The sequence below is a fragment of the Leptidea sinapis genome, chromosome 11 (assembly GCF_905404315.1).
Source record: "Leptidea sinapis chromosome 11, ilLepSina1.1, whole genome shotgun sequence".
NCBI lineage: Eukaryota > Metazoa > Arthropoda > Insecta > Lepidoptera > Pieridae > Leptidea > Leptidea sinapis.
In genome coordinates this window covers 5967619-7121051 of record NC_066275.1, presented here as the reverse complement: position 1 = coordinate 7121051, position 1153433 = coordinate 5967619, and the positions used below count along the sequence as shown (strand labels likewise).

Genomic DNA, 1153433 nt, shown 5'->3' with positions numbered 1-1153433 from the left:
AGGACACGTGACCTGATTTAAAATTCGTAAGACAGTCTATAAAATTATTGATAAAAGTTGATTTTTCTGAGAGATAATCTTTTTGATGTAAAATAATTGTAATAGTTTTGAAATGCTAAGTTTTTTATGTTATAAAGAGCTATTAACGAATATTGTGTTTAACCACATAAATGCTAGTAATTTCATACTGATAAATAAAGCATCTCGTGCGAAATTATGCCCTTACTATTCCAATATATTAAAAAAAATACACAACAAGTGAAAACTTTAACATTAACGATGATTCATCTGATGCTGAAGTTATAACCGCCTCCCATCTTACCAAGAAAAAAGCAATGTTATGATGTTTATCGGCCGTTCCCAATATTCAGTCTATCTCTTACTTGAGATAAAAAAGGATTGTGTGGTTTTATAAAACCACGGTAAAAGTGAAACTTTTTTTTCACATTATAGACATTTAACTGAAAATTTTTGGAATAATATTCCATTAAGGGTATAAAAATCGCTTTATCAATCTTAATTTTATACTTAGAAAATTGTAATGATAATGGGAAATAATAAAAGTAGACTAAGTCTCCAACTAATATTTTTATTTTACGCTGTGTCTTAGCCCTGGTTAAAAATATTGATTGAAAAGGATTATAAATGATGAAATTTGAATTACTTTTGAATACTTTCAATTCTTTTTCATGTGTATATAAATATACAGTTTACATGGGGTGACTGATTCCCAATACTTTTCAATAAATATTTTTAATCAGGGAGAGTACGACATACATAATACTTAACAATTATTTAGATTATATACACATATTAAAAAAACAAACAAAATAGCGTGGAGCACTGGCACAAATGAGTAATAGTCTATACACTACACGGTCGGCTGCTGCGAAATATAGGCGCCGCCCGACCGTCACGCGACATGCAACACACAGACGAAAAAGTTAGAGACGATGTAATAAAAGTTACACTTTAAAATCGTAACTATCGTTGACTTTTATGTTCCGATAAACTTATCGACGGTAACTGGCACCTTATTCGTACACGCTATCTGTCAATGGGACGACGTATAGCTACAGTAGACATATGTATTGTCTACTGTGGTATAGCTTACCAGCGATAGAAGTTTGTAAGGAAATTGCAATTCACGCGTCCCAATATACAGCGATAAGAATGACTTATCGGGTATATTGGGACAGCTTCATATTGTTGACAGCTAATTACTGACTGTAGAATATAGTAATTTATCTCTTTCTGTAGATAGTATATTGGGAACGGCCGTAAGTGTACGAGCTAATAAGTTCCTTGATTATCTTCACAGAACAACAAATCCAAACGGATTGAACTCATGACATAATATTATACTAAATTTTCATTATAAATTGGCCTTATAAATTTCTCCGCAACTTTCCTCAGTTTGAAAATATCTGTTTGAGAAGAATTTGTATAGAAACTTCCTACAGCTTGTTGGTTTTATCCTTTATCACAAAAGTTTGGAGCGGGCTTGTGTTCGAATAATTAGTCTGTGATCTGTACACGATAAAAGCGAATTTTTTTTTTTACGGTCAACTACGAAGTTAGCCATTTATTCAATTTCAAATGAAATTTGAAACGCATGTCTCTCAATACATTTGAAATTTGATTTTTAATGTATTTCAATGTTAATAATGCAAAGTTACGAATTAAAATAGCATTAGCACTTGGAAACAATACAAAATACATAAAAAATTATTGAAAACATTCCGTCTTTCCTAATCTGTTATAAAAAGGCAAAAGAGGCATTTAATTTCTCAAAATTTATTCCTTTAGAATTACTTTTGATGACATTTCTAATATACTAGTTACTACTACCGCTTCGGAAACAAATGGCTCTCTGACAGAGAAGAAGCGGCGCTAGAAACTCTCCCAGAATTGTTTTAACGCGTTCTTTTTAATAATATTATTTTAATTTTAAATATGTTTTTGTAATATGTTATATAAATAGATTATATATTATTATTTGATTTTTAGCTACTAACCAACGTTAATAAAATATACACTGGCTGTTAGCTTGGCTTCTCATTTACCAGTCTAACCATATTCGTTGGTGTAGTAATGCTGCCAAACACTCATAATATATTGTATCTCTCATCGTTAAGGCAGCATTTTTTAGTCGTCTTACTTAGTAAATCCGACTACGACGAAAAAGTCTTTTCATTTGTAATAGAATTTACAAAATCAGTTCAGTAGATCCAGAGATTACCCCGCAAACCTCACAATTTCTTTATAATATTATAATTGATATAGTATTTTAAATATAGAACTACAAGGCAGGAATTGAATTACAAATACTAATTACTGTTTGCATTCCATATGTTTACGAATGTGCGACGAGAGATAACACCTAAAGCCCGGGATTATAAGCATGATTGGTTGCTATATACCTCGTAGCTACTAACATAGCACGGCACGTTCATATTGATATAAGCAACTTGTATCTGTAGTACTTTCGCTAGCATTAAACCGAACTCTTCTCACCATATTACTCATTTATAACACACTTTTTATTAGCTTCACCTGTATGTATGTTTGTAACCGACTCCTTCGGGCTCGAATTTGACCCACTTTAAACGGCCAGATTTCGTTGAAACTTCGTAGATTTATCGAGGACCGATGACAATACATTAATTTTTTATTTTATTTATTTATTCTTTTCATCTATCATCTATAAGGCAGGAATTTCAATTTTAAATTTCAACCATAATGGTTTAAAATTTTTTCTAATATTAGGAAATTTTTGGTTACAAAAGAGAATTTTTAATTTATAAATGCAAATTATAGTTTAAAAAAACCAAAAAAACACGCTTTTATAAATAAACCAAACTAAAAATTAGAAAGTATTTTCTATTTTTTCGTTCGGTTTTCTATAAAAAGCATTGTATAGTTCTTTTAACTACCATTTATTAAATATAAAAATCAATTGGGACCACGACAAACTCAAAATCAAAAGTTATTTGTTCATGAAGGTCTAATTATAACACTAATTAATGTCAAAATTAGATATACAATAATACCATTTCCTATCACCGCTATAAGGTTAAGCTGTGTATGAGAAACAGACCGATGATTATACATTAATTTGATAAAATTATTCCATTTTTCAATTTGCAAAGAAAACAAAATAAGATTTTTGTTAAGTTATGTAAGTTTCGTTTATATAATCGTTGATAAGGCAGGATTGATGTTAATTTTTAATTTTAACCATTATCTTTAACCGAGTTATCTAATATAGTGTAGTTTTTTTTAAACTGTTATGAAAAGTGATGCAACATAAGTACTAAAACGTAACCACTTACCAGAGTAAGTAAAATAAAACGAAGTTATTATAATAAGCACTAATCAAGTTATACACAGACATAATGAAGACGAAAAGTCGGGTGAAATATAACGTTAATACATATTACATGTTGTTATCTATATATTATATAATTATCGGATTTCTTCTACAACTTGATGTATTAATTAAACTTCTTATTAATTATTATTTCCTTATACAAATGATTTGAGGTTTCTTTAGTGTTAATTCCGCCAATATTTGGCTTTAAACAATACGACACGTGTTTCGCCTCTACACGAGGCATCCTCAGGACGTGTTGTCTCGCCAAAATCTGGCACGAGTCTCGGCGGAATTAACACCAAAGAAAACTTAAATCATTTGTATAATTATGGATTTCCGCAAATTGATGCCTACTTCAATAAATTTTATTATTTCAGGTTAAGAGCAAAGTATCCTATTTATTGATTTTCATTTAACTGTGAAGTAATTCGGCCCATTGTATTAAGAATATACGTAACGTACAGACGGCTTGGTAGCCCGATAATTTGTGACCAATTTTGATTTGACAATATTCAAAATACTATGGAGCTAATGTCAATTGTGGCTGACTGTTTACGACTTCGCAATCAAAATCGGTTACAATAACGAAAATTCGCTTTCGTTTTGCTCTATCTTGCTGTACCTTCATTACATTAATTCTCTGGTAAGCTATTATATTGAATATCTGTCTATCTGTAAGTCTAGCCAGGCGGACAAAATGATAGACGTCAATGAACTTAACCCTAAAAATATAAAAAAATAAGTTTCCTGCTATCTCTCATTTTATCATTTCAGGATATTAAAGTAAATTAGAACTGAATTACACAACAGTTAGCAAGACCACATCTAGTTCACTCCTTAAAAGCCTTTTCTTGTTACTCAAACCGATGCTCTATAAAATTATTTTTATGTCGCTGCATTGTACTGAAGCGCTTTTAGAACTAATTGACATACTGAATATTTGAGACCGAATGATATTTTAATTTGTGATCATAAAGCGACGAATTAAATAAAGGTCATTGATCGATTGCAATCATATTGCAATGATAATAAAATATTAAAAGAGCAAAGTATAGTTAAACATAAATATGTAATTGACAGTTAAAACTGAATTAAAGTCAAAGTAAACGCAGCCTCCCATACGCTCCAGAGCACAAGCGTTGGTACACTGCAAGCATTTCTATGGTATAGGACCATACAGCCTAGCGAAACTCTCTAAGAAAAAATCGTATCACTAGATTGTATGAAACGTGCATTCATTGATAGATTGACAGATGACGGCTATAATCTTGTTTAAAACGAAGATAGCCGAAATCCATTGCGTTTTAAGCAACTGTTCGCTTTCAAACTTAGGTGGATTATACTTCGTCGCCAATCGCCTTAATGTAATTACAACTATTTCACACTTTTGTCAAATCACTGCACGTTTCATACTAAATTTCAATTTCAATTTGCATAGGTAGGCCCGCCTCTTCTTACGTAGTATTAACATCCTCTTTGTGCTACCGTGTCCCTGTGGACACGGCAAGACAGCCGTCAAAAACTACCAATATCTACCTATAACTATACAAAAACACCAGAGATAATTTTTACCGGATGTATTATTAATTGCTTTTGATTCTAAGAGCCATAAAACAAAGCGCAACGCTTTTGAAGACAAAATATCATGTGAGTATATATTTTGCTTTAGCTGGCGGCGGCCATTTTTGTTTAACAAAAAACTTTTAAATATTATATTATAACGTATTATGACGTATTATATATTATAATATAAATATACTAGCTGACCCGACAGACGTTGTTCTGTTCATAATAAAAAAAACTCTTGCGGATGGAATTTTGAAAAATCTGTTCTTAGCTGACTTCTACTCGGTGAAAAGAATATTCCTACCAAATTTCAAGTATTTAGCTCTAATGGTTCCAGAGATATCGTGATGAGTGACTATATACGTGGAAATCTCTTATATATATATATATATGTATATATATATATATATAATATGTGTATAAATATATAATACGTCATTATGGAGTTTATTTCATTGAGAGTGCAGTAATTATAATAACAATAGTAGTATAGTGACGCACAGCGAATTATTAGTGGGTTAATACAGTCCCAATTAGTTCCCTTTCGGTATGGTACCCTAATAAGAATCAAATAACTTGTTACTCTTGAGTGATTTCCCTCATTTCTGACATACCAAGATTAATAGACGGTCAGTTTCGGTTTTCGAATTGATATGTACGTTTAATCGATGCTTGATAAGATGAGAAACGCTCCTGTGATCCCTGTGGGTTGTAGAATAGTATGGGCACTCGTTTGTTCTCCACTTTCATAATTAAAAATAGTTTCCTACTGGTTAGTATTCAACTCCTACATTCTTGCTAATACATTCCTCTTTCAAGATTTCATGTTCTGCACATATATGTATATTATGACTTATTTCTCGGTTATCCTGATATTTTTAAAACAATATTATACAGAAGAATTTTAAATAACGGTAGCTTACAACGGAATAATTTGTATGAAGTGAATTGAAAATGTAAAACACGAGACCATACTACCAGTGTAGCTTCTCATAAATTTAACGACGCAATTCTAGAATCTTAAGTATGACTTATGTGAAGATTTATTATAACTTTTAAAAAATGGTGTGAAAAGTATAAGATGATTGGGATATACTATGTTATTAACTATTTAAACTGATCTGCAGAACGTGTCAGGAAAGATGTTAAAATATTGGCCAAAATACGAATGACTACATAATATAATCAGAGAACAAATCGTTATAACTCAACATTATTATATTATATAAGACGTCTTTTTTTTACAACAGCTTAAAAAAATTCGGAAGTGTAGTACCCCGCCCTTGAGTATAAGTTAGAGTACCACACGGTTGATCGCAACCAAAGCCAGAACTTCCAGTTACTCCAACGCGACCGCCCCGGAGATATATGCAGATACACTAAGAAGTACTAACATAGCCTTCGCTCAATAAATATCTGCTCCGATACACTCAACAAACACCAGCAGTCTTTCAGATGTAGCACCACTCAGCACACCGAGCAGCAGCAGAGATTCTGGCAGGAGCAAATCTCAGACCAAATAGTCTCACAAACTTAAATATTAATGAAAAAAAACCGAAACAAAAAACTTTGAACGTAGCGAGAAGGATCTAACTGGGGGCTCTGTGGTAAGAGTCAAGGTCACCATTGACACAGACGATTTTAAATTTTTTTCAGCTGTCTATGGATATATGTACGTCTACCTCAGACAAACAATCGAGGAGAGGTTTCTCGCCAAATCCAACTCGGATGGACAGCGTTCGGGAAGCTCCGTAAAATCTTCTCATCCCAAATACCACAGTGTCTGAAAACGAAGGTTTTAACCAGTGTGTGTAGCGAATGATGACTCACGGTACGCAGACGTGGTTGCTAACTAAGAGCCTGATGTGAAAGATCATGGTCGCTCAGAGGGCAATAGAGAGGGCTATGCTCGGAGTTTCCTACGAGATTGAATCAGAAATGAGGAGATCCGTAGGAGAAGCAAAGTCACCATAGCCTAAATTATTGCGAAACAGAAGTGGCAGGGGGCAGGACACATAGTTCGATGGACAGATGGCCGTTGGGGCAGTAAAGTCCTCGAATGGCGACCACGTACTGGAAGACGCAGTGTTGGTAGGCCCCCGCAAGAGGGACCGACGATCTGGTAAAGATCGCTGGAATATGTTGGATTATTACCACTTTGGAAGTGTATCTAGCGCAATCTATTCAGTTTAGAAAAAAATGATATTAGAAACCTCATTATTGTATGCTTTGTTTTGAACAATTATAAATGAAAAATAAAATTAACTACCTTGGTATTCTTTGCCATGCTAACTTTTATAATTAGATGTGAATACTCAGAAAAAGCTATCCTATCTAGGCAAAAAGTCATTTTGTTGGCAGAGAGTTTAATGAGAAATCTGTCATCTCTGCGTTCTGGTTCTAATTGAAATATCTTTCCAATTTGTCTATTGTGTCCTCACAATAGATGATAATGAGGCAAATCTCCGCATCAACAATGGAAAAATATAATCTCTGCATGGAATATCTACTGCAATTCGATTTATTATTATTTGCATGTTTGACATAATCAGAATAGAGCTAATAGTAAGCATTCACCTCAGTTTTTGTTGTGAGTTTATTATTGACGTACTCCATATTCAAATTCAAATATTTTTATTCAAAATAGGATGTGACATCACTTATTGAAAGTCAAGAACTACCACCCATTCCAAAAAGAATGCCTCAGACCTGAGAAGAAGGGGCGCAACAAACTCAGTGGGCTTATTTTTCATAAAAAAAATTATTTACAAAGTAATATTGTACAATTTACCTTATTATTAATTAGCCTGAGGGCGGTCGCTCCATTCCCAATCTTTGGAATCATTAAGAAAGTCATCTTTGTTATAGTAACCTTTACCACACATTTTTTTGAATACCGTAATACTTTTTTTTTGAGCATTTTCTGGGATCTTGTTGTTTAAGCATATACATCGCCCCACAAAAGGCTTGCTAACTCGACTGCTGAGTAGTAAGCATAACAAGTTTATGTTTGTTCCTCGTGTTAACATTATGATTATCACAATTTCTAGCAAATTCCTCAGTGTGCTTATAAATCAAAGAGGCTGTAAATACTACGTAATAAGAGGCAGGGCTGTATAAGTAACGATTGAAATATAGTTTAGTATGAAAAAAGCCCACATTTGACATAAATTTGAAATAGTAGAAATTACTGTATGGCGATAGGCGACGAAGTATAATCCGGCTAAGTTTCAAAGCGAACAGTTCCATAAAACGTAGTGGATTTCGGCTATCTCCGTTTTTTGCAAGATTATCATATCAAGCCGTCAATCTATCAATGACTGCACACGTTTTATACAATCGAGTGAATTGCTTTTTACTTACAGACTTTCGCTAGGCTGATATATACGACCAGACTCCCAATTGCCTATTAAATGTCAACACATTATAATTATTCACATGATAACATTAATACATTCATTCAAATTAACACTTTATCTCGTGACAGTAGTGTTCGAAATCTATTGTATTTGAGTCAGAGTTGTCTCTGCCTATTAGACACAGAGGCAGAGTTTTGCTTCAGATAAGTTTTGAGCAGAATTGTGAGTCATGTTTATTGTACGCCAATGGTGCTAATAGAAATTTTGCAAACATAGTCTGAAAAATAAATATACAGCTGGCTTGATGAAATTAGTGGATCTTAAAGAAAATCTAATCATATGACTACTTATATGTCTTCAAAATATTATTATTAATTAAGGAAACATATTGAATTAGACTTTTTTTTGAGGAAACTCCTTCGGTGAGTCAACAACTCCTTAGGATACCTCACCTGTTTTTAATGTTACAAGTTATACTTCTTTAGGCACGTAATGAAAAAATGATGAGAGTGAAATTTTAAGATACGCGCCCATCACTGTAACACAAAAGTAACAGGTTGAAGTTGGTTCCTAAATTTTTTTTTACGTCATTCGTTATTTTTTTTTTTGGTTTCTTCGTCCATTATTAGGACAGGCAAAGGGTTCAAAAGCCCATTCAGCCGTATTCATTATCTAATAATTAATTGTCAAAGCCGTCTTTGCAAGATTTTTACAAAATTGTTCTTTCTAAAAACGTAGAATAGCACGCGGAATAAATCATTTTTTTTAGCGGATTTTAGCTTTATAAGGTCAAAGAAGTGTAGCTTCTTGCGTGCATACATAAGTACATACACACTTTTTTTACTTCATAAATGTTGTCAGTAATGGAAACTGATATTTAAAGTAATCAATTCTGACTCAATATAAGAAAATTGGTCATGTTGGTATACCTATATCAAATCATGGAAAACCAATATCGTTTTCGATACAGTAGCCACAGAAGCTAAATGAGTATTATCAAGCAGAGTAGGTCACGTGCCCTTAATCAATTTGTGGGAACGTGAGGGAGGTGACAAGTAACGGAACGGGCCTCAAATAAGATCCTTATTATTATATTCCATCTTGATGAACACATAAAAACGAGCTAAGTGAAAATAATTCATATATTAGTTTTAATATCAAACTTCATAATATTATGTTATCTAGGTAGCTTATTTAAACTAAATTGGATGATTTTTATAGTTTGATGCAGTGCATCATCTGATGTGTTATTAATTATAATTACTTGTAATGTTTTGGTAATAATGGGAAATGTATGCGTAGAGACGTCGCTTCATTGTGTGTCTTCTACCGCATTTTACGGGGAATGTTCCGAAGAGCTGTTTCCTGCCCCCGAATTTCACCTTCGACCGACAAGCCACAAGTTAGGATATCATCACCACCATCTGGATGTGTGGCGGTCCTCCACAGTGCGGTTTTTTGCACGTACTACAAAGCTATGGAAAGAGCTTCCTTGTGCGGTGTTTCCGGGACAATACAAAATAGGTACCTTCAAAAAAAGCGCATACACCTTCCTTAAAGAGCCGGCAATGTTTCCGTGATTCCTATGTTGTTGCAAGAGAATGAGGGCGGCTGTGTAGATTGCGGTATATTTCCAAACCAAATGAAACAGAGCAAGATCAATCCTCTATTTAAGTCGGGAGATAAAGCTGACCCCACCAATTTCAGACCCATATCAGTACTACCAACCTTTAGCAAGATTTTCGAAAAAAATATGTTAACGCAATTAATTAAACATTTTTACAATAATAGCCTCATGCATAATAAACAATATGGTTTTACTCAAGGTCTTTCAACCACAGATGCTAGTATCGAGTTAATAAGAAATATTTTGGATGCTTGGGAGGATTCATGTGATGCGTTAGGAGTGTTTTGTGATTTATCCAAGGCATTCGACTGCGTTCATCATGAAACCTTACTTCAAAAATTTCACCACTATGGTGTTAGAGATGTTTCACTAGATTTAATAAAATCATACTTGTGTAAAAGGATTCAAAGAGTAGACGTTAATGGAAAAAGATCAACTGGCTCTATCATATCGATGGGTGTACCGCAGGGCTCAATCTTGGGTCCTTTTTTGTTCCTGGTTTACGTCAATGATTTACCATACCTTATTCAAAATAAATATGATATTATACTGTTTGCTGACATGATACATCTTTGTTATTTAAAATAAAACGCCAGCAAAAAACTTTCTGTCAGGTTGACGACGACATTGCTGAAGTAGTAAATTGGTTTAATGTTAATAACTTACTTTTAAACGAAAGGAAAACAAAATGTGTAAGGTTTACACTTCCAAATATAAAGCACCAACCAACACCTATAAAAATTAATAATGAAAAACTTGATGTACATTCCTAGGCATTACATTAGACTTTAAGCTACAATGGCGTGCTCACATAAAAAACTTATGTAATCGACTTACCTCTGCAGTATTTGCGATAAAAAAAATTAGGCAGCTGACAGATGTTGAAACGGCTAGACTTGTATATTTCAGCTACTTTCATAGTGTCATGTCTTACGGAATTATATTGTGGGGTAGGGCTGCAGATATTGAAAACATATTTGTGCTGCAGAAAAGAGCAATTCGAGCAGTCTATAAAATGCGTTCAAGGGATTCATTGAGAGAAAAGTTTTATGAAATAAATATTATGACAGTACACTGCCAGTACATATACGAGAACCTCCTATACGCCCATAAAAATATTAGCCAATTTAAAAAAAATGTGTCACAGTGTCAATACTCGAAACAAACATAAACTCGCAATTCCATCTACTAGGCTCCGTAAAATTGCTAAATCTTTTAAAGTGGATTGTGTTGTTTTTTATAATAAACTCCCAAATGAAATTAAAATGTTACCTATTAAAAAATTTAAATGTATCGTAAAAAATAAATTAACATCTAAGGCCTATTATATCGTGAAAGATTATTTGAATGATAAAGATAGTTGGAATTAATGTTCTAAATTTTGTTAATGAATATTGTTATACTCATTTGAATGCTATTGTAACTTTTGTACTTCATCCTGACTTGCACTAAATAACTTATAAAGTTTTACAGTGAATAAAGATTTTTTGACTTTGACTTTGACTTAACACCAGGTGACCCGTACGCTCGTTTGTCCTCCTTTTCCATACAAAAATATAAATGTTCGTCCTTGACTTAAGTTGTCTATTATGTAACATGTAATGAATTCAAATTGTTCCTAATCTTACGAAACTTTATTCATATAATAGTTGCGTTCTTCATTGATTATTATTAAATACTGTTGCATTGTGTTTAGCAACCTATTTAGTATATCAGACTATTTTTGTGCTTCAAATTTTTATTAATAGTATTAAATCAGAAATATCAAATAAATTTCTGATGTTGAAATGATATTTAGGTTGACATGTGGATTTTTAGGGCTATTATTCACTGGGACACCACGGTGTCGCAACCAGTCACCGCTACTAGCAAAATGTATACAGCTCTGCAGAGAGTAGCTCACCTGGTGTCAGTTTGGTTGCGAAGCCAATTTGGTGATGCTCCGATGCTCAGCTCCGACCAGCTCAGACGCGTCATTACTCTGGTGTCTGTATGGTGTTTAGTTTGGCAGCTTACGTATTACGCACCGTGGTGTCTCGGTGAAATATAGCCCTTAATGTTACGAACGAATTTAAGACCACTTTCATAATTTCAATGGAATAATATTTAAATATTAGGTATAACTTCCAGCTTTTTACTGCGAAGCTTAATAATAGGGAACTTTTAATTCGGTCGTGTAATAATCTTGGAATGCTTAGATAAATTCGAATTACTTTATTTTATTTTTGCTTCAATATTCAGGCGTAAAGGTTTTAAACCTCTTTGTATGATTCATATTTGTATTGAGCATTACTCAAGGGAGCCAAAAAATGCCATAATTTACAATCTTATGTAATATTAAATGGTAAACAAATTCTAGATGAAGAATTAGTCAAAATGAATAGTATTATATTAATAATATTTTTTACTTTTTAGTGTCAGTTAATAATAATAATATATAACATACAAATGAAAATTCCTAAACAAGCCGTAAACAAAAAACAATCATATCATCCACCCCGACAAAAATTTTGATAAAATTAAAACTAGTGGGCCAAACTATGTAATTTTTTATAGGATCAAATGGCATCTATTCCGCATCGAAAATTACGTAAGTCAGATCATAAATCTCAGCGAAATGGGTGTACATACATAAAAAAGTACCGATCAAATTGAGAACCTTCTCCTTTTTGAAGTCGGTTAAAAATAAACAAACGTTTGCATTTTTATCAAGAATACGAACTGCTGATTTATCCATTGTCAACAAGTCTTGTTGAGAAGATGATACAAAACTTCTATAGATATTTACTCGAACAACACAAGCTTCAAACATTTCATCTTATGTCTCGAATTTGAATGACGTCATTACCACGCTGCAGTTGTAAGATGATAAAGCTTACGTCTTGACGTTCAATATTATACTTCAACAAGAATATAAGTATTAAATTCATCCATTCTATTGGGACCTTTGAATAATATGAGAACTATGCTGAAAATACGTTATTTATATTTATTTATGAATAACAAAAAGATTATGGCTCATCCGATGTTTGTCATAACTTCACATAAATATTAATTAATATAATTGAAATTACGATACGTCTTGTATTATTATTTTGCATACATTTCAAAAATACTTTTCAGTAAGTTTTTAAATCCGAAAAGGCAAGAAGATTATAAAAACCTAACAATTTACATATTTTGTTGTCTATTATACTTTCAATTTTCAAAGTCAAGTCTAATCTTTAATGCAAAATTCTATGCTATTGCGAAAAGAGCTGAGAAGAAACCAAAATAAACTCTTTGAAGAATAACATAATTCTATCAAAAACAGATTCAATATTGATAATTAAAGATATCAAATACTCATTTTTTGTTATAATTGATATAGTAAAAACTTTTGTTAAAGATTTGATATAATCGAAGAAATTGTTTGCAAAAGAAGCGAAAATATTTTGCGAGAATCGTTAAAGTCTTCATAAAAAGTCTTGTCAAAAAAATCTTGCCGTCTGAAAGTAGAAAAAAGAAAAATAAAGGTAGGTAAGGTATAATACACTTTGAGTATAGAAAGCGTTCCAATTAGCAATGTTATTGACGAAAATTGATTAACCGCACCCAACTTGATGAATAAAACAACTTTTAATTAACCTGATCTTCGTTAGATTATTCGTTTCCAGGTGTATTTATTGGGCTTAAATTTAATTATTTATTTTAGTTTTAATAATCTATAAAAATAAATGGAGAGCCGGTATTTTCCTTCCGTTATACTGCGAAATCTGCTGGACCGATCGGAATTATACTTATACCATGAGATGCAGCGTGTTTCGGAAAAGGTTTTAGTATACAATGATAAATAAGTTTGTGATTACTTATCCGGAACTTTTATTTTTCGACTCAGATCTTTTTAATATATCTATAAATCCAGTGTCCTGATGTTTATTTCCAGTGAACTCCTAAACTTATAAACGGATTTTAATGGGCATTATACTTCATGGAGTGCAGTTTAGTCCAACTAGAGAGATAGGATAGTTTTTATTTCGATTTGCGACCCATAACTATTTTTCTTTTCAATATTTGTTTTGAATGTAAATAATATTTTTTATGAGAGCATTTATTGACGCACGGTTTGACAGTTCTGCTGTGAAACAATTTCATTATAACAACAGGAAGTATATTATACGAAAAAATTCTTGATGTTATGAATTATTAGTGACAAGTTCATAAAAAACAGTATTTTGTTCATTATGTCCAGAAAAACGTCTGTCGGGTCAGCCTCAATATTTGCAGAATAAATAATTTAGTCAATGATATTTCATTACTGTATAATATGACAATTCATACGATGAGCTGGCACGGGGTAAAACTTTGTTGTAAAAAAAAAGTTTGTCGGGTTAGCTATTGTTAAAGATTATTATTGTTATTATTCTTGACATTTGAATATATCTTCCTATTTACATGCATGATACTCGCTACATATTTAGTCCATCTTGATTATTAATTAGATTATAATTGAGTATATATTCGAGCAATTTAAAACCTTGGTTCTAATGAATCATTAAGAGAAAATTTAAAAAAAATAAACATTTTGACTATTGCTTCTCAATACATTCTTGATAATGTTCTATGTATTCATAAGCACATTGAGGAATTTGCTAGAAACTATGACAATCGTAATGTTAAGACGAGGAACAAACATAAACTTGCTATGCCTACTACTCGGTTAAGTTGCCTTTGTAAGAGGCCTTTGTCCAGCAGTGGACGTCTTCCGGCATTCCTCCACAGTGTGATTTAAGAAACTTTCTTCACCGTACAACCAAGCTGATAAATGAGAATCCTTATGCGGTGTTACCAAGATGAAACGACATGGGTTCCTTCAAAAAAAGTACCTCAGATTCCTCTGGTGTTACAAGACATCGTGGGCAGCGGTGATCACTTAACATCAAGCGACCAATCCGCTCGTTTGTCCTCCTCCACCATAGAAATAAAATGTAGAGACTGTAAAATATCACAATATATATAATACTAGCTGACCCGACAGACGTTGTTCTGTACATAATAAATAAAATACTGTTTTTATGAATTTAACAATAAAATATCATAACATAAAGAATTATTTCGTAACATATGCTCCTTGTTTTTTATAATGAAATTGTTTTTATAATGAAATTGTTTCACAGCAAGACTGGCAAACCGTGCGTCAATAAATTCTCTCACAGAAAATATGTCCATACAAAACAAATATTGGAAATAAAAATAATAATGGGTCTCAAATCGAAATAAAAACTATCCTATCTCTCAAGTTGGACTAAACTGCACTCCATGAAGTAATCCCAATTAAAATCCGTTCACTAGTTTAGGAGTCCATCGCGGACAAACAACGTGACACGTAATTTATATATATTAAGATAATTTATTGAATTAGGCGTTACTTTGCGGAAATCCATAATTATACAAATTATTTAAGTTTTCTTTAGTGTTAATTCCGCCAATATATTGGCGGAATTAACACTAAAGAAAACTTAAATAATTTGTATATATTAAGATATTATAATATAATATGTATTTATATCATGTAGTAATATGTCGGGCTCTAATCAACACTGACGTTATTCTCAGTGCATTTTTCAAGTACATAAGTTAGAGTGACGTGCCCTAAGTCGCTTCAATTACGCTAAGTCCCAGCTCTGTTATAATATTCTTTCACTTCGCATTTTCTTGCATATTCTTATCATAATATAATTGAATTTACATCTTGTGATCAAGACGTTCCGTAGATATAGAGATTTGTACGTTAAGTCACAATCAGCAAGTATAATTTGTGTGACAATATTATATAACTACAGCAGGTATATAGTAGTGATTCAGGGTACCAATTTAATAGAAGATATCGCTAATTAATAAATTAACATTATAAAACCTACTAAAGTGCAAACAAACTAACAATATCAATTAAAAAATTATTAATACCAACACGCCTACACAAAACGTCTAATTTGCTTGATACCAGAATATTTGCATTTTAAATCATGTCTTGCTCAAAAAATTATCAACACAAATAAATTAGTAATTAGTTATAAAACTAAAGAAATAAATATAATAACTTGATATATTTAACCCATACCTAAATGTTTGTAACATACTTTACCGGCCTTACAAATAAACTTGGTATAAAGCTATACGTAATAAACCAAGAAAATGCAAAATTTTTGCTAATGATCGGTTTATTCGGACGTATATCGTTTAACGCGTTTCTTTATAAGGCTGCTACACATTCGGAAAACTTCAGAATTATCATTGTATTGACAGTGTTGTCAACGTTTTGCAGATTCTTGGATTATTCTCAAGTGTAACTTTACACAAAGATAAGGCCATAAGTGCAAAACGATACACTACGACTCGAGTTATATTCCACTGTTAAGGCTGATGCCTAAACAGTGGAATATAACACAGTTTCATCATCATCAGCTAGGTAAAGTTGCTTAACATCAGACAGCTTATTAACACGGCCGATTTATCGTGATTCCCATTAACTAAAAACAAAAACAATAATGATAATTAATAAAAAAGGTTTTTTATCAGATAACATGCTCGCATATCCAACTCCAGATAGGAATGGGGGTGTTCTAGACTTATATTTATATATTAAAAAAGATTTATATTTTGGTACAATTGATGAGAGAGTATAGGAAGCGACGATCAGTTACCTTCAAGACATCCATTTTTTGTCTTCCAATAAAGCAATGATAGTCGTATTTCAGATAATATTTAAAGAAAACAGGCTACGCTATTAAAAATTAAATGCAATATTCACAAAAAAAGGGCAAGATATTGTAAGTTTTTAATACTGACGTTTTCGATATAAATATAAGTGGAGTCCTTGTTTGTGGAAAAGTGTTAAGTTAAGAAATAATGATTGAATAAAATAAATTAAAGAAATAACATCAAGTTAGTTTTTGTTGGGGATCACTAACGCTACGCTGGAGTAAGATTTTTTTTCTTCCATTGAAAATTGTTTCGCTCGCCACACTCACTCAAATCTACCAGGATTATAATATATTACCATTCGCTTTAGTAAATCTCAAAATCCTCTCATGAGCTCCCTTGTTAAAAACAATAAAGGTAATGTGTAAAGAAGTAGTATGATTTATGAACTTTATAGTAAAGGCGATGAATGCGATAGGAACACTGCCAGCGCCGCAGCAAAATCTGAACCCGTGTCACGTGGCAACTGCGCTTAGCTCGCGAGGTAACAGAATAGAATTTGTAAAGAAATATTCACTTTACTGCATCTATTGAATTTGAATTGCTTTAGTTCTAGCTCATGATATTCTATACAAATACTTGTTACTTCCTTAGACTATCTTCATTCTAACCTGTAGTGGATAATAATAAGTATTGATTATTAATTCTGAAAACTGAAAACTTAAGGCAAATTGCGCACAATTGGCAGGAAATTAATGACATTTATTCGTTTCTAATTTTGATTGGCAAAAGCCTATTCTAATAGTTTTTGTAACAGACCTCAGGGGCACCTTTGTGGGAAGGGCCAATAGGAAAAAGGAGAAGGAAAAGGTGGATAGAAGACATTAAAGCGACATCAGGAAACTTATGGAAAAAGATAGCAATGGGAAAAGAGGCATGGAACAAGGTGAGGAGGCCTATACCCAAGAAGGGGTTCCAATCAAAAACTGTACATAACAACTAATTATGTAAGATGTAAATAATAATATATACTTATGTAAATCATAAATCGTAAAAATATTAATAAGTAGTATTTACTATAATGGATGTTATTATAGATGATTATTGATAATTGTAATATATATATATATATATATATAAATATAGGGTGACTCGAGCGAGGTATCTGCTTACCAAGATAATTGCACGATTGAAAATATTTAAACCAAATATGTGCTACCTACTCTTTCTGATACAACATTAGGTTCAAAAACTTCACAATATTTTCACGGCTTGCATTGTATCAATTTTACCAGTTCCGACTACTTTGCACAGAATGCCGGCTTGATTATGGGTACCACAACGGCGCCTATTTCTGCCGTGAAGCAGTAATATCCTTACAGCATTAGCATTACAGTGTTTTAGTCCAAAGGACGCCGTAGCTGGTGATATTACTGGGCAAATGAGACTTAACATCTTATGTCTCAAGGTGACAAGCGCAATTGTCGTTCCGCTCAGAATTTTTGGGCTTTTCAAGAATTCGGAGCGGCACTGCATTGTAATGGGCAGGGCGTATCAATCACCATCAGCTGAACGTCCTGCTCGTCTCAAACCTTATTTACATACAAAACATCTTCTTTTCTTTTGTGATAAAATTTTAAATTGTATCAAATTAGTTATGAAAATTTATCATTTTGTCAAAAAAAAAAGTTTGTACGTACAAGTTACATAGTTTGTAATTTATTATGCGAAAAGACTTTACCACGGCCTAATATTCATTTAAAGAAATCGTCGGTAAATAATAATATTTCAATCAGTAGTCAGTACATGTATTTGCCATTAATATCAAAACTAAATTGCTTGTTTTGTTGAAAACAGCGCGGGTGGTGTTTAAATTAAAACCACAGACTCAAGCTGGATTTGTGTACAATATGCAATTTGATCAAATAATTACTTTGAACTATAATTTACCCACATTCAAATTAATTTTGATATTTCAAGAGAAACATTAGTTTCTTTAACATATTTATGCAGTAAAAATCTGTTATTTTCTTACTAAATAACATTCTAATCTTATGTTAAAGGCCGGCAACGCTCTTGTGATTCCTCTGGTGTTGCAAGAGAATGTGGGCGGCGGTAATCACTTAACACCAGGTGACCCGTACGCTCGTTTGTCCTCCTATTACACAAAAAAAATGTATTTAAAGTTATGTATAATATGGATAAGACTAACAATATTATGCGATTGAAATACCGGTGCATATCGCATCGCTAGCTGCTACCAATCATGCTCATAATCCTGGGCTTAAGGTATTATCTCTCGTCGCAGACCCGTACACAGTTTCGTCACATGACTCGTATGCTTCCTGGTTCAACAGATTAACTGTGCACTACAAAGTTAGTTGCGCTAGTTTGTAACAAGCGTAAAATTTATTGATATGAAAACTTATAAGCTGTGACAACAACAAAAAAGAAACTTTTATTTTGCTATATTCGTCTTTGAAAGTGGAAACGTTTTTGTTAAATAATATGCATAAGTTAGTGATGATGGTGATTGGTGATTTTAAATGGCAGATTTTTGACGATGCTATATAGGTATATATCGCTTATTATTATATCATTGTATATTATAATAATGATACTAGGTAGATAAAAACGCCTTAGTAAATAATTCTTATTTTAAGTTTTACTTTCTTTTACTTATGTGTAGTGTAATTTAGAAATATAACTGACATCAAAAAGGAGTTGATGTTTTATTAGTTTGTAATTTTACTATCGTAACTTAGACTGTGACTATGTTTCCGTGTTTGATAAAAAAAAATTTGAATACATCTCTTATGCAAATCTTTACCTTTATATTAATAAAATACTAATATTTATATGTACTACCTCTTGATAGGTTTTAATTCTAAACTTTATATTATAAACAGCTTATTTACTGTAATTATTAAGGTTATCTGGCGACGGCTGTCTGTCAGCTTGGGTTGTTTTGTCTTAGACGAAGCTATCCCGCTCAAAGTCACGCGTGGCGAGTGTAGGTACCTACTATTTCATTTGGTTTGGCACAGACTTCAAAGTTATCAATATGTAGCACATACAAATAATTTTTTATGGGACCAAATGGCATCTATTCCGCATCGAACTAAAGAAGAATTACGTAAATCTCAGAGTAATCCATGTACATACATAAAAAAAATACCGATCGAATTGAGAACCTCCTCCTTTTTAAGGTCAGTTAAAAATCAGAACCAACCGATTCCAGAGTAACTTAATGAAATACTAAAGTGTGGTGATTCCTTTATCGTACACTCAGGTATGTTAAGCATCTCACATTGTTTCACATAATTGTACTTCTCTGTGTAACAAACTTGGAACACGTTGCTCACATGTGAATTGTAGAACACTTTACTTCGGTATGTGAAGAGAACGTTTCAAACATAAATGCCATTCATACTGAGTCTCGACTTTAACTTCACTGTACGGTGGGGTATTTGTACGTCAGCTCATTTGAATTTTAATAAAAATATATTGGTGTTTGTTAGTTTCAAAATTAAACAATTTTAGACGTTTTAGATGGTGGTGTTTGTGCCATCTTGACACTCAATGGCATCTTTGAAATTTTGTAACATACGCTTCATTTTAATTTACATTGAAATTATTAAAATACAAAATACTTACTGATGATATGAACCCATTGTCTTTCTTGTTTCTTGTAGTATTTTTTTTAAGAATGTTTTACTACTAAAACCCGTCATTTTAGTTTCAATTATAAGCAAGGTTTAACAGAATATGTGTTCCGTCAACGTCACACATTGTTCTAAACTGGTTCTAGTACGCCCACTTGGATGTAGAATTAGTTGCTGCACTTTGCGACTACGCCTAGCGCAGCGGAGGCCAATCCTTATAATTTAAATTTCAAGTTTAGAATGTCTTTAAACATACAAATACTGCAAATGCAGAAACATCTCAAAAGTAATTTACCTGTATGTTCTAAGTCTCAACACTCAAGTGAATTTACTTCACTCACAATTAAGTTTTAACACTCTTTAACACTGTTCATCTTCAATCCTGCTTCATTGTAACTCCTTATCTAGACTGTATATTATCTACGTAAATTTGAAAATAAAAACCTTATATAACAAAGCGGACAATACTTGACCTCAATTCAAAGATCACTTGGATATACTTGAAGGGAGAAGTTATTTAACTTGGGATTGAAGCTGCATTGTCAACGGAGCCTACTTGATTGTCCGCTATCTCACTTGACTCTTGATGTTTGACCCGAGGGAATAATTTGTATGCAAAGCTATCGATAAAGTCTTTCAGTTGAATTACTTTCAACTTGAATTGCTTGAGACTTACTCGCCTTAATATAAAAAAACAAGGTTGTTCTTAAAACGACTGTATTTTTTTTATGTTGCTGGAAAATCTTATGGGTTAGCGTCACCGTCATGCTCATGACTGGTGAACGCGTTAGTTAAATAATTCAAAAAATAAATATATATTATATATTTAGACACTCATCGGATGTGTGAAATCTCGTGAGTTTGCGTAACCAAAATCGTTAAATCAGTATATCTGTAGCTATACAGCTGACGTATTGTGCGACAATAGTGCTGTGTATGTGTGTGTGCAGAGGAATAATAATAATAATTATCTTATGAGTGAAATTGAATGGATTTAGTGAAAAGTTCAATGTGTTTATTATACTGTGCATTGTGGAAATAATTTTTTTGTTTGATTAATATATATGATTGATAATATGTTTTAATACTAAAAAGTTTATACTTTTATCAGCAGTCTCTAGAATTGCCATTTTTTTTTCAATCCGATGAGACTTGCGTGTGGCTGTACGTTGTGTTGAGTTTTGGAACAAATCACAAATTGGGAAGGATAACAGTAGTACTAAATTTAATCAATTTTTTTTGTATCGACATCACTTAACTGCGACTTTATCCTAGAGGATTTCTATACAAATAGAATATCAACCATCTTATATTGAATGAAGTCTTAGTAAACATTCTTGAGGATCTTATCACATTGGACCGGAACCTTGCTACGAAATTTCAGAACTCACTTCAGTGATTATGTTTCAGTAAGCACACAAAAGCTATTTTAAACAGATAGGTTTATTAGTTTAGAAGAATAATAACATTAATAAAGCCTTTTTATTTCATATCCTTCATATACTTGTAGGTACATTTCAGATATTGTTATTTAGTGTTAGTATTTTTCATAATATCTAAATGTTAGTACGTGTTTATCTGTATGGGTTATTTTTGGATATGAACTCCTCCTCGGGTGAAAGCCTCCTCCAGCTTTTTCCACGCGTCTCTGTCTTTGCCCATTATTTGCCAGTCTTTCCCAGCTATTTCTATTACTTCATCAGGCCACCTTCTTTTCGGTCTACCCTCTCATCTACTCGTTGTTTTCCTGTAGGTCCCTTCCACTGCGTTGTTCTTAGAGTCCACCTATCTTCCCATCTTTATAGCGAGTTACGTGACCAGCCCAGACCTAGGATTCTTGTCTAATTTCTTCACTTCTTTGTGTAGTTAGTTTAGAGTATATCAAAGTAAATATATATAAACATTATGTTCTATTTAATAAAATTCAATATTTTTTTCTTCAATATTTCTACTTTTTTTAAAGACAGAACCGTGTCCATCTACGGCTACTGTCAACAGGTCGACTTGGTAGGTACCTACTGAAGATCAGTATAAGAATTGGGATTATCCTAATTCCAATTCCAAAAATGCTGAGTGGGTGTCCTTTTCACGACATAATATTTTTATTTATTTTATTCTGTACTAGCTGACCCAGCAAACGTTGTATTGCCATCATAGTTAACAACTGTAGTTAATCTACTATCTATAGGTAGCTAAAATTTTGTATGTTTTTTACCTCCTGAGAATGCAAGAAAGATACAAAGATTCTAATTAGTTATTAATTTTAAACTATTCTTTCAATTTGACTTGATTTCTGAACGACGGGGGACACATTGACAAAATTGTTGTTTTTATTTAATCCCGAAAATTTTCATATTTATTCACTTTTTAAACCTTCTCTGGACTTCCACAAATAATCCAAGACCAAAATCAGCCAAATCGGTCCAGCCGTTCTCGAGTTTTAGCGAGACTAACGAACAGCATTTAATTTTTATATATGTATATAGATAATAAGTGTTGTGTCATAAGTAAATTCTACCTTTACTTTACTTTCTAAATAAAAGTGTATATTTAATTTTGAAAGCAATATATTGCCTATAATTGGCAAATTAATCACATTTGAATAAATAAGATAATATGTTAGCTGGCTTCGTAGTCTTAATTAATATAAGACTATTGGAGCGAAAGATTCAAGATCATTAATATGTCTAGACACATAATATGTGATTTGTATTAAATTTAAGTATCTATTCTACATGACACTTATGTAAATTATTAAACAGTACACAATATTTTATTTGGTAAGTAAGTTAAGCAAATAACTTACAAATGTAAGTTATTTGGAAAAATGTTCAGTTTAATTTGAAATATTACAATTCAATTTTGATCAAGATAAACAGCCAGCCATATCAGCCAGTTGAACCAATGAAGTAGAGATAAGTTTAAACTAACTAAAAAAACTATGTTTAAAAAAACCGAAAAACATAAAAATATTAAATAATTTAATAAAAAATAAATTTAATACATCTCTTATACAAATCTTTTATACCTTTACTATTATTAAAATGTGCCAAATGGCAACTATTCCGCATCAAACAAAAGAAGAATTACCTAAATCGGATTATTTTTGATCCGATTTAAATAATTTGTTATGTGTTAAAGTGATAACACTCAATTCTGGGATTAATTACACAAATAAAATTTGAAACTGGATTCCGCGACCTCTCGCGTGAGAGCGCTCTTACCAATTGAACCAACCGTTCGAGTAACGAATAACGAATAAAAATTATTAAGCAATATTATGTATTTCGACATAAATTACCCTCAACAATCATATTATTCTCCCGAGACACGAAAAACTTTACAGTGCTGAGTATTTCCTCTTAAAACTTTTTGGCCAAGTTTGCGAAATTGGTTCGCGTACGTTGCACGAACATGTCGAATAAGATATTGTACTCGAAATGATTGTGAAGACGAAATTTTCAGGAACAAATCAAAATTAAATCTTAACTTTCACGATACATTTCAACAATAGAAACAGCTTAATTGTATTTCTGTCTAATAAAAAAGTACTTACTTGAATATTATTAAATTTCTTGTGTAAATGCTTATCCCTATTTGATCTCGATAAATTATTATTGATAGCACATTAAACCGTAAAGATGCTTCGTGAAATCCCTTTAAAAAACTATATGCAGTAATAAATTTATTCAACCCACTTGTATGCTGCAAATCTTATATGCTGATCCGTTGTCCAGAAAAGCTGCCAGTGGTTGGGTTGCCAGTGGTTGGGTTGCCAGTGGTTAGGTTGCTAGTGATTGGGTTGCCAGTGGTTGGGTTGCCAGTGGTTGGGTTGCCAGTGGTTGGGTTGCCAGTGGTTGGGTTGCCAGTGGTTGGGTTGCCAGTGGTTGGGTTGCCAGTGGTTGGGTTGCCAGTGGTTGAGTTGCCAGTGGTTGGGTTGCCAGTAGCCCTATTGAGGCGCATAGATAGTACTTTGTACAATGTATTTTCTATCAGGACGCTTGCCATCGCGGCGGGTAATAAATACATAAGATAAAATTATTGTAAGCGCAAAACTCAAATTTATATTATTATATTATTCAATTTTTACAGTCGTTTATTATTGACTGCTGTAAATAATATAATTATGATGTTAAAATAAAAAAAAATATATTTCATTCGTATTCGTATATCAACAAAAATAATTTTGTAGAAAGCGATAACTTCTTAAAATTCATCGTACCGCAATTATCACGGAGAGTACCGCCACCGGATTTCGCAACACACGCCGCAAACTAAGATATCTTATTAAAAGGCTGGCAACACTCAAGTAATTCTAATTACTTTACGTAAATGAGACGGCAGACTCTTAGTATTTGGAAACATATTCTTTAGTCAGATTATGGGTACGGTGCGGCTTTTGCCTGAAATTTCATTCCATTTACGGCAAGCTGCTGCCTTTCATAATGCTGTAATGTTGCACTCATAAACGAAACATAAATTTAATCTTGCAGCGGGCAACATCGTGCTATATGCGACTGAATATGTTATATAATAATAATTTGCATTTTTGTAGTAAACTTATTTACCCTTGTGTTTTCGCATAGCCAAAAATAGAGAATTAGTTGATGGAAGAAGACTTTGCCAGTGAGATTGAGGATAATTTAAATAATTTAAAAGAAGAGTATGATTCCAATGTCCGCGTTGACAAAACCTGGGACGAAATGTCATACAAAAACGGAAATAGGATTGCCACTCTTGCCCTGAAAAATATACGCATGATATATTATTGTGTGAAATGCGACAAACCAGCTGATAGTTCAGATAATTGCTTCTCTTGTGAAAAGAAATAATAAGACTAATTTTAATGTTATGTGCTTTAAAAATTTTGATGCAAGTTATTAGTTTTTTATAGTGATCTCAACAGTCTGTTCATGTGCTTTTAGATAATGTATTTTTTTTAATGTTTAAAGAAAAAAATAAAATACTCTTAAGATATCTCTGTTTTAGTAAAATTATGTATTGCCAGTCTCGTGCCAGATTTTGGCGAGACAACACATCCTGAGGATGCCTCGTATAGAGGCGAAACACGCGTCGAATTGTTTTGGAAACAAATATTGGCGGAATTAACATAAAAGAAAACTTAAATCATTTGTATAATTATGTATTGCGTTAAGTTTATAGAACCATACAAGGCAGTATTAATTTAAAAAAAATATCTGTTGTTCATTCATATAAAAAGGTAGGTTGGACTTGTATATAAATTTAACAATTTTAATAGTTTAATTTAAGTAATTTAAATTGTTAAGTAACATTAATTAATTAATTTAATTAATTATTTAGATTTGCGAGAGTGACATCTCAAGTCAATTTCCTAATATGCAAATATTGGGGATGAGCAGGTTATCAACTGTAAAGTAGATCCTGTAGACAAAGCCACAACCTGAGAGTTGAACAAAGCAAACATAATTAATTATTAACGATACGTCACTTAAACGGTTGGCTCAGTTGTAAGAGTGCTCGCGCTGAGCGAGAGATGTCGCGGGTTCGAGTCCCGCATCGTTCATAAATTTTGTTTTCAAATTTTATTAGTGTAATTGCGCCTATTAATAAGACAGTATAAAGTGGGACCAACACAAGTCTAACTCTGTCACACGTGTATGATTTGATATCTTTAAATAAATATAACAACAAGCAAAACTGCATGGCATTGGTGTCTTTAATAAAAAAATAAGATAATATGAAATTATTAAAATATTGCCAATAAATGTATAGCGCAAGCTATTAATAAAATAAATAAGTACATAATAAAACAGTATTGTTTCTGCAAATGAAAATGAACTTTATAATATATTAGTGTTGTTCTCGCTAAAAGCGCTCTCAACTAAAGTAGTGCAAACAAATCAACCACGTGTTCAGTGTTGCCTGGAAAACGTGTTGAGAACATTTTCCAACAATATTTTACTAAACTAAACACTTGGTATATTAATTATATATAAAAACATATGTTTTTTACAGATTTGTTAGTCTAAATAGTTATTAATCATCGCAATAGACACCATAACAGTGGTTTTATTGTAATTGTAATTTGGTTATGGTAATTTATAGTGCCAACGGGTTTCCTGTGGATAGAAAAAATATCATAGAGAACAGACGTGCTGTCATCTGAGAGGCGAATCTAATGACAGTTGTCTCTTGCACCGCATAATAATATAACCAAATTGTCACCGAGCAACACAGTTCGCATGCAAATCGCAACATACGCATAAATATAAGCTTAACATAATAAGCAAATTCTTCAGTAGACTTCATCAGTGATCAACGACCTAATCGTTAAGTTCTCGGTGTAACGCCAAGCAAAATCCTTTCCTTAACACGCGAGGAAGGAAGTAACACGCACCTTAGTATCAGGAGTTCCTAGAGGATTAGCGGGGGCCCCCAGCTGCAGACCATCGCGCCCCGGACTCTCAGGTACGTCGGCTTATTATTTAGCCATAACTGATTACAATTTTAATAATATATTATAAGCAGACCCCTCCATTATTGTACCGAGTAAGGACTGGCTCGTTTTCTTGCTTGGACGCGTGGTCAGGACAGTTCGGATTACTCGGTACACGTGAGTCATTTTCATTTAAATATCTTTCAATTGTATTTGTGAATTACTTGTTTGTTGAATACTTTATTAAATAATAACTATTTGTAATACTAATTGCTCCGTTTGATAAATTATACTTTGATTCCATAATATGTGTGTCAATATATATATATAATATAAGGTTTTATTGTTACCCTTGTTTTTTTTTTTAAGTTATTTCTATTGTTTGCACTAAAAATTTGTATATTTTCCTACGCACGCGCAAATACATAATATATAGTCTTTTGTTCTTTGTATTTGTTCCCGATAATATCAGAAACGGCCTTACTGATTTGGGTAAGCTTTATACGATTTAACTATCTATTAATATTGAGATGATTGTACATTAGAGTACATCTACACTAATGCTTATAATAGTATAACCAATGGAATACCTAATTATATTATAAAGATGAATTATATATTTCTATGTATATATTTCGTTTGTAATGAACAAACTCTAAAATTAGTTATCGGCTCTTAAGAATTATTTAACAAGTCGAATTACAAATAGATAGAGTATATTTACGAGTATATTTTAGAAAAGAATAAAGTAAATAAGATTTGTATAAATTTGTATATAGATTGAAATTGTGATATTGAAAATTATGTAGGGGACCTGTTGTACCTAGGACAGTTTCTTAGATATATATATTTAATTTTTATTTGACGAACGGTACTCAAACGATTTTTGCATAAAAAAATAAAATTTTAACAAAAAAACAACCGACTTCAAAAACACTATTTCAAGACAATAGATATAATATGCTCTAAAAAGTATAAAAATAATGGCATATTATTATACAATCTACTGAATTAATCTACTTCTAATAACGATTTTTTTATTTTACACACAAAAAAAAGTATTTTAAAATTTACTTTAATTTAAGTACAAATATATTTTCCATTCCATCTATTCGGATTTTACCATGTACTACACTCGTCGCATGTTATAAATAACTAAGAGAAAACAAAGAATATACTATATGACATAATATCAGTACATCAAACTAATTACAATATGACTTCAAAGCATTTATTACAATTAATAACATATTGTTATTTTTGGAATCAGTTTCCTCCCGCCGCGGCCCTGCTCTCGCCTCTCGCCTCCTCACGTCGCGAGTGCGACTCAAGCACATCGCAACTATAACAGCTGTGTATGTAGTTACAAACCTACCTTGGTGACTCCGATTCCAAAAATAACAATAATCGTTACTAGAAGTAGATTAATTAATTAGGTTTTATAAAAATACGTATTTATTTTTAACCGACTTCAAAAAAAGAGGTCTCAATTCGTCGTTTTTTTTTTCTTTATAATTGTTACCTCAAAACTTTCGACTGGTTGAACCGATTTTGATAATTCTTTTTTTTAAAGCTGCGTATTTTTATACAATCTAATTAATAAATCTAATTGTAGTAACGATTATTGTAATTTTTGGAGTCGGATAAAAATACGCAATAATTTTATTACTTTTTAGTGCATATTATATCTATTGCTTTGGAATAGTGTTTTTGAAGTCGGTTGTTTTTTTGTAACAAAAATTTTTCATACGTTTAGTGCATATTATATCTATGTTTGTGGAATACCTAGTGTTTTCGAAGTCGGTTGTTTTTTTGTTAAAATTTTATTTTATTTTTAAATTATTTGTGAATCTGAAGTACACTAACTAATAATTTGTCTAAATTTGTGTAGATCTACTAATTCTTATAATGCAGCAATTAACGTAAGCGCATTGCAATTTTATTACAGACGAAGACGAAGAAATTCTGACACAGATCGCTCCGTTACTGTAAGTCGTTAAGTAGTTCCATTGATCATCATATTTGACTACGACAATTACTTGACCTTAACAATGTTACGGTAGGTGACCCAAATATCCAGATAGCATAAAAAAGATTTGGCCTAGTATCGTTAATTTGCTCTTAAGAATTGAAGAGTTCCGTTACTTTGTCATGGATCTTATAATCAGAACCTACCCAAACTCTTACCAAACTTCCTTTAAAGTATATGCTTTCCATTAAAAAAAGGATTATCGGAATCGGTTGGCACGATAGTTAGTTATTCGTTAATTTGTCGCTGATGTCGTTGTTGATGTTAAAACTTTGGGATAATATTAGAAACACAATTATAAGAAATAAAACTAGCCATCGATATACTCGCATCAATCATCAGAAATGGGAGTGATTGAGATATGAGTGGGAGCGTCCTTTGAACAGGATGCCGGCTTGATTATGGGTACGACAACGGCGTCTATTTCTGCCGTGAAGCAGTAATGTGTAAGCATTACTGCGTTTTATTCTGAAGGGCGCCGTCGCTAGTGAAATTGCTTGGCAAATGAGACAACATATTCTTATGACTCAAGGTGACGAGCCCAATTGCAGTGCCGCTCAGAATTATTGGTTTCTTCTAGAATCCTGAGCAGCACTGCATTGAAATGAGCAGGGCGTATCAATTACCATCAGCTGAACTTCCTGTCGTCTCGTCGCTAACTGTCATAAAAAAATGCTTCGTAGCACAAATGGAGCAAGAGAGTTTCGATTTGGTATCCTAAAGATGACAACAGAAGTCAGGCACGACTAAAGATAAGATGTGGACGATAAAATTACGACGATTGACTTTGGGGCCATTGAACAAGGGTTGCGAAAGATAGAAAGAACTAAACAAGACTGTAGAAGGCGATTCCTAAAAGGAGACTTTTTAAATTCAGATTAATTATTGTTCCTCATCGTGGAAATAAAAAGGCGTTTTAATTTACTTTACTTATTACAACTGTTAACAAAATACAGATAACGACAAACTACTTAACCTAAATTCCAAAGATCGCTTGAATAGATCCTTATAACGAGATTTAACTTGGGATTGAGGCTGTATTGTCAACGGAGCCTACTTGATTGTCCGCCATCTCACTTGACTCTAGAGATGTTTGATACGAGGCAACAATTTGTATGCAAACTTATCACTTTTTTTCAATTTGAATTATGTATGTGTCGTAAAAAATAAATTAACATCTAAGGCCTATTATAATGTGAAATATTATTTGAATGATAAAGATAGTTGGAATTAATGTTCTAAATTTTGTTAATGAATATTGTTATACTCATTTGAATGCTATTGTTACTTTTGTACTTCATTCTGCACTATATAACTTATAAAGTTTTACAGTGAATAAAGATTTTTTTGACTTTGACTTTGACTTGTAATCACTATCTAATAATTAAATAGTATCAAACAAAGTAGCTTGTCGCTGTCTGTGTTTTAGTAGATAGAGTGATCCAAGTGGAAGGTTTATATATGTATAATAATATAGTAGAATAAATTATAATTTTAGAGGTTTCTAATACGATTTCATCAATAAACACATTTTTCGCGCTTATATTGCAAACTCTGGCTAAACCCTATGAGATAAATAATGCTATACATAATTATTTTATACGTGTAGATCAAGCCACTTTGCTGCTAGGACAGGTTTATTACTTTAGTGTGCGTGACAAACTACGTCTTACACTGCCGATTTGGATATCACTTTGTGTGAGTGTGCGAGAATTGCTCAAAGTAGAGGCTAATTACTGTCAACCTTCATTTTTTTCGACGTATTCACGGCAGTCACTGTCTATGACGTTTAATGATCTACGGCTGTTTTCAATAACCTATCTATCCTTCGTTTAACTTACTAGAGGTAGACAAATCTATACTTTTACGCTTAACTACATTTCAATTATGTTTTTTTTTCGAATTAATTAAACGATGATATCAATGTATCCGTAACTAGAGATACGTTATTGAAAACGGCCGTTAATATATTACAGTATTGTACATCTTAAAAAGGTTTATGTCTATCTCTCAAGGATAACCCAGAATTACTATTACTTATCCTTTACTTTTTACTAGAAATAATGGATTATTTCCGAAGCGATTTTAAGCAATGTAGCATTAACCTTATGCAAGGAAGTACATTAAATACATTATACATTTTGTATAGATTCATAGTGTGTTATTTAAATGAATATTAGTGAAGCTATTACAGATTTAAAATGCAGGGCCAAAGCACTGGCCAGGAAAACATTAGAATGAGTATCAACAAGTTTATAAAGTATTTATTGCTTTCTACGAAACTTATTTTTGTTTGTTAATGTCGTTTATTGTTGAGATATAAAGAACGGGAACTACATTATATTTTTTAAATTCTTATTATTAACTTTTGACAGAACGAATTCTGTCCAGGTAGTAATATAATAATATTAGTGGTGCCGTAAATGAAAAATATTCAAGAAGGAACATTCGTATAAATAACTATCTGACCCGACAGACATTGTTCTGTACATAATAAATAAAATACTGTTTTTTTTTATTAAACTGTAAATAATATTTTATAACATCAAGAATGATATGTTATATTGAAATTATTTCACAGCAGAACTGTTAAGCCGTGCGTCAATAAATAATTCTCTCATTGAAAATATGTCCATACAAAACAAATATTGGAAATAAAAATAATTATGGGTCCCGAATCGAAATAACAATCAAATCTCTCAAGTTGGACTAAACTGCACTTCATGAAGTTATTCCCCATTTAAATCCGTTCATTAGTTTAGGAATCCATCGCGGACAAACAACGTGACATGTAATTTATATATATTAAGATGAGATAAGACTAGCTAACTCGGCAAAGTTCATCCGCCTAACAGTCGATTCTTTAACTAAAGGTAAAGTTAAACGTAAACCTAAGTAACTCCTTATTAGATCAGCTATCTGCCAATAAAAGTCCCGTCAAAATCAGTCTAGCCATTTCAAAGATTAGCCGAAACAAACAGACAGACAGACAAAAATTGTAAAAAAAAAATGTTTTGGTGTATGTGCCGTATATATATTCATATACAATTTGTTATGTTTTTAAAGTGATAACTTTCACTTCTAGGATTAATACACAAATAAAATTTGAACTTTAAAATTAAAAAAAAATTAGGACGGTTAGAGCACCGGCACGGAACGCCGGAGGTGGTGGGTTCGAGTCCCGCATCGTTCATAAAATTTTGTTTTTCAATTTTTTTTTGTGTATTCATATACATGTAATAAAAAATGGTTAATTCAATATTACAAACAGATACTCCAATTAAATTTATATGTATAGATTAAGATATCGAGAAGTAAAGGTCAGATAACATAATGGGATGAAATGTATTACAAATAATTATCTTTTGGTTAAATCAGACTTATCTTTGATGTCTCTCTACATGCAGCATCAAAATTGTAAACCTTTGTTATCCAGCCATTAATCATTTCTCTTTATTTGTTATAACTTTCATTAATTCTGTTCAGCTTTATTTTCCTTTGTTCACTTGTTTGGTATTTTCATTTTGTTGAAATATGAAATAGGTTAATAAAGCTTAATTTGTTGGTTTTATAATGAATAGATATTATATTTGCATTCAGATTGTATTGTTTTCAATCCATTTTTATAATACTTGTTTTTTTTTTAATATTTTCAGCAAGGCAAAGTTTCTGCTCCGGCTTTGATCGAGACAATAGTGTTAATTGAACAATATTGTATATTTTAAAGTAATTATCCTCCCTTTTAGGATTAATTACACAAATAAAACTGAATGTTATAAGCGATGCGGGACACGAACCCTCCCCACTCGCGTTCCGTGCGAGCGCTCTTTCCAACTGAGCCAGCCGTTCAAGTGACGTTCGTTTATAAAATCTTCTATGCTTTATTCAATTCTCATGTTGTGGCTTCATCTACAGGATCTACTTTACAGTTGATAACCTACTCAACCCCAATATTTGCATATTAGGAAATTGACTTGAGATGTCGCTCTTGCAAATCTAAACAATTTGATATGTTTTTAAAGTAATAACCCTCACTTGTGGGATTAATTGCACAAATAAAACTGAAAACAAAATTTTATGAACGATGTGGGACTCGAACCCGCGTTTTTTCGCGCACCGTTGGAGCGCTCTTTCCAACTGAGCTAGCCGTTCGAATGACGCATCGTTTATAAGATCTTGTATGCTTTGTTCAACTCTCAGGTTGTGGCTTCATCAAATCATAATTTTGTTTTCAGTTTTATTTGTGTTAATTAAGCCGCGACGAAAAAACGTCAAATAAAACAATTATTCTTGATGTAACTTAGTAACTCTTAAGAGCTTTAGTAACCCTTTACATAATATCTTATTAATAAATAAATAAACACCTTGCAAAAAACGAATAACTAAATAACTTTATTTAGGTCATTTTCAACCGACTTCAAAAAAGGAGGAGGTCCTCAATTCGACTGTCTTTTTTATGTTTGTTACCTCAGAACTTTCGACTGGGTGAACCGATTTTGATAACTTTTTTATTTGAAATCTGGTGCTTCCCGTGTGGTCAATTTCAAATCCCAATTTCAATTTCAGTTCTGACATCACGCCCACCGATTTCGATTTTTCTTTTTTATTGGAAAGGATGTACTTCAAGGGTTTGGAGTCGATGTCAACCATAGGTGAGATGTGCTTGTGTCGCACGCGCGACGTGATGAGGCGAGAGGCAAGAGCGGGGCCGCTGGGGGAGGAGAGCACTCATGGTTAGCACTTTTGAGTTAATTAACTATAATAATTTTGTATTTTTATTTTTATTATTTTTCGCGTTAAGATATAAGTTTAAATAAGAGAAGCAAGAAATGAGCAAACAAACCTATCAAAGATTTTTTCGTAGATCTGAATTCGAAATCCCTACACGCTTATTACGTCAAATATTGCAGACCATTTAAATAAATTTTTGTTTTTATAAAGTCCTTAAAATCTCCATGGTTAAAGTCGATTAAATGCCACCTGTAAAACACTTATCATAGAGAGGCTTGGTTACAGTTTGTATTCTTCATCAGTGCCTTTTCATAAAATAAATCTTTCATAAACCCTCTTTCGTGTTGCTTAAAAGTTGATACTTTTCGTCGGCCTCTGAGTTCTCATAATAAGTAATTTTTTTCATTTCAAAATACTTTATTAATAAATGCTAATACAACAGAAATTTCAGCGATTTACGTTTGAACATTAAACATGAGAATGGCTACACAACTTTGAGGCAAGAAAAAGAAGGAACGCCTATTAAAGTTTTTACAAACATAACAACATAAATCTCGTTAAGACAATGTATAACGGCTACAATTACTTAAATAAATTGCGACAGTAACATCCAATGAGTATTATTTGAAAATAATTACGCTTGTTACAATATAATTAATCACTAACTGTCTTATTCATAATGACTTAGCGGGGATTTAAAACATCTCTAATATACGCTTGTTAAAAAATGGTATTCATAATCGCATATTAGAGCTAAAACGCTCATTATCTCTTCGATAAAGCTGACGTGACTCCATAGTAGCTAGGATCCTTCTATAAACCTATTTTAAGCACTCGCATTCAAAAAAACATGGCTGACATCGATCAGCTGTTCGTTAAATAATGTGATAAATAGTTTCCCGCTCAAAGTTGTTGGATATCCGTCATAGATTGACAGCCGACAGACTTCAAAACTTTGATTTTTGTAGTTTGAAATTATTTTGACATCGACTTTTGACAACTGACAAACCATTGACATTGAAAAGACGTCTGTTTCCATTGACAGTTCCTCATTAAATTAGTTAAAATCATGTTTTTTTGTATGAAATGGCAAGATTGCGTACTATAGAGACGTAAGAATAAGGAATTTTATCGAACGTTCGATAAAATTCCTTATTCTTACGTCTCTCTTATAATATAGTTAGTAAATAGCTTGTTACAATGTTGTTAATATATCTCACAATAAGTAATTTTTACAAGGATGTTACAAAAATACATCCATAAAATATAGCTAACATGCATGAGACGCGGTTATTTTTATTATCAAACCTTACCCGGAGCATTGTAAGCGAATACCCTCTATACATCAATCACCATCCGACGTTTGAGAGGACACCTTAACGACCTCACTCCACCGTTATTCCTATAGACTACAAAATATCTTGTCCATTATTCTGTTCATACAAATACCCCTGTCAGTGAAATCAGAACTCTCTGAAGATTAAAAGGGCCTTGCTCCATTTTTTTACCTTGTAATATATTATGTTTCTTATAAGTTATGTAAAAGAAAAAAAAAACTTTTTTTATGGAAGAGGAGGATAAACGAACGTACGGGTTACCTGGTTAAGTGATCCGCCGCCTAAATTTTCTTGCAACACCAGAGGAATCACAGGCGCCTTGCCGGCATTTAAGGAATGTGTACGGAAACACCACACAAGGAATATGACTGTGATTTACAATGATTAAATCAGAGTAAACAGTTTGTTGAGGCTTAAAGCATTTGATAATATTACTGGTACATTTATGAAGTGTTGAATGAAAAAGTTTGTTCCAAATTCAAATTAAAGACATAGTCGGACTTAAACAAAAATTGCAGTTAATTGCGTATCGTCACGGGAGTCGTTGATAGTTCGTATTAACTCTAAATCATTTTTATGTTATAATAATAATTATTGTTGGATTGTCCTATTTATTTGATATTTTTAAGTCTTGATACCATTATTTAGCGTTCTTTAAAATGGTGGAAAGACCGATAACAGCGAGCAAAATTATAGCGCTACTCAAGGAAGGTCAATGGGGGCTAAATGTAAGTCATTTGACTGTCCAGAAATCTAGGCAACGATATCAAGAGACTGGCTCCGTCAGTAGAAGGCCTGTGTCTGGATGAAGACCATACACAGAACCTTGAGATTATCATTTCCTGGTAAACCAGGCATTGAGAAATCGCAAATCTTCTTATGTCAACCTTAAAAAGACTCTAGAGAAAGTAAGGGGTGTGTAAACCAGCTTATGGACTATCAGGAGGAGGCTTCTTGTTGCCAATATATGTAATCGCCGTCCAGACCGTGGCCCTAAATTAATCCGCGAGCACAGAGTTGGTAAATTTAGCTTTGTTTGAAATTGTGCGACGTGGACTCAAGAGGGCTGGGGTAGAGTATTATTCTCGGATGGAAACAGAATATCACTATATGGTGAGGACCGACGGCTATCAGCGAGTAGTGCAAATGCAAGTGGAACGTTTTACAGAAGTTTGCTTTGAAGAAATAGCCCCTTATGGTGGTGGCTCAGTTATGTTTTGGGCAACGATTAATGTATTGGATCGTACGGAGCTAGTCTTCAGAAAACGGCACTTTGAATGAACACCTGTACATATCAGAAGTGCTAATACAACCCGCATCAACGGTTCTTGGAGAAAATTTGATTTTTATGGCAGTAACGCTCGTGCTCACCGTTCAGGTGATGTGGAAGCGTATATTCAAGGGGTAGGGATCCGTTGTTTACATTTGCCAGCACGAATATCGTCCCGACCTCAATCTCATAGAGCACATTTGGAATGTTCTTAAACGAAGAGTAAGATCGGTGCAGCCCGCTCCGAAAAACATCAGGGAACTAAGCTGCGCAGTGGGAGCGTGTTTCACAAGAAACAAATAAGAATAGCATTGATAGCATCCAGAACCTCGGACTGCCACACTTGATGTTAAACTTGGCTTTTTATTTTTATGTTAAAAGAAAGTTTAGTTTATAGCCTGCTTTTTTATTTAATTAACAGGTACACAACTAATACTATACCCATTCTAGCTATACATAATATTAAATGAATATAAACATTGCAAAATAGAACATTTACTACTAAAGTGCTGTTAATAAAAAAAAACAATCATATATTACGCCATTGATTCTATTGCATTTGTTATTGCATTGTATTCTATTGCAAAAAATAATAAATTCTGAAATTGAGTTAAGATTAAGTCGCGAATGTAGTAATTATGCAAATTTGTATAGTAATTAAATCAACACGCGACCGCGCCACGCTAAGAGTGACACCGTATTTGTTTGTTCCGTTAATTTTTAATACAATTCCGTTAAATAACTTACAAAACTACATATATTATACATTGTCAGAAAGCTTATAAAGTGCTATTTCAAATAGTGCAAGTGTGAAATCTGAACTCCATAAGACGAGTGAGTAATCATTAAATACATTTTTAAAATATTGCAACGACGCGACGTAATATCACTGACCTGCGCAACTCGCAGCCGGCCGCCGACGCGCGCGGCGCATTCCAGGCACGCCACTAACACGGCTACATTAGACAGTCACAGATTACTATACCTACAAGGCCTCACTGCACGTACCGCTTTCCGCTGAATATCGTTCATTTTTTTTCCGCTTTGAACTGCATGAATCATGTCTAATTCAATTTATGGTGGATGCCGCAGTAAAATTAATATCAAAGATCACCTTACTTGTGCTTTTTGCAAACTAAAATATGATCTCCCTTGCGCTAATATTTCCGGAAAACGATTCGGTATAATGAACACCGAACAAAAAAATAAATGGAAGTGTCAAGGATGCCGCGCTAAACAGCCGAAGTCAGACAACAGTGACACTCCATTACGTCCTAGTGACCGCTACCTAACTGATACCGATTCGCCGAACCAAATAAAAGAATCACAGTATTTTTCGCCTACAGATGATAATAATATCACGCAACGGAAAAGATGCTAGGTACACAGGGATATAGTGAAGACTTAAATTTAAAACCACTGTTGCCTCCCACCAAGGATGATATTCGCGGAATAATTAGAGAGGAACTTAACCTTATGCGAACATCGCTTGCTCAGGAGTTGAAGGAAATGTTGAAACAAATGGTGAAAAATGAACTTCACTCTATCAAGAGTGAAGTTTCTTCCTTAGAAAGTAGCGTGAGGTTCCTAAACGATAGCTACGAAACCACGAAAACGATTATTAACACATCTGAAGAAACTGTTAGAAAACTCGAAAAGGAAAATGCGATCCTAAATAATAATGTTCAAGATTTTCAAATCAGACTACAGGTCATGGAGCAGCACAACCGCTCCAACAATCTTGAGATACAATGTGTTCCAGAACATAGACAGGAAAATTTAATATCTACTGTATCGGAACTGGCAAAGGTGGTAGCAATGGATTTGAAACAAGATGCCATACATCACTGCACTCGTGTTGCAAAGAACTCTAAGGATAACAAGAGACTAGCAATGGATTTGAAACAAGATGCCATACATCACTGCACTCGTGTTGCAAAGAACTCTAAGGATAACAAGAGACCACGTTCCATTATTAACAATAATGATTGGTCACTCCAAAACTTAGAGACGAGTTTTTAGCAAAAGCTATTAATTTCAACAAGGCCAACCCCAGCGATAAAATTAACTCAAGCCACATAGGTATTGGAGGTAATAAAACCCCCATCTACATTGTCGAGCATCTCTCACCAATGAACAAAATGCTACACGCTGCTGCCAGACAAATCGCGAAGGATAAGGGATTCAAATTTGTCTGGATCAAGCAAGGACGAGTTTTTATGAGGAAGAATGAAAACGAGGATTCCATCTACATACGAAACTATGAGGCATTAGATAAACTTAAAAAACTATAATTTCCTTATGTTATTGCTGTGCTATCTTAATACGGATAATTTTAAAATTCAATAGTTTAAGTGTATATTACCAAAATGTAAGAGGCCTACGCACTAAAACACATGATTTTTTATGCTCAGTTACATGTGCAACCTATGACATTATAATTTTAAGTGAAACTTGGCTTAATGATCGAATACATATTGCAGAATTGTTTGACAGTCGTTACACGATATACAGGAGAGATAGGCAAAGCTCTGGTTTTAATGCAGGCAAGGATGGTGGTGGAGTACTGATCGCAGTATCAAATAAATTTAATTCAAATCACTATAAGGAAGGGGATAGCCAATGTGAGGATATATTTGTTAGCATTGATATCAGTAAAAGTAAAACTATTTATTTATGTGCTGTATACCTCCCACCTCCCTTAAGTAAAAATATGCTTAAGCACTTTATAGATAATTTTAATCGAGTTTCTGAGAAAATAGATAACATCCACATAGTAGGTGACTTCAACATGAACTTTATTTCATGGCCATTTTCTTCCATTAACAACAATTCATCTCCAATAATTAATAACGGTTCCTTATTAGGTCAAATGTTTGTGGATTTCTTGGCGCTTAATAATCTCGTACAGTTTAACAATGTTACTAACAACACACAGAAGGTATTAGATTTGGTTCTGAGCAATACATCTGGCACAGTTGTCAGAGCTTGTGATGACGCCCTAATCAACATTGACACACACCCTCCTTTAGAAATAACAATACATTATTTCAATGGTACTTGTCTAAAAACCAATAATATTTTGCGCTACAACTTTTACAGAGCTGACTATGATAATATTAATATAGAACTAAATAAAATAGAATGGAATAAGAAATTTTCTCAGTGTCAAAGTGTAAATGAAATGTCATTGCATTTTTACACTTCATTACACAGTCTAATAGAAAAATTTGTACCTAAAACTAGAGTCGCTAAAGACAAGTATCCACCGTGGTTCAATAAGCAATTAACTAAGTTAACAAAAGAGAAAAATAAACTTTTACATAAATACAGGGTCTATCAAAACCCGTTAGATAAAATTTCGCTTCAAATCTTAAATAAGAGATGTAAGCAACTAGCTACATCATGCTATAATAATAATATACAAAGGGCTGAAGATAGTATTCGAATTAATCCCAAATATTTTTATTCGTACCTAAAATATAAACGCAGTAATTTAGTTCAGATACCTCAAAATATGACTCTCAATGATGCAACTGCATCCGATGGGCAGAGCATATGTAACTTGTTTGCCAACTACTTTTCTTCAACGTTTGATAATACTTCAGCTCATTCAACCACACAAATTAGTAGAACTGTTCATAATACTAACTTTATTGGCAAAATTAATATTGGTCGAAAAAGCATCCTAAAACAGTTAAATGAACTTGATGTTCACAAAGGGGCTGGACCAGATGGCATTCCACCGTATTTCGTGTCTAGGTGCAGCCTAGCTTTGAGTTTTTCACTTTTTCTTATAATAAATAGGTCTCTTTCTACTGGTATATTCCTTGATATATGGAAAACTGCCAAAGTAGCTCCTATCCATAAAAACGGAGATAAAGACATTATTTCGAATTATAGGCCCATCTCAATTCTGTCCGTATTTGCGAAGTTATTCGAAGTATTGCTCTATCCGTATTTAAAGAGCCATACAAAACAACTTCTCGTACATGAGCAACATGGATTCACTCAATCCCGTTCAACGAGCACTAACATGGTTGTATACCATAATGAAATAGTAAATGCAGTTGATGCTGGTGTACAAGTAAGCGCTATTTACATGGACTTTGCAAAAGCCTTCGATAGAGTTAGCCATATTATTTTATTGCAAAAAATAAAGTTATATGGAATAGGCGGGACGCTTTTGGAATGGTTTAATTCCTAGTTACCGAACAGAACTTAATACGTAGCGGTGAAGGGCTTCAAATCCGACAATTACGCAGTGATCTCAGGAGTACCTCAGGGTTCTCATTTGGGGCCATGGCTGTTCAATTTATTTATTAATGATATTGTATCTCACATCCAACACAGTAGCACTTATCTCTTTGCAGATGACCTGAAGTTATGCAGAACTATAACAAGCCCTTTAGATTGCGATTTATTACAAGAAGATCTTAATGCAATATACAAATGGTGTACTAGTAATAAAATGACATTGAACACAAGTAAATGTTACTCTATCACATTCACTCGCAACCGCGATATACTCAGAACTCAATATAGCATTAATGGTATAATTCTAGAGGATAAAACTGATATTAGAGACTTAGGGGTTTTTTTTGATAACAAATTAACGTTTCTGCCTCATATTGATAATGTTATTAATAAATCTTCAAAAATGCTAGGCTTCATCATCCGTAACTGTAAAAAATTCCGCAATCCAACAACTAAAATAACCCTGTATAATACTTATGTACGCAGTAATCTAGAATACTGTAGCATCGTTTGGTCTCCTCAATACAACATTCACCAATTAAGAGTTGAACGCATTCAAAAACGGTTCTTATGGCACCTTGCTTTTTCTTGTGGGGTACATAAGCAATTGCCATCGTACTGCGATAAGTTGAGACACTTTAACTTGAAAAGACTTTCTGTTCGACGACAAATGCTAGATCTAATATTTTTATACAAAATAATTAGAAATCAGTTCGACAGTCCATCACTCGTGCACTCCATCAGCTTACGAGTTCCCCGCCGAGTACCAAGGCGTGCGCAGGTCGGAGCTGGCCTGTTCCATCAGCCATTTGCCAAAACTAACCTTAAGCAATTTTCTCCCATACCACGTCTATCAAGAACTTATAACTCCATCTGTGGTGAAGTAGATATTTTTAATGATTCTTTACCTGCTTTTAAAAAAAATATTACGAGATTGTTAGGCGCCAAAATATGATTAATATTCTTCTTCTTCTTTTTTTTCCTTCTTTTCAAATTCGTATCTTGATTTTATAATTTTTGCTTCATTTTATATAATTGTTTTCTTGGTGTCACGGAAGCAAAGACTGTGCATGTTGTGACACCTTAATTTGTTGTACATTCAACTCATTATTTGTTAATATTTGATATATTTTAAGCATATTAGAATGTAACAACTACTGGTTGTCCTATAAATAAATAAATAAATAAACATTTACAAGTGGGAGGCTCTTTTGCACAGAATGTCGGCTAGATTATGTACCACAACGGTGCCTATTTCTGCCGTGAAGCAGTAATATGTAAACATTACTGTGTTTCGATCTGAAGGGCGCCGTAGCTGGTGAATTTACTGGGCAAATGAGACTTAACATCTTATGTCTCAATGTGACGAGCGCAATTGTAGTGCTATTCAGAATTTTTGGGCTTTTCTAGAAATCTGAGCGGCACTGGGGCGAATCAATTACCATCAGCTGAACGTCTTGCTCGTCTCGTCCCTTATTTTCATAAAAAAAAACTCATATGATGTTGTGTTCACGGTGTTTTAATTACCCTTAATAAGCAACAGTTGCGTTAAACTAAATTTGTAGCACGATATCTACGACTTTGATCTTAACGTTTCATTTGTTGTAAATGGCTTATAATTTATACTCTATCTAGCCAAACCAAACTTCATCATTTCCTTTCCGTGATTAGCTCACACGTTATTAATATTGAAGCCTCACAAACTACTGTTAATTAACTAGTCGTACGTAATTAGGGTCCCGTAATGAAACACAAATATATTATGAGTACCTAGGTCATTCGTGGTTTCAAATATTCTGTTTCAATTAAATATGCTATCTTGCTGCGTGGTGCAGTGAATAAATTTTGATTTATTTTGATTTATGGTTAGACTAACTTGAGAGTAAAATTGCTTATATTTCGATTCATTATCTTTTGGTAGAAAATTTTATTTTGAAATGTTATCTCGATAAAATTAATTGTATCGAACATAATATAAAATTATTGTTCGCTGTGTCACTACATCAATAACTTTTTGAATTAGGAATAGGATTTTTTTCATTTTATGAACACGAGAGAGAAAGTTGAGCAATAAAAATAAGTTTTGGAGTGTAATTAATCCGAAGATATTTTATGTCAAATAAAAGTGGTGCATTTTGTACTTTTGCAATTGTAAACTAAAGTAATGAATGAATTTATTCATGACAACACAAAACATATATACATAGTAAAATTAACAAATTAAAAAATACGACGTCATGAAAACTTACCCACTCAGCATTTTTGGAATTGATTTCCAACACTGATTTTCAGTTTTCATTACATGTCGACTTGGTAGGTTAGATACCTACCAAGTCGACATGTTTACATTAACCATAGACAACACGGTTCCTTTTCTTAAAGGTCTTAAAAGTGACCGTCTAAAAATAGTAGAAAAAGAGAAGAAACTAAAGAGATTGAATTCAAAAGCTAGTTTTAAAAGTTTTTTTTTTATTTATTTATTCTGCTTATTTTCTGATTTTGTAATTTCTTTTAATTGTTATTGTACGAGCCGGCCTCACTGTCATAGAGATCAAAACTGCATATTTACAAGCACACGTAGACATAGCGACAAGATGATAATGAAAAGAATGAAAATGTTCAAAACAAAAGTATTACGATATTCAAAAGAATTGTTAAAAATCGTTTGTGTGGTAAAGGTTACTATAACATAAATGACTTTCTTAATGATTCCACAGATTGGGAATGGAGCGACCATCCTCAGTCTATTAAATTATTATTTGAATTGTACAATATTACTTCGAAACATATTTTTTGATGAAAGAAAAAAAGCCCGCTGAGTTTGATGCGCTCATTCTTCTCAGGACTGAGGCATTCTTTTTGGAATGGAAATTTTGACTTTTATTGAGTGAAGTCACATAAAATTATTTTAAATAATTTGAATAAATCTGAATTTGATATCTTGAAGAATCTGTAAAGGGTTTTTTTAGAACACGCTTAATAACACATTTATTGAGCTTATCGTTGCAAATCAATGACTTTGTTACAGAGTTTGACATTCCAAATATCAATACGCTTACTCGTACAGAAATTTCAGAAAAGTTATATGAGATATTATTTAAAGTATGTATCGTTTATTTCTATATAAATTGAAAAGATAAAATGCGAAGACCTAGAGGTCTCCTTGTTATCTTGCTAGCTCTATCTCCCTAAAAAAACTCCTAATCTATAAAATTTTATTGCTTCTTCTTCATTTTTTTATTCTGGTTAAAATGGGAGATTAACATAAAAATATTTTAGAAGTATTTAGACTGCGTCTATTTATACTGAAGTATTTACATGTTCGAAGACGATACTCTTTAAAACGTATTTTATTGAAATTTGTAAAACTCTCATAAAATAAAGTATTTGTTAGTTTCAGCCGTAAACTACCTAAGTTCACTTATTATTTCATAAATATAATATGTAATGTTGCAATTTTATATATTCTTGTATAATTCGCAAAATGTAATGGACTCGAAATATAAGAAGATTAACTAACTAAATGATTCAAACTGAATAAAATAAATAAAGCTATCAAAAAATAAATTAAATCAAATCAAATCAAAATCAGTTTATTCAAGTAGGTCACGAAAATGACACTTATGAATGTCAAAAGAAATAAAATATTTTTCTTATTGAATCTACCGCTACTTCGTAAAGGGTTGAGCTAATGAGAAGAAGTAGCAAGAAACTCATTGCCACTCTTTTATATCAAGATTTACAGATCATTTCAATTACAATTATAATATGTAAAATGTAAAATGATGCAACAAATACACTCAAACGTCAAATAGTCAATGTCTTACACGAGTAAGTCAAAAAAAAAAAATGTAAATTAATACAAAAGTTATTGAGTACAGTACCTGCATCATCCACATATAATAAATAAAGCGGTAAACATGTTAAATTATTGCGTGCCCGTTTGTATAATCTGCCAAACAGAATTCGAAGCATAGATAACGAAAATGAATTTATTAAAATACTAAATAACTTTTTCTTACAAATGTGCTACTTTGCCCTAAATGATTTCCTAAACGACTCAAACGAAAATAAATAAAAATATGGGTCTCCCTACTACGGTCTGCTGTTCAGACCAAATTGCAACACCCAAACAACAAACAAACAAACCATAATACTGCCTTGTACAATTATAATAGTATTTACTCCAAACGTTATATTCAAGGATTGTATTTATGGAATGGCAATAAAATGAAATTGAAATTGGCATAATCTCGGTGTACAATAGAATTTTCCTTGTATATTCTATAATAAAACAATAACAACTTGCAAATCACTAATTAAAGTCGGCAAACAATATGTCTTTTGACATAAATTAACCGGAACAATCATAATATTTCCTGGAGATACGAAAAACTTTACGGTGTTGAGTATTTCATTATAAAACTTTTTGACGAAGTTTACGAAATTCATTCGCGTACGTTGCGTGAACATGCTAAATAAGATATACCCGCGCTCCAAATTATTGCAAAGACAAGATTTCGAGAAACACAATAAAATTAAATCTGAACTTGATGTATTATAATAATTGAAACAGCAGCTTAATTGTAACTCTGTGAAATAAAAAAGTATTCGTGAATGGTTCAAAATATTAACTTAATGGTTGGAAATATATATTTTGAAACGCTCTTCCTTAAGACGTAATTTTATGCTATATATATAAAGTGACTATATCTTTTAATGGGATTAAATTACGAATATTTTTAAATTTAACAGTTGCATTCACGTTACTGTTATGTTCAAGTATATATAATAACGATAGTTAACAGCGGTTAGATACGGTCTAGCGTTGGTACCAAATGAGCAACAGAATAATATATTCTACACCAGAGGAATATCAGGAGCATATAAGGAAGGTGTACGTGCTTCTTTTGGAAAATGTAAATTCCACCTATCTGTTAGTATGATTTAATAAAAATTGCGTGCATACAAAGTACACAATATGTCACAAATGATACTTGCTGTGTGCATGAACCTCTAAGCTACATATGAAGTCCTGGTACATTTTGCTAGTATTACACATGATTTGAACCGTAATTAAAGCTTTTACTATCACCGCTACCATATTTATGTTCTCCTGTTGTCTATAATGTATTTCAAGGTATACTCGCGTCATGCATAATCATAAGACATTATCTTCTTCAACTATGATCGCCTGGTACCAACACTATAAATTTCTATTTCTGTCACTTTTTACTGTCACATTTTTTCGTATCATCGACCGCAAAACCACAACGATGCTAAAAAAGTGTTCGAAAATAAAAGAGCTCTGCAGAAGAAGAAGAAAAGAAACTTGTTGTTACAAAATACCATATCTAAACAAAAATCACAAGCACTTTCTAAGTTTTACAGATTACAATGAAATGAGCTCGTAAACAGAGGCTCTCCTGCGGTCAATCTTTTACGAATACAAATTGTGTCTATGTTTTACTACTTGTTTTATTGGTAAATAAACGGAGGGATCATTTCGGTTTCAAAGTGGTTGAGAAATAAATGCTTGGAATTATATGAGACATAAAAAACAAAATGATTGACATTATAGTTACATTAAAGAAGTACGTCAAGTTAGCATATTCAAGAAAAAGTTGAAAACAATCTTTGACTAACTTAAAATACCTACAAACCTTGTGTTACAATTTAATCGTGGCACCATATAATAAGATTGATATCGAAAAAGAAAATTTCTTGAATGTAAGAAAATCGTCTTTTATTTGACTATACTATTAAAATTTTTATATTAAAAGAGTCCTTTAACAATGGGACAAATTTATCAAAAATGTAAATACTTATATATAAGAATCAAGATCAATTATTTTTTGCAATGAAAAACATCAAAGATCTTTGAATATAAAGAGATTAAGAAAGATAAGATTTCACGATAAGATAAGCTCTCACTGGCTAGCGAGGTTTTGTTAAAAGAATTAAGTGTCAACCTGACGATACTTAATTTGAGATTTATATTTTAAAGTCTATTAATTTTTGAAAATATATTCCTTTTGTCTCTTTTCTGGGAAGGTCCAACGGCTTTTCCCTGTTATTTCATTCCATTTACAGCAAGCTGCTGCCTTTAATAATGCTGTAATTTAGCAAACATAAACGAGACATAAATTTAAACTTGCACGGAGCAAAATCGTGCTACATGCGACTGAATGTAATATTATAATAATTTGCTTTTTTGAAATGACACCTACTTCTTTAGACACTGAGCTGTTTATTTTAGTGGCTGTTGAATAAGACTGAGCTATCACGCTTTCTTTTTATCGCTCGTTAAGGTCAGTCTTGTGTCGACTTTGGAAGAATCGTTCTGTGAGTTGTATTTCGTATTGACTTGAAGTTTAAATTTAAATCACACACTGTTTTTTTCATAGAAGAGAATGTGTGTGTGAATTTATTTTTAAGTGGACAATGCTGAAGATGTGACTTCAATATTCACAGCTTCTTACGATACTGACATTGCCACTTTTTCTTATTGAAGCTCAAATTTTCCAATGTGTTTAAATAATAATATTATAAGCCTACTTTGATGTAAATGATTTTTTTTTATTCGTTTATTTAATTTTAAGCAAAAGCAAATACATGAATCTTCTCTAGTTTTGTAACGATCTTTCGAAGACAATATTGATTCGATAAACAATAAACGCGTAAAATACCGGTGGATACCTATTGCTACCAATCATGTTCCTAATCCTAAGCTTAAGGTCTTTTCTCTTGTCGCAAACCCGTAAACAGTTCTGTCAGATAGCGTGTAGGCTTCTAAGCAAAAAAGATTATTATTGATGCAGGCCCAGTCCTCGCACTATTGTTAAACGTTATGGTAACTGCAGCATTTTTGGAATAATTAAAGCATTTTTAGTAAAATTTGATGAAAATCTAGCAATTTTTTCGTCGTAAACAAAGCTACTTTGAATAAAAAGTGGGCTGTATTTTAATGATTTACAAGGTGTGCGGTTCGTGGTAATAAATAAAAAGGCGAAAGAAAGGAATCACGCCTAACTTGCTCTGTGAATACTGCCACGATACACTAGATACTCTGGCGGCGATCCCAAATTAATTTTTGTTACGAAACTTGGCTAGCCAATTATTTTAAAAACATAACCGTTTTTTTAGCTCTCCTAAAACTCGGAACTAATTTTAAAAAAACTGAAAAAAAAATGATAACAAAAGAAGCAGCAGGAAATCCGTATTTCACTTGAACTTAAGGTGGTTCTTTAAAATTTTCATAAGATTAATTAAAAACAATATCCAATATAAATTAAAAAAAAAATACGTGTGTGTGTGTGCAAGTCACATACGGTACAAGTGAAACTTCTGAAAAGTTTCTAATTAAAAATACTAATTGAAAAGTATTGAAATAAACAGGCGCTTGTAATTTAAACTGAATATTTATGAATACATAAAAAAAAATAGGATTGTTGAAAATATTCAAATTTCATCATTTTCAATACTTTTCAATGAGGATTTTTAATCAGGGACTTTTCAGAAGTTTCACTATGCTACGACAGATTGAGATGGTTATAACGTATCAGGTTAAATGTAAGGCTTGCTATAATTCACCAAGCTTAAAAAATATTTAATATTTTAAAGTAAACAATTATATTACATATATTACAAATTCTGCAGCTTTACAGACCTCATTTATGTCGCTTGAGGCATATATTATTCCACCTCCATCTCGTGAGCTTACAAATTTATGGTACTGAAACTTACCATTCACAGTTAACAATTCGATGCAACATATGAATTTAAAAAGGTGACATAGAGATCTCACCACAAAACCAGCTATATATCCAACTATTTGCTATATATATTCACAAGCTTGGTTACGAGATATTGCAACACCAGAGGAATCACAGGAGCCAGCCTTTAAGGAAGGTATACGTGTTTTTTTTGAAGGTACCCATGTCGTATCGTCGCGGAAACCGCACAAGGAAGTTCATTCTATGGCTTTGTGGTACGTGGAAGAAAGCTTTCAAGCGTTCACGGGCTTCGGGTTCGAGGAATAACCGTCGACAACGACCTGTATGCTGCGCCCAGTGCGGAAGCTGGGGGTCCACTTGCATAATCTCTCAGAAAGCCCAAAAGATGAATGTTTTGAGAGGAGCGCCTTGTGCCTTCGCTATATCCAGACTAACTGCCAGGCCTTCCCCCTACATTCAATAGCCGCCGCCCATGTATGTGTTAGGTATACCAGAAGATCGCCTGCCAACCGACCATGGCAAAAGCCGTACTGTCAGTCGTTGATCAACTGGTGACCTTCTAGGTATACCAAGACCTGGCGGTTAATTATGCTCTCCATGATTTTGGAGAGCAGGGAAGTAATAGTAATAGGCTTGTAGTATGCCGGATCCAAACTGTCTCCTTTTTTTTGGATGGGATGGACGAGGGCTGACTTCCATGAGTCAGAGACTACGCCTTTTGATTAATATTGCCGGAATAAACGCGTTAGCACCGGCGTCAACTCACGGGCACACGTTCTAAGCGCGATTGGAGAAATGCCACTCAACCCGCCTGACTTCCAACGAAAACAGAGCTCGCCGAACAGTTTTCTTTCTGAACTGTACTTCAGGCATAGAGCTCTGACATCGCCGGATGGTGTGCAGTGTTCGTCAAGAGTCGAGTTGGAGGTATTGTTTCGAGTTCTTCGCGGATGACATAGGCGAGACATCGTAAACTAGGGACTTCATGTAACCCCAGACATAGAAATCAACCGAGGTTAATTCCAAACTCCAAGCAGGCCACGCAGTGGGTCCTCCTCGCCCTATCCATTTAGCCATCGCCTAACACTGACAATACAATGTGCAGGACATCAGTGTTGCTGGTATTTGCCTTGTGGCCAAAAGCACCTTGTCACCAAATATGGTATATACGTAACTCTTTCGCAAATGTCTTGTTCCAGCAGCAATATTAGTAAATACAAAATACAGATATAGAGATACTACTAAGCCCAAATTTCAACGATCACTAATTGCTGATTTCACTATTGAAGTAGAACACAATTAGAATACTTTGAACAAAACTTACGACTGTAAATGAGTTAACAGATCTAAACGCGTTAAAATGTTAAACGTCCACGTTTAACATTTTAAATTGCGTTTAAGAGCTGTCATTCACGTTTTCCTAACAGAAAAGAAAAAATATAAAAATTTTCAATTTCTTTACTTATCGATCACAGTTTTGATAGATATTCGGTACATTCTATTGTTTATGGTACGTAAATTCAGTTTACCGTGAACGCGCTCAAAATGTATTTAAGAGAGCGTTAGTAAAATTCTGTTTAAGGTATCATTGGTAAAATTGGGTCTAAGATGTATTCTTAAAACGAGATGCTATTTAGCATGGGATTCAGGCTGCATTGAGAAGGAGCCTATTTGATTGTACTCTCTCTCTCTCTCTCTCTCGGACTCTTGATATTTGATCTGACGAAACAATTTGTATGCAATGCTATCACTTGAATTACTTTCAAATTGAATTATGTTATAATGAAGCTGTATTGTTGAATTAATATGACCGAGACGGGATATTGGTTTAAAAAATAATATTGTGATGTACGGTTCAGCTAACAAAATTGGATGAAATGTATGACAAATAAGTATCCTTTCGTTAATTCATAATTTCCTTTGATGACACATACATATAATTTTGTTATGTCATGTTAATTCCACCAATATATTTTGTTTGCAGGAGATGTTGACTCACCAAACTCTGGCACGAGACTGAAAGTCTCAGTTATTATGGATTTACGCAAAGTAACACTTACTTCAATAAATTTTCATACATGTAATATAAAAATTGCCTTTGTTAACCTTCTATTAATGATTTCTCTTTATTTGTTATAACTTACATTAATTTTGCTCCGTGTTATATTCCTTTGTTCGCTCGTTTGTTATTTTTATTCATTGAAATATAAAAATCTGTTTATTATGTTTAATTTGTAGGTCTTACTATAATGAATAGGTTTTTCATAATAATTGTGTTTTATTTTTTTATAAAAGACAAAGTTTCTGCTCCCGTTTACGAAACTTAACAAACTATAATCAAATGAAACGGAAATCTAGCAGGAAAAAAGAATAATTCTGGTTAAGTCAACAAAAATAATCAAATAGTCTTAGTCCTTAATTGCCCTTAAAAGGTTATCATTTTTTACCTTGTATATAATAAAATAAAATAAAAACAAAATGCTTTTATCGTCATTTTTTGTTAGTGACAAAATATTTTTTTATTATGTCTATTTTAATTTGATTAACCCAACAATCGCATAGCACATATAAATATATATTTAAGTGCAAATGACAAAGTTAGAAATCAAATATTGGCGGAATTAACACTAAAGAAAACTTAAATCATTTGTTAACTTATTTAACAATTATGGATTTCCGCAAAGTAACGCCTACTTCAATAAATAAGTTAGAAATCATTCATTACATGTTTACCTTTCTTACTACATATTATAATATGGATTACATAAGACTTACATTAGTTAATTATTATTAAAACTACAATATAACAAATGTTATGATAATTTTAAATTAATTAAATCATTTATATATATTTAATAATAAAAATCCAATGAAAATAAATAAACTTTGGTTTTAAACTTTCACAAAATATATCATGTCAGTCGAAAAATAAAAGAAAAAACTTGGGAAGTGAAGTTTCTACAAGCCTTGTTTCATTTCCGCACTTCAGCGATAAAATTGAGAGCTGGTTTAATATCGTGCTACGATCGACTAAGCTATCGATTTATTTTGTACGACAAAAATAACTAAAAATATAGAAACTTATACATTTGTTGTTTTAATTAACTGTTAGGTTTCCCTGTATAGTAAATATAAATAAAATGGGTTGCAATCCGGGAGTGCCGGCAGAAATGAAAACTTGAACATTAATGGTGTGAATTTTTGAATATTTTGGAATGGTTGGAGAATAATTTTGCACTTATTGCTTTATTTATCAGTACAAAAGTATAAAGTATTCTAGAATTCGAATTAGAATAGAAAAATAGAAGTATATTCTAGAATTTATGTGGTTAAATACAATATTCATTTATTGCGCTATTGTACACAAAAAAGACAATTAATATTTCATAAAAAAATTAACACTAGAACTATTACAATTATTTTACATTAAAAGTTTATGCCTCAGAAAAATCAACTTTCATCTATAATTTCAATTAGTGTCTTACGAATTTTCGTTCAGGCCACGTGTCCTGACGCGAGTTTTACATTTTATACTCAACGACGCTAAAGAAGATTGCACTTACAAAGGTAATAATATTTTGTATTACTCATGCGGGAAAAGTATATAGTAGTATATTGGCACTCGCTGTTGCAGTTGAAAAAACCCCTTTGCTCATTTTAAAATCACGCGTGAGTTTTTTCGTAAATGAAACTGTTGTTTGAGTGCGAAAAGTTTACTTGTCGCTCGCAAATTATGCTTGGCACATGCAAATTTAGATAAGATTGCTAAAATAAATAAAACAATAACAAAAAAAAACACATTCGAAATATCATAACTGAATTGAGGCTGACAGTTTCATTTTATAAATCGTCGAATTTGTAATACAAAATAGTATGTACAACTCGTGCGACGTTGTCGATTACCCACTCGAGCGAATGACCGCACTCGCTTCGCTTGTGCGTTCAACTTCGCTTTCGTTCGTGCTCACACGAGTTGCATAATATACTATTGATCTATTCATTGCCTGTCAATTTGCTCAGATCAGTTTTGTACGAAGGCTGCACTAAAAGTATCAGGAATCAAGGAAGTGACACAACATTACTATTTAAAAATGTATTTATTGCTTTTCGAAGTATTCTCCGCGAAATTTGACACATTTTTCCATACGATGGAACCAATCATTGAAGCAACCGTTCCATTCGGAAGTTGGGGTCTCCAAAATGGCCGTTTTGTAGGCGTCCACAGCTTCTTCAGGTATTGAAAATCTCTGACCACGCAATTTATTCTTTACTTTAGGTAAAGTATGGAAATCATTAGGGCTTAGGTTGGGGCTGTACGGCGGATGGTCTAATAATTCTTTGTTTTCTTGCTCTAAAAACTCGTTTGTTCTGTGCCCGGTATGAGAACTCGCAATGTCGTGATGGAGGATGATGCGGCGGTTGCAGTTCTCTTTACGGAGTTCAGAATAGACCTGTGGCAAACAAATGCTAGCATACCATTCTGCATTAACCGTTCTTTGTCCCTCAAGAGGAATAGTCGCAACATTGCCGGTTTTGGAGACAAATGTGGCCACCTTTTTTTTGCACTCCGTGATCGAACAATTTTTATTGGCTTTAACTCATTTTCGAACACCCAAACTCGTGACTGGTTTTTTGTTTCGGGTTCTTTCGAGTATATCCAGGATTCGTCACCTGATACGATGTTGTATACAGCATTTGCGGATCCTGCGTGGAATCTTTCGAGAGTTTTGACGCACCAAGTAACGCGAGCCGCTCTTCACAGAGCAAATGCGGTATCCATCGGGATAACAACATTTTTACACCTAATTTTTCATGCAAGATTATTTGTATTTGACTCATGCCAATTACCGAGCTTGACACGTCCTCGTTGAAATTCAGCAAACCAGCGATAAATTGTGGTTTTGGAAGGGGCTTCATCACCAAATGCAGAAATCATCCGGTCAACACATTGTTTTTGTGTTAAACCACTTCGAAAGTCATAATAAATCATCGCACTAGAATTTTCTCGAGTCCATTCCATTTTCTCAACGACTAAACAAGTTTGAAAAGACCTTGTGACGAGACCGAGAATCTTTTTTTAAATAAATTTTAATATGATAAGAACAGTGAAAATATTCCATTCCCGATACTTTTAGTGCAGCCCTCGTAAGACAATCTGCAAGGCTTCTCTACTTTAAGTTGACGTTTGACATGAACAAAACAAAGGCAAATTCTTTGTTGCATGTGCTATTTCTTCATGGTTGAGTTGTCTTTTTTTTTGAAATATCCCTGAACTGTTAAGCGCTGAAAATAAAGCAGATTTGGACGTAAATGTTTTAGTTTTAGATCCTTTTCGAAGTGAACCTACGACTTTTGGCTCAGGCGTTAGAAACTTTAAGCCTTTATTTATTTTAATAAAAAGAATTCAAATGATTAGTAGGAACTATTTGTTAAATAACATTGTTAAGACACTGATAGATATTGTTGCACTTGAACTAGATAGCAAACTATAAAAAAATCCTGGGCTTAAATAGCCCTAAACAATATGTAACATCCTTATTATTTGCATAGGTACTGATTTAAAAGATTGACAATGAGTTTCTTGCACTTTCATCTCATTAAATCTTTATTTTTTCGAAGAACTGGTAAATTTAAAAATATATTATTCTTCAATCATTAGTGTAGTTTTTTGACCTACATGAAAAAAAGAAGAAATTCTATAGAAACAAAAAAGTAAAAACCAAATCCTTTCTCACTATAAAAATTTGATTTATTTTATAAACAAGCAAAGTATTCCTTTCTGAAAGGCCGGCAATGCTCCTGTAATTCCTCTGGTATTGCAAACAAATTTAGGCGGCGTTTATCACTAAATATCAGTACCCTCGTTTGTCCGCCTCTTTCATAAAAAAATGTAAGGGATGAAAGATTAAAAACTCTGTTACAATTATTTACTATTTTAGGGCACAATTCTAACATTTTTAAATTTTTGTGTATTTTTCAATTATTTTAGACGGCGTTCAAGACCGGAGCAGTGCCATAAAAAGGCTTGATATAATTCTATAGAGCTTTGCTTCAAGTAACAAGAAAATGCTTTTAGTCGTGAACGCCGTACTAAATGTTATCCTGCTTTCAGTTCTCTGGAACAATACTTAAATAAACTCACTGTATTTGAACACACGCAAAACGAACTCTTGAATTAATAACGGGAGAAATAGTCAAAAAATCCAAATTTAACACATACGGTGTGTGTGGGAGGTAGCGGTGTAGATACCGACTTTCTACAACTCAATTAAAGCTGTTTCAAATATATTATAGTTGATAATGTCTCACGAAAGTTTTCGTTTAATAATATAATAGATTTTATTAAAACCAATAGCTCTATTATTAAAAATGATTATTTCTTATATTTTAAGTAATATTTTGGAAGGGTTTGATGACGAAAAGGAAAAAAGTGTGAAATTGATTTTTTCTCGTAGTCATTCGATAACATCGATCGTTCAAAAATTCGCAAAAACCTACCAGTTACTCACTTGTATGTTAAGGGATATTCGGCGTTATTAATTTTTTTTGCTTTGTCAGTTTTAATTTTCGTCATAGATATAGCTTTAAAAGAACCAATCTGGATGTATGTATGTTAATATAAAAAAGAACATTTATGAATATACTATGAAAGAGTAGGACAAACGAGCGTACGGACTCGATGTTAACTGTTACCGTTGCTCTTGAAACGCCAGAGGACTCATAAGAGTGTGGTTAGCATTATAAGAAGGTGAACGCAGTTTTTACAAAGTACCCAATACACAATATGTCGTACCGTCCTGATAACACAATGCAAGGAAATTCATTCCATTGTTTGGTTGAAAATGGCAGAAGCTTTCTTGAAAGACTCAAATTCAAATATATCTATTCAATAGTAATTAAAATCACTTATTTAACGTCAATAACCAATAACTACAATACTTTCGAAAATGTATGTCTCAGACCTAAGAAGGAATGACGCAAGAAACTCAGCGATTTTTTTTTAAATAAAATTTCGTCACAATATAATTTCGTACAGTAAAATTCAGTGCCATTCTCAATCTACCACTGATTTTTAAGAAAGACATTTATGTTAATTTGATTAGTTATATTTAAATTGTTGATGCATCGTGCGAAGGATATTCCTTTACAGAACTGAGGTCAAACTGTTCATCAGAACCGTCCACGAGAAAAATGCGTTAGAAGATATAATCAAGCAATGTATTTAAGCACCGCCAAGTAATCGAAACGTTCGGAAACTAACTAACAAACTTCCTACTTTATAAAAAGTCTGTTAAAAATACTCAGTAACATACAATGTGCTAGATATTATTTTATTCGCTATAATTACAGTAAAAATACTGAACAAAGTCCAGCTTAAAAGTTCCCAAGCTCCTATTCATTGTAACAATAAAATAGTTTTATACCGCAATAACTTTCTTAGAAGAACAAACGAGAAAACTACAACATAGCTCATAGCTTGCTCATGTTAAAGTAACTTGAAGTTTATAAAGTTGATTAAAGAAGACAAGGATGAAAAAAAAAAGTTATTTAATCTTTTTATTTATATCATTGTCAATATATACAGAGATAAACAGTCACGAGACTAAAATGCATTTATTTTCTTAAAATTGATTCCTTTAAAATTCTTTTTGATGTCATTTTTAATATACTAGACACTACAACCGCTTCGCAAACAAATTGCGCTCTGAGAGAAGAAGCGGCGCAAGAAACTCTCCCAGCATTTTTTTGGGCCATTTTTATTCAAAAGATGTACAAAATTGTATTGTCATTGCTATTGCTATAAAATAATCATAATCTAGTCCCAGGCTGTCGGATCACTTAGATATTCAGCTGTGGAGTAGTAGGATTTACGATAGAGCTATTTTTTTTTATAAAATATTTAATTATATATATATATATATATAATGCCTGAACAGTGGCTGGGACTTTATTATAAAAGTGCATACATTTACCCTTAAAGCTATAATGAATCTTATGAAGCCTATTAGAATTAGTTACAAGCAATCCCTTTTTTCTAGTGTTATATAAAATGTTTAATTTTATCTTTTATAAATAAGAGTAAATGTTATCTGAGTATAACTTTGCACTCATCTAGTATTCCTTTAAGCTTAAAGGAAATTTCGCGGAAAATTTTATTAGATGCCGAGATTATACAAACGGGCACGGCAGAGTAATAATTTGACTCGTTTCCCGTTTTATATACTTTATTGTTTTGATGGCTCATAAATTCAGCTTTCTGTTGGTTAATCTTTACGTATTTCGTGGCCATTATTTACGAAATATGCGAGACAATATAAAATTGGAACATTGGATATTATATTTATGAAACACTAACTAAATAAAGTGAGGTAGTTTAGGGTTTCTGGTAACTAGTCGACTTAAATACTTTACATGACTGGCTAACTTGTCTTGCGTATGATATAGTGGAAAATCTTCTTATCAAACTGACATGACAAGCACGCAGTCTTAGATGGAACCCAATTATTAAACTCAAACCCTCACACACTCACACACACATACACAGTTTTCAGACCAGGAGATGTTGACTCACCAAACTCTGGCACGAGACTGAAAGTCTCAGTTTTTATGGATTTACGCAAAGTAACACTTACTTCAATAAATTTTCATACATGTAATATAAAAATTGCCTTTGTTAACCTTCTATTAATGATTTCTCTTTATTTGTTATAACTTACATTAATTTTGCTCTGTGTTATATTCCTTTGTTCGCTCGTTTGTTATTTTTATTCATTGAAATATAAAAATCTGATTATTATGTTTAATTTGTAGGTCTTACTATAATGAATAGGTTTTTCATAATAATTGTGTTTTATTTTTTTTTTATAAAAGACAAAGTTTCTGCTCCCGTTTACGCCCAATAATCGCATAGCACATATAAATATATTTAAGTGTAAATGACAAAGTTAGAAATCAAATATTGGCGGAATTAACACTAAAGAAAACTTAAATCATTTGTTAACTTATTTAACAATTATGGATTTCCGCAAAGTAACGCCTACTTCAATAAATAAGTTAGAAATCATTCATTACATGTTTACCTTTCTTACTACATATTATAATATGGATTACATAAGACTTACATTAGTTAATTATTATTAAAACTACAATATAACAAATGTTATGATAATTTTAAATTAATTAAATCATTTATATATTTAATAATAAAAATCCAATGAAAATAAATAAACTTTGGTTTTAAACTTTCACAAAATATATCGTGTCAGTCGAAAAATAAAAGAAAAAACTTGGGAAGTGAAGTTTCTACAAGCCTTGTTTCATTTCCGCACTTCAGCGATAAAATTGAGAGATGGTTTAATATCGTGCTACGATCGACTAAGCTGTCGATTTATTTTTCACGACAAAAATAACTAAAAATATAGAAACTTATACATTTGTTGTTTTAATTAACTGTTAGGTTTCCCTGTATAGTAAATATAAATAAAATGGGTTGCAATCCGGGAGTGCCGGCAGAAATTAAAACTTGAATATTAATGGTGTTAATTTTTGAATATTTTGGAATGGTTGGAGAATAATTTTGCACTTATTGCTTTATTTATCAGTACAAAAGTACTAGAATTTATGTGGTTAAATACAATATTCATTTATTGCGCTATTGTACACAAAAGAGACAATTTATATTTCATAAAAAAATTAACACTAGAACTATTACAATTATTTTACATTAAAAGTTTATGCCTCAGAAAAATCAACTTTCATCTATAATTTCAATTAGTGTCTTACGAATTTTCGATCAGGCCACGTGTCCTGACGCGAGTTTTACATTTTATACTCAACGACGCTAAAGAAGATTTCACTTACAAAGGAAATAATATTTTGTATTACTCATGCGGGAAAAGTATATAGTAGTATATTGGCACTCGCCGTTGCGGTTGAAGAAACCCCTTTGCTCATTTTAAAGTCACGCGTGAGTTTTTTCGTAAATGAAACTGTTGTTTGAGTGCGAAAAGTTTACTTGTCGCTCGCAAATTATGCTTGGCACATGCAAATTTAGATAAGATTGCTAAAATAAATAAAATAATAACAAAAAAAAACACATTCGAAATATCATAACTGAATTGAGGCTGACAGTTTCATTTGTAATACAAAATAGTATGTACAACTCGTGCGACGTTGTCGATTACCCACTCGAGGGAATGACCGCACTCGCTTCGCTTGTGCGTTCAACTTCGCTTTCGTTCGTGCTCACACGAGTTGCATAATATACTATTGATCTATTCATTGCCTGTCAATTTGCTCAGATCAGTTTTGTACAAAGGCTGCACTAAAAGTATCAGGAATCAAGGAAGTGACACAACATTACTATTTAAAAATGTATTTATTGCTTTTCGAAGTATTCTCCGCGAAATTTGACACATTTTTCCATACGATGGAACCAATCATTGAAGCAACTGTTCCATTTGGAAGTTGGGGTCTCCAAAATGGCCGTTTTGTAGGCGTCCACAGCTTCTTCAGATATTGAAAATCTCTGACCACGCAATTTATTCTCTACTTTAGGTAAAGTATGGAAATCATTAGGGCTTAGGTTGGGGCTGTACGGCGGATGGTCTAATAATTCTTTGTTTTCTTGCTCTAAAAACTCGTTTGTTCTGTGCCCGGTATGAGAACTCGCAATGTCGTGATGGAGGATGATGCGGCGGTTGCAGTTCTCTTTACGGAGTTCAGAAACGACCTGTGGCAAACAAATGCTAGCATACCATTCTGCATTAACCGTTTGTCCCTCAAGAGGAATAGTAGCAACATTGCCGGTTTTGGAGACAAATGTGGCCACCTTTTTTTTTGCAACACTGATCGAACAATTTTTGTTGGCTTTAACTCATTTTCGAACACCCAAACTCGTGACTGGTTTTTTGTTTCGGGTTCGTACACGTATATCCAGGATTCGTCACCTGATACGATGTTGTATACAAAATTTGAGGATCCTGCGTGGAATCTTTCGAGAGTTTTGACGCACCAAGTAACGCGAGCCGCTCTTCACAGAGCAAATGCGGTATCCATCGGGATAACAACATTTTTACACCTAAATTTTCATGCAAGATTATTTGTATTTGACTCATGCCAATTACTGAGCTTGACACGTCCTCGTTGAAATTCAGCAAACCAGCGATAAATTGTGGTTTTGGATGGGGCTTCATCACCAAATGCAGAAATCATCCGGTCAACACATAGTTTTTGTGTTAAACCACTTCGAAAGTCATAATAAATCATCGCACTAGAATTTTCTCGAGTCCATTCCATTTTCTCAACGACTAAACAAGTTTGAAAAGACCTTGTGATGAGACCGAGAATCTTTTTTTAAATAAATTTTAATATGACAAGAACAGTGGAAATATTCCATTCCCGATACTTTTAGTGCAGCCCTCGTAAGACAATCTGCAAGGCTTCTCTACTTTAAGTTGACGTTTGACATGAACAAAACAAAGGCAAATTCTTTGTTGCATGTGCTATTTCTTCATAGTTGCGTTGTCTTTTTTTTTGAAATATCCCTGAACTGTAAAGCGCTGAAAATAAAGCAGATTTGGACGTAAATGTTTTAGTTTTAGATCCTTTTCGAAGTGAACCTACGACTTTTGGCTCAGGCGTTAGAAACTTTAAGCCTTTATTTATTTTAATAAGAAGAATTCAAATGATTAGTAGGAACTATTTGTTAAATAACATTGTTAAGACACTGATAGATATTGTTGCACTTGAACTAGATAACAAACTATTAAAAAATCCTGGGCTTAAATAGCCCTAAACAATATGTAACATCCTTATTATTTGCATAGGTACTGATTTAAAAGATTGACAATGAGTTTCTTGCACTTTCATCTCATTAAATCTTTATTTTTTCGAAGAACTGGTAAATTTAAAAATATATTATTCTTCAATCATATGTGTAGTTTTTTGACCTACGTGAAAAAAAGAAGAAATTCTATAGAAACAAAAAAGTAAAAACCAAATCCTTTCTCACTATAAAAATTTGATTTATTTTATAAACAAGCAAAGTATTCCTTTCTGAAAGGCCGGCAATGCTTCTGTAATTCCTCTGGTATTGCAAACAAATTTAGGCGGCGTTTATCACTAAATATCAGTACCCTCGTTTGTCCGCCTCTTTCATAAAAAAATGTAAGGGATGAAAGATTAAAAACTCTGTTACAATTATTTACTATTTTAGGGCACAATTCTAACATTTTTAAATTTTTGTGTATTTTTCAATTATTTTAGACGGCGTTCAAGACCGGAGCAGTGCCATAAAAAGGCTTGATATAATTCTATAGAGCTTTGCTTCAAGTAACAAGAAAATGCTTTTAGTCGTGAACGCCGTACTAAATGTTATCCTGCTTTCAGTTCTCTGGAACAATACTTAAATAAACTCACTGTATTTGAACACACGCAAAACGAACTCTTGAATTAATAACGGGAGAAATAGTCAAAAAATCCAAATTTAACACATACGGTGTGTGTGGGAGGTAGCGGTGTAGATACCGACTTGCTACAACTCAATTAAAGCTGTTTCAAATATATTATAGTTGATAATGTCTCACGAAAGTTTTCGTTTAATAATATAATAGATTTTATTAAAACCAATAGCTCTATTATTAAAAATGATTATTTCTTATATTTTAAGTAATATTTTGGAAGGGTTTGATGACGAAAAGGAAAAAAGTGTGAAATTGATTTTTTCTCGTAGTCATTCGATAACATCGATCGTTCAAAAATTCGCAAAAACCTACCAGTTACTCACTTGTATGTTAAGGGATATTCGGCGTTATTAATTTTTTTTGCTTTGTCAGTTTTAATTTTCGTCATAGATATAGCTTTAAAAGAACCAATCTGGATGTATGTATGTTAATATAAAAAAGAACATTTATGAATATACTATGAAAGAGTAGGACAAACGAGCGTACGGACTCGATGTTAACTGTTACCGTTGCTCTTGAAACGCCAGAGGACTCATAAGAGTGTGGTTAGCATTATAAGAAGGTGAACGCAGTTTTTACAAAGTACCCAATACACAATATGTCGTACCGTCCTGATAACACAATGCAAGGAAATTCATTCCATTGTTTGGTTGAAAATGGCAGAAGCTTTCTTGAAAGACTCAAATTCAAACATATCTATTCAATAGTAATTAAAATCACTTATTTAACGTCAATAACCAATAACTACAATACTTTCGAAAATGTATGTCTCAGACCTAAGAAGGAATGACGCAAGAAACTCAGCGATTTTTTTTTAAATAAAATTTCGTCACAATATAATTTCGTACAGTAAAATTCAGTGCCATTCTCAATCTACCACTGATTTTTAAGAAAGACATTTATGTTAATTTGATTAGTTATATTTAAATTGTTGATGCATCGTGCGAAGGATATTCCTTTACAGAACTGAGGTCAAACTGTTCATCAGAACCGTCCACGAGAAAAATGCGTTAGAAGATATAATCAAGCAATGTATTTAAGCACCGCCAAGTAATCGAAACGTTCGGAAACTAACTAACAAACTTCCTACTTTATAAAAAGTCTGTTAAAAATACTCAGTAACATACAATGTGCTAGATATTATTTTATTCGCTATAATTACAGTAAAAATACTGAACAAAGTCCAGCTTAAAAGTTCCCAAGCTCCTATTCATTGTAACAATAAAATAGTTTTATACCGCAATAACTTTCTTAGAAGAACAAACGAGAAAACTACAACATAGCTCATAGCTTGCTCATGTTAAAGTAACTTGAAGTTTATAAAGTTGATTAAAGAAGACAAGGATGAAAAAAAAAAGTTATTTAATCTTTTTATTTATATCATTGTCAATATATACAGAGATAAACAGTCACGAGACTAAAATGCATTTATTTTCTTAAAATTGATTCCTTTAAAATTCTTTTTGATGTCATTTTTAATATACTAGACACTACAACCGCTTCGCAAACAAATTGCGCTCTGAGAGAAGAAGCGGCGCAAGAAACTCTCCCAGCATTTTTTTGGGCCATTTTTATTCAAAAGATGTACAAAATTGTATTGTCATTGCTATTGCTATAAAATAATCATAATCTAGTCCCAGGCTGTCGGATCACTTAGATATTGAGCTGTGGAGTAGTAGGATTTACGATAGAGCTATTTTTTTTTATAAAATATTTAATTATATATATATATATATATAATGCCTGAACAGTGGCTGGGACTTTATTATAAAAGTGCATACATTTACCCTTAAAGCTATAATGAATCTTATGAAGCCTATTAGAATTAGTTACAAGCAATCCCTTTTTTCTAGTGTTATATAAAATGTTTAATTTTATCTTTTATAAATAAGAGTAAATGTTATCTGAGTATAACTTTGCACTCATCTAGTATTCCTTTAAGCTTAAAGGAAATTTCGCGGAAAATTTTATTAGATGCCGAGATTATACAAACGGGCACGGCAGAGTAATAATTTGACTCGTTTCCCGTTTTATATACTTTATTGTTTTGATGGCTCATAAATTCAGCTTTCTGTTGGTTAATCTTTACGTATTTCGTGGCCATTATTTACGAAATATGCGAGACAATATAAAATTGGAACATTGGATATTATATTTATGAAACACTAACTAAATAAAGTGAGGTAGTTTAGGGTTTCTGGTAACTAGTCGACTTAAATACTTTACATGACTGGCTAACTTGTCTTGCGTATGATATAGTGGAAAATCTTCTTATCAAACTGACATGACAAGCACGCAGTCTTAGATGGAACCCAATTATTAAACTCAAACCCTCACACACTCACACACACATACACAGTTTTCAGACCAGGAGATGTTGACTCACCAAACTCTGGCACGAGACTGAAAGTCTCAGTTTTTATGGATTTACGCAAAGTAACACTTACTTCAATAAATTTTCATACATGTAATATAAAAATTGCCTTTGTTAACCTTCTATTAATGATTTCTCTTTATTTGTTATAACTTACATTAATTTTGCTCTGTGTTATATTCCTTTGTTCGCTCGTTTGTTATTTTTATTCATTGAAATATAAAAATCTGATTATTATGTTTAATTTGTAGGTCTTACTATAATGAATAGGTTTTTCATAATAATTGTGTTTTATTTTTTTTTTATAAAAGACAAAGTTTCTGCTCCCGTTTACGCCCAATAATCGCATAGCACATATAAATATATTTAAGTGTAAATGACAAAGTTAGAAATCAAATATTGGCGGAATTAACACTAAAGAAAACTTAAATCATTTGTTAACTTATTTAACAATTATGGATTTCCGCAAAGTAACGCCTACTTCAATAAATAAGTTAGAAATCATTCATTACATGTTTACCTTTCTTACTACATATTATAATATGGATTACATAAGACTTACATTAGTTAATTATTATTAAAACTACAATATAACAAATGTTATGATAATTTTAAATTAATTAAATCATTTATATATTTAATAATAAAAATCCAATGAAAATAAATAAACTTTGGTTTTAAACTTTCACAAAATATATCGTGTCAGTCGAAAAATAAAAGAAAAAACTTGGGAAGTGAAGTTTCTACAAGCCTTGTTTCATTTCCGCACTTCAGCGATAAAATTGAGAGATGGTTTAATATCGTGCTACGATCGACTAAGCTGTCGATTTATTTTTCACGACAAAAATAACTAAAAATATAGAAACTTATACATTTGTTGTTTTAATTAACTGTTAGGTTTCCCTGTATAGTAAATATAAATAAAATGGGTTGCAATCCGGGAGTGCCGGCAGAAATTAAAACTTGAATATTAATGGTGTTAATTTTTGAATATTTTGGAATGGTTGGAGAATAATTTTGCACTTATTGCTTTATTTATCAGTACAAAAGTACTAGAATTTATGTGGTTAAATACAATATTCATTTATTGCGCTATTGTACACAAAAGAGACAATTTATATTTCATAAAAAAATTAACACTAGAACTATTACAATTATTTTACATTAAAAGTTTATGCCTCAGAAAAATCAACTTTCATCTATAATTTCAATTAGTGTCTTACGAATTTTCGATCAGGCCACGTGTCCTGACGCGAGTTTTACATTTTATACTCAACGACGCTAAAGAAGATTTCACTTACAAAGGAAATAATATTTTGTATTACTCATGCGGGAAAAGTATATAGTAGTATATTGGCACTCGCCGTTGCGGTTGAAGAAACCCCTTTGCTCATTTTAAAGTCACGCGTGAGTTTTTTCGTAAATGAAACTGTTGTTTGAGTGCGAAAAGTTTACTTGTCGCTCGCAAATTATGCTTGGCACATGCAAATTTAGATAAGATTGCTAAAATAAATAAAATAATAACAAAAAAAAACACATTCGAAATATCATAACTGAATTGAGGCTGACAGTTTCATTTGTAATACAAAATAGTATGTACAACTCGTGCGACGTTGTCGATTACCCACTCGAGGAAATGACCGCACTCGCTTCGCTTGTGCGTTCAACTTCGCTTTCGTTCGTGCTCACACGAGTTGCATAATATACTATTGATCTATTCATTGCCTGTCAATTTGCTCAGATCAGTTTTGTACAAAGGCTGCACTAAAAGTATCAGGAATCAAGGAAGTGACACAACATTACTATTTAAAAATGTATTTATTGCTTTTCGAAGTATTCTCCGCGAAATTTGACACATTTTTCCATACGATGGAACCAATCATTGAAGCAACTGTTCCATTTGGAAGTTGGGGTCTCCAAAATGGCCGTTTTGTAGGCGTCCACAGCTTCTTCAGATATTGAAAATCTCTGACCACGCAATTTATTCTCTACTTTAGGTAAAGTATGGAAATCATTAGGGCTTAGGTTGGGGCTGTACGGCGGATGGTCTAATAATTCTTTGTTTTCTTGCTCTAAAAACTCGTTTGTTCTGTGCCCGGTATGAGAACTCGCAATGTCGTGATGGAGGATGATGCGGCGGTTGCAGTTCTCTTTACGGAGTTCAGAAACGACCTGTGGCAAACAAATGCTAGCATACCATTCTGCATTAACCGTTTGTCCCTCAAGAGGAATAGTAGCAACATTGCCGGTTTTGGAGACAAATGTGGCCACCTTTTTTTTTGCAACACTGATCGAACAATTTTTGTTGGCTTTAACTCATTTTCGAACACCCAAACTCGTGACTGGTTTTTTGTTTTGGGTTCGTACACGTATATCCAGGATTCGTCACCTGATACGATGTTGTATACAAAATTTGAGGATCCTGCGTGGAATCTTTCGAGATTTTTGACGCACCAAGTAACGCGAGCCGCTCTTCACAGAGCAAATGCGGTATCCATCGGGATAACAACATTTTTACACCTAAATTTTCATGCAAGATTATTTGTATTTGACTCATGCCAATTACTGAGCTTGACACGTCCTCGTTGAAATTCAGCAAACCAGCGATAAATTGTGGTTTTGGATGGGGCTTCATCACCAAATGCAGAAATCATCCGGTCAACACATAGTTTTTGTGTTAAACCACTTCGAAAGTCATAATAAATCATCGCACTAGAATTTTCTCGAGTCCATTCCATTTTCTCAACGACTAAACAAGTTTGAAAAGACCTTGTGATGAGACCGAGAATCTTTTTTTAAATAAATTTTAATATGACAAGAACAGTGGAAATATTCCATTCCCGATACTTTTAGTGCAGCCCTCGTAAGACAATCTGCAAGGCTTCTCTACTTTAAGTTGACGTTTGACATGAACAAAACAAAGGCAAATTCTTTGTTGCATGTGCTATTTCTTCATAGTTGCGTTGTCTTTTTTTTTGAAATATCCCTGAACTGTAAAGCGCTGAAAATAAAGCAGATTTGGACGTAAATGTTTTAGTTTTAGATCCTTTTCGAAGTGAACCTACGACTTTTGGCTCAGGCGTTAGAAACTTTAAGCCTTTATTTATTTTAATAAGAAGAATTCAAATGATTAGTAGGAACTATTTGTTAAATAACATTGTTAAGACACTGATAGATATTGTTGCACTTGAACTAGATAACAAACTATTAAAAAATCCTGGGCTTAAATAGCCCTAAACAATATGTAACATCCTTATTATTTGCATAGGTACTGATTTAAAAGATTGACAATGAGTTTCTTGCACTTTCATCTCATTAAATCTTTATTTTTTCGAAGAACTGGTAAATTTAAAAATATATTATTCTTCAATCATATGTGTAGTTTTTTGACCTACGTGAAAAAAAGAAGAAATTCTATAGAAACAAAAAAGTAAAAACCAAATCCTTTCTCACTATAAAAATTTGATTTATTTTATAAACAAGCAAAGTATTCCTTTCTGAAAGGCCGGCAATGCTTCTGTAATTCCTCTGGTATTGCAAACAAATTTAGGCGGCGTTTATCACTAAATATCAGTACCCTCGTTTGTCCGCCTCTTTCATAAAAAAATGTAAGGGATGAAAGATTAAAAACTCTGTTACAATTATTTACTATTTTAGGGCACAATTCTAACATTTTTAAATTTTTGTGTATTTTTCAATTATTTTAGACGGCGTTCAAGACCGGAGCAGTGCCATAAAAAGGCTTGATATAATTCTATAGAGCTTTGCTTCAAGTAACAAGAAAATGCTTTTAGTCGTGAACGCCGTACTAAATGTTATCCTGCTTTCAGTTCTCTGGAACAATACTTAAATAAACTCACTGTATTTGAACACACGCAAAACGAACTCTTGAATTAATAACGGGAGAAATAGTCAAAAAATCCAAATTTAACACATACGGTGTGTGTGGGAGGTAGCGGTGTAGATACCGACTTGCTACAACTCAATTAAAGCTGTTTCAAATATATTATAGTTGATAATGTCTCACGAAAGTTTTCGTTTAATAATATAATAGATTTTATTAAAACCAATAGCTCTATTATTAAAAATGATTATTTCTTATATTTTAAGTAATATTTTGGAAGGGTTTGATGACGAAAAGGAAAAAAGTGTGAAATTGATTTTTTCTCGTAGTCATTCGATAACATCGATCGTTCAAAAATTCGCAAAAACCTACCAGTTACTCACTTGTATGTTAAGGGATATTCGGCGTTATTAATTTTTTTTGCTTTGTCAGTTTTAATTTTCGTCATAGATATAGCTTTAAAAGAACCAATCTGGATGTATGTATGTTAATATAAAAAAGAACATTTATGAATATACTATGAAAGAGTAGGACAAACGAGCGTACGGACTCGATGTTAACTGTTACCGTTGCTCTTGAAACGCCAGAGGACTCATAAGAGTGTGGTTAGCATTATAAGAAGGTGAACGCAGTTTTTACAAAGTACCCAATACACAATATGTCGTACCGTCCTGATAACACAATGCAAGGAAATTCATTCCATTGTTTGGTTGAAAATGGCAGAAGCTTTCTTGAAAGACTCAAATTCAAACATATCTATTCAATAGTAATTAAAATCACTTATTTAACGTCAATAACCAATAACTACAATACTTTCGAAAATGTATGTCTCAGACCTAAGAAGGAATGACGCAAGAAACTCAGCGATTTTTTTTTAAATAAAATTTCGTCACAATATAATTTCGTACAGTAAAATTCAGTGCCATTCTCAATCTACCACTGATTTTTAAGAAAGACATTTATGTTAATTTGATTAGTTATATTTAAATTGTTGATGCATCGTGCGAAGGATATTCCTTTACAGAACTGAGGTCAAACTGTTCATCAGAACCGTCCACGAGAAAAATGCGTTAGAAGATATAATCAAGCAATGTATTTAAGCACCGCCAAGTAATCGAAACGTTCGGAAACTAACTAACAAACTTCCTACTTTATAAAAAGTCTGTTAAAAATACTCAGTAACATACAATGTGCTAGATATTATTTTATTCGCTATAATTACAGTAAAAATACTGAACAAAGTCCAGCTTAAAAGTTCCCAAGCTCCTATTCATTGTAACAATAAAATAGTTTTATACCGCAATAACTTTCTTAGAAGAACAAACGAGAAAACTACAACATAGCTCATAGCTTGCTCATGTTAAAGTAACTTGAAGTTTATAAAGTTGATTAAAGAAGACAAGGATGAAAAAAAAAAGTTATTTAATCTTTTTATTTATATCATTGTCAATATATACAGAGATAAACAGTCACGAGACTAAAATGCATTTATTTTCTTAAAATTGATTCCTTTAAAATTCTTTTTGATGTCATTTTTAATATACTAGACACTACAACCGCTTCGCAAACAAATTGCGCTCTGAGAGAAGAAGCGGCGCAAGAAACTCTCCCAGCATTTTTTTGGGCCATTTTTATTCAAAAGATGTACAAAATTGTATTGTCATTGCTATTGCTATAAAATAATCATAATCTAGTCCCAGGCTGTCGGATCACTTAGATATTGAGCTGTGGAGTAGTAGGATTTACGATAGAGCTATTTTTTTTTATAAAATATTTAATTATATATATATATATATATAATGCCTGAACAGTGGCTGGGACTTTATTATAAAAGTGCATACATTTACCCTTAAAGCTATAATGAATCTTATGAAGCCTATTAGAATTAGTTACAAGCAATCCCTTTTTTCTAGTGTTATATAAAATGTTTAATTTTATCTTTTATAAATAAGAGTAAATGTTATCTGAGTATAACTTTGCACTCATCTAGTATTCCTTTAAGCTTAAAGGAAATTTCGCGGAAAATTTTATTAGATGCCGAGATTATACAAACGGGCACGGCAGAGTAATAATTTGACTCGTTTCCCGTTTTATATACTTTATTGTTTTGATGGCTCATAAATTCAGCTTTCTGTTGGTTAATCTTTACGTATTTCGTGGCCATTATTTACGAAATATGCGAGACAATATAAAATTGGAACATTGGATATTATATTTATGAAACACTAACTAAATAAAGTGAGGTAGTTTAGGGTTTCTGGTAACTAGTCGACTTAAATACTTTACATGACTGGCTAACTTGTCTTGCGTATGATATAGTGGAAAATCTTCTTATCAAACTGACATGACAAGCACGCAGTCTTAGATGGAACCCAATTATTAAACTCAAACCCTCACACACTCACACACACATTATCAGTACAAAAGTACTAGAATTTATGTGGTTAAATACAATATTCATTTATTGCGCTATTGTACACAAAAGAGACAATTTATATTTCATAAAAAAATTAACACTAGAACTATTACAATTATTTTACATTAAAAGTTTATGCCTCAGAAAAATCAACTTTCATCTATAATTTCAATTAGTGTCTTACGAATTTTCGATCAGGCCACGTGTCCTGACGCGAGTTTTACATTTTATACTCAACGACGCTAAAGAAGATTTCACTTACAAAGGAAATAATATTTTGTATTACTCATGCGGGAAAAGTATATAGTAGTATATTGGCACTCGCCGTTGCGGTTGAAGAAACCCCTTTGCTCATTTTAAAGTCACGCGTGAGTTTTTTCGTAAATGAAACTGTTGTTTGAGTGCGAAAAGTTTACTTGTCGCTCGCAAATTATGCTTGGCACATGCAAATTTAGATAAGATTGCTAAAATAAATAAAATAATAACAAAAAAAAACACATTCGAAATATCATAACTGAATTGAGGCTGACAGTTTCATTTGTAATACAAAATAGTATGTACAACTCGTGCGACGTTGTCGATTACCCACTCGAGGGAATGACCGCACTCGCTTCGCTTGTGCGTTCAACTTCGCTTTCGTTCGTGCTCACACGAGTTGCATAATATACTATTGATCTATTCATTGCCTGTCAATTTGCTCAGATCAGTTTTGTACAAAGGCTGCACTAAAAGTATCAGGAATCAAGGAAGTGACACAACATTACTATTTAAAAATGTATTTATTGCTTTTCGAAGTATTCTCCGCGAAATTTGACACATTTTTCCATACGATGGAACCAATCATTGAAGCAACTGTTCCATTTGGAAGTTGGGGTCTCCAAAATGGCCGTTTTGTAGGCGTCCACAGCTTCTTCAGATATTGAAAATCTCTGACCACGCAATTTATTCTCTACTTTAGGTAAAGTATGGAAATCATTAGGGCTTAGGTTGGGGCTGTACGGCGGATGGTCTAATAATTCTTTGTTTTCTTGCTCTAAAAACTCGTTTGTTCTGTGCCCGGTATGAGAACTCGCAATGTCGTGATGGAGGATGATGCGGCGGTTGCAGTTCTCTTTACGGAGTTCAGAAACGACCTGTGGCAAACAAATGCTAGCATACCATTCTGCATTAACCGTTTGTCCCTCAAGAGGAATAGTAGCAACATTGCCGGTTTTGGAGACAAATGTGGCCACCTTTTTTTTTGCAACACTGATCGAACAATTTTTGTTGGCTTTAACTCATTTTCGAACACCCAAACTCGTGACTGGTTTTTTGTTTCGGGTTCGTACACGTATATCCAGGATTCGTCACCTGATACGATGTTGTATACAAAATTTGAGGATCCTGCGTGGAATCTTTCGAGATTTTTGACGCACCAAGTAACGCGAGCCGCTCTTCACAGAGCAAATGCGGTATCCATCGGGATAACAACATTTTTACACCTAAATTTTCATGCAAGATTATTTGTATTTGACTCATGCCAATTACTGAGCTTGACACGTCCTCGTTGAAATTCAGCAAACCAGCGATAAATTGTGGTTTTGGATGGGGCTTCATCACCAAATGCAGAAATCATCCGGTCAACACATAGTTTTTGTGTTAAACCACTTCGAAAGTCATAATAAATCATCGCACTAGAATTTTCTCGAGTCCATTCCATTTTCTCAACGACTAAACAAGTTTGAAAAGACCTTGTGATGAGACCGAGAATCTTTTTTTAAATAAATTTTAATATGACAAGAACAGTGGAAATATTCCATTCCCGATACTTTTAGTGCAGCCCTCGTAAGACAATCTGCAAGGCTTCTCTACTTTAAGTTGACGTTTGACATGAACAAAACAAAGGCAAATTCTTTGTTGCATGTGCTATTTCTTCATAGTTGCGTTGTCTTTTTTTTTGAAATATCCCTGAACTGTAAAGCGCTGAAAATAAAGCAGATTTGGACGTAAATGTTTTAGTTTTAGATCCTTTTCGAAGTGAACCTACGACTTTTGGCTCAGGCGTTAGAAACTTTAAGCCTTTATTTATTTTAATAAGAAGAATTCAAATGATTAGTAGGAACTATTTGTTAAATAACATTGTTAAGACACTGATAGATATTGTTGCACTTGAACTAGATAACAAACTATTAAAAAATCCTGGGCTTAAATAGCCCTAAACAATATGTAACATCCTTATTATTTGCATAGGTACTGATTTAAAAGATTGACAATGAGTTTCTTGCACTTTCATCTCATTAAATCTTTATTTTTTCGAAGAACTGGTAAATTTAAAAATATATTATTCTTCAATCATATGTGTAGTTTTTTGACCTACGTGAAAAAAAGAAGAAATTCTATAGAAACAAAAAAGTAAAAACCAAATCCTTTCTCACTATAAAAATTTGATTTATTTTATAAACAAGCAAAGTATTCCTTTCTGAAAGGCCGGCAATGCTTCTGTAATTCCTCTGGTATTGCAAACAAATTTAGGCGGCGTTTATCACTAAATATCAGTACCCTCGTTTGTCCGCCTCTTTCATAAAAAAATGTAAGGGATGAAAGATTAAAAACTCTGTTACAATTATTTACTATTTTAGGGCACAATTCTAACATTTTTAAATTTTTGTGTATTTTTCAATTATTTTAGACGGCGTTCAAGACCGGAGCAGTGCCATAAAAAGGCTTGATATAATTCTATAGAGCTTTGCTTCAAGTAACAAGAAAATGCTTTTAGTCGTGAACGCCGTACTAAATGTTATCCTGCTTTCAGTTCTCTGGAACAATACTTAAATAAACTCACTGTATTTGAACACACGCAAAACGAACTCTTGAATTAATAACGGGAGAAATAGTCAAAAAATCCAAATTTAACACATACGGTGTGTGTGGGAGGTAGCGGTGTAGATACCGACTTGCTACAACTCAATTAAAGCTGTTTCAAATATATTATAGTTGATAATGTCTCACGAAAGTTTTCGTTTAATAATATAATAGATTTTATTAAAACCAATAGCTCTATTATTAAAAATGATTATTTCTTATATTTTAAGTAATATTTTGGAAGGGTTTGATGACGAAAAGGAAAAAAGTGTGAAATTGATTTTTTCTCGTAGTCATTCGATAACATCGATCGTTCAAAAATTCGCAAAAACCTACCAGTTACTCACTTGTATGTTAAGGGATATTCGGCGTTATTAATTTTTTTTGCTTTGTCAGTTTTAATTTTCGTCATAGATATAGCTTTAAAAGAACCAATCTGGATGTATGTATGTTAATATAAAAAAGAACATTTATGAATATACTATGAAAGAGTAGGACAAACGAGCGTACGGACTCGATGTTAACTGTTACCGTTGCTCTTGAAACGCCAGAGGACTCATAAGAGTGTGGTTAGCATTATAAGAAGGTGAACGCAGTTTTTACAAAGTACCCAATACACAATATGTCGTACCGTCCTGATAACACAATGCAAGGAAATTCATTCCATTGTTTGGTTGAAAATGGCAGAAGCTTTCTTGAAAGACTCAAATTCAAACATATCTATTCAATAGTAATTAAAATCACTTATTTAACGTCAATAACCAATAACTACAATACTTTCGAAAATGTATGTCTCAGACCTAAGAAGGAATGACGCAAGAAACTCAGCGATTTTTTTTTAAATAAAATTTCGTCACAATATAATTTCGTACAGTAAAATTCAGTGCCATTCTCAATCTACCACTGATTTTTAAGAAAGACATTTATGTTAATTTGATTAGTTATATTTAAATTGTTGATGCATCGTGCGAAGGATATTCCTTTACAGAACTGAGGTCAAACTGTTCATCAGAACCGTCCACGAGAAAAATGCGTTAGAAGATATAATCAAGCAATGTATTTAAGCACCGCCAAGTAATCGAAACGTTCGGAAACTAACTAACAAACTTCCTACTTTATAAAAAGTCTGTTAAAAATACTCAGTAACATACAATGTGCTAGATATTATTTTATTCGCTATAATTACAGTAAAAATACTGAACAAAGTCCAGCTTAAAAGTTCCCAAGCTCCTATTCATTGTAACAATAAAATAGTTTTATACCGCAATAACTTTCTTAGAAGAACAAACGAGAAAACTACAACATAGCTCATAGCTTGCTCATGTTAAAGTAACTTGAAGTTTATAAAGTTGATTAAAGAAGACAAGGATGAAAAAAAAAAGTTATTTAATCTTTTTATTTATATCATTGTCAATATATACAGAGATAAACAGTCACGAGACTAAAATGCATTTATTTTCTTAAAATTGATTCCTTTAAAATTCTTTTTGATGTCATTTTTAATATACTAGACACTACAACCGCTTCGCAAACAAATTGCGCTCTGAGAGAAGAAGCGGCGCAAGAAACTCTCCCAGCATTTTTTTGGGCCATTTTTATTCAAAAGATGTACAAAATTGTATTGTCATTGCTATTGCTATAAAATAATCATAATCTAGTCCCAGGCTGTCGGATCACTTAGATATTGAGCTGTGGAGTAGTAGGATTTACGATAGAGCTATTTTTTTTTATAAAATATTTAATTATATATATATATATATATATATATATATATAATGCCTGAACAGTGGCTGGGACTTTATTATAAAAGTGCATACATTTACCCTTAAAGCTATAATGAATCTTATGAAGCCTATTAGAATTAGTTACAAGCAATCCCTTTTTTCTAGTGTTATATAAAATGTTTAATTTTATCTTTTATAAATAAGAGTAAATGTTATCTGAGTATAACTTTGCACTCATCTAGTATTCCTTTAAGCTTAAAGGAAATTTCGCGGAAAATTTTATTAGATGCCGAGATTATACAAACGGGCACGGCAGAGTAATAATTTGACTCGTTTCCCGTTTTATATACTTTATTGTTTTGATGGCTCATAAATTCAGCTTTCTGTTGGTTAATCTTTACGTATTTCGTGGCCATTATTTACGAAATATGCGAGACAATATAAAATTGGAACATTGGATATTATATTTATGAAACACTAACTAAATAAAGTGAGGTAGTTTAGGGTTTCTGGTAACTAGTCGACTTAAATACTTTACATGACTGGCTAACTTGTCTTGCGTATGATATAGTGGAAAATCTTCTTATCAAACTGACATGACAAGCACGCAGTCTTAGATGGAACCCAATTATTAAACTCAAACCCTCACACACTCACACACACATACACAGTTTTCAGACCAGGAGATGTTGACTCACCAAACTCTGGCACGAGACTGAAAGTCTCAGTTTTTATGGATTTACGCAAAGTAACACTTACTTCAATAAATTTTCATACATGTAATATAAAAATTGCCTTTGTTAACCTTCTATTAATGATTTCTCTTTATTTGTTATAACTTACATTAATTTTGCTCTGTGTTATATTCCTTTGTTCGCTCGTTTGTTATTTTTATTCATTGAAATATAAAAATCTGATTATTATGTTTAATTTGTAGGTCTTACTATAATGAATAGGTTTTTCATAATAATTGTGTTTTATTTTTTTTTTATAAAAGACAAAGTTTCTGCTCCCGTTTACGCCCAATAATCGCATAGCACATATAAATATATTTAAGTGTAAATGACAAAGTTAGAAATCAAATATTGGCGGAATTAACACTAAAGAAAACTTAAATCATTTGTTAACTTATTTAACAATTATGGATTTCCGCAAAGTAACGCCTACTTCAATAAATAAGTTAGAAATCATTCATTACATGTTTACCTTTCTTACTACATATTATAATATGGATTACATAAGACTTACATTAGTTAATTATTATTAAAACTACAATATAACAAATGTTATGATAATTTTAAATTAATTAAATCATTTATATATTTAATAATAAAAATCCAATGAAAATAAATAAACTTTGGTTTTAAACTTTCACAAAATATATCGTGTCAGTCGAAAAATAAAAGAAAAAACTTGGGAAGTGAAGTTTCTACAAGCCTTGTTTCATTTCCGCACTTCAGCGATAAAATTGAGAGATGGTTTAATATCGTGCTACGATCGACTAAGCTGTCGATTTATTTTTCACGACAAAAATAACTAAAAATATAGAAACTTATACATTTGTTGTTTTAATTAACTGTTAGGTTTCCCTGTATAGTAAATATAAATAAAATGGGTTGCAATCCGGGAGTGCCGGCAGAAATTAAAACTTGAATATTAATGGTGTTAATTTTTGAATATTTTGGAATGGTTGGAGAATAATTTTGCACTTATTGCTTTATTTATCAGTACAAAAGTACTAGAATTTATGTGGTTAAATACAATATTCATTTATTGCGCTATTGTACACAAAAGAGACAATTTATATTTCATAAAAAAATTAACACTAGAACTATTACAATTATTTTACATTAAAAGTTTATGCCTCAGAAAAATCAACTTTCATCTATAATTTCAATTAGTGTCTTACGAATTTTCGATCAGGCCACGTGTCCTGACGCGAGTTTTACATTTTATACTCAACGACGCTAAAGAAGATTTCACTTACAAAGGAAATAATATTTTGTATTACTCATGCGGGAAAAGTATATAGTAGTATATTGGCACTCGCCGTTGCGGTTGAAGAAACCCCTTTGCTCATTTTAAAGTCACGCGTGAGTTTTTTCGTAAATGAAACTGTTGTTTGAGTGCGAAAAGTTTACTTGTCGCTCGCAAATTATGCTTGGCACATGCAAATTTAGATAAGATTGCTAAAATAAATAAAATAATAACAAAAAAAAACACATTCGAAATATCATAACTGAATTGAGGCTGACAGTTTCATTTGTAATACAAAATAGTATGTACAACTCGTGCGACGTTGTCGATTACCCACTCGAGGGAATGACCGCACTCGCTTCGCTTGTGCGTTCAACTTCGCTTTCGTTCGTGCTCACACGAGTTGCATAATATACTATTGATCTATTCATTGCCTGTCAATTTGCTCAGATCAGTTTTGTACAAAGGCTGCACTAAAAGTATCAGGAATCAAGGAAGTGACACAACATTACTATTTAAAAATGTATTTATTGCTTTTCGAAGTATTCTCCGCGAAATTTGACACATTTTTCCATACGATGGAACCAATCATTGAAGCAACTGTTCCATTTGGAAGTTGGGGTCTCCAAAATGGCCGTTTTGTAGGCGTCCACAGCTTCTTCAGATATTGAAAATCTCTGACCACGCAATTTATTCTCTACTTTAGGTAAAGTATGGAAATCATTAGGGCTTAGGTTGGGGCTGTACGGCGGATGGTCTAATAATTCTTTGTTTTCTTGCTCTAAAAACTCGTTTGTTCTGTGCCCGGTATGAGAACTCGCAATGTCGTGATGGAGGATGATGCGGCGGTTGCAGTTCTCTTTACGGAGTTCAGAAACGACCTGTGGCAAACAAATGCTAGCATACCATTCTGCATTAACCGTTTGTCCCTCAAGAGGAATAGTAGCAACATTGCCGGTTTTGGAGACAAATGTGGCCACCTTTTTTTTTGCAACACTGATCGAACAATTTTTGTTGGCTTTAACTCATTTTCGAACACCCAAACTCGTGACTGGTTTTTTGTTTCGGGTTCGTACACGTATATCCAGGATTCGTCACCTGATACGATGTTGTATACAAAATTTGAGGATCCTGCGTGGAATCTTTCGAGATTTTTGACGCACCAAGTAACGCGAGCCGCTCTTCACAGAGCAAATGCGGTATCCATCGGGATAACAACATTTTTACACCTAAATTTTCATGCAAGATTATTTGTATTTGACTCATGCCAATTACTGAGCTTGACACGTCCTCGTTGAAATTCAGCAAACCAGCGATAAATTGTGGTTTTGGATGGGGCTTCATCACCAAATGCAGAAATCATCCGGTCAACACATAGTTTTTGTGTTAAACCACTTCGAAAGTCATAATAAATCATCGCACTAGAATTTTCTCGAGTCCATTCCATTTTCTCAACGACTAAACAAGTTTGAAAAGACCTTGTGATGAGACCGAGAATCTTTTTTTAAATAAATTTTAATATGACAAGAACAGTGGAAATATTCCATTCCCGATACTTTTAGTGCAGCCCTCGTAAGACAATCTGCAAGGCTTCTCTACTTTAAGTTGACGTTTGACATGAACAAAACAAAGGCAAATTCTTTGTTGCATGTGCTATTTCTTCATAGTTGCGTTGTCTTTTTTTTTGAAATATCCCTGAACTGTAAAGCGCTGAAAATAAAGCAGATTTGGACGTAAATGTTTTAGTTTTAGATCCTTTTCGAAGTGAACCTACGACTTTTGGCTCAGGCGTTAGAAACTTTAAGCCTTTATTTATTTTAATAAGAAGAATTCAAATGATTAGTAGGAACTATTTGTTAAATAACATTGTTAAGACACTGATAGATATTGTTGCACTTGAACTAGATAACAAACTATTAAAAAATCCTGGGCTTAAATAGCCCTAAACAATATGTAACATCCTTATTATTTGCATAGGTACTGATTTAAAAGATTGACAATGAGTTTCTTGCACTTTCATCTCATTAAATCTTTATTTTTTCGAAGAACTGGTAAATTTAAAAATATATTATTCTTCAATCATATGTGTAGTTTTTTGACCTACGTGAAAAAAAGAAGAAATTCTATAGAAACAAAAAAGTAAAAACCAAATCCTTTCTCACTATAAAAATTTGATTTATTTTATAAACAAGCAAAGTATTCCTTTCTGAAAGGCCGGCAATGCTTCTGTAATTCCTCTGGTATTGCAAACAAATTTAGGCGGCGTTTATCACTAAATATCAGTACCCTCGTTTGTCCGCCTCTTTCATAAAAAAATGTAAGGGATGAAAGATTAAAAACTCTGTTACAATTATTTACTATTTTAGGGCACAATTCTAACATTTTTAAATTTTTGTGTATTTTTCAATTATTTTAGACGGCGTTCAAGACCGGAGCAGTGCCATAAAAAGGCTTGATATAATTCTATAGAGCTTTGCTTCAAGTAACAAGAAAATGCTTTTAGTCGTGAACGCCGTACTAAATGTTATCCTGCTTTCAGTTCTCTGGAACAATACTTAAATAAACTCACTGTATTTGAACACACGCAAAACGAACTCTTGAATTAATAACGGGAGAAATAGTCAAAAAATCCAAATTTAACACATACGGTGTGTGTGGGAGGTAGCGGTGTAGATACCGACTTGCTACAACTCAATTAAAGCTGTTTCAAATATATTATAGTTGATAATGTCTCACGAAAGTTTTCGTTTAATAATATAATAGATTTTATTAAAACCAATAGCTCTATTATTAAAAATGATTATTTCTTATATTTTAAGTAATATTTTGGAAGGGTTTGATGACGAAAAGGAAAAAAGTGTGAAATTGATTTTTTCTCGTAGTCATTCGATAACATCGATCGTTCAAAAATTCGCAAAAACCTACCAGTTACTCACTTGTATGTTAAGGGATATTCGGCGTTATTAATTTTTTTTGCTTTGTCAGTTTTAATTTTCGTCATAGATATAGCTTTAAAAGAACCAATCTGGATGTATGTATGTTAATATAAAAAAGAACATTTATGAATATACTATGAAAGAGTAGGACAAACGAGCGTACGGACTCGATGTTAACTGTTACCGTTGCTCTTGAAACGCCAGAGGACTCATAAGAGTGTGGTTAGCATTATAAGAAGGTGAACGCAGTTTTTACAAAGTACCCAATACACAATATGTCGTACCGTCCTGATAACACAATGCAAGGAAATTCATTCCATTGTTTGGTTGAAAATGGCAGAAGCTTTCTTGAAAGACTCAAATTCAAACATATCTATTCAATAGTAATTAAAATCACTTATTTAACGTCAATAACCAATAACTACAATACTTTCGAAAATGTATGTCTCAGACCTAAGAAGGAATGACGCAAGAAACTCAGCGATTTTTTTTTAAATAAAATTTCGTCACAATATAATTTCGTACAGTAAAATTCAGTGCCATTCTCAATCTACCACTGATTTTTAAGAAAGACATTTATGTTAATTTGATTAGTTATATTTAAATTGTTGATGCATCGTGCGAAGGATATTCCTTTACAGAACTGAGGTCAAACTGTTCATCAGAACCGTCCACGAGAAAAATGCGTTAGAAGATATAATCAAGCAATGTATTTAAGCACCGCCAAGTAATCGAAACGTTCGGAAACTAACTAACAAACTTCCTACTTTATAAAAAGTCTGTTAAAAATACTCAGTAACATACAATGTGCTAGATATTATTTTATTCGCTATAATTACAGTAAAAATACTGAACAAAGTCCAGCTTAAAAGTTCCCAAGCTCCTATTCATTGTAACAATAAAATAGTTTTATACCGCAATAACTTTCTTAGAAGAACAAACGAGAAAACTACAACATAGCTCATAGCTTGCTCATGTTAAAGTAACTTGAAGTTTATAAAGTTGATTAAAGAAGACAAGGATGAAAAAAAAAAGTTATTTAATCTTTTTATTTATATCATTGTCAATATATACAGAGATAAACAGTCACGAGACTAAAATGCATTTATTTTCTTAAAATTGATTCCTTTAAAATTCTTTTTGATGTCATTTTTAATATACTAGACACTACAACCGCTTCGCAAACAAATTGCGCTCTGAGAGAAGAAGCGGCGCAAGAAACTCTCCCAGCATTTTTTTGGGCCATTTTTATTCAAAAGATGTACAAAATTGTATTGTCATTGCTATTGCTATAAAATAATCATAATCTAGTCCCAGGCTGTCGGATCACTTAGATATTGAGCTGTGGAGTAGTAGGATTTACGATAGAGCTATTTTTTTTTATAAAATATTTAATTATATATATATATATATATATATATAATGCCTGAACAGTGGCTGGGACTTTATTATAAAAGTGCATACATTTACCCTTAAAGCTATAATGAATCTTATGAAGCCTATTAGAATTAGTTACAAGCAATCCCTTTTTTCTAGTGTTATATAAAATGTTTAATTTTATCTTTTATAAATAAGAGTAAATGTTATCTGAGTATAACTTTGCACTCATCTAGTATTCCTTTAAGCTTAAAGGAAATTTCGCGGAAAATTTTATTAGATGCCGAGATTATACAAACGGGCACGGCAGAGTAATAATTTGACTCGTTTCCCGTTTTATATACTTTATTGTTTTGATGGCTCATAAATTCAGCTTTCTGTTGGTTAATCTTTACGTATTTCGTGGCCATTATTTACGAAATATGCGAGACAATATAAAATTGGAACATTGGATATTATATTTATGAAACACTAACTAAATAAAGTGAGGTAGTTTAGGGTTTCTGGTAACTAGTCGACTTAAATACTTTACATGACTGGCTAACTTGTCTTGCGTATGATATAGTGGAAAATCTTCTTATCAAACTGACATGACAAGCACGCAGTCTTAGATGGAACCCAATTATTAAACTCAAACCCTCACACACTCACACACACATTATCAGTACAAAAGTACTAGAATTTATGTGGTTAAATACAATATTCATTTATTGCGCTATTGTACACAAAAGAGACAATTTATATTTCATAAAAAAATTAACACTAGAACTATTACAATTATTTTACATTAAAAGTTTATGCCTCAGAAAAATCAACTTTCATCTATAATTTCAATTAGTGTCTTACGAATTTTCGATCAGGCCACGTGTCCTGACGCGAGTTTTACATTTTATACTCAACGACGCTAAAGAAGATTTCACTTACAAAGGAAATAATATTTTGTATTACTCATGCGGGAAAAGTATATAGTAGTATATTGGCACTCGCCGTTGCGGTTGAAGAAACCCCTTTGCTCATTTTAAAGTCACGCGTGAGTTTTTTCGTAAATGAAACTGTTGTTTGAGTGCGAAAAGTTTACTTGTCGCTCGCAAATTATGCTTGGCACATGCAAATTTAGATAAGATTGCTAAAATAAATAAAATAATAACAAAAAAAAACACATTCGAAATATCATAACTGAATTGAGGCTGACAGTTTCATTTGTAATACAAAATAGTATGTACAACTCGTGCGACGTTGTCGATTACCCACTCGAGGGAATGACCGCACTCGCTTCGCTTGTGCGTTCAACTTCGCTTTCGTTCGTGCTCACACGAGTTGCATAATATACTATTGATCTATTCATTGCCTGTCAATTTGCTCAGATCAGTTTTGTACAAAGGCTGCACTAAAAGTATCAGGAATCAAGGAAGTGACACAACATTACTATTTAAAAATGTATTTATTGCTTTTCGAAGTATTCTCCGCGAAATTTGACACATTTTTCCATACGATGGAACCAATCATTGAAGCAACTGTTCCATTTGGAAGTTGGGGTCTCCAAAATGGCCGTTTTGTAGGCGTCCACAGCTTCTTCAGATATTGAAAATCTCTGACCACGCAATTTATTCTCTACTTTAGGTAAAGTATGGAAATCATTAGGGCTTAGGTTGGGGCTGTACGGCGGATGGTCTAATAATTCTTTGTTTTCTTGCTCTAAAAACTCGTTTGTTCTGTGCCCGGTATGAGAACTCGCAATGTCGTGATGGAGGATGATGCGGCGGTTGCAGTTCTCTTTACGGAGTTCAGAAACGACCTGTGGCAAACAAATGCTAGCATACCATTCTGCATTAACCGTTTGTCCCTCAAGAGGAATAGTAGCAACATTGCCGGTTTTGGAGACAAATGTGGCCACCTTTTTTTTTGCAACACTGATCGAACAATTTTTGTTGGCTTTAACTCATTTTCGAACACCCAAACTCGTGACTGGTTTTTTGTTTCGGGTTCGTACACGTATATCCAGGATTCGTCACCTGATACGATGTTGTATACAAAATTTGAGGATCCTGCGTGGAATCTTTCGAGAGTTTTGACGCACCAAGTAACGCGAGCCGCTCTTCACAGAGCAAATGCGGTATCCATCGGGATAACAACATTTTTACACCTAAATTTTCATGCAAGATTATTTGTATTTGACTCATGCCAATTACTGAGCTTGACACGTCCTCGTTGAAATTCAGCAAACCAGCGATAAATTGTGGTTTTGGATGGGGCTTCATCACCAAATGCAGAAATCATCCGGTCAACACATAGTTTTTGTGTTAAACCACTTCGAAAGTCATAATAAATCATCGCACTAGAATTTTCTCGAGTCCATTCCATTTTCTCAACGACTAAACAAGTTTGAAAAGACCTTGTGATGAGACCGAGAATCTTTTTTTAAATAAATTTTAATATGACAAGAACAGTGGAAATATTCCATTCCCGATACTTTTAGTGCAGCCCTCGTAAGACAATCTGCAAGGCTTCTCTACTTTAAGTTGACGTTTGACATGAACAAAACAAAGGCAAATTCTTTGTTGCATGTGCTATTTCTTCATAGTTGCGTTGTCTTTTTTTTTGAAATATCCCTGAACTGTAAAGCGCTGAAAATAAAGCAGATTTGGACGTAAATGTTTTAGTTTTAGATCCTTTTCGAAGTGAACCTACGACTTTTGGCTCAGGCGTTAGAAACTTTAAGCCTTTATTTATTTTAATAAGAAGAATTCAAATGATTAGTAGGAACTATTTGTTAAATAACATTGTTAAGACACTGATAGATATTGTTGCACTTGAACTAGATAACAAACTATTAAAAAATCCTGGGCTTAAATAGCCCTAAACAATATGTAACATCCTTATTATTTGCATAGGTACTGATTTAAAAGATTGACAATGAGTTTCTTGCACTTTCATCTCATTAAATCTTTATTTTTTCGAAGAACTGGTAAATTTAAAAATATATTATTCTTCAATCATATGTGTAGTTTTTTGACCTACGTGAAAAAAAGAAGAAATTCTATAGAAACAAAAAAGTAAAAACCAAATCCTTTCTCACTATAAAAATTTGATTTATTTTATAAACAAGCAAAGTATTCCTTTCTGAAAGGCCGGCAATGCTCCTGTAATTATTGTACAATATTGTACAGTCGCTATAAAATAATCACAATCTAGTCCCAGGCTGTCCGATCATTTAGATATTCAGCAGTGGAGTAATATGGATTTACGACAGAGCCATTTTTTTATAAAACCTTTAAATTTATTTATAGATAATGCCTGAACAGTGGCTGGGACGTTATTGTAGAAGTGTATACATTTACCCTTAAAGCTATTATGTATTTTATGAAGCCTACTAGAATTAGTTACAAGCAATCCCTTATTTCTAGTGTTATAATAATGAAAATCACTATTAAGAGCAAAAAGGTGACGATTTTTGTGAACATATATTAAATTTTCATAAATGTACTGACAATGAACAGTCATAATATTTATTTCTTTAAATTTTTCTTTGAGAGACTGTCTATAACCAAGCTTATATATAGCACGAACAGTTCTCTTTTGCAGTGCAAACACTATATCAATGTCAGCAGCATGACCCCATAGTAATATACCGTACGTCATGATGCTGTGAAAATAACTAAAGTACACTTATCTGGCGGTCGCAACATTCATGTACTCTCTAATCTTTCTAACTGCATATGCCGCAGAGCTGAGTCTATCTGCTATATGGGTAATATGTGGACCCCACTGAAGCTTTTTATCCAACGTGATACCCAAGAAGACCGTAGTGTCCACAAGTTCCAATCTCTGGTCATTTATAAGTACGTTGGTTTGTACCTCCGCTGTTTGGTGTAATGAACCGTAAACACTTTGTTTTTTTACTGTTTAAGTGCAGATTATTCGTCTCAAACCAACGCACTATCTTTGAGAGTGCATTGCTTACCTTGTCATCAATATCCGCACGTCGCTTCACTTTAAAAATAAGTGAAGCGACGTCACACCCTCATCTATGCATTCATTAAAAATTATTGCTAATTCAGGTGCTATAATGTCAAGTATGTATTTTACAATATTAGTCGAATGGCCCCATAGGTCTTTTGTATTTTTTAGGTTAATTAATTTTAAGATTTTTATTATATCGCTACCTGTGATTTACTTAAATTTCAAATCAGTGGAAGATACTGGTACCTGTAATTTAAGCATATCCTATGCTGCTTTTGGCGAAGAGTTAAGGTCTTTGGTCGTGACAATCGGGATTTCGGAGAAGTATTTATCAAATTCATTTGCAATTTCTATTTCCGAATTTATAACGCGATTATTAATATTTAAACAGATAGAGGTGTTACGGCAATTCGATCTACCAGTTTCATTGTTAATTACACTCCAAGTCGCTTTTGCTTTATTATTACTGTTTTTAATTTTATCTGCAATGAAACGTGTTTTCGCTTCATGACAAACTACTTTAAAGAGCTTGGAGTATTTTTTGACATATATTTTAAATTCTTCACTATTATTGTAATGTTTCTCATAATAAAGGTCATATAAGCGTTTACGACTTTTGTGGATACCCATTGTTGCCCAATCATTAAAACTATGTTTGTTATTTACCGTCACCGTTACTGGAGTAAAAATCCTGTCAAATTCATCACAGAAGGAATTGAAGACTAAATTATAGTGAAAATTAGCAGTTTCACTACAGTGTAAAAATGGTATCGTATTTACCAAATTATTTCTAAACCTCTCAAGACGGCTACCCGTAACTGGTATATTCGTCACCTTTTTTGGTCTGACATTATCGAATCTTGTATTTACTTTTATAAGTTGCCCACTATGGTCGGACTGAAGATTATTAATTATGAGTTTACTAGTAATAGTAACATCTGTAAAAATATTATCTAAACAGGTTGCTGTTGTAGAAGTGATTCTAGTACCCCCAATTTACATTGAACAAATTAAAACTTTGAAATAAATTTTTAAGGCTAGTACAATTGGCCGAAGGTTCAAGCAAGTTTATATTAAAATCTCCACACACTATAATTGACTTGCTAGTTTTGCTATATAGGTTGAATAGCAAAAAACATATCACCTCAAAATTTTCAGCCTGTTTCGATGGTGACATTTTAATTAATGAAAATAACGCTTGTCATTTTTCTCTCAACTATATAGGTACTTATAGAGAAGCAGTTGAAATCTCTGTGCCTAACATTAAATTAAACCAAATTAAAACAAACAAAAAAATAATAACAAAATTCCAATAGGGAAACAAACCTCTGGACAAACTATCCGCTCTCTCAATCTAGTCAAAACACTCCATCCATTCGAATTTTCGTTAACACCGAAACACTTTTGTAAATTAAAATAAATAGTTATTTATTCATTGCACCGCAAAGCAAGTTAATATTAATAACGTGAACAGAATATTTGAAACCACGAGTGACCTACTTATGGGCTTGTATTTCATTATGATAACCTTATTACGTACGACTAGTTAATTAACAGCGGTATGTTAAGATTCAACATTAATAACTTGACAGTCTTAAATCATTTATACGTCTAGAAAGACTATAACAGCTGTGAAAACGTCGAGAAAAATTGAGTTTAGAATACACCTCTTAATTTGAGTAGTACACGCACACAAACACAAAGTGTCAAAAAATCGCAAGTGTAAGACACACCATGTCAGGCATACTAACCTTATATTCCCGGCATGTTTTTTATCAGATGGCTAATAGGACGAGACTATCTAGACGCATAATTTATCTAAGGTCAACTCATCACGGAAAGGAAACTATGAAATGAGATTTGACTAATAATTGGAGTATCTCATTTATATCTCATTGATATATGAATAAATGAATAGTTTATGTCAAAGTCGTGGTATAATATATCTAATTTATAACTATTGTTAATGCAACTGTTGCATATTGATCATATTACCACATTTTGAGTGTTTAATAGTTTTTATTTTTTTTTATCTGCCCGTTAAACTATGTGCCCCATGCCCACTGCTACTTCAGTTTCGCAATCATTTGTAAATTAATTACTAATTGAAAGCAGGGATATAAAATTTCCCACGTTCTGTTATTTTAAAATTGATGAACCTCCATACAACCTTCCACCTTTCCTTTATCTCCTTAAAGCTGACAGTTTTATCACGTAAATATTGTTTTGGTTTAACTTTGGCTCTGTGATGAATCAGTAAATCAGGGCATGTAATTAAAGACGTCTATAAAAATGGCAAGGTTAAAATTTGCTTGAGCAAGTATATTTACACAAATAAAATTTGAAAATTAAAATTTTATGAACGATGCGGGACTCGAACCCACGACCTCTGGCGTTCCGTGCCAGTGCTCTAACCAAATGAACTAACAGTTCGAGTGACGTATCGTCTTAAAATCTTGTCTGCTTTGTTCAACTCTCAGTATACTTAGAGCGCTCAAATCACACATATATATGTAATCATTATCATCAAGCTACGAAGTTGGTAGACGGAGAATTCCAATTAAAATGGACAATCGAGTAATTACAGACTGTGTCTCACTCAGTTTACTATTGTCGTGAATGTATTCATCGTATGTGGGTCAATAATGTTGAGTCACAATCAACTGAATCAAGTATTTAATCCTGAATATGATCTCTGAATAAATCAAATAGCCGATTTCGCCTGCCGGGCAGTGCAGCGGAAGTAAATAATATATTCATACTTCAAAATTGAGCTGTACGATATACCAAATGAGCCCACGAGAATCTCTAAGGGAAAAATTCAAAGATATTCATCTTATGCCCATGTACAGCCATTATATTTATAGCAATCTCATGCACGTACATAAACATTAAAATTGTACAGTAAAATAAGCGACAAACATAATTTAAACACTAGATATGACTACAAACTTATAGTGCCACCTACTAGGCTCTGTATAATAAACAATTCTTTTGCATGCAACGGTATTAAATTTTACAATAAATTACCAAAAAGTGTATCTGAATTATCGATAAATAAATTTAAATCTTTTATTAAACAGTCTGCGTTTAATAAAAGATTTAAATTATGTGGAAGGCTTATTACAGTATTGAAGATTACGTAATAGTTATTTATGCAACTGTTGTGTAATAAGGGGTATTAAAACACGAATGTGGATTTATCTCACGAGGCGAAACCGAGTGTCACATGAGTGTTTTAATACCTAATTATCAGTCTCGATCCGAACTCGATGTGACAAAGACGTGTTCGTCAAACAATATTTTACTTTTGTATATAATAATAGTATTAGTAGGTTTTTTATGGTATTTCTGGTATTCCTCACAACATGTGCTACGGAAGTAGTTTACCTACGAATGGACATGATATCTGCAATGCATTTAATGAATACTTTCAAAGTGTATTCCAACCTAGTGACCTAAATGATGAGACCCTGAACGAGGAATCAAATATTTCCGAAAATCTTCACACAATTGAGATCGATGAAAGAATACTTAGGAGGTTGTTTAGTAAATTGGATATCCGAAAGGGCGCCGGTACTGACGGTATACCAGCTATTTTTATAAAGAAATGTGAATCGGGCCTATTACCTCCGCTACTAACACTCTTTAAGCGCTCCATTAATGAAGGGACCTTCCCTAGATGTTGGAAGGAAGCCCGAATAGTACCAATACATAAAAAGGAATCAAAAACAAATATTAGTAACTATAGAGGTATCTCCATTTTGAATATATTTGGTAAAATGTTAGAAAAAATTGTATATGATCATATTTATAGAAATTGCCTACAATGCATCCCTATCAACCAACACGGTTTTATTAAATCTCGTAGTGTCCTTACTAACTTGCTTGAGTTCACTCATACCGTTAAGTGCGACATGAATGATAGATCACAAATAGATGTAATATACACAGATTTAGAAAAGGCTTTTGATAGAGTCAACCACAGTTTACTATTAAAGAAGCTTTACGCAGTTGGAATCAGAGGGAACCTTCTTAGATGGACAGAATCGTATATAAGAAATCGCTGTCAGGCCGTCGTCCTCGGTGGTTTTAGATCAGACTTTGTTGAGGTGACTTCTGGTGTACCTCAGGGATCGCACCTGGGTCCTTTGTTATACAATATATATTTATATGACATCAGTAATTGTTTTGCTAGTTCAAACTTCTTGCTGTATGCTGACGACAAAAAGATTTATAAAAAGATTTCACAAATAGACGATTGCTTTATGTTACAAGATGACTTAAATAGACTGTCACAATATTATAAAATAAATAAAATAACAGTTAATATTGCTAAATGTCAAATAATTACATTTTCACGAAAGCATAATAACATAAAATTTGATTATACTTTAAATAACGAAATTATTCCAAAAATTACTCAAATAAGGGATTTAGGTGTGATCCATGATAGCAAACTAACCCATAATAACCACATCGAAATAATAACACAGAAGGCTTATAAAAATCTAGGGTTTATTCTTCGCACTTGCGAACCTTTCAATGACATCTTGTGCCTAAAAGTGCTATATTATGCTTACGTGCGAAGCATCCTTGAATTCGCAAGTCCTATCTGGAGACCTACATATCAATGTTATATTGACCACCTTGAAAAAATACAAAATATATTTATAAAAAAATTGAATTTTAAATCTCAATTCATTCCTATAGACTACAAAGAAGCCTGTAATTATCATAAAATCGATACCTTGGAAGATAAAAGAGATGTAATTGATATGTTACTCCTTTATGATATATTACATAATAAATTTGACTGTCCAGATATCTTAAATAAAATATCATTCCAGGTACCAACATTACGTACTAGGCATACTAATTTATTTAACATTCCCTTTGCTTCTACTAAGTATCTTAAATATTCACCTCTATTTCGAATTCCTGACATATATAATAAGAAATTTTCTTCCGTCGACATTTTCAACTTATCACGTCTGAGGTTCAAAAAACTAATATTAAACTGTTTAAATTGCAGGAGTTAATCATCAGTATATTCAGGATAAATTATTAGTCTCACATCGTAATTTAAACATTATATTCGAACACTCACATTCACTCACACCACTCACATTCACTCACATCACTCACATTCACTCACACTACTCACATTCACTCACACTACTCACACCACACAACCTACTCACCGTTTCAGTTACTGAATATGGATACGATTTCTTCTTTTCTTTCTATTTAATTTTTTCTTGTAAGTTTTTCTAGTATTTTTCGTTTTTGTCTTAAACTACTTTGTCACATACTTATTGTACTGTTAATAGTATTCCTTTTAATTGGCGTATCTATTCTGTATAATTTTTAATATACTCTTTTCATTTTGTTAGCTGTAAGGAATCATAAATAAATAAAAAAAATAAAAATAAATTAACAGTTGCATACAAGACTTTATCTACACCCAGAATATGAATCCTCTAAAAGGTTCTGGAACAGTTAGCTTACTGCTAACATTAAAACACCAGTCCTAGTAGTAACCTAATATCATTCGTTACTGATTATATACAAATAAAATAAGTATTAATGAAACAATTATTTACTTTAGTAGTGATTCACATTTTGTATAGTGCAATAATTAAAATTCACTCGAATACAATGTTCTTTTGCAGCGTTTAAAGTGAATCGCTCATTTTTTGTAAAAAAAAACAATAAAAATATCGAAGAAAAATGGCGGGGATTCGAATAACCTACTTTTTTTTTACGGGGCGCGACGTTCTGGGAGTGTGGAGCGCGCGTAAACGAAATTGTTCTTTTTTTGAAATTCATACAGATACCACGCATCGAGCAATAAGAATGTGTCTGTATGTTGAAACTCTTTGAAGGGATAAAAAAAAAATTGTTGTTTGTTGTTATGAAATTCAGTACAACATTACAACACCCTTTTGGGTGATGTAATGGTTATTAGAACATTGGGTGTTTTAATGTTGGCAATAAGCTAACTGTTTCTGAATCTTTAATAGAGGATTTAAAGCATGGGTGTAGATAAACGATATTACAATGTGGAATTGAATATGTATTATAGTTGTTTTTTTTAATGGATTTTATGGTTCAGCCTTGTATTGTTTTACTGGATTGCATTATTTTAAAAATATGTATATATTTAAATTTTTATGTAATTAATATGTATGAAGTGTTTATTTAGTGATTGACTTTGACGAGCAATCTTTTGATTTTTATGTCAATAAAATATTTTTGACTTTTACTTTATTATTATTATCATTTGCCTTGATGGCGTAGTAGTAAGCATATATATTACCTATTATCTGGCTGCACGTAGATGTTGAAAGCGTCCGCATCTGTAGGGGTGCCTGCAGGTGCCGTAGTGGTAACAGATCATCTTATAGGCTGTCTTCAATCGGCAATTGATGACAAGCATGCACAGATTTCTTCTGCTGAAATTGTAGACTCGAGTGACTTCTACAGGCTTCAAAGGCTTTGGTCACGCACCACAGATTATTCAGGGCGATCTGTGCATTATTTTGGATTTTCACGTTTGCAACTATAAGTCAGTAGATACAATACAACAAGGCATGGATTACCTGGTTCGATGCGCCCTCTAAATAAGACTTCAAAAAACAGACGTATCAAACCTAGACTGAGGCGCTCGATACAAAGGATCAAAAAGGAAACACATTTGTACAAAACTAAACATAATAACAAAATCGACGAGTAGTTTTCAAGTAACCCATCTGGAAGACGTAAGTTCTAGTAACATCGGTACTTTGTCGAAAACTGCATATTGTAAATTTAGCCAGCTGGCAAAAGAAGCTAATCTTCGGGGTACTCTTTTTGCTTTCAAAATGACGCAAATGATAGCAAGATGTCGAGCTCTGTTTTCTTTGTACGTTAAGAATTCGAGTGGGATGGATTGATTTGTCCCATCGTACTCAGAACACGCCCCTTGGTTGACGTTTACTACCTCGTTTTCGGCACGTAGTTCTGGACTCATTAGCCCTTGCTCATCCAATCCTAAAAAGGTGATAGCTCAGATTTGGCTTCTGTTTTCAATAATCTAATTAAGATACAATAGTACAGAAGTTCTGTTTTTTAAATATAAGACAAAAAGCCTTGTATATAGATATTGTAGCTAAGTTTGGAGAAAGTTAAATTTTAAATGGGAAGATAAAAATGCAGTTTCTATTTATAAGCAATGCATGTAAATGAAGGAGAACTTTATTAAAGTTGGTAGCGGGTGCTCTGTGGGCTTTCAACTAATTTTCGTACTGCGAACATTGCTTTCAAGTTGAAATTCACTAATTATATGTTTTCTATAAATTCACAAAGGTTTGTTTAATTAAACTAACGTTTAAATTAGTATGTATTTAAAGTTGAAATTAGAATGAACATTTATATCGTTATAACATATTAGGGAAATCAAAATCTTAAACTGCATATTTATTCAGAAATAGTCGAACTATGTGGCCTGCCCTCTGCCACTTCAGTTTCGCAAACATTTGGGCTCTGCCAGTGACTTTGGTTCTCCTACGGATCTCCTCATTTCTGATTCGATCTCGCAGGGAAACTCCGAGCATAGCCCTCTCCATTGCCCTCTGAGTGACAGTGAGCTTCCTCATAAGGCCCATAGTTAGCGACCACGTCAGAAATATTTAGTTCAGAAAAATTTAATTCATTATTGTCAATGTTATGGAAAGTTTGTTTTTATGAGCAGGTGTGGTAACTCATCCTCCCTCTTTTAATTTAACATTTACAGCTTCAGCATTGTTTAATGGCTTTAACATGTACTGTGATGAAACTTATGCCTACCTTTGAGTTTTCTTATTGTAAACAAATATAAATGTATTGCATCATCCCCGTCACGAGTACTATATATTTCTTACAATCATTATTAAGCTAGTTAGCAGCGGCCTACTCGAATCGAGTTAAAAAAAGGAAAATTGTGAGTACAGTAGTTGCATCTACCTTCAGATACTGTCAATAAAAGAAAATAAAAAAATAAAATCACTGTGTATAAAATTAGTTGTTGTATGTATTAGATAAAATGTTGGCACATAAGTAAGCGTAACGGAAATTATTATTATTATTATGTCTCGCACAATAAGGTCGAGTATGACATAACTTTCTGTTACATAAACATCCTGTTTACTTGTTATTCTTTTTTCTTGATTGTTTATTATTCACTACGTTGTATGTTATTTAAGTATTACATTAAGAGACGCAATTGATTTATTTATGCAGTCATTGACATCTAATATATATAAATTACGTGACACGTTGTGTGTCCTCGATGGACTCCTAAACTAATCAACGGATTTAATGGCGATTACTGCATGGAGTTCAGTTTAGTCCAACTTGAGAGATAGGATAGTTTTTATTTCGATTTGGGACCCATAATTATATTTATTTCCAATATTTGTTTTGTATGGACATATTTTTTGTGAGAGAATTTATTGATGCACGGTGTGACAGTTCTGCTGTGAATCAATTTCATTATAATAACAGGGAGAATTTTTTACGAAATAATTCTTGATGTTTTGAAATATTATTATTGGCAAATTCCTAAAAAACAGTATTTTTTATTATTTACAGAACAACGTCTGTCGTATAGCTAGCTAGTATAATATATTATATTATAACAAGCGATGCAACAACGAGTGTGCTCTTGGTTACCTGTATTAGTATCTAGCAAGTAATTATAACCTAGTTTGTCGTGTTTGATGATTAATTTACATTGCAATAAAGCAAGTGATGTTTCTTATTCAGAAATGTCTTGCAACGTTTGCCATCCAATTCCGCAACCTTACCAAACAGTTTAAAGAGGAAATATCAACGCTGTAAACTTTTGCATGCATTTGGATCTCGAGACTTTAAGGCGACACTAAATGCCGGCGACCTTGAGCGATATGAGTTCACGGTTCCTATGTGACAAAGCCTTGAATTGAAGAAAAAAAATTTTCAAAATTCTTGCATCGAAAATTTAACATTTTAACAGGCGCAAACTTTTTAATTGCTTACAATCCTCATTATTTATTACTAATCTTAATAAATGTACCAACACAAAAAAGTGAAAGCTATAAGAACAACTTTTATGAGAGCAGTATACTAAACAAATGCATCATGCCGAGAAAAAACTTGTTTAACTGCAAACAAAACTGGTAGTTCATAATAGCTCTGCAGTGTTAAGTTTAACTAACAGCAAGCATTAGCAACCTACAAGTAAGACTTAAGGGTATGTGTAATAGGATAAAGTAGTGTTTATAGCTCCAAATGCTATATTTTCACCACAAAACTTGTCTAAAAATACCTTGTTTGCGTGTTTTCTGCTTACTCTTCGCCTTAACATGTTCGTTGGTTAATTTTAATAACAAATTAATTTTAATAACAAAAGATGTAATGTTACAGTATTGCTCGTGTTATTAAGATATTATTCTAAATATATGCATAAAAATCTCGTGTCACTTTATCTGTTTGGGATAGATTCCAAAACTATTAAACGGATTTTAATGAAAATTACTTTGCTGAGTGTAGTTTGATCCACAATGCGAGTTTTTATTTCAATTTCTGATCCAATCCGATATCCTAATCAAGGTTTGTAGAACTGGTCCAAAATAAGTTAGGTATTTACTCCAATTGAACGTGAGATAAGCTATTTCAAATATATTGTAAATGTGTTAAATATTGTAGATAAATATCTTAATAGTGCGAAAATTTATTAATTCAAAAGTTACTTATACTCTAATAAAAAAAGTTTATTTTAGTGTTGTTGTACGGCGTTCACGGCTGAAAGCATTTTCTTGTTAAGTCAAGCAAAACTCTATAGTATTATATCAAGACTTTTTATGGCTCTGCTATGCTCTTGAAGTTATCACAAATTAATGAAAAAATAAACGAAAATTAAAAAATTGTATCAATAATCTCAAAACAAATAATTATTGTAACCGACAATTTTATCATTAGTCCCTTAACGTTATAACTGAATTAAAGAAATGCTACAAAATATAAAACTGTTGTCTTTATATCAGCTTGCCACTTGAAAGCTAAATTACTTGGCAAATAAGACTTAACATCTTGTGCCGCAAGGTGACAGGCGCTATCGTAGTGCCGCTGAGATTTTTGGGGTTTTTTCAAGAATTCCTGAGCGGCACTGTATTGTAATGGACAGGGCGTATCAACTACCATCATCTGAACGATCTGCTCATCTAGTGCCTTATTTTCATAAAAAAAGCTTGTCTGATATCAACTTTTTGCCTTATTAATTAAAACAAAATATTTGGAAATAATTTTATGTTATTACTATTAATGTGTTCGTTGATTATTCATTGTTAAGGTTAAAGATATTTAATAAAGTATGTGCTAAAACTGAATTAAGCAAATATGATATTCTTTAATGTTTGATTATTTACGATCAAGATAAAATATCATCCATTGGTCTTTCATACAAAATACCAAAATAAATTAAAAATACGTAATCTCACAGATAGATAGAAATGCCAAAGCAGGAAGTTAACCAAAACATTTCAATGGCTCAGCATTTAAAGATTGAATATAAAAATTGTTTGATAATTTTTAATTTTGTTTTATTTTATTTAATTAAGAAAACCAACAGCATATTACAGATTGGATAAATAACTAATACTATTTTACAATAATAATGCCAATAACAGGTTTCCCTTATAGTATATTACTAGCGGACCCGACAGACGTTGTTCTGTTAAAAAATAACTCTCGCCGATGGAATTTCGTAAAATCTGTTCTTAGCTGACCTCTACTCGACGAAATGAATATTCCTACCAAATTTTAAGTCTCTACGCCTTATGGTTCCAGAGATATCGTGATGTGTGACTATATACGTGGAAATCTCTTATATATATATAGATTGACCATGAGAAATGGATTTTCTAGATTCAGACCACAAACTATCAAGAATTGGCCTTGAGATTTGTTAATGCTCATGGCGAATGCAAGACGGATCGGAAATTAAGGAAAAAAAATGAGATTTATTTTCAGATTATATAGGTCGTTTCGTTACATAAATAAAAATTGTAACTAAATATATACATAATAGGTAATACATAAATATCTATACTATATGTATGGGTCATTGAAAGTAGCTATGAGTTCTGATTTGAATTTAGATTTATTTATGGTGAAAATTAAGTAGAGAGAGGAAACGCTAATGTTATAAAGTGTTGACCGGTTAAAATATTCAACAGTTTCAACTTATTTTACCCAAGTGAAAAATAAAAATTTTTAGTAAACCATAAAAACAATACAAGTCATATTTATAAGTTTTTAACGGACTTCAAAAAAGGAGGATTCCAAAAATAACAATAATCGTAACTAAAATAAAATTAATTAATTAGATTGTATAAAAATACGCAATTATTTTCATACTTTTTAGTGCACATTATATCTGTTGTTTTGGAATAGTGTTTTTGAAGGCGGTTGTTTTTTTGTTAACATTTACTTAGTTCTATTTACTCGTTTTTATGTCTTTAAAAATATTTTCAATGTTGTTAATTTAATTTATAGCTAAGGTTGTGACGTATTATTAAGTGTTATTAGTATTAGTTGTTAACCTTTGTGGTTTTTTAGATGCTAAGTTGACCTAGTTTTTTATATCAGTATATATAATATGATAAAAAAAAGTAATCTTTAGTTTTCTTATGGATTTAAAGTAATAGTCTTGTGTATGTCAGACTGTTTCAAGCTAAGTTTCGTCCATAGTTATAAATTGAGCTAAGAAATATTTAAGATCTTGTTTAGCTTCATTATTTATGCGATTATTTTTTATCCCCAAGTGTCTTCAAACAACTTTTAATTAAATCTTAGTTTCTTTGGCTATAAAACGTACTACTCCATGATGTTTTTGTTGACAAATTAATTGTAAATAAAACTAGTGAAATTTTAATTAATATTTATTTCTTTTGCATTTCTCTTAAAAAATTGACTTGCCTTTTTTCACACATTACCTCTTACGTATTACAATTTGAGACTTTTATTATTACGTAGAAATACTAACATTAATTAGTTTTTTATGCTCCAATTTTTATTAATTATGGTTAAATTTTATATTATATATTAAAATTTCGTTAGCCTCATTTAATAACTGATTCTCAGAATATATATTGTTCTTTTTAGTGCTTTGTTAACACATTCTACAATATAAAATTCATCTGGGCAAACTAATACAAGTATATATGAGCACCAGACGACGATAAAGTTAGCACAATATACAATACTCAAAAATAGATAGTATATATAAATATCTACGAATAACAATTCATTTTCCATGCTTTCACACTACATTTTCAGGGTTATTAATAATTACTTCAATACCTTTTCACAAACATTATCAAAATCGTCAAACAGTAAAGAGAAATACGGCTAATAATAAATAATATAGATAATGGGTACTACAACGGCGCCTATTTCTGCCGTGAAGCACTAATGTGTAAGCATTACTGTGTTTCGGTCTGAAAATTTCTGGGCAAATGAGACTTAAAATCTTATGTCTCAAGGTGACGAGCGCAGTTGTAATGCCGCTCCGAAGTTTTTGGTTTTTTCAAGAATCCTAAGCACTGCATTGTAATCGATCAGCTGAACGTTCTGCTCGTCTCGTCCCTTATTTTCACTACTAAACTAAAAACTAAACTAACATTGAATTAACTGTAGTGTTCAAGCAGTTTACTTTTACTATAAGAATTAAACTAATAATAAGTAAGGAATAAGCGATCGCTCGTATAAAAGTAAAGTCTGTATTAACACAAACTTTTCTTATTTAACACAACCCGAGGCAAGCTTGAAACTTCAAGCATTTGCTCAGTTATAAGGTGTGATGCTCGAAACTGCATTTGAAAATGTTCAAACTTAAATTGGCATCGTATTTGTTAAAAACTTTTAAATTTGTTATTTTAATATACGATTATGAATAAGAACGTTCAATATGTTGTGAGAATTAGGTGTAAATTGTTTGGAACCAAAATAGGTAAATTGCCAGCTGATAAAAGCTGGAATAATGATTAAATAGAAAAAAACGAATAATCTACTGTTTGAAAATCTTTTGTTTTCAGACGTGTATCGGAGCGTTTTGTTGAAAATGGATACAATTTAATTTTGTACGGTTATTAAGGAATCTGTTATACTTAAGGTGTTATTGATACTTAATAAGTATAAATATTCCACCGTATCCTATGGTTACTCGTTGGTGCACTGAATTAAAAAGTAGAAGAACGTTCATCAAATATAACCGGGTAAAATCGTTTCGGTCACCCAACAATGGTAGTGAACAAGTTGTTAAAAAGTTGATAAAATTGTTTTAGGAGGTCATCATCTCATAGTAGGGTGTATAGCCGAAGAAACAAAGATTTCGAATGAAGTGTGCATAACATTTAATACGAACACATAGCAATGAATAATGTTACCGCAGTCTGGGTTCTCAGATGCACAAAAACAAAATGAGACTGGACATTTCTCGAGCTTCATTGGAACTGTTACAAGATTCTGAAATATTCTAAGCTGAATTGAAAACCATGAATGAAACATGACCTCACCATTATAATACCGAAACAAAATAACAGTCTTATGACTTAGATGAGACCACCAACATCAAACCATAAGAAATTTAATGCGAGTTATTCGGTCGAAAAGATCAGTGGCTCTCTTTACTTAGATAGTTATTTATTAATTGGGTCTACCAGCGATTTTACATAATTAATATTTCTAAAACTATTTACATTAGGTACATGCACAGGGTATACAAATTCATAAAAAGGTAAACATTATAATATGCTAATTTCACTTATCATTACTTTGTTAATCTAAAAATGAGTTAAAAACAGGAATCATCTTAAACCAGAGAAAAACAAAAAATATGCAAAAGTTTGCAATACCTTATCAATTGAGAGATTGAATATCTCGTCACAGAAGCCATGAGAAAATGCTAGGTGAACTAGAAATATTGTTTTGTTCCATCAATGTCCTGGTTCAAAGATGCATCGTTAAAATTGAAGATAAGGACGTTGAAATAATATATGAGCATCCACCATGTTCACCCGAAAGAGTTTCTTGTGATTTCAATCTATTTCAAAGGTTTGAAAGGACAGATATTCGAAGATGATGAAGCTATAGTCGCTTACTGTACAGGATTTTTTGCAGGAAAGGTAAAGATTTTTCATGTGTATGATGATTTTGATTTTTCAACCCAATATCGATATAAAAGATAGTTAATAAAGAGTTATAAAATGGAAATTGTTTACCCTGATTGTCATAATATGTATGTGGGCTAAGCAAACTATTTTCTGTGACAAAACTGGGTTCGCAGCGAAAATCGACTTTAATATGTTTTAGAAAAATGTACTCTGTACACCAAGAAGAGGATTCCTAACGAGGGTGCAATTTATAGGAACGAGTCGAAGTTGAGCGCCTGAATCCCGAGTACGAAAATTGCAATTATTTCCGAGTGTGACTAAGATCATGTCAAATGTCCATGTCGCACTAACTCTCAAAACAATTGGGAACTGTACTCTCGATATTCTAGACGAGTATGTCTACCTCGGACAAACAATCTAGTTAGGCAGGTCCAATTTCGCGAAAGAGGTCACTCGTCGAATCCAACTCTGATGAGTCACGTCCGGGAAGCTCCGTAAAATACCACCAGTGTCAAGGTAAGTATTTCAACCGACTGTAAGGTAAGGATTTCAACCGATTACGATAGGCAGACTTGGTCGCCAACTACGGACTTGATGAGAAAGCTCATGGTCGCTCAGAGGGCAATGGAGAGGGCTATGCTCATAGTTTCCCTGCGAGATCGAATCAGAAATGAGGAGATCCGTAGGAGAACCAAAGTCACCGACATAGCTCAAATAATTACAAAACTGAAGTGGCAGTGGGTAGGGTAAATATTTCGACGAACAGGTGGCCGCTGGGGCAGTAAAGTCTTCGAATTGCGACCACATACCGGTAGACGCAGTGTTGGTAGGCTCCGCACAAGATGGACCGACGATCTGCTCAAGATCGCCGCAAGGCCCAGTGGTCAGCGACAAATAAAAAGGCACATTCCGAAAAGCTGTAGTATAAAATATTTTTCGTATTGAGCATGTTTCAGATTTCCTTTTTGAATTGTAAAAGAACTTTTTATTTTTTTAAATTATATAAAAAAACAAATGAAGACAAGAAAATCCAAATCAGGCAACTATCAGTCAAATCTTTATAAACTTAAGCTCCAAAGTTGGTCATAGATATTATTAGTCATAATATTTGAATTTGAATATAATTTGATACGCAAGAAAGACGAAGGACAATTGTAAATGTCTACAATATAACTAAGATGATATTTATTTTTTGTTTACAATTTATGGAATCAATATTGTCAGCAGCCTTGACAGAATATGATTTATTTGCTGTGATTCATTTAGATTTTGTGAATGATTTATTGTTTCCATTTCTTATTTACACAAATATAGAACGAAATTTATATAATTTGTACAATATTTTTTGTAGATTTTGTGATTGATTAATATATTAAAATAGGAAGAATAAATAAAGAAATACAAAAACTTACAATGAAGCTTTTAGTATTGTTCCGAAATGAATATTTTTATTTTATATAAGAGGGGGCAATCGGGCAAGATGCTCACGGATGGAGAGAGTGAGGAGTGAGGCAACCGCCCATGAACATCCGCAACAACATGTGTTAAGAAATGTGTTGCCAGCCTTTAAGGTATGCTCTTTTCTTGGAGATCCCTAAGTCGTATAGGTTTGGTAAAACCACAGCCGATTCCTGTGCGAGGCAAGAAATTTCTTGAAAAATGCGCGGTTGCGTAATGCTAGACGTCAACGTGATTCGGGTGGTACTTTGCACGTAATGTCCGGTGTTGAAATTCGGCCACTCGAGTCAACCCGAACAGCTCCTCTGAGCACTCCCCATGATAAATGCGGCAGAAGATGCAGAAAGAACCAACATCTCTACGCAATGCCAAAGAATCAAGCCAATCGGAGGTGACTTGATCGTCGATGATTCGAGCCGCTCTTCGTTGTATGCGGTCAAATGGAAGAAGCTGGTACTGGGGAGCACACGCCCAGAGGTGAGAACAGTACTCCATGTGAGGCTGAACTTTCGCCTCCATATAGTTGCAGGCGGTGGCTTATAGTGAAGTACTGTCTCGCCTTACTAAGTACACCAAGTCTGTACCCTGTCTCATCTTCAAAGTGACCACGGAACTGAACTTTGCTCGATATATCGAGGCCAATTTGTAGTTGAACTTAATACATTTCTTAATACTTAATAGTTCCGAAGAGCTGTTTAACCTGATTCCTGCCGCCGAATTCCACCTTCGCACGCCTCGCCCCAAGTTAAAATATCACCATCTGGATGTGTGGCGGTCCTCCACAGTGCGGTTTTCAAGGAGCTTTCTTCCGCGTACTACAGTGCTGTGAAATGAGCTACCTTGTGCGGTGTTTCCGGGATGATACGACATGGGTACCTTCAAAAAAAGCGCGTAAACCTTCCGTAAAGGTCGGCAACGCTCTTGTGATTCCTCTGGTGTTGCAAGAGAATGTGGGCGGCGGTCATCACTTAACACCAGGTGACCCGTACGCTCGTTTGTCCTCCTATTCCATAAAAAAAATATATATACATTGATTTTAAAATAGCACTACCTTCTAGCACACACATATCTATATATACACATTAAATACTGGTGGATAATTAAACTTACAAAATAATCAAAACTAAAACTATTAATTACTTTCAATATTCCTATTCTAGAAAATTAAAGTATGTCTAATTCAGAACAGTTAATTACATCGTATTAATTAAATTTAAAGAGTATTTGAACGTACGAAATTAATATAACTTACTTTCAACGATAACTTATAAATTTTAGATTGATATCAAACTCTAATTACTAATTAATACCTGTAACTTTGAAACTTAATTTTATATAGTACTAGCTGACCCGGCAAACGTTGTTTTGACATATAAATAATTTTTAGAGTTAGACCGTTTCTTGGACTTTTTCTTTTCTCTTTTTTTTTCTAAAGTAAAAGAATTTTTCCAAAATAAACGTAGCCTTAGTACTCCTTATTACATCAGCTACCTGCCCGTCCGTCCCGTCAAAATCGGTCCAGCCATTTCAGAGATTAGCCGTAATAAATAGACAGACAAATAAAAATTTTACAAAATGTTATTTTGGTGTATGTATCGTATATATATATATATATATATTCATAAACATGTAGTAAGGAACAGTTATTTCAATATTACAAACAGACACTCCAATTTTATTTATATGTATAGATGACGTCATTGCTAACAAATTTATTATAACTTTAAATAAAAAACATGAGAATGACATTTCGTATACTATTCCACCCCCTGGTCAACTAATCTATCAGCAATTTGTAATTCATAAGTTGCAATACTTATTCCCGGTTTGCGAAAGGCTATACAACGCAAAATCAACGAATCAAGTTCAAATCTGCTGTACAGTATGAATTGGTTTTCTGAATGGATTTATTGAAAGGATGAACAGTTCTGAGAGAATCTAAAAGGGCTGTCAAATTTACTGCGACATCGTATGTTAAATACTATTTTGGGTTCCTGGATTTCTGATTAGGCCATGATCATAGATCAAACTGATGTCAAAAAATTTGTCAAGTAATTGGTGATGTATGGCTAATTAGATTTTAATAAATTTAACTTCATCATCATTTTCATCATTTCAGCCGATAGACGTCCACTTCTGGCCAAAGGCCTCCCCCAAGGATCACCACGATTATCGGTCCGTGCTGGCCATATCCAGTGTATTCTGGCGATCTTGACCAGATCATCGCTCCATCTTGTGGGAGGCCTGCCATGACTGCATGTTCCGGTACGGGGTTGCTATTTAAAGATCATCTGTCTGTAGAGCTGTGTGCCCTGCCCACTGCCACTTCAGTTTTGCAACCATCTGGGATATGCTGCTGACTTTAGTTCTCGTACGGATCTCTCGATTCGATATCGTAGGGAAACTCCAAGCATTGCCAGTCTTGACAATCTCCATTGCCTTCCAACGCAGCGATGAACTGCTTTAGCGATATGACATCGCCTGACTCCCCGCTGCAGTCGGATAGGCTTCGAGAACTGATGCTGGAGACGGACTGACATGTTGACGTTTTCATACAAACTGTTCCTTCTTTTTCTATTCTAGAGTGGTCTGTAAATAAAACTTCAATTTGTTTCTACAATTTGTACGACGAGGCTGTGGACTATGAGCAGCGCAAGCGATCAGCGATTCAACACGATACGTCCGTCCTCCGTGGTCGATCTCTTGAAAGCCCCCCGCGATTCTTCTTCAAACCGGTCAACTAAACTACCTATCGCTTGAGCCGCGCACCGTCCACGTCCACTCGATTCAAATGCTTTGATATTCGATATATAACTTTACAAAATTTATGATTGGTGTGCACACAAACACTTCAACGCTTCGATATATTGATAATCAATTTCTGAACAGAACGAAGCACCGCCCCGTTCTCGATTAAATCAAAGACTTTTTCATTGTCCACGAACGCCAAGCATAGTCGCTTGTTATACTCCTCTGTCTTCTGTATTACCTGCCGCAGCGTGTGTATGTGGTCTATGGTGCTAAAGCATTTTCGGAATCCAGCTTGTTCGAGTGGCTGGAAGTCGTCCCGACCGAACGTCATGGCGATCTTTAGAGCATATTTGATTCTTGAGACTTAGAATTATGAAAATTGTTTCCATTTCACCATATCGGTGTAGAATAATTTGATTTCAGGAAACCATAATATTGCAAATGAAAACCCTCTGTATTAAAACATGAAAGCGATGTTTTTTGCAGTGAAACAAACTTGAAAATATAATGGTGTTGTTCTCGCAACAGCGCTCTCAACTAAAGTAGTGCACACAAATCAACCGTGTGTTGAACGTAACTGGGAAACATGTTAAGCTCAGTTTCAAACAATATTTTGTTAAGCGGGACGTTTCTAATAACTCAAATAACGGATCTACTCGTATTTGTTCAAGCGACTTCAAAAACAGGCGGATGTTTCAATTTATTGTTTATATTTTTGAAGTGAAAAATTATTTAGCCGCGTTCAGCATTTTTTGGTAGGCGAAAATCTTATATATCTTATGAATATAACCTTAAATATATACATATATATATATATATATATATAGAAGGACATATTCTGGATGGTTGGTCGCGTTAACGAAATGCTTATGGTAATATCTGTAGCTATACTGACGTATTAAGCAACATTAGTGCTGTGTATATCTTATAAGTTAAATTGAATGAATATACTGTGCACTGTTTTCGTTTGTTTTTTTTTATGAATTGAATAGTATTAACATTTGAAATTATGAAATTTCAAATGTTAATACTAAAAGTTCTGAGTTTTCACTTTTATCTATGCAGATACTTCAACAACTGCCAATTTTTTTATATGTTTGTCAACTTTTTTGCTCTTAATCTTCGCAGTTTATGGACCAATAAAAAAATAAGTTTTGTAATCTATGTGAATATTAAGAACTAAAAAAATAATTTAAAAATTAATCAGCAACAACACAGGCATAGACTGCAAAGTACCCGAGAACTTTAAAAGTTAAGTATTTCACACGTGGTGACAATATAGGAAAGCTTTTATAAACAACAAAATTAAAAAAAAAATCATAATAGTACCATTGAGCTGATATGGTGATGAAGACGTCAGGTTTGGAACCTACATAATAGAATCATATAATCTAGACGTCTTTTTAAAGTTTAATTAAGAATTAGTAAAACGGTTGACCCTAAAGGCCATCCCTGTAACTTCCTGCTTATTCCATATCTAGCCGATTAAAATTACACCTATGATGTTTTTAAGCTCCTCGAGCTCAAAGATATGGCTTTTCTATGCTTTTGAGTTTTTCGAGCTCAAAACTCGATAGAAGTTTCATAGAAAACTATTTTTTGTATTTTCAAACCACAAAAACATTTGAATTTATGAACTGATTTTAGACTAATCATTTCAGAGTAATTCCGAAGACACTTTTTTCGGTTTTCTTTCGTTCACGATATCTATCGAACGAATCAACCACCAATTTTGACCGGCTTGGCGGCGATCGACTTTTTTTTTTATCTTATCATTTATCATAACCGATCAGTTTTGGAACCGATCGGTAAAGCAGTTTAATAGTTATTCAAAACAAAAACATATTCAATAAAATATTGTAGTTTTTTTTACATATCTCAAAATTTAAGTATGCAAATTCTAAGTTTGGCCAAGCCATTTCAAATGGCGCCTACGTTGAATTCGGTCAAACCGTTCACAAGTTATAGGAGGCGATGAGCGCAGTTGAAACTAAAACACAGAGTATCAATTAGCATTTAATTTGAATATTTATGAACCAAAGCCCTTACTCACCCTGAAGATTGATAAAAAATTAAACTTTAATCTCGAGGGATCGCTAGAAAGGTTCTCGAGGTAGTTAAATAGTCCCCTTGTCATTCATTTGTCCAAAACAGAAGGTCTAACTTTAGGGAAAGGTCAAGAAGATTTGACTATAAAATTAATGCTACGTTGCTTTATTGAATATTATTAAAGAATAATTAATTTATTTAGTTTGCGGACGACACTTCACTGATTTTCAAAGTGAAAAGAAACCAAATTATGTATGACAAAGTGAACCATATTCTATCTGACATCGTGTACTGATTTAGCGCTAATAACCTATTGTTAAATAGCAAGAAAACGAAATATATAAAATTTACTGTACCAAATGTCAAAAATGTTGATGCAAGTGTTTTGGTAAACGGAGAGGTGATAAAACCGGTGGAATCTGCTTTATTTCTTGGCATTTCTCTGTTTCCAAATTACAATGGGGCCTCCATATTAAAGGATTGCCGAACAGACTTAGTTCTGCAGCATACGCGTTTAAAAAGATTAGACAATTAACTGACATAGATACGGCGCGACTAGTATACTTTAGTTATTTCCATAGTATTATGTCCTATGGTATATTGCTATGGGGCAACGCTGCCGATATTAATAGAATATTTGTGCTGCAGAAAAGGGCTATTCGCGCTATTTATAACATAGGTCCTAAAGAATAATTGAGAGCAAAATTCAAAGACATTAACATCTTGACTGTTGCTTCTCAATATATTCTTGAAAATGTAATGTATGTTCATAGACACATAAGTGAATTTGCTAGAAACTGTCATAACCATTATATTAACACCAGGAACAGACATAAGCTTATAATACCTACTACTCGGCTAAATCGAGTTAGTAAGTCTTTTGTGGGGCGATGTATATGCTTTTACAACAAGATCCCAGAAAATGTTCAAAACAAAGGTATAACGTTATTCAAAATAATTGTTAAAAAACGTTTGTGTGGTAAAGGTTACTATAACATAAATTACTTTCTTAATGATACCACAGATTGGGAATGGAGCCACCGCCCTCTGGCTGTTAAATAATAAGTTTAATTGTACAATATTACTTTGTAAACATATTTTTTGATGAAAAAAAAAGCCCGCTGAGTTTGTTGCGCCCATTCTGCTCAGGCCTGAGGCATTCATTTTGGAATGGGTGGTAGTTTTTTTGACTTTCAATAAGTGATGTCACATCCTTTTTTGAATAAAAATATTTGAATTTATGAAATACGTAATATTTTTTTCAAATGTCTCCACAGTATTGTAATTTTATATAACGTCAAACCTCTAAGTAAATAGGGTACCAAAAGTTAAAATACCTTTATTAAGATAATATTTAAATAAATAATTTTAAAGAAAAATTGTACAATGATCTATATGCATCGTATGGTCTGTCTCTATGAAGTTTTATAACTACTATTAACAAAACATTAAAATAGCTAATTGATATTGCAACACCAGGTCATGTCATTGTACATATTTATCGTCCGTATAAGGGTAAGGGATTGGTCTCCTCTGCGCTCCAACTAGATACCGTACTACATAAGAACAATAGCTTTTTATCACAACTTTATATTGTAGTGTCTATTGGCTATTTGTAAAAATGCTTGTATGCACTTGCTCTTAACATGCAATTTCGAATTTTGTAATTGATATATTATGCTTTGTATTATTTTACATTAAAATTTAATAAAATACAAAATACTTACTGATGATATGTGATCCCAGTGTCTTTCTTATTTCTTGTAGTGTTATTTTTACAATGTTTTACTACGCCTTTTAGTTTCAATTATAAGCAAAGCTTATTAGAACATGTGGCAGGTCAACGTCACACATTATTCGAGACTGGCTCGACTACGCCCACTTGGGCGTAGTATTAGTTACCGCACTTTGCGACTGCGCCTGCGGAAACTAGTTGTAGCGCAGCGGGGACCAATCCTTAAGGGTAAGGGTAATTTTATATAAGGACAACATTTATAGTTTTATACTTTACTATGAAATTTGCTTAGAAATCAATAATTGAATGCAACAGACGAAATATCTCATTCCACTTTAATTAATAAATTAAGTTATTTAATATGGAAAGCCAAAAGTAGACGTAGAAAATAGATTTTTTATTTATTATTTCTTTAACGAATGCAATAACATTAAAAACAGTCAAAAACTATTTTTTTTATCATTCAACGCCGTAAAATATGTGACTTATGATAATAACATTTATTTTTTAAATTAATAATAATTTCTTTTTAACTTGACTTGTGTGCAGATGATAATGTTGTAACATTCAGCCGCATACATAATCACGCTACTAAAATACAACAATGATTTGTAATTTTTTTGTAATTATTAACATCGGGAAATGCATTTTTGCTATTAATAGTCATTTTTATTATTATAACACTAGAAATAAGGGATTAGGATGTAACAAATTCTAAAAGGAATCATAAGATACATATTAGCTTTAAAGGGTATATGTATACACATTAAAATAGTCCCAGCCACTGTTCAGACGTTCTCTATAAATAAATTTAAATGTTTTATTAAAAAATGGCTCTGACGGGAATGATGGGACAGCCTGGGGCTAGATTATGATTATTTTATAGCAATAACAATGACAGTACAATATTGTATATTTTATTAAAAAAAGAATGCTGGGAGAGTTTCATGCTATGCCACTTCTCTCTCAGAGAACCATTTGTTTCCGAAGCGGTAGTAGTGTCTAGTATATAGGAAATGACATCAAAAACAATTCCAAAGGAATCAATTTTGAGAAAATAAATGCCTTTTATCTACCTAAGTAATTTTCAATTTTCTTATATGTTTTATAGTTTCTGAGAAGCGTGTTATATATACTGTTGGATACTACCACCCGGCCCAGGAACGTGGGGGGGCGCGCTCATTATAAAACTACTGCCGACGGCGGGTCGGGTCACTTTTACTTTGTACGGCGTTGCGTGCGGACACGTTGCGCGACGACGGATCGGTGTAATCTGCTATCATCTGGTATCTCAGTATTCTTTTATTAATTATTTTGGTTATGATTTTGTTCCTCTGATTGTTAGTTTGCTAAAGTTTGTTTAATTATTTTATAAGAATACAGAATATTCACTTCTGAACTTATATCAGAAGTGGGATAACAATCCAAACCCAATATAGGCCCCTTGACTAGTTCGATTTTATAGACAGAGGAACATTGACTACTCACTTGTGTAATTTTTTTTTGTGGTTTACCCTTTATTTATTTTTTTTATTCTGTGCATGTTAAACTTGTCTGGACGGTTAAACATGCCTAACACGCATGATTCACGGAGCAAATCGCACCGACGGCATCGTAGGCGCGATGAGTACTCGAATAACTAACTCGATAAGAACTCGAAATAAGTCACGTAGTCATCGCGAACGGACTCCCTCTCGAGTACGATCGCGCGGAACGCCATCGCAGGCGTCCTACGTTAGGCAGACACCGCGGTCTACCCCTGTAGAATCAGGAACGCTAGACACAATTTTATCCCGTTTAGAAATGATCGAAAACAAATTTTCGTCTACCCCCGTTTCGCAACCGGATTCAGCGGTGCCGTCCGTGGCCCAAGCTATAGTAGACGCAATCAACTTCATGAAACTGGGGCGTTCCCACTACTTTGTGTCAAACTTTGACCCGTCTATTTACGACATAGATTCCTGGTGTGATGAGGTGGACCGCGCACAAATAGCCAATCGCTGGGGCGACAGAGAGTGCCTTTCACGCGTATCTGGTTGTTTAAAAGGCGACGCGGGAACTTGGCTAAACGAATGGGTAACCTCTGATAGATCGTGGGGCAGCTTTAAACACGAATTCAAACCACTTTGCCCCCGAAAATTAGATTATGCCACGATACTTTTTGACACGATGAATACAACGTCTGACAAATTTACTTCTTATGCTGAGTACGCGAAGCGTACCCTGCTCCGCTTGCGCATTGTCAAAGGCCTCAGTGAAGAATTAATGACGCAAATAGTTATCCGTGGCAAAAGCGATGCACAAGTGCGGGCAGCGGCGGCAAATGCAGAACTCTCTCCAGAAAATCTTGTATACTTCTTATCTATATATGCGAAGCCAGATCAGATGAAGGGTAGTACAGCAAAAACTGCGGCTTATCCTCCGTCACGAAAACGCGGCGCAGAACATGCAGATTGGAAGCAACGTAAGACCTATTTTAACTGTTTTAACAAAGGACCACCAATGCCTCACACGTACGTCTGATTATCGGGACGCATCTCAAGTATTCACGGTCACATTGGCTATGACAAAACCTTAGATTTAATTTTAAAGCACTTTTGGTTCCCAGGCCTTAGGCAATTCGTTAAAAAGTACCTCGAACATTGTTTGATTTGCATCTCCAAGAAACGTGTGCGTAGAGCTCCACAACAAATCATAACTTCTTGGGAAAAGCCCGATCAACCTTTTTCAGTAGTACACTCGGATGTGCTAGGTCCACTTCCCGAGTCGAACGGCTTCAAGTTTGTTCTCCTTATCGTGGATGCGTTCACTAAATACTCGCTCTTTTATCCCATTTATAAACAGGACGTAGAAGAACTTTGAAGAGTGTTTACTAACGCGGTTTCACTTTTTGGTGTACCAAAGATGATTGTAACCGACAGAGGCAGAACGTTTCAGTCCGCTAGGTTCTTAGATTTTGTTAAAGAAATGGGATCGGAGATACATTCGATTACTGCAAAGATGCACCAATCGAACGGCCAGGTTGAGAGGTATGCCCGTACCGTTTTGAACCTTCTTCGTATTGAGACCAACCACAACGGAGCAGCCTGGTCCGAGACGCTGTAGAAACTCCAACTGACCCTCAACGTGACCAAGCAGAAGACGACTCAGGCGTCGCCATTAAATCTAGACCCCCATGATCGGGTAACTGGTCCGAGACGTCACTTTAGAAGGCGTGCAGACGAATCGAGAAGCACAAAGGGAGTTACGTCGAGCCCGCGTGACTGAGCTGCTGAAACAAAACCAGTCGCGACAGCACAACTATGTAAATCGAAACCGACGTACCCCAAAAGTTTTTAATGTGAACGATTTGGTTTTCGTTATTTTATTAAATTTTTCGCAGGCAACTGGAAAGATGGATCACGGAATGGTTGACCGTACAGGGTCACACGCGAACTGCCGAGTGGACGGTATGAGCTGCGCTTGTTGACCGGCTCCTACGGCAAGACGACGCAAGCGGCTGCTCAGTACATGGTGCTCTGGAAAGGGGAGTGGTGTCCTGAGACTTGCGCTGCATTCTTTGAGCATGAGTGTACTTGCGTCCTATAAAGTCTGCATCGCCATAAAGGGTAAAATTCATGTGTTGCGTGACGTATGCATAGTGATGTTTCTGTGTGATGAATGGAACTCTATGGAATACTAAGATAACGTCTTGGTATCCCATAGACTGCTGAGCTAGTCAACGTGTGTCTGATGAATGAAAGAAAAGGCCACATAAGACGAGTTGCGTGCGAGAAAAAGTGTAGGCAAATGTGTTAGCTCCCCGAGAAACGTTAAACGTCCTTGTTGGTTCCACAGAAGACGATCTGACTGAAGACACCAATTCCACTCATCATGATGCGGAGCCAGTCGCTGGGCCTTCTCGTCCAGCTGGTGAAAACCATGAAGCGGCCGTGCACAGCCTGCCGGATCTTTCTGATGCCGTCGAGGATGACGCATAATCAGGATGGCCGTGTTGGATACTACCACCCGGCCCAGGAACGTGGGGGGGCGCGCTCATTATAAAACTACTGCCGACGGCAGGTCGGGTCACTTCTACTTTGTACGGCGTTGCGTGCGGACACGCTGCGCGACGACCGATCGGTGTAATCTGCTATCATCTGGTATCTCTGTATCTCAGTATTCTTTTATCAATTATTTTGGTTATGATTTTGTTCCTCTGATTGTTAGTTTGCTAAAGTTTTTTTAATTATTTTTATAAGAATTCATGTGATTAGTTTTTAGATTAATAAATAAGTTTTTTTTAATTGTAATTTCACTTCTGACCTTATAATACATTTATTTTTTTTGTCAGTGGATAAAGTAATGTACTTAAACTTATTAAAAATATAAGGAAAAATAATATTTTAGATCTTTATCTATATTATTATTTAGATTAAAAAAAAATACAAAAGACCTATGAGGCCATTCGACTAATATTGTAAAATACATACTTGACATTATAGCACCTGAATTAGCAATAATATTTAATGAATGCATAGATGAGGGTGTGTTCCCTGACCTCATGAAATACAGCAAAGTTATACCTTTGTTTAAATCGGGCAGTTCTTTTGACCCTGCTAATTTCAGACCTATTTCAGTGCTGCCTGTTTTTAGTAAAAATTTTGAAAAACTTTTGCTTCAACAGCTACAAATACATTTTTGTAAATTAATGAACAAAAATCAGTTTGGTTTCACTAGGGGCTTATCAACAATTAATGCGGGTACTAGACTCAATGAGCACATCTTTGACGCCTGGGAAGAGTCACAGGATGCATTGGGCATTTTTTGTGATTTGTCAAAAGCATTTGACTGCGTCCACCATGAAACTTTACTCCTAAAACTAAAGCAATATGGAGTGAAAAATAGAGCCCTAAATCTGTTAAAATCATATTTAAGCGAAAGAGTTCAGATAGTCGATGTAAATGGCAAACGGTCTTCGGGTAAACCTGTGGGAATAGGTGTTCCACAGGGTTCTATTCTCGGTCCTTTCTTGTTTCTTATATATATTAACGATCTACCTCTTGTGGGAGATGATAGCCATTAGATTGTATTGTTTTCTGATGATACTTCACTTATTTTTAAAGTGAAGCGACGTGCAGATATTGATGACGAGGTAAGCAATGCACTCTCAAAGATAGTGCGTTGGTTTGAGACGAATAATCTGCACTTAAACAGTAAAAAAACAAAGTGTTGACGGTTCATTACACCAAACACAGCGGAGGTACAAACCAAGGTACTTATAAATGACCAGATATTGGAACTTGTGGACACAACGGTCTTCATGGGTATCACGTTAGATAAAAAGCTTCAGTGGGGTCCACATATTACCCATCTAGCAGATAGACTCAGCTCTGCGGCATATGCAGTTAGAAAGATTAGAGAGTACACGAATGTTGCGACCGCTAGATTAGTGTACTTTAGTTATTTTCACAGCATCATGACGTACGGTATATTACTATGGGGTCATGCTGCTGACATTGATATAGTGTTTGCACTGCAAAAGAGAGCTGTTCGTGCTATATATCAGCTTGGTTATAGACAGTCTCTCAAAGAAAAATTTAAAGAAATAAATATTATGACTGTTCATTGTCAGTACATTTATGAAAATTTAATATATGTTCACAAAAATCGTCACCTTTTTGCTCTTAATAGTGATTTTCATTATTATAACACTAGATATAAGGGATTGCTTGTAACTAATTCTAGTAGGCTTCATAAGATACATAATAGCTTTAAGGGTAAATGTATACACTTCTACAATAAAGTCCCAGCCACTGTTCAGGCATTATCTATAAATAAATTTAAATGTTTTATAAAAAAATGGCTCTGTCGTAAATCCTATTACTCCACTGCTGAATATCTAAATGATCGGACAGCCTGGGACTAGATTGTGATTATTTTATAGCGACTGTACAATATTGTATATTTTTATTGAAAAGAGCGCAAAAAAAAGGAATGCTGGGAGAGTTTCTTGCGCCGCTTCTTCTCTCTCAGAGCGCCATTTGTTTCCGAAGCGGTAGTAGTATCTAGTAGTATAAGAAATGACATCAAAAAGAATTCTAAAGGAATCAATTTTGAGAAAATAAATGCCTTTTTATGCCTTTTATCATATTTATACTTAAATTATTTAAAGTGAGAAAAATATTATTATTTATATTATAATAGATTCTTAGGATGTTTTAAAGGTCACAAAAACTGTTATCTCAAATAATTAGAATTATCATCCAAGCTTTAAAGTTTTGAGCAAATACACGTCTGACAGCATTTTAATTGGCTTTAAACATGGTGAAACTGTAACATTTTAGTCAAGATTAAAGAGAGAAGCCATAAGATTAGCACGTCGCTGCAATTTGTGTCGCCTAATCCTTTGCATTCCGTTTAATTAATTTAAAGGGTCCTCGTAATGTGGCTCGTGCCCTGTCGTCCTGAACTAACGAGCGAGCGTTTCACATAATATCTTGTAAGAGTTTGTGAAGAGGACCGTTTTCAACAAGGTAAATTAAATGATATAAATTGTAGTTAAAATTATAAAATGTTTATTAAATATGGAAAGCTTGTTTAATAGCGATGTAAAGCTCACTCAGCAATTTTTAAATTATAATTAGGTGTTGGAAATCCAATCCAAACTACCATCGTTGCTTCTTATATTTAACTGGCATGATTTCATATACAATATGTAGTTGTGTGTGTCGATATTTTTGAGTAATTATATTCAATATGTCCCAGTTCGTATACATTTTCAAAATAATGAACACTACAAAATATTTATAAAAAGGATTGAAACTCTCACACACTATCACTGACACACACACTCACACACATACACTCACACACACAAATACACACACACACACACACACACGCACACTCACACACACACACACACACACACACACACACACACACGCACACTTTATCGTTTGTTAAGAAGTTTTTATTGTTATTTTCATTAATTTTACTTATTTACTATTATTTTTCTACCATTTCCATGCTATGTTCCGCGAGTCAAATAGAAGTAACATTCTTTAGTAACTGTGTTTCCCGGCTTCTGTGTCACAAGCACTTTGCTAAGTGCAGAACCAACACTCAGTACATATAACGTACAAGGTACTCAAATATCCACAATTATGTTAAAGTTTTTTGTGTTAACTTTAATTACTTTGTAAGTTTCTTAATTCTGGTAATAAATTTATTATTATTATTATTATTACTATAATCAGTGCTATATTACACTGATTTCACAATAAAACCGGTATTGAAATTAGTTGTGGCGTTTTGTATTTAAGTAACCTTCGTTTTAATTTTGTCAAATTGTCTTTGGGAAGAATGAGCATTATACGGGACACCCAATTAACGCGAATTTTTTTTTATGGAATAGGAGGACAAACGAGCGTACGGGTCACCTGGTGTTAAGTGATCACCGCCGCCCACATTCTCTTGCAACACCAGAGGAATCACAAGAGCGTTGCCGGCCTTTAAGGAAGGTGTACGCGCTTTTTTTGAAGGTACCCATGTCGTATTATCCCGGAAACACCGCACAAGGAAGCTCATTCCACAGCTTTGTAGTACGAGGGAGAAAGCTCCTTGTAAACCGCACTGTGGAGGACCGCCACACTTCCAGATGGTGGGGATGATATTCTTATTTGTGGCGTGTCGTGCGAAGGTGGAATTCGGCGGCAGGAATCAGGTAAAACAGCTCTTCGGATTGTTAGAAGCATAGTGAGGAGACGTCATCGTGGAAAGGATGACAACCAGTGGTGGTATCGGCTAGTACATATAAGGCTGTGCACGCTTCAAGTATTATAAGGTCAAGTACAATAACTATCCAGACTGACCTATGTAGCAGCAGGTTGGTACCCGTTACTTGCAATGACGAACCGGGATCACCTGTAAGCTCAAGAAAACGTTGCGTGCCCTAGTGGGGGTACCACCTTACGAAAGAAACGCTACGATCGGAAAGGACCTGAAAATAGAAAATATTGACGCCTACGAAGGTTTTCCCCGGATGAAGAGGGTAGAAGAAAAATGAAAGTCTATTCTAGAGACGACATACACGATGAGAAGGGCATTAATCCATCAAGAGGCCGAAAGCGATAAAGGACTGACTGACAAAGCTACTAGGAAAGACGCAACGCAAAAAAAAAAAAAAAAAAAAAACAATGTTGTAATTCAATCGAATAGCGAAGACATCCTTATTACTCAAAAACTCTCCCAACGTCTTGCGTGAAGAAGTACCAGAGTATAGGGATAAGCCCTGATATATATGTTTCTCAGTGATCGAATTGAATTGTTAGATGGAAAAAAAACTAATTTATAATTTTTTTCGTTGGAGATAATAAATGCCTTGCGGCGATTCCATGGGGACTAGGGAGATAGAAGAAGAGGCGGTTTTTTAGTCAGAATTGGTCTTCAAACCAATTCTCACATACGAGATCAATACGACCACAATTTTATGATACTTAAAAGTATTATTCCCCTCAGAAAAAAAACACACACATACAGACACACGCGGTACCACTCTGTCGTGTTCGTGCGTGAGTCCTAAGTTGAGTTCAATAATTCAAAACTTAATACTCAAAATAAAAAAGAGGCCATTCATTGGATCATAATTAAAATGAACTTTCATACTAAGTATATAAAAATTTATAGAAAAATTTGCTAGAAACATGACAAATAGTTATCGACAGAATTCGGTTTGACAGCTGTCAAATGTTAAGTCAACATCGAACACTCAGTTGTATAGTAGTCGAATATCGGTTGACCTAGTAACGGTAATTACCTTTACTTTTAAACCACCCCATAAACAACTCATAGAACAAGTGAGGACTTCTTACATAGGTGTGTGCTCAATACACAGGGAAGAATATAACGTGATGCCCTGTGCTTCCAAAAGAATAGGGAAGTCCTAGGCCAAAGGATGTCGTAGGAGGCGACTAAGGGCGTTTACCATTGGGAGGCTTTTAGCACAGGATGCCTAGATTATGGGTACCACAACAGCGCCTTTTTCTGCCGTGAAGCAGTAATATATAAGCATTATTTTGTTTCGGTCTGAAGGACGCCGTAGCTAGTGAAATTACTGGTCAAATGAGACAAATTAATATCTTATGTGACGAGCGAAATTTGCTTCTAAAAAATTTTTATTATTATAAATTGTAGTACCGCTCAGAATTTTTGGATTTTTGAAGAATGCTCAGTGGCACTCGAATTGTATCATCAGCTGAACGTCCTGCTGGTCTCGTCCATTATTATCATAAAAAAAAATTTATAAAGCGAATGCACGTTAGCAGATGTAGCTGCCTTAATAGATTTTCATAACAGTGTGTGACACGTCAAGAAACCTATAAATGTATAAGATTAATTGATGTAATAAGTATTTTATTCGTGACGACAGAATAATGAATCTATTTCGAGTGTGTGTGTATGTTACTCGTATATAGATGACGGTGGAAAGTCTAGCATTAATTAATCATAACAGCAAAACGACTACACATCATAATATATTCAAGAACACGTGATAGCCTACACAATTGGACCACATAATAACAGTATGACGATGATTTTCATAACACAATATATTATTAATAACATGTCATAATCATGTATCATATGAAAAGATTATGAATATGACTAGTAAGATTTCTCTGACTTTGTACCATAACCTCGTAATTTTTTTTTAAAAGAATACATATTTTGATACTATAAACTTTTGATAACTAGATAATTTTCAGTTCCAATTTCATATTCCTTGGTGGTTTTGCAAATAAATCATTATTAATTAAGACACACGATGAAACGACGTATCTACGCAACATCACCCGTTCACAGAGGACTAGGTCACCGACAATTCGAGCTGCTCTGCGTTGCGCTCATCAAATGGATCGAGCTGATACTGGGTGCGCCAGACCAGAGATGACAGCAATAATCCATATGTGGCCGGACCTGGGTTTTGTAGAGCGCTCTAGCCGGCCCACATTCTAATGTGGGCCGGCTTGAAGTACTGCCGTGCTCTAATTTATGATGCCCAGCTCGAAGCCACTTTGGCTTTGCCCTCCAGATGGCCCCGGAATTGGCAATCGCTCGAGATTTCCAGACTCAGTACTCCGATACTTGGCGAGGCGTTAAGAGAAGTATTGTGGAAGAGCGGTGATACAACAAATGGGGAGTTTATTGTGGTAAACGGGCAAACTTTTGTCTTCTGGGGGTTAAATTTAACAAGGTTCAATTTCGAAAATTTGGTGAATAGAAAATTTTTTGTTAGTTGAAATAAATATAAATATTAAATAAATGTTATTTTTAGAAGTAAAATAAACATACTAACTACATTAATATAATATTATAAGAAAATCCTAAACTTATAATTAAGTACTATCATATTTTATCTACATTAATCATCAAACAGATTCAGCGTCAGTAATTGTACTGAAGAAACTGATTTTTCAGAACGTACGATTAAATCTCGTAACCATTGAAACTAGAAAGGTTCTTAGTATCAATTTTGCGAGAATATCCCGACGAAGCCCAAATAGCGCAGTTTCCAATATATCTCAACGAGTAGATAAGGTACGCAATAACATTGTTTTGTTTATGTTGACGACGGTCTGAGCCCCGAGGGGAGGGATCGAAAGCACTGGCTTACAAGAAGCATTTGGTAAAAGATCGACCAGTTTCACATGATCTACTTCACCGCCTTGTAAACGCAATAAGAAAAGGAATAAGGGAACTGCTACTTATGCTGATGGTTTCATTTAGAACTGGTCGTATATATAATGTGTGAAGCGGTATTATTCTCATGGGAGGAGTCCCAACTTAAGTAGCCATAGTTTTATATCAGACCGATGTACTGATTCATACTTATGTGTTGAAGATTAGTTATACTTATTTAAGTTACTTTTTATTTTTAATAATGGCAAAAATAATATTTATTTTTGCCATTATTAAAAACCTTTTTACTCTTCACTTATTTTGAGTACACTTTTTGTGTACGTAAAACTTTAATGGGAATATATATTCGAAAACATTTATACTTATATATTATTTATATAATGCACACACTAAATAAACAAAAAAAGATTTCTGGGAGATTTTCTTGCGCCACTTCTTCTCTTTCAGAGCGCCATTTGTTTCCGAAACGGTAGTTGTGTCTAATATACTATATTAGAATTGAAATCAAAAAGAATTTTAAGGCAATCAATTTTGAGAAAATAAATGCCCTTGGCCTTTTTACTAGTACATAAATATAATTGTATGTATATAGGTTATAAATAGTTCCAAAATGGATAATAGGCTTTCAAAGCAAAGTGAATTTAATGTTTTATTGAAAGATCAGTGGATCGATAGAAACTTGCAAGATATATTTTTAGAAGTATAATTCAAGAAATATAATTATAAGATTTAGGCTCTTCTTAATAATAGATAGTTCATTTCATAGTAAAATCTTAGTCATTATTATTAGTTGGTTAAGTTAAGCTGTAGATTTTGGTATTACGTTAGAATATGCGCCCTTTATTTAATAATGAGATAAAGATATTTATTAAGATACTCAGATTTAACATAAATTCACTTACATGAGAACCTTATGAGAATATGAATACAAATAAAGGGTTTGCATTAGATTTAATGTTCTGTATCTGCAACAAATCATACCTGATAAATATTGTTTCCAAAGTTTATGTAAGCTGTGTACAATTCAAGCCACTGTTCGATATAATATTTCAATTGCTGTCATACCCGTAGCATCGTAGCATCACGTAGCGAACGTTGCCTACGATTTAGCTACGGTCCTATAATATAGAACGGGATTAGCAAAGTTTACTCTCTAAAATTCTCGCGATTTATGCAAAAAAAAATGTATATAATAGGTGATAAATGTAAATAAAGCTACCAGGGCTTGATACCAGCAGCCGAATTAAGTATAATAGTATAAAATTTTATTTTATTCGAAATTGAACCTAACCTAAGTATGGCATTCTGCAACCGTGCAATTTGCGAGAAGTTTTTTGCCTCGCTCAGATACTTTGTGCAATTAATTAAGATGTATTAGTCGCACCGTGAGTGGCCAGAACGCAGAAGTTCCCGAGAGAAGGCGTTCAAGTCAAGGCTTCGATTCTGTCACAGCAATAACCCATAAAGACCTGGAGGTAAATATATACTAATGTTTTTTTAAGTTCACTGGTATGTTCATTCTTAGATACCACCGCATTGAGCTAAGCTTGATAGCACTCCTTTTTTTTATGAAAATAAGAGACGAGATGAATAGGACGTTCAACTGATGGTTATTGATACGCCCTGTGCATTACAATGCCGTGCCGCTTAGGATTCTTGAAAAACCCAAAAATTCTGAGCAGCACTACAATTGCACTTGTCACCTTGAGGCATAAGATGTTAAGTTTGCCCAGTAATTTTACTTGCTACGGCAACCTTCAGACCGAAACACTTAACACTATATAATGCGCTCACATTACTGCTTCACGGCCGAAATAAGCGCCGCTGTGGAACCCAAAATCTAGCCAGCATCCTGTGCAATGGAGCCACCCACTTGCTTTCGGTGAGAGGCCATTTTGCAGGAGTGGACAAACCAAGGTTAGGACCTGCCACCGATAACAATTGCATGTGAGATAATATTATAAAAATCACTCTCGTGTGGCCATCTCTTATAAAGAAGAAGTTGTTTTATTTATATTTATTAATTTTAATTTTATTTCATAAATGAAGAATATTTAAAAATGCATCAATCGTACCGTTCATTTCACGACGGTACGCTAAATAAAATATCAAAGTTAAAATGCTTAAAAAACCTAATTTTTCATTCAATCTTCATCGATCAACTCCCGCCTATTCCTTAATAAAGTAACCACAGAAGACCGATTGCCCAAACCATTTTTTTCCAATCTCATTATTCATTTCATTTACCCTCAATATTCCCTCGCCGAGTGTCCGAGCATATAACCGTTTATAATCTTTGCAGCTTAACTTATCTCAAAAATAGCACCCCTCTGTAATTAATATAAGAAATACTTCTTGGCATTTATAATTGTGTTTCTGTGAGTATTGCAAGGGTCATAACATCTAGATTAATCAAAGCTGAGAGTTGTGTTTTATTTTTAGTAATTACAATTCATGAATATCTGAACTGAACGACTTGAGTATATGAATATTACACAAATAAAATTTGAAAACAAAATTTTATTAACGATGCGGGACTCGAACCCACGACCTCTGGCGTTCCGTGCGAGTGTTCTTCCAACTGAGCTTACCGTTCGAGTGACGTATTGTCATAAAATCTTGCATGTTTTGTTCAACTCTCAGGTTGTGGCTTCATCTATAGGATCTCTTTACAGTTGATAACCTGCTCAACCTCAATATTTGCATACTAGGACAAATTTTATTTGTGTATTTATCCTAGAAGTGAGGGTTATCACTTTCAAAACATGACAAATTGTTTATATTATGTATATTGCTAATTTTCAGAATAATAGCTGTTTTAAAAGCAGCTTATTTCAAAGACAGGGCATTCAATATAAATATATATGTAAATGAAATATGTTGATATCGTCGCAAATATGTTGGTCTTGTGAGTCATACATCTTTGTGCCGTTTGGTGTCGAGACACTTGGTCCGTGGGGCCCAGAGGCGCGGAGAATGTTCAAAATACTATCTTCGCTCCTCAATAAGGCTACTGGAAGCCCGCTTGGGCTTCCAGGCAGCTATTTCGGTCAACGGATCAGCCTTGCTATCCAACGCGGTAATGCTGCCAGTATTCTTGGTACGCTTCCACGTAATGATACTTTTAATTTTATGTAATCGTAATATCGTATATATAGTTATAAGATTTGTTTTGTTTGAATAATAAATATGCTATTCATTATAAATGAAACTTGTAAATCGAATCACTTATTTTTTACGTTATTTGCTACATACCATAACATTTTAATGTTAATCAGCTAATAGAGTTTAATATATTTTCAAACTGAGTTTGATTGTTAAGTGTTTCAATCAAAACACTTCTAGAACATTACAAGTATACTGACGTAATTAAAATTCATTTTAATGAGTATTGAACAAGAAATACAGATTTCTTAGATACTATTATACCCGTTAGGTTAGTAAATATATACAACAATATTTGAATATCATGTCTACGCCACATCCTCAATATCCAAGCAACCTGCATTTCGCAAGATATATATTCCGCACTCCGAGTTTTGTGTATAATAAAGCGAGTAAATGACAATTTGAATTTCAGGAGGTAAGTTGGAGTGACTTGCGCATTTCCCGCATCCTCGTTGAGCACTGTCTGTCTGTGATGTGAATCGTACGGCAGCGACACAACAGTAGTCAGTATCTCACAGTCCACAGTGGGAGTCGGTTGTGTTGATCGGAAATTATTTCGAAATCGTAACACGTGTAAATCAAAAAGTGTTTTTGTTTTGTGAACTCGATGTGATGTAGTATTTAAGCTAAGGTAAAGGATAACATTGTCATGAGTGTTTTTATTATTTTTAAACTCTTAGTAATATTTCTTTATTATAATCATTAATTGCATCTTCCAGATATTCTTAAATTCTTATAAAGATGGAAGAAGAATCTCTAAGCTAAACTTATGTAATGAATATTTTTTTCAGTAACATTTAAATTTAAACTAATAGTAAATTGTTCTTACTAACATTATATTCATTAATTCAAAACTAACAATAATTTTATTTAGTCCCAATTTAAAAAGTGGCAAGAAACTAATTGCCTCCCTTTTCGCTACATATCACAGCTTCATCATTTTACAAATGATTTTAATTATAATCTAAGCTATGCAAGAACAATACTCACACATTACGACTAATTTAAGTGAGTCAAAAATAAAAACATGTAAATTTATTGATAAATCTATAACATCTATAGATTAGAAATAGTAAATCCATCATCTCATCACTTACACATAATTCATATCATCACTTAATCTTACTTACCTTCATCTTATTTCAATATTAATTAGATTTATATAATACGATTTCAAAGAGTATAAATAATTATTTACAAATAAATTGAATAATACATAAGACGTTCAAACTCGATTTTAGAGATTTAAATATCGCAACTTCACGATAAATAAATTGTGTTGTTGCAAATATTCATATTTGGTGCAATAATTTGAGTTAATATCAAATCATCGCAATTTCGTAACATAACTACGAATACTAAACATTTATTACCAATAATTATTTACATAATATTAATATTATAAAACATTATTATCTTTGAATAAAAATACATTATATTCTATTCCCATTCAAATTATCTTATGAATAATTTCAAGGTCCTACTATGATAATGTACTCTATGATTTGTATCTACTCAGTATGATAATGTATGTATGAAAATGTAGTATATGCTACAAAGTAATTATTTTTCTCAACTAGAGTTTGTCAAATATCCGCATTATGTTAAAAGTAGGTCTTATAAATGCTCAATGCAGTTAATACGTACATAGTGTTCCGTAAGAAAATTCGGTATTCTTGCCAAGTAAAAATTTTGTTAAGCCTTGTGGGAGAGGCAAGCGTAGTCTAAGTTATAATTTCATTGTTATTTATTCCATGATTTCTAAAAAAAAATACATCCTGCGGCGATATAATAAACCTGATCTGACACAAAATACATATTTGCTTAAAATTTCCGTATTTAAAAATATTATCTCCTTAGAAAATTTATTCGTCTAGATATTCTTTTACTGTTAGACAACCGATAAAAACAGGACATGAATATTATTTTAGTGTGTCTTACACTCGCGATTACTTCTAAACTCAATTTTTTCGACGTTTTCACAGCTGTAGAATGGATATAAATGGGCGATGTTCAAAATTCGCATAAGATATCGTAACACATTCCTAGCTAACATAGTATTTTTGTAAACTAATTTGTATTCTGATAACGGACATAAACCATTTAATAAAGTGATATTTTTAAATAAGCCTGAATACAAAATAACCGCTTTAATATTGAGTGCATTTACATGTCGGCTTGTGGATTGAGGCACATGGTAATGCTGTGATTTCCATATTTTAATATTAACACAGGTTGGCATAACACGTCGTATCCGAATTACGTATTTTGCCCAAGTGAAATATTAATAGGGTTGTAGCGAGTGGTTCGGCACGCTTTTTGGTAAATAAGAATTTAGCTTTGTTTATATGCAAATTGCTTTTGAGATTTTGTCGCTCTTCTAAATATAAACTTTGATTACTTTTGTGGTAGAAGCTGAATACTTTATGTCAACTCTGTTTTGAAATTTATTTTGATAAACTATTTAAATTTTTTTAATTTCTAATGAATATTTTATTAAAAGTTACAGTAACATGCATAATATATTAGTAATTATAATATAACAACTCATTAAAAATATTGGTGTCATTGCAGTTTATTTATGTTTTTCTGTGCCCGAACTTTAGGTGAAGTAACGATCTAAGTGATTCAAACAAGTCATAAAAGCATAGTATATTAATCAAAATTAGATATAAATAAACTTTAACCCCCTTATTCATAATAGTCTGCTAACTTAAGGCATTGGTAATTCTCACTCTGTCTTCTTCTATTGACCTAAGTCAGAATGAGAAAAAACACTCCTTAGAGGCTGTTTAAAGGTAGCGGACTATTATGAATGAGGGGGTAACAATATATATTATTATGATACATTAAGTACTTATTGGGTACCATTTATTTTGTTTTGAAAACAATATATAATATTTATGACTGATACAGAAAGTTAAGATTTGATGTTTAAATATCTTAAAACAACTCAAAGTAAGAAATATGTCTCTTTAACAGACTCTACAACTCTTGTCAGTGTAAAAGTCGTTGGCTTATACCACACTTGAAATACTTAATAATAATAAGAAGTTTGCATTAATTATAGTCTCCATCATAAATTCTACTTACCGAATGAGACTTTTTGTCTATACATTTTGAGGCATTCTCTCAATTACTTAGACATTTCATCAAGACAATTTCATAATAATGTTAAAAATTATTTGAAAGGGAAAAGGTAAAATTTTAAACTTCTCACACAATTTCTTAAGCATTCAAATGTTGTGAGTCTTTTTGAGAGTAAATTGTGCTAAGATTCGTCTTCAATCAGTTCAACACGTGTTTCGCCGCTACACGAGGCATCCTCAGAAGATGTTAACTCGCTAAATTCTGGCACAAGACTCAACACACTCACAAAAACATTTGAATAATTATGGATTTCGGCAGAATAACGCCTAATTAAAAAAATATTACTTAAACCGATGACGATGTAGTAACAAATACAAAATTACAATAAAATTTAGAACTTCCTCATGTTATATCAAGTTGGTTGAAAACATAAAAACTACTTTATTTTCTTCTCTTTTTATAATTTAATACTTCACTACTTAAAGGAAAGCAAAAATAAAGTATAACTCATTATATTAAAGTATACTACCATCAAAAAAAAATTATTACGAGGGCGGCACTGAAAATTTCGGGAAACAAGGAAGTGACACAACATTACTATTTAAAAATGTATTTATTTATTGATTTTCGAAGTATTCTCCGCGAAATTTGACACATTTTTCCATACGATGGAACCAATCATTGAAGCATCCATTCCATTCGGAAGTTGGGGTCTCCACAATGGCCGTTTTGTAGGCGTCCACAGCTTCTTCAGGTGATGAAAATCTCTGACCACGCAATTTATTCTTTATTTGAGGGTAAGTATAGAAATCATTAAGGCTTAGGTTGGGGCTGTACGGTGGATGGTCTAATAATTCTATGTTTTCTTGCTCTAAAAACTCTTTTGTTCTATGCGCGGTGTGAGTACTCGCATTGTCGTGATGTAGGATGATGCGGCGGTTGCAGTTCTCTTTACGGAGTTCAGAAATGACCTATGGCAAACAAATACTAGCATACCATTCAGCATTAACCGTTCTTTGTTGTTGTGTGAGGAATAGTCGCAACATGGCCGGTTTTGGAGACAAACGTGGCCACCATTTTTTTTTCAACACTCCGTGAACGAACTATTTTTGTTGGCTTTAACTCATTTTCGAACACCCAAACTCGTGACTGGTTTTTTGTTTCGGGTTCGAACGCGTATATCCAGGATTCGTCACCTGATACGATGTTGTATACAGCATTTGAGGACTCTGTGAGTTCTGACGCACTAAGTAAAGCGAGCCGCTTTTTGCTCTTCAAAGAGCAAATGCGGTATCCATCGGGAAAACACCTTATTGTTCATGCAAGATTATTTTTATTTGACTCATGCCAATGTCTAAAGTTGCTTGAATTTCGCGGTATGTCACATGTCGATCTTCCTCAATCAGCTTACGCACAGCATCAACGTTTTCTTTGGTAAATGCAGTTTTTGGACGACCTCTACGGGGATCATCACTGAGCTTGACACGTCCACGTTGAAATTCAGCTAACCAGCGATAAATTGTGGTTTTAGATGGTGCTTCATCACAAAATGCAGATATCATCCGGTCAACACATGTTTTTGTGTTAAACCACTTCAAAACTCATAATAAATCATCGCTCTAGAATTTTCTCGAGTCAATTCCATTTTCTCAGCGACTAAACAAGTTTGAAAAGACCTTGTGACAAGACCGAGAATCTTTTTTTAAATAAATAAATGGTATTCGATTTTTAAAACCAAGGAGTTTTCAAGTAAAAAGATTTTAATATGACAGGAACAGTGGAAATATTCCATTCCCGATACTTTTAGTGCAGCCCTCGTAATGCGGAAATAAAATATAAACAAACATATTATAAAATATTTTACTTTCCCAATAAAACGGTCATAATTAATTACCCCTATCTTATTTTAGCTACTGAATTTTAAATGCATGAATCTTTTGTTATTAACTCTGTTAATATATTGTAATACAATTGTATAAATAACGTATCTGAATTGTTTAAATATCAGACATCAATGATTAATTTAGTTGGTATCATAAACACCATCGTATAACTTTATAGAACCTCATAAGTTTCGATTATTTATTATATAATTTACTGCCTATTTGCGCATTCTCAAGTACAAACCGTGTGTTGCTTTACTAGAACATCTCATCTAAAAGTTTAAAATAAATGTCAAATTAGTGCTATCAAGCTGTAAAACAAATATTGATTGAAGCAATTTAAGTGACCTGAAGTATACAGACCGAATTTACCATTAATATATCTTTATATTTTTTTAATCAATTATTAATCACGTAGAAGTTTCCTTGTAAAATATTAATTATGTTAACACAGAAACAGTGAATACCTTGATAAAATGTTGATAGAAGCTGAAGAAACTTTTCCATCGCAGCTTAACTGCCCACACGATTTAAGCCGATTTATTATTAACCATTCCTCCGTGACCTTTACATCAAATGCCTACATTAGCGTTTGCCATTAACATGAGCTCGGCCCTTTCGTCCTCGACCTCCGTTCTAGATTATTAAACGAGCATAACTTACTTTGATGTTTCACTGTTGTACTTAAGCGTATGCTAGCCTTAACAAACCATTACAAAGTAGGTTTCGTGTTATATTTTTTTTCTATATTTTGTGAGGTGCTTCTGAACAACCTTTACAGAACGCGTAGATCATATTACTACATAAGCGAGCACACAATTTGAACTTACTTTATTAATTATCAAAATTCTCAGGTTAAAGCACTGGGAGGCTTGTTTGCACAGATAGCCATCCAGGTGGGTCCTATGGTGAGGCTATATCCTGCCGAAAAGCTATATTGTGCAAGCATTCTCTCTCTTAAAAACTCTGGAAGTAGTTCGATCATCGGTGTTTCATTGCGCATTATGCGCATATTTTCGCATCTATCCCGGGAATGAAACTTGGTTCCACTACTTCCTCCTCTATCTCAATCAATCACGGAATTTTCTTCGCACGATAAAACTTTTGTAAGAATATCCCGCCGCTGTTCGCCGTCATCAATTAATTTTAAAAAGATTCTGTTCAACCTCCTCAAATACATTTGCTATGTTATAATTTAATCCTTTAGAGTTTAGTGTTGCCAAAGAACAGGGGTTTGAAAACTGGTTCTGTACCGATTAAATAACAAAATAAATACTTTTAGCTGTCTTTGCTGCCTGTATTGTAATATATAATAATAATAATTAATAATAATAAATATTTATATAATATTAGTTCTATAAACTTATAATTAATTTCTTATTATTTAATTTAAGCGACACGGAATATATCTTAGAGAAAAATTGTTAAGAGCGAAATGGAATCAAACAAGAAAGATTTCATACCATCGTACAAGATATAATACAATTGTTTTATACTTAAAATAGAAAAATATTTTACACATTCAAAATGGCCGACTTACTTATGGACTGTATCTAATGTCGTTCTATGCTTATAGACAAATCACGTCGTATAAAAACTATGCCGAGAAATGGAAAATGCCACAAATGACACCATCAGGGAGCGTACATGTCATGCCGATGACAGGTGTATGATGCCAAGCTACATACAGGATTTATTGGGATGGAAACAAAATGCTTTATTGTGTAATATGATATTGAGTAGGTACTATCTCTCAGTTTCGTCTTCTCCGTAGTCAACAAGTTAGAAATATAAAACGCAATATCGGTGCAATTCAAAGCACACTATGCCATAAAATTTAAATGAAGGGAACACCATATCGTCACCATCCACATCGACATCATCGTCGATTGAAATACGTAATTCGTACCTATTATATGTTTACATTGTATATTTTGTATGCAAATTATGTTCCTGTCTTTCTTGTACCAAATAGCACATCTGATTAATCTTTTCAATTTCTCGTTTAACAATCAAACGTTGATAGACTATCTGTCACTACGTTTTTTGAAACATCCTGTGTGTTTATATCAATACGTCACTATGACGAAACGGGCATGAAATGTACGCTCCCTGGACACCATAATAAGCTTCAACTGCCATATCTATACATTGACGCATTTACTCCAACTGCTTAAAATATTTTTGGTCAATATAACAAATTTAAACAATAATTCGGTTCAGATTTGATTTGGACAGTGACAGATGGCACATGACTAAGGAGGAAACTGTGCTTTTTTATATCAAAGGGGGCAAACGGGCAAGAGGCTCACGAGATGGGGAGAGGTGAGGCAACCACCCATGCATAACTTCCCGTGTAAATGCGGTAGAAGATGCAGAGAGAACCCTCATCACTAAGAAATGCCAAAGGATCAAGGCAATCAGAGATGACTTGATAGTCGATGATTCGAGGCACTCTTCGTTGTATGCGGTCAAATGGAAGAAGCTGGTACTGGGGAGCACCCACCCAGAGGCCTTTACCCAACAGTACTCCATGTAAGGCCGAAGATGGCCGCTTATATTGAAGTACTATCTCTAACTGAGTACATCAAGCTTTTTAAAGGCCAGTTTGGCCTTCTCTTCCAAGTGACCACGGAACTGAACGACATTGTCTTTGAGCACACTTTTGCCGTCCCGACCGTGGCGATTCCAAGTCAAACCAGATCATTGTGTTATAGATAATGTGGATTTATTCCTCTTATATGAAAATGAATACAAAATATGGTCATTATTTAACATATCGTGCTTTAAAAACTAAAACATAATTTAACGATCTAATTAATTCTATAGTAAACTTCAGAAAAGTAGCAGTGTGCAAAATAACCACAATTTTACTTAATTTTAATTAGGCCTCACATCATAAAGTACTTAACATAATTTCAGTTCAATTAATTAGTAACTGATTAAAACTTTATTAATTGTACATTTATTATAAACTTTCAAATAAGGTTTAATTATCCCGCGTATACCTCAGGGAGTGTGTGGTAAATTAAATTATATGAACACTGTAGCAAGCTTAATTACTGGGCTAATAAGGCAAATATGACCGTGGGTCTAACGAGGGCTGTTGCGATGTTATCGAAAACATTAAACGTCAAATTAATAACTCTCTGACATCACTTTACTATTTTAATCAATATAATAAAAAAGTAAACATGTTATTAATAAACGCGAAGTAAAGTTATTCGAAGTTTAAAACTTTTTCGGCCCTTCAAATAAAATTGGCATAAAATTATAACTAAGCATAAACCAAGAATATGTAAAATGTTTACAAATAGACATAACACGAATGGTTTGTTCGGACGTATAACGTTTCCCGCGTTTTTTGCAAGGCAGCTTGTAATTTGGAAAACTTCAGAATAATCATTGTATTGAGAGTGTTGTCAACGATATTGTAAGCATTTTCTTTGTTTATCATCAGTTATAACTTTATATCAAGTTTATTTGTAAGGCGGTTAGTCTTTACCTTACCTTTGTCACTTCAGAATTGTAAGACAGGAAAAAGTAATTTTAAACTAGGAGTATCTTTTCAGTGCGATCATTAATGAGACAGTTACGGCCTTATAAACTTGGTATAAAGTTATACCTGAGAATAAACCAAGAATATTTATAATGCTTACAAATAGATATATTGCTTATTCGGATAATAGATAATCAAAAGATTTCTATAATTCGGACATATAACGTTTCCCGCGTTTATTTATAAGGCTGCTTGATATTCGGAAAACTTCAGAATTTTCATTGTTATTGACAATGTCTTCCAGGCTAGCGAAACTCTCTAACAAAAAAGGGATTCACTTAATTGTATGAAACGTGCAGTTATAGACAGATTGACAGATGACGGCTATAATCTTGTAAAAAAAGGAGATCCACTGCGTTATAAGAAACTTTTCGCTTTCAAACTTATCCGGATAATACTTCGTGGCCAATTCGCGATACTGTAATTACTACTACTATTTCAAATCACTGCACGTTTCATACTAAACTATATTTCATTTTTTAATTAGGTAGTCCCGCCTCTTATTACGTAGTATTTAATCCTCTTTGGTGTTGTCAGTGGTAAGCCGTGTGTTTTATTACAATCGGCTCAAAAAAAAAACCATACCCAAATCTTAAGAAGAACTTATCAAATATAAACTCATACATGCCTTAATTATAATATTATTACTGTCATGTTTTCTTTTGAACTATGCTATTTATGGGAGTAATTAACAGACCAAGCGCAATTGATCCACCTGATAAGCTGCGTCAATTTAAATTAAAGATCTGAATCATAACGCAATATTAAATGACCCGAGGTGTAGCGTAATGCTATAAGATTCTGATCATAATATAACAGTACGCTGAGTTTTATGATGGAATGAGTCAAGCTGTGTTCAAATATTATATCAAACAGCGGCGAAAGAATTGAGATCTAAGCAATTTAATAAAAAAAGTATTTTTTTTTATTTGATGTAAAGAAATAAATTCCTTGAAGATGTATGAAAACTTAGTATGGACTTTCTTCAAAGGAAGAAAGTCCATACTAAGTTTTATGTCCTATTTTACAACCCTTTTGAGCAAAACTTCGTAACCCTTTTGAAACATGCAAATATTTGTTTCGAGGAAACCTAATTTCATATATCTTTCTTCTAACTTTTGTAACCTTCCTTAGATAAAATTTATGGATATTTTTTTCGTAATGTAATAATTGTGTAATAACGATTTATTCCAAGTATCTATAATACCTACAAGTAAGTGGGATTACCCCATTAGACTATCGACATCCGCAACACCAGGAGTCAAGAGTCCATGAAAGAAATTTTTCTCGTAAAACGTGCGATTGGAGAACGCCAGACGTCAACATCACGCCGGTGGAATTTTGCTGATGTGTCCGGCGGTGTAATCCGGCTGTTGGTATCCACCCAAACAACTCCTCTGAAAGCTTCTCATGATCAGATAAGTGCGGTAGAAGATGCAGAAATAGCCCACTTCTCTACGCAACGCCAAAGAATCAAGCTGATCGGAAATTATTAGATCATTGATGAATTGAGCGACTCTTTGGTGTATGCGGTCAAATGGAAGTAGCTGGTACTAGGGAGCGCTTCCCAGAGGTGAGAACAGTGTCTACTAAGTGAGGTCAAATTTGCGCCTTATATAGGCCTAAGCGGGGGCTTGTAGTGAAGTACTATCTCGCCTTGCTGAGTACAGTAAGCTTTGTAGACGCAAATTTGATATTATCTTCCAAACGACCACGTAACTAAACGTTGCTTAATATATCGACGCCGATATTCAAATTAAAATTCAAATATTTTTATTCAAAATAGGATTCAAAATCACTCATTGAACGTCAAAAACCACCACCCATTCAAAATAGACTGCCTCACCAGAGACGAACGGGCACAAGAAACTCAGCGCGTTTTTTTTAATAAAAATATGGAATACAATGTAATATCGAAGAATAAACATTTATAGTTTATGAGCTTGAGGGTATTCGTTTCATTCCCAGTCTGTTTAAAGAATCGTCTATGGTATAGTAACCTTTCCCACACATACGTATTGTAACAATTCTTTTAAATGTCGTAACACATTTGTTTTGTACATTTTCTGGGATCATATTGTAGAAGCATATACATCGCCGAATAAAAGACTTACTAACTCGACTTAACCGAGTAGTAGGCATAACAAGTTTATATTTCTTGTTCTTGAGTTGTTAGAACAAGAATGTTAACATTATGATTGTCACAGTTTCTAGCATGATAATAAATATAGCCTGAATAATCGTAAGAACCTTATCTTATAGTTGTTACGTTGAATGTTGGCAAATAGCCAAGCATGGAAATACACACAAATTAAATATGTACTAAAATTTATGGCCGATGCGGGATCCGAACCCGCGCCTCTCAAATGACGTCCCAGCGTTCTACCAAATAAGAGATACCGTAAATCTTGGTATATTTTTGTTTAACAATAACCCAAGAGGTTGTGGCTCAATCTACAGCCTATACTCAATAATTGCATATTAGGAAATTGACTTGAGATGTAGCTCCTTCAAATCTAAATAGTTTGTTATTTTTTTAAGTGATATCCCTCACCTCTGGTATTTAATATACAAATTCAATTTGAACCAATTTTTTTTACGGATGATGTGGGATTCGAACCCGAGAGGCGTGGGTATTTTTCTGACAAGTAAATAACCAATCAATTCAATGAGAACCTTTTATTTAATGCGGTTATGCTCTCAGCATTCAGAAAAAGACGATTCGAAAGTTTGAGCCCAAAAAATCTGAAACATATTATCTATCATGGTTCAATTTAAATCTATACTAATATTATAAGCATGAGAGTTTGCACGTTTGGTACTCAATCACGCCAAAACGGCTGAATGAATCTAAATATAGTTCGATTATTTTTCACTAGATTAACACACAGAATATTATTTATTAAGGCGATACTTAATGCCAGCGACCTTGAGCGATATGAGTTCATGGCTACCTGCCCACCATCTATGTAAACGAAGCAAGTTTCAAAATTCTTGCATGGATAACGTAACATTTTAACAGGTGCCAACAGTTTACGTGCTTATAATCCTCGTTATTCATTACTAATCTGAATGAAAATGTAAGTACACAAAAAAGTACAAGCTATAAGAATAACATTTCTGAGAGTAGTGCTAAACAAATGTGTTATGCCATGCCAAAAAACTTGTTTAACTGCAAAGAAAAGTGGTTGTTCAAAAAGGCTCTGGAGTGCTAACTATAATCAACAGCAAGCATTAGCAACCTACAAATAAGACTTAAGAGTATGTGTAACAGGGTTAAGTAGTGTTCACAGCTCCAAATGCTATATTTTCACCACTAAACTTGTCTAAAAACACCTTGTTTGCGAGTTTTCTGCTTACCCTTTGCCTTAAATGTGATGTTAGCCCGGGCAAAGTTACGATTAGCAGCTGGTAAGTAGTATTGATTACTTATTGTTAATAGTGACTCTTTAGTAATTAATAGTAACTCTTTAGTAACACCACTATTATGTAAAACAAAATAATTATAATGGTTGCGATTTATATCTGGTGTATTTAGGTCAAAGTCAATGCTTGCCCATTCTAACAGATTACGCCTATTAGTTAGCAAATTTCTCTATCAGCAATTTGCCAAAGCCATTACTCGGATTATAGAATTAATTCAAAGTAAATAACAATATATTGAGTTGTCTAACTTCAGAACTAGAATAATTTTCATCTCGTACGTGAGGGTTCCTTCTGGGTTCAACTAAAGCAATTACACAGATATCATAATTTGTTGGCTTTGGAGAAGGAATGATTTATTTAATCCAAAACTTGTTTACGTTAGTAAATGCCGAGCGTTTTATTATTGTGTACGTACAATTTGAATTTATAAAATGTATCAGTAATTAATTAATTACTTGAACACTAATAGTATCATATTGGTTAGAATCACTTGATTTAACAACACAGTAACACTTTTAATTAGTGATATAAAACTTAATTGGATCATCATCACAAAACTCAATCAACGAAATCGCTATATCCGATGTAAAATTTAACATTGAACCTCTTAACTGCATATGAAGTCCTAGTACATGTTGCTAGCATGATACTTGACATTACTATGACCGCTACCATATTGTAGTCTATGTAGTAAGTATTACGTCTAATGCATGACGTCAGAATATGTTAGGTATACTCGCGTCATTTATAAGACAATCTCTTCTTCAACGCTTTCTTCAATGCTTTCTGTCTTATTCTCTCGCCGGCTGAATGCTATACATTTACCAGTTTGTGTCTCCATCGGTTTTTTTTCGTTGCATCGAGTTTCTTATGACAATCATTCCAAAGAAGTTTCACTTCAAAATGTAACTTTTCCGCGTCTAATAATAAATTATAATAATAATAAAACTGTTAAATAAAAATTTATTTTTTATAGTTTATAAATTGCGTTTACATAGTGTTGTAGATCATACAGATTAAGCTGTGAGTGAATGATGGTCATACTGTTTCAGGAAGTGATCTCTTTACTACATCACTTTTAGAAAATAACAGTGACGTGTGGGAACGCGCGAAGGAAGCGATGCTTTATAGTATCAGGCGGAGGAGCTCTAAATTTTAATATATCGGTAAATAGTGTGATCGGTCTCTCTTAACGAATAAGACAACTTTATACGATAGTGCGAGAATTTGCAGTTACAGACAATAAAAACAGTATGCAACAGCACGGTACAAAACTTGGTATTTTTAGCAAATCTGTTTTATTTTTTAGTATCCGACCTAGGAACCTTCAAGATTAGAGTATATGTACTCTTGCTTAAATACCGTCAACATATCATTTAAACCTTGGTTTTGCCTTTGTCCATATTAATATTTCTTGAATGCTTTTCAAAAATACCAGTTACTATTAGAAAATTAATCACAATGTCATAATGTCTTGTCCTGCACGATGAAAACAAGGGGAAATTCTCAACACATTTTGCATAGCCTTGTTTCATAACATTAAACTCTACCAACTTCAACGCAAACTTGGCATTGCAAGTTATTTCACTAATAAGTTAACTATTAACTACTAACGCAATCAGCTAACTAATAAATCAAATCAAATAAGCATCGTTACAAGCTGGAATATTTATGTTAGATTTTGTCGAAAATATTCAGTAGAAATATTATAAATACTTATAAATGTACTAAACTAAAAAATAATAATTTCAAAGCTATCAATTTTCTTTTCTTACTTAGCACACACACAAACATACATACACACACATCCATACACATACGTACTTACGTACACACACACACACACACACACACACACACACACACACACGCGAATTTCTTTTATTTTTATTTTGTATTAATATAGGGTAAGTGACTGGACCTCACGACACAGGCAATCCTAGTGTGAGGCCAGAATACTTGTAAAATTAAAGTTACTTACTTTGTACCAACGTATACTTTGTCACAGATATTTTCTAACAACTATGTAACTAATATGGTACCCCAAATGATTCTATTCTGTTTCATAATGGTAGACTTCATCTTTTTTGTAATTTTTAGAAATTATACGAATACTATTTCTTACTAACAAAGACGTACACGATAATTAAAGCTGATGATTTGTTTAAAAAAAATATTTATGCATACATAGGTAAGGTTTTCAGTTAATTAACCATTTGCGAAGCCCTACTCCAATTTATTTTCTACTATACGGAGAGTGCTTGAAATATCATCAAACCTTCCGCCATATTGTTGAAATGAGTAAATATAATTTTATCTGTAATAACTGATAAAGTATTCTTACTTATTCATCAAAAAATCATCGAATCTCATGCCGAAAAAGTTTCATTGCACGGATATTCGTTAATAATCGTTTCAAATAAAATTCAATTATTTATAAGCCGTCTATGAACATCAGCAGTACCAGATATTGTTAATGTCCATGGCGGCTGCTATTTTTACTTTCCATAATGTGAGCCACTTTGCCCTCACTGCTTACAACTAGTCAATAAAAATTGGGTACAGTAACAATAGATTCGTTTTTGTAGAGAAGATATAAAAGAAGTTTGTAAGAGATGTTTATCTTTCGCATGCTTTGTTTGTGCACGCTAGTATATTATAAGTATATACCATTTTTTATGACAATAAGGGACGAGACAAACAGGACTTTCAGCTGATGGTAATTAAAACGCCCTGTCCATTACAATGCAGTTCCGCTCAGAATTCTTGAAAAACCCAAAAATTCTGAGTGGCAGTACAAATGCGCTAGTCTCCTTGAGACATAAGATGTTGAGTCTCATTTGCCCTGCGTAACTTCACTAACTACAGCGCCCTTCAGATCGAAAAACAGTAATGCTTACACATTACCTGTGGTATTGTGGTACCCATAATCTAGCCGGCATCCTGTGCAAAGGAGCCTTCCTCTGGTAAAATGAGTGTTTCCATAAACCTTAGAAATTTTACGGCATCCATAATTATTCAAATGTTGTGTATTCCAAGTATTATTCTTACTATTGTTAGTCTAAAATTTGTAAAAAGTTTATATATAAACTATGATACGAAATAATTCGTTAATAGAAATAAACCATCAACCAAGATAATAGCTATTCGATATAATCCGTAAACGAGGGATATAATAGTCTTGATCTGCTGGCTCAGTTAATTAATATCAGCAATATGCCCTATTACGTATTAGATCCGACGAAGCTATAACTACAATGATACCAATAATAATAATATATTATGAATCTCTATGATTAACGCTCTCACGTTTTGATTTATTATTAACGTATCGAAGATTAGGTGAATAAGTCATTTTATCATATTATCTGTGATGAATATGATTTAATACACTTACGGCTTTACACTTAAACTTGATTATAGTTATACCTGAGAATAAACCAAGAATATGCAAAAAGTATACAAACAGATATTTTGCTTTTGATTGGATTATTCGGAGGTTTCCCGGGCTTATTTGCTAGGCTGCCTGACATTCGGAAAACTTTAGAATTATCAGCAATATAGTCAACATTTTGCATATTATTTTTTTTTATTCTCGGGTATAACTTTATACCTAGTTTATTTTTAAGGCCATAAAAATTTATGATGTGAATTGTAAAAATATGAAATTCTGTATGAATATATTATGTTAAAATGACCCCAATACTGTATGCAGGTTTTGTATATTGGATTCTTATATTTTTGAGTGCTACAGTTGACTGAAGTTTTTCAATTTGTAAATTGTAGCAAAAATAACCTGACATCCAGTATAACGGTAGTATTAGTAGCAAAGTTAAATGTTTTTTATACTATTCAATATAATATTATGTAAATTCTCATTAAATATAATTTTTAAATTACAATTTCATGTATCTCCTGAAGTATAAAAACAAAATTCAATTTATTTTATCGAAATAAAACTTTAATCAAAATAATTAAGAGTATTTCGTATGATGCCTTCACGCAAAATATTGCTAGTTTAATTTATTACCACAACATTCCAAATTACTAAATTTTCATCTATTTTATTACAAAACATTATATATGAGAATGTCTATTTTGTTCCAGGCATGAAATAAAAAGTGAAACGTTATGTGATGACAGTATGACCGGTAGGTTATTTGTGATGATGGTACTTTTGGCAATGGTGAGTGCGGTGAGGAGTATCAATTGCATCTGCAATCCAAGAGAATGCGAAGAGTTGGGGCCCAGCGGATGTCCAGGTTTGGGCATTATGGTTTGGGATCTATGCAGGTAATACTTATTATATTCTCAGCACATGATTTTAAATTATTGGTCGCTTTATGTAAATAATATATCATATAATTTAAAATGAAATCAGATTAAGGATTTTGATTGCGTATATTGTGGCTGAATAATAAAATTCTGTCTCAGTGTACGGGTCACCTGGTGATAAATGATCACCGCCGCCCACATTCTCTTGCAACACCAGAAGAATCACAGCAGAATTTCAAGCCTTTAAGGTAGGTGTACGCGCTTTTTTGAAGGTATCCATGTCGTATCGTCCCGGAAACACCACACAAGGGAGCTCATGCCACAGCTTTGTGGTATGTAGAAGAAAGTTCCTTGACATCCGAACACACTGGAGGACCGCCACACATTCAGATGGTGGGGATGATATCCTAGTTTGTGGCGTGTCGTGGGAAGGTGGAATTCAGCGGCAGGAATCAGGTGAAACACCTCTTCGGAACACTCTCCGTGATAAATACCGTAGAAGACACACAATGAAGCGACGTCTGTACATAACGCCAAGTGATCCAGCCATTCACAGAGCACTGGGTCTCTGACAATTCGAGCTGCTCTACATTGCACGCGGTAGAATGGTGCGCCAGACCAGAGATGACAGCAATAGTACATGTGTGGCTGGACCTGCGCTTTGTAGAGCGCTAGAATGTGGGGCTGGCTTGAAGTATTGATTTGACATTAAAGAATCAACAATGAAAAAAAGTTTTAATTGCATTTGTCATACAAATAACAATGCTTAGGTGACCTCTTATAGCTATTATTTAAAGGTTAATGAGGACTCTCCTTTATTTTGCAGAAATAGACCGACCCATTCTATTTCAAAAGCAATATTTCTTAAAGGCATGCATATTGAGTTTCGTACTAGTGATTCTTGGTTTGTATTATATTTTAATATTATTCGAATAAAATTGGTATCCATTTATTGACTTGGTATGTTCAAACCTAAAGAGTCACCCCAAAATCTACATAAAAACTTATATCATGTTTTAATTAATTCGATAGGTACAAATACAAAACACTTTCTCCATAATGAGTTTAGCAACTTAAATTTTTGGAGGAGATAGTGTGCTGGGCTAAAAAATTATACTAACGAGGACTTTACAGCCCCAAAAATATCTAATTATATTCTTATATTTTACTGCCTGATTTTATCTTACATTACAATTTGTTTGATATTGTTGCCTAGCAAAGGTTCGTCGTATATGACGAGAGTTGTCATACTTCAGCTCAGTGGAAAAGTGTTTACCTTAGGCGCTGTATACCCGGGTTCGATACACCTACCAGTATATTGAATTTTTTGGGTTTTGTAAGGTTAATGGAAATTTCTAGTAAGTTCAAGATCAAATCGAACAGAGTAAGGAGGATGGAAAATGTGTAAGCAGGATAACAATAGTTAAAAGAAATTTCTAGTACAATTTAAATTTAAAGATGGAATGGGAGAGTCATTTTGAAAATAGAACAGATCCGGGGGTATATAAGCCGTACTAAGCGCGGTCTACGGCAGTTCTAGTTCTGACTCGAAAGTGAAATGGAAGAAGAAGAAGAAAAGGAGAAGTAGTGAAAAGTAGAAAGTGATCCAGGTGAAGAAGAAGATAGAAGAGACTTAGTTTTCGGTGCGGTGTGACGTGTTGAAGGTACCGCCGCCCACAAAAGGAACAGCGGCAGACCAACGAAGTGCAAGTTCAGAAAAAGTGAACCCAAATAAAGACTCGTTCCTATAAGTGGAGTATTATTTCCAGTACCTGACCCACTCTCGTGTCAATATATATCTCAAAAAACAGATTTTCAATACACATCTATGCATCTACGCAACCAGATACAAGCGTCGTCATAAGCAACCTACTAATTGGGTTTCTTTTTAAATGTCTTATATTAAAATTGTGAAATAAAATGCAATATTTAAATGCGGCATTATTTTATCATATTATTATTCACATTTCATTTGAATATTTTAGCTCTAGGAATGTTTTTAATTTATTAAAATATTCAGGGAAACAGGCTTTATAATTTTATTTACAAGCTATTCAAAGCTGTTTAAAATTATCTACGAAATTTCTTAGGCATGAGTCACAGTAGATACAAAATATCTGATAAATGTTTGTTTTTTTGATTGATAGAATCGACTTTAATAATTATGAAAACCATCTTTCAACCTCTTGCAGTATTATTGCAGTTCAGCAAGGGAATAAATGAGGACTTCAGCCATAAATGGGGCTTATTTTGTTGTAAAATACCAATGCTAAACAATACAATGAATACTTACTCCGTTTCCTTAAAATAATAAAAAGCGACAAATCACAACTGATTTATTTTAATAGCCAGTAATTTTTGCCATCCATCCATCTAAAGCCATCTGCGAGGTAATAATTTCTTATTCACGACAATGTCAGTTACTTCCTCGACCCCTGTCAACCACAGTTTCATTGAAATCGTTGATCTAGAAAAGTTTAGAAAACATTGGTTATATGAAAAAATATTTACTATTAGTAAACGGTTTAACGAAAAATACAGTAAATACTTTTTCTATCTTTATATATATTTAATTGGTCTGTTTTTGAGGCTCTTTCACGCCTACACCACTGATTGTATCGACATGAAACTACCACCATTCGATGCGAAATTTTTCCTAGATCGTTTATAGCTTATTTTTCGAATTCCGAAAGCGGGCGGGAACGGCTACTTACATTATATACTTGACTTGACTTGTAAAAAATGCGATGTAAATTAATATTCCAACTCATTTCAGATGCTGCAAGCTCTGCGCACGAACACTTGGTGAAGATTGCGGAGGCTTCAAAGGAACCTGCGAACCAGGACTTAGATGTAAGCGTGGTGTTTGTAAGTCGAGGAAATTAAAAAAGAAAAAAGTCACCTGAACTTCTTTCAATATGTACAGTGATGTTAAGTATGTAAAACATATCTTTAATCATACAGTTATGGACCAGTTGTTCATTACATCTGTTGCGCCTGCAAACCTTAAACTGTGGTAATTTTGTTGCGTGTTCTCTTTTACGACAATACATTACTCGTTTTGAATAGATATTGTTTCGAAAATATAATATAACCTGTAATGTACTGTAAATTGTTGCTGCTTTAGTAATAATAGTATTGATAAGTAACATATTATTATGGAAATAAATGTACGTATATAGCATTATGGTATTACAAAAGACTTCAATCAAATTCCATTTAGGCTTATTTTTTGTTATTGAATTAACTCAATTTTTAATCAATTTAATTTCAAATAGGATTGATTAAACACATGAAGGCATAAAGGGCAATTAATTACCTGAGATAGATTCCTTTGTAATTTTTTTTTGAGGTTAATAAAAGAACTGCTAGCGTTTCGGCAAAAAATGGCTCTGAGAGAGAAGAAACAGCATAAGAACCCAATAATATTTATTGCACTCTTTTATAATAATATAATATTGTACTTATTTTCTTGCTGTTGCTGTTCACTAATAAAATTTTTTCCCAAGCTGTCTGACCGTTTAGATATTGTGCGTTTGAGTAAAGAGGCTTACAGTGAAGCTTAATTAATAAAAAATATCGGGTTGCACTCCGGGAGTGCTGGCAGAAGTGAAAAATTGAACATTAACGTTGCGCATTTTTAAATATTTTGGAATGGTTGGGGAATGATTTCGCAGGAATTACTTTATTTATCACTATAAATGTACTAGCATTAATGTGGGTAAAGACAATATTCATTTATTGCGCTATCCTACACAAAAATGACAATTTATATTACATAATTTAACTTACAAATTATATTTTTGTTATTATAAAAAGTTTATAATTGTCACAAAAGGCTCAAGTCCTTCCATCTTGCGAATTTTCGATCAGGTCACGTGTACTGACGCGAGTTTAAAATTTTATACCCATCCCAAGAAAAGTCCTCAACGCCACTAAGGAAGTTTTCACTTCAAATACTTTTAATTTTTTTATTGACAACATCGGAACAGCGTTTGTAACTTTATTACAAAAGTTTCAATATTTACAACCTAAAAGCTATTGGAACAGTCTAGGACACAAATGGTTTAAAAAATATAAGGTATGAATTTCAAACATGATAACTCCTTCCAAAATCTATCAAGCCTCGAATACAAATGCCATTGCGAGTTTTTTAAGCCCTCACAGCGATTTAGCTTTCACGCCACTCAACTAATCCGATTGGATTTCAGAGTGACACTTAACCTCTACGTACTTGAAATTTTGCAGTTTTTGTAAAATAATTTTGTTCAATTTTTAAATGCATTTCAAAATGTGATGAAATCTAGTGTAGCCGCATAAACGCTATAAATAAAGTAAATGATCATTACGTAGTTACACTTATTAACTTTACTTAAAAATATTAAAGTGCTAATGAGCACCTTAATCCTAATAATCTTTTCGATACGAAACATTTTATTCTCTCGTTTTCTTCAGTTATTTCACTTAGATATATATATTATTTATCATGATTACATATAAGCAATGACTACATATAAGCTTAAGATAACTGCGAACGTTGATAAAAGACATATACATAACTTTCTTCATGGGTATAATATATATTTGTATATTCACTACAAAATAAGTGTATCAGAATAAAGTTGATTAATTACTCTAACACCAACAGCGGTTCACTTAATACTTCTGTATTTGAAGTATTAATAGAATTTGATTGATATTATCTACCTTGTCGTTTAATTTACGGCTTTTTCCAATATTCAGTCTATCTACTGGAGATAAAAATCGTAACTATAGTTGACTTTTCTGTCCTAATAAACTTATCAACGGCAACTCACCTTAACCGTACACGCTGTCTGTCAATGGAAAGACGTATTGCTTACCAGCAATAGAAGTTTTTTATGGAAATTGCAATTCACGCGTCCCAATAAAAGGCGATAAGAAGACATATCGGGTATATTCGGACAGCCTCAGATTATTGACAGCTAATTACTGACAGAAGGTTGTAATTTATCTCCATCTGTAGATAGTATATTGGGAACGGCCGTTAAATGATATGTTTGGTTTATCGTTGACATTAAATATTTATATTCCATATTATTCATCAAATTCGAACATGAATGTTTAAATAATATGTATTGTAAAAAGTATATGAATGATTGTGCAAACGCATTGTTTCTATGTGCTTCCAGAAAAATGTTTAACAGTAGATATAATTATCTTAATGTAAATAGACGATCCCTGTGTATATATTCCTTAGCGTTTTTAACTCTGTAATAAAATATTAACAATATTATTGTAGAACTGTCTGAATTAATATTTTTGGAGACACGAATACTAAAATCTCTGACCTATATGTGTTGGATTTATAAATGCAATTTCATATTTTATTGTCCTGTTCAATAAATCTTAATTGCTTTTTCAATACTGCGAAATATCCTACTCTATCATTTAACATCACTGGAATAAACGGACAAACTTTCAATAATTATTATATCTAAATATTTGTTTTATGTTTTTTGACATTTAGGGACGAGACGAGCAGGACGTTCAGCTGATGACTGATACGATCTGCCCATTACAATGCAGTGCCACTCAAAATACTAGAAAAACCCAAAAACTATGAGCGGCACTACAATTGCGCTCGTCACCTTGATACAGAACATGTAAAGTCTCATTTGCACAGATTTTTACTAGTTACGGCGCCCTTCAGACCCAATAATGTTTACACATTTCTGCTTCGTGGCGCCTTTTTCTCGCTCTGGCTGGGTTGGTACCCATACTGTAGCCGGCTTTATATTCAAAGGAGCCTGCCACTGTATTGTTACATTATTGTTTTACCTCTTTTTCTTTGTCAACCAAACCAACAAAGATTCAAAATAAGTCCTATATATTTCGACTCCTATAAAATATAAGGTTAACCATTTATTTTTGAAAAGACAATTGATTGTATCTTGAAAAAAATTGTACTTTTCTAGACGTTTTTCAAGCTATCGGAAAACGAAAACCTAGAGCTACATTTTTGTACGTATTACTATTAGAATAATGTATCTATCTTAATATTTTAATATCGTCTAGCATTATATTATAATTGTATCATAAATTGACGCTACTTGTTAAATGTGCACATATTTACATATGAAAGTAATTTGAGCCTGAAATCTTAGTTTTATTTACTTAATTACCATAAAGTCTCAAGAATTTGTTGAGAGCTGTATTCATATTTTATGGAAAACAAGAATGAGTCCGGCGATATTTACGACCAGACCACCAGCTGGTCAAGTTCGCCAAAATACGTTGGATGAGGGCAGTGCACGACCGATCGTCATGGAGATTTGTCGGGGAGGTCCAGCAGTGGACTGCTATGGTGATGATGAAGACTCAGTCAGCTTTCTAGGTGTAAGTTCTCAGCATCTTCTAATTCCTTTGCTACAAGATCCGACCCACTGTTAGGAATGGTTAGTGTCAATTTTTTTAAAGAAAACACGTCATATGCAGAATATGCGCACTGAATATGCAGAGTTTCTTCCAAATAATAAAATAATATGTGGAAGTTAGTTCCTAAGTCGTTATGTTCTCTGCATTTCTGATTCAGGTTAAAAAAATAATATGATATGTATAGATAGATTTAGTAAATTTGTTGTCCATTATCCTACGAGTAAATCATCCTACGAATGTTATAAAAATGTCACCTAAGTCACAAATGAAATCTACGAAAGCGAAATAGTTAGATTTTGTATTACGTGTAAGAATTAATCTCCTTGAAAACCGCACTGTGGAGGAACGCCACTCACCCAGATAGTGGGGATGATATCCTAATTAAATTGCATCAGTGATATTTTAAATAAATTCAATTTCATATCTATTTGAATTAGATGATGTAGCCGCCGATTATCAAGCATTTAAAATTTACTACAATGCATAATATTAATACCCTCTTGGTATTAAATTTATACAAACAGCAATACAATTACTGATGAATTTATTTATTAATTGAAATCGTTTCCAAAAATCACTATTATCATATATATGAAATATTTCAATACCATAAGTTAGTTTTTTTTATCTATTTGCCCAACATTGTATTGCAACGAACCTTATTGCTACCAAAATCATTGTTTGTAAGTTCCTTAATTGCTAAATTATAATGTAAGTGACAGTAGGTTTTAATAAAAGAGCGGTTACCGGCTCATTCAATTTGGTCTCGTGCCAGAACATATTACCACAGAGAAGAGATGGATATTTACGTATTAATTAATATAACTAACTAAGTTTGATAAGGCCACAGAGTAATTGCGTCACTTCTCAGAGTCAGTCAGGTTACTTTAGCGCTTAAAATTCGTGGAATTGTCGTGAAAATTGCCATGAAATCTTTATATCATTATTGCAGTAGGTCAAAACTTGTAGATTGCGTAGAGAAGTCGCTTCATTGTGTGTCTTCTTCCGCATTTATCACGGGGAGTGTTCAAAAGAGCTGTTTGACCTGATGCCTGCTGCCGAGTTCCACCTTCGCACGACACGCCGAAAATCAGAATATCATCCCCACCATCTGGTGTGGTTTTCAAGGCACTTTCTCCACGTACAATCAAGTTGTGGAATGAGCTTCCTTGTGCAGTGTTTCCAGGACGATACGACTTGGGTTCCTTAGCGCAAACACCTATTTAAAAGGCCGGTAAAGCTCCTATAATTCCTCTGGAGTTGATATTCAATGTGGGCGGTGGTGATCACATAACCCAGGTCACCCTTACGCTCGTTTGTCCTCCTTTTCCATAAAAAAAGTATATCACGCACACTACAGTAAGAAACCTGGCCTGTTTTCATCGGTAGTCTAACAGCAAGAGGATATTATATCTAGATGTATAAATTATATAATTGTGTGCGATTTGTAATGACGGTACGGGAGTGCTAATACGAAGGGATATTTCATTTTAGTGACCCCTGACGGCAGCTGGATAGTGATCCGATCTCTCGATTTGATCGTAAGCCATCGTTATCAGTGACTCGTACTTAATACTAATGTACTCCTTTGTTAACAATTGATGTTTTTGCTTTAATTTTAAGCGTCTTTAAAGCTTTTATGAAAAATGCTTGCCTTTAGATAAGAAATAAATTTGAGCTTTAGAACCTTTTTAATAAATATCGTAAGCCTGGATTTCATGTTTATATGAATAAAATTAAAATTACGTTAGATTAATTAATTACGAAGTACCTAATTACCATATATTTCATATTATATCTTAATATAATATGACTATAATAATAATATACAGGGTTATTAGTAATTCGTTGTATTCCCATTAGGACCTCCTAACATATCACCTGATAGGGGTAACTATTTGTAATAATTTTAAGCGTGCAAATTTTAATGCATATGGGATGCATCATGCAACAAAAGTGGACCGTTTTTGAGGTATCATGTTTTTTAGCTTTTCTCAAAATAAGTCAAAAATGCTGAAAAATTGATTCAAAATATATCAATAAAAGTATTGATTTAAATCTAAATATTTCTTTTTATAGTAATGGTACGTGGTAGTTTCTCATGGTAATTATCACCAACTTGTCACAAAGGAGAAAGGTGTATACTTTTTAGGTTGTTAAACTAGGCACTTGAAATAAAATCAAACAGAAACAAAACTACAACTGTAATGTGATTTGCTAAACGTTAAAGTTTGTTCGCGATAACACGAATGTAAGATCGCGTGCATAATTGCACGTGAGTTTTAACAGATGATAATTACACTGGTTGTGCCAAGTGGGGTCATGTTCTTCTTAATTTCTTATAAATATCATTTTTGATCAAGTTTTGCTTCATGGTGTTTGTCAAAACCACAATGTCATTGGTGGTAATTTGTAGGAATATATTTATATCCTTTGATTGCAGGATTGGTCTCCGCTGCGCTACAACTAAATACCGCACTACATAAGAACAATTAGATGTATGAAGTAGCTTTTTCTACTACGGCAACTATTAGATGCTTATGTGCGTGGTATCTTGACATTCAATGGCATCTTTAAAATTTTGTAACATACGCTTCGTGTTATTTTATATTGAAATTAATAAAATACAAATACTTACTGATGATATGTGATCCCAGTGTCTTTTTTATTTCTTGTAGTATACTTTTATCAAAATTGTACTATGAAGCCCGGCATTTAAGTTTCAATTATTAGTAAAGTTTAACAGAACATGTGCCACGTCAACGTCACACATTATTCGAGACTGGCTCGAGTACGCTCACTTGGGCGTACTATCAGCTGCCGCATTTTGCGACTACGCCTGCGGCATCTAGTTGGAGCGCAGCGGAGACCAATCCTTAATCTAAGCTTATGTCATATACATTTAAAATCCATTATATCATTTCATATTGCCAAAATATCACATCGATTTTTTTGTACTTTTAAGTTACTGAAAATTGGCATTTTTGTTTTGTTTTTGAAAGGCTTATTTGAAGGATGAATGTTAGTAACTTTGTCGCTTTATTTTATGGATATTCAATGAAACTGAACCACCACGCTCAGCTATGCAACGCTTTGATAATAAATCTAAATGAATAATCTCATTGGTAATATTAATTACATAGTATGTAGTTTTTACTTCTGCCGTGTAGACTGATGCACACTTTCTAGCGTACCATATCATAATTAATAGGTAAAGATATAACTAAAAAGTAACTATCATAGTCATGTACTCCAGTGCACAAATTTACACGGCAAGCATTTCTATAGTACTATGCTACCGTGTCTCCGTGGACATGGCAAGACGGCCGTCAAAAAACTGCCAATATCTAAGTATCCCTAGACAAAATCAACAGAGGGATTTTTTTTACCAGGTGTATTATTAATTTAATTAATTTCTCTTGGTTCTAAAAGCCATAAAACAAAGCGCAACGCTTTTGAGGACAAAATATATTAGTATTTATTTGGATTTAGCTGACGGCAGCCATTTTGTTTACCATGCAACGGGAAAATTATTTTGTGATTTGTTTTCGAAAGAAATCATAAGATCATATTATAAAGTGTATATATTATAAGTACACCTCCAGCTTCCTCACTGGGCGCAGCATACAGGTCGTTGTCGAAGGATATTGCTCGAACCCGAAGCCCGAGAATGTTGGAGTGCCCCAAGGCTGTGTGCTATCTCCCACGCTGTTTCTTCTGCATATCAATGATATGTTGGACACCTCCAACATTCATTGCTATGCAGACGACAGCACTGGTGATGCCGTATACACGGGCCATGCAGGTCTCTCTCGGGAAATCGTCGAACAGTGCCGGGAGGAACTTGTATCATCTATCGAGCCCTCTCTCGAGAAGGTCGCGGAATGGGGTAGATTGAACCTTTTCCAATTTAACCCCCAGAAGACTCAAGTTTGTGCGTTTACAACTAATAAAACCCCATTTGCCGTATCACCGCTCTCCGACAACACTTCCCCTAAAGCCTCGCCTAGTATCGGAATACTGGGTGTCGAAATCTCGAGCGATTGCCAATTTCGTGGCCATCTGCAGGGCAAAGCCAAATTGGCTTCGAAGAAACTAGGCGTCATTACTATTAATGCTCTATAGCAAATTCTAGCGCTCTACAAAGCGCAGGTCCGGCCACACATGCAGTATTGCTGTCATCTCTATTGTCGAATTGTCGGGGACCCAGTGCTCTATGAACGGCTGGATCACTTGGCGTTGCGTAGAGATGTCTCTTCATTGTGTGTCTTCTACCGTATTTATCACGGGTAGTGTTCCGAAGAGCTGTTTAACCTGATTCCTGCCGCTGAATTCCACCTTCGCACGACAAGCCACAAGTTGGGATATCAACACCACCATCTGGATGTGTGGCGGTCCTCCACAGTGCGGTTTTGAAGGAGCTTTCTTCCACGTACTACAAAGCTGTGGAATGAACTTCCTTATGCGGTGTTTCGGGGACGATACGACATGGGTACCTTCAAAAAAAGCGCGTACACCTTACTTCAAGGCTGGTAACGCTTCTGTGATTTTTCTGGTGTTGCAAGAGATTGTGGGCGGCGGTGAACACTTAACAACAGGTGACCCGTACGCGCGTTTGTCCTCCTATCCCATAAGAAATATATATACCGCATAATGATACCTCGAGTATTATAAACACAAGTGGGTATCACGTTTCAAGTAGCCTCGCCGGGTTTGGCGCTAAAATAGAGCAGCAGGCGGCTTCTTATTATTCATAACATATAACTATATCTTATGTACATAAAAAAAAAACACATCGACGAAAAAACTTGCCGACCCATATAGCCGAATAGTGACCCTGACTACTAAGCTAGCTTTGCTGGGTTCGAATCCCGGTAGGTGCAATCATTTATATGATGAATATGGATGTTTGTGTCCGAGTCATGGGTGTTTATATATATTTATGTATGTTTAAGTATATTGTATTTAATACATCGTTGTCTTGTACCCATAGCACAGGCTATGCCTAGTTTGGGGCAAGATACACTGGCCTTCAAAAGTAAGTATCACACTTTTAAAATTGGGATAACGTTTCAAGTTCACAAGATATACTTTCGAAATAAAAAGGACTCCAAAGAGAATTTAATTTTGTACATAAAAACTTTATAGTCAGTCCTTCTTTTAAGAATTGGCTGAAAAAAAACTTCAAAAACAAAACCATTCCTTTTTCAAAGTGGACGTTTCCGAATTACAATTTTACCATTCACATTTTACTTTCTGTTTTTAATTTTTTTCAAGATCGATGGGTCTTGTTTTAAAAATTTATGCTAAAAAGCACATAACATTTATTTATCATGCCTCTTTCAGTTGAAGAATGTGCTAGGATCATGGCTTTTCTGGAACTAGGCATCAGTATGCGTCGCACTGCAAGAATGGTGGGTGTGACGGTACGAACGGTCCAGAAGGTAAAGCGAAGGTTCGAAGAGACTGGACACCATCTGAGGAGACCTTGTAATGGCAGACCCAGGTGTACCAGTGCCCGAGAAGATCGTTATATTATTTCCACTGTGTTAAGAAATCGCCACCAAAATGCAGTTGAAGTCCAGCAACAGCTACTTCAGACCCGGAGGGACTACATTAGTGACAGTACAGTGAGAAGAAGACTTGCTGAAGTAAATTTGAAACCCTGAAGACCAGCGAGTGGCCCAAAACTCGAGAGACAGCATCGAGTAGCGAGACTGCGATACGCCCATGAACACATGCAGTGGGATGAAGAAGAATGGTCAAGAATTTTGTTTGCAGATGTATCTCGATTCTCCCTTTACACTTCTGATGGAAGGCGAAGTGTTTACAGGCGACCTGGTGAGCGATACCCTCAAGCCAGCATCTCAGAAAGAGTCCAATACGGTGGAGGCAGTGTACACATATGGGCTGGCATATCTAAAGAAGGTCGCACAGAGCTAGTAGCCATAGAAAATGGCACCCTCACTGGGCAAAGATATGCTCAAGAGATTCTCAATGAGTATACAGGGTCATATTTAGCAAATATGGGTGATGGATCGATGCTGATGCATGATAATGCCCGGCCACACAAGGCTCATATCGTACAAGAGTATATTCAGGAGGTCGGTATCAGTGTGATGGCTTGGCCATCAAGAAGTCCTGATCTCAACCCGATTGAACACGCCTGGGATAAGCTTAGGAGGCTAGTCAGAAATCGCAGACCACCACCACTACCCTCAGGGCACTAAAGCAGGCCCTGGTAGAAGAATGGGAGAATATTCCCCAACATCGGCTCCGAAACCTAGTGTTCAGTATGCCAAACCGGCTCGAAGCTGTAATCAGAGCTCGAGGAGGCAATACCAGTTATTAAAAATTAAATAACATTTAATACATTTTAGTTGAATTTTTTACACTAAACTAAAAATGTCTATTTTTATTGTTTTATCTTTTTTAAGTTAAAAATGTTACTAATGTTTAATTTTAGTTTATAAGAATTAAAGCCTATAAAATTTGCAACAAAACGTTTTTAATCTTAAATCTCTACCTTCTATAGTTAAAAAAAATAATAATTTGAAAATTGTGATACTTTTGCAGGCCAGTGTATTTTGTGTAAGCTTATCTTATCTTAGCGCGTCAAAACTAATTAAAATTAACATCGCAAAAAGAAACCCACTCAGCATAATACATATTTTAGAATTGTGATTTGGATAACCCCAAATTGCAACATTGATTTTCAGTGGGGACTTTCCGAGTCGACTTGTTGGCAGATGGCATTTTAACATTTTATTACACTAAAGAGATTCGTTTTTTTATCCCTGAAATAGTTTCTTATTTACGGATATGACCGTCAGACAACCCATTCTCAGCCAGAATCGATTGAGGTCTTTGAAATTGAAAGGGAGAGAAATGAAGGTAACCCTGTGTTAGAAGATCGATAGAGGCTCTACAGTCGAGACAAATTGCGGCGTAAATCTTCCCAAACTATATAGCATGTATATTTTATACTATGTATAGCAATTACTTGAATTCGTTATTTAGTTTCGTATGCTACAAATAGGTTTTTAGCCGCCTAAATTAATTTTGAATGAATCAGTAGCCTTGCTAGCAATTTCGATTTGAAGAATAAATAAATAGTATCGGTGAAGATATTGTGTGTATTAAATTTATCTTTATACGCTTTTTATTAGCTTCACCTGTATGTATGTTTTTTGTAACCGACTCGCTTGGGCGCGATTTTGACCTACTATAAACAGCCAGATTTCGTTCAAACTTCGTAGATTTACCGGTTTTACGATGACAATACATTAATTTAATAAAATTGTTCCATTTTTCAATTTGCTTAAAAAGATGTTTTTGTTATTTTTTTATAATTTTCATCTATCGTCGATAAGGCATATTAACACAATTAAATTATTGATGTTAACTTTAAATTTCAACCATTTTTTTCTATATTTTATTCCGGTTTTCTATAAAAATCGTGTTTTTTGTTTTTTTTTTAACTACCTATTAGTTATTGTAAATAAGACAATAATATGAACGATATGTCAAAAAAACTAAAAGTAAAAAACGAAAAGTATCAAAACCGTTACGTTTTCTTATTTCATATTAGAAATATTGACTCAGAAGGCTCTTCAAAATATGTCCAATGAAGATACAAAAAAAATACTAACGAAATAGTGTTAAAACGAACATTATCTATATTTTATTAAATCTAGTTAATAGTCATGACATTGTAGACATTGCTTAACTATACATAAACTATAGATTAGTTTATACCTTTTTATGTTATTAAGTTTTTTTTTCTTTTATTTTCTATGTCAGTTCTGAACGCCTGAAACACAGGATTACCTAGCTCACAGTGTTCAATATCTGTTAAGTAAGACTTCTGTCTTTATTATTTTATTTTGTATTTTAATAACTTTTGAATAAATAAATTGAATTGAATCGAAATTTTATTAATGCAAAAGAATCAAGAAGTAATTAAAGTAAAGTACACGAGAAAATATTTCTATCAATATAACAGTATATTAATTAATAGTTTAGCTGAGAATGTTACAGAGTCTATAAAATAATGTAAATAGTATTTTACGTTTGAACCATATTTCCCATTGAGGTCGATCCTAAAGTTGCCCTTGCAGATTGCGCATACATACTGGTTCCTATATAGTTCGCTTGTGGTGACCACGAAAATGGCCCTTTTGAGGTCATGTATGGTTGAATTGGTTTGAGCCAGTTTTATTCAAATCAAATTACTAGTTCTTACACTAAATGATCCTCGGATTTGGAAGGCTCAAAGTTTTTGTGTTTTTCAACGTAGTCTTCCACTTTTCCCAATTGAAGAGCACTGCGACAGATTTTATAGTGCTAAAGACTGGCCGTTGATACTTCTCACACTTCTTCTACACTACTCTTAACGACAACTTGACGTCATGAAGCACTTCAAAATATGTCTTCATAAAGATGAAAATGAAGATTAAAGTTTTAAAATAAACATTATCTATATTTTTATTTGTATTATTTAATACTCATTACATTGAACACATTGTTTACTTATAAACTTAACCTGTATATTTATTTATACCTTTTTAATTTATTAAGTTTATCTTTTTTGTGATTATCTAGTCTTAATATAAACTCTTTACGCCTAAAATACAGGTTTACCTAGTTCAGGCACAGTGCTAACTAGCTTTTAAGTAAGACTTGTATTATTCTTCTTATTTTGTAATTTAATAATCTCATAATAAATAAATTGAACTAATATACTATAATATTGACACATTTTACACAAATTATCTTGCCCCAAATAAAGCCTAAGCCTGTGTAGTTTAGTAGTAGGTTGCAACACAACGATATATTTAATACAATATACTTACTTAAACATACACAACTACATATAAACATACATAAATACATATAAACATCCATGACTCGGAAACAAACATAAATATTCATCACATAAATGCTTGCACCTACCGGGATTCGAACCCGGGACCTCTAGGTCAGCGTAGGATCGCTAACCACTCGGCTATACAGGTCACAAATTGAATCAAAATTCACATGAAAACTGTGCGTAAATCCATTGATTTGACGCCAGACAGATCAAACGCCTGCATTAAAACCAGAGGAAGTTAATTATGAATATAATTATTTTTTATTAGTTATATCAAGATTTAACTATGTCAAAAAAATAATTTTATCTGTAACAGGACTTATATCCAGACTAGGAATTTATTCTATATATTTTAAAGTGTATATTTTTGAAGTTCTATAAGTTATTTTAAATCCTATGTGGAACTAAATTTCTATATAGATAAATTATTTGTACTGAATTAGAAAAACCTGTATTTGCACTAAAGATAAATATTGTTTTTCTCATAATACTCTATGTACATAATAATGAAGTTTTTGTACAATCTTTTGATATAAAAACAAGAATAAGACCAATTTAAGAGCTGGAATTCTTACGTTTGTAGTCGAGTAACACGAGTCTTGAACTATGAAGAGGTATTGAAGTTACAATTATTAATCTTCGTCTGTTTCATTTACAAGGGACTTGACATTTTGAAAAGTCTATAATAATAAGAGTATAATGTACGTTATTTTAAGACCAATTCAAATAATTTAATACTTGACTAATGGTTGAAAATTCAAGAAATTGTCGCACAAAATCGCATAAAAATCGCACGTGTGATTTGAATAGGCGAGAGGCAAGTGCGGGGCCGCGGGGGGCCCCGTTATTGCCTCTCAATAATTGTAACTAGAATTAGATTAATTAATTAGGTTGTATCAAACTACGAAATAAATATATTTACTTAGCTTTATTCATATCAGTTGTTCTTCTGTTATTTTTTTTTGTATCATCTTAAGTCTTTTAATCTGTTTGATATGAATTATAAGAAGAAAAATTGATTAAATCTTACAGGCGTTATACTAAAAATCATATTCCAGTAAGTGTAAGAATAGTAAACAAATTTATACTTAAAAATTGAAAATAAATGAAATTACAGCTGCGAGGAAGGAGGCGTCGATACAGCCTGCACAGGGTGTTGTTGTGAAATGAGATTTAAAATATATATTTATAAATATACTGTAATAGGATAAAAAAATTGTCTTGGAAGAACTGAGGCAAATCTTTTTTATTACTGAGAATAATTCTATTTTAAATTTAGATCACAGCCATTGACCACCAAGTAGATAAATTAAGATACCGCAGATACGTAAATTATTAATTTATTAGAAGAATCGCAAGAAAATTTCCAATAGAATAAGTTGAATACATTTTTTTTGCGACTAATTAATAAATCATAATTTATAAATAATTTATTGGTAACCTAATGTATTCAATAATTTAAGCCTGTATTTCAGAAGGTTTCCAATACTTTGACCGTGTTCCGTACTTTAGTTTTTACTATCCGAAACATAAATAAAAAACATGTCGACAACTTTTGGCCAAATTGTGATAAATTACAATCGAAACAAAGAGAATTAATATGAGAACTGTGTGAATACAGAATATAGTATCCAACATTGAACTGAAACAAAAAGTTTACGTAACAGGTTTTGGAGCTTTACTCATAAACCGCAAAGAGAAACAATTTCGCTTATATCTACAAAACAATTTCAACAGAGATGTAATACATCTATTGGCATTAAGATTTAAATATATCGAACAATATTTTTTTCTTAAAAGCAAAGTGAAGACTGTTGTGCAGAAGTACATAAGCCTAAACACCAGCTAACGATAACGATATTCTGAACACAAATTGAACAAGATCGTATCACTATCCGCTAGCTCCGGTTTGGGGTCATTAAAATGAAATTTGCCTTTGTGTCAGCACACCCATTCCGTGTTTGTAGGAAGGTTCATGATATGCTTTCACAAAGATTATAATATCGTTTACTAAATTTCAAAAGATCGTTTACTAAATTTCAAAAGACAATGATAGCCAACAACTAAATAAAAAACATTCTGAACTTTATAACGATTATATGAACCGATGTTACCACCAGTTTAAAAATATCTGTTTAATAGTGAAATTTATATTTCATTACTCTTGCTTGGTAAAAGACTATTATATTTCTCACTAAGAATACATACTGATAATAATAATAATAATAATATTAACACACTTATTACACTAATTATCTTGCCCCAAGTTAAGCATATATAGCCTATGTTATGGGTTACAAGACAATGATATATTTAATACAATATACTTACGTAAACATACATAAATTCATATAAACATACAAAAATACCTTTACATCCATGACTCGGAAACAAACATCCATATTCATCATATAAATGCTTGCACCTACCGGGATTCGAACCCGGGACCTCTAGCATAGTAGGTAGGATCGCTAACCTCTCGGCTATACTGATGTATGTATTCTTAGTGAGAATACATACTAATGTATGTATTCTTAGTGAGAATAATAATAATGGTATCACAAAGCTTAATACAATATCTCCAAAGACCATTTAATGTTCACAGTTATATAAGTTTGAGATGTGGGTTTCCTAGCATTCAATTCAACGATTTGAAAGTAACTTGGCTACGGTCAGAAACACACTTAGATTGTCTTCAATAATTCATCTGTTGTCATTGAACTAGACTCCCAATCGCCTATTAAATGGTCGTCAAAAAATATCCGAGCCGTGTTATATATGCGTAAAAATTGAAAATTCTATCGCTGCCATGCATTTATACATTTATGAGATAAGCCTATTTGTTCAAAAACATATGTGTGATTTTTATACAAAAAAAAAGCCAGAAGGTTTTAAACACAAGGTATCCACATAAACTCATAATGCCCTTCTGTAGAACTGCATCTTTTAGTAGAAATTGTTACAGCATGTCTGTGAAAATATATAATAAATTGCCCAATGAATTGAAAGATTTACCTTTCAAAGTTTTTAAAAGAAGACTGCAACAGTGGTTAATAAATAAGTGATTCTATAGATTTAATGAATTTTTCAATACAAAATGAATTAGTCTATTTGATAATAATATATGTAAATTAATATACTTTTATGACATTGAATTTGTTAACATTAGACATAGGTACTAAATGAAGTATTAAGTTACTAGCTGACCCGGCAAACGTTGTTTTGCCATATAAATTGTTTTGATCTTTTGCTTGCTAGTTAATAAGAGATGGCACTAGTTGTATTCATTAGTAACAATCACACTTCTTTTATATTTTGTATAATTCACACTATAGTTTTATAAATTATAGCATATATGTTATTCTGGTGTGTAAGCTGTATTATTGTAAAGTTTCATCAAAATCTATTCAGTAGATTTTGCGTTAAAGAAGTTCAAACATACATCCAGACATACAAACTTTCACATTTATAATATTAGTAGGATTTACGTCTAAACATTAATAATAGCATTGTGAAATCCGTCATGTTTCGGTATAACAGTGGTGTTTAGACAATTTTATAACATATTTTGCTTGTCAATTGACGAAACATATTGGATTATCAATAATATTAACATCTTAAGTACAATATTTCCTGCAAATAAAATTTCATTTCATATTCCCATCCCCCCCATTTACTTGGAATTATTATGATCGTAACTACAACTTCGCTTTATATGGGCATGTCTATGGTTCCGATACGAAATCCGTCCGCACTATTCGGATAGGAAGTACTTTGGTAATTAATATATATATACATTAGTAAAGATATATATACGTTAATAAATATATGTTAATATAAATAATGTCTAAATTTAAGTCTCTTGTTTAATGTCTAATTCTAAGTCTTTGGTATTCGTTTTTCAGATGTTGCAATAAAGTCGCAGGCGTGGGTCCTGAATCTGAAATTATAACAGAATACATATTAACAGAAGTTAGTTAACCCTAATTTTAGGCTTTAAATATTTTTTCTTTCACATCATAACCACAATATAATATAATAAAAAGTATTTTAACGGTTAATAAACTTATAAACTATTTTAGGTTCAATAAACTTATTAATCAAAAATATAGATACCATAACAATGAAATAAATAAACATAAATTTAATAATATTTCAAAATAAAATATCGACAATCGATAAAAAAGTGTGAAACACTACAGATAAATTATAATATTATAATTTTTACTCTAGATGAATTAAATCAATACTCTATCACTTTTAATCACTTTAAACATTAGTTTATCTCGCTTCGCTCAAATATAACGCCGCAGCGAAGCGGTACGACGAGCGATTGCGGCATCCTAGTATATAAAGATGATAAACTGGTAAAATACTTAATTGATTTGCGTTAAATTTATCAAATATGAACACCTTTATGTTTTTGGTGAAAATTAATACAGCTCAGAGGTTAAGTAAATTTGATTTTCAATTAACATCGTTACAGTTTAATATCTAACGAAGCCAACTTCTCTCGTTACATATTTGGATTAGTATATTACTCTAAGTTTGAGAATATTATATCTTTGCACTTACTACTTACTTATATAAAACTTTATATAATTACTAAACAAGCGGGTGACAGTAAATGTGTTTGTATAGATTTCGTTGATTATTTCATCATAAGATTCATAACATCATACTAAAAGACATTAGAAAAGAAGAAAGAACACAAAGATTTTGACATTAATTTGCTTATGAAGCATCGTAGAAAATTTATTTTACGGTTGATGAAAAAATAGTTATGAAGTAATACGATAATTGGAATGTAGTCACAATTTTTATAAAAGTTTTACCCCAGAAAAACATCACTAGGAAAATCACAGTGACAATAAATATTTATTGATAAATCCTGGCAAAAAATACCTAATATACTAATAAAATGGCGATGAACATTTTGAAAAAAACCTATGACCCACTTTGTGACTCCTGTCACACCTATGACATATTTGGCATCATTGATACAAACTCAAACAGCATCCTCAACATAAGTGTGTGATTCAATGCACATCCGTACTTTAGTTTTGAATAAACTTTTTTCATCAGACAAGAGTAATATTATAGAACAGTATAATGAAGATGTGTTTCGCGTCAATCCTAAGATCAATACATTTTTACTTTAAAAAACAATCGATTAGCAGAAATACGAACTTGATTAATTTAGTATTATTTAATTTTACAAAGTGTTTTTTCATTAAAGATATTGTCCTATTTTTACAAGAATGATAAGCCTATGAAAAAGTAGATGGTAAAGCTAAAAACCAACATTTTTATAAAAATCGTTCCGAATTTCTGTTTATCGCTGCAGTAAACAACACACTTATGTGTCAGTACTACGCGCGGTGATATTTTGATTGCATTACCTTTCCCGAAACATACGCAACTACGTGATCTAACCTCAGTGGTAATAAACAATATTGCTACGCTTACTTCCTGTTTAACTATTCTCGTAAAACAAACAACAACAGAATCCTATATACGAATGTTTGCTTGTAAAAAAGTTGTGGGAAAGCGCTTTGCTGAATGGAATTTATGTAATATTTTCTGTATATAAAACCTTGTATTTTAATATATTATTTTAAATCATCCAGTTTTATTAATAGTATCTCTACAGCTGATATTGTTGTTACATAAATGTTAGTTTCGAGTTATTTGGTTTTCTATATTTTTATGTTTAACAAAATTATCTACGATTAATTAAAAAGGTATACACAGCACGGCATGAGTTTAACTTGAATCTACAGGCAACGAATTTCCTCTAAAAGAGGCGTTCGTAAAAGGATATCCTACATCACCGAAATATTTTCAGTAGTACTGGAGATGATCTTCTGGAATCTAAACTGCACCAAAAATGGCCTCAAAATAAGTAGTGGTCTACGCTTTATGGGGGCTTAGATTTTGTTCTTAGAGGACGCAGAAACTCTGGGACAAATGTTGCAGCAGCTATCCGATAAATGTGCTAAGATCCACCTGACAGTGAATTTAAACAATTTATTTCATTTAATTTAAACAATTGAAGCCACAACCTGAGAGTTGAACAAAGCATACAAGATTTTATGAGGATACGTCTCTCGAACGGTTAGCTCAGTTGGCAGAGCTCTGGTACGGAACGCCAGAGGTCTTGGGTTCGAGTCCCGCATCGTTAATAAAATTTTGTTTTCAAATTTTATTTGTGCATTGAATTTAACTAAAACTAAAATAATGACGAATTCTCAACAAACAGTAACCCAATGAACAGTTAACAGTAAATAACGAACAATTAGATTATTTAAGGGAATATAATATTTTAAACTTTCATATTTCTTTACGGAATTATGAATATTTTAACTTAAGCAATACATACAGCAATAATATACTCAAATAAAACATCAAAGGAACTCATACTCGTTTGTAACTCAGAACCTCGGTCAACGATCTAAGGGACCGACCCTCTTAGTCACATGAATGCCAAGTTAAACTTACTTGGGCTTCTTTTATAACGAAATAAGAAGTTGAATTTCTAAATTAATCACCATTTCTAATTTCATCAAAAGCTATGATTAATGCTACATAATTGTTATTAGTAATAAAAAGGCTTGATTAAATTGTGATTAATAAAGGTTATAAATAATATATTAATATATGAGTATATACGTAAGTATCCCTACTCTGTGGTGTTATATAACATTATCAAATTAATAACTTACAAATAAAATTTGAATACAAAATCTTATGAACGATGCGGGACTCGAACCCACGACCTCTGGCGTTCCGTGCCAGTGCTCTGCCAACTGAGCTAAACGTTCGAGTGACGTATATTCATAAAATCTTGTACGCTTTGTTCAACTCTCAGGTTGTGGCTTCATCTACATATCTTTAGTTGATAACCTGCTCAACCCCAATATTTTCAAATTAGGAAATTGACTTGAGATTTCGCTCTTAAATGAATAAAAATTTCAAATTTTATTTGTCTATTAATCCTAGAAGTGAGGGTTATCACTTTAAAAACATAACAAATTGTTTAAATTAATAACTTATTTTAACTTAACTAACTAGAAAAACACTATTCACTAATTACAGAATTATAATAAATAATGGTGGCAGTAAAAAGACAACAACTAGTTGTTTTTAATCTAATATTAAAACTGAATTCAATATTTAAGGTCACGACATAATATAGTTGTTACTTTATTATTGTCTTCCCAAGCTTCGCTGCTTTATTAAATAAACACATACATACATTAATTGGGTGGCAGAGACTATGGACGTCCATCTGCCATGGTCCTGACATACTTGCCTGCGTTCTTCCATAAGCCCACCATAATTAGCGGGGAATTCACTACACGGACATGCCTACGGGCAGTTGGGCTGGTCATGTCTGTCGCCATAACACACTACACAGACTCATCTTATTGTGTTAAAGCGGCTAAAGGATCAGTTGAAATGATTGTTACGTCAAACAATTACGGGGTGAGCTTATGATTAATGTTAGAGCTCGAGCTTCCTCTTGATCAGAAGTGAACTGGACCAGTTAAAATAAAATAAGCTACACACATTATACGTTGCTGTACCCGTTCTAAATAACTGGCATACTTTACGTAGCTCAATTTTGTTTTAAATGTTGGTAGGCAGTAATTCTTTCCATTTTATTTTCTATTAACATGGATAATTTCCGTACTCCGCTACGAATTCTACCCAGAATGCTTTATTTTTATTAAAAATCAATATAATGTATGTATTCTATTGTTCGATAGATAAAATCATAAAGGGACGTCTGCACTAGTCGCTGCCACTCTCGGGTCTGTGAGCAGACAGCCCGCGGCGACCACACGTGTAACAGACAGGTCTGTGCCCCCACAGACAATATGAGATCCCGAGGACGTGCAACAGACATGTCTGCCAGACTGACTGCAACAGTCCTACATTAGCAAACATTACACAGAATTATAGTAGCCAGGCCCGGCGGCCATCTCTGCAGACTTACCCGTGAGCATGTCCGTATAGTGATTAGTGAGAGTTTACATAAGCCTTTATAGATAATTGTTTTTGTAAACTAGATATTTGTTACTATTCTTCACTGGGTAGTCGATCGTTTTTCAACATACATAAGGGTGATGTGGAAGAACGTAAGAATTGCGTTTCCTTATCCCGCTTACCATTTTTGTTAAGTAGGTGCTGAAATAAGTCACAAACGCCCTTAAATTTAAGGTTATTATTAAATAACAATGGGTTATTTCCACAATATTTTAAGGCTTTTAATGTAACGTTCTCAACTTGAGCCGCACTCTCTCTTTTATCGTTAAGTACATGACAAACTCCACCAATGTTATCATAAATGAACTGCTGTTGTTCGAGTTTATTACGCCTATACGCCCAAGTGAATCACCATGGCCAACCATGATGAAGGCACCTTTCCGCCTTTATAATATTTTGAACTCGTCTTAATTTATAATATAAAAATTCTTATCATACAGTTAAAACTTATGTCCTTAATCAATTCTGCTTAACTCACAATTATTATCACTCACGTAGTAGTCAAGTAATAACGTTTGGATTAATTTATTTAAGTTGTAAGCACTTAACGTTAAAAAGGTTAATAGTTTGCAGAGGGTAAACAACAAAATTGAAATTTGAAAAAAGAAACTAAAAATTCTGGCTTCACATCAAGTACTTGACATAAGTCGAAACGGAGTAGTAAAACTATCGTTTTTTGTTAGCTTAAGTAAGTAGAGTTTGTTGGATATCGAAGCAGACTCTTTTAGGGCTGTAAGTTTACTCAACTTATCACTTTATATCAAGTCTGCTTTAAGTTTTAGAGTGAATGCAGATGATGCTTATAATTTTATTCATTTATATTTTTATGAAGATTGATGTAGTTTAGTTCCTCTTACGTAGGAAATATATATAAAATCACAATAAGCTCTCATTTGTCCATTAATTTCAATAGCTACGGCGCCCTTCAGACCGAAACACAATAAAGCCTACACATTACTGCTTCACGGCAGAAAAATGCGCTGTTGTGGTACCCAGTACCATAATCTTACCGGCATCCTGTGCAAAGAAGCCACCCATTGATCTTTTCACCTCACTGGTCCTATCACCCTTAGTCGCCTCTTACGACACCCTTGGGCCTGGGACTTCCCTTTTCTTTTCCCCTTTTCCTCCGAGGAAGCACAGGACCCAAACTATTAATTCTTTTGTTGTTATAATTCTGAACAATAATTTAAGTTTGTATATAATGGTACATACCTCGGTGGTTTATATTGCTTTGAAACCATTATATAAAATATGTATTTTATAAATAAAATATTAAAAAAATATGTGTGTGTCTACTTGCGTAGGTACGTCCGTAAAAAAATATTCCTTGTGCTATTTTAAGTTTGTAGAAAAAAAAACAATATTGCAATAAACAAGGTATTAATACAACCATTAAACATATTATTATACCGCATGATTTAGTTAAATAACGTGTAATAAAATATTATTAAATTATTTTTTATTTTAAAACATGTACATAAATTGAAGTTATATATTGAAATTTATTTAATTCTCGTCCATCGTAGCTGAATTTGATACAATTAATGGTCTAGTTGTACAGCTAACGTCAGCGTGTTGAATTTGCGTGACGGTGAGCGTGCACATCGTAAAAATTCACTCTTTTATATTTTCCCTTCCTAAGATAATTCAACAATATGCAAGGACTGTAATACACATCTTAATCAAAGTCCTCAGTATTAAAGAAGTATATATAATTATGGTTAAATTGACCACTTATTAAATGCAACATTGGATTATTGCTTATTCGTAAGTTATATTTTAGTTTCATAAGTTTTCTCAGCATTAAAGTATTCGTAACAGGACTGTGTAATTTGGAGTCGGGCCAGATATTATGTTGGATCTTATTGTCTTATTTCTATATAATAACAGTCTCTCGAACCTTGCGATGCTTTATTGAAACACTTCAGCCTGTGCAGACGGAAATGTTCACAAAAATATATTTTTTTTATATTTACGATAATATTTTATATTATTATGATAAATAGTATAGATAATTTATACGACTAGATAGTCTCTTGCCGCTAGACGAACGATGAAAACAGGCCAGTTTTAATAATTTAGTGTACGTGACTAGCGTCTTACACTCGCGATTTGTATGTCACTTATTGTTAGTGTGCGTCCATTGCTCAAAATAAAGGCTAACTATCAACTTCATTTTTTTCGACGTTTTCACAGCTGTCGCGGTCTATCTAGACGTATAAATGATCTAAGATAAATAAATGCCATTAAATTTCTCTAAATACCTCCATAGTCTGATAGAAACAAATAATTTATGTATGTCCGTATTAAATTACTAGCTTTTACCCGCAACATCGTGCGCGTTGCTTTTAGCAGCATTATTATTTTTTAATATACTCACTTTGTAAATAATACACAACAAACTGCTGTGGTTAATACATTTTTATAAGCTACCATCTAAAGGTCTTTCATCCCCCTTTGTCACCCCACACAGGTCTAAATTTTAATAATGCTAGAACAAATATTTTAAAGTTTTATGGTGTTATCTTCGATATTGAACTTTCCACCCCCTATTTCCACCCCACCAAGCCTTTTATATGCCATAAAAGGTAGCCAATGTAAAGATATTGGGAAAGGTCCCAAGCTCTTGTCTATCTCTGTAATAAATTTCATCAAACACGGTTCAGTGGTTTAGGCGTGAAAGCGTAACAAATAAACTTACATTCACATTTATAATATTAGTAGGGATTGCTATTTAACCGACTTCAAAAAAGGAGGAGGTTCTCAATTCGTCGGTTTTTTTTATGTTTGTTACCTCAAAACTTTCGACTGTGTGAACTGATTTTGATAATTCTTTTTTTATTTGAAAGCTGGTGCTTCCCGAATGGTCCCATAATAATTAGGTCCAGATCTGACAGTGGAATCCATGAGATAACCATAAAAGTCTTAAATTTTGCTATACATACGTATAGCAAAGTGGATGATAAATTTACGAATAACTCAATATCGCGCCAACTGATTTTTATTGGAAAGCATAAAATTCAAAGATAGTTTAGTGAGAGTTTGGTTAGGTTCTGTAAACGGGATCCATGACAAAGTAACGGAACACTGCCTGTAATCAAATTGCAAAGTACTTACGTTCATCGCTGCATTGAAAAATTTAGTATATTTACACATATTTAGACAAATTGTTAGTTAGTGTACTTCAAATTCACTAAAAATAAAAAAAATTTAACAAAATAACAACCGCCTTCAAAAACACTATTCCAAAACAATAGATATAATGTGCACTAAAAAGTATAAAAATAATTGCGTTTTTTTATACAATCTAAATTATTAATTTTATTCTAATTACGATTATTTCACCGATCCCAAAAATTTCAACCCCGCCAAGCCTTTCATTGATTCCATTAAGAAAGCCAATGTAAGGACATTGGGAAAGGTCCCAAGCTCTTGTCTATCTCTGTCATAAATTTCATCAAAATCGGTTCAGTGGTTTAGGCGTGAAAGCGTAATAAACATACTTACAATCACATTTATAATATTAGTAGGGATTGATTTAAATTGTCAAATAGCTAAGATTTTAAGGTAATGTATTATATTAAATAAAGAGTGACAAAAAGTGTTTTAAAGTAAAAGGTACCTGAAAAAAATGCAATAAAGAAGTATGTATGCTGCGGATGGATGTTTGGGACATACGAATTTCACATTAATTAAATGTATTGAAACCATTATTACTTCTGAACGAATGACAATTAAATGGAAAATGTGTTAAACTGCCTGTAGCATTTGTTTCTACGACGTGGTTTCATTATGCTTGGATTTAAATAGTTATTTTCAAAGCGATTTCACAAATAATTATAACATACTTATATATTATTGTGTAGATAGCATATCTATTGTATTTAGATGTAAATGTACATTTTAATATATACCTAAATATAAACGTTCTAATTAATCAATACGTATAAAATTGCTCAAACAACTAAAATAATACCTAAGGATTATAATAATTATATTTTTGGTTACACCGAAAATTCAAAAATTAACAATCAAGGCACAGGTGAAAAATAAATAAATAAATGTTTACATTCAACTCACTTCAATCTCTTTTAATACTCCAGTATCGACGCTATTTTGTTTTTCAATTTATTCGATGATGTCTCTGTATTATTTTGTGGCCGGTCATAATAATTTAAACCTTAAGTAACAAGTAGAGTGCTACTTTGAAGTATGTTCCTTTGTTTTGAATAAATAATAACATAAATCAAAAATCGCCTATTTATTTTATGTTGGAACAGCCAAGTTCCAGACGATTGGACGAACGCAGTGACTGTCCCAATTTATAAAGGCAAAGGTTCGCAGCAGGAATGTCAAAATTATCGCAGGATCAGCCTTCTTACGGCCGTTCTCAATATACTATCTACAGATAGAAATAAGTTACTACCTTCTACTATCAGTAATTTACTGTCAATAATCTGAAGCTTTCCCAATATACCCGATAAGTCATTCTTATCGCCTTATATTGGGACGCGTGAATTGCAATTTACATACAAACTTCTATAGCTGGTAAGCTATACGTCGTCCCATTGACAGACAGCGTGTGCGGATAAGTTGAGATACCGTCGATAAGTTTATTGGGACAGAAAAGTCAACGATAATTACGATTTTTATCTCAAGTATCTCTGATATATATATATTATATCTGAATATAGGGAATGGCCGTTAGTGTTGTTCGAAAAGTGTATGCCAGAATATTGATTGAAAGAGTAATGAATGTGACGAATGACAGGGTATGGGATGTGCAAGCGGGATTTCGAAAGGGAATGGGATGTACGGATCAAGTCTTTTCCTTACGCTGCATCACTGAAAAATGTCTGGCAATAAACCAGAAATTATATTGCGCGTTCATAGACTTGAAAAAGGCATATGATAGGGTGAATAGAAAGGAATTATGTAAGTGTTATATGTATGGGGTGGACAATTTTCTGATAAGGGCTCTGAAATCTCTGCACAGGGATTCTCGAGCCTGTGTTCGGATTAATGGTATACCGGCTAGTATGTTATCTCCAAAAGTGTCAGACAAGGTTGTGTAGCCTCAAAATCAAATCAAATCAAAATCAGTTTATTCACGTAGGTGACGGAAATGACACTTAAGAATGTCAAAAAAAAATTCTTATTGAATGTACCGCTACTTCGTAAAGGGATGAACTAATGAGAAGAAGTAGCAAGAAACTCATTGCCACTCTTTTATATCAAGATTTACATTTAAGAAAATCGTTTTACAAATCATTTCAAATTACAATATAATATGTAAAATTTTACTCGCCTTGGTTGTTCCACCTATTCATGGATAGATGCATGCATGATGTGAGAGAAATGCGATGTGGATTAAATATGGAAGGGCTGTTTGTTAAGTGGCTCTTGTAAGCCGATGATCAAGTCATTTTTGCATCATCGGCGAATGATGATGATTGATGGACTGCTTGAATAGGAGCGAGCTTTAAAGCGAGAGGTTTGAAAGCTTGCATTCAAGAAAGACGAAACTGTGGTATTTGAGAAGGATTAATGGTTGACTGAGTGTAATATTACGATTGAAGATGAAAGGGTAGAACAAGTTACAGAGTTTGTACATTTGGGTAGCAAGTTTACAAGAGACGAAAGATGTGAAGGAGATATTCAAAGGAGAGTGACTGCGGGAAACTGGAGTGAATGGAGCCCTGCATGCCTTTATGAACGGCCAGTCTGTGCCAAAAGAAGCGCGAATGAATGGAGTGCTTGTCGCCACGTTACTGTACGGAAGGGAGAGTAGAATACCCAAGTATGGCAGAAGAAGCATAGAATCAGAATTAACGCAGTTGACATTTGTGGGGTCAGACTGATTGATAGAATTTGGTAATACGAGCGCGCTGTGGTCTAAAAGAAGATGTTGTGATAAGGACTGAGAAATGAATACTGAAAATGGTTTGGACACATGGAGCGAGTCGGTCGCGGGAGACCTCGTAGAACATTCGTCGACCAAATTGGGGACGTTTTGAGAAAAGGAAAGGTTCGAAGCAACCGGCGAGCATGTACGAATACAGTAATGAATATAGAGGAAGCGCGTGAGGTTTGTAAGGATAGAAGCAAGTGGCATTCTATTGTCTCTGCCGACGGGAATAAGGCGTGTAGAAATAAAAGAGCACTTTCTAAACCGTACTCGTATACTGCTGGGATATGATATTCTGTTTTTCTCATTTTAAGAGAGAAGATATTTAAACTTTCGAGCAATGGACGATTAGCAGTTACAACTTTCTACTACTAACTATACAATAAGATTATAAGATATTACAGCTTTGCTCGTGTGTTTATTTTGAATATAACTTGTAGCAAAATAAAATTGCTGATATTATTATTTGTAACCGGGAACCAATAACATATTTCTGTTTGTACAAACTCGTTCGATACAGCTTCGCACGACCTGAAAGTTCGATCTTATTATGAAATAATACAGTAAGTTGACCCAACATAGCGCCTGGCTCATCGCCAACCAGCAACCATCTATCATCACCACTAATAATACTTAAATACTGATATAATTTATTAAAAATAAATTAACACTTACTTGCATTTTTTTTTTAAATAATGCAGTGGCCGCTCAGGATTCTTGAAAAACCCAAAATTTTCTAAGCGGCACTACAACTGTGCTCATCACCTTGAGACATAAGATGCTAAGTCTATTTGCCCAGTAATTTCACTAGCTATCGCGCCCTTCAGACAGAAACACAGTAATGCTTGCATATACTGCTTCACGGCAGAAATAGGCGCCGTTGTGGTACCCACAATCTAGCCGGCATCTTGTGCAAAGAGCCTCCCTCTGGTAAAACCGTCACTTCTTATATACTACAGAACTACATGTAAATGATAGTTATAGGACATCCATTTGAAAGCTGTTCTGTTAATGTGTCGGTTCTGTGTTCGCAGAATACCTTCAAATTATGTTTACATGTAGTACAAACGATCACTATGGATAAGTGTACTAGATATACTGGTAGCATTTCTGCTTTGAATAGCTAGGCTGACCCGACATAACAGCCAGCGCCTAAGCACTGAAATCCAAGTTTCCAGCTCTATTAAGACGACTAGTTTGTACATTGTACATTCGTGACTGTGGCGAAAAAGGACTAAGACGTAACGGTAAGGCTCACTGAGATCGACTAATTTGTAACGTTTGCTTCCTTCGGCAGTCAGAGTAACAGACCCAGCACAAACTAAAGTATCTTGGACATGAGAAGTAGCCCATCATCTTAAATTCGCATCACACACTAGTGCCCTTCCCGTGCCCAATCCACTAGGGTCATGCCATCAGGACTTTTACCTTCACGACGAGCAATAACACACACATACACTCACGCCTTATAGGTCACGTCGGTGTAGGCAGAGACAATAGAATTCTATTTGCTTCTATCCTTACAAATCTCACGCGCTTTCTCTACATTCATTACTTTTTCCATACATGCTCGCCGGTTTCGGGTGCTTCGGACCTTTCCTTTTCTCAAAACGTCGCCAATTTGGTCGACGAATGTTCTACGACGTCCCCGCGACCGACTTCCCCACACACACTTACCTTATATATTATATCTACGAGCACTAACTTTGGCTCTAAAAGTATTTGCATATGTATGTGAACGGCATGTGGCTTATGTCTCTGGGAATCGAGTCCATATCAACAAATTATCAGAGCATACGCCATTTGCATAATTATACAAAGAATACAAATACATAGTGCACTGTGGTGCGTAACAAAGTCAACCAATTTAAAATGGCTTGTAAGACTTTCCCTGTGGTTATCCACTATGGGATCTGTAAAGATCTGTCGTAGAATTCGACCTACAACTTCTTCAGAAATGCTGATATGGGGCAGTATAAAAATATATCCTCAAATCAAACAAATATTTATTAATTCGCTGTGTAAGGTAATGTAAGTAATTTTACTACAAAGTTTTCAATTTTATATTTCATTCTCATAAAATACCCTGCAAGTTTATCAAATCAAACTATTGAATATAACTAGAACACGACAAACGAGCCGTTATCAACTTCGATACGCCAAGCAAACTGCATTCATATTGAAATGAATTGTATTTTTATCATTCATTAGATTTTTCACTGCTAAAATTTCACAGTAGAACTTTTATTATTTTATGTATTCGGAATATCTTCTGAAGGCACGTTATAATAACAGAATCATTAATGGGTTACCATTGCGTGTTTGGCATGAGTTAGTTATATTTTCATAGATATTTTAAACAGGTTATAATAGATTTAGACATCCGGCTCAGGATATTTAATTATAAATTTTATTGTACAATACTACATATTATAATATTCTAACTAAATTAAGGAAAAAAAAGTGTACTTAATTAATACTTGTGTATGCACGCAAGAAGTTATACTTCTTTGGCCTAACTTCCAAAAATCCTTAAAAAATTTATTCCTCGTGATATTCTACGTTTGTAGAAAGAACAATATTGTAAAACTCTTGCAACGATGGCTTTGACAATTAATTATTAAATAACGAATACGGCTGTAAGGGCTTGAATCCTTTGCCTATCCTTATAATGGACGAAGGAACCAAAAAAATTGAATGTCGCAAACGAACTTCAAAAAAGCTGCTGAGTTTCCTGCGCCAGTTCTCCTCAGGTCTGAGGCATACTATTTCGCATAGGTGGTACTTCGTTTAATAAATAATTTTAAATCCTGTGTTGAATAAAAATATTTGAATTTCAATATCTTAACATTGATATAAAATCAGTGTTTGTCATGTTAAAATAACCGTATTTTACCATGTAAGTAATATTTGCGATAAAAAGAAATAATAGTTAGTACTTTATTATTTATTACCTTTCGTCTCTTTATTGGTATCTAAAATTATTTTAAATTCATATTTCCTTCGCGTGTTAGTAAAAATAAGTATAATATGCGTGATTTTTAAAAACTCTTGAATTCGATTATTTACATCCTAAAAGCTATCAAACTCATCAAATTATTTATAAAAACATTCTTATTGAATTTAAGAATAAATTTTGTTTTCGGCCTTTCTATTTAAACGCGCCGTTTTATGATCTAGCCTAGCCTATATGTCGCCGATATAAATGTAAGACAGTATTCTTACATAAACATACATAAATACATAGTATAAACAACAATGACTCGGAAACAAGTAATCATATTCATCATATAAAGGTTTTCACCTACTAACCACTAAATGGGTCGTCAGACTTCTTTTACTTTCAACTAATCACCCAAGTATGAGCTTTGGTTTCACATTGTATCATGATGTGCCTTCATGAAACTAACCGAAATAATAGAATATAATATAAAATATAGATCCTCAAATTAATTAAATCTGTAGGTCACTGAATTTGCGAAAAATAGGTTAAAAATAAAATACATAAATAATATGTTTTAATGTATTTTTAGCTTCTTCTTTATCCTCGCACTCAGTCAATCAACTAAAATGGATTTCTACAAACGTAGAATAGCACGAGGAATACATACTTATAAGGATTTTTGGAAGTCAGACCAAAGAAACATAAATTCATGCATGCAAACATAAGTATACACACACTTTAGAAAAGTGCCGCGGATTTTTTTTATGACACTAAGGGATGAGACGAGCAGGACGTTCAGGATGTGCTCATTCCCCACTTTGTCCAAGCAAGTGACGCCACCAGACCATCTGAGCATTTTCATCTCGGCGACATGAATCCTGTGTTCCTGCTGCTTTTTGAGCGGCCAGCATTCCGAGCCGTACATCAGTGCTGCCGTACTATTTAAATCTAGTTTTAACTAAATTGAAATAATATTAGCTGATTGAACCAATTCAAATTCAAATTCGAATTCAAATTAATATATTTTGCTTATCGGGTTTTTATCAGAGTAGAAATAATATTATATTGTTATTACTTTCAAGAAAAATAAAATACCTCGGTTATACCTACTCGGTAAGTAATGAACTAAAGCCAAAATTATTGAAGAGAAGATTAATAAGAGCTATTATTGATTTTTTTTATAATTTATTCAATTAATCAAACTGTATATTGTGTATGATGTAAATCTATATAATGTAAAGAAACTTACAATATAAAATTTTCATGTGGTGAAACCAAAATACAAAATTTCTGCATGACAAAATAATAAAATGTATAAAGCATTCCGAACTTTAAAAAAGTGTATCGCTATCGTCGCAAAAATTAAAACTCAAATACAAATTCAGCAATGTTCCGAATAAAAAATCTGAATTACTATTTTTTCAATCGTAAAACAACAATTCTACATTTTTCGTCACAAAATTGATATGAGATATTTTCTGCTTTCGCAGAAACCCGCATTTAACATCTCAAAAATCATGACGCATTTTAACATAATATGACAAATTTCCTGTACTTATTTAAATTTTCATAATTTTTATAGAAGAGCACACTAACATACGGTTAATTTGATGGTATGAAATCACCACCGACGACCCTTTTAATAAAGCGTCAATTTTTTTTTATATAAGAGCGGGCAAACGGGCAAGAGGTTCACGGGATGGAGAGAGGTGAGGCAACCGTCCATGGACATCCGTAGCATGAACGAAATGCGTTGCCGGCCTTTAAGGTGAGAGTATGCTCTTTTCTTGAAGGTCTCTAAGTTGTATCGGTTCGGGGAAACCGCAGCCGGTAATTGATTGCACAAAGTGCCTGTGCGGGGCAAGAAATTTCTTGCAAAACGCGCGGTTGTGGAATGCCAGACGTAAACTATATATTTGCAGGCGGTAGCTTATAGTGAAGTACTGTCTTGCCTTACTGGGTACACCAAGATTTTTAAAGGCCAGTTTGGCCTTCTTCCAAGTATGCCAATACAGGCTGTGGCAGTTAGAGGAGTGATCTCGAATCGGGGGGATACGACGAAAGATGACTTTTCAGTAGTGAACGTACAAACTTGTGTCTTCTTGGGGCTGAATTGGACCAAATTTATATTCATTAACAGACATTTGAAAATCGAAGACACATTGGTACGTGACGAGCGAGGATAAAACCGGGCCCTCTTTTCTATTGTGTCCATAGTGAGAGTTCACAGTTTTACACTTTCTTATAAATTTTATTTAAATGATTTTTTTTCTCATTTATTTATGAAATACTTGTCAAATGAGTAAATACCATGATGTGAAATGTTCTTGTGGTTCAGAGAAACAGATTTGATGAGACCAGAACAAAGCTTTTACATTTTCAATGTTATTATAGAAAACAATATAAAAAAATATATAATATTGTAGTAAGTATCATTGAAATTAAATATATAAACGATTTTACTGTCAAACATGACAACAATCGCAAATCTAAAAGTTCTTAACTGACGATAACGATAATACTTCGTTCCATTTTTCAGAAAATTCGATATTAACAAGAATTTTCAACGCATCTTATGGACTTTACTTTAGCTTACTCGAACTGAGGAGGTAAAAATTTGCTAAAATATTTTAAACTTTGTAGGAAATTATGCGCAAGGGAAATTTAAACATAATATTTTATTTTGTATTATGAGCTTTTCATTTTATTTAATGTTACAAAATATCTATTATCATCATCATCATCATCAGCCGGAAGAAATCCACTGCTGGACTCCCTCAAATATTTCCACGACGATCAGTCCTGCGCTGCCCTTGTCCAACGTATTCCAGTGATCTTGACCAGATCGTCAATCCATCTTGTTTGGACTTTGGGGGCTGCCAACACTGAGTCTTCCGGTACGTGGTTGCCATTTGAGAACTTTTCTGTTCCACCGGCCATCTGTCCATCGAAGTATGTGCCCTGCCCACTGCCAGTTCAGTTTCGCAATTATTTGGCTATATCGGTGACTTTGCTAAAAATACAAAATATCTATACTACGTTAAAAATCACAGGCTTTATCACATACGATTTTTTGCCAAATTATATGCTAATTATTCACTTTACCCCGCAGTGTTACCAATTATGCGACTTTTAAAATAATTGTCTGGCTATATATATGTCCTTTTATTACGCTAAAATAGTTAGTCCGATCGTTATTAAAAATAGGTGTGTAGTAAGAATTTTTTTTTGTATAAGAGGGGGCAATCGTACAAGAGGCTCACGGGATGTGGATACTACAAAGTGGCTGTACGAGGTTGTGGAATGCCAGACGTCAACGTGATGCGAGATGTGAGTTGACAAGTGAATATGATGTTTATATGATGCATAGTCAGCTTCATTTAATATTAAAGATGTAAATCCACGTTCACGAAGTTGTATATAATTGTTTTTTTATTTTCGACTTAGTAGAAACAACTAAAATATTTCATATTTTATGATTCTTTTCAACCAAATAAATCTGCTTAGTACCTAAAAATTACGCTAGTTAAAGTAACATTTTCATACACATGCGATATCGCACTTCAAGGTCGATCAAGGTCAAGGTATTCTTCTCAGTCTTTCGGAATGAATATCTCAAATTATTACAATGAAAGCATGTATATTTTAGCTTTGTTTTAGAAAGAACATATAAAGTTGATTATAAAATGCAAGTTTTGCATCAAAAATACTCTATTATTCTAAAATATAACAGTTTAAAATACTTTTCATTTTTCAACTTTGTGTCGTGTATTAACCGTAATATAGTGCTCCAGGCTTGGTCTTCATTGACTGACATTTAAATTTCATAAATTACGTACATAACAAAACTTATCAATGAATTTCAGTAATTTGCAATTATGTGGAATAATTTGCAAAACAATTCAATGCTAGTCACCTTTTAGGTGGGTTCGCTACGTAAAATATCACACAAACAACAAACCAGGCTTGATGAAACCACATTATCGAAACAATGCAAAAGGCAATTAAAACCGCCTGCCCATTTTATTGCTTTACATTTTGGAGTAATTACAAAGGTTTGAATACGTTTAATAGAAGTGGAATTTGGTATCCCGAGGAAATTAATTATCGAAACCATTATTTTTAGTTAGTAGAGGAGCATTGATGTTGAATAAATTTAGAAACTGCTTTGTAAACAAGGCCTTCAGAATAGAACAACAGGTGTCATGTTTGTTCAGACTAATAAAAATAATTTTATGTAGTCATTTTGTTTATTGTTGTTGAATTTTGTAGCATAATTCTAATCTCAACAGTATTCTAAATTTATTCGCAAACTGATTGTACTGTCAGTAAATGTTATCTCTCAGCAACTACAATAATAATTTACATATTATTATTACATTATATATATAATTATATTATAGGGTATGCCCATATATATGATTGTATATATTATGTATGTCTCTATAACATATCGTTAGAAAGGTCTTGATGAGAAAAGCTTAAAATCGTTGAGTTGGGTTTCTAGGCAGTCGGCACCAAAAGCTTTCAAAGGAAGAAAGAAAATATATTTATTTAGTTTGAATAAAAATAAGACAACTGAATATAATCGTAATATTAGGTAAATGATATTTAAAATCCAACAAAACTTCTGCTTAGAAAGTATGTTTTTGCGTTTGTTAGATTATAAAGCTTTTTAAGCTTATATGTTATTATTTAATAATAAAGTACTAAGTAACACTGAATAAAACCTAATGTAATTAATTCAAAGTTAAAAGAGTAATGTTGTGACATCTTAAAACTAAAAAGTAGCTTATTTGTATTTTAAAGTCAATACAGCCACTAGGAGCTTGCTCCTGATGGACTGTTCAAACTAGGATTGCCAACCTAAGTCAACTAAGGTTACGTTGGTGCAGCGCAGTAGTGCTTAGACACATTTGGCTCGTAGCTGCCGCACCGAACGGATACGTTAGAGTTAAGTACATACAGAGACTCTAGGGAGGAGCGAGTCGTCACTATTAATATAATTCTAATTCATTCTAAGAAACTATTAAATTCTTAAAACTTTCGTGAGACATTATTGATTAGGGATAGACATCCATGTGAGAATTGACTCTATTTTTAATAGAATGAGTAATTATTTTCAATTATAGTAACAGCGTATTTATTAATACGGCTTTACTCATGTTTGATCGTTGTTCGGAGGTCCTTCATCGGGGTGAGTGTAGTGGGTTCGCGATAACGTCCCGTCTCTTACTGCGGACTTGGGATGACGAGTACGGTGTCACTGACACTATGTCACTATTGGTGTCCACGGGTGCACAAAATGTACTCTCAATGTCTACTACGTGATCAACGGCACTGTGGGTCTTATTGCGTGATATAACACGGGTTTCCAAATAGGTGGCAGAGCCCAAACCTTGACTCTATTAAAATTAGGTCTTGCAAGCTGCTGGAAGCCCGATTTCTGTGGCTTCCAGCAGCTTGCGAGACACAAAGTTTTTTTTTTTCGTGAGCCAATACTTGCACCCTATCGAACCTAATATAATGTGACGTGTGGCAGTTTAGGGAATGCTCTGCCACTGCCAAGGTGTTGCTGTCGCTTTCGTACACTGCGGATGTGATCGGTGAGTGTAGCTTTTGCGGCAAAATTAACGTCCGAATCTAGTCGGTACCCACACCGATAAATCGGGAGTAAAGCCGTAATAAAAATCTGTTACTATAATTGAAAATAATTACTCATTATATTAAAAATAGAGTCAATTCCCACATGGATGTGTCCCTAATCACAAGCATGCCATGATATTGGCTCACACAAAATAGGCCCGTCGAGTTGATGAATAACTCGTGACGTATACATGAGATTGGATATTCTCTCAAATTTAATTGCTTATAATATTCTATTTCCAGCTTTCTACGATCAATGAATAATGATAAAATAGAAATTTCGTCAGCTTTTGGTTATGCGTCTTTGTATATTAATTTAAGATAATAATATTAAATAGTTATAAACTTGCACTCCAAGGAAATAACGCCAACCTTATTCCCTGTACTTGCCGGTCTGGCTTTAAACTCAATATTAACATTTTTAAATAGTATTGTACTAGCGCGTGTGTAGGAAAACATATATTTTATTAAAATTGAAAATCAATCAAAGACGAGGCGATTAGATCGTTGATCACTCATGAAGTCTCAGTTTACTTTTTATATCAAGCATATTTTATGCGTATTACAATTTGCGTGCGAGCTGTGTTGCCCGGTAACATTTTTTTGCACAAGAGACAACTATCATTAGATTCGCCTCTCAGATGACAATGCGTCTATTGTCTATGGTATCTACCTAATTACACAGGGAACACAGGAAACAGTCTGCACTATAATTTGCCATTACCAAATTACAAGAAATGAGAATAGATAATTGCGGTGCATCCAAGTATAATATCCCGATGTTTCGTTGACTTTGCAAGCACCGTGTATTTGGGCGATTATGCTGTTGAACTGCTGATTCCATTAGGAAAAGGATGATTTTATCCTTGTGGACAATTGCGATTTTTACCTGAAATAAAAATATTATTTTCATATTCCTAACGGCCTATAATTCAATACTATAATATATTATCTCTAACGGAGTTACAGAAAGATAGAAGAAGTAGTAAATGAATATATTATTGTTACTGTAACCGATTTTTATTGACATGTCGGAAAAATTCAGTCACGCTTGATATTAGCTCGTTAGTATTTTAAATATTAAACTACTAGCTAACACACACACTGACAAATTAGTTACAAATAATCGGGCTGTCAGTTCATCTATACGTTAGTATATCCTAAGTCTATAGTTAAATGTCTGATTAGAAACTAATGACCGATACTTTGAGAAAGAAGGCACAAATCAGTATTTACTTTACTAATTCTTAGGATGCCACTAGAGTTAACGGCTTTAGTTATTAAATAGCTTTTAATTAATTGTGCCTGTGTCTCTCTGGCTTATTGAAGTTACCCTTTGGATATTTGTTGTATGTAAATGATATGATTTGTATTTACTCAAATTAAATACCATTATTAGCATTGATCCGTTGAACTAACAACTAGATTGATGCCACTTCGTAGAATCAACAGTTTGTAGGTTTATGTACCGTGAACTTACCTGTGAACAGTTTGTTTAGCATTATATGCTTATGTCTGTTCCTGGTGTTAAAATTATAACTACACACACACACACACATATATATATATATATATATATATATATATATATATATATATATATATAACAACAAACCATTTATATATAGAATGTATTATTTAGTGAAGGGTAAATAATAAAGCCGCCTATAGATGGGCGCTGGAATCTCTTTTAAGGGAAGTATTTCTCGAGTAACAAGGTAGTCAAGCAACTAATCTTAATTTATTTGAATGGTACCAACGACCGACCTGAGCTGGTGGTGAAGTTCGTGAGTAGACATCGGAACTTCTTAGTAAAACAACATCGCTAGAATATATTTCAAGTAATTTTGGGTTTATGAGCTTATGAGGCTATTGAGTTGATATTCTTCTTTAAAAGTATAAAAAAATTTATAACATTTTGAAATTGCTACGTACAACTTACAAAATTCTAATTGAGAGCTAAAGTTATATTTAGAATTATAATAATAACTAGCTGCCCGGGCAGACGTTGTTCTGTAGATAATAAAAAGAATACTGTTTTATAGAAATTTATCAATTATATTTCAAAACATCAAGAATTACTTCGTAAAATCAGCTCCCTGTTGTTATAATGAAATTATTTCACAGCGAAACTGTCAAACCGTGCGTCACTAAATTCTCTCATAGAAGTCCATACAAAATAAATATTAAAAATAAAAATAGTTTTGGGTCCCAAATCGAAATAAAAACTATCCTATTTCTTAAGTTGGACCAAATTGCACTCCATGAAGTAATCCCCATTAAAATCCGTTCATTAGTTTAGGAGTCCATCGCGGACAAACAACGTGTCACGTAATTTATAGATATTAAGATAATGTAATCTCTATGTTCAATTTGTCACCTACTTCAAAAATTGTAATTGTTTTACTTTTAAGTTTTTTTTTAATGAAAGAGGAGGACAAACAAGCGTACGGGTTACCTGATGTTAAGTGATCACCGCCGCCGACATTCTCTTGCAACACCAGAGGAACACAGGAGCGTTGCCGGCCTTTGTTCGTTGAGAAAGTGAGGTTTTTTAAGTATACAGTCAGTATTGATAAATTAGGTACGCAAAGTAATATTTGAGTAAGTTTTTAAAATATACTATAGGTAAGTGACCTAACAAATATTGGCTACTGTAATATTATGCAGCTTAAAAAAGTAGGCTCGCATACAGGTATGAGGATTTTATTAGTCATAGAGATTTATTCTATACCATTTTATTCGGTTATATGGAAAGCACTACCAGGATTTTATACAATAAAAAGTGTTAAAAAGTAATTTTTGTAGGCTGCTGCAGAATTACTTTTGTATTTAATTGAGTACTTTAGGTATGATAGTATGATCGTAGAACAGATTTATCTTGCTTAGTTGAGACGGTACTAAGCTTTAAGAACAATGTGTCTGAGTCAGATCTGTGTCACGTACAATTCACGTCTTCTATCGAGTCCTCTCTCGAAAAGGTCGCGGAATGGGGTAAGTTGAACCTTGTCCAATTTAACCCCCAGAAGACTCAAGTTTGCGCGTTTACCACTAAAAAAACCCCATTTGCCGTATCACCGCTCTTCGAGAACACTTCCCTTAAAGCCTCGCCTAGTATCGGAATACTGGGTCTCGAAATCTCGAGCAATTGCCAATTCCGTGGCCATCTGGAGGGCAAAGCCAAACTGGCTTCAAAGAAACTGGGCGTCATAAATAGAGCACGGCAATACTTCAAGCCGGCCCACATTCTAGCGCTCTACAAAGCGCAGGTCCGGCCTCACATGGAGTATTGCTGTCATCTCTGGTCTGGCGCACCCCAGTATCAGCTCGATCCATTTGACCGCGTGCAACGCAGAGCAGCTCGAATTGTCGGGAACCCAGTACTCTGTGAACGGCTGGATCATTTGGCGTTGCGTAGAGACGTCGCTTCTTTGTGTGTTTTCTACCGCATCTATCACGGGGAGTATTCCGAAGAGCTGTTCAACCTGATTCCTGCCGCCGAATTCCACCTTCGCACGACACGCCACAAGTTAGGATTTCATCCCCACCATCTGGATGTGTGGCGGTCCTCCACAGTGCGGTTTTCAAGGAGCTTTCTTCCTCGTACCACGAAGCTGTGGAATGAGCTTCCGTGTGCGGTGTTTCCGGGACGATACGACATGGGTACCTTCAAGAAAAGCGCGTACACCTTCCTTAAAGGCCGGCAACGCTCTTGTGATTCCTCTGGTGTTGCAGGAGAGTGTGGGCGGCGGTGATCACTTAACACCAGGTGACCCGTACGCTCATTTGTCCTCCTATTCCATAAAAAAAAAAAAAAAAAATGCACTTTAGCAACTTCACAATTTCCATTTTTATCATAAATGGAGCCACATTTCAAGAAATGCGACAATTCCGGGAAGTCATACGATGTAACTGCGTATTTAATAAAACATGCCTAGAACTGAACAAGTTCTCTATGTTGAATAAAATAAAATAAGTTTTAACTGAATTGAAATTGTTATTGAAGATTTGAATACATTTATTTTAAAACTATTAAGTTATTTATTTGTTTAAATATACAATTGCAACGCATAATCTTTACTTATTCACAGTGTATGCGAATTCTTAATATACTGGAATCGTTACTTTTTTGAGTTTTTAATTATAATATATCACATCTTTTTCTTTTTTTTAAGCTTACACGAGTAAGTTAATACGTTCCAGTGACTTCGGTGCACAACTTTACATACATTGTAATCTATAGAATATAATGTAACATGCTGAAACATTAAATAGATTAAATAGTGGGACAGTGACTTTCTTGCCACTTCTTCTCATTAAAGCTCAACCTTTCCGATGTGGTCGTAAAATCTTTCACATAAATAAGTGTCATTTTGACCTTATTGAACAACTGAAAGTCGACCAAAGCATACAAGATTTTATCAACGATACGTCTCTCGAACGGTTAGCTCGCACGGAACGCGAGAGGTCGCGGGTTCGAGTCCCACAACGTTCATAAAAGTGTGTTTTCAAATTTTATTTGTGTAATTAATCCCAGAAGTGAGGGTTATCACTTTAAAAACATAACAAAATATTGAATAAATTATTTTATTATAATTTCTTTCAATTATTTAATTACAATTATATACTAACAGTGAGTATTACAAGTATCATTAGTGATACACAACGTGACTTATGGTGGGCGAGCGAAAATGAAATGTTTTCCCCCTAATTTGTTTGAGTTTATGAGATTACTTTAACTCTTAAGATGAGTTTACGACGAATTTGTACGAGGTTGAGTTTGTTTCTCGATTTTTGAAAAGTTTGAGCTTTGCAAACGTTGCGTCATCATCAAATCAACAATTATGAAGAGTTTATACTCGTATTGTCTGAAGTTTAGGTAAAATAAAATAATTATGTATTTTAATAACATAAAGGTGCTTTTTTATACTGTTTTTTATTTGCAATACTCGTTTAGCATTAAAGGAAAATAACACATCAAGCAATTTCAATTCATCTGAAATATTTTGGAGGATCAAAGTTAAAAACCACTAAACCCACTCATTAAGATTATTCTGTAAAGTAACGACACACTGATCCGAAAAAATATGCCTTCAGTTTCACAACACACGTCACTCAAGCGGTATCAATTTCAAATATTGTTATGTCGCTCGCGGTTAACTCGGTTAACTCTCAAGTCCATCTAAATAGGTATAAAAATCTAAATTTTTATGCCTATTGTATACCCCGGAAAAGTTTTCTAAAAGAATTATTATAAATACCCGATCAGATTTCTAGTTCGACTTTGGATTTTGAAAGTGCTAGTAGGTAATATCGAAAGGTCAATAATCCATTGATTTGTTTATTAATTTCCTTCTGAAGTATGAAATATGGGTATATAATATAAGTAATAATTGAACTATATTTTTACATGTTATAATAAAATGATATATATAATATATATATAACGATTATAAAATAAATTAAGTAACTAATATGTATTTATAATTGTTTCAAGAATTTACAATGAATGTGATAAGAACTTGATTGTATCTAATAAATTAACATTAATTCAATTCTATTTTTCTTTTATGTTTAACAACATTGGCGTACTTCCTAAAGATCATAAAGTACTTATAATCAAAGCCTATACAGCTTTGTCTCTCATCATGCAGGGTCAGGCGTAAAGGGCTCCCGGCATAAAATAGTTGACAAGGGGCCACCCACGCTCCTGTGATTCCTCTGGTGTTGCAAGAGACCGTAGGCACGTTTTATCCTCCTCTTCCATAAAAAAAATCTGGAGCTAAATTTTATAATTTTATATTTATAATTTATTTGTTATGTTTTTAAAGTGATAACCCTAACTTCAAGGATTTATACACAAATAGAATTTGAAAGACAAATTTATGAACGGCGTTCCGTGCCGGTGCTGTAACAAACTGATCTAACCGAGGTCGTGGGTTCGAGTCCCGCATCGTTCATAAAATTTCGTTTTTCAAATTTTATTTATAAATATCTGCAGGTATCACACTATGATAACAAGACAACATTTGTAAAAATGATTCCAAAAATGAATGTATCGTCCCATTTCCAATGATAATAAAACAATACTTACATGTGAAAGTTTTCGTGTCGTCATTTATAATAATTATTAGATAAGTTTTAATACTCTCAGTCAGTATAATAGACTTTTCTGGAACTTTGTTTTAAAGAATAGTTAATCAAGCTCTGGACCGCAAGAGTCAGTAATAGCAAAATCTCATTTGCGGTAACAAAATAAAGTAAGAAAAGTGGAAAAACTTCACTTCTCATTTATACAGTCTGGGAATTGAACTAATTTTAAGAAAGAGAAGTAAAAATAAAGGAGTTAATCTCGACTGAAACCCCGGCGCAATTAAGCCGAACATAAAATAAAAATAAGATTTTTCTGCCCCAAGATAGCAGAGGTTTGTTTTTGAATCTTCGAATGTCATTCCGAATAAATAAATTAAATATTATTACCTATACTATAGTTATCTCATGATGTATTTGAAACTTATATACATCTATTTACTAAAGTTTAAACTAAGATATCTTTATATAATATAAAAATTTCATGTCATGTTGTTAGTCCGCGATGGCGAAAAACTACTGAACCGATTTTAATCCACTTTTGCACATAAAACATCAATAATGTGTTGCGTCTTGAAAAGAGTGACCGTTGAGTTTCTTTTATGTTCTTCTCACGAGCTCTATTTTATCCCAACATATCATAGATTCAGTTATTTAAAAGAAATATATATATATATATATATATAATAAAGATTCGATTTACGCCTAATTGAATACAGTTTATTTTACTTTGACTTTGAATGCCGAATTGGTCCACAAATTGAGATCTATATCCTATATTTAACTTAGGTATATTATAAGTATGAGTGACTATACATATCTAACAAACACGTGTTTTGCCTTTTGCCTCGTGTAGAGGACACGAGGCATCCTCAGGACATGATGACTCGCAAAACTCTCGCACGAGAGTCAAATCAGTCTAATAATTATGGATTTCCGCATATTATTTACAATTGATATTTTAGACGCTGGTGCAAACAAACATATTTTGTTTGACCTATATTCACATTAATTCAGCCGTTACAAAACGCAATGTTTGTTGACCAACGATGGCAATTTACTGGGTGGCCGAGAGGTTGACGTCCAAAGCTAAAATTTGAATTTGGCTCTTAACTAAGTGTTTAAAAAAAATTAGAAAAAAGTCCTAGACTACAATTACGTTAAAAAATCGGATAAAAGGGGAAAAAATTATTATCTCCTAAACTACGCAAAATCGTAGAATAGGGGTGATTCGGATACTCATCACCATGAGGCTTTCAAATTTTTGCTTTGGACGTTAACTTCTCGGCCACCCTGTATATTTCACATTGTAATAAACACGTAAAATTGAATTCCGTACATATTCATTGTTCACAACTTTTCCTTCCAATTGCCTTTTTATGACGCAATTTTTCAAGAAGCCTTGTTTCATGCTTACAGATGCCTTCGTTTAATATTCTCATTTTAACAGCGGAATAATTTATTGAAATCGAGCAGTATTGTCACGGAAAACATACTTTCTATTTTATATTGACACACCTTCACAAATTATCTTGCACCAAACTAGGCATAGCCTGAACTATGGGCACAAGACAAGAATATATTTAATACAATATACTTACTTAAACATACATAAATACATATAAACATGAATGACTCGGAAACAAACATCCATATTCATCATATAAATGATTGCACTTACCGGGATTCGAACCCGAGACGTCTAGCTTGGTAGTCAGGGTCACTAACCATTTGGCTATATGGGTGGTCTTTATGAAATGACATCATTATAAAACCGTAATGTATTTTAATATTATTTCACATATGGACCAGATTTAATATATTTTTTATTTATTTATCAAATAGGAAGCCAACGTTGCAAACAATAATAATCCTTATTCTAAAGAACACTCACACATGCATATTGAACTCAAACACAATACATTTTTAGAAACTTGCATTACTAAAAAAAATATTTAAAAAAACACAAAAATTAAAACAATTAAATAGTCATACAATTAAGGATTGAAGTAATACATCGAAGGGATTGCTTGTAACTAATTCTAGTGGGCTTCATAATAGCTTTAAGGGTAAATTTATACACTTTTCTAGTAATATTAAATATAAGTGATCGGACAGCCTTAGACTAGATTATGATTATTTTATAGCTATTGCAATGACAGTACAATATTGTATATTTTACTAAAAAAGAGCGCAAAAAAAGAATGCTGGGAGAGATGCTTGCACCACTTCTCTCTCAGAGCGCCATTTGTTTCCGAAGCGGTAGTACTATCTAGTATATTAGAAATGATATCATTGAGAATTCTAAAGAAATCAATTTTGAGATAATAAATGTCTTTTATTAAAATATAATAATATCAAGTATTAAATTATATCAATGTGAGAGTAAAAATTAAATAAATCAAGAAGAAAAAAGCAAATAATTCGACACAATATTTTTTAGTAAAAAAAGATGAAATATTAAAAATATTTTTACCCAACGTGTTGTAAATTCCATTTTAAAAGTATTTTATCCTATTCGTGTTTGCTGCCCGCGTTGTCCGACTATTTTTTGCGTTCGCTGAATATTCTTCAAAGAGATTCCTATAGGTGTAGATTGCCATTGGATTTCGTTTTTGAATTTAAAATGGTTTGGAATTTAGTAGATCTAAAAAAAATCTGGCAGTATACGACTAATATGGCGTATAGTTGTGGGCAAATGAGGCTCCCATTCGTTGGACAGGAGAGATCCAAACCACTCCCGACCTCATTAGCATTGCTTTTGTCTTATGCTTACAACTAAAAGCAGGAACGGATATTGCTATACTATTACAGAGAAGAATCAAAAGAATCAAACAAACTAAGATTTCCTTATTATTAGTGACGGAATGAACAAGGTGTTTATTGATTGATTGTGATGTTTATTGTGCGCTCTTAAATGGTTCCTTAAAGACCTAATATTTTCTGCGAAACGACGCCGTGATTGTGGTCACTTTAAGAGACTAATAATTCTCATTTTGACTCATCAAAACTAAACACAAATAGTGCTTACACACTTTTTCTAGGCGGGAGGGTAATATTTTTTTTTTATTATAATTATTTGAAAAAATGTGAACTAATAAAATACATTGTAAAAACCATAGAGGTTTGACCTTAATGCACTATCTTAGTTTACGCCTTATTTCAGTTTTACAAAATAAATATAATCTTAACAATAATTTCTATACCTATATACAATTATTAATATATATAGAATGTATATCGTACGTATATAATCGTCTACAAGTACATTACTTACATACTAATACCTACAAGAAATCAATAAACATTATAAACCGGAATCTTGTACACAGGAACCTGATACTGCTGTATTTCGCAAAATATTTTTACAATCTTAGCAAGGTAATCTAAATACTCGAATGGTTCGACTTAATTTAGTAGGTAAGAGAGAAAATATATCAGACGTCAAGTGAGTAATTAATACAGTAAGCACCAACCCATAAGTAATGTTTTTCTTAGCAGTGGGAGGCTGCTTTGCACAGGATACCAATGTATCCTGTGCAAAGCAGCCTCCCGCAGAAAAGAATGCCAATGCATTCTTTTCTCTGCCACGCGATAATCAGAAAATAGGGCTTTTATTTCTGTTTCGAATTTATAATAGATACCCATCTAGTGCAATTACTGCGGAAATGAGACTTAACATCTTTAATCTCAAAATGTAAAGCGCAATCGCAGTGCCACCCCGATTTTCATGAATCCTTCGAAGGCTTCTGGCCTTTTTGTGAGTCTTATGCAAAGAGGCACGGTCTATTATACAATGTGAAGAAGAGTGAACTGCTAGTGTTTCAGGCGAACTCACAAAAACCAGCTCATGTTCCGCAAGTGACACTGGAAGGAGTGGAACTAAAAAGAGTGTCTCAATTCAAATACCATGGCCATATTGTTACCGAGGATTTGAAGGACGACCTAGACAACAGAAAGGAGAGCCATTGCGGTCCGATGTAATATGTTGGCTCGCAGGTTCGCACGATGTACATTAAACGTTAAAGTCACCGTTTTAAAGCGTTTTGTCAAACGCTATACACGTGCAGCCTGTGGGTTAGATATACGCAGAACACGTACAATGCTCTCCGAATCCAATACAATAACGCATTCAGGGTGATGTTGGGGCTCCCCGTCATTGTAGCGCATCAGCGATGATTGCGAACGCACATACAGACGACTTTTATGCAGTCATACGGAAACGAGTAGCATCGCTCATGCGCAGGGTGCGAGGGAGCACCAACACCATGTTGAGTGTTGTTGTTGATAAGCCTGACTGTCCAATATTGAGGCATTGGATACACACACATGTACACATAGCTAGTGCCTCACTATGTCGTGGCAAGTAATTAAATTAAACTAAATTAAAGAAATATAATTAAATTAAATCAAATCAAAATTAATGTGAATTAAATTTTATTATATTAATTAAATTGGATTAAATTAAATTAAATTATGCAATGTTAAATATTATGTACTAACATAGTTTCTAAGAAATACTAACACTTAACAACTGTCTGAAATAAACAGATTTTATTTTTATTTTGTTTTATCTTTTTATATAAAAAAAAAACTTCTTTTAAACAAAAGAGCAGAGTTTGATGACGACGAGAACTGCTTGGGGTGAGTGATGATGACAGGATCGACACACACTCGCACCACACAGTACTCGTTAGAAGCAAATGGCATTTAAACATGTATAATGAAACCTGCTACAGAAACTGACCAATGATAATAAAATGATACAACATGATATTATGTACTTATTAAGTTTACAAAATAAAATAGTATATTGGGAGAAACTAATTATTTATTGATACATCTACAAAAACAACAACTACAAACACTTTAAATAGAATCCAAAAAGCCTTACAGATTCTGTTATGAGTGCTATATTCTGGATTTAATAAATAATACTGAATAAGCATGAATGCCAGAACTACATATTGGATTCTTATCGACACGATGATTACACGGCTCCAAGTTAATGTCGGGGCATCAGACGCTTTGAACGGAAATTGCACTGCGATATCCAACAGCTTCTACTTCTGATTATAGATATACTAGCTCTTATCTGCGGTTTCGTCCGCGTTGAATGGTTACTTTAAGCAATTTTTATTATCTATAAGGATACTTTTCAAATGATACACTTAGTATTATTAAACACTTTTAAAGCATTAAAACGCGTTAAAATACACTATAATGCCGAATTTCTCCACAAACTGCTATCCCCTATTTCAACCCCTCAATTTATTTTTTTACAGGCCACAGTCACAGTCCAGTTGACAGACACGCGCATCTTGCATGTTCAATAAACGGAAGCTATTGCATAGTTAGCTCATGAATTACTGACATGTTTTTTGGAAGTATTATAATATGTTAGCTCTGAGATTATAATAATAATCTATATATATAAAACAAAGTCGTGTTAGTTACAACATTTATAACTCAAGAACGGCTAGACCAAATTTCTGTTGTTTGCTTTTTTGGCTTTCTCTTAGCGCGGAATAGGATAATAAGTAATAAAATATCGAAAAAATCACAAAAAAATCCTATTATTATTATAAATGTGAAAGTTTGTATGTCTGGATGTATGTTTGTACTTCTTTAACGCAAAAACTACTGAATGGATTTTGATGAAACTTTACAATAATATAGCCTTTCTTTCCTTCTTTCTCATACATTTTGTAAGGATTGACATTTTCATGACATCTCGAGAATAGAAAGAATTCAATGAAGTTTTTTGTTAGTTTCACGCTATATGAGTAATAAAATAGAACTGACAGTGCACGTCATGTTATTCAAGTTGACTGGTTGGTGTGTTTGTTTCGAGTGTGTGAGTGACTATTAGCTTATTGTGCCGATATTATCATTAACAATGCCACGACTAAGACGATCAAATTATTCCTGACAAAGACGTAATGCAACTAGGATTCAAAACATTGCGAATGAAAGGACTGAAAAAAAGAACCGCCTTAGTATGGATTGACGTGGTGCTATGAATCACAAGAGCAAAGCGTAGCAGCCCGTAAAACGGATCGGCTGGCAATACGAAATCGTCCAGTAAAACCTCAAAGATCAACAACTTTCGAAGCACAAGAAGAAATTTATGAAGTACTGATTTGAATCGATAGCAGCGTTTCGATACGATTGCAGTACTTACACTGTACTGCAGTCTTGCTTGCATACTAGCTTTCGCATTGGGCCGATGGACGTCCGCAGAATACTCGCAAACAACGTCCATCGGCTTTCTACGCAAGAATTGTGCTGCCATTGCGTTTCTACGCAAGAATTGTGCTGCCATGTTCTAGAAAACACTCAAAAATACAATGATTGTTTCCAAATGACCTCATTAGGGGCAAACATCTAAGAACGAGGATTTAATCCGACTTTCAAGGTATTTATTTATTTACATACTTACACACAATACAGTAGAAGAATAACATACGTACTATACTTAATCCTATGTATTATGTGTGCTAATTCTAAAAAAAGTGTTTATAAATCAGTAATACGGGTTTTGCTTTTGATATTGTAGATATAAGGACAGATTCACCATCGTATTGGATCACTGCAACCTCTCAAAGATGCACAAGCTGCAAAAGCTTAAATTTTTACAATTATACTTCATGGGCAACATGGACAAATAACTTGATCGATGTCAAGAGATCAATTCAGCAATGATAATAGCAATTCTTCAGATCTGCAACAACTACTTAATGAACATTTTGCATGTCGAGTTAGCCCGCAAATCTTTAATATCCGATCCGTCTCGCATTCGCCCTGACCATTCAAATCTTAAGGCCAATCCTTGAAAGTTTGTGGTATGAATCAAGACAATCCATTTCTGAAGTTCAATCTATATATATGTAAGTGACTTCCACGTATAAAGTCACTCATCACGATATACACGATATCTCTGGAACCACTAGAGCTAAAGACTTGAAATTCGTTAGAAATATTCTTTTCACCGAGTAGAGGTCAGCTAAGAATTTCCAAAATTCCATCCGCAAGAGTTTTTTTTTATATTATGAACAGAACAACGTCTGTCAGGTCAGCTAGTTAATAATAAAGCCTCATTTATTCCATAACTCTTTTCACAGAAAGCGAAATATTAGTAGTATTAGTTAGTAGGTAAGATAAAATTCTAATTGTTTGGTGTTAGTAAGTTTAGATGCTTATGCTTATATTTATTTGAGTTGTGGATCTCGTTAGAGTAAAGGCCTCCTCTAGTTTTTTTCAAAGTGTTCGATTTTTGCTTTTATGCATCCAGTCTTTTCCTGCTTTCTCTATTATACCGCCAGTCCACCGTTTATTTTGTCTGCCGAATCTTCGTTTGCCTAATGTTGGTCCATTCCATCTCGTGGTTAAGATTGTCCATCGATTATCAGTGTATCGTAAAGCTCTGAGATTATTGATGAAATATTCTCTGTATTAAATACGTGACTTCAAGTAAGCCGAAGACTCACATATTATTAAAGTATTATCGGCAAGATCAATATGTAACTCGGAGTTAATGTAAAATGCAAGTGACGCTTTGTAGCGGATATTGCACGACACAGTGTAGCAATTGATGTCTTTTATATAAATCATTATATCCATTGGTGTTTATTATATGTGCTTAAATTGTTTCTATTGATGAATACGTCATCTGGTCAAACTGTATTATCAGCATTTGTTTTCTGGGTGACGCTTATGTTCTAGTAATGTCACGAACTACTATGAATACATGGGAGTGGAAACGAGTACTTGACAACTGACGTTGACGCTGACAGTTACAAGTTCGTTCCCGAATAAGTAAAGGAAATATGGCGCCAACAAAATACTTATTGTATTTTTATCTTAATATTTAACATCTTAACATATAACCAACAGATTGGTTAAGAGAAAAGTAAACGCGTTTGAGTACTACGTAATTCGACTTTTACTATTTCCTGTGAAAATCCTGTTACATGGAACTAAGAAAATTAACTTTGAAACATAGAAAGAACCGTTGGTATAAATATTCTGACAAGGAAACATTAATGTTAAAATATAGAGATTAGTTGGAGTTAAGTACAATGTTTTAACTCTATTCAATAAATTAGTGTTTTTTTGTTATAACCACTGATCTTAAAGATGTCCAGTCTTATTTATGCTTCGTGTCATTCATAAGAATAAATATATACATCTTATAAGCAATCTGGTATTTCACAAATATTTCTATTTTTAGGGTAATTGACAATAATTATTAAGCTAAATAAAAAAAAAATTATAAGCTAGTCGCGAGTCCCTGTACTAGGTGTTGACCCGTATTACTGGGTGCCCCGATCATCCACTAAGACTAAAACGGAAAAAGTTAACGTAGTGGGAATAAAATTAAATTACATGTGTTTGCATGTGTGTGTGTGTGTGAGGACAATGTTCAACGCCGCGACCACAATTCATGCAATTGGATCGAAATATCGGCATCAAATTAATAAAATATATGTATGAGTACCCGTCATAATAATTACATTGTTACAAGATGTACTGCGTGTATCACATAATGTACCCTACAATGTTCAATACTTCGCTTCTGATTTTAAGTAGCGAAAACTGCGTTAAAAGGCTATAGCGCGTTTTCCTTCTGAAAATTAACCTGAGTTACTTTCAAGTAACGCCTAAAAAAGTTTTACATTAAAAATTATAGAAAAACCAAGCTAGATCAAATTTAATGAGATAAGTTGTTAAAGTTTCAGCTTTGGTCTAGAACTGTTCTCAAGGCAGCGCTCCAAAGTTACGCTTGTTGAGAGATTACATTGTGATCACAGAAAATTAGATTTGTCAACTGATTCTATCCATTACAGAAAGTTGTTCGTTCCTGGAGTTTAATATTGGTTGTCTTATCTTTATTTTATTGAATTATTGGACTTCATCCCTGCATCCATATAACGCCATACGCCTTAAACTGAAACATCATTCAGACCATGTGGATGTTCCCCATAGTGAGATTTTCAAGCATCTTTTTTAATAAAAACGTATGCAGAACTAAAAAGGCTGGCAGCTCTTTTGTGATTGCTGTGATGTTGTAAGAGAATATATAATACTCTACCATATTTAAAATGTCTGAAATATGTTATACTTCCTGGACATCAATAAAATAAAATTAGATTCTTTATCGCCGTGAAAATAAATGCGATTTTATTATGTGTGCTAGCAAGAAGGACATTTAAGTGCACGTCTGTTGAATACTATCAGTGTTTTAAGAAAACTTTTAACTAACATATTGCCATAAAGTGTTCGTTATTATAAAAAGCTCGCCATTTTCGGCTGATCTATTTTAATTAAATTCTTAAGAAAATGTTACATTATATTTTATTTTCTCTAAAACATGTTCTGAAAAATAAAATTATATATTACTGAATGCTAGGAGACGTTAAATAAATGACACGCTTTATATAACTACATATATACCTACCTTAAAAAGTCATAAATGTAAATGAAGCAGAACTTTATCCAGATTTATTTATTGAGGTGAACAAAGTTATTTGGCTGCGAGCGCTGTGTAGCCGCTTTTGAACTCATTTTCATGCAACTAAGTTACGGACATTGCTTCAAAGTTGGTACAACACACTAATTAGTTGTATTTTTAGCGGATTTCCAAAGTTACACCACTCGAGAGCTTATATTGAAATGAGGACACACATCACTAACGTTTTATATTGAAAACGCTATATTTTTCAGAAAAAGCAAAATCGGAAGTGCCGTACGGCACACAAACGTACGCCCTGACCAAGTTCTTACCCTCATTTGGTTTATAAGATGGTTTATTTTGCATGGCCTTACAGCTTGTTTTAATAGTTTTCTTATACATTCACTCAAATAATACGCATTGACAGAACGCTGCGCACGCGCCAATATCACACTGATCTAAGGCAGAAAGCGGCGCGGGGGTAACGGGCAGACTGATGATCAGGTCAAGATCTCCGGCATAGATTGGATAAGGACAGCGCAGGACAGATGCCATGACCATCTTGAGATCTTTGGAGGAGGCCTTTGTCCAGCAGTGGACGTCATTCGGCAGAAATGATGAATGGGTGAAGGGCCTGTTTGATCAGGGCCATGTCATATTACGCCATAGTTCATTTATAATGTGTAAAGTATTACATCATAGTATTGTCATGTTGGTATCGGCAAGTTTGTCACCGCATTAAAGACTCCCTTCATAGTATCCTCTCATTTTGAGGTCGCTCCTCTAACTGCCACAGATTGTGTCGGCATAGTCGGTGTCGATATATCGAGCGACGTTCAGGTCGGTGAAAATGCCAATTTGGTACTCAGTAAGGGGTACAGTAGATCAAATTAAGACACCTCATAGATCTATATAAGGCACAAATATGGCCTCACATGGGTAACTGTTCTCACTTCAGGGTGGGCAATTTCTAGTACCACAGCTTCTTCCATTTGACGCATGCAGGAAAGACCCGAATCATTTCATCACCGATTGCCTTTGTTCTTTGGCATTGCCTAGACCTGTGTATTCCCTCTGTATCATCTACCCAATATATTATCACGGGGAGTGCTCAGGGTACTTGTTCAGATTAATATTACCAGCCGAGTTTTTTTCACCGGACATTAGGTTTAAATGCGAAATACCACTCGCATCATATTTATGTCTCGCATGCTACAACCAAGGGTTTTGAGTGAAACCTTTTGCATTGCACAGCTAGTCCATTTAACTTACCACTAGTTAATTCAAAAATCGAACCGGTTGTATTGTCCCCGTGACACAAAGCTGCGTTGCTTCAAATAAGTACGTATAGCAAAGAATCGTGGAATATTCTACTAAGATTATATTTTAAAAGTGCAATCCATGGTGGTGCAATTTCTAGAATGACGCCATAATTACAAGAAAAAAAAGAGTCGCAGTTTCAAATGTAGTTATATAATTGTTTTAATAATAAATATAGTTGTTTTTAAATATTGTTTTATGTATGCGGCTAGTTTCGGGAACTCGGTATTGAACACAGTTCAAGTAAAGGCGTCGCTTTCCGTAAGTGCTGACATCTGAGAATAAAAATTTGAGTACTGATCTGTTTAATTTTAACGTTGATAATGTAGCAGGTACTTGTGTAAATAAGAAAGATAAAACTTAAAATGCAACTGCATTTTGTGGTGCAGCTTTAATCCTCTGCGTGACCTGGAGATAATTGCGTACTTGAATGAGCTTAAATTATGTTGATGAAACTTTATAGCAGCGTGGAATTAAAATTATAATAATGTCCCAAATATTTTCAGTGTAAGATAATGTACACACTAAAGCAGGCGCACTACATTTTTAAAATTGGTCTGTAAGAAAGGCTGTTAATGAGATTTCTGCAAAAAATTCCAAAAACAAACAATTTGGAGAGCTAAAGTAAATCTGTGATCGGTTTATAAAGGTAATTCTCCTTGTGTTTACAAATTGACGACTTCATTAAAAATATTATCGTGAAAAATTTAGTAGAAAATTTCACTGACTCATTGTTTTCAATTCATGTTGTGGTAGTTATCAGCCTAAAAACAGGAATATAATATTTTGACTTTGAATTGAAAAAACTGTTCTCTATTGCCTTAGATTATATTTTATACGTCTAGATAGGCTCTTGCTGTTAGACAACCGATAAAAACAGGCCAGGAATAATTAGTGTGCGTGATAAGCTACGTCTTACACTTACGATTTGTATGACGCTTTGTATTAGTGTGCGTGAATTGTTCAAAATAGAGGTTCGTTCTAAGTTATATTTTTTTCGACGTTTTCGCAGCTGTCATAGTCTATCTAGACGTATAAATAATCTGGGTCTATTTCATCTAATAAGATTGTGTCATTTAATGTTATAATGTATTTCAACATGGCCATCTAGCTGGAAATATCTGTGTAGGACGTCCTTCTATGGTGACAACTGAAAGGCTCTGCGGTAGAAAGTTGTCTATTCCAACGTCAACTGAGATTTTATTTAGTTTGAAAGTTCTCATATGAAATCTTATCACTAAACAAACCTAACTAATACCACAGTAGACATATGTCTACTGTGCTATTGTAAAAGTTATGATGTTTTTCTCTATTGTCACTAGATGGCGCTCTTTCGACGCCATACAAATCGTAGTTAACTTTTGCGCGATCGAATAGGTAAAAAATCTCACACTTATTGACACTCAGATTTACAACTATGATACTTTATTTGGAAGCTCCTCTGTTTAATTTAAAACTTTATTTGTTCAGGTTATTTGGTTAAGACCACACCAAAATATTATTTTCTTACTGATTTTATAGATAAAATTTATAGATATTCTTAATTGCAAGTTATAATAAAAATGTTGCGTAGCGTAATTTTATAAGTTAGGGGTCTTATGTTTATTAATATTACTTATATAAAAGTTTTAAAAACACTCTAAAATCATAAAATTATTTTCGGTTTTCGAAAATATCCTAATATTAGATAAATCAGTAAAAGATAATAGTTGAAATTTAAAATTAACATCATTTCCTGCCTTTTCGACAATAGAATTTGAATTATATAAATTAACTAAAATCTTATTTGGTATATTGAAAAATGGGATAATTTTATCAAATTAATGTACTGTCATCGGTCCTCGATAAATCTACGAAGTTTCGACGAAATCTGGCCGTTTAAAGTGGGTCAAAATCGCGCCCAAATAAGTCGGTTACAAACAAATATACAAGCGAAGCTAATAAAAAATAACAAAATATTTTAAGTCAGGTATCACATTTTAAAGCCTTTCAAGGTATATATTACTTCCTGGTTTTTGTTTGTTAGGTGCCCCATGGAGCCTGTTTTGCTGTAAGTACCCCTTCGTTATTTAGCGATAGTACAATTGTTGCGCAAATATTACTATTTAATCTGTGGATGGGCAAACAACAAAAACGTACCATGTATTCATTCTTTTATTTACTCATCTCACCCAAAAAATATATAGAGTTAAAATGCAGCTATAAAGGACAATCCCAATCAAAGAAAAACGGTCCGTATTCCAGCGTGCTTCATTTTGATTTTGAGTGAGATAAATTTCTCTCTAAATTTCAATTTTATTTGAAAAGAATTCAGGATGGACTTATGAGAGTTTAAGAGATAGAATAAAGAAAGATAAATCTGATTTTCAGATTACGGATTTGAATAATTGTCAATAATTGTTTTCATAACAAGTTTTGTTTTATCTTGCTTTATATAAAGTTACTTTTTTATAATTATGTTATTCACATAGACTTAGGTGTCTCCTAAATTTGCTTATAAAAGAACTTTAATCTATATATTTTATTGAATTGTTTCATAGTTTATTGGTTATTTTATTAAGTGTAATATTATGATTAAACTTACATAACTCATTATATTTAAATGACAAATATAAAGCACAATTCATGTCAAGCATTATTTATGTTTAATTCATTAACAAGAAATTTTGAATAAACTTTGAAGAAATTTATCTTTACAATTCAGTAATGCATATATTTCAAATTATTTACATTTGACTTTATAATAAATAACATTATTTATATAAAAAAATAATAAAATAAAACTTATCTATATCTTATATATCTTTCCAATTCATTAACTAAATCATCAAAACAATGTTGCATTGCTGTTTTGTTCTGTGATACTTGTATTAAAATCAACGAAAGTACTGAAAGGAATACTATTCAGCTTTTGCTGTGTTTAAAATTTCCCCTTGCAAATTGCCACTTAATGATGTAAACTGTGCTTTGATTACAGATTGTCTCTGAGACACCCTTTGTATTCAAAAATTATTAAGTTATATTATTATGAATTATACGTCGTCAGTCTTTGATGGCTTTTTAAACTAAATTTAAAGAGATTGTTATTGTATATGACGAGATATTTCTCTTATTTTTGGGGCAAAATAGAACATTGGACAGAAGCACTCATATAAGATCTAAATTTATATATTTTATATAATATAAAAAATATGCTGAAGAAATATTGTAAATGTATATATTATTATTAGAATATAATGTAATATCACTTCGAATTTCCACAAATAAAACGAGGATGTCTTCGATAATAACAGATTTATTGGTGCATGTGTGCACGGTTCGACAATCAGTTGGCAACCAGCTTTAAACATTTTAAGGCTTACCGGTGACGTTTGTTTTCTACAAACGTCAACTGTTATTCTTTTATCGTTTGATGAAAATAAAAACTTCTTAACAACAAAGAATAGACAAATATTATGTAACCGATCTAGATAAATTATACAAATTATAGTAATAAATTGTGTAGGTATACAATTGATTCTTACAATCGGCCATCCTATTAAAGTGAGTCCTCGCACTTTTAGAGTTTCGTTCTCATACTTTCTTCTTTGATTTGAAACTTAATATATATATAAATACTCGCATATGGTTTACAACATATTTTGATATTATTTTATTTGAAATTACACTATATAACATAATAATTAAATATATTAACTTACATTAATTAATTTATTCAGTATCCTAATAGTTACAATCAAATAGTATGACACTTCATATTCATATATTAATTCATTCACTTTCTACTTATTATTCTATAGTTCTGATCTGCGAACACCTGTGCAATTAAGAGGCACTGTCCGCTCAGAACATATCTCAATCACGGTCATAATCCCTTTTCGCAATCGCGCACAGTCTGTCGTGATCTGCAGTTATCTATGCGTGAAGCACTAACTGCTCACAACCTATGCTTTCAGTGATTACACATGTATAATGAAAACTATCGCTCTCTTTCATTTTTGTTTTTAATTTTTCGTTGTTAATAGCCGCAATAATCAGATTCTAGTATAGTCTGTCGCGATCTGTGATCGTTACGTTATGCACTGTTCACTCGTGACCCATACCATCATAAAATATACATGTATAATCTATCTCAATCTATTTATAAACTAATCAATAAATTTTAGTTGAGTTCTTAATTAGAATCACTGTTCGGTCTATGTACATCATCTTTATTTACATCATTATTTAGAGTATTATTACAATCATCCTCGTCACTGTCGTTTTCGCTATCTACTCCTTTAAAATTTAACCATGGGTTTATCTTATCGATTGAGACTACGTTTTCATATCTTTTCTTCCCTTTTTAGTAAGAGGGGTGTCTTCTACTAAAAATCGATCATTGGGTAGAATTTTGATAATCTTATAGGGCCCATGGAATTTTTGTATTAATTTCTTGGATTTCCCTAATCTATCCTTATCGAACAACGTCCTTTCTATCCTAATAACACCTATGTTATATTTTGTAGGTAATTTTCTTCTTTTATCGAAACGATTTTTGGCTACGTTCTGTTCTTTCTCAATTTTATCCATAGTCTTATTTCTTAACTCTATCATATCATCTCCACTAACTCGCTCAATTGTCTCATTAATGACATCGCTTAATATATTTTCTGACGTGTTCGTTACTTTATAGCCGAATAACAATTCAGATGGGCTTTTACCGGTTGTTTTGTTAATCATAGTATTTAGCCCCAGTTGAACGTCGCCGACATATTCGTCCCAAGTGTTGTCATTTTTGCCGTGACATTTGGTACTTAGGGCATCCGATATCGTCCGATTGAACCTCTCCACCTGACCGTTCGCTCGCGGAGTCGCCACCGCATTTAAAATATGCTTTATACCCATGCTAGATGTAAATCTTTTGAACTTTGCGCTCGTAAAGCACGTTCCGCGGTCGGTAATTAGTCGCGAAGGTACCCCAAAATAACTAAAATGTTCTTTAAATATACGTATAGCCGTGGTTGTCTTTGTGTCTCTGACCGGTTTAATAATTATAAACTTTGTTAAAGAGTCGATTACTACTAACAGGTATATATTTCCTCTCCGCGAACAAACGAACGGGCATGCAGGGTATGGAAGGGGATATCAGGTTTGGGAATGGGATGCAGCATTCCCTCTTTAGCTCCACCGGATGTCTTATGGTAAGCGCATTCTAGACATGCGGCAACACATTTCTTAGTAAATCGACGCATTTTAGGAAACCAAAATGAACTTTTTAGTCTTTTTAATGTTTTCTCATAGCTGAAGTGACCTACGTCATCGTGGTTCATTCGTAGCAGTTGCCACCTAACGGACTTTGGAACTAGCCACTTAACACCATTGTCCACTATTTTGTATACGTGATCGCCTTTTAATTGGTAATTTCTGTGGACGTCCGCAATAAACTGTGTTTATTTATTTGATAAACTTTCTTTAATTCTCATAACGTCTTCATCAGCACTTTGCACTGTCGCGATCCAATCTTTTTCTTCGATAACAAGCACATCAATGACATGAGGTCTAGCAGTAACTTCAGGCTCAGTTACCGGAGCGTGACTGAGGGCGTCCACGTGCGTCATTTTTATACCGGATCTATACTCGATTTCACAATCAAATTCCTGGAGTTGAATCCACCAACACCCTATTCTCGGCACTAAGTCTCGTTTAGTCATAGCTGTCCGTAGCGCATTACAGTCAGTTATAATTTTAAATTTTAAACCCACCAGATACACGCGAAATCTATTCAATGATGATACCACTGCTAACGTTTCTAAATCATAGGAGTGTATTTTTTGTTCATCGCTAGTAGTTTTCCAACTATAATACGCCACGGGCCTTAAAAGCCCGTCACTACCACGCTGCATTAAAATGCCTGCAATGCCATATTTTGAGGCGTCGGTGTGCAACTCTGTCTCCAGTTTTCTTCTTAACCAAAAGAAGCGGAATTGGATTCACATATGACATCCGCATCAAGCATCTCCTTAACCATTGATCGAACCAGTTCTCGCTCGGGATAGGATAACCTATATAGCCTATACACTACAGGGGTTGAATCGGTTAACTCAATTTCCATTTTTTTTATATTGGTAAAGACTATATCCTTTAAGTTGGTGGAAAAACATTCATTATACATCAGTAAAGTCTCCTTCAAACGTTCAACTTTATCTTTAGATAGGTCATTACCAACACTGAGTGAACTATTTAAGTCTGAGTTACTAAAATCCAACACGTTTACTCTTTTACAATCGTTTGTGCGTAAAGCTCGCGTTATCAACATGGCACTTTCTAGCCTTATGGGAGTCTTAGATAAACCACGAACTAATACGACTCCAGTCCCATTAGTCATAGTATATTCACCAGGCATCAAATAATATTCCTTTCCCGGATATCCGCGTAAGGACCCATGTATATAAAATGTACCGGAATAACGATCTTTTTCACAAATAATTTTTATAACTATCATGTCATTTGGGGGGATCGAAATATCTTCAGATAGCCGTAAACATAATTTCTCAGGCGAGTTCCGTTCGAAGATTAATGCGTCGCTTGTTTTTGTTATTACGATTCCCGGTTGCTCAGTGAAGCTATGCCCAATGAACACTGCGCGCTTGACAACTGTATCATCTACTACATAACTTTCGACTGTTTCTGTAATACCATGAATGTCTATTTGCACAATAGCCTTACCTAATGGTACAACAACATGGTTTCCTATGCCGCGCATAACTGGTAAATGACCATTATTTGTCCACTGAATCCCTAACGCTTCTGCTTCGCTATGACGTATAAGAGTACACTGACTACCTAAGTCCACATATCCTTTTAGAGGTTGGCCATTCAGTTTCAGGTCAACTAAATATTTGTCGTTACTTGTACTAATCGTATCTAATTTCATAACCGACTTTTCTTTGGAGGAATCTGACTTATTATTATCATTAGCTGGTGATTTCGGACAATTAGTTGATAAATGTCCTAATTTATTACAAATATTACATTTGAGTATTTTCTTAGTACATCTGAAACTATAATGGCCAGTTTCATTACAGTTGTAACAAACTACGGGTCCTGTATTTTCGTGCGGACGGCTAACTTTCAAATTTGTCGTTTGATTCAAATTAACATTTGTAACGGTAGGTTTCTTGTCATTGTCTTTAACCTAATCTTGTGGTTGTTGTTTGATCGATTGAAAATATTCCAATACTTGTTCTGGCTCTTTACATTTCGCAGCTTTAGCTCCTAACCTCAATGATCGATCTTCTATGCCGTGTAGTAAGCAGTCCACTGCACGTTTTCCTTTCATCTCGCAACGGTTCAAAAGGTTTATTTTATCATAATAATATAGTTCCAACGAATCATTATATTTAGCTTTTCGGGATAACATCTCTGTCAACAATTCAGCGTAATCATCACTATGCGGAAAGGATTCTAACAGTTTAACTTTCCACTCAGGCCATGAAAACGACATTGACGGCAGTGTTTGATACCATGACTTTGCTACGCCACTCAGTGTAGGAAGTGCATAGTGAATTATCTGATCTTTACCCCACTTATATAATCGTGCACATTCCTCCACTTTGCTAAGCCAAGAATTAATAGTTTGGCCTTTGATCATGGGATCAAACTCTGGAATAACATTTCCTAACATGGGGAATTTCTTTCCTTCCGGACGGTTATTAGAAATAGATTCAATCAATTTTGTCAATAATAACTGCGTAGTACTATCATTAAAATCGGAACGACTCACGTGTGTACGTCTCGGTGAAATGCTTCTGGATCGACGTCTGCTCGCGCCGATACTCGGTGTACCATGGCCCCTCGATGACCTCGCACGTCGTCAAGAATATTCATCGTCATGCGGTGAACGGACTGTACGTGTCCGTTTCCGTTTGTGCCGAAGCTCGTCCGAACCTTGACTTCAACTGGAATGACGACGACGTTGTGTTCTTTTTACATGAACCTCTGATTTTGTTCTGCCACGCGTCGTACTTCGAAATCTGCGATCACGCCTCAGTCTCGTTGAATGACTCCTGCTCCGACTTCTAAACTTCGTAACCATAGATTTTCTTCTACGGCGTTGTTCACGAGTAAGTGTCATACGATCGGAATCACTATTCATATTTTCGCCACTAAAAGATCTTCAATTTTTTTATCACCACAAAATGGCTTTGGCGCGGAAATTACAAGTAAATTTTATTGATCCCACTTCTGAAATGTAATATCACTTCGAATTTCCACAAATAAAACGAGGATGTCTTCGATAATAACAGATTTATTGGTGCATGTGTGCACGGTTCGACAATCAGTTGGCAACCAGCTTTAAACATTTTAAGGCTTACCGGTGACGTTTGTTTTCTACAAACGTCAACTGTTATTCTTTTATCGTTTGATAAAAATAAAAACTTCTTAACAACAAAGAATAGACAAATATTATGTAACCGATCTAGATAAATTATACAAATTATAGTAATAAATTGTGTAGGTATACAATTGATTCTTACAATAATAAATATGAAAATGTCAGTCTGCAGTTTTACTATCGCATATGATCTGGAACTGAGGGTAAATTTGCTTTATCGAGCCACTTTTTTTAACTATAGCGAATTATTAAGGGCATTTACAGCATAACGACGATACCCACCAAGCTTCATGTCTTCTTTGAAAATAAAGAATCTAGCAGGAATCATCATTTCATGCTATATGTTTTTGTTTCCTTATGAGATTCCAGCGAATTCTGTTTAAACAGAATTCTAGTTTGATATATTTTTGAAACTGATAACTCTCATTTCTGTGATTAATTACATGAATTATATTTATAAACAAATTTTATGAACGATGCGGGACTAGAACCTGCGACCTCTCGCGTTCCTTATAGTTCATAAATCTTATATCTGTCTTGTTCAAATCGTAGGTTGACGCTTCATCTACAGGATCTACTTTACAATTGATAACCTGCTCAACCTATAGACAATTTCCTAATATGCATGCAGCACGCGGCCACCCCGACGTTTTATAGACTGCGATGGCGACACAGGATGTGTTGGTATCTATTGCCAGGTCGATATACGAAATACGACTGATACCTAACTTTTAAAATATCTTTAAAATGACTAACAGATCAGTATCCACTTTTTGCAAGGCAATCGCTACAATTCTGATTTCATTATCACATCCCATTCCAATAGGTATTCTGATATTATATTAAAACATAAAACCAATATGAGACTAGGCAAACGATCGGTTTCTAACATAACTAACGCATTCTTAATTTGAAATAAACAATTAGAAGTTTTGAAATTGTAAAAATATTTACATGTTACATGAACACAGACACGTTCAGTTAATTTTAAAATTACTTTCTAAAATGTTATATACTAGTATTTTCTCTTGAAATTAAGTAAAGATTTACTGAAATAATTATCCAAAGTATGTATCGACAACAATGGGTTAAACAAAATGAAAATCACAATGGATAATATTTTTAATATAAGAAAGGGAAGGATTTTATTGCGGTATCATAGTGAAAGGTCACACAAGTTGACACAGATGTTCAAGTCATAAAAGTTTAAAGATCAAGAAACTGCGCTGTTATTCAACCCCACAACAATAGAGCAAAACAGGATATTCACTAACGTTTATTTGTTCTTATGAATGTGAAGGTTGGTAAAATAAAATGCTTCGATCCATACATAGAATCCAATTAAATTCATGCTATGGAAAGGAAGACAGGGTTTTGAATAAATATTGTGGCTTTATAAGAATGTTGCTTGAGTATTGTGCGACAAAAATCAGATTATTGACGCGAATTATAAGCAAGAAAATAAATTATATTTAATTTTACCTTCATGTTAGTATTTTGAATAGCTGTCGTCCAAAACTTTTAACAACTTCCAAAAACTTTCAGTCATATTCAAGCCTGCGTGAAAATCTGTTCAATTAAAATTGTTCGCAGTAAACTTCGAGTAAGGTGACTAATGGTAATTAAAAATTCCTCTAAGGTTAACTTTCATCCCGTATCTTTCCTAAGTTGTTAAAGTTTCAGCAACGATTAAAACTTGGTCTAAGGAGCGCTCCTTCACTTAAAATGCTATAACATAATATTTGTATATAGTTTTTCTTATTATTTGAATTTATATTTATTGTAACAATCTTATAAGTGAACAATTTTTTAAGGTAGTAGTAATTTATTTTAATTTTCATATTTAACAGCAACAATATGCATTACTATGTGTTAAAAACAACATGTTCAACAACAAAAATGTAATATACAGTATGGATTGCATAATAAGTCATACTGGTCCACAAAAGCATCGTTTTATTTATTTATTTATTAAATACGGGCGAACCCTTTTTACAATATTAAAACTATGAAAAACTATGAAACTATGAAACTGACACAATATTTACTAAACTAACAAATAATAATATTTAACTAACTAATCAACACATCTTAATTTCTAATTATAAATAAACATGGTTTTAGTGTGTCTTGCCACAGATAGTAAACTAGTATTATATAAATCAATCCAGTTTATCTGGTTGTTAGTAGCTTCGCTGAGCCTAAAAATAGGAGAGTGATGATACACACCTGTTTTCAACAATTGAGTAGAAAAGTAAGTGTCATTCTTTCTCAAGATTCTACTAGGAACAGAAAAATTTAATAAAGCTAAAAGTTGACTACAATCAATATTACTTGATAAAATTTTAAATGTAAAAATATAATCACATCTCAGCAGAGCCGAATAAAGAGTGGGTATATTCATGACTCGGTGCATAAAACCATAATCGTGAATAGAGTACGACATAGGAGATCCAATTCGATAAGCCACATATCTCAAGTAAACATGATTCAGCCTTTCGAGCGTATCAACCTGATATTTTAAGTAAGGATTCCAAATTACTGAACCATACATTAAGTTGGGATATATAAATGAATAATAAAGCACTCTTAAACTAGCAATATTATTAAATTTTTTGGTGAATCTTTTAATAAAGTTTATTTTTGATGATTTTTATATAGACTATGTGATCATTAAATGAAAGTTTGCTGTCAAAAATTACCCCCAAGTCTTTAGTTGTAATAACATTCGGTAAAGCAATGTTATGTATCGAATAGTGACTGGAAGAGTCTTGTTTCCTTCCGAATGAAATACAAAAACATTTCTTGATATTGCATGAAAGCCCATTAAGGATGCACCAAGATTGAAAAGAATCAATATCAAGTTGTAAGAGTATTCGGTCATGGTCACTAGCGATTGCTTTAAATATTTTCATATCATCCGAAAATAACAAGAATTCACTATACTTAATGCAAACATTAATGTCATTTATAAAAACCAAAAACAACAATGGACCTAGATGGGTACCTTGCGCTACACCTGAGATGACATGAATAATCGTTGATAAAAAGTTTTTAATTTTCACACGTTGAATGCGATTCGATAAGAATGATTCAAACTATTTTAACAAACTTCCAGTAATACCATATCTCTCTATTTTCTAATCAAGAGTTGAATATTAACTACATCAAAAAATAAATATATATCCTATGACATTACATCTATGCAGAAAAGCTTTAAATAATTGGCTAACTTGTCTTGCTTATGATGAAGTGGAAAATCTTCTGATCAGACTGACATGATAAACACACGCATTGCATAGATGGACCCAATCAAAGGTCCAATTCAAACCCACATCCACACACTCACTCACTCACTCACTCACACACACACACACACACACACACACACACCATTAATTGTAAATTGTAAAATTTGGTTATTAATCATTTCTGTTTATTTTTATATTGTTTACTAAATAAAAAGTTATCTGCTAAGGAAGTTGCGAGATATTCCCAATACAAGTGTCCTAAGACAACTTACTGGGAAGTCTCAACCACTAAAAAATGTATATGTAATCTTTGAAATAAACGAAATTTAATTTAATCAAAAGCTCTGCTTAAATCGTGTAAATGGCATCTACAGTCAGATTCTTATTAATATTAGAAACTAAGTACTCAAGGTAGATACATAGGTTGGACATTGTTGATCTACCCGCCAAGAAACCATGTTGTTGGGGAATGATAAACTTGGATAAGTAGGAAACCAATTTATTATAAACCAATGAGTTGAACATTTTAGCAATGACACTTAATTTACTAATTGGTCTATAATTACTAACATCTGACCTATCCCCACTTTTATATAAAGGAGTAACATACGAAAGTTTCCAGGCAGTAGGAAACTTGCCAATCTTAAGAGAGCTATTGAATAGCTTAGTCAATAGATCGGCAAAAAAACTTGAGCATTTTCTAACTATCAGTGGGTGAATTGAATCTGGACCTGGACTTGTATTTACGTTAAGCTTACAAATTTCCTTCATAATGTCACCCCTGGTGAGTGTTAAGTTTCCGTAGCAATCATTGAAATCAAATGGTAATTCAGTATTAAGATTAACATTCATATAAACACTTCCAAATTTATTGGCAAATAAATCAACTATATCTTGAAAATTATCGGCAATAATATCATTTAAGTGAAAATACGAAGGTAACTCTCTCCAGCTATCAATCAAATTAACATATTTATAAAATTTTAAACCATCACTAAGAAGCGAATAAAAGCTTCATCTCTTTCATGGAGAGATTTACACAGAGACCTTTGTGATTTAAATAAGTTAAAATAATATTGAGATTGATATTTCTTATACATAGCATGTAACTCTTTTTTCTTAAATATAGCATTTCTTAATTCCTTCGAGAACCATGATGGGAATTTATTATCTTTAACTACAGTCTTAGGTACATATTTCTCAACTGACTCCAAAAGAACCTTATTAAATGAATCAACATAATCATCAATGTCAAAATGAACTGAGGAACAATCTGGAAGAGCAAAATTTTGTAAATACTTATTCAACTCAGTAAAATTTGCTCTTTTAAAATCATAGAAATACTCATTGAATGATAGCTTTTTATGTTGACTAAGTGAAAAAGTAATGTAAAGAGCATGATGAAATGAATCACAATCAAAAATAGGATCATCATAAGTGGAGACTTTAGAATCATACAAGTTAGTGATCACCAGGTACAAAATATTACCGCTTGAATTTGCATAGTTATTGCATTGAATAAGTTTATAGTTCATACAAAAACACGAGAATATCTTCGCAGCAGATCTTATATTATGAGCTGTATGAGTTCCATTTGCCTTTGCTGTATTATTAACATTTAACCATCTATATCCTGGTATATTAATGTCTCCTAAGAGCATAAATTTATCAATTGAACCAAGATTGGAAAAACTTGATAGTGATGTCTGTAAGCTCTCAATAAAATTCTCAAAGTAGTCTGAATCTGAATTTGGTGGGACATAAGCAAGTGAAATCAATACGTGTGAGAACCCAGTATTAATTTTGACTAATAAATACTCATAAGAATTAACAGCAATTGGTATAATTGTGTATTTGAGACTTTTATTGATAGCAAGTAAGACACCACCTCCGCTTGACTTGTAACTAGTAAAAATAGATCTATCACATCTCACTATATTATAATTTTGACCGAAAATCAGCAATTCTTCCTATGATGCTTCTGATATTCTGATAATAGATCCTGAATTCGGTCGTTACATTGGCTTTTAGCTATGTAGTATAATTTTTTGTGACAATTTCAGGAATACCATTTCTATACTTGATGACTAGGTTCTTCTCACCTTTCTTGATTCTATTCTTCATGGAAGCAACAATGGTTTTATACTGTCTGAGTTGCATTTCTGTCATATCTCCTCTAATTGCCAACTTACCATTTAAAAGGTATTTTTTATTATTAAATACCCAGTGTACATCATCAGGTGAATGAAGAAAAACCTTAAGAGGTCTAGTTTTAGTGTCAACAAAAGTTTTCCCAATTCTCATCACTTTGATACTTTCAATGGAGAAAGGAACCTTAACATATTTATGGCAATCATTAAACATATCTTTGATCAAGTTCAAATCAGTATTTTTTGCATTAGTTGAGTCTTCGAAATTGAAAACAATAAAATTTCTCTCCTTGAATTGACGGGTTTTAATTTCGTTGTATATATTTTCAGTTATATTTTCTTGCTTTTCCTCGAGTGTCACAACTCTTATCCTCTAAAGAATCTAATCTATTGATGCATCCAATAATTTTTTTGTTAATATTAGCTAGTTTGCTATCTACACCCGAAAATCTCTTGCTCGATCGTTAAATTAATTATTAAATATAAATCCCTAAATTAATAAAGTGATAATTTCAAAGAAAATAAATATCAAAATTGATTAAGAAACAACAAAACAGACTCTTTAGACAACGTACTTTGACACCCAGAAGCGACAACGTAGCTCACGGCTGCGGCGGCAAATTGGCTGTTACTTCTCTTCTCGTAAACAAGCTCTTAACAATTAGCGAAGAAATGAAAATTGATCAAACATTTCACTTCAACTTTTATAAAGTAAGATTAATAAATACAGTCAATCACTTGAAACAATCGCGGTATGCGTAAGGCACTCGCTTGGAATCACCGACACTCCAGACATCGGACACACGTTCCGAAAGCTCGCGTTAATCTGAATCTATTATATTTTACTTTATTTATATATAAATCTAGTCAATCGATACTTTCTTTACAATTACTCACCAACAACCTAAACAAGGCATTAAAAACTAGTATTTTTGTGTTGTTCGAATGTTTTAATGAAATTTTCTAAATTCTTAGGTGTAGTCTTTTTACAATTAACATTACAGAACAATTTCATATTAAACTTAAACAGCTTTTTGTTTATCGATTACAACTCACTTTAAAGAAAGCTTTACAGTAAGAAGTTGCTTTTGTATAGCATCGCCCATCGTCGGAAAAAATCTTTTGCAGAGTCCGCACAAACAACCGCAAGTTAATTAGATAAGCTAGAGGGCTTACAGTTTTTATATTAAATATAGGATTTATTTTTTGAGATAGTTTATTTTTGCTGCTATTAATGCTAATTTTAAAATTTATTAGCTATGGAGAAAAATAGAACTTCAAGAGAAAGGAAAATAGAATTTTAAAAAGACCTAACTGTCCACAGCACCATTGTCGTCGGTACCTAGAACTCGTCATCGAGTGTGGTGTGAGAGCGTGTATGCATGTATGTTAATGACAGTACCTACCGCATGAATGTCGGATGCAATATCAAAGTTTACTTGGCAATTTAGGCATGGCTAACGTCACTCATATTTTTCATCAACACCAGATTGTTAAATTATACTCAAATTTAAAATTCATTGAGTCTTGCTATTAATATTATTAAAGTTCTGACTTTTTTTTATGAAAAAAAGGGACGAGACGAGCAGGACATTCAGCTGATGGTAATACATACGCCCTGCCCATTACAATGCAGTGCCACTCAGGATTATTGAAAAACCCAAAAATTCTGAGCGGCACTACAACTGCGCTCGTTACCTTGACACATAAGTTGTCAAGTCTCATTTACCCAGTAACTTCACTAGCTAGAGCGCCCTTCAGACCGAAACACAGTAATGCTTACACATTACTGCTTCACGGCAGAAATAGGCGCCGTTGTACTCATAATCTAGCCGGCACCCGGTGCAAAGGAGCCTCACACTGGTTAAATGACTGGTGACTCAATAAAAAACAATCAAAACGTTTGACATAAATGCAAAAAGTTAAGTTAAATTTCAAAACAAAGAATCTTTGATATATGTAATTTCAGTTAAAACAATGTTGTCTCTCATAAAAGGCAAACAATGCTACCACAAGATAATATCTCACAAAGCGAAAAAGCTTTGCATTTTCCGATGTGAAATGAATTTTCCCTTGTTTTATAATATTATTACCCAAAGTGGAATAAACAAAGGATGACGTGGAGTGTGCATCTGCACAATGTTATACGAGAATATAGAAACAATTTACAAGTTTGAATTGAAAGATAATTCTGATTCCTTTAAGTTCATATAATGCTTATGAATATTATTTTTGTAATCGTGTATTTGTTTTCCAATACACCTAAGTATGCAATCTGCTTTTTTTCGACTTATTCTTGTTTCCACTTATTTACGATATAAGTGTACATGCTTTTAAATATTACGCGACTTTTTTAATGTTATCTTTATTATATTAGGTATTTTTATACTAATATGCGCTCATCTTATTTTAAATATAACAAAGCTATATATATATTACCATATTTTATTACGATACTAGCTGACCCGGCTATCGTTGTTTTGCCATATAAATTATTATCTTGATCGATTTTTCTCAGGCTTACTTTTTAAAGCCGTCAACCACGACCATGAAAACGTATTTAACATATTAAAAATTATAAAAATCCGTCCGGCTTTTCTCCATATATAAGTGTTCGAACAACTGTGTAATGTATCTAAATTGAAACTTCACGCCTGTTCCTTAGACGCTACGCATCACGCCAGGCTAAGCAGCAAATGCAGTTTCCACTTTGTAATGCTCCGAGCGAGTGGCACATCGTTGGATCCATGAAAATAAACAAAATCATTAAAAATTATTTCATAAAATGTAATAAAAACGTAAACACTATGTATTTTAACATCGTGTCATGTTCCTTTATGTTTGCTTTCTGTCGAACGTGACCGAATGTCCCATCCCTGTCTAGTAAATGTAAAGATCTAACCCACCATGTCACCGATACACTGATTTATAGCCAAGGGTATTCGCCAGTGGTCTTCCATCGCTTGAGCCTGGCTGTATCATGCGTATACTATGAAATGCATCACGTGACATCACACGCTGTTCTACACTACGCATACAGGAACGAGTGTGCTGCAACACTCGTTCCTCTATGTTACCAAAATTCATAACATAGTACAACTGTTAACATCATAATTAAAGTTTTTCTCATGCTTAGCATCATTGGACTTATTACTCGACACTTTCGGAAAACTCACAAGTAATGACATGTCTTAAGGCAATTGTATTAGCTTAACGCATTAGTAAACTTACTACTACGATTTACTGAAAATAAAATCACAAAATAGGAACACCCTTTAAGTACTAAAAAAATCAATCTTTTGTAAATATCTTCACTCTTAAGAATATTTGAAATGAAAAGAAAATAATTAAGTAATACGAAGGAAGAAAATGTACAAAATGATAAAATGTGAAAGGTCCATACCAATTTGTCAATATTGTATCAAGTCCTCAGAAATAAATACATTCATTGACACAACTCTATAATCATTTCATTTGGTCGAGAACATATTTTTTTAGAATATTAGATACCATAAAAGTTTTTTTCTTAACCATTAAAATATTATATCAATATACGTTATACCAAACTATTTAAAACTTTTAAATAATATATCATCTCAATTTAAATATACGAAGTTTCTATCTAAAACAATCTTACCAAAAACTTTAAATTAAACTATAATTCAGGTTAATTTACAAAATGATAAAAACTTACAAAAAGACTCTCTATTATTAAAGTTCTTTCCTGAGCTCCTTATCAACTCTACCAGTCGTGTTGAGTGAATCAAATAAAACACAAATTACTTCTTAGTATACGAATTTAAATATAAGCAGTCCTTAAGTTTTGTATGCTTAGTGCTGATCTATAATTCATAAGGATAAAATTATCAAAAACTTATTTCATTAAATTTAAGAGAGGAAGAAGATAAGGTCAAATAGTATCTACTATCCAAAAACAAATAATTTTTATTTGAAGATTAATTATTAAGTAAACAAAAACTTTATATTGACATGAATGCCTTATTTTTTCAGTAATTTTAACTGGAAAATACAACAATACTTGAATGTATTCGATTACAGTGAAAATTTATTTTAATATTTTTTTAATAGTTTGGTTTAGCTGATGGCCTTGTTACTAATTCTCTCTACTACTACTCTCTAAAATAAATAAAAAATATTAATTAATATAAAAATACTAAATATATAAAATAATAATAATTAATACATTAAAAAATATATTATCTTGTGGGTTTAGGTTTACGATCTATAATTATTGATGTAGATTATTATTTTTTTTATGGAAAATGAGAACATACGAGCACACCTGATGATAAAAAGACATTTATTTTCTCAAAATTGATTCCTTTAGAATTCTTTTTGATGTCATTTCTAACGCTGCTAAATATATGGCGCTCTGTGAGAGAAGAAGCGGCGCAAGAAACTTTCCCAGCATTCTTTTTTTTACATTCTTATACATAAAATATACAATATTGGACTGTCATTGTTATTGCAATATAATAATCATAATTTATTACAAAAGTGTATAAATTTACCCATAAAGCTACTATGTATCTTACTAGAATTAGTTACAAGCAACCCCTTATTTCTGGTGTTATGAAAATGAAAAGCACTATTAAGAGCAAAAAGGTGACAATTTTTGTGAACGTATATAAGATTTTCATTAATGTACTGACAATAATGAACAGTTAATATTTATCTATTTAAATCTTTGTTTAGTGACTGTCTAAAGCTAAGCTGAAAAACATCACCAACTGCGTAATGGGATATAAGTCTTATAGCGACAGAATCATATCGATTAAAATAAGATCTTATCCGGTGAATCTAAACATCATACAAGTATATGCACCTACTTGTGCCGCAGAGGATGACGAGGTCAAAAATTTCTACCGCACCTTAGAAATCGCGATCAATGAGACTTCTAATAGGGAATTACTGATGGTGTCAGGTGACTTTAACGCAAAAATAGGAGCAACGACAACGGATGATGAATTGCGAGAGGTCATAGGAAGATATGGCCTTGGTCAACGAAATGAGCGTGGCACAAGGTTTATACAAGTCACGGCAGATAATGGTCTTACCATTACGAACAGTATGTTTAAACACCATCACAGAAGACTCTACACGTGGATTTCACCAGACGGGCATTACCGAAATCAAATCGACTATATACTGATCAGGTCAAGATGGAAATCATCCGTTAAAAACACCGTTACTAGGTTGGGCGCAGATTGTGGATCAGATCAGTTGCTGGAGGCAGAAGTTAAGGTAAAACTAAAGGCCGCGAGATCCACTGAGAAACGCGCTCGTATAAGTGTCGTGGACTGCGAAAAATTTTCCAAAAGTGTAGAGGAACAGAAACACAACTGGGTAAACCAGAAACCTGATCAGTGTACAGTAGATGAGGTCTGGTCTCAAGCCAAATCGATTATAATAGATTCCGCAAAATTTGCTGACCGACCGAAGGACGTGACGACAAAACGCCAACGTTGGATGACGGACGAGACTCTCGCGCTTGTCGAAAAAAGACGTGTTTTAAAAGTTACTGGGGCTGACATTACGCAGCAGAACCGTCTAAGTAGCCGAATTCAAGCGGCTTGTCGCCGTGATAAAATAGGTTTCTTCAAAATATATGTACCGAAATACAAATCCACGGCGAAAAGCATGAAACCAAAGACCTTCACAAGAAGATTCGTGGAATTACAAAAAAGTTCAGTTCTAAAACATGGACCATCGAAAACTCGGAGGGAAAGATTGTGACTGAACTGGAAAATACTCTGGAAGTCTGGAAGAATTACTGCCAGTTGCTCTTCTTTGACCCTGATTCGCGCAGCTATATCTCCACTGAACCGGAAGATCAGGACTTGGAACCTCTTATTCTTAGAGAAGAAGTTAAAGCTGCAATCAACTATCTAAAAGGAGGGAAGGCAGTTGGAAATGACTGTATTCCAATAGAGACAATCAGATGTTGCGGAGATTTCGGAGTAGATATGTTTCACACCATATGTAACAAAATTTGGGTGAGCGGGATGTGGCCGAAGGAATGGACGCACTCTGTTTTCATACCATTACACAAAAAGGGGTCTACAACGAAATGCAATAACTATCGTCTTATAGCGCTCATACCACATGCCAGCAAAATTTTACTCCATATAGTAAACGAAAGACTGAAGGCTTATATTCTGAAGGAAATAGCACCAGAGCAGGCCGGTTTCGTAAAGGGCAAAGGTACACGAGAACGGATCCTAATTGTGAGACAAATAATAGAGAAAGCAAAGGAATTCAACAGACCGACTTTCATATGCTTCGTTGATTTCCAAAAGGCATTTGATTCTGTTAAATGGCCACAACTATGGAAGATCCTCATAGAGATGGGAGTGCCCAAGCACTTGGTGCAAATCCTCAGAGCCCTTTATGAACATGGTTCCGCTTCATTCAAGGTGGATAATATCACGTCCGACCCACTTCATCCCTCTGCAAGAGTCAGGCAGGGCTGCATTTTGTCGCCTCTTCTGTTCAATATTTATACGGAGCACATTATGAGGATAGCTCTAGAAGATTGGACAGATGGCATACCAATTGGCGGCAAAAACATATCCAATCTCCGATATGCCGACGACACCACTTTAATAGCGACAAGTAAGGAAAACATTGCTGAATTATTACATCGTATCGAGCATACCAGCCTCCAGTATGGCCTTAAAATAAACCGGCAGAAAACAAAAATGATGATTGTCGATCGAAGTCAAAACAATGCACCAGATATAGTCGAGATTGCTAATTAGCATCCGGTATCGCAATTGCGAGGTTGTACAGTCATACATATACTTAGGATCACTGGTCGCTAATACTGGTGGCTCGGAAGACGAAATTAGAAGGCGAATGGCTATTACCAGATCTGCAATGCAGAAGTTGACGTGGATATGGCGGGACAGGAATATCACCAAAGCTACTAAAGTTCAGTTAGGAAGATCTCTAGTGTTTCCCAAACTACTATATGTTGCCAAAACATGGACAGTCAAAGAACGAGAGAGACAAAGGATTGACGCACTAGAAAGGTGGTGTTGGAGACGAATGCTACGAGTATCTTGGACACAACGCCGCACAAACGTCTCGATACTTGAAGAGCTCAAGGTGAAAGAAAGGCTTTCATGTATAGTCAGAGCCCGTATCCTCAGATACTTCGGACATATCACGCGCCGTGGAGAGCATGCCATAGAGAGACTTGTTGTTCAGGGAAGGGTCAACGGCAGTAGGTCAAGAGGACGCTCTCCTATGCGCTGGACAGACCAGATCAAAGCCCTAACCAATACTCCCCTCAACACATGTGCCAGAGAAGCAACAGCCAGGGATAATTAAATAATTAAATCATTAAGTAATTAAATCTAAAACTAATGAAAAAGTGCGGTTGTGTTTGCAATTTTGGTTTCTATACAGAACTTAAATACGTATATGCAATTTACAATAAAAACTTTTAATAATACTTGCAAGTGTAGTGTATATCTAACGATTTCTAAACGGAAATTAATTACAAATCAGTGTAAAATAATACTCTAAGATTTGTACCTACCTTCAATACAGTGTTGGACGCGAATATAGATTCAATTTAATTGAAATCTTTGTGGTGTATGTTATATGTGAACTTAATCACAATTAAGTTGTGAGGCCACAGCCTGTGTGAATCTCGTTCCATGTCGGGGTAAATAGTATCAACAATAATAATTATAATACCTATCTCAACATCTAAAATAGTTATAGATATTTCAACGTAACAAATACTGACTGTGTAGCGCTGTAACGAAGTGTGTGACTGGACCTATATTAGTGTAGGTTCGATCCAGCCCTGAAGTTATTATTATTTTTTTATTAAAAGTTTTTTTTTTATTTCATTTTTTTAATATTTAAATTATTAAAACTTTTTCTTATAAAACTTTAAAATGTCCAATTATAAATGTGGAGGTTGTGGCAAATTCTTAACACAATCGGAAGCAGTAACATGTTCAACCTGTAAAGTCACGTATCACCGAGAATGTTTGCGTATGAGCCGTGGACAAAAAATTCCTCATGATTGGGTATGCCCAGGGTGCACTTCTAAATTGCCGCGGAAAGACAACACAAACACACCCCTCAAAGGTCTGGAATCTACCTCAACTTCCGAAGATTGTGAGAAGTCCTGGGACAAATTCCGGCGCGAAATAATGGTTGCGGTTACGAAGCAAATTGCTACGTCAATAAAATCCGAACTAGCTGACTTTAAGGGTGAGCTGAACTCATTGAAGGAATCCATTCTATTTATCAGTAATGAATTTGACCTAATCAAGAAAGAATTAATGGAAAATATATATGCCCTGTACTTTCCCCGGGGCATAAAAAGAATAGGGGAGACCCAGGCCCATGGGTGTCGTAAGAGGCGACTAAGGGCTTTTTAGAAGTGGGAGAGTCACGCAGCCGTCTTTTGACGTCAGCACAATTGGGCCAGACTCGTCCGGGTTAATTACCACACTCGCACAGAATACCGGCGTGAAATAGCGGCCTAGTGTCGCTATGTTTCGCATAGGTTAGTGTCGAGGATTGGAGGCCATTTCCCCCCCCCCCTTCCCCAACAAAGATTATGATTATGATTATACGGTCCCTAAAGAGATAGTACCCCAGGAGGGTACCGGCTCTACCAGAGTCGGAGAATCCCTCCCCGAGCACTCTAGCCCGGGCTGCCCTTCGTATTCTGGGAAGGGCACAGTACCACGCATGACCAAGGACAAACGAGGCAGTAACACCACGGCACCCCGCTCCACACTCAACGTGGACGTTTGCAATATCAAGGGAATTCACTCCAACTTAAACACCGTCCACCACCACCTTGAGACGGCGAAGCCGGCCTTGTGTTTCCTTTCGGTGACGCAGATATCTCGACCTAGCGATTCGTCATATTTAACGTACCCCGGGTACAAGATTGAGCACAATTTTTGCCTCATGCCGGGGTATGTGGGGAGGATATCTGCTGTCGCCGTCTCGGCAATTTTGAGGGTAGGGACCTGTCCACTCTCTGGCTCCGCGTAGATTTAGAGGACCGCGTCCGAATCTATGCGTGTGTCTACAGGTCCCATAGTGGTAACGCAGAAACCGATCATCTCATGGGCTGCGTTTAAGCGGCAATTGACGACGTGCTTGCACAGATCCCCTCCGCTGAAATCGTAGTCTTGGGTGATTTCAACGGGCACAATGCCGAATGGCTTTGATCACGTACCACAGACTACGCAGGGCGTTCTGTGCATAATTTTGCATTGGCGTACGATCTGTCCCAATTGGTTGAGTCGCCAACGCGGCTCCCGGATGTGGATAGCCATATGCCGTCCTTATTAGATCTTCTGCTGACTACATATCCCGATGGTTACCAGGTCATTGTCGACGCCCCTCTCGGAACGTCCGACCATTGCCGGGTCAGGAGTGTAGTGCCTATACGACGCCCACGTCGCAGACCACCAGCGACCCGCCGCGTTTGGCACTACAAGTCAGCAGATTGGGATAGGATGCGTTCCTTTTTTGCATCTTACCTTTGGAGCAGGGTTTGTTTCCTTTCGGATGATCCTAGTGCCTGCGCCGTTGCAGTAGCCGATGTGATACTACAGAGCATGGATATTTTTATACCAAGCTCTGTAGTACCGATCGGTGGCAGATCACAGCCCTGGTTCGATGCATCAGTTAAAGCAGCATCTGACTGCAAAAAACAGGCGTATCGAACTTGGGTTGCGGCGCTGGGCACAAAGGATCCGAACTGCATAGTTCTTAAGAGGAAATACAAGCGTGCTTCCAGATTTTTTAAGCGGCAAATCGCCCGTGCAAAGTCAAAACACGTCGTCAAAACCGGCGAGCAGCTTTTCAGTTACCCGACCGGAACACGCAAGTTCTGGTCGTTGTCGAAAGCTGCTCTTGGTAACTTCAGCCAGCCGTCCATGCCGCCATTGCACATGAGGAATGACACCCTGGCCCATACGGCAAAAGAGAAAGCCGATCTCCTGTGCGCTCTTTTCGCCTCCAACTTGACGCTTGACGATAACAGAAAAACACCGCCGACCATCCCGCGGTGTCAGAGCTCTATGCCTGAAGTACAGTTCAGACAGAAAACTGTTAGGCGAGCTCTGTTTCCGTTGAACGTCAGGAAGTCGAGCGGGCCGGGTGGCATTCCTCCAATCGTGCTTAGAACGTGTGCTCCTGAGTTGACGCCGGTGCTAACGCGTTTATTCCGGCACTCTTATTCCAAAGGCGTAGTCCCTGACTCATGGAAGTCAGCCCTTGTCCATCCGATCCAAAAAAAAGGAGACAGTTCGGATCCGGCAAACTACAGGCCTATTGCTATTACCTCCCTGCTCTCCAAAATCATGGAGAGCATAATTAGCGGTCAGCACTTGGTATACATAGAGGATCACCAGTTGATCAACGACCGACAATACGGGTTTCACCATGGTCGGTCGGCAGGTGATCTTCTGGTATACCTAACACATAGATGGGCTGCGGCTATTAAAAGCAAGGGGGAAGGCCTGGCAGTTAGCCTGGATTAGCGAAGGCCTTTGATCGTGTATGGCACAAGGCGCTCCTCTCTAAACTTCCATCATTTGGGCTTCCCGAGAACTTGTGCAAGTGGACCTCCAGCTTCCTCACTAGGCGCAGCATACAGGTCGTTGTCGACGAACATTGCTCGAATCCGAAGCCCGTGAATGCTGGAGTGCCCCAAGGCTGTGTGCTATCTCCTACGCTGTTTCTTCTGCATATCAATGATATTTTGGACACCTCCAACATTCATTGCTATGCAGATGACAGCACTGGTGATGCCATATACACGGGCCATGCACGTCTCTCTCGGGAAATCGTCGACCAGTGCCGGGAGAAACTTGTGTCTTCTATCGAGTCCTCTCTTGAGAAGGTCGCGGAATGGGGTAAATTGAACCTTGTCCAATTTAACCCCCAGAAGACTCAAGTTTGCGCGTTTACCACTAAAAAAACCCCATTTGTCGTATCACCGCTCTTCGACAACACTTCCCTAAAAGCCTCGCCTAGCATCGGAATACTGGGTCTCGAAATCTCGAGCGATTGCCAATTCCGTGGCCATCTGGAGGGCAAAGCCAAATATGCTTCAAAGAAACTGGGCGTCATTAATAGAACACGGCAATACTTCAAGCCTGCCCACATTTTAGCGCTGTACAAAGCGCAGGTCTGGCCACACATGGAGTATTGCTGTCATCTCTGGTCTGGCGCACCCCAGTATCAGTTCGATCCATTTGACCGCGTGCAACGCAGAGCAGCTCGAATTGTCAGGGACCCAGTACTCTGTGAACAGCTGGATCACTTGGCGTTGTGTAGAGACGTCGCTTCATTGTGTGTCTTCTACCGCATTTATCACGGGGAGTGTTCCGAAGAGCTGTTTTACCTAATTCCTGCCGCCGAATTCCACCTTCGCACGACACGCCACAAGTTAGGATATCATCCTCACCATCTGGATGTGTGGCGGTCCTCCACAGTGCGGTTTACAAGGAGCTTTCTTCCACGTACTACAAAGCTGTGGAATGAACTTCCTTGTGCGGTGTTTCCGGGACGATACGACATGGGTACCTTCAAAAAAAGCGCGTACACCTTCCTTAAAGGCCGGCAACGCTCCTGTGATTCCTCTGGTGTTGCAAGAGAGTATGGGCGGCGGTGATCACTTAACAACAGGTGACCCGTACGCTCGTTTGTCCTCCTATTCCATAAAAAAAAAAAAATTAGAGCAATAAATTAAGAAAGGAAAATGATAAATTAAATAATGCTGTTAAGGAACTTCAAAATAGAGTAGTTAACCTTGAGCAGTATTCCCGGTAAGATAATGTGGAAATAAATGGAATTCCGGAGCACAAATCGGAAAATCTTGTTAACACGATTGTACAACTAGGGAAAGTTGTGTATTCATCTTTGCAAGAACAAGACATTCTATCGGTGTCTCGAATAAGAAAGATGGACCCTAAAACTGACCGTCCCCGATCTATCGTTGTTAAACTGGCAAGCATTAGAAAACGTGACGAACTTATGTCCTCTACTATAAAATTTGATAAATTAAACGCAGACCATAAACTAAACTCTCATCATATCGGACACGGTGGTGCAAAAAGTCCAATATTTGTTTCTGAACACCTATGTCCCACTATGAAAGCTGTTCATGCCGAAACAAGAAAAGCTGCCCGTGAAAAAGGCTATAAATACGTGTGGGTTCGTGACGGTCGTATACTAGTTAGGAAAAATGAGACCTCACCGGCTCGACAAATAAGAAGTAGGGAAGCTATTACCCTGTTATAAAGTAACTAAAGTGATAAGTCATAGTAACCACCTAAGATTCATTAAAGTTCAACATCTACTACCAAAACGTTCGCGGTCTTCGCACCAAGACCAATGAAGTTTACCATCAAATACTACAACATGACTTTGAAGTTCTTGCTCTAACCGAAACATGGTTAAATTCTCATGTTAGCGACGGAGAAGTTGTAGATTCTAGATATAATATCTATCGACGTGATCGAAGACAAAACAAAAAGAAAGACGGTGGTGGAGTACTTTTGGCTGTTTCTAAAAGCATAATGTCTTATCGCGTTTCAAGTTGGGAAACAGACAGTGAAGATATATGGGTAGTTATGCAGACATACATTGATAACCAGCCTGTGAAAATAGCCTATATGTGTAGTCTATTTACCACCACCCGTGACTGTGAATTCTCTTACCCATTTATAGATTCTTTTGATAGCGTACTAAGTAGTGTTGATAATATTATTTTACTAGGAGATTTTAATTTGAACTTTATCACATGGACTCCAAATTCGGACAATAACTACTTCACTCCTACTAATTATCATTGCTCTTTAGGCTATAAGTTAATAGATTTTATCTCTTGTAATGATTTGCATCAGTTTAATGGTGTGGTAAGCAACATAGTTAATATTAATGTAATGCAAGCAACTTTTAGTATAAGTAAAACAGATTCCTACCATCCAAGTCTGTAAATTTCCCTAAACTTTGCAAATAACACGAATTATCTTAAACACAAAATAAATATAAGACACAATTTTTATAAGGCAGACTACGTTGAAATAAATAGGAAATTGAAACAAATTAATTGGCATGATGTGTTTGACTCTGACGATGATGTAAATTGCATGGTAGCTGGATTTTATGATAAAGTTAATGAAGTAATAGAGGAATGTGTTCCGAAATATTTTAACAATAATAAATCAAAATTTCCTCCATGGATGTCGAAGTCCTTGATTAAGCGCCTCCGAGAGAAACATAAAATTCGTAGAAAATATCAAAAATATAAAAACCCACGTGATTTCTTAGAATATCAAACAATTAGATCTCAATGCCAAAAACTGTACCAAAAATGTTTTGAAGAGTACAGAACAAAAATAGAAACCAATATATGTAAAAATCCAAATTCATTTTGGAATTACATAAAACACAAACGTAAAATGAACTCGACAATACCATCCAATATGATTCTAGCGGATTCATCTGCATCAGGGGGTGAGGAAATTGCAAACCCTTTTGCAACTCATTTTAAATCTGTTTTTTCTGAACCTGCTCTTAAATATACGCTTGATTATATACCATCTTGCAGCAACACCTTAAGCAATTTACATTTCTATGAAACAGACATACTTAAGGCAATAAGAAGTCTTGACTCTACTAAAGGATCCGGTCCAGATAAACTACCACCACTATTTATTAAACGTTGCGCTACATCGTTGACACTCCCATTATTGATGATTTTCAACAAATCTTATCCATAGGGATTTTCCCGGAACAATGGAAGAGTGCACGAATTATCCCAATATACAAAAAAGGTTCGAGGAATGATATCATTAATTATCGACCAATTGCTATTCAGAGCTGCTGCTCCAAATTATTCGAAAAGCTTGTTGTTCCGCATCTCACGAGACAGATTAGTCAATCTATTACATCGGATCAACATGGCTTCACAAAAGGTCGCTCAATTCATACCAATATGGTACACTTTATATCTGATCTTTCCAGGCATGTGGACCACGGTGAACAAATCGACGTCATATATACAGATTTTTCTAACGCGTTTGATAAAGTGAACCATCAAGTCCTAATAAAAAAAACTTGCCAGTTACGGATTACATGGACCTCTTTTAAATTGGTTTGAATCATATCTTAATCAGAGGCCTCAAGTAGTTTCAGTAAATGGATATGACTCGAATACTATTATTGCTACGTCAGGTGTTCCACAAGGATCGCATCTTGGACTGATTTTATTCACTATATTTATTAATGACATAACTAATCATATCCATTACAGTCAAGCTTCCCTGTTTGCCGATGACCTAAAGATATATAGAGTAATTAGTAATAATAGTGATTGTAATTTAATTCAGTCTGACCTTAATAACATACAGTTATGGTGTTATAATAATAATATGGTCTTAAACACAAAATAATGTCATGTGATGAGGTTCACCAAGAAAACCATTCCTAATGTATATATTTATTACATAAAAAACTCTGAGCTCGAGGAGGTGTTTGAAACAAAGGACCTCGGAATTATCGTGAATTCAAAATTAAACTTTAAGGCACTCATAGATTCTATAGTTTTAAAAGGTGCACAAATGCTGGCTTAATGATACTAATGAATACTAAAATCACTTTAAATAATACTCTAGTTAAAAGTATTTTAGAATATGCTTGCATAGTCTGGAGCCCAAGCTATAGCATTCACTCGCAAAGACTGGAAACCATACAAAGGAGATTTACTAAATATTTAGCATACAGTGCTCAGGGTATATCCCACAGAAGCTCTTATAGTGACAGAAGTAAATTTTTTAAGTTGAACACCCTTTATGACTGACGTAAGAATTTAGGTTTGGTTTTCTTATATAAATTAATAAATGGTATTATTTATTGTCCTAAATTATAGAAGCTGTTAAAATATACGTCCCTCACAACATGCCTCGTAAAGGTAATTCGTGTATTTTTGATATACCATGCTATCGAACAAACTTAGGCTCATTTTAACAAGTACCACGACTGCTTAGGCAGTACAATGAAATAAATAAAGAAATAGTGAACATAGACATATTTTCCAATGGTCTACAAGAATTTAAACGTAATCTTCGGAAACTTAAATAACATACACATAATAAAAAACACTCGGTATTTATAGAAATAAATAAATAAATAAATATCTTTTTTCCTTTTATATGTAATAATTATACTTATGTAACTTAAAGTCTATAATCAACTTTAAATTGTTATTAAATTTTATTTTAAATTATATTGGTAATTAGTTAATAGTTAGTAATAATAAGTATGTAATAATTAATAATAGTCACAGCAGCAACTGTGAATGTTGTGTACATCTATTATTTATGTTGTGTTATATGTAATTGTTATATGTGTGTACTGTTGATGTACCTTTTAATAAATAAATAAAAAAAAATAAGACACATTCGTTTATGGCGGGCGAGGATCGAACCGGGGGCTCCGTGGTGAGAGTCAATGTTTCAACCTATTGCGCAACCAATGCTTCAAAAAAAATCTTATGTATAAAATACTCGTGTTCCGGTGTTTGTAACCAAATTTTTCCAATGGCAAAGTGAAAGTGCCTCAATCTCATTCAAAGTTTCCTGTAATGATAACATACAAGAGCGCGTTGCCAGATCCATTAACGTCTCCCAAATTTCCTCTCAGACGGACGTCCCGCAATAAAACTGAATGTTACATCAAGCTAATTTTTTCTTTTCCTCCAACTTAAGCTCCCATTCTGTGTAATACGAATCTTTCAGGCACTGTAATGGTTATACTGAGATTACGACGACTCCGGATTTAGGATAGTAATTCACAGCTTGAATCGAGATGATTCCGAGAGGTTTAGATAGTATAAGTATACGTAATTACGTCTACGGTGCATTTATTTTGTATGGTAGATTATGGGTACTACGACGTAAGCAACGAAGCAGTAATCTGTAAGAATTATTGTGTTTTGATCTGAAGGGCGCCGTGGTTAGTTATTATTACTGGTCAAATGAGACTTAGCATCTTATGTCTCAAGGTGACGAGGAAAAAATGTTGCTTCGTAGAGCCTGTTGTACTGATTTTCTATTCAACAGGATCCACACAGATTTATCCATTACCTTTCGTTTCAAAGCCTCCATGGCCACCTAGGTGATGCCCATGCATTCTGAATCATAACCTCCTAGTGATGCGGCTCGTAATTTTTTTCAAAACCACTACATATCCTGTGACAGATTTTGATTTCAAGCCGTAAGTGTAAGTAATATACTGTTTTGGAAACCTGTCACCCATTACGAACAGCGGTGGCTCTTTTTTCATTATCTCTTTTAGATCCTCTTCAGTCAGGGTATTGGTTAAAACATAGTATCTCGTAGCACGAATTATGAGGTAAAAAATATTGTAATTGATGGAGCTTTAGTCCACAATTATAATGCTACCACTCTAATAACAAGGTAATGCACCGTTCCAGAGAAAAAAGCATTATAACTAAACCTCAAATTAAGACATTTTATGGGGAGGAAGGAAAGGGGAATTATTTGAAGAATTTTTTTTCGATTTTTTCTTGAAAACGGTGCATTACCTTGTAATGAGAGTGGTATCATTATAATCGTAGACTAAAGATCTATCAACTACAATATTTTTTACGTCCAAATTCGTGCTACGGCATACTAAGTCCAACCCTGGGGATATTCTGGCGCACCAAAGATTTTGTGTTTTTTAACCTAGCCCCAGTGGAGAACGCTTTTGTTTTGTAAAGGCGTGAAGTCGGAAGATACAACATCGCTGCAGAGGTTGTGTTCTAATGCATCCTGCGATAAACATAGAGGGTATTTAGAAATAAATAAAAAAATCGTCGTAATAAAAATCTTAAATTATTGCGTTCTATAAGTTCCAAGATCCAAAGGGGTCACGCTGCTTTTTAATACAATATATTATAAAAAGATATATTCAATTAAAATGTTACAGTTGTATGTGAATCTGTGAATCAAAGTTGTCTTACGCGAACAAAGAAAACGTCAAATGTTTATGGACAGTTATTATATGCATAAATAGCTAAAATAATATATATATATATGTGTCCATAGTATGAAAAACTTTCTAACACTTCCAGTAAACGTAATGAGACTTCCCTTTGTTATTAACACATGTAGCAATATGTGTTAATTATTTCACAGAGCCCGTTAGCTGATCACGACATTCATTAAATAGAGTACCAAAAAACTTTATGATGCAGAACTACAATAATGTAAATTTATCAAAGCAACTGAAATAATGTAGCTGAATAATTATTAAAACTTGCGTGTTTCTGGTATTCTAATTCTATTTGTACTGAAAATATACTCGAACATCATTATTTTACATTCCTGATTGTTTTGTGGTGGTGGTTTCTGTGATCTTAAACATATTTTTCACACTCTACGATGTATTTTTTTTATGAAATTAAAGCATGAGACGAGCAGAACGTTCAGCTGATGGTAACTGATACGCCCTGCCCAACACCTTATTATTGAAAATCCCATAAATTCTGAGTGGCACTACAATTGCGCTCGTCACCTTGAGAAATAAGATGTCAAGTCTCATATGCCCAGTAATTTCACTAGCTTACGACGCCCTTCAGACCGAAACACAGTAATGCTTACACATTACTGCTTCACGGCAGAAATAGGTACCGTTGTGGTACCCATAATCTAACCGGCATCCGGTGCAAAGGAGCCACTCCCAAAATTTACTAACGTTATTGCAATACTTATGTATGTAAGGTGCATATAACTGATACCCATTACAGGCATACAAAAAACAACTAATCACGCTCAAAAATTGTTAAAAGTAAGACTCTACTGTATTCGCGTCTATTAGGCAGAGTTTTAATTTAATTGTGTTCCGACCGCGCTTTGAATACAATGCCACGCAATGACAAAGTGTTAAGAAAAACTCTCCAATTAACAGCAAAATATCCAAACTTATCGGATAAAATAAATAGGATGGATTAACAAAAGTATAACCAACTTGACGTTTTCAATAAATTCAATTAAAATGTTCTTGCCTCGTGTTCGCGTCCATCTCTTTCGACTAATTCTAGTAAGCGTATGCTTTGAACATTACTGCCACGAGAACTTAATTTGAATGAATGTTTTAAAGTTATCTATATAACTTAATGTATATATAACGCCGCTCAAATATTTTTTGATGAACTTTTAATAGATGATTGAGAATAGATGATGAGAATAGTACGTGAATGCTCATACCTCAATATAAATCACAGGAGATAACATTGTAATAGGATTGCTTTAGGTGTACTCTTTGATACTGCGGTGTTTATTCGCAAATCACCTCTTCCAATATATTTTGTTTGTATGGATAGATAGACAAGCTAATATTTGATGTGTGATACTATTATACTCGCTTAGGGAGTTTCGTATAATCGAATAAAGTGCTGACGTAGCACTTTCACAACCCTGACTGATGCGAGGACGTAATAAATGATTTACGATAACGAATATACGGTTTCACTTATAATGAAATAAGAAATTAACCGTGTATAAAACCAAATACCAATAATATTTTCAATTAATGTAATTGATTTAATATTAGAAATGTTGAAATGTTAATAGTTAATATAATCTTCAACTGTACATTGTTAATGATATCAGCTATACCTAAATTCAATGGTCGTATTTATTAATAAAATAAAATTGTTCTATCTACACCTCATATCCATAATCTTTAAGTTATACTTACTAATATTGTAAACGTGAAACTTTGTATTGATGTTTGTTACTCATTCACGCAAAAACTACTGAATTGTTTATATTGAAATATAGTTTTTATAATAATATACCTATCATTACGTGGAAGGGTACCAAGAATACTGGTAGCATTTCCGCGTTGGATAGCTAGGCTGATCCGTTGAGCGAGACAGCTGCCAGCGTTTGGGTTTCCAGTAGCCATATTCAGCTATCTCGGTCATCGGATCAGCCTAGCTATCCAACGCGGAAATGCTACCAGTATTCTTGGTACCATTCCACGTAATGATAGTTTTAATTTTATGTAGTCATGGTATTGTAAATATAGTTATAAGATTTGTTTTGTTTGAATAAATAATCGGTTTATTATAATATAGCTTATACATCATAATATCACATATGCCATAATTTAATTAGATATTTTGTGAATTGCTCAAAATATAGTGTCATGTGAGTAGCAAAAACGTCTGCCATCTGCGAGCTATTCTGGCGTGCGCTGCAAAAACTGTTAGAACTCCACGTTCATGATGTATGATGGAAATGTTTATCTTAAATATTCTTACAAAAAAGCTCGCAACAACATACATCCATATATTTTTATGTGTAAGCCATTTTCGCCTAAAATAGTGAACCATAAATACAATAAAAAATGATAATTTATTTCTAATGCACATGTTTTGGTATTAATAAATTAATCCTTATATCAAAGTAAATACTTTTATTGCTTCTGATATTTAAAATAAGATATTATTTATTGCTTTTTTTTAACTCCATAATATTTGGTGCAAATATTGTATTATATTATAATATTTAAAACGATAACCAACCGAGTGCGCGATACTATGATGTGCTCCGGCGGCGGGTGAACTATTGAAAAGATGTTTAGATTTAAATTAATATTAAAATTTAGAAAAAAATATTTACCTATTGATCCCGTTAATTCCTATAAAAGCTTAGTTAGATCGAGGAATAGAATTCTAAAGCAAAAAGATAACTGTAGACTACAGATTTAAGATATGTGGTATTAAATTACTTACATTTCTTATACAGATAATGTACATAAAGCTTATAACTTCCATCACGGAACGTGTTTTGGTGAAAAAATCCTACAGAAATGTTTTCAGAAATTAATAAGTTGAGTTTACTCAGCTCTTATTACGGGCGTGACTATTCGCCCGCACGTGGTGTGATATGGCTTTTTGTTTTGTATTTTAACAGCTTTATGTAGGTACATATTTTTGATGTAATTAATCATGGCAAAAGATTTTTTGTATCTGTTTATGAACCAACTTAATGTGCTTGGCTAATTTAATTTGATTCAAAATATTTGTGATTTTTTCAGTTGTGCTTATTTTTGCCTTTAATTGTCACAAAAAATACATTTATGACAATTATAGGCGACAAGTTTAAATGCATGTCCCGATATTGCGCTTCTTACCTAGATATATTTACCTTAATTATGTTCACCAATTTTTAGTATTAGACTTAGGGCTGTAATTGTAAGTAAAAGTATGTTAATATTATTATTTTTATTAATTATCTCTTCATCTATACTTTCTTTATTATTATTTATATAAATAACTAACATATTTATTTCCAAATAATATGGTTTTCATGCGTTTACCCAAACCTTGAAATGATCCGTATTATAATATTATTTAGTTTTGTAAAGTTATCAGTAATTACAAAAAAAATAATACTAAAAGCCACAAAAACCCAAGGAATGGAGCCATGATGCCAATCAAATGCGAATTAAATTAATATCGTTAAAATTCCAATTTAAGGAAAAGAGAATTCCGAATAAGTTACGACCATGAATAATTCTTTATATATTATTTTACCTCTAACTTTTGTGGTTTCCTAGCTCCAAATTTATTTTCAGATAATTAATTTGGCTCAATATGTTTTTCGTAAATTCGCGATAAATTTATTAATGTGGAAGTTGAGAACTGAAAAAAATTAAACATCAAATTTAATAATGAATCATAATAAATTGTCGCAGTTTTTTCGTTATTTCGTGAAGTTTCTTATGCTCTGGTGCCCGTTCCAATTCACAGAAGTCTAATTCACAGGCATTCATAACGTTAGAATAGTCCGCTATCTCGAGCCTAATAGTGGTTGCAAAATTTAGCAGTGGGAGGCTCCTTTGCACCGGAAGCTAGATTATGAGTAGGTACCACAACGGCGCCTATTTCTGCCGTGAAGCAGTAATGTTAATGCATTACTGTGTTTCGGTCTGAAGGGCGCCGTAGCTAGTGAAGTTACAGGGCAAATGAGACTTGACATATTATGTCTCAAGGTGACTAGCGCAGTTGGAGTGGCGTCACTGCATTGTTATCATCATCGTATCAATTACTATCAGCTGAACGTCCTGCTCATCTCTTCCCTTTTTTTCATAAAAAAAATATATGATCTATAACTAAAAATATATTATATGTAAGCTTGGCCCACTTACAAATATTTTTCTGTCTCGATAAATGTTAGCATAACATAAAGCGTGATAATTCTATTTTCATTCACAAAATTATTTTTCTGGTTGGAATCCCAGATTCAGAGAACAACAATTTTAATGAATGATAGGTTACGTTAGATTGTTAAGAAGGTAGAGCTCGTTTGCATGATTTTTACAGATATCCTTTGGTGTTGCGAATAATGAGGTATTTAGTCCGCAAAAAATCAAAATAAAGACCCACCACATGATGAGTTGTTTCGATTGGATTTTGATTGGTTTACGAGAAATATTAAAAATAAATTGATCTTTTTAAATGTAGTATGAAGAAGCCACTCATAATCGATTACGATTCGATTAATAGCATTCGATTTTCCATTTCAATAATATAAAGTACTTTTAAAATGATGTCATTTTTTGTATAATATTAAACTTGAAACTGGCTTATCGAGAACAACATTCAATATTTAAAATTCAACTCAACCACAATAACATCCTAACATTCATTACAAATACCAGTTGGTATTTGTAATAAATGTTAGAACCTCACTGCGGCTCCGTAGTGAATAATTGCAAGCTGCTAACGACGCCCAAGTTGTTGGATTGAAGGGTCACGTAGGTGACATCAACTCTACAACAAATGTAGACACAGCTAGTATATAAACTCAAAGCCACGTACTTCCATAGATAAACGCAATCTACATTCAACTAGATTCTCAAGTGTATCTATATATATATATTTATTTATTGTTTGGATATATTGTTACTAACAGGTCAATTAAGAGGGCTATGCTCGGAGTTTCCCTGCGAGATCGAATCAGAAATGAGTAACCAAAGTCACTGACATAGCCAAAATTGTTGCGAAACTGAAGTGGCAGCGAGCAGGGCACGTAGTTCGACGGACAGATGGCCGTTGGAGTAGAAAATTCCTCAAATGGCGACCACGTACCGGAAGATGTGGTGTTGGTGGGCCCTCCACAAGATGGACCGACGATCTTATCAAGATCGCTGGAATACGTTGAATAAGGACAGTGCAGGACTGGTCGTGGAGATTTTGGGGAGGCCTTTCTCCAGCAGTGGACGTCTTCCGGCTAGTGATGATGATGATAAGTCAAAGTCAAAGTCAAAAAATCTTTATTCACTGTAAAACTTTATAAGTTATTTAGTGCAAGTCAGGATGAAGTATAAAAGTTACAATAGCATTCAAATGAGTATAACAATATTCATTAACAAAATTTAGAACATTAATTCCAACTATCTTTATCATTCAAATAATCTTTCACGATATAATAGGCCTTAGATGTTAATTTATTTTTTACGATACATTTAAATTTTTTAATAGGTAACATTTTAATTTCATTTGGGAGTATATTATAAAATACAACACAATCCACTTTAAAAGATTTAGCAATTTTACGGAGCCTAGTAGATGGAATTGCGAGTTTATGTTTGTTTTGAGTATTATTGTACATTAAGTATTGTATATTGAGTACACTGTGTACATCACTATTCTTTTTAAATTGGCTAATATTTTTATGGGCGTATAGAAGGTTCTCGTATATGTACTGGCAGTGTACTGTCATAATATTTATTCCACTAAACTTTTCTCTGAATGAATCCCTTGAACGCATTTTATAGACTGCTCGAATTGCTCTTTTCTGCATATAGATAGATATTAAATTCTTGTGTCACAATGTTTCCTGCCGTACTCCTCCGAAGCGAATTTTTTGAATGAATGAATTTTTGATGGCCATCAATACAAGAAATAAAAATAAAATCGCTATTCCAAAAACGAGACTCAGTAAAATACAAAATTTGTTTGTCTCAGTGTGCAGTTCATTCATATTAATCCAAAAAAATTAAAAATTACAATATGTCTAACACCTTCTAAATTCAAAGAAAGTTATAAAGAATCGCCATATTCAAAAAGCCGATTAAAGAATATCTAGAGGAAAAAGAAATATGGAAAATAGATGTTCCTGGTTCACCTAATAATTATTATTCATGTTAAGATTGTATAATCTTATGAATGTAACATTAATATATTAATAATATTATATTGTTTTGGTTTATATAGAATCCACTGTAATTTCATTGTATAGAATCATTTGTGGGCTTGCTTTGTGAGCCATTAATTTTGTAATTTTGTAGTTATCATGCGTGGGTATGCTATGTAGGTATGCATGTTATTACATGCTCACTGAATGGCATTGCTTGCGGCGATGTCGTGTGCCGGGTCGTCTCCTTCCCTCAAATATGTGCGAAGTGAACGATGGCTGGTCCATGTCCAACTCGTGAACGGGTGCTGCTTGTGGTGCCAAGTCAACCTGTTATAGTTAATAAATGATTGAATCTGTGGGATGCTACTAATGACAGTAATCACGACCATCATGTTCACTTAGCATCCTTACACAAACAATGAATTCAAGCTATAAAGGTTGATGCATCCAATATAACATAATTTATATTTATACAGTTAATTCTTTATTTATTTTTATGAAATAATTTATTTTATTTAAACACGATTCATATATTGGATGAAGCACATTACAAAATAATTTATGTATATTACAGCCATTGTAAAGTACTCTATTTGATTGAAAAGAGTGGCCATTGAGTTTCTTGTATGTTCTTCTCACGAGCTAAACTTTTTCCAAACATACGATTCAATAGCACTTAGTTTAAGCCTAACTGAATAAGGTTTATTTGACTTTGATTTTGATCGATTTTTTGTTTTTTTTTCGATAATATATATGGCAATAAAAGGTTTGCCGGTTCAGCTAGTCATATAGTAAAATTATCCCCTACTTCATAATCGTGGTCCTTCATCCAGCTCACCCTTGTATTAAAAATCGCAACATGTCTTTATTTGGTCATTAGTTTGATAACTTACAGCATTTTTTTTTGTATTAATTGATTGGACTTCTTATAAACTTAATCTTCATAAGTGAAGCTAACTTACTCTGTAATCTACGATAACATATCTCTGTTAAGAGTTTCCATGAATGTTATTTGATTTATTAATTCAATAGAGTAATGTAAAAGAACACGGAAAGTAACTCATATTCAAATCTACACCTACTACGAAAAGGGTTTGTCTGAATGCATGCTTATGGTCAATTGCATGTTATAAATAACTACATATTAATAAAAAACAAACTCCTCCACTGCGTCTGTCTGTCTGTTCGTGATAAACTCAAAAACTACTGCACCAATCTTCAAGCTGTTTTTACCAATGGATAGCGTGTTTCTCGAGGAATGTTTTACTTGGATAAGTTTTTAAATATACTAACGAAATAAAAAAAAAAAAACAATCGATTTCAAGGACACAACTTACAACAATAGATATAATATGGCACTAAAAAGTTACGATTAATGTCAATTTTGGAATCGGTGTCCTTCCGCCGCGACTCACTCTCGCCTCTCGCTTCCTCGCAACTCAAGCACATCTCACCTATAACTATGTTAGCCGTGGTAGTACAACGTTTGTCGGATCAGCTAGTTGAATGATATAATATTAGGAATTAGATAAATACGAAGTATAAATCATCATCTTCTGTGCAAATCTGTCAAAATTTCCTTTATTCATCTTGAATTTCAATCTTGATCTTATATAATTTTGGGTACATCTTAAATAAGGATTGTTATATAAACTTAATCACTCAAGGCGATCCAATTACGAAAATACTCTTGACAGGTCCGGTAGTAAGACTGACAATAAACACGAAATTTAAAACATTTTGTGTTGAATACTTCAAAAAAAAACCACATTTATAATAATATACAAATGACTACAAATTAATTGACATACTTACATTAACTTTGAAATAACCCAAATTTGGAACAGACACAGATGTAATTAATTAAAATGAATTAATAATAATAATTAATAAATTAATCCATGTAATTTTGAAAATATTCGACTATGGCTACCAACGCAATCCAAAATTTCTTATAATTACCATAAAGTGAACCAATCATATTAATATTAAGTCCATTATAACGCAATCACATTTTCTTACTACACACCTTTATTTTTCTCAGATATTGGAATTTTTCACCAGTGGGAGGCTCCTTTGCACCGGATGCCGGCTAGATTAGATAGAGGGTTACCACATCGGTGCCTAGTTCTGCCATGAAGCAGTAATGTGTAAGCATTACTGTGTTTTAGTCTGAAGGGCGCCGTGAAATTACTGGGAAAATGAGACTTGACATCTTTTGTCCCAAGGTGGCGATCGCAGTTGTTGTGCAACTGAGAATTATTGGGTTTTTCAATAATCTTGAGTGGCACTGCATTGTAATGGGCAGGGCGTATTAATTACCATCAGCTGAACGTTCTACTCGTCTCGTCCCTTAATTTTATAAAAAAAATATTATTATCATGGTAGCAGACACATCAATATTTTTTAACAAGACACTCACTATACAGTTTAAATTGAAAACAGGAACCGGGAATTTCCTCGTGACACGAAGCTGGATCATCACTCACACATGTTGCAAGTAATTTTCCAATTCACTCCGGTTTTTCCTGCAAAGTAAAATCTATATTGAACTGTCTTGATATAATAGTTTGTTTCTTGTTTTCTAAGAAAATTTTCAAGCTATATATTTTCATTAATTATACCGTGATGTATATTACCTACTCTAATAGCTCAGGATTATTATCTAACCATATCAAAGGAAAAACTAGGTTCAAAAGCATAACGCACTTTGAAATGGAGATGGGTAGGCCACTTTATGAGGGATGAATCACAAAAATGGTCAAGAGCAAAAACTGAATGGTACCCCAGAAGAGATAAGAGGTTAAGGAAGACAGTTCTTACGATGGGAGAATGAACTAAAACAGATAGGAGGACCACGATGGTATGTTTATAAAATAACTCATTATTAAATTATATCAAGTAAAAGGGTTGAATAATTTTCAATTATAACAAACATTATGATCACTTCATAATTAACTGAAAGCTTTTAGCAGGCTGAGCTTTCGTCGAAATGAGAATTAGTTTCATTGATGATAAATGAATTAGTTTAAAATATAACATAAACTTTTTAGCTAGTGCAAAGATTTCAAATTTTAAGAAGTAAGAAATTTAGTCTATTGATATTCATATAAATTAAGATCATTGGATATTGTTCAAAGTACATGCATACCGCATATTATGTACATTATACAGGATACTGTTTTTAATATAACATTGTATTTTACCAGCACTGTGATTCATTCCCAATTGTTTTATTGTTTGTTTTTCAGACTGTTGGTGTTCCAGATCAAAGTGATAATTTGCTTTTGACAATGGAACGGAGCGTATACCATACCGGTTTAGGTATCAAGTGGAATGGAAAGTCTTCTAGTTAGTGAAATCTCTGGCCAAGGTTGTGACTGACCATGGGTTACGCTATGATACTCCCTGTATCTTAGCCTTAGTCTTATCTTAGTCTACTGTCCCAATTTTTATTACAAGAATTAAAAGGTTGTGGAACTAGGAATTACTTCATTTGATGTACTTATGTAGTAATTTGTACTTTTAAATTGTCACCTCTTTGTATTTTGTCAAATATATTAACGTCTATTGTAACAGATTTCTAAGAGTATTTGATATTTTTATAATCAACTCCATGTTATTGATTCGTAGGGACCATTACAATGATCAAGACTGATTTGATGAAATTAAGCATTAAACGATGGTTTAATATACAACACTAGAGTCTTAGATTTAGGACTGGTCTTCGCTGCGCTACAGCTAGATACCGCACTACATAAGAACAACTTCTTTATTGCGAGTTGCGACAACTATTAGATGCTTGTGTGCGTGGCATCTTGACACACAACGGTATAAAATACAAAATAATAACTGATGATATGACGTGATCCCAGTGTCATTCTTATTTCTTGTTGTATTATTTTTACAAAGTTTTACTACGCAACCTGGCATTTTAGTTTCAATTATTAGCAAAGTTTAACATGTGGCACGTCAACGTCACACATTGTTTGAGACTAGCTCGAGTACGCTCACTTGGGTGTAGTATTTGTTGCCGCACTTTGCGACTACGACTACGGTATATTTTTGGAGCGCAGTGGAGACCAATCCTTATTCTAAGATTGGAATATATTTTAAATCATTCAATATAAGCATACTATCGTCAAATTGACCTAATAATTAATACTATTTCTGTGTTGGAATGAGCACACTGACCGCTATCTTATTTTTTTTTACTTTTCTTTCAAATGAGATGTCTCTAGTCTTCGGAGTCATTTGTAATGTCAACTGAAGCGGCCCTTTGTCCTAAACTAATAGACTTAAATATACATTGGCAAAAAGTATTTTAATTATTAACATTCTCTTATATTATAATATAGTTTTGTTTTTCCATTCCATTTATTTGTTATAGTTATATGCAAATCACCTTATAGTAGTCAATATCACACAAATACCTATCATCAATCACATAAGTATAATATAATATATTCTTCTTTAAATTTCTACATAAGAACTATTTTTTTTTTATTTGGATACAATTTAAAAAAAAAATTTGGTAAATATTTTTAGGTCATTTTTATATACATTTCTTCAGTAGGTCACTTTTGTTGTGTTACATAAACCATCCTTTTTAATTTTATATATCGTATAACAAAAAAGGTACTTAATCCAAAGTACATAAAATCAATAATCTAAGGCCTCCAGTAAATACATGAGAAATAAAAAAGAACAAAATATGATTTGGAAATAAGTTACGTACTTGGAAAATGACCCATACTATAAATATGACAACGGTAACACGCGTACACTACTTGACGCGAAGGCTTAATTTTAAAATAAGCTATTTTTGATCTTAGGAATACGTTCATTAAGTTATTATGTGACGAGATTCTACAATGAACACGAAACAGTCACCTACGCCAAAAATAATGAAAATCACTTAAACTTTAGCTATGGAAGATTTATTAGTTTTATAGGAATTTTGTTATTCCTATCATATCATCACTTATCGTTTGCGACGTCCCGAAATTGTTTTCCAAAATAAAATGTTTTGATGATATCAATGATAAAGCTTTCAAAATACGTCCATTTATCAATAAAGCTTATGAATCGTTTCGTAAATTTGGGATATTTGAATCCAACTTAGCTGTTGATTAAATAATCGTTAATTACTAATCCGCTAAGTCGAGTTAGTAAGTCTTTTGTGGGGCGACGTATTTGCTTTTATAACAAGATCCCAGAAATTTTCAAAACAAAAGTATAACGTTATTCAAAAGAATTTTTAAAAAAAAATTTGTGCGGTAATGGTTACTATAACGTAAATGAATATTTAATGATACCACAGAATGGGAATGGAGCGAACAGCTTCAGGCTATTAAATTATAAATTTTATTTTACTATATTACATTGTAACTATCATCGTTAATAGAATATTGACATCGTATTGAACTACTGTGTATATATTTTATTGTTATTAATATCTATAGATATTTAAAATATATACAACCAAGGTTTGTTTACTTTAATACTGGCTGATGCCCGCGACTTCGTCCGCAGATAAAGGGTTTTTAAAAATAATGAAAAAGTTTGGAATTGAAGATTATCTCAGGTCCTATTCGAGTTCCAGTTCCGTTCGCTCCCGGTCCCAAAAAATTATATGAATCTTATATCGAGAAAGATTGCTATGGAAAACTAAACCTACTATAATTGGTAGGTATAGTTATATCGACGTGAATTACAATTTTTAACAAATCCCGCGGGAACCATGCATTTTCTGGGATACAATGTATGCCTATGTCCTTTCTCTAGCTCTATTCTATCACTGTACCAAATTTCATCAAAATCGGTTCAGTAGCTCCGGCGTAGAAGCGTAACAAACAAACTTACATTCACATTTATAATATTATTAGGGACTATTACTCGAGGTGTTACATAAATCACGCCATGTAAGTTGCTTAAGGTGTAAATATTATCTGAATCTTGTAAAGAATTGATTTGAAGAATACGATAATGATCTCAACCATTTCAACTTTAATGAAAACCGTCATGTGGAAGTAAAATATTATGTTAAAAAAAGAGTACCAATGCAACAAAGTTCGAAAATTTATTCGTTGAGTGATGTAAATATATAATATTGACAGAATTTTACATAAATTATCTTGCCTCAAACTAGGCATAGCCTGTACTATGGGTACAAGGCAATGGTATATTTAATACAATATACTTACTTAAACCCACATCAATACATATAAACATCCATGACCCGGAAACAAACATCCATATTCATCATATAAATGTTTCCATATACTGGGATTCGAACCCACTAGCTCAGTAGGCAGGGTCACTAGCCACTGGGCTATATGGGTCGTCAAATAGTATCCAGATTATTACGGCAGCGAGTGTTAATTATATTTCTGCTTATTTATAATCAATACCTTATTGTTATAAGGTTTATATTATGTTGAAAATATTTGACAGATAAGTTCCAAAGCAATGACATATACCTCTATAAAGACACTAAAATGTTGGAAATTCATGAAATGTGACCTGTACGGTCGTTTGTCCTCCTATTCCATAAAAAAAATTGGTATGAACAATACCATAAAAGCGAAACCAAACAAAAATCTAACTGAAATTGCTTGCGGTTAAAACTCAATCTGTCGAGAGAACCGACACTCTTGAATATACAAATTGGCCTCGCGAAAATTGATAGTGTAATATAATAGGTAGTACATTCGCTATGCCAGATATCACCCTACTCTTCGACATTTTAGTAGAAAATATAACGTGAATAATTTTATATTGATAATTTGCAAAAGGGTCATAAATAAATAATAATAGTAGTAATATTAAATCTTGTACCAAACAAACAATCGATACAAATAAAGTAAACATCTTATGTGTAATTATTTTTTGTGAGTCAGAATTTTATGAGTTTTTTTCATGTACAGGTGAATCGCTTCGCTAATACGAGTAGATTATATTATTTCTCCAAAATAAGCGGTTACATTTCAAACTAAAAAATCGGTTCTGTAAAGTCGAAGATGATAATTTTACGTTGTAACATCATAAGAAAATATTGATGAAAAATTGTATATACTATGAATTAGTACGATCATTCCTCTCTATCACTTGTTCCTCGCTCTCTCTTGCACGCTCGGCTCAGGCAGAACGTGACACTTTTTCGTGCGTGCAGTCGGCGTTCATCAATTTATGTTATCAAGTCAAAAAAACTCTTTATAATTGACTAACCAATTATAAAGAATAATATATTATGAATAAAAACCTTAACCTTAGGAGAGGCTTCTTTGCACAAGAGCTGGACTGGGGATGGTACCAAAGCGGCGCTTTATGCCTTGAATTAGTAATCTGGATTATTGTGGTTCAATATGAGACAACATCTTATGACTCAAAGTGAAAAGGGCAATCGTGATGTTACATATCGTGTTGGAACAAATCAGTAACTAATCAGCACTGCATTGTTATGGGTAGGGCGTATTACGTAGGTAATCTTACTCATCTTGTCACTTAATTAAAAAAAAAACTTAAGAAAACAAAAAAGTGCATAGACTAGTCCTAGTTCCTAAATAATGTAATAGTAGAAACTTCATTTCTGGATTCAAGGCAAATAAAACCAAGTAAGTATTCGACTTACTTAACTTACAAATCGATCAAGCGATAAAATTTCTAGCAAATAATTAGTCATATAACAAAATAAAAATGTGCCTTTATAATCCTGTGTTTAATTCAGAAAACAATACTTATAAATATATATGTATCTTTCATTTTTGTGGGTTTATTTAAAAAGAAAATGATCCTATATCTTTCCTCGGGACGCATCTCCTATTCCATTTCATACTGAGACAAAACTTTTTTGGATTTATCTCCCAAGAACAGTTCTGGGATTATATGGACTGGACTGCGAGATCTTGAAATAGCAAGATCATTCGAGGTAATAAAATAAATTAAGAAAAAGTAAGACGCGCTACACTCCTTGTTTATACAACGTGGAAATCGTAATTGAAAGTAATTTCAAGAAAAGAAAATTAAAAAAGAAACGAGTTTATCTCAGCTGGTGAACCCTCAGCGCAATTAAATCTCGGCTAAAGTTGTTAAAGTTTTTTCAGCGCTTCAGAGAGTTCAGCTACTGGCCTGACCCTCATTAACATTTACGTTTTTAATTTGACTTGATGAAAATGCGGTTGTTTTATACAAAAAGTGTCAATCGTGATAAACATGCGATGAGCCTCTGGTAGAAAAAAAAATATTATTTTTAAAATTATGCGATTAAAACAAAGCTAATTTTGTACTAATTATCAGACTATAAACGCACTGCAAAGGCTGAAAACGAATTGTGAGCTATCCAATTATTATTCTTCCATTTCCATCGGACGGCGAACCTAAGTAAATATTAAACGCCTAAACTAACTAGTAACAAACATAACGCTAAGGCAGCTAGCGTTTCAGGATAGAATTTATTATAAATTTTATTTTTCTCTTAAAATCTAAACGAAGTACAATACTTCATCCAAATATAATATTATCTAAGCTAATTAATTACAGGTGAAGATTAATAATAACAAGATGGAATGAGCTTCCTTGTGTGGCGTTTCAAGGATAATACGACATGGGTAAGGTACCCAAGCTCTTACACTTTTTTAAAAGGCCGGTAACGTTCCTGTGATTCCTATACAATTGCAGGAAAATGTTGGCGGCAGTGGTCACATAAAATCAGATGCCGAATACGCTCGTTTGTCCTTCTATAACAAATTGGCTGTCTGTAAAGTCGGTTTAATGAAGATGATAATTTACATGATGCCGTCATAAGAAAACATCATACGATAGTAATTTATATGAGTACCAGTGGGAAGCACAGGATGATGGCTAGATAATGGGTACCACAACGTTGCCTTTTTCTGCCATGAAACATTAATTTGGAAGAATTTTTGTGTTTCAGTCAGAAGGGCACCGTAGCTAGTGAAATTACTGGGCAAATGAGACTTAACATATTATGTCTCAAGGTAATGAGCGCAATTGAAGTGCCGCTCATAAAGTTTGGGTTTTTCAATAATTCTGAGCAGCACAGCATTTTAATGGGCAAGACGTATCAGTTACCATCAGCTGAACCTCCTGTTCGTCTCGTCCCTTATTGTCTTAAAAATTATTAACTAAAACGATATAGTCAGAACTCACTACAATTAGCAATGTTTATAAATATTATCAACAATACATGTAAACTTTTCCAAAAATGTTCAAAAGCTTTACGGAATTACAGACGTAAGTATTTAATGTCTATAGTTTAGTTTTATTCAGTTATAACTTCCTCCAGTTTCGGTAAAGATCCTGTAGATTCACTGGTACCTAAATTCAGTCAATATATCCTGCTCCAGGCAGCGTCGTGAGTTGGGCCGTTAAGTTCCTTAAGACGAAAAGAGATGGAGGTAAATTTTGTTATAGTTCATATTATTGTTATTGTATGATCATTTAAGTATCATTTTGATTTTAGTATCATTTTATTATTTCAGTTATAGCAGTGCTTACAACCCAGTTTTTTTTTTTTTTTTTTTTATGGAATAGGAGGACAAACGAGCGTACGGGTCACCTGGTGTTAAGTGATCACCGCCGCCCACATTCTCTTGCAACACCAGAGGAATCACAAGAGCGTTGCCGGCCTTTAAGGAAGGTGTACGCGCTTTTTTTGAAGGTACCCATGTCGTATCGTCCCCGAAACACCGCACAAGGAAGCTCATTCCACAGCTTTGTAGTACGAGGGAGAAAGCTTCTTGAAAACCGCACTGTGGAGGACCGCCACACATCCAGATGGTGGGGATGATATCCTAACTTGTGGCGTGTCGTGCGATGGTGAAATTCGGCGGCAGGAATCAGGTTAAACAGCTCTTCGGAACACTCCCCGTGATAAATGCGGTAGAAGACACACAATGAAGCGACGTCTCTACGCAACGCCAAGTGATCCAGCCGTTCACAGAGCACTGAGTCCCCGACAATTCGAGCTGCTCTACGTTGCACGCGGTCAAATGGATCGAGCAGATACTGGGGTGCACCAGACCAGAGATGACAGCAATACTCCATGTGTGGCCGGACCTGCGCTTTGTAGAGCGCTAGAATGTGGGCCGGCTTGAAGTATTGCCGTGCTCTATTGATGACGCCCAGCTTCTTCGAAGCCAATTTGGCTTTGCCCTCCAGATGGCCACGGAATTGGCAATCGCTCGAGATTTCGAGACCCAGTATTCCGATACTAGGCGCGGCTTTAAGAGAAGTGTTCTCGAAGAGCGGTGATACGACAAATGGGGTTTTTTTAGTGGTAAACGCGCAAACTTGAGTCTTCTGGGGGTTAAATTGGACAAGGTTCAATTTACCCCATTCCGCGACCTTCTCGAGAGAGGACTCGATAGAAGACACAAGTTTCTCCCGGCACTGGTCGACGATTTCCCGAGAGAGACCTGCATAGCCCGTGTATACGGCATCACCAGTGCTGTCATCTGCATAGCAATGCATGTTGGAGGTGTCCAACATATCATTGATATGCAGAAGAAACAGCGTAGGAGATAGCACACAGCCTTGGGGCACTCCAGCATTCACGGGCTTCGGGTTCGAGCAATATCCGTCGACAACGACCTGTATGCTACGCCCAGTGAGGAAGCTGGAGGTCCACTTGCACAAGCTCTCGGGAAGCCCAAATGATGGAAGTTTTGAGAGGAGCGCCTTGTGCCATACACGATCAAAGGCCTTCGCTATATCCAGGCTAACTGCCAGGCCTTCCCCCTTGCTTTCAATAGCCGCCGCCCATCTATGTGTTAGGTATACCAGAAGATCACCTGCCGACCGTCCATGGCGAAACCCGTACTGTCGGTCGTTGAACAACTGGTGACCCTCTAGGTATACTAAAAGCTGGTGGCTAATTATGCTCTCCATGATTTTGGAGAGCAGGGAGGTGATAGCAATAGGCCTGTAGTTCGCCGGATCCGAACTGTCTCCTTTTTTTTGGATCGGATGGACAAGGGCTGACTTCCATGAGTCAGGGACTACGCCTTTGGAATAAGAGTGCCGGAATAAACGCGTTAGCACCGGCGTCAACTCAGGGGCACACGTTCTAAGCACGATTGGAGAAATGCCATCCGGCCCGCTCGACTTCCTGACATCCAACGAAAACAGAGCTCGCCTTACAGTTTTCTGTCTGAACTGTACTTCAGGCATAGAGCTCTGACACTGCAGGATGGTCGGCGGTGTTTTTCCGTTGTCGTCAAGAGTCGAGTTGGAGGCGAAAAGAGCGCACAGGAGCTCGGCTTTCTCTTTTGCCGTATGGGCCAGGGTGTCATTCCTCATGTGCAACGGCGGCATGGACGGCTGGTTGAAGTTACCAAGAGCAGCTTTCGACAACGACCAGAACTTGCGTGTTCCGGTCGGGTAACTGGAAAGCTGCTCGCCGATTTTGACGACGTGCTTAGACTTCGCACGGGCGATTTGCCGCTTAAAAAATCTGGAGGCACGGTTATATTTCCTCTTAAGAACTTTGCAGTTCGGGTCCTTTGTGCCCAGGGCCGCAACCCAAGTTCGATACGCCTGTTTTTTGCAGTCAGATGCTGCTTTAACTGACGCATCGAACCAGGGCTGTGATCTGCCACCGATCGGTACTACAGAGCTTGGTATAAAAATATCCATGCCCTGCAGTATCACATCGCCTACTGCAATGGCGCAGGCACTAGGATCATCCGAAGAGAAACAAACCTTGCCCCAAGGGTAGGATGCAAAAAAGGAACGCATCCTATCCCAATCTGCTGACTTGTAGTGCCAAACGCGGCGGGTCGCTGGTGGTCTGCGACGTTGGCGTCGGATAGGCACTACACTCCTGACCAGGCAATGGTCGGACGTTCCAAGAGGAGCGTCGACAAAGACCTGGTAACCATCGGGATGTGTAGTCAGCAGAAGATCTAATAAGGACGGCATGTGGCTATCCACATCCGGGAGCCGCGTTGGCGACTCAACCAATTGGGACAGACCATACGCCAATGCAAAATTATGCACAGATCGCCCTGCGTAGTCTGTGGTACGTGATCCAAGCCATTCGGCATTGTGCCCGTTGAAATCACCCAAGACCACGATTTCAGCGGAGGGGATCTGTGCAAGCACGACGTCAATTGCAGCTTGAACGCAGCCCATGAGATGATCGGTTTCTGCGTTACCACTATGGGACCTGTAGACACACGCATAGATACGGACGCGGTCGCCTAAATCTACGCGGAGCCAGAGAGTAGACAGGTCCCTACCCTCAAAATTGCCGAGACGGCGACAGCAGATATCCTCCCTAACGTACACACAAACCCCGGCATGAGGCAAAAAGTTGTGCTCAATTTTGTACCCGGGGTACGTTAAATATGACGTATCGCTAGGTCGAGATATCTGCGTCTCCGTAAGGAAACACAAGGCCGGCTGCGCCGTCTCAAGGTGGTGGTGGACGGCGATTAAATTGGAGTGAATTCCCCTGATATTGCAAAAGTCCACGTTGAGCGTGGAGCGGGGTGCCGTGGTGTTACTGCCTCGTTTGTCCTCGGTCATGCGCGGTTCTGTGCCCACCCCAGAATACGAAGGGCGGCCCGAGCGAGAGTGCTCGGGGAGGGATTCTCCGGCTCTGGTAGAGCTGGTACCCTCCTGGGGTAATATCTTTTTACGGACCGCTCTCATAATTTGTGTGGGGGGGGGGGAAGGGATGGCCTCCGGCCCTCGACACTAACCTATGCGAAACATAGCGGCACTAGGCCGCTACTTCACGCCGGTATTCTGTGCGAGTGTGGTAATTAACCCGGACGAGTCTGGCCCGATTGTGCTGACGTCATAAGACGGCAGCGTGACTCTCCCACTTCTAAAAAGCCCTTAGTCGCAACTCTACGACACCCATGGGCCTGGGACTCCCCTATTCTTTTTACGCCCCGGAGAAAGTACAGGGCCAGTTTTAAAACTCTCTCTTATGTTATCATTACACAGAATAATCTGCAAATATATTTGGCATCCAGAGTGCAATTATGCAAGTCACTGTTACTTGGGCACACGACATTTTGTGTTATCACGAACAAACTTAAACGATTAGCACATTGCAATAACGTTGTTGTTATCAGCTTCTTCAGAACTTTGGTACTTACTTTGTTTTATACGGTTGATATTATAAACAATTTGTTAGTTTTAAAGTGAGTACGCAACTTAATTAAATTAAATTTAATTAATCCTAGAAGTAAGGGATATCACTATAAAAATAACGAATTGTTTAGATTTGAAAGAGGGACATCTCAAGTCAATTTTCTAATATGCAATTATTGGGGTTGAGCAGGTTGTTAACTGTAAAGTAGATCCTTTGGATGTAGTCACAACCTGAGAGTTGAATACACTAAGATTTACGAACCATATATCACCAGAAATGGTTGGCTCAGTGGAAGAGCGCTCGGACGGAGCCCGATAGGTAGCGGGTTCAAGACCCGCATCGTTCATAAATTTTCGTTACAAGCTTTATATAATCTTAACCTATATCTTTGTAAGCCAGTCTTTCAAAGTAATTTTCACTATTTGAAGTAATCTAAAGTAGTACTTCTTTACGCACGCTTGACTTGAGGAATAAGCTAGTGAATGCGTAACGAGAACGTTGCGAACGAACGCTACGGGTTAAGATGATTTCTTGACTTGGGGAGCAAGGTGGTGAATGTGTGACGAGAGCGTTACTAATGAGCACTAGGGTTACGCGAACGTGATTTGTTGACTTGGGGAGCATGGCGGTGAATGCGTGACGAGAGGTACAAATAAACGCTAGAGTTATGCGAACGGTGATTTCTTGACTTGGGGAGCAAGGTGGTGAATGTGTGACGAGAGCGTTACTTATGAGCACTAGGGTTACGCGAACGTGATTTCTTGACTTGTGGAGCAAGGTGATGAATGTGAGATGAGAGCGTTACTTATGAGCACTAGGGTTACGTGAACGTGATTTCTTGACTTGGGGAGCATGGCGGTGAATGTGTGACGAGAGCGTTACTTATGAGCACTAGGGTTACGCGAACGTGATTTCTTGACTTGGGGAGCAAGGTGGTGAATGTGTGACGAGAGCGCTACTAATGAGCACTAGGGTTACGCGAACGTTATTTCTTGACTTGGGGAGCAAGGTGGTGAATGTGTCATGAGAGCGTTACTTATGAGCATTAGGGTTACGCGAACGTGATTTCTTGACTTGGGGAGCAAGGTGGTGAATGTGTGACGAGAGCGCTACTAATGAGCACTAGGGTTACGCGAACGTGATTTCTTGACTTGGGGAGCAAGGCGGTGAATGTGTGACGAGAGCGTTACTTATGAGCACTAGGGTTACGCGAACGTGATTTCTTGACTTGGGGAGCAAGGTGATGAATGTGTGACGAGAGCGCTACAAATGAGCACTAGGGTTACGCGAACATGATTTCTTGACTTGGGGAGCAAGGTGGTGAATGTGTCACGAGAGCGTTACTTATGACCACTAGGGTTACGCGAACATGATTTCTTGACTTGGGGAGCAAGGTGGTGAATGTGTCACGAGAGCGTTACTTATGAGCACTAGGGTTACGCGAACATGATTTCTTGACTTGGGGAGCAAGGTGGTGAATGTGTCACGAGAGCGTTACTTATGAGCACTAGGGTTACGCGAACGTGATTTCTTGACTGGGGACTCTTGGGGAGCATGGCAGTGAATGCGTGACGAGAGTTACAAATAAACGCTAGCGTTGTGCGACCGGTGATTTCTTGACTATTTCATTATGTTATTTAGTTCTTGAACAATTTTATAAATTAATATATTGTTTCACTTCAGTCGTGTCTAGAGCACACTCATTTTTTATTTATTATTAGAAACATTTTATTCTCTTTCCATATAATATGTCTAGTTGCCTTACCTGTCCTTTGCAATCAGGATTCTATCCAATGAGAGGTGTTTTTGGACTTAACATTGGCTTCATTCGTGTGAGTGAGTGAATATATGTTTATTGTTGAAAAAACTAAAATTAATTACATCAATTACTTTATAACAAGTTAATGTACACTGATTATATTTTAAGATGTTCCATTTTAAACTTAGTAGGCTGTAGTAATAATTAATATAGAGCCTTTTACATATCTTGGTTCCCTATAATATGAGAACTTAGGAGTTCTGAGTACTATCAAATAGAATATGAATAAGTATTGAATTCATTGGGAGTTGTACCAAATGATATAATTATATGTTAATAATAAGATTAGGTTTCTTAAGTATTATATGATTGTAAGATTAAATGTATCTCTATATTTTTATTTTTTAATTAATGCTCATTTTAATTGTTTTTTTAAGGTGAATGTTACACTAAGGCTAGACGTAAGTGATGAAAACAAATAGTTAAACAATAAAATAAAATTTTATTTTAAAGATCTTAAATCTTCAGAAGAGTCATGGAACTATTTACGTAGTAGTAGTTTATTCATTGGATGGCAAGTGTAAATACAAATAGACTCCGCAAAAGAGAATATATAATATCATATTATCATATTCATAGAATGTTATATACATAGAATTATAAGGAAATAATTTACATATAAATTATCTACTATAAACATATTTTTCCGTACTCCAAGTTTCTATGTGTTTGATGTAAAACTATTTGTAGATATAACTAGCTGCGCCAGCAGACGTTGTATTGCCATATAAAGTATTAAAAAAATTTTTGGGGTGTTAAAAGTAGATGCAACTGATTCTCAGACCTACCAAATTTATCTTACTACAATTATTGTAAGTATTGATTCATTGCCATCTTGCAACCCTATAGCGGATTTGTAGATGGAATAGAATAATATAAAGATCGCGATTCAAAAATAGGGGTTGATCGTAGAGGGTTGAAAATTTGGGGTTGTATGTATTTTTAATGTTGTATCATAAGAAAATAAAAACAAAAAAATACATCCAAAATATGAGAAAAAAAATTTGGGTACCTAGACCACCCTTAACATTTAGGGGCATAAAAAATAGATAGTAGCTGATTCTCAGACCTACTAAATATGCATATAAAATTTGGTAAAAATCAGTAAAGCCGTTTCGGAGGAGTAAGGTTACTAACATTGTGACATGAGAATTTTATATAAGACTAGCTGACCCAGCAAACGTTATATTGCCGATATTAAAATCGCGATACAAAAGTAACTGTTGATCGTAGATGGGTGAAAATTTGAACAAATTGATAAAAAAATGTCAAAAAAATTCAAAAAAAAACTTTCGTGTGGACCATCTTAATATTTAGGGGTATGAAATATAGATGTTGGCCGATTCTCAGACCTACTCAATATGCTGACAAAATTTCATGAGAATCGGTCAAGCCGTTTCGGAGGAGTACGGGAACGACCATTGTGACACGAGAATTTTATATATAAGATTATACTATTGAACGGTATTTTATAATACATTTATGTCAAGGTGCTATGTCTCATGTCCTGTTTAGTTGATAACGACCATTCTTATACATAAAATCCAAAAATTACTGCTCCACCTACGACTATTATAATTTGACCCTTTTGGCCATGTGGAAAACATTTTTAAAGTGAAACTTATATTACATCGCCTCAAATTTTTTCGTCCATCTATTGCATGTCGCATTACAGACGGCCTCTGTGCAGTGGTGAGTTCATTAACTTCTGTATAAAAGGCAGGTTGGCTGAGTGCTGTGAGGCGCCAGATGTTCTAGATCAGAGCTCAAGTTCTCGAGAGGGAGCGTGGGTTCGAACCCCACCCTTAAAAAGGGTTTTAACATATTTATAACAATATTATTTTATCTTATCAATAATGATAAGGTATAATTTTTTTTTAATTCGTTTTTTTTTAATTTAGATTATTATGCTGATATTATTATATGTCATTGCTTGTATCGTGGTAATATGAAACCACACAGTTATTTATATTTTTTGATGTAATTTTACTAATTCGATATGAAAATTCGGGTTTTGAGAAATTGAAAAATTTAACATTTGAAAGAGATTGCGTCAGTGTTACATATTATGTTTTGGTCATTAATTAATTTATGTTATATTTTATATAAATTTAGTTCTAATCATATTATCAATCTAATAATTTAATATAATCATACTTCACTTTGAATCAGCTAGTAATACTAGTTTTTAGTCGGTTGCATAGATAATTATAAATTAATGGCGATGTATACAAGCTTTTCAATTCAAAAGTTTAAACTATATATATGCAGTGGTTTAGTGATAAGAATAATATTAATAATTGAAAGGTACAAAATAACAATTTCTTTTTCAATTTATATATAACGGCATTTTTAAGCAATTTTATGTCTTATATAATTTATATAGCTTTGTTCCATACATGAAAGCAATAGATGGAAATTATTTCTATTAGATTATTTCTATTGTTTCGTCGGGCTTGGGATTCTATCAAGACAAGTTGTTTGATAGAACGGCACACATTCCTATAATCTAAGAAATTATACGTAGCATTACGTTAATAATTACAAAAACGCTATTACAGCGATAACGTTAGTTCGGAGCAAATCGAGTGAGATTCTATCAGTATCACGTGACTCCGGTTTAGGATCATTAAAATGAAATTTACTTTGGTGATACCACTCCTGCCATGTGTTTATATGAAGGTCCGTGTAATTATTCTTATCTTTCTATGACCGGATGAGTGTTTTTGTGCACAAGAAGATAAAAGGACTGCTGTCGAGACAGAAATCACCATAATGATCTTAATTTGACTTTTGACAGTATTCATACCATTACACACATTTTTTAAAAAGCTTGATGCATCCAATAAATGATAATTTATATTTATATAGTTGTTAAAAATATAAATAACAATGGTAAATGTTCGGAAAAGTTAAGCCAATCAATAGGGGTTTCATAGAGAATTCATACATGTTATATCGTAGCAGCAATAATATGGATTACAATTAATTATTTAGAGGTCTAGAATTCGCCTAGTATAGGAATATTGCTTAAAGGGAAGTGCTGTCGAAGAATAGTGATACGTCAAATGGGATTTTTTTTTGGTGGTATACGCGGAATCTTTAGTGTTCTGGGGGTTAAATTTGACAAGGTTCATTTCACCATTTTCCACGACCCATTCAAGAGAGGACTCGATAGAAGACACGAGTTTCTTCCGACACTGATCCGCGATTTCTGAGACAGAACAGGTATCCAGTAGGAGATAGCATGCCTTGGGGAACTCCAGCACGTGTAAGTGGACCACTAGCTTTCCACCTGAGAGTTTTCTCAGAAAAACCAAATGATGGAGGTTTTGAGAGAAGCGCCTTATACCATACACCATCAAAGGCCTTCGCTATGTCCAGTTTAACGGCCAGGCCTTCTTCCTTGCTTTGGATCGCCACTGCCAATCGACGTATTAGGTATACCGGAAGATCGCCTTTTGGTGACATCACCAAAAGGGTCAAATTATTTTTAAATTGAAATTTTTATTTTATCGCCTCAAATTTTTTCGTCCATCTATTGCATGTCGCATTACAGACAGCCTCTACGTAGTGGTGAATTCATCAATTTCAACTACTGTATAAAAGTCATGTTGGCTGAGTGGTGTGAGGCGCCAGATATTAGCTCTAGTTTCCGAGAGGGAGCGTGGGTTCGAACGCTACCCTTAAAAAAGTTTTTTAATTATATTATTATTTAATTTTATGAATAATATTAAGCTATAATTTTTATAAATTTGTCTTTTCTTTATTTAGATTATTATGCTAATATTAATATATCATTTTGTAAAAAAAGTTATCACTTGTATCGTGGTAACATAAAAACACACAATTATATATATTTTTTGATGTATTTTTTTTATGAAATAGGAGGACTAACGAGCGTACGGGTCACCTGGTGTTAAGTGATCACCGCTGCCCACATTCTCTTGCAACACCAGAGGAATCACAAGAGCGTTGCCGGCATTTAAGGAAGGTGTACGCGCTTCTTTTGAAGGTACCCATGTCGTATCGTCCCGAAAACACCGCAGTAAGAAGCTCATTCCACAGCTTCGTAGTACGAGGAAGAAAGCTCCTTGAAAACCGCACTGTGGAGGACCGCCACACATCCAGATGGTGGGGATGATATCCTAACTTGTGGCGTGTCGTGCGAAGGTGTAATTCGGCGGCAGGAATCAAGTTAAACAGCTCTTCGGAACACTCCCCGTGATAAATGCGGTAGAAGACACACAATGAAGCAACGTCTCTACGCAACACCAAGTGATCCAGCCGTTCACAGAGCGCTAGGTCCCTGACCATTCGAGCTGCTCTGCGTTGCACGCGGTCAAATGGATTGAGCTGATACTGGGGTGCGCCAGACCAGAGATGACACCTATATTCCATTTGTGGCCGGACCTGCGCTTTGTAGAGCGCAAGAATGTGGGCCGGCTTGAAGTATTGCTGTGCTCCATTTATGACGCCTAGTTTCTTCAAAGCCAATTTGGCTTTGCCCTCCAGATGGCCACGGAATTGGCAATCGCTCGAAATTTCGAGACCCAGTATTCCGATACTAGGCGAGGCTTTAAGGGAAGTGTTGTCGAAGAGCGGTCATACGGCAAATGGGGCTTTTTTAGTGGTAAACGCGCAAACTTGAGTCTTCTGGGGGTTAAATTAGACAAGGTTCAACTTACCCCATTCCGCGACCTTCTCGAGAGAGGACTCGGTAGAAGACACAAGTTTCTCCCGGCACTGGTCGACGTTTTCCCGAGAGAGACCTGCATGGCCCGTGTATACGGCATCACCAGTGCTGTCGTCTGCATAGCAATATATGTTGGCGGTGTCCAACATATATGTCCTCAAAGGCCTTCGCTATATCCAGGTTAACTGCCAGGCCTTCCCCCTTGCTTTCAATAGCCGCCGCCCACCTATGTGTTAGGTATACCAGAAGATCGCCAGTCGACCGACCACGGCGAAAGCCGTACTGCCGGTCTTTGATCAACTGGTGACCCTCAAGGTATACCAAGAGCTGGCGGTTAATTATGCTCTCCATGATTTTGGAGAGTAGGGAGCTAATAGCAATAGGCCTGTAGTTTGCCGGATATATAATTTTACTGATTCGAGATGAAAAGTCGGGTTTTGGGAAATTTAAATATTTAGCATTTGAAAGGGATTGGGTCAGTGTTACATAATATGTTTTGCTTATTAATTTGTTTATGTTATATTTTGTAGATACAGAAAAACTTAGTTGTAATAATATAACAAAAATTCAAATAATTTAATGTAATCATACGTTACTATGAATCACCTAATTATACTTGTCTTTAATCGGTTGCAGAGATAATTAATTAAAATTATATAGCTCAATTCAAAATTTTAAGCTGGGCTAAATATATAGCGGTTTTATTATAAGAACATTAATTACTGAAAGATATTAAATAAAGAACTTAAAAAATTTTTTTTTTCAATTTATATATTATGGCATTTTTAAGATATATTTAAAAGTTTTATATAATTTATAATTTGGAAATTATTTCTATTACATAATTTCTATTGAAGGTTTATATATGATAACCTGACCAGTTGTTTTCTAGAACGGCACACATTCCCATAATCTAAAAAAATCTATCTAGCATTGCGTTAATAACTGCCAAAACGCTATTACAGCGATAACGTTAGTTCGGAGCAAATCGAGTGAGATTGTATCAGTATCACGTGACTCCGGTTTAGGATCATTAGAATGAAATTTACTTTCGTGACATCACTCCCGCCTTGTGTTTCCATGAAGGTCCATGTAATTATCTTATCTTTTTATTACCGGATGAGTGTTTTTGTGCAAAAGAAGATAAAAAGACTGCTGTCGATCCAGAAATCATCATAACGATCTTAATTTGACTTTTGACAATACTAACACCATTATGAATATTTTTTAAAAAGGTTGATGCATCTAATATACGATAATTTATATTTATATAGTTGTTATGAAATATTTAATATTTAAAATGATTTTAGCTTAGAACACCATTCATAATATATTCGATGCAGCAGATATTTTATATCAGAACTATTTATTTACTTTAATCGTCTGATCACAGGGTTTCCCTGCAAGACCGAGTCAGAGATTAGGAGATTCGTAGGAGAACCAAAGGCATCGACATAGCCCAATTAATTGCGAAACTGAAGTGGCACTGGGCAGGGCTCATAGTTCTACGTAACAGAAGAAGCAGTGTTGGTAGCCCCCCCACAAGATTAACCCACGATCTGGTCAAGTTTGCCGGAATACGTTGGATGAGGGCATCGCAGAGCCGATTGTCGTGGAGATCTTTGGGGAAGGCCTTTATCCAGCAGTGGACGTCTTCCAGATGATGATGAACCATCTGATTATTTATACACTGATACATATATACACCTATAAAGAAAATAGCTGTAGTAACAATGGCTCGATGCATAAAATACAACAATTCTGATGTTTCAACAATCCCAGACTCGCTCCAGTAAATAAAGCTTTAGTCTTATTTTAGACCAAACAGAGAAACGCTACCAAAAGGGCGATGTATTTCTAATTGCTCAGCGAAAACTGTTTATCTTGCTTTGGTGAGTAACAGCGTATTGTGAGATCAACACAGTTTCAAATGTTATGTCAATCTATCTATCTCTAACAATAGTACCTATTGTAGTAAGCAAATATTTTATTTATTAAAGTAATAACTTCTTATGGGAAGGTAAGCGGCTTTGTAATGTAACGTAATGCACAAGTCTGTCTGTCTTCCCTTTCTCTCACGCATACGGTAGCGGTAGACAGGCTCCTTCTCTCTCACTCTAACCAATTGTTACTTTTATATGGTTAAATAATGAGACCAATGATGTACATACATAAAATTGTAATGTAGGTACATTAAATTCAAGAATTGTAACCAAGAATAAAATAAATTTGACAATCAGCCTACAAAGTAAAGTAGTGTTCATAGCTCCAAATGCTATAATTTCACCACATAACTTATCTAAAAACACCTTGTTTGCGTGTTTTCTGCTTACCCTTCGCCTTAACAACTTAACCTCTGGAAGTTGTCCCCTCCGCATCGCCTGCAGAGGAGATAATCTGATTGCCAAGCGGACGTGTGCGCACCGTACACTTACATCAGCCAACTCAAATGTCAATGCAATACATTCATTAATTATATAAAGTACGAAAATTATACTCATAGTTGCACGTAAAAATTGTTGTATTCAAAAAGATCTAGACACCGAGGTTATGATAATAATGAAAAATTTATATGAAAGATTATTGACAAGGCGTATCAGTTACCATCAGCTGACCGTCTAGCTCGTCTTTGTCTTTTTCTCATTAAAAAAGCAAAGATGCCTCGTTTAATAGCAGGTTTTAGATTCTAAGACAACCACGTCACCAGTAGTCGTCTAAGTAAAAATTCATAGTATAATATTAATATTATTACAAACAAGCGTCAAACTGAAGGATTTACGAGCAACACGTTTCTGTAACGTAAAACTTTGCCCCTCTTGAATACAAATAGAGACGAACGAATAATTTGGCTTCAATTTGTTATTAAGTCTCTTGCAAGTAAATAATTATGATTATTTAAAAGAAATACCAAAGCTGGATAGATTATTTTTTAATCTAATTTTCTACCTGTAAACAAATTTTCAAGTTAATGAGTTTGCCACCTAATTTGCAAAGACTAACTTAATGTTGATATAAGAAGTGTCTACAGATACTAAAAAGTCCATAAAATATAAATTAAGTATTTATTTATTGTATAAAAAAATATCTCATAGAAATATTCAGAAAAAAAAAACTTTTAATTAAAAATACTTAACAGTCATGCCTGAACAGTGGCTGGGACTTTATTATGGTAGAGTAATATAGACAAACTCTAGCGCTAAAGATAATTAATAGAGTATATTTACAAGTAGTACAAAAAAGACGAATTTAAAGCGAAGGCGATAGATGGACCCGAGCAATTCTAACGACTAAATCACGTGTATAGGGAGTGTTACATGATGATTCAAGAGTTAGAATGCTGAGCGACTACAGTGATACATGGCCCATATATATCCGTTTTAATCAACGAGAAAGAGAAAGGTTCAAGCGAAAATAGACATTTAATGAAAAAATGTAGATTAAATTAATAAAAGTGCACACACACATATTTATCTACCAATGGGAGGAGGCTCCTTTGCACCACGGCCACCATGGGTACCACAACCTGACCTGATCTGAGTGGTATCAATGTTAAAATGTAATAAAAGGTAAGGTACCAGACTGTGAGAGCTTGATAAACTCTGATGGAAGGTCACGGTTTTGACGAGGTCACCACGGCCACCATGGGTACCACAACCTGACCTGACCTGACTGGTATCAATGTTAAAATATAATAAAAGGTAAGGTACCAGACTGTGAGAGCTTGATAAACTTTGATGGAAGTTCACAGTTTTGACGGGGTCACCACGGCCACCATGGGTACCACAACCTGACCTGACCTGAGTGGTATCAATGTTAAAATATAATAAAAGGTAAGGTACCAGACTGTGAGAGCTTGATAAACTTTGATGGAAGGTCACGGTTTTGACGAGGTCACCACGGCCGCCATGGGTACCACAACCTGACCTGACCTGACTGGTATCAATGTTAAAATATAATAAAAGGTAAGGTACCAGACTGTGAGAGCTTGATAAACTCTGATGGAAGCTCACGGTTTTGACGAGTTCACCACGGCCACCATGGGTACCACAACCTGACCTGACTGGTATCAATGTTAAAATATAATAAAAGGTAAGGTACCAGACTGTGAGAGCTTGATAAATTTTGATGGAAGTTCACGGTTTTGACGGGGTCACCACGGCCACCATGGGTACCACAACCTGACCTGACCTGACTGGTATCAATGTTAAAATATAATAAAAGGTAAGGTACCAGACTGTGAGAGCTTGATAAACTTTGATGGAAGGTCACGGTTTTGACGAGTTCACCACGGCCACCATGGGTACCACAACCTGACCTGACTGGTATCAATGTTAAAATATAATAAAAGGTAAGGTACCAGACTGTGAGAGCTTGATAAATTTTGATGGAAGTTCACGGTTTTGACGGGGTCACCACGGCCACCATGGGTACCACAACCTGACCTGACCTGAGTGGTATCAATGTTAAAATATAATAAAAGGTAAGGTACCAGACTGTGTGAGCTTGATAAACTTTGATGGAAGGTCACGGTTTTGACGGGGTCACCACGGCCACCATGGGTACCACAACGGTGCCTATTTCTGCCTTGAAGCAGTAATGTGTAAGCATTACTTTGTTTCGGTGTGAAGGGCGCCGAAGCGAGTGAAATTACTGGGCAAATGAAATTTAATATTTTAGGTCTCAAGATGACCAGTGCAATTGTAGTGCCGCTCAGAATTTGTCGGTTTTTTAAGAATCATGAGCGGCACTGCATTGTAATGGGCAGGGCGTATCAATTACCATCAGCTGAACGGCCTGCTCGTCTAATCCCTAATTTTCTTTAAAAAAAATTGGAACACTTACTAAAATAAAGAGTTATCTTCTTATATATTATATTATAGCGATTTATTCTAAAGCTAAACAGCTTGTTCAAAATGTCGACCAATCAAATCTCGAGGAGTTATTTGCACAAGGAGTTTGTATGTCGAGTGTTCTTTGCACAAGGATTTGCAACGAGTATTTTTCGAAGAAGGAGATTTTATAGCATTGGGATGAAGGTTGAATATATTGGTATGTTCTTAATCAAACACCAGAACTGTCAAAATAAATATTTGTTTACACAAAACAAATCTTATAACTATATTTTCAGTACTATGACTACATAAAATTAAAACTATCATTAGGTGGAAGCGTACCAAGAATACTGGCAGCATTTCTGCTTTGGATAGCTAGGCTGATCCGAAATAGCTGCCAGCACTTGGGTTTCCAGTAGCCTTATTGAGGCGCGAAGAAAGTACTTTGAACATTCTCCGCGCCTCTGGGCCCCACAGGCCAAGTGTCTCTTACACCAAACGGCACAAAAATGTATGACTCACAGAGACCAACATATTATTTGCATATTACCATCAGAATTGTGGTTAAAAATGCTTTTCATTAACTATTTCCAGTGAATAAAATAAGCGTTTTATAATACTTAACATAAACCTTTAGCAGTTTAACATTATTATGACATTTATCGCATATTCGCAAGTTAAAAGTTAATACGCGCGGGATGAGATTAAAGTCATGTACGCTCATAAAGATATCGCTTAATATTAATACGCGCCAACCGACCGCGACCCATATATTATATATATCATAATATTATAAACACTTACAGTTAGTAGTCAGCACTGGATTTACCAGTGGAGGCTCCTTTGCACAGGATGCCGGCTACATTATGGGTACCACAACGGCGCCTATTTCAGCCGCGAAGCAGTAATGTATAAACAATACTGTGTTTCGGTTTCAAGGGCGCCGCAGCTAGTGAAGTCACTGGGCAAATGAGACTCAACATCTTATGTCTCAAGGTGACGAGCGCAATTGTAGTGCCGCTAAGACTTTTGGGTATTTCAAGTTTCCTGAGCGGCACTGCAATGTAATGGGCAGGGAGTATTAATTACCGAGAACGGCTGGACCGATTTGGCTAATTTTGGTCTTGAATTATTTGTGGAAGTCCAGGTAAGGTTTGAATAAACATGAAAATGCTCGGAACGTTCTAAATGCGATAAACGTTCAGTAATTAAATTGAACGAATAGTTGAAAATGAATAACTAATTAGAATTTTTATATCTTTCTAACTTTCTCAGGAAGTATAAAATAAATCCTGGTGTTAAGTTAAGACCACCGCTCATTATCTTGCAGCACCAGAGGAATCACAGGAGCATTGCCGGCCTTTAAAAAAGGTGTACGCTATATTTTTGAAGGTATCTATATTCTATGGTCCCGGAAACATCGTACATGGAAGCTCAATCCACAGCTTTGTGGTATGTGGAAGAAAGTTCCGCCACGCCGCGAAGGGGAAATTCGTCGGCAGGAATCAGGTGAAACAGCTCTTCGGAACACTCCCCGTGATAAATGTCATAGAATTGAACACACAATGAAGCGAAGTCTCTGGACATCTTGCTCTCCAGATGTTCGCGGAATTGGCATACGCTTGAAATGTTGAGACCCACTATTCCGATACTAGGCGACGCTTTAAGTAAGGTGTTATCGAAGAGCGGTGATTATACAAATGAGATTTCTTTTAGTGTAAAACTTGAGTTTTCTGCGGGTGAAATTAGTCAAAAGAGAGAGGACAACAGAGGACTCAATAGAAGACTTATTGAAAATAGTTTAATATTTTCAAATTTAAGACAGGACAACGTCTGTCGGGTCCGCTAGTATCTTTATATATATAATTCTTGTGTGCGTGTGTATGTCACTGAACTCCTCCTAGACGGCTGGACCGATTTTGATGAAATTTTTTATGTGAGTTCAAGGGGAATCGAGGATGGTTTAGATTCACAATTGAACTACCTCCTAAACGGCTGGACCGATTTTGATGATATTTTTGTGTGTTCCAGTGAATTTGAGATTGGTGTGTGTCTTCAAGTGGATTCGAAAATGGTTTAGATTCACAATTAAACTACCTCCTAAACGGCTGGACTGATTTTGATGACTTTTTTGTTTGTTTCAGTGAATTTTAGATTGGTTTAGATTCTCAATTCCGTCCATGTAATATAATTCTCCTGCTCATGTGTATGTTAGTGAACTCCTCCTAACGGCTGGACCGATTTTTCAAATTTAAGACGTGTGTACAGGACAACGTCTGTTGGGTCCACTAGTATATATAAATGAATTGCTGTTCATTTGTCTCGCTAAAACTTTAAAGGGCGAATAAATATGAAAATGCTCGGAATTAAATAAAAACAACAATAATGTTTCCTTTGATGTGTCCTCCGTCGTTCAGAATCAAATTGAAAGAATTGTTTAAAATTAATAACTAATTATAATCTTTATAATATCTTTCTAATTTTCTCAGGAGATAAGAAATAAACTTAATTTTAGCTAACTATAGTTATTAGATTAACTACAGTTGTTAACTGTCTATCAGATTATTTATATGTAGATGGATGAATCTTAAGTTTTAATCATCTATTTCTCATATGCCCCAAAAATTTTAAATATTGTTTTTTTTCTTATTACTTTATATGGCAATACATTGTTAGCTAGTTTAAAATAAATGTTGGACAGTAGGTAGGTAAACCACATTATGACAAAAATCTACTAGTGCAACATTGTCCTTAAGTTATTTGTATTTAAAGCCAAAGGTTTTGCCCTCGATGTTCAGCCAGCTCCGTGGGTCCTGGGTTGCTCAGAGATTACAAAGAGAAGAAAGTGACTTACTTTAACTACAAGCAAGAAACATAGTAATAACAATTTGAGTAAACCACCTGCCTAATATGAAATAAAATAGAAATGAAAAAATATCCAGTAACATTATTTTAATTTATTGCGTAGTTTTTCCTAAAGCTTTTCAGTTATACTAAAATAACAATAATAATAAGGTATCTTAAGAATAAACATTATATACAATTATTGTAGAACTTAAAGTGATTTATGATTCACTTAAAATTAACAGAGAGATTTAGTTGTAGTCAAATGGTACAGCGGAGTAACTATGTCTATACTCTAAATTGAGTTAAATCTAAGCTAATGATAAAGGCTGTAGATAAAATCATTACAAACTAAAAAGTTAAAGCAACAGAATAGTGTCACCAATGATGAACCTCTTACTTAATATCTAAAGACACATTATTGAAATGTAATGAAATTTGCAAGAAACATTGTAGTTAAGATATTATTATATATTATGCCTATATTATTGCCTGTACATCATTTTGTTCTATTGTCAATAGTTTTTGCAGCGCACGCAAAAATAGGTTTTCGATTTTACACCTTGTGTTACAAAATAGCAATTTTATTACGGATCCCTAATTTTGAAAAAAAAACATAGCCTATAGCCTTCCTCGATAAATGAGTACCTATTTAATGTTAACAAATTCAATGTCATAAAAGAATGATAAATTACATGTATTATTATCAAATTCTCGTAGACTAATTCATAATACCTAATAATTCATTTTATATTGATAAATTCATTAAACTATAGAATCACTTAATTATTAACCACTGATGCAGTCTTCTTTTAAAAACATTGAAAGGTAAATCTATCAATTTATTGCATAGTTTAAGTTTTTTAGTTTTATTGTATACTAAATGACCCCGCAAACGTTGTTTTGCCATATAAATTATTTTTAGAGTTAGACCGTAACTTCGACATTGCAACATTACTTTAATTTTCTAAAATAAAATATTTTTTCTAAAATAAACGTAGCCTTAGTTACTCCTTATTACATCAGTTACCTGCCAATAAAAGTCCCGTCAAAATCGGTTCAGCCATTTCACTTAGCTTGTATAGATGACCTGAGTGGTATCAATGTAATATGTAATGGTATCAAATAAAATTAAAGGTAAGGTACCAGACTGTAAGAGCTTGATAATCTTCGGTGGAAGGTCACGGTTACCTGAGCTAATGTCATCTCACCACATGCATGTATCCGGCACAGGTTCAAGGTGTCAGTGCCTACGCTAGCGCGCCTTCAAAATTTCTATAACAGATTATTCCGAAACGATCATAATATCATATTGTATATTTAACAATAAGAAAATTGTCCATTAAGAACGCATAAAGGTTCCTTTTAGAAATATTAAGTATTATAGTCCCATGAAAATGTGTTTCTGCAAAGGTCATGAAAAGACTCAATCATAGCTCCATTCATAGATCATTTATACAATAGAAAAAAAATTGTGACGAGTTAATTATCTATGGCGCCATTATTGAAGAACAAAACACGTGATTTTATACATCACTTGATATTAGAATTGCTTGAAACTGTTTGGATTCATGGATTATTTATTTTTCACAAGGGATTAGGCGAAAGAATATTGAAACTTCAAATATCTTTTGGATAATTTCAAATATCTTCTGATATATTCCTCGAAATTACTTACATAGTTGTATATCACATTATATCTTAATAGGTATCTTGCAATACATTCTGTTACCCTGTCCAATATTGCTGATTTAGGTAAAAAACCCGTCCGGTCAATATTTTGGAGTCAGCAATATATATATGGCTATATATGTCCTTTAGTCTCGCGCTTCTTTCTTAATGGTCGCCATACCATCTAAACTACGGAAGGAAGATCTTCCAGTATAGAGTATAACAATAACAGGCGGAGTGCAGAAAGAGTAAATTGTGTTTCTCAATCGGAAGCCTCAACCTAATAGTTCATACACAGATCGTATTGCCCGTTACACAGATCATAATATTATGTTCCATTTGTCTTACTCATTTCTCAGACATAAAATCTATTCCTTAGTGTCGAGTATAACATAACATTGGCATAATGAATGTTTACTTGAGTGAAGAAGTGCAGAAAGCCAATACGAATAGCATTGAGCAGGTTAATTATGTATTTATTATTATTTGCAGATGGTAGCTATTTGGATCGTCTTGATCGGGTCCTAGTAACACCGCGTCCAGAATTGAACTATTGTGTTCGCCACTCAATCTTATAGTCGTCAAGCCCTGCCGCATTTACGAACCGTGTCTTCTTGACGCGAGTATTACAAACAGCATCTGGGAGCAGGGTGTAGTCCCCAAGGAAGGTGTTACGCTTATGCATTAGTGGGCCGCAATTGCAGAGGAGAGGTGTTTCATCGGCCTCAAGGCAAAATATGCAAGTTATTTAGTTTTTTATTCCTACCACACTGAGGTGCTTATTTAGGCGACAGTGCCCAGTTAGCATCCTGGTAAGTATGCATAGGTTTTTCCTGCTAATGAAGCCCTATGGCTCCATTGCCAACCATGGGAGCAAATCCAGTAATAATAAAAAACCAAAAAGTTTCAAAACTGAAGTCACTATTGTAAAGGATAACATTTTAGATATAAATAATATACTCTACATATAAAATCAATATTTTCTGCATTTTTTGTTTAGTATAAGCTTTCTGATTGTGCCTTAGCCTAGCAATGAAATAATCACTAGATTATTCCTTTTTCAATTTAATTGCTTCCCTCATAACCCGATTTATTAAACCTTATTAGTAAAAGGTTAAATCTAAGTCTAAGTAAGAACCAAACACTCACAGGCTAACTGAAACAAAATGTTAAAACCTGTGCTCAAAACAAAACAAAAAATATACAAATTATATGAAAACCGCTTCCTTTATTTGGAGTCAGTAAATATTTTCCAAAACTAAAATTATAAATAACGTTAACGTTATATTTAGCAGATATTTTGTAAAAAAGTTCCGATAGTGACAACTTGCCAATATATTCAGTTTGTGCTTCTCCAACTTTCCTCATAAATTTCGGAATACAACTTGGCAAATAACGCAGGTATTTCAGATAAATGCTAATTTTACTATAAATAGAGTTACATTTTTCGATCAAATAGGTTGACTGTTAGTCTCTATTTTGAGCAATGCACGCACACTAACACAAAGTGACATACATCGCGAGTGTAAGACGAAGCTTGTCACGCACAGTATTGTTATAAACCTGGCCTGTTTTCATCGGTTCTCTAGCAGCAAAAGGCTCAGACGTATAAATTATCTAAGCTAAAAATTTATTAAGAACCTCTTAAGCTATCTCACCATACAGACTATGTTCTGTTAAAAAACAAATATTGTGATGAATTTATCAATACTTATTCAAAATGTATAAACCAAATAAAAAAGATTTTAAGTAAATTTATTGAATTGTGTGCACAAATCCATAACTATCTAACATCCTGGCGCCAACACTAAAGAGTGATGAGTATCTCGTCAAGAGTTCAGCAAGTCAACACTCCTGAGGATACTTCGTGTGGAGACGAAACACTTGAATTAGTTATAGCAGAGTTTTAAGCTATTGACTCGGTAGTGCAGTCGGGGTTCATTGGGACCGGTGGATCACGAGTTGGTATAATATAATATAGATAATAAACCAAGAATATGCATAATGTTTGCAAATATACATTTTGCTAAAGATTGGTTTATTCGGACGTGCAATGCGTTTATTTGCAAGGCGGCCTGACATTAGGAAAACTTCAGAATTATCATGATACTGTCAGTGTTGTCATTATTTATAACATCGGGCCTACTAAAAGTTTTGCACTTCTAGCTAATCGGAACTATTTGAATTTCGAATGTTATATTTTTTGAAATGTTGCAACCTTTAAGTTCTTCTTAAGTAACTTAATATTTTTTTACTAAGAAGTAATAAAAAAAACAATTGGCGGGAAATCATTTGACAATTGTTTTTTTATCACACATCAAAGTTCTACGTACGTCGAAAAGATTTTAGAGCGATGATTTTAAAACTTCTCTCTCCCTGCAAGACTGTGCCGCTCGGCTTCAATATGCTTTTGAGAGAGAAGCACCTTGCTTGAGCAACGTGAGGCGATGGTTTGCAGAATTTGAGAAAGGTCGGGTTCCTTTACATGACGAATTACGTGAAGGGCGGCTTTCAACTGACGTCAACGAAAATAATGGCGGCTTATTGAAGAAAACCCACGGATTACCTATGAGACAATTCAAGGACTATTGGGGATTGGTATGAGCCAAATTCAGGAATTTTACTCGAAGACTTGAAAGTTCGGAAACTTTGTTGTCGTTGGATCCCTCAATAACTGACAGTGGTGCAGAAGCGGGCTCGCGTGGAATGGTGCTCACAGATGATAATGAATTACCACGGACATTCTAATGCTGTTTATGATATGTTGTTTTTTTAAGTTACGCAAAACTTTTAGTGTGACTTACGTATTCCGACTGAAGGACTACCATCCTTGGGCATGAAATAAGTTAAAAAGAAAAATCTTCGTTTATTCTCAGGTATAACTATATGCCAAGTTTATTTGTAAGGCCTTCGGAGTTTTATGTTGTAAATATAGGCTTGGTAATCCATAACAGATATTTTGGTTTGATCTTGTTAATTTTAATGAAACAAATCTGGAAGCGTACTCGTCCTTTCAATAATATTTTACTAAATCTATATAAGAAAGACGTATTTCTGAGTTAACAACTTTCTAAAAGCATCTCCAGGAATTCTCTTACAAGTATACCAACATAACACGTACGATGTGTGTTATTAATGTTATGTCAAAGCAGACGAAGTCGCGGGTAACAGCTATATTTATTTTGTAGGATAACAAGATAACAAGTAATTCTAGTAATAATCAAAAATTCAAATTCAAATTCAATCATTTTTATTCAAAATAGGATGTGGAATCACTTATTGAAAGTCAAAAACTACCACCCATTCCAAAACGGATTCCTCAGACCTGAAAAGCAAACAAACTCAGTTGGCTTTTTTTTTCATCAAAACATGTTTGCAAAGTAATATTATACAATTAAACTTATTAATTAAAAGCCTGAAGGCGGTCGCTTCATTTCCAATCTGTGGTATCATAAAGAAAGTCATTTATGTTATAGTAATCTTTACCACACAAACGTTTTTTAACAATTCTTTTGATTAACGTAATACATTTGTTTTGAACATTATTTGGGATCTTGTTTTAAAGCATATACTCGTACATCGCTCCACAAAAGACTTACTTAACTCGACTTAGACGAGTAGGCCTAATTCAAATAGTCCTCAGAGTACCTATATAACTACTATATATACTAATAGTTTGAGGACTATTTTTGATTGTGTGAGCACAATCAGTCATCAAATACTAAAAGACTTAAGAGTAATATCCAATATGTTCTAAGAGATAATGCTTTCAATGTTCGAGCTTGAATTATAATGATGTCATAATTAATATTGCGTGTATCTCTCAGAAGGCCTTTGTAGAAGCAAAATAGTTATTTGTTATAATTTAAACAACATTATCCAATTGAAATATTACCCTTATGTCGAGAATAATATATATATATATATATATATATATATATATGTCATAATACTATACATATTATTATACAATCTTATTACACACAAATGTTAATGTCTTACACTTAGATCATTTATACGTCTACATAGACTGTGACAGCTGTGAAAACGTCGAAAAAAATTGAGGTTGAACGTTAACCTCTATTTTCAGTGTAAACACAAAATGACATACAAATCATGAATGTAAGACGTAGTATGTCACGCATACTAAAGTATTAAAGCTGGCCTGTTTTCATCGGTTGTCTAACAGCAAGAGGCTCTATCCTAGACGTAAAATTATCTAAGGTCTTGGAAAACAACTCAGTTTTTCTTATGATCCTTTGTTATATTGCGTTTAAAGTTATCTCAGGATAAGTTATTATTGTTTGATATTAACGTTAATTTAGAATTTATAAAACGAGGTCACTTAGTACTTTCAAAATATAATATTTTTACCAGTGGGAGGCTCCTTTGCCCCGAATGCCGGCTAGATTATGCGTACCACAACGGCGCCTAATTCTGCCGTGAAGCAGTAATGTGTAAGTATTACTGTGTTTCGTTCTGAAGGGTGCCGAAGCTAGTGAAATTACTGGGCAAATGAGACTTGACAACTTATGTCCCAAGGTGACGAGCGCGTTTGTAGTGCCGCTAAGAATTTTTGGGATTTTCACTAATCCTGAGCGGCATTGTACCATTACAAATATTGGGCAGGGCGTATCAATTACCATCAGGTGAATTTCCTGCTCGTCTCGTCCTTTATTTTCATAAAGAAAAATTTTCATACACTCTTTTAGCACCAAATCTCTTCTAGACCGTAACAATATGATGTCTTTTCAGACTCTGTCTCTCAATGGACCGCGTCCACCAAGTTTTCTCGGGGAACACAGACTAAGTAACAAATGAGTTCTATCAAAATAATACGACACTTTTCGGCTATCGTAAGTGGGCAAACTTTTTTTTTCTATTGCTTAAGTTTCAAAGAGACGAAGGTGAAATTTTAAAAGTTCTTAAATAAAAACTAATCGTTTCGCTTTTCGTTTAAAATTTTTATGAAAAGTATTCGCTTCTCTTTATCACCCCATGCCATTTTAATATCGCAAAATATTGTACAATATATTGGCGCCAAAATGAGAAAATCCAATGAACAATCATATAAAAATGACAGATTACAAATTAAAATATAATATTTGGTTCATTTTAAATTGTAACAGTATTTATGACCAGACTAAGAATATATAAGTTTATGGCATCTCAAAATAAGTCACAATGTATACATGAGTATAACAGAACCCTCAGAACTTTTTTAGCCATAATAATGCTAATTTAGTCGTAAACAAAGATGTGATGCTGAAAGCACTCCCAGTGATATTTATTTCTGAAGAATTGGAAGAAACGTGTTTGAGTTTTTGCCTTATAATGATCCCCTGACGGTCAATTTCGTGCATATTGGTGTTGTGAAAACGCTATCCAACGCGGAAATGCTGCCAGTATTCTTGGTATACTTCCCCGTAACGATAGTTTTAATTTGATGTAATCATAGTGTTGCAAATAAAGTTATAAGATTGATTTGTTTGAATAAATATAAAATTTTCTTATTTTATAAAACATTAACATCTATACATAATATTAAAAAAAAACTCGATAAAGGTTTAAAACACTTGCAAAATTAACTGAAACCGTGACCAGAAATATTGCCAAAAATATGGGAAACGCTAAATTATATAAATAATGCTAATTCTGTTGATTAATATTCTGAACAGAGATTTTGCTTCAAAATAATCGTGTCAAAACAAATCTGTTTACAATTGACTTACATTGTCTCTTATTTTATTTAACGAATTAAATATTCTGCGATGAAACAAAGGAGATTGACCATACATGGTCGTGTCACACAATAATATATTTAATTATTTAAATTACATTTTTACATTCAGTTTGAGACTAAAAATAAAGTATTTTTTTATTTTAAAACTACTTTATATTATTGAAATAATATAATCGATCGCTATTAATCGAATCATAAACGATTAATAATGACATCTTCATGTAGCAAAAATTTAAAAATATCGTTTTTTTGGGAATTTATTATCTCGTTAACCAATTAAAATCGAATCAAAACAACTCTTAATGTGTCATCTGTGGTTTCATTCAGTGTCATTTTATGCTCACCACCAGAGTACATTTAGTTTTACTTCTTATTTTTTATGAGAGGGAGCAAACGGGCAAGAGGCTCACGGGATGGGGAGAGGTGAGGCAACCGCCCATGGACATCCGCAACAATAGGTGTGTCAAGAAATGCGTTGCCGGCCTTTAAGGTATATAGTTAGGGGGCGTATGCTTTTTTCTTGAAGGTCCCTAAGTCGTATCTGTCCGAGAAAATCGCAGCCGGTAATTGATTTCACAAAGTGGCTTTGCGAGGCAAGAAATTTCTAACAAAAAACGCGGTTGTGGAATGCCAGACGTCTACGTGTTGCGGGTGGAACTTTGCAAGTAATGTCCGGTGGTGGAATTCGGGTATTTTAATCACTTCAGCGAGAACTTCGGGCGACGGATTCTAGCACTCGTGTCAAATGTTGTCCTTGAGGGCTTCCAGAATCTCGGGCTTGTTCACATAAATATGGTATATTATAGACAATACGGTACGGTATAGACCATATAAGTGATAAGCTTATGAAATGGAAAGCCTTATTATATAACGGAAAGGAACTTAAAATTAAGTATACCTATTTGTAATATGCCAATTTTTAGCAAATTTTTCGCAGTATGATATTGAGTTGAAAAACGCCTGCGGAGCGCTTGCGGCTAACTTTAAAAAAGTTCCGAGTGATTTATATTCATTGCAGTTTAATAAGTACTGTTTTGAGAATTTCAAGTGGAAATAAGGGATCCCTTGTGAATCTGTTATGGCCTTTTTAGAACGGTTAGAAGTATAAATTTGAAACTAATATTAAATACAAGATTGTATTAGGCTTTTTAGGTCAAATATTTAAGCCAGCTGGGACAAAAAATTTTGAATAAAACTCGATTTTTTCCGAAAATTTCGGAGTGCCACAACTTACCTTGCTTTACAACTTTTTTCGTTCATTGAAATTTTCTTGTTATATACTCTCCACCAACTTTTTGACATTTCTCGCTAGTTTTTCTACAAGTAGGTAATAATATTATAAAGGTTTTTATTTGTTTTATATCTTGCCCGTTTCTATGGGCATTAATATTCACTTCATATGGGGTGTTTGCTTCCTCAATTTAGAAAAACAGGTCCGATCAAGATTATCTATAGTTTTGAAATCTGTATTCATAGATCTCTGGGAAGTAGTGCAGCGTTATGAAATAAATCGTAGTTTTCTACACAGAACGGTATGTCTTTTACGTGTTCTGTGGTTTTTTTACTTATTTTTAAATTGAAATTTGTTTGGTTGATATAATGTCGAGTTTTTTTTATATTCTGTACAAAGGAAGAGGTTTTTTATATAAGAGGGGGCAAACAGTGGGAGGCTCCAATGCACTGGATGCCGGCTAGTTTTTGATTTGATCAAATTTGGTATAAAATCAGCCATTTACTAATCTTAGTCTAATATTTAGCTGTTTTAAACATATATCAATTTCACTGCTATCATTGTAAGATATGTCGTGTACATGCGTGCGACTCTTTATAATTATTATGACTCTGTTTATTCTTCTAATATTTAAATGATTAACATTTACATAATATTTCGTTTGGCAACACACTGATTACTGTCTATATCATACACATTATGTTTCAAATTACTTCCTAATGTACGTTTAACCACAATTTAATTAAATAATAGTATTATTACTATACATTGTTTCCAAATACTATTGTTTCGATTATTATTCTGTGGTTTATGCTGACCAACAAAATCTGTGGAATAACAAAACATATTCATGTTATTTTTTATGCTGTTTCTCGTAATCTTTTTATACTTTTCTTGAAAAAAAAAATCTGCTTGATGCTTCCAATTCTTATTAACGCTGTTTCATTGTATTTATGCAATAATATATGACAATATAATATAATATAATAATTTATACAATATGTCAAAACCACGATCTGTGTTGTGATGATTCAATGTTTAAGGTTTTATTTTTGATGTGACAGTGAATCGAATTAAAAAAAATAACAGGTTGCACTCCGGGAGTGGCGGCAGAAGTGAAAACTTGAACATAGCGTTGTGTTGTTGTTGTAAGGTTTTTGAATATTTTGGAATGGTTAGGGAATAATTTCGCACGAATAGCTGCTTTATTTATCAGAATCAAAGTAATAGCATTTATGTGGTTAAATATAATATTAATTTATTGCGCTATTATACACATCGGCGCAAATACTACAACACGAATTGAAAACACGTGCAGGTGCACCGAGCCTCATAAATACGGCCGCATTTCAAAACACGTGGATTAGCACGTGCGCCGCGTCCTATAAATACAGCTGCACGGTTGACACTTGAGTCATCAATTTGGTTCCTAGTGGCAGCTTGGACCGCAGGATGGGCTGGAGCTTGGCGCGAGCACCCCTCGCCATCCCGATGGTGTTGTCAATATGCTTCTTGAAGCTGAGTCTCCGGTCAATGGTAACTCCCAGGTATTTGACGTCCGGCCTCCATGGGAGTTCCTCCGACATCAGCTTCAAGGGTGAGGGTAGTTTTGTATTTCCGGTGATGGTCGCCTGCGTTTTCGTTACGTTCACAACTAATCGCCATTTCTTCAACCATTCTGGTAGCGCCTCTAGTGTTGGTTGGAGTCTTTTCACTGTAAACTCAGGTCTGTAGGAGGATGCGTAGAAAGCTGCATCATCCGCGTATAGTGCTAGCTTAGCCTGCCCAACGACCGGGATATCGTCAGTATACCAGGCATAGCATTGCGGAGAGAGACAGCTTCCTTGAGGTACTCCGGCTCTCACTGGCCTAACACTCGATTGGCAATCCTCCACACAGACAAGGAATCTTCTGTTTGTGAGAAATGCAGCTAATATTTTGATTATTTGCACTGGCATCTCAGTTTTGATCATCTTGTACAGCAACCCCTCGTGCCAAACGCGATCGAAGGCCTTCTCCATATCTAACAGTACGGCTGCGACATATTCCTTCTTGTTGTGGCTCACGGCCATCTCGTTTACCATTCGTGTGATTTGCAAGGTGGTGGAGTGTTCCGCTGTAAACCCGAACCGCTGGTCTTGGTCGTTTGTGGTCTCACTTCCTGCTAGATATGCCTCCACAAGTTCCTCCACCCTTCTGGTGTGCTGGGGATCCAGGTCTGGATTTGGTGCGAACTGTCGCTCCAGACTGTCGGCCAGGATTTCCGCCCTGTCTGCCGCTGCGAACTTCAGAAGGCCTCGCGATCCAAAAGTGGTTGGACTGGTTTGGGGCTGCTGGAGAGCTGTTTCCATAGCTTGTGGACTGAGGGTACTTCTTCATTTATTTTTAGAATGAGACTTTCCCACCCCTCGGCTGCGTACTCATCCAAAGCTATGCGTACTTGCTCTATGAGATGGTTGAGGCGGCGTTTGGTTTTAGGACATCTTGAGTTTTGCCACAGTTTCCTTGTCTCTCTCTTATCGTTTATTAGTGTCCGTATCTTCGCCGGGAGCTGTTCTTGCTTTTTCCCCGGCTTAGAGGTGCGCGTTGCTGACTTGAGAGAGAGCTGGATGGCGTTCGTGAGTGCCTCGGTTTCATTTTCTACGTTTGTGCTTGTGGTTACAGGCCCTGTTGTGCTTCTTGTATGCAATTCGTTTCGGAACACTTCCCAGTTGATTTTCCGTCTCGCAGGGGGATGTGAGACCCTACTGGGAAGGAACTCCAGAGTGAGCAGTACCGGTCTGTGGTCAAAGTCGAGTTCGTGCAGTACGCTCAACTCTGGAATTGCGGTGTCGAGTCCTTTGTGTAGCACCAGGTCGATCACGTCACCGCTTCCATCAGGCATATAGTGGGTCCACGATGTAGGGCCTGTGACTTCATAGCGCTCCTCAACCATCTCCTTGTACAGAATGCGCCCCGTCGTGCATATCTTGCTTGAGTGCCAGGCGGTGTGTTTGGAGTTAAGGTCGCCTGCCACTATCGTTGGAATGTTCCCGTCGAATAATGACCTTAACTCCATCTTATCTAGGCTTGTTCCGAGTGGCCTATAAATTGTATAAATACGCATTATTTTACCCGCCACATTGATAAGAATTCCCAATGCTTGGAATGTTCCGTATTCTGTGACGGGTATCAACTGGTGTATCACTCTTCGCTGAACTAATACTGCTAGTCCTCGGCACACCTGTCCCGACGGCGATACCTCATCTTTTCTATATATGTGATAGTTAGGTATTTAAATTTATCACTAGGCCGCAGGTGTGTTTCGCTGACTAGCAGTATGTCAGCTCGATAATCTTGTAAGAAGGTATTCACCCGACGCACTTTACCTCTGAGGGTACTTGCGTTCCAATATATTATTTTTAGTTTACCCTCCATTTCCATTTCATTGGATCAGCTGGCTCAAGCCCTTAGGGGTGTTCCTGTCCTCGTCAGTTAGCGACTGGAGCAGCTTCATCATGTTTTTCAAGACATTGACGTTCTGCCCCATCTCCGCCGATTTTGCTAGGACCTCTGCGTTTGGTTTTGACTTTGTCTTTTTGCCCCGCTTCTACTTGTCAACTGAGCCGCCGTATGGATTTGCTGGTTCCATTAGGGAAGTCGGCGCCGTTTCTTCCACCGTCGATAGCACGGTCAGTACAGTGCCCTTTCTCCCCCGAGGTTGACTTGTTTCGGGTACCGTACCGCCGTGCTTGTTTTTCATCTCTTTGACAAATACCGGGCAGGCTTTATAGTTTGCCGGGTGCGGTCCGCCACAGTTCCTGCACGTGGCGGCCTCGTCCTTTGGGCGAGGGCATTTGCTGGCCCTGTGAGGCTCTCCACAGCGCACACACGCCTGCTGTCGGTGGCAGTTGTGGGAGCTGTGGCGAAACTTTTGGCATCTGTGACATTGCGAAGGGCCCTTCTTGCCTCGCCAAGCTTCAATGGTGATCCCCAGCATATTTAATAATTCAGTCACCCCGTATATCGACTGTATATTTTGAGTCTTTCTAAGTGACACGTAAAATATACTGCCGGGACGTCCTTGTCTGCCTTTAATGTTCTTAATATGCTCAACGTCAAACTGCTTTGCATTTAAGGCTTCAGTGATCTCTTCGGTAGATGTCTCCGTTGGCAGCCCTCGGATCGCCACCTTTACACTTCTCTCTTCGGGTGGTGAGTATGAATGCCACTCCAGCCCTGTCCCTTTCTCGAGATCCGAGAAATAGGCCTGCAGCATTCTGTACTCATTCTCGTCGTCCGGCAGGAATCGGAATCCGTTTTTATACGGGCGGCCGTTTGGCGGTCGATTCAGTTTTCCCGCCAGTATCTTGAAGTGGCTAGACCAGTTTTCCAGCCTTTCGATCACTACTGGCGGGTACCGAGGCTTCTTGGGTTGCGTTTCTGAAGCGGGTAGCGTAGGAAACGCAGAGTTGGGCTGCGATGGGCGGGTTGCGGCTGTCGGTGCTTGCCCGGCGCCCTTGGATGGCGCAAGTCTGGTGACATTGCGGCGGCGCTGGCGGCGCTGGACGGGCAACGTAGGGTTGCGTGGGGCGTGCAGCGGTCGCCTTGGCGAAAGTCACCCTCTGTGGTTTCGGTGTTTCTGTGTACGGTCGAGACGAAACCGGAGACACGTCGGTTTTTGTCTGCTTCCCGCGGGTTGGCTGCGCTGGTGATGTCGAGCGTCGCAGAGGTCGCTTGCGAGACGTTTGGTTGTTGTCGTCGATTATTTGCATCGGCGACGTTTTGGCAGCTACTGGCGGCAGTGTAAGGATAGACTTCTGCGCGAACTCAAGTGCGACCTGGTCGTCTACTGAAAGCTCCGTACCTTCTTGTTCGGCCTTCTGGATGCGCAGATACATGGCCATCCACCTCAGCATACCGTCCGACAGCACCTCAGTTAGCATTAACTGAGAGAGCGTGAGGATATCACGCTCATAAAGTGCTGTCGGCGATAATTGGTGCGGTATGGCGTTCTCGGCGCGGATGTCAGCGGCGGGTGTGCTAGGAGGGGGGGGGGGATCTTTTTGTGAAGTACCCTCAACATCGATTTGCGTCTTCATGACTTCCTCATCTTCTGTTGTTAGGCCTTGTGACGGGCCAGGTGGTGGTTCCTCGAGAGGATCCATCGTAGCTTCTTCTTTCGACGTATGCATGTGACCTTGGGGGCCTAACCATGCGTGATGTTAGGTCCGGCTTCGGCTTGCGCAGACACTCCCCTCCGTTGCCTCTACAACGGGTGCTTCTATGCAGAGATTTTCTCAGAAAACTTGAACACAAAAGCGATTCGCGACTTAACAATAGGTCCGTACACTATGCGAGCATTCGTGACATTCCTGATTGATGATTTATAAAACATACATACGGTCCAGACTGACCTATGCAGCAGCAGCTTGGTACCCATATCTCACAGCGTGGAACCGGGATCGCCTGCAAGCACAAGAAAACCTCGCGTGCCATAGTGGGGGCACCGCGATACGTACGAAACGCAACAATCTCCAAAGACTTGAAAATTGAAAATCTAGACGCCTTCGTAAGAAGGATTACAACTGACATGTTCCGGCGAACAGACGCCTCGTCACACCCTCATCTGGTGGGAATTGCCCCGCTACATGCAAGACCCCCAGACGAGGAGGGTAGACGAAAAATGAAGGCGTACTCAAGGGACTGCGTGAATGAAGAGGAGGATGAAAGCTCCACAAGACCCCGGAAAATTCGAAAACTGACAGACTGACCGACTAAGCTACGAGCTAAGGCACAAAAAAAAATCAAAAAAAAAAAAAAACGTTGTGCCCCAAGCAAGTAGCGACGACTCCAACTTTAACCAACTGACTCTCCCAACGTCTTGGGAAAAGAAGTGCCAGGGTATAGGGCCCCGCCCTGACACCCTCCTTCCGCCCTCACACAGGGGGTGAGAACAAAACTCGACGACGGCACTTGAGTCAGTCGTGCTCGGGCTGTCGTACCGTACGGGCCTCTCTGGGACGTCGTAACTCTGCCCGTTGAATAAACGAAAGTAATAAAATAATTACGTGTAGTTGTGTAGTTTTCTTTGAAGAACCAATGAGTGATCTTCAGCAAGATAGCAATTGTGATGTCAACAGTAATGACGTCACATCTTTTAAAAACAATACAGAGGTTCTTTCCTCGTCATCAGAAGTGGGATACGACCTGATCAACTGCGACCAACCAACATCCAGCAGAAGGGACCGTTGATAGATAACAATACGCCATTGGAAGCAGGGTCACAAGGACTGCAAGCATACCCATAGTATGGAAATCAGATGGGAGTTATACCATGTCATTTCTTGATGGAGACGATGCAGAAAATGTCGGTGCACTTATGTGCTTTATCTACCGAAGCGAAGATAAAGGATTCAAGTCTACTTTATTTCACTGGAACGAGTGCGCTGCAATGCACTACGCATTGCAGAACGAGGGTTTGGTGACACTCGTGTATTAGTGCTGAGTTGTAGGTGGTACCCTGCAGCGCTGTTAGTACCGCCATACTGTCAGAAAGAATTCTGATTCTGTGGCCATGTACTTTTCTTCTTAATATTGCGCTGGCGGCTTCCTTGATGGCTACGCCCTCACATTGGAAGATGGAGCTGTGTGTGCCCAAGGGTATGGAAGTGTGTATGTTCAGTTCCTGTGAGAAGATGCCGGCACCAGTAGCCATTTTCGAGCCGTCTGTTTTAATATTTTTTTTTTGTTATTTTTATGTTTAATGGATCCAATGGTGTCACTGTCTGGAGGTGCTACGAAGCGGCAACTGCATTTGCTGCATAGCCTGGCGTGATACATAGCGTCTACAGCGGAGGATGGAGCATCGTGAGGCGCATTTTCCGTCGCGGAATCCGCTCTTGACGATACAGTTTGGTGTCAGCTCATGGTGCTGCAGGATGGCACCTGTACATGCTTATTTACGTGTTGACCGTATCAGCGGAAAACGAATTACCCACTCACCGAGATCCTATAGCACAACACACCCAGCCTCATCAATCATATGAGAAAGGCTGTAACTGCAGCCACCTAAGACTCAGTGTGAGGATAATCAGAGTAAAGGGAAGTACCTCTATTCAATATGTCAAAAAAAAAACCAGATGAATATCTTTTATAAATCCATGAGGGAGTCCTACGAGAAAAGTGCCTGGAACGTGGTACCTCTGGCGGTGGTAGCTCAGGCTAACAACGTCATACATTTGTGATAACCACGTATGCTTGATGTATCCATCAGAGATACCGTTAGGACGCCTAGTGGAATCGTGAGTAGACACGTAGACGCCACAGATCCATATGAATATCTGAGCTAATCATGTCATAAACTTGGATAACCACGGACCCATGATGTATCCATAAGAGAACCATGGAGATACCGTCGGGAAACCTTGTGGCATTATGATTAGACACGTACACACCACAGATGCATACGAGTGTCTGGAGCGTGTTACCTCTGACCTACTCACGTTACACACTTGTGCTAACCACGGACTCTTGATGGATACACAATGTGAACAGTTTTATTCTATAATTCAAAACATCCTGATGAAAACCTTTTATAAATCTACGAGAACTCTACGAGACCCTCCGAGAACTCTAAGAGACCCTCCGAGAACTCTACGAGACCCTTCGAGAACTCTACGAGACCCTCCGAGAACTCTTCGTGAATCTCCGAAAAGCCTCTTAAAAATTTTATATTTTTGCAGTTCAACAAGAACTCTACGAGACCCTCCAAGAACTCTACGAGACCCTTCGAGAACCTTCGAAAAGCCTCTTAAAACTTTATATTTTTGCAGTTCAACGAGAACTCTACAAGATCCTATGAGAATCTCCAAGAACTCTACGAGAACCACTGAGAACCCTCAGTAATAATTATAGCATTTGTGTTTATGTAACTAAAACAAAGCAACTCAAGTTGATAACAGATGCACTACTCAGAAAAACTTTCTATACTTGCAGGTCAACAAGAACCTACGAGAATCTGCGAGGACTCTGCGAGAACCTCCGAAACCTCTACGAGAACCTCCGAATCCTCTACGAGAATCTCCGAGAGCTCTGCGAAAAACTACCAATCTTCTACGAGAATATCCGAGAACCTCCCAATTCTCTAAGAACATCTTAGAGAAATCTACGAGAACACTCAATCCTCTACGAGAATCTTCGAGAACTTTACGAGAAACTTCGAGAACTTTACGAGAACCTTCGACAACCTACGGTTACAATAACAGTCGATAAGAGCTAACGAGAATCTATAAGAATCCACTACAACTTACAAATACCAACCAGGCTGGTGCAGAGCGCGCACCGCCTGTCAGAATGGCCGTATCGGCGCAAATACTACAACACGAATTGAAAACACGTGCAGGTGCACCGAGCCTCATAAATACGGCCGCATTTCAAAACACGTGGATTAGCACGTGCGCCGGGTACTATAAATACAGCCGCACGGTCGACACTTGAGTCAGTCGTGTTCGGGCTATCGTACGGTACGGACCTCTCTGGGACGTCGTAACGCTGCCCGTTGAATAAACGAAAGTAATAAAAACTCGTGTAGTTTTCTTTAGAAGAACCAATGAGTGATCTTCAGCAAGATAGAAATTGTGATGTCAACAGTAATGACGTCACCTTTTAAAAACAATACAGAGGTTCTTTCCTCGTCATAAACAAAAATTTTAATTTATATTACATAAATACTAGCATTAATGCGGTTATATACAATATTCATTCATAGCGCTATATTATACACAAGAATGACTATTTATATTACATTAAAAATTTAACACTTCAGAACTTTTAAAATAGTTATACATTACAAAGTTTATCTCTCAGAAAAATCAGCTTTAATCCATATTTTCAACGACTATCTTACGAATTTTCGATCAGGTCATGTGACCTGACACGAGTTTAACATTTTATACCCATTCCAAGAAATGTGTTCAACGCCGCTAAAAAAGTTAAGTCTTTAATAAATTTCGTAATATAAACTAATTTTTTACGACAGTTTATGGGATTATCATCTTTACAATAAGGAATTCCATTAATCACACGATAGAACAGTTAAAACAGATAAACAATATTGTGATTCACACCAATACTTAAGGTTTCATAAAGTTTGAAAAAATTTCTCATTTTTTATTGAACCCACTACAAACAATTTGTGTAAGGATTATCGCCATGTAAGTAATACTGTACACATCAAAATCTTCATACTTAAAATGAGATGAAGTGCTTAACTTACTATGGAATATCATTAAATATTATGGAATAACACATTAGGCTCAGTCTCGATAAATGATTTATGTAAATCCGCACTATCAATTAAGTCAAGTAATAGTTAAGCTTTATACGGTGACAAAGCTAAGCCATAAAGCCCTTAAACCTTTGTGAATAATTAAGGAATTATTTAGCCCGCAAAAGCTCCCTTATCCTACAAAAACCTTGCATATGTAATATACAATTATATTCTCTACTTACGAAGCCTTTATAATAACTCAAACACAATAATGCTTGCACAATACTGTTGACATACAAGGCGCCTCTATAGTGCCCATCTAACCGGCATGCTGTGCAAAAAGCCTCCCACTTGAAGAAATCTAAGTAAGATTTTTTTTCTTTCTTCCACGTACTACAAAGCTGTTGAATGAGCTTTCTTGTGCGGTATTTCCGGGACAATACGACATGGGCACCTTTAAAAAAGCGCGTAAACCTTCCTGAAAGGCCGGCAACGCTCCTGTTCGTTAAAAAAAGATAGCTTGAACACTGCTATGAATTACAATCTGGTATTTTTAAGTGATATGTCACTTTTGGGATTAAATATATAAATTTTATTTGTACCAAAATTTACGGATATTAATAATAACAAACTACTTGGATTTGAAAGAGTGACATCTCAAGTCAATTTCCCAATATGCAATTATTGTGGTTGAGGCACATTATCAAGTGTAAAGTAGATCCTGTAGATGGAGCCACAACCTGAGTGTTGAACAAGACATACAACGATTTATGGTCGATGCGGCACTCGGACGTTTGGCTCGGTAGGTAACAGCGCTCGGAAGGCTCTCCTGAGAGACACGGGATCGAGTCCCACATTGTCCATAAATTTTGGCATAAATTAAATTGTTTAAGAATTACATCTTATAAAACCTCATGATAATTATTAAAATCGCCAAAGCCATGTTTTAAGAACTTTCTCGGCCAGTCTGAAGGTTGAAAAGGTTGAAAAAACTTAAACTACTGTACCCGGGTTATGATTGTGTCGAGGGTTCACCGGGCGAGATAAACTCAGTCGGCTTTAATTTTCCTTCACGAAATGAGTACAATTCCCGCCTTGAATAAATGAGAAGCGTTTCTTATTTTTCTTAATTAATATATATACCGCGAATGAAATGTTGCGTTAGCTGTCTGTTTGTTTAGTAAATTATTGTTAGTTAAAAGGATACATATTTAACATTGGATTTCTACACTACCTATACATTTTACTTTTAACGCATTGTGAAAAGATAATAAAGTATTTATATGATAATTTATACGTCTAGATAGAGCTCCTTACTACTTTTTTTATGAAAATAAAGGACGAGATGAGCATGACGTTCAACTGATGGTAATTGATACGCCCTGCCCATTACAATGCTTTACTGCTCAGGTTAATTAATTATTAATGAAAAAACCTAAAAATTCTCATCCGCACTACAATGCGCTCGTCACCTTGAGACAAAGTGTCTTAAGTCTCATTTGCCCAGTAACTTCACTCGCTACGGCGCCCTTCAGTCCGAAACGTAGTAATGCTTACACATTACTGCTTCACGGCAGAAATAGGCGCCGTTGTGGTACCCATAATTTAGCCGACATCCTGTGCAAAAGAGCCGGTAAAGACTAAACTAGACAAGCGATAAAAACAGGTTTATTACTCTGCGTGACAAGTTACGTTTTACACTCGCGATTTGTATGTCATTTTGTGTTAGTGTGCGTGCATCGCCCAAAATAGAGGTTAACAGTCAACCTCAATTTTTTTCTCGACGCTTATACAGCTGTCACAATCTTAACATAAATAAATAATCTATGGATGAAACCTAGTATTATCAGCATTGATAAGCCCAAAGTCATATGTGCAAGATAAACTACTTCCTTTTTTAATAACCAATTACAATTATTTGGAATTTAAATTAAAATATCGAAAAATGATCGAAATTTGTAGAATCAATTGTCCTTAATCATAATTTGCCATACTAGAAGGTGTATTCCATATTCAAATCATAAAGGTGAAAGATAAAATCTATGTAATAAAGACAGACTTTAAATATAATATCATTCAAACAGACCAACAAATAAGTTAGCAATAATTATTTCTATAGCATTCTGAAAGTCATACTGATCATGAGGTAATTAACCTCTGTACACATAACAATATTACATGAACCAAATTTTGTAATTTTTACATTTTATTTGGCACCAAGTTGAAACTCTTGTAATATTTTTTGTAGTATTTAAAACATATATTTAGATATGGTACTTTTTTTAATATGTATCAAAATTTTTGTAACAACTTATTAAATAATTTCATCAACATAAATATTATTGTCATATTGAAAAAGCTTACACTTCTTGAAATGCAAACACAGAATACAAAAGGATATTATTCCGATTCCTCGTGATTCATTATAACGATTACGGCCTCTGAGGAATTGGTATTTCTGCAAATTAGCTCAAGTTGGAGGAACAGAAAACATCAGATAACATTGGTTTTATTACAGGCCGTCTGTCTGAGAGGAAATTCAGACGTCGTAAATGGATTCGGCAACGTGCTGTTTATATATTTATAGGGAGTTTGAAGTGACATTTAGTCAGATTATCACAGTATTGTATGAGAAACCGGACTTAAGAAAGTGACATCTGCAGTAAATTGTGCGTGTCCAGAATAGCACCACCCCATCATCTGCCGTGGATGTCGTAAAAGGCGACTAAGGGATACAAAAATAGACGATGAGCAGCAGTATTCTTTCGAGAACGCATCACCATCAACTGCGAAAGCATGACTGACTCAATAGGGCTCTGGCATCAGTCCCTGGCGGCCCCACTCGTGGTTAACCCGGTAGCAGCCACGGGGCAGGGGGCGTTGCGAATCTCGGGGTTTGGTGGGGCCACCATATAGTGTTGGTTGTCCCCCAACAAGATGGGTCGACGATCTGGTCAAGGTCACCAGAATAGTATGGATGATGGCAGCGCAGGATTGATTGTCGTGGAGATCTTGGACGGAGGCGTTTGTCCAGCAGTAGACGTCTTTCAGCTAAAGTAATGTGTGATGATCTCCGGTAAGAATACTTAATGAGTAAAGGATGAGGCAAGAAATACTAAGTTAAAATAAGTGTTAAGTTGTCCTGTGATAACTATGTGTCAAATGAAATCATATTTATGAGTAAGTGAAATAAGGAAACTTTGTCATACCATTTATTCATTGCGAAAATCAACAGTGCGTCGCGATGTTGTAATATCAAAAAGCTTCGGAAAAGTTCAGCACAAAATATGATAATGGTGCTTTTAACCAAACATCCTCCAGCTCTTTAATTTGCTATTTATGTACATCAGAATGCCAGTAGTGCAAGTGGTAGAGACGTAGACTATCATCGCGGTGCCCCCGGTTCAATCCCCACCAGCCACGTAGTAGGTGATCGGTTCATAAGCCGAAAACACTTTTATGTACTTTTGGCTTACGAATTCAAATGTACGTTCATACGGTGCTTTAAGTTTGGTAACGCTCTTGTGATTCTTCTGGTGTTATAACACCGTGAAGTGATCACTTACCATCAGGTTTGCTCATTTGTCCTCCTCAGCCTATAAATATTATATAGTTATAATATCATATTTATGCCCCAGCTTTAATATTTATAGATACAGGTAGGTAGTCCGTTGAAACAACATAAATGGTCTTGCTTATGTTGACCAGCAGTAGGTACAAAAATACACAGTAGCCTAAGAAAAATAATAACAGAAAATCCCTTATTAATATTATAAATGTGAACGTAAGTTTGCTTGTTACACTTTCACGCCTAAGCCACTGAACCAATTTTGATAAAATTTAGTTCAGAGGTAGACTAGTGCTTGAAAAAGGACATAGGCTACCTTTCATTGCAAAAAAAATAATGGAGGGATTGAAAAAGGGGATGGCAGTTTGCATGGAAATTCGTCATTATCGAAGATAAAACTTCATGGTTTTATGTTCGATAATGACTTTGTATTTTTTTATTTTTTTATGGAATAGTAGGACAAACAAGCGTAAGGGTCACCTGGTGTTAAGTGATCACCGCCGCCCACATTATCTTGCAACACCAGAGGAATCACAAGAACGTTGCAGGCCTTTAAGGAAGGTGTACGCGCTTTTTTTGAAGGTACCCATGTCGTATCGTCCCGGAAACACCGCACAAGAGACTTAATAAGAAATAATTTATAAACATTTGTTCGAGCATTTTTGAAACTTTGACCTACGTGGGGATGAAATAGGAGATTAAAGTTCACAGGGAAATACTATTAAAGAGGCTGTCCACAAAGACAAGGGATATGCGCTGTATCAAAGAAGAGCAGAAAGAGCAGTATATTGTATATGTATGTGTTTTTTTTGAAAAGTATCCTAAAAAATAAAAAAAAATTGCCTAAGGTTACCATTCAACGCGGACGAAGTCGCGAGTAAAAGCTAGTTTATAATAAACTTAATAAATAGATTTTTTACTAGTTGTACCGTGCGAGCGCTTTTCAACTGAGGCAACCGTTCGAGTGACGCAAAATTCATAACGCTTGTTATGTCTTGTTCAACTCTCAGGTTGTGGCTCATAAATTTTATTTTTAAATTTAATCTGTGTAATTAGTCCAAGAAGTGAGTTTTGTCACTTTAAAAAAAATACAAATCATTATGCATTGTTTTTACTATTGTAATACAAAAAATAATTTAATACGTTTTATTAAATTACAAGTATACTAACGAATAATCATGCAACAAAAGATTCTTTAAATTCTAAGCCTATCCCAAAGCATTCTCAATTAATTGGAAACCATTCCCTTTGTTTTATTCAGTTGTAAGACATAAAACGCACCCTGGGGACGTTATTAAAGAAAATTTTCATAATTAATTGCTTTAGTCGAATAGCAGGGGAATTATAAAAGCTTTTAAAAAGTTTTCTTTTTAGTATTAAAATGATATCATTTTATAAATCGGAAATATTAAAGTCACTTGTACTGAATATAAATCTTAATACGTTCATTGTCTTAATATTTAGTGATAGAATTATGCTATAAAATACTCGTACACAAGATTATAGAAATGAATAATTATAATATAAAATAGTCGACACACAAACGATAAAAGAACAAATCAAATCTTTCATTTACTAATAACCTTTGATATTGTAAATGTATAAAGTATAAAAGTAGTAGTGTAAAAGAAGAATATAATTATCGTTTAAAAATACAACTCTTTCCATGCAAACCAAAATTAAAATTAAAAATAATCTTAGTCGATCGCCTCCTAGACTTCGCAAACGCAAGCCAATATTGTATTACTTATATATGAAAATTATACAATCCAGTGTTTTATAGTTTTTACGTGAAAAATATTCTAGCCGTCATGGGATAAAATATTCACTCAGATATCTTGCTATTTCATATTTAAGCCAATATTTTAATGTACAACTAGAGTTCAAAATAAAGTGTGTGTGTACTTATGTATGCACGCAAGAAGTTATACTTGTTTGGCCTAAGAGAGGATAATAAAATCCTTATTTTTTTTATTCCTCATTCTATTCTACGTTTGTAGAAAGAACAATATTGTAAAAATCTTGCAACGATGGCTTTGACAATTAATGATTAAATAACGAATACGGCTGTACGGGCTTGAACCCTTTGCCTATCCTAATAATGGACGAATTAACAAAAAAAAACACTACTACTTCAACCTGTAACTTTAGTGTTACAGTGATGCGCGCTTCTTAAATTTTCACTCTCATAATTTTTCAATAAACCGCCAAAAGAAGTATAACTTCAAAAGTGTGCGTAACCTTTGGTTCACAGCTTGCACTTGTCCGGTTGCGTTGGATAATTCCAGAAAGAAAAATCTGTATAACCATGGGATTTCTAAAATTATGTAAGGAATCCTGTCTTATCTATTAGATACCTCATAAATCTCTATAATTGTGTACACAAAAGAACCTTCGGTAAATATATTGTGTTCTTTTAGATAAAGGAACAGAGGAATTTTTTAAGCTTCATAATATTTTCTGTGTACTGTTATAATAAGGGTGTGGTTATCTGGCAGTTATAATTTACAGCTGACAGGGTGTAGATATGATGATTTATTGTGCGAAATAATAATATTATGATGATAAATTAAATGTATAGGTTGGTGAATACATTTTTAGAGAAGTACTGAATATTTGGTTGGTGGTTTTTTTGGCAATTGCCTGTGTTCTTATATAGTCATGATTAGCTTTTTTGAAAAAATTGCTAGAACCTTCTTTAGATACATCAATAAATGCATTCAATTATGCATGCGCTCGCGCATCGAACGATTGAGAAATTTTCGTCGATTTAGAGCAAATAAAAATTCGAATGCGAATCAAAGGCGAAAAAGGATTTGAAGAAAACGGAGACCTTTGTATGACCTACACATATAGGTAATAAGTATTTTCTGACTTTCAGTAAGGAAATTAAGAACCTTAAGTTGAACAAATTGAAATTGACTGTCTTATCAAAAATCTCAACCAAAATCTATTATGTGACCGTTTTCTTTTGGTCAAGGTTACCAGTTAATTTGAAAAAATACTATTTATTAATATAAATTTAATTTGTACTAAAATTGTGGTGCTATCTGATGGTTGGATTAGTTGGTAAGAGCGCTGGGGCGTAACTCGAGAGGCGCAGGTTCGAGTCCCACATCGTCCATAAATTTTGGTTGTTTAGATTTTAATCCCAAAACTGAATTTCCCAGTAGGAGGCTCCTTTGCACAGAATGCCGGCTAGTTTTTGGGTACCACAACGACGCCTATTTCTAGCGTTAAGCAGTAATGTGTAAACATTACTGTGTTTCGATCTGAAGGGCGCCGTAGCTAGTGAAATTACTGGACAAATGAGACTTAACGTCTTATGTCTCAAGGTGACGAGCGCAATTGTAGTGCCGCTCAGAATTTTTGAGTTTTTCAAGAATCTTGATTGGTACACTGCATTGTAATGGGCAAGCGTATCGATTTCCATCAGCTGAACGTCCTGCTCGTCTCGTACCTTATTTTCGTAAAAAAAAACTGAGTGTGATCACATAAAAATAACAAATCATTTATCAACTTAGATTGCTAATGTTTCACACTTTATCTTTAACTCTACGTAGATATTTATATATTTCTACTCTAAGTACAGTTAAAGGCATGCAGTTGCGTGTGAAACATTAAGCTTTATGAGAAAGTTACCCAAGTTAATCCTGAAACACAACTACTTGCTTAGTGTCTAGAATGTTATAAACAATTCTACAACAATTCTACATGGATGACGTATTTAACTTGTAACGGTTAATGTACATTTTACGTTGTTGTTTATAAATTGTAATAATTGTAATTGACGTGTGTGTATTTGTTGCATCACATTTTATATATTGTAATTGAAATGATTTATAAAATTAAATTGAAAATAATAATCTGTAATACCATTCTGTTTTTAAAAGAGCAACCTTACAGTATCTCGCTCGCTCTTCTCTAAGGAAATCGGACTTCGAAACGAGAGCTGTAAGAAAAAATGACATTTCAAGTGTATTGCAATTTACCTACGAAATAAAAATATTTTTGTTTATTTGTTTAATTAATATAAAAAATAGAAACATTGTTACCTCTATGGCAAGATGACGTATATTAGTTTATTTTATTAAGTACTGGCAACACGCTACGTCTTTGTACGAGTGTTATCTAGAAAAAATAAATAAATTTTAAAGCCTTTGGATTGTAGAATTTCGTTATAGACAATGATTGCAACTGAATTTTGGTTCATTAAACATTATTTAAATATATATTTTTTTTTATGATAGAAAGGGACGAGGCAAGCATGATGTTCAGCCCACGGTAATTGATACATTGATACGCCTTGCCCATTATAATGTAGTGCCACTCAGATTCTTGAAATACCCAAAAATTCTGAGCGGTACTACGATTGCGCTCGTCACCTTGAGTAATTTCACTGGCTACGGCGCCCTTCAGACCGAAACACAGTAATGTTTATACATTAATCTTCACGGCAGAAATAGGCTCCGTCGTGGTACCCAAAATCTAGCCGGCATCCTGTGCATAGGAGCCTCATACTGGTAATAAGAATGATAATAGTTAAAAAGATAATAATTATCTATATATATGTAAGAGATTTCCACCTATATATTAACTCATCAAGTGCTCATCATCATCTTGAAATTTGGTAGAAGCATTACTTTCGCCGAATAAAGGTCAGCTAAGAACGGATTTTATGAAATTCCAACTGCAAGAGTTTTTTTTATTATTAACACAAATACTGCTATTATAATTTACCAGTGGGAGGCTCCATTACACAGGATCCCGGCTAGATTATGGGTACCACAACGGCGCCCATTTCTGTCGTTTAAGTCGTTTAAAAATACAACTCTTTACATGCAAACCAAAATTAAAATTAAAAATAATCTTAGTCGATCGCCTCCTAGACTTCGCAAACGCAAGCCAATATTGTATTACTTATATATGAAAATCATACAATCCAGTATTTTTAGTTTTTACGTGAAAAATGTTCTAGCCGTCATGGGATAAAATATTCACTCAGATATCTTGCTATTTCATACTTAAGCCAATATTTTAATGTACAACTAGAGTTCAAAATAAAGTGTGTGTGTACTTATGTATGCACGCAAGAAGTTATACTTGTTTGGCCTAAGAGAGGATAATAAAATCCTTATTTTTTTATTCCTCATTCTATTCTACGTTTGTAGAAAGAATAATATTGTAAAAATCTTGCAACGATGGCTTTGACAATTAATTATGAAATAACGAATACGGCTGTACGGGCTTGAACACTTTGCCTATCCTAATAATGGACGAATTAACAAAAAAAACACTACTACTTCAACCTGTAACTTTAGTGTTACAGTGATGCGCGCTTCTTAAATTTTCACTCTCATAATTTTTAAATAACGCGCCTAAAGAAGTATAACTTCAAAAGTGTGCGTAACCTTTGGTTCACAGCTTGCACTTGTCCGGTTGCGTTGCATAATTCCAGAAAGAAAAATCTGTATAACCATGGGATTTCTATAATTATGTAAGGAATCCTGTCTTATCTATTAGATACCTCATAAATCTCTATAATTGTGTACACAAAAGAACCTTCGGTAAATATATTGTGTTCTTTTAGATAAAGGAACAGAGGAATTTTTTAAGCTTCATAATATTTTCTGTGTACTGTTATAATAAGGGTGTGGTTATCTGGCAGTTATAATTTACAGCTGACAGGGTGTAGATATGATGATTTATTGTGCGAAATAATAATATTATGATGATAAATTAAATGTATTGGTTGGTGAATACATTTTTAGAGAAGTACTGAATATTTGGTTGGTGGTTTTTTTGGCAATTGCCTGTGTTCTTATATAGTCATGATTAGCTTTTTTGAAAAAATTGCTAGAACCTTCTTTAGATACATCAATAAATGCATTCAATTATGCATGCGCTCGCGCATCGAACGATTGAGAAATTTTCGTCGATTTAGAGCAAATAAAAATTCGAATGCGAATTCAAAGGCGAAAAAGGATTTGAAGAAAACGGAGACCTTTGTATGACCTACACATATAGGTAATAACTATTTTCTGACTTTCAGTAAGGAAATTAAGAACCTTATGTTGAACAAACTGTCTTATCAAAGATCTAAACCAAAATCTATTATGTGACCGTTTTCTTTTGGTCAAGATTACCAGTTAATTTGAAAAAATACTATTTATTAATATAAATTTAATTTGTACTAAAATTGTGGTGCTATCTGATGGTTGGATTAGTTGGTAAGAGCGCTGGGGCGTAACTCGAGAGGCGCAGGTTCGAGTCCCACATCGTCCATAAATTTTGGTTGTTTAGTTTTTAATCCCAAAACTGAATTTACCAGTAGGAGGCTCCTTTGCACAGAATGCCGGCTAGTTTTTGGGTACCACAACGACGCCTATTTCTAGCGTTAAGCAGTAATGTGTAAACATTACTGTGTTTCGATCTAAAGGGCGCCGTAGCTAGTGAAATTACTGGACAAATGAGACTTAACATCTTATGTCTCAAGGTGACGAGCGCAATTGTAGTGCCGCTCAGAATTTTTGAGTTTTTCAAGAATCTTGATTGGTACACTGCATTGTAATGGGCAAGCGTATCGATTTCTATCAGCTGAACGTCCTGCTCGTCTCGTACCTTATTTTCATAAAAAAAAAACTGAGTGTGATCACATAAAAATAACAAATCATTTATCAACTTAGATTGCTAATGTTTCACACTTTATCGTTAGATATTTATATATTTCTACTCTAAGTACAGTTAAAGGCATGCAGTTGCGTGTGAAACATTAAGCTTTATGAGAAAGTTACCCAAGTTAATCCTGAAACACAACTACTTGCTTAGTGTCTAGAATGTTATAAACAATTCTACAACAATTCTACATGGATGACGTATTTAACTTGTAACGGTTTATGTACATTTTACGTTGTTGTTTATAAATTGTAATAATTGTAATTGACGTGTGTGTATTTGTTGCATCACATTTTATATATTGTAATTGAAATGATTTATAAAATTAAATTGAAAATAATAATCTGTAATACCATTCTGTTTTTAAAAGAGCAACCTTACAGTATCTCGCTCGCTCTTCTCTAAGGAAATCGGACTTCGAAACGAGAGCTGTAAGAAAAAATGACATTTCAAGTGTATTGCAATTTACCTACGAAATAAAAATATTTTTGTTTATTTGTTTAATTAATATAAAAAATAGAAACATTGTTACCTCTATGGCAAGATGACGTATATTAGTTTATTTTATGAAATACTGGCAACACGCTTCGTCTTTGTACGAGTGTGATCTAGAAAAAATAAATAAATCTAAAGCCTTTGATTGTATAATTTCGTCATAGACAATGATTGCAACTGAATTTTGGTTCATTAAACATTATTTAAATATATATTTTTTTTTATGATAGAAAGGGACGAGGCAAGCATGATGTTCAGCCCATGGTAATTGATACATTGATACGCCTTGCCCATTATAATGTAGTGCCACTCAGATTCTTGAAATACCCAAAAATTCTGAGCGGTACTACGATTGCGCTCGTCACCTTGAGTAATTTCACTGGCTACGGCGCCCTTCAGACCGAAACACAGTAATGTTTATACATTAATCTTCACGGCAGAAATAGGCTCCGTCGTGGTACCCAAAATCTAGCCGGCATCCTGTGCAAAGGAGCCTCATACTGGTAATAAGAATGATAATAGTTAAAAAGATAATAATTATATATATATATGTAAGAGATTTCCACCTATATATTAACTCATCACGTGCTCATCATCATCTTGAAATTTGGTAGAAGCATTACTTTCGCCGAATAAAGGTCAGCTAAGAACGGATTTTATGAAATTCCAACTGCAAGAGTTTTTTTTATTATTAACACAGCAACGTGTCGGGTCAGCTAGTAATATATATTTTATACCGAAAATTCCATTATATCTAGTAAGATAATGATTAAAACAAACAATTTATTATTATTGGTTACATTTTTTTTCACTACATGGTTTTCCTTACTTACATAAAAAAAATGGAACTGGATTTCCACAAAATTTTGTTACTTTTCAAATTCGCTGGTACCTATATAAATCATTATAAATATATCGCTTAGAATTCAATTTCTTTTATAAATTATATTTTATAAATTTCTTATTGATGTCAATTTTCCGTGAACCTTTCAAGAAATTGATTTGATTTCTATGTAAATTATGGAGAGTGCCTTCGATATCTTTAACGAAGAATGACAGTTTTGAATAACGAATATATATCACATTTAACGTTTTACATATTGTTTTATTTGTATTCTGTTGCTTATTTTCCTTTAATAATTTTAATTTATTTAAGTCAGGTTTATAGTTGATTTTGCAATTAAGATAACTTTAACTATTTGTATATTCTTAATATTTAATTGTTTCCTAGGACACAAATACTGCTATTATAATTTACCAGTGGGAGGCTCCATTACACAGGATCCCGGCTAGATTATGGGTACCACAACGGCGCCCATTTCTGCCGTGAAGCAGTTATGTGTAAGCATTACTGTGTTTCGGTCTGAAGGGCGCCGTAGCTAGTGAAATTACTGGGCAAATGAGACCTAACCTTTTATGTCTCAAGGTGACAAGCGCAATTGTAGTGCCGCTCAGAATTTTTGAGTTTTTCAAGAATCCTGAGCGGCACTGCGCTGTAATGGGCAGGCCGTATCAATTACCATCGCTGGACGTCCTGCTCGTCTCGTCCCTTATTATCATTAAAAAAAAATATTTTTTTCCGAATAATATAACAATAACATATTGTATATATTCGTTCCAGCAGGAATTAAATAAAACAAAAGTGTCAAAAAAAGGGAATAAATCTTAATTACTATGCTTTGAAATAATACAATTTACTAAATTTAAGGTACTAATAAAATATAAGAAGCTATTTATTATCCCAGATAAGTATTATTGTACTTTTTTTAAACACCTTAAAGGGACCGATTTTTATACACATAGAAATCCGATTTAAAGACAGAATGGAGATTCTCCATGCATTGTGGAAAATGCTAATTTTTACTTCCTTGCAAAACTTAAAAAAGTTCTGTCTTAGTTGAAGGTGGCTTGAACCCTTCCCTTTAACTCTAAGAATCCTCTGCTAAGTACTTCATCTTTGGTATATAATCTACTACTATGTATACTTTCAAATATTATTTATACACCTAAATAAGATTTAACTTTAAAGGTCAAAACGGTAGCAAATTTCAAGAATATAGAAAACTCAATATTAACAAGAATTTCCAAATCATCAGACCGTTGATATTTACTTTGGGGCGCTCGAGCTGAAGAAGTAAAAGTTTGTTAAAACATTTTTAATATTGCCGTAGTTATTCTGTAACAACGACTTTCAGTCTCTGTTTGCAACACAGTTCATAATAATAATATCTATTGTATTATTGTCTACACTACCATTAAGAGTTCAGATACTATTTAATGATTTTATGTGGTCTTATAATCTTTTCTTTCTGTAGTGTTTTGGGGATCTATCAGTCTTTCGCCCTTTCACGGCCGTTTTCAATAACCTATCTATCCTTAGCTTAACTTACCAGAGGTAGACAAAACCATCCTTTTACGCCTACTTACATTTCAATAACCTATGTATCCTTTGTTTAACTTCTTAGAGGTAGACAAGTCTATATAATATTTATTATTATAGAAAGAATGAATAAGAATATATTATTGTAAAAGTTTTTTTTTTAATTTCAACGCGGAATTGCTGCCAGTATTCTTAGTACGCTTCCACGTAATGATGCTTTTAATTTTATGTAGTCATAGTATTGTAAATATAGTTATAAGATTTGTTATGTTTGAATAATAAATACTCTGCTTACGTTATTATAGATATAGTTCTATGTTATAAAATACTAATAGCTCAATGTTTCTGTGGTAAAGAAAGGAGCACCTTTAAAAATATAATATTTGATTTTTATACCATAATTTTTTGACGATGCTGATTCAAACCTCGGCGCCCTTAGGTATGTAGATAAACGACCCAGTCTTCTAACCACTTTGCCAAACGTCTTAATTTATAAACCACGGTATTTGTTATTTAACTCTCATTTCGTACCGTCTCATTTAGTTACATTAATATCCTATTAATATTATAAATGTCAAAGTTTGTATGTCTGGATGTATGTTTGTATTTCTTTAACGCAAAAACTACTGAATGGATTTTGATGAAACTTTACTATAATATAGCTTACAAGCCAGAATAACAAATAGGCACAAACATAAAACTATCGCTCGAATTATACTTTATATGGCAAAACAACGTTTGCCGGGTCAGCTAGTATAAATATAAATTTGAAAGGAAATAACTTAAAAACAAACAAGTTTTGATGATTATTTGTAATTGGGACAGTCACTCATAGAAACTTGATATACCTGTATTCGATGATTCTAACAAAGACAATTTATATACATTTATTACTTCAACTCATAATTTAAATTTTCTCACAGTATCTACAGCCCATTATTTGTAAAAGTACACCGAATCCCCACCAGAAAAGACCTGCTTCTTGAGGCTGCACTTAAAGAATCACTCTATATTATATCGATAGAATTCGATAAATAGATAGAATTTATCGATGGTTACTACTTTCACTATCTTCTATCTTTTCAATAAATTAATAATAAATCTATAAATTAAAAAATGCGCGTTTTGTTAGTACTTTGTGCAATGAATTTACTACGTTTAAAGTAACATTTAAAAACTGGTAGCTGTAAATGGATGTAAGCATATAAGAAGAGTAATTTCATAGATAAAATCTCGCCCCGACGCGACGGTCGGTTAGTTTCTCATACACAGTCAGCAATGTTCAAAACAATCAAGCCATAATTTGGTTTAACTTAAATCGTGCATACACAAAAATAATACAAATTCTGTGTCTGAAACTTCGAACATAATTTTTTTATCATTTTCATTTATTTTCTGAAGTGAAAACTTCTTTCGGTTCGGTTCTATTATGACTATTAAATGAGATCAGTCGTCACGCTCAGCTAGACTGCTTGGGTAGATGAAGGGGACCGGTCCGGTGAATACTATTACATAAATTTGTATGTAAATTTGCCAAAAATATTAGATTATTCATTCGCACTACATATTTTTTTCTTCCAGCAATTGTTTTTTTTTTTGTAAATGTCTATTATTAAGCTATATAACTGTAAGTCTTCACGAGAAATTAATAAATAAAAGTTTTTTATTATAAATAAATTCAATCTTCTGCTTACCAAAATGATAAAAAGTAAACATTTTAATACTTAGTTATTTTAATCAAATATAATGTCAATGAAACAGCTACAGCAAGCCATAAATTACTGCAACTAAAATACATCATCAAGATAGAATTGCCAATTACGTTTCAGACATAGGTACAAAGTTGGACATTTCACAAAGGATAAGAAACATTCACAGATATCTCCATTGCTCAGAGGGCTAATTTATACAGCACGGCCATTAACTTATTAGCTCCTGAAAACACAAACCAGATTCACACCAACGATAGTTAAGTTAAAACATTTCTTAGTATTGGCTGCATCACTTTGAATAGATTGTTTTTGAAATTTTTGTTGAATGATGGAATAAATATTGATTTAAAAGATTCCGGCCGCTTATCCTTATCTAAGCCCTACTTTTCCGAAGTAGTGTTAAAAGTATAACTTTTGGTATGTTTTGTTTAAATTTGTCAAACACATATTTGTTCGTCTATTATTATAATTTTTATCTTTGAGAAATAAAATTATGTATCATTACCATGCTCTTAGTATCCTCTCCTATTTAAGATTTTTAGATTGCAGATTGCAGCACTTAAATCCGCAGGCATATTGTACCCCCTCTTTATAGTGGAGAAATTCGTGCAAACAAAAAAAAGGAAATATTCGGTCCTAGTTCAAATATTACATACATATTGCTGACATGTGGTAGTGGCTTAAAGTTCCTTTATTCCCGGCCTTTTAGGCCTCAGCAGAAACGTGCGTAGACTAACATCTTAGATATTTGCATATTTTCTAGTTTATCATAAAACTTAATAAACAGTATTCGAACCGAGTATTTTATTCGATATAAAAGCGTAGCAGAGTCGTAATAACTCGATAGACTCAGAAAGCTTAATTTTGGATTTGATAAGAAGTATAGCACAAAAACAAAAATTATTATACAATAAATAGTTATATAAGCAATAATAAAACCTCATAAAGAAAGTAATGAATTTGATGAAAGATTAAAAAGCGGCCAACTGCCAGTAAGACTCGCCTATGAAGGGTCCGTAGCCGCAAGTAACATAATATAAAAGTTACATAAAAAGGAAAATGATATTAAATTATATAGAAAAGGCAAAAAATCTTTGCTCAAAATCATACAGTGCAAATGAGCTCTCATCATTTATACGTATTAAAAAAACTACTTACTAGATCTCGTTTAAGCCAATTTTTTTTTAGTATTATCATTCTCTTATTTTAGAAGGTACAGGGGGGGGGGGGACACACATTTTACCACTTTGGAAGTGTCTGTCTCGCAAACTATTCAGTTTAGAAAGAATGCTATTAGAAACCTCAACATAATTTTTGAAGCCCTAACCATAGATACACATACTTATATGTTTGATGAAAAAAACATTTTGAGTTTCCGTTCCAAGCATTAATATATGCCCCCAAAATGTATTCATTGTTTTCTATTTTTGTGTAAAAATGTTAATGCGGCATAGAATACATCTACTTACAAGTTTCAACGGTATAGTTCTTATAGTTTAGAAAAAAGTGGCTGTTACATACACGGACAGACAGACAGACATGACGAATCTATAAGGGTTCCGTTTTTTTGTCATTTGGCTACAGAACGCTAAAATCAATTCTTTCCTCATACAAATAGAAGTTCTGGAAACAAAAAAGTATTTTTATTAAAGCTGTATCATATAATTCAGTTGAATCAACGTAAAGTAAATATTTCCTTGTCTCATTATTAAAAGCAAAATTATTCTACAGTGTTCATTATGAAGGCTCAATGAGGCCGCAAATTGTAAGAAACACATTTCATCATAATGAAGTTTCAGAAGCCTACCCTCCAGATAGCAATATAAAACAAAATTGGACGATGTTAGTAACACTTGCATTGTATGAGGGTGTTGTTTATAGCTGTATTTGTTTGACTAGAATATTAAATTGAAATTGAAAATCCAGCCCCAGAATGCCTAATTATTTGGATAAAAAATACGGATTGCTCTCCAGGATTGCCAGCAGAAGTGAAAACTTCAAAATTTACGTTGTGCATTTTGGAATGGTTAGGAAATAATTTCTCACGAATTGCTTTATCAGTATACAAGTACTAGCATTTATGTGGTTAAATGACAATTTATATTACATAAAACATTTAACATTTCAGAACTATTACAATTATTTTACACCAAAAGCTTATCTCGCAGATAAATTCTTAATAATGAAAGCAATAAATAAAACTCATCCACTCATCTCCAATATTTCTGTACCTGGAAAGAAAAAAAGGGTTTATAACGCTGAGACAACGGGAGTGTGGTATAATGGACAGCGTTTAGCCATTAGCAAGTATTTATTGGCTATCTCCGAATTCCGTAGCCTTATATTGGTTTTGTTCAGACATTGAAAGATAGAAGGGCCGTGTGACTGATAGAAGTAGGTTAAATAAACTTGGAGTACTGTGTACTTCAGAACAACTTACGTTATTAATCAACATATTGCTATGGAATTTATTTAACTAATAGACCAAAGCGCCTAAATAAGTAGAACTAACCTATGCATCCTTTTTTTAATACTTCTTTTGGTGCGTTAGGGAAAAACTATCAGAGTAATTATTATGATGCACGCGCACACCGTCAAGTCAATTCGACACCCTGACGTTAGCTGGTCAACTAGACATTTTGTATCATACATCGGCTAGCAAGCCTCTTGTAACTCGTTTGTCTACTGAACCACAACCAATGGAAAAAAAAATAACAAATTTTAATATATATTTTCAATTTAAGTATATACAAGATTTCAATTAAAAAAATCAAAGCTGGCAAAATAAAAAATTCTTTAATGATATTCAATAACACGCTATTTAACTATAATTGGCGTTATAATAATATTTTCATTGGTTGTATTTAATACCTTCTTTATTACAATATTGTTTTTTCTAAAAACGTAAAATAGCAGGTGGGATAAACTTTTTAAAGGATTTTTTTTATTACGCCAAAGAAGTTACTTCTTGTGTGCATACACCTCACTTTTTTCCAACTTAAAAGTACTGTTTGAGTATTGTAAAATTACAAGGATATTATTGAAGCGAAGGCGAAACACATTATTCGCAGTAAAATCAATGCTATTTCTCCTCGTGAATTTTTTCCTTTATTATTTTTTACGGAATATATTACGAGCATTATGTTAATATCTTGGATGAACTGAAGTGACTGCTTCGAATTATAAAAATTAATAGATATTGTTATGTAAATAATATAATATGTAATGCTCAAGATCGCCGAATTACATTGGATGAGGGTAGCGCGGGATCGATCGTCGTGAAGGTCTTTGGGGGAGGTCTAGCAGTGGAAATAATATTGTTTATAGAAAGGCATGAAAATGCATTTATTTTCTCAAAATTGATTCCTATAGAATTCTCTTTGATGTCATTTCTAATATACTAGTTACTACTACCACTTTGGAAACAAATGGCGCTTTAAGAGAGAAGCAGCGGTGCAAGAAACTCTTCCAGCATATTTGTATGCACTCTTTTTAATAAAGTGTACAATACTGTACTATAATAATGTGTTATTTTATTAATAATTTAGTATTAATCATCTATCAACAATACCAACTCGATATCGGGTCGGTGCAAAAAATACGCCACGTTGAATAAGAGCTCACTTGAGATGTGAGGTGTTAATATGTAAGGAGGACAAACGACCATATATTATGTATGTGGGTCACGTGATTGTTCTTCTGATTGCTTGTGATTACCGCGGTCAATACTCTATTGTAACACCAGAGGAATGACAACAGCGTCGCTGGCCTTATAAAGCGTCTTAAAAATGTTGGTACATATTATTATGAGTTTGTATTGAAAATAAGATGTACGTATGTCAGGGGCGTGCATTCCATATAGGTATTTAGGCAATGGCATATATGAACATACCACTACTATTATTCTATTACCAATTTAATTCTATTGATTACCCACCCAGTAAGTTTTAGCTTACTTACTTTTAAAACAACAAAATTTACACGTCGAGAGTAAATCACAACGCCAACCTCTTCGCGATAAATGTGCAATACCTAAATATTATACCATAAACGTATCTTGTAGTACTTGCTACAAGTAGGTACTTGTATCTACAGTGCCTATTTTGTTAGAAAAGTAATGCACGCCTCTGACGTATGTTATAAGTGCGGGGCGGGCGAGGAGCGAATCGGGTGAGCATAGACTTACGGCCGTTTTCAATAACCTATATATCCTTACTAATTTTTTATACTAGAAGTAGACAAATGTAGGATACATACATTACGCTTACTTACATTTCAATAACCTATCGACATAAAGCATTGGACTATAACTATATTGGACATAACTATGGATAGATAAGATCTTGTCACTAAACGGTAACAGCAACGTCTCCGTAACTAGAGATACGTTATTGAAAATGGCCGTTACAATATACTTGCGTATAGAAAAACAAAGCGGGGCGACAGCATCTCCAGCAGAGATTCAGTAAGATAAAAACAGTAAGCGAATCACTAATGTTACCTATTTTGATTGCGAAGCCGTCAAAAGTCAGCCACGCTTAGAATTAGCCTCATTGTAGTATTAATAAATTATAAGGTTTTATAATAAGAAATAATGATAAAAATAAGCCTGAAAATTGCACATTTGGCAGGTAACTAATTATCTTCTCCCTGTTTCAGAACATATAGCATGCGTTGTATTTAATTCAATTATCAAATTTCATAACATCTGAATCTTTAGTTAATATTTAAAATACAAAACTGTAATTATTGTTAATGCGACAGACATTTCAAATGTTAAAATTAATTATTCAGTGAATGTAATTAGTCGAGCACGGCGACTCTTTGAGCTGTAAATGTGGAAATTCGTTGCTTTTGGCAAAATATTTCCCATTCAGAAATCTTTGCTATTTCTATGATAAACGGAGTAATTTATAGAAATCTTGTCAGACGACATCCGTTTTTGATATATGATTAAAATGATCTAAAATTAAATGAATTATTATGCAAATAATTTTTAAACCCGCAACTCAGTTTTTCTACCCTAAAAAGTGGTGAAATCCATGTAATACCAAGTTGGTCAATTTAAATATGACAATTTAAGTTTGACAATATACTGACGTTAAAAAATAATATAGAAACGCTAAAGTCGTTCTTTCATACAAAAATATTACTGACAGTTATCGGTAGCCCTCTCATCCGTTGGTAATGAAGTATCAGTAAAATATCATTGCGGTTGGTGTTTATAGAAACAGTTTTCAAATACGTCGCGTAGTAAATATTACTGGGCGTACCAAAAACTATTCGATTCTTGCTTATAAGAACTGGGCATAAGTCAACAAGAAATTTATGCAGACTAGTTAGTGGTTTACTAATGGTTTGCCTTTTGCGGAGACAACTGAAGATAACATCAGTGTTGGGCGACGTGTAATTGAGACTGATAAAAGAGTGACTATCAGCAGATTAGGACAAGCTTTGGCATCGGTATGAGTGAAGCTAAATATTCATTATGTAACAGTCAAGAAGCTTTGTGCCTGATACCTCATAAGTTTACCAATGTCCAAAAACACTGCTGAATAGATTAGTGCCGTGAAATGGTTGAAATATTTTACGGAGGTGACTCAAATGCTGAGTTTAACATCTTACAGGTGACAAAAGTAGAATTTACTGTTATGATCCCGAAACTACAAGATTTTTCAGTGGACGTTTCGTTCCAAAGAGTTGACAATTGAAGTTAAGAGACGTTGAAGCGTGAAAAAAAGACGGTGGCTCCATTTTTCGGAAGAAGGAAAATTGTTTTAGAGGATTATAAAGCAGTAACTGCAGTGCAGCAACCCAACAATTGCTTGCTTGGAATAAATTTGGGAGAAACGACAACGCCTCGTCGCACATCGCCAGTCAAATCCACTACTTTTAATTATTAATTATTTCTTAATTCGAGGAGAACGTTTTATGGACACCGATGCAGCTGTGGTTGCGCTTCAAAATGCCGTTGAAAACGAGGTGTTTTCAACGGCATTTTGACGAGGCGATAGGGCAAAGTGCTATTCTCAGTTGTTCCATTGGATGCAGCGATATTTTAACGTGAATGCGTACTATTTTCTAAGTTCACAGTTAAGGTGGGGTGAAAATTTTAGAGTCACTCTGTGAAGACACCTTCTCATTGTTTCACTAGAGTATATAAATTGTATATACCCTATATGTATAGGATTGTCATAGCTCATAATGTCTATTGTAGCTTATGCTTTATAATAGATATATAACTATACTCATGCGGAAGTTCGGGATTATTTTACAGTTTCTTCACAAATTTTATAATCTAAATTTAGCTGAAGGCACCCCGCCTTATGCTTCCTGCATTCCTTCTACTATGACTATCACATATAAAAATTATCATTCAAATACGACTGCTTGATCCATAGTTTAATGCCTTACATTGAAGACTACAACAACAAGCATAATGACAAATTGTACGCTCAGCTGGTGTAACAGTGAAACGTCATCATCCTGGTCTATCATGGTTTGGTAAAGGGTCTGAAAATGTAATAAACACTTCAGATAATGTGTATCACGATATTATCCTAGATCATGTTGTGGAACCATTTAGCAATCCGCTTTTTACCTTTAGACTTTCCAGCAATACTTATGAACGCAAACCATGAACTGCCCAAGCTTGAACAACCAAAAACCTCTTTGGATTCCTGATATTCATCTGTTTTGTAAAACTTGAACTAAAAGTACATATTTGCGATCTAACAAATAAGTACTACCTCCACAATAATACACTGAACTGGTGTGAAACTACATGTTGAGTACCTCATTTTGAGTAATAATAAACCCAACTTCAAACACTGACTGTCATTTATGAATAGACTTAATATTTGTAATGAATCGTATCTTATTAAAATAATGATGACTTATAATTGTAGTGAAACTCTACTCATTTGGTAATTGTATTATTCACTTGAAAACACAATGTAACTAACACGTCAAAGATCAATTTCTTTTCCAATAGATGACTGGTTAAACATAAGAATTATCATATTCAATACTGTTTAAAAAACAAATCTCATAAGTGTATTTAAAATACTATGATTACACTAAATTTAAACCATCGTTACGGGGAAGGTAACCAAGAATACTGGCAGCACTTTTGCGTTGGATAGCTAGGCTAATCCGTTGGCCGAAATAACTGCCAGTGCTTGATTCCAGTGGTCCTATTGTGGCACGTAGATAGTACTTTATACATTCTCCGCGCCTCTAGGCCCCACGGACTAAGTGTCTCGACCTTAAACTTAGTATACTACAGTAATAGACGAACCATCTGTGTAAGTAAGATAACTTATTCTTACATAAAATCCTAGGTGTGAGAAAAAGACGGAATAGATGAAGACCACGAAACGGTTTTGAAACAATTTAGTGTCCATTTTTGTCCTCTCAAAATGGACCACGTTTTAATTTGGTGTTTATATCAGTATTGATCTGTACTTTAACGGATTTTAATTGAAAAAATGTATTGGTGTCATGTTCTGTATTAGATTGTGTTATTAGATATAGCAACAATCTAACTAAAGAAATTTTCACAGCTAAATACTGATTCTTCAATACTACTTTCGTGGTGTTTATTTTGGTAGAACATATGCACTAAAATACCAAATATTACATGTTATATACGCAGTAAATACCCTATTTTGCTTAAGATTATAATAATTTAAGAAAATATGTGTTAGGTAATTAAATATTGTAGTGAATATGACGCCGTTTATCAATATTTGTCATAGGGATAGTCTAAAAGCAAAGTACTACACACTTCATTAACTCACTAACACATCTGTTAAACTAGCACATATGAATATAATAAATATATTCTCGCTGTAGTGAGGAGAATGTTGTCTATTACGCTAGTATACTTACTTTATGGTCTCGACACTGGTATTTTATATATAATGTAACGTCAATACGAAATAAAAACGTATATAGGCCTCAGGTTGTAATCACCAACTTCTTAATGCCATTTTGTATGTTTGTCAAACTTTGTTCTAACTATCCATGTTTGAGGATTTAGATTTATTGATTTTTTTCTTATTTTACACTTTTCAGGTGTCTCATATAATCTCCAAGTATCGAGACCAAGTAGTAACTATAAATCGGGACAATACCAATACAATCTGATTAAAGAGAATTGATATCGGAAGAGTTACGACGTATCTAATAAACGTCTAAGATAGGTGAATCTATTTAGAAGATCCGATGCTTACCTTCCGGTTTCACCGTGGGAGACTCCTCTGCACAGGATGCCGGCTGGAGTATGGGTACCACAACGGCACCGTAGCTAGTGAAATCACTGGGCAAATGAGACTTAACATCTTATGCCGCAAGGTGGCGCGCAATTCTAGTGCCGCTCAGAAGTTTTGTGTTTTTTCAAGAATCCTGAGCGGCACTACATTGTATTGGGCAGAGCGTTTCAATAACCATCAGCTGAACGTCGTGCTAGTCTGATCCCTTATTGTCATTAAAAAAAAACCTATAATTTTGGTTGGTGGCTGGTTATATTCGCATAACTAACTTGTAACCCCACGTGAAATACTTACCATTCATACACAAAAGATACAAAAAAGGATTTCAAATCCTCAATCTTACAGCTTCGCATGCTATGTTACCAGCGTACACTCTACCTACTAGACTCTCAAACTGCATTGACCATGTGATACTCCGGACTCAAAGCTCTGCTACTACTCTTATAATTGATTCTCCCATTACTGACCATTCTCCTATTATAACCTTTTGCAACGTCAATATAATAACCAAAACCCCCCACTCCACCAAAGTAAAAATTGATTTGCCTCAGATTGTGGAACAAATTGACAGCACAGATTTTTCCTCAATCTTTCAGTGTCATAACCCGAATGAGGCTGCCGAATCTCTTGTTTCCATCATGTCCTCAGTCATCAAATCGCACTCACATATTTCTCAAATTCCCAGTACAAAGCGCATCATTAAGCCATGGATTACTCCTGGCCTGCTGAGGTGCATACATCACAGGGATAAGTTGGACCGAAACATTATAAAAAACCCTGAAGATGAGACACGCAAACTAATCTTCTGTCGCTATCGAACCTTCTGTAACAATCTCTTAAAAAAAGTGAAGCGTCAATATGAAAGTTCCGAATTCGAACAGGCTAGAAACAGTCCAAAAGCTACATGGAAACTCATCAAACGTGTAGCAAGCTTAAGCAAAAGCAGAGATACGGCCTCTGACCTTCTAAACTCTAGTGCTGAACCGTCGCAGGCTGTAAATAATATCAACACTTACTTTGCGAATGTGGGTGGACTTTTGGCGGCTAATATCAAACAGTCTGTTCTTTATAAATATATCTCCGAAAATCGTTCTGAGTTTGAGATACTAGGCACATCCACGACATCCGCACCTCAATCAATGGCTCTTCACAGCGTGGATAGTGCTGAGCTGGAAAACATCATCCTTAACCTTAAAGAAAATTGTGCAGTTGGATTTGACGGTATATCCCCCGCAATTGTGAAGGTGACTCGGCACACTCTTATTCCTATTCTCGTTTTCATCTTTAACCTGTCTTTTTCAATAGGAATTTTTCCTGATGTTTTCAAAACTGCAGTTATCCACCCTATCTATAAGTCGGGAAACAAGGATAAAGTCTCTAATTACAGACCCATTTCAGTGTTGAGTACCCTCTCAAAGATATTCGAAAAAGTGATAAACCATAGACTAACCAAATACCTAAATAAATTTCAGCTTCTTTCTAATAATCAGTATGGATTTAGAAGTGGAAAATCCACCGAAGATACTGTACTGGAACTTTCTAATACGGTTATTAACCACTGGGAACATAAATACAAAACACTAGGCATATTTTTAGACCTATCCAAAGCCTTCGACACTGTTTCCATTCCCATTCTTCTCTCAAAGCTAGAACACCTTGGTATTCGTGGAACGGCCCACAGTCTCTTCAGGAGTTATCTTACAGGTCGTTAACAAATAACAAAGCTTGAAAGTTACCAGAGCAACCGGAGACTCTCACTTTTGGTGTCCCCCAGGGCAGTGTCTTGGGTCCCCCACTTTTTCTTATATACATGAATGAGCTGTGTCAGTTATCCTTACCCAACTGCAAAATTATAGCTTATGCCGATGACACAGCTCTAATTGTTCATGGTAGGGACTGGACTGATACTTTCCTCAACTCTGAGTATGCCTTGACCACAGTTATGAGGTGGCTGACCAAAAATCTCCTTACTCTAAACGTCAATAAAACCAAATTTATCACTTTTTCTAATACAAAATCTAGTCAGCCTTCTACACCGATTGAAATTCGTGCGCATACCTGTCCAAACCGACACGGAAACTGTGTTTGTCAACAAATAGAAAACACTACTAATATTAAATATCTTGGAGTTACTCTTGATAGCAATCTGAAATGGAAGCAACATATTGATTTAACTGTAGCTCGTGTAAGAAAATTAATATATATATTTAAAAAGCTCAGAGCCGCAGCCGATTTCAGCTGTTTAATAACTGTGTACTTTGCGCTTGCCCAGTCTGTTCTGGGGTACTGCCTTACGGTATGGGGTGGTGCCGGTAAAACAGCCATCCTAAGGGTCGAGCGTGCGCAGAGAGCAGTTCTGAAAGTGCTAGCAAGGAAACCAATCCGATATCCGATAACCGATTTGTATACCCTTTGCCAGGTCCTCTCAGTTAGGCAGCTATTTATATTTCAAACTGCTCTTCGCAAACACTCCGAAATTACCTTTGACCCTAAATGCTGTACCACACGCCGCTCAAATAGGGTATGTAATATTGATTCACGTAGAACCATAGCTGCAAGTCGCCATTATAAACACATAAGCTCTGAAATTTATAACAAAATCAACAAAAGCTTAAACATCTACCCACTGACCAAGAGGAAATGTAAAGCGAAACTTGACTCCTGGTTAAAAACATTAGATTATGAAGATACAGAGAAACTTGTGGATGTGTAAAATATTCATCACTCCCTCACACACCTAAGAAAACCACACACAGCACAAATGCAACAAACTTCACTTACTATATACGTATCTCTAACACTCACCCACACACTTCACCCAAAACTAAACACATAATATAATAATAATGATGTATATATTTCAAATCACATGTCCTGTACTATTTTTTAATGTCTTTTATTAATAACCGTACTCTGTTTACTATTTAGATCTTTGTGCATGGAACATCATTCCTTATTGTATTCGGAGAAGGGCGTTGTTAGCTGCGCTGCAGTTTATACTTTTGCAGCTATCATCGTTTTTACTTGTTTGTATTATCTTTGTTAGATTTGTTCCAAATAAAAGTTTTATTTATTATTTTATTATTATCTGTTTTACGCCATGACTTAGGCGGCTTCCGTGGTCAAATTGAAGTGGTCAAATTATTCATATAAGAAATAGAAATAGTGATCGTATAGATATATTTAGTTACCTCATACACATGCGAATCTAGATATATTATGCGTATAGTATTCCTGCATATGTCAGCACAATTAATCCCTACTTTGAACCCAACGAGAACGTGCGTCGACTACATCTTGCATTTTTACATATTCCAAAGCCCTTTAGATTATCACAATGCTCTCAATAAGGAGTGGTTTTCTCGAATCTTTTTTTAAGCAAAGCGATTTTTCGGTTCAATAACTCAACAAACATACTTTCTAATGTATATAAATGTACAATTATTTTTCTTTTTAAATACTTACACTTAAAATACAAATTGTTTAAGTAACGAAATAACGTGATTACTTTTGTTTTTAGGGTTCCGTAGCCAAATGGCAAAAAACGGAACCCTTATGGATTCGTTATTCCTGTCTGTCTGTCCGTTCGTATATAACAGCCACTTTTATTCCAAAACTACAAGAACTTTACTGTTGAAACTTGGTAAATACACACATAAACATCACATAAAAATTGAAAAAAACATAATAAATTTTGGGGGTTCCCCATACTTAGAACTAAAACTCAAATTTTTTTTTTCATCAAACCTATACATGGGGTAGATCTTCAAAAATTATATTAAGGTTTCTTCTATCATTTTTTTCTAAACTGAATATTGCGATAGAGACACTTCCAAAGTGGTAAAATGTGGTGTTTGTGTGTAAAAAAATATAGGATGTACATTACTATGCAAATTTTCAACTTGGTTTGAACGAGATCTAGTTAGTAGTTTTTTAATACATCACAAATAACTTAATTTAAAAAAATATTCTTATTAAAACATTGATCAAAGTTACGACGAAATACAAAAACGTTTACATTATGTTACTTGCTGCTACGGAACCCTTCATGGGCAAGCCCGACTCGCACTTGGCCGCTTATTTCAGTTGTGATTTATGAACTTCGTGGGTGAAACACTAAATTTAAGTGATTATTTGTTTTAATTACCTGAGTTTTCATGATCGTTATGTAATTAAAATGTTCTCTTCAAATACAATTTCGAAGTAGCTTTGTTTGATAAATAAAATATCGTACAGTGAAATATAGTGAAACAAAGAACTGAAAATCGGGGGAATCTTATTGATAATAAAGTTTTATTTTAAGAGTTCCATACTTTGAAAAGAAAAACCCCAAATTGATAAAGACTACTGAGGTGTGTCTGTATATGTGTTTGTCAATCCCCAATTCTCAGGAACGCGTAGTGTAAATGATTCATAGTCAACACTGTTTATTTTTAGAAGCCGACTTTGCAGCGAGCCCTTACTTATATATATGCATTATTTATTTATACGGAACATCAACATCATGTTATATTTAACAAACAATAAGTCTTACTTTATAAAGGATCAAACACTGACCCACGTGACTATAATAGATGTGTTTTATGTGTGTATAATTCTCTCAAATCTTAATTTTATATTTTCAAAAAATATATTAACATTAATCATAGAAAGTTAAAATATAAGTCACTAAGTTCATGCTTAGAAACGATGTTTGTATCGTCAAGCTTTTCATAATCTTAATATAATCAAGCTTATGAGATTCGTGAAATAAATTATGTAAATCCGTGTGATCAATTAAGTCACATTATAGTACGCCGCTAACGCTCACCCATAAAGCCTTTAATTCCTCGATCCATAATTAATGAATTATGTTACCCAGAAGTGTTCAAATGCTTTAGTTAGCACAAATATTAGCATAGCACGTTGGCTATCAAACATAGCATTGAACTAGATTGTCTTACATCGGTAGGTAGGTTATTAAATTTTTAACTGACCTCGAAAAGGAGAAGGTTCTCAATTTGATGACACCGATTACGCTGAGATTTATGATCCGATTTGCGTCGTTCTTCTTTAATTTGATGCGGAATGTTTGCAATTTGATCCCATAAAATTGAAATAGTTTGACCCAGTAGTTTTCATTTAATGAACATAATAAACAACTTAAACCCTATATCAATAGGTAGCACATACAAATAATAGTAGTCTATTAAAATTAAAGGTGTAATATGATTTGGATAAGAGGTATATTAAATTAAATTTCTATTAAGTTATTTTATACTTTTGAGTATTTGAAGTCGGTTTTTTAACTGACTTCAAAGATGGAGGTGGTTCTCAATTCGTCGGTACGTTCTTTTTTTATGTTTGTTACCTCAAAACTTTAGACTAGGTGAATCTATTTTGATAATCCTTTTTTTATTTGAAAGCTGGTGCTTCCCGTATGGTCTCATTGTAATTTGGTCCAGATCTGATTATCTTAAATTTGCTATACGTTTTTGGATGACAATTTTATAAATAACTCAATATCGCGCTAGCCGAATTTGATGATTTATTGCAAAGGATATACTTCAAAAATAGTTTGGTGAGAGTTTAGTTGGGTTCTGATTACGAAACCCGTGACAGAGTAACGGTACACTTCAATTCTTAGGAGCAAATTAACGATTCTCGCTCGAATCTTATTTATGCTATTAGGATATTTAAGTCATCTACCAGGTCAAATAATTGTCGTAGTCAAATATGATGATCAATGGAACTCTTTAACGACTTACAGTAAGGTCATTTAATTTCTAACTGACTGTCATCAAATTGCAAAGCGATTACGTTCATTGCTGCATTGAGAAATTAGTATATCTACACATACGTAGACAAATTGTTAGTTCGTGTACTTCAAATTGACTAAAAACCAAAAAATTAAAAACACTACTCCAAAATAAAAGATAATATAATATGCACTAAAAAGTATAAGAATAATTGCGTATTTTTATACAATATAATTAATCAATCTAATAGTAGTTACGATTATTGTAATTTTTTGAGTCGGTGTCAGCCAAGATAGGTTTGTAACTACATACAAAGTGATAGGTGAGATGTGATTGAGTCGTAGGAGGCGAGAGGCGAGAGCGGGTTGCGGAGAAAGGACACCGATTCCAAAAATAACAATAAGAATAGAAGAATTAGAAAATATTGCTTGCTGTCCAAAGAAGCGGATTAAAAGTACAGAATTGTCCTATACATTGATGAAAAAAAAAATCACAATTGAAGAAACACACGAAATAACAAATAATACGCTCATACCTTAAAAAATCTTTACAAGCGGTCGAAAAATTTCGGCAATTTTGGTAGCTTAGGATGGGCAATTTCTGTATCTGTATTTATTTCAGTTATCATACCTCTAATGAAGAAAGAATAAGAAAAACTAAAAAAACAACTGCAAGTAGTAATTATTAGTTGTCTGCAGAAAATACTTAAAGTTGATAAGATTGCAACGGAAATGGGTTGATTCATAACAATATTCACTAAAAGATCAAGGAACGTAGGTTGTAACTCATTGCAAACAAATGGATTTACAATGGCCTTACTGTGATTGATTCGAGTTATTTGGCTTTTCAATACGCTATAGTTAGTAGTATTAACACCAATCTCAATAAACCATGCAACATGGATGCGCTCGGGTCGAATGTTTTTGATATCGCAAATTTTCAAAGATCATATAGAATAAAAAAACACTTAAAAACAAATGAGCTCTCAGGTCAAGACAAGGCAAGATAAACGTATTAAACAAATCAAGAATACTTATAAATTATTTATTTACAATATTTTTTTTTACATTGTTGCGATACCTTGGCAACGAATCACTGAATGGGTCTAAGCATTTATAATCGTTTATAATTTTGCGTAATCGTGACACAGGTGAATTGATCCCCAAAATAGTTCTGCGAGAAGGTTTTTCAGATAAGTTCACAGGTTTACGTAGGCATCTAGGCTCTAAAATTAAACATAGACACAAGAAAGGAGTTGTCATAAATGTTGTTAATAATTTTGTATAAGAAAAGTAAATCCAATATGTCCCTACGTTGTTTCAGAGTTAGTATATTAAAATATGTAAATCTTTCAGAGTATGTTACGAGTGATCTAAATTTCCCAATTGAGAAAGCCAAGTGATAAAGAAAACGCTACTGGATTCTTTCGATTCTGCGTAGTGTGGTCTCCAGACGGTACTGCCGTTTACCAAAATACTCACAACCAGACTTTTATATAGCCTTTTAGCCTTAGCCTTTGCCATTGCGAATTACAAATCCCAGCATTTTAGAGGCTCTGCTTACAATAGAGTCTATGTGTGGTATAAACGTAAGTTTGCTATCAAATATAACACCCAAATCCTTAATAGTATCTACTGTACTGAGAGGCATATTATCTAAATAGTATTTAGTTGTAATATTTCTTTTGTATTTTGTGAACGTTATATGAAAGCATTTATTTTTATTCAGTATCATACCATTAAGCTTGCACCATCTAAATAAACTATTTAGGTCTGACTGCATTGCGCTAACGTCATCGGGACCATTGATTATCTTAAGAATTTTTAGGTCATCAGCAAACATAAATGGTGTGCAGTATTTAAGGCAGTTTGGAAGGTCGTTGATAAATATGTTAAATAGGACAGGACCTAAATGCGATCCTTGTGGTATTCCTGATGTTATTTCGTATTTTTGCGGCAATTGACGACGTGCCTGCACAGATCCCCTCCGTTGAAATCGTAGTCTTGGGTAATTTCAACGGGCACATGCGAATGTTTTGGGCCACGTACCACAGGCTACCCAGGGCGTTCTGTGCATTATTTTGCATTTGCTTAATGGGTTGAGTCGCCAACGCGATAGTAACCAGGTCTCTATCGACGCCCCTCTCGGAACGTTCGCCTAGTTATGAGTGTAGTACCAACGTCCACGTCGCAGACCACCATCAACCCGCCGCGTTTGGCACTACAAGTTAGCAGATTGGGATAAGATGCGTTCCTTTTATGCATCCTACCTTTGAAATAGCTTCCTTATGCGGAGATTCCGGGACGATACGACATGGATACCTTAAAAAAAAGCGCGTACACCTTCCTTAAAGGCCAGCAACGCTCCTGTGATTCCTCTGGTGTTGCAAGAGAATGTGGGCGGTGGTGATGTTCAGCTGATGGTAATTCATAAGCCCTATCCATTAATAATAATTATTATTTAATTAATAATCATTATTAATAAATGCAGTGCCAATCGGGATTCTTGAGAAACAAAAAAAAACTGAGCAGCACTAGAATTGCGCTCGTCACCTTGAGACATAAGATGCTAAGTCTAATTTGTCCAGTAATTTCACTAGCTACGGTGCCCTTCAGACAGCAACACAATAATGCTTAAACATAATCTAGCCGGCATCCTGTGCAAAGGAGTCTCCCACTGGTGAATATGGCAGTTTCAATGAAAAGACAGAAATAATGGTACATTATAAGAAGAAAAATCAATTCTTAGAAGTCTGAAATGCTTATCATATCCAGGCCCAACAACAAATTTAGACTGCTTATCACAATGTAAGAGCCAAGCATAGCGTGCCGCGGCGGACGGCGAGTGCCAGAACCGAAATTGGCCCTTGTTCACTAGTAGGTCCCAAAAACAAATTTAGACTGTTAAATACATCTTTAAAATTATGGCTTATTTCTGTAAAGTCCTTTGGACACGTAGAATTAGCACGGTTTTCATTATCTTTGTGTCACATACTACGAGTACTACGACTCAATGCCATTTTTTATTGTTTTGATCAGAAGTGACGCGCGTGGTAAGACTGTGAATTAAATTCATCAATTTGTCGCAGCAGTTTGTAAACGGCGTTTGAATTGTCCATAAAATATTGCGGCATATTATATAATGACAAGGCAATTTACATTTTGCCGAAGGCATATTTCGTAACAGCGAGCGTATGTGAAATGCGAAATCACACAACGTGCCTGCGACATGTCCATGTTAAATATTATAATTATGAAGCATGTATGTACATTAAGATGAGTTTTTTAACGCTAACAGCTATGGCTTGCTTGCTTATTCTAGTAATGAGTTAGATGTTTATTAATTATTCACATAATTCATTCATAAGAGAGCTCGATGGCATTTGTTACGACCTTAGTATGATTCCTCCTTCAGATAACATTATTGGCCCTGTTGCACTTTTTCTCCCCATCGCATTCCGGACAATTCCCAATCGCTTTTTCGTCTTAATGCAAATGGCGTCTTATTAATAGATCCGTATTTAATGTTTAATAATAATGACACACTTTTTACACAAATTATCTTGCCCCAAATTAGGCATATATAGCCTGTGTTAAGGGTTGCAAGACAACGATATATTTAATACAATATACTAACTTATAAAATAAAATAAGCCTTTATTGCTGTTATTTTGAACTTAATTAACATAACATATTAAAAGTTTAATAAAGGTAACAAAATATCATTAACTTAAACTATCAATCTATCGTTGGCATTCGGGTGTTCTCTCCTTGTAACAACTTGTCTTTCGACAAAGGCTTCCTCTAAGGCTTTCCACTTGTCTCTATATTTTGCTATACGTAACTATTCTGGGCCCACTGCTTTCTTAAAATAATCTTCCCATCTTTCTGTCTGTCTTCTTCTGCTTCTTTTATGATGAACCAATTTCATGATAGGAATGTGCCGTCTGATACATATACTTACTTAAACATGCATAAATACATATAAACATCCATGACTTGGAAACAAACATCCATATTCATCATATAAATGCTTGCACCTACCGGGATTCGAACCCGGACCTCTAGCTTAGTAGGAAGGATCGCTAACCACTCGGCTATACAGGTAGTCAACTTTTGATAATAAACGTGACAGTCCCGATGCGACGCCAGTGAGACATTACCTTGTATGGATATCTCAACCCGCCCACTCCTTTCATTTTGTACAAAAGATATTTTGGAGAAGAATAGTCTTATATTTATTAAACTCAAGATTTAACATGAATGAAATTGCTATGGGGCACCGCTTTTCGCGCCATTTATTACCTAGGTCCTAAAGAATCATTGAGAGCAAAATTCAAACAAATTGCTAATGTAATGTATATTCATAGGCACATAAGTGAATTTGCTAGAAACTGTCTTAACCATAATGCTAACAACTGGAACTGGCCTACTACTCGGCTAAGTCGAGTCAGTAAGTCTTTAGTGGGGCGATGTATATGCTGTTACAACAAGATCCCAGAAAATGTTCAAAACAAAACTATTACGTTATTCAAAAGAATTGTTAAAAAACGTTTGTGTGGTAAAGGTTACTATATGATAAATGACTTTCTTAATGATACCACAGATTGGGAATGGAGCGACCGCCCTCAGGCTATTAAATAATCAGTTTGATTCTACAATATAACTTTGTAAACATATTTTTTCTGATGAAAAAGCCGCTGAGTTTGATGCGCCCGTTCTTCTCAGGTCTGAGGCATTCGTTTTGGAATGGGCGGTTGTTTTTAGTTTTAAATAGTGATGTCACATCCTATTTGGAATAAAAATATTTGAAATTGAATTTAAGCAGAACATTATCGAGAAATAAGATAAAGAGCATTATTATCCTACAATTTTCCATAAAACGACCATTAAATAAACATGGAACAGAAATAGTCACCCATTTCGATATTCAAACTAGACTCGAGTCAGACATGTTGATCCCGAATCACAAACGAATCCAAATACCTTTGATATTTGCCCGGATTTGTTGCTTTAGATATTCAATTTACAGCTTCGTATGTTCCATTTGCCAATAACATTTTGGAAGATCTTGTCGCAAATTCATTCCTCATATAAGTTAGACAGTCATAAATAGATTAGACAGTCACCCAAAGAAAAATTTATAAAAAAAAAAAATTATGACTGTTCATTGTCAGTACATTTATGAAAATTTTATATACATTCACAAAAATCGTCACCTTTTTGCTCTAAATAGTGATTTTCATTTTTATAAAACAAGAAATAAGGGATTGCTTGTAACTAATTCTAGTTGGCTTCATAAGATATATAAATAGCTTTAGCTAAAATAAATAAATAATATAAAAATAGCTAAAGGTTAAAGTATACACTTTTATAATAAAGTCCCAGCCACTGTTCAGGCATTATCTATAAATAAATTTAAATGTTTTATTAAAAAATGTCTGTGTCGTAAATCCAACTACTCCACAGCTGAATATGTAACTAATCAGACAGCCTGGGACTAGATTATGATTATTTTATAGTATTATTGCTATTCTTATGAATGAAAGTAAAACATTGTAAGTATATTTTATTAAAAAGAGCAAAAAAAGAATGCTGGGAGAGTTTCTTGCGGCGCTTCTTCTCTCTCAGAGCGCTTGTTTCCGGAGCGGTGGTAGTCTTAGAAATGACTTCAAAAAGAGTTCTAAGGAAATAAATTTTGAGGAATGCCTTTTATCAATTTATGCCTTTTAACTCTTGTTCCGTCCGTGTGCGCGCGCCGAAAGAGTAGACAGCGTCTCTTTACGCTCCGTGAATAAATTATATTTATATTACTACAAACAGTTTCTCTAAATAAAAAAAAGTGTAAAATACTCAAATACGTACTATAAGTTAATAAAGTATTATAATAAATAGTGCCAAAAACAATTATTTAATTGCAAAAACACTTAAAACTCCAAGACCAGTGCAGTGAATAAATAAAAAACCATGACCTACCACACATAAGACGTCTAATATCGAGCACTTCGCTCAGAGAACGGCAAGTCACACGAACCGGTTCTAGTACACAAACATCGTCGCCGAGTCGAGTGTACGTCATCGTGCTACCCCAGCTACGAAACAAGTATCAGCCGCTACGTAGCGACCTACGCAATACTACGTCTCGCTTAAACGAACCGCTACGCTCCACTATAGTCCACGGGCGAATACAACTTTAAGAATCAACATGAAATCGCAATTACAATTGTTTTTTGACAAAATAAAGACAGAAATGAACAACCAAACTAAAAAAAATTTTTCACAAATAGACGAAAAATTAAAACCTCTAGTACTCGAAATTGAAGAACTAAAAAGAGATAACAGTAATCTAAAAAACAAATTGGAAATGTACGAGCGCAAAGAAAGGAAGAAAAAATTAATAATTTTCGGCATAAAAGAAATGGAACAATCACAGAAACAATTATTAGAATGGACAGTCGAAAAATTTAAAAATGAAATGCTAATAAATGTTACCAACAGGGATATTGACAACATTTTTCGAATTGGAAAAGGGGAAAAAGGTAAGCTCAGACCAATATTAATATCCTTTACAAATTATTGGTTGAGAAATGATCTACTAAAAAATCAAAAAAAATTGAAAGATGCTTACATCACAGAAGATTTCCCCAAGGAAGTACTAGCAATAAGAAAACAACTACAGGAAAAAATGATGGAAGAAAGAAAGAAAGGAAACTTCGCGGTAATAAGTTATGACAAACTAATAATCAAGGAAGGTAAACACAGAAACCAGAAGAACCACAAAAGAAAAGAATTGACATCACCAGAGGTAGCACAAAATCCGCGAAAGCAATACGCTTCATATAACAAAAAAACTACAACGAATACAAGTCTCGTCAACGCTTTCGATTTAATACGCTGCAGATCAGATTCATATCCATCCTCATCAAAACAACAAAACACAGGAGAGCACAGTAGTTATCAAATAGCAATCCGCCACCAAAACAACCCGCACACAAAAGAACAAATAAGTAACCATAACATTAGAAAAACATTTCCCAACCCGAGTGGTCTTCGTGGGAAATTAGACCAATACCCTCCATCTAAAACGTACATACAAAATTGTAAGACTAACCCAAGAAACAATCTACTAAGGATATGTACATACAATGTAAGATCCTTATCATCTTATGAAAGGTACCTAGAGTTATCACACGCTCTTGAAAACATCAATTTCGACGTAATGGGACTCTCTGAAGTAAGAAGGAACAACTGCAACATCGAAGAGTACACTGACCATATATTATGTTACATAGGAGAGACTAAAGGCTTATACGGAGTCGGATTCCTTATAAATAAAACTCATAAAAACCATATAGTAAACTATAAAGGAATCTCGGAAAGAGTAGCCCTCCTACAGTTAAAATTCGCAAAGCTATATCTTTCTATCATACAAGTATATGCCCCAACTGAGAAAGCACCGGAAAATGAAATAGAAATGTTCTATGATAACATCAGGAGATCATACTCATTATAGGAGATATTAACGCAAAGATAGGAATGCCGAAAGAACATGAATACCCTATTATGGGCAGATACGGTTATGGTAAACGAAATGAAAGAAGTGAGCAACTTATCTCATTTGCAAATGAATTCAATTAATGAACACGTACTTCAAAAAAAAAGAGAGTAGAAAATGGACGTGGATATCTCCAAACCAATTAACAAAAAATGAAATCGACTTTATATTATGTAGCAAACCAAAACTTATTACAAATATAGAAGTTATTACAAATATTAACTTTGCTTCAGACCATAGACCCCTACGCGCTACATTAAACATTGGAACTCAAAAGAAGAAAAGAACAAACTTTAACACAACTTTAAAGCACCCGACCACACTAGAAGAAATAGAACTATATATCACACAACTAAAGAAATGTTTATCAGAATTCGAGCAAGGAAAACAAAACACAAATAATGTACAAACATATTACGATACATTGGAAAAAGCTATTACTAAGGGATTAAATTTAAAACTAAATACAAAAAAGTCAAAAAATATCTTAAATGACACAACAAAAAGCCTATTGAAAAAAAGATCAGAACTTATAAAAACAAAACCTAAAGATAGAAAAACTAGAAATGAACTTAGTAAAATATTCAAAGAAACAAAAAAATCAATTAAACAAGACTACGAAATATATAGAAAAAGAATAATAGAAACCAATCTGGCTAAATATAGAAGTACAAAACGGGCAAAGAAAGAATTAATATCACATAAAAAATGGATCCAAAAACTGAGTAGGGGATCAATAGAAACGAATTCAAGAATAGACATACTAGAACAGGCTACTGACTACTACAGAAAGCTCTATAAATGTACGGATGGACACACAGAAAATGAAATTTTCGAGTACTCAAATATTACCGACACTGATGTTATGGAAATCAAAGACACGGAAGTTATAAAACACATAAAACAAATTAAATTGAATAAAAGTCCTGGTCCGGATGGAATCACGACCGAAGCTATAAGAATAGGAATACCCACCATAACAACTCATCTCACTCGACTTTTCAACTTAATATTAACCACAGAAACCATACCCTTGCAGTGGACTATTTCAGAAATAGTACTGTTATACAAAAAAAGAGACCCTCATAATATAACAAACTATAGACCCATTAGTCTTATGTCTAGTATTTATAAACTGTTTGCATCAATAATACTAAGCCGGATCACAGAACGCATAGATGCCACGCAACCCAAAGAACAGGCTGGCTTCCGATCCGGTTTCTCAACAATGGATCATATACATTCGGTCGAACAAATAATTGAGAAGTACAAAGAATATAATAAAACCCTCTACATAGACTTTGTGGACTACAGCAAAGCTTTCGACAGCATTACCCACACAGCCATAATACTCTAAATAATCTAAAGGTCAACTCAAAACACATAAAGATAATAAAAAATATATATATGAACAGTGTTTGCAAAGTTAAATTAGAAACTAAAGGAAAAGACATCAGGATTGAAAGAGGAGTCAGACAAGGAGACCCACTGTCTCCTAAATTATTCATAGCCGTACTAGAAGAAGTTTTTAACAACATAAACTGGGTGAATAGAGGTATTATGATCAACAAAGATTTCTTAAGTCATCTTCGATTTGCCAACGATATAGTCATCTTTAATGAGAACCCAAAGCAACTGGAATCTATGGTTAATCAGTTACATGAAGCAAGTGCCATAGTAGGCTTGGAAATGAATTTTGAGAAAACAAAAATTATGACAAATGGTCTATCAGTACCAATAAGCGCCGGATCACAAACACTTGACTTTGTGAATGAATATATATACCTAGGAAAGCTAATATCCTTCAATAAAATAAGTCATGAAGAGGAAATAAACCGACGAATAAATCTAGCCTGGAAAAAATATTGGAGCCAGAAGGAAATTTTAAAAGGAAACTACAGCTTAGAATTCAAAAAAACGGTAATGGAATCCTGTGTTCATCCAACTTTGTTATATGGCTGCCAAACATGGGTGTTTACGAAGAAAATAATGCAACACTTAATTAAGACATGTCAGCGCGGAATGGAAAGAAGCATGCTTAAATTAAGAAAAATTAATAAGATACATAGCCAGAATACATAGCCACATAAAAGATAAGGAAGAAAACAAAATTAACTGATGCCTTAAATCAAGCATTAAAATTAAAGTGGCAATGGGCCGGACACATTTCCAGACTAACAGACGCTAGATGGACCATTCAGACCACAACATGGAAGGGACCTGTAGGAAAGAGAAATGTGGGCAGACCACATAAAAGGTGGACCGATGAGATAAGAGAGACTGGCGGAACTAATTGGCTCGAAAGAGGAAAAAATAGAAAGGAATGGAAAGGAATGGAGGAGGCCTTTACCCAACTGGGATCCATTTGAAAATAATCAAGAAAACTAACATAGTGCATGCATTATAACTTACTAACATAAAAGTTAATAATAAAATAATCATATTTGTCGACTAACCGTACTAACATACTAACACTAAAATGTAGAAATCAAATGGAAAATCATTAATAAAGGCTTTATTATTATTATTATAACTCTTGTTACGGAGTCTGTGTTATTATTTATCAATTAATTAACTCATTGCTGCATTCTTCACATAAGGTACGAGTCAATTTTAATGTTTATAACAGTACGGGGATTATGTTGACTGTAAAATGATATACAGAGAAACTGTTTTAAAACCCTCTGATAATTATGGAAACAATTTTGGCTATACAAATTTAGTCAAGTGTATATTTTCACAATGTTCAGTTCCATGAACTGCAAAAAAATGTATAGTTCTGTGAAATCATTGTCAAATATAATGTAGTTAGTACGCGAGCCTTGATAAATGATATTCTTTTATGCATTTTATTGAGTTTTATGAATGGTATTTAAATGGTAAGGCATGTCATGGAAATTAATAACAATTTTGGATTAAATTTTACCAATATTCCATATGTACGTAGATTCATAGATTATCTTGACTTCGTTAATTAAAAACATATTATTATGCTTTAATGAAATCAACTTTAAATTACATACGATGAAGTTAATAAATCTCACAACCAAAATTTTAAGCGTTTTATTATTAATATTCTATTTTTTATGAAAATAAGGGACGAGACGAGTAGGACGTTCAGTTGATGGTAATTGATACGCCCTGTCCATTACAATGCAGTGCCGCTCAGGATTCTTGAAAAAAACAAATTCTGAGCGGCAATACAATTACGCTCGTCACCTTGAGACATAAGATGTTAAGTCTCATTTGCCCAGTAACTTCACTAGATACGGCGCCCTTCAGACCGAAACACAATAATGTTTACACATTACTGCTTCACGATATAGCTACCTATTATAATATGATGTATTGGCATGAATATTATTGTCTTTAACATTCTTCTATACACTATTTTATGTAAAGACTTAAGTATTTCTTTAAAAAAATTATTTTATTATAAGTCTGAGGCATAAATTTTCGCATCGGTACTAATTGTTGACGTTCAATAAGTGATTTTAAATCCCATTTTGAATAAAAATATTTAAATTTGAATATAGGATTTAAACGTAGGAATCGTAATAAATATATTATATTAGCTGACCCGACAGACGTTGTTCTGTATATAATTAATAAAATAATGTTTTTATATGAATTTGTCAATAATATATCATAACATCAAAAATTACTTCGTAAAATATGCAGCCCGCTGTCGTAATAAAATTGTTTCACAGCAGAACTGTCAAACTGTGCGTCAATAAATTCTCTCATAGAAATTATGTATGGACACATCAAAGGAAAAACAAATTTGTTGTTTTTATTTAATTTAGCAGCATTTTCCTATTTATTCACCTTCTCTGGACTTCCACAAATAATTCAAGACCAAAATTAGCCAAATCGGTCCAGCCGTTCTCGAGTTTTAGCGAGACTAACAAACAGCAATTCATTTTTATATATATAGACTAGTGGACCCAACAGACGTTGTCCTGTACACATGTTTTAAATTTGAAAAATCAGTCCAGCCGTTAGGAGCAGTTCACTAACATACACATGAGCAGGAGAATTATATTATATGGGCGGAATTGAGAATCTAAACCAATCTCAAATTCACTGAAACAAACAAAAAAGTCATCAAAATCAGTCCAGCCGTTTAGGAGGTAGTTTAATTGTGAATCTAAACCATTTTCGAATCCACCTGAAGACACACACCAATCTCAAATTCACTGGAACACACAAAAATATCATCAAAATCGGTCCAGCCGTTTAGGAGGTAGTTCAATTGTGAATCTAAACCATTCTCGAATCCACCTGAATACACACAGAAAGTTTCATTAGAATCGGTCCAGCCGTCTAGGAGGAGTTCAGTGACATACACACGCACACAAGAATTATAAATATAAAGATATAGATTATAACCTAAATGCGAGTCATAATCACGCAGGCTCAATGTTTAATTTAAACTATGTTACTAATGCTGTTTACTTGGCCCGTATTAAACGATAGCCTTATAGACTTAAAGACTTATCTCATCCCTCGCGGATTAAAGTATAACTTTGAATGGTCGATAAATGTCATAATAATATCATAATTTACTGCGATGGTGGAAAGTATACGAGACACGATTTTTGAGTATAAAATATAACTCTTAAGTTGACACACGACTTAGGAGTAAAGTGTTCTCACATCGCCTTTTAGCACATTTGTGCCGTTCCGCTTTTAGACTGCTATTGATGTACTTTACCTACACTAAGTCTGCAGTACAAACCTCTTACATGAGTAGAAGCGCCAGCAAATTACAAATTTTATATTTATTAGAAAGAAAGAAAGAATAAAGAAAATCATTTATTCTACAACTTAAAGTATACAAGTAGACTTATTTATAAATTTATATGAACATGCAGAATTGGAATTCACCTCAGCATAATACTGGTCATACCCACAAGTGATATGATCAGCGCTGGTCTTCCGGAGAACCCCAGGTGGACTTGCGGATTGTAAAACTACTTAAAGGTTATACATAAACAAAGGGTTAGACATTCTAAAATAATAATAACACAATAAAAAAATAACAACAAACCAAATTACATAAAATTTCGTGACCTGACCTAATTCAATAATTAGTAATATAATTAAGAACACTAAAATAGCAAAAAAAAAGATAATAATAATAACAAGTGAGTACTAATTGTGTGATTGAATGAGTGCTAATTCTGCTGATATAAATAAGAATCTCTCTAAAAAGAACTCTATTAAAGTAGTCTTGCGAACTGAATATTCAAACTCTTTCTATAAATGATAAACAATATCAAAATTCATCAATAATTCCTTCACTTGCTAATAACACGAAGCAAGTATTTATTCAAAATTTCATCAATTTCTTGGAAGATACCATTGGCAAAGAATACTTGATAAAGTTGGAATCCTTCCAAGTAAAGGCGGCGCTATGTTTTACGCAAGGGTTTATTTCCAAACGTAATACCGGTTGAATGTTTAAATAATAGGATACAGGCGGTGCGTGTGTGTCTTCATTCGGGTTCATTTCTGTTAGTGAATGTGTATATGCCGACGGACCAAAGTGAGAATGTTGAAGAGTTTACAGAGTGTTTGGCACAAATTTATGCTATTATAGAGGAATCCGATGTCCAGGTAGCATATATCCTGGGCGACTTAAATGCTCATCCAGGTGCTAGGTTCGGTAAGCAGTTATCAAAATTTTGTGATGATATGATGTGGGAATGGGCCGACCTTAACCTTTTGGGGGATAACCCTAACATGTATACATTTCAATGTGTTGCGAGCGGTAGCAAGAGATGGTTGGATCACTGTGTTACGACCAGATCGGGGTGGGATACCATTGTTGGAGCCTACGTCACTCATGACGTCAGATGGTCCGATCATCACCCATTGAGTATCGAGTGTGATATCACCGGGGTGGCGACTAACTGTGCCATTTATAGTACACTCGATACACAAAAATTTGTAAGATGGGGCGAGAGATCAAGTGACGAAATAAAAGCCTACCGTGAATTTTGTTTTAATAATTTAGATTTATTTTGTGATCCACCTGTGTGTGAATGTACTAATATTATGATGTGTAGTCATAGACAAGATTATAATTTATATATAGATAATTATAACAGGCACATTGTCGACGTCCTGCAGAGTGCAGCTATTGTAAGTTCTCCATGTGAACATAAGCAGACAGGAAAACCAACGAGACAAAAAAGAGTACCTGGTTGGAACTATCACGTCAGGGATAGCCACGCAAAAGCAAGGCTTTATTTTAGATGTTGGACATTGGCTGGCAGGCCTTCCAGCGGACTAGAATATGATAACATGCGGAGAAGTCGTACTGTATTTAAAAATAAAATTAAATGGTGTCTTAAGAACGAAGAGAGTATTAAAATGAATATTTTGGCTTTACATAAGAGAAATAAGAATTTTGTAAAATTTTGGAATGCAACCAAAAAACTAAATTATAAACAGACCTTACCTGTGTCAGTAGAGGGTTGCCAGACTCCGTCAGATATAGCCGAAGTATTTGCAAAAAGGTTTAAAGTTAACCCTCTGACTGTAGAGTATATGTCCGAGCCGAAAACATATCATAAAGATGATGATATAGAATTCACAAGCAAAGATATCGCGAAAGTCATCATGAGTATGAAGAGAGGCAAATCTCCGGGACACGATGGGCTCAGTATCGAGCATATACTCGAGGCCAGTGATAAAATATTTAATCATTTAAGTTGTCTTTTTAATCTTTGTATCAAATTTGCATACTTACCGGAAGCTCTAATGCATACGTTAGTTGTACCTATTGTCAAGAATAAAACAGGCGATCTTAGTAGTACAACGAACTATCGACCTATCTCCTTAGGCACTATAATAGGTAAAATATTAGAACGACTTATACACCCTGTACTGCTTGAGAACATTAAGATTGATGATGCTCAATTTGGTTTCCGTGCCGGTCTTTCGACGGATGCCGCTATTGTTAGCCTGAAGGGCGCTGTGAGTACGCTTGCTTCTTAGACCTTAGCAGCGCTTTTGACTTGGTTAACTATAACATCCTATGGACAAAGTTGTTGGCCTCACAGGTGCCTAAAAGTGTGGTCAATTTGCTGAGATTCTGGTACGGAGGACAAACGAACTCTGTAAAATGGGGCGACGCAACATCTAGCAAGTATAGGTTAGAATGTGGAGTTCGTCAAGGTGGGGTGACCTCTCCTGATCTTTTTAACCTGTATGTGAATGGTTTGATCGAGGAGCTCAGAGGTACCAAAGTCGGCTGTCACGTAGGAAATGTTTGTGTCAGTAACCTTAGCTATGCTGATGATATGGTGCTTCTCAGCCCCTCGATCAAGGGGTTGAGGAAGCTGCTTTCAGTCTGTGAGCATTATGCTAATGCTCATGGTCTGAAATATAACGTTTCCAAAACCAAAATGATGGTGTTCCCTGCAGGTGGAGGTCCGGATATGGTACCTGAGGTGTATCTAAACGGAACGGTTATTGGTGTTGTTAAGCAGTTCAAATATTTAGGTCACGTGCTTACGGAGAGGCTGCAAGATGACGAAGATATCGAGCGAGAACGAAGGGCCCTCGCTGTTAGAGGAAACATGCTTGCACGACGATTCGCTAAATGCAGTAGGGATGTAAAGACTACCCTATTCAAAGCTTACTGCCTAGGCATGTACACCTGTCAGCTGTGGGTAACATTTACACACAAAGCATTTAGAAGAATAAGGGTCCAGTATAATGATACATAAAGGGCCTTTATGAATCTTCCGAGATGCTCCAGCGCATCAGGCATGTTCGTGGAGGGTGGGGTCCCTGACTTCTTCGCTGTAATAAGAACAAGAATCGCGACATTTTGGAGTCGATTGCGCAGCTCAAAAAATAAAATCCTCACGGCTATATCTGACGATATCAGGAGCCCTATATATAAACGATGGATATCTGTTCACATGGAGAATAACAAAAAATAAATTGGACATGTAATTAATATTATGAATTTTTATATTTTTATATTTTGGACACCACACCCTTATACAGTGATGGTTTTCTAGTTTTTAAGTTTACTTTTAATTATAATAAATAATTAATGTTAACTATGGGACGTAATTGGCCTGAAATAAAAGAATTATTATTATTATTATTATGTATTCTATATCATAATGAAAGTCATTTAATGGTTTTATAATAGCAAGTTTTTAAAATATAAAATTTTAAATTTCTATTTCATTTTCCATTTATAAGCATAAAAGATAATATATACTTAGTCTAGCCATAAATACTGCTACAATTAAAAGTAAACAAAATATTACATCTGAATTTGGAATCTGTCACATCATTTTGGCGCCAATACATTGAACAATATTTTGCGATATTAAAATGGAGTGGGGTGATAAAGAGAACCAAATCGCTGTGATTGCATTACACAAAGTAGGTATGGAGCCAAATACAATTTCTAAAACTGACCGCTTGGTATTAGTAAAATGTTTGTGTACCGGGCTTTTAACAGGTGAGATGAGACCTTCTCTGTTTGTGACAGAAAAAGATCTGGCCTTCCACGTAGTGCTCGTACGAAAAAGGTGGTCACAGCAGTAAGGGGAAGAATTCGAAAAAATCCTGTCCACACCACTGCATCCACAGCACCTAGATCCATGTCGCGTATTTTAAAAGAAGACTTAGGACTTGCAGCATAAGAGACGTACTGGTCATTTCTTAACTGATAATTAAAAAAAGAATAGGTTGGTAAAATCGAAACAACTACTGAAGGGAGGTACGCTAAGGGAGGTCACAGAAAAATTTTGTTTACTGATGAGATTTTTTTTACAATTGAGTAACATTTTAACAATCAAAATGAATGTATTTATGCTCAAAGCTTCAGTGATGGTTTGATGGTGGTATTGCTATGAAGGAGTGACTGAGCCATACTTTTGTGAGTAAGGTGTCAAAACATCGGCACAATTGTATCAAGATACCAATCTTAAGAAGGTGGTGAAGCCCCTTAACAACACCATGTCAAGTAAGCGCCGGGTCATAAAGCTTGGTCTACGCAGTTTTAGTTTGAAACGAACGTTTCGGACTTCATCAGAACTGAAGACTAGCCGTCGTCTAGTCCCGATTTTAATCCGCTGGATAATGATTTATGGTCAGCTTTAGAGAGTACGGCTTGCTCTAAACAGCATGATAATTTAGAGTCCCTAAAACAATCAATACGATTGGCAGTGAAGAATTTTTCATTGGAAATAGTGCGACTTCTATTGATAACTGGCCTCAACATTTTGGACTGTATTGCAGCCAATGGAAACCACTTCGAATAAGCTTCTTATATTTTAAATTATTTTATATTTATGTATTAAACTAACACATTGTAAAACTAATAAATGTTATTTGCAATAGATTTTTTTTCATTGTTTCAATATTTATGGCTAGACTAGATAAGTATTAGAATGAAAATTAACAATGAGTTTAATGACATTATAGTATTTTGTATGCTTATCCATGTGTGTGACAAACGTGGTTACCTGGTCTGCGTGATATCCAGTGATCACCGCAGCCCGTACTCTCTTGGAACACCAAAGGAATCACATGAGCAATGCCGACCTAAAGCATCGAACAAAACTGCTTAATAGGGTTCGAAAACTGAAAACACACATAAAACTGATCCGAGGGCGCCGTGGTTCAACTTATTGTGCCACTTTTTTTCGACTTTATTTACCTTACTGATATCTTCACTATGCATCTGATAATTATTACTGATATTTCATCAAATATATATCGAAATTCACTGTCCCTTTGACAAGCATCTATCTGTCATAAAGGTATAGTAGGAATTTATTTTCTAAAAATTGATTCCTTTACAATTCTTTTTAATGTCATTTTTAATATACTGGATACTGCTACGGCTTCGGAAACAAATGGAACTCTGAGAGAGAAGAAGCGGCGCGAGAAACTCTCCCAGCATTCTTTATTTGCGCTCTTTTTAATAAAATAAACAATTTTGTACTGTCACTGTTATGCTATAAAATAATCATAATCTAGTCCCAGGCTGTCCGATCACTTAGATATTCATAGCTATGGGGTAGAAGAATTTACGACAGAGCCATTTTTAATAAAACCTTTAAATTTATTTATAGATAATGCCTGAACAGTGGCTAGGAATTTATTATAAAAGTGTATACATTAACCCTTAAATCTATTATGTATCGAAGCCTACTAGAATTAGTTACAAGCAATCCTTTATTTCTAGCGTTATAATAATGAAAACCACTATTAAGAGCAAAAAGGTGACGATTTTTGTACACGTATATTAATACAATGGCTGACCCCAGGTCAAACGCCGCAATGGTAAGTAAAGCTTAACAATAAAAATGTAATGATAACTGTTCGATGGTCTCAGTATGGTGTTATTCACTATAAATATCTCCGATCTGATCAAGCAATAATGGCAAATGTCTACTGTGCCGGACTCAGAACAATGCAAAACTACCGACGAAACAGCCCCGACTCATGAATTGATCTTCACCATTATTGGTCCATGATAACTCGAGACCTACAGAACGAGAAACCATTCTTAACTCTACAGGAACTGCAATTAGAAACTATTCTTCACCCTTCGTATTCTCCAGATTTTGCTCCAACGGACTACCACTTCTTGTCGTGAATTGAACAATTTTCTACGTGATAAAAAGTTTTCTTCTCAGGAGGCACTACCAAATGCTTTCCTTTCTTCCTTCCTTTTAGATGGCAGCAATGTATAGATAATAATAATAATAATAATTCCTTTATTTCAGGCTACATAGCCCATAAAATAAATACCTTATAGTCTAACATACATATGATATATAACTTAAATCTACATCACATTTTCGCGGCGATGTGAGGCGCGGGTTCAGTAGCTTCCGGCGGTCGGCGACGTCCGCGATACTTGCGGAACACGACCCCTTTCGGCCACAGCTGCACGTCCAGGAAGGTTGATATATGTTCTGTCGGGACGCGAACATTACAAAAGGGTTGAAGTCAACTGCGTGACGCGTCACCAACTTTTCGACCCCCAACCGGAACCTTGTCTTCTCGACCAAGTACTGAACAATGTCGGAGGCCTTGGTGGTGTGGTGAAAGCGAGAGACGTAGATATACGTCGCTGGGATTACGGGACGCAGGAGCTGGTTCTGTCCTATCGGTGCTGTGCCACATTGGTTATGACTAGGAGGTCTCCTCTTCTTCCGCTCCACCTTAATGAAGCCATCCTTGTCGGTCAGACCCTTCGACACAGCTCTACAAGCGGGTTCGTTGCGGGCGTGCCCGCTTCCACTTTCTGTCCTCAGCACTGTCCGCTTTCTGGGTTGCTGGCGGATGGCAGCAGCATAGTCACGTTGAGGTGTTGACGTAACGACAGCAGGCGACACCTCCGAGAGGTGAGGAGGTGAGGGACGGGCGGCAAGTACATTACTGCTTACACGTGCGGGCGCAGCGGCCGGTGTCGAGTCGAATTTCGCTGATTCAATACTCGCTGGCGAAGCAATGCAAGCCCCACGTCGTGTGTTGATGTTATTGGCCTCTATTGACCTACTTACAACAGTATTGTTGTGCAAAGTCGCAACTTCAGCTTGCAGGTCCCTGATGGTATTCTGAGATGCCTCTAATTTTAACACTACTTCTGCCAGGCCTGCCTTGAGGTTTGTGATGTCCTTCAGCAACCTGGTGACGTCGCCATGGTCGAAGGTGACGGGCGGTAACTTGTTCAAGTTCCTTGCCACGAAAGACGGTACGTCGTCAGGATCAGTCACCTTCAGGAGATTTATCATGTCTTGAAGACTTCTCTCTCCTCTTTCATCCCTCCTGTGGGACGGGATCTGGTCGGTTTTCATCAAAACCTCGTACAGGAGCGTCTTGGCGTTGATGATCTCCTCACTCTTGAAATTTGATGCACAGATCTCGATGATGCTGATCTCGTCCATAGTATCAATTGCGTGCTGAAGGAATGCCAGCAATTCATTGGCTATGAGTTTTTCGGAACTCATATTCATAATAGCGTGCAGCCGGCGGTTGCCGCGCAGATCGCGAATATAAATTATATTCGTAAGTTCAGTGAGCATGTACGTTACCGAGTGCGCTCGGAACTGAACTGATAATAATGGTAATTATTTTGATTAAAAAAAAATATGTTAAATTAAAAAAAAAACTATTTATCAGTACAAATCGGCAATTTCATACTTTAACCCCTGATAATAATAAAGTAATAATATATTCAGCCACTTACCAGAACAAGCTGTTATAGTCACAGATTAATCACGTGAACCCAACTATGCCTAATTCAAATATATCTTGTTTAACAACGCCGGTGGAGATCAAGACACACATAGATATTATAACTAAATACTCTCATCAGTAATTCCATCACATCTCAGACTTAACTAAATCAAATTGATTTAAGTAATACAAGTTATAAGGTATCTAATATGTAAGGTATATAATATTTACCACTGGGAGGCTCCTTTGCACAGGAAGCCGGCTAGATGATGGGTACCACAACGGCGCCTATTTCTGCCGTGAAGCAGTAATGTGTAGGCATTATTGTGTTTCGGTCTGAAGGGCGTAGCTAGTGAACTTTCTGGGCAAATGAGACTTAACATCTTATGTCTCAAGGTGACGAGCGCAATTGTAGTGCAGCTCAGAAATTTTGAGTTTTTCAAAAATCCTGAGCGGCACTGCATTGTAATGGGTAGGGCGTATCAATTACCATCAGCTTAACGTCATGCTCGTCTCGTCCCTTATTTTCATAAAAAAAGTATGTCTCAAGAAATTATTTGATTTTAATTTAATTTATTATATGTATATTTTAAATCTATGTTATACATAAAAATTAGTTGATGTATGTTGGATTGTATACAACCATGTTGGAGAAACCAAAATAAGTTATAATTTTATCATACTTAAATCTTATATTTTGTAGCATGAATAAGGTGTTATCCTTAAATTTGTTGATTTGCCACTACGCCTCTAGGTTGGTTCGCTTAGTGGACAATTATGTTTAAATAATTAACAATTTTTTCACCTAATATCATAAAAAAAAGTAATCAATCTTTAGGATTGTAATAACAAAATTCATACAGATACCACGCATCGAGCTATAAGAATGTGGCTGTCTGTGAAACTCTTTGTGCATGAAGGGATCGAAAAAAAAAACATAGGAGTGTTGTTATGAAATTCAGTACAACATTACAACACTCGTTTGGATGATGTAATGGTTATTAGAACATTGGGTGTTTTAATGTTGGCAATAAGCTCACTGTTTCAGAATCTTTAATAGAGGATTTAAAGCATGGGTGTAGATAAACTAATAAAACGCAACCTGCGCAGCAGATCTAGAAAAAAAATCGTAGCCATATCTACGTTAGTGAAACTGCTAACAAAGGAAACTTAAACATGTTAGTCCCACACTATGTAGGAGGTACGAGTACCTACTCTGTTACATTGACCAAACAAGATAAATTCAACAATTAGAAATTCCACGCCAGCTCTTTTATTGGTAGCTTGTCTAAAAATAACGAGATGGTTTTATTTACTTTACATGGTCAGGATTGTTATAACTAAAACAAAAATCGTCACTTTTTTGCTCGTAATAGTTATTTCCATTATTATAACACTAGAAATAAGGGATTGCTTTTACCTAATTCTAGTAGGCTTCATAAGATACATAATAGCTTTAAGGGTAAATGTATACACTTTTATAATAAAGTCCCAGCCACTCTCAGGCATTATATATAAATAAATTTAAATGTTTTATAAATAAAGGAATTTGTCGTAAATCCTACTACACCACAGCTGAATATCTAAGTGATACGACAGCCTGGGACTAGATTATGATTATTTTATAGCAATAGCAATGAAAGTACAATATTGTATATTTTTATTAAAAAGAGCGCAAAAAAATAATGCTGGGAAAGTTTCTTGCGCCTCTTCTCTCAGAGCGCCATTTGTTTCCGAAGCGGTAGTAGTATCTAGTATATTAGAAATGACATCAAAAAGAATTCTAAAGGAATCTATTTTGAGAAACAATAAATGCCTTTTATGCCTTTTTAAAAAGCTGCAGTTTTCACTAATATCAGTATAGCTGAAAAATTTTGCTTTAGCTTTTCACGTTGTGATTTTGCTGTGACCGGCAGTAGTACTATGGATTTTTTCTAATTCAAATGGAAAAAATCATATCCGATTGTAAATTCTAAGAGTGATTGTTAAAATCCCTCATTTTAATAATTATAAATATAGTGTTGTATATTTTTCTAACAACTAAACAACCATGAGTTTAATATCATAATTTAACTCACAAAAATAATTATTGGTTGGAACCGATCAGCTGTTGAAATCGGATTGTAAGCATCACACTCCCTATTTACTAACTTATTAACGGATTCACACATAATTTTTTTATATATAAGGGGTAATACTAGAATGCTAGGACCTTTTGGAGTTTCATAAAACTTCCCAGAATTATATAATACTAGCAGACTCGGCAAACGTTATTTTGCCATATAATTTATTTCTAGGGTTCGACAGTCTTTCTCCGACGTATTTTACAAATACAACTACTATGAAATAGTATTTTAGAGGGTTAATATATAGTACATATATGACACAAAAATTTGAAATTGTATTAGTAACAGAATTTAAAAAATCGGCTTAGTAGATCCAGAGATAAAGGCAGGAAATGCTCTTGTGATTCCTCTGGTGTTGCAGGATAATATGGGCGTTGGCGATCACACATAACACCAGGTGGCCCATACGCTCTTTAGTCCTCCTTGTCCATAAAAAAAGATTATCCTGCAGAAAGTTGTGATACTGATTTTAAATGAAAAAAAGTATTTTCTTTTTAAGTCAATTTTTTAATGATTTTATATTACAATGATTGATAGTAATGCAAAAGTTATAGGTAGTTACTGCAATATATTCCTATATCCCCCTAAATTATGTTGAAGGATTTATTGCAGTCATCAAACACATAGATTTTGCGATTTAAAAACGCGTGAGCAAGTCACGTAGCGTTGGCCATAGGAAAACATGTCCAAATGTATGCCTGCTTCTTTTAAGGTTTGACCCTGGAATTTGTTGATAGTCATTGAAAATACAAATTAAAAGGAACTGTAGGCGTTTAAAATTAAAAACCCCTCCCCCGCAGCTATCCGACCGCTCGCAATCCCGCTCCACCGCCTGCCACCGGACCGCACTACAATATCGCGCACTCGGTTGTTTATCATTGTCGTCGTATCTATCCAAATATTTGTTCAAATAATGTAGTAAGGACAGAGATTATCTACTTTAAATTTCTGTTATGTAAGTATGATTCTAATATGTAAGCTATATTATTGTAAAATTTTAATAAAATGCATTTAGTAGATTTCGTGTGAAAGAGCAACTAACATACATCCATACATCCAGACGTCCATACATTGTTACAAACTTTCATATTTATAATATTAGTAGATACTTTTTTGGAAAGCCAGAAGGTAGAGCTGAAATTTTTACAGGGTTGTAAGATTAAGTTTAGTATGTATCGATGTAAGTTATGTATATGGGATTTTTAAATTTTATAATACATGGGGCACACAAAAAGTATGCACTTCTAGCTAATCGGAACTATTTGAATTTCGAATGTTATATTTTTAAACGTTGCAAACGTTTCAAAATTTTTAGTAATAAAAAAAAACAATTGGCGGGAAATCATTTGTCAAATGCTTTTGGGAGAGAAGCACCTTGCTTGACTCGATGTTTTGCTGAAATTGAGAGAGGTCGGATTTCTTTACATGACGAATTTCGTGAAAGGCCTTAAACTGCAGTAAAAAAAATTATCGCATTTTTTTTCTCAGCTACGGGTCCCAACTGTACAATTTCACTTGAAGGTCAAGAGTGTTAATGCCGAGTGGTATTCTACCAAAAAGTGAAAGGCGACCAAAAAGCCGCGTTTTCCTACATCATGACAACGCTTCTTCACACGCTGCCAATAAAACTAATACATTTTTACCTTCCGAAAAAGTACAACTCGTCACCCATTCTGCACACAACTCCGACATATTAATGGTTTGATGAGAGGTTTCACTTTTACCAAAAAATGTTTAAAATGTAAAGGAGAGTATTTTGAAAAGTAATAAACATAATATTTTGGTTATAACATGTTGTATTATTAAGATACGCAAAACTTTTAGTGTGACCTCCGTACTTACACATTGTTTTACGGGCAATATAAGGTATCAACTAAATTAGGTGAATAAGTTGTTGTGTACTAAGCTATATAAGACACTATAGTATTGTATTTTTCCTACGGGAACTTGTTAGTTTTCCAGGATGAAAGGTATCCAAGATGTTAACCGGCAATATAAGTGTCAACATGCCAAATCAACATGTTAAATTAGATGCATAATTTGTTGTGTACTAAGTTGTATAAGAAACTAAAGTTTTTTAGCTGTCCCAAGGGAACTCTTTAATTTTCTGGGATGAAAAGTATTTAAAGTGTTGATCGGCAATTTAAGGTATCAACATCATTAATGTTACTAAATTTGGTGCATAAGTTGATGTGTACTACTCAATATAAGTAAGTAGAGGTTTCTAACTGTCCCACGGGAACTCTTTAATTTTATGGGATGAAAAGTATCTATGGTGTTGACCGGCGTTATAAGGTATCAACATGCAATTTTTTATTTATTCTGTGTGTAAGTTGTTGTGTACTACGCTACATAAATAATGAGATGTTTTAACTGTCCCACGGGAACTCTTTAATTTTCCAGGATGAAAACTTTCTCAGATGTTGACCGGAAATATAAGATATCAACATGCCAATATTTATTAAATTATATACATAAGTTGTTGTGTACTACGCTATATAAGTAAGTAGAGGTTCTTAACTGTACCACGGAACTCATTGATTTTATGGGATGAAAAGTATCTAAGATGTTGACCGGCAATATAAGGTATCAACATGCCAAATTTTATTAAACTTTGAGCAAACGTTACGTGTAAATTTTATTAAACGTGCTATGCTAGTTAAGTAAGTAGAGGTTTTTAACTGTCCAACGGGAACTCTTTAATTTTCGGGGATGTGAAGTATGTAAGATGTTGACCGGGAATGTAAGGTATCATCATGCAAATTTTCAATTAAATCGGTCTAATAGTTTAAGAGATTAGCCTGTACAAAACAGACAAACAGACAGAGAAACAAAAAATTCCAAACAAATCAGGACTTGTTCTATTCATCTTCTTACACCCCCCTGACTCAGTTTTGATCATTATTTTTCTTTGTACAGAAATTTGATCTCTAGAGATTTATTATAAGTATAGATATAGATTGTTATGTATGACATAAATGACCTGTCGTTCTCACTTTTTACCTCAGGTGGAAATTATGTCCGTCACACACAATTGATTTAATAAGAATGATGCTATGCTGGACTATGTTTTTGTAATCGCTTACTTTCTCGCGGGAACCCGTCACTCTTATGGGATTTTAAAAATTTAGAATACTAATACATTGCTTTACCGGCCATATAAGGTATCAACTTGACAAATTTTACTAAATTAGGTGTATAAGTTGTTGTCTACTAAGCTATATAAGGAACTATAGTATTTTATTTTTCCCAAGGGAAATCGTTAATTGTCTGGGATAAAAATATTTTAAGTTTTGACCAATATAAGGTATCAACATACCAAATTTTATTAAATAATGTGCGTAAGATGTTGTGTACTACGCTATTTAAGTAAGTAGAGGTTTTTTACTGTCGCACGGGAACTCTTTAATTTTCCGGAATAAAAGTATCTAAGATGTTGACCGGGAATGTAAGGTATCATCATGCAAAATTTCAATCAAATCGGTCTAATAGATTCAGAGATTAGCCCGTACAGACAGACAAAGAGACAGAGAAATAAGAAATTCCAAAAAAATCGGTACCTGTTCTACTACTCTTCTTACATCCCACTGAATCAGTTTTTTTTTTTCTTTGTACAGAAATTTGATCTCTACAGATTTATTATAAGTATAGAAATAAGAAAAATATGATATTGACACACTTTTACACAAATTATTTTGCCCCAAACAAGACTGAGTCTGTACTATGGGTACAAGACAACGATATATTTAATAAAATATACTTACTTAAACATATATTAATACATACAAACATCCATGACTCCGAAACAAACATCCATATTCCTCATTGAAATGTTGGCACCTACTGGGATTCGAACCCGGGCCTTCTACCTCACTAGGTAGGGTCACTAGATTATATGGGTCGTCATAATATATAATTATATATGTAGTTTTCTTTTAGTAATATCTTCATGTCATTCGCAATGCTTTTAATTAACTTAACTTAACCCAAGAGGTTGCAAGAGAAACAAAGGTAGGCAAATTAGAAGATGGGATGATGAAATAGAGAAAATGACTGGAAGAACTTGGACTAGCCTTTCCGCTCCGGGAATCTCTGATCACGCACGGTATGGCTGAGATTGGCGAGATTTTGGCGCGCGCGCAGACTTTCGTCAATGCGTATTATTTTACGTGTAGATTGTATATGATTTGAGTGAACGTATCTGAAAGCTATTGAAACAAGCTATAAGACCATGCAAAATAAACAATCTTACAAACAAAATAAAGGTCAGAAATTGGTGAGGGAATAGTGTGCCATACGGCACTCTCGGTTTTGGTGTATCTGAAAAATCTAGGACACTGCCGATTTGGAAGGCTAGACTTAGTGCAAATAAGGAAAATTGGAGAAGAGCAGAGGAGGCCTTTGCATTTGTGTCATGTATTTTTAATGTATGTAATGTATATACGATGACTATATGAAGAATTACTTAGAAATTTTATAATTTTTATTTTTTAGTGCAATAAAGTTCGACGTATATGACGAGAGTTGTCAAACTTCATATCGTGCAGCAACGTAAATGACGAGAGTTATCAAACTTCAAGACATTGTTAATTTCAACAGCTCCGTCAGCAATACTCGTAGCTCAGCGGAAAAGTGTATACTTTAGACGCTGTAGACCTGGGTTCGATACACCTACCAGTGTATGGAATTTTTTGGGTTTTGTTAAGTTCATGGAAATTTTTAGTAAGTTCAAGATTAACTCGAACAGAATAATGAGGATGGAAAATGTGTAAGCAGGATAACAATAGTTAAAAGAAATATCTAGTACAATTTAAATTTAAAAATGGAATGGGAGAATCATTTTGAAAATAGAACAGATCCGGGGGTATATAAGCCGTACTAAGCGTGGCCTACGGCAGTTCTAGTTCTGACTCGAAAGTGTAAAGGAAGAAGAAGAAGAAAATTAGAAGTAGTGAAAATGGGAAAGATCCAGGTGAAGAAGAAGAAGAAGATAGAAGAGACTTAGTGTTTGGTGCGGTGTGATGCGTTGAAGATACCGCCGCCCACAAGAGGAACAGCGGCAGACCGGCGAAGTGAAGTTCAGGAAAAGTGAACCCAAATAAAGACTCGTTCCTATAAGCGGAGTATTATTTCCAATCCCTGACCCACTCTCGTGTCAGTATTTTCATTCATACATTCATGTATTAGGTTAAATTTTGTCTGAATAAAAGGCCATTGTTATTATATCTACATGTCTTCAGCAACTTATCCACTCATGAATATACCAGTGTATCTTTAAGTTAAGATTGCATAATCTCATAAATAAGGAACGTGTGTGCTATGACGTCAAATTGTAGCCAGAGGGCTGGTGATACCGATAGTGATCGCTCGATTTGCCCCAAGCTATCATTAGCTAGCGTCAAGGCTTAACTCAAATTACCACTTCGTGTCACCCGTTTTCATTTAGTAGTCATGGAGGAAAATTCGTGATGAGAACTAAACACAATTTCAGAAAAAGCGTTTAAGAATATTTTGATGATTGGATTATTGGTTAACATAAGTGTATCGTTTCTGAAGGAGCATACTTTGATGGCGATAACAATATAAATTTGATTGAATAACTAACGATTTGTGTATTATTATTATATAAAGGATTTCTAAAACAACGACTATTTAATTTTGCTAGAAAATAATTAAAAGCTTTTGAAGTTTTCGTAGCTTAAAAGATTTTTTTACATAAATACTAATTATAATATTAATAAAATTTTTATTAATTGTGAAAAGTAATAGCTTTCTCTTTTATATGTTTATAAAAAGTGTTTTCACCCCTTTTTCCAAGATGGCGGACCGGGGACAAGGGTGGCGACCCCACTAACTTGAGGTTAAGCTTCTATGCCCCTTCTATGCTTCTAAGCCCCCACACATGACCCAAAAATAAAATAGCGTCCTCTTAAAAATGCATGAGCTGTGCATTTTCAAGTAACATTTCAATGGACTAATTATATATTGGTCAAGCAAAACAAAATGACTGATCTGCGAAATGTAAGTAATACTTTTGGATATTGGGATATTGTGATTATTCATTGATTTACAATTCATTTATTTTTTATAACCTTCGTTTCTAGTCTAAAATTATAATTTATTTTCAGATGAAAGCTAAGGCGCTTAATAAAGATAGAATAATCCTTCTACTTGATATGATTTCCAAGCACAAAGTAATCAGAACACAGTCAACGAATGCGACTATTAATAAATTAAAAGGTACAGTATCTCAAATATACAGGCCTCATACAATTCATTATCACTGTCATCACTAAACAAATCCAATATATTTAATAAAATTCAAAGTTATCTATTAAATAGAGAAGATAATCACCCGAATTCAAAAGATAGTAAATTTTCGACTGACAGTAATAAAAACAAACTAAAGTTAATAATCAAAATGTTATTGAAACGGTCTATTTTTTTTTTGTATAGCTCTACCTATTTATGGTCAGCGGTAACCCCTCCCGATGGTAGATCAACGTTGAAGATATAAATTTCTATCTATCTTAGTTTTATTAAAATGCAAAGATGCGGCTACAGCTATCTATGGTAGCTAATTTAACAGAATGTTAATGATAAGTAGGTTATTGCGACCGGCCGTAAGGCAAGCGTGCTTACAGAAGTTTTACTCATTCAAAAACGACGTAAACAATGGCGCCATAAGAAACATCAAATACCATTGAAATCTAACCTAAAATCAGATGGTCTAAAGGTACATGATAATATGATGTGATCATTGCAATAAGTATTTACAATTACGCTACTACATTTTCCTTAATAATATTATAAATGTGAACGTAAGTTTGTTTGTTAAGCTTTTATGCCAGAGCTACTAAACGATTTTGATGAAATTTGATATAGCGATTGAATAGAGCTTGGGAAAGGACATAGACTAATCAAGCCTATTATTATCCTGGAAAAATCCATGGTTTCCGCGGGTTTTCTGAAACGATGAGCTTTAACTAGACCAATAGTAGGGCTTTTTTGTCATTTTCCTCGAAATAAGATTCATATAATAGTATGTTGGGAACGGGATTGAAAACGAGAACCGGAACTGGAATAGGACATGATAATCTTCAATTCCAAACTTGCATATAATTTTTAAAAACCCATTATCTACGCGAACGACGTTGTGGGCATCAGCTAGTATATTATAATACTACATCTTTGCCGCTTTCTTTTTGCCGGCTAGATTATGGGTACCACAAACATGTGTCTACTGTGCCATAACTGTGCGAATTTCTACCGTGAAGCAGTAATGTGTAAGCATAAAAATTAACATATTATGTCCCAGAAGACGAGCGCAGTTGTAGTCCGCTCAGAATTTTTAAGAGTTTTTCAAGAATCCTGAGCAGCACTGCATTGTAATGGGCAGGGCGCCCCAATAACCTTCAGCTGAACGTCCTGCTCGTCTCGTCTCTTATTTTCTTAAAAAATAATCTTTATTATTTCTGTAAGAATATTATGAGAACAGAACATGCAAAAGATCCATTTAAAAGCTTGTATTCTCGAGGTTTAAGTAAAATACACGACGCGTTGGAGTCGGAAGAGGCATTTAAATAACACTTCATCTTTGTCTGTTTTAGTTACAAGGAACTTGACCTCTTTGTGGGTCTTGAACACAACGAGGAAAATAAACACTATCAAAGGAAATTAAACTATGCTAAGTGGAAACTATGTGTCTTTAATATGAAACAAGTAAGATGTTTCAATTTTAAATGTTCGTAGTTTGCGATTGTAGCCGTAGATATTTATTAATATATAATACTTGCTGACCCAGCAAACGTTGTATTGCCATATAAAGTAAAAAAAAAAAAACAATAATTAGAATTTTTAGGGTATAAAAATAGATGTCTACCGATTCTTAGAATTATCAAATATATCGTATATAAAATTTATCGTACTACAAAAATAAACTCGATTGCCATCCTGCAACCGGATCTATGGATGAAACCAAATAATATAAAAATGGTGATTAAAAAACAGGGGTTGACTGAAGTCGTATGTATTTTTAACGCTGAACCATAATAAAAAAAAGAGTGTGTGTACTTATGTACACGCGTTAGAAGTTATACTTCTTTGGCGTATGGACCAATAAATCAAATTTAAACAAATAGTTAAGTTATTACACTGGCCTTCAAAAGTAAGTACCACACTTTTAAAATTGGGATAACGTTTTAAGTTCACAATATATACTTTCAAAATAAAAAGGACTCCAAAGAGAATTTAATTTTGTACATAAAAACTTTATAGTCGGTAACCTTCTTTTAAGAATTGGCTGAAAAAAAACTTCAAAAACAAAACCATTCCTTTTTCAAAGTGGACGTTTCCGAATTACAATTTATCATTCACATTTTTCTTTCTGTTTTAAATTTTATTCAACATCGATGGGTCTTGTTTTAAAAATTTATGCTAAAAAGCACATAAAATTTATTTTTATTTATTTTATCATGCCTCTTTCAGTTGAAGAATGTGCTAGGATCATGGCTTTTCTGGAACTAGGCATCAGTATGCGTCGCACTGCAAGAATGGTGGGTGTGACGGTACGAACGGTCCAGAAGGTAAACCGAAGGTACGAAGAGACTGGACACCATCTGAGGAGACCTTGTAATGGCAGACCCAGGTGTACCAGTGCCCGAGAATATCGTTATATTATTTCCACTGTGTTAAGAAATCGCCACCAAAATGCAGTTGAAGTGCAGCAACAGCTACTTCAGACCCGGAGGGACTACATTAGTAACAGTACAGTGAGAAGAAGACTTGCTGAAGCAAATTTGAAACCCCGAAGACCAGCGAGTGGCCCAAAACTCGAGAGACAGCATCGAGTAGCGAGACTGCGATACGCCCGTGAACACATGCAGTGGGATGAAGAAGAATGGTTAAGAATTTTGTTTGCAGATGAGTCTCGATTCTCCCTTTACACTTCTGATGGAAGGCAAAGTGTTTACAGGCGACCTGGTGAGCAATACCTTCAAACCTGCATCTCAGAAAGAGTCCAATACGGTGGAGGCAGTGTACATGCATGGGCTGGCATATCTTCAGAAGGTCGCACAGAGCTAGTAGCCATAGAAAATGGCACCCTCACTGGGCAAAGATATGCTCAACAGATTCTCAATGAGTATGCAGGGCCGTATTTAGCAAATATGGGTGATGGATCGATGCTGATGCATGATTATGTCCAGCCACACACGGCTCATATCGTACAAGAGTATATTCAGGAGGTCGGTATCAGCGTGATGGCTTGGCCATCAAGAAGTCCTGATCTCAACCCGACTGAACACGCCTGGGATGAGCTTGGGAAGCTAGTCAGAAATCGCAGACCACCACCTACTACCCTCAGGGCACTAAAGCAGGCCCTGGTAGAAGAATGGGAGAATATTCCCCAACATCGGCTCTGAAACCTAGTGTTCAGTATGCCAAACCGGCTCGAAGCTGTAATAAGAGCTCGAGGAGGCAATACCAGATATTAAAAATTAAATAACATGTAATACATTTTAGTTGAATTTTTTTACACTTAACTAAAAATGTCTATTTTCATTGTTTTATCTTTTTTAAGTTAAAAATGTTACTAATGTATAATTTTAGTTTTTAAAGAAAAAAGAATTAAAGCCTATAAAATTTGCAACAAAACGTTTTTAATCTTGAATCTCTACCTTCTATAGTTAAGAAAAAAATTTAATTTGAAAAGTGTGATACTTAATTTTGCAGGCCAGTGTAGTTAATACTATCACCGTCGTTTATGAAATTGATTTAATAAAAGCACCAAAGTAATATTTATTTATTCACACTGTTTCATTGTACTGTTACGAAACACGTGTTCTAAATATAAAAATACTAGAATATACAACTTGAACATAGTTATCGATTTTCATGACACCTAGAACTAACTTCACGATGAAGAATTCATGTGTCGGTGTGCGCGCGCATCGTAATAATTCACTCTCATCATTTTTCTCCATCGCCCCGAAGTAGTATAACTTCAAAATTATCGAAAAATTAAAAAATGTATTTAGGGGTGGGTCTTATCAGTTAGGGGTATGAAAAATAGATGTTTGCCGATTCTCAGGCCTACCCGATATGCACACAAAATTTCATACAAATCGGTTGGAAAAGGAATAAATTTAAAATCTACAACAACGACGAAATGAAACGTTAATTATAATCATTAAAATGTATGATTAAACAGAACAATAAAAGATAAACCGTTTCAAAACAAATATTATTCGTATAAAAATAAGATAATAAACTAAAGTCTATTTGGACATTTTTAGAATTAATTCTATTTTAAATCTGGGTCACAAACTTGTCCGAGAGGCTATAACTATTTCAGTAGAATTTGGGAATGACGTCATTGATTGGCACTACTTGGCTGTTCCTAACTTGTCATGGCTTGACTGCTTCTATAATGAAAATATAGTTGTTAAAAGTTAAAAAGATTTTTAGAAGGGAATAACTTCATATTGGACGGTAAATCAGTTCGTAACGTAACACGTTACAGCTCCAATCTGTCTGTCCAGCTTCCCATTCTCTCACGCATACGGCAGCGGTTGACAGGCTCCTCCTCTCTCACTCTAGCCAATTGTTACTTTTATGGCATTAATTAATAATGATACTAATAATGTACACACACAAAACTCTAATCTAAATATCATCGAATTGTAACTGAGAATAAAATACATTTTATAATCAATAAAGGATTTTATTAATAAATAACCTTTCCTTGCATTATCAAATATATGAGTTCTCTTTAAATAATGTAAATTATTTCATAAAATGTGGGTAATAAATATGTAACTGTATAAACATAAATTATCGTATATGCATCAATTTTTAGAGCTTGAACTCCATGTTTGTGTAAGGATGCTTCGTAAACATGATGGTCGTGATTACTGTCACAAATAGTAAATGCATCACACAAATACAATGATTTATTAACTATGATAGGTCGACCTGGTACCACAAGCAGCACCCATTCACGAGTTGACGCATGGACCAGCCATCGTTTCCTTCGCACATATTTGAGGAAGGAGTCACACGATACCGCTCAAGCAATACCATTAAATGAACATGACGAACTATGTTATAGTATACCGCATGATAACTAAAAATTCAAAAAATTTCAAGTTAAACAATTTCAATATTAAATTGTTCAACTTAGATAAGTTTAAGTTATCACTTTTGTTGGGCGGCCCGAGACGCACACGATTTCTTTTATATATGCATATATTAACTTTATTTTTTAGAAATAAAAATAAATTTTTTACAACTTACAACCGCCGTCAATTCCCGATACCTAATTATTTATGCTCATATTTTAGAAAACAGATTTTTTTCATTTGTCATTCGCTCTTGCATCTGCATTTCAATATTATGTCAATGTATTTTTTATTCCATATAATAACATAGAAAACACTTTTCTGTCACATTCATACATAATTTAAAAATACCTATTGATGAATTGATAAAAGTTTTAAACAAAAATTTTCATAGATCGTATACTGACATGCAAAGTTAAATAAAATTAATCTCGGATCACCAATTTACGATAACACTGTTAAGTTAGGTCGTTAATAACTTAAATTATTTGCTCTGTAGTCTCTGATTTATGTTTACCAACAGATTCATAATTCAGTCGGAATACGTCCGCTGCTGGACAAAGGCCTACCCCAAAGGCTGACATGACGATCGTTCCTACGCTGCCCTCATCCAACCTATTCCAGCGATCCTACTTCAGTCCTACTTGTGGGGAGCCCCCCACTAATACTACATCTTCAGGTAAGTAATTGCCACTCGAGGACTTTACTGCCCCAACGGCCATCTGTCACTTCAGCTTCGCAACCATCTGGGCTATGTCAATAATTTTGGTTTCCTTATTTCTGATTCAATCTCGCAGGGAAATTCTGATTATAGCCCTCTCCATTGCCCTTTGAGCAACCATGAGCTTTCTCATAAGGCCCATTGGTGAACACCAAGGAGAGGCTCCTTTGCACAGGATGCCGGCTAGATTATGGGTGCGGCGCCTATTTCTGCCGTAAAGCAGTAATGTGTAAGCATTTCTGTGTTTCGGTCCGAAGGGCGCCGTAGCTAGTGAAATTACTGGGCAAATGAGACTTGACATATTATGACTCAAAGTGGCGAGCGCAGTTGTAGTGTCGCTTAGAATTTTTGAGGGTATTTTAAGAATTCTGAGCGGTACTGCATTGTAATCGGCAGGGCGTATCGACTACCAGGAGCTGAACGTCATGCTTGACTCGACTCTTATTTTCATTAAAAAAAATGGTTAGCGACCATGTCATCGTTTCGTATGTCATCACTGGCAACACACACTCTTTTAAAAAACTTGGTCTTTACTGGTTAAAAACCAACAAATTATCTACTTTAAATAGTTTACTTAGTTATGTCCGAGAGAGGTGATACAATTAATGGTAAAGGTGTTGGTTTAGGGGTATCTGTGTGTCTTGGTCTCCACTGGCGTTGCTGAACAAACAACGTTAGTTATTCCTATTTGCATTAGACACAGTCGGTTTCACTTTATTACTCAGTTGCTGCGGGAATTTAACTTTAGTAATTCCGTGGTACTTTATGTCATATGAACACTTTCACAGAATCTACATAGAAGTAAATTTTAAATTACTAATAGTATTATGCTTTCTATCCAACGACAATTGCCGGAAGTGATATTGTAAGAAAGGACATCCTAATGCAAATTCATCAGCAAAAATAGAGATGGACATGTCAATTGCTGCGCTGCAACCTGGAGAAACAGTCAAAGTAGGTAGTCACCTACATTGACTGTTTCTCCAGGTTGCTGCGGTACCATAGAGTACTATGGTACCCAAGAGTAGGGAAACGGCACAGAGGACAGCCTCCAAAAAGATGGAAAGACGAATTAATAATAGAGGAGTGGAAAGCTTAACGATGCTGTCAGATGTTTACTCAATGTTATATTTCATTTCTTATGCAAGATGATGGATGACATTTGTATTTTAAATATTGTATATTTTATTTAGAACCTTCTTTGTAAGTTCTTCAAATCTGCACGAGGGCACTAAAATATTCAAGAAAATGAAAATCTGATGAATTCGTACTTGCGAATCAAAAAAGATGCAATTTGATGTATCGGTCGTCTTTGCATATTTGTTATAGCAATGATGGTTGTTATGTCATGTATACTTTGCATCAAATAATACTTTCTTCGATACGACGTCAAATTTCGGTCTTTTCCAATAAAATTGTTGCTTTAATCGCTACCCATACACATATTGACCACAAAATTATGTTACTTATGCTACACATTGAAGATGTCCACAGGGACATCAAGTTCGCAACATAAAACGTTTCTTACACTCCAACTTCCAACCTAAATTTTTTTTAATGAAAATAAGGGACGAGACGAGCAGGACGTTCAGCTTATGGAAATTGATACGCCCTACCCATTACAAATCAGAGCCGCTCAGGATTCTTGAAAAAACCCCAAACATTCTGAACGGCACTACAATTGCGCTCCTAACCTTGAGACATAAGATGTTGAGTCTCATTTGCCAAGTAATTTCACTAGCTACGGTGCCCTTCAGACTGAAACACAGTAATGTTTACACATTATTGCTTCATGGCAGAAATAGGCGCCGTTGTGATACCCATAATCTAGCCGGCTTCCTGTGCAAAGGAGAAGGAGTGCAAAAAAAAACTCAAGAAGGCTTGCAGTAGCCATCATCTCAATAAAAAAAAATTGTAGTTGTGCATCTTAAAAATCTTTAATAAACCTGATAAATTTGAGGATTGAATGTATGTCCTTCCCTGCCCGAAGTGTGTTTAAATTTTTAGATTGGCTACGTAGTTAGTTATGGTAAACATGTACAGATTTCCGTGATTTTTGTGATGCGCAATAATCATAAAATAGTTCAAAGATAAAAACTTTTCATAGCAGGCGTAGATTTTAATGAGAGTTTCTTTTCATGATTATACCTACATATTGCGCAAATTACTTCTATATACGCACGTTCCTTGAAATTTGACTTCTAATTTGATATACACAGATGTTGTATTGCCTTGTAAAAGCATCAGTTGCGGCTTCAAGTATGTACAGATTATTAATGTATCCAGTCTACAACGAGCCCAATTAACAAACACCAAAACAATGGTGTAAATTTTCGTACTAACGAACAAGCACAGCAATATAAACATAAATATACTGAGATAGATTGTCTTCCTAACACACCCTAAAAGTGTATAATAATTTATTTATTATATTTTTTTATTGCCCAAATAAAATTTGAAAAAAAAAATATGAACGATGCGGTACTCGAACCCACGACCTCTCGCGTTCCGTGCGAGTGCTCTGCAAACTGAGCTAACCGTTCGAGTGACGTATCGTCATAAAATCTCGTATGCTTTGTTCAACTCTCAGGATGGGGCTTTCTAGGATTACCTAGAAGTGAGGGTTATCACTTTAAAAACATAACAAATGATTGTTTTGCCTCTTGTATATTATTTGCCTTATTATAATATATAGGTATGTATTGATAAAATATTTATACTACACATTTTCTCTGGAGGACGTGTTCTAAGATATTGTTATTTACTAAGTTTTTAAATCCATTGAGTGCCTGAGCTTTTCTTTTATCAATAGGTAGAGCATTCCACATTCTGATAGCCTTATAATATTTACTTTCTTACTAAGATAAGGATTGCTAGTAAATATAAGTACCCGTTTCTGCAATCTTGATGTTAGGATAAGCCTCTGTCGTTGTTTTTTTATGAGTAGAATAAAAAGAAGAATTAATCGCAGCAGTATTGTTTATTACCACTGAGGTTAGATCACGTAGTTGTGTATGTTTCGGGAAAGGTAAACCAATCAAAGTATCACTGTGCGTTATAGTACAGCTTTTACTAGTGGGAGGCTCCTTTGCACAGTATGCCGGCTAGATTATGGGTATCACAGCGGCGCCCATTTCTGCCGTGAAGCAAAAATGTGTAAGTATTATTGTGTTTCGGTCTGAAGGGCGCGCGTAGCTAGTGTAATTACTGGACAAATCAGACTAACATCTTATGTCTCAAGGTGACGAGCACAGTTGTATTGCCGCTCAGAGTTTTTGGGGTTTTCACGAATCCTGATCGGCACTGCATTGTAATGGGCAGGGCCTATCAATTACCAATCAGCTGAACGTCCTGCTCGGCTCGTCCCTTATTGTCATAAAAATAAAATTAAGCATCGTTGACGTAAAAAGTAGAACGGTTGACTATCAACACGGTGCTTCAGGTTCGATTCTCGCCCGTTACTTGCCAATGTGTTAGCCTAATTGAATAAACCAGTACCAGTGAGCCTCCCACTGGTACTTGTACCTTTGCACCAGATGCTGGCAAGATTATGGGCTTTAATTCTAACCCATTATAATGGGTCTAAGGCTACTACAGCCTTAAGCCCGTATTTGTAACTTTTATCGTTATTCTAATGTTATTTATCTTCTTCTTCTTCATACGGGCGCTTTCCGCAACTCGACGTCCATATGCGCCTACTTTGCGTGCGAGGGTGGTAGAGGCTACTCCAACCAGCCAAGCTCCTCCAAGAAGTCACCCAACCTCTTAACGTCGCGGAAGACTTCCCGAAGAGCGCCTGGTGACCCCAGGTGCTTCGCCCTGTAGTTTGCAACCTCACTGCATTCCAGCAGAACGTGAGCGGCTGTTTCCTCTGCCCCCAGGCAACCTCTGCATAGAGGGCTGTCAGTGACACCTAAATTAAAGAGATGCCTGTTAAAATTGCCGTGACCTGTGGCCGCACATAATATTAATCTTAGTCGACACCGATAAAGTTGTAAGATTTCCCTGGTAAAACGCAAGTCGGCGCAAGGTAAAGCTGCTTTGGCTTGCCTGCACTCCTCAAGGCTATCCCAGTATTGTTGATGTAGTGCTTTTATCTTTTGATTTAAGTGGTTCCTGAACCAACTATGTGGCAGAGGCAGGAAAGGCTCTGGTCCAACCGGTTGGGTCTCAGAACCCCTTCTAGCGAGTTGGTCTGCCGCCTCGTTGCCCCTGACCCCACTGTGACCTTTGATCCACTGAAGTGTTAGGTTGTTGTTTTTACCAGCCACCTTATTTAATGCTGAGTGGCATTCAAGTAATAGGCTGGAATTGATTATCTTACCTTGAAAGGACTGTAATACCGATTTGCAATCACAGAGTATTCTAATGGAGTGATCTTGAACCTCTCTGGCCAAGATAGCGTTGGCAGCTAGCAAAATCCCCATGCATTCAGCCTGGTATACAGTGTTAAGCTTACCCAAGGGCTCGGATATGCTGATATTTAGATCTTCCGAGAAGACTCCCGTACCTGTGCCTGAATACGTCTTCGAACCATCTGTGTAGAGGTCGAGTTCATAATGTGTAAGGACACTGTCGTTCCTTTCCTCGAGCTCTACTCTTTTTTGTCAAAAATGAAAGTCCGCTCTATTTTATTACTAGCTGCTTCCACAAGTGGCATAGCTGACCATGCTTCTGAAAGTATGCTAAGATGTCTTACATTGTCAATTCTCTGTGTTTTCAGATGTTTTAATCTTAGCGCAGCCATTGCTGCTTCTTGATATATGAATAAGTGTAGCGGAGGGATGCTCAGGGCTATTTCTAAGGCGGCGGTAGGAGTTGTTCTCATGCATCCCGTCACCGCACAGCATGCTTGCCTTTGAAATTTTTGTAATTGTTTTTGTAAATTTTTGTTTTTTTTTTTTGTCCTGGACCACCACATTACAGAGCCATAAGTGAGCATTGGTCTCACCACTGCTGTGTAAAGCCATAAGGTGAGCTTTGGTTGGAGACCCCATCTCTTGCCAATCATCTTGCGGCATTGCCATAAGGTGATACTCACGGAGTTGATTTTGTATTCAAGGTGGCTGCTCCAGTTCAGTTTGCTGTCTAGAATCACACCTAGGTATTTGACCTCTTTTGATAACTGAAGTCTTGTATTAAAGATAGTGGGCAGTTTGTGGTTCCCTACCAATCTTTTGTAAGAGAAGAGTACTACCTGTGTTTTTTGTGGGTTTACAGAGAGCTCATGGTCTTTACACCATTCCTCGACAAGTCGAAGAGCTGCTTGTAACCTATCACATACCATGCTGGCATTATTGCTTGTGTTTAAAATGGTGATGTCATCGGCATACCCTATTGTGTAAAAGTATTGGTTGTTTAGTTTGGAGATCAGGTCGTTCACTACTAAGTTCCACAGAAGCGGAGAGAGAACACCTCCCTGCGGACAGCCCCGGGCTACAAGGGTGCCTTTCGTGTCTTCCCCTGTTACCCTTATAATTCTATTGCTTAACATATTAATTATCCAGTCAATAAGCAGGGTCTATACTCCGTGTCTGCGAAGTGCTATGTTGATACTGGTGAAGTTGGTCTTGTCAAAGGCTCCCTCTATATCTATGAAGCAACCTAGACAGACTAATTTATTTTAACTAAGGCGTGTTCAATTTTTCCTACTACCTGGTGAAGAGCGGATTCCGTTGATTTGCCTTGGCAGTAGGCATGCTGATGCCTGTGTATGGGTGTGTTGCGTAACGCATTATCTCTCAGGTGTCTGTCGCATATTCTCTCTAAAGTCTTAAGGAGAAAAGACGACAGACTGATAGGTCTACACGATTTAAGATTAGTGTAATTACTCTTACCTTGCTTGGGTATGAAGATGACCCTAACTTCCCGCCAGGCAAGGGGAGTGTATTTGAAGGCCAGACAGGCCTGATAGATATATGTCAGTATGTACATCAACTTATCTCCTCCCAACTGTAGCAGTGCAGGAAAGACGCCATCTGTGCCCGCTGACTTGAAAGGCTGGAAGCTGTCCACCGCCCATTTCACCTTGTTGTAGGTGACGATCTCATAGGCGGTTTGCCAGCAGTTTTCTGTAACCAAGCTGTTAGTTATCGTCCAAATTGGTTCTTGTATTATTTTACAGTCTGGAAAGTGTGTTTCTAGCAGTACCGTGTTAGTCTCCTCCTGGCTCAGGGTCATTGTGCCATCGGCTTTCCTCAGATTACCGACAACGCAAGGACCCTGTTTGGCCAGTACCTTCCTAATGCGGTTTGCTTGTGGAGTGGAATTAATGTCTTCACAGAATTTTTTCCATGAGTGAGACTTCCAAAATCTAATGCGTTTTTTATATAGTCTACATCAGCGCCTGTATTCATTGCTCTATTGAAGGCTTTCCTTACTTTTGTTCGCAGCTTTTTAAGTTCTGTGCCCCACCAGCCATTGGATATGACCCCAGTAACCGGTGTTATCAGAGGACAGGCTTTATGGAAGCAGTTTATTAAGGTGCTGTTTAAGTTACTTGCCTGTTGATCAATTGTTTCTATGCTGTCTAACCTAGTGGTAGGCGGCTGTTTTCCCAGCTTTAGTTCTACTAGAGATCTATAGAGCCTCTTGTCAGTCTTCCTCGGGTACCTTGTAGGTTGTTTGGGGTGACTGGTAATTTTTAAATCGTATCGAATCCACCTGTAATCAGAGCATGATGCCTCTGATGAGACATGCCAACCCGCTATTAGATCAGCAGCTCTGGGGGTTGCCAGTGTCAAGTCAATTATTGTTTTGCACCGCCTACCCACAAATGTGGGCTCGTTACCTTTGTTTAATATATCTAAATTAGTAGTAAATAGGAAATCAACTAGATCATTACCTCTATTGTTGGTTGCTTCCATTCCCCATAGCGGATGATGGGCATTGGAGTCCTTTGACACAATCAGTTCCCATCCATTATGTTCGCAGAATCTGACGAGTGTGTTGAGTCCTTCAGGTGGTACCGCATCCGCCTCATGCATGTAGGCTGATGCAATAACGATGTTGAGGTTGTTTATGTCTTGGTTGGAATTCAGCCTTGTGGCACACAGATCTCTGGAACAGAAATCCACAAGAGGCTGTATATTTATATTCCCTTTAACGTAAATGCAGGCTCTCACCTCTTCGAAATTGTTTTGGAAGAGCTTACCACCAATATTGGAGAGTCCGCATACGTTGCCGCCCCTAATCCACGGCTCTTGGATCAGTGCAATGGCTGGTGTAGTAGATGCAACCTCCAACCATCTTCGAAGTTGAGCCGTAGCAGTAATGCTATAATGGAGGTTGCATTGTAGAATCAGTATTTGCTTATTGGGGGAAAGGGGCTCCATTGGGATCCTCTCCCTCCCCCAGCCCAAGTTTGGTCAGGTCAAGGAGCTCGTCGTCGCTTGATGCTTCGACGGCTCGACTCGGCCCAGCCTGTGAGGTCTCCTTGTTTGTGGACGGTGGGACTACAGGTTTTGCGGCAGCTGCCGCGACCCGCATCCCCCCTGACTCCTTCGGAGAATCCATAGGGGCATCCACGAACCTCCCCTTGGCATCCTGGAATTTTAGGTACACCGCACCCAGCCGATAGCCGAGGCGGCGCTTCCTCTCCAGTACAGTTTGCACGATATCGTTGGGGATACTCACCACCACAAATGTCGCCTTATCCTGTGGTATAATGGTGTGGACACGCCATCGCTCCACTTGTGCCCATGGGTTCCCCAGTCGTATCTTGTATTTGCACATACCAATGAGCACTTGGTCCACATCGTGTTCGTGGGGTAGACGGATGCCGCAGCGTACCATCTTCGGTATATCTTTTGCGTCTGTGACCGTGAGTTTGCCCACCCCTGGCAGATCCAGCTCTGAACACACCCCGACGGTCCACTCCACCACCTCCTGATTTTCACAGTAGAGGCGAAGCGAGCCGTCATAGTAGGTTGGCCTCCGCATGAAGATGGGGCCCTCGACGGTCATTATTTGTCTTCTGGCTGTCGCGATGAACGCATCGTCCAGGTGTTTTTCAACTATGACAGCAGTCTCTTTAGTAATATAGCCCGATGCCGATGTGATGACGAGCTCAGCCTTGGGTTTGTCTGCAGATGTTGCCTCGGCATAAGTCGGCGATCTCGTGTCTTGGGCTGGAGTCAGTCTAGGCTTCTTGGGCTCGCCTCGAGGAGACAGGGTCTCGTCAAGCCTAGCCCTCTTTGTTTTGCCTTTGTCTTGTCCACTTTCCTTCTCGGACTGGCCAGTCGCCTTGATTTCCAGCACAGTCTTACGGAAAATTGCTTTTGTTGTGGACGGTCCCGGTGTTTCGGTCCGTTTGTCGGTTTGTGTTTTGGGGGGAGAGGTGAGTGATTGAGTTTGGGACTCACGTTTTGCTCGCCTCTTCTCCTTCTTTTTCAGTAACTTTTTGTGTTTCCGCGAGAGCCCGGGTTCACTCGCCAAGCCACTAGGCCGCTGAGCCACTTTGGGAGTGGTTTTAGCAGCCCTGTTTTTTGGCGCGTTCACCTGGGCCCATTTGAGCTCGAAGTTACTTGTATTGTGTGTTTGGGAGGGTTCCATAGACCCTGTTTGCGCCACCTCGATAGCGGAAGTAGCAGCCGTTGCTTTAGATGTTGAAGGGATGGCCAGTGCGGCTTTCCCTTCAGGCTTTCCCTCGGGTTGCCCCTCGGGTATGTTTTTTGTATTTGAGACCTTTAAATTATCCATGTTAAAGTTTTAAAAGTTTCATCCTTCGTGGTTTCCCACCCTCCCCGGAGCCCGCAATAGGGAGTGCCCATTCGGTACACTAAGACTACCACAAAGGATGTCGGTACAGCGAGTTGGTGGTTTAGGTGCGACATCAGGAGCTTGGAAGAGCGTGGCTGGGAGCATAGGTTCCCAAAACACCCCCAGTTTGTCCACGCAATCCTTACCCCCTCAGCATGACCGCCACCAGTCCCGCCGCCCCTCGCCAGGTATCTGCAGAAGGCAGGCTACCGAAGACGATTTCCCCACGCTGGCTAGGCGGGGGGCTACCGTTTTGCATGGAAGTCCAGACCAAAAAGGGCGTGTTGCTCATCTACAGCTCAATCCTCCAGGACTCCTTCGTCCCAGCTTACGGCGATCGACTGCGTAGGCGAAAAACGCAGGTAGGTCGTTGATAGTCTCCCAGCCCCAACCTACAAAAACTGGGGGCGCCGCCGGCCTTGAGATCGGCCGAGAGGAGGGATGGGAAGAATGATTGGAGACGGGAGAGATTGTTGTGGAGAGAAGGGTCAAGTGCGTCTACTCAGTTTTTGTTATATCTGTTTCATAGGGAACCAGATCAATAACAGGCGGCAACCACGGGAAGGGAACTAAGTAGACTTGCCATGAGTATCTTTGCAACTTGTACTCCACCCATGACCATTTGCCAGATTGCTCCTTGGGATAGAGGAGCAAAATAGATGAGACATTGTTACACGTCTTGGTGTGCGTGATGTCAGAACAATGCCCATCCTCCGCCCAATGTTATTTATAAGAAATAAATATTATGACTGTTCATTGTCAGTACATTTATGAAAATTTTAATATGCGTTCACAAGAATCCTCACCTTTTTTCTCTTAATAGTGATTTTCATTATTTTAACACTAGAAATAAGGGATTGCTTGATACTAATTCTAGTAGACTTTATAAGATACAATATAATAGCTTTAAGGGTAAAAGTATACACTTTTAAAATAAGAACCCAGTAACCTTTCAGGCATTATCTGTAAATAAATTTAAATGTTTTATTAAAAAATATTCTCTCTCAGAGCGCCATTTGTTTCCGAAGCGATTGAACTATCTAGTATATTAGAAATGTCATTAAAAAGAATTGTAAAGGAATCAATTTTGAGAAAATAAATGCCTTTTATAGTACATTGCTATGTTAAACAATGGGATTTAAAACACAAGATAATATATGATTCAGTACTTATTCTGAAAAATCCGCCAATATTTTATTAGAAATAAGGCAAGTATATTATTCGGGCTAGGAATCGGATCAGAGTAACAACTATAATATTAAGATGTTGGAATTCCAAACAACTGCTGTTAAAATGCTACGTGAGGGATCTTCGTAGCTTCATCTATATCTACTGAACAGAATATTGCAATAATTTATATATTTGAAAATAATTATAATGGTTATTCGATTATTGTATAATATTTACTTCTCTTATAATATTTGCAAGCAATAGAACCTTGCACTTTACAATGAAAACACTGGATATCGCGACTTATGTCCAAATGTGAAATCAAATAATGCTTCATCTGAAATTCTCATAAAAAAAATCTAACAAAGGTTACATAACAATATGAGAGTGCATAATAAAAAATATAAAAAATGTGATATTTATTATTGATACTACAACATATTTAAAAAAAATATAATTGCGTTTCTATTTGCGACATGCATGAGAAATAATTTAATGACCTTTCTCGGTCATAAAGTAATAACAAACTATATAAATCTAAAAAATATTTTACAACTACTTATATACAAATAAAAAGAAAAACATTTAGGAAAAAAATTAAATTATTAATTATATGATATATATATCCATGCTAAATAAAAAATAATAATCGTCATCAGCCGGAAGACGTCCACTGCTGGACAAAGGCCTCCCCCAATGATTTCCATCGATCGGTCCTGCGCTGCCCTCATCCAACGTATTCCGGCGATCTTGACCAGATCGTCGGTCCATCTTGTGGGGGGCCTACCAACACTGCATCTCCCGGTACGTTAAAAATAATATTAGAATTTATTATTTTCCAAGTCTAGTACAATTAACCAAGCATACATAGTAAAACAACAACGGCCTTACAAATAATCTCGGTATAAAGTTATATCTGAGAATAAACTAAGAGTGTGTAAAATATTTACAAACAGACATTTCGTTAATTATTGGTTTATTTGCACGTATAACGTTTCCCGCGTATATTTGCAAGGCTGCCTGATATTCGGAAAACTTCAGAATTATTATTATTATTGACAGTGTTGTATATATATATTGACGATATAATAAACATTTTGCATATTCCTTGTTTATTCTCAGGTATAACTTAATACAAAGTTTATTTGTAAGGCCGCTAGAATTTCTATGATTTCCTATTGGCAAAGGCCTCCTCCAATTCTCTCCAGTATTTTCGGTCCAGAGCAACCCTGTTCCAAAATGGGCCGAGTGTCTGGTGTAAGAAATAACAAAGTAGGTTCTAAATAAAATATACAATATTTTAAAATACAAGTGTTCATCCGTCATCTTGCATAAGAAATGAAATATAACATTGGGTAAACATATCTGACAGCATCGTTAAGCTTTCCACTCCTCTATTATCTCTGACTTCTACGTTTCGGTAAAAATGGATCCATCATCTTTCACAGTGACACTTTAAATAGCCTCATATTTGATTCCCGTTGCGGTTTGACCGAGTTAGTATAAATTAACAGTGGATATTGTCCTGCTCGATTGTTCCTTAATTAATCTTTGCCAATATAATAGAGAGGTAAAGTTTGTGATTTTGTGAGGCTGAGGGAGTAATATCTGGGTCTACGGACCCGAATTTTGAAAATTCTGTTACAATACAATAGAAAGCCACATACATTATTTGTGAGTATCAAAGGCAACATAAAAATGAAAAGACTATGTCGTGATAGTCAAATTTACAAAGTAATTCTGAGAAAAAACGATAAAAATAATTTAAATTGCAAATCTACTTTTGTCGGGTCAGTAAGTGAAAATAAACGAAATACTGGTTGTTTGTATTGAAGAAAAATTAATAATATTTATTGATGAACTTGAAATCGGTGTCTTGCATTTGTAATATACAGTTATAACCCAAATGTATAAACCACCAAAGTCAGTGTGTCTGTGTAGAAGCAATTCTGAAAAAAACATGAAAAATAATTTATTTCAGATTATTTTTACTATCTCAAACAGTCATTTCCATGTAACTGGCATATACAGTACTCTTATTTAAAGTTAATGTTTAAAAAGTACCACGATCAATCTTCTGAAACTATGGTTGAAATTTACAAATAAATAATATTATAATGTATACAAATAACAAGCGAAAATATTATGTACAGAAAATAATATTTTCAATAATTTGGCCATTACCAGAATATTTTACATAAATATTTTTAATTAATTTTTTGTATCATATCAATTGATCGTGCGAAAATAATTTGACGTGATAATGTTGCATTAGTGTTTATAAGATCACCATTTCAAAAGAGATGGCTATTCATACTTTACAAAAATGACAATAACTGGATAAGTTAGTTACAAATTATACTTACGTATTAATTAAGCCCTTGTTGTATTTCTGTTTCACTACATTTCATTCACATTTGCATAATGAAATTGACCGCATCAGTATGACTTCATTTGCATAATCAACTTGTCCACATAAGGAATTAATGCTTGCAATGGTTTCACATATTCAAGTACCATTTCAAACTTATTACAGCTTTTTTAAACGAACTGGGCAGCCGACTGCGTCTATGGACTTAATGATTTTCCTTGAATCCTGAATAATTAGGTTGTAATAACCTCCTCCTCGCGTCGGTTTCCTCAGTGCTGAGGGTCGTGATCATCTCGACAGAGTACTTTTTTGCGTATTATTTGCCGCCATCTGCCCCTGTCGGAAGCAGAGTGTAAAGCGTCGTGGACAGTGGTTTCAAGGGCAGTGCGAATCTGATCGGTCCATCGCATGGGGCTCCTTCCTCTTGGTCTTCTTCCCTCCACCTTCCCTGTTACCATCAGTCTCTCCAGGTTGTCTTCATCCCTTCTGGCGATGTGACCGAAGTATTCTAGGACCCTACGCAAGCAGATGGTAGAGAGTCTAGTCACAATGCCCAGCTGTTTCAGGAAGGACACATTAGTTCGGTGTGCTGTCCAAGGTATGCCCAACATCCTTCTCCAGCACCACATTTCGAAGGCATCGATTCGTTTTCGGTCGGCTTTCTTTAAAGTCCATGTTTCAGCGCCATATATGAAAATGGAAAACACCAGTGAACGCACAAGATTGATCTTGGTTTTTATGCTGATGGTTCTACTCTTCCATATTTTCTCTAATTGTGACATGGCGCCTTTTGCCATGCCGATCCTACGACGAATCTCTCCCTTGTTGTAGTCCAAACCATCGTTGCAGATTTCAGAGCCCAGGTATTTGAATCTGTTGACCATTTCTAATTGTAGTGTTCCGGTAAGCTCCAACCTGCCAGTCCGATCCACAGGTTGTAATAACAATACCTATAATAATAAAAATAATAGCCTTAATAAGCAATCTTTAAGTATCAGTTATATTTATCTTAATTCTACTAAGTGTTATATTTTATTTACATAAATAATAGTATCTCATAATTTTCGTATTAGACACTGGTTTTGTTATTGTTTTGTTCAGCATAGGCTTCCCAAAGTGTTCTAAAACAAAGATGAAGCAAAAATGTAAACGGGCTAGACATTCATACCAGATTTAATACCAATAACCAGTAGCATTAGCAGTAAAATTTTAGATATTTTTATGGAAAAGAAGGACAAATGAACTTACTGGTCACCTGGTGTTAAGTGATCACCACCGCCCACATTCTCTTGCAACACCAGAGGAATCACAGGAACATCACTGTGTGGTAAGGTAAGGTGTACGCACTGTTGTTGAAGGCACCCGTGTGGTATCGTCCCGGAGAGACCGCATAAGGAAGCCCATTCCCACAACGTTCTAGTACGTGGAAGAAAGTTCCTTGAAAACCGCACCCTGCAGGACATCCAGGCCGCCACACATCCAGATGGTGGGATTTATATCCTAAATTGCCATGTTGTGCGAAGGTGGAATTCTGCGGCAGGAATAAGGAATTTTAAAATGATTAGATATCAAATTTCATTTACAAGTTAAATGTAGAAATGCGGAGGAAGTTATCATCACTAGGAATAATAAATATAGCTCAATTTCAACCATCCAACTTGTTTTATTAGCACGAAATGAATGAATTATTACCAGTAGTAAACTGGTAATAATTCATTTATTTCATTCACAAGTTAAATGTAGAAAATATATTCGAGGATACTCATAAGTGGGACTAATTAGCAGTTTAATTATAATTCACAATTATGTAACACTTATAAACATTGGTAATGCTCTCTGAACTATGAATAAGATATATCAACAGGTGAAACAAATAAGTAGAAAAATAAATTGAATATGAATTTAAATAGCTTTTAATGGGATTTAACTACTAATTATAACTGAATTTTAACAACATGTTTGCAAACAAATAAAATTATAACAACGCTTTTGAATATTTTTTAGCTTCTGGCACAGTATCTAATATAACGACATATTATATAGAAGTAACTTTATAATACCAGAGACAAACATACGATGAACTCAAAAGGTGAGTTTTGTGGCTACTTCTTCCTGATACTCATTGTATAAAACAAACAATAATCATTTAGTATAGTATAGCATTCCTGCACTTAATACTATTTCGGGATTCCACCTAAAAATAAAAGAGAACATAATTATTACTTTCACTAATACCCACGCCACATATTTCACTTTAAACTACAATTTTATTGATTCAATGTTTTTATCAAAAACCCGCGTTTTAACGTAAAATATAATATGAGAACATAATTTAAAATAAACTGCGATCAAATGACTTCGATACTGGCTATTAAATGTTGTTGAAGTTTTAATGGTTATGAGATATACGATAAATTTAAAATCTATGTTCTTTTTTATTGGAATAGATTTTTGTAAAAGCCATAACTATATGTGCGCAATTCGCGGATACAGAAACAATTGTTCCCTTACGCGAGAAGTATTATTATGTAAATAATCAAAACAAGGTATTTAGAACGTTTATAAACACACAGACATCAATTAAAATATTTCTTGCTTCAACTCATACTATATCCTACATTCGTTAAATGTAGTTATGTATATTATCTAGTTTTTATTTATTTCCAAATCGATGAATATAATAAATTATTTGTAGAACGAGATTATGAAGAGTGTGCATGGAATAGTAGATAATATGATCTCGGTTATAGTTTTTGGTTTTCAGAACTCCAAGGTTCCGACTTCGTTAGAGATGAAATTCTTTGATCGTCGAAGACCAACATCAAGGAAAGCATTAGCCAAAGATATTTTCATCAATTAAGAACAAAAGTTGTCTGAAGGCGATCAGATAGGTACCGCCTTAGTCACGACCATATATATATCATCTAGCCGGGTGAACAGCATCAAGGAAACCAAAGATTTTGGACTCCGGGGGAGTACGTTTGCAAAGCTGAAACTTAAAGAGATTGACGGAAGGACACCATTAGGAGTAAAGCCTGTGACTTGACTAACACGGGAAATTATCATCAGGCCAAAATACAGAAAGGATTCACAGATTTCTTATTAATCTGGCAATTCCTTATTCAAGGTGTTTGGAGCAATTTGTCTGTTTAATTCTAGTAATGAACGAGACTCTAGCCTGCTATATAGGCGTCGTAATTTTCGTGTGCTCGGTTTCCGGGTCGTGCAACTACCAGGCTGCGTATTAAAACGCCTGTTAAGGAACCGGTAGCTTTGATCCCTAAGGATTGATATAGAAGGTCTATTCGATATAGAAGGTCTGTGATGCTCTTAGATGTCTTGGGCCGTCACTGATGGAATCGTCATTTCTCCTTGGCCTTGAATATAAAATAGTATTTTATTTAATCATATAGAACTGGGGAACTACGGATTTTTCATCCCACAGGAGAAGGAAATTAAATTAAATTAAGATCCTTCATAATGTTAGATTACTTTGAAAAAAATACAGTTTATTCAAGTGCTTTTCATACACTACATTTTTAGTTTCGCCATCTGGTGGGTACGCGAATAAGTTAGACGGTTTTCCGACGCCTAAGCAAGACACAAATTACACTATTACTAATAGTATTTTTAAATTGTTATATTTGTTATATAAAATACAACTATGCTATTACTACACAAAAAAAATGTAAAATTTTTCAGAAAGGAAAATTATTTTTTTCATATAAATAACTATCCTAATTAAAAGGTAACTACTACCTGAGTTTAGAGAGTTAACAGGATGGTAATCAAATGATAACCATCAAAATTAATATCTCTAGATCTGAGTTAGAATGATAATATTCGATTTTGTGCTAAATTAGCTTGGATTTTATTTTAGTTACCGTACAGTTATATTTAATTGCAAATAATATAATAACGTTAATAAAAAAATATATAATTTCTCTTTTGCGTATAAGGCTTCTTCTTAAAAATAACTCAAAAATCCGTTGGTCGTTGACAGGTTTTGTTGTTTACAATTAAATCATGTTATATTAAGATATATTCATGTTATAAACTTTCACCTCTTTGCAACACAATGAATGAATCCAATTATTCAAGTGATTAATGCTGAGCATAGACATTGTTTGAACTATGGTAAAATAACTTAATTTTTTATTATATAATTAAGTACGCTTCATTTAAATATTCAATGCTTTATTTCGTAAAGCTATTTGAAATAATGTACTATAACGCCTAGTAGGAAGTAACACTGCGCTAGAGGTTCGGTACACGCACCGGTTTAGATCCCGGTGAATACAAACATTTAATCGTTGAAAATAGATATTTATTTCTGATTAGCTATTTAGGTATATCATTATGTATATCATGTCAGCTTGATGTGCTTACAAGCGCTACAAACGTCATGAATTACTGTCATAAGACATTTGACATTTTTGACATTTTTAAGTTCACAATATACGATTGATTAGATAAAATATCCCAATTAATTATAACATTTATTTAACTACTTACTGTGTTAGTATTGTTTTATATAATTATAACTGGACTCTGGAAACGTGTAAGTTAGTTGACACTACTGTAGTGCCAACTAACAGTTGGTAGCATCATCACTGTGACGGTCGTCCTCTATATAAGCCAGAGCGCTCAGTTCGAGAGAACATTAATTATTGTGAATTGTAAGGGGTAACGCTGCTCAAATTGTATTGAGTCATTTATTATAATAATAATTATTAGTGGAAATAATAAAGAGATATAATATATATATTGTAACGGTTATATTTCCTCTTAAGAACTTTGCAGTTCGGATCCTTTGTGCCCAGCTCCGCAACCCAAGTTCGATACGCCTGTTTTTTGCAGTCAGATGCTGCTTTAACTGACGCATCGAACCAGGGCTGTGATCTACCACCGATCGGTACTACAGAGCTTGGTATAAAAATATCCATGCCCTGCAGTATCACATCGGCCACTGCAACAGCTCAGGCACAAGGATAATCCAAAGGGAAACAAACCTTGCCCCAGGGTAGGATGCAAAAATGGAACGCATCCTATCCCAATCTGCTGACTTGTAGTGCCAAACCCGGCGGGTCGCTGGTGGTGGACGATGGCGTCGGATGGGCACTACACTCCTGACCAGGCAATGGTCGGACGTTCCGATAGGGGCGTCGACAGAGACCTGGTAACTATCGGGATGTGTAGTCAGCAGAAGATCCAATAATGACGGCATGTGGCTATCCACATCCGGGAGCCACGTTGGCGACTCAACCAATTGGGACAGACCAAACGCCAAATTATGCACAGATCGCTTTGCGTAGTCTGTGGTACGTGATCCAAGCCATTCGGCATTGTGCCCGTTGAAATCACCCAAGACTACGATTTCAGCGGAGGGGATCTGTGCAAGCACGTCGTCAATTGCCGCTTGAACGCAGCCCATGAGATGATCGGTTTCTGCGTTACCACTATGGGACCTGTTAACACACGCATAGATGCGGACTTGGTCCTCTAAATCTACGCGGACCCAGAGAGTAGACAGGTCCCTACCCTCAAAATTGCCGAGACGGCGACAGCAAATATCCTCCCTAACGTACACACACACCCCGTCATGAGGCAAAAATTGTGCTCAATTTTATACCCGGGGTACGTTAAATATGACGTATCGCTAGGTCGAGATATTTGCGTCTCCGTAAGGAAACACAAGGCCGGCTGCGCCGTCTCAAGATGGTGCTGGATGGCGGAGTTTAAGTTGGAGTGAATTCCCCTGATATTACAAAAGTCCAGATTAAAATACCACTCTCATATTTTTTGGAGGGGAAATGGGGGGGGGAACACGGTCCTTGACACTAACCTATGCGAAACATAGCGGCACAAGGCTGCTACTTCACGACGGAATTCTGTGCGAGTGTGGTAAGTAACCCGGACGAGTCTGGCCCGATTATGTTGACGTCAAAAGACGGTAGCGTGACTCTCCCACTTTCAATAAGCCGCAGTCGCCTCTTACGACACCCTTGGGCCTGGGACTACCCTATTATTTTTACGCCCCGGGGAAGCACAGGGCAAATTTTTTAAGCGGCAAATCACCCGTGCGAAGTCTAAGCACGTCGTCAAAATCGGCAAGCAGCGTTCCAGTTACCCGACCGGAACACGCAAGTTCTGGTCGTTGTCGAAAGCTGCTCTTGGTAACTTTAACCAGCCGCCATGCCGCCGTTGCACATGAGGAATGACACCCTGGCCCATACGGCTAAAGAGAAAACCGATCTCCTGTTCGCTCTTTTCGCCTCCAACTCGACTCTTGACGACAACGGAAAAACATCGCCGACCATCCCACGGAGTCAGAGCTCTATGCCTGAAGTACAGTTCAGACAGAAAATTGTTAGGCGAGCTCTGTTTTCGTTGGACGTCAGAAAGTCGAGCGGGCCGGATGGCATTTCTCCAATCGTGCTCAGAACGTGTGCCCTTGAGTTGACGCCGGTGCTAACGCGTTTATTCCGGCACTCTTATTCCAAAGGCGTAGTCCCTGACTCATTGAAGTCAGCCCTTGTCCATCCGATCCGAAAAAAAGGAGACAGTTCGGATCCGGCGAACTACAGGCCTATTGCTATCGCCTCCCTGCTCTCCAAAATCATGGAGAGCATAATTAGCCACCAGCTTTTAGTATACCTAGAGGGTCACCAGTTGATCAACGACCGACAGTACGGCTTTCGCCATGGACGGTCGGCAGGTGATCTTCTGGTGTACCGAACACATAGATGGGCGGCGGCTATTGAAAGCAAGGGGAAGGCCTGGATATAGGGAAGGCCTTTGACACAAGCGAAGGCATATGGCACAAGGCGCTCCTCTCAAAACTTCCATCATTTGGGCTTCCTGAGAGCTTATGCAAGTGGACCTCCAGGTTCCTCACTGGGCGCAGCATACAAGTCGTTGTCGACGGTTTTTGCTCGAATCCTAAGCCCGTAAACGCTGGAGTGCCCCAAGGCTGTGTGCTATCTCCCACACTGTTTCTTCTGCGTATCAATGATGTGTTAGACACCTCCAACATACATTGCTATGCAGACGACAGCACTGGTGATGCCGTATACACGGGCCATGCAGGTCTCTCTCGGGAAAACGTCACCCAGTGCCGAGAGAAACTTGTGTCTTCTATCGACTCCTCTCTCAAGAAGGTCGCGGAATGGGGTAAATTGAACCTTGTCCAATTTAACCCCCAGAAGACTCAAGTTTGCGCGTTTACCACTAAAAAAACCCCATTTGTCGTATCACCGGTCTTCGATAACACTTCCCTTAAAGCCTCGCCTAGTATCGGAATATTGGGTCTCAAAATCTCGAGCGATTGCCAAGTCCGTGGCCATCTGGAGGGCAAAGCCAAATTGGCTTCGAAGAAGCTGGGCGTCATCAAAAGAGCACGGCAATACTTCAAGCCGGCCCACATTCTAGCGCTCTACAAAGCGCAGGTCCGGCCACACATGGAGTATTGCTGTCATCTCTGGTCTGGCGCTGGCTCGATCCATTAGACCGCGTACAACGCAAAGCAGCTCGAATTGTTGGAGACCCAGTGCTCTGGGAACGGCTGGATCACTTGGCGTTGCGTAAAGACGTCGCTTCATTGTGTGTCTTCTACTGCATTTATCACGCGGAGTGTTCCGAAGAGCTGTTTAACCTGATTCCTGCCGCCGAATTCCACCTTCGCACGACACGCCACAAGTTAGGATATCATCCCCACCATCTGGATGTGTGGCGGTCTTCCACAGTGCGGTTTTCAAGGAGCTTTCTTCCACGTACTACAAAGCTGTGGAATGAGCTTCCTTGTGCGGTGTTTCCGGGACGATACGACATGGGTACCTTCAAAAAAAGCGCGTACACCTTCCTTAAAGGCCGGCAACGCTCTTGTGATTTCTCTGGTATTTGTCTGTCTCGGGCGGCGGTTATCACTTAATACCAGGTGACCCGTACGCTCGTTTGTCCTCCTATTCCATAAAAAAAACTTATTTTATATTTTAAGTGCGTTTAAATTACCAATTCCTTCTACAATCATTATTATTAATAATTTAAATTACAATGCGATTATCTAACCTATATGAATACCATCAGAACGTCATAGGCATCCGATTTAACCGGCAATTAGTACATGACGCAACGTAACATCATATTACAGTGACGCAGAGCCTTACAATATCGTTGAATTTTTCAAATAACTGTTGATGAATATAACTGGAATACGGCAGTCGAGTCACTGTTTGCTTCGTTACACCAAGCGAATACAGCTTATATTCATATTGAAACAAATTTATTTTTTATTATCATTTAGGTTTTTCGAAGCAAAGAGATTAAGGGCCTGTTTCACAATATCCAAGTAAAGTAGCGAATTGTCATAGGCTAGATAAATATAACGGCCACATAGGAGTTCCGAGTAATATAGATTGCGTTTCAAAATAATATCGTTGGGTTATAGGAAAGTTGACTTGGCAACTTCCATTATATAAATCTGTTTGAAGAAATTAAAATATTAATAATATTATCCAAATAACAAAATATTGTTTGTAGAAATAACATAACGAACCTTAATAGATGAATAGAATTTAATGCAATTTTTTTTATATCATATTTTTCAACTATTTCCAAAATAAAATCAATTTCCATGTAACGAAATTTGGAAATGTCGTCCAATTAATAATTGTCATGAGCTTTTCGTACTTTTTTTTTAAACATTCTGAAATGTAAAGGATTTCTTTATTCGATAAATAGCTCGCGAGTAGCTTGTTTGTAAGTTACTTGTATATTGTTAAACAGGGGCGTAGTATCCACAATATCCTATTCGGGAGATATGAAGCTTGAAAATATCACCCGTTCCTTTATCTAAAAACCACACAGAATATTTATGAAGGGAAAAGCCTGTTGTCCACACAATTAATGAAATTTTTGAGGTAGAAATGTGCGTCGGGCACGTATGAGGCAGGTTTTCGTTCAGTGATAATATATTATTATAAATTAAAACAAAAAACAAATTTGTATAATAAAAATATTTTGTTATAAAAAAAAATCATCTATCTTTGAGCTATATCGAAATCTTCTAAAATGTCATTGACTTTTCACTTTAAAATATATGTTCTCAGATTAAGGATTAGTCTACTACTACCTAGGAACAATAGCTTTTTTATTACGGCAACTATAAGATGATTGTGTGCGTGGCATCTTGACACTCAATGGCATCTTTCAAATTTTGTAATACACGCTTCGTGTTATTTTACATTGAAGTATCGTCGATATCGTCTAGTACGGTGTGCATTATAAATTAGTTTACTCTTTCTCTTTAAAGTGGGCTAATATTTTTAATTGGCACGTTTGGTAGCTCTTTGGAAGAAATTAATTAAAGTTGGCTAAATGAAAACTTGGCAACAATCTCGAAAACACCTTTGAAGATATTTAAGTTTATATTTCAATGAAAATTAACATACATGAAGACTTTAATTGTAGAAAATTTAAATTTCAAACTTCAAAATGTTAGACTACACACTAACAATTATATGTTAGAAATGAAATTATTAAAACTTTTAAACTTTTGTGAGACAGGATTATTTTTTATGACAGCTTTACCCACGGTTTATTTAATTAGTAATAAATTCATTAAATTTATTTGTTTTTTTTTTATGAAACTAAGGGACGAGACGAGCAGGACGTTTAGCTGATGGTATACGCCCTACCGATTGCAATGCAGTGCCGCTCAGCCCTCAGGATTCTTGAAAAACCCAAACATTCTGAGCGTCACTACAATTGCGCTTATCACCTTGAGACAAGATGTTAAGTCTCATTTGCCCAGTAATTTAACTAGCTACGGCGCCCTTCATACCGAAGCACAGTCATATTTACATATTATTGCTTCACGGCAGAAATAGGCGCTGTTGTAGTACCCTTAATCTAGTCGGCTTCCTATGCAAAGGTAATCCACTGGTAAAATAGGTAGAAAACGTATTATGAATAGATATTACCACAAAACAGTTTAAAGAGATTTACTCACAAAAACAATATTTTTAATTGTTCTGTGGTTATTAAAGCGTAATTCGCTTCATCTTCTCTTCAGTTCTTCTTTCAAATTTCAAAGCTTCATACATTTAAAAAATACTTAGAAAGTTGTATTAAAACCAAACATTATTACAATTGAAAAATAACAAAAATACTTGATAAAATATAAATTTTATTCGCATTTCAATGAATTCTAAAAGCTTTATAAACAAAAACCTGTCGATTGTATGTTATCCGCATCAATAAAATACAATCCGGGTTTAAGCTTTAGTGACGATAAACAATTTTATGCTATAATAAAATACAGCAATGTTCACATTGATAGTTTTTATGTTTCTATTGTGAATGTTTAATGGTAGCATCAATTTAATTTTTCGTTGTGTACTTTTCACCGTCGCATAATATTACATATTATATTATGTCTAAGTGGAAATGGTGATTTTTTTATGAGAAATGTTGTGGTAAGCAACAGCTTCACCTGATGGTAAGTAATACCATCATCATACCATATCATATTGGAGACGATAAAATGCTAATTGATTGATTGATATGATGTGTATGACACATTTTAGTGCAAAATACTGTAAACAACTGAATGAATTAAAAAGAATGATTAATCAGAGTATTGCTGTCATCTCTCGCCAGTAGCACCCCAGTATCACCTCTAACCATTTGACCGCGTGCAATACAGAGCAGCTCGAACTATTGGGGACCCAGTGCTCCGTGAACGGCTGGATCACTTGGCGTTGCGTATAGACATCGCTTCATTGTGTGTTTTCGACCGCATTTATCATGTGTTCTGGAGAGCTGTTTGACCTTATTCCACCGATTTCCATCTTCGTACGACGCGCCACAGATTAGGATACCATCCCCGCCATCTGGATGTATGGCGGTCCTCCACAGTGCGGTTTTCAAGAAGCTTTCTTCCACGTACTACAAAGCTGTGGATTGAGCTTCCTTGTGCGGTGTTTTCAGGACGATACAACATAGGCACCTTCAAATACTCATTTAAAGGGCCCGCAACGCTCTTGTGATTCATCTGGTATTGCAGGAGAATGTGGCTGGCGGTGATCACTTAATACCAGGTGACCCGTACGCTCGTTTGTCCTCTCTTGCATAAACAATGGAGAAATTGTGTATTATGTAACTAAGGATTTGTATCATTACAACATATAAAAGAATAAACAATAGCTGTGGAATAAAGATGTAAAAATTGATGATAAAAAAACTGAAAATAAAATTGCAAAAATATTGGCCGTCTATTACAAAATCAATATGTAAAAATTATTAATTTAAATGAATGAACAGAAATAAGTCCCACTTTATTAATTTTAGTAAATAATCAAAACCTTATTAATATTATTATATTATTACCAGGGGGAGGCTCCTTTGCACAGGATGCCGGCTAGATTATGGGTACCACAACGGCGCCTATTGCTGCCGTGAAGCAGTAATGTGTAAACATTACTGTGTATCGGTCTGAAGGGTGTGAAGAAACTATCTAACAAGGAAATGCTGCCAGTATTCTTGGTACGCTTCTTCGTAATGACAGTTTTTATTTTATGTTGTCTTAGAATCGTAAATAAAGTTATAAGATTTGTTTTGTTTGAATAAAATTTATGTGTATATTATTGTAAGCTTTGATAGAGTAATTTTCGTTAATGTTGGACTATCTCTTACGAACACAACATTACTCGAGAATGAAAACAAAATATTAGTATAAAACACACAATATAATAATAAAACACATGTTTTATTGTTTTAGAATAGGAAATTTGAAATTATTCGATGGGAGATTTCGAAACCGAAGAAAATCTAATAAAAATAAAATAAGAAAATCTCCGATAAAAATCTCAAGATCAAAGATCAAGAAATATGATTTAATCAAAAGGATCATTGAGGATAAGATAGAAGGAAGCAGGTGAAGTGGCCGTAGCAGAATCATATGGCATGACAGTGTTAAGTACTGGCTAGTCCAGATTCAGAGAGCTAACGAGCGGAAAAGAAAGGCTGAAGATAAAGAAGCGTATAGAAAAATGGTCACCAACGTCCCTTAGGGACAAATGATACCAGAATTTGGTTAGTTATAGTCACAGGTAAGTGACTATAACTAACCAAATTCTGGTTTTTGATGTTTCTATTAAGAACGGTCAAACTGAAGCTAAAAGATTGGGGAACGCAAGTCGTTAATTGAATATTCTTGCCGTGTTAGTGCTTATTGGGCAGCCATGATATTGAAATGTGTCATGAGACATACTTTCGTGCTGGTGCGTGCTGTTCGTGTGATCTCCGCCGCTCACATTTACATAGAAATAAACATAATTATTGTAATTAAAATGTTTATTTAATCAAAACAAATCTTATAACTATATTTACAATACTACGACTACATAAAATTAAAACTATCATTACGTGGAAGCGTACCAAGAATACTGGCAGCATTACCCCGTTGGATAGCAAGGCTGATCCGTTGACCGAAATAGCTGCCAGCGCTTGGGTTTCCAGTAGCCTTATTGAGGCGCGAAGATAGTATTTTGAACATTCTCCGCGCCTCTGGGCCCCACGGGCCAAGTGTCTCGACACCAAACGGCACAAAGATGTATGACTCACTGAGACCAACATATTTGCGACGCTTGCTGTCTTCGGCAGTCGAAGCAGCAGCCCCAGCACCAACTGACGTAACATGGACATGAGAAGGAGCCAGAGTGTCGACGCAATTAGCGTCCCACACCAGCGCCCTTCCCCGTGCCCAAGCCACCAGCGTCATTCCATCAGGACGCTTGCCATCGCGGCGGGTAATACGCGGCAAATGCCCTGCGGATGACTTCATTAATGCTGGCGTGACGACTGATACGGCCTGCCGATTTTAGGCAGGATAACCCGTGGCGTCCAAGAGCATCTACCTGAACGCCACATCTACATTGATGTGGTTCATTCAGTTTTATACCTAGCCGGAGTGATACGCATATTGACAATGTCATATTGTCAAGTAGCGTTCCAATCGGCGCAGAAGGCAAGGCTTGTAACCAAAAGCCCGACTCATTTTGTGTCACGGCCAAAAGACGAGCACGCTCTGTTATGTCAGTAGATGAGATCAATAGTTCATCAAAGGCTGACTTACAAAGAAGTGCGTCCCATGCTTTTTGACACTTTAAATCGTCTGGAAAATTTTGAATGTTTGCAATATTTAGCCAAGCATTGTTAGCTTCGTTCAAATACACAATCTCTGAGTTACCTGGTACATGATTTACAATTCTAGTAACCAATGGCTGCGCACTATGAACTGAAGATAGAAATGCTGGTAAGGCAACGCCCGAAATTTTGCGAGTACCCAAACCACCAAACCGTATCGGTAAAGAGGCTTGAGACCATGCACGATCTGTAAACGCGCAATTCAAAACGGTTTCTAAAATATTTTTAAGTGAAATATCAATCACATCAAGCAAATTTGGAAATTTCCATAACGGGCTAGACCTTAAGAGGTACGTAAATTTTGGAACAAATAAACAAGACCGAATAATAGTTAAGGCCATATGAGAATTAATTTTTAATAATCTGTCCGAAACATTATTAAATTTTTTAATGTGATCGTTTAAGATCGTTGGAATTGAAACAGGAAATAATGGAGCTCCAAGAAGGTCAAGTGAATTCTTATCCAAAACTTTTATATTGGGGGCCAGAACATTAAATTTATTGGTAATATCAACCCGGTCTGAAATTTGGAAATTTTCGCCGATAAAAAGCTCGCATTTTGAAAAATTTAACTCAAGGCCGATTGAGCTAAAACTTTCTATCACAACTTTCAAATCATCTAAAACAGAGTCCACTTCACCACCCAAAGTACCATCATCCAAGTACCAAACATTAAATTTTGATTTTAGTTTTGTTATGGCGGAATGAATGGCAAGGCTAAATATTGCTGGACCAAGAGGGTCGCCTTGCTGACAGCCAACAGAAGACCAAATATTATGATTTTTGAATAATAATTTGGATGGTTTACTATAACATTGCCAAATATAATGATATATTGAAGGAATTGAATTTTTAACTTCTCTCAGCAGAGCTCCCCTATCAACAGAGTTAAAAGCATTTTTCACATCTAATTTTAAAAAGACATCACCAGAGTTCTTCTCCAAAAAAGTTCGCGCAGCGTGGACTGCAGCTTCGCAACCACTTTTGCAGCCGAAACCCAACTGAGTTGGAATGAATTTAGTTGAAAGGAAAGGAGAAATATGTTTACAACAAATTTTAGAAACAAGGCGTCGAAATGTGCAGCCCACGGCTATAGGACGAATACCACCATCTTTTTTCTTAAGAGCACATATATTCGCACCATATAAAATTTCGGTAATTTCGGTATTAACTTTTCCAGAAAGCATGAGATTTAATTATTATTTATTATTTTATTTTATTTAATTATTGTAATTGTATGATGTTACAATATGTAAAAAATTCAAATATTTAGTTCTCAACATTGAAAAAAACATTAATTGGGCAATCCGTGTAACCGATGTTTGTAATAAATGGGATCTATACTACGAAAATTTCATCATTTAAAGAAAGTATTAAATTTAGATACATTAAAAGTCGTATATTACGCGCTTGGAGACTCATTGATTAATTATGGTTAAGTAATGTACGGGCGAACATTAATTTCTTATATTAGAGACAATAAGAATCTACAAACCCGGTTAATTAAATATTTAGTAGCTAATAAAGTAAAAGTAGCATGCAAAAAAGAGTATCATAAGTTATTTTCTATATGTGAAATACTACCGATAGAACAGAAAGTCCAATATTTAATAGGCGTAGAATACTACTATAGTGAAAAGTATTAGTAAAAAGACTCAGCATAAAACATATAATACTAGGGAACAAAATCTAATTAATAATAAAATAACAAATTATTATGATAAACAGACAGATAGATATATGATTCCCCTTTTTATTTAATAATATAGATAAGTTACGACAGACCCCTAAGCAAAAGATTTGATTACTTAAGAAAAAGCTTAATAAATATTATTAGATAACATAGAGAAAAAATAACATGACGCCAAGCATTATAATAAAAAAGTTATTCGCATCTTATGTAAATAACTGTAACAACTATGTAAATAAAAAAAAAACATCCTCTTGCAACGCCAGAGGAAGGAAGGCCTTTAAGGAATCAACCTTTTCTCTGTAATGTAATGGAATATCATTACAGTAGAGATAATAGACTGACATAGCAATAACTACTGTTTGGCGCCACTTTTCATATACTTTTATATGTAAATGTTTATTTCTATATATATCCTGAGTAAAGCCGTTATAGATATTTATTATATATCTTTACACAAAACGCAGAAAATGCAGTCTTATTTCCAATAAACACATTTTTAAAACGAAAAATATAAGTGCAGGTTGGAGCTCTTTAACTCGCAAAGTGACTAAGGCGAAAAGCAAACGTGATTGAGTATTACAAAGAAAACTACGTAGCCTGACCTTTCCTATTTTCTGTTAGCTGCTAAGAAATAGGAGCGAGAAACTAAATTAGAAATATTGATGTTGAGTATTTAAGTAAGAATTGTGTAATCTTATCAAATAGGCAAGGACGAATAACTTATTCATAAATAAAAATAATTCAGGTTAAAATAAGAAACATGTTACAGTTTAAAATGTAATGAAGAGAATAATATAAATTCAAACATTTATTTATTACTTTGTTTATACCCTAAAAATATAAATTAATTAAGTCTCGTGCCAGATTTTGGCGAGACAACACGTCCTGAGGATGCCTCGTGTAGAGGCGAAACACGTGTCGAATTAACACTAAAGAAAACTTAAATCATTTGTATAAATTAATTGTACATAAAAAATAAAACAAAATTCTTTCTTAAGTGCTTGAGCATATACATATTACTTTCAAATAATAAGTGCTGCTGTATGTAATGTACAAAATATAAATAATAAAAATATTGTTACAATTTTAACCTGATGCTACCAAATTAAAGCTATTCAATGGTAATAGTGGACGTAAGTAGTTTTATAAGGACAGTAGGGATTAATAAAGTTGATTTATAAATAAAGCGTCCACATACAAAACAAAACATCATATTTCTATCTTCTGCGTTAGTTAATTTTTCTATTCAATATGTAGCTATATACATATATGCATTTTGTTACTAACCTATCGGATCCCACTGCTGGGCAAACGCCTTCCCTGCTTTACTCCATTTATATCGGTGCTGTGCCAGCTCCGACCAGTTCTTATTATAGACATCCAGATCGTTATGCTAAAGTTATCGGGGTCTGCATCAACGTCTTTGTCCATCCTTAGGCACCCAACGCCTGACGACCTGTGCCCATCGGTCTGTGTGCATACGACACACATGCCCAGCCCAGTTCCACTTTAGCCTAGCGGTTTTTTCTCCCACATCAGCAATGCTAAGTTCTGGAGCGCAGTTCAGTATTTCTAATTTCTTATCAGTTTGAATTTCGGAAAACTACGGTCCATACCTCGCTGACAAAACTGGAGCTTGGACTGATTTTCTGTAAGTGACCATGTCTGTGCACCATAAGTTTGTGGTAGCGGAAGATCTCGCTTCATAAAGTGCTTCGTGGACCAGAAGCTCTGTATGTAAGACTGTATGAATAACAAAAACAAAAGATACTTTTATAAATATAAATATAATACAGGCAGCATTTTCTGATATTACAAAATGATTCTCGATCGTGATTGAGATACTTTTAATAAGCCATAACATCGAACTTTGAAAATACTCTAATATACAACTTTATGGATTAGCCAACAACGTTTAACAAAATCTGCACTTTGAAACCTGAACTGCTCTTAATCGATGTTATAATTGATCTCACTTCCATTTTAAAACATTAATCTTCAATTTGTTAAAGATATGTAATCTTTTGAAAAATATATTGTAAATAGCTATGGAATGAGTTTCCTTATGCGGTGTTTCCAGAACGACATACCTTCAAAAAAGCGCGTACACCTTTCTAAAACGCCAGCAACGGTCCTGGGATTCCTCTGATGTAGCAAGAGAATGTAGACGGCGTTTATCAGATGACCCGTACGCTCGTTTGTCCTCTTTTTTTATTTATTTTTATTTTATTTATTTATGATTCCTTACAGCTAACAAAATGAAAAGAGTATATTAAAAATTATACAGAATAGATACGCCAATTAAAAGGAATACTATTAACAGTACAATAAGTATGTGACAAAGTAGTTTAAGACAAAAACGAAAAATACTAGAAAAACTTACAAGAAAAAATTAAATAGAAAGAAAAGAAGAAATCGTATCCATATTGAGTAACTGAAACGGTGAGTAGGTTGTGTGGTGTGAGTAGTGTGAGTGAATGTGAGTAGTGTGAGTGAATGTGATTGGTGTGAGTGAATGTGAGTAGTGTGAGTGAATGTGAGTGGTGTGAGTGAATGTGAGTGTTCGAATATAATGTTTAAATTACGATGTGAGACTAATAATTTATCCTGAATATACTGATGATTAAGTCCTGCAATTTAAAAAGTTTAATATCAGTTTTTTGAACCTCAGACGTGATAAGTTGAAAATGTCGACGGAAGAAAATTTCTTATTATATATGTCAGGAATTCGAAATAGAGGTGAATATTTAAGATACTTAGTAGAGGCAAAGGGAATGTTAAATAAATTAGTATGCCTAGTACGTAATGTTGGTACCTGGAATGATATTTTATTTAAGATATCTGGACAGTCAAATTTATTATGTAATATATCATAAAGGAGTAACATATCAATTACATCTCTTCTATCTTCCAAGGTATCGATTTTATGATAATTACAGGCTTCTTTGTAGTCTATAGGAATGAATTGAGATTTAAAATTCAATTTTTTTATAAATATCTTTTGTATTTTTTCAAGGCGGTCAATATAACATTGATATGTAGGCCTCCAGATAGGACTTGCGAATTCAAGGATGCTTCGCACGTAAGCATTATATAGCACTTTTAGGCACAAGATGTCATTGAAAGGTTCGCAAGTGCGAAGAATAAACCCTAGATTTTTATAATATGTAAATCCTTGTCACTACGTAGCGAGCGATTGCTTAAATATATACCCTTCGGAACAGTTAGCCATATACATTCTACTTGCTCGCACTTTGAGTCCTGTGAAATAAACGCAGCAAGTAATTTCTTAATACATATCAAAACGCCCCCGCCCCTTCTCTTGTGTTTCCTGTCAAATCTGAATACATCATAACGACTGTCACATATTTCCGTGTTTAAAATTCCATCACATAGCCAACTTTCTGTTAAAATTATTATATCATAATTGCTTGCTTCTATATTATTATAAAGTGAGTGTAATTTCGTGCGTAACCCGCGAGTATTTTGATAATAAATTCTGAGATTATTTAAATCCATCATAAAGAAACCTAATTATTATGAAGTAAAAATATTTAAAATATAAGGAAATGTCAAAAAGAACACGGTTACGCAATATAATGTAAATACAATTACATAATTTCTAATATAAAAATTTGTTGCAATAAAAAGCAATTGATAACTTATTAAATGCATAACATGGCTAAAAACAATAACAGATAAGAGGGTAGATATAAAATCATTTACTAAAAATTGTACGGCAGTGATGTGAGTACTGAGTGTCAGAGGTTTTAAACAATTTAAGTTTTTGTTTCTTAAGATTAATAATAATGTGTAAGTGTGAATGAATATAATTAGTTTGATTTTTTTTGAGTGGTAAAAGTGTGTGTGATGAATATGTGTGTGTGTGATGAATATACGTATTTCTGGTACAATGAACTCTAATAATAAAAAATGGTAACTGAGCATTAAACCTGCGAAGTGTCTAAAAAATCGTTCAATTCCTCTTCTGACCTGATCGCCTTGGGTGGACATTTTTCATTGCGACGTAAATAAATTACGCATTTCTTCACCCAAACAAATTTGATATTACGTTCCTTAGCTCTTAGTTTGCACTTATTAAGAAGCATCTTATTAGCAACTGTGAGGTGTTCGTTGATGAAGATTTTCATGGAATTGTCATCAAAGCCAAGATCACGTGAGGTTATCCCTTTTTGTTTATTATGCTTTTTGAAGTTAGCTAGGAGTTCATCTTTACCTCTCTTATCCTTAAGTTTAGCCACAATTTTCCTTGGGTGTCCTTGTTTCTGACGAATTGAGTGAACTCTTGTTATAAATTCAATGTCGTCTCTTCTAAGGTCGGAACCAATAGCCGTAGCTAAGAGAAGAAGTAATTCAACCAATTTTTCTTTCGATTTCTCCGGTATGCCAACTAACTCAATATTTAAGAAGCGGGATTTTTGCTGCTCGCGTTTGTTTTCTAAATCAAATGCAGCAATATTTTTTTGAAGATTAGAGAGAAGCAGCATCTTTCTTCGCAAGTTCAGTATCATAACTTTTTAATCTATTCTCGACGTTGAGAATCTGTGACTTAACCCGGTCGAGTTCTTGACTTAGAGATTCAACAACAGAGAGTTTTGTATCAATATCTGCCAGCCTCGTGTTAATATCTTCAATTACACTCGTATTTATCTTTGAGGTTAGTTCGTACATTTCATTGCGTAATTTTTCGACATGTTCTGGGAGTGAAGTGAGAGGGGACAGCATATTCTCAATTCTGGTTAGTTGCACCTGGTATGAAGCGTCCTCCGGAATTAGATTCTTGGAAGCAGAGCTCGTTTGGATAGGACTCTTTCTACATTCAGGACAAATCCACGAGCCCTGTCTTTCAAATTAATTACGCCCGTAACAAAGATGGGTTCTGGCTTTGGTACATATACTTTATCTGTATTGTTGGTTTTATTCTTAGGCTCCGTATCGAGTAGTTCAAAACTATTGCGTGTAGGAATCACAAAGTCTGGGGAATTTTTCTGTTTTTTATTCCCGTCATTGTGAATTGGACTTGTTTCTTTCCTTTTCTTTCTTCTGGTGGGAATTTCATCCCTTTGCCATTCTTCATGGTCTAATATTATGTCATCACTGGCAATCGGCAGAGTATCGATCTGTGAATCCAGATTATCTTTCTCCTTGTTTTGTTGGTTGTAATTATAGTAATTAAGCTTAGTTGGCAGAGACGATGTCGTATTGCTTCTGTTCCGAGTAAACATGCTTTCATACAGAGTTTGTTGGATCATGCTGTTAGGGTTGGTTGGTTTTTTAGAGTTTGGTAAAGTTTGTTGATTATTTGTATTTAATTGGTTCATTTTATTCCCACGAGTAAGGCCGATATAACAGGTCGCTAGGAAGGTGACGCCTATTCTCCCTAGAAGGCTAATGCAACGACGTTTGCCAGGTCCGTCGATGTGGATGGTTTGCGACTGGTCTCCCACCAGCCATGCAGTCTCTTGGCACGAATCTCACCGTAGACTTCGGGTATTTTTTTATAGAAGTTGTCTTCTTCATAGTCCGGACAATTAAGCCAAGGCTACCGATCCTGCAGATAGAGTTCACAGGGTTGCGGTTTGTGTGAGTCATTTCCTACTCTCACTGTTAGACCAAGCTGATTAGGCTGGTTTGGTCATTAGTTTAGGCTCATTTGCCCAGTAATATCACTGGCGCCTTTCAGACCGAAATATAATAACGCTTGCACATTACTGCTTCACGGCAGAAATAAAACAATATAACAAGTAATTAAGTCTGTAATTGCCCTGTACTTTCCCCGGGGCATAAAAAGAATAGGGGAGTCCCAGGCCCATGGGTGTCGTAAGAGGCGACTAAGGGCTTTTTAGAAGTGGGAGAGTCACGCAGCCGTCTTTTGACGTCAGCACAATCGGGCCAGACTCGTCCGGGTTAATTACCACACTCGCACAGAATACCGGCGTGAAGTAGCGGCCTAGTGCCGCTATGTTTCGTATAGGTTAGTGTCGAGAACCGGAGGCCATTTCCCCCCCCCCCCCCTCCCCAACAAAGATTTTGAAAGCGGTCCCTAAAGAGATAGTACCCCAGGAGGGTACCGGCTCTACCAGAGTCGGAGAATCCCTCCCCGAGCACTCTAGCTCGGGCTGCCCTTTGTATTCTGGGGAGGGCACAGTACCGCGCATGACCAAGGACAAACGAGGCAGTAACACCACGGCACCTCGCTCCACACTCAACGTGGACTTTTGCAATATCAGGGGAATTCACTCCAACTTAACGCCGTCCACCACCACCTTGAGACGGCGAAGCCGGCCTTGTGTTTTCTTACGGAGACGCAGATATCTCGACCTAGCGATACGTCATATTTAACGTACCCCGGGTACAAAATTGAGCACAATTTTTTGCCTCATGCCGGGGTATGTGTGTACGTTAGGGAGGATATCTGCTGTCGCAGTCTCGGCAATTTTGAGGGTAGGGACCTGTCCACTCTCTGGCTCCGCATAGATTTAGAGGACCGCGTCCGCATCTATGCGTGTGTCTACAGGTCCCATAGTGGTAACGCAGAAACCGATCATCTCATGGGCTGCGTTCAAGCGGCAATTGACGACGTGCTTGCACAGATCCCCTCCGCTGAAATTGTAGTCTTGGGTGATTTCAACGGGCACAATGCCGAATGGCTTGGATCACGTACCACAGACTGCGCAGGGCGATCTGTGCATGATTTTGCATTGGAGTACGGTCTGTCCCAATTGGTTGCGTCGCCAACGCGGCTCCCGGATGTGGATAGCCAAATGCAGTCCTTATTAGATCTTCTGCTGACTACACATCCCGATGGTTACCAGGTCATTGTCGACGCCCCTCTCGGAACGTCCGACCATTGCCTGGTCAAGAGTGTAGTGCCTATCCGACGCCCACGTCGCAGACCACCAGCGACCCGCCGCGTTTGGCACTACAAGTCAGCAGATTGGGATAGGATGCTTTCCTTTTTTGCATCCTACCCTTGGAGCAGGGTTTGTTTCCCTTCGAATGATCTTAGTGCCTGCGCCGTTGCAGTAGCCGATGTGATACTACAGGGCATGGATATTTTTATACCAAGCTCTGTAGTACCGATCGGTGGCAGATCACAGCCCTGGTTCGATGCGTCAGTTAAAGCAGCATCTGACTGCAAAAAACAGGCGTATCGAATTTGGGTTGCGGCGCTGGGCACAAAGGATCCGAACTGCATAGTTCTTAAGAGGAAATACAACCGTGCTTCCAGATTTTTTAAGCGGCAAATCGCCCGTGCAAAGTCACAATACGTCGTCAAAATCGGCGAGCAGCTTTCCAGTTACCCTTGGTAACTTCAGCCAGCCGTCCATGCCGCCGTTGCACATGAGGAATGACACCCTGGCCCATACGGCAAAAGAGAAAGCCGATCTCCTGTGCGCTCTTTTCGCCTCCAACTCGACTCTTGACGACAACGGAAAAACACCGCCGACCATCCCGCGGTGTCAGAGCTCTATGCCTGAAATACAGTTCAGACAGAAAACTGTTAGGAGAGCTCTGCTTTCGTTGGACGTCAGGAAGTCGAGCGGGCCGGATGGCATTTTTCCAATCGTGCTTAGAACGTGTGCCCCTGAGTTGACGCCAGTGCTAACGCGTTTATTCCGGCACTCTTATTCCAAAGGCGTAGTCCCTGACTCATGGAAGTCAGCCCTTGTCCATCCGATCCAAAAAAAGGAGACAGTTCGGATCCGGCAAACTACAGGCCTATTGCTATAACCTCCCTGCTCTCCAAAATCATGGGGAGCATAATTAGCCGTCAGCTCTTGGTATACCTAGAGGGTCACCAGTTGATCAACGACCGACAATACGGCTTTCGCCATGGTCGGTCGGCAGGTGATCTTCTGGTATTCCTAACACATAGATGGGCTGCGGCTATTGAAAGCAAGGGGGAAGGCCTAGCCTGGATATAGCGAAGGCCTTTGATCGTGTATGGCACAAGGCGCTCCTCTCTAAACTTCCATCATTTGGGCTTCCCGAGAGCTTGTGCAAGTGGACCTCCAGCTTCCTCACTGGGCGCAGCATATAGGTCGTTGTCGACGGACATTGCTCGAACCCGAAGCCCGTGAATGCTGGAGTGCCCCAAGGCTGTGTGCTATCTCCTACGCTGTTTCTTCTGCATATCAATGATATGTTGGACACGTCCAACATTCATTGCTATGCAGATGGCAGCACTGGTGATGCCGTATACACGGGCCATGCACGTCTCTCTCGGGAAATCGTCGACCAGTGCTGGGAGAAACTTGTGTCTTCTATCGAGTCCTCTCTTGAGAAGGTCGCGGAATGGGGTAAATCGAACCTTGTCCAATTTAACCCCCAGAAGACTCAAGTTTGCGCGTTTACCACTAAAAAAACCCCATTTGTCGCATCACCGCTCTTCGACAACACTTCCCTAAAAGCCTCGCCTAGTATCGGAATACTGGGTCTTGAAATCTCGAGCGATTGCCAATTCCATCTGGAGGGCAAAGCCAAATTGGCTTCAAAGAAACTGGGCGTCATTAATAGAGCACGGCAATACTTCAAGCCGGCCCACATTCTAGCGCTGTACAAAGCGCAGGTCCGGCCACACATGGAGTATTGCTGTCATCTCTGGTCTGGCGCACCCCAGTATCAGCTCGATCCATTTGATCGCGTGCAACGCAGAGCAGCTCGAATTGTCGGGGACCCAGTACTCTGTGAACGGCTGGATCACTTGGCGTTGCGTAGAGACGTCGCTTCATTGTGTGTCTTCTACCGCATTTATCACGGGGAGTTTTCCGAAGAGCTGTTTTACCTAATTCCTGCCGCCGAATTCCACCTTCGCACGACACGTCACAAGTTAGGATATCATCCTCACCATCTGGATGTGTGGCGGTCTTCCACAGTGCGGTTTACAAGGAGCTTTCTGCCACGTACTACAAAGCTGTGGAATGAACTTCCTTGTGTGGTGTTTCCGGGACGATACGACATGGGTACCTTCAAAAAAAGCGCGTACACCTTCCTTAAAGGCCGGCAACGCTCCTGTGATTCCTCTGGTGTTGCAAGAGAGTGTGGGCGGCGGTGATCACTTAACACCAGATGACCCGTACGCTCGTTTGTCCTCCTATTCCATAAAAAAAAAAGTCTTAAGTTAGCTTTATTGTATGGATAAGAACAAAAATTTACATTTGTATGTTAGACATAAAATGACAAACAGACAGATATTAAGTGATGCTACGTTTTCCCCCGGGGTCGAAGTGTTTCATGTATCACTATAAAAGGATTATGTCCCGTAAAGTGGACATCCCGGCAGCGGGAATGTGGGAAATGGGCGGTAAAACGCTCTCTGTTTAAGTTCCTTTTGTGTGAACGATCCTCTAAAACTAAACATTTTTCTAGTATTTGTTGTGGAAATTAATGGGGCATCATCATTTTATCTGTGTTAAATTATTAATTTATTCATTTACAATTTATTTTTATTACAAACTAGCCATACCCGACCGCTTCACTGGACAAATTTTAAAAAGGAAATAAATTAAACAACAAAAAAATAAGTAGCCACAAACCATTTTGGATAAATTTCGCATCGAGTGGTGGTAGTTTCATGTCGATACGATCAGTGGTTTAGGCGTGAAAGAGCCTCAAACAAAGACCATTTTCACTATACATATATAGATAGATTTTACGTAAATAAGCCCTTTTTGATTTAATTGTGTGGGCAGTCTAGAAAAGTATTGATAGAAAAATGTTGAGCTAATCAAAGGCCAATTATATCAATTCATAGCTCAAGAAAACAGAAAATCGAAAGCACCAGTAAGAGCTGCGAATTAATAAAACCGGTGAGAATTAACCCAATATTGGTGGTTTTTTCACTCCGTTATTTAACTTCGATTTAGCTTTTGACTTAGAAAATTTATAACATCTTATATAACTTATATTTAAACGCTTACACTTGATTAAGAAAAAAGCAAAGCAAAGCACCAAATTTTTTTGTCTTTGAAATAACCATTTACATTGTAATCAGATTTGTAACCGGTTTTTGTTTTATATAAATAAACTTTGATCTTGTTGAGAGATATTTCTTATTAAAGGTAAATTGTGAATTACAAAAAAAAAGTAAAATACTAACAATTAAATGCCTTTGTTTTAAATCTCTATTAATAAGCTATTAAGATATGTTGTTATCACATAAAGATTTATTATTATTATTTGTAATATTTGATTACTATTTATTCGTAGTAGCAGTGAAATATTACATTTAACAAATTTATTTGTACCAAAAATTTATAGACAATGCGTGGTTCGAATCTGCGCCTCTCGGGTTCCGTCCGAGCGCTCTCACGAATTAAACCAACTGTCCGAGTGACGCATTAATGATAAATCTTCGTATGCATTGTTCAAATCACAGGTTGTGGTAAGAGCGCCTGGTCGGAATCCGAGAAGCGCGGGTTCAATTCATTGTCTATAAATTTTGGTACAAATTAAATTTGTATATTTAATCCTAGAAATGAGGAATATCACTTAAAAATAACAAACTGTTTAAATATTACATAGAATATCGTATATCAGCCAGTTAACTATAGACAAAATACAAAATATAACTTTGTCACGGATTTTGGGTACCCTAAACCCATATGCCTTTTGTACAACTTCGTACAAAGTATTATTTAAACTTATTTAATTTTTTAATGATCCTTACTTAGAGAGGTAAATAAATAAATAATAATAAAATATAATTTTTTCCCATCTAATAACTATGAAACACATGTTTCCATTCTTCACCCTCAAAATGCTATGGAAACCTATACTTTTTAACCTTTTTCCAGTTGTACAGAAACATATTTTTCAACACACATGCTCGTGAAAGTGAACCTTATTATTTCGTTGTTAGGGCCATAAACCGAACTATACACACACACGTGCATAATAAAATTGTCCCTAGAAAGTTTAGTTTGAGTTAAACCTAACTGCAAATTATATGAGAGTAAACAGATCATTTTCAATATAACGGGTTAATGCAGTTTCTTTTTTGTAACAACATAGAGGTTTTATCCGGCTGAAAATCCATTTACATTTTTGTTATAATATCGTTTTGAAAATTTTATATTTACCAATTGTTTTAATAACTAAACCTTTTATTCAATGCTTCTTGGTTTTTCCTCGCAAGTGTGATAAAAAAGTGCATATAAAACTGTTCACTAGACTGCTTATTTACACTCTCGCCTACGGCTTGGACAGCAACGAATAGCCTAGTGCATAATGAACAACTTAGCACACTTGTTTCAAAATATACTAATATAAATCAGTAACCATTTCAATGTTGACGTTATTTCCGGATTCTAATAAAAACAGACCTCACATTTATCTAAAAGATGAAATAACCTATTTTGATTATCTTCAGAAAACTCCTAGAATGAATATGCTATTGCAATTTAAATGTAATGTTAAGTAATCGTCCCAATTTATAGTGAAAACATTTTTTCGATTCGAAAATAAATTCCCTTCTGAAAACCTTTTCACTTTGAATCAAATGAGAGCAATCATTATAATCAACCCTGCATATTCAACGCACAAGCTTTCGTTAGTTAATCAAAGTTCATTAGAAAGCCGAGTACAGTCAACAACATACGACAAATAGAAAATATGTATTTGAATAATCTTTTACTAAATTAATTTGGCTGGTAATGTATTATTTTTTTTTTAAAATCATAAAATTTTACATAGTGTCTGTTTTACATTTACTCGTATCTTTAAAACAAACTTTGCAATAAAATATGATATACAAGTAGCCACGCACCGTTTTCTATCGAATTTTGTTCGGTCTCGAGGAATGGGTTTTAGAATGTTTTTTTAGTACAAGTAAAAAAATTTCATTGTTTATGTTTCCGTTTCTCATTTTGAAAGGCATATCTTAAACTAATATATTGTTTATCTTTCTGCTTGAACAGCTGTACGTGGGTCTTTCTTTTACTTATCCAACGATAAATTGATTAAGTAGGCCTTTTTAATTTCTTAAACACGACTGGTCATAAGTGGGTGGCAGTGCTCATATGCTGTCTCAGCGGTTGCGAGTACTAGCGAATATCACTTATCAAGTCACATATATTTATCCTACTAATATCTTAATAAAAGTATCGCAAGTAAGACGCGTCCTAGCCTTTTTCCTTATTTCATTTAGATACTTTTAATACTATGATGATTTAGTTCAACCAAATGCAAAGAAAAACACTATGAAAACGATTCAACACTGTTTAATCTTCATAATGAACCCTTAAATTTAATCTATTTAAAATCCTTTTTTATTTAAACTGCTACGCTATCTTGACAACAAAAAACAAAAAAAATAGGTACAATTTATTGATAGATTGTTGCTTTACTTTAATGTAAATAAAAAAAAACACAAAATCTACGTATGAAAACGAACAGATAAAACTACAAACAAGAATGTATGTGAGAGAGTGTATGTGACTGTACATTCCACTGCTGTAAAGTCGTACGTGGCTTTTAATTTATGTACTAGTTAGCTACATCTGTCGTAGAGTTAATGGCACCTACGTGACCCTTCAACCCTACGACTTGAACGTCTGTGCCAGCTTGCAACTATTCACTACGAAACCGCAGTAAATTTTAATATTTATTAAGAATCTTAGACTTTAGGTATTTATGTATGAAATAACACAACAAAATGGCTACAAATCCTAGTATTTTCTTAGTACATATATTCTTCTTTCATTCATTCAATAATTTATTTATATTTACATCTATAAATTGTACCACCAACCAAAACTTCACAAACAAGCTTACATCAAGTATGTAGACGCCAGGGAGACCGAGCCTTTTATAGACATCTCCTCCTATCACTATATACAATGTATAAATATCGTAGTAATTTTATAATTAAGATGTCTTATATTTAAAATTTAAAACTCTTATGTTGCTATTATAAAAAAAGTCTTAATTATTGATAATTTATGTTATGTTATGCATAGTTAGTTATAAATAATGCTTATTTCAAATGAAAACTACTACAACTAAATAATAACTTTTATGAATATTGTTTATTCAGCAATTGTTGTTTTGGTTCAAATATACAGGTATCACCTTCTATTGAGTGTATTCCATTCATATCTAAGGATAGAGATAGTAATTGCGCAGGCGTGGTCGTAAACTCGAGCCAGTCTCGAACAATGTGTGACATTGAGGTGCTACATGTTCTGTTGAACTTTGCTAACAATTCAAACTACAATGCAAGATTGCGTAGTAAAACTTTGTAAAAATAATACTACAAGAAATAAGAAACACATCAGTAAGTATTTTGTATTTTATTAATTTCAATGTAAAATAACACGAATCGTCTGTTACAAAATTTGAAAGATGCCATTGAGTGTCAAGATGCCACGCACACAAGCATCTAATAGTTACCGTAATAAAAAAGCTATTGTTATTAGGTAGTGCGGTATCTAGCTGGAGCGCAGCGAAAACTAATCCTTAATCTAAGGGAATGACACAGAATCTTACTATGATTTGGTACAGTGGAATTTTTCATTACTAAGCCGTATGCAATAAACTTCAGGCATGTTATTTGAATTGTAACATTCACTCGTCACAAAGGAGGTATTTAATATGGGTACATATTATTAAATGCCGTGGGTAGAATGCTAATACATTCAAAATTAATTCTTTATAAGAAACCTACCTTCGTTCTTGCTCGATTTTTTGGTGTAGGCTGATTTTATTATGAAACAGTACATATGTTACGAATAAAGGTTTACAGCTTAATGCTTACAATGAAAATTCCATGAAGCATCGCATTGTGCTCAATAAACAAAATTATATATTTTAATATACTGCGATAACAACAAAAATTTTCACTTTTCTTCCGAATGTAAATTATATATTATTCGATTTATAGACAACATCTCCATGCCGGCTGCGAGGCGCGAGGGGTACTCAAGTCTCGATCGCTGACTTGTCTACTTTCTAATTCCCCTGCGTCTTTCCTGCCTTAAGATACTATAAGGCGTATAGGCGAAGAGCAAGATAAAAGTCCGAAATCAGTTATAAAATCACTTAACTTTGCGATCAATAATTTACATGACACTTTAGTCCAAAACACAATCCCGTATAATTTAAAAGTGACTTTCACTTCCAAAATCAATAACAATTATTTCAAGATTCGGCTCGGCTGAGATGTGAATATATTTTTACATTTAAAATTTTATCAAGTAACATGGACTGTAGTCAACTTTTAGCTTTAATACATTTTTCTTTTCCTAGTAGAATCTTGAGAAAGAACGGCACTTACTTTCCTACTCAATTATTGAAAACAGGTTTGTATCATCACTGTCCTATTTTTAGGCTCAGCGAAGATACTACCAACCAAATAAACTGGACTGATTTATATAATACTAGTTTACTATCTGTGGCCAGACACACTAAAACCATGTTTATTTATAATTCGAAAGTAAGATGTGTTGATTAGTTAGTTAAATATTATTATTACTTAGTTAAGTAAATATTATATCACTTTCATTGTTTTTAATTTTGTAAAGAGCATTCGCACGTATGTGATAAATAAATAAATAAAGATTACGTGGAACAAGAGTGGTCCGTTGAAACCGTGGTGCGCTCACCATGGCGTTTAGACAGTGAATACAGCCTAAAAGCAGCGCTGACCATCGACACGACGTTCCGCCAGAAATGACAGTAAATTTGTCAAATCTAGTTTGACAATGACATGTTGAATGCGCCGTCATACTCATAGGTTAGGTAAATGTTTACTGAAAACAAATAGGTTGTCGTGTATATAACGGGGACCCTACAATAGCGACAATAAATGTACACACGGGCAGAACTTCTTAAATGAAAATGAAAAGAAAATTTGCGTAAACTTATTAAATAATTTGTAAATAGTCATAAAATGTTTACAAAAACAAAAAGGCAAATACGTTCAAAACCGTCAAAAAGTGAAATACGTAAGTAATTCAAAATACATTAGTAGTGGATACTTTGGATACGGGTTCGAAGAGACTCGCGATATACAATGAACCCTACGCCAAACTTCATTGTCAATATGCTCTTTAGTATACTCCTTCCCATTAAAACAGTTTTTACATGTGTCTTGAATGAGTTAATTATAGAATCTATCGGAAATTTCCAAAAAATTACTAATTTGCCTTACTATAAAACTGAGTATGGCAATTTTATGTTTGTTTCTTATTATTTAATTATTCATTTCTTATTATTTAACTATTTATCATTAAAAAAAACTAAAAATTTAAATAATTTATTAAACTAATAACTGATATAATTAAAAACATTTTTTTTTAACTGTTACGTGGACGCTACGCCACTAATAGTTTTGAACGGCTCGGCGTGGCGTTATACAAGTTGGTGCACCCGTGGATTCATTTAATGTTGCCATTGTAACTTCACGCTGTATTCCTATTAAGTAACGAATGTAGAAGTTTAACTAAGAAGGTCCCGTAAATGTTAGACTGGAATGCAACAACTAACATTAGCACTAACAAACATATGGTAGTACTTGTTAAGCAAAAAATGTGTTGCACACTTTTAACAATTTTAAGATGACGTCATAACTTTAACTGTAAACCGTAACCGTCCAACCTTCGTCAGTTAAAGCTTTTGTTAATATTAAATTATATCTATATAGGACCCTGTCAAAAAATGTCAAATAAAATATATTTTATATTGACTTGATATTTCACTTTTTAACTTTAACTTTAACTATGAAAAGTTAGCGTTGCTGTTATCATTAAATTTGACATGGTGCAACCCAGCCTTATATTTATCATATTTTAATTCATCACTTCACTTAGTTTTATAATCTGATCCCAACCAACTATAGAATTAGACAAACATTTATCTTAATCAATACTACCTACGACATAGAACCTGTATTGTATAAGGGGATCAATCAATCAAAGTTGTAGTTAAAGCGAGGAACGGTCACAAAGCGATATAGCAATCAAATCGAAATTGCTTGCGGTTGAAGCTGTATCTGAATGAACATAGAACTGAAAATTCTTGTTGTTAAATTGATTCCAATCATGTATGGATATGAATTTGTGACAGCATGAGAATAAAATAACCACCTTCCGCCTGTATCTATATGAGTCATCACAATTGGGGTTTATTTTAACACTGGCCCCGCTCATCATTTTAATTGTTAATATGATTTTTTTTATGTGTGGAGAGAAAACATAGAACTCCTGATACTTCTTGATATTTTCTAAAATATTTGGCCGTGGACCTGAACACACTCCGGAGGGATCCCAATCATATACCGAGGCAAGCGCTAGACCCTCATGGAACACGCATACGTGGCCGTCCAAAGCAAACTTCCCGGCGGATTGACGAAGCGAAAGACATCGGAAAGACCTGGAGTGAAATTAAGAGAGATGCTCAGGACCGATCGCGATGGAGATGTCTGTGGATGGCCTCTGCCCCATCTAGATGGGGATACAGGAATTTAAGTGAAATGACATGAAGTATATCTTACTATTAGATTTTCTCTATCTGGTTCAGGTAGGTCTTTGATCCTTGCTTCAATGGTGGGGATAAAGACGTATTCAACATCCTCTTCTGCCGGCTTTTTTGATGAAACCACTATGTTTCGCTTGTTTTATATTGAATGGTGTCCTGATAAACATACCTAGAGACGGCTGGTTGCTTTTTGCAATGAATTTCTGCGTTTGGACAATTTTAAGTTTATGCTGTATTTTTTCTAATTGGCTTTTTAGGACATTTATCTGACTTTGCAGTTCTTCTCTCTGTGCCTTTGTTGTTATTGTTTCAAGTTTACAACCATTTAAAAAAGCCATTATAATAGGAGGCGCCTTAATATTGTTTACATCAAATTTTAATTCACTTATATAGAAAACACTTAGTATCTGGGTCATCGCCATAACGTGCTGCGTTGTGTAATTGCAGCGTCAGCGTTATGGTGCCTCTCCACAATCGGCGATAAAGGTGATTACAAGCGAGCACGAGTGTGGAGGGCTTATTCGCTTCTGGTCGCCGATAATCGTATATAAACGTTAAAGTGATCGCGGCGATCGAAAGGGAATTCTCGTGTAGTTGTGTGCGCGTGCCCACACGATCGCCGGTCTTTCATTCACTGGACGACACTGAACGGTGAGCGAAGCTGTACGTACGCCTCGTCATCGCGGTGTTGTTTTGTTTTTCTTTAATTTACGTAGTGCGAGTACTATACAATGACTACTGGGTGGTCAAATGAAGAAACATCTAAATTCATTGGACTTTATAAGAATTACCGAGACATATGGAATTCCAAACATAAATATGACAAAGATAAAATAAGGTAAGTACTCAGATATAGATTTATAATCACTCACCAATATAATTAATAATATTATTAAGTTATGAAATCCATTAGGTCCGTCCTGAAGGACTGCCTCTCAATACATGATTACGGACGATCCTATGTATTCATAAACGATGATCAACGATTAACTTGTCGATGACAGACTATCATACAAGTAACGATCATAGACGATAGTGGAGAGGAGGCATTATAATATATTAAGCGCACGGGCGCGTCGGGACAAACACATTACCATTCTTTTATGGAAGTTGCACGAGCCACTCTTAGAAAAGCACGAACACTTTTAAGCGTTCTTCTTCGGCGTTACACTCTTGTCAGAGTGGTCGTGGTCGTCACGTCTAGGTTAGTGGCCTGTTTCACAATGCGACGCCACTCATCGCGAACTGCCGCTCTTCTCGTGCATTCATGCAGAGTACCGTCGACAGCTTGCCTCACTTGGTCCGTCCACCTCATCGGGGACCTGCCTCTTGGTCTAGTGCCCTCGACTTTACCCTGCACTATTAAGCGTTCTATGGAGTCGCTTCCACGTCGCGATACATGCCCGAAGAAAGTGAGAATGCGAGCTTTTACGGTGGTGGACAGTCTCTGTTCGATGCCGAGCTCCCGAAGAATGGACTCATTGGTTCGGAATTCGGTCCACGATATACCGAACATTCTTCTCCACCACCACATCGTGCTGGAGAAGAATGCTCGAAGAGCATTGATCTTTTTCTTCTCACTTTCTCGTAGGGTCCATGTCTCAGCAGCGTAGAGGAATATGGGGAATATGAGAGCCCTTACAAGTCGTATTTTTGTGGTTTTAGTGATATTGCGATCCTTCCATATTTTCCTCAATTTATCCATAGCCGATCTGGAGATTGCCATGCGTCGTTTGATTTCGTCTATGCAGCCGCGATTATTTGAAATTAGTGCCCCCAGGTATATGTAAGTAGGCACTACCTCGCAATTTGCTACTTTCTTAACCTCTGGTGAGTTGTTCTTAGCACGGTCGACAATCATCACTTTGGTCTTGCTGCGATTAATTCTGAGGCCAAAATCAAGACTAACGTTTTCCAGCCTGTGTAGTAGCTCTTCCATATGAGGGATGCTACTTGCGAAGAGGGTGGTATCATCCGCGTAGCGTAAGTTCGATATGTTTTGTCCTGCAATAGTGATACCGTCTGTCCAACCATCCAAAGCAATTCTCATAAGTAATCTCATAAATTCTCTCAGTTCTGTGTAGATGTTAAACAGTAATGGAGAAATTATACATCCTTGTCGGACTCCTGCACTGGGGTGGAAACTGTTGGATAGAACCTCATCGGTTCGTACTGAGGCCGTACCATCTTCGTAAAGGTGCCTAAGAAGTGATACCAGATGTTTTGGGGTACCCATTTCTAGGAGAGTATTCCAGAGTTTCGGCCACTTGACAGAGTCAAACGCCTTGGAGAAATCAACAAAACAGATATATGTAGGTTTATTGAATTCTCGAGATTTTTCGATTATCTGGCGGATGGACAGTATCTGCTCCCGTGTACCCTTTCCTTTTACGAACCCAGCCTGCTCTGGCGATATTTCTCTAGATAAATAGGATTTCAGACGCTCATTCAAGATGTGAAGAAGGATTTTGCTAGCATGGGGTATCAGAGCAATCAGGCGGTAGTTGCTGCAGGATTTGGTGGAGCCTTTCTTGTGTAGAGGGATTAACACGGTGTGCGCCGAATCGCGAGGCCAAGCGCAGGTCCTCCATATGTTGTTGCACAGCGCGTGGAAGATTTGTACACCATACTCTCCTGACGCCTTGATTGTCTCTATAGGGATAGAATCTCTTCCTATTGCCTTGCCATTTTTGAGATGTTTAATGGCTAATTAGGCTCAGTTTTAGACTTGATCTTGTGGTGGAGGTCTCTGGATTCGTACTTATCAGCATGAGCTTTTACTTCGGTACATATTTTTTGAAGATGAGTGTTCTTATCTCTCCTGCATGCCTCCTGAATACGTGCTGACTTTGCGTTAAGGTCCCTCACGTTAGCTCCTGAAGCCTTCATCAACCTTCTTTCCTCAACAAGGATTAAAGTATTGTCACTCATCCAGTGCTGTCGTTTACGTATCCCCGCAGGTGTTTTTGATTCCTTGACAGCTTTGGATATGAGAGCTTTCGCCTGATCCCAAAGTATGTCTGAGCTCTCTGTATGGGGATTCAACTCCTTAAATTATTTTAAGCGTAATGTTATTAAAATAAGTATTTCGTATTTTGATGTTCTTGTAATGCAGAAGTTTCAAACTTTACGTCGAAAATTATTTACTCATATAATATTCACACAGAATAAAAAATACAAATTATAAAAAAAAGGGTAACGATTCGAAATTAAAACTATACAATATGTTATGTTTTAAGGTGATAACCCTCACTTCTGGGATAAATACACAAATATAAATTAAAAAAAAAAATGTTGAATAACAACGCCGGCGAGGGTTCGACTCCCGCATTGTTCATTCATTTTATTTGTGAATTAAAACCAGCCTATCTCTTGAGTTGGACTAAAGTGCACTTCATTAAGTAATCCTTATTAAAATCCGTTCATTAGTTTAGGAGTTCACTGGAAAAAACAACAGGACACTGCATTTATGTATATTACTAGCTGACCCGGCAAACGTTGTTTTGCCATATAAATTATTTTCAGAGTTAGACCGTTTTTGGACATTGCAACAGAACTTTATTTAAGTTTAAGTTACTCCTTATTGCATCAGCTACCTGCCAATAATTGTCGGGTCAAAATCGGTCTAGCCATTTCAGAGATTGACCTGAACAAACAGACCGACACACAGACAAAAATTGTAAAAAATGTTATTTTGGTGTATGTACCGTATACTATATATTCATATACATGTAGTAAAAAACGGTTATTTCAATATTACAAACAGACACTCCAATTTTATTTATATGTATGTATAGATGTATAGATGATATAAACGTATCTATATTAATTAAGTATATTGGCTATATGGAACAATGTCATATCGCTAATTTCCTATTTCATCAAAAAATTTAAGTGTTATATTAGTTATCACACATCATTTATTGTGTCCTCGCCTCGTCCACACTCAGGGGTGTGAAAGTGCTACGTCAGCACTTGATTCGATTCAACGAACCTTTCCTAAGCGAGTGTAATACTGCCCTTATCAAACACTAGCTTTTCTTCTATGGACAGAAACAAATATCAGGAGTGATGACTTGCGAACTAATCCGCTTCAAATAATTGGAGTCAGCCGTTTTATTCTTACTCTAATCGGATTCCTATATTATTAAAATTAAGTCATTGATAGTTTTGTATTGGGCGTTAAGATTTTTAATTATTTAACATTTACGAATGGATTTTTGACGTTAAATTATTTATTTTAAATCTTATTTTGAATAAATATTTCAGTTTGAATTAATTTTTAGAACATACTAGCGAACCCGACATACGTTGTCCTGTACACACGTGTTAAATTTGAAAAATCGGTCCAACGTTAGGATCCTCCTAATCACTAATTTCAGTACTTCAGTTTGGGAATGTAGCGACCGCTCTCGGGCTATTTATATTATAAATTTCATTGGTACTAAATTTTACTGAAAAAAAGAAGAAGCCCTCTGTTTCTCGTGCCCGTTCCTCAGTTCTGAAGCGTAAACTTTCGAATGGTAGGTAATTTTGACTGATTTTATATCGTTTTATAAATAAAAATATTATTAGAATTTAAATGGGACTTTAACCAGACGTTCCCTTGGCTTTCTAAGACAACGGTTTCAAGGGGACTGACGCTGACAACAGTCCACAAAGTATTTATCTGCTGTTACTGAGATGTTAAGCGCCATTGTCTTGGAAGTGGTATTTTCTGGAAACAGATGGTTGGGTTAAATATTTGCTGGTAATTATTTGCTTACTAATGATCGATAAAACCGCTTTACTTCTTTAAAGGCAAAACCACCAATTAAAGGTATCGAAGTGCAAACTGATGACAGCCCGCTGACGTCACGTAAACGTTAATGTAGCAAGATTATATCCCCATTCCAAAGTGTTAGATTCGTATAAGACATCTAGATATAATGGTATTTGTGAAGCAAACTAGAATAAGATCTCTTCCAAACAAATTTCTCAGAGTGAGCTGATTTATGTTTTTATTTTATTATACACAGACCTTTCTTCCAGCAAATAGTTGAAAAAACAGTTATATTGTCTAGGTTCAACATGGTTAACGAGGTTCTATCCCCATTCCAACAATGCGAGGTTTGAATATTATGGTATTTGAGAGGCAAGCCCGAATAAAATCTCTTAGTAAATAAGTAAGGGCTGAGTAAGTAATTTGTCATACATAAAAACACTGTATAATAAAATATGAATTAGATATAATAATGGTATTATAAGTTGTATCAAAATATTATGATATAATCATGATACAATAGCAATAATTAAAACACAGTCCCAAATTAATTATCACTCATTTGTAAGTAACAACGGCAGTTTCAATACGCTTAATGGATGATTTTTACTGCCCGGCGGTTATTTAATAATTGAATTGGTCACGTATTTTATCAAATTTTACTTGCACACTGATTTTACATGCACATAATTTTGTTAATAAAATATAACAATGAAGATTTCTATTATCAGTTAATTTAAAAACAGTGGGAGGCTCCTTTGCACAGGATGCCGTCTAGATTATGGGTACCACAACGGCGGCTATTTCTGCCGTGAAGCAGTAATGTGTAAGAATTACTGTGTTTGTGTCTGAAGGGCACCGTATCTAGTGAAATTACTGGGCAAATGAGACTTAATTTATGTCTCAAGGTGACGAGCACAATTGTAACTCCGCTCAGAAATATAAGGGGTTTTTCACAGTGCAAAGTGCAAGGAGCAAACATTTATATTATGATGAATATGTGTATTTGTTTCCGAGTCATGGATATTTATATGTATAGGTAAGTTTATTGTATTTAATATATCGTTGACTTGTACATAGCCATATATTATATATTATTAGAAGTCTTATGACAGAGGCATGCATTAATTTTTTTACAACTTAACTACTCACTAAAAAGAAGATTGTGGATTGTATATCACTATAAATACGAATATAATTTTTATATTAAGTAATCATTGAATATGGTACATCATAAAGTTGCATTTGATATTGAATAGCTTACGTAAAATTGTAGGAGAGCTTGGAGTAATTTTTGTATTAATATCTACTCGAAGTTTAATGTTGCATATTCATAATTATTATTCATTGCATAATGTTTCAAAAGCTTCTTCCATAGGCAGACCCACCGTTCATCCCAAGCGTGAAGAATGTGTTTCCAATAACGTACGTAATTAGATCTATGGTTCGTCTCACTATTATAAATACATTCAAAAACCCTCTGCAAAGGCTCGCAAACATCTTGTGTTGAAAAACTTTTGGCTTTATCACTAGTAAAACATTACATTTAAAAATTACATTATCTATCTATATATATAAATGAATTACTGTGTTTCGGTCTGAAGGGCGCCGTTGCTAGTGAATTTACTGGGCAAATGATACTTGACATCTTATGTCACAAGGTGACGAGCGCAGTTGTAGTGCCACTCAGAATTTTTGGGTATTTCAAGAATCCTGCGCGGCACTGCATTGTGTTTATGGACAGGAATCAATTATCAGCTGAACGTCCTGCTCACCTCGACCCTTATTAAGCTATAAATGTTGAGTTAAAAAGTCTTCTCATTAAAGCTCAACTTATTCCGAAGTGGTGGTAAATGGCAATAAATATAACTTTTGGCATTCATAAGAGCTATTTGACCTAAATGTGAAATAATATGATTTTGATTTGATTTGATTCAACATACCAATAAAATATATATTAGTGTTATTTTCTATTATGTACAAACATTTGAACACAACAAGAATAGATTGCAACGTCGTAGATTAAGTTGAAAAGAGTCGAACGATTTGTTCATGTCATTATTGACTGCAAATTTCATTTAAATGAGATGTCGAGCGATGCGATAAAATCATCGATTTGTAACTCTCCTTTCGATTCGTTTTATAAAACGCTTTATGCTTCATTTGCTTTATCTTCGTGCATTTTAACCTTTCATAGTTGAATGTAGTAAGAGATTAAAACAAATCTTTATGGCAATACAAAAGCTACGCTACAAGATTTTCCATAAAACTATGTGTCTTAGTAATGCCTATATAATAAGCCTTTTATTCAACAGCAAGTAATACAATTTACTATATCTAAGTTATACAAAATATATGTTGTCATCCACTGATAACCATAGTTGGCATAGGCTTCCTCCATAATTTTCCACTCATTTCTATCTATGGCAACCCTACTGCATATGGGATAACTTGTAACTAATTCTTAAGGCTTCTTATGATACATAATACCTTCAAGGGTAAATGTATACTTTTATAATAAAGTCCCAGCCACTGTTCAGGCATTATCTATATATAAATTATTATTGAATAAATTTATTAGAATTTTAATAAATTTTATTATGAAAAGTACACAAAAACATTTTGTTTGTTTTTGGCTCTATGGAAAACTCTATTTTGTCCTTTACAACAATTGAAATTTCGGGTATCGATATGTAGCAATAAAGTTTATGCTGAAAAACTGCTTATTTATTTCATTAATAAAGTACTCATTTCAGTTTATCGCACCTTGACGTTGTTTGCTATAAGATAATATAAAAGAAAAACAAGAATATAGACTTATAGAACACAATAGTTAAGATATAAGAGTTGTACAAAAATTCATTGGTATTTATGGAAAATATACATTTAAAGAGAATGAACTTTTAAACTTTATTTAGCGTCGTTTTGATTCAAGGATTTTATCTTTTTTCTACTTTAATGCTATTATAACTTATGCCATTTAACTAAGGCAATTAGGTTGAAAAAAATATTTTTAAATTGCAGAAACAAAGGGAAAGGCTATAAATAAATTTTTGTATTATAAAAAGGCTTTAATGAGCATATTATAAAGATATTAGTTTTCTTAAAATTAAAGAATATCTTATTTAAACATAACTAATACAATAATAGAATAAAAAATGTAATATAATTATGTAATAAGAATTAATTATATTTAACACAAACATAAATGTTTCCTGGTGATCAGACAATGAACCCACTTAAATATATTACTTATTTCATAAATCAGTTTGTTGGGCAAAATAAATATTTGACTGCTACTTAATCTTGCTACTGTATACATTCTTAACTACATTTTATATTATATTTTTAAACACCCAAGGAGAAATTGAAATAGAAAAATACAATAACGACTATATATTTATACTTTTAGTAGTAATTTTAACAAAATAAGTTGCATAGTTAAAAGGGCTAAAGTAATTAATAATTTAAAGAGATGCCAATCTAAATTACAATAATGGGTTGACGGAGAGTGGTTCCCCTTATAGTCCACACTACACGATATTCTTCTCAAATGAAACGCACACGGGCTTGTCCCCTTCCAAGATGACATCTCCTGTCATCACTTCCACCATGATACCTCCCGTCATCACTTCCAAGATGAAGTCTCCTCACTATTCGTCTGACAATTTGATCGTTATTTCTGTTTTTTATCGATACAGAACCTTTGTCGTTACACGTTACAAATTGTTGCTCAATTTCAGACAACATGAAGAATGCCACAATTGATTTTATTTTTGGTATCACGAAGTATAAACCGGTTACGTGCATAAAACCACAAAACATGGAAGAAGTAACAACTATAATGTTTGTGAATACGGTAAAGAAGTGCCTAGAATGGATAATGACCATGTTCCAAGTCACATCTCGTTGTGGTCGTGTGACATAATAGCCACGACACGCTAGGTATATTAGGGAAATTACATTGTCTCTCTCTTTAATCAAGTTTTAAGGTCTAATTTCCAGAAACCGGAATAATGTAAACAGCAAAATACTGGATAAAAATTAAACACTTACCTAGAAAACGGTTATAGTTAGAAATAATAATATTGCAACACATAATCGGAGGCTGTGATTATTTACAATTGGTTAAGCCGCACCCTGCTTTATAATTATTTGTAGAGGGTGGCTAGTAGCCAAGTAGGTGACCAAGTACATGTCTAGTCCTAATGATTCCTAGTCCACCACGTCCAAAATTAAACTACACTGGCCTGCAAAAGTAAGTATCACACTTTTCAAATTAATTTTTTTTTTAAAACGTTTTGTTGCAAATTTTATTGGCTTTAATCTTAGAAACTAAAATAATACATTTGTAACATTTTTAACTTAAAAAAGATAAAACAATGAAAATAGACATTTTTAGTTTAGTGTAAAAAAATTCAACTAAAATGTATTACATGTTATTTAATTTTTAATAACTGGTATTGCCTCCTCGAGCTCTGATTACAGCTTCGAGCCGGTTCGGCATACTGAACACTAGGTTTCGGAGCCGATATTGGGGAATATTCTCCCATTCTTCTACCAGGGCCTGCTTTAGTGCCCTGAGGGTAGTAGGTGGTGGTCTGCGATTTCTGACTAGCCTCCCAAGCTCATCCCAGGCGTGTTCAATCGGGTTGAGATCAGGACTTCTTGATGGCCAAGCCATCACGCTGATACCGACCTCCTGAATATACTCTTGTACGATATGAGCCGTGTGTGGCCGGGCATTAACATGCATCAGCATCGATCCATCACCCATATTTGCTAAATAAGGCCCTGCATACTCATTGAGAATCTCTTGAGCATATCTTTGCCCAGTTAGGGTGCCATTTTCTATGGCTACTAGCTCTGTGCGACCTTCTGAAGATATGCCAGCCCATACATGTACACTGCCTCCACCGTATTGGACTCTTTCTGAGATGCAGGCTTGAAGGTATCGCTCACCAGGTCGCCTGTAAACACTTCGCCTTCCATCAGAAGTGTAAAGGGAGAATCGAGACTCATCTGCAAACAAAATTCTTGACCACTCTTCTTCATCCCACTGCATGTGTTCACGGGCGTATCGCAGTCTCGCTACTCGATGCTGTCTCTCGAGTTTTGGGCCACTCGCTGGTCTTCGGGGTTTCAAATTTGCTTCAGCATGTCTTCTTCTCACTGTACTGTCACTAATGTAGTCCCTCCGGGTCTGAAGTAGCTGTTGCTGGACTTCAACTGCATTTTGGTGGCGATTTCTTAACACAGTGGAAATAATATAACGATCTTCTCGGGCACTGGTACACCTGGGTCTGCCATTACAAGGTCTCCTCAGATGGTGTCCAGTCTCTTCGTACCTTCGCTTTACCTTCGTGAACGTTCGTACCGTCACACCCTCCATTCTTGCAGTGCGACGCATACTGATGCCTAGTTCCAGAAAAGCCATGATCCTAGCACATTCTTCAACTGAAAGAGGCATGATAAATAAATGTTATGTGCTTTTTAGCATAAATTTTTAAAACAAGGCCCATCGATCTTGAAAAAAATTTAAAACAGAAAGAAAAATGTGAATGGTAAAATTGTAATTCGGAAACGTCCACTTTGAAAAAGGAATGGTTTTGTTTTTAAAGTTTTTTTTCAGCCAATTCTTAAAAGAAGGTTACCGACTATAAAGTTTTTATGTACAAAATTAAATTCTCTTTGGAGTCCTTTTTATTTCGAAAGTATATCTTGTGAACTTAAAACGTTATCCCAATTTTAAAAGTGTGATACTTACTTTTGAAGGCCAGTGTATTATGTTCGCCACTCATATTTATAGCTCGTCTTCAAGCCCTGCCGCATTTACAAACCGCAGTATCTTCTTGACGTGAGTATTACAAACAGCAACTGGGAGCAGGGTATAGTCGCCAAGGATGGTGTTACGCTTATGCATTAGTCGGCCGCAATACCAGGGTAGGTGAAGAGGCGTTTCATCAGCCTCAAGTTTTATCGTTTGTTATTCCGACCACACTGAGGTGCTTGTTAATGCTACAGTGCCCAGTAAGCATCCTGGTAAGTGTGCGTGGATTTTTTCTGTTCAATGATAGTGCTTTTTTCGCGTATCTACTGTTGAATTCCGTTATCAGTGCTTTGGAATGGCTTAAATCTGTTGAGTTGTTTTAGCATTTAAGTGCTTCTCGTTGATATTGGTTTCTCAGGGTGTGTCGGATGGTGCTCTTAGGCAGTCCACAAATAGGTTTCAGACTATTTTGGACTTCTTTAGCTCCACCTTTTGTGAGCTCATCGGCCATTTCATTGCTTATGATTCCGGCATGCCCTGGGATCCATCTGATAATCACCCTGTTCTTCATGCATAATGAGTTCAGTAGTACCCTACTTTGCCCTTATAGTAAACCATACAGTTTCTTTATTCTATAATATTTTTATATTTTCTATATTATATCTGGTCTAGCTTATAAAAAACCTTAATTATGTGCTCATCTAAATCTAATTAATATCGAACGTTTGAAAAGAACATTTTTCTTATACCATATATAACATTTGAAATGATTACAAATACTTTTCTTTGCCCAACTAATCTATAAACTTAGAGAATTGTACTACAATAATCAGGTAAGTGGTACACAGACTCATATAGCTAAGTGGTAACGACATATCCATACGTATGACTCCCCATAGTGCATAAGATATTTCGCTGTCTCGAGTCAACTGTAAGAACGCCTTCAGCTTACGACGCTCTTGCTTTTCTAAAATAAAAACCAACAAAACTTAAAATTTGAATGAAACAGAATGAAGGAAGTTGATAATCTAAACAATATGTTATGTTTTAAAGTGATAACCTTCACTTTAAATTTATTATTATTTTTATTACAGGATTAATTACACACATAAAACTGATGCAGGATCTGCTTTACAGTTGATAACCTGATCAAGCCCAATATTTATTTATTTATTTATTAGATGAAGCCACAACCTGAGAGTTGAACAAAACATACAAGATTTTATGACGATACGTCACTCAAACGATTGGCATAGTCGGAAAGAGCGCTCGCACGGAACGCGAGAGGTCGCGGGTTCGAGTCCCGCAGCTTTCATAAAATTTTGGTTGTAGTTTGATGTGTGTAAGTTCATAATGATGATAATTTATGGTACATTTCTATACTAGTATAGAACACACACAACATTTTAATACACTTGTGATAAAATATATTAATCACAATCACTATCAGAACTGATTTTCTCAAAATACACCGGAGAGCTAGAATTTTTAGAGTTTTTTAGAGGACATAGTAAGGCAACGGTTTCTGTCATCATCATCAGCATCATCAGCCGGAAGACGTTCGTCTGCTGGACAAAGGCCTCCTCCAAAGATTTCCACGACGATCGGTCCTTCGCTGCCCTCATCCAACGAATTCCCGCGATCTTGATCAGACCAACGGCCATCTGTCAGTCGAACTATGTGCCCTGCCCACTGCCACTTCACTGCATTCAGCAAATCAATCATAATAATTTATCTACATTCGAAATAATTTTAATTGTTTTCTTTAATTGATTCACATTATACGTGTAGGTGTATAAAAAATAGTTTTAGTTTATATTTAACGCGTATCTAAATACTCGTATCATTAGACTATAATGAAAGTCTTTTTTTACTAAATGTATTACCGTAGAATGGGGTGTTAAGGGATTGCGGGGTGACAAGGAACTTAAAAACAAATTTAATACAAACCTTACTAGTAGGAATTGTATAAACACTAACGGCCTAACAAATAAAATTGGCATAAAGTTATAACTAATCATAAACCAAGAATATGTAAAATGTTTACAAATAGACATTTTGCTTACGAATGGTCTGTTCGGACGTATAACGTTTCCCGCGTTTATTTGCAAGGCAGCTTGTCATTCGGAAAACTTCAGAATTATCATTGTATTGACAGTGTTGTCAACGATATTGTAAACATTTTGCATTTTCTTTGTTTATCATCAATTATAACTTTATACCGAGTTTATATGCAAGGCCATAAGTATCCACGCCACGAAAAATACGAAAAAAGATCTGTCAAAGTAAAGCGCCATAAAGCATGTATTTTTACTTTTATTTTATAGCAAAAGTACTGTTTTTAGGAAACTGTCGCTGAATCGATCAGGCTTAAAAGAAACAAAAAAAATTAATTATACTTGCCGATTAACAAATGTAAGCACATTTTAAAATATCAACTGAAAATAATGTACTTTTGGGGTGAGTAGGGCTGTCTAAAGGGTGAGTTTTCAATATTAGTGTGTCACTAGAAATAACTTTCATTTATTTAATTAGGAGGGTACCTCGCAATATTGTGAGTAATACCTACCTAACTAGTCTAACCTACCTTTTTCTTAACCAGATCAGTTCACCCTCAAAATTGAGAAAGTAATAACCCCGGCAGAATTCCCTAACACACAGACAGACGCATTGAAAAGAGTAATTGTAATAAAGTTTCCTCTAGTAATTTTATGTGCAGTAACCTATGTTATAATGCTCAGACAAAAATTTAAACTCATTACTTTATAAAGTTATATTATCTAAAACAGTTACAATTACTTACGAAGTGTATATGTAGTATTTACAGCATCGTGAAGAATTGCACGGAGGGCAGCGACTTGTGATGTAGTTTTATTTGAGAAGAAACATGGCAGTATAACCATTATTGTATATTTTATGCAAAATAAAATTATATTCAACATTAGAACTTGATCCAACTGCAAAATTGTATTGAAGTGGTTAAATTTTTAAACCTAGAAATCCAGAACTACAGAATATTTAAGAAATTTGGTACCTACTAAATAGTTTTCTTTGACACAAAAAATTAATAAAAAGCCTAAAAAAGAATACACCATACATACCTACGAATCTCAGTCAAAGAAAGTATTATAACTCAGAAAAAGAAAATATTATATTAAAGTACTAATCTCAGTAGAAATACAAAATGTGGTCAACGTTACAATGGTACTAAAGGCTGGCCACCAGGCTGACATAAATATATAGCAATTTCGACTTGTGATGTTAGATCAAACAGAAAACGATTTTCGTGTACCAATAATTAAACAATAGTAAACACAGATGGTAAAAATCTACGGCATGACAAATAAACGTGGTATAAAATTATATCTGAGTATAAATCAAGAATATGCAAAATATTTACAAATTGTGTATTACAAATGTATGCACATTTTGCTTATGATTGGTTTCAAATTTAAATTCAAACATTTTTATTTAAAATAGGATACTATATCCATATACCCATTTCAAAAAGTAGGTATGGCTCAGATTTGAGAAGAACGGGCGCAAGTAACTCAACGAGCTACTACTATTTTTCATAAAAAAATGGTTACAATGTAATATCGTACAATAAAACCTATTACTTAATAGCCAGCGGTCGCTCCATTCCCAATGTGTGGTATCATTTGTGGTTTATTCGAACGTATAACGTTTCCCGCGTTTATTAGCAAGGCTGCTTGATATTCGGTATATTTTAGATTTAGAATATCATTGTATTGTCAGCTTTATTTGTCAAAGTTTTGCATATCCTTGGTTTATTCTCAGGTATTACTTTATAACAAGTTTATTTGTAAGACCGGTAAAGATATGGACGAGGCGAAATAAATTTTATTAGTTCCTAATAAATTAATTACCAAACTTACAAAAACATCCAACCTGGAGGTTTGAACCAGTGTTACAATATTTTTTAAATACATTATGGTTGACAATCCTGATGAAAATATTATTACCATCATCTGAAAAAAATTATCACCTACATCATTATGCATAGTATGAAACTTATAAATTATCGAAATATTATAAAAAGCGATATTACCGGAAAACTAATCATTCTATTCAGCTGTGTTGAACAATTATGTAACTGTTCATATGCTTTATGAACTGAACTTATATCCAAATTAGTTTTGAATGATAATTCTTCAAATGTGTTCTTTTCAATTATAATTTCATTCTGCATTACAAATAACTTAATTACATGACCTTTTAAAACTTTTACTCTTCGCAACATAAATATTATCATTGTACAGACTAAGATTATTTCTACATCTTGAGCTATTGTGGTGATGAGCAACAAAATATATTTAGTATCCATAAGTATTTCTGTTTCGTAATAAGCATAAAAAAATAAACCTTCAGTTACCATATAAAAAACAGCAAGAGTGATCAAAAATGTATGTGCTACAGTAACATTTGATAACTTATTGTTCGTATAAATATTTAAAGATTCGTCAAAAGAATTGAGATTCTTAATAAACTTCTTTGCCGTACTTCGAACTAAGAAAAGAGCATTTATAGACAATAATATGTATTCAACTACCAAGGCATCTTTTACAACTATGTAACTGGCTCGGGCCAATGTCTCGGTTAAGATACTGGAAACAGCTATAAATATTATAAATCCACTGATGAAATAGAATACCCATCGGATGAATTTATTGTTCACAAGTAAGTACAAACGATTTATTCCAAAAATTGCTTGTAAATATAGTAAGCGTCGAATTTGATGTAAATTATTTCGTTCCTGGAAAAATAGATTATTCCTTTTTGGAAACTCTGCTGGTGACACTGACTTAATAGTACTTATCATGATTATAATATTTAGTTTAATATTTTTCTTTTAAGCCTTCAACTTATATCGAGTCCTCGCTGTCGTAACTGTATCACTGAAGTGAAGTAAGCAATTAATTTAATAACGAAAGATAATTGGACAAATAACTGATGATATCTATCGAAAACAAAGTGCCATTAGTTAATTGAATTATAAAACAACACAGAGAAAATATTTTATCTTTAACATGTTCTATATGATAGTAATAATAATAAAAAACATTCCACCATCTTAAGTACTTGATCTGAAATGTAAGCATCGCGTGGACAGTCTTATAAATTGCATATGATCGGATTTTCATGACATCTTATTCCCAAGAAAAAATACTCAAAAGTCTAAATTTAATCAAAAATCAAATAAGAATTTGTGCTACTCTAGTATTTAAGAATATCCTAATATTGTCTTGTTAAATTTGTGTATCTTATCATACTACAATAATAAGTAACAAGTAGGTAATAACAACTGTATAGTCAATTTTAAATTGTTGTTTTTACTATACACTTTAACTTAATATTGTTTGTTAATTTTTTAATAATTAGATATTAAAAAAACAAAACAATTTTATCAATACCAACACAAATAATTAGATATTCCCACCAGCGTAGGTTACGAAAATCTCGCCGGTGGCTTACTTAGTCATCGGTCACTCTAAGGTCATGACGTGTCCACCGCGTGCGCGTCACTCGAGCGCCGTCATCCCGTCCGCTGATATATTGTACCGCACTGTATTGTAATGGGCAGGGCGTATCAATTAACATCAGCTGAACGTCCTACTCGTCTCATCCATTATTATCATAAAAAAACTTGGCCGAGAGGCCAACAATACAAAACACGTTAAATGTGTCCACGTACGACGTCGTCGTCACACCGCAATAGCTTTTATTTATTTATATAAAAATATATTAGGTACAACAAATAAAAATGGCCAAGTAATTTAAATACAAAATTTATTAATTAATAGAAGTTGTACAAAGTAAATAGTGTTTGTGGGATAAAACTGAATATGCATCCAAAGATAAAAGACGCTACGGCGCCGTCATCTCGTTCTCGGTGACGTTCCGGTGACGGTGGCGGTGAACAAACGGTCTAAGGCGACAGGTTGAGGAAACTTCCCCGCGATGCATACTGCTTTCAAAACATCTGCCTTCTGTATCTAGCTTTTAATTATTAGTCTTACTTGGTAGACTTAACACGAAACCTGGTGACCGCGACAAATTTTTGCACTATTTTATTCATAAATAAGAATAATGTTTTACTAAAAACTATGTTTATTATAGTACCAATTGTGTATTTTGCGACAATAGTTTTACATTGAGGATAAACGAAAGATTGTCCATCTTTAGAAAACCTAATTTGAAAGATCCTTTTTAAAAACCTTTTAAATTAGTGGTTTAATTTAAGCTGAATAAGCCCCGAAATTCTAAATAATCTCAGCAAAACCATTACACCACCTACTTCAGACTTTGGTCGGAGGGTAAGAAGAACTTAGTAAGATCATTCAGTTTTATTGCGAGAAGTCCATCTCAGAGGAAATTTGGACGAAGTTAATGGATCTGGCAACGTGCAATTATAGGTTATCATTACAGAGAACTCGTGATACCAGCGAAATGAAGTGACTAAAGCCAGAATTATTCGGGTTTAGTAAAACTTAGGATTATTGTTATGAGTTGAACAGGTTGTTTACAGATTAGCTGAGGAATACAACCTTAGTGAAAATAAGTTTTAAGTGCAACTTGTATGTTAATTTAAAAATACAAGAATCTTTAAATATATATATACAGAGGATACTTATAGTAATGATACAGTTTTTTTGTGTATATTTCCTTTCTTTTTCTTGAGAAAATAGCGAAATCGGTCAAAATGAACTTTGAACAAATCAATCCCCGTAAGACTCCTATTTGGGCGCTAACCATAAAAAAACCTTTCGTCGTTTAACATTCTTCGACGACACTCTCCTTGATGCCTCGCCTTTGCATCAGAATACTAGGTCTGAAAAATTCATTATTTAATAGCCTGTGGATGGTCGCTTAATTCCCAATCAGTGGTATCATTAAAAAAGACATTTATGTTATCCTGGCAGATTTTAACCACATGAACGTTGTTACACGCATTTTATTATCTTCATGTTTGTTTGTAACGGACTCATTTGTGAGAGACTTAGATCCACTTTAAACGCCCAGATTTCATTCAAACATCATAGATTTATCGAGAATCGATGACAGTACATTTGATAAAATTATTGAATTATTCAATTTACAAAATAAGATTCTTTTAAGGTATATAATTTTCATCTATGGTAAAGCAGGAATTGATGTTAATTTTAAATTTCAAATAAAATTTTCTATTTTTTTAGTTCGGTTTTCTATAAAAAGCGTGTATTTTAGTTTTTTTAACTAATATTTATTTAACAATTCTTTTAAATATTGTGATGGCTCATCTGCATTATTGACCTCGTGACGTCACGTATAAAAACGCCGGCTTGATCGCAGACAATAATATCACGGACAACAACAGGCTCTTCCAGACGCCTATAGCGAAGAAAAAGAAATCTAGTAATCATTACTAATATTATTGTTGAGTGATGGTCTATAATACTATAAATATTTAATACTTTTCTTCTATTGGGTAATATAACTCGCTGTTATAATTAATATCTTTGCAACGCTAGTATGAACGAGTATTACTGAATGCTGGAGTAGGTCACGCGTGTCGTATGTTATGTGCGTGTATTTAAAATGGAAATTAAACATTATCATTCAATGAGCTTGATTAATTGGACTAAAAACATTGTATTTACTTCACAATAATAGTCAAGAGTGATTGATACAATTTTTTTCTGTGTGCTTTTCTTTCGTGTTTTTCTATACGCAGTAAATCAAGATCCAAATTACACTAAGCTACTCGTATATCTCTTTTTGGTGTCGACAAAGCATACGTGAATATAATGTAACAAATATCATTAAGTTTGATAAATTTAATTTGTACCAAAAATAAATGATGCGGGACTCAAACCCGCGCCTCTCGGATTCGGTCCGAGTGCTCTTACCAACTGAGCCAACCGTCTAGATGACCATAATTTTGAACAGGTCTTACAAATTTAATCCCAGAAGTGAGAGATACCACTTAAATATAAAAAATTGGTACCAATTTTGTGTTTTGAAAACATTCAAATTAGGCATGACACATGGCATAGCTGTGTGTTAACGCCTAGACTATTTCTTCTCCATAAGAATGATATTATGGATGCTTCCAGAAAGCATAGTTATGCCGTTTTAGTACTAGAGATATCGCTTTATACGGCCATGCAGTTCCATTTTAGAAAATCGTTGACCAGTGCCGGAAGATTCTTCTATCTGTAATTAAATCCTTTCTTCAGAAGGTTGCTTAATAGGGAACAATGAACCTTGTACAGTTTAAGTCACAAATGACCCTTGTTTACGCGTCAATCAATATTTGTCGAATATCTGCGCTGGGACATCACTCACCTAAATGCCTCATCTAGTCAAGACCCAATACTGAGTACTCAAAATCACTTGCGATTGCCAATTCAAATTTTAATTTTAATATTCATATTCAAAATAGGGTCTGATATCACTTATTTAAAGTCAAAAACTACCACCCATTCCAAAAAGTATGCCTCAGACCTGAAAAGAACGGGCGCAACAAACTCAGCGGGCTTATTCTTTTTTTTTCATAAAAATTTGGTTACAAACAATGGTTAATATCGTAGAATTAAAGTTATTATTTAACAGCCTGAGGCGGGTCCTCCATTATCAATCATGGTATCATTAAGAAAGTCATTTATGTTATAGTAACCTTTACCACACAAATGTTTTTAACAATTCTTTTGAATAGCGTAATACATTTGTTTTGAACATTTTCTGGGATCTTGTTGTAAAAACATATAAATCATTAGGCATTATAATTTTATATCTGTTCCTGGTTCAAATTCACAAGGTTGTAAATAGCACGAATAGCCCTCTTCTGCATCACAAATATTGTATTAATATCGGCAGCTTTACCCCATAGCAATATACCATAGGTGCTATGGAAATAACTAAAGTAAACTAGTCGCGCCGCCTATATCAGTCAATTGTCTAATATTTTTAACCGCGTATGCTGCAGAACTAAGTCTGTCCGCCAATCCTTCAGTAATATATAATTCTATGTTGTCTAGAAGTTGAAACCACTGGCTTCAAAGAATATGGGGGTTATGAATAGACCAAGGTAAGCCAGCCCACACAACCAGATCTGGAGTCAATTGGCTGCAACGAAGAACTTCTTGAATAATGCTATTTGATCAGAATTATTTAGTAGGAAGTTAGGACTCTGTGAACAGCTCGATCACTCGATCATGATCACTTAACATCAGATGACCCCTGCGGTCTTTTCTCCTATTCTTCCAAAATAATAAGTAGCAGAAGAACTAAGTATGTCTGTGTGCAGTGTTTCTCCGTCATCCAAATCAATTTTTGTACCAAAATAGAGATGCAGTAAATCTTTTACAATCCATTTTGAGTAATGAATTTGCTAGTGGAGCAACAGAAAGATGAGAAACTCTATCTATGCTAACATCAGCAGATACCTTATTATTTAACTTTATCACATAAAATAATTTAGGTATTCTTTGATATTGTTTAATATGCAGAAATATTCAAACATTTCCTGCGGTTTCATCAGAATTTATTATTATTTGTCATACAATACCAATCTTGGCTTATTTATAGAAAAATAGGCATAGGAATCTCTTTATTCTTTGCAGAGGAAGCCGGTTTGGTGATGCCGTCAATTAGTAGCGTGGAAGCACTATTTGTGTGCCTATTTAAAAAGACGCCGTAACTAGTTAAATTACTGTACTAAATAACATTTTATGTCTCAAACTGACGAGCGCATTGCGATATCAGTCAGAATTTCAGGTGTATTGTTAATCCTAAACGGCAAATCCTAATTACATTGTAACCAGCATTGGCTGTGCGTATAACTTACTATCGAGTGAACGACTCGTCACTTTTTCTATAAAAAGGGGTACACCAGGGTGCGCTTGTAATTCATTCTAAAGCGTTTATTTTTCCTGCTTACTTACGTCTTTGTAAATATTCAAAATTTTGACAGAAAAGTGTTGTCTAATTCTACATTATTTCTTATGAGTCTCGCTATGATATAATAACTCTTCAGCCTTATAATAATAATTAGCTTGTAATGATAATGTAGCTATCGGTTACCTTATTTAGGTGTTTGATATTTGCATACTTATGAATATATGTATCGTTCAGGTCTTCAAACAATGTCAGACATGCAAAAGTTTTTGTTATACTTCATAATTGACACATCGCGTAATGTTACAGTTGATCAAATTCAGTTCGGCTAACAGTTTTCGTATTAGTATGATTGTGCTCTTGAAAGAAAGAGGAAGTAATTGAAAATGTATAATTTACGACTTATTATCTTTCTGTCCGTATGTCTGCAAATAAATTGTGTTTTATTTGATTTATACAGTGGGAAAAAAGTTAATGAAGAGCTCAAGAAACAACTTCGATCACAAAAAGCCTTTGAGTAAGTTCTTTTTCTTGAGTTACTTGAATTAATTGTTCAAGTTTTATTATAGTTGCCAAAGTCGACTTTGTACTCAGTTTTTTATTAATTTTATTTTTTCTTTAATTGTGATTCGCTATTAGCGTGCTATTAGCGTTTCGATTGTGTTGATGAGTATAGCCGATATATTTTTTTGTCAAATACAAATTCTCTACCAAACTATCTACATTATTACATCTCGGAATCGGCTGAAACTATTTAGATGAAATTAACTTTTCGGGGTTTTTAGACATAGCTAGATAGCGTCTTAGCTCCGCGCGCAGGTTAATCAACCATGTTCTATTAATAAACACCGCAGAACCAAAATCGAATAATTAGGCAATTTTTAACTTGCAACGCAAGATAGATTATGTTAACCGTATCTTTCTTAGTTTTTACTATCACTTGTTCTTATAAACATATTATAGGTAAATCATATATAACAATGTTAACATAATAATAATAATCTTGTTTTAGTCATAGCTACTTAATAAAAACACACAGATCTTAATTTTGGTGTTATTTGTTGAAGACACTACAAAAGCATACTCCAATTCTGTTTTATTATTATTATTATTATTATTATTATTATTATATTAATTTATTCAATAATATACAGATAACATTTATCTTAATCTTTATTGCATTGGACATCAATAGAGCTGAGTAGTTCACCTAATAGTAAGTGATCACCGCCATGCTTCCAGTTATGGCCAGAAAAATGACTTGTTATTGTTTTATTGATATGGTTTTGAAACCACGCGAAGTGAAGTTCCTTTAGCCGTATTTTTGTTTGCATTGAATAACTTTCTCAAGATCTGTACAGTGTATGGTTGCATTAATTTGATAGAATGCTACGTGTGTAAAAATATTTAATAAATTACCAAACGAAATAAGAAAGGAGACAGTGTTAAATAGATTTAAATTTAAATGATTAACACTTAATAAACGAATATTATCAAACGAAGTGGTAACTGGCACCAATACTATTTTTAATATTATATTTTTTGTGATTATTTTTACTACATTATCTCTTAACATTTCATTAATTATTGTTATTGTATATTGTAGAATTTTTAATATAGCTTTACGTTGGTCAAATTAAATGTAGCAGTAATTATTGATTGTTTTAGGTTATAATGAAATATTTGCATATCTGTCAAGACGAAACGTGTGCCTACCAATGATAGTATAATATCATTGGTGCCTACTCTTAAATTTGTAACATATTTACGTGTGAATGTTTCTGGCAAATAAAGAATTTTTGACTTTGACTTTAGCATGCTAGGTATTTCTCAAGTCAAACAGCTCTTTAAAATATTCATATATATTAAGGTCGAATATTTGGAAAATTAATTCCGTTTTATAATTATTTTTTATGATAATATTTTATTTATTACAGGCAGTGTACAGTTGATATAAAGTCATGCACAGTTCAAGAAGGAAGTCGAGTGAGCGGTACTTGTAATAATTACAAATACCCAGCGGCTGGTGCTGCCGGTCGTCCATACTTACGTCTCCTTAAGCCTGATTATGCCAACGGTAAATATTTGACCTTGAGAACATGATTTTATAATTTTTTTATGATAATAAGGGTTGAGACGAGCAGGACGTTCAGCTGATGGTAGTTGATACGCTCTGCCCATTACAATGCAGTGCCGCTCAGGATTCTTGAAAGACCTAAAATTCTCTGCGGCACTACAACTGCGCTCGTCGCCTTGAGACATAAGATGTTAAGTCTCATTTGCCCAGTAATTTTACTAGCTACGGCGCCTTCAGTCCGAAACACGGTAATGTTTACACATTACTGCTTCACTGTAGAAATAGGGGCCGTTGTTGTTACCCATAATCTAGCCGGCATCCTGTGCAAAGTAGCCTCCCACTGGTGAAGTTATCAATCAGTTAAATACTCATCCACATTTTAACATCATATGATATTATACGTTATATAAAAGATCGCAGTTTTATAAGAATTAAATTTCAGGTCAGGAAATAAGGACAGGCAGAAATGGCAAGCCGTTACCGTCAGCTCGCAAAATTCGTACAACTCTCGAAAGAGTTGGTTTCTTCCCGGATACAAGTGCGTTCAATGCGGCCGCTATTCACTTCATTGAGTTAATCCATAAAGATTTAAGCGCTATGAATGGTCCTAGTAAGTACTTTATCTATATTAGAAATTATTTTTTATGCTACCGAAACTGTGTCATTTCCTTCGAGTACGAAAACCTGTCTCTACTTCACGTTTTGATGATTTTATTGTTTATCTCCTAGATAATTAATTTATACATCTAGATAGAGCTCGATCCTCCTTCTGTTAGGCAATGTACCGTAACAGGCCAGGTTTATTACTTTAGTATGCGTGACAGCTACGTCTTACACTCACAATACCTTAGTCGATTTGTATAAGTGTGCGTGCATTTGCTGAAAATGGAGGTTACAGTTTGCCGCTTTTTTTAGACGAGTTCACCGCTGTCACAGTCTATCTAACGTAAGATCACGCAACACAATATAATACATATTACGCAATACAACATTTGTTAATAACAATTAAAAGGCATAAAAAGCATTTATTTTCTCAAAATTTATTTCCTTGGAGTTCTTTTTGATGTCCGTTCAAATGCTATCACCGCTTTGGAAACAAATGGCGCCCTGAGAGTGAAGGAATGGTGCAAGAAACTCTCCCAACTTTTTTAATAAAATGTGCATATATATGTATATAATATACATATAATTTATAAAAAAAATATTTGACAGCCCTGAAAATATATGTTATAGGTTTCTGTGCTAAAATTTAATTTAATTTGTTTTTGATCTTAATACAGTGTATAGAAAGCATTATGTTCCACTCTCAAGGGAATGTTTTCCCCTTATTTAAGCCGATACAACATGAGGACATTCAAAATATGTGTTAACACATAGAAAAGGGGCAGGTAGTACAAAAGGGTAAGATCGGCGAATAACTCGGTGACCCTACACTTGTTTATCATGTAGTAGTCAAAGTTCATTATTTGGAAGAACATTTATAGCTAAGGTTCTTACAAATATAGGAGAAGGCACATTTTTTGTCTTGATACAAGCAAATGTTTTAGTGGTCAAGTTTTATTATTATTTATATAAAGTAATATAAAATAATAATTGGTCCATTTATGTTGTTTAACATAAAGTTTTATATACAAATATAAGTTATACTGCATTAAACTTACTAGTATCCGGACGACCGTTTTTTAAGAATGTACAAAACTTGACCAAAAAAAACTTATAGGACATCTGGATTCAAACCGGGGTCTTCTACTTTCCGGATCACCCAATGTCTCATCTGAGGTATTACAGTCTTGTATATAGTGGCGAAATTTACCTTTGTATTCTAATGTTATTGTAGCTGCTCTCATTAAAACACGGATAAAACTACATTTTTTAAAATTGAATCCTTGCTAGATCGATTTATCGCCCCCGAAATCTCCTGTATACTAAATTTTATGAAAATCGTTGGAGCTGTTTCCGAGATTTAGATTATATATATATATATATATAATCTAAATCTCGGAAACAGCTCCAACTGTTATTGCAACTGCTATTGTATATATATATATATATACAAGAATTGCTCGTTTAAAGATATAAGATATAAAGGACGTCAGAATATCAAAAAGTAGCCGTGTACTCGTATTTCTAGAACAATTTACCTCGATGAATCAGAATTAGCCTGCAATTTAAACGTTTAAATTGCTTCTGTATTCTCGTTTAACATTGTACAAATGCACGTCATTCTTTCTTTATTCCACTTTGGGTAATAGCATCATAAAACATTAGAAAAATCATTTTACATCACAAAATACAAATCTTTCCGCTTTGTGAGATTTTAAGTCTAAATTTCTTGGTATTACATTTGTAACGCTTTTTCAGAAGAATGTGAATAGAATTTTAATTGTGATATTATTATGTATTTACATCTTTAATATGATTTTATGTTTAATTTTAAACCGATTTCAAAAAAGGAGGAGAACCTCCTCCTCGTCCAGTTCGTCGGTATTTTTTTTATGTTTGTTACTTTCGACTGGGTGAAACGATTTTTTATTTAAATGCTGGTGCTTCAATGAAAATGGAATCCATGAGAAAACCAAAAAAGTCTTAAATTTGATATACATACGTATAGCAAAGTGGGTGATAAATTTAGGAATAACTTAATATCGCGCCAACCGATTTCGATGATTTTTTTATTGGAAAGGATATACTTCAAATATAGTTTGGTGAGAGTTTGATTAGGTTCTGATTACGGAATCCATGACAAAGTAACGGAACTCTTCAATTCTTAGTCAACTCTCAATCTACACATAATTAGATAAATTGTTAGTTGGTGTACTTCAAATTCACTAAAAATCTAAAAATAAAAAATATTTCAACAAAAAAACGACCGACTTCAAAAACACTATTCCAAAACAATATCTTGAGCTTGAGTAGTGAGGAGGCGAGAGGCGAGAGCGGGTCTCGGCGGAAGGACACCGATTCCAAAAATAACAATAATCGTAACTAGAATTAGATTTATTAATTAGATTGTATAAAAATACGCAACAATTTGTTATGTTTTTAAAGTGATAACCCTTACTTCTAGGATCAAAAGTTGGAGTTTTAACGCCGGAGGTCGTGGGTTCGAATACCTTATCGTTCATAAAATTTTGTTTTTCAAATTTTATTTGTGTAAAAATACGCAATTATTTTTATACTTTTTAGTGCATATCTATTGTTTTGGAATAGTGTTTTTGAAGTCGGTTGTTTTTTTGTTAAAATATTTTTTATATTATCATAGCCTATGATAACATTTTTATTTATTTCTAGTTGATTTCATTTATAAAAGGCAGCACTGTTGTACATCACAAAGTTCACAGGACACCAAATGTATACCAATAGAGGTTCCCAACCCTTATCTTAAAGGGACGAATATTCGCTGTCTTAACTTCTAGACCTTCGAGAGCTGAGACCTTCCAAGAAATAAGTTGCACGCGGGATTTAATGCCCGAACAGGTACGCTTGTATGCTTGTATTTAATATGCAGTATAATACAACCAATTTTAATTGGTTGTATTTATACTTTCTTTATTACAATATTGTTTTTCCTACGAACGTAAAATAGCACAAGGAATATATTTTTAAAGATTTTTGTTTTATTATGCCAAAATAGAATAACTTATTGCGTGCCTACATATAAATAAACACACTTTTTTTGTGTTTCTTTCATTCCATGAACTGACCCTTTTAACTTGAACACTATTTTCCTCATCTTCATAACAATGAGAATTACTAAACAATTTATTGAACACGTACGATTGAAATTGTTAATATTTTTTGATATTCAAACGTGAAAAAGACCTTTTCTAAGATTATTCGGTCGATAAACTGTCTGTCCATCTATCAAGACTTTCTTTTCTAAGAACACGGATGTACATGGCCTGTGGGAGGCTCCTTTGCACAGAGGCCCACCTAGATTATGGGAACCTCAACAGCGCCTATTTCTGCCATGAAGCAGTAATATGAAAACATTACTGTGTTTCGGACAGAAAGGCGCCGTAGCTAGTAAAGTTACTGGGCAAATGAGACTTAACATCTTATGTCTCAAGGTTTCGAGCGCAGTTGTAGTGCCGCGCAGAATATTTCACTTTATCAAGAATCCTGAGTGGCACTGCATTATTATGGGCAGGGCGTATCAGTTACCATCACCTGCACATTCTGCTCGTCTCGTCCCTTATTGCCATTAAAAAACGAAATTCTTATGTTGTCCTTGAAATTGCAAAAATCACGTCCATAATCCACGCAGATAAATTAAATCATAATGTAGGCTTTTCTATCCTCATCTGTGCTAAATGAGGGCAAGTTACATCTCAAGAAAAACACAGTTTAGTACAACAATAATCTGAAGCCATAATGTATTTTTACAAGTTATATTGGAATAAGCAACAGCCAAACAATAAACTATTCCTTTTTTGTAAAACACCGTATCTTTTTAAGAGCTTAATTAACTTATTTTGATACTTCATGAGTATGGTATAATAGTGTTCACGATTATTATGGACGAGAAGGGCCAACGAGCGTATAGGTCATCTGATGTTAAGTGATCACCACCGCCCACATTCTCTTGAAACACCAGAGGAATCACGAGAGCGTCACCGTCCTTTCATGAAGGTGCACGCGCTTTTTGTATCGAATAAGTATTTTTTATGGTAAAAATTCCTTAATTTTATATATAAGACATACTGATTTTTTTGCAAGTGCCTCTGTTGATCGGTGCCAGGGTATGTTTACAAACAAACAAAGACAAACAATAAATAAGAAAAAGGAATTAATAATTCTTAACTAAATAATAAAACTTTTACAATTGCAATAGTTTCTATATTAAATTCAAATTGCAATATTTTTATTCAAAATCTCTTATTGAACATGAAAAACTGCCACCCATCCCAAAAAGACTCAGACCTGAGAAGAACGGGCGCAAGAAACTCAGTGGGCTTTTTTTATATAAAATATGGATTACAATGTGATATCGTACAATAAACATTTATAATTAAAGAGCCTGAGGGTGTTAGCTACATTCACAGTCTGTGGTGTCATTAAGAAAATAGTTTATGCTATAGTAACCTTTCCCACATAAACGTTTTTTAACAATTCTTTTAAATTTCGTAACACCTATTTTGTTTTGTACATTTTCTGGGATCATATTGTAGAAGCATATACAATATACATTGCCCAATAAAAGACTTACTAACTCGACTTAATCGAGTAGTAGGCATAACAAGTTTATGTTTGTTCATCGTGTTAACATTATGAATGTCACAGTTTCTAGCAAATTCCTCAATGTGCTTATGAACATATAGAACATTATCATAAATGTATTGAGAAGCAACAGTCAAAATGTTTATATCTTTAAATTTTTCTCTTAATGATTCATTAGGATCTTGGTTAGAAATAGCGCGAATAGCCCTCTTCTGCAGCACAAAGATGGCCGCACTGCCCCACAACAATATACCATGGGGCATAATTCTATGAAAATAACTAAAGTTTACTAGTCGCACCGTATCTATGTCAGTTAACTGTCTAATTTTCTTAACCGCCTATGCTGCAGAACTAAGCCTATTCGCCAATTCATCAATATAGTTCTATATATTCTTTATAGTAAATTTCTTGGGCGGAAGAGGTAGAATGGCGATAAATACTCATCTCTTGTTTAAAATAGTTATACAATTTAATTGAGGTTAGTTAAACACAGAATATACGACAAAACACTTAACTTGATAAAGGTGAAGAAAAAACAAGGGGCCATAGAGAAATAGTGAACCAGATCTCATGGTTATACAAAATGTATAATTTTGGATTGTCATAATTATTATAGATATACTATAACAAAACTTAATAAAGGGAGTTAAAACTAGCATTATTTCACAGATCAATTACCAGACGCCGTTACTTGACCTATCAGTTATATATGGTGCGGAGGAGAAATCCAAAGATCCTGTGAGATCTTACAAGAATGGCATGTTGAGACTGAAGTTGAGAGACAATCGATATGTTCCAATCAGCGGGAATGATTGCTTCCGACACGACGGAGATCAGAACCTTTGTTATAAAATTGGTGAGACTTGTTGTTGATTTATTTGACAGATTATTTTATAAAGAGCACCCATCTTTGTTTGTATAATATATATTGGTATTATTATGACGAGTCCTGTGAATCGGTGATATCGCCGGCGTAGATTTCAATACGTCATAATTTGACTATTAATAATATTATTGATAACTTAGAAAACTTATACGTCTAGATTGACCACAGAACAGTTTAAAGACATACATATTCTGTGAGATTGACAACCATTTGCTGTTAGACACCCAATAGAAACACGCCCAAGTTTATTACTTTAGTTTGCGTGACGAGCTACGTCTTACACTCGCGATTTGTATGTCACTTTGTGTTAGTGTGCGAGCAATGCTCAAAATAGAGTTAACTGTCTGATTTATTTTATATGACGTTTTCATAGATGTTAGATTATTAGCTAGACGTATAAATGATCTATAATTGAAATCGGTTGGCGCGATATTGAGTTATTCGTAAATTTGTTGCGCACATACTCATAGCAAATTAAAGACTTGTATCGTTTTCTCATGGTTGCCAAAAAAAGAATTATCAAAATTGGTTCACCCAGTCGAAAGTTCTGAGGTAACAAACATAAAAAACATATCGACGAATTGAGAGCCTCCTCATTTTTTGAAGTCGGTTAAATAGAGCGACTCTATTGTTTTCATTTATGGCTGTTTCCTTACATCTGTAAAATTGTGACAAGCGGCTCTTGCCTGGGAACTTGGCAATAATTGTACCGTATTAAATGAAAAAACATTCGTTTTTATTAAATTACTTACGCTTTTTGCGTATCAATCTTATATTAATAAATTAACCTTATCGATGATAAGACACAACATCTTTTTTTTGAGCCGTTATTGTATTATTTATGTACTTTTTATAGCACACTTAGGTTTGTTGATTGACACACAGTTGACACACGACTAAGGAGAAAAGTGTGCTTACATTGTCTTTTTGCACACATTTGCCGTACCGTTATCAGACTGCTAATGATAAAATGTCCATATGTATAGAATGTCATTGAACTGACAACGAGAAATTAAGATTAATTCTTAATCTATTTCTGAGACATATATCATAATATATAATATCAGACGGGGCAAGGCTGGTCATATTGTCAGAATCTTTGTGGTTGTCCATTATCGTGGGCATTTAACACGACAGTTTCACTTCACAAAGCTTTTAAGTTACTTCATAGCTATAATAAATTACGTAATAAGAATGTGGTGTTCAGGCAACCGCCTCGCTCGATAGTTCTTCCCTGACTGCTTGATCTGAACCGCACTCGCACCGCACGTCAATTACACCCGAGCCAAGACGCGTACCGAAACATTTTCGTACTCGCTCGTGGCTCGACGATCTCTACTACGACATAATATATCTTAATTATTTTCTTAAAGTCCTATTTTGAACATATTCTACCTTACTCTTAAGGTTTACCAACAATAGACATTATGGATATTCGTACGACGACGCTTGCAATATTCTTCATGCGAGAACACAATCGACTCGCTAAGGCACTTCACGAGTTAAATCCTTGCTGGAAAGACGACAGATTATTCAAGGTTGCTCGACAAATCAATATAGCAACTGCTGCCAATATATTTATGTATGAACTCTTGCCTAATATTATGGGTAAGTATGTTGTTATACTAATCATATTTGTATTGACTTTGTTACAACCTAAAAGTATATATATATAGTAGAGCATGTATATCTTTGTTATAGACAGATACTTTTATAAATCCCATGGGACTCCCAGTGCTTCGATCTATCGAGTTGTAATGTTATAAACATATCTCTGACTTTTGAAGCTATCATGGCTTTCAACAGTAAAGTATTTTTTTAAATAGCAGGATATTGGGGCAGGAGCAAGTGTTTAATTAAAGGAAACCTAAAATTCCCTGAATCATGGTATATTATGGTCCCGTTAAATATTGGAAAAAATATATGTTTGGACAAATAAATCGGCAAAAATTCACAAATCTATTTATTTACCATATATGATCAAAATGCTGCTTTAATACAAAGTAAAACAATATTTAGTATTTTTTTTGAATACTAAATAGTAATAATAAAATTCTTTATTGGGGCAACATTGGCCCATATTTTGTTAGTTACAGGCTTAAAAACTATGTTAGTATGTTACAATTTATACGATTTGCTTAATATAATTAATTCATAATACATAATAACACAAAAAAAATTGGAAAATCCAAAGTGCACGCCTCGAACGCTTATGCTATATTTTTTTGTAAAAGTAAAATTTCGAGTAAAATCGAATAACCTGCGGTTTTTTAGTGATTTTCGAAAAGAACCTTCTCTGCTTAATTCTAAAAATTGTGGAAAAAAAATTAAGTCGTTTCGTCAAGTCGTTCTCGAGATATCCGTACCGCGCCGTTTGTTTGAACCACAGACTAATGGACGTCCACGATAAATTTTTTTACTTAACTTTTTTTATATTAATACGTATTCGACAATTCAAAATAAGTATCAGATTTTATTCATCAGTGTCTCAGCTTTGTATTGATGTGATTTTTATAATGTGTAAGAGTAATAGAAAAAAAAATATGCCGCCTCGCCGCTTCGCGTTCGAGGCGTGCATATCTTTGGTAACAATCTGAGACAGCGTGTTTTTATCGGACAAGAACTTGAATGAATCGTTGCAATATTGGCGAATCCAGTTTTCCCATTATCATATTCAGAATACTGTTTGAGCTCGAACGCAGTTCTTGCTTCAGCAAACATGCCTGACGTCGAACAAAACCGCGGTGAGCCCAGCAGCATCCTGAAACTTAATCTAATCTATATACTAGTTATTTAATACTAACCAATAATTATATTAAATTATTGTTGAAACTACTTCGAAGGTTATTCAAATATGATGAGCTATGGCCTCTTATCAAATAATGTTGATTATGTCAAACAATATGATGAAGAGAGCCAGCCTGGAGTTTATGCTGAATTTGCTATTGGACTTAGATTCTTCAGGACATTTCTCAGCGGAAATATAAAGTAAGTTGTTTTCTTTTAATCATCTTGACAACAAGTTGGTGTTATGTAGATATATATAGTGGTTAAAATTAAACAAATTGAAATATTATTCTCCAAAACAAGATTTTAAATTATTTATTGAACGTCGTAAACTACCAGCAATTCGAAAATTTATGCCTCAGACCGAGAAGAAAGTTACAATGAAATTAATTGATCAAAAAGCCTGAGGTCTATTCCCAATCTGTGGAATTATTTAGATAGACATTTATATAAATAAATAATTTAATAATGACTCACAAAACTTTAAATGACATATTGAATCTTTGATTGGATCTAGAGATTGGAAGTTGTACTACGTTCTAAGGTCTTCTTGGGTATCACGTTAGATAAAAAGCTTCAGTGGGGTCCACATATTTCCCATCTAGCAGATAGACTCAGCTCTGTGGCATATGCAGTTAGAAAGATTAGAGAGTACACGAATGTTGCGACCGCTAGATTAGTGTACTTCAGTTTTTTCACAGCATCATGACGTACGGTATATTACTATGGGGTCATGCTGCTGACATTGATATAGTGTTTGCTCTGCAAAAGAGAGCTGTTCGTGCTATATATCAGCTTGGTTATAAACAGTCTCTCATAGAAAAATTTAAAAAAAATAAATATTATGACTGTTCATTGTCAGTACATTTATGAAAATTTAATATATGTTCACAAAAATCTTCACCTTTTTGCTCTTAATAGTGATTTTCATTATGATAACACTAGAAATAAGGGATTGCTTGTAACTAATTTTAGTAGGCTTCATAAGATACATAATAGCTTTAACAGTAAATGTATTCTTCTATAATAAAGTCCCAGCCACTGTTCAGGCATTATCTATAAATAAATTTAAATGTTTTATAAAAAAAATGGCTCTGTCGTAAATCCTATTACTCCACTGCTGAATATCTAAATGATTGGACAGCCTGGGACTAGATTGTGATTATTTTATAGCGATAGAAATGACTGAACAATATTGTATATTTTTATTGAAAAGAGCGCAAAAAAAGAATGCTGGGAGAGTTTCTTGCGCCGCTTCTTCTCTCTCAGAGCGCCATTTGTTTCCGAAGCGGTAGTAGTATCTAGTAGCTATAAGAAGTGACATCAAAAAGAAATCTAAAGGAATCAATTTTGAGAAAATAAATGCCTTTTATGCCTTTTAATGCCTTTTATTATACTAAACTTTACCGCATAAACGTTTCTTAACAATAATTTATAAGTTTCGTAACCCATTCTTTTTTAACATTGTCTGGGATCATGGGACAAACATAAAAATCTACCAACAAATAACTTCCTTAATCAATTTAAGCAAGTAGTAGGTATAACAAGTAATATTAATCGTTCCTGGTGTTAGCATTATGATTATAAAAAAAAATAGTTTCACTAATGTGCCTATGTATATCCATTTAGTCTATCTTGTCAAGTATCCCTAGCTTTAATTGACAATTAAGCGATTTTTTTTATGAATAGATTGAATTCGATGATACAAACTTTATCATCACGAAAATTCTCTACTACTACTTACTAATTTAAGTTACTAATAAAGAAAAGTGATGTTATACTTACTTGTCGAATTTGATTTTTTCTATCTTGTTTTAAAAATTCAATTTCAAACGTCTCAATTTCCTTACGAACAGTTATTAAATAGCTAAGAGAAAATACCTTTTGTAGCATGGTTATGAAAATTATATGGGATTATAGATACACTTTAGTAAATTTGTATATTATTTGAAATATTTAACAGATTATATAACGAGAAATACGAAGAAGTGGGACAAATAGTACTCGAGGAAAGTTTCAATTTACAAAATCTGCTTGAAACCGGCAAAATCTTAGATGAGATTAACCGAGGTACTTTCCACCAGAGTGCTGGAAAGTGGATGGACGGAGGAACTAATCAGGTTAACTATATTTTTTCATCAAATTGAAAGTTTAGAATATAATTTGTATCTTTGCATTTTCCTATGAATTTATGCTCTTTATATTTGTATTTCTAATTATAAATATTCGAACTCTGTTGCATTTCAGATAGAGAAAAATCAAAAGTAAAATTACAAGAAGTGTTCGATCAAATCTCTATGGACATACAGCGCGGTAGAGATATGGGTGTACGAGGTTACAATGATTATAGGAACTTGTGTGGCTTGAGACATGCTAAATCATTCAGTGATCTTTTAGATGTTATTGATAGAGAGGTTTGTAGCTACGTTGATTACATTATATACTAAAGTGATACTGGGGTATTCTTTATAGTATAAAGTTTATGAAATTCTGAAGTAAATTATGAATTTGAATTGATCAATGGTCAAAAAATGGTTGCTTGTAAGTTGTAGATTTCATTTCATTCGTAGAGTTATTTTATGAAACAAAAAAATTTTAAAGACAAATGACCTGATGTGTCATTATTACTACCTCCGATGGTTTAACGCAAAAAGTAATAATTACGGTTGTACTGGTTTGAATGAAAGAGATCATGAATGATGCTGCTAATTTCCACGGCATTAGACCACTTTGAAATACTTCAAACAGAACTGACAGATTATGCCCATTCATACTAAGTTAATAAACAAAAGCGTGGCTCTCTCATGTTTTGGTTCCTAAATGGAATCTTATACACAAATAAAATTTGAAAAACAAAATTTTGTGAACGATGCGGGACTCGAACCAACATAGGCATTGGGGTTGAGCAGGTTATCAACTGTAAAGTAGATCCTGTAGATGAAGCCACAACCTGAGAGTTGAACAAAGCATACAAGATTTTATAACGATACGTCACTCGAACAGTTGGCTCAGTTGGATAGAGCACTGGCATGGACCGCCAGAGGTTTTGAGTCCCGCATCGTTGATAAAATTTTGGTTTTTTAAATTTTATTTGTGCATTAATCCTAGAAGTGAGGGTTATCACTTTAAAAACATAACAAATTGTTTGGAATCTTATAGCATTTTTTTATAATTCTACGACATATAGATAGTCATAGGATATTCAATCTATAGTTAGCGACTGGTCAGTTTTTTGCCCATTAAATTGCGTAGAGTATTCCTGATCCATGGGCATCTTTAAAATATTAAATTATTTTGACTTAAGGATGCATGCAGTAATGCAAAATATATTATTGATAAAATTTTAAATTTCTAGAAAGTTGAAGGTCTAAAACAGTTATATACGAACGTGGATGACATCGACTTACTAGCTGGTATTATGAGTGAAACAAATATAGATCACACGTTTGTTGGTCCTACTTTGTTCTGTATTATTGTAAAACAACTACAACTGTTCAGATATTCAGATCGCTTCTGGTTTGAAAGTGGTGATAATAGTCATAAATTTTCTTTGGGTGAGTAATCAATATATTATATTAAACGTAATTTATATAATTTAACATTTACTCCCTTATGGTCCGCTAACTTAAAACAGCCGCTAAGGAGTGGTTTTTCTCATTCTGACTTAGGTCAATAGAAGAAGACAGAGTGAGAATTAGCAATGCTTTAAGGTAGCACACTATTATGAATAAGGGGGTAAGTCTTTACCATCCATTCGCCAACATTTTTTAAATTTTAATTACCATCTAGCCTTGGACTTATAAGCATTCAATTATAAATTAATTGATTAAACAATTTATGTCTTTTTTTGATGATAATAAGGGATGAGACGAGCAGGACGTTTAGCTGATGGTAATTGATGCGCTCTGCAGTGCCGCTATGGATTCTTGAAAAATCCAAAAACTTTGAGCGGTAGGGCTTATCAATTACCATTAGCTGAACGTCCTGCTCGTCTCGTCCGTTATTGTCATAAAAATATACCATTAAAGTGACGAATAAAATTAATTCGCTTTCAGATCAATTGCGGGAAATCAGGAAAACAAACATGGCAAGGTTTGCATGTGACAACGTGGACGGAATTACATTCATACAACCGCATGCTTTGTTGAACACTCAACTATGGTACGTTTTGATTAATTTATTTATTGCACAATGCGTAAACTCTTTCCATTTCACGTTTATAAAATACTAGTGTGTAGAATAGTTGTGGATTAGTTTTAAACGACTCCAAAAAAAGGAGGAGGTTCTAAATTAAACGGGTTTTTTATGTTTGTTACCTCAGAACTTTCGATTTCGATAATTCTTTTTTTATTTGAAAGCTAGTGCTTTCCGCTATTTTTTGGTTACTGTCAGTGCCAGCTAAGATACGTTTGAAGCTACATACATATTTATAGGTAATATAGGCTTGTGTCGCGCGCCATGACGAATCGAGAGGCGAGAGCGGGGCCGCGGTGGGATGACACCGCATCCAAAAATATTTAAAACTACAACTATTGTAATAATTTAGTTTACCTTTACGTGGTCCATTATTTTTCATTTCATTTTACTTAGGAGAAATCTAAAAATAGGTTGATTATTAAGTTATAGAAGTTATATAGAATATTATCATTATCTACATTGTTCGTCTGTCAAAATCTCAGGAACGAGAGGATTCAAGTTGATATTAACGTTAAATGTGTATATATATAACTATATATATACATATATAACTATATAGGCAGGAACTTGTAAAAATTAAGCTTCAAAATTAAACTTAACAAAATATACCGTCATTTGAGTAGAATTATATTCTAACACGTCAATCAAAAACCTGCTGAAATTTTGACAGAGTATACAAAAAAACAGTGATTACCAAAAAATTACTACGAGAAAAATAATATTTTATGTTATTATTTGCAGGAACACCCCCGTACCATGCGCGAACATCCACGGATTAGATATATCTCCATGGCGAGATTCAAGTTGCAAAAAGAACAAACAAACTAAAAAACAGAAACAAAAACGAAATGGAAATAAACAGCAGAATGACTAACACTCTATCTTCACACGAATACTAAAGAATTACTTGATTTAGATTTCATAAGACATAATATGAGAAAGGATAGTGTTATAAAAACCCTATCCTACCAATATTGTGAAAAATTTATTGCCGTCTTTTTATCTGTCTATTTCGCTTTCACAGATATACTTCCAGACCGGTTTTGATGAAAAACATACTCTAAGAAAGGACAGGCTTTTTAAGATTTTAAAAGTATTGGAATTTACGTATAACAATAACTTGTATAGAAATTCATGAAGGCACTCAAAAAACATGATTTTTAATACTATTTTAATGCTATTATTTGGAGATTAATAAACATGTGTTCCATGGTTAGGTAAAACAAACCTTACAAGGGTAAGAAGGAACGTTAGTCAGGAAATTCTGTCATTTTTGTTACTTATCTCCAGGCATGGTGACCGTATAGGAACCTACTATAGGTATTATATGTGTAGGTATCAGATTGGAAAATATAAATAAACATTTTTAATAAATTGAATGTTTTTAAATCAATCCCTAAACCAGTCTTAAACGATTGTTTTTATGTAGTTTTTAAGCCCTTATTTTTTTTAAAATTTAAAATTGCTTTTGAGTAAATGAAATGAATTCTGTGTTTTTGATTTTTTTTTTAATTTTGACATTTGTGTAATTTTAAGTATTAGAATTAGGACTCTTCAATTTAAGTCAGAATAATAAATAACATATTTACATCGTAAATATTCTATTGTACGTACACAGTACATTAACTTCATTAGGCGCATCTTGATTTGATATTAATCTTATATAAGCCAGCTAAGAGCTTTCAAGATGAGATGACCAGACGAAATCAAATATATCTTGAAATTGAATTAACGTCTGACCTTTGAGTACATTTCCAATAATTAGAAGTGACAAATTTTTAATGTTCGCAATTTTATTGATCAAAAATCTTACAGCTATTTATAACAATGTTAACAATCTGTTATGATGTTAACATCTACTGCTATAGTAAAAAACATGTGTGTAAAATACTAATAGTTATTTATGTAACTGTTGTGTAATAAGGGGTATTAAAACGCGAATGTGAGTGTGATAATAGTATCACATGAGTGTTTTAATACCTAATTATCAACAGCTGTTGCATTCAAGACTTTATCTAGACCCATTATTTGAATCATCTATAAAAAGATTCTGAAACAGTTAGCTTACTGCTAACATTAAAAAACCAGACCTAGTGACCATTTCATCATTCAAACGATCGTTGTTTTTTAGTTTCTTAATGTTGTACTGAATTTCATTAGAACACTCGTTTGGATGATGTAATGGTTATTAGGTCATTGAGTGTTTTAATGTTGGCAATAAGCTAACTGTTTTAGAATCCTTAATTATAGAGGATTTAATGCATAGGTGTAGATAAATAAATGTACGCACGCAAGAAGTTACTCTTCTTTGGTGTAATAAATGAAAATTCTTTAGAGCATATTTTTATTCCTCGTTCTATTTTACGTTTCAATATGTATAAAGAAGCTATTAAATAATACCACTGAAAATATTATTATACCGCATAATTTAGTTAAATAACGTGTAATTAAATATAATTAAATTATTTTTATTCAATTAAAGATAAATTAGTTCTTTTATTTTAAAACTTGTATATAAATTTAAATTATAAATTGAAATTTATTTAATTCTCGTCCATTGGTTGTGATTCAGTAGACATATGAGTTACAAGAGGCTTGGTAGCTGAAGTATGATACAAATGGTCTAGTTGGTCAGCTAACGTCAGACTTCAGAGTGTCAAATTTGCTTGACGGTGTGCGCGCGAATCGTAAAAATTCTCTCAGATAATTTTCCCTAACGCGCCAAAAAAGTATAAATTTAAAAGCCATTTACTAGTTTTCATCCTTTAAATTCATTTAAAGATTCCGAGAAATATTAGATTCACAATAGAAAAATTAACGATAACTGATTCGCGTTTTATTATTCATTCAATTTTGTGCAGAAGATGTTGCGAACGATTGCACTTCAATTTAAACCTGTTGCTACTGATAGTATGGACTGTATGAAAACTTTATTCAATTCTAACTAAATATACGAAATATATTTTCTTTTGTTGAACATGAACTCAATTTTATTTTTAATTTAAATTTTAAATTCTACTCTTTATTTGAGTGGAACGTGAAATGAGGTGAAAACGAGCCCGTTTACGGTCTGTGACTTTTGAAATGCATTTTATAATTCACATACACCATTATAACAAGACAATCTAATTTTTATTCATATTATTCAGAATTTTTTCAGTACCTTAAAACTGTAGCGCTGCTCTGATAAGGCAATATAAAAAGGTGCTTAGAAAAATATTAAGGTGATATTGAATATAATCTGATAATAAACAATAATAAAATCCACTCTGAGCTACTTTCTGAGCTTCTGATTTTGAGAATTTTTTTTGTGACATTCCAGTTTCTATCTCAAGCACTCTTGTCTCCTCCACCAGTGCTGTCCACTTCTTTTAGAAAATATTAAGGAATGTAAACAAAATTTCAAATTCAGTGTAGTTAGCCTAACCGAAATAATTAAAACATCCAGATCTTTAGAAATGAAAAAAACTGCTGATATGATGGGCATATCTGAAAAAATTATAAGTTCAGTTATTGACGTCATAGCACCATATCTAGCACTAGTTTTTAATAGCTGTATTTAACATGGCGTGGTTCCCGACCTTCTGAAATATAGTAAAATTAAACCAATACTTAAATCGGGACTCACTTCTGACCCGAATAACTATCGCCCTGTTTCAATGTTTCCGAACTTAAGTAACATTTTTGAAAAAAATATTTTAAGCCAAATGCTTACTCACTTTAACACTTATAAGTTACTTCGTATAAAACAATTTGGCTTTACTAGGGGACGCTCGACTACTGACGTCAGGAATATTTTTGAGGCCTAGGAGGATGCACTTGGTATCTTCTGTGATTTATCTAAGGCTTTTGATTGTGTTATAAGAGGATCTGGGCTCGATCTTCTGATCTCATATTTAAATAATAGGATTCAGAGGGTCGATGTAAATGGCAGGAGATCTCCTGGGACTCCTTTCGGTATGGGGGTACCACAAGGGTCTAATCTTGGACCCTTCCTCTTCCTAATTTATATAAATGATCTACCTAACCGAAAAAAAACAGATGGTGGTATTGTTTGCGGATGACACATCACTTATATTCAAAGTGAAACGAGGCCAAGTTTTATATGACGAAGTAAACAATGCTCTATCTGACATCGTGTACTGGTTTAGCGCCAATAACTTATTTTTAAATAGTCATAAAACTAAATATATTAAATTTACCACGCCAAATGTCAAAAATGTAGATGCGAATATTTTATTAAATGGAGAGGTGGTAAAACCAGTGGAATCTGCTGTATTTATTGGAATTACTCTTGATTCCCAATTGCAACGGGGCCCCCATATTGAAGGATTGGCGAATAGACTTAGTTCTGCAGCATATGCGGTTAAGAAAATTAGACGGTTAACTGACATAGATACGGCGCGACTGGTATACTTTAATTATTTTTATAGTATTATGTCCTATGGTATATTGTTATGGGGCAGTGCGGCCGATATTAATGCCATCTTTGTGCTGCAGAAGAGGGCTGTTCGCGCGACTTATAACCTAGGTCCTAAAGAATCATTAAGAGAAAAATTTAAAGAAATAAACATTTTGACTGTTGCTTCTTAATACATTTTTGATAATGTTCTGTAAGAACATAAGCACATTGAGGAATTTTCTAGAAACTGTGACATTCATAATGTTAACACGAGAAACAAACATAAAATTGTTATGCCTACTACTCGGTTGGGTCGAGTTAGTATGTCTTTTGTTGGGCGATGTATATGCTTCTACAATATGATCCCAGAAAATGTATAAAACAAATGTGTTACAAAATTTAAAAGAATTGTTAAAAAAACGTTTGTGTGGGAAAGGTTAATATAGCATAAACGATTTTCTTAATGACACCACGGACTGGGAATAAAGCGGACACTTTCAGGCTTTTTTACTTATAAATGTTTATTGTACGATTGATATCGTACTCATACAATAACCCTACAAAATATTAGAATATACTTACACAGGAATACATAGAATCCATATATTTGTCTAGATACTCGCAAGTAATACGATGTATATTGAATACAGTAACAGTAGATATCCTTGTGACAAGAAGCTGCATCATTTCCCACACGTATTGCATGCAATATTGCAATTCACTCCGGGTCTTCTTACAAAGTCACATGAACATCGACCTGTATGAGGAAATTCTTCTATATGATTTGCAGTCAATATCGTCTACCATTTATGAAACATATATATTTCAATTTTGAAGAGCAATCAATCATCTGAATATCATGTTCAGTAAAGTAAAGTAGTTTAAGTTAATAAGAGCTCTTTGGTAAATAACTAGTTGATTTTTGTCATTTCTGACTAAATTCTTAGATATATCTAGAACACTGCTATATTTTCGCCTGGGTTGTATATAAATAAATTAATACTTTATTTTTCTTAAATTTTACAGACATATAATAGTAAATTCAAGGGATTAAACATTTTTAGCAGTAACTATACATTAATATGTAGTAGCGCTCGTCAACTTCAGACATAGATGTCTCCAATTTAAGCTAAAAATAGACGACGCCCTTGAGACTGAAACACAGTAATGTTTACACATTACTGCATTAGAAATACGTTTCTGTTTCATTTTTACTTACATTACACATTTTCAATGGCTTTAGACTACTTTTTTCCCGACATACTTACCTTTTTATTTTTCAATTGACAGAACAGCGTCTGTCGGGTCAGCTAGTTAGATAATAATAAATTAAAATTTAATAAAAATGATAATTGAAGAAAAATGAAATTATGTTATATTAAAAGGCAATAGAATACGATTATAATTTCATATTTTTGTGAATAATTATTAAAACATAAATATTTTGTTAAATGATATTTCCGGTACTAAAGAGGTCTACAATAATTAACGTAATTAATATTAATTTTAACATTCAATTGTTACATTTTTTGACGTTAAGTCAATATCAGTCAACTATAAGTATTCAGGTTATTAAAGATTTGATGTTCTTTCATAAACTAACGTTTAGTAAAAGCATGTTCGGGACAGCTGCCAATTTTTTCGTTTGAAAAAACCTTAATGAATTTTTCCCCAAGACTATTGAGACGTGCCAATTAAAATTATTACCCCTAGTCAAAGCGAAAAGCAAGCAAATTAGTAGCGTTTTTAACCTAGATTTCAATGCCTTCTATCGCTTTGAGCAGTTTTACAAACAGACTTTTCAATTGATGTTATATTAGATTTTTTTCGTATTCAGTTCCATACAGGGTGGCCGAGAAGTTGACGTCCAAAGCTAAAATTTGAAAGCCTCATGGTGATGAGTATCCGAATCCCCCTATGTATGTACTACGATTTTGCTTAGTTCAGGAGATTATAATTTTTTTCCCCTTTTATCCGCTTTTTTCACCTAATAGTGGTTTAGGACTTATTTCTTATTTCTCTTTTTTTTGAACACATTTAGTTAATTTTATTGTTGTTAATTATTAACTACAGTTGCAATAACCACATACGAAACTATGAATAGTTTGGACAATGCGGAACTAGTTTAGAATTGTGTCGTAAGTTCAAGATAACTGCTCCAGCTGAATTCATGAAAATGTTCAAGGTATCAAAAAAAAATTATGACAGACTCATCCATTCGCAAGAGGACAAGGTTGACCTTTACCTTAAGCTTTAAATATTTCTTTAAATAACAGTTTCATCATCATCATCATCAGCCGTAAGACGTCCACTGCTATACAAAGGCGTCCCCCAAAAGATTTCCACGACGTATTCTGGCGATGTAGACCAGATTGTCGGTCCATATTGTGCCCGGGGAAGGACGCTGCTGTGGGACGCGACTTGCGTCAACACTCTGGCTCCTTCTCATGTTCAAGTTACGTTAGTTGGTGCAGGGGCTGCTGCTTCGACTGCCGAAGACAGAGAACGTCTTAAATATGTCGGTCTCAGTGAGTCTGACATCTTGGCGGTGTTCGGTGTTAATACACTTTGCCCGTGGAGATCAGTGGCGCGGAGAATGTACAAAATCCTATCTACGCGCCTCAATGGGGTTACTAGAAACCAAATCGCTGGCAGCTATTTCGGTCAACGGGTCAACCTATTTATTAAACGCGGAAATGCTGCCAGTATTCTTGGTATACTTCCACGTTATAAAACTTTTAATTTAATGTAATAATAGTACTAAGCAAGATTCGTTATACGATTTTTGTTTTGTTTGAATATATTATATTGGGTACTAAATGTTAAATTGTTAAACGATTGATATCGTACAATGTGATCATTGTAATCCATATTTTTATATAAAAAAAAGCCCGCTGAGTTTCTTGCGCCCATTCTTCTCAGGTCTGAGTCAGGCAGTCTCTTTTGAATAGGTGGAAGTTTTTAACGTTCAAGAAGTGATTTTGAATCCTATTTTGAATAAAAATATTTGAATTTGAATTTGAATATAATATATATCGTACAATTTAACATTTAGTACCCAATATAATATATTCAAACAAAACAAAAATCGTATAACGAATCTTGCTTAGTACTATTATTACATTAAATTAAAAGTTTTATAACGTGGAAGTATACCAAGAATACTGGCAGCATTTCCGCGTTTAATAAATAGGTTGACCCGTTGACCGAAATAGCTGCCAGCGATTTGGTTTCTAGTAACCCCATTGAGGCGCGTAGATAGGATTTTGTACATTCTCCGCGCCACTGATCTCCACGGGCAAAGTGTATTAACACCGAACACCGCCAAGATGTCAGACTCACTGAGACCGACATATTTAAGACGTTCTCTGTCTTCGGCAGTCGAAGCAGCAGCCCCTGCACCAACTAACGTAACTTGAACATGAGAAGGAGCCAGAGTGTTGACGCAAGTCGCGTCCCACAGCAGCGTCCTTCCCCGGGCACAATATGGACCGACAATCTGGTCTACATCGCCAGAATACGTCGTGGAAATCTTTTGGGGGACGCCTTTGTATAGCAGTGGACGTCTTACGGCTGATGATGATGATGATGAAACTGTTATTTAAAGAAATATTTAAAGCTTAAGGTAAAGGTCAACCTTGTCCTCTTGCGAATGGATGAGTCTGTCATAATTTTTTTTTGATACCTTGAACATTTTCATGAATTCAGCTGGAGCAGTTATCTTGAACTTACGACACAATTCTAAACTAGTTCCGCATTGTCCAAACTATTCATAGTTTCGTATGTGGTTATTGCAACTGTAGTTAATAATTAACAACAATAAAATTAACTAAATGTGTTCAAAAAAAAGAGAAATAAGAAATAAGTCCTAAACCACTATTAGGTGAAAAAAGCGGATAAAAGGGGAAAAAAATTATAATCTCCTGAACTAAGCAAAATCGTAGTACATACATAGGGGGATTCGGATACTCATCACCATGAGGCTTTCAAATTTTAGCTTTGGACGTCAACTTCTCGGCCACCCTGTATGGAACTGAATACGAAAAAAATCTAATATAACATCAATTGAAAAGTCTGTTTGTAAAACTGCTCAAAGCGATAGAAGGCATTGAAATCTAGGTTAAAAACGCTACTAATTTGCTTGCTTTTCGCTTTGACTAGGGGTAATAATTTTAATTGGCACGTCTCAATAGTCTTGGGGAAAAATTCATTAAGGTTTTTTCAAACGAAAAAATTGGCAGCTGTCCCGAACATGCTTTTACTAAACGTTAGTTTATGAAAGAACATCAAATCTTTAATAACCTGAATACTTATAGTTGACTGATATTGACTTAACGTCAAAAAATGTAACAATTGATTGTTAAAATTAATATTAATTACGTTAATTATTGTAGACCTCTTTAGTACCGGAAATATCATTTAACAAAATATTTATGTTTTAATAATTATTCACAAAAATATGAAATTATAATCGTATTCTATTGCCTTTTAATATAACATAATTTCATTTTTCTTCAATTATCATTTTTATTAAATTTTAATTTATTATTATCTAACTAGCTGACCCGACAGACGCTGTTCTGTCAATTGAAAAATAAAAAGGTAAGTATGTCGGGAAAAAAGTAGTCTAAAGCCATTGAAAATGTGTAATGTAAGTAAAAATGAAACAGAAACGTATTTCTAATGCAGTAATGTGTAAACATTACTGTGTTTCAGTCTCAAGGGCGTCGTCTATTTTTAGCTTAAATTGGAGACATCTATGTCTGAAGTTGACGAGCGCTACTACATATTAATGTATAGTTACTGCTAAAAATGTTTAATCCCTTGAATTTACTATTATATGTCTGTAAAATTTAAGAAAAATAAAGTATTAATTTATTTATATACAACCCAGGCGAAAATATAGCAGTGTTCTAGATATATCTAAGAATTTAGTCAGAAATGACAAAAATCAACTAGTTATTTACCAAAGAGCTCTTATTAACTTAAACTACTTTACTTTACTGAACATGATATTCAGACGATTGATTGCTCTTCAAAATTTAAATATATATGTTTCATAAATGGTAGAAGATATTGACTGCAAATCATATAGAAGAATTTCCTCATACAGGTCGATGTTCATGTGACTTTGTAAGAAGACCCGGAGTGAATTGCAATATTGCATGCAATACGTGTGGGAAATGATGCAGCTTCTTGTCACAAGGATATCTACTGTTACTGTATTCAATATACATCGTATTACTTGCGAGTATCTAGACAAATATATGGATTCTATGTATTCTTGTGTAAGTATATTCTAATATTTTGTAGGGTTATTGTATGAGTTTGAAGCTTATATATATTTGTATTTTAGGAAGAATAAAATTTGTAATACCTCCTCTGCGATAAAGTCGTATTAGTGTTTTGTTGGTCTATGTACGTGGGTAACACTGAAAATGTTTAGAACTGGCCAGTTGGAAACATTGCTAATGAAAACTTTTTTGAATTTCAATTTTAGAACTCTTTGTTTTTGTTAATTGGCGGCAAATCTCAAAATCTTGTTACACGTAAAAATGAACCAAACGCGAGAACATTTTCGGTCAATGATTTATTATGACTTTCTTTGTGGGCTGCGATTAGCATTTCTTAATGAAGCCCCATCTAGTGCCACTATTTACAATTGGTTTAACGATTTTAAGCGTGAACGTAGCAATCTCAATGATGATCCGTGTGAGGGACGTCCTTTAACAGCGACTAATGAAGATAACATCAGTGCTGTGCGACGCATGATAGAGGAAGATAAGAGTCACTCTCTTATTTTATCAGCAGATCATGCAGCAGATCACTTGACTAACAGCAAGCCTAGGCATTGCTATGAGTCAAGTTCAAAAAATATTACACGAACATTTAAGCGTCAGGAAGCTTTGTACCACATGGATTCCCTATACTTTAACCGAAGCCCAGAAACACCTTCATATGGACTGGTGTCGCCAAATGTTAGATGAGTTCAACGGCGGTGAATCAAATGCTGTATTTGACATCGTTACAGGTGATGAAAGCTGAATATATTATTGTTTACACTGTTTATAAACGATATTTCCAAAAGTATTCAAGAATCAAATTACGAGTTATATGCAGATGACTTAAAAATATATCGTACAGTTACTTGTTCAGAGGATCAAACGAAACTACAGAATGATATCCATCGTGTAATGTTATGGTGTAAAAATAATTTGATGGAACTCAATGCGTCCAAATGTCATTTTATAAAATTTTCTAGGAAACGAAAGAAATTGGAGAGTAAATATCATATTGATGGCATACAAATAAATCAAATAAACCATATCAATGATTTGGGTGTCATATTAGACGAGGAGTTGAGATTTGATAAACATATTGACAAAATAGCTCACAAAAGTTTTAAAATGCTTGGGTTTTTCTTACGTAACACCAAGGCTTTTACATCAATTCCTACGCTTAAAATACTATACTATTCCCTTGTAAGATCTCAGGTTGAATACAATTCGGTAGTTTGGTGCCCCTATTACAAAACGTACATCACTAGGATTGAGTCAGTTCAAAAGAAATTTATATCCAAATTGAGTTATGTCACTAATAATTACACTATTATAAGTTACAAAGACAAATTAAAAATTTTCAATATGAAAACCTTAGAATTGCGAAGAAATGCGTCACAAATTCTTTTCTTATATAAATTATTAAATAATCAATTAGACTGTCCATTACTTCTATCTAAGATTGGATTATGTGTACCACCTTATCCTTGTCGTATTAGTACATATCTGCCAGTACATGTACGATTTTTCAGAAACAATTATGGCTCAAATTCACCTATCCAACTTATCTCAAAATTATATAACAGTAAATTCCATAGTAATAGTAGTATAGATATAAATTTTAATACATTTGGAATTTTAAAAAATACGCTTTTGAACCATTATAATTTGGATGTATAAAATTATAGTTTTTAGTAATAGTAAACACATATTGTAGTAGTATTACTTAACTTACAATAATAAATGAAGGCAACGCTGTGCATACCTATAAGTTAGATATACAAATATAAATATAAGAAATTTTATATTATAAGTAGTCATAATATTAATTGTGTGTCTAGTTGGTAAGCCTTTTCTAATAAATAAATAAAATAAATAAAATAAATATATTGCTACGAACTCGAAACCAAAAGACAATCAGTTCAGTGGGTGATCCCTTTCGAGGATCGGCCAACTAAGGTAAAGAAAGGAAGAAGTCAAGGAAAAAAGATGATTGGCTCATTCTTTGGTCGGCAAGGTACTTCGCGACAGTTGTGCTGGAAGACGGAAGGACAGTTACTGCAGACTATATGTCAATCACTGTTTGCCTGTTGTCTTGGAAAAAATTCGACCTCAAAGCCCTCGAAGCAGGATCTGACTTCGAAAAAGAGGAATTCAATTCGATTGATTTTTTTATGTATGTATATTTGTCGGAGAGTTAGAATATAAAAGTAATATGGATTTTAAATCCAAATAAATCTCCGAGATATATATATATATATATATATATATATACACCGATACATCCCCATTTCCGTGATTCTTCTTTAGTTTGATCCGGAATGTTTGCCATCTGGTCCCATAAAAATTTGACATAGTTTGGCCCAGTAGTTTTCATTTTATGATTTTTTTTTATTAATATTTTTATTAACATTATTTGGGAATATTTATGTTTATATGATGTTGCTATAGTTTGTGTACTGATTTTTACGAGTTTTCATTTAGTTTGTTTATATATTATTATTATTAACCCGTTTGCCAAAAAATGCGTCGTAGGCTTCTTGTCATTCATAGCAAACAAACGTTCTTCACGATATTTCAGTGTCTCACAAGAACATGAATAATCTATCTATATTGTTTATGGCACGTGGAACCTTTTGAAAGCCTACCCATGGTGCCAAGCCAAATGTAATAGTAGCAGATACCTACACTCGGCACGCGTGAATTTGAGTGGGATAGCTTCGTCTAGAACCAAACAACCTAAGCGGTCAAGCACCGACTTAAACCTTAACAATAAGTAGCACATACATATAATAGTAATAAGCATAAAAATTGTATAAAATTAAATCTCTATTAAGTTATTTTATACTTTAGAGTTTTTGAAGTCGGTTTTTTTATACGTAGTTTTTTTTTATTCATAATATTATTATAAACACTTTTTGGTTGAAAACTTTTAAAACATCATAACATTGAAACATTTATCCATACACCGTTTATACAAATAAAATAAATTGAGGCGTATTCTGGTCCAACACAATGTCGGAATACAATACAACGCTGTACAGCAAACTCAACACAAACTGTAGTTCGCGAACAGAGATAGGAAATATAAGTCTAGCAATTTTTGTTGCGATTTCCGTTAGAATAAAATAGTGGCTGAATTGATTAAATTTACATTTTATTGAACAGAACTTTGAATTAACTTAAAAAATACAAGTTAGTAATTAAAGCATTGAAAATTGTGATATAAAAGTGGTGTAGTAATGGCGCTACTAAAATAATCTTGCTATAAAATATTATTACGAATAATATTATGTGTTTTCAATGCATTATTATTTTCAGAACCTCTAAAATGGGTACGTTATTGTTTGAAACCGTAAAATTTTTTTCAATAAAAATTTATTGATTTATGGTCATTGAATTAACAAAACCGCCCCAGTAAAAACAAATAAAAACAAAGAACTAAAATGAAACCAAGTCGCGCAGTGTTCCATTTTGAAATACCGTATTATTTATTTCAAATTATTGTTTTACAAATGGCCAATCCAGAAACTATATTTTTAACAAATAAGAATTGTCGTTATATTTTTATCATGATTTGTATTAATAGCCACTTATAAATAGTTAATTCCAGTAAGTGTTACGTAATTCTGAGCAGAATAATTTGTCACTCATATATTTAGGACCTTTATCAAGAATAAGCATGTTTTAGAACTTGTTGACAGCCGAGTCTTCTTCGTAAAGAACCAATTTTAAATTGGTTTTTGAATTTTCAATGTTATCAGTTTTCATGCTTATTTGTAAATAACATAAATTGTGTACTTTTAAGTCATTCTGAACCGAATAAGTTGTCGCTTATACTTTTAACATCTTGTTGAGTTGCCTACAGTATGTCTTCTTTTCCAAACGACTTCTATTTTCTGTATGGCAGCTGATTTAATAAAGTACGATATCCACTAGTAAAAGTGTCATTACCAAAAGGATCTTCTAATTTAAAAAAATAAGTGCTAACCTCACAATACACCTGTACCTACGTGGGTAACACTGAGAATATTTGGAACTGGCCAGTTAGAACAATTGCCAATGAAAACATTTTTGAATTTCAATTTTAGAACTCTTTGGTAACCTAATGAAGTATATTGCATTCATTTGTCATTAGTTTTTGTGAATTGGCGGCAAATCTAAAACTCTTGTTACACGTGAAAATGAACCTAACGCGAAAAAATTTTCGGTCAATGATTTATTACGACTTTCGTTGTGGGCTTACTCAACAATAAAGCTATGATAGGATGCGATTAGCATTACTTAATGAAGCCCCATCTCGTGCCACTATTAACAATAGGTTTAACCAGTTTAAGCGTGAACGTAGCTAAATGATGATCCGCGTGAGGGATGTCCTTTAACAGCGATTACTGAAGATAACATCAGTGGTGTGCCACGCATGATAGAGGAAGATAAGAGAGATGTATCAGCAGATACTGGTAAGCTTAGGCATTGGTATGAGTCAAGTTCAAAAAATATTACACGAATATTTAGGCGTCAGGAAGCTTTGTACCAGATGGATTCCCCATACTTTAACTGACGACCAGAAACACCTTCACATGGACTGGTGTCGCCAAATGTTAGATAAGTTCATCGGCGGTGACTCAAATGATGTATTTGACCGTCACAGCTGGATATATTGCTACGAATCCGAAACCAAAAGACAATCACCTCAGTTGGTGTTTTCTTTTGAGGATCGGCCAGCTAAGGTAAAGAAAGGAATAAGTCAAGGAAAAAAGGTGATTACCTCATTCTTTGGCCGGAAAAAAATTCAAAAAAAGATTTTCCTTCACCACGACAATGCTTCAGCGCACTCCGCAAAATGGATTGTTGAATATTTGACTATGGCGGGTGTCGAGATAATGAGTCATCCGCCATACAGTCCTGACCTGGCGCTCTGAAAGTAATGATAAAATTCGAAGTATTCGCTTTACAAGCCCTGAAGAAGCGGTGAAGGCGTACGAAAATGCCACAGAATAGACCCCTAAGCAAGAATGGGCCCACTGCTTTTCTCAGTGGTTCCATCGAGTGCGACGATGTGTAGAGAGGGACGGAGGTTACTTCGAAAAACAATTAAAGTATTGGCAGCTTTCTACATTGAGCCGTTTTTCATTTTCTAAACATTTTCAGTGTTACCTAGGTAAATTACAAATACACCTTGTATGCAAGAAGATGTTTGTTACGTAAGTAATATACTTATTAAAATAATAAAAACAGTAATATATTCCCAAATAACTCAAGCATTGCTAATTAACTTATGGTTGCATCTGCGGTCGCTGCACCTAGTGTTTCCAATGCGTACTAATTAGGTATTTTGTTCACCCAAGTCATGTTTAGAACAAGAGGACAAAACACAATATATCCTAAGAAGAAATAATAAATTACAAAGCTCCTTAGAAGATCAATATTTTCGTTTAAAGGTGAAATCAAGAAACATATTGAAGCACTACTTTTCGTTGTAATATAATCACGTGCCATATCTTTGTTATACAAAATACAAAAGCATAGTTATGAAATATCTTTAGCTTTATCTGAAATGTTGAGCGCTATGGTTCAATATAATGTTATTCTATACGTGCACAGATTACAAGTTATGTTTTTGCATAATATTTTGTTACCCTCCAGCTTATCATACTGTTCGATAAAACTTTGATAATTCTGTATCAGAGCTCAGTATTAAACCAATTTGTTTGTACCAAATATTCTAACTATAATAATACAAATAAATACAGAGCTATTTTAATGTTCGATTATAATGCAAAAACTACTGAACCGATCGAAATTATACTTATGCCATAAGGTGAAGCGTATTTCGGAGAAGGTTTTAGTATATGATACGTTGGTGATTACTTATTCGGAACCGATACTTTTTTGACATAGAAATATCTATATATTTGCAATACAAGTAATTTTGTCAAACATTTCATTTTATATGATAATTCATACAATGAGTGGGCGCGGGGTACGTAATTTATATGGCAAAACAACGTTTGCCGGGTTAAACTACTTATAAGTCAATTCTTACAAATATTAATGTTTATTCTTGAGAAAAAAAAAACTAAAGCCATTTATCCACCGCCACCGTCACCGGGACGTGACCGAGAACTAGATTATTTCTGACCGAGATCAAGATGACGTGGTAGCGATCGTTAGTCCACCACGACGATCTTGGTAGTTCATTTGTTTGTAAAGTCATCGTGCCATGCATTTCTTCGCAAAATTTTATCTCATCACGCATTCTTAGTTTTATCCTACAAACATTTACTTTCAACAAGTTATATAAATGAATAAATGTCGTATTCAAATTTCTTTGCCATTTTCATTACCCAAATATATTTTTGATATATATCATCAAAAGCTATTGCCGTGCGATGACAACGTAGATGGACACGCTGAATCGTGATTTCTTCGACCCGTCACAATCTCGGACCGAATTCTAGCTCATTCTAGTTCATTGATGATTTCATTGGTCAAATTGGGTGTTCGGGACGTCAATAAGAATAAATAATATTGTTAGAGCGCGAGGTGAATGCAGTCGGGGCCTGGGGTAAACAGCGGGAGTATCTCCCCCCGCTGTCCGCACGAAATTTGTTTGCTGCGATCTCGTGTTAATTTTGTAATTTTAATAATGACTCATCCTTGTTCATCAGGTTCCGTTACAAAATAGAGTTTTTTTTCACCGCCAAGCTTGAAGGGCAAAAAATGCTTTAGACATGTCTGTTGAAGAAAGGCAGAAAAAAATCTTAAGTTATAAACTGTTAGCTTAAAATGATAAAAAATCAATAAAATATTTTTTGAATTTATACTTCTTTAGGCGTGTTATGAAAAAATGACTAGAGTGAAATTTAAAGATGCGCGCGCATCACCGTAACACAAAAGTATCAGGGTGAAGTTGGTTCCTAAAATTTTCTGACGTTTGCGACGATCGTTATTTTTTTGGTTTCTCTTTTTTTCGTTTCGGTTTTCTTTCGTCCATTATTGGGATAGGTTAAGGGTTTAAGCCTGTACAGCCGTATTCGTTATTTAATAATTAATTGTCAAAGCCATCGTTGCAAGATTTTTACAATATTGTTCTTTCTACAAACGTAGAATAGCACGAAGAATAAATAATTATAAGGATTTTTGCTTTGTTAGGCCAAAGAAGTATAACTTCTTGCTTGCATACATAAGTACACACATACTTATTTCATCATTTTAACCTAGTATAAAATAGTTAAAGCATTATAACTTAAAGCATTGTTTAGATTTATCGACACATTAATGATTATAGTCACAGCACTATCGCATTTGTGAACTTTGCATTCAACTCGCGCGATATCTGTACATTTTCCGGTTGAAATTATAATGATAATTATGATGATGCGTGTTAAATATTATAATTATGGTGGGTAATATTATAACAACAGCAAGTGTTAAGCTAGAATTAAGTGAGGTTTCAGCAAGAGCAACTTAAGTTTCAATAGACTCCAATTAGTATCTTCAAGTTTTGAAACGTGTCTTCGAATTAAACGCTTGGATAAGCTTTGTGTAAAGTGTTTTCGCCCAAACTTTAGTAGCGAAGCAGATTGCATACTTACTGCAGCAAAAAGTTCACAATTTATTGGTAAAGAAAGAAATAATATGTATATGACGAACAGCAGCTGTCCCTTCAACCTGGGGATTGATGCTTTTTTCACAGATCAGGAAAAGTGTATATTCAGTGTAGATTCAACAAGAATTAATTACTATATATTATGTGTATGAATATGAAATTTCACAATGACCTTCCAATGCACATTGAGGAGTAGAGTTTAAATAGATTTAAAAGTCACATATCAAGCTAATTTTACTCAGAAAAACATACGATCATAAAAATAAGTATTTAAACTCAAGTTCATGCGGAGAATGATACCATTAATAAATCTTTATCCATGCTATATTCTTAATTTATTATCTAATCTGTGTTTTTTTTTAGTTTCTATTGATTTTTATAAATGGTTACTTATTTTTTTGTAGTGAAAATTTCTTTAGGCGCGTTGGTACTCGTATGGGTTCGCGTCACCGACATGCTCATGGCTGGCGCACGCGATAAATAAACAATTAAAAAAATAATACTTATATACAAATATATATAGTAAAACACTTTTTGGATGGGTGAAATCTCGTGACTTCGCGTCATCAAAATACTTATAGCAGTATATCTGTAGCTATACAGCTGAGGTATTGTGCAATATTAGTGCTGTGTATATCTTATAAGAGAAAGTTAATGGATACTTTGTATTGTTGAAATAGTGTTTATGTTTGATTAATATATAACTGAAAATTAGTTTTAAAAATAAATTGAAATAAATAATTTGATAATTTTTAAACAATATGATATTTTAAATTTAAATATTAAAAGTTCTAAGATTTCACTTCTATCGGCAGTCTCTACAATTTTTTTTCCTTTACTTTATTTAATGGTGATAACCCAGCTATTAGTATTATCTAACATAATAGGTTTAAAAGAACAATTGTTGAGTCTTTTGCCAATTCTTCTCAACATAAAAATGGCTGAGCGAATCGGTCGTAGTATTTTAATTTTGTGTATAAGTGTTTTTTATAAATCTACTTGAATAAAAATACAAGACATTGACTTTGTATTAATAATTTATTTCTTGGGTAAACTGTATTGAAGCTATCAAGTATAATCATGTCTCAGACATGATTACGAAATTGTCTTCGAATCGAAGGTGAGTGACGAATTCGCCGTTGATATTGATGCCCAGTCCGTTCCAGTCCAGAACTTAAAGTCATCTTCCAACGCAGCGGTAAACAGCTTCGGCGATACGACATCGCCTTGTCTGACTCCCCACTGCAGTCCGATAGACTTCGAGATCTGATCCTGGAGACGAATTGACATGGTGGCGTTTCCCATAAAAACACATCAATGCTTCGATATATCAATAATAAATGTGGCACTTGTGAACAGACTGAAGCACCGCCCAGGTCTCGATCGAATCAAAGGCTTTCTCATAATCCACGGAAGCCAAACATACTGGCTGGTTATACTCCTCCGTCCATATATCTGTTGTAGATTATGATATTTGTGGTAGATATAAAATATACATTTTTGCAATTCCTCCCTCAACCCCTCATCAGAAATTAATCAGAAAATTATATTTCTTTAGCACTCACTTTCAACAACTGCCTATTAATCAATATAAGTATTAACTAAAATTCAATGACTTGTCTACGCGAGAATTTATCATTTAAGTTGTTTCTCAGCTCGCAGCAAACTTGAAGTCAGGTACCTACTAATAATTAAAAATTCCAACTAAGTTAACATGTATCCCGTATCTTCGCTAAGTTGTTGTAAGTTTGAGCAACGATTAAAACTTGGTCTTTAAGCATCGCTTCATCACTAAACTTGTTAAAAGTTTATTTACTTGTCAGGATTTATAGATAGTTAATTGAAACACTTTATACATTTTGAGAAAATTCTCAATAAATAGAATATTTCCTTATTTTGTATGGAAATATTCCGTTTATTGAGAATTTATAGTTAAAAATAGGTTAGGTTAGTAACTAGTAGACAGTTTATGTAGTTATTTCTAATTACATTTAATACAATAAAGCATAGAATTTAAAATCTAAAAAATAACATTCATATCAATAAACAAGTGGATTAGAGTTCAAATTTAACTATTATTTCTTTTTTTATTTCAAATATAGCATAAAACAAGAGTAAAACACGTAAAAATAAATTATAACTCGGATTCCTTCATTTATATCTTTTATTTCGATATTTTTATTATCCTGTCTTTCTCCCGTATGCAATTTTTCAAGCAAATTCGACATCATGATGTTGGTGAGAACTACGACGTAATTATTCAGTTTAAGTTTACATACTCGTAGAACGATACAGTTTAAGCTAATACTAAGCATATAATATAGAAACAGTTATATTATGCTGTAATAATAATAATAATAATTGATGCACTTTCGTATAAATTATTTAGCCTTAAACTAAGCATTACTTGTTCTATCGGATCTCGACAACGAAATAATAAATACAATATTATATTTATACAAAAACATACATAAAGATTTATAAACATTCATATTAACAGAAATCTAACGGACAAAATCCTCAAGAGAAATGCAATTACAAAAATTATATATTATGAAAAAAACGATGACTATAATTGGATTCGACAATCTGAAAATCATATTTCTTATTAGAGGGACAAAAATCAATATAGTTAATGCGTAAGGAAAAATTATCTTATTATCTTAAGTCCTTGCTGAATTCATTTCAAAGAGGAACGTTAAGATGTAAGAAGCTTATCTCACACAAAAGCAATGCTAATGAGCCACGAATAAAGAGTCTTTGAGTCAGATTATTCTATATAGCTGAGTTAAAACATATTGTTTCTTTTAAGGAAACTGATTGAAAAACAGATCAAGAAAAATCAATATTAAACGAAATAAATATGGTATAATATTTAATGAGTTAACAATGAAACTACAGCTTATGAATGAACTGATCCTCATACGAACGATTTATATACGATACGATATACGCGCTGACCTCAACCAACCTATTCCGGCGTTCTTGACCAGATCATTGGTCCATCTTGTGGGGGGCCTACCAACACTGCGTCTTCCCGTAAGTGGTCGCTATTCGAAGACTTTACTGCCCCAACGATCATTGTCCATCGAAATATGTGCCCTGCCCATTGCCACATCAGTTTCGCAACCATCTGTTATAACTAGAGTAAGTAAAAAGTAGCATTTCGAATTGTATACCTGTTAAGTTGTATTTAAGTCGGATCCAGGTTTTGTTAACTCAAAAAATAATGATAATATTAATATTACTTGCCTTTTTTTGATATTCATAAATCTATATAAGTAAAATGAGAGATATTTTTTTGATTGGTTAGGTATACTGCAAAAAATAGTGAACCGATCGGAATAAATCTATATATATGTAAAACAAAGTCGTGTTAGTTACACCGTTTATAACTCAAGAACGGCTAGACCAATTTTTCTGTTGTTTGATTTTTTGGGTTTCTCTTAGTCCGGAATAGGATAATAAGTAATAAAATATCATAAAAATCACATAAAAATATAGTTATAAAAACATTTATTTTCAGATACATTTTGTACGGATTTACATTTTCATGACATCTCGTGAATAGAAAGAATTCAATTAAGTTTTTTGTTAGTTTCACGCTACATGAGTAATAAAATACAACTGACAGTGCACGTCATGTTATTCAAGTTAACTGGTGGGTGTAATGACGTTCTTATGTATAGAATGTCTTTGGGTGGGTAGTGGTAGGTTTCCATTGTACCCTATCTATGGCATTTCGTCTCCAACCCAGAGTATATACTAGGGATGCTCACATTTATAATAGTATAAAAATTCTGAGTTTGGTAGACTCTGCATATCTAATGACGACCCATATAGCCCAGTGGGTAGTGACTAATGAGCTAGAGGTCCTGGGTTCGATCCCGGTAGGTGCATACATTTATATGATGAATATGTATATTTTTTGCCACGTCATGGATGTCTATATGTATTTATATATGTTTAAGTAATTATATTGTTTTAAATATGTCGTTGTCTTGTACCCATAGCACAGGCTATGCCTAGTTCGAGGCAGGCATAATTTGTGTAATAGTGTGATAATTAAACTATTATTATTACTATATTATATCTGTTGTTTGTAATTGTTCATTTTTTTAATAATAAATAATATTTCAAAGTAAACGTGTAACATTTGAGCACAAGTGTTACACGTACCTGCTATTCCCGCCATACGGTGCTGTAGGCTCAATCTCCACATTCTGAACCCAACAGAAACGTGCATAGATTACATCTTACGTTATAGCATATTATATTATTGTAACTCCTCAACTTCAGTTTGTATATTTTTATGACAAGGCAAGTTGAGCCCCGTGGTTTTAACTGGTATATCGTATCTATCCTAGACTTTAATTAGATGTACTAAGGTTCAATATTATTGTTAATAAAAATATTGCAACCGCGAAAAAAAAAATCTTTCCCCTCATTCTAAGGTTTTTAATCCGTCAAATATGGTTATCGTCAAATTAGTATTTCGTGAGACGTTATCAACTTTCATACAACTGTCCCGTCTCAAACTATAGACCAGTTTGACAACGAGGGCATTGGCAGGCGTACATAATTATACAATTACATACGCGTACGTGCTCAGCAGCAATATTTTTGTAGGCATAAAAGGCATTTATTTTCTCAAAATTTATTTCTTTAGAATTATCTTTGATGTCATTTCTAATATACACACCTACCGCTTCGGAAACAAATGGCGCTCTGAGAGAGAAGAAGCGGCGCAAGAAACTCTCCCAGCATTTTTTTTGGCGCTCTTTTTAATCAAATATACAATGTAGTACTGTTATTGCTATTGCTTTAAAATAATCATAATCTAGTCCCAGGCTGTACGATCATTTAGATATTCAGCTGTGGAGTAGTAGGATTTACGACAGAGCCAGTTTTTAATAAAACATTTAAATTTATTTATAAATAATGCCTGAACAGTGGCTGGGTCTGTATTATAAAAGTGTATACCTTTAAAGCTATTATGTATCTTATGAAGCCTACTAGAATTTGTTACAAGCAATCCGTTTTTTCTAGTGTTATAATAAGTATTAGCAAGGTAATTCTATTTCGTATAGCATTTGCATGGTGTCGGATACAATGTGCTTGTTTTGAAAACTCTACATTGAAATGATCTAAGCAATTCTATGTTACATCAATTAAAATTAAATGCATGAGTACAGTAGTCGATCGCTAACTGATATCATAAGAAAGCATAAAATTTGTTTTGTAAGAAATACTGGAGTAAATTGGAAAATTAATTGCACAACATGAAAAATGACGCTTCTTTTAGTCACGGATATATTTCAATTTCCTTCCTGTTTTCAGTTAAATGTAAACTATTGCCTTTGCGAGTATTTTGTAAAAATAAAAATACCAGTTTGTATTCTTTATAATGTTCTTCCTAGTTTATATACTAGCAAACTTAACTTGATAGGACTAGCAATGACAGTATAATATTGTATATTTTATTAAAAACAGAACAAAAAAAGAATGCTGGAAGAGTTTCTTGCGCCGCTTCTTCTCTCTCAGAGTGCCATTTGTTTTATAGGCGGTAGTAGTATCTAGTTTATTAGAAATGACACTTAAAAAAATTCTAAAGTAAGTAATCTATTTTGAGAAAATTAATGCCTTTTATGCCTTTAACTTCATGTGTTGTTATGGTGTATTATTATACAGGTTTGATTCTTCCACAATAAGCAACTCAAAGGTGGAATTTTATATTTTTCTGTTATTATATATCTATATATGAGAGCATAGCAGAATATATAAGAAGGTATTTTAGCAATAAGCCCCAAATAACGCAGTTATACCAAATATCCGGGCTTAAGTAATTAATATTATATAATAAACATTTTTTATTAACATTATTTGTGAATATTTATTTTTATATGATGTTGCTATAGTTTGCGTAGTGATTTTTACGAGTTTTCATTTAGTTTGTTTATATTATTATTATTAACCCGTTTGCCGAAAAATGCGTCGTAGGCTTCTTGTCATTCATAGCAAACAAACGTTCTTCGCGATATTTCAGTGTCTCACAAGAACGAGAATAATCTATCTATATTGTTTATGGCACGTGGAATCTTTTGTAAGCCTACCCATGGTGCCAAGCCAAATGTAATAGTAGCAGATACCTACACTCGGCATGCGTGAATTTGAGTGGGATAGCTTCGTCTAGAACCAAACAACCTAAGTGGTCAAGCACCGACTTAAACCTTATCAATAAGTAGCACATACAAATAATAGTAATAAGCATAAGAATTGTATTAAATTAAATCTCTATTAAGTTATTTTATACTTTACAGTTTTTGAAGTCGGTTTTTTTATACGTAGTTTTTTTTTATTCATAATATTATTATAAACACTTTTTGGTTGAAAACTTTTAAAACATCATAACATTGAAACATTTATCCATACACCGTTTATACAAATAAAATAAATTGAGGCGTATTCTGGCCCAACACAATGTCGGAATACAATACAACGCTGTACAGCAAACTCAACACAAACTGTAGTTCGCGAACAGAGATAGGAAATATAAGTCTAGCAATTTTTGTTGCGATTTCCGTTAGAATAAAATAGTGGCTGAATTGATTAAATTTACATTTTATTGAACAGAACTTTGAATTAGCTTAAATAATACAAGTTAGCAATTAAAGCATTGAAAATTGTGATATAAAAGTGGTGTAGTAATGGCGCTACTAAAATAATCTTGCTATAAAATATTATTACGAATAATATTATGTTTAAATTATGTGTTTTCAATGCATTATTATTTTCAGAACCTCTAAAATGGGTACGTTATTGTTTGAGACCATAAAATTTTTTTCAATAAAAATTTATTGATTTATGGTCATTGAATTAACAAAACCGCCCCAGTAATAACAAATAAAAACAAAGAACTAAAATGTAACCAAGTCGCGCAGTGTTCCATTTTGAAATACCGTATTATTTATTTTAAATTATTGTTTTACAAATGGCCAATCCAGAAACTATATTATTAAACAAATAAGAATTGTCGTTATATTTTTATCATGATTTGTATTAATAGCCACTTATAAATAGTTAATTCCAGTAAGTGTTACGTCATTCTGAACAGAATAATTTGTCACTATATTTAGGACCTTTATCAAGAATAAGCATGTTTTAGAACTTGTTGACAGCCGAGTCTTCTTCGTAAAGAACCAATTTTAAATTGGTTTTTGAGTTTTCAATGTTATCAGTTTTCATGCTTATTTGTAAATAACATAAATTGTGTACTTTTAAGTCATTCTGAACCGAATAAGTTGTCGCTTATACTTTTAACATCTTGTTGAGTTGCCTACAGTATGTCTTCTTTTCCAAACGAATTCTATTTTCTGTATGGCAGCTGATTTAATAAAGTACGATATCCGCTATTAAAAGTGTCATTACCAAAGTATATTACTGGTAAGCTTAGGCATTGGTATGAGTCAAGTTCAAAAAATATTACACGAACATTTAGGCGTCAGGAAGCTTTGTACCAGATGGATTCCCCATACTTTAACCGACGACCAGAAACACCTTCACATGGACTGGTGTCGCCAAATGTTAGATAAGTTCATCGGCGGTGACTCGATGTATTTGACCGTCACAGCTGGATATATTGCTACGAACCCGAAACCAAAAGACAATCACCTCAGTGGGTGTTTTCTTTTGAGGATCGGCCAGCTAAGGTAAAGAAAGGAATAAGTCAAGGAAAAAAGGTGATTACCTCATTCTTTGGCCGGAAAAAAATTCAATAAAAGATGTTCCTTCACCACGACAATGCTTCAGCGCACTCCGCAAAATGGATTGTTGAATATTTGACTATGGCGGGTGTCGAGATAATGAGTCATCCGCCATACAGTCCTGACCTGGCGCTCTGAAAGTAATGATAAAATTCGAGGTATTCGCTTTACGAGCCCTGAAGATGCGGTGAAGGCGTACGAAAATGCCATAGAATAGACCCCTAAGGAAGAATGGGCCCACTGCTTTTCTCAGTGGTTCCATCGAATGCGACGATGTGTAGAGAAGGACGGAGATTACTTCGAAAAACAATTAAAGTATTGGCAGCTTTCTACATTGAGCCGTTTTTCATTTTCTTAACATTTTCAGTGTTACCTAGGTACATTACAAATACACCTTGTATGCAAGAAGATGTTTGTTACGTAAGTAATATACTTATTAAAATAATAAAAACAGTAATGTATTACCAAATAACTCAAGCATTGCTAATTAACTTATGGTTGCATCTGCGGTCGCTGCACCTCGTGTTTCCAATGCATACTAATTAGGTATTTTGTTCAACCAAGTCATGTTAAGAACAAGAGGACAAAACACAATATATCCTAAGAAGAAATAATAAATTACAAAGCTCCTTAGAAGATCAATATTTTCGTTTAAAGGTGAAATCAAGAAACATATTGAAGCACTACTTTTCGTTGTAATATAATCACGTGCCATATCTTTGTTATACAAAATACAAAAGCATAGTTATGAAATATCTTTAGCTTTATCTGAAATGTTGAGCGCTATGGTTCAATATAACACTATTCTATACGTGCACAGATTACAAGTTATGTTTTTGAATAATATTTTGTTAGCCTCAAGCTTATCATACTGTTCGATAAAACTTTGATAATTCTGTATCAGAACTCAGTATTAAACCAATTTGTTTGTACCAAATATTCTAACTATAATAATACAAATAAATACAGAGCTATTTTAATGTTCGATTATAACGCAAAAACTACTAAACCGATCGAAATTATACTTATGCCATAAGGTGAAGCGTATTTCGGAGAAGGTTTTAGTATACGATACGTTGGTGATTACTTATTCGGAACCGATACTTTTTTGACATAGAAATATCTTTATATTTGCAATACAAGTAATTTTGTCAATGACATTTCATTTTATATGATAATTCATACAATGAGTGGGCGCGGGGTACGTAATTTATATGGCAAAACAACGTTTGCCAAAACTATTTATTAGTCAATTCTTACAAATATAAATGTTTATTCTTGAGAAAAAAAAACTAAAGCCATTTATCAACCGCCACCGTCACCGGGACGTGACCGAGAACTAGATTATTTCTGACCGAGATCAAGATGACGTGGTAGCGATCGTTAGTCCACCACGACGATCTTGGTAGTTCATTTGTTTGTAAAGTCATCGTGCCATGCATTTCTTCGCAAAATTTTATCTCATCACGCATTCTTAGTTTTATCCTACAAACATTTACTTTCAACAAGTTATATAAATGAATAAATGTCGTATTCAAATTTCTTTGCCATTTTCATTACCCAAATATATTTTTGATATATATCATCAAAAGCTATTGCCGTGCGATGACAACGTAGATGGACACGCTGAATCGTGATTTCTTCGACCCGTCACAATCTCGGACCGAGTTCTAGCTCATTCTAGTTCATTGATGATTTCATTGGTCAAATTGGGTGTTCGGGACGTCAATAAGAATAAATAATATTGTTAGAGCGCGAGTTGAATGCAGTCGGGGCCTGGGGTAAACAGCGGGAGTATCTCCCCCCGCTGTCCGCACGAAATTTGTTTGCTGCGATCTCGTGTTAATTTTGTAATTTTAATAATGACTCATCCTTGTTCATCAGGTTCCGTTACAAAAAAGAGTTTTTTTTTCACCGCCAAGCTTGAAGGGCAAAAAATGCTTTAGACATGTCTGTTGAAGAAATGCAGAAAAAAAAACTTGAGTTATAAACTGTTAGCTTAAAATGATGAAAAATCAATAAAATATTTTTTGAATTTATACTTCTTTAGGCGTGTTATGAAAAAATGACTAGAGTGAAATTTAAAGATGCGCGCGCATCACCGTAACACAAAAGTATCAGGGTGAAGTTGGTTCCTAAAATTTTCTGACGTTTGCGACGATCGTTTTTTTTTTTGGTTTCTCTTTTTTTCGTTTCGGTTTTCTTTCGTCCATTATTGGGATAGGCAAAGGGTTTAAGCCTGTACAGCCGTATTCGTTATTTAATAATTAATTGTCAAAGCCATCGTTGCAAGATTTTTACAATATTGTTCTTTCTACAAACGTAGAATAGCACGAGGAATAAATAATTATAAGGATTTTTGCTTTGTTAGGCCAAAGAAGTATAACTTCTTGCGTGCATACATAAGTACACACATACTTATTTCATCATTTTAACCTAGTATAAAATAGTTAACTTAAAGCATTGTTTAGATTTATCGACACATTAATGATTATAGTCACAGCACTATCGCATTTGTGAACTTTGCATTCAACTCGCGCGATATCTGTACATAATTATGATGATGCGTGTTAAATATTATGAATATGGTGGGTAATATTATTACAACAGCAAGTATAAAGCTAGAATTAAGTGAGGTTTCAACAAGAGCAACTTAAGTTTCAATAGACTCCAATTAGTATCTTCAAATTTGAAACGTGTCTTCGAATTAAACGCTTGGATAAGCTTTGTGTAAAGTGTTTTCGCCCAAACTTTAGTAGCGAAGCAGATTGCATACTTACTGCAGCAAAAAGTTCACAATTTATTGGTAAAGAAAGAAATAATATGTATATGACGAACAGCAGCTGTCCCTTCAACCTGGGAATTGATGCTTTTTTCACAGATCAGGAAAAGTGTATATTCAGTGTAGATTCAACAAGAATTAATTACTCTATATTATGTGTATGAATATGAAATTTCACAATGACCTTCCAATGCACATTGAGGAGTAGAGTTTAAATAGATTTAAAAGTCACATATCAAGCTAATTTTACTCAGAAAAACATACGATCATAAAAATAAGTATTTAAACTCAAGTTCATGCGGAGAATGATACCATTAATAAATATTTATCCATGCTACATTCTTAATTTACTGTCTAATCTGTGTTTTTTTTAGTTTCTATTGATTTTTATAAATGGTTACTTATTTTTTTGTAGTGAAAGTTTCTTTAGGCGCGTTGGTACTCGTATGGGTTCGCGTCACTGACATGCTCATGGCTGGCGCACGCGATAAATAAACAATTATAAAAATAATACTAATATACAATTATATATAGTAAAACACTTTTTGTATTGGTGAAATCTCGTGACTTCGCGTCATCAAAATACTTATAGCAGTATATCTGTAGCTATACAGCTGAGGTATTGTGCAATATTAGTGCTGTGTATATCTTATAAGAGAAAGTTAATGGATACTGCGTATTGTTGAAATAGTGTTTATGTTTGATTAATATATAACTGAAAATTAGTTTTAAAAATAAATTGAAATAAATAATTTGATAAATTCGACAATCTGAAAATCATATTTCTTATTAGAGGGACAAAAATAATTATAGATAATGCGTAAGGGAAAATTATCTTATTATCTTAAGTCCTTGCTGAATTCATTTCAAAGAGGAACGTTAAGATGTAAGAAGCTTATCTCACATAAAAGCAATGCTAATGAGCCACGAATAAAGAGTCTTTGAGTCAGATTATTCTATATAGCTGAGTTAAAACATATTCTTACTTTTTAAGGAAACTGATTGAAAAACAGATCAAGAAAAATCAATATTAAACGAAATAAATATGGTATAATATTTGATGAGTTAACTATGAAACTACAGCTTATGAATGAACTGATCCTCATACGAACGATTTATATACGATACGATATACGCGCTGACCTCAACCAACCTATTCAAGCGTTCTTGACCAGATCATTGGTCCATCTTGTGGTGGGCTACCAACACTGCGTCTTCCCGTAAGTGGTCGCTATTCGAAGACTTTACTGCCCCAACGGTCATTGTCCATCGAAATATGTGCCCTGCCCATTGCCACATCAGTTTCGCAACCATCTGTTATAACTAGAGTAAGTAAAAAGTAGCATTTCGAATTGTATACCTATTAAGTTGTATTTAAGTCGGATCCAGGTTTTGTTAACTCAAAAAATAATGATAATATTAATATTACTTGCCTTTTTTTTGATATTCATAAATCTATATTAGTAAAATGAGAGACATTTTTTTGATAGGTTAGGTATACTGCAATAAATAGTGACCCGATCGGAATAAATCTATATATATATATATAAAACAAAGTCGTGACGTGTAGACCAATTTTTCTGTTGTTTGATTTTTTGGGTTTCTCTTAGTCCGGAATAGGATAATAAGTAATAAAATATCATAAAAATCACATAAAAATATAATTATAAAAACATTTATTTTCTGATACATTTTGTATGGATTTACATTTTCATGACATCTCGTGAATAGAAAGAATTCAATGAAGTTTTTTGTTAGTTTCACGCTACATGAGTAATAAAATACAACTGACAGTGCACGTCATGTTATTCAAGTTGACTGGTGGGTGTAATGACGTTCTTATGTATAGAATGTCATTGGGTGGGTAGTGGTAGGTTTCCATTGTACCCTATCTATGGCATTTCCTCTCCAACCCAGAGTATATACTAGGGATGCTCACATTTATAATAGTATAAAAATTCTGAGTTTCGTAGACTCTGCATATCTAATGACGACCCATATAGCCCAGTGGGTAGTGACTAATGAGCTAGAGGTCCTGGGTTCGATCCCGGTAGGTGCAAACATTTATATGATGAATATGTATATTTTTTGCCACGTCATGGATGTCTATATGTATTTATATATGTTTAAGTAATTATATTGTTTTAAATATGTCGTTGTCTTGTACCCATAGCACAGGCTATGCCTAGTTCGAGGCAGTCATAATTTGTGTAATAGTGTGATAATTAAACTATTATTATTACTATATTATATCTGTTGTTTGTAATTGTTCATTTTTTTAATAATAAATAATATTTCAAAGTAAACGTGTAACATTTGTGCACAAGTGTTACACGTACCTGCTATTCCCGCCATACGGTGCTGTAGGCTCAATCTCCACATTCTGAACCCAACAGAAACGTGCATAGATTACATTTACGTTTTAGCATATTATATTATTGTAACTCCTCAACTTCAGTTTGTATATTTTTATGACAAGGCAAGTTGAGCCCCGTGGTTTTAACTGGTATATCGTATCTATCCTAGACTTTAATTAGATGTACTAAGGTTCAATATGATTGTAGATAAAAATATTGCACCCGCGAAAAAAAAATCTTTCCCCTCATTCTAAGGTTTTTAATCCGTCAAATATGGTTATCGTCAAATTAGTATTTCGTGAGACGTTATCAACTTTCATACAACTGTCCCGTCTCAAACTATAGACCAGTTTGACAACGAGGGCATTGGCAGGCGTACATAATTATACAATTACATACGCGTACGTGCTCAGCAGCAATATTTTTGTAGGCATAAAAGGCATTTATTTTCTCAAAATTTATTTCTTTAGAATTATCTTTGATGTCATTTCTAATATACACACCTACCGCTTCGGAAACAAATGGCGCTCTGAGAGAGAAGAAGCGGCGCAAGAAACTCTCCCAGCATTTTTTTTGGCGCTCTTTTTAATCAAATATACAATGTAGTACTGTTATTGCTATTGCTTTAAAATAATCATAATCTAGTCCCAGGCTGTACGATCATTTAGATATTCAGCTGTGGAGTAGTAGGATTTACGACAGAGCCAGTTTTTAATAAAACATTTAAATTTATTTATAAATAATGCCTGAACAGTGGCTGGGTCTGTATTATAAAAGTGTATACCTTTAAAGCTATTATGTATCTTATGAAGCCTACTAGAATTTGTTACAAGCAATCCGTTTTTTCTAGTGTTATAATAAGTATTAGCAAGGTAATTCTATTTCGTATAGCATTTGCATGGTGTCGGATACAATGTGCTTGTTTTGAATACTCTACATTGAAATGATCTAAGCAATTCTATGTTACATCAATTAAAATTAAATGCATGAGTACAGTAGTCGATCGCTAACTGATATCATAAGAAAGCATAAAATTTGTTTTGTAAGAAATACTGGAGTAAATTGGAAAATTAATTGCACAACATGAAAAATGACGCTTCTTTTAGTCACGGATATATTTCAATTTCCTTCCTGTTTTCAGTTAAATGTAAACTATTGCCTTTGCGAGTATTTTGTAAAAATAGAAATACCAGTTTGTATTCTTTATAATGTTCTTCCTAGTTTATATACTAGCAAACTTAACTTGATAGGACTAGCAATGACAGTATAATATTGTATATTTTATTAAAAACAGAACAAAAAAAGAATGCTGGAAGAGTTTCTTGCGCCGCTTCTTCTCTCTCAGAGTGCCATTTGTTTTATACGCGGTAGTAGTATCTAGTTTATTAGAAATGACACTTAAAAAAATTCTAAAGTAAGTAATCTATTTTGAGAAAATTAATGCCTTTTATGCCTTTAACTTCATGTGTTGTTATGGTGTATTATTATACAGGTTTGATTCTTCCACAATAAGCAACTCAAAGGTGGAATTTTATATTTTTCTGTTATTATATATCTATATATGAGAGCATAGCAGAATATATAAGAAGGTATTTTAGCAATAAGCCCCAAATAACGCAGTTATACCAAATATCCGGGCTTAAGTAATTAATATTATATAATCTACTCATGAACAATCGAGCCAGTTACTAGCTAATTATATTATCTGTTTATCTCCAGCTCAAATCGAATTATCTACAAATATAAGGAGATTTAATGGTTATTTGGACATTAATTTCACACTAAGTGTATATTAAATAATGTTTTTCGATAAGCTTGTTCCTACAGACAGGAGCATACAAAACAGGCTAAGATTATGTCGGTAAGCAAATGTTTACTTTTTAAATTACAATTTTATAGAGAATTATTTATTACTTTACATTTTTCTCGCAATATTTATGTCTCCTAATTCAATTTCAAGAATTTGTATGATACAGTGAAACTATTAGGTATTCTGTCGCAACTATTGTCATTTAACTTAAAAACCTTTTCAGCCAATACAATTATATTAAATAATTTAAGTTATCAAAGTTGAGCGTCAAGGGTTATACAGCCTTAAATCGGCAACCCGTATCAGTCGTCATATCAGCATTAATGAAGTCATCTGCAGGGCATTTGTCGCTCTTAATATACCCGCTGTTTTATATCAAATGGTATTATTACCCGCCGAAATCCCAAGCGTCCTGATGGAATGACTCTGGTAGCTTGGGCATGGGGAAGGCCGCAACTTGCAACGACACTCTGGCTCCTTCTCATGTTCAAGTTACGTCAGTTGGTACTGGGGCTGCAGCTTCGACAGCCGAAGACAGCAAACGACGCATATACTCCGTGTTTCAGTGAGTCTTACATCTTTGTGCCATTTGGTGTTGAGATACTTGGCCTCTGTCAAAGGATCAGCCTAGCTATCCAACGCGAATTATTGCCAGTATTCTTGGTACACTTCCCCGTAGCGATAGTTTTAACTTAATATAATAATAGTATTGTAAGTATATATTTTTTTAAATGTTATCATTATTGTCTCGTCCCTTAATAATAAGAGACGAAACAAACAGGACGTTCAGCTGATGGTAGTTGTTAATACAACTGCTGATGATGCGCCCTGTCCATTACAATGCAGTGCCGCTCAGGATTCTTGACAGACACAAAAATTCTAAGTCGCACTACAACTTAAGATGAGAGACCTTGAGACTCAAGATGTTAAGTCTCATTTGCCCACTAATTATAGCTACGGCGCCCCTCAGACCGAAATACAGCAATGCTGATATAAGATTTGTTTTTTTAACAAATATGTCTTAGTTTACTTATTAAATATTAGTATAGCCTGAGTACTTTAACCCTAGCAGCGTTGGTATTGACAGCACGAAAATAAAAAGACAATAAGCTACGACATCCTCTCACATAATACATTTCGGAATCTTGAATTTCAAGCACCAAGTTATTTTCTACAACTTTCAGTTTTGTTACTTAATTTTGTCTTAATATGGAAATTTCAGAAATGAGGCTGTCTTTTACATTTATAATTCATTAGATCTCTGAGAACTGAAGTATTAAAATATCAGAACGTTTTAGTTGCTTTGGCACTGAGCCAGTTGTTATGTCGAGGCTTCAAGTCAACTTTCTTTCAACTCGAATTGAAAATATTAATCGCGAGTAAAGCTGATTTAAATAAAAAATTACAAAATATTATTTGTTTTTTTTACGAGTATGCTCATTCCAATGCTGAACAACCTTGTCTTCAGTTTGATAGAAAAAAAAGTTTTCAAAAAAATTCATAAAAAATATTCTTTACCGCTACGAAAATAAGGAATTTTTTATCTGTGAAAAGTCTTATAAATGACTATTTGATTTACTAGAGCTGCTTTAATACATTCTTTAGCCTTTTAAGACTTATTTTTTTGATATATTAACATTAAGTCTTTGTGTTACTATATTTATTACAACTTTTTAGTTTCATCTTAACTTTTTAAGCCCAAATTCGATTGGTTATTTTGTTAAGGTTAGGAGTTCCCACAGCCTACTTCCAGCTCTATCATCAGATTTTGGAAATAATTGGTAATCATGCGAGCCTAAGCATGACGGGCAGATGACGGCATGTTTAAATTATAAGTTCCTATATAAACAACCATTTAGCTCCATCAATAGACCCTCAAATTCACCCAGGACCAGAGTGTTTGCCAAAATGAGACAAATACTACTGTGAGAGTGAGAGGCACAGGATGCCGGCTAGATTATGGGTACCACAGCGGCGCCTATTTATTTACTGTAAAATAAGTGTGAAAACAATATTATAAAAGTATTTCTTGATATATGATTATTTAAGAGAGAAAAAAGTTGTGTAACTGGTATCCCCCGCAACCGCACACACACTAGCATAGAGGTGCTTCACTTGCTAATATCACGGCGCGGAGTCCTTCTTTTTTTACTTGTCCGTGCACTACTGTTATTATTTGTAATTCTAGGTTTTAATGTACACTGGAAACATACAGCAATAAAAAATGTATGATATAATAAAGAATTTTTAAATCAATTCCTCAATGTATCATGAAGTTGCATACACTGTCTAGCCTGCCTCGGTTATTGATTTCCCTCACTTTGAACTACAATAGCCTGAAAATTGCTGTGGTTAGGAATAAATTGCCCTTTCTACGAGTATTCAACTATATTTTAATACACGTAGTCTTATCTATATAGTACGTATGTGCTGGTGGCGCGTGTGCTTCGCTTCTCCGAAAATTCTTAAACTAAGTTCATATTTTAATTTAAAAATATTTCTTGTTCATAACCAAATGAGATTGCCCAAAATTGTATGAACCACCGCCTAGAATTGAATAAAATTTACAGTTCTTTGGATTCGTAAATATCCACTGGTCACCCCCCAGTTATCTTTTTTGAAATCGAAACCCGGGCTTTGGTGTTAATTGATAATTTATTATTGATGCTTTATTTTATTTTAAATTGAATCCCCTGTCCAAATCATTGATTCCGATGGCCAGATGATCGCAAAAATTAAGCAAATAATTACTATATTAATTACATTTTGACGCATGAGAAAACTTATTGCGTTTTTCCCTGTTCTTGTAATAAATAAATGTCACAGCAGAACTGACAAAAAATTTTTGACTCACAAGTCAAAAATTTTTCTCATAGAATTATTCATAAAGAAATATATATATAAAAATTAAAAGTTATCGAATTATTAAAACTATCCTATCTCCCAAGTTTGATCAAACTGTACACAGTATGCAAATTAGATTAAAATTGTTCAGTAGCTTAGAAGTTCACCACGGACAAACAACGTGACACGAAATTTTTATATACGAACGTTTACTAATAAGGTGATTGAATTTCAGAATTTAGGCCTGTTTGTCTGTGCGTTTGCGAATGCGGTTTTCGTTGGTGTTTATTTCATTCCACTCGGTTAACAAAACAAGAAGAACAACGCTCCTGTAATTCCTCTGGCGTGGCAAGAGAATATGGGTGGCGGTGATCACTTAACACCAAGTGATCCGTACGTCGTTTGTCCTTCTCTTACATTAAAAAAATGTGTTATTGAAATAATACGCTGAAATGTATACGAGCAACCGCAAGTCCCCAATCGAATCCAGAATATTAATTCATTTATTTTATTTCTGCGGTGGACGTAATTATAACAAACAAAAAAGTTTTTCTCCTTAAGTCATAAAAGCATTCAATTCAAATATTTTGGCCATGTGGTAAACAGTTCAAAGAAATTAGTATTGTAAAAACTTACCAGCTCAAAAAAAAGATGAATTACTATTGTGCTTATTCGAATAAAGAAATTATTGATAATGAATAATGAACACAAAACACTAATTTAATTTACGGCCCAGTGGTTAGTGCCTGCCTGCTGAACTAGAGCTCCCGGGTTCAAATCCCGGTAGGTGCAAACATTTATATTATGATGAATATGGATGTTTGTTTTTGAGTCATGTATGTTTATATGTATGTTTCAGTAAGTATATTATATTAAATATATCTTTGTCTTGTACCTATGGTACAGGCTATGCCTAGTTTGGGACAAGATAATTTGTGTGATAGTGTGTCAATATTATTATTACTCAATAGTAAACCTAAACATATTAATACTTATTACTATTAATACTTTATCTTTTAAAGAAGACAAAATTGTTATCTATTCCTGCCATATATAAAATCTATCAGTTCAACTTACCGTAACCATAATATTCGTGCCCGATATGAAGAGATTATAACGTATTGGATAATGCTGAATGCATACTCTCATGCGGTCAATTATTATGCAAATTCACGCGAAACACGAGTTCTACAAAGCCTTAATTGATGAGTAAATGCATTTATGCATACCAATATATGAACACCATAGAGTCGTATTGAAACTAGCAATAACTTTGACATAGAATCTGAGGACAAACTGAGTTATGGATCCTTTGTAACACCGAGGGAGTTAAAAGAGTTAACACTATTCAATTTTTTTACAACAGTTTTAATAACATTCATTAATTCTGAATGAATTGATAATTCGTTATAACTATATAGGCAAGAAGCGACGTCACAAAATTTTAAAACTCACGCGTGATTGGCTGTAATTAGATACAAATTATAATTTTTTGGATGTTGTAGTGGAATGTGTGTTGTAGTTTAAATCAATCTTAAATAAATAATTTTTGTGACATTTTACACACATGACACTTTACATGTTTTGTAATTAAAATAAATTGTAAAACGCTAAAGTTGTTTGTATATGTTGATTTAAAACAAAGGCAATTCGTTACTTTCCACATCATTCAAAAAAGTAAAAGTAAAAAGAAAAAGCTTTTGAGATTCATAAGTGTGATTTGAATTGATTTTGATATGATTTATGGCTGAAATGAATTCCAAAGTGAAAGATGAAATAAGCAGGCATTATGATAACTGTTTCATAAAGATTAGAGTCCATTCAATCACTGTTACACGAGTAGTAATGGAACAGCTGATAGTATTTCAATAAATCTATCTTGTAATAGCATTATATCGTATAATAATTTATAGTGGCACGTGTTACGTATAACAGATCGTCTATCTGAAACGTATGTTCGTGATTGATATCCGATTACTAATAGAGCTTCATAGTTTAAACATATAAGTTGCTGAACCTTTTACGAAAACACGCCCAGATTAAAAAGATTATGATTATTGATAAAATTTAATTTAATTTAATACTTTTATGTATGACCACCTTTTTATTATAACGTCTAAACTCTAAACCATACTTAGTAATGTCAATTATAATTATTTTTAGTTATTATTACTATTCGGTTTAGTTTTTTTTTATTTTATTATTGGAGTCAACAGTAATACATTACATCTTACTAACTAAAATACAATATAAAGTACATTAAATATGCACATAGTTAGCCACAAAGTTGATAAAAGTTACAAAAATTTAGAAAGTTTTACAACATGATCCCAGAACAAAACAAATGTGTTATGAAATTTAAAAGAATCGTTACAAGACGTTTATGTGGTAGAGCTTACTATAACATAAATAACTTTATTATTGATAACACAACACACCTTGGCAACAGACCGACTGACCTCAAGCAGTAATTATTATTATTGCAACGAAATTATAAAAAAGAAGCCCGCTGAGTTTCTTGCACCCGTTCTTCTCTTGTCTGAGGCAAACATTTTCGAATATGTTAGAAACGTTTTCAAAGCTTATTTGAATCTAGATAACCTGCTTGCTTGTACAAAGACTTAACTCCGATGGTTTTACGTTTCAGAGTTTACTTTCTCAGTTCCATGTAACAGAAGCTAACAGGAAACTCTCAATCGCGTTTGCTTTAACCTTAACCACTCTCTTAGTATAAGAATCAGAGTGCGCTTAAAACTTTGTTGGCCTAGAAATTTGAGTTTAAGTGGTTTGTAATAAAGCTTAATATTCATTGCGCTTAACGTAAAAATCTCCTACTTTACTAAATGAGAGCACTTTGTTATAGAATCATCAATTTCATGCCCATAAATGACTTTCTGGGCTAGATTTATATGATGTGTTGATATTATAAATATTTGAAGACCCATATAGCCGAATAATTAATGACCCTGACTACTGAGCTAGAATCCCGGTAGATGCAATCATTTATATGATGAATATGGATATTTGTTTCCGAGTCATAGACGTTTATATGTATCTATGTATGTTTTACTAAGTATGATATATATATAAAAAGTAAGGATTATAAATATACAAAAATATATTTCTTCATATCAAAAATCATTTATATGCTCACCAAATATTATTTTACTAAATTAATACCGTATATACATAAAAGCTACTTTTATTTAGTATTCTAATTAAGGCGAGTTTTTAAATTAAAATACTATTTTATACTTAACTTATTCCAATAAAATACTTTTTAAGGATTAATTGATGGATTGGCTACAAATGACGCTTACCTATCTATGAGTAACCGTAAAATTAATTTCTCCTGTCTACGCACACTTGGGAAAGAAAATATTATAAAGTTTTAAAGATTTTGTATTTATTATTCAAACAAAACAAATCTTATAACTATATTTACAATTCTAGGATTACATAAAATTAAAACTATCATTACGTGGAAGCGTACCAAGAATACTGGCAGCATTACCGCGTTGGATAGCAAGGCTGATCCGTTGACCGAAATAACTGCCAGCGCTTGGGTTTCCAGTAGCCTTATTGAGGCGCGAAGATAGTATTTTGAACATTCTCCGAGCCTCTGGGCCCCACGGGCCAAGTGTCTCGACACCAAACGGCACAAAGATGTATGACTCATTGAGACCAACATATTTGCGACGCTTGCTGTCTTCGGCAGTCGAAGCAGCAGCCCCAGCACCAACTGACGTAACTTGGACATGAGAAGGAGCCAGAGTGTCGACGCAAGTAGCGTCCCACACCAGCGCCCTTCCCCGTGCCCAAGCCACCAGCGTCATTCCATCAGGACGCTTGCCATCGCGGCGGGTAATACCATTTTAAAGATTATACATTACATCAACAACAAGGTCAAATACAGTAATTGTCGAAGTATTTCAAATATATGGACCATATTAAGACCAAAGTATTTATTTCATACTTTAGTCACCATATGCCTTTTGTATCATTTATCGAAAATGTAAGGTCTAAGTCTGAATGAATCTGTGTAATATATACTAATAAAATGTAAAATAATTTCCAAACTTTGTATCATCATGCTCATTAGTAACTAACACCTACAATTATCCTCTTCCCGAAATTTAATTTTACATTCGTCTCATTATCTTAAGCCAAAATTTTTGAAGGTTGTAGAAGTACCACGTGTGAATTGCACACATGATTTTTTTACTATAATATACAGAACACATACTCTTAAGAAAACAAAAAATAAATAAAATAAACTGCTATTCGTCCTGATTATAGGATTTAAATTATCGACATTTAGTTGGTTTGATAAAGATTATATTTGGTAAAGATTTCCACGCCCAGCGACTCTTTTGACTTGATCTCCACAACATATTGTTATCGCCTTTTTCTTTTAATACCATCCCTTGGATGCCGTTTATTATCTCAGTCCTATTTTTTTTCTCTTCCTCTGTATTCTATCTACTTCAATTTCCGTATTCTACATATTATTATTGATTTTGCATCTTTGAATTTAGTCATCCTTTTAGGTATTTTTTATGACAATGAGGGACGAGATGAATTGATACGCCCTGCCCATTACAATGCAGTGCCGCTCAGGATTCTTGAAAAACCTAAAAAGTCTGAGCGGCACTACAATTGCGCTCGTCTCGTAAGACGTAACTTCACTAGCTACGGCGCTCTTCAAACCAAAACACAGTAATGTTTACACATTACCGTTTCACGGCAGAAATAGGTTCCGTTGTGGTACCCATAATCTAGCCGGCATCCTGTGCAAAGGAGCCTCCCACTGGTATTTCTTTTAATATCTCTTTATCTCTTCTTTTCGGATTAATTACGCTTCTTTCTATACATAAGCTAGGAAATGCATGCCTGCTATCGACAGCGCACTAGAACCAATGTTCTCCTTTTTTCAATTAAATATTTAAACCGCAATGTTAATATTTATTTAACCAGTTACTTAGCAATATTTGCTACAAGCCCCTCTCTCATAAACGGATAATCCTAATGAAATGCTTAAAATATTCGCATAATACATCTGTACGTGAAAACTCTTGAGGGTTTTTTAAAATTTATTTACAGTTTTTATTTTTCTCTTACTTAGTAAGTTATAACATTTGAGTATGTAGATGATGATGCATCTCTTTGCAATTATTTTTTCTCAAAAAGTATTACTATGAAGCTAAGAAGAATAGCAATACTTTCTTGCCAATTCTTCTCATTGAAGCTCCACTGTTTTGAAAACGTGGTAAATGTTATACTTTGACATAAGTGTAATTTTGACTTAAATGAATAAATAAAATTTAGGGATATTGTAATGAAAGCTACCACTAATATAACAGCTTAATACTGTGCTAGTATATCTATCTAAACCTACCCTACCCTCTAATAAATCTTAGTAGTAGGTAGATATACAAAACATTATGTTGCTGTGTGAGCATATTCAAACATAGTGACAGTAAATTTGAATAGTTTAACTTAATACCTGATCGAGTGAAGAGGAATGAGAAGAAAGGTTAAAGGGACATAAGTGAAAGTAAATCAATTCATAATTGGGCTCACATTTAACACCAATTCACGGAATGAGGCTAATAATTGTATCTGCAAGTTTGAAACCTTGAACCGTGACCAAACGTTGTATTAGTCGAATCACAAGATATGTCTTGTGTTTCGACTAATACAAATGTACTGGCATATTATTATGTAGTGTATCTGAGCTAGAAATCGTTGGCTCATGCAGGGCAATATCCGGAACAGCGCGTCGCTCGCTTTCGACGTTGGCTCCAGTATGTGTAATGATCGCGTCGATAAGAATATGTTGTCTTCTAGCTCGTTCAATATCGTTTATTGGATCTAAAATTAGAGCCTCTCCACTCCTCATCATTTGCTATTTCTAAGAATGAACACGTCGAGTTTTTACTTTGAAAACTAGAGTTAAGTGTAACAGTTAGTGAACTGTCAGGTCGCATATATACTATATATCAGCTGAGGTCAAGTCTATGGTCACAGCATACCGGAGGATAAAAGTCTGTGGCCGCCATCATAGAGAATGCATAGATATAACGCACACAAAACATATGACAGGTTTTCGGTCAAACTGAGATTGCTATCTAAGGAGGTTCGACTTGGTGCCCCTTCCATTATGGGATAGAATACAAGATATTCCGTAATTCCATCACGTAATATTATGTGCTAACACATAGTACCTACTGTAATAATTATAATCACTTGCGCTCGTCACCTTGAAACATAAGATGTTAAGTCTCATTTGTCCCGTAATTTCACTAGCTACGGCGTCCTTCAGACCGAAACACAGTAATCTTTATACATTACTGCCTCACAGGAAAAGGCGCCGTTGTGGTATCCGTAATCTAGCCGGCGTACAAAGGAGCCTCCCAATCATTGAATTCTTAACTTTACATAATAAATGAACAAAATATACACGTGCCCGTAATCAGGACTAGAAATCGTTGGATATTGAAGTGCAATATCCATTTAAAGTATCTGGTACTTTCCACATCGACTTGGAGATGTGCATTGATCATAATATCAATATAAATTCATAACCAGCAATCTTGCTTTTTAGAGGCGAAAGCCCTTCGTACTGACGCAATATTCCACACTCCGCCTTTGATACGCCCCGACGGCAGTACAGCTTTCGAGGACAAGGATAAAGCGGAGTGTTTTGCTGAAAGCATTGCTTCACAATGCTCACCCAGCACTTCTTCTTTTGAACCCCTCCACGTAGCGTCGGTGGAGAATGAGGTCAGCCGTCTCAACTCAATGCCTCTCACCGACGATCCCATTCCAACTACTGTAGAGGAGGTTAAATCCATCATCCGTGAATTAAAACCTCGCAAAGCTCCAGGAGCCGACGGTATTTCCAACCTGGCGCTCAAGTTCAAATTCAAATTCAAATATTTTTATTCAAAATAGGATTTAAAATCACTTATTGAACGTCAAAATCTACCACCCATTCAAAAGAGACTGCCTCAGACCTGAGAAGAATGGGCGCAAGAAACACAGCGGGCTTTTTTTTATATATAAAATATGGATTACAATGTAATATCGTACAATAAACATTTATAATTAAAGAGCCTGAGGGTGTTAGCTTTAATCCCAGTCCGTGGTGCATTAAGAAAATCGTTTATGCTATAATAACCCTTCCCACACAAACGTTTATCAAAAATGTATTGAGAAGCAACAGTCAAAATGTTTATTACTTTAAATTTTTCTCTTAATGATTCTTTAGGACCTAGGTTATAAATCGCGCGAATAGCCCTCTTCTGCAGCACAAAGATAGTATTAATATCGGCCGCACTGCCCCATAACAATATACCATAGGACATAATACTATGAAAATAACTAAAGTATACTAATCTCGCCGTATCTATGTCAGTTAACCGTCTGATTTTCTTAACCGCATATGCTGCAGAACTAAGCCTATTCGCCAATCCTTCAATATGGGGGCCCCACTGCAATTTGGAATCAAGAGTAATGCCAAGAAATATAGCAGATTCCACTGGTTTTACCACCTCTCCATTTAATAAAATATTCGCATCTACATTTTTGACATTTGGCGCGGTGAATTTAATATATTTGGTTTTATGATTATTTAACAATAAGTTATTGGCGCTAAACCAGTACACGATGTCAGATAGAGCATTGTTTACTTCGTCATATAAAACTTGGCTTCGTTTTACTTTGAATATAAGTGAAGTGTCATCCGCAAACAATACCACCTTGTGTTTTTTTTCTACAAGGTTAGGTAGATAATTTATATAAATTAGGAAGAGGAAGGGTCCAAGAATAGACCCTTGTGGTACCCCCATACCGAGAGGAGTCCCAGGAGATCTCCTGCCATTCACCTCGACCCTCTGAATCCTATTTTTTAAATATGAGATCAGAAGATCTAGTGCAGATCCTCTTATACCATAGTGGCATAGCTTCCTGACCAGCGTTAAATGTTGAACACAATCAAAAGCCTTAGATAAATCACAGAAGATACCAAGTGCATTCTGTGATTCCTCCCAGGCCTCAAAAATATTCCTGATGAGTTCAACACCTGCATCCGTAGTCGAGCGTCCCCTAGTAAAGCCAAATTGTTTTATATGAAGTAACTTATAAGTGTTAAAGTGAGTAAGCATTTGGCTTAAAATAATTTTTTCAAAAATTTTACTAGGGGTCGGCAACAGCGAAACAGGGCGATAGTTATTCGGGTCAGAAGTGAGTCCCGATTTAAATATTGGTGTAATTTTACTATGCTTTAGAAGGTCAGGAAACACGCCATGTTCAATACAGCTATATTAAATACAGCTCAAACACTTCCCCAAGCAGGTGATCTTCTTTCTTGTCCTCCTCTTCAACGCCTGCCTCGACCACTGCTTCTTTTCAACCGCTTGAAAAGAGGCCATAGTTATAGGGATTCCAAAACCAGGGAAACTCCTCAATATCCCCTCCAACCATCGCCCCATCAGCCTCCTCAAGGCTATGGGGAAAGTCTTTGAAAGGGTTATTCTGTTCCGTATGAGAAAGCATCTCTTTCCAACGGACGGTCCTCCCTTAATAATACATCAACAATTCGGCTTTCGTGCTAAACACTCTTGTCCTCAACAAGTTCACCGCATTGTAGAGTACATCCACAGCGGGTTCTATCCCAAACGTAAGAAGACAATCGCTGTCTTCTTCGACGTCGCCAAGGCTTTTGACAAAGTCTGGCACGAAGGCCTAATATATAAACTCCACGCTAGGCCTCCCATCCCGATTAGTCCGCATAGTGGCTTCTTATCTTCACAAACGTACCTTTCGTTTCAGACACGAAGGTGTCCTCTCCTCCCCTCGCCTGCTCACGGCTGGGGTACCACAGGGCTCAGTGCTCTCACCACTTCTATACATATCGTATACCAACGATATTCCCATCCCTAGAAATGGAGTCCAACTCTCTCTCTTCGCTGACGATACCGCTCTCTACGTGCAGTCCCAACAGATATCTTCAGTCCTCTCCAGGCTCCAACGCTCAGTTAATGAGCTAGGTGACTGGTTTTGGAAATGGCGTATTGAGGTCAACCCGGATAAAAGCTCCGCAGTCCGTTTTGATTTTAAGGGCAGACGCTTCTGCCGGGATCGACCCATTCATCTATTAGGCTCCCCTATCCCCTTCAGGTCCACAGCCAAGTACTTCCGTACATCCGGGGATAATCAGACGCATTTAGATTCACCTCTCGTTTGTGATCATCCTTCTGATGTCACTAGTCCCAATTAGATAGCACCTTCTGTGCTGCTGGCGGAGGCTGATGGGGCGATGGTTGGAGGGGATATTGAGGAGTTTCCCTGGTTTTGGAATCCCTATAACTATGGCCTCTTTTCAAGCGGTTGAAAAGAAGCAGTGGTCGAGGCAGGCGTTGAAGAGGAGGACAAGAAAGAAGATCACCTGCTCGGGGAAGTGTTTGAGCTGTATTGAATATAGCTGTATTGAACATGGCGTGTTTCCTGACCTTCTAAAGCATAGTAAAATTACACCAATATTTAAATCGGGACTCACTTCTGACCCGAATAACTATCGCCCTGTTTCGCTGTTGCCGACCCCTAGTAAAATTTTTGAAAAAATTATTTTAAGCCAAATGCTTACTCACTTTAACACTTATAAGTTACTTCATATAAAACAATTTGGCTTTACTAGGGGACGCTCGACTACGGATGCAGGTGTTGAACTCATCAGGAATATTTTTGAGGCCTGGGAGGAATCACAGAATGCACTTGGTATCTTCTGTGATTTATCTAAGGCTTTTGATTGTGTTCAACATTTAACGCTGGTCAGGAAGCTATGCCACTATGGTATAAGAGGATCTGCACTAGATCTTCTGATCTCATATTTAAAAAATAGGATTCAGAGGGTCGAGGTGAATGGCAGGAGATCTCCTGGGACTCCTCTCGGTATGGGGGTACCACAAGGGTCTATTCTTGGACCCTTCCTCTTCCTAATTTATATAAATTATCTACCTAACCTTGTAGAAAAAAAACACAAGGTGGTATTGTTTGCGGATGACACTTCACTTATATTCAAAGTAAAACGAAGCCAAGTTTTATATGACGAAGTAAACAATGCTCTATCTGACATCGTGTACTGGTTTAGCGCCAATAACTTATTGTTAAATAATCATAAAACCAAATATATTAAATTCACCGCGCCAAATGTCAAAAATGTAGATGCGAATATTTTATTAAATGGAGAGGTGGTAAAACCAGTGGAATCTGCTATATTTCTTGGCATTACTCTTGATTCCAAATTGCAGTGGGGCCCCCATATTGAAGGATTGGCGAATAGGCTTAGTTCTGCAGCATATGCGGTTAAGAAAATCAGACGGTTAACTGACATAGATACGGCGAGATTAGTATACTTTAGTTATTTTCATAGTATTATGTCCTATGGTATATTGTTATGGGGCAGTGCGGCCGATATTAATACTATCTTTGTGCTGCAGAAGAGGGCTATTCGCTCGATTTATAACCTAGGTCCTAAAGAATCATTAAGAGAAAAATTTAAAGTAATAAACATTTTGACTGTTGCTTCTCAATACATTTTTGATAAACGTTTGTGTGGGAAGGGTTATTATAGCATAAACGATTTTCTTAATGCACCACGGACTGGGATTAAAGCTAACACCCTCAGGCTCTTTAATTATAAATGTTTATTGTACGATATTACATTGTAATCCATATTTTATATATAAAAAAAGCCCGCTGTGTTTCTTGCGCCCATTCTTCTCAGGTCTGAGGCAGTCTCTTTTGAATGGGTGGTAGATTTTGACGTTCAATAAGTGATTTTAAATCCTATTTTGAATAAAAATATTCGAATTTGAATTTGAACTTGAGCGCCAGGTTGGAAATACCGTCGGCTCCTGGAGCTTTGCGAGGTTTTAATTCACGGATGATGGATTTAACCTCCTCTACAGTAGTTGGAATGGGATCGTCGGTGAGAGGCATTGAGTTGAGACGGCTGACCTCATTCTCCACCGACGCTACGTGGAGGGGTTCAAAAGAAGAAGTGCTGGGTGAGCATTGTGAAGCAATGCTTTCAGCAAAACACTCCGCTTTATCCTTGTCCTCGAAAGCTGTACTGCCGTCGGGGCGTATCAAAGGCGGATTGTGGAATATTGCGTCAGTACGAAGGGCTTTCGCCACTTTGTAATACGCCTGGTGTGATGGGGAAATTTTCTCCATGAGTGAATCCCAATTGGAATTCCTCAATTCGGAGAGACGTAACCTAACTTGGCTCTGGAGGCAGTTAGCGCGTGACCTATAGTTGGGCGTTGGGTACTTGGCGGCTCTTCTGAGAGCTGCATTCTTGGCTCTAATGAGGTTCATGACATCAAGCGGGAGCTTATGGTTGTTAACCTTAACCACCCGCTCGTTGTCATGGAGAGCGGACTGCACTGTTTGGGTAAGTGCTTTTACCGTGATGTCAATCTTATCCGTACTATCGAAATAGTTGGACGAGATTGCATATGGTGAATTGGGGGCATCAAAAGTTGATGCAAGAGACTCCCTATAACCCCCCCAGTTGGAGGGGTGGTACTTAGGACGTCTAAGTCCATAGACCTAATTAGACGGCGGAGCTTGATGCCATTCTCGTTTGTGGATAGGCACTTCCAGTCAGTGTGTTTGGAGTTGAAATCTCCAAACAATATGACTGAGTCACCTAGTGAGAGAAGAGTCTCAAGGTCGCTCTGGAGAGGGATCTTGAGAGTAGGACGGTATATTGAGGCTATGATCAGAGACGGATGTCTTGACATGCCCAACTGACAAACGGTTGCTTCCATGTTGGTAAGCACTGGAGTCGCGATTTGCGAGCAATGAAGGGATCTCTTGTAGTAAATGGCTGTGCCTCCGCCACGACGGTCGTCGGCTCTGCCATTGTGTACAAGAGAGTAGGAAGGGATCGATAATCTAATAAGTTTCTTGCATAATCAATACGTCGATGTCCTTATTGCGAACAAATTCCTTAATCTCTGAGAGGTTGGTGCGCAGGCCGCGCGTATTGAATGAGACAAGTGATACGCCCGGGGCTGCTTTTCCAAGAAGTGGAGAGTAAAGGCCCGGTTGTCCTGTTCCTCAGTTGAGGAAAGTTCGCGCCAGTGGCCGGAGGTGGCCCTGGTTTTGAAGACTGCTTCTTAGCAGTCTTCGTTATTGAGGGACTAGGGGCGCGGGGACATCCGCGGTAGTTCGCGGGATGTCCTTCCTGCCCACAAAGGACGCAAGTGGGAGGAGTCTCCGCATCGCGGGTGCGTTTGCACTCCTTGGTTGAGTAAGGCTCTAGGCAGTTGACGCACCTAGGCGGGGCTGAGCAGTTTGCAGCTGCGTGGCCATAAAGCTGGCAGCGATGGCACTGCCCTGGGAAGCCCCGTCTGTGTGGAGCTTCTACTCGGATGTTTGAGAGCCCACATACGATGAGCTCTCTCTTGAAAATTTCCCTCGACTCGGGGACATTGGTTAGGATGACCAGAGCCAGAGGGTATTTCTTGCCGGATCGGCTGTACATTTTGTGTACAGCCTCGGCCTTGAACCCTTGAATGGTCAGGTCCTCCAGGATGACCTCGCTGGGGAGCTCATAAGGGACGCCACGTAGGATGGCTTTCACTTTGCGCTCTTCCGGGAGCGCATAAGTGTGGTATGCGACACTCTTATGAGTGAGGAGGCGAGTGAGGACTCGGAAGTCCTCCGTAGTCGGGACGACTACGCGGATAGCTTCACCCGTGTTGGTAGCTCGGGTGTATTGCACCTTTTTGTCGGCGCAGAGCTGTGCGACATAAGTCCACTTTGCCTTGTCTCGGATGAAGATAGGTGGTGGGGGCTTATTTGCAGGGAGGACAGGCGTGCAGCGCGTGGCTGGCTTCATAGATGAGGTGATAGAGACCTCGGGTAAGCTAATGTCGAGAGACATTAGGGAGACAGGGGTTGGGGCGGAGAGTACGTTCTCCGTGGAGGTGGCTGAGCGCTTGGACTGGCGCTTCTTTCTGGATTGAACCAGTTGGAAAGGTTCACCAGAGGGACGTCGGGAGGTGTTGACAACGGAGCCAGTGACAGTTCCATTGTCAGAGTCCTCAGAGGAGGACTGGACTGGCCGCTTTCGGCTGCAGGAGGTGGAGTCGGAGAACTCCATGTCCTCGAGAGTAGTTTTGTGAATGGAGGGCTAATCGGGGGACGCGGGGGAGTCAGCAAGGGGCCGACTTGGAGTGTTGAACACAGAGGAGAGGCTATCGACTAGTGACTGGTCGAAATGGAGATTTGCGGCTTTAAGCAAAGCCACAATCTGGACTACAACGGCGTTGACATGGTCCGCTGATGGAGCCATGCTGATGAAGCCTCCCCGCCGAGGGCAGGGAGCTACGGGGGTTGGAAGTGGCGCGGCTATCCCTAATGGTTATAGCCGCGAACCGTCACCCTTGGGAAAGCCCAAGTGCAATGGGATCGGGTCGTCCGGTTTCTCTCAGGTCAGGAGGCCTAAGAAACGCACCGGGTCAACGTTAGCCGAGTTAGTTGTCACCGTCAGGTATCCTTCAGCTCAACCGCGATGACACGCAACTCACTTACTACAATAAAAATTGCTGTAAACATGCTGCGGGCCGGAACGAATTCGACGTAACCAGTCGAACTTTGCGTAGTATATACTTCGTACCACACGTAGCGGAGCTGCGTAGCGTAGCACTGGGCGTAGCTTGGCGGCGTAGCGGGGCGTGAGCACAGGCGCGTGTAATAGTCTGCTCGGCGCGGGGGCCGAAACAAGAATGCGAATATGTAGAAGTTTTTTTTTTTTTTTTTGCGCCCAGACAAAGGGAAAGGGCTACCCTCCGGGATTACGAAGGGAGGGAGGTGGTGAATGCTCATGCATACCAACGCAGCCTAAGGCTGCGTTGGTTATGTGGGACTCACGTAAGAACCTAAGTGCCTACCCACTAAACACCACCTGAGGTTGGCTTTGGGCATTGTGCCCTCTAAGCCTTCATCGTAGGCGACCATCTCTCGGGGAAGAGAGGCGCAAGCGGCACTCCCTAGGGAGTGTTCGCTGGGAATGCACAGAAGGTGCTGTCTAATAGAGACTTGGCGACATCAGAAGGATGATCACAAAAGGGAGGTGAGGCTACATGTATCTGGTACCTGTCAATCCAGGTCAGACGAAAAATTGAGAGAGGAGAGATTTAAAAATAGTGATTTGATTAGATCGAGTGATACGCCCCTAGGCTTCACTCGTACCGCACTATGTGGTAAGCGTTAAGCGCTTTGGGAATTACAAGGAGGCCACCAAATGGTGGTGCTCCGCCACCGCAAAGAGGCGCTCCTTGGAGGACTTATCCGTCCTGAGTTTCCGTGCCAGGACGGATATTTCTTGGATGTCGACTTCGCCTAGTGAGGCGTAAATCTCTTCCAGGTCTTTCAGGGTGCTTTGCACCTGTGATTGAGCCTGGGGAGGTACTGCCCGCCTGGGGCCACTGAAGGTGGCCGGGGCGGGGCGGGAGTAGACATTGAATGCCTGAGAGGGAGGGGCTGATTGTCTCCATGAGGTGGAGAGTTGGGGCCCGACAGTTTTATTCCTCATATGAGGAAAGTGGGATTGGGTGAGGTTAGAGGCCAGAGGTGGCCTTTGTTTTGGCGGCCTGGAAGTCTGCTTATTAGCAGCCTTCGGGGCGGAACGAGGGGCACAAGGGCATCCGCGATAATTCGCAGTATGGCCCTCCTGCCCGCAGAGCACGCATGCGGGAGGTGTTACCTCGTCGCGAGTGCGTTTGCACTCTTTGGTGCTGTGGGGTTCGAGGCACTTGACGCACCTGGGAGGAGGAGAGAAGTTTGCCGCTGCGTGGCCATACATCTGGCAGCGGTGACATTGACCGGGGAACCCCCGCTTGTGTGGGGCTTCCACACGTATGTTGGAGAGCCCACATACGGTGAACTCTCCTTTGAAGAGTTCCCTGGCTTCAGGGACGTTAGTTGGAATGACTAACGCTAACGGATATTTCTTCCCGGTGCGGCTGTACATTTTATGTACAGCCTCGACCGGAAAGCCTTTCTTGACAAGGTCCTCCTGTATGAGCTCATTAGAGAGCTCGTACGGGAGGCCTCGGAGGACAGCCTTGACCTTGCGCTCTTCCGGGAGCGCATAGGTGTGGTAAGGCACGTTGTTTCGCGAGAGGAGGAGGGTGAGGTTGCGAAAGTCGTCCGTGGTCGGTACGACTATGCGTATTGCCTCACCTGTGTTTGAGGCACGGGTGTATCGCACCTTGTGATCGGTGCAAAGTTGGGCTACATATGTCCACTTTGCCTTATCACGGAGAGAGAGAAAGATAGGCGGTGGAGGCTTGTTGCTAGGGTGGACGGGTGAGCGTGTCGCCGGTTGGCAAGAGGAGGGGACCGAGTCCGGGGGTAAACTAATGTCGAGAGACATTAATGGAACTGGGTGGGAAGAGGAGGTTGAAACCTTGTCAGACGCGACGCGCTTGGCCTGACGCTTCTTTCTGGACTGAACCAGTTGGAATGAATCGTCTGAGGGACGATAGGGACGGAGAGAGGTGTCGCGTACGGAACCAGTGAGAGTTCCGTTATCTGATTCCTCCGAGGAGGAATGGACTGGCCGCTTCCGGCCGCAGGAGGCGGATTCGGAGAACTCCATGTCCTCGGACGCGGGTTTGTGAGCGGAGGGCTCATCGGGGGACGCGGGAGAGTCAGCAAGGGGCTGACTTGGAGTGTTGACCACGGTGGAGATGATGCTATCGACCAGCGACTGGTCGAATTTGATATTTGCGGCTTTAATCAAAGTCGCAATCGCGGCTGCGAGGGCGCTGCGAGGGTCCGTTGATGGAGCCATACTGATGAAGAAGCCTCCCCGCCGAGGGCAGGGAGCAACGGAGGTTGGAAGTGGTGGCGCGGCTATCCCTAATGGTTATAGCCGCGAACCGTCACCCTTGGGAAAGCCCAAGTGCAATGGGATCGGGTCGTCCGGTTTCTCTCAGGTCTAGAGGCCTGAGAAACGCACCGGGTCAACGTTAGCCGAGTTAGTTGTCACCGTTAGGTATCCTTCAGCTCAACCGCGATGGCACGCAACTCACTTACTACAACAAAAATTGCTGTAAGCAAGCTGCGGGCCGGAACGAATTCGACGTAACCAGTCGAACTTGGCGTAGTATACGTACTCGTACCACACGTAGCGGAGCTGCGTAGCGTAGCACTGGGCGTAGCGTGGCGGCGTAGCGGAGCGTGAGCACAGGCGCGTGTAGTAGTCTGCTCGGCGCGGGGGCCGAGACAAGAATGTGAACGTATGTAGAAGATATATGGAAGATATATATACAAAATCCTTAAAACTAGTTACCCAATCACAATTGTTACTTTAAAAAATATTAACATGTTCAGAAAATACATACCAATACTAAAGCTTACATTTTAACCAATAGTAAAACGTTTCATTCAATAAGAATTGAGAATAATATTATGTGTTCTATCTCGCTCCAAAACAAATGCTATCGCAGTTTGTGTAAACTCGCGTCGAAGCTCGATCATACGATGTCAATGAGCATTCCGCACCCACGCTATTGAACATTGATTAAAATTGCATGAATAGCGATCGAGTCCCGGCGCTTCACTCGTCAGTCGAGTCCGCTCGGCCTTGCTGTGCGGTTGTGTAACGCGGAGCATATGACTAATCACGTGAGTATGTCTGCGATCGTCGAGAGAAAGTACGATGCTTGAAACTTCACTGAAATGACTACTGGTGATCTGTATGATTCTATGAGTTGATGTACAGCATTATGAAATGGTTCTTATCAGAGCTAATATTAGGTTATATAAAATAAAATGTTCTTGTCAGAGCTAATATTACGTTATATAAAATAAAATGTTCTTGTCAGAACGAATCTTTCGGCATACGCTTAATTACAGTTATTATGCACGATTACTATTTCTACGATCTATAATGCTACGTTACAAGTTAGGTATTAGACATTTGTATTAATTGATATTTTTGGTTGTAGGTACAGCTACAATTTAAAGATTACCCAGAGAGGGCATGGAATATTACCGTCCATTCCTTCCTCAAAAATATGCGAAGTATATACCTTATCGTATTATAATTTTATTATAAGAAATAATTTTAAAAATACGTTAACTAAAGTGAGAAAGCGTACAGGGAATCTAGCCAAATCGTTTTACTATCCCTCAGGCTGTGTTACATGAGGATATTCTTATCAAATTCCGTCTCTTTATGTTCATATAGGCATTGACATTATTTTAAAACTTTAATTCTGAAGAAATTATTATAACTAACAGTCTCAATATATAACTAACAGATAAGTGAGACAACTGAATATGGATACGGGCCCTGGCACCTAAAATATTATTCTCATGATCGAGATGAACCAATGCACATCACTTGTTCGTTCAAATATATAGTACTGTAAAATATCCCTCAGTCCATCTGTCCAATTGTCATATCATTAGTTATAGCCTTGACTTCGTCTTAAATGTTATTTATGTGTTTTGAATGTCACAAATAATTAAATGTGATCGAATGAGTTATAATACCAGATAACAGTTAATTATTTACGTTTTAACTAAAAGTTAGGCCATAGGCCAAAGTCGTTAGATATAGCTTAAGTATAACAAATAAAATAAATATTTAATTATAAATACACATCTGTTCGGTTGTACCACATAATAAGCAGCTATCACGACAAAATGGTTTGGAAGTCATTAATAACAATATTTGGCATATCAAACGCTGGCAGGCTGATATATAGTATAAACAAGGAGATAGTAATTGTTGAATAATGGCCTGATTGTGTGACCCGAATAATATATGAATAATAAAGGAGATACAGTTCGTATTTGACATAATGATAGCTTATCAATACTTGCAGTGTTTTAGAGCCAAATGGTATTTATTACCCGCCGCGATGGCAAACGTCCTGATAGAATGACCGTGGTGGCTTAGACACGGGAAAGGGCGCTGGTGTGGGGCGCGACTTGCGGCGACACTCTGACCAAGTCCAAGTTACGTCAGTTGGTTCTAGGGCTGCTGCTTCGACTGCCGAAGACAGCAAGCATTGCAAATGTGTCAAAGGTAAATGAATCATACGGCGTAACATTATGGGTCATTTTTAATTGTATTTTTTTCACAACACATAAAAAAAATATAAATTGAATTTAAATTGGAAAATTATGATAACCGATGATAGGAAATCTTTTTGTTGGACATATTTTTATTGCGGCTATAATTTCTATAGGAAAAATGGCACATAATATTTGTATTTTTTTCACTTGACATCAAACGACTGGTCTCACTTGAGCCTCGAGTAGGGACATTTTTACACAATATTGGCGACAGGGTAATGCCCACATGCCACTTCCACTAGTTTTTTCTGTTCCGTTATCTAGACGTACTAATGATGCGCGCGACTAGCGCAATGAAATATTATTTGAAGGCTGTATTTTGTCTCTGAGATTCTTATGTACGTTGTATTGATAATAATAAACACATATAATATATACACATTCGTAAACAGCCATCTTTTCCTAGTTTCCTGATATACCCCTAAATCATATTATCAGTATAATATAGTTTTATCCCCTGACACATATTTACTGTTATACGAGTAATATTTATGACCAAGTTATATGACTTAATTGCAAATTTATGTAATTAATTTGATTATAAGCACTTTTGTAAATATTTAGTAGTATATATGGTAGTTATAATTTGAATTATTATTGTCAGCTTTAATGACAAGCTATATCTATTACATAGTTCCTAAATAAAAGAACAAAGCGCATTTACATTATTAATAATAATTATTAATAATGTGAATGCGCTTTGTTATTACGCGCACAATTATTGTGAAAAGTAGAATATAATAAAACTCATAAAATGATCTCTCATAATATACAAAAGTACCGCCTTCTCTTCCTTCCAAATTCATCAAGTTTTCGCGCTCATTGTCATCTTCTAAGAGGTTATATTCACATAAAAATTCATTTGTCCATTCTAGACGCTTCATCCATGAAAATTTGTGCTTTTGTCATAAAGTTATGCAAACAAAAATTGGTTTTGACACAAAAGTAACGTTTATAATATTATTTATTTAACCCGACGTTTCGTGACCTTTGAAGGCGTCTCATTCAGGGGGACTGGAGCATTTAAATAAATCTGAAACACTCGCGTTAATGATAGAAACCATTTTCCAGTGAGAGGCTCCTTTGCACAGCAAGCCGGCTAGATTATGGGTACCACAACGGCGCCTATTTCTGCCGTGAAACAGTAATGTGTAAAAATACTGTGTTTCGGTCTGAAGGGCGCCGTAGCTAGTGAAATTACTAGGCAAATGAGACTTAACATCTTATGTCACAAGGCACATGACGAGCGCAATTGTAGTGCCTTAAGAATTTTTGTGTTTTTCAAGAATCCTGAGCGGCACTGCATTGATATGGGCATGGCGTATCAATTACCATCAGCTGAACGTCCTGCTCGTGTTGTACCTTATTTTCATATAAAAAAATACTTTGAAATGTCTTATAGGAGTAAAATAGAAATAAGATCATACTACAGATTGGTAAAGTAAGAAAGCTTTGTAATAAGACCTCCTTTGGTATTTTAATGTGCGATCTTTATAAATACGATATTGTGTGTGTATTAATTTCTCTGACAATAAAAACTTTATATTAAAAAAAAACATTATGTGAAGTGGCGTCTATTTGTTTTTCAATTTAATTTAATTGATTAATACTTTTCAGTTATAGTTCGCAAAGCCTAAATAATTACTTTAGTACACAAACAACAAGCACATTCATTGATAAATTAATGATTAATCCCAAAAGACGCGTTCCCTCCTTAGCATTACAAATGGCTTATTTGAAGTTGAGTTTGTGTTTCGTTATTGGAAAAGTTCTTAGCTACGCTATCGCTAAGGTATCAGCGACAAGAACAACACCCAAGTTAAATGGTTCTGTCACAATTTCATGAAAGACTTTTAGTCTTCCAAGGTAGGTATATATTTAGAAACACTAAAAAATAACATGAATTAAAGCTCTTAAGGTTGATGCATCCAATATAGTATAATTTATATTTATGCATTTTATTCTTTAGTACTTTTTATGAAAACTTTGATGTTTAATACGCTTTTAATTAATTTGTTAATTATGTATATTACAGCCATTGTAAAATTCTTCTCGGGAGTTCTACTTTTCCAAACACATAGTAGATTCAGTAATTCAAGTAACTTAAATATTTTCATAACGATTCAGAAGCGCTTAGTTTGAGTATAATTGAATAAAGTTTATTTGACTTATGAGGGTTATCACTTTAAAAACATAACAAATTGTTAAGATTTACAAGAGCGACATCTCAAGTCAATTTCCTAATATTGGGGTTGAGCAGGTTATCAACTGTAAAGTAGATCCTGTAGATGAAGACACAACCTGAAAGTTGAATAAAGCATACAAGATTTTATAACGATACGCCACTCGAACGGTTAGCTTAGTTGGTTAGAGCACCGGCACGGAACGCCGGAGGTCGTGGGTTCGGGTCCCGTATCGTTCATAAAATTTTGTGGTTTTTCAAATTTTATTTGTGTATTAATCCTAGAAGTGAGGGTTCATCATCATCAGCCGGAAAACGTCTACTGCTGGACAAAGGCCGCCCCCAAAAATTTCCACGAAAATTTGCGCTACCCGCATCCAACGTATTCCGGCGATCTTGACCAGATCGTCGATCAATCTTGTGGGGGGCCTGCCAACACTGCGTCTTCCGGGAAAGTGGTCACCATTCGAGGATTTTACTGTCCCAACGGCCATCTGTCCGTCGAACTATGTGCCCTGCCCACTGCCACTATTTGTTAGAGTAGCATAGTTGCGATATATTCGGAGTATTATCGTATCGTTCCGAATGTATCGTTGTCGATTTTGTGAGTAGACCTCCTGACATCAAGGCGCTTCAACCTGCGTTCCCCAAACGTTTTAGTGTTAAAACCCCAAAAGTGTTAGACTTATATTCGCTTTATTGAATAATTGAGCGTTTAAGTAAACATACAAATAATCAAACGTAATTCTCATGAGTTTAGTAATATTAGTACATATTTGTAGTAACAACGAGCGCACGGTTCACATGACACTTCGTGGCACAATCCAGTAAGAGAACAGTACTTTAACTTCATACAAGAGCTCCCAAATCGACGCACGCACACATACACACGATTAACACGACCGCTAAGCAATCCTGAGAATACAAAACTATTGAGTCAATCTTTATGTAAATCACAGGAGTGCTACTCGTTTCCCAATTTCTCAGTCTATATTTGCACGTGTCTACATAAACAACATTTAGATTCAATCGTAGACTTAGAACAGACTATCGTATAGACGACCTGACAGACCGATAATGCGTGACCAATTTCCATTAGTCAATATGTGCGTTAGCTACTAGTTTAATATTCAAAATACTAAGAAGCTACAGAATGCTAAGTGTGCCTTACTGTTTACGACTTGTCGATCAAAAATGGTTACAGTAAAGGCGGAATATTCCGCCCAAACAACACAATATATCTTACTTGAAAGACATCCATATCCTAAATATGGAAGGAGGCGTCTTCATTTGGGAACACTGCTATTCGGTACCATACACCTAATTATTTGTATAATAAACTGGAATGGTTAGGACAACGCAGCGCAAAGAATATAAAACCCAGGTCTGTCTAGTAGTGCCATATTTAATTTGTTGTTACATATTATATATTTAATTTAAAGTTATACATAATATATACAGTACACATTCCCATTTATAATCATTTAAGTATTAATTCTTAATAAGATTAAATATAAATATATTTTAAAACCAATGACGTTCTACACAAAAAGACAATGCACGTCACACAAAAATCAAACCCGAAATATGGCACATGCTACACATGACACCATAATAAGCTTCGACTGCTATGTCTATACATTTCTGCGTTTACTCCAGTTGTTTAAGATATTATTGATCAATAGGCAGCAATGTACTTAAACATTTTTTCAGTTTAAGCGGCATATTTTGAATTAAGAACCCGATTTGTACAGTTTTATCAGTGAAGTAGCAGTTAGGTATTTTTTTAAACCCAGACGAAATAGAGGGTTGCTCTAAGTATAACGTGTGTCAGTCTGTCAGTCGGAGGTTTTTTATGTTTTAATCAAAAATAACAGCCAAATTATAAAGGTGAAAGTTTTTTATCGGTTTATGCGTACATTTGTTACTCCTTAACGCTCTAAATTTATTTGGATATAATAAAGTAATGATAATGAGGGAGACAAACACTCAAATATAATATTTTTATTTACATGAAATAATTCGGGACTCTGGTATTTTTATTTAAGTTGCCGGAAATAAATTTGTTAAATTTTGTCTTTAAGACATAGACATCTTTTCCAGTGTATCTTTTTTGCATTTGTAGTGGAAGCGGACACCTACATAATCTTGGTATGACAGCTTTTGTCAAATTATAAATAATGCTAATTGGACTTTTGTATGTGGGTCAATATGATTAAATTGACAAAATATATTGACTTTCGAAAGAGATTTCAATACTTTTAACGTTAAAATATTTTAATCATACTTTATGAGCATGAATTTTTTAACGCTTAAATCTTTAAGTGGTGATATATAAATCAACCTCGAGGAATTTGTTCGTACAAATGCCACTCGACTTCTCTCTCTTGCTACCAACTGGCGCCAATTCTCTTTCACTATCTCGTGTACATTTGTGTCAAAATTGTAGGTAATACGTAGTACATACTATATTTTATACATAATATTTTTATATTTGAATCATTAGACTAAACATTTAATTGTTAACTTAAAAAAAAAAACATGTAAATATGATGTGCCAAGATGCTGCTAGGTATATTTTGTCATTTTCAATTTCCCCGCATTGGCTATATGAGTGTATCTTTGCCATTCCTTGAAAGAAAAATGAAAACACTCACCAGAGATAAGTTTACAATACATATCCCGCTCATTTATGCGGCAACTCGAAAACTATTGATATTTGTCTCGTGGCGTCAATCATCACGATTTTGCAACCCACACCACTTATGTTTTTTGACCCTCATTATACAACTATTGCACAAAATACTATTATGGCTACGCTATCTACGATCTTTATCTAGCTATTTAGCTATCACATTTTGAATTCATTACTTTAAATGATAATTTTATTTTATTCTACAGTACATACAAATCAAACTATTCTCAGCTTATTTTCTGACATTTACCTTTACTTTAAGGAACTTTAGATTTAAACATAGCGAAGAAAGTGATGTGACATAAATATTCATCGCAATTTATAGAAGTATATTGCTATAATGTTACATTTTCCTCTCGATAAAACATTCTACCTCATAATACAAGAATATTAGGAGAACAGCGATGTTTTTAAACGTCTCTAGAAATCGGATCGTAAAAGACAAAAATTCTACAAATTAACTTTAAAAATGAATAATAGTATATTATTTAATAAAAAAAATTAACAAAAAACAACTGACTTAAAAAACACTATTCCAAAACAACAGACAATATGCACTAAAAATATAAACATAATGCCTATTTTCATACAATCTAATTAATAAATTGAATTCTAATTACGATTATTGATATTTTTGGAATCGGTGTCCTTCCGCCGCGACCCGCTCTCGCCTCTCGCCTCCTCACGACTCAAGCACATCTCACCTATCACGATAATGTATGTACCTAATTACAAACCTATCTTGGCTGACACTGACTCCAAAAATTACAATAATCGTAACTAGAATTAGATTAATTAATTAGATTGTATAGACATACGCATATTTTATACTTTTTAATAGTGTTTTAAAAGTCGGTTGATTTTTTTGTTATTTTTTTTATTTGTAGTGAATTTTAAGTACACTAACTAACAAATTCTCTAAATATGTGTAGATATACTAAGTTTTTCAATGCCACAATGAACGTAAGCACTTTGCAATTTGATTACAGACAGTTAGAAATTAAGCCACAGATCGCAGCCTTACTGTAAGCAGTTAAGGAGTTCCATTGATCATCATACCTTACATCATACTTGACCATAAGCAAGTTATGATAGATGATTTAAATATCCTAATAGCATAAAAAGATTCGGCCGAGTATTGTTAATTTGCTCCTAAGAATTGAAGAGTACTTTATTATGGATTCTGTGATAAGAACCCAACGAAACTATCTTTGAAGTATATCCTTTTCAATAAAAAAGAATCATCGAAATCGGTTGGCACGATATTGAGTTTTACATAATTTTTTTAAAAATAATACAGTGTTTCCCATAATTAATTACATACGTATAGGTATTATTTTTCACAATATAGCTGAGTCCTCACAAATGAACAACTATAGGTAGGAACGAAACAAGGAATATGCTTACATAGTTTTTATAAATAAAATATATTAAACGGTGAAAAATAGCCGAAAATATTAAAAATAAACTTTAGCGTCGCGGATACTTTAACGCGCTCTTGGATGTACAATGACGTCATAGTTCATAACAACAATTATATTTCATTATTTAACGTTATAGCCAAAGAGACATTTAATTATATTATTACTGTATACGATTGCAGAATAAACGACGTTTGTAGTTAATTATTGTAATATTATTTTCAAACAGTCCTTAGAGCCAAAGAGATGATTAATTGTAACCTGTAAGCCCTAAAACTGTTACTATAACCACAAATAATTATAATATACATACAAAAGTGCGGTATTTTGTGGAGTTATTTATAGGAGATTTTACCTGCGTTTTCACCATGCTTGCACATTATTATTATAATTGAGATTGATCTTTTAGAAAATATACCATATTAATATAGTCTTATGCTAAAATTCTTGAAATACACAAAATAAAATTGGAAAACAAAATTTTATGAACGATGCGGGACTCGAACCCACGACCTCTTGCGTTCCGTGCGAGTGCTCTGCCAACTGAACTAACCGTTCCAGTGAATTGTCGTCATAAAATCTTGTATGCTTTGTTCAACTCTCAGTTTTTGGCTTTATCTACAGGATCTACTTTACAGTTGATAACCTGCTCAGCCCCAATATTTGCATATTAGGAAATTGACTTTAGATGTCGCTCTTGTCAATCTAAACAATTTGTTATGTTTTTAAAGTGATAACCCTAACTTCTAGGATTAATACACAAAATAAAATTATAAAACAAAATTTTATGAACGATGCGGGTTCTCGAACCCACGACCTCTCGCGTTCCGTGCAAGTGCTCTGCTAACTGAGCTAACCGTTCGAGTGACGTATCGTCATAAAATCTTGTATGCTTTGTTCAACTCTCAGGTTGTGGTTTCTTCTTGAAAAACTGTCACAAAAATATAAATCTTACTATCGATAGTTCATCACACAAGAACCACAACAAAATTTAAAACGGTTCATAAATATTCCATGAGTATCACAACTCAGGTAAGATAAAGTGTAGCGTATGGTTCCACGTAATTTATGCTGACAGAGTTCAATAAAGGTCGAGATCGTGTACAATGAGAATCTTTCAAACTTACTGATAGCTTATGGTTTACGTTGAGCTTTTTGTCTTTTGAATAATATTTTCTATAAATCAGACAAGGTTTATCCTTCAAAATTTTTGTTTAAGTAAGATGATTATTACTGTTGAGTTTGCATTATAATTATACTGTATAATGTTATGTATAACTCAAATAAATATCGAATATTAAAATTTATTAGAACTAATGAGTCTTTGTATGACAGTTAACTCTATATGTCAAATTATAACAATATCAGGGAGCACGGCAGTCTACACGCGAAGTCGAGCAACAACAAGCGACACGGCCGTAGAATACTTTACTTGAATCGATTTGTTATTACTTGCATCTCACAACTTTTAACAGTTGAAGAAGTGACTTGCGAGACTTGTTTTTTTATAAGTTATGTTTTAAATGGCATCAATGTTTTTTTCTATTCATTTTTTTTAATGCAGTGACGCCAATACAAGTCTTTTATTGCTTTTCACAATTACTCATGTCAAAGCAAGAAAAAATGAAACAATATCGGTAAAAAAAATAATTTAAACATGGCTTAGACATGTATTTTGTTAGATGGTGACCAAACTATAACAATGTCAGTGACGTAACAATAACTACGTCTTAAATGAAGTTTTCGATTGCAAGACAGTGTTTAGCTTGTGTTTAACTAAAACGTCGATAAGCACAACATAAACTGAAGTATACAGGAACATTTATAGGAACGGAACGCAATTTTTGTCACTTGCCTTTCATCTGTTATTGTAATATAATCTAATTATTACTGAATGTGATCTATCCGTAAGACACATCATAGACAAAGCTTCGACTCGTGTTTAAATAAAAATAAAGTTAAAAGATTGTTGAACGCTAAACAACAGAAAGACTCGCAATAGAACTTTTTTAAAACAAGTGGTTGACACAATCATGTTTAACTTTTTTGTAATGAAATGAAATGAAATTGAAATTAATTGAAAAAAAAAATGCATACACGAAATGTGTATAAAATTGTTTAATCATCTACCTCTAGAAATTAAAAAACCTACCACAGATTTACTGGACGTAAATGGTTAATCGACAAAAAAGTTTAATATTAAGGATTATTTTAAATTTTAAGTAAACTTTTTGCATGCTAATTTAAATTAAAGATCTATAATGTATACTGTATTCGACGCAATAAATAAACATTTCATTTCATTCATTTCATATCGGGGAAGTTGAAAAATAATATAATAGGCGTGGGACTCTACTTCCGTCGGCACTCTGGCTCCTGCTCATGTCCAAGCTGTTTCAGTTGGTATATATCTCCTAATGGATCAGTCAAGCTATCTATTACGGAAATGCTATCAGTTTTCTTGATACAAAGTGATAGTTTTATCTTTATGTGATCATAGTATTGTTAATATATTTATAAACATTGTTCTGTTTTGAATAAACGAATCCATTAATCAAACTCTAGTAGTTCACCACTTGGGAAACCTTTTTCTTCCAGTTTAACCTTTTTTAATTTCATTCTTATTTGTCAGACAACCTTGTTTAAATTATTTTAGGTATGAGGAAACGAGTGAAACAACTGCTTACTCGAGACGCACTGATGTTTAATTGAACATTAGGCGTAGGCACACGCCACATACACAACATTCCTTCCCTTAGCTTACAAAATGTATATATAAAAAATCTTTAATCAAAAAACTAACCTATAAGTAATATTCTATCTTACAAACTATAAATACAATTTTTAATCCACTTTAGGTCGATTGCGTTTTGTCCGAGGTGTTGCCTCAGGCTGTATTACCTGCTGTTGTGGTGACACTCCGGCCGACTGTCCAGTGCTAGTAGCGCCAGTTAATGCCTCCTGGAACTCCTCTTCCGACCCGGCTTTATCTATTGTTAGAGAGTCTGAGCTAATAACTGAGAGTATATCGGGAGCTGCTCTTGATAGATTGGAACTACCTTTAGCCCCTGACATGTCTTCCCTTCCTCCCCCAGAACCACGTGGCACCAATATATCAACAAACAATACTATCGTAACTGCTTAAACGGCGTGATGGCGGAAATGTTCAGATATCCAGGGCTAGTAATACCATTAAATAAAAATCTTTTTATCTTACAAAAATGTTTGAAGTTTGCAGTATGTAACGGCAATTTTATACTTTGACCCTTATAAATACAACCATAAAAACACTCATATACAATACAAGTGTTACTAACGTTGTCCAATTTTGTTTTATTACTATCTGGAGGGTCGGCTTCTGAAATCTCATCAAGATGAAATGTGTTTCTTACAATTTGAAGCCTTATTTGATCCTTTATAATGAACACTGAGAAACAATTTAGATTTCAAAAATACTATAAAGGTTTTTACCTTCATATAAAAGAACCCTGAGAAGGTCTATGTTCACAGATAAAAAGTCCCACTTTGTCGTATCTCCTTGATTCGAGATCACTTCTCTATCTACCATAACTTCTATCGGCAAACTCGGTATCGATATGTCGAGCGACTTTCAGTTCATGGTTACTTGAAAAGCTTTGTGTATTCAGTAAGGCAAGACAGTACTTCATTATAAGTCACCGCCTGCAACTATATAATGTACGAATTCGGCCTCACATGGAGTACTGTTCTCACTTCTGGGCAGGCGCTCCTGGGGAGTCAGCAACAATAAAGAGCGACTGGATCATTGACGATCAAGTTATCTCCGGTTGGCTTGATTCTTTGGCGTTGCATAGAAATGTGGTTTCCCTCTGAATTTTCTACCGGATTTATCTATCGGGCCCTCTATCTCAGTATGCAGGGTCTATAGACCACTAGGCTATAGGGGTCGTCATTTATTTTTTACAAAAGTAAAATGGAGCTATTTAACACAAAACAAATCCAATGAGATTAAAGTAACATAAACCTGCTAGTAATTCTCAGATAAAAACGCATACGAACTAAGATTTCGTTCGAGTTGTGAGAATTGTCCGAAAAATTAAATTTTATTTGACTTTCTTACATAAAAATCATGGTTGTAGCTTTATAATATGTACTTTTTATGGTTTTAAGGGTTCCTTAGCCAAATGGCGAAAAACGGAACCCTTATAGATTCGTCAGGTCTGTCTGTCTGTGTATGCCACAGCCACATTTTTCCAAAACTATAAGAACTATACTGTTGAAACTGGGTAAGTAGACGTATTCTGCGAACCAGATTAACATTTTCACGCAAAAATAGAAAAAAAAACAATAAATTTTGGGTAACACTATTCCTTTATGTATCTGTAGAAGGATGTTATTAGCTGCATTACAGTTTATACTATTGTTTGTCATCGTTTAACGTTTTGTACTTTGTCTTCTGTTATTGTTCCGAAGTAAATTTATTATTATCATTATAACGGGTGTACCAATAAGAGTGCTCGATTTAAATTTGGCGCCATTTTTTTTTATAAATAGATTGGGCGAGGAGACAAAATAAAGCGTGTGAAAGATTAAACATGACTGAATATCAAACGAGTTTATCTATATTCATATATATAATCGTTTGACTCCATAATAGCTCTCCGCGCCTTCAAGATGTGTGTGAATGTATGGTATCCTTTGGGAGACTTCCAACTTGCTTATGTCTAGGACGTAATTGCCAATCTATTCTGATGAGGTATTTCAGTTCCAGCAAATTATAGCTTCCTGCTATGCTTTAATACAACGTTGCCTTTTTATTTTCACTTCTTATATTCACCCAATAGATAATAACAGTAGACTGAATAATTTTATAAGATAATCTCATATATTTCAATCATAACAATTTGCCACTGGATGCAGCAATAGGGATCTTGAACGCAAGCGCAACTTATTTTTCACATTTTCAGCAATGATACCCACATCAACTGGTTTTGAATTCTTGGATTTTTCCGTGTAATGGTATAATATACTTCAAGTTTCTTCGCCATCAAATCAGGACCGTCTCGTTCTGGATCCAAACTCTCAATGAAATTCTCAGATTCGTCCTTTAACACCACATTTGGAAGGCCTAAGGCATCTGCAAATTTATTGGCAGCTAAATAAGTTATATTGAGTAATAAAGGCTTTAGAATTACAGAAAAATATAGAAAATCGGATAGCAAAATCTGATTAACTATCACGTAATAATAGTACAGTAAATTATTTAATTAATTATTATGACATTGTTTGTTTAAAATAACTTTTACCTTATTTATGCCTTTATTTAGTTGTGACTGCATAGTTATGCTGAAAGAGGACAAAATTAAACTGGCATTCAAACAAATTGAGAACAAAGTTGGTAAATTTTAGTCCGCATTCAAGTTAAACGGGGCAAAAGCTACTAAAACGGCCAGCAACATTGTCCAACTGTTTTACAGAAACTATTGTGTTTTTATTATTAGAAAAACTTGTGGATTTTATTGGCTTATATATTATTGTATTATCCTAATATGTAAAAATTTATTGTCACAATGATTGTCCGCGATGAACTCCTAAACAACTGAACCAATTTTAATCAAATTTTGCACACTGTGTGCTTGAGATATAGGATAGTTTTTATTTTGATTTTACGTGACCCGTAACATTTTTTTTATTTCAAAATTTATTTCTGTATAATTAATTCTTAAGGAGACACTTTTGACACACAGCTTGTCAGTTCTGCTGTGACATTATTTCATTACAAGAACCGGGAACAATAAATTAATTATTGTTATGATTGAAGTTCTACGAAATTTTGTAATCTATATATATAAAAATGAATTGCTGTTCGTTAGTCTCGCTATAACTCGAGAACGGCTGGACCGATTTGGCTAATTTTGGTCTTGAATTATTTGTGGAGGTCCAGAGAAGGTTTAAAAGGTAAATAAATATGAAAATGCTTGGAATTAAATAAAAACAACAATTTCGTTTTTCCTTTGATGTGTCATCCGTCGTTCATAAATCAAATTGTAATAATAGTTTAAAATGAATAACTAATCACAATAATAATATTTATATCTTTCTAACTTTCTCAGGAGGTAAAAAACAAACTTTATTGATTTTTTCATATTACTTTATATGGCAATACAACGTTTGTTGGGTCAGCTAGTATATAATAAAAACATTTTAAATTTTGATATAAAATTTTGTACATACTTATAGACATTTGTTAAGGTGAGGCGAAGAGTCACCAGCTGATGATAATATAGATTTCTCTTTATTATATTTTTTTATAATTCAAGAATTTGTTGGATAGTTTAAAGATTAAATTGTTTTAGTAAATTATAATTGATATATAATTAAATGATTGCATCTTTAACAGCTCAAGTATGTTATTCGGTAAAATACCAAAGCTGAACCCGACAACACCTCACCTTAATATTTATAAAAACTCGTGTATATACTTAATATATTGAGTATTGTATATATACTTAGAATCGTTGTAAATTAAAAAATGATAATTGGTTACACAAACAAAATAAGTACCCGTAATGCAACATTACGAGCTACAATGACTGTTCAAATTATATTCAATGTTACCATAACTATTCCTTTATCCTAAATTTATATTTTTTTTTTTCAACTGTATAAAGTTCAGATCAAACGTTTTATATTCTAAGCAACCATAATATAGTCTTCTATATTATGCATTAGAAGTATACTGCCTCTTGGCAGTGTACTTCTTTTGAGATACAGAGTTTTATCTTTTAACGTGTCCCTTGAGATGAGGGTTCCAAAAATGTACAAATAAAATAAAACTGTATAATAAAACTCACAGTAGCTAAAGGACTCAAAACTCGGAAAACTCATGAATTGATTATCTTGGAAGCTACGTGGAGGAGACTCGAGGAATCGAATAGGATACCACGCTGACGATAGCCAAACCGTAAGTAACCTTTTCCTTTTCAAACAAGAAAACAGATTCGGAGAGGACCGTCTTTTACTGTACCTGCACCTATGATTTTACTGTATGGATGTTTGATAAGATGTGATAGGTTACAGAGCTTATATTACATCAACTCCAAATCTTCATAAGCCGATGCCATAGCACATTTACGATATTAATTGACCTGGCAATATGTTCAACATTTGTCTACAAAGTAATTCTAAGCAAATACTGTATCAAGCGCTAGATAGAAAGTCCCAAGGGAAAGCAAACCAAATGACTGGCAAACTGTTACTGACAAAGCGAAAGCGAATTTTTTTTTTATGAAAATAAGGGACGAGACGACAGTTTAAGCTGATGCTAATTGATACGCCCTACCCATTACAATGCAGTGCTGTTCAGGATTCTTGAAAAACCCAAATATTGTGAGCAGGACTACAATTGCGTTCGTCACCTTGAGACATAAGATGTTAAGTCTCATTTGCCCAGTAATTTAACTAGCTACTCCGCCCTTCAGACCGAAACACAATAATGTTCACACATTACTGCTTCACGGCAGAAATAGGCGCCTTTGTGGTAGCCATAATCTAGCCGGCTTCCTAGATTATGCATTACTAGCGATCTGGAGCGATCATGATACACATATTATGCACTGAGGACGTCTTATGTCCAATCTAGGGGAGACAAGAAAGCAAGACTTCAATGATGATACAATTACTCAGGCAAACACCAAATAAGAGCAAATACTGTATAAAGTCCAACCCTAAAAAAGTTTTACTTTTAGAACATTTTGTGTGATTAGTTTAATGTTACTTACATAATGGGTATTGAAAGTTCTACATTAATGGAAATACATGGGGTATTTCCATTTATGTTTTGAGTGTGCATTGTATAATGTATTGTTTTTTTTTTTAATAATTTAAGTCTTTTGCTTGTATTTTAAGGCAGCAATAGTCGTTGTAATTCACTTAGCGCTAATTTAGACCCTTGTTACTTATGACCATCGCGTCGTTCATGATGCAGCGCTTATCATTTTTTTTTTATTTGTTCGTAGTGTTTGAAGGTGGACAATTCAGCCATATTCAGGATATCAATTGCCCATAAAATTCTACAAAATATGTACTAGAAAAGTATTCTTGCGGGACTACTGTAGCCTTTTTATTGTTTACGTTGCTGTGTACGTTTGCAACGCTTCCGATATTGAGTATCTTATGAAGCAATGGTGTTCAAAATGACTTATAGATATAAGTCACCTATGCAATATTTCTCACACGATAACGTCACTTGAAATACTTTTTTATGCAAGAGTTGTATAAGGAGGGTTAAGATATAAGGAGTTAGTTATACAACGTTTCGCATACAATACCACTAGTTTTCGAGTTGCCACTTAAATGGGAGCGAAATTTATTGTATACATACAGCCAACGACAACTTACATTTACATATGTGAAAATTACAGAATATATTAAGCGGCTTCTTGGCAAATTAACAAGCTTTCATTAAGTTGATTTTAAAATGTTTAGTATATTGATTTAAACATGGAAATATTATGTATGTTATATAATATGTACTACAATTACCTAATATTTCTATGAACCTTATGGTACGTTACACTTACCTCACCTAGATTTACTTGGCACCAAAAAAACTTTGTCTTTAGGCCATAGAGTATATTATTCAGTTTTATTCAAAAAATCAATAAAGTATAGTACTTAAATTAGTGATCGCGGCAATAACAGACAAATGTAGAGGAGCAAAAAAAAATTATACGTCCAATGATCCAACTCTGTGTATTGATATTAAACTATCAGGCCCCATTTGCAAATAAATTTTACAGTTATCTGTGACGTAAAGACTAATTTAGCTTATTATTTTTCCACTCAAAAGACTTGGAAATATTCCAACTTGCTTCGCGTTTATGATATATATCTGAAATTTTCTAATTAGAAGCGGCAGATTTAATTTGGAGATTACTTGGATCCTAAAGACGGACTTTATCCGCTTACAAATGGCTTACTCAATCTCGAGTTTGTGTTTAGATTTTGAATAAGTTTTTGGATTTGCAATTTCTACATTCAGCCTAACGAAACTCTCTAAGAATAAATCAATTCACCAGATTGTATGTAACGTGCAGTCATTGATTGATTGACAGATGACGGCTATAATCTTGTAAAAAACGGAAATAGCCGAAATCCATTATATTTTTTGCAACTGTTTGCTTTCAAACTTAGCCGAATTATACTTCGTCACCAATCGCGATACTGTTTTTACTACTATTTCAAACTTTTGTCAAATCAGTGCACGTTTCATACTAAACTAATTTCAATTTTACATATACTCATTTTCATACGTAATACTCATTACGTAGTATTTACATCCGAGTAAGTGAAATTTATCAACGTGACATGGCCGGCTCCTTAAAAGTTTACTAAAAATTTATAATAAGCTGAAATTGTATATTATTTTTAATCAGCTTTATTGTTAAGGCAAATGCCATTGATAAATTTTATACTCAGAGCTGTTAATTTAATAAAATAATAATTCCAGAAAAATACTGAAAGCTAAGTAAATACAGTTTGGATTCAAATGGTATGTAATTGTGAATACGCTCTGTGAACGGCTGGATCACTTGGCGTTGCGTAGAGACGTCGCTTCATTGTGTGTCTTCTACCGCATTTATCACGGGGAGTGTTCTGAAGAGCTGTTTCACCTTATTCCTGCCACCGAATTCCACCTTCGCACGACACGCCACAAGTTAGTGTATCATCCCCACGATCTGGATGTGTGGCGGTCTTCCACAGTGCGGTTTTCAAGGAGCTTTCTTCCACGTACTACAAAGCTGTGGAATGAACTTCCTTGTGCGGTGTTTCCGGGACGATACGACATGGGTACCTTCAAAAAAAGCGCGTACACCTTCCTTGAAGACCGGCAATGCTCCTGTGATTCCTCTGGTGTTGCAAGAGATTGTGGGCGGCGATAATCACTTAACAACAGGTAACCTGTACGCTCGTTTGTCCTCCTATTCCAAAAAAAAATATGTAAATACAGTTGAGCTCCAGGTTCACCTCAAGTTCTCTGTTTCCTTGAGAAGAAACAATGTAATGTATTTTTTACAGAGAAAGAGGAATGTTAGAAAAAAGAAATTAAATATTACACCTGCTTGACGATTGACATCAAAATTTAAATATATTGAAATGAGTTTTGTAAAAAAATTGTGAAGTAGATAAAAGAGTTTTCTCCTCATCTGCCAATTTCATAAAAAATATACTGAAACCGCCAAAAGGGCTACATTTCTACTGTTCGGATGTTTAGGCACCGCTGAGATAGCACTACGATCACTAATAAAAGACTAATTTATACCTAAGACGCAAGAACTTAATCGATATGTAATACTCTTTACCTCAAAAAAATAATAATATGTGAAATGACGGATGATAATCGAAATTTCTATCATAATGAACGCATGCGTTTTTAAGTTGTTTCAGTATGGCCAGACTAATTTTGTCGAAATCTTAGCTTATTGTTGTACATACATACATTGGATACAAAAATATGTGGATATTCAAAAAGCGAGTTTACCTTTGTTATATGTAATAAAGTAATTCATTCAAATATATAGCAATTGCCTCAATTATAGTTTTGGGATATAGAGTAACAATAATTGCCAAGTTGAATCCATAAAGTCTTTACTTCAGGTAGACTTTTCTACGATTTAATTAGTACATTGCTCATCTTATCATGAAGCGAGAATGAAGGCGAACAAATAGGTATACTAGTTTTCGTTTTTTATCAAGTCTAAAGGTGCTTACCGAAACATTGGTAGCGTAACTAATTTCATGTTCTTTCCTTTTCTTTTTTTAAATCTACAACCAGATCGGAGGAGAGTTCTTTTTGAGTTTTTCGCTCTTATATCCGAGCAGTTTAGCTCTATCAGTATCCGTTAGTTATATTATCAATTAATATTAAATTTGGTCTTATCATCATATCTTTTAAGACACTTTGAATGGAATATATTTGCCGAGGAATAAATACAACTATAACAAAAAAATCGCCAAAACAGTGATGGTGATAATGATGTAGGTAGGTAAAGTATTTGAATAAGCCAATACAAAGCAAAAAACTTAACACTTAAATAACAGTTGAAAGATATATCATATCCTCAATCAGGAATCATGGGATTCCACGTCCCAAAGTTGGGTGAAGTAAATTAAAATAATTTAATTGGTCATTGTATATCTTTTTTTACTTTATTTACTTAAAAATCGAAGAACTAATATCGAATTCTCTAATCAAATCAAAGATGTGCAAAACAAATTAAATATCTTTCAGAAAGATTATCTTGATCGACTATTAAGTGGCCTAGATTTTACGAGCCAATTGGTCGACAGGCTTGTCTCGTTATCTCTGGGTGAAAATTTAATGTCTAACTGGAACATTGCAGTTCTGCAGCACGTTAATGATTTATTTTCTGGATTATAGTTTATTGAAGGTATTTTATTACCATGAGAGAATTTTAACAGAGCTAAAACCCATCTTTTATTACCTTGTACCACAACTTGTAACGGTGGTGATAAACTCAAAAAGTGACATGTGCAGGAAATATTTGAGTCTGAGGCATATATTTTGGAATGGGTGGTAGTTTTGGTTGTTCAATAATGGATTTCAATTTTGAATGAAAATATTGGAATTTGTATAAAGTAAAAATAAAGTAGTATAAAACGTAATTGCACAATAATACAATGCCATCTTCAAAATAAAATACATTCAACAGAATAGTAATAAAGCCAACATGATAAACATTATGTTTCCTTTTTATGATGTTCATAAACTTATAGTACCTAGACACTTTTCGAAGTCGACTCAATCATGATAAAGTTTGACTTGTTGTTGAGAGTTAGTCAGGAAATAATTCAGTTTTAGACAGTTACAGTAGTTACGAGTATTTGTTGAAACTGCTTTATATCACAGGGAACAGGTACGATTTTTTTATGTAAAAGGAGGACAAACGAGCGTACCGGTCACCTGGTGTTAAGTGATTACCACCACCCACATTCTCTCACAACACCAGAGAAATCACAGGAGCGTTGTTGGCCGTGTACGTGTAAAAAGAATAGGGGAGTCCCAGGTGCAAGGGTGTCGTAATAGGCGACTAATGGGCTTTTTAGAAGTGGGAGAGTTTCGCTGCCGTCTTATGACGTCAGCAGAATCGGGCCAGACTCGTCCGGGTTGATTACCACACTCGCACAGAATACCGGTGTGAAGTAGCAGCCTAGTGCCGCTATGTTTCGTATAGTGCCGAGGACTTTCCAGTCCTCGGCACTATTGTGTGTGGCTTCCCCACACAGGTCCTATAGTGGTAACGCAGAAAGGGATCATCTCATGCGCTGTGTTCAAACGGCAATTAACGACGTGACACAGATCCCCTCCGCTGAAATCGTAGTCTTGGGTGATTTTAAATGGCACAATGCCGAATGGCTTAGGTCACGTACCACAGACTACGCAGGGCGATCTGTGCATAATTTAACATTGGCATATGGTCTGTCCCAATTGGTTGAGTCGCCAACGCGGCTCCCGAATGTGGATAACCATATGCCGTCCTTATTAGACCTTCTGTTGACTACTCATCCTGATGTCCCCATCCTCCTCCTTTCGACGCCCCTTACGGAACGTCCGACCATTGCCTGGTCAGGAGTGTAGTGCCAGTTCGACGCCCACGTCAACTGCAAAGTCCTAAAGAGGAAATATAACCGTGCCTCCAGATATTTTAAGCGGCAAATCGCCAGTGTGAAATCGAAGCACGTCGTCAAAATCGGCAAGCAGCTTTCCAGTTACCCGACCGGAACACCCAAGTTCTAGTCGTTGTCGAAAGCTGCTCTAGGTAACTTCAACCAGCCGTCCCTGCCGTTGTAATACATGAGGAATGACACCCTAGCCCATACGGCAAAAGAGAAAGCCGATCTCCTGTGCACTCTTTTTGCCTCGAACTTGACTCTTGACGACAACGGAAAAACACCGCCGACCATCCTGCTGTGACAGAACTCTATGCCTGAAGTACAGTTTAGACAGAAAACTGTTAGGCGAGCTCTGCTTTTGTTGAACGTAAGAAAGTCGAGCGAGCTGGATGGCATTTCTCCAGTCATGCTTAGAACGTGTGCCCCTGAGTTGACGCCGGTGCTAACGCGTTTATTCCGACACTCTTAATCAAAAAGCGAAGTCCCTGACTCATGGAAGTCATCCCTTGTCCATCCAATGAAAAAAAGGAGACAATTCGGATCCGGCAAACTACAGGCCTAAAGCTATTAGCTGCTCTACAAAATCATGGAGAGCATAATTATCTGCCAGCTCTTAGTATACCTAGACGGTCACCAGTTGATCAACAACCGACAGTACGGGTTAAGCCATGGCCTATCAATGATATGTTGGATATCTCCAACATACATTGCTATGCAGATGATAGCACGGGTGATGCCGTCTACACGGGCTCTCTTGGAAAATCATCAACCGGTGCCATGAGAAACATGGGTCTTCTATCGAGTCCTCTCTTGAGAAGGTCGCGGAATGGGGTAAATTGAACCTTGTCCAATTTAACCCCCACAAGACTCAAGTTTGCGCGTTCACCACTTAAAAACCTCATTTGTCGTATCATCACTCTTTGAAAACACTTCCTCTACAGCCTCGCCTAGTATTGGAATACTGGGTCTTGAAATCTCGAGCGATTGCCAATTGCGCAGCCATCTGGAGAGCAAAGCCAGCCCATATTCTAACGCTGTATAAATCACAGGTCCGGCCACGATATTGATTGATTCTCTTTTGTTTATCAATCAGAATTAATCAAGCCAAGATTCAATCAAATCTAATAATGATTGACTTTACCATTTACCTTAGCTGATATAACGAAATTTGCATTTAACTTAAGCGTCACGTCTCATGTATGTTAATCCAAGTCGTTAAAAGCTATTAATAGCTTCCCTTTGATAATTAATTGAGAAAGGTTTAACTCTAACACGTCTTCAACTTGTTATAAATTAATGTAGAGATTGTATAATATATTACTTAAATTCACACAACCATCATAATATCAAATTGTAATCAAATTTATCAGTTTTTTTTATAAAAAAGTTCGTCTTGAATCACGTGATATTTCACGCAAAGTGATCACAAGATTTTTATACTAGAATCTAGCTAATGAATGAAAAAATAATTAAACTTTATGTAAGGAAGGTATATTCGTGTCATTTAATTACTAAGAACTTGAAATAAGCCTCTTCGACACAGATTGTGTTATTGTTAGAGACTACCTACACGAAATCCTCATCTATAAATATCTATCTCATATCGCCTACAATATAAATCACACCTCAAATAAGCCAATTCATTTAAAAATGTTATATTTAAAAATTAATTGGCTTATAATAAATATAGTATCAGCAGCATGGATGAAGCCAGTCAAAATAAACTATTATAAGAAATGGATGAACTATATTATATACATTCAGTCAAAAAAGTATCGGATATGGATGATTTGTTTAAGGTTCCAAATTCAATATTTTTAACCGACTTCCAAAAAGGAAGAGGTTCTGAAGTGAATACTAAACCGAAGCACAATGAAAGTTGATTTTCCTGAGAGATAAACTTTTTAATGTGAAATAATTTTAATAGTTCTGAAGTGTTAAATTTTTAATGTAATATAAAATGCTACTTTTATGTACGATAACGCAATAAATGAATAATATTGTATTAAACCATATAAATGGTAGTACTTTTGTACTGATAAACAAAGCAATTCGTACGAAATTATTCCCTAACTATTCCAAAATATTCAAAAATGCACAATGTCAATGTTCAAGTTTTCACTTCTGCCGGCACTCCCGTTTTTAAACAATTTGGGTTGGTTTTCTTTAAGTCATAACCCTCACTTCTATGATTTATCACACAATTAAAATCTGAAAACAAGATTCAGATGAAGAGTTTTTCAACTCTTCGATGAAGCCACAAACTGAGAGTTGAACAAAGGATTTTATCAACGATACGTCACTGGAACGGTTGGCTCAGTTGGAAAGAGCGCTCGCACGGAACGCGAATTCGAGTCCCGCATCGTTCATAAAAAATTGTTTTCAAATTTTATTTGTTTTAGTTACTCTCGTATTTTTTTTATGTTTGTTACTTGAGAACTTTCGACTGGGTGAACTTTCGATTGCTTTTTTTGTCGTTGTTAGCTTGTCAAAGCTGTTTTTAATATGACAATTAGAATTAGTACCTACAGTGCTGTTTTTAGTTAGATCATAATAATATCTAGTGTGTGTCTCGTAATGAACAAAAACATCGAAAAAGAATTTGTCTTAAATTTTGCATTTAAAATTTAAAACAAATATGAACGATGCGGGTCTCGAATCCGCGACCTCTTACGTTCCTGTAGATGAAGCCACAACCTGAGAGTTGAACAAAGCATACGCAGTTGGTAGAGCGCTCTGTTATGAACAATTGTCATACGAGGTAAATTGCCGAGTTAACATATTAGTTTTATATAAAAGCGATAGCCGCCACGCGGTGCGGAGAGTTGGCTACACTCGGTCTTGTGAGTAAGTTCTGTATAAAATTGTGTGTGGAAATTAAAGTAATTCGGGAGTCAAAAAGTGTTTTTTTAAAAAGGCCACCAGCGCGTCCATCCTAACAAAATTGGTGTCAGAAGTGTGATTTCGGGAAGGCCTATAGTTTGGGAAGACCCGGAATCAAGGATAAAGAGCTACGCCTGGATCCTGTAAGAGATAGCTATTAAGTCTTAGCCTTGTAGTTGCAAGCCAGCATCTCTTAAACACCTCCATACAGTTGATCGACGATAAGCCTCCGCTATCAAGCGTGAGCCCGCATCACCTGCCTAGTTCCACCACATCAGACCTCCGACCAGTGACCAGAGGGTCACCTGGAGCCATCCTCCCCGTGACCGTCCCACGGAGAACATCAGGTCATTGGACGAGTATGAAGATTTTATTAATTCTGTGAGTTATTTCTAATCTTTACTAAGAGTCCTAAAGTGAATAAATCACTCAGTGAATTTCAAAGTGAATGGTGAATTTATATTTTATTTTTCAAGATTTAGAACTTTATTTACTATTTTATACAGCTTATATTTCAATTTTGTATTTTCAATTTTATTGTGCGCTTATAATTTTGTCTGTGTGTTCTGATGCTCTGTACGCTTTTGTTATTTTATTAACCGGAACAGTCTGTAGAAGTCGATTCAAATAGCGACTCAGACAGTTCTCTTTCAGAAGCGACACCCCAAAAGCCAAAAATTAAAATGAGTGAAAAACTCACACTCTCATTTTTGTCAAAGTTCATCAAACCATACAATGGGGATCGTGAATCACTTCCTGCATTTTTAACGAATTGTGAAAATGCAATTTCTTTAGCAAGTACAGAACAACAGAACGTTCTTTTTAAATATATCGTGTCACAACTTGAGGGGAAAGCTCAATTAGCTTGTTGTCTAAAGAAATTTGGAAGTTGGCCCGAAATTAAACAGTTTTTAAAATCAACTTTCGGAGAAAAGAAACACTCAACTCATTTATTACTTGATCTGCAGAACTGCAAACAACTTCCCAATGAAGATGTGATGCAATATTCATTGAGGATTGAATCCTGTCTCACACGGCTTCAATCTGATATACATTATAGTTGTGAGAGTGATAAAGAACTCATCGGTAGAATTGCTGCAATGGAAGACTTAGCTCTCAACACATTTTTATTAGGCATGAATTCAAACTTTTCACACATTGTGCGCTGTAGAAACCCCAAAACTCTCTCCGACGCGATAACTCACGCGATAGAAGAGGAGAAGTTATTTAACTTAAATAAATTATCACAGAAATCTTCTAAATATTGTACTTTATGTAATAAAAATGGTCATTCAATATCTGAGTGCTATAAAAATAAGAATAGACATACAAAGTCTCATAAAGTTAATAATTATAATTCGCATCCTTCTAATTATAATCAAAGTTATAATAACTTTTCAAACAATAATTCTTACAACGGTAACAAAGTATGCGTTTATTGTAAGAAGCGCGGTCACTTGATCGGTGAGTGTCACACGCTCAAGCATAAGAATGCCCAGCGAAATTCGAAACTTTCCCATGCACCGAATCGGACCGCATTCGCACCGAAAGGTAATAATTCCCATGTGAATATTATTGATGTAGATGGATGTAATGATAATCAAGACCATTTAAACTAAAAAGGGCTTCGGTTCCGTGTCTATCGAAGCCTTGTCATATTAGAAATGACACGAAACAAAATTATGTTTCTAATGGTTCTACTTTTCCCCGTGTTTCTAAATTTTATAAATCACGGTCAACATTAAATAATGGCAAAAGTCATAATAAAAGGTTTAATTGTAGTACTGAGCGTTCTGATTTTGAAGGACATTTGCCCTGTGGTCAATCCATAGTTGCACAGAGTAATGTTCCTCACAGAGTAAATAATAATCGGAAGTTATTTTATAAAACTCAGTCTTCTAATAGGTTTAAACAAACCGAATCTTCTGATTCTCAAGGACATCTGCCCTGTGGTCAATACACGGTTGCACAGAGTAGTGTACCACAGAGAAATAAATATAATCAGAATAAATTAAATAAGATTAAACCTTCTCCCTGTGTCTCTGAGCCGTTCTTATTAGCACAGGTTAATAAAAAGGGTAAACCTAATGGAAAGAAAAATTATAAAAAAAATAATAATTCCAAGCAATTAATAAATACGGATCAGTTTGTGGTTAATAGAATCGATAAAATATCATTGCCACATGTTTATTTTATAGTTAATAATAGCGAGAAACCTCTCAGCTTTTTAATCGACACTGGTGCTTCAATATCGATTATTAAATATTCGAGTTTATCAAATCATCCAGTGCTTAATTCACATACTGTGAAAATTCAAGGTCTCAATGATAGTAATTCATACTGTGAATCACTTGGCTCTATTTTATTAAACCTTGAATATAAGTTTTCAACAAAAAGTAAGATGCGTATTAATTATACTTTTCACTCCATCAACGACACAACAAATTTAGAATTCGATGGAATTATAGGAAGTGATTTTATTAAACACTTCAATATTGATGTTCAATATTCTACGAACTCTCTTATAGTGCAAGGTTATTCTATACCAATAAGTTTTACAAAAAGTTCTTATGCGATACCGGCACGTTCAGAAAGCGTGATCGAGTGTCAAGTTGCAAATTTAGATGAAGTGCATCATTTAAAAGAAGCTTTGGTTTTAGACCAAACTATTAGAGAAGGAGTTTATCTTGCAAACTGCATAGTCCGAATAAAGGATAATAAAAGAGTGAATGTTACTATTTTGAATAGTACTGATTCTCAAATTGAGATTAATGATTTTATGGTGACTGTTACACCTTTTGAATTTTTGAATTTGAAAAAAGAGATACCCTCCTCTTTAAATGCACAGCCCGTTGAATTAATAAATCATATTAATAATTTTAAAAAGGATAGGATCAATCAGGTTCTTGAACAAATACGCTGTTCACATTTAAATCCTCAAGAGAAGAAAAAGTTATTAAATTGCATATCAAATTATACTGATATATTTCATCTTGAAGGCGAACCTTTATCGTGTACAGATGTAATTCAGCACTCTATCAATACCGGTGATTCGGCACCGATCCATGTAAAATCCTATCGCTTTCCCGAAGTTCACAAAGATGAGGTTGAAAAACAAGTAAAGAAAATGCTTGAACAAAAAATCATCCAACCATCTACTTCCCCGTGGAATGCCCCTGTCTGGGTAGTTCCCAAAAAAATAGATGCCTCTGGTAAGCAAAAATGGCGTATTGTTATTGATTACCGTCGGTTAAACGATGTGACTGTTTCCGAGGTATATCCTCTACCCCTAATAACCGACATATTAGACCAATTAGGTCATTCCAAGTACTTTTCAACTCTTGATTTGGCGTCTGGCTTCCATCAATTAAAATTAAATCCCAGTGACGTTGCCAAAACTGGCTTCAGTGTATCAACAAATGGTATATCTGGACACTTTGAATTTACCAGAATGCCATTTGGTTTAAAAAATGCTCCATCAACGTTTCAACGTTTGATGAATATTGTCCTCACTGGTCTTCAAGGTCTTCATTGCTATATATACCTTGATGATTGTATTATCTATTCCCATGACCTTGAATCACACATAAATAAGTTAGAACTTGTATTTTCTAAGCTTAGAGAAGCCAATTTAAAACTACAGCCGGATAAGTGTGAATTCCTTAGACGTGAAGTCGCTTATCTTGGTCATGTCATTACTGACAACGGTGTTTCGCCAAATCCTGAAAAAGTTAAAGCAATTTCAAATTTTCCAGTGCCCAAAAATCCACGAGATATTAAATCGTTTCTTGGTTTAACTGGTTATTATCGCCGTTTTATTGAAAATTATTCACATATTACAAAACCTCTTACATCTCTATTAAAAAAGGATGTTATTTTCAGTTGGTCTTTTGAACAAGAACAAGCGTTTAATATACTGAAACAAAAACTTATAAGTGCACCATTACTTCAATACCCTGATTTCTCTAAAACTTTTATAGTAACCACTGACGCATCAAACTACGCAGTTGGCGCAGTTTTATCACAAGGTGAAATTGGTATGGATAAACCAATCGCTTATGCGTCTCGCACTTTAAATAAAGCAGAAGGTAATTATTCAACCACAGAAAAAGAACTTCTAGCAATTCTATTTGGTGTGAATACATTCCGTCCGTATATTTATGGTTACAAATTTAAAATTGTCACTGACCATCGTCCTTTAGTGTGGTTATTTAATGCTAAAGATCCTGGTAGTCGATTATTAAGATGGCGGTTAAAGTTAGAAGAATACGACTACGAGATTATTTATAAGCCCGGTCGAATAAATTCAAACGCTGACGCTCTGTCTCGTAACCCGGTTAACGCTGTTGTTCATTCAAATTTAAAGCATTCTACTTATGAACAATACTTTAAAGATCAATTTACTAAATCTTTTTCAAGTGATACTAAAATTGAAGAACTAAATGAAAGTCTTCATTTAACTAAACATAAAATAATAATTTGTCCGATATCTTTAGATTTTGATTACTCTATGCCACATTGTGAGCAATTGTTATCTATGTTGAGTAGTCCCGCTGATTTCTTAGAATTAGAACGTGAATCCGAGACTGTACAGTCAGTCGATACAAGTGATAGAACCATTTACTTTTTATACACTAAGGTTCATCATTATGAGGAAACGAATTATAGAACTATATACAATTTATTATTAAAATTAAGAGATTTAATTATTAGCAAAAATGCTAACGAGAGTGATATAGCTATTTCTGATTTTTCAGACCCTTTTACAAAATTAAACTATACCAAAATTTACAATATTATTTCTTATATTTTTCACGGTACTAATATAAATGTACATATTTATAAAAATAAAATATATTATCCGACACCTGCGGAAGTCCCAAATATACTTAAAGAAAATCATGGAACTACAATAGCTGGACACCCAGGTATTAAACGGATGTACAGTAGGATAAAACAATCCTTCTATTGGAAGAGTATGCGTTCAGACATAGAACGATTTGTTAAAGAATGTAAAATGTGTCAAATTAATAAACCCTTACGAGCATCAAATAAAGCTCCCATGGTTATCACTTCATCAAGTACTAAGCCCTTTGAAAGATTGGCCCTAGATATTGTTGGAATTTTACCTGAAGCAGGTTTTCAGAAATTTAAATATATTTTGACACTTCAAGATGACCTTACAAAGTTTTCATGTGCATACCCTATGGTGACGAGCACTACTGATGAGGTTGCTAGAAGCCTTATACATTTTATATCTTTGTTCGGGTTTCCTAAAATGATCCTTACGGATCAAGGCACATGTTTTACTTCAGAGTTATTTAAGCAATTAACCAACATTCTTAAAATTAAAAATTTGTATTCTTCTCCTTATCATCCCCAAACTAACGGTGCCCTTGAACGTTCTCATGCAACATTAAAGGAATACTTAAAATCGTTTGTTAACGAAAATCAAAATGATTGGCATTGCTATCTAGCGACGGCAATATTATCTTATAATACAACGCCGCACTCTACAACTCTTTATACACCATTTGAACTTTTATACGGTTATAAGCCGACTATACCTAGTAGTGTTTACGAAACAAACGACAATAATACTTATGATGAGTATATACGAGCTCTTCAATATCGTATGCGATTTAGTAGAGAAAGAGCACTTGAAAATATAAATAAAAGCAAAGAAACATCAAAACGTTATTATGACTCTTCTTCTTCCTCAAAGTCGTATAAAGTAGGTGACATGGTTTATTTAAAACAGCACCATAGATTAAGAAAAGCGCTCTCCCCAGTGTGGAAAGGGCCTTATAAAATAATAAAGGTTAACGGAAAAAATAATGTTACCCTTTTAATAAATCGCAAACACATTAAACATCATATTGATGAAATAAAACCAGTATAAATTATTGTTGTTTCAGATTATTCTTCAATTCATGTTCTACGGAACCAATTCATCCAATTTCAAATAGCCCATTAATTTATTTTGACCCCACTTCAGAAGCTTACTTTTATGATGACTTCTGGAACGTCGTTACTCATATTGATATTTTAAGGTTACGACCATATTTATTGAAAATTTAAAGGTCTATAATCAATTTAAATAATTTTTGTGAAAAGGTTCAAAACCTAGCGGTCATTAGTATAGACTGTAAGGATTCCATTAATCCCCTAGAAATTTTAATAAATGCTAGTTTTCTTAAATATGACTCTTTATCACATCTTATTTCTGAGAACCCCGAAAATCGAACAAAAAGAGCCCTCGAGTTCGGTGGTGAAGTTTTAAAATTCTTTTTCGGTACTCTAGACGCCGACGATGCGAGAAAATACGACGAAGCTATTTCAATATGTCAAGAAAGTGAGAAAGAAATCTACACTTTAATGAAAAATAACATTCACATAATGAAATCAACTATAGGAAATTTTAATGAGTCTATTATAAAATTAAATAATAACGAGATAAAATTAAATAACCGCATCGAGAAATTAAATTTTATATTTCAAGATCAAAGTAAGATTAATTCTAAGATTATTAATATAGAAAAGATTAATTCAATTTTGAATATTATTGAAGGTTCCTTATTATCTGTAACGAATATTTTAGATGCAATTTTAAACTCTATTTTGTTTGCAAAAGCGAACATTTTGCATCCTTATGTTTTATCGCCTAGCAAGCTTTATGATGAACTTTCAAACAGTAAATTTTCTTTAAAAAGAAATGTTGAATTTCCATTAATTTTAACTTTACAAAATATACATACTCTTATTGATTTGTCTGAGTTAAATTCATATTTTTATAATAATAGGTTGATATTTGTACTTAAGATACCATTGATCAGTTTGACTAAGTTTGATATTTATAAAAGCCTTCCATTGCCTACACCTCATGAAATTGAGCATTACCAAACTTATGTTCTTATTCAACCTTCTAAGTCTTACATTGCTGTAACTGATGATAGATTGTATTATGCATTATTTGATGATTTAGGTAAGTGTAAAAATGTTAATTTTGAATACATGATTTGTCCTCAGCCTGCAATCTTGTCTACTATAAATAATCCATCTTGTGAATCTAAGCTATTAAGCGAGGTGACTTTGTCGCTACCTGATATTTATGTTTCTAAGGTAATTTATGGCAATATTAACTTATGGCAAAAGTTAAATAATGGACAATATATTTATGTACAGTCTAAGCCTAATAAATTAACTATTAAATGTTATAATAATATTAAAGATTATACTTTACAAGGTACAGGAATCCTGAAACTTGAAGAGAATTGTATTGCATATTTTCAGACTTTAACTTTTTATTCTAGCATCAACTTAAAAACAATTTTACCAAGCCAGTTATCACTGGACTTTAACATTATTGAAGATGATTGTTGTAAGCCCAATATTTACAATGAAAGTTTAAAATTATTGTCTCCAATTAGCTTAACGAATATTGATTTAGAATCTTTAAAATTTGCCTCTCATAAGTTAGATCATTTGGAGAATGATATTAATAAAGCTGAAAACCAGCCTCACATAATAAAATATGGAAATTACTATTCCATATTTACATATATTATAATTACTTTTATTTTATTATATTTAGCATACAAATTATTTAAGAAATGGTTGAAATGTAACAATAACTCGTCTGCTTGTTGCATTCAAATATATAATCAATGCAATAATAAGAAAGTCCAAAGGACAATAACGTCAACTTCCACTGCGATTGAATTGACAGACATTTCAGATGAATGTGACAAGGATTCGATTAAAAGCCTTCCTGAAATAGAAATTAAAAAGCATAAAGTTCATTTTAGATCACATAGAAACTTAGATAGTTTCTAATTCAGTTGATTTTTATTTTCATTCTATTTTAAATTTATGATAACATTTTATTTCTATTTCTAGGCTTAACCAAACATACAACTATAAGTTTGTATTAGAAGTAACTTAGTTTATAAATTTATTTTTGAGGTTTGGGTAGATTTTAATAATTTGATTACTTTGATATAGATACTAATTATTTGTAATTTTATTTTTGATTTTTAAATAAGATAATTTACTTAAATTTAAGACTCCATGAGCTTTGGTCAAAGATTAAGTTTTCAGATATAGTAATTATTCAACATTGATTTTGTTTAATGAATTTTATTTTGTTTCATGGAGACTTCGATTATCTCTTAGATATATCTCCGTCTTTTAGGGGGGAGATGTTATGAACAATTGTCATACGAGGTAAATTGCCGAGTTAACATATTAGTTTTATATAAAAGCGATAGCCGCCACGCGGTGCGGAGAGTTGGCTACACTCGGTCTTGTGAGTAAGTTCTGTATAAAATTGTGTGTGGAAATTAAAGTAATTCGGGAGTCAAAAAGTGTTTTTTTAAAAAGGCCACCAGCGCGTCCATCCTAACAGCTCGCACGGAACGCGAGAGGCCGCGGGTTCGAGTCCCTCATCGCTTATAATATTTTGTTTTCAAACTTTATTTGTATAATTAATTTAATCCCGGAAGTGAGGGTTATCACTTTAAAACATAACAAATTGTTAACATTGTTAGGCTTATGGTGAATCGGTTTTTTTAAAAACATACGTACCTATGGTACGCGATGGTATCATCGAACAAATCCATTCATGGCCCACGTTGGTTATAATTCTGTAAAAATCATAAAAGTAGTTAAATATAGCAATTGGTGAACTATCAGTGTCTAATAAAATGATAAGAGTTACTGAGGAAATGTATGTTCAAGGGAATTTAGACCTTCTTGTTAATTATGACTGTAGGAAAATTAAGAAGGGTCACGATTCAATTTTGTGGATAGTTATAAAACGTTCAAAAGCGGTGATATATATATAGAGATATTGAACATATGGCTCACCCTGATAGTCCATCAACGTCTACAAATGAAGTTAGCATCAACAAGATGGTAAAGATACATAAAATGTATCAAGACTCTAATTGAAATTAAATACCGCTGTATAAATTTAAAAAGTAAAAGCCCAATAACTATTTCAACAAAATTATTGTTGAATATCTATCCAAAGTCATCTTCTAGCAATATTTGGTAGCCTGACTAAATTATGTTAAAAGCCATAATAATCTTTTAATAAGTTAGACCGTGGAGCATTTACTCGAGAACAAGTTTTAATAGTTGCTAGAATTGATTACAAAGTTGGATAAGAATACAGGATCCAGTATAACTTTAAAAATACAAACGATTTCAGTTCTACGATAAAATGGCATATAGTTTTAATTAAATCTTAACCCAGGTATCTTGTTTATACTGTTTTTGTTAGTAATGCAGGCGTTTTTACTGGCCTAAGCATTACATATTATAAAATAAAGTGGCCCGCCCTGTCTGTCTGCGTGTTCGCGTTAAACTGGAAAACTACTGAAGTCATTTTAATGCGGTGTCCAAACAAAACATTGATTAATAAGATAGGTTTTGTGTATACTTTTATTATTGTATAATTAAATTTTGCACAAATGATGGAAGTTTAAAGAGAAGCGCCTTTTGAAATACACGATCAAATACCTACGCTATATCCAGGCCATTTGACAGGCCTTCCCCTTTGATTTTGATAGCCGTCGCCCATGTATGCGTTAGGTAGACCAGAAGATCGCCTGCCGACCGACCATTCGACCATCTCTGCACCTGGGAGATGCAGAAATCAAATCTGTTGATAGTTTTAAAAGTTAAATGAATCCTTGGTTAAGTATCAATAAATTTCGAAATTTGTTATTTAAACAGAGATTTATTATTATTATTAGAGGCAAAGGATGTCAATTTCGTTATGCAAATTTCATTAAACAGAAAACACGAAAATTACAATGATTTAAATGACGAACTATTTTGCATACCAATAATAATAATTTAGCTTGTAGTCAAAAATTACGAATGAAATACTATAATTGAAAATGGAATCCTAAAAATTACTGTTTTATGAAATATAAGAGAATATTATGATACCTACGAGCAAAGTATACCCAGTCCTTAATTAAAACTATAAAGAATTTTCCTTTTTTTATGATAATAAGGGTCGAGATGAGCAGGACGTTCAGCTGAAGTTAATTGATACGCCCCACCCATTACATAGTGGTGCCGCTCAGGATTGTTGAAAAACCCAAATATTCTGATCGGCACTACAATTGCGCTCGTCACCTTGAGACATAAGTTGTCAAGTCTCATTTGCCCAGTAATTTCACTAGCTACAACACTCTTCGGACCAAAACAATGTGCAAGCATTACTGCTTCACGTCAGAAATAGGCGCCGTTGTAGTACACATGATCTAGGCGGCATCCTGTGCAAAGGATCCCCCACTGGTAACTTTACTTCGAGGAGGAAACAAGTGCTACAGAATTTGTGCTTGTTTGAAAAACAACAGATCGATATTGATCTCTATTTCTAAAATTTATTGAAGTAGGCGTTATTTTGCGGAAATCAATAATTTTTTTTTCAGTCTCAGTCTCATGCCAGAATTTGGCGAGTCAACATCTCCTGAGGATACCTCGTGTAGAGGTGAAACACGTTTCGAATTGGTCGTAGACGAATCTAAGTGTAATTTAAACTCGGTTCGGTTCATAAACACAGCAGAGGGACCCAGTGCTCTGTGAACGGCTGGATCACTTAGCGTTGCGTAGAGAAATTGCTTCATTGTGTGTCTTCTACCGCATTTTTCACGGGGAGTGTTCCGAAGAGCTGTTAAACCTGGTGCCTGCCGCCGAATTCCACCTTCGCATGACACGCTACAAGTTAGGATATCATCCTCACCATCTGGATGTGTGGCGGTCCTCCACAGTGCGGTTTTCAAGGAGCTTTCTTCCACGTACCACAAAGCTGTGGAATGAACATCCTTGTGCGGTGTTTCCGGGACGATACGACATGGGTACCTTCAAAAAAAGCGCGTACACCTTCCTTAAAGGCCGGCAACGCTCCTTTGATTCCTCTGGTGTTGCAAGAGATTGTGGGCGGCGGTGATCACTTAAAAACAGGTGACCCGTACGCTCGTTTGTCCTCCTATTCCATAAAAAAGGTACAAACCAAAGTACTTATAAATGACCAGAGATTGAAACTTGTGCACACTACGGTCTTCTTGGATATCACGTTAGATAAAAAGCTTCAGTGGGGTCCACATATTGCCCATCTAGCAGATAGACTCAGCTCTGCGGCATATGCCGTTAGAAGATTAGAGAGTACACGAATGTTGCGACCGCTAGATTAGTGCAATTCAGTTATTTTCATGGGGTCATGCTGCTGATATTGATGTAGTGTTTGCTCTGCAAAAGAGAGCTGTTCGTGCTATATATCAGCTTGGTTATAGACAGTCTGTCAAAGAAAAATTTAAAGAAATAAATATTATGACTATTCATTGTCAGTACATTTATGAAAATTTAATATACGTTCACAAAAATCGTCACCTTTTCGCTCTTAATAGTGATTTTCATTATTATAACACTAGAAGTAAGGGATTGCTTGTAACTAACTCTAGTAGGCTTCATAAGATACACAATAGCTTTAAGGGTAAATGTATACACTTTTATAATTAAGTCCCAGCCACTGTTCAGGCATTATCTATAAATAAATTTAAATGTTTTATAAAAAAAAATGGCTGTCTCGTAAATCCTATTATTCCACAGCTGAATATCTGAGTGATCGAACAGCTTGGGACTATATTATGATTATTTTATAGCGATAGAAATGACTGTACAATATTGTATATTTTTATTGAAAAGAGCGCAAAAAAAGAATGCTGGGAGAGTTTCTTGCGCCGCTTCTTCTCTCTCAGAGCGCCATTTGTTTCCGAAGCGGTAGTAGTATCTAGTATATTAGAAATGACATCAACAAGAATTCTAAAGGCATCAATTTTGAGAAAATAAATACCTTTTATGCCTTTATGCCTTTCAAGACAAGGCTCACAACATTTGAATGATCTCAATTACATTAATATCCTGATCAATGTAAAATATAGAGCCGAAAGAAGTATTTTAGCAAATAAAATGTTTGAAATTGTAATAAAATCTGTCGGCTATATGCTTTTTGACAGTGCTACTAGTATGTGTCATCACAAGACATTAAAAATAATTAATTTTTTAGTTTTATTAGAGCATAACCAAACCATCAACTCAAACCAAAATACAATAAAAGAAAAATATTTAAATCATTTTTCAATAAACTCCTCCTGGTTAGACCTCCATTTAATACACACTTCAAAAAAAGATTAAAAGTCATAAAAAAATTAATGAATTTAACGCTGCCAATAACCCAATAACCCAATGCTGCGTCAGTCAGAGTAGCACAAAGTTGGTTTAAGCGTATTTAGTCCGGGAATTTTGATATTAAAGATGCAGTTTGTGCTTGTCAGATGTCACCCTGTTATGAATAAAATGGATGCCATTTTGTACAAAATGTATCAAGACCGTCGTAATCAGTAGATACGACGATAGCCGAAGAATATGACATTGACCTCAAATCAGTTTTGATCAATTTCAAAAAGGTACGTATGAAAAGTTAGTCTTGGAAGAGGTTATAAAATCACTTTGTAGACGTGACCTTCAAATATTCACCCGTTGCAGATTTTTTCAAAACGCTTTATGACATCAAGACATGGAACAAAATTACACATTTAAACTTTAATTAAATGTAAAGGAACTATGAATAATAAATAATAGTTAAAAAACACGCATTTTAGTTTGGTTTATTTATAAGAGCGTGTTTTTTAGTTTTTTTTAAACTATTATTTGTATTGTTGAATTAATAATTGTCTTTGGTATTCGAAAATTGCATTATAAATTGATTAAAGATAATGGTTGAAATTTAAAATGAACATCAATTCCTGCCTTATGACGATAGATGAAAATTATATAAATTAACAAAAATCTTATTTTGCGAATTGAAAAATGGAATAATTCGATCAAATTAATGTATTGTCATCGGTCATCGATAGATACGAAGTTTGAACGAAATCTGGCCGTTTAAAGTGGGTCAAAATTGCGCCCAAATGAATCGGTTATAAACAAACATACAAACAGGTGAAGCTAATAAAAAGCATGTAAAAATGTCTTCAGCTTACATATAAAATACGAATAAACTTTTTCTTCAACCTGTTATTACACTCACATACCACTTAATAAATTTTTCAGCAAACCAGAAAACTGAGATATACAGGTAAAATTTCGCGAAACGAATTTTACGGGATCAGGAAAAGAAATCCCACAAAGACTTTATTTACATAAGATGTTCTACGAAGTAATTTAATCAAGAAGACGGACAAATAACATTTACTCTGCGGGAAAATAAATGTTAAGACAGACACAAGTACAATGGAGCGAAGTTTGAAGCCTCGTTTTGAGTTTGTTAATTCAGAAATATTATTTATTTTAGGCAATAAATCTAAATATATGTATATATATAAATTTATAATTTTACTTGTAATCGAGTCCGCATAATATGATCATTTAATTACAAAATATACTCAGGGATATTTTATGACAATAATTTTACAAGTTCATTTGTTCTTGTCGTATAAGAGGAGTAAATTCGTTATAGATGTGTTTCATATTACTAACAGCTAACTCTATTGCTTTTTGCGGCGCACGCTAATAAATCCGGCAGTTGGCACATTTTGGAATTCCATTGAACTATACAAATGTCAAAAACTAACTGCCCGTGTTGCGTTAAAAACATATTTTAACGATCCAAGACGCAAGTGTTTGAATTGAGTATTTAAATAGGTATGAAAGTACAATTAATGAACAATAGCCTATCGAATAATTTTTTTTTAAATATTTCATCGATTGAAAATGTCAGTTGATAATGAAATATTAATAAAAGTAAATGTGCCGTACTCGACATAATTAAATCACTTTCGAAATTGGAACGTGTTATTCGTATTTAATTAAAAATGAATATTTATCTCCCCGCTCATACATTATATAGCTGCTTAGTTTCCTCATAACTTAAAAATACTATTGTATAGTTCCAATCACATGTACTTCTCCATCTCTTCAATTTGGAAACCAGTTACAGCCGTGAATTTGAATCATCTGTCTTCAAAAATACTCACCAAGCCAACCCTGATATTTACGACTATTTATTCCAATGACTCTATTTAATGAGTAAATCGCAATCTTCTTATTTACTTCGTTGTTCCTATATAAATTAACATATGCAATTGTTTTACTTGTTACGTATGTAAAATGTTGTTATAGGACAAGTACGTGTCAGTTTTATTCCACTTAACCCGAAGATTTTTTCCAATGCAGCGTGCGTTACCCTCATCTCTAAGTCTGTCGAGAGACTTCTTGCAGAAACAACGTCTTATATTATGATGTCTGCACCAACTTCAGCAAAAGTTTTCCAGTAGGAGGTTCCTTTGCACAGGATACCGGCTAGATTATGGGTACCACAACGGCGCCCATTTCTGCCATGAAGGGCAAAGGGCGTATCAATTACCATCAGCTGAACGTCCTGCTGATGGCACTACAATTGCGCTCGTCACCTTGAGACATAAGATGTTAAGTCTCATTGGCCCATTAATGCAACTAGCTGCGCCGCCCTTCAGACCGAAACACAATAATGTTTACACATTACTGCTTCACGGCAGAAATAGGTGCCGTTATGGTACCTACCCATAATCAACCCGGCATCCTGTGGAAAGGATCCTCCCACTTAAGTATCATAATTACATAATATGTTTATAATGCAATATATCTTGATATCAATAGGTCAGATTTTTATTGTGGCTTGTGCGATACTCGTCCGTTGACTATTCCACTTAATACGAATCAGTCTACACAGTAGTAGATCCTGTGGGGTGTTTCGCTTAAGCCTTTTTGGTACAGATATATCTCTCATCTTGCGATAAGGAAATAAATACCATCACCGTGTTATGAACATGTAAAAACAACATTAATTGTTTTGACCTTTTTGAATCGCTTGTGCTCTTAAATATTCTGGTCGCAATTTAAAAATGTTTTATTATGAAGCTACTAAAAAATACATAAAAATGTAACATGTAATAAGACTTTAACTTTGAGTATAGAGACAATTTACAGTAGCATCTACATTGACGTTACAATAAACAACTTCCTTAAAGGCCGGTAACGCTCCTGTGATTCATCTATTGTTGCAAGAGAATGTGGGCGGCGGCGATCACTTAACACCAGGGTTTCGACAAACAAGGTGTTACCTTGTTTGTCCTCCTTTTCCATAAAAAAGCAAGACTCACAATTACACAAAAAAAAATACTGAAACAAAACTCAGCGTACGTCTATCAGGCAAAGTTTTCCATCAGTTCTGTTTCAACTGCGCTTTGAATGCAACGCCACGCATTGACAGAGTTCAGTAAAAAAACTGACCAAATAACAGCATATCCAAATTTTAAAAGTATGGAGCGTTAAATTAACAAAATCATATGACTAACTTAACATTTGTAATCATTTTGCTAAATAATTAAATTTCAATTGATAAAATAAAATGTTCTTGCTTCCTGTTAGTGTCTGCACTCTCTTTCACACATTTTGCACCATAATCAATGAGCTTCTTAAGACTTTCTTATTATAGACTTAGAACATTACTGCCATGAAACAGGGTGTTAATTTGAATCAATTTTTTTATGTTATCTGTATAAATTTACATATATACGCTGTTCGGACATTTTTGGACGACCTATTTTTAGGCGTTGCATTGGGAGTCTAGTTGTTACAAACGAAAGTACAGGTCACCTGATTGAAAAGAGTTTGATTATGAACCTACTTGAATCAAAAGATTTAGTAGTAAATGTAATTAGATTTTAACTTTGAATATAGAGCTAATTTTTGTATGGTCTTTATTATTTTAAATTTTAATTAATATACAATAAATTCAATTTACAATATTATATAATTTTCAATACTTACAAAAGCCTCAATATTTATATAGATCATAGATCAGCTTTATTTGTTTAATACCTTTGAACGGATCAAAATATTGGTAGAGTACGAATCTTATCTAAAAAAATCTTCTAACGGATGGTTTCTATTTTCTCTGAATATTTATTTAGGATTCGCATCATTCTTAAAATGTAAACGGTTTCATATTATGATCAAAGATTCACCATACTATGTTGTTACGATATTAATTCCCTCTGAGATTTCCTTATATCAAAAAGATTAGAGAGAATTTATGAAATTGTAGTACATAAATACTAGTTCAGGCTGATTCATCATTATGATGGTGGTCCGTTTTTGGGTTTTTTAGGAGCAGACAACGGATGTTTTTTTTGAGATGTGATGGCGAAGTTGGAAACTACGAGACTTAGAGGAAAGTCGTGAAGGGAGTCATGCCCTCGCTCTATAAGAAACCATTATTGGTTACTGCATATTTACTTTTTTTAAATTTCTTGAAATTGTGACGGAAATCGACCCGAATGATTTGTCAAAAGAAAATACACCCTGTATTATTGGACCAATGGACTCTGTTGCTGATAAGGATCAATCTTTGCAAATAAATGTATTACTAAAAGTATAATAAAATACCAAAGTTACTGCGTTATTATTTTTACACGAAAGAAAACTCACCTCCTATGAAAAGTAATTTGTAGAATTTTTCTATTTGCTTTCATTTTAAGTAATACATATGTTTGCAAAGTTTGATCCTTATCAGCAACAGAGTCCATTGGTTCAATAATACAGGCTGTATTTTTTTTTTGAAAAATCATTCGGATCGATTTCCGTCAAAAGTTCAAGAAATATAAAAAAAACTAAATATGCAGTTATTGGTTTATTATAAATCGAGAGCATGACTCCTTTCACAACTATTATCTAAGTCTCGTAGTTTCCGACTTGGCCATCACCGCCATTCTCAAAAAACCACTCTGTATAGTGAGAGATTATTATGTAATCTTCATGTTTCTTTTCTCGTGTATGTGAAAAAACACTCTAAATTATTTAAGAAAGTATGTACTGTTGCTAAGTTTTAGAAAAATAATTAAAAATACATCAAATAAAATAAAAATGCCTTGGAAAGTTATTAACTGAGTTAGTTAAGCTATAATCTGGAAGAGTGAAAGACTGCAATATTGAATATTATCTAATAATAGACAATACTTAAATCCACTCTGAGCAGGAAGTAGCTACTGCTCTTGAGATTTTTTTTTGACATTCCACTTTCTATCACAAGCACTCTTGTCTCCTCCACCAGTGTTGCTGAGTCACTTCTTTTGGAAAATATTAAAGAATGTAAACAAAATTTCAAATTTAAGCAGAAATAATTAAAACTTTTCGATAGTGTTCAAAATTCAACGCTGGTCAAGAAGATATGTCACTGTGGTATAAAAGGATCTGCACTTGATTTTCTGATCTCATATTTAAATAATAGAATTCACAGGGTCGATGTCAGTATGGGGGTACCACAAGGGGCTATTCTTGGCCCGTTTTATATAAATGAACTACCTAACCTTGTAGAAAATAAAAACAAGTAGGAAGTATTGTTTGCGCATGACACTTACACTCATATTCAAAGTGTTTAAGAAGCCAAGTTTTATATGACAAAGTAAACAATGCTCTATCTCCAGGTTCATCCTAGCTTAGCGCCAATAACTTATTGTTAACTTAGTCATAAAACAAATTGTATTAAATTTACCTCGCCAAATGTCAAAAATGTAGCTGCGAATAGTTTATTAAACGGAGAGGTGGTAAAGCCGGAATCTGCTATATTTCTTGGTATTACTCTTGATTCCAAATTGCAATGAGGCCCCCCTATTGAAGGATTGGTAAATAGTTCTGCAGCACATGCGGTTAAAAAAAATAGTCAGTCAAGTGACATAGATACGGCGCCACTAGTTTACTTTAGTTATTTTTATAGTATTATGTCCTAGAGTATATTTTTATGGGGCAGTGCAGACGATATTTATGATATCAATAAACAAAGATGGTTCTGTGCTGCAGAAGAGGACTATTCAAGCTATTTATAACCTAGGTCCTAAAGAATAATTAAAATAAAATTTTAATGAAATAAACAGTTTGACTTCTGCATCTCAAAATATTCTCGATAATGTTCTATGAGCACATTAAGGAATTTGCTAGAAACTGTGACAATCATAATGTTAACACGAGGAATGATTTTCTTAATGATACCACAGACTGGGAATGGAGCGGACACACTCAGGCTCTTTAATTTTAAATGTTTATTGTACCATATTACATTTTACTCCATATTTTTTTTAAAAAAAAATAGCCCGCTGAGGTCCTGCGCCCCTTCTATTTTGAGGCACTCTATTTTGGATGGGTGGTAGTTTTTGACGTTCTATAAATAATATAATTTTGATTTGAATTCTATTTGGAACAAAAATATTGGAATTTGAATATGTGAGCTGTATGTGTGCCCTAAATCTAGCAATGGACGAGTTCAGGCTGATAATGGTTTTCCGTTTTTATTTTTATAAATTTTCTGTTTAGTACTACGTTTTTAAATACTGTAAGTGTTTAGATATTATATTCTTTAATGTATATGTATCATTACATATTTGACTATACTCGGGTATTACAACATTACTTTTTTTTTCAATAGTATAGTTTTTAAGCCAATTTTACTTAAGAAATGCATACAGCCCTCTGAATCATTGGTAACGTATATTATTAATATAGTTAATCATTAGTATAGTATAAATGTATTTCACGACCTTAACGAGTTTTTAATAGGTAACGTATTTGAATAAATATTAATTAACTATGTCTTTATCTATTCAAATTCAAATTTTGTTTTATATTCATATCTTATTGAATTGAAGAAACCCATTTGAAAACATATTCCGACCTGAAAACAGAGCGCTAGACATCCAGCCATCAAATTTCTTAAAAATAAAATCACATCATATTAATTTATATATTTATTCAATAAACTAGGCGGTTGGTGATAGCAATATTCTAATGGCATAATATCATTTTAAGAACTTTGTGTTTTACCAGTCACTCCGACGTCTCATATCAATTCAATTAAATTTTAAATCAGATGAATTTAGTACATTTTGGATCTTGTATTTTTAATTTATTAATTAAATAAGACATAATAACTTGACTTAGCCAAGAAGTAGGCATAACTAATTTATATTAATTGCACATGCAATGACCTTCTATACATAAAGACAAATCACACCGTATAAGAACAAAACAGATATATGGGACATACCACAAAATACACCATAATAAGCTTTGACTGTGATATCTATACATTACCACTTTTACTCCAGTTGTTTAAAATATTCTTGGTCAATAAGCAGGAATGTAAAACTTTTATTCAAAATGATATGTCCTTATATAGTAATCAATCATCGGTGTCATAGAAAATCTATCTCCTTTAAGTGATAATAGAGGTAGATTTTCTTAGACAGATACGAGATAGATTAGAGAGAGAAATGTATTGTGTGAGTCAAATGTAAACATATGTTGTGTGCGAATCGTGAACAATAAAACGAAGGCAATTTTATTTAAAGGACTCGTGGAGGTGACGCCGTTCAGACACTTTCTTTCGCGTTCTCTCACTATTGTGGAAAAAAAATATTTCAAAAGTTTTTTTTAAATGCTAATTCAAAAAATTGTTGTACAATTTAAATGCATTATTAAATTATAGTCAAAAATTAAATTATAAATACATTTTTGAAAAGGATAATTTGCATGGCTGCTGCCATCCCTGGATATGACAGCCGTTTCTCAGCCTAGCGAACGACACTCGACAGATAACGACTATAATCTTGTAAAAAACGGAGAAAGCTAAAATCCACTACGTTTGTAAGCAACTGTTCGCTTTCAAACTTAGCCGGATTGTACTTCGTGGCCAATTGCGATACTGTAACTTTTACTATTTCAAACTTATGTCAAATGACTGCACGTTTCATACTAAACTAAATTTAAATTTTTACTCAGGCAGTCCCGCCTCTTATTACATAGTATTTACATCCTCTTTGAGGCTCCCCCTCCGATAAATTGACTATATACTATAAGTATATTGCTTGGCGCAAGATACAAACTGTCCTACCTACTGTCTTCGAATATGCATGCGCCTTAGTCTTTTGCACAAAGGCACTATCGGGTATCGAACGTAAATTTTTCCAATACTGAAGACTCTATAATATAATTATACTGGGACAGATTGCTTAAATTATTGTATCCAAATGTTTCGCCTCTCGACAAACTCTGGCACGAGACAGTCTCAAGTCAACATCTCCTAAGGATGCCTCGTGTAGAGGCAAAACACGTGTCGAGTTGTTTGAAGACGAATATTGGTGGAATTAACACTCAAGAAAACTCAAAACATATGGATAATTATGGATTTCCGCAAAATAACGCCTACTTCAATAATTTTTCTTAAATTATTGTATATTCATGGGTCCTTGATAATTGGGGATTGCGTCGATCCGGCAATTTGAAGCGGGCGAAAATAACGCTAAAAGATTCCGTTACGAACAATCAGATAATACCAAGCTAATATAAGCGTGTTAATATTCTGTATGCAAACATAAAATAAAGTTACAGCACAAGTTACCCAACAAAACAACAATATCAATCAAAGGCATAAATCCCAAAAACAATCAAATTATGGGTAAAATAATACAGTATGTACCTTCTTATCGCCAGCCGTACTGTTTATGTCTTCATAATGCGGAGTTCCTTTCGTACGTTCCCTTTTGTTTTGGTTGAATTATCAGAGAAGCCGCTTGTGCATTAAGTTATTGTTTCTTTCCACAATGTTATTGACAAGGGGATGATAATAATACTGCCAATTAAAACAAACTGCCACCAAATGCCTATTTTACGGCACATTAATCAATTTATTAAGGACCTTTAAAAGGCCAATAACAAGCTCTAAATAAAAAATATAATTGTCAAAGGGGTATTGGTTCCATAAACAAATATGAGAAAATTCTTGTACGGCCCATGGTAAGACAAATAGATTATCTAAAGTGATATGAAGAAAGGCTTTCATCTATAGTCAGAGCGTGTATCCTCAGACACTTCATACATGTCACGCGATGTGGAGATCATGCCATAGAGAGACTTGTTGTTCAGGCAAGGGTCAATGGCAGTAGGTCAAGAGGACGCTCCCCTATGCGCCGGACAGACCAGATTAAAGCCCGAACCAACACTCCCCTCAACACATACCAGCCAGACACCAGAGTAGCAACAGCCAGGGATAACTGGCGTAGAATCGTTCGTCGTTCGACGCGACCACGACTGCGTTGTCAAGAGTAATCCGACGAAGAAGAAGATAGATATGATAAAGGACATTCTAATGGAATATGCATTTACGTCAGTATGTATTTAAATTTATTCCTATACAGAGGCAAGTTTTATCTCCAAATCAACGGCATTCTTGTGACGACTACTCACAGTGGCATTTGCGGTTGTAATTTTTTGGAGCGTGACACACATATTATGGATTTGTCTATTGCTATTCTATTTTATTAAGCCCAAAAAAGATATGTTGATCATTTTTCAAATGAGTGGAGAAATCGTTGCAAGCGCTTAAAAAATAAGAATCGGTAATAAATTATATTTATCTTAAAAAAATTAGTCTTCGGACGGCAACTTGCATGCAAAAATGGGTCATCTGAAATCTATATATAACATAAATTATAGTTTTTACAATAATGAGGCTCTGGTGATATACCCTGAATTAATTCACGTACGTACAAAAGGTATCAAATTGACGTTGCAAAAAGTAAAACATCTCACTCACGGTCACCTAACTAAAATTATTTGTTATGTTTTTAAATGATAGGGATCACTTCTGGATTAATTAAACAAATAAAACTGAAAACAAAATGTTATGAATGATGCGGGACTCGAACCCGCAACCTCTCGCATTCCGTGCGGGCAATCTATCCAACTGAGCCAACCGTTCGAGTGACTTATCGTTGATATAACCGTTGTATGCTTTTTTCAACTCTCAGGTTGTGGCTTCATGGCTATATGTCATATCTTAGAGGGGCAACAGAAGATATAGGTCAATTTCATGACAAATTTTAAATAAGAACTGTTTTCACTCCACCCTATTTTAAATGTCCATTGATAGCCAAAATGGCCAATGGCAAAATTGTTAGATGATACGTTACCTTTAGAATCCATGTCTTAACATCAAAATAAGAGAATTTTACTGCATGCCTTTAACTCCACTAATCTATATTAAACCAGTATTGGTAATTTATAATATAATTTTTAAGATTTTGTGTCTGTTAGACCTATTATTATACTTCTGCTTACGTCTGGTGCGTAAAGCTTAAAACAGCTGTAAAATAGTTTCTATTTCCCTTCTTCGTTTGTGATGAAGGACTTATACGAGTACTACACAAAGTGTTACAACTTAAACAAGGACGCCATTAGAATAGAACTGCTAACTAGACATTCAGCAAGTCCAGTTGTGTCTCGGGATTAACTTGTCTAATGTTCCCATAAAGTTAATTGTTTGAAACTAAACTGTGCGAATAGTATATTAGACTCTAAAGATGCTTGTTTATGACATTGGCCATCCAGCAAGTTTATTTTGGATATATGTAAAAATCTTTATGTAACATAAAATAATAATAAATAAAAAAAATTAAAACCTTTCAGAAATTAATAATAATAAAAATAAATTTCTTATATAGACAGAATTTTTATCAATCAATATTTCGATTAAAACTAATTACTAGCAACCTCTCAGCCATTCACAAGTGATTGACTCCCAAACAAACGACTTTGTTTTGATTATATAGATTATTCAATTATACTCAATTTTACTGATGCTTAATTATATCATAATAGTATGTGCAGTCCACTATAATAATATAGCTGCTAGATAACACATCTTTTATTACTTACAACAGTAAAATAAAATGAGGATAAAAAACTTCCGATTCCTTATATTTGGCCACACAATATATTTAAAGAAAACTCGTTTGTTCACATGAGATTTACATTAATGGCAATGTAAAATTTTTATATTTTTAATAATTTTGTTAAATATTTTTTTTGTTTTTTAATTTGTATTAGAAGCTACAAGTCATCTCAGACAACTGTTATATTTCTAAGTTTAGGAAGAGTTATTACACCAGACCAGAGATGACAGCAATATTTCATATGTGGCCAAGCGTTTTGCGTTTTATAGAGCGCTAGAATGTGGATCAGCGTGAAGTAATGCCTATCTCTATTTATGAACCCGTTTCTGAAAACACATTGAGGCAAGGCGACCCATTATCTCCTAAACTGTTTTCTGCAGTTCTAGAAGGTATCTTTTGAAGACTAGATTGGGAACTATATGGGATCAACATCAAAGGCCGACGCATACATCATTTGAGATTTACAGATGACCTTACTATCCTGGCAGAAACTCTAGAAGCGTTGCAGGAGATGTTACAAGAGTTAGCTATAGAGAGCCAAAAAGTAGGATTGCATATGAACACCCAAGAAATTAAAACTATGAGTAATAATACACATGAAACTATAGATATAGATAGCAAAGGCATTTAATATGAAGAAGAATATAAGTATCTGGGACAGATAATATCTACTAAAAAACTTATGAATAAGAAAATTGAACAAAGAATAGCAAGTACTTGGAGAAGGTACTGGTCACTCTATCAAATAATGAAAAGCGGTCACATATCCCAATCCATTGAGGACGCGTTTACGAATCCGACAAAAATATGATATTTTTCGGTAGAGTTTGTGATGAAATTAAACTAATTCTAACAAAACTAAAAATTGCCACAAATAGATTACTTCTTTATCTCCAATTAGCGGGAAATGTTTGCTTTGAAATTTTGATATTTTATGTCGTAAAAACGATTATCCGTTACCTCTTCACACAAAATTGACGAAATGGGGCTTCATTCAGGATCAGTTTTCTGCTACCACTTACACAATTTTGGCTCTTAAAAATTATGTAAGGAAAGCAGATATAATATTTTCAAAAACACGGTAAATGAATTAATGAATATCTAATAAATAATCTCAGAAAAAAATTAAAATGAATCGTCTAAAATTCATATATATTTCTGATAAGCATGAGCTTTAAAGAGTGGTATTAAGGGTTATTTTATTTTGTCACTCCGCACGCATTGCACAGAAAGATCTATCGAAATAACCTCAGTCCGCGCTCGGCCGCCGTCGTGGGTAGACCCTGTGTCGGTTGTAAGCAGCAGCTCGTACTCGGAAAGATCGCTGTATGAACATGAATATTTTTTATAAGCTATACAATACTGTCTTTGCTACTTTACATATTTTGTACGCAGTCAGATTTTCAATAAATTATGTTTCTGTATTTTTTTGAAGAATTAGTGATTATAAGTTCATCTCTAAATATAAGGTCTAATCGAAATCCAAGATGGCGCTTATAAAATTGGCAACTTTTCTTCATGGGTGTAATTTTCATGGTTTTCGGGGTCAACAATAACGAATATCGGGTCAAAATCTAAATCCAAGATGGCGCCTATGAATTTTACCAACATCACTTCATGGGTGTTATTTTCATGATTATCGGGGTTAACAATAACGAATATCGGGTCTAAGTCGAATCCAAGATGGTGCCTATGAAATTTACCAACTTCTCTTCATGGGTGTCATTTTCATGGTTTTCGGGGTCAACAATAACGAATATTGGGTCAAAATCGAAATCCAAGATGGTGCCGATGAAATTTACTAACATCTCTTCATGGGTGTCATTTTCTTGGTTTTCGGGGTCAACAATAACGAATATCGGGTCAAAATCGGAATCCAAGATGGCGCCGATGAAATTTACCAACATCTCTTCATGGGTGTCATTTTCATGGTTTTCGGGGTCAACAATAACGAATATCGGGTCAAAATTGAAATCCAAGATGGCGCCTGTGAAATTTACCAACCTCTCTTCATGGGTGTCATTTTCATGTTTTTTTAATAATATTAATTAATAATTAAATACTTTATTTGGTTCAAAAATACAGAAATCTTATTACTAGTAACAATATTATGAATTTTACAGAACCAAAATGGTGTCTAGTCAGCATTATGTTGGGAATTTTACTTCTCAACGCTGGTATTCTCTAGACACCAAGACACAGACTTTGAGAATTAAATATTTATATATTTATAATCCCCCAAGTCTACTGCTACCATAAACATGGGCAATAAAATTATATAAGTATATATATAAATAAAATTAAATTAAATCTGTTAGTAACTAATACACTTCTCAATTTAAGGAAAATAGTAATAACATTACACTAAATCATAATATCATAACATTGGTAAGTAATCGGAAAATTTTTTCTTATAAGTAAACAATAGGTTTGAATAAATACTAGATAAGTCATAACTTTGACCTTTTAAACAAAATAAAATATATCCATAAGACATAAAAAAATCAGCTATAAAACCCAATGATGTTCTATACACATATAAATACATAAATTTAAATGTTTTATAAAAAAATGGCTCTGTCGTAAATCCTATTACTCCACTGCTGAATATCTAAATGATCGGACAGCCTGGGACTAGATTGTGATTATTTTATAGCGATAGAAATGACTGTACAATATTCTATATTTTTATTGAAAAGAGCGCAAATAATGAATACTGGGAGAGTTGCTTGCTCCGCTTCTTCTCTTTCAGAGCGCCATTTGTTTCCGAAGCGGTAGTAGTATCTAGTAGTTATTAGAAATGACATCAAAAAGAATTCTAAAGGAATCAATTTTGAGAAAATAATTAATGCCTTTTACATAAAAGCCTGTGAAACTTACCAACTTCTTATCATGGGTGTCAGTTTCATGGTTTTTGGGGTCAACAATATCGAATATCGGGTCAAAATTGAAATTCAAGATTGCGACTATGAAATTTACAAAATTTTCTTCATGAGTGTCATTTACATCGTCAAAATTAGAATTCATTCATAAACTTAAATTATCTTATAAAAGGCCTGTCTAACAATATCCCACATGCTAAATTAATTCTTCATTCCCTAAATATAGAAATATATACGTCTCGACTTTTCACTCACAATATGTACAAAATACATTCCGTTACCAATCTAATTAAAAAATCTCAAAATTTGATTTTGAAAGACCTATCTAATTGTTCTCTGCACCCTCGATAACCTCGGATACGATACCCATATTGTTGAAATCATAATTTTTCGCGGCGGCGATCTTGGATTAAAAAAAAACTGCGTTTACTGCACACGACGTTATGCGACAGAATTGCCATCTAAAATTCTAATATTTAACTACTAAATGAATACATCAACCAATTATCAAAAATGCATAGGTATAAAAAAAATAAAATTCAAACTTGCTAAAGTATCAAATTCATTTGATTCCCGCAATTAACTTTAAGTACGTGTATGTGTTTGAGCGGTGTCAGTGTAGTAGTGCGATTCGATACCTCTCTGTTTTGAGAACGCGTCCTTAAGACAAAAGTTTTTAATGCGTGTATACGTCCATGCATGGCTTATGGGTGGCAAACTTGGTCTCTCACAAATAAAAATTTAAGCAAATTAAAAGTAGGCTAACATGGGATTTAGCGCAGTATGTTGAAAATTAAGTCAGAATAACAAACTGAAGAAAGAAAACAAAAAGCAGCGTGTTTAGTTACTTCTACGTTATAATAATATGAATATTTCAAATAATTTCTCAGATGAATATCGAGTGTAAAAGTAGGGCCTGCAGCATTTGATCCATTGAATGTTCCTCAATTTTAAGAGTCTGATTAATGTGTTAACTTAAATAAATGTACTTGTCTTGGAGAATGGAGAAGACTATGCTCGGAGTATCCCTGCGTGATCGAATAAGTAATAAAAATAAAATGAAAATATGAAATATGAAACAAATAAGCAATCAATAACCCATAAGTCTTAGAAAAAACAGTAACTTAAATAACACATAAAGTAGCATTACTTGAAACACCCTGGATCTTCACAAATTTAATTCATAATATTATATTCCCATGCGTTCATATTGTAACAACCGACTATTATTGTGTAAAATTATTTTGAAAATATTTGAAATTAAATTAATGTTACCTTTTTGTTATGGCCAAATAGCGTGTCTTTTATCAATTTATTTTTCTTTCTCCTTATTCTCATAATATTATCCTGTGTCCGCGAAGTTTACATTTTTCAACAATAAACTATAAATGTAGCTGTGTTATAAAAATTTATAAACATCAGAATATTGTCATATCTTATTCATTTTGCTTTTAGTGTAGAAATATGTATTTAAATTGTAATTGTAGATGTAGGTAGTATTTGTATACCGCAGTCGCTGTCCGTGCTGCGAAACACGGTGCCTTCTGAAAATCAGTGTCGAGGCTCAGAAGGCTCGACGTATACTGAGTGGACCTCTGATTGGCAATACTAAGGTGATTGTACTGCTCCTCAATCTAATTGTTTTATTTATTTTAATGTAACTAGGTCTGTTTTAATTTTTTTTGAGTTGTTTTTATAGTTTAAGTTTAGTTTGCTTAACTTATAATTTTAGTTTAATATATTATGTTTAAATTACTTTTTTGTTAAAGGTTCCCCTATAATATTATAATTTATGACCTATCTTTAGCAGTGTAATTATGTTGCAAATAAAGTTTATTATTATAATGAGGAGATCCGTAGGAGAACCAAAGTTATCGACATAGCCGCGATGGTTGTGAAACTGAAGTGGCAATTCGACGGACAGATGGACGGTGGGGCAGTAAAGGCCGAATCGCCAACACTTACCGGAAGACGTAGTGTTGATAAGCCACCACAGATAGACCGACGCTCTGGTCAAGATAAGCGAAATAGGTTGGATGAGGGCAGCGCAGAACTATCGACATAGCGATCTTTGGGGGAGGCCTATTTTAAGCAGTGAACATGTGGTGGAAATGATGAAAAAATTTTTATGGAATTCTTAATTCAGTAGTAAAATGTGTTATATAAATATAAGTACAGAAGATATAACCCGTCAAAGTTGCGTCTGGTAAGCTACAACATTAGTAGAATTGTTAGTAACAGTCGTGGAGGGTTAAGATTATATTCATTAGTATTTATTGTATGCTACAGCACTATTTGATTTTAATTTTATTAACAAGTGACCCAAGCTCTGGTACTTACCTCTGTCAGCGGATAAGTTTGGCCATACAAAGAGGTAACGTTGCTAGCTTCATTGGCACCTGCGACTTCACGATAGTTACTATTTGTAAGTAAATAATTTTAAAGTAAAACTTATTCTTAAGGAGTAAACCCCAATAATATTTCATTTACTGCTACTCGTACAGCATAACACGTTATATGTAGGAAGGAAATAATTTTACTTTAATTTTACTCAGCTCTAAAAAGGTTATAATCTTAATAACAAAGAGGTATTTTTAGCCACAATATAAAATGACTCGATACCCAGCCCACGTTAACCCTGTCCGGGTTGATTAATGAAATCTCGTGTGATATCAGGTTTTAGAAATTTGCAAAGTTGACACCAAAGGGTGTTAGTGTTAGATTCAGTTGCTTAATAATAATAATCACTTCACAATATTATAAAACAAAGTCCTCCGCCGCGTCTGTCTGTCTGTCTGTTCGCGATTAACTCAAAAACTACTGAACCGATTTCATACTGTTATCAACAATCGAAAGCGTGGCATATTTTAGTGTATAATTTGTAAAGTTATTTATACATTTTTTGTAAAAGCCTCTTAGTATTACTACATATTATAAAAAATCATTCAGAAATACCTCTTTGTATCATTTTTAACCCATTAAGCTTGATTGATCATTTCCGATGGCTTTAGACTACGTTATTCCCGAATACTTGGTTATTATTTTTCTATTGACAGCACAGCGCCGTCGGGTCAGCTAGTCTATAATGAAAATGATTAATAATCGCTTACATGGCACTGCTCGTGGCAGTGACATAGGGCGGGTCGCTACCTTCCTTAAGATATGAACAAGGGAAACGAAGGCTAGCTCAAGATACGGGCGCTGCTTTTGCTACCTGGTCGCTCCTCTCTTCGGCAATTTTAATTTTTATAATGATAGCATAACATTTTAATTTATAAGGACTGCACTCTTTCATATTTTAGTTATTACTTCTTCTTCTTTTTTTAAGTCAGTCAAAAGTTACTAAAACGTTATTTTGGTGGATCATCTCAACGAAATTAGAAACGTAAAAATTATTTTTATTCTTCTCACTCTTCGCAGAAAATAATAAACAAGAATCTTCCAATGTTGGACCATTTCATATCATTCATAGTATGGCTTTAAAGTATTCTTTGATATTTCTAGAAAGTTTCGCTGTGATAGCTCGAGTGATGTACCTCTGCCACCAATCATCAATTCACTATTTCCTCCCCACGACTTCATCTGCGTTAAATTCGTATCACGCTCCTACAGCAACTTTTAATAATGTCTGAAGTAAATATATTCCTTTCAGTACCCCGGACAAGGTATAAATGGAAGGCAATGAGAGAACCACACTACATACATACATACATGCACTCAAATCCTTTTCCCGTCGAGGTAGTCAGAGACAACAGAACGCCACTGCTATCCTCTCAAACTTCACCGACTTCCTCTAGATTCATTACTCTTTCCATACATGTTTGACGGTTCCGGGTGCTTCGGAACTTTCCTTTACAACATCCCAGTTTGGTCCACGAATGTCCTACGACATCTTCCGCCACCGACTTGCCCACACACACTTACCTTATATATTTGATTCGTCATTCTTTCTTCACTCAATCGCACCACGTGTCCAAGCCATTCAGCGTTTATTTCTCAATCCTTCTCACGACATCCTCCTTCAGATCACAGCGCGCTCGTATTACCATACTGCTAACCAAAATATGAATGAAATAAACCACAGCTTACTAAGATATTGTTTTCTTAACTTTATAATCTTAGATTAAGATTGGTGTCCGTTGCGCTCCAACTAGATACTGCACTACCTAAGAACAATAGCTTTTCATTAAGGCAACCATTAGATGCTTGTGTGCGTAATATCTTGACGTTCAATGGCATCTTTAAAATTTTGCATGTTATTCTACATTAAAATTTACTTACTGATGATATGTGATCCCAGTGTCTTTTAATTTCTGTTTGTGTTATTTTTACAAAGTTTTACTACGCAACCCGGCATTTTAATAAAGAAGAGTGAAGTAGCGATTGCTAATAAGAGATTTTTTTGAACTTCTACCAATATACCCGGGAATGTGTCCGAGTGACACAGTCCCACTATCAAAGGTTTATTTCCTCCAAAGTGGAGCATCCTGACAGTGAGAATGTAGGAAATGGACGGAAAAATGCACGCACATACTATCGGAGTTTTCCAATTAACAAATACTGAAGAAAATTTACTGCTTCTTATTCGGTTTATATTCGCCTGTGTGTATCTATATATATATAACGACATTTGAATGTGATTTTCACGTTCGTATTTTGTATCACCAGGATTATCAATCAACATACACACGAAGGAAGGAATCGAGGATTTTAATTATAAGTACTGTAATCACGCGGTAGTGTTATAACATGTTTTTATATAACGTGATCAATGTCCCATTATATATTAATTTTAAATTACTTATGTAATGGGAATTTAAAATTAATATTGTGATGAGAATGTCGGTGACGCGACCTCATAAAATTTCCCCCTACCAAAAAATGCTCAACTAAGCTAAAGAAGTTTTCACTCCAAAAATGATTTAATATGTTGAACTAAAGAAAAGACTTTTAGTGTTTACATAAAATTATTTTATTTCCAAATTTAAATAATTGAATTCGTGTCATAGTTATAATTGTTACATCCGATATATGCTTGTGTACGTTATGGTAAATTGTATGCAAATTTCCTCATCTATTAAGGCTTTGTACACCCATGTTTCACATACATTAGCATCATGAAATTGACCGTGCAGTCGTGTCGTGTCGTAGTATTCTGCGCTATCAGATACATTTTTATAACATACATTAAAATGTCCGCTGATATTTTCTACTTTCTATTTTATAATTACATAATTGATTTACCTTTATTTAAAAATTACTTATTTTTAAATAATATAATTAATAAAGTGTCTTAATCTAAATCTTAACACAAATTAATTATTTGTAACCAATTTAATAAACGATGCGGGGCTCGAACTCGCAACCTCTCTGGTTCTGTCCAAGCGCTCTTACCAACTAAGCCAACCGTTCAAATGACGCATGGATCATAAATCTTGATATGTCTTGTTCAACTCTCAGGTTGTGGCTTCATCTATAGGATCTACTTAACAGTTGATAACCTGCTTAACCCCAATAATTGCATATTAGGAAATTGACTTGAGATGTCGCTCTTGCAATTCTAAGCAGATTGATATTTTTAAGAGGAAACCATCACTTGATGTTAAGTGATCACCGCCGCCCACATTCTCTAGCAATATCAAAGGAATCACAGGAGCGTTGCCGGCCAACATAATTATAACTATAATAATCATCATTATCATCAGCCGGAAGACGTCCACTGCTGGACAAAGGCCTCCCCTAAAGATTTCCACTTCACTTCTAACTATTATAATAAAACATAATTAAAGACCAAAGGTTTCGTAAATTATTTATGTAATGCTAGATTCCTAACAATACTCAATTCTGGTGTATAATTAAAATTTCATCTAAAGCTAAGATAGATCCCGCATCCACGACTGCTGTTATGATTTTCATCAACGATTAAAACTTGTTCTCAAAGTAACGCTCCGCTCTAATTTCAGTGCGCTTATAGATAATGAAAACATTCATGCTATTAGATATCTAATTAACTTTGATAGCGTAACAAAATTTATTCGTAACTGATAAAAATATCCAAACATCTTACAATTTTGTATAATTCTAGTCTAATTCCTAATAGCAATTTTTTTAATTCAATACTAATCCTAAATTGGTAAACTGGGTTTGATATTTTCATCCATTTACTGCTTTTGTTATTATGGTCAACGATCTACGAACGTTTTTAATCTCTTTGTCAATCCATCCAATGTCATTGATGGATGTGTAATCATTACTGGTATTTCAGGCTGAAGGACGCCGTAGCTATTGAAATTACTGGGCAAATGAGACTTAACATCTTATGTCTCAATGTGACGAGCGCAGTTGTAGTGCCTATCAGAATTTTTGGGGTTTTCAATAATCCTGAGCGGCACTGCATTTGCGGGCAGGGCGTATCAATTAACATCAGCTGAACGTCCTGATCGTTTCGTCCCTTATTTTCATAAAAAACTGTATATTTAGATTTATTTTCTACGAAGAGTTTTCTATTTCATATGGCCATGGAAATGAAGATCTTACACATTATATAGAAAGTTTCAGGACTGATTTACAACTGACATAAAATCTCGCTTTTGAATAATAAATTAAAGATTGCATAAAAAGCGGTTATAAATCGTGTTATTATGATAATTTTCTGATTAGCCTCATGTAGGAGAGTTTATAAAAGTGTATTAATATGACAATGCCTCTGATACTAACCTTGTAAGTATTATCGATTCCTGATTTTCAAGTTTACAAAACTGAAATCAACAGCAGACTACAACTCATGTACCTACTATACTAGCGGAACGCTATGATGGCCGTTTTGACATATTGTAATAGTGATGTGAAATGTCAATTTATTCTCGAAAATTGACAATTGACAGTAAAGAACAGTAATTTGCTCCTTCAATGTAATTATTAATTAATACGAATCTTCATGAGTACACAAACGTCAAAACGACCATCACAGCGTGCCGTACGTATAAAATAAACAGGTCTTTTGATGCCGACATCAATATAATGTCGAATGATGTAAGTAGGTACCTTTCGTTTATATCTAGGAGAGAGATACTAAGAAGATATGTGAAACTACAAGAACCGAGATGAATTAATAAAATCATAGAGATTTACAGTTTTGTTGGTTCTTTAGGGTAATGAAGTATCAAGCTTTCACAGCTATTTGCTAGACAAAAGTTAAATTGTTAATGGGATATCATCTGTGATTGGCTTAACTATGTAGTGTGTGTATTACCTTTACAGACATATGCACACACTCATCTCTCCAACTAGTATATATAAGCAGTTGCATACTCTAATAAAGGAGCTTTTTATCGCAGTCAGACTTATAATCATTTGTATACGCGAACCTCGAATATCACAAATATATTCAACTATATTAAAATATATTCAAACGTGGCACTTGCATCTGTGCCCAAACATAGATCCTCTTCAAAAAATTATGATAAAAAACATCACGAATAATGTGAACATTGCAAGATCTTACTCCAAAAAATTGCTAACAATAATAATGTTAATATCCTACTATAAACAACCTATGATGGTAGAATAGTTACTATCGATATATCGATACACTTGTTGTAACAAGATAAATAAAATAGGAAATATTCTTTCCAACTGGAACAAATAACACATGTTTGCACAAACTGGGGATATTCAATAAAGCATTTCATGACTCGAATGTTCGTTATTATATAGAAATAAGACAGTAAAGTTGGCTTGAAGCCCCGACATAACATCTGTTCCGACACAAATGTATCCTACTTGTACCTACTGAGAGAACGCATCAAAATATAGGTAATAAAGAATAATTTACCATGAGAGTTAGTTATCATTTTACATTGAACCATGGCGGATAAATTATTAATTCAATTATTGAGCGTCTGCGAATTTAACAATTTATACTACCATCTTATTATATAAATGCGAAGGGTCTCGTACAAGGGTACAAAGCACCTTGTGTGCATGTTTAAGGAAACATGCACACAAGGTGTTTTTAGACATTTTTTGTTGTGAAAATATAGCACTTAGAGCTATGAACACTGTATCCTGTAACACTTACCCTTAAGTCATATTTGTAGGTTATCGATGCTTGCTGTTGGTTATAGTTAACCATAGATATTTTGAAATACCAGTTTTCTATATTTCTCTGTTATCTTTGACAAGTTTTTTCTCGGCATGGCGTATGTGATTAATATGAAATACGGAAGAGTTATTCTTATAGATATACTTTTTTGTGTATTTACATTTATTTGAATTTGTATCATTAACAATTAATGTTAATTCCATCCAATTAAATCCAGTTAATTCCATTAAATAAATTAAAAATTTGATGAAAATATTGTGGAGACACAAGATTCGATAATGTTTTCCATCTTTTGATTGAATGTGTACGGAACGACTCAGAGTGGCCGCACCTCCTTAGGAATAATTAGAATGTGGGTATATGTATATTACTAGCCACTCCACTATCAAGGGCCGCGCGGTCGCTCGTTAACATGTGTTGATAATGTGTTTGTATTTTTTTGGTTATATGTGGTTCTTTGTGGTTTTTATATATTGTAATTAAGGAATTGTTTAAGTTACATAGTCACATCTTTCACTAAAACCCCAAAAAATAAATAAAAAAAAAAAACATATAAACGGTCTGCGCCTGTTAAAATGTTATTTTTACGAAAGTATTTTGCTGGAAAGTATGATCAGGCGCTACATTACTTGGGGTTATTTTTTTGTTTTAATGGGTTAATCAGTAACGCTGTGGGAATTAAAAAGTTTTAGATAGCCAGATTCATAGTGGAATACTTAAATTAATTGTATCATAAAACTTTTGCTTATAAATGAGCCCATAAGGCTAGTATTAAAAATCCTATGGTTTTCTTTGATTTAATATGAGATATATAACCCTTAATTTATAATTCATTTCAATTTAAATCATCCAACAAATAACTTTATATCACCCTTCTTTATAACGAAACAAATTATGTGTATTTAAATGTAAGATAGTAAGAGTAAAAGCTATCCTACAAATAAAATTATTCTTTTAAACAAAATCCAATAATATATGCATTTAATAATGGCTTTTGAGATGCAGTACATTTAAATTTAAAAACTAGACTTCCAGTGAAGAAATATACTAAGACTTTATCAATTAATTTGGAGTTAAAGTATAAAGTAGTCCAAAATACATGGACTTCTATAAAAAAAATTGTTATAAAATACTAGTGCTTTATACGATTGTTAGTCCCCCGAAATCTAATTTCATGAAACGGTCGAAACAACAGTGAATTTCCATTGCCGAGTTAACAGTGCACTTTATTCATCGTGAAATTGAATTATTTCCTTTGTTAATGAACATTGTTCATTGCAGTAATGAACTGTTATGCAAATTATTGTTATTTTTTTTTTCATAGTAAAAAGGCTTTACAAATTTACCTGACGAATCTATTCTAAAAACTAAAACAATTTTTACTAAAAAAAATATGAACAAAATATAGCAAGGCATCAGTATAGAGATGAAAGTTGAATTTGATGAAGTATATTCCAAGGATAAAGTATATTCCTGGATATAACAAAGAAATATAAATATCGTGCATGAACGAGATCACAACATATCTTATTTTTACTTTAACAAATACTTTTAGAATAAAAAAGATGAAAATAATTTTTGTGTCTGTTTGCAGAGTTACTGTTTTATTTGCTATTTAACCTTCACTTGCGACTAAAACATCGGTTGTGGTCGTTATTTAAGAGGCAGAATTAAGGTTACTCGATCGTTGCATATAACTCATCTTAAGAAGCATGACTATATGTTATATACTACATACGTACGATTTTTATTTATTATTCCGTGATTTGTAATAATACTGACAGAGTAAGCTAACATACTTAATACAGATTCAACATCATTAGAAATACTATTTAAGCATGTTAAGTATTATCACCGTACCATGACGACCCATATAGTCTAATGGTTAGTGACCCTGAGTACGAACCTCGAGGTCCCGGGTTCGAATTCCGGTAGTTGCAATCATATAAGTGATTAATATGGATGTTTGTTTCCGAGTCATGGATTTATGTATGTTTAAGTAAGTATGTTATATAAAATATATCGTTATCTTGTATCCATAGTACAGGCTATGCCTACTTTGGGGCAAGATAATTGCTGTAAAAGTGTGTCAATATATATGAATATGATACTAATTATATTATTAAGAATAAGTTCATATTATTATTCTCTAAAAAAGGCCAAGCTTGTCGTCTATGTTCAGCTGCTTTTTAATTTATCAGGGTTATAGGGTTGTCTTTCCCTTGCAGGTGGGTGTATTCGCATGGCAAATCTAATTGATATTGCATCCTAGGTATTGATGCAATTGATTGATCTAAATTTTAAATAAGAAAAAGTATTTTTGAGTTACTCACCTGGAAACACCGCCCAACCAAATTCAATTCACAAGTTGTGTGTATGTAGAAGAAATTTCCCTAAAATTCGTATTTTAGATAAGTTCTAATTATTCAGGTGGTGAGGATTATATTATTACTAGCTGACCCGACAGACGTTGTTCTGCAGATAATAAAAAAAATACTGTTTTATAGAAATTTGCCAATAATATTTCAAAACATCAAGAATTATTTCGTAAAAAATTCGTTGTTATAATGAAATTGACAGCGGAACCGCACACCGTGACACGAGAATTTTATATATTAGATGAGTTTGCAGAATGTAGTCTGATTCGGATAGAGAGATCAGGTTAAATAGCACTTAGGAACACTTCCAGTCATATTAAATCGAATCAATCAAATCAAAATCACTGTATTCATTTAGGTCAACGCAACGACACTTATGAGTGTCACATATAATTTGCCGAATCGACACTTCGGATTACGGTTGCCAACCCTACTATATATCCTACTATTTAAGGTGTCTACTAATTACTATTAATTCAACAATATAATATAGTAAGAGAAACTACTATATTTTATAAGCATACACAGCCAATATTTTCTTTGATGAACATAATGGAAAGATCGGCGCAGGTATAGGTCTTAAAAATAACAATAAAATCTATAAATAAAGGCTCAAAGCAATACAAAATATTAATCTAAGAAATGTTATCAAAAATATATGTATTTGTATTTTTGGCGGCAGCCATACTTCGGTTAAGGCTGAGCTTTATTGAAAAGAATTGGCAAGAAACTCATTGCCGTTCTTTTAAATAAAAACTGTACAGCTAGAAAAATGCAACGCAAAGTTTATAAGTGACAATAATATAATAAAGTACCACAAAGAATTTTGTCTGTTACAAGTCACCCATAAAATCTTCCGCCGTTAGCTTTGATATCATATCAAGGTGAAGAGAACACTTTAGCTTTATATTAATATGCGTTCAATCTCTCGCGTCTATTTTACGCTTTATCGAGCTTCGCTGATAATGGAATTAATTTTATACGTGTGTCATATATAAATGGTTGATAAAAGTTATTGTTATTCAAATTATTCTCACACTAGACTCCGTGCAAGGGTGAAGGGCGCAGCACTACGTGATCGAGGTCATATAATTTAATCTGACGCTTAAGATCTTTTTGTGATTTTTTATGACTCGGACTATATTATCACTGTTATGGGCAAATGATACCGCTACGCATCAGATAGATTTTACGATGGAAACGACCAGTCTGCCGTCATGGAAAACAGTATCGTTATTCTATCCCGGGGTAGATGGTCCGTCTATAACCATTTCCCCCGGGATAACCTATGGATTAACGGTAACAATTTTTGAAACGAAATTTTTTTACGTACAGTAAACTATATACAGCACTAGCCTACTAAGAAGAAAATAAATAATAATAATAAATCAAAAACGTATTTCTGATGATCTATATATTTAGTATTAACGCCCCCGCAACCTTATTGTTCCAAAAATATCGTAATGAGTATAGAATAGGTGGAAATCTCTTATATAAGGGATTTTTTATGACATTAAGAGACGAGACGAGCATGACATTCAACTGATGGTTATTGATACTCCCTTCCTATAACAATCCAATGCCGCTCAGGATTCTTGAAAAATCCAAAAATTCTGAGCGGCACTACAATTGCGCTCGTCTCATTGAGTCATAAGATGTTAAGTCTCATTTGCCCAGTAATTTCATTTAATTCATATTTTTAGATTATATCTATGTAACCTATACACAATATTATATTAAGGATTAATTTGTAAAAAGCATATAATTTACAAAAGTACCACAAGATACCAAATCCATTTTTTATTCATTTGGGTACTCCAAATTTTTATCGGCTTTTGTTTTTTAATTGAGCAGTTTAGATCGAATCTAAGTTCTCTCATCTCAGATCGATCGATCGACCGAATCAATCCTAGCGCATCAAATTCGCCAGCTTTCTTCTTTTCTTAAATAAACAGCCGAATTATTAATAGGCGAACCAAAACCTTAATGCCAAGACATAACGAATGTAAGAAGTCAAATTGTATAAAGCTTTTTTAGATTTAACGCAGTGAATAATAAATTTTCTCCATCTATAAATCTGATAAGTGTATATTTGACCTCAGATACTTTTACAAAAGATCTATTTTACAAGATTAATTTTAGAAAAAGAAGTAATATTAAAACAATACTCAAATTGCAATAAATGTAAATTAAGGAAAACTTTGCACTCATTAAAGATAGCCGCGAACTCTCTGTGGATACTTATCAACTCATTTTGTTTTAAAGTTGGCACACTCCAATTATTTTACAACAACTAGATAATTATCAGATTTCTGAACCATTAAGTGACACATTACATTTTTAAATTTAGTAAAATAAAACATGTTTAATATATTCGTGAGAGAATTGAGAAGAACTTTTAAAAATGATACTATATATTATATCAATTCTCAAACCACCTCTTATACCCAGCACAGAAAATGTTTAGAAAATGAAAATGAAGGAGGATCCTGCTTCGAGGGCGCTACTGTCGAATTTTTTTCAGGAAAAAACAGGCAAACAGCGATTGGCATACCAGTCTGCAGTAACTGTCCTTCCATATTCTAACACAACTGTCGCGAAATGACCTTTCAGACCAAAGAATGAGGCAATATTTTTTTTCCTCGAATTCTTCCTTTCTTATCCTTAGTTGGCCGATCCTCGAAAGGAAACACCCACTGAGCTGATTGTCTTTTGGTTTCGGGTTCGTAGCAATATATCCAGCTTACATCACCTGTGATGATGTCAAATACAGCCACTGTCGTTGAAATTATCTAACATTTCGCGACACCAGTCCATGCGAAGGTTTTTCTGGTCGTCGGTTAAAGTCTATACTTTAATTCCCCATGGAATCCATCTGGTACAAAGCTTCCTGACGCCTAAATGTTCGTGTAATACTTTTTGAACTTGATTCATACCAATGCCTAGGCTTGCCCGTATCTGCTGGTTGGTCACTCTCTTATCTTCCTCTATCATGCGTCGCACAGCACTGATGTTATCTTCAGTAGTTGCTGTTAAAGATTGTCCCTCACGCGGATCATCATTGAGATGCTACGTCCACGCTTTAACTCGTTAAACCAATTGTAAATAGTGGCACGAGATGGGGCTTCATTAAGAAATGCTAATCGCAGCCTATCATAGCTTTGTTGTTGAGTAAGTCCATAACGAAAATCATAATAAATTATTGACCGAAAATTTTCACATGTAATAAGAGTTTTAGATTTGCCGCCAATTCACAAAAACAAAGTACAAATGAATGCAATATACTACATTAGGTTACAAGGAGTTATAAAATTGAAATTTAAAAAAGTTTTCATTAGCAATGTTTCTAACTGGCCAGTTCTAAACATTTTTAGTGTTACCCACATATTATGGATACAATTGCCTTTTTGTTAAACGAATGCCTTTTTTAATTTATTAAAAAAAAATAGAAGAAAAATGATATTATATTTTAGGTAATGCTTTAGAATTCTTATATTGTCTTTTATAGAATTCATAGATATCATTTCTTATATAGTAGATACTACTACCGCTTCGGAAACAAATGGCGCCCTGAGAGAGAAGAAGAGGCGAAAGAAACTCTCCCAGCATTCTTTTTTTGCGCTTGTTGCGATGCTAGCTCCAATTGGCTCGTCAGTTGGCAACACTAAGACTAAGGCTGACATCAATAGATCGTACTGAAACTTTGCTCATACTTTACTTTTTCATTTGGCTGTCATAGCTAAAGCTCAGCATAAATTCAGCTGTCAAATGATTATAAGAACGAAATCAAAGAATATGCTAAGCTTACACTCAGCTAAGCTTTATGTAAGTAAAGTCTGAGCAAAGTGTTAGTACGCTCTACAAATCTCAACCTAACTTGTATGTAGCAATACTAGCAACCGCCTCGGCTCTTGCCTTTTACAATGAGTCATAAAACAGGTGGGAATTAATTATAGTGTCAGTACTTACTAAATTATATTTATTATTAATTATGATTAAGGACTGGTCTCCGCTGCGCTAACTAGATACCGCACAACCGAAGCACAATAGGTTTTTTATTACAGCAACTATTAGATGCTTGTGTGCGTGGCATCTTGACACTCAATGGCATCTTTCACATTTTGTAACATACGCTTCGTGTTATTTTACATTGAAATTAATAGAATACAAAATACTTACTGATGATATGTGATCCCAGTGTCTTTCCTATTTCTTGTAGTATTCTCTTTACAAAGTTATACTACGCAACCCGGCATTTTAGTTTCAATTATTAGCAAAGTTTAACATGTGTCACGTCAACGTCACACATTGTTCGAGATTGGCTCGAATCCCCCACTTGGGCATTTTAACATTTTCCGCACTTTGATACTACGCCTGCGGTATCTAGTTGGAGCGCAGCTCAGTACTTACAAACAGAACATTCGGTAAAACGAATTCATGTAAACAGATGTGACTCTTTTCGCAAATGATATCTTGTAATATCTTTCAAATCTTTAACCACCTCTCGATTATAGATACCATCAAAAAAAGCGTATACCTTAAGGCAGGTTACACTTGTGGGATTCCTGTGGAAAGAAAGTAAAAGCGTCAGTGATCACTCACCATACGATGACCGGTACGCTCGTTTGACCTCCTCTGCCATAAAAATAATTATACAAAATATTACATAATTAGTTCATAATACAACATGTGGGAAGAATTTTTACGAGTGGGAGGCTACTTTGCACAGAATGCCATACATATGGGTACCACAACTGCGCCTATTTCTGCCGTGAAACAGTAATGTGTAAACATTACTGTGTTTTGGTCAAAAGGGCCCCGTAGCTAGTGAGGTAACCGAACAAATGAGATTTAACATCTTATGTCTCAAGGAGACTTGTAGCGCCGATCAGAATTTTTGGGTTTTTCAAAAATCCTGAGCGGCACTGCATTGTAATGGGCAGGGCGTATCAATTACCATCAGCTGAACGTCCTGTTCGTCTCGTCCCTTATTGTAACATAAAACAGGAAATATCTGGAATATTTTTTATATTTTACGACTTATTTGTAACAAGAACTCAATCTGAATAAGAAAATCCCTAATGAAATTGATTACCATGGCAGCAACATAGCATTATGGTAAATATTCGAATCTACGAAGATGAAAAACCTTTGATACGTAAGAATATTGTATTCAGTTCGTTAAATAAAAATGAGAAAGAACGGCAATGTACCGTAAACAAATTTGCTTTGACAAGATCATTTTCACGCAAATTTTTACTGTTAGGGTGTCTACTACATATAAGTACTTACATTACTGTACCGAGACATGCTCAGTATTGTTACTTTGATTAATGGCATCTTTTAGAGAATCTGGAGATTAGAGAAAGATAAATCTGTTTAATACTTTTTAAATGATTGAAACGGGTGTTATTGTAGTTATATATATATATATATATATTTAAAAGGCAAGGTTTTTGCTTAAAAGTAAACAAAAATATTAAAACATATTTATTATTATTTATTAAACCCGATGTTTTGTGATATTTGTAGGGTTGTTAATCTATTGTATAGCTACAATTACACGTGTTTGAATCCTTTAAAAAGTATTTTATTTTAATAAATGTTTTTGTGGTAAAAATGAAAATACTACATAGATTTTGAGTTTAACAAACAAATTGAAACATATATAAAAATAAAAATTATTTTAAGTGTGAAATTACATTTTAAAAAAACGATATCTTTGTATATTCGCTTATTATACAGAACACGTTAACGCCTACCGAATATGTTAATAGCGCCATCCAGTAATTAATACAGCCTTATTATAGTTACTGCTTTTGATTATAAACTCATATTTTTACCATCTTAGAATTTGGTGATGAATTTCATCTTTTAGATAGTGGACTTCTTTGTGAGAATAAGGAATGCATTCATAAGAACCGCCTGCATATTATCTATAATAATGCATTTATTTCATTTGTATTAATCAGTTAAAATTAAAAAAAATCTGAACTATCTATATTTGTGCAACTCTGTAGGATACAACAATTTTCATTTTTTAACGCAAACTTCAAAGATCTTTTTCAAATTATTCAACGTTGTTGTTCAAGCTATTTATTTTAAAGTTATTCTAGCTGCAAGGGTACAGTAAAATAAAACATGTTAATGTTTAATAATTTTATTTCTAAGATAAAGACTTATAAATATAAGGGCAACATTTAATAAATATTTTATACATATCCATTGGATATAATTGTGAAGATTATTGTTATTAGGCGAAGGTATTAAAAGGCGTTATATATATTTGATTGACTTAGTTACGTTACATCAACATAATAAATTTTATCTTATGTAGCTCGGGATAATATGCTTCAGAAAAATGTGCTTCACTAATGTCATAGCTTTGATTAACATATAAGACTAAACAATAGTTTTTTATACTGAGAATTTATGTAAAACACCTTATCTAACAAATAGTCGAAGTAACCGAAGAAAGATTTTCAAAATTGATCAACAAAATGGTCTTTAGTTAGAAAATACTCATAAAACACTGTTACGGTCTAACTACTAGCTAGTGCTAGTGTTGCAGACTTGAAAAACTGGCAGTTATTCACATGCTTCTTAAATTAACTCAACTACATCATAATATAAATGTCTATTTATACTAAAAAATTATTTACAAGCTACACTGAAAGTCCCTTAAGTTATTATTACCTTATATTATATAACATTCTATCGATATATTTTGTCTTCGTGTGGTGGCAAACTTATAAAGTATGGCGCTGGTTGTGGTGGTGCTAGATATCGCACGGATCCGGGCGCTGATTGTATCTTATGTGGCAGTGTCGCCGTTGATAACGAAGGTGGTGGTAGAGTACCACCATACCCGGGCCATGCAGGGCCCCATAACGGTGCGCCTGGACTATTTGCTAACGGTGCACCTCTGTAAGATGTACTCGTCATACGTAACCTAACTATACATATAGCAACTATCAGAATGGCAATAAATGCAACAACACCACCTACGATACCTATTATTAAATTATCATCATTGTTTGATACGGCTACTCCAAGAACAGGTGCACCTTTAGGCTCTCCAGTTACTTTTGGACGTTCATGTGAGGGCGCAACAGACCAAATTATATCTGGTTCAGCTGAAGTGCGATGAACTATTCGAGGAGGAATCGGGGTTGAAATGCTGCTGCTTGACATAGACGTAGCTGTTGGTCTTCTCTTTGTATCGCATGTGAGCTCGTCATCACCTATTTCAAGCAGAAGGAATCCAGAAAGGTATTCAGGTGAATGGCATCGGACATTCTCCATACCAACAGAAGGTAGCCATCTTCTAAGAGCTCTTGAATTACAATCACATCGTATAGGGTTGCTTTCCAAACCGAACATTGATAAATCAGCTCTGCGGTCATCGAGGGCTACTAATAATTGCGGTTGTATTGTTGTTAGCTGACTTCCACCAATGTCTATTGTAATTATTGATGACCTTGGTAATGGAAATAGCAAAGCCGGTGGTAGATTTGTTACTGATGTGTTACGAAATTTAACTGTTATTGCTGGGGATTTTAATCCTGCAAGAACGCCAGATGACACAGTCTTAATTCGTGACCCCCGTATACCTAGTTCTTCAAGTCGAGGATGTAATGTAGAATGCAGTTGGTCTGCACCAATAGTAGTATCCTTAAATTCTACATCCAATTTTTCAAGGGCCAACAAAAATTGTAACGCTCCTTGGACATCAAAATATCCCAGTCTAGGGTAACCGTATGCCCGTAATTCTACTAGATTAGATAAAGTACTAAAGGCGTTCTTCTCAATTTTGGTACATTTTTCTAAGTTTCGTATATCTAGTACACGCAAGGAGGATAAGCCGTCGAAATTTCCCTCGAGGATAACTGTGATGGGGTTATCGGAAATATTTAGTCTTTGTAAATTCTTTAGTTTAGGCCATGAAATCGCTAGAGAGTTTGAAATATCAGAAATTTGGTTGTAAGATAAGTCCAAGGACTCCAATAGAGTAGTTCGGATGAATGTTTTCTCGGATAATTTTGTAATATTATTATGCGACACATTAAGCCTATGTAAGAATGGGGTCTCGAGTTGACCGATGAATCTCATGCCTGTACCAGCAAGATTTAGGTCTCTTACTGTTTTGGGTTCAGTCAAAACACTAATCACAGCTTTTTCTGTCAATGGATTGAATGAAAGGTCCAACTTTTTTATATTTACCATAACGCTGTCTTCAGCCGGTATATCAGTAATATTATTATATGACAAATCTACACACGAAACGAAGAAATATTGCTTTTGTAAAGCTTTTAGTGGGGCCTGTTCAAACAAATTTTGTCTCAATACTATTGTTTCTAACATTCGAAGTCGAGATCTTTCAAATATGTTCTCAGTTAATTCAGATAAAAGATTACCAGCCAAATTTAATATCTCTAGCCTGATAATTCCTTCAAACACACGATCACCCAAACGATCTATTCTGTTGAACGATAAATCTATATTCTGTATTTGACTTGAATTATGAAAAGCCATTTCACTGACAGTTTCAAGTTCATTCCTTGCTAGTAAAATGGTTCTCAACTTTGGAAGTCTAGCAAAATCCAATTCATCTACATTTTTCAAGACGTTGCCTGATAAGTCTACCGATTCTAAATATTGTAAAGTACTTATAAGTTCAGAAGGGAAGAAATTGAATTTGTTATTTGTCAATATTATTTCTCGTAACCTTGGGTGTATTTTGAATGACGAAGGGAATAAATAACTCAGCTGGTTATTAGAAACATCTATTACTTCTAAACTTGTTCCTGTGTTAAAGAATTCTCCTTTAAATGCGTTTAACTGGTTACCTCTTAGAGATAAATATTGAATCGACATAACATTTACGAAAGCTGGAGTCCTTATCGTTACGATATTATTGTACGATAAATCTAAATGCGTTAAGTTTTTAAGATTTTTGAATGAGCCTTCTGAAATTTCTTGTAAATTATTGTGAGACAGATAAATTCGTTCCAAATTGCGATTTTTCGAAAATAAATTCACTGGGAGAGCTTTCAGCCCCACATCACTTATGTCTACGACTAAAAGAGCATCATTACGGCTAAAAATGTTCTGAGGGAGTACACTCATGTGTAAATTGTGACTAATATTGAGATGCGATAAACTTGGTATAGATTCGAAAGCATTGACTGGAATTTCCGATATATGATTCCCGGATATATCGAAGAACCACAAACTAACAAACTTCAATTGTTGACCTGTGAAGCCTAAAATCCTATTTTGGCTCAGCGATAAAAATTCAAGAGTCGTTTCCAATCCAGTGAATACTTCGGATGAAATCGAATTGAGGAGATTACCGGAGAGGTCTAAGTGCTGTAGGTTTTTGAAGTGATCGAACGCAGCCGGCGGCAATTCTCTGATTACGTTTCTTGAGAGAACCAAAGAATTGATCCGATCTGACACCGCTCGTAGGATGTCGCTAGATAAGGCAGTCACTCGGTTAAAGCCGAGGTGAACAGATGTAAGGGCAGGCAGGCGAGAGAGCGCTGTGCCCGGGATAAGCAGGATATTATTGTCACGTAATAACAGTGTTTGTAGATTGACAAGCCCGTCGAATGTATCGTCTTCCAACTGAAACAAAACAATATAATTTTAAGTTCTATGATCATGTTACTCAAATATTTTTATAGACTTAATTGGGCGAATATCATATAAACATATTTTATATTTTATATATATAATTTTTGATTTTATTATTTCTTAACAACCATGTTTGGTTTTAACTATTAAGGATATATGTCAAAAGCATTCAAGCAAATTTCATTATGTTGAATTTTGGGTAATCATTACTGTATAGCGATTTTCATAATAAGCTATTTAATTATATTTTTGCAGTCCAATGGTATTTATTATAATATAAGACTATTGTGTCATTTATTTCATCTTGTCATCTAAATTACATTTAAGTCACAATACTAATTGTGATCTCACAATTTTTTTTTGTAAATAATCATTGAAGTGCCTAGTCAATATTATCTTGTCTCCAAAATGTTCATAGTTCAATAACCCTAAAAACAGACGCTGTAAGTTTTTATGTAAGGACCACACCAGCTGTACACCATGCGATTCTATTGTCATGACGTTAGTTGGTCATGAAAAGAAATGTGCTAATAAAATTATAAAAAGCTGAACCAATAGGCGTTCACAAGTTAACACTCCTTCCTTCGGTACAAAAATATAAAAAACATTTATAAAATTAAGTTAATTACTTTATGAACTGAAACTAACACTTTCCAAATTCTTATCGGCTAAGCTATTTCAATTCAATGCTTTTAGATATTTTCTCACATAGAGTAAAATTCCGTATTCATTTGAACACAGTTGAATGTTTCCCAACATAAACAACGGACAAATAATTAATGAAAAATTTTTCAATATGAAATGAAACCATGCTTCATTTGAATTTAACAAAAAAATTAACAAATATTAGTGCAACTTCAAAGCCTCAATCATTTTAACACGACTTACGGTTACTGAAATATCCAAATAAGTTAATTTAATTATGTTTATGTAATTTTTATAACTACCTACATATGATATTAAAGTTAATTTTAAAGTATTTAGTACTAGCTGACCCGGCAAACGTTGTTTTGCCATATAAAGTATAATTCACGCGATAGTTTTATAAATAATAGCCTATGTGTTATTCTGGTGTGTAAGCTATATTATTGTAAAGTTTCATCAAAATCCATTCAGTAGTTTTTGCGTTAAAGAAGTCCAAACATACATCCAGACATACAAACTTTCACATTTATAATATTATAATAGGATAATAGGATTTAGTTGATTTTAAAGTTACGTCTTTATTCGATTTAGTTCCAATTTTAGTTTAATAGGTTTTTGTCGCCTGACAGGAACCATACCGTTAGTATAATTTGATAACTTTCTTTAGCGGGTGAAACCACAAACCAGATATAAAATCAATTGATTGGATCAGATAGTTTAAACAAATATTCTCATTTTTTTGTCGCCTTACAGGAACCATACCGTTAGTATAATTTGATAACTTTCTTTAGCGGGTGAAACCACAAACCAGATATAAAATCAATTGATTGGATCAGATAGTTTAAACAAATATTCTCATTTTACGCAAAACAAAAAGGCAATTCGGTTCAAGTGCTAAGTTGAATAAGCTTACTGTTCTCAGAGAGTTGACTCCGATATCCAAATAAGCCAAGTCACTTAAGCCAACAAAGGTGCCCGGTGATAGCTTCACTAGATTGTTTCGACTTAAGTCAAGTACTTGGAGAGACGCCAAGGAGTTGAGATGACTGCTATCCAGCATCTGTAAAATATAACATAAATAACATATATCATATGTACATATATCATATCTTTATATAAATATATTTCTTCTGTGCGTGTGTTTGTCAACACTGAACTCCTCTTGAGCGGCTGGACCGATTTTAATCAAATTTTCTGTGTGTCTTCAAGTGGATCAATAGGACATTGGGTGTTTTAATGTTGACAATAAGCTAATTGTTTCAGAATCTTTAATAGAGGATTTATAGCATGGGTGTAGATAAAACAATAAAAAGCAGACAATTCATAGAAACTACTCAACTCACCGTAATCATATTACTCGACAGGTTCAAGTGCTTCAAACTCGTAAATGATTTCAGAGCGATGGTTGGGAAATCATTTATGAAATTCTCTGATAGATCCAGCTTTTCCAGGTTCTCGATACCTTGATATACATCACTGTTGAGCTTTGAGAGTCTGTTACGACCCAGCTCGAGAGATCGCAGTTCGTTCAAGCTGATGAACGCTCCTCCTTCGATATTTGATATCATGTTACCGTATAGGTTTATTTCTTCTAGAGTCTTCTGGGAAATAAATGATGCTTGACGCAGGGTAGCTGTATAATTAATGATACCACATTAATGATAATGTTACATAATTAATCTTAATGTTATTATACCAGTGGGAGGCTCCTTTGCATACGATGCCGGCTAGATTATGGGTACCACAACGACGCCTTTTTCTTTTCAGTGAAACAGTAATGTGTAAGCATTGCTGTGTTTCGGTCTGAAGGGCACCGTAGCTAGTGAAATTACTGGGCAAATGCGACTTAACATCTTATGTCTCACGGTGACGAGCGCAATTGTAGTGCCACTCAGAAGTTTTGGGTTTTTCAATAAAACTGAGCAGCACTGCATTGTAATAGGCAGGGCGTATCAATTAGCATCAGCTGAACGTCTTGATCGTCTCGTCCCTTATTGTCATAAAAAAATTATTTGAGAAAATAATTTTTGAATGTGAAATATAATTTATGTGTTATTAAACGTTTGTGTGGTAAATTATATAAGGGTTATTTAAGGTATATTATTATAAGGATTATATATCATAAATGACTTTTGATACCACAGATTGGGAAAAGAGCGACCACCCAAAGACTATTAAACAATTAATTTTATTGTATGATATTACATTGTAACGATATTTTTATGAAAAAAAAGGCCCGCTGAGTTTATTGCGCCCGTACTGTTCTGGTCTGTGGCGAGTTTTTTCGAATGAGTGGTAGTTTTTCACTTTCAATAAGTGAATTCATAAAAATATTTATAATTTTAATATAATATATTATTATTAATATAAAAACTGTAACAAAGTAAAAATTATACATTGATTTTTTTTTTAAATACTTGCTATATAACTATGTAAGTAAGTATTGCTAATTAGGTACTTTGTAGAGTTAATGTCAGTTTATCTTTTTGTCTGAATGTATATCCATGGAAGATGCAAACACTGCTAAATATATTTAATTCAAATGATGCATGTATATTCAACTAAAGGTCGGGACAACATATAGGCAACAAAATATCACGTTAGACGCAGGTATAGTATAGTTCCTGCTTTATAGAGTCCAGGCGGACGACAACGCAGGCAGCAGCTAGTATATATTTCAAAATAATTAACCTTAATTATTCTCTGAGCTTTAAATTTCATCAACATAATATCGAGTGAATCGAAAAAATATTATTTTTTTTATTAGATCGTTTTACTTATTACTTCAATGGACGAATAATGGGGTGCAATTGATAGTGGTGATCACTTCCTCAATCAAATGCAACGCCATCATAAATTGACGACCCATATAGCCAAGTGGTTAGTGACCCTGGCTAGCTAGAGAGAGCTACAGATCCCGGGTTCGAATCCCGGTAGGTGCAAACAATTACATGATGAATATGAATGTTTGTGTCCGAGTCATGGATGTATATATGTATTAATATGTGTATAAGTAAGTATATTGTATTAAATATAGCGTTGTCTTTGTACACATAGTACAGACTATGTCTAGTATATAGTTCAATTCTGGATACGTTGTTACTAGGACTCACCAGGACTAGTCAAATAGCCATCCTCTTCAATGCCTAGTTTGGGGCAAAGATAATTTGTGTAAAAGTGTGTTAATTTTATATAATGATTATAAAATCATCTTTTGGTTACGATACTACTGTACTTATAAAAGTGCCAACGGTGCTAATTTCTGCTTGTTTTTCCTGTCCTGGCTGGACTACAAATTACTGTTTCAGCAAATTTAAGTGTAAACTTTACAATGAATGGCTTTGCTTTGAATAGCTTCTTTATACGTTTGTAATAATAGCTCTTTAGGGCAACCCTTAAAATTTGTAAACAGTGGTTTACTAACCCATCAGTTTTTGTTAAAAATCCAGAATTATCTTTTGGATTATTATAATATTCCGATATAATACAGAGATAGAATCTGTCTCATAAAACATGCAAAAGAGATAAGTAAATTTTGTAATCCCATTTATACCAAAGTACTCTCTTTACACATAATTTGTATAGCTCTGTAGATTATAATCTATGTAAACATTAATATAAATAATAATAATAATAATAATATTCACACACTCTTTACACAAATTATCTTGCCCCAAACTAGGCATAGCCTGTACTATGGCTATGTACAAGACAACGATGTATTTAATACAATATACTTACTTAAACATATATAAATACATATAAACATACATGAGTATGAAATCATATATGAAAATCAAAAATAACCCATAGATTAAGAATCCCACTGTTCAAATATTTTTTTTAAACATCTGCGTCCAAAGCCACAACATTCTTTACTAAATTCAAATGAAGAGACATTATCAATATTTAAATGTAAGAATATTGAAATCTTTACCGCCCCTGCAGGCCAATTTAAACTAATTCAAAAAAAAACAAAAAAGTTCATTCACATTAAGAAATTACGAAAGCCGTAAAATGTCTCATTATTTTGAAGGAAATCCCTTCTTCTTACCTATTCTGTTTTCCCTGAGCGAGAGAACTTTTAATGAAAGCGGTCCGTTGAGGGACACCGACGGAATTGACACCATGTTGTTGCGGTCGAGACGAAACGTCTGAAAATCAACCGTTTAGTTATTTTTTCTGTAATTGATAGTAACAAGTGGCACAGTGGGTATAACCGTTGTCTCTCACCCCGGAGCCCCTGGTTCGGTCCTCAGCCGCCACGTACCAATGTGTTTTCGGTATTCGATTAATATGTATGTCTAGTCGACACCTTAAAAGGTTTGCAACGCTCGTGAGAGGAATCACCTCTGGTGTTACAAGAGAGTATGGGCTGCGGTGATCACTTACCATCACCTGTATTTATGCTCGTTAGTCCTCAGAATTTTATTTATTTTATATAAGATGGAGCAATCGGGCAAGAGCCTCACATGATGGGAAATGGTGAGGCAGCCACCCATGGACATCTGCAACACCAGGAGTCAAGAGCTGCGTTGCCGGCCTTTAAGTTGGGAGTATGCCTTAATCTTGAAAGTGCCTGTATTGGTATGGAGAAACTGAAGCCGGTAATTAATTCCAAAAAGTGGCTGTGCGAGGCAAGAAAATTCTCGCGCGCGGTAGAAGATGCAGAGGGGACCCACATCTCTACGCAACGCCAAAGAATCAATCCGATCGGAGATAACTTAACTGATTCGAGCCGCTCTTCGTTGTATGGGGTCAAGTGGAAGATGGATTAAAATCTCTGTAGACTAGCATTTTACAACTGGGTTATTTCATCTTATGTGTACTTGTTATAATAACTGTAACGTGTGCAATTTATAATATCTTAGGCGAAACTTAGGCGAGCATATGGGGGGTAAAAAATTATATCTATTTACTTTTAAGAATAAGAATGTAGCTTTTGACAATCCGTGTTTAACTAAAACAATTATAAAGCAACAATAGTATATTGTTCACCAAGGGAAGTATGCGTTTCCTAGAGTGTCGTGTGTTTGAGGTGAAGCTGAGGACTTCAACACACTCGTTGTCGGGAAGTCACATTTTCTTTAATGTCATTGACCAGCATTGCATATAGCAAAATAGTTAAAAAAAAGAATGAAAAACACGTTTTCAGACATCTTTTCTTTCGATGTGACAAGCATAAAAGGTGTATACTAAATATATATTACCTTTAAAACGTTGCATCCAATGAGCAGTCCCTCCTCCAGACCACGGATATTATTCCCGGTAATATCGAGCTCCTCTAGCGCAGGAAGGTTATGTAGCTCTGCCGTTGAGAATATCGGATTCAAGTTGTCGCCAAGCAAGTTGTGAGCCAGCACCAGCTTGGTAAGGTTGCCTCTCACTCCCGCTAGAAGACGATCTGGTAACCGACGCAGACTGTTGTGAGAGAAATCTAATTCTTTTAATGGTAGTCCATAGCTGGAGAAGATCTGAAAAAGAAATATTATAAAATCAAAGTCAAATAAACAAAATTAGGCTTAAATTAAGCGTTTTTGTATCGTCACTATAAATATTTCTAGTAAAATTACTGAATCTACCATATGTTTGGAAAAAGTAGAGCTCTTGAGAAGAACATACAACAAGTTCAACGGCCACTTTTTTCAATCAAATAGAGAGTTTTACAATGGCTGTAAATTACATAAGCAAATACTTTATAAGGTGCTGCGTCCAATATATGTATCGTGTTTAAATAATATCGAATATTTCATAAAAAATAATAAAGAATGAACTGTATAATTAATATAAATTATCGTATATTGGATGCATCAACCTTTAGAGCTTGAATTCATTGTTTGTGTAAGGATGTTTTGTAAACATGATGGTCGTGGTTGCTGTCACAATCAGATACTTATCGCAACATACAGATATTTGATATTATATGTACACATTTAACACATTAAAGCATTTACATATAAGGAGTCACGTGGCAAGTATTGTGCAATACCATATTTTTCAGATTTTATCTTTCAGCTCAGAAATCTTGAAAGAATTCAATTCTGAGCGGCATCGCAACTGCGACACTTTGAGACAAAACAGATTAAGTCTCATTATCCCAGTAACTTCAGTAGCTACGATGACCGATGCAGATGCAAAGAAGTCTCCCCCTAGTGTGGTATTATTCATTTCAAAATGTGTATCAGGTAAACTACTCGTTCAAAATGTTAATTTCCCAAATGCCAACAGCATTGTAGTATAGTACATACAAACCATAGACTTAGGATGTACTAGTGTATACATGACTTAACAGCTCGATAATGCGTGACCAATTTTGAATGTCAATGTGTGCGATAACTAGTGGTTAGTTATTATAATATTCAAAATACTGAGGAGCTAATTCCAAGAGTGGCTGACTGATTCCGACTTGTCAATCAAAATCGGCTACAGACAATAGATTCGCTTTCCTTTTCTATCAAATTCAAATTTTTTATTTAAAATAGGATGTGACATCACTTATTGAAAGTCAAAGACTACCCATTCCAGAACGAATGCCTCAGACCTGAGAAGAATGAGCGCAACAAACTCAGCGGTTTTTTTTTCGTCGACATGTCGATGACGTCGAAATGTTTACAAAGTAATATTGAACAATTGAACTTATTATTTAATAGCCTGAGGGCGGTCGCTCCATTCCGAATCTGTGGTATTAAGAAAGTCATTTATGTTATGGTAACCTTTACCACACAAACGTTTTTTAACAATTCTTTTGAATAACGTAATACTTTTGTTTTGAACATTTTCTGGGATCTTGTTGTAAAAGCTACCCAGCTACATCGCCCCACATAAGACTTATTAACTCGACTTAGCCGAGTAGTAGGCATTATAAGTTTATGTCTGTCCCTGGTGTTAAAATTGACATATAACATAAGATAACACATATCTTGCTGTAACTCCGTTACAAATTTTATTCTCTCTCGCACGTATTGTTTTTCTATACGATAGTATATTGTAGGTCTATGATACGGCCGATATTAACAATAGTCTTCGAATTTTTTATTGACATCTCGCTCGAGCTGTAGAACTATAAGCTTGTTTGAGACTCATAAACATTGTTAAGAATCTTATTTTATTGTTTACTGATTATTAAAAAAAAATTGTAAACCAGTGTCTTTCTCTTCTTCAGTCGTATCTCTTTCTACAGTGTCATATACCTCTACTTTAAATTAATTCGGTCTTACATAAACCTAATGCTAATAAGCTTTACAGATCATTTACAGTTACGACATATCTGAATTTTTAATAAATCTTGAATTGATTTGCTAAAATAATACAGAGACCGGCTCCGTGTATAATCTCTCCATTAACATTATAAATTATTAGAACATGTTATATGAAGAACGTTCAAAATATTAAACACAACTAATCAAAGTATACATCTATATATATATATAAATAAAATTGGAGTGTCTGTTTGTAATATTGAAATAACTGTTTTTTACTACATGTATATGAATATAATATATGCGATACATAGGTACACCAAATTAACATGTTTTACAATTTTTGTCGTTCTGTCTGTCTGAAATGAAATGTCTGTCGGAAATCCATAATTATACAAACGATTTAAGTTTTCTTTAGTGTTAATTCCGCCAATTTTTGTTTTTAAAACAATTTGACACGTGTTTCGCCTCTACACGAGGCATCCTCAGGACGTGTTGTCTCGCTAAAATCTTCGCCGGGTTAGCTAGTAAATAATAAAATACAATAATTGTAGACATTTTTATAATATAATTATAATATTAATGCTTGATTTAATTTTAAACCTTGACATAATATTTTAAGTCTCATTTGCTCCCACTGGTGATTTGGTGATACCCATGGAATTGATGAAGATTGTAAAATATTAAAAGAATTGAAATAATACAATAAAATAAAATTGATCAATCTATAAAGTCCTCAGGAGATAAAAATCATACGACGTTAACTTTCCAGATTTGAATTTAAAAGCCACTTTGCAATCCCTAACTAAATAAATCCCTAAAGTCGAAAGAATGTTGAATTATTAATAAACTGTTAAAGATAATGGAAAAGGTCCCGTTACACAATATGGAATGACCTTACAAACTATAATTAGCTGGTAAACCTATAATTAGGTCAAATAAACATTATTTGTGGCCAATAAACAGCAACTACAGTACCTTATTGCAACCCTTTTCTTGTCAAAAGTGAATACAAATTATCGTCAAAAATCATTGTTTTCTAGATCGAGTAGTTTATTAACTAGTTTAGTTAGTCGAATATATCTCAGCTAATGATACATTTATTTTCTAATAATGGTAGTATATAGTTGTTATATAAGTGTCACGTACAACCTAGGTTAAATAATGTTTGATTATTTTGTTACAATTTTGGATAAATTTGTAATTATTGTTCATAAGTTACTTGTTAATTGTGTTATTTAGTGCTGTAATTTCTCTAGTAAAAAAAATAAAATAGAAAATAATTCTCAATAAAACAGATATACTAAGAGGGAATATGGTAAGCTGAAACATTGGAAACGTTGAGTTGGTGGAGATATACACATTTGTGAGCCATTAAGATTCCGTTGTAAATCTCAAATACCACAAACCTACAATGCGGAAGTTTGTGTGCCGCGATACCCTTTCTAACACACACAAGCGAAATAGATTGTAACCACAATCACAAGGCTTTGATACTCACGAGACAAATGCTAATATTACGATTGTATACATTATGTTATAACCACTCACAAATGATTACTTTGTAGCAACAGCAGGTCAGAGATATCAATTCACATAACTAATAACGGCCGTTTTCAATAACGTATCTCTAGTTACGAATATATTGCTATCACCGTTTAATAACAAGATCTTATCTATCCATTCTTGCCAATGCAGTTACATTAATAGTTATAGTCCAAGTTTATTGAAATGCAAGTAAACGTAAAAGGATAGATTTGTCTATCTCTCGTAATTTAAACTAAGAATAGATAGGTTATTGAAAATGGCCGTAAGTCAATCTAATTAATAAGTTAATAATAATACCACATACTGGAAATGGAGCGAACACCCTCAGGCTATTTAAGTATAAATTTTAGTGTACGATTCAACATATATTGACACAAATTAAGAAAAAAAAGAAAAGCCCGCTGAGTTTCTTGTGCCCGTTCTTTTTAGGTCTGAGGCATTCCATTTCAAAAGGGCGGTAGTTTTTTGACGTTCAATAAGTGATTTTAAATCCTATTTTGAATAAAAATATTTAAATTCGAATAATTTAAATTAATAGGCGATACTGTCAGTTACGCTTCAAATAACTTAATTTTATTGAGAGAATTAAGAATCGTCAACATGATTTAGGATAGAATAAATCCATACAGGGATCTCCATTTTCTATGAGGATACATACCATAACAACACAGTGTTACATTGAGCCAGTTATCAGGTTTCAGGTGATCCCATTTGCCAGCAATTTAGGCATGAATTGATTCTATGATAATACGATGATGAAAGCATATAATATATATATATATATATATATATATATATATATATATATATATATATATATATAACTACAGCTTTTGTAAGTGTGGCGGGCATACCACGGTGGCTTGCTTGGCCAACGAACAGTCGAAATTTATATCCAATAGTGCATTTATGGGAACAATTAAAACGAAGATATAAATAGACTGTGAAAGTCAGCAACTCATGGCCAGATTAGAGATGATCAGATTCCTAGAAATATTTCGTATCAAATGTTCATAGTACCAACCAATCAATATAATAAACAAAAGGGGAGAGTTGAAATGAAAGGGTTCAGGGAATGGTAGAATACAAGAAAATATCAGGGGCATGGCAATATCATGGCTGAAAATATAAGGGCTTTATTAAGGGCCTTGTTGGGAAAAGGCACAGAGGCGTGACTGCGTAATAATCATAACTTATCGTAAATGTACCAACTTCTTGCAGCACAAATACGAAGCATAAATTAATCTCCACGCCTGTCCACAGTTTGATAATAAATTTAGATTCTCCATCATAATATTCATATGATGCATAATATATGCACGAAAATTTATTATTAGCATTTAAAATAATCACAATCAGTGCCGGATTAAACACTTAACAAGAATAGTAATTGATAAGGGCCCCGCATTTTAAGCCTACTCATCTCTGCCTGAGCGTATGTTTTTGAGTGAATGTTTACCAGTGGGACGCTCCTTTGCACAGGATGCCGGCTATAGTATGGGTACCACAGCAGCGCTTATTTCTGCCATGATGCAATAACGTGTAAACATTATTGTGTTTCGGTCTGAAGGGTGCCGTAGCTAGTGAAATGACTGGGCAAATGAGACTTAACATATTATGTCTCAAGGTGACGAGCGCAATAAAAATATAAAGATTCGTTGTACTTGATGTCACAAAACGTGAAACTCTTTAAAAAAAATTGCTACGGGCCCCGCGCTTGCCTTATCCGGCACTGATCACAATCATAACTTAAAATATTTTACCTGTGTAGGAAGCGATTGTATTCCTGCTGATTGCTGACTAAAAGATATGATCGGCGCACCATAAGGCAACGCTGGGTAGTCTCCAGGGAAGACCACGTGATCGCAGTTCATGAGGATCCTCAGTTGAAGTGCCCTATCCACTTGCACCTTACACCGGCATGGATACCGAAGGTCATCGTTCAGTTCCGAGCACGGCACCCACGGCTGCTGCCCGGTCACAAACGGCATGAAGAGCACCAGCAGTAACCGCATCATGATCTGGAAATAAATCGTTTGTGATACAATTCAACTCTATACTTGTATCAAATTAGACATCCGAGGTTATATTGTTAGTTAAATTGGCACCCAGCAAAAAAATGGTAGGCTTGTTCAAAACACCATTAAAAATGAAATGTAAAAGTAAACATCAGACATCTCAAGTCAATTTGCTAATATGTAAATATTGGGTTTGAGCAGGTTATCAACTGTAAAGTAGATTCTGTAGATGAAGCCACAACTTTTGTGACGGTACGCACTTGAATGGTTAGCTCAGTTGGGAGAGCACTCGCATGGATCTCAAATTTTATATGTGTGTTAATCCCAGAAGCGAGGGCTGTCACTTCAAAAACATAACAATTTGTTTAGAACAACATGAGTAACAGATATAATAATTTTATCTAAAGCCTGTATTTATAGCTATGTTTTAACATGGTTTAGGAAGAAATTGATACAAAAGTAAATACCAACAAATGCTCCCTATTAGAAAGTAATTACTATTTTCATCGGTGATTATAAAATATTTAATGATAATTAGTTGTTGCACATTAACAGAAATTATTACGCGGTTAATTATAACATATCTTAATTTCTAGTTCGTATTGGACTTTAAGAGAATAATTTATTTGCCTTTCTACTCATCAATATACCGACCATTATAATATTCGAATAAAGTCAATAAAACTTTTACGATTCTACTGTATTTTAACCGACTTCAAAAAAGTAGGAGGTTCTCAATTCGTCGGTATGTTTTACGTCGCGCGTGCTACTCAAGCACATCTCACCTATAAATATGAATGTAGATGCAAACCTACCTTGGCTGACACCGATTCCAAAAATAACAATAATCGTAACTAGAATTAGATTAATTTATTAGATTGTATATAAAAATACGCAATTAGTTTTATACTTTTTAGTGCATATTACATATTTTATTTTAAACTTAATTAGTTTATGAAACGATTTGGAAAATTACATTTGTTATATTCCGACTTAAACGACGAATCTTACTTTAAAATTGTAATTATTATATGAAATTAATATAAATGGCATTATCATTCTCTTATTATAAGAAATGTATCACCACGCAAAATAGCCGCGCTGTATTAGTCGAGTTACGGATAGGATTACCTATAAGAAATGTATTTTTTCTTTCAATTGGTATAATTTTTAGAAGTTGAATTTAATTTATAAATGTTTTTACTAGTTATATATTATTTTTTATATAAAAGGAGTGGTGGGGCAGTCTCCCATGGACATTCGCAACAACAGGTATCAAGAGATGCGTCGCCAGCCATTAAGGGTGGCAGTATGCTCTCTTATTGAAGGTCCCTAAGTCGTATCGGTTCGAGAATACAGCAGTCGGTTATCGATTCCACAAAGTGGCTGTATTCGAAGCATGTCATATACCTAGGTAGTAAAAACATATATATTTATAACAACATTTACAAGTGTAATAACTTACTGCAGTACGAATAAAAGTGGTATTTAATACCGACACATTCTGAATTATCTTTAATATCATTCTTAAAAGCAGTGAAAGGACTTAAAATATGAATTAATTAATTAACAAAAATAAATACTAAACAGCGGAATCTTTGGTTAACTATCACAAATTCTGAAACTTGATTTTAATATTGCCAATAATAGCTTAGTACTGTTATGTATTGTGAGGAAATATTAACGATTTAAGAAAAGTTTAATGTACTTACAAAAAATTAATGAACTTCTCAGGAATGAAAAAAGTTTAAATGAACAATTAATTACTATTTTCACTAGAAAAGTTTTACTATTCCCAATATCTAATCTAGGTATTTTTATGAGCAGTTTACATTTTATGGTTTTCTTTTTATCAATAACACAAAACAATTATAAATTAAAATATAATTTGTACACCGCACATTATTTACGTACAAATACAACTTCACATCTTACTCTACAAATAACTTCTGAAACAGGTAGTAACAAATTAGGCCAGACATATTAAAACGATACTTATAATGAATCATTACTTAATTTAATAACGATGTAATTATTTAATTTTCTGCTTTTCTATATTATTCATTTGCAAGCCTTCAAATCTTTTCTGTTCCTCGTACCAGATTAATGATCATATAATTAATACGTCTTCCGTTTATTTCCCTTACTCCGAAAATTCGTATATATTTTATTTTGTAGTATTATGTAGTATACTCAACTCCGCAGACAGATCTATGGGAATTATCTTTTGTTGTGTGTGTCACACTAATATGAAGATATTGATGTGATCTTTATGAGGTGAGGAACTAAATGATAGTATAATAATAGAATCAACATACAAAGAAACGCACAACAGAAGTTGATCCCCTTTAAGGCGAAGGGTAAGCAGAAAACACGCAAACAAGAGAGACAAGAGACAAGTTTTGTGGTGAAAATATAGCAATACAACTATTTGTAACAAAATAAAGTGTTGTACATAAAGTACCTTATCCTCTTACAGTTTACACATACCCTTAAGTCTTATTGGAGGTTGTCAATGCTTGCTCTTGGTTATAGTTAAAAAATGGATTTAAAGATCTTTTATAAAGTTTTTTTGTTCCAAATATAATCATATTTCATACAGAGTTAAACAAACATACAAAGAATTACGGGTCATACTTCAGTCGGACGGTTAACTTAGTTGGTAAGAGCGCTGGGGCATATTCTGAGAGTCACGGGTTCGCATCCCGCATCGTCCATAAATTTTGGTACATATTAAATTGGTGTATGATAATTCATGTTAGGTATATATAGTCAAACAGTAAATCTACGTATGTACGTACCTGTAGTTCATAAGTACGTACATGGCGGAAAGCATGTAGGTATATATTTATATTCAAAAACTTAACAATGTGCACGCACCGCCTTCTAACCATAGTAGAGCATTAGTACTGTTTACACATTAAAACAACATATAATGATTTTGAAATTAAAACTATCCAAAATTAAAGACATAATTTTACCAGAGTTATGAATAAAATTTGAAAACAATATTTTATGAACGATGCGGGACTCGAACCGACGACCTTCGCGTTCCGTGCGAGTGCTCTTCCAACTGAGCTAACCGTTCGAATGATGTATTGTATGACGTACGTATAAATCTTGTATGTTTTTTTCAACCCTCAGGTTGTGACTTCATCAACAGGATCTAGTTTGTTAATTGACAATGTATTAATCCTAGAAGTGAGGGTTATCACTTTAAAAACATAACATATTGTTTAAATGTTATGAATCTGTTTCCTGATGTAATATTGTAAGTTAGTATAATAGAATGAGAAGCTAAGCTATTGGATACGGTTCATAAAACTATAATAATTGAGTCAAATTACATAACTACAACAACATGAATATTTGCAAGTAATAAATGAATATTCATAAGTAGAAAGTTGTTATACATTTGTGTCAGAAGATAAATAAAAATACTTTAAGAGGTTCCAAGAATGACATTGGATATAGACGACTTTGAGATGTTCATTAAAATATTTGCATTGCTGAATCCCTCTTGCGAAATGGAAATCTTATTAGTGTGCCAATCCCATGGGATTCTAAATTTAAGTTACTTTTTAAGTCTCTTTTCAAATTAAACAACAAAAATTCAACTTTGAAAATTCATCGACAGGATTTGTGATGCTTTTGTGTACAAGAGGAAAAATTTTTGAGTTGCCAGAAATTTTAAATTGAATATCTGAATGGAATTAGTTCAAAGCGTTTTTTTTTACAACCTTATTAAAAGCTGGCAAAGGGTTTGTTTTGATTGACAGACGTGCACAATATCGAGTAAGAAAATTCTGCTATCGAAATATTATAAAGTTTAGGTTATGTGTTTTCTTATAATCTATTCTAATAAAACAAGGAGATAAAGTTTGTAGTTTATAGGGGTTAATCTCAGGATCTGCAGAACCGATTTTGGAAATTCTAATACCAATAGATGCTACATTATTTGAGGCTATAGAATAATCCGAAAATAAAAGACTTTTTGGTGGTAGTCGGTTTTGCAAAGTAAGTCGGACAAAAAGCGTCACCAATTATTTTAAGTGCTTTGTCACGGGGATGTGACTAAATGCTCGTATCAAAGAAAAGCTTATATACCAAAAATAAGTTTCTGGCTGTTTTTTCGTAGTCTTTCCAGCATTTTACTACGTTACTTTGGTCGGTGAGCTTCAATAAGAACTTCGAACACAATTAGGTAGATCTTTACCAACGCAGAAGACCAGATAGTAAGGTGTGCCAATTAAGTTGTCCACTCATTTTACACTTCTAAATTTATAGCGTGCTCTTAAGAAATAATTCGCTATTTTTCTCTGCAGTTACCCAAATGTTTGGAACACATTTCCGTTAATATATGAATAAATGAGGATCTAAATAGACAATTACACAAAGCTGAAGTCATTTCGTGAGTAATTTCTTGCCCCGACGGTCGACGCTGCTATTTAGCCCCGTTTCATTTCACTCCGCAATGTTCAGGACATTCTAATAACACACAACTTGTGTCAACAATAAAGAGCGAAAACTATTTAATAACAATATAAAATGTATTTTCAATAGTACCTACTTCAATTCCACAAATATTATAGAAAAGTATAGGTTTAGTTAACTTGAAAATATCTTTATAATTTTTTTTTACTTATTCTTCTCAATCTGTTCAAAGTCGCCTATAAGGATTATTATTAAGGGAATAGTTTCACAGTGTGTACTGGGTTTATTTTACTTATTAATTAATTTATTTTATTAAATTGCGTTACATGCGACTTAGTTACTAAACAAAATTGTAGTACTAAATAATTATCACATGCACCTCGTAATGAGGCATAGCAATGAACGACAGAGGGGCAGACATTCAAATATATTTTTCCTCTAGGTATTCATTAATAGAATAGTAACATTTTTCCAAAAGTAACTTTTTCAAAGAGCTTATGAATTTTTTAATATTGGTTGCAGCTTTAAAGTTTTCTGGTAACTTTTTTTTAATATAACTGTTACGTTTATAGCTACCGAATAACATAATCTTGCTAGAACCTCTACAAACAAGATTAATTTGTTTATCATATTCTGTAACAGTCCCAGTTCAGTTTTATTTATAATTTTATTCACCGAGATTACGATATTGCTAGAGAATGCAACGAGGGTGTAGTTTAATAGACAAGAGGCTTAGCCGGAAGCATCAGTACCTTCGAGTAAATGAACGGAGTAATTTATAGTGCTGTCGTAGATTAATAAAATATGCTTTATTAATCTGTGAGTGCTATATATAACATACAGATTACCAAATTTAAATATTATAAATTTTAGAAAAAATTTGAAAAATAGTTTTACAGTATTGTTTTAAATAAAATATGAATAGCCAAACAAAAACAAATAAGTGCAGGTTAGAAATTGATAAAAATGCTACGTTTCTGTCGAATTTGTATGAAATAGATGATGCAGTTTCAGACCAGTTTACACATTTAAATGAAAGCACTTTTCGACAAGCTAAAGCAAAATAGTAAACTGTTATGCGAGGGGAGAACGAACGGGAGAAAGAGATTACTTCAAAGGTACTTATTTCCGTACGTGGGTGTACTTTGTAGGTTCAAGACAATATTGAGTGTTTCAATAGACTGTTGCACTTTCCCCCTAATGTTACATTGTGTTTTTTAATAATCCTAATATTATTATAATCTTAGAAAAATAATTGAAAATATCCATTTTAAAAATTAAAGGCGGATAATTATCTGAACTCTTTTTGATACAACGTTTGTATGTATATTGTAACTACCAAGAATATTAATCCTATCAAATAAACGAAAAACGTGTTAGAAACCATAGACACAATATACTAGCGTATATACAAACAACGCTTGCGAGAGAAAAGAGCATCTATAACGGAGATACAGCAAGATAGACAAAGAAGTGAATCTTTTGTTACTGTAACTGATTCTGATGGACAAGACGTATACGTTACTAGCTGACCCAGCAAACGTTGTATTGTTATTTAAAGTAATCAAAAAAATCAATAATTAAAATTTTTGTGGTATAAAAAATAGACGACGACCGATTCTCAGACCTACCAAATATATCGTACATAAAAATTATCGTACTACAATAATCATTACACTCGATTGCCATCTTGGAACCCAATAGCGGATTCGTAGATGGAATAGAATAATATAAAAATCGCGATACAAAAGTAATTGTAGATCGTAGAAGGGCGAAAATTTTAATTTTTATGTATTTTTTGAAGCTGAATCATAATAAAATAAAAATAAAAAAACGTTTCATACGACTTTTCTAACTGCTACACCACGCTGGTAATAGAATTTATTGGAACTGTTTCACCAGCATATTTGTTTATAATAAATGACACACTTTCAGGATTATTGCCACATTAATATGGCACTTTCCCACGAGCATAAACTAATAATTTCTATAACATAGGCTTAGATAATTTATACGTCTAGATAGAGCCTCTTGCTGCTAGACAACCGATAAAAATAGGCCATGTTTATAACTTTAGTGTGCGTGACAAGGTATATCTTACACTCGCCATTTGTGTCACTTTGCGTGCATTGCTTAAAATAGCGGTTAACTGTCAACCTTAATTTTTTTCGACGTTTTCACATCTGTCACAGTCTATCTTGACGTATAAATGATAAAAGAACATAGGTATACGTAGTTACAAGAGGCGTCCTCGCAATAATTTAGTTTCAACGTAGTTGTTAATTAATAACCGTACTAAAGTCAATAACGGTGGATGTAGCTGTTAATGAGTTTTTAAGGCTGCAAGGACGGTCTTAGTTCTCGGAACACGCAACGGCCAACATTTTTCTTTAGTCCACCGGATGTAGGCTAAGCTAACTGTCGCTATTACTGTATTTATACGCATCAACTAAGACCTAAGGAGACAGTAAATTGAAAAAAATAAGTATTGATTTGATATTATTGAGTAACCTTTTTTCAATTTCTTTTTATTTGTTGAAAGTCTGTAAATTTTCATGTGATGTTATATTCACCAATAGGAGGCTCTTTTGCACAGGATGCCGGCTAGGTTATGGATTCCACAACGGCGCCCATTTCTGCCGTGAAGCTTTAATGTGAAAGCATTATTTGTGGTGCCGTTTGGAATTTTTGGGTTTTTCGAGAATCCTGAGTGGCACTGTATTGTTATTGGCAGGGCGTATCAATTAGCATCATGTGAACGTCGTGCTCGTCTAGTCCCTTATTATCATTTAAAAATAATTGTGACTAAGTTGCTCGTTTTGTAAAGTAATACATTGAATGGGTGTTTAATTGTTGTTCCCAGGTATTGAAATAAACTCAAATATGTTTGTATTGTATTGTTGTAGATATTGTAGGATGTCACGAATATAGTTTTGAAAAAAAAATTCAATTACATCTTGTTATGGAAATGTTTTTCCCTCTTCTTCTACTCCGCAAACCCTTTCATTTGATACCCATATCATAGTGGTTTATTTAAAATGTTTATGTGGCTAACCATTTACACTCGTTAAGAACCAAGCTATTTATTATTATCGATTTATTTACAAATAAAACTGAACTTCATAATTAAATGCGTAATTATCTGTGGTATTGATTCATGAAGAGATTCTGTAACGTTAACCCTGGATGTCAATGCAGTTTCTGCTTATTATAAAAGTATATTGTCATTGGAATTCTACAAAAATGTAAGTTTTAGCTGAATCGGTTGAGGAAAACTTTTGACCCGTACTAATTAACAAACTTACACGGCAAGCTAAATAGACGTTTAAAAATCATATAACAGATTTATTACACCTTATGGGAACTTTAGAAAGACTTTACTTCCACGCATAGCTCACGTTTGACTGTTCAAACAACTACATAACAGCCAAGTAATTAAAAATACATGTCAAATGCACCGTTTGGTTCCAGCAATTTGAAAGGCATATGTGTCACATATCGGAGGGCTCCTGTATCTCATTTGTATCAGAAGCGAATAGACGTATTGGTTCATGTTTTATGGATGTGCCCCATGCGGTCGTTAGTCAACGAGGCCTAGGTTTAACTGTGCAGAGTAAATATATTCAGACATATTTGTCTTAAATGTACTATATGAATTAGTTTGCGATATTTCTCAATTTTTTTTAAGTTCTATACGTAGGGGAACCGCCATTAGGCTGGTTTCAAAAATTCCTGCGAGTTTAAATTCTATTGTCTAGTGTATTCTGTACGTCACTACTGACTATTCAATTTCAAAGTAGTCGCTTACCGCCATTAGGCCGGTGTTTGGTGTTATCGATGTTAAAAGTTTTTTCGGGAAAAAAGTAAGTATTTTTAATATGCTTTGAAATCTAATAGTTTAAAACGTTGTTAATAGTCACTAATATTTTATATGCCATTGGTTCTTTTCTTTAACAAGTATTAAAACAATAGTAAACTTACGAGATAAGTAAACCCAAAATTATTTGAAATCCACCGTTTTGTTGAAGTTGGAGTAGTGTTGTACCTCGGTCACTGTCAATCATTTGTACCTTGTTCAGTGGCCAGGGAACATTTAGATGTTGTACTTGGGACATCCAAATAATTGACCTTTCAAAATATACAAGAATGGCTTGAGTACAATTCGTCAAATAAAAATAGATATCTAAAAAAACTGTCCTAGTTACAACAGGCTCATACATATTTTGAGGATAGTTGTATTACGTATTATTGTCTTAAAAATGTTTTCACACGACAGACCACAGGGTCTAAGGCATCCATTTTTATTTATTTTTTAAAAGTATATAATGCAAGGTGCAAGTAATGCGGATTATACGTTTTGGCCCAAGTTTATCTTAATTTCGGGTACTCAAATTTAATTTTATTTAACGGCTCATAATTACTGTAATGGCCTGGGTGAACTTTGCTCATCTATTAATGGCTTTAATAAAGAAACATAATATCATATTTATTAGGCTATGGTTTGCTAATGAAAAAAGACAACAATGTGATGCTCTGGTTATCTCTACTCTTGATGCGGCTCTAACCTTATTGCACGTTTCTGAGTTGCAAATACACCCTGTAATAATCGAGTTAAATGAGTCCAACTCTATTTGAATTTATAGATATTGTTGCGTAGCAACCCTTTGAAGTATATGACGAGAGTTGTCAAACTTCAAGATATTGTTAATTTCAACAGCTCCGTCAGCATTACTCGTACCTCAGCGGAAAAGTGTTTACTTTAGACGCTGTACACCCGGGTTCGATACACCTACCAGTGTATGGTTTTTTTTTTGGGTTTTGTGAAGTTAAAGGATATTTCTAGTTAGTTTAGGATCAAATCGAACAGAAAAAAAGGGATGGAAAATGTGTAAGCAGGATAAAAATAGTTAAAATAATTTTCTAGTACAATTTAAATTTAAAGATGGAATGGGAGAATCATTTTGAAAATAGAACGGATCCGGGGGTATATAAGCCGTACTAAGCGTGGCCTACGGCAGTTCTAGTTCTGACTCGAAAGTGTAAAGAAGAAGAAGAAGAAGAAAAGAAGAAGTAGTGTTCCAAGAGGAAGAAGATAGAAGAGACTTAGTGTTCGGTGCGGTGTGACGCGTTGAAGGTACCGCCGCCCACAAGAGGAACAGCGGCAGACCGGCAAAATGCAAGTTCAGAATAAGTGAACGCAAATAAAGACTCGTTCCTATAAGCGGAGTATTATTTCCAATCCCTGACCCACTCCCGTGTCAATTGGTGTCAGAAGTGGGATTGGAAAGATGCCGTTAGTGCCCAGGAACGAGAAGGGATTGACCACGCGAGCGGGAGCAGCTGCAGCGGCAGAGGACGAGTCACAACAAGCATCCGGCTCTGGACTCAGTGCGACCGTGTCAGCACCGCAGGCTCCTGCCGTAGACATCAGCGCGCTCATGCAGCAGATGGCCGCCATGATGCAAGAGCAAGAACGTCGACAGGAGAAGCAGCTGCGGAGCTTGCAAGAGGAACAAGCGCGCCGACAGGAGGAGCAAGCGCGCCGACAGGAAGAGCAAGCGCGCCGACAGGAGGAGCAAGTGCGCCGACCGGAAGAGCAAGCGCGCCGACAGGAGGAGCAAGCGCGCCGACAGGAGGAGCAAGCGCGCCGACAGGAGGAGCAAGCGCGCCGACAGGAGGAGCAGCTGCGGGGCTTGCAAGAGGAACAAGCGCGCCGACAGGAAGAGCAAGCGCGCCGACAGGAGGAGCAAGCGCGCCGACAGGAGGAGCAAGCGCGCCGACAGGAGGAGCAGCTGCGGGGCTTGCAAGAGGAACAAGCGCTCCGACAGGAGGAGCAAGTGCGTCGACAGGAGGAGCAGCTGCGAGCCTTGCAGGAAGAGCGAGCACGTCGACAGGAGGAGCAGCTGCAAGGTCTGCATGAAGGCCACTCCAAGGAAATTTTATCAGTGGTGCAGAAAAACTCCGCCCGGATTGACGCTGTAGAAAAGGAGGTCGCCAGGATTGACACTGTAGAAAAGGAGATCGCCCGGATTGACACTGTGGAAAGGAAGATGGGGGAGATGGAAGCAACTATTCATCAGCTCAATAGGAAGGTCGTGTGTGGGGGTCCTTCAGCCAACCCAGGAGTCACCTGCGGAATCACATCGACCAGAAGTTTGAAAGTACCCCCCTACGACGGCAAGTCTTCCTGGGCCGCCTTCAAGCTACAATTAGAGACGGTCAGAAGAGCAAGTGGTTGGAGTGACCTAGAAGCACACTCTTCCCTCACACTAGCGCTCCGTGATGAAGCACTTTCCGTATTGGAAGCACTCAGCGCTGGGAAGGAGGAAGTAACCTATACGGACCTTCTTAACGCGTTGGCACGTTATGGTGATAAACACCTTGAGCATGTGTATCGGGCGCAGCTTAAGGACCGCAGTCAAAGGGCCAACGAAACTCTGCAGCAGTGGTCCCTCGAAGCTGAGAAGCTAGTGCGTAAAGCATATCAGTCGTCGCCAACTGCAATAGAAGAAATGTTGCTCCAAGTGTTCATCGATGGAATACGGGACGCCGAAGTAAGAGCGGCCGTACGACTGAGTCATCATACTAGCTTGAAGGAAGCGGTGGCACATGCGTTGGAAGTGGAAGCAGTTCGCTACGATTCTCGGGGGTTGAGACTCCGCAAAATTGTACCAGCAGATTCCAGCCGAAGGCAAGCATATAACCCAGTATGCTATGGTTGTGGGGAGCGAGGACACATTAGGAGCACTTGCCCCAGGCGTGAGAGCATAACGCAAGGTAGGAAGAATGCGGCGGTCTCAACATCACCGCTGGAGCAGCAGGAAAACTAGAAAAGGCCAGGGCAGTGGGGTGGGCGCTGGCTGGTAGAAGCAAAGCCCCAAGGATCTTCGTTAAGCAGACATGTGACGGAAACACTTTAGTTATAGAGGGAATGATAAATGGAAAATCTTGCCGTTTCAATCATTAGGAAAGGAACAGTGATAGGAGGTTGTGAGGAGATAGCTTGGTTAAGAAAGTGTGAAGAAGGGAGGAAGACCGTAGCTGCAAGCCAGGATGTGAACATACAGAAACTTCTGGATGGCTGTAAGGACAATCTTACTAAGCTACAGTTAATAAAAGCGAGAAATTTCCTAATACGCTACGCCGGGATGTTCTCGAAGAACGACGGGGACATCGGAAGAACTGGTTTGGTGAAACACAAGACACAGGAGACACTGTTCCGATAAGGCAAAGACCAAGACGTATTCCGTTTGCACGTGAACAAGAAGTGGAAGACATGATTCGGGATATGAAAGAAAATGGCGTGATAGAACCGTCATCGAGTCCATGGTGTTCTCCAGTGGTTCTGGTGAAGAAGAAGGATGGATCAACTAGATTTTGTGTGGACTATCGGCGTTTGAACGATGTAACTAAGAAAGACAGTTATCCATTGTCAAGGATCGATGACACATTAGATTCACTTTGTGGCATGACGTGGTTCTCTACTCTTGATTTGAAAAGTGGCTACTGGCAAGTCGATCTGGACCCTAAAGACAAGGAGAAGACGGCTTTTTCAACCGGAAAAGGGCTATGGCAGTTCAAAACAATGCCCTTCGGATTATGCAACGCCCCAGCTACTTTCGAAAAGTTGATGGAGCATGTGCTGGCAGGTATGTTGGGAGAAACCTGCCTTGTCTACTTGGATGACATTATCATTATGGGACGAAGTTATGAAGATCATCTTAAGAAGCTCGAAAAAGTCTTCACAAAACTGCAGGGTGCCAACTTGAAGTTGAGTCCAACGAAATGTTCCTTCTGTGAACGTCAGGTGAATTACTTGGGGCACGTTATCTCGGAGCAAGGCGTTGCGACGGATCCTGCCAAGATAAGTGCTGTCAAAGACTGGCCGACGCCGACAGAAAAGACACATGTGAGAGCATTTCTAGGACTATGCTCTTATTATCGACGCTTTGTGAAAGGGTTTTCCGATGTTGCTAAGCCCTTACATCGACTGACGGAGGAGAAAAGAGCCTTTTCCTGGGATGAAGAATGCGAACTTTCTTAGAGTTGAAGAAAAGACTATGTGAATCACCTATCCTCGGATATCCTGACACAGAGGGAAGATTCATAGTGGATGCTGATGCTAGCAACACTGGAATTGGTGGAGTACTATCTCAGAAGAGAGGAGATCAAGAAGTTGTAATTGCATACTTTAGCAAATCTTTATCAAAGCCGGAGAGAACTACTGTGTAACTCGTAGGGAGTTACTGGCCGTGGTGAAGACATTACAACATTTCAAAAAGTACTTGTTGGGTCGCAAATTCCTCGTAAGGACTGATCATGCCACCTTGAAGTGGTTACTAGAATTCAAGAATCCGGAAGGACAAGTGGCCAGATGGATTGAGCAACTTCAAGAGTATGACTTTGAAATCGAGCATCGAGGAGGAAAAAGTCATGGAAATGCAGATGCGTTATCTAGAAGACCTTGTCCGATGGAATGCAAACATTGCATTCGTCAGGAGGAGAGAGAGAATTTTATGATCCGGCTGATCAGAACAGATTCGATCGACGAGAACTGGAGCAACGATGCAATGAGGAGAGCTCAGGAAAATGATAAGTATCTTCAACCACTTTTACATTGGCTAGTGGTAGATCACTTAAACCAAAATGGTCTGAAGTGGCTAGACACAGTACGGCTACCAAGAGTCTCTGGGTACAATGGAACAGTTTGGTGATGCATGACGGGTTGCTCTGCCGTAAATGGGAAACCCCGCAAGGAAAGGATTGCCATCTGCAACTGGTCGTTCCCAGGGAGAAGGTGAACGAGATCCTGAGAGCTTATCACGATGGTTCTTCAGGTGGACATTTGGGAATAAGAAGAACTCTCACAAAAATTAAAGAACGATTTTACTGGTTGCATTGCTGTGATGATGTGGAAGACTGGTGCCGAAAATGCAAGAGTTGTGCTGCTGTCAAAGGACTTCAGATCAGAAGCAGAGGAGCTATGAAGTTGTACAATGTTGGGGCTCCGTGGGAAAGAGTAGCTCTGGATATGGCCGGACCGTTCCCAGTCACCAAATCTGGAAACCGTTACATAATGGTGGTGATGGATTATTTCACGAAGTGGCCGGAGGCATTTTTTCTACCGAATCAAGAAGCAATTACCGTTGCGACGAAGCTGGTGAATGAAGTTTTCTGCAGATTCGGTGTGCCTTTGGAGTTGCACAGTGACCAAGGGCGGAACTTCGAATCACAAGTATTTCAAGAAGTTTGCAAGATCTTGAGAATCCATAAGACCAGAACTACGCCATATCATCCACAGTCGGACGGGATGGTGGAGAGGTTTAACCAAACATTGGAGCGACATCTGGCAAAAGTAGTGGACAGTCATCAGGATAACTGGGATGAGTACATTCCACTGTTTCTTATGTCGTATAGAAGCGCAATTCACGAGACGACAACGGTGACTCTTGCGTACGCCAATTTTGGAAGGGAATTGAAATTGCCAGCTGATTTACTCTCAGGCTGTCCACCGGATACTCCGAAAAGTATAACAGAATATGTGGATGAGTTGCGGAAAAAGATGGTTGACTTCTACGAGGAAATGAGAACAACTGGGCTTAAGGCAAGTGAACGGATGAAGACCCGCTACGATAGAAGAGCTAATATTCCTGGTTTTGAAGAGGGAACCCTGATTTGGTTACACAATCCTGTAAGGCGAAAGGGGAAGTCTCCGAAGCTCCAACCAAGTTGGGAGGGACCATACAAAGTAATCACAAGGATAAATGATGTGACTCTCAGGATCCAGCGTACCCCTCGAAGTCCCCCGAAAATCGTACATGTCGATCGGGTGGCTAACTACTACGGAAGCAACGATGATCGGGACGATCATGTCATGGGAGGGGGCAGTGTTGCGTAGCAACCCTTCGAAGTATATGACGAGAGTTGTCAAACTTCAAGACATTGTTAATTTCAACAGCTCCGTCAGCATTACTCGTAGCTCAGCGGAAAAGTGTTTACTTTAGACGCTGTACACCCGGGTTCGATACACCTACCAGTGTAGGGATTTTTTTTGGGTTTTGTGAAGTTAAAGGAAATTTCTAGTTAGTTCAGGATCAAATCGAACAGACAAAAAGGGATGGAAAATGTGTAAGCAGGATAAAAATAGTTAAAAGAATTTTCTAGTACAATTTAAATTTAAAGATGGAATGGGAGAATCATTTTGAAAATAGAACGGATCCGGGGGTATATAAGCCGTACTAAGCGTGGCCTACGGCAGTTCTAGTTCTGACTCGAAAGTGTAAAGAAGAAGAAGAAGAAAAGAAGAAGTAGTGAAAAGTGGAAGTGTTCCAAGAGGAAGAAGATAGAAGAGACTTAGTGTTCGGTGCGGTGTGACGCGTTGAAGGTACCGCCGCCAACAAGAGGAACAGCGGCAGACCGGCGAAGTGCAAGTTCATAAAAAGTGAACGCAAATAAAGACTCGTTCCTATAAGCGGAGTATTATTTCCAATCCCTGACCCACTCCCGTGTCAATATTGTAGGACCGACATTTTAAATGAGAAGAGTAGTTATATTGTACTTAAAATCTTATTATTATTAAAATATAAATATTATTCAAAGATTCATAGATGTAATTTTATGTCGATTAAAAAAAGGAGTAGGTTTTCAGTTGATATTGTTATGTGAGATATTAACGAATGTGCCAAAATAGAGACACAAAAGTTAGAGTAATTGATTTCATTTTCAGGTAACCTTTTTGTTACAAGTTTTTAAGAAGCCAAGCCAGGAGTTAAATATTATTTTACGGAAGAAGGACAAACAACAGTGCGGGTCACCTGATATTACGTGATCACCGCCGCCCACATTCTCGTGCAAGACCACAGGAATTACGTGAGCGTCGTCAGCTTTTCAGAAATATATACGCGCTTTTTGTAAATATACAGCTTGGTTGTACGTGGAAGAAAGTTCTTTGAAAACCGCATTCAGATGGTGGGGATGATATTCCATTTTGTGGCATGTCGTGCGAAGGGAAGAAATCAGAACAAACAGCTCTTTGGAAAACTCCCCGTGATAATTGCAGTAGAAGACACACAATGAAAGGACGACAATATATATATGTATAATATCTTATAGGCAGAAGTATTGAATAGCAGGAACACTATATTCAAGATCATACGATCTTGAATGTAATACTACAAAGACATTTGTTATTTATAATTCATACATTTAATACAAATCATAATAGGTATATATATTTGGAAGACTGATCTCTGTTCCATGTTTGATGATGATTCTTCCGTGGCAATTAATGATGACATAACCTTACATAATTTATACGTCTAGATAGAGTCGCTTGCAGCTAGACAACCGATAAACAGGCCATGTTTGTTACTTTAGTGTGCGTGAGAAGCTACGTCTTACGTTCGCGATTTGTATGACACTTTGTGTTAGTGGAATATAGAGGGAGACAAACGATACGATGGGAAGATGATTTCAAAACGATTGCTGGACCGACATGGAGTAGGACAACTTACGACAGGATAATGTGGAAAGATCTGGAGGAGGCCTATGTTGGTGAACAAGCTAGCAATGATTAACATAAGATATTGTATATATTAGGTTGTATAAAATTATAATCATTTAGTATATTAAGTTGTAGCATAAGTTAAAAATGTAACTTTTTAGTTTACTTGCAATAAAGCCTTCATTCATTCAAAACTCTAAACATAATTTTTATCAACGTTTTCGCAGCTGTTTCATAGTCTATCTAGAGGTATAATTGATCTAAGAACATATAGTATCCAGAGTGACCCATGTGGATCAGTATGGGGAAGTCCGAAACTATAAGAAATACAAAGATCTTACATACCTACCATTTTTTTCATCATCAGCCGGAAGACGTCCACTGCCGGACAAAGGCCTTCCCCAAAGATTTCCACGAAGACCGGTCCTGCACTGCCCTCATCTAACGTATTCCGGCGATCTTGACCAGATCATCGGTCCATCTTGTGTGGTACCTACCAACACTGCGTCTTCCGGTACTTGGTCACCATTCGAGGACTTTACTGCGCCAACGGCCATGTGTCCGTCGAACTAAGTGCCCTGCCCACTGCCACTTCAGTTTCGCAATCATTTAGGCTATGTCGGTAACTTTGGTTCTCCTACGGATCTTCTCATACATTGTATATAAGATATACATGTAAAATAAGCGCTTATGACGTAAGTTATGGAGAGCGCCCGTACAATGAAACAAAACATAACATGTACATTGTTCATTTGTTAAATACTAGCTCTTAGGTAGACGCACTGTAAGTGAAATAGCTCCAAGAGTTGGCGTTATTAAAATGCGTTTTTATCTGTTAGAATGCGATTTTTTGGAAATTTATGTATCGATATTAAAAGAACCAAATCCTATCTAAATACAAATTTGATCAAACACTCAATTTATTTTATAGTATTTTTAATACTATTTACCGTACCCGCTAGTAAGCTATCTCAATTTTTATCAATGGCTTGATCGTGTATTTATTATTTGCTTTAATTTACTTATATTATTCTTGAAAATGAGTTCTCCTGGGGCTTCAAAGTCAATTATGTTAACTGAAACAACCTTCTGTCCTACAATAATAGAGTTAAGAAAATACGTTGGAATAAGCTTGCTTCACAAATCTTTGGGATTTTAACACTTTATAAATCTTTGGGACCCATTTCTTTTCATGCGACTATCGCGAGGCAAAAGGATGCTTATTTTTTACCATTATATAAGTATGTATGTGAGAGAATATTAATATAGTAATTCAGAACAACATTTAAAGAAATAAACTGTCATAACCATAATGTTAACAGTAGGAACAAACATAAGCTTATATTGCCTACTAGTCGATGCTAGCGATGCTTTCTAAAGAAGATTTCAAAAAAATTGTTCTATATAAATGTAATACGAAATTCATTTACTATTCGTATAACATAAATGACTTTCTTAATTATACCACAAGCTATTAAATATTAAGTTCTATTTTACGATATTACATTGTAACCATATTTAAAAAAAAAAGAAGTCTCCTGAGTGTCTTGGGCCCATTCTTCTCAGGTCTGTGGCATACTTTTTCGATTGTGTGGTAATTTTTGACTTTCATTAAGTGATATCATATACTATTTTGAATAAAAATATTTGAGTTTGAGGCTTTGTATGTATGTATATTTAACAGTTGCCTATAACTTGGTTTATAGTAAATATAAAACTTTAAATTTGTATGAAAATTAATAAAAAAACAGATGACTGTAAATTATCAACAATAATTTACGCCTGGCAACCCTTATGTTGCGGCTCGCTGAGAGCTGTCAACCATATTTTTTTCGATTCTTTACATAATTTCCTTAAAAATGACAATATGTACAATTTATTAAAAAAAAACATAAGAGGTGCAATTTACATCAGAAAATTAATTATACAAAAATTATACGCGTTCTAAATTTGAATTCAAAAACATATTTAGGACTTTTTATGTTCCTTACAATAATAATGTTTAAACAATTTATAATTATTTAATAAAGGTATAGCTTTTTATGTTCGGTGGTAGTCCTACTGGTCCTATGGTTATGAGTATCTGAGTCGCAACGCAATACAAAATTACCTCAGACGTAGTGTTATGAAATTCGACCCTGGTCGTATTACAGTGTGTCCGATAACCGTACGTCATGTGCCTGTAGTTACACCGGCAATCATACATTTCACAACACTACCCATACAACAGTGGCGACATTGAAAGGTCCACCTAGTACTGACACAATACAGTACTTTAACATCACGAACCGACGCACGCACACATACACACGATTTACACAGCCGCTAAGCAATCTTTGGGGAGACAAAATTATTGGATGCCACGCCGTGCTCCGTTGAGACTAGCCGCTGTCCGAGTTAAATTATCTGCGCCACGACGCCGTTTATTGTTCATAATTCTAAAGAGCTAAAATACAAAATCCTAACGTCAAGCGTTGCTTACTGTTTACGACTTGTTAATTAAAATCATTTACAGTGATAAAAGGTTCGATTAACTTTTTGTTTTTGTTCTTTATCGCACATTTGTTTGTCTATACGCTGTAAGTCTATATATTGTAAGTCTATGGTTAAAATCGAATCAAAATTAATTTTCTCATTTAGATCAAAAATGATACTGTCACTCATTTTTATCAATACTACATCATCAATTTTACAAAACGATCTAAAAAAATACTTCACGGAATAACTTCCCTTGCAAATCTGAACATTACTTGAAAATTTCAGTGAAAACTGCCCATATTTTTTTTATATATAGATAAATAATTTGATATATATAACATTTAATTTGAAACGCCAACGCGGCATATTATAGAAAATGCAAAACGTGAATATTATTCGTACGTAATATTAACCGACGATTTTATTTAGGTTGGTTAAGCGATATTATATAGAAATTGTGTGTCTTCTACCGAATTTATCACGGGGAGTGTTCCGAAGAGCTGTTCAACCTGATTCCTGCCGCCGCCGTTCCACCTTCGCACGACACGCCACAAGTTATGATATCATCCCCACCATCTGGATGTGTGGCGGTCCTCCACTGTGCGGTTTACAAGGAGCTTTCTTCGACGTACTACAAAGCTGTGGAATGAACTTCCTTGTGCGGTGTTTCCGGGACGATACGACATGGGTACCTTCAAAAAAAGCGCGTACACCTTCCTTAAACGCCGGCAACGCTCCTGTGATTCCTCTGGTGTTGCAAGAGATTGTGGGCGGCGGTGATCACTTAACAACGGGTGACCCGTACGCTCGTTTGTCCTCCTATTCCATAAAAAAAAATTTGATAAGTTTTTCAATACCCTCTCATGGCGAGGTAAAGTACAGACATGTAAATTATTTTATATTCCCCTGAAATAGTTAATCTGAAAATGCAACGAAACGTCGAGATAAATATGTTTTACTAAACATCCACGGTGTTACTACCAAAAACAGTTTGAACATGGCTGAGACTCGTGTTTTCTTAAACAGTGTCTTACTATTTAAGCGACGTCTAAAGATTGACACTTAATAACTACAGAAAGACAAGGATTTGTAATAGAACTTTCTTAAAAAAGTGTTGCACACGTGTTTAACTTTCTTGTAATAACACCGCCAATGTTCATCTGTATATGATTTTATTCCATAAAAATACTTTATTGTTTTTTATTTAAAAAGTTCCTTTCACAGGGTATATTTACGAGATTCGAAGTCGTTCATAGTAAATCAAATAATGAACATACAAATTCTCTTAAGAATCACATGACCCAGTTGCCACGGGAAGATAAACCAAACGCAATGTGTGACGAGTACAACTAAATAAAGAGAGATGGCCCAGACATTACATTCCGGTTCTCAATAGCGGTGTCAGCAGCAACTAACATAAACATGACCCAGATAGTACTTACGAGACATAAGTTCTGAAGAATTAACTAGAACAAAAAGAAATATAAGAAGTAGAAATAATGGATTGCTCGTAACTAATTCCAGTAGGCTTCATAACATACATCATAGCCTTAAGGGTAAATGTATACACTTTTATTACAAAGTCCCATCCACTGTTCAGGCATTATCTATAAATAAATTTAAATGGTTTAATAAAAAATGGCTCTGTCGTAAATCAATACTACACCACAGCTGAATATCTAAGTGATCCGACAGCCTGGGACTAGATTATGATTATTTTTAACCGACTTCAAAAAAGGAGGAGGTTCTCAATTAGTCGGTATGTTTTTTTTATGTTTATTACCTCCAAACTTTCGACTGGGTGAACTAATTTTTATAATTCTTTTTTTATTTGAAATCTGGTGCTTCCGGTGTGTTTCCATTGTAATTTGGTCCAGATCTGGCAATGGCATCCATGAGAAAACCATAAGTCATAAATTTACTGTACATACGTATAGTAAAGTGGATGATAATTTACGAATAACTCAATATCGCGCCAACCGATTCCGATGATTTTTTTTTATTGGAAAGGATATACTTCAAAGATAGTTTGGTGAGAGTTTGGTTAGGATCTGATTACGGAATCCATGACAAAGTATCGGAACTCTTCAATTCTTAGGAGCAAATTAACGATACTCGGCCGAATCTTTTTTATGGTATCTGGATATTTAAGTCATCCACCATACATAAGTTCTAGCCAAGTAATTGTGGTAGTCGAATATGATGATCAATGGAGCTCCTTAACGACTTACAGAAAGGGTGCGATGTGTGGCAGAATTTCTTACTGTCTGTAATCAAATTGCGAAGCGCTTACGCTCATTGCTGCATTGAAAATTTTTGTATATCTACACATATTTAGCCATATTGTTAGTTAGTGTACTTCATATTCACTAAAAATCTAAAAATAAAAAATAAATTAACAAAAAACAACCGACTTCATATTATATCTATTGTTTTGAATTAGTGTTTTTGAAGTCGTTAGTTTTTTTGTTAATTTTTTTTTTATCCATTAAATGATTTCGAAACAACCTGTAAGTTATATAAAAGTCGCGCGACACTGACGCCTATTATCGTGCCTACTTGTCCCACGCTGGACCGTAGCTCTTCAAAACTTGTAGATGTTTTTCCGAATGTTTAATTTGTTTGAGAAATTCAAAACTTCAATAATTATTTACCTTATTTGTCAATTTTTATTTTAATGTTAACGGCTAAGCTCTACCTGTGTATTCATTTAGCGTCACCATCGCACTACGGTGTATATGAAGAAAAGAGAGAGATGTTCAAATATATAGTAAATTAATTTTATTTTAGGGATTTTTAAGAGATTTTTTTTAAGTGAAAATGAGCCATCACGTTCGGCTTTGACGTTGGGTCAGTTTAAAACGTTAGTTACTTTACCTACTTAGTGGTAAGGTAAGTTCCTCTCAGATAATCTCGCGTTGGGAGCATAGTGGTATTTCATATTATTAATCTCGCCTAGATAAACTTTTTACTTCTATGATGTGGTTTTATGCACACACTGATTTAGCTATAATAGAGACTAAAAGTCTTATTATAGCTAAATCAGTTTATTTATTTGTTTTGTACAAATTTATTTTCGTAATGCAAGCGTGTTTATTATAGTTGATGTTCTTTGAAGTCAACGTGTTCAACCAAGGTCGTCTGACATTCCTCCTGTGTGGCAACTGGTTATGTATCCCTTAAGGCTGTTATATACTCAATCAAGTAAGTTTTTCTTAACAATTGTATGTTCTAGAGATGCAATTTCTACTGATATTCATTTGAATGAGGAACTTTATACATCGTTTCATTGCATCTTCGCGGATGAAATCATATAATATGTCAACATCGTCATCATTTATGTATACTTTTAATATATACACTATTTTCTTTGATTAACACGAGTGTTACACATTTAAATAAAACGCTTTATAAAGGATTCAACCGGGTAAAATTGTAACTGCATTTGACATTACTTTTTGTGTAAAAGTTACATTTTTATAGTTATTTTAGTAAACCCGACGTATCGTGACCTTTTCAGAGTACTTTTTCAGGGGAACAGTTCCCCTAAATAAGAAAGAAGACGAAAAATAAGAATATAAATAACTGTTACGCAAAAACTTATATAAAAACACAGTTACAAATACACGCGTTTATCCTTAATCCTTTAAAAAGTCTTTTTAATTAAACGTTAAATATACTTAATTATAATAAAAAAATATACTTTATAAGTAAAAAGATGAAGTGGATTTTATTTCCGTATAATTTCCGATCGAGTATCGTTGGCAGAAGTGATAGGCATTTTCTATTTACGAGAGCGTGACTGTGTTCCTTGTGTTGAATAATCGACTTTACCCGATACACGATAGCCGTATTATGTTATGGATTTCATTGGCTTTGTCAGATAAACCGACATTTATCTCCTCTATTAAAATAATATTATTATTAATTTACTCTTAATAGCGCATGTAACTATAAAATTATACGAACATAACAGAAATATTGCATAAAGTTAAATTTAAAGTAAAAAGACCAATCGATATAGTTACATAATCGAATTTAAATATTATATCAGTCTGTCTGTAATTGTTACATTTATTGTCTGTAATTACACAAATTTTGTGATTAATGAATATTTTATGACCCCCTAAAATAAGTTCTACCACAGGGAGTGACAAAAATATAACATATTGTAACAAATTTTGGCAAATGTCATGAAGCTACATAAGTTCATACCAGTGGGAGACTCCTTTACACAGGATGCCGGCTAGTTTATGGGTACCACAACGACGCCTATTTCTACCGTGAAGCAGAAATGTGTAAACATTACTGTGTTTCGGTCTGAAGGACGCCGTAGCTAGTGAGATTACTAGGCAAATAAGACTTAACATCTTATGTCTCAAGGTGACGAGCGCAACTGTAGTGCCGCTCAGAATTTTTGTTTTTTTCAAGAATCCTGAGTGACACTTGTAATGGGCAAGGCGTATCAATTTCCATCAGCTGAACGTCCTGTTCGTCTCGTCCCTTATTTTCATAAAATAAAAATAGTTCATAATGGGTAGAAATGGGTACATAGGGAGAAGAACTGATAAGCCAACAATTTTACTACACCCATTCTACCCTTCTCTGGGAGGATTCTAGAAAGTCAGCCGTCTTCTCGGTAGTCTGTAGTACTCTGCAATGTAATATAAGTATGTGCTCTCAATTCATTTAGCCTCCATTTCTATAATGGATTCCGACTGCTACAATTTTTCTTGTTAATAAAAATATTGTTAACAAACATACAATAAGCTCCTGTTTTATAATTTACCTATCCCTATTAGTAGAGTGCACATTTGTACTAAACTTCTTAAAGGGCCTAAAGACTATTATGTAAGGTCTAAATTGACATTTTTTGTATGGATTTGACACTTATTACCAGCGCCTTAGCAACTTTGGTGATTCCTAAGTTAAGTGCACTTACAAATACATGCACTTTACAAAATTCTTTCTTGTTTAAGGGTTTATCATTTCCAAATTCAACAGAAACGCAGTTCGGTTTTTTAGTTTTTAAAATATTTTATAAACTAAAATAGGGTTTCACGCAAAGAAAATTTAAACTCACGAAATTGTGAACAAATTAATTAAAAGGACCACTTATCACGATAGTAACACTTCTTATAATATTGAAGCTGTAAATATTATTTTATTGTTTTAATTCAATATTATCGTATTGGTAGGTACTGCCGTCTTCATTATTTACAAGTACAAATTCATCTTCGGTGGAAGTCTAAATTGAAAATTTAAAAATTTAATTACAATAGAAATGGTATTTCGAATGCTGAATACCACAATGTTTCTTCACAAATTTCAATTGTCAGATAAACACGACTCCCAGCCATTTATTTTGATGGTTAATTAGTTGCGACACTTCGAACTCCGGATCCAACCAGTTGCGTCAACCAAATGTTTTACTCCGAAGTTTTGGACAAATTGAACTTGGTACTTTGATTATTATATTTTCCACGTTACATTTGCAGATCGTAGTTTTATTTTAATTTATAACAGCAACATAATACACTTCAATACCTTACCATCACATACTGGAGTTTCATTGCAACGCCTGTGCATTATTCAACGTCACTATTCGGCAGTTACAAAGAACATAAGACATTTTATAAATTGACATTTCTTCGCGCTCTGCTGTAGATATCAATCTTATGAGACGAGGAATATGTTACAGGCATATTTTATATCACAAAAGTAATAATACGTCCTGAAAATTTTTAATTTTACTTCGTTTTATATGAGTATCCAGTTTCGTTGTGAGCAACACTGAATTTAAAATTTGGTAGGTATATTACCCTGGTATTGCATAAGGTAAGCAAAATTATTTTGTTAAAACAAAATTGTTTTAGTTTACTGTTCGGGCAGTATTTGTTCGGCGCAGTATTTTTGTTTTAAAGATGCAGCAAACATATCCTTTAGTATGTTAATTTATTGCCATATGTCATATTTTCAATAAATCTCCTACACGTTAAGGTTACCTGAAAGAGGTCGTTGAACAGCGATAAGGTCGCCTAATTTTGCTACCATAACTATTATTTTGTATATAAGAATTGTTACTTTAATTTAGACGTTTAGTGCAACAAAGAATTTATTAATTTATTCAAACGGGCAAGATGCTTACGTCATGGGAACTGGAAACGCAACTCCCCATGGACAACGCAACGCCAGGAGTCAAGAGATACGTTGCTGGACTTTAAGATGGTAGTATGCTGTATGATTCTACAAAGAGGATATTCCTCGCAAAATGAGCGGTTGTAGAAAGGCCACACGTCAAAATGATCCCGGTGGAATTTCGCATTTTGGCGTAAATTCCTGTCGTGGAATTGTGGAACCGCCTGCTGCCTGTTTATACATAATATCCGGAAGACCAGGCTTTGCTCGGGTTTTTAAGAATGTACAAAACTTGAACAAAAAAAATTTGTAGGACGTCTGGATTCGAACCGGGGTCGTCTGCTTTCTGTATCATCCAATGTCTCATCTGAGCTATTGAAGTCTTGAAATTTACCTTTTGTATTCTAATGCAGCAGTTTCTCATTAAAACACGGATGAAACGAAATATTGTAAAATTGAAACCTAGCTAGATCGATTTCTCGCCCCCGAAACAACATGTATACTAAATTTCATTAAAACCGTTGGAGCCGTTTCCGAGATTCAGATTATATATACAAGAAGTGCTCGTTTAAAGATATCGGTTTCGTCCCTGTCTTAATGCGCACGGTCTATAGACTCTACCATCACTTGAGTCATGAATCGTAGAACTATCGGAGGTCCATTATTGTAAAAATATTTAACAATAGTTATATGATAGCATTTATTTACAATATAATTCCAGTAAAACATGATATTAATAATATAATAAATCTTTGTCTCTACCAATCAACAGAGGACAATTTCAATCACAGCAAACAATTGGTAAAGTGGGAAATCAGATCCAACTGGTAACCTTGTTAAAAAAGACAAAGAACTTTAGATCATAGGAGTAGGAGTTTTTGTCTTTCCTGAATAATAGTCGATGAAATGTTGTTGTGGTGATTGGTTTCATTAGATTACTAATAGAATAAGCTTTTAATATGAAATAATAACAAAACATAATAATTAGATAGCTAGAAAATAAAAAAGAATAAGTTTTTCATTTATATTTATTATTTAATATTCTGTTTCCTTCCTTGTGCGGTGTTTCCGGGGCGATACATGGGTACCTTATGATACCTTAAAGGCCGGCAAAGTACAAGATGGCCGACAATGTGCGCGGCGGTGATCACTTAACACCAGGTGACCCGTACTCTTGTTTTTCCTCCTTTGCCATAAAAAAGTATGTAGTTATTTTCTAGTGGTAACTATGTCTGGTTATTAGCAGAAAGGACTTTGTTTGCTATGTCTCTTTATTTCCCAATAATTTATGGTAATACTTGAAAGATATTTTAGGATTTCTTGGCTTGGCTTTAGATATTTACATTTATGTTAATTAGGTTTACAATTTCTCCCTTGTGAATAATATTTCGACTTGTTTAGTTTTTGCTCATGCTTCATTTGTTTAATTGATATGCAATGATATGAAGGATTCAATATCATGACATCATTTTCATGTCGTAATACAAGTCGTTATATCTATGGTGTGAAAGTTTTATAGGTCTATCTGTCTTTGCAATACACATCGAGGACATAGTTAACTATCAGTTTGAAATAGAATACGATCGGGCTTTGTAATGTAATTGTCTTATTTATTATTTGAGCATGGTGAATTATTGCGGGGTAACTGATAAGAAAATTTTGCAAATATATTATGATGAAGAGTATATACACAAAAAATAATATTGCGTCTTTACTAATGTTATAATTATACGAATATTAAGTTTGTTTGTTAATTATCTATTATATTATGAAATGAAATTTATCACAGTCGTCAGGGATACATAAGGATATTTTTTCCCGATTATTTTAAGTGTTCTTGAAAGAGTTCTGTCCGAATACACATAAAGCGAGTGGCGGCTAAAGTAAGAATGGAAGAAAATAGAATCCAAGGTTCTCGAAGTTGCAGGGGATTAAATTGGAAACATTTATGATATCCAAAGTGGCCGACAAATTATCATCGCAACAATATGGATATTGCTTTCAAAGTTCTCGGGGTAGTGGAGACATGTTCGGAATTACTTTTCAAATCCCAGATGGCCACAGCGAAAAAATAAGGTTTCAACGATATGGTTATCATTTTCAAGTTCTCGGGGGAACAGTTCTCAGTACTATGAAAATTAGCGCGGTTGCCGGTTGCTGCTTGCTGCTTGCACATATGTTCATGTGTCCAATTGTATTTTCTTGAATTCAAATTTCATTTAAATTCGGTGCAATCCTAATGTTTTTCTCTAATCATATGGCATTATAAACATCCATAACTCAGAAACAATCCATATACATCATAAATGTTTGCACCTGCCGGGCTACGAACCTGGGGCCTCTAAATCAATGGGCAGGGTTCCTAATAACTGAGCTATTTTAGCAATTAGAGCGATCCTACCTCTCGCTCCAACCTACGGCCGCCACAGGGTGACTCTTAAGATGGTTCTGTTCCTATACCATCACTAATAACAGTTCAATAAACTCATAGTTAACAGAATCGACTGATTATATAAAATACTAAAATTATAAGAACCACAGAATAAAACTATTTATAAACTGTATTCCGAACTTTGTGTGTTGAAGCGTTTACTGTTAGGTAAGTTTTAACTTCGGCTGTTATTGCTCAATCAATGAAATACGCGCTGAATTGGACCGAAGACGAAGTGTTCCTAACTCGCTTATTGTTCGACGTCTTAACAATGCGGCATTTAGCTGTAAGCTTACGTCACTGATCCGGTGAAATATATTGTAAAATACTTATTTTCTATCATATAATATCCGTAGCGTTTTTTATGTTTACTATAAGGGTTCTCTAACTATAAAATAAAACGAAACCTCTGTTTTACTATCGGGTCATGTTACTGATATTAATATAGTTGTAACGCTGCAGAAAGAGTTGTTCGTATTACATATCAATTTGGTTATAGACAGTCTTTTAGAGAAAATGTAATAAAAAAAATATGTTGACTGATCCTTTCAAGTATATTTATGTTCACGAAAACTTAAAATATATATTCATCTTCACCTTTTTGTTCAAAAATTATATTCACAGGTAAAACAGAAGAAGTAAGGTATCAGAGCTTATTAATTGTAGTAAGCTACAAAAAATACACAATACTTTTAAGCGGAAATTAATGCTTTTATTTGCTACCTGTGTTTTGAATTCGTCTCGTATTAAAAAGTTAAGTATAATTTAAGTTTTAAAAATAAAATGCAACTGGATTAAAATTTTCCTGTACTATTTTTTAATTTCTTGTTAACAATTTCAACCTGTCTCTGTGTACTATTTAGGTCTTTGTGCATGGAACATCACTCCTTATTGTATCCCGAGAAGGTGTTGTTTTGCAGCTATCATCGTCTTTATTAGCTTTTATCGTGTTTGTATTAGCTGTTAAGTTGTTCCAAATATTGTTTTATTTATTATTTAATTATTACTGTGTTTAACATTACGTTTTGTAATGTGATGATAATAATATTGCAATTGCAAAGCGTGAGAATCAAAAAGTATTCACAAGGTCTCTTCTGTTATAACGAAAATATAAATGCCGGAAGAAGTCAGCGGTACTTCAAAGTTTAATAATTCTCAATTGAAAATGCGGAGCATAGCTATCGTTATACAAAAATAAATAAAAAACAAGAATAAAGTATTCATTAAAACAAAAAGTAAAACAGCTCCATGTTAAGTAGAGCACAGTTTGCTAGTAGAGCGTAGTAATTAGAGATTTGTCGGTAAATATTCGAGTTTGTGAGCAGAACAAATTATTCACGAGCATTATAAAAAGACACTTATTAGTTTGTGATGAAGTAAGAATATGCGGAAAACATATTTAGCACACCGGATATGAAATTAAACAAAAATTTTAAAAAACTTACTGAAATATAAAACGTAAACTTCCTAATCAAACTATTATTTGAATATGAGTGTTGAATAATTTAATCTTAAATCATTGATGCTTCTAGATAGACAATGACAGCTGTGAAAACGGCAAAATAAATTGAGTTTAGAGGTAACCTTTATTTTTGAGCAATACACGCATACTAACACAAAGTGTCATACAAATAGCAAGTGTAAGACGTAGCTTGTCACGCACACTAAAGTATTAAAGCTAGTCTGTTTTTATCGGTTGTCTAACAGCAAGAGACTCTATCTAGACGTATTAATGATTTAAGTCTTTAATACACCACTTTTAGATACCTAGCAAATGAAAATGATTCATGTGGAACCTTATACTATATTCCTCGAAGGTTATTTCAAACCTCGAAGGTTATTACAAAGGATATTTCTTCCTTTTTTTAATATGTAATAATATGTATAATTTTAATATAAATTCCCCATTGTTAACAGAAATCTAGCACGCCACTTAACAAATCATAGTACCAAGCATACTATTAGGATATACTAGTACAAAAAACCAAGTTAATGTGCATAGAATCCCCTCATAACAAATCTTCATATAAACCTTTGATATTAGCCCACTGTCACGACTGTCAACACAATAGTACAAGTCATAACAGCACAAACTGTACACCACTGGATGTAGTGAAAGAACATATGTACCTTGGGCTAATTATAGACAATAACTTTACGTGGGGTCCTCATATAGAATTTGAATGTAATAAACTAAGGTCAATACTTTCTAGATTATCAATACTTAAATACAAAATGAACTACAAAATCTTGAGACTACTATATCTTGCCCTGGCTGACTCTGTTGTTGGATACGGGTTGTGCTGTTATGGCAGAACGTATAAAACATATTTAGAAAAAATTCATAACATACAAATAAGATTACTTACAACCATTGTGCCTAACCATGTTAAATATAAATTTACTAATAACTACCAAGAACTATTTTCCTATTGTAATGTCATGTCAATACACTCTAAAATAAGATTCGCTATTTTAGTTGTAGAGTATAATAATACATATTGTAATGTTAAGAAATATGAAAGAAAACAAAATATGAGGAAACTAGCCTACCTAAATAAGTTTTGTCTACCTAAATATAACAATGTATATGGTAAAAGAACCTGTAACTATGTATTACCTAGGATATTAAGTACACTACCTAATGATCTAATAGTTATATATCTGCAAAAGAAAAATTTCAAAGTAAAGCTAAAAAAATACTAACTAGAAGTTAATAACCAGGAATACCTATGATGTTTATTTTTAATAATACTACTATAATATGTTATATTAAGTCTTAAGTAATTAAAACAATTATTGTAATGCGAACTTACCGCTCGCACATAAAGCTTAGAGGTTTTGCGAGTATGTCTTTATTATTATATATATTAAGATAATTTTGTTCATTGAATAAATAAAAAAAAATAATAAATAAATAGAGTAGGTAACATATTTTTTAAATTTTATAGAAATAACTACGGATTAAACTCTCCCATCCAGCTCATATGTGTAAGCAATAATAAAATATTTAAGTTAAATCATAATATCGATATTTTTTCAAATTTTAACTTTTATAAAAAACAGGTGTCCTCGTCATTAAAAAGCTTAAATATAGATTAGTAGTAAACTCATTACTTTAATTTTTTTAATTTGTTTTTAGTTAGTTTAGTAACCTTATTGATACCTTTAATTTATATATGTAAATAGTAACACTTATTAATGTTTATCTTATTCGTATATGTTAAATTATGTATCTAGTTGGTAAGCCTTAATAAATAAATAAATAAATAAACCGTGCGAGTGATAAAGAGAATCACTAACAGAGATACAACAAGATTGAAAATGAATGCAAATCGAAATTGTTATTGGAAAATTGTATCGCATTGTGAACGCAACGGAACCATATTATTTAGGTTCCTGAAACTGATGTCATAAACCTATTATTTCTCAGAGTTCTTCGTAGTACATAAATATTATTTTCAAATGAAATCTTCTGTGATACATCTGGGTCCGTTCCGTTAAATATGCGATTACAACTCATGACTTTCCAGAATTGTCGCGATTCTTGAAATGTGGCCCCATTTGTGATAAAAATGGAAATTGTGAAGTTGATAAAGTGCATTTGTACGTGACACAGATCTGACTCAAACACATTGTTCTTGAAACTTTGTATCTACCGTTTTACTAAAACAAGATGAATTATTTCTTGTTAAATATTCACCCTTTTTCATAATAATAGTATCTTTATCCTTGCTTATATTCAGTTCGTTATAATGTATCAACACCGCACAACCAACCAGCTTTCAAATAGGAAGATCTAAAGAATATAGAGCCCTCGCCAAGAAAACTGATTTATAATAGGTATTATGATATAAAATCCACTGGCTTATTAAAATAAAACTCTCGAGTATGTAAAAAAAACCTTTGAAGGTTAATTTTAGTTAAACTTCCTGTTAAAGCTTTTTTTAGCCTTTTTTGTAAGATTCCGGAAGAAGTGAAAAATTTTAAATTTAAATTTTTAGGTAACGAGCGACCACCCTCAATATATTTAATTATTAATTATGATTTCAAAGTTATTCTATTATCAAGTCTGAGGCATATATTCTCGAATATGTGGTAGATTTTGTCATTCAATAAATGATTTAAATTCCTACTTTGATTAATTAATAATTACATAAATATTTTAATTTCCATTTTGCATTTGTCAACTATAGACATGTTTTTTGAAAATGTAATTTTTATTTTATATCCAGTATTTAGCTGGAGGTACCTGCAATAGCACTGACATTTTTGAATTTCATTTTGGTTGCATTATATTAGTTATTACCAATAGTGAAGGTTTAAAACATTAACAGTAACGTTGACTTTAACATAGACTGCGAAATGTGTTGCACCTTCGTATTCCTTGTCATAGTTAAAGTTAAAAAGATAAATATCAAGTCATTATCGGATATTTATTTTGTCAGGTCGCTGTTTAGCTATTTAACATTAACTATAATAACGGTTACGGTTAACAGTTAAAGTTATGACGTCATCTAAAAATTGACAATTGGTGAAACACATTTTGTGCTTAACTGGTACTTTAACATGTTTATTATTGCTTAAATTAGTTGGTGCAACTTACCATACATAAAATGTTTTAAGGCTTAGGATACATAAAACGAGTAAGGCAATCCTCCGAGATATAAACTTGTTCATAATAAACTGCCGTTATAAGACGTCCAATGACCTCTTTATATGATAAAAAAGTTTGTATCAAACTTGAATTATTCTAAGCGACCATTATAGCCGCAACGTGAAATATTCTTTCTTGTGTGATGTAGAGTTTTATCTTGAAACGGGTCCTTTGAGGAGAATAAATAAATATTAATAAAGCATATTCGCTGCGTATATTTTTATAGAATATAAAAGTGTATATTATATATTATAAGTATATATTATAGTATGACGTAAATTTAAAAATAAAAGAACATATATTTTTGTTAAATAATTATAACTCGATGAAATAATTACTAGAATAAAAAAGTGATCACTTGCCGTCAGGGCCTTATAAAATTTGCGCCCAGTTATTAAAATAAACTCGACAAAATTGATATTCAGTATCGTATAGATTCGAGCTGACTATACCCTAACGAATGTCACGTAGTCAAGTGTGACAGCTCATTTACGTTTGATACCCATAAGATCAACGCGCGTAAAGAAATTTTCAAATTAAAATATATTTTTATACAGTTGAGTAACCACAATGTATTCCCAAGAAAAATACCATTCAAGACTTAGGAAAATGTATTTCATATTATAGTAAGAAGTAAGTTGAAATATAAAACGGAATTTGCTGCCAGCGGCGGCGTACGCGCACCTCTTCAAACGCATTACGCACATGAACACCGACTATTCACGCACATATAGATAGTTGTTCTTCGGGCACACTGTTACATGTTTATTGCATTTATGAATTATAAGTCGTCGTTCATTCAAATATTCTAAAGATTTATTGGTCAAGTGACATTTTAATGGCTTCGTTTTAATATTCTATGACAATACTAACGTGAAATCAAACACATTGTAGGCTGGAAAGGTAATTAAAAAGTGCACACAGTGAAAGTAAACGCACTTTCTATATTATTTAAATAGTAAAAATGCTGTGCCTCTAAATATAATTACAATAGCGATAGTTGTTGAATATTTGAATACGTTATTAAATAACGTAGTTGAAATGTAAAGGCTGTTTGAGCCCGCTGATTTTGTTCTATGAGTTTTGTTCAAAGTTTTAAAAAATGAGTTATAAGCAGAATTTAACGGAAGCTCCAGATTGCATTTAAATACTCCTTTATCATGATTGGACGTAATTCCAGAAAAACGTTCTAAACCACAACCATGTTGAAATTGAATTAGGAACACAAAGCTGGTCACTTGATTGGTATTGACGGACTGACAAAAGTGACAGCCCTACTGTCACTCTTTAAATAACACCATGACTTAGTAGCCCAACACTTTTAAAGGATTAAAACACGTGTAATTGTAACCCCCTGTCACCATGTCCCCCTGAAAACGAGAACTGGAAAGCTCTTGAAACTTCGGATGAACTAAAATAAAAATGTAACTTTTACGCAAAAATCTAATGTAAAACCGTAAAAAAGGCACGCGTTTTAATCCATGTGTAACACTCGCGTTAATCAAAGAAAATACAGTTTATTAAACTTTAAACACGAATTCCTTAAAATGTGATGTTTGGCTTGGAACGTTTGTCGGGAACTTCGTCCAATTGGCATTTAGGTAATACACAGAGTAGGGGTGGATGAACTAATGTATTGATTTTAGTATTCAAATTGCAAGGAAGAAGCTACCTGTTATTGAAAATCGGTTACAGTAACAAAAGATTCGCTTACCATTTATATCTTGCTGTCTCATCGTTAGAGACATTCTTCTGTCTCTCACGCTTTGTTTGTCTATACAATAGTATATAGTAAGTTTATTACAATAACCATCAAAGAAAGATCTACGTTTAGTTTAGTATCCTATATCCTTCACACAAACATACTCAAATATTATATATTGCCTTTTGCAAGCCGATAAAGAGACAGCTACCCTAAAAATTATAAAAATTTCCGATACGTTTTCGCCTGCATTTATTTAATACCTAATTCTTCATAAAATGAAATTTGGAAGTGCATGTAAAATATTAATTTTGAAGAATGGCCTGAAATAAATGTCATAAAATGGCTTTCATAATAAAGAATAGCACTGCGCCGCCTTCGCTTGGAAGAACTCCAACGTTTTCATTCGTCGAGTTTTCATTCGGATTGTCATCTTGCAAGAAACTGATGTGCTTTTATAAAATTATATAAATATTCGTTAATAATCATGTAATAATAAAGTTATTTAAATGTATTTAACAAAATGAATCATACAAACTAATGATCGTCATATTAGTACCTTTTTTATTATAATAAGGGACGAGACGAGCAGGACGTTCAGCTGATGGTAATTGATTCTGAATTTCCAAAAATTTTGAGTGGCACTACAATTGCGCTCGTCACCAAAGTTAAGATGTTAAGTCTCTTTGCCCAGTAAATTCACTAGCTACGGCGCCCTTCAGACCGAAACGCAGTAATATTTACACATTACTGCTTCACGGCAGAAATAGGTGCCATTGTGGTACCTCTAGTCTACCCGGCTTCCTGTACAAAGGAGCCTCCCACTGGTTAATCAACAAACTATAATTACCAATCTTGCTAATATATGACTGAAAGTAACTGTATGCGTCGGTAGACTCATATAGTTGTCACCCAATACTAAGAACTGGCAGCAATATATGCTATTAGCATAAACTAGAATACTAATTATTAATCTCGTATGTTTAGGCAATTTGAATAGTAATAAAATGTAACAGTAATTTCTCTGAACAAATAGAGCGAGAAATAAATACTCGTAAACTAAATATTTTTTTATAAATGTATGTTTAAGTAACATTTTATATTACTTTCGGTAAAAGATTACTTACCGAATCAACAAAAATAGTATCAAGAAATACAAACAAAATTATAATGTAATATATATATTTGTTTTTAAGACCCGTTTCACTTAAGTTTTACCGAATTTGTGACGTACCTATTAAAATAGTGTCGTGTTTAATTTATAAGACAATATCTTCATTACAAATCAAAATGGCATCAAACATAGTAATGATGTCGTTATGATAATAATGTGCTCTCGCTAAATGAAACTACGTGAAGCGACGTTTTTGTATCATTGTTCCACTCGAGAACCATTCAATGTATTGTTGTAAGGCTGCTATCATGAAGCCCACATCAGACAAAGATTTTATGAAAATAATACAACATTCTGAGCTCGAGTGAACGTGAAAAAACGCGATACTTGACGAGATGAAGTGTACTAACTTACACCTTTTAATTTAATGTAGAACCGACATTAGAGAGAGAGATACAGAGCGAAAATGCTATTTATTTTAATGAAAGTAATATATTAGGCGTGCTTGTTATATTACCCTAGTCTATTTACACGTAGCAAAGAAGGATTTGACTTTTTTTTTATAATTTGTGATGTTATATTGCATATAATAAAGGTATGGTAACGAAGTAAACCCGAGTAAACTTTTCGAGCTTTTGCCATTAAATGTTCCTGCCCGGTAGAGTACGCAGGGTCAGAACTTTCAACCTACCGATAGAACCAATATTGGGTTTCGCGTCTCTCTTCACAGAATAAGTTCTTCATTGGATTCTTAGACTAATCGTCCTATTTTCCTACAGAAAACGGTTTCTTTTTATTTATATACATGATTTTTTTTATTAATTTGTGCTCACTATATTTTGCCCTGTGTTTCCCCGGGGCGTAAAAAGAATAGGGGAGTCCCAGGCCCAAGGGTGTCGTAAGAAGCGACTAAGGGATTTTTAGTTGATTAGAAGTCAGCACAATCGGGCCAGACTCTTCTGGGTTAATTACCACACTCGCACAGAATACCGGCGTGAAGAAGCGGCCCAGTACCGCTATGTTTCGCATAGGTTAGTGTCGAGATCAGAGACCACCCCCCAAGAATATGACAGCGGAACTGAAAGAGAATTTACCCCAGGAAGGTACCGGCTCTACCAGAGTCGGAGAATCCCTTTCCGAGCATTCTCGCTCGGGCTGCCCGTCGTATTCTGGGGAGGGCACAGAAGCGCGCATGACCGAGGACAAACGAGAAAGTAACACCACGGCACCCCACACGTGGACTTTTGCAATATCAGGGGAATTCAATCCAATTTAAACGCCATGCACCACCACCTTGAGACGGCGCAGCCGGCCTTGTGTTTCCTTACTGAGGTAAATTGAACCTTGTCCAATTTAACCCCCAGAAGACTCAAGTTTGCGCGTTTACCACTAAAAAAACCCCATTTGTCGTATCGCCGCTCTTCGACAACACTTCCCTTACAGCTTCGCTTAGTATCGGAATTCTGGGTCTCGATATCTCGAGCAATTGCCAATTCCGCGACTATCTGGAGAGCAAAGCCAAATTGGCTCGAAGAAATCTGTCTGGCTTCCCTTTCTTGCATGCATAGGGTAGGGGTAACCAGGCTCCTCCACTCTCACTCTAACAATGTTAGAAATGATGAGTGAAAGAAAGGGAAGCCTGACAGACTGGCTGGCCGTTACACGTTACGTTACGAAGCGGTTTACACTCCCGTAAGAAGTTATATCACTTCAAAGAGTAATAAATTATATTTTGATAGTGTAATAATCATACATTTGATCGTTAAATTTTCAACAGCGTTTCATAGCCGCCGTGGCAGTTTATACAACATTATTATGACGTTTATCGAATATCCGTAAGTTAAACGTTAATACGCGGGGGAGGAGATAAAACCTGTAAACTCATAAAGCTATCGTTAATATTAAATACGCGGCGAGGGACTAACATTAATACGGTACTTAAATAAATAATAATTTCTACGAGCTGCGGTTGTGTCGGTGTGGCCACATAATAGGTTGATAATATTATCATAGCAAATTAACATTAAATCATTAACTTTTAACCTATTCATTTATTAATAACTTTATTTATATCATGATAAAATATGATGAACCTTATCCATGTATTAATCCGGATTTGTAAATAGAATTGAATTGTTACGATAGTAAAAATTAAATAACAGCGTTTTAGTTAATATGCATATACTTATTTCCGAACCGTCTGAACCGATATGGCACAACAGCTATCTATGACTGTAAACGAATTACGATTCCACACAAAAAACTGAAGCCCTTAGACGATTCACAGTTCACAATTAATTCACTTAAGCCGTTCACAATGCCACGTAAACAATATGTGCAAAAGTCGAGGGCTTGTTAATTTTAAAAATCACTTAATAATGGAGAGTGTGGCCTTTCAAACCCATAAGGTCATTAGACTTTATGAGTAGATTATCCTTTATGCATTTATTCCATTGAGATAAACTTTATGGTCCATATTAATTTATAAATCATAATTATAAGAAAATTATAAATGTAATTCTCGATACCGATTTCGAATAACATTTCCAATTCTCTGCTAAGTAAAGTTTAAATTAGCCTATTATTTTTCCATTTTGACGACATAAAATTATTCGAAACTTTGCCTTCCTTCGTAAAATATATCTGCAATTTTCGAATTAATAGCGGTAGATTTAAATTAAGGATTACTTTAATCCTAAGACAAGTTCCATCTGATTGTAAATGGTTTATTTAAACTCGACTTTGTGTTTCAATATTGGAAAAGTTTTTAGCTTTCCTAACTTTGCGTTATCAGTTGGCCGTGTTTAAGTTAAACGAATGTTTCATCAACTTCAATAAGTACTTTAAACATTTCCGTGTTGTGCAGAATATAATAACGTTTTTAAGCCGAGTTAAAAATGGCAAATGCGGGCTTACATGGTATCACGGCGGTACCCCCGCCAAGTCGAGCAAAACCAAACGGAACTAATATATTGCATTTGCATTTCTTGGGCAACATTGTGTTAATAAAAAAAGATGCATTGTGTTTTCACGGCCAAGTCAATCTGTTTATTTAAAACATAAAAGATTATTAATATTGATACGGTCACTGTAAGGTGTTGTTTGTTTGATAATTACGTAATAACTTAAGATAGACTCTTAAGTAGGGACTGAATAAATTGGCCAACTTGATATTACATGGATCTCACAACTTGCGGTAGAGTTGTTGTGTTTCGACTATGCTTTGAATACAACGCCACGCAATGAGACAGTATTCATTTTGCTATATAATTACATTTCAATTTCTAAAACAACATGTTCTTGCCTCGTGTTCGCGTTTAATCTAATGAGCGTAAACAATAGACTTAGAACATAACTGCCACGAAATAAGGTGTTAATTTGAATGAATGTTTTAATGTTATCTGTATATGTTAATGTATACGTATATACAACGCCGCACGGACATTTTTTGATCACATTTTTATAGGCAATTAGGAGTCTAGGTATTTATTTTACGTCAATATTCACGGGAGAAAAATACCCCGGACTGGTTGCTATAACCTATCTGTTGTACATATACAAGCAGTACCGGTGACCTGCAGTAAAAATATTTCAATAAACTGACTCTTTACTCGACAAACATGTCCGCCAACGCTTAAACCAATTTACACATTACAGTGTCGCTAACGGTGTCGCGACATTATCAGTTTTGACACATTTTTACATAGTTGTCTATGAAAACTTAAATAATAGCGGACACTAATACATAGTTATACTAACTAATTACGGAATTGTAAATGATCACATAGTTAATACTGTATTAATTATGAGTTGGAGGTCCCGGGTTCGAATCCCGGTAGGTGCAAACATCTATGTGATGAATATGGATGTTTATTTTCGAGTCGTGAATATTTATATGTATTTATGTATATTAAAGTAAGTTTATATTATTAAATATATCGTTGTCTTGTACCCATAGTACAGGCTATGCCTAGTTTGGGGCAAGATAATTTGCGTAAAAGTGTGACAATATTATTATTAATTAATGTACAAACACAATATATTTTATTTAGTCCCAATAATATGGATATGAAATTGCAATTAAATAATTCGTTATAGTTTAACATTTTTGTAAATAATTATTGTAACTACAGGATATGCCTGTGCACCAACTAACTTTTTTATTACGTCATAGCTTTAACTGTTATTCCATCCAATATTCGCCGCTACAGCTATTGTCAATGTTAAATAGCGACCTGCCAAAAGTTTCAAATAAATACTCGCTATTGACTTGATATTTCACTTTTTAACTTTAACTATGGCAACACATTTTGCAGTCTATGTTAAAGTCAGCGTTACTGATATTAAATATAACTTAAACCTTAACTATAACAGCTAATATAAGACAACCCAGCCTTAATAATTAACTGCTTAATACGTTGGTATTATGGATAAGCCTATATTACCTTTTTATATCGATGTGTTTTTATAAAGAATACTTATTTTAATTGTACAAGCGGTTTTAATTTCTTCTATATCAATTGGTTGATTGTTAAAAAATTCCTTCGCAAACTTCCAAAGACGGAAAGTTCTATTACTCTTAAATATTATAATATTACTTAATCAATTAAAGCATAAACCATCTAGGTGCCGCATATACTAGAGAGAAATTATATTTACTACTTGACCTACTATGCAGTATTCGAAACAATTAATTTCAAGGAAACCTCACAAGTCCTATACTTTATTGAAATATTTTTGTTCAAATACATTCGTTTTAATTAAATTAATTTTAAACTGCTATCAGTTTTACTAATAAAATAAAGTAATTTTTCCATATTATTTCTTCACCGTTAATATTCTTTGCTTATAAGCTATTTTTAATTAATATTTTTGCGTAAGTATAGCTTGTGAGTAATACCTCAACAATAGTTAGATTTATCACTGAAAACGATAAGACACAAGCCTACAAACGTGTTAGACTAGATTGAACCTGGACAAGAAAGATATGCAATGGAACTCCTCCACAACAAGAAACTACCAAGTTATCATACTTATAGTTGGGCAACACCAAGAATGTAAGCTTCGACTCAACTTCGTAACAGAGAGTAAAATTAAGAACTTTTACAATTTAAAATTTGTTGTGTATATATATTATATTACATATATATACATAACAAATTTTAAATTGTATAATATATAATGACAGATCCGAGAATACCAATTAAAGCAAAAAGAAAAGTTTTGAGTACTTGGATTTTACCCAGCTTGGCCTACGACTGTCAAACATGGAGCCTCACCAAAAAAACATTCAGGCATTAGAAACTTGTCAGCATAGCATGGAGAGATATACGATATGGATATGCTCAATATAAAAATACAAGACAGAATACGACTTCAATACATACGAGAAGAAACTAAAATAACTGATGTGAAATATTATACTAAAAACCTCAAATGGAAAAGGACAGGCCACATCAGGATCAGGAAAAGACAAATGGTCAAAAAATATAACTCAATGGTATCCTAGACAACATAAAAGAAAAAAGGCAGACCACGTCTTAGATGGGAATACGACATAAAAAAAGTAGCAGGTGCAACCTGGTCGAGAAAAGCGAGAGACCGCTCACTGTGGAAAAGTTTGGGGGAGGCCTATGACGAAAGGCAAGACATACAATAATTATCGGTGTAAATAGTAATTACCTACAATTAAAAATAATTATAAATAGGTTAGTGAGGTAAAGACTCATTGTACATAATTAAGGATTGTAAATAAAGGCTTTTATTAGTATAATTATAATCAATAAGTTGCCGATATTTTGATTTTCGTGCAAAGAAAAACGAAATAATAATATTTGATATATATTATAAGAGAACCAAGCTGAAAAGAGTTTTATTCAATTCTAAATAACACAGATTCTACGCAATAGGGAACGAATATACAATAAGCTAACAAAATTGTGATAACAAAGTGTAACGTTCCAAATCGTAAATGGAACATATAAAGCATTAAATCCCGGAAAATATCAAAAGTGATGACATTTGGATTCGTTTGTGATCCGGGATCAACATATCGGACTCGGCTATAATATTTTGAGCATGAAAATGAGTGAAAATTTCCTTTTCCGAGTTTATTTCATGGTCGTTTTATGGAAAGTATACGATTGGATATATTCCTTATAACAGATGGCACTAATACCTTACTGTCCCTTATTTTATAACTTTTAGAAGCTTTCTGGTAGTTTGATTGCTTTTGAAATGGTTTCATTCAAGTTAAACTTAAGGGTCTATACAGTATTTGGGAATATCGTTTGCCTAGTCTTCACAGTGGATCTTCGTAAGTATGATGATTCGTAATAGGGTTACTTTACAATAGTAATCCTGGAGATTTGAAGATCAACAATTTCCCAACTCTATTATTACTCTATTTTTTACTTATATATTACCTAGCAAATTATGCTATTTACACACACTATTGCAAACAATGATTAATATATAAATTATTTTTAAATCAAATAATAAGCTACCACTGTCTACATAATAATATACAACTATGTTATAAAATATTAAGCTGGTTGTGATCACGCTGTGCTGTAAACTCAACGAGACATCAATATAAGCCAGAGCTAACGTAGTGATAAATGCCCAAAAATGAACAATATTTTTGGTACGAAATTCCTTGATCCTAGCATGCTTAGGGGTCTACAAGCATGGTTTGTTTAGGGCATCAAGTAGTTAACTATTTCCATTGAAAGGTTGAACCAAATAACGTCGTAACCATCATCGCTCGAATGATGTGAAACTTATGTTATAAATCCGTCAGACTGAGAGAGTTATACAACAAACCGGTGTTACGTCGAAAACGTTGAAATAATTTACAACGCCGTGTTATGTACTCAACGTTAACAATTCAATTATTCTTTTTGGCTCAATTTAATACTTCTTGTTTGTTGTACTTCTTTCTTATCTATTTCCTTACCTACACTGTCATTCTGTACTTTTGTATTGAATAAGAAGGTACTAGAGGCAACAGTGTCGCCTCATAAGGAGACTTAACCAGCACTACTTACTCAGTAGTGATTTAGTATTACTCGGAATGGCAGATGTGAAACAATGCATCAATATGGTTTATATCTAAGTCTACTGTTAGGTTTTTTTACTGACTGCTGTTGCTTTTTAAAATAAAATATATTGCGGTCATTTTACACTGTGAGATTCTTAATTTATTCATATTACCATCATTTTGATACCTTATTTCACAGCTTTGCTAAGCCCCTCAATATCCGAAGCGTTGCAAGCGTACGTAGAAATGTTTATACAACTTCAAATATTTTAATCAAAATATTATATGATATCATTTATTGAAAGTCAAAAACTACCACCATTCGATAAATATGCCTCACACCTGAGAAAAAGCTTGAGGGCGGTCGCTTCATTCCCAATCTGTGGTATAATTAAGAAAGTCATTTATGTTATAAAAACTATAACTAAATAAATGTTTTATAGTAATTCTTTTGATTTTCGTAATACGTTTGTATTTAACATTTTCTGGGATCTTGTTATAAAGTATATACTAACCCTCAAAACATTTACTATCCTTTATATAGGCGAAGTCGTCTCTAAAGGAATTAGCACTCATAAAAAAATTACATATTTTTTTATTACTTTCTCGTTTAGATTTCTATGGTATTGTTGTAATAGCTCATCCTAAAGTACATCATATATTTCATACAAATATGCGGACGGAAAAGTGGCTTTAAAATACATTTCCGACGTGTTTTTCATTCCTTTTTATGGCTATTGAATATTTTTACGTAAAATGATACTTGCCAATTAAAAAAGCCACAAATAATTTTGATATAATTTCGAAAAACTTCAAATAGCTTCCTGCAATCTTATATATGTTTCGAATGGAAAACATACTCTAAATGTTACGAAAAATTTGCCTCAATATATCCGTGAAAACCGCAAATAGCAATTTTCGTATGTCCAAGTACAAAATCCAGAATAAAGGTACATCTAATTCGAGGAACTAAACGAAATTAAATATTGATTTCTTGTATTTACACCGTGTCACATTATATGTATATTTATATGTATTAATTAAAAAGCTGTTATCGACATAGAAACGGACCCTTCGATTTTACTCATATTTTTAATATTATGATAGCTTACAATACTTTCAACAAAATTCAATCTATTGTAATCCGCTTTTCGTACAACAATTTAGAAACATAGCATCCACGTCCAATTACGATGGTCGTTACGATCATTATACTTTGGTAAACCGCTTATAAACGTAATCTAAATAAGCTCCACTCCTCGAGTTTAGTAGAGCTTGTATTGACTGACTTTGTTTGTTAATTTTCGTGACAAAACAATTTTGCTGGAGGATATCAAAATTTTTCACTTTAGAATATTTAAAGTACTTACACTTTTTTAATACTACATTTTTTTAAACAATGAATACATATCGACAAATCACCTAAAAAAGTAAGGTCTGTAAGTATTCAGCGCTCTTCCAACTTAGCCAATTGGTCGCATGCCTCATGAACCGTAAATCTTGTTATGTTTGTTCTATTGTCAGGTTGAAGCTCATCTACAGGATCGAGTAGATCCTGGTGGTATTTTTTAATGGTGGTAGTTTTTGACTTTCAATAAATGATATCATATAATATTTTGATTAAAATATTTGAAGTTGTATAAACATTTGTACGTACGCTTGCAACGCTTCGTATATTGAGGGGCTTAGCAAAGCTGTGAAATAAGGTATCAAAATGATGGTAATACGAATAAATTAAGAATCTCACAGTGAAAAATGACTGCAATATATTTTATTGTAAAAAGCAACAGCAGTCAGTAAAAAAGCCTAACAGTAGACTTAGATATAAACCATATTTATGCATTGTTTCACGTCTGCCATTCCGAGTAATACTAAATCACTACTGAGTAAGTAGTGCTGGTTAAGTCTCCTTATGAGGCGACACTGTTGCCTCTAGTACCTTTTTATTTAATACAAAAGTACACAATGACAGTGTAGGTAAGGAAATAGATAAGAAAGAAAGAAGTACAACAAACAAGAAGTATAAAATTGAGCCAAAAAGAATAATTGAATTGTTAACGTTGAGTACATAACACGGCGTTGTAAATTATTTCAACGTTTTCGACGTAACACCGGTTTGTTGTATAACTCTCTCAGTCTGACGGATTTATAACATAAGTTTCACATCATTCGAGCGATGATGGTTACGACGTTATTTGGTTCAACCTTTTAATGGAAATAGTTAACTACTTGATGCCCTAAACAAACCATGCTTGTAGACCCCTAAGCATGCTAGGATCATCGCTTTTTAAATATTTTAACGTTTTTATCAAGAGATATATCATGACACACTATATAATCAAACCAACGGGATCAAAGGGGCGAGGATATTAGGAACTATGCGGATGACACAGCCATTGTTGAATCCCATTTTTTCTCCTCTTTTGTGCGTATATCGATCAGTATAAATGTAAGTTGTATTAATATAAATGTATATGTATGTGTATATATACATATATAAATATAATATATATATATATATATAAATCTCCTACACCTTTACTCTCTCTTACCATACAGGTAGTTTGTTATTGAATTCAAATTAGCACTGTATTTTGAGTAAACTTTTATATCAATGTATCCGTTCAATATTTTAGGCTTACAATCTAAAACACGCATTCTTGGCAGCCCGGCCAATTTGAACCAACAACGAAATACACCTAACAAGGAATTTCGTACCAAAAATATTGTTCATTTATCACTACGTTAGCTATGGCTTATATTGATGTCTCGTTGAGTTTACAACACAGCGTGATCACAACCAGCTTAATATTTTATAACATAGTTGTATATTATTATGTAGACAGTGGTAGCTTATTATTTGATTTAAAAATAATTTATATATTAATCATTGTTTGCACTTTCTTCTTCTTCTTCTTCTTCGTCGGATTACTCTTGACAGAGCAGTCGTGGTCACGTCGAACGACGAACGATTCTACGCCAGTTATCCCTGGCTATTGCTTCTCTGGCACATGTGTTGAGGGGAGTATTGGTTAAGGCTTTGATCTGGTCTGTCCAGCGCATAGGGGAGCGTCCTCTTGACCTACTGCCGTTGACCCTTCCTTGTTTGCACTAGTGTGTGTAAATAGCGTAATTTGCTAGGTAGTAATTAAAAAGTAAAAAATAGAGTAATAATAGAGCTAGGAAATTGTTGATCTTCAAATCTCCAGGATTACTATTGTAAAGTAATCCTTTTACGAATCATCATACTTACGAAGATCCACTGTGAAGACTAGGCAAACGATATTCCCAAATACTGTATAGACCCTTAAGGTTAACTTGAATGAAACCATATCAAAAGCAATCAAACTACCAGAAATCTTCTAAAAGTTATAAAATAAGGGACAGTAAGGCATTAGTGCCATCTGTTATAAGGAATATATCCAATCGTATACTTTCCATGAAATACGACTCGGAAAAGGAAATTTTCACTCATTTTCATGCTCAAAATATTATAGCCGAGTCCGATATGTTGATCCTGGATCACAAACGAATCCAAATGTCATCACTTTTGATATTTTCCGGGATTTAGTGCTTTATATGTTCCATTTACGATTTGGAACGTTACACTTTGTTATCACAATTTTGTTAGCTTATTGTATATTCGTTCCCTATTGCGTAGAATCTGTGTTATTTAGAATTGAATAAAACTCTTTTCAGCTTGGTTCTCTTATAATATATATCAAATATTATTATTTTGTTTTCCTTTGCACGAACATCAAAATATCGGCAACTTATTGATTATAATTATACTAATAAAAGTCTTTATTTTCAATCCTTAATTATGTACAATGAGTCTTTACCTCACTAACCTATTTATAATTATTTTTAATTGTAGGTAATTACTATTTACACCGATAATTATTGTATGTCTTGCCTTTCGTCATAGGCCTCCCCCAAACTTTTCCACAGTGAGCGGTCTCTCGCTTTTCTCGACCAGGTTGCACCTGCTACTTTTTTTATGTCGTATTCCCATCTAAGACGTGGTCTGTCCTTTTTCCTTTTATATTATCTAGGATACCATTCAGTAATATTTTTTGACCATTTGTCTTTTCCTGATCCTGATGTGGCCTGTCCATTTCCATTTGAGGTTTTTAGTATAATATTTCACATCAGTTATTTTTTTTCTTCTCGTATGTATTGAAGTCTGTATTCTGTCTTTTATTTTTATATTGAACATACTTCTCTCCATGCTATGCTGACAAGTTTCTAGTGCCTTAATGTTTTTTTTTGGTGAGGGTCCATCTTTGACAGCCGTAGGCCAAGCTGGGTAAAATCCATGTATTCAAAACTTTTCTTTTTGCTTTAATTGGTAGTCTCGGATTCGTCATTGATTATACATAACTTATTTTAAATTGTAAAAGTTCTTAATTTTACTCTCTGTTACGAAGTTGAGTCGAAGCTTACATTCTTGGTGTTGCCTAACTATAAGTATGATAACTTGGTAGTTTTTGGTTGTGGAGGAGTTCCATTGCATATCCTACGATCTTACTTTCTTCACTTAAATAATCACATTGCATCATGATGTGCCTTCATGAAACTAACCGAAATAATAAAATAAAAAATAAAATATAGATACCAGTGGGAGGCTCCTTTGCACAGGAAGCCGGCTAGATAATGGGTACTACAACGGCCCCTTCTTCTGCTGTGAAGAAGTAATGTGTAAACAATACTGTGTTTCGGTCTGAAGGGTGCCGAAGCTAGTGAAATTATTGGGCAATTGAGACTTAACATCTTATGTCTCAAGGTGACGAGCGCAATTGTAGTGCCGCTCAGAATTTTTGGGTTTTTCAAGAATCCTGAATGGCACTGCATTGTACAGGGTGGGGCGTATCAATTACCATCAGCTGAGCGTCCTGCTCGTCTCGTCCCTAATTTTAATAAGAAAAATATCTTCAAATTAATTAAATCTGTAGGTCACTGAATTTACGAAAAATAGGTTAACAATAAAATACATAAAAATATGTTTTAATGTATTTTTAACTAAATTTAATAATATTAACTTATTGTAGACCCATTCGTATAACATTTTTTTTGCTTATCGGGTTTTTATCAGAGAAGTAATAATATTACATTAATAACAATTATTACTAAAAATATACCTAAGTTATACCTACTAAGTAAGTATTGAACTAAAGCCATAATAGAACTATTATTGATTTTTTTATAATTTTTTAAATTAAATCAAACCTCTATCTGTATAATGTAAAGAAACTTACAACATAAAATTTTCATGTTCTGGAACCAAAATATAAAATTTCTACATGACAAAATAATAAAATGTGTAAAGGTTTCCGAACTTTAAAAAAGTGTATCGCTGTCGTCGCAAAAAATAAAACTCAAATACAAATTCAGCAATGTTCCGAATAAAAAATCTGAATTACTATTTTTCAATCGTAAAACAACAATTCGAAATTTTTTCGTCACAATATTGTTATGAGGTATTTTCTCTTTGTTCGCGGAACTATTTTCAAATATATATATGAGATATTCTTGTATTTTACTATGTATTGACATATTAAAATAGTATATTATCTTATAACTTTAAACGAGCAATTCTTGTACATATATATATAATCTGAATCTCGGAAACGGCTCCAACGATTTTCATAAAATTAAGTATGCAGGGGATTTCGGGGGTGATAAATCGATCTAGCTAGGTTTCAATTTAAAAAAAATGGTTTTATCCATGTTTGAATGAGAAACAGCTACAATAACATTAAGACTAACATTAATTATACAAGACTATAATAGCTCAGATCGGACATTGGGTGATCCGGAAAGCAGAAGACCCCGGTTCGAATCCAGATGTCCTATTAGTTTTTTTTTGTTCAAGTTTTGTACATTCTTAAAAATCCGAGCAAGGCTCGGTCGTCCGGATATAGCCATGTTAACCGAGCCAAAACAAAATTTTCAATATACGAGGAATGTTTATATTTTCTCAATATTTTTGTTAATTTCATGGAAAGAATCTCTACTTAATTAATATCACTTTTATCTAGCTGTGGACTTTTGCGAGTTTCCTTGTGCGGCCTTTCCGGGACGATACGACATGGGTACCTTCAAAAAAGCGCGTTCATTTTTCTAATAGGCCGCCATCGCTCCTGTGATACGTCTGGTGTTCCAAGAGTATGTGGGCGGAGGCGATCACTTAGCACCAGGTGACCCAAACGCTCGTTTGTCCTTCTTTTCCATAAAAAAAATATCTATGAGAATAGTTCTGTGAAAATGAACCCTCATTTAACCTCTCAACAATCATCACGCATTTAAAAATATGACTCATTTCCTGTACTACAAGGCTTAATTACTATTAGGATATGGATTAATTAATTTATTTAAATTTTGATAATTTTTATAGAAGAGGAGACTAACATACGGTTAATTTGATGGTATGAGATCACCACCGACGACCCTTATGATAAGGCGTCGATTTTTTTTTATTTAAGAGGTTCACGGGATGGGGAGAGGTGAGGCAACCGCCCATGGACATCCACAACATCAATCAGTGTCAAGAAATGCATTGCCGGCCTTTAAGATGAGAGAATGCTCTTTTCTTGAAGGTCTCTAAGTTGTATCGATTTGGGAAAACCACAACCGGTAATTGATTTCACAAAGTATTTTTATTAAAAGTGTTGTTATTAAAAATAGGTGTGTAGTAAGAATTTTTTTTTTGTATAAGAGGGAGCAATCGTACAAGAGGCTCACGGGATGTGGATTCTACAAAGTGGCTGTACGAGGTTGTGGAATGCCAGACGTCAACGTGATGCGAGATGTGATTTGACAAGTGAATATGATGTTTATATGATGCATAGTCAGCTTCATTTAATATTAAAGATGTAAATCCACGCTCACGAAGTTGTATATAATTATTTTTTATTTTCGACTCAGTAGAAACAACTAAAATATTACATTTATGATTCTTTTTGACCAAACAAATCTGTTTTCGTACCTAAAAATTACATTAGTTAAAGTTACATTTTTATACATAAGCGATCTCGCAGTTCAAGTTAGATCTAGGTCAAGGTATTCTTCTTAGTATTTCGGAATGAATATCTCAAATTATTACTATCTAAACATGTATATTTTCGTTTTGTTTATAAGGAACATATAAAGGTTATTATAAAATACATAAACAGTAATGAATAAATCCAATTTTTTTTATTGAAAATACTCTTTTATACGGTTTAAAATACTTTTCATTTTTCAACTTTGTGTGTCGTGTATTAACCGTAATATTGTGCGCCAGGCTTGGTCTTCTTTGACTGATATTCTTTCTTTAGATACTACTGATAGACTTTGGCCTTCAGAATAGGACAACAGGTGTCTAGTTTGCTGAGACCAATAAAATAAAAAATATGTAGTACTTTTGTTAATTATTCTTGAATTTTGAAGCATTATATGGCAACAGTATTCTAAATTTATTAGCAAACTGATTATACTGTCATTAAATTTTATCTCTCAGCAACTACAATAATAATTTATAAATTATTATTGTATTATATATATATAATATAATAATATATATATATATATATATATTATATATTATAGGGTATTATATATATTATTATATTATAGGGTATGTATATATATAATATGATTATATATATTACGTATGTCTCTATAACATATCGTTAGAAAGGTCTTGATGAGAAAAGCTTAAAATCGTTGAGTTTGGGTTTTTAGGCAGTCGGGAATATATATTTATTTAGTTTAAAAAAAAACTAGGCAACTGAATATAACCTGAACATTAGGTAAATGATATTTAAAATCCAACAAAACTGCTGCTTAGAAAGTATGTTTTTGCGTTTGTTAGATTATAAAGCTTTTAAAGCTTTTATGTTATTATTTAATAAACATAAAGTACTAAATAACACTAAATAAAATCTAATGTAATTAATTAAAAATTAAAAGAGTAATGTTTTGACATCTTTAAACTAAAAAGTAGCTCATTTGTATTTTAAAGTCAATACAGCCGCTAGGAGCTTGTTCCTGATTGGCTGTTCAAACTAGAATTTCCAACCTAAGTCAACTAAGAGTTCGTTGGTGCAGAGCAGTAGTGCTTAGACACATTTGGCTCGTAGTTGCCGCACCGAACGGACACGTCAGAATTAAGTACTTACTTATAATTATTATTCATTATTTTCTGTCCTGATATTATTATCCCTTCAAATATCTGTCTTTTAATAATCTAATAGCGTCACCCTTTGTGAATATTTAAAGAAAGTGTTATTTTAGTATTTTAACATAAGTACATTTTATTTTGTGATATTATAATTTAAAAGATAGGCTGGGAGTTACTTCTTCTCCCCGTGTCAAAGCTCCTTTACGAACCGATGTAGAGTCATGAAGTTATAAACATATATTTCAAAGAATAAGGTGGTTTACTTGAATATAAACGTGATTAGATTTGTATTATCGCTTTATTTGTAATTTCTATACCCTATACTCTATTCCTCGTAGCCATTCTTAGACGTTGATATGTAAAAAAAAAATCGAGTTTTAACCTAAAAGTTCCAATAGATGTTCTATACAGGTTCATACATTTCTTATTCGGCACCAGGAAATCTTGAAACTGGACATCCATTTTAAACTAATTGAAGCATTTTTACTAAGTTTTAATTAGCATTGCATAATACACGGCCAGAAGACACGCTAGGGACGAGCGAGTCGTCATTAGTAATATGATTCAAATTCAATCAAAGAAAAATTCAATTTTGATTTTTACGCTGTTACTATTAAATTATTAAAACTTTCATGAGACATGATAATATTATTTATTAATACGGCTTTACTCATGTTTTATCGGTGTGGGTACCGACTAGTTTCGGACCATTCGGAGGTCCTTCATCGGGGTGAGTGTAGTGGGTTCGCGATAACGTCCCGTCTCTTTCTGGGGATTTGGGCTCGTAGTGCGCGGCTGGACTGGGCAGGGGGCGCGGGGGGTGCCGGTGGTGATGACGAGCACGGTATCACTGACACTGTGTCACTATTGGTGTCCACGGGTGCACAAAATGTACTCTCAATGTCTACTACGTGATCAACGGCACTGTGGGTCTCATTGCGTGATATAACACGGGTTTCCAAGTGGGAAGTCCTTGGGTCTGCCACCTGGCAGAGCCCAATTCTTGCCTCTATTAAAATTAGGACAACGGCCGATTTCTGTGGCTTCCAGCAGCTTGCGAGACACAAAGTTTTTTTTTTTCGCGAGCCAATACTTGCACCCTATCGAACCTTATATAGTTTATAGTTTAAGGCATGCACTGCCAAGGTGTTAGTGTCCAATTTTCGTACACTGCGGATGAGCTCGGTGAGTCTGGTTTTTATGTTGCGTCCCGTTTCACCAATTTAGCTTTTGCGGCAAAATTAACGTCCGAAACTAGTCCGTACCCACACTGATAAATCGTGAGTAAAGCCGTATTAATAAATAAGCTGTTACTATAATTGAAAATAATAACCTATTATATTAAAAATAGAGTCAATTCCCACATGGATGTCTATCCCTAATCACAAGCATGTCATGATATTGGCTCACACAAAATAGGCGCGTCGAGTTGTATCGTTGTAATTGTACCTCGTGACGTATACATGAGATTGGATATTCTCTCAAATTGAATTGCTTATAATATTCGATTTGCATCTTTCTACGATAAATGAATAATGATAAATAGAAATTTCGTCAGCTTTTTGTTATGCCTATATTTAATGTAAGATTATAATATTAAATAGTTCTAAACTTGAACTCCAAGGAAATAACGCCAGCCCTATTCCCTGTACTTGCCGTTATGGCGTTAAACTCAAAATTAACATTTTTCAATAGTATTTTACTAGCGCGTGTGTAGGAAAACATATATTTTATTAAAATTGAATATCAATCCAAGACGAAGTGATTAGATCGTTGATCACCGATGAAGTCTCAATTTACTTTTTATATCAAGCATATTTTATGCGTATACTGCAATTTGCGTGCCAACTGCGTTGCCCGGTAACAATTTTTTGGACAAGAGACAACTGTCATTAGATTCGCCTCTCAGGTGACAATGCGTCTGTTGTCTATGGTATCTATAATTTGCCATAACCAAATCACAAGAAAAGAGAATAGATAATTGCGGTGCATCCAAGTATAATATCCCGATGTTTCGTTGACTTTGCAAGCACCGTGTATTTGAGCGATTATGCTGTTGAACTGCTGATTCCATTAGGAAAAGGATGGTTTTATCCTTATTAACAATTGCCATTTGTCCCTGAAATAAAAATATTATTTTCATATTCCTAACGGCCTATCATTAAACACTATAAGGACAAACGAGGCAGGAACACCACGGCACCCCGCTCAACGTGAATTTTGCAATATCAGGGGAATTCACTCCAATTTAAACGCCGTCCACCACCACCTTGAGACGGCGAAGCCGGCCTTGTGTTTCCTTACGGAGACGCAGATATCTCGACCTAGCGATACGTCATATTTAACGTACCCCGGGTACAAAATTGAGCACAATTTTTTGCCTCATGCCGGGGTATGTGTGTAGGTTAGGGAGGATTTCTGCTGTCGCCGTCTCGGCAATTTTGAGGGTAGGGACCTGTCCACTCTCTGGCTCCGCGTAGATTAAGAGGACCGCGCCCGCATCTATGCGTGTGTCTACAGGTCCCATAGTGGTAACGCAGAAACCGATCATCTCATGGGCTGCGTTCAAGCGGCAATTGACGACGTGCTTGCACAGATTCCCTCCGCTGAAATCGTAGTCCTGGGTGATTTCAACGGGCACAACGCCGAATGGCTTCGATCACGTACCACAGACTACGCATTGGCGTATGGTCTGTCCCAATTGGTTGAGTCGCCAACGCGGCTCCCGGATGTGGATAGCCACATGCCCAAGGAGGGCATTAGATCTTCTGCTGACTACACATCCTGATGGTTACGTGGGTCAGATGCTGCTTTAACTGACGCATCTAACCAGGGGGGCAAACACGGCGAGTCACTGGTGGACTCCTGACCAGGTCTTTGTCGACGCCCCTCTCGGAACGTCCGACAATTGCGTGGTCAGGAGTGTAGTGCCTATACGACGCCAACTTCGCAGTCCACCAGCGATCCGCGGCGTTTGGCACTACAAGTCAGCAGATTGGGATAGGATGCGTTCCTTTTTTGCATCCTACCCTTGGGGCAAGCTTTGTTTCCCTTCGGATGATCCTAGTGCCTGCACCGTTGCAGTAGCCGATGTGATACTACAGGGCATGGATATTTTTATACCAAGCTCTGTAGTACCGATCGGTGGCAGATCACAGCCCTGGTTCGATGCGTCAGTTAAAGCAGCATCTGACTACATAAAACAGGCGTATCGACACGCCACAAGTTAGGATATCATCCCCACCATCTAGATGTGTGGCGGTACTCCACAGTGCGTTTTTTTTTATGGAATAGGAGGACAAACGAGCGTACGGGTCACCTGGTGTTAAGTGATCACCGCCGCCCACATTATCTTGCAACACTAGAGGAATCACAAGAGCGTTGCCGGCCTTTAAGGAAGGTGTAAGCGCTTTTTTTGAAGGTACCCATGTCGTATCGTCCCGGAAACACCGCACAAGGAAGCTCATTCCACAGCTTCATAGTACGAGGAAGAAAGCTCCTTGAAAACCGCACTGTGGAGGACCGCCACACGCTAGTGCCAAACGCGGCGGGTCGCTGGTGGTCTGCGACGTTGGCGTCGGATAGGCATTACACTCCTGACCAGGCAATGGTCGGATGTTCCGAGAAGGGCGTCGACAGAGACCTGGTAACCATCGGGATGTGTAGTCAGCAGAAGATCTAATAAGGACGGCATGTGGCTATCCACATCCGGGAGCCGCGTTAGCGACTCAACTAATTGGGACAAACCATACGCCAATGCAAAATTATGCACAGATCGCCCTGCGTAGTCTGTAGTACGTGATCCAAGCCATTCGGCATTGTGCCCGTTGAAATCACCCAAGACTACGATTTCAGCGGAGGGGATCTGAGCAAACACGTCATCAAATGCCGCTTGAACTTAGCCCATGAGGTGATCCGTTTCTGCGTTACCACTATGGGACCTGTAGACACACGCATAGATGCGGACGCGGTCCTCTAAATCTACGCGGAGCCAGAAAGTAGACAGGTCCCTACCCTCAAAATTGCCGAGACGGCGACAGCAGATATCCTCCCTAACGTACACACATACCCCGGCACGAGGCATAAAATTATGCTCAATTTTGTACCTGGGGTACGTCAAATATGACGTATCGCTAGGTTGAGATATCTGCGTCTCCGTAAGGAAACACAAGGCCGGCTGCGGCGTCTCAAGGTGGTTGTGGACGGCGTTTAAATTGGAGTGAATTCCCCTGATATTACAGAATTGCACATTAAGCGTGGAGCGGGGTGCCGTGATGTTGCTGCCCTGTTTGTCCTTAGATATGCACGGTACTGTGCCCTCCCCAGAATACGAGGGGCAGTCCGAGCGATAATGCTCGGGGAGGGATTCTCCGGCTCTGGAGAGCCGGTACCCTCCTTGGGTAATATATTTTTAAGGACCGCTCTCATATTTTTTGTTGGGGGGTAATGGGGAGGGGGAGGGGGGGAAGGGATGGCCTCTGGTCCTCGACACTAACCTATGCGAAATATAGCGGCACTAGGCCGGTATTCTGTGCGAGTGTGGTTAGTAACCCGGACGAGTCTGGCCCGATTGTGCTGACGTCATAAGACGGCAGCGTGACTCTCCCACTTTCAAAAAGCCCGTAGTCGCCTCTTACGACACGCTTGGACCTGGGACTACCCTATTCTTTTTACGCCCCGGGGCAGCACAGGGCAAGTTTTCAAGGAGCTTTCTTCCACATACCACAAAGCTGTGGAATGATCTTCCTTGTGCGGTGTTTCCGGGACGATACGACATGGGTACCTTCAAAAAAAGCGCGTACACCTTTCTGGCCACTTTACCAATTCCTCTGGTGTTGCAAGAAATTGTGGGCGGCGGTGATCACTTAACAACACCCGTACGCCTGTTTGTTCTCCTATTCCATAAAAAAAAAACAGAAAGAAAGAAAGAAGAGTTAGTAAATGAATATATTATTGTTACTGTAACCGATTTATTGACAGGTCGGAAAAAGTCAGTTACGCTGGATATTATAGCTCGTTAGTATTTTAAATATTAAACTGCTAGCTAACGCACACATTAACAAATTAATCACAAATAATCGGGCTGCCAGTTCATCTATACGTTAGTATATCCCAAGTCTATGGTTAAATATCTGCTTAGAAACTAATTAACGGTACTCTGAGAAAGAAGACACAAATCAGTATTAACTTTATTATTTCTTAGGGTACAACTAGAGTTAACGGCTTTAGTAATTAAATAGCTTTTAATTAATTCTGCCAGTGTCTCTCTGGCTTATTGAAGTCACCCTTTGGCTGTTTATTGTATGTAAGTGATATGATTTGTATTCACTCAAATTAAATACATTTATTAGCGTTGATCCGTTGAACTAACAACTAGATTGAATCCACTTCGTAGAATCAACAGTTTCTAGGTTTATGTACCGTGAACTTACCGGTGAACAGTTTGTTTGGCATTATAAGCTTATGTCTGTTCCGTGTGTTAACATTATAACTACATACATATATGACGAGAGTGTCTAATTTAATATCGCGTAGCAACGTAAATGACGAGAGTGTCAAACTTCAAGACATTGTTAATTTCAACGGCTCCGTCAGCAATACTCGTAGCTCAGCGGAAAAATGGTTTACTTTAGACGCTGTAGACCCGGGTTCGATACACCTACCAGTGTATGGATTTTTTGAGTTTTGTAAAGTTAATGGAAATTTCTAGTAAGTTCAAGATCAAATCGAACAGAGTAAAGAGGATGGAAAATGTGTAAGAAGGATTACAATAGTTAAAAGAAATTTCTAGTACAATTTAAATTTAAAGATGGAATGGGGGAATCATTTTAAAAATAGAACAGATCCGGGGGTATATAAGCCGTACTAAGCGTGGCCTACGGCAGTTCTAGTTCTGACTCAAAAGTGTTAAGGAAGAAGAAGAAGAAAAGAACAAGTAGTGAAAAGTGATCCAGGGGAAGAAGAAGAAGAAGCTAGAAGAAACTAAGTGTTCTGTGCGGTGTGACGCGTTGAATGTAACGCCGCCCACAAGAGGAACAGCGGCAGACCGACGAAGTGCAAGTTCTGAATAAGTGAACTCAAATAAAGACTCGTTCCTATAAGCGGAGTATTATTTCCAATCCCTGACCCACTCCCGTGTCAGTATTTCTCGAGTAACAAGGTAGTCAAGCAACTAATCTTAATTTATTTGAATGGTACCAACGACCGATCTGAGCTGGTGGCGAAGTTCTTGAGTAGACATCGGAACTTCTTAGTTAAACAACATCGCTAGAATATATTTCAAGTATTTTTGGGTTTATGAGCTTATGAGACTATTGAGTTGATATTCTTCTTTAAAAGTATAAAAAAAATTATAACATTTTGAAGTTGCTAAGTACAACAAATTTCTTATTGAGAGCAAAAGTTATATATAGAATTATAATAATAACTAGCTGCCCCGACAGACGTTGTTTTGTAGATAATAAAAAAAAATACTGTTTTATAGAAATTTATCAATTACATTTCAAAACATCATGAATTATTTCGTAAAAACTGCTCCCTGTTGTTATAATGAAATTGTTTCACAGCGAAACTCAAACCGTGCGTCACTAAATTCTCTCATAGAAATATGTCCATACAAAATAAATATTGAAAATAAAATTAATTATGGGTCCCAAATCGAAATAAAAACTATCCTATCTCTCAAGTTGGACCAAACTGCACTCCATGAAGTAATCCCAATTAAAATCCGTTCATTAGTTTAGGAGTCTATCGCGGACAAATAACGTGTCACGTAATTTATATATATTAAGATTATGTAATCTCTATGTTCAATTTGTCACCTACTTCAAAAATTGAAATTTTTTTACTTTTAAGTTTTTTTTTTGTATGGAAGAGGAGGACAAACAAGCGACGGGTTACCTGATGTTAAGTGATCACCGCCGCCGACATTCTCTTACAACAACCAAAGGAACAGAGGAGTGTTGCCGGCCTTTTGAAAGTGAGGTTTTTTAAGTATAAAGTCAGTATTGATAAATTAAGTAACGCAATGTAATATTTGAGTAAGTTTTTAAAATATACTATAGATAAGTGACCTAACAAATATTAGCTACTGTAATATTATGCAGCTTAAACAAGTAGGCACGCATACAGGTATGAGGATTTTACTTGTCATAGAGACCATATTGTTCTGTTATATGGAGAGCACTACAAGGATTTTATGCAATAAAAAGTGTTAAGAAGTAACTTTTGTAGGCTGCTGCAGAATTACATCTGTATTTGAGTACTTAACGTATAATAGTATAATCGTAGAACAGATTTATCTTGCTTAGTTGAGACGGTACTAAGCTTTAAGAACAATGTGTCTGAGTCAGATCTGTGTCACGTACAAATGCACTTTATCAACTTCACAATTTCCATTTTTATCATAAATGGAACCACATTTCAAGAAATGCGACAATTCCGGGAAGTCATACGATGTAACTGCGTATTTAATAAAACATGCCTAGAACTGAACAAGTTCTCTATGTTGAATAAAATAAAATAAGTTTTAACTGAATTGAAATTGTTATTGAAGATTTGAATACATTTATTTTAAAACTATTAAGTTATTCAAGTGTTAAATATATAATTTCAACGCATAATCTTTATTTAAAGTGTATGCGAATTCTAAATATACTGGAATCGTTAATTTTTTGACTTTTAAATTATAATATATCACTTCTTTTTCATTTTTTTAAGCTTACACGAGTAAGTTAATACGTTCCAGTAACTTCGGTGTACAACTTAACATACATTGTAGTCTATAGAACATAATGTAACATGCTGAAACGTTAAATAGATTAAATAATGGGACAGTATAAGTGTCATTTTGACCTTATTGAACAAATGAAAGTCGAACAAAGCATACAAGATTTTATCAACGATACGTCACTCGAACGGTTAGCTCGCACGGAACGCGAGAGGTCGGGTTCGAGTCCCAACACGTTCATAAAAGTGTGTTTTCAAATTTTATTTGTATAATTAATCCCAGAAGTTATCACTTTAAAAACAAAATATTGAAAAAATGATTTTAATTTCTTTTAATCGTTTAATTACAATTGTATACTAACAGTGAGTATTACAAGTATAATTAGTAACACACAACGTGACTTATGGTGGGCGAGCGAAAATAAAATGTTTTCCACCATAATTTGTTTGAGTTTATGAGATTACTTTAATTATTAAGATGAGTTTACGACGAATTTGTACGAGTTGGTTGAGTTTGTTTCTCGATTTTTGAAAAGTTTGAGCTTTGAAAACGTTGCGTCATCATCAAAACAACAATTATTAAGACTTTATAATCGTATTGCCTGAAGTTTAGGTAACATAAAATAATTATGTGTTTTTATAACATAAAGGTGCTTTTTTATACTGTTTTTTTATTTGCAATACTCGTTTAGCATTAAAGGAATATCATAACACAATGAAAATAACACATAGGTAAAGCAATTTCAAGCCATCTGTAATATTTTGGAGGGTCAGAGTTAAAAACTTTACCACAAAGCCCACACATAAAGATTATTCTGTAAAGTAACGAAACACTAATCCGATTAAATATGCCTTTAGTTTCACAACAGCTATCACACAAGCGGTATCAATCTCAAATACTCTTATTTCGCTTGCGGTTAACTTAATTTTTATACCTATTGTATACCTCGGAAGAGTTTTCTAAAATAATTATTATAATACCCGAAAGGATTTCTAGTCCGACTTTGTATTTAGAAAGTGCTAGTAGGTAGCATCGAAATGTCAATAAGCCATTGATTTTTTTATTAATTTCCTTCTGATGTCACGGACCAGTAAAAAAATAAGGACTCCGTGTCACCTTACATAACAGTGTAGCCCCAAAACAAGCCGATTAACGTGTAAATACATAGCCCCACGTACACACACGATTACAGGCCTGTCATCGTCTGTGACAGATCAGTTTGCGTCTCAATAAAATATTTTAAAAAAGCCGTCTTGCGTTTGAAAAAGTGTAAAAACGATACAATATAAGTATTTGTGGCCATATATGATAATTTAAGGGAGTAAAAATTGTGTATTATCTCCCGTAACCGCACACACACTAGCATAACGGTGCTTCACTTGCTTATATCACGGCGCGGAGTCCTTCTTTTTTTATCGTCCGTGTCTGAAGCATTAAATATGGATAAATAATTATATAATATATATATATATATATATATATATATATATATATATATAACGTTTATAAAATAAACCAAGTACCAAATATGTATTTATAATTGTTTCGAGAATTAACAATTTATGTGATTTTAACTAAGAACTTAATTGTATCTAATAAATTAACATTAATTGAATTCGATTTTTCTTTTATCTTTAATAACATTGGCATACTTACTAAAGATCATAAAGTATTTCTAATCAAAGCCTATACAGCTTTGTCTCTAATCATACAGGGTCAAGCGTAAAGGGCTCCTGACATAAAATAGATGACAAGGGACCACCCACGCTCCTGTGTTTCCTCTGGTGTTGCAAGAGACCATACGCTAACTTGTCCTCCTCTTCCTTAAAAAAAATTACTGGAGGTATGACATAATTATGATGACTATGATTCTACAAACATTTGTAAAAACGCTTCCAAAAAATGAATGTAGTGTCCCACTTCCAATCGTAATAAAACAATTCTTACACGCGAAAGTTTTCGTGTCGCCATTTATAATAATTATTAGATAAGTTTTAATACTCTCAGTCAGTATAATATACTTTTCTGGAACTTTGTTTTAAATAATAGTTAATCAAGCTCTGGACCGCAAGAGTCAGTAATAGCAAAATCTCATTTGCGGTAAAAAAATAAAGTAAGAAAAGTGGGAAAAACTTCACTTCTCATTTATACAGTGCGGGAATTGAACCTAAGAAAGAGAAGTAAAAATAAAGGAGTTTATCTCGACTGAAACCCCGGCGCAATTAAGCTGAACATAAAATAAAAATAAGATATTTCTGCCCCAAGATAGCAGAGGTTGTTTTAGGATCTTCGAATATCATTCCGAATAAATAAATTAGATATTATTAACTATACTATAGTTATCTCATGATGTATTTTAAACTTAATTACATCTATTTACTAAAGTGGAAACTAAGATATCTTTATATAATATAAAAATTACATGTCATGTTGTTTGTCCGCGATGACGATAAACTACTGAACCGATTTTAATCCACTTTTGCACATAAAACATAAATAAAATAATGTGTTGCGTCTTGAAAGGAGTTACCGTTGAGTTTCTTGTATGTTCTTCTCACGAGCTCTTCTTTATCCCAAAATATCATAGATTCAGTTATTTATGATAAATATAAATATGTACATATATATCGTATAATGTATATTATATAGTGACGATTCGATTTAAGCCTTATTGAATACAGTTTTTTTGACTTTGACTTTGAATGCCTAATTGTTCCACAAATTGAGATCTATATCGTATATTTAACTTAGGTATATTATAAGTTTCAGCGACTATTCATATTTAAGCCAATTCTTACTTGTAAGTATATATTCATACGGAATTTAATTATTGTGCTGACCCAACAAACATTATTTTGTCACATAAATTAAGTACCCCGCGCCCGCTCATTCTCATGTCATGCATTCCACCTTCGCACGACACGCCACAAGTTAGGATATCATCCCCACCATCTGGATGTGTGGCGGTCCTCCACAGTGCGGTTTTCAAGGAGCTTTCTTCCTCGTACTACTAAGCTGTGGAATGAGCTTCCTTGTGCGGTGTATCCGGGACGATACGACATGGGTACCTTCAAAAAAAGCGCGTACACCTTCCTTACAGGCTGGCAACGCTCTTGTGATTCCTCTGGTGATGCAAGAGAATGTGGGCGGCGGTAATCACTTAACATCAGGTGACCCGTACGCTCATTTGTCCTCCTATTCCATAAAAAAAAAATTAACTGTCATATCCAAATGTTTTAAGTTTTCTTAAAGTGTTAATTCCGCCAATATATGTCTTTAAACAATTCGACACGTGTTTCGCCTCTACACGAGGCATCCTCAGGACATGATGATTCGCCAAACTCTGGCACGAGACTCAAATCAGTCTAATAATTATGGATTTTGGCAAAGTAGCGCCTACTTCAATAAATTTTCTGAATCATCATGCGTAATGAAATGGCATTGACAGAATTATTTTGATAGCGAATATAAAGGTATTTTTAAGTCTAAAAAATAGAGGTTCCAAAAAGGTAACCAACATATCATATACCAAAACCTTCTCTAATACACGCTGAATTTTATGGTACAAGTATTATTCCGATCGGTTCTGTAGTTTTCACAGTATAACCGAAAGGAAAACACCAGCTCTCCATTTATTAGTACAGATTTGAAAAACAGGTCAAAGACGTTCGTAAAATTGAGCAGTGTAAATTGATTTTAGAAATTGAATACATTTCAGTGTCCCTAAAATTTATAAACTTATTAATTGTATATCAAATTTAATATTGCATTATAAATAAAAATTATAAAACAATTAATATTCTATCGTAATTTAGAAACTTTTCGATTGTATTTTAACACTGGGAATATTTTAATTGAATTACTATTCAAGTCGTCTAATATTGTAAAGCTGTGCATAGGTGGATATAAAATATTTTAGTAGTGAGTCAAAAATTAATCACAAAGTGTATATACTTGTGTACACTTATTGATATTTTTTAACAAACATACCTATACATATTATTACATAGTCCAAATGATTGCGAAACTGAAGTGGCAGTGGGCAGGGCACATAATTCGACGGACAGATGGCCGTTGGGGCAGTAAAGTCCTCGAATGACGACCATGTACCGGAAGACGGGGTGTTGGTAGGCCCCCAACAAAATGCTACAAAACGAAATACGTTGGATGAGGGCAGCGCGGGACCGATCGTCGTGGAAATGGTCTTTGTCCAGCAGCGGTCATCTTCCGGCTGATGAAGAAGAAGATACCTATTCGCATTAATTCAACCGTTACAAAACGCAATGTAAGTTGACCAACGATTGCAATATATATTTCACATTGTAATAAACACGTAAAATTGAATTCCGTACATATTCATTGTTCACAACTTTTATCTTCCGATTGCCTTTTTATGACGCAATTTTTCAAGAAGCCTTGTTTCATGCTTACAGATGCCTTCGTTTAATATTCTCATTTTATTACCGGAATAATTTATTGAAATTGAGCAGTATTGTCATGGAAAACATACATTCTCTTTATGAAATGACATCATTATAAAACCATAATGTATTTTAATACTATTTCACATATGGATCAGATTTAATATATTTTTTATTTATTTTCCAAAGTTGCAAACAATAATAATGCTGATTCTAAAGAACACTTTTAAATATTATTATAGAAATTGTATACCTCACAGGCTATTGAACTCAAATACAATACATTTTTTAAAAACTTTTATTACTATAAAAATACTAAAAGAAACACAAAAATTAAAACAATTAAAAAGAAATACAATTAATGCTTCTAACTAATTCTAGTAGGCTTCATAAGATAAATAATAGCTTTAAGGGTAAATGTATACACTTTTCTAATAATATTAAATATAAGTGATCGGACAGCCTTAGATATGATTATTTTATAGCAAGAGCGATGACAGTACAATATTGCATATTTTACTAAAAAAGAGCGCAAAAAAAGTATGCTGGGAGAGTAGCTTGCACCACTTCTTCTCTCTCAGAGCGCCATTTGTTTCCGAAGCGGTCGTAGTATCTAGTATATTAGAAATGATATCATTGAGAATTCAAGAGAAATCAATTTTGAGATAATAAATGCGTTTTATGCCTTTTTTTAAATATAATATTATCAACTATTAAATTATATCAATGTGAGAGTAAAAATTAAATAAATCAAGAAGAAAAACCAAATAAATAAACCAAAATATTATTTAGTAAAAAAAGATCAAATCTGAAAGATATTTTTACCCAACGTGTTGTAAATTCCATTTTAAAAGTATTTTATCCTGTTCGTGTTTGCTGCCTGCGTTGTCCGACTATATTTTGCGTTCGCTGAATATTCTTCAAAGAGATTCCTATAGGTGTAGATTGCCATTGGATTTCGTTTTTGAATTTAAAATGGTTCAAAATTTAGTAGATAACCGAAGTAAAAAAATCTGCAGTATACGACTAATATGGCGTATAGTTGTGGGCAAATGAGGCTCCGATTCGTTGGACAGGAGAGATCCAAACCACTCCCGACCTCAGTAGCATTGCTTTTGTCTTATGCTTACAACTAAAAGCAGGAACGGATATTGCTATACTATTACAGAGAAGAATCAAAAGAATCAAACAAACTTAGATTTCCTTATTATTAGTGACGGAATGAACAAGGTGTTTATTGATTGATTGTGATGTTTATTGTGCACTCTTAAATGGTTCCTTAAAGACCTAATATTTTCTGCGAAACGACGCCGTGATTGTGGTCACTTTAAGAGACTAATAATTCTCATTTTGACTCATCAAAACTAAACACAAATAGTGCTTACAAACTTTTTCTAGGCGGGAGGGTAATATTTTTTTTTTATTATAATTATTTGAAAAAATGTGAACTAATAAAATACATTGTAAAAACCATAGAGGTTTGACCTTAATACACTATCTTAGTTTACGCCTTATTTCAGTTTTACAAAATAAATATAATCTTAACAATAATTTCTATACCTATATACAATTATTAATATATATAGAATGTAACAATCGTCTACAAGTACATTACTTACATACTAATACCTACAAGAAATCAATAAACATTATAAACCGGAATCTTGTACACAGGAACCTGATACTGCTGTATTTCGCAAAATATTTTTACAATCTTAGCAAGGTAATCTAAATACTCGAATGGTTCGACTTAATTTAGTAGGTAAGAGAGAAAATATATCAGACGTCAAGTGAGTAATTAATACAGTAAGCACCAACCCATAAGTAATGTTTTTCTTAGCAGTGGGAGGCTGCTTTGCACAGGATACATTGGCATTCTTTTCTCTGCCACGCGATTATCAGAAAATAGGGCTTTTATTTCTGTTTCGAATATATAATAGATACCCATCTAGTGCAATTACTGCGGAAATGAGACTTAACATCTTTAATCTCAAAATGTAAAGCGCAATCGCAGTGCCACCCCAATTTTCATGAATCCTTCGAAGGCTTCTGGCCTTTTTGTGAGTCTTATGCAAAGAGGCACGGTCTATTATACAATGTGAAGAAGAGTGAACTGCTAGTGTTTCAGGCGAACTCACAAAAACCAGCTCATGTTCCGCAAGTGACACTGGAAGGAGTGGAACTAAAAAGAGTGTCTCGATTCAAATACCTTGGCCATATTGTTACCGAGCATTTGAAGGACGACCTAGTCAACGGAAAGGAGAGCCATTGCGGTCCGATGTAATATGTTGGCTCGCAGGTTCGCACGATGTATATTAAACGTTAAAGTCACAGTTTTAAAGCGTTTTGTCAAACGCTATACACGTGCAGCCTGTGGGTTAGATATACGCAGAACACGTACAATGCTCTCCGAATCCAATACAATAACGCATTCAGGGTAATGTTGGGGCTCCCCATCATTGTAGCGCATCAGCGATGTTTGCGAACGCACATACAAACGACTTTTATGCAGTCATGCGGAAACGAGTAGCATCGCTCATGCGCAGGGTGCGAGGGAGCACCAACACCATGTCGAGTGTTGTTGTTGATAAGACTGACTGTCCAATATTGAGGCATTGGATACACACACATGTACACATAGCTAGTGCCTCACTATGTCGTGGCAAGTAATTAAATTAAACTAAATTAAAGAAATGTAATTAAATTAAATCAAATCAAAATAAATGTGAATTAAATTTTATTATATTAATTAAATTGGATTAAATTAAAAAATTAAATTATGCAATGTTAAATATTATGTACTAACATAGTTTCTAAGAAATACTAACACTTAACAACAGTCTGAAATAAACAGATTTTATTTTTATTTTGTTTTATTTTTTTATTTAAAAAAAAAACTTCTTTTAAACAAAAGAGCAGAGTTTGATGACGACGAGAACTGCTTGGGGTGAGTGATGATGACAGGATCGACACACACTCGCACCACACAGTACTCGTTAGAAGCAAATGGCATTTAAACATGTATAATGAAACCTGCTACAGAAACTGACCAATGATAATAAAATGATACAACATGATATTATGTACTTATTAAGTTTACAAAATAAAATAGTATATTGGGAGAAACTAATTATTTATTGATACATCTACAAAAACAACAACTACAAACACTTTAAATAGAATCCAAAAAGCCTTACAGATTCTGTTATGAGTGCTATATTCTGGATTTAATAAATAATACTGAATAAGCATGAATGCCAGAGCTACATATTGGATTCTTATCGACACGATCATTACACGGCTCCAAGTTAATGTCGGGGCATCAGACGCTTTGAACGGAAATTGCACTGCGATATCCAACAGCTTCTACTTCTGATTATAGATATACTAGCTCTTATCTGCGGTTTCGTCCGCGTTGAATGGTTACTTTAAGCAATTTTTATTATCTATAAGGATACTTTTCAAATGATACATTTAGTATTATTAATCACTTTTAAAGAATTAAAACGCGTTCAAATACACTATAATGCCGAATTTCTACACAAACTGCTATCCCCTATTTCAACCCCTCAATTTATTTTTTTACAGGCCACAGTTACAGTTCAGTTGACAGACACGCGCATCTTGCATGTTCAATAAACGGAAGCTATTGCATAGTTAGCTCATGAATTACTGACATGTTTTTTGGAAGTATTATAATATGTTAGCTCTGAGATTATAATAATAATCTATATATATAAAACAAAGTCGTGTTAGTTACACCATTTATAACTCAAGAACGGCTAGACCAAAATTTCTGTTGTTTTTTTGGATTTCTCTTAGTGCGGAATAGGATAATAAGTAATAAAATATCGAAAAAATCACAAAAAATCCTATTAATATTATTAATGTGAAAGTTTGTATGTCTGGATGTATGTTTGTACTTCTTTAACGCAAAAACTACTGAATGGATTTTGATGAAACTTTACAATAATATAGCCTACACACCAGAATAACACATAGGCTATTATTTATAAAACTATCGCGTGAATTATACTTTATATGACAAAACATCGTTTGCCGGGTCAGCTAGTATTATTATAAAAAAGAATTATTTTCTGATACATTTTGTAAGGATTGACATTTTCATGACATCTCGAGAATAGAAATAATTCAATGAAGTTTTTTATTAGTTTCACGTTATATGAGTAATAAAATAGAACTGACAGTGCACGTCATGTTATTCAAGTTGACTGGTTGGTGTGTTTGTTTCGAGTGTGCGAGTGACTATTAGCTTATTGTGCCGATATTATCATTAACAATGCCACGACTAAGACGATCAAATTATTCCTGACAAAGACGTAATGCAACTAGGATTCGAAATATTGTGAATGAAAGGACTGAAGAAAAGAACCGCCTTAGTATGGATTGACGTGGTGCTATGAATCACAAGAGCAAAGCGTAGCAGCCCGTAAAACGGATCGGCTTGCAATACGAAATTGTCCAGTAAAACCTCAAATATCAACAACCTTCGACGCACAAGAAGAAATTTATAAAGTACTGATTTGAATCGATAGCAGCATTTCGATACGATTGCAGTACTTACAGTGTACTGTAGTACTGCTTGCATACTAGCTTTCGCAATGGGCAGATGGACGTCCGCAGAATACTCGCAAACAACGTCCATCGGCTTTCTACGCAAGAACTGTGCTGCCATTGCATTTCTACGCAAGAATTGTGCTGCCATGTTCTAGAAAACACTCAAAAATACAATGTTTGTTTCCAAACGAGGATTTAATCCGACTTTCAAGGTATATATTTATTTACATACTTACACACAATACAGTAGAAGAATAACATACGTACTATACTTATTCCTATGTTAATACATATACATATACATAATTGTATGCTTATTCTAAAAAAAGTGTTTATAAATCAATAATACGGGTTTTGCTTTTGATATTGTAGATATAAGGACAGATTCACCATCGTATTGGATCACTGCAACCTCACGAAGATGCACAAGCTGCAAAAGCTTAAATTTTTACAATTATACTTCATGGGCAACATGGACAAATAACTTGATCGATGTCAAGAGATCAATTCAGCAATGATAATAGCAATTCTTCAGATCTGCAACAACTAATTAATGAACATTTTGCATGTCGAGTTAGCCCGCAAATCTTTAATACCCGATCCGTCTCGCATTCGCCCTGACCATTCAAATCTTAAGGCCAATCCTTGAAAGTTTGTGAATCAAGACAATCCATTTCTGAAGTTCAATCTATATATATGTTAGTGACTTCTACGTATAAAGTCACTCATCACGATATACACGATATCTCTGGAACCACTAGAGCTAAAGACTTGAAAGTCGGTAGAAATATTCTTTTCACCGAGTAGAGGTCAGCTAAGAATTTCCAAAATTCCATCCGCAAGAGTTTTTTTTTTTATTATGAATAGAACAACGTCTGTCAGGTCAGCTAGTTAATAATAAAGCCTCATTTATTACATAACTCTTTTCACAGAAAGCGAAATATTCGTAGTATTAGTTAGTAGGTAAGATAAAATTCTAATTGTTTGGTGTTAGTAAGATTAGATGCTTATGCTTATATCTATTTGAGTTGTGGATCTCGTTAGAGTAAAGGCCTCCTCTAGTTTTTTTCAGTGTTCGATTTTTGCTTTTATGCATCCAGTATTTTCCTGCTTTCTCTATTATACCGCCAGTCCACCGTTTATTTTGTCTGCCGACTCTTCGTTTGCCTAATGTTGGTCCATTCCATCTCGTGGTTAAGATTGTCCATCGATTATCAGTGTATCGTGAAGCTCTGAGATTATTGATGAAATATTCTCTGTATTAAATACGTGACTTTGAGTAAGCCGAAGGCTCACATATTATTAAAGTATTATCGGCAAGATCAATATGTAACTCGGAGTTAATGTAAAATGCAAGTGACGCTTTGTAGCGGATATTGCACGATACAGTGTAGCAATTTATGTCTCTTATATAAATCATTATATCCATTGGTGTTTATTATATGTGCTTAAATTGTTTCAATTGATAAATACGTCATCTGGTCAAACTATATTATCAGCATTTGTTTTCTGGGTGACGCTTATGTTCCAGTAATGTCACGAACTACTATGAATACATGGGAGTGGAAACGAGTACTTGACAACTGACGTTGACACTGACAGTTACAAGTTCGTTCCCGAATAAGTAAATGAAATATGGTGCCAACAAAATACTTATTGTATTTTTATCTTAATATTTAAAAAAGCACATATACCCTCAATTAAATCAAGAAAAATGTTAAATATGCAAATAATAAGACCCTGAACCAAATTACGTAGTTTCCATTAAGAGGGAAAAGTTGTGGACTACCAATGAATCGCAACTTTATCCCAAGTTCTTTGAACTCAAATTTGAAAAGCTGCAAAGGTTTATCCTTTGCAGCTTTTCAAATTCTGTACCAACACGCGCGCAGTCTGTGATTTCTGTACCAACAGATTGGTTAAGAGAAAAGTAAACGCGTTTTGGGTACTACGTAATTCGACTTTTACTATTTCCTGTGAAAATCCTGTTGCATGGAACTAAGAAAATTAACTTTGAAACATAGAAAGAACCCTTGGTATAAATATTCTGACACGGAAACATTAATGTTAAAATATAGAGATTAGTTGGAGTTAAGTACAATGTTTTAACTCTATTCAATAAATTAGTGTTTTTTTGTTATAACCACTGATCTTAGAGATGTCCAGTTTTATTTATGCTTCGTGTCATTCATAAGAATAAATATATACACTTTATAAGCAATCTGGTATTTCACTAATATTTCTATTTTTAGGGTAATTGACAATAATTATTAAGTTAAAAAAAAAAATTACAAGCTAGTCGCGAGTCCCTGTACTAGGTGTTGACCCGTATTACTGGGTGCCCCGATCATCCACTAAGACTAAAACGGAAAAAGTTAACGTAGTGGGAATAAAATTAAATTACATGTGTTTGTGTATGTGTGTATGTGTGTGAGGACAATGTTCAACGCCGCGACCACAATTCATGCAATTGGATCGAAATATCGGCATCAAATTAATAAAATATATATATGAGTACCCGTCATAATAATTACATTGTTACAAGATGTACTGCGTGTATCACATAAAGTACCCTAAAATGTTCAATACTTTGCTTCTGATTTTAAGTAGTGAAAACTGCGTTAAAAGGCTATAGAGCGTTTTCCTTCTGAAAATTAACCTGAGGTACTTTCAAGTAACGCCTAAAGAAGTTTTAAATTAAAATTTATAGAAAAACCAAGCTAGATCCAATTTAATGAGATAAGTTGTTAAAGTTTCAGCTTTGGTCTAGAAGTGTTCTCAAGGCAGCGCTCCAAGTTATGCTTGTTGAGAGATTATATTGTGATCACAGAAAATTAGATTTGTCAACTGATTCTATCCATTACAGAAAGTTATTCGTTCCTAGAGTTTAATATTGGTTGTCTTATTATTATTTTATTGAATTATTGGACTTCATCCCTGCGTCCATATTACGCCATACACCTTGAACTGAAACATCATTCACACCATGTGGATGTTCCCCATAGTTAGATTTTCAAGCATCGTTTTTAATAAAAACAAATACACATCTTAAAAGGCTGGTAACTCTCTTGTGATAACTGTGGTGTTGTAAGAGAATATATTAAACTATACCTAAATTAAAATGTCTGAAATATGTTATACTACCTTGACAACAATTAAATGCAAGATTCTTTATTGCCGTGAAAGTAAATGCGATTTTATTATATGTGTGCTAGCAAGAAGGACATTTAAGTGCACGTCTGTTGAATACTATCAGCGTTTTAAGGAAACTTTTAACAAACATATTGCTGTAAAGTGTTAGTTCATTTAAAAAGCTTGCCATTTTCGGCTGATCTATTTTAAATAAAGTCTTAAGAAAATGTTACATTACATTTTATTTTCTCTAAAACATGTTCTGTTTGCTGGTATTCATTAAAACTTTGTAAATGATTAATATATTATTGTCTGTTGGTAGATTTATACATATTGATATATTTTCTATAAAATTTCGAGTATCTAAAAATCATAAAATAAAATTACATAGTACTGAATGCTGGGTTAAATAAATAACGCATTTATTATAACTATATAGATATTATAACTATATACCTTAAAAAGTCATAAATGTAAATGAAGCAGAACTCTATCCAGATTTATTTATTGAACAGAACAAAGTTATTTGGCTGCGAGCGCTGTGTAGCCGCTTTTGAACTCATTTTCATGCAACGAAGTTACGGACATTGCTTCAAAGTTGGTACGACACACTAATTAGATGTATTTTTAGCGGATTTCCAAAGTTACACCACTCGAGAGTTTATATTGAAATGAGCACACACATCACTAACGTTTTATATTGAAAACGTTGCATTATACTATTTTGTGTGTTCAAAGAGTAGGACGTGGCAAAAAACCGATTGCGCCCCTTTTAAAACGCTGGATTGTGAGTCAATATGAAACATTAATATATGATGACACGCAATTATTTCTCAGTCAATTTTGCTTTAACGCTTGTACCATTTCGTTCCGGTATGGATTGTGTAGGTGTTGCTGATATCACAAGCTCATTAGATGATCCACTTTAATGCTTCCAAATTCGGGAAGTACCATATGCCACTAGATTTTTTAGATAAACCAAAATCGGAAGTGCCGTACGGCATACTACGCCTGACTAAGTTCTGACCCTCATTTGGTTTATAAGATGGTTTATTTTGCATGGTCTTACAGCTTGTTTCAATAGCTTTCTTATACATTTACTCAAATCATCATAATTATTATAAGCAATCCATTAATACACGTAAAATAATACGCATTAACAGAACGCTGCGCGAGCGTGCGCTGCGAAGGTAGAAGGCGGCGTGGGGGCACTTGCCGATTTCGGAAGGTTAAGAGTAACGGGAAGACTGATGATCAGGTCAAGATCTCCGGCATAGATTGGATAAGGACAGCGCAGAACAGATGACACTACCACCTTTGGGGGAGGCCTTTGTCCAGCAGTGGACGTCATTCGGCAGAAATGATGAATGGGGGAATGGCTGTTTTATCAGTGCCATGTCATATTTCGCCATTTGTAATTTGTAACGTATTACATCATAGTATTGTCATTTTGTTATCGGCAAGTTTGTCACCGCATTAAAGACTCCCTTCATCGAATCCTCTCAATTTGAGGTCGCTCCTCTAATTGCCACAGATTGTGTCGGCATAGTCGGTGTCGATGTATCGAGCGACGTTCAGGTCGGTGAAAATGCCAATTTGGTCTCTAAAGAGCTTGCTGTACTATGTAAGGGAGACAGTAGATCACATTAAGCCACCTCATAGATAAAGCGCAAATATGGCCTCACATGGGTAACTGTTCTCAGCTCAGAGCCTCACTTTCTAGCACCACAGCTTCTTCCATTTGACGTATGCAGGAAAGACTCGAATAATTTTATCACCGCCTTTGTTTTTTGGCATTGCCTAGACCTATGTATTCCTTCTGTATCATCTACCCAATATATTATTACGGGGAATGCTCATCTTCACCGGACATTAGGTTTAAATGTAAAATTCCACTCACATAATGTTTATGTCTCGCAACCTACAACCACGGGTTTTGAGTGAAACTTTTTGCCTTGCACAGCCACTAATCAATTTACGTTGTTTTTTCCCAGTCAAATAAAGCTGCATTGTTTCAAATCAATATGTATAACAAAGAATCGTGGAATATCCTACTAAGATGATATTTTTTAAAGTTCAATCCATGGTGATATTAACATGCAATTTCTAGAATGATGCCACAATTACAAGAAAAAAAAAAGTTCCACTTTTAAATGTAGTTATTACTTTTTAAATATTGTTTTTGTATGCGGCTAGTTTCGGGAACTCGGTATTGAACACAGTTCAAGTAAAGGCGTTGCTTTCAGTAAGTGCTGCCACCTGAGAATAAAAATTTGAGTACTGATCTGTTTAATTTTACCGTTGATTTAGTTCTCGTGAAAATAAGAAAGACCTTTAAAATGCAACTGCATTTTGTGGTGCAGCTTTAATCCTCTACGTGACCTGGAGATAATTGCGTACTTGAATAAGCTTAAATTATGTTGATGAAACTTTATAGCAGCGTGAAATTAAAATTATAATAATGTCCCAAATATTTTCAGTATAAGATAATGTACACACTAAAGCAGGTGCACTACATTTTTAAAATTGGTCTGTAAGAAAGGCTGTTAATGAAATTTCTGCAAAAAATTCCAAAAACAAACAATTTGGAGAGCTAAAGTAAATCTGTGCTCAGTTCATCAAAAAATATTATCGTGAAAAATTTAATGGAAAAATTCAATGACTCATTGTTTTCAATTCATGCTGCTGTAGTTATCAGCATAAAAACAAGAAAATAATATATAATATACTTTGACTTTAAATTGAAAAAAATGTTATACGTCTAGAGTCTCTTGCTGTTAGACAACCAATAAAAACAGGCCAGGGATTATAGTTTAGTGTGCGTGACGAGCTACGTCTTACACTCGGGATTTGTATGACGCTTTGTGTGAGTGTGCGTGAATTGTTGAAAATAGAGGTCAGTTCTAAATTATATTGTTTTCGACGTTTTCACAGCTGTCATTTTCTATCTAGACGTAAAAATAATCTGAGTCTATTTCATCTAAAATCTAAAAAATCTCACACTAATTGGCACTCAGCATTACAACTATGATAGTTCATTTGGAAGCTCCTTTGTTTAACTTAAAACTTTATTTGCTTAGTTTATTTGGTTAAGACCACACCTAAATATTAATTTATTACTGATTTTATAGATAAAATTTATGATAGATTTATAGATATTCGTAAATATACGAAGTTTGAACGAAATCTGGCCGTTTAAAGTGGGTCAAAATCGCGCCCAAATAATCGGTTACAAACAAACATACAGGTGAAGCTAATAAGAAATAACAAAATATTTTAAGTCAGGTATCACATTTTAAAGCCTTTCAAGGTATATATTACTTCCTGGTTTTTGTTTGTTAGGTGCCCCATGGAGCCTGTTTTGCTGTAAGTACCCCTTCGTTATTTAGCGATAGTACAATTGTTGCGCAAATATTACTATTTAATCTGTGGATGGGCAAACAACAAAAACGTACCATGTATTCATTCTCTTATTTACTCATCTCACCCAAAAATATACAGAGTAAAAATGCAGCTATAAAAGACAATCACAATCAAAGAAAAACGGTCCGTATTCCAGCGTGCTTCATTTTGATTTTGAGTGAGGTAAATTTCTCTCAAAATTTCATTTTTATTTGAAAAGAATTCAGAAAGGATTTATTAAGACTTTAAGAGATAGAATAAAGAAAGATAAATCTGATTTTTAGATTACGGATTTGAATATATGTCAATAATTGTTTTCGTAACAAGTTTTGTTTTATCTTGCTTTATATAAAGTTACTTTTTTATAATTATGTTATTCACATAGACTTAGGTGTTTCCTAAATTTGCTTATAAAAGAACTTTAATCTATATATTTTATTGAATTGTTTCATAGTTTATTGGTTATTTTATTAAGTGTAATATTATGATTAAACTTACATAACTCATTATATTTAAATGACAAATATAAAGCACAATTCATGTCAAGCATTATTTATGTTTAATTCATTAACAAGAAATTTTGAATAAACTTTGAAGAAATTTATCTTTACAATTCAGTAATGCATATATTTCAAATTATTTACCATTGACTTTATAATTAATAACATTCTTTATATATAAAAAAATAAAATAAAACTTATCTATATCTTATATATCTTTCCAATTAATTAATTAAATCATCAAAACAATGTTGCATTGCTGTTTTGTTCTGTGATACTTGTATTAAAATCAACGAAAGTACTGAAAGGAATGAATACTATTCAGCTTTTGCTGTGTATAAAATTTCCCCTTGCAAATTGCCACTTAATCATGTAAACTGTGCTTTGATAACAGATTGTCTCTGAGACACCCTTTGTATTCAAAAATTATTAAGTTATATTATTATGAATTATACGTCGTCAGTCTTTGATGGCTTTTTAAACTAAATTTAAAGAGATTGTTATTGTATATGACGAGATATTTCTCTTATTTTTGGGGCAAAATAGAACATTGGACAGAAGCACTCACATAAGATCTAAATTTATATATTTTATATCATATAAAAATATGCTGAAGAAATATTGTAAATGTATATATTATTATTAAAATATAATAAATTAATAAATATGAAAATGGCAGTCTGCAGTTTTACAATCGCATATGATCTGGAACTGAGAGTAAATTTACTTTGAACCGTGTATTTGTCACTAAGGTAATTGCTTACTTTTTTATCGAGCCACTTTCTTTAACTATAGCGAATGATTAAGGGCATTTACAGCATAACGACGATAGCCACCAAGCTTCATGTCTTCTTTGAAAATACGTGAAAGAATCTAGCAGGAATCATCATTTCTCGCTATATTCTTTTGTTTCCTTATGAGATTCCAGCGAATTTTGTTTTAACAGAATTCTAGTTTGATATATTTTTGAAACTGATAACTCTCATTACTGTGATTAATTACACAAATTATATTTATAAACAAATTTTATGAACGATGCGGGACTAGAATATGCGACCTCTCGCGTACCTTATCGTTCATAAATCTTATATAATATCTCTTGTTCAAATCTTAGGTTGACGCTTCATCTACAGGATCTACTTTACACTCGATAACCTGCTCAACCTATAGTCAATTTCCTAATATGCATGCAGCACGCGTCCACCCCGACGTTTTATAGACCGTGATGGCGACACAGGATGTGTTGGTATCTTTAGACAGGTCGATATACGAAATACGACCAATACCTAGCTTTTAAAATATCTTTAAAATGACTAACAGATCAGTATCCAATTTTTGCAAGGCAATCGCTGCAATTCTGATTTCATTATTACATCCCATTCCAATAGGTATTCTGATATTATATTAAAATATAAAACCAATATGAGACTAGGCAAACGATCGGTTTCTAACATAACTAACGCATTCTTATTATTCGCATAAGAAGTTTTGAGATTGTAAAAATATTTATAGTCAAACTAGTTACATGAACACAGACATGTTCAGTTAATTTTAAAATTACTTTCTTAAATATTATATGCAAGTATTTTCTCTTGAAATTAAGTAAAGATTTACTGAAATAATTGTCCACAGTATGTATCGACAACAATGGGTTTTACAAAATGAAAATCACAATGGATAACATTTTTAATATAAGAAAGGGAAGGATTTTATTGCGGTTTCATAGTAAAAGGTCACACAAGTTGACACAGATGTTCAAAAGAATGTTAAATGTTTAAAGATCAAGAAACTGCGCTGTTATTCAACCCCACAACAATAGAGAAAAACAGGATATTCACTAATGTTTATTTGTTCTTATGAATGTGAAGGTTGGTAAAATAAAATGCTTCGATTCATACATAGAATCCATATTAAATTCATGCTATGGAAAGGAAGACAGGGTTTGGAAAAAATATTGTGGCTTTATAAGAATGGTGCTTGAGTATTGTGCGACAAAAATCAGATTATTGACGCGAATTATCAGCAAGAAAATAAATTATATTTAATTTTACCTTCATGTTAGTATTTTGAATAGCTGTTGCCCAAAACTTTTAACAACTTCAGTCATACTCAAGCCTACGTGAAAATCTATTCAATTAAAATTGTTCGCAGTAAACTTCGAGTAAGGTGACTAATGGTAATAAAATATTACTCTAAGGTTAACTTTCATCCCGTATCTTTACTAAGTTGTTAAAGTTTCAGCAACGATTAAAACTTGGTCATAATATTTGTATATAGTATTTATTATTATTTGAATCATTTCATAATAATATTTATTATAACATTCGCTTTGTGAACAATTTTATAAGGTTGTAGTTATTCATTTTCCACCCACCCACTTCAAAAAAGAAGGAGGTTCTCAATTCGTCGGTATTTTTTTATGTTTGTTACCCCAAAACTTTCGACTGGATGAACCGATTTTGATAGTTATTTTTTTATTTGAAAGCTGGTGCTTCCCGTGTGGTCCCATTGAAGAGAAGCGAAGATTGTACAAAAGTACGCAATTATTTTTATACTTTTTAGTGCATATTAATATATATTGTTATGGAATTGTGTTTTCGAAGTCGGTGTGTTTTTGTAAAAAAAAATATATTTTTGATTTTTAGTGAATCTGACGTACACGTTTTTATATTTAACAGCAACAATATTCATATCTTTGTGTTAAAAACATAACATATTATTCAACAAAAATGTAATATATAAAAAGCGTTGGCATCCTTAGGCGTTGGTTAGGTTAGGTTAAGTCTTAAATTAGTATCTTCTTTCGCTATTACTGGTCCAATTAAATTGACAAGCTCATTGAAACTGGTTATACTCATTCGATAAAAGGCGAAAAATTTATTTGGATATGGAAATGGATGATGGATGTAAGGCAGGGCATCAAGATGAGTTTGAGCCACCTGCATCGTTTCTGGATGAGATTAAAATTAAAATAGATGACTTTGAAAATGATGATGACTAATAATTTTTTATAGTATATTAACAACAGTGTACAAAACCTGACCTCAATATTATTTATATGAAATACTTATTTTATTAAGACACAACTTTGAAATTATAATGATGGTTGTTGTGTTATTTTTGGCAAGCTTTCTGGTTTGGTGGTTATGGTTAGTGCCCTGACTACTAAAATGAAGTATTGGGGCACACACGCCTGCGACTATTAATTTAAGTACTTGTGTGATGAACATTTTTGCTCTGTGCATCATTGTAAACCATTTTTTGTCAGCTGTATCCTTACTCTTCCTACAGGCTCTTGTTTATTTTGATATCAGATAGTACTACCCCTACTTAATTATGGCCGTTTCTGGTTTCTCAAGATATTACGTAATAGCTTATTATTACTAACATTTATATATGATTTTTAGGTTATTTTGACGTTCACACTTTTGTCAAATTTATCAGTTTCAAATTCAAATTCAAATATTTTTATTCAAAATAGGATTTATAATCACTTATTGAACGTCAAAATCTACCACCCATTCAAAAGAGACTGCCTCAGACCTGAGAAGAATGGGCGCAAGAAACTCAGCGGGCTTTTTTTTTTTATATAAAATATGGATTACAATGTAATATCGTACAATAAACATTTATAATTAAAGAGCCTGAGGGTGTTCGCTTTAATCCCAGTCCGTGATGTCATTAAGAAAATCGTTTATGCTATAATAACCTTTCCCACACAAACGTTTTTTAACAATTCTTTTAAATTTCGTAACACATTTGTTTTGTACATTTTCTGGGATCATATTGTAGAAGCATATACATCGCCCAACAAAAGACTTACTAACTCGACCCAACCGAGTAGTAGGCATAACAAGTTTATGTTTGTTCCTCGTGTTAACATTATGAATGTCATAGTTTCTAGAAAATTCCTCAATGTGTTTATGAACATACAAAACATTATCAAAAATGTATTGAGAAGCAATAGTCAAAATGTTTATTTCTTTAAATTTTTCTCTTAATGATTCTTTAGGATCTTTTTTATAAATCGCGCGAATAGCCCTCTTCTGCAGCACAAAGATAGTATTAATATCGGCTGCACTGCCCCATAACAATATACCATAGGACATAATACTATGAAAATAACTAAAGTATACTAATCTCGCCGTATCTATGTCAGTTAACCGTCTGATTTTCTTAACCGCATATGCTGCAGAACTAAGCCTATTCGCCAATACTTCAATATGGGGGCCCCACTGCAATTTGGAATCAAGGGTAATGCCAAGAAATATAGCAGATTCCACTGGTTTTACCACCTCTCCATTTAATAAAATATTCGCATCTACATTTTTGACATTTGGCGCGGTGAATTTAATATATTTGGTTTTATGATTATTTAACAAAGTATTCCAGTTAGACCATTTCTAACTAAATATACCGTTGTAATCTAGAGATTATAAGGCATAAATCAATATATGCTTCAATACTATACATTAAATTTCGAGGTGGGCCTAATCGTCGATCAAAAATAAACTATCTCCTTCAAAGTTCAAAGATCGAATGTTTTGCTTCCATCTGGAAACTTATAAAATATGTCAGTCCATGCTATCAATGTCAAACAAAAATAACATAAAGGGCTCATCTATGTGAATTGAAGGTATCTTTAGATAGTTATATTAATAATGTATAGATTGATTTCTGTAATTATCGAGATCCACATGCAAATTACGGAAAATACTGTTAAGTATAATATTCTCCAGATTTTTTCTGCTTGTTTAGAAAAAATCATAAATTTAACTCTAGAATAACATATTTCTTTTATGTTAATGTTCTTAACATTACTTGGACGAACAAAATATGTAATTAGTATGCGGTGGAAAAAATCTTTTGTAGCGTCCGCACAAACAACCGCAAGCTAATTAGATAAGCTAGAGGGCTTACAGTTTTTATACCAAATACCGGTGTATATTTTGAGATTATTAGAGTTATTTTTTGCTGCTATTAATGCTTATTTAAAAATTTATTAGCTATGGAGAAAAATAAAACTTCAAGAGAATGGAAAATAGAATTTTTAAAGGATCCAACTGTCCACAGCACCATTGTCGTCGGTACCTAGAACATCGAGTGTGGTGTGAAAGTGTGTATATATGTTAATGACAGTACCTGCCCCATGAATATTGGGTGCAATATCAAAGTTTACTTGGCAATTTAGGTATGGCTGAGTGACGTTCACTCATATTTTTTATCAATACAACAGATTTTTAAACAATATTAAAATTTAAAATTCAATGAGTCTTACTACAAATATTATTTTAATAAAAAATAGCCCTTTTTTATTTGTCACCTCTCTATGCAGTACTCCAAATAAATATGACCTTAAATCGATCGCATTAAGCCTTTCAGCTTGTCCAATTATCAGTGACATAATAAAAATATTTTTAACAAAAAAAAACAACTGACTTCTAAAACACTATTCCAAAACAATAGATATAATATGCACTAAAAAGTATAAAAATAATTGCGTATTTATATACAATCTCATTAATTAGTCTAATTCTATTTACGATTATTGTTATTGTCGGTGTCCTTCCGCTGCGACCCGGTCTCGCCTTTCGCCTCGTCACGACTCAAGCACATCTCTCCTACGTAGTTACAAACCTAACTTGGATGACACCGATTCCAAAAATAACAATAATCGTTACTAGAATTAGATTAATTAATTAGATTGTTGAAAAACACGCAAGTATTTTTTTACTTTTTACATTTTAGTGCATATTATATCTATTGTTTTGGAATAGTGTTTTTGAAGTCGGTTGTTTCTTTTGTTTTTTTTTTTTTTGTTTTTTTTTTTATTTTAAGTGAATTTGAAGTACACTAACCAACAATTTGTCTTAATATGTGTAGATGTACTAAATTATTCAATGCAGCAATGAAAAATCTAAAAATAAATATAAATTTATCATTCACATGCGTATAGCAAATTTAATACTATTATGGTTTTCTCATGGATGCCATTGTGAGATCCAAATTACAATGGGAAGCACCAGCTTTCAAATAAAAAAGAATTATCAAAATCGGTTCACCCAGTCGAAAGTTTTGAGGTAACAAACATTAAAAATAAAAACACGGACGAATTGAGAACCTCCTCCGTTTTGAAGCCGGTTAAAAATTCAATTGTTCTCAATAATCAATAAAAACCATCAAAACGTTTGAAATAAATGCAAAAAGTTAAGTTAAATTTAAAAAACAAAGAATCTTTGATATATGCAATTTCAGTTAAAACAATGTTGTCTCTCATAAAAGGCAAACAATGCTACCTACAAGATAATATCTCACAAAGCGGAAAAGCTTTGCATTTTCCGATGTGAAATGAATTTTCCCTTGTTTTATAATATTATTACCCAAAGTGGAATAAACAAAGGATGACGTGGAGTGTGCATCTGCACAATGTTATACGAGAATATAGAAACAATTTACAAGTTTGAATTGAAAGATAATTCTGATTCCTTTATGTTCATATAATGCTTATGAATATTATTTTTGTAATCGTGTATTTGTTTTCCAATACACCTAAGTATGCAATCTGCTTTTTTTCGACTTATTCTTGTTTCCACTTATTTACGATATAAGTGTACATGCTTTTAAATATTACGCGACTTTTTTAATGTTATCTTTATTATATTAGGTATTTTTATACTAATATGCGCTCATCTTATTTTAAATATAACAAAGCTATATATATATTACCATATTTTATTACGATACTAGCTGACCCGGCTATCGTTGTTTTGCCATATAAATTATTATCTTGATCGATTTTTCTCAGGCTTACTTTTCAAAGCCGTCAACCACGACCATGAAAACGTATTTAACATATTAAAAATTATAAAAATCCGTCCGGCTTTTCTCCATATATAAGTGTTCGAACAACTGTGTAATGTATCTAAATTGAAACTTCACGCCTGTTCCTTAGACGCTACGCATCACGCCAGGCTAAGCAGCAAATGCAGTTTCCACTTTGTAATGCTCCGAGCGAGTGGCACACCGTTGGATCCATGAAAATAAACAAAATCATTAAAAATTATTTCATAAAATGCAATTAAAACGTAAACACTATGTATTTTAACATCGTGTCATGTTCCTTTATGTTTGCTTTCTGTCGAACGTGACCGAATGTCCCATCCCTGTCTAGTAAATGATCTAACCAACTATGTCACCGATACACTGATTTATAGCCAAGGGTATTCGTCAGTGGTCTTCCATCGCTTGAGCCTGGCTGTATCATGCGTATACTATGCAATGCATCACGTGACATCACACGCTGTTCTACACTACGCATACAGGAACGAGTGTGCTGCAACACTCGTTCCTGTATGTTACCAAAATTCATAACATAGTACAACTGTTAACATCATAATTAAAGTTTTTCTCATGCTTAGCATCATTGGACTTATTACTCGACACTTTCGGAAAAATCACAAGTAATGACATGTCTTAAGGCAATTGTATTAGCTTAACGCATTAGTAAACTTATTACTACGATTTACAGAAAATAAAATCACAAAATAGGAACACCCTTTAATTACTAAAAAAAATCAATCTTTTGTTAATATCTTCACCCTTAAAAATATTTGAAATGAAAGGAAAATAATTAAGTAATACGAAGGAAGAAAATGTACAAAATGATAAAATGTGAAAGGTCCATACCAATTTGTCAATATTGTATCAAGTCCTCAGAAATAAATACATTCATTGACACAACTCTATTATCATTTCATTTGGTCGATAACATATTTTTTTAGAATATTAGATACCATAAAAGTTTTTTTCTTAACCATTAAAATATTATATCAATATACGTTATACCAAACTATTTAAAACTTTTAAATAATATATCATCTCAATTTAAAACATAAATTAACATTATACGAAGTTTCTATCTAAAACAATCTTACCAAAAACTTTAAATTAAACTATAATTCAGGTTAATTTACAAAATGATAAAAACTTACAAAAAGACTCTCTATTATTGAAGTTCTTTCCTGAGCTCCTTATCAACTCTACCAGTCGTGTTGAGTGAATCAAATAAAACGCAAATTACTTCTTAGTATACGAATTTAAATATAAGCAGTCCTTAAATTTTGTATGCTTAGTGCTGATCTATAATTCATAAGGATAAAATTATCAAAAACCTATTTCATTAAATTTAAGAGAGTAAGAAGATAAGGTCAAATAGTATCTACTATTCAAAAACAATAATTTTTATTTTGAAAATTAATTATTAAGTAAACAAAAACTTTATATTGACATGAATGCCTTCTTTTTTCAGTAATTTTAACTGGAAAATACAACAATACTTGAATGTATTCGATTACAGGGTAAAAAGTTATTTTAATATTTTTTTAATAGTTTGGTTTAGCTGATGGCCTTGTTACTAATTCTCTCTACTACTACTCTCTAAAATAAATAAAAAATATTAATTAATATAAAAATACTAAATATATAAAATAATAATAATTAATACATTAAAAAATATATTATCTTGTGGGTTTACGATCTATAATTATTGATGTAGATTATTTTTTTTTATGGAAAATGAGAACATACGAGCACACCTGATGATAAAAAGACATTTATTTTCTCAAAATTGATCCAAAATTGATTGAAAAATAGGAGCAACGACAACGGATGATGAATTGCGAGAGGTCATAGGAAGATATGGCCTTGGTCAACGAAATGAGCGTGGCACAAGGTTTATACAAGTCGCGGTAGATAATGGTCTTACCATTACGAACAGTATGTTTAAACACCATCAGAGAAGACTCTACACGTGGATTTCACCAGACGGGCATTACCGAAATCAAATCGACTATATACTGATCAGGTCAAGATGGAAATCATCCGTTAAAACCACCGTTACTAGGCCGGGCGCAGATTGTGGTACAGATCACCAGTTGCTGGAGGCAGCAGTTAAGGTAAAACTAAAGGCCGCGAGATCCACTGAGAAACGCGCTCGTATAAGTGTCGTGGACTGCGAAAAATTTTCCAAAAGTGTAGAGGAACAGAAACACAACTGGGTAAACCAGAAACCTGATCAGTGTACAGTAGATGAGGTCTGGTCTCAAGCCAAATCGATTATAATAGATTCCGCAAAATTTGCTGACCGACCCAAGGACGTGACGACAAAACGCCAACGTTGGATGACGGACGAGACTCTCGCGCTTGTCGAAAAAAGACGTGTTTTAAAAGTTACTGGGGCTGACATTACGCAGCAGAACCGTCTAAGTTGCCGAATTCAAGCGGCTTGTCGCCGTGATAAAATAGGTTTCTTCAAAATATATGTACCGAAATACAAATCCACGGCGAAAAGCATGAAACCAAAGACCTTCACAAGAAGATTCGTGGAATTACAAAAAAGTTCAGTTCTAAAACATGGACCATCGAAAACTCGGAAGGAAAGATTGTGACTGAACTGGAAAATACTCTGGAAGTCTGGAAGAATTACTGCCAGTTGCTCTTCTTTGACCCTGATTCGCGCAGCTACATCTCCACTGAACCGGAAGATCAGGACTTGGAACCTCTTATTCTTAGAGAAGAAGTTAAAGCTGCAATCAACTATCTAAAAGGAGGGAAGGCAGTTGGAAATGACTGTATTCCAATAGAGACAATCAGATGTTGCGGAGATTTCGGAGTAGATATGTTTCACACCATATGTAACAAAATTTGGGTGAGCGGGATGTGGCCGAAGGAATGGACGCACTCTGTTTTCATACCATTACACAAAAAGGGGTCTACAACGAAATGCAATAACTATCGTCTTATAGCGCTCATACCACATGCCAGCAAAATTTTACTCCATATAGTAAACGAAAGACTGAAGGCTTATATTCTGAAGGAAATAGCACCAGAGCAGGCTGGTTTCGTAAAGGGCAAAGGTACACGATAACAGATCCTAATTGTGAGACAAATAATAGAGAAAGCAAAGGAATTCAACAGAGCGACTTTAATATGCTTCGTTGATTTCCAAAAGGCATTTGATTCTGTTAAATGGCCACAACTATGGAAGATCCTCATAGAGATGGGAGTGCCCAAGCACTTGGTGCAAATCCTCAGAGCCCTTTATGAACATGGTTCCGCTTCATTCAAGGTGGATAATGTCACGTCCGACCCACTTCATCCCTCTGCAAGAGTCAGGCAGGGCTGCATTTTGTCGCCTCTTCTGTTCAATATTTATACGGAGCACATTATGAGGATAGCTCTAGAAGATTGGACAGATGGCATACCAATTGGCGGCAAAAACATATCCAATCTCCGATATGCCGACGACACCACTTTAATAGCGACAAGTAAGGAAAACATTGCTGAATTATTACATCGTATCGAGCATACCAGCCTCCAGTATGGCCTTAAAATAAACCGGCAGAAAACAAAAATGATGATTGTCGATCGAAGTCAAAACAATGCACCAGATATAGTCGAGATTGCTAATTAGCATCCGGTATCGCAATTGCGAGGTTGTACAGTAATACATATACTTAGGATCACTGGTCGCTAATACTGGTGGCTCGGAAGACGAAATTAGAAGGCGAATGGCTATTACCAGATCTGCAATGCAGAAGTTGACGAGGATATGGCGGGACAGGAATATCACCAAAGCTACTAAAGTTCAGTTAGGAAGATCTCTAGTGTTTCCCATACTACTATATGGTGCCAAAACATGGACAGTCAAAGAACGAGAGAGACAAAGGATTGACGCACTAGAAAGGTGGTGTTGGAGACGAATGCTACGAGTATCTTGGACACAACGCCGCACAAACGTCTCGATACTTGAAGAGCTCAAGGTGAAAGAAAGGCTTTCATGTATAGTCAGAGCCCGTATCCTCAGATACTTCGGACATATCACGCGCCGTGGAGAGCATGCCATAGAGAGACTTGTTGTTCAGGGAAGGGTCAACGGCAGTAGGTCAAGAGGACGCTCTCCTATGCGCTGGACAGACCAGATCAAAGCCCTAACCAATACTCCCCTCAACACATGTGCCAGAGAAGCAACAGCCAGGGATAATTAAATAATTAAATCATTAAGTAATTAAATCTAAAACTAATGAAAAAGTGCGGTTGTGTTTGCAATTTTGGTTTCTATACAGAACTTAAATACGTATATGCAATTTACAATAAAAACTTTTAATAATACTTGCAAGTGTAGTGTATATCTAACGATTTCTAAACGAAAATAAATTACAAATCAGTGTAAAATAATACTCTAAGTTTTGTACCTACCTTCAATACAGTGTTGGACGCGAATATAGATTCAATTTAATTGAAATCTTTGTGGTGTATGTTATATGTGAACTTAATCACAATTAAGTTGTGAGGCCACAGCCTGTGTGAATCTCGTTCCATGTCGGGGTAAATAGTATCAACAATAATAATTATAATACCTATCTCAACATCTAAAATAGTTATAGATATTTCAACGTAACAAATACTGACTGTGTAGCGCTGTAACGAAGTGTGTGACGGGACCTATATTAGTGTAGGTTCGATCCAGCCCTGAAGTTATTATTTTTTTTTTATCAAAAGTTTCTTTTTTATTTCATTTTTTTAATATTTAAATTATTACAACTTTTTCTTATAAAACTTTAAAATGTCCAATTATAAATGTGGAGGTTGTGGCAAATTCTTAACACAATCGGAAGCAGTAACATGTTCAACCTGTAAAGTCACGTATCACCGAGAATGTTTGCGTATGAGCCGTGGACAAAAAATTCCTCATGATTGGGTATGGGTGGTGCACTTCTAAATTGCCGCGGAAAGACAACACAAACACACCCCTCAAAAGTCTGGAATCTACCTCAACTTCCGAAGATTTTGAGAAGTCCTGGGACAAATTCCGGCGCGAAATAATGGTTGCGGTTACGAAGCAAATTGCTACGCCAATAAAATCCGAACTAGCTGACTTTAAGGGTGAGCTGAACTCATTGAAGGAATCCATTCTATTTATCAGTAATGAATTTGACCTAATCAAGAAAGAATTAATGGAAAATATATATGCCCTGTACTTTCCCCGGGGCATAAAAAGAATAGGGGAGTCCCAGGCCCATGGGTGTCGTAAGAGGCGACTAAGGGCTTTTTAGAAGTGGGAGAGTCACGCAGCCGTCTTTTGACGTCAGCACAATTGGGCCAGACTCGTCCGGGTTAATTACCACACTCGCACAGAATACCGGCGTGAAGTAGCAGCCTAGTGTCGCTATGTTTCGCATAGGTTAGTGTCGAGGACCAGAGGCCATTTCCCCCCCCCCTTCCCCAACAAAGATTATGATTATGATTATACGGTCCCTAAAGAGATAGTACCCCAGGAGGGTACCGGCTCTACCAGAGTCGGAGAATCCCTCCCCGAGCACTCTAGCTCGGGCTGCCCTTCGTATTCTGGGGAGGGCACAGTACCACGCATGACCAAGGACAAACGAGGCAGTAACACCACGGCACCCCGCTCCACACTCAACGTGGACTTTTGCAATATCAAGGGAATTCACTCCAACTTAAACACCGTCCACCACCACCTTGAGATGGCGAAGCCAGCCTTGTGTTTCCTTTCGGTGACGCAGATATCTCGACCTAGCGATTCGTCATATTTAACGTACCCCGGGTACAAGATTGAGCACAATTTTTTGCCTCATGCCGGGGTATGTGGGTACGTTAGGGAGGATATCTGCTGTCGCCGTCTCGGCAATTTTGAGGGTAGGGACCTGTCCACTCTCTGGCTCCGCGTAGATTTAGAGGACCGCGTCCGCATCTATGCGAGTGTCTACAGGTCCCATAGTGGTAACGCAGAAACCGTTCATCTCATGGGCTGCGCTCAAGCGGCAATTGACGACGTGCTTGCACAAATCCCCTCCGCTGAAATCGTAGTCTTGGGTGATTTCAACGGGCACAATGCCGAATGGCTTTGATCACGTACCACAGACTACGCAGGGCGTTCTGTGCATAATTTTGCATTGGCGTACGATCTGTCCCAATTGGTTGAGTCGCCAACGCGGCTCCCGGATGTGGATAGCCATATGCCGTCCTTATTAGATCTTCTGCTGACTACACATCCCGGTGGTTACCAGGTCATTGTCGACGCCCCTCTCGGAACGTCCGACCATTGCCGGGTCAGGAGTGTAGTGCCTATACGACGCCCACGTCGCAGACCACCAGCGACCCGCCGCGTTTGGCACTATAAGCCAGCAGATTGGGATAGGATGCGTTCCTTTTTTGCATCTTACCTTTGGAGCAGGGTTTGTTTCCCTTCGGATGATCCTAGTGCCTGCGCCGTTGCAGTAGCCGATGTGATACTACAGAGCATGGATATTTTTATACCAAGCTCTGTAGTACCGATCGGTGGCAGATCACAGCCCTGGTTCGATGCATCAGTTAAAGCAGCATCTGACTGCAAAAAACAGGCGTATCGAACTTGGTTTGCGGCGCTGGGCACAAAGGATCCGAACTGCATAGTTCTTAAGAGGAAATACAACCGTGCTTCCAGATTTTTTAAGCGGCAAATCGCCCGTGCAAAGTCAAAACACGTCGTCAAAACCGGCGAGCAGCTTTTCAGTTACCCGACCGGAACACGCAAGTTCTGGTCGTTGTCGAAAGCTGCTCTTGGTAACTTCAGCCAGCCGTCCATGCCGCCGTTGCACATGAGGAATGACACCCTGGCCCATACGGCAAAAGAGAAAGCCGATCTCCTGTGCGCTCTTTTCGCCTCCAACTCGACTCTTGACGATAACGGAAAAACACCGCCGACCATCCCGCGGTGTCAGAGCTCTATGCCTGAAGTACAGTTCAGACAGAAAACTGTTAGGTGAGCTCTGTTTCCGTTGAACGTCAGGAAGTCGAGCGGGCCGGGTGGCGTGCTTAGAACGTGTGCCCCTGAGTTGACGCCGGTGCTAACGCGTTTATTCCGGCACTCTTATTCCAAAGGCGTAGTCCCTGACTCATGGAAGTCAGCCCTTGTCCATCCGATCCAAAAAAAAGGAGACAGTTTGGATCCGGCAAACTACAGGCCTATTGCTATTACCTCCCTGCTCTCCAAAATCATGGAGAGCATAATTAGCGGTCAGCACTTGGTATACATAGAGGATCACCAGTTGATCAACGACCGACAATACGGGTTTCACCATGGTCGGTCGGCAGGTGATCTTCTGGTATACCTAACACATAGATGGGCTGCGGCTATTAAAAGCAAGGAGGAAGGCCTGGCAGTTAGCCTGGATATAGCGAAGGCCTTTGATCGTGTATGGCACAAGGCGCTCCACTCTAAACTTCCATCATTTGGGCTTCCCGAGAACTTGTGCAAGTGGACCTCCAGCTTCCTCACTGGGCGCAGCATACAGGTCGTTGTCGACGAACATTGCTCGAATCCGAAGCCCGTGAATGCTGGAGTGCCCCAAGGCTGTGTGCTATCTCCTACGGTGTTTCTTCTGAATATCAATGATATGTTGGACACCTCCAACATTCATTGCTATGCAGATGACAGCACTGGTGATGCCATATACACGGGCCATGCACGTCTCTCTCGGGAAATCGTCGACCAGTGCCGGGAGAAACTTGTGTCTTCTATCGAGTCCTCTCTTGAGAAGGTCGCGGAATGGGGTAAATTGAACCTTGTCCAATTTAACCCCCAGAAGACTCAAGTTTGCGCGTTTACCACTAAAAAAACCCCATTTGTCGTATCACCGCTCTTCGACAACACTTCCCTAAAAGCCTCGCCTAGCATCGGAATACTGGGTCTCGAAATCTCGAGCGATTGCCAATTCCGTGGCCATCTGGAGGGCAAAGCCAAATTTGCTTCAAAGAAACTGGGCGTCATTAATAGAACACGGCAATACTTCAAGCCGGCCCACATTTTAGCGCTGTACAAAGCGCAGGTCTGGCCACACATGGAGTATTGCTGTCATCTCTGGTCTGGCGCACCCCAGTATCAGCTCGATCCATTTGACCGCGTGCAACGCAGAGCAGCTCGAATTGTCAGGGACTCAGTACTCTGTGAACAGCTGGATCACTTGGCGTTGCGTAGATACGTCGCTTCATTGTGTGTCTTCTACCGCATTTATCACGGGGAGTGTTCCGAAGAGCTGTTTAACCTAATTCCTGCCGCCGAATTCCACCTTCGCACGACACGCCACAAGTTAGGATATCATCCTCACCATCTGGATGTGTGGCGGTCCTCCACAGTGCGGTTTACAAGGAGCTTTCTTCCACGTTCTACAAAGCTGTGGAATGAACTTCCTTGTGCGGTGTTTCCGGGACGATACGACATGGGTACCTTCAAAAAAAGCGCGTACACCTTCCTTAAAGGCCGGCAACACTCCTGTGATTCCTCTGGTGTTGCAAGAGAGTATGGGCGGCGGTGATCACTTAACAACAGGTGACCCGTACGCTCGTTTGTCCTCCTATTCCATAAAAAAAAAAGATTAGAGCAATAAATTAAGAAAGGAAAATGATAAATTAAATAATGCTGTTAAGGAACTTCAAAATAGAGTAGTTAACCTTGAGCAGTATTCCCGGCAAGATAATGTGGAAATAAATGGAATTCCGGAGCACAAATCGGAAAATCTTGTTAACACGATTGTACAACTAGGGAAAGTTGTGTATTCATCTTTGCAAGAACAAGACATTCTATCGGTGTCTCGAATAAGAAAGATGGACCCTAAAACTGACCGTCCCCGATCTATCGTTGTTAAACTGGCAAGCATTAGAAAACGTGACGAACTTATGTCCTCTACTATAAAATTTAATAAATTAAACGCAGACAATAAACTAAACTCTCATCATATCGGACACGGTGGTGCAAAAAGTCCAATATTTGTTTCTGAACACCTATGTCCCACTATGAAAGCTGTTCATGCCGAAACAAGAAAAGCTGCCCGTGAAAAAGGCTATAAATACGTGTGGGTTCGTGACGGTCGTATACTAGTTAGGAAAAATGAGACCTCACCGGCTTGACAAATAAGAAGTATGGAAGCTATTACCCTGTTATAAAGTAACTAAAGTGATAAGTCATAGTAACCACCTAAGATTCATTAAAGTTCAACATCTACTACCAAAACGATCGCGATCTTCGCACCAAGACTAATGAAGTTTACCATCAAATATTACAACATGACTTTGAAGTTCTTGCTCTAACCGAAACATGGTTAAATTCTCATGTTAGCGACGGAGAAGTTGTAGATTCTAGATATAATATCTATCGACGTGATCGAAGACAAAACAAAAAGAAAGACGGTGGTGGAGTACTTTTGGCTGTTTCTAAAAGCACAATGTCTTATCGCGTTTCAAGTTGGGAAACAGACAGTGAAGATATATGGGTAGTTATGCAGACATACATTGATAACCAGCCTGTGAAAATAGCCATATGTGTAGTCTATTTACCACCACCCGTGACTGTGAATTCTCTTACCCACTTTATAGATTCTTTTGATAGCGTAATAAGTAGTGTTGATAATATTATTTTACTAGGAGATTTTAATTTGAACTATATCACATGGACTCCAAATTCGGACAATAACTACTTGACTCCTACTAATTATCATTGCTCTTTAGGCTATAAGTTAATAGATTTTATCTCTTGTAATGATTTGCATCAGGTTAATGGTATGGTAAATAGTCGCAATAATATTCTAGACTTAATAATTAGCAACATAGTTAATATTAATGTAATGCAAGCAACTTTTAGTATAAGTAAAACAGATTCCTACCATCCAAGTCTGGAAATTTCCCTAAACTTTGCAAATAACACGAATTATCTTAAACACAAAATAAATATAAGACACAATTTTTATAAGGCAACGTAGTCTACGTTGAAATAAATAGGAAATTGAAACAAATTAATTGGCATGATGTGTTTGACTCTGACGATGAAGTAAATTGCATGGTAGCTGGATTTTATGATAAAGTTAATGAAGTAATAGAGGAATGTGTTCCGAAATATTATAACAATAATAAATCAAAATTTCCTCCATGGATGTCGAAGTCCTTGATTAAGCGCATCCGAGAGAAACATAAAATTCGTAGAAAATATCAAAAATATAAAAACCCACGTGATTTCTTAGAATATAAAACAATTAGATCTCAATGCCAAAAACTGTACCAAAAATGTTTTGAAGGGTACAGAACAAAAATAGAAACCAATATATGTAAAAACCCAAATTCATTTTGGAATTACATAAAACACAAACGTAAAATGAACTCGACAATACCATCCAATATGATTCTAGCGGATTCATCTGCATCAGGGGGTGAGGAAATTGCAAACCTTTTTGCAACTCATTTTAAATCTGTTTTTTCTGAACCTGCTCTTAAATATACGCTTGATTATATACCATCTTGCAGCAACACCTTAAGCAATTTACATTTCTATGAAACAGACATACTTAAGGCAATAAGAAGTCTTGACTCTACTAAAGGATCCGGTCCAGATAAACTACCACCACTATTTATTAAACGTTGCGCTACATCGTTGACACTCCCATTATTGATGATTTTCAACAAATCTTTATCCATAGGGATTTTCCCGGAACAATGGAAGAGTGCACGAATTATCCCAATATACAAAAAAGGTTCGAGGAATGATATCATTAATTATCGACCAATTGCTATTCAGAGCTGCTGCTCCAAATTATTCGAAAAGCTTGTTGTCCCGCATCTTACGAGACAGGTTAGTCAATCTATTACATCGGATCATCATGGCTTCACAAAAGGTCGCTCAATTCATACCAATATGGTACACTTTATATCTGATCTTTCCAGGCATGTGGACCACGGTGAACAAATCGACGTCATATATACAGATTTTTCTAACGCGTTTGATAAAGTGAACCATCAAGTCCTAATAAAAAAACTTGCCAGTTACGGATTACATGGACCTCTTTTAAATTTGTTTGAATCATATCTTAATCAGAGGCCTCAAGTAGTTTCAGTAAATGGATATGACTCGAATACTATTATTGCTACGTCAGGTGTTCCACAAGGATCGCATCTTGGACTGATTTTATTCACTATATTTATTAATGACATAACTAATCATATCCATTACAGTCAAGCTTCCCTGTTTGCCGATGACCTAAAGATATATAGAGTAATTAGTAATAATAGTGATTGTAAGTGTTATAATAATAATATGGTCTTAAACACAAAAAAATGTCATGTGATGAGGTTAACCAAGAAAACCATTCCTAATGTATATATTTATTACATAAAAAACTCTGAGCTCGAGGAGGTGTTTGAAACAAAGGTCCTCGGAATTATCGTGGATTCAAAATTAAACTTTAAGGCACACATAGATTCTATAGTTTTAAAAGGTGCACAAATGCTGGCTTTTGTAAAGCGAAACACGAAAGACTTCAGACTAATCAATACTAAAATCACTTTATATAATTCTCTAGTTAAAAGTATTTAAGAATATGCTTGCATAGTCTGGAGCCCAAGCTATTGCATTCACTCGCAAAGACTGGAAACCATACAAAGGAGATTTACTAAATATTTAGCATACAGTGCTCAGGGTATATCCCACAGAAGCTCTTATAGTGACAGAAGTAAATTTTTTAAGTTGAACACCCTTTATGACCGACGTAAGAATTTAGGTTTGGTTTTCTTATATAAATTAATAAATGGTATTATTTATTGTCCTAAATTATTAGAAGCTGTTAAAATATACGTCCCTCACAACATGCCTCGTAAAGGTAATTCGTGTATTTTTGATATACCATGCTATCGAACAAACTTAGGCTCATTTTAACAAGTACCACGACTGCTTAGGCAGTACAATGAAATAAATAAAGAAATAGTGAACATAGACATATTTTCCAATAGTCTACAAGAATTTAAACGTAATCTTCGGAAACTTAACAATAAATAAAAAACACTCGGTATTTATAGAAATAAATAAATAAATAAATATCTTTTTTCCTTTTATATGTAATAATTAAACTTATGTAACTTAAAGTCTATAATCAACTTTAAATTATTATTAAATTTTATTTTAAATTATATTGGTAATTAGTTAATAGTTAGTAATAATAAGTATGTAATAATTAATAATAGTCACAGCAGCAACTGTGAATGTTGTGTACATCTATTATTTATGTTGTGTTATATGTAATTGTTATATGTGTGTACTGTTGATGTACCTTTTAATAAATAAATAAAAAAATAAATAAGACACATTGGTTTATGGCGGGCGAGGATCGAACTGGGGGCTCCGTGGTGAGAGTCAATGTTTCTACCTATTGCGCAACCAATGCTTCAAAAAAAATCTTATGTATAAAATACTCGTGTTCCGGTGTTTGTAACAAAATTTTTCCAATGGCAAAGTGAAAGTGCCTCAATCTCATTCAAAGTTTCCTGTAATGATAACATACAAGAGCGCGTTGCCAGATCCATTAACGTCTCCCAAATTTCCTCTCAGACGGACGTCCCGCAATAAAACTGAATGTTACATCAAGCTAATTTTTTCTTTTCCTCCAACTTAAGCTCCCATTCTGTGTAATACGAATCTTTCAGGCACTGTAATGGTTATACTGAGATTACGACGACTCCGGATTTTGGATTATAATTCACAGTTTGAATTGAGATGATTCCGAGCGGTTTAGATAGTATAAGTATATTTATTTTGTTTGTTAGATTATGGGTACTACGACGTAAGCAACGAAGCAGTAATCTGTAAGAATTATTGTGTTTTGATCTGAAGGGCGCCGTGGTTAGTTATTATAACTGGTCAAATGAGACTTAGCATCTTATGTCTCAAGGTGACGAGGAAAAAATGTTGCTTCGTAGAGCCTGTTGTACTGATTTTCTATTCAACAGGATCCACACAGATTTATCCATTACCTTTCTTTTCAAAGCCTCCAGGGCCACCTAGGTGATGCCCATGCATTCTGATTCATAACCTCCTAGTGATGCGGCTCGTAATTTTTTTAAAAACCACTACATATCCTGTGACAGATTTTGATTTCAAGCCGTAAGTGTAAGTAATATACTGTTTTGGAAACCTGTCACCCATTACGAACAGCGGTGGCTCTTTTTTCATTATCTCTTTTAGATCCTCTTCAGTCTGGGTATTGGTTAAAACATAGTATCTCGTAGCACGAATTATGAGGTAAAAAATATTGTAATTGATGGAGCTTTAGTCCACAATTATAATGCTACCACTCTAATAACAAGGTAATGCACCGTTCCAGAGAAAAAAGCATTATAACTAAACCTCAAATTACGACATTTTATGGGGAGGAAGGAAAGGGGAATTATTTGAAGAATTTTTTTTCGATTTTTTCTTGAAAACGGTGCATTACCTTGTAATGAGAGTGGTATCATTATAATCGTGGACTAAAGATCTATCAACTACAATATTTTTTACGTTCAAATTCGTGCTACGGCATACTAAGTCCAACCCTGGGGATATTCTGGCGCACCAAAGATTTTGTGTTTTTTAACCTAGCCCCAGTGGAGAACGCCTTTGTTTTGTAAAGGCGTGAAGTCGGAAGATACAACATCGCTGCAGTAGGTTGTGTTCTAATGCATCCTGCGATAAACATAGAGGGTATTTAGAAATAAATAAAAAAATCGTCGTAATAAAAATCTTAAATTATTGCGTTCTATAAGTTCCAAGATCCAAAGGGGTCACGCTGCTTTTTAGTACAAAATATTATAATAAGATATATTCAATTAAAATGTTACAGTTGTATGTGAATCTGTGAATCAAAGTTGTCTTACGCGAACAAAGAAAACGTCAAATGTTTATGGACAGTTATTATATGCATAAATAGCTAAAATAATATATATATATATATATATATATATATATGTGCCCATAGTATGAAAAACTTTCTAACACTTCCAGTAAACGTAATGAGACTTCCCTTTGTTATTAACACATGTAGCAATATGTGTTAATTATTTCACAGAGCCCGTTAGCTGATCACGACATTCATTAAATAGAGTACCTACCAACAAACTTTATGATGCAGAACTACAATAATGTAAATTTATCAAAGCAACTGAAATAATGTAGCTGAATAATTATTAAAACTTGCGTGTTTCTGGTATTCTAATTCTATTTGAACTGAAAATATACTCGAACATCATTATTTTACATTCACTGATTGTTTTGTGGTGGTGGTTTCTGTGATCTTAAACATATTTTTCACACTCTACGATATATTTTTTTTATGAAATTAAAGCATGAGACGAGCAGAACGTTCAGCTGATGGTAACTGATACGCCCTGCCCAACACCTTATTATTGAAAATCCCATAAATTCTGAGTGGCACTACAATTGCGCTCGTCACCTTGAGAAATAAGATGTCAAGTCTCATTTGCCCAGTAATTTCACTAGCTTACGACGTCCTTCAGACGGAAACACAGTAATGCTTACACATTACTGCTTCACGGCAGAAATAGGTACCGTTGTGGTACCCATAATCTAACCGGCATCCGGTGCAAAGGAGCCACTCCCAAAATTTACTAACGTTATTGCAATACTTATGTATGTAAGGTGCATATAACTGATACCCATTACAGGCATACAAAAAACAACTAATCACGCTCAAACATTGTTAAAAGTAAGACTCTACTGTATTCGCGTCTATTAGGCAGAGTTTTAATTTAATTGTGTTCCGACCGCGCTTTGAATACAATGCCACGCAATGACAAAGTGTTAAGAAAAACTCTCCAATTAACAGCAAAATATCCAAACTTATCGTATAAAATAAATAGGATGGATTAACAAAAGTATAACCAACTTGACGTTTTCAATAAATTCAATTAAAATGTTCTTGCCTCGTGTTCGCGTCCATCTCTTTCGACTAATTCTAGTAAGCGTATGCTTTGAACATTACTGCCACGAGAACTTAATTTGAATGAATGTTTTAAAGTTATCTGTATAACTTAATGTATATATAACGCCGCTCAAATATTTTTTGATGAACTTTTAATAGATGATTGAGAATAGATGATGAGAATAGTACGTGAATGCTCATACCTCAATATAAATCACAGGAGATAACATTGTAATAGGATTGCTTTAGGTGTACTCTTTGATACTGCGGTGTTTATTCGCAAATCACCTCTTCCAATATATTTTGTTTGTGTGGATAGATAGACAAGCTAATATTTGATGTGTGATACTATTATACTCGCTTAGGGAGTTTCGTATAATCGAATAAAGTGCTGACGTAGCACTTTCACAACCCTGACTGATGCGGGGACGTAATAAATGATTTACGATAACCAATATACGGTTTCACTTATAATGAAATAAGAAATTAACCGTGTATAAAACCAAGAACCAATAATATTTTCAATTAATGTAATTGATTTAATATTAGAAATGTTGATATGTTAATAGTTAATATAATCTCCAACTGTACATTTTAAATGATATCAGCTGTAGTCTTCACCTAAATTCAATGGTCGTATTTATTAATAAAATAAAATTGTTCTATCTACACCTCATATCTATAATCTTTAAGTTATACTTACTAACATTGTAAACGCGAAAGTTTGTATTGATGTTTGTTACTCTTTCACGCAAAAACTACTGAATTGTTTATATTGAAATATAGTCTTTATAATAATATAGCTTATACATCATAATTTCACATACGCCATAATTTAATTAGATATTGTGTGAATTGCTCAAAATATAGTGATGACACATGAGTGAGAAGGAAAAACTTCTTCTTTAGAGAGTTATTCTGGCGAGCGCTGCAAAAACTGTTAGAGCTACACGTTTATGATGTATGATGAAAATGTTTATCTTAAATAGTCTTACAAAAAAGCTAGCAACAACATATATCTATATTTTATGTGTATTCCATTATCGTTAAAGTTGTGCACCATAAATAAAATAAGAATTGATGATTTATTCCTAATGCACATTTTATATCAAAGTGAATACTTGTATCGCTTCTGGTATTTAAAATAAGAGTTTTTTTTTATTTTTTTTTACATTATATTTTGTGCAAATATTTCAACATATTATAATAGTTACACCGTTGACCAACCGAGTGCGCGATACTATGATGCGCGCCGGCGGCGGCTGAACTATTAAAAAGAGGTTAAGATTAAAATCAATATTAAAATTTAGAAAAAAATATTTACCTATTAGTCAGATCGAGAAAAGGAAGCTTAAAGCAAAAACATAATTTGTAGAACTATAGGTTTAAGATATGTGGTATTAAATTACTTACAGTTCTTGTGCTGATACAGATAATGTAAATGAAGCTTATAACTTCCATCACAGAACGTGTTTTGGTGAAAAAATCATACAGAAATATTTTCAGAAGTAAATACGTCGAGTTTATTCCGCTCTTATTACGGGCGTGACTATGCGCCCGCACGTGATGTGATATGGCTTCTTGTTTCGTATTTTAACAGCTTTATGTACATATTTTTGATGTAATTAATCATGGAAAAATATTTTTTGTAGTTGTTTATTAAACAGCTTAATGTGCTAGGCTAATTTAATTTGATTCAAAAAATTTGTGATTATACAGTTGTGCTCATTTTTGCCTTCAATTGTCACAAAAAATATATTTATGATAATTATAGGCGCCAAGTTTAAATGTATATCCTGAGCGGCATACCCAGATATATTTACCTTAATTATGTTCACCATTTTTTAGTTTTAGACTTAGAGCTTTAACTAATTATAAGTAAAAGTGCCAATATTATAATTATTATTATTAATTATCTTAGTAGTCGTAGTCGTCTTAGTATCGTATTAGTCATATAAATAACTAACATATTTATTTCCAAAAAATATAGTTTTCATGCTTTTACCCAAACCTTGAAATGATCCTTATTATAATATTTAGTTTTGTAAAGTTAAAAGTAATTACAAAAAAAAATAATATTAAAAGCCACAACAACCCAAGGAATGGAGCCATGATGCCAATCAAATGCGAATTAAATTAATATCATTGAAATTCCAATTTAAGGAAAACAGAATTCCGAAAAAGTTACGACCATGAATAATACTTTATATAATTAACCTCTAACTTCTGTGGTGTCCTTGCTCTAAATTTATTTTGAGATAATTAATTTGGCTCAATACGTTTTTCGTAAATTCGCGATAAATTTATTAATGTGGAAGTTGAGAACTGAAAAAAATCCAACATCAAATTTAATAATGAATCATTATAATATGTCGCAGTTTTTTCGTTATTTCGTGAAGTTTCTTATGCTCTGGTGCCAGTTTCAAATCACAGAAGTCTAATTCACAGGCATTCATAACGTTAGAATAGTCCGCTTTCTCGAGCCTAAAAGTGGTTGCATAATTTACCAGTGGGAGGCTCCATTGCACCGGATGCTAGATTATGAGTAGGTACCACAACGGCGCCTATTTTTGCCGTGAAGCAGTAATGTTTATGCATTACTGTGTATCGGTCTGAAGGGCGCCGTAGCTAGTGAAATTACTGGGCAAATGAGACTTGACATATTATGTCTCAAGGTGACTAGCGCAGTTGGAGTGCCGCTCAGAATTTTTGGGTTTTTCAATAATCCTGAGCGGCACTGCATTGTTATCATCATCGTATCAACTACCATCAGCTGAACGTCCTGCTCATCTCTTCCCTTATTTTCATAAAAAAAATATATGATATATATAACTAAAAATATATTGTATGTAAGCTTGGCCCACTTACAAATATTTTTCTGTCTCGATAAATGTTAGCATAACATAAAGCTTGATAATTCTATTTTCATTCACAAAATTATTTTTCTGGTTGGAATCCCAGATTCAGAGAACAACAATTTTAATGAATGATAGGTTACGTTAGATTGTTAAGAAGGTAGAGCTCGTTTGCATGATTTTTACAGATATCCTTTGGTGTTGCGAATAATGAGGTATTTAGTCCGCAAAAAATTAAAATAAAGACCCATCACATGATGAGTTGTTTCGATTGGATTTTGATTGGTTAGCGAGAAATATTTAAAAAAAAAATAGATCTTTGTAAATGTAGTATGAAGAAGACACTCATAATCGATTACGATTCGATTAATAGCATTCGATTTTCTATTTCAATAATATAAAGTACTTTTAAAATGATGTAATTTTTTGTATAATATTAAACTTGAAACTGGCTTATCGAGAACAAAATTCGATATTTAAAATTCAACTTAACCACAATAACATCCTAACATTAATTGCAAATACCAGTTGGTATTTGTAATGAATGTTAGAACCTCACTGCGGCTCCGTAGTGAATAATTGCAAGCTGCTACCGACGCCCAAGTTGTTGGATTGAAGGGTCACGTAGGTGACATCAACTCTACAACAAATGTAGACACAGCTAGTATATAAACTCAAAGCCACGTACTTCCATAGATAAACGCAATCTACATTCACCTAGATTCTCAAGTGTATCTATATATATATTTGTTTATTGTTTATATATATTGTCACTAACAAGTCAATTAAGAGGGCTATGCTCGGAGTTTCCCTGCGAGATCGAATCAGAAATGAGTAACCAAAGTCACTGACATAGCCCAAATGGTTGGGAAACTGAATTGGCAGCGGGCAGAGCACGTAGTTCGACGGAAAGGTGGCCGTTGGGGCAGAAAAGTCCTCGAATGGCGACCACGTACCGGAAGACGTGGTGTTGGTGGGCCCTCCACAAGATGGACCGACCATCTGATTCAAGATCGCCGGAATACGTTGGATAAGGACAGTGCAGGACTGGTCGTGGAGATTTTGGGGGAGGTCTTTGTCCAGCAGTGGACGTCTTCCGGCTGATGATGATGATGACATATATTAAATTCTCGTGTCACAATGTTTGTTGCCATACTCCTCCGAAACGAATTTTTTGAATGAATGAATTTTTGATGGCTTTATACCATCAATACAAGAAATAAAAATAAAATCGCTATTCCAAAAACGAGACTCATTAAATACAAAATTCGTTTGTTTGTCTCAGTGTGCAGTTCTTTAATATTAATCCAAAAAAAATAAAAATTACATGTCTAACACCTTCTAAATTTAAAAAAGTTACAAAGAATCGCCATATTCAAAAAGCCGATTAAAGAATATCTAGAGGATAAAGAAATATGTAAAATAGATGTTCCTGGTTCACCTAATAATTATTATTCATATTATGATTGTATAATCTTATGAATGTAACATTAATATATTAATAATATTATATAGTTTTGGTTTATATAGAATCCACTGTAATTTCATTGTATAGAATCATTTGTGGGCTTGCATTGTGAGCCATTAATTTTGTAATTTTGTAGTTATCATGCGTAGGTATGCTATGTAGGTATGTATGTTATTACATGCTCACTGAATGGCATTGCTTGCGGCGATGTCGTGTGCCGGGTCGTCTCCTTCCCTCAAATATGTGCGAAGTGAACGATGGCTGGTCCATGTCCAACTCGTGAACGGGTGCTGCTTGTGGTGCCAGGTCGACTTGTTTATAGTTAATAAATCATTGTATTTGTTGGATGTTATTACTAATAATGACAGTAATCACGACCATCATGTTCACCTTAGCATCCTTACACAAACAATGAATTCCAGCTATAAAGGTTGATGCATCCAATATAACATAATTTATATTTCTACAGTTAATTCTTTAATTATTTTTATGAAATAATTTATTTTATTTAAACACGATTCATATATTGGATGAAGCACATTACAAAATAATTTATGTATATTACAGCCATTGTAAAGTTCTCTATTTGATTGAAAAGAGTGGCCATTGAGTTTCTTGTATGTTCTTCTCACGAGCTAAACTTTTTCCGAACATACGATTCAATAGCACTTAGTTTAAGCCTTATTGAATAAAGTTTATTTGACTTTGATTTTGATCGATTTTATGTTTTTTTTTCGATAATATATATGGCAATAAAAGGTTTGCCGGTTCAGCTAGTCATATAGTAAAATTATCCCCTACTTCATAATCGTGGTCCTTCATCCAGCTCACCCTTGTATTAAAAATCGCAACATGTCTTTATTTGGTCATTAGTTTGATAACTTACAGCATTTTTTTTTGTATTAATTGATTGGACATCTTATAAACTTAATCTTCATAAGTGAAGCTAACTTACTCTGTAATCTACGATAACATATCTCTGTTAAGAGTTTCCATGAATGTTATTTGATTTATTAATTCAATAGAGTAATGTAAAAGAACACGGAAAGTAACTCATATTCAAATCTACACCAACTAGGAAAAGGGTTTGTCTGAATGCATGCTTATGGTCAATTGCATGTTATAAATAACTACATATTAATAAAAAACAAACTCCTCCACTGCGTCTGTCCGTCTGTTCGTGATAAACTCAAAAACTACTGCACCAATCTTCAAGCTGTTTTTACCAATGGATAGCGTGTTTCTCGAGGAATGTTATACTTGGATAAGTTTTTAAATATACTAACGAAATAAAAAAAAAAACAATCGATTTCAAGGACACAACTTACAACAATAGATATAATATGGCACTAAAAAGTTACGATTAATGTCATTTTTGGAATCGGTGTCCTTCCGCCGTGACTCACTCTTGCCTCTCGCTTCCTCGCAACTCAAGCACATCTCACCTATAACTATGTTAGCCGTGGTAGTACAACGTTTGTCGGATCAGCTAGTTGAATGATATAATATTAGGAATTAGATAAATACGAAGTATAAATCATCATCTTCTGTGCAAATCTGTCAAAATTTCCTTTATTCATCTTGAATTTCAATCTTGATCTTATATAATTTTGGGTACATCTTAAATAAGGATTGTTATATAAACTTAATCACTCAAAGCGATTCAATTACGAAAATACTCTTGACAGGTCTGGTAGTAAGACTGACAATAAACACGAAATTTGAAACATTTTGTGTTGAATACTTCAAAAAAAACCGCATTTATAATAATATACAAAATTAATTGACATACTTACATTAACTTTGAAAAAACCCAAATTTGGAACACACACAGATGTAATTATGAAAATATTCGACTATGGCTACCAACGCAATCCAAAATTTCATATAATTACCATAAAGTGAACTAATCATATTAATATTAAGTCCATTATAACGCAATCATATGTTCTTACTACACACCTTTATTTTTCTCAGATATTGGAATTTTTCACCAGTGGGAGGCTCCTTTGCACCGGATGCCGGCTAGATTAGATAGAGGGTTACCACATCGGCGCCTAGTTCTGCCATGAAGCAGTAATGTGTAAGCATTACTGTGTTTTAGTCTGAAGGGCGCCGTAGCTAGTGAAATTACTGGGAAAATGATACTTGACATCTTTTGTCCCAAGGTGGCGATCGCAGTTGTTGTGCAACTCAGAATTATTGGGTTTTTCAATAATCTTGAGTGGCACTGCATTGTAATGGGCAGGGCGTATCAATTACCATCAGCTGAACGTTCTACTCGTCTCGTACCTTAATTTTATAAAAAAAATATTATTATCATGGTAGCAGACACATCAATATTTTTTAACAAGACACTCACTATACAGTTTAAATTGAAAACAGGAACCGGGAATTTCCTCGTGACACGAAGCTGGATCATCTCTCACACATGTTGCAAGTAATTTTCCAATTCACCCCGGTTTTTCTTGCAAAGTAAAATCTATATTGAACTGTCTTGATATAATAGTTTGTTTCTTGTTTTCTAAGAAAATTTTCAAGCTATATATTTTCATTAATTATACCGTGATGTATATTACCTACTCTAATAGCTCAGGATTATTATCTAACCATATCAAAGGAAAAACTAGGTTCAAAAGCATAACGCACTTTGAAATGGAGATGGGTAGGCCACTTTATGAGGGATGAATCACAAAAATGGTCAAGAGCAAAAACTGAATGGTACCCCAGAAGAGATAAGAGGTTAAGGAAGACAGTTCTTACGATGGGAGAATGAACTGAAACAGATAGGAGGACCACGATGGTATGTTTATAAAATAACTCTTTATTAAATTATATCAAGTAAAAGGGTTGAATAATTTTCAATTATAACAAACATTATGATCACTTCATAATTAACTAAAAGCTTTTAGCAGGCTGAGCTTTCGTCGAAATGAGAATTAGTTTCATTGATGATAAATGAATTAGTTTAAAATATAACATAAACTTTTTAGCTAGTGCAAAGATTTAAAATTTTAAGAAGTAAGAAATTTAGTCTATTGATATTCATATAAATTAAGATCATTGGATATTGTTCAAAGTACATGCATACCGCATATTATGTACATTATACAGGATACTGTTTTTAATATAACATTGTATTTTACCAGCACTGTGATTCATTCCCAATTGATTTATTGTTTGTTTTTCAGACTGTTGGTGTTCCAGATCAAAGTGATAATTTGCTTTTGACAATGGAACGGAGCGTATACCATACCGGTTTAGGTATCAAGTGAAATGGAAAGTCTTCTAGTTAGTGAAATCTCTGGCCAAGGTTGTGACTGACCATGGGTTACGCTATGATACTCCCTGTATCTTAGCCTTAGTCTTATCTTAGTCTACTGTCCCAATTTTTATTACAAGAATTAAAAGGTTGTGGAACTAGGAATTACTTCATTTGATGTACTTATGTAGTAATTTGTACTTTTAAATTGTCACCTCTTTGTATTTTGTCAAATATATTAACGTCTATTGTAACAGATTTCTAAGAGTATTTGATATTTTTATAATCATGTTATTGATTCGTAGAGACCATTACAATGATATAGACTGATTTGATGAAATTAAGCGTTAAACGACGGTTTAATATACAACACTAGAGTCTTAGATTTAGGACTGGTCTTCGCTGCGCTACAACTAGATACCGCACTACATAAGAACAACTTCTTTATTGCGAGTTGCGACAACTATTAGATGCTTGTGTGCGTGGCATCTTGACACACAACGGTATAAAATACAAAATAATAACTGATGATATGACGTGATCCCAGTGTCATTCTTATTTCTTGTTGTATTATTTTTACAAAGTTTTACTACGCAACCTGGCATTTTAGTTTCAATTATTAGCAAAGTTTAACATGTGGCACGTCAACGTCACACATTGTTTGAGACTAGCTCGAGTACGCTCACTTGGGTGTAGTATTAGTTGGCGCACTTTGCGACTACGACTACTGTATATTTTTGGAGCGCAGTGGAGACCAATCCTTATTCTAAGATTGGAATATATTTTAAATCATTCAATATAAGCATACTATCGTCAAATTGACCTAATAATTAATCCAATTTCTGTGTTGGAATAAGCACACTTACCAGTATCTCATTTGACAAACGACCATTTACTTTTCATTATTTCTTATTTTTCTTTCAAATGAGATGTCTCTAGTCTTCGGAGTCATTTGTAATGTCAACTGAAGCGGCCCTTTGTCCTAAACTAATAGACTTAAATATACATTGGCAAAAAGTATTTTAATTATTAACATTCTCTTATATTATAATATAGTTTTGTTTTCATTCCATTTATTTGTTATAGTTATATGCAAATCACCTTATAGTAGTCAATATCACACAAATACCTATCATCAATCACATAAGTATAATATAATATATTCTTCTTTAAATTTCTACATAAGAACTATTTTTTTTTATTTGGATACAATTTAAAAAAAAAATTTTGGTAAATATTTTTAGGTAATTTTTATATACATTTCTTCAGTAGGTCACTTTTGTTGTGTTACATAAACCATCCTTTTTAATTTTATATATCGTATAAAAAAAGGTACTTAATCCAAAGTACATAAAATCAATAATCTAAGGCCTCCAGTAAATACATGAGAAATAAAAAAGAACAAAATATGATTTGGAAATAAGTTACGTACTTGGAAAATGACCCATACTATAAATATGACAACGGTAACACGCGTACACTACTTGACGCGAAGGCTTAATTTTAAAATAAGCTATTTTTGATCTTAGGAACACGTTCATTAAGTTATTATGTGACGAGATTCTACAATGAACACGAAACAGTCACCTACGCCAATAATAATGAAAATCACTTAAACTTTAGCTATGGAAGAGTTAATAGTTTTATAGGAATTTTGTTATTCCTATCATATCATCACTTATCGTTTGCGACGTCCCGAAATTGTTTTCCAAAATAAAATGTTTTGATGATATCAATGATAAAGCTTTCAAAATACGTCCATTTATCAATAAAGCTTATGAATCCAACTTAGCTGTTGATTAAATAATCGTTAATTACTAATCCGCTAAGTCGAGTTAGTAAGTCTTTTGTGGGGCGACGTATTTGCTTTTATAACAAGATCCCAGAAATTTTCAAAACAAAAGTATTACGTTATTCAAAAGAATTTTTTAAAAAAATTTGTGTGGTAATGGTTACTATAACGTAAATGAATATTTAATGATACCACAGAATGGGAATGGAGCGAACAGCTTCAGGCTATTAAATTATAAATTTTATTTTACTATGTTACATTGTAACTATCATCGTTAATAGAATATTGACATCGTATTGAACTACTGTGTATATTTTTTATTGTTATAAATATCTACAGATATTTAAAATATATACAACCAAGGTTTGTTTACTTTAATACTGGCTGATGCCCGCGACTTCGTCCGCAGATAAAGGGTTTTTAAAAATAATGAAAAAGTTTGGAATTGAAGATTATCTCAGGTCCTATTCCAGTTCCAGTTCCGTTCGCTCCCGGTCCCAAAATATTATATGAATCTTATATCGAGAAAGATTTCTATGGAAAACTAAACCTACTATAATTGGTAGATATAGTTATATCAACGTGAATTACAATTTTTAACAAATCCCGCGGGAACCATGCATTTTCTGGGATAAAATGTATGCCTATGTCCTTTCTCTAGCTCTATTCTATCACTGTACCAAATTTCATCAAAATCGGTTCAGTAGCTCCGGCGTAGAAGCGTAACAAACAAACTTACATTCACATTTATAATATTATTAGGGACTATTACTCGAGGTGTTACATAAATCACGCCATGTAAGTTGCTTCAGGTGTAAATATTATCTAAATCTTGTGAAGAATTGATTTGAAGAATACGATAATGATCTCAACCATTTCAACTTTAATGAAAAACGTCATGTGGAAGTAAAATATTATGTTAAAAAAAGAGTACCAATGCAACAAAGTTCGAAAATTTATTCGTTGAGTGATGTAAATATATAATATTGACAGAATTTTACATAAATTATCTTGCCTCAAACTAGGCATAGCCTGTACTATGGGTACAAGGCAATGGTATATTTAATACAATATACTTACTTAAACCCACATCAATACATATAAACATCCATGACCCGGAAACAAACATCCATATTCATCATATAAATGTTTCCATATACTGGGATTCGAACCCGGGACCACTAGCTCAGTAGGCAGGGTCACTAGCCACTGGGCTATATGGGTCGTCAAATAGTATCCAGATTATTACGGCAGCGAGTGTTAATTATATTTCTGCTTATTTATAATCAATACCTTATTGTTATAAGGTTTATATTATGTTGAAAATATTTGACAGATAAGTTCCAAAGCAATGACATATACCTCTATAAAGACACTAAAATAAATAGGTTGGAAATTCATGAAATGTGACCTGTACGGTCGTTTGTCCTCCTATTCCATAAAAAAAATTGGTATGAACAATACCATAAAAGCGAAACCAAACAAAAATCTAACTGAAATTGCTTGCGGTTAAAGCTCAATCTGTCGAGAGAACCGACACTCTTGAATATACAAATTGGCCTCGCGAAAATTGATAGTGTAATATAATAGGTAGTACATTCACTATGCCAGATATCACCCTACTCTTCGACATTTTAGTAGAAAATATAACGTGAATAATTTTATATTAATAATTTGCAAAAGGGTCATAAATAAATAATAATAGTAGTAATATTAAATCTTGTACCAAACAAACAATCGATACAAATAAAGTAAACATCTTATGTGTAATTAATATTTATTAGTCAGAATTTTATGAGTTTTTTTTATGTACAGATGAATCGCTTCGCTAATACGAGTAGATAATATTATTTCTCCAAAATAAGCGGTTACATTTCAAACTAAAAAATCGGTTCTGTAAAGTCGAAGATGATAATTTTACGTTGTAACATCATAAGAAAATATTGATGAAAAATTGTATATACTATGAATTAGTACGATCATTCCTCTCTATCACTTGTTCCTCGCTCTCTCTTGCACGCTCGGCTCAGGCAGAACGTGACACTTTTTCGTGCGTGCAGTCGGCGTTCATCAATTTATGTTATCAAGTCAAAAAAACTCTTTATAATTGACTAACCAATTATAAAGAATAATATATTATGAATAAAAACCTTAACCTTAGGAGAGGCTTCTTTGCACAAGAGCTGGACTGGGGATGGTACCAAAGCGGCGCTTTATGCCTTGAATTAGTAATCTGGATTATTGTGGTTCAATATGAGACAACATCTTATGACTCAAAGTGAAAAGGGCAATCGTGATGTTACATATCGTGTTGGAACAAATCAGTAACTAATCAGCACTGCATTGTTATGGGTAGGGCGTATTACGTAGGTAATCTTACTCATCTTGTCACTTAATTAAAAAAAAAACTTAAGAAAACAAAAAAGTGCATAGACTAGTCCTAGTTCCTAAATAATGTAATAGTAGAAACTTCATTTCTGGATTCAAGTCAAATAAAACCAAGTAAGTATTTGACTTACTTAACTTACAAATCGATCAAGCGATAAAATTTCTAGCAAATAATTAGTCATATAACAAAATAAAAATGTGCCTTTATAATCCTGTGTTTAATTCAGAAAACAATACTTATAAATATATATGTATCTTTCATTTTTGTGGGTTTATTTAAAAAGAAAATGATCCTATATCTTTCCTCGGGACGCATCTCCTATTCCATTTCATACTGAGACAAAACTTTTTTGGATTTATCTCCCAAGAACAGTTCTGGGATTATATGGACTGGACTGCGAGGTCTTGAAATAGCAAGATCATTCGAGGTAATAAAATAAATTAAGAAAAAGTAAGACGCGCTACACTCCTTGTTTATACAACGTGGAAATCGTAATTGAAAGTAATTTCAAGAAAAGAAAATTAAAAAAGAAACGAGTTTATCTCAGCTGGTGAACCCTCAGCGCAATTAAATCTCGGCTAAAGTTGTTAAAGTTTTTTCAGCGCTTCAGAGAGTTCAGCTACTGGCCTGACCCTCATTAACATTTACGTTTTTAATTTGACTTGATGAAAATGCGGTTGTTTTATACAAAAAGTGTCAATCGTGATAAACATGCGATGAGCCTCTGGTAGAAAAAAAAATATTATTTTTAAAATTATGCGATTAAAACAAAGCTAATTTTGTACTAATTATCAGACTATAAACGCACTGCAAAGGCTGAAAACGAATTGTGAGCTATCCAATTATTATTCTTCCATTTCCATCGGACGGCGAACCTAAGTAAATATTAAACGCCTAAACTAACTAGTAACAAACATAACGCTAAGGCAGCTAGCGTTTCAGGATAGAATTTATTATAAATTTTATTTTTCTCTTAAAATCTAAACGAAGTACAATACTTCATCCAAATATAATATTATCTAAGCTAATTAATTACAGGTGAAGATTAATAATAACAAGATGGAATGAGCTTCCTTGTGTGGCGTTTCAAGGATAATACGACATGGGTAAGGTACCCAAGCTCTTACACTTTTTTAAAAGGCCGGTAACGTTCCTGTGATTCCTATACAATTGCAGGAAAATGTTGGCGGCAGTGGTCACATAAAATCAGATGCCGAATACGCTCGTTTGTCCTTCTATAACAAATTGGCTGTCTGTAAAGTCGGTTTAATGAAGATGATAATTTACATGATGCCGTCATAAGAAAACATCATACGATAGTAATTTATATGAGTACCAGTGGGAAGCACAGGATGATGGCTAGATAATGGGTACCACAACGTTGCCTTTTTCTGCCATGAAACATTAATTTGGAAGAATTTTTGTGTTTCAGTCAGAAGGGCACCGTAGCTAGTGAAATTACTGGGCAAATGAGACTTAACATATTATGTCTCAAGGTAATGAGCGCAATTGAAGTGCCGCTCATAAAGTTTGGGTTTTTCAATAATTCTGAGCAGCACAGCATTTTAATGGGCAAGACGTATCAGTTACCATCAGCTGAACCTCCTGTTCGTCTCGTCCCTTATTGTCTTAAAAATTATTAACTAAAACGATATAGTCAGAACTCACTACAATTAGCAATGTTTATAAATATTATCAACAATACATGTAAACTTTTCCAAAAATGCTCAAAAGCTTTACGGAATTACAGACGTAAGTATTTAATGTCTATAGTTTAGTTTTATTCAGTTATAACTTCCTCCAGTTTCGGTAAAGATCCTGTAGATTCACTGGTACCTAAATTCAGTCAGTAAATCCTGCTCGAGGCAGCGTCGTGAGTTGGGCCGTTAAGTTCCTTAAGACGAAAAGAGATGGAGGTAAATTTTGTTATAGTTCATATTATTGTTATTGTATGATCATTTAAGTATCATTTTGATTTTAGTATCATTTTATTATTTCAGTTATAGCAGTGCTTACAACCCAGTTTTAAAACTCTCTCTTATGTTATCATTACACAGAATAATCTGCAAATATATTTGGCATCCAGAGTGCAATTATGCAAGTCACTGTTACTTGGGCACACGACATTTTGTGTTATCACGAACTAACTTAAACGATTAGCACATTGCATTAACGTTGTTGTTATCAGCTTCTTCAGAACTTTGATACTTACTTTGTTTTATACGGTTGATATTATAAACAATTTGTTAGTTTTAAAGTGAGTAGGCAACTTAATAAAATTTAATTTAATTAATCCTAGAAGTATGGGATATCACTATAAAAATAACGAATTGTTTAGATTTGAAAGAGGGACATCTCAAGTCAATTTTCTAATATGCAATTATTAGGGTTGAGCAGGTTGTTAACTGTAAAGTAGATCCTTTGGATGTAGTCGCAACCTGAGAGTTGAATTTACCAAGATTTACGAACCATGTATCACACGAAACAGTTGGCTCAGTGGAAGAGCGCTCGGACGGAGCCCGAGAGGTAGCGGGTTCAAGATCCGCATCGTTCATAAATTTTGGCTACAAGCTTTATATAATCTTAACCTATCTTTGTAAGCCAGTCTTTCAAAGTAATTTTCACCATTTGAAGTAATCTAAAGTAGTACTTCTTTACGCATGCTTGACTTGGGGAATAAGCTAGTGAATGCGTAACGAGAACGTTGCGAACGAACGCTACGGCTTAAGATGATTTCTTGACTCGGGGAGCAAGGTGGTGAATGTGTGACGAGAGTTACAAATAAACGCTAGCGTTATGCGAACGGTGATTTCTAGACTATTTCATTATGTTATTTAGTTCTTGAACAATTTTATAAATTAATATATTGTTTTACTTCAGTCGTGTCTAGAGCACACTCATTTTTTATTTATTATTAGAAACATTTTATTCTCTTTCCATATAATATGTCTAGTTGCCTTACCTCTCCTTTGCAATCAGGATTCTATCCAATGAGAGGTATTTTTGGACTTGACATTGGCTTCATTCGTGTGAGTGAGTGAATATATGTTTATTGTTGAAAAACTAAAATTAATTACATCAATTACTTTATAACAAGTTAATGTACACTGATTATATTTTAAGATGTTCCATTTTAAACTTAGTAGGCTGTAGTAATAATTAATATAGAGCCTTTTACATATCTTGGTTCCCTATAATATGAGAACTTAGGAACTCCTAGAACTATCAAATAGAATATGAATAAGTATTGAATTCATTGGGAGTTGTACCAAATGATATAATTATATGTTAATAATAAGATTAGGTTTCTTAAGTATTATATGATTGTAAGATTAAATGTATCTCTATATTTTTATTTTTTAATTAATGCTCATTTTAAATGTTACATAATTATTTAAGGTGAATGTTACACTAAGGCTAGACGTAAGTGATGAAAACAAATAGTTAAACAATAAAATAAAATTTTATTTTAAAGATCTTAAATCTTCAGAAGATTCATTGAACTATTTACGTAGTAGTAGTTTATTCATTGGATGGCAAGTGTAAATACAAATAGACTCCGCAAAAGAGAATATATAATATCATATTATCATATTCATAGAATGTTATATTCATAGAATTATAAGGAAATAATTTACATATAAATTATCTACTATAAACATATTTTTCCGTACTCCAAGTTTATATGTGTTTGATGTAAAACTATTTGTAGATATAAGTAGCTGAGCCAGCAAATGTTGTATTGCCATATAAAGTATTAAAAATATTTTTGGGGTGTTAAAAGTAGATGCAACTGATTCTCAGACCTACCAAATTTATCTTACTACAATTAATGTAAGTATTGATCCATTGCCATCTTGCAACCCTATAGCGGATTTGTAGATGGAATAGAATAATATAAAGATCGCGATTCAAAAATAGGCGTTGATCGTAGAGGGTTGAAAATTTGGGGTTGTATGTATTTTTAATGTTGTATCATAAAAAAATAAAAACAAATAAATACATCCAAAAAATTACAAAAAAAATTTGGGGTAGACCACCCTTAACATTTAGGGGGATAAAAAATAGATAGTAGCCGATTCTCAGACCTACTGAATATGCATATAAAATTTGGTAAAAATCAGTAAAGCCGTTTCGGAGGAGTAAGGTAACTAACATTGTGAAATGAGAATTTTATATAAGATTATACTATTGTACGGTATTTTAAAATACATTTATGTCAAAGTGCTATGCCTCATGTCCTGTTTAGTTGATAACGACCATTCTTATACATAAATTCCAAAAATGACTGCTCCACCTACGACTATTATAATTTGACCCTTTTCGCCATGTGGAAAACATTTTTAAAGTGAAAGTTATATTACATCGCCTCAAATTTTTTCGTCCATCTATCGCATGTCGCATTACAGACGGCCTCTGTGCGGTGGTGAGTTCATTAACTTCTGTATAAATGGCAGGTTGGCTGAGTGGTGTGAGGCGCCAGATTTTCTAGCTCAGAGCTCAAGTTCTCGAGAGGGAGCGTGGGTTCGAACCCCACCCTTAAAAAGGCTTTTAACATATTTATAACAATATTATTTTATTTTATCAATAATGATAAGGTATATTTTTTATAAATTTATTTTTTTTTTAATTTAGATTATTATGCTGATATTATTATATGTCATTGCTTGTATCGTGGTAATATGAAACCACACAGTTATTTATATTTTTTGATGTAATTTTACTAATTCGATATGAAAATTCGGGTTTTGAGAAATTGAAAAATTTAACATTTGAAAGAGATTGCGTCAGTGTTACATATTATGTTTTGGTCATTAATTAATTTATGTTATATTTTATATAAATTTAGTTCTAATCATATTATCAATCAAATAATTTAATATAATCATACTTCACTTTGAATCAGCTAGTCATACTAGTTTTTAGTCGGTTGCATAGATAATTATAAATTAATGGCGATGTATAATGATACAAGCTTTTCAATTCAAAAGTTTAAACTATATATATGCAGTGGTTTAGTGATAAGAATAATACTAATAATTGAAAATTGAAAATTTATATAGCTTTGTTCCATACATGAAAGCAATAGATGAAAATTATTTCTATTAGATTATTTCTATTGAACCTTCTATCAAGACAAGTTGTTTGATAGAACGGCACACATTCCTATAATCTAAGAAATTATACGTAGCATTACGTTAATAATTACAAAAACGCTATTACAGCGATAACGTTAGTTCGGAGCAAATCGAGTGAGATTCTATCAGTATCACGTGACTCCGGTTTAGGATCATTAAAATGAAATTTACTTTGGTGATACCACTCCCACCATGTGTTTATATGAAGGTCCGTGTAATTATTCTTATCTTTCTATGACCGGATGAGTGTTTTTGTGCACAAGAAGATAAAAGGACTGCTGTCGAGACAGAAATCACCATAATGATCTTAATTTGACTTTTGACAGTATTCATACCATTACAAATATTTTTTAAAAAGCTTGATGCATCTAATATACGATAATTTATATTTATATAGTTGTTAAAAATATAAATAACAATGGTAAATGTTCGGAAAAGTTAAGCCAATCAATAGGCGTTTCATAGAGAAATCATACATGTTATATCGTAGCAGCAATAATATGGATTACAATTAATTATTTAGAGGTCTAGAATTCGCCTAGTATAGGAATTTTGCTTAAAGGGAAGTGCTGTCGAAGAATAGTGATACGTCAAATGGGATTTTTTTTGTGGTATACGCGGAATCTTTAGTGTTCTGGGGGTTAAATTTGACAAGGTTCATTTCACCATTTTCCACGAACCATTCAAGAGAGGACTCGATAGAAGACACGAGTTTCTTCCGGCACTGATCCGCGATTTCTGAGACAGAACAGGTATCCAGTAGGAGATAGCATGCCTTGGGGAACTCCAGCACGTGTAAGTGGACCACTAGCTTTCCACCTGAGAGTTTTCTCAGAAAAACCAAATGATGGAGGTTTTGAGAGAAGCGCCTTATACCATACACCATTAAAGGCCTTCGCTATGTCCAGTTTAACGGCCAGGCCTTCTCCCTTGCTTTGGATTGCCACTGCCAATCGACGTATTAGGTATACCGGAAGATCGCCTTTTGGTGACATCACCAAAAGGGTCAAATTATTTTTAAATTGAAATTTTTATTTTATCGCCTCAAATTTTTTCGTCCATCTATTGCATGTCGCATTACAGACAGCCTCTAACGTAGTGGTGAATTCATTAATTTCAACTCCTGTATAAAAGTTATGTTGGCTGAGTGGTGTGAGGCGCCAGATATTAGCTCTAGTTTCCGAGAGGGAGCGTGGGTTCGAACGCTACCCTTAAAAAAGTTTTTTAATTATATAAATATTTAGTTTTATGAATAATAGTAAGGTATAATTTTTATAAATTTGTCTTTTCTTTATTTAGATTATTATGCTAATATTAATATATCATTTTGTAAAAAAGTTATCACTTGTATCGTGGTAACATAAAAACACACAATTATTTATATTTTTTGATGTATTTTTTTATGAAATAGGAAGACTAACGAGCGTACGGGTCACCTGGTGTTAAGTGATCACCGCTGCCCACATTATCTTGCAACACCAGAGGAATCACAAGAGCGTTGCCGGCCTTTAAGGAAGGTGTACGCGCTTTTTTTGAAGGTACCCATGTCGTATCGTCCCGAAAACACCGCACAAAGAAGCTCATTCCACAGCTTCGTAGTACGAGGAAGAAAACTCCTTGAAAACCGCACTGTGGAGGACCGCCACACATCCAGATGGTGGGGATGATATCCTAACTTGTGGCGTGTCGTGCGAAGGTGTAATTCGGCGGCAGGAATCAAGTTAAACAGCTCTTCGGAACACTCCCCGTGATAAATGCGGTAGAAGACACACAATGAAGCAACGTCTCTACGCAACACCAAGTGATCCAGCCGTTCACAGAGCGCTAGGTCCCTGACCATTCGAGCTGCTCTGCGTTGCACGCGGTCAAATGAATCGAGCTGATACTGGGGTGCGCCAGACCAGAGATGACACCTATACTCCATTTGTGGCCGGACCTGCGCTTTGTAGAGCGCAAGAATATGGGCCGGCTTGAAGTATTGCTGTGCTCCATTTATGACGCCTAGTTTCTTCGAAGCCAATTTGGCTTTGCCCCCCAGATGGCCACGGAATTGGCAATCGCTCGAAATTTCGAGACCCAGTATTTCGATACTAGGCGAGGCTTTAAGGGAAGTGTTGTCGAAGAGCGGTCATACGGCAAATGGGGCTTTTTAGTGGTAAACGCGCAAACTTGAGTCTTCTGGGGGTTAAATTAGACAAGGTTCAACTTACCCCATTCCGCGACCGAGAGAGGACTCGGTACAAGACACAAGTTTCTCCCGGCACTGGTCGACGTTTTCCCGAGAGAGACCTGCATGGCCCGTGTATACGGCATCACCAGTGCTGTCGTCTGCATAGCAATATATGTTGGCGGTGTCCAACATATATGTCCTCAAAGGCCTTCGCTATATCCAGGTTAACTGCCAGGCCTTCCCCCTTGCTTTCAATAGCCGCCGCCCACCTATGTGTTAGGTATACCAGAAGATCGCCAGTCGACCGACCACGGCGAAAGCCCTACTGCCGGTCTTTGATCAACTGGTGACCCTCAAGGTATACCAAGAGCTGGCGGTTAATTATGCTCTCCATGATTTTGGAGAGTAGGGAGCTAATAGCAATAGGCCTGTAGTTTGCCGGATATATAATTTTACTGATTCGAGATGAAAAGTCGGGTTTTGGGAAATTTAAATATTTAGCATTTGAAAGGGACTGGGTCAGTGTTACATAATATGTTTTGCTTATTAATTTGTTTATGTTATATTTTGTAGATACAGAAAAACTTAGTTGTAATAATATAACAAAAATTCAACTAATTTAATGTAATCATACGTTACTATGAATCACCTAATTATACTTGTCTTTAATCGGTTGCATAGATAATTAATTAAAATTATATAGCTCAATTCAAAATTTTAAGCTGGGCTAAATATATAGCGGTTTTGTTATAAGAACATTAATTACTGAAAGATATTAAATAAAGAACTTTAAAAAAATTTTTTTTTTCAATTTATATATTATGGCATTTTTAAGAAATATTTAAAAGTTTTATATAATTTATAATATGGAAATTATTTCTATTACATAATTTCTATTGAAGGTTTATATATGATAACCTGACCAGTTGTTTTCTAGAACGGCACACATTCCCATAATCTAAAAAAATCTATCTAGCATTGCGTTAATAACTGCCAAAACGCTATTACAGCGATAACGTTAGTTCGGAGCAAATCGAGTGAGATTGTATCAGTATCACGTGACTCCGGTTTAGGATCATTAGAATGAAATTTACTTTCGTGACATCACTCCCGCCTTGTGTTTCCATGAAGGTCCATGTAATTATCTTATCTTTTTATTACCGGATGAGTGTTTTTGTGCAAAAGAAGATAAAAGGACTGCTGTCGAGCCAGAAATCACCATAACGATGTTAATTTGACTTTTGACAATATTAATACCATTATGAATATTTTTTAAAAAGGTTGATGCATCTAATATACGATAATTTATATTTATATAGTTGTTATGAAATATTTAATATTTAAAATGATATTAGCTTAGAACACCATTCATAATATATTCGATGCAGCAGATATTTTATATCAGAACTATTTATTTACTTTAATCATCTGATCGCAGGGTTTCCCTGCAAGACCGAGTCAGAGATTAGGAGATTCGTAGGAGAACCAAAGGCATCGACATAGCCCAATTAATTGCGAAACTGAAGTGGCACTGGGCAGGGCTCATAGTTCTACGTAACAGAAGAAGCAGTGTTGGTAGCCCCCCCACAAGATTAACCCACGATCTGGTCAAGTTGAATACGTTGGATGAGGGCATCGCAGAGCCGATTGTCGTGGAGATCTTTGGGGAAGGCCTTTATCCAGCAGTGGACGTCTTCCAGATGATGATGATGAACCATCTGATTATTTATACACTGATACATATATACACCTATAAAGAAAATAGCTGCAGTAACAATGGCTCGATGCATAAAATACAACAATTCTGATGCTTTTTCACACTGAAGTGTTAATCCTCACACAGTTTCAACAATCCCAGACTCGCTCCAGTAAATAAAGCTTTAGTCTTATTTTAGACCAAACAGAGAAACGCTACCAAAAGGGCGATGTATTTCTAATTGCTCAGCGAAAACTGATTATCTTGCTTTGGTGAGATCAACACAGTTTCAAATGTTATGTCAATCTATCTATCTCTAACAATAGTACCTATTGTAGTAAGCAAATATTTTATTTATTAAAGTGATAACTTCTTATGGGAAGGTAAGCCGCTTTGTAATGTAACGTAATGCACAAGTCTGTCTGCCTTCCCTTTCTCTCACGCATACGGTAGCGGTAGACAGGCTCCTCCTCTCTCACTCTAACCAATTGTTACTTTTATAGGTTAAATAATGAGACCAATAATGTACATCCATAAAATTGTAATGTATGTACATTAAATTCAAGAATTGTAACCAAGAATAAAATAAATTTGACAATCAGCCTACAAAGTAAAGTAGTGTTCACAGCTCCAAATGCTATAATTTCACCACATAACTTATCTAAAAACACCTTGTTTGCGTGTTAACAACTTAACCTCTGGAAGTTGTCCCCTCCGCATCGCCTGCAGAGGAGATAATCTGATTGCCAATGCCTGCTTCCAAGCGGACGTGTGCGCAACGTACACTTACATCAGCCAACTCAAATGTCAATACAATACATTCATTTATTATATAAAGTACGAAAATTATACTCATAGTTGCACGTAAAAATTGTTGTATTCAAAAAGATCTAGACACCGAGGTTATGAAATAATGAATAATTTATATGAAAGATTATTGGCAAGGCGTATCAGTTACAATCAGCTGAACGTCCAGCTCGTCTTGGTCATTTTCTCATTTAAAAAAGCAAGGATGCCTCGTTTAATAGCAGGTTTTAGATTCTAAGACAACCACGTCACCAGTAGTCGTCTAAGTAAAAATTCATAGTATAATATTAATATTATTACAAACAAGCGTCAAACTGAAGGATTTATGAGCAACACGTTTCTGTAACGTAAAACTTTGCCCCTCTTGAATACAAATAGAGACGAACGAATAATTTAGCTTCAATTTATTATTAAGTCTCTTGCATGTAAATAATTATTATTATTTAGAAGAAATACCGAAGCTGAATACATTACATTAAAAATATACTTTTTTACCTGCAAACAAATTTTCAAGTTAATGAGTTTGCCACCTTATTTGCAAGGACAAAATTAATGTTGATATTATATGTAATGTCTAGAGATACTAAAAAGTCCATAAAATATAAATTAAGAATCAATTTATTGTATTTACAAAATATCTCATAGAAATGTTCAGACAAAAAACATTGAAATAAAAATACTTATAAGTCACGATTTCGATAGGATGGTTTTTCTTGGATTTCGAGAGATATCTCAAGTTGAACAAAAATGAATTTGTGGAAATTTTCATTGATATCGACTTAGTAGTTTTGGAGTCCATCCCGAGCTTGCTTTTAGTATTGAAGAACTTATAAAATATATGATTGCCTTCATCCCTCTGCACATTCAAATACCTACCTATTTAGTAAGAATAAGAATATTATGGTAGAGTAATAAAGACAAACTCTAGCGCTAAAGATATTGAAAATAGTAAGTATATTTACATGTATATATAAGACGAATTTAAAGCGAAGGCCATAGTTGGACCACGAGCAATTTTAACGACTAAATCACGACTGTGAGCAGTGTTACAATATAATGATTCAAGAGTTACAATCCTGAGCGACTACAGTGATACATAACCCTTATAATATGTATATCCGTTTTATTCAATATATTTTATATCATGAATACGAGGTTACACAAATTGACCAGTGGGCGGCTCCTCTGCACCACGGCAAGCATGGGTACCACAACGGCGCCTATTAAGCATAACTTTGTTTCGGTGTGAAGGGCGCCGTAGCGAGTGAAATTACGCGAGGCAAATGAGATTTAATATTTTATGTCTCAAGATGACCAGCACAGTAATTGTAGTGCCACTCAGAATTTGTGGGTTTATTAAGAATCATGAGCGGCACTGCATTGTAATGGGCAGGGCGTATTAATTACCATCGGCTGAACGTCCTGCTTGTCTCGTCCCTATTTTTTATTTTCTTATTTATATTATAGCGATTTACTCAAAGCTAAACTGCTTTAGCTGGAGATATTTGCACAAGGAGTTTGTATGTCGAGTGTTCTTTGCACAAGGAGTTTGCAACGAGTATTTTTCGCGGAAGGAGATTGTATAGCATTGGGTTGAAGGTCGAATATATTGGTATGTTCTAAATCAAACACCAGTGTTTAAAATTGCTTTTAATTCAGTGCTTTCAGTGAATATAATAACCTTTTTATAGTACTTAACATAAAGCTTTGGCAGTTTAATATTATTACGACATTTTTCGCATTTCCGCAAGTTAAAAGTTAATACGCGGGGGATGAGATTAAAGTAATGTGCGCTGACCGCGTCCCACTTTATATGTACCTACATATATAATAATAAAATAAACACTTTTACAGTTATCAGTCAGCACTGGCATTACCAGTGGGAGGCTCCTCTGCACAGGAAGCCGGCAAGATTATGGGTGTCACAACGGCACCTATTTCTGCGCCGTAGCTAGTAAAATTACTGGACAAACGAGATTTGACATCTTATGTTTCAAGGTTTTGAGCGCAGTTTTTAAAGAATTCTGAGCGGCACTGCATTATAATGGGCATGTCGTATCAATTACCATCAGCCGAACATCTCCTCGTCTCGTCCCTTATTTTGATAAAAAAAACTAAAAATGTGGTTAGGACTTCTTTAATAAACTAGGCACATACAGATAGTAGGATTATGTGGAACAGAAATAAAGGCCGGTGAGAGATTCCACAAAAGCTATTATTTAAATAAAATGTTGGACAGTAGGTTGGTAGTCTACAGTATGACTTAAATCTACAAGTGTAACGCACGGACGAGTAAAAAAAGAAGGACTCCGCGCCGTGATAAGCAAGTGAAGCACCGTTATGCTAGTGTGAGTGCGGTTACGGGGGATACTAGTTACACAATTTTTTTTCCCTTAAATAATCATATATGGCCACAAATACTAATTTATATAGTATCGTTTTTACACTTTTTCACAACACACGACGGCATTTTTAAAATATTTTATCGAGACGCAAACTGATCTGTCACAGACGATGACAATTCTCATAATGGCGTAGTGTGTGTGCGTAGGGTATTTACACGTTAATCGGCTAGTTTTAGTGCTACACTGTTATGTTAGGTGACACGGAGTCCTTATTTTTTTACTAGTCCGTGGTGTAACGTTGATCTTTAGTTATTTTTTTGAGGCCAATGGTTTCGATGTTCAGCCAGCTCCGTCCTGAGGCGCTCAGATATTACAAAGGGAAGGAAGTGACTTGCTTTTACTACAAGCAAGAATGATAGTAATAATAATGTGAGTAAACTACCTGCCTAATATGAATTTAAACAGAAATTAAGTAACATCCAGTTATATATCTACATTATTTTAATTTGTTGCGTAGTACTTCCTAAAGCTTTTCAGTTATACTAAAATAACAATAATAATGTGGTATCTTAGGAATAAACATTATAAACAATTATTGTAGAATGCAATAAACTTAAAGTTATATATGATTTACTTAAAATTAACAGCGAGATTTAGTTGTAACCAAATGGTACATCGGAGTCACAATGTGTAAACTCTAAATTGAGTTAAATCTTAGCTAATGATAAAGGGTGTAGGTTAAATCACTACAAAATAAAAAGTTAAAGCAACAGAATAGTGTCACCAATGATGAACCTCTAACTTAATATCTAAATACACATTATTGAAATGAAATTTTATTTACAAGATACATTTTACTTAAGATGGTATCTACGAGTAATTATTGATAATCCAATATGTTTCGTCAATTGACATGCAAATATGTTATAAAAAAATTTTAACAAAAAAACACCGACTTGAAAAACACTATTCCAAAACAAAAGAAATAATGTGCACTAAAAAGTATAAAAACAATTGCGTATTTTTAAACAATCTAATTAATTAATCTAATTCTAGTTATGTTATTTGTTATTTTTGAAATCGGTGTCCTTCCGCCGCTACCCGCTCTCGCCTCTCGCCTCCTCATGACTCAAGCACATCTCACCTATAACTATGTATGTAGTAACAAACCTATCTTGGATGACACCGACTCCAAAATTTGAATAAAATTAAAAATTCGACTCGTTTTTTGAAGTCGGTTAAATACCAACACACTACTGTTATACTGAAACATGTCGGATTTCACAATGCTATCGTTATTATTTATAAAATTAAAATTGTAAGATATTAATCAGATTAGATAATGCAAGACGTAAGTAATTTAATAATACATTTCGTACGTACGTATAATGTGAACAAATTCAATGTCATAAAAGTACATAATTTACATGTATTATTATCAAATAGACTAATTCATAATACGTAATAATTCATTTTGTATTAATAAATTCATTTAAACTATAGAAGCACTTATTTATTAACCACTGGTGCAATCTTCTTTTAAAAACTTTGAAAGGTAAATCTTTCAATTTATTGCATAGTTTAAGTTGTTTAGTTTTATTATTATACTAGCTGACCCGCTGAAACAAACGTTGTTTGGTCATATAAATTATTTTTAGAGTTAGGGCGTTTCTTCGACATTGCAACATTACTTTATTTTTCTAAAATAAAAGAATTTCTCTAAAATAAACGTAGCATTAGTTACTCCTTTTTACATCAGCTAACTGCCAATAAAAGTCCCGTTAAAATCGGTTCAGCCATTTTACTTGGCTTGTATAGATGACCTGAGTGGTATCAATGTAATATGTAATGGTATCTTGATCGGTAAGAGCTTGATAATCTTCGGTGGAAGGTCACGGGTTACCTGAGCTAATGTCATCTCACCACATGCATGTATTCACAGGTTCAAGGTGTCAGTGCCTACGCTAGCGCGCGGCTTCAAAATTTCTATAACAGATTATTCCGAAACGATCATAATATCATATTGTATTTTAATTAATTAATTAATTTAACAATAAGAATATTGTACATTATAATAGCATATTTAAATATATACAACAAACTTATATATTATGATATAGTAAAATATTAGTATTGAATATATTTCTTTACAACTTTAATAATGTAGCTACTTTACAAAGTCAACTTACGTCATTTATGAACAGATTTTAACGTTTTTATAGAAGCACTAGGGGGCTTCTTTGCTAACTTTTGACTAAACTTGGTTCACCTTCACTGCATTATACATTAATACAAAACTTCAGATCAAAATTTAAAATCTGTTTTGTTGAGTACGAAATTTGTAGAAGTTCAATAATTATTGTCAAACTGTGCGACAATAATTATTTATGTCATAGAACTATTCATACAGAAATAAATTTAAAAATATTAATGGTCACGAATCGAAGTAAAAACTATTCTCACGTGTGATATGATAGTGTATAAAAGTTGATTAAAATCGGTTCAGTAGTTTAGGAGTTCAACGCGGACAAACAACTTGACATGAAATTTTTATCTATATATATAAGAGATTTGCACGTATATAGTCACTCATCACGATATCTCTGGAACCATTAGGCGTAGATACTTGAAATTTGGTAGGAATATTCCTTTCGCCGAGTAGAGGTCAGCTAAGAAAGTGAGAGAAACGGAGTTAAAGAAATTATAACAGAACAACGTCTGTCGGGTCCGCTAGTATATTATAATGATTAGATCTTCGTACTTAAAATATCGGACCTACACATCTATCCTTAGTTCTGTAAAATTTCTTTTTCGGATAGGTCCATTTAAATTTATATTTGCGGGATGAATTTGCAACGCCGCGCTGGAGAGATTGACAAGCTGACACTAAAATGTCTAAACCGTATTCACGTTTTAATTACGAACGAGATGGGTATTAATCAAATAGATTACAATAAAATTGTAAATATACGAAAATTGATTGATTCAATTGATCTTTATTAGGAACAATATTACATTGATAAAGATACGATTATTTCTCTGAATATATTTACTCTACACAGTTAAACCTATGACTCGACTTGACTATGACGAAACTTGACTAACGACCGCATGGGGCACATCCATAAAACATGAAGCAATACGTCTATTCGCTTCTGATACAAATGAGATACAGGAGCCCTCCGATATGTGACACATATGCCTTTCAAATTGCTGGAACCAAACGGTGAAAAATTGTATTAAATATCTCGTTATATACGATTGTCAGTGTTCAAAACCATAATAATTAAAAAAGTTTAAGCGAATAAACCTTTTTATAAAAAAAATTCAGAAGTTCAGTATTAACATTCATTGTAACGTTCATTGTAACATTCATTGTAACGAGTAGGTATCATTAAGATTCTTTCGGCTTCATGATCTTCAGTCCCTACTACGTTCTTATATCATCATAGCGCCATTCATAGATCATTTATACGTCTAGAATCTACATAGACTATGACAGCTAATAACGGCCGTTTTCAATAACCTATCTATCCTTAGTTTAACTTACGGATGCATTGCTGTTACTAATGACAAGATGTTGTCTATCCATAGTTATGTCCAATATAGTTATAGTTATGATATCTGTCAATCGGTTTTTTACTGAAGTAGGCGTTACTTTGCGGAAATCCATAATTATACAAATGATTTGAGTTTTCTTTAGTGTTAATTCCGGTAAAGGAATTTAACACTCAAGAAAAGGTTTTGGTGAGACAACACGTCCTGAGGATGCCTCGTGTAGAGGCGAAACACGTGTCGAATTGCTTAAAGACAAATATTGGCGGAATTAACACTAAAGAAAACTTAAATCATTTGTCAATAGGTTATTGAAATGTAAGTAAGCGTAAAAGGATAGATTTTTCTACCTCTAGTAAGTTAAACTAAGGATAGATAGGTTTTTGGAAACGACCTTAAACGTCAAAAAAATTGGCTTACGTGTTAAATTTGTGCCGATATTCTATGTAAATACCAAGGTAACACTGAAAATGTTTAGAAAATGAAAAACGGCTCAATGTAGAAAGTTGCCAATACTTTTATTGTTTTTCGAAGTAATCTCCGTTCCTCTCTACACATTGTCGCATTCGGTGGAATCACTGAGAAAAAGCAGTGTGGCATCTTCAGGGCTCGTAAAGCAAATACCTCGAATTTTATATTTAGTTCTTGGGAATAAATCAAAGTTGCAGGGCCCCAGATCAGGACTGTATAGCGTATGACTAATTATCTCGATACCTGCCATAGTCAAATATTCAACAGTCCGTTTTGCGGAGTGCGCTGAAGCAATGTCAAGGTGAAGAAGGATCCTGCTTCGAGGGCGCTGCTGTCGAATTTTTTCCAAGACAACAGGTAAACAGCGATTGACATACCAGTTTGCATTAACTGTTCTTCCATCTTCTAGCACAACTGTCGCGAAATGACCTTTCCGACCAAAGAATGAGGCAATCATCTTTTTTCCTTGACTTCTTCTTAACCTTAGTTGGCTGATCCTCGAAAGGAAACACCCACTGAGCTGAACTAACCCGAACAGCTCCTCTGAGTACTCCCCGTGGTAAATGCGGTAGAAGATGCAGAGATAACTCACATCACTACGCAATGCCAAAGAATCAAGCCGATCGGAGATAACTTGATCGTCGAAGATTCCAACCGTTGTATGCGGTCAAATGGAAGAAGCTGGTACTGGCTACAACCGCCCAGAGATGAGAACAGTACTCCATGTAAGTTTGACTTGAAACTAAATACCTGCTTTTTTTGTGGTTTTTTACGTCGAGTTGAGATACTAATTATATTTCTCCGTATTTGCTAAAACTATTACAGTAAGTGAAATTTATTTTTAATTAACTACGTAGTACGACGTATTGTACCTACTTACGTTATTATGCGATTAATTACCTATTTAAAAAAAATGCGTATTTTTATACAATCTAATTAATTAATCTTATTCTAGTTACGATTATTGTAATTTTTGGAATCGGTGTCCTTCCGCCGCAACCCGCCCTCGCCTCTCGCGTCCCCACGACTCTAGCACATCTCACCTATAACTATGTATGTAGTAACAAACCTATCTTGGATGACACCGACTCCAATAATTACAATAATTGTAACTAGAATAAGATTAATTAATTAGATTGTATAAAAATACGTAATTATTTTTATACTTTTTAGTGCACATTATATATATTGTTTTGGAATAGTGTTTTTGAAGGCGGTTGTTTTTTGTTATTTTTTTTATTTTATAATTTCTGGTCTAAATATGTGTTAATATACTAATTTTTTCAATGCACCAATGAACGTAAGTACTTTGCAATTTGATTACAGACAGTGTTCCGTTACTTTGTCATGGATTCCTAATCAAACTATAATTAAAGTATATGCTTTCCAATAAAAAAAGAATCATCGAAATCGGTTGGCGCGATATTGAGTTATTCGTAAATTTATCATCCACTTTGCTTTACGTATGTATAGCAAAATTTAAGACTTTTATGGTTTTCTCATGGAATCCACCGTCAGATCTGGACCAAATTACAATGAGACCACTCGGGAAGCACCACTTTTAAATAAAAAATTTATCAAAATCGGTTAACCCAGTCGAAAGTTTTGAGGTAACAAACATAAAAAAAGAGAACATACCGACGAATTGAGAACCTCCTCCTTTTTTGAAGTTGGTTAAAAAGAAAACCGATGAGTTGCGCCTGTTCTACTTTTCAGATCTGAGGCCTCTTTTTTCGAATGAGTGGTAGTGTTTGACGTTGCCCTTTAAAAAAATATCTTTTAAAATCCTTTTTTTTACTTTGATTAATATTGTTTGAATTTGAATATATTATTATCTTTTTTAGAAAACTCATGCTTTTAGTTAACTGCCCAACTCACCTAAATCTGCATACATCCGCGTCGGCACATTGTATCTCGATGAAGTGCTAAATGCGTTCTATTGTTTTATAACTTTCGTAACTTAAAGCACAGAGTAGGGATGGATTCTTACGTATTAAGCTAAAGTATATATTTGTTCTTGTAACAAGTTTCATAGCAATAACATTAAACAAAAAGTATTAGAACAGTTTGCTTACTCAATTCTCGTTCATTTAGTTCGTTTTATTAAAAAAAAGTCATATCATTAAAACCAACAAGTCTAGATTAAAATCTTTATCCATGACACTCATAACAAAGCCGAGAGTTAGAGAGAGAGTTTTATCGAGAGTTAAAATATACAAAATCAACCCGATACTCGATAGACATACCGTAAAGGACTATTAAAGTGATAAGCTTATGAAATGGAAAGCCTTATTATGTAACGGAAAGGAACTTAAAATTAAATATAGGTATTTGTAGTATGCCAATTTTTAGCTAATTTTTCGCAATATGATATTGAGTTGAAAAGCGGAGCGCTTGCGGCTAACTTTAAAAAAGTTCCGAATGATTTATATTCATTGCAGTTTAATAAGTACTGTTTTGAGAATTACAAGTGGAAATAAGGGATCCCTTGTGAATCTGTTGTGGCATTTTTTTTAAGAACGCTTAGAGGTATCAATTTGAAATCAATATTAAAAACAAGATACTTAATGTATTACTTAATGTAATTTAATGACAATGCATTTGTAAAAAAGATCGATTTAAATAAAAATAAGTAAAATTAATAATTCAAATTCAATTAAGATGTATTAGGCTTTTTAAGTCAAGTTTCTAAGCCACCGGGGACAAAAGATTTTGAAAAAAACTCGATTTTTTCCGAATGTTTCGTAGTGCCACAACTAACCTTGCTTTACAATTTTTATTTATGAAAATAAGAGATGAGACGATCAGGACGTTCAGCTGATGGAAACTGATACGCCCCACCCATTACAATGCAGTGCCGCTCAGGCTTCTTGAAAAACCCAAAAAAGACGTCCTGCTCATCTCGTCCCATATTTTCATAAAAATTCATAAAAATCGCTTTGTCATATTGATTCAATAAACTTTTAGATACTAAACCGACACTCGATAGGATTTAAAATGGAAGCAAAAAATTGAAGGCTTAATATATATAAAGCTACTTAAGCCTTCAATATCATTCCACCTTGATAAAATTATAGCAGCGCTCATGGCAGATTATAGGTGAGTCGTAAATGTTATAAAATTCTATGCGATTCCTTATGAGGATGTCATTTGGGAAATTTTTACAGAACGCCATTTTAAATAGTGATCATTACTTTTTAAGTACACGACTTATTTTTTAAAATAAGTCGTGTACTTCTATAAGTCGTGTATCTACACTGGCCTGCAAAAGTAAGTATCACACTTTTCAAATTAAATTTTTTTCTTAACTATAGAAGGTAGAGATTTAAGATTAAAAACGTTTTGTTGCAAGGCTTTAATTCTTAGAAACTAAAATTATACATTAGTAACATTTTTAACTTAAAAAAGATAAAACAATGAAAATAGACATTTTTAGTTTAGTGTAAAAAAATTCAACTAAAATGTATTACATGTTATTTAATTTTTAATAACTGGTATTGCCTCCTCGAGCTCTGATTACAGCTTCGAGCCGGTTTGGCATACTGAACACTAGGTTTCGGAGCCGATGTTGGGGAATATTCTCCCATTCTTCTACCAGGGCCTGCTTTAGTGCCCTGAGGGTAGTAGGTGGTGGTCTGCGATTTCTGACTAGCCTCCCAAGCTCATCCAGGCGTGTTCAATCGGGTTGAGATCAGGACTTCTTGATTGCCAAGCCATCACGCTGATACCGACCTCCTGAATATACTCTTGTACGATATGAGCCGTGTGTGGCCGGGCATTATCATCGATCAGCATCGATCCATCACCCATATTTGCTAAATACGGCCCTGCATACTCATTGAGAATCTCTTGAGCATATCTTTGCCCAGTGAGGGTGCCATTTTCTATGGCTACTAGCTCTGTGCGACCTTCTGAAGATATGCCAGCCCATACATGTACACTGCCTCCACCGTATTGGACTCTTTCTGAGATGCAGGCTTGAAGGTATCGCTCACCAGGTCGCCTGTAAACACTTCGCCATATAAATAAATGTTTTGTGCTTTTTAGCATAAATTTTTAAATCAAGACCCATCGATCTTGAAAAAAATTTAAAACAGAAAGAAAAATGTGAATGGTATGATTGTAATTCGGAAACGTTGACTTTGAAAAAGGAATGATTTTGTTTTTGAAGTTTTTTTCAGCTAATTCTTAAAAGAAGGTTACCGACTATAAAGTTTTTATGTACAAAATTAAATTCTCCTTGGAGTCCTTTTTATTTCGAAAGTATATCTTGTGAACTTAAAACGTTATCCCAATTTTAAAAGTGTGATACTTACTTTTGAAGGCCTTCAAAAGTAAGTATAACACTTTTAACACTTTTTTTATAACACTTAATAAACAGGACTCCAAAGAGAATTTAATTTTGTACATAAAAACTTTATAGTCGGTAACCTTCTATTAAGAATTGGCTGAAAAAAAACTTCAAAAACAAAACCATTCCTTTTTCAAAGTGGACGTTTCCGAATTACAATTTTACCATTCACATTTTTCTTTCTGTTTTAAATTTTTTTCAAGATCGATGGGTCTTGTTTTAAAAATTTATGCTAAAAAGCACATAACATTTATTTATCATGCCTCTTTCAGTTGAAGAATGTGCTAGGATCATGGCTTTTCTGGAACTAGGCATCAGTATGCGTCACACTGCAAGAATGGTGGGTGTGGCGGTACGAACGGTCCAGAAGGTAAAGCGAAGGTACGAAGAGACTGGACACCATCTGAGGAGACCATGTAATGGCAGACCCAGGTGTACCAGCCCGAGAAGATCGTAATATTATTTCCACTGTGTTAAGAAATCGCCACCAAAATGCAGTTGAAGTCCAGCAACAGCTACTTCAAACCCGGAGGGACTACATTAGTGACAGTACAGTGAGAAGAAGACTTGCTGAAGCAAATTTGAAACCCTGAAGACCAGGGAGTGGCCCAAAACTCGAGAGAAAGCATCGAGTAGCGAGACTGCGATACGCCCGTGAACACATGCAGTGGGATGAAGAAGAATGGTCAAGAATTTTGTTTGCAGATGAGTCTCGATTCTCCCTTTACACTTCTGATGGAAGGCGAAGTGTTTACAGGCGACCTGGTGAGCGATACCTTCAAGCCTGCATCTCAGAAAGAGTCCAATACGGTGGAGGCAGTGTACATGTATGGGCTGGCATATCTTCAGAAGGTCGCACAGAGCTAGTAGCCATAGAAAATGGCACCCTCACTGGGCAAAGATATGCTCAAGAGATTCTCAATGAGTATGCAGGGCCGTATTTAGCAAATATGGGTGATGGATCGATGCTGATCGATGATAATGCCCGGCCACACACGGCTCATATCGTACAAGAGTATATTCAGGAGGTCGGTATCAGCGTGATGGCTTGGCAATCAAGAAGTCCTGATCTCAACCCGATTGAACACGCCTGGATGAGCTTGGGAGGCTAGTCAGAAATCGCAGACCACCACCTACTACCCTCAGGGCACTAAAGCAGGCCCTGGTAGAAGAATGGGAGAATATTCCCCAACATCGGCTCCGAAACCTAGTGTTCAGTATGCCAAACCGGCTCGAAGCTGTAATCAGAGCTCGAGGAGGCAATACCAGTTATTAAAAATTAAATAACATGTAATACATTTTAGTTGAATTTTTTTACACTAAACTAAAAATGTCTATTTTCATTGTTTTATCTTTTTTAAGTTAAAAATGTTACTAATGTATAATTTTAGTTTCTAAGAATTAAAGCCTATAAATAAAAACTTCTGATTTTATTACAACAATTTATGGGATTACGGGAACGGGAAAATTTCGAGAATCAAGGAAGTGACACATCATTACTATTTAAAAATGTATTTATTGCTTTTCGAAGTATTCTTCGCGAAATTTGACGCATTTTTCCATACGATGGAACCAATCATTGGAGCAACCATTCTATTCGGAAGTTGGGGTCTCCAAAATGGCCGTTTTGTACGCGTCCACAGCTTCTTCAGGTGATGAAAATCTCTGACCACGCAATTTATTCTTTATTTTAGGGAAAGTATAGAAATCATTAGCACTTAGGTCGGGGCTGTACGGCGGATGGTCTAATAATTCTATGCTTTGTTGCTCTAAAAACTCTTTTGTTCTGTGCGCGGTGTGAGAACTCGCATTGTCGTGATGGAACATGATGCGGCGGTTGCAGTTCTCTTAACGGACTTCAGAAACGACCTGTGGCAAACACATGCTAGCATACCATTCTGCATTAACCGTTCTTTGTCCCTCAAGAGGAATAGTCGCAACATGGCCGGTTTTGGAGACAAACGTGGCCACCATTTTTTTTGCATCACTCCGTGAACGAACAATTTTTAACACCCAAACTCGTGACTGGTTTTTGTTTCGGGTTCATTCGTCACCTGATACGATGTTGTATACAGCATTTGAAGATCCAGCGTGGAATCTTTCGAGAGTTCTGACGCACCAAGTAACGCGAGCCGCTTTTAGCTCTTCACAGAGCAAATGCGGTATCCATCGGGAAAACAACTTTTTTACACCTAATTGTTCATGCAAGATTATTTGTATTTGACTCAAACCAATGTCTAAAGTTGCCTGAATTTCGCGGTATGTCACATGTTGATCTTCCTCAATCAGCTTACGCACAGCATCAACGTTTTCTTTGGTGACTGTAGTTTTTGGACGACCTTGACGGGGATCATCACTGAGCTTGTCACGTCCACGTTGGAATTCAGCAAACCAGCGATAAATTGTGGTTTTGGATGGTACTTCATCACCATAAGCAGAAATCATCCGGTCAACACACTGTTTTTGTATTAAACCACTTTTAAAGTCATAATAAATCATCGCTCTAAAATTTTCTCGAGTCAATTCCATTTTCTCAACGACTAAACAAGTTTGACAAGACCTTGTGACAAGACCGAGAATCTTTTTTTAAATAAATAAATGGTATTCGATTTTTAAAACCAAGGAGTTTTCAATTAAAAAGATTTTAATATGACAAGAACAGTGGAAATATTCCATTCCCGATACTTTTAGTGCAGCCTATGTATCATCTACCCAATAACAAATTCCATGAATCACACCACAGATCAGTTAAAACAGATAAAGAATACTGTGATTCACACCATTCCTTAAGGTTTCATAGAGTTTGAAAATTTTTCTCAGTTTTTATGGAACCCAGATACAAACAAATTGTGTATCAATTATCGCCATGTAAGTAATACTGGACACATCAACATGTTCATACTTAAAATGAGATTAAGTGCTTAACTTATTATATGGAATATTATGAAATGTTATGGAATAACACATTAGGCTCAGTCTCGATAAATGAGTTATGTAAATCCGTATTATCAATTAAGTCAAGTAATAGTTAAGCTTTATACGGTGACAAAGCAAAGACATAAAGCCCTTAAACCTTTGTGAATAATTAAGGAATTATTTAGCCCGCAAAAGCTGCCTTACCCTACAAAAACCTTGCGTGTGTAATATATAATTATATTCTCTACTTACGAAGCCTTTATAACTCAAACACAATAATGCTTGGACAATACTGCTGGCATACAAGGCGCCTCTATAGTGCCCACCAAACCGGCATGCTGTGCAAAAAAGCCTCCCACTTGAAGAAATCTAAGTAAGATTTTTTTTTCTTTCTTCCACGTACTACAAAGCTGTGGAATGAGCTTTCTTGTGCGGTATTTCCGGGATGATACGAGATGGGTACCTTTAAAAAAAGCGCGTACACCTTCCTTGTGCCGGCAACGCTCTTGTGATTCCTCTGGTGTTGCAAGAGAATGTGGGCGGCGGTGATCACCTAACACCAGGTACGCTCGTTTATCCTCCTAATCCATAAAAAAAGATAGCTTGAACTCTACTATGAATTCCAATTTGTTATTTTTAAGTGATTTATCACTTCTGGGATTAAATATATAAATTTTATTTGTACCAAAATTTACGGATATTAATAATAACAAACTGCTTGGATTTGAAAGAGTTACATCTCAAGTCAATTTCCTAATATGCAATTATTTCGGTTGAGGCAGATTATCAAGTGTAAAGTAGATCCTGTAGATGGAGCCACAACCTGAGTGTTGAACAAGACATACAACGATTTATGGTCGATGCGTAACTCGGACGGTTGGCTCGGTAGGTAACAGCGCTCGGAAGGAACCTGAGAGACACGGGATCGAGTCCCACATTGTCCATTAATTTTGACAAAAATTAAATAGTTTAAGAATTACATCTTATTGAACCTCATGATGATGATTATTAAAATTGCCAAAGCTTTGTTTTAGGAAAGTTTTCGGACAGTCTGAAGGTTGGAAACGTTGAAAAAACTTAAACTACTTAACCCGAGTTATGATTGCGTCGAGGGTTCACCGGGCGAGATAAACTCAGTCGGCTTTAATTTTCCTTCACGAAATGAGTACAATTCCCGCCTTGAATAAATGAGAAGCGTTTCTTATTTTTCTTAATTAATATATATACCGCGAATGAAATGTTGCGATGGCTGTCTGTTTGTTTAATTAATTATTGTTAGTTAAAAGGATACATATTTAACATTGGATTTCTACACTACCTATAACATTTTACTTTCCACGCATTGTGAAAAGTTAATATTTATACTATAATTTATACGTCTGGATCTATGCTCCTTACAACTTTTTTTTATGAAAATAAGGGACGCGATGAGCATTACGTTCAACTGATGGTAATTGATACGCCCTGCTCATTACAATGCTGTACAGCTCAGGACTTTTGAAAACATAAACAAAAATTCTGAGCCGCACTATATTTGCGCTCGTCACCTTGAGACAAGTCTCATTTGTCCAGTAATTTCACTAGCTACGGCGCCCTTCAGTCCGAAACGTAAACAGTAATGCTTATACATTACTGCTTCATGGCAGCAATATGCGTCGTTGTGATACCTATAATCTAGCCGGCATCCTGTGCAAAAGAGCCTCCCACTGGTAAAGACTAAACTAGACAGCCGATAAAAACAGGTTTATTACTCTAGTGTGCGTGACAAGCTACGTCTTACACTCGCGATTTGTATGTCATTTTGTGTGTGTATCGCCTTAAATAGAGGTTAACAGTCAACCTCAATTTTTTTCTCGACGCTTATACAGCTGTCACAATCTTAACATATATAAATAATCTAAGGATGAAACCTAGTATTATCAGCATTGATAAGCCCAAAGTTATATGTGCAAGATAAACTACTTCCTTTTTTAATAACCAATTCCAATTTGGAATTTAAATTTAAATATCGAAAAGTGATCGAAATTTGTAGAATCAATTGTCGTTAATCATAATTTACCATACTAGAAGGTCTATCCATATTCAAATCATAGAAGTGAAAGATAAAATCAATGTGAATAAAGACAGACCTTAAGTATAATATCATTTAAAACAGACCAACAAATAAGTGGGCAATAATTATTCTATAGCATTCTGAAATTGTTGTTAAGTCTAATAATACTAATTACCTGTGTAAACATAACAATATTACATGTACCGAATTTTGTAGTTTTTAAATTTTCATTGGCACCAAATTGAAACATTTGTAATATTTTTTTGTACTATTTAAAACATAAATTTAGATGTGGTATTTTTTTTAATATTTTACACAAATTTTGTAACAAGTTATAAAATAATTTCATCAACACAAATATTATTGTCATATTAAAAAAGCTTACACTTCTTGAAATGCCACAGAATATAAAAGGATATTATTCCGATTCCACGTGATTTCAGTATAACGATTACGGCCTCTGAGGAATTGGTGTTGGAAGAACAGAAAACATCAGATAACATTGGTTTTATTACAGGCCGTCTGTCTGAGAGGAAATTCAGACGAAGTAAATGGATTCGGCAACGTGCTGTTATATCTCAATAGGGAGCTTGAAGTAACACTTAGTCAGGTTATCACAGTATTTTATGAGAAATCGGATTTAAGAAACCGACATCTCCTGTAAGTTGTGCGTGTCCAGAATAGCACCACCCCATCTTCTGCCGTGGATGTCGTAAAAGGCGACTAAGGGATACAAAGCAGTATTCTTTCGAGAACGCATCACCAACAACTGTGAAAGCATGACTGACTCTATAAGGCTCCGGCGTCAGTCCCTGGCAGCCCCGCTCGTGGTGAACCCGGTAGCAGCCACATGACCTCGGGGTTTGGTGGGGCTACCATATAGTGTTGGTTTTCCCCCAACAAGATGGGTTGACGATCTGGTCAAGATCACCAGAATAGATTGGATGATGGCAGCGCAGGATCGATCGTCATGGAGATCTTCGAAGGAGGCGCTTGTCCAGCAGAAGACGACTTTCGGCTAAACTCTAAAGTAATGAGTAATGATCTCCATTAAGAATACTTTTTGAGTAAAGGGCGAGGCAAGATAGACTAAGTTACAATAAGAGCTCTCATAACTGTGTGTCAAATGAAATCATAAATATGAGTATTTGAAAATTTACTAGTTGTACCGTGCGAGCGCTTTTCTAGTGAGGCAACCGTTCGAGTGACGCAAAATTCATAACGCTTGGTATGTCTTCTTCAAATCTCAGATTTTGGGTTCATAAATATTCTTTTTAAATTTAATGTGTGTAATTAATCCAAGCAGTAAGTTACGTCATTTTAAAAAAATCACAAATTATTATGAATTATTTTTACTAATTATTATACAAGAAATTATATATGTTTTATTAAATTACAAGTATACTAACCAATAATCATGCAACAATAAATTCTTTAAATTCTAAGCCTATCTCAAAGCATTCTCAATTAATTGGAAACCATTCCCTTTGTTTTATTCAGTTGTAAGACATAAAACGTACCCTGGGGACGTTATTAAAGAAAATTTTCAGAATTAATTGCTTTAGTCGAATGGCAGGGGAATTCTAAGAGCTTTAAAAAAGTTTTCTTTTTAGTATAAAAATGATGTCATTTGATAAATCGGAAATATTAAAGTCACTTGTTATAAGCTATATAACTGAACCATAACTGGATACAGGAAATCTATCAAGTGTTTGCCTTTTTATTATAATTTCATGAACCCGGTTAGATTTTACAATAAAATATAGCCTGTTGATAATAATAAAAATTAATTGCATTTTTACTAGCTCAATACGATTAATAAACATCATAATACCCAGTGGGCCCAAAAAAAGGTCTCCTTTAATATTTCGCGCGTTGCAACTTCAAAATAAAAAATTCGACCGAAATTAGGAAAATCTCTCGTAGAATCGAAAAACGGGGGAGCGAAAATTTTATAAATTAGCATAACGCTCAATAATAAAAAAAACGATATAATTTTTGGTGTTTTATAAAAATAACTAATAATTAAACTATTTAAAGTGAGTTTAAAGTGTTGTTATGAAAGTAGTAAGAAAATAAATCGAGTTAAAAATATGGTGAGACAGAAAAAAAAGGATGGAAAATTTGTAAGTACAATTTAAATTTAAAGATGGATTGGGAGAATCAATTTGAAAATGGAACAGATCCGGGGGTATATAAGCCGTACTAAGCGTGGCCTACGGCAGTTCTAGTTCTGACTCGAAAGTGTAAAGGGAGAAGAAGAAGAAAAGAAGAAGTAGTGAAAAGTGGAAAGTGATCCAGGTGAAGAAGAAGCAGAAGATAGAAGAGACTTAGTGTTCGGTGCGGTGTGACGCGATGAAGGTACCGCTGCCCACAAGAGGAACAGCAGCAGACCGGCGAAGTGCACGTTCAGAAAAGTGAACGCAAATAAAGTTTCGTTCCTATAAGCGGAGTATTATTTCTAATCCCTGACCCACTCCCGTGTCAATTGGTGTCAGAAGTGGGATTGGAAAGATGCCATTAGTGCCCAGGAACGAGAAGGGAGTGACCACGCGAGCGGGAGCAGCTGCAGTGGCAGAGGACGAGTCAGAAACATCCGGCTCTGGACTCCGTGTCAGCACCGCCAGCTCCTGCCGTAGAGATCAGCGCGCTCATGTAGCAGATGGCCGCCATGATGCAAGAGCAAGCGCGCCGACAGGAGGAGCAGCTGCGGGGCTTGCAAGAAGAACAAGCGCGCCGACAGGAGAAGCAAGCGCGTCGACAGGAGGAGCAGCTGCGGGGCTTGCAAGAGGAACAAGCGCGCCGACAGGAAGAACAGCTACAGGGCTTAAAAGAGGAGCAAGCGCGCCAACAGGAGGAACAAGCACGCAGACAGGAGGAGCAGCTGCGAGGCCTGCATGAAGGCCTCTCCAAAGACATTATCTGTTGTGCAGAAGAACTCCACCCGTATTGACGCTGTGGAAAAAGAGATCGCCCGGATGGACAGTGTGGAAAAGAAAATGGACAAAGTTGAAGAAAACTTTCAACGTAAAATGGGAGAGATGGAATTAACCATTCATCAGCTCTGTGGGAGGGTCGTGTGTCCTTCAACCAACACAGGAGTCACCTGCGGAACCACATCGACCAGAAATTTAAAAGTACCTCCCTACGACGGCAAGTCTTCCTGGCCTGCCTTCAAGCTACAATTGGAGACGGTCAGAAGAGCCTGCGGTTGGAGTGACCAAGAAGCGCACTCTGCCCTCATACTAGCTCTCCGTGACGATTCAGTCTCCTAATTGGAAGCACTCGGCGCTGGGAAGCAGGAAGTGACCTACACAGACCTTCTTGACGCGTTGGAGGCACGTTATGGCGATAAACACCTTGAGCATGTGTATCGGGCGCAACTTAAGGACCGCAGTCAAAGGGCCAACGAAACTCTGCAGCAGTGGTCCGTGGAAGCTGAGAAGCTAGTGCGTAAAGCATATCAGTCGTCGCCAGCTGCAATAGAAGAAATGTTGCTCCAAGTTTTCATCGATGGAATACGGGACGCCGAAGTTAGAGGAGCCGTACGATTGAGTCATCATACCATCTTGAAGAAAGCGGTGGCACATGCGTTGGAAGTGGAAGCGGTTCGCCACGATTCTCGGGTGTTGAGACTCCGCAAAATTGTACCAGCAGATTCCAGCCGAAGGCAAGCATATAACCCAGTATGCAATGGGTGTGGGGAGCGAGGATACATTAGGAGCAATTGCCCCAGGCGTGAGAGCATTACGCAAGGTAGGAAGGATGCGGCAGTCTCAACATCACCGCTGGAGCAGCCGGGAAAGGCCAGGGCAGTGGGGTGGGCGCTGGCCGGTAGAAGCGAAGCCCCAAGGATCTTCGTTAAGCAGATATGTGACGGAAACATTTTAGTTATAGAAGGATTGATAAATGGAAAATCTTGCCGTTTCACTTTGGATACGGGAGCCTCACGTACAGTCGTTAGCCAAAGAAGACTAGAGAGCATCGGAAGACGACATATGCGAGAAAATGTAAGCTTAACACTCACAACAGCTACCGGCCAGCGCATACCAGTCCAGGGAGAGAAGATCGTGGCTATGAAAATCGGGGAAACGTTGTACTGGCAAAAAGTGGTTATCGCGGATATCACAGATGACTGCATCATTGGGTTGGATTTTCTTCGAAATCATCAGTGTACCATTAACATGAAACATGGTGTATTGAAGCATGGAGGTGAAGAAATTCCAATAAAAGGCGGAATTTTTGGGAAAGTGTTGTGCTTAAGAGACACTGCTTTCAATCCGAGATCGCAGACCCTAGTCCCCGTAGTCCTGCCAAGGATTGACAGATGAAGATCTTGTAAATGCGCTATAATAGAAAGAGAGACATCGGACGCGACATGGATCCCAGCCAGGACTGTTGTGGGAATCTCCTAAATTGCGATGGTTCCCGTGTTCAATCCTCATGAGGACAAGCAAATCATTAGGAAGGGAACAGTGATCGGAGCTTGTTAGGAGATAGCTTGGTTAAAAAAGTGTGAAGAAGGGAGGAAGACCGTAGCCGCAAGCCAGGATGTGAACAAACAGAAACTTCTGGATGGCTGTAAGGACAATCTTACCAAGCTAGAGTTAATAAAAGCGAGAAATTTCCTGCTACGCTACTCCGGGATGTTCTTGAAGAACGACGGGGACATCGGAAGAACTGGTTTGGTGAAGCACAAGATCGACACAGAAGACACTGTTCCGATACGGCAAAGACCAAGACGTATTCCGTTTGCACGCAAACAAGAAGTGGAAGACATGATTCGGGATATGTAAGAAAATGGTGATCGAGTCCATGGTGTTCTCCAGTGGTTCTGGTAAAGAAGAAGGATGGATCAACTAGATTTTGTGTGGACTATGCGTTTGAACGATGTAACTAAGAAAGACAGTTATCCATTGCCAAGTATCGAAGACACCTTAGATTCACTTTGTGGCATGACATGGTTCTCTACTCTGGATTTGAAAAGTTGCTACTGGCAAGTCGATCTGGACCCAAAAGACAAGGAGAAGACGGCTTTTTCAACCGGAAAAGGGCTATGGCAGTTCAAAACAATGCCCTTCGGATTATGCAACGCCCCAGCTACTTTCGAAAAGTTGATGGAGCATGTGCTGGCAGGTATGTTGGGAGAAACCTGCCTTGTCTACTTGGATGACATTATCATTATGGGACGAAGTTATGAAGATCATCTTAAGAAGCTCGAACAAGTCTTCACAAAACTGCAGGGTGCCAACTTGAAGTTGAGTCCAAAGAAATGTTTCTTATTTCAACGTCAGGTGAATTACTTGGGACATGTTATCTCGGAGCAAGGCGTTGCGACGGATCCTGCCAAGATAAGTGCTGTCAAGGACTGGCCGACGCCGACAGAAAAGACACACGTGAGAGCATTTCTAGGACTATGCTCTTATTATCGACGCTTTGTGAAAGGGTTTTCCGATGTTTCTAAGCCCTTACATCGACTGACGGAGGAGAAAAGAGCCTTTTCCTGGGATGACTATTACTAGAGACTATAGACAATGTGAATTACCTACCCTCGGATATCCTGACACAGAGGGAAGATTCATAGTGGTGCTGATGCTAGCAACACCGGAATTGGTAGAGTACTGTCTCAGAAGAGAGGAGATCAAGAAGTTGTAATTGCATACTTCAGCAAATCTTTATCGAAACCGGAGAGAAACTACTGTGTAACTCGTAGGGACTAACTGGCCATGGTAAAGACATTACAACATTTCAAAAAGTACTTGTTGGGTCGAAAATTCCTCGTAAGGACTGATCATGCCACCTTGAAGTGGTTACTAGAATTCAAGAAACCGGAAGGACAAGTGGCCAGATAGATTGAGCAACTTCAAGAGTATGACTTTGAAATCGAGCATTGAGGAGGAAAATGTCATGGAAATGCAGATGCTTTATCTAGAAGACCTTGTCGGATGGAATGCAAACATTGCATTCGTCAGGAGGAGAAAGAGAATTTTATGATCCGGCTAATCAGAACAGATTCGATCGACGAGAACTTGAGCAACGATGCAATGAGGAGAGCTCAGGAAAATGATAAGGATCTTCAACCAATTTTACATTGGCTAGCAAGTGGATCACTTAAACCAAAATAGTCTGAAGTGGGTAGACACAGTAAGGTAACCAAGAGTCTCTGGGCACAATGGAACAGTTTGGTGATGCATGACGGGTTGCTCTGCCGGAAATGGGAAACTCTGCAAGGAAAGGATTGCCATCTGCAACTTGTCGTTCCCAGGGAGAAGGTGAACGAGATCCTGAGAGCTTATCACGATGGTTCTTCAGGTGGACATTGGGAATAAGAAGAACACTTACAAAAATTAAAAAACGATTTTACTGGTTGCATTGCCGTGATGATGTGGAAGACTGGTGCCGAAAATGCAAGAGTTGTGCAGCTGTCAAAGTACCTCAGACCCGGAGCAGAGGAGCTATGCAGTTGTACAATGTTGGGGCTCCGTGGGAAAGAGTAGCTCTGGATATGGCCGGACCGTTCCCAGTCACCAAATCTGGAAACCGTTACATAATGGTGGTGATGGATTATGTCACGAAGTGGCCGGAAGCATTTGCTTTACCGAACCAAGAAGCAGTCACCGTTGCGACGAAGCTGGTGAATGAAGTTTTGAGGTGAGATGAGAGATGAGAGGAGTACCAAAATTAGGTGCCACCTGATGATGGTTGGCTTAGTTGGTAAGAGCGCTGGGGCGTAACCCGAGAGGTGCAGCTTCGAGTTACGCATCGTTCATAAATTTTGGTACTTTGGTTTTGAATCCCAAAACTGAATTTACCAATAGGGGGCTCCTTAGCACAAGATGCCGGCTAGTTTATAGGTACCACAACGGCGTCTATTTCTACCGTGAAGCAGTACTGTGTAAACATTGCTGTGTTTCGGTCTGAAGAGCGTCGTAGCTAGTGAAATTACTGGCCAAATGAGACTTAACATCTTATGACTCAAGGTGACGAGCACAATTGTAGAGCCGCTCAGAATTTTTGGGTTTTTCTAGAATCTTGAGTACACTACATTGTAATGGGCAAGGCGTATCAATTTCCATCAGCTGAACGTCCTGCTCGTCTCGTCCCTTTTATTCTTAAAAAAACCGAGTGTTATCACATAAAAATAACAAATCATTTATCAACTTAGATTGCTAATGTTTCACACTTTATCTTTAACTCTTCGTAGATATTTTTATATTTTCACTCTTAGTACAGTTAAAAGCATACAGTTGCGTGTGAAACATTAAGCTTTATGAGAAAGTACGCAACTTAATCCTGAAACACAACTACTTGCTTAGTGTCTAGAATTTTATTAGCAATTCTACAACAATTCTACATGGACGACGTATTTAACTTGTAACGGTTTATTTACATTTTACGCTGTTGTTTATAAATTACTACAAGAAATTGAAACATTGTTACCTCTATGGCAATATGAAGTATATTAGTTTATTTTATTAAGTACTGGCAACCCGCTTCGTCTTTGTACGAGTGTTATCTAGAAAAAATAAATAAATCTAAAGCTTTTGATTGTAGAATTTCTTTATAGACAATGTTTGCAGCTGACTTTTCGTTACACGTCCGAACATTGTTTGGAAGTGATGTGTGAAAGGGCTACTTATAGCTAGGTTCATTAAGCCTTATATTATATCTTCTAAAACATAAATTAGAATGATAATACTTAAAAAGAAAATAATTATCTATATATATGTTAGAGATTTTCACCTATATCTTGACTCATCACGTTATCTCTGGAAACATAAGGACTAAAGACTTGAAATTTGGAAAAATTTCGCCGAGTCGAGGTCAGCTAAGAATGGATTTTATGAAATTCCAACCGGAAGTTTTTTTTATTATGAACACAATAACGTCTGTTGGGTCAGCTCGTAATGAAAAAGGTATCTGATTTCTCAAAATTGATTCCTTTAGAATTCTTTTTGATGTAATTTCCAATATACTAAATACTACTATCGCTTCGGAAACAAATGGCGCTCTGAGAGAAAAGAAGCGGCGCAATAAACTCTCCCAGCATTCTTTTTTTGCGCTATCTTTAATAAAAATATACAATTTTGTACTGTCATTGCTATATGTTTTTATAAAGGCATAAAAGGCATTTATTTTCTCAAAATTGATTCCTTTAGAATTCTTTTTGATGTCATTTGTTATACTACTGGATACTACTACCGCTTCGGAAACAAATGGCGCTCTGAGGGGGAAGAAGCGGCGCAAGAAACTCTCCCAGCATTCTTTTTTTTATATTTTTTATTTGATACATTCTTTATATTGAATGTCATCAAATCTAAGAAGATAAGGATCAAAACAAATAATATTTTATTTTATTTAGTTACGTGATTTTCTTTAGGATTCTAGAAAAACAATTAAATAATCTCTGGTACACAATTTTTATGTATCTCTTAAGGCCTACATAAGTAATGAAAACGGAAAAATAATGTTTTTTTACTTACATAAAAATATAATATTATGGTTTACTAGAAATGGAACTGTATTTCCACAAAATTTCGTTACTTTCCATATTCGTTGGTACCTATATAAATCATTATAAATATATCGCTTAGAATTTTATACAAATTTCTTATTGATGTCAATTTTCCGTGAACCTTGCAAGAAATTGATTTGATTTCTATGTATATTATGGAGACTGCCTTCGATATCTTTAACGAAGAATGACAGTTTGAATATCGAGGACATTATATCACATTTTACGTTTTCCACATTGTTTTATTTATATTATGTTTTATTTTCCTTAAAAAAAATAATTATTTTAAGTCAGGTTTAAAGTTGATATTGCAATTAGGATAATTATATCTATATGTATATTCATCCTAATTTAATAGAGTCCTAGGACACAAACACTGCTTTTGTTTTCCGAATAAAATAATAATAACATATTGTTTATATTCGTTCCAACAGCAATGAAATAAAACAAAAATGTCAAAAAAGGGAATAGAACTTAATTACTTTGTTTTGAAATAATACAATTTACTAAATTTATGGCACTAATAAAATATAAGAAGATATTTATTATACCAGATAAGTATTATTTTACTTTTTTTAAACACCTAAAAGGGACCGATTTTTACACACATAGATATCTGATTTAAAGACAGAATGGAGATTCTCCGTGCATTGTGAAAAATGCTAATTTTTACTGCCTTGCAAAACTTAGTCGAAGGTGGCTTGAACCCTTCCCTTCAACTCTAAGAGTCCTTTGCTAAGCATTTTTCTTTGGTATATAATCTACCATTAAGTATAGATTCAAATATTATTTCAACACCTAAATAAGATTTAACTTTAAAGTCAAAACGGTAGCAAATTTCAAACTTCTTAATTATCTAGTTATATCAAAACGCTTCAATTTTCATGAAACTCAATATTAACAAGAATTTTCAAAGCATCAGATCGTTTATATTTATTTTGGGGCGCTCGAGCTGAAGAAGTAAAAGTTTGTTAAAACATTTTTAATATTGCCGTAGTTATTCTGTAACAACGCCTTTCAGTCTCTGATTGTAACACAGTTCATAATAATAATATCTATTGTATTATTGTCTACACTATCATTAAGAGTTCAGATACTATTTAATGATTTTATGTGGTCTTATAATCTTTTCTTTCTGTAGTGTTTTGGGGATCTATCAGTCTTTAGCCCTCTGACGGCCATTTTCAATAACCTATCTATCCTTAGCTTAACTTACAAGAGGTAGACAAATCTATCCTTTTACGCTTACTTACATTTAAATAACCTATCTATCCTTTGTTTAACTACTAAGAGGTAGACAAGTTTTTATAATATTTATTATTATAGAAAGAATGAATAAGAATATATTATTGTAGATGTTTTTTTTAATTTAACGCGGAATCGCAGCCAGTATTCTTGGTACGCTTCCACGTAATGATAGTTTTAATTTTATGTAGTCATAGTATTGTAAATATAGTTATAAGATTTGTTTTGTTTGAATAATAAATACTCTGTTTACGTTATTATAACAATAGTTCAATGTTTTTTGTGATAAAGAAAGGAGGACCTTTAAAAATATAAATTTAATTTTTATACCAAAATTTTTGGACGATGATGATTCGAACCTCGGCGCCCTTAGGTATGTAGATTCTCACTCGTCCTAGAACTCTCATTTCGTCCCGCACTATCCATACAATTAGTTATATTTATATTTAATATAAATTTGTAAGGAAATAACTTAAAAACAAACAAGTTTTGATGATTAATTGTTATTGGGGCAGTCACTCATAGAAACTTGATATACTCGTATCGATGATTCTAACAAAGACAATTTATATACATTTATTACTTAAACTCATAATTTGAACTTTCTCACAATATCTACAGCTCATGATTTGTAAAAAGTACGCCGAATCCCCACCAGAAAAGACCTGCTTCTTGGGGCTGCACTTAAAGAATCACTCTATATTATATCGATAGAATTTGATAAATAGATTGAATTTATCGATGGTTACTACTTTTACTAACTTCTATCTTTTCAATAAATTAATAATAAATCTATAAATTAAAAAATGCGCGTTTTGTTAGTACTCTGAGCAATGAACTTACTAGGTTTAAAGTAACATTTAAAAACTGGTAGCTGTAAATGGATGTAAGCATATAAGAAGAGTAATTTCATGGATAAAATCTCGCCCCGACGCGACGGTCGGTTAGTTTCTCATACACAGTCAGCAATGTTCAAAACAATCAAGCCATAATTTGGTTTAACTTAAATCGTGCATACACAAAAATAATACAAATTCTGTGTCTGAAACTTCGAACATAATTTTTTTATAATTTTTGTGAAAACTTCTTTCGGTTCGGTTCTTTTATGACTATTAAATGAGACCAGTCGTCACGCTCAGCTAAAGACTGCTTGGGTAGATGAAGGGGACCGGTCCGGTGAATACTATTACATAAATTTGTATGTAAATTTGCCAAAAATATTAGATTATTCATTCGCACTACATATTTATTTCTTCCAGCAATGGAAATTTTTTGTAAATGTCTATTATTAAGCTATATAACTGTAAGTCTTCACGATAAATTAATAAATAAAAGTTTTTTATTATAAATAAATTCAATCTTCTGCTTACCAAAATGATAAAAAGTAAACATTTTAATATTTAGTTATTTTAATCAAATATAATGTCAATGAAACAGCTACAGCAAGCCATAAACAAAAGCCAACTAAAATACACCATCAAGATAGAATTGCCAATTACGTTTCAGACATAGGCTACAGTAAAGTTGGACATTTACCAAAGGATAAGAAACATTCGCAGATATCTCCATTGCACGGAGGGCTAATTTATACAGCACGGCCATTAACTTATTAGCTCCTGAAAACACAAACCAGATTCACACCAACGATAGTTAAGTTAAAACATTTGTTAGTATTGGCTGCATCACTTTGAATAGATTGTTTTTGAAATTTTTCTTAAATGATGGAATAAATATTGATTTAAAAGATTCCGGCCGCTTATCCTTATCTAAGCCCTACTTTTCCGAAGTAGTGTTAAAAGTATAACTTTTGGGATATTTTGTTTAAATTTGTCAAACACATATTTGTTCGTCTATTATTATAATTTTTATCTTTGAGAAATAAAATTATGTATCATTACCATGCTCTTAGTATCCTCTCCTATTTAAGATTTTTAGATTGCAGATTGCAGCACTTAAATCCGCAGGCATATTGTACCCCCTCTTTATAGTGGAGAAATTCGTGAAAACATTTAGAGAAGCTTTCCTTCGCATAGTCGGAGTTCTAATTGCATCTATATCACGTCCTCAAGGACACTAACCCTTTTTTATGAAAATAAGGGAGGAGACGAGCAGGACGTTCAGCTGATGGTAATTGATACGCCCTACCCATTACAATGCAGTGCCGCTAGGGATCCTTGAAAAACCCAAAAATTCTGAGCGGCACTACAATTGATGGCACGGCAACTGTATGATCTGAAAGATATTAAGCACGCCGCTCTCACTGTGGCCTCACACTCCAATAAAATTTCTTTTCTGCTGAAATGGATTCAGTAAGGCCATTTTTATGTACCTAAAGGCTTGCAATGTCCAAAGAGGAGACGAAGGCCTACTAAGAGCCAATGATTACCTGCTTCGTAGATTTCCTGATTATTCATGCGCCTACTGTTATGGATTGTTATCCAACACAAAAGAAGTGTTCAGGTCCAATGATAGGTGATTTTCCACAAAGGTGGCTTTTCCGTTATTAGCTAGCTCGTCGGATATTTCGTGCCTCTTATCACTTTCTGCCCGGTACCGATACCGGAGTGAACTCTAGACCCTGAATACCAGTGGGAGGCTCCCTTGCACAGGATGCCGGCTAGATTATGCGTACCACAACGGCGCCTATTTCTGCCGTGAAGCAGTAATGTGTTAGCATTACTGTGTTTCGGACCGAAGGGCGCCGTAGCTAGTGAAATTACTTGGCAAATAAGACTTGATATTTTATGTCTCAAGGTGACGAGCGCAGTTGTCCGCTGAGAATTTTTGGGTATTTCAAGAATCCTGAGCGGCATTGCATTGTAATGGGCAGGGCGTATTAATTACCATCAGCTGAACGTCCTGCTCGTCTCGACCATTATTTTCATAAAAAAAAGAACTTGAACATTGGATAAGTGGTCTTTTTTCAACCTGCACTCCCACACTAGTTGTGAGATAAATGTATAGGATTTTAGTTTTAGAAAATCGTCTAGTATTGTAATAGAAATGGCGATGGTGATCACCTATTTTTAGATGCCTCGTACGCTACCGTAACTTTTAACCGTTTGTCCTTTCACCTCACAAAAATATAAAATACTGTCGCAGGTATTGCCACATTTATCTTATTGATGTTTATTATATTATAATTTACTAAAAATAATAATATATTATATATTATGACGAGTGTTATTAGCTTAAATAGAAGTATTTGCCTTTATAAAAAGATTGTAATATTTATTAGGCATCATAATATTCGGTCCTATTTCAAATATTACATACATATTGCTGACATGTGGTAGTGGCTTAATGTTCCTTTATTCTCGGCCTTTTAGGCCTCAGCAGAAACGTGCGTAGACTAACATCTTAGATATTTGCATATTTTCTAGTTTATCATAAAACTTAATAAACAGTATTCGAACCGAGTATTTTATTCGATATAAAAGCGTAGCAGAGTCGTAATAACTCGATAGACTCAGAAAGCTTAATTTTGGATTTGATAAGATGTATAGCACAAAAACAAAAATTATTATACAATAAATAGTTATATAAGCAATAATAAAACCTCATAAAGAAAGTAATGAATTTGATGAAAGATTAAAAAGCGGCCAACTGCGAGTAAGACTCGCCTATGAAGGGTTTCGTAGCCGCAAGTAACATAATAAAAAAGTTACATAAAAAGGAAAATGATATTAAATTATATGGAAAAGGCAAAAAATCTTTGCTCAAAATCATACAGTGCAAATGAGCTCTCATCATTTATACGTATTAAAAAAACTACTTACTAGATCTCGTTTAAACCAATTTTTTTTTAGTATTATCATTCTCTTATTTTAGAAGGTACAGGGGGGGGGGGGGGGACACACATTTTACCACTTTGGAAGTGTCTGTCTCGCAAACTATTCAGTTTAGAAAGAATGCTATTAGAAACCTCAATATAATTTTTGAAGCCCTAACCATAGATACACATACTTATATGTTTGATGAAAAAAATATTTTGAGTTTCCGTTCCAAGCATATATTACCCCCAAAATGTATTCATTGTTTTCTATTTTTGTGTAAAAATGTTAATGCGGCATAGAATACATCTACTTACAAGTTTCAACGGTATAGTTCTTATAGTTTTGAAAAAAAGTGGCTGTTACATACACGGACAGACAGACAGACATGACGAATCTATAAGGGTTCCGTTTTTTGTCATTTGGCTACAGAACGCTAAAATCAATTCTTTCCTCATACAAATAGAAGTTCTGGAAACAAAAAAGTATTTTTATTAAAGCTGTATCATATAATTCAGTTGAATCAACGTAAAGTAAATATTTCCTTGTCTCATTTTTAAAAGCAAAATTATTCTACAGTGTTCATTATGAAGGCTCAATGAGGCCGCAAATTGTAAGAAACACATTTCATCATAATGAAGTTTCAGAAGCCTACCCTCCAGATAGCAATATAAAACAAAATTGGACGATGTTAGTAACACTTGCATTGTATGAGGGTGTTGTTTATAGCTGTATTTGTTTGACTAGAATATTAAATTGAAATTGAAAATCCAGCCCCAGAATGCCTAATTATTTGGATAAAAAATACGGATTGCTCTCCGGGATTGCCAGCAGAAGTGAAAACTTCAAAATTTACGTTGTGCATTTTGGAATGGTTAGGAAATAATTTCTCACGAATTGCTTTATCAGTATACAAGTACTAGCATTTATGTGGTTAAATGACAATTTATATTACATAAAACATTTAACATTTCAGAACTATTACAATTATTTTACACCAAAAGCTTATCTCGCAGATAAATTCTTAATAATGAAAGCAATAAATAAAACTCATCCACTCATCTCCAATATTTCTGTACCTGGAAAGAAAAAAAGGGTTTATAACGCTGAGACAACTGGAGTGTGGTATAATGGACAGCGTTTAGCCATTAGCAAGTATTTATTGGCTATCTCCGAATTCCGTAGCCTTATATTGGTTTTGTTCAGACATTGAAAGATAGGAAGGCCGCGTGACTCATAGAAGTAGGTTAAATAAACATGGAGTACTGTTTACTTTAGAACAACTTACTTTACGACAACAACATGTTGCTATGGAATTCATTTAACTAATAGACCAAAGCGCCTAAATAAGTAGAACTTACCTATGCTTCCTTTTTTTAAGTTTGATACTTCTTTTGGCGCGTTAGGGATAAACTATCAGAGTGAATTATTATGATGCACGCGCACATCGTCACGCAAATTCGACACCCTGAGGTTAGATGATCAACTAGACCATTTGTATCATACATCAGCTAGCAAGCCTCTTGTAACTCCTATGTCTACAGAACCACAACCAATAGAAGAAAATTAAACAAATTTTAATATATATTTTCAATTTAAGTATATACAAGTTTTAAATTAGAAAAATCAAAGCTAGCAAAATAAAAAATAATTTAATGATATTCAATTACACGCTATTTCACTATAATTGGCGTTATAATAATATTTTCATTGGTTGTATTTAATACCTTCTTTATTACAATATTGTTTTTTCTAAAAACGTAAAATAGCACGTGGGATAAATTTTTTAAAGGATTTTTTTTATTACGCCAAAGAAGAGTAACTTCTTGTGTGCATACGCCTCACTTTTTTTCAACTTAAAAGTACTGTTTGAGTATTGTAAAATTAAAAGGATATTATTGAACCGAAGACGAAACACATTATTCGCAGTAAAATCAATGATATTTCTCCGCCAATCTTGATTATGTAAATTTATTCTGGACTCTGTAAATAAGGTATTTGAAGCTTTCGCTTATCCTCTAAAACTTACCTCGTGAATTTTTCCCTTTATTATTTTTTACGGAATATATTACGAGCATTATGTTATATATCTTGGAGTGACTGTTTCGAAACATAAAAATTAATAGATATTATTATGTAAATTATATATGTACTGGTCAAGATCACTGGAATCCATTGAATGAGACCGATCATCGTGAAGGTCTTTGGAGGATGTCAAGCAGTTGAAATAATATTATATTTATAAATATTTCTTTTCTCATAATTGATTCCTTTAGAATTCTTTTTGATGTTATTTCTAATATACTAGATACTACTACTGTTCGGAAACAAAAGGCGCTCTAAGAGAGAAGAAGCGGCTCAAGTAACTCTCTCAGCATTCTTTTTTTGCGCTCTTTTTTCTAAAATGTTCAATATGGTACTATAATAATGTGTAGTTATATAACTATATAACTAGAAATTATGATCTTCTCATTTTTTTTATAAATTAATTTTACAAATAATTTAGTTTTAACCATCTATCAAGAATAGCAACTCGATATCGTGTCGGTGCTAAAAATACGCGACGTTGAATAAGAGCTCACTTGAGACGTGAGCTGTTAATATGTAAGTAGGACAAATTCATTTTCAAATATTTTTATTCAAATAGGATGGACATCACTTATTGAAAGTAAAAAAATACCACCCATTCCAAAACAAATACCTCAGACCTGAGAAGAAAGGGCGCAACAAACTCAGTGGGCTTTTTTTTTATCAAAAAATGTGTTTACAAAGTAATATTGTACAATAAAACTTCTTATTTAATTAGCCTCAGGGCAGTCGCTCCATTCCTTATCTGTGTTGTCATTAAGAAAGTTATTTATGTGACCTTTACCACACAAACATTTTTTATCAATTCTTTTGAATATCGTAATATCTTTTTTTGAACATTTTCGTTGTAAAAGCATATGCTTCCATCGACCCACAAGGGACTTACTAACTCGACTTAGCCGTGTAGTGGGCATACAACAATATATATGGATCACGTGATTGAACACCAGAGGAATGACAACAGCGTCGCTGACCTTATAAGCCATCACCAAAATGTAGGTACATATTATGAGTTCGAATTGAATAAAATATGTAGGTAGGCATGTTATTAGTGCGTGGCGGTCGAGGAGCCGGGCTACCGTGGTGACTATAGATTTACAATAATAGTTGCGTATAAAAAAACAAAGCGTGCGACATCTGTAGCGGAGATAAAGCAATAGAATCGCTAATGTACGAATTACTCATGTGACCGATTTTTAATGTGAAGTCGTCAAAAGTCAGCCACGCTTAAAATAAGACTGCCATTGGTATTAATAAATTATAAACTTTTTAAGAAATAATTATAAAAATAAGCCTGAAAATAGCACATTTGGCAGGTAACTAATTATCTTCTCCCTGTTTCAGAACATATAGCATGCGTTGTATTTAATTCAGTTACCGAATTTCATAACATCTGAATCTTTAGTTATTATTTGAAATAATACAAACTGCAATTAATGTTAAAGCAACAAACATTTTAAATGTTAAATTAAATTATTAAGTGAATGTAATTAGTCGAGCACGGCGACTCTTTGAGCTGTAAATGTGGAAATTCGTTGCTTTTGACAAAATACTTCCCATTCAGAAATATTTGCTGCTTCTGTGATAAACGGGGTAATTTATAGAATCTTGTCAGACGACATCAAGTCTAAATAGGTCTAATTTTTGATATATGATTAAAATTATCTAAAATTAAAAGAATTAATATGCAAATATTTTCTAACCCCGCAACTCAGTTTTTCTACCCTAAAAAGTTGTAAGATCCATGTACCAAGTCGGTCAATTTAAGTTTGACAATATACTGACGGTAAAAATTAATATAGAAACGCTAAAGTCGTTCTTTCCATACTAAAAATGTTACTGACTGTTATCGGTAGCCCTCTCATAATGAAGTATCAGTAAAATATCATTACGGTTGCTGCGTAGAAACAGTTTTCAAATACGTCGCGTAGTAAATATTACTGGGCGTACCAAAAACAAATCGCTTCTTGCTTATAAGAACTGGGCATAAGTCAACAAGAAATTTAAGCAGACTAGTTAGTAATTTACAAATGGTTTGCCTTTTACGTAGACAACTGAAAATAACATCAGTGTTGGGCGGCGTATAATCGAGACTGATAAAAGAGTGACTATCAGCAGATTAGGACAAGCTTTGGCATCTGTATGAGTGAAGCTAAGTATTCATTATGTAACGGTCAAGAAACTTTGGTACCTTATAAGTTTGTCCGAAACAATTTAGTGTCCATTCTTGTCCAGTCAAAATGGACCACGTTTTAATTTTGGTGTTTTTATCAGTATTGATCTGTATTTTAACGGATTTTAATTGAAAAAATGTAGTGGTGTCATGTTCTGTATTAGATTGTGTTATTACATATAGCAACAATCCAACTAAAGAAAATTTCACAGCTAAATACTGACTCTTCAATACTACTTTCGTGATGTTTATTTTTGTAGAAGATATGCACTAAAATACCAAATATTAAATTTTCTACACGCAGTAAACACAAAATTATAATAATTTTAGAAAATATGTGTTATGTAATTAAATATTGTAGTTAATATGATGCCGTTTATCAATATTTGTTATAGGGATAGTCTAAAAGCAAAGGACTACACACTTCACTAACTCACTAGCACATCTGTAAAACTAGCACACATGAATATAATAAATTTATTCTCGTTGTAATGAGGAGAATGTTGTCTATTACGCTAGTATACTTAGTTTATGGTCTTGACACTTGTGTTTTATATATTAGGTCCTTACATATGAAATTGGCATATTTCGTACTGGCCACTTTAATGATGTTCTCCTCTTTGGTAAGGAATTCCAAATTCAAATTTGTACAGCTTTTTACTCATGTATTTGTGCTTCGATGACCGTCATTCATTTGTTTTTTTTTCTGTTTTTTTCCGTTTGCGTCACTCATTTTACAAAATGGAAAACTTAAAGTATCGCATTATTTACGAGTACGAGTTCCGCCGTGGCACTTGTGCTGCGGAAACGATTCGAAGGGTGAATTATGTGTATGGCGGTCATGTTGCAAAAGAAAAACAGTTCGTTTTTGGTTCCAACGTTTTCGTTCTGGAAATTTCGACCTGCAGAACAAGCCCCGTGGACGGCCTGAGACCCAAGTTGATAATGAAGTATTGAAGGCTATTGTGGAAGCGGATCCATCGCAAACCACGTCCGAGTTAGCTGCAGGCGGCGGTGTTAGTGATAAAACTGTTTTAATTCACATGAAGCAAATTGGGAAGATTAAAAAGCTTGGAAGGGTACCTCACGAATTGACTGAAGCAAACCGGCAAACGCGCGTCGACTGCTGCGTTACATAACTGAACCGGCACAATAATGAAGGCATTTTAAACCGAATCATTACCTGTGATGAAAAATGGATTCTTTACGATAATCGAAAGCGCTCAGCGCAATGGTTGGATCCTGGCAAGCCAGCCAAATCCTGCCCCAAGCGTAAATTAACCCCAAAAAAGTTACTTGTAAGCGTTTGGTGGACTAGTGCCGGTATTGTTCATTGCAGTTTTCTCAAATCTGGCCAGACTATTACGGCTGATGTCTATTGTCAGCAATTGCAAACCATGATGGAAAAGCTAGCGGCTAAACAACCTAGTCTGGTCAACCGCTCCACGCCACTCCTACTTCACGACAACGCTAGACCACACACTGCACAACAGACGGCTTCCAAATTAGAAGAGCTTCAATTGGAATGTCTAAGACATCCTCCGTACTCCCCGGACCTTGCTCCAACAGATTAGCATTTTTTTCGAAATTTGGACAACTTCTTGCAAGGGAAAAAATTTAACTCTGATGGGGCAGTCCTAATCGCCTTCACAGATTTTATTGATTCCCGTCCGACTGGTTTTTTTAGTAAAGGGATCAATGAACTACCTATGAGATGGCAAAAGTGCATAGAAAACAATGGTTCATACTTTGATTAATTAAATATATTATATTTAAAAATATTCGACTTTTTGTTCCTCCCATACAAAACGCCAATTTCATATGTAAGGACCTAATATAATGTAACGTCAATACGAAATAAAAACGTATATAGGCCTCAGGTTGTAATCACTAACTTCTAAATGCGTTTTTGTATGTTTGTCAAACATTGTTCTAATTATGCATGTTTGAGGTTTTCGATTTATTGTTTTTTTTCTTATTTAACACTTTTCAGGTGTCTTATATAATCTACAAGTATCGCGACCAAGTAGTAACTATATCAATATCGGGACAATACCAATACAATCTGAATAAAGAGAATTGATATCGGAAGAGTTAAGACGTAACTAATAAACGTCTAAGATAGGTAAATCTATTTAGAAGATCCGATGCTTACCTTCCGGTTTCACCGTGGGAGGCTCCTCTGCACAGGATGTCGGCTGGAGTATGGGTACCGCAACGGCGCCGTAGCTAGTGAAATCACTGGGCAAATGACACTTAACATCTTATGCCGCAAGGTGGCGCGCAATTCTAGTGCCGCTCAGAATTTTTGTGTTTTTTCAAGAATCCTGAACTACATTGTAATGGGCAGAGCGTATCAATAACCATCAGCTGAACGTCGTGCTGGTCTGGTCCCTTATTAAAAAAAACCCTTAATTTGGTTGGTTATATTTGCATAACTAACTTGTAACCCCACGTGAAATACTTACCATTGATATCCATTGAGTTCCGTAGCCAAATGGCAAAAAACGGAACCCTTATGGATTCGTTATTTCTGTCTGTCTGTCCGTTCGTATATAACAGTTACTTTTATTCCAAAACTATAAGAACTTTACTGTTGAAACTTTGTAAATACACACATAAACATCACATAAAAATTGAAAAAAACATAATAAATTTCGGGGGTTCCCCATACTTAGAACTGAAACTCAAATTTTTTTTTCATCAAACCTATTCATGGGGTATCTATGGATAGATCTTCAAAAATGATATTAAGGTTTCTTCCATCATTTTTTTCTAATCTGAATATTGCGAGAGAGACACTTCCAAAGTGGTAAAATGGGTGTGTGTGTTTGTGTGTAAAAAAATATATGATGTACATTACTATGCAAACTCGGTTTGAACTTGGTTTGAACGAGATCTAGTTAGTAGTTTTTTAATACATCACAAATAACTTAATTTAAAAAAATATTCTTATTAAAACATTGATCAAAGTTACGATGAAATACAAAAACGTTAACATTATGTTACTTGCTGCTACGGAACCCTTCATGGGCAAGCCCGACTCGCACTTGGCCGCTTATTTCAGTTGTGATTTATAAACTTCGTGGGTGAAACACTAGATTTAAGTGATTATTTCTTTTAATAAGCTGATCGTTGTGTAATTAAAATGTTCTCTTCAAAAACAATTTCGAAGAAGCTTTGTTTGATAAATAAAATATCGTACATCGTATTTATTGGTTTTTAGAAGCCGACTTTGCAGCGAGCCCTTTCTTATATATATATGCATTATTTATTTATACGGAACATCAACATCATGTAATATTTAACAAACAATAAGTCTTACTTTATAAAGGATCAAACACTGACACACGTGACTATAATAGATGTGTTTTATGTGTGTAAAATACTCTCAAATCTTAATTTTATATTTTCAAAAAATATTTTAACATTAATCATAGAAAGTTAAAATATAAGTCACTAAGTTCATGCTTAGAAACGATGTTTGCATCGCCAAGCTTTTCATAATCTTAATATAATCAAGCTTATGAGTTTCGTGAAATAAATTATGTAAATCCGTGTGATCAATTAAATCACATTATAGTACGCTGCTAACGCTCAGCCTTTAATTCCTCGATCCATAATTAATTAATTATGTTACCCAGAAGTGTTCAAATGCTTTAGTTAGGACAAATATTAGCATAGCACGTTGGCTATCAAACATAGCATTGAACTAGATTGTCTTACATTGGTAGGTAGGTTATTAAATTTTTAACTGACCTCGAAAAGGACAAGGTTCTCAATTTGATGACACCGATTAGGCTGAGATTTATGATCCGATTTGCGTCGTTCTTCTTTAGTTTGATGCGGAATGTTTGCAATTTGGTTCCATTAAAATTGAAATAGTTTGGCACAGTAGTTTTCGTTTAATGAACGTAATAAACAACTTAAACCCTATCAATAGGTAGTATATACAAATAATAGTATTGTATTACAATTAAAGGTGTAATATGATTTGGATAAGAGGTGTCAAGTTCAATTAAACCTCTATTAAGTAATTTTAAACTTTTGAGTATTTGAAGTCGGTTTTTTAACTGACTTCAAAGAGGAGGAGGTTCTCAATTCGTCGGTATGTTCTTTATAATGTTTGTTACCACAAAATTTTCGACTGGGTAAATCGATCTTGATAATCCTTTTTTTATTTGAAGTGAGTGTGGTCCCATTGTAATTTGGTCCAGATCTGATAATGGTATCTATGAGAAAAAAATAAAAATCTTAAATTTGCTATACGTTTGTAGACGGCAATTTTACAAATAACTCAATATCGCGCTAACCGATTTGTATGATTCTTTTTTTATTGGAAATGATATACTTCAAAGATAGTTTGGTGAGAGCTTAGTCGGGTTATAATTATAAAACCCATGACATAGTAACGGAAAACTTCAATTTTTAGGAGAAAATTAACGATACTCGACCGAAGCTTTTGTATGCTATTAGGATATTTAAGTCATCTACCAGGTCAAGTAGTGAGTCCAGGTCGTAGTCAAATATGATGATCAATGGAACTCCTTAACGACTTACAGAAAGGTCATTTAATTTCTAACCGTCTGTAATTAAATTGCAAAGTGCTTACGTTCATTGCTGCATTGAGAAATTTAGTAAATCTACACATACGAGTATGTAAACAAATTGTTTGTTAGTGTACTTCAAATTCACTAAAAACCAAAAAAAAAAAAATTAACAAAAACACAACCGACTTCAAAAATACCATTCCAAAATAATAGATTCAATATGCATTAAAAAGTATAAAATAATTTCTTATTTTTATACAATCTAACTAATTAATCTAATTCTAGTTACGATTAATATAATTTTTGGAGTCGGTATCAGCCAAGATAAGTTTGTAACTACATACATTAGTGACAGGTGAGATGTGCTTGAGTCGTGAGGAGGCGAGAGGTGAGAGCGGGTAGCGGCGGAAGGACACCGATTCCAAAAATAACAATAACAATAAGAATAGAAGAATTAGAAAATATTGTCTGCTGTCCAAAGATGCGGATTAAAAGTACAGAATATCCTTTTCACTGGTAAAACAAAATCACAATTGATGAGAACTCCAACACATGAAATAACAAATTATACGCTCATACCTCAAAAAAATCTTTACGGTCGAAAAATTTGGGCAATTTTGGTAGCTTAGGATGGGCAATTTCTGTATCTGTATTTATTTCAGTTATCATACCTCTAATGAAGAAAGAATAAGAAAAACTAAAAAAACAACTGCAAGTAGTTATTATTATATAAGTATTTTCTGCAGACAACTGTCTGCAGAAAATACTTAAAGTTGATAAGATTGCAACGGAAATGGGTTGATTCAAAACAATATTCACTAAAGGATCAAGGAACGTAGGTTGTAATTCATTGCAAACACATGGATTTACAATGGCCTTACTGTGATTGATTCGAGTTATTTGGCTTTTCAATACGCTATAGTTAGTAGTATTAACACCAATCTCAATAAACCATGCAACATGGATGCGCTCGGGTCGAATGTTTTTGATATCGCAAATTTTCAAAGATCATATAGAATAAGAAAACACTTAAAAACAAATGAGCTCTCAGGTCATTATAATGACTTTATTCTTCTTAATCGTGAGATCTCATTCTGTCTCCTAACTCTGTTTTATGGCACATGCAATATATATTTTTATGACAATAAGGGACGAGACGAACAGGACGTTCAGGTAATGGTATTTGATACGCCCTGCCCATTACAATGCAGTGCCGCTCAGGAAATTCTGAGTGGCACAGCAATTGCGCTCATCATCTTGGGACATAAGATGTTAAGTCTCATTTGCCCAGTAATTTGCTAGCTGCGGCGCTCTTCTGTCTGAAACTCAATAATACTTACACAGAAATGTTTATACATTACTGTGTAAGTATTATTGGTCGCCTTTAGTCGTCGTCTTAAGACATCTTTGGGCCTGGGACTTCCCTCTTCTTTTTATGCCCCAGGGAAGCACATAGAGAAAGGTACATTAATAAGACAATTATAATAATCAATGAAGTTTATCTACACATTATATATTATGTATCTTTAACGATGAATCATAATGTTAAATGTAAATTTAGGGACGTTCTTCACGATCATAAAAGGAGAATATTACATAAAGACATCTGTAAGCATGAAATAAGGCTTCTTGAAAAATTACGTCATAAAAAGGCAATAAGAGTTGTGATTTATTAAAATGTATGGAATTCAATTTTACTTGTTTGTCACGTTACATCACGTTTAAAAGATCCAAATATTAATTGTATCATTTTTAACGTACTACGGTACCAAAATTGACCATATTTTTTTGCCGCATGACGGGGTATGTGTGTACGTTAGGGAGGATATCTGCTGTCGCCGTCTCGGCAATTTCGAGGATATGGAGGGCTGTCTACTTATCGTTGCGTTTTTTATTTATTAATTTATTTAGATTCACCAGTGGTAATTACAATAATACATTTACAATTATTATGCTAATTTACAAGGGTCTTATTACTAAATGCATTACCTTTTAAGGTGAATAGCGCATGCTAAATTTTGTGTGAAATAGTTACATAAAATAAGTATAAGTTATAAAACAACCATTCTATAATGTAATGAAATTTAGAAATTAACAAAATCTACTAAACAAGGCAAGATAAACGTATTAAACAAATCAAGAATACTTATAAATTATTTATTTACAATACATTTTTTTACATTTTTGCGATAACTTGGCAACGAATCACTGAATGGGTCTAAGCATTTATAATCGTTTATAATTTTCGTAATCGTGACACAGGTGAATTGATCTCCAAAATAGTTCTGCGAGAAGGTTTTTCAAATAAGTTCACAGGTTTACGTAGGCATCTAGGATCTAAAATTAAACATGGACACAAGAAAGGAGTTGTCATAAATGTTGTTAATAATTTTGTATAAGAAAAGTAAATCCAATATGTCCCTACGTTGTTTCAGAGTTAGTATATTAAAATATGTAAATCTTTCAGAGTATGTTACGAGTGATCTAAATTTCCCAATTGAGGAAGGCAAGTGATAAAGAAAACGCTACTGGATTCTTTCGATTCTGAGACAAAAGCAAGCGTAGTGTGGTCTCCAGACGGTACTGCCGTATTCCAAAATACTCACAACCAGACTTTTATATAGCCTTTTAGCCTTAGCCTTTGCCATTGCGAATTACAAATCCCAGCATTTTAGAGGCTCTGCTTACAATAGAGTCTATGTGTGGTATAAACGTAAGTTTGCTATCAAATATAACACCCAAATCCTTAATAGTATCTACTGTACTGAGAGGCATATTATCTAAATAGTATTTAGTTGTAATATTTCTTTTGTATTTTGTGAACGTTATATGAAAGCATTTATTTTTATTCAGTATCATACCATTAAGCTGGCACCATCTAAATAAACTATTTAACTAACTAACGTCATCGGGACCATTGATTATCTTAAGAATTTTTAGGTCATCAGCAAACATAAATGGTGTGCAGTATTTAAGGCAGTTTGGAAGGTCGTTGATAAATATGTTAAATAGGACAGGACCTAAATATGATCCTTGTAGTACTCCTGATGTTATTTCGTATTTTTGCGGCAATTGACGACGTGCCTGCACAGATCCCCTCCGCTGAAATCGTAGTCTTGGGTAATTTCAACGGGCACATGCGAATGTTTTGGGTCACGTACCACAGGCTACCCAGGGCGTTCTGTGCATAATTTTGCATTTGCTTAATGGGTTGAGTCGCCAACGCGATAGTAACCAGGTCTCTATCGACGCCCCTCTCGGAACGTTCGCCTAGTTATGAGTGTAGTACCTATCCAACGCCCACGTCGCAGACCACCAGCAACCAGTCGCGTTTGGCACTACAAGTTAGCAGATTGGGATAAGATGCGTTCCTTTTATGCATCCTACCTTTGAAATAGCTTCCTTTTATATTAAAGGCCAGCAACGCTCCTGTGATTCCTCTGGTATTGCAAGAGAATGTGGGCGGTGGTGATGTTCAGCTGATGGTAATTCATAAGCCCTATCCATTAATAATAATTAATGTTTAATTAATAATCATTATTAATAAATGCAGTGCCAATCGGGGTTCTTGAGAAACAAAAAATTCTGACCAGCACTAGAATTGCGCTCGTCACCTTGAGACATAAGATGTTAAGTCTCATTTGTCCAGTAATTTCACTAGCTACGGTGCCCTTCAGACAGCAACACAGTAATGCTTAAACATAATCTAGCCGGCATCCTGTGCAAAGGAGTCTCCCACTGGTGAATATGGCAGTTAAAATGAAAAGACAGAAATAATGGTAGATTATAAGAAGAAAAATCAATTCTTAGAAGTCTGAAATGCTTATCATATCCAGGCCCAACAACAAATTTAGAATGCTAATCACAATGTAAGAGCCGAGCATAGCGTGCCGCAGCGGACGGCGTGTGCTAGAAACGAAATTGGCCCTTGTTCACTAGTAGGTCCCAAAAACAAATTTAGACTGTTGAATACATCTTTTAAATTATGGCTTATTTCTGTAAAGTCCTTTGGACACGTAGAATTAGCACGGTTTTCAATATTTTTGTGTCACATACTACGACTCGATGCCATTTTTTATTGTTTTGATCAGAAGTGACGCGCGTGGTAAGACTGAGAATTAAATTCATCAATTTGTCGCAGCAGTTTGTAAACGGCGTTTGAATTGTCCATAAAATATTGCGGCATATTATATAATGACAAGGCAATTTACATTTTGCCGATTGGCATATTTCGTAACAGCGAGCGTATGTGAAATGCGAAATCACACAACGTGCTTACGACATGTCCATGTTAAATATTATAATTATGAAACGTGTATGTAAATTAAGGTGAGTTTTTTAACGCTAACAGCTATGGCTTGCTTGCTTACTCTAGTAATGAGTTAGATGTTTATTAATTATTGACATAATTCATTCATAAGAGAGCTGGATGGCATTTGTTAGGACCTTAGTATGATTCCTCCTTCAGATAATATTATTGGCCCTGTTGCACTTTTTCTCCCCATCGCATTCCGGAACAATTCCCAGTCGCTTTTTCGTCTTAATGCGAATGGCATCTTATTAATAGATCCGTATTTAATGTTTAATAATAATGACACACTTATTACACAAATTATCTTGCCCCAAATTAGGCATATATAGCCTGTGTTAAGGGTTGCAAGACAACGGTATATTTAATACAATATACTTACTTATAAAATAAAATAAGCCTTTATTGCTGTTATTTTGAACTTAATTAACATAACATATTAAAAGTTTAATAAAGGTAACAAAATATCATTAACTTAAACTATCAATCTATCGTTGGCATTCGGGTGTTCTCTCCTTGTAACAACTTGTCTTTCGACAAAGGCCTCCTCTAAGGCTTTCCACTTGTCTCTATATTTTGCTATACGTAACTATTCTGGGCCCGCTGCTTTCTTAAAATAATCTTCCCATCTCTTTGTCTGTCTTCCTCTGCTTCTTTTATGATGATCCAATTTCATGATAGGAATGTGCCGTCTGATACATATACTTACTTAAACATGCATAAATAAACATCCATGACTTGGAAACAAACATCCATATTCATCATATAAATGCTTGCACCTACCGGGATTCGAACCCGGGACCTTTAGCTTAGTAGGAAGGATCGCTAACCACTCAGCTATACAGGTAGTCAACTTTTGATAATAAACGTGACAGTCCCGATGCAACGCCAGTGAGGCATTACCTTGTATGGATATCTCGACCCGCCCACTCCTTTCATTTTGTACAAAAGATATTTTGGAGAAGAATAGTCTTATATTTATTAAACTCAAGATTTAACATGAATGATATTGCTATGGGGCACCGCTTTTCGCGCCATTTATTACCTAGGTCCTAAAGAATCATTGAGAGCAAAATTCAAACAAATTAACATCTTGACTTTTGCTTCTCAATATATTCTTGCTAATGTAATGTATGTTCATAGGCACATAAGTGAATTTGCTAGAAACTGTCTTAACCATAATGCTAACAACTGGAACATACATAAATTAATAATGCCTACTACTCGGCTAAGTCGAGTCAGTAAGTCTTTAGTGGGGCTATGTATATGCTGTTACAACAAGATCCCAGAACATGTTCAAAACAAAACTATTACGTTATTCAAAAGAATTGTTAAAAATTTTTGTGTGTATAGTAACCTTTACTACTATATGATAAACGACTTTCTTAATGATACCATAGATTGGGAATGGAGCGACCGCCCTCAGGCTATTAAATAATCAGTTTGATCCTACAATATAACTTTGTAAACATATTTTTTCTGATGAAAAAGCCGCTGAGTTTGATGCAACCGTTCTTCTCAGGTCTGAGGCATTCGTTTTGGAATGGGCGGTAGTTTTTACTTTTAAATAGTGATGTCACATCCTATTTGGAATAAAAATATTTGAAATTGAATTTAAGCAGAACATTATCGAGAAATAAGATAAAGAGCGTTATTATCCGACAATTTTCCATAAAACGACCATTAAATAAACATGGAACAGAAATAGTCACCCATTTCGATATTCAAACTAGACTCGAGTCAGACATGTTGATCCCGGATCACAAACGAATCCAAATACCTTTGATATTTGCCCAGATTTGTTGCTTTAGATATTCGATTTACAGCTTCGTATGTTCCATTTGCCAATAACATTTTGGAAGATCTTATCGCAAATTCATTCCTTCTAAATGAATATATAAGTTAGACAGTCATAAATAGATTAGACAGTCACCCAAAGAAAAATTTATAAAGAAAAAAAAATTTTATGACTGTTCATTGTCAGTACATTTATGAAAATTTAATATACATTCACAAAAATCGTCACCTTTTTGCTCTAAATAGTGATTTTCATTTTTATAAATCAAGAAATAAGGCTTTGCTTGTAACTAATTCTAGTTGGCTTCATAAGATATATAAATAGCTTTAAAGGTAAAAGTATACACTTTTATAATAAAGCCCCAGCCACTGTTCAGGCATTATCTATAAATAAATTTAAATGTTTTATTAAAAAATGTCTGTGTCGTAAATCCAACTACTCCACAGCTGAATATGTAACTAATCAGACAGCCTGGGACTAGATTATGATTATTTTATAGCATTATTGCTATTCTTATGAATGAAAGTAAAACATTGTATATTTTATTAAAAAGAGCAAAAAAAGAATGCTGGGAGAGTTTCTTGCGGCCCTTCTTCTCTCTCAGAGCGCCATTTGTTTCCGGAGCGGTGGTAGTCTTAGAAATTACTTCAAAAAGAGTTCTAAGGAAATAAATTTTGAGGAATGCCTTTTATCAATTTATGCCTTTTAACTCTTGTTACTAATGCCTTTTAACTGTGTTATTATTTATCAATTAATTAACTTATTGCTGCATTCTTCACATAAGTCAATTTTAATGTTGATAACAGTACGGGGATTATGTAGACCGTAAAATGATATACAGAGAAACTGTTTTAAAACCCTCTGATAATTATGGAAACAATTTTGGCTATACAAATTTAGTCAAGTGTATATTTTCACAATGTTCAGTTCCATGAACTGCAAAAAAATGTATAGTTCTGTGAAATCATTGTCAAATATAATGTAGTTAGTTAGTACGCGAGCCTTGATAAATGATATTCTTTTATGCATTTTATTGAGTTTTATGAATGGTATTTAAATGGTAAGGCATGTCATGGAAATTTATAACAATTTTGGATTAAATTTTACCAATATTCCATATATACGTAGATTCATAGATTATCTTGACTTCGTTAATTAAAAACATATTATTATGCTTTAATGAAATCAACTTTAAATTACATACGATGAAGTTAATAAATCTCACAACCAAAATTTTAAGCGTTTTATTATTAATATTCTATTTTTTATGAAAATGAGGGACGAGACGAGTAGGACGTTCAGTTGATGGTTATTGATACGCCCTGCCCATTACAATGCAGTGCCGCTCAGGATTCTTGAAAAAAACAAATTCTGAGCGGCAATACAATTACGCTCGTCACCTTGAGACATAAGATGTTAAGTCTCATTTGCCCAGTAATTTCACTAGATACGGCGCCCTTCAGACCGAAACACAATAATGTTTACACATTACTGCTTCACGATATAGCTACCTATTATAATATGATGTATTGGCATGAATATTATTGTCTATAACATTCTTCTATACACTATTTTATGTAAAGACTTAAGTATTTCTTTAAAAAAATTATTTTATTATAAGTCTGAGGCATAAATTTTCGCATCGGTACTAATTGTTGACGTTCAATAAGTGATTTTAAATCCCATTTTGAATAAAAATATTTAAATTTGAATATAGGATTTAAACGTAGGAATCGTAATAAATATATTATATTAGCTGACCCGACAGACGTTGTTCTGTATATAATTAATAAAATAATGTTTTTATATGAATTTGTCAATAATATATCATAACATCAAAAATTACTTCGTAAAATATGCAGCCCGCTGTCGTAATAAAATTGTTTCACAGCAGAACTGTCAAACTGTGCGTCAATAAATTCTCTCATAGAAATTATGTATGGACACATCAAAGGAAAAACAAATTTGTTGTTTTTATTTAATTTAGCAGCATTTTCCTATTTATTCACCTTCTCTGGACTTCCACAAATAATTCAAGACCAAAATTAGCCAAATCGGTCCAGCCGTTCTCGAGTTTTAGCGAGACTAACAAACAGCAATTCATTTTTATATATATAGACTAGTGGACCCAACAGACGTTGCCCTGTACACATGTTTTAAATTTGAAAAATCAGTCCAGCCGTTAGGAACAGTTCACTAACATACACATGAGCAGGAGAATTATATTATATGGGCGGAATTGAGAATCTAAACCAATCTCAAATTCACTGAAACAAACAAAAAAGTCATCAAAATCAGTCCAGCCGTTTAGGAGGTAGTTTAATTGTGAATCTAAACCATTTTCGAATCCACCTGAAGACACACACCAATCTCAAATTCACTGGAACACACAAAAATATCATCAAAATCGGTCCAGCCGTTTAGGAGGTAGTTCAATTGTGAATCTAAACCATTCTCGAATCCACCTGAATACACACAGAAAGTTTCATTAGAATCGGTCCAGCCGTCTAGGAGGAGTTCAGTGACATACACACGCACACAAGAATTATATATATAAAGATATAGATTATAACCTAAATGCGAGTCATAATCACGCAGGCTCAATGTTTAATTTAAACTATGTTACTAATGCTGTTTACTTGGCACGTATTAAACGATAGCCTTATAGACTTAAAGACTTATCTCATCCCTCGCGGATTAAAGTATAACTTTGAATGGTCGATAAATGTCATAATAATATCATAATTTACTGCGATGGTGGAAAGTATACGAGACACGATTTTTGAGTATGAAATATAACTCTTAAGTTGACACACGACTTAGGAGTAAAGTGTGCTCACATCGCCTTTTAGCACATTTGTGCCGTTCCGCTTTTAGACTGCTATTGATGTACTTTACCTACACTAAGTCTGCAGTACAAACCTCTTACATGAGTAGAAGCGCCAGCAAATTACAAATTTTATATTTATTAGAAAGAAAGAAAGAATAAAGAAAATCATTTATTCTACATCTTAAAGTATACAAGTAGACTTATTTATAAATTTATATGAACATGCAGAATTGGAATTCACCTCAGCATAATACTGGTCATACCCACAAGTGATATGATCAGCGCTGGTCTTCCGGAGAACCCCAGGTGATCTTGCGGATTGTCAAACTACTTAAAGGTTATACATAAACAAAGGGTTAGACATTCTAAAATAATAATAACACAATAAAAAAATAACAACAAACCAAATTACATAAAATTTCGTGACCTGACCTAATTCAATAATTAGTAATATAATTAAGAACACTAAAATAGCAAAAAAAAAGATAATAATAATAACAAGTGAGTACTAATTGTGTGATTGAATGAGTGCTAATTCTGCTGATATAAATAAGAATCTCTCTAAAAAGAACTCTATTAAAGTAGTCTTGCGAACTGAATATTCAAACTCTTTCTATAAATGATAAACAATATCAAAATTCATCAATAATTCCTTCACTTGCTAATAACACGAAGCAAGTATTTATTCAAAATTTCATCAATTTCTTGGAAGATACCATTGGTAAAGAATACTTGATAAAGTTGGAATCCTTCCAAGTAAAGGCGGCGCTATTGTATTCTATTTCATAATGAAAGTAATTTAATGGTTTTATAATAGCAAGTTTTTAAAATTTTATATTCCATTTATAAGCATAAAAGATAATATATACTTAGTCTAGCCATAAATACTGCTACAATTAAAAGTAAAGAAAATATTACATCTGAATTTGGAATCTGTCACATCATTTTGGCGCCAATACATTGAACAATATTTTGCGATATTAAAATGGAGTGGGGTGATAAAGAGAACCAAATCGCTGTGATTGCATTACACAAAGTAGGTATGGAGCCAAATACAATTTCTAAAACTGACCGCTTGGTATTAGTAAAATGTTTGTGTACCGGGCTTTTAATAGGTGAGATGAGACCATCTCTGTTTGTGACAGAAAAAGATCTGGCCTTCCACGTAGTGCTCGTACGAAAAAGGTGGTCACAGCAGTAAGGGGAAGAATTCAAAAAAATCCTGTCCACACCACTGCATCCACAGCACCTAGATCCATGTCGCGTATTTTAAAAGAAGACTTAGGCCTTGCAGCATAAGAGACGTACTGGTCATTTCTTAACTGATAATTAAAAAAAGAATAGGTTGGTAAAATCGAAACAACTACTGAAGGGAGGTACGCTAAGGGAGGTCACAGAAAAATTTTGTTTACTGATGAGATTTTTTTTACAATTGAGTAACATTTTAACAATCAAAATGAATGTATTTATGCTCAAAGCTATCCGGCTTCAGTGATGGTTTGATGGTGGTATTGCTATGAAGGAGTGACTGAGCCATACTTTTGTGAGTAAGGTGTCAAAACATCGGCACAATTGTATCAAGATACCAATCTTAAGAAGGTGGTGAAGCCCCTTAACAACACCATGTCAAGTAAGCGCCGGGTCATAAAGCTTGGTCTACGCAGTTTTAGTTTGAAACGAACGTTTCGGACTTCATCAGAACTGAAGACTAGCCGTCGTCTAGTCCCGATTTTAATCCGCTGGATAATGATTTATGGTCAGCTTTAGAGAGTACGGCTTGCTCTAAACAGCATGATAATTTAGAGTCCCTAAAACAATCAATACGATTGGTAGTGAAGAATTTTCCATTGGAAAGAGTGCGACTTCTATTGATAACTGGCCTCAACATTTTGGACTGTATTGCAGCCAATGGAAACCACTTCGAATAAGCTTCTTATATTTTAAATTATTTTATATTTATGTATTAAACTAACACATTGTAAAACTAATAAATGTTATTTGCAATAGATTTTTTTTTCATTGTTTCAATATTTATGGCTAGACTAGATAAGTATTAGAATGAAAATTAACAATGAGTTTAATGACATTATAGTATTTTGTATGCTTATCCATGTGTGTGACAAACGTGGTTACCTGGTCTACGTGATATCCAGTGATCACCGCAGCCCGTACTCTCTTGGAACACCAAAGGAATCACATGAGCAATGCCGACCTAAAGCATCGAACAAACCTGCTTAATAGGGTTCGAAAACTGAAAACACACATAAAACTGATCCGAGGGCGCCGTGGTTCAACCTATTGTGCCACTTTTTTTCGACTTTATTTACCTTACTGATATCTTCACTATGCATCTGAAAATTATTACTGATATTTCATCAAATATATATCGAAATTCACTGTCCCTTTGACAAGCATCTATCTGTCATAAAGGTATAGTAGGAATTTATTTTCTAAAAATTGATTCCTTTACAATTCTTTTTAATTTCATTTTTAATATACTGGATACTGCTACGGCTTCGGAAACAAATGGAACTCTGAGAGAGAAGAAGCGGCGCGAGAAACTCTCCCAGCATTCTTTATTTGCGCTCTTTTTAATAAAATAAACAATTTTGTACTGTCACTGCTATGCTATAAAATAATCATAATCTAGTCCCAGGCTGTCCGATCACTTAGATATTCATAGCTATGGGTAGAAGAATTTACGACAGAGCCATTTTTTAATAAAACATTTAAATTTATTTATAGATAATGGCTGAACAGTGGCTAGGAATTTATTATAAAAGTGTATACATTTACCCTTAAAGCTATTATGTATCGAAGCCTACTAGAATTAGTTACAAGCAATCCTTTATTTCTAGCGTTATAATAATGAAAACCACTATTAAGAGCAAAAAGGTGACGATTTTTGTACACGTATATTAATACAATGGCTGACCCCAGGTCAAACGCCTTACCAAAAATGGTAAGTAAAGCTTAACAATAAAAATGTAATGATAACTGTTCGATGGTCTCAGTATGGTGTTATTCACTATAAATATCTCCGATCTGATCAAGCAATAATGGCAAATGTCTACTGTGCCGGACTCAGAACAATGCAAAACTACCGATGAAACAGCCCCGACTCATGAATTGATCTTCACCATTATTGGAGACCTACAGAACGAGAAACCATTCTTAACTCTACAGGAACTGCAATTAGAAACTATTCTTCACGCTTCGTATTTTCCAGATTTTGCTCCAACGGACTACTACTTCTTGTCGTGAATTGAACAATTTTCTACGTGATAAAAAGTTTTCTTCTCAGGAGGCACTACCAAATGCTTTCCTTTCTTCCTTCCTTTTAGATGGCAGCAATGTATAGATAATAATAATAATAATAATAATTCCTTTATTTCAGGCTACATGGCCCATAAAATAAATACCTTATAGTCTAACATACATATGATATATAACTTAAATCTACGTCACATTTTCGCGGCGATGTGAGGCGCGGGTTCAGTAGCTTCCGGCGGTCGGCGACGTCCGCGATACTTGCGGAACACGACCCCCTTCGGCCACAGCTGCACGTCCAGGAAGGTTGATATATGTTCTGTCGGGACGCAAACATTACAAAAGGGTTGAAGTCAACTGCGTGACGCGTCACCAACTTTTCGACCCCCAACCGGAACCTTGTCTTCTCGACCAAGTACTGAACAATGTCGGAGGCCTTGGTGGTGTGGTGATTACGGGACGCAGGAGCTGGTTCTATCCTATCGGTGCTGTGCCACATTGGTTATGACTAGGAGGTCTCCTCTTCTTCCGCTCCACCTTAATGAAGCCATCCTTGTCGGTCAGACCCTTCGACACAGCTCTAAAAGCGGGTTCGTTGCGAGCGTGCCCGCTTCCACTTTCTGTCCTCAGCACTGTCCGCTTTCTGGGTTGCTGGCGGATGGCAGCAGCATAGTCACGTTGAGGTGTTGACGTAACGACAGCAGGCGACACCTCCGAGAGGTGAGGAGGTGAGGGACGGGCGGCAAGTACATTACTGCTTACACGTGCGGGCGCAGCGGCCGGTGTCGAGTCGAATTTCGCTGATTCAATACTCGCTGGCGAAGCAATGCAAGCCCCACGTCGTGTGTTGATGTTATTGGCCTCTATTGACCTACTTACAACAGTATTGTTGTGCAAAGTCGCAACTTCAGCTTGCAGGTCCCTGATGGTGTTCTGAGATGCCTCTAATTTCAACACTACTTCTGCCAGGCCTGCCTTGAGGTTTGTGATGTCCTTCAGCAACCTGGTGACGTCGACATGGTCGAAGGTGACGGGCGGTAACTTGTTCAAGTTCCTTGCCACGAAAGACGGTACGTCGTCAGGATCAGTCACTTTCAGGAGATTTATCATGTCTTGAAGACTTCTCTCTCCTCTTTCATCCCTCCTGCGGGACGGGATCTGGTCGGTTTTGATGAAAACCTCGTACAGGAGCGTCTTGGCGTTGATGAGCTCCTCACTCTTGAAATTTGATGCACAGATCTCGATGATGCTGATCTCGTCCATAGTATCAATTGCGTGCTGAAGGAATGCCAGCAATTCATTGGCTATGAGTTTTTCGGAACTCATATTCATAATAGCGTGCAGCGGCGGTTGGCGCGCAGATCGCGAATATAAATTATATTCGTAATTTCAGTGTGCATGTACGTTACCGAGTGCGCTCGGAACTGAACTGATAATAATGGTAATTATTTTGATTAAATAAATATGTTAAATTAAAAAAAAAAACTATTTATCAGTACAAATCGGCAATTTCATACTTTAACCCCTGATAATAATAAAGTAATAATATATTCAGCCACTTACCAGAACAAGCTGGTATAGTCACAGATTAATCACGTGAACCCAACTATGCCTAATTCAAATATATCTTGTTTAACAACGCCGGTGGAGATCAAGACACACATAGATATGCCTAACTAAATACTCTCATCAGTAATTCCATCACATCTCAGACTTAACTAAATCAAATTGATTTAAGTAATACAAGTAATAAGGTATCTAATATGTAAGGTATATAATATTTACCACTGGGAGGCTTCTTTGCACAGGAAGCCGGCTAGATGATGGGTACCACAACGGCGCCTATTTCTGCCGTGAAGCAGTAATGTGTAGGCATTATTGTGTTTCGGTCTGAAGGGCGTAGCTAGTGAACTTTCTGGGCAAATGAGACTTAACATCTTATGTCTCAAGGTGACGAGCGCAATTGTAGTGCAGCTCAGAAATTTTGAGTTTTTCAAAAATCCTGAGCGGCACTGCATTGTAATGGGTAGGGCGTATCAATTATCATCAGCTTAACGTCCTGCTCGTCTCGTCCCTTATTTTCATTAAAAAAAGTATGTCTCAAGAAATTATTTGATTTTAATTTAATTTATTATACGTATATTTTAAATCTATGTTATACATAAAAATTAGTTGATGTATGTTGGATTGTATACAACCATGTTGGAGAAACCAAAATAAGTTATAATTTTATCATACTTAAATCTTATATTTTGTAGCATGAATAAGGTGTTATCCTTAAATTTGTTGATTTGCCACTACGCCTCTAGGTTGGTTCGCTTAGTGGACAATTATGTTTAAATAATTAACAATTTTTTCACCTAATATCATAAAAAAAAGTAATCAATCTTTAGGATTGTAATAACGAAATTCATACAGATACCACGCATCGAGCTATAAGAATCTGTCGAAACTCTTTGTGCATGAAGGGATCGAAAAAAAAAACATAGGAGTGTTGTTATGAAATTCAGTACAACATTACAACACTCGTTTGGATGATGTAATGGTTATTAGAACATTGGGTGTTTTAATGTTGGCAATAAGCTCACTGTTTCAGAATTTTTAATAGAGGATTTAAAGCATGGGTGTAGATAAACTAATAAAACGCAACCTGCGCAGCAGATCTAGAAAAAAAATCGTAGCCATATCTACGTTAGTGAAACTGCTAACAAAGGAAACTTAAACATGTTAGTCCCACACTATGTAGGAGGTACGAGTACCTACTCTGTTACATTGACCAAACAAGATAAATTCAACAATTAGAAATTCCACGCCAGCTCTTTTATTGGTAGCTTGTCTAAAAATAACGAGATGGTTTTATTTACTTTACATGGTCAGGATTGTTATAACTAAAACAAAAATCGTCACTTTTTTGCTCGTAATAGTTATTTCCATTATTATAACACTAGAAATAAGGGATTGCTTTTACCTAATTCTAGTAGGCTTCATAAGATACATAATAGCTTTAAGGGTAAATGTATACACTTTTATAATAAAGTCCCAGCCACTCTCAGGCATTATATATAAATAAATTTAAATGTTTTATAAATAAAGGGATTTGTCGTAAATCCTACTACACCACAGCTGAATATCTAAGTGATACGACAGCCTGGGACTAGATTATGATTATTTTATAGCAATAGCAATGAAAGTACAATATTGTATATTTTTATTAAAAAGAGCGCAAAAAAATAATGCTGGGAAAGTTTCTTGCGCCTCTTCTCTCAGAGCGCCATTTGTTTCCGAAGCGGTAGTAGTATCTAGTATATTAGAAATGGCATCAAAAAGAATTCTAAAGGAATCTATTTTGAGAAACAATAAATGCCTTTTATGCCTTTTTAAAAAGCTGCAGTTTTCATTAATATCAGTATAGCTGAAAAATTTTGCTTTAGCTTTTCACGTTGTGATTTTGCTGTGACCGGCAGTAGTACTGTGGATTTTTTCTAATTTGAATGGAAAAAATCATATCCGATTGTAGATTCTAAGAGTGATTGTTAAAATCCCTCATTTTAATAATTATAAATATAGTGTTGTATATTTTTCTAACAACTAAACAACCATGAGTTTAATATCATAATTTAACTCACAAAAATAATTATTGGTTGGAACCGATCAGCTGTTGAAATCGGATTGTAAGCATCACACTCCCTATTTACTAACTTATTAACGGATTCACACATAATTTTTTTATATATAAGGAGTAATACTAGAATGCTAGGACCTTTTGGAGTTTCATAAAACTTCCTAGAATTATATAATACTAGCAGACTCGGCAAACGTTATTTTGCCATATTATTTATTTCTAGGGTTCGACAGTCTTTCTCCGACGTATTTTACAAATACAACTACTATGAAATAGTATTTTAGAGGGTTAATATATAGTACATATATGACACAAAAATTTGAAATTGTATTAGTAACAGAATTTAAAAAATCGGCTTAGTAGATCCAGAGATAAAGGCAGGAAATGCTCTTGTGATTCCTCTGGTGTTGCAGGATAATATGGGCGTTGGTGATCACACATAACACCAGGTGGCCCATACGCTCTTTAGTCCTCCTTGTCCATAAAAAAAGATTATCCTGCAGAAAGTTGTGATACTGATTTTAAATGAAAAAAAGTATTTTCTTTTTAAGTCAATTTTTTAATGATTTTATATTACAATGATTGATAGTAATGCAAAAGTTATAGGTAGTTACTGCAATATATTCCTATGTCCCCCTAAATTATGTTGAACGATTTATTGCAGTCATCAAACACATAGATTTTGCGATTTAAAAACGCGTGAGCAAGTAACGTAGCGTTGGCCATAGGAAAACATGTCCAAATGTATGCCTGCTTCTTTTAAGGTTTGACCCTGGAATTTGTTGATAGTCATTGAAAATACAAATTAAAAGGAACTGTAGGCGTTTAAAATTAAAAACCCCTCCACCCGCAGCCATCCGACCGCTCGCAATCCCGCTCCACCGCCTGCCACCGGACCGCACTACAATATCGCGCACTCGGTTGTTTATCATTGTCGTCGTATCTATCCAAATATTTGTTCAAATAATGTAGTAAAGACAGAGATTATCTACTTTAAATTTCTGTTATGTAAGTATGATTCTAATATGTAAGCTATATTGTTGTAAAATGTTAATAAAATGCATTTAGTAGATTTCTTGTGAAAGAGCAACAAACATACATCCATACATCCAGACGACCATACATTGTTACAAACTTTCATATTTATAATATTAGTAAATACTTTTTTGGAAAGCCAGAAGGTAGAGCTGAAATTTTTACAGGGTTGTAAGATTAAGTTTAGTATGTATCGATGTATGTTATGTATATGGGGTTTTTAAATTTTATAATACATGGGGCACACAAAAAGTATGCACTTCTAGCTAATCAGAACTATTTGAATTTCGAATGTTATATTTTTAAACGTTGCAAACGTTTCAAAATTTTTAGTAATAAAAAAAATACAATTGGCGGGAAATCATTTGTCAAATGCTTTTGGGAGAGAAGCACCTTGCTTGACCACCGTGACGCGATGTTTTGCTGAAATTGAGAGAGGTCGAATTTCTTTACATGACGAATTTCGTGAAAGGCCTTAAACTGCAGTAAAAAAAATTATCGCATTTTTTTTCTCAGCTACGGGTCCCAACTGTACAATTCCACTTGAAGGTCAAAAGAGTGTTAATGCCGAGTGGTATTCTACCAAAAAGTGAAAGGCGACCAAAAAGCCGCGTTTTCCTACATCATGACAATGCTTCTTCACACGCTGCCAATAAAACTAAGACATTTTTACCTTCCGAAAAAGTACAACTCGTAACCCATTCTGCACACAACTCCGACATAATCAATGGTTTGATGTGAGGTTTCACTTTTACCAAAAAATGTTTAAAATGTAAAGGAGAGTATTTTGAAAAGTAATAAACATAATATTTTGGTTATACCATGTTGTATTATTAAGATACGCAAAACTTTTAGTGTGACCTCCGTACTTACACATTGTTTTACGGGCAATATAAGGTATCAACTAAATTAGGTGAATAAGTTGTTGTGTACTAAGCTATATAAGACACTATAGTATTGTATTTTTCCTACGGGAACTTATTAGTTTTCCAGGATGAAAGGTATCCAAGATGTTAACCGGCAATATAAGTGTCAACATGCCAAATCAACATGTTAAATTAGATGCATAATTTGTTGTGTACTAAGTTGTATAAGAAACTAAAGTTTTTTAGCTGTCCCAAGGGAACTCTTTAATTTTCTGGGATGAAAAGTATTTAAAGTGTTGATCGGCAATTTAAGGTATCAACATCATTAATGTTACTAAATTAGGTGCATAAGTTGATGTGTACTACTCAATATAAGTAAGTAGAGGTTTTTAACTGTCCCACGGGAACTCTTTAATTTTATGGGATGAAAAGTATCTATGGTGTTGACCGGCGTTATAAGGTATCAACATGCAATTTTTTATTTATTCTGTGTGTAAGTTTTTGTGTACTACGCTACATAAATAATGAGAGGTTTTAACTGTCCCACGGGAACTATTTAATTTTCCAGGATGAAAACTTTCTCAGATGTTGACCGGAAATATAAGATATCAACATGCCAATATTTATTAAATTATATACATAAGTTGTTGTGTACTACGCTATATAAGTAAGTAGAGGTTCTTAACTGTACCACGGAACTCTTTAATTTTATGGGATGAAAAGTATCTAAGATGTTGACCGGCAATATAAGGTATCAGCATGCCAAATTTTATTAAACTTTGAGCAAACGTTACGTGTAAATTTTATTAAACGTGCTATGCTATTTAAGTAAGTAGAGGTTTTTAACTGTCCAACGGGAACTCTTTAATTTTTGGGGATGTGAAGTATGTAAGATGTTGACCGGGGATGTAAGGTATCATCATGCAAATTTTCAATGAAATCGGTCTAATAGTTTCAGAGATTAGCCTGTACAAAACAGACAAACAGACAGAGAAACAAAAAATTCCAATAAAATCAGGACTTTTTCTATTCATCTTCTTACACCCCCCTGACTCAGTTTTGATCATTATTTTTCTTTGTACAGAAATTTAATCTCTAGAGATTTATTATAAGTATAGATATAGATTGTTATGTATGACATAAATGACCTGTCGTTCTCACTTTTTACCTCAGGTGGAAATTATGTCCGTCACACACAATTGATTTAATAAGAATGATGCTATGCTGGACTATGTTTTTGTAATCGCTTACTTTCTCGCGGGAACCCGTCACTCTTATGGGATTTTAAAAATTTAGAATACTAATACATTGCTTTACCGGCCATATAAGGTATCAACTTGACAAATTTTTCTAAATTAGGTGTATAAGTTGTTGTCTACTAAGCTATATAAGGAACTATAGTATTTTATTTTTCCCACGGGAAATCGTTAATTGTCTGGGATAAAAAATATTTTAAGTTTTGACCAATATAAGGTATCAACATACCAAATTTTATTAAATAATGTGCGTAAGATGTTGTGTACTACGCTATTTAAGTAAGTAGAGGTTTTTTACTGTCGCACGGGAACTCTTTAATTTTCCGGAATAAAAGTATCTAAGATGTTGACCGGGAATGTAAGGTATCATCATGCAAAATTTCAATCAAATCGGTCTAATAGATTCAGAGATTAGCCCGTACAAACAGACAAAGAGACAGAGAAATAAGAAATTCCAAAAAATTCGGAAACTGTTCTACTACTCTTCTTACATCCCACTGAATCAGTTTTTTTTCTTTGTAAAGAAATTTGATTTCTACAGATTTATTATAAGTATAGAAATAAGAAAAATATGATATTGACACACTTTTACACAAATTATTTTGCCCCAAACTAGACTGAGTCTGTACTATGGGTACAAGACAACGATATATTTTAATAAAATATACTTACTTAAACATATATTAATACATACAAACATCCATGACTCCGAAACAAACATCCATATTCCTCATTGAAATGTTGGCACCTACTGGGATTCGAACCCGGGCCTTCTACCTCACTAGGTAGGGTCACTAGATTATATGGGTCGTCATAATATATAATTATATATGTAGTTTTCTTTTAGTAATATCTTCATGTCATTCGCAATACTTTTAATTACTTCATGGTACCCAAGAGGTTGCAAGAGAAACAAAGGTAGGCAAATTAGAAGATGGGATGATGAAATAGAGAAAATGGCTGGAAGAACTTGGACTAGCCTTTCCGCTCCGGGAATCTCTGATCACGCACGGTATGGCTGAGATTGGCGAGATTTTGGCGCGCGCGCAGACTTTCGTCAATGCGTATTATTTTACGTGTAGATTGCATATGATTTGAGTGAACGTATCTGAAAGCTATTGAAACAAGCTATAAGACCATGCAAAATAAACAATCTTACAAACAAAATAAAGGTCAGATATTGGTGAGGGAATAGTGTGCCATACGGCACTCTCGGTTTTGGTGTATCTGAAAAATCTAGGACACTGCCGATTTGGAAGGCTAGACTTAGTGCAAATAAGGAAGATTGGAGAAGAGCAGAGGAGGCCTTTGCATTTGTGTCATGTATTTTTAATGTATGTAATGTATATACGATGACTATATGAAGAATTACTTAGAAATTTTATAATTTTTATTTTTTAGTGCAATAAAGTTCGACGTATTTGACGAGAGTTGTCAAACTTCATATCGTGCAGCAACGTAAATGACGAGAGTTATCAAACTTCAAGACATTGTTAATTTCAACAGCTCCGTCAGCAATACTCGTAGCTCAGTGGAAAAGTGTATACTTTAGACGCTGTAGACCTGGGTTCGGTACACCTACCAGTGTATGGAATTGTTTGGGTTTTGTTAAGTTCATGGAAATTTTTAGTAAGTTCAAGATTAACTCGAACAGAATAAAGAGGATGGAAAATGTGTAAGCAGGATAACAATAGTTAAAAGAAATATCTAGTACAATTTAAATTTAAAAATGGAATGGGAGAATCATTTTGAAAATAGAACAGATCCGGGGGTATATAAGCCGTACTAAGCGTGGCCTACGGCAGTTCTAGTTCTGACTCGAAAGTGTAAAGGAAGAAGAAGAAGAAAATTAGAAGTAGTGAAAATGGGAAAGATCCAGGTGAAGAAGAAGAAGAAGATAGAAGAGACTTAGTGTTTGGTGCGGTGTGATGCGTTATAGATACCGCCGCCCACAAGAGGAACAGCGGCAGACCGGCGAAGTGAAGTTCAGGAAAAGTGAACCCAAATAAAGACTCGTTCCTATAAGCGGAGTATTATTTCCAATCCCTGACCCACTCTCGTGTCAGTATTTTCATTCATACATTCATGTATTAGGTTAAATTTTGTCTGAATAAAAGGCCATTGTTATTATATCTACATGTCTTCAGCAACTTATCCACTCATGAATATACTAGTGTATCTTTAAGTTAAGATTGCATAATCTCATAAATAAGGAACGTGTGTGCTATGACGTCAAATTGTAGCCAGAGGGCTGGTGATACCGATAGTGATCGCTCGATTAGCCCCAAGCTATCATTAGCTAGCGTCAAGGCTTAACTCAAATTACCACTTCGTGTCACCCGTTTTCATTTAGTAGTCATGGAGGAAAATTCGTGATGAGAACTAAACACAATTTCAGAAAAAGCGTTTAAGAATATTTTGATGATTGGATTATTGGTTAACATAAGTGTATCGTTTCTGAAGGAGCATACTTTGAAGGCGATAACAATATAAATTTGATTGAATAACTAACGATTTGTGTATTATTATTATATAAAGGATTTCTAAAACAACGACTATTTAATTTTGCTAGAAAATAATTAAAAGCTTTTGAAGTTTTCGTAGCTTAAAAGATTTTTTTACATAAATACAAATTATAATATTAATAAATTTTTTATTAATTGTGAAAATTAATAGCTTTCTCTTTTATATGTTTATAAAAAGTGTTTTCACCCCTTTTTCCAAGATGGCGGACCGGGGACAAGGGTGGCGACCCCACTAACTTGAGGTTAAGCTTCTATGCCCCTTCTATGCTTCTAAGCCCCCATACATGACCCAAAAATAAAATAGCGTCCTCTTAAAAATGCATGAGCTGTGCATTTTCAAGTAACATTTCAATGGACTAATTATATATTGGTCAAGCAAAACAAAATGACTGATCTGCAAAATGTAAGTAATACTTTTGGATATTGGGATATTGTGATTATTCATTGATTTAGAATTCATTTATTTTTTATAACCTTCGTTTCTAGTCTAAAATTATAATTTATTTTCAGATGAAAGCTAAGGCGCTTAATAAAGATAGAATAATCCTTCTACTTGATATGATTTCCAAGCACAAAGTAATCAGAACACAGTCAACGAATGCGACTATTAATAAATTAAAAGGTACAGTATCTCAAATATACAGGCCTCATACAATTCATTATCACTGTCATCACTAAACAAATCCAATATATTTAATAAAATTCAAAGTTATCTATTAAATAGAGAAGATAATCACCCGAATTCAAAAGATAGTAAATTTTCGACTGACAGTAATAAAAACAAACAAAAGTTAATAATCAAAATGTTATTGAAACGGTCTAGGTTTTTTTTTGTATAGCTCTACCTATTTATGGTCAGCGGTAACCCCTCCCGATGGTAGATCATCGTTGAAGATATAAATTTCTATCTATCTTAGTTTTATTAAAATGCAAAGATGCGGCTAGAGCTATCTATGGTAGCTAATTTAACAGAATGTTAATGATAAGTAGGTTATTGCGACCGGCCGTAAGGCAAGCGTGCTTACAGAAGTTTTACTCATTCAATAACGACGTAAACAATGGCGCCATAAGAAACATCAAATACCATTGAAATCTAACCTAAAATTAGATGGTCTAAAGGTCAATGATAATATGATATGATCATTGCAATAAGTATTTACAATTACACTACTACATTATCCTTAATAATATTATAAATGTGAACGTAAGTTTGTTTGTTAAGCTTTTATGCCAGAGCTACTAAACGATTTTGATGAAATTTGATATAGCGATTGAATAGAGCTTGGGAAAGGACGTAGGCTAATGAAGCCTATTAATATCCTGGAAAAATCCATGGCTTTCGCGGGTTTTCTGAAACGATGAGCTTTAACTATACCAATAGTAGGGCTTTTTTGTCATTTTCCTCGAAATAAGATTCATATAATAGTATGTTGGGAACGGGATTGAAAACGAGAACCGGAACTCGAATAGGACATGATAATCTTCAATTCCAAACTTGCATATAATTTTTAAAAACCCTTTATGTACGCGGACGAAGTCATGGGCATCAGCTAGTATATTATAATACTACATCTTTGCCGCTTTCTTTTTGCCGGCTAGATTATGGGTACCACAAAAATGTGTCTACTGTGCCATAACTGTGCGAATTTCTACCGTGAAGCAGTAATGTGTAAGCATTAAAATTAACATCTTATGTCCCAGAAGACGAGCGCAGTTGTAGTCCGCTCAGAATTTTTAGAGTTTTGCAAGAATCCTGAGCAGCACTGCATTGTAATGGGCATGGCGTCCCAATAACCATCAGCTGAACGTCCTGCTCGTCTCGTCTCTTATTTTCTTAAAAAATAATCTTTATTATTTCTGTAAGAATATTATGAGAACAGAACATGCAAAAGATCCATTTAAAAGCTTGTATTCTCGAGGTTTAAGTAAAATACACGACGTGTTGGAGTTGGAAGAGGCATTTAAATAACACTTCATCTTTGTCTGTGTTAGTTACAAGGAACTTGACCTCTTTGTGAGTCTTGAGCACAACGAGCAAAATAAACACTATCAAAGGAAATTAAACTATGCTAAGTGGAAACTATGTGTCTTTAATATGAAACAAGTAAGATGTTTCAATCAAGGTTCGTAGTTTGCGATTGTAACCGTAGATATTTAATAATATACTATACTTGCTGACACAGCAAACGTTGTATTGCCATACAATGTAAAAAAAACAATAATTAAAATTTTTGGGGTATAAAAATAGAGGACTACCGATTCTTAGAATTAACAAATATATCGTACATAAAGTTTTTCGTACTACAAAAATAAACTCGATTGCAACCGGATCTATGGATGAAACAAAATAATATAAAAATGCTGATTAAAAAACAGGGGTTGATTGAAGTCGTAGGTATGTATTTTTAACGCTGAACCATAATAAAAAAAGAGTGTGTGTACTTATATACATGCGTTAGAAGTTTTACTTCTTTGGCGTATGGACCAATAAATCAAATTTTAACAAATAGTTAAGTTATTAGTTTATTAACCTATAATGTATATTATTAATTTACTATCACCGTTGTTTATGAAATTGATTTAATAAAAACACCAAAGTAATATTTATTTATTCACACTGTTTCGAAACACGTGTTCTAAATATAAAAATACTAGAATATACAACTTGAACATAGTTATCGATTTTCATGCCACCTAGAACTAACTTCACGATGAAGAATTCATGTGGCGGTGTGCGCGCGCATCTAAATAATTCACTCTCATCATTTTTCTATATCGCCCCAAAAGAAGTATAACTTCAAAATTGTCAAAAAATTAAAAAATGTAAATGGGTGGGTCTTATCACTTAGGGGTATAAAAAATAGATGTTTGCCGATTCTCAGACCTAAGCGATATGCACACAAAATTTCATACAAATCGGTTGGAAAAGGAATAAATTTAAAATCTACAACAACGACGAAATGAAACGTTAATTATAATCATTAAAATGTATGATTAAACAGAGCAATAAAAGATAAACCGTTTCAAAATAAATTATATTCGTATAAAAATTAGATAATAAACTAAAGTCTATTTCGATATTTTTAGAATTAATTCTATTTTAAATCTGGGTCACAAAGTTGTCCGCCAGGCTATAACTATTTCAGTAGAATTTGGGAATGACGTCAGCAACTTAATTGGATCGCTAACAATTGATTGGCACTACTTGGCTATTCCTTACTTGTCATGGCTTGACTGCTTGCATCGCCTTATAATGAAGATAGAGTTGTTAAAAGTTAAAAAGATCTATAGAAGTGAATAACTTGATATTGGACGGTAAACCACTTCGTAACGTAACGCGTTACGGCTCCAATCTGTCTGGCTTCCCATTCTCTCAAGCATACGGCAGCGGTTGAAAGGCTCCTCCTCTCTCACTCTAGCCAATTGTTACTTTTATGGCATTAATTAATAATGATACTAATAATGTACACACACAAAACTCTAATCTAAATATCATCGAATTGTAACTGAGAATAAAATACATTTTATAATCAATAAAGGATTTTATTAATAAATAACCTTTCCTTGCATTATCAAATATATGAGTTCTCTTTAAATAATATAAATTATTTCATAAAATGTGGGTAATAAATATGTAACTGTATAAACATAAATTATCGTATATGCGTCAATTTTTAGAGCTTGAACTCCTTGTTTGTGTAAGGATGCTTCGTAAACATGATGGTCGTGATTACTGCCACAAATAGTAAATGCAACACACAAATACAATGATTTATTAACTATGATAGGTCGACCTGGTACCACAAGCAGCACCCATTCACGAGTTGACGCATGGACCAGCCATCGTTCCCTTCGCACATATTTGAGGAAGGAGTCACACGATACCTCTCAATTAAATGAACATGACGAACTATGTTATAGTATACCGCATGATAACTAAAAATTCAAAAAATTTCAAGTTAAACAATTTCAATATTAAATTGTTCAACTTAGATAAGTTTAAGTTATCACTTTTGTTGGGCGTCCCGAGACGCACACGATTTCTTTTATATATGCATATATTAACTTTATTTTTTAGAAATTTATTACAACTTACAACCGCCGTCAATTCCCGATACCTAATTATTTATGCTCATATTTTAGAAAACAGATTTTTTTCATTTGTCATTCGCTCTTGCATCTGCGTTTCAATATTATGTCAATCTATTTTTTATTCCATATAATAACATAGAAAACACTTTTCTGTCACATTCATACATAATTTAAAAATACCTATTGATGAATTGATAAAAGTTTTAAACAAAAATTTCCATAGATCGTATACTGACATGCAAAGTTAAATAAAATTAATCTCGGATCACCAATTTACGATAACACTGTTAAGTTAGGTCGTTAATAATAATAAAACGTTAATAATAATATAATAAAACTTAAATTGTTTGTTCTGTAGTCTCTGATTTATGTTTACCAACAGATTCATAATTCAGTCGGAATACGTCTGCTGCTGGACAAAGGCCTACCCCAAAGACTGACATGACGATCGGTCCTACGCTGCCCTCATCCAACCTATTCCGCCGATCCTACTTCAGTCCTACTTGTGGGGAGCCCCCCCACCAATACTACGTCTTCGTACGCAACTACTTACAGTTGCCACTCGAGGACTTTACTGCCCCAACGGCCATCTGTCACTTCAGCTTCGCAACCATCTAGGCTATGTCAGTGATTTTGGTTTCCTTATTTCTGATTCAATCTCGCAGGGAAATTCCGATCATAGCCCTCTCCATTGCCCTTTGAGCAACCATGAGCTTTCTCATAAGGCCCATTGGTGAACACCAAGGAGAGGCTCCTTTGCACAGGATGCCGGCTAGGTTATGGGTGCGGCGCCTATTTCTGCCGTAAAGCAGTAATGTGTAAGCATTTCTGTGTTTCGGTCCGAAGGGCGCCGTAGCTAGTGAAATTACTGGGCAAATGAGACTTGACATCTTATGACTCAAGGTGGCGAGCGCAGTTGTAGTGTCGCTCAGAATTTTTGGGGTATTTTAAGAATCCTGAGCGGCACTGCATTGTAATCGGCAGGGCGTATCGACTACCAGGAGCTGAACGTCATGCTTGACTCGACTATTATTTTCATTAAAAAAAAATGGTTAGCAACCATGTCATCGTTTCGTATGTCATCACTGGCAACACACACTCTTTTAAAAAACTTGGTCTTTACTGGTTAAAAACCAACAAATTATCTACTTTAAATAGTTTACTTAGTTATGTCCGAGAGAGGTGATACAATTAATGGTAAAGGTGTTGGTTTAGGCGTATCTGTGTGTCTTGGTCTCCACTGGCGTTGCTGAACAAACAACGTTACTTATTCCTATTTGCATTAGACACAGTCGGTTTCACTTTATTACTCAGTTGCTGCGGGAATTTAACTTCAGTAATTCCGTGGCACTTTATGTCATATGAACACTTTCACAGAATCTACATACATGTAAATTTTAAATTACTAATAGTATTATGCTTTCTATCCAACGACAATTGCCGGAAGTGATTTTGTAAGAAAGGACATCCTAATGCAAATTCATCAGCAAAAATAGAGATGGACATGTCAATTGCTGCGCTGCAACCTGGAGAAACAGTCAAAGTAGGTAGTCACCTACATTTGTAGATGTGATTGGTAAAACGCAAGTCGGCGCAAGGTAAAGCTGCTTTGGCTTGCCTGCACTCCTCAAGGCTATCCCAATATTGTTGATGTAGTGCTTTTATGTTTTGATTTAAGTGGTTCCTGAACCAACTATGTGGCAGAGGCAGGAAAGGCTCTGGTTCAACCAGTTGGGTCTCAGAACCCCTTCTAGCGAGTTGGTCTGCCGCCTCGTTGCCCCTGACCCCACTGTGACCTTTGATCCACTGAAGTGTTAGGTTGTTGTTTTTACCAGCCACCTTATTTAATGCTGAGTGGCATTCAAGTAATTGGCTGGAATTGATTATCTTACCTTGAAAGGACTGTAATACCGATTTGCAATCACAGAGTATTCTAATGGAGTGATCTTGAACCTCTCTGGCCCAGATAGCGTTGGCAGCTAGCAAAATCCCCATGCATTCAGCCTGGTATACAGTGTTAAGCTTACCCAAGGGCTCGGATATGCTGATATTTAGATCTTCCGAGAAGACTCCCGTACCTGTGCCTGAATACGTCTTCGAACCATCTGTGTAGAGGTCGAGCTCATAATGTGTAAGGACATTGTTGTTCCTTTCCTCGAGCTCTATTCTGTATTTTTTGTCAAAAATGAAAGTCCGCTCTATTTTATCACTAGCTGCTTCCACAAATGGCATAGCTGACCATGCTTCTGAAAGTATGCTAAGATGTCTTACATTGTCAATTCTCTGTGTTTTCAGATGTTTTAATCTTAGCGCAGCCATTGCTGCTTCTTGATATATGAATAAGTGTAGCGGAGGGATGCTCAGGGCTATTTCTAAGGCGGAGGTAGGAGTTGTTCTCATGCATCCCGTCACCGCACAGAATTGCACCGCACTGCCTTTGAAATTTTTGTAATTCGGCGATGCAAGTTGTAAGTCTGGTCCTGGACCACCACACTACACAGCCATAAGTGTGCATTGGTCTCACCACTGCTGTGTAAAGCCATAAGGTGAGCTTTGGTTGGAGACCCCATCTCTTGCCAATCATCTTGCGGCATTGCCATTAGGTAATACTCGCGGAGTTGATTTTGTATTCAAGGTGGCTGCTCCAGTTCAGTTTGCTGTCTAGAATCACACCTAGGTATTTGACCTCTTTTGATAACTGAAGTCTTGTATTAAAGATAGTGGGCAGTTTGTGGTTCCCTACCAATCTTTTGTTAAAGAAGAGTACTACCTGTGTTTTTTGTGGGTTTACAGAGAGCTCATCGTCTTTACACCATTCCTCTACAAGTCGAAGAGCTGCTTGTAACCTATCACATACCATGCTGGCATTATTGCCTGTGTTTAAAATGGTGATGTCATCGGCATACCCTATTGTGTAAAAGTATTGGTTGTTCAGTTTGGAGATCAGGTCGTTCACTACTAAGTTCCACAGAAGCGGAGAGAGAACACCTCCCTGCGGACAGCCGCGGGCTACAAGGGTGCCTTTCGTGTCTTCCCCTGTTACCCTTATAATTCTATTGCTTAACATATTAAGTATCCAGTCAATAAGCAGGGTCTGTACTCCGTGTCTGCGAAGTGCTATGTTGATACTGGTGAAGTTGTTCTTGTCAAAGGCTCCCTCTATATCTATGAAGCAACCTAGACAGACTAATTTATTTTAACTAAGGCGTGTTCAATTTTTCCTACTACCTGGTGAAGAGCGGATTCCGTTGATTTGCCTTGGCAGTAGGCATGCTGATGCCTGTGTATGGGTGTGTTGCGTAACGCATTATCTCTCAGGTGTCTGTCGCATATTCTCTCTAAAGTCTTAAGGAGAAAAGACGACAGACTGATAGGTCTACACGATTTAGGATTAGTGTAATTACTCTTACCTTGCTTGGGTATGAAGATGACCCTAACTTCCCGCCAGGCAAGGGGAGTGTATTTGAAGGCCAGACAGGCCTGATAGATATATGTCAGTATGTACATCAACTTATCTCCTCCCAACTGTAGCAGTGCAGGAAAGACGCCATCTGTGCCCGCTGACTTGAAAGGCTGGAAGCTGTCCACCGCCCATTTCACCTTGTTGTAGGTGACGATCTCATAGGTGGTTTGCCAGCAGTTTTCTGTAACCAAGCTGTTAGGTATCGTCCAAATTGGTTCTTGTATTATTTTACAGTCTGGAAAGTGTGTTTCTAGCAGTACCGTGTTAGTCTCCTCCTGGCTCAGGGTCATTGTGCCATCGGCTTTCCTCAGATTTCCGACAACGTAAGGACCCTGTTTGGCCAGTAACTTCCTAATGCGGTTTGCTTGTGGAGTGGGATTAATGTCTTCACAGAATTTTTTCCATGAGTGAGACTTCCAAAATCTAATGCGTTTTTATATAGACTTTTGTTCTCCTTGTAGGCATCCCAGTCTACATCAGCGCCTGTATTCATTGCTCTATTGAAGGTTTTCCTTACTTTTGTTCGCAGCTTTTTAAGTTCTGTGCCCCACCAGCCATTGGATATGACCCCAGTAACCGGTGTTACCAGAGGACAGGCTTTATGGAAGCAGTTTATTAAGGCGCTGTTTAAGTTACTTGCCTGTTGATCAATTGTTTCTATGCTGTCTAACCTAGTGGTAGGTGGCTGTTTTCCCAGCTTTAGTTCTACTAGAGATCTATAGAGCCTCTTGTCAGTCTTCCTCGGGTACCTTGTAGGTTGTTCGGGGTTACTGGTAATTTTTAAATCGTATCGAATCCACCTGTGATCAGAGCATGATGCCTCGGATGAGACATGCCAGCCCGCTATTAGATCAGCAGCTCTGGGGATTGCCAGTGTCAAGTCAATTATTGTTTTGCACCGCCTACCCACAAATGTGGGCTCGTTACCTTTGTTTAATATATCTAAATTAGTAGTAAATAGGAAATCAACTAGATCATTACCTCTATTGTTGCTTGCTTCCATTCCCCATAGCGGATGATGGGCATTGGAGTCCGTTGACACAATCAGTTCCCATCCATTATGTTCGCAGAATCTGACGAGTGTGTTGAGTCCTTCAGGTGGTACCGCATCCGCCTCATGCATGTAGGCTGATGCAATAACGTTGTTGAGGTTGTTTATGTCTTGGTTGGAATTCAGCCTTATGGCAGACAGATCTCTGGAACAGAAATCCACAAGAGGCTGTATATTTATATTCCCTTTAACGTAAATGCAGGCTCTCACCTCTTCGAAATTGTTTTGGAAGAGCTTACCAATATTGGAGAGTCCGCATACGTTGCCTCCCCTAATCCACGGCTCTTGGATCAGTGCAATGGCTGGTGTAGTAGATGCAACCTCCAACCATCTTTGAAGTTGAGCCGTAGCAGTAATGCTATGATGGAGGTTGCATTGTAGAATCAGTATTTGCTTATTGGGGAAAAGGGGCTCCATTGGGATCCTCTCCCTCCCCCAGCCCAAGTTTGGTCAGGTCAAGGAGCTCGTCGTCGCCTGATGCTTCGACGGCTCGACTCGACCCAGCCTGTGAGGTCTCCTTGTGTGGGGACGGTGGGACTACAGGTTTTGCGGCAGCTGCCGCGACCCGCATCCCTTCAACTCGTTCGCAGAATCCATAGGGGTATCCACGAACCTCCCCTTGGCATCCTGGAATTTTAGGTACACCGCACCCAGCCGATAGCCGAGGCGGCGCTTCCTCTCCAGTACAGTCTGCACGATATCGTTGTGGATACTCACCACCACAAATGTCGCCTTATCCTGTGGTATAATGGTGTGGACACGCCATCGCTCCACTTGTGCCCATGGGTTCCCCAGTCTAAGGCACATACCAATGAGCACTTGGTCCCCATCGTGTTCGTGTGGTAGACGGATGCCGCAGCGTACCATCTTCGGTATATCTTTTGCGTCTGTGACCGTGAGTTTGCCCACCCCTGGTAGATCCAGCTCCGAACACACCCCGACGGTCCACTCCACCGCCTCCTGATTTTCACAGTAGAGGCGAAGCGAGCCGTCATAGGAGGTCGGCCTCCGCATGAAGATGGGGCCCTCGACGGTCATTATTTGTCTTCTGGCTGTCGCGATGAACGCATCGTCCAGGTGTTTTTCAACTATGACAGCAGTCTCTTTAGTAATATAGCCCGTTGCCGATGTGATGACGAGCTTAGCCTTGGGTTTGTCTGCAGATGTTGCCTCGGCATAAGTCGGCGATCTCGTGTCTTGGGCTGGAGTCAGTCTAGGCTTCTTGGGCTCGCCTCGAGGAGACAGGGTCTCGTCGAGCCTAGCCCTCTTTGTTTTGCCTTTGTCTTGTCCACTTTCCTTCTCGGACTGGCCAGTCGCCTTGGTTTCCAGCACAGTCTTACGGAAAATTGCTTTTGTTGTGGACGGTCCTGGTTTTTCGGTCTGTCTGTCGGTTTGTGTTTTGGGGGGAGAGGTGAGTGATTGAGTTTGGGACTCACGTTTTGCTCGCCTCTTCTCCTTCTTTTTCAGTAACTTTTTGTGTTTCCGCGAGAGCCCGGGTTCACTCGCCAAGCCACTAGGCCGCTGAGCCACTTTGGGAGTGGTTTTAGCAGCCCTGTTTTTTGGCGCGTTCACCTGGGCCCATTTGAGCTCGAAGTTACTTGTGTTGTGTGTTTGGGAGGATTCCATAGACCCTGTTTGCGCCACCTCCATAGCGGAAGTAGCAGCCGTTGCTTTAGATGTTGAAGGGATGGCCAGTGCGGCTTTCCCTTCAGGCTTTCCCTCGGGTTGCCCCTCGGGTTTTTTTTTTGTATTTGAGACCTTTAAATTATCCATGTTAAAGTTTTAAAAGTTTCATACTTCGTGGTTTCCCACCCTCCCCGGAGCCCGCAATAGGGAGTGCCCATTCGGTACACTAAGACTACCACAAAGGATGTCGGTACAGCGAGTTGGTGGTTTAGGTGCGACATCAGGAGCTTGGAAGAGCGTGGCTGGGAGCATAGGTTCCCAAAACACCCCCAGTTTGTCCACGCAATCCTTACCCTCTCAGCATGACCGCCACCAGTCCCGCCGCCCCTCGCCAGGTATCTGCAGAAGGCAGACTACCGAAGACCATTTCCCTACGCTGGCTAGGCGGGGGGCTACCGTTTTGCATGGAAGTCCAGACCAAAGAGGGCGTGTTGCTCATCTACAGCTCAACTTCCAGGATTCCTTCGTCCCAGCTTACGCAGTCGCGTAGGCCAAAACGCAGGTAGGTCGTTGATAGTCTCCCAGCCCCAACCTACAAAAACTGGGGGCGCCGCCGGCCTTGAGATCGGCCGAGAGGAGGGATGGGAAGAATGATTGGAGACGGGAGAGATTGTTGTGGAGAGAAGGGTCTAGTGCGTCTACTCAGTTTTTGTTATATCTGTTTCAGGGAACCAGATCAATAACAGGCGGCAACCACAGGAAGGGAACTAAGTAGACTTGCCATGAGTATCTTTGCAACTTGTACTCCACCCATGACCATTTGCCAGATTGCTCCTTCGGATAGAGGAGCAAAATAGATGAGAGACATTGTTACACGTCTTGGTGTGCGTGATTGCAGAACAATGCCCCTCCTCCGCCCAATGTTATTTATAAGAAATAAAGATTATGACTGTTCATTGTCAGTAAATTTATGAAAATTTTAATATGCGTTCACAAAAATCCTCACCTTTTTTCTCTTAATAGTGATTTTCATTATTTTAACACTAGAAATAAGGGATTGCTTGATACTAATTCTAGTAGACTTTATAAGATACAATATAATAGCTTTAAGGGTAAAAGTATACACTTTTAAAATAAGAACCCAGTAACCTTTCAGGCATTATCTGTAAATAAATTTAAATGTTTTATTTAAAAAGTATTCTCTCTCAGAGCGCCATTTGTTTCCGAAGCGATTGAACTATCTAGTATATTAGAAATGTCATTAAAAAGAATTGTAAAGGAATCAATTTTGAGAAAATAAATGCCTTTTATAGTACATTGCTATGTTAAACAATGGGATTTAAAACACAAGATAATATATGATTCAGTACTTATTCTGAAAAATCCGCCAATATTTTATTAGAAATAAGGCAAGTATATTATTCGGGCTAGGAATCGGATCAAAGTAACAATTATAATATTAAGATGTTGGAATTCCAAACAACTGCTATTAAAATGCTACGTGAGGGATCTTCGTAGCTTCAACTACATCTACTGAACAGAATATTGTAATAATTTATATCTTTGAAAATAATTATAATGGTTATTCGATTATTGTATAATATTTACTTCTCTTATAATATTTGCAAGCAATAGAACCTTGCACTTTACAATGAAAACACTGGATATCGCGACTTATGTCCAAATATGAAATCAAATAATGCTTCATCTGAAATTCTCATCAAAAAATCCAACAAAGGTTACATAATTAATATGAGAGTGCATAATAAAAAATATAAAAATGTGATATTCATTTATTTATTGATACTACAACATATTTAAAAAAAATATAATTGCGTTTCTATTTGCGACATGCATGAGAAATAATTTAATGACCTTTCTCGGTCATAAAGTAATAACAAACTATATAAATCTAAAACATATTTTACAACTACTTATATACAAAAAAAAAGATGCACATTTAGGAAAAAAATTAAATTATTAATTATATGATATATATATCCATGCTAAATAAAAAATAATAATCGTCATCAGCCGGAAGACGTCGACTGCTGGACAATGGCCTCCCCCAATGATTTCCACGACGATCTGTCCTGCGCTGCCCTCATCCAACGTATTCCGGCGATCTTGACCAGATCGTCGGTCCATCTTATGGGGGGCCTACCAACACTGCATCTCCCGGTACGTTAAAAATAATATTAGAATTTTATTATTTTCGAAGTCTAGTACAACCTTCTTAACCAAGCATACATAGTAAAACAACAACGGCCTTACAAATAATCTCGGTATAAAGTTATATCTGAGAATAAACTAAGAGTGTGTAAAATATTTACAAGTAGACATTTCGTTAATTATTGGTTTATTTGCACGTATAACGTTTCCCGCGTATATTTGCAAGGCTGCCTGATATTCGGAAAACTTCAGAATTATTATTGTTATTGACAGTGTTGTCAACGATATAATAAACATTTTGCATATTCCATGTTTATTCTCAGGTATAACTTAATACAAAGTTTATTTGTAAGGCCGCTAGAATTTCTATGATTTCCTATTGGCAAAGGCCTCCTCCAATTCTCTCCAGTATTTTCGGTCCAGAGCAACCCTGTTCCAAAATGGGCCGAGTGGTGTAAGAAATATATATAGAAGGTTCTAAATAAAATATACAATATTTTAAAATACAAATGTCCATCCATCATCTTGCATAAGAAATGAAATATAACATTGAGTAAACATCTGACAGCATCGTTAAGCTTTCCACTCCTCTATTATCTCTGACTTCTACGTTTCGGTAAAAATGGATCCATCATCTTTCACAGTGACACTTTAAATAGCCTCATATTCGATTCCCGTTGCGGTTTGACCGAGTTAGTATAAATTAACAGCGGATATTGCTCGATCGTTCCTTAATTAATCTATACCAATATAATTTGTGGGTCTACGGACCCGAATTTCGAAAATTCTGTTACAATACAATAGAAAGCCTCATATATTATTAGTGAGTATCAAAGGCAATATTAAAATGAAAAGACTATGTCGTGATAGTCAAATTTGCAAAGTAAGTCGGAGAAAAAACCATAAAAATAATTTAAATTGCAAATCTAGTTTTGTCGGGTCAGCAAGTGAAAAATAAACAAAATACTGATAGGTTGTCATATTGGTTGTTTGTATTGATGAAAAAATAATAATTTTAATTGAAATCTTGACAACAACTTGAAATCGGTGTCTTGTATTTATAATATAAAGTTATAACCCATACGTATAATTCACCAAAGAAATAAAACCAAATACAAATAAAAATTTAAATTTGTATAGAAAACATATTTTTTTACATTTTCAACAGTCTTACCATTACCAAAGCTAGTAGTATTTTCAATAAAAATTGTAATCATATAAATTGAACGTACAAAAATAATTTTACGTGGTAATGTTGCATTAGTGTTTATAAGATCACCTTTTAAAAAGAGATGTCTATTCATACATTACAAAAATGACAATAACTGGAAAAGTTAGTTACAAATTATACTTACATATTAATTAAGTCCTTGTTGTATTTCTGTTTCACTACATTTCATTCACATTTGCATAATTAAATTAACCGCATCAGTATTACTTCATTTGCATAATCAACTTGTCCACATAAGGAATTAATGCATGCAATAGTTTCACAATTTCAAGTACCATTTCAAACATATTACAGCTTTTTCAAACGAACTGGGCAGACGACTGCGTCTATGGACTTAATGTTTTTCCTTGAATCCTGAATAATGAGGTTGTAATAACAATACATATAATAATAAAAATAATAGCCTTAATTAGCAATCTTTAAGTATCAGTTATCTTAATTCTACTAAGTGTTAAAGTTTAGATTTTTTTATGGAAAAGGAGGACAAATGAACTTACTGGTCACCTGGTGTTAAGTGATCACCATCGCCCACATTCTCTTGCAACACTAGAGGAATCACAGGAACATCACTGTGAAGAAGGTGTACGCACTGTTTTTGAAGGTACCCATGTCGTAGTATCGTCCCGGAAAGACTGCATAAGGAAGCCCATTCCCACAACGTTCTAGTACGTGGAAGAAAGTTCCTTGAAAACCGCACTCTGCAGGACCACCACACATCCAGATGGTGGGAATGATATCCTACTTTGTGTCGTGTTTTGCGAAGGGGGAATTTGGCGGCAGGAATCAGAAATTTAAAAATGATTAGATATCAAATTCACAACTTAAATTTAGAAATGCTTAGGAAGTGTCATCACTAGGAATAATAAATATTTCCCAATTTCAACCATCCAATTTGTTTCAATACCACTTACTACTGGTAATAATTCATTCATTTCATTCACAAGTTAAATGTAGAAAATATATTCGAGGATACTCATAAGTGGGACTACGAATTTTAACAACATGTTTGCAAACAAATATAATTATAACAAAACTTTTGAATATTTCTTAGCTTCTGGTACAGTTTCTAATATAACGACATATCATACAGAAGTAACTTTATAATACCAGAGAAAAACATATGATGCATGGACTCAAAAGATGAGTTTTGTGGCTACTTCGTCCTGATACTCATTGTATAAAACAAACAATAATCATTTAATATTGATAGCATTGCTGCACTTAATACTATTTTGGGATTCCACCTAGTACAAAAGATAACATAATTATTACTTTCACTGATTTTTATCCTCGCTATATATTTCACATTAAACTGCAGTTTTATTGATTAAATGTTTTCATCGCAACCCCGCGTTTTAACGTAAAATATTATATGAGAACATAATTTAAAATAAACTGCGATCAAATAACTTCGATACTGGCCATTAAATGTTGTTGAAGTTTTAATGGTTATGAGGTTTACGATCAATTTAAAATCTATGGGCTTTTTTATTAAAATAGCTTTTTGTAACAGCCATAACTTTATGTGACGCAATCCGCGTATACAGAAGCAATTGCTTCTTAACGCGCGAAGTATTTTTTTTTAATGGAATAGGAGGACAAACGAGCGTACGGGTCACCTGTTGTTAAGTGATCACCGTCGCCCACAATCTCTTGCGACACCAGAGGAATCACAGGAACGTTGCCGGCCTTTAAGGAAGGTGTACGCGCTTTTTTTGAAGGTACCCATGTCGTATCGTCCCTGAAACAACGCACAAGGAAGCTCATTCCACAGCTTCTTAGTACGTGGAAGAAAGCTCCTTGAAAACCGCACTGTGGAGGAACGCCACACATCCAGATGGTGAGGATGATATCCTAAATTGTGGCGTGTCGTGCGAAGGTGGAATTCGGCGGCAGGAATCAGTTTAACAGCTCTTCGGAACACTCCCCGTGATAAATGCGGTAAAAGACACACAATGAAGCGACTTCTCTACGCAACACCAAGTGATCCAGCCGTTCACAGAGCACTGGGTCCCCAACAATTCAAGCTGCTCTACGTTGCACGCGGTCAAATGGATCGAGCTGATACTGGGGTGCGCCAGACCAGAGATGACAGCAATACTCCATGTGAGGCCGGACCTGCGCTTTGAAGAGCGCTAGTATGTGGACTGACTTGAAGTATTGCCGTGCTCTATTAATGACGCCCAGTTTCCTTGAAGCTAATTTGGCTTTTCCCTCCAGATCACCACGAAATTGGCAATCGCTCGAGATTTCGAGACCCAGTATTCCGATACTAGGCGAGGCTTTAAGGGAAGTTCTGTCGAAGAGCGGTGATACGACAAATGGGGTTTTTTTAGTGGTAATCGCGCAAACTTGAGCCTTGTCCAATTAAACCCCCAGATAAATAATTATGTAAATAATCGAAACTAGGTATGTAGAACGTTTATAAAAGTAGACATCAATTCAAATATTTGTAGCTTCAACTCATACCCTGTACTATATTTGTTAAATGTAGTAAAAGGCATAAAAAGGCATAAAAGGCATTTATTTTCTCAAAATTGATTCCTTTAGAATTCTTTTTGATGTCATTTCTTATACTACTAGATACTACTACCGCTTCGGAAACAAATGGCGCTCTGAGAGAGAAGAAGCGGCGCAAGAAACTCTCCCAGCATTCTTTTTTTTTGCGCTCTTTTCAATAAAAATATACAATATTGTACAGTTGCTATAAAATAATCACAATCTAGTCCCAGGCTGTCCGATCATTTAGATATCCAGCAGTGGAGTAATAGGATTTACGACAGAGCCATTTTTTTATAAAACATTTAAATTTATTTATAGACAATGCCTGAACAGTGGCTGGGACTTTATTGTAGAAGTGTATACATTTACCCTTAAAGCTATTATGTATCTTATGAAGCCTACTAGAATTAGTTACAAGCAATCCCTTATTTCTAGTGTTATAATAATGAAAATCACTATTAAGAGCAAAAAGGTGACGATTTTTGTGAACATATATTAAATTTTCATAAATGTACTGACAATAAACAGTCATAATATTTATTTCTTTAAATTTTTCTTTGAGAGACTGTCTATAACCAAGCTGATATATAGCACGAACAGCTCTCTTTTGCAGAGCAAACACTATATCAATGTCAGCAGCATGACCCCATAGTAATATACCGTACGTCATGATGCTGTGAAAATAACTAAAGTACACTAATCTAGCGGTCGCAACATTCGTGTACTCTCTAATCTTTCTAACTGCATATGCCGCAGAGCTGAGTCTATCTGCTAGATGGGTAATATGTGGACCCCACTGAAGCTTTTTATCTAACGTGATACCAAGGAAGACCGTAGTGTCCACAAGTTCCAATCTCTGGTCATTTATAAGTACGTTGGTTTGTACCTCCGCTGTGTTTGGTGTAATGAACCGTAAACACTTTGTTTTTTTACTGTTTAAGTGCAGATTATTCATCTCAAACCAACGCACTATCTTTGAGAGTGCATTGCTTACCTCGTCATCAATATCCGCACGTCGCTTCACTTTAAAAATAAGTGAAGTATCATCAGCAAACAATACAATCTCATGGCTATCATCTACCACAAACGGTAGATCGTTAATATATATAAGAAACAAGAAAGGACCGAGAATAGAACCCTGTGGAACACCTATTCGCACAGGTTTACCCGAAGACCGTTTGCCATTTACATCGACTATCTGAACTCTTTCGCTTAAATATGATTTTAACAGATTTAGGGCTCTATTTTTCACTCCATAATGCTTTAGTTTTAGGAGTAAAGTTTCATGGTGGACGCAGTCAAATGCTTTTGACAAATCACAAAAAATGCCCAATGCATCCTGTGACTCTTCCCAGGCGTCAAAGATGTGCACAATGAGTCTAGTACCCGCATTAATTGTTGATAAACCCCTAGTGAAACCAAACTGATTTTTGTTCATTAATTTACAAAAATGCATTTGTAGCTGTTGAAGCAAAAGTTTTTCAAAAATTTTACTAAAAACAGGCAGCACTGAAATAGGTCTGAAATTAGCAGGGTCAAAAGAACTGCCCGATTTAAACAAAGGTATAACTTTGCTGTATTTCATGAGGTCAGGGAACACACCCTCATCTATGCATTCATTAAATATTATTGCTAATTCAGGTGCTATAATGTCAAGTATGTATTTAACAATATTAGTCGAATGGCCCCATAGGTCTTTTGTATTTTTTAGGTTAATTAATTTGAAGATTTTTATTATATCGCTACCTGTAACATACTTAAATTTCAAGTCAGTAGAAGATACTGGTACGTGTAATTTAAGCATATCATATGCTGCTTTTGGCGAAGCGTTAAGGTATTTGGTTGTGACAATCGGGATTTCGGAGAAGTATTTATCAAATTCATTTGCAATTTCTATTTCCGAATTTATAACGCGATTATTAATATTTAAACAGATAGAGGTGTTACGGCAATTCGATCTACCAGTTTCATTGTTAATTACACTCCAAGTCGCTTTTACTTTATTATTACTGTTTTTAATTTTATCTGCAATGAAACGTGTTTTCGCTTCATGACGAACTATTTTAAAAAGCTTGGAGTATTTTTTTACATATATTTTAAATTCTTCACTATTATTGTAATGTTTCTCATAATAAAGGTCATATAAGCGTTTACGACTTTTGTGGATACCCATTGTTGCCCAATCATTAAAACTATGTTTGTTGTTTACTGTCACCGTTACTGGAGTAAAAATCCTGTCAAATTCCTCACAGAAGGAATTGAAGACTAAGTTATAGTGAAAATTAGCAGTTTCACCACAGTGTAAAAATGGTATCGTATTTACCAAATTATTTCTAAACCTCTCAAGACGGCTACCCGTAACTGGTATAATCGTCACCTTTTTTGGTCTGACATTGTCCAATCTTGTATTTACTTTTATAAGTTGCCCACTATGGTCGGACTGAAGATTATTAATTATGAGTTTACTAGTAATAGTAACATCTTTAAAAATATTATCTAAACAGGTTGCTGTTGTAGAAGTGATTCTAGTAGGTTCCCAAAATACATTGAACAAATTAAAACTTTGAAATAAATTTTTAAGGCTAGTACAATTGGCCGAAGGTTCAAGCAAGTTTATATTAAAATCTCCACACACTATAATTGACTTGCTAGTTTTGCTAAATTTTGATAGTACCTCCTCCATTCTATGTTGGAATTGTTCATATGATGCAGTGGGGGGGCGGTATACACTTACAATAATAAATTGCTCTAGTTCTATACAAGCTATCTCAGTTAGTTGTTCTATAGAGAGATTAACAATATCTCTTCTATTTTTACATTTTAATCTATTATTAATAATAATTAGGGAACCTCCATGTATTGCCCTACTTCTACAAAATGAACTAACTACTTTATGTTCTCTAAAACTAAACTGGAGCTGATGACTCTTACGCCAATGTTCTGTAATACATAATATATCTATATTACAGCAGCTCAAAAACAGTTCAATTTCTAATTCCTTACTTGAGATACCTTGTATATTCTGGTGAACAATATTTATGAGCTTTATATTATGATTATCTATAGCAGTAACATTTATATTTGGTGAATGTTGCCTATTTTGTATGATATTGCAAGAGTTGTCCTCCCTTTTTAAGATTCTTTGATTTCATTTCCAATGAAATGTGTAATTATAAAAATAATTTAAGGAAATAATTAAATAATCTGTTCATCCGCCAATGGATCAGTCAAACTATTTTTACTCCTTGTAATCCGTAGAGTTTCCAAATAAAAGGTGAGGATAAGTATGTTGAAAATATACATAATATTCTCTGTAACTATTTTTAAATCTAATTTTGTTAACCGTTTGACACTATTATGTTTAAAAAAAATGTTCAAATTAAAAAAAAACTGCTAAAAAATAAGTAATATTCATAAAACAAAAATATAATGTTATAAAAATCGTCTATCCGTACAACTTTCCACTAAGCGCTTAAGTTGAACCTTATCAAACTTTCAAGCTCGAAGGGCTGAAAAAAGCTGATGAAAGTTTAATAGAACACTATTAATTGAAATTTCAAACTGTAATAACTTTTGAATAGATGAACTGATTTTCACGCGGCATTCGACATAGTTTATTAAGCGTCATAAAGGATTTCTGAGTTTAAATTGATCCGAATGATGAGTATCAATTTAAATCAATTTCATAGAAATTCCGAAAAATTACTTTTTTCGTTTTTTTTTCTTTCACGATATCTCTCGAACGAATCAACCGATTAACCGGATCAGCCTCAATCTACTTGGGTTTTCAAAGTTAAGAGCCGGTTAGTTTTTGGGATCGATCGATTAAGCCGTTTCAAAGGTATTCCAAAAAATATAGAATAATAAAAGCTTTATTGAGATTTCTTATAATCTACCGCTCCGAATCGGTCCAAATAATATTCAAAATCCAAGTGGGCGTACTCGAGCCAGTCTCGAACAATGTGTGACGTTGACGATATTTTGTATTTTATTAATTTCAATGTAAAATAACACGAAGCATATGTTACAAAATTCAAAGATGCCATTGAGTGTCAAGATGCCACGCACACACGCATCTAATAATTGACATATTGAAAATCTATTGTTCTTAGGTATTGCGGTAGTTGGAGCGCAGTGGAGACCAATCCTTAATCTAAGAATATATATTTTAAAGTGAAAAGTCAATGACATTTTAGAAGATTTCGAAATAGCTAAGAGTGCTAGGTCAGGTCTAGTACGGTGTGTATTATAAATTAGTTTGCTCTTTCTCTTTGAAGTGGGCTAATATTTTTAATTGGCACGTTTGGTAGCTCTTTGGAAAAAATTAAGGTTGGCTAAATGAAAACTTGGCAACAATCTCGAAAACACCTTTGAAGATATTTAAGTTTATATTTCAATGAAAATTAACTAACATAGTGAAGACTTTAATTGTAGAAAATTTAAATTTCAAAATCCAAAATGTTAGACTACACACTAACAATTATATGTTAGAAATGAAATTATTAAAACTTTTAAACTTTTGTGAGACAGTATTATTTTTTATCACAGCTTTACCCACGGTTTATTTATTTAGTAATAAATTCATTAAATTTATTTGTTTTTTTTTTATGAAACTAAGGGACGAGACGAGCAGGACGTTCAGCTGATGGTATACGCCCTACCGATTACAATGCAGTGCCGCTCAGCCCTTAGGATTCTTGAAAAGCCCAATAATTCGGAGCGGCACTACAATTGCGCTCGTCACCTTGAGACATAAGATGTTAAGTCTCATTTTCCCAGTAATTTAACTAGCTACGGCGCCCTTCATACCGAAGCACAGTCATATTTACATATTATTGCTTCACGGCAGAAATAGGCGCTGTTGTGGAACCCTTAATCTCGTTGGCTTCCTATGCAAAGGTAATCCACTGGTAAAATAGGTAAAAAACGTATTATGAACAGTTTAAAGAGATAAACTCACAAAAACAATATTTTTAATTGTTCTGTGGTTATTAAAGCGTAATTCACTTCATTTTTTTCTCTTCGATTCTTCTTTCAAATTTCAAGACTTCATACATTTAAAAAATACTTAGAAAGTTGTATTAAAATCAAACATTATTACAATTGAAAAATAAGAAAAATACTTGATATAATATAAATTTTATTCGCATTTCAATGAATTCTTAAAGCTTTTTAAACAAAAACCTGTCAATTTTATGTTATCCGCATCAATAAAATGCAATCGGGATTTAAGCTTAAGTGACGATAAACAATTTTATGCCACAATAAAATTCAACAATGTTCACATTGAAAGTTTTTATATTTCTATTGTGAATGTTTAATGTTAGCATCAATTTAATTTTTCGTTGTGTACTTTTCACCGTCGCATAATAATACATATTATAGTATGTCTAAGTGGCAATGGTGATTTTTTTATGAGAAATATTGTGATAAGCAACAGCTTCACCTGATGGTAAGTAATACCATCATCATCCCATACCATATTGGAGACGATAAAATGGTAATTGATTGATTGATATGATGTGTAAATGACACATTTTAGTGCAAAATATAAATAACTGAATGAATTTAAAAGAATTATTAATCAGAGTATTGCTGTCATCTCTCGCCAGTAGCACCCCAGTATCACCTCTAACCATTTGACCGCGTGCAATACAGAGCAGCTCGAACTGTTGGGGACCCAGTGCTCTGTGAACGGCTGGATCACTTGGCGTTGCGTATAGACATCGCTTTATTGTGTGTTTTCGACCGCATTTATCACGGGGTGTGTTCTGGAGAGCTGTTTGACCGATTTCCATCTTCGTACGACGCGCCACAGATTAGGATACCACCCCCGCCATCTGGATGTATGGCGGTCCTCCACAGTGCGGTTTTCAAGAAGCTTTCTTCCACGTACTACAAAGCTGTGGATTGAGATTCCTAGTGCGGTGTTTTCAGGACGATACGACATAGGTACCTTTAAAAACTTTTTTAAAGGGCCCGCACCGCTCTTGTGATTCATATGGTATTGGAGGATAATGTGGTTGGCGGTGATCACTTAATACCAGGTGACCCGTACGCTCGTTTATCCTCTCTTGCATAAAAAATTGTGTATTATGTAAATAAGGATTATATCATTACAACTTATAAAAGAATAAACAATAGCTGTGGAATAAAGATTGAACATTTAAAACTGAAAATAAAATTGTAAAAATATTGGCAAAATAAAAATAAAATCTCCGATACAAATCTAAAGAAACAAGAAATATGATTTATTCAAAAGGATCATTGAGGATTAAATCGGGGGAAGCTGGGGAAGAGGTCGTAGCAGAGAGCTAACGAGCTGAAAAGAAAGGCTTAAAATAAAGAAGTGTATAGAAAAATGGTCGCCAACGTCCCTTAGATACCAGAAGAAGGAGATATCACAGGTAAGTGACTATAACTAAGCAAATTCTGTTTTTTGATGTTACTATTAAGAACTATCAAACTGAAGCTAAAAGATTGGGGAACGGAATTCGTTAATTGAACCAAGTATTCTAGCCGTGTTTGTGCTTATTTGGCAGCCTGATATTGAAATTAGCATGAGACACACTTTCGTGCTGGTGCGTGCTGTTCGTGTGATCTCCGCCTCTCATATTTACATAGGAATAAACATAATTGTAATTGTATGATGCTGCAATATGTAACAAATTTCAAATATTTAGGTCTCAACATTGAAAAAAACTTTAATTGGGCAATCCAAGTATTGTTTGTAATAAATTCAGATCTATACTAGGAAAATCCATTTGACCGCGTGCAACGCAGAGCAGCTCGAATTGTCGGGGACCCAGTGCTCTGTGAACGGCTAGATTACTTGGCGTTGCGCAGAGATATCGCTTCATTGTTTGTTTTCTACCGCATTTATCACGGGGAGTGTTCAGAAGACCTATTTAACCTGATTCCTGCCGCCGAATTCCACCTTCGCACGACACGCCACAAGTTAGGACATTATCCCCACCATCTGGATGTGTGGCGGTCCTCCACAGTGCGGTTTTCAAGGAGCTTTCTTCCACGTACTACAAAGATGTGGAATGAGCTTCCTTGTGCGGTGTTTCCGGGACGATACGAAATGCGTACCTTCAAAAAAAGCGCATACACCTTCCTTAAAGGCCGGCAACGCTCTTCTGATTCCTGTGGAGTTGCAAGAGAATGTGGGAGGCGGTGATCACTTAACAACAGGTGACCCGTACGCTCGTTTGTCCTCCTATTCCATAAAAAAAAGAGACTCTGCATAAAAAATATAATACTAGAAGGGTTAGGGAACAAAATCTAATTAATAATAAAATAACAAATTATTATGGTAAACGGAGAGATACCTATATGGTACCCTATTTATTTAATATTATAGATACGTTACGACAGAACCCTAAGATAAAGATTGGATTACTTAAGATAAAGATTAAAAAATATTATTAGATAATATTAAGTAATAAGTTCTCATAATAAAAAAGTTATTCGCAACTTACATTATTATACTTTAAGTATAGAACCATTTTTGTTTAGTTAAGTTTGTATACCATTATCTATTAGGCTATGAGTAGGTTATGTATAAAATAAATGAGCGCATCTAGTCAATAAACGTAACGTTTGGCGAGTAAATAAATGTTATTTAAATGTAAGTAAAGTAGATAATATATGTAAATAAAATAAAAAAAAAAACATAATCTTTATAAGAATCCTACCTTCGTTCTTGTTCGATTTTTTGGTGTAGGATAATTTTGTTTGAAACAGTACACATGTTATGAATAAAGGTTTACAGCTTAATGCTTACAATGAAAAATTCCATAAAGTATCGCATTGTACTCAATAAACAAAATTATATATTTGAATATACTGCGATAACAACAAAAATTTTCACTGTTCTTCAAAATGTAAATATTATATTCAATTTAAAGACAACATCTCAAGGGGGTACTCAAGTCTCGATCGCTGACTTGTCTACTTTCTTATTCCCCTGCGTCATTCCTGCCTTAAGATACGATAAGGCATATAGGCGGAGAGCAAGATAAAAGTCCGACATCGGTTATGAAATCACTTAACTTTACGATCAATCATTTACATGAAACTTTAGTCCAAAACACAATCCCGTATAATTTAAGAGTCACTTTCACTTCCAAAATCAATAACAATTATTTCAAGATTCGGCTCGGCTGATATGTGATTATATTTTTACATTTAAAGTTTTATCAAGTAATATTGATTGTAGTATACTATTAGCTTTAATACATTTTTTCTGTTTCTAGTAGAATCTTGAGAAAGAACGGCACTTACTTTCCTACTCAATTGTTGAAAACAGGTTTGTATCATCACTCTTCTATTTTTAGGCTCAGCGAAGCTACTAACAACCAGATAAACTGGATTGATTTATATAATACTATGGTCAGACACACTAAATTCATATTTGCTTATAATTGTAAAGTAAGATGTTTTAATTAGTTAAATATTATTATTATATTTTCTACATTATTTGGCGGTGGACCTGGATAGGCCACACACTCCGGAGAGATCCCAATCATATACCGAGGCAAGCGCTAGACTGGAACCCTCATGGAACACGCAAACGTGGCCGTCCAAAGCAAACTTCCCGGCGGACTGTCATTGACGAAGCAAAAGACATCGGAAAGTCCAGGAGTGAAATTAAGACAGATGCTCAGGACCGATTTTGGTGGAGATGCACTGTGGATACCCACTAGGGGATACAGGAACTTAAGTGAAGACATGAAGTACTTCTTGCTATTAGATTTTCTCTATCTGGTTCAGGTAGGTCTTTGATCCTTGCTTAAATGGTGGGGATAAAGACGTATTCAAAATTTGTGTAATGTATACAGGATGTTACTAGACGAGAAATTCTTAACGGTAGACTTGTAGAATCTTGTTTGGATCACATTTATATCAGAGCACCAATACCAATTATTAATTCAGCTGTAATAAAGCACAAACTTTCGGATCATTATAATGTTGCGGCCATGGTAAAATGGAAGCGCGCTCCATTGATCACTAGTGTAGGCGCGTATTCGATAGGTATGGCCGCGACGGTGTCGGGGTGGCCACCTGACCTGCCGCCGCAGCCCATGCCGCATACTGAGTTGTCTTCCGCTACTCGTCGAACTCTCGATAACCGGTTAGTTAGAAAAAAGCTACTGGAAACAGACTTTACTGAGTTATTAAATATTCAATGTCCAATTGAACTTTATAAAGCATTCACTAATATATTCACTACTATATATAACGATTGTTATAAGGAACAAATTATCACCTTTACTTATCATAAGAGAAATTGTAAAAGCTGGATTAATGATAATTTAAGGAGGATGATATTAGAACGAGATAAATTATTTAAGACATGGTCTAATGATCCTAAAAATATGTTCAAAAGATTAATTTATACTAGAAATCGATGCACGATTTCTATATCTAGTTAAGCTATTGTCAAATGTAATGACAAGCAAAGTATTTTGGATTGTCATAAAAACATCAAGAAAATATGGGACAGAATTCACAGTTTATAAGAAAAGAAAAACAATCATTGGATAATATAATACTTTGTAACATGGAAAAGCATGGCAATACAAAAGACATTTGTGATAAATTTGCAAATAAATTTTCAGATGATGTTAAAGAATTAAAACATATATGTGGCGATAAATACAGGGTGGACCAAAAGTCCGTTTATAATTGGAATGATGATTAAAAAAAAACTAATTACAGTAGATCAAAATTGTTTATTGTTTTCGATAGTAAGCAAAAGGGGAATTTATTTCTTAAAAATCACATCATCCATATGTAATCCTTCATTATTCTGGCATTGCTGCTATCTAGAGCGGAAATTTTCGATAACAGCTTTACATGTTTCTGTTGAGATGTTTTGGAATTCTGTGCGAATACGATCCTTTAATTTGTCAAGAGTTACTGGGTTGGTTAGCTGGAATGCAGGGGTTTTTGATCACCATGACATAGTGTCACTCCAATAACGACAATTTTGTCTATCAACATGCCCATTTAGGTGGAAGTGTGCCTTGTTGAGAAAAAAATGTTTGTAAAACTGGTGAATCGCTCTACCATTTCGTTCGCAAACTGCAACCTAGTGGCAAGGTCCTGAGGCCTTAATTCCTGCACCATTTGGATTTTATAGGAATGTAGACTTAAATCTTTCTTGAGAATGCGGTTTAATACATCATTATCTTGGCACGTTAAGGACAGCAGACTGCTTTCGAGTTGAAAGTCCAGGTTGGTCACGAGCAGAGGATTTTACTCGCTCCACGTTTTCGGGGTCCCTCGAAGTTCTAGGCCGGCCAGATCGAAGTAAATCCATTGTTGAACCCGTTTTCTCAAACTTGAGCACCCATTCTTTAATTAACACACCTGATGGAGCTTGATTTTTGTGTCGTATCTTGTAATGATTGCAAAACTTTCGTTGAGCTAAGGTCGCAGAATCGTTGTTCCGATAGTACTCGCGTACACAAAACGCACGTTGACTACCGCTGAACGACGCCATGGTACTATATTCCCATTGGCCGCTCTTGCAATGCGTAACCCCTCCACCCACCTCCACCGCCTCTGCTAGACGCGGCAACCGATTCAAATGTAAACGGACTTTTGGTCCACCCTGTAGTTAGAAAAAAGTTATTATGTAAAGAAAGCGGATGTGAGCATGAGATGGTAACCAGTTAGTAGCAGGGATGTTAAAGTTGTTATTAATAATATGCATAAAAACAAATCACCCGGCAGCGATCTCGTGCGTATGTCCGATTTAAAGTTACTTAGTGATAAAGTTAGTCCTATTTTAGCTAAGTTAATTAATACATCTGTAAAGAGTCATACGTTCCCTGACAGACTTAAGGAATCTGTTATTCATCCAATCCATAAAGGAGGTGATCGTTAAGTTATTTCTAATTATAGACCTATATCTATTTTATCCAGTATTGATAAAATAATGGAAAAATTTATTGTAAATGAGCTTGGTAGTTACTTACAAAAACATAATATTTTAAACGAATGTCAACACAGTTTTCAAAAAGGCAAAAGCACAAATACATTATTGTCCAAATTTACGGATGAGATAATTACAAACTTAGAGGAGAGAAAAATTATAGTTGCAGTTTTTTATGATTTCAAGAAAGCTTTTGATACCTTAGAAATGGTAACGCTCCTGAATGGATTGGATGAGTGTGGTGTGCGACAGCCACTGAACAACTGGTTCCGTGACTTTCTCACATCTCGTACATATCGTGTGAAGGTAGGCGATTCGCTCAGTGGGGAGGTGAAGGTACAGTATGGTGTACCTCAGGGTTCGGGGTGTGGGCAAGTATTGTATCTCATGTACGTCAATAGCCTATGTGGTGTACTACGACACTGTTCAGCATACATGTTCGCGGATGACCTATGTACTCTTCGTGCCGGCACCGACCTCGCTGAGACGTGTCGCTTTGTTCAACAGGATATTGACTCCGTAGTCAAATGGTCACACGACAATGGTATTATGTTAAATGCAGATAAAAGAAAACTTCTAGTGATTGGCTCGCCTTATCTTCGTTCTACAGGTTCACCGCCTCCCTTGTATGCACACAGTTTGAACTGCTTTCATAATAATTTAAGTAATTGCCTATGTAATCCTATAGCAAAAGTTAATTTTGTAACATTCTTAGGTATTAAAGTAGATTCTAATTTTTCCTGGTTCCACCATGTTGACTTTATTTGTAGCAAATTAAGAATTCTACTAGGAAAGTTTTACCACCTGAGTTTTAGAATATCCAATAGTACCCTAAAGTGCTTATACTTTTCTTTGGTGGAATCCATAATTGTTTATGCGCTTGATAGCTTTGGGCTTACTTTTAAAACATATATCGATAGACTCGAATCACTTCAAATACGATTTTTAAAATTTCTGGTCACCAAAAAAGTGAAAAATAATTATAAAAATGATTATAGAATATTATTTAAAATATGTAAAGTACTGCCAGTAAGTTTAAAACATCGTAACAAACAACAACAAAACAAGTACTTATTAGCCATTAACAATCATGGCAATCAAGAACATAACCCAATTATACACAACCACGATACTCGGTTGATAAGTTCGAGGTTCCTAGAATCAATAACTACTACGGAGATAGGACTTTGAAAAAACGCCTACCTTATCTATTAAACAGCTTGCCTGAAGACATCCGACTAGAAACCAGTAAAAGAAAATTTAAAACTAAACTTAAGAAATATTTATTGTCAACACTGCCTTAAAATTAAATTTACATTTTTTTTATTATATTTTTTATCAGTATTTGTTAATTACACTTGTATAAAATCAATGTTCTCATAAGCATTAATGTATAATAAGAGACTTGATCCTGCAGACAAACTGTCCAGTTTTGCGGGACTTTGTTAGCTTTTAAGATTATTTCTGTAAATGGTTAATAGTATAAATAAATAAATAATAACATCCTTTTCTTCCGGCTTTGTTAAAGAAACCACTGTTTCTTTCGCTAGTTCATCTTCATTAGTTTCGTATTAAATGGTTTTCTGATAAACATACCTAGAGACGGCTGGTTGCTTTTTGCAATGAATTTCTGCGTCTGGACAATTTTAAGTGTAAGCCATATTTTTTCTAATTGGCCCTTTAGGACATTTAACTGACTTTGCAGTTCTTCTCTCTGTGCCTTTGTTGCTATTGTTTCAAGTTTACTACCATTTAAAAAAGCCATAATAATAGGAGGCGCCTTCATATTGTTTACATCAAATTTTGATTCACTTAATTATATAGAAAACACTTAGTATCTGGGTCATCGCCATAACATGCTGCGTTGTGTAATTGCAGCGTCAGTGTTATGGCGCCTCTCCACAATCGGCGTTTAAAGGCGATTACACGCGAGCACAATCGTGTGGAGAGTTTATTCGCTTCTGGTCGCCGATCATCGTCAATTATCGAGATAGTGATCGCGGCGATCGAAAGGGAATTCTCGTGTAGCGTGCTCGCCCACACGATTGCCGGTCATTCACAGAGTCATTCATTCACTGGACGACAGTGAGCGAAGCCGTTCGTACTTCGCCTTGTCATCGCGGTGTTGTTTTGTTTTTCTTTAATTTACGTAGTGCGAGGACGATACAATGACTGCTGGGTGGTCATATGAAGAAACATAGAAATTCATTGAACTTTATCAGAACTACCCAGACATATGGAATCCCATGCATAAATATCACAAAGATAAAATGTTGGTATCTAGGTATAGAGGTACTCAGATATTTATTGTTACTATGAGGTTTATAATCGCTCACCAATATTATTAAAAATATTATTAAATCATGAAATCCATATCCATCTTGAAAGATTGCAGCTCAATAAAAGGCATAAAAGCCATAAAAGGTAATTATTTTCTCAAAATTTATTCCTTTTGAATTATTTTTGATGTTATTTCTAATATACTAGATACTACTACCGCTTCGGAAACAAATGGCGCTCTGAGAGAGAAGAAGCGGCGCAAGAAACTCTCCCAGCATTCTTTTTTTGCGCTCTTTTCAATAAAAATATACCATATTGTACAGTCATTTCTATCGCTATAAAATAAAAAATAAATGATTATTGACGATCGTGTGGATGCATCAACGATGATTAACGACTAACTTGCCGATGATTGACAATCATACAAGTAACGATCATCGACGATAGTGGAGAGGAGGCATAATATGTGGAGCGCACGGGCGCGTCGGGACAATACACACCACCATTCTTTATGGAAGTTGCACGAGCCACTCTAAGAAAAGCACGAACACGAACAAAAGTACGAAAAAATCACGTACACTTTTGAGTTGCCTTTCGTTGTCGAAGCCATGATTAGTGCGTAGCGTGATGTGCTATCCGCAATTGAGTAACTATACGTTATAAAGTTGAGTATTGTTTACTAATTAATATATCTAAACAGACGGTCATTCAAAAATTCAATACATTGCGGTGGCAGGTCATGCGACTCACCCGTGCTACAATAAGTACTGTTGTTGTACCTACATTAATTTTTTCGTTTGTATTGTACCTATATTATTAAATTGTGTATTTATAAGTTAATATTAATATTTATTGTAATTGTAATCGATAATAGTATTTCTTCTAACAAACCTCTGTGGTTTTTGGCCTGTTATATAATAATAAATTTTAATTATATTTTTCATTATAAAAAAAAAAAGCGTAACGTTATGGTAACTTTAAGGTTATGTCGTATCGCGCTTCGCTTCACCACACAATATGTGCATACAAAATTTAATATCAAAAATTAAAATCTTTTTTGTTGATTACAGAATTTAAGGTACTAAAATCATTAAAATAAGTATTTCGTTTTTTGATATTCTTGTAATTAAATAATGTCACAGCAGTAGTGTAAAATATTGAGTCAAAAATTATTTATCTCATATAATAATAAAATAGACAAAAAGTTCAAATAAAAAAAACAATAAGGGTCACGATTTGAAATTAAAACTATCCTATCTCTCGAGTTGAATCAAATTCTACAGTGTGCTAAATTTGATTAAAATCAGTTCAGACTAAACTGCACTTCATTAAGTAATCCCCATTAAAATCCGTTCATTAGTTTAGGAGTTCACTAGAAACAAACAACAGGACATCGCATTTATATATATATTACTAGCTGTCCCAGCAAACGTTGTATTGCCATATAAATTATTTTTAGATTTAGACCGTTTGTTGGACATTGCAGCATAACTTTATTTTTCTAAAATAAAATAATATTTTTAAAATAAACGTAGCCTAAGTTACTTCTTATTGCATCAGCTACCTACCAATAATCGGGTCAAAATCGGTCCAGCCATTTCAGAGATTGGCCTGAACAAATAGACCGACAGACTGACAAAACTTTTAAAAAATGTTATTTTGGTGTATGTACCGTATATATCATCATATACATGTAGTAAAAAACGGTTATTTCAATATTACAAACAGACACTACAATTTTATTTATATGTATAGATGATATAAACGTATCTATATTAATTAAGTATATTGGCTATAAGGAACAATGTCATATCGCTAATTTCCTATTTCATCTAAAAATTGAAGTGTTATATTAGTTATCACACATCATTTATTATGTCCTCGCCTCGTCCACACTCAGGGGTGTGAAAGTGCTACGTCAGCACTTGATTCGATTAAACGAACCTTTCCTAAGCGAGTGTAACACTGCCCTTATCAAACACTAGCTTGTCTTCTATGGACAGAAACAAATATCGGGAGTGATGACTTGCGAACTAATATCCGCTTCAAATAATTGGAGTCAGCTGTTTTTATTCTTACTCTAATCGGATTCCAATATTATTAAAAATAAGTCATTGATAGAATTGTATTTAACATTTACGAATGGGTTTTAGACGTTAAATGATTTATTACTAGCGGACCCGACAGACGTCCTGTATACACGTGTTAAATTTGAAAAATTGGTCCAGACGTTAGGAGGAGATCACTAACATACGTAGGTGAATTATTTATGGACTGTATTGAATCAAATCAAATCAAATCAAAATCAGTTTATTCACGTAGGTCACGGAAATGACACTTATGAATGTCAAAAAAAATATTTTTCTTATTGAATCTATCGCTACTTCGTAAAGGGTTGAGCTAATGAGAAGAAGTAGCAAGAAACTCATTACCACTCTTTTATATCAGGACTTACATTTACATCGATTTACAAATCATTTCAATTACAATATAATATGTAAAATGAAGCAACAAAGACACTCAAACGTCAAATAGCCAATGTCTTACACGAGTAAGTCAAAAAAGTAATGTAAATTAATACAAAAGTTATTGAGTACAGTAGCTGCATCATCCACATACACCATAAAAAAATAAATAAAGGTATTCTTTGAGCATTTTATAAGCGATTATAAATAAATAAATATGTATATATCCATACATATATATATACACACAATACTTTTAAGAATCTGAAACCGAGTCTCCGGCAACAGGATCACCCCACCACCACAAGCAGCGCCCGTTCACGGGCATGACGCATGAGCCAGCCATCGCCTCCCTCAATCATATTTTAGGGAAAGGAACGACCCGTCCCATGTCGCCGCCAAATTGAGAATCTAAACCAATCTCAAATTCACTGGAACACTCTAAAAAATCATCAAAATTGGTCCAGCAATTTTGGAGATAGTTCAATTGTGAATCTAAACCATCCTCAAATCATCTGGAATACACACAGAAAATTTCATTCAAATCGGTCCAGCCGTTTAGGAGGATTTCACTGTCAACACACGTACGGAAAATTAGGTATATATATAAAGATGGTAGAATTTAAATTTGACTTTAACCAGACGTTCCCTTGGCTTTCTAAGACAACGGTTTCAAGGGGACTGACGCTGACAACAGTCCACAAAGTATTTATCTGCTGTTACTGAGATGTTAAGCGCCATTGTCTTGGAAGTGGTGTTTTCTGGAAATAGCTGGATGGTTTTTTGCCGGTAATTATTTGCTTACTAATGATCAATAAAACCGCTTTACTTCTTTAAAGGTAAAATCACCAATTAAAATTACCGATTGCAAACTAATGACAGCCCGCTGACGTCACGTAAATGTTAATGTAGCAAGATTCTATCCCCATTCCAAAGTGTTAGATTCGTATAAGACATCCAGATATAATGGTATTTGTGAAGCAAACTAGAATAAGATATCTTCCAAGCAAATTTCTCAGAGTGAGCTGATTTATGTTTTTATTTTATTATACTTCTTATATTCTTCCACAAAAAAGTTGAAAAAACAGTTATATTGTCTAGGTTCAACATGGTTAACGAGGTTCTATCCCCATTCCAACGTGCGAGGTTTGAATAAGACAGCCTGATATTATGGTATTTGAGAGGCAAGCCCGAATAAAATCTCTTAGTAAATAAGTAAGGACTGAGTAAGTAATATTTCACACATAAAAACACTATATAATAAAATATGAATTAGATATAATAATGGTATTATAAGTTGTATCAAAATATTATGATATAATCATGATACAGCAATAATTAAAACACAGTCCCAAATTAATTATCACTCATTTGTAAGTAACAACGGCAGTTTCAATACGCTTAATGGATGATTTTTCCTTCCCGGCGGTTATTTAATAATTGAATTGGTCACGTATTTTACCAAATTTTACTTGCAGACTGATTTATCACGTACTTAATTTTATTAATAAAATATTACAACGAAGCATTCTATTATCAGTTAATTTGTTGCACAGGATGCCGTCTAGATTATGTGTACCACAACGGCGTCTATTTCTGAAGTGAAGCAGTAATGGACTCGTCCATGAAGGGTTCCGTAACTTTTGTTTTGTTTGTTTTTGTTAAAACTTGTTTGTTACAACTCCGTTGTAACTTTGATCGATGTTTTAATAATAGTGTATTTTTTTTTCAAAAAAGTTATTGATAATTCGATATATGACGTATTAAAAAAAACTACTTACTAGATCTCGTTCAATCTCGTTTTCGATGGAAGTTTGCGTGGTAATGTACATCATATATTTTTATAGTTTTATCATTCTCTTATTTTAGAAGTTTCAGGGGGGGAGGGGGACACATTTTACCACTTTGGAAGTGTCTGTCGCGCAAACTATTCAGTTTAGAAAGAAATTATACCTACTAGAAACCAAGAAGACAAAAATTTATGCGTTTCGGTTCTAAGTATCCCCAAAATTTATTGTTTTTTTGTTCTATTTTTGTATAAAAATCTTAATGCGGTTCACAGAATACATCTACTTACCAAATTCCAAGAGTATAGTTCTTATAGTTTCGGAAAAATGTGGCTGTGACATACAGACCGACAGACAGACAGACATGACGAATCTATGAGGGTTCCGTTTTTGCCATTTGGCTAAGGTACCCTAAAAACAAATAGTAATTTTCTATCAGCAGGCACCTTCACTGAAATATGGCTGAGTGAGGCGATGGCTGGTCCATGCGTCAAGCTCGTGAAAAGGAGCAACTTTAGGTGGCCCGATGATCTTGTTATCGGAAACTCTGCTACATATTAAATTTAAAGCTATTTAAATATATTTCTAGTAATATTTATTTATTATATATATGTATAATGGTGCTCACATAATAACCTTTATTTATTTATAGTCGGTGGTGCAATGATGCATCTACTATACTTAAATTTTTAGGACTTTTACTCGTGTAAGTTATTGTGTATTTGACATTTGAGTGTTTTTTACATCACTTTATATAGATTGTGATTAAATTAGCCACACCCGGTGCCTATTTCTGCCGTGTAGCAGTAATGTGTAAGCATTACTGTGTTTCGGTCTGAAGGGCGCCGTTGCTAGTGAATTTACTGGGCAAATGATACTTGACATCTTATGTCACAAGGTGACGAGCGCAGTTGTAGTGCCACTCAGAATTTTTGGGTATTTCAAGAATCCTGCGCGGCACTGCATTGTGTTTATGGACAGGAATCAATTATCAGCTGAACGTCCTGCTCACCTCGACCCTTATTAAGCTATAAATGTTGAGTTAAAAAGTCTTCTCATTAAAACTCAACTTTTTCCGAAGTGGTGGTAAATGGCAATAAATATAACTTTTGGCATTCATAAGAGCTATTTGACCTAAATGTGAAATAATATGATTTTGATTTGATTTGATTCAACATACCAATAAAATATGTATTAGTGTTATTTTCTATTATGTATAAACATTTGAACACAACAAGAATAGATTGCAACGTCGTAGATTAAGTTGAAAAGAGTCGAACGATTTGTTCATGTCATTATTGACTGCAAATTTCATTTAAATGAGATGTCGAGCGATGCGATAAAATCATCGATTTGTAACTCTCCTTTCGATTCGTTTTATAAAACGCTTTATGCTTCATTTGCTTTATCTTCGTGCATTTTAACCTTTCATAGTTGAATGTAGTAAGTTTGCCCTGTGCTGCCCCGGGGCGTAAAAAGAATTGGGTAGTCCCAGGTCCAAGGGTGTCGTAAGAGGCGACTACGGGCTTTTTGAAAGTGGGAGAGTCACGCTGCTGTCTCATGACGTCAGCACAATCGGGCCAGACTCGTCCGGGTTAATTACCACACTCGCACATAATAACGGCGTGAAGTAGCGGCCTAGTGCCGCTATGTTTCGCATAGGTTAGTGTCGAGGACCGGAGGCCATTCCCCCCCGTCCTTCCCCCCCCCCCCCAACAAAATATGAGAGCATTGGTATTTAAAGAGAAATTACCCCAGGAGGGTACCGGCTCTTGTAGAGCCAGAGAATCCCTCCCCGAGCATTCGCGCTCGGGCTGCCCTTCGTATTCTGGGGAGGGCACAGTACCGTGTATGTCACAGGACAAACAGGGCAGCAACACCACGGCACCCCGCTCCACGCTTAATGTGGACTTTTGTAACATCCGGGGAATTCACTCCAACTTAAAAACTAAATAGTTTTCTACCGCATCTATCACGGGGAGTGTTCCGAAGAGCTGTTCAACCTGATTCCTGCCGCCGAATTCCACCTTCGCACGACACGCCACAAGTTAGGATTTCATCCCCACCATCTGGATGTGTGGCGGTCCTCCACAGTGCGGTTTTCAAGGAGCTTTCTTCCTCGTACCACGAAGCTGTGGAATGAGCTTCCGTGTGCGGTGTTTCCGGGACGATACGACATGGGTACCTTCAAGAAAAGCGCGTACACCTTCCTTAAAGGCCGGCAACGCTCTTGTGATTCCTCTGGTGTTGCAGGAGAGTGTGGGCGGCGGTGATCACTTAACACCAGGTGACCCGTACGCTCGTTTGTCCTCCTATTCCATAAAAAAAAAAAAATCCTTTGATTTTAAATAAACGTAAAAAAAAATACAGTAATTAAATGTAAATTTACTTAAACTAAATTTGTGTCTAAACAATTTGATGCACAGGCTACTAAATTATACAATACTGCAAATATAATCTTAAATATATACACAAAGACATGTAGGGAATGTAAAACTAGCGTTACAAAATGGCTGAAAACTCTTAATTATTTAGAAACTCTGAACTTGCTAAATTAATTAAAACAAATCTTTATGGCAATACAGAAGGTACGCTACAAGATTTTCCATAAAACTATATGTCTTAGTAATGCCTATATAATAAGCCTTTTATTCAACAGCAAGTAATACAATTTACTATATCTAAGTTATACAAAATATATGTTGTCATCTACTGATTACCATAGTCGGTATAGGCTTCCTCCAACATTTTCCACTCATTTCTATCTATGGCAACCCTACTCCATATGGGATAACTTGTAACTAATTCTTAAGGCTTCTTATGATACATAATACCTTCAAGGGTAAATGTATACTTTTATAATAAAGTCCCAGCCACTGTTCAGGCATTATCTATATATAAATTATTATTGCATAAATTTATTAGAATTTTAATAAATTTTATTATGAAAAGTACATAAAAACATTTTATTTTGTTTTGGCTCTATGGAAATCTCTATTTTGTCTTTTACAACAATTGAAATTTCGGGTATCGATATGTAGCAATAAAGTTTAGCCTGAAAAACTGCTAATTTATTTCATTGATAAAGTACTAATTACAGTTTATCACACCTTGACGTTGTTGGCTATAAGATGATATAAAAAAAAAACAAGAATATAGACTTATACAACACAATACTTAAGAAATAAGAGTTGTACAAAAATTAATTTGTATTTATGGAAAATATACATTTAAAGAGACTGAACTTTTAAACTTTATTTAGCGTCATTTTGATTCAAGGATTTTATCTTTTTGCTAGTTTTATGCTATTATAACTTATGCCATTTAACTAAGGCAATTAGGTTGGAAATAATATTTTTAAATTGGAATTGAATTTGAAACAAATTATTTTTTATATTATTAAAGTTTTTAATAAGCATATTATACTGTTTAGTTTATTAAAATTAAAGGATATCTTATTTAAACATAACTAATAAAATAAAAGAAGAAAATAAAATGTATAATTATGTAATAAGAATTAATTATTAATTATATTATAATTTAACACAAATATAAATGTTTATGGTGATCAGTAAATAAGGACAATGAACCCACTTAAATTTTTTACTTATTTCATAAATCAGTTTGTTGGGCAAAATAAGTATTTGACTGCTACTTATTCTTGCTACTGTTTACATTCTTAACTACATTTTATATTATATTTTTAAACACTCAAGGAGAAATTGATATCGAAAAATACAATAACTACTACACATTTATACTTTTAGTAGTAATTTTAACAAAATCAGTTACATAGTTAAAAGGTGCTAAATTAATTAATAATTTAAATAGATGCCAATCTAAATTACAATAATGGGTTGACTTTCCAAACGGACAGTGGTTCCCCTTACAGTCCACACTACACGATATTCTTCTCAAATGAAACGCACACGGGCTTGTCCTCTTCCAAGATGACATCTCCTCTCATCACTTCCACCATGATACCTCCTGTCATCACTTCCAATATGACGTCTCCTCACTATTCGTCTGGCAATTTGATCGTTATTTCTGTTGTTTATCGATACAGAACCTTTGTCGTAACACGTTACAAATCGTTGCTCAATTACAGACAACATGAAGAATGCCACATTTGATTTTATTTTTGGTATCACGAAGTATGAACCGGTTACGTGCATAAAACCACAAAACATGAAAGAAGTAACAACTATAATGTTTGCGAATACGGTAAAGAAGTGCCCAGAATGGATAATGACCATGTTCCAAGCCACATCTCGTTGTGTTCGTGTGACATAATAGCCACGACACGCTAGGTATATTAGGGAAATTACATTGTCTCTCTCTTTAATCAAGTTTTAAGGTCTAATTTCAACAAAGACACACACAACAAGAAACCGGAATAATGTAAACAGCAAAATACTGGATAAAAATTAAACACACACACAATTAGAAAACGTTTATAGTTAGAAATAATAATATTGCAACACATAATCGGAGGCTGTGATTATATACTATTGGTTAAGCCGCACCCTGCTTTATAATTATTTGTAGGGGGTGGCTACTAGCCAAGTAGGTGACCAAGTACTTGTCTAGTCCTAATGATTCTTAGTCCACCGCGTCCAAAATTAAACTGTTATGTTCGCCACTCATATTTATAGCTCGTCTCCAAGCCCTGCCGCATTTACAAACCGCAGTATCTTCTTGACGTGAGTATTACAAACAGCAATTGGGAGCAGGGTATAGTCGCCAAGGATGGTGTTACGCTTATGCATTAGTCGGCCGCAATACCAGGGTAGATGAAGAGGCATTTCATCAGCCTCAAGTTTTATCGTTTTTTATTCCGACCATACTGAGGTGCTTGTTTATGCGACAGTGACCAGTAAGAATCCTAGTAAGTGTGCGTGGATTTTTTCTGTTCAATGATAGTGCTTTTTTCGCGTATCTACTGTTAAATTCCGTTATCAGTGCTTTGGAATGGCTTAAATCTGTGGAGGTGCTTCTCGTTGACATTGGTTTCTCAGGGTGCGTCGGATGGTGCTTTTAGGCAGACTTCTTTAGCTCCACCTCTTGTGAGCTCATCGGCCATTTCATTGCCTATGAATCCGGCATGCCCTGGGATCCATCTGAGAATCACTCAGTTCTTCATGCATAATGAGTTCAGTAGTACCCTACTTTGCGCTTATTTTAAACCATACAGTTTCTTTATTCTATAATATTTTCATATTTTCGATATTTTATCTAGTCAAGCTTATAAAAAACCTTAATTATGTGCTAATCTAAATCTAATTAATATTGAATGTTTGAAAAGAACATTTTTCTTATACCATAAATGACATTTGAAATGATTACAAATACTTTTTTTTGCCCAACTAATCTATAAACTTAGAGAATTGTACTACAATAATCAGGTAAGTGGTACAAAGACTCATATAGCTAAGTGGTAACGACATATCCATACGTATCACTCCCCATAGTGCATAAGATATTTCGCTGTCTCGAGTCAACTGTAAGAACGCCTTCAGCTTACGACGCTCTTGCTTTTCTAGAATAAAAACAACAAAACTTAAAATTTGAATGAAACAGAATGATGGAAGTTGATAATCTAAACAATATGTTATGTTTTAAAGTGATAACCTTCACTTTAAATTTATTATTATTATTACAGGATTAATTACACACATAAAACTGATGCAGGATCTACTTTACAGTTGATAACCTGCTCAACCCCCATATTTATTTATTTATTAGATGAAGCCACAACCTGAGAGTTGAACAAAACATACAAGATTTTATGACGATACGTTACTCAAACGGTTGGCTCAGTCGGAAAGAGCGGTCGCACGGAACGCGAGAGGACGTGGGTTCGAGTCCCGCATCGTTCATAAAATTTTGGTTGTAGTTTGATGTGTGTAAGTTGATAATGATGATAATTGATGGTACGTTTCTATACTAGTATAGAACACACACAACATTTTTAATACATTTGTGATAAAATATATAAATCACAATCACTATTACAACAGATTTTCGCAAAATACACCGGAGAGTTAGATTTATCAGACTTTTTTAAAGGACATAGTAAGGCAACGGTTTCTATCCTCATCATCATCATCATCAGCCGGAAGACGTCCACTGCTGGACAAAGGCCTCCTCGACGATCGGTCCTGCGCTGCCCTCATCCAACGTATTCCGGATCTTGACCAGATCGTCGGTCCATCTTGTGGGTGGCCGACCAACACTGCGTCTTCCGGTACGTGGTCGCCATTCGAGGACTTTACTGCCCCAACGGCCATCTGTCCGTCGAACTATGTGCCCTGCCCACTGCCACTTCACTGCATTCAGCAAATTCAATCATAATTATTTATCAACATTTGAAATAATTTTAATTGCTTTCTGTAATTGATTCAGAATAAACGTGTAGGTGTTTTTTTTTTAAATAGTTTTAGTTTATATTTAACTCGTATCTTAATAGTCTAATGAAAGTCTTTTTTTACTAAATGTATTACCGTAGAATGGGGTGTTAAGGGATTGCGGGGGACAAGGAAGTCAAAAACAAATTTTATTCAAATCTTACTAGTAAGAATTTTATAAACACTAAGTATCCACGACACGAAAAATACGAAAAAAAGTCTATCAAAATAAAGCACCATAAAGCACCGATTTTCATGTTTTTTTACTTTCATTTTATAGCAAAAGTACTGTTTTTTATGTCGCTGAATCGATGAGGCTTAAAAGAAACGAAAAAAATTAAGTCATATTTGCCGATTAGCATATGTAAGCACATTTTAAAATATCAACTGAAAATAATGTAGTTTTGGGGTGAGTAGGGCTGTCTAAAGGGTGAGTTTTCAATATTAGTGTGTCACTCGAAATAACTTTCATTAGGTAGGTAGGACATACCTAATTAAATAAATAGACCTATCAATATTGTAAGTACTACCTACCTAACTAGCATAACCTACCATACGCTTAACCAGAATTGTTCACCCTCAAAATTGAGAAAGTAATAACCCTAGCAGAATTCCCTTAACAGACAGACAGACGCATTGAAAAGAGTATTTGTAATAAATTTCTTCTAGTAATTTTCGTGCAGTAACATATGTTATAATGCTCAGACAAAAATTTAAACTCATTACCACATAAATTTATCTTAACTAAAATTTATTTATTTATTTAATTTAGGTACAAAAACGATTACAAAGTAAAACATGTGAAATATAAAATAAAAATAAAGATCTTATCACTATGAAATTGTTAATCTAACTATTGTACACAGCGTTATATTTTTTTACAATCACATTGAAAATATGTAAGTACAACTAATATTTGAGTTCTATGGTACAGTGCTTCTTAATTGTTATTTTAAAATTATATAAACTTTGATTAAATATGTCGATTTCACAATTTTTAATACTACTTAACTCGTTATAAAATTGGCACATGAAAAACCCCTTCACTTAGTGATTTGTTTATAATAATTGTCAACGGTACTTTCAGAGACGACGCACACATCTTAATAAATATTGGTGGTATCTTATCTGGTCCACTACCCGATTTTGTTGATGTGCTTATATACTTCATATTCAGAAAATTTAATTGAACATATTGAGTAACTGGAACTTGGAAAATCTGGATTATACGCTGTAGTTGAGTTATTAGATTTGTAAACAGATGAGAAGTATTCAGCAAAAAGATTCGATATATCATTTCCAGAGCTAGCAGTTTTATTCAAATATCTAATTGACTCAGGCAGATCATTGGTAATACGCTTAGATTTGGTATATCGCCAAAATGCTTTCACATTATTTTTAAGACTACACTCTATATTACATATATAAGACCGGAAACATTGGTTCATCAATAATTTTGAGCGAGTCCTTAGCAGAGCATACTGATCATAGTCGCGAGGGTTGTTGTAGGCTTTAAATCGATGATGATATTTACTTTGCTCTTTTAATGTCTTAATTAGTGGTTTGGAAAACCATGTAGGATGTCGAGTACTTTTAGGATGTCAGAAGGCGTATTTTTATTAATTATATCCCAGAGATTGTTATAGAAAAATCTACGAAATCATTGCATTGTAATGAATCAGCACTAAACCAATCAATGTCACCTATTTCTGTGATACATTTCGCGTAGTCAGTTTTTCTAAAATTTAATATAGGAAAAGGTGTGTTCTCTCTTAAGTGCTTGGATAAATCTATAGAAAAATCAATTGGTGGATGAAATTTATCTGTGTCTGCTTATGCAGACCAGAAGATAAATTTAATCATCTATCTTCTATCTATCTTCCTATAATGGAACAGTGCGAGTCACACTAATTACATTCAGATCTGTAAATATTAATTCAAGAACATTATTACAACAATTTGTAATTTTATTATATTGCATTAAGTTAGTTTTGTTCATAAAATCATTGAGGAAATGTAACCTATCGTTGTTCTTGAGAGCAATGTTCGTATGATACCTTTGCCATATAGTATCGGGTATATTGAAATCACCCATGATCATAGTTTTAATAGTAGGTGATGATGGAACTATTTGAGTACATTTGTTCAAGAATTGTTTAAATACAGCAATATGCAGGTATGTAAACCACGCAAAGATTAATAATAAAACTATTTATACGGAGACGCACCCACAGATCTTCAAGATCAGTTTCGTTAACGTTTAAAAGTTCGTAGTTTATATGTTTTGATAAAGCAATTAGCACTCCACCTCCATGATCTTTGATATGCTTTTTCAAGAAATTGGAATCCCTATCACGCCTTATTACTCGATATCTAGCATCAAAAATTTCTGAAGAAAATACAGCATCAGTTAGCCATGTCTCACATAAACTTATTACATCTAAGTCAGTTCATAATATAGTGTTAAAAATATCTACACATTTAGTATTCATACCTCTAATATTTTGCAAATAGACTTTCAGACCCATAGTTGGTCGTAAAATGAACTAAAAGAACCTTGACATAAAAAATAAACTAATATTCTTAAACTATTTTATCTAAAGATTGGGAAAATTTAATGAGGATATAGCGGGAATTTTCATCCTTTCTTACATAGATGTGACCATCGCGAATCCACACAAACTTATATTTACTCTCCTTTGTCTTCAGCCGAGCAGCAGCGTGGAGAGACTTGTTCGCAGGTGACAGATGTTCAGCAACATATATAGGCAATCTATCTCCACCAATGTCCACGACGTTCGTGTTGAGTTTATTAGAGAGATTCGATTTATTATACCGAGACACGGCAGAGAGAAATTCATCGCGGCGCCTAGGGCTCGTCAATTTAGCGACGATTGTTCGCGGTTTCTTGTTGTCTTTATTAATTTTGGCACTCTGGTAACTTTCATAACATCGTAATCTTTAATGATACAGTGGTTGCAATCTGCTTTATTATGCTCACCAAATTCTCAGATTTGAACTCAATTTTTTCTAAAAATCTTACTGTCTCATTTAGTCTACTGATTTCCGCAATATTTTTATTAATAAGCTCATCATGACGTTGACTGTCAAGCACTAACTTTTCCACTTTGATGCTGAAATCATCATACCTTTCACTCAGAAATGTAACAGAGCCTTGAAGTTCTTTCTGCCGCCCTTCCAAAGGCGATATTACTGTCGTCATTTGAGCTAAAATCATCTGCGGTAGTTCCTTCTTCATAGCTTGGACTATCTCATTTTTAAGTTTGGTCAATTGAGCATCGGAAATAAATTGTGATAATACGACGGCTTCATTATTAGTTTCACTAATAAACGACGGACTGCCACTATCTTGCGCTATCTTAATGGGTGTACTTGAATTATCACCACCGCGCTTGGCTTTAGCAGAGCAATCTGGGCATAACCATCCCTCTGCAATTCTCGACTGTGGCAAGCTTTTGTTACTATTATAGTTCACGCAGGTTTGATGGAAGCAGTTTTACACTTGGGGCATTTTACCCACGGTTTAGTACGTCTTATTTCATCATTACACCCTGCACAGATCATAGACATTTTTTGCAAATAATGTAAATATTAAAAACAATAAAAGAAGAGAAAAAAACAGTAATAACACTAAATTAAATATTAAATGTAGATTTGAACCTGGGGCACCGCTGTATTAGTCTGCTTAAAGACCACAGAGCTATGCGTTATCTAGGATTCTGTATGAAATATACAATGTAAATTTATCGGTGTCTTGATTAGAGCTCAAACGTCATAAGCACGATTGTTAGTTTATCCAGTTTGAAAGTACCCTCCACTTATACAGATTCACTTTATATGTATTTGCGCACAAATCCACGACACTTGATAGTTAATTATTGAACATCGCAAATGATAGTCCCGCGAAGTTATAATAGTGAAACTCGTTTGATTATAGTCACTTCTTTTATTAAATGTGGCACGTGTTAATAAGTTGGAGATTGGATAACGTTCTATCTTTAGAAACTAAGGTAACACATATTTAGCAACAATTATAATTTTAAACTTTATATCTTACTAAGATCAATGTTCAATGTATGAACGATACGTTACTGATGTATTTACAGCATCGTGAAGAATTGCTCGGAGGGCAGCGACTTGTGATGTAGTTTTATTTGAGAAGAAACATGGCAGTATATCCATTATTGTATATTTTATGCAAAATAAAATCATATTCAACATTAGTGCTTGATCCAACTGCAAAATTTTATTAAAGTGATTAAATTTTTAAAACTAGAAATCAAGACCTACAGGATATTTAAGAAATTTGGAACTAAATAGTTTTCTACCGCATTTATCACGGGGAGTGTTCCAAAGAGCAGTTTAACCTGATTCCTGCCGCCGAATTCCACCTTCGCACGACACGCCACAAGTTAGGATTTCATCTCCACCATCTGGATGTGTGGCGGTCCTCCACAGTGCGGTTTTTGTGCGGTGTTTCCGGGACAATACGACATAGGTACCTCCAAAAAAAGCGCGTACACCTTCTCCACCTTAAAGGGCGCCAACGCTCTTGTGATTCGTCTGGTGTTGCAAGAGAATGTGGGCGGCGGTGATCACTTAACACCAGGTGACCCGTACGCTCGTTTGTCCTCCTATTCCATAAAAAAAAAAAGTTTTCTTCGACACATAAAATAATTTATATTTATTAGCTTCTTAAGATATTATTAAAATAATAATTCTTCTACACCCCACGCTTTTTTTACAATAAAATATACTTTTTTTACACTATTTTCAATTTAAATTTATTTCATAAGAAATATGGTTACAATGTAATATCGTACAATAAAATCTATTACTTAAGCCTGCGGTCGCTCCATTCCCAATCTGTGGTATCATTTGTGGTTTCCCGCGATTATTTGCAAGGCTGGTTGATATTCGGTAAACTTCAGAATAATCATTGTATTGACAGTGTTGTCAGCTATATTTAGGCTCGTTTCAATAACGTATCTCTAGTTACGGATACATTTCTATCACCGTTTAATGACAAAATCTTATCTATCCATAGTTATGTCCAATATATTAATCATAGCCCAATGCTATGTGTCGATAGGTTATTGAAATCTAAGTAAGCGTAAAAGGATAGGTTTGTCTACCTGTAGTAGGTTAAACTAAGGGTTAAACTAAGATAGGTTATTGAAAACGGCCGTTAGTCAACATTTTGAATATTCTTGGTTTATTCTCAGGTATAACTTTATACAAGTTTATTTGTAAGGCCGGTAATGTATATCATAGATATGGACGAGGCGAAATAAATTTTATTAGTTCCTAATAAATTAATTATCAAACTTACAAAAACATCCAACCTGGAGGTTTGAACCAGTGTTACAATATTTTTTAAATACATTATAGATGACAATCCTGATGAAAATATTATAACCATCATCTGAAAAAAATTATCACCTACATTATTATGTATCGGGCAAGACTCTTTATTTATCAAAATATTATAAAAATCTTTATTACCGGAAAGCTAATCATTCTATTCAGCTGTGTTGAACATTTATGTAACTGTTCAAATGCTTTATGCACTGAACTTATATCCAAATTAGTTTTGAATGATAATTCTTCAAATGTGTTCTTTTCAATTATAATTTCATTCTGCATTACAAATAACTTAATTACGTGACCTTTTAAAACTTTTACTCTTCGCAACACAAATATTATCATTGTACAGACTAAGATTATTTCTACATCTTGAGCTATTGTGGTTATGAGCAACAAAATATATTTAGTATCCACAAGTATTCCTGTTTCGTAATAAGCATAAAAAAATAAACCTTCAGTTACCATATAAAATACAGCAAGAGTGATCAAAAATATATGTGCTACAGTTACATTTGATAACTTATTATTCGTATAAATATTTAAAGATTCGTCAAAAGAATTAAGATTCTTAATAAACTTCTTTGCCGTACTCCGAACTAAGAAAAGAGCATTTATAGACAATAATATGTATTCAACTACCAAGGCATCTTTTACAACTATGTAACTGGCTCGGGCCAATGTCTCGGTTAAGATACTGGAAACAGCTATAAATATTATAAATCCACTGATGAAATAGAATACCCATCGGATGAATTTATTGTTCACAAGTAAGTACAAACGATTTATTCCAAAAATTGCTTGTAAATATAGTAAGCGTCGAATTTGATGTAAATTATTTCGTTCCTGGAAAAATAGATTATTCCTTTTTGGAAACTCTGCTGGTGACACTGACTTAATAGTACTTATCATGATTATAATATTTAGTTTAATATTTTTCTTTTAAGCCTTCAACTTATATCGAGTCCTCGCTGTCGTAATTGTATCACTGAAGTGAAGTAAGCAATTAATTTAATAACGAAAGATAATTGGACAAATAACTGATGATATCTATCGAAAACAAAGTGCCATTAGCTAATTGAATTATAAAACAACACAGAGAAAGTATTTTATCTTTAACATGTTCTATATGATAGTAATAATAATAAAAAACATTCCACCATCTTAAGTACTTGATCTGAAATGTAAGCATCGCGTGGACAGTCTTATAAATTGCATATGATCGGATTTTCATGACATCTTATTCCCAAAAAAAAATACTCAAAAGTCTATTTTTAATCAAAAATCAAATAAGAATTTGTGCTACTCTAGTATTTAAGAATATCCTAATATTGTCTTGTTAAATTTGTTTATCTTATCATACTACAATAATAAGTAACTAGTAGGTAAGTAACTACTGTATAGTCAATTTTAAATTGTTGTTTTTACTATACACTTTAACTTAATATTGTTTGTTAATTTTTTAAAAATTAGATATTAAAAAAACAAAACAATTTTATCAATACCAACACAAATAATTAGATATTCCCACCAGCGTAGGTCACGAAAATCTCGCCGGTGGCTTACTTAGTCACCCGTCACTCTAAGGTCATGACGTGTCCACCGCGTGCGCGTCACTCGAGCGCCGTCATCCCGTCCGCTGATGTATTGTAATGGGCAGGGCGTATCAATTAACATCAGCCTGTTACACCATTACACCACCTGTAAGATTCCTACTTCAGACTTTGGTCGGAGGGTAAGAAGAACTTAGTAAGATCATTAAGTTTTATTGCGAGAAGTCCATCTCAGACGAAATTTGGACGAAGTTAATGGATCTGGCAACGTGCAATTATAGGTTATCATTACAGAGAACTCGTGATACCAGCGAAATGAAGTGACTAAAGCCAGAATTATTCGGGTTAAGTAAAACTTAGGATTATTGTTATGAGTTGAACAGGTTGTTTACAGATTAGCTGAGGAATACAACCTTAGTGAAAATAAGTTTTAAGTGCAACTTGTATGTTAATTTAAAAATACAAGAATCTTTAAATATATATATAAAGAGGATACTTATAGTAATGATACAGTTTTTTTGTGTATATTTCCTTTCTTTTTCTTGAGAAAATAGCGAAATCGGTCAAAATGAACTTTGAACAAATCAATCCCCGTAAGACTCCTATTTGGGCGCTAACCATAAAAAAACCTTTCGTCGTTTAACATTCTTCGACGACACTCTCCTTGATGCCTCGCCTTTGCATCGGAATACTAGGTCTGAAAAATTCATTATTTAATAGCCTGTGGATGGTCGCTTAATTCCCAATCAGTGGTATCATTAAAAAAAACATTTATGTTATCCTAGCAGATTTTAACCACATGAACGTTGTTACACGCATTTTATTATCTTCATGTTTGTTTGTAACGGACTCATTTGTGAGAGACTTAGATCCACTTTAAACGCCCAGATTTCATTCAAACATCATAGATTTATCGAGAATCGATGACAGTACATTTGATAAAATTATTGTATTATTCAATTTACAAAATAAGATTCTTTTAAGGTATATAATTTTCATCTATGGTAAAGCAGGAATTGGTTAATATTAAATTTCAAAACAAATTTGCTATTTTTTTAGTTCGGTTTTCTATAAAAAGCGTGTATTTTAGTTTATTTATCTAATATTTATTTAACAATTCTTTAAAATATTGTTATGGCTCATCTGCATTATTGACCTCGTGACGTCAAGTATTAAAAACGCCAGCTTGATCGCAGACAATAATATCACGGACAACTCCAGGCTTTTCCAGACGCATAGGCGTCTAGGTAAGCGATAGCGAAGAAAAAAGAAATCTAGTAATCATTACTAATATTATTGTTGAGTGATGGTCTATAATACTATAAATATTTAATACTTTTCTTCTATTGGGTAATATAACTCGCTGTTATAATTAATATCTTTGCAACGCTAGTATGAACGAGTATTACTGAATGCAGGGGTAGGTCACGCGTGTCGTATGTTATGTGCGTGTATTTAAAATGGAAATTTAACATTATCATTCAATGAGCTTGATTAATTGGACTAAAAACATTGTATTTACTTCACAACAATGGTCAAGAGTGATTTTTTTCTGTGTGCTTTTCTTTCGTGTTTTTCTATACGCAGTAAATCGAGATCCAAATTACACTAAGCTATTTCTCTTTTTGGTATCGACAAAGCATACGTGAATATAATGTAACAAATATCATTAAGTTTGATAAATTTAATTTGTACCAAAAATAGATGATGCTGGAGTCAAACCCGCGCCTTTTGGATTCCGTCCGAGTGCTCTTACCAACTGAGCCAACCATCTAGATGACCATCATTTTGAGCGAGTTTGACAAATTTAATCCCAGAAGTGAGAGATACCACTTAAATATAAAAAATTGGTACCGATTTTGTGTTTTGAAAACATTCAAATTAGGCATGACACATGGCATAGCTGTGTGTTATCGCCTAGACTATTTCTTCTCCATAAGAATGATATTATGGATGCTTCCAGAAAGCATAGTTATGCAGTTTCAGTACTAGAGATATCGCTTTATACGGATGTAGCGGCCATGCAGTTCTATTTTAGAAAATCGTTGACCAGTGCCGGATGATTCTTCTATCTGTAATTAAATCCTTTCTTCAGAAGGTTGCTTAATAGGGAACAATGAACCTTGTACAGTTTAAGTCACAAATGACCCTTGTTTACGCGTCAATCAATATTTGTCATCAGGCACAATTTGTCGAATATCTGCGCTGGGACAGCACTCACCTAAATGCCTCATCTAGTCAAGACCCAATACTGAGTACTCAAAATCTCTTGCGATTGCCAATTCAAATTTAAATTTAAATATTCATATTCAAAATAGGATCTGATATCACTTATTCAAAGTCAAAAACTACCACCCATTCCAAAAAGTATGCCTCAGACCTGAAAAGAACGGGTGCAACAAACGGGCTTCTTCTTTTTTTCATAAAAATATGGTTACAAAGTAATATCGTAGAATTAAACTTATTATTTAACAGCCTGAGGCCGGTCCTCCATTATCAATCATGGTATCATTAAGAAAGTCATTTATGTTATAGTAACCTTTACCACACAAATGTTTTTAAGAATTCTTTTGAATATCGTAATACATTTGTTTTGAACATTTTCTGGGATCTTATTGTAAAAGCATATAAATCATTAGGCATTATAATTTCATGTCTGTTCCTGGTTCAAAGTCAAAAGGTTGTTAATAGCACGAATAGCCCTCTTCTGCATTACAAATATTGTATTAATATTGGCAGCGTTACCCCATAGCAATATACCATAGGACATACTGATATGGAAATAACTAAAGTAAACTAGTCGCGCCGCCTATATCAGTCAATTGTCTAATGTTTTTAACCGCGTATGCTGCAGAACTAAGTCTGTTCGCCAATCCTTCAATAATATATAATTCTATGTTGTCTAGAAGTTGAAACCACTGGCTTCAAAGAATATGGCGGTTATGAATAGACCAATGTAAAGGAGCCCACACAACCAGATCTGGAGTCAATTGGCTTCAACGAAGAACTTCTTGAATAATGCTATTTGATCAGAATTATTTAGTAGGAAGTTAGGAGTCTGTGAACAGCTCAATCACTCGATCATGATCACTTAAAGTCAGATGACCCCTGCGGTCTTTTCTCCTATTCTTCCAAAATAAAAAGTAACAGAAGAACTAAGTATGTCTGTGTGCAGTGTTTCTCCGTCTTCCAAATCAATTTTTGTACCAAAATAGAGGTGCAGTGAATCTTTTACAATCCATTTTGAGTAATGAATTTGCTAGTGGAGCAACAGAAAGATGAGAAACTCTATTTATGCTAACATCAGCAGATACCTTATTATTTAACTTTATCACATAAAATAATTTAGGTATTCTTTGATATTGTTTAATATGCAGAAATATTCAAACATTTCCTGCGGTTTCATCAGAATTTATTATTATTTGTCATACAATACCAATCTTGGCTTATTTATAGAAAAATAGGCATAGGAATCTCTTTATTCTTTGCAGAGGGAGCCGGTTTGGTGATGCCGTCAATTAGTAGCGTGGAAGCACTATTTGTGTGCCTATTTAAAAAGACGCCGTAACTAGTTAAATTACTGTACTAAATAACATTTTAAGTCTCAAACGTCCTAAACGGCAAATCCTAATTACATTGTAACCAGCATTGGCTGTGCGTATAACTTACTATCGAGTGAACGACTCGTCACTTTTTCTATAGAAAGGGGTACACCAAAAGCGTTTATTTTTCCTGCTTACTTACGTCTTTGTAAATATTCAAAATTCTGACAGAAAAGTGTTGTCTAATTCTACATTATTTCTTATGAGTCTCGCTATGATATAATAACTCTTCAGCCTTATAATAATAATTAGCTTGTAATGGTAATGTAGCTATCGGTTACCTTATTTAGGTGTTTGATATTTGCATACTTATGAATATATGTATCGTTCAGGTCTTCAAACAATGTCAGACATGCAAAAGTTTTTGTTATACTTCATAATTGACACACGCGTAATGTTACAGTTGATCAAATTCAGTTCGGCTATCAGTTTTCGTATTAGTATGATTGTGCTCTTGAAAGAAAGAGGAAGTAATTGAAAATGTATAATTTACGACTTATTATCTTTCTGTCCGTATGTCTGCAAATAAATTGTGTTTTATTTGATTTATACAGTGGGAAAAAAGTTAATGAAGAGCTCAAGAAACAACTTCGATCACAAAAAGCCTTTGAGTAAGTTCTTTTTCTTGAGTTACTTGAATTAATTGTTCAAGTTTTATTATAGTTGCCAAAGTCGACTTTGTACTCAGTTTTTTATTAATTTTATTTTTTCTTTAATTGTGATTCGCTATTAGCGTGCTATTAGCGTTTCGATTGTGTTGATGAGTATAGCCGATATATTTTTTTGTCAAATTCAAATTCTCTACCAAACTATCTACATTACTACATCTCGGAATCGGCTGAAACTATTTAGATGAAATTAACTTTTCGAGGTTTTTAGACATAGCTAGATAGCGTCTTAACTCCGCGCGCAGGTTAATCAACCATGTTGTATTAATAAACACCGCAGAACCAAAATCGAATAATTAGGCTATTTTTAACTTGCAACGCAAGACAGAGTATGTTAACCGTATCTTCCTTAGTTTTTACTATAACTTGTTCTTATAAACATATAATAGGTAAATCATATATAACAATGTTAACATAATAATAATAATCTTGTTTTAGTCATAGCTACTTAATAAAAACACACAGATCTTAATTTTGGTGTTATTTGTTGAAGACACTACAAAAGCATACTCCAATTCTGTGTTATTATTATTATTATAATATTAATTTATTCAATAATATACAGATAACATTTATCTTAATCTTTATTGCATTGGACATCAATAGAGCTGAGTAGTTCAACTAATAGTAAGTGATCACCGCCATGCTTCTAGTTATGGCCAGAAAAATGACTTGTTATTGTTTTTATTGATATGGTTTTGAAACCACGCGAAGTGAAGTTCCTTTAGCCGTATTTTTGTTTGCATTGAATAACTTTCTCAAGATCTGTACAGTGTATGGTTGCATTAATTTGGTAGAATGCTACGTGTGTAAAAATATTTAATAAATTACCAAACGAAATAAATAAGGAGACAGTGTTAAATAGATTTAAATTTAAATGATTAACACTTAATAAACGAATATTATCAAACGAAGTGGTAACTGGCACCAATACTATTTTTAATATTATAATTTTTTGTGATTATTTTTACTACATTATCTCTTAACATTTCATTAATTATTGTAATTGTATATTGTAGTGTTTTTAGATATAGCTTTACGTTGGTCAAATTAAATGTAGCAGTAATTATTGATTGTTTTAGGTTACAATGAAATATTTGCATGTCTGTCAAGACGAAACGTGTGCCTACCAATTTGCCTACTCTTAAATTTGTAACAACTTTGCGCCTGATTGTTTCTGGCAAATAAAGAACTTTGAGTTTAGGATGCTAGGTATTTCTCAAGTTAAACAGCTATTTAAAATATTCATATATATTAAGGTCGAATATTTGGAAAATTAATGCCGTATATAATTATTTTTTTATGATAATATTTTATTTATTACAGGCAGTGTACAGTTGATATAAAGTCATGCACAGTTCAAGAAGGAAGTCGAGTGAGCGGCACTTGTAATAATTACAAATACCCAGCGGCTGGTGCTGCCGGTCGTCCATACTTACGTCTCCTTAAGCCTGATTATGCCAACGGTAAATTTTTGACCTTGAGAACATGATTTTATCTTTTTTTTAATAATAATAAGGGTTCAGACGAGCAGGACGTTCAGCAGTTGATACTCCCTGCCCATTACAATGCAGTGCCACTCAGGATTCTTGAAAGACCTAAAATTTTCTGTGGCACTACAACTGCGCTCGTCGCCTTGAGACATAAGATGTTAAGTCTCATTTGCCCAGTAATTTTACTAGCTACGGCGCCCTGCAGACCGAAACACGGTAATGTTTACACATTACTGCTTCACTGTAGAAAAAGGGGCCGTTGTTGTTACCCATAATCTAGCCGGCATCCTGTGCAAAGTAGCCTCCCACTGGTAAGGTTGTCAATCAGTTAAATACTCATCCACATTTTAACATCAAATGATATTATACGTTATATAAAAGATCGCAGTCTTATAATCATTAAATTTCAGGTCAGGAAATAAGGACAGGCACAAATGGCAAGCCATTACCGTCAGCTCGCAAAATTCGTACAACTCTCGAAAGAGTTGGTTTCTTCCCGGATACAAGTGCGTTCAATGCGGCCGCTATTCATTTCATTGAGTTAATCCATAAAGATTTAAGCGCTATGAATGGTCCTAGTAAGTACTTTATCTATATTAGAAAATATTTTTTATGCTACCGAAACTGTGTCATTTCCTTCGAGTACGAAAACCTATCTCTACTTCACGTTTTGATGATTTTATTGTTTATCTCCTATATAATTAATTTATACATCTAGATAGAGCCTGATCCTTCTTCTGTTAGACAATGTACCGTAACAGGCCAGTTTTTATCACTTTAGTGTGCATGACAGCTACGTCTTACACCCGCAATACCTTAGTCGATTTGTATTAGTGTGCGTGAATTTGCTGAAAATAGAGGTTACAGTTTGCCGCTTTTTTAGACGAGTTCACCGCTGTCACAGTCTATCTAACGTAAGATCACGCAACACAATATAATACACATTACGCAATACAACATTTGTTAATAACAATTAAAAGGCATAAAAAGCATTTATTTTCTCAGAATTGAATTCCTTGAAGTTCTTTTTGATGTCCGTGAGTGAAGGAAGGGTGCAAGAAACTCTCTCAACTCTTTTAAATAAAATGTGCATATATATGTATATAATATACATATAATTTATAAACAAATTATTTGACAGCCCTGAAAATATATGTTATAGATTTCTGTGCTAAAATTTAATTTAATTTGTTTTTGATCATAATAACTATAATACAGTTTATAGAAAGCACTATGTTCCACTTTCAAAAGAAAGTTTCCCCTTATTTTAGCCGATACAACATGACAACATGAGGACATTCAAAATATGTGTTAACGTATACAAAAGGGTAAGGGCGGCGAATAACTCGGCGACCCTACACTTGTTTATCATGTAGTAGTCAAAGTCAAAGTTCTTTATTTGGAAGAACATTTATAGGTAAAGTTCTTACAAATATAGGAGAAGGCACATTTTTTGTCTTGATGACGAGCAAAATGTTTTATTGGTTAAGTTTTATTATATATATATAAGTTATACTGCATTAAACTTACTAGCCTTGCTCGGATTTTTAAGAATGTACAAAACTTGAACAAAAAAAACTAATGGGATATCTGGATTCAAACCGGCGTCTTCTGCTTTCCGGATCACCCAATGTCCCATCTAAGCTATTACAGTCTTGTATATAGTGGCGAAATTTACCTTTGTATTCTAATGTTATTGTAGCTGTTCTCATTAAAACACGGATAAAACTACATTTTTTAAAATTGAATCCTTGCTAGATCGATTTATCGCCCCCGAAATCCCCTGTATACTAAATTTTATGAAAATCGTTGGAGCTGTTTCCGAGATTCAGATTATATAATATACATATATATATATAATATCCGGACGACCGAGCCTTGCTCGGATTCTTAAGAATGTACAAAACTTGAACAAAAAAAAAACTAATAGGACATCTGGATTCGAACCGGGGTCTTCTGCTTTCCGGATCACCCAATGTCCCATCTGAGCTATAATAGTCTTGTATATAGTGGCGAAATTTACATTTGTTTTTTTTTTTTTTTATGGAATAGGAGGACAAACGAGCGTACGGGTCACCTGGTGTTAAGTGATCACCGCCGCCCACATTCTCTTGCAACACCAGAGGAATCACAAGAGCGTTGCCGGCCTTTAAGGAAGGTGTACGCGCTTTTTTTGATGGTACCCATGTCGTATCGTCCCCGAAACACCGCACAAGGAAGCTCATTCCACAGCTTTGTAGTACGAGGGAGAAAGCTTCTTGAAAACCGCACTGTGGAGGACCGCCACACATCCAGATGGTGGGGATGATATCCTAACTTGTGGCGTGTCGTGCGATGGTGAAATTCGGCGGCAGGAATCAGGTTAAACAGCTCTTCGGAACACTCCCCGTGATAAATGCGGTAGAAGACACACAATGAAGTGACGTCTCTACGCAACGCCAAGTGATCCAGCCGTTCACAGAGCACTGAGTCCCCGACAATTCGAGCTGCTGTACGTTGCACGCGGTCAAATGGATCGAGCAGATACTGGGGTGCACCAGACCAGAGATGACAGCAATACTCCATGTGTGGCCGGACCTGCGCTTTGTAGAGCGCTAGAATGTGGGCCGGCTTGAAGTATTGCCGTGCTCTATTGATGACGCCCAGCTTCTTCGAAGCCAATTTGGCTTTGCCCTCCAGATGGCCACGGAATTGGCAATCGCGCGAGATTTCTAGACCCAGTATTCCGATACTAGGTGCGGCTTTAAGAGAAGTGTTCTCGAAGAGCGGTGATACGACAAATGGGGTTTTTTTAGTGGTAAACGCGCAAACTTGAGTCTTCTGGGGGTTAAATTGGACAAGGTTCAATTTACCCCATTCCGCGACCTTCTCGAGAGAGGACTCGATAGAAGACACAAGTTTCTCCCGGCACTGGTCGACGATTTCCCGAGAGAGACCTGCATGGCCCGTGTATACGGCATCACCAGTGCTGTCATCCGCATAGCAATGCATGTTGGAGGTGTCCAACATATCATTGATATGCAGAAGAAACAGCGTAGGAGATAGCACACAGCCTTGGGGCACTCCAGCATTCACGGGCTTCGGGTTCGAGCAATATCCGTCGACAACGACCTGTATGCTACGCCCAGTGAGGAAGCTGGAGGTCCACTTGCACAAGCTCTCGGGAAGCCCAAATGATGGAAGTTTTGAGAGGAGCGCCTTGTGCCATACACGATCAAAGGCCTTCGCTATATACAGGCTAACTGCCAGGCCTTCCCCCTTGCTTTCAATAGCCGCCACCCATCTATGTGTTAGGTATACCAGAAGATCACCTGCCGACCGTCCATGGCGAAAGCCGTACTGTCGGTCGTTGATCAACTGGTGACCCTCTAGGTATACTATAAGCTGGTGGCTAATTATGCTCTCCATGATTTTGGAGAGCAGGGAGGTGATAGCAATAGGCCTGTAGTTCGCCGGATCCGAACTGTCTCCTTTTTTTTGGATCGGATGGACAAGGGCTGACTTCCATGAGTCAGGGACTACGCCTTTGGAATAAGAGTGCCGGAATAAACGCGTTAGCACCGGCGTCAACTCAGGGGCACACGTTCTAAGCACGATTGGAGAAATGCCATCCGGCCCGCTCGACTTCCTGACGTCCAACGAAAACAGAGCTCGCCTAACAGTTTTCTGTCTGAACTGTACTTCAGGCATAGAGCTCTGACACCGCGGGATGGTCGGCGGTGTTTTTCCGTTGTCGTCAAGAGTCGAGTTGGAGGCGAAAAGAGCGCACAGGAGCTCGGCTTTCTCTTTTGCCGTATGGGCCAGGGTGTCATTCCTCATGTGCAACGGCGGCATGGACGGCTGGTTGAAGTCACCAAGAGCAGCTTTCGACAACGACCAGAACTTTGTATTCTAATGTTATTGTAGCTGTTTCTCATTCAAACATGGATAAAACCATTTTTTTTAAATTGAAACCTAGCTAGATCGATTTATCACCCCTGAAATCCCCTGCATACTTAATTTTATGAAAATCGTTGGAGCCGTTTCCGAGATTCAAATTATATATATACAAGAATTGCTCGTTTAAAGATATAAGATAAGATATAAAGGACGTCAGAATATCAAAAAGTAGCCATGTATTTCTAGAACAATGTATCTCGATGAATCAGAATAAGCCTGCAATTTAAACGTTTAAATTGCTTCTGTATTCTCGTTTAACATTGTACAAATGCACGTCATTCTTTCTTTATTCCACTTTGGGTAATAGCATCATAAAACATGAGAAAATTCATTTTACATCACAAAATTCAAATCTTTCCGCTTTGTGAGATTTTAAGTCTAAATTTCTTGGTAGTACATATTAGTAGCACATTTACATAAGAATAATATATAATTATGATATTATAATGTATTAACAACATTAATATGATTTTATGTTTAATTTTTAGCCGACTTCAAAAAAGGAGGAGAACCTCCTCCTCTTCCAGTTCGTCGGTTTTTTTTTATGTTTGTTACCTCAAAACTTTCGACTGGGTCTACCGATTTTGATAATTCTTTTTTTATTTGAATGCTGGTACTTCCCGTGTAGTCTCTTTGTAGTTTTGGTGCAGATCTGACAGTGGAATCCATGAGAAAACCATAAAAGTCTTAAATTTGATATACATACGTATAGCAATACTATAGATAGTAATAGACTATAGATAGCAATAGATAGATATACTTCAAAGATAATTTGGTGAGAGTTTGATTAGGTTCAATCACAAAGTAACGGAACTCTTCAATTCATAGTCAACTCTCAATCTACACATATTTAGATAAATTGTTAGTTAGTGTACTTCAAATTCACTAAAAATCTAAAAATAAAAAATATTTTAACAAAAAAACAACCGACTTCAAAAACACTATTCCAAAACAATAGATATGATATGCACTTTAGTGCATATTATATCTTGAGCTTGAGTAGTGAGGAGGCGAGAGGCGAGAGCGGGTCGCGGCGGAAGGACACCGATTCCAAAAATAACAATAATCGTAACTAGAATTAGATTTATTAATTAAATTGTATAAGAATACGCAACAATTTGTTATGTTTTTAAAGTGATAACCATCACTTCTAGGATCAATAGTTGGAGTTTTAACGCCGGAGGTCGTGGGTTCGAATCCCGCATCGTTCATAAAATTTTGTTTTTCAAATTTTATTTGTGTATACATACGCAATTATTTTTATACTTTTTAGTGCATATCTATTGTTTTGGAATAGTGTTTTTGAAGTCGGTTGTTTTTTTATTAAAATACTTTTTATATTATCATATCCTATGATAACATTTTTATTACTTCTAGTTGATTTCATTTATAAAAGGCAGCACTGTTGTACATCGCAAAGTTCACAGGACACCAAATGTATCCCAATAGAGATTCCCAACAAGGACCCTTATCACAAAGGGAATATTCGCTGTCTAAACTTCTCGAGAGCTGAAACCTTCCAAGAAATAAGTTGCACGCGGGATTTAATGCCCGAACAGGTACGCTTGTATGCTTGTAGTTAATATGGAGTATAATACAACCAATTTTAATTGGTTGTATGTATACCTTCTTTATTACAATATTGGTTTTTTCTACAAACGTAAAATAGCACGTGGAATATTTTTTTAAAGATTTTTGTTTTATTATGCCACAATAGAATAACTTATTGCGTGCCTAAATATAAATAAACACACTTTTTTTGTGTTTCTTATATTCCATGAACTGACCCTTTTAACTTGAAAACTATTTTCCTCATCTTCATAGCAATGAGAATTACAAAACAATTTATTGAACACATACGATTGAAATTGTTAATATTTTTTGATATTCAAACGTGAAAACGACCTTTTCTAAGATTATTCGGTCGATAGACTGTCTGTCCATCTATCAAGACTTTCTTTTCTAAGAACACGGATGTACATGGCCTGTGGGAGGCTCCTTTACACAGAGGCCCACCTAGATTATGGGAACCTCAACAGCGCCTATTTCTGCCATGAAGTAGTAATATGAAAACATTACTGTGTTTCGGACAGAAAGGCGCCGTAGCTAGTAAAGTTACTGGGCAAATGAGACTTAACATCTTATGTCTCAAGGTTTCGAGCGCAGTTGTAGTGCCGCGCAGAATATTTCACTTTATCAAGAATCCTGAGTGGCATTGCATTATTATGGGCAGGGCGTATCAGTTACCATCACCTGCACATTCTGCTCGTCTCGTCCCTTATTGCCATTAAAAAACGAAATTCTTGTGTTGTCCTTGAAATTGCAAAAATCACGTCTAATATCCACGCAGATAAATTAAATCATAATGTAGGCTTTTCTATCCTCAAGTGCTAAATGAGGGCAAGTTACATCTCAAGAAAAACACAGTTTAGTACAACAATAATCTGAAGCCATAATGTATTTTTACAAGTTATATTGGAATAAGCAACAGCCAAACAATAAACTATTCCTTTTTTGTAAAACACCGTATCTTTTTAAGAGCTTAATTAACCTAATTTTGATACTTCATGAGTATGGTATAATAGTGTTCACGATTATTATGGACGAGGAGGGCCAACGAGCGTATAGGTCATCTGATGTTAAGTGATCACCACCGCCCACATTCTCTTGAAACACCAGAGGAATCACGAGAGCGTCACCGTCCTTTCATGAAGGTGCACGCGCTTTTTGTATCGAATAAGTATTTTTTATGGTAAAAATTCCTTAATTTTATATATAAGACATACTGATTTTTTTGCAAGTGCCTCTGTTGATCGGTGCCAGGGTATGTTTACAAACAAACAAAGACAAACAATAAATAAGAAAAAGGAATTAATAATTCTTAACTATATAATAAAACTTTTACAATTGCAATAGTTTCTATATTAAATTCAAATTGCAATATTTTTGTTCAAAATCTCTTATTGAACATGAAAAACTGCCACCCATCCCAAAAAGACTCAGACCTGAGAAGAACGGGCGCAAGAAACTCAGTGGGCTTTTTTTATATAAAATATGGATTACAATGTGATATCGTACAATAAACATTTATAATTAAAGAGCCTGAGGGTGTTAGCTACATTCACAGTCTGTGGTGTCATTAAGAAAGTAGTTTATGCTATAGTAAACTTTCCCACATAAACGTTTTTTAACAATTCTTTTAAATTTCGTAACACCTATTTTGTTTTGTACATTTTCTGGGATCATATTGTAGAAGCATATACAATATACATTGCCAAATAAAAGACTTACTAACTCGACTTAATCGAGTAGTAGGCATAACAAGTTTATGTTTGTTCATCGTGTTAACATTATGAATGTCACAGTTTCTAGCAAATTCCTCAATGTGCTTATGAACATATAGAACATTATCATAAATGTATTGAGAAGCAACAGTCAAAATGTTTATATCTTTAAATTTTTCTCTTAATGATTCATTAGGATCTTGGTTAGAAATAGCGCGAATAGCCCTCTTCTGCAGCACAAAGATGGCCGCACTGCCCCACAACAATATACCATGGGGCATAATTCTATGAAAATAACTAAAGTTTACTAGTCGCACCGTATCTATGTCAGTTAACTGTCTAATTTTCTTAACCGCCTATGCTGCAGAACTAAGCCTATTCGCCAATTCATCAATATAGTTCTATATATTCTTTATAGTAAATTTCTTGGGCGGAAGAGGTAGAATGGCGATAAATACTCATCTCTTGTTTCAAATAGTTATACAATTTAATTGAGGTTAGTTAAACACAGAATATACGACAAAACACTTAACTTGATAAAGGTGAAGAAAAAACAAGGGGCCATAGAGAAATAGTGAACCAGATCTCATGATTATACAAAATGTATAATTTTGTATTGTCATAATTATTATAGATATACTACAACAAAATTTAATAAAGGGAGTTAAAACTAGCATTATTTCACAGATCAATTACCAGACGCCGTTACTAGATCTATCAGTTATATATGGTGCGGAGGAGAAATCCAAAGATCCTGTGAGATCCTACAAGAATGGCATGTTGAGACTGAAGTTGAGAGACAATCGATATGTTCCAATCAGCGGGAATGATTGCTTCCGACACGACGGAGATCAGAACCTTTGTTATAAAATTGGTGAGACTTGTTGTTGATTTATTTGACTGATTATTTTATAAAGAGCACCCATCTTTGTTTGTATAATATATATTGGTATTATTATGACGAGTCCTGTGAATCGGTGATATCGCCGGCGTAGATTTCAATACGTCATAATTTGACTATTAATGATTAATTATAACTTAGAAAACTTATAAGTCTACATTGACCACAAAACAGTTTAAGGACATACCTATTCTGTGAGATTGACAACCTTTTGCTGTGAAACACCCAATAGAAACAGGCCAAGTTACTTTAGTTATCGTGACGAGCTACGCCTTACACTCGCGATTTGTATGTCACTTTGTGTTAGTGTGCGAGCAATGCTCAAAATAGAGTTAACTGTCTGACTTATTTTATATGACGTTTTCATAGATGTTAGATTATTAGCTAGACGTATAAATGATCTATAATTGAAATCGGTTGGCGCGATATTGAGTTATTCGTAAATTTGTTGCGCACATACTCATAGCAAATTTAAGACTTTTATCGTTTTCTCATGGTTGCCAAAAAAAGAATTATCAAAATTGGTTCACCCAGTCGAAAGTTAGGTAACAAACATAAAAAACATACCGACGAATTGAGAGCCTCCTCCTTTTTTGAAGTCGGTTAAATAGAGCGACTCTATTGTTTTCATTTATGGCTGTTTCCTTACATCTGTCCCATTGTGACAAGCGGCTCTTGCCTGGGAACTTGGCAATAATTGTACCATATTAAATGAAAATACATTCGTTTTTATTAAATTACTTACGCTTTTTGCGTATCAATCTTATATTAATAAATTAACCTTATCGATGATAAGACACAACATCTTTTTTTTGAGCCGTTATTGTATTATTTATGTACTTTTTATAGCACACTTAGGCTTGTTGATTGACACACAGTTGACACACGACTAAGGAGAAAAGTGTGCTTACATTGTCTTTTTGCACACATTTGCCGTACCGTTATCAGACTGCTAATGATAAAATGTCCATATGTATAGAATGTCATTGAACTGACAACGAGAAATTAAAATTAATTCTTAATCTATTTCTGAGACATATATCATAATATATAATATCAGACGGGGCAAGGCTGGTCACATTGTCAGAATCTTTGTGGTTGTCCATTATTGTGGGCATTTAACACGACAGTTTCACTTCACAAAGCTTTTAAGTTACTTCATAGCTATAATAAATTACGTAATAAGAATGTGGTGTTCAGGCAACCGCCTCGCTCGATAGTTCTTCCCTGACTGCTTGATCTGAACCGCACTCGCACCGCACGTCAATTACACCCGAGCCAAGACGCGTACCGAAACATTTTCGTACTCGCTCGTGACTCGACGATCTCTACTACGACATAATATATCTTAATTATTTTCTTAAAGTCCTATTTTGAACATATTCTACCTTACTCTTAAGGTTTACCAACAATAGACATTATGGATATTCGTACGACGACGCTTGCAATATTCTTCATGCGAGAACACAATCGACTCGCTAAGGCACTTCACGAGTTAAATCCTTGCTGGAAAGACGACAGATTATTCAAGGTTGCTCGACAAATCAATATAGCAACTGCTGCCAATATATTTATGTATGAACTCTTGCCTAATATTATGGGTAAGTATGTTGTTATACTAATCATATTTGTATTGACTTTGTTACAACCTAAAAGTATATATATATATAGTAGAGCATGTATATCTTTACTATAGACAGATACTTTTATAAATCCCATGGGACTCCCAGTACTTCGATCTATTGAGTTGTAGTGTTATAAATATATCCCTGACTTTTGAAACTATCATGGCTTTCAACAGTAAAGTATTTTTTTTAAATAGCAGGATATGGGCGCGTGAGCATAACATTGGAAATATAATTTATTATTTAAGAGAAACCTAAAATTCCTTGAATCATGGTATATTATGGTCCCATTAAAAAATATATGTTTGCACAAATAAATCGGCAAAAATTCACAAATCTATTTATTTACGATATAATATGATCAAAATGCTGATTTAATTCGCAAACTAAAACCATATAGTATTTCTTAGAAACCTTATAAATAATAATAATAAATTTCTATATTTTGGCGACAGAGGGTCATATTTTGTTAATTACAGGCTTAAAACCCACATAGTTTTTATATTAGTATGTTACAATTTGTACGATTTGCTTAATATAATAAATTCATAATACATAATAACACAAAAAAATTGGAAAATCCAAAGTGCATGCCTCGAAAGCTTATGCTATATTTTTTTTGTAAAAATTAAATTTCGAATAAAATCGAATAATCTGCGTTTTTTTTTTTTAAAAACGAGAAGGTCTACATTAGTGATTTCGAAAGGAACCTTCTCTGCTTAATTCTAAAAATTGTGGATAAAGAATTAAGACGTTTCGTCAAGTCGTTCTCGAGAGATCCGTACCACGCCGTTTCTATGAACCACAGACTAATGGACGTCCACGATAATTTTTTTTAATGAACTTTTTTTATATTAACACGTATTGGACAATTTAAAAAAAAAGTATCAGGATTATTCATTAGTGTCTCAGCTTTGTATTGATGTGCTTTTTATAATGTGTAAGAGTAATAGAAAAAAACTATGCAGTTTGAAGAGTGGAAATCGTGTGACCTTGACAGGTCGGTTATAAAGCACACCCTCGCCGCTTCGCGTTCGACGCGTGCATATCTTTGGTAACAATCAGAGACAGCGTGTTTTTATCGGACAAGAACTTGAATGAATCGCTGCAATATTGGCGAATCCAGTTTTCCCGTTATTATATTCAGAATACTGTTTGAGCTCGAACGCAGCTTCCGTTCGTGCTTCAGCGAACATGCCTGACGCCGAACAAAACCGCGGTGAGCCCAGCAGCATCCTGAAACTTAATCTATATACTAGTTATTTAATATTAACCAATAATTTTATTAAATTATTGTTGAAACTACTTCGAAGGTTATTCAAATATGATGAGCTATGGCCTCTTATCAAATAATGTTGATTATGTCAAACAATATGATGAAGAGAGCCAGCCTGGAGTTTATGCTGAATTTGCTATTGGACTTAGATTCTTCAGGACATTTCTCAGCGGAAATATAAAGTAAGTTGTTTTCTTTTAATCATCTTGACAACAAGTTGGTGTTATGTAGATATATATATAGTGGTTAAAATTAAACAAATTGAAATATTATTCTCCAAAACAAGATTTTAAATTATTTATTGAACGTCGTAAACTACCAGCAATTCGAAAATTTATGCCTCAGACCGAGAAGAAAGTTACAATGAAATTTATTGATCAAAAAGCCTGAGGACGGTAGCTCTATTCCCAATCCGTGGAATTATTTAGATAGACATTTATATAAATAAATAATTTAATAATGACTCACAAAACTTTAAATGACATATTGAATCTTTGATTGGATCTAGAGATTGGAACTTGTACTACGTTCTACGGTCTTCTTGGGTATCACGTTAGATAAAAAGCTTCAGTGGGGTCCACATATTTCCCATCTAGCAGATAGACTCTGTGGCATATGCAGTTAGAAAGATTAGAGAGTACACGAATGTTGCGACCGCTAGATTAGTGTACTTCAGTTATTTTCATAGCATCATGACGTACGGTTTATTACTATGGGGTCATGCTGCTGACATTGATATAGCGTTTGCTCTGCAAAAGAGAGCTGTTCGTGCTATATATCAGCTTGGTTATAAACAGTCTCTCATAGAAAAATTTAAAGAAATAAATATTATGCTGTTCATTGTCAGTACATTTATGAAAATTTAATAAATGTTCACAAAAATCGTCACCTTTTTGCTCTTAATTGTGATTTTCATTATTATAACACTAGAAATAAGGGATTGCTTGTAACTAATTCTAGTAGGCTTCATAAGATACATAATAGCTTTAAGGGTAAATGTATATACTTCTATAATAAAGTCCCAGCCACTGTTCAGGCATTATCTATAAATAAATTTAAATGTTTTATAAAAAAATGGCTCTGTAGTAAATCCTATTACTCCACTGCTGAATATCTAAATGATTGGACAGCCTGGGACTAGATTGTGATTATTTTATAGCGATAGAAATTACTGTACTATATTGTATATTTTTATTGAAAAGAGCGCAAAAAAAGAATTCTGGGAGAGTTCCTTGCGCCGCTTCTTCTCTCTCAGAGCGCCATTTGTTTCCGTAGCGGTAGTAGTATCTAGTAGAAATGACATCAAAAAGAAATCTAAAGGAATAAATTTTGAGAAAATAAATGCCTTTTACACCTTTTTATGCCTTTTATTATACTAAACTTTACCGCATAAACGTTTCTTGACAATAATTTTTAAATTTTGTAACCCATTCTTTTTTAACATTGTCTGTTGTACAAACAAAAAAATCGACCATCAAATAACTTCCTAAATCAATTTAAGCAAGTAGTAGGTATAACAAGTTAATATTAATCGTTCTAATCCTCGTGTTAGCATTATGATTATAAAAAAAAATAGTTTCACTAATGTGCCTATGTATATCCATTTACTCTATCTTATCAAGTATCCCTAGCCTTAATTGACAATTATTATCCTTTTCCTATCATTGAATATACAATCAAGAGTTTTTTTTTATGAATAGATTGAATTCGACGATACAAACTTTATCATCACGAAAATTATCTACTACTACTAACTAATTTAAGTAACTAATAAAGAACAGTGATGTTATACTTAATTGTCGAATTAGATTTTTTCTATCTTGTTTGGAAAACCTCTCGATTTCATTACGAACAGTTATTAAATAGCTAAGAGAAAATACCTTTTGTTGCATAGTTATGAAAATTATATGGGATTATAGATATACTTTAGTAATTTTGTATATTATTTGAAATATTTAACAGATTATATAACGAGAAATATGAAGAAGTGGGACAAATAGTACTCGAGGAAAGTTTCAATTTACAAAATCTGCTTGAAACCGGCAAAATTTTAGATGAGATTAACCGAGGTACTTTCCACCAGAGTGCTGGAAAGTGGATGGACAGAGGAACTAATCAGGTTAACTATATTTTTTCATCAAATTGAAAGTTTAGAATATAATTTGTATCTATGCATTTTCCTATGAATTTATGCTCTGTATTTCTAATTATAAATATTCGAACTCTGTTGCATTTCAGATAGAGAAAAATAATACATCAAAAGTAAAATTACAAGAAGTGTTCGATCAAATCTCTATGGACATACAGCGCGGTAGAGATATGGGTGTACGAGGTTACAATGATTATAGGAACTTGTGTGGCTTGAGACATGCTAAATCATTCAGTGATCTTTTAGATGTTATTGATAGAGAGGTTTGTAGCTACGTGGAATACATTATATACTAAAGTGATACTAGGGTATTCTTTATAGTATAAAGTTTATGAAATTCTGAAGTAAATTATGAATTTGAATTGATCAATGGTCAAAAAATGGTTGCTTGTAAGTTGTAGATTTCATTTCATTTGTAGAGTTATTTTATGAAACAAAAAAAATTAAAAGACAAATGACCTGATGTGTCATTATTACTACCTCCGATGGTTTAACGCAAAAAGTAATAATTACGGTTGTACTGGTTTGAATGAAAGAGATCATGAAAGATGCTGCTAATTTCCACGGCATTAGACTTTGAAATACTTCAAACAGAACTGACAGATTATGCCCATTCAAACTAAGTTAATAAACAAAATCGTGGCTCTCTCATGTTTTGGTTCCTAAATGGAATCTTATACACAAATAAAATTTGAAAAACAAAATTTTGTGAACGATGCGGGACTCGAACCAACATAGGCATTGGGGTTGAACAGGTTATCAACTGTAAAGTAGATCCTGTAGATGAAGCCACAACCTGAGAGTTGAACAAAGCATACAAGATTTTATGACGATACGTCACTCGAACAGTTGGCTCAGTTGGATAGAGCACTGGCATGGACCGCCAGAGGTCGTGGGTTTGAGTCCCGCATCGTTGATAAAATTTTGGTTTTTTAAATTTTATTTGTGCATTAATCCTAGAAGTGAGGGTTATCACTTTAAAAACATAACAAATTGTTTGGAATCTTATAGCATTTTTTTATAATTCTACGACATATAGATAGTCTGGAGTAAGGAGTCATAGGATATTCGATCTATAGTTAGGGACTGGTCAGTTTTTTGCCCATTAAATTGCGTAGAGTATTCCTGATCCATGGGCATCTTTAAAATATTAAATTATTTTGAGTTAAGGATGCATGCAGTAATGCAAAATATATTATTGATAAAATTTTAAATTTCTAGAAAGTTGAAGCTCTAAAACAGTTATATACGAACGTGGATGACATCGACTTACTAGCTGGTATTATGAGTGAAACAAATATAGATCACACGTTTGTTGGTCCTACTTTGTTCTGTATTATTGTAAAACAACTACAACTGTTCAGATATTCAGATCGCTTCTGGTTTGAAAGTGGTGATAATAGTCATAAATTTTCTTTGGGTGAGTAATCAATATATTATATTAAACGTAATTTATATAATTTAACATTTACTCCCTAATGGTCCGCTAACTTAAAACAGCCGCTAAGTAGTGGTTTTCCTCATTCTGACTTAGGTCAATAGAAGAAGACAGAGTGACAATTAGCAATGCTTTAAGGTAGCACACTATTATGAATAAGGGGGTAAGTAAGTCTTTACCATCCATTCGCCAACATTTTTTTAATTTTAATTACCATCTAGCCTTGGACTTATAAGCATTCAATTATAAAATAATTGACTAAACAATTTTTGTCTTTTTTTGATGATTTCTTTCGTCACTTTAATGGTATATTTTTATGACAATAATGGACGAGACGAGCAGGACGTTAAGCTGATGGTAATTGATGCGCCCTGCAGTGCCGCTATGGATTCTTGAAAAATCCAAAAACTTTGAGCGGTAGGGCTTATCAATTACCATTAGCTGAACGTCCTGCTCGTCTCGTCCATTATTGTCATAAAAATATACCATTAAAGTGACGAATAAAATTAATTCGCTTTCAGATCAATTGCGGGAAATCAGGAAAACAAACATGGCAAGGTTTGCATGTGACAACGTGGACGGAATTACATTCATACAACCGCATGCTTTGTTGAACACTCAACTATGGTACGTTTTGATTAATTCATTTATTGCACAATGCGTAAACTCTTTCCATTTCACGTTTATAAAATACTAGTGTGTAGAATAGTTGTGGATTAGTTTTAACCGACTCCAAAAAAAGGAGGAGGTTCTAAATTAAACGGGTTTTTTATGTTTGTTACCTCAGAACTTTCGATTTCGATATTTTTTTTTTTATGGAATAGGAGGACAAACGAGCGTACGGGTCACCTGGTGTTAAGTGATCACCGCCGCCCACACTCTCCTGCAACACCAGAGGAATCACAAGAGCGTTGCCGGCCTTTAAGGAAGGTGTACGCGCTTTTCTTGAAGGTACCCATGTCGTATCGTCCCGGCAACACCGCACAAGGAAGCTCATTCCACAGCTTCGTGGTACGAGGAAGAAAGCTCCTTGAAAACCGCACTGTGGCGGACCGCCACACATCCAGATGGTGGGGATGATATCGTAACTTGTGGCGTGTCGTGCGAAGGTGAAATTCGGCGGCAGGAATCAGGTTGAACAGCTCTTCGGAACACTCCCCGTGATAAATGCGGTAGAAGACACACAATGAAGCGACGTCTCTACGCAACGCCAAGTGATCCAGCCGTTCACAGAGTACTGGGTCCCCGACAATTCGAGCTGCTCTGCGTTGCACGCGGTCAAATGGATCGAGCTGATACTGGGGTGCGCCAGACCAGAGATGACAGCAATACTCCATGTGAGGCCGGACCTGCGCTTTGTAGAGCGCTAGAATGTAGGCCGGCTTGAAGTATTGCCGTGCTCTATTTATGACGCCCAGTTTCTTTGAAGCCAGTTTGGCTTTGCCCTCCAGATAGCCACGGAATTGGCAATTGCTCGAGATTTCGAGACCCAGTATTCCGATACTAGGCGAGGCTTTAAGGGAAGTGTTCTCGAGGAGCGGTGATACGGCAAATGGGGTTTTTTTAGTGGTAAACGCGCAAACTTGAGTCTTCTGGGGGTTAAATTGGACAAGGTTCAACTTACCCCATTCCGCGACCTTCTCGAGAGAGGACTCGATAGAAGACACAAGTTTTTATTTGAAAGCTAGTGCTTTCCGTTATTTTTTGGTTAGTGTCAGTGCCAGCTAAGATACGTTTGAAGCTACATACATATTTATAGGTAATATAGGCTTGTGTCGCGCGACATGACGAATCGAGAGCCGAGAGCCGCCCCGGGGCCGCGGTGGGATGACACCGCATCCAAAAATATTTAAAACTACAACTATTGTAATAATTTAGTTTACCTTTACGTGGTCCATTATTTTTCATTTCATTTTACTTAGGAGAAATCTAAAAATAGGTTGATTATTAAGTTATAGAAGTTATATAGAATATTATCATTATCTACATTGTTCGTCTGTCAAAATCTCAGGAACGAGAGGATTCAAGTTGATATTAACGTTAAATGTGTATATATATAACTATATATATACATATATAACTATATAGGCAGGAACTTGTAAAAATTAAGCTACAAAATTAAACTTAACAAAATATACCGTCATTTGAGTAGAATTATATTCTAACACGTCAAACAAAAACCTGCTGAAATTTTGACAGAGTATACAAAAAAACAGTGATTACCAAAAAATCACTATGCGAAAAATAATATTGTATGTTATTAATTGCAGGAACACCCCCGTACCATGCGCGGACATCCACGGATTAGATATATCTCCATGGCGAGATTCAAGTTGTAAAAAGAACAAACAAACTAAAAAACAGAAACAAAAACGAAATGGAAATAAACAGCAGAATGACTAACACTCTATCTTCACACGAATACTAAAGAATTACTTGATTTAGACTTCATAACACATAATATGAGAAAGGATAGTGTTATAAAAACCCTATCCTACCAATATTGTGAAAAATGTATTGCCGTCTTTTTATCTGTCTATTTCGCTTTCACAGATATACTTCCAGACCGGTTTCGATGAAAAACATACTCTAAAAAAGGACAGGCTTTTTAAGATTTTAAAAATATTGGAATTTACGTATAACAATAACTTGTATAGAAATTTATGAAGGCACTCAAAAAACATGATTTTTAATGCTATTTTAATGCTAGTATTTGGAGATTAATAAACATGTGTTCCATGGTTAGGTAAAACAAACCTTACAAGGGGAAGAAGTAACGTTAGTCAGGAAATTCTGTCATTTTTGTTACTTATCTCCAGGCATGGTGACCGTATAGGAACCTACTATAGGTATTATATGTGTAGGTATCAGATTGGAAAATATAAATAAACATTTTTAATAAATTGAATGTTTTGATTTCTGGCTTTGACGTTTGGCTTAAACGATTGTTTTTATGTAGTTTTTAAGCCCTTATTTTTTTAAAGACTTAAAATTCCTTTTGAGTAAATGAAATGAATTCTGTGTTTATGATTCTTTTTTAATTTTGACATTTGTGTACTTTTAAGTATTAGAATTAGGACTCTTCAATTTAAGTCAGAATAATAAATAACATATTTACATCATAAATATTGTATTGTACGTACACAGTACATTAACTTCATTAGGCGCATCTTGATTTGATATTAATCTTATATAAGCCAGCTAAGAACTTTCAAGATGAGATGACCAGACGAAATCAAATATATCTTGAAATTGAATTAACGTCTGATCTTTGAGTACATTTCCAATAATTAGAAGTGACAAATTTTTAATGTTCGCAATTTTATTGATCAAAAATCTTACAGCAATTTATAACATTGTTAACAATCTGTTATGATGTTAACATCTACTGCTATAGTAAAAAACATGTGTGTAAAATACTAATAGTTATTTATGTAACTGTTGTGTAATAAGGGGTATTAAAACGCGAATGTGAGTGTGATAATAGTATCACATGAGTGTTTTAATACCTAATTATCAACAGCTGTTGCATTCAAGACTTTATCTAGACCCATTATTTGAATCATCTATAAAAAGATTCTGAAACAGTTAGCTTACTGCTAACATTAAAAAACCAGACCTAGTGACCATTTCATCATTCAAACGATCGTTGTTTTTTAGTTTCTTAATGTTGTACTGAATTTCATTACAACACTCGTTTGGATGATGTAATGGTTATTAGGTCATTGAGTGTTTTAATGTTGGCAATAAGCTAACTGTTTTAGAATCCTTAATTATAGAGGATTTAATGTATAGGTGTAGATAAATAAATGTACGCACGCAAGAAGTTACTCTTCTTTGGTGTAATAAATGAAAATTCTTTAGAGCATATTTTTATTCCTCGTTCTATTTTACGTTTCAATATGGATAAAGAAGCTATTAAATAATACCACTGAAAATATTATTATACCGCATAATTTAGTTAAATAACGTGTTATTAAATATCATTAAATTATTTTTATTCAATTAAAGAGAAATTAGTTCTTTTATTTTAAAACTTGTATATAAATTTAAATTATAAATTGAAATTTATTTAATTCTCATCCATTGGTTGTGATTCAGTAGACCTATGAATTACAAGAGGCTTGGTAGCTGAAGTATAATACAAATGGTCTAGTTGGTCAGTTAACGTCAGACTTCAGAGTGTCAAATTTCCTTGACGGTGTGCGCGCGCATTACAAAAATTCTCTCAGATAATTTCCCTAACGCGCCAAAAAAGTATAAATTTAAAAGCCATTTACTAGTTTTCATCCTTTAAATTCATTTAAAGATTCCGAGAAATATTAGATTCGCAATAGAAAATTAACGATAACTGATTCGCGTTTTATTATTCATTCGATTTTGTGCAGAAGATGTTGCGAACGATTGCACTTCAATTTAAACCTGTTGCTACTAATAGTATGGACTGTATGAAAACTTTATTCAATTCTAACTTAATATACGAAATATATTTTCATTTGTTCTGAGGAGGATGCTCACATGAACTTAATTTTATTTTTAAATTCTACTCTTTATTTGAGTGGAACGTGAAATGAAGTGAAAACGAGCCCGTTTACGGTCTGTGACTTTTGAAATGCATTTTATAATTCACATACACCATTATAACAAGACAATCTAATTTTTATTCATATTATTCAGAATTTTTTCATTACCTTAAAAGTGTAACGCTGCTCTGATAAGGCAATATAAAAAGGTGCTTAGAAAAATATTAAGGTGATATTAAATATAATCTGATAATAAACAATAATAAAATCCACTCTGAGGTACTTTCTGAGCTTCTGATTTTGAGATTTTTTTTTCTGACATTCCAGTTTCTATCTCAAGCACTCTTGTCTCCTCCACCAGTGTTGTCCACTTCTTTTGGAAAATATTAAGGAATGTAAACAAAATTTCAAATTCAGTGTAGTTAGCCTAACCGAAATAATTAAAACATCCAGATCTTTAGAAATGAAAAAAACTGCTGATATGATGGGCATATCTGAAAAAATTATAAGTTCAGTTATTGACGTCATAGCACCATATCTAGCACTAGTTTTTAATAACTGTATTGAACATGGCGTGGTTCCTGACCTTCTGAAATATAGTAAAATTAAACCAATATTTAAATCGGGACTCACTTCTGACCCGAATAACTATCGCCCTGTTTCAATGTTTCCGAACTTAAGTAAAATTTTTGAAAAAAATATTTTAAGCCTTTAAATGCTTACTCACTTTAACACTTATAAGTTACTTCGTATAAAACAATTTGGCTTTACTAGGGGACGCTCGACTACGGATGCAGGTATTGAACTCATCAGGAATATTTTTGAGGCCTGGGAGGATGCACTTGGTATCTTCTGTGATTTATCTAAGGCTTTTGATTGTGTTATAAGAGGATCTGGGCTCGATCTTCTGATCTCATATTTAAATAATAGGATTCAGAGGGTCTATGTAAATGGCAGGAGATCTCCTGGGACTCCTCTCGGTATGGGGGTACCACAAGGGTCTAATCTTGGACCCTTCCTCTTCCTAATTTATATAAATGATCTACCTAACCTTGTAGAAAAAAAACACAAGGTGGTATTGTTTGCAGATGACACTTCACTTATATTCAAAGTGAAACGAAGCCAAGTTTTGTATGACGAAGTAAACAATGCTCTATCTGACATCGTGTACTAGTTTAGCGCCAATAACTTATTTTTAAATAGTCATAAAACTAAATATATTAAATTTACCACGCCAAATGTCAAAAATGTAGATGCGAATATTTTATTAAATGGAGAGGTGGTAAAACCAGTGAAATCTGCTGTATTTCTTGGAATTACTCTTGATTCCCAATTGCAACGGGGCCCCCATATTGAAGGATTGGCGAATAGGCTTAGTTCTGTAGCATATGCGGTTAAGAAAATTAGACGGTTAACTGACATAGATACGGCGCGACTGGTATACTTTAATTATTTTCATAGTATTATGTCCTATGGTATATTGTTATGGGGCAGTGCGGCCGATATTAATGCCATATTTGTGCTGCAGAAGAGGGCTGTTCGCGCGACTTATAACCTAGGTGCTAAAGAATCATTAAGAGAAAAATTTAAAGAAATAAACATTTTGACTGTTGCTTCTTAACACATTTTTGATAATGTTCTGTAAGAACATAAGCACATTGAGGACTTTTCTAGAAACTGTGGCATTCATAATGTTAACACGAGAAACAAACATAAACTTGTTATGCCTACTACTCGGTTGGGTCGAGTTAGTAAGTCTTTTGTTGGGCGATGTATATGCTTCTACAATATGATCCCAGAAAATGTATAAAACAAATGTGTTACAAAATTTAAAAAAATTTTTAAAAAAACGTTTGTGTGGGAAAGGTTACTATAGCATAAACGATTTTCTTAATGACACCACGGACTGGGAATAAAGCGGACACTCTCAGGCTTTTTTACTTATAAATGTTTATTGTACGATTGATATCGTACAATGTGATCATTGTAATCCATATTTTTATATAAAAAAAAGCCCGCTGAGTTTCTTGCGCCCATTCTTCTCAGGTCTGAGTCAGGTAGTCTCTTTTGAATAGGTGGTAGTTTTTAACGTCCAAGAAGTGATTTTGAATCCTATTTTGAGTAAAAATATTTGAATTTGAATTTGAATATATATATCGTACAATTTAACATTTAGTACCCAATATAATATATTCAAACAAAACAAAAATCGTATAACGAATCTTGCTTAATACTATTATTACATTAAATTAAAAGTTTTATAACGTGGAAGTATACCAAGAATACTGGCAGCATTTCCGCGTTTAATAAATAGGTTGACCCGTTGACCGAAATAGCTGCCAGCGATTTGGTTTCTAGTAACCCCATTGAGGCGGGTAGATAGGATTTTGTACATTCACCGCGCCACTGATCCCCACGGGCAAAGTGTATCAACACCGAACACCGCCAAGATATCAGACTCACTGAGACCGACAAATTTAAGACGTTCTCTGTCTTCGGCAGTCGAAGCAGCAGCCCCAGCACCAACTAACGTAACTTGAACATGAGAAGGAGCCAGAGTGTTGACGCAAGTCGCGTCCCACAGCAGCGTCCTTCCCCGGGCACAATATGGACCGACAATCTGGTCTAGATCGCCAGAATACGTCGTGGAAATCTTTTGGGGGACGCCTTTGTATAGCAGTGGACGTCTTACGGCTGATGATGATGATGATGAAACTGTTATTTAAAGAAGTATTTCAAGCTTAAGGTAAAGGTCAACCTTGTCCTCTTGCGAATGGATCAGTCTGTCATAATTTTTTTTTGATACCTTGAACATTTTCATGAATTTAGCTGGAGCAGTTATCTTGAACTTACGACACACTTCAAAACTAGTTCCGCATTGTCCAAACTATTCATAGTTTCGTATGTGGTTATTGCAACTGTAGTTAATAATTAACAATAATAAAATTAACTAAAAGTGTTCAAAAAAAAGAGGAATAAGAAATAAGTCCTAAACCACTATTAGGTGAAAAAAGCGGATAAAAGGGGAAAAAAATTATTATAATAAACTAAGCAAAATCGTAGAACATACATAGGGGATTCGGATACTCATCACCATGAGGCTTTCAAATTTTAGCTTTGGACGTCAACTTCTCGGCCACCCTGTATGGAACTGAATACGAAAAAAATCTAATATAACATCAATTGAAAAGTCTGTTTGTAAAACTGCTCAAAGCGATAGAAGGCATTGAAATCTAGGTTAAAAACGCTACTAATTTGCTTGCTTTTCGCTTTGACTCGGGGTAATAATTTTAATTGGCACGTCTCAATACTCTTGGGGAAAAATTCATTAAGGTTTTTTCAAACGAAAAAATTGGCAGATGTCCCGAACATGCTTTTACTAAACGTTAGTTTATGAAAGAACATCAAATCTTTAATAACCTGAATACTTATAGTAGACTGATATTGACTTAACGTCAAAAAATGTAACAATTGATTGTTAAAATTAATATTAATTAAGTTAATTATTGTAGACCTCTTTAGGACCGGAAATATTATTTAACAAAATATTTATGTTTTAATAATTATTCACAAAAATATTAAATTATAATCGTATTCTATTGCCTTTTAATATAACATAATTTCATTTTTCTTCAATTATCATTTTTATTAAATTTAAATTTATTATTATCTAACTAGCTGACCCGACAGACGCTGTTCTGTCAATAGAAAAATAAAAAGGTAAGTATGTCGGGAAAAAAGTAGTCTAAAGCCATTGAAAATGTGTAATGTAAGTAAAAATGAAACAAAAACGTATTTCTAAAGCAGTAATGTGTAAACATTACTGTGTTTCAGTCTCAAGGGCGTCGTCTATTTTTAGCTTAAATTGGAGACATCTATGTCTGAAGTTGACGAGCGCTACTACATATTAATGTATAGTTACTGCTAAAAATGTTTAATCCCTTGAATTTACTATTATATGTCTGTAAAATTGAGGAAAAATAAAGTACTAATTTATTTATATACAACCCAGGCGAAAATATAGCAGTGTTCTAGATATATCTAAGAATTTAGTCAGAAATGACAAAAATCAACTAGTTATTTACCAAAGAGCTCTTATTAACTTAAACTACTTTACTTTACTGAACATGATATTCAGATGATTGATTGCTCTTCAAAATTTAAATATATATGTTTCATAAATGGTAGAAGATATTGACTGCAAATCATATAGAAGAATTTCCTCATACAGGTCGATGTTCATGTGACTTTGTAAGAAGACCCGGAGTGAATTGCAATATTGCATGCAATACGTGTGGGAAATGATGCAGCTTCTTGTCATAAGGATATCTACTGTTACTGTATTCAATATACATCGTATTACTTGCGACTATCTAGACAAATATATGGATTCTATGTATTCTTGTGTAAGTATATTCTAATATTTTGTAGGGTTATTGTATGAGTTTGAAGCTTATATATATTTGTATTTTAGGAAGAATAAAATTTGTAATACCTCCTCTGCGATAAAGTCGTTTTAGTGTTTTGTTGGTTTATTTACGTGGGTAACACTGAAAATGTTTAGAACTGGCCAGTTGGAAACATTGCTAATGAAAACTTTTTTGAATTTCAATTTTAGAACTCTTTGTTTTTGTAAATTGGCGGCAAATCTCAAAATCTTGTTACACGTAAAAATGAACCAAACGCGAGAACATTTTCGGGCAATGATTTATTATGACTTTCTTTGTGGGCTATGATAGGCTGCGATTAGCATTTCTTAGGCCCCATCTGGTGCCACTATTTACAATTGGTTTAACGAGTTTAAGCGTGAACGTAGCAATCTCAATGATGATCCGTGTGAGAGACGTCCTTTAACAGCGACTAATGAAGATAACATCAGTGCTGTGCGACGCATGATAGAGGAAGATAAGAGTCACTCTCTTATCTTATCAGCAGATCATGCAGCAGATAACTTGACTCACAGCAAGCCTAGGCATTGCTATGAGTCAAGTTCAAAAAATATTACACGAACATTTAAGCGTCAGGAAGCTTTGTACCACATGGATTCCCTATACTTTAACCGAAGCCCAGAAACACCTTCGTATGGCCAGTCCATATGTTAGTCGCCAAATGTTAGATGATTCAACTGCTGTGAATCAACGCTGTATTTGACATCGTTACAGGAATTCCCACAAGCACACAGCCGGTCTGAGGTTCGAGTCTCCTTAGGAGACGCCCCGCGACTGTTGTTGCGTAGTCTTTGCGGCCTCCACGGCCCACGTCCTACTTTGCTGTGAAAGCCAGGGCTGCTAACAGCACAGAGGAGGTTTTAGTCGGTATGGGGCGTCCGCTTACGCGGACACTCGAGTCCGACATATTACGCCCCGTTTCGGGGCGTAAATACGTAACAGTATTTCCTCCTCTCAAAACAAAAAAAAAAAAAAAATTGTTACAGGTGATGAAAGCTATATTGCTACGAACACGAAACCAACGGCCAACTAAGGTAATGAAAGGAAGAAGTCAAGGAAAAAAGATGATTGGCTCATTCTTTGGTCGGCAAGGTACTTCGCGACAGTTGTGCTGGAAGACGGAAGGACAGTTGCTGCAGACTTATATGTCAATCACTGTTTGCCTGTAGTCTTGGAAAAAATTCGACATCAGTGCCCTCGAAGCAGGATCCGACTTCGAAAAGGAGGAATTCAATTCGATTGATTTTTTTATGTATGTATATTTGTCGGAGAATTAGAATATAAAAGTAGTATGGATTTTAAATCCAAATAAATCTCCGAGATATATATATATATACACCGATATATCCCCATTTCCGTGATTCTTCTTTAGTTTGATCCGGAATGTTTGCCATCTGGTCCCATAAAAATTTGACATAGTTTGGCCCAGTAGCTTTCATTTTATGAAATTTTTTTATTAACATTTTTATTATCATTATTTGTGAATATTTATGTTTATATGATGTTGCTATAGTTTGTGTACTGATTTTTACGAGTTTTCATTTAGTTTGTTTATATATTATTATTATTAACCCGTTTGCCAAAAAATGCGTCGTAGGCTTCTTGTCATTCATAGCAAACAAACGTTCTTCACGATATTTCAGTGTCTCACAAGAACATGAATAATCTATCTATATTGTTTATGGCACGTGGAACCTTTTGTAAGCCTACCCATGGTGCCATGCCAAATGTAATAGTAGCAGATACCTACACTCGGCACGCGTGAATTTGAGTGGGATAGCTTCGTCTAGAACCAAACAACCTAAGCGGTCAAGCACCGACTTAGACCTTATCAATAAGTAGCACATACAAATAATAGTAATAAGCATAAGAATTGTATTAAATTAAATCTCTATTAAGTTATTTTATACTTTAGAGTTTTTGAAGTCGGTTTTTTTATACGTAGTTTTTTTTTATTCATAATATTATTATAAAAACTTTTTGGTTGAAAACTTTTAAAACATCATAACATTGAAACATTTATCCATACACCGTTTATACAAATAAAATAAATTGAGGCGTATTCTGGTCCAAGACAATGTCGGAATACAATACAACGCTGCACAGCAAACTCAACACAAACTGTAGTTCGCGAACAGAGATAGGAAATATAAGTCTAGCAATTTTTGTTGCGATTTCCGTTCGAATAAAATAGTGGCTGAATTGATTAAATTTACATTTTATTGAACAGAACTTTGAATTAGCTTAAATAATACAAGTTAGCAATTAAAGCATTGAAAATTGTGATATAAAAGTGGTGTAGTAATGGCGCTACTAAAATAATCTTGCTTTAAAATATTATTACGAATAATATTATGTTTAAATTATGTGTTTTCAATGCATTATTATTTTCAGAACCTCTAAAATGGGTACGTTATTGTTTGAGACCATAAAATTTTTTTCAATAAAAATTTATTGATTTATGGTCATTGAATTAACAAAACCGCCCCAGTAAAAACAAATAAAAACAAAGAACTAAAATGTAACCAAGTCGCGCAGTGTTCCATTTTGAAATACCGTATTATTTATTTTAAATTATTGTTTTACAAATAGCCAATCCAGAAACTATATTTTTAACAAATAAGAATTGTCGTTATATTTTTATCATGATTTGTATTAATAGCCACTTATAAATAGTTAATTCCAGTAAGTGTTACGTCATTCTGAACAGAATAATTTGTCACTCATATATTTAGGACCTTTATCAAGAATAAGCATGTTTTAGAACTTGTTGACAGCCGAGTCTTCTTCGTAAAGAACCAATTTTAAATTGGTTTTTGAATTTTCAATGTTATCAGTTTTCATGCTAATTTGTAAATAACATAAATTGTGTACTTTTAAGTCATTCTGAACCGAATAAGTTGTCGCTTATACTTTTAACATCTTGTTGAGTTGCCTACAGTATGTCTTCTTTTCCAAACGACTTCTATTTTCTGTATGGCAGCTGATTTAATAAAGTACGATATCCACTAGTAAGTGTCATTACCAAAAGGATCTTCTAATTTAAAAAAATAAGTGCTAACCTCACAATACACCTGTACCTACGTGGGTAACACTGAGAATGTTTAGAACTGGCCAGTTAGAACAATTGCCAATGAAAACATTTTTGAATTTCAATTTTAGAACTCTTTGGTAACCAAGGAAGTATATTGCATTCATTTGTCATTAGTTTTTGTGAATTGACGGCAAATCTAAAACTCTTATTACACGTGAAAATGAACCTAACGCGAAAAAACTTTCGGTCAATGATTTATTACGACTTTCGTTGTGGGCTTACTCAACAATAAAGCTATGATAGGATGCGATTAGCATTACTGAATGAAGCCCCATCTCGTGCCGCTATTAACAATTGGTTTAACGAGTTTAAGCGTGAACGTAGCAATCTCAATGACGATCCGCGTGAGGGATGTCCTTTAACAGCGATTACTGAAGATAGCATCAGTGGTGTGCCACGCATGATAGAGGAAGATAAGAGAGATGTATCAGCAGATACTAGTAAGCTTAGGCATTGGTATGAGTCAAGTTCAAAAAATATTACACGAACATTTAGGCGTCAGGAAGCTTTGTACCAGATGGATTCCCCATACTTTAACCGACGACCAGAAACACCTTCACATGGACTGGTGTCGCCAAATGTTAGATAAGTTCATCGGCGGTGACTATTTGACCGTCACAGCTGGATATATTGCTACGAACCCGAAACCAAACGACAATCACCTCAGTTGGTGTTTTCTTTTGAAGATCGGCCAGCTAAGGTAAAGAAAGGAATAAGTCAAGGAAAAAAGGTGATTACCTCATTCTTTGGCCGGAAAAAAATTCAAAAAAAGATTTTCCTTCACCACGACAATGCTTCAGCGCACTCCGCAATGGATTGTTGAATATTTGACTATGGCGGGTGTCGAGAAAATGAGTCATCCGCCATACAGTCCTGACCTGGCGCTCTGAAAGTAATGATAAAATTCGAAGTATTCGCTTTACGAGCCCTGAAGATGCGGTGAAGGCGTACGAAAATGCCACAGAATAGACCCCTAAGCAAGAATGGGCCCACTGCTTTTCTCAGTGGTTCCATCGAATGCGACGATGTGTAGAGAAGGACGGAGATTACTTCGAAAAACTTAAGAAATAAAAAAAATCGAAAAACTTATGTCTGTAAAATTTAAGAAAAATAAAGTACTAATTTATTTATATACAACCCAGGCGAAAATATAGCAGTGTTCTAGATATATCTAAGAATTTAGTCAGAAATGACAAAAATCAACTGGTTATTTACCAAAGAGCTCTTATTAACTTAAACTACTTTACTTTACTGAACATGATATTCAGATGATTGATTGCTCTTCAAAATTTAAATATATATGTTTCATAAACGGTAGAAGATATTGACTGCAAATCATATAGAAGAATTTCCTCATACAGGTCGATGTTCATGTGACTTTTTAAGAAGACCCGGAGTGAATTGCAATATTGCATGCAATACGTGTGGGAAATGATGCAGCTTCTTGTCATAAGGATATCTACTGTTACTGTATTCAATATACATCGTATTACTTGCGACTATCTAGACAAATATATGGATTCTATGTATTCTTGTGTAAGTATATTCTAATATTTTGTAGGGTTATTGTATGAGTTTGAAGCTAATATATATTTGTATTTTAGGAAGAATAAAATTTGTAATACCTCCTCTGTGATAAAGTCGTATTAGTATTTTGTTGGTCTATGTACGTGGGTAACACTGAAAATGTTTAGAACTGGCCAGTTGGAAACATTGCTAATGAAAACTTTTTTGAATTTCAATTTTAGAACTCTTTGTTTTTGTAAATTGGCGGCAAATCTCAAAATCTTGTTACACGTAAAAATGAACCAAACGCGAGAACATTTTCGGTCAATGATTTATTATGACTTTCTTTGTGGGCTATGATAGGCTGCAATTAGCATTTCTTAATGAAGCCCCATCTGGTGCCATTATTTACAATTGGTTTAACGAGTTTAAGCGTGAACGTAGCAATCTCAATGATGATCCGTGTGAGGGACGTCCTTTAACAGCGACTAATGAAGATAACATCAGTGCTGTGCGACGCATGATAGAGGAAGATAAGAGTCACTCTCTTATCTTATCAGCAGATCATGCAGCAGATCACTTGACTCACAGCAAGCCTAGGCATTGCTATGAGTCAAGTTCAAAAAATATTACACGAACATTTAAGCGTCAGGAAGCTTTGTACCACATGGATTCCCTATACTTTAACCGAAGCCCAGAAACACCTTCGTATGGACTGGTGTCGCCAAATGTTAGATGAGTTCAACGGCGGTGAATCAAATGCTGTATTTGACATCGTTATAGGTGATGAAAGCTGGATATATTGCTACGAACTGGAAACCAAAAGACAATCAGTTCAGTGGGTGTTCCCTTTGGAGGATCGGCCAACTAAGGTAAAGAAAGGAAGAAGTCAAGGAAAAAAGATGATTGGCTCATTCTTTGGTCGGCAAGGTACTTCGCGACAGTTGTGCTGGAAGACGGAAGGACAGTTACTGCAGACTATATGTCAATCACTGTTTGCCTGTTGTCTTGGAAAAAATTCGACATCAACGCCCTCGAAGCAAGATCCGACTTCGAAAAGGAGGAATTCAATTCGATTGATTTTTGTATGTATGTATATTTGTCGGAGAATTAGAATATAAAAGTAATATGGATTTTAAATCCAAATAAATCTCCGAGATATATATATATATATATATATACACCGATATATCCCCATTTCCGTGATTCTTCTTTAGTTTGATCCGGAATGTTTGCCATCTGGTCCCATAAAAAATTGACATAGTTTGGCCCAGTAGTTTTCATTTTATGAAATTTTTTTATTAACATTTTTTATTAACATTATTTGTGAATATTGATTTTTACGAGTTTTCATTTAGTTTGTTTATATATTATTATATTAACCCGTTTGCCGAAAAATGCGTCGTAGGCTTCTTGTCAGTCATAGCAAACAAACGTTCTTCGCGATATTTCAGTGTCTCACAAGAACGTGAATAATCTATCTCTATTTTTTATGGCACGTGGAAGCTTTTGTAGGCCTACCCATGGTGCCAAGCCAAATGTAAAAGTAGCAGATACCTACACTTGGCATGCGTGAATTTGAGTGGGATAGCTTCGTCTAGAACCAAACAACCTAAGCGGTCAAGCACCGACTTAAACCTTATCAATAAGTAGCACATACAAATTATAGTAATAAGCATAAGAATTGTATTAAATTAAATCTCTATTAAGTTATTTTATACTTTAGAGTTTGTGAAGTCGGTTTTTTTATACGTAGTTTTTTTTTATTCATAATATTATTATAAACACTTTTTGGTTAAAAACTTTTAAAACATCATCAACATTGAAACATTTATCCATACACCGTTTATACAAATAAAATAAATTGAGGCGTATTCTGGCCCAACACAATGTCGGAATACAATACAACGCTGTACAGCAAACTCAACACAAACTGTAGTTCGCGAACAGAGATAGGAAATATAAGTCTAGCAATTTTTGTTGCGATTTCCGTTCGAATAAAATAGTGGCTGAATTGATTAAACTTACATTTTATTGAACAGAACTTTGAATTAGCTTAAATAATACAAGTTAGCAATTAAAGCATTGAAAATTGTGATATAAAAGTGGTGTAGTAATGGCGCTACTAAAATAATCTTGCTTTAAAATATTATTACGAATAATATTATGTTTAAATTATGTGTTTTCAATGCATTATTATTTTCAGAACCTCTAAAATGGGTACGTTATTGTTTGAGACCATAAAATTTTTTTCAATAAAAATTTATTGATTTATGGTCATTGAATTAACAAAACCGCCCCAGTAAAAACAAATAAAAACAAAGAACTAAAATGTAACCAAGTCGCGCAGTGTTCCATTTTGAAATACCGTATTATTTATTTTAAATTATTGTTTTACAAATAGCCAATCCAGAAACTATATTTTTAACAAATAAGAATTGTCGTTATATTTTTATCATGATTTGTATTAATAGCCACTTATAAATAGTTAATTCCAGTAAGTGTTACGTCATTCTGAACAGAATAATTTGTCACTCATATATTTAGGACCTTTATCAAGAATAAGCATGTTTTAGAACTTGTTGACAGCCGAGTCTTCTTCATAAAGAACCAATTTTAAATTGGTTTTTGAGTTTTCAATGTTATCAGTTTTCATGCTAATTTGTAAATAACATAAATTGTGTACTTTTAAGTCATTCTGAACCGAATAAGTTGTCGCTTATACTTTTAACATCTTGTTGAGTTGCCTACAGTATGTCTTCTTTTCCAAACGAATTCTATTTTCTGTATGGCAGCTGATTTAATAAAGTACGATATCCGCTAGTAAAAGTGTCATTACCAAAGTATATTACTGGTAAGCTTAGGCATTGGTATGAGTCAAGTTCAAAAAATATTACACGAACATTTAGGCGTCAGGAAGCTTTGTACCAGATGGATTCCCCATACTTTAACCGACGACCAGAAACACCTTCACATGGACTGGTGTCGCCAAATGTTAGATAAGTTCATCGGCGGTGACTCGATGTATTTGACCGTCACAGCTGGATATATTGCTACGAACCCGAAACCAAAAGACAATCACCTCAGTGGGTGTTTTCTTTTGAGGATCGGCCAGCTAAGGTAAAGAAAGGAATAAGTCAAGGAAAAAAGGTGATTACCTCATTCTTTGGCCGGAAAAAAATTCAATAAAAGATGTTCCTTCACCACGACAATGCTTCAGCGCACTCCGCAAAATGGATTGTTGAATATTTGACTATGGCGGGTGTCGAGATAATGAGTCATCCGCCATACAGTCCTGACCTGGCGCTCTGAAAGTAATGATAAAATTCGAGGTATTCGCTTTACGAGCCCTGAAGATGCGGTGAAGGCGTACGAAAATGCCATAGAATAGACCCCTAAGGAAGAATGGGCCCACTGCTTTTCTCAGTGGTTCCATCGAATGCGACGATGAGTAGAGAAGGACGGAGATTACTTCGAAAAACAATTAAAGTATTGGCAGCTTTCTACATTGAGCCGTTTTTCATTTTCTTAACATTTTCAGTGTTACCTAGGTACATTACAAATACACCTTGTATGCAAGAAGATGTTTGTTACGTAAGTAATATACTTATTAAATAATAAAAACAGTAATGTATTCCCAAATAACTCAAGCATTGCTAATTAACTTATGGTTGCATCTGCGGTCGCTGCACCTCGTGTTTCCAATGCATACTAATTAGGTATTTTGTTCAACCAAGTCATGTTTAGAACAAGAGGACAAAACACAATATATCCTAAGAAGAAATAATAAATTACAAAGCTCCTTAGAAGATCAATATTTTCGTTTAAAGGTGAAATCAAGAAACATATGGAAGCACTTCTTTTCGTTGTAATATAATCACGTGCCATACCTTTGTTATACAAAATACAAAAGCATAGTTATGAAATATCTTTAGCTTTATCTGAAATGTTGAGCGCTATGGTTCAATATAATGTTATTCTATACGTGCACAGATTACAAGTTATGTTTTTGCATAATATTTTGTTACCCTCAAGCTTATCATACTGTTCGATAAAACTTTGATAATTCTGTATCAGAACTCAGTATTAAACCAATTTGTTTGTACCAAATATTTTAACTATAATAATACAAATAAATACAGAGCTATTTTAATGTTCGATTATAATGCAAAAACTACTAAACCGATCGAAATTATACTTATGCCATAAGGTGAAGCGTATTTCGGAGAAGGTCTTAGTATACGATACGTTGGTGATTACTTATTCGGAACCCATACTTTATTGACTTAGAAATATCTATATATTTGAAATACAAGTAATTTAGTCAATGGCATTTCATTATCATCATATATGATAATTTATACAATGAGCATGCGAGGGGTACTTAATTTTTTTTAAGGCCCTCGCTGTAAAAGCTTTTAGGGCTATCAGCACAGAGGAGGTTTTTAGTCGGTAGGGGGTGTTTACATCCGAGCCCGACATATGGGCCCCGTTTCAGGGTCTTCAATACGTAAATGTATTTACGTCGTCTCCCAAAAAGGCCCATCACTATCTCGGGCCGAGTTGTTACTCATTGTAGGACCTCCGAATGGTCCGAAACTAGTCGGTACCGACACCGACAAAAACGTGAGTAAAGACGTTTTAATAGATAATTCATTGTAATTAATTAATTATTTTAATATGTGATATCGATTATAATCTTATTCTCATAAAATTTGGTGTTCGGGGTGTCAAGAAGAATAAAGTAATATTGTTAGCTCGCGAGTTGAATACAGTTGGGGCCTGGGGAGCAGGAACTTCTCCCCCAGCTGTCCGCTCGTCTCACCTCGCGCGCCTACACTGTAGTGTTGTGCCGTTGTCGTCGCTAACCGTCTTATCGTGTTAATACTAAATTTGTTTGCTGCAATCACGTTTTAATTAAGTAATTTTAATAATGACTGAACCGAGTTCATCAAGTTGCGTTTCAAAAACGAGGTATCGCCAAGCTTGAGAAAGGGCAAAAAATGCATTAGACATGTGTGTTGAAGAAAGGCAAAAAAAATTTGAGCTGTAAACTATTAGATTAAAATGATGAAAAATAAATAAAATATTTTTTGAAGTTATAGGTACTTAGGCGCGTTATGAAAAAATGATGAGAGTGAAATTTAAATATGCGCGCATATCACTGTAACACAAAAGTTGGTTCTAAAATTTTCTGACGTTTGCGACAATCGTTATTTTTTTTTTGTTTGGTTTCTTCGTCCATTATGATAGGCAAAGGGTTCCAGCCCGTACAGCCGTATTCGTAATTTAATAATTAATTGCCAAAGCCATCGTTGCAAGATTTTTACAATATTGTTCTTTCTACAAACGTAGAATAGCACGAGGAATAAATAATTTTAAGGATTTTTCCTTTGTTAGGACCAAGAAGTATAACTTCTTGCGTGCATACACAAGTACACACACACTCATTTCATAATTTTAACCTAGTATAAAATAGTTAACTCAAAGCATTGTTTAGATTTATCGACACACTAATGATTATAGTCATCAATTATAAATAGGTCACAGCACTATCGCATTTGTGAACTTTGCATTCAACTCGCGCGATATCTGTTCATTTTCCGGTTGAAATTATAATGATGATGATGCGTGTTAAATATATTATGAATATTGTGGGTAATATTATTACAACAGCAAGTGTAAAGCTAGAATTAAGTGAGGTTTCAACAAGAGCAACTTTAGTTTCAATAGACTCCAATTAGTATCTTCAAGTTTTGAAACGTGTCTTCGAATTAAACGCTTGGATAAGCTTTGTGTAAAGTGTTTTCGCCCAAACTTTAGTAGCGAAGCAGATTGCATTCAGAACGTGGGCCTCAGTTTCAGTTCTTGAGACAGTTTTCATCATGCTCAATTAAATGTCACTGCTTGTGGCGGCGCCGTCGGACGGGTCGTCACCTTCCCTAAAATATGGTCGAGGGAGGCGATGGCTGGCCCATGCGCCATGCTCGTGAACGGGTGCTACTTGCGGTGGCAGGATGATCCTGTAAAATTAAAAATTATAATTGCTAATAAAATGTTCGCTAAATACCTTTATTTATTTACGGTATGTGTCGATTGATGCATCTACTGTACCATGGCCTAGTATTATTGTTGATGCAGTAGTAGTCAGCCGTGACTCTACTCAATAGCTCTTGTTTTTATGTATTAATTTACATTTTTTTTGAGTATATTTAGTTTAGTATTATTGCTGCATCACTGTACATATATTGTAACTGAAATGATTTGTGAGTGAGTGATTGTCACACAGAGTTTCTTGCCACTTCTTCTTATTAAAGCTTAACCCTCAAAGGAGGTGGATATAAAAAGAAAAGTCATTTCCTTGACATCATGTCATCTACTTGAATAAAAATACAAGACATTGACTTTGTATTAATCATTCCCTTGTTGGGTAAACCGTATTGAGGCCATCAAGTATATGGCTTAAGTCTTTTGTGGTCTCAGCCATGACTACGATACTGTCTTCGAATCGAAGGTGAGTGACGAATTCGCCGTTGATATTGACGCCCAGTCCGTTCTAGTCCAGAAGCTTATAGTCATCTTTCAACGCAGTGGTGAACAGCTTCGGTGATATGACATCGTCTTGCCTGACCCCCCGCTGCAGTCCGATAGACTTTGAGATCTGATCCAAAAGACGAATTGACATGGTGGCGTTTCTATATTCAATTCAATGCTTCGATATATCAATAATAAATGTGGCACCCCTGAACAGACTGAAGCACCGATCGCCCAGGTCTCGATCGAATCAAAGGCATTCTGATAATCCACGGATTGCAATCATACTGGCTGGTTATACTCCTTCATGATATCTATTTTAGATTATGATATTTGTTGTAGATATATAATATACCACTTTGCAATTCGCTCATCAGAAATTAATCAGAAAATAATATTTCTTTAGCACTCACATTCAAAAACTGGCTATAATATAAGTATTAACTAAAATTCAAGAACTTGTCTACGCGAAAATTTATCATTTAAGTTGTTTCTCAGCTCGCAGCAAACTTGAAGTCAGGTACTAATAATTAAAAATTCCAACTAAGTTAGCATGTATCCCGTATCTTCGCTAAGTTGTTATAAGTTTGAGCAACGATTAAAACTTGGTATTTAAGCATCGTTTCATCACTAAACTTGTTAAAAGTTTATTTACTTGTCAGGATTTATAGATAGTTAATTGAAACACTTTATACATTTTGAGAAAATTCTCAATAAACAGAATATTTCCTTATTTTGTATGGAATTATTCTATTTATAGTTAAAATTAGATTAGGTTAGTAGCTAGTAGATAGCTTAGGTAGTTATTTCTAATTACATTTAATACAATATAGCATATAATTTAAAATCTAAAAAATAGCAATCATATCAATAAACCAATGGAACAGAGTTAAAATGTAACTATTAACTGTTTTTTTTTTTGAATTATAGCATAAAAAAATAGTAAATCACGTAAAAATAAATTGAATTCCTTCCTAGACCTCTTTTTTTTTCGATATTTTATCATCCTATCTTTGTCCCGTATGCAATTTTTCAAGCAAATTCGACATCATGAAGTTGGTGAGAACTACGACGTGATATTCAGTTTATGTTTACATAGAACGATACAGTTTAAGCTAATACTAAGCATATAATATAGAAATACTATGCTGTAAAATAATAATTGATGCACTTCCATATAAATTATTTAGCCCTAAACTAGGCACTGCATGTTCTATCGGAACTCGACAACGGAGTAATAAATTCAATATGATATTTATACATAAACATACATACAGATTTATAATTATCCATATTAACAGAAATCTAACGGACAAAATCCTCAAGAGAAATGCAATTACAAAAATTATATGAAAAAAACGATGACTATAATTGGATTCCAACATCTGAAAATCATATTTCTTATTAGAGGGACAAAAATGATTATAGATTGACTATAATCATAGCGTAAGACAAAATTATCTTATTATCTTAAGTCTTTGCTGAATTCATTTCAAAGAGGAACGTTAAGATGTAAGAAGCTTATCTCACACAAAAGCAATGCTAATGAGCAACGAATAAAGACTCTTTGAGTCAGATTGTTCTTTAAAGCTAAGTTAAAACATATTCTTTATTTTTAAGGAGACTGATTGAAAATCAGATCAAGAAAAATCAATATTAAACGAAATTGCATATTAAAATGTTTGATGAGTTAACTATGAAACTAAAGCTTATGTATGAACTGAATCTGAACAGTGATATTAAATGAGCACACAAGTGGAGCTCATCTTCATCATCATAAATGATGATATTGCAGCTGGAAGACGTCTACTGCTGGACAAAGACCTCCCCCAAAGATCTCCAAGACGATTCGCGTCCCTCAACCAAACTATACCGGCATTCTTGACCAGATCATTGGTCCATCTTGTGGGGGGCCTACCAACACTGAGTCTTCCCGTAAGTAGTCGCTATTCGAGGACTTTACTGCCCCAACAACCATTGCCCATCTAGCTATGTGCCCAGCCCATTGCCACATCAGTTTCGCCATCTATTATAACTAGAGCAAGTAATAAGTACCATTTCGACTTGTACACCTGCTAAGTGGTATTTAAGTCGGATTCATTTTACTTCCTCGAAAAATAAAAATGATAATTTTAATATGACTTGCCTTTTTTATTTTTTTAGATATTCATAAAATGTATAGTAATGAATGGAGAGCCAGCGTGTTTCTGAGAACATTTGAATTTATGATATGTTGGTGATTACTTATCCGCAATCTATATTTTTCTGACTTAGAAATATCTATATATTCGCAATACAAATAATTCAGTCAATGATCTTAATATATTCATACAATGAGTGGACGCGGGATACTTAATATATATGGAAAAACAACATTTGAATTCAGCACTTGTATTACAATAATATATTAAGGTCTATAACTCTTTGTGAGCCTTTTCGTAAGATATCTTTGAGATCAATGTGCCTCTTGGCAAAAGCCTCTCTTACTGTTTCCATTGTACCCTATTCGTGGCATTTCGTCTCCATTTCGAACCCAGAGTATATACTAGGGATGCTAACATTTAGAATAGTATAAAAATTCTGATAATTTCACCTGAAGAAGTTTGGTAGACTCTGCATATCTAATGACGACCTATATAGCCCAGTGGATAGTGACCCTAGCCAATGAGCTAGAGGTGCTGGTACCTGGGTTCGATCCCTGCAGGTGGAAACATTAATATGATGAATGTGTATATTTTTTGCCTCGTCATGGATGTCTATATGTATTTATATATGTTTAAGTAAGTATATTGTATTAAATATATCGTTGCCTTGCACCAACAGCACTGGCTATGCGTAGCTTGTGGCGAGATAATTTGTCTTATAGTGTGATAAAATAACAATTATTATTATTAATATTTTATATCTGTTGTCTGTGATTGTTCTTTTTTTTTATAATAAATAATATTTCAAAATAAACGTGTAACATTTGAGCACAAGTGTTACACGTAGCTGCTATTCCCGCCATACGGTGCTGTAGGCTCAATCTCCACATTCTGAACCCAACAGAAACGTGCATAGATTACATCTTACGTTTTAGCATATATTATTGTAACTCCTCAACTTCAGTTTGTATATTTTTATTACACGGCAAGTTGAGCCCCGTGGTTTAAACTGGTATATCGTAGCTATCCTAGACTTTAATTAGATGTACTAAGCTTCAATATTATTGTAGATAATAATATTGCGCCCGCGCAAAAAAGTTTTTATTTCACCTCTTTCTAAGGTTTTTAATCCGTCAAACATGGTTATCGTCAAATTATTATTTCGTGAGTCATTATCAACTTTCATACAATTGTCCTGTCTCAAACTGCAGACCAGCTTGACAACGAGGGGTGCGCCGGTTACCAATATATTTTGGGTATTGGCAGCTGGTGGTCGCCTCTCGACTCAGGTCCCGAGTAAGATCGGTCCTATATTGGAAGCGGAATTTCTCCCGACCAGACGGTCTGGGCGGGTCTGGTCACAGTGCTGACTCTGGATTCTGACTGGTTCGTCCGCTCCTGTCTTGCTGCAGTATAAGAGCGCCGAGTCTGGACTGGTCTGGACTGGTCGGGCCGGCTAGCCAGACCTACTCCGCTTCCAATGTAGTACCGACCTTAGCTTGAGCGGCTTATATGAACTAAAACTACCATACCATAGGACGCAATGAGTCCCACAACCTTTGATTTACAATATACTATCGTATAGACAAATATAGCGTGCGAGTAAGAGAACAACATATGTAACGGAGAAACAAAAACATAGTAAAGGTAATCGAATCTATTGTTACTGTAACTGACATTGATTGACAAGTCATAAACAATCAGCCACGCTTGTCATTAGCTCCTTAGTATTTTGAATATTAAACAACTGGCTAACGCACACATTGACAAATCTAAATTTGTCACGCACTATCGAGCTGTCAGGTCGTTTATACGCTACCACATTGTAAGTCGATGCCCTCAGCTGAAGGTTGAGAAAGGTGCGCTGTCCACTAGAGGGTAGCAGTGGACAGAACCAAAGGACACAAATGTAGGAAATGGTTTTTTTTATGAAAATACGGGACGAGACGAGCAGGACGTTTAGCTGATGGTAATTGATACGCCCTGCCCATTACAAGGCAGTCCCCCCCGGATTCTTGAAAAGCCCAATAATTCTGAACGGCACTACATTTGCTCTCGTCACCTTGACACATAAGATGTTCAGTCTAATTTGCCCAGTAATTTCACTAGCTACGGCGTTCTTCATACCGAAACACAGTAATGCTTACACATTACTTCACGGCAGAAATAGCCGCCATTGTGGTATGCATAATCTAGCCGGCATTCTGTGCAAAGGAGCCTCCCACTGGTTTAACTCTATATTAAATAAATAACAATTATATTTACTACATAAATAAATCTTATAACTATATTTACAATACTACGACTACATAAAATTAAAACTACCATTACGTGGAAGCGTACCAAGAATACTGGCAGCATTACCGCGTTGGATAGCAAGACTGATCCGTTGACCGAAATAGCTGCCAGCGCTTGCGTTTCCAGTAGCCTTATTGAGGCGCGAAAATAGTATTTTGAACATTCTCCGCGCCTCTGGGCCCCACGGGCCAAGTGTCTCGACACCAAACGGCACAAAGATGTATGACTCACTGAGACCAACATATTTGCGACGCTTGCTGTCTTCGGCAGTCGAAGCAGCAGCCCCAGCACCAACTGACGTAACTTGGACATGAGAAGGAGCCAGAGTGTCGACGCAAGTAGGAATAGGAATAGAAATAAATAAAATAAAATAAATTAAATAAATAGAATTAAAATTTCCGCAGTGTCAATGGCGGTATTTGTACTAACAAAAATAAAAAAATAACTGGAACTCACGGTCTTAACGTGGCCGAAAATTTTGATGAAAATCCCGAACAAGAAATAATAAACAGTAACTTATCATATTCTCTGTACTTTCATTTAAAAAATTTGCATTGTTTATTGAATTTAATCGATTTACGTATACACGTATATGTATATGTATACACACATTAATTAAGTAATTTTATTATTACGTACACGTGCTCAGCAGCAATATTTTTTTAGGCACAAAAGGCATTTATTTTCTCAAAATTTGATTCCTTTATAATTCATATTTGATGTCATTTCTAATATAGGTACACACCTACCGCTACGGAAAAAAATGGCGCTATGAGAGAGAAGAAGCGGCGCAAGAAACTCTCCCAGCATTTTTTTTGGCGCTCTTTTAAATCAATTATACAATATTGTACTGTCATTGCTATTGCTATAAAATAATAATAATCTAGTCCCAGGCTGTCCGATCACTTAGATCTTCAGCTGTGGAGTAGTAGGATTTACGACAGAGCCAGTTTTTAATAAAACATTTAAATTTATTTATAGATAATGCCTGAACAGTGGCTGGGTCTGTATTATAAAAGTGTATACCTTTAAAGCTATTATGTATCTTATGAAGCCTACTAGAATTAGTTACAAGCAATCCCTTATTTCTAGTGTTATAATAAGTATTAGCAAGGTAATTTTATTTCGTATAGCATTTGCATGGTGTCGGATATAATGTGCTTGTTTTGAATACTCTACATTGAAATGATCTAAGCAATTCTATGTTACATCAATTAAAATTAAATGCATGAGTACAGTAGTCGATCGCAAACTGAGACTAAGAGAGCATAAAATATGTTTTGTAAGAAATACTGGAGTAAATTGGAAAATTAATTGCAATACTTGAAAAATGACGCTTCGTTTAGTCAAGGATATATTTCAATTCCTTACTGTTTTCAGTTAAATGTTAACTATTCCTTTGCGAGTATTTTGTAAAATAAAAATACCAGTTTGTATTCTTTATAAGCTTTTTTCTAGTTTATTTACTAGCAAACTATATAGCTTAATAGGAATAGCAATGACAGTACAATATTGTATATTTTATTAAAAAGAGCGCAAAAAAAGTAATGCTGGAAGAGTTTCTTGCGCCGCTTCTTCTCTCTCAGAGTGCCATTTGTTTCCGAGGCGGTGTAGTATCTTGTATATTAGAAATCACATCAAAAAGAATTCTAAAGGAATCGATTATGAGTAAATAATTGACGTTTATGCCTTTTAACTTCATGTTGGATTCTTACACAATAAGCAACTCAAAAGTGGAATTTTATATTTTACTATATATCTACGTATGAGACCATAGCAGAGTATATAAGTAGGTATGTAAGCAATAAGCTCTAAATATCGCAGTAATACCAAATATCCGGGCTTAAGTAACTAATATTATATAATCTACACATGAACAATAAAGTCAGTTACTAGCTAACTATATTATCGGTTTATCTCCAGCTCAAATCAAATTATCTGCAATAACAGATAAAAGGTGATTTAATGGTTATTTGGACATTTATTTCACACTAAGTGTGTATTTAATAATGTTTTAGATGAGCTTGTTCCTTCAGACAGGAGCATATAAAACAGGCCAAGATGGTGTCGGTTAAAAAATGTTTACTTTTAAAATTACAATTTTATAGAGAATAATTTATTACTTTACAGTTTCCTCGCAATATTTATGCCTCCTAATTCTTCTTCTTCAAGCAGTTTTATGATAAAGTGAATGTCTCTTAGGTATCGCAACTATTGTCATTTAGCTTAAAAACCTTTTCAGTCGATACAATTGTATTAAATAATTTAAGTAATCAAAGTTGGGCGTCATGGGTTATACAGGCTTAAATCGGCAACCCGTATCAGTCGTCATGTTAGCATTAATGAAGTCATCTGCAGGGCATTTCCCGTTCTTAATATACCCGCTGTTTTATATTCAAATTGTATAATTACCCGCCGAAATGGCAAGCGTCCTGATGGAATGACGCTGGTGGCTTGGGCATGGGGAAGGCCGCAACTTGCAACGACACCCTGGCTCCTTCTCATGTTCAAGTAACGTCAGTTGGTACTACGGCTGTTGCTTCGGCTGCCGAAGACAGCAAACGACGCAAATATTTCATATTTCAGTGAGTCTTACATCTTTGTGCCGTTTGGTGTCGAGACACTTGACCCGTGGGGCCCAGAGGTGCGTAGAAAGTACAAAGTACTATCTGCGCGCATCAATAAGGCTACTGGAAACCCAAGCACTGTCAGGTATTTCGGTCAACGGAATAGCTTAGCTATCCAACGCAAATTGTTGCCAGTATCCGTGGTACACTTCCCCGTATCGTTAGTTTTAACGTAATGTAATCATAGTATTGTAAATATAGATATAAGATTTGTTATATTTGAACAAATTTGTTTAAGTTTGCTTAATAAATGTTAGTAAAGCCTGAGTACTTTAATACTAGCAGTGATGGTATTGTCAGCACGAAAATACAATAACTAATATGCTACGACATCCTTCCATATAATAAATACATTTCAGAATCTTGATTTTCAAGCACTAAGTAATTTTCTTCAACTTTAAGTTTTGTTACTTAATTTGTGGAAATATTTAAATTTAAGAAATGAGACTGTCTTTTACATGTATAATTCATTAGATCTCTGAGAACTGAATTATTAAAATATCAGAACGTTTTAGTTGCTTTGGCACTGAGCCAGTTGTTATGTCGAGGCTTCAAGTCAACTTTCTTTCAACTCGAAAATATTAATCGTGAGTAAAGCTGATTTAAAGAAAAAAGACTAATTAATATAATTTCATGTCTTTTACGAATATGCTCATTCCATTGCTAAAAAACTTTGTCTACAATTTGATATAAACACAAAGCACTGCATTGTAATGGGCAGGGGGTATCAATTACCATCAGCTGAACGTCCTGCTCGTCTCATCCCTTATTGTCATAAAAAAGGCTCTTCAAAATAATTCTTAAAAAAGATTCTTTGCCGACACAAAATTTAGGAATATTTTATTTGTGGGAAAAAATCTTGTGAACACCTATTTGATGTACCAGAGCTGCTTTAATAAATTCCGTAGCCCTTTTAAGACTTTAACTTTTTAATCAATTAAAATTAAGTTTTTGTGTTACTATATTTATAAAAACTTTTTAGTTTCATCTTATCATTTTAGGCCCAAACTCGATAGGTTTATCTTGTTAAGGTTAGGAATTCTCATAGCCTACTTCCAGCTATATCATCAGATGTTGGAAACTAACTAACTAAACATTTCGGGCAGGTGACGGCATGTTTAAATTATAAGTTCCTATATAAATAATTATTCAGATTCATCAAAAGACCTTCAAATTCAACATGGACCAGGGTGTTTGCCAGGATGATACAAATACTACGGCCATAAATACGGCTAGATTATGGGTACAATAACGGCGCCTATATCCGTGCCGTGAAGCAGTAATGTATAAGCATTACTGTATTTCGGTCGGAGGGGCGCCGTAGCTAGTGAAATTACTTGGCAAATGAGACTTAACATATTATATCTCGAGGTGACGAGCGCTATTGTAGTGCCGCTCAGAATTTTTATATTTTTCAAGTATCCTGATTGGCACTGCATTGTAATTGGCAGGACGTATCAAATACCATCAACTGAACATCCTGCTCGTCTCGTCCCTTATTTACAAAAAAAAATGAGCCCATCCTCCATCGAATTTATCTTGATTTGTTTGGGATACCTACAAGATTAATCACAGCCACCAAAATGTTTGAAGAGCACGTCAAGGAACGGACTATTTGATTCCCGAAAACAGAGAATTGTATCTGCGGCACATATTCTTCTGTATAGAGGATACTTTATTGCTGAATACACCTAGAATGTGTGACCTCTCAACGCTAGCAAATCCTCGTGAAATCGCTCCGTTAAGCCTGTGAATTCCCCAGGAAACTTTAGTGCTTACAGGCGTAGTTTTACTGTCTAAAAGAGCTTGGATTAATTACGCATAAAGGGCATAAAGATAATCTAAGTGCGAAAGCAGGAGTCTACTTTAAATTACTTCCATGATTACCTACTTAAATACCGTTTGACATATTTTATAACTAGCTATCTTATTAGCTACAACAAAGGAGATTTTTTTGTAAATATCACTACATCTTATCATTAAAATTCTTCCGCCGCGTCTGTCTGACCGCAACCCGCAACCAAAACCCGCAACCAAAAACCGCACTGTGGAGGACCGCCACACATCCAGATGGTGCGGATGATATTCTAACTTGTGGCGTGTCGTGCGAAGGTGGAATTCGGCTGCAGGAATTAGTTTAAACAGCTCTTGAGAACACTCCCCGTGATAAATGCAATAGAAGACACACAATGAAGCAACGTCTCAACTCAACGCCAAGTGATCCAGCCGTTCACAGAGCACTGGATCGAGCTGATACTGGGGTGCGCCAGACAAGAGATGACAGCAATACTCCATGTGTGAAATTTTTATACATAAACGTTTACTACAATGTTTGAATTTCAGAATTGTGGCCTGTCTGTGCGTTTGTGCAAGCTAGCCGGAAAGATTGAATGCGGTCTCAATAGTGTTTAATTTAATTTCAATCGGTTTACAAAACAAGAAGAACAACGCTCCTGTGATTCCTCTGGTGTGGCAAGAGAATATACCCATATTCTCGGCGGTGATCACTTAACACCAGTTGATCCGTACGCTCGTTCGTCCTCCTCTTCCATAAAGAAAAAGTGTTAATTGAAATGATATGCTTAAAACTAAACGAGAAACCGCTGGTCCCCAATTGAGTCCAGAATATCATTATATTTCATTTCTGCGGTGGATGTAATTATAACAGCAAACAAATAAGTTACTCTCTTAAGTTCTTCATAAAAGCATTTAATTCAATTTCGAATATTATTTTGGCCATGTGGAGCGTATGGTAAACAATTCAAAGAAATTATTTTCATAGAAACTTACCAGCTCAAAAGAAAAAAATGAATTACTATTCTTATTTCGACTTTGTATCGAAAAAAGAAATAAATGATAATGTATTATGAACACAAAACACTTGCGCCGTAGTAAGTGAAATTACTGGGCCAACGAGACTTAACATCTTGTCTCAAGGTGACGAGCGCGGTTGTAGTGCCGCTCAGAATTTTTGGGTCTTTCAAGAATCCTGAGCGGCACTGCATTGTAATGAGCTGGTCGAATGAATAACCATCAGCTGTCTGGCTCGTCTCGTCCCTTATTTTAATAAAAAAACTTTCTATTCCTTATAAAAGTGACGTAGTAAAGTTTACAGGAACGGTACGGGAACATGCAGTCGTCATAGTGACAATAATAATAAATAATTGATTCTCTGTTTACTTATCTCATAGAACCAACAAGGGGTTGATCAATTCTTACTTACAGGTACAATATTTGTTTTGTAAATCTATCCGATTACAGGTTCGAGGAAAACAGTTTTATGGAATATGTATTTTGTAACATTCCTTAGGCTTTTTTAATGTTTCATTTTAATATATCTTTTAACTCAGCATCTCTATTGAAATTATTGGGTTTTTATATGCTTTAACAACATATAGAAACATTAAGGTATTAACTAGGTATAAATAGAACAAACTAAATTTAAACAATTTGTTATATTTTTAAAGTTATCACTTCTAGGATTAATACACAAATAAAATTTGAAATACAAAATTTTGTGAACGATGCGGGATTCGAACCCACGACCTCTGGCGTTCCGTGCCAGTGTTCTAGCCAACGGTTACGGTTAGCTCAGTTGGGAGAGTACTGGCACGGAACGCCAGAGGTTCATAAAAATTTGTATTTCAAATTTTATTTGTAAACTAAATTTAATTTGAAAAATAAAGTTTTTATCCTTTCTAATGCAAGTGCTGTCAACATCGTTTTTTATATAAAAATGACTAACGTATGTGTAAAAGCTTAGATTAAGGATTGGTCTACGCTGCGCTCTTACTAGATACCGCTCTACCTAAGAACAACAGCTTTTTTATTACAGTAACTAATATACTTGTGTGCGTGGCATCTTGACAATCAATGACATCTTTCAAATTTCGTTACATACATTGAAATTAATAAAAACAAAAAACTTAGTAATGTTGATGGACTAGTAAAAAAAGAAGTACTGCGCGCCCGGATATTAGCAAGTGAAGCACCTTTATGCTAGTGTGTGTATTACGGGTTATGGTTACGGGGTATACTAGTTACTCAATTTTTCCCCCTTAAATAATCATATATCCACAAATACTTTTACATTATTGTTTTAACACTTTTTCAAAACGCACGACGGATTTTTAAAATATTTTATTGCGACGCAACCTGATCTGTCACAGACGATTGGCTTGTATTAGTGTAAGTGTATGCGTGGGGCTATGTATTTACACGTTTACAGGCTTGTTTTGTTGCCTCACTGTTATGTAAGGTGACACGGAGTCCTTATTTTTTTCTCGTCCGTGATAATGATATATTAACCCAGTGTCTTTCTTATTTCTTGTAGTATTATTTTTACAAAGATTTACTACGCAACCCGGCTTTTTAGTTTAAATTATTAGCAAAGTTTATTAGAACATCTGGCATATCAACGTCACACATTGTTCGAGACAGGCTCGAGTACGCCCACCTGGGCGTAGTATTACGTACCACACTTTGCGACTACGGCTGCGGTATCTAGTTGGATCCCAGCGGAGACCAATCATTAATCTCAGTGCAAAAGATTATTAAAATGGTAACAACGAAAAAGTGACAAATTTAAATGAAACTTGGTAAACAGTAAAAGACAGATCTAGATTGAGACAGGAACTTAAAATAATAATATTACGTTCTAACTTATTAATATAGAACCAATTTCAGCTCTCTAGAACCTTACCTGGTTTAAATTACAATTATTAATGAGTTATAGTAGAACATAACATATTAATACTTATTACTATTAATACTTTATCTTTGAAATAAGACAAAATTTTTATCTGTTCCTCTCATTTATAAAATCTATTAGTTCAACTTGCCGTGACCATAATACTTGCCCGATATGAATAGATTATAACGTATTGGATAATGCTGAATGCATACTCTCATGTGGTCAATTTCATTATGCAAATTTACGCGAAACACGAGTCCTACAAAGCCTTAATTTATGAGTAAATTTGCATACCAATATATGAACATCATAGAGTCGTATTGAAACTAGTAATAACTTTGACATAGAGTCGGAGGACAAACTGAGTTATGGATCCTTTGTAACACCAAGGGAATCAAAAGAGTTAACACTTTTTTATAACATTATTAATTCTGAATGAATTGATAATTTGTTACAACTTTATTGCCGAGAAGTGACATCACAATTTTTTTAACTCACGCCTGATTGTCTGTAATTAGAAACACAGTTATCATTTTTTGGATGTTGTAGTGAAATATGTATTGTAGCATAAAATTAAATAATTTTTGTGACATCACTTTACATATTCTGTAATTAAAATAAAATATAAAACACTTAAGTTATATGTATATATTGATTTAAAACAAAGGCAATTCGTTACTTCCCACTTCATTCATCTATACTATAATATTATAAAGCTGCAGTGTTTGTTTGTTTGTTTGTTTGAACGCGCTAATCTCTGGTACTACGGGTCCGATTTGAATGATTCTTTCAGTGTTGGGTAGTACATTTATCAAGGAAGGCTATAGGCTATGTCTATTTTTTTTTTACAAAATTAGGGATTCGTGATAAAATTGCTATTTTGTAACACAAGGTGTAAAATCGAAAACCTATTTCTGCGTGCGCTGCAAAAACTATTGACAATAGAACAAAATGATGTACAGGCGATCAGTCAATATTTTATTACTTATAAAACTATCGCGTGAATCATACTTTGCCGGGTCAGCTAGTAAATAATAAAAGTAAAAAGAAAAAGCTTTTGAGATTCATAAGTCTGATTTGAAGTGATTTTGATTTTATTTATGGCTGAAATGAATTCCAAAGTGATAGATGAAATAAGCAGGCATTATGATAACTGTTTCATAAAGATTAGAGTCCATTCAATCACTGTTACACGAGTAGTAATGGAACAGCTGATAGTATTTCAATAAATATATCTTGTAATAGCATTATATCGTATAATAATTTATAGTGGCACGTGTTACGTATAACAGATCGTCTATCTAAAACGTATGTTCGTGATTGATATCCGCTTACTAATAGAGCTTCATAGTTTAAACATATAAGTTGCTGAACCTTTTACGAAAACACGCCCAGATTAAAAAGATTATGATTATTGATAAAATTTTATTTAATTTAATACTTTTATGTATGACCTCCTTTTTATTATAACGTCTAAACTCTAAACCATACTTAGTAATGTCAATTATAATTATTTTTAGTTATGACTACTATTCGGTTTTGCTTTTTCTTATTTTATTATTGGGGTCAACAAACAGTAATACATTACATCTTACTAACTAAAATACAATATAAAGTGACATTAAATATAGAAAGTTAAATGTGGGTACTAATAATGACATTACATTAGACTTACTTGATTCGAGTTAAATTAGTAAGTGTTTTGTTGGGTGATATGTTATATGCTTTTACAACATAATCCCAGAACAAAACAAATGTGTTACGAAATTTAAAAGAATTGTTACAAGACGTTTATGTGGTAGAGTTTACTATAACATTAATAACTTTTTTTTTATGGAATAGGAGGACAAACGGGCGTACGGGTCACCAGGTGTTAAGTGATCACCGCCGCCCACATTCTATTGCAACACCAGAGGAATCACAAGAGCGTTGCCGGCCTTTAAGGAAGGTGTACGCGCTTTTTTTGAAGGTACCCATGTCGTATCGTCCGGGAAACACCGCACAAGGAAGCTCATTCCACAGCTTTGGAAGTTTTGAGAGGAGCGCCTTGTGCCATACACGATCAAAGGCCTTCTCTATATCCAGGCTAACTGCCAGGCCTTCCCCCTTGCTTTCAATAGCCGCCGCCCATCTATGAGTAAGGTATACCAGAAGATCACCTGCCGACCGACCATGGCGAAAGCCGTACTGTCGGTCGTTGATCAACTGGTGATCCTCTAGGTATACTAAAAGTTGGCGGCTAATTATGCTCTCCATGATTTTGGAGAGCAGAGAGGTGATAGCAATAGGCCTGTAGTTCGCCGGGTCTGAACTGTCTCCTTTTTTTTGGATCGGATAGACAAGGGCTGACTTCCATGAGTCAGGGACTACGCCTTTGGAATAAGAGTGCCGGAATAAACGCGTTAGCACCGGCGTCAACTCAGGGGCACACGTTCTAAGCACGATTGGAGAAATGACATCCGGCCCGCTCGACTTCCTGACGTCCAACGAAAACAGAGCTCGCCTAACAGTTTTCTGTCTGAACTGTACTTTAGGCATAGAGCTCTGACACCGCGGGATGGTCGGCGGTGTTTTTCCGTTGTCGTTAAGAGTCGAGTTGGAGGCGAAAAGAGCGCACAGGAGCTCGGCTTTCTCTTTTGCCGTATGGGCCAGGGTGTCATTCCTCATGTGCAACGGCGGCATGGACAGCTGGTTGAAGTTACCAAGAGCAGCTTTCGACAATGACCAGAACTTGCGTGTTCCAGTCGGGTAACTGGAAAGCTGCTCGCCGATTTTGACGACGTGCTTAGACTTCGCACGGGCGATTTGCCGCTTAAAAAATCTAGAGGCACGGTTATATTTCCTCTTAAGAACTTTGCAGTTAGGATCCTTTGTGCCCAGCGCCGCAACCCAAGTTCGATACGCCTGTTTTTTGCAGTCAGATGCTGCTTTAACTGACGCATCGAACCAGGGCTGTGATCTGCCACCTATCGGTACTACAGAGCTTGGTATAAAAATATCCATGCCCTGCAGTATCACATCGGCTACTGCAATGGCGCAGGCACTAGGACCATCCGAAGGGAAACAAACCTTGCCCCAAGGGTAGGATGCAAAAAAGGAACGCATCCTATCCTAATCTGCTGACTTGTAGTGCCAAACGCGGCGGGTCGCTGGTGGTCTGCGACGTTGGCGTCGGATAGGCACTACACTCCTGACCAGGCGTCGACAAAGACCTGGTAACCATCGGGATGTGTAGTCAGCAGAAGATCTAATAAGGACGGCATGTGGCTATCCACATCCGGAAGCCGCGTTGGCGACTCAACCAATTGGGACAGACCATACGCCAATGCAAAATTATGCACAGATCGCCCTGCGTAGTCTGTGGTACGTGATCCAAGCCATTCGGCATTGTGCCCGTTGAAATCACCCAAGACTACGATTTCAGCGGAGCGGATCTGTGCAAGCACGTCGTCAATTGCCGCTTGAACGCAGCCCATGAGATGATCGGTTTCTGCGTTACCACTATGGGACCTGTAGACACACGCATAGATACGGACGCGGTCGTCTAAATCTACGCGGAGCTCTGCCTCGGCCTGTCTACTCTCTGGAGTAGACAGGTCCCTACCCTCAAAATTGCCGAGACGGCGACTTTTTTTTTTTTGTTTTTTTTTTTTTTTGGAGGAAGGAAGGAGGCGGAAATACGGTTACGTATTTACGCCCCGGAACGGGGCGTAATATGTCGGACTCGAGTGTCCGCTTAAGCGGACACCCCATACCGACTAAAACCTCCTCTGTGCTGTTAGTAGCCCTGGCTTTCACAGCGAAGTAGGACGTGGGCCGTGGAGGCCGCAAAGACTACGCAACAACAGTCGCGGTGCGTCTCCTAAGGAGACTCGAACCTCAGACCGGCTGTGTGCTTGTGGGAAGGAGAGAGAATGAAAATGAAGATGAAATGAAGATGAAAGATGAAAAGGTGATAAGAACACACTCGCCGGCGAGTGTATGAGACGGCGACAGCAGATATCCTCCCTAACGTACACACATACCCCGGCATGAGGCAAAAAGTTGTGCTCAATTTTTACCCGGGGTATGTTAAATATGACGTATCGCTAGGTCGAGATATCTGCGTCTCCGTAAGGAAACACAAGGCCGGCTGCGCCGTCTGAAGGTGGTGGTGGACGGCGTTTAAATTGGAGTGAATATTGCGAAAGTCCACGTTGAGCGTGGAGCGGGAGTGCCGTGGTGTTACTGCCTCGTTTGTCCTCGGTCATGCGCGGTTCTGTGCCAGAATACGAAGGGCAGCCCGAGCGAGAGTGCTCGGGGAGGGATTCTCCGGCTCTGGTAGAGCCGGTACCCTCCTGGGGTAATATCTTTTTACGGACCGCTCTCATATTTTGTTGGGGGGGGGGGGGGAAGGGATGGCCTCCGGTCCTCGACACTAACCTATGCGAAACATAGCGGCGCTAGGCCGCTACTTCACGCCAGTATTCTGTGCGAGTGTGGTAATTAAACCGGACGTGTCTGGCCCGATTGTGCTGACGTCATAACATGGCAGCGTGACTCTCCTACTTCTAAAAATTAACTTTATTATTGATAACACACCTTAGGAACAGACCGACTGACCTCAAGCTATTTTAGTTATTATTATTATTGCAACAAAGTTATAAAAAAAAGAACCCCGCTGAGTTTATTGCACCCGTTCTTCTCTTGTCTGAAGCAAACATTTTCGAATATGTTAGAAACGTTTTCAAAGCTTATTTGAATCTAGATAACCTGCTTGCTTGTACAAAGACTCAACTCCGATGGTTTTACGTTTCAGAGTTTACTTTCTCAGTTCCATGTAACAGAAGCTAACAGGAAACTCTCAATCGCGTTTGCTTAAACCTTAACCACTCTCTTAGTATAAGAATCAGAGTGCGCTTAAACCTTTGTTGGCCTAGAAATTTGAGTTTAAGTGGTTTGTAATAAAGCTTAATATTCATTGCGCTTAACGTAAAAATCTCCTACTTTACTAAATGAGCATTTACATGAACATTTACGGGAGCACTTTGTTACAGAATCAGATTTCATGCCCATAAATGACTTTCTGGGCTAGATTTATATGATGGGTTGATATTGTAAATATTTGACGAACCATATAGCCGAATGGTAAATGACCCTGACTACTAAGCAAGAGGTCCGGGTTCGAATCCCGATAGTTGCAATCATTTATATGATGAATATGTTTCTTTTCGAGTCATGGATGTTTATATGTATTTATGTATGTTTAAGTAAGTATAATATATATATAAAAAGTAAGGATTATATATATAAAAAAATATATTTCATCTTTTCAAAAATCATTAATATGCTCACGAAATATTATTTTACTAAATTAATACCGAATATACATAAAAGCTATTTTTATTAAGTATTTTAATGAAGGCAAGTTTTTATATTAAAATACTATCTTATACTTAACTTATTCCAATAAAATACATTTTAAGGAATAATGGACGGATTGGCTACAAATGGCGCTTACCTATCTATGAGTAACCGTAAGATATATGGACCATATTAAGACCAAAGTATTTATTTCATACTTTAGTTACCATATGCCTTTTGTATCATTTATCGAAAATGTAAGCTCTAAGTCTAAATAAATGTGTGTAATATATACTAATAAAATGTAAAATAATTATCAAACATTGTATCACTATGATCATTACTAAAACCTACAATTATCCTCTTACCGAAATTAAATTTTACATTCGTCTAATTATCTTGAAGCCAAAAAGATTTCCACGCCCAGTGACTCTTTTGACTTTATCTTCACAACATATTGTTATCGCATTTTTCTTCTAATACCATCTCTTGGATTCCGTTTATCAACTCAGTCCTATTTTTTTTCTCTTCCTCTGTATTCTATCTACTTCAATTTCTGTGTTCTACATATTATTATTGATTTTGCATCTTTGAATTTAGTCATCCTTTTCGGTATTTTTTTTATGACAATGAGGGACGAGATGAACAGGATGTTCAGCTGATGGTAATTGATACGCCCTGCCCATTACAATGCAGTGCCGCTCAGGATTCTTGAAGAACCTAATAACTCTGAGCGGCACTTCAATTGTGGTCGTCTCCTTGAGACATAAGATGTTAAGTCTCATTTGCCCAGTAACTTCACTAGCTACGGCGCTCTTCAAACCAAAACACAGTAATGTTTACACATTACCATTTCACGGCAGAAATAGGTTCCGGTCCATAATCTAGGCGGCATCCTGTGCAAAGGAGCCTCCCACTGGTATTTCTTTTAATATTTCTTTATCTCTTCTTTTCGCTTACTTACGCTTTTTTCAGTGTGTTTTGACAGAGATTTAAAATAAGATGTGCTCGTACAAATATTTAAAAAAAATGTGCTCGTTGCGTAATAAGTAAACAATATGTTCAAGTGCATGTCGTCTCCTACCCACTTGTATCGCGATCTAAAGCTAGGAAATGCATGCCTGCTATCGACAGTGCACTACAACCAACGTTCTCCTTTATTCAATTAAATATTTAAACCGCAATGTTAATATTTAATCGAACAAGTTACTTAGCAATATTTGCTACAACCCCCTCTCTCATAAACGGATAATCTTAATGAAATGCTTAAAATATTCGCATAATACATCTGTACGTGAAAACTCTTGAGGGTTATTTAAAATTTAATTACACTTTTTATTTTTCGCTTACTTAGTAAGTTAAAACATTTGAGTATGTATCTACATATGATGATACATCTCTTTGCAATTCTTCTTTCTCAAAAAGTTTTTACTATGAAGCTGTAAATATTGAATTAAAAAGAATGGCATTACTTTCTTGCCACTTCTTCTCATTGATGCTCCACTATTTTGAAAACGTGGTAGATGTTATACTTTGACGTAAGTGTCATTTTAACTTAAATGAATTAATAAATTTTAGGATATTATAATGAAAGCTACCACTAATATAACAGATTCATACTATGCTAGTATATCTACCTATCTTAGTAGTAGGTAGATATACAAAACATTATCTTGTTGTGTATATTCAATCATAGTGACAGTCACTTTGAATAGTTTAACTTAATACCTGATCAAAAGCTTAATGAAATACATTTTATGGTATAATTGCATGAGACGTGAAATATCACTAAGTAATAAGTCTCGCATCAACTATAGAGAAGAAGAAAGAAGGAGTGAAGAGGAATTAGAAGAAAGGTTAAAGGATCATAAGTGAAAGTAAATAAATCCATAATTGAGCTCTCATTTAACACCAATTCACGAAATGAGGCTAATAATTGCATCTGCAAGTTTGAAACCTTGAATCGTGACCAAACGTTGTATTAGTCAATAAACACAAGATATAAGATCTGTATATTATGTACTGGTATATAATTATGTAGTGTATCAGAGCTAGAAATCGTTGGCTCATGCAGGGCAATATCCGGAACAGCGCGTCGCTCGCTTTCGACATTGGCTCCAGTCTGTGTAATGATCGCGTCGATAAGAATATGTTGTCTTCTAGCTCGTTCAATATCGTTTATTGGATCTAAAATAAGAACCTCTCCACTCCTCATCATTGGCTATTTCTAACAATGAACACGTCGAGTTTTTAGTTTGAAAACTAGTGTTACACTAGCTGTCAGGACGCATATATCTATATATATATATATATATATATATATATATATAAGAGATTTCCACGTATATAGTCACTCATCAGGTTTTCGGTCAAACTAAGATTGCTGTCTAACAAGGTTAGACTTGGTGCCCCTTCCACAGAAGGGAAGACTTTACACTATACGTGTAAATATGCGATGAAAGAATATATATATTAATAATTACCAATAATTAAGGACCGAAGGAACAAAATTAACCTTTTGACTTATATTGCAATGAGTGGCTAATGAAGGAGAGATTTCAAAATTGTTTTAAAATGTTATAAATTTTATTACAAAAATAAAGTAAGGCACTGGATTATTTCAAGGCTTTTTAATTCGTTAATAATTCACAGAGGTTTTAATGGCTTTTTGATACCTCATTATCCACTTTAATTTGACTTAATTGATAATACGGATTAAAATAATTTACTTCACGAAATTCAGAAACCTTATTTTATAATAAGGTTATATAGAGCTTGGACCCAAATAACATTTCATTAAAATACAAATTAGTAAGCTCCCGAGCGCGATTAACGAGTGAAATGAAAAATTTCATAATTTTAAAGCCAGTCTGAGATATAAAACTAAAGGTATATAGACAGTAAACTGAGAACTGACGACCGCTTTTGTGACATTAAATCTAGAAAAGTTGTAGGTTTATCAACTACCAGCTAAGGCCACAACTGTGCCTTATGCAGGCAGACAAAGTCAAAAATAAATCGGTGATACGATGATTTTGGTTTTACTTATGAAAATTCTACTTATAAAGATTTTTTATCTAATATAATATCACTATTTTGGCGTGCGTCCGTGAAGAATGGGATGTCGCAACTTAATGGCTGACAGGCTTGCCCTGCATGTTTCAGTATGACAACTCGATGATAATTGATTTAGCAGACGCCTCTGTTTATGACATGATTATTCTCATATTAAACATTTTATTAAGATAAAACCTTAAGTTTCGGATGCAACTAATACCTAATAAGCCAAACTGAAGGTCAGTAAGAAATGTCTCCAAATTTTCGGCTACTCTGTACCATTTAATTGCACCATTTTTAATAAAATCCTTTTTAATTTTCTTGTTTATAATTAGTTAAATTCCTGGGTTATCCAAACGGATGAGATTTATCAATTGCTGACTTTCGCAAGCTGACTTTGAGGTATTCTTGAAAATAAAATTATTTAGGGCATGCCATGCATATCGACGATAAGGACCAATCTTAGATCATTTATACATGTAGATATATTGTGACAGCTGTAAAAACGTCGATAAAAATTGAGGTTGACTGTTAACCCCTATTTTAATTAATGGACGCAGACTAACACAAAGCGACAAACAAATAGCGAGTGTAAGACGTAGGATGATACGCACACTAGAGTAATAAACCTGGCCTGTTATCATGCGTTGTCTAGCAGCAGCCTTCTCTAATGATACGGGAATGTTGCAGCAGGAATCTTCATTTCTTGCGGTGAACTTTTTTGTTTTCCTTTAGGATCTTGGAAAACTATGGCTTTAACTTTATCTATCGTAGTACGATATACAAACATACGACTTTTTTAGTGTCTTCAGCTTTTGTAGTATCTCGTAAATGATCGACGGCTCAATACTTACTTTGTGCAACGCAATCACGGCAATACTGTTTTCTTTATAATCCCAATGTTTTTCCCACAATGTTTTAATATTTAACTTGATACAAATTTCTGTTAAAGTTAAGTTATGACAGGGAAAACAGAAATCTGGAAATAGAGAGCAAGTTTTTGATTGTTCAGAGATTCAAAGGGCCATTTGTTTCTAAAACGGGAGCAATCATTTAATTGACATCAAAAAGAATGCTCAATCAGGAATCAATTTTTATAACTGATAAACTGCTTTTGCTGAAATAGTTCTCAACTGGAAGCCTAAACTACAGTAAGCCAGAAAACTAAAAAAATTCAAATGTCTAAATCTCAGAATTTGAACCTTAAAGTAAAACCTATGCTATCAATATAAATATATTGCGTTGTATCTAGTAGCGTCCATCTCTTACCAACTGTCCGGTAAATGCATTTTTCTGCTATCGACGTACACCTGAAACTGACGTTTTTAATCTTTTGAATTGTCCAGCTTGCATTTCTCGGCTTGAATAGTTGAATTTTGTATAGAATTGTCAATAAATGGGGATGAATCAAAAGTTATCAAAATCATATCTTTATGCTGTTAAAGTCTAAGTCAAAAATATTTTACTGACATAAAATCAACAGATAGCTCTTCAACGTCAATCACCAAAAATATAATTCAAATAGTTTAAACATATATAAATGTATTTTTAAAATAATGCAATCCAGTATAACAATACAAGGCTGAACCATAAAATCTAAGTATAAAAAATAGCAACTATAATACCATTCATATACGACCTGTATAGCCGAGTGGTTAGCGATCCTACCTACTAAGCTAGAGGTCCCGGGTTCGAATCCCGGTAGGTGCAAGCATTTATATGATGAATATGGATGTTTGTTTCCGAGTCATGGATGTTTAAATGTATTTATGTATGTTTAAGTAAGTATATTGTATTAAATATATCATTGTCTTGTAACCCATAAGACAGGCTATATATGGTTAACTTGGGGCAAGATAATTTGTGTAAAAAGTGTGTCAATATTATATTATTCGATATAAGTCTGTGTTTAATAAAAGATTTAAATTTATTTATTGATAATTCTGATACACTCATAATAATCAAGTCGCACAATTCAGTAATAATAAAATGAAATTCACACAACCACAAGAAATGAGTAAGAACAATATCTCACAATAACCTTATTGACAAAGAATAGGTCAGTAAATCATAAGGGACGGCAAGTTACTTACTCAGGCCTGAGGGACGAATAAAATAGAATCTGCTGATTTACAGATATAACAAGTGATGTTCCCTTGTGTGTTTTGTCTTATAAAACTGGTTCACCTAACTGCAAACATCTAAAGAAAGGACAAATGAAATGTACTTTAAAGTAAAACCTATGCATTCCATATATATTGAATTATATAGACTTACAATCACACTCAAAAATTGTCTGAAACAAAACTCTACCAACGCGTCTATAAGGAAGAGCTTTCGTTCAGTTGTGTTTCGACTGCGCTTTAAGTACAACGCCACGCAATGACAAACTGTATATCTGTTAAATTTAAAAGTTAACGCGTATATACAACGCTCTTTGGCCCCTTTTGACGCCCTTTTTTTTTTGGCGATTGTGAGTTTAATTATTTGTAGTACGTTGGTTGTTTTTAGTTAAATACCTAATTAAAAATGTATAAAATAGTCATATTTTGGAACGACCCACTACGCAAAAGCAGCAGAGTAAGTCCAATAATACGATGGGACGATGAAATTAAAATTAAATGAGTAAATTAATTATTAAAAATAAATTACATTAAAATTTATTAAGTCCATGTACATTTATAATTATTATTTTTAAATAACGAATTTTTAAATAACAAAATAACTGATATAATGTATTAATACTGAGAATGCTTCCTTGCGTGGTGTTTTCAGGGTGATGTAAGTACCTTCCTGAAAGGCTAGCAACGCTCCTGTGACTCTATTTTGCAGGAGAAAATGGGCAGCGGCAATCACTTAACATTAGGTGTACGTGTGTTTGTTCTCCTCTTCCATAAAAAATATAATTTATTGTGCTAGCAATAAAGTTCCTAACATATTTACAACAAGGTATTTACCAACAGAACGTTTGAAATAGTTCGCGAACAACCATTTGGCATCCACAGTGTAATTATGCTGGTCTCTGGTAATTAGGCACGCGATCTTCTGTGTTATCGCGAACAAACTTTTACGAGTACGTTTTGTACATTACATTACCCGTGTACTAAATATTTACCTTCCAGTTATAATACTGAGTTCTCTTTAAATTGATCACTAGGCTGATGTGTAGTGTAAAATATTTTTCATGTAACGTGCATTGAAAGTATGAGTTTCAAGCCAACCGTTGCTAATCAATTTTAAACATATGCGACTGTTGCTGGACAGTTATCGATTGTTTTTTCCCCGTGGGCAGATTGCGACTGTTGCTGGGCAGAAAATTACACGTTTTTTTCCTGTGGGCAGACTGTGACTGTTGCTGGGCAGTAAACTACTGTTTTTCCCGTGGGCAGACTGCGGGTATTTTACTTGACAGATATTTTAATTCTGCAACAAAATTAAATTATATATAATTATAGGATACAATAATTCAAAATACACCACAACATCTCAGTGATAAAGCAGCAACTACAATTGCTATACACACAAATTTAAATTGAAATACTTTTTTTCATAAAAGGATTTAAAACACCTATTAAACGTCAGACACTAACATCCAATCGAAAAAGTATGCCTCAAACCTGAGAAGAACGGGCGCAACAGACTCAGCGGGAATCTTTTTTTATAAATTAAAATAAAAAATAAAAAAGCCTTTTATTTCACACCTAAGAAATAACTTCATGTTACATATCATTATTCAGTTATTTAATGTAGTTTAATTATACAAATATTATAATTATAGAATATATTTGAACGTGCAAATGATAAAACTTGCATTATAAATAATTATACATTTAAAACTATATTAAATTAAATTATTATAATTTACACATTATATTTATACATTATATTATTACCTTACCTTAAAATTTTTTACGCATAAAAAATATTATTATTTATACATTGTTTTTAATTAATTATTTTTTTATTAATTACTTTCCATTGATTTATTAACCCCTCTATTTGAGGGTAAAGTGCTCCCAAGATACCCAGTAGTATCAATCTGTGGCATTTTCTTTCCACAATGCGAGCCGTGCCTTCAATATCTTCAGCCCATCAGCTTTTAGGTCTTCCTCCTTTTCTAATTCCCCGGGGGCCTGCCCATCCAGTATCTCTTGGAGGTGTTCATAGGTTGATAGAGTTCTAACATTGTGTGCCATAGCTAAATAACATAAATTTGGGTGTTTTGTTGCAACGTTATTTACCTTTGTAAGGTTTTGGTCTGATTCTCCCGCGGTGACCAGCCGTCTTGGAAGACTGAGACTGATAGGGGTTTGCGCAAGCAATAAGCTATTGCGTTGTTTTCTTATTGTCTTTTTCTGGAGTAGGGTGAGAATGAATTGTTATGAATTGTTAGTGTTGGTTTTTTGATAAGGTAGCTCGTCATGTTATTATTTTTAATCATTTTTGTTGATTGTTTTTTGTTTGCACTGTTGCTGGAGCCTCTCAGTTATTCCGGTAATTTTGATGAGTTCTTTTTCTTATCACATTTCTCGTGTTCCATTTGATATTTTTTTAATTTGTCTATATTTTATTCCTATAACGATAAGTCTATCGTATTTTATTATTGCCCTGTTTCCGGATTCTCTCACCTTGTTTTGCTCAATTTGAAGCTCCTTGCGTTTTTTTAGTATTTCTTGAGGAAAATCTTCTTTTATGTAGAAAGGTGATGATGATACCAGTTTTTTTTGGGTTAAATTTAATACCAAGACCTATGATGGAGTCCTTAACTCTAGCTAACCTATTAAATGACAAGTACAATTTGTTCTTTCTTCTTGAATCGAATGAATTCAATCTTACTGTCAATCATTTTAATTATTCCGTTGTTTAAAGGACAAGGAAATGAATTATTTTGTCATATGCCTGACTAATGAAGAGATAGCAAACAAAAGGAATTTAACATTAAGATGTTATTCGCAATAATGTTATATAAAGACGGCAACATTTAATTTGATTGTTTGTTCGATTGCGTCTTTATTGTTTTCGTGACATTGATCAGCAATATATCTTGTTTGTGATGATTATGTTTTTGTTATCGGCTCGAATTATTGATACATAAACAATTTGTTATGTGATAATCCTCACTTCTGCGATTTATTACACAAATATGATTTGAAAACAAAATTTTATGAACGATGCGGGGCTCGAACTCACGACGTTTCGCGTTCCGTGCGAGTGCTCTTCCAACTGAGCCAACCGTTGGAGTCACGTATCGTTGATAAAATCTTGTATGCTTAGTTCAACTCTCAGGTTGTGGCTTCATCTACAGGATCTACTGTTGATACCTGTTCAACCTCATATTTGCATATTAGGAAATTGACTTGAGATGATGCTCTAGCAAATCTAAACAATTTGTTATGTTTTGAAGTGATAACCCTTCTCCTCACTTCTGGGATAACCGTTCAAAAAATTTTATTTTGATATATTCGGTACAAATTTTTAATGACACTTGCGGTGGCAGATATCTCATAAAAATTGGCATGTAAGAAAAAGATGCGGATGCTGTCGTCAATCGCTATTCAAATATTTCATCAAAAGTGGTGTTTTCTGTGTTAATTCCCATTCCCTATGCATGCCTTAAGCGCGAAGCGCGTAGGTATATTCTATTATGGCCTAAAAATCAAAATATCAACCTTTTGTCGCAAAAAATCGTATGGAACAATTATATTCTTTATATAAATGATATAAAAAGCATATCGTCAGAAAGATGGTTGTTAAACTTTTTGAAAAAAAATCGATAAATTGCTATTTTTATGTATTTCATATTTTTTAGGTTTAAAATAATTTTCCTAGAATATTAATTTAAACTCGTTTATTTTTTCGGTATTTTGCAAATATTTAAAAATTATCCAGAGAGGGCATGGAATATACCTTCCTCAAAAATATGCGAAATATATACTTTATCGTATTATAATTTTATTTTAAGAAATAAATTTAAAAATACCTTAACTAAACTGAGAAAGCGTACAGGGAATCTAGACAAATCGTTTTACTATCCCTCAGGCTGTGCTACATGGGGATATACTTATCAGATTCCGTCTCTTTATGTTCATATAGGCATTGACATTATTATAATATCTTAATATCTTTAGTTCTGGAGAAATTATTATAACTATCAGACTCAAATTACAACTAACAGATAAGTGAAACTACTGAATATGGAAAACGGGCCCTGGTCATCTTAAATATTCTTCTCATGATCGAGATAAACCAATGGTCATCACTTGATCGTGCAAATATATAGTTACTGCAAAATATCCCTCAGTCCATCTGTCCGATTGTCATGTTGTTATTAGTTATAGCCTTGACTTCATATATTTTTTACTTTCATATGTTTTGAATTTCACAAAAAAATTATGTGATTGAATGAGTGTTTACTACATAAATACCGAATAAAATTTAATTTGTTTTTAATTAAAAGTTTTACGTCTCATAAAATTCACTTTGGCAGGCGACAAATAGGCCAAAGTCGTTAGACATAGGTAATGTATAACAAATAAAATAAATATTTAATTATAATCATACATCTGTTCGGTTTTTCCACGCGCCACTTATACTTAATAAGCAGCTATCACGACAAAATGGTTTGGAAGTCATTAATAACAATATTTGGCATATCAAACACTGGCAGGCTGATATATGGTATAACCAAGGAGGTAGTAATTGTTGAATAATGGCCTGATTGTGTGACCCGAATAATATATGAATAATAAAGGAGATAAATTTCGTATTTGATATTATGATAGCTTATCAATACTTGCAATTAATCATTAATAATTTGCCGCTCTGAACCAACTGTTTTAGAGCCAAATAACCCGCCGCGATGACAAGCGTCCTGATGAAATGACCCTGGTGGCTTGGAGACGGGACTGGTGTGGGATGCGACTTGCGTCGACACTCTGGCTCCTTCTTATATCCAAGATACTTCAGTTGGTGCTGGGGCTTCTCCACAGCAGCAAACGTTGCAAATTAAAGTTAAAACTCCTTCCTCAAAGTCCGGCAAAGCTCTTGTGATAACTCTGGTGTTGCAAGAGAATGTGGGCGGCGGTGATCACTTACCACCAGGTGATCCGTACGCTCGTTTGTCCTCCTTTTTCCATAACAAAATATGTTGGTCTCAGTGAGTCATACATTTTAGTGCCATTCGGTATCGAGAAACTTGGCCCGTGGGGCCCAGAGGCATGGAGAATGTACAAAGTAATCTACGCGCCTCAATAGGGCTACTGGAAACCCAAGCGCTGGCAGCTATGTCAGTCAACGGAACAGCCTAGCTATCCAACGCGCTTTTTTTTTTTTTTGTTTTGAGAGGAGGAAATACTGTTACGTATTTACGCCCCGGAACGGGGCGTAATATGTCGGACTCGAGTGTCCGCGTAAGCGGACGCCCCATACCGACTAAAACCTCCTCTGTGCTGTTAGCAGCCCTGGCTTTCACAGCGAAGTAGGACGTGGGCCGTGGAGGCCGCAAAGACTACGCAACAACAGTCGCGGGGTGTCTCCTAAGGAGACTCGAACCTCAGACCGGCTGTGTGCTTGTGGGGGTCGATCCAACGCGGTAATGCTGCCAGTATTCTTCGTACACTTCCACCTAACGATAGTTTTAATTTAATCTAATCATAGAATCGTAAATATAGCTATAAGATTAGTCTTTACAATTAATTATGTCTTTTCGTAAGGGGATTTTTATGCTCATTTAAATAACATTGCTTGTTGCGGCGTCGCTGGCAGGTTCGCTTCCATAATTAGTGGCCAAGGGAAGCGATGGCTGATCTATGCGTCATACTAGTGAACGGGCGCTACTATTGTTAGCTGCAGTATCGTGTCATCAAGAACTGAGATTTTATATTTAAATTTAAAGTTGAATATATATTTTAATACAATTCATTAAAAATATAAGTTTATTGTTTTCCTCGAGTCACTTTGCATAGATTTTAATTATAATAAATAATAATTTGTAGAATTATGAAGCTCTGAAAAGAAAAGGTGACAAGAAGTTTCTTACCATTTTTTCTCATTAAAGCTCAACTATTCCGAAGTGGCGGTAAACTGTAGGTATCTGTTGAAATGTATCAAAGTATTTAAATCAATAGAAGTCATTTTTTACTTAAATATTACATCATTTCTTATACAAATTATTTAAGTTTTCTTTAGTGTTAATTCCGCCAATATATCTGGCACGAGACTCCATGATTTTGGCGACACAACACGTCCTGAGGATGCCTCGTGTAGAGGCGAAACACGTGTCGAATTGTTTTAAAGAGAAATATTGGCGGAATTAACACTAAAGAAAACTTAAATAATTTGTATAATTATGGATTTCCGCAAAGTAACGCCTAATTCAATAAATTTTCTATCATTTCTTATAATAAATCAGTTTTGATTTGATAATAAACTCAAAACCCACTCTCTAGACTTTACAAAATTTTTTTTCTAGCACTTTAGATAATTTGTACCTACATCGAGATATTATAGTCTCGTGCTGTTAGACAACTGATAAAAACAGGCCAGGACTATTAGTTCAATGTGCATGACAAGCTGCGTCTTACACTCGCGATTTGTATGACACTTTGTGTTAGTATACGTGAATTCCTCAAAATAGAGGTTAGTTCTAAATTCAATATTTTCGACGTTTTCACAGGTGTCATATCTCTATCTAGACGTATAAATGATATAAGGCTGCTAGCCTTGAAATATTATCAAAAGGCTGTTTTATGTTTTTGAGATCCTTAAGTAAGTTGTACTTAAAAGGATAAGTACCTACACATTCGCAAACAGCCAGCTTTTCCTAGTTTACTGGTATACGCCAAAATCATATTATTAGTATAATATAGTTTTATCCCCTGAAACATAATATTTATGGTCATAGGAATAACTTTTCTAATTAATTGTTGGCTCCAATTGGTTTAATTGTAAATTTATGTAATTAACTAGATTACAAGCACTTCTGTTAATATTTAGTTGTAGGTATATAAGGGACAGTATAATTTGAACGTTTATTGTCTGCTTGAGTGCCAAGTGTAGGATATCTATTATACAGGGTGGCCCACCCAAACTGGTCAGTATGGGGATTTCAGAATATATAAGATATAGAAGAATATCTTCTGAGGAACCACGGTATCAATTATAGAGAAAACAAATACTGCATTCATCGATTTAAAAAAAATCATAACATAATCACGACTCGGGAATCGAACCCGGTCATATTGGAAAAAAAAGTCATTTTTGTTTTTTTGCCATATTAATAGTGTACCGGTACATTCAATAAAAGAACAAAGTGCATCTGCATTATAAATAATTGTGTAAAGTAGTATACATATAATAAAACTCATAAAATGATCTCTCATAATATACAAAAGTACCACCTTCTCTTGGAAAACTTCCAAATTCATCAAGTTTTCGCGCTCATTGTCATCTTCTAAGAGGTTATATTAACATAAAAATTCATTAGTCTATACTAGACGCATCTTCAATGATAATTGCAGCTTTTGTAACAAAATTATGCAAATAAAAATTGGTTTTTACACAAAAGTAATGTTTTTATTATTATTTATTTAACCAGACGTATCGTGACCTTTGAAGGGGTCACGTTCAGGGGAACTGGAGCATTTTAATAAATCTGAAACACTCGCGTTAATCATAGAAACCCTTTACCAGTGGGAGGCTCCTTTGCACAGCTAGATTATGGGTACCACAACGGCGGCAATTTCTGCCGTGAAACAGTAATGTGTAAACATTCCTGTGTTTCGGTCTGAAGGGCGCCGTAGCTAGTGAAATTACTGGACTTAATAGATTTAACATCTTATGTCCCAAGCCCACTGACGAGCGTAATTGTATTGGGATTTTCTAAGAATCCTGAGCGGCACTGCATTGTTATGGGTAGGGCGTATCAATTACCATCAGCTGAACGTTCAGGTGAAATGTTCAGGTACAAACCTTATTTTCATAAAAAATAATACTTTGAAATGTCTTATCAGAGTAAAATGGAAATAATATCATACTGCAGAATGGTAAAGTAAGTAAGCTTTGTAATAATTTGGTATTTTACTGTGCCATCTTTATATGAACGACATTGTGCTAATAATCATAACTAATAAATATGGGTTTTAATTACTGATTAAAAACTTTATATTGTTGATTATATGAAGTGGAGTCTATTATTTTTTAATTTAATTTAATTGATTATTACTTTTCAATTATAGTTCGCAAAGCCTAAATAATTGATTTAGTACACAAACAACAGGCACATTCATTGATAAATTAATGATTGCTTTAATCCCAAAAGACGCGTTCCCTCCTTAGTATTACAAATGGCTTATTTGAAGTTGAGTTTGTCTTTCGTTATTGGAAAAGTTCTTAGCTACGCTATCGCTGAGGTATCAGCGACAAGAACAACATCCAAGTTAAATGGTTCTGTCACAATTTCATGAAACACTTTTAGTCTTCCAAGGTATAGCTATATTTAGAAACCTCTTAATCAAATCTATTTACAAATGTAAAATGGTTTATGATTCAGAGTTATGTTATCCATTTTTTTTTCATTATTATTTATTAATTGTAACCAATGTTTTTGCTGCTATGGATCAACAGGTAAGAATTCTCTATGAAATGCCTTTTGATGGGCTTTTAGTTTTCCGAAATTTTACCATTGTAATGTATATTTTTTTACATCATCGAAAAGTTGAGATTTGAACAAACAGAAAGCACACAAACTTTTTGAAAAAGCTGATATTTTGACGCGTGAATTTTTGATTAGAAATAAGGGTTCTTTTCCAATATTTGAGTCAAAATAAGGTGAAAAAATAAATATTCCAATTGAAATAAATTACAGTGTATTTGGGGCATAAAATGGTAAGTTTTCACCAAATTTTGTGAAAAATTTTTGTTTTGTAAAAGATGAAAATAAAAATCCAATAACTTGGTTTTTAAAGTTTTCACATAAATTTTGAGGTTATGTGAAAAAGAATTAATGGCTGACATGCTTGCCCTGCATGTTTCAGTATGACAACTCGATGATAATTGATTTAGCAGACGCCTCTGTTTATAACATGATTATTCTCATATTAAACATTTTATTAGTTACTCTGTGCCATTTAAATGCAACAATTTTAATAAAATCCTTTTTAATTTTCTTGTTTATAATTAGTTAAATTCCTGGGTTATCCAAACGGATGAGATTTATCAATTGCTGACTTTCGCAAGCTGACTTTGAGGTATTCTTGAAAATAAATTTAATTTCGGGCGTGTCATGTATATCGGCAATAAGGACCAATCTTAGATCATTTATACATGTAGATATAATGAGACAGCTGTAAAAACGTCGATAAAAATTGAGGTTGACTGTTAACCCCTATTTTAATTAATGGATGCACACTAGAGTAATAAACCTGGCCTGTTATCATCCGCTGTCTAGCAGCAGTCTTCTCTAATGATACGGGAATGTTGCAGCAGGAATCTTCATTTCTTGCGGTGAACTTTTTAGTTTCCTTTTAGGATCTTGGAAAACTATGGCTTTAACTTTATCTATCGTAGTACGATATACAAACATACGACGTTTTTAGTGTCTTCAGCTTTTATAGTATCTCGTAAATAACCGACAGCTCAATACTTACTTTGTGCAACGCAATCACGGCAATACTGTTTACTTTATCATCCCAATGTTTTTCCCACAATGTTTTAATATTAAACTTGAAAAAAATTGTGTTAAAGTTAAGTAATCGGCTTTGACAGGGAAAAAAGAAATCTGGAAATAGAAAGCAAGTTTTTGATTGTTCAGAGATTCAAAGGGCCATTTGTTTTTAAAACGGGAGCAATGATTTAATTGACATCAAAAAGAATGCTCAATCAGGAATCAAATTTTATAACTGATAAACTGCTTTTGCTGAAATAGTTCTCAACTGGAAGCCTAAACTACAGAAAGCCTAAAGAACTAAAAAAAATTAAATGTCTAAATCTCAGAATTTGAACCTTAAAGTAAAACCTATGCTATCAATATAAATATATTTCGTTATATCTACATAGTAGCGTCCATCTCTTAGCAACTCTCCGGTAAATGCATTTTTCTGCTATCGACGTACACCTGAAACTGACGTTTTAATCTTTTGAATTGTCCAGCATGCATTTCTCGACTTGAATAGTTGAATTTTGTATAGAATTGTCAATAAATGGGGATGAATCAAAAGTTATTAAAATCATATCTTTATGGTGTTAAAGTCTAAGTCAAAAACATTTTACTGACATAAAATCAACAGATAGCTCTTCAACGTCAATCACCAAAAATACAATTCAAATAAATGCATATTACACAAAAGTTTAAACATATATAAATGTATTTTAAAAATAATGCAATCCAGTATAACAATATAAGGCTAAACCATAAAGTCTATAAAAAATAACAACTTTAATAACATTAAATTCCACATTGTTAATCATTTACGTAATCTTAAATACTTGTAATAAGTCTTCGATGTAGGTTTGTGTTTAATAAAAGATATATAATTATTTATTGATAATTCTGATACACGCATTATAAAGTCGCCCAATTGAGTAATAATCGAATGAAATTCACAAAACCACAAGAAATGAGTAAGTAGAATATCTCACAATAACCTTATTGGCATAGAATAGGTCAGTAAATCACAAGGGACGGCAAGTTACTTACTCAGGCTTCAGGGACGAATAAAATAGAATCTACTGATTTACAAATATAACAAGTGATGTTCCCTTGTGTGTTTTGTCTTATAAAACTGGTTCACCTAACAGGAAACATCTAAGGAAAGGTCATATGAAATGTACTTTAAAGTAAAACCTGTGCTTTCAATATATATTGCATTGTATCCATTGAAGTGATGACTTACGGTACGCAGACGTGGTCGCTAACTATGGGCCTTAAAAGAAAACTCATGGTGGCTCAGAGGGCTATGCTTGGTCAAGATCGCCAGAATACGTTGGATGAAGGACGCAGGACCGATCGTCGTGGAAATCTTTGGGGGAGGCTTTTGTCCAGCTGTGGACGTGTTCCGGGTGATGATGATGATCCATTGACGTACAATAAATAACTAGACTCACTATCACGCTCAAAAATTTTCTGAAGCAAACTCTGCCAACGCAACTATAAGGCAGAGCTTTTGTTTAGTTGTGTTTCTACCGCGCTTTAAATACAAAGCCACGCAATGACAAACTGTATCTCTATTAATGTTAAAAGTTAATACGTACACACAACACCCCTTGGACCTTTTTGACGACTTTTTAGTTGTTTATAATACGTCAATGGTTGTAACTAATTATTAAGTCTTATTCTGGAATGGCCCACTACGCAAAAGCAGTAGAGAAAGGCCAATAACAAAATGGACGCTGAAATATAAATTAAATAAGTAAATTAATAAAAAATAATAAATTAATAATAAGGTCCAGGTATATTATAAATTATTTTTAATTTCGTATTATTTTTTGACCGTTATTTAACAAAATAACTAATATAATATATTAAAACTAAGAATTAACTTGAGTATATATTTATAGCTTTGTCAATTGAACCTTATGTAAACTGTTAATTAATTGCTAAAATAGTAAAGAAAATCAGTGCATTATTTTCAACTAGAAGGTTATATGATATGTTTTAAATTAATATATAATAGTACGGGTATTTATTATATTTTTTAATCAACCGGAATTCCTCCACATGATAGTTAATAATTGCGTAAATTATAAATATATTAATGTCTGAAACTGTTGTTTTCATGACATTGAATCCTGCGCTATTCGTGCGTCCATATGTTTTTTATCTGCCTGTTATACAATACCCTTTAGGTAGTTATACGTCTCTTGCTGTTAGACAACCTATGAAAAGAGGCTAGGTTTATTACTTTTGTGTGCGTGCATTGCTTAAAATAAAGGTTAACTGTCAACTTCAATTTTTTTTGACGTTGTGGCCAGGTGCGAGTCGGACTCGCCCATAAAGGGGCCAAAGGCGGAATTTTTTTATATTTGAGTTGATTATAATATGGAAGGTAAAATGCGGTTTACGATTTATGATTATTATTATTATGATTTTTTTTTATAATTATGTATCATACTTTGTTTTTAGTTTTATCATTCTCTTATTTTAAAAGTTACAGGGGGATACACATTTTACTTTGGAAGTGTCTCTCGCGCAAACTATTCAGTGTAGAAAAAAATGATATTCAAAACCTCGATATTATTTTCGGAGACCTATACATAGATGTAGTTTGACGAAAAAAAAATCTTTTTGATTTTTATACTTTAGTATAAATATCTTAATGCGGTTCACAGAATACATCTACATACCAAGTTTCAACAGTATAGTTCTTATAGTTTTGGAGAAAAAAGTGGCTGTGACATACGGACGGACAGACAGACATGACAAATCCATAAGGGTTTCGTGTTTTGCCATTTAGCTACGGAACCCTAAATAATAAGAACCAATACGGCGAATTCCAAGTCCGATATACAAATTAAAATGAATAATTCTCTCTTCCAAAATTATTATGGTAACTACATAGTGGGAAAAGGAGCATTGTTTGTGTGCGTAAGACTCACTCGCACTTGACGAGCTTATAATATTCTTCAACAGCAATTATTAATAACACTAGCCATGTTTCCAAATGTGTATTTCAATAATTCCAAATGTATTTTTTCCGACTTTGCCTTGTATGACACAAAATCAAATCAACAATATTAGAATGTTTTGACTTACTTTTCTTCAGACAAAGTAAGTGGAAAATAATAGATTTTCATTGTGTTATTAAATTGATATCATTGGCTTTAAGCGAGCTAACAGTCTGATAACAAATCTGATTGTTTAAAATTAAAATTGACAAGTCAAGAAGATAATTACTGTCTATAGTTATTATTACTCTACTCTTTGTTATGAACATTCACACATCATTAATGACTAACTAACTTTGATTATAATACTATGAAGAGTCGCCACCGACTTTTACCAAACAAATCCCCCTGGATCATATCCTTACCATAATATGGATATGTCGCGTTGCTCTGCAGTGCAGTTTTCTAGGAATTTTCTGCCAACCACAAACAAACTATGGAATATGCAGGGGCGTGCATTGATTTTCTAGCATGGTAGGCACTGTAGATCTAACTAGTCATAGTTGCGCTTTAGTCCAACAGTACATACTAGGTTTTGAGGTCCAAATATTGAATTTGTGTATCAGTAAAAGTTTATGAGTGAGGGTATTCAATTAAGAATTGGTAATAGAATTACAGAACCAAATAAAACTAAATCAACTTTAACATTACATTTATCTAGGTTCTTAAAAAGGTAGGCACTGCCTAAATGCTTATATGATATACACGTCCCTGGGAATATGCTTCCTTGCGCAGTATGCTGGCAACGCTCCTGTAATTCCTCTGTGTTACAGGAGAAAAGAGGGCAGCGGTGATCAGTTAACATAGGACCCGTACGCGTGTTTTTTCTCTTCTTCTTTTTTTCTTTTTCTTCCATAAAAAATATAATTTATTGTGCTACCAGTAAAGTTCCTGACATGTTTACAACAAGGTATTTATCAACAGAACGTTTGAAATAGTTCGTGAACAACCATTTGGCATCCACAGTGTAATTATGCTGGTCTCTGGTAATTAGGCACGCGATGTTCTGTGTTATCGCGAACAAACTTTTACGAGTACGTTTTGTACATTGCATTACCCGTGTACTTAATATTTACCTTCCAGTTATAATACTGAGTTCTTTTTAAATTGATCATCACACTGATGTGTAATGTAAAATATTTTTCATGTAACGTACATTGAAAGTATGAGTTTCAAGCCAACCGTTGCTAGTCGGGCGCAAGAAACTCAGCGGGATTATTTTTTATAAATTAAAATAAAAAATAAAAAAGCCTTTTATTTCACACATAAGAAATAACTTTATGTTACATAATTATTATTATTCAGTAATTTAATGTAGTTAAATTATACAAATATTATAGTTAAAGAATATATTTGAATGTGGAAATGAAAAACATGCATTATATATAATTATACATTTAAAAAAATATTTAATTAAATTATTATCATTTATACATTATGTTATTATTCACTATAAAAATTATTAAGCATAAAAGTTATTATTACGTATACATAGATTTTATTTTAATTATTTTTTTATTAATTACTTTCCATTGGTTTATTACTAACGTAATTACTAAGGTAAAGGGCTCCTCCAAAGATACCCAGTATCTATAATCTGTGGCATTTTCTTTCCACAATGCGAGCCGTGCCTTCAATGTCTTCAGTCCATCAGCTTTTAGGTCTTCCTCCTTTTCTAATTCCCCGGGGGCCTGCCAATCCAGTAGCTCTTGGAGGTGTGCATAGGTTGATAGAGTTCTAACATTGTGTGCCATAGCTAAATAACATAACTTTGGGTGTTTTGTTGCAACGTTATTTACCTTTGGAAGGTTTTGGTCTGATTTTCCCGCGGTGACCAGCCGTCTTGGAAAACTGAGACTGAGAGGGGTTTGTGCTTATTGCTATTACGTTGTTTTCTTATTGTCTTTTTCTAGAGTAGGGTGAGAATAAATTTTCATGAATTGTTAATGTTGGTTTTTTATAAGATAGGTCGTCATATAATTATTTTTAATCATTTTTTGTTTCCACTGTTGCTGGAGCCTCTCAGTTATTCCGGTGAATTTGATGAGTTCCTTTTCTTATCACATTCTCGTCTTCAATTTGATATTTTTTTAATTTGTCTACATTTTATTCCTATAACGACAAGTCTATCATATTTTATTATTGCCCTGTTTCCGGATTCACTCACCTTGTTTTGCTCAATTTGAAGCTCCTTGCCTTTTTTTAGTATTTATTGAGCAAAATCATCTTTTATGTAGAAAGGTAACGAAAACAGTTTTTTCTTGTTACATTTAATACCAAGACCTATGAAGGAGCCCTTAACTCTTGCTAACCTATTAAGCGACACGTACAGTTTATTATCTCTTCTTGAATTTAATGAATTTAAGTATCTAAATGTCAGTCATTTTTATAATTGCCTTGTTTAAGTGACAAGGAAATGAATAATTTTGTCATATGCCTGACTAATCAAGAGATAGCAAACAAAAGAAATTTAACATTAATATGTTATTCACAATAATGTTATATAAAGCTGATGGCAACATTTAATTTGATTGTTTGTTCGATTGCGTCTTTATTGTTTTCGTGACATTGATCAGCAATATATCTTGTTTGTGATGATTATATTTTTATTATCTGGCTCGAATCATTGATACATAAACAATTTGTTATATGTTAAAGTGATAATCCTCCCTTCTGGGATTTCTTACACAAATAAGATTTTAAAACAAAATCGTTCAGAAAATTTTGTTTTCAAATTTTATTTTGTGTCGTAGATTCATGATTTTATTTTGATATATTCGGTACAAATTTTTTAATGAGACTTGCGGTGGTCATCTCATAAAAATTTGCATGTAAGAAAAAGATGCGGACGCCGTCTTCAATAGCTATTCAAATATTCCATCAAAAGTGGTGTTTTCTGTGTTAATTCCCATTCCCTATGCATGCCTTAAGTGCGAACCGCGTAATTCTACTAGGGCCTAAAAATCAAAATATCAACCTTTTGTCGCATAAAATCGTATGGAACAGTTATATTCTTTATATAAATGATATTAAAAGCATATCGTCGGAAAGATAAATGGTTGTTAAACTTATTGAAAAAACCTTTTTAAGGAATAAAATAATTTGCCTAGAATATTAATTTAAACTCGTTTATTTATTCGGTATTTTGCAAATATTTAAAGATTACCCAGAGAGGGCATGGAATGTTACCGTCCATTCCTTCCTCAAAAATATGCGAAATATATACCTTATCGTATTATAATTTTATTTTAAGAAATAATTTTAAAAATACGTTAATTAAAGTGACAAAGCGTACAGGGAATCTAGCCAAATCGTTTTACTATCCCTCAGGCTGTGCTACACGGGGATATTCTTATCAAATTCCGTCTCTTTATGTTCATATAGGCATTGATATTATGTTAAATCTTTAGTTTTGAAGAAATTATTATAACTAACAGATAAGTGAGACTACTGAATATGGAATACGGACCCTGATCACCTAAAATATTCTTCTCATGATCGAGATAAACAAATGGTCATCACATGTTCGTACAAATATATAGTTACTGCAAAATATCCCTCAGTCCATCTGTCCGATTGTCATGTTGTCAATAGTTATAGCTTTGACTTCATATATTTTATACCTTCATATGTTTTGAATTTTACAAAAAAATTATGTGATTGAATGAGTGTTTTAACGATAATGTTTAGTTTAAAATACCCAATAATATTTAATTTGTTTTTAACTAAAAGTTTTACGGCTCATAAAATTCACTTTGGCAGGCGACAAATAGGCCAAAGTCGTTAGACATAGGTTATGTATAACAAATAAAATAAATATTTAATTATAATCATACATCTGTTCGGTTTTTCCACGCGCCACTTATACTTAATAAGCAGCTATCACGACAAAATGGTTTGGAAGTCATTAATAACAATATTTGGCATATCAAACACTGGCAGGCTGATATATGGTATAACCAAGGAGGTAGTAATTGTTGAATAATGGCCTGATTGTGTGACCCGAATAATATATGAATAATAAAGGAGATACATTTCGTATTTGACATTAATTAATAGCTTATCAATACATTAATAATAGCTTATTAATAGCTTATCAATACTTGCAATTAATCATTAATAATTTGCCGCTCTTAACCAGCTGTTTTAGAGCCAAATTACCCGCCACGATGACAAGCGTCCTGATGAAATGACCCTGGTGGCTTGGAGACGGGACGCTGGTGTGGGATGCGACTTGCGTCGACACTCTGGCTCCTTCTTATATCCAAGATACTTCAGTTGGTGCTGGGGCTTCTCCACAGCAGCAAACGATGCAAATTAAAGTTAAAACTCCTTCCTCAAAGTCCGGCAAAGTTCTTGTGATAACTCTGGTGTTGCAAGAGAATGTGGGCGGCGGTGATCACTTACCACCAGGTGATCCGTACGCTCGTTTGTCCTCCTTTTTCCATAACAAAATATGTTGGTCTCAGTGAGTCATACATTTTAGTGCCATTCGGTATCGTGAAACTTGGCCCGTGGGGCCCAGAGGCGTGGAGAATGTACAAAGTAATCTACGCGCCTCAATAGGGCTACTGGAAACCAAAGCGCTGGCAGCTATGTCAGTCAACGGAACAGCCTAGCTATCCAACGCGGTAATGCTGCCAGTATTCTTCGTACACTTCCACCTAACGATAGTTTTAATTTAATCTAATCATAGAATCGTAAATATAGCTATAAGATTAGTCTTTACAATTAATTATGTCTTTTCGTAAGGGGATTTTTATGCTCATTTAAATATCATTGCTTGTTGCGGCGTCACTGGCAGGTTCGCTTCCATAATTAGTGGCCAAGGGAAGCGATGGCTGATCTATGCGTCATACTAGTGAACGGTCGCTACTATTGTTAGCTGCAGGATCGTGTCATCAAGAACTGAGATTTTATATTTAAATTTAAAGTTGAATATATATTTTAATACAATTCATTAAAAATATAAGTTTATTGTTTTCCTCGAGTCACTTTGCATAGATTTTAATTATAATAAATAATAATTTGTAAAATTATGAAGCTCTGAAAAGAAAAGGTGACAAGAAGTTTCTTGCCATTTTTTCTCATTAAAGCTCAACTATTCCGAAGTGGCGGTAAACTGTAGGTATCTGTTGAAATGTATCAAAGTATTTAAATCAATAGAAGTCATTTTTTACTTAAATATTACATCATTTCTTATAATAAATCAGTTTTGATTTGATAATAAACTCAAAACCCACTCTCTAGACTTTACAAAATTTTTTTTCTAGCACTTTAGATATTTTATTTATTTATTATTTATTTATTTATTTAAGGAAAACCAACAGCTAATACAATTTCTTTAGAAACTTAAATAGTAACAGATAGCCAATCACTAATAGAAGTAATATAAAATATGTACGTGAACACTATTTTTCGGCTCAAATTCATGACAATAAAGATTCTTTGAAACAGATAACAAAAAACAATACTTAATTAAAAAAGTTGAGGGTTATGCACTGCTTTGCCTTGGAAATGCTTGTAGCAAATATGTCAATATCTAATAATCTACTAACATCATTTACTGTTTTACACGCTCGCACCATATATGAGTTTTGCCTATAGTTACTACTAACAGCAGGAACACAAAGTGGAGGGCTATATCTAAGAGATTTTTGAGGTACATTAAAATTAACTTTATGCAGCAGATCTGGGCAATCGACATGATTGCTTATAATTTTATATTATAATTTATACCTACATCGAGATATTATAGTCTCGTGCTGTTAGACAACTGATAAAAACAGGCCAGGACTATTAGTTCAATGTGCATGACAAGCTGCGTCTTACACTCGCGATTTGTATGACACTTTGTGTTAGTATACGTGAATTCCTCAAAATAGAGGTTAGTTCTAAATTCAATATTTTCGACGTTTTCACAGGTGTCATACTCTATCTAGACGTATAAATGATAAGGCTGCTAGCTGCAAGTTTTATGTTTTTGAGATCCTTAAGTAAGTTGTACTTAAAAGGATAAGTATCTACACATTCGCAAACAGCCAGCTTTTCCTAGTTTACTGGTATACGCCAAAATCATATTATTAGTATAATATAGTTTTATCCCCTGAAACATAATATTTATGGTCATAGGAATAACTTTTCTAATTAATTGTTGGCTCCAATTGGTTTAATTGTAAATTTATGTAATTAACTAGATTACAAGCACTTCTGTTAATATTTAGTTGTAGGTATATAAGGGACAGTATAATTTGAACGTTTATTGTCTGCTTGAGTGCCAAGTGTAGGATATCTATTATACAGGATGGCCCACCCAAACTGGTCAGTATGGGGATTTCAGAATATATAAGATATAGAAGAATATCTTCTGAGGAACCACGGTATCAATTATAGAGAAAACAAATACTGCATTCATTGAGTTAAAAGAAAATCATAACATAATCACGACTCGGGAATCGAACCTGACCGAATATGACCGCATATTGGAAAAAAAGACATTTTTGTTTTTTTGCCATATTAATAGTGTACCGGTACATTCAATAAAAGAACAAAGTGCATCTGCATTATTAATAATTGTGTAAAGTAGTATACATGTAATAAAACTCATAAAATGATCTCTCATAATATACAAAAGTACCACCTTCTCTTGGAAAACTTCCAAATTCATCAAGTTTTCGCGCTCATTGTCATCTTCTAAGAGGTTATATTCACATAAAAATTCATTAGTCTATACTAGACGCATCTTCAATGATAATTGCAGCTTTTGTAACAAAATTATGCAAATAAAAATTGGTTTTTACACAAAAGTAATGTTTTTATTATTATTTATTTAACCAGACGTATCGTGACCTTTGAAGGGGTCACGTTCAGGGGAACTGGAGCATTTTAATAAATCTGAAACACTCGCGTTAATCATAGAAACCCTTTACCAGTGGGAGGCTCCTTTGCACAGCTAGATTATGGGTACCACAACGGCGGCAATTTCTGCCGTGAAACAGTAATGTGTAAACATTCCTGTGTTTCGGTCTGAAGGGCGCCGTAGCTAGTGAAATTACTGGACTTAATAGATTTAACATCTTATGTCCCAAGCCCACTGACGAGCGTAATTGTATTGGGATTTTCTAAGAATCCTGAGCGGCACTGCATTGTTATGGGTAGGGCGTACCAATTACCATCAGCTGAACGTTCAGGTGAAATGTTCAGGTACAAACCTTATTTTCATAAAAAATAATACCTTGAAATGTCTTATCAGAGTAAAATGGAAATAATATCATACTGCAGAATGGTAAAGTAAGTTAGCTTTGTAATAATTTGGTATTTTACTGTGCCATCTTTATATGAACGACATTGTGCTAATTTCATAACTAATAAATATGGGTTTTAATTACTGATTAAAAACTATATATTGTTGATTATATGAAGTGGAGTCTATTATTTTTTAATTTAATTTAATTGATTAATACTTTTCAATTATAGTTCGCAAAGCCTAAATAATTGATTTAGTACACAAACAACAGGCACATTCATTGATAAATTAATGATTACTTTAATCCCAAAAGACGCGTTCCCTCCTTAGCAATACAAATGGCTTATTTGAAGTTGAGTTTGTGTTTCGTTATTGGAAAAGTTCTTAGCTACGCTATCGCTGAGGTATCAGCGACAAGAACAACATCCAAGTTAAATGGTTCTGTCACAATTTCATGAAACACTTTTAGTCTTCCAAGGTATAGGTATATTTAGAAACCTTTTAATCAAATCTATTTATAAATGTAAAATGGTTTATGATTCAGAGTTATGTTATCCATTTTTTTTTTTCATTATTATTTATTAATTGTAACCAATGTTTTTGCTATGGATTAACAGGTAAGAATTCTCTATGAAATGCCTTTTGATGGGCTTTTAGTTTTCCGAAATTTTACCATTGTAATGTATATTTTTTTACATCATCGAAAAGTTGAGATTTGAACAAACAGAAAGCACACAAACTTTTTGAAAAAGCTGATATTTTGACGGGTGAATAATTTGTATAAAAGTAATTGTATATCTTCTAGCTGTTCTGCCATTGGCTTGTTTGCTTGATGACAGCGCATACAAGAACATGATACCCAAAATTGGAACCCATGTTACAATATTTATATTTTACGACTGGAGAGCATACAAAAACAATTCGATAAATTATTTGATTGCTTGTAAGCACCACACTTATTGCCCTTGAAACTATGAAGAGATGCTTATATTTCCTATTCAGTTGCAATTCCGAATATTAGTAGAATAGCAATGTTGGTACTCCCGAACCATTTACACATTACTTTGTCATTTTATAAATAGCAATTACGGCTTCTATGGAAACTCTTTTATTTTCAAAAGCATTTCAGTTTATCGTGAATATTCATTATTTTATAGAACGAATAGTTCACTAAATAAGTTCGTAGTTCATAGCTATTTCAACTTAATCTTGAGCAACCCTGTTGCAGTTTCTTTAAAAAAAAACATATATTTTAGTATAGAAGCAGTAGTTTTTATGTAATAATGTTGTCGTTGTACTGTAATGATTTGTTATTAACTGTGTATTTAATTTTAAACATCCCATATTAGTTTTTTATAATATTTGAATATTGTGACTTTTAATTGGTCTTTTGTAACGATATGTTTTAAACTTTCATCATCGCGGAACTTTAACATTGTAATTATTATGACGGGTACTCACGATATATAAAAAAAATAACGATCAAAAAAAATGCAATAGCCGAACACTTGCTTTACGCCGGTACCAAATATTGGATCGAGCTGCACAACCCACGAGTGATTTCTGCTGATCGCCAATACATCCTACGGCTTGTTAGAGAAGCTTATAGAAATTAAAAAGTATCCTAACAATTTTAACAGGGACGATGGTTTTAAAATAGCGCAAACATGGAACCCCATGGTCTCTGTCTTCAGTACAAATGCAACAAAAAGATCCGAAAGTATGGACGTCTTCAGTAGTGTGTATCGTGAACTAGAGAATCAAAGACTAAATTAATAATCAATTTATTTATAGAGTTCTTCTAAGTAAAATTAATTGATAAATATTAGACTACCTTAAATTCAATCAAATTACAACGACAATATATTGGTATTGGTAAAGGGCTCCTGTTTCCACAATTAGACCGCTTAATTGGGTCCATTTTGCGTGCAGTGTTGGCCAGTCATTCCAATCAGCCCAGCTCCTTCCAGAAGTTCAGAACACTCTGGGGTGTTCGCAGACTTCCTGGAGCGACCTTGTATTTACTAAGGTTTGTGCCCGTTGGTTGGCCACCCCTGAACATTCCAGGATTACATGAGTGACCGTTTCATCTTCGGTTAGACAGCCCCTGCACCTAGGACTGTCCGTAACGCCGATTGTAAATAGGTGTTTGTTCAGTGATGTGTGACCCGTTAGGGTGCCGACCATAATTCGGATATCGTGTCTGTTTAGGCTAATAAGTCGTCTACAGCCTGAGACATTTGTCCATTGAATTCTGTGTAGGTTGTTGGTGAAAGAGCGTATCCATGACCACATTTGGCTGAAGGATAGCGACTGGCCCTGGGCCAGCCACTTGCGTTTCCGACCCCCGCCTTGCAAGTTCATCCGCTGCATCGTTCCCCAACGAACCGCTGTGTCCTTTGATCCATTGCAGAGTTACCCAGTTGTTAGAGGCAGCTCGTTCTAAGGATCGGTGATACTCGTATATCAGCGCTGAGTAATAGGTGTTGCTCCCCAGCGCAGTCAGTACTGCCATACTATCGGATAGAATTCGGATATAATATCCATGTATTTTCCTTCTTAGTATCGCATCTGCAGCTTCCTTGATGGCTATGCATTCGCATTGGATTATGGAGCTGTGTGTGCCTAAGGGTATAGTGGTGTGTATATTCAGTTCCTGTGAGAAGATGCCAGCTCCGGTTCCGGCTGCCATTTTGGAACCCTCTGTGTAAATTCTGAGTTCATTTACACCTAACTGGTCTGCTTCCACTTCGAACAGTTGAATGCGGTAATTCTTTTGAAAGATGTGTGTTTTGGGTATTCTATCACAGGGTGCCTCACAGAGTAGGAAATCCTTCCTTACTCTGTTCCAGAGGTTTCCTGTGAGGCAGTCATCATTACACACGCATACACCCATCAGCTTCAGGCGCAGAACTGACATTGTCGCGTCAAAAATACTCAAATGTCAAAAACTGAAAGGCTTACACGAGTAAGTCAAAAAAAGAAAAAAAGTTAATTAATACTTATAAACACAAGAGTTATTGAGTATAGTAGATGCATCAATCCACACATACCGTAAATAAATAGAGGCATTATGTGAGCATTTCATAAAATAAAATATATAATAACTTTAACTTTAAAGGAAATAATAATAATAAAAAATACATCAAGCAGACCTCCCGGTAACAAGATCATCCAGCCACCACGAGTAGCACCCGTTCACGAGCATGACGTATGGACCAGCCATCGCCTCCCTCGACCATATTTTAGGGAAGGGAACGACCCGCCCCACGTCGCCGCCTATGCTTTTAGCTTTTTCCCGTAAATTCTTCTACTGGAATGCCCTATTGGATCAGAAGAGAAATTTGAAATGTACTCGTATAAATTGAATAAAATACATATAACATATTATACTTTTTTATTAGTAATTCTATATGTAACAGGAACGCTGCTGGTATCCCAATTTTTAGCATATATTTGCACGTGTCTACATAAACAGCATTGAGATTCAATCATAGACTAACAATATACTATCGTATAGACGACCTGACAGCCCGATACCGCGTGATCAATTTTTGTATGTCAATATTTGCGTTAACTAGTGATTTAATATTCAGAATACTAAGAAGCTACAGACCGCTAAGTATGCCTGACTTTTTATGACTTGTCAATCAAAACCGGTTACAGTTACAATAGACTTGCTATCCTCTTCTTTCTTGCTGCATCTCCTTTAGAGATGTTCTTCTGTCTTGCACGCTTATGCAATTGCATGACAGATGTATTATATATATATAAAAATGAATTGTTGTTCGTTAGTCTCGAGTTTTAACTCGAGAAAGGCTGGACCGATTTAGCTAATTTTGGTCTTGAATTATTTGTGGAAGTCAAGAGAAGGTTTAAAATATGAATAAATATGAAAATGCTCGGAATTAAATAAAAACAACGATTTTGATTTTTCTTTGATGTGTCCTCCGTCGTTCAGAAATCAAATTAAAATAATAGTTTAAAATGAATAACTAATTAGAATTTCTAAACGTTCTTACTTTCTCAGGAGGTAAAAAATAAACTTAATTTTAGGTAACTGTAGTAGGTAGACTAACTACAATTGTTAACTATATATCAGATTATTTTTATGTAGATTGATAAATCTTAAGTTTTGTCCAAAAATAAAATTTCTGTACCTAACCGCAACAACAAAACAAAACAAAAAATTTATCAGAAAGCTTTGAATTGATTAACAGACTGTATCATAACTGTGTGTGTCTATCAATATCAAATTGAAACTTTATATATAGCCAGTAGATATTTTAGGAAAACCTTGTTTTGTAAGTAAGGAATATCGTGTGTAATTAATCGAAAATAATAATAAAATTTCATTTGTACCGAGCATTTTTTTATTTATTTTTATAAAAAAGGATTCGTTTTGTTTGTTTTCAGTTTATTTTATACAAAAGCTTTGGTATTTTATTTATCTATTGAGGCAGTACGAGGTCTGCCGGGTCAGCTAGTAATATATATTTTCTGCTCCTCTACTTTTATCTGTCATTTATACAGCCACGATCAGTAATATAAGTACATACTTTATTGATTCTTTGAAATGGTCTATACTCTATGACCTAAAAAGCATTGTTTTAATGTCGCCAATAAAGTCCAGTTGTTTTGGTGCCACAGACAAATAAATATAGGCTAGGTATGGTAGTACATACTATATTTCATACATAGTATATTCATGTTTAAATCCTTAGACTAAACATTTTAATGCCAACTTAAGAAAAACACTTGTTAATATAATTTTCCTAGATGCTGCTAGGTATATTTTGTTAGTTTCAAATTTCCCGCGTTGGCTGTATGAGTGTACCTTTGCCATTCCTTGAAAGAAATATGTAACCAGTCGCCTATACAATACATTTCACGCCCATTTAAGCGGCAACTCGAAAAATTGTGATATTTGTTTGTCTAAATGTTGTTTTATTGAAAATTAGGTAGCCGTAGAAAAAATAATGCACGCGACACTTTGTGTAAGTAGGTCAAAAAACACTCATCATCACGTGGCGTCATCTATTGCAACATTAACAACCGTTAATGTTAAACTATGGTTACATAGTTGTTGAGAACGTCGAGAAATTGACAAATTTGGATTTTTTTCAATTGAGGCTCACGGCTGCGATGTTTTCAGTTGAACGGCCTGGTCGAACACGCGTTGGTGTTGGCACATTTTGTACCGAGCCTGTCGACTCAAACTTAGCGACCAAATTCTTAATAGCGGTCTCACAAGAATGATTATGCTGTGCGAAAATGTCACGAATATTACGTTATGTAATTTTAACAGAACCACCATTTTCAGTATGTATAATGTTTGCAGTTATTGTAACATTATATATTATAACATTATTTATTGTTTATTGTAACATTATTTTCAAACAGTCCTTAGAGCCAAAGAGATAAGTAAGCCCTAAAACTGTACTAAAACCACGAATAAGGCTAATCATATAATATACATACAAAAGTGTGATATTTTTTGGAGTTATTTATAGGAGCTTTTACCTGCGTTTTCACCATGATTGTACATTATTATTATTATTGAGATTGATCTTTTAGAAAATATACCATATTAATATAGTTTTATGCTAAAATTCTTGAAAAACACAAAATAAAATTGGAAAACAAAATTTTATGAACGATGCGGGACTCGAACCCACGACTTCTCGCGTTTCGTGTGAGTGCTCTGCCAACTGAGCTAACCGTTCGAGTGACGTATCGTCATAAAATTTTGTATGCTTTGTTCAACTCTCAGGTTGTGGCTTCTTCTTGAAAAACTGTCACACAAATATAAATCTTACTATCGATAGTTCATCACACAAGAACCACAACAAAATTTAAAACGGTTCATAAACATTGCATGAGTATCACAACACAGGTAAGATAAAGTGTAGCGTATGGTTTCACGTGATTTATGCTGACAGAGTTCAATAAACGTTGAGATCGTGTACAATGAGAATCTTTCAAACTCACTGATAGCTTATGGTTTACGTTGAGCTATCTTACTCTTGTCTTTTTAATAATATTTTCTATAAATCAGACGAGGTTTATTTTTCAAAATTGTTGTTTATGTTACATGATTATTACTGTTGAGTTTGCATTTTAATTAAAGTCAAAGTAAAAAAAATCTTTATTCACTGTAAAACTTTATAAGTTATTTAGTGCAAGTCAGGATGAAGTACAAAAGTTACAATAGCATTCAAATGAGTAAAACAATATTCTTTAACAAAATTTAGAACATTAATTCCAACTATCTTTATCATTCATATAATCTTTCACATTATAATAGGCCTTAGATGTTAATTTATTTTTTACGATACATTTAAATTTTTTAATAGGTAATTTTAATTTCATTTTGGAGTTTATTATAAAATATAACACAATCCATTTTAAAAGATTTAGCAATTTTACGGAGCCTAGAAGATGGAATATATACTGTATAATGTTAAGTATAACTCAACTAAATATCGAATAATATTAAAATTTATTATAACTAATGAGTGTTTGTATGACAGTTACCTCTATATGTCAAATTATAACAATTTCTGGGGGCACGGCAGTCTCCCCACGAAGTCGAGCAAAAACAAGCGACACGGCCGTAGAATACTTTACTTGAATCGACTTGTTATTACATGGATCTCACAACTTTTAACGGTTGAAGAAGTGATTTGCGAGACTTATTTTTTTTTATAATTTATGTTTTAAATGGCATGTTTTCTTCTGTTCATTTGTTTTAATGCAGTGACGCCAATACAAGTCTTTTATTGCTTTCACAATTATTCATATCAAAGCAAGAAAAAATGAAACAATATCAGTGTTATTACAAAAAAATTATTTAAACATGGCTTAGACATGTATTTCGTTAGACAGTGGCCAAACTATAACAATGTCAGTGACGTAACAATAACTCCGTCTAAAACGGAGTTTTCTATTACAAGACAGTGTTTAGCTTGTATTTAACTTAAACGTCGATAAGCACAACATAAACTGAAGTATACAGGAACATTTATAGGAACGGAACGCAATTTTTGTCACATGCCTTTCATCTATTATTATATAATCTAATTCTTCCTGAATATGATCTATCCGTTAGACACTATGATGTGATAAGCTTCGACTCGTGTTTAAATAAAAGTGATGACAAAAGATTGTTGAACGCTAAACAACAGGAAGTCTCGTAAAAGAACTTTTTTAAAACAAGTGTTAAACACATGTTTTACTTTTTGTAATAAAACAGAAAGTGTTTAAAAACCAGACTATTCAGGTTAAAATAAATTTTGTGATTAAAATATTACTTTACTATGAAAAATGGTCTATTTTTATATAAAAGAGGTCAACTCAAAGTTACTATTCTATTTATCAAGATGCACTTTCGGAGAAGCTGTGAAATAAAATTAATAAACAATAATAAAAAATTGGCGTGGTATGCTTCTTCCTTCGGCACTATGTCTCTTGCTTATGTTGCCAAGTTGTTTTAGTTGATGTATATCTCCCAACGGATCAAGCCTAGCTCTCTAATACAGAAATGCTGCCAGTTTCCTTGATGCACTTAGTGATAGTTTTATCTTTATGTAATCATAGTACATCACGTACCTAGGGAGAAAAGTAGGTCATTCTCACCCGCGGAATATACTTATCTCACGTGGTTACGTTTTTTTATCCACCTGGACGAAAAGCTCGCTTTTAGTCCCTGGTACGAGGGACAATTAAGTTGTCTTGCCTGGAGAGAATCGGCCAATTTTGTCCCTCGCACCAGGGACTAAAAGACAGGTTTTCATCCAGGTGGGAAAAAATATATTTATTGCATTGTTTTATTTTGAATAAATGTATCCATTAATTGAAATTCTAAGTATCAAACTCTAGTAGTCCACCACCTGGGAAACCTTGTTCTTCCAGTTTAATTGCGCTGGGAGTTCACCAGGCGAGATATACTTGTTTCTTTTTTAATTTCATTCTTATTTACCAGACATTCTTGTTTAAATTATGTTAGGTATGAGGAAACGAGTGAAACAACTGCTTACTCGAGACGCACTGATGTTTAATTTAACACTATGCGTAGGCACACACCACATACAAAAATTCCTCCCCTTAGCTTAAAAAATTTATATATAAATTATCTTTAAACAAAAAACTAATCTATAAGTAATATTCTAACTTACAAACTATAAATACAATTTTTAATCCACTTTAGGTCGATTGCGTTTTGTCCGTGGTGTTGCCTCAGGCTGTAACCTGCTGTTGTGGTGACACTCCGGCCACCTGTCCAGTGCTAGTATCGCCAGTTAATGCCTCCTGGAACTCCTCTTCCGACCCGGCATTATCTATTGTTAGAGACTCTGAGCTAATAACTGAGAGTGTACCGGGAGCTGCTTTTTGTAGATTGGAACTATCTGTAGCCCCTGACATGTCTTCCCTTCCTCCCCCAGTGCCACGTGGCACCAATATATCAATAAACAATACTATCGTAACTGCTTAAACGGCGTGATGGCGGAAATGTTCAGATATCTAGCGCAAATAGTACGATTAAATAAAATTCTTTTATTCTAACAAACATTTTTGAATTTTGCACTACGTAACGGCAATTTTATACTTTGACCCTTATAAATACAACCATAAAAACACTCATATACAATACAAGTGTTACTAACGTTGTCCAATTTTGTTATATTACTATCTGGAGGGTCGGCTTCTGAAATCTCATCAAGATGAAATTTGTTTCTTACAATTTGAAGCCTTATTTGATCCTTTATAATAAACACTGCGAAACAATTTAGTTTTCATAAATACTAAGAAGGTTTTTACCTTTATATAAAAGAACCCTGAGAAGGTCTATGTTCACAGATAAAAAGTCTCACTTTGTCGTATCTCCTTGATTCGAGATCACTTCTCTATCTACCATAACATCTATCGGCATACTCGGTATCGATATGTCGAGCGACTTTCTTTTCGTGGTTACTTGAAAAGTTTGGCCCCTAAAAAGCTTTGTGTATTCAGTAAGGCAAGACAATACTTCAGTATAAGTCACCGCCTGCAACTATATAAGGTACAAATTCGGCCTCACATGGAGTTCTGGGCGGGCGCTCCTGGGGAGCCAGCGACAACAAAGAGCGACTGGATCATTGACGATCAAGTTATCTCCGATTGGCTTGATTCTTTGGCGTTGCATAGAAATGTGGGTTCTCTCTGAATTTTCTACCGCATTTATCTATCGGGCCCTCTATCTCAGTATGCAGGGTCTATAGACCACTAGGCTATAGGGGTCGTCATTTATTTTTTACAAAAGTAAAATGGAGGTATTTAACACAAAACAAATCCACTGAGATTAAAGTAACATAAACCTGCTAGTAATTCTCAGATAAAAACGCATACGATCTAAGACTTCGTTCGAGTTGTGAGATTTGTCCGAAAAATTTAATTTAATTTGACTTTCTTACATAAAAATCATGGTTGTAAATTTTTAATATGTACTTTTTATGGTTTTAAGGGTTCCTTAGCCAAATGGCAAAAAACGGAACCCTTATAGATCCGTCAGGTCTGTCTGTCTGTCTGTCTGTGTATGCCACAGCCACATTTTTCCAAAACTATAAGAACTATACTGTTGAAACTGGGTAAGTAGATGTATTCTGCGAACCAAATTAACATTTTCCCAGAAAAAAAAACAATAAATTTTGGGTAACACTATTCCTTTCTGTATCTGTAGAAGGATGTTATTAGCTGCACTACAGTTTATACTATTGTTTGTCATCGTTTAATGTTTTGTACTTTGTCTTCTGTTGTTGTTCCGAAGTAAATTTATTATTATCATTATAACGGGTGTACCAATAAGAGTGCTCGATTTAAATTTGGCGCCATTTTTTTATTTTATAAATAGATTGGGCGAGGAGACAAAATAAAGCGTGTGAAAGATTAAACATGACTGAATATCAAACGAGTTTATCTATATTCATATATATAATCGTTTGACTCCATAATAGCTTTCCGCGCCTTCAAGATGTGTGTGAATGTATGGTATCCTTTGGGAGACTTCCAACTTGCTTATGTCTAGGACGTAATTGCCAATCTATTCTGATGAGGTATTTCAGGTCTAGCAAATTATAGCTTCCTGCTATGCTTTAATACAACGTTGCCTTTTTATTTTCACTTCTTATATTCACCCAATAGATAATAACAGTAGACTGAATAATTTTATAAGGTAATCTCGTATATTTCAATCATGACAATTTGCCACTGGATGCAGCAATAGGGATCTTGAACGCAAGCGCAACTTATTTTTCACATTTTCAGCAATGATACCCACATCAACTGGTTTTGAATTCTTGGATTTTTCCGTGTAATGGTATAATATACTTCAAGTTTCTTCGCCATCAAATCAGGACCGTCTCGTTCTGGATCCAAACTCTCAATGAAATTCTCAGATTCGTCCTTTAACACCACATTTGGAAGGCCTAAGGCATCTGCAAATTTATTGGCAGCTAAATAAGTTATATTGAGTAATAAAGGCTTTAGAATTACAGAAAAATATAGAAAATCGGATAGCAAAATCTGATTAACTATCACGTAATAATAGTACAGTAAATTATTTAATTAATTATTATGACATTGTTTGTTTAAAATAACTTTTACCTTATTTATGCCTTTATTTAGTTGTGACTGCATAGTTATGCTGAAAGAGGACAAAATTAAACTGGCATTCAAACAAATTGAGAACAAAGTTGGTAAATTTTAGTCCGCATTCAAGTTAAACGGGGCAAAAGCTACTAAAACGGCCAGCAACATTGTCCAACTGTTTTACAGAAACTATTGTGTTTTTATTATTAGAAAAACTTGTGGGTTTTATTGGCTTATATATTATTGTATTATCCTAATATGTAAAAATTTATTGTCACAATGATTGTCTGCGATGAACTCCTAAACAACTGAACCAATTTTAATCAAATTTTGCACACTGTGTGCTTGAGATATAGGATAGTTTTTATTTTGATTTTACGTGACCCGTAACATTTTTTTTATTTCAAAATTTATTTCTGTATAATTAATTCTTAAGGAGACACTTTTGACACACAGCTTGTCAGTTCTGCTGTGACATTATTTCATTACAAGAACCGGGAACAATAAATTAATTATTGTTATGATTGAAGTTCTACGAAATTTTGTAATCTAAATATATAAAAATGAATTGCTGTTCGTTAGTCTCGCTATAACTCGAGAACGGCTTGACCGATTTTGCTAATTTTGGTCTTGAATTATTTGTGGAGGTCCAGAGAAGGTTTAAAAGGTAAATAAATATGAAAATGCTTGGAATTAAATAAAAACAACAATTTCGTGTTTCCTTTGATGTGTCATCCGTCGTTCATAAATCAAATTGTAATAATAGTTTAAAATGAATAACTAATCACAATAATAATATTTATATCTTTCTAACTTTCTCAGGAGGTAAAAAACAAACTTTATTGATTTTTTCTTATTACTATATATGGCAATACAACGTTTGTTGGGTCAGCTAGTATATAATAAAAATATTTTAAATTTTGATATAAAATTTTGTACATACTTATAGACATTTGTTAAGGTGAGGCGAAGTGTCACCAGCTGATGATAATATAGATTTCTCTTTATTATATTTTTTTATAATTCAAGAATTTTTTGGATAGTTTAAAGATTAAATTGTTTTAGTAATTGATATATAATTAAATGATTGCATCTTTAACAGCTTAAGTATGTTATTCGGTAAAATACCAAAGCTGAACCCGACAACACCTCACCTTAATATTAATAAAAACTCGTGTATATACTTAATATATTGAGTATTGTATATATACTTAGAATCGTTGTAAATTAAAAAATGATAATTGGTTACACAAACAAAATAAGTACCCGTAATGCAACATTACGAGCTACAATGACTGTTCAAATTATATTCAATGTTACCATAACTATTCCTTTATCCTAAATTTATATTTTTTTTTTCAACTGTATAAAGTTCAGATCAAACGTTTTATATTCTAAGCAACCATAATATAGTCTTCTATATTATGCATTAGTAGTATACTGCCTCTTGGCAGTGTACTTCTTTTGAGATACAGAGTTTTATCTTTTAACGTGTCCCTTGAGATGAGGGTTCCAAAAATGTACAAATAAAATAAAACTGTATAATAAAACTCACAGTAGCTAAAGGACTCAAAACTCGGAAAACTCATGAATTGATTATCTTGGAAGCTACGTGGAGGAGACTCGAGGAATCGAATAGGATACCACGCTGACGATAGCCAAACCGTAAGTAACCTTTTCCTTTTCAAACAAGAAAACAGATTCGGAGAGGACCGTCTTTTACTGTACCTGCACCTATGATTTTACTGTATGGATGTTTGATAAGATGTGATAGGTTACAGAGCTTATATTACATCAACTCCAAATCTTCATAAGCCGATGCCATAGCACATTTACGATATTAATTGACCTGGCAATATGTTCAACATTTGTCTACAGAAATGTTACAGTGGAGACACATAAGACCAATAAGGGGTACATCCAATGCCGCAAATGAATCTTGATAAACCTCATATTACAAAGTAATTCTAAGCAAATACTGTATCAAGCGCTAGATAGAAAGTCCCAAGGGAAAGCAAACCAAATGACTGGCAAACTGTTACTGACAAAGCGAAAGCGAATTTTTTTTTTATGAAAATAAGGGACGAGACGACAGTTTAAGCTGATGCTAATTGATACGCCCTACCCATTACAATGCAGTGCTGTTCAGGATTCTTGAAAAACCCAAATATTGTGAGCAGGACTACAATTGCGTTCGTCACCTTGAGACATAAGATGTTAAGTCTCATTTGCCCAGTAATTTAACTAGCTACTCCGCCCTTCAGACCGAAACACAATAATGTTCACACATTACTGCTTCACGGCAGAAATAGGCGCCTTTGTGGTAGCCATAATCTAGCCGGCTTCCTAGATTATGCATTACTAGCGATCTGGAGCGATCATGATACACATATTATGCACTGAGGACGTCTTATGTCCAATCTAGGGGAGACAAGAAAGCAAGACTTCAATGATGATACAATTACTCAGGCAAACACCAAATAAGAGCAAATACTGTATAAAGTCCAACCGTAAAAAAGTTTTACTTTTAGAACATTTTGTGTGATTAGTTTAATGTTACTTACATAATGGGTATTGAAAGTTCTACATTAATGGAAATACATGGGGTATTTCCATTTATGTTTTGAGTGTGCATTGTATAATGTATTGTTTTTTTTTTAATAATGTAAGTCTTTTGCTTGTATTTTAAGGCAGCAATAGTCGTTGTAATTCACTTAGCGCTAATTTAGACCCTTGTTACTTATGACCATCGCGTCGTTCATGATGCAGCACTTATCATTTTTTTTTTATTTGTTCGTAGTGTTTGAAGGTGGACAATTCAGCCATATTCAGGATATCAATTGCCCATAAAATTCTACAAAATATGTACTAGAAAAGTATTCTTGCGGGACTACTGTAGCCTTTTTATTGTTTACGTTGCTGTGTACGTTTGCAACGCTTCCGATATTGAGTATCTTATGAAGCAATGGTGTTCAAAATGACTTATAGATATAAGTCACCTATGCAATATTTCTCACACGATAACGTCACTTGAAATACTTTTTTATGCAAGAGTTGTATAAGGAGGGTTAAGATATAAGGAGTTAGTTATACAACGTTTCGCATACAATACCACTAGTTTTCGAGTTGCCACTTAAATGGGAGCGTAATTTATTGTATACATACAGCCAACGACAACTTACATTTACATATGTGAAAATTACAGAATATATTAAGCGGCTTCTTGGCAAATTAACAAGCTTTCATTAAGTTGATTTTAAAATGTTTAGTATATTGATTTAAACATGGAAATATTATGTATGTTATATAATATGTACTACAATTACCTAATATTTCTATGAACCTTATGGTAGGTTACACTTACCTCACCTAGATTTACTTGGCACCAAAAAAACTTTGTCTTTAGGCCATAGAGTATATTATTCAGTTTTATTCAAAAAATCAATAAAGTATAGTACTTAAATTAGTGATCGCGGCAATAACAGACAAATGTAGAGGAGCAAAAAAAAATTATACGTCCAATGATCCAACTCTGTGTATTGATATTAAACTATCAGGCTCCATTTGCAAATAAATTTTACAGTTATCTGTGACATAAAGACTAATTTAGCTTATTATTTTTCCACCCAAAAGACTTGGAAATATTCCAACTTGCTTCGCGTTTATGATATATATCTGAAATTATCTAATTAGAAGCGGCAGATTTAATTTGGAGATTACTTGGATCCTAAAGACGGACTTTATCCGTTAGTTATATTATCAATTAATATTAAATTTGGTCTTATATCATCATATCTTTTAAGACACTTTGAATGGAATATATTTGCCGAGGAATAAATACAACTATAACAAAAAAATCGCCAAAACAGTGATGGTGATAATGATGTAGGTAGGTAAAGTATTTGAATAAGCCAATACAAAGCAAAAAACTTAACACTTAAATAACAGTTGAAAGATATATCATATCCTCAATCAGGAATCATGGGATTCCACGTCCCAAAGTTGGGTGAAGTAAATTAAAATAATTTAATTGGTCATTGTATATCTTTTTTTACTTTATTTACTTAAAATCGAGAAACTAATATCGAATTCTCTAATCAAATCAAAGATGTGCAAAACAAATTAAATATCTTTCAGAAAGATTATCTTGATCGACTATTAAGTGGCCTAGATTTTACGAGCCAATTGGTCGACAGGCTTGTCTCGTTATCTCTGGGTGAAAATTTAATGTCTAGCTGGAACATTGCAGTTCTGCAGCACGTTAATGATTTATTTTCTGTATTATAGTTTATTGAAGGTATTTTATTACCATGAGAGAATTTTAACAGAGCTAAAACCCATCTTTTATTACCTTGTACCACAACTTGTAACGGTGGTGATAAACTCAAAAAGTGACATGTGCAGGAAATATTTGAGTCCGAGGCATATATTTTGGAATGGGTGGTAGTTTTGGTTGTTCAATAATGGATTTCAATTTTGAATGAAAATATTGGAATTTGTATAAAGTAAAAATAAAGTAAAAATAAAGTAGTATAAAACGTAATTGCACAATAATACAATGCCATCTTCAAAATAAAATACATTCAACAGAATAGTAATAAAGCCAACATGATAAACATTATGTTTCCTTTTTATGATGTTCATAAACTTATAGTACCTAGACACTTTTCGAAGTCGACTCAATCATGATAAAGTTTGACTTGTTGTTGAGAGTTAGTCAGGAAATAATTCAGTTTTAGACAGTTACAGTAGTTACGAGTATTTGTTGAAACTGCTTTATATCACAGGGAACAGGTACGATTTTTTTTATGGAAAAGGAGGACAAACGAGCGTACCGGTCACCTGGTGTTAAGTGATTACCACCACCCACATTCTCCCACAACACCAGAGAAATCACAGGAGCGTTTTCGGCCGTGTACGTGTAAAAAGAATAGGGGAGTCCCAGGCGCAAGGGTGTCGTAATAGGCGACTAATGGGCTTTTTAGAAGTGGGAGAGTTTCGCTGCCGTCTTATAACGTCAGCAGAATCGGGCCAGACTCGTCCGGGTTGATTACCACACTCGCACAGAATACCGGTGTGAAGTAGCAGCCTAGTGCCGCTATGTTTCGTATAGTGCCGAGGACTGGAAGCCACACAGGTCCAAAAGTGGTAACGCAGAAAGGGATCATCTCATGCGCTGTGTTCAAACGGCAATTAACGACGTGACACAGATCTCCTCCGCTGAAATCGTTGTCTTGGGTGATTTTAAATGGCACAATGCCGAATGGCTTAGGTCACGTACCACAGACTACGCAGGGCGATCTGTGCATAATTTAGCATTGGCATATGGTCTGTCCCAATTGGTTGAGTCGCCAACGCGGCTCCCGGATGTGGATAGCCACATGCCGTCCTTATTGGATCTTCTGCTGACTACACATCCTAATGTTCCCATCCTCCTCCTTTCGACGCCCCTTACGGAACGTCCGACCATTGCCTGGTCAGGAGTGTAGTGCCAGTTCGACGCCCACGTCAACTGCAAAGTCCTAAAGAGGAAATATAACCGTGCCTCCAGATATTTTAAGCGGCAAATCGCCCGTGTGAAATCGAAGCACGTCGTCAAAATCGGCAAGCAGCTTTCCAGTTACCCGACCGGAACACCCAAGTTCTAGTCGTTGTCGAAAGCTGCTCTAGATAACTTCAACCAGCCGTCCCTGCCGTTGTAATACATGAGGAATGACACCCTAGCCCATACGGCAAAAGAGAAAGCCGATCTCCTGTGCACTCTTTTTGCCTCCAACTTGACTCTTGACGACAACGGAAATACACCGCCGACCATCCTGCTGTGACAGAACTCTATGCCTGAAGTACAGTTTAGACAGAAAACTGTTAGGCGAGCTCTGCTTTTGTTGAACGTAAGAAAGTCGAGCGAGCTGGATGGCATTTCTCCAGTCATGCTTAGAACGTGTGCCCCTGAGTTGACGCCGGTGCTAACGCGTTTATTTCGGCACTCTTAATCAAAAAGCGAAGTCCCTGACTCATGGAAGTCACCCCTTGTCCATCCAATGAAAAAAAGGAGACAATTCGGATCCGGCAAACTACAGGCCTAAAGCTATTACCTGCTCTTCAAAATCATGGAGAGCATAATGAACCGCCAGCTCTTAGTATACCTAGACGGTCACCAGTTGATCAACAACCGACAGTACGGGTTAAGCCATGGCCTATCAATGATATGTTGGATATCTCCACCATACATTGCTATGCAGATGATGCAGATGATTGCTATGCACGGGTGATGCCGTCTACACGGGCTCTCTTGGAAAATCATTAACCAGTGCCATGAGAAACATGGGTCTTCTATCTTAACCTTGTCCAATTTAACCCCCACAAGACTCAAGTTTGCGCGTTCACCACTTAAAAACCTCATTTGTCGTATCATCACTCTTTGAAAACACTTCCTCTACAGCCTCGCCTAGTATTGGAATACTGGGTCTTGAAATCTCGAGCGATTGCCAATTGCGCAGCCATCTGGAGAGCAAAGCCAGCCCATATTCTAACGCTGTATAAATCACAGGTCCGGCCACGATATTGATTGATTCTCTTTTGTTTATCAATCAGAATTAATCAAGCCAAGATTCAATCAAATCTAATAATGATTGACTTTACCATTTACCTTAGCTGATATAACGAAATTTGCATTTAACTTAAGCGTCACGTCTCATGTATGTTAATCCAAGTCGTTAAAAGCTATTAATAGCTTCCCTTTGATAATTAATTGAGAAAGCTTTATCTCTAACACGTCTTCAACTTGTTATAAATTAATGTAGAGATTGTATAATATATTACTTAAATTCACACAACCATCATAATATCAAATTGTAATCAAATTTATCAGTTTTTTTTATAAAAAAGTTCGTCTTGAATCACGTGATATTTCACGCAAAGTGATCACAAGATTTTTATACTAGAATCTAGCTAATGAATGAAAAAATAATTAAACTTTATGTAAGGAAGGTATATTCGTGTCATTTAATTACTAAGAACTTGAAATAAGCCTCTTCGACACAGATTGTGTTATTGTTAGAGACTACCTACACGAAATCCTCATCTATAAATATCTATCTCATATAATAAAAACCATACCATAACATAAAAATGTTATATTTATAAATTAATTGGCTTATAATAAATATAGTATCAGCAGCATGGATGAAGCCAGTCAAAATAAACTATTATAAGAAATGGATGAACTATATTATATACATTCAGTCAAAAAAGTATCGGATATGGATGATTTGTTTAAGGTTCCAAATTCAATATTTTTAACCGACTTCCAAAAAGGAAGAGGTTCTGAAGTGAATACTAAACCGAAGCACTTTTCTTGGGATGAGTATAAAATGTTAAACACACTTGACCTGATTGAAAATTCGTAAGACAGTCGTTGAAATTATGGATGAAAGTTGATTTTCCTGAGAGATAAACTTTTTAATGTGAAATAATTTTAATAGTACTGAAGTGTTAAATTTTTAATGTAATATAAAATGTTACTTTTATGTACGATAACGCAACGTAATAAATGAATAATATTGTATTAAACCATATAAATGGTAGTACTTTTGTACTGATAAACAAAGCAATTCGTACGAAATTATTCCCTAACTATTCCAAAATATTCAAAAATGCACAATGTCAATGTTCAAGTTTTCACTTCTGCCGGCACTCCCGTTTTTAAACAATTTGGGTTGGTTTTCTTTAAGTCATAACCCTCACTTCTATGATTTATCACACAATTAAAATCTGAAAACAAGATTCAGATGAAGAGTTTTTCAACTCTTCGATGAAGCCACAAACTGAGAGTTGAACAAAGCATACATGATTTTATCAACGATACGTCACTGGAACGGTTGGCTCAGTTGGAAAGAGCGCTCGCACGGAACGCGAATTCGAGTCCCGCATCGTTTATAAAAAATTGTTTTCAAATTTTATTTGTTTTAGTTACTCTCGTATTTTTTTTATGTTTGTTACTTGAGAACTTTCGACTGGGTGAACTTTCGATTGCTTTTTTTGTCGTTGTTAGCTTGTCAAAGCTGTTTTAAATATGACAATTAGAATTAGTACCTACAGTTCTGTTTTTAGTTAGATCATAATAATATCTAGTGTGTGTCTCGTAATGAACAAAAACATCGAAAAAGAATTTGTCTTAAATTTTGCATTTAAAATTTAAAACAAATATGAACGATGCGGGTCTCGAATCCGCGACCTCTTACGTTCCTGTAGATGAAGCCACAACCTGAGAGTTGAACAAAGCATACGCAGTTGGTAGAGCGCTCGCACGGAACGCGAGAGGCCGCGGGTTCGAGTCCCTCATCGCTTATAATATTTTGTTTTCAAACTTTATTTGTATAATTAATTTAATCCCGGAAGTGAGGGTTATCACTTTAAAACATAACAAATTGTTAACATTGTTAGGCTTATGGTGAATCGGTTTTTTTAAAAACATACGTACCTATGGTACGCGATGGTATCATCGAACAAATCCATTCATGGCCCACGTTGGTTATAATTCTGTAAAAATCATAAAAGTAGTTAAATATAGCAATTGGTGAACTATCAGTGTCTAATAAAATGATAAGAGTTACTGAGGAAATGTATGTTCAAGGGAATTTAGACCTTCTTGTTAATTATGACTGTAGGAAAATTAAGAAGGGTCACGATTCAATTTTGTGGATAGTTATAAAACGTTCAAAAGCGGTGATATATATATAGAGATATTGAACATATGGCTCACCCTGATAGTCCATCAACGTCTACAAATGAAGTTAGCATCAACAAGATGGTAAAGATACATAAAATGTATCAAGACTCTAATTGAAATTAAATACCGCTGTATAAATTTAAAAAGTAAAAGCCCAATAACTATTTCAACAAAATTATTGTTGAATATCTATCCAAAGTCATCTTCTAGCAATATTTGGTAGCCTGACTAAATTATGTTAAAAGCCATAATAATCTTTTAATAAGTTAGACCGTGGAGCATTTACTCGAGAACAAGTTTTAATAGTTGCTAGAATTGATTACAAAGTTGGATAAGAATACAGGATCCAGTATAACTTTAAAAATACACACGATTTCAGTTCTACGATAAAATGGCATATAGTTTTAATTAAATCTTAACCCAGGTATCTTGTTTATACTGTTTTTGTTAGTAATGCAGGCGTTTTTACTGGCCTAAGCATTACATATTATAAAATAAAGTGGCCCGCCCTGTCTGTCTGCGTGTTCGCGTTAAACTGGAAAACTACTGAAGTCATTTTAATGCGGTGTCCAAACAAAACATTGATTAATAAGATAGGTTTTGTGTATACTTTTATTATTGTATAATTAAATTTTGCACAAATGATGGAAGTTTAAAGAGAAGCGCCTTTCGAAATACACGATCAAATACCTACGCTATATCCAGGCCATTTGACAGGCCTTCCCCTTTGATTTTGATAGCCGTCGCCCATGTATGCGTTAGGTAGACCAGAAGATCGCCTGCCGACCGACCATTCGACCATCTCTGCACCTGGGAGATGCAGAAATCAAATCTGTTGATAGTTTTAAAAGTTAAATGAATCCTTAGTTAAGTATCAATAAATTTCGAAATTTGTTATTTAAACAGAGATTTATTATTATTATTAGAGGCAAATGATGTCAATTTCGTTATGCAAATTTCATTAAACAGGAAACACGAAAATTACAATGATTTAAATGACGAACTACTTTGCATACTAATAATAATAATTTTGCTTGTAGTCAATAATTATGAATGAAATAGTATAATTGAAAATGGAATCCTAAAAATTACTGTTTTATGAAATATGAGAGAACATTATGACACCTACGAGCAAAGTATACCCAGTCCTTAATTAAAACTATAAAGAATTTTCCTTTTTTTATGATAATAAGGGTCGAGATGAGTAGGACGTTCAGCTGAAGTTAATTGATACGCCCTACCCATTACATAGTGGTGCCGCTCAGGATTGTTGAAATACCCAAATATTCTGATCGGCACTACAATTGCGCTCGTCACCTTGAGACATAAGTTGTCAAGTCTCATTTGCCCAGTAATTTCACTAGCCACAACACTCTTCGGACCAAAACAATGTGTAAGCATTACTGCTTCACGTCAGAAATAGGCGCCGTTGTAGTACACATGATCTAGGCGGCATCCTGTGCAAAGGAACCTCCCACTGGTAACTTTACTTCGAGGAGGAAACAAGTGTTACAGAATTTGTGCTTGTTTGAAAAACAACAAATCGATATTGATCTCTATTTCTAAAATTTATTGAAATAGCCGTTATTTTGCAGAAATCCATAATTTTTTTTCAGTCTCAGTCTCGTGCCAGAATTTGGCGAGTCAACATCTCCTGATGATACTTCGTGTAGAGGCGAAACACGTTTCGACTTGATCGAAGACGAATCTTAGTGGAATTTAAACTCGGTTTGGTTCATTACACCAAACACAGCAGAGGTACAAACCAACGTACTTATAAATGACCAGAGATTGGAACTTGTGCACACTACGGTCTTCTTGGGTATCACGTTAGATAAAAAGCTTCAGTGGGGTCCACATATTGCCCAACTAGCAGATAGACTCAGCTCTGCGGCATATGCCGTTAGAAAGATTAGAGAGTACACGAATGTTGCGACCAATAGATTAATGTACTTCAGTTATTTTCACAGCAACATGACGTACGGTATTTTACTGTGGGGTCATGCTGCTGACATTGATGTAGTGTTTGCTCTGCTAAAGAGAGCTGTTCGTGCTATATATAAGCTTGGCTATAGACAGTCTCTCAAAGAAAAATTTAAAGAAATAAATATTATGACTGTTCATTGTCAGTGCATTTATGAAAATTTTATATACTAATAGTGATTAATAATAATATTAATAGTGATTTTCATTATTATAACAGAAATAAGGGATTTCTTGTAACTAATTCTAGTAGGCTTCATAAGATACATAATAGCTTTAAGGGTAAATGTATACACTTTTATAATAATGTCCCAGCCACTGTTCAGGCATTATCTATAAATAAATTTAAGTGTTTTATAAAAAAATGGCTCTCTCGTAAATCCTATTACTCCACAGCTGAATATCTGAGTGATTGGACAGCTTTGAACTAGATTATGATTATTTTATAGCTATAGAAATGACAGCATAATATTATATATTTTTATTGAAAAGATTTCAAAAAACAAATGCTGGGAGAGTTTCTTGCGCCGCTTCTTCTCAGAGCGCCATTTGTTTCCGAAGCGGTAGTAGTATATTAGAAATGATATCAAAAAGAATTCTAAAGGAATCAATTACCTTATTTTACCCTCTGGGGTCCCTCAAGGATCATTACTAGGACCTCTGCTTTTTATAATTTTCATAAATGACATCGGACGATTCATTAAAAATTCGAATTACCTTTTGTTTGCAGATGATATGAAAATTTTTGGTATAGCAAATAATAAGACAGATGCATTACGCATTCAAGAAGATTTGTATAGACTGGATGACTATTGTACCGTGTACAAATTGGACCTAAATGTATCCAAATGTTTCTACATGCATTACACTACTAAGCCTACCCCTTTCCCTCATACGTATATTTTAAAACAGGAACCTCTATCTGTGGTAAACGAAACAAATGATCTAGGTGTTTTCCATGATAGCAAAATAACTTTCGTACCACATATTGATCAGGCTATCATTAAAGCGTCTAAAGCACTAGGTTTCATAATACGTACAGCCAAACCTTTCAAAAGTATGAAAACATCAAAAATTCTCTACTGTTCTTTCGTTCGCAGCCATCTTGAATATGGTTCACAAATTTGGAACCCAATGTATGCTGAACACATTAATCGAATTGAAAGGGTTCAGCGGAAGTTTACACGATATCTAGGCTTTAAGTTTAAAATACCTAATGTAGCTTACATTAGGTATTGAAGAACGCTGCAAGCGCTTCCACCTTCTACCACTTAAAGCTCGTAGAGATATTTCTGATATAATCACCTTAATCAAAATACTAAGAAGTATGATTGACTGTTCTATATTACTGACCAAAGTCTGTCTGGCAGCCCCTAGTAGAATGTTAAGACAACAGCATATCTTTGCTGTACCATTCTGTCGCACAAATTATAGAAGGAACACATTTATTTTAAGAGCTATGCAGTCATTCAATCATTTTTGTGACACGGATAATATTGATCTCTTTAACTCCAGTATTAATTCAATTAGAGCCCATTTGGTAAAACAATTTAGCAGTGATTAACAAATTAACATTAGGAATGAAATTACTCTTTTTTGATCATACTCTCAACTGGCGATAAGAGTGCGAGAAGATTTTATTTAATAATTTTATGAAGTTTTATTTAATAATTTTTAATTATACTTGTGTTGTTCGTTTGTAATTAATATGTTACATTTAATAATATTATACTTGTTCCTATGTACACGTGGAAGCCTATTATTAGCTCGAACGAATTATGTTTGTTGATTGTTTTAATGTATGTAAAACCAGCTGTTGGCTTTCTTAAAAATATTAAATAAATAAATAAATAAATTTTGAGAAAATAAATACCTTTTATCCCTTTATGCCTTTCAAGACAAGGCTTACAACATGTGAATGATCTGATCGTAAAAAAATATAGAATATAGATCCGAAAAAAGTATTTTGGCAAATAAAATGTGCTTTTAGTATCTGGCATCAAAAGACATTAAAATAATACATTTTTTAGTTTTACTTATTTAGAGCATAACCAAACCATCAACTCAAACCAAAATACAATAAAAGAAAAATATTTAAATCATCTTTCAATAAACTCCTCCTTAGTTAGACCTCCCCTTTATACACACTTCAAAAAAATATAAAAAGGCATAAAAAAAAAAGGAATGAATTAAACCCTTATAGACTCAATGCTGCGTCAGTCAGAGTAGCACAAAGTTGGTTTAAGCGTTTTCAATCCGGGAATTTTGATATTAAAGATGCAGTTTGTGCTTGTCAGATATCACCCTGTAATGAATAAAATGGATACCATTTTTAAAAAATTGGATCAAGATCGTCGTAATCAGTAGATACGACATAGCCGAAGAATCTGACATTGACCACAAAACAGTTTTGATCAATTTCAAAAAGGTACGTATGAAAAGTTAGTCTGGGAGGAGGTTATTCAGGGTATGTTTCGATATGCACAGCGACCACTGTACAGTGTGACGTCAATTTAGTATACTGTGAAGCCGTTCTTTTATAGTTAGTTATACTCGTTACTATTTAAAAATGTTTCATGTCATTTTTTAACGCAGCATTCAAATGAGTGTATTAAAGTTTTCTAGTTCAATAAAAACTTTTGCTGGAGTACTGTCAAATTAAAAATATTTTAATTAATATTTTAGGCACTCGAGTGGTTTTGACTGATCACGTGATCAAAGTACTGCGAGTACCTTACCTCAAAAACGCCAGTACTCACAGTAGAACATGGCGGCGATTTATGACGTCATGATATATTTCCCTAGGGTACTGCGGCAGTATACTGGCTGTCCATAACGGAACAAATTTTTCTGCAGTGATAGCACTGTGCAGTGCTCGCAGTACATATCGGAAAATACCCTCAATCACTATATAGACGTGACCTTCAGATATTCACCCGTATCAGATTTTTTCAAAAGGCTCATCAAACTTAGCCCCCCAAAAAAAAAAATTTCTATTTTTGAATTTTCAATATCGCATATCGTTTGTTCGTAGTTTGTTCTTAATTGTTCGCTATAAATAATTGTTTGTTCTTTTGTTGTTTATTTAAAAACAATTAATTAAAAATATTTTGTTCTGGCACTCGCCATCCGCTACCGCGGAACGCTACGCTCGGCTCGTGCGTTGTTTTAACTGTTCTAACATAACCTAACCTAACCAATTTTAATGAATTGCAATTTTTTAAAAAAAAATCGAGAACAAACAAATGTTTATAGAGAACAATCAAGAACAAATGGCGAACTAACGATGTAATAAAAAAAAAACTGACTTTAATTTAAACTTTGATTGAATGTAAAGAAACTTTGAATAATAAATAGTAGTTATAATAACTAAAAACACACTTTTATGTTTGGTTTATTTATAAAAGCGTGTTTTTTGAACAATTATTTGCATTGTTGAATGAAAAATTGTCTTCGAAAATTGCCTAATATAAGATAAATCGATTAAAGAGACAATGGTTGAAATTTAAATTGAACATCAATACCTGCCTTATGACGATAGATAAAGATTATATAAATTAACAACAATCTTATTTTGCAAATCTAATAATTTTATCAAATTAATGTATTGTCATGGATCTATCGAAGTTTGAACGAAATCCGGCCGTTTAAAGTGGGACAAAATCGCGCCCAAATGAGTCGGTTACAAACAAACATACAAACAGGTGAAGCTATTGAAAAATGTGTAAAAATGTCTTCAGCTTACATATAAAATACGAATAAACTTTTTCCTCAACCTGTTATTACACTCACATACCACTTAATAAATTATTCAGCAAACCAGAAATCCAAGATATCCAGGTAAAATTTCGCAAAACGAATTTTACAGGATCAGGAAAAGAAATCCCACAAAGACTTTATTTACATAAGATGTTCTACGAAGTAATTTAATCAAGAAGACGGACAAATAACATTTACTCTGCGGGAAAATAAATGTTAAGACAGACACAAGTACAATGGAACGAAGTTTGCTGCTGCGTTTTAAGTTTATTAATTCAGAAATATTGTTTATTTTAGGCAGCATATCTAAAAATATATATATACATTCTTAAATTAAGGATTGGTCTTCGCTGCACTTCAACTAGTTAGAACCGCACTATCTAAGAACAATAGCTTTTTATTATGACACATTTTTATATTGTAGTGTGTATTAGCAATTTGTAAAGATGCTTGTATGCGTGGCATCTTGACACTCAATGGCATCTTTCAAATTTCGTAACATACGCTTCGTGTTATCTTACATTGAAATTAATAAAATACAAAATACTTCCTGATGATATGTGATCCCAGTGTCTTTCTTATTTCTTGTAATATTATTTTTACAGAGTTTTTCTGCGCAAGCCGGCATTTTAGTTTCAATTATTAGCAAATTTTTAACGGAATATGTGGCACGTTAACCTCACACATTGTTCGAGACTGGCTCGTCGGCCCCTCGTACGCCCAAGTGGGCGTAGTATTAGTTCGTACACCTGCGGACCAATCCTTAATCTAAGTCTCAGAGATATTTTATGACAAAACTTTTACAAACTTATTTGTTCTTGACGTATTGGTAAAAGAGGAGTACATATGTCACATATTTGTTTCATATTACTTACGAGGCAAACAATACGGGGATCATATAACTCCCTGATTTTATCTCTTGTATTAATTTCTGCTGCTCTGACAACTTTTATTCTCAGTTTATTTAACCTTTTATACCGCCAAAATAATTCGCGTATAATTATATTATTCTTAGGTTAGTGGTTGGTGAAATGCAAAATTAGCTTTAATCTTAATCCACCCTAACTCTTTGATTTTTGCGGCACACGCTGGTAAATCTGCCAGTTGGCACATTTTTTTATTCAACTATACAAGTATTAAAACTGTTCCGTTAAAATGAAATTTTAACGAAAGGCGTATGAAAATATGTATGAATGTATAATTAGCGGACGGTACAATAACCTATTTAATAAATTTTTAATAAAATATTTGATTGATTGAAAATGTCAGTTGATAATGAAGTATTAATATAAGTAAATGTAAATGTGTAAGTACTCGATATAATTAAATTACTTTCGAAATTGGAACGTGTTATTCGTATTTAATTAAAAATTTTTATTTATCTCCCCGCTCATACATTGTATAGCTGCTTCGTTTCCTTATAACTTTTTTTTTTATAAAATATTATTGTATAGTGCCAGTCACATGTGCTTCTCCGTCTCTTCAATCTAGAAACCAGTTACAGCCGTGAATTTGAATCATCTGTCTTCAAAAATACTCACCAAGCCAACCCTGAAGCTTAGGACTATTTATTCCAATGACTCTATTTAATGAGTAAATCGTAATCTTCTGATTTACGAGTACTTCGTTGTTCCTATATAAATTAACATATGCAATTGTTTTACTTGTTACGTATGTAAAATGTTGTTATAGGACAAGTACGTGTCAGTTTTATTCCACTTAACCCGAAGATTTTTCTCCAATGCAGCGTGCGTTACCCTCATCTCTAAGTCTGTCGAGAGAATTCTTGAAGAGACAATGTCTTATATTATGATGTCTGCAGCAAATTCAGCAAAAGTTTTCCAGTAGGAGGCTCCTTTACACAGGATACCGGCTAGATTATGAGTATCACAACGGCGCCCATTTCTGCCATGAAGGGCAAAGGGCGTATTAATTACCATCAGCTGAACGTCCTGCTGATGGCACTACAATTGCGCTCGTCACCCTGAGACATAAGATGTTAAGTCTCATTGGCCCAGTAATTTCACTAGCTGCGGTGCCCTTCAGACCGAAACACAGTAATGTTTACACATTACTGCTTCACGGCAGAAATAGGCACCGTTATGGTATCTACCCATAATCTATCCGGCATCCTGTGCAAAGGAGCCTCCCACTTAAGTATCATAATTACATAACATGTTTTTAATGCAATATATCATGAAATCAATAGGTCATATTTTTATTGTGGCTTGTGCGACACTCCTCCGTTGACTATTCCACTTCATACGAATCAGTCTACAGTAGAAGATCCTGTGGGGTTTTTCGCCTAAGCCTTTTTGGTACAGCTATCTCTCTCATCTTGCGATAAGGAAACAAATACCATCAGCTTTTTTTGGTGTGGCAACCCTAAGGCGTAGTTATAAATTTAACTTCTCCCAATTAATTTTAATAAAAAAAATTGTTAAATCATTAAATTTAGTGTTAATATCTAATTAATTAAGTAAAATACATTAATAGAATCTTATGTTACAAAATAATCAACAGTGTTGTTTTGTTGGGTAACTTGTGCTGTAACTTTATTTTATGTTTGCATATAGAATATTAACACGCTTATATTAGCTTGGTATTATCTGATTGTTCGTAACGGAATCTTTTAGCGTTATTTTTGCCCGCTTCAAATTGCCGGATCGATGCAATCCCCAATTATCAAGGACCCATGAATATACAATAATTTAAGAAAAATTATTGAAGTAGGCGTTATTTTGCGGAAATCCATAATTATCCATATGTTTTGAGTTTTCTTGAGTGTTAATTCCACCAATATTCGTCTTCAAACAACTCGACACGTGTTTTGCCTCTACACGAGGCATCCTTAGGAGATGTTGACTTGAGACTGTCTCGTGCCAGAGTTTGTCGAGAGGCGAAACATTTGGATACAATAATTTAAGCAATCTGTCCCAGTATAATTATTAGAGTCTTCAGTATTGGAAAATTTTTACGTTCGATACCCGATAGTGCCTTTGTGCAAAAGACTAAGGCGCATGCATATTCGAAGACAGTAGGTAGGACAGTTTGTATCTTGCGCCAAGCAATATACTTATAGTATGTAGTCTATTTATCGGAGGGGGAGCCTCAAAGAGGATGTAAATACTATTTTATAAGAGGCGGGACTGCCTGAGTAAAAATTTAAATTTAGTTTAGTATGAAACGTGCAGTCATTTGACATAAGTTTGAAATAGTAAAAGTTACAGTATCGCAATTGGCCACGAAGTACAATCCGGCTAAGTTTGAAAGCAAACAGTTGCTTACAAACGTACTGGATTTTAGCTATCTCCGTTTTTTACAAGATTATAGTCGTTATCTGTCCAACTGTCAATGACTGCACGCTTCATACAATCGAGTAAATCGCATTTTTTCCTAGAGAGTTTCGCGCGCTAGGCTGAGAAACTGCTGTCATATCCAGGGAAGGCAGCAGCCATGCAAATTATCCTTTTCAAAAATGTATTTATAATTTAATTTTTGACTATAATTTAATAATGCATTTAAATTGTACAACAATTTTTTTGAATTAGTATTTAAAAAAACTTTTGAAATATTTTTTTTCCACAATAGTGAGAGAACGCGAAAGAAAGTGTCTGGTACCGCGTCACCTCCACGAGTCCTTAAAATAAAATTGCCTTTGTTTTATTGTTCACGATTCGCACGCAACATATGTTTACATTTGACTCACACAATACATTTCTCTCTCTAATCTAACTCGTATATGTCTAAGAAAATCTACCTCTATTACCGCTTAACGGAGATAGATTTTCTATAGCACCGATGATTGATTACTTTATAAGGACATATCATTTTGAATAAATGTTTTACATGCCTGCTTATTGACCAAGAATATTTTAAACAACTGGAGTAAAAGTGGTAATGTATAGGTATGGCAGTCAAAACTTATTATGGTGTATTTTGTGGTATGTCCCATATTTCAGCTTTGTTCTTATACGGCGTGATTTGTCTTTATGTATAGAACGTCATTGCTATGTGCAATTAATATTAATTAGTTATGCCTAGTTCTTGGTTAAGTCAAGTTATTAAAATTTTATTTAATTAATAAATTAAAAATAAAAGATCCAGAATATACTAAATTCATCTGATTTAAATGAATTGGTATGAAACGCCAGAGTGACTGGTAAAACACGAGGTCTTAAAATTATATCATGCCATTAGAATATTGCTATCATCAACCGCCTAGTTTATTGAATAAATATATAAATTAATATAATGCGATTTTATCTTTAAGAAATTAGATGGCTGGATGTCTAGCGCTCTGTTTTCAGATCGGAATATCTTTTCAAATGGGTTTTCTTCAATTCAATAAGATATTAATATAAAACAACATTTGAATTTGAATAGATAAAGACAAAGTTAATTAATATTTATTCAAATACGTTATTAAAAACTCGTTTAAATCGTGAAATACTGCATATACTATACTAATAATTAACTATAATAATAATATACGTTACCTGACGTTACTGATTCGGAAGGCTGCATGCACATCTTTGGTAAAATTGGCTTAAAAACTCTACTATTGAAAAAAATGTAATGATGTAATATAGGTATTCACCTGAGTACAGTCAAATAATTAATGACACCTATACATTAAATAATATAATATCTAAACCCATACAGTATTTAAAAACTTAGTACTAAACAGAAAAGATATAAAAACAAAAACGGAATATCACCATTATCAGCCTAAAATAGTCCATTGCTGGACTTAGGGATTCAATACAGCTCACAAATTAAAATTAAAATATTTTTGTTCAAAATAGGATTCAAATCACATTTTGAACGTCAAAAATTACCACCCATTCAAAATAGAGTGCCTCAGAATAGAACGGGCGCAAGAAACTCAGTGATCTTTTTTTTAATGAAAATATGGAGTACAATGTAATATCGTACAATAAAAATTTATAATTAAAGAGCCTGATTATTTATTAAGTTATAAGGCATAACAAGTTTATGTTTGTTCCTAGTGTTAACATTATGATTTTCACAGTTTCTAGCATATTCCTTAATGTGCTTATGAACATAATATATTATGTTCATAAGCACATTAAGCACATTATCTCAATATATTCTTGATAATGTTCTTATAAGAACATGCATCAGTCAAAATATTTATTTCTCTAAATATTTATTTCCTTCAATAGGGGCCCATTGCAATTTGGAATCAAGAGTAAAGATATTGTGGGCCTCTCTGTTGAACGTACCATTGAAATAGCCTGTGCAGAGCTTGAGTGTGCCATTGTTGTAAGTATATACAAACCCCCCGATGCATTATATGAGTTATTTGAGAGTGTATTGGAACCTCCTCCATCTATCAAAATTATCAGAATCTAAGAAATATATTATGATTTGTGGTGACTTTAATATTAACTTATTAGAAAAATCCACCACGTATTAGATTCAAATCTTTGTTTAAATCATATAATTTATCAAATATTTTCTTAGAACCTACTAGAGTAACCAGCACCTCTAAAAGCTGTATTGATAATATTTTTACTAATTATAAACCTATAGCTCAATCAATAATTAGTAAACTGAGCTCAGACCACTTTAGTCAATTAGCCTCTTTTAATATTGAAGGGAACAAATGTACTTCAACTAAAAAGTTTATGTTTGTTCCGGTAAACAATAGGCGAATGGAGAAATATAGAGGCAATGTTTCAGAAAAACTCTCAAACTTGTATTTGAATAATAACAGTACTCCAAATGAGATGTATGGTAAGTTATTTAAAATAATTAAAACAGAGTTTGCTTCTATATTTACTTCAAAGACAGTCAACTCGGGTGGTCTCTTGTCATTTAACAACTGGGCAACAGCTGGTATTCATAGGAGCAGACAACGATTATATGAACTATATTGTGAGAGATCATCATGTAATCATGATGCATCTTTCCTTGTATATGTGAAAAATTATTCAAAATTATTTAAGAAAGTATGTACTATTGCTAAGTCAATGCATATTAGAGAAATAATTAAAAATGCTTCAAATAAAATAAAAATGACTTGGAAAGTTATTAACTGGGAATCTGGAAGAGCGAAAGACTGCAAGTTTGAATATAATCTAATAATAAACAATACAAAAATCCACTCTGAGCAGGAAGTAGCTTCTGCTTTTGAGAATTTTTTTTCTGACATTCCAGTTTCCATCTCAAGCACCCTTGTCTCCTCCACCAGTGTTGCCGAGTCACTTCTTTTGGAAAATGTTAAGGAATGTAAACAAAATTTCAAATTCAGTGTTGTTAGCCCAGCAGAAATAATTAAAACTTTCAGATCCTTAGAAATGAAAAAAACTGCTGACATATGGGGCATATCTGTAAAAATAATAAGTTCTATTATTGACGTCATAGCACCATATCTAGCACTAGTTTTTAATAGCTGTATTGAACATGGCATGTTTCCTGACCTTCTGAAGTATAGTAAAATTACACCAATATTTAAATCGGGACTCACTTCTGACCCGAATAACTATCGCCCTGTTTCGGTGTTGCCGACCCTTAGTAAAATTTTTGAAAAAAATATTTTAAGCCAAATGCTTACTCCCTTTAACACTTATAAGTTACTTCATATAAAACAATTTGGCTTTACTAGGGGACGCTCGACTATGAATGCAGGTGTTGAACTCATCAGGAATATTTTTGAGGCCTGGGAGGAATCACAGAATGCACTTGGTATCTTCTGTGATTTATCTAAGGCTTTTGATTGTGTTCAACATTAAACGCTGGTCAGGAAGCTATGCCAGTATGGTATAAGAGGATCTGCACTCGATCTTCTGATCTCATATTTAAATAATAGGATTCAGAGGGTCGAGGTGAATGGCAGGAGATCTCCTGGGACTCCTCTCGGTATGGGGGTACCACAAGGGTCTATTCCTGGACCCTTCCTCTTCCTAATTTATATAAATGATCTACCTAACCTTGTAGAAAAAAAACACAAGGTGGTATTGTTTGCGGATGACACTTCACTTATATTCAAAGTGAAAACGAAGCCAAGTTTTATATGGCAAAGTAAACAATGCTCTATCTGACATTGTGTACTTGTTTAGCGCCAATAACTTATTGTTAAATAATCATAAAACCAAATATATTAAATTCACCGCGCCAAATGTCAAAAATGAAGATGCGAATATTTTATTAAATGGAGAGGTGGTAAAACCAGTGGAATCTGCTATATTGCTTGGCATTACTCTTGATTCCAAATTGCAGTGGGGCCCCCATATTGAAGGATTAGCGAATAGGCTTAGTTCTGTAGCATATGCGGTTAAGAAAATCAGACGGTTAACTGACATAGATACGGCGAGATTAGTATACTTTAGTTATTTTCATAGTATTATGTCCTATGGTATATTGTTATGGGGCAGTGCGGCCGATATTAATACTATCTTTATGCTGCAGAAGAGGGCTATTCGCGCGATTTATAACCTAGGTCCTAAAGAATCATTAAGAGAAAAATTTAAAGAAATAAACATTTTGACTGTTGCTTCTCAATTCATTTTTGATAATGTTTTGTATGTTCATAAGCACATTGAGTAATTTTCTAGAAACTGTGACATTCATAATGTTAACACGAGGAACAAACATAAACTTGTTATGCCTACTACTCGGTTGGGTCAAGTTAGTAAGTCTTTTGTTGGGCGATGTATATGCTTCTACAATATGATCCCAGAAAATGTACAAAACAAATGTGTTACGAAATTTAAAAGAATTGTTAAAAAACGTTTGTGTGGGAAAGGTTATTATAGCATAAACGATTTTCTTAATGACACCACGGACTGGGATTAAAGCGAACACCCTCAGGCTCTTTAATTATTAATTACATTTACATTTTCATAAGTTTATTGTACGATATTACATTGTAATCCATATTTTATATAAAAAAAAAAGCCCGCTGAGTTTCTTGCGCCCATTCTTCTCAGGTCTGAGGCAGTCTCTTTTGAATGGGTGGTAGATTTTGACGTTCAATAAGTGATTATAAATCCTATTTTGAATAAAAATATTTGAATTTGAATTTATGAACATATAAAAACAACATTAATTGTTTTGACCTTTTTGAATCGGTTGTGCTGTTAAATAATCTGGTCGACGATTCAAAAATGTTTTATTATGAAGCTTCTTGAAAAATACATTTCAATTGTAAAAAACGTATATACAGCGCTCGGACATTTTTGGCCGATCCCAAACGCCTAAAAATTGGTCGGACTACTACTTGGTCGTCAACTAGACTTAGTTGTTTATAGTACGTCAATATGTCTCTATCATAAAAAAGAGGACAAACTAAGGTATAAGTCACCCAAATGAAAAGAGTTTGATGATGAACCCACTTGAATAAAAGATTTAGTAGTAAGTTTAAAAAGATTTGAACTTTGAATATAGAGCTAATTTTGGTATGGTCTTTATTATTTTCAATTTCAATGATATACAATAAATTCAATTTACAATATTATATAATTTTCAATACTTACAAAAGCCTCAATATTTATATAGATCTTAGATCAACTTTATTTCCTTAATACCTTTGAACGGATCAAAATATTGGTATTGTATGAATCTTGTCTAAAGAAATCTTCTAACGGATGGTTTCTATTTTCCCTGAATATTTATTTAGGATTCGCAACATTTTTAACATATCAACGGTTTCATATCATAATCAAAGATTCACCATACTATGTTGTTAGTTACGACATTAATTTGAGATTAATTCTTTGAGATTTCCTTATATCAAAAAGATTAGAGAGAATTTATGATATTGTAGTTATGAAGTGGACTTGTTCAGGCTGATTATGATAAGGATCCGTTTTTGGGTTTCATAGGAGCAGACAACGACTATATAGTGAGAGATTATTATGTAATCTCCATGCATCTTTTCTCATCTATGTGAAAAAACACTTTAAATTATTTTAGAAATTATGTACTGTTGCTAAGTATTAGAGAAATAATTAAAAATGTACAAATTATTTAAGTTTTCTTTAGTGTTAATTCCGGCAAATTTAGTGTTAAATCTGGCATGGGACTCTCGTGCCAGATTTTGGCGAGGCAACACGTCCTGAGGATGCCTCGTGTAGAGGCGAAACACGTGTCGAATTGTTTTAAAGACAAATATTGGCTGAATTAACACCAAAAAAAACATAAATAATTTGTATAATTATAGATTTCCGCAAAGTAACGCCTAATTCAATATTTTTTTTTTATTAAAAATGTATCAAATAAAATAAAAATGCTTTGGAAAGTTACTAGTTGGGATAGTTAAGCTATAATCTGCAATTTTGAATACAATCTAATAATAGACAATACTAAAATCTACTCTGAGCAGAAAGTAGCTACTGCTCTTGAGAATTTTTTTTTCTGACATTCCAGTTTCTATAGCAAGCAATCTTGTCTCCTCCACCAGTGTTGCTGAGTCACTTTGTTTGGAAAATGTTAAAGAATGTAAACAAAATTTCAAATTCAGTTTTGTTAGCACAGCAGTAATAATTAAAACTCCTGGTACCTGGGGCATATCTGTAAAAATAACAATTTCATTAATGGACGCCATAGCACCATATCTAGCCATAGTTTTTAATAGTTGTTTTGAAGATATTTCTTTACCTTCTTAAATTCTCTCTCACTATCACATCTAACAAGAATAACTATCGCCCTCTTTTGGTGTTGCCGACCATTAGTAAAATTTTTGAAAAAAATATTTTAAACTATATTCTTACTAACTTAAACACTTACAAGTTAAATACTTCATTGACATTAACTATTTGACTTTACTAGGTGACGCTTGACTACGGATGCAGGTTTTGAACTCAACAGGAATGTTTTTGAGGGCTGGGAGGAATCACAGAATGCACTTAGTATCTTGTGTGATTCATCTAAGGATTGTGTTCAACATTCAACGCTGGTTCGAAAGCTATGTCAGTATGGTATGAAAGGATCTGCACTCGATATTCTGATCTCATATTTAAATAATAGAATTCATAGGGTCGACGTGAATGGCAGAAGATCTCTTAGTATGGGTATACCACAAGGGCCTGTTCTTGGATCGTTCCTCTTCCTTATTTCTATAAATGATCTACCTAACCTTATAGAAAAAAAACACAAGTAGTATTGTTATGACACGTACGCTCATATTCAAAGTGAAAAGAAGTCACGTTTTATATGACGAAGTAAACAATGCTCTATCTGACATCGTGTACTGGCTTAGCGCAAATAATTTATTGTTAAATCAGTCATAAAACTAAATATATTAAATTTACCTCGCTAAATGTCAAAAATGAAGCTGCAAATTCTTTATTAAACGGAGAGGTGGTGAAGCTGGTGGAATCTGCTATATTTCTTGGCATTACTCTTGATTCCAAATTGCAATGGGCCCCTATTGAAGGAAAGAAATATTTAAAGAAATAAACATTTTGACTGATGCATCTCAATATATTCTTGATAATGTTCTTATATTATGTTCATAAGCACATTAAGGAATATGCTAGAAACTGTGACAATCATAACGTTAACACTAGGAACAAACATAAACTTGTTATGCCTTATAACTTAATAAATAATCAGGCTCTTTAATTATAATTTTTTATTGTACGATATTACATTGTACTCCATATTTTCATTAAAAAAAAAGATCACTGAGTTTCTTGCGCCCGTTCTATTCTGAGGCACTCTATTTTGAATGGGTGGTAATTTTTGACGTTCAAAATGTGATTTGAATCCTATTTTGAACAAAAATATTTTAATTTTAATTTGTGAGCTGTATTGAATCCCTAAGTCCAGCAATGGACTATTTTAGGCTGATAATGGTGATATTCCGTTTTTGTTTTTATATCTTTTCTGTTTAGTACTAAGTTTTTAAATACTGTATGGGTTTAGATATTATATTATTTAATGTATAGGTGTCATTAATTATTTGACTGTACTCAGGTGAATACCTATATTACATCATTACATTTTTTTCAATAGTAGAGTTTTTAAGCCAATTTTACCAAAGATGTGCATGCAGCCTTCCGAATCAGTGGTAACGTATATTATTATTATAGTTAATTATTAGTATAGTATATGCAGTATTTCACGATTTAAACGAGTTTTTAATAACGTACTTGAATAAATATTAATTAACTTTGTCTTTATCTATTCAAATTCAAATGTTGTTTTATATTAATATCTTATTGAATTGAAGGAAACCCATTTGAAAAGATATTCCGATCTGAAAACAGAGCGCTAGATATTCAGCCATCCAATTTCTTAAAGATAAAATCGCATCATATTAATTTATATATTTATTTAATAAACTAGGCGGTTGATGATAGCAATATTCTAATGGCATGATATAATTTTAAAACCTTGTGTTTTACCAGTCACTCTGACGTTTCATACCAATTCATTTAAATCAGATGAATTTAGTATATTCTGGATCTTTTATTTTTAATTTATTAATTAAACAAAATTTTAATAACTTGACTTAACCAAGAACTAGGCATAACTAATTAATATTAATTGCACATAGCAATGACGTTCTATACATAAAGACAAATCACGCCGTATAAGAACAAAGCTGAAATATGGGACATACCACAAAATACACCATAATAAGATTTATTCAAAATGATATGTCCTTATAAAGTAATCAATCATCGGTGCTATAGAAAATCTATCTCCGTTAAGCGGTAATAGAGGTAGATTTTCTTAGACATATACGAGTTAGATTAGAGAGAGAAATGTATTGTGTGAGTCAAATGTAAACATATGTTGCGTGCGAATCGTGAACAATAAAACAAAGGCAATTTTATTTTAAGGACTCGTGGAGGTGACGCGGTACCAGACACTTTCTTTCGCGTTCTCTCACTATTGTGGAAAAAAAATATTTCAAAAGTTTTTTTAAATACTAATTCAAAAAAATTGTTGTACAATTTAAATGCATTATTAAATTATAGTCAAAAATTAAATTATAAATACATTTTTGAAAAGGATAATTTGCATGGCTGCTGCCTTCCCTGGATATGACAGCAGTTTCTCAGCCTAGCGCGCGAAACTCTAGGAAAAAATGCGATTTACTCGATTGTATGAAGCGTGCAGTCATTGACAGTTGGACAGATAACGACTATAATCTTGTAAAAAACGGAGATAGCTAAAATCCAGTACGTTTGTAAGCAACTGTTTGCTTTCAAACTTAGCCGGATTGTACTTCGTGGCCAATTGCGATACTGTAACTTTTACTATTTCAAACTTATGTCAAATGACTGCACGTTTCATACTAAACTAAATTTAAATTTTTACTCAGGCAGTCCCGCCTCTTATAAAATAGTATTTACATCCTCTTTGAGGCTCCCCCTCCGATAAATAGACTACATACTATAAGTATATTGCTTGGCGCAAGATACAAACTGTCCTACCTACTGTCTTCGAATATGCATGCGCCTTAGTCTTTTGCACAAAGGCACTATCGGGTATCGAACGTAAAAATTTTCCAATACTGAAGACTCTAATAATTATACTGGGACAGATTGCTTAAATTATTGTATCCAAATGTTTCGCCTCTCGACAAACTCTGGCACGAGACAGTCTCAAGTCAACATCTCCTAAGGATGCCTCGTGTAGAGGCAAAACACGTGTCGAGTTGTTTGAAGACGAATATTGGTGGAATTAACACTCAAGAAAACTCAAAACATATGGATAATTATGGATTTCCGCAAAATAACGCCTACTTCAATAATTTTTCTTAAATTATTGTATATTCATGGGTCCTTGATAATTGGGGATTGCATCGATCCGGCAATTTGAAGCGGGCAAAAATAACGCTAAAAGATTCCGTTACGAACAATCAGATAATACCAAGCTAATATAAGCGTGTTAATATTCTATATGCAAACATAAAATAAAGTTACAGCACAAGTTACCCAACAAAACAACAATAACAATCAAAGGCATAAATCCCAAAAACAATCAAATTATGTGTGAAATAATACAATGTACCTTCTTATCGCCAGCCGTACTGTCTTCATAATGCGGAGTTCCTTTTGTACGTTCCCTCTTGTTTTGGTTGAATTATCAGAGAAGCCGCTTATGCATCAAGTTATTGTTTCCTTCCACAATGTTAATGGCAAGGGGATGATGATTTACGGTACATTAATCAATTTATTAAGGACCTTCAAGATGTCTTATCAGAAAAGGCCAATAACAAGCTCTAAATAAAAAATATAATTGTCAAAAGGGTATTGATTCCATAAACAAATATGAGAAAAGTTCTTGTACGGCCCATGGTAATACAAATAGATTATCTAAAGTGATATGAAGAAAGGCTTTCATCTATAGTCAGAGCGTGTATCCTCAGACACTTCATACATGTCACGCGATGTGGAGATCATGCCATAGAGAGACTTGTTGTTCAGGCAAGGGTCAATGGCAGTAGGTCAAGAGGACGCTCCCCTATGCGCCGGACAGACCAGATCAAAGCCCGAAATAACACTCCCCTCAATGGGAATACCCAGCCAGACACCAGAGAAGCAACAGCCAGGGATAACTGGCGTAGCATCGTTCGTCGTTCGACGCGACCACGACTGCTCTGTCAAGAGTAATCCGACGAAGAAGAAGATAGATATGATAAAGGACATTCCAATGGAATATTCATTTACGTCAGTATGTCTTTAAATTTATTCCTATACAGAGGCAAGTTTTATCTACAAATCACGGCATTCTTGTGACGACTACTCACAGTGGCATTTGCGGTTGTAATTTTTTGGAGCGTGACACACATATTATGGATTTCTCTATTGCTATTCTATTTTATTAAGCCCAAAAAAGATATGTTGATCAATTTTTTCAAATGAGTGGAGAAATCGTTGCAAGCGCTTAAAAAATAAGAATCGGTAATAAATTATATTTATCTTAAAAAAATTAGTCTTCGGACGGCAACTTGCATGCAAAAATGGGTCATCTGAAATCTATATATAACATAAATTATAGTTTTTACAATAATGAGGCTCTGGTGATATACCCTAAATTAATTCACGTACGTACAAAAGGTATCAAATTGACGTTGCAAAAAGTAAAACATCTCACTCACGGTCACCTAACTAAAATAATTTGTTATGTTTTTAATTAATGATAGGGATCACTTCTGGATTAATTAAACAAATAAAACTGAAAACAAAATTTTATGAATGATACGGGACTCGAACCCGCAACCTCTCGCATTCCGTGAGGGCAATCTATCCAACTGAGCCAACCGTTCGAGTGACTTGTCGTTGATATAACCGTTGTATGCTTTTTTCAACTCTCTTTCTCATCTTTGAGGGGAAACAGAAGATATAGGTCAATTTCATGACAAATTTTAAATAAGAACTGTTTTCACTCCACCCTATTTTAAATGTCCATTGATAGCCAAAATGGCCAATGGCAAAATTGTTAGATGATACGTTGCCTTTTGAATCCATGTCTTAACATCAAAATAAGAGAATTTTACTGCATGCCTTTAACTCCACTAATCTATATTAAACCAGTATTGGTAATTTATAATATAATTTTTAAGATTTTGTATCTGTTAGACCTATTATTATACTTCTGCTTACGCCTGGTGCGTAAAGCTTAAAACAGCTGTAAGATAGTTTCTATTTCCCTTCTTCGTTTGCGATGAAGGACTTATACGAGTACTACACAAAGTGTTACAACTTAAACAAGGACGCCATTAGAATAGAACTGCTAACTAGACATTCAGCAAGTCCAGTTGTGTCTCGGGATTAACTTGTCTAATATTCCCATAAAGTTAATTGTTTGAAACTAAACTGTGCGAATAGTATATTAGACTCTAAAGATGCTTGTTTATGACATTGGCCATCCAGCAAGTTTATTTTGGATATATGTAAAAATCTTTATGTAACATAAAATAATAATAAATAAAAAAAAATTAAAACCTTTCAGAAATTAATAATAATAAAAATAAATTTCTTATATAGACAGAATTTTTATCAATCAATATTTCGATTAAAACTAATTACTAGCAACCTCTCAGCCATTCACAAGTGATTCCTCCCAAACAAACGACTTTGTTTTGATTATATAGATTATTCAATTATACTCAATTTTACTGATGCTTAATTATATCATAATAGTATGTGCAGTCCACTATAATAATATAGCTGCTAGATAGTACATCTTTTATTACTTACAACAGTAAAATAAAATGAGGATAAAAAACTTCCGATTCCTTATATTTGGCCACACAATATATTTAAAGAAAACTCGTTTGTTCACATGAGATTTACATTAATGGCAATGTAAAATTTTTATATTTTTAATAATTTTGTTAAATATCTTTATTGTTTTTTAATTTATATTAGAAGCTACAAGTCATCTCAGACAACTTTTATATTTCTAAGTTTAGGAAGAGTTATTACACCAGACCAGAGATGACAGCAATATTTCATATGTGGCCAAGCGTTTTGCGTTTTATAGAGCGCTAGAATGTGGATCAGCGTGAAGTAATGCCTATCTCTATTTATGAACCCGTTTCTGAAAACACATTGAGGCAAGGCGACCCATTATCTCCTTAACTGTTTTCTGCAGTTCTAGAAGGTATCTTTCGAAGACTAGATTGGGAACTATATGGGATCAACATCAAAGGCCGACGCATACATCATTTGAGATTTACAGATGACCTTACTATCCTGGCAGAAACTCTAGAAGCGTTGCAGAAGATGTTACAAGAGTTAGCTATAGAGAGCCAAAAAGTAGGATTGCATATGAACACCCAAGAAATTAAAACTATGAGTAACAATACACATGAAACTATAGATATAGATAGCAAAGGCATTTAATATGTAGATGAATATGAGTATCTGGGACAGATAATATCTACTAAAGAACTTATGAATAAGAAAATTGAACAAAGTCTCTCACAAATAAAAATTTAAGCAAATTAAAAGTAGGCTAACATGGGATTTAGCGCAGTATGTTGAAAATTAAGTCAGAATAACAAACTGAAGAAAGAAAACAAAAAGCAGCGTGTTTAGTTACTTCTACGTTATAATAATATGAATATTTCAAATAATTTCTCAGATGAATATCGAGTGTAAAAGTAGGGCCTGCACCATTTGATCCATTGAATGTTCCTCAATTTTAAGAGTCTGATTAATGTGTTAACTTAAATAAATGTACTTGTCTTGGAGAATGGAGAAGACTATGCTCGGAGGATCCCTGCGAGATCGAATAAGTAATAAAAATAAAATATGAAACAAATAAGCAATCAATAACCCATAAGTCTTAGAAAAAACAGTAACTTAAATAACACATAAAGTAGCATTACTTGAAACGCCCTGGATCTTCACAAATTTAATTCATAATATTATATTCCCATGCGTTCATATTGTAACAACCGACTATTATTGTTTAATATTATTCTGAAAATATTTGAAATTAAATTAATGTTAACTTTTTGTTATGGCCAAATAGCGTGTCTTTTATCAATTTATTTTTCTTTCTCCTTATTCTCATAATATTATCCTGTGTCCGCGAAGTTTACATTTTTCAACAATAAACTATGAATGTAGCTGTGTTATAAAAATTTATAAACATTAGAATATTGTCATATCTTATTCATTTTGCTTTTAGTGTAGAAATATGTATTTAAATTGTAATTGTAGATGTAGGTAGTATTTGTATACCGAAGTCGCTGTCCGTGCTGCGAAACACGGTGCCTACTGAAAATCAGTGTCGAGGCTCAGAAGGCTCGACGCATACTGAGTGGACCTCTGATTGACAATACTAAAGTGATTGTACTGCCCCTCAATCTAATTGTTTTATTTATTTTAATGTTACTAGGTCTGTTTTAATTTTTTTTTGAGTTGTTTTTATAGTTTAAGTTTAGTTTGCTTAACTTATAATTTTAGTTTAATATATTATGTTTAAATTACTTTTTTGTTAAAGGTTCCCTTATTATATTATAATTTATGACCTATCTTTAGCAGTGTAATTATGTTGCCAATAAATTTTAATATTATTATAATGAGGAGATGCGTAGGAGAACCAAAGTTATCGACATAGCCGCGATGGTTGCGAAACTGAAGTGGCAATTCGACGGACAGATGGCCGGTGGGTCAGTAAAGGCCGAATCGCGAACACGTACCGGAAGACGTAGTGTTGATAGGCCACCACAGATAGACCGACGCTCTGGTCAAGATCGGCGGAAAAGGTTGGATGAGGGCAGCGCAGAACTATCGACATAGCGATCTTTGGGGGAGGCCTATTTTAAGCAGTGAACATGTGGTGGAAATGATGAAAAAATGTTTATGGAATTCTTAATTCAGTAGTAAAATGTATTATATAAATATAAGTACAGAAGATACAACCCGTCAAAGTTGCGTCTGGTAAGCTACAACATTAGTAGAATTGTTAGTAACAGTCGTAGAGGGTTAAGATTATATTCATTAATATTTATTGTATGCTACAGCACTAATTGATTTTAGTTTTATTAACAAGTGACCCAAGCTCTGGTACTTACTTCTGTCAGCGGATAAGTTTGGCCAAACAAAGAGGTAACGTTGCTAGCTTCATTGGCACCTGCGACTTCACGATAGTTACTATTTGTAAGTAAATAATTTTAAAGTAAAACTTATTCTTAAGGAGTAAACTCCAATAATATTTCATTAACTGCTACACCATAACACATAAAATATAGGAAGTAATTATTTTGAATATAATTTTACTCAGCTCTAAAAATGTTTTAATCTAACGACGAGGTATTTTTAGACACAATATAAAATGACTCGATACCCAGCCCACGTTAACGCTGTCCTGGTTGATTAATGGAATCTCGTGTGAGATCAGCTTATAGAAATTTGCAAAGTTGACACCGAAGGATATAAGCGTTAGATTAGTTGCTTAATAATAATAATCACTACACAATATTATAAAACAAAGTCCTCCACCGCGTCTGTCTGTTCGCGATTAATTCAAAAACTAATGAATCGATTTTCATGCTCTAATCGATAGCGTGTTTCTCGAGGAAGGTTTTAGTAAATTTGTTAAGTTTTTTATACATTTTGTGTAAAAGCCTCTTAATATTACTACATATTATAAAAAATCATTCAGAAATACCTTTTTGTATCATTTTTAACTCATTAACCTTGATTGAACATTTCCAATGGCTTAAGACTACATTATTCCCGAATACTTGCTTCAATTTTTTTTCTATTGACAGCACAGCGCCTGTTGGGTCAGCTAGTGTATAATAAAAATGATAAATAATCGCTTACATGGCACTGCTCGTGGCAGTGACATAGGACGGGTCGTTACCTTCCTTAAGATATGTACAAGGGAAACGAAGGCTAGTCCATGCTCAGGTACGGGCGCTGCTTGTGCTACCTGATCGCTACTCTCTTCGGGATTTTTATTTTTGTATTGATAACATAGCATTTAAATTTATAAGTTTAACTCTCTTGAGTTTTTTTGTAATTATTACTTCTTTTTCTTTTTTTAAGTCAGTCAAAAGTTACTAAAACGTTATTTTGGTGGATCATCTCAACGAAATTAGAAACTTAAACATTATTATCATTCTTCTCACTCTTCGCAGAAAAAAATATAAACAAGAATCTTCCAATGTTGGACCATTTCATATCATTCATAGTATGGCTTAAAAGCATTCTTTGATATTTCTAGAAAGTTTCGCTGTGATAGCTCGAGTGATGTACCTCTGCCACCAATCATCAATTCACTATTTCCTCCCCACGACTTAATCTGCGTTAAATTCGTATCACGCTCCTACAGCAACTTTAAATAATGTCTGGAGTAAATATATTCCTTTCAGTATCCCGGACAAGGTATAAATGGAAGGCAATGAGGGAACCACACTACATACATACATACATGTATGCACTCAAGTCCTTTTCCCGTCGAGGTAGTCAGAGACAACAGAACGCTACTAGCAGTGGCGTTCTATCAAACCTCACCGTCTTCCTCTACATTCATTACTCTTTTCATACATGCTCGACGGTTGCGGGTGCTCCGGACCTTTCCTTTTGTCAAAACGTTCCCAATTTGGTCGACGAATGTTCTACGAGGTCACCCGCGACCAACTTGCCCACACGCACTTGCCTTATATGTTTGATTTGTCATTCTTTCTTCACTTCACGTGTCCAAGCCATTCAGCATTTCTTTCTCAATCCTTGTCACGACATCCTCCTTCAGCCCACGATGCGCTCGTATTACCATACTACTAACCAAAATATGAATATAAATAAACAACAGCTTACTAAGATATTATTAAAGATTACGGTGACTAGTAGATACTAGTGTGCGTAGCATCTTGACAGTCAAGGGCATTTTTCAAATTTTGTAACATACGCTTCGTGTTATTTTACATAGATATTGATTAAAAATAAAATATTTCCTGATGATATGTGATCCCAGAGTCTTTTTTATCTCTTGTGGTATTATTTTTACAAAGTTTTACTACGCAACCCAGCATTTAAGTTTTAATTATTAGCAAAGTTTAACAGCACATGTGGTCAAAGTCACACATTGTTCAAGACTGGCTCAAGTACGCCCACCTACCCCACTTTGCGAATACGCCCGCGGTATCTAGTTGGAGCGCAGCGAAGACCATTCCTAAAACTAAGTATATAATATATAATTATGCTTAACTTGAATTAAAAGTTCTGTGACTCAGTAAGGAAAAAAGTCTATTTTATTTTTATCTAATATGATAACCACAGACAAGCGTAGCCAAACTAGCTAACAGTAAATGAACAAACAATTGTTAAATAGAAAATTCAATTTACGGTAGCTAAGCAAATTTTAAAAATATGCAGCGCTTCTCATTTTTCAAGGCGGTGAGTGTACTAATTTCGTGGAAGAAAATATAAAAGAAAGGAGTTAATCTCGCTTGCGAACCTTGAGCACAATTAAACTCCAGATAGAGCACTCTAAGTGTTCAGAAATTGTTTTTCAAATAACAACCTTAGAGTTTTGATAATTTTTCCGAGAGCTGTTAAGTTATCTAATTAAAGTGTTTGTACTTTGTAGCAATTTTTAATTTACGATCAATTAGTTTTAATGAAACTTAAACAATGAAATTTGTAATCTTATTTTGAATAAATATGATATTTGAATTGTTATTCTATTAATTCTTCATAAATCGATATTCTTACATGGAAAATCGCCCCTGAGCTACTTACTACTCATCAAGTACAGAATCATTAAAATCCCTTTGCAGTTGACAAAGAAGTAACACATACACACTAAATAAATAAATAAACATGGAGACGTTTTTCTGATCTTCTGTTTTTGAAGTCGGTTGAAAATAAAATAAAAATTACACTCCTCGTTTTCGACTTCAAGCTCACCATGAATTTTTTGTCGAAATAGAGAACACAAAATATATTAAAAGCTTTTTTTTTTTCATAAATGACTCAATTTTACAGTGAAATAAATACATCGAAAATGATAGTCTCATCGTATGAAAGGCATATCCGGTACAACCTTCGTAGGGATGAATATATGTAAACGCAAATAAAACGTTCTGAGTAAGAAATATCGAAAAAAGACCCCAATTGGAATGATACTGTTTTGATTGCATCAAATATCTTCAACAATTATTAATTATAAACAATAATACGCTCTCAGCCTGCAAAATTAGATCATTCATTTACCCAACACCGTTACCGATATATTGCGGAAGGTTAAATTGGACTGGCTGGGCCTACATTTTGTTTGAAAGAACCTATTAAGCCTCGGCCTTTCTACCCGAGCCAATTTACGTGAACTACTGACAGGAATCTTGATTATTCATTTTACCATGCTTGTATCGAACTTGGACTAACGTCATATCCGAAAGGTTTTTTTATTCCTTTGTTTAATACCATTAATAGTGACGTTATTATTGTATTTGCTCGACGTACCGGGTGATTGGAGAAACTCATCGAATCGAATAACGCTGTATTAATGAAAAATGATATATTTTGATTCCAATATCACGACCTTCGTGACGACGTATGTGCTACAAGTTTAATAATATTTTATCCATATGGGATACACCCAAAAGTGTATTTGATTTCTATGTCACATGGTGGTTTTATAGTCACACCACGACACACAAATGGACGCTACTTAATAATATTACTTTGTAATGCTAATGGCATGTTTATGCAACAGATTTTACACACAACTTTCAGATTAGTTAATTAAATTGCTGTCACATTGCAGAAGTGGGCACAGCGCTTTTAACAAATTCGTATGATATATGCTTACTCGAATTCAGAATAAAATTTATATAACTTAATATGTTTACTGTATCACGAGTTAATGCAGCGTTCAATACACAAAATATCTCCATTAAATATATGTTTGTAATTGGTAGTTACTTAAATTGTAAGGAAACTTTAGCAAAACGGTTTATGTTATAAATGTGATGGTTAAAGTTGTGACAAAAATACAGCTCGTCGAGTACTTATTAATAAAGTTATCTAATGACACCTAACAACTTACAAACAACACTTTTATAACAAATTCAAGCGTAGGCGTTAATTACACTAATTAATCGAAAAATAACATGTTTCTTATTATTATTATTAACAGTAAGGATTACTTTACATGTTTCATATTATATATTGTTTTTTTTAATAAATAATGAAGAGTGAAGTAACGATTGCTAATAAGAGATTTTTTTGAACTTCTACCAATATACCCGGGAATGTGTCCGAGTGACACTGTCCCACTATCAAAGGTTTATTTCCTCCAAAGTGGAGCATCCTGACAGCGAGAATGTAGGAAATGGACGGAAAAATGCACGCACATCGGAGTTTTCCAATTAACAAATACTGAAGAAAATTTACTGCTTCTTATTCGGTTTATATTCGCCTGTGTGTATCTATATATATATATATATATATATATATATATATATATATATATATATATATATATATAACGACATTTGAATGTGATTTTCACGTTCGTATTTTGTATCACCAGGATTATTAATCAACATACACACGAAGGAAGGAATCGAGGATTTTAATTATAAGTACTGTAATCACGCGGTAGTGTTATAACATGTTCTTATATAACGTGATCAATGTCCCATTATATATTAATTTTTAAATTACTTATTTATCGCCAGTGATGAGAATGTCGGTGACGCGACCTCATAAGGTCGCGTGTAGTTTCACATATTTTCTTAGTATCTCTCTTCTAGATATAAACGAAAGGTACCTACTTACATCATTCGACATTATATTGATGTCGGCATCAAAAGACCTGTTTATTTTATACGTACGGCACGCTATGATGGTCGTTTTGACGTTTGTGCACTCATGAAGATTCGTATTAATTAATAATTACATTGAAGGAGCAAATCACTGTTCTTTATTGTCAATTGTCAATTTTCGAGAATAAATTGACAATTCACATCACTATTACAATATGTCAAAACGGCCATCATAGCGTTCCGCTAGTATAGTAGGTACATGAGTTGTAGTCTGCTGTTGATTTCAGTTTTGTAAACTTGAAAAATCAGGAATCGATAATACTTACAAGGTTAGTACCAGAGGCATTGTCATATTAATGCACTTTTATAAACTCTCCTACATGAGGCTAATCAGAAAATTATCATAATAACACGATTTATAACCGCTTTTTATGCAATCTTTAATTTATTATTCAAAAGCGAGATTTTATGTCAGTTGTAAATCAGTCAAAACGCTTCGTAGAAAATAAATCTTAATATACAGTTTTTTATGAAAATAAGGGACGAAACGATCAGGACGTTCAGCTGATGGTAATTGCTACGCCCTGCCCGCAAATGCAGTGCCGCTCAGGATTATTGAAAACCCCAAAAATTCTGATACGCACTACAACTGCGCTCGTCACATTGAGACATAAGATGTTAAGTCTCATTTGCCCAGTAATTTCAATAGCTACGGCGCCCTTCAGCCTGAAATACCAGTAATGATTACACATCCATCTCTTTGTCAATCCATCCAATGTCATTGATGGATTGATAAAGAGATTAAAAACGTTCGTAGATCGTTGACCGTAATACCAAAAGCAGTAAATGGATTAAAATATCAAACCCAGTTTACCAATTTAGGATTAGTATTGAATTAAAAAAATTGCTATTAGGAATTAGACTAGAATTATACAAAATTGTAAGATGTTTGGATATTTTTATCAGCTACGAATAAATTTTGTTACGCTATCAAAGTTAATTAGATATCTAATATCATAAATGTTTTCACTATCTATAAGCGCACTGAAATTAGAGCGGAGCGTTACTTTGAGAACAAGTTTTAATCGTTGATGAAAATCATAACAGCAGTCGTGGATGCGGGATCTATCTTAGCTTTAGATGAAATTTTAATTATAAACCAGAATTGAGTATTGTTAGGAATCTAGCATTACATAAATAATTTACGAAATCTTTGGTCTTTAATTATCTTTTATTATAATAGTTAGAAGTGAAGTGGAAATCTTTAGGGGAGGCCTTTGTCCAGCAGTGGACGTCTTCCGGCTGATGATAATGATGATTATTATAGTTATAATTATGTTGGCCGGCAACGCTCCTGTGATTCCTTTGATGTTGCTAGAGAATGAGGGCGGCGATGATCACTTAACATCAAGTGATGGTTTCCTCTTAAAAATATCAATCTGCTTAGAATTGCAAGAGCGACATCTCAAGTCAATTTCCTAATATGCAATTATTGGGGTTAAGCTGGTTATCAACTGTTAAGTAGATCCTATAGATGAAGCCATAACCTGAGAGTTGAACAAGACATATCAAGATTTATGATCCATGCGTCATTTGAACGGTTGGCGAGCCCCGCATCGTTTATTAATTTGGTTACAAATAATTAATTTGTGTAAAGATTATTTACACTTTATTAATTATATTATTTAAAAAGAAGAAATTTTTAAATAAAGGTAAATCAATTATGTAATTATAAAATAGAAAGTAGAAAATATCAGCGGACATTTATATGTGTATGTTATAAAAATGTATCTGATAGCGCAGAATACTACGACACGACACGACTGCACGGTCAATTTCATGATGCTAATGTATGTGAAACACGGGTGTACAAAGCCTTAATAGATGAGGAAATTTGCATACAATTTACCATAACGTACACAAGCATGTATCGGATGTAACAATTATAACTGTGACACGAATTCAATTATTTAAATTTGGAAATAAAATTACTTTATGTAACACTAAAAGTCTTTTCTTTAGTTCAACATACTAAATCATTTTTGGAATGAACACTTCTTTAGCCGAGTTGAGCATTTTTTGGTCCCTACCAATACTAATCTTCGATACACTTGTTGTAACAAGATAAATAAAATAGGAAATATTCTTTCCAACTGGAACAAATAACACATGTTTGCACAAACTGGGGATATTCAATAAAGCATTTCATGACTCGAATGTTCGTTATTATATAGAAATAAGACAGTAAAGTTGGCTTGAAGCCCCGACATAACATCTGGTCCGACACAAATGTATCCTACTGAGAGAACGCATCAAAATATAAGTAATGACGAATAATTTACCATGAGAGTTAGTTATCATTTTACATTGAACCATGACGGATAAATTATTAATTCAATTATTGAGCGTCTGCGAATTTAACAATTTATACTACCATCTTATTATATAAATGCGAAGGGTACGAGTAAACATGCACACAAGGTGTTTTTGGACATTTTTTGTTGTGAAAATATAGCACTTACAGCTATGAACACTGTATCCTGTAACACTTAGCCTTAAGTCATATTTGTAGGTTATCGATGCTTGCTGTTGGTTATAGTTAACACTCCATAGATATTTTGAAATACCAGTTTTCTTTATTTCTCTGTTATCTTTGACAAGTTTTTTCTCGGCATGGCGTATGTGATTAATATGAAATACGGAAGTGTTATTCTTATAGATATACTTTTTTGTGTATTTAAATTTATTTGAATTTTTATCATTAACAATTAATGTTAATACCATCCAATTAAATCCAGTTAATTCCATTAAATAAATTAAAAATTTGATGAAAATATTGTGGAGACACAAGATTCGATAATGTTTTCCATTTTTTGATTGAATGTGTACGGAACGACTCAGAGCGGCTGAACCTCCTTAGGAATAATTAGAATGTGGGTATATGTAATAGTTTACTAGCCACTCTACTATCAAGGGCCGCGGTCACTCGTTAACATGCGTTGATAATTATATACAATAAGTATTTTTTTGGTTATATGTAGTTCTTTATGGTTTTTATATGTTGTAATTAAGGAATTGTTTAAGTTACATAGTCACATCTTTGACTAAACCACAAAAAAAAGAAAAAAACCATATAAACGGTTTGTGCCTGTTAAAATGTTATTTTTACGGAAAGTATTTTGCTGGAAAGTATGATCAGGCGCTACATTACTTGGGGTTATTTTTTTGTTTAATTTTGTTTATGAGTTAATCAGTAACGCTGTGGGAATTAAAAAGTTTTAGATAGCCAGATTCATAGTGGAATACTTAAATTTATTGTATCATATAACTTTTGCTTATAAATGAGCCCATAAGGCTAGTATTAAAAATCCTATGGTTTTCTTTGATTTAATATGAGATATATAACCCTTAATTTATAATTCATTTCAATTTAAATCATCCAACAAATAACTTTATATCACCCTTCTTTATAACGAAACAAATAATGTGAATTTAAATGTAGATAGTAAGAGTGAAAGCTATCCTACAAATAAAATTATTCTTTTAAACAAAAACCAATAACATAGGTATGCATTTAATAATGGCTTTTGAGATGCAGTACATTTAAACACAGACTAGACTTCCAGTGAAGAAATATACTAAGACTTTATCAATTAATTTGGAGTTAAAGTATAAAGTAGTCCAATTTGTAGGGACTTTTATAAAAACAATTGTTATAAAATACTAGTGCTTTATACGATTGTTAGTGCTCCGAAATCTAATTTTATGAAACGGTTGAAACAACAGTGGATTTCCATTGCCGAGTTAACAGTGCACTTTATTCATCGTGAAATTGAATTATTTCCTTTGTTAATGAACATTGTTCATTACAGTAATTAACAGTTACGCAAATTATTGTTATTTTATTTTTCATAATCAAAAGGCTTTACAAATTTAGCTGAAGAATCTATTCAAAAAAATGAAACAATTCGTACTAAAAAAAATATGAACAAAATAACGCAAGGCATCAGTATATAGATGAAGGTTGAATTTGATGAAGTATATTCCAAGGATAAAGTATATTCCTGGATATAACAAAGAAATATAAATATCGTACATGAACGAGATCACAACATATCTACAAATACTTTTAGAATAAAAAAGATGAAAATAATTTTTGAGTCTGTTTGCAGTCTCTGTTTTATTTGCTATTTAACCTTCACTTGCGACTAAAACGTCGGTTGTGGTCGTTATTTAAGAGGCAGAATTAAGTGTACTCGATCGTTGCATATAACTCATCTTAAGAAGCATGACTATATGTTATATACTACATACGTACGATTTTTATTTATTATTCCGTGATTTGTCATAATACCTACTGACAGAGTAAGCTAGCATACTTAATACAGATCCCACATCATTAGAAATACTATATTAAGTATAATCACCATACGAATTATAAAAATCATATTATTAAAAATAAGTTCATTTTATTATTCTCTAAAAGCCAAGCTTCTCCTCTACGTTCGGCTGCTTTTTAATTTATCAAGGTTATAGGGTTGTCTTTCCCTTGCAGGTGGGTGTATTCGCATGGCAAATCTAGTTGATCATCATCCTAGGTATTGATGAAATTCAATCGAAATTTTAAATTAAAAAAAGTATTTTTGTGTTACTCACCTGGAAACATCACCCAATCAAACTCAATTCACAGGTTGTGTGTATGTAGAAAAAAATCCCTAAAATTCGTATTTTAGATGTTACGAAAATTTAAGATTACGGTTGCCAAATTATTATGTCAGCAATATAATGTAGTAAGCGAAACTACTATATTTTATAAGCATACGGAGCGCATATTTTCTTTGATGAACATAATGGAAAGATGAGCGCAATAGAACCAGTATCGGCGCAGGTATTAGTCTTAAAAATAACAATAAAATCTATAAATAAAGGCTCAAAGCAATACAAAATATTCATCTAAGAAATATTATCACAAATATATGTATTTCCATTTTTGGCGGCAGCCATACTTCGGATATGGTTGAGCTTTAATGTAAAGAATTGGCAAGAAACTCATTGCCGTTCTTTTAAATCAAAACTTTACAGCTTGATATATGCAACGCAAAGTTTATAAGTGACAATAATATAATAAAGCACCACAAAGAATTTTGTGTGTTACAAGTCACCCATAAAATCTTCCGCCGTTAGCTTTGATATCATATCAAGGTGAAGAGAACACTTTAGCTTTATATTAATAGGCGTTCAATCTCTCGCGTCTATTTTACGCTTTATCGAGCTTCGCTGATTATGGAATCAATTTTATACGTGTGTCATATATAAATGGTTGATAGAGTTATTGTTATTCAAATTATTCTCACACTAGACTCCGTGCAAGGGTGACGGGCGCAGCACTACGTGATCGAGGTCATATCATTTAATTTGACGCGATCTTTTTGTGATGTTTTATGACTCGGACTATATTATCACTCTTATGGGCAAATGATACCGCTACGCATCAGATAGATTTTACGAATGGAAACGAATAGTCTGCCGTCATGGAAAACAGTATCGTTATTCTATCCCAGGGTAGATGGTCCGTCTATAACCATCTGCCCCGGGATAACCTATGGATTAACGGTAACAATTTTTTAAACGAAAATTTTTTACGTACAGTAAACTATATACAGCACTAGCCTACTAAGCCTACTAAGAAGAAAAGAAATAATAATAATAAATCAAAAAGGTATTTCTGATGATCTATATATTAAGTACTAACGCCCCCGCAACCTTATTTTTCCAAATATATCGTGATGAATATATTTTTAATTGAGCAGTTTAGATCGAATCTAAGTTCTCTCATCTCAGATCGATCGATCGACCGAATCAATCCTAGCGCATAAAATTCGCCAGCTTTCTTCTTTTCTTAAATAAACAGCCGTATTATTAATAGGCGAACCAAAACCTTAATGCCAAGACATAACGAATGTAAGAAGTCAAATTGTATAAAGCTTTTTTTAGATTTAACGCAGTGAATAATAAATTTTCTCCATCTATAAATCTGATAAGTGTAAATTTGACCTCAGATACTTTTACAGAAGATCTTTTTTACAAGATTAATTTTAGAAAAAGAAGTAATATTAAAACAATACTCAAATTGCAATAAATGTAAATTAAGGAAAACTTAGATTAACTTAGATAAACGTAGATTTTGACGTTCAATAAGTGATAATAAATCCTATTTTGAATAAAAATATTTGAATTTGAATTTTGAATTTGAATTTGCACTCATTAAAGATAGTCGCGAACTCTCTGTGGATACTTATCAACTCATTTTGTTTTAAAGTTGGCACACTCCAGTTATTTTACAACAACTAGATAATTATCAGATTTCTGAACCATTAAGTGACACATTACATTTTTAAATTTAGTAAAATAAAACATGTTTAATATATTCGTGAGAGAATTGAGAAGAACTTTTGAAAATGATACTATATATTATATCAATTCTCAAATCACCCCTTATACCCAGGTTACACAGAAAATGTTTAGAAAATGAAAATGAAGGAGGATCCTGCTTCGAGGGCGCTGCTGTCGAATTTTTTTCAAGAAAAAACAGGCAAACAGCCATTGGCATACCAGTCTGCAGTAACTGTCCTTCCATATTCTAACACAACCGTTGCGAAGTGACCTTTCAGACCAAAGAATGAGGCAATATATTTTTTCCTCGAATTCTTTCTTTCTTATCCTTAGTTGGCCGATCCTCGAAAGGAAACACCCACTGAGCTGATTGTCTTTTGGTTTCGGGTTCGTAGCAATATATCCAGCTTATATCACCTGTGATGATGTCAAATACAGCATTTGAGTCACTGCCGTTGAAATTATCTAACATTTCGCGACACCAGTCCATGCGAAGGTGTTTCTGGTCGTCGGTTAAAGTCCATACTTTAATTCTCCATGGAATCCATCTGGTACAAAGCTTCCTGACGCCTAAATGTTCGTGTAATACTTTTTGAACTTGATTCATACCAATGCCTAGGCTTGCCCGTATGTGCTGATTGGTCACTCTCTTTTCTTCCTCTATCATGCACGTCGCACAGCACTGATGTTATCTTCAGTAGTTGCTGTTAAAGGACGTCCCTCACGCGGATCATCATTGAGATTGCTACGTCCACGCTTTATCTCGTTAAACCAATTGTAAATAGTGGCACGAGATGGGGCTTCATTAAGAAATGCTAATCGCAGCCTATCATAGCTTTGTTGGTGAGTAAGCCCATAACGATAATCATAATAAATTATTGACCGAAAATTTTCACATGTAATAAGAGTTTTAGATTTGCCGCCAATTCACAAAAACAAAGTACAAATGAATGCAATATACTACATTAGGTTACAAGGAGTTATAAAATTGAAATTCAAAAAAAGTTTTCATTAGCAATGTTTCTAACTGGCCAGTTCTAAACATTTTTAGTGTTACCCACATATTATGGATACAATTGCCTTTACTTTTTGTTAAACGAATGCCCTTTTTAATTTATTAAAAAAAATAGAAGAAAAATGATATTATATTTTAGGTAATGCGTTAGAATTCTTTTTGATGTCATTTCTTATATAGTAGATACTAACACTACTAGCGTCGGAAACAAATGGCACCCTGAGAGAGAAGAAGAGGCGAAAGAAACTCTCCCAGCATTATTTTTTTGCGCTAGTTGCGATGCTAGCTCCAATTGGCTCGTCAGTCGGCAACACTAAGACTAAGGCTGACATCAATAGATCGTACTGAAACTTTGCTCATACTTTACTTTTTCATTTGGCTGTCATAGCTAAAGCTCAGCATAAATTCAGGTGTCAAATGATTATAAGAACGAAATCAAAGATTATGATAAGCTTACACTCAGCTAAGCTTTACGTAAGTAAAGTCTGAGCAAAGTGTAAGTACGCTCTACAAATCTCAACCTAACTTGTATGTAGCAATACTAGCAACCGCCTCGGCTCTTGCCTTTTACAATTAGTCATAAAACAGGTGGGAATTAATTATAATGTCAGTACTTATTAAATTATATTTATTATTAATTATGATTAAGGACTGGTCTCCGCTGCGCTAACTAGATACCGCACAACCGAAGAACAATAGGTTTTTTATTATAGCAACTATTAGATGCTTGTGTGCGTGGCATCTTGACACTCAATGGCATCTTTCACATTTTGTAACATACGCTTCGTGTTATTTTACATTGAAATTAATAGAATACAAAATACTTACTGATGATATGTGATCCCAGTGTCTTTCCTATTTCTTGTAGTATTCTCTTTACAAAGTTTTACTACGCAACCCGGCATTTTAGTTTCAATTATTAGCAAAGTTTAACATGTGGCACGTCAACGTCACACATTGTTCGAGACTGGCTCGAATACGCCAACTTGGGCATTTTAACATTTTCCGCACTTTGAGACTACGCTTGCGGTATCTAGTTGGAGCGCAGCTCAGTACTTACAAACAGAACATTCGGTAAAACGAATTCATGTAAACAGATGTGACTCTTTTCGCAAATGATATCTTGCAATATCTTTCAAATCTTTAACCACCTCTCGATTATAGATACCGTCAAAAAAAGCGTATACCTTAAGGCAGGTTATACTTGTGGGATTCCTGTGGAAAGAAAGTAAAAGCGCCACTGATCACTCACCATACGATGACCGGTACGCTCGTTTGACCTCCTCTGCCATAAAAATAATTATACAAAATATTACATAATTAGTTCATAATACAACATGTGGAAAGAATTTTTACGAGTGGGAGGCTACTTTGCACAGAATGCCATACATATGGGTACCACAACTGCGCCTATTTCTGCCGTGAAACAGTAATGTGTAAACATTACTGTGTTTCGGTCAAAAGGGCGCCGTAGCTAGTGAGGTAACCGAACAAATGAGATTTAACATCTTATGTCTCAAGGAGACTTGTAGCGCCGATCAGAATTTTTGGGTTTTTCAAAAATCCTGAGCGGCACTGCATTGTAATGGGCAGAGCGTATCAATTACCATCAGCTGAACGTCCTGTTCGTCTCGTCCCTTATTGTCATAAAAAACAGGAAATATCTGGGATATTTTTTATATTTTACGACTTATTTGTAACAAGAACTCAATCTGAATAAGAAAATCCCTAATGGAATTGATTACCATGGCAGCAACATAGCATTATGGTAAATATTCGAATCTACGAAGATGAAAAACCGTTGATACGTAAAAATATTGTATTCGGTTCGTTAAATAAAAATGAGAAAGAACGGCAATGTACCGTAAACAAATTTGCTTTGACAAGATCATTTTCACGCAAATTTTTACTGTTAGGGTGTCTACTACATATAAGTACTTACATTACTGTACCGAGACATGCTCAGTATTGTTACTTTGATTAATGACATCTTTTAGAGAATCTGGAGATTAGAGAAAGATAAATCTGTTGAATACTTTTTAAATGATTGAAGCGGGTGTTATTGTAGTTATATATATGTATTAAAAAGGCAAGGTTTTTGCTTAAAAGTAAACAAAAATATTAAAACATATTTATTATTATTTATTAAACCCGATGTTTTGTGATATTTGTAGGGTTGTTAATCTATTGTACAGCTACAATTACACGTGTTTGAATCCTTTAAAAAGTATTTTATTTTAATAAATGTTTTTGTGGTAAAAATGAAAATACTACATAGATTTTGAGTTTACCAAACAAATTGAAACATATATAAAAATAAAAATTATTTTAAGTGTGAAATTACATTTTAAAAAAACGATATCTTTGTATATTCGCTTATTATACAGAACACGTTAACGCCTACCGAATATGTTAATAGCGCCATCCAGTAATTAATACAGCCTTATTATAGTTACTGCTTTTGATTATAAACTCATATTTTTACCATCTTAGAATTTGGTGATGAATTTCATCTTTTAGATAGTGGACTTCTTTGTGAGAATAAGGAATGCATTCATAAGAACCGCCTGCATATTATCTATAATAATGCATTTATTTCATTTGTATTAATCAGTTAAAATTAAAAAAAAAATCTGAACTATCTATATTTGTGCAACTCTGTAGGATACAACAATTTTCTTTTTTTAACGCAAACTTCAAAGATCTTTTTCAAATTATTCAACGTTGTTGTTCAAGCTATTTATTTTAAAGTTTTTCTAGCTGCAAGGGTACAGTAAAATAAAACATGTTAATGTTTAATAATTTTATTACTAAAATAAAGACTTATAAATATAAGGGCAACATTTAATAAATATTTTATACATGTCCATTGGATATAATTGTGAAGATTATTGTTATTAGGCGAAGGTATTAAAAGGCGTTATATATTTTTGATTGACTTACGTTACATCAACATAATAAATTTTATCTTTTGTAGCTCGGGATAATATGCTTCATAGAAAAATGTGCTTCACTAATGTCATAGCTATAATGAACATATAAGACGAATCAATGGTTTTTTATACTGAGAAAATACAATGATTTTAATTATTTATTTATCAAAATCATAATGAAATCAAGGATATATTTATACATATTTTTTGAATTTATGTAAAACACCTTATCTAACAAATAGTCGAAGTAACCGAAGAAAGATTTTCAAAATTGATCAACAAAATGGTCTTTAGTTAGAAAATACTCATAAAACACTGTTACGGTCTAACTACTAGCACTAGTTGCAGACTTGAAAAACTGGCAGTTATTCACATGCTTTTTAAATTAACTCAACTACATCATAATATAAATGTATATTTATACTAAAAAAATATTTACAAGCTACACTGAAAGTCCCTTAAGTTATTATTACCTTATATTATATAACATTCTATCGATATATTTTGTCTTCGTGTGGTGGCAAACTTATAAAGTATGGCGCTGGTTGTGGTGGTGCTAGATATCGCACGGATCCGGGCGCTGATTGTATCTTATGTGGCAGTGTCGCCGTTGATAACGAAGGTGGTGGTAGAGTACCACCATACCCGGGCCATGCAGGGCCCCATAACGGTGCGCCTGGACTATTTGCTAACGGTGCACCTCTGTAAGATGTACTCGTCATACGTAACCTAACTATACATATAGCAACTATCAGAATGGCAATAAATGCAACAACACCACCTACGATACCTATTATTAAATTATCATCATTGTTTGATACGGCTACTCCAAGAACAGGTGCACCTTTAGGCTCTCCAGTTACTTTTGGACGTTCATGTGAGGGCGCAACAGACCAAATTATATCTGGTTCAGCTGAAGTGCGATGAACTATTCGAGGAGGAATCGGGGTTGAAATGCTGCTGCTTGACATAGACGTAGCTGTTGGTCTTCTCTTTGTATCGCATGTGAGCTCGTCATCACCTATTTCAAGCAGAAGGAATCCAGAAAGGTATTCAGGTGAATGGCATCGGACATTCTCAATACCAACAGAAGGTAGCCATCTTCTAAGAGCTCTTGAATTACAATCACATCGTATAGGGTTGCTTTCCAAACCGAACATTGATAAATCAGCTCTGCGGTCATCGAGGGCTACTAATAATTGCGGTTGTATTGTTGTTAGCTGACTTCCACCAATGTCTATTGTAATTATTGATGACCTTGGTAATGGAAATAGCAAAGCCGGTGGTAGATTTGTTACTGATGTGTTACGAAATTTAACTGTTATTGCTGGGGATTTTAATCCTGCAAGAACGCCAGATGACACAGTCTTAATTCGTGACCCCCGTATACCTAGTTCTTCAAGTCGAGGATGTAATGTAGAATGCAGTTGGTCTGCACCAATAGTAGTATCCTTAAATTCTACATCCAATTTTTCAAGGGCCAACAAAAATTGTAACGCTCCTTGGACATCAAAATATCCCAGTCTAGGGTAACCGTATGCCCGTAATTCTACTAGATTAGATAAAGTACTAAACGCGTTCTTCTCAATTTTGGTACATTTTTCTAAGTTTCGTATATCTAGTACACGCAAGGAGGATAAGCCGTCGAAATTTCCCTCGAGGATAACTGTGATGGGGTTATCGGAAATATTTAGTCTTTGTAAATTCTTTAGTTTAGGCCATGAAATCGCTAGAGAGTTTGAAATATCAGAAATTTGGTTGTAAGATAAGTCCAAGGACTCCAATAGAGTAGTTCGGATGAATGTTTTCTCGGATAATTTTGTAATATTATTATGCGACACATTAAGCCTATGTAAGAATGGGGTCTCGAGTTGACCGATGAATCTCATGCCTGTACCAGCAAGATTTAGGTCTCTTACTGTTTTGGGTTCAGTCAAAACACTAATCACAGCTTTTTCTGTCAATGGATTGAATGAAAGGTCCAACTTTTTTATATTTACCATAACGCTGTCTTCAGCCGGTATATCAGTAATATTATTATATGACAAATCTACACACGAAACGAAGAAATATTGCTTTTGTAAAGCTTTTAGTGGGGCCTGTTCAAACAAATTTTGTCTCAATACTATTGTTTCTAACATTCGAAGTCGAGATCTTTCAAATATGTTCTCAGGTAATTCAGATAAAAGATTACCAGCCAAATTTAATATCTCTAGCCTGATAATTCCTTCAAACACACGATCACCCAAACGATCTATTCTGTTGAACGATAAATCTATATTCTGTATTTGACTTGAATTATGAAAAGCCATTTCACTGACAGTTTCAAGTTCATTCCTTGCTAGTAAAATGGTTCTCAACTTTGGAAGTCTAGCAAAATCCAATTCATCTACATTTTTCAAGACGTTGCCTGATAAGTCTACCAATTCTAAATATTGTAAAGTACTTATAAGTTCAGAAGGGAAGAAATTGAATTTGTTATTAGTCAATATTATTTCTCGTAACCTAGGGTGTATTTTGAATGACGAAGGGAATAAATAACTCAGCTGGTTATTAGAAACATCTATTACTTCTAAACTTGTTCCTGTGTTAAAGAATTCTCCTTTAAATGCGTTTAACTGGTTACCTCTTAGAGATAAATATTGAATCGACATAACATTTACGAAAGCTGGAGTCCTTATCGTTACGATATTATTGTACGATAAATCTAAATGCGTTAAGTTTTTAAGATTTTTGAATGAGCCTTCTGAAATTTCTTGTAAATTATTGTGAGACAGATAAATTCGTTCCAAATTGCGATTTTTCGAAAATAAATTCACTGGGAGAGCTTTCAGCCCCACATCACTTATGTCTACGACTAAAAGAGCATCATTATGGCTAAAAATGTTCTGAGGGAGTACACTCATGTGTAAATTGTGACTAATATTGAGATGCGATAAACTTGGTATAGATTCGAAAGCATTGACTGGAATTTCCGATATTTGATTCCCGGATATATCGAAGAACCACAAACTAACAAACTTCAATTGTTGACCTGTGAAGCCTAAAATCCTATTTTGGCTCAGCGATAAAAATTCAAGAGTCGTTTCCAATCCAGTGAATACTTCGGATGAAATCGAATTGAGGAGATTACCGGAGAGGTCTAAGTGCTGTAGGTTTTTGAAGTGATCGAACGCAGCCGGCGGCAATTCTCTGATTACGTTTCTTGAGAGAACCAAAGAATTGATCCGGTCTGACACCGCTCGTAGGATGTCGCTAGATAAGGCAGTCACTCGGTTAAAGCCGAGGTGAACAGATGTAAGGGCAGGTAGGCGAGAGAGCGCTGTGCCCGGGATAAGCAGGATATTATTGTCACGTAATAACAGTGTTTGTAGATTGACAAGCCCGTCGAATGTATCGTCTTCCAACTGAAACAAAACAATATAATTTTAAGTTCCATGATCATGTTACTCAAATATTTTTATAGACTAAATTGGGCGAATATCATATAAACATAGTTTTTCTTAAACAAAATAATTTTTGATTTTATTATTTCTTAACAACCATGTTTGGTTTTAACTATTAAGGATATATGTCAAAAGCATTCAAGCAAATTTCATTATGTTGAATTTTGGGTAATCATTACTGTATAGCGATTTTCATAATAAGCTATTTAATTATATTTTTGCAGTCCAATGGTATTTATTATAATATAAGACTATTGTGTCATTTATTTCATCTTGTCATCTAAATTACATTTAAGTCACAATACTAATTGTGATCTCACAATTTTTTTTTGTAAATAATCATTGAAGTGCCTAGTCAATATTATCTTGTCTCCAAAATGTTCATAGTTCAATAACCCTAAAAACAGACGCTGTAAGTTTTTATGTAAGGACCACACCAGCTGTACACCATGCGATTCTACAGTCATGACGTTAGTTGGTCATGAAAAGATATGTGCTAATAAAATTATAAAAAGCTGAACCAATAGGCGTTCACAAGTTAACACTCCTTCCTTCGGTACAAAAATCTAAAAAACATTTATAAAATTAAGTTAATTACTTTATGAACTGAAACTAACACTTTCCAAATTCTTATCGGCTAAGCTATTTCAATTCAATGCTTTTAGATATTTTCTCACATAGAGTAAAATTCCGTATTCATTTGAACACAGTTGAATGTTTCCCAACATAAACAACGGACAAATAATTAATGAAAAAATTTTTCAATATGAAAAGAAACCATGCTTCATTTGAATTTAACAAAAAAATTAACAAATATTAGTGCAACTTCAAAGCCTCAATCATTTTAACACGACTTACGGTTACTGAAATATCCAAATAAGTTAATTTAATTATGTTCATGTAATTTTTATAACTACCAACATATGATTTTAAAGTTAATTTTAAAGTATTTAGTACTAGCTGACCCGGCAAACGTTGTTTTGCCATATAAAGTATAATTCACGCGATAGTTTTATAAATAATAGCCTATGTGTTATTCTGGTGTGTAAGCTATATTATTGTAAAGTTTCATCAAAATCCATTCAGTAGTTTTTGCGTTAAAGAAGTCCAAACATACATCCAGACATACAAACTTTCACATTTATAATATTATAATAGGATAATAGGATTTAGTTGATTTTAAAGTTACGTCTTTATTCGATTTAGTTCCAATTTTAGTTTAATAGGTTTTTGTCGCCTGACAGGAACCATACCGTTAGTATAATTTGATAACTTTCTTTAGCGGGTGAAACCACAAACCAGATATAAAATCAATTGATTGGATCAGGTAGTTTAAAAAAAATATTCTCAATTTACGCAAAACTAAAAGCAAACTCGGTTCAAGTGCTAAGTTGAATAAGCTTACTGTTCTCAGAGAGTTGACTCCGATATCCAAATAAGTCAAGTCACTTAAGCCAACAAAGGTGCCCGGTGATAGCTTCACTAGATTGTTTCGACTTAAGTCAAGTACTTGGAGAGACGCCAAGGAGTTGAGATGACTGCTATCCAGCATCTGTAAAATATAACATAAATAAAATATAACATCTGTACATATATCATATCTTTATATAAATATATTTCATCTGTGCGTGTGTTGACAACACTGAACTCCTCTTGAGCGGCTGGACCGATTTTAATCAAATTTTCTGTGTGTCTTCAAGTGGATCAATAGGACATTGGGTGTTTTAATGTTGACAATAAGCTAATTGTCTTAGAATCTTTAATAGAGGATTTATAGCATGGGCGTAGATAAAACAATAAAAAGCAGACAATTCATAGAAACTACTCAACTCACCGTAATCATATTACTCGACAGGTTCAAGTGCTTCAAACTCGTAAATGATTTCAGAGCGACGGTTGGGAAATCATTTATGAAATTCTCTGATAGATCCAGCTTTTCCAGGTTCTCGATACCTTGAAACACATCACTGTTGAGCTTTGAGAGTCTGTTACGACCCAGCTCGAGAGATCGCAGTTCGTTCAAGCTGATGAATGCTCCTCCTTCGATATTTGATATCATGTTGCCGTATAGGTTTATTTCTTCTAGAGTCTTCTGGGAAATAAATGATGCTTGACGCAGGGTAGCTGTATAATTAATGATACCACATTAATGATAATGTTACATAATTAATCTTAATGTTATTATACCAGTGGGAGGCTCCTTTGCATACGATGCCGGCTAGATTATGGGTACCACAACGACGCCTTTTTCTTTTCAGTGAAACAGTAATGTGTAAGCATTGCTGTGTTTCGGTCTGAAGGGCACCGTAGCTAGTGAAATTACTGGGCAAATGCGACTTAACATCTTATGTCTCACGGTGACGAGCGCAATTGTAGTGCCACTCAGAAGTTTTGGGTTTTTCAATAAAACTGAGCAGCACTGCATTGTAATAGGCAGGGCGTATCAATTAGCATCAGCTGAACGTCTTGATCGTCTCGTCCCTTATTGTCATAAAAAAATTATTTGAGAAAATAATTTTTGAATGTGAAATATAATTTATGTGTTATTAAACGTTTGTGTGGTAAATTATATAAGGGTTATTTAAGGTATATTATTATGTAAGGGTTATATATCATAAATGACTTTTGATACCACAGATTGGGAAAAGAGCGACCACCCAAAGACTATTAAACAATTAATTTTATTGTATGATATTACATTGTAACGATATTTTTATGAAAAAAAAGCCCGCTGAGTTTATTGCGCCCGTACTGTTCTGGTCTGTGGCGAGTTTTTTCGAATGAGTGGTAGTTTTTCACTTTCAATAAGGGAATTCATAAAAATATTTATAATTTTAATATAATATATTTTTATTAATATAAAAACTGTAACAAAGTAAAAATTATACATTGAATTTTTTTTTAAATACTTGCTATATAACTATGTAAGTAAGTATTGCTAATTAGGTACTTTGTAGAGTTAATGTCAGTTTATCTTTTTGTCTGAATGTATATCCATGGAAAATGCAAACACTGCTAAATAGATTTAATTCAAATGATGCATGTATATTCAACTAAAGGTCGGGACAACACATAGGCTACATAATATCACGTTAGATGCAAGCATAGTATTGTTCGTGCTTTATAGTGTCCAGGCGGACGACGACGCAGGCAGCAGCTAGTATATATTTGAAAATAATTAACCTAAATTATACTTTGAGCCTTAAATTTCATAATATCATATCGAGTGAATCGAAAAATATTTTTTTTATTAGATCGTTTTACTTATTACTTCAATGGAGGAATAATGTGGTGAAATTAATATTGGTGATCACTTCTTCATTAAAATGCAACGCCATCTTAAATTGACGACCCATATAGCCAAGTGGTTAGTGACCCTGGCTAGCTAGAGAGAGCTACAGATCCCGGGTTTGAATCCCGGTAGGTGTAAACAATTATGTTATGAATATGAATGTTTGTGTCCGAGTCATGGATGTTTATATGTATTAATATGTGTGTAAGTAAGTATATTGTATTAAATATATCGTTGTCTTTGTACACATAGTACAGACTTTGTCTAGTACTATATAGGTAATAATTCAATTCTGGACGCGTTGTTACTAGGACTCACCAGGACTAGTCAAATAGCCATCCTCTTCAATGCCTAGTTTGGGGCAAACATAATTTGTGTAAAAGTGTGTTAATTTTATATAATGATTATAAAATCTACTGTACTTATAAGTTGCAAGACTACTGTACTTATAAAAGTGCCAACTTTGCTAATTTCTGCTTGTTTTTCCTGTCCTGACTGGACGACAAATTACTGTTTCAGCGAACTTAAGTGTGAACTTTACAATACGGAGAATGGCTTTGCTTTGAATAGCTTCTTTATACGTTTGTAATAATAGCTCTTTGGGGCAACCCTTAAAATTTGTAAACAGTGGTTTGCTAACCCATTAGTTTTTGTTAAAAACAACATTCAGAATTAATTAATTAATATTCCGATATAATATAGAGATCGAATCTGCCTTATAAAACTCAAAGAAGGATGCAAAAGGGGCAAGTAAATTTTGTAATCCATTTTATATCAAAATATTCTCTTAAATGTATGTGTGTATATATATCTGTAGATTATAATATATGTAAATCAAAAATAAGCCACAGATTAAAATCCTATTGTACAAATATTTTTTTAAAACATCTGCGTCCAAAGCCACAACATTCTTTACTAAATTCAAATGAAGAGACATAATCAATATTTAAATGTTGAAATTGAAATCTTTACCGCAACTGCAGTCCAATTTAAACTTATTCAAAAAAAAACAAAAAAGTTCATTCACATTAAGAGATTACAAAAGCCATAAAATGTCTCATTATTTTGAAGGATATGACTACTTCTTACCTATTCTGTTTTCCCTGAGCGAGAGAACTTTTAATGAAAGCGGTCCGTTGAGGGACACCGACGGAATTGACACCATGTTGTTGCGGTCGAGACGAAACGTCTGAAAATAAACCGTTAAGTTATTTTTTCTGTAATTGATAGTAACAAGTGGCACAATGGGTAGAACCGTTGACTCTCACCCCGGAGCCCCTGGTTCGGTCCTCGGCCGCCACGTACCAATGTGTTTTTGGTATTCGATTAATATGTATGTTTAGTCGACACCTTATAAGGTTTGCAACGCTCCTGAGAAGAATCACCTCTGGTGTTACAAGAGAGTATGGGCTGCGTTGATCACTTACCATCACCTGTATTTATGCTCGTTAGTCCTCAGAATTTTATTTCTTATATATAAGACGGAGCAATCGGGCAAGAGCCTCACATGATGGGAAGTGGTGAGGCAGCCACCCATGGACATCTGCAACACCAGAAGTCAAGAGCTGCGTTGCCGGCCTTTAAGTTGGGTGTATGCCTTAATCTTGACTGTGCCTGTATTGGTATGGAGAGACTGAAGCCGGTAATTAATTCCAAAAAGTGGCTGTGCGAGGCAAGAAAATTCTCGCGCGCGGTAGTAGATGCAGAGGGGACCCACATCTCTACGCAACGCCAAAGAATCAATCCGATCGGAGATAACTTGACTGTCAATGATTCGAGCCGCTCTTCGTTGTATGGGGTCAAGTGGAAGATGGCTTAAAATCTCTGTAGACTAGCATTTTACAACTGGGTTATTTCATCTTATGTGCACTTGTTATAATAACTGTAACGTGTGCAATTATAATATCTTAGGCGAAACTTAGGCGAGCATATGGGGGTAAAAAATTCTATCTATTTACTTTTAAGAATAGGAATGTAGCTTTTGACAATCCGTGTTTAACTTAAACAATTAAAAAGCAACAATAGTTTATGGTTCACCAAGGGAGGAATGCGATTCCTGCAGTGTCGTGTGTTTGAGGTGAAGCTGAGGACTTCAACACACTCGTTGTCAGGAAGTCACATTTTTTTAATGTCATTGACCAGCATCGTATGTCTCAAAATAGAAAAAAAAATGAATGAAAAACACTTAACACGTTTTCAGACATCTTTTCTTTCGTTGTGACAAGCATAAAAGGTGTATACTAAACATAAATTATGAAAATTTAAGTCTGCAAATACCTTTAAAACGTTGCATCCAATGAGCAGTCCCTCCTCCAGACCACGGATATTATTCCCGGTAATATCGAGCTCCTCTAGCGCAGGAAGGTTATGTAGCTCTGCCGTTGAGAATATCGGATTCAAGATGTCGCCAAGCAAGTTGTGAGCCAGCACCAGCTTTGTAAGGTTGCCTCTCACTCCCGCTAGAAGACGATCTGGTAACCGACGCAGACTGTTGTGAGAGAAATCTAATTCTTTTAATGGTAGTCCATAGCTGGAGAAGATCTGAAAAAGAAATATTACAAAATCAAAGTCATATAAACAAATTAGGCTTAAACTAAGCGATTTTGTTTCGTCACTATAGATATTTCTAGTAAAATTACTGAATCTACCATATGTTTAGAAAAAGTAGAGCTCGTGAGAAGAACATACAACAAACTCAACGGCCACTTTTTTCAATCAAATAGAGTATTTTACAATGGCTGTAAATTACATAAACAAATAATTTATAAGGTGCTGCGTGAAATATATTATGTATCGTGTTTAAAATATAATATCAAATATTTCATAAAAAAAAGAAATAAAGAATGAACTGTATAAATATAAATTATCGTATATTGGATGCATCAACCTTTAGAGCTTGAATTCATTGTTTGTGTAAGGATGCTTCGTATAGTCGTGATTGCTGTCACAATTAGATACTAATCGTAACATACAGATTTTTGATCTTATAATATGTACGTATTTAACACATTAAAGCATTTACATATTAGGAGTCGTGTGGCAAGTATTGTGCAATATCATACTTTACAGATTTTATGTTCATGACAAAACGGCAAGACTTTCATTTTCAATGCAAGTGAAATGACCTGCCCTGCGTATTGTGCCCCTCAGAATTCTTGAAAGAATAAAATTCTGAGCGGTATCGCTACTGCGCTCTTCAATATTTTGAGACAAAAGAGATTAAGTCTCATTATCCCAGTAACTTGAGTAGCTACGACGACCAAAAAAAATGTAATTCAAGTGTCTTTCTCTTTTTCAGTCGTATCTCTTTCTACAGTGTCATATACCTCTACTTTAGATTAATTCGGTCTTACATAAACCTAATGCTAATAAGCTTCACAGATCATTTACAGTTACGACATATCTGAATTTTTAATTTATCTTGATTTAATTTGCTAAGATAATTCAGAGACCGGCTCCGTGTATAATCTCTCCATTAACATTATAAATTATTAGAACATGTTATATGAAGAACGTTCAAAATATTAAACACAACTAATCTACTTATACCACTATACATATAAATAAAATTGGAGTGTCTGTTTGTAATATTGAAATAACCGTTTTTTACTACATGTATATAAATGTTAAAAATAAAATAATAAAGCATGTTTTACAATTTTTGTCTGTCTGTCTGTTTGTTCCGGCTGATCTCTGAAATGACTGGACCGATTTTGACGGGACTTTTATTGGCAGGTAGCTGATGTAATAAGGACTAACTTAGCCTATAAAATGAAAGAATCGGCTGTAAGGCGGAACGAAGTTCGCCGGGTCAGCTAGTAAATAATAAAATACAATAATTGTAGACATTTTTATTTTAATTTAGGTTAATATGTATTGTGGAATTTAAACATATCTACTTTACAACGAAGATTTTATAAGGCAGAAAGACTATTATTAATACAAAACTTGTTAGTAATGGATGATAGAAGAATGTAACTCAATTACATCAATTAATAGTTCAGTAAATTATTAGTTCACATGTAGCACGCTAAGGAATAACAAAAGAGAATGAAAAGTAACAGAAAAGAAAGAAAGAGAACTTAGGACAGGTGTATTTCTTTTAGCTTATATATATATATTAATTATAATACTTTTGAATTAAATAAAACTAGGAATGCTCGAGAAATAACTATGAACATTTCGTTAATTTGTTTGTCTACTAAGAAAGGAATCCTTTTATATAGGTACGTGTAAAAATGTAAATATAATAGAAAGGGAAGAAATAGATTCATTGGGGCTTCAAGGGTTCAAGAATAAGTTTATTCTTATGCATTAAGTTAAGTTAAAAATAAGAACAGTGAAATGTAATAGGACATTCCCCACTTCACTAGCTATGGCGCTCTTCAGACTGAAACACAATAATGCTTACACATTACTGCTTCACGGCAAAAATAGACGCCGTTGTGGTACCCATAATCTAGCTGCCATCCTGGGCAAAGAGCCTTCCGGTGAACTGATGGTATCCATAGAATTGAAGAAGAATGTTAAATATGAAATGAATTGAAATACTGCAATAAAATAAATAATAATAAATATTTAGCTTTCCATATTTGAAAGTTCACAGAAGATAAAAATCATATAACGTAAACTTTCCAGATTTGAATTTAAAAGCCTGTCCAAAGAATGTTGAATTATTAATAAACTATTGAAGATAATAGAAAAGGTCCCGTTACACAATATAGAATGACCTTACAAACTATAATGAGCTGTTGGTCAAATAAATATTATTTGTGGCCAATAAACAGCAACTACAGTGCCTTACTGCAACTATTTTCTTGTCAAAAGTGAATACAAATTATCATTTAAATTCATTGTCTTCTAGATCGAGTTGGTTATTATCTAATTTAGTTAGTCGAATATATCTCAGCTAATGATACACGACATGTTCAAGTTTATTTTCTAAAGGTGGTAGTATATAGTTGTTATATAAATGGCGCGTAAAACCTAGGTTTTATTTAAATCTATGATTATTTTTTTATATAAATTTGTTCTCATTGTTCATTAGTTATGTTGTGTTATTTAAAAATAATAATAATATTGACACACTTTTACACAAATTATCATGCTCCAAACTGGGCATAGCCTGTACTATGGATACAAGACAACGATATATTTAATACAATATACTTACTTAAACATACATAAATACATATAAGCATCCATGACTCGGAAACGAACATCCATATTCATCATATAAATGATTGCACCTACCGGGATTCGAACCCGGCACCTCTAGCTTAGTAGCCAGGGTCACTAACCATTCGGCTATTGTTGTTTAGTGTTGTAATTTCATTAGTAAGAAATAAATAAAAAATAATCCCCAATAAAACAGATACACTAACGGCCGTTCCCAATGTTCCGTCTATCTCTTACTTGAGATAAAAATCGTAACTATCGTTGAGTTTCCTGTCCCAATAAACTTATTGACGGTAGCTCACCTTATTCGTAGACGCTGTCTGTCAATGGGACGACGTATAGCTTACCAGATAGAAGTTTGTATGGAAACTGCATTTCACGCGTCCCAATATAAGGCGATAAGAATGACTTATCGGGTATATTGGGACAGCTTCATATTATTGACATCTAATTACTGACAGTAGAAGGTAGTAATTTATATCTATCTGTAGATAGTATATTGGGAACGGCCGTAAGAGTGAAAACGGTTAGCTGAAACATTGGAAACGTTGAGTTGGTAGAGATATTAACATTTGTGAGTCATTAGGATTCCGTTGTAATTCTCAAATACCACAAACCTGCAATGCGGAAGTTTGTGTGCCGCGATACCCTTTCTAACGCACACAAGCGAAATTGAAATAGATTGTAACCACAATCACAAGGCTTTGATACTCACGAGACAAATGCTAATATTACGATTGTGTACATTATGTTATAACCACTCACAAATGATTACTTTGTAGCGACAGCAGGTCTCATAGATATCAATAACTAATAACGGTCGTTTTCAATAACGTATCTCTAGCTACGGATACATGGCTATCACCGTTTAATGACAAGTTCTATCTATCCATAGTTATGTGCAATGCAGTTATATTATTAGTTACTGTCCAGTGCTATCTGTCAAAAGGTTATTGAAATGCAAGTAAGCGTAAAAGGATAGATTTGTAACTCGTAAGTTAAACTAAGGATAGATAGGTCATTGAAAATGGCCGTAAGTCAATCTAATTTATAAGTTAATAATGATACCACATACTGGAAATGGAGCGAACGCCCTCAGGCTATTTAAGTATAAATTTTAGTGTACGATTCAACATATATTGACACAAATTAAGAAAAAAAAGAAAAGCCCACTGAGTTTCTTGTGCCCGTTCTTTTCAGGTCTAAGGCATTCCATTTCAAAAGGGCGGTAGTTTTTTGACGTTCAATAAGTGATTTTAAATCCTATTTTGCATAAAAATATTTAAATTCGAATAATTTAAATTAATAGGCCATAGTGTCAGTTACGCTTCAAATAACTAAATTTTATTGAGAGAATTAAGAATCGTCAACATGATTTAGGATAGAATAAATCCATACAGGGCTCTCCATTATCTATGAGGATACATACCATAACACACACATTGTGACACATCGTGTTACATTGAGCCAGTTATCAAGCTTCCAATTTACCAGCAATTTAGGCATGAATTGATTCTATGATAATACGATGATTAAAGCATATAATATATATATAACTACAGCTTTTGTAAGTGTGGCGGGCATACCACGGTGGCTTGCTTGACCAATGGACGGTCGAAATTTCAATCCAATAGTGCATTTATGGGAACAATTAAAACGAAGATATAAATAGACTGTGAAAGGCAACTCATGGCGTCCCAGATATGAGATGAGATACCTAGAAATATTTCGTAAGCAATGTTCATAGTACCAACCAATCAATATAATAAACAAAAGGGGAGAGTTGAAATGAAAGGATTCAGGGAATGGTAGAATACAAGAAAATATCAGGGGCATGGTAATATCATGGCTGAAAATATAAGGGCTTTATTAAGGGCCTTGTTGGGAAAAGGCACAGAGGCGTGACTGCGTAATAACCATAACTTATCTTAAATGTACCAACATCTTGCAGCACAAATACGAAGCATAAATTAATCTTCACGCCTGTCCACAGATTGATAAAAAAATTAGATTATCTATCATAATATCAATATGTTGCAATATATATGTCCGAAACTTTATTATTAACATTTTATTTAATCACAATTAGTGCTGGATTAAACACTTGATTGGGCCCCGCGTGATAGTTCACGATATATGATTGCTTTTTGCTTAAATGCTTCAAACATATCTGTTGGCTAGGAATTAGATCGGCTCCTTGCCAGTACCGACTTACGTAGTAGCTACGGACCCTCCTCCTACCCCACGTGATAGGGCCCCTTATTTTATATCCACTCATCTCTGCCTGAACGTATTTTTTGAGTGAAAATTTACCAGTAGGAGGCTACTTTGCACAGGATGGCAGCTACATTATGGGTACCACAGCGGCGCTTATTTCTGCCATGATGCAATAACGTGTACACATTATTGTGTTTCGGTCTCTAAACTCTTTAAAAAATTGCGACGGGCCCCGCGCTTGCCTTATTCGGAACTGATCACAATCATAACTTAAAATATTTTACCTGTGTAGGAAGCGATTGTATTCCTGCTGATTGCTGACTAAATGATATGATCGGCGCACCATAAGGCAACGCTGGGTAGTCTCCAGGGAAGACCACGTGATCGCAGTTCATGAGGATCCTCAGTTGAAGTGCCCTATCCACTTGCACCTTACACCGGCATGGATACCGAAGGTCATCGTTCAGTTCCGAGCACGGCACCCACGGCTGCTGCCCGGTCACAAACGGCATGAAGAGTACCAGCAGTAACCGCATCATGATCTGGAAATAAATCGTTTGTGATACAATTCAACTCTATACTTGTATCAAATTAGACATCCGAGGTTATATTGTTTGTTAAATTGGCACCCAGCAAAAAATTGGTAGGCTTGTTCAAAACACCATTAAAAATGAAATGTAAAAGTAAACATCAGACATCTCAAGTCAATTTGCTAATATGTAAATATTGGGTTTGAGCAGGTTATCAACTGTAAAGTAGATTCTGTAGATGAAGCCACAACCTGAGAGTTCAACAAAGCATACAAGATTTTATGACGGTACGCACTTGTATGGTTAGCTCAGTTGGGAGAGCACTCGCACGGATCTCAAATTTTATTTGTGTGTTAATCCCAGAAGCGAGGGTTATCACTTCAAAAACAAACAGCAGAATACAATTTGTAATTGCAAACAAAATACGTTGGACCTCTTGTTTAGTAACATCGATTTTGAAGTCAACCACAGCTCCTTGCCTCTTGTCTCTGAAGATAAATACCATCCATGCCTTGAATTCGATCTGTCTAACTTGCTAATTTGTAATACACAGCGTAAACCTACTAAAGGCCCAAATTTTTTTAAAGGTGATTACACTAAAATAAATGAAACTTTGTCCTCAATTAAGTGGGACGAAATTCTATCAGCGGATTCAATTAACGACATTACCGATATTTTTTACGCTTGCTTAAAAGAATCTATAGACAACTACATCCCAGTTAAAGTTAAGTCCAAATCTAAATTCCCTGTATAAGCCTGTATATTCCCGGAAAAGCTTAAAAAACATAGAAATTGGAAGGAAACTAACAATCCTCGCGACTATGATGAATTTGTGATACTCAGGTCAAGGCAAAAAAATATTCAAAAGAAGTGCTTTACAGATTATACAGAGCGCATGCAAGATTATATTCGTAAAGATCCTAAAGTCGTTTACTCCTACATAAAATCACTCAAAAACAAAAACAATGGGTATCCTGTAAAACTCACGTTGGGACAATCTACATATTCCGATGAAATAACAGTATGCAATGGCTTTAGTAAATACTTTGAAAGCGTATTCGTAAAACCAGCAAATTCAAGCGATGCGCCAAGTTTCACAAACATTACACACAACGAAACGATATGCAATATTATTATTCGAGAAGATGAAACTCTCAAATTGCTAAAGTCGTTGGATACAAATAAGGGAGCCGGTAGTGATGGCATTCCCTCAATTTTTCTACATAAATGTGCTTCTTCCTTGGCTAAGCCCCTTTCCATAATCTTTAATCTGTCCCTTAACGTTTTTTGCGCCTTCCCAGATAAATGGAAAGAAGCTTTAATAGTTCCCATTCATAAAAGTGGATCAAAAACTAAAATTGAGAACTACCGGCCAATATCAATCCTCAATGGGATAAGCAAACTATTTGAGACGGTTATCTGCAAGCGGATTACCCCAACAATTGCTAGGTCTATCCCCTTCGAACAACATGGTTTTATGAAGGATCGTTCCACCGTAACTAACTTGGCGGTATTCACCGATTACGTTTTAAAGTGCATGGATGAGAGGTATCAGGTAGATGTGATCTACACAGACTTTGAAAAAGCATTTGACCGTGTGGATCACATAATATTACTACAGAAGTTAAATGCACTCGGAATTTGTGGGAATCTGCACAGATGGTTCACCTCATATATCACGAATCGTATGCAAGCTGTTGTGACGGGTAGCGCCAGAAGCGACTTCGTGTCAATACCATCAGGTGTGCCACAAGGCTCTATCCTTGGCCCGCTTTTGTATAATGCCTATTTATTCGATATAGGAATTTTCTTTACTCACAGCCAACATTTAATGTTTGCAGACGACAAAAAAATCTTCCTCAAAATACGTGATATTGATGACTGTTACAAGTTGCAAACAGACCTGAATGCTTTGTCTGAATATTATAGTAATAATAGGATTGTCGTTAACGTTAAAAAATGCCACTACATAACATTGACACGTAAAGTAAATCCAATACTTTTCGATTACAAGATAAACGGCGGATCAATATCTAAAGTGAGCTCAGTTAGAGACTTGGGAGTCAAAATTGATACTAAGCTTTCTATGAACGACCAGGTTAATATCGTAGCAGATAAAGCATATAAACAGCTGGGATTCATCAAACGCGCAACTAGTAATTTCAGCAACATAGAGTGCATAAAAAGTCTGTACTTCAGTTATGTTCGCAGTGCACTTGAGTATGCAAGTAACATCTGGTCACCTTACTACATCATACACAAACAAAGGATTGAATCCATACAAAAGCAATTCCTAAAGTATCTAGCGTTCAAGCAATTTAAAAACTTTTCATGCTATGAAGAAGCTTGTAAGCACTACGAAATTGACACTTTAGAGAATCGAAGAAAGCTAAACGATATGCTGCTATTGCAAGCAATCCTAAATGGTAAAATTGATTGTCCCTTATTAGCGAGTTTTTCATTGAACGTCCCATCATTTAGAACTCGTCACACGCACTTTCTGGCTGTACCAAAAGCTAACACCAATTACACACAAAACTCTGTTCTGCAACGTCTGGCTCTCACCTACAATAAAGCTTATTTTAATTTAGATATGTTTTGCTTGTCCAAAGTACAGCTAAAAAAGAAATAAGAAATATACATCGACTGCAATGATTATCCAAACACACACATACTACATACACCCTCAAATACACTACACACAATCTTACATACACGCACACACACTCCTGTAACCTTATTTTGTAAACCTTATTTTCTAAGTAGCTTATTATAGTAATTGTAAATATTTTGTTAGCTTATTCTGGCTTGTTTAAATCATAAAATGTTACTTCTTTTGTTTAATACCTATATACTGTAATCAGTTTTTGGCCTTATTTTTATACTTAATAATGTAATTATATTGTATATAAATTGTGACGCTGTAGATTACATGAAAATAAATAAATAAATAACAAATTGTTTAGAACAACACGAATATACAGCAGTACAGACATAATAATTTTATCTACAGCCTGTATTTATAGCTATGTTTTAACGTGGTTTAGGAAGAAATTGATGCAATAGTAAATACCAACAAATGCACCCTATTAGAAAGTAATTACTATTTTCATCGGTGATTATAAAATATTTAATGATAATTAGTTGTTGCACATTAACAGAAATTATTACGCAGTTAATTATAACATATCTTAATTTCTAGTTCGTATTGGACTTTAAGAGAATAATTTATTTGCCTTTCTACTCATCAATATACCGACCATTATAATATTCGAATAAAGTCAATAAAACTTTTACGATTCTACTGTATTTTAACCGACTTCAAAAAAGTAGGAGGTTCTCAATTCGTCGGTATGTTTTACGTCGCGCGTGCTACTCAAGCACATCTCACCTATAAATATGAATGTAGATGCAAAACCTTGGCTGACACCGATTCCAAAAATAACAATAATCGTAACTAGAATTAGATTAATTTATTAGATTGTATATAAAAATACGCAATTAGTTTTATACTTTTTAGTGCATATTATATATTTTATTTTAAACTTAATTAGTTTATGAAACGATTTGGAAAATTACATTTGTTATATTCGGACTTAAACAACGAATCTTACTTTAAAATTGTAATTATTATCTGAAATTAATATAAATGGCATTATCATTCTCTTATTATAAGAAATGTATCACCACGCAAAATAGCCGCGCTGTATTAGTCGTGTTACGGATAGGATTACCTATAAGAAATGTATTTTTTCTTTCAATTGGTATAATTTTTAGAAGTTGAATTTAATTTATAAAAGTTTTTACTAGTTTATATTCTTTTTTAAATTCTTTTTCTAAATATATTCTTTTTTATATAAAAGGATTGGTGGGGCAGTCTCCCATGGACATTCGCAACAACAGGTATCAAGAGATGCGTCGCCAGCCATTAAGGGTTCTCTTATTGAAGGTCCCTAAGTCGTATCGGTTCGAGAATACAGCAGTCGGTTATCGATTCCACAAAGTGGCTGTATTCGAAGCATGTCATATACCTAGGTAGTAAAAACATATATATTTATAACAACATTTACAAGTGTAATAACTTACTGCAGTACGAATAAAAGTGGTATTTAATACCGACACATTCTGAATCATCTTTAATATCATTCTTAAAAGCAGTGAAAGGACTTAAAATATGAATGAATTAATTAACAAAAATAAATACTAAACAGCGGAATATTTGGTTAACTATCACAAATTCTGAAATTCGATTTTAATATTGCCAATAATAGCTTAGTGCTGTTATGTATTGTGAGGAAATATTAACGATTTAAGAAAAGTTTAATGTACTTACAAAAAATTAATGAACTCCTCAGGAAAGAAAAAAGTTTAAACGAACAATTAATTACTATTTTCACTAGAAAAGTTTTACTATTCCCAATATCTAATCTAGGCATTTTATGAGCAATTTACATTTTTTGGTTTTCTTTTTATTAATAACACAAAACAACGCCAGATTAGTTAATCAACCCGGTTTTAAGTATAATTTGTACTCCGCACACGATTTACGTACAAATATAACTTCACAACTTACTCTACAAATAACTTCTGAAACAGGTAATAAGAAATTAGGCCCGACATATTAAAACGATACTTATAATGAGTCATTACTTAATTTAATAACGATGTAATTATTAAATTTTCTGCTTTTATATATTATGCATTTGCAAGCCTTCAATTATTTTCTGTTCCTTTTACCAGATTTATGATGATATAATTAATACGTCTTCCGTTTATTTCCTTTACTCCGAAAATTTGTATATATTTTATTTAGTAGTATTATGTAGTATACTTAACATCGCAGATAGATCTATGGGAATTATGTTTTGTTGTGTGTGTCACACTAATATGAAGATATTGATGTGATCTTTATGAATATATGAGGCGAGGAACTAAATGAAAGTATAATAATAGAATCAACATACAAAGAAACGCACAAATGAAGTTGATCCCCATTAAGGCGAGAGTAAGCTGAAAACACGCAAACAAGAGAGACAAGAGACAAGTTTTATCGTGAAAATATAGCATTTGGAACATATGTATATAACTATGTGTAACAAAATAAAGTGTTGTACATAAAGTACCTTATCCTCTTACAGTTTACACATACCCTTAAGTCTTATTGGAGGTTGTCAATGCCTGCTCTTGGTTATAGTTAAGAAATGGATTTTTAGATCTTTTATAAAGTTTTTTGTTCCAAATATAATCATATTTCATACAGAGTTAAACAAACATACAAAGAATTACGGGTCGTACTTCAGTCGGACGGTTAACTTAGTTGGTAAGAGCGCTGGGGCATATTCTGAGAGGCACGGGTTCGCATCCCGCATCGTCCATAAATTTTGGTACATATTAAATTGGTGTATGATAATTCATGTTAGGTATATATAGTCAAACAGTAAATCTACGTATGTACGTACCTGTAGTTCATAAGTACGTACATGGCGGAAAGCATGTAGGTATATATTTATATTCAAAAACTTAACAATGTGCACGCACCGCCTTCTAACCATAGTAGAGCATTAGTACTGTTTACACACTAAAACAACATATAATGATTTTGAAATTAAAACTATCCAAAATTAAAGACATAATTTTACCAGAGTTATGAATAAAATTTGAAAACAATATTTTATGAATGATGCGGGACTCGAACCGACGACCTTCGCGTTCCGTGCGAGTGCTCTTCCAACTGAGCTAACCGTTCGAATGATGTATTGTATGACGTACGTATAAATCTTGTATGTTTTTTTCAACCCTCAGGTTGTGACTTCATCTACAGGATCTAGTTTGTTAATTAACAATGTATTAATCCTAGAAGTGAATGTTATCACTTTAAAAACATAACATATTGTTTAAATGTTATGAATCTGTTTCCTGGTGTAATATTGCAGGTTAGTATAATAGAATGAGAAGCTAAGCTATTGGATACGGTTCATAAAACTGAAATAATTGAGTTAAATTACATAACTATAATATTTGCAAGTAATAAATGAATATTCATAAGTAGAAAGTTGTTATACATTCGTGTCAGAAGATAAATAAAAATACTTTAAGAGGTTCCAAGAATGACATTGGATATAGACGACTTTGAGATGTTCATTAAAATATTTGCATTGCTGAATCCCTCTTGCGAAATGGAAATATAATTAGTGAGCCAATCCCATGGGATTCAATTTAAGTTACTTTTTAAGTATCTTTTCAAATTCAACAAACAAAACAAAAATTCAACTTTTAAAATTCATCGACAGGATTTGTGATGCTTTTGTGTACAAGAGGAAAAATTTTTGAGTTGCCAGAAATTTTTAATTGAATATCTGAATGGAATTAGTTCAAAGCGTTTTTTTTTACAACCTTATTAAAAGCTGGCTAAGGGTTTGTTTTGATTGACAGACGTGCACAATATCGAGTAAGAAAATTCTGCTATCGAAATATTATAAAGTTTAGGTTATGTGTTTTCTTATAATCTATTCTAATAAAACAAGGAGATAAAGTTTGTAGTTTATAGGGGTTAATCTCAGGATCTGCAGAACAGATTTTGGAAATTCTAATACCAATAGAAGCTACATTATTTGAGGCTATAGAATAATCTAATAATAAATAAAAGACTTTTTGGTGGTAGTTGGTTTTGCAAAGTAAGTCGGACAAAAAGCGTCACCAATTATTTTAAGTGCTTTGTCACGGGGATGTGACTAAATGCTCGTATCAAAGAAAAGCTTATATACCAAAAATAAGTTTCTGGCTGTTTTTTCGTAGTCTTTCCAGCATTTTACTACGTTACTTTGGTCGGTGAGCTTCAATAAGAACTTCGAACACAATTAGGTAGATCTTTACCAACGCAGAAGACCAGATAGTAAGGTGTGCCAATTAAGTTGTCCACTCATTTTACACTTCTAAATTTATAGCGTGCTCTTAAGAAATAATTCGCTATTTTTCTCTGCAGTTACCCAAATGTTTGGAACACATTTCCGGTAATATATGAATAAATGAGGATCTAAATAGACAATTACACAAAGCTGAAGTCATTTCGTGGGTAATTTCTTGCCCCGACGGCCGACGCTGCTATTTAGCCCCGTTTCATTTCACTCCGCAATGTTCAGGACATTCTAATAACACACAACTTGTGTCAACAATAAAGAGCGAAAACTATTTAATAACAATATAAAATGTATTTTCAATAGTACCTACTTCAATTCCACAAATATTATAGAAAAGTATAGGTTTAGTTAACTTGAAAATATCTTTATAGTTTTTTTTACTTATTCTTCTCAATCTGTTCAAAGTCGCCTATAAGGATTATTATTAAGGGAATAGTTTCACAGTGTGTACTGGGTTTATTTTACTTATTAATTAATTTATTTTATTAAATTGTGTTACATGCGACTTAGTTACTAAACAAAATTGTAGTACTAAATAATTATCACATGCACCTCGTAATGAGGCATAGCAATGAACGACAGAGGGGCAGACATTCAAATATATTTTTCCTCGAGGTATTCATTAATAGAATAGTAACATTTCTCCAAAAGTAACTTTTTCAAAGAGCTTATGAATTTTTTAATATTGGTTGCAGCTTTAAAGTGTTCTGGTAACATTTTTTTAATATAACTGTTACGTTTATAGCTACCGAATAACATGATCTTGCTAGAACCCCTACAAACATGATTAATTTTTTTTATCATATTCTGTAACAGTCCCAGTTCAGTTTTATTTATAATTTTATTCACCGAGATTACGATATTGCTAGAGAATGCAACGAGGGTGTAGTTTAATAGACAAGAGGCTTAGCCGGAAACATCAGTACCTTCGAGTAAGTGAACGGAGTAATTTATAGTGCTGTCGTAGATTAATAAAATATGCTTTATTAATCTGTGAGTGCTATATATAACATACAGATTACCTAATTTAAATATTATTAATTTTAGAAAAAATTTGAAAAATAGTTTTACAGTATTGTTTTAAATAAAATATGAATAGCCCAACAAAAACAAATAAGTGCAGGTTAGAAATTGATAAAAATGCTACGTTTCTGTCGAATTTGTATGAAATAGATGATGCAGTTTCAGACCAGTTTACACATTTAAATGAAAGCACTTTTCGACAAGCTAAAGCAAAAAAGTAAACTGTTATCCGAGGGGAGAACGAACGGGAGAAAGAGATTACTTCAAAGGTACTTATTTCCGTACGTGGGTGTACTTTGTAGGTTCAAGACGATATTGAGTGTTTCAATAGACTGTTGCACTTTCCCCCTAATGTTACATTGTGTTTTTTAATAATCCTAATATTATTATAATCTTAGAAAAATAATTGAAAATATCCATTTTAAAAATTAAAGGCGGATAATTATCTGAAGTCTTTTTGATACAACTTTTGTATGTATATTGTAACTACCAAGAATATTAATCCTATCAAATAAACGAAAAACGTGTTAGAAACCATAGACACAATATACTAGCGTATATACAAACAACGCTTGCGAGAGAAAAGAGCATCTATAACGGAGATACAGCAAGATAGACAAAGAAGTGAATCTTTTGTTACTGTAACTGATTCTGATGGACAAGACGTATACGTTACTAGCTGACCCAGCAAACGTTGTATTGTTATTTAAAGTAATCAAAAAAAATCAATAATTAAAATTTTTGTGGTATAAAAAATAGACGACGACCGATTCTCAGACCTACCAAATATATCGTACATAAAAATTATCGTACTACAATAATCATTACATTCGATTGCCATCTTGGAACCCAATAGCGGATTCGTAGATGGAATAGAATAATATAAAAATCGCGATACAAAAGTAATTGTAGATCGTAGAAGGGCGAAAATTTTAATTTTATGTATTTTTTGAAGCTGAATCATAATAAAATAAAAATAAAAAAAGTTTCATACGACTTTTCTAACTGCTACACCACGCTGGTAATATAATTTATTGCAACTGTTTCACCAGCATATTTGTTTATAATAAATGACACACTTTCAGGATTATTGTCACATTAATATGGCACTTTCCCACGAGCATAAACTAATAATTTCTATAACATAGGCTTAGATAATTTATACGTCTAGATAGAGCCTCTTGCTGCTAGACAACCGATAAAAATAGGCCATGTTTATAACTTTAGTGTGCGTGACAAGGTATATCTTACACTCGCCATTTGTGTCACTTTGCGTGCATTGCTTAAAATAGAGGTTAACTGTCAACCTTAATTTTTTTCGACGTTTTCACATCTGTCACAGTCTATCTTGACGTATAAATGATAAAAGAACATAGGTATACGTAGTTACAAGAGGCGCCTCGCAATAATTTAGTTTCAACGTAGTTGTTAATTAATAACTGTACTAAAGTCAATAACGGTGGATGTAGCTGTTAATGAGTTTTTAAGGCTGCAAGGACGGTCTTAGTTCTCGGAACACGCAACGGCCAACATTTTTCTTTAGTCCACCGGATGTAGGCTAAGCTAACTGTCGCTATTACTGTATTTATACGCATCAACTAAGACCTAAGGAGACAGTAAATTGAAAAAAATAAGTATTGATTTGATATTATTGAGTCACCTTTTTTCAATTTCTTTTTATTTGTTGAAAGTCTGTAAATTTTCATGTGATGTTATATTCACAAATAGGAGGCTCTTTTGCACAGGATGCCGGCTAGGTTATGGATTCCACAACGGCGCCCATTTCTGCCGTGAAGCTTTAATGTGAAAGCATTATTTGTGGTGCCGTTTAGAATTTTTGGGTTTTTCGAGAATCCTGAGTGGCACTGTATTGTTATTGGCAGGGCGTATCAATTAGCATCATGTGAACGTCGTGCTCGTCTAGTCCCTTATTATCATTTAAAAATAATTGTGACTAAGTTGCTCGTTTTGTAAAGTAATACATTGAATGAGTGTTTAATTGTTGTTCCCAGGTATTGAAATAAACTCAAATATGTTTGTATTGTATTGTTGTAGATATTGTAGGATGTCACGAATATAGTTTTGAAAAAAAATTTCAATTACATCTTGTTATGGAAATGTTTTTCCCTCTTCTTCTACTCCGCAAACCCTTTCATTTGATACCCATATCATAGTGGTTTATTTAAAATGTCTATGTGGCTAACCATTAACCCTCGATAAGAACCAAGCCATTTATTATTATCGATTTATTTACAAATAAGACTGAACTTCATAATTAAATGCCTAATTATCTGTGGTATTGATTCATGAAGAGATTCTGTAACGTTAACTCTGGATGTCAATGCAGTTTCTGCTTATTATAAAAGTATATTGTCATTGGAATTGTACGAAAATGTAAGTTTTAGCTGAATCGGTTGAGGAATACTTTTGACCCGTACTAATTAACAAACTTACACGGCAAGCTAAATAGACGTTTAAAAATCATATAACAGATTTATTACACCTACTTATGGGAACTTTAGAAAGACTTTACTTCCACGCATAGCTCACGTTTGACTGTTCAAACAACTACATAACAGCCAAGTAATTAAAAATACATGTCAAATGCACCGTTTGGTTCCAGCAATTTGAAAGGCATATGCGTCACATATCGGAGGGCTCCTGTATCTCATTTGTATCAGAAGCGAATAGACATATTGGTTCATGTTTAATGGATGTGCCCCATGCGGTCGTTAGTCAACGAGGCATAGGTTTAACTGTGCAGAGTAAATATATTCAGACATATTTGTCTTAAATGTACTATATGAATTAGTTTGCGATATTTCTCAATTTTTTTAAGTTCTATACGTAGGGGAACCGCCATTAGGCTGGTTTCAAAAATTCCCGCCAGTTTAAATTCTATTGTCTAGTGTATTCTGTACGTCACTACTGACTATTTAATTTGAAAGTAGTCGTTTACCGCCATTAGGTCGGTGTTTGGTGTTATCGATGTTAAAAAGATTTTTTGGGAAAAAAGTAAGTATTTTTAATATGCTTTGAAATCTAATAGTTTAAAACGTTGTTAATAGTCACTAATATTTTATATGCCATTGGTTCTTTTCTTTAACAAGTATTAAAACAATAGTAAACTTACGAGATAAGTAAACCCAAAATTATTTGAAATCCACCGTTTTGTTGAAGTTGGAGTAGTGTTGTACCTCGGTCACTGTCAATCATTTGTACCTTGTTCAGTGGCCAGGAAACATTTAGATGTTGTGCTTGGGACATCCAAATAATTGACCTTTCAAAATATACAAGAATAGCTTGAGTACAATTCGTCAAATAAAAATAGATATCTAAAAAACTGTCCTAGTTACAACAGGCTCATACGTACATATTTTGAGGATAGTTGTATTACGTATTATTGTCTTAAAAAAGTTTTCACATGACAGACCACAGGGTCTATTTTTTTTTTTTAAAGTATATAATGCAAGGAGCATATAATGCGGATTATACGTTTTGGCCCAAGTTTATCTTAATTTCGGGTACTCAAATTTAATTTAATTTAGCGGCTCATAATTACTGTAATGGCCTGGGTGAACTTTGTTCATCTATTAATGGCTTTAATAAAGAAAGATAATATTATATTTATTAGGCTATGGTTTGCTAATGAAAAAAGACAACAATGTGATGCTCTGGTTACCTCTACTCTTGATGCGGCTCTAACCTTATTGCACGTTTCTGAGTTGCAAATACACCCTGTAATAATCGAGTTAAATGAGTCCAACTCTATTTGAATTTATAGATATTGTAGGACCAACATTTTAAATGAGAAGAGTGGTTATATTGTACTTAAAATCTTATTATTATTCAAATATAAATATTATTCAAAGATTCATAGATGTAATTTTATGTCGATTAAAAAAAGGAGTAGATTTTCAGTTGATATTGTTATGTGAGGTATTAACGAATGTGCCAAAATAGAGACACAAAAGTTAGGGTAATTGATCTCATTTTCAGGTAACCTTTTTGTTACAAGTTTTTAAGGAGCCAAGCCAGGAGTTAAATATTATTTTACGGAAGAAGGACAAACAACAGTGCGGGTCACCTGATATTACGTGATCACCGCCGCCCACATTCTCGTGCAAGACCACAGGAATTACATGTGCATCGTCAGCTTTTCAGAAATATATACGCGCTTTTTGTAAATATACAGCTTGGTTGTACGTGGAAGAAAGTTCTTTGAAAACCGCATTCAGATGGTGGGGATGATATTGCATTTTGTGGCATGTCGTGCGAAGGGAAGAAATCAGAACAAACAGCTCTTTGGAAAACTCCCCGTGATAATTGCAGTAGAAGACACACAATGAAAGGACGACAATATATATATATGTATAATATCTTATAGGCAGAAGTATTGAATAGCAGGAACACTATATTCAAGATCATACGATCTTGAATGTAATACTACAAAGACATTTGTTATTTATAATTCATACATTTAATACAAATCATAATAGGTATATATATTTGGAAGACTGATCTCTGTTCCATGTTTGATGATGATTCTTCCGTGGCAATTAATGATGACATAACCTTACATAATTTATACGTCTAGATAGAGTCGCTTGCAGCTAGACAACCGATAAAACAGGCCATGTTTGTTACTTTAGTGTGCGTGAGAAGCTACGTCTTACGTTCGCGATTTGTATGACACTTTGTGTTAGTGGAATATAGAGGGAGACAAACGATACGATGGGAAGATGATTTCAAAACGATTGCTGGACCGACATGGAGTAGGACAACTTACGACAGGATAATGTGGAAAGATCTGGAGGAGGCCTATGTTGGTGAACAAGCGAGCAATGATTAACATAAGATATTGTATATATTAGGTTGTATAAAATTATAATCATTTAGTATATTAAGTTGTAGCATAAGTTAAAAATGTAACTTTTTAGTTTACTTGCAATAAAGCCTTCATTCATTCAAAACTCTAAACATAATTTTTATCAACGTTTTCGCAGCTGTTTCATAGTCTATCTAGAGGTATAATTGATCTAAGAACATATAGTATCCAGAGTGACCCATGTGGATCAGTATGGGGAAGTCCGAAACTATAAGAAATACAAAGATCTTACATACCTACCATTTTTTTCATCATCAGCCGGAAGACGTCCACTGCCGGACAAAGGCCTCCCCCAAAGATTTCCACGAAGACCGGTCCTGCACTGCCCTCATCTAACGTATTCCGGCGATCTTGACCAGATCATCGGTCCATCTTGTGTGGTACCTACCAATACTGCGTCTTCCGGTACTTGGTCACCATTCGAGGACTTTACTGCGCCAACGGCCATCTGTCCGTCGAACTAAGTGCCCTGCCCACTGCCACTTCAGTTTCGCAATCATTTAGGCTATGTCGGTAACTTTGGTTCTCCTACGGATCTCCTCATACATTGTATATAAGATATACATGTAAAATAAGCGCTTATGACGTAAGTTATGGAGAGCGCCCGTACAATGAAACAAAACATAACATGTACATTGTTCATTTGTTAAATACTAACTCTTAGGTAGACGCACTGTAAGTGAAATAGCTCCAAGAGTTGGCGTTATTAAAATGCGTTTTTATCTGTTAGAATGCGATTTTTTGGAAATTTATGTATCGATATTAAAAGAACCAAATCCTATCTACATACAAATTTGATCAAACACTCAATTTATTTTATAGTATTTTTAATACTATTTACTGTACCCGCTAGTAAGCTATCTCAATTTTTATCAATGGCTTGATCGTGTATTTATAATTTGCTTTAATTTACTTATATTATTCTTGAAAATGAGTTCTCCTGGGGCTTCAAAGTCAATTATGTTAACTGAAACAACCTTCTGTCCTACAATAATAGAGTTAAGAAAATACGTTGGAATAAGCTTGCTTCACAAATCTTTGGGATTTTAACACTTTATAAATCTTTGGGACCCATTTCTTTTCATGCGACTATCGCGAGGCAAAAGGATGCTTATTTTTTACCATTATATAAGTATGTATGTGAGAGAATATTAATATAGTAATTCAGAACAACATTTAAAGAAATAAACTGTCATAACCATAATGTTAACAGTAGGAACAAACATAAGCTTATATTGCCTACTAGTCGATGCTAGCGATGCTTTCTAAAGAAGATTTCAAAAAAATTGTTCTATATAAATGTAATACGAAATTCATTTACTATTCGTATAACATAAATGACTTTCTTAATTATACCACAAGCTATTAAATATTAAGTTCTATTTTACGATATTACATTGTAACCATATTTAAAAAAAAAAGAAGTCTGCTGAGTGTCTTGGGCCCATTCTTCTCAGGTCTGTGGCATACTTTTTCGATTGTGTGGTAATTTTTGACTTTCATTCAGTGATATCATAAACTATTTTGAATAAAAATATTTGAGTTTGAGGGTGTGTATGTATGTATATTTAACAGTTCCCTGTAACATGGTTTATAGTTAATATAAAACTTTAAATTTGTATTAAAATTAATAAAAAAACAGATGACTTTAAATTATCAACAAAAATTTACGCCTGGCAACCCTTATATTGCGGCTCACTGAGAGCTGTTAACCATATTTTTTTTCGATTCTTTACATAATTTCCTTTAAAATGACAATATGTACAATTTATTAAAAAAAATATAAGAGGTGCAATTTACATCAGAAAATTAATTATACAAAAATTATAAGCTTTCTAAATTAGAATTCAAAAACATATTTAGGACTTTTTATGTTCCTTACAATAATAATGTTTAAACAATTTATAATTATTTATTAAAGGTATAGCTTTTTATGTTAAGTCGTAGTCCTACTGGTCCTATGGTTATGAGTATCTGAGTCGCAACGCAATACAAAATGACCTCAGACGTAGTGTTATGAAATTCGACCCTGGTCGTATTACAGTGTGTCCGATAACCGTACGTCATGTGCCTGTAGTTACACCGGCAATCATACATTTCACAACACTACCCATACAACAGTGGCGACATTGAAAGGTCCACCTAGTACTGACACAATACAGTACTTTAACATCACGAACCGACGCACGCACACATACACACGATTTACACAGCCACTAAGCAATCTTTGGGGAGACAAAATTATTGGGTGCCACGCCGTGCTCCGTTGAGATTAGCCGCTGTCCGAGTTAAATTATCTGCGCCACGACGCCGTTTATTGTTCAAAATTCTAAAGAGCTAAAATACAAAATCCTAACGTCAAGCGTTGCTTTTTTTTATGGAATAGGAGGACAAACGAGCGTACGGGTCACCTGTGAGTGATCACCGCCGCCCACACTCTCCTGCAACACCAGAGGAATCACAAGAGCGTTGCCGGCCTTTAAGGAAGGTGTACGCGCTTTTCTTGAAGGTACCCATGTGGTATCGTCCCGGAAACACCGCACAAAGAAGGTCATTCCACAGCTTCGTGATACGAGGAAGAAAGCTCCTTGAAAACCACACTGTGGAGGACCGCCACATATCCAGATGGTGGGGATGATATCGTAACTTGTGGCGTGTCGTGCGAAGGTGAAATTCGGCGGCAGGAATCAGGTTAAACAGCTCTTCGGAACACTCCCCGTGATAAATGCGGTAGAAAACACACAATGAAGCGACGTCTCTACGCAACGCCAAGTGATCCAGCCGTTCACAGAGTACTGGGTCCCCGACAATTCGAGCTGCTCTGCGTTGCACGCGGTCAAATGGATCGAGCTGATACTGGGGTGCGCCAGACCAGAGATGACAGCAATACTCCATGTGAGGTCGGACCTGCGCTTTGTAGAGCGCAAGAATGTGGGCCGGCTTGAAGTATTGCCATGCTCTATTTATGACGAACAGTTTCTTTGAAGCCAGTTTGGCTTTGCCCTCCAGATGGCCACAGAATTGGCAATTGCTCGAGATTTCGAGACCCAGTATTCCAATAGGCGAGGCTTTAAGGGAAGTGTTCTCGAAGAGCGGTGATTCGGCAAATGGGGTTTTTTTAGTGGTTAACGCGCAAACTTGAGTCTCGATAGAAGACACAAGTTTCTCCCGGCACTGGTCGATGTTTTCCCGAGAGAGACCTGCATGGCCCGTGTATACGGCATCACCAGTGCTGTCGTCTGCATAGCAATGCATGTTGGCGATGTCCAACATATCATTGATATGCAGAAGAAACAGCGTGGGAGATAGCACACAGCCTTGGGGCACTCCAGCGTTCACGGGTTTGGGATTCGAGCAATAACCGTCGATAACGACCTGTATGCTGCGCCCAGTGAGGAAGCTGGAGGTCCACTTGCATAAGCTCTCGGGAAGCCCAAATGATGGAAGTTTTGCGAGGAGCGCCTTGTGCCATAGACGATCAAAGGCCTTCGCTATATCCAGACCAACTGCCAGGCCTTCCCCCTTGCTTTCAATAGCCGCCGCCCATCTATGCCCTGCACTTTTCCCGGGGCGTAAAAAGAATAAGGGAGTCCCAGGCCCATGGGTGTCGTAAGAGGCGACTAAGGGCTTTTTAGAAGTGGGAGAGTCACGCTGCCGTCTTTTGACGTCAGCACAATCGGGCCAGACTCGTCCGGGTTAATTATCACACTCGCACAGAATACCGGCGTGAAGTAGCGGCCTAGTGCCGATATGTTTCGCATAGGTTAGTGTCGAGGACCGGTGGCCACTGTCACCGTCTCGGCAATTTTGAGTGTCCACTCTCTGGCTCCGCGTAGATTTAGAGGACCGCGTCCGCATCTATGCGTATGTCTACAGGTCCCATAGTGGTAACGCAGAAACCGATTATCTCATGGGCTGCGTTCAAGCGGCAATTGACGACGTACTTGCACAGATCCCCTCCGCTGAAATCGTAGTCTTGGGTGATTTCAACGGGCACAATGCCGAATGGCTTGGATCACGTACCACAGACTACGCAGGGCGATCTGTGCATAATTTTGCATTGGCGTATGGTCTGTCCCAATTGGTTGAGTCGCCGACGCGGCTCCCGGATGTGGATAGCCACATGCCGTCCTTATTAGATCTTCTGCTGACTACACATCCCGATGGTTACCAGGTCTCTGTCAATGCCCCTCTCGGAACGTCCGACCATTGCCTGGTCAGGAGTGTAGTGCCTATCCGACGCCAACGTCGCAGACCACCAGCGACCCGCCGCGTTTGGCAATACAAGTCAGCAGATTGGGATAGGATGCGTTCCTTTTTTGCATCCTACCCTTGGGGCAGGGTTTGTTTCCCTTCGGATGATCCTAGTGCCTGCGCCGTTGCAGTAGCCGATGTGATACTGCAGGGTATGGATATTTTTATACCAAACTCTGTAGTACCCATCGGTGGCAGATCACAGCCCTGGTTCGATGAGTCTGTTAAAGCAGCATCTGACTGCAAAAAACAGGCGTATCGAACTTGGGTTGCGGCGCTGGGCACAAAGGATCCGAACTGCACAGTTCTTAAGAGGAAATACAACCGTGCCTCCAGATTTTTTAAGCGGCAAATCGCCCGTGCAAAGTCAAAACACGTCATCAAAATCGGCGAGCAGCTTTCCAGTTACCCGACCGGAACACGCAAGTTCTGGTCGGTGTCGAAGCTGCTCTTAGTAACTTCAGCCAGCCGTCCATGCCGCCGTTGCACATGAGGAATGACACCCTGGCCCATACGGCAATAGAGAAAGCCGATCTCTTGTGCACTCTTTTCGCCTCCAACTCGACTCTTGACGACAACGGAAAAACACCGCCGACAACCCGTGGTGTCAGAGCTCTATGCCTGAAGTACAGTTCAGACAGAAAACTGTTAGGCGAGCTCTGTTTTCGTTGGACGTCAGAAAGTCGAGCGGGCCGGATGGCATTTCTCCAATCGGCTTAGAACGTGTGCCCCTGAGTTGACGCCGGTGCTAACGCGTTTATTCCGGCACTCTTATTCTAAAGGCGTAGTCCCTGACTCATGGAAGTCAGCCCTTGTCCATCCGATCCAAAAAAAAGGAGACAGTTCGGATCCGGCAAACTACAGGCCTATTGCTATTACCTCCCTGCTCTCCAAAATTATGGAGAGCATAATTAGCCGTCAGCTCTTGGTATATCTAGAGGGTCACCAGTTGATCAACGACCGACAATACGGGTTTCGCCATGGTCGGGCCATAGATGGGCAGCGGCTATTGAAAGCAAGGGGGAAGGCCTGGCAGTTAGCCTGGATATAGCGAAGGCCTTTGATCGTGTATGGCACAAGGCGCTCCTATCCAAACTTCCATCATTTGGGCTTCCCGAGAGCTTGTGCAAGTGGACCTCCAGCTTCCTCACTGGGCGCAGCATACAGGTCGTTGTCGACGGATATTGCTCGAACCCGAAGCCCGTAAATGCTGGAGTGCCCCAAGGCTGTGTGCTGTCTCCCACGCTGTTTCTTCTGCATATCAATGATATATTGGACACCTCCAACATTCATTGCTATGCAGACGATAGCACTGGTAATGCCGTATACATTGGCCATGCAGGTCTCTCTCGGGAAATCGTCGACCAGTGCCGGGAGAAACTTGTGTCTTCTATCGAGTCCTCTCTTGAGAAGGTCGCGGAATGGGGTAAATTGAACCTTGTCCAATTTAACCCCCAGAAGACTCAAGTTTGCGCGTTTACCACTAAAAAAACCCCATTTGTCGTATCACCGCTCTTCGAGAACACTTCTATTAAAGCCGCGCCTAGTATCGGAATACTGGGTCTCGAAATCTCGAGCGATTGCCAATTTCGTGGTCATCTGGAAGGCAAAGCCAAATTGGCTTCAAAGAAACTGGGCGTCATTAATAGAGCACGGCAATACTTCAAGCCGGCCCACATACTAGCGCTCTACAAAGCGCAGGTCCGGCCACACATGGAGTATTGCTGTCATCTCTGGTCTGGCGCACCCCAGTATCAGCTCGATCCATTTGACCGCGTGCAACGCAGAGCAGCTCGAATTGTCGGGGACCCAGTGCTCTGTGAACGGCTGGATCACTTGGCGTTGCGTAGAGACGTCGCTTCATTGTGTGTCTTCTACCGCATTTATCACGGGGAGTGTTCCGAAGAGCTGTTTAACCTGATTCCTGCCGGCGAATTCTACCTTCGCACGACACGCCACAAGTTAGGATATCATCCTCACCATCTGGATGTGTGGCGGTCCTCCACAGTGCGGTTTTCAAGGAGCTTTCTTCCACGTACTACAAAGCTGTGGAATGAGCTTCCTTGTGCGGTGTTTCAGGGACGATACGACATTGGTACCTTCAAAAAAAGCGCGTACACCTTCCTTAAAGGCCGGCAACGCTCCTGTGATTCCTCCGGTGTTGCAAGAGATTGTGGGCGGCGGTGATCACTTAACAACAGGTGACCCGTACGCTGGTTTGTCCTCCTATTCCATAAAAAAAAAATACGTGTTAGGTATACCAGAAGATCGCCAGTCGACCGACCATGGCGAAAGCCGTACTGCCGGTCGTTGATCAACTGGTGACCCTCAAGGTATACCAAGAGCTAATTATGCTCTCCATGATTTTGGAGAGTAGGGAGGTAATAGCAATAGGCCTGTAGTTTGCCGGATCCGAACTGTCTCCTTTTTTTGGGATCGGATGGACAAGGGCTGACTTCCATGAATCAGGGACTACGCCTTTTGAATAAGAGTGCCGGAATAAACGCGTTAGCACCGGCGTCAACTCAGGGGCACACATTCTAAGCACGATTGGAGAAATGCCATCCGGCCCGCTCGACTTCCTGACGTCCAACGAAAACAGAGCTCGCCTAACAGTTTTCTGTCGGAACTGTACTTCAGGCATGGAGCTCTGACACCGCGGGATGGTCGGCGGTGTTTTTCCGTTGTCGTCAAGAGTCGGGTTGGAGGCAAAAAGAGTGCACAGGAGATCGGCTTTCTCTTTTGCCGTATGGGCCAGGGTGTCATTCCTCATGTGCAACGGCGGCATGGACGGCTGTTTGAAGTTACCAAGAGCAGCTTTCGACAACGACCAGAACTTGCGTGTTCCGGTCGGGTAACTGGAAAGCTGCTCGCCAATTTTGACGACGTGCTTCGATTTCGCACGGGCGATTTGCCGCTTAAAAAATCTGGAGGCACGGTTATATTTCCTCTTCAGAACTTTGCAGTTCGGATCCTTTGAGCCCAGCGCCGCAACCCAAGTTCGATACGCCTGTTTTTTGCAGTCAGATGCTGCTTTAACTGACGCATCGAACCAGGGCTGTGATCTGCCACCGATCGGTACTACAGAGCTTGGTATAAAAATATCCATGCCCTGCAGTATCACATCGGCTACTGCAACGGCGCAGGCACTAGGATCATCTGAAGGGAAACAAACCCTGCCCCAAGGGTAGGATGCAAAAAAGGAACGCATCCTATCCCAATCTGCTGACTTGTATTGCCAAACGCGGCGGGTCGCTGGTGGTCTGCGACGTTGGCGTCGGATAGGCACTACACTCCTGACCAGGCAATGGTCGGACGTTCCGAGAGGGGCATTGACAGAGACCTGGTAACCATCGGGATGTGTAGTCAGCAGAAGATCTAATAAGGACGGCATGTGGCTATCCACATCCGGGAGCCGCGTCGGCGACTCAACCAATTGGGACAGACCATACGCCAATGCAAAATTATGCACAGATCGCCCTGCGTAGTCTGTGGTACGTGATCCAAGCCATTCGGCATTGTGCCCGTTGAAATCACCCAAGACAACGATTTCAGCGGAGGGGATCTGAGCAAGCATGTCATCAAATGCCGCTTGAACGCAGCCCATGAGGTGATCCGTTTCTGCGTTACCACTATGGGACCTGTAGACTCACGCATAGATGCGGACGCGGAGCCAGAGAGTAGACAGGCCCCTACCCTCAAAATTGCCGAGACGGCGACAGCAGATATCCTCCCTAACGTACACACATACCCCGGCAAGAGGCATGAAATTATGCTCAATTTTGTACCCGGGGTACGTTAAATATGACGTATCGCTAGGTCGAGATATCTGCGTCTCCGTAAGGAAACACAAGGCCGGCTGCGCCGTCTCAAGGTGGTGGTGGACGGCGTTTAAGTTGGAGTGAATTCCCCGGATGTTACAAAAGTCCACATTAAGCGTGGAGCGGGGTGCCGTGGTGTTGCTGCCCTGTTACCGCGTATGTCCTGTGACATACGCGGTACTGTGCCCTCCCCAGAATACGAGGGGCAGCCCGAGCGCGAATGCTCGGGGAGGGATTCTCCGGCTCTACAAGAGCCGGTACCCTCCTGGGCTAATTTCGTTTTTAGGACCGCTCTCATATTTTGTTGGGGGGGGGGGGGGAAAGGACGGGGGAGATTGGCCTCCGGTCCTCGACACTAACCTATGCGAAACATAGCGGCACTAGGCCGCTACTTCACGCCGGTATTCTGTGCGAGTGTGGTAAGTAACTCGGACGAGTCTGGCCCGATTGTGCTGACTTCATAAGACAGCAGCGTGACTCTCCCACTTTCAAAAAGCCCGTAGTCGCCTCTTACGACACCCTTGGACCTGGGACTACCCTATTCTTTTTACGCCCCGGGGCAGCACAGGGCGAACTGTTTACGACTTGTTAGTTAAAATCTGTTACAGTGATAAAAGGTTCGATTAACTTTTTGTTTTTGTTCTTTATCGCACATTTGTTTGTCTATACGCTGTAAGTCTATATATTGTAAGTCTATGGTTCAAATCGAATCAAAATTAATTTTCTCATTTAGATCAAAAATGATACTGTCACTCATTTTTATCAATACTACATCATCAATTTTACAAAACGATCTAAAAAGTACTTCACGGAATAACTTCCCTTGCAAATCTGAACATTACTTGAAAATTTCAGTGAAAACTGCCCATATTTTTTTTATATATAGATAAATAATTTGGTATATATAACATTTAATTTGAAACGCCAAAGCGGCATATTATAGAAAATGCAAAACGTGAATATTATTCGTACTTATTATTAACCGACGATTTTATTTAGGTTGTTTAAGCGATATTATATAGAAATTGTGTGTCTTCTACCGCATTTATCACGGGAGTGTTCCGAAGAGCTGTTCAACCTGATTCCTGCCGCCGCCGTTCCACCTTCGCACGACACGCCACAAGTTAGGATATCATCCCCACCATCTGGATGTGGCGGTCCTCCACAGTGCGGTTTACAAGGAGCTTTCTTCCACGTACTACAAAGCTGTGGAATGAACTTCCTTGTGCGGTGTTTCCGGGACGATACGACATGGGTACCTTCAAAAAAAGCGCTTACACCATCCTTAAACGCCGGCAACGCTCCTGTGATTCCTCTGGTGTTGCAAGAGATTGTGGGCGGCGGTGATCACTTAACAACGGGTACCGTACGCTCGTTTGTCCTCCTTTTCCATAAAAAACAATTGATAAGTTGTTCAATGCCCTCTCATGGCGAGGTAAAGTACAGACATGTAAATTATTTTATATTCCCCTGAAAAAGTTAATCTGAAAATGCAACAAAACGTCGAGATAAATATGTTTTACTAAACATCCACGGTGTTACTACAAAAAACAGTTTGAACATGGCTGAGACTCGTGTTTTGTTAAACAATGTCTTACTATTTAAGCGAAGTCTAAAGATTGACACTTAATAACTACAGAAAGACAAGGATTTGTAATAGAACTTTTTTAAAACAAGTGTTGCACACGTGTTTAACTTTCTTGTAATAACACCGCCAATGTTCATCTGTATAATATGATTTTTATTCCATAATAATACTTTATTATTTTTTATTTAAAAAAGTTCTTTTCACAGGGTATATTTACGAGTTTCAAAGTTATTCATAGTAAATTAAATAATGAACTTACAATAACTCTTAAGAATCACATGACCCAGTTGCTACGGGAAGATAAACCAAACGCAATGTGTGACGAGTACAACTAAATAAAGAGAGATGGCCCAGACATTACATTCCGGTTCTCAATAGCGGTAACAGCAGCAACTAACATAAACATGACCCAGATAGTACTTACGAGACATAAGTTTTACCTCGTGGTTAATTTTTGGTTATTTTAGAAAACCTGCATGAACCTCTAAACGGCATATGAAGTCCTGGTACATGTTGCTTGGATGACAAATGATTTCAACCGCTATGAAAGACATTACTATCACCGCTTATACAGCATCATATATTTTATGTTCTCCTAGTGTCTATGTCAGAATATATTAAGGTATACTCGCGTCATACATACGACAATCTCTTCATCAACTATGATCGCCTGGTACGAAAACACTGTGTAATGCTTCCTATTTCATTTTCTCCCACGTTAAATCTTATGAATTTATGTGACTGTCTTTTACTTCTGCTTTTTCGTTTCATTGACTTTCAAATCACAATGATGCATCGAAGTAGTATTCGTCGGTTCGTTCTGAAGAAGTAACAAGAACAAATATTATATACAAAATATCCAAAAATAAAATAGATAAAACTGTAAACGTTATTGAAAAACTAATTAACTAGATCATTGTATGTTTACATACTATTACATTACAATATCATCAAACTCCAATATTGATGTAAAAGTTCTTTTAGGTTAGTATGAATAGATTTTTATGAAACGAACTGCTCACGGACTATTCACACCATGGTAACTAGTCTACTACACTATGAATATACTCGAATGGCGATATTAAACAACAAATAAATTCCAAAAACAAAAATACATAATTCATATTTAATTTGTATCAAAATTTATGGACGATGCGGACTCGAACCCGCGACTCTTGGGTTCCGTACGACTGAGCGTTTGGTACAAATTAAATTTGTATATTTAATTCCAGAAGTGAGGGACATCACTTAAAAAATTACAAACTGTCCCACGCTGGACCATAGCTCTTCAAAACTTGTAAGTAGCTTGCACGTAAGGTGAATAAAGTTTTTTTTCCAAATGTTTAATTTATTTGTTTTCTTATTTTAATAATGTTAACGGCTAAGCTCTACCTGTGTATTCATTTAACGTCACCATTGCACCACGCTCTATATGAAGAAAAGAGAGAGAGAGACGTTTAAACATATAGTACATTAATTTTACTGTAAGTATTCTTGAGAGAAGTTTTTTTAAGTGAAAATGACCCAACACGATCGGCTATGACGTTGGGTCAGTTTGAAACGATAAATCTATCCCTACTCAGTGGTAAGGTAAGTCCCTCTCAGAGATACTCGCGTTGGGAGCATAGTGGAATTTCATATTATTAATCTTGCCTAGGTAAACTTTTTACTTCTGTGATGTGGTTTAATGCACACACTGATTTAGCTATAATAGAGACTTTTATTTATTTATTTGTCGCTCTGCCAGAAGACACCTTTGAATCCAACAAAAATAAATATATTTTCGTAATGGAAGCGTGTTTATTATAGTTGATGTTCTTTGAAGTCAACGTGTTCAACCAAGGTTGTCTGACAATCCTCCTGTGTGGCAACTGGTTATGTAGCCCTTAAGGCTGTAATATACTCGATCAAGTAAGTTTTTCCTAACAATTGTATGTTCTAGAGATGCAATTTCTACTGATATTCATTTGAATGAGGAACTTTATACATCGTTTCATTGCATCTTCGCGGACGAAATCATATAATATGTCAACATCGTCATCATTTATTTATACTTTTAATATATACACTATTTTCTTTGATTAACACGAGTGTTACACATTTAAATAAAACGCTTTATAAAGGATTCAACCGGGTAAAATTGTAACTACATTTTGACATTACTTTTTGTGTAAAAGTTACATTTTTATAGTTATTTTAGTAAACCCGACGTATCGTGACCTTTTCAGAGTACGTTTTCAGGGGGACAGTCCCCCTAAATAAGAAAGAAGACGAAAAATAAGAATATAAATAACTGTTACGCAAAAACTTATATAAAAACACAGTTACAAATACACGCGTTTATCCTTAATCCTTTAAAAAGTCTTTTTAATTAAACGTTAAATATACTTAATAATAATAAAAAAAATATACTTTATAAGTAAAAAGATGAAGTGGATTTTATTTCCGTATAATTTCCGATCGAGTATCGTTGGCAGAAGTGATAGGCATTTTCTATTTACGAGAGCGTGACTGTGTTCCTTGTGTTGAATAATCGACTTTACCTGATACACGATAGCCGTATTATGTTACGGATTTCATTGGCTTTGTCAGATAAACCGACATTTATCTCCTCTATTAAAATAATATTATTATTAATTTACTCTTAATAGCGCATGTAACTATAAAATTATACGAACATAATAGAAATATTGCATAAAGTTAAATTTAAAGTAAAAAGACCAATCGATATAGTTACATAATCGAATTTAAATATTATATCAGTCTGTCTGTAATTATTACATTTATTGTCTGTAATTACACAAATTTTGTGATTAATGAATATTTTATGACCCGCTAAAATAAGTTCTACCACAGGGAGTAACAATAACATAACATATTGTAACAAATCTTGGCAAATGTCATGAAGCTACATAAGTTCATACCAGTGGGAGGCTCCTTTGCACAGGATGCCGGCTAGTTTATGGGTACCACAACGACGCCTATTTCTACCGTGAAGCAGAAATGTGTAAACATTACTGTGTTTCGGTCTGAAGGACGCCGTAGCTAGTGAGATTACTAGGCAAATAAGACTTAACATCTTATGTCTCAAGGTGACGAGCGCAATTGTAGTGCCGCTCAGAATTTTTGTTTTTTCAAGAATCCTGAGTGACACTTGTAATGGGCAAGGCGTATCAATTTCCATCAGCTGAACGTCCTGTTCGTCTCGTCCCTTATTTTCATAAAATAAAAATAGTTCATAATGGGTAGAAATGGGTACATAGAGAGAAGAACTGATAAGCCAACAATTTTACTACCCTTCTCTGGGAGGATTCTAGAAAGTCAACCGTCTTCTCGGTAGTCTGTAGTACTCTGCAATGTAATATAAGTATGTGCTCTCAATTCATTTAGCCTCCATTTCTATAATGGATCCCGACTGCTACAATTTTTCTTGTTAATAAAAATATTGTTAACAAACATACAATAAGCTCCTGTTTTATAATTTACCTATCCCTATTAGTAGAATGCACATTTGTACTATACTTCTTAAAGGGCCTAAAGACTATTTTGTAAGGTCTAAATTGACATTTTTTGTATGGATTTGACACCTATTACCAGCGCCTTAGCAACTTTGGTGATTCCTAAGTTAAGTGCACTTACAAATACATGCACTTTACAAAATTCTTTCTTGTTTTAGGGTTTATCATTTCCAAATTTGTGAACAAATTAATTAAAAGGACCACTTGTCACGATAGTAACACTTCTTATAATATTGAAGCTGTAAATATTATTTTACTGTTTTAATTCAATATTATCTACTATCTAGTATTGGTAGGTACTGCCGTCTTCATTATTTACAAGTACAAATTCATCTTCGGTGGAAGTCTAAATTGAAAATTAAAAAATTTAATTACAATAGAAATGGTATTTCGAATGCTGAATACCACAATGTTTCTTCACAAATTTCAATTGTCAGATAAACACGACTACTCCCAGCCATTTATTTTGATGGTTAATAAGTTGCAACACTTTGAACTCCGGATCCAACCAGTTGCGTCAACCAAATGTTTTACTCCGAAGTTTTGGACAAATTGAACTTGGTACTTTGATTATTATACTTTCCACGTTACATGTACAGATCGTAGTTTTATTTTAATTTATAACAGCAACATAATACACTTCAATACCTTATCATCACATACTGGAGTTTCATTGCAACGCCTGTGCATTATTCAACGTCACTATTCGGCAGTTACAAAGAACATAAGACAGTTTATAAATCGACATTTCTTCGCGCTCTGCTGTAGATATCAATCTTATGAGACGGGGAATATGTTACAGGCATATTTTATATCACATAAGTAATAATACGTCTTAAAAATTTTCAATTTTACTTCGTTTTATATGAGTATCCAGTTTCGTTGTGAGCAACACTGAATTTAAAATTTGGTAGGTATATTACCCTGGTATTGCATAAGGTAAGCAAAATTATTTTGTTAAAACAAAATTGTTTTAGTTTACTGTTCGGGCAGTATTTGTTCGGCGCAGTATTTTTGTTTTAAAGATGCAGCAAACATATCCTTTAGTATGTTAATTTATTGCCATATGTCATATTTTCAATAAATCTCCTACACGTTAAGGTTACCTGAAAGAGGTCGTTGAACAGCGATAAGGTCGCCTGATTTTGCTACCATAACTATTATTTTGTATATAAGAATTGTTACTTTAATTTAGACGTTTAGTGCAACAAATAATTTATTAATTTATTCAAACGGGCAAGATGGTTACGTCATGGGAACTGGAAACGCAACTCCCCATGGACACCGCAACACCAGGAGTCAAGAGATGCGTTACTGGACTTTAAGATGGTAGTATGCTGTATGATTCTACAAAGAGGATATTCCTCGCTAAATGAGCGGTTGTAGAAAGGCCACACGTCAAAATGATCCCGGTGGAATTTCGCATTTTGGCGTAAATTCCTGTCGTGGAATTGTGGAACCGCCTGCTGCCTGTTTATACATAATATCCGGAAGACCAAGCTTTGCTCGGGTTTTTAAGAATGTACAAAACTTGAACAAAAAAAATTTGTAGGACGTCTGGATTCGAACCGGGGTCGTCTGCTTTCTGTATCATCCAATGTCTCATCTGAGCTATTGAAGTCTTGAAATTTACCTTTTGTATTCTAATGCAGCAGTTTCTCATTAAAACACGGATAAAACGAAATATTGTAAAATTGAAACCTAGCTAGATCGATTTCTCGCCCCCGAAACTACATGTATACTAAATTTCATTAAAATCGTTGGAGCCGTTTCCGAGATTCAGATTATATATACAAGAAGTGCTCGTTTAAAGATATCGGTTTCGTCCCTGTCCTAATGCGCAGGGTCTATAGACTCTACCATCACTTGAGTCATGAATCGTAGAACTATCGGAGGTCCATTATTGTAAAAATATTTAACAATAGTTATATGATAGCATTTATTTACAATATAATTCCAGTAAAACATGATATTAATAATATAATAAATCTTTGTCTCTACCAATCAACACAGGACAATTTCAATCACAGCAAACAATTGATAAAGTGGGAAATCAGATCCAACTGGTAACCTTGTTAAAAAAGACAAAGAACTTTAGATCATAGGAGTAGGAGTTTTTGTCTTTCCTGAATAATAGTCGATGAAATGTTGTTGTGGTGATTGGTTTCATTAGATTACTAATAGAATAAGCTTTTAATATGAAATAATAACAAAACATAATAATTAGATAGCTAGAAAATAAAAAAGAATAAGTTTTTCATTTATATTTATTATTTAATATTCTGTTTCCTTCCTTGTGCGGTGTTTCCGGGGCGATACATGGGTACCTTATGATACCTTAAAGGCCGGCAAAGTAGAAGATGGCCGACAATGTGCGCGGCGGTGATCACTTAACACCAGGTGACCCGTACTCTTGTTTTTCCTCCTTTGCCATAAAAAAGTATGTAGTTATTTTCTAGTGGTAACTATGTCTTGTTATTAGCAGAAAGGACTTTGTTTGCTATGTCTCTTTATTTCCCAATAATTTATGGTAATACTTGAAAGATATTTTAGGATTTCTTGGCTTGGCTTTAGATATTTACATTTATGTTAATTAGGTTTACAATTTCTCCCTTGTGAATAATATTTCGACTTGTTTAGTTTTTGCTCATGCTTCATTTGTTTAATTGATATGCAATGATATGAAGGATTCAATATCATGACATCATTTTCATGTCGTAATACAAGTCGTTATATCTATGGTGTGAAAGTTTTATAGGTCTATCTGTCTTTGCAATACACATCGAGGACATAGTTAACGATCAGTTTGAAATATAATACGATCGGGCTTTGTAATGTAATTGTCTTATTTATTATTTGAGCATGGTGAATTATTGCGGGGTAACTGATAAGAAAATTTTGCAAATATATTATGATGAAGAGTTATTATATACACAAAAAATAATATTGCGTCTTTACTAATGTTATAATTATACGAATATTAAGTTTGTTTGTTAATTATCTATTATATTATGAAATGAAATTTATCACAGTCGTCAGGGATACATAAGGATATTTTTTCCCGATTATTTTAAGTGTTCTTGAAAGAGTTCTGTCCGAATACACATAAAGCGAGTGGCGGCTAAAGTAAGAATGGAAGAAAATAGAATCCAAGGTTCTCGAAGTTGCAGGGGATTAAATTGGAAACATTTATGATATCCAAAGTGGCCGACAAATTATCATCGCGACAATATGGATATTGCTTTCAAAGTTCTCGGGGTAGTGGAGACATGTTCGGAATTATTTTTGAAATCCCAGATGGCCACAGCGAAAAAATAAGGTTTCAACGATATGGTTATCATTTTCAAGTTCTCGGGGGAACAGTTCTCAGTGCTGTGAAAATTAGCGCGGTTGCCGGTTGCTGCTTGCTGCTTGCACATATGTTCATGTGTCCAATTGTATTTTCTTGAATTCAAATTTCATTTAAATTCGGTGCAATCCTAATGTTTTTCTCTAATCATATGGCATTATAAACATCCATAACTCAGAAACAAAAATCCATATACATCATAAATGTTTGCACCTGCCGGGCTACGAACCTGGGGCCTCTAAATCAATGGGCAGGGTTCCTAATAACTGGGCTATTTTAGCAATTAGAGCGATCCTACCTCTCGCTCCAACCTACAGCCGCCACAGGGTGACTCTTAAGATGGTTCTGTTCCTATACCATCACTAATAACAGTTCAATAAACTCATAGTTAACAGAATCGACTGATTATATAAAATACTAAAATTATAAGAACCACAGAATAAAACTATTTATAAACTGTATTCCGAACTTTGTGTGTTGAAGCGTTTACTGTTAGGTAAGTTTTAACTTCGGCTGTTATTGCTCAATCAATGAAATACGCGCTGAATTGGACCGAAGACGAAGTGTTCCTAACTAGCTTATTGTTCGACGTCTTAACAATGCGGCATTTAGCTATAAGCTTACGTCACTGATCCGGTGAAATATATTGTAAAATACTTATTTTCTATCATATAATATCCGTAGCGTTTTGTATGTTTACTATAAGGGTTCTCTAACTATAAAATAAAACGAAACCTCTGTTTTACTATCGGGTCATGTTACTGATATTAATATAGTTGTAACGCTGCAGAAAGAGTTGTTCGTATTACATATCAATTTGGTTATAATCTTAGAGAAAATGTAATAAAAAAAATATGTTGACTGATCCTTTCAAGTATATTTATGTTCACGAAAACTTAAAATATATATTCATCTTCACCTTTTTGTTCAAAAATTATATTCACAGGTAAAACAGAAGAAGTAAGGTATCAGAGCTTATTAATTGTAGTAAGCTACAAAAAATACGCAATACTTTTAAGCGGAAATTAATGCTTTTATTTGCTACCTGTGTTTTGAATTCGTCACCTATTTAAAAAGTTAAGTATAATTTAAGTTTTAAAAATAAAATGCAACTGGATTAAAATTTTCCTGTACTATTTTTTAATTTCTTGTTAACAATTTCAACCTGTCTCTGTGTACTATTTAGGTCTTTGTGCATGGAACATCACTCCTTATTGTATCCCGAGAAGGTGTTGTTTTGCAGCTATCATCGTCTTTATTAGCTTTTATCGTGTTTGTATTAGCTGGTAAGTTGTTCCAAATATTGTTTTATTTATTATTTAATTATTACTGTGTTTAACATTACGTTTTGTAATGTGATGATAATAATATTGCAATTGCAAAGCGTAAGAATCAAAAAGTATTCACAAGGTCTCTTCTGTTATAACGAAAATATAAATGCCGGAAGAAGTCAGCGGTACTTCAAAGTTTAATAATTCTCAATTGAAAATGCGGAGCATAGCTATCGTTATACAAAAATAAATAAATAAATAAAAAACAAGAATAAAGTATTCATTAAAACAAAAAGTAAAACAGCTCCATGTTAAGTAGAGCACAGTTTGCTAGTAGAGCGTAGTAATTAGAGATTTGTCGGTAAATATTCGAGTTTGTGAGCAGAACAAATCATTCACGAGCATTATAAAAAGACACTTATTAGTTTGTGATGAAGTAAGAATATGCGGAAAACATATTTAGCACACCGGATATGAAATTAAACAAAATTTTAAAAAACTTACTGAAACATAAAACGTAAACTTCCTAATCAAACTATTATTTGAATATGAGTGTTGAATAATTTAATCTTAAATCATTGATGCTTCTAGATAGACAATGACAGCTGTGAAAACGGCAAAATAAATTGAGTTTAGAGGTAACCTTTATTTTTGAGCAATACATGCATACTAACACAAAGTGTCATACAAATAGCGAGTGTAAGACGTAGCTTGTCACGCACACTAAAGTATTAAAGCTAGTCTGTTTTTATCGGTTGTCTAACAGCAAGAGACTCTATCTAGACGTATTAATTATTTGAGTCTTTAATACACCACTTTTAGATACCTAGCAAATGAAAATGATTCATGTGGAACCTTATACTATATTCCTCGAAGGTTATTTCAAACCTCGAAGGTTATTACAAAGGATATTTCTTCCTTTTTTTAATATGTAATAATATGTATAATTTTAATATAAATTCCCCATTGTTAACAGAAATCTAGCACGCCACTTAACAAATCATAGTACCAAGCATACTATTAGGATATACTAGTACAAAAAACCAAGTTAATGTGCATAGAATCACCTCATAACAAATCTTCATATAAACCTTTGATATTAGCCCACTGTCACGACTGTCAACACAATAGTACAAGTCATAACAGCACAAACTGTACACCACTGGATGTAGTGAAAGAACATATGTACCTTGGGCTAATTATAGACAATAACTTTACGTGGGGTCCTCATATAGAATTTGTATGTAATAAACTAAGGTCAATACTTTCTAGATTATCAATACTTAAATACAAAATGAACTACAAAATCTTGAGACTACTATATCTTGCCCTGGCTGACTCTGTTGTTGGATACGGGTTGTGCTGTTATGGCAGAACGTATAAAACATATTTAGAAAAAATTCATAACATACAAATAAGATTACTTAAAACCATTGTGCCTAACCATGTTAAATATAAATTTACTAATAACTACCAAGAACTATTTTCCTATTGTAATGTCATGTCAATACACTCTAAAATAAGATTCGCTATCTTAGTTGTAGAATATAATAATACATATTGTAATGTTAAGAAATATGAAAGAAAACAAAATATGAGGAAACTAGCCTACCTAAATAAGTTTTGTCTACCTAAATATAACAATGTATATGGTAAAAGAACCTGTAACTATGTATTACCTAGGATATTAAATACATTACCTAATGATCTAATAGATATATACCTGCAAAAGAAAAATTTCAAAGTAAAGCTAAAAAAATACTATCTAGAAGTTAATAACCAGGAATACCTATGATGTTTATTTTTAATAATACTACTGTAATATGTTATATTAAGTCTTAAGTAATTAAAACAATTATTGTAATGCGAACTTACCGCTCGCACATAAAGCTTAGAGGTTTTGCGAGTATGTCTTTATTATTATAATATATATTAAGATAATTTTGTTCATTGAATAAATAAAAAAATAATAATAAATAAATAGAGTAGGTAACATATTTTTTAAATTTTATAGAAATAACTACGGATTAAACTCTCCCATCCAGCTCATATGTGTAAGCTATAATAAAATATTTAAGTTAAATCATAATACCGATATTTTTTCAAATTTTAACTTTTATAAAAAACAGGTGTCCTCGTCATTAAAAAGCTTAAATATAGATTAGTAGTAAACTCATTACTTTAATTTTTTTAATTTGTTTTTAGTTAGTTTAGTAACGTTATTGATACCTTTAATTTAGATATGTAAATAGTAACACTTATTAATGTTTATCTTATTCGTATATGTTAAATTATGTATCTAGTTGGTAAGCCTTAATAAATAAATAAATAAATAAACCGTGCGAGTGAGAAAGAGAATCACTAACAGAGATACAACAAGATTGAAAATGAATGCAAATCGAAATTGTTATTGGAAAATTGTATCGCATTGTGAACGCAACGGAACCATATTATTAAGGTTCCTGAAACTGATGTCATAAACCTATTATTTCTCAGAGTTCTTCGTAGTACATAAATATTATTTTCAAATGAAATCTTCTGTGATACATATGGGTCCGTTCCGTTAAATATGCGATTACAACTCATGACTTTCCAGAATTGTCGCGATTCTTGAAATGTGGCCCCATTTGTGATAAAAATGGAAATTGTGAAGTTGATAAAGTGCATTTGTACGTGACACAGATCTGACTCAAACACATTGTTCTTGAAACTTAGTATCTACCGTTTTACTAAAACAAGATGAATTATTTCTTGTTAAATATTCACCCTTTTTCATAATAATAGTATCTTTATCCTTACTTATATTCAGTTCGTTATAATGTATCAACACCGCACAACCAACCAGCTTTCAAATAGGAAGATCTAAAGAATATAGAGCCCTCGCCAAGAAAACTGATTTATAATAGGTATTATGATATAAAATCCACTGGCTTATTAAAATAAAACTCTCGAGTATGTAAAAAAAACCTTTGAAGGTTAATTTTAGTTAAACTTCCTGTTAAAGCTTTTTTTAGCCTTTTTTGTAAGATTCCGGAAGAAGTGAAAAATTTTAAATGTAAATTTTTAGGTAACGAGCGACCACCCTCAATATATTTAATTATTAATTATAATTTCAAAGTTATTCTATTATCAAGTCTGAGGCATATATTCTCGAATATGTGGTAGATTTTGTCATTCAATAAATGATTTAAATTCCTACTTTGATTAATTAATAATTACATAAATATTTTAATTTCCATTTTGCATTTGTCACCTATAGACATGTTTTTTGAAAATATATAGCTGTATATATATATATTTAGCTGTAGGTACCTGCAATAGCACTGACATTTTTGAATTTCATTTTGGTTGCATTATATTAGTTATTACCAATAGTGAAGGCTTCAAACATTAACAGTAACGCTGACTTTAACATAGACTGCTAAATGTGTTGCACCTTCGTATTCCTTGTCATAGTTAAAGTTAAAAAGATAAATATCAATTCATTATCGGATATTTATTTTGTCAGGTCGCTGTTTAGCTATTTAACATTAACTATAATAACGGTTACGGTTAACAGTTAAAGTTATGACGTCATCTAAAAATTGACAATTGGTGAAACACATTTTGTGCTTAACTTAATTAGTTGGTGCAACTTACCATACATAAAATGTTTTAAGGCTTAGGATACATAAAACGAGTAAGGCAATCCTCCGAGATATAAACTTGTTAATAATAAACTGCCGTTATAAAACGTCCAATGACCTCTTTAAAATGATAAAAAAGTTTGTATCAAACTTGAATTATTCTAAGCGACCATTATAGACGCAACGTGAAATATTCTTTCTTGTGTGATGTAGAGTTTTATCTTCAAACGGGTCCTTTGAGGAGAATAAATAAATATTTAAAGCATATTCGCTGCGTATACTTTTATAGAATATAAAAGAGTATATTATATATTATAAGTATATATTATAGAATGACGTAAATTTAAAAACAAAAGAACATATATTTTTGTTAAATAATTAAAACTCGATGAAATAATTACTAGAATAAAAAAGTGATCACTTGCCGTCAGCGCCTTATAAAATTTGCGCCCAGTTATTAAAATAAACTCGACAAAATTGATATTCAGTATCGTATAGATTCGAGCTGACTATACCCTAACGAATGTCACGTAGTCAAGTGTGACAGCTCATTTACGTTTGATACCCATAAGATCAACGCGCGTAAAGAAATTTTCAAATTAAAATATATTTTTATACAGTTGAGTAACCACAATATATTCCCAAGAAAAATACCATTCAAGACTTAGGAAAATGTATTTCACATTATAGTACGAAGTAAGATGAAATATAAAACGGAATTTGCTGCCAGCGGCGACGTACGCGCACCTCTTCAAACGCATTACGCACATGAACACCGACTATTCACGCACACATAGATAGTTGTTCTTCGGGCACACTGTTACATGTTTATTGCATTTATGAATTATAAGTCGTCGTTCATTCAAATATTCTAAAGATTTATTAGTCAAGTGACATTTTAATGGCTTCGTTTTAATATTCTATGACAATACTAACGTGAAATCAAACATATTGTAGGCTGGAAAGGTAATTAAAAAGTGCACACAGTGAAAGTAAACGCACTTTCTATATTATTTAAATAGTAAAAATGCTGTGCTTTAAATTACAATAGCGATAGTTGTTGAATATTTGAATACGTTATTAAATAAAGTATTTGAAATGTAAAGGCTGTTTGAGCCCGCTGATTTTGTTCTATGAGTTTTGTTCAAAGTTTTAAAAAATGAGTTATAAGCAGAATTTAACGGAAGCTCCAGATTGCATTTAAATACTCCTTTATCATGATTGGACGTAATTCCAGAAAAACGTTCCAAACCACAATCATGTTGAAATTGAATTAGGAACACAAAGCTGGTCACTTGATTGGTATTGACGGACTGACAAAAGTGACAGCCCTACTGTCACTCTTTAAATAACACCATGACTTAGTAGCCCAACACTTTTAAAGGAGTAAAACACGTGTAATTGTAACCCCCTGTCACCATGTCCCCCTGAAAACGAGAACTGGAAAGCTCTTGAAACTTCGGATGAACTAAAATAAAAATGTAACTTTTACGCAAAAATCTAATGTAAAACCGTAAAAAAGGCACGCGTTTTAATCCATGTGTAACACTCGCGTTAATCAAAGAAAATACAGTTTATTAAACTTTAAACACGAATTCCTTAAAATGTGATGTTTGGCTTGGAAGTTTGTCGGGAACTTCGTCCAATTGGCATTTAGGTAATACACAGAGTAGGGGTGGATGAACTAATGTATTGATTTTAGTATTCAAATTGCAAGGAAGAAGCTACCTGTTATTGAAAATCGGTTACAGTAACAAAAGATTCGCTTACCATTTATATCTTGCTGTCTCATCGTTAGAGACATTCTTCTGTCTCTCACGCTTTGTTTGTCTATACAATAGTATATTGTAAGTTTATTACAATAACCATCAAAGAAAGACCTACGTTTAGTTTAGTATCCTATATCCTTCACACAAACATACTCAAATATTATATATTGCCTTTTGCAAGCCGATAAAGAGACAGCTACCCTAAAAATTATAAAAATTTCCGATACGTTTTCGCCTGCATTTATTTAATACCTAATTCTTCATAAAATGAAATTTGTTCTTACAGAGCTGCGGGAAGTGCATGTAAAATATTAATTTTGAAGAATGGCCTGAAATAAATGTCATAAAATGGCTTTCATAATAAAGAATAGCACTGCGCCGCCTTCGCTTGGAAGAACTCCAACGTTGTCGAGTTTTCATTCGGATTGTCATCTTGCAAGAAACTGATGTGCTTTTATAAAATTATATAAATATTCGTTAATAATCATGTAATAATAAAGTTAATTAAATGTATTTAACAAAATGAATCATACAAACTAATGATCGTCATATTAGTACCTTTTTTTATTATAATAAGGGACGAGACGAGCAGGACGTTCAGCTGATGGTAATTGATTCTGAATTTCCAAAAATTCTGAGTGGCACTACAATTGCGCTCGTCACCAAGGTTAAGACTTAACATCTTATGTCTCTAGAGACATAAGATGTTAAGTCTCTTTGCCCAGTAAATTCACTAGCTACGGCGCCCTTCAGACCGAAACGCAGTAATATTTACACATTACTGCTTCACGGCAGAAATAGGTGCCATTGTGGTACCTCTAGTCTACCCGGCTTCCTGTACAAAGGAGCCTCCCACTGGTTAATCAACAAACTATAATTACCAATCTTGCTAATATATGACTGAAAGTAACTGTATGCGTCGGTAGACTCATATAGTTGTCACCCAATACTAAGAACTGGCAGCAATATATGCTATTAGCATAAACTAGAATACTAATTATTAATCTCGTATGTTTAGGCAATTTGAATAGTAATAAAATGTAACAGTAATTTCTCTGAACAAATAGAGCGAGAAATAAATACTCGTAAACTAAATATTTTTTTATAAATGTATGTTTAAGTAACATTTTATATTACTTTCGGTAAAAGATTACTTACCTAATCAACTCATCAATTTCAACAAAAATAGTATCAAGTCAAATACAAACAAAATTATAATGTAATATATATATTTGTTTTTAAACCCCGTTTCACTTACGTTTTACCGAATTGTGACGTACCTATTAAAATAGTGTCGTGTTTAATTTATAAGACAATATCTTCATTATAAATCAAAATGGCATCAAACATAGTAATGATGTCGTTATAATAATAATGTGCTCTCGCTAAATGAAACTACGTGAAGCGACGTTTTTGTATCATTGTTCCACTCGAGAACCATTCAATGTATTGTTGTAAGGCTGCTATCATGAAGCCCACATCAGACAAAGATTTTATGAAAATAATACAACATTCTGAGCTCGAGTGAACGTGAAAAAACGCGATACTTGACGAGATGAAGTGTACTAACTTACACCTTTTAATTTAATGTAGAACCGACATTAGGGAGAGAGAAACAGAGCGAAAATGCTATTTATTTTAATGAAAGTAATATATTATGCGTGCTTGTTATATTACCCTAGTCTATTTACACGTAGCAAAGAAGGATTTGACTTTTTTTTTATAATTTGTGATGTTATATTGCATATAATAAAGGTATGGTAACAAAGTAAACCCGAGTAAACTTTTCGAGCTTTTGCCATTAAATGTTCCTGCCAGGTAGAGTACGCAGGGTCAGAACTTTCAACCTACCTATAGAACCAATATTGGGTTTCGCGTCTCTCTTCACAGAATGAGTTCTTCATTGGATTCTTAGACTAATATCGACCTGTTTTCCTACAGAAAACGGTTTCTTTTTATTTATATACATGATTTTTTTATTAATTTGTGCTCACTATATTTTGCCCTGTGTTTCCCCGGGGCGTAAAAAGAATAGGGGAGTCCCAGCCCAAGGGTGTCGATAGAAGCGACTCAGGGATTTTTAGAAGTGGGAGAGTCACGCTGCCGTCTTATGACGTATGCACAATCGGGCCAGACTCGTCTGGGTTAATTACCATACTCGCATAGAATACCGGTGTGAAGAAGCGGCCCAGTACCGCTATGTTTCGCATAGGTTAGTGTCGAGATCGGAGACACCCCCCTCCACCCGAATATGACAGCGGAACTGAAAGAGAATTTACCCCAGGAAGGTACCGGCTCTACCAGAGTCAGAGAATCCCTCCCCGAGCATTCTCGCTCGGGCTGCCCGTCGTATTCTGGGTAGGGCACTGAACCGCGCATGACCGAGGACAAACGAGGCAGTAACACCACGGCACCCCCCACGTGGACTTTTGCAATATCAGGGGAATTCACTCCAATTTAAACGCCATGCACCACCACCTTGAGACGGCGCAGCCGGCCTTGTGTTTCCTTACTGAGGTAAATTGAACCTTGTCCAATTTAACCCCCAGGAGACTCAAGTTTGCGCGTTTACCACTAAAAAAACCCCATTTGTCGTATCGCCGCTCTTCAACAACACTTCCCTTACAGCTTCGCTTAGTATCGGAATTCTGGGTCTCGATATCTCGAGCGATTGCCAATTCCGCGACCATCTGGAGAGCAAAGCCAAATTGGCTCGAAGAAATCTGTCTGGCTTCCCTTTCTTGCACGCATAGGGTAGGGGTAACCAGGCTCATCCACTCTCACTCTAACACTGTTAGAAATGATGCGTGAAAGAAAGGGAAGCCTGACAGACTGGCTGGCCGTTACGCGTTACGTTACGAAGCGGTTTACCCTCCCGTAAGAAGTTATATCACTTCAAAGAGTAATAAATTATATTTTGATAGTGCAATAATCATACATTTGATCGTTAAATTTTCAACAGCGTTTCATAGCCGCCGTGGCAGTTTATACAACATTATTATGACGTTTATCGAATATCCGTAAGTTAAACGTTAATACGCGGGGGAGGAGATAAAACCTGTAAACTCATAAAGCTATCGTTAATGTTAAATACGCGGCGAGGGACTAACATTAATACGGTACTTAAATAAATAATCATTTCTACGAGCTGCGGCTGTGTCGGTGTGGCCACATAATAGATTGATAATATTATCATAGCAAATTAACATTAAATCATTAACTTTCAACCTATTCATTTATTAATAACTTTATTTATATCGTGATAAAATATGATGAACCTTATCCATGTATTAATCCGTATTTGTAAATAAAATTGAATTGTTACGATAGTAAAAATTATATAACAGCGTTTTAGATAATATGCATATACTTATTTCCGAACCGTCTGAACCGATATGGCACAACTATCTATGACTGTAAACGAATTACGATTCCACACAAAAAACTGAAGCCCTTAGACGATTCACAGTTCACAATTAATTCACTTAAGCCGTTCACAATGCCACGTAAACAATATCTGCATAAGTCGAGGGCTTGTTAATTATAAAAATCACTTAATAATGGAGAGTGTGGCCTTTCAAACCCATCATTAGACTTTATGAGTAGATTATCCTTTACGCATTTATTCCATTGAGATAAACTTTATGGTCCATATTAATTTGTAAATCATAATTATAAGAAAATTACAAATATAATTCTCGATACCGATTTCGAATAACATTTCCAATTCTCTGCGAAGTAAAGTTTAAATTAGCCTATTATTTTTCCATTTTGACGACATAAAATTATTCGAAACTTTGCCTCCTTCGTAAAATATATCTGCAATTTTCGAATTAGTAGCGGTAGATTTAAATTAAGGATTACTTTAATCCTAAGACGAGTTCCATCTGATTGTAAATGGTTTATTTAAACTCGACTTTGTGTTTCAATATTGGAAAAGTTTTTAGCTTTCCTAACTTTGCGTTATCAGTTGGCCGTGTTTAAGTTAAACGAATGTTTCAACAACTTCAATAAGTACTTTAAACATTTCCGTGTTGTGCAGAATATAATAACGTTTTTAAGCCGAGTTAAAAATGGCAAATGCGGGCTTATATGATATCACGGCGGTACCCCCGCCAAGTCGAGCAAAACCAAACGGAACTAATATATTGCATTTCTTGTGCAACATTGTGTTAATAAAAAAAGATGCATTGTGTTTTCACGGCCAAGTCAATCTGTTTATTTAAAACATAAAAGATTATTAATAATGATACGGTCACTGTAAGATGTTGTTTGTTTGATAATTACATAATAACTTAAGATAGACTCTTAAGTAGGGACTGAATCAATTGGCCGACTTGATATTACATGGATCTTACAACTTTTTGCGGTAGAGTTGTTGTGTTTCGACTATGCTTTGAATACAACGCCACGCAATGAGAAAGTATTAATTTTGCTATATGATTACATTTCAATTTCTAAAACAACATGTTCTTGCCTCGTGTTCGCGTTTAATCTAATGAGCGTATACAATAGACTTAGAACATAACTGCCACGAAATAAGGTGTTAATTTGAATGAATGTTTTAATGTTATCTGTATATGTTAATGTATACGTATATACAACGCCGCACGGACATTTTTTGATCACATTTTATAGGCAATTGGGAGTCTAGGTATTTATTTTACGTCAATGTTCAGGGGAGAAAAGTAACCCGCACTGGTTGCTATAACCTATCTGTTGTACATATACAAGCAGTACCGGTGACCTGCAGTAAAAATATTTCAATAAACTGACTCTTTACTCGACAAACATGTCCGCCAACGCTTAAACCAATTTACACATTACAGTGTCGCTAACGGTGTCACGACATTATCAGTTTTGACACATTTTTACATAGTTGTCTATGAACACTTAAATAACAGCGGACACTTATACATAGTTATACTAACTTTAATTACGGAATTGTAAATGATCACATAGTTAATACTGTATTAATTATGAGTTGGAGGTCCCGGGTTCGAATCCCGGTAGGTGCAAACATCTATGTGATGAATATGGATGTTTGTTTCCGAGTCGTGAATATTTATATGTATTTATGTATATTAAAGTAAGTTTATATTATTAAATATATCGTTGTCTTGTACCCATAGTACAGGCTATTCCTAGTTTGGGGCAAGATAATTTGCGTAAAAGTGTGACAATATTAATATTATTATTAATTAATGTACAAACACAATATATTTTATTTAGTCCCAATAATATGGATATGAAATTGCAATTAAATAATTCGGTATAGTTTAACATTTTTGTAAATAATTATTATAACTACAGGATATGCCTGTGCACCAACTAACTTTTTAATTACGTCATAGCTTTAACTGTTAGTTCATCCAATATTCGCCGCTACAGCTATTGTCAATGTTAAATAGCGACCTGCCAAAAGTTTCAAATAAATACTCGCTATTGACTTGATATTTCACTTTTTAACTTTAACTATGGCAAGGAATACGATGGCAACACATTTCGCAGTCTATGTTAAAGTCAGTGTTACTGATGTTAAATAGAACTTAAACCTTAACTATAACAGCTAATATAAGACAACCCAGCCTTAATAATTAACTGCTTAATACGTTGGTATTATGGATAAGCCTATATTACCTTTTTATATCGATGTGTTTTTATAAAGAATACTTATTTTAATTGTACAAGCGGTTTTAATTTCTTCTATATCAATTGGTTGATTGTTAAAAAATTCCTTCGCAAACTTCCAAAGACGGAAAGTTCTATTACTTTTAAATATTATAATATTACTTAATCAATTAAAGCATAAACCATCTAGGTGCCGCATATACTAGAGAGAAATTATATTTACTACTTGACCTACTATGCAGTATTCGAAACAATTAATTTCAAGGAAACCTCACAAGTCCTATACTTTATTGAAATATTTTTGTTCAAATACATTCATTTTAATAAAATTAATTTTAAACTGCTATCAGTTTTATTAATAAAATAAAGTAATTTTTCCATATTATTTCTTCACCGTTAATTTTCTTTGCTTATATAGCTGATTTTAATTAATATTTTTGCGTAAGTATAGCTTGTGAGTAATACCTCAACAATAGTTAGATTTATCACTGAAAACGATAAGACACAAGCCTACAAACGTGTTAGACTTGATTGAACCTGGACAAGAAAGATATGCAATGGAACTCCTCCACAACAAGAAACTACCAAGTTATCATACTTATAGTTGGGCAACACCAAGAATGTAAGCTTCGACTCAACTTCGTAACAGAGAGTAAAATTAAGAACTTTTACAATTTAAAATTTGTTATGTATAATGAATGACAGATCCGAGAACACCAATTAAAGCAAAAAGAAAAGTTTTGAGTACTTGGATTTTACCCAGCTTGGCCTACGACTGTCAAACATGGAGCCCCACCAAAAAAAACATTAAGGCATTAGAAACTTGTCAGCATAGCATGGAGAGATATGCGATATGGATATGCTCAATATAAAAATACAAGACAGAATACGACTTCAATACATACGAGAAGAAACTAAAATAACTGATGTGAAATATTATACTAAAAACCTCAAATGGAAATGGACAGGCCACATCAGGATCAGGAAAAGACAAATGGTCAAAAAATATTACTGAATGGTATCCTAGACAACATAAAAGAAAAAAAGGCAGACCACGTCTTAGATGGGAATACGACATAAAAAAAGTAGCAGGTGCATCCTGGTCGAGAAAAGCGAGAGACCGCTCACTGTGGAAAAGTTTGGGGGAGGCCTATGACGAAAGGCAAGACATACAATAATTATCGGTGTAAATAGTAATTACCTACAATTAAAAATAATTATAAATAGGTTAGTGAGGTAAAGACTCATTGTACATAATTAAGGATTGAAAATAAAGACTTTTATTAGTATAATTATAATCAATAAGTTGCCGATATTTTGATGTTCGTGCAAAGGAAAACAAAATAATAATATTTGATATATATTATAAGAGAACCAAGCTGAAAAGAGTTTTATTCAATTCTAAATAACACAGATTCTACGCAATAGGGAACGAATATACAATAAGCTAACAAAATTGTGATAACAAAATGTGTAACGTTCCAAATCGTAAATGGAACATATAAAGCACTAAATCCCGGAAAATATCAAAAGTGATGACATTTAGATTCGTTTGTGATCCGGGATCAACATATCGGACTGGGCTATAATATTTTGAGCATGAAAATGAGTGAAAATTTCCTTTTCCGAGTTTATTTCATGGTCGTTTTATGGAAAGTATACGATTGGATATATTCCTTATAACAGATGGCACTAATACCTTACTGTCCCTTATTTTATAACTTTTAGAAGCTTTCTGGTAGTTTGATTGCTTTTGATATGGTTTCATTCAAGTTAAACTTAAGGGTCTATACAGTATTTGGGAATATCGTTTGCCTAGTCTTCACAGTGGATCTTCGTAAGTATGATGATTCGTAATAGGGTTACTTTACAATAGTAATCCTGGAGATTTGAAGATCAACAATTTCCTAGCCCTATTATTACTCTATTTTTTACTTATATATTACCTAGCAAATTACGCTATTGACACACACTATTGCAAACAATGATTAATATATAAATTATTTTTAAATCAAATAATAAGCTACCACTGTCTGCATAATAATATACAACTATGTTATAAAATATTAAGCTGGTTGTGATCACGCTGTGCTGTAAACTCAACGAGACATCAATATAAGCCAGAGCTAACGTAGTGATAAATGCCCAAAAATGAACAATATTTTTGGTACGAAATTCCTTGTTAGGTGTATTTCGTTGTTGGTTCAAATTGGCCGGGCTGCCAAGAATGCGTGTTTTAGATTGTAAGCCTAAAATATTGAACGGATACATTAATATAAAAGTTTACTCAAAATACAGTGCTAATTTGAATTGAATAACAAACTACCTATATGGTACGAGAGAGTCAAAAGAATCTAAAGGTGTAGGAGATTTTATTTACATATAACTTGACATAAGGCAATAAGTTAAGATAATATTGTATATATACGTTAAAATATTTAAAGAGCGATGATCCTAGCATGCTTAGGGGTCTACAAGCATGGTTTGTTTAGGGCATCAAGTAGTTAACTATTTCCATTGAAAGGTTGAACCAAATAACGTCGTAACCATCATCGCTCGAATGATGTGAAACTTATGTTATAAATCCGTCAGACTGAGAGAGTTATACAACAAACCGGTGTTACGTCGAAAACGTTGAAATAATTTACAACGCCGTATTATGTACTCAACGTTAACAATTCAATTACTCTTTTTGGTTCAATTTTATACTTCTTGTTTGTTGTACTTCTTTCTTATTTATTTCCTTACCTACATCTTGATACTATATAATATAATTATTGTAGACTAAGAAAAAGAATAAGTAGCTACCAGAGGCAAAAGTGTCGACTCATAAGGTGACTTGACCAGCACTACTTACTCAGTAGTATTTAGTATACTCGGAACGGCAGACGTGAAACAACACATAAATATGGTTTATATTTAAGTCTACTATAAGGCTTTTTTTTACTGACTGCTGTTGCTTTTTAAAATAAAATATATAGCAGTCATTTTTCAATGTGAGATTCTTGATTTATTCGAATTACCATCGTTTTGATACCTTATTTCACAGCTTTGCTAAGCCCCTCAATATCCGAAGCGTAACAAGCGTACGTACCAATGTATATTCAAATTCAAATATTTTACATCAAAATATTATATGATATCATTTATTGAAAGTCAAAAACTACCACCCATTCGATAAATATGCCTCAGACCTGAGAAAAAGCTTGAGGGCGGTCGCTCCATTCCCAATCTGTGGTTTCATTAAGAAAGTCATTTATGTTATAAAAACTTTAACTAAATAAACGTTTATTTGCAATTCCATTGATTTTCGTAATACGTTTGTTTTTAACATTTTCTGGGATCTTGTTATAAAGTATATACAAACCCTTAAAACATTTACTAAACTATATATAGGCGAAGTCGTCTCTAAAGGAATTAGCACTCATAAAAAAATTATAGAATTTTTTTATTACTTTCTTATTTAGATTTCTATGGTATTGTTGTAACAGCTCAGCCGAAAGTAGATCATGTATTTCATACAAATACGCGGACGGAAAAGTGGTATTAAAATCCAATTCGGACGTGTTTTTCATTCCTTTTTATGGCTATTGAATATTTTTACGTAAAATGATACTTGCCAATTAAAAAAGCCACTAATAATTTTGATATAATTTCGAAAAACTTCAAATAGCTTCCTGCAATCTTATATATTATGTTTCGAATGGAAAACATACTCTAAATGTTACGAAAACTTTGCCGCAATATATCCGTGAAAACTGCAAATACCAATTTTCGTATGTCAAAGTACAAAATCCAGAATAAAGGTACATCTAATTCGAGGAACTGTTGATATTTTTTACTTCGTATAGAAATGAAATATTGATTTCTTGTATTTATACCGTGTCACATATTTATATGTATTAATTCAAAAGCTGTAATCGACATAGAAACAGACCCTTCGATTTTACTCATATACAATACTTTCAACAAAATTCAATCTATTGTAATCCGCCTTTCGTACAACAATTTAGAAACTATATCCACATCCAATTACGATGGTCGTTACGATCATTATACTTTGGTAAACCGCTTATAAACGTAATCTAAACAAGTTCAACTCCTCGAGTTTAGTAGAGCTTGTATTGTTTGACTTTGTTTGTTGAGATTTCGTGACACAACTATTTTGCTGGTGGATATCAAAATTTTCCATATTAGAATGTTTAAAGTACTTACAATTTTTTTTGGGTTCTACAATTTTTTAAATAATGAATACATTGCGACAAATCACCTCAAAATGTAAGGTCTATAAGTATTCATCGCTCTTCCAACTTAGCTGATTATTCGCATGCCGGATGATCCGTAAATCTTGGTATGTTTGTTCTATTGTCAGGTTGTAGCTCATCTACAGGATCTACTTTAATAACGTATGGTTCTGGGTATGGTTTATAACGTTTTTTTTAATTTAAATATCATCATCATGGTGCAGGAAGAATTTGTAATTTGAAGCTATAGCGGCTGCTGGAATGAACACAAACGATTCCTCCGAACACACACACACACCTGTTTCCCGTCGGGGTAGTCATAGACAATAGAATGTCACGTGCTTCTTTCCTTACAAATCTCACGCGCTTCCTCTACATTCATTACTCTTTTCATACATGCTCGCCGGTTCCGGGTGCTTTAGACCTTTCCTTTTTTTTAATACGTCCCCAATTGAGTCGACGAATGTCCTACAAGGTCTCCCGCGACCGACTTGTCCACACTTGCCTTATATATTTGATTTGTCATTCTTCTTCACTTATTCGCTCCACTCCTCCGAACACTGTTCGCCATATAAGCAATAGATACAAATAGGTTTTGTTTTATAGTTTATTTTTAGTTTTGGTGCTTCGACAAGAATTGCTTTAGATTTAAGCCATTGGAAATTACAATTAGTATGATACTTTAGAACACCCATGTTTATTGAGGTATACTCTAAAATTACAGTTAAATCATTTTTAAACGTGAAGTGCTCTGCGTTCTATTATCTCATTTTAATACTTTATGGTTCACGGTTCAAAATTATTAAAAACTTACTTTCAATTAAAAGTACTCATTTATAATATTAAAACATATAAAAGCGCTAATATAATGAAATCAAAATATCATCCATCTTTATCTGTTATTGTAAATCAAATAACAGAAAAGCGTTGAATATATCAATGAAATACGGTAAGTTTCACGTAGATCCACTTCTCCGAGATTTTACAACACCAGCTCGATAGTTTGATACAGCTGAGTGGGTCACGTACGAACTAGTGCAAGTACTATCGTGAATCGTGACCAAATTGCTCTTATTCTATTGTTCACAGTTGAAGGTACATTGCGAAGCCAGTTTAACACCGACTGCTTTGCCAAATTGTTGCTAGCTCCAATTGGTACTAACGAAAAAGCATGATTTAAATGCTTGTTTAGTGAAAAAACTATTTTTATTTGACGATTGTCGCTGTGCATTATCATTGTCTATATTATACAATAATTCTATTACTTTTTATTGAAATTTTATAAAATAAAAAGATGAAGCCCGCTGTGTTTCTTGCGGCCGTCCGAAGAAGTTTTTGACTTTCAATAATGGATTTCATTTTTTATTTTGAATTGTTCTTTTGTTCAATCAAAATTTCCAATTTTATTATCGATTGTTTTGAAATATTAATACAACGTATTTATGTATAAGTATTTTTTTAATTACTATATAAATAGAAATCTTAAGTTCGTTTATTCAAAATCTCAAATCTTTTTAAGATCTCTACCGGTCGTTTTGAATATTAGTTGTATTCATATGAGACATGTTTTTCTTAGTCTATTTATAGACTAGCCACAGTGAAGCGTGGCCGGGTCTAATTCGTATGCTATAGTTAATGTCTATATAGTTATTTGACCATGTTGATCACACTGATGAATAGAAGGAGGTATTCCTCCTTCTATTCATCTGTATATTCATATGTATATATAGTGTATATTATTAAAATTTAAAGATTATATCAGTTAGCAATGTAGTCCTGCCTATTAAATCATTAATTAACCTTTACTACCTTCAAATAAGGCAGTTTATTTTATCCGTATTTTTCATTACGACAGTTTTGATTTTTTTACAATATCTATCATAGAATCTACCCCCACTTTATATTAAAAACTTCTTAAGATAAACCTTCCAAAACAAAAAGGTGTAGATAATCTTCTTCTTTGATTTTAACAAATCTAAGGCAAAAAACAGACAAGAGAATCTAGGCGTATAGCAAAACTAATGTTTGGCTTAGGCTGAAATCTATAGAGCGTACTTAGACTTTACTTACGTAGAAATTAGCTAAGTGTATGCTTAGCATAAACTTTGATTTCGCTTTTATAGTCATTTGATAGCTGTAATTAGACTGAGCTTATGCTAAGACAGCCCAATGCAAAAGTCAAGTTCGCGTTTTATCACACTCAGCAACGTCTTACGTAAGTAAAGTCTGAGCAAAGTATAAGTACTATGGATCTCAACCTAAACCAAACATTAGTTTCGCTATTCGCCTAAGTTCTCTGTCAGTTATGTCTTTTAATTTTTTTATTATAAAAACATTTCCAATAAATAAACAAAATAACTGTTAATCTTTTTGCAGTTATTATTTTTAACTCATAGTTAACGCTTTGAAACTTAGAATAAATTTGATAATTTTTGGTAACAAAAAATGTTTACCGGTAGATTTGTTTTACGGCTATACCGGTTTGAAAGCAACATTGTACAAGACACGACAAATAAATTGAAAGGTTGTTATATCAACAGAAAACTCTTGCGTTTATCATTCCATTTAAATTACTCAAACAAATATTCAACAGGAACATAGAATCCAACGAAGACGCTAATTCATATTTAAAGTGGTCATTTAGAATGCATAATGTTTACTTGCCTTTTAACGAAGACTGCATACACTAAGATAACTTGAGAATCCACTTTTAACTCACAGAGTCACTTTGATACAAACACTCATTTCATTTTCACTTATCACGTTTTCAAAGCACAATCTTTGTTCTTAGATTAATAATATTCGTTTGTTTAAGTGCGCACGAGATGCGCCGTGTTCTAAGGGGGCATAGACCTCATGTAGTGTAGACCGCATTCACTGGCCGCCACAGTACGAGTACCGTTGCTTACTGCCAAGAGAGCGTGGTCGGGAGGCTTTGACATTTCATTACTTCATTGGTACGTCATCAATATTTTACCTTCGTCTGTATCTCACCTTGATCAAATATGTATAGGCGCAAATGTTTCTACCAAATGTTATAGTACACCAAAAAATAAGTTCTAAACACATTTTCTTTGCATGAAACTATAATTACTTACTCTTTCATATACATGCTCGAAACATCATATAAAACAATGTTACTTGCGCCCACGTTGTTCGAAATAATAATAAAACATCGGATTTAGTAAATCCTTTTAATTTTACGAAACAATTAATCTTTAGTTAATTTACTTTAATCTCTTACAAATGTAATTATTTTTAAATAAATAAAATCAGAAAACATTAAAATCTCAATCCACTGGCTTAAGATTTCTTCGAAAGCTGATCAATCAAGGGAGACCGTATACGTAACACAGGCTCTACATTTTTCAAACATAAGGTAAACACAAAATTAAAATGAGCAATGCCGAATTTTATTGCTCTCAGAGAAACATATATTTTAATATGTAAGATAACCATATTAATAGCCATGATGGTGAACATTAAGTTTATCTCTATCTAAAGATACAATGTAACGTAAGTCGTGAGATAGTTCGTTAAATGATAACATTATGCGCAAGCGCAGCTTTTATTGTTGACAAAAGACATCAACGCGCTGCTGATAACCTCAATGATTTTAGTCACGTAATTAGGCTGTGAACTTTTTAATATTGAGCAATTATTAATTATAATATGTTATTTAATATTGGTATAATTACGCCTAATATGTTACTATAAGAAAGAGGAGGTAACCACTGCAGCACAAGAACTGGCTTGTAACAACAGAGGTATCACAATAGCGATGACCACCAATGTTTTAGTAATTAATATATAATAAAGAGTTCTTTTCTGATAAAAGGAGGCTGAAAAGAGGAGATAATTGCTTTAAATAAAAATAATGCTGTTAATTTGCTACATTATAAGTAAAAAAACTATATTAAGTTTAATATTATGAGTAATAATCGTATCTACACAGAACTTTAAGTCTAGAAGTATTACAGGTGCGTGGCTACTTTGCACAAGATGACGACAAAGTAACAAAGCGACACCGTATTGTACGCCGAACAATAAGTGGTATACAAGCACTTTATTAGTTAGAGATGCCTTAGCTAGCAAAACTACTGACCTAGTGTGACATAACACCCGATGTCGCAAAGTAACGCACGCAGTGTGCCATTCAGATTATTAATGTTTCCAAAATTCTGAGTTCATTCTCATCATAGAAAAAGATAAACTAATAAAAAATAGCGGGGAAAGCTCCGGGAGTACCAACAGAAGTGAAAACTTGAACAATTACGTGTGTACTTTTTGAATCGTCAGGAAATATTTTATTGTGCACAAATACTTTTAAATGAAGCGTTTTTGGTAACGTTAACTTTGTAGCGAGTTCAATGGTTTTTTTCCCATCTCAAAATATAGCCAACATGCCTTAACAACTTTTCACTTCATAATTACACTCACCGATAACAGATAAAAGTTCCTAGGAGAATGAATATTTTGCGATTATCTATGAGTGACGCATGCCTCTGTGCACCGATGATTTATAGCCAAATTTAAAATGAAATCACTTTAAAAAGATTATGTATATTGAATAGAAAACTAGGTTCTGGAATGACATCAATATATAGGATCTAGATTGCGACGGTTCTGTAGATGATGTCGAAGAAACTTGAAGTGATCAGAGATATTCGGAAAACGAAGTTAAAGTAGTAGTAGCAAAAAAGGGAAAAATACGAGGAAAACAGAGAGAAGGAAGAGATCATAGCTGAAAAACTAAGAGAGTCCTTAAAAGAAAAGTAACCCAGGACTTAAGCTTTTGCTTAAGTCCTGTGTTACTTTTCCGTGCTTCTGCGTCCAAGATAGTCAACCTCCACTGGGAAGAAGGTACACAAAGAAGAAGACAACATACAAAATTATATCGGTCATCTGATGGTGTCGCCGCCCAACTCTGTTGTAACTTGAGAGGAATCAGAAGATGGTTCGATCCTTTTAGGTTCCTTATAGCCTTAACCTTCAAGATGTTTTAGATACTTGATAATTAGCACACGAATCAAGGAGAATATGCAATACTTTAATTGCACCTTTTATTGGTTTTAATCATTTTTCAAGTGAAATTTTATTTAGGCGCCTGGTCACCAGTAGGAGGCTCCTTTGCACAGGATGCCGGCTAGATTAGGGGTACCAGGGCGCCTATTTCTATCGTGAAGCCGTAATGTGTAATCTTTACAGTGCTTGGTCTGAAGGGCGCCGTAGCTAGTGAAATTACTGGGCAAATTAGACTCAACATCATATGCCTCAAGGTGACGAGCGCAATTGTAATGCCGCTCAGAATTTTTGGGTTTTTCAAGAATCCTGAGTGGCACTGCATTGTATTGGGTAGGGCGTATCAATTCCCATCAGCTGAACGTCCTGCTCGTCTCATTATTTACATAAAAAAAAATACTTGAAAATTAGCACACGTAACAAGGACACCTGGTACCAGTAGACATCTGGTCACTTTATTTATTGGTTATTGAAGACTATTGCAAACTAGTGAGGACCCGCTCCTCCTTCACGTATCTCCTGCCTGTACTACTGAACAAGCCTCATTTTCAATGTAACTCTTTGGGAAATGTTTGGACCCGAAAAGCTTTTAACCCCGACCACTCAGAAATTCAAGCGATTTTAAAATAATAATAATCTAGTCCCAGATGCCATAGATATTCAGCTGTGGAGTAGTAAGATTTACAGCAGAGCCATTTTTAATTTAAACATTTAAATTTATTTATAAATAATCATTCAATCATCATAATAATATAAGTGGATTCATTTAGCAAGATTAAGGATTACTGTAGCTAATACACACATTGAAAAATCAAAATTGGTCACACATGATCGAACACCAAGTGTATGTATGTAACAGTTTGTAAATCACATAACATTCTAAAACATACAACTGCTAGTAGCTGTGGTGGCCATATATATGATAACATATACACGAAAGAGACAACGTATATAAATTCCATCGAGTAAGTACCTAATAGTTAATAGTCCATGGAGGAGAGAGACGTGAGAAAATGACGCTCGTCCATGCGAATATGATTTAATTACTTTCGAACGCTAACAATTGCTCGGAGTTTGTAGACTAGAAATAAAGCTTATTATAGAAAAATAGTTTAGATAAGTATTAGTTATTAATCTTTGATTATCATCGGTATTCCTATTGTTATAAGGAAAATAACTATTATATTAAATTATACTTTCAAGTATTTTTAAAAGGATCATAAACATATAGGTAGTTTATATATCATTATTGATGCAACACGAGACTTAAATTATTAATATGTAGAATCTGGGTTAGGTAAAAAAAAGAATTGATTTTTCTGGCAGAACTATTATAGCAACACAGAATAACAGAAACTACATAATTATTAACAACAAAAGTTAAAACGTAACAATGAAAACTTCAAAAGCAGTCATAGTATAAAAATATGAAAATGTATCTAATGATAATGAAACTGAAAGCCGCCCTGACGCAATAGGACGAGCGCTAGAGGGTGAAAGGGAGAGGGCTTCACAATCCAGCGAGGTCCAGAGATATTGTGGCAGTATAGTAACTGAAGGATGACTGATCCACGTTTAGTTGATGAGTGTCGGCGGTCGGCAAGAAAACGGTGTAATAACCTCATAATGCTAGTGTATGGGTATGTAGAACGTGTGGGGTCGGCATCGGGATCGACTTGGGTGTGTCCAGGTCGCTTAAAATTGCAGGCACTCGGGTGGGGCAACACGCTCTTACCTACCACCCTCACCAAGGGTGGCGGATCAAATTCATTCAGCATAGCTATCCAACGCGGAAATGCTGCCAGTATTCTTAGTACACTTCCCCGTAATGATAGTTTTAATTTAATGTGTAAAAATTTGTTTTATTGAATAAATATATTTTAATGCTTGATTAAAGTATGCAATAACATTCTATAATCGAAAGTACTAAATACATAATATAATGCATTTGAGCTCTATCAAAATATAAAGCCACATCGTTATAATAGTTTCATATAGTTGTTGGTAACGTTCGTGATGATGACATGTTATGCCTGTTCCTGTATAATATCGAAACTTAGCAAACTTTAGCACAATACTAAGATGACTTGAAACTCCCGCAACGATAGTTTAACGAGCTCCATAACATAAGTCGTAAATTCTAAATGAAGCCCGCTTGAGGCAATCTCGTGGAGATAAGGGCTTGTCCTCGAATTAAGAGACGCTCAAGATTACTTCATTAGTTTATTATGAGTTTAAACTTGCTAATCAGACTAATTATTTAATGTTCCTCCATAACAATCTTATGATATTGTTATTGGATTTCGCCTCGAGATTTAACTGTACATTTTTCTGTAGGGGAGTTGGGCTAGTTGAGCTCTCTACATCTCACGACTTTCCTAATAACGAGATAAGTTCTTACACCTATGTACTTAATACTTTTTGGTGAATAAATAACACAATAATAATTGGTACTGTTGCTGACTTTTAAGAGCAATAATAAATAATTAAATGTTTTTGTTGAACACTTGGAAACATATTTTAAAGAGGTGCACTACTCCCATTTGACTTAGACTTTTTTTATATTAGAAGGGGCAAATGCCAAACGGCATACTTGATAGAAAATGAAAAAAGTCACTGTTTGTCACTTTATATTACGTGAGCCGAGGAGATACGACAAAGGTAGACAGACGAAAGCGAGAACCTCAGTGGACTTTTTAGGGTAAAACTGAACTCAATTTAGTCACACCCATTGCTAAGCTATGTATAGACCAGTCTTGATTTTAGATTTTGTCAGTTAATAAAGGTGTTTTGCTAAATTCACTTTTTTGACTCAATCATTATAGACCAATTCAGCGTATACCTTATCTTCTTTTACCTATTTCAAGTTCTAAAAAATCCCGAGGTAGGAAGAGCTTCATTGTAGTACTGTGCCGGATTATTATGACCCTCCGCGATGGCGAAGTAACTTGGCCTTCTAGAACAGAATTGTACGAGAATCTTTATGTGTTCCTAGCATCACAGAACTCAATAATATACCAAAAATTTAAATTTAACTAGATTTATCACCTTCTGTAATGCCTGCGCTCCGTTAAAGTGGAGCTAGATATTACGACCCCCTCCAATTACTTGCATTAATGTTCCGCCGACCGTGATTAGGAAAAGTGTGGGAGACTAGACTCGCTCTTTCATCATCGTCATCATTTCAGCCGGAAGATCTCTGCTGTTGGACAAAAGCCTCCCCCAAAGATCAGCATGACTATCGGTCCTGAACTGCTCTCATCCAACCTATTCCGGCGATCTTGACCAGATCGTCGGTCCATCTACCTACGGATCTCCTGCGGATTTCCTCATTTCTGGTTCAAGCTCGCAGGGAAACTCCGATATTAGACCTCTCCATTGCCCTCTGAGCGATCATATGCTTCCTCATAAGGCCCATAGTTAACAACCACGTCTGCGTTCCGTATGTCATCACTGGCTAAAAACCTTCGTCTTCAGACACTGTGATATTAGTGACGAGAAGATTTTACGGAGCTTCCCGAACGCTGCCCATTTCAACTCGCTCTTTACTAAAAGACATTTACTATTCTACATATTGCTATTTCCTATGAATTCTATCTTAAACTGCATTTTTTCTGGCTTCTTAAAAGCTTATAAATTATAAACTAAAATTAATAAGTAATTTGATATTCTTCGATCTCTTTGTAACAAGGACCGTCATTAAAACATACCCAAACAAACTAACAGCGTCTTTCTTATATATTGCGGCAAGTATAATTAAACTTGATGATCACATAGAAAGCATAAGTATATCTAACTGGCTTTACTTCTTTTAAAGAAATCGTCAATCGTGTGTTTGTCGAAAGTGGCAATACCACTGAGGAGAGTATTTCCTATAGTTAAGTTTTTCTCGAAAGTGAAAACGTACAGAGCAAATATATTTTCCACTACATTAGATCTCTAAATGTTTATCTTAACTGTAAAATTCACCGTAATACCGCTGTTTACACTGAAGTGTTAACTATGTACCTGCTATCATTTATTTAGTCTTGAATGTTCAGACAGATATATATTTTAACAAAAAAATTTGTGGATTTTTTTTTATTTATCCTACACAAGCAGCCACTGCGGATTTGCCCGCATAACTTTCTAGGTTCCCAATCTGATTTAGTTTACAATTTTATCAAGTGGAACCTCAACATAACCCTGTTTTTTTTTAAATAAAAATAGCATTTGTTACACATGTGCCATCTAAAATCATCAGCCGGCGAATCCGGCGGAACAGAAAGGCAAAAATATACTTATAAACAATTAGATTTATATATGTCCTGCGTGAAAAACTGTAATTAGTTATTTTAACATTATATAATATTTTTTTAAACAGGCACAGCAATTTAATTATGTATAAATATATACACCGTTAATCTACAAACATATTAAAGACTTTTGAAAAAATGCGTATAAATCATAATATATCAGCGGGTTTCTTCAAATAGAATTAAAAGAAAAACGTCATCGTTAATCTAGACATTGTGTAGTATATGGATCACATATAATGGATTATAACTGAGTTTACAATAATAATAGATTATGTAAGAAAACAATAAACTTTCCTTAGATTAAGGTCTCCGCTGCGCTCCAACTAGATACCGCACTACCGAAGAACAATAGCTTTTTTATTACGGCATCTATTAGATGCTTGTGTGCGTGGCATCTTGACACTCAATGGCATCTTTGAAATTTTGTAACGGTTCATGTTATTTTACATTGAAATTGATAAAATACAAAATACTTACTTACTGATGATATGTGATCCCAGTGTCTTCCTTGTTTCTTGTAGTATTATTTTTACAAAGTTTAACTACGCAACCCGGAATTTTAGTTTCAATTTTTAGCAAAGTTTAACAGAACATGTCAACGTCACACATTGTTCTAGACTGGCTCGAGTACGTCCACTATGGCGTAGTATTAGTCGCCACACTTTGCAACTACGCCTACGGTATCTAGTTGGAGCGCAGCAAAGACCTTAATCTAAGGAAAGTTTATTGTTTTCTTACATAATCTATTATTATTGTAAACTCAGTTATAATTAACAGTAAGAATATTTATTCAATATTGGATTTGATATCTACCTACCTAATAGATACCTATTCAAAAAAGTACAACTCGCTTGTAGTTTAAAAAACGCGCCATTTAAAGAGTATTTTATTAATTTATTCTTTAAATGGATTACAAATAATAAGGTTTTTTTATATCAACGTATTATTTTAACATGTATTCTTGTTCTGTGAATTTTAAACGGCATGGGGTCCGCCTGTACATACAACTCCAAAAATCTATTTTAATATAGTTAATTAGTTATTCCAACTAATGTTAAAGTGTACACATATAAATTGTATAGATGTTTTATATATTTATATACATATATTAATAGGCCTATACTTGATAGAAACTACCCATTTAATTAATTATTAATAATAATATAATAACAGATTTAAAACTACCCCGTACTATTATAATTTTAATAAAATATTTCATCTGTCAAAGTTATTCAAACAAAACAAATCTTATAACTATATTTACAATACGACGACTACATAAAATTAAAACTATCATTACGTGGAAGCGTACCAAGAATACTGGCAGCATTACCGCGCTGGATAGCAAGACTGATCCGTTGACCGAATATAAAATATAATATAAATATAAAATATTTGTATTAGAAATTCGAAATGTATATAAGCTATACTTACCTACTTAACCTATTTTAATTACTATATATTTACTTTTTGAATAGGTGGTAGTTTTTGACTTTTAATAAGTGATATCAAATCCAATTTTGAATAAATATTCTTACATTAAGGTAATTTATTAAGTAGGTAAGGTAGTTAGGTATCGTAATATAAGTCGACACACCAATCTTTCAGTTATTTCTTAATTAACTATAATGGGTTTAAGATACAATTTTGTAACCCACTTTTTATAAAATAGCCTGTAAGTTCCATTTGAGTGGAAATTCCTTTATGGAACAATAACTGTCTTAAACTAGATGGAACAGGTAGGTTGACCCTCATATTATATAATCATTAATATTACCCAAAACAATACAAGTGCATTTGTAGGTAACAAATGATCTTAACATTTGAGTGTAATATCATTAATTTATAAATATTATTATTGTATGTTTATCGAAAATATTGTATTTTTATATAATATGATTTAAATATTTATTTAAATAACCATACAAATTAACCATACAAGCTAACCCTATAAAATATTTTTGCATAATGACCTAAATGAACATATTAATAATTGAGATTAAGTGTCAAATATTTCAATAATAAGTAGGTACCTATCACAATATTGACACCGTAAAATTAAGCTACCAAATAGAACCTTCGCAACCTATTTCACCTATTCAACCTAGTTCACAGTTAAAATAAAATGACGAGGACTAACTGTTTCCTCGTTTTGGGTTTCACCACATCCAAAATATTTGCTGGATTGAACGAAGAGGGTTTTATGTCATGGCCAAGTCTCTGATTTATATAATGTTGAAATCATAGTTTGTCAAAAATGTATCTATTTTCATATAGGTAGGTTAATATCACCATTGTAATCGTTTATTTTAAAATTACCTACTCGTATAACCTGTATCTGAAATCAAAATAAAACATATGCTTAAGTATTTGAAAAAACGATGACTACATCTGCAGTGCAAAACGTTTCTTAAAGAAACGTATAAAAAAAGAATAACTATAAAAGTATTGACTTTTAAAAAAGGTTGAGCTGAGCACCCATGATATCGGGGTTTACCCGAGCTTGCTTTACACAGACGCATTTACCCAAAAAAACCAGACGCATTTATCCTCAAATTTCTTGTTATAACCTAAAATGTACAATCACCATACCTCAACTATTACCATCTTAAGAGTCAAAATAACTACGTTTACAGACGAACAAATATGTATTGCGTAATATAAAATGTTATCAAAAATCAATCAGAAACCATAGATTTTTAAGGGTTGAAGGGACTCGCCTCTCGCTGCTCCTCTTGCGTAATAATGAGTAATTTATTAAATGGTAGATTTGTCAAATTTCCGACGTACAACGCCATCTGTTTCTATTGTAAGTGACGAATATAGTTCAAACGACTACCTATAGATAGATGAAGTTGTTGCATTTCGATTTGTTTTTGGGAAATGCCAAAAAGCCGCATTTACCCCATTGACGCATTTCCCTCAGTTGACCTTATTTAACTTTTCAGCAAATATTGATTGAGAAAAGACTATTTAAGACTAGCTGACCCAAAAGCCGCTGTTATGTCAATAGAAAAATAAATTATGTAAGTTAATAATAATAATAACACGGTTTATTTGGTTAAAAAATACAGAAATCTTATTTCTTATAACAATATTATGGATATTACAGAACCGAAATGGTGTCTAGTCAGCATTATGTTGGGAATTTTACTTCTCAACGCTGGTATTCTCTAGACACCGATACACAGACTTCGAGTTCAACATATACATAATAATAATGTTTCTTTTGTATTCACAAAACCCATTAATAAAAAAATGTAATATTGCGGGCCGTTTCATCACTCTTTCAAGGCATAAAGGCGCGAGGGATAGTTTAGCCTGCTGTCAAATATCAATTAAAAATCGATTGTTGAAGGAAGTGAATTGTTCATTAGTATTCAATACATTATTGAATTTAAGAACAATTTACATCCTCTTTGCTAAAGAATTACGACCATACTATGCTATGACGTGTGATGTGCTTGTGACATTGACGTATCTATTGAATTATTTATGACATTGACTTTTTCACCAGAAACAGTACAGTATAAATTGAATATTTATTTACAAAATATGAACCTTCAAAAATTGTTGTTATTTAAAATGGAGTGAGGTTTAGCTCTCAATTATTCATTTATTGAGTTTAAAATTTTAAATCGCAGCACATTTAAATCAGTGCTAGATTGTTATCATTTAAGTTTTGCTTAGATTGAGTATTCTTTTTTTTTTTTCAAACTATTAAACTATTTCATGTTAAAAAACTAAAATATTTTCAAAGCTTCATAATGTCTGCACTTTTGACTGCTGATTGGTTTCAATTGGATTCCTATTACCGGTATGTGTCATTACTATATTTTAATGTTTAAGATTTTCATTCATAAATATGTTTTATGTACTTTTCTTTTCCAATTTCAGAAAATTCGATCTTTACAACATGGTATGGTCTATGGACGAAGGACTTGGTAACATGATAGTTGCAGGGGCGCCTTATGGTGGACCAATAGCTCTAGTGCGAGATAGAAAACAACTTGTACGTGTTATGACTACAGCAAAGCCAGTAATTACAATATATAATGGAGTGGGCAACATAATTTCAAAAATTTTGGTTGGTAATGTACAAATGTATTTTCTCCTACAATAACAATTGATGTCAATAATCTATTCTTATTTATTAGTTTTAATTTCAGTGGAACAATGGAGTTCTTATACACATGGGCTGGTCTAATGCAGAACAATTGCTCTGTGTTCAGGAGAGTGGTGATGTTCTAGTATATGATATGTTTGGTGCTTATCAAAAAACATTTAGTATGGGACATGAGGCTCGGGACACTAAGGTAAAAAATACTTCAAAATGGTAAGACTATTACTGTGCCCATCTTACTTCCAGCATTATATAAATTCAAATACACATAGTCCTACTTAGAAAATGATTAATATTGTATTTAAATTATATTATATTTACAAACAGATAAAAATTGTTTTAAATGTAATGGAAGAATCGTCTTTGAGAATAGCTTTTTCATCAGACTTATATTTCAGGTGTGGAAAGCCCAACTGTTTTCAAATCCTCTAGGAATTGGTTTAGCGGTAATCACAACTACTAACCGAATGTTCTTAGTGAGCAATGTTGCTGATCCAAAATTAAGATTTGTGCCCGACTTGCCAAGTGAGTATCCTTTATTTTATAACTGGTCACGGAAATGAATAACCATTTGTTATTTTTTACTCTCATCTCTAACCCTCACTTCTGCGATTAATTACACAAATTAAATAAGAAATTTTTTTTCATTTAGGATTTGTGTATCAATGTAAGAGGTTCGAATCCTGCATCATTCATAAATTTTGTTTTAAATATCACTTGTGCAATAAAAAATATTGAAATAAAATGAAGGTGTTATTCTATTGGCACTAGTGTGTACTAACACAGCTTAATTGAGATCAGTCAGCCAAAGAGATGTTTATAAATATTTTAGAAAAAATAAAAAAACAACAAATATGCCTTATTGTATGTAGCAATGTGCTTTCCTCCATTGGAAAATTAATATTATCTTGGTCTTATTTCAGTTTATAATATAACTAAAACTATTCATGTCCTGTTGTTTTAGTATTCCTCATTATTATTATTCTATATTATGATGAATACAAAATGTGTACAATACAATAAAGTTAACGGCTTTTAATTACATATTGCTATATATCAGCTTGGAGATAGAGAGTCACTCAAAGAAAAATTTAAAGAAATAAATATTATGACTGTTTATTGTCAGAACATTTATGAAAACTTAATATACATTCACAAAAATCGTCACCTTTTTGCTCTTGATGGTGATTTTCATTATTATAATGTAAAAGAAATAAGGGATTGCTTGTAACTAATTTTACTAGGCTTCATAAGATACATAATACCTATAAGGGTAAATGTATATATATTTTTTTTTATGGAAAAGGAAGACAAATGAGCGTACGGGTCGCCTGGTGTTAAGTGATCACCGCCACCCACATTCTCTTGCAATATCACAGGAATAACAGGAGTGTTGTCGGCCTTGAAGGAAGGTGTATGCGCTTTCTTTGAAGGTACCCATGTGGTATCGTCGGAATGATATCCTAATTTGTGGCGTGTCGTGCGAAGGTGGAATTCGGCGGCAGGAATCAGGTGAAACAGCTCTTCGGAACACTCCCCATGATAAATGCTGTAGAGGACACGCAATGAAGCGATGTCTCTACGCAACGCCAAGTCATCCAGCCGTTCATAGAGCATGGGGTCCCCGACAATTCGAGCTGCTCTGCGTTGTACGCGGTCAAACGGATCGAGCTGATTCTGGGGTGCACCAGATGACAGCAATACTCCATATGTGGCTGGACCTGCTCTTTGTACAGCGCTAGAATGTGGGCCGGCTTGAAGTATTGCCGTGCTCTATTTATGACGCCCAGACGCTTCGAAGCAATTTGGCTTTGCTCTCCAGATGGCCGCGAAATTGGCAATTGCTCGAGATAATGAGACCCAGAATTCCGATACTAGGCGAGGCTGTAAGGGAAGTGTTGTCGAAGAGCGGTGATACGACAAATGGTGTTTTAGTGATAAACGCGCAAACTTGAATCTTCTAGGGGTTAATTTGGACATAGTACAACTTACCCCATTCCGCGACCTTCTCAAGGGAGGACTCGATAGAAGACACAAGTTTCTCCCGGCACTGGTCGACGATTTCTCGCGAGAGACCTGCATGGCCCGTGTATATGGCATCGCCCGTGCTGTCGTCTGCATAGCAATGTATGTTGGAGGTGTCCAACATATCATTGAAATGCAGAAGAAACAGTGTGGGAGATAGCACACAGCCTTGGGGCACTCCAGCGTTCACGGGCATAGGATTCGAGCAATGACCGTCGATAACGACCTGAATGCTGCGCCCAGTGAGGAAGCTGGAGGTCCACTTGCATAAGCTCTCGGGAAGCCCAAATGATGGAAGTTTTGCGAGAAGCGCTTTGTGCCATACACGATCAAAGGTCTTCGCTATATCCAGGCTAACTGCCAGGCCTTCCCACTTGCTTTCGATAGCCGCCGCCCATCTATGTGTTAGGTATACCAGAAGATCACTTGCCGATCGACCATGGCGGAAGCCGTACTGTCGGTCGTTGATCAAATGGTGACCCTCTAAAACTATATACTTTTATAATAAAGTCCTAGCCACTGTTACAACATTATCTATTAATAAATTTAAATGTTTTATTAAAAAATGTCTCCGTCGTAAATCCTACTACTCCACAGCTGAATATTTAAGTGATCGGACAGCCTGGGACTAGATTATGATTATAGTAATGACAGTACAATATTGTATGTTTTATTAAAAAGAATGCTGGCAGAGTTTCTTGCGCGGCTTCTCTCTCAGAGCGCCATTTGTTTCCGAAGCAGTAGTAGTATCTAGTATATTAGAAATGACACCAAAAATAATTCTAAAGGAGTCAATTTTGATAAAATAAATGCCTTTTTATGTCTTTTACAGAAGCCAACTTACCAATAACATCATGGTGTATTTTAAGCACTGGTCAGAAATCATCCATCCAAGTAAGTTTTCTTGTATGCAGAGATAAGGAAGTGTTCAAATGCCAGCTTGGAGAGACAAGACCAATATTAATGGTATATTAGTATTATTATATTATTACTTTTAAATTTTTATCATAATACAATGTATATCGACATAGTTCAATTCATTTTCAAATATTTATGCTACTAATCAGTTTTATTATATGACCTTAGATAAAATACTTACCTTAGTTATTAATTTTTTTTAATGGAAGAGGAGGACAAATGTTCATGTGTTTGTTCATCACCTGATGTTAAGTGATCACCGCCACCCACTTTCTTTTGCAACACCAGAGGATTTACAGCAGTGTTCCCGGCATTATTTTGATTTTTTTATGAAAATAAGGGACGAGACAAGTAGAACATTCAGCTGATGGTAATTGATACGCCCTGTCTATTACAATGTAATGCCGCTGAGGATTCTTGAAAAACTCCAAAAATTCTGAGTAGCATTACAATTGTGCTCGTCACATTGAGACATAAGATGTTAAGTTTCCTCAGTAATTTCACTAGCTACAGCGCCCTTCACAACACAATAATGCTTACACATTACTGCTCCGCGACAGAAATAATCACCGTTGTGATACCCATAATCTAGCTGGCATTCTGTGCAAAGGAGCCTCCCACTGGTAAAATGTCATATCATGTGGAAGAAAGTTTCTTGAAAACCCTACTGTTGAGGAAAGCCACACATCCAGAAATTCATCCGTGATTTATTGATGTACTGTACAAAGGTATTTTCAGATGATAACACACCGATTACTAGTATCCAAATTTATATACCAAAATTTTATTTGATTTCAGAAACCAGAATTCAAGAACTCCTATACTCAAATATTGTCTATAGTGCCATCTCAAAATGGTCGCCATGTTGCCTTGTTTACGGATTCTGGGTTCCTGTGGATTGGCTCTTCAGACTTCAAGAATAAATACTGTGAAATTGACACCGGCTATATAAAAGTACCATCAGAACTAGTATGGTAAATTAATGCTACTGTAAATGTTTTCTATTTAAGACATCTCGCAAATAGCTCACTGAACACTTCAAGCTAAAGAAGCAAGATAAAGTTTAATCTTTTGAATTACATTATATCCGAATACTAAAAAATCTAAATATTAAATACTAAATATTGACTTAGAGACTTTATGTATTGCACATATTAGTACATTAATAATTTAAACCATACTTCTACTTACAATTAGTCCATTTTATTTATCCAATTTATGTGTAATTATTAGAGTATATTTATTGGAAGTAAATCTTTATGGTAAATAATTAAAGATTTATCAAAACAGGTAATTTCAGTTTGTGCAAGTTATATTTAATTAAGGTATATGAGATATTCCACATACCTACAATCCAATATGGTCAATATTGTGGCTATATAAATAAAGTATGAGCAATAAGTCTTATAATTTTTTTAATTCACAATAACTTTCAGTAGGTGTGATTTCGAATAGGCCTATAATATTATGATATTGTATAATGGTGTGGTTGGTATTACTTAATAACATGGGCATTCGGAAAAATACCTGCATATAATAAATACCAATAAACTATTGACTGTCTTATAGAGTTCGCATGCGCCTTTTGTGGTTGAAGTGTAATAATAACTTACTTAAAAAATATACAAAAAACATATTTTCAATAAAAGAAAAGCACTTGGCATACAACTCAGAAAGATGTACTGGCTAATGTCACGGCACTCAAAATTGTCTCTCTGTAATAAATTACTCCTATATAAAAGTATATTAAAGCCTATGTGGTCCTACGGAATTGAGTTGTGGGGAACTGCATCAAATTCAAACCTGGAAATACTCCAACGCTTTCAGTCTAAAATGCTGCGGATCATAACAAATTCACCTTGGTATATCACCAACATCCAACTTCACCGCGACCTGAAAGTACCAATGGTCAAACAGGAGATTCTTAATAAACTCAAGTCTTATGCAAAACGTATTCAAGCCCACCCAAACGCACTCGCCTGCAATTTGATGAGTAAAAGTTGTTTCAACAGACTAAAGAGAAAAGCCCCTCAAGACCTCAATATTGTATAAGATATTGGCATTAAAAAAAATGGATTGGTCACTGGACTAATACCATTCCAAGACTAATTTGAACTATGTAACCTTTAGCCAAATGCCAAGTGATTAGGCAGATTGCAAGATAGTCAATATTAAAAAAAAAAAAAAAATATACAGTAGTTTTTGGAAAAAAGCATTCATTGTAAAACACCAGAAACACTATTTCAAGTCCTTTGTTTGTATTGACAGGTGCGGTTCCCAAGCTGTGATCGGTCACTGGGAAGACATGATGTGTATCTATGGATTTAATGGTGCTAACATACCATACCCATATGATGGACCATTCCATATCATACAGGAGATGGACTGTGTACGCGTCGTCTCCGAGATGACGCACGAACTGATACAGAAAGTGCCTCATGTGGTCGAGAAGATATTCAGAATTAATAGTACAGCTCCCGGCTCTTATTTGGTTGAAGCTTCTAAACAATTCCAGGTACAAATTTATTTTTAGTCTTAGAATAATTTTAGTAGAATAACTAAAAACCACGAAAACCAGTATTTGTGAGTTATACATAGATATTTATTAGTGTTACACAAATTTAATTACATTATATATATGACAGCTATTGTAAAATACTGTGTGATTAAAAGAGAGGCTGTTGAGTGTCTTGGAAGTTCTTCTTACAAGCTCTACTTTTTCCCAACATATGTCAGATTGAGTAATTTAATAGGAATATATGATTTAAAAGCGATTAGTTTAAGCTTAATTATCTAATTAATTGCGAGCAAGAATGCCTTTCAAGAGGTGTGCCAATTTAAAGTTTAAGAGCCTTATTCCAGAAACGAAGTCACCGCGCCGATGAGTACATTCGCCTCGTCAAACCTGAGCTCTCGAATGCAGTACAGGACTGTATAGACGCGGCATCGTTCGAATTCAACACTGACGTCCAGAAGATGCTGGTGAGAGCGGCGCAGTTTGGGAAGGGATTCCTGCTGGACCCCGTGATAACCCACCGCTATGTCGACACGTGTCGATGGCTTCGTGTTTTGAATGCGATTCGAGACCCAAGAGTGGCGATACCATTGACGTATTTGCAGTATCCTTTTCATTACGAAAATTATCACTTACCAGTGGCAGGTTTGATATCTCCAAAGGTGTCAGACAAGGTTGTGTAGCCTCGCCTTGGTTGTTCAACCTATTCATGGATAGATGCATGAATGATGTGAGAGAAATGCAATGTGGAATCAATATGGAAGGGTTGTGTGTTAAGTGCCTGTCATTCTGTCATTCTTTCTTCACTCATTCGCTCCACGTGTCCAAACCATTTAAGCATTCCTTTTTCAGTCCTTGTCACAACATCTTCTTTCATATTTAAATAAAATATCCCCAGAATTTAGTTTTTCCTCTTTTAATTCGATTAACCATGTTGGCAGATTGGTTCTAGAACTTACTGCCGAAATTAAATAGCATTGTGGAGTAAAAATGGCATCTGCTGCCTTTTTCGCACGTCTCAGCCCTAATGTAATACTTATGTGCTAGTGCTTAGAAAATATTGTACTTGTATGTGTGTGTTCGGGTGAGCTATTGATAATGGAATGAATTACTGCATCGAGTATTATATATTCAATTTGTTATGTTTTTAAAGTGATAACCCTCACTTCTAGGATTAATTCACAAATAAAATTTGAAACCAATGAAGCCACAACCTGAGAGTTGAACAAATCAAACAGAATTTTATAGCGAGGCGGTAATCGAACGGTTAGCTCAGCGGTTTAGAGCACCTGCACGGAACGCCGGAGGTCGTGGGTTCGAATCCCGCATCGTTCATAAAATTTTGTTTTTCAAAAATTTTATTTGTGAGGTTATATATTATTATATGATAGATATGTTTATGTATGAGTGGATCAAAAATCTTTGAGTGCCTTAAAATATACAGAGTTCAGAATCTAGGTGAGAAGGTCTTGCTAGACAGATTGATCTGGCGGCGCCTGCACTGTCTGGCCGGACACATCGCCAACTACCTGCAGCTGAAGGACGGACAGACCCGCGTGCTGTCCCACTGGGCTTGCTATAAGGTAACACAGACCGTTTTACCGCGCTACACCCTATCCTCAAATTGTCGGGGATCTTGTACCTACCCAGCCTAAGAACGCTTCAGACCGTTTGGCCCTATCCTTATAATATTGTCGGGGTGCTAGTACCCAGCCTAAGACCGGTGCTCTACCGCATTTATTGCTATTTGACATTATTCACTGTCTGCCGACATCCGCCGTTTTTCTATATCGGTACAAAGTAGAAAAATAAGTACTAAATTATACACTTTTTATTATCTGCTTAATATATATATATATAAATAACGTGTCACGTTGTTTGTCCGCGATGGAGTCCTAAACTGATGAATGTATTTTTTTTTTCTTTATTTTTTTAGGAGCTTTTATACGTATGTACATGTCGTGTGCAATGGGTCTGCATTATAATCTAAGTACATTCAAAAATAAAAGAAAAACTTAAGATTATAATGGGGCTGACATGTACGAACGTATAAAAGCCCCTAAAATGAACGGATTTAAATGGGGATTACTTCATGGAGTGCAGTTTAGTCCAACTTGAGAGATAGTATAGTTTTTATTTCGATTTGGGACCCATAATTATTTTTATTTGCAATATTTGTTTTGTATGGACATATTTTCTTTGAGAGAATTTAGTGACGCACGGCTTGACAGTTCCGCTGTGAAACTAATTCCTATTAATTAAAAATAATTCTTGATGTTTTGAAATATTATTGGCAAATTCATAAAAAACAGTATTTTATTTATTATGTACAGAACAACGTCTGTCGGGTCAGCTAGTATTATATAGTTTCAAATTCGTATTTTTTGTTTACTGGTTGTTTGCTATAAGGTATAATCTAAGTGTAAATTTAACTATAACATCCTTATTTCTATCTCACTATGTCTATTTTATGTTTAAGTTAGTTATTTTAAGTTATGTACTTACTTCCAAATTAAATAGCACTTATTTCATTGGTTTTTTTTTTATATTATCACTTTTTATTTATTATTTTCCATCTAAAGAGTTTTGGAGTTATATATACTTATTTAGGCGCGTTATGAAAAAAATATGATATGTAAAATTACGTTATGAAAAAATTATGAAATTATGAGTGATATTTTAAGATGCGCGCGCATCACTGTAACACAAAAGTAACAGGGTGAAGTTGGTGCCTAAAAGTTTCTGACGTTGGCGACATTCAATATTTTTTTTTTGGTTTCTTCGTCCATTATTAGGACAGGCAAAGGGTTCAAGCCCGTACAGCCGTATTCGTTTTTAAATAATTAATTGTCAAAGCCATATTTGTAAGATTTTCACAATATTGTTCTTTCTACAAACGTAGAATAGCAGGAGCAATAAATAATTTTAAGGATTTTTGCTTTGTTACACCAAAGATGTATAACTTCTCGCGTGCATACATTAGTACACACACACTTTTTTAATTTCATTTTTTTTTTAAATCGAATAGTTACAGTTTTCGGACCTTTTTTGTCAAGGTGTTGTCAGATTTTCAACCTTCTTCCAAACTCCTCTTATCAGTAGACCTCCAATCTGTTCATACTTCATTACTACATTCCAACTCATCTTTCATTCGCTCATTTATAATATTATTATTTATTATTACAAGGTGACACAGCCTCACCTGGACAACGAGAGCGCTGCGCGTGAAATAGGCGATAAACTGCGAAATGTGCCCGGCATCTCCTACTCCACTATCGCCATTAAAGCTGCAGAAAAAGGAAGAAAAGCCCTCGCTATTAAGGTATGGTTTACTATTATGGTGCGATTCAGACACGCTCATGTTTTCCGCACCGACTATGTGATAGTATTCGTCTTTGATTAACGCGAGTTACTCATTTAAATAAAACACTTTTAAAGGATTAAAGCGCGTGTAATTGTTATTACATTACAACATTAAAGTTACATTTTTTATTATTATTTTAGTTAACCCGACGTATCGTGACCTTTGCAGAGCACGTTTTCAGGGGGACAGTCCCGCGAAAAAGAAAGGCGACTGGAGTGAGCGAGTTTAAACATTGACTTAGTGTTTAAAAATTGAAATAAAAAGAAATAGTGTACATATATAAGTGAATTATATTTTAAAATATAATTTCAACTCCAATATATAATATGTATTGTTGGCAAAACCTAAAAATATTTAAATAACGTAAAAAGTATAGTTTAAATTTAGTGATGTAGTGCTCGGAACTATTGCATCATCCTACATCCTCAACGTTAAGCTAAGTGACTTGTTGGAACATACCTAACGTTACATTACCGCCAGCTGATTAAAAGAAAAGTATTTTTTGTAGTGTAAACAATAGATATTAATTACTGACTAAATTAAATTAAGTGTCTATATAGGATCCGACGCAAGTTCCGAAACTTACGCGAGAGCTGATCGCTGATATAATTAAATCAAATAAAATAATCATTTTCGCATTTTCTTAAATTTATGTGCAATATGTTTATCTGACTATAAATGATCAGGTATTATTGTTATAATAACTATAGTGTAAAAACTTGAACTTACTGGCTGATTTTCGCATATTGTGTATATAAACTAGTTTCGAGCCTTGCTAAAAGTTAGACAATTTTGCAATTTTTTAAACTCATTATAATATAAAACATATGCCTGAGGTTGATCACATTTATGAGCACATTTGTAAATTATAAAATATATAAGGTGAAAAAGGACAATTTAACTCATAATAAATAATAAAACATAACACAAGCATCAGAATATTGCAAGTACCTTCATATTAGTCTATCAATCGATCCGTGGAGACTACTTGTTATGATTTTTCCTCTTATGACTAGAGGGCACTAAAACGAAACTACAAACGAATTAAATAAAAATTTGAGTCAAACATCTCTGTATTATAATAATAATATTCTAGATTAGTATTAAATAATGGAATATTATTCTACGATGTCTTCCATCACCGCTAGAAAGCTTACATCTCGACAACTGGAGAGCAAATTAGGGCAAACGCTAGACGAACTAAAAAAATACAAAAGTCAATGTGAATAACTTTTATTAGAAAGAGAAGATAGCGAAAGAGAGTTTTTAAAAATTCTGGATCAAAATAAAACTTTGAAAATAGAAATGGCAAACATATATAAAAAATCGACTGAAATTGAAGAACAAAGAGATAATTTACAGAAGCTGTTAAATAAGATGGACCAAGAAAGCAATTTATTTGACAACACTTTACAACGCTGTAACTTTCTAGAGTCAGAGCTGGGCTATGCCCGTAGGCACATACCGGCCCTTGAGGCTCAAAACGAGGATTACCAATCCTCACGAAGACAATCGTTATTTGATGAGCTAGTTAATACCGGAAATATTGCAAATAATATTAGTTGGGGCAAACATCCAACAATGACAACTGCTTAAAGAGCTATTTATTACTTAGCAAAAATAAACTGAGAAAATACTCTAGAATTAATAGATATATTAAAAAAACAAATAGATTAATAAGGAAAAATAAAATTTTCTGTAACAACACAGTATTACGCAAAGAACGCTTGCAATTATTAAATTTAATTGAAAAACATGAAGTACAATTACAACTGCACAAAGAGAATAGCCAACACATTATACTACAACTTGAAGAAAAACTAAATATTATGTCAGAAGATTATGAGATCCTAAAAAGTAGATATGAGCAAGCTCAACTGGAGACCGAAGAACATATTCTTAAAATGACTGAACTTTGCGATCTCAGTAAATATAACTACGATAGGTTCGAATCCTTGACAAATAACTACATATGTAACTGTAAGAATTCATCTACCACACAGCCTATGCAGCCTGTTGACAGCTCGTCGGTATCCAGGCAGCAGGTGAATGTGTCACCCATTACTAACGATGAATCATCCATATGTAAACCTATTAGATGTAAGGACCAAGTCAAAAAGCATAATACAATTAATAAATATTCTCAACAAAATAATAGTAGTAATGTTGTTATGTTTAATAATAATAACTTAATAATAACTTTTTTATTTCTCACCAACAACCAAAATTACAATATAGCGAAAACTTAAAAATACAAGGGATACATAAGTTTTGGTTGTGGATCGCCGGTGCCTGTGGTAGGTAATAAAATACCTGTATTACTGGTCACCAGGATTCCACTTTTACACAGTGACAAAAAAGCTTGAAATTCCAAAGGATAGAGGTAAATGTGTGTGTGTGTGTGTGTGTATGTGTGTGTGTGTGTGTGTGAGAGAGAGAGAGGGTGTATGTGCAAACATGCGTACGATAGGGTGTTCTCGGTTTATAGGTGTGCTAACTACCCAAGACCTCCAGAAGTCTCTCTGTGTGACAGTAATCTTGCAAAAGGAGCCATTCGTGTGCAGTTGACCGACATTTGTACATGTTTAGACCATACAAACATAATACCTTGTGTAGCTTATTATAAAGGTACCGTCCCAGAAGCAGAAAGAATCTGCGGCTAAATGATGTCCTTACCTTCGTAGATACTGCCACAAGATGATTGCGGCGAGTAGACTCTGGCCTAAACTCTGTTAAAGGGTGCTGTTTGATAACAATCGCCAATATGAAGAGTTGCCTGACTGTCAGAACTTGGCAGTATTCATAAAGTTCTGTTGTGGGATACAGGCGAGGCTTAAAACAACATACCTTCAAGACAGCCCTCTGTGCACGCTCCACCAAGAGAAGGTGAGATTTAGCAGCACCACCCCATGTCGTAATGCAATAATTCAAAATAGTTTGGCATATCGCTAGATATACCATTTTCATAATGTTAGGATCGGCAGAGTGACGTAATCGCCGGAAAATATAAATAAGCTTACGTACTCGGCCTGACAAGTATTCTACATGGGGCTTGAAAGTCAAGTTTTGATCAAGAACTACCCCCACATATTTTATAGATGTTACTTTTTCAATGCAGCGAATACCAGCTGAAATTTGACCGTCATTTGGTAAAACAGTGATTTGTAAGGAGTCTTCGTCTTTATGGTTGCGCATAGAGAAATGGATCATTTTAGTTTTAGCTACGTTTAAGGTCAGCCGGTTTTCTTTAAGCCATTTATTTGCTGCGTTAAATCCATCCTGAGCAGTGTTCTTCGCTTCAACGCTGTCCGGGACGTATAGTGTTATACGTCCCGACAGCGTTCCGGAAGAAAATACCAATGCTGTATCATCTGCGTAAGAAAATATTTTTCCATTATATAATTTAAGATTGCATAGGTCGTTTACGTATACTAAGAACAAGCTTAGGCCAAGAATGCTCCCCTGAGGAACGCCATATTCAATGGTAGTTTCTAAACTTGTATAAGGGCCAATCTTAACACATTGGGATCGACCGGTTAGATAGCTTTGAAACAGGGATAATTGGTTTCCTCTTATATCTAACGAGTCCAGTTTGGATAGCAATATCGAGATCGAAACCGTGTCGAACGCTTTCGCAAAAGTGCTACACATTTCTGTTTATCGTCAAGTTTTCTGACTATGTGATCCACTAAATTATGTACAGCATCAGCAGTGGAGCAATTCTTTCTAAAGCCATATTGGTTTGCAGACAGGAGATTATGTGACTCTAAGTACTTAGTGAGTCTAATATTAATAATTTTTTCCAGTACCTTAGACATCGCGGGCAATACAGATATTGGTCAGTAATTTATAATTAGACTTCGATCACCTGATTTGAAGATAGGGTGGATAATAGCCCTTTTGAAGGCCGAAGGAAATATTCCCGTTTTCAGGCTCATATTACATATATATGTAAGAGGCGGGATTATGATTCTCTTGTGCTTCTTCAAGAACCCAGTAGAGATTCCGTCCCAGCCCATAGCACTATTGTTTTTTAATGATGTGACTACGCGCTCGACTTCGGATTCGTCGGTGATGAACAGGACAAAAGAGTTGGGGCATAGAATGGACGTGTGGGATCTCGCAGCAAAAGCACTATTGTGTATTTTATCTACCAGCTGCCTACCAATATTTGCATAGTAAGAGTTATCAACGCTATGCTGTCTGTTCTCCTTTAGGCACAATAGGTTTTCAGCCGGGGACTTCGTTTTACCGGAGTTGGTAATTGATTGTATGGTCTTCCATACTTGCTTGGAATTGTTGCCGGCTTTTTGAAATTCAAGTTTTTCAAATGCGATTCTGGTTTTTCGTAATAGGTTAATGCAAAAGTTACGATATCGCTTATAAGTAACTCTCAGTGTTTCGTTTGCTGGTTCTTTCCTCACGCGTTTGTAAAGTTTGTTTCTATGACGCATACACCTCAGTAAACCTGGGTTTGATAGGTCTTTGTCTTCGAGACAATTTGATAGTTTTACTGTTAGCAGAGATAGCGTGGAGAATAGGGTCATATAAGTGTTTTAGCGCGATATTATGATCATCAGAGGTATATACAGACTTAAAGTTTATGCCGATTAGATCCTCAGTCAGCTTATCTTCGTCAAACTTTATTATTGAGGTTCGATAATGTGATATTTTCTTTTTCAAAGATATCGCAGCTACAATAGCAAAATGATCAGTGACGGCCGACTTGACAACTAGTATTTTAATAGGTAGATAACTCTTCAGGTTGAGATGATCGAGGCAAGTTCGATCATGAGTTGGAAAATTATGACCAAGAAAAAGACCATGGTGGGCCAGTACTTCCATATAGTGAATCGAGTGGACATTTGACTGCTCATTTGAAATATCAATATTAATGTCACCCGCAAGAATTATACTACCGTATGCCTTCAGCTGCTGTAATAGGGAGTCCAGTGATTGTATAAATCTGGAGGGGTCTCTGAATGCGAATGGTCTATAGACGGCAACTATAGCTATGTCAGTACCCAAAGTAACCAATAGACAGCTGGAGTCATGTATAACTGGTTCCGTGACAGTTACTTGAGTCAGTGTTGATTTGGTATACACAACCACGCCGTCGTTCTGATTATGTGTAATTTGGGTTACGTTATAGTTATACCCATCCATTAACGGAATAGTGGGGTTTTGAGATAATCGACATTCAGTTAAGACAATAATATCAGGATAGCTGTGAATCCTCTCAATTAAGGTTAAAAGACCCGGAAAATTTGCATTAATACTACGAATGTTTGAGATAGTAAAGTGATACATGAACCCGATATTGGTAATAACTCAGAACATGCTTCGGCATTGCATTGAATAGCATCACAGAAAGTGATGTTAGTAAGGTCGGATAAAAAGTCACAAGCTGCCGCGAATTTTAATTGGTATAGTTCCCGAGGTGAAAACACAAGGTATCCATATAATACTCGCCAAAATGGTATTTAGTCGCAGGTGGAGGAACAAAACAGAAATGTTGTCGTTAGGTTCAATTGTAGATAATGTAACCTTTCTTGAGTACAGTGAGGGCTCACAGAAACAATGTATCAGAACGTAGAATTCGTGTAAGTACTTAATCTTTTTGTAACAGTATGATATTGTCGATAGTTTGTATATGATTAAGCGTATATTATATGGTTGGGGGTAAACAGTGCTATTGGAATGAAGTGTAGTGACGCTGTGAGTGAGACTAGTGAAGATTCGGGGAAAACATGTATTTAGTATAAAAGTGGTTAGTATGAGCTGTTTGTGTGGAATGTAAGTGTGTGTTTGAGAGAGTAAGTTGTCAAGACTGTGAATGGGAATAAATGTTTTGCTATCCAGAAGATTAAACAATCTTTATGCAAACGCATAAACTTTCATTGAACTTTCAAAACTTTACTGAAGATTATATAACAACGAAAAATATTTTTTATAAAATCAATTGTCATTAACATGCAACGAAATTGTAGGTTTGTTGTTTTAAGATGTAAATAATACAAACGTGTAATTACAGAAATAATTGCTAATTCTAGTCACTTTTGCAGTTTCAGTTGATGTACTTGGTCTTCATTTCTAATCATAATAAATGGAGATTGGTCGTCCTTTCTGACATACACTTTACCATAGGCTGTCCAGCAATATTTGTAAAGTCCAGATCGGGTTAGGTCTCGGGCGAGGAAGTGTAGACGGGACCCCATAGGGGTTAAATGTTCAGAGAGGAAAATGGGAGTATCCTCATTGGTTTTAATACCCAGTTGTTTGCAGGATAGTTTGGACTTATGCTTTATGTTGTATCCCTTACCCAATTTCAGGACTTCCGCCTTCAACATGGTCGAACTGGTTTCCACTATTATAGGTGCGTTACGTTGTTCGTTGCTCTTAGTATGTGATCTATATATATCCTTTATATCAGATTTGGAAATGTTGCAGTCCAAGTTGCGGGTGAGACACATTATCATTTCGATGAGGTTATCCTTAAGTTCATTGCTTCGCCTGGGCACATTCTTTACGATGAAATTCGATTTGCGGTTTCCTATCTGGATTTCCTCAATTTTTGTCTCAAGCATAGAAATACATTTTTTGTCTTCTTTGGCTTCCCTCTCTAATAGATTAATTTTCTTATGGAGCTCTTCGTTCTGCCCAGTCAAAAATGCAATAGAGTTTTCTATGCTGACGTTGGACTGTTTAATTTCTTTAAGGGTTATATTTATCTGCTGAACCTCTCTACCGTGCTGTTTTGTAAAGGTATTCAGCATTTGGTCATCCATTTTATCCCTAGTTCTCTTGCGATTCAAGTCATAATTAGGTGGTGTCTTGTTGACTTTCCCCATCAAGTTAATATCCTTATCTGATAGTGATTTATCCATATTAGGTGTTGAAAATTGAAGATGTTCGTCAAAAGTTAAAGTTGATGGTGGAGATCGTTCACATCTAGGCATTTTATAATTTACTTTTATAGCACCTCCAATCGAAAATATTTAAAACATCAGCAGAAATTAATTTCTGCTGATGTTTTAAATATTTAAGTAGCAAAACGTAAAAAGATAAAGAAAAAAAAAGATTAAGAAAAAAAAGTTTAAGGAAAAAAAAAAGTTTAGTGACGAAGTTGGAAGACATATGTGTCTACCACTGAATAAATATTTGAATTATCAGATGACTAACTACTGTATGCCTGCCTGTTCTTACCAGGGCATTGTTAAGAATATTTGTAATTTTCTCCAACAGCATTGTAATTGTATTTATAGGACAGACAAGGAATATGAACAAAAAAGAACTACAAAAAAATGTACAAAAACTGAGTTTATTAAATGTTAGGCAATTAGTATTGTTCACTTTTCCATATAGTAGAAACTTGTCCTATGAACAAAATTATTCAACATATGCATTAAATTTATCACTCCATATGATGACCCAATATAATAGCAAATTACATGTAATTGACATCAATAATTATATAAATAGTAACTATTTTATAGAAAAGTACAATTGTATTTCCAAATTTCACATAAACAGAATAGCTGTTGCATTATCATACTATATAAATAACTCAACCAAAAATTTGGTTAGCCTGACTGCCTCTTTTGAGCAACATACTAGTTGTAGTTTACAGACATGTATGGAAAATTGTCCAACTAATGATTGCCAAATTGCCTCTATTGGACAAGCAAATAGTTTTAAGACTTTAGAAAGCATTCCAAACAATTTTTTTTAGATAAGTGTACAATAGAGAATACCTCTAGCTCAGACTTTTTGTTAAATGCTTATTCTTTTAAACATTCAAATGTTAAACGAAATACAAAAAATGTTAAACTTATAAACTTAGTACACCAAAATATACAGGGTATGCTAGGTAAAGATTTGGAAATAGAGTTATTCATGAACTGTGACAACATAGATATACTGTGCATTACAGAACATTGGCTAAAATGTCATCAGTTAATTTTTAATTTAAATAGTCACCAGATTGGTAGTTCATTCAGCAGAGAACAAGCCATGGTGGCTCTTTAATCCTGATCAGTAATGAACTGAAATATAAGGAGCGGAAAGACATTGTCAGACTCTCAATAGAACGGATTATTGAAATAGCCTGAGTTGAATTGGATCAATTAATTATTATGAGCATATACAGACCACCCTCGTATCTGTCATATGACAGTTTTGAAAATGTAATGGAGAAAGCTCTATCAATGATTTGTAATAAAAATGTGGAGACTTCAATGTAGATTTATTATTGGAAAATTCCTCTTTGTGCATCAAATTAAAAAGTTTGTTTCAATCATTTAACTGTAAAAATATATTTTTAGAACCTACTAGACTTACATCTTTTTCAGCAACATGCATAGACAATATTTTTACAGATTGTAATACAATAACTAATAAGTATATTATAAGTAAGCTTACTTCTGACCACTGTGGTCAGCAAGTACAATTTAAATTGCCTAGTATAACAAATAAATCTAAAGAAGAATGTACTGTAATAACAAAAACCACAAAACACTTTGAAATGTTTAAACATAACTTGATGTTAAAACTACCATCACTTAAAGTATGTGAAAACCCTAATACACATTATAATGCATTTTTTAAAATTGTTAGTGAGGAATATAACTCAGTATTTACACCCAAGACTATTTTTGTAAATAAAAGGCCATGCTTTAGTGACTGGGCTACTGTAAGCATCCATAAAAGTAGAAAACGACTGTATGAATTATATAATGAGAAAAAATTTAACACAAGTGTTAAATTCATTAGTTATGTTAAAAAATATTCCAAAATATTTAAAATAGTATGTAGAACAGCTAAATCTCGTTTTTTAAGTGAAAAGATTAAGAATAGCAATGATAAAATAAAAACCACATGGAGCATTATTAATGCTGAGACAGGAAAGTCTAAATCACATAAGACTGATTATTGCCTACAATATAACGGGAAAACGGTTAAATCAGAAGGTGAAATAGCTTCATTATTTGACAATTTCTTTTTGAATATCCCAATCTCAACAACTGAGTCCCTAAATTCTTCACCTCTACTAGCTGAAACTATGTTGAAAGAAAATGTCGAAGAATGTTCTAAATATTTTAAATTTCAATATGTGCACTATACTGAGGTCATTAAAGTATTTAACTCTTTAAAATTAAAAAATACAATTGACCTCTGGGGTCATTCTGTCAGTTTAATTAAAACTATAATCTCTGTCATAGCTCCACAATTAGCAATAATATTTAATAAATGTATTGACTGTGGTACCTTTCCTGATCTGATGAAATACAGTAAGACAATACCTGTTTTTAAATCAGGTTATACTAGTGATCTCTCAAATTTTAGACCTATATCTGTATTGCCTGTTTTCAGTAAAATCTTTGAAAAACTTATTTTAAATCAAATGCAGACACACTTTAGTACTTTGCTGAAGTGTAAACAGTTTGGATTTACGAAAGGTCGCTCAACAACTGATGCGGGTGTTGAGCTTATTCATCATATCTATGATGCCTGGGAGGATTCAATGGATGCCCTCGGTGTTTTTTTTGTGATCTATCTAAGGCATTCGATTGCGTCCAACACGAGACTCTTATCAGGAAATTACAACACTATGGCATCAGGAACAATGCGCTGACACTTATTAGTTCTTATTTAGAAAATAGAATTCAGACTGTTGATATAAATGGAAAGCGCGCCCCTGGATCAACCATAAAAATGGGTGTCCCACAGGGTTCAATTCTTGGTCCATTTCTATTCTTGATCTATATAAATGATTTGCCATATGTTGTTAAGGATAATCATGAAATTGTTCTATTCGCTGATGACACATCCTTTTTATTTAAGATTAAAAGACGTGAATCAGTCTTGGATGATGTAAACAATGCTTTGTCCAAAATTGTTCATTGGTTCAATGCTAATAATTTGCTTTTGAATAGTAAGAAAACTAAATGTATTAAATTCATAACCCCAAATGTCAGTCAGGTGAATTCAAATGTACTTGTGAACGGGGAGTTCTTGGAACTTGTAGACACCACAGTTTTTTTGGGTATTACTTTAGACGCAAAACTCCAATGGCGTCCACATATAGCTGGTTTGGCGAATAGACTTAGTTCTGCAGCATTTGCTGTAAGGAAAATTCGCCAGCTCACAAACGAAGACACGGCACGTGTTGTATATTTTAGTTATTTCCATACTGTTATGTCTTACGGTATATTACTGTGGGGACACGTTAGTGATATTCAAACGATTTTTGTGCTGCAGAAAAGAGCTGTTCGAGCAATCTACAATCTGTCCAGTAGACATTCGTTGAGAGATAAATTTAAGGAGATCAACATATTAACAGTCAATACATATTTGAAAACCTAATATTTGTGCATAAAATATAGATCGTTTAAAAAAAAACAGTGACATTCATAACTGCAACACTAGAAATAAACATAATCTTGCTCTGATTCACACAAGGCTAACGAAAATAGACAAATCATTCAGAGGACAATGTATATAATATATAATAAAATCCCTGAAGAAATTTGCAAACTACAATTAAAAAAGTTTAAAATATTTGTTAAACAGAAACTTTTAAAAAAAGCTTATTATACAATTAAATAGTATATAACAGATAAAAGTGCATGGGATTAAAGCAATGTAAATAATTTAGCAGTAGGACTGTATTATTCTATTATTTGTATATTTTCTTGACTGCAAAAAGTTATACGGTTATCCTATTTTGAGAAATAAACTATTTGAATTTGAAAAGAAAAATAATAATATACATGATACTTTTACCCAAAAACTAATGTAAATACAATTACACGCGTTTTAATCCTTTAAAATTTTTTAGTTAAACGACTAATTGATATTAAAAACGCATTTTTAGACAAACGGTGCCCAATGATGTACCCAAAAATAAATTTGCGCAATAATGAAGCGCAGTTTTTAGAATCAACGGATAGAAAACGTTGGCGAAACTGATAATTAGCGCTATCTTTTCCATGATCTAAGAAGATCGAAGTCAATAGTCTGAAGGGTGCCGTTGCTAGTGAAATTACTGGGCAAATGAGACAATATCTATGTCTCAAGGTGACAAGCGCAACTGTAGTGCCGCTCAGAATTTTTGGGTTTTACAAAAATCCTGAGCGGCACTGCATTGTAATCAGGCAGGGCGTATGAATTACCATCATCTGAATGTCCTGCTGGTCTCGTCCCTTATTTTCATAAAAAAAACGTAGTCGGAGGATAATTTAATTTTAATTAATACTTAAGATTTTTGATCTGTAACCTTGATAAAAATATAAATTCATTTGTCCAGAAATTTTCCAGATACTAGAATACGAGAGTCGGAGTAAGCTGCAGGTTCCTTTGCTGCTAGAGCTGGGTGAAGGCGTGATGGCGCTACTGAAGGCCACCAACAGTGGAGACACCGACCTCGTGTATATGGTGCTTCTGCACCTCAAGGAGAAGATGGGGAAGAATGAATTTGAGGTTTCTCATCCTTATGAAAATCTTTCTGAGTCATTTGGGTTAATTATACTGTACGAATACACCCACTGTGAAATCAAATCAAAGTATTACATATTTGATGTGACAAACCGCCTTGTTTATTTATGCTTGATTGCAGAATATTGATTTGAAAAAAAAAATAACAAAAAAACAAGGGACCTGAAATAAAACTATTCCAAAAAAATAGAATATGGACTAAATATTAAAAAAATAATTGGGTATTTTTAAACAATCTACTTAATCTAATTCTAGTTACAAATATTGTTATTTTTTGGAATCGGTGAAAAGTCGTAAAGTTGAACAAAGAATTAATATCAAGATCTATGAACTTCACGTCTCTCGAAGGGTTGGCTCAGTGTCGCAGGTTCGAGTCCCGCATTGTTCATAAATTTTATTTTCAAATTTATTTTGTGTAATTAATCCCCAGAAGTGAGGGTTATCACTTTAAAAAAATAACAAATTGTTTAGACTGTTTATTTGCTAAAATTGTTCTTGATGAACAACATACCTACTCTTATAGATCTAAGCTTTTTTTATGAAAATAAGGGACGAGACGAGCAGCACGTTCAGCTGATAGTAATTAATACGTCCTGCCCATTACAATGCTCAGGATTCTTTAAAAAACCCAAATATTCTGAGCGGAACTACAATTGCGCCCATTAATTTCACTAGCTACGGCGCCCTTAAGACCGAAACACGATAATGTTTACACATTCTTGCTTCACGTTAGAAATAGGCGCCGTTGTGGTACCCATAATCTAGCCGGCATCCTGTCCAAAAGAGCCTCCCACTGGTATAATAGCTATGACCTATTCTAGTTTGTATTTTTCCAGCTCACAATTCGCAGTATGCCGTTGGCGCATTCCCTGTACATAAAGTACTGTGCGAGTCACAATCGGGACGCCCTGAGACAGGTGTACGTCCAAGTGGATGACTTCCACGGGCAGGCAACCACTCACATCCAGGATGCCTTGGAACAGACCAACCCGGGCAGTAAGGAGGCCTCGCTTATATCCGCGAGAGAGTGCTACAAGAAAGGGAAAAATGATTTAGGTGACGTTCAATTACAAAGTTTATTAACATTAAGAGATTCTTACTAACTACTACTAGGGATAAACAAATAAACATTTGTTTAAAAAAATATATTTATAAAGTGGTTCGTTCGCAAGTTCGCGCTCTTGCGGGCACGCGCCAGGAGGAGTACCGGATGTGTTAATAACGCAGTTCCCGGACTCCTCCTATCAAGGCGCGGTATGGTACACCGTGTGGTTTTAGTCGGTTCTATTCCGACATACCACCCTACCGAAAATCCCGGTGGGGTGACGGCCCGTGGGGGCTTACACACGATAAAAAAAAATTACTATAGGGGTGGCAAACTACAGGACTTGTTATTTTACTGGCCTGTTTTCGCCTTAGGGCAAAAATGCATGTAATCAATCTAATTAAAAATAATACCTTAATGAGGGTCAATGGTATGCATTTTAAAATTTACCGCTTCGGAAATTGTTCGGAATTAGTTTGGCCTAATTTTTTTAAATAAAACGTGTTTTACCAGTTCTAAGTAACTTTAATAGTAATCTTATACAGGATGTCCCAAAGTTATGGGACATGAAGGGAAAGTACCTTAAATATCGAAGATAGGCTATTTTACTAAAAGAAGACTATGTTATTTTTAAAAGTTAGTAAGTAATTCTGCATTCAAAGATTTTTTAAAAAGTACTTGCCTCGTCTGGGAATCGAACCGACTTAAATGTAAAAAAAAAACACCCCTACCCTAAGAAGAGTTATTAGTTTTTGGCCATTCTTTCGATTGGCATCATAAAAGTAGGGGTGTTTTTTTTACATTTCAGTCGGTTCGATTCCCAGACGAGGCAAGTAATTTTTATATAATCTTTGAATGCAGAAGTACTAACTTTTAAAAATAACATAAAGGATTCTTTCAGTAAAATAGCCTATCTTCGATATTTAAGGTACTTTCCCTTCATGTCCATAACTTTGGGACATCCTGTATAATAATCTAATATGGGAATGATAAAGCAATTTCGTATATCACAAACTAGTCTGGTTTTCAAAACAGAGTATATTAATTATAAAATGGACGAGAATAAAGTGAGGCAAATAAGTAACGCGAAAATAAGATGCAATATAAAGCATATCAAAATAAATTATTGATTTTAGTTGTTTGTTCTTTGTTTTTAGTTTTTTTTATTTGTACTATAGTTCAAATCATACGTATTATTCTAGTTTACTTCAACTGTTATCTATATAAGTAGTTAGCCACATCCAGTCCTTCTTATTCCGTATATAAAATGTATTGATGTTGTTTTGTTGAGCAATTTTTATGTACCTTCATTTTTTGTAATTGTTCACTTTGTTTGTTTTGCATGCTTAGTCATAGAAACCTGAAGTAATATTATATTGTATATTTATGTAAAATTCTTATGTAAGTGATTTTATATTAAATCTCATGAGAATAAATGTCTTTAAACCGATTCTTAGGTGCATCAATCTGCGAAGACGAACGGAAACTGTGCAAACAACAGTCCAGTCTGCAGGAGACTTACGGAGTTAGCTTTGTGGGTCTGTCCGTCCACGACACTATCAAGAAACTTCTAGAACAAGGGGAGATCAAGGTCGCTGACAAAATTCGTACAGAGTATAAAGTGCCGGATCGCAGGTAATTTGTATACCAACTCCTTTCAATTAAACCCATTGACGTTCTATAAACAACTACTCACAATCTATCTATCTATCATCTATATATCTATCAAAAGGTCGCCAAAAATGTCCGAGCGGCGTTCTATATAGGTATGCATTAACTTATACAGATAACATTACAACATAAATTGACACCTTATTTCGTGGAAGCAATTTTCATAGTCTTTGTATACGCTTATAACAAACTCATTGATTATATTACAAAACCGACGTCTCTTTCGCACATTTCGCGCGCAATATTTTTTGTTTTAGCAATTGAAATGTAAACATTTAGCAAAATGATTAAAAACGTCAAGTTAGTAACACATTTTTGTTAATTTAAAAGCGCACTTGAAATACGATACACTATCCCTGAATACTTGTTATTGCGTGGCGTTGTATTCAAAGCGCGGTGGACACACAACTAAACTCTGTCTAATAGACGCGTAGGCAGAGTTTTGCTTCAGACAATTTTTGATCGTTATTGTCTTTTTATTTATTGTACGTTAATGAACCTATTCGTGTATTTTTTTATTATCTCTTTAATAGTGTGTAGCAAACGGAGGAAACATTTTGCATGTTCTTGGTTTATTCTCAGGTATCTATCAACATTACACCAAGATTATTTGTAAGGCCTATTATGTTTTAGGTGGTCCATTAGGAAGCAAACGTGAATCGGTTAGGCACAGTTTGGTGCGAAAATAGTGAATATCATACCCGATTCTCAATACGGGGTAATGCAGATGGTAGTTATTTAATTTCGTGCTAAACAAGAAGGCTATTCGCGTTATACATAACCTTTATCTACACCAATGCTTTAAATCGTCTATTAAAGATTCTGAAACAGTTAGCTTATTGCGAACATTAAAACACCCAATGTTCTAATAACCATTACATCATCAAAACGAGTGTTGTAATGTTGTACTGAATTTCATAACAACACTCCCATGTTTTTTTTCGATACCTTCATGCGCAAAGAATTTCAACAGACAGCCACATTCTTATTGCTCGATGCGTGGTATCTGTATGAATTTCAAAAAAAGAACATTTTCGTTTACGCGCGTTCCACACTACCAGAACGTCGCGCGCCGTAAAAAAAAAGTAGGTTATTCGAATCCCCGCCATTTTTCTTCGATATTTTTATTGTTTTGTTTTCAAAAAATATTCTGGGTGTAGATAAAGTCTTGTAGCAACTGTTGATAATTAGTTATTAAAACACTCATGTGTTGCTATTATCACACGAGGCGAAGCCGAGAAAATCCACATTCGTGTTTTAATACCCCTTATTACACAACAGTTGCATAAATAACTAACTCAGCACCAGTTTAGTTGATGTGCTTGTAAATTTCAGATACTGGTGGTTGCGGATTATGACCCTGGCCGCTAAGGGCAGCTGGGCAGAGCTCGAGACTTTCTCCAAGTCGCGGAAGTCACCGGCGGGTTACGAGCCCTTCGTTGATGCGTGCTTGGCATACAAGCGGCCAGACGAGGCAGCCAAGTATCTACCCAAGTGCAAGGATGAGCTCAAAGTGAAATACTATGTAAAAGCTGAGTATGTAATAATTTTGATCTTTTTTTTATATTATATAATTTATATTTAGACGACCCATATAGCCCATTGGTTAGTGACCCTGCTGACTGAGCTAGAGATCCCGGGTTCGAATCCCGGTAGGTGCTTTTTTTTGATAATGGTCAGAAATATCGACCATTTATATACATTACATTGCATTAAAATTATGACATCACTTCTATAATTGTTAATATTAACGGCGGCGACAGTTCGATCGCCCGCCAGATTCCAATGTTATTTTCCAGTCATATACGACACTATGTCCAGTTGGCGCGCGAGTTGAATGCAGTCGGGGCCGGGGTAAACAACTTCATCATCTCCCCCCGCCTCCTACTACTCCTCACCTCGCGCGCCTACAGTGTAGTGATGTGCCGTAGTCGTCGCTTACCGTGTTATCACGTTAATACTAGAGTTGCGATCCCTTGTAATTTTTTTAAGTCATACTTCTTTGGGCGCGTTATGAAAAAATCATAAAAGTCAAATTTTAAGATGCGCGCGCATCACTGTAATACAAAAGTAACAGTTCGGGTGAAGTTGGTTCCTATAATTTTCTGACGTTTGCGTCATTCGTTTTTTTTGGTTTCTTCGTCCATTATTAGGACAGGCAAAGGGTTCAAGCCCATACAGCCGTATTCATTATTTAATAATTGATTATTGTCAAAGCAATCATTGCAAGATTTTTACCAAATTGTTCTGTCTAAAAACGTAGAATAGCACGAGGAAGACGATTTTAATGATTTTTGCTTCGTTAGAACAAAGAAGTATAACTTCTTGCATGCATATATAAGTACATACACTTTTTTTGATTTTTGTAATGACTCCTCCTAGACCATCAGGTTCTGTTCCAAAGTAAACGAAATTTTATTCATTGCTAAGTATGAGAAATAGCGAAAAATGGTTTAGACATGTCTGTTGAAGAAAGGCAGAACAAATGATTATGGTCATCAATTATAATACGGTCACAGCACTATCGTATTCCTGGACTCTGCATTCAACTCGCGCGTTATCTGTTGTTGAACAATACACAATGTCCATCGTGAATGGGATCTGATCACTCTAATATAGGATACTCTAGTTGGAATGGAGACAAATTATATAAGATAAACCGAAACTATATCTTTCCGACATGAAATTCTTCATGAATGCATTTGGAACCCCTAACAGTAAGACATAATAGTGTGTAGGTTCTACATCCTTGTTTAGGTTGAATGAACTTTTATGGCTGGCATTCTCGTTGGCTGCTTTCATTATATTACTAAATTACATATTAAAATTTAACTACATTTAAAAATTCAAAATCTTATTATTTATTGTTAGTACCTTAACTTCAGCCTAATAATATAATTAAAACAAGAGAAGAAAATTTAAATTAGTTAGTTTTTGTTTGTTTCTTAATAATTAATGTTTTGATTAGTATTATAAGCCCCTCTTTGGGTGAAAGCTTCCTCCATTTTCTTTCATACTTCGCTAAAAGGCATAAAAAGGAATTTATTTTCTCAAAATTTTAGAATTCTTTTTGAAGTCGTTTCTAATATAGCACTACTACCGCTTCGGATATAAATGGCGCTCTGAGAGAGAAGAAGCGGCGCAAGAAACGGCAATGACTATATAGTATAGAAAAAATGTACATAATTAATTTCGTATAATTCCAGGATGTATGAAGAGGCAGCTCAAGAGGCTTATGAACAGAAGATGGAGAACGCTCTCTTGTACGTTAGATACAAGTGTCCCGCGAGTGAACACGAAAAGCGTGCTAAGATATCTGAGCTTCTGGCGAGGTTACAGAGTAAGAAGTGATTAAAACAAAGACTGATTGTTTCTGCCCCAGTAAGTAAATACGGGCAAGACGTTCTATAAAATAAAATAAAGTTATACCTGTGAATAAACTGCGAATATGCAAAATGTTGACTATATCGCTAACACCACCAAATACAATGATATTTCTGAAGTTTTCCGAATGTTAAGCTGACTTGTAGATAAAAGCGGGAAATGATATACGCCTGAATAAATCAATCATAAGCAAAATTTATATTGGTAACATTTTTCATATTCTTAGTTTATTCTCAGGTATAACTTTATACCAAGTTTATTTGTAAGGCCGTAGTCCTTTAGCTCTATTTGTAAATGCAAATGTTATTTTTCGATCATATTGCAAAAATTATTGCCAAAAGTAAAATGCCAGCGGAATTTATACGACAGTATAAATTCCTGTCGTCTAGCAAAAATATTCAAGCAGTACTAGTGTAAAAGTTTTGTGTACAAGGCTGCTGAAATTGAACTGAAGCAGTCCAACAGTCTGAACTTGTTGACTTGAATTGTTAAGCTTTTGACGTAATGTATAAATGAATACGTGTGTTTGGTTTATTTATTTCAAGTTTATTTCCAGATCATTTCTTTAATCTCTCCTTTATATGATCTTCTCGTAAAATATCACATATTTTGCGCCGCTAACTATGGGTCTCATGAGGAAGCTCATGGTCGCTCTAGAGGTCAATGGAGAGGGCTATGCTCGGAGTTTCCCCGCGTGATCGAATCAGAATTAGGAGATCCGCAGGAGCATCAAAGTCACCTACATGCCCCAGAGGGTTGCGAAACTGAAGTACGCTGCTGGAACTACTACTGCTACGCTTCCCCCAAAGACCACGACGACGATCGGTCCTGCGCTGCCCTCATCCATCGTAATCCGGCGATCTTGACCGGATCGTCGGTCCATCTTGTGGGGGGCCTACCAACACTGCGTCTTCCGGTACGTGGTCGCCATTCGAGGACTTTACTGCCCCAACGGCCACCTGTCCGTTGAAGTTCGAACTATGTGCCCTGCTCACTGCCACTTTAGTTTCGCCATCATTTGGGCTGTCAATGACTTTGGTTCTCCTACGGATCTCCTCATTTCTGATTGAATCGCAGGGTAAGTCTGAGCATAGCCCTCTGCGCTACAGTGAGGTCTCTTATCAGGAACGTAGTTAGTGACCCCGTCTGCGTACCGTAAGTCATCACTGGCAACACACACTGGTGGAAAACCTTCATCTTCAGACACTGTGGTATTTAGAATGAAAATATTTTACGAGGCTTCCCGAACCTTTACAGAACGGCTCTATTATTGAGACTCTGCTGTCCGCCCCCACACCCCCAATAAAATGCAATAGACAGAGAGAGATAGACAGATGTTATATACTATTGCCGCTATAACAACCTAAACCAAAATGGCGTATTTCAAAATGGCTGCCATTACAATTATTATTTTACAAAAGTACTTATTGATATTATCATTGTACGATGTTACCAAACCTTTAGTCTGTGTAGGCAATTTGATAAAACGTACGTAACTGTACGTTGTTTTTTTAATATTTTAGGTATATTGTAAACTTATACTAAGTATAATGAATATTATTAATATGTTAAGTTATTGTAAATCCTCATCTTCAAATCTATAGTAAAGCTCAGTTAGGGTTTTATGTATCTAATATTGTACCTACTATACCAAAAATAAAATATTTATCCTTAAAAATAAAATTATTTTATGGAATACTATTTATTTCTGCCTTTGTATTACTACTGGTGTTACTGTTATGAAACAACAGGAACGATTCGTTCTCATGTCATCTTCTGTAATTAATAAATTATACTCTTAAATCATTCGACGTTCGATCCTTGTTGAGAAAGGTACTCTGTGTTAAATTTTAGTAAATTATTTGAAAATCTATCAGCTGAAAATAGTTCTTATGTTAGTAATTTTAAGTGCTGTATCCGTGTGCTGTGACAGTGATTGTGCTCATATCGAGTTAGATTAAATTATTTTACATCTCTTTCTCGCATCGCTTGTGCCGGCCGTAACTGAGGGGCTACCTCACCCCTTATTGCTTACAGAAAAGAACATAACTATATCGCTATCTCTGTAATACTTGAAGCCATGGCCACTCAGCGAACTCCACCAAATAAATACCCGTCAAACCAGGAGATACCTACAGCTGTTGCGAAAGAATATGCGAATATCAACACACGCAAACGATAACAATTTGACGAATGCAACCCAATGTCTCAATTAGAGATAAGATTCGAGCAACAACTAACTACTTGGGATAATAAAATAACTGAAACGATAAATAGAAGTATAACAACAGCTATAAAGTCGGCCTTAACTCAGGAATTATCAAAAATAACAACTGCACTATCTGATCTAAATTCAAATGTATCAAAATTAAATAAAGAAACTTTAAATATAAAAAACTCTGTATCTGAAATGGGAACTCGGATCCAAGAGATTGAAAACTCCTTAGATTTCGCTTCGGAAAAACTAGCAAGTTTAGAGAATAAGATTAAAGAAATTGAATACAAAATATCCCCTATTACTACCTTGTCCACGGATTTCGAAGGAGTAAAACAGAAATTATTAGTGATGGAACAACAGGCAAGATCATGCAATATTGAAATATCAAATCTTCCTGAAAGGCGTGGCAAAATTTACTTACCCAGTTAGAAAAACTATTTAACGCGATCAAGCACCCACTTAATGCGTCGGACATTGTATCAGTCCACCGTGTTCCACATGCTGATCAAAAAAGCTCATCCCCGAAGAACATCATTGTGAAGTTACCGACACGCATAATGCGAGACAACCTAATCGCAGCCTATCGAGCAGCCAAGGGCTTAACTTCTACACAACTATCAATTACGGGCCCCGCTCATAGAATATACATAAATGAGCATTTAACGCTTAACAACAAGCATTTATTTCGCCAAACTCGGGAAAATGCCAAAAAACATAACTTTAAGTATGTTTGGGTTAAAAATGGAACCATATTTGCTCGTAAAACAGATACAACACCCATTATTGTTATTCGTTCACAACAAGATATCGGTAAGATTAATTAATCTGGTGTTATTTAACAACAAGTATATTGTAATTGTATTAAAAATAATTACACTACATGAATTTATGCGATTAAACCTTAAGTATAGAATAAGCCTTAACTATAGTCAGCTATATAACTATTTCATAAAGTCTAATAACTATAAATTAAAAACAATAATTATAAAAGTTACCCATAAATGCATTTCAAAACTATCCATATCAATATTATGTTTATCTGTTAATATGTATCATAATGATTGTCAAAGTAGATATAGTAAATATTTATTAGTTACTTATTTTAATGAAATATTTCTGTCTATTGTAAAACATATTCTGATTCCATGTATGCAAGGCATAATTACATTTGATGAAGCATATTATGACATGCCCATCAAATATATCTCTTACTATAATATTATTCAATATCTTGCAACTACCGTATTTTTGATGTGTCTATTAATTATCAATAATATATATATATATTAGTACTACAATCAATTTAAAAAAGATGTACAATGGATAAATACAATCTGTGTCTATTCTATCAGAATTAAATCCTGTTTGTCCCAACATAATGACTAGGATATTTACTTTAATATTTGTGGTCTTGGTACTTATTGGTAGGTGGTATTTAATAAATTTAGGAATATGCTTTATATCCTTATTATCTTGTTATGTGTTTATAAAAAAATCAGCAGTAGATTTTCAAATGACTCTTTATTATAATCTCTCAATTTTAATTTGCATATTTCAGAAAGGGATGATTAAAAGATTTGACTCAATCATGTTTCAATGTGCTATACATATTATGTCTATTAATTCTATAGTTAAAACCTCTATTATTATTTTCATAATATCCAATGGCTAATAAAAGCACGCTTAGTATTTATTATCAGAACTGCAGAGGCATTCGTACAAAGTTACACACACTTTACACTAACATATTGACTAACTGCTATGACATTATCTTACTTACAGAGACATGGCTTATTCCTGATATAAATAATTCTGAATTTATTGACTCCCGTTACTGTGTGTTCAGACATGACAGAGACCGCTCCATAACTAACAAAAAAGATGGTGGAGGAGTTCTAATAGCAGTGCTTGAACACCTCCATTCCATTCCAATGCATCCATCTATGGTAAGTGCTTATCCAATTGAGTGTGTTGCTTTACAACTACCAAGTGCTAACCCCCATGTATTTAACATTATTATAGCTATTTATATCCCGCCAAATGTATCTGACGATGTCTATGTCAATTTTCTTGACACATTAGCAAACCAAATGAACAAGAGTTCCGTTAATACGTTCATTATTGTTGGTGACTTCAACCTGCCATCTATTGACTGGATTAGGTCTCAGGATCACATAGATATATCCGATAAATGCCCACTAACGACACCCAGAATTCATTTGCAACAGTTTATGTCATTAACTAATAGCTTTCAGTACAACCCATTTAAAAATCACTTGAACAAACTACTTGACCTAGTCATATAGCAGTGTGAACTGTCAAATATTGCAACCCAGTAAATCTCTAGTTAATATTGATGCACACCATCCACCCATATATATTTTAACATTTTTTGATATATTTACTCCACTGCTAAAGAAAAAGGTTATGAGGTATAATTTTAATAAAGCTGACTATATATCAATTAACAAGGAGATTGACAATACTGACTGGGACTCGTTACTAAAAGATACATCCTGCGAGCTATCCGTAGCAAAGTTTTATGAAATCATTAATACTACTATTAAAAATAGCATACCGCTTTCAAATCTTAAAAATATGCAATTTCCCATTTGGTTTTCACCGTCTCTAATACACATTTTTAAAAATAAATCTCGAGCATGGAGTAGGTGGAAGAAATATAATAATATCTCGGATTATGAAACTTTCTCCATGTTTAGAAGACGTTTCAAGAAAGAATGCGGATTATGTTACAAAAGGTACATTAATTCTGTAGAGGATAGTGTTCACTCTAATATTTAATATTTTTGGAACTATGTAGCCAACAGTAAAAAAAAGATTGGTATTCCACATCATATGACATACAAGGACTTCTCCTCTAGTAATCCTGAAACTATTTGCGATATGTTTTCTTCTTTTTTTGAATCTTCTTATGAGCCATCAAGTCTTAATTTAGATAACTGCCCCCCCCCCCCCCCCCCCTTATGCACAAACACTAATAACACTAATGTAAGTAATCTGAGTGTCACATTATCAGATATAAAAATTAAACTGAAATCTCTGGACCCTTCAAAAGGTCCGGGACCTGACGGAATTCCAGCTAGGTTTCTTAAAAATACATGGGAAACCATCTCCTATCCAATACAAATAATATTTAATAAATGTTTGAATGAAGGAATATTCCCTAGCGTTTGGAAGCATGCAAATTTAGTTCCGATTCATAAAAACAGACCTAGAAGTAATGTTGAAAAATACCGCCCTATCTCAATAATGTCATCTTTGTCAAAGGTCTTTGAGAGTCTTGTACATGATAAAATTTACCCCCTACTTCACAACACTATATTAGAACAACAGCATGGCTTTGTCAAGGGAAGATCAACCACAACAAATTTAATTTTATTCACAACCTCTCTTTTCCATAACATTGATCAAAATATTCAAACCGATACTGTTTACACAGATTTTCAAAAGGCGTTTGACAAAGTTGACCACAAAATATTATTGGATAAAATCTCCTACAATGGCATAAAAGGCAACCTGCTTCGTTGGTTTGCATCCTATCTTACTAAACGTACCCAGAAAATCGTCATTAGTGGTTATGAGTCTCGACCTGTTAATGTAACATCCGGTGTTCCTCAGGGATCTATTTTAGGACCTTTTTTATTCGTTCTATTTATTAATGATATTCACACATGTTTCCTAAATTCAAAATTCTTACTTTATGTAGACGACCTGAAGACTATTGCAACGCAAATAAATTGTTCCTGAGCATTCCCAAGTGCCACTCTATAACGTTTTCTAAAAAAAGAAATATTATTACCTCCCAATATTCCCTTTGCAGTTCAAATCTAGCTAAAATGTGCAGTGTCCGTGATCTTGGCATACAGCTTGACTCTAAACTACATTTAGACCACAGGCACATCAACAATATTGTAAACAATACAAAATGCAAGATGTTTGGATTTGTCATGCGCGTATCCCGCCAGTTTAAACAACATACATAACACTTTACAAATCGCTAATACGTCCTCAACTTGAATACGCTGTACAGGTCTGGGATCCTCTGTACAGTAAATATACCGATATGATTGAGACTATACAGCGTAAATTTCTAAAATCGACTCATTATAGATGTTACCGATCTAAATTATCATACCCCGATCTGCTACAAAAATATAACTTACAGACCCTAAAGACCAGAAGGAAACTTCTTGGGGCTAAAACATTATATGGATTATGTAACAACAAATTTGACTGCAGTGATTTAGTACACAATCTAAACTTCCAGGTCCCAAGAGTTGTATGTCAGCGCAGTGTACGTAAGCGTCCCCTTTTTGCAGTTAGCCCAATTCGAACCAACTCCGGCAAACGCGCGCCTCTGCAACGCCTATTTAGCACATACAATGAAATCTTTTCAGATATTGACATATTAGGTATATCGGAACGACAATTCAAATCAGCAATTAATAGCACATTGAAACAGCATCAACTTAATTAATGTTATTTAATTAAATTTAAACTTAAATCTCATTGTTATGAAATTAAATATTCTCATTGGAGACTTATATGTAACATCATAATAATATTGTAAGCAACATCTGTTTGTAATAACTACTTTTCTTTCTTGTTACCTAACACTTAAATAGTAACCCGTGGACATTGTCGTTGGTTATGCACTCAGTACTATTTATGTTATTTCTTCCTCTAATGTAATCATCTAGTGTGTAATTGTTTTGTGTCCCAAATAAAATAAAATGAAATCTAATCTAAAATTTTAAAAAATATTGTAGACGTCGACTAGAACTATAATTTTTTATGTATTTTATTATAAATAAGATATAGTATATATATTATACTAAAGAGGTGTACCTACATTGTTGGTTTGCTTAACATTGCTATTAAGAAAAGACCAAGGGGAAAATATAGTAGGTAAGTATAGTATATCACTTACAGCATCAGCAAAGTCAGTACCAACAACAAGCGAACAAAGGATACATTTGTTCATGTGGAGGAAAATTATGACAGCGTTGTAGCGTCCCGAGCCGCTTCCGCTTGAGAAATAAGTATATTTATTTACCATATGGAGTGACAATAACATGTCATAAAGCTACATCAGTTCGTAAAGGGTTCTTCTCTAAACTGATAAGAAACTCCCTGCCCATCGTTTAAATCATAGAACAACTAAGCCTATTTAATCTAATATTGTATTTTTTTTTGTGGCCTGCGCATAACCAGACAAGAACCATGCATCATTATCTTCTATATAATCAACCTTAGTAGACCTTCTTTGTTATAGCTCTAATATATTTCTTGAATTTGTGCTCATTGAGTTCTAGTATACTGTCTGAAGACCGAGACCTATGAAGGAGCCCTTAACTCTAGTTGACTTGGGCTAACCTCTGAAATTGTATGATTTCTACACTACTACTAACTACACTTGCCCTTTTGATTTCTTTAACCTTGTAGGTACAATATACACGCGCCTGGATCTCGCGTTTGTCGCATCGAACGTAACATGTCTGAAGCACACATTTTCTGACGTATGTTTGTAATGTCTCACTGAAGTGACGTAATAAGATATAAGAGTGCTTTCGCTGTACGTCCAATCCGATCCGTATCCGTAAAAATACGATTCGAAGTAGTCGTAGAACTATTTCTATAGTAGTACATCCGGCTTCAGACATCCGATTTCTTTCCGTCAACCGATAGAAATAGTTCTACGACCACACCGGACCGTATTTTCACGGGTACGGATCGGATTCTGATCGTACGTAGTGCGAAAGCGCTCTAAGCAACTAGACTCACAATCACGCTTAAAATGTGGCCGAAGCAAAACTGCATACGAGTCTATTAGTCTAGGCCAGGGGTGCTCAAACAGTCGATCGCGAGTGCTTTTTGAGTCGATCTCGAGAAAAAAATCGGATATTACAATTCACAGATTTTGTTTTAGGTTACTAAAATCGGTAATTTGGGTTCTATCTTATGAAAAGTATGCTCAGGACATGTAGTGTCATGCAGATTCCAAAGTCACTCTTTAGTTAAGTTTAGAACTCTAGACACTAGAACGCGTTTATTTTATAAGAACCAATAAACTCGCAATTTTGAATAATTAGGAGTTATTTCATTGATATTTTAGAGGAGCAAAACTAATATCTATGTCATCGTGACACTCATAGACGACAATCCTTCATCACATCACACATACTTGATGCCTCTGAGAGTCGATCAATCATACTCTAACAATTTTGAGGTAGATCGCGAGCAGTTCAAGCTTGAGCACCACTGGTCTAGGCTGTAGTAGCTTCGTTCATAGACTGAACATTACTACCACGGAAATAAGGTGTTAATTTGAATGAATGTTTTAATCTGTATAACTTAAATTCAACGTCGCTCGCTTTTGACCATCTTTTACTATTCGTTGGGTAGTTGTTTATAGTACGTCAATAACTCGCTGCATATTCATCCAATTCTGATACGTTTAAATTTTAAACCGCCAACAAATGGTGTTGCAGCTTTAATAAAGTTCATCTGATCTACATAAAAACTGAGGTATACACATAACACTTTATATTACACGCCCGCGATTTCATTTGCGTGGTAATTTTGTTGTGTTGACCCTCGCCCTGCGAAAAACAAAAACGAGTCTATCCCACAGAAACCGTAGCATTAAATAAGTTACCCTATGAACCGTAGACTGAACCGGTCGGTGGACTGAACCCGTTCATATGTTTTCACAGTTATTATTAGCTACGCTCGACCGATGTCAACGATGACCGTCGGTCGAGAACAAATCCAGACTTAGTGTGCGTAACAAGCTACTTAGTCTTACACTCGCGATTTGTATGTCAGTTTTTGTAAGTTTGTGTGCATTGCTCAAAATAGAGGTTAACTGTCAACTTCAATTTTTATCGACGTATTCACTGCTGTCACAGTCTAGTAGAAAAACTGTTGGGCTTTTTATTTGTATAGAAGCAGTAATGGTTTGCATTTATGCTTGGACCTACTTTATATTATGTCCAGACCTACTTAGTTAATGTGAGACTAACATATTATCTTAATCAAAAATAAAACAACATTTCCGGTTTTCAGAACATGCGTGTTAGTTGTTGTTCTAAATATTGGTTGAGGAATCCCCTTATTTATTTAATTACGATATATATTCGAAGGCATTCAGATGTTTTAAAATTTGGTGCGCAATGCATCCATACTAACAAAAGACCACGACTGCAAAAATTATGAATAAACTCAATTTTTAATACATATTTTTTCTTTTCTGGCACTGAACACTAGGTATATGAATTAGCCAACAATACATATTTAGAACAACCATCTAACTTATATTCTGAACTTTATTGTTTTGGTGTTAATTTAAATAAATATCGCCATATTTACTGAGTTTGAGTGTCGCTTCAGAAAAACACATAGAATTATCAATACGCTCTATTACAAGAAGTCTGGCTAGAAATTACGAATATTTTCACTTAAAACACTAACACAGACAAAAATCAAAGTGTAATGTAATATTTTTATACAATTTGTCTTTACGTAACTTAAAATAACTGTAAATAATTATGGACGTTATACAAAATTAAAATATTTCGGCCACATCAAGGGTTCTTTCTACGCAGTATTTTATGTAAAAAGCGCAATAGTAAAGTAGTAACAGATTAATTTGATATTAACATTTATCCATTATTTATATAGCACACAGCACAGCGTGTTGCTAATCTATATTATCAATTTAAGCAGGGACTTTCAAAATCACAACATAAAATCAAATATTGAGTGATCAAGTATGTACCTCGAAGAAGTTTCTCGAGTAGAAAAACACACATTTCAGGTCATTTACATTTAAAATTTGCCAGTAAGGAAGCAAGCAAAAATAATTTTAGTTAACATAAAGCTTATCAGCTTGCACTAAGCGCACATGGAACCATACTTTATCGTAATCTCCGCGCGTTGAAGTAGAGATGACTTCAAAAATCACCAAACAAAAACACCGTTGGTCGACAGACGACTGCCCGGTTACAAAGATCCATCAATTGCATCGCAGGGATTATACAGTATAAGGTGCATTCATATCGAATAGAAGCCCGTGGAACCTAATCGAAGGAACAGTGTTTAGAACAATTAATAGACAAATGTTTTCTGTATTACTAAATTTAAACTTTGTACAGAAGTACCCGCATGAACCTGGTTGTAAGACGAAAAAGCCTACTTCATATGTGCCTCAGTCATCAAGCATCCAATCCAATTCTATTCATCTTCATATGATAATACTCTGGTGCTATGGTAAAACTCGTGATCTAAGTTAACGCAAGGCTCCACTGAACTAAAACTATAGTTCCACGGGCGGCCATTTTGTTTTTCTGAACGCACCTGTCAGTAAATTCGACATCCATGCGTACTTAGCTTTGCTTCACAGTAAACTCTCCGTTCCTTTTTCTTTTTCATTTCAATCACATCCAACGAGAACATCTACCAGCAACAACAATTTACAACTCGTGTTTCACACAATCCCTCTCCAGCCAATAACAATCCAAAATTGGTCAAGTCCTAATTGACTGCTAAATAATTCAACGTTACAGTAATTTCAACCCTCCAATACTAACCATTTGTTAGTGTACAAATGTTTTGTGTAAAACACAACTATAACTATAATTGAAATATTCAAAAGCTGGATAATTTTAATCAAATTATACCATCATATTTGACGATAGATTCAACTAAAGGCAGGAATAAGTTTAAATAAATTAAAACTATTAATTAATTAAATATAATGAGCTATTTGTCTTTCATATAAGTACCTACTACGACTAACAAATAAAAATCAATCACAAAGCAAATAAAATTATCTCGGCTGTTTTTTTTTTTAATTTTGACATTCAATTTTTTACTCAAAAATGGATAGAATACAATGCTTCTATTGTGAGTTTTGCTCTTACTATCACAAAGTTAGTTCCAATACTAATCGTTCCAAGTGGTTTCATAGTTTTCGTTATTTATCGATAGTATCATTACGACAGCAAACTCTTAAATTTATATATTAAATCTAATATTACTCATACTAAACAATGATATGATAAAATGTTCAGATATGAGATTGACTATATTTTCTAACAATTGAAGATGTGTGTTGTTTTTCAGCCGTCTTCTATCCATTCCTAATTATATCATTCAAACTACGCATTTGAATAAAACAATAACAGTGTTATTACAAATAAAAATTTTAAACACGGCTTGAACACGTGTTTTGTTAAACAGCGACCTAACTATAACAACGTCAGTGATCTGATAATGGAGTCTTAGAATCTTTTTCTATTACAAAACAGTGTTTAGCTTGTGTTTAAGAAAAACATCGTTAAGCACAACATAAACTGAAGTGTACAGGAGTAATTAAAAGAACGGAACGCTATTATTGACAGCTGTCATCTATAATCTAAATCTTCCATATGAATACGATCTATCCGTTAGAAACACCTTAGACAAGCTTCGACTCGTGTTTATATAAGCAATGCCTAAAGATTGTTGAAGGCTAAACAACAGAAAGACACAAATTTGTTATAGAACTTTTTTTAAAGAAGTGTTCAACACATTTTTAACTTTTTTTTTGAAATAACACAGTTAATTTAATAATATGCGAAATTATTACTAAAAAGTTTAAGCCACTCTCACACAGAATACAAACTGAACAAACATCAAACGACACAATCAGTCTTAGTGATATTGACAGACACAATATAAACGGCCGGAAAGCTACATTACTTCTGAAATTTAGACCATCTTTGGTATTTCTCGTCAGACTCAAAGCTCACAAATTTCCATTCAAAAGACCATTTTCCCTGTTCGTAAATAGCACCTATTCCAACCAAACAAGATTGACTATTCTTATGAAAAGCCATCCAGATAATTTAAAAAAGTATCAGAGACATTTCAAAATGTTTGCTTTTTTATGTTTAGCATTTCTTACCCCTCGTTTACACCAATTTATAAGTATAATATAAATTTAACAATAATTGTACGTTTAATAAGTTGCAAAACAAATTATTTTAATTTTTAACTTAACTTTCTATCTGAACCAATGTCAGTTTAGCACTTATTACGGGATATCAATTCTTTATAGTTTATTCAGACTAGTTTAAAATTATTTGAATGCAACAAGTAGGTAGATGTAACACAATAAAAATAATTAAATATCACAAGTAGAATTAATGCACGTCTTGGTGTAACCGATGGGTTTCTTGATGCTTTACAAGTTATGTTTGTTGTTGTTCAAGCTAATTCCTGGTATGGAAGTTATAAAACGGCAAAAATCGACTTAAGCCACAAAAATATCACAATAAAACATTTCAGGAATAAGATATAAACATCTGTTAATTATAAATAAATAAATTTACGTACAATGAGTCAAAACCAAAGTGAAATCATAAGGCAACGGTAATTTAACAATAAGTTCCCGAAGTCTTAAAATCGATCAACAATAAAATCTAATATCTGCAAGAATTTTTGGCGTACCCGCAAAAGCCGTAGAGCGAACATTACACTTATAATATAATATTAACAAGGTAATTGTGTCGATGACAAAAATATAGTCCGTTTCACAAGAGTTCACCTCAGCTTTCGAGTTAGCAGAACAATAGGTCAAGTATTCAATTATCAAAATTAAATAATGAAACTACATTATTCATAGAGTTTTTACCATAAGAAACACGAATTCAATAGTAAATTGTTATAAAAACATGAGATTTATTTGCTTTAATATCTGTATCGTCACGTGACCAAAACCGTCGACCACCATTTTGTGCCGTCACTATAGCATACACAATTTGTTTTTAGCAAAACACCAACGATACGGACTATACAGTTGATTTCTATTTTTATATCAAATTTTATTTTTATAAAAATCAATAGATCAGTATTGATTTTTGCAATACACATTATAATTTCATATATTGCACATTTCACGTTTCGTTCTTTATGTTATTCTTCTTATTATGGACGTCACGATCATGGCGGCTCCCTTATTGGCGCAACTATTTATTGTTTAAATTTAAAACATTTTTTCTTGGCATAAAGTGGAATTATTTTGAGGAAATAAAAATACCAGTTGGCTATCAAATCTTTAGGATCATTCAAGAATATATTAAAAACAAAACGAAGAATAGCTAATTGCCAACAATTAAATTCTGAAGTAAAAATAAAATCTATCTCCAGAATTAGAATACATATATATAATCAGTATTACCAGACCGAATAATATACCTGTATCACCTGCTATAGAAACTTAATCCAGTTCTATCAACTTAACGATAAAGGCGAACTCTTTGTCTGAACGCACTATAGGACTAGCAAAAGCACAAAGCTCATCACCGACATTACATCGAAGACAGAACGTACAACACCAAGACATAATATATTATAATATATATATTAAGTCAGTAAAACTACGAGACATTTTTGCCTTCAACTTATCTTTGAGGGTAGTATTACATTTGGTATTCGCTTAGGACATCGTAACAATGACAGACTGTTCACTATAACTGTGAGATTTAAGGCCAGTCTATTACTTACTGCACTAATGCTTACCCGAGAAGAATCTCCATTTCATAAATTTACATTAATCAGCCTTATTCACTATTAAAGTTACAATTATAAAGGTATTAACCTTTCCGCATCGGCCGTGCCCGCGGGCACTGGTAATTCAAAAAACAATGAGAGCGGCTGTGCCGCGGGGCACTTTTTTACCTCATCCAGTTTTCACCCTTATTAGGTGTACAAGATGGTTTATTTGCCTACGCAGTTATGAACGAGTGAATTCCCAAACACATTTCGATCCGTTACGATTCAAGGCCACCAATATTCGACGTCATAGCTTTACGGACAAAGCACTTATGTGTCCACTTGTTCCCGGCCGGCGCAGCGAGCGGTCGTTATCAAGACTTTACACGAAGATCGTTCTTTGTGGAGATTTAAGCTTTATTTTATAATTAACATATACTATTCATTACAAAAACATAAAAGGAAATAAATAAAACAAGTAATTAACAATAATAACAATATTTATTTTAAAATATACCTATTTTTACACTTTTTTTCGAATGAAAAGTCTGTGTGAAAAAAAAAAGAAAGACAATATGAATAATTTATACATGGTCTTATAGCATGTTTCAATAGCTTTCAGTGACAGTCACTCATATCACCCTAGTTATAAGCATTTTATAACTACACGTAAAATAATACACACGGGGAAAATGCCGCGAAATTGCCGGAAGCTTGCCGATCAATAGTGTACAGCGAGATCCGGAGCGCGCCGATCCGGAAAGGTTAAGGTATACACATACAAGCTTTTTTTATTTGTTTTTTTTTTTCTATAATTATTATCACATTTAAGAGTATAATTCATTAGCCTAGTGAAAATTAATGGCATTTTTGGCTTTTTAAACATCGATGAAGAAAGTTACTATGTAACTATATAGCGAAGACATACATAATCGCATAGAAGTTATTTTTTAGGTTTTTTTAATATTTTTTACGAATGACGCTAACAATTACTATAATACGTAGGATATTTTTTTGTTATTTTTATACGTTATGATTACATTAAGATGGTAACACCAAGTAAAATTTAAGTACCTATATCTACCGTAATGTGCAAGTATGTACTTAATAAATATAGGTAATTATATTTTAATACAGCTTCAATACGCTTGAATATAATATTTCATGCCATTCTTATCCTAAATATAAAATATTTCATATTTTTTTTTCATTAAAATACTAAGTATCACACAAATTAAGCTAATATTTATAAATATTTACTTAAAGAGTTTACCAGTGAAATAGGTAAATAAACAGTTAACAATAATAATTAATCACAGCAAAAAAAAACATAAATTAATATAACAAAAAGGGTTTTTTTTTCAACAAAAAAAAAATCTTCTAACAAAAATAAAAAACATACATTAATATGATATCATATAGCACTACGAAGGTAACTATATCATACAAAAAATTTAAATATTGAATTGAATTTTTTTATGCTTTACTTAAATTACCCATGTTATTATAAACTTCTGCCTGTTCAGGTTAACAAAGAAAGATATGTACATATTATAATAAACAATAAATATATTTATATATAATAAATTATGAATGCAAGACTAGGATCAGCTCATTGAGGAGTCAATGACTAAATTTTTCGTTTGATATAGGAACGGATTGCATACTCTTATACCTTAGCCTCGTGGTTGCTTAGCATTTGACATTTCAGTGACATAAGCGGAATCCTGCACTGTCACTGTCACTTTCGGCGATCTGTCAAACTTATACCTATCCAAAGGAGTGCTGCCGGGCGCGGCGTTGGTAGTGAGCACGACTGAATGACGCACCTGGCTCTGGTTGGCTGTTATTATGTTTATATTACTGAGGCTGTGTTTCGGTATTGTGAATGTCGGGAGATCCTTCGTTTTAATGCTATCGTATATACGGACTAACTTATTAGCATCTATGTTGTCTATGACGTTGAGTTGTCTCTGGGCCGGTGAAGCCGTGACGACCAGGCCGGGCATCTTGATGGGAGTTTTCTCTGGTGCGGCCGAGACAGTCGCCGCGTGCACGCTGGTCACGTGATGCATCACAGAGTGACTCTTCAGTCCTTGCGCTGTTTTATAGCTTTTGCCGCATTGGCATCTGTACGCCTTTCTTACCCTAAAACGAAAACAAATTGCACTTTATAATAATTATATATTGATATATATATTATGCTGTTCAACTATAACTAATTGCTTTAAAAAATCAATATGATTATCGTATTACGATCTACGCTAATGATCCTATTGTTTATTTCCAAATTGCAACCGACTTCATTATTTATCAATATACAGTATAACGCACAAACGAGTACAGTTAATGAAGTGTAACAAAAAAAAACAATGAAATACTGAAATTAAAATTACCAGTTTCTAATATCAATCATTACCAATCTACTCGTAGGTACATGTTTAAAATGGTTGTCTAGTAAATATTGTAACAACTAAAATTACACAAGTAGAATAAGAAATCTATAATTGATACTCATACTTAAGATTTTATAGACATTTAGACAAATCATGAATAAAACGGAATGCTAGATTACTTCGTTAAAGTAACATATTTATACCTTATAAAGAATCATTTATGTCGTCGGTGAATTTGCTATCTGCCTCGTATATGGAGAAAAGTAATAATGATATGATATAAATTATTTCGTTTCTACTGATCCAAGTCCATAACTCTATTTATTATCTGTACTTGTACTATTACATATTCTTTGACTGTACTAAGAGCTACGTTTGTGTTGACAACCCTGGGTGACATTAAGGCGACACTAGATGCCGGCGACCTTGAGCGAATGAGTTCACGGCTCCTATGTAACAAAGCCAATATTTTAAAAATACTTGGGTCGAAAATGTAACATTTTAACAGGCGCAAACTGCTTAATTGCTTACAATCCTCATTATTGATTACTAATCTGAATAAATGTACCTACATAAAAAAGTAAAATCTATAAGAACAACTTTTATGATAGTAGTATACTAAACAAATGCATGATGCCGAGAAAAAACTTGTTTAACTGCAAAGAAAACTGGTAGTTCATAATAGCTATGGAATGCTAACTTTAACCAACAATAAGCATTAGCAACCTACAAGTAAGACTTAAGGGTATGTGTAACAGGGTAAAGTAGTGTTCATAGCTCCAAATCCAATATTTTCACCACAAAACTTGTCTAAAAACACCTTGTTTGCATGTTTTCTGTTTACCCTTCGCCTTAAGGCTTAATTCCGTTTGTTTGACGCGTAATTAGACTTTAAGCGTTATTGTAGCCACTATTCAAATCCGTTAGCATCCGGTCCAGAAAGTTGAGATTTGATAGAAATATTCCTGTCGTCGTGTACCTAAAGGTGAAGCTAAGAACGAATTTTATAATTATATAGATATTTATTATTTTATTTCAGCCGCAAGGGATGCTCCCTTGTGTTAGATTTATTTAATTGGTTGAAATAATAAATTAATAAGAGTTTTTTTTAGTTATACTTATTACTTATATACTTAGCGCGTTAGGGAAAAATTATCATAGTTATTTTATACCATGCGCGCGCACTGTGCAACATACCTACATAATTACAATTTATAAACAAGCTTTTGTTGAATTACGCCAAAGAAAACTAACACGCATACTTTTTTTTATTATAAACATACCAACGTCTGTCCGGTCAGATAGTTTTAATAAATTAATTAGAAGTCAAGTATGATTGTATGGACTACGCACACTAAGCACACAGCATTGACCATCGCGACTGTAAAACTTTCGGTTTTCTTTTATTCTGTGAGTCTCACTTCGAAATTCTTATTTGCTTATCGCTTCACATGAAGTATATTATATATACTACCACATTACAGATATTATTTATAAAAAATTATTGACGAACATAAATGATCCTTATGTACTACAGAGTAAAAGCGATACCCATTTCTTCCAGAAATATTCTTGTGCAGTCAAACGTCTTTTAGGTGCTGATGGCGTTTTACGTTTGTAAGCTTCTTGAATTGGGAAAACCGGATATCTTGTGGAATGAAATAGAACTTAAGAATAGAAGCGATAAAGTGGCATAATATGAGCTAAACTAAGTCAATCTAAAATGTTCAGCTCAAGTGAAAAAAAATAATCACGGAATACCTACGGAGAACCAGTTCTCATACAAGTTAACATTGGGACACGTGTCCTTATGCCGGTTGGTTGAATGAACATCTGTCTGCCACTTTTCACGCAAAATAATAAATTAAAAAGAATGATATTGTAACTATTAGCATCTATTGTACCTCCTCGTCAAATATACAACTTGTGTTAAGACTATATTGTATATTTTATTAAAAAGAGCTCAAAACAATGAATGCTTGGAGCGTTTCTTGCGCCGCTTCATCTCTCTCAGAGCGCCATATGTTTACGAAGCGGTGGTAGTATTAGAAATGACATCAAAAAGAATTCTAATGGAATCAATTTTGAGAAAATAAATGCCTTTTATTATGGGCACCTTTTTCTGCTGTGAAGCAGTACGGGGAAAATGAGACTTAACATTTGTAATTGTAGGTTTCTTAAGAATCCTGAGCGGCATTTGCAATGGCATAAAAGGAATTTATTTTCTCAAAATTGATTCCTTTAGAATTATTTTTAATATCATTTCTAATATACTCGATACTACTACCGCTTCGGAAATAAATGGCGGTCTGAGAGAGAAGAAGCGGCGCAAGAAACTACTCCCAGCGTTAATTTTTTGCGCTATTTTCAATTAAAATATACAATATTGTACAGTCATTTCTATCGCTATAAAATAATCATAATCTAGTCCCACGTTGTCCGATCACTTAGATATTCAGCTGTGGAGTAATAGGATTTACGACAGAGCCATTTTTGTAGAAAACGTTTAAATTTATTAACAGATAATTCCTGAACAGTGGCTGGGACTTTATATTATAATGGGCAGCGCGTATCAATTACCATCAACTGAACGTCCTGCTCGTCTCTTCCCTTATTGCCACATTTCTTTTTTAATTTAAGCTCACACTTTGGAATATAACACATTCAAAATGGAATTATTCTGCGCGTTATCTAGACATTATAAAGCTACTAGCTGACCCAGGAAACGTTGTGTTGCCGATATTAAAATCGCGATACAAAAGTAACTGTTGATCGTAGATGGGGGAAAATTTGAAGTTTTATGTATTTTTTAATGCTGACTCATAATCAAACAAATTAAAAAAAAACGTCAAAAAACTTAAAAAAAATGTCGTGTGGACCACCCTTAACATTTAGGGGGATGAAAGATGTTGTCCGATTCTCAGACCTACCCAACATGCTCTCAAAATTTCATGAGAATCGGTCAAGCCGTTTCGGAGGAGTTCAAAGTTTAACACCATGACACGAGAATTTTATATATTATATTATATAAGTTCACCGTACTCACTTCCCATCCTTCTTGTGACCGTTCTTGGAGTGGTATTTGATACCGTTGACGTTCTTGTATCGCTTCTTGCAGCCGGGCACCGGACAGGCAAACGGTTTCTCTTGGGCAGCAGCGCCCAGAGCTCCGGAGCTCGCGCTAGCGTTCATCCTGTAAGGAGTGAAATTAAAAAAAAAGTGTGTGCATACTTATGTATGCACGCAAGAAAATACTGAAAATTACTTGCTTAATTTCCAAAAAAATACCCACTTAATTGACTACTTTCTTTTAAAATACTATATTACTTAGGAAGAGTTATTCGTTTTTGGCCGTTCTTTCGATTGGCATCATAAAAGTAGGGGTGTTTCTTTTTTACATTTCAGTCGGTTCGATTCCCAGACGGGGCAAGTAATTTTTAGAAAATCTTTGAATGCAGAATTACTAACTTTTAAAAATAACATAAAGTCTTCTTTCAGTAAAATAGCCTATCTTCGATATTTAAGGTACTTTCCCTTCATGTCCCATAACTTTGGGACAACCTGTATACTTCTTTGGCGTAACAAAACAAAACCTTTAAATTAATTATTCGTAGTGCTATTCTACGTTTGTAGAATGTTAGCAATGATAATGTAAAGCCTGTTTAACCTGATTCCTGCCGCCGAATTCCAAATTCGCACGACACGCCACAAGTTAGGATATCATCCCCACCATGTGTGGCGGTACTCCACAGTGGGGTTTTCAAGGAGCTTTCTTCCACGTACTACAAAGCTGTGGAATGAACTTCCTTGTGCGGTGTTTCCGGGACGTTACGACATGGGTATCTTCAAAAAAAGCGCGTGCACCTTCCTTAAAGGCCGGCAACGCTACGCAACCAGGTGACCCGTACGCTCGTTTGTCCTCCTATTCCATAAATAAAAAAAAATTCTCGATTGGAAAAATGGTCTCTAGTCTTAATATTTAAGTTGCCCTCTCTGTATTTCTAGTCGCTCACTTATTAATTTAGTCGCACGGCGAGAATTTTAATATCTGAAATGTATTATTCACAACACACTTTTTGTAAGCTCGTTCTCGATTTTATTATTAAACAATATTCGTCGTTAGTTTGGTTAATTTTTCGCTTACTCAAGTTCATACCGCTCAAGTTATTATAACAGTATGTCATCATCAGTTGCTAAGTTTTTTTATTCGATCGTTTTATAATTCTCCTTTCTAAAAGCGCAATCAGATAATTTTCCAAAATTAGACGCGTTTTTGTGTTTTAAACTAGCGTGAAGCAGTTATGTTTACACATTACTGCTTCACGGCAGAAATAATTGCCGTCGTGGTACCCATCATCTAGCCCGCTTCCTGTGCAAAGGATTCCCACTGGTATGTGATAATTAATTTAATATTTAAGATTTTTCAATTCATATTTTCTTAATTAATTTGTAAAACTAAACATAACACAATCAATAAATGCAGAAAATTGTACTAAATTGGAATTACGATATCCAATGGTTGTTCTGTTATTAAAGATCAAAGTCAAAGTCAAAAAAATCTTAATTCACTGTAAAACTTTATAAGTTATTTAGTGCAAGTCAGGATGAAGTACAAAAGTTACAATAGAATTCAAATTAATTACAATAGAGTTAATATTCATTAACAAAATTTAGTACATTAATTCCAACTATGTTTATCATTCAAATAATCTTTCACATTATAATATCTAGGCCTTAGATGGTAATATTTGAATATCATGTGGGAGGTTATAATAAAATATAACACAGTCCACTTTAAAAGATTTAGCAATTTTTCGGAGCCTTGTAGATGGAATTGCGAGTTTATGTTTGTTTCGAGTATTGACACTGTGTACATCACTATTCTTTTTTAATTGGCTAATATGTTTATGAGCTTATAGGAGGTTCTCGTATATGTACTAGCAGTGTTCTGTCATAATATTAATTTCACTACACTTATCTCTCAATGCATCCCTCGAACGCATTTTATAGACTGCTCGAATTGCCCTTGATCTTAACAAGATTATCATATCAATATTAAGGTTTAGTTTTAATGTTAAATCTTTAAAGTAAAAAATAATAAAATTATAAATTAAATAAAAAAAATCACATATTCACTAAACTTACTTCAAAATTAGAACGAAAGAGAGGACAAACGAGCGTACGGGTCACCTGGTGTTAAGTGATCACCGCCGCCCACATTCTACTGCAATGCCAAAGGAATCACAAGATCGTTGCCGGCCCTTTAAAAAATTGTACGCACTTTTTTTGTAGGTACCCATGTCGTATCCTCCTGGAAAGACCGCACAAGGAAGCTCATTCCACAGTTTCGCTGTACGTGAAGAAACGGGTATGGGGACAAAGTTCGTTGAAAACCGCACTGTGGAGGAACGCGACTTATCTGGATGGTGGGGATGATATCCTCATTCATGGCGTGTCGTGCGAAGGTGGAATTGAAAGGAATTAGATAGTATTAAGTTGTTACTTTTTTATAAAAATTTATAAATTTTATGGCTCAACGTTATGTTAATTTACTGTATTGCATAATTTTTAAATTATATTCTCTGAGTGCACATGAAAGTTAGAACAAATGTTACGACAACTAGCAGATCGAAGTGCAAAAGCACGACTAACCTTCATGTACGCACCTCAAAAACAAAAATCATGACGAACTCTTCATAACCATATAAAACCACGTTTAATAGAGTATATCGAAGATTACATTTATCTAGGACAGTTAATTCCAAGAACTAATACTATGCGTAAGAAAATTGGCTAAAATGGACTTAAATAATAACAGACTGGTATCCAAGAGATGGTAGTAGAAGAAAAGAGCGTCAAACTAAGCGTGAAAAATGAAGTAAGAAGAGTTGCTGGGCCTAAGTGGATCCAAATAGCGAAAAGCAGAGAGGCGAGGAAATCTTTAGGTGAGGCCTTTGTCGAAAGACCAGCTGTTTAACTTTACATACAATTTAGATTTAAGTTTATATTTAGTTAAGTATCATTTATATTCGTGAACAGCAATAAAGGCTTATTTGTTTTTAATATATTGTCTACATATTTTTTTTTTTTGTATACACCTTTGTGAAATCTACATGTAGGTATTTAAATTGTATTTTCAGTGATTGACGTTGAGGAACAATCTATTTGATTTTATATCAATAAAGTATTTTTGACTATGACTTGACTCTACAGTTACAGCTGTTAGTTTCAAGTCATTGTTGGTTTATTATCATTATTATTATTTTTTTTTCATTTAAATGATACTCACTTAACACCATACTGCAGTATATAATCCGAGCTGTATTCCGCGACGTTGGTCCACGAATCGTTGCTGTCCTCGGAGTGGCTCATCACCTCCTCATCATCCATTTCACTACCTGTCATCATATTTAACATATTCAAATATTAAACAAATATAACTTTCAAAACTAACACACAAGCAGCTATGTAGTTTATACAAAACAATCACTGTATGGCTCGCTAAATACCCTGAGTCGCTAAATACGCTGAGTATACACAGGGAAAGGGCATTTCCCCCTCTGTAATTCAGACGCCTTACCGATGTAACCGATTTTGATCGACATGTCTTTTTTTTATGAAAATAAGGGACAAGACGAGGTGGGTGTTCAGCTGCTGATGGTGATTGATACGCTCTGCCCATTACAATGCAGTGCCGCTCAGGATTCTTGAAAAAACCAAAAATTCTGAGCGGCACTACAATTGCGCTCGTCACCTTGAGACATAAGATGTTAAGTCTCATATGCCCAGTAATTTCACGGCGCCCTTCACACCGAAACACGATAATGTTTACATTACTACTTCACGGTAGAAATAGGCGCCGTTGTGGTAACCCATAATCTAGACGGCATCCTGTGCAAAGGAGCCTTCCACAAATCGTAAGCCTTCAACCACTCTTGGTATTAGCACGAGCTAAATACTTAGGAAAGTATCTGAATATTAAACTACTAGCTAACACACACATTGACAAATCAAAATTGGTCACCAATTATCGGGCTGTCAGGTCATTTATACGCTAGTATATTGTAAGTTGGCTGAGAAAAGCAATAACCGAAGAGGACTTATTTATATTGTATTCATAAAAACCTGTTGATAGTATTGTTATCCAAATGATTTGAGTTTTGATAAAATCTGGCACGTGCCAGATTTTGACTGAGATTTTGGCGAGTCAACACGTCCTGAGGATGCCTCGTGTAGAAGCGAAACACATGTCGAATTGTTTAAAGACAAGTATTGGCGGAATTAACACTAAAGAAAACTCAAATCATTAGGATAATAATTATTATGGATTTCCCCAAAATAACGACTACATCAATAAATTTTCTGATAGTATTGCTGTTGATCCATACTTTATACATTTTACAATAATTGATTACCTATGGTAATCTCACTCCCGGGAGGATCGGCTCCTAGATCGCTTTTTACAACAGAAGAATAAGGTCTCGTCATGTAGTGTACCTATCGGTTTACGATCACAAATATATAATGTCCTCAATGCGTGCAGTCACTTGGCAAGGAAGTTTTGTGCCCTTGCAGTTTTTTTTTATGGAAAAGGAACAAAAACGATCGTACAGGTCACCTGGCGTTAAGTGATCACTGCCGCAACAACAGAGGAATCACAAGAGCGTTGCCGGCCTTTAAGGAAAAAAAATGTCGTATCGTCCTGGAAACACCGCACAAGGAAGCTCATTCCACAGCTCTGTTGTCCGTGGAAGAAAGTTCCTTGAAAATCGCCCTGTTAAGGAACGTCACACATCAAGATTGTGGGGAAAATATCCTAATTTGTGGCGTGTCGTGTTGCACTGTGTATTAAATAGTAATTGAGTTATTCTGACAGGGAAGGAGTACAATCTCTGTGTTTCAAAAATGTCCGTAAAAAGGTGTTAAATTAGGGTGGTGCTACAGTAGCTACTTGTCCCTTCCCTGTGTTGATATTGGTACATACAACAAGTATGATATATGATGGAAAATATACTCACATCATCCCCTTATTTTTGCCATAATACAAAGGTTTTTGAACCGCGGTGTAAGAATGCATATTAGGCTAGTGAACTGAAGCTGTTTTCAATAATGAATACTCATAAATAAAATGGAAAAGTCTGTTTGTACATTAAAAATAACAGTTGACATGGTCTATAGATTTACTAAAAAAGTTTTTATTTTTATGATTCTCTGAATATAAAATTCATGATATGTTTGTCTTTTTGTTCCTGCTACTCTCCGAAACGGCTCGATATCTCTATTGAAACTATCACGGCTAGATATATCTTCTCCTTATCCCTACCTAATGGTCAGACTGATACGGAAATGAAATCAAGGCAGGCGAAGATAAATAATTAGCAGTATTTTCGATTTTCGTAATTTAATACAATGGCGCGCATTGAGAATGGGAAAGGTCATCACTAGCAGGTCCACACTGCAGACACTATCAAAAGTATCGTTATTTCGAAGTTGTGTTTATGAAATAAGTTTATTTCAAGCAACCAAGAGTTGTCTTAAATTTTAATAGACCACCAAGAAAACGTAACAAACTACTGACCACTTTGCAGTCAATCACCACTTTGATGACAGTCAACTCTTTCAAAGATAAGCAGAATATTGTCTTAATTAAAAAAAATACGTAAGTATCCTGTTCTTATACAAAAGATGTTGAAAATGAAACATACTTCAATTTACTAATGCATGTTGTATATGCATTTGTTTTTTTTGCCCTAAAAGATTAAATCAACTAGACAAAAATACACAATATAAGATGCACTAAATGATTCCAGTGCTCAGTGCTGACTGCTGACGTTATATACTATAAACTCACTCTTACATTCGCACGTGAGTCATCAAAGCTCATGGATTAGCCTAATAAGCCCTCATGAAACTGTAACATCAACAAAAGAAATAACGTACGTGTAAGCTTAGCGATTTAAGTGCTGTAATAACCTGTAGGAGTACTACTGCGCACTGATGGCGGTTTTGGTGGTGGAAGCAACCGCTTGCGAACATCTGTGGCCGGAGCAATGAGCGCTTCCCGCCTCGACGCTTCCGTGAAAAATTTCAAAACGTAACTTAATGGAATGCACGCCGGTTGCGAAGCTTCTTTCTGCTCCACAACTGCGGGATCATAGTCTGTAAATTTTAACAAACCCTCTGTAAAATTAATAAGATCAGCTGTTTCATGTTTACAAGCATTCGTACGCATGTCAACAAATACCTGTTATTAGAATATATCATTAACGTTAAACTAAAAATAAACCAAGCATATAATGTTATTTCCGGACAATCCAATAATTTTATTTATTTTTAACTTAAAATTCCCGCATTTACATCACACAATATATGCGATAATGTTGGTAGCTTTGACGCATTGATAAGATAATTCAGGGAGGGGTCAACAATTACATCATAACGCATTTAAATACAGTTATTTGATATCTAAATGACTGATTTTCATTACTTACCAATATGAACATCTTCGATATGCTCAATCAGGTCTGCTAGACGTGGAAACGTTATGCCACAGCCGTTGAATTTACAGATGTTAATCATGAAGACGGCCATGACGGATTGCGTATAGTTAGCCACTCAACTGCACAACTCTGCTCATTAGTATAGTATCATAATATTATTTTGAAAAGACAATTGTTTATGTTTTTACACCAAATTTACTTTTAAAAAAGTCTTCGAATTTTTGTGAAATAAAGTATTTGCAATAAAATAATATATAAAACTTATAAATGTTTTCATATCAATCTTAAACAGTAGTGCCAACGCTCACATCGGTGTAGCCAGTGCATAATTTTTGCTGAAATATGGGTAACAGTAATAACCCATACAGCCCTCATATTTCGAAATAAATTCTCATTAAAATTACTTAAAACTTTACGTGAAAACTGGAATGATTTATTTATTTTTAATAAAAATGTTTGCCAATTCATATAGTAGCGTATTTACTTTTGCGCGATCCTGTTTAAAGTTTATATATAATTGATGGTATGGCCAATCAAAACTGAGCTTGTTTATTTGTAATAAACATCAAGTTCAGTTTATTATTTTTGTTAAATAAATCACCAATTTACTAAAAAAGAATATGGTTCAGATCAACAAAAACAAATAATTATATATCTATATGTGGGGAAAATCTATCAAGTTTTACTTGTAGGAGCGCAGAAATCAATACAAAATTCGTGCAGTATTGAGTTCTCGTACAAAGTACAAACTTTGACAATTTGGCAGTCTGCGCATTGCGCAAGTCAACCAATGACACGATAGAGTTTTTAGTCTGTTCTCGTTCGCTTCATCACTCAGAAATTGAACATTCCAAAGGCCGGTCTCATCCTTCTCGGTGTTCTTTGGTAAGTGTTGTCGATTTTGTGCAAAACTAATCGTGAAAAAGTGCTGAAATCATAAATAATTATCAACCAAAAAGTGTTTATATCGCAAAATACAGGCGAGTAGTGCGTGTTAGTGAAAATATTTGCTGTTGTCACCGTAAGTTGTCAGGGTCTTCAAATTGCTGTCGGGCTAATTTCCAAATCGGCCATTTTCCGCTGTTCTCGAATTAATATTGTCGTAGATTGTTTCGCCAGAAGTACCCAAGTTCTAATAGTATACAATTGCTGCGAGGGTAATATATGCATAATTTACGATATCGAGCAGTATTAGCCTTAGTTACGTAGAGTAATGAATTACGTAACCCACTGCGACCGGAGTTTGAGGCCGATATCTTAGTAAATAACGAGACGACTTTTGAGTTGACTAAAGTGTTTACCGGAGTTTACTATTCTTTCAGTTACTGTTCGCCGCACCTTATAAAAACACAAAAATGCTGTCTGCTGCTAGATTGATCGCCCCTGCAGCCAGGTCTGCTGTAAGTACTTACCAAATACTTTAACAGTATTTATTGTAACATTTGTTAAAAAATATTTTTGATATCGTAAGCCTTTCTCTGAATTTTTTTATTTTTTTATGTTTAAATATCACTTCTGAATTTTTATCAGTGTTACATAAACTTCCACTAGTCTTATTAAATTACAAAATGTCATGAATATCTCACAATTCTCCAAATATCAGTATGAGAATACTGCAATGCACAACAGTTACATAATATATATTTGCTTGAAGACTCCAATCAAATGTTTTTGATATATCATGAGATATTTATGGTTATACAAATTAAAAAAATCATTATTAAGTAAGATCTTAAATTTATTTTCAATAGACAGACTTGAATCTTAAAGAAACTTAGAGATTTTTCTGATTTGTAAATAATGAATAAAAATTTACTTTTTCAGATCTTCAGCAACACAGCTATTGTGAGGCCACTCACAGCAGTTACCTCCCAGACACAAATGGTGCCTGCAGCCCCTGCGCAGCTCTCAGCTGTCCGCACCTTCCAGACCACATCGGTTACAAAAGATATTGACTCAGCTGCTAAATTCATTGGTGCTGGTGCGGCGACAGTAGGAGTAGCTGGCTCTGGTAATATTTCAATTTAATTTCTTTTTGTCATTGTGATTTTAGTACTAATAAGTAGGATTATGCCTTGCATTTTAATTCTCCTTAACACAAGTTTAACATCAACCTACAAAATCTATTCCCATCCACTAACAAATTTAATCAGATTGAATGTTTGACACTGTTTATGTAATAAATTAGTTGCATAATCAATGTCCTCATGTAAATCATCAATTAAACTTTTTCATTGTTCTCATTTCCATTTTTTTATTATTTATTCTGAGTCACATCTCTGTTACTGTTTAAGCTAGGTTATAATTACAGATAAGCTGTGCTTTTTAATAAGCTAACAGTAATGGAGACTGTGATTTGATGCATGTTTTATGTCTAGCTTGAATTACTAATTTTCTTCAGGTATTGGTATTGGTGTGGTGTTTGGATGTTTAATTATTGGCTATGCTCGTAACCCCTCACTCAAGCAACAAATATTCTCATATGCCATCCTGGGATTTGCACTTTCTGAAGCTATGGGGCTATTTTGTTTGATGATTGCTTTTTTGATGCTGTTTGCTTTTTAGAAGATTCTTTTTTTTAAGTTTATTTGTACACAGTGTATATATGAATCGAAATACTTTGCATGCATAATAGACATTCAACAAGACTTACTGAGGTTGGTGCTTTATTTGTATGTTTATTTGCTGTAGACTTGTTATTACATACTTATAAAGATCTTTTTTATGTAAATAAATTCTTATAGAATTGTAACTAGAATTAATACAATGATAAGTTTCTGTGTGTGTGATACACTCTTATGATATTATTAAATTTTCAGGTGCGGGTATTGGAACAGTGTTTGGTTCTTTGATCATTGGGTATGCCAGGAATCCATCTCTAAAACAGCAATTGTTCTCATATGCCATCTTAGGCTTTGCCTTGTCCGAGGCTATGGGTCTTTTCTGTCTTATGATGGCCTTCTTACTGCTCTTCGCTTTCTAAATTAATTAACTATAAGAACACTACTACTGCCATCCTAGAAGGTTTCAGTGTATAACATCAAGAGTGGACGGCCATGGAATAGAATGTGTGAAACCTCACCCTCATAGTGGTGTAAGGACATTAGTGTAAATGTGTTACACTTCCCAGTGCGTCATCAGGAATGCAATTTATTTAATTACTACGTAGTATATAAAATCTGAAATAAAAATGTTATTCATAGACATTCATTTATTCATATTCCTGGTTTATTTAATGTAGACTTGTTAATCATGTTGAACATAATCTCGCAGTATAATGTGAAAAGTTGATGATAATATTTGATGCCAGTCAACATTTGCGTGTTGTTTCATTGACTTGGCATATTTATGCTGTTTGGGGATGTCAGCGTATGTACTGTACATTTTTAGGGCGATATTAAATGATACAAATATTTCATTGGTATTTTCATGATTTCTACAGTACCTAATCCAAACTGATCCTTTTTCAGGATGGTATGTGGTTAAGATCACAATCTTTATTAAGACATATTACATTTTTTTTGTTCTATATTCATAAAGACACAAAATTTTGCATATAATGTCTATTACATTGATAACACTCTCTTGCTCTCCCCAAATGAAGTGCTTAACCTGCCTAAATAAGATTTTTTAATTAATTTTAGTTTTGCAAGCTTTATTGGAAATAAGGACAAACGAGCTTACAGGTCACCTGATAAATGATCACTGCCCACATCCTCCTGCAACACTAGAGGAATCGCAGGAGCGATGCCAGCTCTGAGTAGATTTAAGCCCAGTTTCCACCAAAGTGGAGAGATGTGAGTTGTGTGAGCTCAAAATCAGTCCTGAGTCAACTAATGTATACGAAAGGAAGCGACATTGCGTTATCAGCAGATACTCAGCTTTCGCATTAATATCCACCATCACAGTATTCAAAGCCTATGGCCAACTTATCAGTCGCCATCATCTAAAATAATACCAACAGATAGGTAATGCAGAAAGAGCTCTTTGTGGCAGACGGTAGAGAATATTTTCGATATTGTTGTTTATTTACTAATCTATTAACATTGAGTAGGTCGCGCACGCTCATCTCGGATATTTGACAGAATCATTTACATTGAAAATATTATGTTATGCTGCTGCACCAACTTTCGACACACGATCGAAGAAGAGTCTGTGCCCTCTCCAGACTACGAAGGGTCACCAGAGCGAGAACGCCGTCGGATTTCTAAACTTTTTCTTATGAAATTAAGAGACGATCAGTTGATGGTATTTGATACGCCCTGCCCATTACAATGCAGTGCCGTTCAGGATTCTAGAAAAACAAGTTCTGAGCGGCAATACAATAGAACTCGTCACCTCGAGACATAAGATTTTAAATCTCATTTGCCCAGTAATATAACGGTTGAGATTTTAGCAAATTACTTATAAATTAATAAAATGTAGGTATTTATTGTACCTAAGCATAATTTCTTTCCAGATTCGTACTTTAGTTCATAACGATAGCTCAATTAAGGTGGACCTATCTTGTGCAATAGTTATAATTTACATACTTACTAATAATACTAACCGTCGAATCAATTGAAAAATATTTGTGAATGTATCATTTTTGGTTTACAAATAGGTTAACAAAATTCAGCTTCTGTTAGTTTGTCCAAAATTTTGGAAATTATATTCAAATAGTCACATTTCGATACTTAATAATCGAAATGGCACATCACTAAACTATGAAGGTACTTTATTTCTATCGTTTCGTATCCATGGTGTATTTCATCAGTAGTAAATTGCAGGATATCGCTGTCAACAAAGAAATTAATTAGTCTTTCATCCTTTTTTTTAATCGCTTCTCAAAGATGTTTTTATTAGTTCAGAAGTTTTTATGCTGCGCCTACGTGTTAGATTCTTAGTGTGACGACTTATTGCGTGTGAACAGTACAGCTAGTCAATAATGAATAAGTAATGATCTAAATAATAAATATTTTGCCAAAAAACAATCAATGAATAGGATATAAGCAGTATCGTGTTATTTTGAAGTTTCGTTCTCGAGCATCTAAGTAACTGGATTCAATCTATATATATAAAAATGAATTGCTGTTCGTTAGTCTCGCTAAAACTCGAGAACGGCTGGACCGATTTGGCTAATTTTTATCTTGAATTATTTGTGGAAGTCCAGGGAAGGTTTAAAAGGTGAATAAATATGAGTGTTAGGAATTAATAAAAACAACAATTTTGTTTTTCCTTTGATGTGTCCCCGTCGTCCGATATTTGTTTTGTATGGACATATTTTCTATGAGAGAATGTATTGACGCACCGTTTGACAGTTCTGCTGTGAAACAATTTCATTACAACAACAGGGACTATATTTTACGAAATAATTCTTGATGTTAAGGTGCCCATACACGGAACAATTTGTCGTTTCGATCGATCGTCAAGAAAATCGTACTATTTATCTTTCGATTTCCGTCCGCTCACACACGAACGATGTGATCGAACGATTCTCAGTCTCTGTGCGGAGAGAAAAAGTGTAGCACGTACGCGGGTGAGCGATGAAGTCGCAACTACTTTGTTTAAGCGCATTGGCGTTCATTTTATATAAAAAAAGACTTTCTGCAATAAATAAAAGAAAGACTAGGAGAGAATGGACTAAGAGATGGCTTCTGAAAAGACATCAATATTCTCACATCAATCTTCTCGAGGAATTACGTTTTCATCCTAAAGATTGGCATAACTACCTTAGGATGTCAGAGGAAACATATTTAGAGCTCTTGCATAAGGTATCTTCCAGAATTAAAAAAAATGATACCAATATGAGACAAGCTATTACTCCTCACGAACGTCTAACTGCAACACTGCGTTTTCTGGCTAATGGAAGGACTTACGAAGATTTAAAATTTACTACGTTGATTTCACCACAGTCTTTGGGAAGGATTATTCCAGAAACATGCGAAGCCATTTTCAACGCATTAAAGGATTACTGTAAGGCAAGTAAATTTTACCATAGCAGTTGATTATTATGCGCTGTTTGTTGGTGATGATAAGAAGGTAAAATGAAATATAAATATATACATAATATTATATTATCGACAAATTATTGTTTTACATCTTATATAATAACGTATCGTATCTTTTAGAAAAGCTAAAATTACTTTCACTCAACAGAAAAAGTATTATAAAATGTTTGTCCGTCATTAAGTATTTGTACTTCTCGTATGTGAACATGGACTGGAGATTCTTCTTCGTACTCGCGTGTATGAAAGTTGAATTCTTGTTGTGTGGATGCTTGAGTTGTATGAACGATTGTTTGTGTAGATGGCTGTAGTATGAGTGGCTCACGTGCCTGAAAGTTGAGTTCTTGCTGTGTGGATGGTTGACTTGTATGAACTATTGTTTGTGTAGGTTGCTGTAGTATGAGTGACTCACGAGCCTGAAAGTTGAGTTCTTGCTGTGTGGATGGTTGAGTTGTATGAACTATTGTTTGTGTAGGTTGCTGTAGTATGAGTGACTCACGAGCCTGAAAGTTGAGTTCTTTTTGTGTGGATGGTTGAGTTTTATGGACGAATCTTTGTGTGGGTGGCTGTAGTATAAATGGCTCAAGTGCTGCTAAATTGAGTACTTGTGAAGAGAGTGGTTGTAATTTTTGTGAATGAGAAGTAGGAAAGGTTTGAGTGTGAAGGTGTAGGAAACACTGTCTGTTTCAATTACCCATTTCGGCCTCAAACAAGGCATCGTTTATAATTTTTTCCGCAAGTAATCGCTGATTTGTAGGCAGAATCCCAACTTATGTGCCACGTTTTTACCGAAGGCATCATACTTGTCTTCTGCTGTTATTTCAGATATTTTATTGCCTATAGTTTCAATCGTTCGATCAACATGTTGGGAAGCTGACAGTTTTTTCTGGCGTTTAAAACTACGGTCTTGTTGTGGCTCACTTAATCTTTCAACTGATGCGATATCTGATCTTGGTGATCTATATCTTATCTTTCATCTATGGTGGTTTCAGTACTCTCGCCATCAGATTGCTGAAACAATTAATAAAAAAAAATATTATTTATTTGTTGCAGTTTCTAACAAGCGAGAACGAATGGATCGAAATTGGGAAGAACTTCGAAGATAGATGGGATTTTCCTAATTGTTTGGGCGCTGTCGACGGGAAACATATAAGGATAAGACCTCCTCCAGGAGCTGGAGCTTATTTTTATTATTATAAACATTTTCATAGTCAAGTCCTAATGGCCATTGCTAACGCCAATTATGAGTTCATTTATTTTCATTTTGGCACAAACGGCAGTCTCGGATGGTGGTGTTATAAATGAAACGGACTTCTACAAAAACCTCTTAAATAATTCCTTAAACTTGCCAAATCCTACTATAGTAAATGGTAAAACTTTGCCTTATGTTTTCGTAGGCGATAAAGCCTTTGCGTTAAGGAATAATTTCATGAAACCTTTTAATAAAAAACAACTCAATATTCAAAGGAGAATTTATAATTACCGTTTATCTAGATCAAGAAGAATAATAGAAAATATATTCGGAATTTTAGTTGCCAGGTTTGGTATATTAAAAACAGAAATTAACATGGATTTAGACAACATAATTAAAATAGTAATGGCTTGCTGTGCTCTGCATAATTACTTACGCCGTAATAGTCCTAACACCTATACACCGTTAAATGTATTTGATAGCGAGAACTTTGAGAATAATGCATTTGAAAAAGGCCTCTGGTGTGATTTGTTAGGACTTAGAAGACGACCATTACGTAGTAACGATACCGGTAATCGCGTTAGAGAATTATTTGTAGACTATTTTAATAATGTCGGATCTGTACCTTGGCAAAACAACTTCAAAGGACTTTATTAATAGAGTTGCTCCGTTTACGGTCGCTTGCGCAGTTAAGTTGGTGATAATAAATGTATAAAACATATTAATTAATATATAAAAATAATAAATATTGTGTACTTACTGTATCCATTGAACTACTTGTCGCTCCATATGGCTGCTCTTGTTCTTTTAAAAACATTAAGTTTTCATAGTACCCCAACTTTAATACATAAATATTGTCAGTACCACTTCCCGATGCACGAGAAGACTCCACTTTTTTAAGTTCCTTACGGAAAACAGTACGTAAGTTGTTAATTTTCTTTTGCACTTTACTTATGTCTGCACTGGGATCTACTTCCTTCATTTTTCTTAGTAATACCTCATAACATCCAGTTCGTTTGATCTGGTTATGGTAGTCCTTGTGTTTTATTTTCCATAAAGCTTCGTGTTCTCGGAGTAACTCTATAAATTCCAACAGGAAATCCTTGCTACTTGCGCCAAAGATAGAGGCAGACTGACGATGATCGCATCCGATCACGCCATACACGTGCGATATATCGAACGATGTTCAGATCGCAATCGATATTTTCGGGGCTGCCTGTTGCGATCTCCAATCGATCGTGCGACCACAAAATTGGATGCGATATTGCCACACACGTACAATCCGATTCGATTCGATGTTAAAATCGAACGACGAATCGTTACGATAATTGTTCCGTGTATGGGCACCAAAGAGTATAATAATATATAGGGAAAAGAGAGACCTCTCTACGCATTATGAGCTGTCTATTTGAAAACTAGCGCCATCTGAATATTGGCCCCGAAAATAACTATATATTAGCTCGAAATGAAATTAATTTTTATTGTTGTGACGTAATTAAATAACTAACTCTACTTTTTAATGTAGGTATTGCAATTTTTTACCATGTTGAAATTGCACGTAGAGTTAGTTATTTAATTTTGCCACAACATAGAACATAAAGGATTAGGAATTGAAGTAATTGGGTGGGAGAAATAAAAAGCAATGTTTGCATATTATTTTTTATTTTTATAATGTTTATGTTTATCATAATATTGTTGGGCAGCTGTTTTTGTTTCGTCTTCACCCACATATGTTTAATTTTCCTGACAAAATACGATTGATCGATCTGCACCACCTTTTAACCTTGCTTTGAAAGATTGTCCTTTTTTTCGCAAGCGCGATATTTCTGCTTGAAGATGCTTGATCTTTGTGCGCTGTGGAGCCGTTAGATCTGTGAAAGAATGTTTAATTTACAAATTGTATAGTATAATATATGTATTATATGGTATTAAATAAATGGACAATATGAAAAGGGAATCAGTCTTAAAGTCTATATATACAGGGTGTCCCGTAATCAGTGGACCAACGGGATACCCGTGATAGGGGTGGTCATCATCTATCGAAAACACCAAATTTTACTGTTCTAGGGCCAGTAGTTCAAAAGATATGATTTTTTAAGCATTATTTTGAAAATTCTACCCTTATCAACACAAAAGTTGAAAAAAAATATTTTTTATTTTTATTTTGCCCTGTTTCTTAACTTAAGGTGGCTGAGGAAACATGTGTCTTCACAATTAAATCCATTTTTGTGAATAAATATTGCCAAATTAAAAATTAAAAACCAAAACATGCGCAAATATCAAATAACTAAATTTGCAACGTGATGTTTGAAGCAAGCTAGTGCAAAAAAAATGTATGACAGCCTTGCGGACCATTATTTAAAAAACATCTGCAGTTCATACTGATTCCAAAAAGGTATAATTAATCATTATTGTGAAACAATAAAAGACAATAATTATTTTAAATCAACATTAGATAGCAATTTCTTGGCGGAATTTACAATAAAACAAAAGTAAATAGTTAGAATTTTTTTATTTATTTCTTATAATAAATGTTCGAAATGTCTTCCTCTTACTCTAAGGCATAGCCGGCATCTTATAAAATTTCTTTTTAAACTTTTTAACGCCCTTTCATTATTTTTGACTTTTTCACTCACCACATTCAGTTTTTGTCTTAGCTGTCTTTCGTTATCGTTAACGGTTTCATATACGGATTCTTTAAAATATCCCCATAAAAAATAATCCAATGGATTAAGATCAGGTGATCGAGCTGGCCATGGGATTGTACCTCCTCGTCCAATCCACCTACTTGGGTAAGACTCGTTTAAATATTCCCTCACTTGTCTGCAATAATGAGCGGGTGCGCCATCATGCTGTAACCACATCCTCTCACATACCTCCTGTGGTACATTTGCTAATAAATTACTTAAGTCATTTCTTAAAAATTGCAAGTACCGAGCACCATTAAGCCTCGGTGGGAGCTCAAATGGACCAATAAGTTTACCATCTAAGATTCCAGCCCACAAATTGACTCCAAACTGGTGCTGGAATCTATCTTCTCGTACAATACGTGGATTCACAACAGCCCATTCATGTAAATTATGAATGTTAAACACTCCAACTCTTTTAAAACACGATTCATCGCTCCATAATATTGAATTGAAAAATAGTGGATCTTGTCGGCATCGGCGAAGCATCTCTGCACAAAAATCTATCCTCCGTTGATAATCAGCAGGTAATAGTGCCTGCACTCGTTGAATATGATAAGGGTATAAACTGTTTCTTTTTAAAATGCGATGTACTGTTGTTTTTGCTATACCAGTACGTCTTGAAATACGACGAACACTCGTAGAAGGTTCTTCTGTCACTTCGGCCAGTATTTGAAGTTCATCGACTCTTCTAGGTCTTCCCACGTTGTTTGCAGCTCCGGGAATTCTGCCTTCTAAATACGCGTTATTTACACGGAGAAAAATTCGATGATCCGGATAGCGGTCGCGATTAGGATAGCGCTCACGATACGTACGGGCTGCTTGCCGAGCGTTTGCATTACACAGACCGTAAATAAAATACATCTCAGCATATTCACGAGGAGTATAGGTATTAGGCATTTTATAAAATCCGGGCAAACAGTATCCAAATCACAAAGACAAACAAGGTCCAATTCAAGCGTCAGTCACCAAAAAAAAGAGTCGTAATGGTAGCGAAGTAAAAAACACGTGTGCAGCTACGAGCTATGAGCAAGTCTCTGATGAAACTAAGAATAATTTGAAAAATTAGGGTGTGGGGATCATAGGCGTCGGCCAATAGGACCCCGTAAACGAAAAAGGTACCTGAGCGAGAAAGAGATAGCATATTGTGTTATCTCTCTCTCGATAACAAAATAATTCTCAGAATAGATAGCGCTTAAATGTTTCTCGCAATTGGAGTCTAAAATTGGTTATTAAGTTATTTTTTTTGTAAAATGTAATATTGTTATACCTTTTTGGAATCAGTATGAACTGCAGATGTTTTTTAAATAATGGTCCGCAAGGCTGTCATACATTTTTTTTGCACTAGCTTGCTTCAAACATCACGTTGCAAATTTAGTTATTTGATATTTGCGCATGTTTTGGTTTTTAATTTTTAATTTGGCAATATTTATTCACAAAAATGGATTTAATTGTGAAGACACATGTTTCCTCAGCCACCTTAAGTTAAGAAACAGGGCAAAATAAAAATAAAAAATATTTTTTTTCAACTTTTGTGTTGATAAGGGTAGAATTTTCAAAATAATGCTTAAAAAATCATATCTTTTGAACTACTGGCCCTAGAACAGTAAAATTTGGTGTTTTCGAGAGATGATGACCACCCCTATCACGGGTATCCCGTTGGTCCACTGATTACGGGACACCCTGTATAAAAATGAATTGCTATTCGCTGAATATGAATTGCTATATATTTAGTCTTGCTAAAACTTGAGAATGGCTGGATCGATTTGGCTAATTTCGGTCTTGAATTTTTTGTGGAAGTAAATGTTTTGATAAGAAGAAGAATTTTAATATGTACAGCACGACGTCTGTCGGGTCAGCTAGTAATGAATATAAATATATTCAAAATTTCATTTCCACACGGACATTAGCTGTTCTCAATCCTATCAGGTACCAATGCAGCCTTCATCAAAAAAGATATTTGGCTCAATAGACTTATATCATGTCATGCATTAATCTGCTGTTATAAAATTACTGTCACATTTATGGTTAATGTTTGTTAAATAAAGAACTTTCGAATTTCTTATTATGTTTAATTTCTTATGAGTAATAATTAATATTACATCAAAGCCCGCCATTGTCAGGTGTGCTACTCCCTAACTTTGCTGACTCACAAACTACAAAATAAATGATGGGCCATTACAAGAATCTTGCTGATTTTTGTCCCCAGCTCCGGGACTATGAGGGAACTACTTTGCCCACCTAGACAAAAGATCATAAACTATGTCAAATTTCATACAAATTTATTCAGCATTTTTTGGATAAAAAAGTATAAAAACAATATTTTCAAATGAAATCAGAATTTTTCCAATTTGTAATATTAGTATAATAATATTAATACCTTTTCCAGCTGTTCTTTTAGGTTTGCTAATAAAACTATAATTATGTTCCAGCATCAAGCACCTTGAGATGCATCTAAAATTGGAAATAATACTTATGTAGTTTGTTGCCCACTTTGTCAGAGTGAATTTTAACTATACTTTTCAAATCATTTTAATTGTCAATTTCAATCAGACGATAATGGATCATTTAATAATGACCGTAATGAGGATAAGGGCAGCATTTCTTAAGAGTCTATTCTATTCTATTCTTCCTACTATGGCTCCTGTGGAAGGTATACCACAAGTTTGCCAATGTCACGTTAAGGTAGACCACCAAGCTTAGAGTATTCTTTTACTAATTTTAATGGTATTGATCGGTGCTTAAGATTGAAACAAGTTTTATTTTCTTATACCTGAAACAAATATACATGCTGTCTAGAGCTCAAATTAAATCACAAGTTGAAATAAGCTGTCAAACAAAACCATTATAGAAAAAAAGACATACCGACACTACTCACAAAATTTAAAATTATAAAATTTTGTTTTTATTTATGGTTTAGTTGTGTATAATAGATAGAAATATATATTATATTATATAATATTTTGGTATGTGTTCAAAACAAAATATAATAATTAATTTATATATTTATTATTTTTGATAATAGCCAATAAATTGAAAAAAATATGTGAATTTTACCTGCAGCCACAGGTTGGAATGTTGTTGAAGTTGATGCTTTTTCTAAAATAAAGTTGCTCACATATGGCTCTGTAAATAATAAATATAATAATAGATTAATGATTATTTATTATTTGTATGCCACAGAGAACCGGAGAACTTTTATTGTGATTTGTAAAATCTTATGTAACTGAAATGAAATTATGAAGACTATATTATATGAAAACATGACATAAAGATCAAGCTCAAATGTGGGATTTTCAATCAATAACATTTTATGGGCCCAAGATTTTAAAATTACAACCAAGAAATACATCAAATATTGTATGTGTATGTCCATAAATATCAATAATTTTAAGAAGATACATAAAAGACATGGGATTAAAAGCAGAACAAAATCAAATTGTCAATGCCCTTTGACCGAGTTCGACTTTATATTCTTTCTGAATATTTTATATATATACTACCTATTGGAAAAAGTATACCTCAGACCTGAGAAGTAAGGGCATAAGATACTCAGTGGGCTTCTTTTTTTTACATAAAAATATGGTGACAATGTTAAATCATACAATAAAATTTATTATTTAATACCCTGAGGGTGGCCGCTCCATGCCATTTCTCTGGTATCATTAAGAGTGTCACTTATGTTATAGTAACCTTTATGACATTGTAAATAAGTTTTAAAAATTATTTACCTGAAAAGTCTTGCTGTATTATTGTAGGCAGTAAATGTTGTGTGGATAAAGCTTGTCCTAAGATTACTTGACTCTGTAGTGGTCCTGAAAATTAATGTGAATATGTAAAGATTATGTTTCATTATTTAATGATTATCATAGATAATGAACCAGTTTCAGCTAGAAATGCAACCATTGAATTTTGTAATCACAACTGTGTAAGAAAATCAGGTGTTTCCAGAATGATACAATATACCTCCAAAAAAACCATCAACTCAACAAAGATTCTTAGTGGTGTGACTAAATCTGACAGAGTAAGGAATAGAATCGAATATTAACTCAATATGTGTTAAATTAGGGGACTTACCAAGCAGATGAAGCATCGGAACTGCCAATGTGCTTAGCCATTGATTATGATTTCTGTGTCTGTCAGAAAAGTGTATATCACAAATTGTCTTCTTCTTATAACATTCAAGATCAGATGTTTAAATTTTTTTGTTTAAGTTTAATGGGAAACTGTGCATTGGAATCTCTTAAAATAATAAATAACATTATTAAATAAATTGAGTGACTATTTTAATAGTCACTCAATTTATTATTATCAGACAAATTTTGTTATAATCTAGTGTTATGACCATTGGGCTAGTATTAGATTTTGGACTCATATATTGACTTTTCTCTTGATAAAAATGGTGTCAGAAGCCAGCACAGCTGTCAATTATTATTAAACCATATAATTCAGGGGGAGTCTGAAGTCTGACATAAGGTGATTTGAGGGATTGGAGTTTAATCTTTGGGGCAAGATACAGAAAACCGGTATGTTTATAATAGTTTTAACCATGATTGCAAATTCAATCTACGGACCGGTAGCAGAACCTGAGAGTAGAACAAACCTTATATGATACTTTATTTATCACAAGATTAGTCAATAAACTATACTATTAAGATTTAAGAGAATAATTTACTTACCACGGAGCGCACAACCGAAAGCACAACGTCTCGGCATTACACCAAAGTCCATAAATTCCACAAACAAAAGTTTCTCTAATCTATATCACAAAAAGTAGAAATGCACAGAATAAGGAGATGTTTGGAGTGAATTCGCTACAGCAAGGCGGAGGAACACAAGGCTCGACTCGACGCACTTACACTTCGATTTCTATACCAAAAATATGCAAAATGGAACACGAGAGCTAGGTACATACATGCACAAAGTGCAAACGCTAGAAGTAGCCAGCAGCCATTTTATGACCAGTGGCAGGTTTCAAAGCGAGTGACAGCTGACAAAGCTTTAATTTTGGGGCCAACTATCAGATGGCACTACAGTTTTCTGAAAACGTTTCTATAGTGCGACTGTCCCACCCCTGATGGGCACCTTTATGATATATTATTGACAAATTAATAAAAAACATTCTTTTATTTATTATATACAGATCAACGTCTGTCGGGTCAACTAGTCTATATATATAAAAATGAATTGCTGTTCGTTAGTCTCGCTAAAATTCGAGAATGGCTGGATCGATTTGGCTAATTTTGATCTTGAATTATTTGTGGAAGTCCAGAGAAGGTTTAAAAGGTGAATAAGTAGGAAATTGCTGCTAAATTATATAAAAACAACAAATTTTTTTTTCCTTTGATGTGTCCATAGGTACATAATTTCTATGAGAGAATTTATTGACGCACGGTTTGACAGTTCTGCTGTGAAACAATTTCATTACAACAACAGGGACTATATTTTACGAAATAATTCTTGATGTTAGGATATATTATTGACAAATTAATAAAAAAACATTATTTTATGTATTATATACAGAACGTCTGTCGGGTCAACTAGTACTTTATAAAAAACACTATTCACTTCACTTAGGCTTTGTGTAGTGACAGCAATTTGACTTACGTCCATATGATCTTTGAAACTCAAAGGTAAGAAACTAATCAATCAAAATTAGACTAGGTGCATCCGAAACCGGGGCAATAGCTATCTATATGAGACAAAGGGATAGCTTAAGGCATAAAACGAAGAATAAGAATCAACAACACATAATCAACATAGTTTATTGCAAATAAGTTTAATGACAGTCATCCAAGTGCATAACTAATGATTTGGCGTGAAAACACCCCATACAACTAGATCTTCGGTAAACAGCAGGCAATTTATGCACTTAGGTTTGAAAGCCCTAAAGGTTTAGCACTAAAGATTTTCAGGCATTCACAATGCTCTTAAAGAATTTATACAAATGTTCATCTTAATATTAAATCAAATCAAATCTCAAAATGAATCCAATCAGTACATAATGACCAAGTGCATTCAATTTGTCACAAAGTAACAACCACGAAACACTTTTAAAGATACTTTATGTATAAAAACACACATTACACATTCAACCATTAAAATGTAAATATAATGAATTTACTTTAATAATAGACATTGTCTTCTCGTATTTGGTGTTCAGGATATTATCACTAAATTACACTTGTACATAATTTTCTGTTTTTAAATATATTATAACATTACAACTAACAATTATTTGAAAAATATAGTTTCGAAGACCCTAGCCACCTATATAATGACAAACTGGCCGAAATTTTTTTTTTTTAAAGAAAGTTTACGATTAATAAAAATAATATTCCTTGATTTTCGTCGCACAAACAAACACGTTATAATGATAAGCACAGTATAGGTACAAATATACTGTAAAAGCAAATTGTACAAAAAAAAACCATAACCAATTTTGAGGTAATTTTTTGCATATGGTTGGCCTCCATGCATCTATTGTGTCAAATTACAAATAAAAACATTCTTTTAACAAAAAACAAGATCATTTGCAACGTAATTTTGCTCTATTTCAAGTCGCAGAAGATAATGTAAACTACCGCTACTATTGTCAACTATATATATATATTTTACAGTTTTCATTTCTTAACCTACATGAAAAAATAAGGCAATCCACTACTATACGACAATAAGTATTTAACACTAGCTAGGGCTACCAAAATAGCGCGGAACTTAATTTATTTAATTAATTGTATACATTATATTTATTTGCAAGGCTCATGGCACACGCGGTCAAATCAGTAGTTACTCTCGAGTTATCTAAATTTTGTTGACTAGACTTCCGAGCATTGGCGGTGTGAAGTGAGCCACTTACTTGAGGTGAAATTGATTAAATCTAATAATTATTACACATAATATATTAGTTATAATTAATATTGTCTGTGTTTATCTTGCCTTTTTTTACTTGATATAAAAATGTAGACTATCATTCATATAATTTGATTGGACCTCATGCATCATGAGCCTTGGCTGTTTATTATCTATAAACCTATAACAAAACCAAAATCCCATTTACAACAATAACAGTACTGTGAAGGCATTCTATAAGTCTTATTCGATGAATTAAATCAACATCTGGCAGCCCTACACAATACTTCACACAATGACCTCATTCAAAACATATTCAAAGAAAAGTCCACTTTGACTTGTACTTAAAAAAATTTCAAAAATATTAACATTCATATCTCTTACGCGGTTAATTTTTACACTTATCCCAAACTTACATCGAAATTGACGATATGTAATGTGACAAAAGATTTCACATATATTAGAAATAAGTAAAGTAGACTTGACTTTGGCTAATCAATTTAAATGAGATCCGTAATAATACAATCTTGGTCCAATATGAAGAGTAAAATTCGAGATTTAGGCTCAAGGCTACAAGCAGGGCTACAAAAAGCAGTTGTAACACTGACTTACAACTACTAAAACATTTGAATCTGAAGGTAATGTAGTATAAAACCATATCTTTCGTTTATATGTTGATTCTGTCAAAAAGTATCTAGCTATACATAGCCCATCTTATACACAACAAAGGAAACATTTTGAACCCGGCCATTCATAATTTCATAGTTATGGATTATTTCGCAATCACTCACAAAATTTGCAACCCAATTGGAATCGAAATACATACATATTAGAATACAAATAATGTTATTAAAGTTAAATTCTTATAATTATTATAATAAATTATGATTCATTAATAGATGTGTTATACTTAATGATTTTAGTAAGTATTAGTATAAGATTTAGTAGTAGATATAAGTTGATTTTTTTAAATTTAAGAACAGTCTCAAATGATCAAACAAGCAACTTTAGGGAATATGCATTTATATGTTCCTCATCGCAATAAAAACTTAAACAGCAAAAAGGAAACGATTTTTTTAATTAGCCAGTTGAGGCGGACATTACACGTCTGCCAAAATGGCGGCGCGATCGGTGCGTATGTACTATGACGTCATAGTTACCAGTAACAAGCAATACTTTGACTTCTAAATTAGCTTGGGCAAAATTGACGATTGGCATCGCTTTTTAAGTATTTGAATATCTCAGAATATGTGCACTTTAAATTTTAGTTAATTTCTTGCTTAACAAAAAAACAATCAAAACTATTAATGTACCCAGACATAATTATTCTGAAGCACTAAAGTTTATTCAACATTTCACTATTCAAATTATAGGCAAATACCATATCCTAGGAAACCGTTTTACTTTTCAACCATGTAAATATTGCATAAAATGAGGTTAAAAGAAAGATGAGGTAAAATATAAAATATGAACATAGTATATATACTTTTCATAAAAATGATTGAGTGTCCACAACTATAAAGTATTGTAATTTCACTCTGATAATGATTTTATTTTCAGTTATTCTATAAAGAAGGGAATACGGACGAGGTAGTATTTATCTATATACTTTGAATATACTAGCGCATAGACGACGCGACATCCCGATACTGAGTGACTTTAGATGTGTGAGTTTAGATTTGTCAATGTGTTCTAGCTAATAGGAGCTAATGCCAAGCATGGCTAACTCTTTACGACTTGCCAATCAAATTCGGTTACAGTAATAAAAGACTTGCTTTTTCTATGTTGCTGTGTCTCTGTGTAGAGATGTTCTTCTCTATACGCTAGTATATTGTAAGTCTATGATATTTACTATCACTTTATTACCGTTAATGAACATCAACTGTACTGCCGGCAAATACAGCATGACCTGCAATATAGAATACTGACTCGCTCCACGCCATATAATGCTACTTTACTAAACTCGTGCGCAATAACTTCAATTTCAATATATTTAATTATTTTACTCCGGGAACCAATCAGGCCTAATTAGGGCCTTAGCTATACTGTGTTGTCAACATTCAAATACAATAATGTTCTATACACATGTAAGGACATATCATTCGCAGTCTGATAGTGGAACAGCAAAAGTGTGCTTAGAGACAATGTAAGCACACTCTTTTCTCCTTAGTTGTGTGTCACCTGTTACTGTCCGAATGAAAACAGAACAAATGTTTTACATTTCTACATATTCACGAAGCATATTTTAAACAACTGCAGTAAATGCTGCAATCGAAGCTTATTATAGTGTTATTTGTGATATGTTCCATACATCAGCTTTGTTTTTATACGAAGTGATTGTCTATATGTATACAACATCATTGTTCAAATATCAATAAGCTTGTATTCCAGGGTGTAAGGCGAAAAGTTCATCTTACATTTATCCACGATCTCGTATGACTACTCTAACATAATAAATATAAATTTTGACCGCGAAGATTGTACCCATTGTGGTGTACATCTCAAAACATTTACACCCACTCCATAAACTAGTGAATTAAATATAAATTTATATTGCTCCTGACTCGAAATAATCTCCTCTGGCTATGGTGATCGGGCCATAGGTTTCCTTCTGTTCCAATTTCAATATTTGATGTTTCTTCAACACTAGCAAACTGTAGAACTTTTGTGCCACCTGAAAATAACAAAAATAATGATAGTTAGTCCTGGCATGAAACTATGCGTATTTATGCAAGTAATAATTGTATACTTTTCATGTTCAATTTTATTTTTGACAGCTCAGGTTATCAATTAGAAATATCCTATTTTATTATTTTAGCAATTCGATTTCAATAATCGACATAATTTAAGATGACGTTAAGATCAATATGTATTTGGTGCAATAATACTTATTCTACTGATATTATAAACGAGAAATTTTGTGGGAATATATGGATTTATGTTTGAAACTCTTTCACGCAAAAACTACTGAATTGATTTTGATGACACTATACAATAAAACGTAAGACACCTAAAACACTATAACAATAAGTAGGAAAAAGTCTGCCATCTGCGAGCTATTTGGTCGTGCGCCGCAAAAACCGTTCGAGTTACATGTATATAATGTATAATGGAAATATCTCTCTTAAATAGTACTACAAAAAAGCCTGGGATTGCATATATATATTTATCTTTTATGTGTAAGTCACTATCAATATTACTAAAATAGTGAACTATAAATACAATATAAATAAACACTTTTATCACTTCTTATATTCAACATAGACAAACTCTGCCTTTCCTGCTTCAACATTTCGACAAATATTTTTAATAGTTACGACGATGACCAACCGAGTGCGCGATACTACTGTGCGGTCCGGCGGCGGGTGAACTACTGAATAGAGTTATTGAAAATTTTGTAATTTTAAAAAGAGGTCGGGATGACACATTTATATATGCACATATAGTCACGCTCGATGCAGGCAATATACATATTTTTCCGACTCCATAGTGGATACGCAGATGACGGCGCGGGAAGCAGCTAATTGTTTAATAAAATAATCGGGAATAATTTATATTGTATGCTGTATGTATGAGAATACATCATTAATATATAAAGTACAATTGTCAATTGTACCATTTGGCAATATCAATTAGGCAGATAATTATAGATAACAGTTCTTTTCACTGAGTGTTTATTATATATAATATTATCAGTTAACACTGATAAAAAAGAAACAGCGCCAATGAAGTAATATTTTTCTTCATAATTGATTGTCAATAATTACGTAATATACTTTGATATATTCTAAAAATCATAATAAACACATTCGTATGATGCTACTGATGTCTATCTGTGGGGCCGCTATGAAGTTGGAAAAATATGTACTATGCCTGCATCTAGCGTGAAAATATGTGCCTATATAAATGTGTCATCCCGACCTCTTGTTAAAATTGCAAAATAGTCAAGCATAATAATTTCCATTGACAATTTCTTTGTTAAGAAATCAATTCATGACCCGACATGACATGACCAAAATTCGGTGCAATAGCGGTGGAGGGTTAAAACTCGATACACTAAAGAAATTAAATTAGATAATATAAAAGTTTATAAGATTTAGTTTTTATTTCACGTTACTTTATAGTTTGCAAATTTAAAAAAGTTTTGATTTTTATAATAATACTAGCTGACCTGGCAAACGTTGTTTTGTCATATAAATTATATACGTAAACCGAATCTATTACAAAAGATTTCATTGAGATCGGTCGAATAGCTAGGAGTTATTAGGGAACAGACAAACATACATTCTCTTTTATATATATATATAATTTATATATATTTCTAATTGATAACCTTTCTAATTGATAATATATATATATATATATATTATCGTGACGTCATAAATGGCCCAACAGAAGCATTGGTTTTCAAACCAGCAAACATGCTGAGTTGGGACAAAAGTATAACTGTTTCAGTTTTTTGTTTGTCTCTATCATAAGTTTATTTTTCATCTTTTGTATTTATGTGTACCTACTATTTATACGTTTAAAAGAAACATTTTTGTTTCTTTCTTTCAAAAGAGTGAGCACAAGAGTTGTATCTGTATTTATCAGAGTACTCGCCTGCTTCTTGTTGTTGTGCGGCGGCGCCAGGTCTGCGAACATGATGTTGTTCTGTGCCAGCAGACGCGGCTTCATGAGCGAGAACAGTTGCTCGGCGCGCCGGTTGAGTACGCGCTCCTCGAACTGCTGCTCTGTCTCGCCCGCCTCGCGCCACTCGCCCTCGCGACCAGCCTCCTGATGTAATAACACGAACTTAAAGGAAACGCGGTTCAGTGTGCTTCTCAAAAGATTTCTTCAATGTTTTACTGAGCAGGACGTTCAGCTGATGGTTACTGATACACCTATAGGATTCTTGAAAAACACTTTGAGATATCAGATGTTAAGTCTCATTTGCCCAGTAAATTGACAACCTACGGCGCCCATCACACCGATACACAATAATGCTTACACGTTACTGTTGCACCGCAGAAATAGGCGGCGTTGTGATGCCCATAATCTAGCCGGCATCCTGTGCATAGCAGCCTCTCGCAGGTATTAGTTATTTATGCAACTGTTGTGTAATAAGGGGCATTAAAACACGAATGTGGGTTTAATAGTATCACACGAGTCTTTTAATACCTAATTATCAACAGTTGCATACAAGACTTTATCTAAACCCCGAATATGAATCCTCTAAAAGATTCTGAAACAGTTAGCTTACTGCTAACATTAAAACAGCCAGTCCTAGTAGTAACCTAATATCATCCATTACTGATTATATACAAATAAATCTACCAATGTTACCTAACGAATGTTATTGTAATCCAAACAAGTAACAGCCAGAAAAAACCGGCAAAAGAAGTGGTAATTGAAAAGCTAAAGGATGGTAGGTACTAAAATTATAATATGAACTATGAAGCCGACAGCGCTGTGCTATTTTGAGGTCATAAGTTCAAAAAAATTATATAATTTGAGTCTTTATACAAAGGTCCTCTGTTCTTCTTTTCTTTGTTCTTTTACGAAGCCACAAACGTTTTAAAAAAATATTACTTTATTTAGAGTTTTCAATAATAATTACAGGTTTAAATATCACAAATGCATAAAATTTTAGGTTTGACAGCATTGCAGTATGGGTATTTACCGCTAGATGGCAGTAAAAATGAAAATATGTGTAATCTTAGTTTAGAATTTTAATAACAAATCTTTTTGTTAAATATACACGCATGCTTAGGCGATTGAGATAAAATAAGAAAGCAGTTTCAAAGTATACTTGTTCCTCTAATGACATATGGTACGGAAACTACATGCGAAACACAAACAACTACAGTATGTAGATTTCAAAACCTAGTACTGTCAGACTAGAGCGCGGTTCTACGACTAGTTAGATCTACAGTGCTTACCTTGCTAGTAACCCAATGCACGCCACTACTTTAAACGTACAACCAAACTGTGCAAGTAACTTATTTGCACGATGTTTCAAGGTATATACGACATGATACCTTTAAAAAAAGTGTGTACGCTCATCTAAGAGACCAGCAACCTTCTTGTTGGGGCGTGCATACCTTACACGCAATTAAGCAGTGCGTTCCTCATTAGGAACCTAAATAAATATGTCGGAGAATTAGAATATTAAAAGTAATATGGCCTGTATGATTATATTCTACTCTGTGTATTGGGCTGAACTGATGGCGAACGTCATCTTTCAAAGTGTGTTTGAAGTTGTCACTGTGTACGTCACTGTCGGTGACGTGATTGAAGTTAGTTATTGTTGTCCATCAGTAGAGCGCTCATTGAGAAGTCGCATTCGTCTTCAAGCTAGCGCCCGCGCCGGTTGTGCGCACTGATCGACTTAAAACAACATGGAGGATACCAACACCATGACGCCCGATTTTAAATCCAAATAAATCTCCGAGAAATATATCACTAGGATTAAAATAAATTTAGTTAAATCTGGCTTCATTATTTTATAACCAAACTTCTATTGAAATCCCACCCAGTATTGTTTTCCTTACTAAAACTGAATACCTTCGGTAGGCTGTTTCCGAATTGCATATTCTAAGAAAGAGCGTTTCATTCAACTTATTTAGAAAAAATATTGGTCAACGTTACACAACCACAGAAAAGTGCTTTACGAACACTACAACAAACCTACCTGCCGAACGAATTTTGTAACGTTATAAACCGAAGACACCCCATATCTATCTCACTCTCTATAGATGACCAATGGATAGTTATGAGTTTCGAGTGCGCTTACCTACCATGACTTAACTAGCTAATACATTAGTATTTTCTTGTTTGATAATTTCGTTCCGTGTTTAGTTTGTACGGTAATTAAAAAATAATGGAGGAATTAGAAGCCCTCTGTAGTGTTACAAAAAGTACGGACATAGTTACTTTTCAGGCGACCACAACACTCGTTTTGTCCTTATTTTCTCTAAATAAATACAAATTATATAAACACTTACATTATCAACACTGAGTGGTAAATCATAATCATGCTGAGGGCTCTGGTGTCCTTGTTGATCATCATATCCTAAGTTCGTCATTGCCATTCCACTCTGTAAACAATTAGTTTAGCATTACTTCACACATAGTAGCTTGACTGCATATGGATGATCGAAATAAATTTAAAAAAAAAATCTTGCAATGCATTTGGTCAGAAAGTGTTATTTCCTGGGTAAACACTGATATACGGAAAGAAACTCTTTCGAGAACCCGTGAGATAAAAATTAAATTTATTAATAATAATTATTAATATATAATATAATATATTATAATTTAATAATAATTTAATAGAAAACTAAGTAATTTTTATTTCAATAAATATTTTATTAAAATACGCAATAATGACCTTTCTGCCAAAAAACATATACACATACAGGTACACCATAACCTAGCGAAAAGTGCGGTATTAAAAGAAAAAAAAATACTTTAATTAATTATCTCACAAAATAAATTCTAATATAATTATGGATTTTACTCCTACGGATAACGTCTAAAAAGCTCTATAAGCAAATGGATGAATTGTAAGTAAAGGCATTTCGTCAGTATTGCATAATATGTATATGAACATTATTTTTTGTTATTTAGTAGATTTCTCGTGACAGGCATCATCATGCTCGCTTAATGCCACTGCTTGTGGCGGCAACGTGGGGCAGGTCGTTCTCTTCCCTAAAATATGGTCAAGGGATTCGATTGCTAGTCCATGCGTCGTACTCGTGAACGGGCGCTACTTGGCTGCTTCATGTTTATTTATTCCTTTTTTTAATTAAAGTTATTATTTTTTTTTGCATTTACTGTATTGTACTTTATATATGTACTCAATAACTCTTGTTTTTTCTTATTAATTTATATTTTTTTAAATCACTTGTGTAAGGCATTTTGTATTTGACGTTTGAGTATTTTTGTTGCATCACTTAATTGCATACATTGTAATTGTAAATGTTTTGTAAATTTAATTGAAAATAAGAACTTGTAATACACAATCTGTTTTGAAAAGAGCAACCTTAGAGTTTCTTGCTTGTTCTTCTCTAAGGAAATCTGCCTTCCGAATGAGAAAACAGTAGGTAGGTATTTTAATTTTGAGCTAATTTAAACGTACTGTAACTGGGTCAATAAGTCAATGAACTTGAATATTTCAATATCATAAGGCGGCGTTGCCGGTTTGACGTGCATTGAATGGCAATGCTGTCAAAGAGATACCGTCCGCACGTGTTATTTATAGCCTAAACACATGGTGGGATTTGGTCGGGCCGAACAATCGGACGCGGTCTGGTACCGGACCATATTCGATGGTATGTCGCATTGTCCATCGCACTAAATTATTATTACGTCACTCGAACGGTTGGCTCAGTTGGTTAGAGCACTGGCACGGAACACCAGAGGTCGTGGGTTCGAGTCACGCATCGTTCATAAAATTTTGTTTTTCAAATTTTAGTTGTGTAATATTATTACCGTCCGGACCGTGGAACAATTGGTGCGATGTATCCATCTCTTTGACGGCGGCGCTATTCAAAGGCAAGGTCGAACTTCGTACGGCGTAGGGAAAGAACATCTTCTATCGATGAGACGGGAAGCAGGAGTGTAGCGGAATCATAAGAATATCAATACTACCTGATAGTCCATATGAGGTGTTGTGAGTTCATGTGATCCAGCGCTCGGGGCCAGAAGTGGGTTGTCGCTTTCACCCTGCGGCATCATGGGTAGCTCCATATGATGATGCAACAAGCCGCTATGTTGTACTAATAACAAAAAAAATTGCTGCAGATTATTTTGTACAATATATAAATTTGAATATGATTAGATCTATCAAGCTTTCCTGTAGTCTAAGCTTTGTTGATAGATTTTAAGTAACAATTAATAACAGAAAATAATAACCTAAAGGTGTCATTCCTCCGTGCGCTAGCCCTGCCGGCGTCATTCCACCGTGCTGTAATCCTGCAGGTGTCATAGAGCCGTGTTGAAGTCCTGCTGGAGTCATTCCACCGTGTTGAAGGCCAGTTGGTGTCATTCCGCCGTGCTGTAATCCCGCTGGAGTAATTCCCCCGTGTTGTAATCCAGAGGGTGTCATTCCACCGTGCTGTAAGCCAGCTGGCGTCATTCCACCGTGCTGTAAGCCAGCTGGCGTCATTCCACCGTGTTGTAAGCCAGCCGGCGTCATTCCACCGTGTTGTAAACCAGCCGGCGTCATTCCACCGTGCTGTAAACCAGCTGGCGTCATTCCACCGTGCTGTAATCCGGCTGGAGTCATTCCGCCATGATGTAAGCCGGCAGGAGTCATTCCACCGTGTGCAGGTGTCATACCGCCGTGTGCGGGTGTCATACCGCCGTGTGCGGGTGTCATACCGCCGTGTGCGGGTGTCATACCGCCGTGTACAGGTGTCATGCCGCCGTGATCTAATCCACCTGTAAAAACCATATTTCAATTTGAAGAGGTTATGCTGCTGTTGATAAGAAAACCCAGAAACACTTTTTTTTATGATAATAAGGGACGAGACGAGCAGGACGTTCAGCTGATGGTAATTGATACGCCATGCCCATTACAATGCAGTGCCGCTCAGGATTCTCAATAAACCTAAAAATTCTGAGCGGCACTACAATTGCGCTCGTCACCTTGAGACATAAGATCATCATTTACGATCAGCCTCATTTACTCAGTAATTTCACTAACTACGGCCTCCTTCAGACCGAAACACAGTAATGCGTGTATTGCATAAGCCATTCTAAATTAAATAATAATATTAATATTCTTAAATACTCAACTATAATATTAAGACAAAAGCGGTAGATATTTAAATTAATACCTGGAGTCATTCCTGCGTGATGCAGATTTGCAGGCGTGAGTCCGCCGTGTGGAAGCCCAAGGTTGAGACCAACGGTATCTAGTGAAAGTCCTGTGAAAGAGTTTTAATTATATAATTCCTGCTCGTTCCAAAAGGCCGCCATCAACGCCGATCAAAAGCATCACGCTTATACTATTGAGGACACAAGAGCATACATACGAGGTCACGGCCCAAATTGTTTTGTAACATCAGAGAAAAAAGGTGACAAGCGGTTTACCGACCTAGTATGTGGTAAAATGCTATTTTAACAATACATCAAGATTGTATTTCCGAGACAATAGTATAATTATAATAGTATGATATATAGTATTTGTTGATATAAATTCGACTTGAAATAGCGTCTATTCAATTTTATACGGAGTTTGAAGCGTCTGCCTTTTTTTTAAATATATTAAGAAGCCTTTAGTCTGTTTTTTATTGTTTATTTATTTTGGAACATGTTTACTTTACTTGAAAAAACATCCTATAATATATGTGAGTAGTTGCTTTGTCCCAATATAGTAACATTTTATATCATACACAAGTGATCTCGCGCTTCAAGGTCGATCAAGGTTAAGTGATTCTTTTTTGTCTTTCGGGACAAATTATTACTATTAATAAGTTAAGTTGATAGTTATAAGTTGATTACAAACACATAAACACAAATAATAAAAACAATGTTTCATTGAAAATACTCATTTCTTCTTAAATATAACGGTTTTTCAACTATGTGTCGCGTATGTAAAATAAAGGACAATATGAATAATAAGTGCATGCATGGTCGTTTAGCTTGTCTCGATAGATAGAAATTACCCTAATTATAAGCATTATTTTGCTACACGTAAAATAATACGCACAGATACACTTTCGAGCGTGTACAATTCGCGCGCCACATCCACTCGGAAGTCTTGAATCTTAGAGGGATCGGTTTGGTTAAATTCAACTCACCCGGCGTCATGCCTCCGTGGTTCAAGCCGCCAGGTGTGATACCTCCTTGCAGCAATGTTCCAGGTGTCAAGGATCCCAGCATGCTGGGCGTTAGTGGCGTTCCGATACTACTGAGTATTCCTGGAAAATAACTTATGTAAATAATACATCAATAACATGGGGTACTTCTACAAAACGACCGCATAGGTTATATAGAAGTATAGTTTTAATAACATTTTAATGATAATATTACATTTTCATTTAATATTAATTAGAAAATTGAAGTAGATTTACAGCAAAAGATATAGAAATTATTGGATACAGTGTGCTAGAGTTATTAGAAAGGAAGCAAATAAGAAATACATTGAACAAAGAATACTATAGACAATGTCCACTAAAGACCATATTCAAAGACAATGCCCAAATTCACACACATACATCAAGCTGGAGATGATAAACATACATCAATTAGTTTAAAAATACTTCGCTAGTTTTACAATTTTGAATATAAACTTTACGGAATCATTAATGAAATAAAATGCATAGTATATTTTATACTTTTAACTACATAATATAGTTAACTAAGAACTTCATTTCATTCAGACCATCAAACCAAATTATTAAATCATAGCAAAAATAACTGAACTTGCACCAGGGCCGCGCCGCCCCTGTGTGCGAAGTGTGCGGCGCACACAGGCGCCAAGGCAATAGGGGCGCCGCGCCGCCACTGCCACCTAAATTATTTTTGTTACCTATATGATTGTTTTTTGTAGTGGAGTATCGACAAGTAAGTAGGTACAATAGGCGCAACATAGGCCTTGTAAACAACAAAACATCTATAACGCTTATTGAACAAGTGTCTCAATATATAATGTTTATTATTATTCACGTTTATGGTTTCATTTTACGTTTAGGGTTTTAGTTTACATTCCTTACGAGCTCAACGTTAAAACGGCGGCAGTTCTTTGAACCAGAGAAAAAGTACTAGTTATTTTAAACCGTAGAGGCGCCGAGTTTGTATGAGTATGAGTGAGTTTCTGAACGCAACCCGATGCGATGCGTGCGACGCAAGCGGGGGTGGGGTCACGGATATTCCCCGATTTTAACGAACGAGATAGCTAAGGCAAAACAAAACAAATGAACGATCATTTGATTGAAAGTGTGTGTGTGTAAGGTGCGCATTGAATTTTTATAATCTTTGTTTGGGTGTTACCTACTGATTGTTTTAACGTGTTTTCACGATGAGTGATAGTAATCATGATAAAAAAAAAGAAATTATCTGGTTACCAGAATCTAATAAGGAAAAGAAAACAAGAAGAAGAACGTAATAAAAATGCAACTAAAATAAGTAAATATTTTACGGCTCAACCATCCACTTCGACACAATCATTAGAGACAGAAACCAGTCATGTTATCGATGAAAGTGTTATTAAATCTGATTCAAAAAACGCTTCATGTAGTGGTAAGTGTGTACTTTTTATGTAATTTTGTATGAATAAATATTATAACTTTGGGATATTTTAAAAAAAAATATTTTTTTTTTCAATTTTGAATAGAAAAATTAACTTTTTTTCCGGCCGTTTTTAGAGATTAGACGGAAGGAACAGACAGACAAAAATTGTAAAAAATTATATTTTATTTTATGTACTTTTTACTGAATGCGTACATCCATAAGCATTTAGTAAAAAGCGGTTATTTTAATATTACAAACAGACACTCTAATTTGTATAAATATAAATAATTATTCATAGATAGATAAATCAGTTTATTCAGACAAGGAGATAGATAGACACATGAGTATGTGAACAATATTATGTATTTGTTTGTCTGTTATTAATTTAAGATGATGCCGCCGAAGTTACGTCTGTGCCTGTGCCTGATACACCATCGTCACCGTCAAGACAATTATCGTCACCAATACCAACTTTTTCCAAAGATGATCCTGGAGCCTGGCCAGAAGTTTTAAACGCTACTTTGATCCAGTATTTAATAGTAAATCCGATTGAACAAATTAAACAGTATAATTTTCCGCGTGATTCTTCGGGACGAAAATTTTCTGAGTATTATTATGAAAGGCATTTAGGAAACGGTGAAAAGTATCACAGAGAGTGGCTGCTGTATTCAGTGTCCAAAAATGCCGTTTACTGCTTCTGTTGCAAGCTATTTGAATCAAAACATAAAAATAAATTCTGCGAGGGAATTAGTGATTGGCATCATCTAGCTTTGTATTGCAGCAGACATGAGAAAAGTTCTGCTCATTTCAATAATTATAAAAAATGGACAGATTTGTGTCATGCTCTTAAAAATAAGAACACTATTGATAGTATTCAACAAAAACTTTTAGAGGTTGAAAAGCAGCGCTGGTACGATGTAATCAAAAGAATAATATATGTGGTCCAATTTCTAAGTACACAAAATATGGCTTTTCGTGGCCAAAGCCAAAAATTATATGATCGTAACAATGGTAATTTTTTAAAATGTATTGAAATGTTAGGAAAATTTGATCTTTCAATGACTGAACACATACGACGCGTAACGAATGATACGGATTTCAAAAATATGCCGACTTATCTTGGAGATAAAATTCAAAATGAAATAATTTACATACTCGCTAACCAAATTCAACATTTTATTTTAAATTTATGTCGAATTAATAAATATTTTTCAATAATACTGGATTGTACTCCTGACGTTTCACACGTAGAACAAATTAGTATTATAATAAGATTTGTCAATTTTAACACAGAAACTAGAAAGTTGGAAACAAGAGAGCATTTCCTAGCTTTCTGTCCAATTATAGATACAACTGGCGCTGGATTGACGTCATTTATTTTAGAAAAACTAGACAACATTAATTTGGATATAAACAATTTAAGGGGACAGGGTTATGATAATGGATCAAATATGCGCGGTAAGAATAATGCTCTTCAAAAAAGATTGCTGGATTTAAATCCCCGCGCTTTCTATGTACCGTGCGCTAGTCATAGTTTAAATTTAATAGTAAACGACGCTGCCAACCTCAATCATCATACGACTGGTTTTTTTTTGTATTGTGCAAGAATTATATAAATATTTTTCGTCCTCTGCTAAAAGATGGGATTTATTAAAAAAATATGTCATAAATCTGACCTTAAAACCATTATCTGAAACAAGATGGTCAAGCAGAATAGATGCTATAAAACCGCTGTTTACAAATTTACCAAAAATTTATGATGCCCTATATGAAATATCAAATAATATATCATATGATCAGAAGGCAAAATATGACGCTAAATGTCTAGCAGAAAAAATATGCACCTTTTCATTCATTTGTTCACTAAATGTATGGCATATAATATTGACAAAAGTAAATTTTGTGAGTAAAATTCTACAGTCCGTCGATATGAATATGCAAGTTGCTTTAGATGCTTTAACAGAATTAAAAAAGTTTTTGATAAAAATTAGAACAGACACAAATTTTGAAGAAATTGTAAGTGATGCCAAAAAAATTGCCGAAAAATTAGACGTCGAACCTGAATTTGAAACTTCCAGATCCAGACCCCTAAGACGTCGTAAAACTCCAAAGAGTTTTGATTATGAACACGAAGACCACACTATAAATGATCCGAAAACCTCTTTTAAAATTAATGTATTTTTTTATATATTAGACCAAGCGTTATCCTCCGTAGATGAAAGATTTGATTTATTGAATAATCACAACGACGTGTTTAATTTTTTATTTAATTTAAGTGATGACCAAGATCAAAGTCGATTAAGAAGTAGCTGTCATCGTTTACAGGAGAAACTTTCAGCAAATGATTCATTGGATATTAACGCCGATGATTTGTGTGAAGAAATTATGTCTTGTCAGCCATTTTTCAAAAAAATAATATTTAAACAATTTGACAGCTGTATGCCCTAACATTACCATAGCATTACGAATTATGCTAACTATGCCAGTTACAGTAGCAAGCGCGGAAAGGTCCTTTTCTAAATTAAAACTTATAAAAAATTACCTGCACTCTACAATGAGTCAGGAAAGATTAACTAATTTAGCAACAATATCCATAGAGGAGGCCATACTAGACCATATAGACATACATGAAACTATTAAGGATTTCGCAAACAAAAAAGTGAGAAAATTGGAAATATTATAATTTAAGTAATGTTTGTATTCTTGCAAATGTTAAGACTCTTGTTGTTTTTTTAAAACATAACACAGGTAGGTAATAGTCATATTAGTATTATTATTCTTAGAAAAAAGTCAGCTTCTTTGTTATTCATATTTAAGTATTAAATTCTTTGTATTAATAAAGCATGTTAAAATTTTGTTCGAGTTTTATTTTTCGCAGTAATTGGCAAGCAGAAGCGAACGGGATTTACCTATTTAGTATCCTAATTCCTAAATGTTCCACAGTTTTGTACACTTAGATATTAATGATAATATTATCTAAGTACTGTAAAACTGGAGAACATTTATTTCAGTCAAAATTAACAATTAAAAATATTCATTCAAAAATTAAATTCGTTTTTTATGATTCGTTAAAAAAGAGGCGCTTCATAGGTTTCGCACACAGGCGCTGCCGGGGGTCGGCGCGGCCCTGACTTGCACCAGTTATACATATTATTGTTAAACTTTTAGTTATGCCGGGTCCACATATGACGAAAGTGGCCAAAGAATGAAAGAGAAGAGTGCGGTAAAAAAAGGAGTGCTTGCCCGCCATTCTTCTTCATATGTGGACAAGGCTTTGCGAAATTATATTGTCTGAGTATGAGAAATAGTAATTAATTTGAGAAATAGTTAGTTAGTGTGTTAATTATATAATACCTGGTGTTTGTGGTTCTTCGTCGTGTGCGGGCGAGCGGTACGACCCAGGTTTTTCTGTCTCTGTCGCACACACACATACATAAACCACCGTTAGTGATACATGAATAGAGAGATGAAACAGGTGCAGCGAGTGAACAGTCATCTTTAAACTGTTTTTTTTACTTGTGATTTACTACCATTATCTGATTATAAGGCTATGTACATTCGTAGGTTTTACATTTGAGAAATAAAATTTCTTATAAAAGAAATTTACCTCTAGTAGTTGAAATTAATATACTCTTAGTGCCGCCAGATATTGAATGGTAGGCACACAGAGCGAAACCATTTTTTTTATTAAATATTGCACATCTTGGTACTTAAAGTACCTAATCTTTTAAAGATTTCATTTGATAAGTTTTTCATTTAATTTAAACCTATTGAATTTGAATTCATTTTTCTAAGAGTTTATAGCTAGCTATATTTAATTCTTCGGATTACACATTGTTTAGAGATAACCATTCTCTCGCACAATACATTTCAAAAGAAGCATCCCATAACCTTAATGTTAGCACATGTTAACATACAGATAATACAAATTTAGAAAAGTGATTATTAAGATATTGTATTGGGAAAAAATAATTAATTTGTTAAGATAAAATTTAAAACTATTACGTTTTTATTTTATCATATTAAAAATAAGTAGCCATAAACCATCTAGGATACATTTCGCATCGAATGGTGGTAGTTTTATATCGATACTATCAGTGGATTAGGTGTGATTGAGCCACAAACAAAGACCATCTTCATTATATATATACATATATATATAATATCTTATATATAAAATTCTCGTGTCACAATGTTAGTTACCTTACTCCTCCGAAACGGCTTTACTGATTTTTACTAAATTTTATATGCATATTCAGTAGGTCTGAGAATCGGCTACTACCTTTTTTTCATCCCCCTAAATGTTAAGAGTTTTTATTTTTTACCCATATTTGTTTTTTTGACGTAATTTATTGTTTTTTTGATACAGAATTAAAAAATAGATTTTCAACCCTCTACGATCAAGCCCTATTTTTGTATTATTCTGTTCCATCCACAAACCCTATAGGTTACAAGATGGCAATCGTATACAATAATAATTGTAGTACTTAATTGTCTACTTTTTACACCCCAAATTTTTTTTATTACCTTATATAGCAATACAACGTATGCTGGGTCAGCTAGTATATATATAAATATAGTAAGTTTACAAACCGGCCGAAGGTTCATATTCGTGTGGCATGGGCGTCGGCGGCTGGATCTCCGGCGGGGGAGGTGCTGGCGTCTCCGGTGGTTGCATGTTCTGAAAGTTTAATAGTTACTTATGCAACTATTGTGTAATAAGGGGTATTAAAACACGAATGTGGGTGATAATAGTATCACATGAGAGTGTTTTAATACCTAATTATTAACAGTTGCATATAAGACTTTATCTACACCCAGGATATGAATCCTCTGTAAAAAATTCTGAAACAGTTAGCTTACTGCTAACATTAAAACAGCCAGTCCTATTAGTAACCTAATATTATCCATTACTGATTATATACAAATAAACTAAGTTTTACTGAAAGAATTATTTATTTTAGTAGTAATTTACATTTTGTATAGTGCAATTATTAAAATATCTGGCGGTGTGCTGTCAAAACTTGAATCGCAATTTTCTTATAAGCAAAACAATAAAAATATCGAAAAAAAATGGCGACTAGTCGAATAACCTACTTTTTTTTCGCCGGGCGACGTTCTGTTAGTGTGGAACGCGCGTAAACGAAAATGTTCTTTTTTTTTAAATTCATACAGATACCACGCATCGAGCAATAAGAATGAGGCTGTCTGTAAAAACTCTTTGCGTATAAAAGGATTGAACAAAAAACAAAGGAGTGTTGTTATGAAAATCAGTACAACATTACAACACTCGTTTGGTTGATGTAATGTTTATTAGGACATTGGGTGTTTTAATGTTGGCAATAAGCTAACTGTTTCAGAATCTTTAATAGAGAAGTTAAAGTATAGATGTAGATAAAATATAAATTGTAATGGTCCCGTGATTACCACAACATGTTCTATAAATACCTTTCACAGCAATATATCGTAAGGAATAACTACTGGCTGCTACTGCTACATAATATAATTTATCCAATTTTATATTAGACCTGTGTTCATAACTTGGAATACTTATATAATTTATACGCCTCTTGCTGCTAGACAACCGATGAAAACAGGCCAGGTTTATTACTTTAGTGTGCGCGACAAGCTACGTCTTACACCTGCGATTTTTATGCCACTTTGTGTTAGTCTTCGTGCATTGCTCAAAATTGCGGTTAACAGCTAACCCGAATTTTTTTTCTACCTTTTCACAGCTATTTACGGTGTTCGCCTTTTATTAGGCGTCTATGAATTTTAGGCTGATATGCTATAAAAATAAATAATATAATAAGCACATTCTTTCAAAAATTCAGCTGTCTAACTAAAACACGGTGGTTTACTATGATACGAAATTACGACCGAGACAGCACGGTGGCGCAACCAGTCGCCGCTACCAATAACATGTATACAGTTCTGTAGAGGTTACTCCCCTGGTGTTCGTTAGGCTGCCCAACCAATTTGGTGGCGCGACCAGGTCGGACGCGGCATGACTCTCATGACTAGCTTGGTATCTCACAGTGAAATATAGTCCTTATGTCTTAAAGTGACAAGCATTGTGTGTATTAAAGAATCCTGTAGTGTAGTGGGCAGGGTGTACGACTCACTATCTTCTTCATTTCTCTCTTCTCAATAAAGTGTGTTATAAAACATTGCAGTTTGAACATAATTCATCAAAATAGCACTATCGCTTACCTCCTCTAGCCTCCTCTTCCTGCCTCTGGTCTTAGCTAGGACACGTTCCGGTTCAGGTGACTTCGCTTCACCCTCCTCAACTATTTCACTCAGAAGCGCCATGCATCGTTGGAATTTCTACATGAAAAAAACATTGGCATGTGTGAACAGAGGAGTTTTAGTGCTAATGCATTACACCACCGTGGCAATCAAGAGCGTAGTCCAACCGTGGTATGTCATGCTCAACAGACAAGGTCTACATCTGATGGTTAATATGAAGTACCTAGAGTTACGCATTATTACGGAGATAGAACATTAGAAAAGAGAATCCCATATATATAAAACAGTTTACCAGCAGATATAAGACACGAACCATATAAAATAAAGTTTAAAAATATGTTAAAAAAAACATTATATTAACAATATGGACAAATTATATATCAACAAAAATTTACGAAATGAGCATTCATTAAAACTCAAAACATTTGGATGATTATGGATTTCCGCAAATTAACACATACTTCAATCAATTTTAAAATTCCTTGACAAAAGTTTATCTTGTCCAAAAAAACTACTTCTTACATTTGTAAGATATCTAGAAATACATTTTGGTGTAATACCCTTCTATCCATTAATATACTTCACGCATTAAGTCATTTATTACATAATATATTACGAATGTTCATTGACGTCTCCCGGCTGAAGTAAATGAAAAAATGAATGATGAATGTTCATAATACCTTGAAGAGCACTTTAGATGGTATTAGCCGGGCCGGAAGAGTGAACAGTTTCTCCACTCCTCCAGATTCCTTCCAATGCATCAGTCTCCTGGTGGGTGGCGCCAGGTCCAGCGTGGTAACTATATCAGCTGTATTGCTCAGTTGGTTCTTCATCTCCTCACCAGATATATTCTTCACCTCGTCAACTATGAGCTTCCGTTTGCGTTTCGTTTTTGTAACACCTGATAAATTGATTTTATGTGACTATTGGCAAAACATTAACTGGACAAAATGAACCTTATTTATAAGGAAAAATGGACTTTAGCTGCAACTTTAATTTGCTTCCAGTGTTGTTATGAACATCACAATTACTTGTAATTTAAATTTTATTTTTTTATATATATATTTAATAATGTGTATCTAATGTGACTGTCTTACGCTTAGATAATTAACATGTTTAGATAGAGCCAGTTTCTGTTACACGACCGATAAAAACAGGCCAAGTTGATTACTTTAGTGTGCGTACAAAATAGAGGTGAACTGTCAAGCTCAATTTTTTTCGACGTTTTTACAGCTGTCACAGTCTATCTAGACGTATTAAAAATCTAAATGATTCTTTACCTTTTAAAACAGTCGCGTCGACAGGCGCTAGAGCGAAGGATTCTTCATCGTTATGTAGGAGCGTGGTGGAGTCCATTGCTGGAGCCGGCGTGGCAGGCGCTGCTGGACGTGTTGGCTCAATACTAGCTTCCTCTTCCACGTCCTAATATTTAATGATTAAATTGTAGCTATATAAAAAACATATAATATGAAGAAGCTCATAGTCACTCAGAAGATAATCGGAGTTTCCTAGCAAGATCGAATCAGAAACAAGGAGATCGGTAGGAGAACCAAAATCACCAACACAGCCCAGACGGTTGCGAAACTGAAGTGGCAGTGGACAGGGCGCATAGTTCGACGGATTGATGAGGTCTTCGAACGAAGACCAAGTACCGGAAGACGCAATGTTGGCGGGAGCTCGCACAAGATGGACAAATGATCTGGTCAAGATCGCCGGAATGCGTTGAATGAGGGTAGCGCAGGGCCGATCATAGTGGGACACCTTTGTTCATCAGTGGATGTCTTGCGCCTACTATGATGATGATTTGATGTATAATGCGACAACACGGTGAGCGTATTATAACTGACTGCGAGCGAGGCGAGGCGTACGGACTGCGGGCCAAGATCTTTCCACTCTTTAGCCCGGGCCCGACTGCATTCAACTCGTGCGCTAACTGTATATAAATGTAACATAGGTATATAAATATATATATATACTAGCCGCCCCCGCTCGCTTCGCTGGGCGAATTCTAAAAGGAAATAAATTAAATTTTATTCATCTTATTACAAATACAATAAAAAATAAGTAGCCATAAATCATCTAGGATACATTGCGCATCGAATGGTTTTTGAAGTGAAAACTTCTTTAGCATCGTTGTGATTTGAAAGTCGATGAAACGAAAAAGCGACAGTAAAAAGAGCAGTCACATCAATTCATAATATTTAACATCGGAGATAATGAGATAGGAAGCATAATACAATGTATTGGTACCGGGCGACCATAGTTAAAGAAGAGATTGTCTTAAGTATGGTGCGAGTATACCTTAATATATTCTGACTCCAAGCGCACGACGTATTACTACATAGACACCGAGAGAACATATTATTATATATATTAGTGGTGGGAGGAATGTGAAATCATGTGTCATCCTAGCAACAAGTCCCAGGAATTCATATGCAGTTTAGAGGTTCATGCACCATGCAAGTTTCACTTCTGACACGTGTACTTTGTACGCCCGCAATGTTTTTTTTTTCATTTTTTTTATTTATTTGTATGGCAATACAACGTTTGCTGGGTCAGCTAGTACCTTTATATTTATTAGCTGGAGATGTTATTTACCATAGGAGCGGGCAGGTCAGCGTCGCGCGTGGGAGTCGGCGGCACAGAGGGCGCGGGCGTGGCGGGAGTGGCGGGGGCAGCCGTGGCCGGAGCTGCGGCAGGTTCCGGGGCCGGAGAGCCCGCCCAGCTGGAAGATATACAACTGAATAGTAAAACATTACTTACTGTGCGGGACGGTGCATTGCTCAAAATAGAGTTTTACTGCCAACCTTTTTCCACGTTTTTACAGCAATACACTATATGTTTGACTTATAAATGATCTAAACTAAACTATTAAATCTCGTCTGAGTTTTTTATGTTCGTTGATCTATCATCGAGCATGTAATGAAATATAATTCTGGCACACTACATGAGGCACCGCCAATTTTTACCATGAGTACTTTGTACTGCTATGATATATAAATTAAGGCAGAAACATAGAATATACACTTTACATTAATTGTGAGTGGTGCATCACTGTCCCGTCGAAATTAATTAATTTAGGATTCCTAGCTGGATGGTACACAAAATACTCAATATAATATAATCGAAGGAAGTACTCCTATTTTTACACATGTAATTTATACCAAATCTTGTGATCTCTTGTCCATTTTGGATCTAATCAGAAATGAGTATAAACAGTAATCTCATTATACAATACTTCTTAAAAAAACCTAGAATAAGAAATACTAGAATTTATCAGTATAGATTTTTTTAAATATAAAAAAATATGGATTACAATGTGACATTACAATACAATGTACACTCTGATGTCAATCGCTCACTGCGACGCGCATACCACTGTATCCTGCCATAGGTATTATATATTTACATATTTTTTTTTTTGTTAATTTAAACTAAATAAATATTATTTTTTTTATAATTGCAAATAAAATCGGCGCTAAATACCTTTATTTATTTGCGGTGTGTGTGGATAGATGCATCTACTGTACCATGGCCTACTATTATTGTTAATACAGTAGTGGTTGGCCATGATTGTACTCTCAATAACTCTTGTTTTTACATATTAATTTACTATTCTTTTTTAACCGACTTCAAAAACTGAAAAGATATAGATCGTCGGTATTTATTTTTATATTTGTTACCTCAAAACTTTTGAATGGGAGAACCGATTTTGACAATTCTTTTTTTATTTGAAAACTGGCAATTCCAGTGTGGTCCTATTGTAACTTGGTCCAGATCTGACAATGGCATCCATTACAAAACCATAAGTCTTAAATTTGCTATACATACGTATAGCAAAGTGGATTTTGATAAATCAAAAATAACAATAAACGTAACTAGAATTAGATTAATTAATTAGATTGTATAAAAATACGCAATTATTTTTATAGTTTTTAGTGCATATATATCTATTGTTTTGGAATAGTGTTTTTGAAATCGGTAGTTTTTTGTTAATTAATTTTTTTAAAGTATTTGTAGTTCGAGTATTATTGTTGCATCACTTTACATATATTGTAACTGAAATGATTTGTGTGATTGTCACAATGAGTTTGTTGCCACTTCTCCGTATTATTAAAGCTCAACCCTCAAAGGCGGTGGATATAAAAGAAAAGTCATTTCCTTGACCTGTATGAGTGAAGTGATTTTGATTATGCAGTACCTGTGTTGCGGCGAGGTCCCTCCGTCGTAATGGTCTCCCATGTCGTCGTCGGAGTCCGGCGCGTCTGCAGCCGCCTCGTTCTCCACCACGTTGGCCCCCGCTGCTTCTATCTCAGCCTAATTGATTACAATTATTATTTAGTTATAATCATCTACCACTAAAGCCAACGAGAGAAGATAAAGAATGTAAACAAAGGGACCGTTACTGAGTTTTATTGTCATGAATACCACTGATTCGGACTCTTCCAACGTACCATCTTTGTCTAATACAGACGATAGCGATTAGAATAGGGAATCCAAAATATGCATATAATTTATTGAAATTAAAATGTTTTGAAACCCTGAAATTTTATTTACATTCTTTATTTCGTCTTGTTGGCCTTACTATAATCATATATATTATATATATGATATTGATCTAAAAGCCACTCTAGCCAAATTGATCTCCTTATATATGTGTCTGACATTAACTTGTTAGATACGAACCATAATATTAAAGAGTCAGATTTGAGCATGAAATGGCAACTATTGAGCAGTTAAGACTTCTACATATCTATATATATATATATATATATATATATATATATATATATATATATATATATATATATATATATAAATAAATTAATATATAAATTAATTGCTGTTCGTTAGTTTCGCTACGACTCGAGAAAGGCTGGACCGATTTGGCTAATTTTGGTCTTAATTATTTGTGGAAGGTTTAAAAGGTGAATAAATATGAAAATGCTCGGAATTAAATTTTCCTTTGATGTGTCCCCCGTCGTTCAGAAATCAAATTGAAAGAATAGTTTAAAAATGAATAACTAATTAGAATACTTATATCTTTCTCCGGAGGTAAAAAATAAAATTTAATTTTAGCTACCTATAATAGTTGGTAGATCTTATGTACCATTTTCTTTGGTAGGTCTGAGAATTGTCGTCATCTTATTTTATACCCCAAAAAATTTTAATTATTAATATTTTTCTTATTACTCTATATGGCATAATATATATACTTTATATAGCAATACCACGTTTGTGGGGTCAGCTAGTAATTACTAAAATGAGCGATATAATATCTCCTGTATGCAGTCTCATATGCATGTCGGACTATCGTAAAACTGAATCATACTAAAAAAAATATATATATATATGCAACAACAGTGTTACTAATTTTTCCTTTTGGAATCCACGTTAACATTCAATTACAACAGAGCTGTTGCTTAAAAAGTTGCCAGGATGATTAACAATGCTTTTTCCACACTAGAATGAATTGTCTATAATTGGGTCTTAAATACTTTTTATTCATGTTCCGTATGGACAGGGCGTACAACAGTTTTCTTAATGCACGTTAACAGCTTGTGCGGCGTGTGGCGCCAGTACTCGGACGACCGACCTAGACGACACCTGCCACTTAGTGCAACTGGATGTTGACGCACTAGTCATGATTTAACATACTGCTTTATGCGCTTATGAATGAAAAACAAATAAATTAAATCTTACTTTGTGTAATTATTAAAAAGATGAGAGCCCTTCAAAAATAAGCAAATTAAATTTTCTTTTGCATGTATAAGCCTGCCTCAAACAAATTATCAGATACGTTCGAGTCCCAGACGAGGCAAGTAATTTTTAGAAAATCTTTCAATGCAGAATTACTAACTTTTAAAAATAACATAAAGTCTTCTTTCATTAAAATATCCTATCTACGATATTTAAGGTACTTTCCATTCATGTCCCATAACTTTGGGACGCCATGTATACTTCACAGGCAGTACTGGATTACCGGATGTGGTGAGTCGTGTTACCTGCAATGACTGTGGTTGCGCATCGTGCGTGTCATGCGCATGCACGGAGTGGCCCGCTCCAGAGGAGGCCGCGCCGCCCGTACCACTCGCTGACACCTCACCGAATAGATCTCCTTCGAACAACCCTCCAGCATCTATAGCAGGACAAAACAATAGACACGATTATTAATATATAATAATAATAGAGTATTGTCATCACTTGTTATTGACTGTATTTAAAAAAAATATGGCAAGGAAATTACGAAGTCAAGTTTCAAGTTTAAGGTGTTGGAAAATATTAAACTAAGGCAACATAATATAACAAATACATTTAGAGATAATAAAAAAAAAACATTACAAATCTTAGATTGTGTTACGATGTTTCATTCATTCATTATTATTAAAAAGCATGTGTTCACGATGCGTAATATTTAAAAAAATCCTTAGAAAAACAAAGGGGCACTTTTTATGTATTAAGATCCTCTAGATAACTCACCAGGATATCATGTGGTCTGCACATGCGATTTTCGATTTAAAGTAGAAGGAGGTATTTCACATGATATATACATTGCCATGGCTATATATAATTGAAAGCCATCAAAAACAAGACTTGTAAAAAAAACTAAGTCTCGCAACTAAGTTTGACCAAGTCGGTCAAATTTATTCAGCCCCAATTTTACGTACAACCCTGGGATTGAATATTACTTTAAATAATTTGTAGAAAAATTTAATAACGATGCGGTGAGAGAGTGAGATACCGGGCGGGCGGAACCCGCGCCTAGGGATACATATAAAACAACTGGGTACAAATTCAACTAACGTCCAAAATCTCCGACATCTGGTATGGGTCCACCAAAACCATCATCAATATGTTGAGGGGCGGCTTCCATTCTTGGGACGTGAGATTCACTTAATTGGGGACCTCCTGCTCCTGTTCCTGAGCCGTCTTTGGCCAAGTCCAACGATGAACCCTCCGCAAATAGTAAGTTGCTCTGAAACGATATAACAATACAGGATTACTGGGAACAAACATAAAAACCTCTTTACGACAACTTAGGTACATTTATTCTACAAATTTGACAAGTTTTTTTAGTTATATCAATCATTAACGAAAAAATTGGAAAGTAGAATAATCAACTGTTAGCCCCTAGAGCTACGAGGTTGCACAGGTCATCACCCTTCAAATTACTTTGTGTACGGGTGGTGTACAATGCGCGACTTGGCGGGACATTTTTTCATGACATCAAGGGACGAGACGAGCACGACGATCAGCTGATGTCAATTAATACGCCCTGCCCATTACAATGCAGTGCCATTCAGGATCAGGATTCTTGAATTTTGAGCGGCACTATAATTGCGCTCGTTATCTTGAGACATAAGATGTTATGTGTCATTTGCTCAGTAATTTCACTAGCTACGGCGCCCTTCAGACAAAAACACAATAAAGCTTACTGCTTCACGTCAGAAATAAGCGCCGTTGTGCTACCCATAATGTAGCGGGCATCCTGTGGTAAGGAGCCTCCCAGTTTTACTTTTACAAAGTGAATTTAATTTTGTAGATCAATGGTTGAAAATACCACACCTAGCCCTAGATTAACCATCGTAAAAATTACGAGGCCATAGTAGCAAATTCTAGGATCGCGATTCACTGTAAGTTCCTAATTAGTTCCACCATTGTAAGTACCTCATCCAACCATTGTGGGCGGGTACATGGGCGCCGGCTGAAATAATTTCCATGTGGTGCAGATTTTAGTTTTCTTACAATCTTCGCCGTATATGACTGTTAATAAAAAATTGAAATTTTATTCGGAAACAAACATCTGTAGCGCAGTTTATTTTATGTTCGAGACATTTACAAATTTCTAACTATTCATTATGAATCTATTTTATATGTACCCAGTCGTCACGGCTTACACCTATTTGTTTGCGACGATCGAAATTGGTTTAAAAATTCTAAGTTGGTGGATATTAATCGATTTCCATTACTTCTCTGAACGCACCCTTTAAAGTACCGCTACTCCACAACTCCGACTCTTGTCAAAGTCAATAAATGTGAAAGAGACATAGATTATAGATGACAGGGACAAAGCTACGTTCGAGAACGTTCGGGAATCTGGAACCTTCCTTACATTTTGATATATAAAGGGGGCTAGGTCGAGTTCCGAGTCAGTCAGTTTTCGATTGAAGTTCGAACAGTTCGTTCCGAGTGAGCATATCTCGAGTGACTAATAGTTATCTTTTATCTTCAGTGAGTGTACAGTGCGTCCGTTTGAAAAATTAATACTTCCGGCATATTCGTTAAAGAAGAATTTCTTAGAGCTGCAAAAGACATTGAAAATTTGAATGGCGATCTTTTACCTAATTTATTTTCAGAAATCACATCTTGGTTTGAAATGTGGAAATATCCACAGCCAGCGGCAAATAATATCAGTGGAGTTGATCGATATAAAACATCTTATGGACTACATCAACGAGGCAAAAGATTTATTTCCTTCGGTAGCAGAAGCGATCAAGATTGGTGAATCTACCCATCACAACGTGCACGGTAGAAAGATCTTTTAGCACACTGAGAAGAGTTAAAACTTGGAATAGGTCCAGAACAGGTTGTTAAGTGTCCACCGAGGCAAGATAACCAAGGACAATAAAGATAACTTTATAGAAAACGTCATTAGTTCGGCCATATTGTGTAATTACTGCCTACTAATTATTGTGAGTAAAAAAATGATTTCCAACAGACGGCTTTTTATTTCAATAATTCCTCGAGATTCCCAAGGGGTGCAAGTGCACCCCCTGCCGGCGCCCATGGGCTGGTATCATTTGGTTATTGAGTTACAGCAAGTGTCGTAAAATTGACGAAAGATTAACTTTCAACAGATATTGGAGGCGGTTGTTCATGATGAAGATGACGATGAGAGCATACAGCATCGGGATATAATGAGTGAGTCAGAAGATAATTTAGAGGCAGAGGAGTTTCAGTTGACACTAATACGCCAGGTATAATAGTGCATAGTTAAACTAGTGCTATTTACATGGTAACACAGACGTATCGTCACCTAGTGATAACTTTTTCAGCTTTTCCGAACACGAGATAATGAAAGAGAATTGGCGCCATCAAGAGAGAGCAGTGAAGAATTTTACAAAGTAAATAAGTCGAGTGTCATTTTGTCGAATCATTTCCTCGAGGCTGATTTATATATCACCACCAAAAGACATTTAAAACTTTACGCTCAAAGTTATGATATTACTTTTTTAACATTGAAACTATTGAAAACTCTTTCAAAAGTAAGTATTTAGTCAAATTGACGCACACAAAAGTCCAATTTAGCCACATTAATTATAATTTGACAGAAGCTGCCATACGAAAAATATGTGGTTGTCCGCGTACATTATTACATTTGCTAAAAAAGACGTCTAAGTCTAAAAGACAAATATTCACAAATTAAATTTATTTCAGAGAACTTAACATTTAGTTAATAACCAGTTCACCGAATTATTTTATGTAGATAAAAATATTATATTTGAGTGTTTGTTTCTCTCATTAAACGTTAATTAAAAGGCATAAAAGGCATTTATTTTCTAAAAATTGATTTCTTTAGAATTCTTTTTGATGTCATTTCTTATACTACTAGATACTACTACCGCTTCGGAAACAAATGGCGCTCTGAGAGAGAAAAGAGAAGCGGCGCAAGAAACTCTCCCAGCATTAATTTTTTGTGCTCTTTTCAATAATAATATACAATATTGTACAGTAATTTCTATCACTATAAAATAATCACAATCTAGTCCCAGCCTGTCCGATCATTTAGATATTCAGCAGTGGAGTAATAGGATTTACGACAGAGCCATTTTTTTATAAAACATTTAAATTTATTTATAGATAATGCCTGAACAGTGGCTGGGACTTTATTATAGAAGTGTATACATTTACCCTTAAAGCTATTATGTATCTTATGAAGCCTACTAGAATTAGTTGCAAGCAATCCCTTATTTCTAGTGTTATAATAATGAAAATCACTATTAAGAGCAAAAAGGTGACGATTTTTGTGAACATATATTAAATTTTCATAAATGTACTGACAATGAACAGTCATAATATTTATTTCTTGAAATTTTTGTCCTCCTAGTCCATAAAAAAAAAGTTTCCTTGACTTATCAGATCCAAATCCATTTAGCTAGAGCGTAAGAACTAAGAAGTAACAAATATACACACAAACTAATAAATAAACATACAAAATTTAGCCTTTACAATATGACTGTGTATTTTGATAAACGTAAATAACCTCGGACTGAACATATCAGAAAAAAGGGACAGACTGACAAACGTAAGACTTATAGCAACCCTCTTTTTCATCAGGGTTTAAAAAAAAATTAACTATAACTCCACTGATGTCACTGTCCAAATCGGGTTGTAAATTAAAAAAAAAGGCAGCTTAAACTGAAAAATTTTTAGCTGCCTATTGACCAATAATATTTTAAACAACTGGAGTAAACGCAGAAATGTATAAACATAGCAGTCGAAGCTTATTATGGTATCATTTGTGGTATGTGCCATATTTTGGCTTATTGTATGACGTGAATTGTCTATATATTATTACATTTCTTAATTTAACATTTGCACAATATTTTTTTTTCATTGTTATTGGATAGATTCCTGCGAGGTCGAAATCTAATGCCAAGTCTCTACCTAGCTACAACATGTTGAATACTAACTTATCGTATACAAGTAAATAATGTGTATTTCTATTTGTGCGTGCGTTGTTTCATGTGCTCTAGTATGATCCCAAAGTACTGTTTTATTAGTATATTGTGTATAGTGTCACTAAATATTTAGTATTTCCAAATCGAACACTCATTCTATCAAGTATATTACTAGGAGATATCTATTTTCAATAGATGATACTGATCACAGATCACACTTAACTTTAATAATTATAATTAACTTTGAAGTTAAATTTATTGCTTTAGAGCATTTCATATTAACATGGTTAATGTTTTTTTCTGGGTAACAGCTGTTTATATTAACTGTTATAACTTTTAACTAGGTGCTAGTATCACAGTTACTCTAAAATATCCCAGTTATTAGATCTTTGATAAGTTCTTGTTTGAATAAAATACTTTTAAGAGGATTACAACGCGTTTAAATGTACTTTTTAGAATTTTTGTTGTCATTTTTACGTTTGCTTGAAATATATATTTTTAATAGACGACAATGATAGCGATATAATATGTGGAATAGTAGATATTCATGAAAATTCAGCGTGAGAGTAAAACAAATGTAACTTTTTAATTATGGTAAATAAATAAATCTACTACAAAAATACGAATAGCTATTTATTTTTGTTTTATTTCAATATAAATCGAATGACAACTACAAGTTACTATCTAAAGCCGACATCTATATAATTAAATAATATACATGCATAAGATATTTAAAAAATAAAAATATTATTCAATTTTGTAATAGAAAGTAAAATGGAAACAAAACTTTTATGCACACTGTATATTGCACAAACAACGTTTGAGCTAAGTGTCATGTAGATTTGCCAGAGTTGTACTAACATTAATAACGGACTAGGTTTAGCCCTTTATATAAATGTATTTTTTTTAATAATCGACAACTTATCAACATTTGACAACTTAAAAGATCATATAATAGAGCATAGAAAACACTTTTAATAGTACCTACCAGATATATTTTACATTTGGTAGAACTATATTGGCACATATTGGTCTTGTCGGTCATATATAGTGGATGCACTGCTGCGATTTAGTTATGGTTCAATTAACATTCTAGGGAACTGATAAGAAAATTCAAAATTAGATTAAAACGTGGGTAGTATTGGAACAGTTGGCAAAAGTTGTAGAACTGAAAGTAGTGATATTTGGGCCCCACTAGAATTTTAATCACTGGTATGTGGGCTCCAGTTTAATTTAATTTTAAGAATTAGTATAGAATTTAAAATAACTATAGCAATATAATTATCTAACTGCTACCATTGTTATAAATCAGGAAACAAGATACATTCCCTTTACACCCATAATTTTTAAATTGTTTTGAATGTAAGATTTCAATGTTATTTTTACAGAAATTGTTACAAGAAATTGATGGTGTCAGCCAATGTAGGTTTGCAACTACATACAAAGTTATTGGTGAGATGTGCTTGAGTCGCACGCGCGACATTAGGAGGCGAGATGGGAGAGCGGGGCCGCGGCGGGAGGACACCGATTCAATTCACCGAAAAATAACAATAATCGTGACTAGAATTAGATTAATTAATAAGATTGTATAAAAATATGCAATTATTTTTATACTTTTTATATCTATTGTTTTGGAATAGTGTATAAATTGTGTGGAATAATTTTTTTTTTTTAAGGATGAAATTACTTAACATACCTGTTCCAAGCCACCCTCATTGCCAATAGCATCTCTCATGATATCAGGGTTGTCTGTGTCAAAACCCATATCACCAAATCCATCATCATGAGTTACTAAATTTAATGATCCATAATCTTCTCTCATTGTTATTTCTTCAGCTCTTGATTGGTTTAAAGAGTATTGAGCCTCTATATCAACTTCACTGTAATATTAAATAATGACATAAGAATAAAACTTTTAAAGTCAAAACCTTTTCAACTATCAAGGATTTTAACACTGACAGTTACAAATCAAGCATTTTTGTGTTTTTTTGTTCATCATGATCGGACCCCTTGGACTGTTCATACCCCATGAAATAAGTACCAACCGCTTGTGATAGTAACAGAACATTTGACGCCAACTGTGTTTTCTGACAAATATCAAAAATTTGTAAGATTCTGAATGATTGCAAAATTAAATAAAAGGTATTTCAGACAAAGAAAAAAATTAAAATGTATAAAGAAACGGAGATAAGCTTCTGATAATTTTTACTTTAAAACTTAAAAATATATAAAACCCTTGAATCATAGTACATGTATATTGATAAAATGTTTATATTACTAACAGTTAGATATCAAACCAAAATAAGATAGTTTGCACATCATAAATCAATGTAGCTTAAAAAAGATCTTAGATAAGATGTTGAAAAAGGACACATTCCTTTATAAGAGACTAGCTGATGCCCATGACATCGCCCCAGCAGTAAAAGCAAGTTTGGAATTAAGATTATCTCATGTATTCCAGTTCCGGTTCCCGTTTTCGCTCCCTTCTCAAACAAATTATACGAAACTTATTTCGAGGATGATTGCTATGGCATACTTAACCTACTATTGGTATACTTATAGCTCATTGACATGAATTTCAGTTTTTAACAAATCCCTCGGGAGCCATGGATTTTTCCGGGATAAAATGTAGCCTATGTCCTTTCCCAAGCTCTTGTCTATTGCTATACCATCAAATTTCATCAAAATCAATTCAATAGGTTTGGCGTGAAAGCGTATCTAACAAACTTATATTCAAAATTATAATGTTAGTAGGAATTAAGTTGTTATCACTTCAACCCAAAAAGTATAATAAAATGCTGCAGTGTAAGACCAGTTGTGAACTGGAATTATTTTTTAATCTGGATATGGCATAATTTTTTTACAGTGGTACCAACCACCAAGTGACCACTCATTTAGTCCCGATTTATAAATAGAAGCCCCATAATATTAACATATTCACGGTTCAACTGTACATACATATAGTAAAAATTCATTACTTATACATACTTCTAAATATTATAGTTTTTCATACTAACTTTAATTCAGGCATAGCAGTATCAAAATCATGGAACACCTCTGGCAGTGTAATGGCATTCATTGCTGCCTCTCTATGCTCCTCTGGTAGATCAACCATTCCTGGCCTGAAAGCCATCTAAAAGAAAACTAAATATTAAGTAGTGAAACAAACAAACCACTATACCGTATAACCGACACAACATTCTGAAAGTTAAACAATTCAGGAAATAGTATGTACCTAAAAGCTCTATGTTAAATAATTATCATCAGTTATTTCTTTGGATCCTAATGATAGGAAACTTATTACAGCAACCTGCAGTAACCTAAACTTACCAGTAATATACTGGTAAGTTTAATAAATATGAATATTCTGAGTATCACATGCAAAAATAAGTATCGGTAACACAATTTTATGATATTTGTTCAATAAACAATCAAGTTTCAATAATGTTATTTTTAAACATAACAATAAAATATATTTGTAGCTTATTAAATAAACATACCTTTATCTTAACAAATGCTTCATTGCAGTCCTGTAACAGGTACTTGGCTTTACGGGAATATATCCTCACTACACCAAGCAACAAATGGCCAGATGTCCGGAGGGCCATTTTTACTTTGGGCTTCAAAATACCATCTACAGACTTTTCAATGTTAGTTTCAAATACATGGGCCTTTGTTAATTTTTTATCCCAGTGGGCAGCTAGCCAAATTTTGGCCAACGGGCCCTTTTTGGCTAGCACAAAATGTGCATAAAACATTTTGATTGCTTATATGTTACGGGTTACATCCAAATTATCTGAAAAAATTAAGCATTCAATAGATCACATAGTAAATAAAATGCACTTTTAATGAGTGAGAGAATTGATTATAATAACAGAAACGTTCAACTGTAATGATCTCATTTGGCGCCTATTCTTTTGATTTGTAGCCTTCCCAATAAATGAATATTTTAAGGACATTCTAATGCCTGCTTTATAATATTCATCATCGGCATTTACAAAACTAAAACAAATAATATACCTTAATCACTTTCAATATTCACTAATATTACAACGTAAACATGACAACAACATCAACATTCAACGACTCCAATTTTCAATATGGCGTATCCTCATTCCCCACTCCCCCGTTATATTTTTACCGACTGTCGGACTCGTCACTTGAGTTTTTTTTAATTATTTTATTAGTGTTCGTCACTTGAGTTAGCATACCTCCTTGAACCTGGCGGCTGAAAAATTGTTTTTTGATTTTAACTAATCGATATTATCGCCTTGTTTTAGAGTATTATTTATATGATTTTTTTAATTTTAGTACTGTTGATTTTTGTTGCATTTGGTTTATAATTAATGAGGGATTATTGATATAATTCTGAATTCTAACGTTCAAGAATATTTCTTACAGCCTTATAGTTATTTTGGTTGTAGCCTAGGGTGGGTGGGGAAAAACGTTTTACATCAATGATATTTTGTTTTACATACCAAAATTTTACCACTATTTCATCAGTCGAAGAGTTTTTTTACTAGTATGACTAAATAGAATATTTACATTGCACCCATGACATGTTTTGAAAATTACTATGCACTTTTTGCTGACTTCTTCCATCTAGGTTACAATTACAAAACATTTGGTTATTATTTTTTCCTTCTTTATTTAGTCTTACTTATAGTTCCTTTCTTTGTCCCTTCAACGAGGTTTGTGTTTTCATCTGATAATTCTAAAACTGGTCCGTGGTTTGGTAAAATTCCTATAATTGGTTTTGAGCATCATACAAAGTCAGTTCCAGATGTAGAACCATCAGAGTTTATGACTTCTTCACGACCATAATCTTTGTCTAATAATGAGTCATCAAAATCAAAATCAGACCGTTTATCTGACACAGAGTGCGCCATTTCAGAGGTTGTTTTGTCCTAGATATTCTGTCTAATATTTTCTATATCTTAAAAAATAACGGACTTTCATACATGAGTATTTTAGGTAGGTACAATATCAATATATTTTGTAAACTAAAACGAATCAAATAGAATCAACGAAAGGAGACACGTGAGGCACAACCAACGTTACTCGCTTGGTACCTCAACCCAGTCACCTCTATTAGAAGGTTGATAATAACATAGCAGATATAGTTATATAGTATATTTGGTAAAAAGAACATTAATAATAAAATGACACAGCTTTCAGCCTCAGCTGACAAAACAGATGAAGCAAAGAGAATTTAAAAGATGAAGATTGTAATTTTTTTGACGTAGAAAAACCAGCAGTCACTCTAAAATCCAAACATACCTCATGATTCATACCAGCCAGTCAATGAACAATTGTACTTCTTGGCTCTAACAACCTCACCTCTATTCAAAGATGTTTGGTAGCAAATGCATAATTGCCAGTTGTGGCTTTTCTTTTAAATGAAATGATAAGATGCACATACATATTACACTAAAGGGCACATTTGCCGCATAGGCCTTTACTATTTGAAGTAGGTAGGTCAAATATGCATTTTCGATGAATTAAATCACAAATTCATGTAAAAGGTATCGACTATCGATATGATTATATTGGCTCACTGCCAATATAATCATCTACGGTGGCAGCCGAATTACTTCGTGACCATGCGCAATTGCCAGTTGGTCAGTGACATAAATCTTTTTTGGATTGCTTTGTTTGAATTTAAATATTAATACTTCTTTTATGTCGGCATTTGAAAAGAGAATGGTTTTCTGTTGGAATCATCTATGTATGCTACCTTTTTTTCCAAGACAGTGTCGGTATGGGTTCTAATTGCTTGGTATGGTAGCTGGCATCTAAAACGATAATGGATGGTTCCTCCAAAACTCGTAAAACGTCCTGAAACCACTCCATATATGTATCCGCATACAATCAAACATTGTTCTTTACCCACTGGTTGATTTTTTAAAGCCACCTTGATCATTTTCTCCAAGCCACATTCGTTTTCGCACTGGTTTTGATTGACCCAGGTTTCATTCAAATAAAACTGAGGACGGGTATCGCTTGTCTTCTTTAATGTATCAAGTTTTCTTAAAAACTCCATATCAATTCGTTCCATTATGTATTTTCGGCCATCCATGTTTTTTTTTTTAATTTGTAACCTGTCGATACTTGTAACTGTTTTTGGTTTTACATGTGTTTCTCTTGGTGTAGATGGATAGCCAGATTCAAGTATTTCTGTCTTGACTTTGTCTACAGTTCTCGTACTAACTCCACAAAGAAGCGCCTTACTATCTCGTGGTTTATTTAAATTTAGAGAAGAAATGTTAACCGGGTCACTTTTCAATTCATTAAACACTGTTAGCACATTATAAATAACCGTACGAGTTTGGGCGTTAATATCGCACTTTAATTTTAACAAAGTTAAGTTGGAGAATAATGCGTCCATGGTTCGCTTATGAAAGTCTAATAATAATAATAATAATAAAGTTATATGCACGAAATACACAAGACTTGATATCGTTATAAAATATCACCCAAACATTTACTCATGACATCGGAATGGAATTCGTTGTGGATAAATGTGCGACCATACATGAACACAGAGGCAGGGTTGTAAATAGCGAACATATACAACTCTCAGAGTCATTATTTCTCAAATCAGTTAGTGCGACTGAAAGCCTACAAATACCTTGGTATATCAAAATGTCTCGGATTTTCAGATAGGGACACTAAACAGCTGGTGACGGTACGTTTCTTTAACCGACTAACTAAAGTTATAAAAAACTTCCTATCTGGTGGAAACAAGGTACGTGCTTTCATCAGCTGGGTAATTCCCCTATTAATACACACTTTCGGCATACTAAAGTGGACTCAGACTGAGCTTGACGCCCTAGATAGAAAGGTCCATAAACTACCGACGACATACCGGATGCACCATGCACGCTCATCTTTGATGAGATTATACATCCCACGGAAATGCCGCGGGTTTCTAAATGTCAAAAACCTGCATAATCGTGAGCTGTATAATCTCAGGGAATATTTCCTTCGTAAAGAATGGGCAATACATCGAGAAATTGTGGCAGCAGAAAACGGACTTACTCCGCTCTCTTTATCCAAAGAGAATTGGCGAAATCGGTGATACTCAGTACTCAAGATCGCTTGATTGTATGAAGGGAAAAAGAGCTTCATGGACGGTTTTACCGGCCTCTCAACGGACCTAATGTAGACATGATTGTAGAAGGATGGCGCAGTAGACATATGTCGGGCGTGCCATGATCCTGGTAAGTCTATCAGACATATTATTTCTGCTTGTTCTCGTCTTGCCAATGGAGAGAATTTGCACAGACACAACCAAATAGCCAGGATCATCCATCAACAACTTGCTCTTGGATACAATCTTCTGCATTTTGAAGTCCCGTATTATAAGTATACTCCGGAGCCAGTTCTGGAAAACAGACGTGCCAAGCTCTACTGGGACCGATCTATCATCATGGATAGAACTATCATTGCTAATAAAGCTGATATTGTGCTGGTAAATCGGTTAGAGCGTCGAGCATCTATTGTTGATATCACCGTTCCGTGTGATGATATAGACATAAACAAATTGTCGAAGTACCTAGGCCTGGCACACGAGGCTACAGACATGTGGGATGTTGATTCAACAATAATTGTCCCAATAGTCGTTTTCGAAAACGGTCTTATACCAAAGAATCAACGCCGGCGTGACTCAATTTTTTATATTTATACTTATTTGTAATATTGTTTTTTTATAAATATATAAATGTATAAAATAAGATGAAATTATAATAAAGAGAATAATTATAATAATAAATGTTTATTTCAGACACACATCCACAATATCCACCACTAATGACAAATAAAATACAATTTTCACAAACACCTACATTTGACCGTATTGCATTAGTCATCAGCTACTTGCGTCCGAGCGGCATCCCTTTATCGATAGCGAGTTGTGCGGCAATGTCACATCCCTTTTACGACAAGTTTTATGACTCAGTTCGCACGTTTGTAATGACCCAAATATAGCAATACTTTGGTTGCATAGTATAATATATTCTTTGGGCTAATATCTCTAAAGACGTAGTCTTACATCTTCTTTGTTCTGAACGTTTAAGTTTGTCACCTGTCAGTTGTTACTAAATCTTTTCGTAAACTTGTGGCTGAGCGAGACGTACGTGTTAATATTTTATCGTTTTTTATTTAGTTGATCATATAGTTAAATCAATATTTAAGCAGAAGTTTTAAAAATTACTGAATAAAAATTATTGCTCTGCTATTTGAGTTTTATGTTTTCTTTTAAATGTTATTAAAATTACAGATAGTGTCCGGCATGTTCTTCGGGATGTGTCTCAAATCTTATATTTTGTGGCCAGACCGATGATGTGACTTCTGATCATACTTCATTAATGATTTTGTTACTAGGTCTGCCACAGCCTTCCCAAAATGGGTGCGTACAGATACATTCAAGAGTTGTACCGCAAAAAGCTGAGCGATGTTATGCGTTTTCTGTTGCGTGTCAGGGTATGGCAGTATCGTCAGTTAACTCGCATGCACCGTGCTCCTAGGCCAACCAGACCAGATAAAGCTAGAAGGCTGGGATACCGTGCTAAACAAGGTACGTATTGATGACTTACGTTCCCTTGTGATGGGTGTATCGTGAACGAGTTACATTAATCTTGTCACTATCTTCAGGTTTCGTCATCTTCAGAATCCGTGTGCGCCGCGGTGGTCGCAAACGGCCAGTTCCCAAAGGTGCTACTTACGGCAAACCTAAGAGCCATGGTGTCAATCAGTTGAAACCTACGCGCAATTTACAATCTATTGCCGAGGTATGCTTCAAATTGTATATATTTGACTAGCTTGAAGATTCAGCAATGGCTGTACAGTGTACAAATTTGTTTTGAGTTTTTTTTTAAGAATCTTCATATGTTAAAATTGATGTGCAGGAACGCGTTGGACGCCGTTGTGGTGGATTGAGAGTACTCAACTCGTACTGGGTTGCCCAAGACTCATCATATAAATACTTCGAAGTTATCTTAGTGGATCCATCCCACAAGGTGAGCATGACAAATTGTCTTTACACTATTAATATTTATACGTTTTCCAATATCTGATTCATTCATTGTATATTTTTCTTAATACCAGGCTATCCGTCGTGACCCTAAGATCAACTGGATTGTGAATGCTGTACACAAGCACAGAGAAATGCGTGGTCTTACATCAGCAGGACGCAGTTCCCGTGGTCTTGGCAAGGGTCATCGCTATTCTCAAACTAAGGGAGGATCCCGCCGTGCTGCCTGGATTCGACGAAACACACTGCAATTACGACGCAAGCGATAGACATAAAGACACTTGTCTTTTCAATTTTTCTGTTTTTAGATCAATTGCGAAGGCAATTAATAAATTTTTTTGCTCTTAATTTACTTTTAATGTCTTATTTAGAATTCATTTTTTGAGATTATGTTCGGTGAGTTAACTTGTTATACAATGCTTTTGTCATAACAGAACAATTTAACTAAAACTAAAATTGATTTTCAGAAATCTTGGGATACATGGAGCAATGATTTAACTAGGTTTCACTAGGTGGGTTTGTTTCTCTTTCCTTCATTTATAAGTTTGTTAACAGATGATATTGAATCAACTTTTGAACATCACACTAACCTTAATAGTTTTTATGGTTTTAAATATTAAAATACATTTTGTGATCATACAGTATTCTTGAATTTTTTTTAACTTTCTGGGGATGATTTTTGCTCATTATCTGGTCAGTTTAATATAAATATTATGATGAATTCTTATGTCATGCACCAATCTGAAAGGTTTTGCTGAATACTCACCTGTTTTATATCTGATAACTTTCATTAATATGTTAGAACTAAGTGCATCATGGTCAATTTATAACCAATTTTTAATTCTTCAGGGACAGCATGTAACCAGTGTGTGAAGTCTTATGGATTTACATTTTGGTAAGCAAATTTGATATTATATTTTAATATTATAGTTTTTAATTACTTAAAAAGATCTGGCCATATAAAAAGTAAAGATCATAAATATGCAGTTCCTTTTTATTACAAAGGTACTGAACTTTCTAAAAATCTTGCCTTAAATTATAAACATACTTCAAAGTGTACAGATATGGAAATCATTGGTGGGGTGAGAAACTTGACTTACCAATAATAAATTGTGACTTGAAAGAATTTGACATTGATTTGCTATTTTCGTGGGACTATATTTTAAATTTTATTTTCCACCTAAATGTGTTTAGTAATGGTGTTATATGACATTTTTTTTTGGGGGTGATTTTTGGAAAATGGTGTATGTCTTTTATAATATTATAATGATGATACAATGCTTAATGAAATGCGCAAACCATGATTAACACGCATTTTTCTTCCTTGGATGGCTGAAAATGACCATAGATTTTAATATAAGTATATAACTACTACCCAGTTTATAATTATTGATTTTTTTGTCCTCAGGGTTTTAAAAGCGTTGATTGAGAAATGTTTACTGAAGAAAAGGATTAATGTAAGAAGGTAATTATAATTGATTTCATTAGATTGAAAAAACAAAATCCAAATTCGTACAATTTTTCATTAATATTTTGTTATGGAATGTAATGAATTTGGAAATATTAATCTCTCGTCTAGGTGTGGCTGTTGTTAAATAAATTTTCAACATCCTCAATCCGGCTAGAAACATTACACAATTTAAATCTTTTTTCTAAACACTGAATTTCTTATAGATATCACTAGTCCTCCTATAGACTTACTGTTATTAATGTATTGTTTTATATATATGTATATTAATACTACATTTTCTTTATTCAAGGTATGGAAGAGATACTCCGATTATCAATGGAAAGAGACTGAATCTATTTCGTGGTAATTTACTATAGACTAATAAAATCCAGTCAAGAAATGAACCAGCTATCTATATCATTATGTAGCAGAAATGTAAAGATGATAACTTTTGAAATGTTAACAATACTACTCAGATTATTATTATATTATGTTTTAAAACTACGAGGGGCGGTCAAAAAGTTCGCGGAATGGCGGGGTTGGCGGGGGTGAGGTCGCTCCTCCAGGTAGCCGCTACTTGAGTAACTCATAATTACTATATATGCCAATTTCTAGCCTAATTGGGTCATTAGCTTTCGAGTTACAAACGAGTGAACAAGTAAATCGGGAACAAACTAGCCACTATGGAGAAAATTGAACATCGCGCCGTCGTAAAGTTCCTCACCAAACAAGGAAAAACGCCTCAAACTATTTTGCAAGAGATGTTAGCTGTTTACGGAGACTCTGCTCCTGGTAAAACCATGATTTACAAATGGCACGGCCTTTTCAAGCAAGGAAGGGAGTCAATTGAAGATGATCCTCGACCTGGACGGCCCATTGAGGCCACTACGCCGGAAATCATTGAAAAAGTTGAAAAACTTGTATTGGAAGACGGAAGGTTGAAGAAGAAACAACTTGCAGCATCAGTTGGAGTATCAGAAACCACAATTTTAAATATTCTTCATCAACATCTTGGCATGAGTAAAGTGTGTTCAAGGTGGGTCCCGAGAATGCTCACGCCGCTGCAAAAACGTGAGCGCGTCAACTGTTCCCGCGAGTATTTGGACCGCTGTGGAGAAGTTAGGGAAGAAATTATGGCCCGAATTGTAACCGGTGATGAAACTTGGGTTCACCACTATGAGCCTGAGTCAAAGCAGGAGTCGATGCAGTGGCACAAAAAAGGCACACCACCCCCAAAAAAATTTAAAGTGTCGCAATCGGCCGGAAAGATCATGGCGACTATTTTTTGGGATACTGAAGGTATTCTTTTGATCGATTATAAAGAACGTGGTGTTTCTATAACGGGAGAGTACTACGCTTCCCTATTGGACCGATTAAAAGAAGCTATTAAAGAAAAAAGAAGAGGAAAACTGACAAAAGGTGTACTCCTTTTGCACGACAACGCGCCCGTTCACACGAGTCATGTTGCGACGGCTGCCATTCATCGATGCGGTTTTGAACAACTACGCCATCCACCCTACAGTCCAGACCTGGCCCCTAGCGATTTTTATTTATTCCCAAAGATGAAGAAAGAGCTGCGTGGAAAAAAATTTAGAGACGATGATGAAGTCAAGTCGGCGATTTCGGCGTATTTTGACGCCCAAGACAAAACCTATTTTTTCGACGGTATTAATAAGTTATATGCCAGATCCCAAAAATGTATTCGTGTTAAGGGGGAATATATTGAAAAGGAAAAATAACATAATGTATCATTTCATCTTTTTTCCCAGTCATTCCGCGAACTTTTTGACCTCCCCTCGTAAGTTGTTTCAGTCCATTTAAATGACAATTACCAGTCCAGCATTATGTACCACCCTAGCCTCTTGTATGTTAACGCGCCCATTACAGGACACAGTCTGGAAAGTCTTGTCACAGGACCCGCCACAGGTGCGATCACCTTGTTCAGTTTCGAGCATATTTTGACGTTCTTACTCTTTTGCCCACATGAAAAATTGTATTAGAATGAACTGACTCGCTCAGTTCAATCAGCGATTGTCTCGATTTCACGATTGTTTTTGTGCTGAACTTAGTAAGTTTTAGTGATTTAAACTGGTATAATCATTGAATAGTAAGTAATATTTCATTTTATTTACTCATATTGACATATTGTTTACTTTTAAAGTCAAAAACAGCCTTAGAACCAACGTACAAGTAACTTTACAAATTTGTACGTGGATTTCGTTTTGTCATATTTGGTTGAAAAATTATTAAAACCTTAACGCATCTGTGTAGTTAGGTCACAATTATATTGAACATCAATATAGTAATTACAAAATACGTGTAATTTAGTCGAAAATGTGTAAATTCCGAGCTCAGACATGAAGACACTCAAAAGTCCTGTTCTGGGACTTGCCACAGATAGGAATTTTGAATCACAAAATGGCCGCCGGTTGGATAATATGGAACAGGCTATGGAAATTCATGTTCGATTTTTTATTGATTTTCTTTGTTTCATATAGCTATATTTTAAAAAGTGATTGGATGCTGTGTCTAAGGCAGTTATTATGACGAATTAATTAATTCCGGAAGACTTTAATTACTGATTTGTTGGCAGCATGCAGAACGCCTGCACCCATCCGAGCAGCAGTACACACTCCTGCACAATATGTTTTTATTAAGCCCGGAAAGCCAGACCGGCCGACTTAAGCGCCGTCTGCAAGAAGAGGACCATTACATATTGTAAAGCTTGCAATGTGGCAATGTGTGTATTCACTTGCTACGAGCCATACCACATTAATATTTAATTTTAGTCCGAAAAAAATACAGGGATAATTGGAAGGTGTTGAGGGAGGCCTTTTGCCAGCAGTGAGACAGTACAGGCTATTAACACATTCAGTGCCATTGACACGCCTAGCGTGTCCACACTAATTCTTATCTGCATGCCGCCAGCACGCCGGGCGTGCTCACCGTTTTTCATCTATATCTCAAAGATTAGACAATATTATTGTCCGAAAGACTCTGAGCATAAACTTTCTGCCGTAAGCTAAAGTATTCTGAAGTGGTTCCAGGATCTGATATTTTTTTAAGGTTCATCAAAAATAATCTATTATGTAATGCCGCGAACATACCAGGCGTGTTCATCTCCAGCAGTTCTCAATCTTTTATATTATTAGGTCAATTTACTACATTTATAATGCCAATAATAAAATATAGAATATTTTTTATAAGTTATCATTTATTTTATTCCTTGGCACTTAGGTTGAACAAAAAAGATAAAATAAATTGCATAAAATATTTACCTATAATGTACCCCTTTAGGTACCTAATTATAAACGCTTATCAGCTGTTGTGTAACTCGGATCTGTTTCCTTCTCTCTCTTTCACCAATATCTTTTCATTCATCGGAAGAAGACAAAACCCTGCCCAGGATCTATTCCAATGTTATAAAGCTGAAGAGTTTGTTTGTTTGGTTGAACGCGCTAATCTCAGGAATAACTGGGCCCATTTGAAAAAATCTTTCGGTGTTTGATAGCACATTTATTGAGGAAGGCTATAGGCTACTTTTTATCCCTAAAAAGTAAATGGTTCCCGTAAGACGTGGGTAAAACCGCGGGGCACTGCTAATATTAGATACGTTTGGCGATCGTTTATAAATAAAGTCCCTAGTAGGAATACCATTTACTTCAGTTGCTTGCCAATTATTTTTTTGGTAATAAAACAAACCCGAGTGTCATAAAAAGATTAGGTGAGCCGCACATTGGGACGTTACCATGCCTGCCGTAAGGTCTGTAACAGAGAGCGCAACAGGCGGCGTCCTATTCCCACGTTTTATTGCACCACGGGCAGCAAGTCTTTAACATTAGTATAGCTCCTTACATCAGTGTTCGAAGTGTTCGACATCGGATGTTTCCTACGATCTCTTCCTTTCACTGGATTTACGTTTATACTTACGAAGACCCCGGCTTGTGTTATTGGACCCTGTGATTGCTTTTGCAAAGACCCCGGCTAGTGTTATTGGACCTTGTGATTTCTCTTGCATAGACCCCCGCTTGTGTTATTGGACCTTGTGATTACTCTTGCAAAGACCCCGACTAGTGTTACTTTTGTGATTGTTTTTACGACGAGCTCAGCTTGTCCTTGTGAAGAATTTGGTATCCTTACCGGCTTCGCTAATTACTTCGCTTAAAACGGTGGTAAGTTAAATTATACTCTTATTATAAATGTGAAAGATACCTACATAGTTCGTTTCATTAAAAAATCATAAATAAGTAACCAAAGGTTGAAATTCACTGATCAAATTACGATAAATACTTACCTTGGAATCTACTAACTGCCATAATTTAACTTTCAAAAGCACAAACACTGCTAAAAACAAAATATCTCTTCAGTAACTCGAGAAAGACTGATCAATAAACACGGTTGAAGCCGAAATAACGCTTTCTTTGATTTTACCTCTTAACAGTGCCGGTGAACACGCCTAGCGTGCTACGTAATTCCATCCTGCAGTGCCGCGAGCACACCTAGCATGTTTGCGTTTTTTATAGGGCGGCATCGCTGGGAAGTATTAGAAAATCGTGGTGGCATTGAATGTGTTAATAATAATAGTCCGTAAACCTTCTACTGACACGACCAAATTACAGTGTCCTGTAATGGGATGTGCTAACATACATGTATAAGTTGTATCCATACTATATAGCCTTCATAGAGCAGATATGTTCATTTTTCACTATGTTTAATAACATGGTTTTTGATATTTCTCTTCCTAACATGTTTGTTTTTTACATCGTTGTATTTAAGTCCTAGTTCTATGTAAATCTTGAATAATTAATAATGATAACTCTTGTATCAACATAATTCTGCAAGATCTTTTATGAGACAAGTTTTTTGTACCAATAATTATTATGAGTCTAATTTTTGATACTTTCATACTCAGGATTTGTTGAATATTACAACGTGTCATTATTTAAACTAGCTTGACAATAAGTTAAAATTATTGTAAACAAATAATGCTTTGTCCCTGACGCCAGGAATGTATTATTAACTAACGAGATCCCACTAAAGTGACTTGAAAACAAGTGTACTGAAAAAAAATGTATAGAACATATGCCATTTGTTTTTTAATTGTATCATATATGTTAGATTGTATAAAAAAATATAATATTACATCCAGCAATCGTTTTATTTTTTATACACGAGAGAATAAAAGTTAAGTTTTAGGAGACCAATATTTAGCCTAGAACAGTTGCAATGCAATACAAAGTTAAGTGTAAGAAATTTCAAGAATATATCTTAATTATAAAATTATCTGTAGTTATACAAATTTTTAACTAGATTAAGAGAACATCTAGTTTTTTCAAACCTAGGTCTGTGGAAAGTCCTGTAATGGGATCCACAGATGGGCTTGAATTGTCATTTAGACAGTTAACATACGAGAGGCTAGCCATCCATTAGTATTTCATGTAAATTGTTTCCTGTCAATGCAACATTTGATATGGAGTACTGATAATAAAGTGGTGTATCACACATTACATTATTAAAGTAATAATTCTTAATAGAATCGTCTTTCGTGTTGTTCATTCTATGATGATGATTATGTAATCAATGCGGCAGAAGAACACTGATGTGTCTACGCAACACCAAGTGGTCGAGCCATTCAGAGTACCTACCTAGTGGAACCGGACTTCGCCATAATTTAGTCCAACTTAATCCTAGAAGACTAGGTACATAAGTTAGTGCGCGCTAGTCTCCCTGTATCGTACCTATCCCTTCGGTTCGATCTCACTAACTTCCACAGCTTGTATTACCATACTCGGGGTCGATACCTATGGAGCGACGTTCAGTTCCGTAGTCACTTGGAACAGAGACTAGACAGAACTTCACTTCAAAGCAGCGCTTCTTCTATATGAGCCTGAGAAATTCGGCTTTGTATGGAGTGCTGTTCTCATGTCTGGGCGGGCGCTCCCCAAAACCAGCTTCCTCCATTTGACTTCATACAATGAAGAGCCGCCCGAATCATCTCCGATCGGCTTGATTTTTTGGCGTTGCGTAAAGATCAAACACCACGGGGAGTGCTCAGAGTAATTGTTCGGGTTGACACCAGCAGCCGAATTCCACCCGTATCATGTTGACGTCTAGTATTCTACAACCACCCGGTTTGCGAGGATTTTCTTATCTTGCACAGCCACTGTGGGATCATACGGTCTGCAGTTTTCCCGATCCGACACGACCCTTCAAAGCATACTCCCAACTTAAAGGCCGCCAACGCATCTCTTGAACCTTTGACGTAATGCGTATGTCATTGAAGGCCGGCAATGCTGGCGGTGGTGATGACTTAACACCAAGTGACCCGTACGCTCGTTTGTCCACCTTTTCCATAAAAAAATGTCCATAGACGTTTGCCTCACCACATCCCAACACGTGAGCCTATTGCCACTATTATTTAAAAAAATGGAACCTGTAGATGCAGTGCTCATAGTCTACGCACAGCCAGGCCCTTAATTTCCCAGACGGCGAAAGCGGTTATCCTCCCTAACGTACCACCGCATGTAGCACCTACGTAGTAGAAGCTCGAGTCGATCTTATTCAAGAAGAATAAACTGTACGTGCCATTTAAGTTAGCTAGAGTTAAGGGCTCCTTCATAGAACATTATATGTTATATTACAATACTAGACGCACTGAGCACTATATAAAAAGGTAGGCTATGTTGTTACATGATTTAAAAGATGGGGTGATGAAAATGTCAACTGTAGATATTAGAACGAAATCGAAACGTTCAGCATTTACTGTACCTACGGTTAATTTCCAGTTTGTTGTAGAAATTTGCAGCAATATTGGGTGAGCGTGCTGTCCGCCTCAACATGGATAACCATATTATCACCAAGGTATTTAACAACTTCGGCCGCATTCGAATTATCATGCATAAGAACAAAACCACCTACCAATGTATAAGGCTAATGGTACAATTTTTTTGTCTAAAATGTCAGTTACGTTCGTTCCTTCATACAAATACCTCATTTCTATGATGTTGCACTGTGCGTACCTCTCCACACTTTAGTCCATAAATCGAGCTACTCGAAGGCCTCTCTGGCAGGCAAGTGAGAGCTTATTCCAACTGATTTAAGTTTTCTTTTCACAGTTTAAGTGCTTTAATTCGAAAAAAGAAACATCTAAAACTTTATTTTTAATAGGATTTATTTATGTTTGTGGCCAGTTGGCACACACAATAAGTACAACAAGAAAAATCAAACCATTGTCTTGCGTTCCTCTAAATTTGTCCATCAGTGTAATATAAAGGTGTTTTATGTTTGAAGTGAAACAAAACATTTATTTTACATGACTGTTTAATTGCATCTTACAAAATAAATAACAATACCTAAATGATGATTAGTATAAAAATTTATGTTGTAGGTTATTGTAATTTATAATCATTGTTATTACCATGAGAATTACTTAATACAAAAGTTGCAATTTAATTTAACAGTTGACTACAACTCCACCTGACAACTTAGAATAATTTTGATCAAGATTAATGCGATGCAATGTTTCCTAACTCAAAATTCGATCACCATCTTTGCTTGCTTAGTAGCTTTAAGTTTCTATTGCAAACACTTAATTCACGGTCAGTGATAGTAACTTATGTTGCCCAGACGGGAATTCTCCTGGAATACCAGAGGAGGATATAAATTTAAAGTTGACGTTTATGTGTTTAAAGAATGGTATACAGCAAGATCTGTTGCAAACACATTACATATTCAAATAATTATTGCTTTAATGACCTATTCTTTAGAATTACAATATAAGATCAAAAATAAAATCATTTTTGAGTTTTGTACCCAACGGCAACCGTATTACTAAGGCCAGTGATAGTGCTATGCGGTTGGCTTATCTATGACGATGTATGAAGCCTTGCAGATCGAATGGCCAACCGCGTCACGGTTGCGTTCCGGTCGCGCTGGCCTGCTGGTCCGTAATGTGCCTACCGTAGCGCGGTCGCGCTCTAGATTCTATGAGCTGCGTGCACGCCGTGCAGTGCAACGCGGTTTAGTTTAAGAGTTATTATATTTTTATTTGACTTCTTTGTTGTATCTGTTTATTGCAATGCAACATATTGCAATGTTTCAAACTCAAACACTTTTGCATAATTAAAGAATTTATTTTGGTCTTCACGTCCGAAAATAGAATATGAAATTTCGCCACAATAAGGTGTTCATGAAATTTCTTTCTACGCGGTTGACATTGAAACGAAAAAGGATCCATTTTCGCGATGACTTTACCGACGCGAGCATTGCAGCTGGATACCGTGAAGGACTGAAAGCTGCACATTCAAGCCAACCGTGTGCGGTTGACTGATGCGGTTTAACCGGTCCGGTCAACCGCATAGCACTATCACCGGCCATTAAACCGCTTTTCGTACATCCGTCTTTTCTGCCAGCGGCCTATATCTCATAGACAGCTGAAATTTTGACAATGTGGATTACTATTGCCGCTATTAACAACAAAAATCTAAAATGGCGAATGACAAAATTGCCACATTCCAAATCTAAAAAAAAAAAATTTAGTAAAGTATTTACAAAGTACATAGTGCTATAATATTACAGACCTCTTAGTGTGCAATTACAAAGCACAAATCATGTGAACTTCATCATACATATCCATGACTAACAATTTTTTTTTTCTAAATTTAAAGCTATTTTTCACAAATTTCGTTCTAAATTTTACAATGCTCACTAGATGGCAGTAAAATTCAAAAGTATGAGCAAATAATTGCACCCAATATGATGATAATAGAGATATTATAAAGGCACATAACATAGCTTCTACTCAAACTTAGGTAGTCGATAGCCTTTGCGTTCATTTCCTCTCTAACCCTTAAAGATATTTCTTAATATAGGGGGCAGCCACAGAAAAATCAGATCAAAAACGGGCAATTTTCCTTAAATATTTATAAATTAATAGCGAGCGAGCTACGACTGTTATCTTAACGTGAATAGTCTAGAGATTAGACAAAGTGTTAATTTACATTGATTTCCCTTAGTAAAAACAATAAAGTACGTACTAATCTGTCAGGAAATGCCAATGGAAGGCTTCTTGCAGACTAGGTAAAACGCCGTCGATTATTTTAGTTAATTTTCACCTCCACCAACTTTAGCAACATATTATATTACAATGTGCAATAACATAATGCTGCAATATATACTATTTTATTATTAGAAATAAATAAAACACAACCTGTTAGAATTCTGTGTATCTCTTATCGACATAATATATATTTGACAGATGACATTGACGGGGGACCATTCTAAGTTTGTTTATTAATGCAAACGGCCAGATTATTCATAAGTATTGGCGCCCAGATTATTCATAAGTATTATAGGTGATATATGTGAAATTAAATTTAAACTTGAACTCTTAATACATAATAAAACAATTTAGTAAATGTATAATTATTAGATGAGAGTTAATTGTATAAAGTACTGTAGATGTGATAATATAAGCTATAAATACGAGAACTCTAATTATGAGATGAGAGAAAAACATTTTATAGATCATATTCATTATCATAAAGACTCGGTGAGTACTGTAAATTATCCTCAGTAGGTACTCTTGGAGCTTACACAAATCGAAATAAGTTACAAGAAGGCATTATTTACAAGACCAAATCTTATGACATACCTACAGTCATAAAAAAAGAACCGTCTTTTAAGCAAGCTTTTTAATCTGTTATATACTTTATTAATTTATACGGAAAGATACCATTAACTTGTATTAAAAAAGCAAGATCTGAAATAAACTTTCAACAGAATTGATTTTTTTCACTTTTTCATTAGTAATTTATATTATTATTTTGAGTAGGTAGGTACTAAGCAATAAGAAAGAAAAGTATAATATACTTAGTAGTAAATTTTTTGTTAAGCTAAACTGAACACATTCTTTTTTATAAAATTTCTTACTAAATCATAGAGTTGAGAATTAAATACGCGCCAATTCCATATACGTGATGTTTGAAATATCACTTCTCTATGACACTGCACACCATGAATGGCGACTATTTTGCATCAAATAAGGTAAAATAGAAAAGCCTTGATTGACACCTTTATAATAATTCCAACAACCGTTATATATTTACTACGTAGTACTTAGATCACTTTAAAGGTCTAATTAGCAAAGACATCACCGGTCAAATTTATAAAGTAATTTGTTCAATTGTTGGGCAATGGTTGCGCCAGGCGTCGGTTGAAGTGGAATGTGTCCGAGAGATAGAGGCCAAAAATGGCAACACTATAAAATACCGTCAGACCGAAGAGGGCAACACTGGCGCTCGCCGTGAACATGTTGGAGTATTCGCACCTGAAAAGCATAAAGAAAAATCATTAAAGACAAAATTGGAGGTTTCATCAATTTAGAATTTTTTATTGTGTGAATATTATTCGAATTCTTCGCCAATTGTTGGAGATTAAAGCTATTTATACTAATACCCATGGAACATTTGGTATCTCTTTTATGAAACCATCGTCCGTGATCTAAATAATCACCCATTAGATTTACGTATAAAGAGAGCGGTTGTGAATCAACCCAATCAAAACATACTATTATTCAAATTAGAAACAAATACGGTAGGGTACCCATTGGCATTCAGTCATATAATTTCGCGTGTAATAAGTCCCATTTCGTGGTCACCAGTACAAAAGAAAAAAATGTTAACAAAAAAACAACCGACTTCAAAAACACTATTCCAAAACAATAGATATAATGTGCACTAAAAAGTAAAAAAATAATTGCGTATTTTTATACAATCTAATTCTAGTTACGATTATTATTATTTTTGGAATCGGTGTCCTTCCGCCGCGACCCGCTCTCGCCTCCTCACGACTCAAGCACATCTCACCTATAGCTATGTATGTAGTAACAAACCTATCTTGGATGACACCGACTCCAAAAATGACAATAATCGTAACTATTATTTTTATACTTTTTAGTGCACATTATATCTACTGTTTTGGAAATATCCGGATAGCATAAAAAATATTCGGCCGAGTATCGTTAATTTGCTCCTAACAATTGAAGAGTTCCGTGACTTTGTCATGGATTCCGTAATCAGAACCTAACCAAAACTCTCACCAAACTATCTTTGAAATATATCCTTTTCAATAAAAAATCATCGAAATCGGTTGGCGCGATATTGAGTTATTCGTAAATTTATCATCCACTTTGCTATACGTATGTAGAGCAAATTTAAGACTTTCATGGTTTTCTCATGGATTCCATTGTCAGATCTGGACCAAATTACAATGGGAAGCACCAGCTTTCAAATAAAAAAATGAATTATCAAAATCGGTTTACCCAGTCGAAAGACGGTAACAAACATAAAAAAAGAACATACCGACGAATTGAGAACCTCCTCCTTTTTTGAAGTCTGTTAAAAAATATACAAAAATAGAGGGGACAATACACCTTACAGCACCGTAGACTCCTATGTATTCGTAAATACAACCTATTCAGTGTGAATGCTCACTGGTCAGGTAATTATTACAAAATACCGTACATAATAGCTACTGTGGATTTATATAAATTTGTCTTCTTTTGACGTGGTATGTTAAAGTGTTCGTAGCTGTAGGGTGCAAACAAGCAAGTGGTTATCTGATGGAAAGTAAAAAGCCAACCGGCCTATGGATGGATATCAGCAATATCAATACCAGGGGTCAAGCCATGAGTGGCCGGCTTCTGAGTTGGGAGTATGCTCTAAGCTTATCATCACCCTAAGGATGGACAATCCTGGAGTAAGTTTTAACTCGCGAATTACTACTGGTATTCTAAGATTAAGCTAATTTTGAATTTTACCAACCACTCACCTACGAATAATATAATTATACACGAGAACATATTTACACGGACAATTTTGGCAGATTAATAAGGTTTCTGTTTTTTTTTTTTCCTAGAAAGCATGGAGGATAAAAATTGCAATGTAATATTATTGCGGGAAATAAATTTGTAAAGAATCTTTACGAAAGGGGAATGGCATAAAGTAAAAAGAAAAGCAATGTTGATGGGGCGAGGGAAATCCTTCGTTAGAAGGTTATATAAAGGGATTGACAATTTGGGGCAATCGAAAAAAATATGTTCAAGAGTACCTTCCTCAAGCCCTATTACAGGTTAAAATGAGAATAACAGCTGTCAGAGCAGAGATGTCACAGGTACCTAGAAGAAGAATAAAAATAAACAAGCTGTCAACATTCGTCATTTCACTCTAGTAATAGAGTGAAACATTGTCCTCAATTGAAGGATTGCAACAGAGATTTTATTACCACGATAAATAGATTGCGTTTTGGCCATAATACTGCACCGTCACACCTTGCAAAATTGGGTATTGTTGAGAATAAAATTTGCCCACATTGCAATTCAAATGAAGGAACCATGGATTACCTTATTTTCGACTGCCAAACATTTCTGATTGACAGACTTGTGCTAGCTAGTGAAATCAGTGACTCCTAAATTTTATGTGATTCTTCATCCCGCCCGCATCCACTTGATCAGTTATTAAGAGACAAAAGAGGTTAAAAACCATTATATAAATATATTAAGAATACAATTCTAACAATGAAAATAAAGTGAAGTGATAAGTGAACTGTGAAATGAAAAGTATACATATTAAGATAATAAAAAAAGACTTGACTTAAAGGTCTTAGTTACCAGGTCATAAAATACCAAAAAAAAAAAATCTATTACCCTACAAAATTTAATTGGTATGGCATTTCATGTCAAGTTAGAAAAAACAATTGAACACGGATTTTTATCGGTTTATAAATTCGTTCATCAAGGAATAAATTCAAGGTGTAAAATTATCCCCGTATAGTTGTCCTCGTGTAACATCGTGTTTCGTCGAATCCGCCCTAAGAAGTAGGTATTGTGTACTTTTTGTTATAAGTATTTAAGTGTTTGTCAACACATATAATATAAAGAAGTTGAGGGAGAAGAAAATACGTGATATTCAGCTAATAGATCCAGCGCGTCGCAGAAGAATGTAAATTGAACTCATTTACATTCTGGGATGAGGTTGATTGAATTTATCTACCTTAATGAGTCCAATTGATAATCAGTTGATAGTTAAATTGATTCTTATTAATGCATCTGGAAATAAGAGATTAAAATTAATACCTGAAGAACCAGACGACGGTGAGCGCGAAACTAACTAGAGTCATCAGGATGTTCTCCAGGTCCCAGGAGCGTTCCGGCTGCAGACCTTCATTGATCAGCTCGTGGGTGAAGCCTATTGGCTCTTGGACGTTTTGTTGTTGCTGTCAATAAATATTAAATATTTTAAATAGAACAATATTCGAGTCATGGTTAAATAATCCCTCACTATTATGAATAATTGATAAACATACTTTAGAAGCGAAAGGTCAGTCAGTCTTTTAGCGTTTAGTTTAACTTGTAATAACATTTCTCTGGCTGTACTACCTATTTGTATCTAGCTGGTTTTTATGACATCAAAAAGGTTAGAAGATATTATATATACATTTTAAATTTTTATTTATTATTAAAAAGAACGCAATAAACTATTACAGTTAATTTATTAGTTAGTAGGTAGTAAATACGGAATTGCGCTCCAGAACTGGCATTGCTGATGTAAGATCTGGATGCCCAAAATAAGACCGCATCGGAGCTGGCCTTTGCCCAGCAGAGGGATCAAAAATAAGAATAGGCTAGTAAAAAAAAAGGGACTAGATGTTACAGTGTTGACACTTCTTCTCTATGCAAATTTGAATTACGATAATACTTAATCTCTCCTGTAACATCCTTCCTTCCCTGTAACAATTCTGATTCCGTATTTAATAATAATAATAAATTTAACACACCACACGCTGCATTTACTTGGTTTCGACCCGTAAATGCAGGCAAACCAGCGAAAGGCTGAGAAAAATTATAAAAATAAGAAAATAATAATAATAATAACTTTATTTCCCAAACATTACAATAATTAATAATAGTTAGTAGTTACAAGTTACAAATAGTTCTAAATTATATTATTAATTATTTACATACAAAACAGGGAGCAAACACAACTAAACTAGTATGAACTGTGTTTCAGCTGTCAGAGACTTCTCGGTACAAGACATCATTTAATACATAACATATTTTGAGTTCGACTGTACCTGCGGGCTCTGCGGGGCGCCGGTCGCGGGGGGACGTGCTCGATGCACGAGGCAGTGGACCACGGCGTGGTGGTGTAGCCCGCACGCCCTCAGCGTGGCGCCGTCATCACTCAGCAAGCGACCCTTGAACACCAGCCGCACACGTCGCGCCGATGACAACTCCACCGAAAAGTTACGCCTGACATAAACAACAACTTGTTTCTCATCCATCAAGGCAAAGGCAAGTACATCAAACAGCCTAGCTAAATTATAATAGTCCATCCCCTTAGGTGTATCGGATCGTGTTTTATATTTAGTATCATCATAGTGCAATCATCATGGTAGGTGCAAGCATTTATATGATGAATATGGATGTTTGTTTCCGAGTCATGGATGTTTAAATGTATTTATGTATGTATATATGTTCAAGTAAGTATATTGTATTAAATATATCATTGTCTTGTAACCCATAACACAGGCTATATATGCTTAACTTGGGGCAAGATAATTTGTGTAAAAAGTGTGTCAATATTTATTTATTTATCATTATCTCAGTGTTGTAGTGTATTCATTTACTGTAGCAACTTTTTTGAAAAAGTGATTTTTATCTGATGATAAGTTATACGTCTGCTTATTAAGAACAAAGTAGTGCCGCACAGGATTATTGATTGAATCTAAATTTCTGAGCGGCACCGAAATCGTCAGTAATTTCACTAGCTCTTTAAACCAACACAATAATTCTTGCACACATTTACTGCTTCACGAAAGAAAAAGAAAAACGTGCAAAGAAGCCTAGCCCTTACTTTACGCAGTTCTTCAAAGTCAAAAAAGGGAAGTTTTTTTTTATATAATATAAGAGGGGTGACCACCACCCGCCCATGGCAACACCAGAGTTCAAGAGACACAAAGTGGCTGTGCAAGGCAAAAAGTTTCTTGCGATTGCGCGGTTGTGTAATGCCAGACATCAACGTGAATTCCGCATATTTTCTCGTTCGCCGCTATCAATTGAGCGACCTTGTTGTGTGTGAAATGTACAACTGGCCTTGTCAGGGCGTTTTTATACAAAATTGGCGCACAATAGACTTGCAAAAATATTCCATGAATACTTACTCATCTAACTAAGGCTCATCGTATAAGTGTACTTTGTATATTATTGACGAGCGATATTCTGACGAGTGCTATGATTATTACGCAATGGGTGGTAACTTTTTCATTGCAGATAATATTTTATAAATAATTTACAACGAGACAACGAACAAACGCTCAGACACGGCCCATCATTAAGCTTACCTAAACGACCCTATATGGACACTAAATGATAGATACATCACGATTTGGAATTTATTTCTAATTTTTAGCAAGTAGTGGGCCAGAAGGAACTCAAAGTACTTACGTACTTAGTACGACTTTTTGTTTGTTTTGGCGCGTAAATTGCATTGTGTGTGTAGTATGTGTATTTACAAATACTGCAATAACTTCGTATCTATAATATTTAGTCACTAGTGCTATATTTATTTAGGCCCGTAACGAAATATGCACTGCCTAATTGAATATATGTTGCACCCGCCCCTGTGGGTATTACTACTATTACTGCTCAGGGCAAGAATCTTTGAGATCCAAATATAAAACAATATTTAACTTACAACTTAAAATCCTTCAGCAATTCGTCAAGGCTTGCTTCCACCACTTTCGATGTATCATTTAGATACTTAAGTTTAATTATTATTTTATTTGCATTCTCTGAAGTAGTCTCTTCGACTGAAGCACTTGCAGGATCATCATCTATATTGCTTGAACTGCTTTGTGTATTGTCTGTCTTATTTGTAGGATCGTCTGATGTACTTCTTTCTGGAATTGAATTTTATTGAAACTTAGAAATAGTATATATCTATTAATGGTCTTCTTTCAACTCCCATTTAAAACGTTGTACAGTAAAACGCGCTTTCTTCATTCGCGGATTAAAAAAATGCGACTGAACTTCTATATTCGCGGCCAAAGATTTCTTTTTTCGCGGATCAAATCGGTACATAAATATTAATAAAAAGCATTTAAATATGTATCCAACCGAATATCCTTTGTTAACGCGTCGTCAAATAGACTAATAGATTAATAATAAAGTAAAATAGACGTTATTACAACTAATTGAAGGAGCTTTTAAAACTGCTTAGCAAGAAAAAATTACAAAATTCTTTAAACCATTACCTTAGCCTGACGAAAATAATTAATAAATATGGGAAAAAACTAAAACAAAATTGATTTTTACATTACATAGTTGCTCTTTTTTTGTCATCTAGGAACGTATCCCCCATAATCCTATATAAATTACCATTCCATATTCACGGTTTCTGTATTCGCGGAATATTTACGGAACATATACCGCGAATAAAGAGTTTTTACTGTATTCGTTAAATATTGCATTAATTACATTTATTAATATAAGATTAACCACGGTAAATTATTATGTAGGTACACGTTAAGGAATGCAACAAAAAGAATGAAGTATTCAGATCAGAATTCACGAACCCAGTGTTATCGAGTTCTTAAATGACCACTTTCCTGTAACATAATCCAAAGACCTTAAACAGATCTAGTATGTGCCCCGACTATTGTTGCCCAACTTAATTAAGAACTTAATAAGTACCTATTCCGGCCATAAGTCCTGTAACGTAAATAAAAATGCAACCAATTTATTTAAAAAAAGTTGTGTTATAATAATAAAACTTATGTACATAATTACTTAAGTTCCGAAAAAGTATTCGAATTAATATGTATGGACAGGAATCTATGGATAACGTACCTTTTCCATCGCAAAGTTAGCTTCTTCTGTTGCAAAAGCGATGACTCCTGTATACCTGACGATATGTAATCAAAGGGTATAGATCTGTGCTAAGAAGAAGTGCTAATAGTCTTCAGCTCTTATAATGTGAAAAGTGTGTCTTGTTACCAAATGCAGTTTTGGGTTTGCCAGAGGATTTACAACAGGACTAAGGCAATCTGTTGATACACATGGCCTGAAGTCTACATGATTTTCCGACGAATTGGGAGAGTAGCACTGTCGCTATACGTCAACTGCATGGACGGGCTAGATTCGACCAGATTAGTACCAGAAAAAAATGAATGGCTTGAATATTTTCATACTAAGTTCTGTCGCAGAATCTGTCGTATCGATCCTAGGTTGCGCTGCTGGACCCAAACGATCCGAACTGCAATGTATTTATTATAAGAAACGTAACTTTAGTCAGCCGTCCTTTTTGCTTCCAACTCGAGTCTTAACGACGATCCCGTGGCTCCCGCTCTATGCCGGAAGTGCAGTTCAAACAAGTAACTGTTAAGCGAGCTTCCAGCCTGGGACTCTCCCTTGGTATTTCTCTCCTATGAGACTATTGCTCGGAATGTGTGCGCCTGAGTTAACGCCGGTGCTAATGCGTTTATTTCGAAAGTCATATACAAAAGGCGTAGACCAGCACTTATGGATGCCAGCTCTTCTCCATCATAATCATCCTTAAAGTTATTATCATTCCTAAGCAGAGTGGTAGAGGTTTATAGCACTTACAACCGAACTTGTGGAATGAGTTTGGTTGTGCTGTGTTCTCCTGGAAACAACATATGTTAAAGGGCCCACAACATTCCTGTATTTCCTTTGGTGTTGAGAAGGATGTGGGTAGCTGTGAATACATAACATCAGGCGACTCGCACCCTTTTTGTCTCCCACCTCAATAAAAAAAAAAATTAAATGAATTTGAAAACAGCAAGATATTATGTATACATTGACTGGGACCAAGGAATAGGCAGGAATGGAGACAAGACACTCAATGCAAGCAAAGAGACATATTATTGCAAATAGAGTAACAACAGAAGCTGAACTAGGCCTTTATCATAATTATCTGAAAATAAATTTAAGCATACCATGGGTAACTGAAACATCTTCTTCCATTGCACTGACAATACTGTCCATTTCCCTGATTTGCTCCTCGCTTGCTGGTTCCACCTCAGGTTGGGCTTCCGTTTCTGTGCTACTTGTTTCTGTTGACGTCTGATTTGATTGTGGGGCTACAATATAACATCACTAATAATTTAATAACAAATCTAATAGGATTCCCCTAAATCTCATAATTTATCAAAGATTTATAAAATACATCATATTATACAATTAACTTAACAGTAAAATTGAAAAATAAATTATGATGACAGAGTTTTAGCAAGGTTTGTGTCATGTATTTTTATCCTACAGATATTCTGAAGCCTATTACAGAAGTCAGCCTTTGAAGGTAACATTAACATATTGATAGTTGTTAATGTTATATCAACATAAAGTTTACTAGCACTTAAAATTAAGATATTTAAAAGACTACCTCATATAAGTCTTATCTAGTATTTAACTTGGTACTATCTTTTCAATTAATTATATGATATACTAGCGGACCCAACAGATGTTGTCCTATACACACGTAAAAATTTTAAAGTCGGTCCAGAACGCGTCCAATCGCTGCTAAATTCAAAGTACTATTAAATCTGTAATATCTTCGAAAATATTAATTTAAATTATATTATGCTGTAAAGGGCCATATAGATCTATATTAAATCAACAATCTATTTAAAGTATTTAATTAGATAAGGATTAATGCTGTATTGGTTAAAATCGCTTCGAAAATTAGCCATTATTTGTCGTAAAAAGTAAATGTTATTGTCGGATATCCATAAGAGATAGACATTTACCATAGCGGAGTTTTCTGTAGACCTTTTCAATGTGTACAATACTTAGTATATTATTTTGATAAATCTCGTAGGGTTCAGACTGCATTTGAAATGTAAGCGGAAAAAATGTAATTATTTACGACATCACATTAGAAACCTCAAAAATAACAGTACTTCTCCACTATTTAATGGATGTTATTATACATATAAACCTTCCTCTTCAATCACTCTATGTATTTAAAAAAAACCGCATCAAAATCCGTTGCGTAGTTTTAAAGATTTAAGCATACATAGGGATATAGAAAGTGACTTTGTTTTATACTACTTGAAGATACAAATGATTTGTTTCAAACTAAATAAAGAACTACTTAAATATAAGTGCTCACTGACCTTCCACTAGTCTATAGAAATGTAATCGGTTATTGTCTAACATTGCCATATCTGCATCCACAATGCTGTCCATTTCTTGGATGGGTAGCACTCGATTACCTACCCTGGATAGTTGACCTGATGTCCTCGCTAAAACGCAAAATAATTGAAATATTATGGTTAACAATTATTCACCATAATATTTACATATCAGTAAAACAATCTACATAAACTTTTTAATTTAATATAATCTCTACAACATTTTGGAATATGGGATCATTTTAACATATAAATTATGACTTTCTCACTAAAATTTTTGCATGTTTTGTAATACATTTGAATACCTGCAGGTTCTATTGCTGCAGACTGTGCAGAATGAACAATTTGCATATTAGGTGTTATAGTGCTTCCTGGAAGAGAAACATAAAAAACTAGTTTTTTTTATTAAATTGAGTGATTGATTGTAAGAGATGAAGTGGTATGTGGATTATATACGTGAAATTTTTAATATTATTATTTAAAAAATAATAATAATTTTGTTGAAATAGGTCAATTTAGTGTACAAGCAACAATGAACATTAGAAAATTTTTAGTGAAAATGCCATATTTCCAAGGATTAGTCATGCATTTGGAAGGTAGTGATGAAACAAAATTCAAGATTGGACTGCACTCACTCGTTCTTACACTCACTGCAACCGGATGTATAGGTCTAGACCTCATTAATGGCATTGACTGATATCTGTCCTGTCTTGAGTTGGTTGACCACCAAGCTATTGATGTAATAATCACAACAAGCAAAATTATCGCAAATTGTAGGACTTCATCACCAACACCTTCTATTAATGTCATTTTCTAAAAAGAAACATTTATGTAACATCAATATGCTTATAACTTCATACTTTTAATTATCATACATTCAGTGGAATAAATTGATTACAGACTTCTGATAGAACCTTATTTCCTAAATATTTTTTTGGAGACTGGTTGAGACCATCATTATTACTATAAAACAACCCAGTGATGTTGTAGCAGTGAAACACTGCTTTCTAAGAACTACTTAAATATAAGTGCTGCCTGTGTTCCTGTACATTGAGATATGAAAAGTTTTTTTTTTATGGAATAAGAGGACAAACTAGCGTACGGGTTACCTGGTGTCAAGTGATCACCGCCGCCCACATTCTCTTGCAACACCAGAGGAATCACAAGAGCTTTGCCGGCCTTTAAGGAAGGTGTACGTGCTTTTTTTGAAAGTACCCATGTCATATTGTCCCTGAAACACCGCACAAGGAAGCTCATTCCACAGCTTTGTAGTACGAGGGAGAAAGCTCCTAGAAAACCGCTCTGTGGAGGACCGCCACACATCCAGATGGTGGGGATGATATCCTAACTTGTGGCATGTCGTGCGAAGGTGGATTTTTTTTACATTTACCACATACAAACTATAGAATGAACTTCCTTGTTTGGTGTCAGATTGATATGACATGAGTATCTATATAAAAGGCAAATTCCTGTTACTCCTCTGGTGTTGCAATTGCAGTTTTGCTTACAATCCCAAGTGACCCATAAGCTCATTAGTCCCTCTATTCAATAACAAAAAGTTTCTTAGGTGATATAACTTGTGTAAAAGTGTGTCAATATTATTATTACTATATAACTAGGATATGTTTTTAATTTTGTACATTTATTAAACTATCACATATGACCATGTTCATGTCACAAATATGTTTTATCTAGCCATAAATGTTTTATACTAAATTACTTAAAATATCTATAAACATATAATTGCATTTAGTTTTTTATGAAATTGGAGGAAAAGCAAGGTCAACTGATGGCAAATAATCAACCCCAGCCATATTATATGAGGAATTACATGAATGTTGTGTTGTATTGCTCAAGGCTTTTTAATGTTTATTGCTTCAGAATAAAGTAACTTTCAGACTGGAACAAAGTTAGCCAAACTGTAGTTGGATTCTACACAGAATATAAAATAAAATTGTATAGTCTACTATATGTTGGATATTAGAAACAGAAACAAATTAATTTTTCTCCTGACAATTCTAATGATGTGAAATCTCTTAGCATAAAAAGAAATTCAAAAAGAATTCTAAAGGAATCAATTTTGAGAAAATAAATGCATTTTTATGCCTTTTTTCATACCAAAGGATGGACACACTCTTCATGGATACCTGACCTGTGCATGAGCAGAAATTTATAATATTAATTATTGTGGTACATAATATAGATACCTGCCTGGAGGCTGGAGCAGTAATGGATTTTAAAATGATTACTAACAATACGTTTTTTTTTAATTTCACAATAATATACAGTATGAGCTACATATTGTAGCACAAATCTCGAATGAATAATGACCTTGAATTATTTTTGTTATTAGTACAAAAATTTGCTGTCTAATTTTGAATAAATAATTTTTCCTAAGATTATAATATTTAATATTTTAACAATTTTACCAATCATAATAAATAAATTTATATGTCCCTACCTAATAATATGCAATTGTTACTTTTACAAGTTTGCAATTAAAAAATATGTTGGAGATAAAGTTACACTTATTTACATTTAAATTAGTGGGTAATAAAATGCAAATACATCAGATGGCTACTGACAACTAAATCTCACTGAATTACTCAAGTAGAAGTAGTTTTTAATGGTAAATAAATGAACAAGAGCATCCTTACGAGTTCTACCGAGAGCCTTACAGAGTAATCCAAGCCAAGTAGAATACCAAGGTCATTCCGTCATCGCATCCGTGGCGGATTTTACCACATAATATATATTTAATTATATCATGATATTTATATACTATAATTACGTATACAAGAATAAATGTATATTCTGAGACTGTATATTTACCTCTTAAATATTTTCGGTCCGAACGCTTTTCTATTAAGTATATCTCAGTGTGTACACTACCCTTCTTAGAATTGATAACATCGCAATGTTCGCATGAACTAAATAATAATTTTATTATGATTTATGATATATAATCTAAAAATTTCCAGTGAAAATCACTTCAATCTCGCCAATCGCCATAGTATTTTTAATTTTAAATGTCATTGTCATTTCGGGAGTCTCGGGGCGCTCACATCCAATTTGTCAGTATCTACTGTCAAAATTTAAGTTTTTTTTAATTTGACTCCTTTTGAAGATCTTGGCTCGTACATTCCACGCATTCGCCAGTTTCAAGTTTTCTTTCATTGATTCCTTATATTGATTCACATTGGAAGTGTTCTTGCATATTCTACTTCAAAAAAATTTAAGTTAACACAGACTATATAAAGATTATAAAGGTAGTCTTTTACCCTGTTTTCCAACTACATAGCATAATGCGACTCAGTGGCGAACAATTCCGAATTGTGGTGATGCATAATTGGAATATGAATTAGATATGAAATGCACCACTAAGTGCGCAGGATTCAGTGTTGAAAAACAAATATTCGTAGAATTAGCAACCTAATAATAGAATAAGATGTTGTATTCTTTATTTTTATAAATATATTTTTCCACGAAAACATTTATGATTACCTACTTCATTAAAAATATTCGGTCAAGCCATTACTATGTTGACAAAGGTATATTTCTGTGTAATAAATTTGTATTCTCGAATTCAAAAATATGATAAATAATAAAAAAAAATAACTTTTATTGTATCCAAAACAATGCGAGGAATCGAAAGCTTTTTCAAAAATAAGCAATATTTTTGAAAAAGCAATAAGAAAAAAACAGTTCTTAATTTTCTGCTACTGAGTGGGTATCGATTACACGCATTTTGCGAAAGCAATAGGGGAATCTGTTGTACCTGGGGAAAGCTGGTTTCAAAAATTCCCGCGATGTTACGTTTAAAACATTTTCTCGTGCAACCTGCTAGCAAATCCTAATTTACTAGGTATGAATGTATTTGTTTGCGACTCATCGATAGTCATGTGGTACTAAAGGCAAATCAGCTTGATTTAATATAGAATTATATTTAATTATGAATAATTAATATTATACACGCCAGCATCAGATCTAATATATATTTTTTTAACTGCGATAAATTTTGTATTTTAGAAGTGAAAACTTATTTAGTCGCGTTTAACACTTTTTGGTAGGGGAAAATTTTATGGGTTCACGTTACCGACATTTTCATGATTTGCACACGCGATAAAAAAATTAAAAAATATATATAAATATTATTTGCTGTTTCAAACATATATCAAAACACTGCACGTTACATATTAAACGAAATTTAAAATATGTAGTAATTAATTAATGAAATCTAAGTTAGATACAATTATGTTGTTCTTTACGCTAACTAGCGTCATGTACGCGAATCTACCGCTAGCAGGTGCTAGCATTGTTTCGCGTGATTTTGTATAGCAAACTGTTGAAATGCGGAATGATATACAGTCTTTAATAGTGCAGTTTCATTTCGAAATGTGTGTGAATATACGGTTAACCAAAGGGTATTTAAACACAACGTCCAAACACAAACACACCTAAGCGAACAAACGTGTCGAATATATGGTAGAGTGCGTTTCATACATTTTCAAGTCAAATAGATAGTTGAGCCAGGCTGCGGTTAACACTATTAGGTTGATTTGAGACTTTATTTAGTTACGTTCTGTATGCGCCCTAAGGAGTTTCCATACGTTACGTTAGGTTCCATTAACGTAACTGTTCTCCTGTGAGCTACTGGTTTTCCTTGCATTAATTTAAACTTGTAGTATCTTTACTGCATTTATGGTGGTATAGTTCTGTTCTATGTTTTTTACTTTATATTTTATCAATAAATTGTAATGTTATATGTCGTACAGTTGTATAATATCCTTTACAATATCTTAGGAAGTCACGATTTTACAAAATATACGAAATGGAACAATAAAGAACCAATACTAGCAGTGAATAAATAATAATAATACAAAAAAGAACGTGGGCGGCGGTCATCACTTAACAACAGGTGACACGTACGCTCGTTTGTCCTCCTTGTCCAAAAAAAGTGTTGTTTACCATAAAAAAAGGAAATTTCCTTTATGTTTTATTTTAAAGACAATTATTTTTTTACTAAAGTAATTCAATCAAATACATGTGAAAAATTATGATTGTAAACCAATATTAAATTATCCAGCTCACAGTGCCTAAAAATACATTTTTATTGATATTAATCCATTTTCCCGAGATATATTACTACTAAAGTAGATTATTTAATGATTATTTTATCAGATTTTTTTTATTTGAATACAAATCGCTTATTAAAATAATAACGTGCTCCGCCTGGGTAACGGTCATGTTATTTGGAAACCGCCGAGATGTTTCTTCGAGAGCACGTCCCGTCCCGAAGTCCTTTGACTCTGCTGCAACTCTACAATACCTATTCAGTATTCACTATTCTCAAGTTCAGAAGATTGGAAATTTAGAACGAGGTTCAATTCTATTTTTACTCGACTACATTTAAACGACTTTTGAATTTTGTTGAGTTTTTCTTGCTGACCATACTTCCTAGAACTGTCATCCGAGCCAGGTACTGAGTGAAGTTAGGACTTTTAAAATATACTGATTACTGAGTAGAACTAGATTGCTATCTATAGTTTGAACTTTGAGTAAATGTATTCTCTGATTGTGGAGTTGCTCAATGTTTTGCAAATTTGCATCATCCTTAACCAGCTGATCCTGATTGATGATATCATTTGAATTTATCATCCGGCATAGTAAAGAACATACCTAAAAGATTTCATTAGCAGTGAGACATAGATTTTTTTGTTTAGTTCTTCAGCTTATTAGACAGGATCTGAAAGCTCAACTATTTCTTATATTTTGTTGTATTAAAGGTCTTACTAGTTGAAGACAATCACTGTTTAATTGACTTCTATTCAATTGAGGATAAATAAAAGCGGTGCAAACTGTATATTAGGGCAGTGCTTAACATGATCTGTGAATACACAAAAAACTATATATTTTATTTATTGAATAACAGTGGAAACATAATTCATAAAAGTCTATCGCGACCCCATTGCGTTGTGCGGCGAATACATAACTGTTCTATGAGAACAGAGAAGATTGGGAAGTTCATGTGTCAAGAGATTAAGAGAGTTGCATTTACAACATCCATCAGAATGTAAGTATTCTTTGCATATTAAAAATTTAAATACTCAAAAATAATGTATTGATAATCTAGTAAAAATGTAGTATCCTTTGGGACGGATTTGAGTGATGGGGTGTGGAGGGAGATCTCTCCATCTCCTTCATCTGTTTACTAGTATTGTTTGTTCTACATTAGATTTGTTCTGGCTCGGACATTGAAAAGATCCCTATTGTTTAGTACAACCACTGAAATGTACTAGTTTGGTCTCATAGAACTATTAATACACTAGTACATTGATTGATGTAAGTAAGTTCTGCAGCTAATACTTATATGATTTTCCTCCATACTTTGCAGGATTGTCATTAAATTATTATTACATACAGAATATAAGTGCTGCACTATTCTTTAATTTAAGAACTAATAAGAAAGTACCTACTTAGTACTTACTTACAAATAAATTGATGAAATTTCCCTAAAATATTACAATGGCGACCATGCAATGTTATAAAAAAGAAATAAAAGAGCCAGTACTCTTTTTTTTATGATAATAAGGAACAAGATGAGCAGGATGTTCAGCTGATGGTAATTGATACAACCTGCCTTCATTGCTATGCAATATTGTTAACAGTACTGGAGATGCCAAATACATAAGGCATAATTATAACATAATATCTTAGAGCTCATTCTTTTGTCATCAAAATACAAAGATATTGACATATGAGAAACAACTAGACCCCCGATCATATTTATTTATTTATACGGAACATCAACATCATGTTATATATAACAATCAATGAGTCTTACTTTATAAAGGAACAAACACTAACACACATGACTATAATAGATGCACACAGCACTCAGTTTGGTTAATTAGTAAAATTTCAATCCAAACATATAACTAAACAACAATAATGGTTATGAGATCAACTTAAGTAATTTTTTTATTTTTAAGGTTAAAACGCTACAAATTATCTGATTTTATTTTCATTTTAAAAGAAGTAAAAAAGAAATCTAACATATAAAATTCTTGTGTCATGGTGTTAAAACTTTGAACTCCTCCGAAATGGCTTGACCAATTCTCATGAAATTTTGAGTGCATATTGGGTAGGTCTGAGAATCGGACATCTATTTTTCATCCCCCTAAATGTTAAGGGTGGTCCACTCGATATTCTTTTTTATTTTAAATTTGTTTGATTATGAGTCTGCATTAAAAATACATACAACTTCAAATTTTCACCCATCTACGATCAACACTTACTTTTGTATCGCGATTTTAATATCGGCAATACAACGTTTGCTGGATCAGCTAATAACAATATAAAAATGAATAAAAGTGCATCTATAAGATTAGAGTTAACATTTAAAACAAACACGTTAGAAATTGAATGGTGACAATATCATGTTTTTATACTTATTTTCTGATTATTTGCATCAATGATCACATTAAAAGGTTGTCAAAAAATGTCCTAGCTGTGTTCTATATACGTATACATTAACTTAAACAGTTAAAATTAAAACATTCATTTAAATAAACACCTTATTTCATGGTAGTAATGTTCAAAGTCTATTGTATACACTCATTAGAATTAGTAAGATTATGTCGCGTGCATGATGAACAAGAGCACAAGCAAAATAATTAAAATGTCAATTAAGTTAAACAATTTTGTTAATTTAAAGGGGCAGTTGTCTGAAATACCTCATTACAACTTTTTTAAGTTTGGATATGCTGTTTTTTGGACAGTTTTTAATTGAACAATTTGCCTATGGTAAGCATTGTACTCATAGCACGGAACATTACTGAATGAAATCTCTGCCTAACAGACAAGTAGGTTCAGACATATTTGAGTGTGATTGTGTGTCTGGTTCATTATTGTATGTCAATGATGTGATAGTAATGCTTCAATGGCAATTATACAAGCAATTCTACTCAAAAGCTAGATGGCCCCTACTAAAAAATGACCGACAGGCTCATTATTATGAAAAATTGCACATAATTTTGTGTCAGGAGTTATAAAATACTTTACACTTAGTTATTGCTTGTATACTCAATCCCCTTTATTTATAATAGTCTGCTAACTTAAAGCATTGCTAATTCTCACTCTGTCTTCTTTCTATACCTAGACCTAAGTCAGAATGAGAAAAAACACTCTGTAGGGGCTGTTTTAAGTTGCGGACCATTATGAATAAGGGGGATAATCTTTAAACAGCCTTTTAAATAAAATTGTCATATTATCTAAGATTTAATTAAAAAGCTGTGGCTGCTTTTTATTGTTTGAGGTTGGAGACATGTTAGTTGTGAGAGATCAGAAACTCACAGTTGTTGGTCGATTTTTCATTAATAATATTGTGAACAATGGAAAATGCTTTGTTTGCTGGACAATGTTCCTCTGAGATTTACCACAAAAAAACTTAAATAGTGATTCACAGGTTTCATGCTCAGAGGAAAGTAGAAATTATTTGAGATAAAATATACAAAAAAGATGCTAGAAGTACTGTGTGGAAATTGCTAAATAGAGCAGTCAGTATTGTCACTTAAAAAAATAACATTTAGTGAGTTATTACCACTAAGTTAGTATTAACAATGAATATACTATTAGATGTATTTGTAAAATGTTTTAATAAATACAATTTAATAATTTATTAAACAAATTATTCATTGTTTATTTGAGTACATTTTTACAAGATATTATTCACCAAGGTTCACCTTGCATGACAATCTACCTCTAAGATGGTTGAGCAGATGAAAAATAATTAGAACAATATTGGTCTCTTTCAACAGTATTTATTATAGATATCAACATAGGAGCTATAGAAACCAAGATAATGGCGAAAATATCGATTTATGTGATCTTTGACCTTGAATAACTTATGAGTTACGACACCCTTGTCACTCGAGAGTCGAGACAACTTTAAGAACGCTTTAATTAAGGTGTAAATATAAATACTTATTTAAGTTCCTGCTTTTTAACTCACATTCCGACTTCCGAGGTTGACACCATTTTTAACCGACTTCAAAAAAGAGGAGGTTGACTTGATTGGTATTTTATGTGGGTAACCGATCACGCTGAGATTTATGATCCGATTTCCGTGATTCTTCCATACTTAGATGATGAATACAACATTTTTATCAATATTTTTGTTTTCGTGGATGATGTAAAATATAATGTTTGTACCGCTTTTTTAGGAGTTTTCGTTTAGGTTGATATATTATTATTTTAATTAACCCGTCGCGATAAGTGGGCTATATATATATATACGTGTTTCAAGTGAACGTTGTTACCTATAGAGTTTCGAACAGCATTTTTCGGAGTCGATAACTTTTTTCCATTCTCGTTTCTTGTGATCTATGTTGTGAAAGGTGCGCGACACCTTTCGTAGACCTGCCTTTAGCTACTTAAAAGTACTATTTAATATAAGAAAATAAAAAGAAACGAAATGTTATAGTTTTCCTCAGGTATAATAAACCCTATCAATAGGCTACCACATACAATTACTAGTAGGTATTTTATTAATATCAAAGAGGTTTGCATAAGAGGTGTATTATTAAATTAAATCTTTATTAGGTTATTTAATAATTTTTAGTTTTTGAAGTAAGTACATAGGTACATACATAAGTGCAATGCCTTGAGTGACATTAATATCTCTATATTACGCCTTTTTTTTTGTAAAATGTATAATAAATCAACTTTTACTATTCACTGACACCAATTCTACGAATATTGATTTTTTTTTCTGTATGTCCTTTTATAACTCAAAAACGGCTTGAACGATCTTCATAAAAATTTGCACATAATATGTATAATGGGATCATGCGAATGCCTTATTCATATACATATACTTCATACACATACATATACATTCCCACCAATAGAATAGGCTATATATTTAGACCGCGACTCCGTCCGTAGTAAGTTCGTAATCTTCGGGAAATCTTAAAGTATATATTATGGTCCGTTCCTACCAGGCGTGTGAGTGTGTAATAGGTATTATAGGTATTCGCTTTCACGTTACTCAACTGATTATTATGGGAAATGTTGTACACACAGTGAAGGGTTTTTGTTATTATACACGACATCAGCATTGCAGATTGGTTGCGGCAGAAGCCGTGATCAATAATGCCATCAAAAACATAACTTAAAAAAAAACAGTCTCGCAACTCAGTTTTTCCACCGTAAAAAGTTGCGGATGCTATACCTAGTATTTACTTTGATTACCGCGAGTGTTAGACATTTAAATAAAACACTTTTAAAGGATTAAAACACGTGGAATTGTAACTGTGTTATTACATTAGATTTGTGCGTAAAAGTTTCATTTTTATTTTAGTTAACCCAATGTTTCAAGACCTTTCCAGGCCTCGTTTTCAGGGGACTGCAGTTGAAATGAGTCAAAGATAGTATTTGTCATAGTTGTCATTATGAAGTTTAGCGCCATTTATTGCCTCGGAGGTGGTTTTTGGCAAAATTTACTGACAGTGTCCTCTTCTTTTTTGGTATGTGTAGTTGTGGGTTTTAATTTAGAGATTATTGTATCTCAGGTGTTAGATAATTTTAAACCGTCTTCTCTATTGAAATTTGGGTGTTTTTTTCTCTTTTACCAAAACTTTTGGTTGGACAAATTGGATGTAGTCAATGTTATATCGCCAACGAAGTTATAGGGGGTCGATGATGGCCTGGACTGCTTCGAGAAAGTATGCTACGACCGTGTCGCTTGTTTTAGCTCGACTTTGTGGTGGATACAGATGTAATCTTCCGAATAAGAAGGTCATTACTGAATGCTGTCTGCAATGTGCTCAATTTAACAAAAACCAAAATTATGTTATACTAACGTTATACCTTAGATAGTTAGATGTAAGTCCACGTAGATGAAGTAGAGGGCATGGTTAGTCATGAATATGCTACTATAAGTAGTAGCTATATTATCAGTAAGCAACATAAAGTAGGTCAGATAAATTAGAAACATTATTATTAAATAAATTATCATTATTTAAATATAACGGTTTTATTATGCACTTGACCAAACAGATATATCGCGTGGACTAGGTACCGAAATATTAGTAGATGTAGATACTACTACTCATACTAAAGAAGTATAACTACATAAACCAAAGATAATATTGTAGCGTATATGTGTATATACGCTGCATTTGTTTTGGTAAAATAAGTCTTTAATATGACATATTTTATAATTTTCAACCAACGAGTCAATGTTTCATAAGTGCATATTGGGTTATCTGGTGCTTGCTATAAAACTTGTTCATTTAATTGGAATGCGCCTGCGCCGGGGAAAACCCATCCGTAATCTGTAGCTTTCACCCACCTGCGGCATTCACGCTGATTATCGCTTTTTATGAATGTTTTATAATAATTTATAAAGTCGTGTAGGTACATCCACTATTTATAACCTAGTATATTATTTATATTATAGGGTAATATTAAGATGATTGGACGTAATAATTTAAGAGTGAAGGAAAATCTCATACTTTACCGTGATATAATTAAAACTGAATATAATATGTAAATAGCGTAATCGTTCGAAATACCAAACACATTACAACGGTCAGGCAAGACGCACTTACTCCAGTGGCTCTGAGCTAACGTCAGGGTTCCAATCCTGGTAGATGCAAACGATTATATGATAAATAGAAGTGTAACAAATGTACATAACATATGTATGTAACAAAAATGTAAACTATTCAATGTTTGTTTGTTTTATGTTACCAATTTAACATAAAACAAACAAACTCAGGCAGCCATAGTTTGACTGAAATTGCGTCAATTATAAATTGCAAACTCACGTTGATAAGTTAGTAGTATTATTGGTGTTAAATAACTACAATACCGACGTTCGTATCTTCTTTATCGATCGATTTGATTGATTCCAAACTTGATTGTCAAAATTGTAGCTCGTATTGTTTAAGTAAAACGCATTTAAGTCTTATTATATCAGAATATAATAGAATAATTAACATTTTGCAGCAAGGCGCCATATACATATACATATATTAATAAGAAACAAAATAGGAATAAGTGTATTTTTAAGTGGATTATTCATGTCAAGAAATACCATGATGAAGCAAGGGCGTATTTTAAATTATGGGTTATAGCTAATAAACCTCGTAGTGGTACATTATATGAATTGATGCGGTCGTCAAGGAATAGCTTTCGATCCGCATTAAGAAAGTGTCAAATGGGCCAAGAACAATTCAAATACGATTTATTGGCTAAATATCACAAATTTTGTTAAATTTTGGCGTATCACAAATTCTTGTAAAGGGCCTAGGTCAATCCCTACTACTATTGGTAGTGAAAATGGTTGTACGAATATCGCGAATAACTTTACAATGCATTTTCATGTTGATTCTTTAAAAGGCATGATTCCTTTAGAATTCTTTTGGTGTCATTTCTAATATACTAGATACTACTACCGCTTCGGAAACAAATGGCGCTCTGAGAGAGAAGAAGCGGCGCAAGAAACTCTCCCAGTGTTCTTTTTTTGCGCTCTTTTCAATAATAATATACAATATTGTATAGTCATTTCTATCGCTATAACATAATCACAATCTAGTCCCAGGCTGTCCGATCATTTAGATATACAGCTGTGGAGTAATAGGACTTACGACAGAGCCATTTTTTTTATAAAACATTTAAATTTATTTATAGATAACGCCTGAACAGTAAATAAATTTTTAAATTTACTTTTATAATAAAGTATATACATTTACCCTTAAAGCTATAATGTATCTTATGAAGCCTACTAGAATTAGTTACAAGCAATCCCTTATTTCTTAGTGTTATAATAATGGAAATCACTAATAAGAGCAAAAAGGTGACCATTTTTGTGAACGTTTATTAAATTTTCATAAATGTACTGTATTATAATTTTTGTAAAGTATTTTTGTAAATCAAAAGTTGTGAACGTGTACTTGGCGCAATTTATTACAGTGAAACTGTTTTTGTTCAGATTTTACATCTTTTTGTAAAGTGAAAATTTCTTTTTGGTATTTTTGTAAATCAAGAGTTGTGAACGTGTACTTGGCGCAATTTTCTACAGTGAAACTGTTTTTGTTCAGATCTTCTAAATATCTGGAAAATACCGCGTCAATTGTGGTCCCATATTTTGTTGTGGATTCTTGTGGATCATAATTCATTTCCAAATTTTCAATATTTTCGAAAGAAAAGTTGTCAACCCCTTATTATTAATTATAAGTTTACTAGTAATAGTAACATTTGTAGAAATATTATCTAAACAGGTTGCTGTTGTAGAAGTGATTCTAGTAGGTTCCCAAAATACATTGTACAAATTAAAACATTGAAATAAATTTTTAAGGCTAGTACGTAGTAGGCTGAAGGTTCAAGCAAGTTTATATTAAAATCTCCACACACTATAATTGATTTGCTGGTTTTGCTAAATTTTGGTAGTACCCTCCTCCATTCTATGTTGTAATTGTTCATATGATGCAGTGGGGGGGCGGTAAATTTCTTTAGTTCTATACAAGCTACCTCAATTAGTTGTTCTATAGAGAGATTAACAATATCTCTTCTATTTTTACATTTTAATCTATTTTTAATAATAAAGGCATAAAAGGCATTTATTTTCTCAAAATTGATTCCTTTAGAATTCTTTTTGATGTCATTTCTTATACTACTAGATACTACTACCGCTTCGGAAACAAATGGCGCTCTGAGAGAGAAGAAGCGGCGCAAGAAACTCTCCCAGCATTCTTTTTTTGCGCTCTTTTCAATAAAAATATACAATATTGTACAGTCATTTCTATCGCTATAAAATAATCACAATCTAGTCCCAGGCTGTCCGATCATTTAGATATTCAGCAGTGGAGTAATAGGATTTACGACAGAGCCATTTTTTTATAAAACATTTAAATTTGTTTATTCTTAATTCCGCCGAATTCCACCTTCGCACAACACGCCACAAGTTAGGATTTCATCCCCACTATCTGGATGTGTGGCGGTCCTCTACAGTGCGGTTTTCAAGGAGCTTTCTCCCTCGTACTACAAAGCTATGGAATGAGCTTCCTTGTGCGGTGTTTCCGGGACAATACGACATGGGTACCTTCAAAAAAAGCGCGTACACCTTCCTTAAAGGCCGGCAACGCTCTTGTGATTCCTCTGGTGTTGCAAGAAAATGTGGGCGGCGGTGATCACTTAACACCAGGTGACCCGTACGCTCGTTTGTCCTGCTATTCCATAAAAAAAAAATGCCTGAACAGTGGCTGGGACTTTATTGTAGAAGTGTATACATTTACCCTCAAAGCTATTATGTATCTTATGAACCCTACTAGAATTAGTTACAAGCAATCCCTTATTTCTAGTGTTATAATAATGAAAATCACTAATAATGAGGGAACCTCCATGTATTGCCCTATTTCTACAAAACGAACTGACTACTTTATGTTCTCTAAAACTTAACTGGATCTGATGACTTTTATGCCAATGTTCTGTAATACATAATATATCTATATTACAGCAGCTCAAAAACAGTTCAATTTCTAATTCCTTACTTGAGGTACCTTGTATGTTCTGGTGAACAATATTTATGAGCTTTATATTATGCTTATCTCTAGCAGTAACAGTTACATTTGGTGAATGTTGCCTGTTTTGTATGATATTGCAAGAGTTGACCTCCCTTATCGAATAACATAATTTAAATTATTTGAAGAAAAATCTTCATTCTAATATTTTTGTACATTAGTACTAATACATTCCCCAATAGAGGCTTGTTTGTCAGTTATTTCACAATTTCGTCCAATAGGCATCCTTATTAAATATCACTACAGAGGAAGTAGTTTGTTGATTAAAACTATATTCTACTATCGTAGCCAGCTGTCGCTTAAATCTAAGTGGTAGGTATAGGCTACCATTAGTTAATTTCAAATATTATGAGTATTATTATTTATTACCAAACATTATACCTATGATTGTTTTGTTTTATATTTAGATATTTCTTTAGTGGTGAACAATGTATATTATGAAAATGATTTTTGTAAGCAGGTAGATTTTGTAATTAAGGATTCTGATGTAGTTAGATCTTTTTAAAGTGTTAAAAGAAGTATATCCTCTGGCCATGATAAATTAAATATTGAACATTTAGTGTATGATGGTCCCTCTATAATCACAGTGTTAACTGCTTTGTTTAATTATTTCATAAAACATACTATATTGCCATTGGATTTTATGAGGACTACAGTTGTCCCTGTAACCAAGAACAGAATGGGTGATCTTTCTCATGTTAATAATTATAGACCAGTATCTTTATCAACTGTACTTTCTCAAGTTTTTGAACAGATTTTGTTACCATTATTGGAGAATACAATAAAACTTAATGGGTGACAGTTTGGATTTAGACCTAACCTTTCGACTGATCTAGCTATATTTTCTTTAAAAAATTGTACTGCTTATTACACTGACAGAAAAACATCGGTATATGCTTGCTTTCTTGATTTAAGCTAAGCTTTTGACCATGTGGTGTACGATAAGTTATGGGGCAAGTTAGAAAGGACTGGCGTGCCAGACGGCATTATCCGCATTTTGAGGTATTAGTATCAAAATCAACAGAATGTAGTAAAATGGCAAAGTTCATATTCAGATCCTTACGTTCTAAACTGTGGAGTAAGACAGGGTGGTTTAACTTCTCCTTTGTTTTTTAATCTGTATGTTAATGACTTGATTGATGATCTGAGTGAGACGCATGTTGGATGTCATATAGGAGGATTTAATGTTAATAACTTGAGCTATGCAAATGACAGGCATCAAAAATATGCAAGGGAACATGGTTTACTTTATAATGAAAAAAAAAGTAACGTTTTAGCGTTTCGGTCGGGGCGAGGTCCTGACTGAGTCCCTCCAATATATCTTAATGGAATAGAGTTAGTAAATGTAAATCAATTTAAATATTTAGGCCATTTTGTTATCAGCACTCTGAGTGATGATGATGATATAGAGAAAGAGGGAAGAAATTTATCAGTTAGGGCGAACATGATAATAAGAAGATTTCAGAAGTGCAGTAGGAATGTCAAAAAGCCAGTCCTTTTATACAAGTTACTTGTGGGTGAAGCATACACGTAAAACTATGAACATTTTTAGAGTGAAATATAATACTGCTTTGAGGATGTTCATGGGATTACCACGTTTTTGTAGTGCATCTCATATGTTTGCCTTATACAGAGTAAATGATTTTTATACTATTCCGAGGAAAAAGATTTTTTCAATTAGGGATAGAATGAATACAAATGAAAATAGTATATTAAGAGTCTTACATAATGTACATAATTTTATTAATAGAAAATGGAATATTATTCTTAAATCTTAAAATAAATCCTTGTAATATTACTAATCCTAGAATAAGTTAATACTAACAATTTATGGGCAATGCTGCCTGAAATAAATAAATTTATTATTATTATCGATATTCGCAAAAGACCTATTATATATAAAAATAATTTGAATATGAACTAGACTCCGAAGTTTCAAGTTATCAGTTGAAACCGATTTCTACTCCTGAACTCTAGCATCTTAAGGCTTCTAACCTTGGGTGTCTAGCGTAATCCATAGTGCGACTCGATGAATTATCTTCCGGGTGCAACAAAACTGTGACATTAACTTCCTATCGTTGCGTTTCTAGGTCGCAATTAAGTAGCATGTAATATTTCAAAATTCCTTTGGAATTATTTTGTATTGAAATTTAAAATTCTTCTACCACTTTGAAAACAAATTCCGCTCTGACAAAGAAGAAACAAAAAAAAACATGGGTGTTGAACCGAGGCCGGCAAATCATCTGAGATTTCTCTAGTGTTGCATTTTGTATTAATACAATGTAATATATAACAATACAAGCTAAACGCCTAAGCGTATTCTGTAGAATGCATTGGTTTAAGGCGAAGAGTAAGCAGAAAACACGCAAACATGGTGTTTTTAGACAAGTTTTGTGGTGAAAGTATAGCATTTCGAGCTGTGAACACTATTTAATCCTGTTACACATATCCTTAAGTCTTATTTGTAGGCTAATGTTTGCTGTTGGTTATAGTTAACACTGCCGAGCCTTTTTGAACTACCCCTTTTCTTTGAAGTTAAACAAGTTTTTTGGCATGGTGTGACGCATTTTTTTTGTACTTCTCTCAGAAAAGTTATTCTTATAGCTTGTACTTTTTTGTGTAGGTTCATTTATTCAGATTAGTAGTGAATAACGAGGATTGTAAGCATATAAACAGTTTTTCACGCAAGAATTTTGAAAATATTGGCTTTGTTACATTGATGGCGGGCCGGCAGCCGTGAACTCATATCGCTCAAGGTCACTGGCATTTAGTGTCACCTTAAAAAAAGGTAGAACGATTCACTGTCACTACGGCGCGGCGCCCCCGGTTCGATCCTCGCCCGTCACCTACCAATGTGTTTTCGGTTTCCGAATTCATATAAATATATATACGTTTCTTCAACGCTTAAAAGATCGGCAACGCTGATCAATACTATTACTACATGACACGTCGTTTTTCCTCCTCTTCCATTAAAAAAAAAACAAATAATAATTATAGCCTAAATAAGTATATGAATTCCTATTCTTTGTGATACATTGGGCAGTCTTCCGATTGTATTTAAATCCTTGAAATAGTTCTTAAAGATACGTGTCTCATGTCAATGTCAATTAACATAAAATATTTTGAGCAATTGAATGATAGAGCTTGTTTCAAACTATGTCTCTTTTATGATTTAAATAATTTAATAACTCGATTGTGTTGAAACGCTGTGGAAAATTTTATAAACGAGATTCACAAGGCGATAATGGTCATTATTATTATAATTATCGCGCTCTTAAATGGTAACGTTAACATTTTTATTGTTTGACATTCGCGTGTTAAAACTCATTAGCGGTTTTTAATGTTTGTGTTAGTACTTACTTACCTATAGTAAGTATTATGTTAGTAATTTCACGTGACAAGTTCCGATTTAGAAGTATTGGCATTCCGCCAGTTGTAAAGTTGCTTTGAGCTTTCATAATATTAATACAGGCCGGCGGTGTACCTACTGCATTGATTTTATATAATAATTCAGCATACTTATACAATTATCATACACATACACTGGGATTCTCAATTGTATTTATCACTATAATTAATGAAAATTAAACCTTACAGCCTTTTTCTTAAGGTTCAATAAACAAAGCTGTATAAGCTGAAAAAGCAACTTCTTATGAAACGTGTTATAACATTTCTCACCAAAAGTATCAAAACGCCTCAGAGGTATGGCTTAGAGTGAGTTTTAATTTTTTATTTTACATTAAACATAAAAATATGCAAAGTACTTTCGTTACGGTATTCGTTGAAGGTCATTCAGGCATACGCTCCGACTTCAACACGCTCGGACGAGGAGGTGGAGGCCATGTTTAAGGACATCTCTACAGCCATTCACACTCCGAAGACCCACTTCACCCAATATAGGCAGCTAAATAGACAGATCTCCAAGTCATTGACTCGTGATGTACGCAGCCATAACAGATTGTATAAAGACGGCCATAGAGCGTAACAAAGGCTCCAAAGTATTCCCACGAGATTTGTCTATTTTGCAGAGCTAACTGACGAAGCTGAAGACCGGTGACGGCAGGGTCGTTTCGTCTAAACCCAAAGTTTTGAGGGAGGTAGAGAAGTTCTACGGACAGTTGTACACGACTGCACGTGCACCTGTTACCAACAAGGCTGAATACCTAAGAGCCAAATTAACCCGATACTATATCGAAGATATCCCAGACGTCAGCCTGTACGAAATTAGTATGGCCGTAAAAAAGCTTAAAAACAACAAGGCCGGGTAATGATTGAATTACAGCCGAGCTTCTCAGACCTTGTGGTACTACTGTGCTTAAGATCATCCAGAAGCTATTAAATCCCGTTATCCTCGAGAGGAAAATGCCGTAAGCATGGCACAGAAGTGTAGTGGTGCTGTCCTTCAAAAAGCGCTATAAATACTTTTGAAGAACTTTAGACTCATATCACTTATGAGCCATGTATATATGCTGCTTTCTAGCTTTTCTTATCTCGAATCGTCTCGTGGGCAGGTTCTACGACTTCCAGCCTCACAAACAAGCCGGATTCCGAAAAGGCTTTAGCACCATAGCCACATTCATACGTTGCGGCAGGATATACAGAAGACGCAGACGTATAACCAGCCACTATGCTTAACGTTTGTGGAGTATGAAAATGACTTTGATTCGATCAAGATCTGGGCGGTATTTTAGTCTCTTCACATGTGCCACATTGATTATCGATATATCGAAGTGTTTAAGTGTTTTTATGGAAACGCCTCCAATGTCTGTCCGTCTCCAGGATCAGTTCTCGAAGCCTATCCGACTGAGGGAGTCAGACAAGGCGATGTCATATCGACGAAGCTGTTCACAGATACATTGTAAGATGTCTTTAAGCTTCAGGACTGGAACGGACTTGGCATCAATAGCAATGGCGAATACATTACTCACCCTTGATTCGCAGACGATATTGTTAGAGTCGGTAGAGACCATGAAAGCCATATGCTCGATGGCTCCAATTTCCCAAGGAGTAGGCCTCAAAATAAACATGGACAAGACGAAGATCATGTCTAATGCCCATGTCGCACCTACCCCAGTAACAGTTGGGGGGCTGTAATCAGTCTGAAAGTCTGAGCAAAGTCTATGTAAGCTCTATGGATCTCAGCCTATAAGGCGTCGCAAGTCTTTAATCATATATTGAGTGAGTGATAACCGATCAAAGCATACTCGCCCTGACTATATTTAACGATTAACAGCGGTGAGTCGGTTTGTATGTTCTCCCGCGCTCTTGTTTTCCGAACATACGGTAAAAAAACTGGTTGTGGGACTTGTCACAAACGCAGTTTCTTATTAGCCTACGCCTTTTCTTAAAATCTAAATACGATTAAATATGGCTCACTCGAATGTGTATATTATATTACAAATTTTCGTGACTTAAGGAAAAAGAGGTAGGTACGTATATTCTGTACACTACCAATCAGAGTACACGCGTTTGGTTTTGTACTTTCTATGTCCCAAAACAGCATACACAGACTGATAAATACGTCACCCGTCACCCTACAAACTGTGCTTCGTGAAGTAGTAAAATAAAATATTATTATACTTATTCTTTAGCATTAAAAGTATGTCCTAAGCTATGAGTTCGTCATCGAGGTAGAGGAATCAGGCATTCAATCAATTACAATATGATGGAAAAATAACATCGGCAATATAATATCTAATATGTTATGTATTTATACATCTAAAGCCCAGTTGCGTTAGTTGAATATGATAATTGAATTCTTAACTAAAATTGAGAGTAGCTTTTACAACTTCCTTTATTTATACTGTATCGGCCTTACAAATAAAATTGGCATATATTGTTATAACTAATCATAAACCAAGAAAATGCAAAATGTTTACAAATATACATTTTGCTTACGATTGGTTAATTCGGACGTACCTATAACGTTTCCCGCGCTTATTTGCAAGGCTGCTTGTCATTCGAAAAAACTTCATAATTATCATTGTACTGACAGTGTTGTCAACGATATTGTAAACATTTTGCATATCCTTTGTTTATGCTTAGTTATAACTTTATACCAAGTTTATTTGTAAGGCCGTATGCATATTATTAAAAAAAGCAAACTGAATAAAACGCAGGCTCTAATGGCACGCCACTATTTAAATAATATGAAAACAGGCCTAAGAGACACAATATCTGAGTAGGCAGGTTTTATTATCTAGAATGGATCCGCATTGAGACATTCAAGGACAAACTGAATTTTTTCCGCGGTTCTTAAAATACTTATAAGTATATCAAGTTTTGACTTCTCTACATACACATAGTATCAGGTGTTCTATCTACAGATATAGAACAAAAGTTGAAACTGGTTTTGTTTATATCTTAATCGAAACTCGAATACTTATGTTAAAAATTTCCATCGCCCTTTGAGCGTGACGTCACAATAACAACGACTATGGTAAATCGAGGTGAATTGTATGTACTTTTATGATTTGTAAAGCAGCTTCAGTACAGTTGAGTGCGACCAATATGATCTGTTGTGATACCTAATAATAATGTTGAATCGCACTGAATTTTATATCTTCCTATATTTAAATTCTAAATATCATAATAACACTGAAAATGTTTAGAACTGGCCAGTTAGAAACATTGCTAATGAAAACTTTTTTGAATTTTAATTTTAGAACTCTTTGGTAACCTAATGTAGTATATTGCAGTCATTTGTTTTTGTGAATTGGCGGCAATTCTAAAACTCTTGTTACACGCGATTAGCATTTTTTAATGGAGCCCCATCTCGTGCTACTATTTACAATTGGTTAAACGAGTTTAAGCGTGGACGTAGCAATCTCAATGATGAACCGCGTGATGGACGTCCTTTAACAGCGACTACTGAAGATAACATCAGTGCTGTGCGACGCATGAAGATAAGAGATAATAGAGGAAGATAAGATTAGTCATAATCATGGCACCCGTACGATGACATCAGGAAAACTTGAAGTACCTAAAGTAAACAATTACTTCGGCGATAGAACTTTAAAGAAAAGAATACCATATCTGCTTAATAGTTTGCCAGTGGAGATCCGACGGGAACCAAATAAACATAAATTTAAAAAACTATTGAATCAATATTTATTTTTGCAATAACAATTATTGTAAAATACGCTTTAAGATTTATTTTATGAGACTCGTTAGTTTGTCTACAGGATTGACCTGTAGACAAACTGTGTAAACAGTTTTACAGGACTTTGTATTATTTTAAGAAGAACCTGTATGCTTAAAATAAATAAATAAAAATATAAAAAAAGAGAGTGACCAATCAGCAGATACGCGCAAGCCTAGGCATTGGTATTCAGAGTCAAGTTCAAAAAATATTAAACGAACATTTAGCCGTCAGGAAGCTTTTGTACGATATGGATTCCCCATACCTTAACCGACGACCAAAAACACCTTCGCATAGACTGGTGTCGCCAAATGTTAGATAATTTCAACAGCGGTGACTCAAATGCTGTATTTGACATCGACACAGTCATGAAAACTAGATATGTTGCTATGAACCCGAAACCAAAAGACAATCACCTCAGTGGGTATTTCCTTTCGACGATCGGCCAACTAAGGTAAAGAAAGGAAGAAGTCAAGGAAAAAAGATGATTGCCTCATTCTTTGGTCGGAAAGGTCATTTCGCGACAGTTGTGCTAGAAGATGGAAGGACAGTTACTACAAACATACCAGTCTGCAGTAACGCAATCAATCAATCGCTGTTTGCCTGTTGTCTTGGAAAAAAATTCCTTTTTTTTTCTCGAAGCAGGTTCCTCCTTCACCACGACACTGCTTCAGCGCACTCCGCAAAACGGACTGTTTAATATTTCACTGGTAGGTGTCGAGATAAAGAGTCATCCGCCATACAGTCCTGAACTGGCGCCCTGCGACTTTTATTTATTCCTAAGAACTAGAAAAAATTCGAGGTATTCGCTTTACGAGCCCTGAAGATGCGGTGAAAGCGTGCGAAGATGCCATAGAAGAACTAAGGAAACCCTAAGGAAGAATGGGCCCACTGCTTTTCTCAGTGATCCCATCGAATGCGACGATGTGTAGGTAGAGAGGAACGGAGATTACTTGAAAAACACTATAGTATTGGTAACTTTCTACATTAAGCCGTTTTTCATTTTCTAAATATTTTCAGTGTTACCTAGGTATATGTTACGGGTGGTGTTAGAACGTTGATTAAACTTAAGGTTGCCCTGGTGTAACTAGTAATACCCAAGCGTTTTGGGTAAAATCTGAAAATGTAAGCAACATTTACTTGTATTCGGATATTACCCGTATAAATCTAGGAGTACCCAACACTACTAGTTATACCCGGGTAAACCTAAGTTTATTTAATCATTTAGCGTTACCCGTAACAAATATATCTCTAAAGCGACCATTAAAATTGCTGTATAATATAATGTATAAAGTGCCTCCCTCATATGTATTTCCATAATTCCACACATATACCAGTGGGAGGCTCCTGTGTCCCGTGATAACGCCTCCTTTGCACAGGAAGCCGGCTAGATTATGGGTACCACAACGGCGCCTATTTCTGTCGTGAAGCAGTTATGTGTAGACATTACTGTGTTTCGGTCTGAAGGGCGCCGGAGCTAGTGAAATTACTGGGCAAACGAGACTTAACACCATATGTCTCAAGGTGACGAGCGCAATTGTAGTGCCGCTCAGAATCTTTGGGTTTTTCAATAATCCTGAGCGGCACTGCATTGTAATGGGTAGGGCGTATCAATTACCATCAGCTGAACGTCCTACTCGTCTCGTCCCTTATTTTCATAAAAAAAATATGTAATAATCCAAGCCGTGAGAGTTACAGACGTCATGCAAAATTACAGTCACATAATTTATTTCGTATTGAAAATATAACAATGTAATATGTACAGTATTGAAATAATAAAATTTTAATTAGTAAAATCTGATGGTCCCTTGTTAGTTTCCATAAGCGGTGTCAAGTTTAGGGGTAAACGTTTCTTTAGTATATAAAAGAATTCATATACTACTCTTGATTCGGACAAACTTAAAAATCTGTTTATAGTATGCAGACAAGCCGCGTCGAAGATAAGATATAAATTTAACTTGCATCTATTCTCAGATAATACGGAAACTATGTTACTATTCAGAATGACAAAGCAAAAAGTTCTTGATAGCGTTGAGTGCTCGGGGCCGTAATAGGTGGTAACTGCCAGTATATTTACAATGAGGATTCGCATTATACTTATAAAGAATATTATGTTCTTCCCAGATTGTATTAGATTTATTTATTTATTTTAATTGTTAATAAGAACGAAGAACCTACAACCAATTACACTTATATATAACAATAAAATTTAAACAATATTTTTTTAAATATATTTATTTTTAAATCATACACGAATCAAAGTCATCTCAACCGTTGTCAATCGTCGTCTTAATACATAATGTAATAGTTAAATAAAACAATTCTTAAAATAGCAGAAAAATAATAATAAAATGATAATAATAATAATTCCTATTTGTAACATTGTAAATGTGGTCAAAGTGTCTCACTGAACCTCAGGCAAACATTCAAGACTTCCTTCCATCCATCCGCATTTATAAGTCAAAGTCAGGAATGGCTTCCAGTAGCCCATTGAGGGTAGAGAGGGTGCGCGGAATGGGGGAGCTAGCATAGGAAAAACAGCTCAGATAGGATGCTCAGCGTCTGTACACGGTCTGCTTACAGCGTATAGTGCGATACTTTGGCCATGTTGCACGCAGAGCAGCCGACGGGGTGGGAAAAATAGAGGGTAAAAGACCTAAAGGCAGTAGCCCTAAACGGTGGTCGAATCGAATCTCCGAAAATCACAAGATCCCTATAAGCGCCGCAATCCACCAGACGAACGAACGAACCCGATGGAGACAGCTCGTTGGCAAATTGAATGTGAGTCACCGTCCTCAGCAGTGAGGGAACTACTAAGAATGTGCACCGTGCTCTGATGGTTACGTGCATCCCAGAGTAAGTTTCTACATCTTAAAATCTTCAGTGCTGCGTGGCCGACACGATCCTTGCTTATTTCCCACCATCAGCAATGGAGCGAATACTGTGGTGTCTCCTTTTATCCACAACACAAACCATCCTTACCATATGTATGTGAGAAGTTAATTCGTAGTAAAGAAATTCGAAATCTGATAAAGCTGGTGAATAATTAAACAAGCTTGTTAGAAAACACTCAAATGTAGATAATATATTCAACGATTCTCTTGGCTCACTTATAAATAAAATACTATTACAACTACGTACTTTTATAAGTCTAACTACTAACTTAAATTAATTTTCACCGTAACTTTTATTTCTAATTAGTTGTACTTACATCACTAATTTCTATTGGTCAATGATGTGCATTTCTCTTAATAGATGTAGGTACATACTTATTAGAATAATTGTAAATAATGTTAACTTTATATATTTGTAAGTATACTAATGAAGTGCCTAATAAATAAATTAGCAGCTAAATGTATCATTTCTTGATGACGAGAGAAATACATTCTTGTTTTTTATATCAAAAAAAAGTGAGCGGAGGTGATCACTAATTCTTATCACACTTTTTTTTATGAAATAGCAGGTCAAACGAGCGTACGGGTCGCTTTACCTGGTGTTAAGTGATCACCGCCGCCCACATTCTCTTGCAACACCAGAGGAATCACAAGAGCGTTGCCGGCCTTTAAGGAAGGTGTACGCGCTTTTTTTGAAGGTACCCATGTCGTATCGTCCTGGAAACACCGCACAAGGTAGCTCATTCCACAGCTTTGAAGTACGTGGAAGAAAGCTCCTTGAAAACCGCACTGTGGAGGAACGCCACACATCCAGATAGTGGGGATGATATCCTAACTTGTGGCGTGTCGTGCGAAGGTGGAATTCGGCGGCAGGAATCAGGTTAAACAGCTCTTCGGAACATTCCTCGTGATAAATGCGGAAGAAGACACACAATGAAGCGACGTCTCTACGCAACGCCCAGTGATCCAACCATTCACAGAGCACTAGGTCCCCGACAATTCGAGCTGCTCTGCGTTGCACGCGGTCAAATGGATCGAGCTGATACTGGGGTGAGCTGAGACCAGAGATGACAGCAATACTCCATGTGTGGCCGGACCTGCGCTTTGTTGAGCGCTAGAATGTGGGCCGGCTTGAAGTATTGTCGTGCTCTATTGATGACGCGCAGCTTCTTCGAAGCCAATTTGGCTTTGCCCTCCAGATGGCCACGGAATTGGCAATCGCTCGAGATTTCGAGACCCAGTATTCCGACACTAGGCGAGGCTTTAAGGGAAGTGTTATCGAAGTGCGGTGATACGACAAATTGGGTTTTTTTAGTGGTAAACGCGCAAACTTGAGTCTTCTGGGGGTTAAATTGGACAAGGTTCAATTTACCCCATTCCGCGACCTTCTCGAGAGAAGACTACTATTTGAACGTTTATTCTATAAAATACATAAAGGTCTAGGGTGCAACGTCATCACATCGAGGCCTGAATGTCAATTATCGAGCCTCCATTATTTACTCGAGCCTCACGCTCAACACTATCGTACTATCGACAGTGACGTAATCGTAGATGACAAGCACGTCTGAAAAAGTACTGTATACAAAGTTTATTAAACCTACTTACAAAAACCAATACAAATGATTCATCACTTTATATTGGGCATGTTAAAGGCGATCATTAAAATATCCTCATGCTGCATTACTTATGCGAATATAATTAGATGTCTTATTTAAATAAATTATTTTTTGTTTTAGAAGCTAAAAATACGAACATACAGTGAACTACATAATATTATATCGCTATGGATCCGACTATTATTTAAAAATTTACCTGAAGTACTACTAGTATTTAGTTCGTCTTGCTAGTAAAAGATTTATATTTTTCCTCTAGTTAGTCTTAGTTAACATCATCATGACTTATTAACAATCCATAAAAATATATATTCAAGAAATATGTAAAGCGTGTATAGAAAATATAAAATGAACTGTATTCTGTTTCCTCCATTTTGAAAAACATACATGACGGTACTCGTTATTTTAAATATACATATTATATTTGTATATTTAATCCCAGAAAAGAGGATATCACTTTAAAAATAACAAATTGTTTAGATTTTAAATATATTTAGTTCGTATATATATTATACTAGCTGACACGACAGACGTTGTTCTGTAGATATTAAAAAAATACTGTTTTATAGGAATTTGCCAATAATATTTCAAAACTTCAAGAATGATTTCGTAAAAAATGCTCCCTGTTGTTATAATGAAATTGTTTCACAGCGGAACTGTCAAACCGTGCGTCACTAAATTCTCTCATAGAAAATATGTCCATACAAAACAAATATTGATAATAAATATAATTATGGGTCCCAAATCGAAATAAAAACTATACTATCTCTCACGTTGGACCAAACTGCACTCCATGAAGTAATCCCTATAAAATCTGTTCATTAGTTTAGGAGTCCATCGCGGACAAACAACGTGTCATGAAATTTATATATATTAAGATTATAATTTATAATACCTTAGATTAGATCTTAAATCAGTGTTATTTTAGGCTTTAAGTGATGCCCGTTAGCTTTTTCTGTATACACCATATTATTGGAGTCAACATAAGAACAATATTATATTGCTTATTATTAAAAAAATAAGATAACGTACATATAAATGTGTTTTCGGTTTTCGAATTCAAATCTTTTTTGGAATTCTAATGTCGGCAACGCTCTTGTGATTCCCCTGCACGTGTTACAAGAAAGTATAGTCTGCGGTGATCATTTACCATCAGGTGACCCGTGTGCTCGTTTGACCTCCTCTTCCATTAAAAAAGGTAATAGTAAAATATGTTTTTATACTTTTATCATCGCGGAACTTTAACATTGTAATTATGACGGGTACTTACGATGTATATTTTATTATAATACATATATGTATATAGTGAAATGTTTCCTGATATATTTTGTGGGACTTAGAGAGATTATGTTACTCGTAGAAATGGGTTAGATCTATTATTGTATGTAGGTACAGTCAGCACTAAAGATATACTATAGCTGGGTATGCTAATTGCTAATTTTAACCAACTTTCCTCGTACTTTTCTGATTCTGTGTTAAAGTTTTTCGCGCATATCTTCTCAATGTCAATGCGTCAACTCGTGAGCGGGTGAGGGCTGCTTGCGGTGGCTGGTCCACATGCCATATTGAATAATTGACAAGTTTCTTATATAATCACGACTATCATGTTTTTTTTTAAACTTGGTGTAATTTCACTTCAATGCAACGCCTGAGGGTATAAAATGGTAAAGTCGGCCTTACGTGGAGCACTATTCGCATTACGTTAAATTCAAAAATGGAAAAGAAAGTCTGTTTAAAAACGCTAAGTTTATGCCTAATATGATGTAAAGGTCGGTGTAGTGTACGTGTAAACGTCCCTTTTTAAAGTTTTCCTCAAATGACTCATAACCGGTGGCTTATTTTTAACTTAGTCGTCTTCATAATTTTTTTTACAAAAATGGTTCTGTAAACTGTTTTGCTGGACCATTATGCTTGCTGGATTTTGGACAATATTTCATAAAACTTGCATTTCAAGTAAGTATGGCATGTATTAAAAAATCACACTTGTATTTAAATGCTAATTATCTTCTAAATCTAAAATACTCACTACCCCCCCTACCAATTAGCTCCATCCCCATCCATCAGTACTTTGAGTATGTTGTTTCAGACACCAATCCCTACAACTATGCCAAAAATCGCTTATACATTTTTTCCCCTATTTGGCAGTTTTTTGTCTTCGTTAAGTGTGGACTAATATGAAAAATGCCATCAGTCTAAGGCGTTTCTATAGACCGTACTTAGTCTTTGCTCAGACTTTACTTACGAAAACCGTAATCGAGTGATATAAAACGTGAACTTGACTTGTGAATTGGGCTGTCTTAGCTTAAGCTAGAGGAGGCTCCTCTGCACAGGATGCCGGCTATATTATGGGTACTACAACGGCGTCTATTTCTGCCGTGAAGCAGTAATGTCTAAGCATTTCCGTGTTTCGGTCTGAAGGGCGCCGTAGCTAGTGAAATTACTGGGCAAATGAGACTTAACATCTTATGTGTCAAGCTGACGAGCGCAGTTGTAGTGCCGTTTGAATTTTTGGGGTTTTTCAAGAATCCTGAGCGGCACTGCATTGTAATGGGCAGGGCGTATCAATTAGCATCAGCTGAACGTCCTGCTCGTCTCGTCTCTTATTTTCACCATAATTTCAGTTGTCGAATGACCATAAAAACGTAATCAAAGATTATGATAAGCTTATACTCAGCTGGGTTACACTTAAGTCTAAGTACGCGGCTCTATAGATCTTAGCCTAAAAGAAACTGAGAACCGTCTAGAGCACCAACCTTACTGACGATACAAATAACTGTCCAAACTGAGACTTCTTTGTAGTATGTTTACTACTGGCATATGTATTTGATATTGCAATAGCGGAGTCACAGGAGCGTCGCCGGCTTTAATGTGGTGTCGCAGGTGCAGTGCAGGTGTCGTATCACCTGTAAATAATGCAAAAAGAAGATCATTATTATAATTGTTGTAGTTCACGAAATAATTAGTCTGAAATGTGTAAATGTCAGCCTTCATTACCAGAAACTCAATAATAATAAACTTAGTATAATAAAAATCAGATCAATCGAAATTTGTGTCGTTGCTCGAGTAACAATTAGTTTATAATATTTCATTAATACATTTCTATATTAGTTGCAGTCGTTACACTTCACATTCCATTTTTGAAATTATACTTCTTTAGGTTTAAGATGCGCGCGCATCACTGTAACACAAAAGTAACGTAAAAAAGTAAATTAAAAATAAGAGGGTGAAGTTTGGTCCTAAAATTTCTGACGTTTGCGACATTCGTTATTTTGTTTTTGGTTTCTTCGTCCATTACTAGGATAGGCAAAGGGTTCAAGCCCGTACAGCCGTATTCGTTATTTAATAATTAATTGTCAAAGCCATCGTTGCAAGATTTTTACAATATTGTTATTTCTACAAACGCACGAGGAATAAATAATTTTAAGGATTTTTGCTTTGTCAGGCCAAAGAAGTATAACTTGTGAGTGACCCATCTCGTTTGCCCGCATAAATATCTTTTACTCGTATGCTACAATATGACTATTGTATTTTATGCTGTACAAATTGCCTGTTATCTGCTATTGAATGTGTCGTCAATATTGGTACAGCCGTCTCGGAGATTAGCCAGAAAATAAGACCCAGGTCTTAATTATACCTACAGTAAATGAATGTTAATATATTAAAAACATATCGTTAAATATAATTTATAATGTACTTAAAATTATAACAGGAGTTTTATATTGAATTCAATGTACATTTCCGTAAACAGTCGGTACAATTCCGCAAATATTCTTTTTCATGTTATATTTAATATAAATAATTGTCCAAAAATCGGCCTGTTAGTTTGTGGCCTTGTTTTTAATACGTTGTGGTGGTAGTCTGGAGGATGCTTCCGTCAATCCATTCACATTGAAGGATAACAGATTTTATAAGCATTTTACAATCGCCTGCCGAATAAAGTTAACTGTTAATAATAATATTTAAATGCAGACCCATTCGGCAAGTTTTACACTTATCTCCTTTATTACTTACAGTTACCACTACAGATAGTTTTCGTATAACTACAGATAAAAAAGTCGAGCGGCTCGTCAATATGAATCTACGTACAATAATTATTATTCAGCTATACTGTAATAGTAATCTTATTCAAAAATATCAAAGTAATCTAGAGGTCACACTAGGCCAGGGAACGCCGCCTATTTCAAGGTGTTTAATCGATTTCGTAATAATATCACGGCTATTGGTATTAATTTTAACTATTTAATTTATTTTAAGTTTTACATTTCTTTAATTAACTTACTAATTAAAGTTTAATTAATTAAATAACATTGTAAATTTAACCAAATTAAACAGTTTTGTAATGGATTATAATTACTTCTTAATTGTTTAATTTAGTTTTTTTTCTTCAAACGTGACGGCAACATAATATTATAGTTTTGGTCAATATATTTTGTAATCCATTAACATTGTAATTTTGTTATAATTTCAGAAATATATATTTTTTGGTTTATGACTCCCTTTGATCTTAAAGTTATATTAGGTACTTACGAGATTGACTTAATTGATCCTAATTATTTGCTTTTATATATACTAATGACGTATATTAATATTTTAAACCAAATAGATTAACTAATTGTGTGCTTATTGTGAAATTGAGGCTCATTTTTCTACTAAATCTATAAGCTATTATTATACTCGCCTAAAATTTTAAATGCTTGTTATAGAGGCTCAATATTATTATTTTACCATGTACAGACAACATTTCATGGCTCTCAGTTGTGGTCTGAAACGATTTTTTTTTATGAAAAAAGGGACGAGACGAGCATGACGTTCAGCTGATGGAAATTGATACGCCCTGCCCATTACAATGTAATGCCACTCAGGATTCTTGAAAAACCCAATAATTCTGAGCGGCACAACAATTGCGCTCGTCACCTTGAGACATAAGATGTTAAGTCTCATTTGCCCAGTAATTTCACTAGCTACGGCGCCCTTCAGACCGAAACACAGTTATGTTTACACATTACTGCTTCGCGGCAGAAAGAGGCGCCGTTGTGGTACCGATAACCTAGCCGGCATCCTGTGCAATGGAGCCTCCTACTGGTGTGAATATGATATAGGGCTTCAATAATATTAATATGGAAATCATTAAATTGTGTATTTCAGTTGTAGCTAGCATCACCCTGCCTGAGATGATCTCTATGATTTTATCTCTCATTCCGGCCAAACCTGAATCCCAGGTGCAAACAACAATAACCTGCTGCGCTTGTGAACTATAAGGAAACACCTTTACAGTCATTATATTGAAACAATACCAATAATTTATTATAGTATTTGGTGGCTAACGATCCCGATCGTATCCTGGTGTTACAGTGTCACATTAGCCAATGTAGGTATGTAACGGAATCTTTCAACGTGATTTTCACCCACTGGAGATGGATGTCCGATTTAATAAAAAATTAGCAACCGAAAAAATAATTCTAAAGAATAGGCTTTGTATGAAATACAGAAGAAACTTTAAAGAAAAGGTCGAATTGTAACAAAAGTTATTTAATAAAGGTGAAACAAATACACTTGTAGCATTCTTCCGTATACTCTGGACTTACGATTATGTATATTCTACTTATTTTTTAGAACAGAATTGAAACAACTTCATTTGCAAGAACAAACACACAAAGCCTTATGTTATAAATATTAATAAAAATATATCAAACTAAGTAAAATATTATACAATAATAATATTAAAGATGAAAAAGGAATTTGTGGCGCGTAATTCCTTTTAATAGGGAGTTTTTCAATTAAAAATTATTAAATGTACACAATCAACTCACGTTTCATCATAATTCACATTCACATTTTCTATCCAATATTATTATACTTATAGATTTTAGTTTTTCGATTGTAAAAATACTTTCAGTTTTAAACGATGTATGCGGTGGTAACTTGTAAGTAAATTAACTTTATTAATTTATATTATAACTATTTACATAAGCGTGCACGTAAAGAGTTGTAACATGACAGCTGCCCTTATAAATATATAATAATATAAAAATTATACAAAAATCGAAATATAATACATACACTAAATACGTAACTATTACAGTTGGCCACCGTTGTTTCGTAATAGTTACCGGGACACTAAAATAGAATGGGTACATATGGGACAGTTTCGGTTTGTTGGCAGTACACTTCCGTGCATTATCTCCGCCAAACTTTCAGTCCTTTTTTACTTTTGCACGCCTCAAAAGCGAAGCGTTGAGCTATAATAGTGCTCTACTCTCGACTTGTCAAAATATAGTAGTTTTCTCGAAACTGATATTTATTTATTATTCCGAAAAAAGACAAAAAGGACAAAACGTGTAATGCCCCTTCAAAATATTTTGTATGCACATAAAAAGATAGCACAACAAATAATTTAAGTCACTTAAAATAAATATATATACACAATTTATCTGACTGGCACTAATGTTCAGTAGTTAACGTACCTAGATTTAACTCTTTGTTAGCATATATTACAAATCCGTGTGGTTTTCTGATGCTAGCTTTGAGTATTATCTTTTGTAAACTTTAATATAAATTTGAAAAAATAGCGGCCGTCACAATTTAAATTTAAGAAACAATGATACTATGAATCAACTATGATAAGTGATATTTAAAATTTGTCCATTAATAAAACATTATGATAAAAGTAAATGGAGTTATAAGGCCTTTACAGGTTAAAAGAATTAATTATATTGATTATTATTGTTAAGAGGTAACATTACAACTTATCAATAAGATTGAAGTTTTTCTTAGTTTTAAGAATTCTAAAACAGGTTTCCGTCCGCTTAAGCGAGCTAGACTATAATCAGCGCGATAAAGACTGTCGCTCCGACTAAAACTCGGCAGATAAGGGCTACGCTCTCGGTCATTTCCTCCAAGAATTAAGCGATTCTAACGAAATTTGGAAACTGGATGGGAAGGAAATATTTTCCGTCTGATATTGACGGACTGATTAAATTTTGTTGCTTATTAATGTCGGTTTTGCTTACTAAGATTTTGGAAGCGGCCAATATGTTAAAGCCTGTTTTAGCACTTTTTGGATGCACAATGTAATGTAATATAATTTTACATACGCATGTTTTAACTTGGTATATCGCCGTCGCGAACCTTTCATTTCTTCCCAATTTTTGGGTATTAGTTTCGCAGTCTCAACAGTGTTAAATGTTTATTGTTTTATTATTTCATGTACTTAATTAAGTTTTTCTATAGCAAATTGCATTTTATTGACTTGTTTTGTGAATTCTATAAAGTTGTCTTGCGTGACACCCGATGGAACATTCTCCCAGCCCCCACCATCCGCATAAACACAGCGATTGCGAGAAACGACTCTACATTACATGATTGTACCCTGTATTATGTATAGAAAACCAACAACGCGGCGGTCTTGTGACCTCCGTGTTTCCAGCGCTATCATTGGTTGGACAAGTTGACGTCATATGGTTCGTCCAATGGAGTGCAAGAGCGCGAGGTATTTTTAGAACTAGAAAACTTTCGGTGGGGATTGAGGAAAATCCCGTACACTGTGCGGCTTCGTGCTTGAATATTGCACAACGTTTTCGGATCTCGCGAACGGAACGCGTATCGCAATAACAGTGTTTCTGAAATTTTAAATCAACAATTTTCTTCTGACCTTGAGGTTACCGATCAACTTTTATTTTCTCTTCAATAAGAGTTCAAAGTACCTATTTATTTTTTATTGTGGCCGACACATTGTTAAACGTAACTGCGTAAACAACTTGTTTTAAAAGGTGAGTTTTTTTTTCTATGATAAACTTTCCTCGAATTGGTAAATAATAAATATGTGAGTTCTTTGTGTTGCGTAGATAATTATCTGTTGATGCATGTTTGAACATGTCTGGCTATTTCGTAAGTGAATGGAAATAACATCAAGACTCTTTTCTCGAACATTTCGGAAGTATCCGTCCTTGTTCAAATTGATGTTATATTAGTTTGTACATAATTTTACTAGTTACATATATACGTAAATCTATACTGGTATCCGAATTGATAACGTCGTCACATCGCTGTCGTCGAGGTCAACCATAATGGACTTTTAAATTATTATTAGGAATTCGTCCTAGAACAGGTTTCGTTGTCTATTAGCTGTGCTTTAACGATTTGAATTAATATAATAATGTATAATGTACACGTGCGTCACACGTGACCTTGTGCATGTGGTTAATGGTGAATGTGGAATACATGTATAACACGTGGGTGTATTCTGTGTGCACGTGAAAGTTGTTGATACAAGTTTCGGTGTAACCTGCAGTAATACCGAGTGTATAGCAATATATATATACTGATCCAATTGTTGCAACATAATTAAAGTCCAATTCATGTTAATACCGTTATTTATCTTTTAACGATAGTAGGTTCACTGTAGCGATAAACGCGCAACTCTATAATGACTGTCACCACAAGTATGATTATCATGCCGCGCTAAAATGTTGCTTTCTGAAATCATATAGGTTATTAAAAATAGGTGATCAATCATATATGCTTGAGTGTCGCTGTCGATACTGTTGAAACATTTAGATAAATACAAAAGATGTATCTGTATGCACTGTACTACAACGTTACGTCATTTCGGCATATTGTGCCTTAAAATCGACTTTGCAACAATACAGACCAAAGTTCATGCCAGAGTTACCAAGTGTAATATTTTAAAGCAATAACTTGTAAAGTTGTGTTCATGTTGTCTCTTACGGCCGTTCCCGATATTCAGTCCATCTCTTACTTGAGATAAAAATCGTAACTATCGTTGACTTTTCTGTCCCAATAAACTTATCGACGGTAACTCACCTTATCCGTACATGCTGTCTGTCAATGGGACGACGTATAGCTTACCAGCCATAGAAGTTTGTATGGAAATTGCAATTCACGCGTCCCAATATAAGGCGATAAGAATGACTTATCGGGTATATTGGGACAGCTTCAGATTATTGACAGCTAATTACTGACAGTAGAAGGGAACGGCCGTTAATGTCATAGGTAACGTCGTTTCTTAAATCTATCTAAATCTTCATGAAGTTGTTTACTCAACAGTAAATACTTAGCACTTTCATATTTTGGGATATTTTAGAATAATCTAATAAAAATGAAGTGACTGAACATCGAATGTTCTGGTAGTCTGGTGATGATTAAAGTTAATTTACTGTAGCATTGATTCGTATATTTTGAAAAATAAGTGGGTATACTTAGCCCGGCCTCAATTTTATTTCACTATTTTGTTTGGAATACCGAAATGCCAACGGTTACCTAATTTCCTGCACTGACTCGTTCTAATACCAAGATATTACTTTCTTAACTCATAATTACTTTAGGAACACGTTTTAATGGATATCTGATCTTATGTCGATATTAACTTGAAGTTTTGAATTTAAATGAATAGTTGGGTTGGCATTAGAAATTTGCAGCCCGAATTTGGGGTCGGAATGAGTTGTATTTTATGGAAGTTGTTTGCCATTACCAGTTGAGACCCTTCTCACTGCGTGGAGATTCGTAGTGCTTTCTTTAAACTCGTTTTAAGTTACGTTGGACGTTGTACCTGCAACGGAACTAATTATTAAAGTTTATTGAAAAAATTAACATTACGTGACGGTGACACGGAACAGTTTCAACATTTTGTTATGACTGTCTTACTAGGAACTAATAGTAGCCGTGAAACATATTTAAATTCTATATCAGTGGACCATGACTTCCACCTGGTACTAGTCTGCCCTACCCATAGACTCTGGCTCTAAAAGCCGGAGGCGCGGAGGTTGGACTGACCCCACCCGCTGTAACCTGTCTCTCTTAGTGATAAATTTAATTAATAATGTGAATAATAATTGTTTCAGGAAATCAACTGTAAGAGTTGCCTGGCAAGGAGCCTAACGGATTTAAAACTATAAGAACTCGCGAAGAGTTCATCAAAGTAAGTAATGGCGTTCAAACTATTTACTCCTAACCACATTTATGTTACAGAAAGTAGCCGGCTCATCTGGGTTAGCAGTTGTCAAGAACGAAGATTTCACTACATATGTATTAACAGATATATGAGAATTAATAGGAATTTCTATACTTTTATAACATTTAAATATAATATATGTATATATATATATACGCTTAAAATTGCATGCTAGATTACAGAGCACTTTAAATTTTACATCAAAACATTAAGCAGATATTCTAGTTATCTCCATTAATAAAAGGCATGCGGCCATTTGTGTCAATTTAAAATTAATTAATGATTATTTGTTTCAACGTTAGAGTTACCACAACTGTTCTCTACAATCAATTAACAAAACATGCTAATGCCTTATAACTTGTTAACAGTTCTTAAGAAATAAGGAATTATTTAAATTACAAGGAATGCATATAAATAAACCCATTGTAACAACCATTATGTCGATACTCTATAGCATCCTGCTTTCATCATTTGTTCCCTAACCTCATATTACATGTATATTTTTGAAATTATATACTTCATTTGGCGCGTTAGAGAAAAATTATCAAATTTAATTTTTACGATGCTCGCGCACACCGTCACGCAAATTTGACACCCTGACGCTGACGTTAACTACTGCTGGTCAACTAGACCAATTGTATCATACTTCAGCTAGCAAGTCTCTTGTAACTCATATGTCTACTGAAGCACAACCAATGGACGATAATTAAATAAATTTACGTATATAATTTCAATTTATATACAAGTTAAAAAAATCTCTAATTGTATAAAAAATAATTTAATAATATTTAATATCATGTTATAATATTTTCATTGGTTGTATTTAATACCTTCTTTATTACAATATTGTTTTTTCTACAAACGTAAAATAACACGAGGATTAAATGTTTTTAAAGGTTTTTGCTTTATTGCGCCAAAGAAGAATAACTTCTTGCGTGCGTCCATAAGTACACACACATGAGTACACACGCATGAGTACACACGCATGAGTACACACACATGAGTACACACACATGAGTACACGCACATAAGTACACGCACATAAGTACACACAATTATTTTCATCTTGTGCTTCAGCTGCGTGCTTCTTTAAAATTATTTCATTGTGCATTGTCATATTTGTTCGTATTATCTACGATTTATAAATGGTATATATAATTGTAGAATATTTAACTAGATATGTTTTAATTTCCATTTAAATATTACAATGATAAAGTCAGATTTCATTTCTTTATGGAAGCGGAAGTTTAATATTTGTTTATGTTTATGCTGGTACATTAGAGGTACTATATTTATTTGTGTCCAAAAACAAATTTACACTCTTCCGTGGGAAAATATTAAACAAGTGAAATTATTACATGTTACAAATTTGTTTCACATAATTCAGCCAACTTATTATTAGTGTGCGTCCTGTAGACTATATCCTGTGTTATTGTATCTTTTTAACCTGCTTGCTTCATATTGACACGCCATTTTGTTACGTCGTATCGTTTCTGTTTGTAGTTCTACTCAAAATGGTTTCCCAAAAGATCAACGTCTGCCCTCGAGGAGGAGACGATAACGGAATTAGATACGATCCAAACATTCAAGCACAATTTACTCCAAACAACCCGAGACATGGTTTTTTCACAAACGAGTCTCAAGACTCACAATCTTTTGAAAGTGGTAGATCTAGATCGATTAAACGGGTCTTACGGAGTTGTGACCGACCTAAGAATGGAGTCAACACCCTCATCGCCCGTGCCATCGACGAGCAGTTACGAGGTAAGGCTGGTCTGCAGTTCCGTGAGTAGAATAACATCATTTATAAAAATTTATAAGTTAATTTTAAGTTTCTTCTTTTATATCCCCTTCTAGTGTCAGAATGCCCAATTAAAGTTCCCTTGTAAATTGCAGGAATTTCTGAAACCAGAGTCCATGTACCAAAGTACAATGAATCTCGATTCGGACGCAGAATTCTTTCAAGATCTGATAAAATGGTGCGATGCACCCGTGCAGGAGGCACCAGTACAGTCCATTGGTGAGTATACCGGCTAATTATTCCATTATTTTGTATATTATTTATATTGGTAACATACTTCCATCAGTAGCGTTTTCAGTCTTATACGAGCTGGTTACCTTCTAGAAAGTTTATTCTAATTCTCTTACTATTCGTGTTGCTATGCGCAAAAGTACACCATGTTGATCGAGAACACAAAAAAATGACGTGGGTGGAAATTAATTACCGACGCAGTTGTCCGATGAAGTATGTTGTTCTACTTCTACGTACTAGCACCTAGTTGGGTATTTAAAATGTTGCTTTTTTCTTTTATGACAATAAGGGACGAGAGGAGCTGGACATTCAGCTGGTAATTGATACGCTCTGTCCATTACAATTTAGTATCTCTCACTGGTAAAACTAACTGTTACTCCCACTGTTACTTGAAAAATCACTAATTTAACTTCCTGTTTGCTCACGTCGTAGGGCAACGGCATGAGGGCACCGTATAGTACGCTATTATGAAGTTAGCGCACAAGACATTAAACTATTACAACTTGGCTAAGCTGAGAAGCATAAGAACAAAATACAATTTTCTTGGCCCAAGTTGAAAAGTTATCCCGAACGTTTGATTCGTTTCAGGATAGACGAGTCTTGCATAATCTAGGATCCTTCAATAAGATTTTTCTTTCGCAGATCCAAATAAAACAACTGAAACAGGGGCACACACAACCGACACACAGCACACACCATTCTCACCGCAAGGTTGGGATATATTCGACGCTAACTCCTCCGCTGCTTCGGCGGTGCAATGCACCACTACTCCACCGAGCTACCCAGAGTCTCCTAGCACTGACGTAGCTACATACAACTCGGATATTTTTGGTCCGCAAAATTTTGTTACCGAGAACAAGATATTATACCAAGAGCAGTTCCTAGACATAGGCAATTTGCCCGTGGTAATAGGTGACTTAGCGTCAGAAAACATGGCGGACGTTAATCTGTGGTCGGCCACAGAGAGCGTCTGGCAAAATACACACGGTTACACAAAACCACATACAACACACACATTGCCCTTCATCGATCAAGATGACTCCCTGGATATGAAGATGGTTTCCGTAATACCGCGGGAAGTGGAGAGCAACGAAGGAGTTATATCGGAGTACATAATCAACGATAGCGACGATATGCCTGTCCAACCCTCGCGGAGATGGGAGGCACAAGGCGGCGGGCTGGCGATCGACGTGACGCAGGCACATGTCTGGTCCGGTGACGTCATCAGCACACCTGATGTTCTAACGTTTGTTGAGCAATTGGAGAAGGAAAAATCGCTTCCAAACTTGGTATATTTTTTATTTATTCTATCAATAAGCAACCTTAAATTATTGTCCGTCTACATAACAAATTCTATGATTATTATTTTCTTAATAATGTAATCTCTTAACATATTATTCTAATTCATGCAGACTACTAAACTAAAATATAAAATGGCAAGAATTATAAAACTTGATGGCAGCATAATATTTGTCATTTTTTTATAACTATTATCAGGCACCTAAATTTGGTTCGATTTTGCAATAGTTATCTAAGTTAAGGTTCTATGCATGTGACAATTTTGTTACAGACACAGATTTCGACGCCACTCCCTAAAATTGAGAAACCCAGAACACCAGTCACACCGCCAGTCGATTATGAACCAATCACACCAAAGAGTGAACCTCCTGTAGATTCTGAAGAAGACAAGTCTCATTCGAGCAAGAGGTCGCGCCATGACAGCGAGGAATCTGACGAGACGTACAGTCCGTATGCAGAGCAGTCTCCCCGCAAGTACAAGAGGAGGAAGCCCACCATACCCATCAAGGATATGATACGCGCGCTGGAAGGGTCACAGCAGCTGCCGAAGGCGCGCAGAGGGCGACCGCCCAAGCGGAGAGACAGCGTGCTCTCTAACATCAGCGAGAACTCTTCCTCTGTGTTCTCGCACGAGATGAAGTACAGAGAGCTGAGAGACAAGAACAACGAGGCTTCAAAACGATCCAGAATGAACAGGAAACTCAAGGAGCTGCAAATGGAACAACTAGCCTCCGAGTTAGAGGAACGAAATAAGAAATTGAGAGTTCGCGCTGATCTTTTGGAAGATATGACAAAGAAGTTAAGAGAAGCATTTATGGCAGCAGTCTCACAAAAGAAGGCGGGTTAACACATTTGTAGAACTCTAGCCGGCTTTGGAAATGATAATCTCAATTTTTTATCCATGTGTGCATGTTTTGTTTTTATAGTGAGCTATTGATTTTTATGCATTGTATATAAAAACGGCCATCAATGGATATAAATGTTAAAGTGACATGACTTAACATGATTTTATGACCGGATACGGAATATCCGGACTTGACGTTAGAATATATTAAGATAATATTATTAAGTTTTGTTGTTAATGTAATAATTATTAGCACATTCTATATATCTTTTCGTGAAATGTGTTAAATTCTAGCCTACTGTAATATTAAAATAAAATCATACAATTGATTAATATACGATTGGTTAGTTCTTTGAAATAGTGCATGTTAATTGATTCTGGTAGTCTAATGAATTAAAAGGTTTCAACTTGTTGGAAACTGCATTTTCATTCCGCTCATTCCCGCTTTTATATCATTTGCCAATTCCGCGGTTATCTGGAATGCAAAACATTATACAGATAAAGAACATTTCACAAAGAAAATAATTTGAGAAGTATAAACTCCTGCCATTACATATTGAAAATATTAAGAATACACAATACAATAAAATATTGAATGCGCTGCGACGTATGTTTTATAAAATAAAATATTTCAAAGAAGTAAATAATGGTATACGGGAATACCTAATAAGGGATACAGCGCTTA

General features: G+C 34.6%; 12 protein-coding genes, 2 long non-coding RNA genes and 1 other non-coding gene across 25 annotated transcripts; 7 read left to right on the top strand and 8 right to left on the bottom strand.

Annotated features, from left to right (window-relative positions):
* Window positions 1–220455: 220455 nt before the first annotated feature.
* LOC126966967 (uncharacterized) lies at window positions 220456–398348 on the bottom strand. The gene is made up of 5 exons (XM_050811282.1): window positions 398336–398348; window positions 394431–394624; window positions 394059–394172; window positions 393913–393978; window positions 220456–220521 (listed from the first exon to the last, which is right to left on the bottom strand). The coding sequence occupies exons 1-5, from the start codon at window positions 398346–398348 to the stop codon at window positions 220456–220458; spliced, it is 453 nt and encodes a 150-aa protein (XP_050667239.1).
* LOC126966736 (uncharacterized) lies at window positions 339404–733864 on the bottom strand. 2 transcript variants are annotated; one of them, XM_050811003.1, is made up of 4 exons: window positions 732852–733864; window positions 732065–732279; window positions 341687–341825; window positions 339404–339667 (listed from the first exon to the last, which is right to left on the bottom strand). In XM_050811003.1, exons 1-2 carry the CDS (start codon window positions 733782–733784, stop codon window positions 732199–732201), a joined length of 1014 nt encoding a protein of 337 aa, XP_050666960.1. In that variant the 5' UTR covers window positions 733785–733864; the 3' UTR covers window positions 339404–339667; window positions 341687–341825; window positions 732065–732198. The 2 variants fall into 2 exon arrangements, with proteins under 2 accessions (XP_050666960.1, XP_050666961.1); XM_050811004.1 differs by lacking the exons at window positions 339404–339667; window positions 341687–341825 and adding an exon at window positions 731100–731264.
* Trnas-cga (transfer RNA serine (anticodon CGA)) lies at window positions 397842–397914 on the bottom strand. The gene has a single exon. It is a non-coding gene; the product is annotated as a tRNA-Ser (tRNA).
* Window positions 400255–405315, top strand: LOC126966785 (uncharacterized). Its single transcript, XR_007729806.1, has 4 exons — window positions 400255–400403; window positions 401824–401963; window positions 402406–402573; window positions 405255–405315. It is a non-coding gene; the product is annotated as an uncharacterized LOC126966785 (long non-coding RNA).
* Window positions 405390–793428, top strand: LOC126966965 (peroxidase-like). Its single transcript, XM_050811281.1, has 10 exons — window positions 405390–405440; window positions 407853–408039; window positions 409477–409677; window positions 410913–411057; window positions 412820–412926; window positions 413104–413270; window positions 414212–414410; window positions 414912–415017; window positions 415795–415909; window positions 793245–793428. The coding sequence occupies exons 1-10, from the start codon at window positions 405429–405431 to the stop codon at window positions 793266–793268; spliced, it is 1263 nt and encodes a 420-aa protein (XP_050667238.1). The 5' UTR covers window positions 405390–405428; the 3' UTR covers window positions 793269–793428.
* Window positions 532335–974158, bottom strand: LOC126966691 (protein artichoke). Of its 2 annotated transcripts, none has more exons than XM_050810872.1 (7): window positions 973928–974158; window positions 546932–547189; window positions 541632–541895; window positions 540476–540575; window positions 537765–538054; window positions 537335–537481; window positions 532335–535767 (listed from the first exon to the last, which is right to left on the bottom strand). In XM_050810872.1, exons 2-7 carry the CDS (start codon window positions 547184–547186, stop codon window positions 532852–532854), a joined length of 3972 nt encoding a protein of 1323 aa, XP_050666829.1. In that variant the 5' UTR covers window positions 547187–547189; window positions 973928–974158; the 3' UTR covers window positions 532335–532851. The 2 variants fall into 2 exon arrangements, with proteins under 2 accessions (XP_050666829.1, XP_050666828.1); XM_050810871.1 differs by lacking the exons at window positions 532335–535767; window positions 537335–537481; window positions 537765–538054; ... (1 more) ...; window positions 541632–541895; window positions 546932–547189 and adding exons at window positions 910557–914108; window positions 915553–915699; window positions 915982–916271; ... (1 more) ...; window positions 919717–919980; window positions 925119–925376.
* On the top strand, window positions 776140–781745 carry LOC126966788 (uncharacterized). The gene is made up of 3 exons (XR_007729809.1): window positions 776140–776226; window positions 776664–776831; window positions 781570–781745. It is a non-coding gene; the product is annotated as an uncharacterized LOC126966788 (long non-coding RNA).
* A 9998-nt stretch (window positions 974159–984156) lies between the features above and the next one.
* On the top strand, window positions 984157–1011648 carry LOC126966701 (vacuolar protein sorting-associated protein 16 homolog). The gene is made up of 15 exons (XM_050810904.1): window positions 984157–984400; window positions 984481–984670; window positions 984753–984899; window positions 985105–985231; window positions 987564–987697; window positions 988448–988623; window positions 989918–990164; window positions 990512–990768; window positions 991609–991747; window positions 993352–993486; window positions 1004848–1005009; window positions 1005861–1006080; window positions 1007527–1007704; window positions 1009076–1009276; window positions 1010947–1011648. The coding sequence occupies exons 1-15, from the start codon at window positions 984351–984353 to the stop codon at window positions 1011089–1011091; spliced, it is 2508 nt and encodes an 835-aa protein (XP_050666861.1). The 5' UTR covers window positions 984157–984350; the 3' UTR covers window positions 1011092–1011648.
* Window positions 1011649–1025672: 14024 nt separating this feature from the next.
* LOC126966735 (juxtaposed with another zinc finger protein 1) lies at window positions 1025673–1036928 on the bottom strand. Its single transcript, XM_050811002.1, has 5 exons — window positions 1036789–1036928; window positions 1036271–1036456; window positions 1033587–1033695; window positions 1030344–1030490; window positions 1025673–1027049 (listed from the first exon to the last, which is right to left on the bottom strand). The coding sequence occupies exons 1-5, from the start codon at window positions 1036886–1036888 to the stop codon at window positions 1026578–1026580; spliced, it is 1014 nt and encodes a 337-aa protein (XP_050666959.1). The 5' UTR covers window positions 1036889–1036928; the 3' UTR covers window positions 1025673–1026577.
* Window positions 1036929–1037528: 600 nt separating this feature from the next.
* LOC126966762 (ATP synthase lipid-binding protein, mitochondrial) lies at window positions 1037529–1040215 on the top strand. Of its 3 annotated transcripts, none has more exons than XM_050811043.1 (4): window positions 1037529–1037682; window positions 1038120–1038197; window positions 1038622–1038808; window positions 1039617–1040215. In XM_050811043.1, exons 2-4 carry the CDS (start codon window positions 1038153–1038155, stop codon window positions 1039778–1039780), a joined length of 396 nt encoding a protein of 131 aa, XP_050667000.1. In that variant the 5' UTR covers window positions 1037529–1037682; window positions 1038120–1038152; the 3' UTR covers window positions 1039781–1040215. The 3 variants fall into 3 exon arrangements, with proteins under 3 accessions (XP_050667000.1, XP_050667001.1, XP_050667002.1); XM_050811044.1 differs by having other exon boundaries at window positions 1037682–1037818; XM_050811045.1 differs by lacking the exon at window positions 1037529–1037682 and adding an exon at window positions 1037733–1037777.
* Window positions 1040216–1045621: 5406 nt separating this feature from the next.
* LOC126966763 (uncharacterized) lies at window positions 1045622–1051606 on the bottom strand. Of its 3 annotated transcripts, XR_007729776.1 has the most exons (5): window positions 1050741–1051606; window positions 1050395–1050478; window positions 1049721–1049789; window positions 1049044–1049117; window positions 1045622–1045847 (listed from the first exon to the last, which is right to left on the bottom strand). XR_007729776.1 is itself a non-coding variant. In XM_050811048.1 (4 exons), exons 1-4 carry the CDS (start codon window positions 1050754–1050756, stop codon window positions 1045711–1045713), a joined length of 306 nt encoding a protein of 101 aa, XP_050667005.1. In that variant the 5' UTR covers window positions 1050757–1051606; the 3' UTR covers window positions 1045622–1045710. The 3 variants fall into 3 exon arrangements, 2 of the variants coding, with proteins under 2 accessions (XP_050667005.1, XP_050667004.1); XM_050811048.1 differs by lacking the exon at window positions 1049044–1049117; XM_050811047.1 differs by lacking the exon at window positions 1049044–1049117 and having other exon boundaries at window positions 1051343–1051606.
* Window positions 1051607–1052412: 806 nt separating this feature from the next.
* LOC126966694 (double-strand-break repair protein rad21 homolog) lies at window positions 1052413–1086803 on the bottom strand. Of its 3 annotated transcripts, XM_050810887.1 has the most exons (21): window positions 1086692–1086803; window positions 1086172–1086467; window positions 1085689–1085804; window positions 1084368–1084551; window positions 1078794–1078965; window positions 1077995–1078128; window positions 1076191–1076306; window positions 1074588–1074714; window positions 1073270–1073411; window positions 1072670–1072890; window positions 1071951–1072067; window positions 1070331–1070418; window positions 1069092–1069151; window positions 1064306–1064425; window positions 1063340–1063429; window positions 1062911–1062941; window positions 1062414–1062868; window positions 1062150–1062277; window positions 1060502–1060594; window positions 1058118–1058291; window positions 1052413–1056189 (listed from the first exon to the last, which is right to left on the bottom strand). In XM_050810887.1, the coding sequence occupies exons 2-21, from the start codon at window positions 1086427–1086429 to the stop codon at window positions 1056064–1056066; spliced, it is 2952 nt and encodes a 983-aa protein (XP_050666844.1). In that variant the 5' UTR covers window positions 1086430–1086467; window positions 1086692–1086803; the 3' UTR covers window positions 1052413–1056063. The 3 variants fall into 3 exon arrangements, with proteins under 3 accessions (XP_050666844.1, XP_050666843.1, XP_050666845.1); XM_050810886.1 differs by having other exon boundaries at window positions 1062414–1062941; XM_050810888.1 differs by lacking the exon at window positions 1069092–1069151 and having other exon boundaries at window positions 1062414–1062941.
* Window positions 1086804–1090646: 3843 nt separating this feature from the next.
* On the top strand, window positions 1090647–1092053 carry LOC126966757 (60S ribosomal protein L15). Its single transcript, XM_050811038.1, has 5 exons — window positions 1090647–1090805; window positions 1091057–1091249; window positions 1091327–1091463; window positions 1091581–1091691; window positions 1091780–1092053. The coding sequence occupies exons 2-5, from the start codon at window positions 1091078–1091080 to the stop codon at window positions 1091972–1091974; spliced, it is 615 nt and encodes a 204-aa protein (XP_050666995.1). The 5' UTR covers window positions 1090647–1090805; window positions 1091057–1091077; the 3' UTR covers window positions 1091975–1092053.
* An 8404-nt stretch (window positions 1092054–1100457) lies between these two features.
* Window positions 1100458–1115396, bottom strand: LOC126966729 (transmembrane and ubiquitin-like domain-containing protein 1). Of its 2 annotated transcripts, XM_050810994.1 has the most exons (9): window positions 1115200–1115396; window positions 1113003–1113180; window positions 1112673–1112738; window positions 1112350–1112478; window positions 1111171–1111314; window positions 1108908–1109112; window positions 1107286–1107463; window positions 1106288–1106427; window positions 1100458–1103482 (listed from the first exon to the last, which is right to left on the bottom strand). In XM_050810994.1, the coding sequence occupies exons 2-9, from the start codon at window positions 1113175–1113177 to the stop codon at window positions 1103335–1103337; spliced, it is 1185 nt and encodes a 394-aa protein (XP_050666951.1). In that variant the 5' UTR covers window positions 1113178–1113180; window positions 1115200–1115396; the 3' UTR covers window positions 1100458–1103334. The 2 variants fall into 2 exon arrangements, with proteins under 2 accessions (XP_050666951.1, XP_050666952.1); XM_050810995.1 differs by lacking the exon at window positions 1112673–1112738 and having other exon boundaries at window positions 1115200–1115393.
* Window positions 1115397–1118050: 2654 nt separating this feature from the next.
* Window positions 1118051–1153166, top strand: LOC126966715 (uncharacterized). 2 transcript variants are annotated; one of them, XM_050810926.1, is made up of 6 exons: window positions 1118051–1118440; window positions 1148464–1148540; window positions 1150077–1150337; window positions 1150470–1150593; window positions 1151248–1151894; window positions 1152176–1153166. In XM_050810926.1, the coding sequence occupies exons 3-6, from the start codon at window positions 1150191–1150193 to the stop codon at window positions 1152749–1152751; spliced, it is 1494 nt and encodes a 497-aa protein (XP_050666883.1). In that variant the 5' UTR covers window positions 1118051–1118440; window positions 1148464–1148540; window positions 1150077–1150190; the 3' UTR covers window positions 1152752–1153166. The 2 variants fall into 2 exon arrangements, with proteins under 2 accessions (XP_050666883.1, XP_050666882.1); XM_050810925.1 differs by lacking the exon at window positions 1118051–1118440 and adding an exon at window positions 1146161–1146372.
* The last annotated feature ends 267 nt before the right edge of the window (window positions 1153167–1153433 follow it).

Excerpts from the sequence above, each read along its gene's own strand:
- LOC126966967 (XM_050811282.1), bottom strand. Across the intron at positions 393,979-394,058 it reads ATAGAATGATTAGTTTTCCG|ATGATGGTAATAATATTTTC; the intron begins GTAATATCGCTT and ends AATTTTTTTCAG. Across the intron at positions 220,522-393,912 it reads TAAAAAATATTGTAACACTG|TGCCTGAAAGATTCGTATTA; the intron begins GTTCAAACCTCC and ends TAACCATTACAG.
- LOC126966965 (XM_050811281.1), top strand. Across the intron at positions 411,058-412,819 it reads TTTCTCAGCGGAAATATAAA|ATTATATAACGAGAAATACG; the intron begins GTAAGTTGTTTT and ends AATATTTAACAG. Across the intron at positions 415,018-415,794 it reads TTGTTGAACACTCAACTATG|GAACACCCCCGTACCATGCG; the intron begins GTACGTTTTGAT and ends TATTATTTGCAG.
- LOC126966691 (XM_050810872.1), bottom strand. The coding sequence starts at position 547,186 with ATGATGCGGTTACTGCTGGTGCTCTTCATGCCGTTTGTGACCGGGCAG. Across the intron at positions 540,576-541,631 it reads TTGGATGCAACGTTTTAAAG|ACGTTTCGTCTCGACCGCAA; the intron begins GTAATATATATT and ends GTTGATTTTCAG. Across the intron at positions 537,482-537,764 it reads TGTCGAGTAATATGATTACG|ATGCTGGATAGCAGTCATCT; the intron begins GTGAGTTGAGTA and ends TATATTTTACAG.
- LOC126966736 (XM_050811003.1), bottom strand. The coding sequence starts at position 733,784 with ATGGAGGTGGCGCAAACAGGGTCTATGGAATCCTCCCAAACACACAAC. Across the intron at positions 732,280-732,851 it reads ATAAGGCGACATTTGTGGTG|AGATCTGTCTGCCATAAGGC; the intron begins GTGAGTATCCAC and ends TTTCTGTTCCAG.
- LOC126966701 (XM_050810904.1), top strand. The coding sequence starts at position 984,351 with ATGTCTGCACTTTTGACTGCTGATTGGTTTCAATTGGATTCCTATTAC. Across the intron at positions 988,624-989,917 it reads GTACCATCAGAACTAGTATG|GTGCGGTTCCCAAGCTGTGA; the intron begins GTAAATTAATGC and ends TTGTATTGACAG. Across the intron at positions 990,165-990,511 it reads AAGCTTCTAAACAATTCCAG|AAACGAAGTCACCGCGCCGA; the intron begins GTACAAATTTAT and ends GCCTTATTCCAG.
- LOC126966735 (XM_050811002.1), bottom strand. The coding sequence starts at position 1,036,888 with ATGGCCGTCTTCATGATTAACATCTGTAAATTCAACGGCTGTGGCATA. Across the intron at positions 1,033,696-1,036,270 it reads GCGCAGTAGTACTCCTACAG|GTAGTGAAATGGATGATGAG; the intron begins GTTATTACAGCA and ends ATATGATGACAG. Across the intron at positions 1,030,491-1,033,586 it reads ATACTGCAGTATGGTGTTAA|GATGAACGCTAGCGCGAGCT; the intron begins GTGAGTATCATT and ends CACTCCTTACAG.
- LOC126966762 (XM_050811043.1), top strand. The coding sequence starts at position 1,038,153 with ATGCTGTCTGCTGCTAGATTGATCGCCCCTGCAGCCAGGTCTGCT. Across the intron at positions 1,038,198-1,038,621 it reads CCCCTGCAGCCAGGTCTGCT|ATCTTCAGCAACACAGCTAT; the intron begins GTAAGTACTTAC and ends TTACTTTTTCAG. Across the intron at positions 1,038,809-1,039,616 it reads AGTAGGAGTAGCTGGCTCTG|GTGCGGGTATTGGAACAGTG; the intron begins GTAATATTTCAA and ends TTAAATTTTCAG.
- LOC126966763 (XM_050811047.1), bottom strand. The coding sequence starts at position 1,051,394 with ATGGACTTTGGTGTAATGCCGAGACGTTGTGCTTTCGGTTGTGCGCTC. Across the intron at positions 1,050,479-1,051,342 it reads TTTCGGTTGTGCGCTCCGTG|GACCACTACAGAGTCAAGTA; the intron begins GTAAGTAAATTA and ends ATTAATTTTCAG. Across the intron at positions 1,045,848-1,049,720 it reads ATTCCAACCTGTGGCTGCAG|ATCTAACGGCTCCACAGCGC; the intron begins GTAAAATTCACA and ends ATTCTTTCACAG.
- LOC126966694 (XM_050810886.1), bottom strand. The coding sequence starts at position 1,086,429 with ATGTTTTATGCACATTTTGTGCTAGCCAAAAAGGGCCCGTTGGCCAAA. Across the intron at positions 1,074,715-1,076,190 it reads GGGACCTCGCCGCAACACAG|CTGGGCGGGCTCTCCGGCCC; the intron begins GTACTGCATAAT and ends TATATCTTCCAG. Across the intron at positions 1,060,595-1,062,149 it reads CACCTCATATGGACTATCAG|AGTGGAATGGCAATGACGAA; the intron begins GTAGTATTGATA and ends AATTGTTTACAG.
- LOC126966757 (XM_050811038.1), top strand. The coding sequence starts at position 1,091,078 with ATGGGTGCGTACAGATACATTCAAGAGTTGTACCGCAAAAAGCTGAGC. Across the intron at positions 1,091,250-1,091,326 it reads GGGATACCGTGCTAAACAAG|GTTTCGTCATCTTCAGAATC; the intron begins GTACGTATTGAT and ends CACTATCTTCAG. Across the intron at positions 1,091,692-1,091,779 it reads TAGTGGATCCATCCCACAAG|GCTATCCGTCGTGACCCTAA; the intron begins GTGAGCATGACA and ends TCTTAATACCAG.
- LOC126966729 (XM_050810994.1), bottom strand. The coding sequence starts at position 1,113,177 with ATGACATTAATAGAAGGTGTTGGTGATGAAGTCCTACAATTTGCGATA. Across the intron at positions 1,112,739-1,113,002 it reads TGCAGTGAGTGTAAGAACGA|GAAGCACTATAACACCTAAT; the intron begins GTGAGTGCAGTC and ends TTTCTCTTCCAG. Across the intron at positions 1,106,428-1,107,285 it reads GCGCCCCGCAGAGCCCGCAG|CAACAACAAAACGTCCAAGA; the intron begins GTACAGTCGAAC and ends ATTTATTGACAG.
- LOC126966715 (XM_050810926.1), top strand. The coding sequence starts at position 1,150,191 with ATGGTTTTTTCACAAACGAGTCTCAAGACTCACAATCTTTTGAAAGTG. Across the intron at positions 1,150,338-1,150,469 it reads CATCGACGAGCAGTTACGAG|GAATTTCTGAAACCAGAGTC; the intron begins GTAAGGCTGGTC and ends TGTAAATTGCAG. Across the intron at positions 1,151,895-1,152,175 it reads AAAAATCGCTTCCAAACTTG|ACACAGATTTCGACGCCACT; the intron begins GTATATTTTTTA and ends ATTTTGTTACAG.